This window comes from Schistocerca americana, chromosome 11 (genome assembly GCF_021461395.2).
Source record: "Schistocerca americana isolate TAMUIC-IGC-003095 chromosome 11, iqSchAmer2.1, whole genome shotgun sequence".
Lineage (NCBI taxonomy): Eukaryota > Metazoa > Arthropoda > Insecta > Orthoptera > Acrididae > Schistocerca > Schistocerca americana.
The window spans coordinates 179,330,639-180,276,135 of record NC_060129.1 but is presented as its reverse complement, the minus strand read 5'-3'; the positions used below and the strand labels follow the sequence as shown (position 1 = coordinate 180,276,135).

The following is a 945,497-nucleotide window of genomic DNA, read 5'->3' as shown; positions in this document are numbered from 1 at the left end:
TCTCCTATGTAGGTGGGTGCCAACAGAATGTTTTCGCAATCGGAGGAGAAAACTGCTGATTGAAATTCCGTGAGAAGATCCTGTCGCAACGAAAATCACCTTTGCTTTCAATGATTGCCACTCCAATTCACGTATCATGCCTGTGACACTATCTCCCCTACTTCGCAATAGTACAAAACGAGCTGCCCTTCTTTGTACTTTTTCAATGTCATCCGTCACTCTCACCTGATATGGATCCCACACTGCACAGCAGTACTCCAGAATAGGGCGGGCAAGCGTGGTGTAAGCAGTCTCTTTAGTAGACCTGTTGCACCTTCTAAGTGTTCTCCCAAAGAATCGCAGTCTTTGGATTGCTCTACCCACAATATTATCTATGTGATCGTTCCAATTTAGGTTATTTGTAATTGTAGTCCCTAAGTATTTAGTTGAATTTACAGCCCTCAGATTTGTGTGACTTATCGTGTAATCAAAATTTAGCCGATTTCTTTTAGTACTCATGTGAATAACTTCAAACTTTTCCTTATTCATGGTCAACTGCCACTTTTCACACCATACAGATATCTTATCTAAATCATTTTGCAAGTCGTTTTGATCATCTGATGACTTTAGAAGACGGTAAATGACAGCATCATCTGCAAACAATTTAAGACAGCTACTCAGATTGTCTCCCATGTCATTAATATAGTTCAGGAACAACAGAGGGCCTATAACAGTTCGTTGGGGAATGCCGGATATTACTTCTATTTTACTCGATGACTTTCCATCTATTCTATGCAGGAACTTGAATGGAATTAAGGTCACTTGCCTAGCATTTTTAGAACAGCATAATACAGGGTGAGTATTAAGTCTTTGCCTGCTAACAAAAAAATATTTCTTAGGAGCTATGCAGTTTGTTGCAAATGGTAACTTAACTCATGAAGTTCTTACGAGCACTCTTCTACTCTTCACACAGCACATCAGTGGCAGTGATTTGAACAACGGGTAGTGTTTCAACACAATGGTGCTCCACCACACTGGGGGCTATTAGTTTGCCAGTTTTGGTCGGGTGAAACCTTTCCACACAGACAGTTTAGCACAGACGGTCCAACACCTTGGCCGACACAGTCATCACACACAACCCATTTTGACTGTTTTTAATGAGTTAAGGTAAGGGTAAAGCTTTCAGTTCACAAGTTTCTGATGTGCAAACTGTTACACCATCTGTCCCAGCTAGCACTCAACCTTATTTCAAGGTGGATATTGAGTTTAGGTTCAGTTGAAAATTCAAGATTGAAAAATCAACCTGTTACACAGTTTACATCAAGCTGTAAAAATTTATCTTGAATTAAAATAATTTTCCCAAGCTTGAAATAACCTGTAATTTCCCTGGAAGGCTGTACAGCAGATGCACGCGCAGCATAGCTTCCATAGACGTCCACAGGAAGCGCCACAAGCGTTTATAAGCCTTGCACTGACTTTGCTAGGTTTACGGCCATTTTACCTTTGTGACGCGCGTTAATGATTGTTGACTGTTGTGGAGTTTGTTTTATACTGGAAAATAGTTCGGTAAGTGTGTGGCGTCTCCTGCCTTGCTGCTACACCGGGTCTGAAGAGGATATGTAATGTATTACAGGTACGTTGGTGCATTTTTCTCTAGTGGTACGCTAATATTACGAATGTTAAATATTATTACGTAACGTAAAGAAATATCATATTCTTTTACATAGAAAAATTGAGCCTGGATGAAAGTGAAATGGATTACCAGCTAAGAATACATATTATAAGTTGTTCAGCAAAAAGAGGTCATTTTAAACTAGCTCTCTACTACGTGGCACCAATAAATTAAAACTTAATGTTATTTTACCTTTTTAAAATCTCACCTTTTTTTGTTCTTTTACATTTCAGTTCCACTGAACTGATAATTTCTTAAATTCATTTCGATTTCATCTTTTATTTCATTTTGATTCAGGTTTACTCACCAAAAAATAATTGTGCATAGAATAAAACGTCTACATTTTTCTAAACAGTAGTTTCTTTATAATTCAGATTAAATGGCCTTGAAACTGTTAGAAATAGTGATAGGTGGCTTCTTCATGAAGTCATCGCAAAATTACCCAAATGTCATCTTTACTTCAAAAATTTCAAGCAAATATTTATTTCAAATTACTTTTAAACTCTTTGGAATGAAGTCACCAGAAGCAGCTGCTTACTCAGTGACATTTATGCTAGTTAATGAGTCTTACTACATCGGTGAGTTTGAAGTTATTTTCCTAATCTGGGGCATAAATTATATTTAGGTTGATCAGTTTCAACTTTTTACATTTTTTATGTTTAGGTATGGCTAACATTTTCTTTTACCTGTTACAGGATCATTATACCGGCAGAAGTCAGCGATATTTGATCCTGCTCTGGTCTGTGTGCTGGGGCCGGAGGGGCTTCAGAATAATTAAATTTTAAAATAAAACAATTTTAAACACTTTGACAATAGAAAAATTTAAACATACATGTCTCGATAATTTTTTTCTCACACCTTTTCCATTCTGATATTTATTTAATTAATTAGGTTCAATAAATTCAGATTAATAATTATGTAGCTCAAAACAAGCTGTAAATACCAGGCTGTATTCCACGTGTGTAGATACAGCTGGAGCCAAACTTGATAAGTCAAGCTTGAAATATAGCTTGAACTCTGCCAACTTTGATGTTTGTTTCAAGCTTGAATCCAACTAACAGGCCTGAATATTCCAGCTTTGATCAAACTTATATACTTGAACTTTACATCTGGAAACAAGTTTGAAACTGGCTTACTGTGCTATCTGGGGTATGAGATACTGTACAGATGGTGACAGAAGAGAAGTTGTCAAAGACATGGCGGGAAATAGAGTACTCTGTAGAGGTTCTTTTGGGAAAAAAAATGGAGCCATTCTGGAAGTACAGTGGTAAAATAAAAAAAATAAAAAAAATTACAAGTTAAGCTAACATTTGCAAGAAACTGAATAGTTCCTTAGAAAGAACATTTTATAGGCAGGGAGAGACTGTACTAACACTCTACAATAAACAACTGTAATGTTTCTCTATTGTAACAATCAATTATACTTTATACTCTCATCATCTTTGAGCTCTAAAAGGAATAATCATTATGTAAATCCTGTTTAGGGACTGTTTTAAGCAGTAGACAGTCAATACAATTTGTTTCACTCATATTTCAGACTGAATACTGAAGACTGGATTGAATGATTAGGTTATGTACACATCTTGCTGTGACGGAATATTTCCAATTTATGACAAAGGGTTGGATTTATAACATGCATTGTTGATTGTTGCTTTTAAAATCAAAAATTAATTGTTACAATGAAGAAAGAAGACAGCTGTGTATTATGAAACACAATTTCAAAAATTCCTAAAAGCAGTTAAAAGCCATTTACATAAATATAACTTTAAATTCTTTCCACCAATCCGAGAGGTCATTGATTGCTCAAATCAGTTCTTTATGTAAAATAAGAAATGGAACAGGTCTTGGAACTTCAGCTGAAATAAACTAAATGCACTAAAATAAATAGCAATACCAACAGATAAAATAAAAATGGTTGAGAAAACATACTGCAGAATGGATTAGAAAAAAGTGCAGTATATGTAAGAATTTCTAATATGGAAAGAGCATACAGTTTAACTAAAGACAAGAGGTGATCCTCTATAACAAAACACCATCTTTTCTTCATCTGTTTCACAATCTTTGGAGTATGTTGGATCAATCATTTTCTGCCGATCATCTTTTTCTCTCTCCTGAGATCATGTGCTTGGGTTTTTATGTAGATTTGTCTCAGAACCTTATATTTTCATCTTCAGTAATTAATTTAGCCATTCAATTGATAAGTGATTTTTCTGAAATCTTTAGTTCTACTACATATTTCTCAGTTTCTTTGAACCAAATGGGTTTTGTTTTGCTGTTACAGAAAAAGTCAATGATTTGTTTGATTAATCTGTTAAGAGTCCATTCTGACAAGATGCGCATAAAAATTTATCCTCCTTTTTCTGCACCATATCTGAAATTTTTTCAATTTTCTTGTAGTGTGTTTCATTTTTGATTTATACGATCTTGATTTATGCTATCTTGGAATTTTGGTACTATAATTTTCCTTAAAATTTTTATTTCCTTTATATCAAGTTTCTCCATTTGGCATTTGAAGTTGTTCTTTAGTGTTCCTGTGCATACGCTCCTTCTGGTTTAATAGCCGTCTTGTAATGTGTAACTCTGGGCCTCCATGAAAGGGATTTTTTGCTGTACGTATCTTTTGTTGGTTGGAAGGCCAGTTCAAGTTTATTTTTTCTGTATTCCATTGCTTTGCTTTCCTATCATTCCAACTAATCCATTCTCTGAGATATTTAAATTTTTTTACTATTTCAATCGTTTGTTCTCGACTGTTGAGGTGTTTTAGTGGGTTCTTGATGTTTGTCATGATCTTATTTCTTTTTCTTTAAGGTGTGACCTGTTTTAGCTGCTTGTTTCTTTAGTTCAATTACTTGCCCCTTTGCTTCTTCCATCAATTTACTTTAAGGTTCTTCTTTTTACAATCCAGTCTTATACCACTCTTTACATTTGTGTTCCACTTACTACTTTTTTCTCAAGCGCACAATTGATCAACAATGGTGAGAGCCCACCCCCTGTCAAACCTCCGTTTTTGTTTTGTAGGTTTCTGATAGTTCACCCACGAATTTAACTTTCGAAAATGTAATTGTAAAGGTCACTTTTATGATATTAGTATTTTTCTTATCCAAACCGATTTCTTCTAGGACTGCTAATCTATCTGTATTAGAGTGCAGCTAAAATGGTGCACAATCCATCATCCTGCTGCACATTGCCTATATAACGGACTGAACTTTCAATATTTTGTATAATTATAGACTGAATTTAAAAATTTAGGATCATCTACTCATTAAAGGATATAATCTTACGTAGAAACACAATAAGACAAGTGTTATACGAGGGTAACTCAATTATTATCCGCAGTTTAGTTATATTTTTGTTTATTTTGGTAGCACAGTCGTTTTCTGTTGATGATGCTTGCTTTGTTTATTTGTTGTTATATCTTTGCAATTTTCAAGCTGCTAGGTTAGTTTTGTTATCACCGCCATGCTGTTACTCTTGGCTGCTCTGCTGTCTATTTGCACCAAAGAAGAGCAACGTTCAGTGATCTGTTTTTTTGTGCTCGGAAGCCATATCAGGGGCCGAAATTCATCGAAACTGTGTTTTGCCTCAACGGAGTGTCTGCGAATGGATTGAAAAATTCCGAAATGGTCGCACAAGTGTAACGCACGATGGAGGAGCCGGACGACCGTTTTCCACCACAAATGAAGAAACCATTGAGCGTTCACATGAAATGAGTCTCTTAGACAGACATTAACTATTGACGAAGTGGCACGTCGTCTGCAAATTAGCCACAGTTCTGCCTATGAAATCATCCACAACAGACTTGGGTTTCGTAAAGTTTGTGCAAGATGGGTTCCAAAACAACTCACACAGTTGCATAAACAAATGCACTTGGACATCTGCAAGAAACATTTGGATCACCATGGTAACGAAGGGGACAACTCCTTAGACAGGATCATTACTGTTGATCAAACATGGATCCATCATTAAGAGCCAGAGAGTAAATGGCAGGGTACAGAATGGAAACATCCAAATTCGCCGTGCAAGAAAAAGTTCAAGACTCAACCGTCCGCTGGAAAACTGATGCTTATGGTTTTTTGGAATGCACAAGGTCCAGTACTGGAACATTATAGGGAAAGGCGCACAACAATAAACAGTGTACATTACAGTGAGATGCTTACTGCCAGGCTAAAGCCTGCAGTTCGAAGCAAACGCTGAAGGATTACTGTCGAAAGGTTTTGTGTTGTTACACGGCAATACCCGTCAGCATACTGCAGCCCACACTGCTGAAACGCTCCAGAAACTCACATTTGAATTACTGGATCGTCCTCTGTATAGTCCCGATCTTGCCTCTTCTGAGTATCACTTGTTTGGTCCACTCAGGCAATAAGGTGCCATCGATTTGCCTCTGACGAAGCAGTGAAAGAAGCGGTGCATTCCTGGCTCACAGCTCAACCGAGAACCTTCTTTTCTGAGGGCATCAGGAGGTTTGTACAACGATGGACCAAGTGCATTGAAACCCAAGGAGGCTATGTTGAAAAATGATGTTCTTTTAAGTTTCCTATTTGATTACGATAACATTTTATAACTACTTTGCGGATAATAATTGACTAACCCTCATTGTTAGAAACTCTGCATTTGCCTTGAGACAGTGTGCACAGTGAACTAATACTCTGATTTTATTTGTCTAGTATTTGAGAATGAGACTGCTTAGCGACTTCAAACAAACTTAACACACAATTTCAAACCTTGATGAAACTTCTCATTGGCACTTCACACAATAAGATGAAAGGGTAAAAGTTCACGTTTACTGCAGTTTTGCTGTTCACACAGTAAAATTTCGGCATCAGACATGATATTTTGATTTGCTACTACTTTACCACTAAATTTATTTGGAACACATTTTCTAGCCAGTATCCACATATGCCACCTAATTCAACTGAAACGTTAGATCTTTGTATGATAGATAGTTCAGGAGATACGACATGATAAACATTGAGATGTGTGAAAAACTTACTTTTCGTTAAAATGGAGCAAAAATTGCCCAAATTATTTTCATCCAGTGCTTCATAATGACAACACTTAGCAACTTCCAACTCTAGCTACAATTTGTGTTATAAAGACCGTGCCTGCGATAGGTCAGGCCACAATTTTATCGACACTAGCTATCTGTCGCTCGAGAACTGAACTCACTGCGAATGAGAACAATATGTGGATGTCTCATTACCTGACCCTTGACTGCTGCTGCCTTCTGCTGTTAGTTTCTAGAATTATTTTGAAAAAAACATTAGCCAACATAACAGGAGCTGTCACAAAGAGCTGATCCAATATGATCACATTTATCTAATTTCATGAGTGTACTCATCAAGTTTCACAGTTTTCTGTGATTCTGCTACAAATACTTCGTGTTTGTTCAGTGAGCAAGAAATTTTGGAAGCTCAACAGGGAGAAATTGCTCAGTATCTCGTCTCGCATCTTTCTCCTTTTCTTTCTTTCTTTTTGCTTTCTGTCCATCATACAGTTTCACTGTTCATGCACTGAAACTTCAGCATCGATCAACACATTTTAATTTCTTACTTCTTTACCACTAACTCTATGCACAGCAAATTTTGCAGACTCTATGCGTCTGCAAAAATCATTTCGATGTACAACACAGTTCAGCAGATATAACATTTTATACGAGGGAATTCAATTCTGCTGGGCTTACTGGTACCACCCTAAAATACTATATTTCAGTGGTAAGGCTGATAGTTTTTACTGATGTAAGAGATTCACACTGAACTCAAAGCAAAGTAGATGACTGGTATGTCAAAGAAAGAACATTAAAAAAATACTGGCGGGTGCGGAAAGAAAAAGAGGGCTGGAAAATTACAACTGATGAAGATGTCTACAAAAACATACATAAAAAATCCTGCATAATGGAAAAGCAAGAATGACATTTTTTATCACTACTGAATGAAATAGGAGAAGTTAATAAAACATTCTTGGAGACAATATCAATAGAAGCTTGCACCACAGAAACAATAAAATAACTGAAAAGAAATAACCCAAAGAGTAGTTGGTGCGTATTAAAGCAAACGTCACGGCAGGCACCGTGCTGACCTATGTCTCCAGAGATGTAGTGAAAGCATCCAGTGTAGGGTGTGACACTCACTGTTCACAAAGTCTGAATTACATCCATGATTTAGTAGTCTTCAAGAAATTAAGTAATAACGGAAACTTTCAAGACATGAAGATTTCATCTATTTCAGCAAATGGGTAACGCTGGCCCAATAAACCCTAAGAAGGTATTTTTCATAAGGTTTATCATGTACATCAATTTCAGAATTTTTATGTGATTTTGGATAGAGACTGAGACTGCAAAGTGATTACCTACTACCGCAGGGAACAGAACGCAGTTTTGGCAGCATGCAGACAGTACTGATGCCTGCTTGAGCTCTCCACGGTTTCCACACACAATTAAGAAAAACTATGATACACATGTACTTGTGGTTTGCAGCATGTAAAACAACTCAAAAAGTTTTGTGTAGATTTTTTTCCCTAAACAACTTCTTTTGTTTAATTTCTGATGTTAAGTAATGACCACGAATGAGTACACCTGAAGAGAGAGAGCCCGATGCGCAGCACGGTATGTGAAAACAAAATCACCCATTGCTGCCCAAAGAAAATTCTGATTTGACTGTCAAATGGAGCCACCAGGCATTAAGCTGATTAAGGATTGGTAAAAGAAGTTCCTAGCCACTGGAAGTGTAAACCGACTGTCTGGCCCTAACAGAAAACACACATCTGGTGAAATAGTAGAAGTGGTGAGAGACCTGCCAAAGAAGCCTATCAAAATCAGTTCACTTAGCATCATGAGAGTTAAACAGCACAAGCAGCTCTGCTTGTGCACTTATGAAGTTCATATTTTGCAAGTGTTGAAGCAAAATGACTTACAGCTTTTCACAAATATACTATTGAGATGTTGCCCTGGATCAGGCAAAACCCCAACTATATAGCATGTGATGTTTTCTCTGACAAAGCAGCCTTCCATGTATGGGGGGAGGTTAATAAGCACAACATTTGTATCTAGGGTTTGGAGAACCCCCACAGTTTTCAGGATCACATCTGAGATGGTGGAAGCTTTTTTTTTTTGTTTTTTTTTTTTGTTTTGGTTTTAGGGCGCAAAACTGCTATGGTCATTAGCGCCCGGTCCGTGACTTAGGAAACAGTAAAAAACCGAAAATGGAAACCAGCAGCAATGGGAACGAAAGTCATAAAATTGGAGAAACTAAAAGCAGAAGGAAGGCTTAAAAATCCACTACAGAAAGGGGTTGGTTGTCCCCAAAAAAAGCTTCAAATGACTGACGTCATTTCACTGGCACTAATAAACTCGAGAACGCGATCGGCTGAGCGCGTGTCATCTGCTAAAATCGACGATATATCAGGCGATAGCTGTAGACGGGAGCGTAACGGATTAAAATAGGGGAACTCAATTAAAAGGTGTCTTACCGTCCACAGCTGAGAGCAGTGGGGACAGAGTGGGGGAGGATCGCCGCTTAAAAGATGTCGATGGCTAAAAAGAAAGTGTCCTATCCGGAGTCGAGTTAAAATTACCTCCTCCCGACGACGCGTTCGGGAGGAAGAGGTCCAAGCACAAGGAAGAGCTTTCACGTCCCGCAATTTATTACGGGGAAGCGTCGACCAATGTGCATGCCATAAATGAACAACACGACGACACAAAACGTGCCGTACATCAGCGAAGGGAATCGATTGGATAGCTGGCCGAAGAAGAGAGACTGCAGCCTTGGCTGCAATATCGGCCGCCTCATTTCCACAGATACCAACGTGTCCCGGGAACCAAAGGAACGCCACCGAGACGCCCCCCAGGTGGAGCAAGCGCAGACAGTCCTGAATCCGGTGGACCAGAGGGTGCACAGGATAAAGAGCTTGGAGACTGAGGAGAGAGCTGAGAGAATCTGAGCAGATAACGTACTGTATCCGCTGATGGTGGCGGATGTAGTGGACAGCCTGGAGAACAGTGTAAAGCTCCGCAGTATAAACCGAACACTGGTCGGGAAGCCGAAAGTGATTTGGGGTGTTGCCAACAATATAGGGACTCCCTATACCTAACGATGTTTTCGAGCCGTCGGTGTAAATAAATGTGGCTTCCGTCATTTGTGCACATAGAGCAGCAAATGCCCGGCGATAAACAAGTGAAGGGGTACCATCCTTGGGAAATCGACAAAGGTCACGGAGCAGGGAGATCCGGGGATGGAGCCAAGGCGGTGCTGTACCCCAAGTTGTCAAGAAGGTTTTAGGAAAGCGGAAGGAAAGAGAATGGAACAGTTGACGGAAGCGGACTCCTGGTGGTAGTAGGGAGGAGGGGTGGCCTGCATACCCTACATCAAAGGAGGCGTCGAAAAAAAGGTCATGGGCTGGATTAGCAGGCATGGAAGACAGATGGCTAGCATAACGACTCAGAAGGACTGCTCGCCGATTGGACAGCGGAGGTTCAGCAGTCTCAGCATAAAGGCTTTCCACAGGGCTGGTGTAAAAAGCTCCAGACACTAAACGTAATCCACGGTGGTGGATAGAGTCGAGACGCCGAAGAATAGACGGCCGAGCAGAGGAGTAGACTATGCTTCCATAGTCCAATTTCGAGCGCACTAAGGTGCGATAGAGGCGGAGAAGGACCACTCAGTCCGCTCCCCAGGAAGTACCATTCAGGACACGGAGGGTGTTGAGGGATCGCAGACAGCAAGCCGAAACATAGGAAACGTGGGAGGACCAGCAGAGTTTTCTGTCAAACATAAGACCCAAGAATTTGATGACGTCTGAAAACTGAAGGTTGACAGGTCCTAGATGTAAGGAGGATGGAAGAAACTCCTTACGTCACCAAAAATTAACACAAACGGTCTTACTGAGAGAAAAACGGAAGCTGGTTTCGATGCTCCATGAGTGGAGGCGATCGAGACATCCTTGAAGACGTCGTTCAAGAAGGCTGGTCCATTGAGAGCTGTAGTAGATCGCAAAATCGTCCACAAAGAGGGAGCCCGAGACATCAGGAAGGAGACAATCCATAATTGGATTTACGGCAATGGCAAACAGTACGACACTCAGCACAGAGCCCTGGGGTACCCCGTTTTCCTGGGAGAAAGTACGGGAGAGAGTAGTGTTCACCCGCACCCTAAATGTGCGCTCTCCCATAAATTCGCGAAGAAAAAGGGGCAGCCGGCCTCGAAAGCCCCAAGAGAACAGTGTGCGAAGGATGCCTGTCCGCCAACAGGTATCGTATGCTCTCTCCAGATCAAAAAATATTGCTACCGTTTGGCGTTTCTGGAGAAAATTGTTCATGATATAAGTGGAGAGAGCAACAAGATGGTCAACTGCCGAACGATGCTTTCGGAATCCGCATTGGGCAGGTGTTAAAAGACTGCGGGATTCCAGCCACCAAGCTAAACGGTAATTCACCATACGCTCCAAGACCTTACAGACACTACTCGTGAGAGAAATGGGGCAATAGCTAGAGGGGAGATGTTTGTCCTTTCCAGGTTTCGGAACGGGAACGACGATAGCTTCCCGCCATCGTCTGGGAAAAGTACTGTCGGTCCAAATTCGATTATATAGGCGAAGGAGGTAACGCAGACTAGGGGTTGATAAATGCAGCAACATTTGGACGTGGATACCATCCGGTCCTGGGGCGGAGGAGCGAGAAGAAGAGAGTGCATGTTGGAGTTCCCGCATGGACAAAACAGTATTGTAGCTTTCGCGATTTTGAGAGGAGAAAGCAAGATGTCGCACTTCCGCTGCACGTTTCTTCGGGAGAAATGCTGGCGGGTAATCGGAAGAGCTCGAAATCTCAGCAAAGTGCTGACCCAATGAGTTAGAAATTGCGACGGGGTCCACTAATGTATCATGCGCGACAGTGAGCCCAGAGACCGGGGAGAAACTAGGCGTGCCTGAGAACCGTCTAAGCCGACTCCAAACTTCCGAGGAGGGAGTGAAGGTGTTAAATGAGCTAATAAAGAATTTGCAGCTTGCCTTCTTGCTATCGCGGATGACGCGATGGCATCGAGCACGGAACTGCTTATAGCGGATACAGTTGGCGGATGGATGGCGGAAAATGCGAAGAGCACGTCGCCGCTCACGTATTGCGTCGCGGCATTCCTCATTCCACCAAGGAACTGGGGGGCGCCGGAGCAATTCGGAGGTGCGTGGTATGGAACGTTCCGCAGCTGTAAGAATAACGTCGGTAATATGTGTGACCTCATCATCGACGCTGGGAAAGCGACGGTCATCGAATGTCGCTAGAGACGAAAAAAGTGTCCAATCGGCTTGGGCAAACTTCCAGCGTCGCGAGCGCATATATGGCAGTTGAGGCTGCAGCCTAAGAACACATGGAAAGTGGTCACTCGAGTGTGTATCATCAAGGGCGAACCATTCGAAGTGCCGAGCTAGCGGAACAGTACCGATCGCAAGGTCCAAATGAGATAAATTTGTCGTGGAGGCAGACAAAAATGTGGGGACCCCAGTGTTGAGGCAAACTAGATCCGCTTGGTGGAAGACGTCTAGCAATAGTGAGCCACGTGGACAAGGATGTGGAGATTCCCAAAGCAGGTGGTGGGCATTGAAGTCCCCAACCAGCAAATAGGGGGGTGGAAGCTGACCAAGAAGATGAAGGAGATCAGCTCGTGCCATTGGTGTGGACGATGGAATGTATACCGTACAAAGAGAGAACGTGTATCCAGAAAGGGAAAGACGGACGGCGACAGCTTGGAAGGAAGTGTTTAAGTGGATAGGGCGATAATGGAGAGTATTCTGGAGAAGAATCATGAGTCCTCCATGGGCTGGAGTGCCTTCTACAGAGGGGAGATCATATTGGACGGACTGAAAATGAGGAAGAACAAAGCGGTCATGGGGACGCAGCTTTGTTTCCTGAAGACAGAAGATGACCGGCGAGTAGGATCGTAAGAGGATCGACAATTCATCCCGATTGGCGCGAATGCTGCGGTTATTCCAGTGGATAATGGACATAGGGTGAACAGAAAATGGAGGAATGTGACCAAAGTTGCAGTCAACTCAACGACTGCTCAGAGCTTGCGACCAACAGCAAGGAATGGCATTCAGCCGAAGGCAGAAGATCCTGATCCATAGGTTGGTCAGGAGCAGCTCCTGCCACCAGCGATTGGCCGGTTGATCGGCCGCCAGCAGTGCGCCTCGGCGACACAGAAGACGGCCGATGGTGATTTCCGCCAGGTGGTGCTGTAGATGGGACACGCCTTGGCGGAGAAGGAGAGGAACTGGGTTTGTTTGTAGCCTTCTTGGAATTATGATGTTTAGAAGAAGGAGGAAGCGATGGTTGTGAAGTTGGGGTACGTAAAAAATCTTCACGAGTATGCTCTTTTTTCAAAGGCTTGGTGTCTGACTTTTGGGCTTGAGATTTAGCAGAACCCGATGAAGGGTGAGCCATAGAGTGGGCAGGCGAAAGTGGTGAGGTTGAACGGGCAATCTTTGTGCTGGCCGATCTGACGACCGTGGTACTAAAGGTGAGGTCGCAAGTCTGTGTGGCCGCCTCCTTTTTTGGCCGAGGAGAAGCAAGGACAGTGCTGTATTTTCCAGTCTGAGGCACGGTGGGCTGTCGACTGGCGAATAATTTTCGAGCAGCAAAGGTCGACACCTTTTCCTTCATTCTGATTTCCTGGATGAGTTTTTCGTCCTTAAAAACGGGGCAATCAAGAGAGGAAGCAGCGTGGTCACCCATACAGTTGATGCAGCGAGGGGATGGAGGTGGACAAGCACCCTCATGGGCATCCTTGCCACACATAACACATTTGGCTGGATTGGAACAGGACTGGCTGGTGTGATTGAACCGCTGACACCGATAGCAACGCGTAGGATTCGGGACGTAAGGCCGAACGGAAATTATCTCATAGCCCGCTTTGATTTTCGATGGGAGTTTGTAACGCCGGAAATGCATATCCTCCTATTTTCATCTATTGTACTATTATTTTTTTTCCTTGTTTTGTTACCTCAAGATATGACATTTCTGTCTCTTTATATATTGTAATTGTTTTACTGTTTGTATATATATATATATATTTATATCTAAAAAGAAAGATGATGAAACTTACCAAACAAAAGCGCTGGCAGGTCGATAGACACACAAACAAACACAAACATACACACAAAATTCTAGCTTTCGCAACCAATGGTTGCCTCGTCAGGAAAGAGGGAAGGAGAAGGAAAGACAAAAGGATATGGGTTTTAAGGGAGAGGGTAAGGAGTCATTCCAATCCCGGGAGCGGAAAGACTTACCTTAGGGGGAAAAAAGGACAGGTATACACTCGCACACACACACATATCCATCCACACATACACAGACACAAGCAGACATTTGTAAAGGCAAAGAGTTTTTTTTTTGCCTTTACAAATGTCTGCTTGTGTCTGTGTATGTGTGGATGGATATGTGTGTGTGTGCGAGTGTATACCTGTCCTTTTTTCCCCCTAAGGTAAGTCTTTCCGCTCCCGGGATTGGAATGACTCCTTACCCTCTCCCTTAAAACCCATATCCTTTTGTCTTTCCTTCTCCTTCCCTCTTTCCTGACGAGACAACCATTGGTTGCGAAAGCTAGAATTTTGTGTGTATGTTTGTGTTTGTTTGTGTGTCTATCGACCTGCCAGCGCTTTTGTTTGGTAAGTTTCATCATCTTTCTTTTTAGATATATTTTTCCCACGTGGAATGTTTCCCTCTATTATATTCATATATATATATTTATGCACTTATGTCGATGTATAATTGGTTTGTTTCGTAAATATTATTTGTATTTTTACGCTGGGTCTTGCCTAGGGAAAACTGCTATCGAACGATTACATCGATAGGTCGTGTGAAGAATCAAAGTGTGTAGGATCTTTGGGAGTGTTAACTCTGCCACGTGGGACGCGGGCAGTGAGAGTCTGGTGGGAGTAGCGAGTGGAGCAGGTGTTGTGTGACGCTCCCGCGAGTTGCCGCGCTTTCGGGGTTTGGCAGCATGTAATTGCGCTCGACTTGCGATGATAGTTTCTGACACGGTGTCGCGGACGGGAAGCATTAGCTGGCGCACATCAAGAGCCCGTTTCGCCTGGTGACCGTGTCGAGAAGAAGGCGCGCCAACATCCAGCTTCTGCAACAGCGACGGCCGACAATGAGTGACTGTCACCACCTCCTCGATCGACGGCTTCAAACCTTCAATCAACCAACAAGGAAGACTAAAAGCACGTAAAGTTTCAGAACTGTATGGCAGACCTCAGCTTTTCAAATTGTTCCATTTGCCTCGCAAAATTACAGCAACTTAGCATGAACCTTTGTTGCTCATTGTCCCAATTGCATTGCCAAGCAGGGTCCCTTCCTTTTCCGAAATGAACCCGAGTGTCGTTGAAATTCAAACGCCAGCATTAAAATAATATAATTAGATTTCACTGCTTTAATTTCAAAGTTCAGTAGCTGGCTACAATATTTAGGTTACACGAGCACAAATTTAGAGTGCGAGTTTTGTTAGCATATTTTTAGCTTACCTGTGACTGCAGCTCAGCTTGGTACGTACTAAATTTTACTATTGTTAATAGTTCAGAATCATTTAATTCAAGTTCAAAGTAAAATCTCTTGTTTCTAAATTGCGTAGAGTCAAGTTGCTTTTGAAATGATTGTTGAGGTAGTCCAAGACTAACCGTATTTTACTGGATTTCGATGTGCTTCAGAAAGAAAGCTCACTATTAACTTCAGTCACTAAATTAACTTTCGATTTTCCGGTTGTATTAATTCTTTTGCTAAATTAACTCAGAGTGTAGCGAAATTTATTACTTCTGACAAACTTTCAGTTTTCACACTACACGTGTCAACCTTCAGTTGCCACGCTTCTAGTGTTAATTATATGTGTAATAACCTTTCTTTTTCAGTTACTATAGTAATTGTCCTTAGGACTGGCGACCGTGATTTCGCCCAAATCTCAAATATCTAATTACCGCTAGTTAATTGTTAACGTAACGGCCGCACATTTACTTTCTTTATTAACTTTACCCCTTTTCAAAATTAATTTCCACCAGTTTCATTTGCATTTTTCCTTTCATTTAGATGTAACCCTTTCCTCCCTCTTTACCGATAGATTAACTTCGGTGACGATTGCTTTTCCCAAATTTCCATTAGGTACACACGGTTTAATTTTTCACTGTCATTAAGGTCGATAAGTGAGGGGGGAGGCTACACGTGGCGACCTGGTGACAGGACAATCTTCAAATTTGAGGTTGTTCTGGACACGAATTTTACATTGTGCAAATCTCGTAACAAAGTACTGGTTACGAAATGGTCGATACGTCAGCGAGAATATTCGTGTGAGGAATCCTAATTAGAGTTGTGATTTTGCATTTATATTGAAAATTATTAAAATGAGTGAAGGCAACAATTACCAAAATTTGGTAGACTTGGATACGGAACAATCGGTCGAACAGTGGGAAACGCGCACAGCGGTACCCATTGTTCCGGGGCAGGCGGCTAGCATGAAAGATGCGACCGCCGAAACAGAACAAAGAGCAGAAATGGAATTCCAGACTTTAGAAAATGTTTCGGAATCGGAAGTGAAAATCAAATCTGAATCCCTTGATGACGAATACGGGGGGACAATGAAAGAGGAAGCCGCTACGGAAGTAAAACCGGTGGTTTCCTGGAATTTAACTGATTTATTGAATGTTTTGATTAACGAAATCAAGAGTCAATCGGCAGAAATTAAAGATCAGGCTGCCAAGCAAGAAGCTCAGGCTGCCGAGCAAGCAGCTCAGGCTGCCGAGCAAGCAGCTCAGGCTGCCAAGCAAGTAGCTCAGTCTGAAAAAATTGAACGAATGCTAGACAATCAGAACAAAGCTATTAATGTTGTTAACAACAATGTTGAAGTTGTTAACACAAAAGTTGATAAAATCAAAGACGATATTGTCGTGATTAATACCGAAATCGGTAACCTTAAACAGGAAATGATAGGCGTTCAGGCAGAAATTGCGAGCATAAATACTCGTTTTGATTCCGAAATTAGCAGAATCGAGAAAAGTGTAGGAGACGCAGTTGCTCCGATCATCGAGAATAAGGTGACGGAACAAATTCAATTAGTGAGAAAAAGAGGATCAACAGAAGGTGGAAACTTTAAAGGCTTTAGTATCCGAAGTAGATACCAAAGTGACGAAGCAGGCTAACACCTGCGAAGAGAAAAAGAGGGAAGTGGAAACGCTTGCGACAACCACTTGACAAGTGATTACGAGGGTGTCGGAATTAGAAAGGAAACTTGACGAAAAACAGAGCTATGTGCCAATCTGTGCACATAGTTCGGAGTTGTTGACGAAAGAGGAGCGGTTCGACCCCTTGAAAAAAGGCGGTATACACCCGACGGATTTCATTAAAAATTGTGAAAGAGTTTTACCCAGATCATGGACTAATGAGAGAAAAATTAATGCGGTTATTGATGTGTTGGCTGGTGATGCCAAGCGTTGGGGCCTAAACCTCAACATTACGAACCTGACTTTTGACGAGTTTAAAAATTTGTTTCTGGCTGAATACTGGTCAGAGCAAAAACAGCAAAGTGTCTGGCGCGAATTTGTCGTATCGAGGCCTTTCGATGCGAATTCGCGCGGCTCGATGAAGGAGTTTTGTGAGGGCTGGATCCGCAAGTTGGAATATTTGCGTGATCGCCGCACGGAATCCGAAATAGTCTGGGAACTCTACAAAAGGCTTCCAGATGATACAAAACGCTACGTAGGAAGCAATTACAGGACAATAAATGATTTCCTGGAAAGAGTGGAGGACGAGGATAATTGGCGCAATAATCGCGACAGTGGTAGAGGCCGTGGTAACAACAACGGGTACAACAACAACCACAACAACGATAACCATGGGAATAATGCATACCGCAACTGTGGCAGCAATAACAATAATGGTTCAGACCGTAATAACAATCGGTACAATGCAAATAATAACAGGAATGACGGAAACCATTATCATACTCACGTGATACGGGCTTCGCAGAATAGTAATAACACCAGAGGGTGTGATCAGCCGCCTCAGCAGCATTCGGGGAGCGTATCTGCTGGGACGAGACAGGGAAACCATTAGCCGCGCCGGTGAGGGCCCGACCGGGCGTGGAGAAATTTTGGCGGCCCAATAACAGGAGAAAACCCAGGTGTCGTCGTTATGAAAATTCCGTATGGAATAATCAACGGCGGGAGAGTGCGCCCACAAGTAGTAGATCAGCTGTATACACGGCAGTAGCAAGTACATTCACTGTCAGTGAGGACAATTTAAGTAGTGTTCCGGAAATCGATTATAAAGTGGCAGCTGTAATACCCACAGCGGAACTGGAGATTGAGTTTAAGAATGATTCGCAAGTGTTGAAAGAAGATCAGATGTCGGATAAAACGTCCGTCATCGAGCGAGGAGATGCAGAGAGGGATGAGCTCTGGTTAAGGCAGTTCGGTCGCTTATACGACGAACTAAGAGATTATAGGGGCCTGTACGGGAGAAGTATTTATGGAGAGCGTGGGCAGAATTTGCCGCGTCTCGTCCCACAGGAAGATAGTATTTGTGAAGTGATGGAAAGTTCTGGCCCTAACCGGCAGACTTTACCAGAAATAGTTGATGTTAATGGGGAGCACGAGCAAGATTCGTCGTGTTTCGTCCCGCAAGAGTTAGATGTTGAAGTAGTAACGGAAAGTTCTGGCCTTAACCGGCAGACTTTACCGAAAGTTATAGTGGTAGAAGTAGCCGACCCATCTGACGCAAACCTCCAGTTTAAACATTGCGAGAGTATTAAGGAGAAAGATTACGAAAATTTTAGTGATAGCCGGACACAATTGGTAGAAAAGCACATAGATTACAGCGTGTATGAGGTTAGAGCTGACATTATACGGTCAGAAGATAACAGTGTGGGTTGCGCAGATCTAGAGGAAGTAATTTCAGATACTACTGGGCACATGTCTCCAGGTAGATTGGCAGATGAGATCAATCTGATTAAAGAGGAATCAACGAAGGTGACAATTAGTGAATTGATAGCAAAGCAACACTCACTAGTTGACGAGTTACAGGAAAAGGTTTCGGTATTGGAGGCGACGCTACAGACTAAGCCTCAGGACAAACGTGTTGAAATTAAAACTGTATGTGAACAGAGGCTGAAAAAGCCGCCAGATAAACCGGATTTAGGATCAAAGCCGGATGGTTTTTTCTGGAATGACCTGGATATAGACGAGGATTTACTGTGGGAAAATAAAGAAACAGTCGAGGACAAGTGTAGACAGATAGTAGTGTCTGTTAATATGCACGACCTACAACTAAACGTGTTGATTGACACCGGTGCAGAATTGAGTGCTGTATCTGGGAAAATATTTGAGTTACTGAAAGACAGACCTGGCATCGTAGTTATGCCAGTAACAGGAGTGAAAATTATCGGTGCTACTGGGAAGGCCAGTAAACCGGTCACAAAACAGATTTTTGTCAACTTCGAGATATGTGGGGCACGATTTGAACAAGAGTTTGTCGTCGTGCCAGACTTAACTACGGAAGTAATTATCGGGTTAGATTGGCTATTAAAGTACCGTGCAGTGATTAACTGCGAAAGCAAAACTTTGACATGTACGTCCCAAGATAAAACAATAGTAGTTAGTTTTGACGAGGCAGGAGACGGTGTGCATAGGCAATACCAGCCTACACACATTGTTAACTGGCCGAATGGTATTGACGTAGGTATGAATTTGAACTACTGTAATGTGAGGAATCTCGGCATTGACAATAGTGTAGAAAGTGAATTGGAAAGTATTGTAGACGGTGTGTCAAACGTAACACACGAACAAAGACGAGGCCTGTATGAAGTAATAATGAGGAATAAGAGTGTGTTTTCAGACAAACCGGGTCTTGTGGAAGGATATAAATGCAAGTTGCATGTAATTCCGCACGAACCATTCTTCGTGAGACCGTATGCTATACCGCTGTCCAAAAAGGAAGCAGTGCAACGGGAGATAGATAAGATGATCGAATGGGGAGTGATTGAAAGAAGTACAAGTCCATACAATAACTGTTTGGTCATTGTAGCAAAACGGGATGGTAGTGTGCGTATTGTGATTGACACACGCACGTTGAATAGGGTCGTTCAACGTGAAACAGACAGACCAGAGAGTATGGAGGAGATTTTGCAACGTTTTCATGACGTTAAGTTCATGACTAGCCTCGATCTGACAGCTAGTTACTGGCAAATAGAACTCGAAGAAGAATCTAGGCCATACACCGCCTTCTTGTTTGCGGGCAGGTGTTATCAGTATAGAGTACTGCCGTTTGGACTTAATATATCTGTGTCCGTATTCATCAGGGCCCTAGATAAAGTGCTAGGCCCGGTTCTAAGTTCAAGATTAACTGTATATGTTGACGACCTATTGTTGGCCAATGCCACTTGGCATGACCATTGTGACCTGTTGGATGAAGTTTTTAGAGCATTGCGCCGTGGCGGAATGACTCTAAAGCTAAAGAAATGCGAATTTGTGAAGCAGGAACTGAAATTTTTAGGGCATGTAATTACCACTGCTGGTATTACGAAAGACCCAGAGAAACTAGAGGCAATAAGGAATTGTCCTCCACCCAAGTCTAGGAAACAGTTAAAAAGCTTTCTAGGGCTCACAGGATTTTACCGTAAATTTGTAAAAGGACAAGTGTTTAATGATGAAAATTTGAATAACCTCTTACGCAAAAATGTTCCGTTTGTGTGGACTGACGGGTGTCAGACCGCTTTCGAGAGATTAAAAGACGAGTTGTTAAGATCTAACATACTATTTCATCCTGATTTATCGCTACCCTTCCATCTGGGAACGGATTCGTCGAATTACGGGGTGGGGGTAGAACTGTTCCAAGAAGTTGGTAAAGGAGAGGATAAGGAACACCGGACGATAGCGTTCGCGAGTCGAACTTTATCAAAAAGTGAGTGAAACTACACGATTTCTGAGAAAGAGTGTCTCGCTATCGTGTGGGGATTCAAGAAGTTCAAGGGTTACCTATGGGACCGTAAGGTGATTATTCATACGGACCATAAGGCGCTCACTTATCTGAAGGATTGTAAACTACTTCACGAAAGACTGACTAGGTGGTTGCTGTATTTACAGCAATTTAACTATGACATCTGTTACGTAAAAGGGACCGACAATTGCGTAGCGGATGCGCTGTCGCGGTTGCCCGAGTCTAATCAAGGTCTATTGAAAGATGAGGCAGATGGAGTGGTCAAATTGTACTATTTTAAAGAAGTTGAGGGACGTAAATTAATAATGAACATTTGTAAGAATCTACGTCGTCATCAGAACGAGGATGGTTGTTTAAATATGGTGAAAACCCGATATGATGAAAAGAGTCCAGAAGGAGAGAAATTAAGGAAGTATTACAAGATATACGATCATATCTTGTACATACGTAAGGGTGAAGATAGTAATATTTGGCGGGTATGCTGGCCCAGCAAATACGTCACGGAAATAATAGACTACTACCATTTGGCGTATGGTCACTGTGGACCAAAGAAATGTACAGAAAAGCTGAGTGAAGTAGCGCATTTTAACAACATGTTAAAACGCGTTACTGACAGAGTGAAAACTTGCGATTTATGTCAGAAGGTGAAGGTTACCAACTGTACGAGTCGTGGTCCTATGCAAAGTATAAGGCCTAACGACACCTTTGAATTACTGTGTGTGGACTTGTACGGACCTTTGCCCAAGTCATCAGGAAACTTCGCCTACATTTTAGTAGTGCTAGAAGCTTTTTCCAAGTTCATCAAACTATACCCGATTAGGAAAGCTACAGCCAAAGCGGTCTATAGCAAGCTTGTGAACGATTATTTTGTTCATATTGGTAAGCCCAAGGCGATTCTATCAGACAATGGGGCACAATTTACTTCTAAGTTGTGGAGTGAAGGCATGGAAAGTAATGGGGTCGAGGTGATCCATATTTCAGCTTATTGTCCGGCTGGGAATCCCGCTGAGAGGTATATGCGCAAGCTAGGCCGACTTCGCCGTACCTATTGCCATCACAACCATAGGGCATGGGGCAAATATGTAGCAGTATTTGAGAGAATTATGAACACCTTGAGACATGAATCTACGGGATTTTCTCCAGAGGAAATCCTGTTGGATGACAGAAGTAAAAGTTTAGTGGAAGAGGTAGTCAAATTCCCTCCACGGATTGACATTAGTATTGGTGTGAAAAAAGATCGTTTGCGAGAAGTAATGAAGCTAAAAGCTGATGCTCGCATACGTCGTCATGACGCTAAAGCGCGTTTTGCTAAGTTTGCAATCGGAGACTTAGTACTTGTAAAAGCTCATGAGAAATCGAGCGAGATAGACAATGAAATCTCTAAATTTAAGTTTGTTTACAATGGACCATATAAAGTCATTGGTATACCTCACACAAATGCTTATTGCTTAGAGTATCCAAGCTCTGGAAAACGATTAGGTATACGGAATATAGTAGACTTGAAATTGTACCAACCTAGGATCGATTAATACCACACAATGCGTAATTTGTACAATATGTAAATATAGAGTGTAAGATTTAAGGTTTGCTAGATTGCCATGCTTTTGCCTGACCAAGAGGACATTAAAGAAGTTGTAATTAATAAGTAATTAATTTTGACTAAATGATTTAAGAGAAAGTGATTATTTATCAATTGAAAAATCCAAGCTGCTAGTTTAAGTTTTCAGCTGAGTCACAGTAGATTAAGCAATGTAAATATGATTTTGTAACTAGCTGTAAGATTTCATGAATATGTGTTTTACTAGTCATTGCCGATGTACTTAGACGGTGTTTTAAGTTTCAGGCTAGTACATGCGTGTGATGATGGACAGTGTTGAGTTATCCACTGTGATAGTGTTAATGGACTCCTTGAGATTACTCGGGAGTGAGTTTTTCCCAAAGAATTCAGTGAAACGGACGTTCTGGAAATGCCGTTAGACAGGCGAGTGAGATCAAGCGTGCCGCACAGGCGGGCGCAACAATACTGACGAGGCGGAGCCGCTGTCGGCTCTTGTGCCGCCGTAGGCTCTCCGTGCCGCTCTCGGCATTCTTTGTACTTGCGGGTACGAAAGGCGGAATAGTTTTTCTTCCCGGACAGCTGATGTGAAAGAATTCTGCTGTCAATATTGATGTTTTTTTCGATCTACTGAATATTATTTTATTGTTTAGCGTTAAGTAGATTCTTGTGACGAGAATATTAATTATGAAAAGGTTATATAAAATGTGTAGTCTATTTAATTATTTATTTGCGTATTTTGATCTACCTGTTTTTGTGACCATGCAATCTAATTAATTTTGCAAATAGTATTCCATTTCTCATAGTGTTACGAATTTTAATAATTTTGGAATAGCTAAACCATTTTCTATATTTTCTATGAATTTTAATATGTTGCAACCTGTTTTATTTTGTGCAAGGTGACAGAGTGGAATAAGATTAGGAGTGTCTCCACTCAATTATTATGGTCTAAAAATTGATTTATGTTTAATTAGACGAATGCTAACTTTTGTTGATGTTTTGAGCATATGCATTTCCGCTGTTTCTTTTTTGAGACATTTTCTGAGTCTGTTTACGTTACGCGAACATCCTCAGACAATGTGGGGCACGTGTAACGCCAGAAATGCATATCCTCCTATTTTCATCTATTGTACTATTATTTTTTTTCCTTGTTTTGTTACCTCAAGATATGACATTTCTGTCTCTTTATATATTGTAATTGTTTTACTGTTTGTATATATATATATATTTATGCACTTATGTCGATGTATAATTGGTTTGTTTCGTAAATATTATTTGTATTTTTACGCTGGGTCTTGCCTAGGGAAAACTGCTATCGAACGATTACATCGATAGGTCGTGTGAAGAATCAAAGTGTGTAGGATCTTTGGGAGTGTTAACTCTGCCGCGTGGGGCGCGGGCAGTGAGAGTCTGGTGGGAGTAGCGAGTGGAGCAGGTGTTGTGTGACGCTCCCGCGAGTTGCCGCGCTTTCGGGGTTTGGCAGCATGTAATTGCGCTCGACTCGCGATGATAGTTTCTGACATGGTGTCGCGGACGGGAAGCATTAGCTGGCGCACATCAAGAGCCCGTTTCACCTGGTGACCGTGTCGAGAAGAAGGCGCGCCAACATCCAGCTTCTGCAACAGCGACGGCCGACAATGAGTGACTGTCGCCACCTCCTCGATCGACGGCTTCAAACCTTCAATCAACCAACAAGGAAGACTAAAAGCACGTAAAGTTTCAGAACTGTATGGCAGACCTCAGCTTTTTCAAATTGTTCCATTTGCCTCGCAAAATTACAGCAACTTAGCATGAAACTTTGTTGCTCATTGTCCCAATTGCATTGCCAAGCAGGGTCCCTTCCTTTTCCGAAATGAACCCGAGTGTCGTTGAAATTCAAACGCCAGCATTAAAATAATATAATTAGATTTCACTGCTTTAATTTCAAAGTTCAGTAGCTGGCTACAATATTTAGGTTACACGAGCACAAATTTAGAGTGCGAGTTTTGTTAGCATATTTTAGCTTACCTGTGACTGCAGCTCAGCTTGGTACGTACTAAATTTTACTATTGTTAATAGTTCAGAATCATTTAATTCAAGTTCAAAGTAAAATCTCTTGTTTCTAAATTGCGTAGAGTCAAGTTGCTTTTGAAATGATTGTTGAGGTAATCCAAGACTAACCGTATTTTACTGGATTTCGATGTGCTTCAGAAAGAAAGCTCACTATTAACTTCAGTCACTAAATTAACTTTCGATTTTCCGGTTGTATTAATTCTTTTGCTAAATTAACTCAGAGTGTAGCGAAATTTATTACTTCTGACAAACTTTCAGTTTTCACACTACACGTGTCAACCTTCAGTTGCCATGCTTCTAGTGTTAATTATATGTGTAATAACCTTTCTTTTTCAGTTACTATAGTAATTGTCCTTAGGACTGGCGACCGTGATTTCCCCCAAATCTCAAATATCTAATTACCGTTAGTTAATTGTTAACGTAACGGCTGCACATTTACTTTCTTTATTAACTTTACCCCTTTTCAAAATTAATTTCCACCAGTTTCATTTGCATTTTTCCTTTCATTTAGATGTAACCCTTTCCTCCCTCTTTACCGATAGATTAACTTCGGTGACGATTGCTTTTCCCAAATTTCCATTAGGTACACGCGGTTTAATTTTTCACTGTCATTAAGGTCGATAAGTGAGGGGGGAGGTTACAAGTTGAACTCTGTCAAATGTCAAGAAGACAGTGCGGGTTGGAACAATGTTCGTGCCAACCCTTTTCATAACTCTATGAACAGCCGTTACGCCCTGGTCTGATAGGTAGTGTTGAATTTCCTTGTCAGACAATCCATCGATGGAGCGTGTATAAACGACCCCACGTGAGGAATTTAATGTGTGGTGCGCTTCCACCCGGACAGGGAAGGTGTGTAGCAGTGAAGTACGCAACAATTTTTGTGGCTGGAGGGCACTGACTGTTTCTAACAACAAGGTGCCATTTCATAATCTGGAACAAGACTTTACAGGACCTGCAATTGCGTCGACACCTTTCTGAATAATGAAAGGGTTGACCGTGGAGAAGTCGTGACCTTCGTCAGACCGAGAAACAACAAGGAACTTTGGCAACGATGGAAGGACTGTCTGTGGCTGAGACTCAGTGAACTTACACTTGTGAGCAGACATAGTGGAAGGTGAGGAAACCATTGCGGAAGAATCTCCCACGATTACCGGCGTCTCCGATGGCGCGCTCCTCCCTTGTGGAGGCCCTCTCTGAGGGCACTCCCGCCTTAGGTGATTGTTCACACCTCAGGTCACACCTCCCGACAAACGGACGGAGGGACCAATTGGCACTTTCGGAAGGTATCAGCTCGGGTAATCACCCCTCCCTGGGCCTGGCCGTTACCAGGGGGTACGTACGTGTCCTACCTGTCTACCCGGGGCGGGGAATTACGCGTTACCCTGTCACCGGCTATGCACAAAAGTGCGTGGGTCGGCCTTCAGACATGCACAGGGAGGAAGAAGGAGAAAGGGAAAGGAAAGAAGAGAGGTCTCAAACGCCGCAGCGGAGAAAAGGGTAAAGAGAAGAGGTAAGGAAAAGAGAAGGACAAAGGAAGGATGAAGACATACAAGCAAGGAAGGCGAAGAATGCGGTACATTTACGAGCGTCCGTCTCCGGACGTAGGCACAAACCATACTCCCAGAGGGGGAGAAAGGGAAGGAAAGAGCCAGAGGTTGGGGGGGGGGGGGGGGGGGCGAAGATGGGGGACAGGGAAGGATGCGGAAAGGGAGGGTATGCAGCCCGGAAAGGAAGGAAGGCCACATTAGCTCGGGGTCCCGTGCTCGCTACACAGGTATCCACAAAAGAGTTGTGCACCCCCTGGGGGGGATGGTGGAAGTGTGGTGTGTGCTGACAAAAAGACGGAGTGGTATGACCAGTATTCTTTGTCGAGCTAAAATTAACGGGATACATTTATCTGGACACACTCGAGCAATTTGTCGCATGTCAGCTTCTTCCCCTTCAACTAAATGTGATCCTCCAGCAGGACAATGCACCGCTGCACTGGAGTTTAAATGTTTGTGACTTTCTGGACTGAACATTTGAACAGAAGAGCTGTGGATGCAATAGAATCCATCACTCAGATGATGTGCATTCGTGGGTCGAGATAAAGGATTGTCTAGATATTTTATGGGTTATGAAAAGAGCCTGTGTGGAAGTGAATAATTTTTTTGTACAAAAGTATTTCAGTTGCTCTACACGATGCCACAAATTGCAAGTATGTGCACTGATCACCCAAAACATTACAACCACCACTACTATCGATATAAACACATCTACGCGTGCCGTACGTGTGTACAATGGGGAAGGTGCAGGATGCATCTGAGTTTGACTGAAGGCAGATTGTGATGGCCAAGAGGCTCATCGTGAGCATTTCGGAAACTGCACAAGTTGACGGATGTTTGAGGAGTGAGTATCTTCATAACATGGCAAAACCGAGGACTTTAATGCTGGGCAGAGTACAAGTGTGTCTGAACACATAGTGCACCAAACACTCCTAACAATGGGCCCCCACAACCGACGACCTGTTGTACGTGCCAGTGTTAACACGGCGACATCGGCAGGACGACTGAAATTGACACGTGACCGTCGCCACTGGATGTCGGCACAGTGGCAGAGCACGGCACGGTCTGAGGAACCCTGATACCTTCTTCATCGTGTCGACGGGAGGGCACGAATCCGTCGTCTTCCAGAGGAACAGCTCCTCGACGCCTGTACTGTGGGACAGAGAGAAGCTAACAGTGGCTCCAATAGACTCTGGAGAACATTCGTACGGGTGTCTGTGGGTGCAGTGGAGCTCGTACACAGCACAGTGATGTGGCCAATGAGTATCGTACATTGGTTGCAGACTACGTACACCCCTTAATGGCGAACGTGTTTCTCGAATGCAGTGGCATTTTTCAACCAGATAATGCACCGTGTCACAAAGCCAGGTGAGTGATGGAGTGGTTTGAGGAACACAGTGGCGAGTCGTAACTGGTGTGCTGACCCCCCAAGTCGCCAGATCTGAACCTGATAAAACACATCTGAGATGTGATTGAACAAGACATCAGAGCTCATTGTCCCCCTCCCTGGATTTTACAGAAATCAGGTGTCTTGTGTGTGCAGATGTGCTTCCAGACCCCTCCAGCAAAATACAGAGGCCTCGTGGCTTCCGTGCCAAGATGCATTGCTGTTCTAGCTGTTCAGTGTATGTCTCTCAGTTTTTCTTAAATTGCTTTTGAAATCAAGAGACAGTCATGCCAACTCTCAAAACTGAAAAATCAGGAGAATTTTAGTGCCGTACTATTTTGAATTACAACACATCCCTGACAAAGTTGCAATAATTCAGTACCTGTACCTGGCACACCCATATCGTTTCGCAATTTCAGAATTGGGAAACATTTTGCAAAGCAAAGGCCCAGTGTGGTCAGCACAGTTTATAGTCATGTTATACTCTACAAAAAATGAGGTAAATAAAGCCTCGGCATTCGTCACACAATCTACATTTTGGGGTTTACATGAGAAGTTAAGTTTCTGGTTCCGTTCTACACAATGGACATTCTCCTTGCGTTCTTTAGTTTGCACATGTTTAAGAATGCCGCATTTCCCACCACAAGCCACTGAAAAGTCACATCTACATACACTACATAATGCGTAAGTTTGTCCCTTCCTTGATTCACTTAAACATGGAAACTCTTCCTTATAGATGTTCCTGAACACTGCATCGTATTTCTTCGCCATCCTGCACAAAAAATAATCAACACCTCTATGATACGCAGCCAACAACTACTACAGAGTACACAAATCACGCAGCAGAACTGAGAACACAATGGTCCTACGTTCTAGACAATGGTCATGTAGCAATGATGCCAACCCTGGTGCACCATTTCCTATATTGCGCATCAAATTCCCCTAAATAATTTGTCACACTGTCGGGTAACCGAGGGGGGGGGGGTAAAAGGGAGTCAAAAGTCAAAAATGACATTGTCGCGGGGAGAGGGGGGAGGGGGGGGGGAGGGTAGTAACCCTAAATACTTTTCCCCCCTGAAACATTTATCCCTCCAATTTCCCCCAGGCAGCTTAATTCCACCTAAATTTAGGAGGAAATCCCCCAACTCGGCAACAAGTCCTTGTAGAAAGAACAATGCTAATCACTTCATTTGGAACAACTCTCGACTACTCCCTGTCCACAATAACTTTACGATTGCACCGATGCAACCAGAAGTGGAGGAAATTGGCACCGGTCGAAAGATATTCATTTGTCTCAGGACGCTGCCAATGATAAGTTCCTTACTTTCTCGTAGATACGAAGTGCGAGCTACGCCTACTGCCGCTCCCGATAGCCACCGCACAGATCTTCCCAGTTAACAGAGAACAAGTAGCAGCCATGCATTGTCATCCACCAATATATTGAAGGGGCAGGATTTTCAAATAGTAACGAAAGTATTGAAACTGCTCTGAAAATTGGGAGATCGGTCTTGACGGTCGGGGGATCGGGAGTCTGGTGTGCGTACTGTAAGACCTTCGGTACACACACCATCAGATTATTTGACTCGTCGCTCTAGTGAAGTAGGCGAGTGTCAGCAATATGTCTCGTGGTCTTATCGTGGCGTGTTTATCTTCTGCCGTCAGGTCAGACGATAGAAACGCCACTTGCACGCTTAGAGTAGCAGATTGACGGTGACCAACTTTAAACAGAACTTGATTAATTTTCACACACATTTATTAAAATAATAAAAAGCATAGAAATAACTTAACTTGGTTCGGGATGCTATTTACAGTTGACAATCTGAAGTTCCTTTGGTCTTGGTACATTAATCTTATTCTCACATATCTCTGATACTTTACAAAGTGTCTATTCATTTATCTTCATGGCTATGTACAGGAATATGGTAATCTTATTAGGCGTAGACTGAAACTTGACTACAGACTAATGCACACTGACTAATCGGAGGTCTGTACACTTTTATAATACCTCGAGCGTTCAGGTATCACTGCGCAAGTGTGATCCGCGAGAAGAAAAGGTCCTATGTTAGCAAAAATCTCATTGGCTGTATGCGGATTGGCGGAAGCAGAATTTGGTCCATCTTTATGGCAGCGCCATCTCGTAGTGCGGAGACGGACGAGCGCTGCGCCTGTGCTGTCGTGCTTAGTGGGGCGCGCTCTAGTGGGAAAGTTGTGTACGCTCTGACTACGCGGAACTATGTACACAACAGGGAGGAAGAAGGAAAAATCGGGAGTCTCCTGCTTAAATCAGGAGAGTTGGTATGTCTGAAGAGAGGTTTCATACGAACACCCAGACTTCAGTCCCCACATATAACCACACAGCGGCACAAAGACAAGAGGCATCTGTTGTCTTTCTGCACTCCATATGCAAATATAACAGGGAGACACCGTAACATATAGTACAGTGGGAATAACTGTCTGTCACACACTTTACAGTCTCGTTTGGAATGTAGATGCAGACACAGAAGAGACAGAGACCTGTATCGCAGGCGGCAGGAGCGTCCCCTGCGCCTGCAGGGCCAGCAGGGCGCGCGCCACGTCCCAGCCGGCGCCCTCGAGCGCCGCCCGCAGCGCCGCCTCGTCGCACGACCCCTCCCCCTCGCCGCCGCCCCCGCGGTGGTGCAGGAGCAGCGCGTGCAGCCGGCGCAGCTTGATGGCGCGGTGCACGTCCCAGCCCGCCGCCTCCAGCGCCGACACGCACAGCTCCGCCGGGCCCGCCGCCTGCGTAACAGACGGTATCGTACTACTGGAGCGACTACGGTTGTGACACCGGTAGGAATCTTATAGGACTGTAACTGTTCACAACTAGGGATGCAGAGAGCTTACACACTGGCGTTTCAATATTGAAACTGAGTTCTTTCAAGTATCATAAGATAGACGTTCAGGACAGAATACTGATCTTCGAAAAAGGGGGGCGGGAGGGTGTAACAAAGCAGGGTTGCCCACTGCTATCCTGTTTTGGCTTTACACTCTTTCAGTAACTTAGTTAAGCAATGAACTTTTCTTTTTTTTTCTTTTTCACTACTCAGATTCAGACTACAGATTCTGTGGCCTTCAGCTTCATACTACAGAATTCAGAAATAGTTTAAATAAAATTCCCCTAGTAAAATCTATTATTTCAGTACATTCTAATATCTATTCTGAAAGTAATGAGCTAATCAGTTTTATTGGAAATGCATACTATTAACAGTTATGGACAATGACGTATATTGTGCAATACGTAATAAGTAAAATTCGAGTGAGCTAATAGAACGAATTCAGCTGTAAGACTGCATCCAAAAGAAAGCCTAAATTTTACTGATTCCAGCAAAGTGTTTAAATTAACCTAAAGTCTATTAGTTAAATAGATATCAAGACTCGAAATCTGAAGCCTGTATGACTTTCAGTGCCAATTGTGACCAAACTACCAAATAATTCCGAGATCTGTTTCGATACTTTTGCTACCTTTATTTTTCTACATAAAATGACTCCAGTCTCAACTTTGTAAGTGCATTAATTAAGAATTAAGTAAATTTAAATATGTAAAAATTATTGTTCAAAAGGGCTGCCGTGGTTATAAGTCGGGAATTCCCACGGCGGACGCACAAGTTAGTTCCACGTATTTAAATTGGTACAGCTCACTCGTGTTATTTAAATAATAAAACCCAATAGTTAACTTCAGAACCAGTTAGAAAGGATCATTTTAACCCTGGGAAATTATAAACTATAATATATTAACAGAAATAGTCAAATATTCAAGCACTCGTCTATATAAGGCCAGAGCTGGTGTAGTTCTCAAGTTACCGGTAGGTTCTCGGTCAGATTCTCTTGGAGCAAAAGTGCGGCAAGTCGGTTAATTTTTCAGTAACTGTAATTGTGAACTTTGTTAAAGATTGTAAGTTTTTGACCTACCTAATGTGACAATTAAGTGTAAGAAGCCTGGTCACGTGAATATTGTGTGTGCGAGTGATAACAAATAAATCGTACTGTGGTTGACATAAATGTTCAACAATGAATACGATCTTGACTTCTGATTTTGGAAAACTTAACCTAGGATCCTGGATTCTTAATTTCAGTGTGATTTAGGTGAGACGGACGCAGCTACCGGAAAGACAATATTGAATAAACCAAGTGAGGTACGTCGAGAACACTGCGCACTATCTACTGGGTGAGGAAATGTTTCAATACCGGTACATGCGGTTGTGACGTGAACTTTAAGTGGCACAAATAAATAAGGACGTGTCCCAGCACGTCACATGTGGTGCACTGGGTGAGGAAACAGCCCGACACGTTACAAGGGCTAGAAATTATCTAATCAGTAACACTGTCGGCAAGTTATTCTTTCGTCAATTAAACAAATCTTTTTCTGAACATGTTTCATAATGACACCAGTGCAACACATTTGTGGCTTGCCAAATCTGCATGGAAAAGTATATTGCAAGCAGTAAAACAAACCCAATAAGCAGTATGTTGAATACGAAAATATCTGTTATGCAGCCAATACAGACTGTTGGGGAGAGTCTATACAGCAGCACAATAAAGGAATTCAAAATGCACATACTGCCAAATGGACATTAGCCATATTAACATAGCTCCATACACCACATGAACATAGCTCATTTCCAATACAAGGATGAACACTTTCAATACTGTAGTACATTCAAAGGCAGTTAAAACCATTACAGATTTGTTCGTGTGGTTGAAATGACTGTCTATGACAAGCAACACAGTGATAAGTAGAAGAAAACAGAGAAACCAAATTTGATTTATGAAGTGAATATTACAAAACAACAAAAAAGAAGAATATTATGAGAAGGAAAGTTGCTACTCACCATATTGTGGAGATGCCGAGTCGCAGGTAGGCACACCAAAAAGATTTTCATACTAGTAGCTTTCGGCCATTGGCCTTTGTCAACAATACACACACACATACGCACACACAAACACTCACGAATGTGGTTTCAGTTGCCCGAGACTGCAGTTGTGTATGTGAGTTGCGTTTGCGTGAGTGTGCGTGCGTGTATGTGCGTCTACTGACAAAGGCCATTGGCCGAAAGCTATAAGTGTGAAAATCTTTTTGTTGTGCTTACCTGCGACTCAGCATCTCCACTATATGGTGAGCAGCAGCTTTACTTCACATAATATTGTTACATTCCATCCTGGATTTTCCACGTTTGAACAAAAAAGGACAATTTGCACAGTAGAAATGGAATGGGCCCACCACCTTAAACAAGATCCATTAGAGGTATGGAAAACTATCAAACATACTACCCATCCAACAACACAGAAACAACCTGTTAAATTACTGAAGTTGTGTAGCCACATCATCAGCTTCTGACATAGCTTCTCAAGATCGGGATATGGTCTCTCTAAAAAATGTTGCTGATGAAGAGAAAACTTCTCTTAAAAATGCTATTTTTACAGTCTGCAGAGAAAAAGGTGTCAATTATGTAATGTTAATTATTGCTGAATTTATTGGTTAATAAACATGATGTTGGATATATCTCTATGCTGCTTTTTACACCATTGTATAAGTTCATCTATGTTTCGGGGTCTGATTATTAGCAGCCATATGTGTTTAGATGTTTCGACAAAATAAAAATCAGCATCTAGCCAATATAGCACTTCCTCTATAACACTATACAAGGTAGACCCTAACTCTAATGGAGGGTATCTTAAGGAACAAATTGATGATAAGAACTCACATCCAAAAACGTCTTCCTACAACACTGCACAGCATCAGAGTTACAGGCATTAGCAGCTACTAGGCCACCCAAACGTCAGCAAACCTGAGTTTATACTCTGACGGATCACAAGCTGAATTCCTCGCAATAATGCTGACCGCATTCAGGACGTCAGGTGATGTGCTGCTCAAAGCGAGACTGTAGGGACGGCCAAGTACGCTGACAGCAGAGGCATCAAAGTTCGAGGAGTGACCTAGCTATTAGTGTCGATCCCTGTAACTCTGATCTCAATAGCATCATTCAATGACTTTTACAAACATCAGTTCCCATCTCCAGTTTGTTTCTTACGGTGCATTCTGTAACACTTCCGAGTTTGGGTTCAGCCCGTACATAAATTACCAAGTGGATAATGTCACGAGTTTCACAAGGCTGTCTGCATACGAGCTGTCATACACGCAGAAGTCACAGTGCCAGAGAAGTACAGGAAGACCTGTATATGATCAACACTTAGTGCAAGGACAAGCAGTTGATGCTCAACATAAACGATTTTAATGTACTGCACATAAATAGGTGGAAATATCCATTATTGTACAATATGCAACTACTGAACAATCATTTTCCTTTTTTTCTCGATGGGCACCATAGCCTCGATGTTCTTTTTGTTGTGGTCTTCAGTCCTGAGACTGGTTTCATGCAGCTCTCCATGCTACTCTATCCTGTGCAAGCTTCTTCATCTCCCAGTACCTACTGCAACCTACATCCTTCTGAATCTGCTTAGTGTATTCATTTCTTGGTCTCTCCCTCTACGATTTTTAAACTCCACGCTGCCCTCCAGTACTAAATTCGTGATCCTTTGATACCTCAGAACATACCCTACCAACCGATCCCTTCTTCTAGTCAAGTTGTGCCACAAACTCCTCTTCTCCCCAATTCTATTCAATACCTCCCAATTAGTTATGTCATCTACCCATCTAATCTTCAGCATTCTTCTGTAGCACCACATTTCGAAAGCTTCTATTCTCTTCTTGTCCAAACTATTTATCCTCCACGTTTCACTTCCATACATGGCTACACTCCATACAAATACTTTCAGAAACGACTTCCTGACACTTAAACCTATACTCGATGTTAACAAATTTCTCTTCTTCAGAAACGCTTTCTTTGCCATTGCCAGTCTACATTTTATATCCTCTCTACATCAACCATCATCAGTTATTTTGCTCCCCAAATAGCAAAACTCCTTTACTACTTTAAGTGTCTCATTTCCTAATCTAATTCCCTCAGCATCACCAGACTTAATTCAACTACATTCCATTATCCTCATTTTGCTTTTGTTGATGTTCATCTTATATCCTCCTTTCAAGACACTGTCCATTCCATTCAACTGCTCTTCCAAGTCCTTTGCTGTCTCTGACAGAATTACAATGTCATCGGCGAACCTCAAAGTTTTTATTTCTACTCCGTGGATTTTAATACCTACTCCAAATTTTTCTTTTGTTTCCTTTACTGCATGCTCAATATACAGATTGAATAACATTGGGGATAGGCTACAACCCTGTCTCACTCCCTTCCCAACCACTGCTTCCCTTTCATGCCCCTCGACTCTTTTAACGGCCATCTGGTTTCTGTACAAATTGTAAATAACCTTTCACTCCCTGTATTTTAACCCTGCACCTGCAGAATTTGAAAGAGAGTATTCCAGTCCACATTGTCAAAAGCTTTCTCTAAGTCTACAAATGCTACAAATGTGGGTTTGCCTTTCCTTAATCTTTCTTCTAAGATAAGTTGTAGGGTCAGTATTGCCTCACGTGTTCCAACATTTCTACTGAATCCAAACTGATCTTTCCCGAGGTCGGCTTCTCCCAGTTTTTCCATTCGTCTGTAAAGAATTCGCGTTAGTATTTTGCTGCTATGACTTATTAAACTGATAGTTCGGTAATTTTCACATCTGTCAACACCTGCTTTCTTTGGGATTGGAATTATTATATTCTTCTTGAAGTCTGCCTCGATATATTTGAGAATGACATCATTCCACTGGACTGTATTTTAAAAATGTAATTTATTCAGTAGTACTAGTTTCAGTGCCAACGGCCTTGCTGCAGTGGTAAGCATAGTGTGTGAAGCTCGATGTCTGTCTTGTAATGTCTGCCACTGGAGTTGGCTGAACATTTCTGTCACAGTTTCATGCTTACTAAATGGACACATGATACATGCATTAATTTTTTCATCATCTGCATTTTCTCTATCAATCATTTCTGGTATTGGCTGCAGACTGATCACCGAAGTTAAGTGCTGTCAGGCTGGGCTAGCACTTGGATGGGTGACCATACGGTCTGTCGAGCGCACTGTTGGCAAGTGGGGTGCACTCAGCCCTTGTGAGGCAAACTCAGGAGCTACTTGACTGAGAAGCAGCGGCTCCGGTCTCGTAAACTGACAGACGGCCAGGAGAATGGTGTGCTGACCACATGCCCTTCCATATCCTCATCCAGTGACACCCATTGGTTGAGCATGACATGGCAGTCACATGGTACCACAGGGCATTCAGAGAACTGAGAAGTAGCAGGTCCAATCATGAAAACTGACAACAGATGGGAGAATGGTGTGCTGACCACGTGCCCCTCCGTATCCGCATCCAGTGACATCTGTAGGCTGAGGATGACACGGCGGCCAGTCAGTACCGTTATACCTTCATAGCCTGTTCGGGCAGAGTTAGCTACTAGTTTCAGAACATGGCCCATTTTCAACTGCATCTATAACGGATGTGGGTACATCACTCTCATCTTATCATACAAAAATTGCGTGCTACACATAATTCTGCAATGACAATTACCGGAATCAATCTACTGGGTTGGGTTGTTTTGGGGAAGGAGACCAGACATCGAGGTCTTCGGTCTCATCGGATTAGGGAAGGGAAGGACGGGGAAGGAAGTCGGCCATGCCCTTTCAAGGGAACCATCCCGGCATTTGCCTGGAGCGATTTAGGGAAATCACGGAAAACCTAAATCAGGACAGCCGGACGCGGGATTGAACCGTCGTCCTCCCAAATGCGAGTCCAGTGTCTAACCACTGCGCCACCTCACTCGGTAGCAATCTATTGCATTACATATCTTGGAATACACATACAGAGCGATTTTAAGTCGAATGGTGCCATAAATCCAATTGAAAGAAAGGTAGATCTCAGACAGAATAACTTAGAAGAATGGACAGAAAATCTAATTCACCCATGAAGAAGGTAGCTAACAAACTCCTTATCTGCCCAATAATTCAATATTGCTTCGGTCTGCGACCCATATCAGAAATGATTGACAGAGAAAATAGAGGTGAAGCAAAAAATTAATGCATTTCATCATAAGTTCATTTAGTAAGCATGAAACTGTGACAGAAATGTTCAGCCAACAACAGTGGCAGACATTACGAGACAGACACTGAGCTTCACACTCTATGCTTACAAGAGGATCCCAAAACTTGATTTCATACATCAGTTTTCCAATACGACTTCTGGTTGCTCATGTAAACACTCTAGTATCAATTCTGGCAATGCAGTTTTGGGTATTGGATTTCTACTTCCAGAATCGATTTTCACTCCCATGTAAAAACACAACTGTTTTTTAATTTTTTGGATAATCTGGATGCAGTGGCTTTTTGTTCACTGAAGGAGAAGTAGAAATATTAGACTGAACATGACGCTCTCTGCCCCCAATATTTAAATGAATAGCAACTTGTTGACTACACCGGAAAATGGAATATCTGATTTCCAGAGACCATTTGTATAATAAACTGACAATACAAAAACTGTTACTTCACCCAAATTCTGAGAGCGTACATTCCCAGAACAGTCAACCATCATACTACTTTGTCCAACATGTTGTTGTTGTTGTTGTTGTTGTTGTTGTGGTCTTCAGTCCTGAGACTGGTTTGATGCAGCTCTCTATGCTACTCTATCCTGTGCAAGCTCCTTCATCTCCCAGTACCTACTGCAACCTACATCCTTCTGAATCTGCTTACTATACTCATCTCTTGGTCTCCCTCTACGATTTTTACCCTCCACGCAGCCCTCCAATACTAAATTGGTGATCCCTTGATGTCTCAGAACATGTCCTACCAACCGGTCCCTTCTTCTTGTCAAGTTCTGCCACAAACTCCTCTTCTCCCCAATTCTATTCAATACCTCCTCATTAGTTATGTGATCTACCCATCTTATCTTCAGCATTCTTCTGTGGGACCACATTTCGAAAGCTTCTATTCTCTTCTTGTCCAAACTACTTATCGTCCATGTTTCACTTCCACACATGGCTGCACTCCATACAAATACTTTCAGAAATGCTTTCCTTGCCATTGCCAGTCTACATTTTTTATCCTCTCTACTTCGACCATCATCAGTTATTTTGCTCCCCAAATAGCAAAACTCCTTTACTACTTTAAGTGTCTCATTTCCTAATCTAATTCCCTCAGCATCACCCGACTTAATTCGACTACATTCCATTATCCTCGTTTTGCTTTTGTTGATGTTCATCTTATATCCTCCTTTCAAGACACTGTCCATTCCGTTCAACTGTTCTTCCAAGTCCTTTGCTGTCTCTGACAGCATTACAATGTCATCAGCGAACCTCAAAGTTTTTATTTCTTCTCCTTGGATTTTAATAGATACTCCGAATTTTTCTCTTGTTTCCTTTACTGCTTGCTCAATATACAGATTGAATAGCATCGGGGAGAGGCTACAACCCTGTCTCACTCCCTTCCCAACCACTGCTTCCCTTGCACGTCCCTCAACTCTTATTACTGCCACCTGGTTTCTGTACAAATTGTAAATAGCCTTTCGCTCCCTGTATTTTACTGCTGCCACCTTCAGAATTTGAAAGAGAGTATTTCAGTGAATTTGAAAGAGAGTATTCCAGTCAACATTGTGAAAAGCTTTCTCTAAGTCTAGAAATGCTAGAAACGTAGGTTTGCCTTTCATTAATCTATCTTCTAAGATAAGTCGGAGGGTCAGTATTGCCTCACGCATTCCAATATTTCTGCGGAATCCAAACTGATCTTCCCCGAGGTTGGCTTCTACCAGTTTTTTCATTTGTCTGTAAACAATTCGTGTTAGTATTTTGTCCAACATATGTTCCATGAAATCAACGTGACAAGAGAATCAAATAAATTAGGGCCCATACAAGGACTTACTGACTTGTCACTTTTTCACTTTTTCCCATCCAGCACTCAAATTCAATAAGAGATGGTGACTATAAATATATACAGTTTTTTTTTTTTTTTTTTTTTTTTTTTTTAAAAATGTGTCACATATATCTGCAGGAAGTGGGGTACTGGTCAGATCCAGAAGTAAAGTTCTTATAATTATTAGAATGGTGCATAAGTTTGTAGCATTTTTCCATAAGTTTAATAAACTCAATAGAGGCTTTGTTTATCAATAATATAGCCTCCTTCACTATTTACAACATTGTGCCAATGCTGGGCTAACTTTTTGATTCTGTGACTGCAGAAATCTTGACATTTTGAGGAAAAGAACTTGCCAAGCCACGTATGCAGCACATTTTCACCCTGAAAGGGAGTCCCTCGAAGGTTGTTCAATGGAAAGTGGCAAAATCTAGGGACCAAGATCACGTGAATAAGGTGGGTGTGAAATGACTTCCCAACCCAACTCCTCTATGACGTTTTTGGTCAGTATAGCAGAATGTGGATGGGCATCATCGTGGAATAGCATCTCTACACACAGTTTTCCTGCTCATTGTTCTTGGATTGCATCTGCAAGACGTGTCAGTTGTGACAATAAGTGTCGGCTGTGGCGGTTACACCTACAGGAAGCAATTCAGAGTACAGCACAATGTCGCTGTTCCACCAGATGCTTTACATCGTCCTTTGTGGAAGTGCGCAGCTCTTTGTACAGGGAGTTGCTGCTTTGTTTGGGCTCAACCATTCATTTGTTTTTCTTATGTTAGCATAGACACCACTTTTCGTCACCAGTATTGGCACAGGACCACACGCCAGATGATGATGAGTAAGCAGAGATGCTCACAGGGCCACCTGCTGATTTTTGTGATTCCAGCTTAGGTCACACTGTACCTATATACCGGATTTTAAAAACCTTCCCCACTGCTCCCAAATGTCACACAATGGTGGAACGATCACAGTTCATCGCATCTGCCAGTTCTCGAGTACACTGGTGCGGATTATTGTGGATTTAAATGATCTTCATCAAACCCCAAAGGTCTTCCTGAATGTGGAGAGTCACCATAGTTCAATTCTTTTATCTTGGCGGTTCGCACATGCCCGCCCAGACACTGGAGATTGCTGCGTTGCCAGTTGTACGCACCAAGAGAAGCAGCGCCATAGTATAGTACAGTTCGCAAACTTACGTTTAGGGGGGAGCGCACAGTTTATGAAATAAAGCCACCACGGCCGCATTAACCCCTCTCACTGCTACACAGACGTGCTCCCCGCATTCCGCGCTGTGCGCGATTTTGTCATCACTGCACTGCTCGCCTGTGCAGACACACGGTGTTCCGACTGCTTTGACACACTTATCATTTGGTTTCACAAAAACTATTTGGCCCAAAAATTTGATTTTTACACATCTTCTTGACTGATACCTTCCCCCCATAAATGACTTAATTTTGTTTTGATGTTCAATGTAGTTATTGTGCAACATTAAATGTAGTAAACCATTGCACAAAATTTTGAAGAGCTTGCAGAGGTAAAAGTATACTTTCCGTATGGTCGATTTTAGTTGCCACTAGAAATTTCAAAAAATTCCATTCAAACGAATAAAATTCATGATGTAACACACTTCGATATTGTTTTTAAATAAAGAAAATATTAAGCACCGATCAAGGTTAGAACTCAGAACCCTTCGCTTAGCAGCCGTACACTTTAACCATTACGCTAACGCAGAGGACTTTAAAATATCACGCAAAATACCGACAAACACTGTTGGTATGATTATGAATTACTCATATTTTGTTGAAGTACAATAGGAAATAAACAATTTCTGCTGTTCTTTATTGCGAAAAAGCGGTTAGTGAGAATGATACAAAAACCTTTCATTGCTATCGCCTGAATTAGGAGGCTTATTGCTTTTTTGGTTTAATTAATCAATAGAATATGAAGAATGCTTTTTCCAAACTTTCTACAAAAGAAAGTCTGCTATCAAGACATTCCTTTTGTTCAATTACTTTATTTATGACTGAACACACTCGTCCATGCTCTGCACTGCAGTCGAGCTCTGGCAACGCCGTTCTCTGTTCATTGGCTGACTGTGTTTTGTGACATCAGATGTGCAGAACGAACCTAAACTCGGCCACCGTCATAAATGACGCGCACTTTAGTGTCAAAATGATCCTCTTTAAAATGAGAAAACCATTCTCTTGGCATGCTCTCTCCAGTGGCATTATCCGTAGACACTGTGCAAATGTTTCTGGCTGCCACGCTTGTACTGAATTCACACAGAAGAGAATGTCAGAAATGTTCCGATTACTCCACATGGCACTCCCATTTTCTAGCATCCACAGCTCCACTCATCATCTCCAAATGACAATTTGTAAATCTGAACAACAATGATGAAATACAAATAAAAAAGACACTCAACAAACAAACCCATAGCAACCACAATACCAACAGACACAACAAAAATACTATGAACTTGTGCATGAACCTAATATACGTCCAGAAACTGATGCCTGTTGAGATATGGGCCATTTTACTTGTTATAAGTAATGTGCAGTATTTATAGATTATGCAGGACTCGCAAGGGATTGCAAAGTAAATTACTGCAATAGGCACATGCGTACAGATGAAAGTGGAAGTGAGGTGTCAGGATTGCTTCAGTATCGAATTGTCAGAGACCCAGTCATAGTGAACACAGTTTGCCAAACAGTTTAACAGATTCTGTGTATCACCGACGAATTACTGAGGCTACTGGAGAACGTTACGCTTGAAGAAACACAAGAGCTGTGGTTTAGGCACAACATGGCACCACACCATTTTCTACGGATTGTGCGAGAGTGCCTCACCACAATGTTTCATGGCCAATGGATTGGCTCAGGTGGTCCGGTAGCAACCTGAATCCATTGGATTTCTGGTTATGGCGATATTTAAAGGTGTCAGTGTATGCACAACCTGTCAGCAATGTGTGGAAGTTATGGGAGTGTGTGATCACTGCATGTCATGCAACCTGAATGGAGCTGGCTTTATGTAAAAGCAATTCACCACAATGAAGGTGAAGAATGTGTCAGGATGTGTGGCAACCACATGCAGCAATGCCTACAGTGTCTTCTTCTATGTAACAGGCAGTCGGAAATTCTGTGTTGAAGAAGAAATAATTCACGCAGGAGAATATTACGAACATACCATCATTTCAGTCATAGTACAGAGTCCCGTATAGACAAAGCAGTAATAAGCAACAACTGAGTGAGTTGAAACCAAATAATTCGTCAGGCCCAGATAGAATCCTAATTCTATTCTGCAAGGAGTGCGCTACAGCACTGGCCACTTAATACCTCGTATTTACAGCAAATCTCTCAGCCAGTACAAAGTCACATGAGAGTGAAAAATGAAAGCAGAGTTAACTCCTTTACATAAGAAGGGTAAAAGAACGGATCTGCAAAGTTACAGACCAATATCCTTAACATCCATTTACTGCATAAGTCTAGAACATATTCTTAGTTCTAATATAATAAATTTCCTAGAGACCTAGGGGCTTATATACATGAATTAGCAGAGTTTTAGAAAGCATTGCTACTTTGAAACTCAGCTTGCCATTTTCTCACATGATATACAGTGAACTACGAATGGAGGGCAGCAGGCCGATTCAATATTTCTAGATTTGCAAAAAGCGTTTGATGTGTACCCCACTGCAGACTGTTAATGAGGGTGTAAGCATATGGAATACGTTCCCAGATATGTGAGTTGCTCGAAGAATTCTAAAGTAATGGAACCCAGTATGTTGCCCTTGACAGCGAGTGTTCGTCAGAGAAGGTCTCATCAGAAGTGCCCTAGGAAAGTCAGATAGGACCGTTATTATTTTCTATGTGCCTAAATAATCTGGTGGACAGAGTGGGCAGCAATCTGTGGTTGTTTCCTGACGATGCTGTGATGTGTGGTACAGTTTCATCATTGAGTGGCTGAAGAATGATACAAGATGACTCAGACAAAATTTCTAGTTGCTGTGATGAATGACAGCTAACTCTGAATGTAGAAAAATTTAAGTTAATACAAAAGATAGAAAAATTAAGCCCATAATGTTTGAATACAGCATTAGTATTGTCCTGCTCAACACAGTCTTATCGGTTAAATATCTGGGTGTAACGTTACAAAAATGATACACGATGAAACGAGCACATGAGGATTGTGGTAGGTGAGCTGAATGGTCAACTTCAGTTTATTGAAATGTGGTTGACATGTAAGAGAGACTGCATATAGACCACTAATGCAACCTATTCTTAAGTACTGCTCGAGTGTTTGGGATCCAGAAAATGTTGGGTTAAAGGAAGACATTGCAGCAATGCTAGATTTGTTACTAGTAGATCTAAACAACATTCAAATATTACGGGGATGCTTCAGGAACTCAAATGGGAATCCTTGGAGGGAAGGCGACGTTCTTATCGTGAACTACTACTGAGCAAATTTAAAGAACCAGCGTTTCAAGCTGACTGCAGAACGATCCTACTGCCGCGAATATACATTTTGCTTAAGGACCACAATAATAAAATAGGAGAAATAAGGGCTCATATGGAGGTATATAGACAGTTGATTTGCCCTCGTTCTATCTGTGAGCAGATGATGATGCTGATGATATTTGGTATGTGGGTCGCTCAACTGCGCGGTTATCAGCCCCTATACAAATTCCCAATCTTTACACAGTCTAGGCTCGCCACTTTCACGAACGATGATGAAATGATGCAGTCGACACAAACACCCAATCCCCAAGCGGAGACAATCCCTTACCCCGCCGGGAATCGAACCCGGGACCCCGTGATCCAGAGGCAGTAACACTGGCAACTTCTGCCACACAATGTACGGTAGCTTGCGGAGTATGTACATAGATGTAGATGGACATGTACAGTAGATGCTTGATTGGCCCGTATCTCAACAGGTACTGGTTTCCAGACATATAATTATGGGACCTTTTCTTCTAGTTTTGACCAACACTACCCACTGTAGGAAATGTGACACTTATATATATATTCGCTTAAAAGACGCTGGGAAATATGGTACGATTGAAAGGTCGAGGCGCTTGGAAGCGGCTGCAGACTGTAAACACGCCTCACGCGACCCACAGGCCTATGCTACGTAGGTAAATCCTCTTCTGCCCTCTTTTAAGCAAAGTTTGAATCACAATAGCAACATGCGTCATATCACTATACGCGTCTTTTCCAGAGCGTTCGAATGATGGTAAAAAAATTATACCGTCCCATTTAAAAAACATGTACTTGCCTCATTATCTCGGTCAATATAAACATTGTGATTATTATGCATGTACCAATGTATGTGCCCAATAGTCCACTATTATTCGCCGAAAACCGCATGCCAATACGTGCAATTGGCCCCAGAATAAAGGGGCTGTTACATCTTACATGACTCACCCTGTGTGTTTATATAATACTAGTAAATATGCAAAACTAATTTTATGACAATGAAAGAAAACTTAAACCTGTAACATGTCAATGTAATAACACTAATATTAAGTATTAAGCCATCCAATACTGTCTTACTCACATAAGTTTTAGCTACCTATAGTTACTGGGTTGGAGTGGAACTATTTACACATGTCATACTTGACAATGCACAGCCTACACTCCCTTCTACTCTCCCTCGAGAGATGTGCGTTACAATTCACTTCCATTTCATTAACTGCACATCACACGTATCACAAACAAACATGCACAGTGTCACAACATCACCGTCACTCCAAACTTTTCTCATTATTACAGTACAATTTACAGACACCCGCCAGCAGAACTCGGGCAAATGAGTCCCCCACTGCTGTCACAGCTGCAGATGTTGGACCTGAAGCATCACAAAACAAAACAAACACAAGAGGAGAGAAGTGTCATAGTTAGTCAGACATTCTGAATTACACTGTTGCAGGAAGAAAAAAAGTAAAGACACAAACGCACACATACACAGTTATCCCAAACACGGAACATAAATTAGTGTAGAACAGACAACAAGTGATGGTTTAGCAAAGGCTGGCACCCCATGAAGAAAACAGTGAGAGGCGGATTGTTAAGGACCATTTGGGTAAGTTTGTGCTACAGGGAAAAGGAAAACTGCTGTTACATTTTATTTTCTAAAAAAAGCAGAAAGCCAAAAGCATTATATGCTATCTGTAAAAAAGATCCTGCACTTCCAGCTTACATAAAATAACTTTCAAAAAAATCACATAGTTAAAAAAAAAAAGGAGGAAAAAGTATACATGTTTTATGAAAATAAGTATACACTTATTTTGATACACAATACTCTGTCAAATGAATGGAAAAAGAAACAGTTTTCATAGGAACTGCCATCTATCATTTTCTCGCATCTGGGATTTTAATTTTTCAGTCCACTACAAAAATTATTTCACCTTGCAGCGCCAGCAAAATGCTTGAGTTAACACACACACAAAACAGCAAGACCCTGTGAATGTTAAAAGATAAACTTCGGTGTTTAGGCAGTTACTGTGTTAAAAAGAAAGATACCGCATGAAAACAGTGGCTTTAACCAGTTTTCACCTATGATATGCAGAAGAAAACAATGTCCCATGACACGTGGACAAGAAATTTTACAAAACAACACAAATTTTAATTTTATAAAATACCCCCAAGGTTGAAGTATCAACACCTCACCTTCAAAAACATTATTGTTAAAACTTCTGAGGAGCAAAATACCAAAAAAATAACAACACCGTTTGAGTAAAACAATTACAGTGATTCAAAAGTATCAGTATACTCACAGGACCTTCACGTATATAGCGGACAGAACAAACTACAGTTACAAATACTAGACAAGAATATACACAAACAGTGATTAAATAACAAGAACACCAACACACAAAATGAGTCGCAATGTAACCATTCTTTTATGACCACTTAACAGACCGAGTACGAATAGTACCTCATCTCAGATAGAGACAAAGTGTACTAAAACAACTGTTACACCACTGCAAGTCTGAGTAAGCTGCCACTGTGTACCAAACACAAACTTAAATTGCTCAGCACTTTTGAAATCACGTTCACGAGATCTTATCCTGATGATGATGATGATGATGATGATGATGATGATTAGTGTTTTAGGGCGCACAACAGCGAGGTTATCAGCGCCCGTTCCCAAAAGTTCAATTCAGAGCCGAATCGTGAGAGAAGTGGTATTGTTCAAATTGTAAGATTGGACACAGCACATCAAAACAGGGTGATAAAACTAAAAATAAAATAGCAGTACAAACAGGGGAAAATAAGTAACGGTGGCTGAGTGACCACTTACAAATAATGGGTGACCAAACCACTGGACAGCACATTAAGACTTCAATCCCAATATTTTGGGAAGAAGGCCAGACATCACACAAAAACGTAAAACTCTAGTGACACTCGCCTCATTATTAGTTAAAAGAGAGGGTAGGTCTGGTGGGAAACTGAAATCTTCCCTCAAACCTGCATATAAAACACACTCAGTTAAAATATGCCGTATCGACAACTGTGCCCCACATGTCTGACACGTTGGTGGCTCCTCACGACGTAACAGAGAACCATGGGTCAAAGGACAATGTCCTATTCTAAGCCGTGTAAGGGCTACTTCATCAGCGCGTCGTTGTCGGAAGGAGGTGAGCCACGGTCGGACAGAATCCTTCACCGCTCGCAACTTATTATCCCTCACGTCCAGCCACTGAGCCTCCCACCAACGCGTGACCTTCCGAGTCACGAAAGACGTAATGGCCTGCAGGGGGACGGAACAGCGAGCAGGAGGTGGGATGGAGCAAGCCTCCTTGGCAGCCGCATCTGCAAGTTCATTGCCAGGAATCCCTAGGTGCCCTGGAACCCAGCAGAAAATCACATCCTTACCCTGCTGTTGCAAGAGCAGGAGTGCGTCCTGCACCTCTTGCACCATCCGATCTGCTGGGTACATCTGTCCAAGAGCGTGTAGAACGCTTTGGGAGTCGGAGCAGATGATGAATTTCGTGCCACGATGTCGGCGCATATGCTCTAATGCTTGCAGAATGGCAAACAGTTCTGCATAGTAAACTGAGAACTGCTCTGGGAGCCCTATCCGATGGAAAGTATCGGGAAACACAGCAGAGCAGCCCATAAAACCCCCTTTTTAGAACCATCCGTGTAAACAGTAGTAAAATCGGAATGGCGTTCTAAAATCTCAGTAAGTTTAATTTTAAAAAGGTGGTCCGGGGTACAATACTTCCTGTAAGCAGCCAGATCAAGAAGTAATCTTGGCCTTTGTAGTTGCCAGGGAGATCCCCTACTCCATCCCTGGTGGAGGACCTTAATGCCCTCCAGGTGTACCGACTCGAGACTCTCCTTTGCACGGATGCCAAACGGCTTTGTCGCCGCCGGACGGTTGCGGAAGAGACGTGCCAGTGCCGGCTGGGAAAAAGTGTCGGGCGCCAATGAAAGAGGAGTGGACTTGGTCCTGTACGCGTGCCGTACCACGAGGAGAAGACGCCGAATGGACAGCGGAGGCTCTCCCGCCTCGACACACAGACTAGCAACCGGACTCGTGCGATAAGCCCCCGTTGAAAGCCTAATACCCTCATGGTGAATCACATCCAACATTTTGAGGTAGGAAGGTCTTGCAGAGCCATAAGCTTGACATCCGTATTCCAGTCGAGGTCGCACAAAGGCCTTATAAAGTTGGAGCAGACGTGCCCTGTCAGCACCCCAGGATCTATGACTGACGCATCTAAGGACGTTTAAAGCCTTGAAACAGCGGACCTTTAGATCCTTTAAGTGTGGCAACCATGTGAGCTTCTCATCAAAAATAAGCCCGAGATATTTCACTTTTTCCATAAAGGGGAGAACAGTGTCTCCTAGTTTTAAAACAGGGAGATTAAAAAGAGAACGGGAACGGTTAAAATCTACACAAATGGTCTTCTCCAAAGAGAATTTAAAGCCCGTGGTCTTAGACCACTTCTCCAATCGCACGAGTGTCAGCTGTAATTGGCGTGTAGCAGCTGTGACGGAGGAAGACGCACAGAAAATAGAGAAATCGTCCACAAACAAGGAGCACTGCACGGGCCGGCGCACTGTGGACGCAATACTATTGATGGCAATTGCGAAAGCTGTCACATTGAGGACACTTCCTTGAGGGACACCGTTCTCCTGCTCAAAACGGTCAGACAGGACATTCCCAACCTTATACATAAAATACCTGTCTGACAGAAAGGATCGGATGAGTGCGGGTAAACGCCCACGGAAACCCCACTCATAAAGCTGCCGCAAAATGGTATGCCTCCAGGTAGTATCGTAAGCCTTCTCCAGGTCGAAGAAAACCCCGATAAGGTGTTGCTTACGTAGGAAAGCATCTTGTATCGCTGTTTCGAGTAGGATCAGGTTATCTAGGGTGGAATGATACCTCCTGAATCCACACTGGCAGCGGGTAAGTAAGGATCTAGATTCGAGAACCCACACCAGGCGCCTATTGACCATACGCTCAAATGTCTTTCCGACGCAGCTCGTGAGACTAATGCTACGGTAGCTACTGGGTTCGGTCCGATCCTTCCCTGGTTTTAAAAGCGGAATTAAAATCGATTCTTTCCACGAACTAGGAAAGTTGCCTGTCTTCCAAATTTCATTAAAAAGTTGAAGGAGGACTTCCTTTGACCGCAGATCCAACTGCTGCAGCATGCTATACGATATCAGGTCTGGACCAGGTGCGGTATCCCGAGATATGGACAGTGCAGAGTCCAACTCCCACAAAGAGAAAGGCTGGTTGTATTCCTCAGTGTTCTGTGAACGGAAATCAAAACCAGCCCTCTCCTGTGTACCCCGATAGCGCAGAAATTCGGGGTCCTCGCTAGAATCGGCCGTAATAGTTTGAAAAGATTCTGCCAACGCCCGGGCGATGTCTCTCGGAGATGTTAGGAGACACCCCCGCTCACGTATAGCGGCTAGTGGCGGTCGAGAGTATCGCCTTGAGATCCTCCTAATGGCTTCCCATACTTTGCTTGAAGATGTGGACCTATTGATGGAGTTCAGGAACTCACGCCAAGACCTCCGTTTACTCTCCTGAACGATTTTCCTCGCCCGCGCCAGTGCTATCCGGAAAGTTGTCAGATGCGCAGCAGTGGGGCACCGACGGAATCTCCTCAAAGCCGCCCGCCTGTCTCTGATGGCGGTACGACAGTCGTCATTCCACCAAGGGACAGGCTGCCTCACAGGTGTTCCCTTTGACTTTGGTATGGATACATCAGCGGCATGGTGCATCACCGCCGTAATGTGATCCACCCAATCCTGGACGCCTTCACACCGTTCAAAAACAGCCAACTGCCGGTAGAGCGTCCAGTTTCCCTTCCGGAACAACCATTTCGGCAGCTGTGCGACACGACCCATTTCAACTGGCAGATGGAGCCAGATAGGGTAATGGTCGCTGCCATGAAGGTCGTCGTCGACGACCCACTGAGCAACGTCCGCAAGCACAGGCGAACAAATAGAGAGGTCTATGGCAGAAGACGAACCTGAAGCGGTGCTAAAATGCGTGGCCTGACCTGTGTTCAGCAGTATGACGTCGTAAGTCCTGAGCAACTGCTCAATCATCTGGCCTCTGGGGCAGGTTTTGTTGGAACCCCATAATGCATTATGAGCATTAAAGTCTCCTAAAATGAGAAAGGGACGGGGTAGCTGATCAATGAGCCGTGCGAGGGCTTCACTGTCAATGAGCTCAGCGGGTGGTAAATACAAGGAGCACACTGTAACATGAACCTGGGCCAGGATCCGAGCTGCAACCGCTTGTAGCGTCGTGGTTAAGGTAACAGGTGAGGAGTGGAATGTGTCCTTAATGAACACTGTCACCCCACCCTGAGCCCTATTACCAGTCAGGTCGTCTTTCCTGTACATGTGATATCCCGTAAGTACAGGCGTGTCAGTCTCTTTAAAATGTGTCTCTTGCAAAGAGATGCAAATGGGGTTTGCCTGTACTAACAGCCGCAATTCTGCAAGGCGAGGTCTGACTCCATTCAGATTCCACTGAAGTATGGGAGCCATATCAGCGTTTCGGTTTAGATTTTCCCCTGTCTTTGCACCGCGCTGGTGAGGCACTTGTAGAGCGAGTGGCAGCAGAGGGGCTGCCAGGTTCTGGGGAAGAGGTATCAAAATCCATGACGATGTCCTCCTCATCAGTCAGGGATGCCATGACGACATCCGATGGTGCCTTTGGCAGGTGTGACGTCAAACGCCGTGCCCCTTTCCCTGGTCCCGTTTTCTTTGTGGAAGCTGGGGATGGAGGAAGTGGAGAGGCACTCTGTTTCTGGAGGGCCTTCGAAGGTTTCACTGGAGCTTTCTCTGCAATAGTGGTGGGTGCAGGCGGAGCAGCCTGAATAGCGATATCGTTAGTGGGAGTGCTCTGGCAGGTACAAACACAGGTACAGGTATTGGTGGAGGATACTGCGACGCTGGACACGGTCTGCGTCGAAGCGTCTACTCGCGACGCACGGTTGTGCACCAAGGAGGCATAGGACGTGGCAAAGACAGGGGGCTTTGTAGCCCTATACTCTTTTTTGGCTTCCACATAAGGTAGCCTCTTTGTCACCTTGATCTCCTGAATTTTTCGTTTTTCCGCAAAGACGGGGCAGTCTCTGCTCCAGACGGGATGGCTCCCAGAGCAGTTTATACACAGCGCTGGAGATGTGCAGTTGGTCCCAGCTTCATGAGCTGCCTTGCCACAGATACCGCAGGTTGGTTCACCCCCACAACTCATTGTCGTATGGCCAAATCGCTGACATTTGAAACAGCGCATAGGGTTAGGTATATAAGGCCGAACCCTAAGTCTGAGGAAACCAGCCAGAACGTATTCAGGTAAGACAGGCGAATTGAAAGTCACAATGAAAGTGGCAGATTTCTCAGTGACTCCATTATTTCTACGTGTCCTTTGTTCCACGTCTACAATCCCCTGTGTTGCCCATTCTTGCTTCAGCTCGTCGACATCGATATCCATTAAATCACGGCAGGTGACAACGCCTTTACTGGAGTTGAGGGAATTGTGCAACTCGACAGTAATATCATACTCGCCTAACTTGGGTGACTTCCGAAGCAGCTCCACTTGCGATGCCCTAGTAGTCTCAACTAACAGGGTACCATTCCTCAGGCGTTTGATAGATTTCAGTGTACCTGCGAGTCCTTCTAAACCTTTATGTATGTAGAAAGGAGACACTTTTTCCAAATGAGCCCTCCTTCCTCTTAATCACGATGAAAACATTGTCATTTACGACTCCATGAGCCCTGTTACTCTTTTCCATCTGCATATCTGGAGGACTAGCCTCCCTCATGCGCTTGACTGATTGCGAAGTTGGTGAAGGGAAATACGTGGTTGCCATGTGCGTCCCACGAGCAGCTAGGGAACGAAACGTCAGCCCAGACAGAGCCCCGCATGCCTGGGTAAGCCTTATACAACCGAGGTGCAGCAGGTTCCTCAGAGGTCGCCCGCTAGCGACTGTTCCACCTCAACAGCCATGCATCTTATCGGCGCGCAGCACACCTTAAGATTGAAGGGTTTTTTAGAGAGGTATGTACCATCCTCGCCATCCAGGCAATCAAGCCAAGATCCCCGGTCCCTGCGACACACAACGTTCCACCGTTGCACCACACGGTGGTCGCTGAAGCATGCCCAGAGCTTACGGTGTCAGAGGACTGGCGGCGCACACCAGTCCCCAGCTCGGGGATCCCGGGTTCGCCAAGCCCGTACCCAGCACATAAATGCTGAGCCCCCTGAGGGGCTTATCCTGAGGACACTGTCACACTATCGACAGGTATTGGCTAATCGTCATAATTGTCGACACCATTATCACCATTCTCACCCCTGAAGACTGTGAAAACCTGTTTGATACCTGCTGCGCTTTTCCTCAATCTTCCACTCTCTGGTATGCAGAATCCGGAAAAAATTCAGTTAAAATTGAGATACTGCTGCTTGTAGCAGTTTATGGAAAACAGATATCACTGATAAGTTCAGCATTGCTAACTCCACAGTTTACACAATGATTAGAAATATACACACATAAAAAAAAGTTTTGCGTCACCTCGGCTCCGAGAGTTCCAGAACCTGTACAAAAATTTCGAATAGAGATCAACATAAACATCATTTCCGCCCTTTCTATTGCTCATGAAAACCACACATTGCATGTTGTACCACTATACAGCGAGACCTTCAGAGGTGGTGGTCCAGATTGCTGTACACCCTGGTACCTCTAATGCCCAGTATAATGTTCTCTGGCATTGATGCATGCCTGCATTCGTCGTGGCATACTATCCACAAGTTCATCGAGGCACTGTTGGTCCAGATTGTCCCACTCCTCAACAGCATAGATCCCTGAGGGTGGTTGATGGGACACGTCATCCATAAACGGCCCTTTTCATCCATAAAGAGCCCTTTTCAATCTATCCAAGGCATGTTCGATAGGGTTCATGTCTGGAGAACATGCTGGACACACTAGTTGAGTGATGCCGTTATCCTGAAGGAAGTCGATCACAAGATGTGCACGATGGGGGACGCGAAGTGTCGTCCATGAAGACTAATGCCTAGCCAATATGCTGCCAATATGGTTGCACTATCAGTAGGAGGATGGCATTCATGTATGATATAGCCATTACGACGCCTTCCATGACCACCAGCGGTGTACGTCGGCCCCACATAATGCCACCCCAAAACAGCAGGGAACCTCCACCTTGCTGCACTCGCTGGACAGTGTGTCTAAGGCGTTCAGCCTGGCCGGGTTGCCTCCAAACACGTCTCCGACGATTGTCTGGTTGAAGGCATATGCGACACTCAGCGGTGAAGAGAACATGATGCAAGTCCTGAGCAGTCCATTTGGCATGTTGTTGGGTCCATCTGTACCGCGCTGCATGGTGTCGTGGTTGCAAAGATGGACCTCGCCACGGGCATCGGGAGTGAAGTTGCACATCATGCAGCCATTTGCGTACAGTTCGAGCCGTAACACGACGTCCTGTGGCTGCACGAAAAGCATTATTTGACACGGTGGCATTGCTGTCAGGGTTCCTCCAAGCCATAATCCGTAGGTAGCAGTCGTCCACCGCAGTAGTAGCCCTCGGGCAGCCTGTGCAAGCCATGTCATCGACAGTTCCTGTCTCTCTGTGTCTCCTCCACATCTGAACAACATTGATTCAGTTAATTCTGAGACGCCTCGACACTTCCCTCATTGAGAACCCTTCCTGGCACAAAGTAGTAATGTGGACACGATTGAACCGCGGTATTGACTGTCTAGGCACGGTTGAACTACAGACAACACGAGCCGTGTATCTCCCTCCTAGTGAAATGACTAGAACTGATCGGCTGTCAGACCCCCTCCGTCTAATAGGCACTGCTCATACATAATTGTTTACATCTATGGGCGGGTTTAGTGACATCTCTGAATAGTCAAAGGGACTGTGTCTGTGATACAACATCCACAGTCAAAGTCTATCTTCAGGAGTTCTGGGAACCAGGGCGATGCAAAATTTTTTCTGATGTGTGTACATCACATTACAGCAACGTTTGAAGCTGAATGCCGCAGCCAGAGAGAAATTGTACTAGAACAGTTAAACACGGAGATACAGAGACTGCATTGCTGGTGCAGTTCAAAGAAGCTAGGTCTTGGAATGTTCTGATATCAGAAACTTTATTGTGGAAAACTGAGTAGTTTCTAAAAATGATATTCAGGCTGATTGTAATGTTTCAAGAAGAGAGACAGTGTCGTGCGGAAAAATGTTTACAGTGAAGTTTGACAAGTTTTATTGGGTACGACCACAGACTCATTGCGATCTATACAGCTGTCAACATTGTAACAATACTGCGTGAAAACTATGCTATTTGATCGAAAGTATTCAGACACCCCTCTCTAATATACCAGGTGTACCGGTATGAAATGAGCGTTTTTTTTTTTGTGAAAATGAAACACTAATTTTGAATTGAAAAGTAAAAACATTTTATTCAAAGTACTGACCATTACTTTCTATACATTTTGACCACCTTTCTGGCAATTTGTGGACACCATGCCAATAGCAATGTTCGTCTTTAGAAGCAAACCAATCAGACACCCAATTTTTGACTTCTTCGTAGGAATCGAAGTGTTCCTCAGCCAATGCGTGTCCCATTGATGAAAACAAATGGTCGTCGGAAGAGGCCAAGTCTGGTGAATACGGCGAGTGGGATAGCAGCTCCCAGCTGAGTGTTTTGATTGTATCCTGAAACAGTTTTGCTTTGTGTGCAGGTGTATTGTCGTGTAAAAAAATTACTTTGCCATGTCTTCTGGCCCGTTCTGGTCTTTTTTCGATGAATGCATAGTTCAAATTGATCATTTTTTGTCTGTAGCGATTAGTATTCACAGTTTCACCGGGTTTTAGAAGCTCATGATACACCACACCTTTCTGATCCCACCAAACACAGAGCACTGTCTTCTTGCCGAATCGATCTGGTTTTGCAGTCGATGTTGATGGTTGTCCCGGATTAACCCACGATTTTTCCCATTTAGGATTCTTAAAATAAATCCATTTTTCATCACTAGTAACAATTTGATGCAAAACTGATTTTCTTTCATGTCTTTGAAGCAAAATTTGAAAAATGGTTTTTCAGTATTCCATCTGTCTTTCATTCAATTCATGTGGCACCCATTTTCCACACTTCTGGATCTTTCCCATAGCTTTTAAACGGTCAGAAATTGTTTGCTGTGCAACATTATTTAGCATTGCTGCCATTTGCTTCTGACTCAAAGTATCATCTGCAATCAATATTGCTTGCAATTCGGCGTCTTCGAACTTTTTTGGTGGTCTTCCACGTTCTTCATTTCTTACATCAAAATCATTATTTCTGAACTGCTGAAATCAGCTTTTTCACATTGCTTCTGATAGAGCACGATCACCATATGCCTCGACAAGCATTCGATGCGACTCTGCAGCACTTTTTTTCAAATGAAAACAAAAAATTAATGCTTTCCGCAAATCATCACTTTCTGGTACAAAATTCGACATTGTTAACACGATGAAAACATATGATGATGTTTGTTCCATGACTTGATGTATACTAAATATCTTTGACAGATGTCATACCAACAAAAAAAGGTTCATTCACAACAAATGTTCCCCATCGACACATTTGTATCTTAATGCTCATGTCACACCGGTACACCTGGTAGAACTGACAACTAGATATCTTGAGAGTTGGTATTGCAAGAATTTAAAGATGATGTTGTGTGTTGTGTTGTCAACAGAGAAGCAGCAACAGCAGAATCGGTCAGTTAGGAGGAGATGATGATGATGATGATGATGATGATGATGATTGTTGTTGTTTTGTGGGGCAGTCACTTGCACGCTCATCAGCAGCTGTACAAAGTTCCAATTTTTACACAGTCCAATTTTTAACTCAATCCTATCTAGCAACTGTTGCGAATGATGATGATAAACTGATGATGACAAATACAAACACCTAGTCCCCAGGCAAAGAAAATCCCTAACTCGTCTGGGAATCGAACCCAGGACCCCGTGATCGAGAGGCAACAACACTAGCCACTATACCACGAGAGCTCAGTGGCTTTGCACGTGGACTACTCGTGGGGTGTCAACTGAGTAACAAGTCCAACAGGGACATTACAACACCTTCTAAAGCTGCCCACACTGACTGTCGGTAATGCGATTGTGAAGTGCAAACTTGAAGGAACAACATCAGCTACACCGAGATGGGCCAAACCTCGTGTACTGACGAACAGGAGGTGTCAAGCACTGCACAAGGTGGTTGTAGACGGATGGGTTCGGGTGTGGCGAATGCCTGGGGAACTTTACCTGGCCTCATATCTAGTGCCTACAGTGAGGTTCAGATGTTATAGTAGACGTTTCTTTTTTCAGGATTAAGGTGTCGTCGCTATATTGTGCTTAAGAAAACACTCAGTGCAGATAGATATGAACACACTTTACAGCATTCCATATGGCACACAGTAGAGGAACAGTTTGGAGATCATGAGCGATTGTACCGGCAAGTACGTGGTCTATAATTTTCAATGCGATATGATCCGCAGTTGCGACGAATTTTTTGAAAGATTTCTCGAAGCCTTCACCTGCCGTTCTCTTTATTTCCTGTACGATTGTACAATTTCAGCCTTAGGCCATTTTCAAGTATTTTATCGATGATTTTTTAGTAGTAGCTTGTGTCATATACATCGTTGCTCCTATGACATCGTGTTATGCTCATAAAATAAACGCGAGATGCTCGCGCTATTTTAGGAGCACGTTACTTTCGAGCAGTTGTTGCCTTTCAAAAAAGTGCGAGGTCTGTTAAAAAAATTCCAGAACTGTACCCACAAAATCTTACTACACTTACCTTTTACTTTTCGCGCACTGTCTCCTTTGAAATACTCTCCTACACAATCAAACAGTGGAAAAAATAGGATGGAATGCAACAATATTATGGAAAGAGTTGCTACTTACCATATAGCGGAGATGCTGGATCACAGATAGGCACAAGTTGCTGCTTGCATAGTACAGCCTCAGCTGTCACATACTGCAGTCATGTGCATGTGCATGTGCATGTGTTGTCCGTTTCTGACAAAGGCTCATGGTCAAAATCTCACTTTCTGACAGTCTTTTTGTTGTGCTTATCTGTGACCGAGCATCTCCGCTATATGGTGAGTAGCAACTATCTTTTTCGTAATATTGTTACACTATTTCACAATTGGTACACTGTGGATGCAGCCTAGGTACGCCTCTTGCTGGATAGCGTGAAGCATCTATTGTTGCAAAAAAAAAAAAAAAAAAAAAAAAAAAAAAAAAAAAAAAAAAAAAGGTCCGCGGGGGCCAAGTGTGGAGAGTACGGAGGGTGCAGCAGCACAGTGATTTCGTTTTTTGTGCAATAGTCACACACCAACAGCGATGAATGTGCAGGTGCATTATCGTGATGCGAGAACCACGAATTGTCTTTCCACATTTTGTGCCGTTCCCTCCTCACATTTTCTCACAGGCATCGCAACAGTGCCGATAGTACCATCGATTAACAGTTTATCCCTGTGGCACTAATTCACAATGAACTAATCGGTATCAGCTATCATATGGGTTTGACATTTCACTTGACCTGATGACCTGTTTTTTGGTCTCTTAGAACCTTTCCCGACCCATTGTGCAGATTGAACCTCGGTGTCAACTTCGTAACTGTACACCCACGTCCCACCACCCATTATGATTCTCTTTCTGATTTGTACGATCCAGAGGCTCTTCACAGATTGCGAGGTGGAGGTCTTTATAGTCTCGATTCACGAGCTGTGGGACCAACTTGGTGGCAACACAATGCATTCCAAGATGCGGTGTCAGGATTTTGTGACACGATCCAACTGAAATGTCACATTCTTCTGCAATCTCTCAGACAATCAGTCTTAAAATGGCACGTACAATTTTGTCAACATTCCATATGCGGTAGACGTCGAATGGCGTACTGAACGAGGGTCATTTTCCGTCCGGTCATTTTTAAACCGTGTGAACCGTTCCTAACATCAAGTACGACTTAAGCACTCGTCACTCTAGGCTTCCTGCATCATTTGGTATTGCCCTGTAAAGATTTTCTTGAGTTTCACACAAAATTTAATTGCTCCTCTCAGTCTCCCATCTTGAAATTCACAAATTGTGCAACACAATATTCTACTCAATACAGCACTGAACAAAAATTAATGGACATACAACAAACTAACTTTCGGCAGTTACAAATTTAAATACAGGCGTGTGCAGGGATGTCAACCACATTCCGCTCCAACACACCACTGGCACAAAATTATGCATGTCCTGAATTTTTTTAACAGACCTCATCCTGTCATAAAGCAGCATCTGTGAAGCAATTGTTTCCTGAAATGCACTGACCTTCCCTGAGTCCTGACCAGAACTCAATGGAATACATTCCGAATGAGTTAGAAAGTCCACTTCACTTCACTCCAGACCTCATCGTCTGACATCAGTACCTTCCCTGCTTTCGGCTTCTCAGGAACAATGGGCTGCCTTTCCCCCACATACATTCAGACACCTCAATGAATGTGTCCCCAGCAGAGTTTGAGCACGGCTGCACATCACACTTATTTCCACTAATGGGTCCCGTATATTTTAGATCAGATCGTTTATTTTCACGGTGACAAGACTGGCTTGTTTTACTGCTGCTTATCCAATAAAACATTACTGTTTCACTGACTACCATGTTTTTGGGGGAATATGTCTAAGAGAAGATTACGATAATGACAGGACACAATTCACATGGATCTGAAAAACTGATCTTACTTGTCCTTGGGAAAAGTTAAAGACAGTGGTGTCACTTTCACTTGTAGTTTCAGAAGATGCGAAAGTTGTCTTCCTTCCAGGTCATGTAAGCACAGGAATAAAAAGTAGTGCCAGCTGCCTTACTGGAGAGGCAGGTAACTAAATACACTCCAATGGGAAAAATTAATAGTAATAATAATAATTATTACACACCATGACAACAATTATTGGAATCAGATGGAAATTGATAGATGTGATATACATATACAAACACATGATTACAGTTTCAGAAAATCTGGACAATTTATTGAAGAGAAAGGGCTTCACAAACTGAGGAAATCAATAGTGGATTTGGGCCGGCCCTTACGCAAGCAGATATTAGCGTTACGGAGATGATAGATAAACTCCAGTGGAAGACTCTGCAACAGAGACGCTCAGTAGCTCGGTTCGGGCTTTTGTCGAAGTTTCGAGAACGTACCTTCACCGAGGAGTCAAGCAGTATATTGCTCCCTCCTACGTATATCTCGCGAAGAGACCGTGAGGATAAAATCAGAGAGATTAGAGCCCACACAGGGGCATACCGACAATCTTTCTTTCCACGAACAATACGAGACTGGAATAGAAGGGAGAATCGATAGAGGTACTCAAAGTACCCTCCGCCACACACGGTCAGGTGGCTTGTAGATTACGGATGTAGATGTAGATATTTGGCATGGCACTCCTTGATAGAGCTGTCGGATATCCTCCTGAGGGACACTGCACCAAGCTCTGTCCAATTGGCGAGGCAGATAGTCACAATCCCACGCCGGTTGGAGGGTCCTGCCCCTAACACTGCAACTATTCTGAACTGTAGAGAGATCCAGCAACATTGTCGGCCAAAGTACAGTTTGACGGACACGAAGACAAGCAGTAAAAACTCTTATCGTCCACGGGTGGGCATTATTGTGCTGAAATGTAAGCCCAGGATGGCTTGCCACGAAACGAAACAAAACAAGGTGTAGAATGCAGTTGACGTACCCTGCAGTGATATACGGTTATCGTGGATGACAACCGAACGGGCCCTGCTACGAGAAGAAATCGCATCCGAGACCGTCACGCCTTGCTGTCGTGCCGTACGGTAGGTGACAGTCAGGTCGGTACCCCACGCCTGTCCAGGGCGTCTCCAGACACATCTTTGGGCTAGAATCTCATTGACCGTGGATAGAATTGCCATCAGTGACGAGTTCCGCTTTGAACTCGGCCTCTATGACCGGCGAAGACGTGTCTGGAGATGCCTCAGACAGTGGTGGGCTACCTGGGCTGCTACTTCTTTCCGTAGCAGGACCCCTTCGGTTATCACCCGCAGCACCCTTACACCACGGCGGTACACCAATGACATTCGATACCCTGTTCTGTTCCTCTGATTCAGCAAGATAATGCCTGCCTGCATACGGTTACAGTTTCTACTGCTTGTTTTCTTGCTTAACAAACCAGTATGGGCAGATGTCATTGTTGGCAACTGTAATAAAATAATAATTGGATCCTTTTACCAACCTCCCAATTCAGACGATACAGTTGCTGAAAGGTTCAAAGAAAACTCGAGTTTGATTTCAAACACGTACCCGAATCATACGATAATAGTTGGTGGTGACTTGAATTTTCCCTCGATATGTTGGTGAAAATACATGTTTAATTCCGGAGGTACGCATAAAATATCATCCGAAATTGTGCTAAACGCATTCTCTGAAAATTATCTCGAGCAATTAGTTCACGAGCCCACGCGAATAGTAAACAGTTGTAAAAACAAACTTGACCTCTTAGCAACAAATAATCCCAAGTTAATAATGAGCATCAAAACCGCTTCAGGGATTAGTGAACACAGGGCTGTCGTAGGAAGATTGAATATTGTAATCCCCAAATCCTTGAAAAATAAGTGAAAAATATACCTATTCAAAAAAGCAGATAAAAATTCACTTGACGCCTTCCTGAGAGACAATCTCCACTCATTCCAAATTAATAATACAAGTGTAGACCAGATGTGGCTTAAATTAAAAGAAATAGTATCGGCAGCAATTGAGAGATTTATACCAAATAAATTAACAAACGACGTAGCTGATCCTCCTCGGTACACATGACTGGTCATACCATTGTTGCAGAAACAACGAAACAAATTTAAACTGATGCAAAATCCCCAAGATTGGCGATCTTTTACAGAAGCTCGAAATTTAGCGTGGACTTCAATGTGAGATGCTTATAACAGTTTCCACAACGAAACTTTGTCTCAAAACCTGGCAGAAAATCCAAAGCGATTCTGGCCGTATGTGAAGTATGTTAGTGGCAAGAAACAATCAGTGCCTTCTCTACGTGATAGCAATGGTGATACTATCGAAGACAGTGCTGCCAAAGCACAGTTACTAAACACAGCCTTCTGAAATTCCTTAAGCAAATATTCCAGAATTCGAATCGAGAACAACTGCCAACATGAGTAACGTAGAAGTAAATATCCTTGGAGTAGTGAAGCAACTTAAATCATTCTTCCGGTCCAGACTGTATACCAATTAGGTTACTTTCGGAGTACGCTGATGCATTAGCTCCATACTTAAGAATCATATACAACCTTTCACTCGACGAAAGGTCTGTACCCAAATACTGGAAAGTTGCACAGGTCACACCAATATTCTAGAAAGGTAGTAGGAGTTATCCACTAAATTACAGGCTCATATTGTTGACATCGATATGCAGCAGGATTTTAGAACATACATTGTGTTCTAACGTAATGAATTACCTCGAAGAAAACGGTCTATTGACACACAGTCAACATGGGTTTAGAAAACATCATTCCTGTGAAACACAACTAGCTCTTTATTCACATTAAGTGCTGAGTGCTGTTGACAAAGGATTTCAGATCGATTCCATATTTCTGGATTGCCAGAAGGCTTTTTACACTGTACCACACAAGCAGCTCGTAGTGAAACTGTGCGCTTATGGAATATCATCTCAGTTATGTGACTGAATCTGTGATTTCCTGTCAGAGAGGTCACAGTTCAGAGTAATTGATGGAAAGTCATCGAGTAAAACAGAAGTGTTTTCTGGCGTACCCCAAGGTAGTGATATAGGCCCTTTGTGGTTCCTTATCTACATAAAGGATTTGGGAGACAATTTGAGCAGCCGTCTTCGGTTGTTTGCAGATGATACTGTCGTTTATAGACTAATGAAGTCATCAGAAGATCAAAACAAACTGCAGAATGATTTAGAAATATCGGAATGGTGCAAAAAGTGGCAGCTGACATTGAATAACGAAAAGTGTGAGGTCATCCACATGAGTGCTAAAAGGAGTGTGTTAAACTTCGGTTACACGATAAATCAGTCTAATTTAATAGCCATAAATTCAACTAAATACCTAGGTATTACAATTACGAACAATTTAAATTGGAAGGAACACATAGAAAATGTTGTTGGGAAGGCTAACCAAGGACAACGTTTTATTGGCAGGACACTTAGAAAATGTAACAGACCTACTAAGGAGACTGCCTACACTACACTTGTCCGTCCTCTTTTAGAATACTGCTGCACGGTGTGGGATCCTTACCAGATAGGACTGACCGCGTACATCGAAAAAGTTCACAGAAAGACAGCACATTTTGTATTATCAAGAAATATGGGAGAGTGTTTCACAGAAATGATACAGGATTTGGGATGGACATCATTAAAAGAAAGGCGTTTTTCGTTGCGATGGAATCTTCACGAAATTCCAATCACCAACTTTATCCTCCGAATGCGAAAATATTTTGTTGAACCGACTTACATAGGGAGGAACGATCACAAAGACAAAATAAGGGAAATCAGAGCTCGTACGGAAAGATATAGGTGCTCATTCTGTCCATGCGCTATATGAGATTGGAATAATAGAGAATTGTGAAGGTGGTTCGATGAACCCTCTGCCAGGCACTTAAATGTGATTTGTAGAGTATCCATGTAGATGTAGGTGTAGATACTTCGGCCAGCAAGGTCAGTGGATCTGTCCCCATTTGAGAACATTTGGAACATTACGGGCTGGCGCTCCAACCAGATCAGGATTTTGACAATCTAACACACCAATTGGACAGAACTGGGCACGATATCCTTCAGGAGGACAAACAACAACCCTGTAATCCATGCCAGGCTGAATGACTACTTCCATAAGGGCCATGAGTGGACCAACACATTACTGATTACCTCAATTCGTGAAGCTCTTTCTCTTCAATAAATCATTCAATTTTTCTGAAACTGTAATCATTTACTTGTCTGTACATGCACATCAGGTCTACCATTTTCTGTCGCATTTGGGTAGTTCCTTCGGGATGCTTGTTTACTCTCTTGTCTTAGAGCATAATTGAAAACATCAACAGACTGTTCAATGCACTGAATTTTGACAGATCCAATACTTTTTGTAGAACTCCACAAAACATAAAAACATCTTTGTGAACAATGAAATACAGTAAGTAGAAAGTGTTAAGTTTTTAGACCTACTGATAAGTTGCAATATTAATATTTGAAGATGCACATCTTCGTATTAATTAAGCACCATAGTTCAGCTGTGTGTGCAATATGCTTGGTCACAGATACTGGCAATTTATAAATGAACTTCCATTGAATAATAAGTTACAGAATAATTTGGGGGAAGTCAACTTACAGGGATGGTATTTTCCGATACAAAAATGTATTATAAGAATTATATTTGGTGTTTTCATGAAGCTTTGCAGAAACCTCTTTGAAAAACTTGGTAGTTTCACAAGAGATTTTTAATACATATTCATCAATGTTGATGTCATATGCTATTGTCAACATTTCTCTTTTCCCAAAATATAGCAAAAAGCATGACAGTAACACTACGACTGAGAAGACACCATCCACAAAGACTTTACGTTCTTGAGATTAGTACAGGAAAGAGTCAGCTACATATGCACACATGTATTTAGTAATATGCCAGGATACACTGAATGTCTCCTGCGTGATGTGGTGAAGTTTAAGACTGAATTAAAGAATTCTATGTTTGGCAACTCCTACTTCAATGAAATGCATCTTTAAGAAACTCTTGCATTTAATATTCTGGGTTATTTTATAATGACCATCACCACTGTAATACAAGTCTTTTGTAATGTTAAGTCATTTCATTAAATTGCATTTAAATTAAATTAAATGTATATCTTTGACTCCTTGCCACTTCCCAGAGACTCCTCTTTGTGCAAACTACAGAATATGACTAATTTAACAGAGTGTTTACAAGCTTGTCATCTCTACCTGTCAAATATACAGTGAACAAATAAGTGTAGTTGACGGCCCTATGTTCACTGAATGGATTCTCAATATCAGTATTCTACATCTACATGTATACTCAGCAAGTCACTTCAAGGTGTGTAGTGGAGGATACTCTTGTCATTTCCCCTTTTGCTTTTCCAGTTGCAAGTGGTTCGTGGGAAGAATGCCTGCCTGAAGGCTTTGTGTTGGCTCGAATCTCTCCAACTATATTCTCATGGTCTTTCTGCGAGTTATATGTAGGAGGGAGCAATCAGCAATATTGCAATTTTGTTTGTAGTTGTCGACAATGAGTAAAAGACAACTATATTTATTCGAATAAATGTTACACAAAGTTCTTGTAGTGTCTGATTTATATTCCCAGTATGGCTAAACAATAATAGATCTTCTTCAGAAAACTCAGTACAGACTTCCAATGTACAACATGTACCAACAGGAGCAAATAGTAGCAGGAAATTGAACTGCCATACTGTAATAAAATTTGGCAAGATCAAATATACAATTATTTTTTTCTCGCAAGCATCATTTGACACAAAATTCATTTGAGATAAGAAAATATTTTAGTGCTTGCCATTTTCCCCTTTTCATTGTTGTACTCTACCAGGTGGGTGATATTCAACATAACTACCATCCAATATCTTTGACATCGATTTGTTGTAGAATCTTAGAATATATCCTGAGCTCAAACATAATGAGGTATCTCAAGCAGAATGAAGTCCTCCAACTCAACTGCCACAGATTCTGAAAACATCAATTTTGGGGTAACTCTTCCCATTCTAAAAGGATATTTTTGGCTCATAAACGGATGGTTCGGGCAACAAGTGGTGTAAGTTCATGAACCTCTTGTTGATCCCTGTTCATGAGTCTGGATATTTTGACATTGGCCTGTCAATACGTATATATTTCTTACTGTCGTTTCTTGTTAACAATATCAGCTTATTCCCAAGAATAAGCAGCTTTCACTCAGTTAATACTTGGCAGAAATCAAACCTGCTTTTGGATTGGACTTCCTAACTCTCGTGCAAAAAGCATTCTGTTGCATCCATTTTCAATAATTCACCACTTGAATTCAAAAATCTTAGCAGTAATCCACACACTTTCAAATCGAAACTGAAGAGTTTTCTCATGGGTCACTCCTCCTATTCTGTTAGGCAATTCCTGGAAAAATTAAGCCTATTGTTGTTGTATTGTTTATTGCGTTTAATTAAACTTATGGACTAACTTTTTTCGAGTTAATAAAATTTATTTTTATCTGTTATTACTTTTATGTTGTAATTTCATGTACTGACACGTTCTATGACCTCCTCAATTTGGTCCTACAGAACTTATCGTGTAAATAAATAAACCACTTGCATTTTTCCAGCGTGACACACTGAAGACTTTGGATCGAGGTAGTCAGGTAGATGTAGCATTTCTCGATTTCTGAATAGCAGTTGCCTCTGTACCACACCTAAGCTTATTGACAAAGTCCAACTGTACGGGGTATTGAGTGAAACTTGTATTGGATTGAGGACTTTTTGGTAGAGAGGATGCAGCATGTTATCTTCAGTGGAGGTCATTGTCAGATGTAGAAATAACTTCAGGTGTGCCCCAGGGAAGTGTGTTGGGAACACTGCTGTATATTAATGATTTTGTGGACAATGTTAATAGTAACCTTCAACTATTTGCAGATGATGCAGTTATCTATCTGTAATGAACAACTGTCTGAAAAAAGCTCCCGTTGGCAACATGTTCATTTCTTTGTAATGCTCCAATGCAGATGTTCTGTGCTGCAACTGTGACTCTTCGATGGCACCCCCGAGACAGTATACAACTGGCCTAAATTTACCTGCCCTAAATTTGTGTTAATTACTTTGGTCTCAGCATCTCTTCTCAGTAACTATTCCTTTTCTTCACTCCCTTGTACTTTTCTTCATCTTTTATTTTCTGACCTGTCTGTTTTCCCCTCACTTCACCTGTCTACCATGAACAATGCACTTAGCTTTCCACTCTTTTGAACTCTAACACGATGTTTTGGCTGTAATGTCTGTCTTCCTTATTACCCTATCTTCCACTTTAAGCTCTCAGGTTTCCAAATCTCATCTAGTGCAGTCCCCAACACTCAGTCTTTCCCGTTCTGTTCACCAAGTCTCCCCAGATCCAGGTTCTGGGCAATTTTTCTGTTGCTCTCCCCATTTCCTAAACCTCGCCAGTCCTTTTCTTCATCCCTCTTCCATCCCCTTCAACCCTTCTGCAAAAATAAGGAGGCAATGTCCTCAATTCCAGGTTTCCATAGCTTTTGTACACATTCTCCATTATTAATTAATTATTTAATTACTACATTTCTGGAATCTTTCATCTGGTTAAGCTTGAACATTCTAAGCTATTACTTGCAATTAATAGTTTAGCCCATCCACACTGTAGTTAAGGGGAGGTTTAATATATTTTGGTTCACAATTGATTTTTTTTTAAATTGCATTTTTGGATCCATAAAAGTGTTTAGAATCCACCCCTGAAACGGTTCTTCTGAATACAGAACAGAAAGGTTTGTTATTTGCGGTTGAACTTAAAAATGCACCTGCCTGAAATCGGCCTTTTTCACACACCAGTATTTTTCTTTTGGAAGATGAGTTATTGTACCGGTGCTTGGGAGCAAACACACAAAATTCAAATGAAAGTTTGAACGCGCGTGTTTGGAAGTTAGCCCCCAAGCATTTGCATTCTGTTGCGAAGACTGTGGAGATTGTGACTTTCCTGGCAGTGACCAGCTTCAACGAAGGGTATTCAGAAATTCTGATGACCACGACGACGCCGGACGTCACCCTGGGACTGTATTCGATGCAGTTCGCCAAGCATTCAGATGACCACCAGATTTGAGCGGCCTAAATCCGCTTGTCACCAGCCGTACGAGCGGCTCTGGAGCAGCATAGGATGGCCCAGATCTAGCAGAATGCCCTCTATGAGGAAGAGGAAGGACTTGTTTATAGACCAGGAATAGTAGATTCAAGGTAAGTTGCATAATATTACATTTATATGTAGTCAACACTTCAAACACGTTTTTCTCAAAATGGCTTTCTTTTTATTGCGCGGTATGATAACTTCAAATCTACTGAACCGTTTGGCATGATTCTCTGCTTCCGACGAAGCTAACTAAATTGTCTACGAGTTGTACCGCTTTTATTCTGATCCATCAACTATACATATTTTTACTTGGCCGACATCCATGAAAGGAAACCCTATTTTTCTTCAAATGGCTGCCATTTTGTTTCCTATGGTCCAAATAACTTAAGGGGGATAGGACATGAAACGGGATAACTTGGAGCAGGAGAGGCGCCACAGGACATTTTAATTTCTACTGTCTCTACTTTTACAAATAAATTCATAAAACTTTGTTAGCATGACCAGGAAGGATTCAGGATTCACACTCATAGCAGAGGAAGTTCAAAAATATAATAAAACAATTTTTTTTACATGTAGAATTTCATCATTTTTTCACTTGGTATTAGCTGCATTTGTTGCTGTAGGTACACTCTTCTTCATAAGTAAGAGAGATTCTTCGATGAATTTTGCACAGCATACAAACCATACTTACAGGTGTATGAAACTCTAGAATTTCCCAATTCTGTTAAAAACTGTGGTAAAAATTGAGGTAATTAACTATAAAATTCGAGTTTTGTCTAAACACAAAGTTTAAAATGTAACAGCCCATTCATTTTTCCATAGATTAAATAAATTCTAGAGTTTCTTGCACCTGTAAGTACAGTTTGTAAGCTGTGCAAAATCCATCGAAGAATCTCTCTTACTTATGAAGAAAAGTGTACCTATAGCAGCAAATGCAGCCAACAGTTAGTGAAAAAAATCATGAAATTTCACAGTTAAAAAATATTACTTTTTCGTGTTTTTGAACTTCCACTGCTTCCTGGTCATGCTGACAAAGTTTTGTGAATTTATTTGTAAAAGTGTAGACAGTGCAAATTAAAATGTCCTGTGGTGCCTCTCCTTCTCGAAGTCGGCCCGTTTGTCGTCCTACCCCCCTTAAGTGAGGTACAACTCCTAAAGAATTTTATCTACTTTGCTAACATCAATTAAATTTTAATTTCATACGAGCCGGCTGAACTGTGACATACAGCGCGTGGAGGTCTACATCGAAATTTTGTATTGTTCCGATGGCATTTCCGCCTCTGTTCTTCAACATTTCCGGTCGAAAAAATTCCAGTTTGTAGAGGAAATATCAATAAACATTTTGACCAAATTTGACATTGATATCTGCAACACATGACGAGAAAAAAATTCTCACACAACATGCTTTTTTCGGGCCAAAGATAGTAAACCTCCTGTAGTGGTTAATAAAAAAGAAAAAGAGAAGAAAAGAAAAGGTTGAAAATGTGGGAAGAAATGGTGGATAAAAAGGGGTTTTTAAAATCGTTAATGACCGTGAAAATGGGACAGAATGAAATGCAAATTGGACTTCGTATTACAGAAAAGTTATCGGACTTCGTGATCCTTGTGGCGTTTCTGAGCAAAAGTCAAACCAAATTCCACTACAAAAATTATTTGAAAGAGAACAGAGAATAACAAAATGTGATTAAAAGGGGGAAATGGCGTAGATAAGAGTTCATCCTTTACCACGTTAACATGTCTTGCTTCGTGCGCCGTCCAGGTCTTCAAAAATCTCCTACTTCATTTCTGCGTGAAAAGTAGTAGCTGCTCCGTAATTTTGCAATAAATTTCATTGTCCAGGAATTACTAATGTATACAAAACCGTCTCAATATTAAATGCAATGTATTTTACATTGCTGCTTCCATCCAAATTTCATATAAACTTCCACAATACGTCGGCACATCAATAAGTTTTTTCGTCTTAATCTGACAGAGACTAGCTAATAAGTAAGTTAAGCTTCCACTCTCAAAAGACAAAAAACGGATAGAGAACAAAAAGAGTTACAATTTTAGTACCTCCATTTTCTTATATATTTTCTCTGCCGTCGAGCGCTCATACCGCTGTGGCGGTATAATTGATATCTGAGGGAACGAGTGTAGCGCGGCGAAATTCAAAGTCCCGCTATACTCCCCTCAATTTTAAATCCAGACACTTTACAGAACTGCAGTATCTTGACAGACACTCGACGTACGTACGTGAGGTTCGAGAACTTTGTGCGAGACAGTGAGGAGGGATAGGATCGGAGAGTCCCAGAAGGGTGCAAACCTTTGCTAAACCCAGATGCCGTCCTCCTCCACCTCCCAGGGCTGGACACAGGGAGGCAGAGGGTCGGAGCTCGCGGCAGTGCCCGCGCCCGCGGCATAGCTGCTGCGGCTGCGGCCCTCCCCCCCGCGGACGCCGCCTCGCGCGCCGTCCTCGTCCGAGCTGCCGGTGCTGAAGGTGATGCTGATGCTGCTGCTCCGGCTGTCGCTGCCGCTCTCACTCTTACCCTGAACACAGCCATTCACACACGCGTACAAACACAAACACCCGGAGCACATTTCGCCAGCAGCACACCTGTGACCTCCGCTTTCGGCGCCCCCTGGAAAACTTTTGCAAAATTATTAAGAGATTTTGTTATAAAGGATTACCCTCAGTGGCGCCAAACAGAACAACTGTTCCTCGAAGATTTCACCAACTTACATCCTGTGGGCTGAATAGATTATATGAGGGTTGGAACTTAAATAGTGGCAACTATTTATTCACAACCAATATAAAAGAGTTACACGTTTGCCCCTGTTACTGTCCTTCAAAGTAGTCACTAGTGTTGTGTAGAACCCATTGTCAGTGATGTGGAAGGCGTAGTATATCGTTAGCAGAGCCTGTTCTGTTGATGGTGTGAATAGAGTGGTCTACTACTTGTCGAATCTCTGGAACAGTGCTCAAGTGAATGCCACAAAGTGGTTCCTTCATATTCGGAATCAAATCAAAGTCACAAGTACTTAAGTCCGGGGAGTACGGTAGACGGTACAGCACTTCCCAGTCCCACCGACCATACAGTGCAGCCACAGCTTCCGCTGTATGCGCCCGTGTATTGTCTCGCAAAATGATGTGTGGGTTCTGCAGAAAGTGACGACGCTTCTTTCGCAAAGCTGGTCGCAAGTGATGCTGTTGTAACCGCAGGAACAAGCCGAGTCTAATTACAGTCGTTTTCAGGCAGTACGCCGAGAACGGTACGTAGGAAGGAGCTAAAATTGTAGCACTGGACGCCTGGCGTGGCCGAAGGGTCAGCCGAGGCCCAAGTCAAACTGTCGGGCAGCGGCGCTTGATGAGAAAGCAAACAGCCGACAGATACAAATGAAGCTCTGTGTAGAAACTCGTGATAAGCAATCAATTAAGGGTATCAACAGTAAGCATTTGGGGCTAGAGAGAGAGGTCTGGGAGTGGAGAGAGAAAGAAAGAGAGCCCTCGGTGGGGACAGCGCTACGTCACGAGTCGCCAATGAAGGGCTCAGGAAGGACACAGTGCGTCACCATATAGGGAGAGGCGCCTATATCACTCCACCCAGCCTCTGAAGAACAATAACAACAACAATACTTTAATGATACCAAATAAGGACAAGTTGCCTTCGACGCTATGTCATGCCACGCGCTGTCGGGGTTGAAGAGGGAACGCTAACAAAACTCGACAGCACGCCGCTCTGCGGTCTTCTTGTCTTGTCGTTCTTCGTCTCTCGACAGTAGTCAGCGTGATAGCAGTAGCCGACTCGGGCCGAGGAACGGGCTGTAGGCAGGCAGCTAGAAATAGTCACTGAAGAGTGTCAGGGCGTAGCCGCGGGACTCTGACGTAGGGCGCTAGGAAGTATTGCAGAGCTTCCAGTAGGCAGTCGGAACGGTGGAATCAGTCACCGTCCCTGTATTAGACTCGGCCTTCCTGTGAATGCAATCACCACGCAGTTAGGGTGAGCTGTAATTATTCGGAATAAACTGCAATTTGTTGAAGTTAGCGAGACTTTAATTCTACCCGCTTCCTAGCCTTGTACCTTCACACCGGGGATTTCCACATCTTAACCAGATCAAAAAGTCTCCCTCTCACTAAGGTCAACAGGTGGCTAAATCCCTTTCACGAACCGTGTTGCTCAATCCCTCACAATACCCATGCTCGGGACGCGGCAATGCTCCAAAAATGAACAGTAATACTGAGCACTGATGGTCTGCCGTGGAGGAACGTAATGCGTTAGGACAACACCATCACAGTCGTACACGAGAATCACCGTTACGTTAGACCACTCACTCACAAGTGACAGTGTTTCCCTCGATTGTGCGCACGCCGTGGGACAGGCGAGTCCATTTGCTCGGAGGTAAGGTAGGTATGTCAACAACGTGTGCTATCAGCGACAATAGTAGGTTCCATTGCATAGGGTATCCACAGCAGTGTTGCCACTATTTAAGCTGCAACCTACATATTTTTCGTACATTACTAAACACGGCTATGTACACAACTGCACGTTTGACAAATGTGCACGATCCGGCACCAAGTACGAGCTTGCTCGACCGTCTGTAGGTTAATTTTGTGTGATTATTAGAACTGACTGAAATTCTCAGTGCTCGACTGACAGTCAGTCGTGCAAACTTGTGCAATCACCCAAAAGTACATATGCCACAGTGCGTGTACTGATAATATGCGCGCCTGTACAAGCAAACGTCAGTCACGAGACAATCTTGCAATGCCACTGTATCAAGTTTTATGTAGAAAATCAACTTCAAATTGCTGAAAAAGTTTATCCGAGTATACCGAAGCTAGCCTTGTTTTAACAGAATTACATCGAAAGCCTGTGACAGTAAGCCCAATAGTGATATAGTACGTTTTTACTTTTAACAAAATACTACACAAATGCCCCTGGCCTACGCAAACATGCTATTACTAAAGAGATGAATTTCCCAAAACCAACTACAGGACAAAAAAAGGTAAGATAGTTATAAATGTAGAGCAGGAATAGATGACATACAAAGTCAGCACTTGTCTACTAAAGAAGAGAATATCTGAAGTCCCCACAGACACATTTAGATGCAAGAAATTGCAGTACTCTTGTTAGTCTTTTGAATAGCATTACAGTTTCTCTCACTGTTTTATCTTTTTTTAAATTCAAGATGTTTTTCCTTTTAATGTGAAATAATTATAACAATAATGAGGATATATCTTCAGCTCAGAATAAGTTAATGTGAGATAGATTTTTAATTTCCCTATCCAGTCTTTGCTCCACATCATGTTCAAGTTTCCCCAATGCCCCCCTCCCCCACCTCCCCTCCCCTCACCCAATCACAGAAGCAAAGCCAACTAAAACTAACAAATAATTGTCTTCATAATTGTTTCACACATTGGAAACACAGAATTATACTTGTATAAGCACGTTTGGACTGTGTCGAGGTGAAGGGTATTTGTGCCCGCGTACACAAATTGCTCGTTCGTGTGTGCTTGTCAAATGTGCAGTTACGCATGTGGCTGGTTCAACAAGCAGGTAATCATTGTCTGTAATTAACTGTAGCGTCCACATTAATTTGCACAAGACTCCTCAGGAATTTACGTATTTTTACATGTACTTGCCTTTACATATACTCCCTAACGTTATTTGCAATCGAAAAGATGGGATTTATAATGATAACTGCATTTCACAATCATAACATCAGAATGATGACATGTGATACTGCCACAATGAAGAGTGCCTTTGATTACAAAGACTTTTTTATTCAGAGATTTTTTCAATAAATTATGATCATATTCAGATCAGCCTAGGAAATACAAAAATTGTAGCAACATCTTTCATGTAAAACATATAAACGTAAAACAAAAAGCAGTTAAATATCACTGTAGGGCAACACACCTCAGCTAATAAATGCATATAAAAAAATTTTTTTTCACCAACCTGACAGCATCTGAATACATAAGACTGATGTGACACCTACTGAGAGTCTATGATCAGCACACACTGCTTGCAGCTCAGGTACATTCTGATTATTCAAGAAATTGAAGTACCTTAATTTTGGCTTGTGTATTTCAAATGAACAATCTGTTTTTTAAGATTACTTAGCCTTCTTCAGTTTCTTCTGTTAATTGCTTCTTAATGTTGGATCTACAGTGAATTCGGTGGCAGCACGTTCTCTCTTTCTCAGTTATCTATTAATTTTGTATAAGGCCGTTTCACTTCTTTTCATTATCAGAATAATCTTTACGATTAGGCTGCCACAAATGAAATTCACAGTGGCAGATTGCAATTAACTCCTCTACAAACTGACTTTGCAGTGGCATCTCATTATTTATGTACATGAATATCCATTTATAAATTTAGACAACATTGTCTACGGAGTGCAGCGATCTGGTTGAATATTTAGGTTACAATAAACAGTCGAGATCGCAATAATATTTATTTATTTGATGGTTTCGGCTTATGTTAAAGCTATCTTTCGAATTTTTGGCCCCGTACGGCTGGTGCTGGCAGCTCGTCGGTTTCCTCGTGATACCACGATCGTATATTGTCGGTGTACGATTGTGGTACCACGAAAAAACCAAAGAGCTGACAGCACCAACCATAGGGGTGCAAAAATTCTGAAGATGGCTTTAACATAAGCAGAAACTGGTAAATAAATATTATTGGAATCTAGACTGTCGATTGTAACCTAAACACATCCATTTACCTTAACAGTCGACACTGAACGAACGCACAACCAAGTTCGGCCGTACATTAGTGACCTCCGCCACTACAGTATACTGGATGACCTCACACAGCAGTTCTGTTGAGCTGAGCGAGTCCCGTCATCCTAACATCTCAATTCGATTGCCCAGGTGTGCACCACTGGTTGCATCTCACAGGTCTACTGCAATGTGTGTAACCTGTGTTTAATCGAGCATGTGAAAAGTTCATCTGCATTGCCACAGACAATTCCATCCACTTCCGTTTACTGGGCCCCTCAAGACACTATCTTTGTCAACACCTACATTGAACTCTGGAGTTGGTGAACTGAAAACTGAAATCTCATGGCTATATTAATCTGTGTGGTGAACTGAAACAAAACATATCCTAAATTTCCACAACCTGCACTACTGGCCATTAAAATTGCTGCACCACGAAGATGATGTGCTACAGACACAAAATTTAACCGACAGGAAGAAGATGCTGTGATATGCAAATGACTAGCTTTTCAGAGCATTCACACAAGGCTGGCGCCGGTGGTGACACCTACAACGTGCTGATATGAGGAAAGTTTCCAACCAATTTGTCATACACAAACAGCAGTTGACCAGCGTTGCCCAATGAAATGTAGTTGTCATGCCTCGTGTAAGGAGGAGAAATGCGTACCATCACGTTTCCGACTTTGATAAAGATCAGATTGTAGCCTATCGTGATTGCAGTTTAACGTATCGCGACATTGCTGCTTGTGTTGGTCGATATCCAATGATGGTTAGCAGAATATGGAATCGGTGGGTTCAGGAGGGTAATATGGAACGCCGTGCTGGATCCCAACGGCCTCTTATCACTAGCGGTCGACATGACAGGTATCTTACCCGCATGCCTGTAACAGATCGTGCAGCCACGTCTCGATCCCTGAGTCAACAGATGGGGACAGTTGCAAGACAACAACCATTTGCACCAACAGTTCGATGACGTTTGCAGCAGCACGGACTATCAGCTCGGAGACCCCGGCTGCGGTTACCCTTTATACTGCATCACAGACAGGAGCACCTGCGATGGTGTACTGAACGACGAACCTGGGTGCATGAATGGCAAAACATCATTTTTTCGGATTAATCCAGGTTCTGTTTACAGCATCACGATGGTCGCATCCGTGTTTTGCGACAACACTGTGAATGCACATTGGAAGCGTGTATTCGTCATTGCCATACTGGTGTATCACCCGGTGTGATGGTATGGGGTGCCACTGGTTACACGTCTCGGTCACCTCTTGTTCGCATTGACGGCACTTTGAACAGTGGACGTTACATTTCAGATGTGTTACGACCCGTGGCTCCACCCTTCATTCGATCCCTGCAAAACCCTACATTTCAGCAGGATAATGCACGACCGCATGTTGCAGGTCCCGTACGGGCCTTTCTGGATACAGAAAATGTTCGACTGCTGCCCTGGCCAGCACATTCTTCAGATCTCTCACCAACTGAAAACATCTGGTCGATGGTGGCTGAGCAACTGGCTCGTCACAATACCCCAGTCACTACTCTCAATTAACTGTGGTATTGTGTTGAAACTGCATGGGCAGCTGTACCTGTACGCGCCATCCGACCATCCGAGCTCTGTTTGACTCAATGCTCAGGCGTATCAAGGCTGTTATTACGGCCAGAGGTGGTTGTTCTGGGTACTGATTTCTTGGGATCTATGCACCCAAATTGCATGAAAACGTAATCACATGTCAGTTCTAGTATAATATATTTGTCCAGTTAATACCCATTTATCATCTGCATTTCTTCTTGGTGTAGCAATTTTAATGGCCAGTAGTGCTGTTTGTTTCTCGGGAAGTTGTGGATGCCCACATCATCATCGTTTACATGGGTACCCACTACGTCAAAAGCGTGAATACTACCAAACTATGGGATACGGTTGTTCTGAAAAGCAGCAAAGTATACAGCAATGACACTCACCGTATGTAAGAGAACCGTATACCTATGAGACAGGATTACTGCAAAATGTTTATAACTGGTACATATGAGATGTACAGAACACAAATGTGTAAGAGGTGTAATTTGGGGTAATTGTGTGTCTTTACTCAACATTACCTGTTCCATATTTCCTCCTTCTTTGGGTTCCGTACCTCAATTGATAAAACGGAACCCTCACAGGGCCACTTTGTTGTCTGTTTGTCTGTCTTTTCAAAACCCTTTTTCTCAGGAATGGGTGTATGTATTGTGTTCATATTAAAATCTATGGTCACTTAGGTATGTAAAAAACTAAAGCTTTTAAGGCAATGCAAACTGTTGTGTTGGCAGAAGAGCCAACACCGTGTTACTAGTGGAGGCCGAAATGCACGCGTTTTAGTTCACGCAGGCTGGCGTGAGGAGGGAAGAACTATACTGACGTGAGGTCTGGAACATGACAAGGAATTCGAATTCAGAAAGCAGACATAATTAGTTTGATACTTAACTTTAATCCATTAATGATGAACATTGCTCTTGACGGTACATGATTCACAATATTGTCTGTTCAGAATTCATTCTAATTACTGAATATGGCGTCTTGCTTGGTCGTAGCAAATGACGTAGTTGAAGGCTATGCTAAACTATCGTCTCTGCAAATGAGAGCGTATGTAGGCAGTGAACCATCACTAGCAAAGTCGGCTGTACAACTGGGGCGAGTGCTAGGGAGTCTCTCTAGACTAGACCTGCCGTGTGGTGGCGCTCGATCTGCAATCACTGATAGTGGTGACACGCGGGTCCGACGTATACTAACGGACTGCGGCCGATTTAAAGGCTACCACCTAGCAAGTGTGGTGTCTGGCGGTGACACCACACAAACAAGAGATACAGCCATTTAAGTCACATATTTTGATGCTCACAAACTCGCGCATCATAACCTGTAAGGTAGTTCTGTTAGCCTAAAATTATGAAATTTGCCAAAAAGCAAGATTTCACTGTACAAGTAAAGGAACAAAATCCTGAAACTGTCAATAAGTAATAATATTACATAAAGAAGATCATTTGTTATCTGACTGACTGACTTACTGACTGTGTCTGTCCGATTGTCTGTTAAGTCCTCTTTTTCCCAGGAACAGATCGATGTATCAAGTTAAAATTTATGTCACATATTAAGGCCTATGACCCCTTGACAAAGCAAGAAAGTGAAGCTTCTAAAGTCAATGTAATCAAACGATACAGCCATTTATGTCACAAATGTCGATACTCGCAAACTCCTAAAACCTATATGACTCCTTCCCTTAATGTAGAATCATGAAATTTGGCAAGACAAAAGGTTTCACAGCACAAATAAAGGGGAAAAAAATCTGAAAACTATTATTCTGTAACTATATCATATGGAAAAACATTCTTTTCTCATTTGTTATCCAACTTCAAACTTGAAATTAAAAATTTTTCGAAAGTCTCGGAACCCCTGGCACCGATATCTTGACGGTATCAATGTCAATAATAAGCAAAAATTATTGAGATTATCGATTCACAGGATGGATGAACTGTCTACATACATAATTAAGTCTGGACGGAACCCTCAGTGTGAGAGTCCCACTCGTACCTGACCAACCTCTTCTCATTAAAGTATTAAAATGAGTCCTTAACTCATCCTGATGGCTAAGTGTATTACGAGTGCCCACTTCCCCAATGAATCCACTTCGAGAATTAATGCCCGCCAGCCTGGGCGTCGTTTTTAGGCATTTTTCTGCATACAATTAGGCAAATACCAGGCTAGTTGCCACGTCCCACCTCAGTTACACAATGATGTCGCATTTGACTGAAAGATGTAAATAGGAGGACTGCACAGGGTCCTCCCTTGAGACAGTGGGCTGGCAGCACAGTAGCTTTAAAAAGGTCGTTGGGGGTGGTAACTCCATCATAATAAAACCCTATATATGGGTAAGGTTTGCTCCTGTGATACTGGAGAAGTTCTGTAGCAATTCTGATCTGACATTCTCTCGATAAAGTGTGCTGGGAAGGCAGGAAGGAAGTATAACAAGTCCTTACTACTACAGGGCGGGGGAGGGAGCAGAGGGGGGAAATGGGGGGGGGGGGGGGGGGCAAGTTGCGAAGATACTAATGAAGGTAAAATGCAACAAGTAAACTTGTCAGTTTTAGAGAGGTTGTAACAGTTACGTTAGGAAACAAAATTGAAGTTAAACCTGTTTTGTTTTAAGGATACACAGGTTTTCAAATACAGTTACTTACTGAACTACAGTTTAACTTTACATTATAGTGAAAAGTTAAAACAGCACAGTTCAGTTGACATTTCAGGTGATTCTGCTGTTATTACATCAAGAGGGCATAAAAGAAGTAGAAACAGTTATGTACAGTCGATAAATATTATGAAGGTATGTTGCAATTCTAGAAAACCCAGTGTAAATGAAAAAGGCAATGAAGATTGAGTGTACATAGTGGAAACTGCTAAGAGATAGCCATTTTGGGTGACTGTGCTCCTACCTGAGGATTTTTCATTTACACAGTAAACTGAAAAATCTGTAACAAATCAGAATGAGCTGCTAGCTGAAAGGATGTAAACTGGCTGAAAAATCAAGTAGTTGTGATCTGAGAGTGAGGTGTCCTTCACCAAATTTTTAAGGAGATCCTGAAATATATTTCTATTTCTCGAACAGTCCACGGGTGTACTGCTGGTCCACAGTGTCCAATGTTTCGGCAATCAGATGTGTCGCCATAATCGGGTGCACTGACGAACTGACCTCCTGAGAGCGGATCATCTTAAATCCCTTTCCCCTGCCAGAACATCAGAGGCACACTCGACTTTGGTACCCCAATAAGTCGGTGGTCGCAGAGCACTGTTTGTCCGAAAATCACAAAATGGACTACCGACATACCAGAGTCTTGGCACAGACATCTAAATACTGCAACAGTGTCATTAGAGAGGCTATCGAAATTCGTACCAGGGACGGACTCGTCAACCGAGATTGCGACTATAACCTCAGCAAGGCATGGGAACCAGCAATGAGTCGATGAAAAGATGCTCAGCAAAGGAAAGGAACGGGCGACCAGGGTGGACGAAGCAATTACACTGACCCCACCACAGATGCCGTGACTCATCACCAGTAATGACCTTTGACAGAAAAATGGGATCAGTTTCAAGCTGTTGTTTCAAAGCACGACATGTTTCAAATTGGTGTTTCTTTTGATTGTCAGTCAAAACCCAAGGACAAACTTGGCAGCAACCCTTTTCGTTCCACAATCTTCTGTTAGAAATTGCTGAACTGCACTCCAAGATAACCCACTACTCTCTGGCAGTTGATAAACGATCCGTCGATGGTCTGTGAGCACAAGACGTCCAACTTTTTTTCAATATTTTTGTCTGGTCGGGCAGCTGATGGACATCCACAACACAGTCTGTCATCAATAGACATGTTGCCATTTTTAAATCTTGCAAACCACTCACTCATTTGAGTTTTTCCCACAGCATCATCTTGGTTAACTATTTTCAACATTAATACAGTTCCAGCAGCATTTTTCTGAGCAGAAAAAGCAGAATTTCACAGCTGCACGTTGTTCATTTAGACTTATCATCATAAAAAACGGAACAAGAACAAAATGGCGCTACCAAAAACACTCACTCACTACAGATGAACACAAGAAGCCAGGTTCACAACAAAGGTGGCACTGAACTGGCAATGAGTTGTGATACACACACCTAGTGCCAGAAATGTGTACTACACAAGCTCTGCCCACAACAGTATTATTTTGGTTTCTTTTGGGTACTCCCTTGTACTATACTACTGGCAGCATCGCATCCTATGGCACTGCACAGTTTTAAATGTGTCACCATTGATGCATTAAGGTACTTATTAAATACAGAAATAGTTATCAAAATCATTCGTCACTCAGAAGTAAGAGCGCAAGAGCACACAAAAAAGCAGCAGTTGCGAGCCATACAGCAATAGGCAAACAGGCAGCTACTACGAAGTCTTGAGTAGCCACATTCTGCTCATCATCTCGGTCATCTAAACACAAAAAATGCAGACAATAAGGAAAAATTAATAGGTAAACAATCTATAGCGAGAGGTGATAGGTACCAGTAGGTGCAGGTATACTTTCTTCCTGCTGCAATGGGTACAGCAGATAAACTTCAAAACTAGCATTCTGTACTGGAAATGTGAGTGCCCTGTAAATGGAAAAGCTAGACGAATGTAACTGAACATTAGAGACAAACAGAGAAACAGCCCACTACAATGTCCAAGTCCATTAAATTATAGATGAGGGAGTAAGCAGGGAGAGTGGGAAAGCCATAGTAGCTAAGTGTCACACAATAGGAACATCATGACGGACTGGCCTCTGTGTATTCCAGCTCAGCCTGTCTCATTACTTTGTTGTTCTTGTTCTTGTTGTTGGTCAAGACATTGGTCTGATGCACCGCTCTACACCAGTCTACCCAAAGCAGGTTTCTTTATCACTACTGCAGCCTGTATCCACCAGAAACTGTTTAATGCGTTGAGACCTTGGTTTAAATTTAAACTTATTCCTCTCCACCCAAATTTCTTAAAGTAAGTCTTTTCCTGTTTTATTCTGAAATAAATGCTATTTCATTTCCAGAACAAATTTTTCACTCTGGAGCAGAGCGTATGCTGATATGACACTTTCCGGTAGATTAAAACTGTGTGCCACACCGGGATCTTTGCAGAGGTCTGGGGTTCGAGCACAGATCTGACACACAGTTTTAATCTGCCAGGAAGTTTCACTTTATTTCATTATTTAGCAATTTTATTTCATTAAAGGGCATCAAGGACAGTTTGACTGCAAAATTATTTACCTAACAACCGAACATGGGAAACTCCATGTTGGAATATCAACAATGTAAAGAAAAGATAGAGTGCTATTTACCATAAAGATGACACATTAAGTTAAAGACAGGCATAACTAAACACCACTTACGCATTAGCTTTTGGCCACAGCCTTTGTAAGAAAAAGGAATAAGTGTGTGTGCGCGCCCACACACACACACACACACACACACACACACACACACACACATGTAAGCATACTTCATGCACACATAACCACCATCTCTCGCAGCTCGGACCAGAATGCGTGTGCATTTCTTTTTCTGATAAAGGCTGTGGCCGAAAGACAATGTTTAAGTATCTTTTACTTGTGCCTGTCTGCAACTTAACGTGTAGCAATCTATCTTTTTTTACATTGTTTATATTAATGCATAATTGTGCTTCAGCACACGTCAAACATAAAAAAAAAACATGTTACTCATATGTATGTCTTAATGCAGAAATCATCTTTTGCGCAAACCACAACAAACCACTGCTCCTGTACGCTGTATGAGGTGTGATAGAAAAATAACAGGAATTTCTGACTTTCACAGGCTTTATAAATCCAATTAAAAATAATTATCTTGTTTGTACACATGTTCATCATGTATGTTTGCATTTTCAGCTGTTTTGAATATTTAGTTCATTATCGATAGTCAAAAAGGTTATACATGTTTTCGAGTGTCTGGTGAGATTTTACTGTCAGAAAAGATGGATCAAAGAATTTGCATTAAATTTTGTTGGAAAAATAGAATGAAGTGCAGCCAAATTTGATATGTTGGCTGTGGAAAATATCCTATGAGGTAGACATGAGTTTACAACTGGAATAAGTATTTCAAAATGGGGCAAGAAGATGTTGAAGACAATGACCACCCTGGATGCCCTAGCACATCAATTACTGAAGACAGTTTGGAAGAAGTAAAGAAAAGAGTTCTGGCAAATCACTCCTTTGTACCACGGCAAGCAATTTTTTCAAAAATTTTGGGCATCAAACGTGTAACAGCAAAGTTTGCTCCGAAACTGTTGAATTTTGACAAAAAACGACGTCTTGCAGACGTCACTCAGGAATAGCTGAACAAAGTCGGTAAAGACATGAAACTTCTAAAGAAGGTTATAACAAGTGACAAAACATGGGTATACGGATATGATGACAAAACCAAAGCCCAACTGTCCCAATTGAAACTGCCTGGAGGGCCGAGACTGAAAGAAATTCAACAAAATCGATCACATGTGAAGATTCTTCTCACTGTTTACTTCGATTAAAGTGGGACAGTGCATCATAAGTTTCTGGCTTATGGTCGAATAGTCGATGAAGAATGCTACCTGCAAGTTGTGCACCATTTGTACGAAGTGTTCTAAAGAAAATGATCACAATTGTGGCAAAACCACTCGTGGAAACTGAATCACGATAACACTCCTGCTCATGCCTCAGTGCTTATTGATGATTTGTTGGCAAAAAAGGAACCACAACCGTTGTGTTGCCTCAGCCACCATATTCGGCAAACATTGCCTCTCGAGACTTCTTTCTGTTCTTGAGGCTGAAGAGAACCATGAAAGGATGTCCACTGATGAGATAGAAACAGGAGCTGAACACCTTAATAAAAATTGGATTCCAGAAGTGCTTCCAATATCCAAAACAGTACTGACAATAGTGTATTGTATCTGAGGGGGATTGCTTTGAAGGGGAGAAAGTTGACGTCGAAAAAGAAAAATTTCTGTTATATTTCATTGCACCTCATATGAGTGATAAGTGAGTGGTGGCAAGTAATTAATTTTACCCCCTCAGGTATTATCAGGCATATCCTAAAATATAGCTTTATATTCAATGTGCACATACAACTATTTTTAGAAAGTCTGTTCTTGTTATTGCTAGTCTATACTTTATACACTGTTTTATTTCTGATGATGTCAGTTATTTTACTGCCCCAATGACAAAACTCAAAATCACCTGACCTGACTTTATCTCAGTACACCGTGAGAATGCGAGTACAAAAATCATTCCATTACTGACCTCAAAACTACTGCTGTGAACAAACAATCCTGTTGGAAGAACAACCGCAACTGAGCATTGTACTAGAGGTTGAAAATACTGCTCCAGTTGTAAATTTCTTTTACTATCACGACCGGTTTCGGGCTCTCATAAGGCCATCCCCAGGCGTCGCAACTGTGCTGTGGCCGTCGTGATAATAAAAGAAATTTACAACTGAGGTGATATTTTCAACCTCTAGCACTGCTATGAAATAAAGTGTCATGTTGTTGTACTTCACAATGACAGTCTCAAATTGTTAACTAATAGTGCAGTAAAAAAACATTAAACAGCAGTTCTAGCAGATAGTAATATAGCCATTTATATGTTATTTAGGTTGTATCAGGACGAACAGTTAATATTCAGGGACATGACAGCAACAATCAGTCGAAGCAAAAAACTTTGGTAAAGATGAGCTGTCAATGCATATCGTAAGTGCTATGAGCACTTGTTCACCTCTGTAAAATTAAAAATAAAAGAAAGAAAGAAAGAAAGAAAGAAAGAAAGAAAGAAAGAAAGAAAGAAAGTCTTCTACTGCAAGCTCTTTGTTTTCCATATTTTGGGAGGAGGTTGTATCGATCAAAACAAGAAGAAATTGTATAGTGAACATGGGCATACCTTAAGAAATATTGGCACTTTTTAGTAAAAGAGACATGCCTCACAGTAGCGAAGATGGATAAGTGTTTGTAGACCTTAAGGTACACGCTTTAGCTCTCACGTTTGCTGGAAATTTTCTTCTCGTTTTGTTCCACACTACCACCTCTTGACATAGGGAAAGCAAAGAGTTTATAGTAGAAGAGATTTGTTTCACAGTATCGAAGATGAAGACGTGCTTCTAGCTCTTAAGGTATAAGTGGTAGAGGTCACATTTACTAGACATTTCTGCTTCAAATGATTGTTCCTGCCATATCTCGCAATATTAATCACTCCTCCTGTGACACCCTGTGTAACAGCTGTGAGGCACAAAAAGCATTAAATATTTATTCCACCTATCAGTATTCTGCAACAGACACCGTCACACCAGTGGACTGCTGTAACAGTTCGAGTTACTCGGTGCATTCGAGTCAAATCGCACTACTCACCTCGGGGCCGAGGACTTTCCGCATGATACGGACTTCGTCGGAGTCGGCGCCGCGCCTCGGGCCCGCCGTCCGTGGCGACGCGAACTCCAGCAGGTCCTCGCACGAGACGGCGTGGCCGTCCGGCCGTGGGCCCGCTCCCGCGCCCACCCCCGGCTCCTCCTCCATCGCGTCCAGTGCCTCCAGCTCGTCCGCAATGTGCCTCTCGAAGCTGTCGTCCCCGTCACAGGGGCTGCGGCAAATGGAAAAATAAAACTCAGCCCACCAAACTGATTTCTCCCGAAACCTCTGAACTGAATATGTTGCGCAGCGAGAAGCAAACTAGACGAAAATAGTCACCGTAAGGAGACACCCCACAAATGCTTCTGAAAATTCACTCAATATGAATCCACAGGTTTCTACAAGTACACCATATACAGCTGAAGCCACACACCAATAATCGTAACCAAACTGCAGGGTCTTCATTGCTACTTTTCACACTTTGTGCCAACCAGTCCCAAAGATTTGTTATGCAGTTAAGAGGGAGTGATTTAGCAAACCTGTCAAAGTATGATAGTGTGCCTCTATGTTTGCCAAACTGGGAGTGCTACCCCCCCCCCCCCCCCCCCCACCCCCCTGCCTTTCAACGCTGTATTATTATTGATGATGAGAAATGGTGTCTTTATGCTAACATAAGGAAAAGAAAAGAATGGTTGAACTCAAACAAAGCAGCAACTCCCTGTATGAAATCCTGCACACATCCACAAAAGATGATGTTACGCATTTGTCCCACCGACGGTGTGGTGCACTACGAACTGCTTCCCTGAGGTGTAACCATCACGGCTGACATTTACTGGCAACAACTGAGACGTCTCGGTGACGCAATCCGAAAACAGGGACCGGGAAGAACACGGGAAGTGAGTCTATTCCACAATAATATCCACCTACATTCCGCTCGGCTGACAAAAAGAGGCATATACAGGAGTTGGGTTAGCTTCTCCGCTCTCTCTCTTGAGCATCTTTCGAGGAACTTCCCATCCGGATAAAATGCACTCCGAACGTGTCTCGACGAGTTCTTCGCCTCAAAACCACTTCATTTCTACAGTTGGGGAATCGAAAAGTTACGGTGGCATTGGCAGACTGTTGTAAATAGTGAAGGAGAATATATTATTGATGATTAAAATCACTGTTGTATGTATCTGTTGTGTTTATTAAACTTATGGAAAAATGCTACAAACTTGTGCACCAACCAAATAGATACAATGATTGAGGGTGAACAAGATAGGGCAGTAGGCTGCAGCTACCATGACTGCCAGGGACTGATGGTTGTGGTGGCAGTAGCGGTATATCTGTGTGTGTGTGTGTGTGTGTGTGTGTGTGTGTGTGTGTGTCAGTGCGGGCGCGCGTGCGTACGCACGTGTGGGGGGGGGGGGGGGGGGGGCAGGGCAAGAGGAATGGACATGATCAACAAGACCTCCCCCCCCCCCCCCCCCTTCTGGATCCATGCTGTTCTACGCCATCTACAATGTTCCAAAGCAACCACTGCTCTCTAAAGAATGAGAGAAGAAAAGTGGGTAATAAAATGGAAAAGCCAATGATAATAACTACATGTTCACACATGTACGGTGCCTTTACGTGCATATACATGCAAACACACTTCAAAATCCCACTCCCTTTCTGCAGTGAAACATCATTATTTAAGACAATGCACAGGAAATCATTGATCAGTCTGGGTGCAACATTCCCATATCAACCAGAATGACAGGTGTTAACCAGGGATGGTAGTTATTACTGAACCAACCAGTTTTTAGTTATATTGCTTCTTTTAACACCATTTTAACCTAACTGTTAAAATTGCTGAAAATAACTGGTTTCTGAAACAACTCATTTTTTATTTTCCATTCCTATTAGTTACCATAAAAAATGCAGAAACTGAAAAAAGATTGAAAAACTTTGTCTGTTGTGATTTCAAAACACACAGAATCAAAATATTAAAATAATAAATAAATAAAAGAAAACTTAGTCCGTCCACTATTTGTTGCTTTTCTTGAAAAGTGGTAAGTGCTCGAACACTATTTAAAAAAAAAACCACCAGAATTCTTCTAATCATTCTATTTTTTGAAACTGCTCAAAAATCACGTTGTAACTGGGGATCATACTATTATTTGTGCATTTACGATTAGTCAGTGCTGAAGGATGAAAACTGAGGTTGAAGAACTCTGTTCTTCAGGTTATTTGTCATGTTATTTATTTATCAACAAGCAGATAAAGGCAAATCATCTACACACAGGCAGTAGGACAGCTACTTTCTATTTCTTTTGCATACTATGAATGAATGTTGTTAAGTTTTCAATTTATTACTGTTACCATAATATCCTTCCTCCTTCCCTGCTCCATAGAAATGGCAGCAAAGTCTTTAATATTTTAAAGCCAATGGAGCACTGAGCTTCATTGCTACATGACTTCATAAAAGCAGTTTGTAACGTTCCCTGGCAAACTCACGTTATTAAAGAACAAGAGTTTATTTGTACCATATATGCCGCTCTGGGCAAGTTGTATATATCGTAATTATTGAACAAAAATATTACTGAATGTGGTGTAAAAGACATTTGTTATTCTCCTTATATTTTTTGTTGTAATATTTCTCTGTATTTAGGATAGGAATTTTTCTGTATTTATTATGTGATTGTAAAATGTGTCAGTATTTGCGTAGCAGAGATATAAAATGTTGCCAGAAGAGAATAATATCGTCAATTTGCAAAGAAATGTTAATAGTCAGCAATACTATTTAAGCACAATGCATTATGTATTCTTTGGTCTTCTCTGTTCAGAAGTCATTGCGGTAGGACACTGTGAAAGAGTTTTTTACGAATGTGTAGACTTCTTTTGCCTCTGTCTGGACTTAGCCGCCATTAGACGATGCGTTACGAATTAATGTGAGTTGTATTGTTGTTTGATCTAAATATATTAGAGTTTATCAAAAGTGTGAATTATTTATGTAAATTAGCTTGCCCACGTCATCTATAAAATTTCTTTAAGAATTTTTCAGCATTTTTAGCGGTGTTGCTGGGCTGTGCCGCGACCAACAATAGCAGAGGCGGCACATTTAAAAAATTATCAAACCCGTAAATCGGGAACAGATGCATAAAAATCAATAGTGAATTAAGAAATTGTTCTTCTTTTTCAGTGATCCTGTGGCTGATAAAATTTGAATTAATTATACGTTTGTGCATTCGTAGGCGGATAGTTAATGTTAGTTAACATTGAAATTTAAACAGTTTGGTTCTTTAAAATAACTCAAGTGCATAGTGAAGTAGGTTTGATCAGTGATAAATGTCGGCTTGGCAATAATTAAAACATTTTCTGGTAATAGAGGTAATCTTGTGTTCTATGGCTAGTGCCGGGATAAAATTCAGTAAAAATATTTAACAAAAAACCCACTGCATCTGGAAAGTGTATGCCAAGGCCGAAAGATTTAAAGGACTCAATTCTCAACCTAATATTCTTAACCAGTTCATATGAGTTCACGTAAATATAATTTTTTCTTTAAATGTACGTAATTCTTAAGAAAGTAAAAATTTTTATTACCACACGAAAATAAGAGAGTGGTTGTACAACAAAGTTCGCACGAAAGAAAATTAACTTAAAAGCAAAAGATAAAATTTATTATTCTTCTTTAACGAAATTTCAAATCAATTCCATTCATTTCGACGATTCCGTTAAAAGTTCCAGGCAAGGATTGGTGCCATTCTGCAATACAGCGTACATCCGGCGATGTCAACAAGGAACTACCATACAGACCATGTGGGGGGCCAAGTCCTGCACCCTGCATGTACACATGTAACCTTAAGCCACGACACAAAGGAACATCACTGTCTTAGCAATGATGCACCAGTTCTTATCCCATGTGTTTGTTAGTCATTTCTGTTATTAAAAATAGCACTGACTACTTATTTCCATTTACTATAATAACGCAATATTTCACACCAATGCAAATTTTATGAACAAAAATTATCCTTTTTGTAAAAAGGTTTATTCAGAAGCAAAAATTTTGGTAGTGCTGCTGTGGCACACAATATTTTGCCTCTTCAGTCGGTAAAATCTGTTATAACCAAGACCAAACAAACATTGAAAAATACCAGTTATTCCGACTCAAATACTGGTATCTGTTTTGGCCAGACAGTTTTTCCTACCATAGTGTGAATGCTCCATAACTAATTCCGCTCCTCTCTCTCTCTCTCTCTCTCTCTCTCTCTCTCTCTCTCTAAGAACTGAACAACATGTGGCAGTGAGGGGGGGGGAGGGGGGGAGGAGGGGGGAGGGGAGAAGGTTATTAAATGACAGTTGAAACTTTGCTCAGGAACCTGTTTTGCACCACATTTGTAAATAAATGCTAAACATGTGTGCCAGCTGACAATGTTGTGAGATTTAATCTGAATAACATATCCTCCTCCATAGATCTATGTACCACAACTGAACATTTTCTTCCCTTCAAAAATATCTATACTTGCAACTGACAGTTAAAGCTACAATATCGAGGGATATCTCTCTTGGGGACATTCACAGTACTCGGGACTGGTGATGAATGCCTGCATACGATATGTCTGTGTTGTTTGAAATAATTCATCCTCTTGGGCACAACTATCCTGGCTTCGTGCAGGTACATGCAGAAATTTCCATATACACTGTCCGCTTTACGTCTGATCAATCTACACTGTCTCACATCTTTCTCCTAGATTTCAAAAATATTTATTGAACAACGCCCCATAAGATCAAATTCTTTTCCATAACTCTTGCAATTTAAGTGCTACTGTTTTTTATTTAAACTTTTATACCTCATTTTGTGTTCAAACTATCCTCTGTATCTGCCTCTGGTCGTGAACATCTGCAATTTGCAAAGCTGTACACTGCATGCTTACACCGATGGGCCAAAACATTATTACCAGCTGTTTAATAGTGTGTTGATCCACTTTTCAAATGCAGTACAGCAGCAGTTCTGATTGGCACGGATTCTACAAGTCCTGAATGTGTTTCCAGAAGTATGACGCACCAGATGTCTGCTCACAGGCCACTAAATTCCCGCAAATTATCCGATGGTGTTTTATGGGCACGCAGCTGGTGCCTGATGTGTGTTCCTCTCCAAACCATGGCAGGACAATTTTGGCGTCGCGTTGTGGAGAGTTATCCAGCTGGAAGACGTCATTGCTATCAGAGAAGACTTCAGCCATGAAGGTATGCGCAGGGGTTCCAGAATTGTGTTCACATAGTACGCTGTTGTCATGGTGTATTCGAGTACTACCATACGTCTCACAGAAGCTCCACTTGTGCCCCACAGCATAATTCTACTCTGACCAGACTGCACCTGTGGCACAACGCACGTTCCAAGGGGCCATTTGTCTGAATAACGGCGTGTAAGGACCCAACCGTCGACCTGGTGTAGCGGGAAAAATAATTCATTTGACAGGCAACACATTTCTATCGATTCAAAGTGAAATCTCACTGATGCTGTGCCCACTGCAATCGTAACTCTCAATGTCGTTGGGTCAACACAGGTACACGCAGGGGGTCGTGTGAAGTCGAGCTACATGTTCAACAATGGCCTTTGACACTGTGCTGCGAAACAGTAGTGACTGCACCAGGATTGTACTGTGACATCAGACATGCCATGGATCACTGCCTATGCTGGGTTACATAGTGCAATGAGGGGGGGGGGGGGGGATAAGGGGGGTGATAGGGGGTAGGGGGGGGGGATAAAGGGGGTGATAGGGGGTAGGGGGGGGGGTGCTCTGAGTTCTACATTTTGTGACAAGGTGTGGACATCCAGTACTGTACAGCTACTCGTTATTTCACAATCCTTCAAACACTTTCAAATCGTTCAAATGGCTCTTAGCACTATGGGACTTCACATCTCAGGTCATCAGTCCCTTAGAACTACTTCAATCAATCTAACCTAAGTACATCACACAGATCTACGTCTGAGGCAGGATTCGAACCTGCGATCGTAGCAGTCGCGTGGTTCCGGACCGAAGCACCTAGAACCGCTCGGCCACCGCAGGTGCTTATGACACTAATACGCCAACAGACAAATAGCTTCGCCACTTACCAGCCGCAGCACCCTAACAGTGTGCCTTTTGCTAATACTGCTCATATCAGTGAATTTCCGCATTTGTGCCCTGTATCTTCGCTATAATGACTACCCGTATGTCTCTCTTCCACTTACATTCTTTGCTTACCGCGTCACGTACCTGCGGCACTGGTAGGTGGCATTCGACCTCACAGTGGCCAGTGGTTATAACGGTTTGACTCAGTGTAAATGACAAGTGGTGCACTCGACATACACCGTGCTGCTACACCGGTGCGGAGTGCTAAAGGAACACTCACCTGCCCGTCCTATCAGCGTCGGCCGTCGTCTCTGTCGCCACCTGCCCGTTCCGAGGTGGCTCCGACGTGTCACCGCCATCCTCCTCCTCCGCCTCGTCGAGCCGCGGGGGTGGCGAGTGACCCCGCCGTTGTAGCTGTGGTGACAGTCGGTCGCGATCGTCCGCCCCCTCGTCGGAGTCGGCACTGCCGAGGCGTGCCAGCGTTCGCGACACGCCCCCGCCGGGGATGATGAGCGGGTGCTTCCGCTGGTGGCGCGGCTTGGAAGGCGCGGGAGGCCGCGAACGGTCGCGCGGTGGGAGCGGGATCGGGTTGGCTCCGTCGCTGGACGTCGGGCTCGGCGACGGTCCCTCGTCCTCCGAGCCAGTCTGCAACTGGCGAGATGGCAGTAGGATACGAGGCTGGAAATGGACAAACTAGACAGCTGGAGAGTCCACCTGCCGCACTTGCGATTTGAGCGCACCTACAGACTGAACTCTCCGGGTGCAACTGACGACCTGCCCTCACAGCTTTACTTCTCCCACTAACTCTCTACCTGTTTCCAAATGTTGCAGGAGATATCATCACAGTGAGTTGAATCGATGCAAAACTCTCCGGCTTTCACCTGCATCAGTTCATTGAAACAGTGAGATGTTTTGACGAGTGTCACGACTGTTACGGTTTTTTGGCTCAGTGGTCGGAATGTCGTCTCGGTCGTCTTTATAAAGCCGATAAAGAGTGGCAGGACTAACAGTGGCCTCAAAAAACAGAGGCGGTGGCTAGCAAGTGAGCTGCACCTGTCTCTCGTAACCGAGTCATCCTAGCCGAGATAAATCCAGACAGGATGTGGGAGTAGAGACCGACTGACCGTACCGGAACAAGTGCGCTCCCCCAGCTCTCACCCGCACTATAGCAAGGGGAGGTGGTGGTCTGCAGTGCTGCATCATTTATATAAACACAGCTGAGACACAGTTTTGACACTACACATATCTACACAGACACTTTCAATAGCACTCGCTATGTACGCATATGTATATGTACATTGAGGTGACAAAAGACACGGGACGGCAATATGCACATATACAGATGGCAGCAGTATCGGATACACGAGATATAAAAAGGGCAGTGCATTGCCGGAGCTATCCTTTGTACTGAGATGACTGACGTGGAAAGCTTTCCCACACCACTGTGGCCTTACGATGGGAATTAACAGACTGTGAATGCATAATGGTAGTCGGAGCTAGATGCGTCGGACACAGAGGTACTATAGTACAGCCAGATTAATCTTTAGAGCTGTCAGCAATTTTAAACACAATCTTTAATCCATTAAACTGTATATTCTAACAATGTCTTGTTCATTAGAAGAGTGAAACTGGTCAATAAAAGATACAAAGTACAGTTGTGGCTGTATGCAAAAACTTGTTTTAACCGTCATTCCTCCTGCAGGTAATGCCTGCTCTTTTAGAAAAACTATAGTTATTAATTTTTTTAATATCTGAGAAATAGTTTCAGAACTAAAATTTGACCTGGGCACGATCTATGTGGCGTGTGACCTGCTCGATTTTTGCCAGTTTTGCATTCACTTTGTTGTATAATGGCACAAGAAGCCAGCACTGCATGGAGCTGTGAGTGAAGGATCACCACCACATTTTAGTTGATAATGGAAGCGAGAATAAAGAAAAATCGAGACACGTTCATAAGATTTGTTGACGTGGAAAAAGCGTAAGCATTCTTATTAAAGTTTTTCACCATCACTAGACAAATACCTGCAAGTTAGCTTGCCCAAAGAAGTCGGTTATAATCGAGTGAGGCCTGCTAATGAAATGAAAATAAAAACTGTGTTTCTTGTTTATTGTTATAAAAAAGATTATATACTATTTTTTTGTGTCAATTTGTGATATAGAGTTTTCGGAGCAATGGCATACAGCAACATACTGAGACAGTGTGCCTGGAAACTTTCCAGAGTGTGCACCTGCCTCAGAGTTCCTAACACTCTGGCCAACCCATCATTGAGAGTCGAGGGCTTCGTAACGGTGATTATGATTCCGTGGAAGGGACTCGATGCACAAAAGATTTTTTTTTAGAATATCATCATTATTATGCGGGATTTTGGTGTAGCAAGATCTATAAATTCTTACAACTGACAAATAAATGAGTCAAGTTTTCACAAAAGTGTTACCTAAAATAGTTTGAAGTTCATCCACGTAGCTTATTCACAAAGACAGAAAAGAAAATAGAAAGGAAAATCAGTACCAACATTCAGAGAACTGTCACAGCAGTTGTGCTCGTTCCAGAACACATTGACAGAAGATTTTCTTTGTGGCAGGAAGAAGGGAGAGCCCTCTGTAAGTATTAAAATTAGTTCTGCCTCCTTTCTTATTTACTGGCTGTGCCAGTTGAACTTTCCAATCATTCAAATTTTTCTCACCTGTAATTACTATTAGGTTGGTGCACATATGTTCATATCATTTTTGTTTTGCATGTTGGTATTCCAGTTGCTGTGAGTTTGTTATTCGATTGTCGTTTTTTATTTGCAGTTCACTGTTGCTATTTAAGTGTATATATTGTCATTTTGTCACCTGGAGATAGTGAGTGGAGCTGTGGCTAGAAATGTAGTGCCACACAGAGAAACCGGCACAATTCCCACATGCACAATTCCCACATATTCTTAACACCGACATATTCTTCTGCTCGAATTAAATATAGGGCTGACAGCAGTGGAGACAGTCAGAAACATTTCCACCATGTATGGGGATAATGCCATTGTACGGAACATGGCAAGAAAATGGTTTTTGCATTTTAACAAGGATAGCTTTGACACTAGTGACAACATTTGCATACAATGGGGAAGGTTCAAAAATCATGTGTATGGGTACTGCATGTTCTAAGCCAACATCACAAAAATTAGCAGGTGGCCATATGAGCAACTCTGCTTCCTCATCACCCACTGGCTTGCCAACAACATTGACCATTCCTATTACTGATGATGAGAAATGGCATCTTTTTGGTCCACAGCTCGTGGTCTTGCGGTGGTGTTCTCGCTTCCCGAGCGCGGGGTCCCAGGTTCGATTCCCAGTGGGGTCAGGAATTTTCACGTGCCTCGAGATGACTGGGTGTTGTTGAGTCATCATCATCATCATCATCATCATCATCATCATCATCATCATCATCATCATCCTCCTCCTCCTCCTCCTCCTCCTCCTCCTCGTCGTCGTCGTCGTCGTCGTCGTCGTCGTCGTCGTCATCATCGTCGTCATCATCGTAGTCATCGTCCATCCCCATTACGGTTGGAGGAAGGCAATGGCAAACCACCTCCACTAGGACCTTGCCTAGTACAGCGGTGTGGATCTCCTGCATCGCCTCCTACGTTCTGTAAAGGACTATGGGACTTCATCATCATGATCAATCATCCTAAAATAAGGATAAGAAAGGAATGGCTGAATCCAAACAAATCAGCAAGTCCCGGTACAATGACCAGCGCACATCCACAAAAGATGAAGTTACACATTTGGTGGAACAGCGATGATGTGGTGTATTATGGATTGCTTCTCCCAAGTGTAGCAGGGTGTCTACGTGGGCAAGGAAAAAAAATTCCCGGATTTTCCGGGTAAAAATACTCTTTCTCCCGAGCGAAAATACAGTTTTTCCGTGTTAAGTGACCGTATACTATTCCTTGGCACTGTAAAACTCATCAATCCTTTGAATGTTTATGGTTTTATATACCGACGTAGAATTTCCCGCCACTTTAGAAAACGAAACTCAAGGGGGAAAAAAATACGTTTTGAAACACCTCTGATGTGCAGCAATATGTACGCTGCACATTTTTGCATTACGAAGGTATGAATTCGAATTCCACCAAATACTGCACGTTACTTTTTGAAGCACTGAAATCAAGATTGCGAAGCGCTCATAACTCATGTCACATGATCTCGCCAGCTGATGACGGTATAAGCCACGTGATGTAGTCAGCCAATAGCAATATCACTCTTAAGTAGCGCGAAAACACAAATAAGAAAAGTTAATGGTTTAAATTAATATACATAGCATTCGCATATAATATTGGTCTGAAACATTAATAAGCTGGAAGAGAAGCTAAGCTTCCACATGTAATGTTGATCTTTTCTGCGCGTGATACACTTTAAAGATGCATCACACAAATGTGCCAGTAAAATTTTTAATAACGACGTAAATGTGTGATCTTCTGAGCTCGAAATTCTTCTAAATGGCCGCCCTCAAAGAATTGAATTTTAAATGAGAGTCAAACACTTTGTTATTTGAGAAATTCATCTTACATTCTCGCACATAGTTCATCTCGCGTAAAAGGAAATTAGCTTTTAATGTATGTAACGCTTTTCAAACCACCGTTCGCAATATTTTCCCGCTACCTGTTAGAAATAGGTTCGTTTCAGCAGTTGCAAGAGAGCGCCAGATAACAGTCGTCACCGCGCAATGATGCAGGAAGCCCATATGTTCGTACGTGTAAAACATTAAAAGATCTTACATTATGTCATAAAACAAAAGACATCAAAGGATACTTCAAGAGCATCGGAATTTCGAGAACCATACTAAAATGCATAATTCGGCTTAAAGTGCTCATTCGTATGTCCAGATTCGGATGTACATTTTCTTGGAGTACCAGTATTGTATTATCACATGTTTGGTTCTTTATTATGGCATAATGTCATACGTACACTTGAAATCAGCGAACAGTTGAAACCAGCTAACAGTGTGAAATTAAACAGTTCGTTTCAAATACACTGACTGCCTCAGCAGAAAAGATTAATAAAGGCCAAATCTCTTTAGCAAACCGACAAAGATAACTTCATTGTTCTGCAAGGCGATTAATGCTTGACTGTCAGAAAAGTGGAAATAAAATCTGAAACAAATGACATATTTCAGCCATCTGTAATTATGCGAATGTATTTTAATTCATTTGATGACTTCCGGCCGCAAAAATCCGTTTGTTCTCATTTAACGTGAGAGCAATAAACGAAGAGGAAACAACAAAACCACTGAACGTAAACACAGGTCACGTGGAGACGACCCACCTCCCCACCACAACTCAGACTGCTTTGTGCATCAGGCCCAGATTTACTATATTTCCGAACCGGGGCAATATTAGGTAGTGGCGCCAAGCCACACTTCTGTAACAAGAAGCGGGAGAAGGTTCTACTCATACGTGACAACTATGCATGCACAAGAGCCCGCCCGCAACTGCTCAACGGAATCTAATTTAAACAGTTGTCACGTCACTCTCATCGGACGCAATTTGTTGTTATGAAGCATTGCATAGTCTTCCAAAAGACTTTGACACATTTTGCTGTTGGCAGACGCTTGTATGAACACTGTGTTTTGTTGCTGTATACGGCGCATTTCCTTTGCAACTTAAGTTTATTTTATGGTTTTTCTTTTTCTTCCCTCGTTCATGTTTCGTTGCTGCAGCGTTTGTCTGCAGTAGCGGGGAGTACAGCAATATCCTTTGTTAGAGTATTGGTTCTTACCACTCAAAATCACAAAAATTTAAATGAAAACTAAAATAACGAAAAATTCCCGGAATTGCAAACAATTCCCGGGTTTTTCCCGGTTTTCTCCCGGATGAAAAAATTGTCGGGTTTTTCTCGGATCTCCCGGTTGTCCCGGGTCGTATACACCCAGTGTAGCCATCACTGCTGAGATTTATTGTCAACAACTGAGATGTCTTGTAGAGACATTCCAAGAAGGATGACTGTGGAGGACCCCGTGAAGAGATGCCCACCGGCATTCTGGTACACTGACAGCAAACACTATACAGGAGTTGGATTGGGAAGTCTTCCCGCACCCAGCTTATCCACCTAACACTGCATCCTGAAATTTTCACCTTTTCTGCTCTGTATCAAGGAACCTTCTGTGAACTTCCTTTTCGGATAAAAAAGCGCTCTGAACATAGCTCGACAAGTTCTTCATCTCAAAACCTTGTGATTTCTACAGTTGCAGTATTGAGAAGTTACGCCAGCATTGGCAGACTGCTGTAAACAGTGATGAGACTACATTATTGATGACTTAGAACTCTATTATACAGGGTGTTACAAAAAGGTACGGCCAAACTTTCACGAAACATTCCTCACACACAAATAAAGAAAAGATGTTATCTGGACATGTGTCCGGAAAAGCTTAATTTCCATGTTAGAGCTCATTTCAGTTTCGTCAGTACGTACTGTACTTCCTCGATTCACCGCCAGTTGTCCCAATTGAAGGAAGGTAATATTGACTTCGGTGCTTGTGTTGACATGCGACTCATTGCTCTACAGTACTAGCATCGAGCACATCAGCACGTAGCACCGACAGGTTAGTGTTCATCACGAACGTGGTTTTGCAGTCAGTGCAATGTTTACAAATGCGGAGTTGGCAGATGCCAATTTGATATACGGATTAGCACGGAGCAATAGCCGTGGTGCGGTACGTTTGTATCGAGACAGATTTCCAGAACAAAGGTATCCCGACAGGAAGACGTTTGATGCAATTGATCAGCGTCTTAGGGAGCACGGAACGTTCCAGCCTGTGACTCGCGACTGGGGAAGACCTAGAACGACGAGGACACCTGCAATGGATAAGGAAATTCCTCGTGCAGTTGACGATAACCCTAATGTCAGCGTCAGAGAAGTTGCTGCTGTACAAGGTAACGTTGACCACGTCACTGTATGGAGAGTGCTACGGGAGAACCAGTTGTTTCCGTACCGTGTACAGCGTGTACAAACACTATCAGCAGCTGATTGGCCTCCATGGGTACACTTCTGCAAATGGTTCATCCGACAATGTGTCAATCCTCATTTCAGTGCAAATGTTCTCTTTACAGATGAGGCTTCATTCCGACGTGATCAAATTGTAAATTTTCACAATCGACATGTGTGGTCTGACGAGAATCCGCACGCAATTGTTCAATCACGTCATCGACACAGATTTTCTGTGAACGTTTGGGCAGGCATTGCTGGTGATGTCTCGACTGGGCCCCACGTTCTTCCACCTACGCTCAATGGAGAACGTGTGCCTCTACAAGTACGACACAACATGTAGTTCATGCACGATGGAGCTCCTGCACATTTCAGTTGCAGTGTTCGTACGCTTCTCGACAACAGATTCGGTGACCGACGGATTGATAGAGGTGGACCAATTCCGTGGCCTCCACCCTCTCCTGACCTCAACCCTCTCGACTTTCATTTATGGGGGCATTTGAAAGCTCTCGTCTACGCAACCCCAGTACCAAATGTAGAGACTCTTCTTGCTCATATTGTGGACGGCTGTGATACAATACGCCATTCTCCAGGGCTGCATCAGCGCATCAGGGATTCCATGCGATGGAGGGTGGATGCATGTATTCTCGCTAACGGAGGACATTTTGAATATTTCCTGTAACAAAGTGTTTGAAGTCACGCTGGTACGTTCTGTTGCTGTGTGTTTCCATTCCACGATTAATGTGATTTGAAGAGAAGTAATAAAATGAGCTCTAACACAGAAAGTAAGCGTTTCCGGACACATGCCCACATAACATATTTTCTCTCTTTGTGTGTGAGGAATGTTTCCTGAAGGTTTGGCTGTACCTTTTTGTAACACCCTGTATGTATCTGTTGTGTTTATTAAACTTGCAGAAAAATGCTATGCATGTGTGTGCCAACCTAATATTAATTTAATGTGGTGACAGGGTACACAAGCATTTAGTTAAGCTATAACCATACTGCGGAATGATACCACAGAAAAGGCGGCAGAAGCCGGCACTCACCTCCCTACTACGAGGTCTCCCCTGCGCCGGGGGCGGAGGCGGTGCTCCGAGGGCCCTGGGCGCCGGCAGCGGCTGCGGCTGCTGCGCCCCCCGCGGGCGCCGCACGGCCACCGGCAGCGGCCCCGACCGCAGCAGCCGCAGCGGGTTGGAACCGGCATCGGCGGAGACCGCACTCGCCACGCCCGGCACCGGCACAGTCACTGCCGCAGCGGGAGCCTCCACCAGCGTCGTGTAGGCGGCACGAGCCTCCTCCGTCAGAGACGACTGCTTACCCCGTACGACGTGGCAAGTGGACGCCACAGTTCGAAGTTGCACCCACCGCGACAACAGTTATTTCCGAAGTAGTGTGTGGGTAACGCGTCAGAGCATACCAGTGTTCGGACACCGCACGTCCGACAGTGGTGACGGTTCCACACGGTTTTTGAGTGCGCACATCAAATATGTAATACAGTTCACATCAAATTATCACAACACGTGGCCACACGAAGTCATATTGCGGAGTTAAGCAACAGAAAATACAGCCGCCATTCCAACAAAAATTACAATTTTTTTTAAAAAAGTAATTTGTATAAAATATTAAACATAATTTTAAGAAACACAGAAAAATTCCAATTGGTATTACAACACAGACAACACATTTTTTCGTTGTTCCATTGGTGAAATGTTGATGACACAAATTACAATTCGAAAATGTTCGGTCGGTACGTATCACAGTCAATTGAGCAACAATTTTTCAGAGATCCGTTTTAAGTGCAGATGAGGCAACAGGAAGTGGTGAATCATACGCCCAGTTTCCACAGCAGCACGAGGTGTACGGCAGAAAGTGCAGCGATGTCGACAGCAGGCGTTCCGCAGCCGGAGGTGTCGCCAGAATCCCGTGCGAGCCAATTTGGAGGAATCGGAGGTTCGGGGAGGAGTGGGAAAGATGGAAATTGCAAAAAAAAAAAAAAAAAAAAAAAAAAAAAAAAAAAAAAAAAAAAAAAAAAAAAAAAAAAAAAATTCAAAATAAAATGAAGAATAGTAAAGATAAAAATCAGAAAATGAGAACGAAACAAATTTATGTTGTTGCAGAAAAAGGAAAACAAAAACGAATCAAAAATTTAAAAAAAAGTAAAAATTAAGAACAAAATGAATAGATACAGTATAGACAAGGAGCGTTGCCACACGGTGTACAGCACCATTCGGCCAAAATTGGAGGAAGAGAGAAGAGCAGAAATTGGGGTACAGGGAGGGAAGTCAATGGAAAATTACAAGCTTCTTCAAAATGTGTGCAAAGAGACTGAGAACAAGTATATCTCACCTCAGATTAGTGCCGTGCTGACAAATTTCACCCGTTATAGTTCTACAGTAATAAAACAATGTCCACAATTGATGATCATTCTAGTAAAACTCACTCACCATTCAACCATTTGCCTTACATTTTCAACCTTCGGTCACTCGACAGAGAAAAGTGCCCAGAGTTGTGTAATGTGACATTTCAGATAATCAGACATCCAAGTTGGAAAGCAATTTAGTTCATCTTGCTCTGCACGCACGTTAGTTCATACGCTATAAAGGAGTGCACTCAGCTCACACATGTTAACACATACTGTTTAGCACTCCACGTTTATGTATACGTGCAACTCCGTTTGGCTCAATCGGAGTTTTGGTCGGAGTGTCAGCAGGGCACCAGAGGCAAAGAGAATATCCTAGACTAATAATAAGATAAAATCTGCCTCACTGCTTAAGGCAGTCATCTGCACAATATTTAACAAGGAAGTTAAACAATATACGAATCTTGCACAACAATCTACTACGCTGAGAAAATACGCTACTGGTATGAAAGCGTTACATTAATATATTAAATAACGTCTGAGGAATGGGGAAAAGGAATTAATAAAGTCTCAAGCCCAGTATGTGCAAAAAATCATCAAAGCCACTAACAATTTAAAAAAATGACTATTTTACTTTCAGCAAACTTATGATAATTCTACACAAAATAATTTTCTAAAATTTTAATAAGCCTGTGAACTTGCACAGGAAGACTAAAACAATTGGCAAGCCACGTTCTGTGTAACTGACCACACAACTCAACACATTTCATGCATGGGAAAGTTTCTATAAAGAAAGAAAAAGATGAGCTCTCAAAACTATTTAGCAATTCAGTACCACTAATTATCAAAATGTAATTTAACAGTATGACACACTACTTATTTCTAGGTACAATCCAAAGGAATCACAATGTCTACTTTGCAGATGCCACTACAAGGATTTTATTACTACATTTGTTTACCTACTACAACCAAACACTAAAGGAGTTTGTTATTCCCAGTTAGTGTGAACAAAAAAGTGTAATATGGCTTCACAGTTCTGGCCAACAGAAACTGTTTTCTCATGAAACGAAACTGAAACAATGTCTGAAAAGGACGGAGATTTGGGCACGACCTGGAAACGAATGCAGGCACTTCCTTTTCTACAAGCTGTGCACGCAGTTCAATAGGTAGCTCCATGAGACTAATAATCTGCAAATGCAATAGCATTTGTTATTGTAAGACGATCCCCTTGCTCGTTTGCAAAGAGAAAATGAATGATAAAATGGTGCCGTACTGTTTCTGCTAAGTTAAAAATTTCCAAATGTAAAACAAGCACTGGCATGCTGCTTTCATGTGGATACACCGACAGAGATGGCAACCAACCACAGTTTCAAGCAGCGGGGCATTGCAGAACGTGTAGGTATACAGACAGTACCCTCGTTATTGGCTGCATTACAATGGGCATGCATTCTGGAAGAAGTCAAACATTCTGAGCAAACTGTTTACATTCTACACAGACAACTGTAAATGTTTTTTCAATTCCCAGAGGTACAGAGTTAGTGAGCTGAACTAAATATAAATCTTGTAGAAGATTAATAAAGGTATTTACTCTGAATGACATAAAAAAAGGAAGATCTGTTGGTGTGAATCTGCATTTTACCAAGCCCAAGAGCAGCAAAAATTATGCTTAACATCCCAGCTAGATTAAACCCCAGTTCGGAGCATGACCATAACCGAGATTTACACTCTCCTCACTCAATTTCCTGCATCCCACAGCTCGACCCAAAGGCATCCACCCCAGCGAGGCGGCACAGTGGTTAAAGGACTCGACGGGTCGTAAGGAGGAAGAAAGGAAGGAGAATTAAGGTTTAAAGTCCCATCAATGGTGTGGTCATTAGCATACGAGCACAGGCTTAGATCAGTGGAAAGAAACTGACAGTGTCTTCGTCAACGCTACCACACGGCAATTGGACAAATGGATTCTGGAGAGCCACACAAAACCTACCCCTGGAGTTTCTAAATGACAACGCAGTTTGACAAGTGGTAGAATTTGTAACCTTTATTTGTGTTGCTGCAGTTTTAGCTGTCCGCCCATTTTTAAATTGATAAAGTTTAGTTTTTCCCCTCCTTCCTTGCCGGCACCCTTTATCGAGCCGACGGTGTGTCGGAATTGGTAAGATGCACCTCCAGTTTCACAGTGAACCAACCATACCTGTACATAGACTAGCGTTAGCAATGGTTTCACCAATCCTTAGGGCATTATGAAACTAGTGCTGCTGGTCTGCCCTCCAGGGGAGAAATCTGTCTACCTATTCTGTCTGTGTGCAGTGTAATTGCACGGTGAAAAATAACATCATTTTTCAAAGTTATTTTAATTCTTTTGGGCCTGCAGCATTATATATTACTTTTAAGAACATTATACATATATTAAGGTTAAAAAATTCTGCTATGTTCAAAGACTTTTTAATAAAATGTGATTTTCTGGTGCTAAAAATCCCTTCGTCTCAATCGTCATTATCAAGTTATTTCCAAAACACAATATTAACACTGTTGCTGTCTAATAGCTTGTATTGCTGTGTACTGCAGATGAAATTTTTATTCTATAGACACTGGTACGTGAAGTATCAGCAATGGAATTTGTTGTCAATCAATATATGATAAGATCAATTCAATATTTTCATAAACTTTACAGCTGCCAAACTTACAAAATTCTTACTGAATAGTGACCAGCAACAAATTCCACTACTGCCAAACTTCAGAAAATATTAAATAGGACTTACCCAGTATTAATCAGCAATCACATATCTAGAGAATAACAATTTTGTCTGTACTACACCTTCACTATGCAGCAATACAAGCTATTAAATAGCAACAGCATTAATGATGCATTATGGAAATAGCTTGATAATGGCTGTGGAGGCGAAATTAAATTAAAGCACCATAAAATAACATCTCAATAAAACGTCTCTGAATATAGCAGTATTTTGCCTTACTATGCATATAATGTTTTTCAAAGTGTGTAACTAATGCAAGATGTGGGTGCCAACCCGGTATTTACCTAATTTGATGTGGAAAACTGCCTAAAAACCACATCCTGACTTGCCAGCACACCGAGCTCTGTCACTGACCTGCAAGATAGGTTTTATCTGGGGCCAGAGTGCCTTCCTATGTCCTGGACTTGGGTGGTTTTAAATGAGCTCAAATAGCTGGCCCAGTTTTAAATGCCTGAACTAAAGCAACAAAATTAACAGATATTTTGATATGCCAGGTTGTGGGTAGTGTTGCTGCATACTAGAGGAAAAATCTGAGGGTTGTTTTTGACACTGAGTAATTTTTGACAACCCATCTTCCAATGGAACTAGTTTTAGTCAAATGTTCAAATGTGGCCCAACATCAGAAACTGCAATTACACAAAGTTTATATAGTCAACCAGTTGTCGAGCCATGTTGTCACTAAGAAAATTCATTGTTGATGGGGACCCACAGGCCGCAAAATTACTAAACATGCATGTCCAGTTTGGATTTGAACAGGCACCCTCTGGAACACGACTCAAGTTTATCAACACAATGCCAGTTTGCATTCACGGAAGAGGCATTAAAATATGTCTCCAGCCTTCCAGGTTTAGGTTTTCTGTGGATTCTTCAGAAATGAGCAGGAATGGTGGACAATGCATGCAGAACACACGCAGTTTGTATTCTTTCTTCTTGTCCTTTTTCCCTCCAAAGGTCGTGTTCCATATCTAATGCCATCTTCGTGGACACATTGTTACACCCTAATCTTTGTTTAATCAAACACACATTTGATACCTTTGCTCCATGACTGTATGTTCAAAAAATATATAAAAATACAATGTAACAAGTCAACACGCTTAAAAGTTTTTTTCCCTCAATTAATGTGCGTTTTGGAGGCTTTGCTTGGACATCAGGTAAAACCTCCAGTATTCAGTTGAGGTGCATTACACTAGTGCCACCAATGATGTCAAAATATCTAAAACATTTTAAAATGATCATTTTGATTTCCTCACGCTTTTTTGGTAGTTGGGTATGGTTCCCATAGACAAAAAGCATTCTGCAATTAAAGAAATAAACTTAAAACATCCTATAGATGTTTTAACATAAGAGATGTGGAAAGAGAATTACAGGCTGTAGGTATATAAATGAAGGAATTATAGTTTTAACTTTCAAAAAGAAAAGAAAACACTTGACCGTCATTGCAGTACATGCATCTAACAGCAGCAAACAAGAGGAGTCTATAGATTTCTGTGACAAACTGCGCTCAGTTTTGGAAAAGTATAACAATAAGCACGAAATAAGATTGACAGAAGATTTAAAAACAAGAGTATGGAATATACATGTTCACAAAGATGCTGGCGACAGCAGGAGCAGACATGATAAATGGAAGATTGCTTAATGATTTTGTTTCTTTTAACAAACTAAAGACAATCAACACTTTCTTCTGCAAAAAAGATATTCATAAGTTCATACAGTTAGCATGAGTATTTAAGCCTCCTATTGAATACAGTGAACTTTAAAGTTGGATCAGTTTGGATTCCCGAGAAATGTAGGAACACATGAGGTAATACTGACCCTACAACTTTTAATAGAAAATAGGTTCAGGAAAGACAAACCTAAGTAGCATTTGTAGACTTAGAGAAAGTTTTTAACAGTGTTGACTGGAATATTCTCTTTCAATTCTAATAATGGTGGGAGTAAAATACAGTGAATGAAAGGCTATTTGCAGTTTGTACAATAACCACATGGCAGTTGTAAGAGTCAAGGGGCTCAAAAGGGAAGCAGTGGTTTAGAAGTGAGTGAGACAGGATTGTAGCCTATCCCTGATGCTATTCAATCTGTATATTGAGCAAGGAGTAAAGGAAACAAAAGAAAAATCAAACAATGGAAAATCCAGGATGGAATGAAGATAAAGAAAAATTTTGAATAGGAATTAAAAGTCCAGGGAGAAGAAACAAAAACTTTGAGGTTTCCCAATGAGATTGTAATTCTGTCAGAGATAGCAAAGGTCTAGGAAGAGCAGCTGAATGGAATGGACAGTGTCTTGAAAGGAAGACGTAACACGAACATAAAAAAAAGCAAAATTAGGATAATGGAACGTAGTTGAATGCTGAGGGAATTAGATTAGGAAATGAGACAGTTAAAGTAGGAGATGAATTTCGCTATTTCGGAAGCAAAATGACTGATGATGGTCAAAGTAGGGAGGCTATAAAATGTGCACAGGCAATGGCAAGAAAAGATTTTCTGAAGGAGAGAAATTTGTTAACATTGAGTATAGATTCAAGTGTCAGGAAGTCATTTCTGAAAGTATTTGTTTGGAGTGCAGCCATGTATGGAAGTGAAACATGTACAATAAACAGTTTAGACAAGAAGAGAATAGAAGCTCTTGAAATGTGGTGCTATTTAAGAATGTTGAAGATTATATAGGTAGACCACGCAACTAATGAGGAGGTACTGAATACAATTAGGGAGTGTGAGAAATTTGTGGTACAATGTTACTAAATGAATGGATCAGTTGGTAGGGCACATTCTGAGGCATTAGACGAACACCAGTTTAGTACTGGAGGGGAGCATGGGGAGGGGGGGAGACCAAGAGGTGAATACAGTAAGCAGATTCAGAGAGATATAGGTTGCAGTAGTTACTCGGAGATGATGAGGCTTGCACAGGATAGAGTAGCATGGTCAGCTGCATCAAACCAGTCTTTCGACAGAAGACCACAACAATAACAGCTTTAAAGGAAAATTGGAAGGATTGTAAAAATACAGAAACTGCAGTTAAGAAAGCACTGAAGAAGCACTGGGAAAAAGATATGAAGGAAAGCAAATCAAGCAGCAAAAGGAGCTTGTCATGAATCTTGCGATAGGTTCAAAAGCTTCATAGAAGATTCACAAAAGGCAAATGACAGCTTATAAAGTTATGAAACTGCTCAGTCAAGAAGAAAAAGAAGCTACTCGAATAAATAACATACAACAAGCAAAATCAATAGAACATTATAGGAACTCATGGTGTAAAGAAACATGCTCCACAGAGAATAAAGAGAATGAAACTGAAATAGGATCAGTAGATGATTTATGTATGGATGAATTAAGAGAAGTTATCAGCACTGTAAAGAATAGGGAAGCTACTGCTATGGATGGCATAAATACTGAACTGCACATTATTATATTTATTTTAATATGTGCTGGAGAAATACGGCTATTCCAGAAGCATGGTTACATGCAAAGGTAATATTGTTTAAAGAAGGAGATAGCAATAATTATGAGAACTATAGAAGAATTAGCTTACTGGACACAGCATATAGAGTTTATGCAAGAATAGTGAGCAACAAATTACAGGTTATAGATTAGACTTTATTAGGCGAAGAACAAATGTGATTTCGGAGGGGCAGATCAAGAACGGATGCAGCATTTGTAATTAAATTAATCAAAAAATGGAGAGTACAATAGGGAAACCCATTCAGCATTCAAGGAATGTAGTAATGTTGAAAGAAAGAAAGAAAGAAACTGTGGAGAATTATGAGGGAAAGAAGATACACACAACTCCCCATAAATGTTTTACAAAGTCTGTAAAACAAAGAAACATAATTTTAGGTGTAACTGACACTCTTAACACAGCCTATAGCCACAAACAAAGGAGTCAGACACGGATGCAGCATTTCACCCACACTTTTTAAGGTTTATTTAGATGATGCAATCCAGAAATGAAAGAAAATATTTGGCAGGGTAATTCAATTAACAGTAATTCCCGCTTCAGTTACCTTTATATGCAGATGACACCACACTGCTGGTGGAGAATATAGATGGCCTACAAACGCGAATACATTTATTAGCCAAGATTTGTGAAGAGTGTCATTTGATGACTTCAGAAGACAAGATCAAACTGATGGCCTTTCATGACATACGAGTATTAAGTTATTCGGGACAATTTTTTATTGAGCGATTTTGCTCAATTTAACAAGAGCATCATCAGAAAGTGTGGAATTTACAGTGCCTTCTCTCACTGCATAGAAACATGAAGAAGACAGAGGAGAGATTAACAAAATTTGCAAATATATATGGGAAAAATAAACAAATGTCTCAACAACAAACTGAGGAAACAAAACAAGACAATGACAGTTGCAATACTTAGTTATGAAGTGAATCATGGGTTATATATAAATGCCAAGGAAGTAGCATACAAGCAACAGAGATGAGATTTCTAAGAGCAGCAATGTGATACACAAGAGCTGACATGTTTTAAAATTCAGAAATTAGGCAAGAACTGAATATATTTAATCTTTTTAATAAAATACAAGAAAATACGGGAAACTAGAATGAACATCTTGAAAGGAATAGTGGAGAAAGACTGTCTTTACAGATAAGAAACTTGAAGACAGTTGGGAGAAATCAAGGAAGACCGAGGAAGCAATGGGTATCATAACAAGCAAAACAAGAAAAAGGCATTATGCTTGCACTGACGATCACAATGATGATACCAGTTTGATGTTATTGCTTTCCCAGGTGCAATGCATCTCAACTCAACACCAAAAGTGCCACATGAAAACTGAGCTAAGACTCCAAAGTGCACCTTAAACGGAGGGAAAAAACTTTGAAATATAGTGACTTTATTATGTCGGGTTTTCATCTTTATGCCAATTTTTATTCCCCCAAAAATTTAATCTGCATAAATCTCTGCATTACTTTCTCATACAATTTACCAGCTTGCCGGAATAGCACCAGTGGTAAGGATGAAATAGCAGAAGGTTGGGTTGGGTTTCAGAACAAGTCAGTTCCTCTGAATCAGAGTTTGGAGGGAAACTAACTTCCACAATAGGTGAAATGGATGAGGCATACGGAAGGGGTGAAGTTCCCAATGCAGCCATCTACGTAATATTTGTATGTAAAGGATTAATTATTAACTTTTCCTGATTTGATGCTTGGAGACTGGCTAAACAGAGAGACACATGTGTTTGAGTACAACAGTCTTTACCTTCAGAAGTTTTATTTTTTCCTCACATTTTCTCAATTAGACCAGACACCCAGTCAGGAATGAATATTTCAAACTATAATTGAGTCCCCACAGTTGAAAATCAGGCGATAGGTGCTGGCAGATTTTAAACAATGAGGACAGTACTGCATAGTTCGATCGGTAGTTGAGGTTCCAGATTAAGGTTCTGGTCTGTCAGGAAGTTTGGAGCCAACACATATTCTGATGCAGAGTGGAAGACTCGTTCCGAAACAATCTCTTAGGCTGCTGCTAAGCCGTTTTTCTGCAACATCCTTTCTTTGAGGGTGCTACTCTTGCAAGTATGTGGGAGTACTACTGTGAGGTTTGGAAACCAGGGGAAGAGGCACTCGTGGGAATAAAGTTTGAGAGTGGGTCACAGGTCATACCCAGATAGTTCAGTCAGTAAGAGGATCATCCGTGAAAGGCAAGGGTCTCGGTCCGAGACCCAGGCTGGCACACAATTTTCATTAGACAAAAAAATTAAGACGAAATGACTGTGCTACGAGAGACCGAGAGCCCGGGGAAAGTTCAATAGCGGTAACCCGCATTGAAAATAGCAAAATCGTCGGTGAATTCCGGGTAGCCGACACTGACCGATGTGGAAGAGCCCGTGGTGGTCAGGGAGAGAGTGGACGACGAAGAGGGCCTCTCTGGGACGTGCCTCACTGCAACTGCGACGTCCGACAGTGCTGCCGGGACGGTGGGGACGCGTCGCAGGTACGGGGTCAGGTCCCAAGGCTCCGAGCCGTCCCACGAGGAGGAGGAAGTTGACGAAGAGGACGAGGTGGTGGAAGGTGGGTGGGGAAACTCCGAGCCCAGCAGTGGGACCACTCTCCTGCTTCCACTACCGGTCTCTCTCCTCTCTCTTCCTCTCCCTCTGGGAAAACTTTTCGGTATTCCACTAATTAAACTTTCCGGGGAACTAATTTCGCAAATCGTTCCCGGTGAGGTACCGTCTCGCATCGGTGAAGCCGGTTTTCCCAGATACCTACCACAATCTGCTGTGTCACTGTGATAACTACTGAATACTAGGGTGTTGGCAGCTCCCGGTACATGGACAACTCTTTCTGAAAACACCTGGGTAAGGCTGTTATTGGGAATAGGAGAAGCATTTGCTTCGGAAGCCTCGTTCACTTTAGAATACATGCGGAAGTGCGAGCTGTCGTTCCGGTCGTGTCCCTCCGTTTGTGTACCCTGAGAGAACTCACTCACCGGTTGGCACTGAACGCTGTAGGAAGTCGACTCCTCACGTGAGGAGCTCTGTCCGCAGTTTCTCACACCAAGCGGCATTTCGCACCGAGCATCACACGAATACCCCACGGCTAGCTTCGGCCAGTACAAGCCGTCGAGAATTCCTGAACTTATGTAATTGCCCACATCTCGGCAGCCTCCCGACAGATGTGGTGCGTCAAAAGGATCTCGTGCACCGCCGTGAATTTGTCTTTCAAATGCCCCGTCCCAGTTTCTCGTGTGACGCTCTCCGTACGCGCCACATTCGACCGAGGCCAGCCGGGTGTCTCTCGTACGAATACGTTCGCCGCACGAATTAGTAACGAACGGTGAGGAGTGACTCCTAGCCCTGCCGAGCAGCCCATCCTCGCTACACCTCTGCAGCCCCGATTCGGAAGTACGGACTTCCCAGGGGGCACAGTTCCCTCCGGAAGCTCCTCTACGGTCGGCACTCTCTGTACTTCGAGACATTTCGGCACCCACGACACTGCTCCTCCTCTTCCTCGCACCACGCGGACCGAAATTTCTTCCCGGCATGTCGACCGCACCAGTAGACACCTCCGGTTGGCTCCTGGTGAGCTTCTGCTGTTGCCAGCTTTTAGCGAACGGCAGCTTACTGCCGAGGTTTGACATCACATTTCTCACGTACTGTTTCCCCGGCAGCTCTGTGGAATGTCCACTTCTTCTGCTGTCTGCCACCCTGCCTATCACCTGTCCTTTCTCCTCAGCCCGTACGTCAAGCTTACAAAAATTGTCCACCACCACTATACTTCTCAGCGAGTGGTCAGCTGACACGGACGTCGCAGGTTTCGCAGATACGGGGAACTTCAGTCTGCGAGGACTGTTTCCGGCTGAGATGGCTTTCCTGGAGCTTTCCACCTCGGCAGAGATTTCCTTCCATCTGTCGGCACACGGGGAGTCGAGACTGCCGGCTCCCGTACTCTTTAGCTCAAAAACGGAGTTCTCGTGAGGAAGTTTGACACCCGAGTGACCCAAACACTTCCTCGCCCTTTGTTTACTCAGTGGCCTCTCACAGTCTCTAGAAAACGTGTCGTAACTGTTTAAAACTTCTTTACTTCCACCAGAATCAGAAAATTCGGCAAGTGATCCCCGCGTTACAGATGTCGCACAACGGGGCCGGGACGCGGGAGGCGTCGGCAGCCCGTATTTCATCCGAGCTCGTACGTACTCGGTGCGGTCTGCCGCATTGCGGCCGCCACTTCCACTCTCTCCCACTGCACATCCGGCCCCAGATTTCTCAAACTGCTCCCGACACGTCGCTCCGCCACCGTCAGTCCCGTCCAGTGACTCGGTACCGCCACTCGACTCTCTGCCCCCCAGTCGCAAAGTGGCAGACGGCGAACTGCCGAGACCGCCGTCGGCATGCAGGGTCGTCTCGAGCAGTTCGCGACATCTCGCAAAACAGAACTCTGTGGAGGCTTTAGACCAGAGGGCCACCGTTGCAAACGGTATATCGTGGGCAGGGCTTGGAGGTGGTGTGCAACTCGCACTGGTGGACATCAAAGTCTTTGTACACAAAATTTCACCATATTTATTGTATTGTATAAAAGAATGGTATTTTCGTCAGGTTACGACGGGTTAGAGTGGCAGTACCAGTGACAGGGAGTTTTCAGTTTTGTTTCCAATTTTAATTGTTGAAAAAGGTTTATACATTTTTAATTCAAATGGCGTGACAGTTTTGAGAACGTGAGAAGGAGAAATTTAGAAAATATTGAAAAAATATATTTACAGTGGGACATCAAGAATTAATATTGACAATGTGTCAATTCACGGATGTGTCAGATCACACATGTATATTTATTGAAAAATAAACAAACAAATCAATAAAATAATGTTTCAGTTTTTGAAAAATTTGTAACATTATAATAATAACAAAATATTCCAGTTAAATTGAAAAGAAAAAAAAAAGTTGATAGGATATGTAAAACAATGTCAAGTAACACAACAACAACAAGCACAACAGGAAAATTTGACCAGCAAAAGGAAATGAACATACATTGCATTAAGTTACATGTCATCAATTGAAAGCAGTTCCTTAGGAACGTTACAAGCAACGAGCCAACAGATGCCAATATACACAGCGGGAGAAGACCGATGTGGACAGAACAACAGTAAGACAGAGCAGATTTTGCAAGAATGAAGAAGGAACAGTAAAAGTAAAAGGTAATTAATTGACGTGTGCGTGTGGGAGTGTTGAGAAAAACAGAAAAAAAAGAAAGGTTAGATATTAGCGCGCATTCTCGCATTCTGTTTTAGGAACGCAGTGAGAGCAGAGTGCAACAGTAGGAGCATATTCAGTAACACAGTCAATGCAACAACAAAAAACGCACAGAAGTTTTAAAAAAATCGTAACTATTATGGTATCTGAGATGTGTGTGTGAACAACGTACTGTTGGAAAGAGTGAACTCTCAAGTTTTGCACAGTTCCTGCTAGGTAGCAGCAGTGTGCGCCCACTTCAGTTCTAGTAAAAATTGTGTGTGGACAACAGAAAATATTTTGTGTGCTATGTTTCGTGCAGTGTGGGTCAGTAATAACTGTTCTGCAAGTTGTTTGTGTAAAGGCAAATCGCCGGGCCATCCCCGAGTGTCTGACACAGATGTCGAACACATCCACCACCGTTTCACAAGGAGTCTGCAGAAATCCGTGCGCCGTGCAGATCGACAGCCCAACATGACCCCGATGTCCATCTGGCGTGTGTTGCATCAACATTTACACATGAAATCGTACAAAATTCAGCTACTGCAACCTCTTCGTGAAGGTGACAAACAACGTGTTGAGTTCTGTAATTTTGTTCTTGGCAAGGTGGAGGATGACAGTTTCCTTCCATGCTTAGTGTTTAGTGATGAGGCAATATCCCATTTAAATGGAAAGGTGAACCGTCATAATGTGAGAATATGGTGTACATGAAGTTTTACAACATGAAAGGGACTATCCAAAATTTAATGTGTTTTGTGCAGTTTCATGGGAAAAGGTGTACGGTCCTGTTTTCTTTGCCGAGAACACTGTTACACGAAGCACATATCTCGATACGCTTGCGAACTTTCTTTTCCTACAGTTGGAGACTGATTCGAATGACTTCATTTATCAACAGGTTTGGGGCACCACCACACTGGCATCTGGAAGTGTGGAAATTTTTAAATCACAGGATTACTGAATGGTGGATCGGTCACACTGCACCAAATGATTCAGCCTTACATTACTGGCCTTCGAAGTCACCGGACCTGATCGCAGGTAATTATTTCTTGTGAGGGTTTATAAAGGACTCTGTTTATCTGTCTCCATTACCAACAACAGTGAATGAACTGAGACATCACATAACAGCAGCTGTGGAAGCTGTCAAGACATGCACACTGCAATGTGGGAACACTTTGAATACTGCATTGACATGTGCATAGCATCTCAATGGGGCATACTGAACACCTATGGAAAGGTATGAAAAAATCTTTCCGGGTTTCCCGTTCATCAAAAAATAAAATTAATCGGATATGTTTATTAGTTTCAGAAACACAGATGCGCCAAATAAAATGATTCTTTTTGATACACCATGTATTTTGATTCTATGTTCCTTGAAACTGAGGAAGTCAAATTTTTTAAATCTTTGTCCAGTTTCCCCTGCCTCTGCTCCCCTACATTCATTTTCTGAGTAAGGGACTACTACTTCTTCTTTTTTTGGGATCTGACGTTACAACTTCACATCATCATTTTTTGTGTCACATAGTGAGGAGATCATCTCCCATAAGTCCAACCCCTCGTCCAAGTCGTGGGAGATGGGCACCGGCACAAAGTAGGGGACTGCCTATAGGGGCGATGTACAGCGGGGACTTTGTGTGCCCCAGGACCGCTATGGAAGCTGGGAAGGCCCTAGGGGAACCCTGAAACGTGACGGCTAACGGCGCTCTGGTGAAGCTGCGATAGGCCTAGCAAGCCAGTAGTGGATAAATCAACTGCTTTCAAAAAGGGAACATGCCTCAGATCACGGAACGGATTTAAAGGAAACCGACCAAGCATTGGAAAAGGATTACGAGATGGTTTACGACTGGGCACCTTAAACATAAGGGCTCTAACTGGGAAGTTAGAAGAAATTGTAGAAATGATGGAAAGGAGGAAACTGGACATCTTGGGACTTGCTGAGACTAGGTGGAGAGGAGTTGGTGAAAAACCACTAAGTAAAGGATGTAAACTGTACTGGATAGGGAATGAGAGGGGAAGAAATGGAGTGGCAATAGTGGTCAGAGAGGGTCTGCAGGAGGAGGTGGAAGGTATCAATGATCGAATGATAAAAGCCAGAGTACGAGTGAAAGGAAAAAGCATTGAAATCATCCAAGCATATGCCCCACAGGTGGGGTGTACAAAAAAGGAGAAGGAGGAATTTGAAGATGACATGCAAAGGCAGCTAAATGGAGGTAATCAGATTATAATAGGGGACCTCAATGCACGTGTTGGCACAGACAGGAAAGGATTCGAGGAGATAATGGGACCAGAGGGCTGGGGAAACCGAAATAGAGAAGGAAAATTGTTGCTGGAATTCTGCAAGAGGAATGGGCTGATGATCGCTAATTCCTGGTACAAGAAGAGAAGTAGCCACAAAATAACTTGGTACAGTGGAGACTGGTCCCAAACTTCAGTAGTAGACTATGTACTAGTGGATAGGCAGATGATGAGCAGCCTCACAGATGTTAAGGTCATTCCATCTGAGGCCTTAGGCAGTGACCATCGGCTGTTGGTAGCCACCCTGAGAGAGAAAAAAGATAGGAGGGCAACAGACATACAGGAGAAAAGGTTGAAGACATGGATGCTGAACGGAGGACCCAGTACCAGACACTGATCAGGAAGAAGCTGCCAAAGGAAGATCAGAGAACAGTGGAAGAAGAATGGGGATATTTTAAGAGGGCTCTAGTTGAGGCAGCTGAGACTGTGTGCGGAAGAACTAGCACAAAGAGGAGAAGTAAGGAAACCCCATGGTGGAACAACATATGTAAAGAGGCAGTACTTCGAAAGAACAAAGCTTTCAGAGAATGGTTCCAGACCCGAACAGAGGAAGCTAGGGTAACATATAAGGGAAGCAAGAAAGCGGCACAGACCATAGTAAGGGCGGAGAAGAAGAAGTGGATGGAAAAATGGACAAGAATGTTAGAAGAGGACAGTGAAGGGAACAAAAAAGTACTTTACACCATGGTAAGAAATAAGAGGAACGACAGAAGCGAGTGCCTGAGGATCATGGATAATAATGGAAGAGTTGTGGAGGAAATGCATGAGCTCAAAAAGATTTGGAAGGAGTACTTTGAAGATCTGTTGAATGCCGTCAAGCGGGTAACTAACAGCAATGGAGAGCCTAAGGCAGCAGACGATTATAATAGTGGGGAAATTGATGATCTAACTTGGAATGAAGTGGAAGAAGCCATAAAGAGGATGAAAGGGGGCAAGGCACCAGGTTGGGACGAAGTAACAGTGGATATGATACGAGCAGCAGGAAAAGTAGGAACCCAGTGGCTACACAGAGTGCTGAGGGTGGTGTGGAAGGAGAACAGAATTCCTGAGGATTGTAAGAAAGGAATTATAGTCCCGATCTTCAAGAAAGGGGATAAAAGGAGATGTGAGAACTACAGAGGAATCACCCTGATATGCCACTGTGGAAAAATCTATGAAAAGATCCTGGAGAAGAGAATAAGAAGCAGTATTGAAAGTAGACTGCAAGAGGAGCAGTATGGTTTCAGACCGGGAAGATCAACAACGGACCTCATATTTGCGGTAAGGCAACTGCAGGAAAGGCACTACGAGTACGGGAAGGACTTAATCATGGCCTTTTTAGATATTGAGAAGGCGTATGACAGTATCTATAGGGACAAGCTCTGGGATGTGCTGAACGCAAAAGGGACAGATGAAGAGATAACACAAAAAGTCAGAAAAATGTATGAGGGAAGTGAGAGTTGTGTGAAAGTGGGGAGGGAACGTACTGCATGGTTCAAGCTGGAAAATGGGCTGCGACAGGGAAGTGCACTTTCGCCTTTATTGTTTATTATTGTTATGGATGAAATCCTACAACAAGTATCAGATGCAATTGGAGATCATAAAATGAAAGCAGTGCTTTTTGCCGATGACCTGATGTTATGGGGAAATTGCGAGAAGGAGGTGCAAGAGCAGTTAGATGTATGGGAGGCAACGGCAGCACAATATGGAATGCATTTCTCTGCAAAGAAAAGTGAAATAATTGTCACAACAAGGAAGAAGAATAGGCCAAATGTGGATATAACTTGTGGAGGGGAAAAACTACAAGTGGTAGAGAACTTCAAGTACCTGGGAAGCATGATTGAAAGTAAGGGGGGAAACGCAATGGAAGTAAATGAAAGGTGCAGAAAAGCAGGGCAGTTCTTCAAATGCATTAGGGGGCTTATTTGGCGCAAGGAGGTGCCACAGAAATCCAAGGGAATTATATACCGAACCTACTTTGTCCCCATATTGGCATACGGAAGTGAGACATGGGTAATGCACAAAAGCGACAAAAGTAGAATACAAGCTAGTGAAATGAAGTTCCAGAGGAGCAGGTTGAGTGTAATAAGACGAGACACATTGCGAAATGTGTATGTGAGGGAAAGACTAAAGGAGGAACTAGTACAGGACAGGATAGAAAAATCAAGACTGCAGTGGTATGGACACATGAAGAGAATGGATGAGGGAAGAATTCCAAAGAGGATGTTTGATCTGCAACTGGTGGGGAAGAGGCCCAGGGGAAGACCAAGAGATAGATGGGTGAAGGGAGTGAAGGAATGTGTGACGAGAAGAGGAGAGAACTGGACGAAGGTGGAAGAGGGGGAATGGTGGAAAGACAGAACACGATGGAGAGGCTTGTGTTCCCGACAGACCCAGCCAGTGGCTGGAAACTGTCCAAGATGATGATGATGATGATGATGATGATGATGATGAGTGAGGAGATCCTATCTCACACTCATTTTTCCAAGTGCTTTGTTTTCAGCTTCCTCTGGCACACGTGTTAATAGGAGGGATAGCAGAAGTTTACATAGTCACCAGAACAAAATAAAGCTACATGATTAATTTTTAATTTAGTTGCAGGTGCATGTCTGCTGTCAAAATACGCACAGAAATCTCTGTACCACAGTACCGTACAGTGCCACAGTAAGAGCCAAAGGAAAATGGTGCAACCCATTGATTGATTAAATGCAGATAAACTGTGCCATCCTGTTTTGGAACATCTAGCAGTGTGTCAAGGTATTGTGGCACAGGGATTTTTAAGCATACTTTGACTGCAGACATGTACTAGCAAAAATGCTATAAAATTAATCACACAATTTCTTTCTGGGGACATAATTTGAATGCCATAACTGCCACATTGAGCTGTGATAGTATTTTGCTATTGTACGAGTGCTCTCCATTCTGGTCTATTGCGGCAGTGGGTCATTTTGGTGGCGTAACGTACCTGCACTCAGCAGGCATCCGACAGTGTAGTGTGTAGTCTGTGTCTTTGGCTACTTTGCTTTCTGTGCCTTGTTAAAACATGCTCTGCACAGAAAATCAGGCAACTTGTGAGGTGTATTCTGTGATTAGGTCTTTGTTGGCAAAAAACCAACTGGAATTTATCACAATCTTTGTGATGTGTATGGAAATGGAATAGTAAGTGAAAGCAGAGTGAGTGGGGGCAATGGTGCACCGATTTTAAAAATGACCGTACCAAACTTCCTGATTGGGACTGCAATGGTAGGCACAGCTTTGTAACTGACAAACTGGTAATAAAAATCAATGACAAAATTCCTGAAATTTTTTTCACGATTGTGGAACTTTCACAACATTGTGCACAAATTTCATGGTGTTTTGTGGAGAATCTCTATTACCACATATTTTGTGCTAGGTGGGTTCCCAACACTCTAATGGGAGACTACAAAAGACAGAGACTGCTGCAGTACTTATGTGCCTTGAAGATTACGACAAAAATGGTAACACAGTTATTGATCGTATCGTAACTGGGGATGAGACTCGGGTGAGCTTATCAACTGTGAAACAGAAAGGCAGTCGATGCAATAGTAGTAGTACGGTATTCTACCTTACAGCAGGTCTTGTCACGGGTTAGGCCTCTTCCACTTTGTCTGTCCATAGCAGTGGGACCACATAAATTCTCCTGAGAAACCGAGGAAGTGTTTGCAAACACTGTCAGCAAGGAAGACCATGACTACTTTGTTTTGGGACTCCAGGGCAGTGGTTCCCATTGATTTCCTCGAATGTGGCACCACAGTTAACTTGTGAGGCATTGCCAAACACTGACAAAGTTAAAGCAGGTGATACAAAACAAGCATCAAGGAAAACTTAGCACAAAAGTTTTGATTTTTCGTGACAATGTACGGCCACACAAGTTACATCATAGTCAGAGCTGCTACAGTATTTTGGATGGGGTGTGTTTGACAGTCCACCATTTGGCACTGAGCGACTACCACCCCTTTCTACCAATGAATACACAGCTCACTACCCGACGCTTTGATACTGATGCCGAACTGCGTGCCAAAATAAATCAGTTGTTGCAACTTCAGCAGCAGATTTCTACAGAGACTGTGCTGAAAAACTCGTGCTACGGTACTATAAGTGCCTCAATTACACTGGTGATTACATAGAAAACTAGCTATCAAAATACTGTATGTTACTGATCGTGGAACTGTAAATTTTCTTGAATAAATAGGTGATACAATAATGCTTACTTTCAATCTGTAGCAAAAATTACAATGGCAATCAGATATATTTAGGATATAACAAACCAAGAATACAGGGTGTCCGAAAAGACTCAGTCTAGAAGTAAGATACAAATATGAAACTTGTGTCGAATTGTTTACAACTATCAAAGTTTTTTTCTGGTTTAGGTTCACAGTACGTAAGTAGTGGATGAGGTGCAGTGCCCGAGAAGCCATGTTAACCAATCAGGAGAAGGCACAGTGTGTCCTGTGGTACCATGAGACACGATCATCAACTACAGTGCAGAGACACTTGCAGACAACATTTGGAAGGAATCCACCTGATGTCAAGAGCATTAAAGCCTGGTATCAGAAGTTCAAGAACACAGGATCGGTTGCTGACCTTCCGAGGTCTGGTCGACGGAGAACCTCAGCAGACAGGGTGGAAGCTGTAAGGCAGTCTTTTCTGCCGAGTCCGAAGAAATTGGTGCGCAGGGCCTCATGCAAATTACAGATGCCAAAAAGCTCTCTCCGTGACATTTTACACAAACATTTATTGTTTCGTGCATACAAAGTCCAAATCGTTCAGGCCTTGTTGCCCAATGACAGTACATGTTGATGTCACTTTGTGGTCGAAATGCTATCACGTATTGAGGACGAATTGCCTTTTCCGACGAAGCAACCTTTTTCGTCAGTGGAGTAGTGAATCGCCATAATGTGCGCATTTGGGGTTCACAACCCCCTGGCGAGGTCACGGAGTGCACCAGAGGCAGTCCAAAGGTGAATGTTTGTTTGGTGCGCGCTGCTGCACGATTGAATTATCGGGCAATTCTTCTTCACTGAGGCTACCGTCACATCTGCAGTGTATCTGGACATGTTGCAACTGTACGCTTTCCTCAGCTGCTTCAGTATCACCCCGACGGCTTGTTTCAGCAAGACGGTGCACCGCCTCATTGGGGGTTTGGACGTCCGTGCCTATCTCGATATGACCTTTCCTGGGCGACTGATTGGTCGTGATGGGCCAACGGTTTGGCCTCCACGCTCTCCTGACATAACCCCATTAGACTTCTTTTTATGGGGTTATGGCAAGGACGAGGTCTACTGAACACGTGTACCAGATCTTGAAACCCTGCGGCAATGGACAACCACAGTCGTTGAATCGATCCCTCCAGTGATGTCGGCTAGTATGTGGAAGGAAATTGAATATCGCCTAGATGTGCTACGTGTTACCAAGGGTGCTCATGTGGAAGTTTACTGACGTGTGAAAAAAACTTTGATGGTTTGTAAACAATTAGACACCAGTTTCATATTTGTATCTTACTTCTAGCCTGAGTTATGAATTTATGTAATCAGGGAAAGACTTTTCGGACACCCTGTATTTTATGTTGAGGAACATGACAACTGACTATAATTGTTAGCTTTGTTTACAATTAACAAAAAAACTTCAATCCAGTTACATGGTAGGCTCTAACAAGTGAAGTGAGCAAATGAGATACAAGGGGCAGTCAAATGAAAACTGAACACTTGCCATGCACACACTGGTGTGACAAAAGCGGTATGCACATATGTAGATGGTGGTGGTATTGCATACACAAGGTATGAAAGGGCAGCCACTGTCATTTGTACTCACGCGATTCACATGGAAAGGTTTTCGACAGGAATAACAGACTGACTATGTAATGGTAGTCGGAGATAGATGCGTGGGACATTAGACTTCGGAAATCATTACGGAGTGCAATATTCTGAGATCCACTGTGTCAAGAGAGTGCTGAGAATACCAAATTTCAGACATTACCTCTCAGCACGGACAATGCAGTAGCCAACAACCTTCACTTAATGACCTAGAGCGTCAGTGTCTGCGCAGAGTTGTCAGTGCTAATAGACAAGCAACACTGCGTGAAACCGCCACACAGATCAATGTGGGACATACAACAAATGTATCAGTTCAGACAGTGTGGTGAAATTTGGTGTTAATGGGCTGTAGCAGCAGACGACTGACACGAGTGCTTTTGCTAACAGCACGACATTGTCCGCAGCACCTCTCCTTGGCTCGTGACAATATCATTTCGACCCTAGTCACTCACTCACTCACTCACTCACTGGGTATACCGGACTCGAGAGTCCATTACCGCAGCAACATATTTCTGCCGTCTGTCCTTGTCTTGGGCTATTTCCTTCCATTCACCTTCAATACTTAGGCTCCTCAAATCAGCTTTCACATTGTCCTCCCATCTACACCTCGGTTTCCCCACAGTGCGTTTTCTCTCGTTCGACCCTAGACGACTGGAAAACTGTGGTCTGGTCAGTTGGTTGAAGCTGATGGTAGGATTCAAGTATGGAGCAGACCCCATCAAGCCATCTACCTGAGTTGTCAACAAGGTACAGTGCAAGCTGGTAGTTGCCCCATAATGGTGTAGGCTGTGTCTACATGGGGGACTGGGTCCTCTGGTACAACCAAGCTGATGATTGACTGGAAATGGTTATGTTCAGCTCCTTGGAGACCACTTTCAACCGTACAGGAATTTCATGTACCCAAACAATGGAATTTTTATGGATACAATGCACCATATCACTGGGTCCCAACTGTTTGCGGTTTATTTGAAGAGCACTCTGAAAAATATGAGCGAATGATTTGGTCATCCAGACAGCCCAACACGTATTTTGTCGAGCACCTGTGGGACATAATAGAGGGATCAATTCGTGCACAAAATCCTGCACTGGCAACACTTTTGCAATTGTGGACGGCTATAGAGGCAGCGCAGTTCAATATTTGTGCAGGGGACTTGCAAGATCCCCTCGCTTCTTAACTGATACTGTTATTACTCAGCTTAGCCGGAAGTCCGTAGAGGGTGGTACATGTGACGTACAGTATAACTGGTCAGCATTTCCACCCGGAATTTGTGAGTGTAAGTCGGACCTTCCTCGACCCGCCTCGGTGGGTCGTGTCGTCGGATTTCCTCCTACCTGTGCACGGTGCAGCTCTCGTGAATGTCGTCCCGTGCAGATTCTTCATTGGCGCATTGGATGTCTATGTCAGTGGAAGCTAATTATCTGAAATTGCTGTCTAGCAACTTTGGGGTATCTATTTACTCGAAATTAACATTCAGAATGCCATAATGTCACGTTTATTCCTATTAGAACAATAATGAAACACTCGTGTCACAAACTACTCGTAACCGAGAGTACAGCTACCCTCGAACAAGACAGGAAGAGTTCTTAACACCGACTGCCGGCTTTGGTGCGCAGTCCGTATCTCTTACTAGTTTTGTCACAGTTCGTGCATTTCCGATCAAGTTCGTACTTACTAAGATACACATTTGTTAATGAACGGGTGTGAATTTTAACGAGGCAAACTTATGATAAATAGTTTTAAACATCCAGAGGCCCCTCCTAGTATTCGTTTTGTCATAAATGACTTTAATTATTAAATATAAATAAACAAAATCGGTGACTTTGGCACCAAGATGGCGGTACTTCCCGTCACGTATATTTCCCAGGCTGACGCCTGTCACTACGGTCCAGCGCAGAGCCCCACCCCACTACGTGCGACATATGTTCGCTTCGTCACTTAGCCAGCCAGTGCGGGAAATGCTCTCCGACTCGTGGCTGTCTACGGACTACAGCACTTCCTAACTATTGTGAATACATCAATAAGAGAGAATAATTTATTAAAACTGGTAAAAATGTCTTCCTCACATAAGAGGCACCTTACAGACTTCCAAAGACTTTTTGAGTCCACACAATGTAAAGTTGCTGCACTAAACTAGGCAAATCGAGCTCCAGCAGAATATTAGGATGCATCCCACAACTTTTGCCACCTCAGTATTTAGCCCACTGGGAGACGAGATGATCTATTCCTGTTTTATAGAACGCGGTCAGCTGCTGACGGATCCACCATCACCTCACCTGACTGAAACAATGTGTACACATGTCTCTTCAGGTTGTCACAAATGTGAAAATCACATAGTGAATGATTGGGATATATATAGGTTGTGCAATGTTTCCCAGTCAAATCACTGAAGCGTAGCCTTCGTCTTATTGGCAGTACATCCCACATCTGCCCGGTTACAGAAATCTAAAGCCATTCGCACTAGTTCCAGTAAGATCACGATAAGCTTCTCCTTCGACTACAGGGGGCCCTGTGTTTGTCACATCAGTCGAGTGTAGAACCACAATGAATTGTACAGGATGGCAGCCAACAAGGAATATTTTAGGGAATTAGTTTAAGAAATTTATTTAAAAGGCCCAGTGGAATCTTTACAAGTTTTCTCCCAGAGTAATCCACATCGTGTGTCTACGTGACACAAGTAACTTGCCTTTCAAAACCGAGGCAGTTCTGTCCAGTTAGAGCTGCTGACAGGAGATGCCCTGGGCCCTCTGCTGCAACTGCTAGCGAATTCACTGATTTTAGGCAACAGCGTGCGTGGGGTACCGATCACGTGTGAGGATGCCAGAGTGTCCTGCAGGTCAGGACACAGGTGCCTCGCTCTCTCAGAATCCAGACTTCGAGCAGAGCAGACGTCTTCTCGGAAGGCAGAGCCTCCGGCTCTGCTCTTCGTGACTGGCCACCACTTACCCTTCCAGTGCCCATTTTAATTAATTGTCTGACCTCCTAGACTGGCCTAAAACTGATAACTTCCGACCACAGGTGAGCCCTTTGTACTCCGTATATTGAAATATATCCTCTTTATTGTACTTAATTTCCTGTTTAGTCATTTAACGGCAGCCACAGATGCCCACTATCAAATCCTGACCACTTGACCTCCTGCACACTGCCGCCACGAGGCATATTTAACAACCTTCCTCCCCCTTACCTACCATTTTATACATTAACACCCACCCCCAAACCACGTACTCTTTTGCATTTGGTGTCAGAAGTGGGATGTAACAATTATATCCCCCCTTCCCAGCATGTACTCTTTTACACAATGCCGTAACTGTTACGTGCCAGAAAGTCAAAACACCCGGGAATGCTGCCTGACAGAATGATACTGTTGCATCCCCCACTCCCCCTTTCGCACAATGCCAACCAGGCAAAGGCTGGGAAACACTGCCACATCCTGTGTATAGTCCAGGTGTTTTACTGTGTTGTTTTGTTGTTTACACACCTTTGACGACCTGAAGGACGACATGCACGGGCGTCACTATCTGTCAGAGGAGGAAGTGCGAGGATGGGCACGACATTAGAGCCATCTGTAGCTGATCGTGTTCGACAAAACAGGAATCGATCACATCGTCTCCACTTAACGCACGTGGGGATTACTTTTGAATGGAACCATTCCACAGTCAACCGGTGTTCAATTTTTATTTGACTGCCCCTCATAATAGTACTTATTGCAGTTGATGATGTTTACTGCAATGTCCAAAAAAGGAAATAAGCGCAGCATCTAGTTGGGTAAGGGAAGCGCACTGACTGTGTGCACGCTACAAATCCGCAGCCTACACACAAGTTAGTGTCAGCATGTGACTTCTGCAAAACTCTGGCCTGCACTCATGCAGCTGTGTCATTAGGTGAGGTGGAATTGGTCGCCTTCAGCAAATGCCACAAGCTATACAGGGTGTTACAAAAAGGTACAGCCAAACTTTCAGGACACATTCCTCACACACAAATAAAGAAAAGATGTTATGTGGACATGTGTCCGGAAACGCTTAATTTCCATGTTACAGCTCATTTTAGTTTCGTCAGTATGTACTGTACTTGCTCGATTCACCGCCAGTTGGCCCAATTGAAGGAAGGTAATGTCGACTTCGGTGCTTGTGTTGACATGCGACTCATTGCTCTACAGTACTAGCATCGAGCACATCAGTACATAGCATCGACAGGTTAGTGTTCATCACGAACGTGGTTTTGCAGTCAGTGCAATGTTTACAAATGCAGGGATGGCAGATGCCCATTCAATGTATGGATTAGCAAGGGGCAATAGCCGTGGCGCGGTACGTTTGTACCGAGACAGATTTCCAGAACGAAGGTGTCCCGACAGGAAGACATTCGAAGCAATTGATCGGCGTCTTAGGGAGCACGGAACATTCCAGCCTATGACTCGCGACTGGGGAAGACCTAGAACGACGAGGACACCTGCAATTGATGAGGCCATTCTTCGTGCAGTTGACGATAACCCTAATGTCAGCGTCAGAGAATTTGCTGCTGTACGAGGTAACGTCGACCACGTCACTGTATGGAGAGTGCTACGGGAGAACCACTTGTTTCCGTACCGGGTACAGCGTGTGCAGGCACTATCAGCAGCTGATTGGCCTCCACGGGTACACTTCTGCGAATGTTTCATCCGACAATGTGTCAATCCTCATTTCAGCGCAAATGTTCTCTTTACGGATGAGGCTTCACTCCAATGTGATCAAATTGTAAATTTTCACAATCGACACGTGTGGGCTTCCGAGAATCCGCACGCAATTGTGCAATCACATCATCAACACAGATTTTCTGTGAACGTTTGGGCAGGCATTGTTGGTGATGTCTCGATTGGGCCCCATGTTTCTCCACCTACGCTCAATGGAGCACGTTATCACGATTTCATACGGAATACTCTACCTGTGCTGCTAGAACATGTGCCTTTACAAGTACGACACAACATGTGGTTCGTGCACGATGGAGCTCCTGCACATTTCAGTTGAAGTGTTCGTACGCTTCTCCACAACAGATTCAGTGACCGACAGATTGGTAGAGGTGGACCAATTCCGTGGCCTCCACGCTCTCCTGACCTCCACCCTCTCGACTTTCATTTATGGGGGCATTTGACAGCTCTCGTCTACCCAACCCTGGTACCAAACGTAGAGACTCTTCGTGCTCGTATGGTGGACGGCTGTGATACAATACGCCATTCTCCAGGGCTGCATCAGGGAATCCGTGCGACGGAGGGTGGATGCACGTATCATCACTAACGGAGGACATTTTGAACATTTCCTGTAACAAAGTGTTTGAAGTCACACTGGTACATTCTGTTGCTGTGTGTTTCCATTCCACGATTAATGTGATTTGAAGCGAAGTGATAAAATGAGCTCTAACATGGAAAGTAAGCGTTTCTGGACATATGTCTACATAACATACTTTCTTTCTTTGTGTGTGAGGAATGTTTCCTGAAAGTTTGGCTGTACCTTTTTGTAACACACTGTATACAGTGTATTCTCTCTGTCTCCCCCTCCACCCCCCCCCCTCCCCTCTCCCCTCCCCTCTCTCTAGCACACTGCAGCAACATGTAGCCCACTCATAGGCTCTGCACCTGCAGGCCTCTACAACACATCATTTATTGTGTATAGTGCTGCAATCTATTTTTTATTTGCTTATTGGCTTTCTGTGAATTATATAGTTACTTCGTCTACAATGAGGGTGCTTTGGCTCACATGTGCCTATGGAACCCGATGAATTGAAAGAAGAATAAGACCACACAGAAAACTTCAAAACCGACATTTCCAATGTCCGAAAGTTACAAGCACCTGCTGTTGCAGTAGGCTCTCACTTAAATTAGTACACAGCACATAATGTACAGCAAAAGCACATATTATTTTATTTAATTATGCGGATACATGCACAATTAGACATCACAATCTGTAACCAAACAAATTAGATTATTTGCATAACAGAAATATAAGCTTTGCAAACCCATGTATACAAAACAACAGTAATTATATCAGTGATCAGAAACAAAAACATCCTTCAACATTAACAATTTCCAGTTACAAACTGCCAGAGAACAAAGTTAAAATGTAGCAAACCCTCATTTGCATTCGTAATAAATATTTTGATAATTACCCACTATAACCCAACTGAGTACTCCATAATATTGGGGCACTACTACTGAAAAATGTATCACTAACATTTATGTAATCTGCATTTCACTCCACAATGTAAACTTTTACGTAGCACACATCCCACTTCAACAGCTCGATCGAATCGAAACAATTGTGCAATTCTATGTACTGATCAGTCGTCTCTGTAAGAAGTGAAAGGAGATAGCATTACAGTGTGCCCTACCTACGAGGAAGAATTAGAGCTATTTATTAAGCAATGTTTGACCAACAGGAATACATAAAAGGAAAAGCAACTAACAGACACACACTGTCAGCCACTCAGAATAATGGTATACAACAAATGAAGCACTCCACAGCTCTCAGAATACAGCTCTGTAACAACTGCAAGATAATTTTCACATGATCAGTTTTCACATCTATTAGAATTTTACAAAAGACATTATCTTTGCCTTTTTATGTATTTTCCACCGCTACTCATGTTTCAATCCTAGGTCCTTATCAAGAGGTATACTGCAAGTGGAGAAAATCGTACACGCTGTATGAACTGAAGAAACATTTTTGCACAGGGTCACCACTGGCATCTCCAACTTGCATACCGTAGCATAGAATCTCAAAAATGTTCTTTAAAATGTGTCTGCCCTGCCTTCGCAGTATCTCGACATTGCTATCAGTATAAAAGAACACATAAGTGCAGACTATTATTACATACACCACAGTGACGGTATTATCAACTCCTGAGCAGCTGCAGTAACCTCTGGCAGTAAAATAGTCAAACATACACTCATGCTCATAAATTAAGGATAATGCTGACAAATGGTGAAACAACACTTTGGTGGGCAGTTTGCAGGTTTAAATCACCTCGGGATATGACCGTGCGGTGCATCTGACCTTTGGTCGTCACACAGTGGCAGCAAGTAAGTGTGCCGACATTTTCAGCTTGCTAATGGTGAGTGTGTGTTGAAAATGGCTCAAAGAACACATATTGATGACGTTATGAGGGGTAGAATACTAGGGCGACTGGAGGCTGGTCAAACACAGCAGGTCATAGCATGGGCCCTCCGTGTGCCACAAAGTGTGATCTCAAGATTATGGCAACGATTCCAGCAGACAGGAAACGTGTCCAGGCTCTACAGTACGGGACGTCCACAGTGTACAACACCACAAGAAGACCGATATCTCACCATCAGTGTCCGCGGACGGCCACGGAGTACTGCAGGTAGCCTCGCTCGGGACCATACCGCAGCCTCTGGAACAGTTGTCTCCGGACACACAGTCTACAGACGACTGAACAGACACGGTTTATTCGCCCGCAGTACTGCAAGGTTCATTCCACTGACCCCTGGTCACAGGAGAGCCCGTAAAGTCTGGTGTCAAGAACACAGTACATGGTCATTGGAACAGAGGTCCCAGGTTATGTTCACGGACGAGTTCGGGTAGAGTCTGAACTGCAATTCTCGCCGGGTTTTCATCTGGCGTGAACCAGGAACCAGATACCAACCCCTTAATGTCCTTGAAAGGGACCTGTATGGAGGTCGCACTTTGATGGTGTGGGGTGGGATTATGATTGGTGCATGTACAGCCCTGCATGTTTTTGACAGAGGAACTGTAACAGGTCAGGTGTATCAGGACGTCATTTTGCACCAGTATGTCCGCCTTTTCAGGGGGGCAGTGGGTCCCATCTTCCTCCTGATGGATGATAACGCACCGCCCCACCGAGCTGCCATTGTGGAGGAGTACCTTGAAACAGAATATATCTGGGGAATGGAGTGGCCTTCCTGTTCTCCAGACCTAAACTCCATTGAGCACGTCTGGGATGCTCTCGGTCGACGTATCGCTGCACGTCTCCAAACCCCTCGGACACTTCAGAAGCTCCGACAGGCACTGGTGCGAGAATGGGAGGCTATACCCCAGCAGCTGCTCGACCACCTGATCCAGAGTATGCCAACCCGTTGTGCGGCCTGTGTACGTGTGCACGGTATTCGTATCCCTTATTGATGTCGGGGTAATTGCACAGGAAACAGTGGCATTTTGTAGCATATGTATTTCGGGACGGTTTTCTCAACTTATCACCAGTACCGTGGACTTACAAATCTGTGCCATGTGTGTTCCCTATGTACCTATGCTATTAGCACAAGTTGTGTGTGTTGCATCATTGTGTGGCACCACATTCTGCAATTATCTTTAATTTATGAGCATTAGTGTATTTACAGGGTTGTTTACGTAAGTAAATTATTCACTGCTTCCAGGAACATTTTTCAATGAACACTGACAGCTGGGCACTTTTGGACATGAGATGATTGCGGTGCCTAGTAGGCAAAGACTACATATACACATTAACATAGAAGTCTCTGACAGGCGACATCAAGGTCTTAATTTTGGCCGGAATAGCATTCTGGCACCTCACAGGGATTTTGTTTTAACTCACTGGAACAAGTCACCATTAAAATAGTACAAGTGCATTAAATCACAACATAACTCCAATTTATGATAATGACGGCAGCTGAAGAAATGAGTTAAAATTCATGCCACGGACAGGATTTGAACCTAGGTCTCCTTGCTTAATAGGCAGGAATGCTAAGCATTATACCACCACAGCTATGTTAGTCATAGTGCTGCGGTGGTGTTATGTTTAGCACAACGTAATGCCAAGTCTTTCTATAAAAACTGAGATGTAACATATGACTTCCAGGTATAGAATCGTCGTATGAGAATCACTTGGTCTCGTGCAGTTTACTTTAAAGTCTGACCACCCAGCTGAATCAAGTTTTGACTGTAACCCGAATACGGGAGGCATACCAGATTGACTAACGGGAGATACTGAACTTACACTGAGAAGGGCAGCACAAATGATTATAGGTTTGTTTGGTCCTTGGGAGAGTGTTACAGTAATGTTGAAGAAACGGAAATGGCACACGTTTGGAGATAGACATAAACTACCCTGAGAAACTCTGCTAACAAAGTTTCAAGGACTGGCTTTAAATGATGACTCTAGGAATGTAATACAACCCCTACACATTGCTCACACAGGCATCGTGAGGACAAGATCAGAATAATTACAGCACACACAGAGCCACTCAAACCATCATCTTTACCACGCTCCATACGCGAATGGAATGGGAAGAAACCTTAATAAATGGTACAAGGGAATGTACCCTGTGCCATGCACTTTAAGGTGGTTTGCAGAGTATGGATGTAGATATACAGGGTTACTACAAATGATTGAAGCGATTTCACAGCTCTACAATAACTTTATTATTCGAGATACTTTTACAATGCTTTGCACACACATACAAAAACTCAAAAAGTTTTTTTAGGCATTCACAAATGTTCGATATGTGCCCCTTTAATGATTCGGCAGACATCAAGCTGATAATCGAGTTCCTCCCACACTCGGCGCAGCATGTCCCCATCAATGAGTTCGAAAGCATCGTTGATGCGAGCTCACAGTTCTGGCACGTTTCTTGGTAGAGGAGGTTTAAACACTGAATCTTTCACATCACTATGCGTGAAACTTGCCCGCACGCGTTCAACCGTTTCTTCGCTCACTGCAGGCCGACCCGTTGATTTCCCCTTACAGAGGCATCCAGAAGCTTTAAACTGCGCATACCATCGCCAAATGGAGTTAGCAGTTGGTGGATCTTTGTTGAACTTCGTCCTGAAGTGTCGTTGCACTGTTATGACTGACTGATGTGATTGCATTTCAAGCACGACATACGCTTTCTCGGCTCCTGTCGCCATTTTGTCTCACTGCGCTCTCGAGCGCTCTGGCAGCAGAAAACTGAAGTGCGGCTTCAGCCGAACAAAACTTTATGAGTTTTTCTACGTATCTGTAGTGTGTCGTGACCATATGTCAATGAATGGAGCTACAGTGAATTTATGAAATTGCTTCAATCATTTGTAATAGCCCTGTACGTGTAGATATACATGCGAGGGTCATTCGATAAATAATGCTCCAAAGTCGCTAATAAACACAGGAAAATATCCTTTCAGGGGCTTCAAACCTGACATTTCTTCTTCACGTGTGCAAAGATTTGAACAACTCCAACAAATGACAGAGCTCTAGCGAACCATCAAAATGGCATCAATGTAAGTCACTCATTGCATGTGCTGTACTGTAATTGTAAAAGAAACCACGATGGATATCAACGAACATTCACGTGCAGTGTGTATCGTAACGATTTAGTAACTAGGAGTACTGTTGGAGTTAAAGCACCGAGAAGTGCAGAAACTGAACTGCACAATTGGCCACATTCAAAACGTCCTGTCACAGCTGCTGCTCCTGACAGTGAATCACGTGGGTGCCATTATTTCTGCAGACTGGCGCATCACAACTCGGCAACTGGCTCTGCAGCTATCAGGGAGCATCAGAAGTTTCTGTGTGAAACAAATGAGACTCTCTGGCATTTGAAGGTGTGCTCCACGAATGGTCACAACAGGCTGCAAGATTTTAATGACGGAACCTGAGTGCATCGCTTTGAGCTGAAAACAAAATGACTTTCTACAGAGTGAAAAAAAAAAAAAGTTTTCACGACAGCTCCCTCCACTGGCAAAGTAATAACGACAGCATTTTGGAGCAGTGACAGTGTCATTTTGTGGCTGTGTTGCCAAATGCATCAACAATTTACTCAGAGTTATGGGAATTGCAGGTGGAAATGGTGGAGTGGGGAGGAAAGGAAAGGAAAGGAAAGGGACTGCTGATGTCCGCTGCATCAGGACTTTATGTGGAATCAGTGGCAAGGAGTGACATGTGTACCAGACCAGGATTTGAACCTGGGATCTCCTACTCACTAAGCAGCTGCATTCACCACTGCGCCATGGTGTTCAGTGCAATTGCTCGGGCCATCTCGGCACATCTCCTGGCTGACCCACACTACCACCTGGCACCGCCTATCCACAGCGCCGCCCGTGTCCCCTTCACTCGCTATTTCGAAACTCCTGCACGAGGTCGGACGTAATTGTGCATCTGCACTGAAGATGGCGGATTCGTTGGCCATCGAGCCAAATCAGTTATACGAATGTGTGGTGTCTGTTCTTTCAGATGCACAATTAAGTCCGATCTCCAGTGGGAATCGGAAAGTAAGGAGCACAGAGAACACGGACGGGGACTGTGGATATGGTGCCAGATGGTAATGTGGTTCAGCCGAGAGGAGTGCCAACACAGTGCACACAAAAATGGCTCTGAGCACTATGGGACTTAACATCTTAGGTCATCAGTCCCCTAGAACTTAGAACTACTTAAACCTAACTAACCTAAGGACATCACACACATCCATGCCCGAGGCAGGATTCGAACCTGGGACCGTACCAGTCGCGCGGTTCCGAACTGAGCGCCTAGAACTGCGAGACCACCGCGGCCGGCACAGTGCACACAATTGCGATAAACGCTGTCTCTGTCTGGGGCAGCCATTAACGCAACTGCACAGAAAGCAGGAGATCCTGGGTTGCCAAATCCTGGTCTGGCATAGATTTTCATTTGTCTCTGCTGATTCTGCATCAAGTCCCGATGCACCTGACATCAACAGTTCCTTCCCCTCCGCTCCCTTCCCCTCCCCTTTCTCTCCCTCCACCTTCAATTTACAGAACATGTATAACAGCTGCGGATTCTGTGCAGAACAGGCATCACACATTCACACAATTTATTCAGAGGCATATGTGAAGAGAAACTGAGTAACCATTACTGACACATTCAGTCTGGCAAGAATACAAAAGAAATCTTGCTCCTACACAAAAATGCACGCAAGCAAACAAGTTTCAGACTCCAGGATCACATCACAAAATTGGGTTGGATATCACTGCCTTATCCACCTGTAGTCCAGACATAGTGTCCTAAGACTTGTATAAGGGGCATTCAAAAAGAAACGAGCCGGAGTCAGGAACGCGCAAACCAGTAACAAGACGATAATATCGTGGCACGTTAATGAGGTGCGATTCCGACCAGAGCGTGGAAGTTCAAAGCCTGTCGCTAGAGAGCACAAGTCCACCTCACATGAGTATTCAGAGATAGCAGCAGCAGCAGCAGCATGCGTCAATTTTACAATGCTGCCAGTCACGTTGCAAACAGTGACTTGGAGGTGTCAAATGAAGAACGAAGAGATGGTGTTTATTTTCTGGCCGTGGAAGGAGTAGGAGGAACGGACATTTGTCGACGAATGTCACAAGTGTACGGCGAACACTGCGTGTCCGTCGCAAGGGTCGAGGCGCTTCAGGGAGGGATGGGTGTCGTTAGCCAATGATGCACGGTCTGGAGCACCACACTGCATTACCAGTGACATCGTCCAGCTGGCGGATGCACTCATTACCAAAGACCGACGAGTGACAGTGAAAGCCACAGCCGCCGTGTTCGGGTTGAGCGTCAGAAGTGTTCACACCATCGTGAAGGAATGACTGCACGTGTGCAAAGTGTGTGCCCAAAGGGTGCCCCACAATCTTCAACCACACCAGGAAGCATGTCGAATGGCCTGCTGTCTTGCTCATCTGCACTGCTATGCTCAGGAAGGGAAGGCACTCCTGGCACGAGTGGTGGCTGGAGACGAGTCACGGGTCATCACCTCGAACCAGAATCAAAATGACAAAGTCTCCAGTGGAAGCATTCAGGGTCACCACCACAAAAAAAGCCAAGGCCATCCACACGAGTGCAGGAAAGGTTAAGTTGACGTTCTTCTTTGACCGAGATGGCCCCCTTCTGATTCACTTCCTGCAGTGCGTGACAACAGTGAATGCCAACCTGAAGATGCCTAAAGAAGGCGAAACACGTAGTCGAGAAACTAAAACTGCAACCAAGACTGTTTTCAACCAATAATGCCCAGCGTTACTCGCAAACCTCGAGCACCCTTCGTCAAGCGATCAAATCGAAACGACCGGGCAATCTCGCCCGTGGGGTCAATCTGCTCCACGACAATGCAAAGCCTCATACAGCCAACACAGTCGCGGCACTCCCAAATGGGAGGCTCTCTTCCGCCCTCCGTACAGTCCGGACCTCTCTTCCTGTGATTATGCCATTTTTGGTCCCCTTAAAAACGCACTGCGGGGCAAACGATTTACCTCGGACGACAACGTCCGGCTGGGGAATTTTGTGAGATAGCCATTTACCACCTCGTTTCACAGTGGGACTAGTGTCTCGACAGCCAGGATCAATACTTCTAACACACAAGTACTGGTTTCTGTAATTATGCCTCCGGCTCGTTTCTTTTTGAACGCTCCCTTATATTTGTTCGGACCACTTACAGATTCTTTACGAGGGACAGACATTGAAGATGATGAAAATGTAAGTTGTGCACTGAAAATGTGGCTATAAGCACAGGACAAGAGCTTTTACCAACAGGAAATACATGCTCCTACACAATGTATGTATAAGGTCAGAGAAAATGAAGAAGACCGTCTAAGAAAAATTGCACATGTAAAAGAAATGTTGACTTATCACCAGATTCCAATGCTTATGAATAGACAAGTCCTGAGAGAAAAAACAAAACGTGAGGGACCTTGACAGGTGATACACTACACTTTGAAATGGCTACACAGCTGAAATTGTGCAGTAGTGAAAAACACAAAATAAAAGGATATCCTAATGCAAGCTACAACAGCCAGTGCAGCATATCAGCATATTACTGTCATTAAAAAAGCTGATTCAATTAGTTTTTATCAATGAGGAACCATGAAAAGTGAAATCCACAGAAAAAATTAACACTGGGTATAAAGCTAACTCTGCACATTACGAAGAGGGGAAACCTCATGAAAGTATACACCTTCCAACCATAAAGCTCCACTTTCATTTTAAAAAATCAGAACTTGGAAACTACTGCAGACAGAGGATTGTGATTTCCTGTAAAATGTTTATCAGCTCTCAATCATGTTTTTCTGTAGTGTTCTTGTCACAGATTTTGACTATGGGTGTATCAAAATGGCAACAGACCAGGACACGGTGCAACGTGTTGTCTGGTACACAGAATCTAGCTCTGTGACAGCATTTGATGGCAGAAAAGGAAGGGTATCACTAGCAAAAACAAATGTAATGGGGTGGTTAAAAATTTTTAAAGAGACACGCAGTGTCAAAGGCTTAGACAGGGCACAAGCCGCATTTCGGCACAGTCCCTAGAAATTAATTCAATGTGCACTGAGTGAACTGCAGAAAGCAAGATCAATTGTGTGTGAAGTGTTACATAATAAGCAGTTACACCTTTATGCACGTGCTAATGGTACAAGCAAAGCAGTGAAGTGATCATCCTCTATGTTGCACATTTGTACGTTCTGTGCTAGCCTCCACAGAAGCTTATGATGACTATGTGACAAAGTGCCCGTTTTCAGATGAAGTAACGTTCCATGTTTCTGGGCACTCGAATCACTACATTACGACCTGTGACTCGAAAAACACACACAAGAGATGTTAACACATCTGTGGTAGCCTGAAGCTTAAATTTTGTTGTGTTCTAATGCACAATAGGGTGACAGGCCCATTTATTTTTCTCCCGAGAAAATTCCTGCTAGCACAGATTGAAAAACTGCAGCCGTTTGTCATCTCGCAGCACGATGATGCATCCCCACATCAGAGACTGAACATGCCCACATGCCAAATTTCTGAGAGGTGCACGGGTTACAATTGTTCCGCAGCAGAACCCCATCCCTCCCAACGCTGAACAATTAAACTTTTTTTTGTGGGTTAAGTCAAAGGTTGTATGTACACAACAACAGTCAATGACATTGCTCTCATTGGTACACGAACTGATGCGGCAATCAGAACTGTTGCTGCTGTAATACTGACACTTACACGGGCAGGGCAGAACTCTAATACTGTGTTACGATGTTATACCAGCAATGAGAGGGGCACACACTGATTCTGTCAAAAAAAAACTATGAGATCTGTTAAATATTTTACTACAAACTTCAGTGCCCTAACTCTAATAGTTTCAAAGTTGTAATCTTATGAAATAGTAATGGGACTTTATGGGCACCCGGTATAATGTAGTCTCGAGATCAGTAAAGTGTAATGATGTCGGTAACAGAACTCCGAAAATTTAATTTAAAATGTAGGAAATTATTTTTGCACCTTTCTCTAATAAATTGGCTCAATCTACTATACGTCCTGTTGACCTCTTCTAGCGAGTTTGCACGAGGTATACAATGGAGGCACAGAGTACATCAAAGCAGAAAATTACAGGAGACAGGGTCTGCAGACAAACTGTGAGCTAGAAGAGACAGGCTACTCAATGATGACAGAAATATCAAACTGCTCATAGGTGATATAGTGTGAGTGTCAGTCACTGCATGTAAAGCTGTTCTACTGTGTGATTTAATCAGCAATCTACTTTCCTCCAGGCTTCGCTATAAAACTGATTGAAAACTGGACTATTTCGGTAGCTATTAACATGATGGATTCCCCCTCCCCCCCTTTCTCCCCCCACTCTATGCCCCACCGACCAGCTGCTCTTGCGAAAGAAGTTTATAGGAAAGGCGACACGACTGACACGACGTAGTACAGAAGAGAACACGCAAGCACAATCCTTTTGTCGGCAGCGGACAGATTTGCAGAAACAGTAAGCACAGGTGTAAATTCACTTTATAGCTTCTTGCCGAACTTACATGCTCCGAATCTTTGCTTTTGGAGTCGTCCGAAGAAGACTGCTCCGACGGTACCTTCAGAAAACCGTGCATTGTGTCAGAGAGAGCAGCGGAAATGCTAACCACTCTGCATCATCATACTAGCATTAAATCTAATGAGAAAATAACAAAAAACAACAAAAAAACATAACACTCGATAAGAACAGCAGTCTGGCATCACACGAGAGTCTGCAATTGTAAATACGTAATTTAATCGATCAGTAGCAAATTTCTTGATCTAGCTAGCTGTCGCCAACACATTGGAAATGGAGAACGCGAAAAAGTAAAGTTCGATTCCACATACCGTGCACAGTACACTCCTTACAAACTGAGCAACAGCTACGGATCAGTAGCAGCCTCGTCAAAGAAACCACCACAGAATTCACCTTAAAGGCTCAGTCAAACAGGGAGTGAACAGCCTGGCACAGTCTATGTGTGGCACTGTCTCGGTCAAAATGGGAGGTGAGTCCCCGCACTAGACTGCTGTTGCCTGTGGTGGTCAGCTGGCAGTTCACAATATTCTAAATGGCACGTGGTGAGTGAGTGTGAAAAATGCCAGAAGGAATGAAATGCTTTCATCGATCTGGTGTGTGTAAACGTATTTTTGTACTATATGAGCCACAACGAATACAAAAACTCATCGAAATAGGCTCAGTGTGGAAAGAAATACGAGGGTGAGTCAAATGAAAACCTTAATTATTTTTTAAAATATTATTTACTGTGCAGAAGTGGTACAAAGCTGTATCACTTTTCAACATAATCTCCCCCACGCTCAATGCAAGTCCTCCAGCGTTTACGAAGTGCATAAATTCTTTGAGAAAAAAATTCTTTTGGTAGTCCACACAACCACTCGTGCACCGCGTGGCGTACCTCTTCTTCAGAACGGAACTTCTTTCATCCCATTGCATCTTTGAGTTGTCCAAACATATGGAAATCACTTGGGGCAAGGTCTGGTGAGTATGGTGGATGAGGAAGACATTCAAAATGCAAGTCTGTGATTGTTGCAACTGTTGTACGGGCAGTGTGGTTGGTTGGTTGGTGGTTTTGGGGAAGGAGACCAGACAGCGTGGTCATCGGTCTCATCGGATTAGGGAAGGATGGGGAAGGAAGTCGGCCGTGCCCTTTCAGAGGAACCATCCCGGCATTTGCCTGGAGTGATTTAGGGAAATCACGGAAAACCTAAATCAGGATGGGCGGACGCGGGATTGAACCGTCATCCTCCCGAATGCGAGTCCAGTGTCTAACCTACGGGCAGTGTGGGGCCTTGCACTGTCATGTTGCAAAAGGACACCCGCTGACAGCAATCCACGTCGCTTTGATTGGATTGCAGGCCGCAGATGAGTTTTTAGGAGATCTGTGTATGATGCAGTGGTGACATTGGTCCCTCTAGCCATGTAATGCTACAAAATGACGCCTTTTTCGTCCCAGAAGAGAGTCAGCATAACCTTCCCTGCTGACCGTTCTGTTTCAAACTTGTTTGGTTTTGGTGATGAGGAATGGCGCCATTCCTTGCTCGCTCTCTTCGTTTCCAGTTGGTGGAAGTGAACTCAGGTTTCGTCCCCAGTAATGATTCTTGCAAGGAAGCCATCACCTTCTCATTCAAAGCACCGAAGAAGTTCTTCACAAGCATCGACACGTCGTTCTCTCATTTCAGGAGTCAGCTGCCGTGGCACCCATCTTGCAGACACTTTGTGAAACTGGAGCACATCATGCACAATGTGGTGTGCTGACCCTTGACTAATCTGTAAACATGCTGCAATGTCATTCAGTGTCACTCAGTGGTTTTCCTTCAGTATGGCTTCAACTGCTGCAATGTTCTGCAGAGTCACAACTCATTGTGCCTGACCCGGACGAGGAGCACGTCACACTATTTGAATCTTCCACTGCAGTCACACCATTTGTGAACTTCCTACTCCATTCGTAGACTTGCTGCTGTGACAAACATGCATCACCGTACTGAACCTTCATTCGCCGATGAATATCAATAGGTTTCACACCTTCACTATGCAAAAACCGAATAACAGAATGCTGTTCTTCCCTGGTGAAAATGGCGGCCATCTGTATACTGATACTGCGATGGTATGTGTGCATCTGCATTATGCTGCCATCTACAAGCCATTCTGCACGCTGCTTGTAACACGCTTACCAACTTACAGGATAATGGTGCGAAATTTCTATTTGTTGTTACAAATTTACGGTTTTCATTTGACTCACCCTTGTTTGTGCAAGTCTGAATGAGAACGTAAAGTACAGCTTGTCACACGAGCTCAGGATCGAACTATTAAGCCAACTGCAGCCCTTCTATTTGCCACAGAACTAGGAGGGGGAGATTGGTGGGTCTGTTGCCCCGGCCTTCTTAACCCCACAGGTGAAGCTGTGGCCATTCTGGGAGACTGGAACGAGGAAAAACCCCTGCCCTACCTGTGACTGGCCACAGGTCTCTGTAAAATACGTACTAATCTGTTCTATGTATTCATAAATAAATGCACACTTGCAGAACATATACCACCACATGAATGTTCCTGTACAAAATATAGATCAACTGATATACTACGAGAGTAATTCAAATGAAAACCTTAAAAGCTTCTTAAAATTTCAAAAAGTTATGTAATGAAGTTTGTAGCTGGCAGCAGTGTTCCTTGAGGTTCAGAAAGTAACAGATGGATATAGAGTGATGCTAAAATGCAGGAGAGGGCAGCAGCACCTACAACAACAGGGCTGCCCCGCTATCCACATGCACCGGGATCGAGCAGTCATCTGTGACACATTTTTTGTGTAGCGGAGGAGTCGGAATGATCAAAAGTCATCAAAAGAGGACAGTGCAGAACAATAAGTTGTCATTTCAGTAAGTGTACGAGTGGCATAGAAAGTTTAAAAGTCATGTAACTTCTGTCGATACCTCAAGACCAGGGCACACTCACCAAGTAGCGGCAGATGAGAATATTGCGTTAGTGGAGAGCTCATACAGGAGAACAGGTGCGCAACTCTGAACAAAACAGCTACAGGTATGAAGACTGGTACTGGTTCAGTGCAGAGTATTGTTCACAATGTACTGCACTACGATAAGGTGGGTGCCACGTCAATTGACTGCCGTATCGGGAGACCGTTGTGTCTATGCCTGTGGAGAACTTTTGCAGCGTATCCACATCAAAGGTGACTCATTTTTCAGAAAAATCATTATGTGCCATAAGACTCTGGTCTACTGTCACCAACCGGAAACAAAAAGGTCAAGCGAGGAATGGTGCCAAAGTTCTTTGTCGAAACCAAAAAAATTCCACACTTGGCCGTCTGCTGGAAAAGTCATCCTAATTCTTGTCTGAAATGAAAATGGAGTAATTCTGGAGTGACAGTAACCACAATTTTTTATTAAGACATGTTGAAACAACTTCACTCTGCAATTGGGAGTAAACAATGAGAACTTCTGACTTTATGAGCATTGCTACAGCATGACAAAGCATGATCACATACAGCCTGTAAGACATTTGAGACTATTCAGGAAATTAAATTTGAATGCCTAGTACATACTACTCATTTACCAGACCTTTCTCCTACTGACTTTCATCTGTTCACTCCACTCAAAGAAGCAATGGGAGGCAGGCATTTCACAAGGCGCAAAGACACGAAAACTGCGACGCACGACTTGCTACACACGCGACTGAATGAATTCTTTCGTTGTGATATCTCTGCACTTTCAAACCAGTGGAATATGTGTATCCAATGTCAGGGAGAGTATGTCAAAAACTGACATGTAAATCTGTTGTTCATGGTTATAATTAAAAATATTACAGCATTTTTAATGTTTGCCTTTAATCATGCTCATAATATGCTCAGAACACTAGTACACCATAATTATTCCTAACCACAGACTAAACTTGTACATAACAACACCAAAGTATGATTCTGGAATATCATTTAATATAATTCTGGGATGTCTAATTATTTTCCCTCTCTAGCTTTTGACTAACCATTAACGGTGCAAAACTCCATTTAGTCACGATATTGAGGTCAACGAGCCTATTTAACACAAGTTTGTACGCTTCCACAGTGTAATGTAATTAACTGTCGGAGATAAAGTTTATCTCATGCAAAAACTACAATGCCCACAGTAAAGACTTAAGGTAATTTCATCATGTTGCCAGAAAATATGTTTAATTTATTTAATTATGAACATTTTCTTTTATGAGAAATAATGGATTCGTTTGAGATGTTAAATGCTGTATATTTATATGTATTTATTTATATGTATCTTTGGAGTTTATTAAGGGGGGTAGGATATCAAACGGGCTGACTTGGAGCAGGAGAGGCACCACGGGACATTTTAGTTTCCACTGTCTGCACTTTTACAAGTAAATTCATAAAACTTTGTCAGCATGACCACAAAGGATTCAGGATTCACACTCGTCGCACCGGAAGTTCAAAAACAAAACAAAATAATTTTTTTTTTTTTTTTTTACATGTGAAATTTCATCATTTTTTCACTTACTATTGACTGCATTTGTTGCTATAGGTACACTTTTCATCATAAGTAAGAGAGACTGTTCAATGAATTTTGCACAGCATACAAACCATACTTACAGGTGTCTGAAACTCTAGAATCTATTTAATTTATGAAAAAATCAATGAGCTGTTACGTTTTAAACTTTATGATTACAAAAAAATCAAATTTTCTACTTAATTATCTCAATTTTTACCACAGTTTTTAATAGATTTGGAAAATTCTAGAGTTTCATACACCTGTAAGTATGGTTTGCATGCTCTACTAAATTCATCAAAGAATCTCTCTTATTTGTGAAGAAAAATGTACCTATAGCAACCAATGCAGCCAACAGTAAATGAAAAAGTGATGAAATTTCATGTCTAAAACAAAATAATTTTGTTATGTTTTTGCACTTCCACTGCTACGAGTGTGAATCCTGAATCCTTCCTGGTCATGCTGACAAAGTTTTATGAATTAATTTGTAAAAGTATAGACAGTGGAAATTAAAATGTCCTGTGGTGCCTCTCCTGCTCCAAGTCGACCCGTTTGACGTCCTACCCCCCTTAAGGTCAGTAGACCAAAGAATCTAGAATGCAGGAATCTCTGCAACTTCCGGGCACATGTTGGCTTGCGCGCCACTTCTTTGTTGGTATTGGAGGGAGATGGATGTGTTTATGTGACCAATGCAGTATAATGCATTTAGAGTATCAATGTTCATAGTGAATACGGTGTAGTTAGTAAACAAAAAGTATGAATAAATATAATTTTTAGCAGAAAGTATTTCAGATCTGGTAGTGTTTATTTCAAACAAGAAGAAAACCCAGGCCACGCTTCTTGGAATGATTATTTTGCAGACAAAACTTCGAGAACCCCTAGACAAACAAGATCTGCAGTGTGTAATCTTTCAGCAGCTACTAATAAATAAGTCTTGCTGAAAGTGTGCTGGAACTACTCGTATTATACTCATTCAAAAACATGTGGTGAGAGTGTGGTCCTACCACAATATACCGCGTAAGATTCCACAATTTTTCAGTTATCTAAGAAACGAGATAAGTAACAACCAGTACAACAGCCAGTGTCAATTTGAATAATATCATTTTGTGTATTTGGGGTTTGGTTTGTTTGGGGGAGGACACCAGACAGCGAGGTCATCGGTCTTTTTGTGTGTTTGACTGCACCATTATGAAACACTTAAAGGAACAAAAATGCTGGTGTTTTAGTCGTCTTTGCTGCAGTACTCTTTCGGTTGACTGACTGCCGGATTCTGGTCACAGTCTTCCACTGCATATTGCATTATTTCCGCTGTTATCTGACTACTGACATCTCATTCTGCAATGGTTCAAATGGCTCTGAGCACTATGGGACTTAACATCTGAGGTCATCAGTCCCCTAGAACTTAGAACTACTTAAACCTAACTAACCTAAGGACATCACACACACCCATGCCCGAGGCACGATTCGAACCTGCGACCGTAGCTGTCGTGCGGTTCCAGACTGTAGCGCCTAGAATCACTCGGCCACTCTGCAATCCCACTGGGCAACACGAAGTAAAGATTGTTACATACGCGAGGCCTACAAAGAATTCTGTAGATGCTCTTTACACTGCAGGCACCTACAAACTTCGATCGGAACGTGACGATGTCCAGGTCGGTGAAACTGGGAAAGCAATTAGCTTTCACCCTGTGGGAGCACAAACACTGTGTACAACTGGGGCAATGTGACAAATCGGTTACAAGACACACGGGACCAGCACTGTGGCAAATCTATCGATTTTGAAGAAGCTCATGTACTCACTCTGCTTTGTAACAGTGACAGCAAAAAATGTAGGAGGCTGTCAAAATAATTAACTGCCGTAACAGAATGAACAGGGAGGACAGCTACAACTTACCGATGGCCCGGATGCTGGAGATGCTACTCCAGTAGACTGCATGTGTTTACCAGCCAGTCGCTCCACACGACCCCAGTTCAATGCTACAATCAGGCGGCTGCAAGAGAACTGCCGTGCAGCACCGCTTCGCTACTGCCTAGCAAATACCTGCCCGAGAAACACCCTATGTCATCCCAGAATGTGCGATCAGTAGCGACCTGAAATGTCTTTTTCCAAAGCTGTTTCACAGAGGCAGACTGCACTGTAGTTCCTTCTCTAGATTGTCACACAGATGACAAAATGGTAGATATCGAAATAGGTGACAGAGGGATAGAAAAACAATTAAAATCGCCCAAAAGAGGAAAGGCCGCTGGACCTGATGGGATACCAGTTCGATTTTACACAGAGTACGCGAAGCAACTTGCCCCCCCCTTCTTGCACTGGTGTACCGTAGGTCTCTAGAAGAGCGTAGCGTTCCAAAAGATTGGAAAAGGGCACAGGTCATCCCCATTTTCAAGAAAGGATGTCGAATAGATGTGCAGAACTATAGACCTATACCTCTGACGTCGATCAGTTGTAGAATTTTGGGACACGTATTAAGTTTGAGTATAATGACTTTTCTGGAGACCAGAAATCTATTCTGTAGGAATCACCATGGGTTTCGATAAAGACGATCGTGCGAAACACAGCTCGTGCTATTCGTCCACGAGACTCAGAGGGCCATAGACACGGGTTCCCAGGTAGATGATGTGTTTCTCGACTTCCGCAAGGCGTTCGATACAGTTCCCCACAGTCGTTTAATGAACAAAGTAAGAGCATATGGTTTATCAGACCAATTGTGTGATTGGATTGAAGAGTTCCTTGATAACAGAATGCAGCATGTCATTCTCAATGGAGAGAAGTCTTCCGAAGGAAGAGCGATTTCAGGTGCGCCGCAGGGGAGTGTTGTAGAACCGTTGCTATTCACAATATACATAAATGACCTTGTGGATGACGTCGGAAGTTCACTGAGGCTTTTTGCGGATGATGCTGTGGTATATCGAGAGGTTGTAACAATGGAAAATTGTACTGAAATGCAGGAGGATCTGCATGAATTGACGCATGGTGCAGGGAATGGCAATTGAATCTCAATGTAGACAAGTGTAATGTGCTGCAAATACATAGAAAGAAAGATCCTTTATCATTTAGCTACAATTTAGCAGGTCAACAACTAGAAGCAGTTAATTCCATAAATTATCTGGGAGTAGGCATTAGTGATTTAAAATGGAATGACCATATAAAATTAATCGTCGGTAAAGCAGATGCCAGACTGAGATTCATTGGAAGAATCCTAGAGAAATGCAGTCTGAAAACAAAGGCTCTAGGATTCCTTTAAGTAGGTTACAGTACACTTGTTCGTCCACTGCTTGAATACTGCTGACCAGTGTGGGATCTGTACCAGATAGGGTTGAAAGAAGAGATAGAGAAGATCCAGTGGAGAGCAGCACGCTTCGTTACAGGATCATTTAGTAATCGTGAAAGCATTAAGGAGATGATAGATAAACTCCAGTGGAAGACTGCAAGAGAGACGCTCAGTAGCTTGGTACGGGCTTTTGTTGAAGTTTAGAGAACATACCTTCAGCGAAGAGTCAAGCAGTATATTGCTCCCTCCTACGTATATCTCGCGAAAAGACCATGAGGCTAAAATCAGAGAGATTAGAGCCCACACAGATGCATTCCGACAATCTTTCTTCCCACGAACAATACGAGACTGGAATAGGAAGGAGAACCGATAGAAATACTCAAGGTACCCTCTGCCACACACCTTCAGGTGGCTTGCGGAGAATGGATGTAGATGCAGTTATAGATGTAGACCTGACAAAAGAAATACAACAGTACAAGTAAAGACTGTCTCCAGAACCTACCACTCCCTTGCGTTGAAGAAGATTTCTGAAAAGATGGTCGAAATGTTGATACTTTAGTTGCTTATAGAGCTTGTGTAACATTTCAAACTTTCCAAAAAACGTACAAAAATAACTAAAGAAGTGGTCTTCACAAGACTGTAGTTCCCTGCAAAGATATTGAAATTCATAAAAGTCTCCTCTTTTACTATTAACGTAATATAATTATAATTTTAATTTCCTCAAGGAAACGCAACTCGTGTCTTCCGCACAGCAACCAACTAACTCGCAACAAATGCCTCAGGCAGCTGGATCACTGCACGTGCTCGCACTCTGTTTGACTGAGCCTTAAATGATTTGGGGAAGCAAGGAAAGATAAAAACAAAGACAACCATACAATGATCTGACCACACAGTCTGTTTCAAAATATCAAATTTCATTTTGGAGTGCACCCGTACAAACTGTGTCTTTTGCAACATCACAGTGGCACTCTACCACACATTCAGACTTTGGCAGCAGTTGGTAGCAGGTTGGTCATTACAAACTAACTGCTCAGCACAGTGTGGTGAATAAACATAACAATCTGTTTCACACTTTGAGCTACTGGGACTTCGTGATTAGGCAAGCAGTGGAAACGTGCAATGCCAACTTCAATTGAGACATTGGCTATACACTTTTGTAATACACAGAATTGGGCATTCACAAAAGAGAGATCACAGATAAGGACTTCACATTGTTTACCACCCGATACAATTGGCAGTGGCACAAGTGAGGCCGGAGAGTGAGCGTAAACAATCCACGCCGCAGAGGACGTCACCTCAGAACTTGGCATATCTGTGATGTCACTCTGACATTACCTAGCCAGAATGGGATTTTTACTCTGCAACGGAATGTGCGCTGATATGAAACTTGCTGGCAGATTAAAACTGTGTGCCGGACCGAGACTCGAACTCGGGACCTTTGCCTTTCGCGGGCAAGTGCTCTACCATCTGAGCTACCCAAGCACGACTCACGCCCCGTCCTCACAGCTTTACTTCTGCCAGTATCTCGTCTCCTACCTTCCAAACTTTACAGAAGCTCTCCTGCGAACCTTGCAGAACTAGCACTCCTGAAAGAAAGGATATTGCGGAGACATGGCTTAGCCAAAGCCTGGGGGATGTTTCCAGAATGAGATTTTCACTCTGCAGTGGAGTGTGCGCTGATATGAAACTTCCTGGCAGATTAAAAATTTGTGCCGGACCGAGACTGGCAGAACTAAAGCTGTGAGGACAGGGCGTGAGTCGTGCTCGGGTAGCTCAGTTGGTAGAGCACTTGCCCGCGAAAGCCAAAGGTCCCGAGTTCGAGTCTCGGTCCGGCACACAGTTTTAATCTCCCAGGAAGTTTCATTACCTAGCCAGTTTGATGCCATCCTCTGACTTTAAGAGTGACAGCCTAACCAGTATCACAAAAGTCACGGTGCCAATGTAGACAATCGTCAAAAAATCTGGACTTTATCAGAATTTGATGCAATGAGTTAATTGAGAAGTTTTTAGCTGCACAGCTGAGTCACATCGTGATGCTGATGAAAGGAATTGGCAATTTCTGGAGGAGAACTCCAGAGAGAAATCTGATATTCTGAAACAAGTCACGAAAGAGAAGTAAGTTCTCCATAATCAATTTTCTTTATCCGTTCAATATAGATATTTGGAACCCTCGAAGGAAGTATGTGAGAGCCGAATACTGCCATCCTCCATTTTCACAGAATATAGTAGACACGTAGGGATATACTGTGGAATTCCTGAAAGGAGTCGCACTCACCTGAATGTCTGGGATGGACGCCGCCTCCTCGGAGAAGGTGCGCCGCACCTCGTGACGGCGGCCACGCCCCGTCGTGCCGGTACCGCCACCGTCACCCCCGCCGCCGCCGGACAGAGAGGAGGCGGAGGGGGCAGGGAAGCGGAACGAAAACTTGCGTCGCCCTCCGGCTGGAGTGTGGGGTGACTCCGGGGGGCTCCCCTGCAACACGAGACCGGTGTCACGTCGGCAAAATACTGCAACTTCGTGGTACGAACAGCTCGATATTAACTTCGAACTCGCAGATTAAAACTGTGCCAGAACGGGACTCAAACGCAAAAGCTCACCTTACATTGTCGCATTAACTGGTGAAGATTTCGGAAAATTTCTAAGGTGAAACTACTACATATTTCTTACCTCTGGCCTGTATAACTTGCAGCAGCCGATTTTAAGCTTACCACTGAATTAGATTAAATTATATGAAAATGGTATCTGTTCTTACGGACATATCCGAAAGAACAGACACCGTTGGTGATCTCGCAGCTCTCGAAGAATGAAGTTACAGAGAAATTCAGACATTTAGCTGCTTACAGGCATCGATAAATATCGACCGGGCGGGACTTGAATCCGGAACCTCCGGCTTACGTGGCAGACGCTCTATCCGTCCGAGCCGTCGAGGACACCGACGATAGTGCTCCTGCACAGACTTCTCTCTGGCACACTCCCCGTTGTAATGGTACTTGAATTACGTAACCATTACGGCACCTCAACTCCACCTCTCGATACCAGGAATATTCTACTTAACATATTTTTGAGACAACGTTCAGATTTGATTTCATTAATGTAGAGGTACTTTCATACATCGATGTGTTTATACTGCAATGATATTATTCGTATGTGTATTCTTTCTTTTGTCACTATGATCTTGACATACTTGTAACTCTTGATTTTGGGGCACGTAAGCGATTATTAAAGTTAGAGAGTCGGACCTTGTAAAAGTCAAGTCTTGGACGTCTTGTTGGGAAGACGCATATTGTAGTCAGCTTATAAAATGTGAACTTTAACATGAGGAAGATGTTTTTAAGTATGATTTGTATTGTGCAGTAATGTTTTGTGTGTTATGTGATACTGCAACAAAATAAAATGCAATAAAAAGGAAGTGTAACTTAAATTCGGAGTGCTGATTATTTTTTTAACATCACCATTGTGCTAACTTTCAAAGGTTTAATCTTCAAGAATGGTTTGTGAAACACATCTTATAAAACTTTTGAATATCGCAGAATAAAACCTAGGCCTCTTTGCATCCGAGCTTGGAATCATCACTACCTAGATTTTCGACGATAGAGCCATGAATTCACGACGAGACCAGCATGGGAAATACAAAAAGACGAGTGCCTAGTTTATCCATTATTTCATGAAATGACTTTATTAACTGTGCTCTAGTGACACCTGCCACACAATAACTTTGTTTTTGCCCAAAAATGCAGTATTTAGCATCGTGAGCAACACCACAATTGTTATTACATTTTGAGCTTTGTTGTGGTAGGGTTGTTAGAATGTGACACCCACATTTCTAACTTACTGTCCACATACTAAATTTGTAGTGCCCCTGCCCACTATACTCATTACTCACGGCAGTCAATCTACTGATTCACGTAAGAGTTCGGACAATGTGAGTGCATCTGCACTGCAGAAGATCACTGGCCGGTAAGACTTATCCGTATGAAGATATGGACAGGGGCATCACAAATGTAGTGTGTGGACAGTAAGTTGGACACACAGGTCTCACGGGGAGCGTGACAGATTTCAGTCCCTGCAGGGTCTAACAACCCTACCACAACAAAGGTCAAAAATTAATAATGATTGTGGTGTTGCTCACGCTGCTAAACACTGCATTTTCGGGCAACAACAAAGTTATTATGTGGCAGGTGTCATTACAGCACAGTTAATAAAGTCATTTCATGTAATAATGAATAAACTAGGCACTCATCTTTTCGTGTTTCCCTCGCTGGTCTCGTTGTAAAATCGTGGCTCAATCGTCGAAAATCTAGGTGGTGATGATTCCAAGCTCGGATGCAAAGAGGCCTAGGTTTCATTATGCGATATTCAAAGGTGATGTAAAAAAAGTAATCAGCACTCCGAATTTAAGTTACACTTCTTTTTTATTGCTTTTGTTGCAGTATCACGTAACACACAAAACATCACTTCACAATACAAAACATACTTGAAAAGATCTTCCTCACTGTTAAAGTTCACATTTTATAAGTTGACTACAATATGCGTCTTTCCAACATGACGTCCAAGACTTGACTTTTTCAAGGTCCGACTCTCTAACTCTAACTAAATAATAATCGCTTACGTGCCCAAAAATCAGAGTTACAAGTACATCAGAAATCATAGTGACAAAAGAAAAAATATACATAAGAATAATATCATTGCAGTACAAACATATCGATGTATCAAAGTACCTCTACATTAATGAAATCAAATCTGAATGTTGTCTCAGAAATATGTCAACTACTTTACAGAAACACAGTAGAATATTGCTGGTATCGAGAGGTCGAGTTGGGGTGCCGTAATGGTTACGTAATTCAAGTACCATTACAACGGGCACTATCCTCTGTGTCCTCGATGGCTCAGACGGATAGTGTGTCTGCCATATAAGCGGGAAGTCCCGGGTTCGAATCACGGTTGGAGCACACATTTTTATCAACCCCTGTAAGTAGCTAAAGGTCTGAATTTCATTGTAATTTCAGATTAGATTATACACACTTTTCATTCAGTAAGCCTGTAGTGATGAGATTCTGGGCAATGTGAAACATATCACAAAAACCAAAATATCTGGAACATATTTATAAAGAATCGGATAATCTGAATTCCTTAAACAGCAGCAACAGTTTCTCTGAAGGATGATCTGCAGTTCCTATAGGCAGCTATTCTTCCTCTCAAAATTCTGGAACAGGCTCAAAAGATACACCTGTATTCTGTGAGACATATGTGGAACAACTGCACTAATGAACAATTTCAATCCGTCCACACAGCCACCTATTCCCTCTTTATACAGCGCTTGCAGGTTGCACTAGTGGCACCTCAGCTGAAATGCTAGTCACGGAGATGTCTCATTGCCGCAAATGCGTGCTGCAAATCTCATCTGACTTGGACGCTTCCTTCAGGTGTTGCACTTTGGATGGCCAACACTGTATAAACACACACTATGTGATCAATCATATCCGGACACCCCATAAACATATGCTGTTCATATTAGGTGCAGTTTGCTGCCACCTACTGCCAGGTACTCCGTATCAGCGACCTCAGTAGTAACTACCGCCCAATCTCTCTTCTGACAGCTCTATCAAAAATTTTTGAGAAAGTAATGTATTCAAGAGTAGCCTCCCATATTTGTAAAAATAAAGTACTAACAAAATGTCAGTTTGGTTTTCAGAAAGGCTTTTCAACAGAAAATGCTATATGCGCTTTCACTGATCAAATATTAAATACTCTGAATAATCGGACATCACCCACTGGTATTTTTTGTCATCTCTCAAAGGCCTTTGATTGTGTAAATCGTGGAATTCTTTTAGATAAGCTAAATGATTATGGTTTGAGTGGGGCAGTGCACAAATGGTTTAATTCATACTTAACTGGAAGAATGCAGAAAGTTGAAATAAGTGGTTCATGCAATGTTAAAACAACAGCTGATTCCTCAAACTACGGGGCTATCAAGTACGGGGTCCCACAGGGTTCGGTCTTAGGTCCTTTACTGTTCTTGATATACATTAATGACTTACCATTCCTCATTGATGAAGATGCAAAGTTAGTTCTTTTTGCTGATGATACAAGTATAGTAATAACATCCAAAAACCAAGAACTAAGTGATGTAATTGTAAATGATGTTTTTCACAAAATTATTAAGTGGTTCTCAGCAAGCGGACTCTCTTTAAATTTTGATAAAACACAGTATATACAGTTCCGTACAGTAAATGGCACAACTCCAGTAATAAATATAGACTTTGAACAGAAGTCTGTAGCTAAGGTAGAATTTTCAAAATTTTTACCTGTGTCCATTGATGAGAGGTTAAACTGGAAGCAACACATTGATGGTCTGCTGAAACGTCTGAGTTCAGCTACATATGCTATTAGGGTTATTGTAAATTCTGGTGACAACAATCTCAGTAAATTAGCTTACTATGCCTACATTCATTCACTGCTTTCGTATGGCATCATATTCTGGGTAATTCATCGTTGAGTAGAAAAGTATTCATTGCTCAAAAACGTGTAATCAGAATAATTGCTGGAGCCCACCCACGGCCTCCTGCAGACATCATTTAAGGATCTAGGGATCCTCACAGTAACCTCACAGTATATATATTCACTTATGAAATTTGTTGTTAATAATCCAACCCAGTTCAAAAGTAATAGCAGTGTGCATAGCTGTAACACCAGGAGAAAGGATGATCTTCACTATGCAGGGTTAAATCTGACTTTGGCACAGAAAGGGGTAAATTATGCTGCCACAAAAGTCTTTGGTCACCTACCAAACAGCATCAAAAGCCTGACAGATAGCCAACTAACATTTAAAAATAAATTAAAATAATTTCTAGATGACAACTCCTTCTACTCATTGGCTGAACTTTTAGATATAAATTAAGGGGGGGGAAAAAAAAAAAAAAAAATTCGTGTCACACAATATTTTGTGTAATGTATTATCTTGTACAGACATCTTTTATTAACCTGACATGTTCCACATCATTACAACGTGTCGTATTCATGATCTATGGAACAAGTATTACTCTAATCTAATCTAATTTAATCACACATAGTAAGAGAGCAGAATGGAGTGTTCGACAGAACTCACGGACTTTGAATGTGGTCCGGTGATTGGGAGTCACTTGTGTCATACATCTGTACGTGAGATTTCCACACTCCTAAACATCCCTAGGTCCACTATTTCCAATGTGATAGTGAAGTGGAGACGTGAAGGGACACGTACAGCCCAAAAGTGTTCAGGCCGACCTCGTCTGTTGACTGACAGAGACAGCCGACAGTTGAAGAGGGTCGTAATGTATAACATGCAGACATCTATCCAGACCATCCATCACACAGGAATTCCAAACTGCATCATGATCCACTACAAGGACTACGACAGGTGAGAAATCTTGGATTTCATAGTCAAGCGACTGCTCGCAAGCCACACATAACGCCGGTAAATGCCAAACGACACCGCGCTTGGTATAAGAAGCGTAAACATTAGACAACTGAACAGTAGAAAAATGTTGTGTGGAGTGACGAATCACGGTACACGATATGGCAATTCGATGGCAGGGTGTGGGTATGGCGAATGCCCGGCAAACATCATCTGGCAGTGTGTGTAGCGCCAATAGTAAAATTCAGAGGCAGTGGTGACATGCTATGGTCGAGTTTTTCATGAATGGGGGTTGCACCCCTTGTTGTTTTGCACGGCACTATCACAGCACAGGCCTACATTGGTGTTTCAAGCACCGTCTTGCTTCATACTGTTGAAGAGCTATTCGGGGATGGCGTTGAATCTTTCAACACGATCGAGCACCTGTACGTAAGGCACGGCCTGTGGCAGAGTGGTTACACGAGAATAACGTCCCTGTAACGAACTGGACTGCACAGAGTCCTCACCTGAATCCTACAGAACACCTTTGGGATGGTTTGGGATTCTGACTTCGTGCCGGCCTCACCGACCGACATCGATACCTCTCCTCAGTGCAGCATTGTGTCAAGAATGGGCTGCCATTCCCCAAGAAACCTTCCAGCACCTGATCGAATGTATGCCTGCGAGAGTGGAAGCTGTCATCGAGGCTAAGGGTGGGCCAACACCATACCGAATTCCAGAATTACCGACGGAGGGCGCTACAAACATTTAAGCCAGGTGTCCAGATACTTTTGAACACACGTGTATGAAAGGCAATTTTAGCCCCAACAACCTCCATAATATCTGTTACTGGGCTGTTAGTAAATAAAGATTTGATGTCCAAGCTCATCCTCAGAGAGAAATGAGCACGTGGGTCCTTCTCATTCTGTGATCTGAACAACCTGCCCTTCCTCGATACCTTCCATCAACTGAACAGGCAATACGTAGCCGTGGCAGGGGTACTACAAATGCAGTCTCACAATGAGTAGTGAGAGAGCTTCTACAAATCATCGAGATTTTCTCTGCTACAGCTGTAGCCAATGCACACATTACACTCTTATAATGACACGAGAAGTACAAAACAGAACACAGCCAGCGGCACCCACCTACAGAAACTCAACTGACATCCAGTGAATGTGACGAGATGAGACCGCCCCCTCACCCTCTGAGTGATGGCAGAGCGCTCCCTTATCTCAATGCCGTTTCTTCCAAATCCACCAGAAACAAATGCAAAATAAAACTTCCTGGCAGATTAAAACTGTGTGCCGGACCGAGACTCGAACTCGGGACCTTTGCTTTCGCGGGCAAGTGCTCTACCGACTGAGCTACCCGAGCACGACTCACGCCTGGTACTCACAGCTTTACTTCTGCCAGTACCTCGTCTCCTACCTTCCAAACTTTACAGAAGCTCTCCTGCGAACCTTGCAGAACTAGCACTCCTGAAAGAAAGGATATTGCGGAGACATGGCTTAGCCACAGCCTGGGGGATGTTTCTAGAGTGAATATATTTAGTCAATACTCCTTCAATCTTACACCAAATATTAACTCTCTCATTTGCATTAATCCTCCTCCTGTTCGTCGTATACAAGGAAAATGGCTTGTCTGTTGTCACTACACAGGTACCATAATTCCTGTCTGCTACAACTCCTATTGCAAATGTACGAAAAGCAATAATGTCTCTGTCGTAATAAGACTCGAGGCCAAGAAGAGGTTTCTCATTACCCCTTACTATAGCCAAGGTCATCCACGAATTACCAGTCACAACCTCTTTCATGGTGCAAGAAAAATTAATCTTACACCCAACAAATGTAAGCGGACCAGTAAGTAGTTCTTGCTGAGAGGTTGTTCGCAGATGATGCTGTAATTTAGTCTAGTAAGGTCATCCGAAGACCAGTATCAGTTGCAAAGCGATTTAGAAAAGATTGCTGTACGGTGTGGCAGGTGGCAGTTGACACTAAATAACGAAGAATGTGAGGTGATCCACACGAGTTCCAAAAGAAATCCGTTGGAATTCGATTACTTGATAAATAGTACAATTCTCGAGGCTGTCAATTCAACTAAGTACCTGGGCCTTAAAATTACGAACAACTTCAGTTGGAAAGACCACATAGAAAATATAATGGGGAAGGCGAGCCAGAGGTTGTGTTTCATTGGCAGGACACTTGGAAGATGCAACAAGTCCACCAAAGAGACAGCTTACACTACACTCGTTCGTCCTCTGTTAGAATATTGCTGCGCGGTGTGGGATCCTTACCAGGTGGGATTGACGGAGGACATCGAAAGAGTGCAAAAAAGGGCAGCTCGTTTTGTATTATCACGTAATAGGGGAGAGAGTGTGGCAGATATGATACGCGAGTTGGGATGGAAGTCATTAAAGCAAAGACGTTTTTCGTCGTGGCCAGATCTATTTACGAAATTTCAGTCGCCAACTTTCTCTTCTGAACGCGAAAATATTTTGTTGAGCCCAACCTACATAGGTAGGTGTGATCATCAAAATAAAATAAGAGAAATCAGAGCTCGAACAGGAAGGTTTAGGTGTTCGTTTTTCCCGCTCACTGTTCGGGAGTGGAATGGTAGAGAGATAGTATGACTGTGGTTCGATGAACCCTCTGCCAAGCACTTAAATGTGAATTGCAGAGTAATCATGTAGATGTAGATGTAGATGTACCTGCATGCTCCCCACCCCCGACCCCGTCCTCGGCCCGCCGCCTCCGCCCGCCACCCCGCCGCTGTCCAGCTCCGACATGGAGCGCGCGGCGAGCTCGTGCGCCATCGCGATCGCACTGTCCAGAGTCTTCTCGTCCGATGCCGAGATGGGCTTCACCTGGAAGACAAAACGAGAAGCAAATTGTGATGACCCGACTTACTACGTATCTGTTACGACTGGTCAGCACAGTAGTCTGAAACAGCACCGACGGCCTCTGGACCGGGGATGCACGGCAGACAGCTGCGTTGCTAGACGATCGGTCCTCACGAGGAGAACATGCCAAGTGTCAGCACTTGATATCCCGAGAACTTCATTCGGTCTCAGCTTATTCGTGGACACTTGGCCGTTTCTGAAAAAATATCGGTCAAACTTTTCGAGGTACCTTAAGTGCTTTTTACCACACAATACCCTCAGATGAAATGGAGGCACAGTGGTCAGTGTTGCGGCTTCTTAATTTTGTGAACTGTGTTCAAAACTGTATTAGTTTTTATTTCTTTTATTTTGTTTATATTCTTTTCATTTATCTAAAGGGCATTACATTAATCTTTCTTTTCAAATTGGGGGATACAAGGGCATTACATTAATTGTAAAATTACAACTGGATTTCACACTAAGTGTCACAAATTTATTATATAATACTTATGTGTATAGTACGTCGAGCGGGATATTCTCTTTAAATTCTCATATTCTGATCTTTTATTTTCATATCAATTCTTATATTAAATTTGTAATAGAGGGAAACATTCCACGCGGGAAAAATGTATCTAAAAACAAAGATGATGTAACTTACCAAACAAAAACGTTGGTATGTTGAGAGAGACACTAACAAACACAAACACACACACACACACACAAAATTCAAGCTTTCGCAACCCACGGTTGCTTTATCAGGAAAGAGGGAAGGAGAGGGAAAGACGAAAGGATGTGGGTCTTAAGGGAGAGGGTAAAGAGTCATTCCAATCCCAGGAGCGGAAAGCCTTACCTTAGGGGGAAAAAGGGACAGGTATACATTTGCGCGCGCACACACACACACACACACACACACACACACACACACACACACACACACACACATATACAGACACAGGCAGACATGTCCCTTAAAAGCCACATCCTTACGTCTTTCCCTCTCCGTCCCTCTTTCCTGATGAACCAACCGTGGGTTGCGAAAGCTTGAATTTGGTATGTGTGTGTTTGTGTTTCTTATATTAAGTTTTATATTTTATTCATATGTTTATTCTTCAGGAAGATTTAGTGCATTCCCTTGTATGATACCAATCGTAGACAGAGAAATTTCATACACTACAAGCTCCATGTGAAGGCGGGTTTACCTCATTGACATTTATTCGTATGAATCTCACTCTAGCAAGAAATGTCATTGATATTGGTGACGAGTTCACACTTTGGCAATAATTTCATGGCAAACCGTGCACAAAAGATAACAGACTTTAATTGTCAGTCAAGATAGACTACAAGAATTTCATCGAAAACAATTTCAAATAATTTTCTATCTTTTTCTTTTCAAATTAATTAATCATGCAATGTGTTGATGAAAAAGGGTGAAGTTATACTGACATACAGTGAAAAACATTTCATGTATTAATTTCCTACAGACGTGGGCAAATAAATAAAAAATAGAAATAAAAGTGATAATCGGGTTTGAAGTGTTGGCAGAAGAGCCAACACCGTGTTGCTAGAGGAGGCCGAAATGCACGCGTTTAATTACACGCTGACTGGCGCGAGGTCTGGAACAGTTAAGGGAATTAATAGTAGCAAATAAAGTACATAACTGATGTAATACTTAACTTTAATCCACAATTGGTGCACATCGCTCTTGACGGTACATGTTATAATCTCAATATCAAATGCTACGGCGCCTTGCTAGGTCGTAGCAAATGACGTAGCTGAAGGCTATGCTAACTATCGTCTCGGCAAATGAGAGCGTAGTTGTCAGTGATCCATCTCTGGCTAAGTCGGCTGTACAACTGGGGCGAGTGCTAGTAAGTCTCTCTAGACCTGCCGTGTGGTGGTGCTCGGTCTGCAATCACTGACAGTGGCGACACGCGGGTCCGGCGTGTACTAATGGACCGCGGCCGATTTAAAGGCTACCACCTAGCAAGTGTGGTGTCTGGCTGTGACACCACAGGGTTTCAAACACGAGGAGTAAAATTAAGAAGCCACCGTTTTGTCCGAGGATATTGTGCAGTGAGCGGCACATAAGATACCTGGAAAATACCTTAAAAACTTTGACCATCATTTTTTCAGAAGCAATCGAGTATCTGTGGGTAAGCCGAGGCAGTAAAATAAGCTAACATGGAAACAATGCAAGGAATACTGAAGAACTTCGGAGTTAAATATGTAAAATCCAGTGACAAATGGAAATTTTTAATGAAGTGTAGTGATATTGCTGTTGGTAGGACATAATTTCTAAGAACAAGCATGAATTTGGATCAGAAGGACTGTGAGCTGTGTATTACTTGAATGAGCCTTGGGTAAATCAAAACCACACTAGAAATTTTATTTGGCACACAACAGGCAGCCTGAAAATTATATTGAGAATAGGAAGGCTTCTAAAAATGTGTCATTCCAGTTCCATTGCAATCAAATTTGTGCTGAAAGCAAAGTTGTGTTCGCAGCAAAACTGAAAAGCAACCCAAACTATCATGCCAAAAATTACGGAGAATTATTTAGAGAATGGTTTCCACATCAGCTGCTGCCTTCTGATAAAAAGTGGTATTGTCTTATGGCTGCAAATAACGAACCACATATTGAAACACAAACAAGAGCAGAGATGTTGGAGATCATTAAGATTTCAAACGCCAGTGGTAAAAAAATATGAAATTGATTCCATAGCTCTGCATCATGGTCACGCGGTGATGAGAGTACCTCCTTACCATTGCCTTTTGAATCCCACACAACTGGTGTTGGCACAGATGGAAAGATATGTGGTAGACAAAATTACTTCATTTAAAGAGTGATCCAGCAAACAACACACAAAATCAGCATTGTGGACTGGGACGCCTGCGTACTACTGTAAAAGATAACTGCAGAGTAGCTGTTAGATACAAAATAATGGATTCGTTAATCATCGATCTGGAACGAGCATCCAGTGGTTTTAGTTCCAAAGGCAGCAGCAATGAAACATCTGAGTAAAAAGGTGTATGAATGGAACGTACATTTGTTTTGTAATTTTCATGGTACGTTTACTTTCTTGTCAAGCTGTCTGACCAGTAGACAGTAGTCCAGAACATAATCTGTTCTTTAATGGGAATCTGAATTTCCTTGGTTTGCTATTTTGTCTATAATATAAATTCGCTTTAAACACTGTTTGTCCTGCTGAGGATCTTATAGATTTGATTCTTTTGTCACTTTGTTAACAAAGAGAAAAACAAGGTGCAATCCATTCTTTAAGGTGCAATTTATTATAGGGGGAAAGATCAGATAGTAATGCACAATTATTTTTTATTACCAATATGTTTAAAAGATAACAAAACAAAAAAAAAATCACAAATGAACTTACATCTTTTACCTTCTTTTCCACATAATCATCAACATTATCAACACATTTCTCCCATTGTGGTATCAGTTTCAATATGCCCTATTTGTAGAAATCCGTTTGATTGGAGTAAAGCGATCTGCCGATTTCACTTCCATATCTGTTGCAAAGCATTGGCCTGCCTGGGATTTCTTCACGGGACCAAACAGACGGAAGTCCGACAATGCCAGGTCCAGACTGTACGGTGTGCTAGAGCACCTCACACCAAATTTGGAAATTTTCTCACAAACAGGAGAAGCAACACGGGGGCGCGCAATGTCACGAAGAAGCTTGACACAGTCAGCATTAATGCAGTGGCATTTATCATGAAGGGCACACTGCAACTTAACCAAAGTTTTAATGTAGGCTGCCCCATTCACAGTGCTTCCCTGTTCAGCAAAGTCCATCAATAACACACTGTGCACATCCCAGAACACTATCACAAGCACTATTCTAGTAAACTGAGTCACTCAGAATTTTTTTTGTACTGGGGAACCAGCATACTTCTATTCCATAGAGGCCTGCTCGGTTATGGGTGTGTAGTAGTAAACCCACAACTCATCACCAGTGACGATTCCTTTCAGAAAGTCAGACCCACCTGTGGCGTAACACCTGAAGTGACCCAAGCTTGTCCTCGTTCACTAGCCCTCGTTGTTGTCTGCCAGGTTCTTAGGCACCCAGTGAGTACTAACTTTACGAGATTTCAGCATGTCGTGAACAATTTCATACATCACACTGGAGGAAATGTTGAACTGCTGCAATAAGGTTTGCAGTTGCACACACCAGTCATTCAAAATTGCTGCCTCGATGGCTCCAACATTCTGCAAGATTGCAGATGTCACCGCCCACCTGGAGCGTGGAAAAATCGCTAGGGTTCACACAGCCCTCTTCTAAGAATGCACGCTTCCTGAAGACATTGCTCCAGTCCATACAGTCATCTCCATACATGCCACGCTTGTCCCTGCGAATCTCACTTTGTTTATGTCCTTTGGCCCAAAAATATTGAACTACACTCCGCAGCTCTTCACAAGTTGACAATATTAACATCTGAGCCATATTTGTTTAGTAGTTCAGACTACTCTCAGTATAGCTGCACATGAAAACAAAATACCGTCTGTGGTGCAAACTTCAAACTCTACTGTTGCGAAATTTCAACCTTCCAGTTGCAGTATCAAGGAAGAAAAAAAATATTATGCATTACTTTCCAATCATTCCTTGTACCTTCGATTGAGCATGGGTAGAATTGGACTACATATTACATGTGTTCTGTGTGACAAAGAGCGAACACAGATAACCTTCATAAATACTGTAAAAAATAAAAAATAAAAAAATACCAGGGAAGAAAAAAATTATTATGCACTACTTTCCAATCATTCCTTGTACCTTCGATTGGGCGTGGGTAGAATTGGACTACATATTACATGTGTGCTGTGTGACAAAGAGCGAACACAGAAAACCTTCATAAATAATGCAAAAAATAAAAAAATCCTGCGACTTTGGTTTTTATACTGTATTATCTGTTGTGTTGTTTCTGCCCATTCATCTGTAACCATTCCTTGAAATGTTTCACAGGCTTTGTACTTAACCCTGAACATCTGTGAGATGATAATATTTTTTAAATAGCAAACCAGAATCATTTGAATAATGCAAGAGACAGACAATTTTATGCTTCCCATTCACTGACTATAATCAGGTGCTCCAACCATCAGAATGAAAATATTCAACAGGCTTACGGGTAAGAACATTCTAAAAACATGAAGCTGGAGGTGAAAAACAATCTACATGATACTCTGACACAGAAATGTTACTACACAGTGAAGCAGTTGATAAAGACAATCTGATAATTTAAGCAGGATGTCACCCATCATTAGCAGCAGTATGTAAATATATTATTGACAAGAAAAAATACGAACTTTAGAATACTTCTCCATCTCAAAAATGGTTCAAATGGCTCTGAGCACTATGGGACTTAACATCTGAGGTCATCAGTCCCCTAGAACTACTTAAACCTAACTAACCTAAGGACACACACATCCATGCCCGAGGCACGATTCCAACCTGTGACCGTAGCAGTAGTGCGGTTCAAGACTGAAGCGCCTAGAACCGCTCGGCCACACCGGCCAGCAGCTCCATCTCATTAGTTATAATTTTATTATTACTAATTGTTTATATGTCCCATGTATCCTCAGTCAATTAATAAGTGTATGTAACGAGGCAAATAAATCATTATTCAATTTACCGTAGCCTGCTTCTTGCGGCCGGTGGTCGACGTGACCTTGGCGGCAATCTCGCGCAGCTCGTTGCGGACGTTGGTCGTCTCGTCCAGTGGGGAGGGCGGGGGTGGCGTGGATGCGCCAGAGCCGGCGCCGGAGCCGGAGCTGCCGAGTCCGCGGATCATCGACTCCATCTCATCCAGCAGGCTCGGCCCGAGGTCAAACGACTTCTGCTGTGGCCAACGAAAGGCGTGCTACACCGAGCGGAAAAGTTGAGCCCCTTTACTCTAAAAAAAGTATCCACACACCAAAATCATGAACAACACTTCACCCTGAGGTTGTTTCCTCACTACAGTTTACTTGTACACTAGATGCATTCTGAGGATTCTGTCTCAAGAAGAACATTGTTGTTGTTGTTGTGGCCTTCAGTCCTGAGACTGGTTTGATGCTGCTCTCCATGCTACTCTATCCTGTGCAAGCTTCTTCATCTCCCAGTACCTACTGCAACCTATATCATTTTGCATCTGCTTAGTGTATTCATCTCTTGGTCTCCCTCTACGATTTTTACCCTCCATGCTGCCCTCCAATACTAAACTGGTAATCCCTTGATGCCTCAGAACATATCCTACCAACCAATCCCTTCTTCTAGTCAAGCTGTGCCACAAACTTCTCTTATCCCCAATCCTATTCAACACCTCCTCATTAGTTATGTGATCTACCCATCTAATGTTCAGCATTCTTCTGTAGCACCACATTTCGAAAGCTTCTATTCTCCTCTTGTCCAAACTATTTATCGTCCATGTTTCACTTCCATACATGGCTACACTTCATATAAATACTTTCAGAAATGACTTCCTGACACTTAAATCTATACTTGATGTTAACAAATTTCTCTTCTTCAGAAACACTTTCCTTGCCATTGCCAGTATACATTTTATATTCTCTCTACTTCGACCATCATCAATTATTTTGCTCCCCAAATAGCAAAACTCCTTTACTAGTTTAAGTGTCTGATTTCCTAATCTAATCCCCTCAGCATCACCCGATTTAATTTGACTACATTCCATTATCCTCGTTTTGTTTTTGTTGATGTTCATCTTATATCCTCCTTCCAAGACACTGTCCATTCCGTTCAACTGCTCTTCCAAGTCCTTTGCTGTCTCTGACAGAATTACAATGTCATCGGCAAACCTCGAAGTTTTCATTTCTTCTCCATGGATTTTAATACCTACTCCGAATTTTTCTTTTGTTTCCTTTACTGCTTGCTCAATATACAGATTGAATAACATTGGGGAGAGGCTACAACCCCGTCTCACTCCCTTCCCAAACACTGCTTCCCTTTCATGCTCCTCGACTCTTAGAACTGCCTTCTGGTTTCTGTACAAATTGTAAATAGCGTTTCGCTCCCTGTATTTTACCCCTGCTACCTTCAGAATTTGAAAGAGAGTATTCTCGTCAACACTGTCAAAAGCTATCTCTAAGTCTACAAATCCTAGAAACGTAGGTTTGCCTTTCCTTAATCTAGCTTCTAAAATAAGTCATAGGGTCAGTATTGCCTCACGTGTTCCTACACTTCTACGGAATCCAAACTGATCTTCCCAGAGGTCAGCTTCTACTAGTTTTTCCATTCGTCTGTAAAGAATTCGCATTAGTATTTTGCAGCTGTGGCTTATTAAACTGATAGTTCGGTAATTTTCACATCTGTCAAAAAACATAATTTTCTTATTTATTAGCTTTCATCATCGTTCTCACCTCAAAGCAGGGGCTGTCGGCCGGGGGCGGCAGGCTCTCCTCGTCACTGATCTCGTGGTACTCGTGGTCCGTCACCAGCTGCACCTTGCTCTTTGGTGCCACGTCACAGTCTGCAACACCGTTATACACTGCTGTGACACTTCAGTTTATCACACTGCCACCTTTATCACCAGAGTGACGTAAGGTAAATTTAGGTCATACAATATGTTTAGTTAATTTTACCGATTATAATTTCTAAATTCTGTGCAGACAAAAAGGCTTGGCAATAATTAAAAAACACTGGCAGAAACAAGTCCAAAACAAAATTCCATGGAGAAACTTAAGAACAATTTGAAATTAAAACTAATTTAAAGCAATGTGATGGCCTCTTCACGATCCTGTTCAGCTGTTTTCTCAAAAGTATAATAAGGGAACGGAATGTTAGACTTCAAGAAGAAGGAATCCAAGAAATCAAATTGAGATACAAAAACTAAAATGTCGAACTGAACTGTCTGGCTTTGCAAATGATTTAGCAATATTTTCTGAAAACTTCGAAACAGCCACGGAACAAACTGATGGCGGATAAGGCGAGGTTACAAATTTCTTCAGTGAAAGCAGAATTCATAACGGAACATTAAAAATGCTCCAAAATCCAAGTAAGTGCAACATATGGTAGACTCAACAGAGTGAATAAAAGTAAGTAATTAGGGGAAATAATACAGCTGAAAGGTCTAAATAAAAATAAAAAAAAACAACAAAAAACCAAAAACAGAGCCCAGAAAATAGAAATAGCTTATCAGTTAGTAAAGGACAGAAAAAAAAAGATGCTCTCACAGTAAAAGGAGAAATTCAAGAACAGAACATTGTTATAAAAGTGAAGTATATTCAGGCCTCAACAAAACAAGAGAAACTGAAGAGTTTGAGAAAAATAAAAGAAAGGTATTATGGAAAATATTGATCCAAGGAATACTTGGATGAGTAGAAGTAAACACCCCAAAAACAAATTCACGGAATCCAGATTTGGTGGCTCCAATATGCAAGTATTAATAAATCAGATTGCCTGTACATGGATCATAGGAGCCTGAAGATAGCATTATTGAGATTCCAAAACTAGTTGTCTGAATAAAATAACTTCTCGAAACATATGGCTATTGGGCAATTTTGCCTCGGTAAATATTTGACCGGCCAATGTCCCTTATCCACAATGGATTGGAAGAGACCCATTCCCTGGGCTCATAATTTATAGACTGTAACTGTAAAACACATGAAAAGAACATTCAAAATAATTTTTACTGAATATGTGATACTAGTCTTTTAATTCTTACTTCGACTCAAAAGAGTATTTGTCATTTTAAAGAGGATTACAACTACAGCCCATTTGTATTTTTAAGTTTAACAATGCAAAAAAAATTGAAAATAAATATTTTATTTGTGAAACATGAATAAGTTATGACATATGAAGAATTTACTATCATACAAAATGATTTTCCTGTCTGCACTGAAGGGTGCACCAATTCGAAACTTCCTAGCAGACTAAAATGGTGAAAGATCGGGATTCGAAACTGTGACTTTCGCCTCTGTGGGTAATTGCTCTACTGACAGAGTTATCCACTGCGAGTGGTAAGAGAGTTGCTGGAGGAAGTAAAACTGTGAGGTCTAGCAACGAGTTGTGGCTGGACAGCTCAGTCGGTGAAGCAGTTGCCCACGAAAGTCAAAGGTTCCAGGTTGAAGTCCTGGTCTAGCATAAAACTAAAAATCTGCCAGGAGTTTTCAATTTATTGTCTTATTAACCAGTCTACTTCCAGAAGTGCATAAATGCAAAATAAGTGATTAATGGTATTTTTATAAAGTCACAAAACAAAAGAGTATAGATAGGAAACAGCCATATGCATATTATAGGAGTATATGAAGTATATGACACTGACAAAGATTCAAATTTTATACATTTTAATAAAGAGAGAAGTTATACACACTGCTGGTACAATCACTGGCTAAGAGAAATTAATTTAATACATTTGATGGAGCTGAATAACTTCTCAGGAACCACATCTGAAGCAACATTACTGATACTTGCTATAGCAACAGCATAAACAATAAACTTGAGAACAGCACTCCTATATCACTGTCTAAGTTGCTACATTCTCTGAATGTTTTGTCAGATTCTCCCCCTCCCCCCCCCCCTCCCTTCTACAGTAACTTGCAATAAAAGAATAATTCATCATCCACAAGCCTAATCTGCACTTTGTACAAGGTTTTTACAAGATTGTTGTTACACTGCATAAGTCCCATCTTTGATACAGCTCAGCCCATCAGGCAGACTGGATTCTGCAGCAGCTTCAGCACACATACCATATTTTTGTTCTCCAGGAAGTGATAAGCAGAACAAACAAACACTAAATGATTCTATGTATAGCTTTTGTCAATTTTTAAAAGGTCTTTGTTTCAGTTAGTCCACATGCTGTCATGCAAACCTTAGCTGAGCAAGAGGTGGAAGTGGTTTACATTAAAATCCTGTACCCTGTACACAAAAATTTTACAGTTTTTGTTAGTGTCAGAGAACCAATTCATGAGTTTCCAATTCACACACAAGTGAACCAACATGTACCCACCTCACCCATGCTTTTCTCTACTGTACTCGAAGTGGCCATATCAAAACTGAACTGGAAAGAAAGAGGAATTAAAATCAGAGAGAAGACACTTAACAACCTGAGATTTGCAGACGATGTGGAGCTACTCGTGAATGAGTTCGAACGAATGAAAATGTCTGTTTCAGATCTCGCCTCGGAACGTAAGACAGTGCAACTGAACGTAAACCTTTCCGAGGCAAAGATTGTGTCTAATAAATGGCACACAGAAGGGAACATACAACCCAAAAACAGACTACTGGACACTGTCAGAGACTGCATATATCTCAGCCAGCTCGTACACGCGATGGGAGAGACAAGTTTGGAAATCTTTCAAAGCATAAAGCTAGATTGGCCATCATTTGGAAGACATTCAACTATCATCAGGTCAAACACTGCAGTAAAACCAAAATAGTTTTTCCATCAGTGTTTCCTTCCCATTTCGACTTACAGCTTTAGACTTGAACACGTCACAAATACACAAGATGGAAACTTACCATGGAAAGTTCTATGCTGGGTTTTACAAGGAAAGACAAAATGAGTGTAGAAGACATAAGATCAGGAACAGATGGCAAAGATATCCTGGAGAGAAGAGCCGCTACGAAATGGCAGTGGTCTGACCATGTCGCCAGAACAAATGGACAAAGATAGTCCAGCAGACAGAGGCAGACCACGAGGAACACCAATGGAATCAAATGGCTGAATATCACCAAAGCTCGTTCCTCATGGAAGAGAAAGTTGTGAGCACATTTGGGTTCACGAGTCAAGAGAGCCCACATCGTTTACCAGGTGTACCAGTATGAAATGAGTGTTAAGATACAAATGTGTTGATAGGGTACATTTGTTGTGAACGAGCCTTAATTTTTTTTTGTTTGGTTGGTATGACATCTGTCAAAGATATTTAGTATACATCAAGTCATGGAACAAACAACATCATATGTTTTCATCGTGTTAACAATGTCGAATTTTGTACCAGAAAGTGATGATTTGTGGAAAGCATTAATTTTTTTGTTTTCATTTGAAAAAAAAGTGCTGCAGAGTCGCATCGAATGCTTGTTGAGGCATATGGTGATCGTGCTCTATCAGAAGCAACACGCAAAAGCTGGTTTCAACAGTTCAGAAATAATGATTGTGATGTAAGAAATGAAGAACATGGAAGACCACCAAAAAAGTTCGAAGACGCCGAATTGCAAGCAATATTGGACGAAGATGATACTTTGAGTCAGAACCAAACAGCAGCAATGCTAAATGTTGCACAACAAACAATTTCTGACCGTTTGAAAGCAATGGGAAAGATCCAAAAGTGTGGAAAATGGGTGCCACATGAATCGAATGAAAGACAGATGGAAAACCAAAAAAACCATTTGTCAAATTTTGCTTCAAAGACATGAAAGAAAATCAATTTTGCATCGAATTGTTACTGGTGATGAAAAATGGATTTATTTTAAGACTCCTAAAAGGGAAAAATCACGGGTTAATCCGGGACAACCATCAACATCAACTGCAAAACCAGATCGATTTGGCAAGAAGACAGTGCTCTGTGTTTGGTGGGATCAGAAAGGTGTGGTGTATCATGAGCTTCTAAAACCAAGTGAAAATGTGAATACTAATCGCTACAGACAACAAATGATCAACTTGAACTATGCATTGATTGAAAAAAGACCAGAATGAGCCAGAAGACATGGCAAAGTAATTTTTTTACACGACAATGCACCTGCACACAAAGCAAAACTTGTTCAGGATACAATCAAAACACTCGGCTGGGAGCTGCTACCCCACCCGCCGTATTCACCAGACTTGGCCCCTTCCGACTACCATTTGTTTTTATCAATGGGACACACATTGGCAGAGGAACACTTCGATTCCTATGAAGAAGTCGAAAATTGGGTGTCTGATTGGTTTGCTTCAAAAGACGAACATTTCTATTGGCGTGGTGTCCACAAATTGCCAGAAAGGAATGGCTGCTGCTGTTGATTATGATGATGATGACAATAACGTGATGTTTATGTCACACAAATACACATTCACATAACAGTACAGTACAGTACAGGTAGGTAGGTGGTAAAATTCCAGGGGAACCAAAATGCTGAGGTCATCGGTCTCTAAGCTTACACACTACTTATTCTAACATAAACTAACTTATGCTAAAAACAGGACACTGATGCTTTTCCCTTATTAGATGTCTTTGCCTGTCTCTAAGAACAAAAATCAGCAGTAAACACTCCTTATTAAAGGGCTGTGGTCTCCTTGATAGTGATGTTCAATGAGAAACATGTCTTGGTGGAAGCATACATTCTGTTCATTGCTAATCAATTGCTAATCATATACTAATTTTGACAGAGAAAAATCAAGGTGTGTCTTAAAAGTGTACTCTTAGTGACATTCGAAGTTGTCCAGAAATTCAGTCAGAATGGAAACATAATTCTCTTCCCTCCTGTTGCCCAAAAAGCCACAAAGAATGGCTTTGAAATAAGAGCAAGCATCCAACTCTTTCATGAGTTTAGTATCGAAAGTGTCATCAATCAGCAATTTTTTAATTGTTGGTCTGATAAACAAACCTCCTTCCAACATGGCCTCACTGATATTCACATGATTGAAAGCCCTACCCTGTTTATCTAAAACTGTTTCATACTTCTGTATTAGGCTCACAAAGACATTCCCCAGCAACTGGATTTTTAATTTTTTATATTTACGGTACATGAAGTTCAGAACTGAAACATCAGTATCCCAAGGCAGTTCAATACAACTCTCAAAAATTCTCAAGAAAAATCACCTTTAAAGTTTTCCAAGGAACTTCAGGAACTTAAATTCCTGAAAACGTAGGAGGCTTTTTGTGACAGGCACAACAATTCACTCGGTAGCACTGGACAATGCAAATCCAGTGATCAAAGGATCACTAGTTTAAATCACCCTAAGGGTTTTCTCTCCTTCCCCGAATACCTACATCATTATAAATTTCAACAAATATATGATGATTAACACATGTGTAACAATTATTTTCATGAAAAATGCATGTTTTATTGTTTACATACTGCACAAATCTAATTAAAGACTGCACTCCAAATTCCAGTTTTCATTGCAAATAGAGATTCATAATTATCAATATCTTACAAAAAATTGTTAATAAAGATTATTTATAAAATATCAGTAATTAAAAATTTGTATTTGCAATGAAGACTGGCATTTTGTGTGATATATAATTAGAAACAAGACAACATCCATTTTTCATAAAAATAATGATTAGGTATGTGTTAATTACCACATACTTCATGAACTTCATATTTAAAAGATGTAGGTATTGGAATTGGAAAAATAAGCAATAGCGATTTAATATAATCCATTATGGAGTCGAGGTAGCAGTTGTCGTTATACTGGTTATCACTGTTAGCATTCAACTGCGATTCTTATACATATATTTTAACAACGCGTTTCAAGAGACATTGCTCTCATCATAAGGTTGTAAAGTCTATGTCATGAAATTAAACAGACTAAAAAGACAAAATACCATCACAAATAGTTGGGAAGTCCATAGAGTAAAACAGAATTAAAAGTATATTGGACTGTGGGTCCTCGTCTTATTATTGAAGTTGTTGACACAAGTCGATGGCCGTCCTATAGCTACCAAATATGCTGCCGCACTGTGCCGGCTCGGGAGCTGTTGTGGACTGACGTGCCTAGGTGTTGTGGCATGGTTACAGCCGTGTGCTTGACGGTAACGCTATGCTATTGGGCGCCTTATTTCCTTATTGCATTGGTCTGCCATCGTTAGCCTCTCGCTTACTAGAGGAATTTGAGATAGCTATCCATGCAAAGAAACAAAGCAATATTCTAAATGCACAAGATAATTTTAAAGAAATGAGATTTTTTTTAGCAGGTTTTTAGAATTATTTTAGGGTAGGTATCATGGAATCCGGCACTTGCTTTAATAAACTTGCAAAGACGTCGTCACAGTGCAGCTCACAATGATATATCGATATGCCAACACAGATCGACTGCAGAGTCATAGATACAACTCGCGCATTATGCACGTCTCTGCCGCCGACCACCATCTCTGGCGCATTTGCATCTGTGGCCGCATGCGCAGTTGCGCGGTACAACAGTATAAAGCGACGAAGCGAGCACTGGAGCGGCAGTCTTGTGGCTCACTCTGAAGATGGCTGAACGTTATACAGCCGAAATATTAGAAGGAGAATTCTTGCGGCTGCACACCCGAAACTTAATGGAACAGTCTTTGCGCTGCCAAAACCTGAAGATTCACAAACCTGCCTTTATTTAAAAGCATAATAGTTAAGGGGCATGTTGAATATTATCAGTATAGCAAAGGAGAAAATCATGGCTAGGAATGAATTTAGACAAATGGTGAAAAATTACACAGATTTTAAGCTGGTAGAAGAACTTAAAAGACAAAGGAGGCTCTCCCAGAAGAAAAAAGGAGGTAGTGACTGATGGACTCAAGAGATACTGGCAAGATACCCAAGATGAAGACAGGAGATGAACAAGAGCTAAAATCAGTAACTTGGACAACAATTTAAAAAAGTATAAATTGAACAATATATGGAAAAGATAGGTTGCTAGTCACCATAAAGAAGACACACTGAGTTGCAGACAAGCACAACATTGTGCTTATCTGCAACTCCCTCCGCCACACACCATCAGGTGGCTTGCAGAGTATGGATGTAGAGGTAGAACTCTTTATGGTCAGGAGCAATCTATCTTTACCTTATGTTTTTAATATTCCAACCTGGAGTTTCCACTCTATGGGAGAATGTAAGAAATGAAACTAGAATATCTGAGAAGAGGAAGAAATAATACTGAAAAATAGTGAAAATTATAATACAGAAAAGAAGGAAATGGCGAACTACATTAGTAGCTACTTTTTAATATACCACATTCACTAAACTTAAAATTCACAAAGCAAAAATCATCATAATACAGGCCGCCTATAGCACGAACATTACAGCAAAATGAACAGGAAGTAATCAGCGTGGCTAGGAGCTCAAAACCAAAACGGATAGCAAGTGTAGATGAAGTACTAGTTTCGATAACAGTAAAGACTGCAGTGCAAGTTGCAGACGATTTAGCACATATTGCAAATTTATCCTTTAGTGAAGGTGTGTCTCCACAGTGGTTAAAGGTCTCAAAAGTAAGACCACTATTTAAAAATGGAGACAGACAAAAAATAGAAAACTATCATCTGTATCACTTCTCTCCGATTTTTCCAAAATATGAGAGAAACTGATGAAATTGAGAGCCAGTGGCTTTGCCACAGTGGTAACACTAGTTCCCGTCAGACCACTGAAGTTAAGTGCCGTGGGGCTCTGTCCGGATCTGCCATCTGCCGAGTGACGTCGGCAACAGGGGTGCACTCGGCCCTCGGGAGGCCGATCGAGGAGCTACTTGATTGAGAAGTAGTGGCACCAGTCAGGAAAACTGACAACAGTTGGGAGGGTGCTGTGCTGGCCACAGGCACCTCCATATTTGTATATGGTGATGCCTAAGGACTGAGGATGACACAGTGGCCGGTCAGTATCATTGGGCCTTTGAGAGCCCCTAGTTACCTTGAGATCAATGAACTCTGGAATTGGAATCAACATGGTTTTCATGCAAATGCAGTACAGAAACTGCAGTCAAAAACTACACCCAAGGAATAATTAAATATTTGAAGGAGGGGTGGGGGTGTAGCAGGAATCAATTTAGATCTGTCTCAAGTCCTTGGCAATGTCTACCATGAAATCCCCCTTAATAAACTGGCAGCAACTGGTGTTAGAGGTGGAGTTAAAATGGGGTTTCAGTCGTATCTCTGCCGCCCCCCCCCTCCCCCTTACACACAGCCCTCGCAATATCTTCTGATGACCAATTAGTACACTGTCACTTGATAATCACTTGTTGCTGGCAGTTGGAAGAACCCTTAAATACCTTTTTAAAAAGTTTTATTATTGTTAACTCAGCATTATAGCACGAGAAACAAATACGTTTCCATAATTTCTAACCATTGACACAAATGGGTGTCGGCACAATTACAGCACTGTTTGTTTTCGTAATTACTGTTTTTTTTCTAATAGTGGTGGTGGTGGTTAGTGTTTAACGTCCCGTCGACAACGAGGTCATTAGAGACGGAGCGCAAGCTCGGGTTAGGGAAGGATTGGGAAGGAAATCGGCCGTGCCCTTTCAAAGGAACCATCTCGGCATTCGCCTGAAACGATTTAGGGAAATCACGGAAAACCTAAATCAGGATGGCCGGAGACGGGATTGAACCGTCGTCCTCCCGAATGCGAGTCCAGTGTGCTAACCGCTGCGCCACCTCGCTTGGTTTTTTTTTTCTAATAGTACTTTTATTATTAGTTAGTAATATGTTTACCTGTAAAAATCTCTTCTACTTCTTTACAATAACTTCATTTTTGTGCCTGAAGTTTTCTCTCATTATTAGGATCATAACTACGGCCTACATCAAGTCTGGACATCAGAGACATACAGGGAGAGTCAGGAGGAAAGAGACACACTTTGAGGGGTGATAGCATTGGTGATTTTGAACAGAAAACTTTATGTGGAGATATGTCCTACTCTGATGGTTTTTGAGAGAGAACAACCTTAGTGTCAGTTTTGTAAGTTTCTCTTGAATAACTTGAGAAACACAGCTTCTACAAAAACATGCTACAGTAAAAAATTAAACTACATTAAATGTTCTAAAAAAAAAAAAAAAAAAAAAAAAAAAAAAAAAAAAAAAAAAAAAAAAAAAAGGTTGCATTCGTTTTTTCTCTATGACCAATAGTTTGGGCTGGAATTTTCAAAATCTCATGCACTGCAGCTCGGGTAGTTTTTGCCAAGCAACTTCAGACAGTTTTCTCAAATTTCCTCTACACTACTGTGGTTCACTGTAAACAATGGCAATGTACTGAATAATACAGAAAATAAACAACAATGTACATTAAATATGTTCTATCTTGGAAACCATTTGGAGTAGTTCATACAATACGAGAGATGGAAAGTTGCTACTCACCATATAGCAGAGATACTGAGCCGCGATAGGCACAATAAAAAGATTCACACAATCATAGCTTCCGGCCATTAAGGCCTTTGTCAGCAGTACACACACACACACACACACACACACACACACACACACACACTTCTGCAGTCTCAGAGACCTGAAACTACGCTGCGAGCAGCAGCACCAGTGCTTCTATTTTTGTTTTTTATTATTTTATTTATTTATTATTATTATTATCATCTTCCTTCCTTTCTCAGACCTTAGGTCTGGTTAAAAATGGAAAGTGACGCGGACCTTGATCAAGTGTGACTTCCTTTTAACTGTACGGTATATGTTATATTGCATATAGGAACTTTCGGGTGATTGAACACGTATCAATAATTACGGATTTCTGTAGTAGTATATATAAGTTTGGATGTAGCTGTATTGCGTTGATGTACTGGTGGATATTGTGTGGTATGACTCCTGTAGTGGATAGTATAATTGGTATAATGTCAGCTTTATCCTGATGCCACATGTCCTTGACTTCCTCAGCCAGTTGGATGTATTTTTCAATTTTTTCTCCTGTTTTCTTTTGTGTATTTGTTGTATTGGGTATGGATATTTCGATTAGTTGTGTTAATTTCTTCTTTTTATTGGTGAGTATGATCACAGGTTTCTTATGTGTTGTTGTTTTATCTGTTATAATGGTTCTGTTCCAGTATAATTTGTATTCATCATTCTCCAGTACATTTTGTGGTGCATACTTGTATGTGGGAACGTGTTGTTTCATAAGTTTATGTTGTAAGACAAGCTGTTCATGTATTATTTTTGCTACATTGTCATGTCTTCTGGGGTATTCTGTATTTGCTAGTATTGTACATCCACTTGTGATGTGATCTACTGTTTCTATTTGTTGTTTGCAAAGTCTACATTTATCTGATGTGGTATTGGGATCTTTAATAATATGCTTGCTGTAATATCTGGTGTTTATTGTTTGATCCTGTATTGCAATCATGAATCCTTCCATCTCACTGTATATATTGCCTTTTCTTAGCCATGTGTTGGATGCATTTTGATCGATGTGTGGCTGTGTTAGATGATACGGGTGCTTGCCATGTAGTGTTTTCTTTTTCCAATTTACTTTCTTCGTATCTGTTGATGTTATGTGATCTAGAGGGTTGTAGAAGTGGTTATGAAATTGCAGTGGTGTAGCCGATGTATTTATATGAGTGATTGCTTTGTGTATTTTGCTAGTTTCTGCTTGTTCTAGAAAGAATTTTCTTAAATTGTCTACCTGTCCATAATGTCGGTTTTTTATGTCGATAAATCCCCTCCCTCCTTCCATTCTGCTTTATGTGAATCTTTCTGTTGCTGAATGTATGTGATGTATTCTATATTTGTGGCACTGTGATCGTGTAAGTGTGTTGAGTGCTTCTAGGTCTGTGTTACTCCATTTCACTAGTCCAAATGAGTAGGTCAATATTGGTATAGCATAAGTATTTATAGCTTTTGTCTAGTTTCTTGCTGTCAATTCTGTTTTCAGTATTTTTGTTAGTCTTTGTCTATATTTTTCTTTTAGTTCTTCTTTAATATTTGTATTATCTATTCCTATTTTTTGTCTGTATCCTAGATATTTATAGGCATCTGTTTTTTCCATCGCTTCTATGCAGTCGCTGTGGTTATCCAATATGTAATCTTCTTGTTTAGTGTGTTTTCCCTTGACAATGCTATTTTTCTTACATTTGTCTGTTCCAAAAGCCATATTTATATCATTGCTGAATACTTCTGTTATCTTTAGTAATTGGCTAAGTTGTTGATTTGTTGCTGCCAGTAGTTTTAGATCATCCATGTATAGCAAATGTGTGATTTTGTGTTGGTATGTTCCAGTAATATTGTATCCATAATTTGTATTATTTAGCATGTTGGATAGTGGGTTCAGAGCAAGGCAGAACCAGAAAGGACTTAATGAGTCTCCTTGGTATATTCCACGCTTAATCTGTATTGGCTGTGATGTGATGTTATTTGAATTTGTTTGTATATTAAGTGTGGTTTTGCAATTTTTCATTACTATGTTTAGGAACTGTATCAATTTAGGATCTACTTTGTATATTTCCAATATTTGTAGTAACCATGAGTGGGGTACACTATCAAAAGCTTTTTGGTAATCCATGTATGCATAGTGTAGTGACCTTTGTTTAGTTTTAGCTTGATATGTCACCTTTGCATCTATCATCAGTTGCTCTTTACATCCTCGTGCTCCTTTGCAACAGCCTTTTTGTTCTTCATTTATAATTTTGTTCTGTGTTGTATGTGTTATTAATTTCTGTGTAATGACTGAAGTTAATATTTTGTATATTGTTGGTAGGCATGTTATGGGGCGATATTTAGCTGGGTTTGCTGTGTCTGCTTGATCTTTAGGTTTCGGATAAGTTATTCCATGTGTAAGTGTATCAGGGAATGTGTATGGGTCGGCAATGTAACTGTTAAATAATTTAGTGAGATGTGAGTGTGTTGAGGTGAACATCTTTAGCCAGAAAATTGCTATTTTATCTTTTCCAGGGGCTTTCCAATTGTGAGTAGAATTAATTGCTCGGGTGACTTCATGTTGCAAAATTATCACTTCAGGCATTTGTGGTATCATCTTGTATGTGTCTGTTTCTGCTTGTATCCACCGTGCTTGCCTGTTATGTTGTACCGGGTTTGACCATATGTTGCTCCAGAAGTGTTCCATGTCTGTTTTGTTTGGTGGATTGTCTATTTTAATGTGTGTGTTATCTATTGTCTGGTAAAATTTCTTTTGGTTTGTGTTGAATGTTTGGTTTTGTTTCCTTCTATTTTCACTTTTTTTGTATCTTCTAAGTTGTTTGGCCAATGCTTGTAATTTCTGCTTCTTTTCATCTAATTGCTCTATCGCTTCTTGTTGTGAGATTTTACCTAACCTTTTTCATTTTTTTTCTGACATTTCTTTTCTCAGTTTTTCTATTCTGATCTGTAGCCTGTGTTGCCATGCTGGTTTTGTGGGTTTCTTCTGTGTGTTGGTTGGTTCTGATCTCTGCCTAGTGTGTATATTTAGTGTAGTGAGTGCTCCTATATAAACCAGTAGTTGTAACTCTTCCATAGTTGTGTTTTCATTTATTTTGATGTGTATGATTGTGTTGATAGTTTCTATTGTTGTTTTGACTTGTGGGTTATTTGGTGGTCTATGCAAGAATGGTCTAATGTCTGTATTTGTGCCTTTGTATTCAATATATGTCAACTGAAATTTTTCTTCTATATCTAACATGTGTGTCACTTTGTGTTCTATTTGTGCTTGTTCTGGTGGCTGTCTTAAGATTTCGTTTTCCTCTCATTGCTTAATTGATGCATGTTGTCCTTTGTTTGTTTGCTCTGCGACGTTTGAGTCCATTACTGTATTTTCTTCTTCTTCTGATTGCACATTATTTTGTTCCAGTATTCGTTGTACTTGTTGTTTGATGTTTTCTAATTCTGACTGGGGTATCCTATTATTTTTGATTATGACACGGATCTGATCAGCTAATCGTTGTTCTGTTAAAAATTTTAATTCTGGGTATCTGGTAGTAAATGTTGTGTATACTTGTGATCTGTATCCAGTTGTGTTGGTTCCTAGGTTTGTTGCTTGGTAATAACAGAACATGAGGTGTCGATTAACTTCATCTGACCATCTCATCCTCTGTCTTTGTTTTCCTTCTAGAGTGGTTGCAGGAAGCATATCCTGCAAAACACCTCTATTTGGATTTAAATCATTTTCCAGTTGGCTAGCAGTGTCGTTACCATTGTGGGCGGGCATAGGGTTCAAGCGTCGTCCCCGACCATGACGGCGCTTGTCCGAGGCTTCATTAGTTCTGTCCTGAACCAACTAATCACACTAAAATGGGGGTTAGCCCTATTAGTGGTTTCTTCTTTTTGTCGCCTTTTACAACTGGCAGAACATACCGGAGGCCTATTCTTTTCCCGGGCCTCCATGGGAATTATTATTATTATTATTATTATTATTATTATTATTTTATTATTATCTTCTTTCCTTTCTCAGACCTTAGGTCTGGTTAAAAATGGAAAGTGACGCGGACCTTGATCAAGCGTGACTTCCTTTTAACTGTACGGTATATGTTATACTGCATTTAGGAACTTTCGGGTGATTGAACATGTATCAATAATTACGGATTTCTGTAGTTGTATATATAAGTTTGGATGTAGCTGTATTGCGTTGGTGTACTGGTGGATATTGTGTGGTATGACTCCTGTTGTTGATAGTATAATCGGTATAATGTCAACTTTATCCTGATGCCACATATCCTTGACTTCCTCAGCCAGTTGGATGTATTTTTCAATTTTTTCTCCTGTTTTCTTTTGTATATTTGTTGTATTGGGTATGGATATTTCGATTAGTTGTGTTAATTTCTTCTTTTTATTGGTGAGTATGATGTCAGGTTTGTTATGTGGTGTTGTTTTATCTGTTATAATGGTTCTGTTCCAGTATAATTTGTATTCATCATTCTCCAGTACATTTTGTGGTGCATACTTGTATGTGGGAACGTGTTGTTTTATAAGTTTATATTGTAAGGCAAGCTGTTGTATTATTTTTGCTACATTGTCATGTCTTCTGGGGTATTCTGTATTTGCTAGTACTGTACATCCGCTTGTGATGTGATCTACTGTTTCTATTTGTTGTTTGCAAAGTCTGCATTTATCTGCATTTTATTTATTATTATTATTATTTTATTTATTATTATTATTTTTATTATTTATTATTATTTTTATTATTTATTATTATTTTTATTTTATTTATTTATTTTTTGCAAATATTTTCAATAGTGTTATTTAGATAACAAAGTGTACTTTACCAAGTATCTCATTAACCCACAGCTTACAGAACTCAACATTATTATTCTTCACATTCATCTGGTTAATTGTCCGCCCTCAGTAGCTGAATGGTCAGCGTGATGGATTGTCAATCCTCTGCGCCAGGGTTCGATTCCCGGCTGGGTCAGGGAATTTTCTCCGCCCAGAGACTGGGTGTTGTGCTGTCCTCACCATCATCCTATCATCCTCATCGACTGCAGGACGCCGAAGTGGCATGAAATTGAAAGACCGGCACCCGGCGAACAGCCTGCCTGAGGGGGGGCCCTAGCCATACAACTAAATGAAACATCTGGTTAATTAGCCTGTGTTTGCGAAAGCTTACTTGTTTGACAGTCTTTAGTTGTGCCTATCTGCAACTCAACATCTCTGCTATATGGTGAGTAGCAATACATCCTTTTCATACTATTATCTCCGTATGTAAAGATATACCCAATTACTAATCTTCAGATGAAGTAGATCAAAAATAGATATAAATAAGTGATGTATCCCCACAGCTAAGGATGGAAATATGTCGGCCCTCATTTAGTTTCAGAGTAATTAAGACTTTATGTTAAAAAAATTGTTACTAAAACAGTATAACATATTTTAGCAAATAAGACAGAAGAATTCAATAGCAATTATTGTTGTATCTGTAAGTTCACACTCAGAAGAACCTCTCTCCATTATTCAGTTAATCGTGAATGTAAAAAATATTACAAGTAAGACCTGATGTACTGCAGACAAGTTGGCACAAATCACAAGCAGCAGGAAGGTGCCAAGTTTTATCTGAAAATCCATGTCTGAGATTGTAATGGTCGACTGTGAGCTGGTACCTAACTTTATGAAATGCATTTATCTCCAACAATGCATTCTGCGAACGGTGACAATAGGCTCAGACAGTGACCTGCATTACTTCCAAATCGTACAAACTGTTTTCTTTGTATCGATATGACTGTTATATCTGAAGGACAATGTAATTAGCAAATGTATTAACAATTTACTTGATATGTGGAAACTTATGGTCACTTCAATGTTAGGCTACTGCACTAGAAGAATGATCATTATAGGACTTTAACAGAGTGTGGTATGTGGCTAGCCAATTATCTGCGCATGGAGTATAATATATCAGACACAATCTGATAATAAAAAGTAAGTTGTGTAAGGTCTTTAAATGGCCTACACATATAAATAAATATTCCTGCTGTCTCTATATGGCAAAGATATTGTAGAGATGTATGATTATATCTATACTGACAGAAAATTGAAGAACAAAAGTAGCAATTATTTTACATACCTCATTTGTCTTTTTTCCATAGATCTTAGTATCTGTTGATCTTTTGAGCTAGTGTGATAGATATATGTAATGTGCTGTCTTAAATAAAAGCTATAATATGCAGAAGTCTCAAGTTTCCATTCTATTACTAAGCTATGTCCCAATTTCCCTCTCCTGATTCAATGAGAAATTCCATTTTCAAACGGACACTTTTGGAGACGAAGTTAACACGTGGAGAGAATAGCCGCTGCAGCCACAACCACACCGTTGTACATCCTTGGGGAGAAAAGGTAAATCACCAAGATAAACACTCAACTAAAAGACGTTAGTATGAATTCTGTTTTAGAACTGCCATAACGTTCTTAACAAGCAAGCTTCTATGTATGCACATTCCTGGGCAGACAATTTTTGACGCGGCTTTACGATATACAGGGTGTTACAAAAAGGTACGGCCAAACTTTCAGGAAACATTCCTCACACACAAATAAAGAAAAGATGTTATGTGGACATGTGCCCAGAAATGTTTAATTTCCATGTTAGAGCTCATTTTAGTATCATCAGTATGTACTGTACTTCCTCGATTTACCACCAGTTGGCCCAATTGAAGGAAGGTAATGCTGACTTCGGTGCTTGTGTTGACATGTTACTCATTGCTCTACAGTACTAGCATCAAGCACATCAGTACATAGCATCGACAGGTTAGTGTTCACCACGAACGTGGTTTTACAGTCAGTGCAGTGATTACAAATGCAGAGTTGGCAGATGCCCATTTGATGTACGGATTAGCACAGGGCAATAGCCGTGGCGCGCTATGTTTGTATCGAGAAGATTTCCAGAACGGAGGTGACCCGACAGGAAGACGTTCGAAGCAATTGATCGGTGTCTTAGGGAGCATGGAACGTTCCAGCCTATGACTTGCGACTGGGCAAGACCTAGAGCGATGAGGACACCTGCAATGGAAGAGGCAATTCTTCGTGGAGTTAACGATAACCCTAATGTCAGCGTCAGAGAAGTTGCTGCTGTACAAGGTAACGTTGGCCACGTCACTGTATGGAGAGTGCTACGGGAGAACCAGTTGTTTCCGTACCGGGTACAGCGTGTGCAGGCACTATCAGCAGCTGATTGGGCTCCACGGGTACACTTCTGCAAATGGTTCATCCAACAATGTATCAATCCTCATTTCAGTGCAAATGTTCTCTTTACGGATGAGGCTTCATTCCGACGTGATCAAATTGTAAATTTTCACAATCGGCATGTGTGGGCTGACGAGAATCCGCACGCAATTGTGCGATCACGTCATCAACACAGATTTTCTGTGAACGTTTGGGAAGGCATTGTTGGTGATGTCTCGATTGGGCCCCATGTTCTTCCACCTATGCTCAATGTAGCACATTATCATGATTTCGTACGGGATACTCTAACTGTGCTGCTAGAACATGTGCCTTTACAAGTACGACACAACATGTCGTTCATGCACGATGGAGCTCCTGCACGCTTCAGTCGAAGTGTTCGTACGCTTCTCAGCAACAGATTCGGTGACCGCTGGATTGGTACAGGCGGACCAATTCCGTGGCCTCCACGCTCTCCTGACCTCAACCCTCTTGACTTTCATTTATGGGAGCATTTGAAAGCTCTTGTCTACGCAACCCCGGTACCAAATGTAGAGACTCTTCGTGCTCGTATTGTGGACGGCTGTGATATAATACGCCATTCTCCAGGGCTGCATCAGCGCATCAGGGATTCCGTGCGACGGAGGGTGGATGCACGTATCCTCGCTAACGGAGGACATTTTGAACATTTCCTGTAACAAAGTGTTTGAAGTCACGCTGGTACGTTCTGTTGCTGTGTGTTTCCATTCCATTAATTAATGTGATTTGAAGAGAAGTAATAAAATGAGCTCTAACGTGGAAAGTAAGCATTTCCGGACACATGTCCACATAACATCTTTTCTTTATTTGTGTGTGAGGAATGTTTCCTGAAAGTTTGGCCGTACCTTTTTGTAACACCCTGTATAAAGTTAACAGATATCAAAGAGGAATTAAAGTATGTGGAGAGAAAACCTGGTGTGGACCATATCATTTACTAGGTCCACAATTTTGCTTCTGCCCCCCCCCTCCCCCCTCCCCTTTTTTCCCCTCTCTCTCTCTCTCTCCCTCTCTCTCTCTCTCTCTCTCTCTCTCTCTCTCTCTCTCTCTCTCTCTAAGTTCAAGTCTTTATTGTGGAAAACTTGCAAAAAATTTACGATTCAAAGTATTAGCCATCGTTGGCCACTGCTGTCTCCTAGCTTTAGGGCAGCATATGAATCATGCAGTGTATAAACTGGGCATCTGTTGGGGAAGCCATGAATCGATCCAATTTTGCACTTGTTCATATGACTGCATGTGCTAGTCAGCTAGATCCTGTGTCGTAGATCGAGAAAGGTGGCAGTCAGAAGGAGGCCTATCTGGAGAATACAGCGGGTGGAGTAGAACTTCCCATTGCAACGTTTCCCATTACGTTTTGACGGGATTTTCGACACGGGGTTGTGCACTGTCATGCTGCAAAATCATTTTTTCATGTCTACCACTGAAGTGTGGCCGTTTGTCTTTCAATGCTCTGCTCAAACACGTCAATTGCTTTCGATAATGATCTCCTGTGGTTGTTCCCGTCAGCTGCAGTACCATCGAAAGCTTTCTCTCTTTCACAACCGTGCCGGCCTTCAACGTCAAAATCACCATTCTCGAAGCACGGAAACCATTTTCTGCAAAGTTCTGTCACTAACAAGCATCTCATCGTAGATATTACCCAGCTTTTTATGAGCCTCAGCAGCAGATTTCTTCATATCAAAGCATAAAATTAAAACCTCCCACAGATGACGGGAATTGGGCTCATAAGTTGACGTATTCTGTCGAGAATAACTTTATGGTGCAATCAAAAATTGACTGATATTTTGATGGTGTTACGTTCTCAAATGCCTAAGCTTACTGTATGACACTTACGCCGAATGACTTGCACCACTACTGCCATCTATTGCAAAATGGTGGAAGTAAAGTTGTAGACCTAATAAAACAGCCTCCTTTAGCCAACCACTTATCAGCCAGATTTGACAGAGGCGCAGCTATAAGAGGGATATAACCACAGGCAAATACAGCTGAGCTTCACTCACTGTGATTTGCTCCTGCCCCCACACCCTGTAACCCCTATCGCATATTCCAGTAACTGTGGCTACACGGTTAACAACTGGAATATTGGAAGATGATATACTGCGGTAGTGGGTACACACCCAAAATGTGACAAAATATTCTATTCAGTTGGAAAACTTCAAGAAACAAATACCGTATTTACTCAAATCTAAGCCGAACTTTTTTTTCCGGTTTTTTGTAATACAAAAAACTGCCTGTGGCTTAGAATCGAGTGCAAAGTAAGCGGAAGTTCTGGAAAGTGTTGGTAAGTGCTGCCACAACCAACTTCTGCCGTCGAATATATGTAGCGCTATACAGGCTTGCTTTGCAAGCACAAAAATACTGGCGCCAAAACCTTTGTGTCAGTAAAAGAAAAGATAGAAGAATGTAAACATTATGCCATGAATTCTTTTGTGTTTGCTGCTATCTCATTTAAATCTCGTCTGCCTAATAAACTACGAAACTAGAATGAGACAACAGCAAATGTGGAAGAATATACATATCGTGTCATGTTTACATTGGTATTATTCTTTTGCTGAATAGTGATAGAGTCAGAAATGAAGCATGTCAACTGACTGGATTTTTAAATCTAAGACGACTAATTTCTGTGCAGAATGTAATGTACTAAAGAGGCATCTGCAAAGATTTTCAAACGGAGAAAAATTTTCGCTAAACTCTCGTTCAGAACATCTTTTATCATATGCAGTCTATTATTTGGTTCTTGTTGATCATTATCAAAGAAAGCAGCAGTCTAAGCAACAACAAATAGCAGTCTCTTGCCACTGTTTCGCTTACGAGACAATTCCTCTCTTTTTTTTTTTTTTTTTATTGTAAGCGGCAGTAGCGTTAGTGCGCACAAAAGCAAACCATGCTGCGAGCGGTGACAGGTCGTAAACACTCATTATCAGAATGCGACAAACAATGCACGACACAGTACAATAATGCATTTTCAGCTTAGAGTGACATAAACACCTATAACATAGAGAACGGCACTTATCAGATCAAAGCAAAATAAGCAATCGATTCAAACCAGACGAAGCACATGAAAAAGGAAGGGTACCCGTATAAATACGGATGGAGTGCCTGACACATAGCAATGGCTACTTGGTAAAGCTTAACTGTTAAGCTTACGACTCGAACCAAACTACTGTAGCTGTATCTTCATCCATTTGACCTAAATTGTGTCTCATGTTACAATGGACCAACTTCGTTTCAATTTGGAGGTGCGGTCTAAAACTTTTCTCTCCCCTTGCATTTCGAGTCTCAAATTTCAGGTGTGGCTTAGATTCGGGAACTTTTTTTTCCTTGATTTCGAGTCTCATTTTTCAGGTGCGGCTTAGATTCGAGTGTGACTTAGATTCGAGTAAATGCGGTAATACGTAATTTTAAACATCTTTAAAATTTGCATGATAGCACATATCTAACAGCACATATTGATTCTAAAAGCAAAAATTCATACATAGCTTACGACTTGACAAATGTAAAACGGTCGGTCAACCAGTTTAACGAGGCGCTGCACTCATTAAATCAGGTGTCGACCGGCCCAAGCTCTGGGCAAACATACCTGCCATCTTCTGGGGGACTGGCTTGAGCAGCGGAGCGCGGTCCGACTGGTCCTGCCCCGGGGCCCGACCCGCGGGCTCCGAGTCCTCCTGCGGTTTGTAGGGTGCCACCACCTGGTGCGGCAGGTGCTGGTATTGCTGCAAAATAGGAAATGCCGTCGCTAATGTCTTCACACATTCTGGCTCCGCCAAAAACCCAACTCCCACAATGTACGAGAGCAAATCAAATGTAAACGGGATTTTTGTTCCTAACTATTTACAGTTGGTAGAACTGGGCCCACATTTCTAGTACACTTACGAGGTGGGGCGGCGAGGGGGGGGGGGGCACATTTAAGACTGGGCAGAGTTGGCTATGGCCATTCCCATTCCACACTTCCAATTAGTTCGTCAGTAGCTCTCACAATGTTGGAGAAACAGGTGCACCCTTCCAGCGCGCAACACGCAATTATAAATTTTCTTGCCTGTGAAGGAGTTCGACCAACAGACATTTTTTAGAGATAGACTGCACAGTTCAGGGACAAAGCATTGTCAAGGACTAGTGTGTTTGCCTGGCATAAAGAGTTCGAGTAACGACGAGAACGAGTGGAAAATTGGGAACGCGATCACCGTCTTCGACCCAGTGATACAAATGAAAATATTCACACAGTTTGAGACATTCCTGAAGGAGAGTGACAGGTGAATATACAAAAAATTGCAGAATGTGTCAGAATAAGTTACTGGAGTTTTCAATGATATTAGTTCCATGTAGCGTGGGTCGAGACGTTTGGAGTACTGTCAGAGGCTTACAGTGAGGTTTGTAAAAGAAGGTGAGGCATTTTTGAGTCGGACTGCCACCTGTGACAAAATGTGAGTCCACCACTATACTCCTGAGCCGAAACAAGCCAGTATCGAACTGCAGAGGAGAGGGCAGATTGCCTTGGTGAAAGCCAAAACTTGACTGTCAGATCGTGAGGTTCTTTCAATTGGTGATCATTTTGCTCACTGTTATTTAGCACAATCAATGCTGCTTATTACTATGAACTGTTGAATGAGAAGAGAACTGCATATCGATGTAAAACCAACCAATTTGAGAAGCCATCCTGTTCCACGACAATACCAGGCCCCGTACTGTAGCTTTAACAATCTCAAAACCTGAAGAAATGCAGCACTGGACTTAAGTTAATTGTTCTCTCTTGACAGTCTGGAAGCTATCGCCATGCAATTTTCATTTGTTTGGGCTATTTAAAAATGCTGTAGAAGGGCAACCATCTGAAGATGACAAGGGTGAAGAAGGATTTATGTGCACCTGGTTCATGATGCAACTAGTTTCACTGTACGATGTTAGGATAACAAACCTTTCTTCTTACTGGGAAAATATATTTTTAAAGAAGGAAGATCTGTAGAAAAATAAATTATATTTGCTTTTATTTTTCAATAAACACTTTTTAAAAATAAAATCCCATTTATATTTAATTTAACCTTGGACTTTAAATGCAGACATTTTAGGTCAGGCTGGACCAACCATTTGGAACAACTGAAAGTACAAATTACTGTTAACTGGTCACATTTATTATACTTTCCACTATGCTCTTTGGAGGACTACACTTCCATCAACAGGAGAATTTATGGCAGTTAATAAGGCGCCGATGAACTGTACGTACTGCTCTCAACTAATTTGTGGCACTGCCTGACAGAGCAAGACATAAAATTACTTTAGAACAAAGTTATTTCGAGGTTTTCATTGATTAGATGAGCAGTAAAATAAATGCAAACATCTTTCTATGACTTTTTTTTTTTTTAACAGCTGTCTTTTCAGTTGTGTTTGTATCAAACTAAACTGTGTACAGTCAGAATTATTATGAGCTAACAAGGGCAAACAATATATAAAATAATAATGCTGCCAACAGTGGCAGCCTTTAGATAGCATTTTTTATTATTATTACTTTTATAATAAAAACTTAATATTATTGAAATTGGGACATATGAACATGCGTGTGGAAGACACACACACACACACACACACACACACACACACACACACACACACACACATGGTGGGCGGGGGGGGGGGGTGTTGGTTAGAGAAGAGGGGGGGGGGGAGGAGGAGGAGGAGGAGGAGGAGGAGGAGAGAGAGCACAATTTGATTATGACAGAGCTCACTCTCTCACTGTTGACCTGTGCAACTGAAATATCCACATAAAGTTTGAGCTTTGCTCTAAATAGTATTTTGTTTTTCGTATTCTGCTACCAGACATCACCACATGCTACCCTAGCGTTGTACATACAATACATTTATGCATTATTAAGTGACATGAACTTGCTTTGTGACTGAGGTATAATCTTCCAAACTGCACAGTGCTAAATTAATAAATGCACCTAATTAAAGTAATCTGTATTTTCTATTAATACCCGGTAGCATTTTCTAATGGAATAGCCTATACCACTAATGCATACTGCAGTCTAAACAGTACAGAAATTTATAACTTTGGTACTACACAACAGCATTCGAGGTTACCTCGTTAGAGCACATAACTGACAAAAATGTACTGAATTGAATTGCAGAGAAAAGAAATGTATGGCCTAACATGACTAGAAAATGACTCTGACATATAAAGCAGTAATTAATTTGGAAAAGCAGATAAGGGTTGTGAGGTGACGGGCGAGTTGTGGCGCCCTGGAAATATTATACGTCCGGAGTTGGGGCGGCCGCACAGGACACTCATCAAAGCCCTGCCCGACAGCAGCCACGTGGTGCCGAATGTTAGCTCAGCAACCGCGTGATGCCACACAATGGCCGGTCCAGCCGTGTGGCTGGCAATTCCTTGGTGGCGCTGTGTCGATGAAGGAGACACGCTGGGAGTGCCAAAGATGGCGGACTTTGTGAAACCTTAACAGCAGACATTCCACAGTTCGTATAGAAATTAATAGTAGCCAGATGAATCACGATACCTCAAGAAGAAACATGTACATTACCATTATTTACATGACGATTCTGATAGTGTAAACAGATTTTCAATATCTTCATTAGTTTAAAGTTTAGTATCTGACAGTAAATTATACAAGTAACACGCAGCAATGAATTTCCAAACTCTAAACGGTTCATCCGATTTCGTCAATCTCCATGTCTAGAGAAAGATTTTAGTGTAAACCTAAATTGGTATAAATTACAGGCACGTAACTTGAATAGTACACAAGTTATTTGAGGTCGAAGTGTCCAATTACTATAGATCGCGTTAGGCCATAAGTACTCCACAGTTACATGAAAAAATGGTAGCAGCATGCTTATAAATATATTTATTCATCTATGTCTTTGTTTGTATCCGATATACATGATTCATGAAGAAATTGGTCAATTATTTACTGTGTTTTAGAAAGCACACAAACGTTAGGCTACTGGCCTACTTTTGTTTGTTATTCGTTTGATATATGGCTATTTAATTTGTTGTTGTTGTTGTGGTCTTCAGTCCTGAGACTGGTTTGATGCAGCTCTCCATGCTACTCTATCCTGTGCAAGCTTCTTCATCTCCCAGTACCTACTGCAACATACATCCTTCTGAATCTGCTTAGTGTATTCATCTCTTGGTCTCCCCCTATGATTTTTACCCTCCACGCTGCCCTCCAATACTAAATTGGTGATCCCTTGATGCCTCAGAACATGTCCTACCAACCGATCCCTTCTTCTGGTCAAGTTGTGCCACAAACTTCTCTTCTCCCCAATCCTATTCAATACTTCCTCATTAGTTATGTGATCTACCCATCTAATCTTCAGCATTCTTCTGTAGCACCACATTTCAAAAGCTTCTATTCTCTTCTTGTCCAAACTATTTACCGTCCATGTTTCACTTCCATACATGGCTACACTCCATACAAATACTTTCAGAAATAACTTCCTGACACTTAAATCTATACTCGATGTTAACAAATTTCTCTTCTTCAGAAACGCTTTCCTTGCCATTGCCAGTCTACATTTTATATCCTCTCTACTTCGTCCATCATCAGTTATTTTGCTCCCCAAATAGCAAAACTCCTTTACTACTTTAAGTGTCTCATTTCCTAATCTAATACCCTCAGCATCACCCGACTTAACTCGACTACATTCCATTATCCTCGTTTTGCTTTTGTTGATGTTCATCTTATATCCTCCCTTCAAGACACCATCCATTCCGTTCAACTGCTCTTCCAAGTCCTTTGCTGTCTCTGACAGAATTACAATGTCATCGGCGAACCTCAAAGTTTTTATTTCTTCTCCATGGATTTTAATACCTACTCCAAATTTTTCTTTTGTTTCCTTTACTGCTTGCTCAATATAGAGATTGAATAACATCGGGGAGAGGCTACAACCCTGTCTCACTCCCTTCCCAACCACTGCTTCTCTTTCATGTCCCTCAACTCTTATAACTGCCGTCTGGTTTCTGTACAAGTTGTAAATAGCCTTTCGCTCCCTGTATTTTACCCCTGCCACTTTTAGAATTTGAAAGAGAGTATTCCAGTCAACATTGTCAAAAGCTTTCTCTAAGTCTACAAATGCTAGAAACGTAGGTTTGCCTTTCCTTAATCTTTCTTCTAAGATAAGTCGTAAGGTCAGTATTGCCTCACGTGTTCCAGTATTTCTACGGAATCCAAACTGATCTTCCCCGAGGTCGGCTTCTACTAGTTTTTCCATTCGTCTGTAAAGAACTCGTGTTAGTACTTTGCAGCTGTGGCTTATTAAAGTGATTGTTCGGTAATTTTCACATCTGTCAACACCTGCTTTCTTTGGGATTGGAATTATTATATTCTTCTTGAAGTCTGAGGGTATTTCGCCTGTTTCATACATCTTGCTCACCAGATGGTAGAGTTTTGTCAGGACTGGCTCTCCCAAGGCCGTCAGTAGTTCCAATGGAATGTTGTCTACTCCGGGGGCCTTGTTTCGATTGAGGTCCTTCAGTGCTCTGTCAAACTCTTCACGCAGTATCGTATCTCCCATTTCATCTTCATCTACATCCTCTTCCATTTCCATAATATTGTCCTCAAGTGCATCGCCCTTGTATAGACTCTCTATATACTCCTTCCACCTTTCTGCTTTCCATTCTTTGCTTAGAACTGGGTTTCCATCTGAGCTTTTGATGTTCATACATGTGGTTCTCTTATCTCCAAAGGTCTCTTTAATTTTCCTGTAGGCAGTATCTATCTTACCCCTAGTGAGATAAGCCTCTACATCCTTACATTTGTCCTCTAGCCATCCCTGCTTAGCCATTTTGCACTTCCTGTAGATCTCATTTTTGAGACGTTTGTATTCCTTTTTGCCTGCTTCATTTACTGCATTTTTATATTTTCTCCTTTCATCAATTAAATTCAATATTTCTTCTGTTACCCAAGAATTTCTACTAACCCTCTTCTTTTTACCTACTTGATCGTCTGCTGCCTTCACTACTTCATCCCTCAGAGCTACCCATTCTTCTTCTACTGTATTTCTTTCCCCCATTCCTTTCAATTGTTCCCTTATGCTCTCCCTGAAACTCTGTACAACCTCTGGTTCTTTCAGTTTATCCAGGTCCCATCTCCTTAAATTCCTACCTTTTTGCAGTTTCTTCAGTTTTAATCTACAGGTCATAACCAATAGATTGTGGTCAGAGTCCACATCTGCCCCTGGAAATGTCTTACAATTTAAAACCTGGTTCCTAAATCTCTGTCTTTCCATTATATAATCTATCTGATACCTTTTAGTATCTCCAGGGTTCTTCCATGTATACAACCTTCTATCATGATTCTTAAACCAAGAGTTAGCTATGATTAAGTTGTGCTCTGTGCAAAATTCTATCAGGCGGCTTCCTCTTTCATTTCTTAGCCCCAATCCATATTCACCTACTACGTTTCCTTCTCTCCCTTTTCCTACACTCGAATTCCAGTCACCCATGACTATTAAATTTTCGTCTCCCTTCACTATCTGAATAATTTCTTTTATTTCATCATACATTTCTTCAATTTCTTCGTCATCTGCAGAGCTAGTTGGCATATAAACTTGTACTACTGTAGTCGGTGTGGGCTTCGTATCTATCTTGGCCACAATAATGCGTTCACTATGCTGTTTGTAGTAGCTTACCCGCATTCCTATTTTCCTATTCATTATTAAACCTACTCCTGCATTACCCCTATTTGACTTTGTGTTTATAACCCTGTAGTCACCTGACCAAAAGTCTTGTTCCTCCTGCCACCGAACTTCACTAATTCCCACAATATCTAACTTTAACCTATCCATTTCCCTTTTTAAATTTTCTAACCTACCTGCCCGATTAAGGGATCTGACATTCCACGCTCCGATCCGTAGAACGCCAGTTTTCTTTCTCCTGATAACGACATCCTCTTGAGTAGTCCCCGCCCGGAGATCCGAATGGGGGACTATTTTACCTCCGGAATATTTTACCCAAGAGGACGCCATCATCATTTAATCATACAGTAAAGCTGCATGCCCTCGGGAAAAATTACGGCCGTAGTTTCCCCTTGCTTTCAGCCGTTCGCAGTACCAGGACAGCAAGGCCGTTTTGGTTATTGTTACAAGGCCAGATCAGTCAATCATCCAGACTGTTGCCCTTGTAACTACTGAAAAGGTTGCTGCCCCTCTTCAGGAACCACACATTTAATTTGTTATGTATTTAATAATGTGTGTTAGAGGATGTTTATGGTCCAGCCGTATGAATATTTATTTAATTTCAAGTTATTAAAACGTAATTCCAGTATTTTTTATGCGTTTAAATATGTTTGTGAGGGTACATTGGCTTGGAGACATGGAGGGAGCATTCTAGCCAATCACAGCACTCGTTAATGGTGAGACTGTATGGAAGTGGGGGAGGAGGATCGTGTCGAAAGAGGACAGAGGGCAGTTCTGGACAGTACAGCACACGACACGGGAAGTGCTGGATGTGATGGCGTGACAGATGCTCGGTTGTGGCACAGACTTGGAGCAGTTTGTGTGTGGTAGTGGCAGACAGAAATACTTTGGAGTGCCGACTTGCGCACTTGTGAGATTTCCGCGGCTTCTACAATGAAGACGTAGTGTGCGTTTGGAAGTGAATACCTCGTGAGCCGTGTTGTTGTTCATAACTAATTATGTGCTGTAGGAATCTACTGTTATTCAACTTATATTTTATTTAAGCGCTGGACCATCAACACCAATAAGTGTTTTGCAGAAATATGCGGCATTCTCAAAATACTTCTGCAATCGCACTCATCATTTAAAGTCGTTAAAATAGTACCTGCATATTTTGTTTAATTGCAATCTTTCACTTATAAATTTCTACATTAATTCACAATTACCGGCTGATAGGACCCATCGACCATTTGATTCGTGCGTGTATTCATATTGTATACTGTAGACTCAGCAATATTTGGCTTGTAATGCAGTAACTACGTATTCCAGCCCCTATACAACAAAACTAGCCAAAACTATTAATATTGCAACTCTGAGTCCGAGGGTACGCAGTTGAGAGCCACCACATCATTTCATTTCATTACTGTTTGAAAGCCTGCAGGGTGGAGCTACTGCAGATGGTACAGGTGTCAAAATACTGCAAGACAAGCAAATGAATGCAAAAGGATACATTTTCACTAACACTGATTTAATATATATGCATGTTGTTGTTGTTGTTGTTGTTGTTGTGTTCTTCTGTCCTGAAACTGGTTTGATGCAGCTCTCCATGCTACTCTATCCTGTGCAAGCCTCTTCATCTCCCAGTGCCTACTGCAACCTACATCCTTCTGAATCTGCTTAGTGTATTAATCTCTTGGTCTCCCTCTACGATTTTTACCCTCCCACGCTGCCCTCCAGTACTAAATTGGTGATCCCTTGATGCCTCAGAACATGTCCTACCAACCGATCCCTTCTTCTGGTCAAGTTGTGCCACAAACTCCTCTTCTCCCCAATTCTATTCAATATCTACTCATTAGCTATGTGATCTACCCATCTAATCTTCAGCATTCTTCTGTAGCACCACATTTTGAAAGCTTCTATTCTCTTCTTGTCTGAGCTATTTATCGTCCATACATGGCTACACTCCATACAAATACTTTCACAAACGGCTTCCTGACATTTGAATCTATACTCGATGTTAACGAATTTTTCTTCTTCAGAAATGCTTTCCTTGCCATTGCCAGTCTACATTTTATATCCTCTCTACTTCGACCATCATCAGTTATTTTGCTCCCCAAATAGCAAAACTCCTTTACTACTTTAAGTGTCTCATTCCCTAATCCAATTCCCTCAGCATCACCCGCCATAATTTGACTACATTCCATTACCCTCATTTTGCTTTTGTTGATGTTCATCTTATATCCTCCTTTCAAGACACTGTCCATTCCGTTCAGCTGCTCGTCCAAGTCCTTTGCTGTCTCGGTGAACCTCAAAGTTTTTATTTCTTCTCCATGGATTTTAATACTTACTCTAAACTTTTCTTTTGTTTCCTTTACTGCTTGCTCAATATACAAATTGAATAACATCGGGTATAGGCTACAAATCTGTCTCACTCCCTTAACAATCTCTGCTTCCTTTTCATGCCCCTCGGCCCTTATAACTGCCACCTAGAATCTGTACAAATTGTAAATAGCCTTTTGCTCCCTGTATTTTACCCCTGCCACCTTCAGAATTTGAAAGAGAATATTCCAGTCAACATTGTCAAAAGCTTTCTCTAAGTCTACAAATGCTAGAAACACAGTGTTGCCTTTACTTAATTTATCTACGTGCTATAAACGCCAAAATTATCTTTACATCTGCAGATTTCATCAAGTTGAGAATGATATGTACAGTCTACTGACAAAGAACTCCTGAGGCCAATCACAAATCTGGTTAAATACTTGGTTAGCTCATATTTTGTTTACTTTGGGACACTGTTAAACAGACATGAATGTCTTCAAGAAGTGAAGGAACGCAGCTTTCAGTTGCTGATCTGGCAGATGAACAGACTCGGAGAAGTTTCACTAGCCCTCAGTAAGCAGAACCTGATTTTCAGTTTCCAAAAATGTCATGGTATATGAGTATAAGCCATGTTATTTTATTCCACAACATGACATTAGTGATACAGGCCTAGAAAGTACGTATTTGGTGGCCCGCACTGGGTCGCCCCGGTGCGTGCTGCCTTACTAACCTTGCCGCCGAGGAAGGACATGTCCCCGAAGTAGGAGCCGTCCAGCCCCACGTGGCCGGTGTGCTTCAGGTCGCCTTGCGGCCGCGATATCATCTCCGGGCGCAGCCTCCGACGGGACGAGTATGGGTTCTTCCCGTCTGGAGGCAGCAGAGTATGCAACACTGTTATGAAGGACAAGCAGTGAGGCACAAGAACAGATTAAAGCTTACGTCGTTCACTTTACACTGTCATGCACTCCGTCGTCAAGTAATGAACACGAAAGCTATATGTTTGGATATTTTATATTATTCTTGAAGACTTCAGTTTGTCGAGATAGCTATTAAGTCTTTTTATTACTGCTACCAGTTTTGAGAGATCATCAGATCATCTAAAATTACTAAATCTACGTGCTTTTTACAACACTAAAATTGACACAGTCATGTTGTGTTGAAATGTAATAAAAAGTGGCAGGGGACACGAGCATGTCAACAAAAAAATACCACACAATTAAAACACGCAACATGTTGCGCTGATGTCCCAGTATACACTCTGTCAAGTTGTAATACGAGGCATGCTTTTTAAGTGAGTAGCGTTTTGAAATTTTAAAAAAGACGTGCTAAGATATCTCAATAATTTTATTTTTACATTAAAGCCTGTATCTTAATGTACTTTCCTACATAATTTCCGTCAATATTGAGGCACTTATAACGTTGTACCAGTTTTTGAATACCCTCCTCGTAGAAGTCTGCCACCTGACTTGTTAACCCTGCATCACCACCGTTTTGACTTCATCATCATCTTGAAGACGCTGACCGACCAGGTGTTTCTTCAAGTGCAGGAACAGATGGTAGTCACTGGGTGCAAGGTCGGGGCTGTATGGAGGATGATCTAGAGTTTCCCGCCGAAAAGATGTGATGAGATCTTTGGTCTGATTCGCCACATGCGGACGGGCATTGTCTTGCAGCAAAACGATGCCCTTGCTCAACTTCCACGGACTGTTGCTTTGATTCTGGTGCGACGTAGGCCACCCACGTTCCATCGCCCGTAACAGTTTGGCTTAAGAAATCGTCACCGTCGTTGTGGTACCGCTCAACGAAAGTCAATGCACTGTCTAAAACGTTTGGTTTTGTGCACATCCGTCAACATTTTCGGTACCCGACGTGCGCACAATTTTCAGTAATTCAAGTGCTCGGTCACAATGCCGCACAAAACATCACGAGAAACATTAGGAAAGTCATCCCGCAAAGAGGAAATCATAAAGCGTCTGTTTCCTCTCACCTTCTTGTCCACTTCCTGCACCAAACTTTCATTAACAACCGAAGAATGCCCACTCCGTTGTTCATCGTGCACATTTGTGCGGCCATCTTTAAATGCTTTCACCCACTTTCTTACCACTCCATCACTCATAATGTTTTCTCCGTAAACTGCAAAGATCTCATGATGAATATCGTTCACTTTTAGGCCTCTGGCACTAAGAAATCTTATAACAGCCTGTACTTCACATTCGGTGGGACTCACGATTATCGGAGGCATCTTAAACACTCAGTACACAATGTAAACAAGGAAGAATCAGACTGTAATGGTGTCAGTGTGTAGATTAAGGTACAGGCTTTCATGTAAAAATAAAATTATTGAGATAACTTAGCACATCTTTTTTTAATTTCAAAACGGTACTTACTTAAAAACACGCCTCGTAAAAAAATGTGGCATGGTGCATGTCACAAACACACTGTGTGTTTGGACATCAATACAACATGTTCTATGTTTTAATTGTGCAGTATTTTATCTGTGTAACGCTGGTGCTCTCGGCTATTTTTTATTACAATCTGACACAACATCACTACATGACTTTTACTGTGGTAGAAATAAAAGATTAATTACATAACTTTAGTTTCTCAAGGTGAAAGCTAAAACTTTATGAGCATACCTTGTACATAATACATCTTCAACAGCTTTTATTGGAGGTTATACTTACTTATCATGTATTAAACACATTTTCAACTTTGTGTTCATTATCAACAGCCTCATTAATAAAACTGAAGATCCATTACATTAAACTGTGATTATACGTCAGTTTAAAAAGCAGAGCTCAAAAGACGTAGATATTTACAACGGTGGAAGTAAAAGGGCGAATCACATTGGACTCGTTACATATTCCAGGATCCAAGGTGAACCACCTACAACTTGCACTGGAAAGATTGTGGAAATGTAAAGTTCTACTTACATGCAGTTTTCACAGAATGGATTGGTTTTAAGTGGCTTTTATTTTTAGCCAACAAACAGATTGCAATAATACTTACAAAGTATACTTTTAGTGCAAACATACACTTTTTTAAATGGAACAATGCCTGTTGACAATAACAGATTAAAATTAAGGTATATTAGAATGCCACTGAGTTTGTTACAGAATTCTAGTGCGAGTCAGTTTCGAGATATCGTATTTTGAAAAGTTTCCACACCATCACTTGTTTGTGCTATTCAACTTGCATAGTGACTACGTACGACATCGTTATATTTGCTGTAGTGCGCTTGTGTGTTCGTCGAGTGCACTGCGACCTGATAGTCAGTCACAGTACTATAGGTAAGTGGACAACAGGATTCACCGATGGAGAAGAAGTCGAGTATCTCACGGTGTATGGAGAGTGTAGGAAGAATGCAGTTCGTTCTTGTACGATGTATGCAGCAAGATATCCAAATACACAGCAAACAAATGTGCAAATATTTATCAGCCTCCTCACCAAGTTATGTGAAAGTGGTGGTGACAGATAGAAACAGGTGAGAATGGAAGAAGAGGAAATTTACGTTCTTGCTGCTGTCAATATTGATCTTCACATGAGCTCCAGTGGAATCACACGAGGAAGTGGCACGAGTCGGGCACGTGTCCTACGTGTTCTCCATTGACATACGTTCCTACCCTATCAAATCTCTCTCCATATTCCCAATGTATCACGTACCAGGGGCGTTTCAAAAGTCCATGGAAAGTCCGAGAGATGGCACCACTGGCACGTATCGAGGTCATGTTTAGTTAGTAGCATCTTTGGAAAGAATGCACACCAAGTTTCAGCCATATTGGTCTATTTCTTTGTGTTTGGCATTCGTGTGAGTCAAGGAAGTCGAGTGATTGTCAAAAAATGGACAAAAAAGAATTTCCTGTGGTGATTAAACATTACTTTATGAAAGGTAAAATGTCTCAGGAGACTAACGAGAAGCTTGAAAAACATTACGATGGTTCCAAAATTTTCGGAGTGGCCATATGGGCACAAGTGATGCTGAACGTTGCAGACACCCTGTGGAGGTTATGACTCCAGAAATCATTGATAAAATCCGTGATGTGGTGATGGATGACAGAAGGGTTAAGGTGCGTGAGATTGCTAGTGCTGTGGGCATCTCAAATGAATGGATACATAATATTTCACATAAACATTTGGACGTGAGAAAGCTATCTGCACGATGGGTTCCGCGATTGCTCACACTTGACCAAAAACGGAATCGTGTGTAGTGTTGCAAGGATGGTTTGCAGCTGTTCAGGAAGAATTCACAGGACTTTAAGCGTCATTTCGTCACTGTGGATGAAACGTGGATACATTACTATACTCCTGAGACCAAATAACAATCTAATCAATGGGTTACCAAGGGAGAATCTGCACCAAAAAAGGCGAAGACCATTCCTTCGGCCAAAAAGGTTATGGCGTCTGTCTTTTAGGATTCTCAAGGGATAATCCTCATAGACTATCTGGAAAAGGGTAAAACTATTATAGGTGCTATTATTCACCATTATTGGACCATTTGAAAACCGAGCTGCAAGAAAAATGCCGGCAATTGGACCGCAAAAAAGTCCTTTTCCATCACAACAATGCACCAGCACACACCTCAGCAGTTGTGGTCGCAAAATTAATGGAAATAGGATTCCAATTCATTTCACATCCCCCCCTATTTTCCAGACTTGGCTCCCTCGGACTGCTATTTGTTCTCCAATTTGAAGAAATGGCTGGCGGGACAAAGATTTTATTCACATGCAGACTTGGACAATTGCTATTATTCGGAAGGGATCAACAAATTAGAACATCATCGGACGAAGTGTATAAGTCTAAAAGGAGACTATGTCGAAAAGTAAAAAAGGTTTACCCCAAACATATAAGTAGTTTTTATTTTTGCATGGACTTTTCAAATGTCCCTCGTGTCTTATTTAGTGATGAAGGTACGTTTACCAATTGTGGCAAGGAAACCTATGAAGCGTACACTATTCATCTGTTGACAATCCCCATTGGCTTTGTCAGGTGGGACGTCAGCATCCTCGGAGTGTAAACACGTGGTGCAGAATAGTGAACTGTCACCTCATAGGCCCGTTTTCCACAGATAGAACACTGAACCCGCACAGTTATCGCAGCCTCCTAACAGACACCATCTTCCACAACCTACACAATAAGAGCAACCTGTGGTACCGACACCACGGCTGTCCAGTCGACAGTGCACAAAGTACTACAGCACGCCTCCACAAATTGTTTCCGAATCATTCGATCGGATGCAGAGGACCTGTACCTCGGCTGGCCTGTTCCTCAGATTTGACGGCTGTAGACCTTTTTCTGTGGGGAAAGCTGAAAGATACTGTTTACAAGGGCATACCGACTACACCCAATGATACACAATGACGTACTACAGCAGCCTGGACGTCTCCACTGAAATGCTAGCACCTGTGCAGTAATCGTTCCACATCAGACTGGTTCAAATGGCTCTGAGCACTATGGGACTAACATCTGTGGTCATCAGTCCCCTAGAACTTAGAACTACTTAAACCTAACTAACCTAAGGACAGCACACACATCCACGCCCGAGGCAGGATTCGAACCTGCGACCGTAGCAGTCGCGCGGTTCCGGACTGAGCGCCTAGAACCGCACACCAGACTGGAAACGTGTATTGCTGCTGGTGGTGGTCATTGTGAACACAACCTCTCACGGTCAGCTGTCTTGTTACTGGTCTACTGGTCAGAACCCACACAACTAGCATGTTCACTTAAGCTGTTCTTTAGTGTGGGCTACCACAGATATTGTACAAAACTCAGTGTGAGAACATTTCAAAATACAGTATCTCGTAAATGGTTCACACTAGAATCCTGCAACAAGTACCACTGTCGTTCTAATTCACCCTACTTTTAGTCTGTCAGTCCACAGCTCGTGGTCTCGCAGTAGCGTTCTCGCTTCCTGCGCACAGGGTCCCGGGTTCGATTCCCGGCAGGATCACGGGTGTACCCTGCCTCGAGATGACTGGGTGTTGTGGTGTCGTCTTCTTCAACATCATCGTTCATCCTCATTACGGTCAGAGGAAGGTAATGGCAAACCAACTCCGCTAGGACCTCGCCTAATATGGTGGTGCAGGTCTCTCGCATCATCCCCTACACTCCTCGGAGTATGGGACCTCGTCATCATCTCAGTCTGTCAATGTCATTAGGCACTGTTCCATCAAAAAAGGGTATGTTTGCACAAAATATACATTTTCTAAGTATTACTACAATTATTGGCTAATTATATGAGACTCTGAGCACGAATCCATTCTGTGAAGACTGCACATCAATAGCACTTTCCATTTCTGCAATATTTGCAGTACACGTTTTACGCAATTCAAGCTGTATACGCTGTCTGGCAAAAAAATGAAGTAACCAAAAGACATTGGCGGATGGCAATGTAACTTCATGCACTAGCACAGAACACCAGAGTACACAAGTGTTCCAGAATGACATTTTCACTTTGCAGCGGAGTGTGTGCTTATATGAAACTTCCTGGCAGATTAAAACTGTGTGCCCGCCTGAGACTCGAACCCAGGACCTTTGCCTTTTGCGGGCAAGTGCTCTATCCTTTCTTTCAGGAGTGCTAGTTCTGCAAGGTTCGCAGGAGAGCTTCTGTAAAGTTTGGAAGGTAGGAGATAAGGTACTGGCAGAAGTAAAGCTGTGAGTACCGGTCGTGAGTCGTGCTTCGGTAGCTCAGTTGGTAGAGCACTTGCCCGCGAAAAGCAAAGGTCCCGAGTTCGAGTCTCGGTCGGGCACACAGTTTTAATCTGCCAGGAAGTTTTTACACAAGTGTTGTTAGCAGGTCTGGTAGGGTGTTTAAGGGTGTGAACTACCTGAAATGCTGAGTGATCACTGTCAAGGATGTGCAGATGCTGCGTACTTTTATGAGATGGCATTATCAGTACACGACAGAGTTTGAAAGGTCCCTCATTGTGGGCCTCTATTCCACCAGCTCATCGTATTGTGCAACATCTGGATTTGTGGAGAATTCAAATATGGCAGTGGGCCAATGCTGGGTTGAATGGGAACGCGAGGGAAGGCATACCATTGTCGAGGTACTGGTCGACCACACATGACCACCATGAGGAAGGATTGCCTTCCTGTGCACTGAGGACACTGTAATGCCTTCACGTACGCTTCTCTCATCCGAGAATCAATAATGGACATCCTACAATGTGCTACGTCACCTCGCGACATCAATCGGAGAATAGCAGTAACTGGACTGGGGAATTACTGTTCCCTGCATAGGCTGTCGTTGACACCACAATTAGGACTGTTAATATTTTTAAAAATATCGGGAATCCAACATATTGATATTTAAAAAAATTTAATTGTCAGCCCTCGATATATCGAAAAAAAGTATCGATATATTGAGGGGAAAAATATCGATGTACTGGCCTATCAAAATATTGACTACACATCGTAAATACACTGTCAGTTTTAGAGTTGTACATTTAAGTATTGACTTATTATTAGATATTCTGTACATCAACAAGCTTTATCCCTGTCAGAGCAAGAATTGAAAGGAAAATGATGCACGTTCAAACTTAGTGATAACCACTTTGGTAACAGTGGTACCTGCATGTAAGTGGCACATTAAAGTTGCCTGACTGGTACGTTGTTCGGTTTCCTCAAATATCAGATTTGTCCAGAACACTTCGTGTAGACTTCCTTGTTTTTATTCATTTCTGAAAACGCCAGCAACCTTGCAGTTGTGGTGTCAAAACTGCATAGTGAAGCTAAACGTTGCAGTTTCTGTCGGTAGCACCAAGTGCCGATTACGTCAGCATTTCCCCTCCCAACGTCTCCTCCCACCGCAAACACCAATCTTGTCATTTTCATTTTGTTCACCAATTTCAGCAATTGTTTTCCAAGACTACTGATGTGACGAAATGGCACACTAGTTGTGTTGGTAATTGATTTTTAACATAACTGGTGTGCCATTTCTTCAAATGAGAAACCTTGTTATTCCACTCACACTGCCCCCCCCCCCCCCCCTCCACCCAGTGCAATCAGATTACTTCTTTGTGCCACCTATATTTGCTTCACACAATCTAAGAGACTCCTTCACATAGTGAAAATAAAGCTACATTCACTACAATTTCAAAAGAACTATTTCAAATATTTACTAAAACTTGCCAAAAAATATAATATAAAATAAAAGCACCAGCGCTCCACATTACCATTTTAATATCGATATACCGAGGAGAAAAATATTACTATCATATATCGATAATTTTTTAAAAAAAATATAAATACATTGATATTTTATCAATAGCCCTAACCACAAAACAAATGGCCGTGTCTGGAGTGGTCCCAGGATCGGGAAGAATCTAGTGCCGATGAATAGAATCGCACTGCATTCAGCGATTAATTGTGGTTCCGTCATGCTCCATACGGCCATTGCTAGCGAGTACCGTGGCAACCTGGTATGAGGTGGTGTTATCTGGTGTTTTGGAGAGGCACAGCAATGGTACTCTGGCATTACAGTGTGGGGAGTTGCTGGATATCACTTCAGGTCACAGGTGGTCGTGACTGAGGAAACTGAGATGGCACAATGGTACTTCACGGACATCCTGCATCCTCATGTGTTACTGCTCGTGTGTCTTTTTTGATGGGGTATTTCTTGCACACAAATGACATGTGACTCTACAAACAGCCTGGACAAAGTTGAGGTAATCCCGTGGCCAACAAGATCCCATGTCTGGGACCAGGTCAGATGTAACAGAGCCAGTATTGAAGAAATCAAAGACCAGTTACAATGGTTGTGGGCCAGCTTGCCCTAGGACCAGATACGACAGCTTTAGGACACCCTTCCCAACCCAATCAGTGTATGCATGCCACACTGGTAAGTGAGCTCATGCTGCCAAGGTCTTCTAAATCTGACTTGATGTTATAATCATTGAAACAAAATCACATACCCTCTCAAGCCGTGAATTTTCATTTAATTTCCTCCTATAATCCTGTGAGCTTCACATTTTTTTGTCAGGTTGTGTATATGAGGGAAACGCCTGCACAGGAAACTGTCCAGCTATAACATGTTATGTGGTAGGCCAACAAATATCTTTTTTACACTGCGAACACATTTTGTGCAATACTCTAATATTCTGATTTTGTAAGCTTTACACACACACACACACACACACACACACACACACACACACAGTAATATAAATAAGTCTTTTCAGTGCTTCATTGGCAAAATTTTGGGCGCTGGGATGCAGCTCTTCAGACACACCATCATCCCGCAGCCATAAAAACCAGAAGTTCAATTTTTTTTACCTTGTCACAAAACTTACAATGAGAAATCATTCTTTACAAGACACGTTCCGAAATTCATGGTTTTTAAAACATAATTTCTTATAGTTACATAGTACGAATCCGGCCCCTTTTTGATTGCCTCTAAGACCCAAACCTCCAGATGTCAGACACTCAGATCAGTATTAAACATTGTATGTCGTGATGGCCTTGGGAGAGCCAGTCGTGACAAAACTCGACCATCTGGTGAGCAAGATGTATGAGCCAGGCGAAATACCCACAGACTCCAAGAAGAATATAATAATTCCAATCCCAAAGAAAGCAGGTGTTGACACATGTGAAAATTACCGAACTATCAGTTTAATAAGTCACAGCTGCAAAATACTAATGCGAATTCTTTACAGACGAATGGAAAAACTGGTAGAAGCGGACCTCAGGGAAGATCAGTTTGGATTCCGTAGAAATGTTGGAACACGTGAGGCAATACTAACCTTACGACTTATCTTAGAAGAAAGATTAAGAAAAGGCAAACTTACGTTTCTAGCATTTGTAGACTTAAAGAAAGCTTTTGACAACGTTAACTGGAATACTCTCTTTCAAATTCTGAAGTTGACAGGGGTAAAATACAGGAAGCAAAAGGCTATTTACAATTTGTACAGAAACCAGATGGCAGTTATAAGAGTCGAGGGGCATGAAAGGGAAGCAGTGGTTGGGAAAGGAGTGAGATAGGGTTGTAGTCTCTCCCCAATGTTATTCAATCTGTATATTGAACAAGCAGTAAAGGAAACAAAAGAAAAATTCGGAGTAGGTATTAAAATTCATGGAGAAGAAGTAAAAACTTTGAGGTTCGCCGATGACATTGCAATTCTGTCAGAGACAGCAAAGGACTTGGAAGAGCAGTTGAACGGAATGGACAGTGTCTTGAAAGGAGGATATGAGATGAACATCAACAAAAGCAAAACGAGGATAATGGAATGTAGTCGAATTAAATCGGGTGATGCTGAGGGGATTAGATTAGGAAATGAGACACTTAAAGTAGTAAAGGAGTTTTGCTATTTAGGGAGTAAAATAACTGATGATGGTCGAAGTAGAGAGGATATAAGATGTAGACTGGCAATGGCAAGGAAATCGTTTCTGAAGAAGAGAAATTTGTTAACATCGAGTATAGATTTAAGTGTCAGGAAGTCGTTTCTGAAAGTATTTGTATGGAGTGTAGCCATGTATGGAAGTGAAACATGGACGATAACCAGTTTGGACAAGAAGAGAATAGAAGCTTTCGAAATGTGGTGCTACAGAACAATGCTGAAGATAAGATGGGTAGATCACGTAACTAATGAGGAGGTATTGAATAGGATTGGGGAGAAGAGAAGTTTGTGGGACAGCTTGACTAGAAGAAGGGATCGGTTGGTAGGACATGTTCTGAGGCATCAAGGGATCACCTATTTAGTATTGGAGGGCAGCGTGGAGGGTAAAAATCGTAGAGGGAGACCAAGAGATGAATACACTAAGCAGATTCAGAAGGATGTAGGTTGCAGTAGGTACTGGGAGGTGAAGCAGCTTGCACAGGATAGAGCAGCATGGAGAGCTGCATCAAACCAGTCTCAGTACTGAAGACCACAACAACAACAACATGTCGATAGAGTATCAACCAAAACAGCGATTTAGTTCATGCTGTGTGCTGTCATCCAGTAGAACACGAGTAAATAGTAATTGAAATTAACACCACAACTGTGGAGTATAGGAAAAGTATATCTGTGAGGTGTAAATTTGAAAATCCATGGAGGCGAGTCGGTAGAGCGTCAAATCGTCGTCGTATCGGTCCCGAGTTCGAAACCCACTGATGGCGATTTTATGTGTGAAACTGATATATTGGAGAACATTTTTCTGACACATAAAAGGACATTTCGGATTTTGCAGCAATTTTCTTTTGACAATCTGCTTTCACTTTGTTAATTGAAAGTAGCAAATGTATAGAGTATATTTCTATAGATGTGTGTCATGTTATCTATACAGATGTACACTACAGGTTTGCTACTGACAACCAATGAAGTGAAAGCAGACTGCCAAGAGTACACTGCTATCAGGAAAATGCAGCCCACCAGCTACGTAACCACTTAATTTTGAAATCTTCTGTATTTAACGGTCTGTCATTATAGTTTTCTCCCCTTTTTAATTCTGTTATTAGCCCAAAATTTTACCAATGAAGCACTGAAAAGACTTATTTATATTTATATTACTGTGTGTGTGTGTGTGTGTGTGTGTGTGTGTGTGTGTGTGTGTGTGTGTGTGTGTGGAAAGCATACAAAATCAGAGTATTAGATATTTGTCATATGCATACTTGAAGCTAAAAGTTGTAGTCTACACAAATTACCAGAACACAGTGAAGTTTTAGTTTCTGCCACGTAATGCCATTTTTTGCTCTGTACAATACACGATCTTAACACAATCACGGCCAAAGCAAGTTGCTGCAGAAGACTATCCTCTTACAGTTTCTTTCGATCACTGCTGTTACGTACCTGACATTTTACCGGATGTCGACGACCTGAGGGACCTGACGCTGTCTGCAAAAGAAATGTCAACCGTACATAAAACTGTGGCAATGACGAATACCGGTAATGACCACACCCCAGTGCACAAGTCACTAAGATCGAGATGCAAAACCCACCGTGAGAAATTGAATTTGGCACACTACAAGAGGACAGACAACAGAGAACATTGCCCACACAGATAGCCTACCAAGCCCTGAGCCACCATACTAGCGATGCTGCCGAACAGTACAGAATATGATGACCAGTTATGGGAGACAAGCAGTAACCCAGCAACGTTACACAAACAGCCATACAAGAAGGTTGCATCCAGCAGTTACCCATTCCAAAAATACAGAAGTTTTTTTTTCGAAATTTTGTCACCATTTCCAAAACTTGTTACAGATAACAAAAGATATATCACAAGACTTGATTTAACATTTATGCAGGGTAAAACGTACAGTTGAACTTGGTTACGTGACAGGTCATGGGAGGAGAGCTTTTTTTGTCTTATTAGAAGATTCTCATCAACCCAGTTTCCAAAAAGGAAATACAAATGTCAGGGTTTAATGTCTATAGTAATCCTTGTACGCCACTGTGAAATGCATAGCAGATGGTACTTCCCATCAACCACATATTATGATTCATTTCTGCTTCATTTCCAAACAGAGTGTGAGAAGAATTACTACTTAAAATGCCTCTGTGCACGCTGTAAACAGTATAATCCTGCCCTTTCGGTCCCTACAGGGGTGAAACATAGGACGCTGAAGAACTTTATAGAGTCCTCTCTCAAAGCTGGTTCTTGCAAATTTTTAAGTAGAGTTTATCAAGAAAATCAATTTGTGTAGCATCCTCGTGATGCTCTCCCGCAGTCGAGCCCATTCTATCTCATATCCCTACAAATACCTGTCTCCACAGCCAGGGTCACTAATGCACGCTCGTGCGGTGGTGCTCGACCTGGCGGTAAGCCAGTTCAAATCCTAGTGGTGGGAAAAATTTTCATTACCAGTATTTTGCTGGCAAGGGAAGAAGTGGTGGTACGAAGTTCCTGATCACCAGACTTTATGCTAGTGTCCTGATTTAAATACCAAACCCCTCCACAGTGTGTTATGAAAGTGAAGGCATGTGACACTGTTAATGGTGACCCACCTGTTGGATGTGGACATTAAGCTTAGCAGCCCCCCCTCCACTCAGTGCTATTTACGTGGAGTAGGCTATGTGCTGGCACCAGGTATCACCCTTCTCTCATTATGATCATCACCACCATCACACAACACAAACATTACACTACACACATGCACATGCACAAGCATACCCCCCCCCCCTCCTCCACACACACACACACACACACACACACACACACACACACACCCACACACAAAGTGGACCCATTACATACCGTGTTTACTCGAATCTAAGCCGCACTTTATTTCCGGTTTTTGTAATCCAAAAAACCGCCTGCGGCTTAGAGTCAAGTGCAAAGCAAGCGGAAGTTCTGAAAAATGTTGGTAGGTGCCGCCACAACTAACTTCTGCCATCGAATATATGTAGCGCTACACAGGCATGCTTTGTAGGAACAAAGATAAATACTGGCGCCAAAACCTCTGCGTCAGTTAATAAATTTTAACAACAAAAAGGTGGAAGACGAGCTTTTTTTTCTCCGCCACGAGTTTCGACCACTGCATTTTCATACATTATCCAACAAAGTAAATACAAATTCCGTATTGTTCATCTTCGAATGTAGCAGAATTTCAATGTACTACAAAAATCCGACTGGCAAGACTGTTTGGGATGTTTGTCAATATGGCCAACTCTATATTCCGAATTATTTCCTACCTGTGAGAAGAGATGGTTGCTAATATGAACCTGATGAAATGTGAATCACATGCAGTAATCTCTTCACCATAAGAATAATACGATATAAACATTTCTCCATGTATTCTTTCGTGTTTGCTGCTATCTCATTTAAATCCTGTCTGCCTAATAAACTACGAAACTAGAGTGAAACAACAGCAAACGCGGAAGAATATATGTATCGTATCATGTTGATATTCGTATTATTCTTATGCCAAATAGTGATACAGTCAGAAATAAAGCACGGCAACTGACTAGATTTTTAAATCTAAGATGACTAATTTCTGTGCAGAATGTAATGTACTAAAGAGGCGCCTGCAAAGATTTTCAAATGGAGAAAAATTTTCGCCTAACTCTCGTTCAGAACATGTTCTATCATACGCAGTCTATTATTTGGTTCTTGTTGATCATTATCAAAGAAAGCAGCAGTGTGAGTAACAACAAATAGCAGTCTCTTGCCATTGTTTCTCTAAGCTTAGAGTGACGTAAACACCTATAACAAAGAAAACAGCACTTATCAGATCGAAGCAAAATAACCAATAGATTCGAAACAGACAAAGCAGGTGAAAAAGGAAGGGTACCAGTATGAATACGGATGGAGCGCCTGACGCATAGCAATGTCTACCTGGTAAAGCTTAACTGCTAAGCTTACGACTCGAACCAAACTACTGTGGCTGTATAGTCATTCATTCGACCTAAATTGTGTCTCATATTACAATGGACCAATTTTGTTTCGATTTGGAGGTGCGGCCTAAAACTTTTCTCTCCCCTTGAATTTCGAGTCTCAAATTTCACGTGCGGTTTAGATTCGGGAATGTTTTTTTTCCTTTATTTCGAGTCTCATTTTTCAGGTGCGGCTTAGATTCGAGTAAATACGGTATGTGAATCACTGATATCATAGTCATAGGACACTTCTTTCTGATTTTGGTGAAGAGCATAATTTTGCTTTCTGAACGTTTAAAGCAACCTGCCAATGTTTCCGCCATTTTGAAACATATAGCCTGTATAGCTGTACGTGTTAAAGCGCCGCTTCCCAGATGGGGAGGTGCGCTGATCCCGAAACAAATCCATCCAGCACATCAACACTGAGGGTTGGTGTGCTGGCCAGCCTGGGTGTGGTTTTCAAGCAGTTTCTCACATCTGGTAAGGTGAATACTGTGCTGGTACCCAAGTCTTGCCTCAGTTCATGATTCGTAAACAATAAGAAAACTTTTGCATACTTTCATATGACTCGTGCTGCATGCAAACAGTTGGTGTACACACATCCCACCTCAGAGGAGGGGTAGGGGGTAGGGGGTACGGATAGGGGGGAGGGGGAGTGAATGGGGAGGCAACAGGAAGGGCATCCAGCCACTCCTTAAATTAAACCATACGAAGTACATTCATAACCGTGCTGACCCTACACCAGTGTGAAACAAACGCACAACAAAAACTAGAAGGAACATTATTGAGAGCTGACTGAATACTTATACAGCTTCTTTCCACAGTACTTCATTACACCATAGCAACATCTGCAAAAAGTCTCAGATTACTATTAATACTTTGCTGTCCGCACGTCTCATACAAATCGATTCGCTTGATGCCGGCAGCGCTGATTCAGATTACTTGGCTTGTCGCCAGCCGTTTTTGCCATTATCGGGAGATTACAAATTGTTAAGTTTTACTAACCTCATCGTTGGATCTCATAAGTGCTCAACCCTGTTCCCCTACTTTCATGAAATTTCGAAGAAATACATACATAAATAAATACAAAATTTGTTTGTTTCCAATATTTGTTTATTTAAAGTTTTTGGAAAATATTCAATTACGAATTGCACTTTGAAAAGCCAGTCAGCATTATCTGGTGTATTGTTGTTGTCGGAAAATTGTAAAAATGATAATATTTGTCCGAATCGTGTGCGGGACATCATTTTGCGAAATATCAGTGTGTCTGTCAATGGATTCGTTGACCAATTATCGTTGATCCTTGTTTTTTCTGCAGTTCCCATACGGATAGCAAGCCCAAACTATTTTCTAAGTTCTCGTCCCGTAAAGTCAACAAATTTGGCATTTTTTTATCCAGTCTCCTTCTATTGCAATTTTGACTGTAGTACTTGTTGATTTCATAGCTAATATATTCAAATAGATCAATCCCAATATATAATTCTATGATATACTCGACGCTCAGTGTATCTTTGGGAAATATGTTTGGACCTGAAGACCCTTCAAATTTATTGTTGGTGCCCAGTAAATCAAAATCTGACCAGAGAGAGAGAGAGAGAGAGAGAGAGAGAGAGAGAGAGAGAGAGAGAGGTCAGACAAGACATCCACCCATTCATCACAAATAATCTTATCGTGTCTTTCGTCTGCCATGATGAACTGGCACAAGTACTAATAAAAACAAACAACTTGTTGATGTGTGTAATTTATTGTTACCTAAACAACACACCAACAGAATGCAAAAGATACTAAAGTGCTGTTGCCAGCCACTGAGCGATATTATGCAAACGACACCACTGTGGTGTCGCTGGACAGAAGAGTGTTAATATTGTCCCCAAGGTCATTAATATACAACACTTCCCAGGGGCACACCGGATGTTACTTTCACTTCTGTTGATGACTCCCCATTTGAAATGACGTGCTGCCTCCTCCCTATCAATAAATTCTCAACCCAGCCACAAAACTGTTTGCTACCCCACATGACTGTACCACGGTGTGAAAGACGGACAATGAAGTGGGGAAGGAAATCGGTTGTGTCCTTTCCCAAGAAACAATCCTGGCGTTTGCCGTAACAGTTTAGGGGACTCACGACAACCTAACTCTGGATGACCTCCCAATTGAGAAATCAGTGTGCTAACCACTGTGCCACCTCCCCTGGTGATGGAAGTAGTTGGGTTCCACGTTTTAGGTCAGGGTAGATCTGCAGTCTTGTAATAAAGACATCCAACTGTTAGCGTTCTCAACAATTTGTGTGGGAAACTCATCAACTGACAGAACACAAAAATTTCAGTAGACTGCCAATGTCATCATTTGATAGAGGTACAATTTTTCCCATTTTTAAATATGAAATAATGTATATCAATCAGTTCGATTGGTCTTTGTTGTGTTGTGTGGGACATGTAGATTTTAAAACAGCCAATATATCACAGAACTGTAGTTTGTAACTAAGATGGTAGATTATCTTTGTTTTATGGAATCAAGTTGTGTTCCCTACCGAAGAAATGAAAGACACTGTCTCACATTTTCTTATGGGCAACAAAATTGTGTGTGAATTGGAGCAATATTTTGTTGACTATGACATTAACAATGGCAGTGAGAATGACGATATCAATCATTCACATGATGATCCTGACTTTGTGCAAAAAGTACTGCATCAAAGAAAGCGAGTCCCTCTCATTTTTATTTTTTGAAACAATTGTTTGCATCCTTATCTGTTTAGATTTTACGACAGCAGTATCCAGTATGGAATCGTGAAGGAATAGTTTTAAAGAATTTAATATTTTGATTATTCCAGGGCTTTTATATATGTTTTGGGAGAACAAAAATATTAAATTGTTTAAAAATGTTCCTGCATGGTTCCTATTGGCTATCCAATTCATTCTCATTAGAGCTCATTTTTTAATTTTAAATGATTGTGATTCAGATGGCGTTTTCTTTCATTGTACCAACTGTAGTCAGTTTTTCATGACAAGATGTCTTCAATTAAGAACAATGTTAAATAAAAGTCACAGACTTGATTACGTATATATTTAGCAACGTGGGAGCTCCGATCAGTAGTGCAGCTTTATATACAATTTCTTTTTACATTTATACTCCTCGCTTAAGTTATATTCATACTAATTATATACACATATAAAAAATGAAATACATGTGTAAATTGCATCTTACTGATGACTTTGTTTCGAGAATATTTTGAAAATTTTGTTATTCTTGTATAACTAATTTATTTGGAAATTTTTGATGTTATGATTACATTTGTATTTATGATTGTTGGTATCATCATAACTATTATTATAATTGTTATTATTAATATTGATTACTCTTAGAAAATAATGAATGAATGTATAATATGAATGAACTACTTTTATTTATGTTTTGATTAATATCTCTGAAGGATGTGCTTTGAAGTAAGTTGGCTTAGTGGCAAATAGTAGAGATGTGCAGAGCACATTTGCACAGTGTTGTATTCTCGAACTTACCTCGAGTGCATGTGATTATCAAAGAAGATTATTAATAAAACAAGGGAAAAGTGTCTAACGTGGCCTGTTACATTTCATTCAATAATGTCATTGAAAAAATTGAAACACTGAAATCTATTTGGAAACAGGATCATACCACTAGAAAAGCTATTCTCACAACAAGAATGAGTAGTAGTAATTCGACAATGGATTGAAGCTATGTAAAACATCTTTTCTCCCAACATCAACATGAAACTATGAACAGTTCTACGAGGGTGAGTCAAATGAAAACCTTAAATTTGTAATAACAAATTGAAATTTCGCGCCGTCATCCTGCAAGTTGGTAAGCGTGCTACAAACAGCGTCCAGAATGGCATGTAGGTGGCAGCACAGTGCAGATGCACACATACCGTCGCAGTATCAGTATAAAGATGACCGCCCCACTTGCGACTTGCACCAAAGACGAATGAAGGTTCAGTACGGTGATGCATGTTTGTCACAGCAGCAAGACTATGAATGGAGTAGGAAGTTCGCAAATGGTGTGACTTCAGTGGAAGATGCTGCTCGTCCAGGTCAGGCACAACGAGATGTGACTCCACAGAACATTACAGCAGTTGAAACCATAGTGAAGGAAACCCGCCGAGTGACAATGAATGACATTGCAGCATGTTTACAGATTAGTCACGGGTCAGCACACCACATTGTGCACGATGTGCTCCAGTTTCACAAAGTGTCTGGAAGATGGGTGCCACGGCAGCTGACTCCTGAAATGAGAGAACGACGTGTCGATGCTTGTGAAGAACTTCTACAGTGCTTTGAACGAGAAGGTGATGGCTTCCTTGCAAAAATCGTTACTGGGGGCGAAACCTCGGTTCACTTCCACCAACCAGAAACGAAGAGACCAAGCAAGGAATGGCGCCATTCCTCATCACCAAAACCAAAGAAGCTTCGAACAGAACCATCAGCAGGGAAGGTTATGCTGACTCTCTTTTGGGACGAAAAAGGCGACATTTTGGAGCATTACGTGCCTAGAGGGACCACTGTCACCAGTGCATCATACACAGATCTCCTAAAAAATCATCTGCTGGCAGCAATCAAATCAAAGCGACGTGGATTGCTGTCAGCAGGTGACCTTTCCCAACATAACAATGCGAGGCCCCACACTGCCCGTACAACAGTTGAAACAATCACAGACCTGCATTTTGAGTGTCTTCCACATCCATCATACTGACCAGACCTTGCCCCAAGTGATTTCCATATGCTTGGACGACTCAAAGATGCAATGGGAGAGAAGAAGTTCCGTTCTGATGAAGAGGTATGCCAAGCGGTGCACGACTTGTTTCACGGACTACCAAAATAACTTTTTTTCTAAAAGAATTTATGCACTTTGTAAGCAATGGATGACTTGCATTGTGTGTGGGGGAGATTATGTTGAAAAGTGATACAGATTTGTACCACTTCTGCACAATAAATAATATTTAAAAAAATATTTAAGGTTTTCATTTGACTCACCCTTGTAATTTTATCTCTTATTTATTCTCAATGTAATGGGAACAGACTATGTGAACACCAATGTAATTTTCATCAAAGTAAGAGAGTTAAAACTACAAGCTCCCCAAGAAGGATTCAGAGGGAGTGTAGAATGTTTGAAACAATATTTAGCAAGCATCAAATGCAAAGAAATATGTCTACGAGCTTTTGGTCAGCTTCTAGCAGTTGTAGAGGGGACTTAGTATGTAAAGGTTTGATAAGGAACACATGTCCGGTAATGTATAGTTTGAATGTAAAGTAAGTCTGACGACTGCGTCATTTTTAAATCTTCCGCTTCAGGGTACAGCATGGAATGTTAGTGCTGCACGATGCATGTACTGGGAATGTTTTCCAGATCACTGAAGTCCATCACATACCATTTTCGTCCCCCTGTGACAGGGGCCGAGAGAAATTGGTATGTTCGCAACTAGAAGGGTCGACTGCTGTGCTTCACGGAAACGCGCCAAGTCTCGTGGATCGTGTGTAGGAGATACACCTCGTGCAGCTAACAGCAAGGTCACTGTGTGGAGCATCTGTCGTATACCACATAGGTCAGTGCTCATTGCCTCCCTCGTGTGAAGAGGGAGGTTTGAAAATTCGATATTCAAACTCATTTTACATCTAAATGGTACATTTTTCGACAAGAGTTCCTTATCAAAAGTTTATTACTAAGTTGCCTCTACGTACTCCTCACACTCTGTACAAGCAGGAGGGCCACAGCCACACAGCAATCGGTTACAAACTGACAAAGGGCAAGTAGTACGCTACCGAAAGCTCGCAGTCGTACGACCACCCGAGGCAGCCGGAAGGACGGGAATATTTTATTCTGTCACGAGACTGCGCATTTGTGCACGAGCCGTTACACACATTCTTGTTGAGGAGCAAGCGAAACCACAAGCGACAGAACAGTTCCCACGAGACCACCGTGAAGCGAGGCGAGCACATTCCCACATTCCCCCGCACCACACCGCACGGCCCGGCACTCACCTCCTCGGACGAACTCCCCGGGCTTTCCGCCGGGTGCTGCAGGCAGGTTCGAGCCTAGGTAGGCGACCGTGTGCGCCGGGTTGAAGAGGCCCGTCTTGCCACTGTTCAGGACACCTTTCCAGCAGCCCGACACATTCGGGATCGGCCTGTAAAAGTAACATTGCCACTAAACTTCGTGACGGCACAATTACAGGGCAATTCAAAAGGCAGTACACAAACAGACGGAATGTAAAAACTTTGGTATAGGAATTTATGGGCTTGGAAGTAATTGTGCGCCACTGAAAGCTTTGGAATATCAGGGACAACAGTGACCAGCAATAGACCTGCTCTATTCGTTCAGTAAAGATGATGTACTGTTTACTCAGCAATGTTGTACATTACAAAGGGTTTTCAAAATGGCAACATACACCAGGCATCACCAAAACCTCATCAGATGCTGCAAGAATCCAAGTGCGTGTGGCGAGAAATGGTTTTCCCAGCAGGTACTTCCGTCAGATACGTGCAGACTGTGGAGGGAATGGCTCGCAAATGGGAGGGGATACAAGTCGGCTGTGCACACATGGCAGCTCATTTCATTGGCACACCTGACGATATATTTAAAAACTGAAAACCCGCCTCGATTCCGAAAAAAGAACCTAGTGTTAAGTGTTAACCCAGTTTTCGGCGTAGATAACTTCACCTTCTTCAGAACGACAACAACACCCACAAGTGCCTAAGAAGACCTTTGTCAATGATTAAAAGAACACCATAGAAAAAGAAATGGAAAACACAAACAGTACATGTGTACAAAGTCAAAACCACAACTTAACTTAATGGTGTACGCTCCACCTCACATCGCCCTATGTTCGATGGGCCTTGACCCGCCATAAACTGCAGCTAAGAACGGTTGCTCACTTACAAGCCTGACCCGCAACTGAGGTGGGTTTTTAGTTTTTTAATATATTAACCAACAATTGCTGCCACACTGCAATGTTGAAGGTTCTTATACACCTGAGGATGCCGACACATCCGACTGCCAGTCTACTGTCCCTATCAGACCCTACGAAATGGCAGTACATCCACGAACTGCTCAATCAATAAATGTGCTGGGAGAAAATGAACACTTGCGTGAGTGCTTTTGTCATTCCCCAACAAATGAAAATTATATATATATTTGCCTCTGTATATGTCTGCTTGTGTCTCTATACGTGTGGATGGATATGTGCGTGTGTGCGCGCGCGAGTGTATACCCGTCCTTTTTTCCGCCTAAGGTAAGTCTTTCTGCTCCCGGGATTGGAATGACTCCTTACCCTCTCCCTTACAACCCACATTCTTTCGTCTTTCCCTCTTTCCTGACGAAGCAACCGCTGGTTGCGAAAGCTAGAATTTTGTGTGTCTATTGACATGCCAGCGCTTTTTTTATAATATATATATATAGAGAGAGAGAGAGAGAGAGAGAGAGAGAGAGAGAGAGAGAGAGAGAGAGAGAGAGAGAGGGAGGGAGAGAGAGGGAGAGAGAGAGGGGGAGGGGGAGGGAGAGGGAGAGAGAGAGAGAGAGAGAGAGAAACATTCTACGTGGGAAAAATATATCTAAAAACAAAGGTGATGTAACTCACCAAACGAAAGCATTGGTATGTTGATAGAGACACAAACAAACACAAACACAAAATTCAAGCTTTCGCAGCCCACGGTTGCTTCATCAGGAAAGAGGGAAAAAGAGGGAAAGACAAAAGGATGTGGGTTTTAAGGGAGAGGGTAAGGAGTCATTCCAATCCCGGGAGCGGAAAGACTTACCTTAGGGGGAAAAATGACAGGTATACACTCGCGCACACACACACATATCCATCCACACATATACAGACACAAGCAGACATATTTAAAGGCAAAGAGTTTGGGCAGAGATGTCAGTCGAGGCGGAAGTGCAGAGGCAAAGATGTTGTTGAATGACAGGTGAGGTATGAGTGGCGGCAACTTGAAATTAGCGGAGGTTGAGACCTGGTGGATAACGGGAAGAGAGGATATACTGAAGGGCAAGTTCCCATCTCCGGAGTTCTGACAGGTTGGTGTTAGTGGGAAGTATCCAGATAACCCAGATGGTGTAACACTGCGCCAAGATGTGCTGGCCGTGCACCGAAGCATGTTTAGCCACAGGGTGGTCCTCATTACCAACAAATAGTCTGTCTGTGTCCATTCATGCGAATGGATAGTTTGTTGCTGGTCATTCCCACATAGAAAGCGTCACAGTGTAGGCAGGTCAGTTGGTAAATGATGTGGCTCTGCCTTTGATCGTGTACACCTTCCGGGTTACAGGACTGGAGTAGGTGGTGGTGGGAGGGTGCATGGGACAGGTTTTGCATCGGGGGCGGTTACAAGGATAGGAGCCAGAGGGTAGGGAAGGTGGTTTGGGGATTTCATAGGGATGAACTAACAGGTTACGAAGGTTAGGTGGACGGCGGAAAGACACTCTTGGTGGAGTGGGGAGGATTTCATGAAGGATGGATCTCACTTCAGGGCAGGATTTGAGGAAGTCGTATCCCTGCTGGAGAGCCACATTCAGAGTCTGGTCCAGTCCCGGAAAGTATCCTGTCACAAGTGGGGCACTTTTGTGGTTCTTCTGTGGGGGATTCTGAGTTTGAGGGGACGAGGAAGTGGCTCTGGTTATTTGCTTCTGTACCAGGTCGGGAGGGTAGTTGCGGGATGCGAAAGCTGTTTTCAGGTTGTTGGTGTAATGATTCAGGGATTCCGGACTGGAGCAGATTCGTTTGCCATGAAGACCTAGGCTGTAGGGAAGGGACCGTTTGATGTGGAATGGGTGGCAGCTGTCATAATGGAGGTACTGTTGCTTGTTGGTGGGTTTGATGTGGACGGACGTGTGAAGTTGGCCATTGGACAGGTGGAGGTCAACGTCAAGGAAAGTGGCATGGGATTTGGAGTAGGACCAGATGAATCTGATGGAACCAAAGGAGTTGAGGTTGGAGAGAAAATTCTGGAGCTCTTCTTCACTGTGAGTCCAGATCATGAAGATGTCATCAATAAATCTGTACCAAACTTTGGGTTGGCAGGCCTGGGTAACCAAGAAGGCTTCCTGTAAGCGACCCATAAACAGGTTGGCGTACGAGGGGGCCATCCTGGTACCCATGGCTGTTTCCTTTAATTGTTGGTATGTCTGGTCTTCAAAAGTGAAGTAGTTGTGAGTCAGGATGAAGCTGGCTAAGGTGATGAAGAATGAGGTTTTAGGTAGGGTGGCAGGTGCTCCATTGCAGCGAGGCCCTGGACGTGCGGGATATTTGTGTATAGGGAAGTGGCATCAATGGTTACAAGGATGGTTTCCGGGGGTAACAGACTGGGTAAGGATTCCAGGCGTTCGAGAAAGTGGTTGGTGTCTTTGATGAAGGATGGGAGATTGCATGTAATGGGTTGAAGGTGTTGATCTACGTAGGCGGAGATACGTTCTGTGGGGGCTTGGTAACCAGCTACAATGGGGCGACCGGGATGATTGGGTTTGTGAATTTTAGGAAGAAGGTAGAAGGTAGGGGGGCGGGGTGTCGGTGGGGTCAGGAGGTTGATGGAGTCAGGTGAAAGGTTTTGTAGGGGGCCTAAGGTTCTGAGGATTCGTTGAAGCTCCGCCTGGACATCAGGGATGGGATTACCTTGGCCAAGTTTGTATGTAGTGTTGTCTGAAAGCTGACGCAGTCCCTCAGCCACATACTCCCAACGATCAAGTACCACGGTCATGGAACCCTTGTCAGCTGGTGGAATGATGATGGATCGGTCAGCTTTCAGATCACGGATAGCCTGGGCTTCGGCTGTGGTGATGTTGGGAGAAGGATTAAGGTTTTTCAAGAAAGACTGAGAGGCAAGGCTGAAAGTGAGAAATTCCTGGAAGGTTTAGAGAGGGTGATTTTGAAGAAGAGGAGGTGGGTCCCGCTGTGATGGAGGACGGAACTGTTCCAGGCAGGGTTCAATTTGGATTGTGTCTTGGGGAGTTGGATCATTAGGAGTAGGATCACGATTATTTTTCTTTCTTGGCAAAGTGATATTTCCAGCAGAGACTACGAGTGTAGGACAGTAAATCTTTCACAAGGGCAGTTTGGCTGAATCTGGGAGTGGGGCTGAAGGTGAGGCCTTTGGATAGGACAGAGGTCTCGGATTGGGAGAGATGTTTGGAGGAAAGGTTAACTACTGAATTGGGGTATTATGGTTCCACACTGTGTTGACTAGAATTTTGAGGTGTTGGGGGGAGTGGAGGTGGAAGTGGGAGATTGAGTAGATGGGAGAGACTGGGTTTGTGTGCAATGAGAGGAGGTTGAGGTTTGCTGGAAAGGTTGTGAAGGGTGAGTGAGTTGCCTTTCCGGAGGTGGGAAACCAGGAGATTGGATAGTTTTTTGAGGTGGAGGGTGGCACGCTGTTCTAATTTGCAGTTGGCATATATATATATATACAGACACAAGCAGACATATTTAAAGACCAAGGTCTTTAAATATGTCTGCTTGTGTCTGTATGTGTGGATGGATGTGTGTGTGTGCGCGAGTGTATACCTGTCCTTTTTTTCCCCCCTAAGGTAAGTCTTTCCGCTCCCGGGACTGGAATGACTCCTTACCCTCACCCTTAAAACCCACTTCCTTCCGTCTTTCCCTCTCCTTCCCTCTTTCCTGATGAGGCAACAGTTTGTTGCGAAAGCTTGAATTTTGTGTGTATGTTTGTGTGTCTATCGACCTGCCAGTGCTTTCGTTCAGTAAGTCACCTCATCTCTCTCTCTATATATATATATATATATATATATATATATATATATATATATATATATATATATATATATGGCCAGGAGAGCAAGTTGCCAACTGGACCTTCCCTTCCCATTCAATGCCTCGGAGATGTGGCATGTAGTGTGTCACATACTTGGACAGAAAAAGTGTGCTCCGTCTGCTGTGTAGATTATCTTTTTTGCGGAATTTGAGATGCATGTGCATCGATTCTCCTCGCTGTTGCTGGCATTCCAAGGTTTTCAGCGGCTCAGGATTACTTCAGAGACCATAAATTCCTATTCCAAAGTAGTTGTACTTTGACTCCTCTATCAGTGCCTTCAATTTGTGTGCAACATTTGAATCACTCTTATAACAGAGTGGTCCAAAAAATAACACAAACTATTTATTGCTAGCAAGTATTCACATTTAGGGGGCAAAATATTAAGTATAGCCAACACACACACACACACACACACACACACACACACACACACACACAAAGGCAAACTGGACACTATAATATGCAAAACTACGCTGAAAAGCAAGAAAGACTCCAAGGAAATGCGAGATCACTAAATACAAATAACACAATGACTAGAAATAAGGAAAACTGTCACCAAACAATGCTATTCTCTTTTAGACTCTGAAACAAACTTTCACTTTGTCACTACAGTCCGATTCATGAAACACGGCATTTCGTGCAACTCGAGACCCCGATGGGGTTTGCATTGTTGCCAGTTCTGAGCAACAGTTGTGGTACACTCTGTGCTTGAGGAAAGTGAGTATGCTGCAAATTATGCTGTTTGCTTGTGCAAAATGTGTCACACATCGCCACCATCAGTCGTGACAACTGACAACAAACAGAACAAAAATTCACTAAATAACTTGCTACGATGATGTTTAATGTTTACACTAGCTATGAGATTCGTAGCAGAGCGCCGAGAACGCTACTGAACCCTCATTGGCTGTCGGAGAATGCACGACATAGAGACACTGAATGAGCCTAAACTCCACTGCCATTGTCCGTGACTCCAACTAGAATAGATTGTTTTAGGACTCAAATAAGTGAAGGTGAACCAAACCCAGCAGTATATTCCCTAAGCCAAATGTGTACAGAATGTGATTGTTAAATGCCACTACATAAGATGAAAGTTATGCTTTTCCACGGTAAATACTTACCTCATGCAGTGGTACTTAATTTGCGCATATGTAAATTTTCAGACAAGTGATTTTGCAGGCACTGGACACACAATCTCTTGTTACCGAGCTGTGTTGTGTCCCTACTTCCATACCTACAATAAACTTGAGTCCTCCACTGCATTTCTCTGTTAGCATGTGAAGGCCGACATCAGGAACTACTGTAGGGATTTCGATAGGGTTTCCACTAATACATAGACTGATTCACAAGGAAGGTTTGTGTGTATTTTTACATAGTGTAAATTAAAGTACCCAAACGTGTTTTTTCTGTCTATACGAGGTGCATTCAAGTTCTAAGGCCTCCGAGTTTTTTTCTCCAGACTGGAAAGAGATAGAAACATGCGCATTGTTTTAAAATGAGGCCGCGTTCATTGTCAATACGTCCCAGAGATGGCAGCACCGTAGGGCAGATGGAATTTTACCGCCAGTGGCGAGAATGAGAACTGTTTTAAATACATAAAATGGCGACGTTTTCCTTACTTGGACAGCGTGCAATCATTCGTTTTCTAAATTTGCGTGGTGTGAAACCGATTGAAATTCATCGACAGTTGAAGGAGACGTGTGGTATGGGGTTATGGATGTGTTGAAAGTGCATTTGTGGGTGCGACAGTTTAATGGAGGCAGAACATTGTGTGACAACAAACCGAAACAACCTTGGGCTCGCACGAGCCGGTCTGACGACACGATCGAGAAAGTGGAGAGAATTGTTTTGGGGGATCGCCTCCAGAGTTGGCATTTCTGTGGGTTCTGTGCACACAATCCTGCATGATGACCTGAAAATGTGAAAAGTGTCATCCAGGTGGGTGCCACGAATGCTGACAGATGACCACACGGCTGCCCCTGTGGCACGTTGCCGAGCAATGTTGACGCGCAACGACAGCATGAATGGGTCGGTTGTGACAATGGATGAGACGTGGATGCCATTTTTCAATCCAGAAACAAAGCGCCAGTCAGCTCAATGGAAGCACACAGATTCACCGCCAACAAAAAAATTTCAGGTAACCGCCAGTGCTGAAAAAATGATGGTGTCCATGTTCTGGGACAGCGAGGGCGTAATCCTTACCCACTGCGTTCCAAAGGGCACTACGGTAACAGGTGCATCCTACGAAAATGTTTTGAAGAACAAATTCCTTGCTGCACTGCAACAAAAACGTCCGGGAAGGGCTGCGCGTGTGCTGTTTCACCGAGACAACGCACCCGCACACTAACGTTACGCGACAGTTTCTTCGTGATAACAACTTTGAAGTGATTCCTCATGCTCCCTACTCACCTGACCTGGCTCCTAGTGACTTTTGGCTTTTTCCAACAATGAAAGACACTCTCCGTGGCCGCACATTCACCTGCCGTGCTGCTATTGCCTCAGCGATTTTCCAATGGTCAAAACAGACTCCTAAAGAAGCCTTCGCCGCTGCCATGGAATCATGGCGTCAGCGTTGTGAAAAATGTGTACGTCTGCAGGGCGATTACGTCGAGAAGTAACGCCAGTTTCATCGATTTTGAGTGAGTAGTTAATTAGAAAAAAAATCGGAGGCCTCAGAACTTGAATGCACCTCGTATATGAAGGCCAATCTCAAGTACCACTGAGGGGATTTTGATATCATTTTCACAAATAGAGGGATTGTATTTTTGTATCACTACGTATTATAAACAAGTCATCCTGCCGTGGATACTCAGTGGTAGTTGTGCAAAGCCGGGGTGGGTCACAACGCCAATGTAAATAACTAAGCCATTGAACTTATAAAAGCAAGTGTGCACATTTTTTTCCCTTTGAGCTATTGTGAAAATGGGGAAGCAGAATGGCACCACATTGCCATCCACTGTCTTTGGAGGTACAGAGGCTATCACAATATTTCCTCAGAGAAAATTATGCCGTTAATGGCATGAGAGTGTACAGTAGATCAATTTTAACACTGCTTCAGTGTTGTTTTTTTTCCCTCCAACATGTCACCAGAACAATGCTGCTGGTAGTACCATTCTTAAACAAGGCAAAATGTTGCAAAATTTACATCAATTTCTTTTGAAAGTGTGTGTTAATCATTCCTTACTGGGATGTATTTATTACTGAATGTATTCATTCATTTCATTTCTTTGATGCTTTGTTCCAATTCAAAGGGTGTATCTGACAAATAAATTTGCAGACTGCTCGAAGAACTTTTCAGACCTGGAGGAAAGTAAAGTAGATTTGACTGATAAAAACACTGAGCAGGACCACAGCAGTGAATCTGAACTTGAGGGTGAGGATGGCAATGACCTAGAAGAGACAGCAAATGTACAAGAGTTCTTTATTGAAAAGATAAAGTTTCGTGTTGGTGTAAAAGTGAGTGCGCTAAAACATAAAAAACCAGCAGAAAAACATTGTGCAAATTCTACCGGGTCTGAAGACGAAGGTGATGGGTATAACTGATGAAGTTAGTGCTTTTCTGAAGATAACTGACCTCGACTTTATTGATGAAATTGTAAACTATACAAATAGCTATGTAAATAAACAGCAAGACACACATCAATTCTTGTGCAAAAGTGATAATAAAGTGACGAAATAATGACTGTGTTTGGGAGTTTTTTCCAAAGAAGAAGAAGAAAATATCATCATGCTAGTGTAATGGAACTCTGGGTGGCAGATGGAACAGGAATACAATTGCTTAGGACTACAATGAGTTATAATAAGCTTATGTGTGAATTGTCTTTTTCCAATTTGCACAGTATTTGCAAAGGCACCAGAACAACACAGTCTACATCTGAAGAATTAGTATCAGATTATGAGATACCTTTCTACTCTCCGACACAGACACTGTTAGTACAAGGCCTTGTGATTGACAAACATTGCACGTATCTTTCGTATATAGGCCTACACTGCTGATCTCAATCTATTGCAGATTTATGGAACATATTTCATGTTCACAAATTATGAATGCTATTTACAATCTGTACAGAAACCAGATGGCAGTTATAAGAGTCGAGGGGCATGAAAGGGAAGCAGTGGTTGGGAAGGGAGGGAGACAGGGTTGTAGCCTTTCCTGGCGTTATTCAATCTGTATATTGAGCAAGCAGTAAAGGAAACAAAAGAAAAATTCGGAGTAGGTATTAAAATCCATGGAGAAGAAATAAAAACTTTGAGGTTCGCCGATGACATTGTAATACTGTCAGAGACAGCAAAGGACTTGGAAGAGCAGTTGAACAGACTGGACAGCGTCTTGAAAGGAGTTATATAAGATGAACATCAACAAAAGCAAAACGAGGATAATGGAATGTAGTCGAATTAAGACGGGTGATGCTGAGGGAATTAGATTAGGAAATGAGACACTTAAAGTAGTAAAGGAGTTTTGCTATTTGGGGAGCAAAATAACTGATGATGGTCGAAGTAGAGAGGATATAAAATGCAGACTGGCAATGGCAAGGAAAGCGTTTCTGAAGAAGAGAAATTTGTTAACATCGAGTATAGATTTAAGTGCCAGGAAGTCGTTTCTGAAAGTATTTGTATGGAGTGTAGCCATGTATGGAAGTGAAACATGGACGATAAATAGTTTGGACAGGAAGAGAATAGAAGCTTTCGAAATGTGGTGCTACAGAAGAATGCTGAAGATTAGATGGGTAGATCGCATAACTAATGAGGAGGTATTGAATAGAATTGGGGAGAAGAGAAATTTGTGGTGCAACTTGTCTAGAAGAAGGGATCGGTTGGTAGGACATGTTCTGAGTCATTGAGGGATCACCAATTTAGTATTGGAGGGCAGCGTGGAGGGTAAAAATCGTAGAGGGAGATCAAGAGATGAATACACAAAGCAGATTCAGAAGGGTGTAGGCTGCAGTAGGTACTGGGAGATGAAGCAGCTTGTGCAGGATAGAGCAGCATGGAGAGCTGCATCAAACCAGTCTCTGGACTGAAGACCACAACAACAACAACAACAACATTATGAATGTTTTAGAGAAAGAAAATCTCATCTATAAAAACTAACACAAATTCTATTAACAGAGATACAGAAAATCTTAGCTCTCCCTGTCCAAACGTGAGACCCAGAGTGTAGTACATGCGATTGCCAGCTTGATTCCATGTTCCTCGACTTGCAGAAGACATTCTATACAGTTCTGTACTGTCATTTAGTGAACAAAATATGAGTATATGGGGTACTGAACTAGATTTGTGATTGGATTCAACACTTCCTTGTACACAGAATACAACACTTTGCTCTTAATGGAACCAATTCCACAATTGCATAAGTAATTTCAGGAGTACCCCAAAGAAGTCTTGTAGGTCTGTTACTGTTTACATTATATATGAATGATGTAGTGGATAATATCAGAATCTCCATAAAGCTGTTTACAGACGACCAGCTGTCTGTAAGCAGGTAGAAATATCAAACAAGTGTAACAAATTGCCTGAAGATCTGGGGAAGACTGATTAATGGTCAGGAACTTGCTGTTCACCCTGAACGTAAAAAAATTAATATGTTGCACATACATTTGAGAAGAAATCCAGCACTGTACAGTTAAACTATTCGTGAAAAATTGATGGAAACCATAACTACTGTAAAATATGAGCAACATAAAATGAAATAATGACATAAAACTGATTGTGGCAAAAGTAACTGCCATACTCATATTCAATGGAAGAATCTTAATGAAATGTAATTTACTCACCAAAGAATCAGCTTACAAAACTTTTCAGTCTGGGATCCTTAACACACTGGAAACCCCAGTGGCACACGCTGTAAGAGACGCACTGTACATCACAGAATGGTACACTGTTGAAGTTCTCAGAGTGTACATTCTATGAAGAGTTGGGCAACAAATTACTTATTCCCAAACATGTCTCGCAAAACTGCCGCAATGAGAAATTGGAGAAATTACAAGTTAATAAAGAATTTTGCAATAACAGGGGGAAAGATATTACTGTCTGCCACAAACTGTAAGGTAGTTTGCTATACTAGGTAGAGAGTGTAGCATGACCTGATTTGTACGTGAGTGGTCGCACTTTGCGACAAAACATCTCCTACTATTCTATTAAGGTGCCCAACAGAATGTACTTTTTTATTTATTTCGTTTAATTGCTGCATTAGTGTCAAGCACGTGCACATATTCAGTAGCATCTGCATTACAAAAGCCAAAACATGTGAAGTATGTTTATCCTTAGCACATGATGTTCTATATAAGATACTGTAGCTGCTGTTTTTTTCCTAGATCTCTTAAATTTACTTGTCTTCTTTACATTAACTTTTTGACACATGCCAAACACATTTGTTTGTAACATTCACTTAATTAATTAGTTTATATTGCTATAGTAACTGGCATAAACTTTTAATGGTTGCTATTAGCTATGGTGATGTGCTTTACATTCATTACGATGTTTTCAGATCATAAATTATATAACTCTATTTCGGAATTGTTTTACCTGTGATATCAGAATTTCTAAAATAAAGGAATGTATTTTAGTTTGAAAGTTAATATTGATGAAGTTGTTATGAAATTTCTTGAGGCCAGCCTGCCTGTTCTGAATAATGTCAGGATGTTTCACTATCTATGTGACAATTTCCATTTTCCTTTAACACACAGGGGAATTTAAAACGAATGTAGCAATTACAAATGACAATAACAATTCAATGAATAGTGTTAAGTCAATAGGAATTACAGAGAATTTAAAAGAAAGTTCAAAATTTCGAAAGACCGCCCTCTTGATGTAGGAGGTTCACACATTTTTAAACTGACATCCTCTAAACTGTCAGATTGGTCATAATGGAAATGACAACATCATGTTGATGATGATGACGATGATATTTGGTTTGTGGGGTGGTCAACTGTGCAGTTATCAGTGCCCGTAAAAATTCCCAATCTTTACATAGTCAAGATTCACCACTTTCATGAATGATGATGAAATGATGTGGACAACACAAACACCCAGGCCCTATGGAGAAAAAATCCCCAACGCTGCTGGGAATCTATCCTCGAATGTCATGCTCAGCTTTTGGCAAACTACATCACATGACTTGGCATCTGCAGGATTCTTTTTGTGGGGTTTTGTGAAAGACATTGAGCATGCACCTCCTTTGCCAAAAACAATTACAGAAATCAAACATGCACGTTTCTTATCTACTCTTGTAGGGTTCATACTGAATTTACAAAACAAAAATTAAGGATTTTTAGGCCCCTTTTCTTAACTGGCAATAGTTGCACTCAACGTGAGGTCAAGAATCAAATAAACATGCACAAACAGATGATAACTTCAATATAGTGTCACTATAATAAAATTCAATGGTATCAACTCAACAGGAATAAGGCAAATTCTTTAAAGGCTTATCAAAAATACCCTACATTGTATGTCTGCTTGATAACTGATAAATGTTTTTCTTATTAAAGTAGTTAAAGTGAGTACATCATATTTTATAATCCTCTCTGCAGTATTTATCATACAATAATCCATAAAAGTAATTCTAAATTTGTGAATTTTAATGAAATTGAATGAACTGTCAATAAGAAAAACTTATAAGCACTATCCCTAATCTGGCAGCCTAATGACTGAACCTCTTCTTGCTTTTCATGAGCCTTTTTCCTTTGTGCATTACACTGTGAACAATGGAAATGATCCTTGTCTTTTCTGCAACCTTTGAAAGTTCATCAGCTGATTTTTGCAATTAAGAAATGTCAGAATTGGGGTGCATTCTTTTCTGTTTTAAACCCCCAATTATTATCACAATTTGCACTTCCTTTCTGAAAGTGTCTTTGTCTTATGTACTTGTTTTTGTTCCTCAAGACAAGCCATGTATTTTTTTCTTGCAGAAGATGCAGATGCCAATAAATCCTTAGTAATTTTAACATATTGCACTACCCCCCCCCCCCCCCCCCCTCCCCAAGATTTAAGGTGGCCTTCAACTTGCTAACTTACTGCGTAGCAATTAGGATCTTTCTTTCAAATTCTCTATTTCTAGAGCTTTATTGATTGAGAGTTAAAATCTTCTTGCAAACATCCCATATTGCTTTGAAGCCCCCTTGAATTTTTATTCTTGTAAAGGAAGTCACTGAATCTTGAAATTTTAATTTGAAAATCTCTACTTTCTTGATACCGAATTTGCTGCACAAAATCTCCAAACTCCGAAAGGAGGGAATCACAATTTCCCACCAAAACATGACCTCTTTCAACAAGACTATTTAGTATTAATTTCATCTTTTTCTTGCAACCAGCTTTATTTTCAAGAATAACTCTTGGATCAAGACAGGCTGAATTACAGACAAAGTAATACTATAACGAAGGTTTTTCAAGAATAGTTTTAACCATTTTCATAATAAATGACTGTGCTTTGTCTTTTAAGGTTGGAACATTTTTCTCTGTGACCTTTTGCTCCTTAACCACCCTAGACAAAATTTTGTCCCCAATGAAGCCTAAACCTACTTTACTTAATTCATTGAGTGAAGATGGTTCCACTTCATAAGTACCAAGCTTATCTGAGGAAGCAATTTTCTTAAATGTTTGCATTCTGGGTTCGATCTGCTGGTCCTGAAGCTCTCTCATCATGTGACCCAGCTCCATCCTCACTGGGTCTTGGTATCTGTGGAGAAACAATCCAGCATACGCCACATTGAATTTGAACAATTTGGTCCATAATTCACATTTTTGAGATGAAATCATCTCGCTATGACCTGAACAGCCAAAGAAACTGGTATACATCCCCAATATCGTGTAGGGCACCCATGAGCACATAGAAGTGCCGCAAAACGACGTGGCATGGACTCGACTAATGTCTGAAATAGTGCTGGAGGGAACTGACACCATGAATCCTGCATGGCTGTCCATAAATCTGTAAGAGTATGAGGGGGTGGAGATCACTTCTGAACAGCACATTGCAAGGCATCTCAGATATGCTCAATATGTTCATGTGGGGAATTTGGTGACCCACGGAAGTGTTTAAACTCAGAAGAGTGTTCCTGGAGCCACTCTGTAGCAATTCTGGATATGTGGGACTGTTGGAACTGCCCAGGTCCATCACAGTGCACAATGGATATGAATGGATGCAGGTGACAGACAGAATGCTTATGTACGAGTCACCTGTTAAGAGTCACATCTAGACATATCAAGGGTCCCATATCATTCCAACTGAACACGCCCCACACCACTACAGAGCCTCAACCAGCTTGAACAGTCCCTTGCTGACATGCAGGGTCCATGAATTTACGAGGTTGTCTCTATAACCGTACATGCCCATCCACTCTATACAGTTTGGAACGAGACTTGTCTGACCAGATGACATGTTTCCGGTCACCAACAGTCCAATGTTGGTGTTGACAGTCCCAGGCGAGGCGTAAAGGTTTGTGTCGCACAGTCATCAAGGGAACACGAGTGGGCCTTCGGCTCCGAAAGCCCATATCGATGATGTTTCATTGAACGGTTCACACGCTGACACTTGTTGATGACCCAGCACTGAAATCTGCAGCAATTTGCAGAACCATTGCATTTCTGTCATGGTGAATGATACTCTTCAGCTGGCATTGGTCGCGCTCTTGCAGGATCTTTTTCTGGTCACAGCGAAGTCGGATATTTGACGTTTCACAGTACACTTGTGAAATGGTTCTAAGGAAAAATCCCCACTTCGTTGCCACCTCAGAGAAGCTGTGTCCCATTGCTTGTGTGCTGACTATAACACCACTTCCAAACTCACTCAAATCTTGCTAACTTGCTATTGTAGCAACAGTAACCAATCTAACAACTGTGCCAGACATTTGTTGTCTTATACAGGTGTTGCCGACCACAGTGCCGTATTCCGGCTGTTTACATATTTCTGTATTTGAGCACACATGCCTATACCAGTTTCTTTTTTGGTGCTCCAGTGTAGAATTCTTCATCTTTGTGTCACCTATATAATGAAGGTGCTTGTGAAATTACGAGTTTTGCGATATAATTTGTGGGTGTACCAGGCTGTTAAGTGCAGCACCCAAGTAATTTATTTTTACCTTTGTTACTTTTATTATTATTCTTTCGATTGTAAAGTACCTCATCTTTCCAGTAAATTTTCACAATTTCATGAAATCATGATTGCACTATAATCTTTTACAGTCTGCTTTGTCATTAAATGTTTGTTTCATTTATACGTTGCCTTTACAATAAATTTGAACACTCACTTCCTGAAATACTAAACAATAATTATTGTCCGAGTAGATACACATGAAATGTATTAACATCTCAATTGTGATTTAATGTGTGACGTGTGTAATTTAAGCTCATCAAGTCAGGCCATTCTAATCAAGTCCCATGTAACTTGAAATAACACTTACCTTTTGTATGGGCTTTTAATGGCACTTCTCACATCATTGCTATATCGATGTCCTTTATGCAAATGTTATACTTCCCTTTGAGAATGTCTTTTGATGGCACTAGTGATTGTTTATATTCATCTTGTCCCGGTCACCATTGGCTAAATGCACTCTTTCCAGGCACGATAAACATAATTTTAAAAATACACCTGTTCTGCAGTGTTTCCACCAAACGTGTATTGCAATAGGGATGGCTGATACTTTGCCACAGATATTTTCTTGTCACAGATGTACTATTTAGTTATGGTTTCCACATCCCCCTGCCATCTCCCACTAGTGGCATTGCAGTAATGAGTTTACATACACGAAATGGTGTCAGTTTCCAGTATTGTGTGTAATTGTACCCCACTCCATTCTACATGCCTCAGGTGGGGTTAACCTTACAGATCTTGCCATACGTCATGCAGCTGAGTGACCCTCATAACTGCTTTGGCATTCGACCTTCACATGTATTCTTTTTCTTTTTCATCTTTTTAACTATGACAAGTTAATCAATTTTTAAGTTTGAATATAACTGCCAAGAGGAAAATGAGGACTTATAAGAATCATAATTTCAAAAAAGGAAAAAGCAAGCACTTATAAGGACTTTTATTGAACAGTGTAAAAATTAAGTCCTTCTAAGCACTTTTAAGAACCGTATGAACTATGTCTTGTTGGTGATTCCACATACCCTTCATAATTTACAGTGAGAAATGGGTTATCACTTCGATGGAGTCCACGAGTGCGACTGAAGGGAGATACATACTGTAGTAACACTGTTCACGTTTTACGTCGCACTTCACTTAGCGTAGACCGGGACTATATCCTAGGCATGCCCGATGTTAACTAACTGAGCACGGCCCGTGCTGCCTGAGTTGTTGTTGTTGTTGTTCCACCGGCAGAGGACGCGTCCGATTTCTCGCGTGCCCTCTGGTGGACGGGACTCTACTTGTGGCAACTACCGTCCGTGACGCGCCGTGCCGATGTGTGCCTCCCGCGATCTCTCTGGTGGCTACTGCACTCCTCCTCCTTCGGGGGGTGAAGCCACTGTGATCCACTGCGTCGGAAGGTGGAGCGTCGGGCAGGAGCGATGACCTCCACATCCATTGGAAGGCCGGAGTCAAGGGGATCTGCCAACCCTCGAGCCGGAACCTTCGAATACGGCTGGAAGTGACCCACACGAAGAGGCCCCCATCGTCCCACCACCGGAGCCCGGGACGGAACGGGTGACAAGCTGTCAAACTCCGGATCCAGTTCCACCTCGGGAGGGGCAAGTCCCAGTGGCGGGGACGATGGGGAAGGGACGACCACAGGTGAACCAGCCTCCTGAGAAACCGGGCCTGCGAGGGGGGCCAGCTCTCGCTGGGGCATCTCTGATGATGGCGATGCCGGTCTGGAGCTACTGGAGGCTGCCAAGGCTGAGAACCATCGCAGTGCGGCGGAGTCACAGTGGGGAGAGGTGGTAACGTCCCCTGAGAAACCAACACGGGTGCCAGCAATGGGGAAGCCAGTGTCTGAGAGGTCGGAGGGTGGGTGCCCAAACGTGGACGTAGCTGATTTTGGTGACTACGTATCACCCGGTCACCCGCCTGCAAGGTATAGAGCCGGCGGCCATTTCAGCGCAGGACCACCGCCGGTATCCAACGTGGATTGCGACCAAACCCACGTGCCCAGACCGACATACCCAATGGAAAGCCAGGTACTCCGTTTTGCGAAGACACGAGGACCGGGCCGGAGGAAGTGCAGCAGAGTCCTAGGTTGGCGCCCATGGAGGAGCTCTGCGGGGCTGTGTTCTCCCATTGGTGTGGTCCGGTATGCCGTCAGGAAAAACGTCAATGCCTCCTCCACAGGAAATTCGTGCACATACTTTTTCATCTGCATCTTAAATGTGCGCACCATGCACTCGGCTTCCCCATTCGATTGTGGATGAAAGGGGGGAGAGCAAACGTGCCGAATACCGAAGCGCCTACAAAAATCCTGGGAGGTCTGCGAAATAAACTGCGGTCCATTGTCCGAGACCAGGGTGATTGGCAGACCTTCCACAGAAAAGATTTTTGCTTGTGCCTGGATTGCAACTTCTGAAGTGGTTGAGGAGCAGCGAACCACATATGGGAATTGGGAACAAGCATCAATGACAATGAGCCACAAGCCATTGAGAAACGGGCCCGCAAAATCGACGTGAACATGTTCCCATGCTTGGGTTGCCGGCGGCCATGAAGAGAACGCTGCCCTGGGAGATGCCTGTTGGCTCGCACACTGGGAACAGGCGGCCACCGAGTGCTCAATTTCTCTGTCAATACCGGGCCAGTACAGATGTCTGCGAGCCAAGGTTTTAGTACGGGAAACACCCCAGTGCCCCTCATGTAATAACGTGAGGACTTCCCTTCGTAAACTTGCAGGAACAACCATGCGAGGAGTTGTATCATCGGTAACCAGAAGGAGAACTGCTTCCAAGACCGAGAGGCGGTCTCGTAGAATAAAATAATTACAAAGAGCGTCCGAGGCCCGGCCTGAAGGGCGGGATGACCACCCCTGCTGAATGAGGCGAACTACTTGCCGGAGAACCAGGTCAGCTGCCATTTCCCTGGCGACTCGAGAACTAGTGATCGGGAAGCCATCAACCGCTTGGCAGGACGCCACATCCAAATGAAAACACATAATCTCCTCTCGATCGAATTTAGGATCCGGGCCCACCGGAAGATGGGAAAGAGCGTCGGCATTGGCATGCTGTCCGGTAGGGCGAAAATGAATGTCATAATGGTACTCAGAGAGGAGCAAGGCCCAGCACTGCAGTCTGTGGGCTGCCCTATCTGGAATCTGAGAGGCGGGGCCAAATAACGATATTAACGGCTTATGGCCAGTGATTAACTGAAACTTCGTGCCATACAAGAAAGGGTGAAACTTGGTAACAGCGTAGACAATGGCCAAAGGCTCTTTTTCCACCTGGGAGTAATGGGCCTGTGCGGGACTAAGAGTTTTAGACGCAATTGCCAGTGGTTGCTCGGAACGATCTGCGTTGCGATGGGCCAGGACCGCCCCCACCCCATACTGCGAAGCATCTGTAGCCAGGACCAACGGCTTATGGGGGTCAAAAGTAGCCAAACAAGGCGCTGACATGAGGAAGCCCTTCAACGAGGTGAACGCTCGCTCGCACGCAGGCGACCAATCAAAAGGAACACCCTTGAGCAGAAGGCAGTACAGGGGGTGGGCTATGGTGGAAGCCCTGGGAATGAACCGGTGGTAATAGGCAATCTTGCCAAAAAAGCTTGTAACTCCTTCAGCGAAGCGGGCCGCGGAAGGTCGACGATACCTCGGACCAAACTTCCTAGCGGCTGGACGCCGTACCGAGAGAGTGTGTAGCCCACTTCCTCAATGGACAGTTGGAAGAAGTTCGACTTACGCAGGTTGCAACGCAAGCCCACGGACCTGAATTTGACAAAGAGGGTGCGAAGGTTGTGCAAGTGTTCCTTCGTGCTGTGGCCCGTGACAATTATGTCGTCCAGGTAATTAATACAATGAGGGATTGTCGACATGGCGTGCTCAAGATAACGCTGGAATATCGCTGGGGCACTGGATATTCCGAAGGCCAACCGCTGGTATTGGTAAAGGCCAAACGAGGTGTTGACGAACGCCAGCCGTTTGGAGTCCTCATCAAGTGGTATCTGATGATAAGCCTCCGAAAGATCGATTTTCGAAAAATATTGGCCTCCCCCCACAGCGGAGAACAATTCATCAGCACGAGGCAAAGGATAGGTGTCCACTACCAATTGGGAATTAATGGTGGCCTTGAAATCGCCACAAAGACGTAATTTTCCCGAGAGTTTCCTGACAAAAACGCGGGGCGAAGCCCACTCACTAGAAGAAATGGGAAGAACGACCCCTAGGGCTGTCAGCCGGTCTAGCTCTGCTTTTACCTGAGGGTGGAGAGCCAAGGGGATCTGCCTCGCGTGTAGAAAACACGGGTGAGCCGATGCCTGCAACGTTAAGTGAGCTTCAAAGTCTGAAACATGCCCCAGGCCCTCCTCAAAGATATCTAGAAAGTCTGAGATCAAAGATTCCAATGATTGATAGGGAACGTCTTCGGAGACCAACTGTATGGTGTCAGCGATAGAAAAACCGGAAGCTTGAAAGGCATCCAGGCCAAAAAGGTTAGCTGAGCTCGCGTCACTGACAACAATAAAAGTAATAGGCCGAGTGACTGATTTGTAAGTCACGTCAGTAGTGAATTGACCCAGTAGGGGAATGAACTGTTTACCATAACCGCGTAGACGCCGGTAAACTGGCGCCAATGAGGGCGATCCAAGGTCGGAATAAGTTTGTGCATTCAACAACGAAACTGCCGCACCCGTATCTACTTGCAGTTGTAACCGGCGCGACCGAACCGACACCTCGATAAAGAGTTTGCATGCCGATGCGTCGGGAGCCTGGCCCGATGAAACTTCTTGAATGTCAACATCCATGTCCTCTGTACCTGCTTCCTTTGATTCGTTTGAGGCTGAGCGGCAAACTTTAGCAATGTGACCTTTTTTATTACATTTGTGACAAACGGCCCAACGCTGGAGACACTCCGACCGATCGTGGTGTATATAGCACGACGCACAGGACGGCAACAGGGGCCGGCGGCCAGAACTCTGTTTACGTGCCGTGCGGGAGCGGCCGTAACGGCCGGATTGTACCGCTCGCACGTCGTCCACCCCGGACACAGTGGACGCGGCCGCGGCGCCCCGAACCTCAGCGACGTCGCACCACGCTTCCAGCTGTTGACCTGCTGCGTGAGAGACTTCATACGAATGAGCAATGGACAGGACTTCTTCGAGGGAAGGGTTTTCTAACTGCAGGGCCCGTTGCCGGACCTCCCTATCAGGAGCCGAATGAACAATAACGTCGCGTACCATAACGTGGGCATACGACTCTCGCGACTGCTACGTGACAAAATGACACTTGCGACTAAGACCGTGCAGGGTAGCGGCCCACGCCCGGTAAGACTGACGGGGCTGAGGCATTGATAGAACTCGACCCTAGCCGCCACAACATGAAGACAGCAATGAACAAAGTGCGTCAAAAGACAAGGACGAGGGTTCTTGCAACGGCACTAGCTGCCGCAAAACTTGATACAGCAAGGGAGATATCCAAGACAAGAAGAGAGCACGACATAACTCCGCATCGGCAACATGAAACGCCTGGAAATGCTGCCGAAGGTGATGTTCATATGCATCCCAATCCTCCGCCGTCTCGTCATACGGGGGAAAGGGAGGAGGGAACGGCGCTGGAGCAGACTGCGTGGAGAGCAATGCCGGAAGCACTTGTTTTATGGTGGCCATGAGTTCCGTCTGCTGCTCAACCAAAACCCGCAATAAATCCTCCATGCCGTGGATAAGCTGCGAAACTGGAACAACGACGCAACACACGAAAGAACGACCCTACTCGTCGCCAATTGTGTAGTAACACTGTTCACGTTTTACGTCGCACTTCACTTAGCCTAGACCGGGACTGTATCCTAGGCATGCCCGATGTTAACTGACTGGGCACGGCCCGTGCTGCCTGAGTTGTTGTTGTTGTTTTGTTGTTGTTGTTGTTCCACCGGCAGAGGTCGTGTCCGAATTCTCGCGTGCCCTCTGGTGGATGGGACTCTACTTGCGGCAACTACCGTCCGTGACGCGCCGTGCCGATGTGCGCCTCCCATGATCTTTCTGGTGGCTACTGCACATACAATGCTCATACAGGGTGTCTCGAGTATTTTAGCCACAAATGAAAGGGACGAGTAGAGGACAATGAAAAAAGCACATAATCCTAATAAAAACAGGTCTGCAAATCAACAGTTTACCCAACACAACTCAGTGCATGAACACATTATATCAAAGTGTCTGAGACTCCAAACTGCAGATACGCACTTAAGGACAAATTCATTACAGCAGCTGTTACATGTGGCCACCATTCATGCAAAGATAGGCTTCAGCATACCTCCTTGTTGATGTCCGTACATATTCAAAAATTGTAAGCGTGTTCTGAATGCACTGAAAACCAATCACAATTCATTCCCAGAGTTCAGTGATGCTATAAACAGTGTTTAAATACCCACGTACAAACAAATCCAATACAATGAAGTCACGGGAGCTGCAAAGCCACAGTATCGACAAGCCACACCTGATGTAACTGTCGTCAAAGATCTGTGTTGTATATTCCTGAACAGCCACATTAAAGCATACTCGACTAACTGACAGCAAACGGAAGCAATTAAGAGTAAGATTTAACATACCGCAGAAAAGGTCTTTGGAGATGGAAGTATGAGCTTGAATTATTTTGATGATGGGGAAGGAAATCGGATGTGCCCTTTCAAAGAAACCATATCAGTAATTGCCTGCAGCAATTTAGGGAAATCGTGGGATGCCCAGATGTGGATCTGAACCAATGTCGTACAGAATGTGAGTCCCATGTCCTAACCACTTCACCACATCATTTGGCACGCCAACAACGATGGCCGCCAGCAAAACTGCGGCATAAATATAGCCTCTGACATTTACAGTATTGTAGTAGCACAGACACAATAGCACTCAGACATACATCTTATCGGGGAAACCCTTCATTTCCGGGCCTATGTTCATTACAACTATTTTCTCATTTCAATGTCCTCTACTTCCCCTTTCATTTGTACCTATAATAGACAAATATCCTGTAATGGGGAGAAAGAAAGAAAGAAACCATTCTTATAGACACACCGCAGAGTACTGGACAGCTTTAGATGTTGTACTCACACTGTACTGCCCTGTATTTAGAAAGGTGCCCTTTTCAGACACTATGTGATCAAAAGTATCCAAACACCTAGCTGAAAATGACTTACAAGTTCGTGGCGACCTCCATCGGTAATGCTGGTATCCAATATGATGTTGGACCACCCTTAGCCTTGATGACAGCTTCCACTCTAGCAGCCATACGTTCAATCAGGTGCTGGAAGGTTTCTTGGGAAATGGCAGCCCATTCTTCACAGAGAGATGCTCTGGGGAGAAGTATCCTTGTCGGTCGGTGAGGCCTGGCACGAAGTCGGCGTTCCAAAACATCCCAAAGGTGTTCTATAGGATTCAAGTCAGGACTCTGTGCAGGCCAGTCAATTACAGGGATGTTATTGTCCTGTAACCACTCCGCCACAGGCCGTGCATTATGAACAGGTGCTCGACCGTGGTGAAAGATGCAATCGCCATCCCAGAATTGCTCTTCAACAGTGGGAAGCAAGAAGGTGCTTAAAACATCAGTGTAGACCTGCACTGTGATAGTGCCATCCAAAACAACAAGGGGTGCAAGCCTCCTCCATGAAAAACGCGACCACACCATAACACCACCGCCTCTGAATTTTAACTGTTGGCACTACACACGCTGCCAGATGATGTTCACCGAGCATTCGCCATACCCACACCATACGATCGGATCGCCACATTGTTTACCGTCATTCGTCACTCCACACAACGGTTTTCCACTGTTGAGTCGTCCAATGTTTACGTTCCTTACATCAAGCGAGGTGTCGTTTGGCATTTACCGGCATGGTGTGTGGCTTACAAGCAGCTGCTCAACTGTGAAATCAAAGTTTTCTCACCTCCCGCCTAAATGTCATAGAACTTGCAGTGGATCCTGATGCAGTTTTGAATTCTTGTGTGATGGTCTGGATAGATGTCTGCCTATTAAACATTACGACCCTCTTCAACTGTCGGTGGTCTCAGTCAACAGACGACGTGAGCCTGTACGCTTTTGTGCTGTACGTGTGCCTTCACGTTTCCACTTCACTATCACATCAGAAACAGTGGACCTAGGGAGGTTTAGGAGTGTGGAAATCTCTCGTACAGACTTATGACACAAGTGACACCCAATCACCTGACCACGTTCCAAGTCCGTGAGTTCCGTGGAGCGACCCATTCTGCTCTCTCACGATGTCTAATGACTACTGAGGTCGCTGATATGGAGTACCTGGCAGTAGGTGGCAGCACAATGCAGCTAATATGAAAAACGTATGTTTTTGGGGGTGTCCGCATACTTTTGATCATATAGTGTACATGTTGTAATGTAATTAACTGTTGGAGATAAAGTTTATCTCATGCAAAAAGTAAGGTTCCCACAGTAAAGAGTTAAGATAACTTCATCATGTTGTCAAAAAATGTGTTTAATTTATTTAATTATGAATATTTTATTTTATGATAAATAATCGACTTGTTTAAGATGTTAAATGCTGTATATTTATATATATTTATTTGTGTGTATCTTTGGAGTTTATTAAGATCAGTAGACCAAAGAATCTAGACTGCAGGAATGTCTGCAACTTCCGGGCACATGTTGGCTTGCCCGCCACTTCTTTGTCTGTATTGAAGGGAGCTGGACATATTTATGTGACAAGTGCAGTATAATGCATTTAGAGTATCAAGGTTCATTGTGAAAATGGTGTAGTTACCAATAAAAAGTATGAATAAATATAATTTTTAGCTGGAAGTATTTCAGATCCGGTAGTGTTTATTTCAAACAGGAAGAAAACCCAGGCAATGCTTGTTGGAATGATTATTTTGCAGACAAAACTTCCGAGAACCCCTAGACAAACGAGATCTGGAGTGTGTAATCTTTGAGCAGCTGTTAATAAATAAGTCTTGCTGAAAGTGTGCTGGAACTACTCGTATTATACTCATTCAAAAACACATGGTGAGAGTGTGGTCTTACCACAAGATTCCACAATTGTTCAGTTATCAAGAAATGAGATAGGTAACAACCAGTACAGTGTGCGCAAGATTAGCAAGTACTGTGTTACATCCCCGACTGTGTGCTCCTGTCCGTTTAGACGCTGCCATAACTACAGTGGCGAGTGTGGCCACACCCAATTTAGAAAACAGTCGCCGTGGGACACGTCTCGCGGTGTGGCTGGCAACTGTCGTCTACACTGCCCCCCGCTGCCACACTGCACTGGCGGCGCCCACTCACCCCTTGTCGAGCACGGTGATGACGTCACCCACGCGGTACAGCAGCTGCTCCCTCTTGGCCTTTGCAGGCTCCTCGCAGCAGTCTTGGACGGCTTGCACCTGCTCCGGTTTGCACTGCAACAGCACAAAAGACAAAGTTACACTTACTACATTCAAACAAACTTTTCATGTACACTACTGTTCACAAAAAGTGAAACACTCAGGACCAGTGGTTAGCAACACGTCACGATAGGAGGATGTGTGGAACAGCAGAACCGTAATAAGTGATTTAAATGGCAGAGGAGGTAAGCACGTAGGACCGACAGTGCCGTCCTTTGTTTGGTCGGACAGGTCAGTGTTATGCAGTGCTCAGTCGGTGCGGAGCTGTCGTTGTTGTTGTGGTCTTCAGTCCTGAGACTCATTTGATGCAGTTCTCCATGCTACTCTATCCTGTGCAAGCTTCTTCATCTCCCAGTACTTACTGCAGCCTACATCCTTATGAATCTGCTTATTGTATTCACCTCTTGGTCTCCCTCTACAATTTTTACCCTCCACGCTGCCCTCCAGTACTAAATTCGTGATCCATTGATGCCTCAGAACATGTCCGACCACAAACTCCTCTTCTCCCCAATTCTATTCAATACCTCCTCATTAGTTACGTGATCCACCCAACTAATCTTCAGCATTCTTCTGTAGCACCACATTTCAAAAGCTTCTATTCTCTTCTGGTCTAAACTATTTATCGTCCACATTTCACTTCCATACATGGCCACACTCCACACAAATACTTTCAGAAACGACTTCCTGACATTTAAATCTATACTCGATATTAACAAATTTCTCTTCTTCAGAAACGCTTTCCTCGCCATTGCCAGTCTACATTTTATAAACTCTCTACTTCGACCATCATCAGTTATTTTGCTCCCCAAATAGCAAAACTCCTTTACTACTTTAAGTGTCTCATTTCCTAATCTAATTCCCTCAGTATCACCCGACTTAATTCGACTACACTCCATTATCCTCGTTTTGCTTTTGTTGATGTTCATCTTATACCCTCCTTTCAAGATACTGTCCATTCCGTTCAACTGCTCTTCTAAGTCCTTTGCTTTCTCTGACAGAATTACAATGTCATCGGTGAACCTCAAAGTTTTTATTTCTTCTCCACAGATTTTAATATCTACTTCGAATTTTTCTTTTGTTTCCTTTATTGCTTGCAAAATATACAGATTGAATAACATCAGGGAGAAGCTACAACCCTGTCTCACTCCCTTCCCAACCACTGCTTCCCTTTCGTGCTCCTCGACTCTTATAACTGCCATCTGGTTTCTGTACAAATTGTAAATAGCCTTTCGCTCCTTGTATTTTGCCCCTGCCACCTTCAGAATTTGAAAGAGAGTATTCCAGACAACATTGTCAAAAGCTTTCTCTATGTCTACAAATGCTAGAAATGTAGGTTTGCCTTTCCTTAATCTTTCTTCTAAGATAAGTCGTAGAGTCAGTATTGCCTCTGGTGTTCCAACATTTCTACGGAATCGAAACTGATCTTCTCCGAGGTCGGCTTCTATCAGTTTTTCCATTCGTCTGTAAAGAATTTGCATTAGTATTTTGCATCTGTGACTTATTAAACTGATAGTTCGGTAATTTTCACATCCGTCAACACCTGCTTTCTTTGGGATTGGAATTATTATATTCTTCTTGAAGTCGGAGGGTATTTCGCCTGTCTCATACATCTTGCTCACCAGATGGTAGAGTTCTGCCAGGACTGCCTCTCTCAAGGCTGTCAGTAGTTCTAACGGAATGTTGTCTACACCTGGGGCCTTGTTTTGACTTGGGTCTTTCAGTGTCAAACTCTTCACACAGTATCGTATCTCCCATTTCATCTTCATCTGCATCCTCTTCCATTTTCATAATATTGTCCTCAAGTACATCACCCTTGTATAGATCCTCTATATACTCCCTCCACCTTTCTGCTTTCCCTTCTTTGCTTAGAACTGGGTTTTCATCAAAGCTCTTGATATTCATACAAGTGGTTCTCCTTTCTCCTAAGCTCTCTTTAATTTTCCTGTAGGCAGTGTCTATCTTACCCCTAGTGAGATAAGCCTCTAGATCCTTACATTTGTCCTCTAGCCATCCCTGCTTAGCCATTTTGCACTTCCTCTCGATATCATTTTCGAGACGTTTTTATTCCTTTTTGCCTGCTTCATTTACTGCATTTTTATATTTTCTCCTTTCATCAATTAAATTCAATATCGCTTCTGTTACCCAAGGGTTTCTACTAGCCCTCGTCTTTTTACCTATTTGATCCTCTGTTGCCTTCACTATTTCACCCCTCAAAGCTACCCATTCTTCTTCTACTGTATATTTCCCTCATTCCTGCCAATTGTTCCCTTATGATCTCCCTGAAAGTCAGTACGACCTCTGGTTTAGTCAGTTTATCCAGGTCCCATCTCCTTAAATTCCCACCTATGAACAAAAATGTGTAACCGAGTACTACTACGCCCCACCAACATTGCAACATGTAATACCAGTATGCAAGTGCATTCAATTGGTTTCTGGGAGGCAGGTCTCTCATTCTGTGAAATTTGTGCTTGTACAGGGCACACTGGTTCAACAGTGAAGTGTACGTGGAACCAGAGGAGAGAAGAGGGCCATACACACTGACAGGGAATTGGACGATACAACGTGTCATGGCGCAAGATGACAGTCATCTTGCCCACTTTAGGATAGTGGATCAAACAGCTTCGTCTACAGTGTCGGCACGATGTCAGAGCACTGGACACGGTCGCACCGACTGTTCGACACCATCTTCTGCGAGATGGACTGGTGGCACATGTGCCATTGTGTCAGCTTCCGCTGACCGGAACCCTGCCAATGCCGCAGACTGCAATGTTTAGTTTTAGTTTAGTTATGTCATTTTCCGTAGATCATTTTCCCAATTATTTTATCGATATGATGTGGAACAAGTCAGATTATAAGATATACACTCGTCCTCATAAATTAAGGATAATTGCAGAATGTGGTGCCACACAACGTGGCACTACATAAAACTGGTGTTAATAGCATAGGCACATAGGGAACACACATGACACAGATCTGTAAGTCCACGGTATTGGTGATATGTTGAGAAAACTGTCCCGAAACACATGTGCTACCAAACGCCACTGTTTCCTGCGCATGTACCCCGACATCAGTATGGGATATGATCACCATGCACACGTACACAGGCCGCACAACGGGTTGGCGTACTCTGGATCAGGTGGTCGAGCAGCTGCTGGGGTATAGCCTCCCATTCTTGCACCAGTGCCTGTCGGAGCTCCTGAAGTGTCGTAGGGGTTTGAAGACGTGCAGCGATACGTCGACCGAGAGCATCCCAGACGTGCTCGATGGGGTTTAGGTCTGGAGAACAGGCAGGCCACTCCATTTGCCTGATATCTTCTGTTTCAAGGTACTCCTCCACGATGGCAGCTCGGTCGGGAGGAAGGTGGGACCCACTGCACCCGTGAAAAGGCGGACATACTGGTGCAAAATGACGTCCCGATACACCTGACCTGTTACAGTTCCTCTATGAAAGACATGCTGGGGTGTATGTGCACCAATCATAATCCCACCCCACACCATCAAACCACGACCTCCATACAGGTCCCTTTCAAGGGCATTAAGGGGTTGGTATCTTGTTCCTGGTTCACGATAGATGAAAACCCGGAGGGAATCACTGTTCAGACTATACCTAGACTAGTAGGTAAACATAACCTGGGACCACTGTTCCAATGACCATGTACTGTGTTCTTCACACCAGGCTTTACGGGCTCTGCTGTGACCAGGGGTCAGTGGAATGCACCTTGCAGGTCTCTAGGCGAGTAAACCGTGTCTGTTCAGTGGTCTGTAGACTGTGTGTCTGGAGACAACTGTTCCAATGGCTGCAGTAAAGTCCCGAGCGAGGCTACCTGCAGTACTCCGTGGCCGTCTGCAGGCACTGATGGTGAGATATCTGTCTTCTTGTGGTGTTGTACACTGTGGACGTCCCGTACTGTAGCGCCTGGACACGTTTCCTGCCTGCTGCAATCGTTGCCGTAATGTTGAGATCACACTTTGTGGCACACGGAGGGCCCGTGCTACGACCTGCTGTGTTTGACCAGCCTCCAGTCGCCCTAGTATCCTACCCCTCATAACGTCATCACTATGTGTTCTTTGAGCCATTTTCAACACACAGTCACCATTAGCACGTCTGAAAACGTCTGCAAACTTACTGGCTGCACTGTACTCTGACAGCACCAACACACCTCTGTGTATGTGGACTGCTGCCAGCGCCACCGTGCGACGACCGCAGGTCAGATGCACCGCACGGTCAGACCCCGAGGTGATTTAAACCCGCAAACCACCCACCAGAGCATTGTTTCACCATGTATCAGAATTATCCTTAGCCGGCCGGTGTGGCCGAGCGGTTCTAGACGCTTCAGTGTGGAACCGCGCGACCGCTACGGTCGCAAGTTCAAATCCTGCTTCGGGCATGGATATGTGTGATGTCCTTAGGTTAGTTAGTTTTATGTAGTTCTAAGTTCTAGGGGACTCATGACCTCAGATGTTGAGTCCCATAGTGCTCAGAGCCATTTGAACCATTTTTAGCATTTAATTTATGAGCATGAGTGTACATTTGGCTCCGTAAATCTGCTCTGTGACATTTTTGTGGTAATCATAGAAAATTCCTGAAACAGTGAGAATGGCTGTTTGGGCTTCACGTCCGGAGGCGCAAAAAAACTATTAAAAAAGTAGATGTCTGTTTTAACATTATAGCTCGCAGTTTGAAGTGCCGTTCCGCGCAAGCGAAAATCGGTTGTACACCCATGCTCTTAAATTAAGGATGATTGCAGAATGTGGTGCCACACAACGTGGCTCTACACAAAACTGTCGCTAATAGCAGAGGCACATAGGGAACACACACGACACACATCTGTAAGTCCACGGTACTGGTGATAACTTGAGAAAACCGTCCCGAAACACGTACTACAAAACGCCACTGTTTCCTGTGCATGTACCCCGACATCAGTATGGGATATGATCACCGTACACACATACACAGGCCGCACAACAGGTTGGCATACTCTGGATCAGGTGGTCGAGCAGCTGCTGGGGTATAGCCTCCCATTCTCGCACCAGTGCCTGTCGGAGCTCCTGAAGTGTCGTAGGGGTTTGAAGACGTGCAGCGATACGTCGACCGAGCATCCCAGACGTGCTCGATGGGGTTTAGGTCTGGAGAACAGGCAGGCCACTCCATTCACCTGATATCTTCTGTTTCGAGGTACTCCTCCACGATGGCAGCTCGGTGGGGCCGTGCGTTATCATCCGTCAGGAGGAAGGTGGGATCCATTGCACCCCTGAATAGACGGACATACTGGTGAAAAATGACTTCCTGATACACCTCAAATGTTACAGTTCCTGTGTCAAAGACATGGAGGGGTGTACGTGCACCAATCATAATACCACCCCACACCATCAAACCACGACCTCCATACAGGTCCCTTTCAAGGACATTAAGGGGTTGGTATCTCGTTCCTGGTTCACGCCAGATGAAAACCCGGCGAGAATCACTGTTCAGACTATACCTGGACTCGTCCGTGAACATAGCCTGGGACCACTGTTCCAATGGCCATGTACTTCGTTCTTGACACCAGGCTTTACGGGCTCTCCTGTGACCAGGGGTCAGTGGAACGCACCTTGCAGGTCTCCAGGCGAATAAACCGTGTCTGTTCAGTCGTCTGTAGACTGTGTGTCTGGAGACAACTGTTCCAGTGGCTGCGGTAAGGTCCCGAGCGAGGCTACCTGCAGTACTCCGTGGCCGTCTGCAGGCACTGATGGTGAGATATCTGTCTTCTTGTGGTGTTGTACACTGTGGACGTCCCGTACTGTAGCGCCTGGACACATTTCCTGTCTGCTGGAATCGCTGCCATAATCTTGAGATCACACTTTGTGGCACACGGAGGGGCCATGCTACGACCTGCTGTGTTTGACCAGCCTCCAGTCACCCTAGTATTCTACCCCTCATATCATCATCAATATTTTCAACACACAGTCACCATTAGCACGTCTGAAAATATCTGCACACTTACTTGCTGCACTGTACTCTGACACGCACCAACACACCTCTGTGTATGTGGACTGCTGCCAGCACCACCGTGTGATGACCGTAGGTCAAATTCACCGTTTGGTCATACCCAGAGGTGATTTGAACCCGCAAACCACCCACGAGAGCATTGTTTCACCATGTATCACCATTTTTCTTAATTTATGATTGTATATACACACATCAATAGTGCTAATATTAATATTACTGAAATTTTTAGTTCTACACATGCAACTACATTTAAAGGTACAATTTATTTTTTATTTATTTATTTATTTTTACCAATTCTGAAACAGAAACTTGTCCATGGAATAGAAGGAGTTGTCCAAAAGAAATGATTTTAAGCTACATTTAAAACTTGGTCTGCTACCTGCCAGATGCTTTATGTTGTTGGGCAAATGATCAAACATTTTTGTTGCTGAATAATGTACTCCTTTTTGAGGAACTGACAGCTTCAATAACGGATAGGAAGCATCATTTTTCCTTCTAGTGTTGTACGTATGAAGATTACTGTTCTTCGCGACTGAGATGCGATTATTTATAACGAATCTCATTAGCGAATATATGTACTCTGATGGTGCAGTTAAAACACCTAACTCCTTGAATAGATGCCTACATGACGTCCTTGGTTAAACACCACTAATTATTCTCACTGCTGTCTTTTGCGCAATCAGTACTTTATGTCTAAGTGGTGAGTTACACCAGAAAACTATTCCATAAGACACAACTGAGTGGAAATATGCAAAGTACATTAGGAGGCTGATCTGTTTATTACCAAGACTAGCGATTATACGAAGAGCGAAAGAAGCTGAACTTAATTGTTTGAGAAGCTCAGTAATACGCTTCTTCCAGTTCAAGTTGTCATCAATGTTAACACCAAAAATTTCAAGAAATCTACCGTGTTAACTGAGCCCTGTTCATATGCTACATTAATTGTCGGTATGACTCTGTTCGGTGTACAGAACTGGATATAGCGAGTATTTTCAATTTCAAAATCAAGGGGAAGTCCATTTTCTGAAAGACATCCTTTTTTGAAAGACATCCTTAACAATATCTTCAGCTGCTTTTTCTGGAATGGGATTTATTATAACACTCGTGTCATCTGCAAAAAGTACTAGTTCAGCTTTCTGAACGTTAAGTGGGAGGTCATTCACATGAATAATGAACAGCAGAGGACCTAAAATTGAACCCTGTGGGACTCCCTTTGTGATACCTCCCCATTCACTAGAATTTACCACCCTCCCAAAATTATTTGTGTTATTCAGCACAACTTTTTGCTTTCTGTTCATTAAGTATGATTCAAACCAGCTGTGTGTATAGCCTTCAATTCCATAAAGCCTGAGTTTTTCTAAGGGTGTGACATGATCCACACAGTCAAATGCCTTGGAAAGATCACAAAAAATTCCAACTGGCAATAATTTGTTATTTAGGGTTTGTACTATTTGATGGGTAAATGTGTAGATAGTATTCTCAGTCAAGTAATCCTTCTGGAATCTGAACTGTGACATGCTGAGTAAATTATTTTCACTTAAATGTGAGACTACTTTTGAATACATAACTTTTTCGAATATTTTAGAAAATGAAGTCAGCGATGAGATTGGTCTATAATTATTTAAGTCACTCTTGTCCCCTTTCTTATGAAGAGGCCTGACAATTGCGTATTTCAACCTGTCTGGAAAAATTCCCTGTGCCAACACCTGAATGCTGACTTTGACGTGCTGAGTGGCAAAATATAGTGTTTTTGAACAAGTCACACTTCAACTTGTCCTTCAGTGATGGCCAAATATCTATCCGACACCACCGTGCTGAAAACAGTGAGGCAGACAGTAATTTTGAGCAGCACAGCAAAGAAACACCAAGTGCAGTAATTTGGCGTGCATCTGTCTGTAACACACAATCTCGCACGCTACGTCTTGACAGCAATCTGAACAGCTACCGCTAGATTGGGGGGATTTTACAGCTTGTGCCACTGCCCCTCCTGTAGGTCATTCCACATGCAATATTTCAGCAGGACAATGCCTGGTCGCACATGCAAAGGAATGCACAAACCTTTTTGGAAGGACAGCAGGTACCAGTGCATCCCTGGCCCGCCCACTTGCCTGACATGTCGCACATTGTACACGTCTGGCATACGGTCTACATCTCATCTACACCTACGTGATTACTCTGCTATTCACAATAAAGTTCAATGAACCACCTTCAAGCTGTCTCTCTACCATTCCACTCTCTAATGGCACGCAGGAAAAACGAGCACTTAAATTTTTACGTGTGAGCCCTGATTTCTCTTATTTTATCGTGATGACCATTTCTCCCTACGTAGGTGGGTGCCAACAGAAGGTTTTCGCAATCCAAGGAGAAAACTGGTGATTGAAATTTCAAGAGAATATCCCGTCGCAACAAAAAACGCCTTTGTTTTAATGATTGCCACTCCAATTCAGATATCATGTCTGTGACACTATAACCCCTATTTCACGATAATACAAAACAAGCTGCCCTTCTTTGTACTTTTTTGATGTCATCCGTCAGTCCCACCTGATGCGGATCCCACACCGCACAGCTATACTCCAGAACAAGCGTGGTGTAAGCAGTCTCTTTAGTGATGTGTTGCACCTTCTAGGTGTTCTGCCAATGAATATTATTTATGTGATCTTTCCAATTGAGGTTATTTGTAATTGTAATCCCTAAGTATTTACTTGAATTTATAGTCTTCAGATTTGTGTGACTTATTGCGTAATCGAAATTTGGCTGCAGAATGAGATTTTCACTCTGCAGCGGAGTGTGCGCTGATATGAAACTTCCTGGCGGATTAAAACTGTGTGCCCGACAGAGACTCGAACTCTGGACCTTTGCCTTTCGCGAGCAAGTGCTCTCCCATCTGAGCTACCGAAGCACGACTCACGCCCGGTCCTCACAGCTTTACTTCTGCCATTATCTCGTCTCCTACCTTCCAAACTATACAGAAGCTCTCCTCTCGCAGGACGAGATACTGGCAGAAGTAAAGCTGTGAGGACCGGGCATGAGTTGTGCTTCGGTAGCTCAGATGGTAGATCACTTGCCCGTGAAAGGCAAAGGTCCCGAGTTCGAGTCTCGGTCGGGCACACAGTTTTAATCTGCCAGGAAGTTTGAAATTTGGCTGATTTCTTTTAGTACTCATGTGAGTAACTTCACACTTTTCCTTATTCAGGATCATTGCCACGTTTCACACCATACAGATATCTTATCCAAATCATTTTGCAATTCGTTTTGATCATCTGATGACTTTACAAGACGGTAAATGACAGCATCACCTGCAAACAATCTACGACGGCTACTCAGATTGTCTCCTATGTCGTTAATATAGATCAGAAACAATAGAGGGCCTATAACACTTTCTTGGGGAACGCTGGATATTACTTCTGTTTTACTCGATGTCTTTCCGTATATTACTATGAACATGACATTTCTGACATGAAATCACAAATCCAGTCACACAACTGAGGCGATACTCCGTAGGCACACTGTTTGGTTAGAAAATGTTTGTGAGGAACGCTGTTGAATGCCTTCTGGAAATCTAAAAATATGGAATCAATTTGACATCCCCTGTCGATAGCACTTATTACTTCACGAATATAAAGAGCTAGTTATGTTTTACAAGACTGATATTTTCTGAAACTGTGCTGACTACGTGTCAATAAATGTGTCGCTCAGCAACTTGTTCATTCGAGTCCTCCTGTAGCGACAGTTGCTGCTTTGTGGACATATCTACCAACTGTGTGGCAGAGAATTCCCCACCAGCATATTCGGGAACTCTTTGGTTTCGTGCCATGCTGTATAGCAGCCCTGATTGCAGCACGCAGTTGTGCTGCTCTGTACCGAATTTCCAGTCACAGTGCACGTAAAGATTTGTAAATTTAATCATTTTTGTTCAGTCGTGTCGCTAATCGGTGGATTAAATTTCATTGCGATTGCATCTCTCAGTCTCGGTGTTTCATTTCTCCATACAGTACTGCATCTTCACAATAACTGTTACCGGCACACTCTAGTGCAGCGGTTGTCAAACATTTTTGCTCACGAGCCGATACTGGCATTAAGAGGAAGTACCTTGGGTTGCATATGCATGAATCTTATTATTTATCGGTAACCTGTGTAAATGGGTGTGTTATGAGTCTCCAATAGACTGGCTAACCAAACAACATTTGCTGAAGTAGTTGATTGTTAAAAGTTGGCAACATTCGCAACACTTCTTATCAACTGTTCTCAGATTGCTGCCACCCAGAGTGATCCCACAGTTGTGACACACTTATTGCCTGACAAACTGTTGTTATGTTATCTGAGTGAAAAGTTGGTTTTCAGAAAGGCTTTTCAACAGAAAATGCTATATCCGCTTTCACTGATCAAATATTAAATGCTCTGAATAACCGGACATCACTCATTGGTATTTTTTGTGATCTCTCAAAGGCCTTTGATTGTGTAAATCAGGGATTCCCAAAGTGGTCGATATCAACCCCTTGGGGTCAATGTCGGTTTCCTAGGGGTCGACATAAACGAAAACTGATTTTGGGGGTCGACGAGGTCTAAAAATCGACCCCTATTAAATTAACACAAGTTCTTATTTAAAACTTTCAAGATAGGTAGGTACTGTATTGTTTATGTTGTGTTACGTGTACGAAGAATAATTAATATTTTTGTAGGAAATAGCATTGTTGTAGTAATGTAAAGTTTCAAGTTTGTACAAGATGAAAAACTCGGCAAGTTTGTGTGGACAAGTTTGTGCAAGATAATGAGTTCGAGCGTACGTCTTTCAGGAGCGTTTTGACTTGCTCTCTATTTGACACTATTTGGGGGTCTGAGGTAACAGTTCATTTTGGAAAAGGGGTCACTTGTCCAAAATAGTTTGGGGATCCCTGGTGTAAATCATGGAATTCTTTCAGATAAGCTAAATCATTACGGTTTGAGTGGGGCAGTGCACAAATGGTTTAATTCATACTTAACTGGAAGAATGCAGAAAGTTGAAATAAGTGGTTCATGTAATGTTAAAACAACAGCTGATTCCCCAAACTGGGGGGGGGCTACCAAGTACGGGGTCCCACAGGGTTCGGTCTTAGGTCCTTTACTGTTCTTGATATACATTAATGACTTACCATTCCACATTGATGAAGATGCAAAGTTAGTTCTTTTTGCTGATGATACAAGTATAGTAATAACATCCAAAAACCAAGAACTAAGTGATGTAATTGTAAATGATGTTTTTCACAAAATTATTAAGTGGTTCTCAGCAAACGGACTCTTTATATTTTGATAAAACACAGTATATACAGTTCCGTACAGTAAATGGCACAACTCCAGTAATAAATATAGACTTTGAACAGAAGTCTGTAACTAAGGCAGAATCTTCAAAATTTTTAGGTGTGTCCATTGATGAGAGATTAAACTGGAAGCAACACATCGATGGTCTGCTGAAACGTCCGAGTTCAGCTATGTATGCTATTAGGGTTATTGTAAATTTTGGTGATAAGAATCTCAGTAAATTAGCTTACTATGCCTACTTTCATTCACTGCTTTCGTACGGCATCATATTCTGGGGTAATTCATCATTGAGTAGAAAAAGTATTCATTGCTCACAAACGTGTAATCAGAATAATTGCTGGAGCCCACCCACGGTCATCCTGCAGACATCTATTTAAGGATCTAGGGATCCTCATAGTAACCTCACAGTGTATATATTCACTTACGAAATTTGTTGTTAATAATCCAACCCAGTTCAAAAGTAATAGCAGTGTGCATAGCTATAACACCAGGAGGAAGGATGATCTTCACTATGCAGGGTTAAATCTGACTTTGGCACAGAAAGGGGTGAATTATGCTGCCACAAAAGTCTTTGGTCACCTACCAAACAGCATCAAAAGCCCGACAGATAGCCAACTAACATTTAAAAATAAATTAAAAGAATTTCTAGATGACAACTCCTTCTACTCATTGGCTGAATTTTTAGATATAAATTAAGGGAAAAAAAACTTAAACCTTAGTGTCATGCAATATTATGTGTAACGTAATATCTTGTACAGACATCTTTTATTAACCTGACACATTCCACATCATTACGAAGTGTCGTATTCATGATCTATGGAACAAGTATTAATCTAATCTAATCTAATTAATAACAGAAATTCTACTTAAATTTAAAGGCATTAAGCAACATGGGACATGATCACAAAGATTGAATAAACATTTTGAATAAAATTTTTCTTCTACCCATTGTGTTGTGTTCCAAAAGCCCTAATCTAATTTCATATTCCTTGTACCACATTTGAAGATAACTGTCTCTATCATGTGCCTAAACAAATCCATGTTATTTTGATCTGATATGTATACAATAGCAACTGATTGGTACATGGCATGTGCATCCACGAGTTGTCAGCACTGAAACACAAACAAGAAAGTATTCCCCCCTTTGACATCCTATAACCCGGAAATGGTCACAGCCAACTTAACTTAGCTCATGGCCAAATTCACCAATGTCAATTAAAACCAAGCACATCCTAAAATATCAAACAATGGAATAGTAACAATTTTATGAATAGTCTGTTTCTCCTCATATAGTGGGTAATATCTTGAGTCATAGAGAGGCGCAACAAGAAGAGTGCTAAAGAAATAAGCATTCAGCCAACAGGTCTTTGTCTCTGGCTTCAAAAATTTCATGCTCACTGAACAAACATGCAGTATTTGTAACAGAATCTCAGCAAACTCCAAAACCTAATGAGTACACGCATGAAATTACGTCAGTGTGATCAAACTGGATCAGCCGTTCACGACAGCACCTGTTATGTTCGCTAATGTTTCGCTCAAAATAATTCTAGAAATCGACAGCAGAAGGAGGCACGAGCCAGGGGTCAAGTAATGAGACATCCATATACTGTTCTCATTCGCAGTGAGTTCAGTTCTCGAGCGAAAGATGCCTCACGTGTCGATAAAATTGTGGTCCGACCTATACTCGGGCATAGAGTAGTACGGCAAGTTGGGAGTCACTAAGTGCTCTCATTATGAAACACTGGATGAATATAATATGGGTAATTTTTGCTCCATTTTAAGGAAAAGTAAGTTTTTCACACATCTCAACGTTTACGATGTCATATCTCTCGAACTGTGTGTCGTAGAAAGATATAATGTTGCTGGTAAATTAGGTGGCATATGTGGATACTGTCTAGAAAATGTGTTGCAAATAGATTTAGTACCGTATATACTCGAATAATCCGCGCACGTTTTTTCCCAAATTTTAGGACGAACAATGGGGGTGCGCGGATTATTCAAAACATTGTTGGTACTGCTCCACCTCCAACAATACATCCCATGATACTATTGCATTGTTGCAGCCTCAGTCTGTGACGCATCAGTAGCACATTAGGAGTGAAGTATTAACGTCTTCAAACTTGTTAATTATGGCTAGAAGTTCTCGTTATCGCTCGTAAACTGCTGAAGAAGCCGAGAATATTGGAAACCGTGCAGCAGAGAGAAAGTATGACGTGAGTGAGAGTTGTACTCGCGACTGGCGAAAAAATAAAACGCAGCTTCAAGAAACTAATAGTAATTGCCGGGCATTTCGCGGCCAAAAAGCGAAGCACCCAGACCTCGAGAAAAGGCCCTACTATTATGTAGATGAGAAGCAACAATACGGATGCGCGGTGACGAGTGAAATGTACCAACTTAAAGCATTGTCTTTAGCCAAAGAACTAGGCACTACCAGTTTCAAAGGTAGCCAGTGTTGGCTATCGAAATTTTTCAACCGAAATGGTTTAGGATTCCGGAGGAAAACTACTATCGCTCAGTGGCTTCCAGCCAATTACGAGGAAAAAATAGTGAATTATATTATCGCAAATTGGTAATACGGATCAAACGCCAGTCTATTTTGAGATGGCACTCAAAAACACAGTGAACAGGAAAGGAGAATCCAGCATCACGATATGAACTGGTGGCAGTGAGAAACAAAGATGTACAGTGATGTTCTGTGTAACTGGCGAGGGACGAAAGCTACCACCTTATGTGATATTTAAAAGGAAAACTATTCCGAAAATATCAGTAAAAGGCATACCGGTGTTAGTGAGAGCGAATCTGAAAGGGTGGATGGACAACGAACTTATAATTGACTGGGTGACACACATTTGGCAACGTCGTCCTGGTGCGTTACTGAATTTACGCAACATGTCGGTCCTGGACAGCTTCCGCGGACATACAACTAAGAAAATGCGAGACAAATTACAAAAAGGGAAAACTGACTTTGTCATTATCCCTGGAGGCGTAACATCCATCCTACAACCACTAGATGTGTATATAAATCGGCCATTCGAAGCTGCACTTAAACAGCGATATACGCAATGGGTGGCTGATGAAAACTGTAAGTTCACACCCAGTGGAAAAATCAAACAGCCGGATTTGTCCCAGATTTGTGAATGGGTGAAAAGTGCACGAGACTCCATTCCACAACCACCAGTGGAAAAATCGTTCACAAAATGTGGAATCACAAATTCACTGGACGGAACAGAGGATGACGCTCTACGGGAAGACGGTGAAGACAACAATGATTCTCCCGCTAGTGTTGACGATGAACGTGATGAATATAGTGGTAAGAGAGGAAACATACCAGTATTGACTAAAATATTTTATTGCACATACCATATTAACAAATTCTTAAACAAGTTAATTCACATTTCTTTTTTGCTTACGCATAGAGTCCCGGCTGGCGCTGATAATGTTCCCCGGCTGCCCGCCCGTGTAATGGGCCAGCCGGCCAGCTACACACCACTGAATTGGTTGCGTAATGATGTATCAACCTGTACAGCAGCGTTGCTTCAAAGCAGTAGTTATTATACATACTTTTGAACACATCATAAGGCTGGAACAATTTCTTTTTGTAAATAAAAAAATTAAAGCAAAAAATAATTTTTTTCCCCCTCTTCCTCAAAATTGGGGTGTGCGGATTATTTGAGGGTGCAGATTATTCGAGTATATACAGTAGTAAAGAAGTAATAAATCAAAATATCACGTCCAATGCCAAATTTTTACAGTGCAAACAGTAAAAATGTGCTAAGTGATAAACTTTTATCCTTTCATCATTCTGTATGAGGTGTCGGCAAGAAAAAGTTTCGTAAAGGTTTGAAATTATGTGCAAAGCTTGTCGGAAGTCGCTAAGGGCTGTTATTCTGAAATACCGGACGAATAATGTCCGAGTATATGCGCACCATACATACTCTGCTTCATGACAAACACACAATTTCTACCTGTAATACTAGTCTTAATGTGTTAAACTTTTAGCATACGATTATACCACTTAACGAGTAGAATATGACGGCATTTTAAACTTTTAAATGTTGTCAATAACTACACAAAATATTGAAAATCAAAATTTTGTTGCCTGTGGAGGCTGTTAGATACGCATCCTGGCAGTGGTACTGGGTTCTGGGATAGTTGCTTAGTAATAGAGATGTGTTACGCAACAGCAGAATGCAACTCTTTCCTCCGTCAGCTCCAGCAGCCAGTGCAAGGCATTCTGAGGTCGGAGATTTCATCCGGACATTACCGCAGAAGCTCGAACACATCACGTGTCCAGTGAGCTCACCATTTGAAGAGACCCATATTATACTGGTCCCCTCCCGCTTCATATTGAAAAACTGCTGGCAACAGCAGGATCGACAGCTACTCATAATAAATTCCACACAATTTCTGAGAAGTCAATAAAGCTTCTGTCACCTCGGGCAGCAGCTCCATGAGGTCGGCGAACCTGGGCCGCTTGCCGGGGTCGTGCTGCCAGCACTTGAGCATCACGTTGAAGTACTCCTTCGGGCAGCAGTCCGGCTGTTCGAGGCGCTTCAAAAACGAAAAAACACAGTTACTCTGACTTCCCCATTATCTGAGGCACAATCTCGTATACAATTACGAGACCCAAAAAGATGTCAGATTGCACACAATCATATTTTAATCGACACTGGTCTGGACGAGGTGAGAAGGGCTTTACTCGTAAAGCCGTTTTATCACAATGACAGCAATAACGCTGCTGCTCTTCGAGGGTACAGACACATTAAAGGAATACGGAGAGATCCTCTTTCTGCAACAGGGTCGAAGAACACGATGTGGAAATTCGAATTAACTGGCGATTTGGGAAATGCTCCTGGGAAAGGACGACAGCCGATTGAGCCAAAAATTGTTGAGGAAGTTACTGTTGCCACAGCTGACATTGCTGGATGCAGTGTACAATCTTCCAGCAATGCACAAGCTGTGTCACGAGCACTGAACATTTCGTATCACTGTTTGAAAAGTGCTGCGAACCACTGTGAAACTGTATTTGTATTGCAGTTCTAGGATGTCACGGATGCAGACAGTCGTCACATTGAACAATATTTGTAATCTGGAATGTGAAGATCGTAAGCAATTAACAAATGTTACCCTCTCATGTGGAAATTAAAATCTGTGAATAGTTTATTCCTTATTTCTCTTCTGCATATACAAAGTTTCATTGCCCTACATCACTCATCTTTCATGTGAGCCCTCTGAAGTATAATATAATACTATATAATGTATAATTATAACCATATTCTATTTCAGTACAGAAACTTTGTACTTCCAGGCATATTTATGCCAGTAATACTATTTTTAACATATCAGTTTCTATCTGAATATAATTGATTCATGCTCTTCAATGTTCAAGTTAACCACTGTCCTAAATTATTTAAATACATTATACGAGGGTAATCCCAAAAGTAAGGTCGTCTATTTTTTTATAAGTACAGAACTCTGTGTGACAGTTGGTCACACTGTTATGAAGAGTGCTTCACGCGCTGTGTGTAAACATACACACGCTGTGCTGAGGTGCTCAGTCTTGGATTAGCAGCCATTCTGAATGGAGCTCCCGTTGGATGTTAGCGCCAAGTGCGAATTGTGCGCAGTTACTCTGTTTTCGAACGCAAAGGGCACTGCGGTGATTGAAATCCATCACCAATTGACAGAAGCATGTGGTGTGTCGTGCATGGATGTCAAAAATGTTCGTAAATGGTGTAGAGAGTTTGCAGCTGGTCCGACTGAAATTCACAACGAACAAAGGAGAGGGAGACCGTCAATTTCTAATGAGACAGTGTTGAAGGTTGAGCAAAACATTAATTAATGCTGACAGGTATTGTGAGACTCAGAAAAAACTCAAACGGTCAATTCAGAACCGGAGAAGAGGAATGTTGAGCAAGGGCATACACATTCTCCATGACAATGCTCGCCCACACATCACTCGGCAACCTGTTGCTCTCCTGCAACAGTTTCAGTGGAACATAATCACCCACCCACCCTACAGTCCTGACTTGGCACCCAGTGACTATCAGCCGTTCCCTAGGTTAAAAGAACATTTGGCCGAAAAGCGATTCAGCTCAGATGACGAGGTGAAAGAAGAGGTTCGTAACTTTCTGAACAGCATGGCATCGAGCTGGTATGACGTGGGCATACAAAAACTGCCACAGTGCCTACAAAAATGCAATGACAGAAATAGTGATTATGTCGAAAAATAGCTAAATGTTCAAGCTGTAAACTGATGTAAACCATTGTAGAAATAAACAGGTTTATGTACTAATAAAAAAATATAGGAGACCTTACTTTTGGGATTACCCTTGTACGTAATTGGCAGATGAATGTACTCCACTTGTGATTATGCTTTTGGACATTTAATTATCCTCAGAAAATATTTGCTTTTTTTCAAGATCTGTCACTGTCCCTCCACTAACACCACTAATGCCATGACATGCTAGCCATTACTGAAGTATACACACTGTTAGGGGATATGTAGTTGTCAACTGAATTGACTGGCACTGCATTTGTTCATGTTCATGTTTATGATTCACAAATTCTGAAATCGCTTTATTTTTATTTTCTCTCATAGATCTGATCTGTAAACCCAAAACAGGTTACCCGTACAAATAAAACAAAATGAGAGTGAGACAGTGAGTTTGATCATTTATTAAAAAGAATTTTGTACAATGAGCAACATACACATTTTAGTAGTTGCATAAATAGACAACGTGAGATAACAGAGGGATGCATATATGAATCCATACATATACAAGCACCTTGTGCATTTTCAACTTCTCACGGTGTAATTAAATTTTGGGCATGCAGCCGCGAAAATAAAATTTCCGCCACTGATATTTCGGATGCGTATCATCTGACCGTCCTCAGAGGGAGTTACAAGACTGATGACAAGACGCCAAGCGCGGCCTTATATGCTACCGAAGGAAGTCTTAAGAAGTTTAAAAGTATGAGGTGCAGTACCACCGAGATTTTATGGTCTTCCTTAAGTTCAAAAGATGGGTAAGGATGAGCATCTAGAGAACTTGTTTATGAAACCTATAACGAGCGCTATTGGTTCACCGACACATTTTTCTGCCAAATATTTAGCTTCCTTATTAAAACCATTGGTAGGAAAATGTAGCCACCATATTCGTAATGCTATGGATTTTATTCAGAGACTTAGCAATGTCAGGCTAAATAGTACAGATGTGCTTGTTAGTTTTGACATGGTATCATTATACACCAATTTACCTTTAATGGACTCTTTATCTCTTATCGGCCAACATTTAGATAAGAACATTACGGCCTTATTTGAACATGTGCTTTTATCATCTTATTTTCAGTTTAATGGTGAATTTTATGAGCGGATTGATGGCGTTGCTATGGGAAGTCCCCTATCCCCTCTGGTAGCTAATTTATTCGTGAAAGACTTCGAGGACAAGGCACTGGACTCAGCAAGTTTTAAACCAACCATCTGCTGGAGGTACGTGGACGACACATTTGTGGTATGGCCGCACGGGATGGATGAGTTACATCAATTTCTCGATCATTTGAATTCCATCCATGCTAGCATCAAATTTGCTATGGTAATAGAAAAAGACAGCTGCCTCCCCGTTTTGGATATTGTCGTTCACCATAAAGTTGACGGCACATTAGGTCATGCTGTATATCGGGAACCGACACACACATATCTCTATCCTCATGCCAGTAGCTGCCATCACCCTTCACTGACCATAGGTGTCCTTAAGACCTCAGTGCATAGGGTGCACTGTATATCCGATAAAGATAATTTGCAAGAGGAGCTCACAAACCTCAAGAGCATTTTTAAATAGAATGGATTTTCTCTGCAACAAATTCTTAGAGCATTTGATGCAAAAACCTGGAATGCAGGTGTGTGATGGGGAAGAAGATAGTAATTCCTTCGGACCTAGTGCATTTTTGCCCTGTGTGGGTGCTCTTTCCTCGAAGATAGGCCGTATTCTTGAGAAATACTGTATTAAGGTGATCTTCCAGTCCCCCACAAAGATTGCAGCTTTACTCGGCTCTGTGAAGGCCAATTTACAGCTTTGTAAAGCGGGTGTGCATCAGATTCCTTCTGGAAATTGTGAGAAGTCATACATAGGTCAAACTACATGGACCGTTCGTGAGAGATGTGTGGAGCATTGAAGATACACATGATTATTACAGCCAGACAACTCAGCTGTGGCCGAACATTGTATTGACACAGGGCATTCCATGAATTACAGTGATGCGAAGATTTTAATATCCACCTCTTCTTTTTGGGAATCTGTCTTCAAGGAAGCTATAGAAATTAGATTAGCTAACAGTTTAATAAATAGAGGTAATGGTTTTAATTTGGACAAAACATGGAATCCAGCTCTCTGAGTAATTAAACTGCAGAGAAGTAGTCACGGTGTCACCGCCGCCAATCGTACTTCGATAAGCGAATCAAATGTCTGTATTCCTTCGCCAAAGGCGGCGCACGTGTAAGCGTATTTCCTTGCTGCCAACCAGCATCTGATCCGCACGTGCAGTACCGCTGCAGTGGAGCATATAATGCCACGCTTGGCATCTTGTCGTCAGTCTTCTGACTCACCCTGAGAATGGCTGGCCGAAATATCAGTGGCGGAAATTTTATTTGCATGGCTGCATGCTTGAAATTTGATGGATACAAGCACGAAATAGCACAGGTACTCTCAGGGATTTGACTTGCAGAAGCCTAAAGGTAGTACGTAGTGACGACATTCACCCTGATGGCGACAGTGAGTTGTCATTACATTCTCCAGGAGACACCAAATGCTTTTGACAACAATTCTGGTCGGTGACCCTTCAGCTGCCACACTCGACTCCTGAAGGTTGGTTGCAGTTGGGTACAAAGGTTGTCACAGATCACTCAATGGTGTTCTTAATGCGCTCAGTAGGGTTGACATCGCGTGACGTGTCGGGATCACAGAAACACCGAAACGTCTGGAGTAATCCTCAGACCATTCTGACACATGTTTAGGGTTTTGTGCCTCAATCAGTAAAAACCCTATAGGATTGCTTTGTTGTCCATCTGTCTGTCTGTTCAACTGTTAAAAAACCCTTTTCTCTCAGCAACGGGTATACGTATCAAGTTGAAATTTATGTCACATACTGAGATCTACAGTCCCCAGGCGGTTTAAAAATTTGAAGCTTCTAAGTCAATGGAATCAAAAGATACAGCCATTTATGTCACATTTTTTAATACTCACAAGCACACTCATCAAAACCTATAGAGTACTTCCCACTGGCCTAGAATCTTGACATTTGGAAAAAAAGAAGATTTAACAGTACAACTAAAGGAAAAAATCTGATAACTGTAAATTCATAATCACAAGGATTCTTTGTGTCATTCCTTGTCCAACTATGTCTGTCCATCTGTCTGCCACTTTTTCTTAGGAATAGGAAGAGATAGCAATTTGAAATTTTTGTTACATACTAAGGCCTACAGACTCTTGCAGCGCAAAAAAATTGAAGCTTTTAAGACAATGCAATCAAAAGATACGGCCATTCATGTTACATATTTTGATGCTTGCAAACTCACTCATCAAAACATATAGGGTACTTGCCATTGACATACAATGATGAAATTTGGCACAATGTAAGTTTCACAGTACAGGTACATGGAAAAAATCCAAAAATAATTAATTTGTAATTATATCACACAAAAAAATATTTCTTTACTCATTTGTTATCTGACATCGAACTTTAAATTGAAACTTCAGTAGTTCTGTTTTCATGCTGACTGGGTTGCAATGGTAAAAGTCAGTCACCACTCCTGGATTTCTGATGATGAATAAACTCCAAAACGGACCATATGAGCAACAAAGTCATTCCTTACCTGATGTTCACTTTTTCCATTGCCGCGCAGTCAGCCTGAATGCAGAACTTGTGATTGTTATAATAATAATGGTCACCTGCCTCCTGCATGTCTTTGTCACATTTATATTATTGAAATTAATATACAGGGTGGTCCACTGATAATGACTGGGCCAAAAATCTCATGAAATAAGCATCAAACGAAAAAACTACACGGAACGAAACTCGTCTAGCTTGAAGGGGGAAACCAGATGGCGCTGTGGTTGGCCAGCTAGGTGGCGCTGCCATAGTTCAAACGGATATCAACTGCGTTTTTTTAAATAGGAACCCCCATTTTTTATTACATATTCACGCAGTACCTAAACAAATATGAATGTTATAGTTGGAACACTTTTTTCGCTTTGTGATAGATGGCGCTGTAATAGGCACAAACGTATAAGTACGTGGTATCACATAACATTCCGCCAGTGCGGACGGTATTTGCTTTGTGATACGTGTTAAAATGGACCGTTTACCAACTGCGGAAAAGGTCGATATCTTGTTGATGTATGGCTATTGTGATCAAAATACTCAACGGGCGTGTGCTATGTATGCTGCTCGGTATCCTGGACGACATCATCCAAGTGACTGGACCGTTCGCCGGATAGTAATGTTATTTAAGGAAACAGGAAGTGTTCAGCCAGATGTGAAACGTCAACCACGACCTGCAACAACTGATGATACCCAAGTAGGTGTTTTAGCTGCTGTCGTGGCTAATAGGCACATCAGTAGCAGACAAATTGCGCGAGAATCGGGAATCTCAAAAACGTCGGTGTTGAGAATGCTACGTCAACATCGATTGCACCCGTACCATATTTCTATGCACCAGGAATTGCATGGTGATGACTTTGAATGTCATGTACAGTTCTGCCACTGGGCACAAGAGAAATTACGGGAGAATGACAGATTTTTTGCACGCGTTCTATTTAGCGATGAAGCGTCATTCACCAACAGCGGTAACGTAAACCGGCACAATATGCACTATTGGGCAACGGAAAATCCACGATGGCTGCGACAAATGGAACATCAGCGACCTTGGCGGGTTAATGTATGGCGCGGCATTATGGGAGGAAGGATAATTGGCCACCAATGTATGCTGATTTCCTACGTAATGTTCTACCGATGTTACTACAAGATGTTTCACTGTATGACATAATGGCGATGTACTCCCGACATGATGTATGTCCGGCACATAGCTTGCGTGCGGATGCAGCGGTATTGAATAGCATATTTCATGACAGCAGGTGGATTGGTCGTCGAAGCACCTTACCGTTGCCCGCACGTTCACCGGATCTGACATCCCCGGATTTCTTTCTGTGGGGAAAGTTGAAGGATATTTGCTATTGTGATCCACCGACAATGCCTGACAACACGCGTCAGCGCATTGTCAATGCATGTGCGAACATTACAGGAAGCGAACTACTCGCTGTTGAGAGGAATGTCGTTACACGTATTGCCAAATGCATTGAGGTTGACGGACATCATTTTGGGCATTTATTGCATTAATGTGGTATTTACAGGTAATCACGCTGTAACAGCATGTGTTCTAAGGAATAATAAGTTCACAAAGGTACATGTGTCACATTGGAACAACCGAAATAAAATGTTCAAACATACCTACATTCTGCATTTTAATTTAAAAAACCTACCAGTTACAAACCGTTCGTCTAAAATTGTGAACTATATGTTTGTGACTATTGCAGCGCCATCTATCACAAAGCAAAAAAAATGGTTGAAGTAAAACATTCATATTTCTTTACATAGTACACGAATATGTAATAAAAAAATGGGGGTTCCTATTTAGAAAAACGCAGTTGATATCCGTTTGACCTATGGCAGCGCCATCTAGTGGGCCAACCATAGCGCCATCTGGTTTCCCCCTTCAAGCTAGACAAGTTTCGTCTTTGTAGTTTTTCTTTTTTTTTTACGCTTATTTCATGAGATATATGGCTCGGTCGCGGTCAATAGACCACCCTGTATTTTCGAAAATAATGGAATCACTGGGACCAATATCTTGCTAGTATCGAAGTCGATAACAGTAGAAGTCATAGATTTCCTGAAGTGTCGAAATGGGTGAACTATAAATTTACATAATTAAATTTGTACAGAATCCTCAGTGTGAGAGTGCTACTCACACCTGTTCACCTGTTTGTAAGTGACAGGGTGGTGCCTCGTTGTGCTGGAGGTACAAGTCATCTTAGGTATACTGAGGTGACAAATGAATGTGCTCAATGGGACAGTAGGTTCCTGTGTTACCTGCTACATATATTAAAAAACTGAAAACCTGCCTCGATTGCGAAAAAAGCACCTAGTGTTAAGTGTTAACCCAGGTTTCAGCAGAGATAACTACACCTTCTTCAGAACAACAATAAAACCCACAAGTGCCTAAGAAGACCTTTGTCAATGATTACAAGAACACGATAGCTACACATTTATAAACGAAAACGAAAAGGAAAACACAAACAGTACATATGTACAAAGTCTAAACCGTTACTTAACTTAATGGTGTACGCTCCACCTCACACCGGCCTATGTTCGATGGGCCGTGACCCGCCATAAACTGCAGCTACAAACGGTCGCTCACTTACAAGCCTGACCCGCTACCTATGCACATGCGCAAGACAAGGGAAGTTACTTGAATGCGCACGCGCATACGAATACGAGAAAGTTTATACATGGGTTGGGGCTAAATAGCCCATATATTCCCAACCGTGGATCAACGTATGTCAAAAAATGGAATGGATAGAATGAGTGATGAGCTAAATAGGAGATGAAACCTAAAAATAACCGCACACGGTTGCTTATGCTAGGAAGCTGTTCATCGTCTTTCTTTTATCCTCATTTTCCTTTTACGATGAAGGTGATTTTAGGCCGTTGAACACCTCACGTTTTATCCCTATATCTTTATTACCACGACGTCTTTAGATTACATCCCCTCAGCCCCCCCCCCCCCCCCCCCCCCCAGGCTAACTACTGGCTTTAGGTATAGTTTTTAAGAGTTCCTCCTGTTGTCATAGATAGCTTCATATACGTTTCTTTCCTGGCATAAGTAACCGTGTGCAGTTATTTTTAGGTTTCATCTGCTATTTAGCTCATCACTCATTCTATCCACTAGGTGCTTTTTTCGCAATCGAGGCAGGTTTTTAGTTTTTTAATATATTAACGAACGATTGCTGACATGCTGCGATGTTGAAGGTTCTTACTTGCTAGAGACGCACTACAGCCAATGTAACAGGGTCCCCATGGCACCACACGTAATGAGGCCATGTACAGAAATGCCCCGACCCTAGTCTGTCGGCATCACCAGTTTTACATGCTTATGCTTTCCTTTTCCTTTTCCTTGCTGACACACTTGCACCCTAACAGTCACCACTGACCAGCACAACCCACTAGTCGTCAACCACCCTAAGTAATCTTTCCTTTTCTTTCCTCTGCATTGAAAATGTATCAAAGCTCAAATAATCACACACGAAGACAGTGTTATCTCTGAACAGAGCTGCGACGGTCTTACCTGGAAATTTGGCTCGTCAATGGCCTCGAGGATCTGATGGCCGGTGAGCGCGGCCCACGGCTGGAAGCCGTAACTGAAGATCTCCCACAGAGTCACGCCGTACGCCCACACGTCCGAAGCGGACGTGAAGCGCAGGTAGCTGATGCATTCTGGGGCGCACCTGGAAGCCACGAGGAAAATGCGTGTTGCACATGTCTCAAACATTCCAGTACCTAAGGACCAATCCCTTAACATATTTTCCAATTTTTTTCCCTCTTTCATTCTTCTTTGTACAGGTTCCGCAGTCAGGAGGATACAAGATGCAAGTTTCTTACCTATTGTTTAACTTATTCCAATAACACAAATTTCTCCATAACAGCGTATGACCAAAATTATTTTGAATTAAATTCATAAACAATCAATTACACCCCATGAAATAAAAAGTAATAAAAAATTATAAAGAATGTAGCAACCAGTAGTGGAAATATAATTGATTTATCTTGTTACAAATCGATTTCGACTGATATCAGTCATCATCTGTGCATTTTTCTAACCGATGATGACTGATATCAGTAGAAACCAATTTGCAACAAGATAAATAAGTTACATTTCCACGACTGGTTGCTACATTCTTTACAATTTTTTATATTACATGGTTACTGCCCAGAAAGGCTGTGAGTACTATGTGACTTAACTTCTAAGGTCACCAGTCCCATAGAACTTAGAACAACTTAAACCTAACTAACCTAAGAACATCACACACATCCATGCCTGAGGCAGGGTTCGAACCTCTGACCATAGCGGTTGCGCAGTTCCAGACTGTAGCGCCTAGAACTGCTCGGCCACCCCGGCCGGCTGCACAGAACGGGAACCTTATGGAGCCCAACATTCAAAAATAAATAAGCGTCATATTGGAATCACAGTGTTATGTATCTGTAATATTCTGGTGCCAAAACTCAGTAGGAATTACGATTTCATGCATGATTTGAACAATTACTAGCTTACTTCACGCTGCAGGAAATGAGAGACGACATCGAACTGCATTACGAGATAATTCCATTCCAATATAAAATGATCACATAAACTGCTCACTACAAAACTACATTTGCGGCATTATTCAGGAACTTTACTTCATATTGCAAGTCTGTAACTTTTGCCCCAAGTAGTTAATTTGATAATAAAAATTTCTTTCATTTTACATTTGCACATGTGTCCTTTGTCAGGTGTCTAAGCTATTCACAAGTGCACTTGTATACAATTTTGCAATAGCTTCCTTTAGTAAGACATAATTTTGGATAAATTAGGAAAACAACTAGTGAACTTCAAAAGAAAGAAAGCTAGGGAGAGGACTAATCCAATGAGTTTTTATATGGCTGTAGGTGGACTTACAACCAAAAGTGCATTTGATAATTTTGAGCACTATAGTGAAAATCTTTGAAGCACTTTAGAGAAGCTCATTTTATTAAATGACGCTATTTGTAATTTTCTCTCTGATGATGAATATGATGCAGACATGCTGAGATGTGAGGAATATATACATACAATTAAATGCACTATACAGAAGGCTAAGAAAGTGGTTTATTACAAGCGTCCAGCCTTAACATTGCAGATGAATCTCAGGTTATCTACAGTGCCCACTCTCCCCAGTGTATTCCATGCTGTCAAGCTACCAATAATTAAGTTTCAGCCATTTTGACAAGATGTCAAAATGTGGTCCTGCTCTTGGGAACAATCTGAATAGACTATTGATAGAGACTCTTGCTTTCTACAATAAATAAACATGTTTTCCTACGAGGGCATCTGTCAGGCGAACCCAAGCTGTTAGTAGATAAAATACCTATAACAATTAACACATACAAGGCACAAAGAAAATTTTATTGACTTGGTAGGGAGATATCAATCGCTTTATGCAGGTGCACCTCGATTATTTGGATGCACTAGAGCCTGTACACCTTATGCATATCACAGACAGAGCAATATGACTAGTATACGGAAAATGGAGAAAATGTTTGTTTTAATAGAGCTAATGTGGGTATTTTATGCCCATCCATTTTGTAAACAGTGTGATGTGTGAGCCAGATACAGACAAAAACTACCACTGGAGCATGCTGCTATTGCGATTACGTTGTTGGGAGCACGTACCATATACACAAGTCACATTGTTTCTGAGTGTTCAGCAGCACATCGAACATGGCACGCTCAACGCCGATGTTTCACAGCACCGTCTGCGTGCCGACAGCTTAACTGACAGTCAACAATGTACAGGTGAATTAAAAGCAAGATAATTGTTGGTTTATATGTATTAACCGAGGTCATAACGCTAAAAACTGCCGTGCGACGAGTGAGGCCTTGTGTTCTATGTGCAAGAAATGTCATCACAAAGCTAACTGTACTGACACCGCTATCTGCAATTCATCTTATAAAGTTAGCATTACTTCCATATGGAAAAATAGATGTAACTTGCAGCAGATTTTACTAATCTTGGGACAGCTCGAGTTTGGATCAGAGGACGCAGAGGATTAAGCAGACTTACTCGCTGTGTTCTGGGCAGGCCACATCGTCTCCCTGTGTCTCATCAAAAATGTCTCAGGATATGGATGTGGAAGTAAGATGCGCAGCTCCAATGCTTGTCACTTCTCCTAAGTTGTTTATCAAGTTAAGTGTTTTCTCCAAGTGCTACAGCAAACCTGTGCGAGTTTAGGCCCGCCGCAGTCAATACCGGTCACGCGTAATCTGGTCGGTTGTAACAAACAGAACATTGCACTGGTGGGACAAAACATCTGCCTCTTACGAGTCAGTGATCCATCGCACGACATTTCTGGTGGGTGCCGACGCCGTCGTTGAGAACTCGTTCGGGACGGACACATTTCAGGCCTTCGGATTTTCTATCACCGAAACAGTTCACCCTGTATCCAATCGGGTATTGTATTCTCAATTGGAAGCACTGTGTGAGGAGTTTTCAGACTTGTTTTTGGAACGTACAGGGTGTGCTACAAATTTTTCTACTTTTCCACAAATATCACAAGGTCAATACTTTTCTAAAATTGATTTGTCTGAAATGTATCTGCAGGTTCTTGTGGATGACGAGTCTCAATATTAGCATACTTCTTTTGGTCTCTATCAACAATTGCACCTTCCTTTTGGTTTGGCTAGTGCCTCTGTTATTTTCCAAAGATTTTTAGGCCAAATGACTACACCTGTTCTGGGTTGCATTAATTATTTGGATGATATTGTTATCACAAGCTCTTCCACAGCTGATCATTTGAAACATTTGTGCACTCTGTTTTCTGTCTTACAGTCCGCAGACTTACAGCGTAGCCTCACGAAATCTCAGTTTTTTTTCATTGTTCATTTGGGGTCTGAGGTCTCACGGGATGGGGTTCACTTCCTGCCAGTCCACATCTGCGTTGTTATGACCATGCCTCGCCACTCGTCCATGAAAGAGCTTCGAGCCTTCCTTGAGAAAATAGCCTGCTACCAAAAATTTCTGCCAGGGTGGGCCACACTGGCCCACCAGTTGCAAGCCTTGTTACAAAAGAGTGTACTTCTCTGCTGGACCTGGACTGTGAAAGTGCTTTCGTTAGTCGCTGTCCTCACCCATCCGGCCCCTTCCCTTCTCCCATTCCAGCACTACACACCCGTCATTCCACCACCATACTCAGTATTTTTTTTTCTTTATTTTATTTTTCTATTTTTATTTATTTATTTCTCTTTATGTATCTCCTTTTCCGCTACTTCACCCCCCCCCCTCTCCCCCACCTCTCCCCTGCCTGCCGCCAAACCTGCAGCACTTCACTGTTGGCTCTCCCCACCATACTACCCCTCCCCCTCCCCACCCTAGCCTCGTCCTTTCCCCCCACCCAGTCGCCACTCCCATCACGCACTGGTGCTGCTGCTCGCAGTTTGGTTTCGTTTTGCCCGAGACTTCAGTTTCGTGTGTGTGTGTGTGTGTGTGTGTGTGTGTGTGTGTGTGTGTGTGTGGCGGGGGCATGGGGGTGGTGGGTGGGGGGTGGAGGGAGTGGCGCACACGCATGTATGTCTTTTGCTGACAAAGGCCATCGGCTGAAAGTTTTAAGTGAGAAAATCTTTTTGTTGTGCCTATCTGCAACTCACAAGGGAACCTCCCCATCGCACCCCCCTCAGATATATGCTGGCACAGTGGATAGGCCTTGAAAAACTGAACACAGATCGATCGAGAAAACAGGAAGAAGTTGTGTGGAACTTTGAAAAAATAAGGAAAATATACAAACTGAGTAGTTGATGCGCAACATAATTAACATCAAGGACCCTGTGTACTCAGGAGCGCCGTGGTCCCGTGGTTAGCGTGAGCAACTGCGGAACGCGAGGTCATTGGTTCAAGTCTTTCCTCGAGTGAAAAATTTACTTTCTTTATTTTCGCAAAGTTATGATCTGTCCGTTCGATCATTGACGTCTCTGTTCACTGTAATAAGTTTAGTGTCTGTGTTTTGCGACCGCACCAGAAAACCGTGCGATTAGTAGACGAAAGGACATGCCTCTCCAATGGGAACCGAAAACATTTGATTGCAAGGTCATAGGACAACCGATTCCTCCACAGGAAAACACGTCTGATATATTCCATATGACACTGGTGACGGCATGTTGTTGACCCACCTAACTTGTACACTTGGCGAATGGGTAAAAACATTCTTCTACCTTGCCCGATTTAGGTTTTCTTGTGGGTGTGGTAATCACTCCCAAGAAAGTGATGAAAACATAAGAGCTTGCCACATAAACTGAAAATAAAAAATTAAAATTTTCACTCGAGGGACGACTTGAACCAAGGACCTCTCGTTCCGCAGTTGCTCACGCTAACCACGGGACCACGGCGCTCCTGAGTACACAGGGTCCTTGATGTTAATTATGTTGCGCATCAACTACTCAGTTTGTATATTTTCCTTATTTTTTCATAGTTCCACATGACTTCTTCCTGTTTTCTCGATCGATCTGTGTTTAGTTTTTCAAGGCCTATCCACTGTGCCAACTTATAACTAAATCTGAGGGGGGGGGGGGGGGGGTGATGGGGAGGTTCCCTTGTCAGCATCTCATTCAGCTATATGGTAAGTAGCAACTTTCCTTCTCATAACATTGTTACATTCAATCCTGGATTTTCCATTGTTTGATTTTTTCATGTTTGTTTTGCTGTTCCAAACATTTCTGAAAGTGTTTTGTGGCATCCATTAAACACAGCGCACTGTGCAGAATTATTTCAGTTACCTTGTTCATTAATAATCAATTTTTGCCAGAATATTTACTTTCAGAGTGAGTGGCGAACAATATTTAATACTTCGTCCAAAGAACTTGAGAACTGAATTTGCTCTGAAGTCAGTTTTTAAGGACTTTTAAGCTCTTTGTGAACTGTTAAGAATAAATTCTAAAAGGAGATGAACTCACAACTCTGTGTCCTTCGAAAGGAGAAAATATCGATTTTTTAAAGAACCAGAGCCTATAAAGAGCACCCAGCACACCAATTATTCGTTTAATCGTCCTAATTCTACATATTTCATTTCTGTTTACTGTTCTAGAGAAACCTAACATCCGTATAAACATTATATGTTGTAATAAAAACATTACTCAGAGGGTGTACAATAGGTAAATAAAAAATATAAAGAGTAAGATGACATGAAATGTACATCCATTCAATCAGAAAATGGATAGTCTCTTATAACATCTGTATAGGCATCATGTACTTTAATCAAAACATTGCTCAATAGGGTGCAAAATAAATAAAGAAAAAATACAAAGAAAAAGAAGACATCAAACCCAGATCAATTCAGTGACAAAATGAGTAGTCTCTTACCATGCAATAGGCAGCTTGAGGTTGACATTGAAGTTGGTTTGGTAGTAATCCTTTCCCACACCCAGGGCCCTCGAGAGGCCAAAGTCTGAAATCTTCACCTTGTTCTTCGAGAACACTAGGATGTTACGTGCTGCAAGGTCCCTGAAAAAGTCCAAGCCCATTGGTTCAGTATACAGTATTGGTTCAGAATACAAAATGTAAGGGGAGCTTTGTTTTAACTAGGAGGTTTTAAATTTGCATTGCAATCAATAATTATTGTCAGTTACTAACACCTACTACTACTACAACTACTACTACTACTGCTACTGCTATGTGGACACTTTAACGTGTCCATTTTAGATGGAAAGCATTTCAAACTACAGTTGTGTAAAGTGGAAGCAGAGACTGGGCCTGAATCATCACTTTTACAACAGAACCCAAAACACGATGCTGCAGTCCACTGGTACAGTAGAATACTATGCCATGATGCATTTTCTGCATTCTTAGTGGAACAATGCTGCAACAATCCATGCTGAGTCAGTGAGGCTTACTTATTTATTTATTCAGTACTCTCTAGATCCAGGTAGTGAGTAAATCACAATGATTTGGAAAATGTTAAATTGTACAGAGACAAAATATAACTTACATGACAATAACAATATAATGGAAATAAAATATCAATTACACAACACATTCAGAGATTGTAAAGAAAAGAAACCTGTTACTTACCATAAATATGACACATTAAGTCTGACTTGAGCTGCTGGAGATGGCAGTCATGTGCGTGAGATGTGCTTGCTTGCTTTTGTGTGTGTGTGTGTGTGTGTGTGTGTGTGTGTGTGTGTGTGTGTGTGTTTTCCTTTTTCTGATGAAGGCTGTGGCTGAAAGCTAATTTGTAAGTGTCTTAAGGTACGTGTCCACTAGCAAGCAACTTCTCCAAGCACTTGCCGAGATGTTTGCACTAGAACAAAAACTTGGAAGAGTTTACTTCTGCAAGTCGCTTGCCAAACTTAATTTCAGAAACTTGCTGCAAGTACTTACAGAAGTGTTTCCACTAGAGATGCATAATGAGATCAGCAAGTGGATGTTTACAGTGTTGTTCTACAAACCATAGCAATTGCCATAGTTGTTGCATTATTATTATTATTATTATAGAAGAAAAATCATGACAGAAATCAAAAAGTTTAAAAAAAAAATTTTTTTTGGGTGAGGAAATGGATACAGAGGTGTATACATATTTACGAAGAAACACTATTCAAAGAATTAAAATCAAAGGACTTTGCTCAGATTAAAAACTTTATGAGAATGTTTTGTGCAGTTTTCAAAAATCTCCTGACTGTTGTACAAAAAAACATTTGAAACCAGGATACAAAAATTCTGCAAGCTGCATCACCAAGAGATCAGCTTTTAATTATTGTTTGACTTTTGCAACATGATTTATTACTTTTATTACAAATGTAACACAATCAAAAACAGGATACAAAAATGCTGCAAGCTCTATCACCAAAAGATCACCTTGTAAGTACTCTACAACTTTTGCAAACATTATTTAATACAAACACAATTCATTTATGTTTATGTTACGATTACACATCAGATACAATTTAAAGACTTCTCTACTGCCATTCTGCTTTTCCCTATGCCGAAACGAAGTAATCAGTTAATTTCTTTTCACACTTTCTTGGCAGACGGTGGCAAAGGATATATGTTTATGGGATTCCCATTGGACTTTTTTTAAAAAAAAAAAAAAAAAAAAAAAAAAAATAGATACTGACAACTATAATTTCATTTAATAATTTTTTAAAATTTTATTAAAAAATATAAAATAAATTTGTCGCTGTTGGTAGCTATTTTCTCCATGTCTTTGACCACCCATAGATCCTTCCCTCACACAAGATGGAATTATGGAAACATGGTACACTTTTTTGGTTCGTCTGTCTTCGTGGCATTCTATTTATTGACAGAGACATTGTTGTACCAGTACTGAAAACACAAAACTCCTGCAAGTTTGAGAGAAACTTCCAGCAGGTGTTAAGTTCAGCAAATACTTGTGGCAAGGTGCAAGAAACTATTTCCACTAACTTGCAAAATCTAGTTTGGCAAGTAGATGGAACTTGCTGAAGTCAACTTACTAGGGCTGTTTCCAATTCCAATAACTTGCAGGAAGTAGCCTCTGCAAGAGACTAGAGGAAGTTTACTTGCTAGTGGACACACACTTTTATTGTACTTGTCTGCAACTTAACGTGCCACCTTTAAGGTGAGTAGCAATCTATCTTTTCCTTACGTTGTTGATATTCCAACCTGGAGTTTCCACTGTTTGAAAACGTATACTAAATTAATGAAAAATTGTGTTTCACTGTGGGAGGATGATTAATATATAGGAAGAAAAGTTATGCTAAATATTACAATAAATAATCACATAAATAGAAAAACCAAATTTTCTCTTGGCTACAATAGTGCTCAAAAAAAATGTAAGAGAGGTACCAATTTGAATTAACATATATTTAAGAAGACAGTAAAGATTAATATTATGATATAGACATAGTAGGTTACACTGTTTTATGTGGAGCAATACAATTGTGAAAAGGAAAGTTGCCACTCACCATATAGCAGACAGTTGCCCGAGACTACAGTCATGTGTGACAGTCTTTTTGTTGTGCCTATCTGCGAATCAGCATCTCCGCTATATGGTGAGTAGCATCTTTCCTTTTCACAATATTGTTACATTCCATCCTGGATTTTTCATTGGTTAATTTCTGACAAAGTTTATTTAAGGTTAGTAATGATAAAAGAGATGAAAAATATGACACAGTAACTTCAGTTTACACTGATTGTTAAGTGGTGCACAATGATTGTGTTTGGATTACATCCCCTGACAAAAAATTAACTAACTTTGGTTCTAACGTAATTGCATGTTTAGCAGTGATATTCATTTGGTCTCACTGTCAGATATTCATCAATTGTATAAAAACTATTGAGTACTCTTTGGGGGTTAGTTCGTATTTGGGCAAATGATTACAAAGACATTTAATATGTGATGGAAGTGCATTAAACAGCTTAATAAAAAAAATGAGCTCCTCATTCAGGCCATGAAAGCCCAAGGGTTGCCTACCAGCCACCGTGTCGTCCTGTGCCTTGTGGCACCGTGGAGCGAAGCAATACGAGGTGGATCGAGCATACGAGAGCTGTGGTAGGGAAGGTGAATGGTCAACTTCAGGAAAGAGTGGTTCACCTGTAAAGGAGATCAATATGGGATGCGACCTATTATAGAGTACTGCTCAAGTGTTTGTGATCCGTACCAGGTCAGAATGAAGGAAGATATCGAAGCAATTCAGAGGTGGGATTTGTTACCGGTAGGTTCGAACAACGTGTAAGTGTTACGGGTATGCTTTAGGAGCTCAAATGGGAATTCCTACAGGGAAGAAGACATTTATTTTGAAGGACATGTAAGCAGCAACATACACTGTGCGCAAGGATCACGAAGATAAGATGTGGAAAATTAGAGCTCATACAGAGGCACATAGACAGTCGCTTTTCCCTCGCTCTATTTGCGAGTGGAACAGGGACGGAAATGACTATTAGTGGTACAGGGTACCCTCTGCCACACACTGTACGGTGGCTTGTGGAGTATCTATGTAGATGTAGATGTGATACGGAGGGGCACGTGCTCAGCACGCTGCTCTCCCGGCCGTTTTGCAGGCTTTCCAGGCTGGGGAGCCGCTACTGCTCGGTCAAGCAGCTCCTCAGTTGGCATCACAAGGCCAAGTGCTGCCCGTACCAGTCCCGCCACCACAGAGAAATCCCTGGCAGTAATGGGAATCAAACATGGCTCCTCTAAATGGCAGTCATCTGCACTGAACACTTGGCTACAGAGGTGGACTTGAGCAGCTTAATGCTGGAGTAATAAATTCCTTTTTGAACCGGATTAAGACTTTGTTCTTCAATATGAAGAACATTTCTGGTTCTCGTGTCGTACTCATGATGTCTGCAATTGGCTGTGTCAAAAGGAAAGTTATTAGGGACAGAAGTCAACAAGGAAAAAAAAAAAAATGCTGTATAGCAATGGTAAGGATCCCCAACCTTCCAAACAGTTACCAGCAAGAATGCCTGTGGTGGACATCATTCGCTATTGTAATTGCTTGGTTCCCTCAGAATATAATCACATATGATGATGATGATGATGATGATGATTGGATTGGATTGTAGGGTGCTCAACTGCACGATTATCAGTGCCCGTACAAATTCCCAACCTTTGCTCAGTCCAGTCTCATCACTTGCATGAATGATGATGAAATGATGAGGACAACACAAACACCCAGTCATCTCGAGGCAGGTGAAATAATCGCATAGGACATTAACGAATGCAAGTAGCAAGTACCCAGGAAGCCTTAATGGTAGCCTCTTCAGCCACTGAAGCAATAATCAGTGGTGCAAATGATGTTGGGTTAAGCCTTTTAAGAAGCTAAAGGCTGTGAGTTGACCAATTACATTTGTTGCTTATACAGGATGCCTCAAACCTCTTGGGTCTCACTGAAATAGGTGATAGTGGGTCCGCAACTGATTATACCGAGATAGGGAATAAATGGTCAGAAATACATGTTTATTGTGTTATGCACATACACAGCGTACACTGCATGACAATGTAGCTCATAATAACTGATCAAAGTGACAACTGCCAGTGTCAGTGCACGTACAGCAACAGCAAATGAAGTTCTAACCCACTCTCTCCGAGATCCCTGGCCTCTAATGTACCAGGAGACAGGAAATCTGGATCCTAGCAAGCAGGTCTTAACCCGTTTCTAAGGGAGTTTCCATACACCAACATCTTGATATAATCCCAGAGAAAAAAACTCCGGTGGTGTCAGATCAGTCAACCACACTGGCCGTGGAGCAGGACCTCCCCTTCCAATCCAACGATGAGCGTACGTGCTGTTCGTGTGCTCGTAGACATTTACACCAAATTAGGCTAGAGCAATGTTGTGTCAAAACCGTATCCTTTCGTCGACAACGAGGGTGCAGAATTCAAGAACTGTGGCAGCACATCTTGCAGGAACATCGGGTAATGTGGACTGGACAAATAGACAGATAGCAAATAAGGTACAATTAGGTCATCTCTGATGATGCTCACTCATACATTGGCAGAGAATCATTGACGATGCCCACCAATGTCAGTGGTGTAGGGATTGTCCTCACTCCAGACACTGCTGTTGCAAACACCATCAAGGGCGAAAGCAACCTCATCTGTGAGTAATACAAACTATACGAAGTTCTCCAGAATGAGATTTTCACTCTGCAGCGGAGTGTGCGCTGATATGAAACTTCCTGGCAGATTAAAACTGTGTGCCCGACCGAGACTCGAACTCGGGACCTTTGCCTTTCGCGGGCAAGTGCTCTACCAACTGAGCTACCGAAGCACGACTCACGCCCGGTACTCACAGCTTTACTTCTGCCAGTATCTCGTCTCCTACCTTCCAAACTTTACAGAAGCTCTCCTGCGAACCTTTTATACGAAGTTCTACTCTACAGCACTGCCGTGGATAATTGGCTGACAATCTGTTGGTCCCAGTGCTTGCACATGTTCTTTACGATGGAAGTGTAATACCTGTTCCACCAGTACTCTTCACACTGTATCCTTTGAAGCGGGCATTTCATGGGCAAGTTGACGGTTGCTTATTGCTGTGTGGTCCGCCACCCAATCTGACGCCATCTCATCAAAGTCTGGTATTCAGCCACATCTTTGCAGGAACCTCGGCTGGATCTCTGTCGCACAAATGACCTCATCTCTAGTTAAGTTGGTATTGATGTAAATAAACTTCTTCCCACTAGGATAACACCTGTTCATAAAACTTTCTCTGTACATTTGTGCTCCTTTACAGGCACTACATCCTGCTGCACTGTACATTAAACGTAAGTATGCTAACTGTGTGACAATTAATGTTCCCTCTTTGACTATGCATCAAGCACTGTACCAGTAATACACTTCACCACGAGCACATCGCATGGTGTCTAATGCAATGAACCAATGACCCCTAGGATAGTGGTGTGTGTGTGTGTGTGTGTGTGTGTGTGTGTGTGTGTGTGTGTGTGTGTGTGTGCAGTATAGGTTAATAATCTGGTGTGATGCATGCGGTCATCATGCAACACACTTGCTATGAGCTAAGTTGTGTACAGTATGTCTGCCTGGTGGTCAGCAGTGTATACTATTTAACATCAGTGGTGTATCCTCTGTAACACTCACTCACTGCCTGTTCCAGTGTACAGCAGACGCCTGGGATCTTTGCAAGAGTACGGCAGAACTTCATGCACCATATTAATACGTGAATTGAGATTCACTGTCATTGATTTGAACAATTATTATGAGCTATATTGTTGTAATATGGTGCACACTGTGCATGTCCGTGAGACACTACATATGCATTTCCGACCACTGGTTCCCTACATCAATACAATCAATTGTGGACCAACTATAACCTCTCTCAATTTGATACAAAGGGTTTGAGACGCCATGTATAAGCACCCAGAAATTTTGTAGCCTCAACTTTCTGTATTGACTGATCTCTACATTTTATGTCACTTTCTTCACAGTTTCTTTGTGGTGTATGGAACCTCATATAATGAGGTTTTATCTGCACCGAGCTAGATACCATTTGAAGAAAACCAGTTTGAGTTAAGTGAATAGCAACTATACACCTTCACATAATACGCTGGCTGGGTAAAGCTGATGCTTCCAGGACGGTCAAAAGTTCGAATGACTAGGAAACAAATGGGAGACCGTCACCTGTGAAGAAATCAGAATCACAAAGTAGAGAAAGTGGTGCTCCAAGAACAGCGTACTGTAACTCAGGCAATAGTGGAAAAAAGCAAAAATCAGTAATGGGTCCGTTTTCATTATCTTCTGTAACATTTCAAGCACAGCACGACAACAAACTGGGTAGCTCAGTTGGTAGAGCACTTGCCCACGAAAGGCAAAGGTCCCAAGTTCGAGTCTCGGTCTGGCACACAGATTCAATCTGCCAGGAAGTTTCGTATCAGTGCACACTCTGCTGCAGAGTGAAAATCTCATTCTGGATGACAACAGTCATTGCATGCAAGGATCTGCAACTGCTGACGGCCATTCAAAAATCGCACTGACTTGAAGCAACAGCAAAAATGTTGCAGCTGCCTCACGGTAATCCAGGAGACTTCTTTAGCTCCCTAATCACTGCGACAAGTTGTGATTCATTGCTACGAACTCAACACAAAGGAGCACACCAAGCTGTGCAAGCGTGTTGATTAACCACCACTGAAAAAGGCAAAGACCAATTTGTCATCAGGCAAGGTGATTCTGGGTGTATTTTGGATTGCCACAGTGTGGTGTTACAAGAGTAGGGTCATAAGAGGCAAACCGTCACCAGTACATACCAACAGGATCCCCCAACGAGGTCAGTCGGAGGCTATCGAGACAAAGTGTCGCGGGAAGCTATTCTAGGGGTGTTTTTGCTCCACGACAATGGACCGGCTAATTCAGCACAGCACACTGCTTCTTTGGGCTGTCAGATGCTGCCTCACAACCACACATTCTGCAGACATAGCGCGCAGTGACGTTTTCCTCTTTCTTCTGATGAAGTGTGTTCAAAAAGTATTGGGAATTTCATCGTTTCGTGGGTTATTTAGTCCAATTTATACAATTTTCCACTGTTGTGTTCCTAAAGATGTCTGAAATGTATCTGTACACTGCTAGCCATATTGGATGGGTATGAAACACATGAAAGCAAAATTTGTGCCAAAGGTTTGGAATTTCGAGCAAAAACAGTGGAGAAGGGAAGATGCTCAGGAGTTGCTAAATGGAATCAACGATGATGCAGAACAACTGAAATGTCCAGAACGTGATGAAAGATTGGTGTACACGTATGATGTCGAAACTAAGGCTCAGGCATTGTGCATCAGCAAGACCGAAAAATTTCTCAGCAAGTGCAGTCGAATGTGAAGATTCTGCTCACTGTATCCTTCAATTTTAGCGCCATAGTGCATCATGAATGGGGTACTATCCACAAGTTCAATGGCATTTGCAGGACGCAATCCAGAAAAAGCCCAATTTGTAGTGAAACAATTCACGGGTTTTGCACCATGATAATGCGCCTGATCACAGTTCATTGCTTATTCATGAATTTTTGGTGAAAAACTGTAACGATGCATGCAGCCTTCATATTCATGAGATATGGGTCCATGTGACATTTTTCTGTTTCCAAAACTAAAAAGAACCTTAAACAGCCGTCATTTTACAAGCACTGCTCAAAGAGCCAAGTGCTATCCCACTGATCGAGTTCAACAAGTGTTTCAGGGCTTGGAAGAAGGACTGCCATAAGTGTAAAATATCTAATGGAGACTATTTTGAATAACGTAACGTTAATGTTGACAAATAAAATAATTTAAAAAAATGAAAATTCACAATACTTTTTGAACACACCTCATATTTCTGGAATGACAAGATAATTTTCCTGAACAGGTAGAATGCAGACTTATAAAAGAAAAGTTCCCACCACACCATCCATCACAGGAAAATATTAGCTTGGTGTAAAATTTGAAACTTTCCCGGTGAATCAACTGTTCAAAAAGATTTCAGGTTTGTAGCCTGTCGTCGTAAACTTCATTGCACAATATTTCGACTGGACAACTGCCAGCCATCTTCAGGTGAGCCGAACGAGGACCAACGAAGACGTTTTCCGCCCCAGCTTATATAGTGTGCTGATAGTACTGCTGCGCATGCGTTGCAGTCGCAGAGACAGAAGGGCCACACCGCCCAGTGACAGTGCCCTCGCTGGTGGAACTGCAACACTCAGCTGCCGTCGGTATTGTCACCGGCCACAGCTATCAAAGTCTTCTGGCGTCTTCGTCTCGAGCAAATTTCGGAGATGATGGGATTCCACGAGCTATTCAATTGGTAATCAGTATCACAATTCATTAGATTTCCCGCAATGCGTATTTCAACAGATTCTTTGATAAAGGAGTCACAAAAAGTTGTTGGTGTGGCCAAAATCAATGCGGTATGGCCTATATAAGACAGACAACGCGTACAGTGGAAGAGCGTTGTACAGAACATCAACATTGCACTCGCCTACTGAAACCCAGTAAGTCTCCTGTTGCGGAACATTGTATTTCTATCGGACATTCAATGGAGTATGACAAAACTTCGATTTTGGCCACAGCAACAACTTTTTGGGACTCCATTATCAAAGAATCCATTGAAATACGCATTGCGGGAAATCTAATGAACTGTGACAGTGGTTACCAATTGAATAACGCTTGGAATTCCGTCATCACCGAAATTTACTCGAGACGAAGACGCCAGAAGACTTCGATAGTTATGGCCAGCGACAATACTGACAGCAGCCGAGTATTGCAGTTCCACCAGCGAAGGCGCTGTTGCTCGGTGGTGTTGCTTTTTGTCTCCGTGACTGCAACGCATGCGCGGCAGTATTATCAGCACACTATATAAGCTGGAGCGGAAAGCGTCTTTGTCGGTCCTCGTTCGGCTCACCTGAAGATGGTTGGCAGTTGTCAAGCCGAAATATCGTGCAATGACGTTCACGACGACGGGCTCCAAGCCCGAAATCTTTTTGAACATTAGGTGGTGCATAAATTTGTAGTGTTTTGGCTTTGCATGTTGGTATTCCAGTTGTTATGGTTTTATTTATGGGTTGTCATTTTTTATTTGTAGTTTTCTGTTGCTATTTTAGTTTGTATATTGTCATTTCATTGTTAGAGACATTGAATGGAGCTTTGGACACTAGAAAATGTAATGCCAAGTGGAGAAATTGGAACATTTCTGAGTTATTATTCTGTTTGAGTTCAATAAGGGGGTGACAGCAGTGGGGACAGACAGAAACATTTGCTTTGTGTACAGGGATAATGCCACTGGACAGAGCATGGCAAGTACATAGTGTTCTTGTTTTAAGGACGATTGATTTGACATTAGTGACTCCCCACATTCTGGAAAATTTTCAGGGTTTGACGAAGGTTGTTTAAATGCATTGACATACGACGATCCACATCAGAGTACTCGAGAACTGGCAAATGTGATGAACTGTGATCATTTCACCACCATACGACATTTTTACACAATGGGAAAGCTTCAAATAATTAGGTGTACGGGTACTGCAAGCTTTAAGCCAGAGTCACAAAAAATCAGCAGATGGCCATATGTGCAACTCTGTTTGCTCACCATCCATCGATATGTGAAGAACAGCAACCATACCATATTGTTACTGATGACAAGAAATGGAGTCTTTATGATAACATAACAAAAAGAAAGGAATGGTTGAACCCAGATGCAGTCCGAGAACAATGACCAGAAGACTGTGTGGGATTGATGCTAGTCCACAATAATGGCGGCCCGCATTCTGCTAGACTGACAAAAAACATTATACAGGAGTTGTAACATTACATGAGTATGTCCAACATAGTCGGATCTACTTTGCGTCACATGAATGTAGGGGAGTCTAAACAAATAGTGACCCATGACGACATATCAGCTTGAGCTTTTTTTATACATGTCATTCATTTCTAAATTTTATTATTTACAGAGTAAAGAATTTAATTATGTACAAAATTTAATAGGTAATGAGTTTTAATGAGATAGATAGAAATATGTTTTGAAATAGCAAATAACCTTGTTGCATTATGCAGGTTTTCTCTTTGTAAGAACAAAAACTTCTGTGCTGTTCGAGTGCACGATCAAATAGTCGTTGAGTGGGGATATGCTGTAACTTTCATGAATGGGCATAGAATTGTTAATTTACAACCTGCAGTTGATTTAAAAATTATTCTAGGGAACCACGGCCTGACTTTGGTGCAAAAAATTCGCACGCGTATTCTCAAATATTGGCGCGAAGTTTAAGATACATGGCTGGATATTGGATGCTATCATTGTGTGCAAGATTCAGTATCATTAACCGCAATTTACAGACATTAGCTTGATGATAACTATCAAAGACGAATATGAGCAGCATAGTAATCGTCTTGATGCTTAAAGCAAACGAGAAGCGATTTACTGTCGGGATAAGACAAACATTAATCATTGCATAGTCAGCTTCTTGATACTGTGAGTGACTTCTGGATTTTATGAGCTTTTTTTTTTTTCCAGCTAATTGGTATTAATAAACTTCTTTCGAGATTGAAACTTCATCAATGATTTCACGTTCATTCAGTTTAGTAGAATGAGAAATGTTCGTACTTCAGTCATCAGTCTTCTCAAACCAGAGGCACGAGTGACGCTCCCTCAGAGCACTACGATATCGTGAATCACCACACGCATGTGCCCCCTTCTCACTACATTGCTGCATTGAAAACCCCGAGATACAGCCGTGGTACGAAGAAGGAAGAAAGATGAGGAAAGATCAGCGAAAGAAACGGAGCAAAGAGAGAAGGGGATGTCACAGAGTCATGCTGGGAAGTCATTCTGCAGTCATCTTATTCACCTAATCTCGTGCCCTCAGATTTTAACATTCTCCGTTCTGTATCGAAAAACCTTCAAGAAGCTTCTTTTCTAGACGAAAATGCACTTCGAACTCGGCTCGGCAAGTGCACTGTCACAAAATCACGCGATTTCTACAGTTGAATGAAAAACTTACCCCATCATCAGGAGACTGTTGTAAATAGTGAAGGAGAATATATTATTGACGACTAAAGCCTCTGTTCTGTTTATTAAATGTATAGAAAAACATTACAAAGTTGTGCTCCAACCTAATATGCACTGAATCCGAGGGTGAAGGTATAGAGAAGAACTGACACCATCAAGATTTCCCAGTCGTAGGTCGATTTTTTAGGTGACAATCAGAGTGTATTACGGGAGCCCTCTCGGCACCTCACCTGTGGATGAGCCGCTTGGCCTCGAGGTACTGCATGCCGTCGCAGATCTGCACGGCGAAGTCGCAGAGCGTCAGCACGGGGAAACTGGGCCGCAGCGACGGCTCCTTCAGGCACTCCAGCAGCGAGCGCAGCGGAGCCAGCTCCGTCACCTGCAACCGCCACGTGTGCCGAACCGACCTTTATTCTGTTCACAGCTGCCTTCCCTACCACAGCTTATCTTTGTGTCTGTAGGACCCTGAAAACATCTGCACAACAATGTGAATTTGTCGATATGTGCTGCATGTCTGTTTTGGAAGCAGATTTGTTCCGTTCAGTCTCTTAGTTTGCTATTGGCAACAGTAATGCCCACTTTGCTCTTTCCAAACAAGCTTGCTTTTATAGGGTGTAAATGTGAAAAAAATTCCTAGATCTTTCCCATACTTCCTGGGTAAAAGTACACTTTTTCTAAAGTGAAAACACACTATACCTCTGGTGAAGGCACATTTTTCTGATGTTATATGACAATATACTTTCCCTCAGAACATGATGATGTGATGATGATGATGATGATGATGATTGGTTTGTGAGGTGCTCAGCTCTGCAGTTATCAGTGTCCGTACAAATTCCCAACCTTTGCTCAGTCTAATATCACCACTTTCCGGTATGATGATGAAAATGATCAGGACAACACAAACACCAGTCATCTCGAGGTAGGTGTAAATCCCTGACCCCGTTAGGAATCGAACCCGTGGTCCCTCAGAACAGTAAAACTCCTAAATCCTTTGAATTGGGAAGGTTTTATACATTGGCATAGAACTTCCCAGAACTTTAGGAAATGAAACCCTGCAAAAAAACAATGGATTTTGGAAAGATCTTTGGTGCACGGTAACATGCACATGCCATATTTTTGTATTATAAAATTATAAACACCAATTTCAAAAAATACAGCATGTTAGCTCCTGCAGCACTGAAATCAAGATTGTGGCGTGTTTATTAGTCAGCCACAGCTCGTGCCATGTGATCTCACCAGCCAATCACAGCAGATATTCAGAGCAGGGACAATTGATGCAGTTGGCCAATGAGAACAGCACTGTTGAATCGTGCAAACACACAAATGGGAAAAGTTAATGGTTTAAATTAATATACACACAGTATAGCTACAACAAAAGCTAAGTTTTCACATATAATATTGGTCATCAGAAATGTTTTGTTGTCCCCCTCTCCCCCCAAGGATGTGATTAGGCAGTATCCTAACACAGCTTAAATTGCAGCAGCTGAATATTTCTGACAAGCAGGATTGTAAATTTCATTTCTGAGCATTGAGCATTTGGTGGGTTACCTGGCTATATAGATGTTCCATCAAGCAATTTGTCTTTTCCATAGAAAAGTCGAATATGTGTCAAGTTGCTCAAGAACTAACTTTGTACTTTTTTTTTTCAAAGGATAGTTATACTTTTTGCCATCATAATTGCATAACATGTAATCTATGAAAGAACTAATATAAATATTAGAAAATAATCTTTAAACTCAACATTTTTAGTGTGTTTTACCATTTAAGATATTTCAAACACAAATGTGCCAGTAAAATTTTAAAAAAATGTTGTAAATGGCTGGTCTCTGGGTCTGAAATTCTTTTAAGTGGCTCGTCCTCAGCATTAAGCTTCAAGTGAGAGTTTAATGCTCTGTCATTTAAAAAAAATCATTGGACATTTCCAAATGTAACATAATTCATCTTGTGTAAAAGGAAATTTACTTTGACAGCAATGCTTCTCAGATCACTATTTGCAATATTTTCCTGCAATCTGTAAGGAATGTAAACAGTTGTGATGTCACATTCATCGAAACAAGGCCCACAATCTCACGTGCTCTGTATCGTAAGTAGTTTGCTGTTATAAAGTATTGCACAGTCTTTAACATATTTTGTTATTAGCAAACACTTGTGTAAGCACTGATTTGTGTTGTTTAAAGGGCACATTCCTTTTTTTGTTACTAAAGTTTTATTTTAGTGTTATTCTCCTGTTTATGTTTTATTGCTGCAGTACTGTTCTGTAGTAGCAGGCTGAAGTGAAATTCTTTATTGGAGTATCGGTTCTTGCCAGTCAAAATTACAAAAAATTAACTGAAAACTAAAACAACGAATGGTTCCTGGAATTCTAATAAATTCCTGGGTTTTTCCTGGATTTGTCATGAATAAACAAAATCATGGGTTTTTTTCCTCCAGATTTCCTGGTTGTTTCTTGGCACATACACCCCCGATTCAGTACTGCTTGCTTCCACCTCAGGTTTGTTTTTTCCGGCATTGTTGGTTGTATGTTAACAGTGATACAACCGTACAATGGAGAGGTTTACTGGTGGAGAGGTGGCTGATACGCGCTTTGTACGAGTGCATTGGAAGAGCGGCAGAACCACGCTATGCTAAGCTGTTTACACGACATCAGTAACCCCATCACAATAATAAATGAAAAGCACCAGTTTGCTTTTGTTCTACAATATTACTTTTATTGTAAACCGGTTTTCGGCTTACAAGGCCATCTTCAGACATTTACTGAGGGTGATAATACTTAGTAAATGTCTGAAGATGGCCTTGTAAGCCGAAAACCAGTTTACAATAAAAGTAATATTGTAGAACAAAAGCAAACTGGTGCTTTTCATTTATTATAATGTTGTTCTACCAAGAACCGACAGAAGATTCTGTTGATGTAACCCCATCACAATTATTCTGCATCAGATGCTTGTTTCATTACTCGCGCGCGCGTGTGTGTGTGTGTGTGTGTGTGTGTGTGTGTGTGTGTGTGTGTGTGTGTGTGTGTGTGTGTTTTGATGGCATATAACAGGCTTTTTAACATTTGTGAATGTGTTTTCTCAGAAACAGAAATGCAATGTCCAGACTGAAATAACAAGATCAGTGGTGTTGGCATGTTCAGTATTTCCTTACAAACCAATTTCAGTTCCTTTACATCCACTGGTTTCATTTTTTTCTGATCCTCATCTAACTTTTCATTTTTTTTCTGATGTAAGGAAGAAGGAAGTTTTACACCTCGTAAAGTACAAAGTCATCAGAGGTCGAGTATTTGATGGGGATGTGAAACGACTGGCAAGGAAATTGGCTCCTAGCATTTGCCTGGGGTCATTTAATGGGGGTAGGACGTCAAACGGGCCGACTTGGAGCAGGAGAGGCACCACAGGACATTTTAATTTCCACTGTCTATACTTTTACAAATAAATTCATAAAACTTTGTCAGCATCACCAGGAAGGATTCAAAATTCACACTCTTATGAGTGGAACTTCTAAAATAATAACGAAAGAATTTTTTTACGTGTGAAATTTCATCTTTTTTTCACTTATTAATGGCAGCATTCATCGCTATAGGCACACTTTTCTTCATACGTAAGAGAGATCCTTCGATGAATTTTGCACAGTATACAAACCATACTTAAAGGTGTATGAAACTGTAGAATTTTCCAAATCTATTAAAAACTGTGGTAATAAATTGAGGTAAATAACTACAAAAATTTGTGTTTTTTCTAATCATGAAGTTTAAAATATAACAGCTCATTCATTTTTTCATAAGTTACATAAATTCTAGAGTTTCATACACCTGTAAGTACAGTATGTATGCTGTGCAAAATTCATTGAAAAATCTCTCAAACTTATGAAGGAAAGTGTACCTATACCAACAAATGCTGCCATTAGTAAGTGAGAAAAAAAATGATGAAATTTCACACGTAAAAAAAATTATTTTGTTATGTTTTTGAACTTCCACTGCAGTGAGTGTGAATCCTGAATCCTTCCTGGTGATGCTGACAAAGTTTTATGAATTTATTTGTAAAAGTATACACACTGGAATAAATGATGACTAACTGACAACCTCAGCTGCCGACAGGTGTTGTTGATATACCTTGATGTGGACAGCTGAAAATGTGTGCCCCGACCGGGACTCGAACCCGGGATCTCCTGCTTACACGGCAGACGCTATATCCATCTGAGCCACCGAGGACACAGATGAATAGCGTGACTGCAGGGACTTGTCCCTTGCACGCTTCCCGTGAGACTCACATTCCCAACTGTCCACAATTCTACATATGTAATGTACCTTATAGACATTTGCCCACCCACTCATTACCCGCACACGCTTTGGCGATTCCCATAAGAGTTCGGGCAACCTGTGCGCATTCGTACAGATGAAGGTCAATGGCTGGGTAGCCTTTAACTATATATACGAAGACAGTAACTTGTTCTCGAAAGAACAGTTACTGTTGATGACCGTGCAGCTTTTCCCTGGAATAAATGATGACAGTTGGGAATGTGAGTCTCACGGGAAGCGTGCAAGGGATAAGTCCCTGCAGTCCCGCTATTCATCTGTGTCCTCGGTGGCTCAGATGGATAGAGCGTCTGCCGTGTAAGCAGGAGATCCCGGGTTCGAGTCCCGGTCGGGACACACATTTTCAGCTGTCCACATCGAGGTATATCAACAACACCTGTCGGCAGCTGAAGTTGTCAGTTAGTCATCATTTATTCCAGGGAAAAGCTGCACGGTCATCAACAGTAACTGTTCTTTTGAGAACAAGTTACTGTCTTCGTATATATAGTATAGACACTGGTTATTAAAATGTTCTGTGATGCCTCTCCTGCTCCACGTTGGCCCGTTTGATGTCCTACCCCCCTTAAGGGAATCACAGCAAACCTGAATGTGGATGACCACACGAGAATTTGGACCATTGTCTTACCAAACAGAGGTCCAGTGTGTTACCGGCGCACTGTTCCCCTCGGTGCATTATCGTACATTTTGCAAATTTTTTCCCTGTTCTTTTGCCGTCCCTCAGCCTCGCCCCAGTGGTAACACCAGACCTCATCAGACCACCGACATCAGTCGGCAAGCAGCGTGTGCGCTCGGTCCTGGCGAGACCGACTGAGGAGCTACTCGACTGAAGAGTAGCGACGCCGGTCAAAGAACTGACAGGGGCCAGGAGAGTGGTGTCCCGATCACACGCCTCTCCGTATCCCCGTCCAGTGTCGCCTAAAGGCCGACTATCACACGGTGGCCGGTCAATACCGTTGCACCTTCGAGGCCTGTTTGGACACCATTTGTTTGTTTTTTGTACTTTTACTACCTCAGAATGAAGAAGAGTTTTGCTCTTTCTGCTGCTGTTGCTGCTTCATTTACATAAATAACCCTCTGACTCAAACGGCAGTTTTGTTTCTGTAAAAGCTGCAGATAAACTCTTGCTACCTGTATTTTATCCGAGGCAAATCTTCCAGTCCAGATGGTATACCCATCAGGTTCCATTCAGAGTATGCAGAGACAATAGTGCCTTTCTTACAAGGGAACCTCCCCATCGCACCGCCCTCAGATTTAGTTATAAGTTGGCACAGTGGATAGGCCTTGAAAAACGGGAAGAAGTTGCTTGGAACTACGAAATAATAAGCAAAATATGCAAACTGAGTAGTCCATGCGCAAGATAAGCAACATCAAGGACGATATGAGCTCAGTATCGCCGTGGTCCCGTGGTTAGCGTGAGCAGCTGCGGACCGAAAGGTCCTTGGTTCAAGTCTTGCCTCGAGTGAAAAGTTTAATTTTTTATTTTCAGTTTATGTGACAAACTCTTATGTTTTCATCACTTTTTTGGGAGTGATTATCACATCCACAAGAAAACCTAAATCGGGTAAGGTAGAAGAATCTTTTTACCCATTCGCCAAGTGTACAAGTTAAATGGGTCGACAACATATTCCTGTCATGTGACGCACATGCCGTCACCAGTGTCGTACAGAATATATCACACGTGTTTTCCTGTGGACGAATCGGTTGACCTATGACCTTGCGATCAAATGTTTTCGGTTGCCATTGGAGAGGCACGTCCTTTCGTCTACTAATCCCACAGTTTTCCGGTGCGGTCGCAAAACACAGACACTAAACTTATTACAGTGAACAGAGACGTCAATGAACGAACAAACAGATCATAACCTTGCGAAAATAAAGAAACTAAACTTATCACTCGAGGGGAGACTTGAACCAAGGACCTCTCGTTCCGCAGCTGCTCACGCTGACCCCGGGACCACGGCGCTCCTGCACTCGCATTAACCTTGATGTTGCTTATCTTGTGCATGGACTACTCAGTTGGTATATTTTGCTCATTTTTTCATAGTTCCACACAACCTTCCTGTTTTCTCGATTGATCTGTGTTGAGTTTTTCAAGGCCTATCCAGAGTGCCAACATATATCTAAATCTGAGGGGGGTGCGATGGGGAGGTTCCCTTGTTAGCAATCATATACAACCGCTCACTTGACAAAAGGTCTGTTCCTGAAAACTGGAAAGTAGCACAGGTCACTCCAATACTCAAGAAAGGAAATAGGAGTAACCAATTGAATTACAGACCCACATCACTGACCTCAATTTGCAGTAGGATTTTGGAGCATATACTGTACTTGAACATTATGAATCACCTTGAAGAAAATGACTTATTGATATATAATCAACACGGATTCAGAAAATATCATTCTTGTGCAACACAGCTAGCTCTTTATTCCCATGAAGTAATGAGTGCTGTCGACAAGGGATCTCAGATCAATTCCATATTCCTAGATTTCTAGAAGGTTTTTGATACCGTTTCTCACAAGCAACTATTAATCAAATTGTGTGCTTATGGAGTATTGTCTCAGTTAGGTGACTGGATTCGTAGTGATAAATGGTAAATCATCAAGAAGCACAGAAGTGATATCTGGCGGTCTGCAAGGTAATGTCGTAGGCCCTCTGTTGTTCCTGATTTACATAAATGATCTAGGTGATAATCTCAGCAGCCCCTTAGATTGTTTGCAGATGATGCTGTAATTTACCGTCTAGTAAAATCGTCAGACGATCAATTCCAATTACAAAATGATCTAGAGAGAATTTCTATATGGTGCAAAAAACGGCAATTCGCACTAAACAAAGAAAAGTGTGAGGTCATCCACATGGGTACTAAAAGAAATCCGATAAATTTTGGGTATACGAAAAATTGCGAAAATCTAAGGGCAGTCAATTCGACTAAACACCTAGGAATTACAATTACAAGCAACTTAAATTGGAAAGACCACATAGATAATATTGTGGGGAAGGTGAAACAAAGACTGCGCTTTGTTTGCAGAACACTTAGAAGATGCGACAAACCCACTAAAGAGACAGCCTACATTAGGCTTGTCCGTCCTCTGCTGGAATATTGCTGCACGGTGTGGGATCCTTACCAGGTAGGCTTGACGGAGGACGTGGAAAAAGTGCAAAGAAGGGCAGCTCGTTTCGTGTTATCTCGCAGTAGGGGCGAGAGTGTCGGTGATATGATGCGCGAGTTGGCGTGGCAGTCACTGAAACAAAGGCGGTTTTCTTTGTGGGGAGATCTATTTACAAAATTTCAATCACCAACTTTCTCTTCCGAATGCGAAAATATTTTGTTGACACCCACCTATGTAGGGAGTAATGATCATCATAATAAAATAAGAGAAATCAGAGCTCGAACAGAAAGATTTAGGTGTTCCTTTTTCCCAAGCGCCATTCGAGAGTGGAATGGTAGAGAAGTAGTATGAAAATGGTTCGATAAACCCTCTGTTGGGCACTTAAGTGTGAATTGCAGAGTAACCATGTAGATGCAGATGTAGATCTTCACAGTTTCAAACAATGTATTCCATTCAACATGGTCAACAGCTTTCTCTAAATGTACAAATACTATGAACACCTCTTTGCCTTTCTTTAACTTTTCTTCTAAGACAGATTGTAAGGTCAGTGTTGCTTCATGTCTTCCTACATTTCTCCAGAACCCAAACCGATTTTGCCCAGAACAGCATCTATCAACTGTTTTATTATTTTGTCGATAATTTATGTCAGTATTTTGCAGCCAGTACTTTGAACTAAACTGACTAAATTCCTTCTATTAAACTTCTTGAGGTTACAGAATTTTTTTCGTACTCAAATTCACGATATTTCCCTCGCACGTCAGAGTTGCAAAGTCTTCTGGACCCTCATCATCACACATAAATGAGCAATCTATTAATAATCACCATATAGCGGAGATGCTGATTCGCAGATAGGTACAACAGGATGACTCTCACAATTATACATCTACATATACATCGACATCTACATTTATACTCCGCAAGCCACCCAACGGTGTGTGGCAGAGGGCACTTTATGTGCCACTTTCAGTACCTCCCTTTTCTGTTCCACTCGCGTATGGTTCGCGGGAAGAACGACTGCCAGAAAGCCTCCGTGCGCGCTCGAATCTCTCTAATTTTACATTCGTGATCTCCTTGGGAGGTATAAGTAGGGAGAAGCAATATATTCGATACCTCACCCAGAGACGCACCCTCTCGAAACCTGGACACGAGCTACACCACGATGCAGAGCGCCTCTCTTGCAGAGTCTGCCACTCGAGTTTGCTAAACATCTGCGTAACGCTATCACGGTTACCAAATAACCCTGTGACGAAACGCGCCGCTCTTCTTTGGATCTCCTCTATCTCCTCTGTCTACCCGACATGGTACGGATCTCACACTGATGAGCAATACTCGAGTATAGGTCGAACGAGTGTTTTGTAAGCCACCTCCTTTGTTGATGGACTACATTTTCTAAGGACTCTCCCAATGAATCTCAACCTGGTACCCGCCTTACCAACAATAAATTTTATATGATCATTCCACTTAAAACATTTCCGCACGCATACTCCCAGATATTTTACAGAAGTAACTGCTACCAGTGTTTGTTCCGCTATCATATAATCATACAATAAAGCATCCTTCTTTCTATGTATTCGCAATCCATTACATTTGTCTATGTCAAGGGTCAGTTGCCACTCGCTGCACCAAGTGCCTATCCGCTACAGATCTTCCTGCATTTCACTACAATTTTCTAAAGCTGCAACTTCTCTGTATACTACAACATCATCCGCGAAAAGCCGCACAGAACTTCCGACACTATCTACTAGGTCATTTATATAAATTGTGAAAAGCAATGGTCCCATAACACTCCCCTGTGGCACACCAGAGATTACTTTAACGTCTGTAGACATCTCTCCATTGATAACAACATGCTGTGTTCTGCTTGCTAAAAACTCTTCAATCCAGCCACACAGCTGGTCTGATATTCTGTAGGCTCTTACGTTGTTTATCAGGCGACAGTGCGGAACTGTATCGAACGCCTTCCAGAAGTCAAGGAAAATAGCATCTACCTGGAAGCCTGTATCTAATATTTTCTGGGTCTCTTGAGCAAATAAAGCGAGTTGGGTCTCACCCGATTACTGTTTCCGGAATCCGTGTTGATTCCTACAGACTAGATTCTGGGTTTCCAAAAACGACATGATATGCCAGCAAAAAAACATGTTCTAAAATTCTACAACAGATCGACGTCAGAGATATAGGTCTATAGTTTTGCGCATCTGCTCGACGACCCTTCTTGAAGACTGGGACTACCTGTGCTCTTTTCCAATCATTTGGAACCTTCCGTTCCTCTAAGGACTTGCGGTACACGGCTGTTAGAAGGGGGGCAAGACAGCCCCCCCCCCCCCCCACACACACACAATTGCAGTCTCAGGCAAACAGAAACCACATTGCGAGCAGCAGCACCAGTGCATGATAGGAGAGGTGACTGGGTCGGATAAGGGGGAAGGGGGGGGGGGGGGGGGGAAGGCTGGAGCGGAGAGATAGTATGGAGGGGGTGGCAGACACCGAGGTGCTGCAGGTTAGACTGAGGGCTGGGGAGAGGGGCGGGTGTGGGAGGTGAAATAGTGGAACAGGAGAGAAATAACAAGAGTGGGAGTGGGGGTGGAATGACAGCTGTGTAGTGCTGGAATGGAAACATTTGATCCTGGATTTTCCTTTGTTTGAGTAATCTATCAATGTTATACAAAAGTGGAGTTTTCAAATAGCACATACATTTGCACATTTTTGCACAGTGCAGATATTTGATGGCATTATTTATTTGCAGTACTACTCAGGCAGTGTGTGGCATTTAAGAGTTCATCAGCAGATGATTTCACATCACGGTAAATAGACCACAGAGTTTACAACATTGCACAGATGCGGAAGGAGGCCCTAGGAGCAAGCAACGATGAGAATCAGCACGGACGACAGTATATTAAAAAAGGATGTATCGATAAAATGAGATGCTGTTACTTTTGTTAAAGTTATACTCAGGTAGCTACAGTGACAGTACGCTTGTAAATGTTCATGCAATAAATGTACGAGGATATACGTAGAATTTCAGTGGAATTCATTTATAAAGCATGGAAAGATAAGAAACATTTTTAAGATTAAAAATGAATTAATATAATTTTACGATTCAGTCTCCCTGAAGAACTGTGTCCACTTGATATTGGAGCGCATTTTATTTGTGTGCTTTATCTGTTGGGAAAATGTGCAACAAGTGCAAAAGAGACATCTGCTCAGAGTTCCTCAGTAAGACAATTAGGTTGACAATCAAAATATTGCGCACAACAATGGAACTGTTAATCTGCTAGAAAACCAAAAAGCACAAGCGTAACTAGGAAGCCTGCTTCCTTACTGTCCCAAATTTAAAACCAGGACCTCGAGTAAAATAATTCTCAAACACGTTTGACTGGTTCAGCAAGCAGCCACCAGCCATTCCTCACTCACCAGCATCAGAGCTCCCGTGTCGAGGACCACCCCGTAGAGACGAACGATGTGCTCGTGGTCTATGGAGTGCATGATGCCGGCTTCCTTCAGGAACTCAATCGGGTTGTTCTGCATCCTCTCACGGCTAAGGCACTTGATGGCAACCTGGATCTGCAAATAAAGAAATAGTAACAAATTTATGATTTCCTTATGATAAACATTAGTACGTGTCACCATATCTTGCCAAAACTTCCGAACGTGACTGGCAGTGAAAAAGACAATACAGGGACACTAATACCCTCTGCCACACACCATACAGTGGCTAGCAGAACACAGATTTAGAGACTCCTTCAAAAGCATGCTAGTTTCAAAATAAGCAATTATGAAAATTAATTAACATCTTAATGAAACCTTTCTGGGAAATGATGTCTTCCATACGACATCTTCCACTGCGTTGACATGCAAGAACACTGTCAGTGGATTTCACTATGATCGTCTGACAAAGACTCCACTTACATTTTGCCAACAACACGGCCACTTTCTTTTAACTCACACGTGGCCACTTTCTTTTAACTCACATGTGTTCAGGGTTTATTGGCATACGCCAATGATTTGAGATACCCAAAGAAAAAAATACTGTGGTCAAGTCACATGCCTCGGTAGTAAGATCAGGCTATCTCAAAACCACTCACAGACGAACTCAGTTGTTACAGGCAAAGTGTGACATGTGGCACCAGCCAGACGAAACCACAACTATTTTAACATCCATTCCACTTAAATGAGGCCGCATAAAATGTATTATCACCTCACAGTTTTAAGTTTCCATTAGCTGTCACACGTTGTTCCCCACCTACTCTTAAAGAAAGCTGATGATGCTGTCGACACAAAAGCCACACCGATCCGTCACTTGCTCTGGACGATTTCCCTCTCTTGAACCGTGCCAGGAGTTTTGCCCCACAGATAAGTCAGTTCTGTTTATTCACAGATTCATTTAAGTGGAAGCACATCTCATCACTGAAGATTATGTTCCTCACAAAACTGTTGCCTTCCTTTAGTCTTGTCACAAACCAGTCAACAAAATGTTGCCTTTTCTCACAACTTGATTGTTTCAGCAGTTGCATTAACTGAATTCTATAAGAGTGGTAATATGAAAATCGTACTGAACAACATCCTATGTCCAAATCTTTGGAATGGCAAAGACCCAACTTTGCTGGACTATTTAGCAGCAACACTTTCATGAATTACTGCAATGTTTCGTACAGATTTGCCACAACGAGGGTGCCCAGAACTCTTAATGTTTACTGTTGAACCAGTTTCACTGAACTCTGCAATTAGTCTCCGAAATCTTTATACATTTGGTGCTTCGTGGTGCCCTAGAGAAAACTCTAAACTCCGTTCGAAAGGCCTCTGAAGGCCCAACGATACCGACTGACCACCGTGTCGTCCTCAGCCGATACACATCAATTGGACGTGGATATGGAGAGGTGTGTGGTCAGCACACTGCTCATGGCGCCCCATAATCACATGAAAATACCATTGCTGTATAACTTTGCTCATTCTGATAAAATGTTTTCACTAATAGATCACACTGCACAGGAGTACACTGATCGGTGGTCGAGCTGCAAGAAATTCAGACTGAAGCAACAATCAGGATGTTTATGGAAATTAAAATGATACACAATAGTGTGGTAAACTGACAAACAAAAATATGCTGTGCAACTCCATGCTTGTGCAGTTGTTGAAGGACTCTTTACGTGTACTAGAGGCAATGTGACAGTTCTCAGTATGCCAGTCAAAGGACTGCATTATAGGTCAATACTGCATTATGTCTTCTTCAACACACTGGATGGTCTGCAGAGTACCCATTTACATCTCCCACAAGCCCTTCATTAGACAAACTGAATTCCAGATCTCACTGTTACCAATTTTCTCAAAAATATTTGAAAGAGCTGCATGTGATCAGATCGAAAATCACAATTCATCTAACAGCATTATCTTAGGTAATCAATATGGTTTCAGAAAAGGCCGCAGCACAATCCATGCAATAACTGAATTAGTCACAAAAGTCAGCAGATGTCTTGATGATAGAATGTGTGTGTCAGGCATATTTTGTGACCTGTCCAAAGCCTTCGACACAGTAAATCGTGACCTGCTTCTCCAAAAATTGGCATGCTATGGTTTTCAAGGCAAATCTCTTAGCTGGATGTCATCATACTTGGCAAACAGAAAACGAAGAGTACTTATTAACATCAACGGCAAGAAATATCTCTCTGGCTGGAAATACACTCAATTAGGTGTTCCACAAGGTTCAATATTAGGGCCACTACTTTTTCTGTATTATATTAATGATATGCCATGTTAGGTCCAGTCTGATACTATCCTCTATGCAGATGACTCAACAGCTGTAGTCTGTTGTAAAAATGTGGTAGACCTAATTTGTCATATTGAACAAACACTTGGGGAAGTGGAGGCATGGGTCAAAAACAATAACTTGACATTAAATTTTTCAAAAACAGAAATTGTTCATTTCACCACAAAACAATCTGCACAGTCTATAAGTGAAATAAGGGATATGGACAAAAAATTAGAGACTACAGACTGTGTCAAATTCCTTGGCGTATTAGTCAATAAAAACCTGTTATGGAGTCACCATGTGGACAACATACTGGATCAACTGAATAGCCTTGTATATATTATGAATATCTTGTACAGTATTACTGATTGAGCTGTAAGAAAAACTGTATATAATGCATATTTTGTTTCAGTCATTAGGTACAGTAAAATTTTCTGGGGGTCTGAAAAAACAAATTTACTTAGAGCTTTTAGACTACAAAAAAGAATCATCCGAGCAATGGTGGGAGCAAAACCAAAGCAATATTGTAAACCTTTATTTGTAAAACTAGATCTAATGGGCATTCCAAGCATATACGTCTATGAAACTCTCACTTTCACAAAAAGAAACCCACAACTTTTTGAGGGCAACTTCTTCTTGCATCAATATGATACTAGATATACACTCCTGGAAATTGAAATAAGAACACCGTGAATTCATTGTCCCAGGAAGGGGAAACTTTATTGACACATTCCTGGGGTCAGATACATCACATGATCACACTGACAGAACCACAGGCACATAGACACAGGCAACAGAGCATGCACAATGTCGGCACTAGTACAGTGTATATCCACCTTTCGCAGCAATGCAGGCTGCTATTCTCCCGTGGAGACGATCGTAGAGATGCTGGATGTAGTCCTGTGGAATGGCTTGCCATGCCATTTCCACCTGGCGCCTCAGTTGGACCAGCGTTCGTGCTGGACGTGCAGACCGCGTGAGACGACGCTTCATCCAGTCCCAAACATGCTCAATGGGGGACAGATCCGGAGATCTTGCTGGCCAGGGTAGTTGACATACACCTTCTAGAGCACGTTGGGTGGCATGGGATACATGCGGACGTGCATTGTCCTGTTGGAACAGCAAGTTCCCTTGCCGGTCTAGGAATGGTAGAACGATGGGTTCGATGACGGTTTGGATGTACCGTGCACTATTCAGTGTCCGCTCGACGATCACCAGTGGTGTACGGCCAGTGTAGGAGATCGCTCCCCACACCATGATGCCGGGTGTTGGCCCTGTGTGCCTCGGTCGTATGCAGTCCCGATTGTGGCGCTCACCTGCACGGCGCCAAACACGCATACGACCATCATTGGCACCAAGGCAGAAGCGACTCTCATCGCTGAAGACGACACGTCTCCATTCGTCCCTCCATTCATGCCTGTCGCGACACCACTGGAGGCGGGCTGCACGATGTTGGGGCGTGAGCGGAAGACGGCCTAACTGTGTGCGGGACCGTAGCCCAGCTTCATGGAGACGGTTGCGAATGGTCCTCGCCGATACCCCAGGAGCAACAGTGTCCCTAATTTGCTGGGAAGTGGCGGTGCGGTCCCCTACGGCACTGCGTAGGATCCTACGGTCTTGGCGTGCATCCGTGCGTCGCTGCGGTCCGGTCCCAGGTCGACGGGCACGTGCACCTTCCGCCGACCACTGGCGACAACATCGATGTACTGTGGAGACCTCACGCCCCACGTGTTGAGCAATTCGGTGGTACGTCCACCCGGCCTCCCGCATGCCCACTATACGCCCTCGCTCAAAGTCCGTCAACTGCACATACGGTTCACGTCCACGCTGTCGCGGCATGCTACCAGTGTTAAAGACTGCGATGGAGCTCCGTATGCCACGGCAAACTGGCTGACACTGACGGCGGCGGTGCACAAATGCTGCGCAGCTAGCACCATTCGACGGCCAACACCGCGGTTCCTGGTGTGTCCGCTGTGCCGTGCGTGTGATCATTGCTTGTACAGCCCTCTTGCAGTGTCCGGAGCAAGTATGGTGGGTCTGACACACCGGTGTCAACGTGTTCTTTTTTAAATTTCCAGGAGTGTAGAATGAGCTACCATTTAAAATCATATGAAAAAAACCCATACAATATGGCCATGAAATTTGTAAATAAAATATGGAAAGATATGGATGACCCAAATGTAAAAGGTATCAAAAGAGACCTGGAAAAATATCTGGAAGATAAATGTTACTATAGTGTAGAAGATTTCATGAATGGCAACAATGCATTATAATTGTAATTAAAATACCTCTTTCAAGATGTTACACCATATATATTATTAATTTATTGTCTATTTTTAGTATTATTATGCATAGTGTAAAACTGACAAGTCACCTATGTCACAATCTTTGATTGTATAAGGCATGTTATGTGATGATAAAAATTGAATTGAATAAATATCGTGAATTGGCTTACATACAAGGAGAGGACAAAAGAAAAAACATTACAAGTTAAAGTTAAGAAGACGGCAGAATACAGTCAGAATGGATTACTTGGAAGTTTCCTGAACTTTTTCCAATATTTGCATACACATGACACGCATGTAAGCAATTTTCAGTTAACTAACATAATGTGAGGTATAAATTTGGTAATGGAAAGATGTTCTTAGGATATGAACAATGTAAGTGCTCTCTCTCCACCAGATGCTGTATGCAGCACCAAGTTTCAGAGGGTGCCACACACAGTGTGGTCAGTTGCCTCCTAGATGGTGCACATAACAGTAACTACTTTATGCTTCCACTATAAGACAATCAAATGGGTCATTCATCTGACAATAGTTATGCAAAGTACCACAGGGTGTGCTGAAACCCAGAACTATTTGATACATCTTCCAAACAGACTGCAGTTGCACATTAATACATTGAGCTTAATATTTTAAGTGGTTGCACACCGACACTTGGCCAGTCATTGCTCGGTTCCAGTTACGACACACTTGCCACAGGTATCAGACATTCCTCACCTGCCATCTCTAGTATTGACCAGTTCCACTAGTCGGACAGGTAACAGTGATGTGTCTGTCAAAAGGTTAGTCAAAGTAATAGTCAATGTGGTTACTACTGAGCAGGAGAACTTATGAACTCTTCAACTGCAGTCCAATATATGTGAGAAACTTATCTTCAAAAAGTGAAATCCACAACTTTTTGAGGACAACTGCTTCTTGCATCAGTATGAGACTAGATATAGAGCAACTTACGTGCTACCTAGCCACGTGTACATATGTACGAGAGACCCAAAACTAAATAATATTGGAGGAGACCTGGAAATATAGGTTGTTTCAAAATGAATATACGGGTTTTAAGGATTTGTCACACATCTAGTTGATAACTGAATTCTTCCTAAACCTTGCTCAGTGTGTGTGCATGGAGTAATTTTTTTTGGGGGAGGGGGGGGGGAAGGGGGGGGGGAGGAGGAGGGGCAAATGCTGTTTCTAAACTCGGGTATATCCAATGGTAGCGAAAGCACATACCATGTTCGGTTATGAACCCCCATAGATAAAAATCTCATAGCTTCAGATCCTGTGTGAACCTGGAGGTCATGCTCAACAAGCTCTGTCATCCGGCAACTTGCGGCCAGTCCAGCAGTCTGGTACAACATCGGTTAACCAATTACATAATAGTTATGCCATTGAGCCGGTGCACCAAACTGATGCCAAATACAGTTCTGTTGTACAGCTTCTTCCAATCCAGGAGAAGGGCAGTTCTAGTGCAAAAAGATAAGAAACACCAGTTACAGTTGCTCCAAAAAAAAAAAAAAAAAAAAAAAAAAAAAAAAAAAAAAAAAAAAAAAAAAAAAGAAAGATCCATAAACCTTAACAGCCATGATATGGCACAAAAAACATTGATTTTAGGTGAGTCTTGTTGCAGCTGTGCCATCTCTTGGGGATTTGTTGACCCCCAGATGCGCACATTATATGTTTTCACATTTCTGCTTAGGTGAAATGTCGATTCATCACTGAAGACGACACTATCGAGAAAATCTTCATCGTCAAGCAGCAACATATCTTTTGCAAAGCTGGCATGTAAGCTGTATTCTGTAGACTTTAGAGCTCATAACAACTGCTTAAAGTAAGACCATAGTTGTAAATGTCTCCTTAAGGTCTCCACACAGACTTTGTGACTACCCTTCTGAATTGATTTCTTAGGGCTAAGCAGATACTCACTCGTTCAACACGTTCTTCATTCACTCTTCATCATTCCACACTCTTTCCTTTGCACACTGGTATATAGAAACAAAACTTTGAGTTACACATTCATTTGATGTTTTATTTATTATTATAAGTTAAATGTAAAAAAGGCTAGAAACGCTTAAAACCTGTATATTCATTTTTAGACACCAGGTATATTTGAAAAATGAATATTTTTATAGAGCTACCATTCAGTGTTCAAAATACGTTAATTCCCCTCGTGCAGCCGTAACCACATCGGATACATTTTCATGTGAATCACCCGAGTACAAATGACAGCTCCACCCATGCGCTGCCCTTTCATACTGTGTGTACCGCTGTTATTCCTAGCTGGGCATATGTGACAAGGCTGGAGCATATTATATTTTAATTTTGACTTGAGCATAGTTACTCTAAATTCTGACTATTGCTTTTTTGCAATGTAGTTTTACGATACTTCAAAATTTCATTCTGATGGAGACATCTTCAGTAGGTGTCAAAACCTATGTCAGTTGTACCAAACAGTTATTTGCAACTGTTAGGCTGTAAAATTCCTATTTTTAAAAAAACCTGTTACATATTATGCAACAGTATGAAAAAATGTTTCTGCCAACTTCGTTTTGTCAGTCCCGTGCACACTGATTTTCCGAACGCATTGTACAAAATTATGAAACATAACTGCTGGTCAGTATTTACCTCCATGACAAATGTCAGCACTGCTAATATGAGTGGGATAGGTTGGGGAAGGTAAAAATGGAAGAGCAGACCCTAGGATGAATGGGGGCACACAAGTTACGAAGACAACTGTACACTAGGATCTATTGGGAGTACCGACATGCCACCTGGAGATAAGTACTAGTGAGCGAATCTATCTCATAATTTTAGAATATTCTCACAAAAGTCTCGTTTTGACAGGTTCACCTCCATGTGTGGAACCATAGGGGCATTCCACTATACTTCTTTAATACACTGTTATTGGTTTCAGAATAGCACATTGTTGCATTGGATATACACTGTATGATCAAAAGTATCCGGACACCCCCAAAAACATACATTTTTCATATTAGGTGCATTGTGCTGCCACCTACTGCCTAGTATTCCACATCAGCCACCTCACTAGTCATTAGACATCGTGAGAGAGCAGAATGGGGGTGCTCCATTGAACTTATGGACTTCGAATATGGTTGGGTGATTGGGTGTTACTTACGCCATATGTCTGTATGCGAGATTTCCACACTCGCAAACATCCCTATGTCCATTGTTTCTGATGTGATAGTGAAGTGGAAACGTGTAAGGACACCTACAGTACAAAAGCGTACAGGCCGGTTTCACCTGTTGACTAACAGAGACTGCCAACAGTTGAAGAGGGTCATAATGTGTAATAGGCAGACATCTATCCCAACCATCACATAGGTATTCCAAACTGCATTAGGATCCACTGCAAGTACTATGACAGCTTGGCAGGAGGTGAGAAAACTTGGATTTCACGGTCGAGCAGCTGTTCGTAAGCCACACATCATGCCAGTAAATGCCAAATGATGCCTCCCTTTGTGTAAGGAGCGTAAACATTGGACGATTGAACAGTGGAAAAACGTTCTGTGAAGTGTAGAATCATGGTACACAATGTCGCGATCTGTCGCAGGGTGTGGGTACGGCGAATGCCCGGTGAACGTCATCTGCCAGTGTATGTAGTGCCAACGGTAAATTTCGGAGGTGGTGGTGTTATGGTGTGGTCGTGTTTTTCACGGAGGGGGCTTGAACCCCTTATTTTGCATGGCACTATCACAGCACAGGCCTACATTGATGTTTTAAGCACCTTCTTGCTTCCCACTGTTGAAGAGCAATTCGGGGATGGCGACTGCATCTTTCAACATGATCGAACACCTGTTCATAATGCACAGCCTGTGACGGAGTGGTTACGCGACAATAATATCGTTGTAATGGACTGACCTGAACAGAGTGCTGACTTGAATCCTATAGAACACCTTTGGGATGTTTTGGAACGCCGACTTCGTGCCAGGCCTCACCGACCGACATCAATACCTCTCCTCAGTGCAGCACTCCGTGAAGAATGGGCTGCCATTTCCGAAGAAACCTTCTCGTACCTGATTGAACGTACGCCTGCTAGAGTGCAAGCTGTCATTAAGGCTAAGGGTGGGCCAACACCATATTGAATTCTAGCATTACCAATGGAGGGTGCCACGAACTTTTAAGTCATTTTCTGCCAGATGTCCAGATACTTTTGATCACATAGTGTATATTCAGCCCTAAGTCAACACGTGAAAACGGCTGGGAGGGGCAATGTCATCATCTTCACCAATTTCAGTTCTTTCACTGCTGTGGGTGTGCATACACATCCTGATACACTGTTTCCCCAAGTACCACTTGGGTTTTCCCACAGTGCTACAGATATCTGTATGTGTCCTGAGCCACCGACCTCTGACTCTTGTGGATGAGTTACTTCCATGTTTTGGTGAAAAAAAAAGCTTCAAGTGTTTATCATACAACACACATGCCTCATTGGCAGCTATCATTTGCAGACAATCTTGTTTCGATATCTTGAATCGTTTATGAGATATGACAATTGTTACAATGACACGATTCATAATGTGCAAAGACATGAGTGGCCGCGTTGCACAAACCAAATAACTTGAGAACAAAATTAGATATTGTTCTGCTCTCAATTTTAAATAAAATTCTGATATCTTATCTACATTGCATTCACTGCAATGTATGAGCTAAAAATCAACCCTATTCCAAGTATATGCAATGAGTTTCTACTGTTGCAAAATCTTCAAAATTTCCTGCAATGTTTTAGTTAATTTGATGCAGCAGAGTAACTATAGCATAGAACGAAAATAAATTCAGTACTTTCCACGCAAAGATATTGGACTATAGGATGTGCTAAAATCAAAATTTTCACCTAATAATTTTCTTAAAACTGGATGGCACATATTTAACAGCAGCCAGCAAGTCCACACGGGCAGAAATGATTGCATTGCACACAGCCATCTGTCAGACGTAACACCCAATAACTCGAGAATGTAATATCATTCTTCTGTCAATTAAACATGACATTTCAATATCTTATCTACATTTCACTCCTGGCAATGTCTGAGCTAAAATCAACCACACATTAAGTTCACACAACACTTTCTACCTCTGCAAACTCTAAAATTGCATGCAATGTTTTACTTAATTTGACACAGTCCAATAATTAAGATGGATAGTGAAAAGAAATTCAGTTCTTTATTGAGTGAAGATACAAGACTGTAAAAAATATATATATATATATATATATATATATATATATATATATATATATATATATATATATATATATATATATATAAAAAAAGAAAAGAAATCTGCCGGAACACCACCTCACAGCCCAGACATCAGCATTTAGCAAGCAGTTCAGCTGTAACAAAAGCTTACTCAGCCCAGAATGCATGCCTAGAGACTTCAGTAGCGAGGAAAGGTACAACTACATTGTCAGATCAACTCTCGTGAAAATCCTGCAAGAACTAGGACTAGACCAGAAGACCTGTAATCTTATCTGGAAGACTTTAAAGTACACCAAATTACAAGCACAGTTCAGAGGCACTCTTTTGAGAAAATTCGAAACTGAAGAGAAACTTCAAGAGTGGGGCTAAATGCACGGCTTGAAAAAACAAAATACATCACAAACATCAGTGATTCTCCTTTCAGCCTGCACCTGGAGCAAGGGGAAACCGAGAAAACTGACAGGTTGAAATACCTGAGAGGAGAGCTGGAACCCAGTCTCTCTGCAGGAACAGCACTATTAGCTCCAGCAGATGAACTGGGGCTGACATACCAACTGACTGAGAGCACCTATGACAAAAGATGTCTCTCCTGCAACTAAAAAATGAAGCACTACCAGGGAGCACTAAGCAAAGAAGGGAAAGCAGAAAGGTGGAAGGAGTATATAGAGGGTTTATACAAGGGAGATGTACTTGAAGACAATATTATGGAAATGGAAGAGGATGTAGATGAAGATGAAATGGAGGATAAGATACTGTGTGAACAGTTTGACAGAGCATTGAAAGACCTGAGTCGAAACAAGGCCCCGGGAGTAGACAACATTCCATTAGAACTACTGATGGCCTTGGGAGAGCCAGTCATGCCAAAACTCTACCATCTGGTGAGCAAGATGTATGAGACAGGCGAAATACCCACAGACTTCAAGAAGAATATAATAATTCCAATCCCAAAAAAAGCAGGTGTTGACAGATGTGAAAATTACCGAACTATCAGTTTAATAAGTCACAGCTGCAAAATACTAACGCGAATTCTTTACAGACGAATGAAAAAACTGGTAGAAGCGGACCTCGGGGAAGATCAGTTTGGATTCCATAGAAATGTTGGAACACGTGAGGCAATACTAACCTTACGACTTATCTTAGAAGAAAGATTAAGGAAAGGCAAACCTTCGTTTCTAGCATTTGTAGACTTAGAGAAAGCTTTTGACAACGTTAACTGGAATACTCTTTTTCAAATTCTGAAGTTGACAGGGGTAAAATACAGGGAGCGAAAGGCTATTTACAATTTGTCCAGAAAACCTCGTTTTGCTTTTGTTGAAGTTCATCTTATATCCTCCTTTCAAGACACTGTCCATTCCGTTCAACTGCTCTTCCAAGTCCTTTGCTGTCTCTGACAGAATTACAATGTCATCGGCGAACCTCAAAGTTTTTACTTCTTCTCCATGAATTTTAATACCTACTCCGAATTTTTCTTTTGTTTCCTTTACTGCTTGCTCAATATACAGATTGAATAACATCGGGGAGAGACTACAACCCTGTCTCACTCCTTTCCCAACCACTGCTTCCCTTTCATGCCCCTCGACTCTTATAACTGATGATGGTCGAAGTAGAGAGGATATAAAATGTAGACTGGCAATGGCAAGGAAATCGTTTCTGAAGAAGAGAAATTTGTTAACATCGAGTATAGATTTAAGTGTCAGGAAGTCATTTCTGAAAGTATTTGTATGGAGTGTAGCCATGTATGGAAGTGAAACATGGACGATAACCAGTTTGGACAAGAAGAGAATAGAAGCTTTCGAAATGTGGTGCTACAGAAGAATGCTGAAGATAAGGTGGGTAGATCACGTAACTAATGAGGAGGTATTGAATAGGATTGGGGAGAAGAGAAGTTTGTGGCACAACTTGACTAGAAGAAGGGATCGGTTGGTAGGACATGTTTTGAGGCATCAAGGGATCACAAATTTAGCATTGGAGGGCGGCGTGGAGGGTAAAAATCGTAGAGTAAGACCAAGAGATGAATACACTAAGCAGATTCAGAAGGATGCAGGTTGCAGTAGGTACTGGGAGATGAAGAAGCTTGCACAGGATAGAGTAGCATGGAGAGCTGCATCAAACCAGTCTCAGGACTGAAGACCACAACAACAACAACCAGGGAGTCATCTGCGATGAAGCCCTATATGCTTCAGACTGTTGTGAAATCAAAAAGAATCATCTCACAGGCAAGCTTGAAATCCAAGAGAGAAAGATAATGAGGAAGATACTAGGACCGTCAAGGTAGGTAACAAATATGCAAGGGCAGGCTGGAAAGTAATGCCTCTGAATTTTTCATTTGGGTCTCAATATTAGTTGAGGTCTTAAGTGTCATACAGATTACTTTCCTGCTTTGTTGATGTGAGCCGCAATCCTCTGCCACTAGAGGGCTCTGAACTGTAGTGTGTGGTGGAGCGTAATATAATTATGCCAGCGTTTGAAAAACTGTGTGCTGTAAACGAGTTTCTAATCACAGAAAGTGTTTTTCCAATCGAACTCTGTAGAAGAGTGAAAGCTGTATACAGTAATGACTGCATCGATATCAGTAATGTGTGATGCCACGTTGTTATGCTCATAATGAAGGTAACACCAGTGCTAACCTCAACATGTATGAAAGAGTTCAGAGTGGACTTAAACCACTCCTTCGTGGACTTCACTTTGATAACAATGAAGCAGTGCTACCAGTGGCGAGGTTGTGGCTCCATCAACAAAGCAAAACATTCTACAGTGACAGTATCAACAAATTGGTCTCTCATTGGGAGAAATGTGTTCATTGTGTAGGTGACTATTTATTAAAAAAGCTTTAATAGGTTTCACTCAAAAGTTCAGAAGCATTAATTTTCAGCATGCCCTCGTAGAAAATGCCCAAAGTGGGAGCTTCACAAATACTGCGAAAGGAAGAATGCCTAGCCTTATGTAGACATGTTTATCAGATGCACCCCAGCAGCTCATTGTGTCTGCTTCTCACATACTGGCAAACGAAGTAGACCAAGTCACCACGGTTGATGGAAGTGATAAAAGATCTGCACAACTTAAAACACTGGGCACATCTCAAGAAAACGCTGAAGCAAGTGAGGTCCCAGGGAAAACACCCAAAAAAGAAAACAGGTGTCCTCTGAACAGAAGAAGGAAGGAACAACATAGCAACTAATGGCCACTCCAAACACAAAAGCTGAATGGTGTGGTCCGTAGTTGGCCTACATGAAACAAGAAGAAAGGTACAGTTAGAGGACAATTCATTAAAATGCTTCATCCCCGGTATTTAATTGTGATGACTGATTTCAAAATTATATCATTTAATCTCATAACATGCTTGTCGCAATCCAACTCGACCGATAGTTTAAGAACATAAACTGAAGCAAATCGTAACCACATAAAAAATCAATAGCACTGCTGTGAAGAAAAAATACGCCAGTTGTTGGCTGCACCCAATATGAAGGCTTACACTGGAAAACTAAACGATTCAGATTTTGTTCATCAGGCATAACACTTAAGTTGCCGTGTCCTGTAGCACGACAAGATACTGGACCTTTAACACTGCTATACTTCACGCCTAAGAAATTACTGGAAGAAGTCTTAATAGAAATGTGATATGTGTTGTTGTAACACCAAAAAGTTGTTACTGTACAGTAATGAAAATTCTGGAATGCATTTCTCTAGGTAATATATCAAGTGTCTAGAATGAAATTTTCACTCTACAGTGGGGTGTGCACTGATATGAAGCTTCCTGGCAGATTAAAACTGTGTGCCGGACCGAGACTCGAACTCGGGACCTTTGCCTTTGGCGGGCAAGTGCTCTACCAACTGAGCTACCCAAGCACGACTCATGACCGGTACTCACAGCTTTACTTCTGCCAGTACCTCATCTCCTACCTTCCAAACTTTACAGAAGCTCTTCTGCGAAACTCCGCTGCAGAGTGAAAATCTCATTCTGGAAACATCCCCTAGGCTGTGGCTAAGCCATGTCTCCGCAATATCCTTTCTTTAGGAGTGCTATTTCTGCAAGGTTCGCAGGAGAGCCTCTGTAAAGTTTGGAAGGTAGGAGACGAGATACTGGCAGAAGTAAAGCTGTGAGGACGGGGCGTGAGTCGTGCTTGGGTAGCTCAGTCGGTAGAGCACTTGCCCGCCAAAGGCAAAGGTCCCGAGTTCGAGTCTCGGTCCGGCACACAGTTTTAATCTGCCACGAAGTTTCAATATATCAAGTGATTAACACTGCAAGTTCACATGCTAATGCAAGCGCGAGATAAGCCATTGCGAATGTGAAATGCTGGCACATTAATAACCCGTGTAACCACCAGAACGTCGAATGCAAGTACGCAAACTTCCATGCACTGCATTTTACAGGTGCCGGATGTCAGTTAATGGGACGGAGCTCTACGCCTTTTGCACTCGGTCGGTCGATACACAGACGGTTAATGGTGGTTGCGGATGATATCGGAACTGTCATCTGACGACGTCCCGTACGTGCTGGAACAGGCCTGGTGACGGAACAGGCCGAGGCAACACGCCGACATACTGTAGAGCGCGTCGGGTTACAACAGTGGTATCTGGGCGAGTGTTACCCTATTGGAAAATACCCCCTGGAATGCTGTTCACGAATAGCAGCACAATCACCAGATTGACATACAAATTTCCAGTCAGGGTGCACGGGATAACCACAAGAGTGCTCCTGTTGTAGTGCAGAAATCCACCCCAGACCATAACTCCAGGTGTAGGTTCAGTGTGTCTAGCATGCAAACAGGTCGGTAGTAGCCCCTCGACTGGTCTGCTTCCAACAAACACGCAGCCATCAGGGGCACCAAGGCAGAACCAGTTCTCGTCAGAAAAGACAACAGACCTCCACCGCACCCTCCAGTGAGCTCTCACTCGAAATCACTGAAGTCGTAAATGGCAGTGTATAGTGGTTAATAAAAAAAAAAAGAGAGAGAAAGAGAAGAAAAGAAAAGCTTGGAAATGTGTGAAGAAATGGTGAATAAAAAAGGGGTTTTAAAATCGTTAATGACCGTGAAAAAGGGAAAGAATGAAATGCAAATCGGACTTCGTATTACAGAAAAGTTACCGGACTTCGTGATTCGGAAAAGCTATTGCTGGGGTGGTCCTTGTGGCGTTTCTGAGCAAAAGTCAAACCAATTTCCACTACAAAAAATTTTTGAAAAAAGACAGAGAATAACAAATGTAACTAACAGGGGGAAATGGCGTAGATAAGAGTTCATCCTTTATCATGTTAACATGTCTTCTTTCGTGCGACGTCCAGGTCATCAAAAATCTCCTACTTCATTTCTGCATGAAAAGTCAGCTCCGAAATCTTGCAATTGTCCAGGAATCACTAATTTATACAAATTAAAATCATCTTGATACTGGATGCAATTTAATTTACTTTGCTACTTCCATCCTCCGAATTTCATAACAACTTCCACAATATGTCTACGCATTAAAATCAGATCAAGACTAGGTAATAAGTTTTTACGTCTGCATTAAGCTTCCGCTCTCGGGGAAAAAAAAAAAAAAGTTACAATTTTGTATTTTCTCTGCCGTCTAGCGCTCATACTGCTGCGATGGTATAATTTATGTCTGACGGAACGAGTGTAGCGTGGCGAAATTCAAAGTCCCGCTACAAGTGGCATGAGGTGCACGGAATACAGGGTGTGGTAGATAAGTAATGAGACTCAGTCTAGAAAAACAAATTTATTGATCCAGTTTGTACAAAACGTTAATATTCTTCAAAGTACTCGCCTTGGGCGTCGACACAACGTCGCCAGCGCGTTTTCCAAGCTTCATAGGCCCCACTGTAGTCCGTTTGAGTTATCCCAGTTAGTGGCTTCGTGACAGCACATTGGATGTTCGGAATATCGTCGAAACAATGACCCTTCAGGCATCTTTTGACCTTCGGAAATAGGAAGAAATCAGGAGGACTCAAGTCAGGGCTGTATGGTGGCTGTGGCAAAACTTCAACTCCAATTCGGGTCAAGTTGGAGGTCACGAGGAACGCTGTGTGCGCCGGAGCGTTGTCGTGGTGGAGACGCCAGCGTTGAGCAAGGTCCTGTCGCTTCCGTTTGACGGCTCTGTGCATCCGCTGAAGGACTTCTTTGTAGAATTCGGCATTGACAGTCTTCCCCTGAGGGACAAACTCTTTGTGAATTAACCCCCGCTTGTCGAAAAACACTATCAGCATTGTCTCGATGCGGGACTTTGACATTCTTGCTTTCTTCGGCCCCGGGGATACCGGTGTGTGCCACTCCGAGCTCTGGGCTTTCGTCTCTGGGTCGTACTGGAATGTCCACAATTCGTCGCCTGTTACTACATTGTCTAAAAAGTGTGGATTATTTTCCAAATCATTCAACATCTCACGGCAAACGTCCACTCATTGTTGCTTTTGTACGGCGGTGAGCACTCGGGGAAACAATTTTGCGCAAACTTTCCTCATCGTCAAATCTTGCGTAAAAATTTGGTGAACCGTAAATTTATTCACGGAGACCTCATCGGCGATCATTTTGAGACTTAAACGACGGTCGGAGTCCAGGAGTTCTTTCACTTTGGCCACCGTTTCATCCACACGACTCGTTGAAGGGTGTCCAGATCGTTCCATGTCTTGAACGGATTCCCTCCTGTTTTTAAATTCATTAAACCACCGGAACACTTGAGCTCTTGATAGGGAGTCTTCTTTGTAGGCCTCCGTTACCATAGCAAAAGTTTCTGAAGCAGTTTTGCCCAAGCGAAAGCAAAATTTGATTGCATACCGCTGTTCTATCGAGCGATCCATCTTCAGCGTTTTCACGAGTGTCACGGGCACACAAACAACGTAATACGCGAAGCTCGACCCTCACTGCACCAGAGCTCCGACGCGACTGCGAACCGGTTCTATTGTTAGCTCAGATCCCCCACCACGTGACGTACAGGTGGCGACCGCCCTGCGAGCGACTGGGGCGCCGCGCGGCGGCCGGTCTCATTACTTATCTACCACACCCTGTATACACCACAGGGCATCTGGCTCGGAGCTGTCCTCGAAATAACTGATTTGTACAGTTCGTTGTGTCACTGTGGTGATAACCGCTGCTAAAATTGATGCTGCAGATGCAGGACGATGCACCAGAGCCGCACAACAAATGCACAGGTCTCCCCTCGCACCTGGAGCCCAGGCTTTCTGTCACTGTACATTCTCGTGACCACCACTGTCAGTAATCGTGTACAGTGGCTACATTCCTGCCAAGCCTTCGTGCGATATCGCAGAAGGAACGTCCGGCTTCTCGTAGCCCTATTACGTGACCTTGCACAAACTGAGTGAGGCATTCATAATTGTGCCCTTGCCACCTTAAAGGCATTCTTGACTATAGTTCAATTCTTTTATCTTGGCAGTTCGCGCATGCCAACCCAGACTCGGAACATTGCTGCATTGCCAGTAGTAAGCGCCAAGCAAACTTACGTTTAGGGGGGAGCGCGCAGTTTATGAAGTAAAGCCGCCACGACCGCATTAAGCCTTTCGCTGTTACAGAGACGTGCTCCCCGCATTCCACGCTGTGCGCGATTTTGTCATCACTGCACTGCTCGCCTGTGCAGACACACGGTGTTCCGACTGCTTTGACACACTTATCATTCGATTTCAGAAAAACTATTTGGTTCAAAAATCTGATTTTTACACATCTTCCTGACTGATACCGTCCCCCCATAAATGACTTAATTTTGTTTCGATGTTCAACGCAGTTATTGTGCAGCATTAAATGTAGTAAACCATTGCACGAAATTTTTAAGAGTTTTCAGACGTAAAAGTCCATAGCGTATACTTTCCGTATGGTCGATTTTAGTTGCCACAAGAAATTTCAAAAAATTACATTCAAACGAATAAAATTCATGAAGTAAGACACTTCGATATTGTTTTTAAACAAAGAAAATATTATGCACCAACAAGGTTTGAACTCAGAACCTTCCACTTATCCGCCAAACACTTTCACCATTACGCTAACAGAGCTAGGCATCCAACAGACTTCCTGGAGGATTTTAAAATATGACACAAAATACTGAAAAACACTATTGGTATGACTATGAATTGCTCACGTTTCGTCGAAGTACAATAGGAAATAAACAATTACCGCTGTTCTTTATAGCAAAAAAGCGGTTAGTGAGAATGATACAAACATCTTTCCTTGCTATCGCCTGAATTAGGAGGCTTATTGCTTGTTTGGTTTAATTAATTAAAAGAATATGAAGCAATTGGTATAAAGAATGCTTTTTCTAAACTTTCTATAAAACAAATTCTGCTATCAAGACATTGCTTTTGTTCAATCGCTTTATTTATGACTGAACGTTTCTAAAACTGAAGACACTCGTCCGTGCTCTGCACTGCAGTCGAGCTCTGGCAACATCGTTCTCTGTTCATTGGCTGACTGTGTTTTGTGACATCAGATGCGCAGAACTTTCGAGAAGGTCCGTGCACCGATCCAAATTTGCAATTGTTCGTATGACGGGAAGTGCTGGGCAGCCAGGTCGTGCGCCATTTAACTAAAAAGTTGTTAGTCAAAGGGAACAATGTTTGGAGAATTTCCAGTGGCGGGTTTTGCCACGTGTTCGAGCACTGTCATGCTGCAAAATCACCCGTTCACGTATATCGTTGTACTGTGGCCGTTTGTCTTTCAGTGCTCGGCTCAAACAGATCAATTACTCTCGATAACGATCTCCTGTGTTGTTCCCGGCAGTTGCAGTAGCATCGAAAGCTTTCTCTCTTTCACAATCGTGCCGGTCATAGACGTCAAAATCACCGTTCTTGAAGCACGGAAACCATTTTCTGGGGAGTTCTCTCACTAACAGACGCCTCACCGTAGGTCTTACCCAGCTTTTCACGAGCCTCAGCCGCAGATTTCTTCATATCAAAGCAGAAAATTAAAACCTCCCACAGATGACGAGAATTAGGCTCGCAATTCAGCCGAGAATAGCTTTAAGATGCAATCAAAAATTGACTAATATTCTAATGGCATTATGTTCCCAAATGCCTACTCTTACTGTACGACACTTACAGCCTGCAACTTGCACCACTACTTTCCACTAATGCTGTCTACTGTAAAATGGCAGATGTGAAGTTGTAGACATAATAGAAAAATCCACTGTAAAAATAAATTGATGAAAATAATCAATTTATGAAAATGTAATGTAATTGGACAGATAAAAAAATCTACTCACTAAAAGCTGGTAGGAGGAAACTTATAAAGGTTAAGCAAAGGTGTGAGCTTTTCTGAGGCAGTGGCTCCTTCTTCTGGTAGAATGGCTGCTGAGGAAGGGAGAGAGGAAAAAAACTGACAAGGTTTAGGAAATGGGTGGAGTTTGAGAAATTGCACAGAACCCCAGGTCGAGGGAGACTTACCGGATGGGATGAGAAGAAAGACTGATCATTTTTGTGAAGTAGGATTACATTCAGAAACAGAGACTTTCAATGTCAGACCTTCGGGGGTAACTCTGAGCGATGAGCAGGTTTCAAGAAACAGAATGTGAGACCTTAGTTTTGACAGTGCAAAAGGACGTTTATCCTTCCAAAAAAAAAAAAATATTGTTCAAATGGCTCTGAGCACTATGGGACTTAACATCTGTGGCCATCAGTCCCCTAGAACTTAGAACTACTTAAACCTAACCAACCTAAGGACATCACACACATCCATGCCCGAGGCAGGATTCGAACCTGCGACCGTAGCAGTCGCGCAGTTCCGGACTGAGCGCCTAGAACCGCGAGACCACCGCGGCCAGCTTTATCCTTCTCAATCCGTCCAGTACATCTCCCCTGACCTGGGGTTCTGAGTGACTTACAACAACTTACTTTTCTTACTATTACTACTTGTTCTTTCTATGATAAATCAACTTGTTACAAATACACTACTGGCCATTAAAATTGCTACACCACAAAGATGACATGCTACAGATGCGAAATTAAACCAACAGGAAGAAGATGCTGTGATATGCAAATGATGAGCTTTTCAGAGCATTCAAAAAAGGTTGGCGCCAGTGGCGGCACCTACAACGTGCTGACATGAGGAAAGTTTCCAACCGATTTCTCATACACAAACAGCAGCTGACCGGCGTTGCCTGGTGAAACGTTGTTGTGATGCCTCGTGTAAGGAGGAGAAATGTGTACCATCACGTTTCCGACTTTGATAAAGGTCGGATTGTAGCCTATCACGATTGCGGTTTATCGTATCGCGACATTGCTGCTCACGTAGGTCGAGATCCAATGACTGCTGGCAGAATATGGAATCAGTGGGTTCAGGAGGGTAATACGCAACACCATGCTGGATCCCAACGGCCTTGTATCACTAGCAGTCAAGATGACAGGCATCTTATCCGTATGGCTGTAACGGATCGTGCAGCCACGTCTCGATCCCCGAGTCCACAGATGGGGATGTTTGCAAGACAACAACCATCTGCACGAACAGTTCCACGATGTTTGCAGGAGCACAGGCTATCAGCTCGGAGACCGTGGCTGCGGTTACCCTTGACGCTGCATCACAGACTGAAGTGCCTGCGATGGTGTACTCGACGACGAACCTGGGTGCACGAATGGCAAAACGTCATTTTTTCAGATGAATCCAGGTTCTGTTTACAGCATCATGAAGGTCGGATCCCTGTTTGGCATCATCGCGGTGAACGCGCATTGGAAGCGTGTATTTGTCATCACCATACTGGCTTATCACCCGGCACGATGGTATTGGGTGCCATTGGTTACACGTCTTGGTCACCTCTTGTTCGCATCAACGGCACTTTGAACAGTGTATGTTACATTTGAGATGTGTTACTTCATTCGATCCCTGGGAAACCCTACATTTCGGCAGGATAGTGCATGACCGCATGTTGCAGGTCCTGTACGGGCCTTTCTGGATACAGAAAATGTTCAACTGCTGCCCTGGCCAGCACATTCTCCAGATCCCTCACCAATTGAAAACGTCTGGTCAATGGTGGCCGAGCAACTGGTTCATCACAATACGCCAGTCATTACTCTCGATGAACTGTGGTATCGCGTTGAAGCTGCATGGGCAGCTGTACCTGTACACGCCATCCAAGCTATGTTTAACTCAATGCCCAGGCGTATCGAGGCCGTTATTACGGTCACACGTGGTTGTTGTGTGTACTGATTTCTCAGGATCTATGCACCCAAATCGCATGAAAATGTAATCGCATGTCAGTTCTAGTACAATATACAGGGTTATTACAAATGATTGAAGCGATTTCACAGCTCTACAATAACTTTATTATTGGAGATATTTTCACAATGCTTTGCACACACGTGTAAAAACTCAAAAAGTTTTTTTAGGCATTCACAAATGTTCGATATGTGCCCCTTTAGTGTTTCGGCAGACATCAAGCCGATAATCAAGTTCCTCCCACACTCGGCGCAGCATGTCCCCATCAATGAGTTCGAATGCATCGTTGATGCGAGCTCGCAGTTCTGGCACGTTTCTTGGTAGAGGAGGTTTAAACACTGAATCTTTCACATAACCCCACAGAAAGAAATCGCACGGGGTTAAGTCGGGAGAGCATGGAGGCCATGACATGGATTGCTGATCACGATCTCCACCACGACCGGATCCATCGGTTTTCCAATCTCCTGTTTAAGAAATGCCGAACATCATGATGGAAGTGCGGTGGAGCACCATTCTGTTGAAAGATGAAATCGGCGCTGTCGGTCTCCAGTTGTGACATGAGCCGATTTTCCAGCATGTCCAGATACACGTGTCCTGTAACGTTTTTTTCGCAGAAGAAAAAGGGGCCGTAAACTTTAAACCGTGAGATTGCACAAAACACGTTAACTTTTGGTGAATTGCGAATTTGCTGCACGAATGCGTGAGGATTCTCTACCGCCCAGATTCGCACATTGTGTCTGTTCACTTCACCATTAAGAAAAAATGTTGCTTCATCACTGAAAACAAGTTTCGCACTGAACGCATCCTCTTCCACGAGCTGTTGCAACCGCGCCGAAAATTCAAAGCGTTTGACTTTGTCATCGGGTGTCAGTGCTTGTAGCAATTGTAAACGGTAAGGCTTCTGCTTTAGCCTTTTCCGTAAGATTTTCCAAACCGTCGGCTGTGGTACGTTTAGCTCCCTGCTTGCTTTATTTGTCGACTTCCGCGGGCTACGCGTGAAACTTGCCCGCACGCGTTCAACCGTTTCTTCGCTCACTGCAGGCCGACCCGTTGATTTCCCCTTACAGAGGCATCCAGAAGCTTTAAACTGCGCATACCATCGCCGAATGGAGTTAGCAGTTGGTGGATCTTTGTTGAACTTGGTCCTGAAGTGTCGTTGCACTGTTATGACTGACTGATGTGAGTGCATTTCAAGCACGACATACGCATTCTCGGCTCCTGTCGCCATTTTGTCTCACTGCGCTCTCGAGCGCTCTGGCGGCAGAAACCTGAAGTGCGGCTTCAGCCAAACAAAACTTTATGAGTTTTTCTACGTATCTGTAGTGTGTCGTGACCATATGTCAATGAATGGAGCTACAGTGAGTTTATGAAATCGCTTCAATCATTTGTAATAGCCCTGTATTTGTCCAATGACTACCCGTTTATCATCTGCATTTCTTCTTGGTGTAACTATTTTAACGGCCAGTAGTGTAGAAAATTATTATATTACATTCGAAACCCTGAGAACTAATGTGCCTCATACCCTAGAGGAAATTATTGTTCCTGGCACTCTTTTAACAGGTAAACCAAAGATTTTGAACACCACAATGTTTGGATTTCATATTGGGTACACAAAACAACCAGCATATTTTATTCTTACAGAAGCACTAGTGGTTAACAACGTAGTTTACATTTTGGATAACTTTACGAAGTTCAGTGTTTTGTCTGAGTTGGACTGCCAGAACCACATTCAGAATGAATCAGCATAATTTCGAGATGAATCACCTGACTTAAATATCACCAATAACACAGCTGGATGGATTAGCCAGTAACAGTAGATTGATGAAACAAATTCTCACTGCCCTTGATTGATTGATTTTAACAGGAGAGCTAAAATAGCTTAGGTGTAAATCGCCACTGCCCGCACCGAAACTAGATTTATTGTGCGGTATCGCTCCCTGTATATCTAGTAAAGCCAACCAGTGCCCATAAATAGTGCAAGGAGTCCCTCTACGAGTTTTTTGTTAGACACAATTCCTTCGGGTTTAGTTGTCCCGTAGTTTCCGTATCTTTTACTCTCCAATGCCATGCATTCAAAGATTAGGTGTGATGCAGTTTCTTCATCCTCATCACAGATCCTACATTTAGGGTCCTCTTCCATTATACCCATTGTGTGTGGGTGTTTTTCGAAGTTCCCATGGCCGGCATCAGTCCAGCCATGAGTTTGATCTCTTTCCTGTTCAATCCCAGGATTACAGAGCTTCTTTTAAAACACGGCTTCGGCATCATTACCTTACCATGCTTTCGTTTACGGACCTCGGTCTAATATCCTATGTGCTGTTTCCTAAGCCAGTTCCTTAGTTCTAATTTGATCATAGCCTCGGTGATTGTCAAGACAGGTTCCGGTCCAATAAATGGAGTTGTTGCCCCCATCCTAGCCAATCTATCGGCTTGATCATTGCCACACATCCCTGAGTGGCCAGGGACCCACACTAGGTACACCCCATGGCTTCCCCCTAGCTCCACCAGAGCCCTGTAGCAATTTGCAACAATCTTAGATCTTGCCGTTACTGCCACCCGTGTCACCAGACGAGGTGACCACCATGCTCTCCTCCGATAACTCACCCTCTCGCCGTCGTTGGTCCAGACGCCCTGCTGCACGACGCCGAACTCCCCCGAGCCGAGCTCCTTGTTGACGATGATGGCCTCTGCGGGGATGATGTGCTTGTTGGGGACGCGCACCGCCGGCTTGTCCGGCCCCTCGTCCGGCAGCATCGCCACCATCGACGCCACCTGCTGCTCGTCGCCCCGACGGCTGCCCGGCAGGATCATCTGCGCAGAGCAGTTCCCTCGTCGTGAGGCAAACTCTACAAAATCTTACCGTCTAAAAACACAAGTATACTGTGAAATGACGAACATACCGAGAGCGTGCTAGGAATATATGTATAGCCGAACCTGACAAAACTGAGTTGTGTAAGATATTGAGTCTTACGCTGTCAGTCACTATTTACAGAGGACGTGTCTCGAATTGGAGACCTCACAACTTGTACAACAGACTGTGAAAAAACACTATTTATTTATTCAGTATATGGAATTGTAAACCACATATATGAGGCGTGTTTTTTAAGTAAGAACCGTTTTGAAATTTAAAAAATAAGATGTGCTAAGATATCTCAATAATTTTATTTTTACATGAAAGCCTGTACCTTAATCTACGCACTGACGCCATTAGTCTCATTCTTCCTTGTTTACGTTGTGTGTTTAAGATGGCTCCGATAATGGTGAGCTCCACCGACTGTGAAGTAGGGGCTGTTCTAATATTTCTTAGTGCTAAAGGCCTAAATGCGGTCGATATTTATCGTGAGATCTGTGCAGTTTACGGAGAGAACATTATGAGTGATGGAATGGTAAGAAAGTGGGTGAGAGCATTTAAAGATGGCCGCACAAATGTGCACGATGAACAACGGAGTGGGCGTCCTTCGGTCATGAATGAAAGTTTGGTGCAGCAAGTGGACAATAAGGTGAGAGAAAACAGACGGTTTACGATTTCCTCCTTGCGGGATGACTTTCCTAATGTTTCTCGTAGCGTTTTGTATGGCTTTGTGCCCACGTTGGGTACCGAAAATATTGACGGATGTGCAAAAAACCAAACGTTTAGGCGATGCATTTACTTTCCTTGAGCGGTACCACAACAACGGCGATGACTTCTTAAGCCACATTGTTACAGGCGATGAAACATGGGTGGCCTACGTCACACCAGAATCAAAGCAACAGCCTGTGGAAGTTGAGAAAGGGCATTGTTTGGCTGCAAGACAATGCCCGTCCACATGTGGCGAATCAGACCAAAGATCTCATCACATCTTTTCGGCGGGAAACTCAAGATCATCCTCCGTACAGCCCCGATCTTGCGCCCAGTGACTACCGTCTGTTCCTGCACTTGAAGAAACACCTGGGCGGTCAGCGTCTTCAAGACGATGACGAAGTCAAAACAGTCGTGATGCAGTGGTTAACAAGTCGGGCGGCAGACTTCTATGAGGAGGGTATTCAAAAACTGGTACAACGTTATGACAAGTGCCTCAATATTGACGGAAATTATGTAGAAAAGTAGATTAAGGTACAGGCTTTCATGTAAAAATAAAATTACTGAGATATCTTAGCACGTCTTTTTTTAATTTCAAAACGGTACTTACTTAAAAAACACACCTCATAATAATATACATAGGGGGTCCAGAAAAATGTAGATTTTCTTTGATAGTCAGCATTTATGGAACAAAATGATATACTGTTACAGTTCTTTCACGGGGGAGAAACTTATTTTATGTATGCAAAGTGACCCCCATTAGCAACCAGACAATACCGATGACACTGGACTGTTGATCGAACTACAGCTGACAGCGTTGCCATTTTATAGCCGCACAGGATGCCTCGACGGTTTCTCATAGCTCGTTCAGTTTAGCTGGCTTCTGTTGGTAAACTTCGTCTTTCAAAGTTCCCCATAGATAGAAGGCAAGAGGTGTAAGGTCTGGAGACCGTCGTGGTTAATCAACAGCTCCTCTTCAACCTATCCATTGTCCGGGTAGATTTTCATCCAAGCAGGCTCGGACATCTCTGCAGTAGTGAGGCGGAGAGCCATATTGTTGCAGCTAAAATATTTCACTTCCAAACACCTCTCTGACAGCAGGTAAAATCGATGTTTGCAGCATATGAAGATACGCCTCACCAGGTACAGTACCTTCAAAGAAGAGATGGCCGATCAAACAGCGCAGTGGCAGACCACACCACAAATGAACAGATGGTAGATTAACACGTTTGTCCACATGAATGTGAGGATTCTCAGGAGCTCATACATGCAGTTGGGGCTGTTTGCAGTACCATTCAGTTTGAACTGTGCCTCATCAGACCAGATAACCAGAGCTGCAAACCGTTCACCCTAACAAAGCACGACTTCAAACCACTTGCAGTACTCCATTCTTAGATCCGTGTCATCCTCGTCCATAGCTTGCAGCAATCTTGGAATGTACACTTTCCATTTTGCAACCTTCATAATTTGGCTTAACCCACCTTTATACGCACCCTGCTTTGCAGATTTTTTGGGGTGACTTAGTAAAATGTTGCAACACAGCAGCACTGGAAGCTGGACTCATTCATGTTTCTGGTCGGCCAGACCTTTCCTTACACACATCTTTAACAGTACTGTCGGCTTCAAATTTATCCTCAAAATGACAAATTGTTGCACGTGTTGGTGGCCGAGTTCCGTACACATTACATCATTGTCGTCGTACCTCCATCAAGTTTTCATATTTCCAGTATCATTTCAATACTGCCTTGCACTGCTCGACCAACAGTCTTACATCATTCATTGCTGCACTGTCAACTGCTGGAAAACACTTGCCAAGATCTGTTGAGTAAACAATGTACTACACTACTTCACAAAATTGCATCAATACCTCATTTTGTTCCAAAAATATCAACTACCACAGAACGTTTCTGTATGAACACAGATACAAATGACAGTTTACAAAGGCTTTGGATCACAGTGAAGAATACAGACTGCAGCCATAACAATATGTGGTTGAAGCACATTATCATGTGAAAGTAGAAGACAGATTATTGGAAAACAGGAAAAAGAAGAGAATCAAAGCATATGAGACATGGTGTTGCAGAAAGATGCTAATTTTTCAGTGGACTGACTACGTAAGAAATAAGGAGATTGACTGCAAAAATGGAAAGGAATACGAGTGTTTAAGAAGGGTAGTAGGAGTAATCCATCGAACTACAGACCTATATCATTGACGTCGGTTTGCAGTAGGGTTTTGGAGCATATACTGTATTCAAACATTATGAATCACCTCGAAGGGAACGATCTATTGATACGTAATTAGCATGGTTTCAGAAAACATCGTTCTTGCACAACACAGCTAGCTCTTTATTCGCACGAAGTAATGGCCACTATCCACAGGGGATCTCAAGTTGATTTCGTATTTCTAGATTTCCGGAAAGCTTTTGACACCGTTCCTCACAAGTGACTTCTAATCAAGCTGCGGGCCTACGGGGTATCGTCTCAGTTGTGCGACTGGATTTGTGATTTCCTGTCAGGAAGGTCGCAGTTCGTAGTAATAGACGGCAAGTCATCGAGCAAAATTGAAGTGATATCAGGTGTTCCCCAGGGAAGCGTCCTGGGACCTCTGCTGTTCCTGATCTATATAAATGACCTGGGTGACAATCTGAGCAGTTCTCTTAGGTTGTTCGCAGATGATGCTGTAATTTACCGTATAGTAAGGTCATCCGAAGACCAGTATCAGTTGCGAAGCGATTTAGAAAAGATTGCTGTACGGTGTGGCAGGTGGCAGTTGACGCTAAATAACGAAAAGTGTGAGGTGATCCACACGAGTTCCAAAATAAATCCGTTGGAATTCGATTACTCGATAAATAGTACAATTCTCGAGGCTGTCAATTCAACTAAGTACCTGGGTGTTAAAATTACGAACAACTTCAGTTGGAAAGACCACATAGATAATATTGTGGGGAAGGCGAGCCAAAGGTTGCGTTTCATTGGCAGGACACTTGGAAGATGCAACAAGTCCACTAAAGAGACAGCTTACACTACACTCGTTCGTCCTCTGTTAGAATATTGCTGCGCGGTGTGGGATCCTTAGCGGGTGGGATTGACGGAGGACATCGAAAGGGTGCAAAAAAGGGCAGCTCGTTTTGTATTATCACGTAATAGGGGAGAGAGTGTGGCAGATATGATACGCGAGTTGGGATGGAAGTCATTAAAGCAAAGACGTTTTTCGTCGCGGCGTGATCTATTTACGAAATTTCAGTCACCAACTTTCTCTTCCGAATGCGAAAATATTTTGTTGAGCCCAACCTACATAGGTAGGAATGATCATCAAAATAAAATAAGAAATCAGAGCTCGAACAGAAAGGTTTAGGTGTTCGTTTTTCCGCGCGCTGTTCGGGAGTGAAATGGTAGGGAGATAGTATGATTGTGGTTCGATGAACCCTCTGCCAAGCACTTAAATGTGAATTGCAGAGTAATCATGTAGATGTAGATGTGATTAAAAAGTAATGGGAACTTTTTTCTGAAAGAATCTTTACTCATCAGTATCAATTGTGTCTCTCTTGAAAGTAATCCCCCTCAGATATAATACACTAGTGCCAGCACTTTTTGAGTCTTGGAAGCACTTCTGGAACTTATTTTTCATTACGGTATTAATCTCCTTCAGCGAATCTGTGTTTCTCTTAACAGTGGTGGCAAAATGACGTCCTTTCACAGTTATCTACAGCCTCGGGAACAGAAACGAGTCACTGGGTACCATGTCTGGTGAATATTGCGCTGAGGCAACATAAAGGTACTTTTTTTCTGCCAAAAAATCATGAACAAGCATTGAGTTGTCAGTGGGAGCATTATTGTGACGCAATGTTCACGAGAAGTTTTGCCACAATTCTGGTTGTTTTTTTTTGTTTTTTGTTTTTGGACCACTTCACACAGATGGTAACTTCCAAGTACTGTTCCTTATTGATCGTACAACCATAAATCAGGAGCTCTTTATGCATTATCTCAATATAATCAAAGAAAACAGTGAGAAGAACCTCCACATGTGATCAAACTTGTCGAATTTTTTTGGTCTTGATTCTTTAAGGAAGTTCCTATGCAACAATTGGGCCTCAGTTTTTACATCATACCTGTCTATCCATATTTTTTCACCTCTTCGAACCTTCTATAAAAGTTCTGTATCATTGTAGACTTCATTCAGTAATTCCTGAGTGATTTCTACACAGTGTTGGTTTTGATTGAAATTCAATAATTTCGGAACAGACCTCATTGCTACATGTCTCGTGCCCAAAAAATCTGAAAAAATTGCTCGACATGAGCCAAAAGATAAGCTGACACCATCAGCAAGTTCTTTAACGGTGATTTGGCAATTTTCCAAAACCCTTTTCTTCACTTCTTCCACATTGTCCTTAGTAATCAATGTGCTATGGCATCCAGGGCAGTTGCCGTCTTCAGCGTCTTTCGACCCTCTTAGAAGCGTCTATACCACTACATAAACTCTTGTTTACTCATAGTAGTTCTGCCAAAAGTCACAGTCAACATTTTGAAAACTAAATATTCAAAACAGCTGAAAATGTAAAAATACATCAGGAAAATGTGTACCAACAAGAAGCAAAAAAATGAAAATCGGATAGCCTGTGAAATTAAAGAAATTCCTCTTACTTTCTGTCTGATCACACTTCACATTCCTATGTATACTAATTCGGAAGTTAGTTGATTCGTGATTTTTGAGACTTTTAAACTGTGCAGGTAAGAATAGTCAACAGTGACCGAACTTCGGTATGATGGTCTAATTATTACAAAAACATTACACTGAATTTACAAAGCATTAGGAATTTATGCAGTAGAGTTGAATCTGATTGCACTAAACAACTCATTTGCTTTATGTTAATGATTGACTGTGACTGCTCTGCTCACTCTGCTAGAACGATTATATCTGATTATTTGTAATTGAAGTTGGAGGGGGGGGGGGGGGGAGGGAGAGGGAAAGAAATGGAGGAGAACTAGTAAAAGCTGCATCAGGACTTTATGCAGAATCATCAGCGACGAGTGAAAATGGGTGCTGCACCGGCGCCCAAACCCGAACCCAAGACATCCTGCTTAGTATGCAGCTGCATTTATCACTGCACCACCCGGACACAGCATTTATGACAGATAATTATTTCCAATTTCGTCTGTTCCGTCATGGATAGTATTATACTGCATAGGGCCATCAGTCAAATCTTCTGTAAAATTCAAACATTTAGTAAGCCAACAGTTATATCCCTAGTGATCACTGCCTAATTACTTATTATTTAATTGTCTTTGAGAGTTATTCAGAAAACAAAGAACTTTTTTCCTACATAAATTTTTATTTGTTATAATTAAATCAAACTATTTCATGTACGATGTGATATTGAAGTTACTTTTCTACATAGTCACCATTAAAATTTAGCCACCTGTCATAACATTTTATCAGCTTTTCTATACCTTCTGGATATCCAGTTGCTGCCAAGTTGTTGAACATTTGATGTTAGGCTTCTTAAGATTATCATCACTACCATAGCGTTGTCTACTCAAAAAATCTTTCAATTTGAGGAGTAAGTTATAATCACTTGGGGCCGAGTCTAGACTGAACGACACATGTTGAAACATTTCCCACCGGACCAGCTGAAGCGAGTCCTGCATCGCTCCTGCTGCACAGGGACTTGCATTAACGTGAAGGAGGAAAGCATTCAGCACCGGTCATTTTTTAAGAGCGCAGCAAACTGGTTGAAGAAGTCTCTGGAAGGAGGCCACAGCAATCCACTAATTGTGAAACGTTTATCTTCTCGGATGTGTCTTTCAATCCTTGCTCCGAGTCCATCAGCCACCAATGAGGGCTGGTCCAAGCAATCTCCATTGTGAACATTTTTCCATCTGCCATTAAACAGGATCACCACTTTCCAACTGATGCTTCGTTCATCGCATTACCGTAAACCTTGGTTATCTGCTTATAAATTTTGATGCAAAACACGTTTTGGACATTTAAAAGGCAGATAACACTGTGCAGATCAGACTCTGGCAATCATCAGTTTTGTCACACATTTTAAAGTCGCACAGCTAAGCAGTAATCGACTGCACTGGATCGTAGGTGACGCCACACTGAAGCGGACGAGTGCCGAGGTCAGTCGTCGAATGGCAGTTGTGATGGGTGCTTGAGGTCTGGTATCAAAACAAAACATTCTTTACTTTTTGTATGACCCTTGAGTATTTATCCGTGAGTTTACATATCATCCACTGCCTGTTTCCCTAGGTATTCTACGAGGGTTGACTGAAAAGTAATGCCTCCACTTTCGTAACTCTTCACAGTTGGCAGCACTGGTATGCGGCAGGTACTGGCTCGTTCTGTAGCCTCTTCTCTACAGCTCCAGTTCGCGGGAAGCCTCAGCATTGAAGGGTTGTGTCGTTACAGTGTAAAGTACGGAACCCTGCGCAGATGGTCGGTCAGCGCAATTTAAGCAACGTGCAGTCATTGAATTCTTGACAGCAGAAGGTGTCACCCCAAAGGAGATTCATCAGAGAATGAAAGCAGTTTATGGTGATTGTGCCGATGTAAGTACTGTGCGTCATTGGGCGAGTAAGTTTAAAGATGTTGAGGCGGGAACATCTGACCTGTGTCACAGACAAAGAGTTGGAGGTCCTACGACAGCAACCACCGAGTTTCACAAGCAAAATGTTGACATATTGATTGAGGATGATCGTCTTATCACTCGGAGAGAAATTACAAGCACAATTGGCATTTCACAAGAACGTGTGTCCGCCGCGATAGCTGAACGGTCAGGGTGACAGACTGCTGTCCCAAGGGGCCCGTGTTCGATTCCCGGCAGGGTCGGGGATTTTCTCCGCTCAGGGATGGGTGTCGTGTTGTCTTCATCATCATTTCATCCCCATTCGGCGTGCAGGTCGCCCAATCTGGCGTTGGATGTAGTAAGACCTGCACCAAGGCGGCCAGATCTGCCCCGTGAGGGGCCTCCCGGCCAATGACGCCAAATGCTCATTTCCATTTTCCACAAGAAAGTGTGGGTCACACGTTTTCCTGCAGTGTGACAATGCCAAACAACACACTTCACGTGCCACCACAGCAGAACTTCAGAGACTGAATCTGACCACCGTATGGCAATCTCTGTACAGTCCAGGTTTAGCACCGTCTGACTTCCATCTGTTCCCGATAACAGAAGACGATCTGCTTGTTGAGAAAACTGTGAGACTGTGGTTGCGGAAACAGAGTGTCGACTTCTTCCGTGACGGCTTCAGAAAACTTGTTCATCGTTGGCAGAAATGTATCAAACTGGCTGGTGATTATGTGGAAAAGTGAATATTGGTAATTAAGATCACGTTCTAAGGATTGTTTCTGCATTTGATTTATTAAAATATTCCCATCCAACCCAATTAAAGAAGGTGGAGGCTTTACTTTTCCTTCAACCCTCATAGATAACTTTTCATTGCTTACATAATGGCGTATCGAAACCGTGTACAACCGAACCCGAGTGCTGACGAGGCGTGCGACAGTCTAAGGTTATGCACTTGCCCTTTTGTGGATAGGCAGCAGAAGAAAGTTACCAAATCTTCCTCAGGTACTGCAACTTCACTCGGGCTTGTACACGATCTTTTATCATGACTCGGCTGCAAAAGGGGTTCGGTTGTGGACAGTTGCATTCACGCTCTATATTGAGTAAATAACCAGCCTAAGTACAGCACTGAATGAATTCAAGTATATGTCTAGATCACGATCGTTCACAAATGATTTACACCGACAACAGTTCAGAATGAAAACTGTTTTTATTTTACTAAATCACATCCACAAAACAAACTGACGGCCACGTGATACTATGTCGGCGGCCAGTCGCACCGACCTTACCGCACCGACGGACCACGATCAAAAGACCATGACCTTTGTCCCCTATCCTCTGTCCTGTGTCCAGTCACATGACAATACATTAGTCAAATACATTATTTCTAAACACGGCCATCATGCATTTACGATGTTACAATACTAAAATGCGTAAAACTAAATACCTTATATTATTTTGTAGACAATCATCAGACTATTTACATATTTAAGGGCACTCCACTTTTTGGCAGTTTCACTCCTCTTCTTTTGTTTAATCACATCTTTGCCTAAAAGGTGTGGCATACGAAATATTCATTTTGCTCTACATAGATCGAAAACTGAACAGTACCTCCACAATAAGAGACAATAACTTATTATGCAGAGGTTCTGAAACATCCTTAGAACTTAATCTTTATATAAAACAAGTTCTTTAATGTCCAAAATATTATCCCTGCTACTATGCTTTAATTTTGAGTTTTGAACTATTCTGAAGAGCTCTTATGTTTATGGAGTACTCCTATTTCAGTGATCAGATACCCAGCAAATCCAATGATTAGCAAGACAAGCACACCTTACATTACTAACACATGTACCAAGTTATTCACTGAGACAAAGGCAATTATGTAACTAAGTAACTCAATGTGAAACTGTTATATGCTGCCTCTTCTCTTTAACAAGAAGGTGACTCCATAAATATACTGACTTGTGCTTCCTATACCCCAACTGTTCTTCCACAGTAAACATTACCACATCCAGCAAATCAGTTACACTATTACAGTATCCCTTGTAACCTCACTGTACATTGCAACACTGCTTTAGTAGCGGAAGTGACCACCCTGCAACACTGTTATTACACACCTGTTACAGAGTGGTTGGCACTGGACAGGAGGCTGTGGCGGGACGCATCAAACGTGCCAGACTGAATTGGGGAGAGAAGAGTGAGCAAGAAAGGCAACCAGCAACAATGGAAATATCTGTAGTAATGGAACACAGACAGGCTCACCTTTTTGAGCTTGGAGAGGTAGTTCTGTGGAAAGTGCTTCTGGAAGTACTTGTTGAGGCGCCGGACTTCTGGCCGCGACATCCCGATGCTGTGCAGGTCGTCCTCGGTGACGTACTTGAGTTGTGGCACATTCTGCACCTGCAATTAAAAGCGGTAACTGTGTGAGCCCCAGTTTCCTGAGTGTACGAGTGGAGAAGGCACAGGGTACCACAGAACTGTTACGTACCACTAGAACTTGATAGTACATCCAATTTATCTGTGCAAAAGCTATCATCTCAATTTAGCTCGCCTTATGTACAATAATAATAATTCCAATCCCAAAGAAAGCAGGTGTTGACACATGTGAAAATTACCGAACTATCAGTTTAATAAGTCACAGCTGCAAAATACTAACACGAATTCTTTACAGACGAATGGAAAAACTAGTAGAAGCCAACCTCGGGGAAGATCAGTTTGGATTCCGTAGAAACATTGGAACACGTGAGGCAATACTGACCCTACTACTTATCTTAGGAAATAGATCAAGGAAAGGCAAACCTACGTTTCTAGCATTTGTAGACTTAGAGAAAGTTTTTGACAATGTTGACTGGAATACTCTCTTTCAAATTCTGAAGTTGGCAGGGGTAAAATACAGGGAGCGAAAGGCTATTTACAGTTTGTACAGAAACCAGATGGCAGTTATAAGAGTCGAGGGGCATGAAAGGGAAGCAGTGGTTGGGTAGGGAGTGAGACAGGGTTGCAGCCTATCCCCGATGTTATTCAATCTGTATATTGAGCAAGCAGTAAAGGAAACAAAAGAAAAATTCGGAGTAGGTATTAAAACTCATGGAGAAGAAATAAAAACTCTGAGGTTCAGCGATGACATTGTAATTCTGTGAGAGACAGCAAAGGACTTGGAAGAGCAGTTGAACAGAATGGACAGTGTCTTGAAAGGAGGATATAAGATGAACATCAACAAAAGCAAAACGAGGATAATGGACTGCAGTCGAATTAAGTCAGGTGATGCTGAGGGAATTACATTAGGAAACGAGACACTTAAAGTAGTAAAGGAGTTTTGCTATTTGGGGAGCAAAATAACTGATGATGGTCGAAGTAGAGAGGATATAAAATGTAGACTGGCAATGACAAGGAAAGAGTTTCTGAAGAAAAGAAATTTGTTAACATCGAGTATAGATTTAAGTGTCAGGAAGTCGTTTCTGAAAGTATTTGTATGAGGTGTAGCCATGTATGGAAGTGAAACATGGACGATAAATAGTTTGGACAAGAAGAGAATAGAAGTTTTTGAAATGTGGTGCTACAGAAGAATGTTGAAGATTAGATGGGTAGATCACATAACTAATGAGGAGGTATTGAATAGAATTGGGGAGAAGAGAAATTTGTGGCACAAGTTGACTTGAACAAGGGATCGGTTGGTAGGGCATATTCTGAGGCATCAAGGGATCTCCAATTTAGTATTGGAGGACAGCGTGGAGGGTAAAAATCGTAGAGGGAGACCAAGAGATGAATACACTAAACAGATTCAGAAGGATGTAGGCTGCAGTAGGTACTGGGATATGAAGAAGCTTGCACAGGATAGAGTAGCATGGAGAGCTGCATCAAACCAGTCTCAGGACTGAAGACCACAACAACAACAATCTACATTTGTTCTAGACACTATCCACAATCCACCACACAGTGCTTGGCAGAGGGTACCTTGTACCCCTTCCTGTTGCACTCACAAACGGAGAGAGGGAAAAATCGATTACCCGTGACAGTTGTTTGATAAGTCTGGTAAAAAGGCCAGGAAAAAAATGTTCGTTTCATACACATTTCACCTGACATTGTCTCCTTTGAGGGATACACACTGGTCCAGTGATCCTACAGCTTCTTGACCCCATCAGAAAAATAGGTTTTGTCAAAAGCTCTGCAAAACACTTGTTGACTGCATACATCACTTGCTCATTTGATAAAAATTTCTTCCCAGTAAGAAAAAGTTTCAAGTTAGGGAAGAGGAAGGGGTCACTTGGGGTTTAGTCTGGTGAATAGGGTGGATGAGAAACCAACTCAAAGCCTAGTTTACGGACTTTCGCCATTGTTATCACTGATGTGTGGGATGTTGTATTATCCCGGTGAAAGAGCACTTTTTTGTGCCAAACTTAGTCTTTCTTCAGCCAACCCAAGTTTCAAACAATGCAACAATAAAGCATAATAGGGTCTAGCCTTATGATTCTGACTTTTTCCAAGTAATCTACACGGATTATTCCTCGGTAATCCCACGAACAAGTGGCCATCACATTACCAGCTCACAAAATGATCTTTGTCTTTTTTTGGTGCACTTTCAGCAACCTTTGTCCACTGTTTTGACTGCATTTTTGAGTCTAGTGTGTAATGATGGATCCTGGTTTCACCACCAGTCACAAATCGATGCAAAAAGTCTTGCAAATTGTCATTAAACATCGTCAGGCTTTTTGTTGAAATGTTGTGCCAGATGCACCTTCAATCTACTGTGAGCAATCGTGGCACCTACCTCTCACACAACTTCTACACAGTCATTCTCCGTGTAGGGTATTATGGACTCAGTCAGGCCTATAGTCTCAGCAATCTCACGAATTTTTATTCAGTGGTCTTGCATTACCACATCGTGGATTTTGTCAATGGTTTCCTTTGTCGCACCTTAAATTGGACAACTGGAACAGGCTTCATCTTTGGTGCTTCTCCAAACACATTCAAATTCATTAATAAAAAAGTAAATGGTAAACAGTGTTCAAGGATGGTACTGAGCCTGGATGAACATCATCCAACTCTGTTTCGATCTGGGCTGCAGTCCAACCCTTCGAATGAAAGCATTTAATAACAGAGCGAAACTTTGGCTCTCTCCATTTTCAGACACAGTCAATGCAGTGACCAATCAGATGTCCTTCAATAATGAACTGTACACTATAAATTGTTGAAATTCTTTACATGATCCTTGGAATAATCAAGCTTACAAACCATGAAAGTGGAATAAAATTGTTCCATTTTTTCATGGAAATTTACCAGACTTTTCAAAACCACCACAATAGGAGCTATTGTTTCTCTTAGCTTGTCTTCATAGACCTTGCACGAAAAATATGTTGCCGGCAGTAGACTCATTCTGCAGACAGTTGGAAATGTCAGTTCTCAAAACATCCTCAATAGTCTCCAGAAGAGATTTTCACACTGCAGTGGAGTGTGTGCTGATGTGAAACTTCCTGGCAGATTAAAACTGTGTACCAGACCGAGACTCGATTTTGAGGCCTTTGCCTTTTGTGGGCAAGGTCCCGAGTTCGAGTCTCGGTCTGGCACACAGTTTTAATCTGCCAGGTAGTTTCTTTCTCAATAGTGTTTTGCAAAAATACCACCACCTTTCCTCCACGGATTCCCATTTGAGTTCACAGAGCATTTCCTTAATACTCGTGAGTTGACTGAACTTACCGGTAACAATTCTAGCAGCACACCTCTGAACTATTTCGATGTATGCCTTTAATTGAAATAGTGGGAATTGCAAACACTTGAGGAGCACTCAAGAATGGGTCGCACTAGTGTTTTGTACACGGTCTCTTTTACAGATAAACTACACTTTCCTATAATTCTCACAAAAAAAAGTGACAATTTGCCTGCTCTACAACTGACCTTACCTGCTCATTCTATCTCACTTTGCTTTGGACTGTTACACCAAGATACTTGAATTTAATCAACACGAGTGTGTCAGGATCACACCAACTGAATATGAACAACAGGAATCGTATTTCCAACTCATCTACACTGAATTACATTTCTCCACATTTAGGGCAATTTGCCACTCATCACACCAAAGAAATCTCATCAAAGGCATCCTGCACCCTCCTACAGTCACTCAACAATGACACATTCCTGTCCACCACAGCATCATGAACAAACAGCTGCAGATTGCTGCTCATCCTGTCTGCCAGATCATTTATGTACAAAGAGTACAAGAGCAGTCCTATCACACATTCCTGAGGCACTCCTGACGATACCCTTCTGTCTGACGAACACTTGTCATCCGAGACCACTTACTGGGTTCTTTTACTTGAAGAGTCTTATACCTGAGAACGTATTCCTTACACGGGTGCCTTTGTTAAAAGTCTGCAGTGGGGCTTTGCTGAAATCTAGGAATATGGAATCTGCCCAGGGTTCACAGGATAAAGTGCAAGAAATGGCTGTTTAATTTTGCACAAGGAACACTTTCTACATCCCTGTTGCACCGTGCGCAAAAGCTATTCTGTCTACAGAAAATTTATTGTGTTCTAACTTAAATACTAACTATCATGGATAAAATTACATTCACGGATCACATGATCCTCGACAGTCCGCAGATATTCTCCTTAAAGCCACGGTGCACACTCCAGCAACCACTCACGCAGGTCGCCTGTGGAACACAGCTGACTCTGCACTGCCCAGAAGCCATCAGCACTTTGTCTGCAACCCACTGCTATGGTGTAGCTGTGCGCAGTCATTATGTCACGCTCCAGATAACAATGAACTCTTGGTGTTGCTATGTTCGTATCAACTAAGGATGATAATTTTCTGTTATTTTCTTATGTGGAACTTTACGTTTCGGTGGTGCAACTGTAATAAATATTAAACTTTCTGGCAGATTAAAACTGTGTGCCCGACCGAGACTCGAACTCGGGACCTTTGCCTTTCGCGGGCAAGTGCTCTATCATCTGAGCTACCGAAGCACGACTCACGCCCAGTACTCACAGCTTTACTTCTGCCAGTACCTCGTCTCCTATCTTCCAAACTTTACAGAAGCTCTCCTGCGAACCTTGTAGAACTAGCACTCCTGAAAGAAAGGATATTGCGGAGACATGGCTTAGCCACAGTCTGGGGGATGTTTCCAGAATGAGATTTTCACTCTGCAGCGGAGTGTGCACTGATATGAAACTTCCTGGCAGATCAAAACTGTGAGTACCAGGCGTGAGTCGTACTTCGGTAGCTCAGATGGTAGAGCACTTGCCCGCGAAAGGCAAAGGTCCCGAGTTCGAGTATCGGTCGGGCACACAGTTTTAATCTGCCAGGAAGTTTCATATCAGCGCACACTCCACTGCAGAGTGAAAATCTCATGCTGTAATAAATATTAATTGTCAAATTAACTGTCGATTTATCGACAAATGCTTGCAAACCAGACTACCGTCTCGCATACGGAGATAAAAAAATAAAAAAATGGGCCAGTGCGGAAGAGTACTTTTTGTTAGTCCAATTGGAGATGCCATCTGGGCCTAGTGGCTTATTTGTTTTCAATTCTTTCAGCTGCTTCTCAATGTCACAGATGCCTATTTCTCTGATGATCATATTTATAATAATAGTAATACTAACAATTAGCAAGATAACAGACAGCTCATCCAAGACATGCTGCAGAAAATGGAGGAGCTGCTATGTGACTGGACATCAGCCCAGATTCATCTCTTTCACAAGAATGAGTGAAAGGAGACGTGTGCAACTATCGTAGCATGCTGCTGTTCTCAATAAAACAAAACATTCTTTCGCAAGCACTTCAAATAAGGGCAAAGATGCAACTGGATATAAACTTGGTATATACAATGGCATGTGGACTAAAAGGACGATTATGAGTTGAACAAATCATTGACCTTAAAAGCCCTGCCAGGCCTGAGAGAGGGAGGTGGGGTTCATTTCCTTGCACTGCCGATCTCTGGGCGGTCTAAGTTGTAAATCGTTTATGCTCGTGATCAACTAACACGATATAGTGCCTGAACAACACTCACACTCAAATTAAGGATAATGCTGATACATGGTGAAACAACGCTCTGGTGGATGGTTTGCGAGTTTAAATCACCTCGGGGTATGACCATGGGGTGCATTTTACCTGCGGTCATCGCACGGTGGCGCTGGCAACAGTCCACATACGCAGAGGTGTGTGGGTGCATGTCAGAGTACGGTGCAGCCAGTAAGTGTGCAGACGTTTTCAGACCTGCTAATGGTGACTGTGTGTTCAAAATGGCTCAGAGAACACATATTGATGACGTTATGAGGGACAGAGTACTTTGGCAACTGGACACTGGTAAAACACAGCAGGTCATAGCACGCACCCTCCGTGTGCCACAAAGTTTGTGTGATCTCAAGATTCTGACAACGATTCCAGCACGCAGGAAACATGTCCAGGCACTACAGTGTACAACACCACAAAAAGACCGATATCTCACCATCAGTGCCCGCAGACGGTTACAGAGTACTGCAGGTAGCCTCGCTTGGGACCTTACCGCAGCCACTGGAACAGTTGTCTCCAGACACACAGTCTACAGACCACTGAACAGACACGGTTTATTCGCCTGGAGACCTGGAAGGTGCATTCCACTGACCCCTGGTCACAGGAGTGCCCGTAAAGCCTGGTGTCAAGAACACAGTACATGGTCATTGCAACAATGGTCCCAGGTTATGTCCATGGACGAGTCCAGGTATAGTCCGAACAATGATTCTCGCTGGGTTTTCATCTGGCGTGAACCAGAAACCAGATACCAACCCCTTAATGTCCTTGAAAGGGACCTGTATGAAGGTCGTGGTTTGATGGTGTGGGGTGGGGTTATGATTGGTGCACGTACACCCCTGCATGACTTTGACAGAGGAACTGTAACAGGTCAGGTGTATCGGGACGTCGTTTTGCACCAGTATGTCTGCCTTTTCTGGGGTGCAGTGGGTCCCACCTCCCTCCTGAGGGATGACAACGCACGGCCCCACCGAGCTGCCATCGTGGAGGAGTACCTTGAAACAGAAGGTATCAGGCGAATGGAGTGGCCTGCCTGTTCTCCAGACCTAAACCCCATCGAGCACGTCTGGGATGCTATGGGTCGACGTATCGCTGCACGTCTCCAAACCCCTCAGACACTTCAGAAGCTCCGACAGGCACTGGTGCAAGAATGGGAGGCTGTACCCCAGCAGCTGCTCGACCACCTGATCCAGAGTATGCCAACCCATTGTGCGGCCTGTGTACGTGTGCACGGTGATCATATCCCATACTGATGTCGGGGTACATGTGCAGAAAACAGTGGCGTTGTGTGGCACATGTGTTTCGGGACAGTTTTCTCAACTTATCATCACTAGAGGCTTGAACTATAAGTTGAAGTCATCTGTATCCTTCCATTATTTGCATGCCACTCAAGACTTTCCAGATTTAATTACAATACAACCTTCACCTTTATTTACGTGAGTACACTAGCCTACATTTTTCAATCCACACTTCATACTGTATTCTAGTTTACTTCATTCTCCTTTAAACAGTTCTTGTTTTATTTTCATCAGCACAGAAAAATCATGGATCTACTTAAATACTACAGTTTCTGTATGGCATAATGTGCCCTCAATGATTACTTTTATAAAATACTTGATAACAGACCAAGAGTGAAATGGTACAAGCATACAACCAATAAAGGAATAGTGACAGCCACATGGGGCAGTGAATCACTTTAACAGTTGAAAAAAGATAACAGTAATTAATCTGTTAAACTGACTAAGCAATTCTCCACAAGTTTGTTTTAATGAACATTGGACTGGAAGGACCTTACAAATACACAAAAAAGAATATCAAGACTTATTTGAAAATTCTGCTTACATGACAACTGTTTTCCTTGTTCTTATTCATTCATAGCATGCTTCATGCATCCCTTAATGAGGGAGAGGCTTCAGGGACGTGGAACGAGTTAAGTTCTAGATGCATATGCAGAAGCAGTAAAGACATTAACAGAGAAGCAGCTACGCTCAAAATGCAACTGCTCTCTCTCTCTCTCTCTCTCTCTCTCTTTCTCTGTCTCTCACACACACACACACACACACACACACACACACACACACACACACACACACACACACACACACACACACACACACCACCGAGCTGGTCAGCAACTTGCGGTCTAGCAGTTACCGTCACTGCTTCCCAATTGCGGGATCCTGGATCAGAGATTTTCTTCATTCAGGGGCTGAGTGTTAGCATTGTCCTAACCATTTCATCTCATCTTCATCAGAATAACATGTAACCAGCATAATGGTCTGGTACTGATGTCGGGAACAAGACGATATGGTGTTGTGTACGGCTAAACAGATAGAAACGGTCGAGAGGCAGCACAGCTATACTAAAACAAGTATCTTCACAGACATCAACCACATCACGTAACATTTCAAGCCCTTTTTGGGGGTTTGTGTGATCGTGGGTCCTTTCAGACAGACAAATGTGCAGTGAGGTGACGGGCTGTGCACACACCAGACCTGGCGCACCAGTTCTACAGGATACTGAGAAGAGCCCTAGTACAAGCTCCAGGGGAGCAGCCCGCCAATGCAGAGTAAGGCAGAGTACGATTATGTGTATCCTGCAAAAAAACTTCTACTATCCTTATCACTTGTAACCCCGTGGAGGCCACTTCGAACAATTGTTGTGACGTGGATACAATGCAGCTCTGTACTGTGTTCTGGGATGGCTTGTTGTCATTGCACACAAACTATCCACTTTCGGAAAAAATGTTCATAGGACCTCTTTTCCTCTCTTTCCAGTCAGGAATGCACCCCTGCATGTTGTGTAAGATACATGTAATCGCATTTCTTCTTTTTTATGGAGTTTGCATAACGTTATTGCATAAATCCTCTTTTCGTCACCGGTTCAAAGTGATACAACTATGTTCCATCTCCCACTATATTCCATCCTTGCAATGAATTCATTTGCAGAATTCTCATATCGTTCCAAAAGTTTACTAAAAAGTATGTTCCATTCTTTTTGTGGCCATCTTTCAACATTTTCAGACTCTTCCTGGTGAAAACCTTTCCCAACTTCAACTGTCTCAATACAGGGTGTATACGTGGACAAGGAAAACAAATTCCCGGATTTCTCCCGCATTTCCCGGTTAAAAATACACTTTCTCCCGGATGAAAATATACTTTTTTCCGTGTTAAGTGACAGTATACATTTCGTCGGAGCTGTAAAACTTATCAATTTATACAGATTACAACGTGCTTTTGTAGGCCAGTCATAGCTCACGTCACGTGATCTCGCCAGCCGATACAGCGGATATTCAAACCATAGGACACGTCATGTCGTCAGCCAATAGTATTATCACTGTTAAGTAGCGCGTACACACAAATAGGAAAAGTTAGTGGTTTAAATTAATATAAATAGTGTTGCTACTAGAAAAGCAAAGCTTTCACATACAATATTGATATCAACGATTAATAAGCTGCAAGAGAAGCTTAACTTTCACGTATATCGTCGATCTTCTTTGTGCGTGTTACACTTTAAGATACATCACACAAATGTGCCAGTAAAATTTTTAATAACGACATAAATGTATGATCTTCTGGGCTCGAAATTTTTCTAAATGGTCATCCTCAAAGAGTTGGTTGTTAAATGAGAGTCAAACGCTCTGTGATTAAAGAAATTCATCGCACATAGTTCATCTTGGGTAAAAGGAAGTTTACTTTGAAAGTAACGCTTTTCTCAAACATTCGCAATATTTTCCTGCGACCTGTTAGAAAGAGGTTCGTTTCAGCAGTTGCCAGAGAGCGCCAATTACAGGAGTCACACCGCTTGCGCAGCTACGATGACGCAAGAAGCCCGTATGTTCGTACGTGTAAAACATTGAAAGATCTTACGTTACGTCATAAAAGAAAAGAGACATAAGAGAATATCCCAAGAGCATCGGAATTTCGTGAACCATAATAACGTGCATAATTCGGTTTAAAGTGCACATTCGTACGTCTAGATTCGGTTGTAAATTTTCTTGGCATACCAGTACTGTATTATTTCATTTTTGGTTCTTTATTATGGCATAATGCCATACTTGCAAGAAGATTAGATTAGATTAATACTAGTTCCGTGGATCACGAATATGATATTTCATAATGATGTGGAACGAGTCAAATTTTCCAATACATGACATAACTAAGTTAATTTAACAACATACTTCAGTTGATATAACAACTTTTTTTCCCTTAATTTATATCTAAAATTCCTCTATGGAGTAGAAGGAGTTTTCATTCAGAAATTCTTTTAATTTATTCTTAAATACTTGTTGGTTATCTGTCAGACTTTTGATACTATTTAGTAAGTGACCAAAGACTTTAGTGGCAGTATAATTCACCCCTTTCTGTGCCAAAGTTAGATTTAATCTTGAATAGTGAAGATCATCCTTTCTCCTAGTTTTGTAGTTATGCACACTTCTATTACTTTTGAATTGGGTTTGGTTGTTAATAACAAATTTCATAAGAGAGTATATATACTGAGAAGCTACTGTGAATATCCCTAGATCCTTAAAGAAATGTCTGCAGGATGATCTTGGGTGGACTCCAGCTATTATTCCGATTACACGCTTTTGTGCAATAAATACTTTATTCCTCAGTGATGAATTACCCCAAAATATGATGCCATATGAAAGCAATGAGTGAAAATAGGCGTAGTAAGCTAATTTACTAAGATGTTTATCACCAAAATTTGCAATGACCCTTATTGCATAAGTAGCTGGACTCAAATGTTTCAGCAGGTCATCAATGTGTTTCTTCCAATTTAATCTCTCATCAATGGACACACCTAAAAATTTGGAATATTCTACCTTAGCTATATACATATGCTTCTGGTTAAGGTCTATATTTATTAATGGCGTCATACCATTCACTGTACGGAACTGTATGTACTGTGTCTTATCAAAATTCAGTGAGAGTCCGTTTACAAGGAACCACTTAGTAATCTTCTGAAAGACATTATTGACAATTTCATCAGTTAATTCTTGTTTGTCAGGTGTGATTACTATACTTGTATCATCAGCTCTTTTGAAATGCAGAGAACAGTTGAAACTAGTCAATAGTGTGGAATTAAGCATTTCGTTACAAATAAATTGACTGCCTCAGCGGAAAAGAGTAATAAAAACCACTTTTCTTTAGCAAACAGACAAAAATAACTTAATTGTTCCGCAAGGCGATTAATGTTTGACTGAAATTGCCGCCCGGGGCAGATACCCCGGTTCGCTCCTAGTGAATATGGCAGCTTGCGCGCGACAGTAAAATTTTTCCCAATAGCATCTTGCTGCTATTCATATATGGAGGATGCTAAGTTCACCGGACTTGGATACGATGTGACGTCATTATGACGTATACACGCTACATCGAAAACGATACAAACCGTATATCGACTATTCGACTTTTGTGAAGTTTCGAGAGGTTGTGACAGGGTAGCACTGTGCTCTGCGCCATGTTTAAATGTGTTTTGCGTTCCTTGCGTTTAAATCGTGTATTGTACTGTGTTTGTGTCCTGTGTGTTGTTTTTCGTTTGCTCGTCTCTAATTATGTGTTCAGCATTCGAGAGACTAATAAGAGAAAAGCTGAAAGAGTTCAGCATCGATGACGACGGGCAATTGCGTGGTTATTGTGAATCTCAAGCAAAAATTGATGTACTTCTGACCCAGCTGAAGTGCGTCGGTTATTCGTACTCGGTGAGAAGCAGCACTCAGCAGCCAAAATCTTTAGATGCGTCAAGACACTAACCTTTGGTTAAGATTACACTGAGAAATCCACTTCCCCTCGTATTTCATCTCCGGTCGACGATTTTTCTTCAACAATGCCTCATATTTTTCTTTTTAAGTTCGAAATTCAATCATTCTACACACCAGTCATTACTGGACACTAAGGTACCTGTCTCTGCGGTCCCAGTGTAAAATTACTTGGAATTATGGTTGATAAAAGACTATCTTGAAATGGACATATAAATTACTTAGCTAACAAACTTGCACGCGTTCTCTTTCAGCTATATAAATTAAGAAAAAAAAGTCAGCAAGAGTATGCTGCTACACTCTAATATGTACTGACAAGATCAATTGTATGAAACCATACTAAAATATTGATAATAAATAAATATTATTTTCGGCGTAAGCGTTCAATACAACAATCACACAATCTAATCTGGTCGGGACATAAGAAGACTTCACTTTTTTACGAAACGTGTTGTCTGTGGTGTTTTCAAGGCCACGGTCAGGAATATTTCTATTAATATCCAGCTCTTTTACTTTTATTTTGGCGAAATACATATACGCTGCCACATTGAGCTGTTATCAGAGTCGTACGTGTCAAAACAAACCACTAGCTGACGACAGTTTAGAATCTCGAACGTTCGTAAAAGTCGATAGGTGTGTTAATCGACTAAAGCGTATATACGTCATAATGACGTCACATCATATCCAGGTTGGGTGAACTTAGCATCCTCCTTCATATATAGCTACCAGACACACTTTAGTAGCCAGAAGCGGGAGAAGGTACCACACACGCGCGACGCAAGCGCGCATGCGCACAGGCCCGCACGCAACTGCTCACACGAACCCAATGTAAACAGTTATGACGTCACGCTCATCGGAGGCAATTTGTTGTAATAAAGCATTGCATAGTCTTCCTAAAGCCTCTGACACATTTTGCTGCTGGCAGATGCTTGTGTGAGCACTGTGTTTTGTTGTTCTACGTAACACATTTCCTTTGCAACTTAAGTTTTATTTTAGTTTTTTCTCTCGTTCATGGTTTATTGCTGCAGTATTACTCTGCAGTAGCGAGATACAGTAATATCCTTTGTTTGAATATTATTTCTTACCAGTCAAAATGACAAAAATTTAACTGAAAACTAATACAAAAAAATCCCGGAATTCTAAGAAAATTCCCGGGTATTTCCAGGTTTTTTCCCGGATGAAAAAATTCCCGGATCTCCCGGTTGTAAGGGTGTATACGGGGACAAGGAAAAAAAATTCCCGGATTTCCCGGTTAAAAGTATACTTTCTCCCGGGTGGAAACACGCGTTTTCGTGTTAACCCTAGGACGCCTAAGGGGGGGGGGGGGGGGTTCGTTGAAACCACAATTTTTTTTATGTCCCCTGCTTTTGTCCAAGTAAGTTTCATACTACATATTCCCTTTGAGTTATTGTTTGTTGGCTATTTTATGAAACGTTACTGTCAATATATTTTATAAAAAATTTCTGCTTTGAAAGAAAAAATAAACTTATTATGGGTCCAACAAACCCCCCCTTAGGCTTTCATGCTATAGAAAATTTCCCTTAGTAGGATTTCGTATTTCTCATCTCTACAACAATGCAAGTTAGTTTCTTGTTGGTTGGTATTCTTGATATTCACAACAATCGGTTTACTTTCAGAGGAAGTGATTGTTGATGTCAGTCAGCTGTTATTTATCTTGTAAACGTGGAGTGAGTTAGTGCAGTTCCCTACTGTTCACACCCAGACTTAGAAATGACTAAAAGAATATGTGACTCGTCTTTAGAAAGAGTTCTGAATGAAATTTTAGATGAAGATTCTGACTCGGGGAGTGAAAGCGAATATGAGGATGGTGTTATGGAGGATGATTCAGATCGGGAAAGTGATGTGGATGTTAGAGACGATGAAGATAGCGCAGATTCGGGCAGTGACCATCAGGATGTTATTGTGGCCAAGTCTGGAAGAAGGTACGTAACCACACGGCCTAGAATTCCTATAGTAAGAGAGCAGGCAGGAGTAACTCCAGATGGTGTTAGCCATTCACCTGGAGAAGCCTTGAAGTTACTTTTTACGCCTGACATAATGGATGTTATAGTAAAACATTCAAATGAAGAGTTAGGCGAAATGTTACTTTGACAAATGAGAAAGAATTGTATGCCTTTATAGGAATACTGATGCTTATGGGGGCAAATAAGGACAATTCTCTCAGTGTACACGATCTTTGGTGAGACCTAATGGGTCGGCCAGTTTACAAGGGTATTATGGCAAGAGAACGTTTCAAGGAACTTATTGCAATCATAAGGTTTGATGACAAAAGTACCCGCCAGCTAAGAAGAGAAGCAGACAAGTTCACAGCAATCCGTGATGTTTTCAACAAAGTGAATGATAGGTTTCCACTACTGTATGAACCAGGAGTCCACCTCACCATTGATGAGATGCTCAGCTTGCTGCCCCTTCAAAGTATTTATTCAATAAAAAATTATATTAACAGCCATGTGGCCTAGCTATGGGGAGTCCACTTGCATGTATCATGTACGAAATTTTTATAAATTCTCTGGAATTGGTTTTTTCCGAAATTACCCGGAATTAGTTATCATCATCATTTTTTATGCGAGATATGTGGATGACATTCTTCTACTGGTTAATAGCTCTCCAGAAGGAATAAAGCAAATTTTCGCAACGTTTAACAGTCTACATGAAAAAATAAAATTAGCACAAGAATTGGAATCAGCTGATAGATCACTAAATTATCTTGATTTAAAGTTGACTATTAAAGATGCTAAAATAGAGTTCAACATATTCCGGAAGGCAACTTATTCAGACATCATCATCCCGGCCGATTGAACCCACCCCCAAGCGCATAAAACGGCGTTTTTCTATTCTAGTATCCATCGGGCGATTTCTATCCCGTTGTCAGATGTCAACCTCGAAAAAGAATTACAAATTCTGGAGAGTATTGCACAGAATAATGGCTATGATCCAAAGATAGTGAGGCAATTATATCATAAGAAACGCGAAAAAGGACGACGACTTTAGTAAACACAAATACTCAAACCCAAGATCAGACCAAGAAATGGTTGTCGGTTCCTAATATAGGTAATGTCTCCTACAAGATAGGGCGCCTGTTGAAAAATTCAGGTTTTAAAATTTCCTTCTCGAAGAGGAATAGTTTAAAGCGAAATCTGGTTCAAACCCTTGAGAAAGACTATGATAAGTCAGGGAAATCAGGCGTATATAAGATTAAGTGTGATGATTACCCATGTTATTACATAGGTCAAACAGGCAGAGCTATGGCAGTAAGGTTTACAGAACATCTCCCAATAAAGGGCGTAGGAACACGGGGGTCAGCCTTTACGGAACATGTGGTGCAAATGGCTCATACACCTAAACCTTTACGTGACATAGAGCTACTACATCGTGAAGTTAAGGGATATAGACTCTACACGCTTGAGGAACTACAAATTTATGCACACCTAATTACAGATAGAGGCAACTTACTGAACGATCACCTGTATCTAAAAAATAGGGCATACTTCGAAGGCTTACAGCCTATACTAGGTTTACAATAATTCATAATGCATGTGACCATTACAGTTTTTGTAATTATAGAACCTTTCCTACAGATGTTCATACGAGATTTGTTGGCCAGTTTATAAGGCGCTGTAGTAGAATGTAAAACGTAGTTATGCTGCATACTGTAATTAACTTACAATAGTAAAGTATAAAATTAATTCGTAGCAAAAATGTTTTCTGACGCGTGCGTAATAAAGAGTGTGATTCTACACGTCTCGCACCGAACAAGGTGGCGCAGTGGCTAGCACACTGGACTCGCATTCGGGAGGACGACGGTTCAATCCCGCATCCGGCCATCCTGATTTAGGTTTTCCGTGATTTCCCTAAATCACTCCAGGCAAATGCTGGGATGGTTCCTTTGAAAGGGCACGGCCGACTTCCTTCCCCGTCCCTCCCTAATCCGATGAGACCGATGACCTCGCTGTTTGGTCTCTTCCCCCAAAAAATCCAATCCAATCCAATCCAATGTACACGTCTCGCGCATGCGCGCCGCCCTCTTTGAGGCACACCGCGAAGCCCTCGCGGTCCGCAGTCTCTAGTCACACGACGAGGCCCATACTACGGGCGTAAAGTGAATTTGCTACAGCGTGTTTTAATAGAAGTGACAAAACCTTATGGTTATGCATCAAGTTTTACAAAGTGACTTAGGGCATGGCTTGTTTTAGGCAAACATTTAAATAATACTTTATGTAAGTACCACAGAAGAATGCTGAAGATTAGGTGGGTAGATCACATATCTAATGAGGAGGTACTGAATAGAATTGGGGAGAAGAGGAGTTTGTGGCACAACTTGACGAGAAGAAGGGACCGGTTAGTAGGACATGTTCTGAGGCATCAATGGATCACCAATTTAGTATTGGAGGGCAGCATGGAGGGTAAAAATCGTAGAGGGAGACCGAGAGATGAATACACTAAGCAGATTCAGAAGGATGTAGGTTGCAGTAGGTACTGGGAGATGAAGAAACTTGCACAGGATAGGATAGCATGAAGAGCTGCAGCCGGCCGTTGTGGCCGAGCGGTTCTAGGCGCTACAGTCTGGAACCGCGCGACCGCTACGGTCGCAGGTTCGAATCCTGCCTCGGGCATGGATGTGTGTGATGTCCTTAGGTTAGTTAGGTTTAAGTAGTTCTAAGTTCTAGGGGACTGATGACCTTAGAAGTTAAGTCCCATAGTGCTCAGAGCCATTTGAACCATTTTTTGAAGAGCTGCATCAAACCAGTCTCAGGACTGAAGACCACAACAACAACAACAACAACACCATACGTTGCATCCTGTAGGATGACCATATCTAATATAATTTACTAGCACATTATAATAACTTTTTGCAGGTTCTGAAGAAGACGTTATTAATATCGTTGAAATCTAGGTAAACGATAAAATTAACCTGCAACTGTAGGCTGTATATTCTTATATAAACAATATCAGTTGCTGTCGCTGCATAAAAATGTTAACAATTATTTATGAAGGATAAACCCGGCAAGTATGGCATCCTTATACGCATGATGTCCGATGCAGTTGACAGATACGTCTTAAATATGGAACACTATGCGGGTAATGTTCAGAATTTGTGGAAAGAAGAACGGGGTTCAGCAGCTGTCGGCAAACGTCTGGTAGCACCTGTGAAAAATACTGATCGAAATATTACTACAGACCGATACTACACATCGGTGGATTTGGCGGAAGAGTTATACCAAGAATACAAAGTTACTACAGTAGGAACTCTCCAGTCAAACAGGAAGCATATTCCAGACATAATGAAGAACACGCCAAATAGAGAGCTATATTCATCAATGTTCTTGTTCACAGGCCCATCAACAGGTAGGCCTCCAGTAACTTTGGCGTCCTACATAGCAAAAACGTAACCAAGTAAAAATTTACTGATGTTGTCAACAATGCACCAAGATAAAGGCACTGTTGGAGGAGAGAAGAATTAAACCGAGATAAATGCTTATTATAATTCCACCAAAGGTGGAATTGATACCATTGATCAAATGGCGCGTATGTACACCTGCAAGAGGGGAACAAAGAGATGGCCTCTATCTGTATTTTACTCTCTCATCGACATTTGTGCTATCAATCCAGCAACATCCAAGATTGAATGAAAAGAAACACAACAAACGGAAACTTGATCTTCTGCAAACTGGGATGGAACTAGTGAATTGCAGGTAGAAGAAAGAAGTGTCAATGCAAGACGGTTATCTAGCCAAACTGTTCAATCAGTGGAGACTATTCTACAAAAGAAAATCAAAGAAGGGACGACAGAAGCAGTTCAGTCTCCTGCAGGGAAAGGTCGGTGCCATGTTTGTGTAAGAAAAGCTAAAACAAAGAAGCAGAAGTACAACAATCTAAGTAAACCAAAACAGTATTGTGGACAGTGTCATAAACATGTGTGTACACACATTCAGAAAAAAATTTCGAAGTGTGTCTCTTGCCTTTAAGTTGAGGACTCACGAGTAGTCTATTGTATATGAACGCATTTGTATTTTGTATTGTAATATGTCAATTTTTTATTCACTCAATCCAATACTTATAACAATTAACAACATTTATAAACCAATGCCTTAGTTATGTATAAAATACATAAACCATTTTTAAAGTTATAATTTTTCGTCAGTAAACTTATTTAATACCTGTGGGCTCGCCGAATCCCCCCCCCCCCTCCTCCTAGGCATCCAAGTTAGAAAAAAAGGCTTGGGCGTCCTGGGGTTAAGTGACAGTATATTTTCCCTTATCAATCTTTTGAATGGTTATAGTTTTATACACGGGAGTAGAATTTCCCGGCACTTCAGAAAACGAAACTCAGGGAAAAGACACGTTTTGGAAATATCATTGATGTGCAGCGATATGTACGCTGCCTACTTTCGTATTACGAAAGTATAGATTGGAATTCCACCAAACACCGCATGTTACTTTCCGAATCATTGAAATCGAGATAGCGATGTGCGTTTGTAAGCCAGTCATAGCTCATGTCACGTGATCTCGCCAGCCGATGACAGCGGATATTCAGAGCATACGACACGTGATATAGCCAGCCAATAGCAACATCACTGTCAAGTAACAAAGTTAATAGTTTAAATTAATACATAGTGTTGCTACAAGAAAAGCAAAGCTTTCACATATAATATTGGTCTCTAAGGTTAATAAGCTGCAAGAGAAGCTAAGCTTTCGCACATAATGTAGATCTTTTTTGCACCTGTTACACGTAAGATATATCACACAAATGTGCCAGTAAAATTTTTAATAATGACATAAATGTCTGATCTTCAGGGTTCGAAGTTCTTCTAAATGGCTCGTCATCAAAGAGTTGATTTTTTAAATGAGAGTCAAACGCTCAGTGATTTAATAGATTCATGGTACATTCTCGCGCATAGTTCAACGATATTTACTTTGAAAGTGACGCTTTTCAAACCAACATTCGCAAATGTTTTCCTGCGACCCGTTAGTAACAGGTTCGTTTCAGCAGTAGCCAGAGAGCGCAGATAGCAGGCGACACCGCGTTTGCGCAGCAATCATGACGTACAAAGCCCGTATGTACGTAGGTGTAAAACATTAATATGTCGTAAAAGGAACAAGAGATCAGAGGATACTCCAAGAGCATCGGAATTTCGTGAACCATACTAAAATGTGCACATTTAAAGTGCATACTTAAAGGGAACATTCGTATGTCGAGATTCCCAATGAAGTAGACCTCGACCTGATATTAAGCTTATCAGTGTGGTTTTACGAATGTAAATTTTCTTGGACCACCATGTTATATCATGTTTGGTTCTTTATTATGGCAAAATGCCATATATGCTAGAAGATGAAAACGTGCACTTGAAATGCAGCGAAAAGTTGAAACTAGCCAGTACTGTGGAATTAAACATTTCGTTTCAAATACATTGACTTCCTCTGCGGAAAAAGTTTATAAAAGTCAAATTTCTTTAGTAAACAGACAAAAATAACTTCACTGTTGCGCAAGGCGATTAATGCTTGAGTGGCAGAAAAGTGTAAATAAAATAAAATCTGAAACTAATGACATATTTTAGCCTTCCGTAATTATGTGAATGCATTTTAATTAACTTGATAGCTCCCGGCCACAGATATCCGTTTTGTTTTCATTTGACGTGAGACTAAACGAGGGGGAAGCAGCAAAATCACTAAATGTAAATACGGCTCACGTGGAGACTACCCACTTAAACTAAATGCAAAAAAGACGCAAGTAATCTTAATAGCCCATCAGAAATTAAAAAGTTCAGATTTCCGCGAACGGCTACCTCCCATTTTGCTCGACGGTACTCCAATACCATATCAGAAAACAGTTAAGAACTTGGGTGTAACTTTGGATGAGCATCTCAACTGGGCGGAGAATACAGTCGTAGTGTGCCGGAAGACGTCTGCTGTCTCTATGCTCTCAAAAAGTTTCGGAACATATTTCCACAGGACTTGAAACGCCAGCTCGTGCAAGCACTCGTTCTACCGAACCTCCACTATTGTGATGTAACTCAACAAGGCATGAGTAGTGAAAACAAAAGACGGCTAGAGCTAACCATGAATGCCTGTGTGCGTTACACCTGCAACATTCGCCGATATGATCATGTTAGTGCTTCATACTCCGAGCTAGGGTGGCTGCGGTCGGACAAATTGCGTGACTGCCACACTCTATGTCTACTCCACCGACTCCTCGTCGCGCAAGCACCCCAGTACCTTGCTTCAGAGATTAAAAACCTGTCACGCCATCATAGTCGAAACACGAGGTCACTCTTATTTGGTATCCTAACTGTGCCCACTCACAAAACAAAAACTTTTGCAAACTCCTCCTCAGTTGCCGCTGTCCGCCTCTGGAACAAACTGCCCCTTGCCTTGCGCAAAATTCAATCCCCTGCTGCTTTTAAGAAGAAGTTGAAGCATTTTCTACTATCATCCTCACGACGTTCTCCACAAAATTAATGTACCAGGCCAATCCTCTCATCTGTCAAATACACTCCTGGAAATTGAAATAAGAACACCGTGAATTCATTGTCCCAGGAAGGGGAAACTTTATTGCCACATTCCTGGGGTCAGATACATCACATGATCACACTGACAGAACCACAGGCACATAGACACAGGCAACAGATCATGCACAATGTCGGCACTAGTACAGTGTATATCCACCTTTCGCAGCAATGCAGGCTGCTATTCTCCCATGGAGACGATCGTAGAGATGCTGGATGTAGTCCTGTGGAACGGCTTGCCATGCCATTTCCACCTGGCGCCTCAGTTGGACCAGCGTTCGTGCTGGACGTGCAGACCGCGTGAGACGACGCTTCATCCAGTCCCAAACATGCTCAATGGGGGACAGATCCGGAGATCTTGCTGGCCAGAGTAGTTGACGTACACCTTCTAGAGCACGTTGGGTGGCACGGGATACATGCGGACGTGCATTGTCCTGTTGGAACAGCAAGTTCCCTTGCCGGTCTAGGAATGGTAGAACGATGGGTTCGATGACGGTTTGGATGTACCATGCACTATTCAGTGTCCCCTCGACGATCACCAGTGGTGTACGGCCAGTGTAGGAGATCGCTCCCCACACCATGATGCCGGGTGTTGGCCCTGTGTGCCTCGGTCGTATGCAGTCCTGATTGTGGCGCTCACCTGCACGGCGCCAAACACGCATACGACCATCATTGGCACCAAGGCAGAAGCGACTCTCATCGCTGAAGACGACACGTCTCCATTCGTCCCTCCATTCACGCCTGTCGCGACACCACTGGAGGCGGGCTGCACGATGTTGGGGCGTGAGCGGAAGACGGCCTAACGGTGTGCGGGACCGTAGCCCAGCTTCATGGAGACGGTTGCGAATGGTCCTCGCCGATACCCCAGGAGCAACAGTGTCCCTAATTTGCTGGGAAGTGGCGGTGCGGTCCCCTACGGCACTGCGTAGGATCCTACGGTCTTGGCGTGCATCCGTGCATCGCTGCGGTCCGGTCCCAGGTCGACGGGCACGTGCACCTTCCGCCGACCACTGGCGACAACATCGATGTGCTGTGGAGACCTCACGCCCCACGTGTTGAGGAATTCGGCGGTACGTCCACCCGGCCTCCCGCATGCCCACTATACGCCCTCGCTCAAAGTCCGTCGACTGCACGTACGGTTCACGTCCACGCTGTCGCGGCATGCTACCAGTGTTAAAGACTGCGATGGAGGTCCGTATGCCACGGCAAACTGGCTGACACTGACGGCGGCGGTGCACAAATGCTGCGCTGCTAGCGCCATTCGACGGCCAACACCGCGGTTCCTGGTGTGTCCGCTGTGCCGTGCGTGTGATCATTGCTTGTACAGCCCTCTCGCAGTGTCCGGAGCAAGTATGGTGGGTCTGACACACCGGTGTCAATGTGTTCTTTTTTCCATTTCCAGGAGTGTAGCAAAGCTAGCTCTCCTATCTTGCTCCTGCCTTCCTCTTCATCTATCTCTATTAGCCACGCAATCTTCTTTTCCTTTATATTTCCCCCGTTCACCAACAGTCTCCCTCATACTCCCTGCTGCTAGCACTCCTATCTAAAATCCGTCTCTTCAATAATGTCTAATTATGACAGTACTTATGATCTACGAATATAAACTCTATATGTGTGCATTTTTCCAGTTGTGCTTTTGCAATCGTTTATTTCACTTTTTGTACTAGATGTAGTTTAACATGCCTACTAAAACATATGAATGTAAAATAAGTAGAATGCCTGGTTAGATGTAAGAGAGGGCCTGATGGCCCTAATCTTGCCAGGTTAAATAAATAAATATAACTCAGACTGCTCTGCGCATCAGCCCCGGATCTACGATATTTGCGAACCGGGTTAATAAAAAAAAAAAAAAAAAAAAAAAAAAAAAAAAAATCGAATTTTCAAAAATGTTCATCTTGTACCGCATATCTTTCTCAAAGGCCGAAACATAATTCGAGGAAATGTTAAGACATTATTTGGTCTTAAGTGTGCCAAAGTGCAGTGCCTCTTCATAAAGCATTCTTCTACCGCACATCACTGTATTTCGCTCTGTGGAATTGAAACGTGTATATTTTGTAATAGATGCCATCAAACTATATGGAAGACAGTAGAAATATTGAAATTTCCTGTGGTGCCTCTCCTGCTCCCAGTCGGCCCGTTTGACAGCCTGCCCCTCTTTAAAAGAAATCTCGCAATTAATAGCGGATGGGATTATTTGTAATCGGGAGAAAAAGAACTCTTCAGAGAATTTGCACTCTTTATTGCATATTAGCTAACAACTTGCTGTTTTGTGTAATATAAAATTAAATATAGGATACATAAAACCAATAAAGACAAGAGATAAGCAAGAAATTAGACATATCTTCAATCCTTAGCTCCTAGCATTTTTCGCTCTCTAATCTTGCTACAGCTTTACATGGTGTGCTTTCCTTTCTGCGAAAGAATCTATTACCTCATCAAAGTTCGTCAAACGTTTTGCTACATGAAAAATCGGAATGTCGTTATCTAATACTGAAAAAGCTGTTAACACAAATAATACCCAAGACTGGTGTGGTTTCTCGATCTGATTACGGATATTTTGTCACTGTCTGCTAGATAAAACAAAATAGGCCTTCCTAATATTGCAGCAATTTTGTAACACACACCAAATAAACGAGACTGTTTTGGCACAAATGGCCATTTTTATAACAAGACAGAATATAATTCACGAAGTACCAAAATCAAATGCCTATTAGGCCTACCAAAATCAAATGCCTATTAGGCCTACTACAAGCAAAAAGCTTTGTGTTAGGAAATGGTTTCACATTTCATTCATACGCACCAGTTTCTCAAGCATGAGATCGAAAAGTAGTATTAAGAAATTTTTATATAAATTTGGAATCGTCTCATTCTTCCATAATTTTTGTGATGTCCCCGTTTCTTCTCTTTCCTCGTTCTAACAAACAATCTTCTCATCACCAATTGTGTAGCTATTCCCGTCATTGTCAAAATTTGTTCGCCGATTAACTTCACTAACCCTGCCAGAATCACAGGTTTAGTTATTCCGCGATTATTTTCCGGTTAGGCGCTATTGCGTGTTCGTACAACACGTTTTCCGCGTTACTTCCAAAATAGAACTTAATCGGATGCTAGCAGGGGACTGTACAACTGGTCCTTACTAGCACAGCGATCTGGCCAAACATTTTCTGTCAAAATTTCATTTTCTTGGATACACCGAGAAGATAATACGTAATCTTTCTCACATGTTATTCTTGCCAGTCATTTTTTTTTCATTCTGGTAGTCTGAATCTATAGATTTCGCTAGTAATTATAGCAACGCCGATCATTCGCAAACCCAGTCAACCACATAATCAGACAACGATTGGCATTCATCCGTTCGGCTTTACTCCGTTCAGCTCGTATAGCCCCGTCCCCTTCCGTCTGCGGAAAGTTTATTTCAAGATGCGACGAGGATTCTCCTGACAGAGACATCACGCATTTTTAATCAACTTACGTTTCATTCAGAAATCAACTTAAAATGTGTTCAAGCGCTTCGTGAAACAAGTTATTTCCCTCAAGAATATGAATTTGGCGCCCCCTTTTCCCGGTAGCATCTAGCTGCTTGCACAGCCAACAGCCACATTCCTGTAGCCAGAAGCGGGAGAATCTACAACTCAAACGCCACTCAACTGCGCATGCACACGAGCCCGCTCGTGATTCTAAAACGAATCTAATGTAAACAGTTGTGTGACTTCACGCCCATCGGAGGCAATTTGTTGTTATGAAGCATTGCACAGTCTATCTAAAGCCTTTGACACATTTTGCAGACGCTTGCATGAGCGCTGTGTTTAATTGTTGTATATCGCGCATTTCCTATGCAATTTAAGTTATTTTCATTTTTTTCTCTCGTTTATGTTTTGTTGTTGAAGTACTAATCTGCAGTAGCGGGATACAGCAATATCCTTTGTTAGAGTATCGGTTCTTGTTGTTGTTGTGGTCTTCGGTCCTGAGACTGGTTTCATGCAGCTCTCCATGCTACTCTATCCTGAGCAAACTTCTTCATCTCCCAGTACCTACTGCAGCCTACATCCTTCTGAATCTGCTTAGTGCATTCATCTCTTGGTCTCCCTCTACGACGCTCCACGCTGCCCTCCAATAATAAATTGGTGATCCCTCGATGTCTCAGAACATGTTCTACCAACAGGTCCCTTCTTCTAGTCACATTGTGCCACAAGCTCCTCTTCTCCCCAATTCTATTCAATACCTCCTCATTAATTATGTGATCTACCCATCTAATCTTCAGCATTCTTCTGTAGCACCACATTTCAAAAGCTTCTATTCTCTTTTTGCCCAAACTATTTATCATACGCGTTTCACTTCCATACAAATAATTTCACAAACGACTTCCTGACATTTAAATCTATACTCGATGTTAACAAATTTTTTCTTCTTCAGAAACGCTTTCCTTGCCATTTCCAGTCTACATTTTATATCCTCTCTACTTCGACCATCATCAGTAATTTTGCTCCCCAAATAGTAATACTCATTTACTACATTCAGCATCTCATTTCCTAATCTAATTCCTGCAGCATCACCTGATTTAATTCGACTGTGTTCCCTTATTCTTGTTTTGCTTTTGTTGATGTTCATCTTATATCCTCCTTTCAAAACTATGTACATTCTGTTCAGTTGCTCTTCCAGGTCCTTTGCTGTCTCTGACAGAATTACAATGTCACCGGCGAATCTCAAAGTTTTTATTTCTTCTCCATGGATTTTAATACCTACTCTGACCTTTTCTCTTGTTTCCTTTATTGCTTGCTCAATATACAGATTGAATAACATCGGGGACAGGCTACAACCCTGTCTCACTCCATTACCAACCGCTGCTTCCCTTTCATGCCCCTCGACTCTTGTAACTGTCATCTGGTTTCTGTACAAATTGTAAATAGCCTTTCGCTCCCTGTATTTTACCCCTGCCACCTTCAGAATTTGAAAGAGAGTATTCCAATCAACATTGTCAAAAGCTTTCTCTAAGTCTACAAATGCTAGAGACGTAGGTTTGCCTTTTCTTACACTTTCTTCTAAGATAAGTCATAGGGTCAGTATTGCCTCACGTGTTCCAATATTTCTACGGAATCCAAACTGATCTTCCCCGAGGTCGGCTTCTATCAGTTTTTCCATTCGTCTGTAAAGAATTCGCGTTAGTATTTTGTAACTGTGACTTATTAAACTGATAGTTCGGTAATTTTCTCAACTGTCAACACCTGCTTTCTTTGGGATTGATCAAAATTACAAAAATTTAACAGAAAACTAAAACAATGAAAAATTCTAGGAATTCTAAAAAAATTCCCGGGTTTTTCGCGGTTTTCTCAAGGATGAAAAAATTCCCGGGTTTGTCCCGGATCTCTCGGTTGTCCCGGGTCGTATACACACCCTGACTGAGTGAAGAAACATTCTCATATACATGAGGTAAGGATCACCAGCTATTTTTGTAAACTCCTGCTAGAGAGCAGATACTTGTCACAATAAAGGGGGGCGGGGAGCTAATGGGTGAGAACAGGCAACCAGAAATTTGGAGTGTTTCTCAATGTTTCTGTGATGGGCTGTTGATTCAGACTGCGGCACACTATTCTGCCACAACAAAAACAGATGTTTTTAGAGTCAGAGCCGACGATCGCCAGGTAGTACCGCAAAGTATCAGCAAGAATGTTTCTCGTCTTCATATTAGTAACAGTTTTCAACACATGCTCTTTAAAGCTGAGCGTCCTATCAAGAGGGACCACTACATAATGTGAACTTTTGTTATGGCCTAGCTGCTCCCCTTCAAAATCTACTTTTATTTCCTTGTTTGCACAAGTCTGTTGTTAAGACTAAACGGGTGATTTCTGATTTGACAGCACTCTGGTGTAACCTCCGTTCATGGAAGTATTTGTCAACAATTTGTAAGTCTCAGGACAAGACAGACTCAGTAACGCCAGGTATTTGTGGCTCGCAAGGAAGAGCCCAATTGTCAGCATGTCCAAATTTCTGTGAAGACTTCTTAGGCGCGACTACCGCATGAGAAAACAGAAGAGAGGCTAGTACTGATCCTTGTGGAAGACCATTATTAAGCTTCATTAGAGTACTCATCTTATGACGCATAAAGGATTGGAAGCTTCTATTGCTTCTGGGGCAAGGCACCTAAGAAGAGAAGTGTCTTTGTCACACATAATTTTGTGAAATAACAATATTATGAAAAGCTGATAGCTGAACATATTGGACAGAGACTTTCCAATGTTTGGTACTCTAGCAGAAGAACCACAGGAGGTTTTGAACAGATGGCAAGAATATATCGAATGTCTGTATAAGGGGGATGAAATGCAAAGCGAAATTAAGGTTGAAGAGGAGCAATATGTGCCGGAAGATGGAAAGGGATTTACCATCTTGGAAGCAGAAGTAGAAAAGGCGCTGAAGGAGATAAAATAAAAATGGCGTGTGACGAGGGCCTCCCGTCGGGTAGACCGCTCGCCTGGTGCAAGTCTTTCGATTTGACGCCACTTCGGCGACTTGCGCGTCGATGGGGATGAAGAATAGGAAGGCATGTGAAGTAGATGATTTGCCAGCAGAACTGTTGAAGAGTCTGGGAAACAAGGCAAGAAAAGAAAAGAAATAGTCTACCTCTGTAACGAGATATATGACAAAGGGGAATGGCCTGAGGACTTCGCTGCAACAGTTATGATACCAATAGAGAAAAAGAGAAATACTAAAAAATGTGAAGAGCACCGGACCATCAGTCTAATTTCTCATGCAGCTAAAGTCTTGCTGAGAGTGCTGAATAGAAGATTATATGGCAAGCTGGATAGAGGGATTGCAGAGGAGCAGTTCGGATTTAGAAGAGGAAAAGGAACAATAGATGTTATTGGTCTGCTAAGAACTATAGGGGAAAGATATATGGAAAAGGGTAGATATCTTTGCTGTTTTTATAGATTTAGAAAAGAGTTCAGTGGAACAAGCTGATGGGTATATTGAAGAGGAAAGGAGTAGATTGGAAAGAGAGACGACTGATACAAAATCTATATTTACACCAGAAAGTAAGGATAAGGATTGGAAATGAAATGTCAGAAGGAAGCAGCATTGGACGAGGTGTTAGACAAGGTTGCTGCCTTTCCCTACTGTTGTTTAACGTATACCTTGAAGAGATTATTGCGAAAAGTTTAGATGGGAAGAGAGGATTATGTATTGGTGGAAAGAGAATAGCATGTATAAGATTTGCTGATGACACGGTATTAGTGGCAGAAAGTGAGCAGACAGTCAATAACATGCTCAAAGATCTGAATGAAGCTTGTGTGGAATATGGGATGTAAATAAACACAGCAAAAACAAAGAGTATGGTCATCAGCACAAGACGCAGACTGTCCAATATTAAAATAGGACAATCTACCATTAGCCAAGTAAGTGAATTTAAATATCTCGGAAGCACAATAACTGAAGACTTGTGATGTCACCAGGAGGTGAAAACTCGGATTGCCATAGCGAAGGAGGCATTCAACAGAAAGAGGAGACTCTTATGTGGCAAATTAGATAAAGGACTAAGGAAAATGTTTGGCAAATGTTTTGTCTGGAGTGTGGTACTATATGGGGCAGAAATATGGATGCTGAGACGAGAGGATGAAAAAAGGCTAGAAGCATTTGAGATGTGGATGTGGAGGAGAATGGAGAGAATAAGCTGGATGGAAAGAGTGAGTAATGAAAGAGTATTGGAAAGGGTTGGTGAGAGAAGATGTCTGCTGAAGGTTGTAAGAGAAAGGAAAAAGAACTGGTCGGGACATTCATTGAGAAGGGAGTGCTTGCTAGCAGATGATTTGGAAGGATTGGTTTGTGGGAGAAGACTGAGAGGAAGAAGGAGATACAAGATGATAGACGACGTAAAGGGAAGAGGAAATTATGCAGACCTGGAGAGGATGGCAGAAGACTGGACAGCCTGCAGAACTACCTTGTGAAAACCTGCCTTTAGGCAGAACACTGATGATGATGATGATGATGATTGGGGAATCATACACTCGTGTGCCGAAACATATACTACCAAATGTCATTTGCGGATAATAATGGGATTGAATTTACTATGAACTGTGATCATATAAAAGTTCACTGTAAAATCACTCCTACTGATAACCACAAATATCAATCGGTAACATACAATGAGGTGATAAAATTCATGAGATACCTCCCAGTATTGTGTCGGACCTCCTCCTGTCTGGCAAAGTGCAACAACTCTGTCACAGACTCAAGAAGTTTCTGGATGTTCCCTGCAGAAATATTTACACACACTGTCTCTATAGTCATCCATAACTGCACAAGTGCCCCGGCGCGGGAATTTGTGTATGAACTAACCTCTCCATTACGTCCTATAAATGTTCGATGGGATTCGTGTCGGGCGATCTCAGCAGTTATATCACTAGCTCAAATTGTCTAGAATGTTCTTCAAACCAACCACGAACAATTGTGTCCCCAAACACGGTGTGTTGCCATCCACAAAAATTCCATCGCTCTTTGGCATCGAACGGTCTTCGAGTAGCTGAACGTAACCATTTACTGTCAATGACCAATTCAGTTGGACCAGATGCCCCAGTCCATTCCATGTAAACACAGGCCATGCTGTTACAGAGCTACCATCAGCTTGCACACTTCGGTCCACAACTTTGTGGGGTTTGTGTCACACGCAATTCCTGCAATCAGCTCTTACCCCTGAAATCAGGACTCGTATGACCAGGCTACAGTTTTCCAGTTGCCTGAGATCCTACCGACAGAGTCAGGAGCCCAGGAGAGGCACTGCAGGTGATGACGTAATGTTAGCAAAGAGACACACGTCGGTAGTCTGCTGCCACAGCCTAAGGCACACTGTCCTAACAGATACATTTGTCACACATCCCACATTTATTTGCATGGTTATTTTGTGCAGTGTTGCTCGTCTGTTAGGACTGACAACTATACGCAAACACCGCTGCTCTCGGTCATTAAGTGAAGGCCGCCAGCAACTGCATTGTCTGTGGTGGGAGGTGGTTGTTGTTGTTGTTGTTGTTGTTGTCTTCAGTCCTGAGACTGGTTTGATGCAGCTCTCCATGCTACTCTATCCTGTGCAAGGTTCTTCATCTCCCAGTACTTACTGCAATCTACATCCTTCTGAATCTGCTTAGTGTATTCATCTCTTGTTCTCCCTCTACGATTTTTACCCTCCACGCTGCCCACCAATGCTAAATTGGTGATCCCTTGATGCCTCAGAACATGTCCTACCAACCGGTCCCTTCTTCTAGTCAAGTTGTGACACAAACTCCTCTTCTTCCCAATTCTATTCAATACCTCCTCATTAGTTTTGTGATCTACCCATCTAATGTTCAGCCTGAAATTTGGTACTCTCAGCACACTCTTGACACTGCGGATCTCGGAATATTGAATTACCTAACAATTTCTGAGATGCGTCTAGCTTCAACTATCAGTCCGCATTCAGAGTCTGTTAATTCTCGTCGCGCAGCCCTAATCACACCAGAAAATTTTGTCACGAATCCCGAGTACGAATGACAGCTCCGAAAATGCACTGCCCTTTTATACCTTGTGTATGCAATACTACCGCCATCTGTACATGTGCATATTATTTTGTTACTTCAGTGTATCAGCACGAGTGTAAGATATTCCAAGATCAGTGAAAATTCTCTCTAATTTTCTCAGCTATCAACATTACATAGTATTGTTATTTCAGACTTCTACATAGTAAATGCATTTTTCATGTTAGCTGCATTGCTCCAGGAGGTAATACCACAGGACAGTGTTCACATCTACATCTATGTGATTACTCTGCCATTCACAATAAAGTGCCCGGCAGAGGGTTCAACGAACCACCTTCAAGCTGTCTACCGTACCACTCTTGAACAGCCCACGGGAAAACCGAGCACTTAAATTTTTCTGTGCGAGCCCTGATTTTATCATGATGATGATTTCTCCCTATGTAGGTGGGTGTCAGCAGAATGTTTTCGCAATCGGAGGAGAAAACTGGTGATTGAAATTTCATAAGATCCTGTCGCAACGAAAATCGCCTTTGTTTTAATGAATACCACTCCAATTCACGTATCATGTCTGTGACACTATCTTCCCCATTTCGCGATAACACAAAACGAGTTGCCCTTCTTTGTGTTTTTCGATGTCATCCGTCAGTCCCACCTGATGCGGATCCCACACCGCACAGCAGTACTCCATAATAGGGCGGACAAGCGTGGTGTAAGCACTCTCTTTAGTTGACCTGTTGCACCTTCTACGTGTTCTCCCAATGAATCGCAGTCTTTGGATTGCTCTACCCACAATATTATCTATGTGATCGTTCCAATTTGTGTTACTTGTAATTGTAATCCCTAAGTATTTAGTTGAATTTACAGCCTTTAGATTTGTGTGACTTATCGCAGGGATCAGTGTTGGGGCCAATCCTGTTCCTTATTTATATAAATGATTGCCCTCTATTCTTACAGGTAACTCTAAAATATTTCCGTTTGCTGATGACACTAGCTTGATAGTAAAGGATGTTGTGTGCAACATTGGCTCGGTTTCGAATAGTGCAGTTCATGATGCAAGTTCATCGCTTGTAGAAAATAAACTAATGCTAATGACAGTAAGACTCAGTTTTTACAGTTTCTAACACACAATTCAACAAACCCGGATGTTTTAATTTCATAGAATGGGTGTATCATTAGTGAAACAGAACATTTCAAATTTCCAGGTGTTCAGATAGATAGTAAATTATCTTGGAAAGCCCACGTTCAGGATCTTGTTCAAAGACTTAATACTGCCATTTTTACCATTTGAATGGTATCTGAAGTGAGTGATCGTTCCACACTACAATTAGTCTACTTTGCTTATTTTCATTCCATTATTTTGTATGGTATTATACTCTGGGGTAACTCTTCCCATTCTAAAAGGATATTTTTGGCTCAGAAACGGGCGGTTTGGGCAATATCTGGTGTAAATCCACGAACCTCTTGTTGACCCCTGTTCACGAGTCTGGGAGTTTTGACATTGGCGCCCCTCTCTCTCTCTCTCTCTCTCTCTCTCTCTCTCTCTCTCTCTCTATATATATATATATATATATATATATATATATATATATATATAGTCATTTCTTGTTAACAATATTTGTTTATTCCCAGGAATAAGCAGCTTTCACTCAGTTAATACTCGGCAGAAATCAAACCTGCATTTGGATCAGACTTCCTTAACTCTTGTGCAGAAAGGTGTGCAGTATACTGCTGCATCCATTTTCAATAAGCTACCATAAGAATTCAGAAATATTAGCAGTAATCTACGTGCTTTCAAATCAAAACTGAAGAGTTTCCTGGTGAGTCACTCCTCCTATTCTGTCGAGGAGCTCCTTGAAAAAGTAAACTGATTGTTGTTGTATAGTTGACTGTCTTTACTTAAACTTATGGATTGACTTTTTTCGGGTTGATAAACATTTTATTTTTAGCTGGTATTACTTTTATGTTGAAATTTCATGTAATAACACATTCCATGACCTTGGAGATTTGCTCCTCAATTTGGCCCTACGGAACTTGAGGTGTAAATAAATAAAAAATAAATTATGTTGGACCTTCTTTTGCCCAGCACAGTGCACCAACGTGCTTGGTACAGACTGAACAAGTCGCTAGAAGTCTGAATAGGTACATAAGGAAAAGCCCCAACAACCTATGACAAAAATTTAAAACCAATGATGATAATTATTAGCGCGGCCGCTGTAGGCGTCGATAAAGATATATTTTGCTATGTTGGAAGGCGCATAACAAATGATAAAAAACTGCTTTCAATTTTTTTGGCAATAATTAGAGAGACTCTACTTCCCAAGTGAAGAAGATGTATTTTTTGTAAGATGTGTGTGGTAGCCATTTGTGTTGTCTGAATAGTAATTATTATTTGTGCAAAACCATGAAAGTTTTCTTTTCTTCCATGCATCATCTCAATGTTAGCGGTTTGGGCATTAACTGAAAATAATTGATTTCTATTAATTTCTATATTTATGTGCCCTTTATATATATATATATATATATATATATATATATATATTATATATATATATATATATATATATATATATATATATATATATATATATATGCACACGTCCCCTGCATAAATATTGAGCATTGCTGCCTCTATAGCTGTCCATAACTGAAAAAGTATTGTCGGTGCAGGAACTGTGCACAAACTGACATCTCCATTAAATCCGATAAATGTTCAAATGGGATTTATGTCGGGCTATCTGAGTGACCAAATCGCGCACTAAAATTGTCTACAATGTTTTTCAAAGGAAACGCTGAAACTATTGCAGTCCAGTGAAGATGTTTGGGAACATGACCTCCACGAATGGCTGCAAATGGTCTCTAAGTACCGAAACTTACTGTTTCCGGTCAATGGTTGGTTCAGACGGCCCAGAGGATCCAGCCCACATCATTATGAGCCAGCACTGGCATGCACAGTGCCTTATTGACGACTTGGGTTACGGCTTCATGGGATCGGTGCCACACACTAACCACACCATCAACTCTTACCAACTGAAATCGGGCCTCATCTGACTAGGCCACCGTTTTCTGTGGTGACAAGGCCAGGAGAGGCACTGCACATAGTGATGTGCTGTCAGCAAAGGAACTCGCGTCGGTCGTCTGCTGCCATAGCCTAATAACGCCAAATTTCACTGCGCTGCCGGAACAGATATGCTCATTGTACCTCCCACACTTTGATTTCTGTGGTTATTTCACACAGTGTTGCCTGTCTGCTAGCACACTGCTATGTTGCAGCATAAACGGTCACAGGTTTGTTTAATTCGTGGGAGACTTTCACAGGGATACTGAAGGAACTGAACTGGACTTCAGGCGTAAACTATCCTGAGAAAGTCAATTAACAAAGTTTCAAGAATTGGTTTTAAATGATTACTCTAGGAATATACTAAAACTACCTACCTATCACTGATATTGGGTTAGTGAGAATAATAATATAATAGTGACTGCACACTTACAGAGGCATTCAAACAAATGTTCTTCACACGCTACATATGTGAATGGAACAGGAAGAAATCCTGACAACTGGTACAACGGGGTGTACCCGCTGCCATGCACTTCACGGTGCTTTGCAGATTATAGATGTAGGTGTAGACGCTACTCTCGGTCGTTAAAAGACGGCCATCAACCGCTGCACTGTCCGTAGTGAGAGGTGACGCCTGAAATTTGGTATCTCGGCACACACTTGACACTGTCGATCTTGGAACATTGAATTCCTTAACGATTTCTGAAATGGAATGTCCCATGTGTCTAGCTCTAACTATCAGTCTGTGTTCAAAGTCTGTTAATTCCCTTCGTGGGGCCAAAACCGTGTCAAAGATTTTCACATGAATCACTGGAGTGCAAACAGCAGCTCCACCAATACACTGCCCTTTTATACCTTGTGTAAGTAATATGTATTTGTGCATGACTTTTTTCAACTCAGTATATTTACTGGCCGCCAGTAATGTTACATAGCCACCTTCCTGGACCCCCTCATTTCTTGTCTGCCTTAAATTATGCTCTCTTTCACATTGTTGTTGTTGTTGTTGTTGTGGTCTTCAGTCCTGAGACTGGTTTGATGCAGCTCTCCATGCTACTCTATCCTGTGCAAGCTTCTTCATCTCCCAGTAGCCACTGCAACCCACATCCTTCTGAATCTGCTTAGTGTATTCATCTCTTGGTCTCCCTCTATGATTTTTACCCTCCACGCTGCCCTCCAATGCTTTCACATTAGGAATGCCGATTCAGAATCTTAGTTAAACATTAGCTAAAAGCATTTATATTTTACATACACCAAATCTGTCAACTGACTCTTAGAAAATATTGCAGTTGCGTAGTTTCTCTCGGCTTTTGCTGTGATCTGGGCCATGTGCATATTTCGACAGTATCTCTATGGAAGGCCATTCACATTCTAGAAATTACAAGATATGTTTAGCACAGGATATTATTCAGTTGCTTGTGTGACGGTCTGCACGTCTTGGCAGGCTTGCTACCCATCTTCCTGGAGACAACATTTCAGCCAACCTATTTCAGCCTATTCACAGGTAGAACCACCAAACGACAGAAAGTGGTGTAAGGAAAGACAGACAGGATAAGGCTCTCCACTAAGAAAGAAACAAACAACAAAGATGGAATTCCCAAATGGATGCAGAAACAAGTGAAAGAAACAGCATTTCAATCACTTCCATACAATGTATGGTTATGTGGACACGTAAGTGATTGAAATGCTGTTTCTTTCACTTGTTTCTGCATCCATTTGGGAATTCCATCTTTGTTGTTTGTTTCTTTCTTAGTGGAGAGCTTTGTCCTGTCTGTCTTTCCTTACGCCACTTTCTGTCATTTGCTGGTTCTACCTGTGAACAGGTTGAAATAGGTCGGCTGAAATGTTGTCTCGAGGAAGATAGGCAGCAAGCCTGCCGAGATGTGCAGGCCGTCACATTTACGAGCACAGTGGTTAGTCTGATAATTGTGAGTACACACACTGTGTTTTTATCATCACGTTGCCAAAGCTGCGAGAGTTTGTTGCTATTATAGCTGTTAAAATTTATAGTTGCACGACACACATACTTACCAGATTTTCGGTTGAATGTTTTTCAAATGCCACATATCTCAGAATTAATTAATTAATTAATTTAGTTACTTGTTGTTAGCCAACATACACAGAAATACACTATTTTACATTTCAAATTCTACATCAAATTTAATAGTTTATCTTCTTATTGTTAGAAACTTGCTTTGTAACCATTAAATTTGATGTGGTGTAACTGGATCTAATCCCGACCTTACAATCCTCTGACAAAGACTCCAGCAATGTTGTCTTGAACCGCAAGGATTACCTGGCAGAAAAACTCCACCAGCTGTCAAGATTCATCCATGTACAAACCCTCCCACAGCGAGCCCAATCTAGAAATCCAGCAGGATCTCTAGGTTCTACTCAAATCTTTAGACCTATCCCAGAATTTCTCCCCAGAGTCCATCTCACTCCTCACCCCTACTATTCCCCGCAATCCTACCTTCTACACGATTCCTAAAGTCCATAGACTCAGCCACCTTTGACACCCTCTACTGTGCTGCTCCTGAGAGAATCTCTGCTCTCTTAGACCACCACCTTCACCCTATTACCCGGAACCTACCCTCCTACATCCACCTCCTCCACTGACTCTCCACAGTTCCTGTCCCTTTACCACACGGTGCCTTGCTCGTCACTGCTGATGCCACCTCCCTTTACACTAACAGCAATAACGCCAATGGTCTTACTGCTACTGAACACTACCTTTCTCAATGCCCGACGGTTTCCAAGCCGACCACCTCCTTCCTAGTCACCGTGGCCAACTATATCCTCACCCACAATTACTACTTCTTTGAAGGCATTACCTTAAAACTAATCCGGGGTACGGCTATGGGCACCCGCATGGCATATCTTATGCCAACCTATTTATGGGCTGGCTGGAGGAATCCTTCCTAAAAACCCGGAATCCCAAACCTCTCACCTGGTTCTCATTCACTGATGACATCTTCACGATCTGGATTGAGGGTAAGGTCTCCCATCCACATTCCTCCAGAATCTCGACACCTTCTCCCCATTCGCTTCACCTGGTCCTGCTGAACCCATCAATCCACCTTCCTCAATGTTAACATAACCTCGAAGATGGCAATATTAGTACTTCTGTCCACATCAAACCTACTGACTACCACCAATACCTCCACTTCGACACCTGCCACCTATTCAATATGTAGCGTCTCCTGGCCAGGTGTCATAAAAAGCGTGTGATAGAATTTTTTGCGTGTGTGTAAGACCAGTTAACATGTATCGATATAGTGCCACGCACATGGCGAAAGAGAAATAATTTAAACACGAATAAATATGACGAAGTGACACAATAAAGCAAGGATGTAAACATTTCACGAATGTATTGTGTGTGTATGTAGAACATTCATAATTATTTCACGTTTTATGCATTTTTTGACTTTGAATCCGTGACATATTATTATCTTGTTAAATGAATTAGTGATTATGATCTGTGCCTCAGATAAGAAGGACAATTCAGTGCATGTATAAATAGTAAAAAGCATTGTAATAATCTCTCTGTTCTCTTTGGGGTTCGTTACGAGTAACACTCGCGTGTTAAGCAAATGTATATGCTAACCGTGATTCTTTTGTTCATGAAGCTTGAGATCTGCCATTAGGCAAGTTGTTGTAAAAAGGTGTGTAAAATTAATGCATTTTTGTTTGAATATACAGAGTTTGAGAAAATATGTTTTTAAAATAATTTGTAATGTTGCCAGCTATTCGTACTGTAAATAATTTAGACATTTTCAGCATTTAATTTAGCGGAAGCCGCTGTACCAATCTGCGAGGGCAACGGCCGCAGACGCGGCACATTTAAAAAAATAGTTATTTCAGGCATTGCAGTCACCTCGCTGGTAAAGCGAGGTAACATAATAATATTTAACATTTTCTTACAGCTTCCAGCAGGGCCGGCAGACTATATCATATTATTCAGTGCATTTCTCAGTTTGATTTGGAAGGTGCTGTGCGACATGTTCTATGCAGCAGCGAAAAATATATAACTGTGTTATGACTTTATCATTTTCACATTTTGTGGCAAGGTCTGCTCTGTGAAACTAAAGCAATATTTTACATTTTTTCCCTGAGATTAAGACAACGCTCGCTAGCCGCGCGCCTGTCCTAATTAAAAAATCCAATGCATAACGTAACCAACATTCAGTGCTGTAACGATCATTTGAATTTCATTACTGACTTTTCTGAATACGATGCAAAGTAGTAAGTTCAGATACAGTAGTCTTTCTTTCTTGATTACGTTACAGTAGCAAGTGAATGTTCCACACATGATTATCCAGAGCAGATGTGGAAAAGCAATAATTTGATCCACGGTGTGCCACATTTATGATAAAAGTGTTTATTCCCTCTCCCACTCCATAACCACAAGCCGAATAAAATTAACTCCAGTAGTAAGAAAGTGAGAGGTGGAGTAAGGGAGACGGAACAAATACCAAGAAGTCCCTTCCATATTGCCTAGCCACCTGTGGCTGCCACATTTGTAGTGACGAGTAGTCTCTCTCGAAATATACCGAGGGCCTCGTTGAAGCCTTTACAGATTGTATTTACCCTCCCAACCTTGTACAAAAACAGATATCCTGTGTCTTACCTTTCCAGCCACCCGACACCTCCCACAGCCCTACTGTCTGGTCACTGAGGAACACTCCCTTCATGACTCAGTACCACCCACGATTGGAGAAACTGAATTACATTCTCTGCCAGGTTTTCGACTACATCTCGTCGTGCCCTGAAATGAAAAATTTCCTACCCACTATCCTTCCTATTCCTCCCACAGTGGTATACCACCACACACCAAACCTACACAGTATCTTCGTCCATCCCTACACAAACCCTGCCCCCAACCCCTTGCACCACGTCTCGTATCCCGGTAATAGACCTAGATGCAAGACCTATCCCATACATCCTCCCACCACCACCTATTCCAGTCCTGTCACAAACATCACCTATTACATCAAAGGTAGGGCTACCAGTGAAACCGGTCATGCGATCTAGAAGCTAAGCTGCAACCACTGTGCTGCATTCTATGTGGGCACGACAACCGACAAGTTAACTGTCTGCACGAATGGCCACCGACTGACTGTGGCCGAGGAACAATTGGACCGAGCTGTTGCCGATCACACCTCCCAACATGACATCCTTCATTTCAATGATTGCTTCACAATCTGTGCCATCTGGATCCTTCCCACCAACACCAGCTTTTCTGCATTGCACAGGTGGGAACTCTCCCTGCAATATATCCTACACTCCCATAACCCTCCCGGTCTCAACCTTCGTCAGTCATTGTCCTTACTTATCAGCCCCTTCCACTGTTCCTATTCCAGTACTACACAGTCCTCTGTTCCACCAACGCACCCAGTCTTTTTAGTTCTCCTCTTTTCTGCTACCCCCACCCCCCTCCGTCTAACTTGTGGCCTGCACCTAGCTGCCCCACTCGCCGCCTCGTCCCTGCACACTCCCAGCAGCAGTTTACCACGCCCAACCCCTACCCTGCTATCCCTCCCCTTCCTTGCCCCAGCTTCCTCCTTACCACTGCTGGTTATCTCTCACATAATGCCTCGCTGCTCGCAGTTTGGCTCCGGATGCCGGTTACTATGGTCGTGTGTGTGCGAGTTGCATTTGCGTGAGTGCATGTATGTTGTCTAATTTTGACAAAGGCCTTGTCGGCCGAAAGCTAACTGTGTGGCAGTCTTTTTGTCGTGCCTTTCTGCAGCTCATCATCTCCACTACATGGTAAACAGCAACTATTCTTTTCATTACATTGTTATGTTCCATCCTGGATTTTCCATTGTTTGATTTTGACCTGGTTATTTCTTTAGAGTTATGCTAAAGCAAAGCACTACGTACAATAGGTACTATAAAAACGTCAGTATCTCATGATGCAAGATTAAAACATTACATCAAAGTAATCAAACCTAAAGTGTTGCATGCATCAGAGATTATAATCTTTGAAGGCAGATCGTTATCTAAAGATTAAAAAAAAAAATTAGAAAGGAAAATAGTAAAGAAAATTTTTAGGCCTGGTTCTGTTGAGAGGATATAAAGAAGGGTTGTATACATGGAAGAATCCTGGAGATACTTAAAGGTATCAGATAGATTATATAATGGTAAGACAGAGCTTTAGGAACCAGGTTTTAAATTGTAAGACATTCCCAGGGACAGATGTGGGCTCTGACCACAATCTATTGGTTATCAACTGTAGATTAAAACTCAAGAAATTGCAAAAAGGTGGGAATTTAAGGAGATGGGTCCTGGATAAACTGACTAAACCAGAGGTGGTACAGAGATTCAGGGACAGCATAAGGGAACAATTGACAGGAATGGGGGAAATAAATGCAGTAGAAGACGAATGGGCACCTCAGAGGGATGAAGTAGTGAAGGCAGCAGAGGATCAAGTAGGTAAAAAGACGAGGCCTAGTAGAAATCCTTGGGTTACAGAAGATATATTGAATTTAATTGATGAAAGCAGAAAATATAAAAATGCAGTAAATGAAGCAGGCAAAAAGGAATACAAATATCTCAAAAATGAAATCGACAGGAAGTGCAAAATAGCTTAGCAGGGATGGCTAGAGGACAGATGTAAGGATGTTGAGGTTTATCTCACTAGGGGTAAGATAGATACAGCCTACAGGAAAATTAAAGAGACCTTTGGAGAAAAGAAAGCCACTTGTATGAATATCAAGAGCTCTGATGGAAACCCAGTTCTAAGCAGAAAGGTGGAAGGAGTATATAGAGGGTCTATACAAGGGCGATGTACTTGAGGACAATATTATGGAAATGGAAGAGGATGTAGATGAAGATGAAATGGGAGATATGATACTGCGTGAAGAGTTTGACAGAGCACTGAAAGACCTGAGTCGAAACAAGGCCCCGGGAGTAGACAACATTCCCTTAGAACTACTGACAGCCTTGGGAGAGCCAGTCCTGACAAAACTGTACCATCTGGTGAACAAGATGTACGAGACAGGCAAAATACCCTCAGACTTCAAGAAGAATATAATAATTCCAATCCCAAAGAAAGCAGGTGTTGACACATGTGAAAATTACCGAACTATCAGTTTAATAAGTCACAGCTGCAAAATACTAACGTAAATTCTTTACAGACGAATGGAAAAACTGGTAGAAGCCGACCTCGGAGAAGATCAGTTTGGATTCCGTAGAAATACTGGAACACGTGAGGCAATACTGACCTTACAACTTACCTTAGAAGAAAGATTAAGGAAAGGCAAACCTATGTTTCTAGCATTCGTAGATTTAGAGAAAATTTTGACAATGTTGACTGGAATACTCTCTTTCAAATTCTAAAGGTGGCAGGGGTAAAATACAGGGAGCGAAAGGGTATTTACAATTTGCACAGAAACCAGATGGCAGTTATAAGAGTTGAGGGGCATGAAAGGGAAGCAGTGGTTGGGAAGGGAGTTAGACAGGGTTGTTGCCTCTCCCCGAAGTTATTCAATCTGTGTATTGAGCAAGCAGTAAAGGAAACAAAAGAAAAATTCGGAGTAGGTATTAAAATCCAGGGAGAAGAAATAAAAACTTTGATGTTCGCCGATGACATTGTAATTCTGTCAGAGACAGCAAAGGACTTAGAAGAGCAGTTGAACGGAATGGACAGTGTCTTGAAAGGAGGATATAAGATGAACATCAACAAAAGCAAAACAAGGATAATGGAATGTAGTCGAATTAAATTGGGTGATGCTGAGGGAATTAGATTAGGAAATGAGACACTTAAAGTAGTAAAGGAGTTTTGCTATTTGGGGAGCAAAATAACTGGTGATGGTCGAAGTACAGAGGATATAAAATGTAGACTGGCAATGCCAAGGAAAGCGTTTCTGAAGAAGAGAAATTTGTTAACATCGAGTATAGATTTAAGTGTCAGGAATTCGTTTCTGAAAGTATTTGTATGGAATTTAGCCATGTATGGAAGTGAAACATGGACAATAAATAGTTTGGACAAGAAGAGAATACAAGCTTTCGAAATGTGGTGCTACAGAAGAATGCTGAAGATTAGATGGGTAGATCATATAACTAATGAGGAGGTATTGAATGGGATTGGGGAGAAGAGAAGTTTGTGGCAAAACTTGACTAGAAGAAGGGATCGGTTGGTAGGACATGTGTTGAGGCATCAAGGGATCACAAATTTAGCATTGGAGGGCAGCGTGGAGGGTAAAAATCGTAGAGGGAGACCAAGAGATGAATACACTAAGCAGATTCAGAAGGATGTAGGCTGCAGTAGGTACTGGGAGTTGAATGAGCTTGCACAGGATAGAGTAGCATGGAGAGCTGCATCAAACCAGTTTCAGGACTGAAGACCACAACAACAACAATACCCAGCTATGATGCATGAATGAAGTCATTTCACAGATGTGCTTGCTTTTGTCTTCCCCCAAAATCTCTTCATTTTCTCACTGTGGTTTTTCTTACATTCTTCTGTCCATGTCCTCTCAGAAACCACACTTGGTTTAGCTTTAAATTAGCGCTTGTCAATTAAATTTTTGAGTGCGCTCTGTCCTGTAGAATTTTGCTTGCAATGCCTATTTCCTGAGATTAAAAGTCTCCAAGATTTTCAACAAATTTTGATACAATTTGTTGTTTTCCATCTCGTCTAGATCCCCCCGACACAAACTGGCCTAAAAATTTTCTTTATAATTTTCCTTTCTAATTTTTTTTATATCTTTAGATAACGATCTGTCTTCAATGATTACAGTTTCTGATGCATACAACACTTGAGGATTGATTACTTTGATGTAATGTTTTTATTTTGCATCGTGAAATACTGACTTTTTTTATTGTATCTGTACTTGGTAATTCTATGATTGTGTTCCCTTTGTTTGCTTCATGATTTAATCCAGAGGGTTGGGCAATTTCTCCAATGTATTTAAATTTTGATGCTCGAGATATTTTGCTAAGCTGTGGAAACATGGGTTGTCCATCTAGGTACTGAGGGGAAGTTTGCCTCTACTGGTTTTTCTCATAAGAAATTTTCAGTCCACTTTTAGCTGCAGTTTCATGGTGTTTATAAGATCGCTAGTGTGTCTCCATAACGCAAAAATTGTAAATGAAACTTAGTTTCATGTAGCCTGCCAACTTTAATTCTTTTTACTTCTTTTTCCCATTTCTTAACTAGTTTTTCCAGTACAAGATTGAACAATGAGTGGAATAGTTCATCTCAGTCAGACCTGTTTTTTATATAAAAAGGTTGACATTTTGCCTTCGAATTTAACTTTTGAGCTAGTATCAGCTAATGTCTGTTTGATCAATTGTCTTCTCTTTCTATCTGCTTTCAACTCTTACACTATATTAAACAGTGTACAACTATCTATTAAATCACATGCTTTTTGGAAGTTTACAAATGTGATCACTGTTCATCTGTCCTTGCGGGTTTGTAACAGTGTGTTGAGATTATGAATTTTGTTCCACACAGAACCTACCTTTCCCAAAATCTGACTGACATTCACCATTTTAAATGGTCAGTTGTGCTCAAGCTTTGTAAGCATGATGTTTGAAAGAAATATATAAGCAATTGGCAGCAACGAAATTCCTCTGTAGTTTTTTATATCAGTTTTATCCCGTTTCTGTGTAATGGGCGGATTATTGCTCACTGCCATTCTTTAGGGATTGTTTCCTCCAGCCAAATATCTGTCAGAACTTTACAAATTTGATGTGCGAGGCTTTTACCGTCTACTTTCCAAATTTTTGCTACTATCCTATCTTCCTCTGCAGCTGGGTAGCATTCATCTCATGCTAGGTGAGGAAAGCTCTAGTTCATAGTGATGTAAATAAACCTAAATCGAATTCATGAGCTTCGTACATCTATCTTTGCAGTTGTACCACAGAGGTTTCACAGTAATGTGAAAGCTAAATGTAATTACATGTTTAGAAACGAAGTTACAGCAGTCCAGCAGTTGTGTGCTATCCTCACCCCAGTTCAATTACTTATTAAGCTGTAATCTCAACGATTTTCGATGTTATTGTATGTTTCTTGATGTAATGAATGTCTGAACGAAGGAAGCATTACAGTGACAAAAGTCAAAAATAGCGTCTAGGGTAATTCCATATCAAATCACCCAATAAAAAATAAATTTTACACCCACTTCCTTAGATTTTCATGAAATTTGGATCAAATGGTTCTAATACCATCCTGACAACACCTGCAATTTTTTTTTGCTGTATCTCTTATAGTTTTTTTTTAATAAATTTTTAAAGTTTTTATGTTTTGCGTTTTCCGAACCTTTGGAAATGGTAAATTAAATTTCTATTCAAAACTTTAAAATTGCTTATCTTAAAAACTCTTTTAGATAACATCATGACTTTTTGCAGCAAGTTTATTTATTATACATATTTGAAGATAAAAATGATACTATTAAACTATATTAATATTTTCTATGAAAAAAATAAAAATAAATATGTATTTTTTTTCTTTTTTTTAACGGATGTTTTGTTTTATAAGAATTGCAATATCTAGAGTCTCAGACCTGATAGAATGCTCAAATTTCTTTTAATTTACTCTTAAACATATAGGCTACTTGATAAAACAAAAATAACGATGGCTTTTTAACATGTTTATTAATTATAGTAGATTACATTAGAATTATGTTCAAAGATAGTGTTCTTACAACACTTATGTATAACCCAACTTATTGCTTGAAACATTGAATTTTTTGAGTAATTTTGTCTTTTTAATAAACATTAATGTTGATTCAAACTATTTTTCCACTTCATCCAAGAGCTTTCAGTTCTTTTGATACAGTCTTTTTTGAAGTAATACATTCTTCCAGTGCCGCTTGATTGAGGTGCGTCTACTACACAGACTATGTGCTCCAAAGGCACTATGCAAGAATCTTCTCTTTCAGGCCAATAAAATGATGCAGCTGGTCCTGAAGGATGTAGAAATAGAATTTCTGCATCTTCTTCATCATTGAATATTGTTTTTACCTGTCCAAAGTACCAGTTACCATCATGATTTGCATGGTTCAACACGAACCCAATCAGAAGAAGAATGGAAAGAAAAGACTAAGGAGGGTTTTACACTATCTGTAGTCCTTCTAATTTCAAGGTTGTTTGTTGGAAGTGGTTTGAAGTTATGAAAACCTTGTTCCAGGAATGGTTCGGGTTGCTGAAAAAACGTTTTTCTAGTTTTAACCGTAGCAAATCAGCTTCTTTTTGGTCAATAAAGTGAAAATGAATGTTTTCAATATTTTTTCACAAAACTTTTACACATCGATTGCTGTCATTATTTGTTCTTCATCTGAAAACTGTAGACTGGTTTTCCTTAAAATTCTTTTAATAGTTCCTCCTAGGCCATCACAAATTGACTTCCCATGACTTGTTGCAAAAAAAGAGTGTTGGGCCTTCAAATTAAAGTCTCTCAAGTGTTCAGTCAAATTTTTAAAACTGTTTCTATTTTTGTACTGCCCAGCACAACCATCTGTAAAGTAGTGAACTGAGTCAATGTCAGTATGATATAATGACAGCCACTTTGTAATTTCTTTTTGTACAAAGTTAACAAAACCAGTGTCATGTTCTTGGTCATCACTAATAAAACAGTGGTTGGAAACAAAAACATTGTTTTCCTCATTTCCTAGGAAAACTCCAACTGGGTGTAGAGTACAACCACCTCTATTCCAGTGGTAACGTTGTATCTCATTTTGTATAACAAAGGAATAACTTTCACTGAAATCCATCACAATAATTGCTGTTTTGGGTGGTGGGTCTTCTTTCAATCTTTTAAAGGCTGCTGATTGGGATTTTGCTATAAACGAGTGCGGGGTGAGCTTTTCCAATGACCTAACCAATAAAGAAATGTAGTCTTCAACACTGATAGACTGTTTGATCATTTCTGCCCTGTATGTGTTAACCCACTGACTGATTACAATTTCTTCTTCTAAATCATAATCTTCACTTAGTTTTTCAGTTAAGTACTCAGCTAGTGCAGCATTTGCTGGACAGCTGTCGCAATGATGTAGCATGCAGTTTTGGTTTTCCGTGTTGCACACAAGCATCTTAATTAGGTCTTTATAAGATTCTTCAATTTTCACAGCATCCAATAATAGTTTAACATTCTGGTGGATACTGCATACACATACAGTGTGTGTGCGCCTGCAGCACCAGCAAAGATACACCATTTAGGTCTCAAGAAACAAAATTTTGAAAATCCTACTTCTACCTCGGGATTATCCCATTTGAAAGAATAATGGAGTTCTCTCAAGTTACACAAAATGAGTCTTTTTTGCATCTACACATTTTTTTGAACACTTACTTTGTCTTTTGTTCCAGGTAGCACTTTGGAACTTTCATCCTTTTCATAAAAATCTGTTACAAGTCTTACTGTATTTTCAGAAAGAGTTTTACCTTTTTTTGGACCAGGAGTTTCCAAAATACCCTTTTCACATTTTAGCTTTCTAGCTTGTCGCACCATGTACTCACTTACATTAAATTCTTTCATCACTTTATTTCGACTCCAAGAATCTGGAGCCAAGGTCAGAATCTGGATTTTTCTAGACCTCCAACAGATGATATCTTCTCTTTCATAAGAGGAATCATTACATCAAAATCCTTCGCTTTCTCAACCACAGTTGTATCTTCTTCGTCATCATCAGAACTTGGTGCATCATATTTTAATGCTTTTGAAACCGCCTTTTTTGCAGTCTTTTCAATACTACTAACCTTCCTTTTAAAATAAGACCCTTTACTTTGTTCTGACAAGCCATGAAGCTTTATCGGTGTTAAACCTAAATTATCAAGAGCAATGTTTGTTTGTACGAGGGATTCATTTCTGGATTCCAATGATTCTAATTCAACCATGACTTCATCATCTGTTTCACTTTCATTGACTTCAACTCTTAATTTTTCCTCACAAAAGTTACGGCATGTTGAGCAAAGCTTTTGTCCAGGTTTTATGCTACTATTTTTTGTCAGTAATAGTTTAGAAAGATCCAAGCCTATACTTCTCAACGACTTTTGATGGGCTTTTTGTGTTTTTTTTAGTGGGTCTACACATGTTGTTTGATACTTTACAAAAACATTTAAAAAGTAGTAGCTGTGGTGTGAACATATATTCTTAAATTCACACAGATTAATTCCAGATCGTAAGTGGATCAAATTTTTTTCTTCCTCACTCAATTCAGGTAGTGGTTGTAACTTTTTTGAAGGTGTGTAGGTTGTTTGGAAACAGATTTTTTAAATAACCCTACGCTACAGGTTTGAATATCTGACATACTGATTTCACTTTTGGTCTGATTACTGTTCTGGTTACTTTTATAGGATATTGGAAAAGAATCTCTGTAAACTAAGTAACAGTACTTACTGAAAGTTCGAATAAACTTAATGAAATACTATCCAAGCACTATTTAACACTGTAATAATTTTTTACTTCAAAACACAGGAATAACAAAACAAAATCCAAGCATAAATTGTTACTCCAAGAAGATAAAAACTTATTTTTGGTGTCTAAGTCAATTGGTACTTTTTATTTTTAAAATATAATTAATATTATTTAAAAAATTAGATAACTATTGAACAGGTTAAAAAGCCAACGTAATTTTTCTTTTATCTAATAGCCTATACAATTAAGAGTATTTTAAAACAAATTTGAGCTTTCTATCAGGTCTGAGACTCTAGATATTGCAGTTTTGTAAAACTAAACAAAAAAAACCCAACAACTACTTGTAATTTTTTTTTCATTTGGAAGATTTTAATATATATTTTTATGGTAATTTTTTTAACATTTAGATATAATACACAAACTTATTCCAAAATTTCATACTGATATCTTGAGTATTCTTTAACATACAAATTTTTTTAGTTGTGAGGACACGTTTAAGTTACGATTTCCTACTGCTGAAACAACGCCAAATCTAAAAACTTTAAAAATTTATAAAAAAAAAAAAAAAACTATAAAAGATAGAGCAAAACAATTTTACAAGTGCTTTCAGGATGATAAAAGAAGTAATTGTACCAAGTTTCATCAAAATCTGACATGGCTGGTGTCAAGGCCTGGGTGACTTGACATGGAATGACCCTCTAGTCATTTTTTAAAAACATGCTATTAATTGGACAGAAACGTGAAATAGAGAGAAATTAAAGTATTTCGTATTTTTATAAAAGCCAATGGATTGTACATAATTCTTCAGGGCAGCAACATTAAACTGAGAAATTAATGTGGTTCCAAAGATAATTCCGAATGTTGCTGGAATTTTAATTTTGCCTTCATGCTGTAGATCAGCACAGAAACTTTTGCTCTTCAGAAATAAATTATTGCTGATGATTACAATGTACTGACCTGTTATAACAAGTCATTATTTTTCTCATACGTTGTATACCGTGAAAAAACAATGACATGCAAGTCACATTTACCAGCATTTTAAGCGAATGAAAGCAATGAGTGCTGTTGCCATTTTCAGCTACTTTTTATATGACTCTCAGGCAATATGGAAAGAGCTATAGTAATCATGCCAAACACCCCCAAAATTTATACCATGTCTATTGAGAGAATAAACAAACACAGTATTCCATCATCGCATATGATAATATATATGCTGCTAAAAACTGTGGGCTTTAAAGGTTCTTTTGTCAAGTAGCTCACCCATTGTGACAGTCCGTGTTCAACATCATTTGGCAACTATTAGGAAACTTATTTTTTTTATAGTTGATAATGCTTAAATATTAGTTCAAATGGCTCTGAGCACTATGGTCATCAGTCCCTTAGAACTACTTAAACCTAACTAACCTAAGGACATCACACACATCCATGCCCGAGGCAGGATTCAAACCTGCGACCGTAGTGGTTGCGCGGTTCCAGACTGTAGCGCCTAGAACCGCTCGGCCACTCTGGCCGGCTGCTTAAATATTAAAATGTGAGTAACAATTATAGGCAAAATATCATTGTTTTTTCACAGTATACAGCGTATAAAGAAAAATAATGACATGTGTTATAAACAGGTTACATTATACATCATAATCATCAGCAATAATTTACTTCTGAAGAGCAAAATTTTCTGAGTGGATCTGCAACATGAAGGCAAAATTAAAATTCCAGGAACATTCGGAATTATCTTTGGAACCACTTTAATTTCTCGGTATAACTTTTCTGCCCAGAAAACGTATGTACAATCCACTGGCTTTTATAAAAATATGAAACAGTTTAATTTCTCCCTATTTCACGTTCCTGTCCACATGATTTATGCGCAATTAATCGGATCTGTAAAAAAAATTACTACTCACTTTTTTTTACTTTCATTATTGTTATGGTTCCTTCGTTCAGACATTAATTAAATCAAGAAACACACAAAAACATCCAAAATTGTTGAGATTACAGCTTAATAAGTAATTCAACTGGGCTGAACATACCACGCAACTCCTGTAATTTCGTTTCTACACTTGTATTTACATTTAGCTTTCACGTTACCATGCAACCTCTGTGGTACAACTGCAAAGATCACTATACGTACTCACGAATTCGATTTAGGTTTATTTATGTCACGATGACGTAGCGTTACGTCACTATAACATAGGGCTCTCCTTGCCTAGCGCGAGAGGAATGCTACACTCTGCAGCTTTACTGTTTTTATATCCACATACTGCTTTGCCAACTTCTGCTTTTGTCGAGGGTTCTGATTGTGTGTGACTCAGGTTTTTCAAACATGAATCTGACTGTGGCAGAGTCACAATTTAAAAGGTATTTAAAGTACACTGTGCAATACAATTAAATGACCACTTTTTTGAATTGCTGTAATTGTCTTCCACTGTGACACATAAGTTTGAAATACAGGTCAAAGGTGCCTACAACCTTCCTCTGAACTGGTGCAAAAGTGTGGTGCCATGTGATGTCAGTGTCAGTGACACTTCTAACAGCTTGGTGTCGACACAGGCAGAAAATAAACCCTGAGCTCAGAAGTTGATGTGAGGCGCAAAGCGGGTTAATGATGTACATTGGTACCAAATTGCATCACAATGGTGCTCAATGGCATCCACAACATGTCACATGGTGTAAAGAGCATCACATCCCATTACCCACATTTCATCCCTCCTTTTGATGCCTCTGCAATGGGTGTCAGGACCGCGACGCCCGGCATTGAAATCAGACATTTTGCTTATGGGAGTGCAGAGGAAAACTTTTGAGGCACACCAGCTCTCAGGATCGACACAAAAAGTTCTTGGGGAGTGCATAAAGGGCATCCACGAACAACCCCTTCCTTCGGGTGTTGATTCCCACACATTTTGTGGTCAAAAACAACAGTCCACAGCGGGATGAGCAACAGGATAACATTCTTGCAAATCTTTAACACTGATGACATCTCACAGACACTTCAACCCTTCTTTAAGAAAACTGTGGGTCAGCGACGACACCGGATGCGATTGCACCCCTTTCGAGTGGAGTGCGGTTGCAATATTTGTTCGGGTTTACGGGTGGATCTCTAGGGACCGTTTGAAACCATTCGATAAAGTTTGTATGCGAGCTGAAGCAGCAAAAGTCATATTTGGTTTTTCGGCCCTCTAGTGGCGTGATCGTGAAAAAGGGGGGGGGGGGGGGGTGACACTGCGTCAAAAGTGAATAAAATGGCCGAGGGCCCCCTGAAACCATCCAGCTCGGCAACACCCTCGGTGTAACCTACACACTTTTGTTGAGCACATTAAAAATACACCATTAGACAGTGAGGTTGTAGACACCTTTGAACCAAATTTCAAACTTATGCATTGCAATAGAAGACAAGTACTGTGTTCCAATGAAGTCACCCCTTAACTCTGTGGTGCCCAGGTCCACTGCAGAGGGCAGCTGTTAACGGTTGCTTCTTTCGAGCTTTCAGTCAGTCTTCACAGTGTCCACTGCACGCATTTGCGGCCTCAGAACTGATTGAAAATGGCACAGAAAAGACCATTAACAGCTATCCATTGCAGCAAAGATGTGCAACACTGGGTTAATTGCACTGTACAGAGTAGTTCGCTAAGGGCGGTATTACACTATCAAATATCTTTGTCCAATATCTTTGTCAAAGATATTTGATGGTGTAATAGGGAACTTTGTCAAATGTCGTCTCGTTGTAGATTTGATCAAAGAAGTCGCTTGTCTTCTGTTCACTGCAATGTGACATGTTACCACATGGAGCGCTAGCATCACTGCATTCTGTCGTCTGTAGTGTTTTAAAAACATTGTCGGTAAATACAATTGGTGTGTGCCGACAACTACAAAATTAATAGAGATGTACGTAGCTGATGAGGCGCTTTACAACGTGAGGCACCCTGAATACAAAAATAGATTACGAAGGTTGGAGACCTGACCTGACCTAACCTCTCCTGTAGCAAGGAATCTGAGTGTTACAGTGAGCCTGTCTTGTGCAGATATAGAAGTTCTTAAGGGGCTCCGGAACGCCCTATACTTGCAATGTTAAAATAACGCTTATAAATTACATCTTTCCTCACAAAGTATTTGAGGTAGGAAGTTGAACTTTTTACAGATTATTTATTGGAATATGGGCTACAACTTAACACAGGGATTTTACAAAATTTTAGTTCAGTTATCAAAGATGATTTTTTTTTCAATTGTAATGAAAATTTTTTTGCAATTTTTTATTTATATATTCAAAAATATACAGTTTTTTGGAAAAAGGCTGTGTTAAATTATGCAGAAGGTACTGTGTAACATTTACTGAAAGTTTGAAACAAATATGTTTGGAAGATCCTTAGAAAACATGTAATTAGTATGAGAAAATAAAAGTTTTGGGAATCGAGTGACAAAGATTGGATTAACTTTTTAGTGCATTCCAGGTCCATAGGATGGATTATCTTCATCCTCTGCAAACTCCTCCTCCAGCTTCCTCTTGTTCCTCCTCCTGTTTACTCTTGCTTGTATTTCTAGACTCTTTACAGTCCTGTCTGCAGCCCGAAGGCGTTCCTTGTCTAAAGCAAGCATCGCTCGTTGTTGTGTTCGTAGATTTTGCTACCATTTTCTTCAGTTGCAGTTACTGCAACACTGTTCCAAAAGGTGGTCATGTATGAACACTTATCACATTTCAGTTGTATTTCACTAGCAAGTCCTACGTGCTTTATTATGGAGAGTTCCAGACCAACTTCACTACAATGAATACATCTTACACAGTTTGAAAAAATTCCTTTGAGAACCGACATATCAAATATTTCATTCACATCCGATTCGCCCATAAAACATTCATAGTTTTCACTCATTGAACCAAGCTTCTTCTGTGAAGTATTTTCTTTCCCACTTTGACTGCTATGGGCAGGTGTACTTGAGAGGTTAGGTTCACTCACTTGGTTATCGTCTTTATTGTTTACAGTAATAACACATACCTTTGGCTTTCCAACATTTCTCCTTTTCTTAAAAGCCTTCAGAGCATTTCTAATAACTTTACTTTTACTCATTATTATACTTCAACAAAACAGAGACTCAAGAAACAGAATTAATTATGAATATTTTCGAGATAACGACAGAGTAAATAAACATGAAACAATTGACAATCACACCAGCGATATATATTGAACCATCACATGTTAGCCACAACACATACTTTATCTCACATCACTAAAATGTACCTGATGAACACGGACGTTAATAATAACACCATTTGACAGCAGTTTAACAGCGCCACAGTGGGTCACGCCCATGTAGAACACATTTCAAAAAAAATTTAAAAATAGTTGTAGTCTTCGGAATTGAATAAATTATATATCTATTAAAAGGTAATAGTCTGCAGATTCAGAAAACGCAAAAAAGTAAAAATTGAACTTTTCATGATTTTGAGCCTTTCCGGAGCCCCTTAAGTGAGTATTGTGATTTGTGATAAGAGGATACACTTCATTGAGCATATACAGAAACGTATGCTCATCCAATCTTAAGTAATTAATGTACGACTTGACATCCTCCACTATAAGCTCACGTAACAAGTTTTGTTGAATGCTTTTATTGTGTCGTCGTAAAAACCACGGCTTCACCCATGTTTGTTTCCTTCCCCCCCCCCCCCCCCCCCCCCACTTCTCTTCCACATATGCACACAGTGCAATTGTGGTACATGCAACAGCTGCAATTAATAACAAGTTGTTGCTGTCAGCCCTCTTGAACTTTGGTTCAAATGGCTCTGAGCACTATGGGACTTAACTTCTGAGGTCATCAGTCCCCTAGAACTTAGAACTACTTACACCTAAATAACCTAAGGACATCACACACATCCATGCCCAAGGCAGGATTCGAACCTGCGACCGTAGCGGTCGCGCGGTTCCAGACTGTAGCGCCTAGAACCGCATGGCCACTGCAGCCGGTTCTTGAACTTTCACGAAAAATATGATGACAGTGTAATACCCCTACTAGTGCTACGTCAAAGACCTTGTCAAATATATTTGACGGAATATTTGATCAAATCTTTGACAAAGAAATTTGTTAGTGTAATACCAGCCTAAGAGTTTGCAATTTTCCTCATTATTTATTTCCTGAGCTCAATCTGGTTGTTTAAAATAGAAACTGGGTAGCTGATATGTTAATACCTTTACTCTAAAAAATTCTGTGAGTTATTTTTTATAAGCATTAAGAAAAAAAAAGTACCACAAATGAGTTATGCAAATTGAAATTCATACAGGTATCAATGGAAAATGCAAAAATGTAAACTGAGGTGGTGGCCACTGGATGAATGAGTGACGCTACAGAACAGTTTCACAGCACGGCTGGCACGGATAGTAAACATCGGTGACAGGTCATAAAGTGAACTGCGTATTTCATTCTGTGTAGTCAGTTGGACAAACTGTGCCTTGCACACAGGCACACGAACAATGAGGCTGTGGAGTCGGGCTCGAGGAGGCGTGTCGGAGTAGTCGGTGAATTTCTCAACACTTGATTACAAGCAGTGCCACTATACGACGATATTGGCAAGAACGAGTGAACCGTGGCCGACCACAGCGTCAATAAGGAAGCAGTCAACCTGGAGAGACAACAGAATGTGAGATCTGAGCAATCATCAGAGGGGCACTCACAGCTCATTCATCACCACCACCACCACCACCACCACCACCACCAACCCGATGTGCAACTGGTGCTTCACTGTCCACACGGACCGTTAATAGGCAGCTCACAGAAAGAGGGCTGAGCTCACGCACCCAATACGCTGACTACCGTTGACCTCCGTACGACGACAAGCCCACTTCCAGTGGTGTCGGCTACATTCAGCCCAGAATCTCACTGACTTGAGTAGGACTACCTTCAGTGATGAGTCCTGCTTCAAATTGAGCCCCAATGATCAGTGAAGACGTGTCTGGAATAGACCAGACAGCAGTGGGATTTCAACCTGACTGTTGCCCGCCGTATTGCCCGACAACCAGGAGTGAAGGTCTGGGGTGCCACTTCTTTTCATAGCAGGATACCTTTGTGTGACATCTGCATATTAGTACACCAAAAATATTCTATGCCCCATTTTGTTGCCCTTCACAGCATCCTGGGCTCACAATGTCCACTCGCATACAACAAGAGTTTCTACTGCTTGTATTTGTGGTTATCACAAACCCTGCCTCGACCAGCAAGGTTGCCGGATCTCTCCTTAATTGAAAATACACTACTGGCCAATAAAATTGCTACACCATGAAGATGACGTGCTACAGATGCGAAATTTAACTGACAGGAAGAAGATGCTGTCATATGCAAATTATTAGCTTTTCAGAGCATTCACACAAGGTTGGCGCTGGTGGCGACACCTACAACGTACTGAAATGAGGAACGTTTCCAACAGATTTCTCATACACAAACAGCAGTTGACCGGCGTTGCCTGGTGAAACGTTGTTGTGATGCCTCGTGTAAGGAGGAGAAATGCATACCATCACATTTCCGACTTTGATAAAGGTCAGATTGTAGCCTATCGCGATTGAGGTTTATTGTATCACGACATTGCTGCTCGTGTTGGTTGAGATCCAATGACTGTTAGCAGAATATGGAATCGGTGGGTTCAGGAGGGTAATACAGAACGCCGTGCTGGATCCCAACGGCCTCGTATCACTAGCAGTCGAGATGACAGGCATCTTATCCACGCAGCTGCAACGGATCGTCCAGCCACGTCTTGATCCCTGCGTCAACAGATGGGGACGTTTGCAAGACAACAACCATCTGCACGAACGGTTCGACGATGTTTGCAGCAGCATGGACTATCAGCTTGGAGACCGTGGTTGCAATTACCCTTGACACTGCATCACAGACAGGAGCGCCTGTGATGATGTACTCGACAACGAACCTGGGTGCACGAATGGCAAAACGTCATTTTTTCGGATTAATCCAAGTTCTGTTTACAGCATCGTGATGGTCGCATCCGTCTTTGGCGACATCGCGCTGAACGCACATTGGAAGCGTGTATTCTTCATCATCATACTGTCGTATCACCCGGCATGATGGCATGGGGTGCCATTTGTTACACGTCTCGGTCACCTCTTGTTCGCATCAACGGCACTTTGAACAGTGGTCGTTACATTTCAGATTTGTTACGACTGGGGCTCTACCCTTCATTCGATCCCTGTGAAACCCTACATTTCAGCAGGATAATGCACGACCGCATGTTGCAGGTCCTGTACGGGCCTTTCTGGACACAGAAAATGTTCGACTGCTGCCCTGGCCAGTACATTCTCCAGATCTCTCACCAATTGAAAACATCTGGTCAATGGTGGCCAAGCAACTGGCTCGTCACAATACGCCAGTCACTACTCTAGATGAACTGTGGTATCGTGTTGAAGCTGTGTGGGCAACTGTACCTGTACACACCATCCAAGCTCTGTTTAAATCAATGCCCAGGCATATCAAGGCCATTATTACGCCCAGAGGTGGTTGTTCTGGGTACTGATTTCTCAGGATCTATGCACCCAAATTGCATGAAAATGTAATCACATGTCAGTTCTAGTATAATATATTTTTCTAATGAATACCCATCTATCATTTGCATTTCTTCTTGGCGTAGCAGTTTTAAAGGCCAGTAGTGTATTTGGAGCATTATGGGTGGAGCCCTGCAAACAGCTCAGGGCTCTGACAATCTAATGTGTCAATTTGACAGAATTCGGCACAATATCCCTCTTGAGGGCATTCGACAACTATTAATCAATGCTAAGCTGAATAATTGTTTGCATAAGGACCACAGGTGGACCAACAAATTACAGACTCATTCAATTTGTGAAGCTCTTTATCTTGAGTAAATCATCCAGTTTTTCTGACATTGGCATCATTTGTTTGTCTGTACATGTACATCACATTTACTGAATTCCACCCAATTTTTTTTCCCCTTAGGGTGTATTTTAATTTACCTAAACATTTATAATAATAATGATTATTATTAAAGGTGTAGTCATACCAGCTCATATAGCACACGTGCAGTGCACTAGCTTGCAAGATAGGAAAATTAGCAGGGCCCAGACTGAACCACGTGGCGGATTAGCTACCGTGGTCTGGTACACTGGCCAACCTGAGTGTGGTTTTCAAATGGTTTTCCACACTCACTTTGGCAAATTATGGTTCACAGAGTAGAATGCGAAAACAATTAAAATACGATAACACAAAGCAAAACGTTTACATGACTCACTGACAGAAGGAAAATATGATTTCCCTACCACTGGTTGCCTCGACAATCGTGGCGTCAGGAAGGGCATCTGGCCACAAAGTTAAACAACAACATGAAATTTAAGTCTGGAAAACTGGATCCTGTAAGCGGGTGGTTCAGTAACAATATGTACGCCCCTTCCCGAGAATTGAACTTTGGACCCGCATCTGGCTTTATCCGCCTTTTAACTACACAGCTGATGTGGAGCCCCCACACAACAAATGTAGCAACAGCAACATTTCAATTTCAGTCTGACAAATGTTTGAGTTCATCCTCCCCACACTGGTTATCTATGCTCTGGTGCGAGACTTCCGCACCGAGCCTGCTTCTCCAGCTAAGCCCAGAGACTAACTTTTGGTGGCATTTTTTTGTATTGCTTTCAGGACTCACCATTTTCTTTGTAGTTAAAAAAAAATTCTTCCCATGAACAGCTGGGCTGGAATAATTGACAACAACCTCCCAATTCCCTTACCTGCGCCAGCATGCTTAACTGGAGCTGCTTACCTCCAGTCTCTGTTCACCACACTCAAGGAACTGACGGACACTGCAGCCTCTTGTTCCAGCATGACAAATTCTGCGCATTCGGATGTTGAAATATACGCACAGTTGACTGGGACTTTGGGGAACACTGTATAGTCATAATAGCAGTGGAAGATGTGAGCATCCCATTATAATCAATACTATTATTTGACCTTGTGGCCACAATACAAGTGTGGTGAATGCTACTTCAAGAGGCACAATAGCTGCAATAGTACTCTCTTCCACAACAGAAAACAGAATCATGCCAGATCAGGCCCTAAAGAATCTAATGTTCCTTCCTCTGCAAGTATCAGTTATGTAATGATGCTCTAGAGCAGGCTGTTCCAGCTCGTCGGCCCTGTTGTGAGCTGCGGAGCGCTCCCTGCTCCAGGGAGCCGTGTCGCTCGCTGTAACCAGTCAAGTGGGCCGGCACGTGGCACGGCTGGCTGAGGCAGGTGGCAAGCTCGTCTTACAAGATTGACAACCTCATACTCTTAGCTGCTAAGACGTGGTGACATGCTACACCAGGAAATACAATGTTCAGGAAATAAATAAGAAACAACTGTTTTACAAGAAATTGCATACTAACTTTATTGGGTCTCTGTAGCTTGACATTTTCTTTTCATTACAAGATCGGAAATATCAGGCGTCAAAGTGTTCGCAGAGTTAATGCGGAGGATGGCCTTCATTGTTGCATCCTGAAGAAACGATCGTTCCTTACTTTTTACTCTTTTCATTGCTGAGAAAACCTGCTCACAACAATACGTAGATCCAAACATGCACATGATCTGAGCGGCATTGTTGTGAAGCTTGGGAAATGTTTTTCGCTGTAATGAACGATACCATCGTGACAAATCCAACGTGTTGTAGTACCTCTCTTTCAACAAAGTTGAATTTCGCAAATCAATTATCTCCAATTGAAGTGACGGTGACAAGTCATCGGGGGAAAGTGAAAAAGGAGTGCTGAACACCTTAAGTTCCGTTTCCAAACTAGTTAGGTCTCGGAATCGTGTTTCAAAGGACGTGATGAGATGCTTTAACTATGATTGGTAATCGCCGGAAGTAGTACCTTCAGGTAGTTCTAAAGAAGCAAGACGACTGAAGAACGTTAAATGTCCATTACTCATTTGCCTCTCAAATAAACGTAACTTTTCCATGAACGCTTTGATCTGGTCGTGCATGTCAACGATTAGCTGCCCTTTGCCCTGCAGTGACAGATTTAAATTATTCAGATGCATAGTTATGTCAGCTAGGAACGCCAGGTCTGATATCCATTTTATATCTTTCAGACAACACATTTCTTCCCCTTTCATTTCGAGAAAAAGGGATATTTCCTCACGAATGGCAAAGAAAACATCAAGAACTTTTCCCCGACTCAGCCAACGAACTGTACTGTGGTAAGGTTTATCCCCATACTCCGCTTCCATATCTTTCAGGAATCCTTCGAATTGGCGATGATTCATACCGTGACGCCGCACAAAATTCACACACTTCACGACATCTTGCATTACGCCACCTAGCTCTACTGTTTCAGCACACAGTGCCTCTTGGTGAATAAAACAATGAAGAGTCAAAATGTCTTTCCCCAATTCGTCCCTGAGTTTATTTTTCAAACGAGAAGCAAAACGTTGGTGATGCCTGATCATTTGTGGTGCACCGTCTGTCGCTTCAGAATGGAGCTTATCCCACGGCAATTTCATATTGTCCACTGATTCACAAACAGCTTCAAAAATGTCACGTCCTGTTGCGGCGTAATCGAGTGGTAGCACATCCAAGAGTTCTTCAGTTAGTTGCAGCTCCATGTCGACACCGCGCACAAAGACTGCAAGTTGAGCACAGTCCGATATGTCGCTTTCGTCAAGCGCTGGCGAAAATGCAACAAAGCTCTCCGCCTTTTCCCTGAGCTGTGTCTCTAAATCCGCTGCCTTGTCCAGGATTCGACAAGACATTGTTTGCTTCGACAGGCAAACCCCTTCAATTGCCTGCACCTCCATTGGAAACAAACATTCTGCAACAGCTACCATGCACGATTTTATGAGTGGTCCCACCGAAAATGGCTTGCCACTTGTCGCAATGATGTGAGCGACCCTGTAGCTTGCTCAAAGTGCAGATTCAGTTGTGTTTTCTCCGCTCTCATTCACCTGAAAATTATAAACGCATTACAGAACACGAACTATGTTGCATGTTTTGATACCCCCCGTATTACGAAACTGTTTTTGAACTTACGTCTCCTGCTATGTCGTTCTTAAGCCTGGCTACCAGTTCTCTGCATGCAACGCCTTCTACCTGATCGTAGTGCGCAGCGTGAAGACGTGTATAATGTCGTTGTATATTGTACCTCTTCGCAGAATTGAATACTTTATGACATAAAAGACATTGCGGACGACCATCCCTCTCAATGAATAGAAAGGTATCCTCCAACAGAGGTACAGGGCTCCCGCGGCTAGTCATAGCTGTCATTGAACAAGGATTATTGCGTTAGTTGCGGCTGCACGCGGCCAGGGGGCAGTGAGTTCGCTTTCCCCCTCCACGCGGGCTCCGAGCTGCCGCAGTGAGCGCTCCGGCTCCCTGGAGCTCGGTTGGAACAGCCTGCTCTAGAGTGTTTGTTTGCACAACCTGTTCGTTTGCTAGTAAATTTTGTGTGTGTGTGTGTGTGTGTGTGTGTGTGTGTGTGTGTGTGTGCGCGCGCGCGCTGTTGTATGGGCAAGACAACAGCTTCACCAGCAGAACAGCAAGTGCACATGCAGATCAACAACAACAACAACAACAACAACTCACACTGCCACTAAGCATGCACCAGCAAATTAAGGTGAAATGTTAATTGCTCTTATTATGAATTGCATAGATTTACATACAATGGGAGGGGTGATACACAGGGGGTGCTTGTAAACTATTTCTCATTTAAAACTGTTTCTCTCTCTCTCTTTTTCTTTCTTTCTTTTTAAGCACAACCTTGTGTATCAAATCAGTGCACATGGTAATGCAGAGTGAAAATTCATTATGGAAACAATCCCTCACACTGTGACTACACCAAGTCTCCACAGTATCCTTTACTCTATGAATGCAAGTCCCACAAGCTGCGCAGGACAACTTCTGGAGGTACGAGATGAGGTTCTGGTGCAAGTAAAGCCGTGAGGGCAGGTCAGGAGTCGTGCTTTGATAGCTGAGTTTGTAGAGCACTTGACAACAAAAGGCAAGGGTTCTAGATTCGTGACCTACTCCAGCACAAAGTCTTAATCTGGAAAGAAGTTTCAAACTTACAACTATCTGTGCTGCCTTTGTGTTTGTTCAATATCCTCTGAAAGTCCTATTTGGAATCAATGGCTCCCACACACTTCAGTACACTACGATCGATACCCCAAGTGGTTTGTGAGTAACTACCGTTGTAAACTGACTGAATTTTCCCAATATCCTCCAAATGAACAGAAGTCTACCAAATGATTTAGCAACAATTCATTATGTGATCACTACCTTTCATACCTCCACTAACCGTTACACCCAGGTACTTGTACAAGTTGAATGGTACTAGTTGTGATTATTTTGAAGGTTTAAAGACACTGCCAACAGTTTATTTCAATATTTAATATTTGCACAACAATACTGTGCTTAATTATAAATAAAAGAATTACTTGCAAAAATTGTGATATTAAAACTAAAATTGTCTACCTGGTCATTAATACACAATATGAACACCGAGGGTCACAGTGCAATTTTTTGGGGCATGCCTCACATTACTTCCAATTCTATTGATGACTTTCTGTCCAACATAACATGCTACGTATTTCCCACCAAGAACACTCAATCCAGTTACAAATTTAGTTTGATATCCCATACTTTTGTAAGTAAACATTGGTGTAGCACTGAGTCAAATGTTTTTTGTAAAATATGATGCCTTGTGAGAAAAAAAAAAAGAGTTAGATTTTTAGAATCTGTACTAATAGTGATCTTTTGAGTGTATTTAAGATAACTTAACACATGCTGGTTGCAGAAGAAAATACACAGTACACTGTTGCAATGTGGTCATGGTACCGCGGGTGCTTTCTGACAAACATAATGTAAACATCAGAATGCATCACCTCAATCATGACCATTTACATGCCAAGAGATCTCAGATTTTACTTCCAAATCTTTTATGCTGATTTGCTAAATGGTTTAAAGGAGATTTATAAATTTCTAGCCCACAATTTTCAACACTTTATGTGTGGGAATCTCTCAAGAGAGGGATGGCAAGAATGCCAAAATGATTTTTCAAAAATTTTGGCTGTTTTGTATGGGTTACAATTTGGTGAACAATTCTGGTAAAGCCATAAAACATTTGAACAGATTGCACAGTGTACGTTATGTAACTTTCATGTCATTTGATTCACTATTTTTGTTTCAAAATCTTCAGTAAATTCTGATGGACAAAATTCCTTTGGAGTCAGTGTGGCTCAACCTCTTCATGTAGTTTGTGTAGAGAGCCCTCCTTCTGCGACTTGTATAATACGCTATCATTTGAAAGAGCATTTCTTCTCCACAAAAATTCTCTCTCTCTCTCTCTCTCTCTCTCTCTCTCTCTCTCTCTGAAGATCCACACTTATACAGTTACCTTTATCACTGTTGCTGCTGCTGTTGTTGTTGTTGTTATGGTTCATGGAGAATGTTCATAATACTAGAGTGTTGATTGAACCAGTTGTTGTGGGCTTCAGTCCGAAGACTGGTTGAAGCAGCACGTTTCTCTATCCTGTGCAAGCCTCTTCATCTACGAGTCACTACTGCAACCTACTGCCTTCTGAACCTGCTGGCTGTATTCTCCTACATTTTTCCACCCCCCCCCCCCCCAAGTACTAAATTGGTGATCCCTTGATGTCTTAGAATGTGCCCTATCAACCAATCCACTCTTCTAGTCCGGTTGTGCCACAATTTCCTGTCTCCCAAATTCTGCTCAGTACCTCCTCATTAATTATGTGATCTACCCACCTAATCTTCAGCATCCTCCTGTGGCGGCAAATTTCAAAAACTTCACATCTCGTCTACATTGTTTATCGTCCATGTTTGCAATTCCATGCATGGCTACACTCCATACAAATACTTTCAGAAACTAATTCCTGACACTTAAATCTATATCTGATGTTAACAAATTTCTCTTCTTCAAAAACAGTTTTCTTGTCATGTCCAGTCTAGATTTTTATATTCTCTCTACTTCGACTATCATCAGTTATTTTGCTGCACTAATAGCAAAACTCATCTACTGCTTTGTGTGTGTCTTTTCCTAATGTAATTACATCAGAATCACATGATTTAATTAGACTACATTCCATTAACCTAGTTTTGCTTTTGTTCATGTTCATCTTAAATCCTTCTTTCAAGATACAGTCCAATCCGTTCAACTGCTCTTCCAAGTCCTTTGCTGTCTCCGACAGAATTACAATGTCGTCGGCGAACCCCAAAGTTTTTATTTCTTCTCTATGGATTTTAATACCTACTACAAATTTTTCTTTTGTTTTCTTTACTGCTTGCTCAATGTGTAGATTAAATAACATCGAGGATAGGCTACAACCCTGCCTCACTCCCTTCTCAATAACTGCTTCCCTTTCATGCCCAATGACTCTTACAACTGCCATCTGGCTCCTGAAAAAATTGTACATAGCCTTTCACTCCATGTATTTTACACTTGCCACTTTTACAATTTGGTAGAGTATTTCAGTCAACATTATCAAAAACCTTCTCTAAGTCTACAAATGCTATAAGTTTGCCTTTCCTTAACCTATCTTCTATGAGACATCATAAGGTCACCTATCTTTTCTGAGAAGTCATACGGTTAGAATTGCCTTGTGTTCGTACATTTCTCCGGAACTCAAACTGATCACCACCGAGGTCTGCTTCTACCAGTTTTTCCAGTCTTCTGTAAAGAATTCCTGTTAGTATTTTGCAACTGTGACTTATTAAACTGATAATTTGGTAATTTTCGCACCTGTCAGCACCTGATTTCTTTGGACCTGAAATTATTACATTCTTCTTGAAGTCTGGGGGTACTTTGCCCGTTTCATACATCTTGCTCACCAGATGGGAGAGTATTGTCGCGGCTGGCTCTCTCAAAGCTATCAATAGTTCTAACAGAATGTTGTCTACTCAACTTCTATCTTTCACTGCTTTGTCAAATTCTTCATGTATTATCATATCTCCGATCTCATCTTCATCACAAACTTACATTTCCACAATTCTGCCCTCAACTACATCTCCCTTGTGCAGACCCTTTACACACTCCTTCAATCTTTCTGCTTTCCCTTCTTTATTTACGACTAGTTTTCCACCTAAGCTCTTCACATTCAAACAGATTGTTCTCTTTTCTCCAGAGGTCTCTCTAATATTCCTGCAAGCAACATCTCTCTTTCCCCTTGTGATATATGTTTTCAAATCCTTATATTTGTCCTCTAGCCATTCCCACTTAGTCATTTTGTATTTTGTGTCAATCTTATTTTTTAGACGTTTGTATTCCTTTTCACTTGCTTCATTTACTGTATTTTCATATTTTTTCCTTTCATCAATTAAATTTAATATCTCATGTTACCCAAGGATTTCTGCTAGCCCTCATATTTTTACTCACTTGATCCTTTGCTGCCTTCACTATTTCATCTCTCAAAGCTTCCCATTCTTCTTCAACTGCATTCTTTCCCCTGTTCTTGTCAATTGTTCCCTAGTGCTCCCTGTGAAACTCTCTACAACCTCGGGTTCTTTCAGTTTATCCAGGTCCCATCTCCTTAAATTCATACCTTTTTGCAGTTTCTTCAGTTTTAATCTACAGTTAACAACCAATAAATTGTGGTTAGAGTCCACATCTGCCCCTGGAAATGTCTTACAATTTAAAATCTGGTTCCTAAATCTCTGTCTAACCATCACGTAATCAATGTGAAACCTTCTGGAGTCTCACAATTCTTGAACCAAGTGTTAGCTATGATTAAGTTGTGCTCAGTGCAAAATTCTACCAGGCGGCTTCCTCTTCCGCTCCTACCCCCCAGTCCATATTCACCTACTATTTTTTTCCTTCACTTCCTTTCCCTACTATCGAATTCGTCCTCCATGACTATTACATTTTCACCTATGTTAATTATCTGAATATTTTCTTTTATCTCATCATACATTTCTTCATCATCTGCTGAGGTAGTTGGCATATAAACTTGTACTACTGTGATGGGTGTGATCCGACACGTTTATCAAGGCTACAATAATGCGTTGACTATGCTGTTAATATTATCTTATCTGCATTCCAATTTTTTATTCATTATTAAACCTACTGCTGCATTACCCCTATTTGATTTTGTATTTACAAGACTGTATTCAACGACCAGAAGTCCTGTTCCTCCTGCCACTGAACTTCACTAACTCTCAGTGTATCTAACTTTAATGTATCCATTTCCCTTTTTACATTTTCTAATCTAACTGCCTGATTAAGGGATCTGACATTCCATGCTCCAATCTGTGTAACACCAGTTTTGTTTCTCCTGATAACATCTTCATCCTCGAGATCCATACAGTAGAGCTGCATGCCCTCAGAAAAAATTACAGTGGTAGTTTCCCCCTTGTGCTTTCAGCCTTTCACACTACCAGCATAGCGAGGCTGTTTTGGTTGATATTACAAGGCCAGATCAGTCAGTCATCCAGACTGTTGCCCCTGCAACTACTGAAAAGGCTGCTGGCCCTCTTCAGGAACTACACGTTTGTCTGATCTCTCAACAGTGCAACGGTGGTTGCACACGTTGTACAGCTCCCTGCATCACTGAGGAACGCAAGCCTCCCCACCAACGGCAAGATCCATGGCTCAGGGGGGATGATCTTTCTCAAGCAAATCACATACCAAAGGAGGCTGTTTTAAGGCCACAAAGATTTTTTGGAAAGTAATAATAAATGCAGCCACAAACTGAGAATGCCCTGATATTAAATTTATGTCCTGAATGGGGATTATTATGGAACTTTTCAGGTTTTTAGAACAATGTTACATGATTTTACTGTTTTCAGTATGAAGACTAGGTTTGATGCAGCTTCCAACACCATTCTATTCAGTGCAAACCTCTTAATCTCTTCATAACTGCTACAACAATAGTCTAATGTATTCAAGCCTTGGTCTCCATTTACAACCTCTACCCATCCACTCACCAACAGTATCAGTTTCAAAATTCCTTGATGCCTCGCATTATAGCCTATCAACCAATCCCTTCTTTTAGTCACATTGTGCTATAAAATTTTTCTTTTTCCTAATTTGGTTGAGTATCTTCTCACTCATTACTTAATCTCCCCATCACCATTCTGCTGTAGTACAACATTTCAAAAGCTTCTATTCTCTTTGTGTCTGAACTGTTTATTGTCCACATTTCACATCAATATCAGGCTACACAGTGATGAAACGCGTTCAGAAAAGACTTATTAACATTTAACTTTGTAGTCAATGTAAACAAATTTCTCTTTTTAAGAAACACTTTCCTCGCTATTGCAAGACTGAGTTTTATATACTTTTTACTTTGGCCATCATCAATTATTTTGGCACTGAAGTAGCAGTACCAATCTATTACTTTTAGGCCTCAATTCCTGATCAAATTCATTCAGCACAGCTTGATTTAATTCAGCTACACTCCATTATCCTTGTTTTATTCTTGTTGATGCTCAACTTACAACATCTTTTTAAGACACTGTCCATTCTGCTCAACTGCTCCCTAAAGCCCTACAAGATTTCCAACAAGTCACAATGTGATCAACAAACCTCCAAGTTTTTATTTCTATTTTCTGAAGTTCAATTCCACTTCCAAATTACACCTTTGTTTCCTTTACAGCTTGTGCAATGCACAGGTTGTACAACATTAATGATAGGCTACAACACCATCCCACTGCATTCTCAACAAAACCTTTCCTTCCATTTCATATATTTCAACTCTTGTAACTGCAGCTTACTTTCTGTAGAAAATCTTTCACTCATTGTATTTTATCTGTTCTATCTTCAGAATTTCGAAGAGTATACTCCAGTCATACTGCCCAAAAGATTTCTCTATACCTACACATGCTATAAACATACAGTTTCTCCGAAACTCAAACAGATCTTCCCCTGTGTTGGTTTCTTATCAATGTTTCCATTCTTCTGTAAATAATTCATGTTGGTATTTTGCAACCAAGACTTCTTAGACTGAAAGACCCAGTCGAAACAAGGCCCCAGGAGTAGACAACATTCCATTAGAACTACTGACAGCCTTGGGAGAGCCAGTCCTGACAAAACTCTACCATCTGGTGAGCAAGATGTATGAAACAGACGAAATACCCTCAGACTTCAAGAAGAATATAATAATTCCAATCCCAAAGAAAGCAGGTGCTGACAGATGTAAAAATTACCGAACTATCAGTTTAATAAATCACGGCTGCAAAATACTAACGCAGATTCTTTACAGACGAATGGAAAAACTAGTATAAGCCGACCTCGGTGAAGATCAGTTTGGATTCCGTAGAAATGTTGGAACACGTGAGGCAATACTGACCCAACAACTTATCTTAGAAGCTAGATCCAGGAAACGCAAACCTACGTTTCTAGCATTTGTAGACTTAGAGAAAGCTTTTGACAATGTTGACTGGAATACGCTCTTTCAAATTCTGAAGGTGGCAGGGATAAAATACAGGGAGCAAAAGGGTATTTACAATTTGTACAGAAACCAGATGGCAGTTATAAGAGTCTAGGGACATGAAAGGGAAGCAGTGGTTGGGAAGGGAGTGAGACAGGGTTGTAGTCTCTCCCAGATGTTATTCAATCTGTAGATTGAGCAAGCAGTGAAGGAAACAAAAGAAAAATTTGTAGTAGGTATTAAAATCCATGGAGAAGATATAAAAAGGTTCGCTGATGACATTGTAATTCTGTCAGAGACAGCAAAGGACTTGGAAGAGCGGTTGAATGGAATGGACAGTGTCTTGAAAGGATTATATAAGATGAACATCAACAAAAGCAAAACGAGGATAATGGAATGTAGTCGAATTAAGTCGGGTGATGCTGAGGGATTTAGATTAGGAAATGAGATATTTACAGTAGTAGATGAGTTTTGCTGTTTGGGGAGAAAAATAACTGAAGATGGTCGAAGTAGAGAGGATATAAAATGTAGACTGGCAATGGCAAGGAAAGCGTTTCTGAAGAAGAGAAATTTGTTGACATCGAGTATGGATTTAAGTGTCAGGAAGTCATTTCTGAAAGTATTTGTATGGAGTGTAGCCATGTATGGAAGTGAAACGTGGACGATAAATAGTTTGGACAAGAAGAGAATAGAAGCTTTTGAAATGTGGTGTTACAGAAGCATGCTAGAGATTAGATGGGTAGATCACATAACTAATGAGGAAGTATTGAATAGTATTGGGGAGAAGTGAAGTTTGTGGCACAACTTGACTAGAAGAAGGGATCGGTTGGTAGGACGTGTTGAGGCATCAAGGGATCACCAATTTAGTATTGGAGGGCAGCGTGGAGGGTGAAAATCATACAGGGAGACCAAGAGATGGATACACTAAGCAGATTCAGAAGGATGTAGGTTGCAGTAGGTACTGGGAGATGAGGAAGCTTGCACAGGATAGAGTAGCATGGAGAGCTGCATCAAACCAGTCTCAGGACTGAAGACCACATCAACAACAACTTCTTAGACTGGTAGTTCAGTAATACCCACCCTTCCTTTTAAAAAAAATTATTACATTCTTCTTGCGGTCTGAGCCTGTCTCATATGACACTCCCAAGGATTTCAATAATTCTATGTAAACATGAAAAAACTGCATGATAACAACAACTCTTCACTGCTATACTGATGACAAGGAATGATTTCATGTCAGTACATTTAGAGAGACATGTGTAACTGTAAAGTGTCGACGCAAAATACCATGGTGCAATGGTTCGATCTTCAGTTCCGTATCATGTTTTAAAGTACTCCAATGATGTCAGTTTTGCTAAATGAGGGTCAAAAGTAACAGACTCTGGACGCACTATATCCCAATGGACACGCTTTAGCACGTTGAAAAAGACCGATTTAATGACCTTGCTGCAATTCGTAGCCCCCCCCCCCCCCCTATACATTGGTATAGGAATGCATATTCAAATGCAGAGGTATGTAAACAGACAATGACGCTGTGGTCAGCAATGCCTAAATAAGGCAACAAATGTCTGGCTCAGTTGTTAGATCGCTTACGGCTGCTACAATGGCAGGGTATCAAGATTTAAGTTTGAACATGGTGTTATAGTCACTAAACAAGCAAAGGGACACAGCATCTCCGAGATAGTGATGAAGTGGTGATTTTCCTGTACGACGATTTCACGAGTGTATTGTAAATATCAATTCTCCGACATCGCTGCAGGCAGAAAAAAAATCCTGCAAGAACAGGACTAGCGACGACGAATGAGAATCTCTCAATGGAACAGAAGTGCAACCCTTCTGCAAATTGCTGCATATTTCAATGCTGGTTCATCAACAAGTGTCAGCGTGTGAACCATTCAACGAAACATCATCGATAATGATTTTCAGAGCCGAAGGCCCACTCGTGTACCCTTGATGACTGCACGACATTGGACTGTTGGTGATTGGATACATGTTGACTGTAGAAGCTTGCAAGCATGAAGGAAGGGTAGAGACTTTAAGAGAGGCATTTGGAAAAAGAGAAGCTGCCATATGAATGCTAAGAACACAGATGGGGGAATGTTGTGGGACCCCTAATACATCTAAGACAGGTGAGACGTACGTAAGCATCCTGTTCGGTTACCTGCTTCCATTAAAGTCTATTGTGCATTCTGACAGACTTGGGCAATTTCAGCAGGACAATGCAACACATCCAGAATTGCTACGGGTGGCTCCAGGAACACACTTCCGAGTTTAAACACTTCCACTGGCCACCAAATTTCCTAGACATGAGCATTATTGAGCATATCTGGAATGTCTTCTAACATGCTGTATTGAAGAAATCTCCACCACCCCGTACTTTAACGGATTTATGGCTAGCCCTGCAGGATCAGTGGTGTCAATACCCTGCGGCACTACTTCAGACATTAGTCGAGTCCACACCTAATCGTGTTGCGGCACTTCTGCATCTCGCGAGGGCCCTACATGATATTGATTTTTTTTCATTTTTGTTAAAACAAATGTTTCCTATGATTAAATTATGCTTGGTGTAAAATTCTACCATGCAGCTTTCATTCTTTTCTCCCCACAAATGCTCTCAAACTATTTTTTCTTCTCTTTTATTGTCTACTACTGAACTCTAGTCCAACACAAATATCTGTCTCCCTTAACTATCTGAATAATTTCTTGTATCTCACCACACACTTTATCAAGTGACTCAAAGTGCTCCTGATTGGTTGTTACATTTGGACATTTCCATTTGAGTCTAGATACTTTTGTAACCTTGTAAACCATATTATAAATTAATAATAAAAATAATACTGTAATGGGTTTTGGTTGCATTTCTATCTTGGCTTATGATAACCCATCCATTACGGAGTTCATAGTAGCTTAACTATACTCCTATTTTCTTATTAGACTTATGCCTGTATTACTCCCATTTGATTTTGTATTTGTAACCCTGAGCTCACCCAATCAGAAGTCCTCTTGTTCTTGACACTGCACATCAGCAAGTCTCGTATATATCTTTTTTTTTTAATTCTCTAACCTACTTACCCAATTAAAGGACCTAAAAAATTCTTTGCTCTAACCTGTAGAATGCTGTTTTTATTTGTCCAAATGACAACAAAAAAATTAGTATTAAAAGTTTTTAAATCATATTTTATTTTTGGAAGCAACTTCTCTCATAAAGCTTTACTGTGATATTTTTGAAAGTTGTCGTGTTTAATTCTGAACTGATGCTGTGACACTTAATGTCAACTGCTTCTGGTCATATCACTGATGTTACGCAACACACGGCATGGCCAGTTCTTGGAAGGGCAACCAACTGGGTATGCTGCTTTTCTTTGCTGTTGTGGCAGAGAGGGAGTGGCCTTAGGATCACCATCTTTGTGCTAATGTCATGAATTAAATTCCAAACCTCTCTTCAGTGTCTCATGAAGTGAGGGCATGTGAGACTGCTAATGGTTACTCATCCTTCAAATGGGGACGTTAACCTCAGTGGGCCCCTTGGTGCTACTGAAGGGGAGTAGCCAAGGTGCTGGCACTGCGCTTCACTCTTTCGAAGTTCCAGTGTACACAAAAAAGGGAAAAACCTTTCCAATTAGGTTGCTGAACCTGCCCTTTGTGGTCCCCCAGGCAACCATGCCATTTGATTTTACTTGAACATTTCTGAATACTTAAGCTTAAAATCTGAATGTGTATGGAGAAGAAAAAAATATTAATCTGAAATTTAAATGTCTTCCAAATGACAATGTTTTAGTAGATCGGATTTGATATATGTACGTCATCACCTGCTGTGCCTGCAAGGAAAATGAATCGGTCCACACTTTTTTAATCATCTGATATGTCAAGTAATTTGAATAATTCAATATTTATAGATAAATGTGGTATCATTTTAGCACCTCCAAATAGTAGTGCATTTATGCAAGTTAATTTCTTGATAACTTTCTGGTTTCCAGTTTTTAAGAACACTGTCAATACAAATGTTTAAAGGAACAGGTGAAAAGGAACATTCTTGAGACAAAATTCCTTTACATACTCGAGGAATTGAGACAACTTTGCTGGACAGCTATCATTTGCCTGACTTCCTTTCTAGACTAGCTAACATTATTGTACATTTCATTTCACTACTTTAGAAAGTGCACTTTGTATAATGGCTGCATTATCTTGGGAGGGACGTCAGGCTAAATGTAATATACCCTATATCAATATAGTTTCACAAAACCCCACTGCGCTGTCTGTCACATCATAAATTCAATCTGACAACATATGTCACAACTCTGTAGTGAGAAGCAACTTAAAATGTAGCAAAATCACAAAGTCTCCAAAAATTCAAGTGAAAATTTCATTCACCAGCAGAGTACACACATCCCTGGGTGATTTTTTTCTTTTTAGGCCATGGTCTGAGGCATGCTTAAGTATAAGATTTTGTCTTGCAATGGTGGAGTTGTCATCACAGTCAAACTTAAATAACGTCAGCACCCATTATTATTGTTGTTGTTGTAGTGGTCTTCAGTCCAGAGAGTGGTTTTATGCAGCTCAGCATGCTGCTCTATCCTGTGCAAGCTTCTTTATCTCCTAGTACCTACTGCAACCTACATCCTTTTGAATCTGTTTAGTGTATTCATCTCTTGCTCTCTGTCTACAATTTTTACCCTCCACGCTGCCCTCCAATACTAAATTGGTGATCCCTTGATACCTCAACAAATTTCCTACCAACCAATCCCTTCTTCTAGTCAAGTTGTGCCACAAACTTCGCTTCTCCCCAATCCTATCCAATACCTCCTCATTAGTTATGTGATCTACCCATCTAATCTTCAGCATTCTTCTGTAGCACCACATTTGAAAATCTTCTATTTTCTTCTTGTCCAAACTATTTATCATCCATGTTTCACTTCCATACATGACTACACTCCATACAAATACTTTCAGAAACGACTTCCTGACACTTAAATCTATACTCGATGTCAACAAATTTCTCTTCTTCAGAAGCGCTTTCCTTGCCATTGCCTGTCTACATTTTATATCCTCTCTACTTCGACCATCTTCAGTTATTTTTCTCCCCAAACAGCAAAACTCATCTACTACTGTAAATATCTCATTTCCTAATCTAAATCCCTCAGCATCACCCGACTTAATTCGACTACATTCCATTATCCTCGTTTTGCTTTTGTTGATGTTCATCTTATATAATCCTTTCAAGACACTGTCCATTCCATTCAACCGCTCTTCCAAGTCCTTTGCTGTCTCTGACAGAATTACAATGTCATCAGCGAACCTTTTTATTTCTTCTCCATGGATTTTAATACCTACTCCTAATTTTACTTTTGTTTCCTTTACTGCTTGCTCAATATACAGATTGAATAACATCTGGGAGAGACTAAAACCCTGTCTCACTCCCTTCCCAACCACTGCTTCCCTTTCATGTCCCTCGACTCTTATAAATGCCATCTGATTTCTGTACAAATTGTAAATAGCCTTTTGCTCCCTGTACTTTATCCCTGCCACCTTCAGAATTTGAAAGAGCGTATTCCAGTCAACATTGTCAAAAGCTTTCTCTAAGTCTACAAATGCTAGAAACTTAGGTTTGCGTTTCCTTAATCTAGCTTCTAAGATAAGTTGTTGGGTCAGTATTGCCTTACGTGTTCCAACATTTCTACGGAATCCAAACTGATCTTCACCGAGGTCGGCTTCTACTAGTTTTTCCATTCGTCTGTAAAGAATCTGCGTTAGTATTTTGCAGCCGTGACTTATTAAACTGATAGTTCAGTAATTTTCACATTTGTTAACACCTGCTTCCTTTGGGATTGGAATTATTATATTCTTCTTGAAGTCTGAGGGTGTTTTGCCTGTCTCATACATCTTGCTCACCAGATGGCAGAGTTCTGTCAGGACTGGCTCTCCCAAGGCTGTCAGTAGTTCTAATGGAATGTTGTCTACTCCCGAGGCCTTGTTTTGACTTATGTCTTTCAGTGCTCTGTCAAACTCTTCACGCAGTATCATATCTCGCATTTCATCTTCACCTATATTCTATTACATTTCCATAATATTGTCCTCAAGTACATCGCCCTTCTATAGACCCTCTATATACTCCTTCCACCTTTCTGCTTTCCCTTCTTTGCTTAGAACTGGGCTTCCATCTGAGCTGTTGATATTCATATAAGTGGTTCTCTTTTCTCCAAAGGTCTCTTTAATTTTCCTGTATGCAGTATCTATCTTACCCCTAGTGAGATAAACCTCAACATCCTTACATCTGTCCTCTAGCCATCCCTGCTAAGCTATTTTGCACTTCCTGTCAATTTCATTTTTGAGATATTTGTATTCCTTTTCGCCTGCTTCATTTACTGCATTTTTATATTTTCTGCTTTCATCAATTAAATTCAATATATCTTCTGTAACCCAAGGATTTCTATTAGCCCTCATCTTTTTACCTACTTGATCCTCTGCTGCCTTCACTACTTCATCCCTCAAAGCTACCCATTCTTCTTCTACTGTATTTCTTTCCCCCATTCTTGTCAATTGTTCTTTTATGCTCTCCCTGAAACTCTGTACAACCTATGGTTTAGTCAGTTTATCCAGGTCCTATCTCCTTATTAAATTCCCACCTTTTTGCAGTTTCTTCAGTTTTAATCTACAGTCCATAACCAATAGATTGTGGTCAGAGTCCGTATCTGCCCCTGGAAATGTCTTACAATTTAAAACCTGGATCCTAAACCTCTGTCTTACCATTATATAATCTATCTGAAACCTGTCATTATCTCCAGGCTTCTTCCATGTATACAACCTTCTTTTACGATTCTTGAACCAAGTGTTAGCTACGATTAAGTTGTGCTCTGTGCAATATTCTACCACGCGGCTTCCCCTTTCATTTCTTCCCCCCAATCCATATTCACCTACTATGTTTCCTTCTCTCCCTTTTTCTACTACCGAATTCCAATCCCCCGTGACTACTAAATTTTCGTCTCCCCTCACTACCTGAATGATTTCTTTTATTTCATCACACATTTCTTCGTCATCTGCAGAGCTACCTCCTGCTGTCGAACTTCACTAATTCCCACTGTATCTAACTGTAACCTATCCATTTCCCTTTTTAAATTTTCTAGCCTATCTGCCCGATTAAGGGATCTGACATTCCATGCTCCGATCCGTAGAACGCCAGTTTTCTTTCTCCTGATAAAGACGTCCTCCTGAGTAGTCCCCGCCTGGAGATCCGAATGGGGGCTATTTTACCTCCGGAATATTTTACCCAAGAGGATGCCATCATCATTTAACCATACAGTAAAGCTGCATGCCCTCGGGAACAATTAACGGCTGTGGTTTCACCTTGCTTTCAGAGTAACAGCAGTACCAGCACAGCAAGGCCATTTTGGTTAGTGTTACAAGGCCAGATCAGTCAATCATCCAGACTGTTGCCCCTGCAACTACTGAAAAGGCTGCTGCCCCTCTTCAGGAACCACACATTTGTCTGGCCTCTCAACAGATACCCCTCCGTTGTGGGTGCACCTACGGTACGGCTATCTATATCGCTGAGGCACACAGGCCTCCCCACCAACTGCAAGGTCCATGGTGGGACAGCACCCATTATTTATACTGAATTGTGCAACTGTTGGGTCGTGACGTCAAGAGACCACTTCGCAAGATTGTGTAGTTGCAACATGTGTTGTGGAGTTTGTAGGGTAGAGTTAGTTTCATTTCCTTTTTTTAGAACTTTGGTCCAAAACTCACATAATTTCAATCCTCCTCCTTTCTTATTGGTTGTCTTTGAATTTTTATGGCCCTTCTCTACATCCTAGCCTAGTAATGATGGGATCTTGATAAAACCATAGTTTGGGACAAATGGGTTTGGTGGCTTCTCAATCCCACGATATATCACTGCCAATTTATCAATGTTGCCCTGACAATAATTGCTTCTGTGTTCTCTATGCCAGATATTGGAGCTTCTTTTAAAAGTTCGTATCAGTAACTCCTCATACCCAAATCCGTAAAGAATTTGACTGTGCTCTGATTTAACGAAAGTTAGTTTTTCTTGCACATGAATTTTATGTGATCTTATCTCCTGAACTGTGTGTTGTACGATGATATAATTTTGCTGATACATCCAGTGTTACACCTAGACACCGTTTGCAAAATGTTTTCCTAATAGAGAATTTTGGTAAAGAAATAACAAATTTAAAAAATGTCATGCATGATGATGAAGTTTTACTGCTCAAGCAGTGAAAATTTACTAAACAAACTTTGTTCCTTTCACTCATTCATTATTTGCGTGTGTGGGTGTGACTCAATGAGAAAAAGTTTCAAAACTGTTTGAAATTCAGTGTAAAGTTTGTCACAAGTTGCTAAGTGCTCTCATTCTCAAATACTGGATGAATAAAGTCCGAGTAATTTGTGCACTACGAGTTACACTACTTCAAGATTTACACACAGTCTCTGACATTTTTTTAAAAATTATTTTGCTAATCCTTTAACATAAAATTATACCTCTTAATGAACAGATTATCAGATCATTTTAAATTCGGCCAACAATTACGTTAAACATTGAAAATGAAGTTTTCGTTGGACAGACAACCTGCAGCTCGGACGGTGTACCATGTTAGCTTTTCAGTTGGACAGATGTGTACTTGACCAAATGTCTAGAAGATTTTATAGGCTCTTGCTGTGGGCCTGGTCACTTTGACGTGGTCAAATGTTCAGGCAGTTTTCTTGTTTGTTTAAGCACTGTGTTAACACCAAGTCTTTTTAGCACTCTGCTGATGCAACCAGCGACTGTTTCTTACAAACAGGAGCAGCACATTCCCTTTAGTTTGTTCTTTTTCACGAGAAGCTCTATATTCTTCAGGATCTAGTACTCCGTTTTTCTCCTTGTCACCCATTTGAAAATACTAACTGCATCTTAATGGACTGGAGAGGAAACGTTAGGCATGGAAATGTTTCTTAGATTAACCTCTTCAGTCCTTAACCACACTAATATTACAAATGTAAAAGTAACTCTGCCTGTCTGATTTTCAGAACTAAACCACTGAAGCAATTTTGTTGAAACTTGTTATAGTGATAGTTTGGACCCAGAGGAAGAACATCGGCTACTTTAGAAAGTTAAAACGCAAATGACTAAAAATAAGAATTTTTAAGTAGATATGTAAGACAACCCCCCCCCCCCCCCCCATGAACCATGGACCTTGCCGTTGGTGGGGAGGCTTGCGTGCCTCAGCGATACAGATGGCCGTACCGTAGGTGCAACCACAACGGAGGGGTATCTGTTGAGAGGCCAGACAAACGTGTGGTTCCTGAAGAGGGGCAGCAGCCTTTTCAGTAGTTGCAAGGGCAACAGTCTGGATGATTGACTGATCTGGCCTTGTAACACTAACCAAAACGGCCTTGCTGTGCTGGTACTGCGAACGGCTGAAAGCAAGGGGAAACTACAGCCGTAATTTTTCCCGAGGGCATGCAGCTTTACTGTGCATGGAGAGCTGCATCAAACCAGTCTCAGCACTGAAGACCACAACAACAACAACAACATGTAAGACAAATAGGGAATGGAGTATTTTTCTTTTTACACCACTGAACATAAGAAACATTTTAAGAAATTACATTTGTTGCATAAGACAGCAAAGTTCAATGCACAATACCTAGATGTGCATTCCTGCCTGTGCCCCTCTGCCCCGCAGCAACAGAGTGTGCCGCATTGGGATAGTCACTCATCATAACATAACTACTGATGTGTGATCACAGCCGTGGGTTTCAGCTGCTAGATACAATCCCTCCCCCCTCTCTAACTCAGGAATAAACTAAACTAGCTGTGCCCAATTATAGCATTTAGGTATCTAGACCATGTGATAAAAAGTATCCCGACACCTGGCTGAAAATGTCTTACAAGTTTGTGGCGCCCTCCATCAGTAATGCTGGAATTCAATATGCTGTTGACCCAAACTTAGCCTTGATGACAGCTTCCGCTCTCAAAGACATATGTTAAATCAGGTCCTGGAAGGCTTCTTGAGGAATGGCGGCCCATTCTTCACGGAGTGCTGCACCAACGAGAGGTATCGATGTCGGTCAGTGAGGTCTGGCACGAAGTCGGCATTCCAAAACATCCCAAAGGTATTCTATAGGATTCAGATCAGAGTTTTGTGCAGGCCAGTCCATTACAGGGATGTTATTGTTGGGTAACCAATCCGCCACAGGCCACGCACTATGAACAGGTGCTCAATCGTGTTGAAAAATGCAATCACCATTCCCGAATTGCTCTTTAACAGTGGGAAGCAAGAAGGTGCTTATAACATCAATGTAGACCTGTGCTGTGATAGTGCCACACAAAACAACAAAGGGTGCAAGCCCCCTCCATGAAAAACATGACTGTACCATAACACCACCGCCTCCGAATATTACTGTTGGCACTACACATGCTGGCAGATGACATTCACCGGGCATTCAACACACCCACACCCTGCCATCGGATCACCACATTGTGTACCATGATTCGTCACTCCACACAACATTTTTCCAATGTTCAATCGTCCAATGTTTACACTCCTTACACCAAGCAAGGTGTCGTATGACATTTACCAGTGTGACGTGTGGTTCATGAGCAGCCACTCGACAGTGAAATCCAAGTTTTCTCACTTCCCCCCTAACTGTCGTAGTACTTGCAGTACATCCTGATGCAGTTTGTAATTCCTGTGTGATGGTCTGGATAGATGTCTGCCTATTACACATTACGATCCTCTTTAACTGTCGGCAGTCTCTGACAGTCAACAGATGTGGATGGCCTGGAAGCTTTTGTGCTGTACGTGTCCCTTCACATTTCCACTTAACTATAACATGAAAACAGAGGACCTAGGGACATTTAGGAGAGCGGAAATCTCACATTCACACGTATGACACAAGTGACACTATCACCTGACCACGTTCGAAGTCTGGGAGTTCCGTGGAGCACCCCATTCTGCTCTCTCATGATGTCTAATGACTACTGAGGTTGCTGATATGGAGTACCTGGCAGTAGGTGGCATCACAATGCACCTAATATGAAAAACATGTTTCTAGGGGTGTCCAGATACTTTTTCTCACATAGTGTATATTTACATCTGTACTCTGCAAACCACTGTGAAATGCATCGCAGAAGGCATGTCCCATTATACCAGTCACTTGGATTTCTTCCTGTTCCATTCATGTAAAGGGAGAACGACTGACAATGTGTCTGTGTGTGCTACAACGACCCTTATGTGAGCCGCACACAATAAGTTTTGTATATTCTTAGAGTCCCCATTTAAAGCCAGTTTTTGATGCTTTGTTAGTAGACTTTCTCGAGATAGTTTACGTCTATCTTTAAGAGCATGCCAGTTAAGTTTCTTTAGCATCACTCTAACACTATTCCACGAGTCAAACAAACCTGTGACCATGACCACCACTCAGATTATACATTTGGCTAGTTCTGACTTACCAACTACTGCGTACAAGGCAGGAGGAGTAGTAATCCAGGATTGTGGGACATGTGACCAGTCCCTCCAGACGTTCCACGAGCAGCTCCTCATTTGGCCTCATGAGAGAGAATAAACCCGTTCCAGTGACCGTAACTCATAAAAAGCCAATGTGGCACCAGGAATGGAATCTGGATCTTTTGGCACCAAAGGTAACAACACTAGCCATTTGGATACCGAGGTAGCAAGGATGTAAATACCAGCCACAAAAGCCTACAGTGTGTGCACTTTTCTGAAACTTCGTGGTCGGTCTGTGCCTGACAGACTCAAGCCCAGAATCCCACTTTCCACAGGGAACAGCCTTACCTACTTAGGTAGCATGGTGCGACTTAGAACCTACCCTCACAGCTTCAGTTCTGCAAGTAGCGACCTCCTCCTCCCCCCCCCCCCCCTCCCCGTCATTATTATTATTATTTAAATGACCTCTAGGCTTTGGCTAAGCCATTTATCTGTAATTTCCTTTCTTCCAGGAAGGGTAGTCCAGCAATGCATCGTGAGCTGTGCCTGTACAGCTCAGTTGGCAAAGAGCATTCCCCACTATCATCATCAAAGTTCTGGGATTGAGTCCAGTCCAGTACACAGTTTCAAGTTTGAGTAACTGCTCTGCCTTTGGGGTCTTCTATTTTACATGCACACACCATTCTGCCTGACAAATTCAGTATTTTTACAGTACCAACTAGTTTGTATCAAACCCACATCACTGCAATTTGAATTCATCTTGTTGCATTTTGTAGGAAAACTGGATTTTGTAGGGCTGTCTCTACTAAGAAATGTTGTGAGACAACCCTTCAGTACATCCCATTTCTTACCTTCAGAGCCGAGCAAATACTACATGTGTGTTTAATTAACTGAATTAATTATTTCTGCTTGTGTATAAAAAATAAAATGTTAATAGAGATGCAACTAGAACTTAATGTGAAAACTATTGCCTTTTTTGTTGTTGTGGGGAGATGCACTGTTGACAGCCAGCGTATTCCGGTACACTGCTACACTCAAGGGTTGTCAGCAGTCATCAGTTTTGGAGAATAATTATATGACATGCAATATACATTATCTGACCAAAAAACATATATAAAAGGCATCAGCACAGTAACTGTGGTGGCAGCTTGAGCTAACAACCTTAAATGAAAGACGTGTATTTGACCAGGCAGTGTTAAGTAGTGGCATGCAGCCGTAGAATGTCAATATTGTTGTGAAGTGCATACAAAGCTTGTCCTGCACACCTTCACTCCCAAACAAAAATGTCGACACACAGACACCTACAGTGACTTGAACGAAATGCAGACAGTTCTTTTCCGGAGGAAATCATCACAGATGACAAGACTTGGTGTTATCAATATAAACCTACTATAAAGCGCAGAAATTGACATGGAGGATCATTGCTTTCAGGGCTACTAAACAGGCATTTAATCTGATATGATGTGTGAGTTGGACAATAAGGAGTCAGTAAATATTAATATGTTGCACTACTCACATATCATGCATCGCAAAACTGAAATTGTAAATACATTGTGGAATACAACAACGTAGTACACAAAAGAAATACTACCAATGCAAGTCTCTCATTGGGACCTCTACATAGGGAGGGGTGGCTGTTTACCACTAGGCTTTTTTTTTTTAAACTCTTTGAATTATCACGCTCACTTCTAAACGCATTTACCATCGACTATTTTTGCCCGACAGTAAAAATCAGTTTCAGTTGGACTACAGTCTGCGCACATGTAGACTTTGCCTTCTTGTCCTAGACTCATAATGGAATTATGTCCTCTGATGGGAAGAAATTCAACATGCTGCCATCTCAACATAAAACAAGAAACTGGGGCTCCACCAAATTAAAAATATACTGCATTAACCAGTCTTTCTACAAATTATATGGATACCTAGTTTCAAGAACTGAAGAGTTCTATCATGTACAAGACAAGTCCCAGTGTTTGTTGTGACGCTCCGTAAATAGTAGTAATGTACTATAAGAATGAGATTTTCACAGGAGAGCTTCTGTAAAATTTGGAAGGTAGGAGACGAGATACTGGCAGAAGTAACTGTGAGTACCGCGCATGAGTCATGCTTCGGTAGCTCAGATGGTAGAGCACTTGCCCGCGAAAGGCAAAGGTCCCGAGTTCTAGTCTCGGTCGGGCACAGTTTTAATCTGCCAATAAGTTTCAATGTACTATAAGTAGTACCAAGTATTTACAGATGTAAGTACATATTTTCTTAGAAGAAATAGCATTGTCAAACATAAACTTAAACACCAATCGTTGAATTTCAATAAAAACTATGTTATAGCTAAATAATGATTTACAATTACATTAACAGAAATGCAGTAAGCTGATGTTTTCTTGCACTGGGAGTACTTAATAGATCACTCTCTAGGTGTATTGTTTAGTTCAGTTCACTATCCCAATCTTTTGATTTGAATATGAGAGATCAGCACAAGAGTTGATCCCACAATAAGACAACTTCGTTTCGACAGTCTCACAATATATGGGTTATACAAAAGGGCAAGTCCCGAGATACGATATCTTGTCAATGAAATGGTATACACTTTTAAAAAAAAACACGCAACAGAAAACCATAAACCTATTCGTTATGTTTGCGATCTATTATTTGGTTTCCACATAGGGGGGAAATGTCGATGTTTTTGGTTACAAAAGATGAAAATAGCGTTACATACACATTTGACATACTAACAGCTGATTTGACAATTATATCATACAAGAACGTCGCGAATATTATTCGGCTAGCACAAAAGCTGCCGTGTCGACGAAAGTCGTTCACCAATAACGAAATATTTACTGAACTGCACTGGGTTAACAAGTGTCAAGTAGCTTCATTCTGTTGACAAGCGCAGCCAGTGTACCAATCCCGGAAAAGCTCCCAGCACCGCAACCTAGTTATCACGTAAACTAGTTCACGCGCCACAGCTTTCTATGTACAACTTTCACACGCAAATGCAGCACTTAACTTACCTTGAGATCGTTCTTGATACCGGCATAGTATTGCTGAAGTTCCGCTTCGATGAGGAACTCGTACAATCCAGGACCTTTGGCAGTTGTCATGTTTGCTCTGGAATGCCGCGGTGCCAGATGTATTATGACGCACGGTTATAAACAGCTCGAGCTATTTCAGTAGCGTGACCAAGCGTCATCAAAATCGTACGTGCACGCCATAGACACACGTCTTTACGACACAGGAATCGGTCCTTATCGTCCTTCCAAATCACTTAACACAAACACTGACGCAGCAGACGTGTTGGTCGGACAATAGTTAACGCTTCGTCGTGAAGTAAACAAACGCACCCGCTTGCAGATAGGCAAGCCTTTCTTTCTTCCACTCCACTAACACGTTATAACAAAAAAAAAAAGTTGATATTCACACAAGTTATAAGTACAATTTAGCAACGTCTGTCTCACATCTTCATCGTTCTCACGCTCCTTAAACTCTCACTGTTTAACATTCTTGTCGACAACACAATGAGCAACCTTCGACAAATGCGACCGCACCCAGGTTACCAACCTCGCGGCACAAATATAACCAGGCGCCACACGCGGACCAATCTAAACAAACGACTCCCGTTTGGAGCGTCAGCCAAATAAAATAGACGTCTATAAAAGTACAAGCGCCAGTCTCAATTGTGGCGAGAGAATTGGCAGTAAATCTATTCTATGGGCACACGCACATGTTTGTTTACAACTACGAAAGAATTCGTAACATTTACTTTACTTATGAGGCACCGGGAAGTACTAGAAAGACTGCTGATAGCGGCCAGAGTTTAAGAGCCCTTAAGCACCACTCCTGACAGGATTGGGTACTTACATTGCATCACTCCAGATACGAATCGGTAGTTTAAAGCAACGGTAACCCCCTAGTCGTTTAAGCGGTATAATGTGCTATCAAATATTACAGTGTAATTTGGTACCACACAAACACATTTGCGAAATTCTTAACAAAGTTTAGCAGAAACAAAAGCAAGCAGTAGATATGATTTTGGAGAATACTAGCACAGCCATCATTGAATTTCACACAAACACCTTGTGAGAGCGTTAGGTAATTAAATGCCCAATAATCAGATAGAAGATAAGAATATTCCCAAAGATAGACTTCAGTATCTACCTCAAGGCAAAATTTTATCCTAGACTGCATATTACTTTACATCTTGAACTCACCATAATTGTGGCACGAATGTGTCTCTATCCTTGCCTATATCCTTAAGGTTGTGCCTGTCTATTTACATTCTTTAATCACTTACGGCAGCTATCTAGAATTTCTTCCTTAATAGTCAATTAAGACAAACATGGGACAATGGCACACAAGAAAGATTGTAGAAGAGCAACTACTAGTCCAATAAATATACATAACCCAGTACTAACTTAAGTACCAAGGGTAAAACTCCGGAAAGAAATGATTAGTACTGCTGCACAAATATGAAATGTGACTTGAAGAAATACAGCATACAGATTGGAGAATGAGTGGTGAATAGTTATGAGATGGATATGGGATTCAAGGGAAGAAGAATAGGATTTTAATGTCCCATTGGTGAGATACTCATTAGACATGGAGCACAAGCTCAGATATGGAAAAGAAATAATTCTGGCACTTGGCTTAAGGGATTTAGGGAAGCCATGGAAAACTTAAATCTGGACTTTCATGCAGGGACTTGAACCACTGTTCTCCCAAATTGACTAGAGCATCTTACCAGTGCATCAACTTGTTTGGTAAGGTAATGGCAATTTGAGGAAGACAGAATAAGTCACATGTATTGTTTAACTAGTGTCAGTAAGGATATATGGTGACACCTGCGACAAAAAGAAAGTTACTCTCACAGTTTTTAAAATTTTTCTCAATGTAGAGAAAGCTTTCAACAGAAAGGGAAAATTAGTTATGTTGTATGCTTATGACAAGTGTGTTCTGTGACATCTGGAAAGTTCTGAATACAGTTCTTCATTGGTAGGCCTACTTTGTACACAAAATTCACATTAATGGAATATAACAAAAAATTAAATAATGCTCCACTTAAATTACAAGTACAATGTAGCAATGTCTGTCTAAATCTTTATAATCCCCACACTCCTTAAACACTTGCTGTTTAAAATTCGTACCAACTACACAATGACCAGCCTCCGCCAAATGCGATCGCACAAAGCTTACCAACTTTGTGGCACAAATATAACCAGGTGTCACACATGGACCAATCTAAACATTATGCAATCATAATCATGTATTCTCATGAAACTTCTTAGGAGTAGGTTATTCTAACTGAATTTGATCCATTGTAAATGATGTTACAGGAAGTGTGCAAACATATCCAATAATGATTACAGCCACAAAGTTATCACATCATTTTTTTTATGCTTAGCGCAATATATTTAAAGATTTATTCTCATTTTTAAGAGTTGTTCTCAATCAGTGGTTACTGTCAGGTAAATGTAGCACCAGACAAATTTCAATGACGTGTGACACAAGAGTTGTGAAATGTACACACAGGCGACACCGGTAGTTGAGGTTGTACATGTGCAATGCAAGCATATGCAATGATATTATATAGGCAGCACAGGTATATGCAGTGAGGCTGTATAATTACAAATTAAAAATTTGAAAATTGTTATGAGATACAAGTGAAATTGGAGAATGTTTGTAGTGTCCTTACTTCATCTATGACAGTAATTAGACTTCTGTTCAATGAATTTAAAGATGGTCAAACAGTCTTTTTTGATAGCAATCATTGGAGATACACAGAAAATATGGTTGCTGTAGAAGTTGTTGAAATAGTCCATGATATGGTTCTCAATGACTGTCAAATGAAAGTGTGCGAAATAGCACATCATATGTCTACTAATGAAAACAGCAATCAATATTTTGCACAATAAGTTGGTGACAAAAAAAGTCAACACAATAGGTGTTGCAGTTCCTGAATAAGTGGGCGTGGCTTTCAATTTCAGAGCTGAAATTGGAGTAATTTAAGTGGAATCAGAAAGGCTTTTTGCATCAAACCATCGCCACTGATGAGACGGTGAGACCTGGATTTATCTTTATATTCCAGCAACTAAGTGATAATCAAGACAATGTGTTGTTTCCTGTGAATCTGCTACAAAGAAGGCTACATCAGCCGTAAAAGAAATAGTGACAATTTTTTGGGATGTGAAAGATTCCATACTGCAGACTCCCCAGAGATAAAAAAAATGAATAAATAAATAAAATAAAAAATCAAAAGATACTACAAGTGAGATACTGGATGGTTCACACAAGAAATTAAAGGAAACACGGGCCCATTTGATGAACATGAAATCACTGCTTCACAAAGATAGAGCACCACCATATTCATCTGAAGATGTTGCCACAAAATAGCTCAGATGTGTTACAAAATGCTGATCCACCCTTGCATTCACCCAACCTGCCTCCCTGCAACTTCTTCTAATTACCAAAGATCAAGAAATGTCTCACAGGTAAAAAATTGTCCTCACATGAGAGGGAATCACCAACACAGAGGCATATTTTAAAGAAAGCTCAAAAGCACTTTTTAAGGATTAAAAAGAATGAGCGGGACATTGTGGAAAGGTATATCCCTGAAATGGGACTCTGTTGAAGAATAAATAATTTGATTTTGGAAAAAAAGGCATCTTCTTTTCTAACACTGGTATTTTTGAATTGCATAGTGAGCATTGGGTAAGAGAGGCAAAGAATGCTCCATCTGCACTGTTCTCCTTGCGGCAGTCTGTGAGATGGGCAGAGTTCACTTCCTCCACTTCCCGCACAGCCTCTATCAGCGGTTGGGAAAAGGTTTACTGACTGGAACACTCACAATCTCTTACCGAGTCTAAACTTGCACATGGCACTTAAGAGCGATCAACCGTGACAGTATTGAGATGATGATGATGATGATGATTGTGGTAATGTAAACAATTGAACAAGTCAGAAATGGCAAAATTACAGAAAGGAAAAAAATATGCATACAATAATTACGATAAATTACTACAGAAAAACTGCAATAGGGTCATCGTTTCAACAGAAGAACAGCAAGTTCGCAAAAATTTAAAGGAGAACTGAAAACTGCTTTTGGTTTTCACCATTCCCTTTCCTTGACTTTACCCACCATCAATTGATTATCGGGCAAGTCTCCACTGGGGAGGGGTTATTACTATTATTATTATTATTATTATTATTAAATCTCAAGTGGAACACAGATATATGAAAGAAGGCTGATAGGGTGTGGTTGTTTTCTTTTTTAAAACAAAGAGAGTGAGATGAAATGCATATACAACTCATAAAGTGCAATACCAGCATAATGACACAAATAGCAACAGTGGGTTATACAAGGCACATTTTGCAGCATAAGTGTCAGTCTCAAATTTGTTAATGTTCTGTTTTACTTTTTCCATTTCACAGTTTTATAAAAACGAGATGTGTAGAACCCTACATTTGAGTGGCTGGCACACAAACTGTCAACAAAAGTATTTTTCATACTGCTTGATAAACACAAGGAGTCTCATATATCCTTAAATCACTTACCTGGTACACATCTCTGCCTTTTAAAAAAGGGAAAAATATATAATTACCACAGACAAAGTGCAACACTCAAAGAACTTTTCCAGTACAGGGTTAGGACATACAAATCAGGAAAAGGAAGGATCGCTCACATTTACATTTAGCTATTACATGAATAAAATACAAAAATAACAATTCTTTCAGCTTGACATGCAATAGTAATGTGAATGTTCAGTCCCTGGCCATTTAGATGGACAGGAAGGAACACACAGAACTGATTATACTTTTAAAAATACATGGAAATTCTGTTCATAACATAAATACAATACATAACAATTTACCAACATTTTATACAGGGTTCTGGTAACAGGAAAATAATTCAGCAGAGGAAATTATTGGGCCACTATAGAAAATTGCAACCATTCCTTAAAAAAAGAAATTAATACAATTCTCTGCCAATTATGCCTATCATGAATGACAGCTTCACTGATATGACACCGATTAAAAGATTCCACAAAAAAGATTGGAAAAAAATTGCAAAAGGATGCATTGGGTGAAGAACCCAGTCAGTCTTATTCACAGCGCAAGACCAGTAAGTTTTCTTTGAATCACAATGGAAATCGGTATGAAACAGAAACTAGACAAAAAATCATAATACATATTTCTCTTAAGTACACAGAATGCTGGTGGACACAAGTTAACCTGTATTAATAATGTTTATGGCTAAGCACTACTATGATGCAAGTCTACAGAAAGCACAGCAGAAACTGAAAATAACAGTTCTGGCAGTGCACAATTGACTATCTTTCTCCATGTCAAACTTGTATACTCCATAGGGAAAGTTATTTCTCAAAAATATTTTTACTAATTCACATCAACAGATTTGGATCAGGACAGGCAATGTTTCCAGACATCTATATAATGTTGAAAGTTCCCCGAAGGCAGTATATATCCCCTGTAGATCTCTCACTGCTGCAGATAGTATCATATTTCCACAATTCAGAGCTTAGATTTCATATGTCGAAAACAATTACTGTAGTGTTATTCATTTCAGCAGAAAGTTGCCGATGATGTTCTCATGTTAGCTGCTATAGCGGAATGTAGTTTCACAGGCAAAGTGCAGTCGGACTCCACATTTTGCAATTTATTTCACAGAAATTAAACAGTGAGCTGCAGAAAGGTAAGCTTTTAGAACAGCAAAAGCAGTAAGGGAAACAATACAGCAACTGTGTACCTTATCCGATGTTTTGTAAGAGACATTTCTCAGAACAAGTGAGACGTATCCTACCTCAATACCTCATTATCAACTCCAGTACCCCCTTCCTATAATTTGGACTAAGGCCAACTTTATCACAAAATTTTCGTTGTTATGTTCATTAATCTCTCATTGCTCGTAATGCATTGTGTTGGTCACAGATATCAACACGATCTGATCAACACACGTTTCTAAAGGAACACTCCCATTTACATGATAAAAACGATGCTGTCCCCCCACTCAACCCACAAAATACACACACACACACACACACACACACACACACACACACACAAACGCGCGCGCGAGGCGCACTCAAGCTCATCCATGCGCGCGCCAGAAACATTGTCACAATGGAAACTCTGAACTAAAGGAAGACACTTTTCAATACTTTCCTTTACTTGGTATCAAAACACAGGCTGATGCCACCCCTCTGCTCCATTAGGTCTCAGTTAATATAAAATGTTTTAGTAGTAATGCAAGATGACTGTGACAGAAAATATTCTCAAAGCACACTAATCTACATCTGGTGCACCACTGATTGTCTTTGTGATGGATTCTTCAAGACACATGAAAAGATAAAACACCAGTGCTCCCTGCTTCGAAATTATGACGTAAATTCTCCGGCAGTGGAAGTAACGTAAACAGGGTAGCAAATATCAGTTTCTGTAACACTGCAGGCTACTTGTACAAATTACATAGACCCATATCCACTCTCATACTCTTCCCATTTTCTTTAAGTACACAACTTCACTTCAAACCTTCCACCACCTTGTTCTCCATTCACCCTCTCATCCAAGTAACAACGAAGGGGGAAAAATCACTTTCATGTTGTATAAAAATTATAATAATAAAAATATTTGAAAATGGCTTTAAATGCCATCTTGAAAGGAAAATTAAAATGATATGTAGGTAAACTACTTGCTCCTGAAAAGAATATTTCCACGGAACCTGTGCATGTAGAAAGAAAACTAAAAAATGCTGCACAGTGGGATCCGATCTTGAGTGTCAGCTATATCAGACAGCCAACAAGTCAGACATAACACACATAAATTCACATTCAGTGTCCCCAGTTTTACTCATATTTGTGCCCATTTATCATTCTGCTCCATGTGTTTCCTCTTTCCCTTGACACAGAGCCACATCCTGTGTATTGTCAAAGCCTGCAACAAAAAATGAATGAAATGGCAGACAGTCAACTAGCAGAGAAACCCATACTGAGCTACGCAGTTCTAAAGGAAGCACATTGTATCCCAAAAACCTACACAAAGGCCACAAGTTCCTGAAAGGCGAAAAATGATATGTCCTTGCTCTACACTGTTAAATATACATTAATGCCTAAAAATTATTGGCATGAAAAATAATCACTAATTTACAGCATCCCTGCTTGAGATCAATGCATGGTTCTTTCCAACACAACCTTACACACCAAAGTTCTGTACACCCCAATTAATGAACACTGCTGGTATTCTTTTATGTTCCCAAGAGCATTAGATACAAATTCATATGCAAATTGGCCATACTTTTGAGAAACAATTGTGATTTCTCACTTTGGGGTACTGTATAAACAGGAGCACTACGACCAAGAGAAAAATGAATAACTGCAGAAGCACATGTTTGTGTCACTCCCGACACCCTGATTCACACACAAATGCAAGGCAGCCGCACATTTTATTAGGACCATTGCCTTTTAGATTGAATCTAGAGAAATAAAAAATGTATTTTCAAATTACGCTAACAGCTCACAACTGTGCTTCAAGAAGCTAAAACAATTTCTGATTAGTGCTGTCATCGATAACTGAAAATGAGAACTCATTTTATTCTAATAGTTCAACACAATCTAAATTTCAATAATACATTGAAGTTGGCACCTCCCCTCCCCCTGGTGATGCCAATACAAATATTGTTTTTTCCACCCAGGTAAAGAGGAGACGAATCATTTACACAACAACTCTGTTAACTGATTGTGAAATTTCATGTGTGAAAGTCTTCAGAAAATTAGTCCAATTCCTATTTGCTCTCTCACCCCACTTCCTAACTTTCCAATCTGAAGTTTCTTAATCTATGTTTTCATGTTCAGTCATCTTCCTCATTTGAGGTACTTAATGCTTACAATAATGGCTTCCCGTTACAGTAACCATATGAACTTATCTCTGTTTCTGTGCTCTTCCTGCTTACTTGGCAAAAAAAGTGTGGAATATTTTGCAAAAAAAAAAAAAAAAAAAAAAAAAAAAAAAAAAAAAAAAAAAAAAAAAAAAAAAAAAAAAAAATCAATCATTATACAAATGTAAGTTTCTGTACTCCTCTCATGATAAGATCTCACCAAATCACCAAAAAATAAGGAAAGGTAACAGTAATAATAAAAGAACTAAATGGTCAAGTGAGGTGCAACACTGCAAGATGAAAGCTTGTACAATGCACAGTGGAAAAAAATAATTTCTCACTTTCAGACTTAAACATAAAGATACATGCTTTGCTTCCATAGGTAAATGTGGGCCATTTAGGAGGAGCTTTAAGATCAGTTAGCATCTGGTGAAGATTCCTATACTTAGGATTCTGTAGTTAGCCCTAAGGCAAGCGTACAAGTGTTGAAAATTTCTTCATCTAGTCAAGGCACATCTTATTACACTACCCTACACTACATAAGGAGGCTAGACTGGCAGTGAATGGCTGGCCAAATCACATTCTCAGTGTGTGGGCATGGAACAGTGCAGAAGGGTCCATTCCCAAAGCATCAAATAAGCACCACTGTCAGAATTTAAGTGGCTTTTTCTTCTTCTTTTTCAATTCAGGAAATAATTTCCCATAGGAGCAGAGAAGGTCACACCACAGACAGTCTTGTAGCGTATACACATCACTCGAGAACACTAAACGTAATATTCTTCCGTGAATCCGTAATAATTTGAATAGTTTTACAATTCCCTATACTGCAGTGACAAACCTCATGTAGGGACAAATGGCCAACCCTATCTTTGCAAACAAGTCACCGACGAATAACTGATATCATCAGGGGTGGCCATCCGACAGAGCCGCAGCTGACGGGACTCCGATCCACGTTCAGTCCTCACTGTCCGGCTCCGGCTGCGGACTCTGTCAGAAGCCTCCACCTCCCCTCTTCCCAGCTCCACCCCTCATCGACCCCCGCCCCCTGGACGAATACCGACCTCCGCGGCCACCACCCCGCCCACCCCCTCTCGTGTCACCACGGTAGCTGTTAGGAGAGCGGCCCCGGTAGCCACCGGATCCGAGGTCGGCCCCGCTGCTGGTGCTGTCCCTCGGGCGTGGGTACGGATGTGGGAGGAGGCCACCTCCTGCCACCCTGCGTCCGCCAGTGGGGGGTGGCCAGTCGTGACCGGCGTCTCCTTCCGGGCCGACATCCTCGCCGCCTTCGGAGGGTGACCCCGGATAGCCGTCGTAGCCCTCGTCCCTGTACCTGGGTGGTGGTAGCTTGCCGGAGCCTATCCCACCACGTCGATATTCCGCACGGCTGTAAGGCTCGTAGTCGGGCAGAATGGGGCTCCTCCCTCGCTGGTCGCGATCGTAGGTCCGCACCGATCCGCTGCTGCTACGCTGCAGGTACGGCTGCAAAGAGAAAAACAGTTGCAAATTAAATGTTAGAAACTATGAGAAACCATTGCAACCTAAATAAATAATAACTGACATTACAAGAATGTATTCTATAGTGTCACAAATACCGATGGTAACATTGATGTCTTTCATGCCAGAGCAAAGTAGACATCTATACATTTATATTTTAGTATATCTAAAAACAAAGATGATGTAACTTACCAAACGAAAGCGTTGGCATGTTGATAGACACACAAACAAACACAAACACACACACAAAATTCAAGCTTTCGCAACCAACAGTTGCTTCATCAGAAAAGAGGGAAGGAGAGGGGGAAAGACGAAAGGATGTGGGTTTTAAGGGAGAGGGTAAGGAGTCATTCCAATCCCGGGAGCGGAAAGACTTACCTTAGGGGGAAAAAAGCTGACGGGTAAGTCTTTCCGCTCCTGGGATTGGAATGACTCCTTACCCTCTCCCTTAAAACCCACATCCTTTCGTCTTTCCCTCTCCTTCCCTCTTTCCTGATGAAGCAACCGTTGGTTGCGAAAGCTTGAATTTTGTGCGTATGTTTGTGTTTGTTTGTGTGTCTATCAACATGCCAACGCTTTCGTTTGGTAAGTTACATCATCTTAGTTTTTAGATATATTTTTCCCACGTGGAATGTTTCCCTCTATTATATTCATATCATTTATATTTTAGTGTATTTACATTAGCACTATTTCAAAATATTCATTCATTTTTTATTTCTATCTGTTCTGTGTGTATTTTACATAATCATGATAAGGCCTATAGTAGTTCTCTAATGACGTCATATTTTACAGTGCCAATCAGTGTGTCCTTTTAGCCGACAGACAGCAAACGTGTGAAGATGGGATCTGTATTGACAGGAGTCTTGTGGTGTTTCAGACCAGTAACACTGGGCAACAAAAAAATAATTTTTGAATTTTTCGAGCACTTCATGAGGCAATTCCTACTAATTTTAGGTTGAGAAAAACAAATATGACAATGAAAAATTTTTATTAGATCTAGTTTCTATGATGTAAACAAGGTGGAAGTATTACATATTAACGTATTGAGAGAAAAGGATACATTTTAATTACATACATGCTAACAACAATGAAAGTGCATTTGATTTTTTTAACTGGTAATTACATGCTACGAGTTCTAAATTGCTGGAAAAATACTTTGCAGATGGTCGTGTCTGAAGAGAATCGTGTGGTGACCTACTGACTTTGTCGTCTTTTAGCTTGCCTCTTGTAATGGAGTTCCACAGAATCCCTACACAAAGACCAACAGTAATCCACAAGCATTACTTCATTCCAACGGCCCTGATATCTTTGTTCCATAACTGTCCTGATGGAATCTCTCACCATCACTTAATTTTGAAAATTTCTCTCTTATGTACTTAAAGGCTCGTCCTTCTCGATTCATAGCTTTGACAAAGCTTTCCATCAAACCCAGCTCGATGATATGTAGGGGTGGAAGAAGAACGTCTTTTGGGTCCACAAGAGGCTCGGCAACGACGTTTTTCTCACTAGGGTGAAGATTTCTTGCAAGCCAGTCTTCTTTAATATAATGCAATTTCCTATCTCTATTGTCCTACATACATAAGAAGCAGCAATGCTTTGTGTAACCCAGTTGCATTCCTAAGAGTATGGTAGTGACTTTTAGATCACTACAGATTTTTCATCTGTGTTCATGATATTTAATTGAGTCCGAGAGAGCCGTCATATTTGCATACGTCATGTGAACAGCATGACCAACAGGAATAGATGAAAGAAGGTTCCTATTGTGAAGTAACACGGCTTTCAAACTAAGCTTGGAGGAGTCTATGAATAGTCTCCATTCAGTTGGATCATGGTTCAAATTCAAAGATTTCATCCAGCCATTAATGTCGCAGCAAACACCAAGATTATTTTTCTTCTCAAAAACGGGAAGCAGTTCCATGTGACGTTTTCTGTACTGTGAGATTCTCACATCACTTTGGAGAAGATTCCATTGCTGTAGTCGAGACCCAAGAATTTCTGCATTCTCCTTTGACAGGCCAAGGTATCTAATGAGATTTCTCAATTCTGCTTAACTCAGTCTGTGCAGTTTATCATCTTTTCCCTCAAAATCAGGGTCATGGGATATGGAAGGCTTGCTTGGTTCTTCTTGTTCCACACTGTCTTCATTTTCTACGTCAAACACACAATTTTTGGGTGGAGTAGGAACTGGTAAACTATCCAAATGTGGAATGGGTCGAATAGCAGATGGAAAATTCGGGTACTGCCTTTATAGGTGGAGTCAGGCAGAGATAGCAGTCATCTGTATGGTTTGTAGGCTCCCGCCAAATCATAGGCACAGCAAAAACCATAGATAGTTTCTTCTTTTTCAGCCATTCTCGCAGTGTAACTGAACATGCGTTGCAACATATATGTGGAGCCCAAGACTTATCCTGGTCCCCTACTTTCATACCGAAATAATACTGATAGGCAGTCTTTACAAGAGGCATCAGATTGCGTTTCTGTGAGGAAAATGTTATTTCACCACAAATATAACAAAAGTTATTCACCATATTTACATATTTTTGTGGCATTTTTACAAATTTTACACTAAAAAAGCACTCGCAAACCAGAAATTTTCCATTAATTTGAGTAGAAACTACATGTAATTCACAGTCACAGCAACAGTATCTACATTTATGACTTACAAGTAGCTGAAGAGCATTTGTGTTTTGTTATTTGACAGGTGTGCCAACCCCCCCCCCTCACCCCTAAAAAAAAAAAAAGATGGAAATACATGTAAATTTACTATTTTTAAGCCCAAAGCATTTTCATTGTTGCCCAGTATAATTAAACAAAAGCATAAAAGAAAATTTATAATTGAGTTCTGCAATTAGCATCACATAAATGTTTATTGGTCTTCGATAGCTGACTGATGGCCAATGTCATCTGTTCATACTGATTTTATTTGTATTGTACACAGTCAGAGAACACTAGAGGGGCTGCAGACAGTAAAAACTGTAGGGTAAGACATAGATTGGAATAGGTCCAACAAACAATTGAGAACAATAAGATGCAAGTGTTACTTTGAGATTAAGAGGTTTGCACTTGAGAGGAATTCAGGGAGGGACTGTATCAGTCCAAACAGAAGGCTCTTGGAAAAATAAATAAAAATTAAAAAAAGAGCCACTCAGTCAGACAAGTCAATTGATGTATCAAGCATTCAATAAACTATTACACAAGAAGATTTATTCGAAATAAAGTATCATAGAAATTAATCTTTTTACTTGACGCCAATTTATTAAGTTACAACAGTGAGTATGAAAATATTGATAATTCTTCTGGAGAAAAATAAAGTAATGGAAAAAACATAATTATGATATTCACAGAAGATAACCCAAATATCCATTATATCAATGAATTTTGTTTTACAAATGTGGGTGATCAATGACGAAATAATATACTGCTTTCCACATTGCATCATTTCAAGAACCTACAGTTAGAAAAATTAATCAAAACAAAAGAAGACAATGTTCGAAGAGTTATTTATATGACTGCCACAGAAAATAAATGTATGTCAATGTATGCATTTCTCTCACACTCATCCAAAATGATGAGGAACACCCCATCTCACTGTTAATGGCGAACAGCTGGTTACAAACTGCCAATGAAATCAGCAGATAGACATCCTTTTAAGGCTTCGAGAAGGGATGGGAAAGGGGGAAGACAGCATTTTACCAGTCCAAAATGACAAAACAAAGCTATACATGGTGTAACCAACCTGTGGCCACTGGCTGTTTTCAGAATAGTTATTAGAAACATTCGGTAAATTTAGCCAGCTTCTTGATGCATCACACTTATTGCTTTCAGCAACACACAACCAAACTATCACCTTTTACCTAACCAAGATCTCTGGTTACACTGCACGTTGGTCTGTCACCACCACTTTCCTTCCAATAAATAACTTCATGTCATATCACAGTTATTGGCTTCACCAGCTCAGAACCAAAGCAAAGTTTTGAATTTCACATTTAATAAATCACTCAAACAGGAGGATTGTAAAGACATTTTGTTGTTTCATTGTCACAAAGACTTCCATATAAATGACAAACTAATAGGCACCCTGCTGTAGAGGAGCAACTAAGAGAGTTGACAACACATATGTCACAGGGTCCAGATGAAATCCTAGATTGGTTTTTCAGAAAGTACTCAGTAGCACTGGCCCCTTACTTTGCTTGCATTTATCAAGACCTGTTGCCCATCAGAAAGTCCCAAATGAGACACATGACTTCTGTAGATAGGAAGGATAAAAGAATGCAACCCAGAATTACAAACCAATATCCTTGACATCAATTTGCTGCAAAAATCTTCACCACATTCTAAGTTCAAATATAATAAATTTTCTTGAGACAGAAAAGCTTCTGTCCACAAATCAATATGTATTCAGTAAGCATCGCCCATGCAAAACACAGTTTGCCCTTTTATCACATGATATCCAGAGAACTGCATACGAAAGGCAACAGGCAGATCCCACATTCCAGAAAGCATTTGACGTGGTGCTCCACTGTTTGTGAATTTCTGAGCATAAGGAACAGGTTCCCAGATATCTGAGCGGCTCAAAGATTTTTAAAGACGTAGAACTCAGTATGTTGCCCTCAATTGCGAGTATTTGTCCGATACAAGTGTGTCATCAGGTGTGCCCCCAGGGAAGTGTGATAAGATCACTCTTATTTTCTGTATATGTAAATGATGTGGCTGACGCAGTGAGCAGCAATCTGTGGTCGTTTGCTGATGATGCTGTGGTGTACAGGAAGGTGTCATCGACGAGTAACTATAGAAGGATACAAACTGCCTTAGACAGACTTTGTACTTAGTGTAATGATTGGCTGCTTGTTCTGAATGTAGAAAAATGTAAGTTAAAGCAGATGAGTAGGAAAGAAAATCCTGTAATGTTGAAAGACAGTATTAATGGTGAGCTGCTTGACAGAGCCAAATCAATTAAATATCTAGGTGTAACTTTTTTAAGTAATACACTATAGAATGAGCACTTATGAACAGTAGTAGGGAAGGAGAATAGTTGACATCAGTTTATTGGGCTAGTTTTAGGAACTAGTAGCTCATCTATAAAGGAGACCGCATATAGGACACTATGTATGTAGAGGCAGACGAAGTGCAACCAATCAACCTAGTGCAGACATATAGCTACATTACAGTCCAGTCTGTCACTGTGACCTTTATCTCGAACATGAGGGACCTTTCTCTCGAACAAGAGGTAGAACACATCAAAGCTATGATGATGAAAATTTAATGAAGCCCTGAAAATATCAAACTATTTCAATTTTAGCACTCTAAATGAAATGTCTCCTTTGTTGCATATTATCAATAACCATAACTATGCTCACATTGGCTTCATGGTAACATGCATACCCATCCAAGCATACTGGACAAAAAATTAGACACTGGCCCACGACATCACACTAATACCACATAACACTACCTCTTGCCTCGATAATGACCCCATTTGGCAAACAAGAGGGTCCACAAGTTTCTTCGTGTATTCCATATCTGGCTCATTAGCTACACCCAAAAGGAAGGAATCGGGTGGTGACGTATCCAGCGAGTGCAGGGGCCAGGGACCTTTTGTAATTACTCTGTCTCCAAATATTACATGTATAAGTCATAGGGAATGATGTGCCATATGAGCAGTAGCATTGCCTTGTTGGTAAAATGAATGACTCATCTCATTTTCATTCAGCAGGGCAATAATGGATAAATTATGTGGGGACTTCAGAAGTAACAAGAGTATAGAAAAAGACTGACGTTATAATACGTGCTCATGTTATGGCAACACACAACACACCAATTTTCTCTCACTTCAATGGCATTTCTCTTAAGGCATGTGGATTTTATGATGACCACTGCGCAGTTGTGGTGCCTCAAGTATTGGTCAAACTCTCAGGACCGTGGAGGGCTGATGTATTGAGCATAAGTGTCAAATATGCTTACAAAAGCCAAATGACTCTGTTGTAGTAGAAAATTATCTTGGCAGCAGTCATTCTATAGAATATAACAACAACAAGATTCTGGCATGAACTTCAAGCTATTGGGAGAGTGTTACTGAGGAATCAGTTGAGATTAAATAAGCAAGTGATCTTATGTATAGAAATGCAGGTTTTTTGCTTAAATTCTGAATCTGCTCCTGTTCTTCCCCAGATCATAAGGATGGAGTTAATGCTACCTCAGCTATTAATTATTACTATTCAATATTGATACTTCTGACATTGGTTGCCTTTGATTGCGTACTTGTGATAGTGTTTCCCCTGTGTGTTTCTTTTGTCTTTTCACATACACTCTGCATACCAAGGTTTTAAATTTCCTAGCACAATGCTTTCTTGTTGACAGGGATGGCACCTGTCAAAATATCGTCAGTTGTTGAAGCTGTCATGTAGCCGCATTCCCATAACTTACTTGAAAAAGGTTATGACCTGTACCCCATATTATTCGATCTGTGTGCTGAGGAACCCATAATATAAACTAAAGATACATTTGGAAAAGGAATACAATGCTGAAAGGAGTAGATGAATTTTCCTATTTGGGGAGCAAACTATCTGATGATGGCAGAAGTAATGGCTCTACAGTATATTGCATAGTAGTAATAGCTAGAAAATCTTTTCTGAAAAAGAGAAACATTCTGATGTAGAAGTGTCATGAAGTCTCTTCTGTAAATATGTGACTTGGAAACAAAACATGAATGATAAGCAGTTCAGACAAGATGAGAATAGATGCTTTCAAATTACAGTGCTATAAAGAATACTGTAGGTCAGATGGGTAGATAGGGCAAGTAACGAAGAGAGACTGAATCAAATTAAGAACAGATAGTTATGACATGACATAATTAAAAATAATGAATCAGGCGATAGGATGCATCGTAAGGCATAAAGTAATACACATTAAACTGCTGTCCCATAAAGTAGTACTGACAATTTTCTCATTTTCTAGTTATATAGCTATTGGTTAAACAAACTCATTTAAATGTCTATTGTATCTTTGTATCTTCTAATTTTCCCATTTTTATGTTAATACTTAACATGTAATAAACTTATATTTTACCAAACTGTAGTTTTCCCATTATACATGTGTCTATTAACAGGCCCTGTGCAAGAAGAAGTCAGTCAGCCGGCTCTCAGTAGCCTGAATGCATAAATCTATGTTAGTCTGGGTTGGGGGTTGGGTTTTAAGATTAAAGGGACCAAACTACAAAGGTCATCGGTCCCTTGTTTCATAAAAACACAGAGCACAGGGGAACTATCCACCAGTCAAGCGAAGCACTAAAAGAAAAACTCCAGGGGAAGATAAGCCCCATGGGCCATTGTAAGACAACATGGAAAACAGAGCACAGCAACAAAAACAACATAGAGAACAAAGGCAGATTGGAAGTAAAACTGCACAGCAGAGAACTGTGGCTGGCTGATCACGAAAATAATAGGATGAGCCAGCCACTCTGCAACACGTTAAAACCTCCGGCCTAAAAGTTTAGGGCGGAGTCGAATCACAACACAAAACTAAGTAAAAGAGAGAGCTCAAAAGAGGGTGATGTTAAAAAACATTTAAATGGACCTATAAAAGCCGCTTGCGCGAATAAAACTTAAAACCCGATCTGCCATAGAGACATTGTCACCTAAGAGAGATGATAAAGCACCCTGGAGATTAAAAGTTCGCCTGAGGGCGGTTAAAAGAGGACAGTCCAACAATATATGGGCCACCGTCATAAGCACACCACAGCGACAATGAGGGGGGTCCTCTCGACGCAGCAGATGACCATGCGTCAGCCAAGAGTGACCAATGCGGAGCCTACAGAGAACCACAGAGTCCCTCCGAGAGGCCCGCATGGAGGAACCCCACACAGTCGTTGTCTCCTTTACACGCCGCAGCTTGTTGGGCACAGACAGGGTGCGCCATTCGTCGGCCCACATCCCAAAGACCCGACGGCGTAACACCGATCGGAGATCAGTGGCCGGGAGGCCGATCTCCAACGGCAGTTTGCGGGTGGCTTCTTTAGCTAACTTGTCGGCGTGTTCGTTGCCCGCTATCCCAACGTGTCCCGGGGTCCATATGAACACCACTGAACGGCCACGTTGTGCAAGAGCATGAACGGACTCCTGGATGGCAACAACAATGGGATGGCGTGGGTAGCACTGGTCAAGAGCCTGGAGACTACTGAGAGAGTCACTGCAAATGACAAAAGACTCGCCAGTGCTGGTACGAACACGCTCAAGGGCACGAAAAATAGCTGTTAGCTCTGCAGTGTAAACACTGCAGCCGTCCGGCAAGGAGCGTTGGTCGACATAGTCCGCATGAACATAAGCGTACCCCACACGGCCATCAACCATCGAGCCATCGGTATAGATAACCTCCGAGTCACGGGATTCGTCGAGGAGAGCAAGAAATTGGCGGCGCAAGACTGCAGGAGGAACTGAATCCTTTTGCCATTGGGAGAGGTCCAGCTGAAGCTGCGGCCGACGGATACACCAAGGTGGTGTATGTGGGCGGACCTGAAAAGCAGATGGAAGAGGCAAAGACTCGAGTTCACTAAGCAGGGACTGAACACGGATCCCAATTGCATGGCCTGATCGCGGCCGCCGGCGTGGAAGATGGACTGCCGCATCGGTGAAAAGGAGACGGTAGTTAGGGTGACGGGGAGAACAACGGACGTGGGCAGCATAGTTGGCTAAGAGTTGTTGACGCCGAATGTAGAGCGGAGGAACCCCTGCCTCAGCAAGTAGGCTATTAACAGGACTGGTGCGGAATGCTCCTGTCGCCTGTCGAACCCCACAGTGGTGAATGGGGTCCAGCAGTTGCAACGCTGAGTGCGACGCTGAGCCATACGCCACACTCCCATAATCCAGTCGGGACAGCACAAGGGCTTTGTAGAGCTGCAGCAGCGTGTTACGGTCGGCACCCCAAGTTGTGTTGCTGAGGCAGCGGAGGGCATTCAGATGCTGCCAGCACTGACGCTTGAGCTCACGAATATGTGGAAGCCAAGTAAGCCGGGCATCGAACAGCAATCCCAGAAAACGGTAAGTGTCAACAACCCTGAGCTTAGCATCCTGAAGATAAAGCTCAGGGTGGGGATGGACAGTGCGACGCCGACAAAAGTGCATAACACAAGTCTTCGCAGGAGAAAACTGAAACCCATGGGCTAGGGCCCACGCCTGTGCCTTGCGTATGGCTCCCTGCAACCGACGTTCTGCAACGCCAATGGTGGAGGAGCTGAAAAAGATGCAGAAATCGTCAGCATATAACGTGGGCGAGACAGAGGACCCTACTGCTGCTGCAAGGCCATTAATGGCCACAAGGAAAAGGGGCACGCTCAATACAGAGCCCTGTGGAACGCCGTTCTCCTGGATATGAAGGGAACTATGGGATGTGCCAATTAAAACGCGGAATGTCCGAACAGATAAAAAATTCTGAATAAAAATGGGGAGAGAGCCCCGGAGACCCCACCCGTGCAACGTGGCGAGAATATGGTGGCGCCACGTCGTGTCATATGCTCTGGAGAGGTCAAAAAAGACGGAGACGAGGTGTTGGCGCCTGGAAAAAGCAGTGCGGATTGCAGACTCAAGGAGGACCAAAGTATCGGCGGTGGAACGGCCCTGACGGAAGCCGCTCTGGCATGGAGCCAGGAGACCCCGAGACTCGAGCAGCCAACACAGCCGTCGACTCACCATGCGTTCCAGCAGCTTGCACAGAGTATTGGTTAAGCTAATGGGCCGATAACTATCCACAGTAAGCGGGTCCTTACCAGGCTTCAGCACTGGAATGATGGTACTTTCTCGCCATTGCGACGGAAAGACACCATCACCCCATAGGCGGTTGAAGATGGCAAGAACACATCGCTGACAGTCCGGGGACAGGTGTTTTAGCATCTGATTGTGGACGCCATCTGGCCCAGAGGCTGTATCGGGGCACTGTGCCAGGGCGCTCTGGAGTTCCCACAAACTAAATGGGGCGTTATACGCCTCAGGGTGGCGAGAAGCGAAAGAAAGCCGTTTGCCTTCCTCCCGGCGTTTGAGCGCGCGAAACGCAGGCGGGTAATTCCCCGACGCAGAGGCCCGGACATAGTGCTGAGCGAAATGCTCGGCGATTGCATCGGCATCGGTGGATACTGCCCCGTTGATGGTAAGCCCTGGGACACCTGTAGAGTACTGCAATCCAAAGATGCGCCGAATCTTCAGCCACACCTGGGAGGGGGAAGTACGGGAACCAATCTTGGAAACGTACCTCTCCCAACACTCCTGTTTCCGCCGTTTGATAAGCCTCCGTACCTGAGCACGGAGACGTTTGAATAAAATGAGGTTCTCCAAAGACGGGTGCCGCTTATGTCGCTGAAGAGCCCGCCGACGTTCTTTAATGGCGGCAGCGACCTCTGGAGACCACCAAGGCACCGACTTTCGCCGGGGGCACCCGAACGAACGAGGAATGGTACGTTCCGCAGCGGAAACAATCGCTGCAGTCAGTGTCTCAACCGCCACATCGATGGTACCATGGGGGAGAGAGTCAACAGTGGCAGCAGAGCAGAACGTGTCCCAGTTCGCCTTGCTAAATGCCCATCTAGGCGAGCGCGCAAAGGAGTGACGCTGTGGTAGTGAAAGGAAGATCGGAAAATGGTCACTACCACACAAGTCCTCATGGACTCTCCAGTGGACCGATGGTACAAGCCCTGGGCTGCACAACGACAGATCGATGGCCGAGAACGTGCCATGCGCCACACTGAAATGTGTGGCGGCGCCAGAGTTTAAGAGGCAGAGGTCGAGTTGGGAGATGAGATTCTCGACCTCCCTGCCTCGGCCAGTAACCTTCGTTCCACCCCACAGGGGATTGTGGGCGTTAAAATCCCCCAGGAGAAGAAAAGGCGTGGGGAGTTGGGCGACAAGCGCAGCCATTTCGGTCAGGGAGACTGTACCACCTGGAGGGAGATAGACACTGCAGACGGTTATGTCCTGGGTAGTCCTTACACGGACAGCCACAGCTTCCAATGATGTTTGAAGGGGCACAGGAGCACTATATACAGAGGTAAGGACATACACGCAGGCTCCACCTGACACACAATTGTAAGTGCTACGGTTGCAGTAATAGCCCCTGTATCCACGAAGAACAGGGGTCCGCATTGCCGGGAACCAGGTTTCTTGGAGGGCAATGCAGAAAGCAGGTGTCAGGCTTAGGAGCTGTCGTAGCTCAGGGAGATGGCTAAAATAACCTCCACAATTCCACTGGAGGATTGTACAAAGCGTGTCCGGTAGGGGCATGCAGGCACTGAAAAGGCAAATTACTTGGCAGGGTCACATGCTGCCACCGACTGAGCGACGGACGTCACTACGGCCATCGTTTCTGAGGAGACGGCGAGATCCAAGTCATCAGGGGACGCAAAGAGCTCGACCTCGTCCTCAGAGGCTGAGCTGACAGGGAGCGTTGGTGCGGGAACCACTGGGTCCTTATTCTTCTTGGAGAGCTTCCTTTTCTCTCTCTTGTCTTTGGGAGGAGGGTTGTCATGCTGGGAGGGCTTTCCTGACGCATCATCAGGAACAGAGGAAGAGCGTGAAGCCCTTCGACCAGCAGCTGGTGGCGTCTTCAGCCACTGGCTAGTGTCTTGTGAGACACTGGGGAAGTCCTTGGAAGGGACGCCCCCAAGGGATCCCTTCCGAACAAGTGAGGCCGGAGGAGGCTGTTGCGTCCCCGGCTGAGCAGCCGGAGGGAGCTGTCGCTTCCCCGGCTGAGGAGCCGGAGAGGGCTGTCGCCGCTCCGGCTGCGAGGTGGGGACCAACGTCCCCGGTTGCTTGGGGCGCACTGCTCCCAAACTCGGTGTTTTGGGAGCAGTGGAAGAGAGAGCGGCCTGTCCCAGCGGTGGGGCAGACGTTACCTGATTTCTCTGTGGGCCAACAGAGAAGGGAGTCTGTGCAGGAGCTGGTGGCGGCAGTGTGACAGTAGCATAACTCCTCAACATAGGTGTGGGGTTGAGCCGTTCTAATTTCTTCTTTGCCTCTTGGTAACTTAAACGGTCCAAGGTCTTAATTTCTTGTATCTTCCGCTCTCGTTGATAGACTGCACAGTCTGGTGAGCAGGGAGAATGATGCTCCCCACAGTTAACGCAGGTGGGAGGCGGAGCACATGGAGCATTAGGATGTGGAGGTCGTCCACAATCACGACACGTGGGGCTGGAAGTGCACCTGGAGGACATGTGTCCGAATTTCCAGCACTGGAAGCATCGCATAGGGGGCGGGACATAGGGCTTGACATCGCACCGGTATATCATGACCTTGACTTTCTCAGGCAAGCAGTCGCCCTCAAAGGCCAGGATGAAAGCACCGGTAGCGACCCTATTATCCTTCGGCCCCCGAAAGACACGACGGACAAAGTGTACACCTCGTCGTGCCAGGTTCTCACGTAGCTCGTCATCAGACTGTAGCAGAAGATCTTTATGAAAAATAATCCCCTGGACCAAATTTAAGGACTTATGGGGAGTGACAGTGACGGGGATGTCACCGAGCTTCTCACAGGCGAGTAATGCCTGGGACTGCGCAGATGAAGCTGCTTGTATCAAAATGGCCCCGCTCCTCATTTTGGAAAGAGATGCCACTTCCCCAAACTTATCTTCGAGATTGTGCACGAAGAAAAGAGGCTTAGTCCCCAAAAACGAATCCCCATCAGTTCTGCTGCATACAAGGTATCGTGGCGAATACGGCTCCTGTCTGTCTGCAGCCCTACATACCTCCCATGGTGTGGCTAGGGAAGGGAACGACTTCGGGTTATATGTCACAGCGTTAAATTCCACCTTACCACGCTTAGAGACATTGGCGGTCGGACGACCACCAGATTGAGATTTCACCCGCTTCATTGCGGGGCATCCGCCCCGATGCCACCCACTCCGACCAGGGGCTCTCCCCACGGGCGCCACCCAGCCACAGCAAAGGCCACCTGGCAGGATGGCCGTTGCCGGGAGTCCCGATGCCCCAGAGAGACGAGCATCTACTCCTTGGCTTACGTGGGGAGGAGTCAGCTCAGGCATCGGCAGTACGATCCCTGTGTTGTCAGGGGGCTACAACCTAGAGGGTACATGACGACCCCACCACAACGGGCTGGCTACCGTGCTGGATTTCGGGTGCCATGGGTAGTCCATAGTGATCGTGCGTGCTGGTGGTGACGCACTAAGGGCGGTACGTACACAATACATCAGGTGTCTATGCCCAAAATGAGGGATGGAGGGTGCATGCACGTCGCCAGGACGATCAAGAGTGCCAAGGTCGTAGGGCACAGAGGACTGATGGTGCACCACGTAAGGTGTCCTTCCCCAAAAGGCTCGTACTTCTGTGGAATTTGGAAAAATGGAGGTCAAACCCGAATGGGGACCATCACATTAAGGCCAAAACGTTTGAGACTCCTTTTAGTCGCCTCTTACGACAGGCAGGAATACCGCGGGCCTATTCTTACCCCCGAACCCGCAGGGGGGTATGTTAGTCTGGGCATAACAGTGAAATCAAGTACAATCTGTATTTCACTGCATAATTTTTGTTAATGGCGCATTATCGTTCAATCAATACAGACATTATCTTATTATTTTATTCTAACAGCCTGTGTTCAATACTCAAAATGTGAACATTTATGTGACGTTATTGTAAAGCTACTATTCATTATTGGTATCACCATTTGAGAAACTCTGTCAAGTCACTCAGAGATTGTGTGAAGTGCTGACCATTGATATATTAATTGTTAAAATTACAAAATACAAGCTGATAACGGTCAGTTTAAAGCAATACGTGCAATGAATGAAACAAGTGAACTTGAGTGTCTTGTGCTAGCAAGTCGTTATTTATCGTGACTGAACCTGCTAATTAGCTAAACAAGTTTCTCTAAGGTCAACTTCAACAAGAAGATTGAGGCAACGTAAAAGGTCAGTAACATTATAACGAGTCCATAGAGTGAGCACCTGTGGAGTAGAAGGTCGTCCATCGTCCGAGCCATTGTCCGCTCCCCAGCGCCTCTTCCGTGGGCCTCCAGGGACAGGTGCGGGTCCCCCACCCCCACTGGGTGCCCACTGCTGCCTCATGTCGTGGTCCTCCACCGGGCCGATGTCTCGATATCTGGATAACAACACGGGTCATAAGTTGAAAATTTGTAATGATATCTCAGTTTTCCAGGAACAAGGAAAATATCTGTTGGTATATTCTGTGAACTTGAACAGAGAGATGTAATCTATCCCCCCCCCCCCCCCCCGCCCCCCCCCCACCCCCCCCAAAACACACACGCAGCACACCATGAACTTTGCCGTTGGTGGATAGGGTTGCGCACCTCAGCGATACAGACAGCTGTACCATAGGTGCAACCACAACAGAGAGATATCAAAACGGCCTTGCTGTGCTGGCACTGCGAATAGCTGAAAGCAAGGGGAAACTACAGCCATAATTTTTCCCATGGGCACAAGCTTTACTGTATGGTTAAATGATTATGGCATCCTCTTAGGTAAAATATTCCAGACATAAAATAGTCCCCCATTCGGATCTCCAGGCGGAGACTACTCAGAAGGATGTCGTTATCAGGAGAAACATAACAGGCATTCTATGGTTTGAAGCATGAAATGTCAGATCCCTTAACTGGGTTGTAGGTTATAAAATTTAAAAAGAGAAATGGTAGGTTAAAGTTAGATATAGGGGGAATCAGTGAAGTTCGGTGGCAGGAGGAACAAGACTTCTGATCAGGTGAGTACAGGGTTATAAATACAAAGTCAAATAATGGTAATGCAGGAGTAAGTTTAATCATCATCATCATCATCATCATCTTGGACAGTTCCCAGCCTCTGGCTGGGTCTGTATGGAAGTAGGTTTAATAAAGAATAAGAAAATAGTAACATGGATAAGCTACTACGAACAGCATAATGAATGCTACTACGAACAGCATAATGAATGCATTATTGTAGCCAAGTTAGACACAAGGCCCACACCTACCACCACAGTACAAGTTTATATGCCAACTAGCTCCACACTTGATGAAGAGATTGAGGAAATGTATGATGCAATAAAAGAAATTATTCAGATAGATGAGGGAGACGAAAATTTAATAATCATGGGGGACTAAAATTCGATAGTAGGAAAAGGAAGGGAAGGAAAAGGAGTACGTGAATATGGACTGGGGGTAAGGAATGAAAGAGGATACTGCCTGGTAGAATTTTGGACTGAGCATAACTTAATCAAGCTAACACTTGATTTAAGAATCATGAAAGAAGGTTGTACATGTGGAAGAGGCCTGGAGACACTGGAAGGTTTCAGACAGATTATATAACGATAAGACAGAGATTTAGAAACCAGGTTTTAAATTGTAAGACATTTCCAGGGACAGATGTGGATGCTGAACACAATTTATTGGTTATGAACTTTAGATTAAAACTGAAGAAACTGCAAAAAGGCGGGAATTTAGTGAGATGGGACCTGGATAAACTGAAAGAACCAGAGGTTGCAGAGAGCGCTTTAGGGAACGACTGACAAAAACAGGGGACAGAAATACAGTAGAGAGCTTTGAGTGAAGGCAGCAGAGGATCAAGTGGGTAAAAATACGAGGGCTAGTAAAAATCCTTGGGTAACAGAAGACATAGTGAATTTAATTGATGAAAGGAGAAAATATAAAAATGCAGTAAATGAAGCAGGCAAAAAGGAATACAAACTTCTCAAAAATGTCATCGACAGGAAGTGCAAAATGGAGAAAAGAGAACCTCCTGTATGAATATCAAGGGTTCAGACAGAAAACCAATCCTAAGCAAAGTGGGGACAGCAGACAGGTGGAAGGAGTATACAGAGGGTCTATACAAGGGTGATGTCTTTGAGGCCAATATTATGGAAATGGATGGGGATGCAGATGAAAATGAAATGAGACATATGATATTGCATAAAGAATTTGACAGAATTGCATAAAGAATTTGACAGAGTCTCCCATAAGTCCAACCCCTCGTCCAAGTCGTGGGAGATGGGCAATGGCACAAAGTAGGGGACTGCCTATAGGGGCGATGTACAGCGGGGACTTCGTGTGCCCCAGGACCGCTACGGTAGCTGAGAAGGCTCTATGGGAACCCTGAAACGTGACGGCTAACGGGGCTCTGGTGAAGCTGCGATAGGCCTAGCAAGCCAGTAGTGGATAAATCAACTGCTTTTAAAAAGGGAACATGCCTCGGATCACGGAACGGATTTAAAGGAAACCGACCAAGCAATGGAAAAGGATTACGAGATGGTTTACGACTGGGCACTTTAAACGTAAGGACTCTAACTGGGAAGTTAGAAGAAATTGTAGAAATGATGGAAAGGAGGAAATTGGACATCTTGGGACTTGCTGAGACTAGGTGGAGAGGAGTTGGTGAAAAACCACCAAGTAAAGGATGTAAACTGTACTGGATAGGGAATGAGAGGGGAAGAAATGGAGTGGCAATAGTGGTCAGAGAGGGTCTGCAGGAGGAGGTGGAAGGTATCAATGATCGAATGATAAAAGCCAGAGTACGAGTGAAAGGAAAAAGCATTGAAATCATCCAAGCATATGCCCCACAGATGGGGTGTACAAAAAAGGAGAAGGAGGAATTTGAAGATGACATGCAAAAGCAGCTAAATGGAGGTAATCAGATTATAATAGGGGACCTCAATGCACATGTTGGCAAAGACAGGAAAGGATTCGAGGAGATAATGGGACCAGAGGGCTGGGGAAACCGAAATAGAGAAGGAAAATTGTTGCTGGAATTCTGCAAGAGGAATGGGCTGATGATCGCTAATTCCTGGTACAAGAAGAGAAGTAGTCACAAAATAACTTGGTACAGTGGGGACTGGTCCCAAACTTCAGTAGTAGACTATGTACTAGTGGATAGGCAGATGATGAGCAGCCTCACAGATGTTAAGGTCATTCCATCTGAGGCCTTAGACAGTGACCATCGGCTGTTGGTAGCCACCCTGAGAGAGAAAAAAGATAGGAGGGCAACAGATATACAGGAGAAAAGGTTGAAGACATGGATGCTGAAAGAGGATGAACGGAGGACCCAGTACCAGACACTGATCAGGAAGAAGCTGCCAAAGGAAGATCAGAGAACAGTGGAAGAAGAATGGGGGGATTTTAAGAGGGCCCTAGTTGAGGCAGCTGAGACTGTGTGCGGAAGAACTAGCACAAAGAGGAGAAGTAAGGAAACCCCATGGTGGAACAACATATGTAAAGAGGCAGTACTTCGAAAGAACAAAGCCTTCAGAGAATGGTTCCAGACCCGAACAGAGGAAGCTAGGGTAAAATATAAGGAAAGCAAGAAAGCGGCACAGACCACAGTAAGGGCGGAGAAGAAGAAGTGGATGGAAAAATGGACAAGAATGTTAGAAGAGGACAGTGAAGGGAACAAAAAAGTACTTTACACCATGGTAAGAAATAAGAGGAACGACAGAAGCGAGTGCCTGAGGATCATGGATAATAATGGAAGAGTTGTGGAGGAAATGCATGAGCTCAAAAAGATTTGGAAGGAGTACTTTGAAGATCTGTTGAATGCCGCCAAGCGGGTAACTAACAGTGATGGAGAGCCTAAGGCAGCAGACGATGATAATAGTGGGGAAATTGATGATCTAACTTGGAATGAAGTGGAAGAAGCCATAAAGAGGATGAAAGGGGGCAAGGCACCAGGTTGGGACGAAGTAACAGTGGATATGATACGAGCAGCAGGAGAAGTAGGAACCCAGTGGCTATACAGAATGCTGAGGGTGGTGTGGAAGGAGAACAGAATTCCTGAGGATTGGAAGAAAGGAATTATAGTCCCGATCTTCAAGAAAGGGGATAAAAGGAGATGTGAGAACTACAGAGGAATCACCCTGCTATGCCACTGTGGAAAAATCTATGAAAAGATCCTGGAGAAGAGAATAAGAAGCAGTATTGAAAGTAGACTGCAAGAGGAGCAGTACGGTTTCAGACCGGGAAGATCAACAACGGACCTCATATTTGCGGTAAGGCAACTGCAGGAAAGGCACTATGAGTACGGGAAGGACTTAATCATGGCCTTTTTAGATATTGAGAAGGCGTATGACAGTATCTGTAGGGACAAGCTCTGGGATGTGCTGAACGCAAAAGGGATAGATGAAGAGATAACACGAAAAGTCAGAAAAATGTATGAGGGAAGTGAGAGTTGTGTGAAAGTGGGGAGGGAACGTACTGCATGGTTCAAGTTGGAAAATGGGCTGCAACAGGGAAGTGCACTTTCGCCTTTATTGTTTATTATTGTTATGGATGAAATCCTACAGCAAGTGTCAGATGCAATTGGAGATCATAAAATGAAAGCAGTGCTTTTTGCCGATGACCTGATGTTATGGGGAAATTGCGAGAAGGAGGTGTAAGAGCAGTTAGATGCATGGGAGGCAACGGCAGCACAATATGGAATGCATTTCTCTGCAAAGAAAAGTGAAATAATTGTCACTACAAGGAAGACGAATAGGCCAAATGTGGATATAACTTGTGGAGGGGAAAAACTACAAGTGGTAGAGAACTTCAAGTACCTGGGAAGTGTGATTGAAAGTAAGGGGGGAAACGCAATGGAAATAAATGAAAGGTGCAGAAAAGCAGGGCAGTTCTACAAATGCATTAGGGGGCTTATTTGGAGCAAGGAGGTGCCACAGAAATCCAAGGGAATTATATACCGAACCTACTTTGTCCCCATATTGGCGTACGGAAGTGAGACATGGGTAATGCACAAAAGCGACAAAAGTAGAATACAGGCTAGTGAAATGAAGTTCCAGAGGAGCAGGTTGGGTGTAACAAGACGAGACAGATTGCGAAATGTGTATGTGAGGGAAAGACTAAAGGAGGAACCAGTACAGGACAGGATAGAAAAATCAAGACTGCAGTGGTATGGACACATGAAGAGAATGGATGAGGGAAGAATTCCAAAGAGGATGTTTGATCTGCAACTGGAGGGGAAGAGGCACAGAGGAAGACCAAGAGATAGATGGGTGAAGGGAGTGAAGGAATGTGTGACGAGAAGAGGAGAGAACTGGACGAAGGTGGAAGAGGGGGAATGGTGGAAAGACAGAACACGATGGAGAGGCTTGTGTTCCCGACAGACCCAGCCAGTGGCTGGAAACTGTCCAAGATGATGATGATGATAAAGAATTTGACAGAGCACTGAAAGACCTAAGTCGAAACAAGGCTCCGGGAGTAGACAACATTCTTTTAGAACTACTGATAGCCTTGGGAGAGCCAGCCATGACAAAACTCCGCCATCTGGTGCGCAAGATGTATGAGGCAGGCAAAATATCTTCAGACTTCAAGAAGAATATAATAACTCCAATCCCAAAAAAGCAAGTGTTGACAGATGTGAAAATTACCGAACTATCAGTTTAATAAAGCATTGTTGTAAAATACTAACATGAATTCTTTACAAATGAATGGAAAAACTGGTAGAAGCCAACCTCGGTGAAGATCAGTTTGGGTTCCACAGAAATGTTGGAACACACGAGGCAATACTGACCCTACGACTTGTCTTAGAAAATAGGTTAAGGAAAGGCAAACCTAAACTTCTAGCATTTGTGGACTTAGAGAAAGCCAATGACAATGTTGACTGGAATACTCTCTTTGAAATTCTGAAGATGGCAGGTGTAAAATACAGGGAGCAAAAGGCTATTTACAATTTGTACAGAAACCAGGTGGCAGTTACAAGAGTTGAGAGCCATGAAAGAGAAGCAGTGGTTGAGAAGGGAGCGAGGCATGGTTGTAGCCTATCCATGATGTTATTCAATCTGTATATTGAGCAAGCAAAAGGAAACAAAAGAAAATTTGGACACTTCCCTGGACCCAAGTGATCAACTTTAAACATTACGTTATCTACAAAGATTATTCTTATTTCTAGTAATGATTTTGTGAACTGAGCTGTTGGTTTAAAAAAAGATAGTCCCAGCTAAACGAGATATGTGGTAAGTGTCATGGGTTGACAAACAATCTCTGTAATGTATAAGGAAAGACAGACACTCTTGGCATGGAGACGGTGATTCAATTTGATTTGCTTGGAGCAGATGAACTGTGCCAGCTATCAAGGGAAGCCACCCCATACGATTGCTCACAGCTTCCTATATATCCGGCCCATGGCCCCTGGTATTTTTCGCGAAGTTCTGAAAGCTTCTCACCAGGTATACGACTAGACAAATATGGAACAGAGCTTAAAACCATGTATTACAGCAGCGGGTTATATGTATCCCATCAACTATGTGAGGGTTAAGTGTCAGAAACCTGAAACATCCCATACATCTCATGAGAATCTCCTTAGAAAACTTCAACCGCTGTATCTCAGTAGAGAAACAATTACTATTCTGCAGCCCCCTATATATCTGCCCCATAGAGACCTCACAACTAAATCTATGCAAAGAACACCACCCAAGATACAAACAGTCATTGTTCTCTTGCTTGATTTGTGAACTAAATGGAAAAATAATCTTAATGTAGGGTGTAAAAAGAGCTTTCTGTCACAGTTTACAGTCATTTGCAGAGAATTGGTGTGTATGTACTGTGCTCTAGTCAGACCGACTAAAATTGGACTGATATTTACATAAGATTTTTAGTCGGGAGTGCTAATTTTGTGTGTATTTCAGTAAAAGCATTGAGGTACAGTACAAGGTTTCAGACCTCTTTCTAATTTAAAAATGTCCAGCTTACAGCCTAGGAAGTTTTTCATTCCAGTGTTATGGCAAGCCTGGGAGAAGCTTTTGGCTCACCTTTCTGTAAACATCTAGGGAAACATTATACCTACTCATAGGCCCTCATCATCTCTATTCACAAGTGTACTACCTCGTTCCATTTAAGCCACAAGACTGAAAAACAGCCTGGAGGCTATTTGGAAGAACGAGCGGCATAGAAGTAGCTCAAAGAGTGCCCTAGGAAAGTGGTTTAGGTCCCTTGTTCTTGTTGTATATTAATTACCTTGCGGACATTATTAATATTAACCTCCGATTTTTTGCAGATGACGCAGTTTTCAGAAATGAATTACTGTACAAAAATTGCTGCACAAACATTTTGTCAGATCTTGATGAGATTCTGAGAAGATACAGTGGTTACCAACTTGCTTTAAATGTTCAGACATGTAAAAATATAGTATCTCGCGACTACAAATTTACTCAGTCACAATTGGCATCAGACAGCTGATACAAACACCTGATTACAACAGTTTGTAGGGGTAGAAAATGTAATGATCACATAGGCGTAGTCGAGGAAAAACACATGGCAGACTGCAGATCACTGGTAGGTTACTGGGAAAATGAAATCAGTCTGTGATGGAGATTGCTTACAAAACACTCCTGCAACCTATCCTAGAACATAGTCATAGTGTGTGGGACAATGGAACGCATAAGATAATTTTTCGAATCTTACTTGCACATTCTATTAATGGGATTGTGGAAACATCACATCTATTGCCATTAGGGAAACAGTGTAATTCGAAATCGAACATTTCACAATTAGTGGTGTCGCGATGAATCGTGCAGAACAATATCTGTCAGAGGGGTAATGTGCATTAGATGGAACAGCGCACAGGACTGACGGCATGTTTACATTAGTTGCGAGTGGAGTAATGCACCCATGACAGACTCCAATGTACATGCGTCCACATATAGAATGTTCTCATTGTACGCCTCTAAACCAGTGTAGCATATGTATGTCATACACAAATGATGAATACGTGGATACGCTTCTGGTCCTCGGTGCATCTGATGACCGGGTTGGTATCGCTGCTCGTGAATATGCTGCTCGATATCCTCGTCGACGCCATCCAGATAAAAATGCGTTTCGTCATCTGGAGCTGCGACTTTGGGAGTCAGGTTCTCTCCTTCCACCATCGCGTGACAGAGGTCGTCCGTGGACTCGCCGTACTCCAGTACTAAGGAAACTGTTATGGAGGTGATACACCAAGAACCACAGCGAAGTACACGTAGTCCAGCAAGGCAGCTGCATCTCTCTCAACGCACGGTCGTTAACACGCTGCACGAGCATGGACTGCACTCCTATCATTATCACGCAACACCTGCATCCTGCAGACTGCCAACAGTGGATACAATTCTGTGAATGGTTCCAACAACAACAGGAAGCCAACGATGATTTTGTGAACACCGTAATATGGTTGGATGAAGCAGCATTCACTTGTGAGGGTGCCTTCAATACACACAATGCCAACCACTGGTGTGAGGTTAATCCGCACATCTCAAATGTCGATATCAAGTTCGCTTTGGTATCAACATCTGGGCCGGAATATTGGGTGACAGGTGTTTGGGCCACTGCGTGTTGCCTGACTGGTTAACTGCATGAAGGTATCATGCATTCCTGTCAAACTATCAACCTATTACACTGGAAGATGTTCCACTACATGTTCGGCAGAGGGTATTGTTGCAACATGACGGTGCACCTCCACACTCTGGACTTAATGTGCGACAGTATTTGGACAGAAAATTTCCAGGGGAATGGCTCAGACATGGAAGTCCAGTTATATGGCCACCATGTTCACCTGACCTAAATCCCCTTGATTTCTTCCTGTGGGAACACCTGTATTCTACTTCGCCGACAAATGTGGAAGAATTGGTAGCGCTGTGTTCTTGCTGCTCTTATTACTGTGGATGCAGCTTTGCGTTCATGTTATACATAGTATAAATGACAAGTAGATGTTGCGTTATTGTACTGTGCTATCATCTTTAGCATCTCGAAATTGATATTGCTTTTGTAGTTATTCTGTCCTATGACAGGTCATTTGTTTCAACTGTCAACTTTTTATTTATCTAACCACATATTTGTTATGGCCAATGTTACAAAATATCATAAATTTAGGATACATGTGACCCAAGAAATGACGTATATGGCAGTATGAAATGTCAGAATGAAATTAGCAACAATACGCCCCAACCCAGGGTCGAACCGTCGACCTCCTGCAAGCTAACCCAAAACTTTATCTACTGCACCAACTCTACAGCACAACTAATATGTGCTGATGGAGGTAGTTACCATACATGTGGTTACACTGTTGCCAGATTTCCACACTTTAACGCCCTTTTTCTGCCGGATGTACTCGCCAGATGAAATTTTGTGCGACACATCTTTTTTATCGCTTGCACGTGAGGAGTCACGCTGTGAAGCCCGCGTGCACGAATTTCGGTTCACCCTGTATATTACACTCACATTCAGAAAAAACAGAACATTTTGAACAATTAGAGAAATGTTATTCATATTCACAGGATATGTACATTAATAGGTTCTGCAGAAATGATTAGCATTTCAGTCACCTCAGTTCAGTACGTGTCCTGTTGCCTAATAGGCACAGGGTCTGCCATGGGGCCTGACAACTTGTTCCATCCGTGATGCCATTGATGCGTACAAGGTGCGAACAGTGTCCCTCGGTATCACCATCATTGCTGCATTCACCTGGTTCCAATGTTCATCTGCGACGGCTGGCACAGGGTCACAGTGCTTCACCCATTGTTGCATCATGTCCCACACATTTTTGATTGGCGACAAGTCTGGTGATCTGGTGGGCCAGGGCGAAGGGCTGACACCCTGTGATACCAAGGAAGAGCATGTTCGTGCAGCAACATGTGGTTGCACATTGTCTTGCTGAAAAACGGTGTCTGGGATATTGTGCAGGTCACAGGATCTCATTCATGTATTTCATGCTGCCTTGGACACTCACCAACTGTGATTTCTGGTTGTATACAACAGCACCCCACACCATCAGGCCTTGAGCTGCCACTGTATGTCTGCAGCAAACCAAAACGTGCCATAATTTTCAAACAAACTGAACCTAGATTTGTCCAAAAACACCATCTGATGCCATTCCTGTCCCCAGTGATGTTCCATACACCACTGCCATATAGCATGTTTCTGTACACTCGTCAAAGGTAGGCGGAGAAGTGGATGATGCACACATAGCCTTTGCCATAATAAACAGTGACGGAATGCCATCCTTGATAGTGTGCAATGTGTTCCACTGTTCCACAGTTGTGCCAGAGCTGAGGAGGATGCAGATTTGTCTTGCAATGCCATTTGGATGAGGTGTTGATCTCCTAGGGGATGGTGTGGATGGTGCGACATGACCTATCTTGTCACGTTCTACAGCCTATCGTGGACCATTCTGCATACACTAATTGCACTGCCGAAACACTTTGTTAACCACGAGTAGCAATTTCCTGGATGGTCGCATCACGAACTATCATACCAATAATGCGCCCTCTTTCAAACTCACTGATCTGACGGTACAGTTGGCACGTACATCTGCGAGGCATCCTCAACATATGCTCAAGTCACACTGATCCATTACCTTCAGTTTAAAGTGGCAACAAAAGCTGCAGGCTCATTTTACCAGTAGGTGGTGATGCACTGCAATATCGATGTTGACCTTAAACCCACAGGCCAACATGGTTCAAATGCCAATCATTTCTGCAGAACATACTAATGTACATTTCCTGTGAACATGGACGTCCTATCTCTAGTCGTTCAAGGTGTTCTGTTTTTTTTTTCTGAATACAAATGTACTACCATCAAATACAGTGAATATTATCTGAGTTCTGAATATCTTCAGTGCAGTAATAAGGTCAATGTAAAAAAGTGTTGCAAACTGATTTTCTGTTTGATGATGCACTGAAGTACAATAACATTTTATGACGAGTTTGTTGTTACCTCTGAAACTAAAATATGTTTAAGATTTTTTGACTTATTCCACATCGACAAGCACCGTTGACGATGCATATCTACAACTAATTTTATTATAATTTTTATAATAAGTAAATAGGACAAGGATAGTCCAAAAAGTTGTTGCTTATATGTAGATGGTTCAATATTTATTTTGTATTTTATTATTTGTTTGAGGTACTCATTGGGCAGCATGTGGGGAATGGAATTTGACAGCAGACATCCCTATGTCTCGGCAGTTGGTGTATGGAGCTACCAATGTCATATGGAATGCCTAAGAGGGCCTTAGAGTACTACTGTGATTGCCCCAAGTTTACAGAAGCGAAATTCCCTGATTTTCAGACAAGTTTCACTGTCTTTCCCTGACAGATTTTGAGATCTCAAGAGTACATTAAGACGTGAGTTGACCATCTGTCTTTGCAGCTATGGTACAAGAAACAATAGTGCAAACGAGGAAAAATCTAAAAAAAAAACTTGCAAGCAGATGGCATTTCCTGATATGAGCAAATATCTTATGTGCTAATATCAACAACCTTTGAAACGAACTGTTTTTGGTTAGAGAAAGCAAGCCAAATGGTATACATGTTTCATTAAGACTACTGATGTTATTTTATTTCAAAAAATGAAACACATTTCGTGACAAAAATACACATTTCCTTGCAGTTGCAAGACAGATTTAAAATACCTTCTCTGATTTTGGAAATAACCTCAGAAAAAAGTAGACCTTTTGAAAGAATTCTATAAGGTGGGAAAGAATTGTGTAAACCAACACTGTAGCTGACAGCCAATAAAATGTTGGTTCTACTATGTTCGTTATTGTCGGATATTACCCACTGTGTTATATCTATTATCTTACAGGTACTTTGTATTTTACTTTCAAGAAATATACGAGTACTTAGTGTACAAACCACCAGCAATTGACACAATTTTCCTCTTCTTATTGTCCATACTTTCTAACATATAAATTACTTTTTAAAAGCCAAAATGTGCTAGAACAAATAAAATCTCTGTAAAATGCCACACTGTACAACATACTTGCGGCGAGAGAGTCGCAAGTCCTGAAATCCATCACCCATGGCCTCTGACCTGCCGAGGAGTACTGCAGTTCTGTGTCCACGGATAAACTATGAAAATCTGCTGCATTACACCATACACAAACAGACTTGCCCTGCAGCAGTTCGGTGAGATTAGATTTGGTGGGCAGGGCCTGCACATTAGTGGGAACCAAATGGCTTCCGATTGGCAGGCCCGATCCATTAAACGATACCTGCAGAAACGGCCTGCGATTTTGGCCCGCCATGGAAGTCCACTCGTGTGGCCAGCTATTCACGAGACACAGACAGATAATTTGTTCAAATACTCTGAGAATCAATAATAATGAGGGCAGGTAGCATCTCACTGTAAAGATGATTGCTGAGCTGCAGACAGGCACGTAGAAAAGAAAATCACACTCTCACAATGAAATTTTCAGCCATAGCTTTTGTCAGACAATGAGAGCGCACACACACATTCACATAATCACTCAGACACAACTCATGCACACACCACTGCCATCTCCGGGTGCTGCCTCTACAGTCTCTGAGAATCAGATCCAAACAAACCACTCCTCATGCCTCCCTGCCTCTCGCCGGCAGCTGCTAGGCCACTGGCAAAAAGTGGTGGCAGCACTGACTACAAGCAGAACGGAGTGGTAGAAAGGGAGAAGCAGTAGTAATGAGGGAGAAGGGAAGTGACGCACGTACTCAGCTGCACAAAGCCAGCAACGAGGCATGGCACATTAGTAAACAAACCATTTCATATACTCAGATAAAAACGAGATTTTTCCAGTGGTTTTGTTTTTTGTTTTCTTGTTTTTTTCCTTAAAAATTTCCCTGATTTCTGTGATGTGTTTGGAATGCCCTGATATTCCCTGATTTCCAGAAACTGTGGCAACCCAGACTAAACAACAATGGACATCAATGGAGAAGCAACACAACAATATTGTTGAAAAATGAATGACTGAAAATCTTGTAAAGCTTTTAGTTCAGTGTGAGTCTAGCTACTTCTCAAACATGATACCTGTACTCACGTAATAAATGTTCATTGTTTTTTAAAAATGGTAGATGTTACTTCAGGAAAATAAAGACAGACAATAACAAAACACTAATTCATTACAATTAAACAAGAGTTCTACTACAGAAAAAGTTGAAATGCAAAGCTGCAGCAATTGGAGAAAAAAAGTAATGGAAGAAGTCCAAATTTGATAAATATTAGCTGGTTGTTGGTTTTGAAAACCTGGAAAGGAGAAGACATACACACTGGTGAACAAAACTTAAGAAAGAAAGTAACTTTCACATGATTTGTTACTGCCAAGTAACCCAGCCCATGAAACTTGGACCACAAATGGAAAGAACTGCTACAGTATAGTGCAGAAGGTAACCAAAACAAATGTGTTATGAAACAAGCAGATATGATAATTTTATCCAAAGACAATAATTACACAGAAGTCATCACAATTTATGATGGTTCCCTGCACAATACAAAAGGTGGGACACGGTTCTTCGGGCGACAATGCACACTCTGTGACATCCTCCCACGCTGGCTGGCCTCAAGGTTGGTAAGGAATGCTTGTGGTAGGGTGTTCCATTCCCTGGGTTGACAACTGCTGGATGATTGATGGTACATTTGGATGTGTTGCAACACATCTCCCCAATGCACCCTACACATGCTCGATGGGATTTGAGTTGGGCAAATGGCTAGGTCAGTCCATTTGCTGAATATTCTCTCATTGCAGGAGCTCCTCCACATGTGCTGTTTGATGCACTTGCACACTGTCATACATAAAATTAAAGTTAGGGCTGAATACACATGGGGAAGGAGTGCAGTGTCACAACAATGTTGACCAATGAGTGTACCACGTTGAAAGATGTGGAGGTCAGTACACCCATGCAACATTATGCCTCTCAACACCAAATAACTGGACCACCAAAATGACCATGGTCGACAATGTCTCTGGTTGCATTACATGTTCCCATCTCTTGCCATGTGAGAGTGTGTCCTGCATTGTTGAATGTGATTGTATTGGTGGTTCAGATGTTAGGGCGTGGGGAGGCACAATGTTGCTTACATGAACTTACCTGCAAATCTTTAAACACTGTACACTCAATGATAAGCGTTACTGGGACGCTGTACTCTTTCCTTGCGTGCCTCTTTTCAGGCGTGCATTTGGGCCTAACTTCATTTTTATCGCTGACTATGTGTGACCGCATCAAACACTGCAGGTATAGGAGCTCTTGCAATGAAAGGAAACGTGATGAATTGACTGGCCTGCCCGTTTCCTCAACTTAAATCCCATAGAGCACATGTGGGATGCATTGGAGAGATGTACTGTAGCACATTCACATACACCAACGACAATCTGGCAGCTGTTTACCTCATTGGAGGAGGAATTGAATGCCCTACCACAAGAACTCCTAACCAAATTTGTGGCCAGCATGGGTGTACACTGCAGAGGGTGCCTTGCTGTCTTTGGGGATCACATACATGATTAACAACCGTGCTCCGCCTCTTGTAATGTCCACAGGACAAGTTCAGTTCTTTCTGTGTATGGTCCAAGTTTCATTGAGCTATGTTACCTGGCAGTGACATCATCATCTTAAAGTTACTTTTGTTCCTACGTTTTGCACACCAGCCGATTTAAAAGTAAATACTCATCATTTTCATTTAAACACCACAGCTCAGAATTTCATTACACAAATCGCCTTTCATTACTAGACAGTAGCAGACCGACCTGTCGGCATGGGGAGGGACTCGCAAGTCCTCGTCCATCCCACGAACCGGCGGCAGCCCTGCACTCGGCAGCAGTGGCATGCGACGCAGATCACTATCTCCTGTTGTTGACAACATGCCGGACATCGGCGAACTCATCAGCGGAGGCGGCAAGTCGCTGTACAGGTCCGTGTTGCGCAGGTCGACATCCCGACCGCTGCCCGGCGTGGGCAGAAGGGTGGGGGGACCGGCTGGGAACCGCATGTCCTGATCGGACATATTCTGCATTGGTGCCGAAGTGGAGTAAGGAATCTGTAACACCAAAACCGACTTTATGTGGTGCTTCAAACTTGAAAAGACAAATCACTGTCAACTATCACTTATAAACCAAATATGTGTGGCATTAAGCCACAGGTATGGACTTAATTATTGTAGTCCTCAGTCTCAAGACTGGCTCGATGCAGCTCTCCATGCTACTGTAGCCTGTGCAAGCCTCATCATTTCCGAATAACCACTGCAACATACATTTCCCTCCAATCCTTAAGATGATTCCTCGATGTCTCGGCAAGTTTTCTACCAACTGATCCCTTCTTTTAGTCAAGTTATGCTACAAATTTATTTTCTCTCCAATTCTAATCAGTACCTCCTCATTAGTTACTTGACCTTCCCATCTAATCTTTTGTCTTTCTGTCAAAAATGCTTCTATCCACATTTCGCTTCCACACAAGGCTACACTGCAGACAAATGTGTCCAAAAAATACTTCCTAATATTTAAATTTAAGTAGAATGTTAACAAATTGCTCTTCTTTTAGAAATACTTTTCTTGCCATTCCCAGTCTACACCTTATATCTTCGGTACTTTGACCACCATCACTTATTTTGCTGTCCAAATAGCAAAACTCATCTAATACTTTTAGTATCTAATAGCCTAATCTAATTCCTTCAGCATTGCCCAATATAATCTTACAAAGTCTCATTACCCTAGCTTTGCTTTTGTTAATTTTCATCTTATACCCTCCTTTTCAGACTGTGTCCAATTCGTTCAACTGCACTTCCAAGTCCTTCCTTGACTGTGTCTGGCAAAATTATGACACAGTCGGCAAATCACAAAGTTTCCCTCTGAACTTTTAATTCCCTTTCCAAATTTCTCCTTCTTTTCCTCCACAGTTTGCTCAAAGCACAGATAGATTAATACTGGGGATAGACTACAACTCTGCCTTACTCCCATCTCAACTACTGCTTTGCTTTCACGCCCTTCTAATCTTACAATTGTCACAGTGATTGTTATCTCCTGACACTGTAACCTGTCCTTGTCCCAATCAGAAAGGAGAACAGTTAGGGATGTGGATCTCAAGATATACATTAACAAAATATAAGGAAATCATTTAAACTTAATCTGTATACTGTATTAACAATCACTCATGTGCTTCTTCATGATATTCATGCTTAAGCCAACTAAATTTAATCCAGTAAAAAAACAAACATAGTTGCTACCCTGAAAAAGCTGCTGCCTTCTGACTTACACTACATACGGACTTCAAAAAGTAGGCTACAAATGTCAACCCACACTAAGCTCTCTGTGTACAAGAGTGACAAATTGTCAAGAGAGAGAACATATTGCTGGTTTGCTGCAAACACAGTTCTGCTGTGGTACGCACAACAGGTGCATCACAATTTGAAAGCAAAATGACAGAACAACTGGAAATGAAATGCAAAGTTGAAATAAATCGGACAGTACGATTCTTGTGGGCAAAATGTCTACATTGCAGACTCACTGTGAAGTTCTGGTGGTGTATGGCCCCAAATGCAGTATCATATCCAGCTACAGAGAAATGGTGCCAAAAATTTGACCAAGGCTGCACAGATGTGGGTGGTGATGATTGGGAAGGAAGAAGATTGACTTCTACCACAAAGGACAATGTCCAGGCAATTACTGAAGAACATTGGGGAAACAGAGATTTTCCAACAATAATGGCATTCAAGCAAAGATTATTGAATGGCTCTGTGGCCAATGAGTGGATTTCTGTCATTGAGGAATTGAACAACTGGTGGGAAATTATGACTATTTTCACAGAGACTTCACGACTATGTTGGGGGTGGAGGGTGGGGGGGGGGGGGGGGCGGGGGAGGGGGGAATCTTGTATCTCTGTCACTTTCAAGTGTAGTGCAGCATTCAATAAAAGTTACTTGGCATGCCATAATAATGTGTAATATTTTTTTCCAAATCCCCTCATACTTAGTTGCTGTTTATCTGCTACTGGTAACTTCATATTTTCTTGACCGCACTGGTACGTTTCCAATAAAAGAATTACCTGTGTCTCTAAATACTGAGTTATATTTATAGCGTATTAATATTTGTCATGTAGCTTTAACACCAAACACAATTACTTGCAAAATTGCTAACAGATCTCTTCACTCACAGCATTTACCTATTCAGATTATTTTTTGAGAGAGAACCTGGTGATATACATTTTTAATTTTCTTTTGACTTGGAGAGAATTCCCAATTTCTTTCTATTAGATTGGAGCTCACTGAATATCTTTCCCCTAGAGAACATCACGCCATTTTGAACTCTAGAGAGGGAGGCAAAGTCTACCTAAAAATTACTTTTGTGTCATGTAATTGTGCATCTACATCAATACTCTGAAATTCATATTTAAGCATTTGGCAGACGGTTCACAGAACCTCTTTCAGACTATTTCTCAGCCATTCCACTCTCCTCTAGCAAGTGGGAAAAACGAACACTTAACTCTTTCTGTGCAATCTCCCTTTTCTCTTACTTTATCACTACGATCTTATCTCAATAGACAGGTGGGTGTCAACAAAACATTTTCGCATTCAGAGATGAAAGTTGATTATTGAAATATTGTGGAAAGATCTTACCTCAGGGAAAATGCCTCGGTTTTACCGATTGCCACTCCACCTCGAAGAGAATGGTCTACTGAGACATAGACAACATGGGTTTAGAAAACAGGGCTTAAAAAACATCAAAATGTTGAGTGCTATCAATAAGGGATTTCAAACTGATTCCATATTTCTAGATTTCCAGAAAGTACCGTACATCACAAGCAGCTTGTAATCAAACTGCATACTTATGGAATATCGTCTCAGTTATGTGACTGGATTCACGACTTCCTGTCAGAGGGTTCGCAGTTCGTAGTAACCGACGGGGAATTTTTGAGTAAAACCAAAGTGATTTCTGACGTTCCCCAAGGTAGTGCTACAGGCGCCCTGCTGTTTCTTATCTATATAAATGATTTAGGAGACAATCTGAGCAGCCATCTTAGATTGTTTGCTTATGATAATGTCGTTTATTGTTTGGTGAAGTCATCAGAAGATCAGAACAAATTGCAAAACAATTTGGAAAAGATATCTGTTTGGTGTGAAAACTGGCAATTGGTCCTAAATAATGAAAATCCTGAGGTTATCCACATCAGTGCTACAAGAAATCCGTTAAACATCAGTTACATGATAAGGGGAAAAAAAAAAAGGGCTGTAAATTCAACTAAACACCTGGGAACTACAATTATGAGCAACTTAAATTAGAGAGAACATGTACAAAATGTTGTGGGGAAGGTGAATTAAAGACTGTATTTTATTGGCATAACACTTGGAAGATACAAGAGATCTACTAAAGAGAGTGTCTACACTGTGCTTGTTTGTCCCCTTTTTGGAGTACTGCTGCGTGGTGTGGGATCCTTACCAGATAGGATTAATGGAGTACATCAAGAAAGTTCAAAGAAGGGCAGCATGTTTTGCATTATCGAGAAATAGGGGAGAGAGTGTCTTGGATGTGATACAGGATTTACGGTGCACATCACTAACATAAAGGCGAATTTCATTGCAGGATCTTTGCATGAAAATTACTCCAAATCCGAAAATATTTTGATGGTGGGGACCTACTGACCTACACTGGGAGAACAATCATCATAATAAAATAACGGAAATCAGAGCTTGCACAGAATGATATAGGTGTTCGTTTTTTCTGAGTGTTGGAAGAATAGAGAAGTATTGTGAAGGTACTTCAATGAAACCTCTGCCAGGCATTTAAGTGCAATTTGTAGGGTAGCCATTAGATATAAATGTAGATCATATTTGTGACACACTTTCCCCTATTTCCCAATAATACAAAAAGAGCCATCCTTCTTTGAATTTTTCCGTTTTCTGTCAATCCTATCTGGTCAGACTCTCACACCATGCAGTAAAATCCAGAAGAGGACAGACAAGTTAAGTGTAGGTAGCCTCTTTAGTAGATTTGTTGCATTTTACAGGTGTTCTGTCAATAACTGAGTCTTTTGTTTGTCTTTCCTGCACCATTTTCTATGTGAATGTGCAAATCACAGTTCAACTGAAACTGTTTTTTATCATCATCAACAAAAACCATTAACGAGTAAATGGACAGTGAAGTGAGTGTAAGAGTACCAAGGTCTTTGAGAAGGCTTCTGCATGGTGTACAGTTCTTTACTTTAAACAATATTCTTACAGCTTTCTTCTGCTGAAGAAAACTTTTTTAACTTCATATGCACTGCCCCAGAAGACAATCCCACAACAGCAAAAACATGCAAAATAAGCCAACACTCTCTTTATTAGCTCAATACATGAGAGATCCTTCAAAGTGAAAAACATGCTGAAGTCAGTTTCACGATTAGTTAATCTATGTGTTAACTAAATCGTATCTTGTTATTCAACATGAAATTTTAAGAGAGTATGTTTCATTTAGTTTATTAGCATTAATCTCTACTTTTGATCCCAGTAGGTCATTACTGCTTGTCTGAAATTACATAATATGTGTCTTTGCAATATTAATCCTTAAACTGTCAGTTACAAACCACTAGTAGGCCTGTTCAGCTATTGTCTGAGCTGTCTCTGTGAAGACTGAGTCTGCACACATTTGTTTCTTGACTTATTTATCCAATCAATCAATCACTGAATGGTTATTAACACAAGACGTTATAATTTCATAAGAATTGTTTCTGTTGTGCCATTGCTCACGAGCGGATACAATGGGGAAAAGAAGTTTGTCCAGTACGGGACAGTGTAGAACAATTGAACTGTTCTATACTATGCCCTAGGTCTTTTATTCCAATAGTTAAACTTTTTATGTGTAGTGAGTCAAGGGCTCGATGAAATATAATTTTGATAAATTTTAGTCAGCTGCATAGAGCAAAATGTAGCAAAAATGGAAGAATAATATTAGCACTATCGTCATGATAGAAAATGAAAAGATTAATAGTCATTGTCAATTTTAACAACACAGGAATACAAAAAAGTTCAAATTTAGTTTTTTCTGGGTTCATTGCCTACAGAAAATGGCCATCAATCTTACAATTGAAAGTAGAGAAAGGGCCACTTCAGCAGGAAATGAATGTGGAAGTAGTAATGCTATATGCATGGATGACAAGCCAAGTTTTGAAACAGTTAAATCAAATATTACCAAAAGATAACACCCAGGCTTAGCCAGAGAGGCAGGTGCGACAGTGTAATGCTGTCCTAGAGTGCAGATAATGCAGGGCCTGTGATCAGCAGCTTGAGAAAGGTGTACTCCAATAGAATGGTCCCTGTCATGCACTGAGTGTGTTGTGTTTGTACAGTTGGTGTGAATACTGGCCAGCTTCCAGTTAAAAGGCAGGTATAACGTAACAGGCATACATTCAAAGTGAAAAATGAAAACAAGAAAGTAAAAAATGAGAGAAAATAAAAAAAGTAAATATGGTGATTAAAATGACATGGCAAAGGATTAGAAATGAAACAAATATACAGGGTGATCAAAAAGTCAGTATAAATTTGAAAACATAATAAACCACGGAATAATGTAGAGAGAGAGAGGTAAAAATTTACACACATGCTTGGAATGACATGGGGTTTTATTAGCAAAAAAATTTAAAGAAGTTCACAAAATGTGCGACAGATGGCGCTGGACAGCAAAACTGCTACCGTGACGCGTGAGAGGTATGCCGATATGTTACAAAATCACATCATCCCCAGCCTGGCTCATAAACACCTGCTGGAACATACGATGTGCGCTCCACCCCATATTGCTAGACACGTGAAAGATCTCTTGCGCGCATCGTATGGTGGTGATCGTGTGCTCAGCCGCCACTTTCGTCATGCTTGGCCTTCCAGGTCCCCAGACCTCTGGCCGTGCGATTATTGGCTTTGGGGTTACCTGAAGTCGCAAGTGTATCGTGATTGACCGACATCTCTAGGGATGCTGACATACAACATCCGACGCCAATGCCTCACCATAACTCCGGACATGCTTTACAGTGCTGTTCACAACATATTCCTCGACTACAGCTATTGTTGAGGAATGGTCGTGGACATATTGAGCATTTCCTGTAAAGAACATCATCTTTGCTTTGTCTTACTTTGTTATGCTAATTATTGCTATTCTGATCAGATGAAGCGCCATCTGTCGGATATTTTTTGAATGTTTGTATTTTTTTGTTTCTAGTAAAACCCCATGTCATTCCAGGCATGTGTGTCAATTTGTAGCTCTCTATCTACATTATTCCGTGATTTATTCAGTTTTCAAATTTATACTGACTTTTAGATCACCTGGTATTTAAATCAATCAATTGATTTAATGTAATGATCACAGTAAATTGCACCTGGTGGGATTCAAACCAACAACCTTCCGCAAACTGGCTAAATAACTTAACAGCTATGTTACAGCACTGCTTTGATTGTGGGGAACTGCCTGAAGTATACTGTTGTAAGCAGAACGAAATGTGATGATCTGCTATTAGAATATGCAGAATAAAGTTCTGGAAAATAAGGGTCACCTTGAGAAAAAGGAAAGTGAATCTACAACAGAAACAAAAGAATTGGCCAATTCCTTGCAGACAGTGAGCTGAAAGCAATTTATACGAACTACAGTGTCTTTTAAGTGTAATTTTGTAAATATCTTGTCAGTTTCAAGTGAATAAAACATAAGTACAGTAGTGAAATGGAGCATGTTTTGTAAATACAGTGAATACCAGTTTCGGGAAAAAACTCATGTAATAACACTGACAGTAGGGAGTTCAATATATTACCCTACGAATTAAATGCAGCCAAAACAGAGGCTCTCTCTAACATCATCAGTCAACAGTGTGTATCCCTACTGTTGAATTCTGTTGCTCAGTCCTCAGGCAAAACACAAAATGCTTCTTAAAATTGTCACTATTCACTTCCCCAGTATTTAGAGTTTTCTTTCAACTGTTTGACATTGACCACAGTGATGTCAAGACGAGGCATCACTCCTCACCTGGTGCTGGTGTGGGTGCGAAAGTGGCGTCTGCCGCATGTCCTTGTCCTGGTGCGGCAACTCCTCGATCTCGTGGTCCTGAGGCCGCTGCATCTGCTGCTGGCTGTCGTCGTTGCTCAGGTCTGGCGCCGGCAGGTCGCTAAAGCGAGTCCGCCGCTGCCGCGTGCCCGGCATCGGTAGCGGATCGTGGTGCCTCGTATTGTTGTGAGGGTCGGTGTCCATACCTAAAGTAAAATTGGAGTCCCATTATTCACAATTGGCAAGAAAATTCCTAAGTTAGTAAATATTTTTAATAAAATGTTTTTGACATCTACTAAATTTACATCCCAACTCAAAAAATCACTGCGAAGTGTATGATGTCACATACCACTCTAGATGAGTGACATGTATCCGTATGTGAAAACCATAAAAGAAATTACTATAGGGGACACCACAAATATTGTGTGACTGCATTACTTTATTTGCATGTGGAGAACCACGTCAAACTACGAGTGTGTGTTTGAGATGGGACAGAAACTTTGTGAGACAAAATAACTGCGCGTATGGAAAGATATGGGCTCCTAACATCACCGGCCTATACTGGAGGAGAACAATGCCCTGGGAGAATATATAAATATAACACTGACAGCAGTTATGAAGAAACTCAAACAAATTGACTGTTAACGAAGTGCCATTCCGAATATTTTGTTCTTTATACATACATCAAAAAGAGTTTTGCATCACCCCAGTTCCCAAAGCTCCTGAAGACAGCCGTCCCTTTGACTGTTCAGAGATGTCACTAAACCCGCCCAAAGATGTAAACAAGCATGCATGAGCAGTGTCTATTAGATGGAGGGGGTCCGACAGCCGATCAGTTTGTCATTCCACCAGGAAGGAGGCACATGGCTCGTGTTGTCTGTAGTTCAACCGTGCCAAGACTGTCAATACCACGGTTTGATCGCATCCACAATATTACTTTGTGCCAGGAAGGACTCTCAACAAGGGAAGTGTCCAGGCGTCTCACAGTGAACCAAAGCGATGTTCAGACATGGAGGAGATACAGAGAGACAGGAGCTGTCGATGACACGCCTCGCTCAGGCTGCCCAAGGGCTGTTATTGCAGTGGATGACCACTACCTACGGATCATGGCTCAGAGGAACCCTGACATCAACACCACCATGTTGAAAAATGCTTTTCGTACATCCACAGGATGTTGTATTAACTCAATCTGTGCGCAAAAGGCTGCATGATGTGCAACTTCACTCCCAACGTCCATGGGGACGTCCATCTTTGCAACCATGATACCATGCAGCGCAGTACAGATGGGTCCAACAACATGCCAAATGGACCGGCATGGAATCACGTTCTCTTCACCGATGAGTGTCGCATATGCCTTCAACCTAACAATCGTCGGAGATGTGTTTGGAGGCAACCCGGTCAGGCTGAACGCCTTAGACACACTGTCCAGCAACTGCAGCAAGGTGGAGGTTCCCTGCTGTTTTGAGGTGGCATTATGTGGGGCTGACGTACACCACTGGTGGTCACAGAAGGTGCCATGTTGGCTGTACGATACACGAACGCCATCCTCCGACCGATAGTGCAACCATATCGCAGCGTATTGGTGAGGCATTCGTCTTCGTAGATGACAATTCGTGGCCCTATCGTGCACATCTTGTGAATGACTTCCTTCAGGATACTTACATCACTCGACAAGAGTGGCCAGCACGTTCTCCAGACATGAAATGTATTGAACGTGCCTGGGATAAACTGAAAAGGGCTGTTTAGGATGACGTGACCAACCTACAACTCTGAGGGATCTACACCAAATCACCGTTGAGGACTGGAACAATCTGGACTAACAGTGCTTTGATGAACTTGTGAATAGTATGCTACGACAAATATAGGCATGCATAAACGCAAGAGGATGTTCCACTGGGTATCAGAGGTACCAGTGTGTACAACAATCTTGACCACCAGCTCTTCAGGTTTCGCAGTATGGTGGTACAGCACGCAATGTGTGGTTTTTATGAGCAATAAAAAGGGTGGAAATGATGTTTATGTTGATCTCTATTCCAATTTTCTGTACAGGTTCCGGAACTCTTGGAACCGAGGTGATGCAAAACTTTTTTTGATGTGTGTATAGGAAGGTTCCAGTATTCATTAGAGCATCAGCAACTACCATTTGCTATCCACTGCAGGGTAAAAGCTTACCTCAGACTTCTCTATGCATTCCCGTCTACAGTTTCCCATTTCCAAAAGCGTTGTGACGTCATCCAACCACAACCCATCATGCCGTCATCTTGGTGTTTCCTCACCTATCTATAGGGAGTCTAGCAGAGAACTTCCTCACCCCATCTGCCACCCATCCTCTTGGTTACATATCCCACCCACTTCCACTCTATTCTCATTATGTCCCCCACACTGACTCATTAGTTGTTTCCCTTTTTTCCTCTCCATTTGTAGGTATAGTTACACACAGATATTTAAAAGAAGAGCAACATTTAATACTAAAATTCCCAGCATCTAATCAAGCAGTTAATCACTACCCATCATCATGTACTCAATTTTCTCAATGGAAAATCTGCAATGGAAAACAATAACAATACACATTAGGATAGGTTGCTACTCACCTCATACAAGAAGTGTTGAGCGGCAGACAGACACAGTGAAAAGCATGCTGTTGAATACTGCTCAGTTTCCAGAGCAATCCATCATATGAAGAAACTTATTCACACATGCGTGAGAGACACACACATGGCCACTGTTGTCTCTGGATGTTGTGGCTGTTATTCAATTTTCTTTTTCATTTTTAAGCCCTACCTGTCATATTCTTCAAACAACTTCCTCAGCATACAGCTAGAGTTGTCACAACCTTTTGCAATTATCAAATAGTCAATGGCAAACAGAAATGGGTATATTTTATCATCTCCCACTGACACTTCCTCAGAAAATTAATTACTTCTCCGAGTGCTTCACACTCGCTTAAAATAAATTTTTACGTGACAATGGGCAATCTCGTCAAAGCCCTTCCCTAATTTGGAATTCCTCTGATAAATCATCACCCACTTTCACCGAGCCAATGTTTCCACAATATCAAACTTTAGCTGCATTAATGTAACATTTAAGACACTATTACACCTCATGCTTAGCCACAACTTACATAATCGCACCGTGTCATATACATTTTCTACGAACGCAAATGTTAAATGGACTGTTTGCTTCCCTTCATTTTTTCTGTTAATTGTTTAAGTATGAGAACTCCATATACACATGGCGAAGCAGCCCTGAATCGATGATGGTCTTTGGATTCTTTAAAATATTTCTCAGTTCTGCTTTTTTGAGACTCGCCGATTGAGCAAACCCGCCCAACAAATTATAGTTGTATCTCTATAATTTCTGCAATACTTTCTGCTTCATTACTTAAAGACACTGACATTAATTGATTAAAAAAATTTGGTTTTGAAATGAAAAGGAATACAAACTTACGATAGGAGTCATTGCTGGTCTCGTCTCGGTCGGAATCGTTAACCGACCGGTCTGCGACGGGCTCCCTGTACTCGGGCTTCCGCGGGTGCGCGCGGGGCGTCACGACTGCCGCAGACACAGTGTTGGAGCCGCGTGCATTGCCGCCCAGTGCGGGGGAATCGTCGTTGTGCGGCATCACGTCCTGCAGCTCCTCGATCTCGCCAGAGTCGATCAGCCTGCGGAGGGCTTCGCCGCCTTGCTGGATCGCTTCCAACAGCACGGGGTTACCTGCAATGCCATTTTCACAATTTAGCTGTGACAGTTTACTGTCTTCTCTTTACACCACAGTCAAGTGAGAGGTCTCCAAAACCTACGATTCAGTCTAACAAGGAGATTTCAGAAACTGGCTCTCTTCAGTTTTATTCATATTTACAGGATTCGAAGCTTAGGACATATTTTTTCTTTCTTAGCTGGCCTTATCCAATGTCTTCACTAGGTCGGCATACTACTTTGGATTTGACAATATTAGTGGTGGAGGGTGGACGGATGTGCTTCCTCTCTCCATCCCTTCCCTGCTGGACGGAATTTTGTACCCCATCTGCCAGTATCCAGTATTATCCCGTGTAAAAGTGAGACAATATTTTTCAAAAAGTTTGCAAATTGCGTAACTGAGGTGGAACATGGGTACCAGCCAGGTACTCACCTAGTCAGATGCGAGAAAACGCCTAAGGATCATATCCAGGCTAGCCAGCAAATTGGTCCTTGTCATTACCCTACCAAGTGGATTCGATCCGGGGCTGGTGTGCCTCCCTTAATCCCGGAAGTGGCATACTGACGAGTGCAGCTATCTGGGTGGGCCAATTTGAAGCTTAGGACATCAGTCTCCTAAAGCAGTGTAATGCAACTCTCAAAACAATCATCTTATGAGATCTGAAGATTTTTGAGAGATGTTAAGTAGTAAACATTTTCAATAACCACGAGCAGGTGAGTGTGTTGTATAAAAGTTTTGTAATTGTAATGTCACTAGTACGAATCTCACTAGTTGTGATTATTGTTTTTATTTTGGTTCTATATTTTATTATCAAATGGAAATGTTAATTAACAAATATTAAATCAAAATTTTGCAATAAAATTAACCTCCTTTTATTTTTAATTACAGGTCTTCCAAAAATAATTTAAAATTTGATGCAGAGGTGCAAAATGCCTCATTGTTAAATGAAAAATAGTTACATACATCAATAATTCTGTCTGGTCTCTTCAAATGAGTAAGTATTTCATTTATTGTTTGATGTTCCACATTTTTATCTCAAATTTCCATTTATCGCAAATACATGGACTTTCATGCAATTAGCGATTAAAAGTAACAAGATATAAATTTTATTAAAAAATATGATTCAATATATGTTAATTTCTATTTCCATTTGTAAGCAAACATGAAAACGAAATAAAAGAAAAAAATTATATATGCACAATTTGGGTCCATGCTTTAGTTTTTCTGTGAAAACGTAGGAATGCAATCATCACAAGTGTATTTTATTAATATGTAATTTATTTATCAACATCTTTAATATAATGGTTACATACAGAAGTGCATATTATAGTTAAAGAATAGATTAATTCTAGCTGCACAAGCTATGTAATTGCTTTATTCCTTCCCCCCCCCGACTGCCGCATTCTCTCGGCACTAGAATTTTTTGGCTTTGTCATTCCTTTTGGTGCAAACTTTCCTCTCACTAGAGTTTTTATAATTCTGAGCACATTTATGAATGACATCTTTCATTATTTTCTAATTTTCAATTTAATACTTACTTTTCACCGACATCCCCTCAAGTATTTATATTGTCTCATTTTGGGTCCCAGTAGAGCTCCACAAGCTCTTCACAATGACTCCTGACTCAATGTCCTAACTAAATGCTTTCCCACACTACACTTATTTATAACCTTAACAAAACTAATTCGTAGCAATCACGCACATGTGATACACTCATAAAATGACGTCGAAGCAAATACTGTGCGACACATATGTACAGACATGATTTAACCCTTGTGAGCTCAATCATTGTTTATGCATTATTAGTCTTGCAGTTATTATCGCATCAAATTGGACGTTATTCGGTCACACAAGAAAGTTTCACCAATGAGTGAATAGACTTTTCATGTCAAAAAATAGTTGCCACTAGTGAGATTCAAACCACTGACATTGCTACTGCAAGACTTCTATATTATCTACTCAGCTTCTGGTTATCACAATGATTATTTGGAAATGTTTGTACTTAACAGCACCCTAATGTTCAAACATGATTTTTTTTTGTCAGACTGCTGTATGAAATTGATGTACAGACAACACAGATTAAAATGCTGTAAATGAAGGAAATTGAGGAGAGCCAGTTCGTGAGTTAGTCTTCCCGTAAACCAGAGTTACAGCTACAAACAAACAGAAACAATGAAAGTGACACTGTATTGTAACAAGTAGTGTTAACCCGACTGCTTCGTTTCTGAGAACTGCCGTGTGACAGATTAACGAGGCGACTCACCTTCAACGGGAATGAGTTTGCCGTAGATGAGGATAGCCTGCGGCTGCAGCTGAGACAGGGGCACCACCCCGGGTGGAGGGTTTGTCTCCATGATCTGCGAGATGACCTCGCTGATGGGGTCCTTGGCGGATCCTCCCCGCCTGTTTCGCCAGCCCTCTTCGCCGTCACTGTCTTCGTCTGCTTGAAAAATTACACAAATATGTTATATCAATATAAACGAACTTGACAAAAGTATAGCTGATTGTGTGTATTGCTAAAGGAGAGATGAGAAACACGACAGAACATATTAGAAATAAGCTACCTGATAGGAAAAAAAGCCAACAGCAAACAGGAAACACACCAAGTGAAACAGTTTCCGACATGTTCATACCTACAGGGTGCTTGAGAAATCTTTTCTCGATTTTATACAATTGGGGATGAACAGTTGTTTCATCAACATTCATGCTTCGAAGTTGACAAAAAACATTGATGTCAGTACTGCATCGTTTCAGTTGTGAAGTTGTGGCTCATGTGAGCAGATACAGTTGCAATGTTTAGGAGTGATTAGTGGCTCGACCACAGGAGGGAAAACAGTGACAGAGATAATGAGTATATTTAGCAGTCACTTTGGCAAACTGGCACCTTGTTAAGTTACCCTGTTCGAATGAGAGAAATTTGCTTTTCTTTTGGACTGTTTCACAGATGTATCTGTCATAGATTTCATGTGAGAAAGTATGAACAACTCCAACACTGGCATACGTTAGAATGAATAATCAACCCTTATGGGTCTGGATTTTGCTGATAACATCTTTCTTCTGGCAGAAACATCACAAGGTTTACAAGATGGAGGGAATGGTCAGTTCTGCAGGGCTAAAAACAAATGGTGATAAAACAAACACAGTGTGCGTAAAAGTGGAAATGTATCTATCCGATTTACAGTGCAACGTATGGTACAACAAGATGTTGACTAATTCCTTGATCTTGGTAGAGTTATCTGTAATAACAAGGACATAGATACACACATCAGCAGCAAAAACGGGAGAGCTTCTGCAGTCGCCCAATGAATGTGATCCACGCAGTAGTTCAACTCTATACGTATGTCCGCAAAGCTTCAACAGCAGTCTTCTATCATCCTAAAAATGGCCAAATATACATGTGAGACCTGGAAATGTCAGTAAAATCAGCATACAAGCTCAGTCTTTTACACCAACAATGCCCAAGATGAACTCTGAAGACCAGTTATCACGGCCATATGTTAACTGATGGGTTGCTGAGAAGAAGCTGTTACGTAGCCAAAAGAAAATAGATTCAGAAAGAATACTGAAGCTTGCAGAGCATGTTCTTCATATCAAAGGTGGAAAATCCCCAAATCAGCACTGTTGTGGGGGAAAAAAAAAACAGATGGATACAGAAGTAGGGGAATTCATTGTAACATCTGGAAATAAACTTTTGGGAATGATCTTCAACACACAAATATGAAAGGGAGGAAGCTGAAAACCATGCAGTTAGCTGGGTACATTAGGGGGAACTTACTGCCTAATACACTATTCAGCATAACAGGAACTAAGTAAAGTCTCAAATCTAAGTGTCAAGACATATGAAAATGTGAGAGGATAAGTGTGCCTCCATCATTCAAACTGAGCCATCCTCAATAAAATCCATTCATAAAAGAGCAGCTGAACTTCAGATACTTTGTGACCACTTTAAAAAGATTGGAAAATGAAAGTATTCAGATTGACGTTTGTGACCTATCTGACAATGACACAGTGCAGTGAGTTGCAGCCTGCCATGCCTTTCTTGCTCAATTTCCAAATGCCGTGTCTTGCTTGTGAGCGTTACTTTCTCACAAATGTGTGGTATATTGCAGTTCACATGGGAGAATTGCTGTTTTGGGAAAATCCCCATTACTTTCAAGAGTAGGAAAGGAACCTATCTTACATTCAGCACATTTTTAAGGATACACGAATTCTTATTTTTGGGCACAGTGCAAACATGGTTAACACCTCAGCTCAAAGATAAAGGAATCGTGCATCATGTGTAATTACAGCTCCTAAAAGCATGAGAATGTTATTGCGAAAAACACAAAATGCATAGAACAAGGCAGACTCCACAGCCGTTATAGGAAAACCACAGTTGTTACAGCACAATTGACCAAATACACACCTTACATGAAGTAATTATTTGAGCCAATGAACATAAAATGCCACTGTACGTAGTTTTTACAGACTGTAAAACAGTTTTTGATTCTTTAAGCCACACTGCATTTACACAGGCACTGATCACACTAGGTGTGGAAACAAGTTACATAAACCTATTATGTAACACCTACAATACCTTAATGCCTCCTGTCAGCAAAGGAAAACACGAGTGAATTTTCAATTGGAAAAGAAATGAAGTATGCTGATGCTGCATCCCCAAACCTATTTACAGCTGTTACTGATATGACTCTGCCCAAATTATTTGGAAAGAAAGTGGAATTAGAAGAAATGAGAAGAGACTCACTAACAAAATTTGCAGCTAATTTAGTAGTCACAGCAAACAATACAACGGAACTGCAGTCCTCTATGAAAGATTTACTATACAGTTGCAAGAAAGTAAGCCTTCAGATAAATCTGTCCAACACAACTGTTAAGCACAACTGGGTAACAGCAAAAGAAATAATACTGAACAACAACCGATTTAAAACTGTTAACAATTATGTCTATCCGAGTGAGTTAACTGATATCCCAGAAGACTTAAAACCTGAAATTTTTTGCTGAATAAAGGTATGTTGGGGGGCCTATGGAAGATATGCAAATGTTTTTAAATCTAATATGCCAACAAACTTTTACAAGAAGGTTGTTTTTAAACAGTGTGTTCTTCCCATAGTAACATGGCCATGAAACGAATTTTAAACCTGTTTTTTATTAACTTCCAACAGCTCAGAGAATTATGGAAAGATCACTCCTAGGCCTCAGAGAGGTTCAGGTTGTTGCACAAAGGGTAAAGGCTCTAAAACGAAAATGGGCAGGATGTATCACACAAAGAAATTACAGAAGATGGTCAAAGGCAGGGGTCCCAGAGAAAGGTGAAGATCACAAGGCAGATCATCCGAACTGAAGGAAGCTCTAGGCTTCAACTGGCAGTGGACAGCAGGAGGCAGGGAGGCATGAAAGGAACAACTGAAATCGTATATTTTAGCTTAAGATTTCTAACCTCAGAGTACCGTATTAACTCGAATCTAAGCCACACCTGAAAAATGAGACTCGAAATCAAGGAAATTAACTCGAATCTAAGCCGCACCTGAAAAAAAAAAAAAAAAAAAAAAACTCGAATCTAAGTTGCACCTGAAATTTGAGACTCGAAATTCGAGGGGAGAGAAAAGTTTTAGACCACACCTCCAAATCGAAACAAAGTTGGTTCATTGTAACATGAGAGACAATTGTGTTCGAATGGATGAAGATACAGCTACAGTAGTTTGGTGCGAGTCGTAAGCTTAACAGTTAAGCTTTACCAAGTAGCCATTGCTATGTGTCAAGCGCTCTGTCCGTATTTATACGGGTGCCCTTCCTTTTTCACGTGCTTCATCTGGTTTGAATTGATTGCTTATTTTGCTTTGATCTGATAAGTGCTGTTATCTTTGTTATAGGTGTTTACGTCGCTTTAAGCTGAAAATGCATTATTGTACTGTGTCATGCATTGTTTGTCTCATTGTGATAATGAATGTTTACAAGCTGTCGCCACTCGTGGCATGGCTTGCTTTTGTCCGTGCTACCACTGCACATTGTTTGTCTCATTGTGATAATGAATGTTTACAAGCTGTCACCACTCGTGCCATGGCTTGCTTTTGTCCGTGCTACCACTGCTTATAAAAAAAGAGAAGAAGAAGAAGAAGAAGAAGAAGAAGAAGAAGAGAGGAATTGTCTCATAAGCGAAACAATGGCAAGAGACTGCTATTTGTTATTACTTTCAATGCAGCTTTCTTTGATAATGATCAACTATTACCAAATAACAGACTGTGTATGATAGAAGATGTTCTGAACGAGAGTTTAGCGAAAAATTTTCTCAATTTGAAAATCTTTGCAACGCCTCTTTAGTACATTACATTTTGCACAGAAATTAGATTCATCTTAGATTTAAAAATCTAGTCAGTTGCCGTGCTTCATTTCTGACTGTATCACTATTCAACATAATAATACTACGAATATTAACAAGACACGATATGTATATTTTTCCGTGTTTGCTGTTGTCTTTGCTGTTGTCTCACTCTAGTTTCGTAGTTTATTAGGCAGACAGGATTTAAATGAGATAGCAGCAAACACGAAAGAATACATGGCATAATGTTTACATTCTTCTACCTTTTCTTTTAATTTATTTACTGACGCAGAGGTTTTGGTGCCAGTATTTATCTTTGTGCCTGCAAAGCATGCCTGTGTAGCGCTACATATAGTCGATGGCCGAAGTTAGTTGTAGTGGCACCTACCAGCATTTTTCAGAACTTCTGCTTACTTTGCACTCGATTCTAAGCTGCAGGTGGTTTTTTGAACTACAAAAACCAGAAAGAAAGTGCGGCTTAGATTCGAGTAAATACGGTAAGGGGACTTCTCACTTCCATCCATTTTGTTCTCTTGTGGATGATGCAAGAGAAGACCAACAGTCACAAAGTCTCTGTAGAATTTCTAATATCTCCCACAATGACATCATGGCCATTAAACAATGGAAAATACAGTAAGGAATAACAACAATATTATAACAGCAGCCAGAGACAACAATCACATGAGCGTGCGTTGTGCCTGTGCGAATGTGTGTGTATTTAGTACTTCAGAAGAGGGGCTTTCAGTTGAAAGCTTCAAGGGGCACTCAACAATAAATGCAACACATTTTTTTTCTTGGCCAATTTCAGATGAAAAAAATCCAGAATTTGTTGTGGCACATCAAGGAATAATCCCATTTCAGCCCCTATAGTTCCTTGACATTCCAATAGATGTCAGCACTATAAGTAGCAATGAAAATGTTGTATGTAACTGAGGTGCATTCCAAACAGAGAGGTGTCATTGAGTTTCTTTTGATGGAAGACCAGAGCAGTGCACATATTCATAGGTGCTTGCAGAATGTCTACAGATACCTGGTAGTGAACAAAAGCATCGTGAGCAATTGGGCGGTGTGTCTGCTATCACCACAACAAAGTCGTGCAAACCTGTCTGATCACCCGCATGCTGGCTGGTCGCATACAGCTGTGACTCCTGTAATAGTGGAACAAGTAGTCACTCTCATTCGAGTTGATTGACAGATTACAGTCAAACACCTCACTGCATAAATGAGAGTCTCTGTTGGTAGTGCTGATACACTCGTCCACCAGTGGGGGTACTCAGAAGTGCGCACTCACTGGGTTCCACGCCGCTGAGCAGAGGACCATAAGGAGTAACGAAGGATCATCTGTGCAGAACTGCTTGGGTGTTATGAGGACAATCACGACAATTTTTTGTCGAACATCGTCACAGGTGATTAAACGTGTGTTTGTCACGTCGAACCGGAAAACAAAACTGCAATCCGTGAAGTGGCACCACAACACACCTCCTCCAAAGAAAAAGTTCTAGGCCATACCCTCAACTGGTAAAGTCATCGTGATGATCTTCTGGGCCTCTGAAGGTATTATTCTGTTTAATGCCCCCCTCAATGTGCAACAGTCCATCCTGAAGCGTATTGTGCTACCCTCAGGAAAATGAACAAACAACTTCAGCATGTTTGTCTTCACAAAAATGCAAATGAACATTTCCTCCTCCATGACAATGCAAGAACTCAAACAAGTGTGCACGCCCAAGAGGAGCTAAGATAGCTTTGTTGGACTATTCTCCCTCATCCATCTTTCAGTCCAGATCTCGCATCTTCTGAATTCCATCTGTTTGGCCCAATGATGGATGCCCTCTGTGGGTAGCAGCTGAAATCGTTATAGGTACAGAAAGCTGGCTTAAGCCAGAGATAAATTCTGCCGAAATTTTTACAAAGGTACAGACGGTGTTTAGAAAGGATAGATTGCATGCAACCGGTGGTGGGGTGTTCGTCGCTGTTAGTAGTAGTTTATCCTGTAGTGAAGTAGAAGTGGATAGTTCCTGTGAATTATTATGGGTGGAGGTTACACTCAACAACCGAACTAGGTTAATAATTGGCTCCTTTTACCGACCTCCCGACTCAGCAGCATTAGTGGCAGAACAACTGAGAGAAAATTTGGAATACATTTCACATAAATTTTATCAGCATGTTATAGTCTTAGGTGGAGATTTCAATTTACCAGATATAGACTGGGACACTCAGATATTTAGGACGGGTGGTAGGGACAGAGCATCGAGTGACATTATACTGAATGCACTATCCGAAAATTACCTCAAGCAATTAAACAGAGAACTGACTCGTGGAGATAACATCTTGGACCTACTGATAACAAACAGACCCGAACTTTTCGACTCTGTATGTACAGAACAGGGAATCAGTGATCATAAGGCCGTTGCAGCATCCCTGAATATGGAAGTTAATAGGAATATAAAAAAAGGGAGGAAGGTTTATCTGTTTAGCAAGAGTAATAGAAGGCAGATTTCAGACTACCTAACAGATCAAAACGAAAATTTCTGTTCCGACACTGACAATGTTGAGTGTTTATGGAAAAAGTTCAAGGCAATCGTAAAATGCGTTTTAGACAGGTACGTGCTGAGTAAAACTGTAAGGGACGGGAAAAACCCACTGTGGTACAACAACAAAGTTAGGAAACTACTGCGAAAGCAAAGAGAGCTCCACTCCAAGTTTAAACGCAGCCAAAACCTCTCAGACAAACAGAAGCTAAAAGATGTCAAAGTTAGCGTAAGGAGGGCTATGCTTGAAGCGTTCAGTGAATTCGAAAGTAAAATTCTATGTACCGACTTGACAGAAAATCCTAGGAAGTTCTGGTCTTACGTTAAATCAGTAAGTGGCTCGAAACAGCATATCTAGACACTACGGGATGATGATGGCATTGAAACAGAGGATGACACGCGTAAAGCTGAAATACTAAACACCTTTTTCCAAAGCTGTTTCACAGAGGAAGACCGCACTGCAGTTCCTTCTCTAAATCCTCGCACAAACGAAAAAATGGCTGACATCGAAATAAGTGTCCAAGGAATAGAAAAGCAACTGGAATCACTCAATAGAGGAAAGTCCACTGGACCTGACGGGATACCAATTCGATTCTACACAGAGTACGCGAAAGAACTTGCCCCCCTTCTAACAGCCGTGTACCGCAAGTCTCTAGAGGAACGGAGGGTTCCAAATGATTGGAAAAGAGCACAGATAGTCCCAGTCTTCAAGAAGGGTCGTCGAGCAGATGCGCAAAACTATAGACCTATATCTCTGACGTCGATCTGTTGTAGAATTTTAGAACATGTTTTTTGCTCGAGTATCATGTCGTTTTTGGAAACCCAGAATCTACTATGTAGGAATCAACATGGATTCCGGAAACAGCGATCGTGTGAGACCCAACTCGCTTTATTTGTTCATGAGACCCAGAAAATATTAGATACAGGCTCCCAGGTAGATGCTATTTTTCTTGACTTCCGGAAGGCGTTCGATACAGTTCCGCACTGTCGCCTGATAAACAAAGTAAGAGCCTACGGAATATCAGACCAACTGTGTGGCTGGATTGAAGAGTTTTTAGCAAACAGAACACAGCATGTTGTTATCAATGGAGAGACGTCTACAGACGTTAAAGTAACCTCTGGCGTGCCACAGGGGAGTGTTATGGGACCATTGCTTTTCACAATATATATAAATGACCTAGTAGATAGTGTCGGAAGTTCCATGCGGCTTTTCGCGGATGATGCTGTAGTATACAGAGAAGTTGCAGCATTAGAAAATTGTAGTGAAATGCAGGAAGATCTGCAGCGGATAGGCACTTGGTGCAGGGAGTGGCAACTGACCCTTAACATAGACAAATGTAATGTATTGCGAATACATAGAAAGAAGGATCCTTTATTGTATGATTATATGATAGCGGAACAAACACTGGTAGCAGTTACTTCTGTAAAATATCTGGGAGTATGCGTGCGGAACGATTTGAAGTGGAATGATCATATAAAATTAATTGTTGGTAAGGCGGGTACCAGGTTGAGATTCATTGGGAGAGTGCTTAGAAAATGTAGTCCATCAACAAAGGAGGTGGCTTACAAAACACTCGTTCGACCTATACTTGAGTATTGCTCATCAGTGTGGGATCCGTACCAGATCGGTCTGACGGAGGAGATAGAGAAGATCCAAAGAAGAGCGGCGCGTTTCGTCACAGGGTTATTTGGTAACCGTGATAGCGTTACGGAGATGTTTAATAAACTCAAGTGGCAGACTCTGCAAGAGAGGCGCTCTGCATCGCGGTGTAGCTTGTTCGCCAGGTTTCGAGAGGGTGCGTTTCTGGATGAGGTATCGAATATATTGCTTCCCCCTACTTATACCTCCCGAGGAGATCACGAATGTAAAATTAGAGAGATTAGAGCGCGCACGGAGGCTTTCAGACAGTCGTTCTTCCCGCGAACCATACGCGACTGGAACAGGAAAGGGAGGTAATGACAGTGGCACGTAAAGTGCCCTCCGCCACACACCGTTGGGTGGCTTGCGGAGTATAAATGTAGATGTAGATGTAGATGTACATTGATAGTGGGGAAATTATTGATGCAGCAAGATGTTGGCTCTGACGACCAATACAGTGGTATCATGTGGGCATAAGGGGCTTCCCAGTAAGATGGCCTAAGGCAGTCACACTGACAGAGATTATGTTGAAAAATGGGGTTTTTGCAGCCAAAAGAGCAGTGAATAACTTGCCGTCAGGAAAAAAAAAAAATATATATATATATATATATATTTTGTTGTATTACTTACTGACACCCCTTCATAAAATGTATGGCAGTCTTTTCGTTGTGCCTGTGCCTACCTGTGACTCGTTCCCTCTATATTGTGAGTAGCAATGTATCCTTTTAAGAATATCAACATGGTTATCACACGAGTCCTGAGAGACAATGGGGTCACCTCTGAATGTATGCTTTTAGAACTGAGTATGCCCTACTGTGATGTGCATGGTAATGAAAGTTTCACCTCTGACTGGAATTTGTTGAGCATTTCTAAAATTCACTAACAGTGACAACACTAACTAGAGGTGGATCACACAATCTTGCTGTAGTATTTCCTGTTGCTTTCACAAATGTAGCTGGTTAAGAGTAATGAACTGTACCCAAGAATCATATGGATACGTCTTTTGTAAGCAATCTCCTTCCTAGATAAATTACATGTCCTTAGAATACAATTATTACGCTTCCAAGGAAGCAATAGCTGATATATAAAAATTACCACATAATAAGCCTACAATCACATACACCAAAATGAGAAAGAAAACTTAAAGTGGATTAGAGAGAAACTGTTTGGTTTATGAAAAAGTAAGGACCACTGAAAATTAATTTTAGTATGGTGGCTAACAATAGAGCAACCAACTGTGTCAAGAAATAAACATTCAGACTACAGTTTATATGCAATCTCAATTGTCGAGGTATTACGTATGCTTACAGATTACAACAATAATTATCTAACTGTAATTGGTAGTAATATCTAGACTAATTTTCTTACCCATCCCATCTTCATGATTGAGTTTAGTCTCATTCCACTGTGCTTGGAAGTTGCGTGGAATTGGCTTTGAGTATGGAACCTTAGAACAGATATTACAACTTTATTAGAGCTGCTGGCAAATGTAAATAAATAGCTCATGTACAGTTGTATAAAACTCAGGTTCTGTATCAAAAACAGTACCTGCTAATGACATTGGAATCTAAGACATACTTCTATATAAATAAAGCATTTAAGAAAACATATTAAACATTTTACTTAGTGTGGGCAGCAAAATGTATTTGCAGTAACAGGTAGTGTTTTCTGTCTAAACACAAAGCCAAATAATTATACTGCAGCAGAAATAAAGCATCAAGAATCCCACCACTAAACAAGCCTTAAACAATGAAATACAAGAAGAAAACAGTTGTATATTTCTGGGGGTACAGGCAAATGACAACCTGAATTCAAACATCCACACCATACATTAATGAAACACATTAGTTGCATTTGAAGTAGGTATGAGTACTGGCATACATAAAGCTCTTAATGAAAAATTTCAGTTGAATTCAGACAAATGCGTATCACCTTTTTGTGCAGCTGCCGATGCCTGTCCTCAACACCCTCAAAGTCAAGGCCGGGGATCTGAGACGCAGCCGCAGGAGCTGGCGTTGTCCCATCGGTCGTCTCCACCTTGTCCTCCGGACCCATGCCGGGAATCACTGCTGGCTCATCTGCAACAGAATCACCCACAACACATATTAACACTCTGAGGTCCCTTCAACTGGAAAATTGTAGGCCCTCCCACTTACAGCATTATTTAACACGTAACAGGCACGTCACAGTTTGAGATATCTTAAGGGACAACTCACAATAAAAAAGACTAAGCTTCAAGGTTTATTTTTCATCTTTATTTTATTTCTGCGGCAGATTGCAAACTTCACAATAACAATGACAGAAAGTATAACTATGAACTATCTCCCCCCCCCCCACACACACACAAAAAAAAAAAAATAAAAAAAGAAATAATAATAAAATAATTAAAAATAATTATGCGAGGTGAGATCTTGAGCAATTCCACACATAAATGGCTTTTGTATGGAAAAGTCTGAGACACTGCGGTGTGCAGAGAAGTAGGTTGCATTCAGGACAATACCAGCCCGTTTCTTTCCTGCTTACTATGCCAGTAGATTGTTTCGTCTTCTCCAGACAACTCCAGCAAACCTGTGTTGGACACTGTTTCACCTCAGTTGCAGGAATTTTATCAGAAAAGTGTCAGCCTACAAGCCTGTTGCTGATAGTTGCATCAGAAAAAATGTCTTGAGTTAATGTGGTGTTGTGCCTTTCTGAAAGAGTTCTTCACCAGTTTCCTCAGACTGTTTCCTGTCAGATGTTTCTCCCTCCAATCAAGAATTCATCCTATAGTGTTTCCAGACTTAATTACTCACTTAACAAACACAACACATTTGTACCAGAATTACAGAAAACATCAAAACCAAATGAGTACACACAAGAATCTCACGACAAAGTAAGCACAAAATGGCTGTCAGTCAGTCACAACAGCATGACTAGTTTTGGGCCGGGACCCATTTTCAAATCAAAATGACATAGCAAAACATAGTATTTCCCAAAATGCAAAATCCATGTCAAAAATGTGCAAACGAACGGTTACAATGCATACAGTTATAAATACAGCAGAGTCCCGCTAATCCGAACCCTGGTAATCTGAACATTCGGTTAATCCGAACATGAAATATGTTAGTCTAAGTATGGAAAACTGTGCAGTAAACTGCTGTACATACACAATATTTTAATTTAAACAGTACAGTAAACAGGTATTTAAAAAAATGGCAAGAAAACATTAGGTTTAAACAGAGCATAAAAATGAAAGAAAAGCTGTCAAACTTACTAAAACACAGTGGACATTTTATCACTACTTTTTTTATGACAAAAACTCAGTCATTGTTTTTTGGCATAATGAAGACAGTCTGTTATGTGACGCATAGTTGCGCCATCGTCTCGTAAACATCAAATCGGCAGTTGTAGCAGTGGGCTTTTGCTCCAAATAATATAGTGTAAGGTCAAGGGCTTCTGCTGCATCACTGTGTGGCACCAGCTCTCCTTTGTTACTTTCAGGCTCATTGTCACTTCTGTCACAGCAGTCCACTTCTTCTTGGTCTCAAGTCACAGCAGCAACTAAATCAGCATCAGTAAGGTTCTCCACACATGCCCCATCCACTGTCATCCACTCATCTAAGTCTCTTTCATTAGCTTCTTCACATCCAGGGATTGTCTGTATCATTTGTAGCAGATTTTCCTCTTCATTTTCAACTAGGTTGTCCTGAAATTTAAGACTTTCTCCAAGATTTTCTCAGAGTATTTTCTGAAATATTCTGCCACACCTCAGCGGCCCAATAAACAACATCCTTCACATTGGTCTTCTTTATTTTGACCACTAAAGGAATGCTATCATGTTTGATTAGCATTCTTAAAAATTGTTTTCTGTAAATCAGTTTTAATGTTTGCAGTACGCTCTCGTCCATCGGCTGTAGAAGTGGTGTCACATTCAGCGGCAAAAACTTCGCCACAATTTCTCCATCACATAATTCCTCAATGCTTGGGTGAGATGGCGCATTATCAATCAAAAGGATTGCACGGGGAGACAAATGATTTTCCTTAGAAAATGGTCGAACAGAGAGAACAAACTGGCCGTGAAGCCATTCTTTGAACAGCTTACCATCCATCCGTGCTTTTTTCTGGTTGCGATAATATACAAGCAGGGACTTCGTGTTGCAGTTTTTGAAAGCTCTGAGCCTAGCAGACTTGCCGATCATCAGTAAAAGCAGCTTGTGATTACCAGCAGCGTTGCTGCACGCTAATAAAAGCACATGATATTTGCACATTTTAAAACCAGGAGCATGGTCTTCTGCTTTTGATGCCAAAGCTTTTTGTTGGCAATGCCCTAAAATTAAGGCCAGTCTCATCAGCGTTATAAATTTGTTGGGGAGAATGCTTTCCCTCTCTTATCATTTTTTCAAACTCACGCAAGTATTCCTTCTCTGCGTCACTATCAGAGGAAAGCTTCTCTCCAGTAATTGCTAGCTGACGGATTCCATGACTTTTTTGAATCTGTCCAACCAACCTGTACTCGCACTAAAAGACTCATCACCATTAATTAACTTGTTCAGGTAATCAGCATTCTCCTGAACCAGTGCTCCACTCAAAGGATTTCCCGTGTCTCTTTCCAAAGGAAAAGAGCTCCATCCACTTTATCGTACTGGGATTGTTTCAAAGTCTGCCAAATTTCTAGTGTTTTTTGGGAAGACGTTGCACTGGACTGTTCAAGCTTCATTCGGTTCTTCTTCCAATCACAAATTGTTGCTTTACCGACACCCGACACCCGGTTCCATCGCCAGTTTAGATACATTCTCACCATTGTCTATCCGCTTCAAAGCATTCAGACTTTCTTTGAGAGTTAACACAGTATGTTTCCGTTTACTCAGGACGAAAATACGTATACCACTACACCTGAATGAATACAATACAACTGTTACGTGTGCCAGCAATCGATAGCTAACATAACCAAACACTGACCTCAAACACTACAAAGGTCTCAACAATGCACAACAAAAAGGGCAGGGAGTGAGAGTCAACCATTGTTCTCACACTTGTTCTGATTTGTTACCATGGTGTACCTACTTATCTGCTTGGTATACTTCATTCTAGAAATTTGTCACCGTAATTCCAGCTAATCCGAACAAATTGGTAATCTGAACAAGATCCAGCCCCAATTAGTTTGGATTAACAGGACTCTACTGTGGTCACCGAATGAGTAATATTAATTATAAAAAAAGTGAAATTTGCTACTTTGGATGTTTTTATTTTATACTACTACTTTTATCAAAGTAATTCTGTAAACTGACAACACAGGCCAGCACCTGTCAAGGGACAGGTAGCGAGATGCCTATACATTGTTTTTATATGAAACTATTTCAGTTTCTGAGTGCATCATGAAATTAACAGGCCATGATACAGCCAGGAGCAGTTCTTTGAACACTGTGTCATGACCTGAGCTGTGCCCAAGCACAAAGTGTTAATCATATGTATGCATTATGCACTGTGGTAACACTTTTCTGTGCAGCATACCGGAGTAGTCTGACAGAATGATACAAGAGCCCAAAATCAGGAAAGACGTAATACAGGGTTTCTCACTGTCAGTAAAGGACTATCTGAAAGTGAGAGTTGTTTGGCGCAGACAGGAAATCGGCACAATACAGTTTGCTGGGGTGCTCAACGAAATGAAACGAGTCATAGCTTATGGGTACAATATGCACATAAATTAAAGAAAAGCTAAAGTAATTGTGTACACATCAGGTGGATATGCTCGATGGCTAAATGCTAAACTTGAGCAAGTCACTCTAGAAGAAGTGGCTGCATTTTGCTTCCTTGTATGTAGAGTGGATACAGTAGGAAGATGCTAAAAATACATAGCAGCAACAATTGGACAAGGTAAAAGGACTCTATAAAATGCAACCCTTGTTAATATCTTAAAATATTGAAATGAGAACAATGAGGGAGACAAGGCATGAAATGATTTGAAATGTGTGATGGGAGGCTGTTGAAGATCGTATGGAGTGACAGAGTATGGAATGAAGATTCCTGCAATGAGTAAACAGGAGAAAAACTGCCTGATAAAGACAAAAACGAACGGATAACACGCAATGGTTGGACACACATTATGACACGAGCCACTGCTGACAATTGTAATTTGAGAGATAGTGGAAGGAAAGAATTGCAGAGGCAGGCTTAGATACAAATATATAATGCAGAAGACTTTGTAGTCAGGGCAGCCACAGCCTGGATACATCATTTTGAAGATAAATCCACTTCCGCAGCAGTTATGTCAATATGAAGAGCAAAACTGGCAAGTGACAGAACTGCAGAATTGTATCTTACCAATCTGGCCTGTACTGAAATAAATGTAACAGATAATCATAAGAGTGTCTCGTCAGGTTTTTGCATCCCAATGGCATTGGTGTTGTTAGGAGACTGAACACAGACCCAGTTTCTCAAGGACTTTCGAGAAAACAACAACAGCCTTTTTGACAGAAGCAAGCCAACTTTTGTTTGAAGTCATTTAAGGGAACTGCAGCAAATTTAAACTAGCAATATTAGTACAGCACCAGCAGAGCCTCACAGGTGACATTGCATGCCCACCGGAGCTGCAAGCTCCACTGTGTTTAGCACAGTATGTCTTTGAATGGCATGTTTCTAATACGGTCACAGTCGCATTGATTAGTCGATGAAATGTGTACTGTGGATGAAAGTGATCTGTAAATAAGTTCTCAGAGGAGGAGGAGGAAGAGGAGATTAGTGTTTAATGTCCTGTCGACAATGAGGTCATTAGAAATGGAGCACAAGCTCGGATTAGAGAAGAACAGGTAAGGAAACTGGCTGTGCTCTTTCAAAGGAACCATCCCGGCATTTGTCGGAAGCGAGTCAGGGAAATCACGGAAAACCTACATCAGGATGGCCGGATGTGGGCTCGAACCGTCATCCTCCCTAATGCGAGTCCAGTATGCTAACCACTGTGTCGCCTCATTTGGTAATAAGATCTCGATTTGGCAGTGTATTATCAATTTAGCCTGAGTCGCAGCAATGGCTTTTTTACAGTTCTACTTGCTGTAGATTTCTCGTAGTAGTGTGCATTAATTTTGCATTACTTGATTGAGTTAATGCTGGTGAACCGTAAATCAGGCACAATGTGTTGTTCAACAATCTCTAGGAACCAAGAAAGACTGTCACTCATTTGCTACAGGGTCAGGAAATATAAAAGGTCGCTGTTTGACAGTTACACAAAGAAAAAGATAACAAGAAACAGCAAAGTGTGAAAGAGATGTCAGGAGTAACCTGAACATTACTGAAACTCATGGACTCTCTGAATGAGTGAAGAAAGTAGTTCCATTCTATGAAACCTGCAACAAATAGCTCCACCCACCAATACTCACAAAGGCACTGATTGCTATGTAGCTGCATCCTCACCTTCTCAATCATATGTATATATGATCATTTTCTTTCTTTCTGTTTGTAGTTTACCTATAGATTACAAACAGTTTTTATTTCTAATTCACATTGTGGTGTCTTTTGACTTATAAGGGACATGTACACACAGAGCCAAAGAAATTGGAACACCTGCCTAATATCATGTGGGGCCCCCGCAAGCACGCAAAAGTGCCCCAACACGATGTGGCATGGACTCGACTAATGTCTGAAGTAGTGCTGGAAGGAACTGACATCATGAATCCTGTAGGGCTCTCCATAAATCTGTAAGAGTAAAGGGGGTGGAGGTCTCTACTGAACAGCATGTTGCAATGCATCTCAGATATGCTCAATAATGTTCACGTCTGGGGAGTTTGGTGGCTGCGGAAGTGTTTAAACTCAGAAGAGCGTTCCTGGAGCCACTCTGTAGCAATTCTGGATGGGTGGGGTGTCACATTGTCCTGCTGGAATTGCCCAAGTCTGTTGAAATGCACAATCAACATGAATGGATGCAAATGATCAGACAGGATGCTTAAGTATGTGTCACCTGACGGAGTCGTATCTAGACATATCAGGGGTCCCATATCACTCCAACTGCACACACCCCACACCATTACAGAGCCCCTACCAGTTTGAACAGTTCCCTGTTGACATGCAGGGTCCATGTACCCATGAGTTATCTCCATACCTGCACACGTCCATTGACTTGACGCAATTTTAAATGATACTTGTCTGACCAGGTGACATGTTTCAGTCATCAATAGTCCAATGTCAGTATTGACAGCCCCAGGCGAGGCGTAAACCTTTGTGTCGTGGAGTCATCAAGGGTACATGAGTGGGCCTTCAACTCTGAAAGCCCACATCAATGATGTTTTGTTGAATGGTTCACATGCTGATACTTTTTGATGGGCCAGCACTGAAATCTGCAGCAATTTGCAGAAGGATTGCACTTCTGTCATGTTGAATGATTGTCTTCAGTTGTTATTGGTCCCATTCTTGCAGGATCTTTTTCTGCCTGCAGTGATGTCAGAAATTTGATGTTTTACCGGATTCCTGATATTCACGGTACACTCATGAAATGGTAATATGGGAAAATCCCCACTTCATCACTATCTCAGAGATGCTTTGTCCCATCACTTGTGTGACGACTATAACAACATGTTCAAACTTACTTAAATCTTGATAACCTGTAGCTGCAGCAGCAGTAACTGATTTAACAACTGCACCAGACACTTGTTGTCTTATAAAGGTGCTGCCGACCACAGTGCCGTATTCTGCCTGTTTATATATTGCTGTGTTTGAATATGTATGCCTATACCAGTTTCTTTGGCACTTCAGTGTATAAATAATGATGGAATAAAATAACTTTGTTTAATAAGATTTACAAATATTTTTGTTATTTGCTGGAAGCCCGAGAACTCTTCGCCAGCTGTATACGCCGGGAAAGCATACATTCACATTTTTGTTATTGTTTACTGGCCTGCCCTGACATGTAACGGCCTGGCAGTGTGGCCCCTGGCAGGTACTTTGGGGACTATGTGTCTGGTGTGAGGCTTTGCGGTGCCTGCCACAGCCTTGTGGTAATCGATAATCTAATTTCAACCTTTCACATTTCTAATATACCAACGAAAATAATCAATTTTTGACAATATTATAAAACTGGATAGATAAAAAAATCTGTTGGCTTAAATTCTCTAATTTTAATTGCTGCAACAGATTTAAATAATACCTACAGCTTCTGATGAGTGTGTCCCTCGGGATCATCATGTGCCAACTTTGGCTGTGCTGGTATTTTTTTAACGTAATATATGGCGGAACTGTCCAATGGTGATGTCATGCAGAGGTCAAGAAATTTATATGAAGTACCAGGAATTAAAGTCCAAGGAGAAGAAATAAAAACTTTGAGGTTTGCCGATGACATTGTAATTCTGTCAAAGACAGCAAAGCACTTGGAGGCACAGTTGATGAAGTGGACAGTGTGTTGAAAGGAGGCTATAAGATGAACATCAAAAGAAGAAAAATAAGGATAATGAAGTGCAGTCGAAGGAAATCAGCTGTTGTTGGCAAAATTAGATTAGTAAACAAGATACTTAAAGAAGTAAATGAGTTTTGTTATTTGGGCAGCAAAATAGCTGATGATGACCAAAATACAGAGGATACAAATATAGACTGGCAATGGCAAGAAAAGTGTTTCTGAAGAAGAGAAATTTGTTAACATTGAATATAGATTTAAGTGTCAGGAAGTCTTTTCTGAAAGTATTTGCATGGAGTGTAGCCATGTCTGTAAGTGAAACATGGATGATAAATAGTTTATACAAGGACCAGTTGGCAGGACACATTTTGGGACACCTAGGGATCACCAATTCAGTATTGAGGGAAGCATGGGGGACAAAAATTGGAATAATAATTCCTTTTAGAGCACAGACTATGAGCATACTTAAAACTTTACACACAGAATCCACTAAGTGTCTGATGCTGACATCCTAGAGTGTGACCTGGTACACTTGGAACTGGTATTCAGTAAAAATGCATATACAAAGCATCAAATTAAGAGTGATCTGCAAGTGAATATGCCCGAGCAACAAAAGAAAGAGCAAGGGAAAGAGATTTAAAGTCTATGGTCTTTCTGCTGTATGTGGGAAATGTTTCTTCAAAAATTGCCAAGAATAATGAAGAAGCATAATGTGGTTATGATCTTCCTCCCACTGGCCAAGAAAACATCTTCTGTGGTCCGCTTTTATAAAAGGGTGTATATGAAATTCCTTGTCTATATGTAAAAGTTACAGAGGACAAACAATACGCAGTGTACGATGATGGTAAGAAGAACTCCAAGCCAACAAACCTGCAGTGGCTGAACATTGTATTTCCACTGGTCACTATGGGAAATTCAGAGATATTGGTCACAGACTCATCTTATTGGGGTTCAGCAGCCAAAGAGGCTGTAGAAATACAATTAACAGACAATCTAATCAAACGAGATGAGGCTCTTCAGCTTGACAAACCATGGAAACTACTCTTTTTAATGTCTGCATTCTCGGAGGAATTATTATTCTGAGTCTTCGCTTCCTGGCATTCTGACACGTGCCAACACTTTAATAATCAATCACAAAAATCATATGCATTGCAGATTTGCTGACTCTGCATTTTTTTTGTTTTAATCCTAAGTGCATAAAATTTGATGCAGGCATATTTAACTCTCACTATTGTGTCTAGTGATTTAAATTTTGCCAGTGACTCATCAGGAAGAGGGCTGTAATGTTATCGGTTGAAATATCAGAATGACAAATAATACTATTCTGGATGCGTGACTAAAGGATGATGGAATGTTCCATCCACTGCAAAACTTCAAGAAACATAAAAGGAAGGCTGTTCAGATATGTTCCACTAGTATGTATTAATCCTTTGCTCCCCTCTAGAGCTGCCAAAAATAGCTGTGATGATATGGAATCTCCTTGCCTGCCTCCCCTTTCAGTTATGATATTCCCACTATCCTGAGGAAGTATAATGTTAGTGTAACACACACATATATATTCTTCATCATATTGACAAAAATGCCTCATTAATATTCTAATGATTTCAGTAAATAATTGGGTCATCAGTACAGTACCTGTTGTTGTTGTTGTTGTTGTTGTGGTCTTCAGTCCTGAGACTGGTTTGATGAAGCTCTCCATGCTACTCTATCCTGTGCAAGCTTCTTCATCTTCCAATACGTACTGCAGCCTACATCCTTCTGAATCTGTTTAGTGTATTCATCTCTTGGTCTCCCTCTACAATTTTTACCCTCCACGCTGCACTCCAATACTAAATTGGTGATCCCTTGATGCCTCAACATGTCCTACCAACCGGTCCCTTCTTCTTGTCAAGTTGTGCCACAAACTCCTCTTCTCCCCAATTCTATTCAATACCTCCTCATTAGTTATGTGATCTACCCATCTAATTTCAGCATTCTTCTGTAGCACCACATTTTGAAAGCTTCTATTATATTCTTGTCCAAACTATTTATCGTTCATGTTTCACTTCCATACATGGCTACACTCCATACAAATACTTTCAGAAACGACTTCCTGACACTTAAATCTATACTCGATGTTAACAAATTTCTCTTCTTCAGAAACGCTTTCCTTGCCATTGCCAGACTACATTTTATATCCTCTCTACTTCGACCATCATTAGTTATTTTGTTCCCCAAATAGCAAAACTCATTTACTACTTTAAGTGTCTCATTTCCTAATCTAATACCCTCAGCATCTCCCGACTTAATTCGACTACATTCCATTATCCTCCTTTTGCTTTTGTTGATGTTCATCCTATATCCTCCCTTCAAGACACTATCCATTCCGTTCAACTCTTCCAAGTCCTTTGCTGTGTCTGACAGAATTACAATGTCATCGGCGAACATGAAAGTTTTTATTTTTTCTCCATGGATTTTAAGTCCTACTCCAAATTTTTCTGTTGTTTCCTTTACTGCTTGCTCAATATACAGATTGAATAATATCGGGGAGAGGCCACAACCCTGTCTCACTTCCTTCCCAACCACTGCTCCCCTTTCATGTCCCTCGACTCTTATAACTGCCATCTGGTTTCTGTACAAATTGTTAATAGCGTTTTGCTCCCTGTAGTTTACCCCTGCCACCTTCAGAATTTGAAAGTGAGTATTCCAGTCAACAATGTCAAAAGCTTTCTCCAAGTCTACAAATGCTAGAAACGTAGGTTTAATAAAGCAAAAGTATACTGACAGAAAAAAAAAAGGTATCACAGTATTTCTGGAAAAACAAGACAATAATAATACAATAAATAGGAACAGTTTTGTGATACCACCAATATTAGGTTCCCAACTGTGAACAGAAGCACTTACCGACATCCTGGTCATCGACACCTGTCAGCCCGGCTGGCAGTGTGTTGAGGTTGTACTTGTCTCGCATCTGGTCTCCCGGACGGTTACGGGTCCAGAATTTGCTGGTGTGGTCGTTCGAGCCCGAGCAGAGAATGTGCCCGAGGGGATGCCACGCCAGTGTCCAGACGATGCTGTCGTGTGCCTGCTCGATTCCGCCCACCTCCTTGTCTGCCCTGATAGTGTAAACAAAGTCTTACATGATGTGTTAAACATTTAATCCGGTCAGAGGAAGAGCCATAGCTGTACAGGCATTGGAAACTGAACACCTAAAAATAGTCTTCCCCAAAAAATATTGGAGATTTCGTTAACTCACCGACGCATGTTGCACAGCGTAGTGTCACAGAAATCTATTGAGGGCACTGGTACCCATTGCATGTTAGGAATCATAGGTAATGTTAATATTTAGGCTGTCCTACTATTTACGTTAACATTATTTTTCAAAAGCAGGGGATCCCCTCGCTCATGGTTCCAAGCGACCTGCGCCTCTTTTCTCACTACAACCTACCACTTTCTCTTCCATGAGGAAGAAATCATTTATTTATTTATTGTACACAATGATGTACAAAAGCTAACCCCATAATGCCTGAATAAATTTCTTCGTGGAAGAAAATAAGTCAAAAATTATGTCACTCTAGAGGTACTCAAAAACTAAACATGGCAGCAAACGTCAGAAGCATTTGTGGCTTCGCGTTGATTCTGCACACCTGATAGGTCACTGCCAAGTAACACACCTCAATGAAATTTACCATATATAGAGAAAACTGAAAGATGTATGCAATGATATGAAATGATACTTCCATTCAAAGAAAATAATTACATTCAAGTCACCATGATTTATGATTGTCCCTTGGACATGGTTCTTAGGATGTGTGACCACAATGGATGGTAATGCACCACACTCTGCAACATGCTTCCATGCTAGCCAAAATGAGTTCTTGTGGTAGGGTGTTCCATTTCTCCAGAAGTGTAGTTGGCATACGCTGCAGTGTCACTGGTGAATGTGGACATGTGCAATGCGTCCCACACATACACATTACAAATGTAATTTGGAACAGGAAGACCAGCCCATTCGCTGAATATACAGGGCTATTACAAATGATTGAAGCGATTTCATAAATTCACTGTAGCTCCATTCATTGACATATGGTCACGACACACTACAGATACGTAGAAAAACTCATAAAGTTTTGTTCGGCTGAAGCTGCACTTCAGGTTTCTGCCACCAGAGCGCTCGAGAGTGCAGTGAGACAAAATGGCGACAGGAGCCGAGAAAGCGTATGTCGTGCTTGAAATGCACTCACATCAGTCAGTCATAATAGTGCAACGACACTTCAGGACGAAGTTCAACAAAGATCCACCAACTGCTAACTCCATTCGGCGATGGTATGCGCAGTTTAAAGCTTCTGGATGCCTCTGTAAGGGGAAATCAACGGGTTGGCCTGCAGTGAGTGAAGAAACGGTTGAACGCGTGCGGGCAAGTTTCACGCGTAGCCCGCGGAAGTCGACAAATAAAGCAAGCAGGGAGCTAAATGTACCACAGCTGACGGTTTGGAAAATCTTACGGAAAAGGCTAAAGCAGAAGCCTTACCGTTTACAATTGCTACAAGCCCTGACACCCGATGACAAAGTCAAACGCTTTGAATTTTCGGCGCGGCTACAACAACTCGTAGAGAATCCTCACACATTCGTGCAGCAAATTCGCAATTCACCAAAAGTTAACGTGTTTTGTGCAATCTCACGGTTTAAAATTTACGGCCCCTTTTTCTTCTGTGAAAAAAATGTTACAGGACATGTGTATCTGGACATGCTGGAAAATTGGCTCGTGCCACAACTGGAGACCGACAGCGCCGACTTCATCTTTCAACAGGACGGTGCTCCACCGCTCTTCCATCACGATGTTCGGCATTTCTTAAACATGAGATTGGAAAACCGATGGATCGGTCGTGGTGGAGATCATGATCAGCAGTTCATGTCATGGCCTCCACGCTCTCCCGACTTAACCCCATGCGATTTCTTTTTGTGGGGTTATGTGAAAGATTCAGTGTTTAAACCTCCTCTACCAAGAAACGTGCCAGAACTGTGAGCTCGCATCAACGATGCTTTCGAACTCATTGATGGGGATATGCTGCGCCGAGTGTGGGAGGAACTTGATTATCGGCTTGATGTCTGCTGAATCACTAAAGGGGCACATATCGAACATTTGTGAATGCCTAAAAAAACTTTTTGAGTTTTTGTATGTGTATGCAAAGCATTGTGAAAATATCTCAAATAATAAAGTTATTGTAGAGCTGTGAAATCGCTTCAATCATTTGTAATAACCCTGTACTTTTGTTCCTCCACCTCCACAGTTCGATGCTGTCGCACACTGTCACCCACAAAAATGAAGTACGGGTCAAATGCATCCCTGAAAAGATGCACGTGGGGAAGGGCTACAGTGTCAGAATAACCGGTGAGTGTACTATGTTCAAACATTTGGAGGACTGCATGCTCATGCAACATTATGCCTCTCCACACCATAACACATACACCATTGAAATGATCAAGTTCGACAATGCTGGATGTGCGCTCATGTGGTGAGAAGTGGGAACAGATAATGTACTCCAGAACATTGTTGAACACGAGTGTTTTGGTGGTTCAGGTGTTACGGCAAGCAGAGGCATAATGCTGCATGGGCATGCTGTCCTCCAAGTCTTTGGACACGGTCAACATCTACATCTACATCTACATCTACATCCATACTCCGCAAGCCACCTGACAGTGTGTGGCGGAGGGTACCTTGAGTACCTCTATCGGTTCTCCCTTCTATTCCAGTCTCGTATTGTTCGTGGAAAGAAGGATTGTCGGTATGCCTCTGTGTGGGCTCTAATCTCTCTGATTTTATCCTCATGGTCTCTTCGCGAGATATACGTAGGAGGGAGCAATATACTGCTTGACTCTTCGGTGAAGGTATGTTCTCGAAACTTTGACAAAAGCCCGTACCGAGCTACTGAGCATCTCTCCTGCAGAGTCTTCCACTGGAGTTTATCATCTCCGTAACGCTTTCGCGATTACTAAATGACCCTGTAACGAAGCGCGCTGCTCTCCGTTGGATCTTCTCTATATCTTCTATCAACCCTATCTGGTACGGATCCCACACTGCTGAGCAGTATTCAAGCAGTGGGCGAACAAGCGTACTGTAACCTACCTCCTTTGTTTTCGGATTGCATTTCCTTAGGATTCTTCGAATGAATCTCAGTCTGGCATCTGCTTTACCGACGATCAACATTATATGATCATTCCATTTTAAATCACTCCTAATGCGTACTCCCAGATAATTTATGGTATTAACTGCTTCCAGTTGCTGACCTGCTATTTTGTAGCTAAATGATAAAGGATCTATCTTTCTGTGTATTCGCAGCACATTACACTTGTCTACATTCAGATTCAATTGCCATTCCCTGCACCATGCGTCAATTCGCTGCAGATCCTCCTGCATTTCAGTACAATTTTCCATTGTTACAACCTCTCGATACACCACAGCATCATCTGCAAAAAGCCTCAGTGAACTTCCGATGTCATCCACAAGGTCATTTATGTATATTGTGAGTAGCAACGGTCCTATGACACTCCCCTGCGACACACCTGAAATCACTCTTACTTCGGAAGACTTCTCTCCATTGAGAATGACATGCTGCGTCCTGTTATCTAGGAACTCCTCAATCCAATCACACAATTGGTCTGATAGTCCATATGCTCTTACTTTGTTCATTAAACGACTGTGGGGAACTGTATCGAACGCCTTGCGGAAGTCAAGAAACACAGCATCTATCTGTGAACCCGTGTCTATGGCCCTCTGAGTCTCGTGGACGAATAGCGCGAGCTGGGTTTCACATGACCGTCTTTTTCGAAACCCATGCTGATTCCTACAGAGTAGATTTCTAGTCTCCAGAAAAGTCATTATACTCGAACACAATACGTGTTCCAAAATTCTACAACTGATCGACATTAGAGATATAGGTCTATAGTTCTGCACATCTGCTCGATGTCCCTTCTTGAAAACGGGGATGACCTGTGCCCTTTTTCAATCCTTTGGAATGCTACGCTCTTCTAGAGACCTACGGTACACCGCTGCAAGAAGGGGGGCAAGTTCCTTCGCGTACTCTGTGTAAAATTGAACTGGTATCCCATCAGGTCCAGAGGCCTTTCCTCTTTTGAGCGATTTTAATTCTCTATCCCTCTGTTGTCTATTTCGATATCTACCATCAACGGCTGAAAGCAAGGGGAAACTACAGCCGTAATTTTTCCCGAGGGCATGCAGCTTTACTGTATGATTACATGATGATGGCGTCCTCTTGGGTAAAATATTCCGGAGGTAAAATAGTCCCCCATTCGGATCTCCGGGCGGGGACTACTCAAGAGGATGTCGTTATCAGGAGAAAGAAAACTGGCGTTCTACGGATCGGAGCGTGGAATGTCAGATCCCTTAATCGGGCAGGTAGGTTAGAAAATTTAAAAAGGGAAATGGATAGGTTGAAGTTAGATATAGTGGGAATTAGTGAAGTTCGGTGGCAGGAGGAACAAGACTTCTGGTCAGGTGACTACAGGGTTATAAACACAAAATCAAATAGGGGGAATGCAGGAGTAGGTTTAATAATGAATAGGAAAATAGGAATGCGGGTAAGCTACTACAAACAGCATAGTGAACGCATTATTGTGGCCAAGATAGATACGAAGCCTACACCTACTACAGTAGTACAAGTTTATATGCCAACTAGCTCTGCAGATGACGAAGAAATTGAAGAAATGTATGATGAAATAAAAGAAATTATTCAGATTGTGAAGGGAGATGAAAATTTAATAGTCATGGGTGACTGGAATTCGAGTGTAGGAAAAGGGAGAGAAGGAAACATAGTAGGTGAATATGGATTGGGGGACAGAAATGAAAGAGGAAGCCGCCTGGTAGAATTTTGCACAGAGCACAACATAATCATAACGAACACTTGGTTTAAGAATCATGAAAGAAGGTTGTATACATGGAAGAACCCTGGAGATACTAAAAGGTATCAGATAGATTATATAATGGTAAGACAGAGATTTAGGAACCAGGTTTTAAATTGTAAGACATTTCCAGGGGCAGATGTGGACTCTGACCACAATCTATTGGTTATGACCTGTAGATTAAAACTGAAGAAACTGCAAAAAGGTGGGAATTTAAGGAGATGGGACCTGGATAAACTAAAAGAACCAGAGGTTGTACAGAGATTCAGGGAGAGCATAAGGGAGCAATTGACAGGAATGGGGGAAATAAATACAGTAGAAGAAGAATGGATAGCTTTGAGGGATGAAGTAGTGAAGGCAGCAGAGGATCAAGTAGGTAAAAAGACGAGGGCTAGTAGAAATCATTGGGTAACAGAAGAAATATTGAATTTAATTGATGAAAGGAGAAAATATAAAAATGCAGTAAGTGAAACAGGCAAAAAGGAATACAAACGTCTCAAAAATGAGATCGACAGGAAGTGCAAAATGGCTAAGCAGGGATGGCTAGAGGACAAATGTAAGGATGTAGAGGCCTATCTCACTAGGGGTAAGATAGATACCGCCTACAGGAAAATTAAAGAGACCTTTGGAGATAAGAGAACGACTTGTATGAATATCAAGAGCTCAGATGGAAACCCAGTGCTAAGCAAAGAAGGGAAAGCAGAAAGGTGGAAGGAGTATATAGAGGGTCTATACAAGGGCGATGTACTTGAGGACAATATTATGGAAATGGAAGAGGATGTAGATGAAGATGAAATGGGAGATACGATACTGCGTGAAGAGTTTGACAGAGCACTGAAAGACCTGAGTCGAAACAAGGCCCCTGGAGTAGACAATATTCCATTGGAACTACTGACGGCCATAGGAGAGCCAGTCCTGACAAAACTCTACCATCTGGTGAGCAAGATGTATGAAACAGGCGAAATACCCTCAGACTTCAAGAAGAATATAATAATTCCAATCCCAAAGAAAGCAGGTGTTGACAGATGTGAAAATTACCGAACTATCAGCTTAATAAGTCACAGCTGCAAAATACTAACACGAATTCTATACAGACGAATGGAAAAACTAGTAGAAGCCAACCTCGGGGAAGATCAGTTTGGATTCCGTAGAAACACTGGAACACGTGAGGCAATACTGACCTTACGACTTATCTTAGAAGAAAGATTAAGGAAAGGCAAACCTACGTTTCTAGCATTTGTAGACTTACAGAAAGCTTTTGACAATGTTGACTGGAATACTCTCTTTCAAATTCTAAAGGTGGCAGGGGTAAAATACAGGGAGCGAAAGGCTATTTACAATTTGTACAGAAACCAGATGGCAGTTATAAGAGTCGAGGGACATGAAAGGGAAGCAGTGTTTGGGAAGGGAGTAAGACAGGGTTGTAGCCTCTCCCCGATGTTGTTCAATCTGTATATTGAGCAAGCAGTAAAGGAAACAAAAGAAAAATTCGGAGTAGGTATTAAAATTCATGGAGAAGAAATAAAAACCTTGAGGTTCGCCGATGACATTGTAATTCTGTCAGAGACAGCAAAGGACTTGGAAGAGCAGTTGAATGGAATGGACAGTGTCTTGAAAGGAGGATATAAGATGAACATCAACAAAAGCAAAACAAGGATAATGGAATGTAGTCTAATTAAGTCGGGTGATGCTGAGGGAATTAGATTAGGAAATGAGGCACTTAAAGTAGTAAAGGAGTTTTGCTATTTGGGGAGCAAAATAACTGATGATGGTCGAAGTAGAGAGGATATAAAATGTAGGCTGGCAATGGCAAGGAAAGCGTTTCTGAAGAAGAGAAATTTGTTAACATCCAGTATTGATTTAAGTGTCAGGACGTCATTTCTGAAAGTATTCGTATGGAGTGTAGCCATGTATGGAAGTGAAACATGGACGATAAATAGTTTGGACAAGAAGAGAATAGAAGCTTTCGAAATGTGGTGCTACAGAAGAATGCTGAAGATTAGATGGGTAGATCACGTAACTAATGAGGAAGTATTGAATAGGATTGGGGAGAAGAGAAGTTTGTGGCACAACTTGACCAGAAGAAGGGATCGGTTGGTAGGACATGTTCTGAGGCATCAAGGGATCACCAATTTAGTATTGGAGGGCAGCGTGGAGGGTAAAAATCGTAGAGGGAGACCAAGAGATGAATACACTAAGCAGATTCAGAAGGATGTAGGTTGCAGTAGGTACTGGGAGATGAAAAAGCTTGCACAGGATAGAGTAGCATGGAGAGCTGCATCAAACCAGTCTCAGGACTGAAGACCACAACAACAACAACCATTTTGTCATCTGTGCGACAATCTAGAGAAGGAAATACAGTGCAGTCTTCCTCTGTGAAACAACTTTGGAAAAAGACATTTAGTATTTCAGCCTTTAGTCTGTCATCCTCTATTTCAGTACCATTTGGGTCACAGAGTGTCTGGACATTTTGTTTTGATCCACCTACCGCTTTGACATAAGACCAAAATTTCTTAGGATTTTCTGCCAAGTAAGTACATAGAACTTTACTTTTGAGTTCATTGAATGCCTCTTGCATAGCCCTCCTCACACTACATTTTGCTTCGCGTAATTTTTGTTCATCTGCAAGGCTTTGGCTATGTTTATGTTTGCTGTGAAGTTCCCTTTGCTTCCGCAGCAGTTTTCTAACTCGGTTGTTGTACCATGGTGGCTCTTTTCCATCTCTTACGATCTTGCTTGGCACATACTCATCTAACGCATTATGTACGACGGTTTTGAACTTTGTCCACTGATCCTCAACACTATCTGTACGTGAGACAAAACTTTTGTGTTGAGCCAACAGGTACTCTGAAATCTGCTTTTTGTCACTTTTTCTAAATAGAAAAATCTTCCTACCCTTTTTAATATTCCTATTTACGGCTGAAATCATCGATGCCGTAACCGCTTTATGATCGCTGATTCCCTGTTCTGCGTTAACTTTTTCAAATAGTTCGGGTCTGTTTGTCACCAGAAGGTCTAATATGTTATCGCCACGAGTCGGTTCTCTGTTTAACTGCTCAAGGTAGTTTTCAGATAAAGCACTTAAAAAAATTTCACTGGATTCTTTGTCCCTGCCACCCGTTATGAACGTCTGAGTCTCCCAGTCTATATCCGGCAAATTAAAATCTCCACCCAGAACTATAACATGGTGGGGAAATCTACTCAAAATATTTTCCAAATTATCCTTCAGGTGCTCAGCCACAACAGCTGCTGAGCCAGGGGGCCTATAGAGACATCCAATTACCATGTCTGAGCCTGCTTTAACCGTGACCTTCACCCAAATCATTTCACATTTCGGATCTCCGTCAATTTCCTTCGATACTATTGCACTTCTTATCGCTATAAACACGCCTCCCCCTTCACTGTCCAGCCTGTCTCTGCGGTATACATTTCAATCTGAGTTTAGGATTTCATTACTATTTATGTCTGGTTTCAGCCAACTTTCTGTCCCTAGTACTACATGAGCGTTGTGACCGTTTATTAATGAGAGCAGTTCTGGGACCTTTCTGTAGACGCTCCTGCAGTTTACTATTAGCACATTAATATTGTTATTCCCTGTTGCATTTTGCCTACTCCTACCTTGCTGCGTCTCAGGAGGCGTCTTGTCGGGCCTAGGGAGGGGATTCTCTAACCTAAAAAACCCCCATGTGCACTCCACACGTACTCCGCTACCCTTGTAGCCGCTTCCGGCGTGTAGGGCACGCCTTACCTATTCAGGGAGACCCTACATTTCTCCACCCGATAGCGGAGGTCGAGAAATTTGCACCCCAGATCTCCGCAGAATCGTCTGAGCCTCTGGTTTAAGCCTTCCACTCGGCTCCAAACCAGAGGACCGCGATCGGTTCTGGGAACGATACTACAAATAGTTAGCTCTGATTTCACCCCGCGAGCGACGCTTTCCGCCTTCGCCAATTCCGCCAACCGCCTGTACGAACTGAGGATGACCTCTGAACCCAGATGGCAGGAGTCATTGGTGCCGACATGAGCAACAATTTGCAGTCGGGTGCACCCAGTGCTCTCTATCGCCGCCGGTAGGGCCTCCTCCACATCTCGGATGAGACCCCCCGGCAAGCAGACAGAGTGAACACTGGCCTTCTTCCCCGACCTTCCCGCTATTTCCCTAAGGGGCTCCATCACCCGCCTAACGTTGGAGCTCCCAATAACTAATAAACCCCTCCCCCCGTGTGCCTGCTCGGACCTTGCTGAAGGAGCAGCCACATGTCCACTCACAGGCAGAGCGGGCGACGCCACACGGCCAGCCTCCACATTGACCCTCCGCCTCATGCGCCGCGAACGCCGCTGAACCCGCCACTCCCCTTGGGGAGAGGGTGGCCCAACCGCGCCCAGTACACGCGAAGATGTCTCGACAGCAGGGACAGTGGGTGAAGCATGTAACACCTGGGGTGTACCTTGCGACGCACCAGACTCCCCACTGCCACTACACTCCGAGGCAGCAGCCTGAAGACGGCTGACCGCGGCCATCAACACGCTCAGCTGTTCGCGAACAGTGGCCAGCTCCTCCTGCGTCCGTACACAGCAGTCACACATCCTATCCATCCTAAGGAATCAATTTACTGAAGAGAGTTAATCAACCTTTAACTAGACTGCTAATTCAGTAAAGGCGGCTGTTTATTCACTAAACTGTGGTTGCTAGGCACTTCTTGTAGAAAACAATGAAAATAGCACTACCTGTCTCTGGACTGTATTGCAAACAAACACTAGCACTACTGACTAGCACTTGACTATAGGGACTCTCTCTGACTGTATTCAAAACAAACACAAAATCTATGGAACACTATTAATAGCACCCGATAATTAACGCTTCCTAAAAGCAAATATACACGGAAGAAGAAGTGACAAGTAAGAAAAATACAGTTAATACTTAAATTAAGGTAGCTCGCTGCACAGCAGACGTGAAGCAGACGGCAGTTACGACGACACTGTGGCACTATATTCCTCCCCGTGTGCATCTCTTAAGGAGTGCATTTGGCCCTGAGCTTAATTTTATGGATGACAATGTGTGACAGTATCAAACTGCAGGAGTGGAGGAGCTCTGGATTGGCAAGATATTCGGTGAAGCTACTGGCCTGTCTTTTCCCCTGATGTAAATACCACTGAGCTTGTTTGGGATGCAATGGGGAGATGTATTGCAGCACATCCATGTGCAGCAATGATCGTCAAGCAGTTGTCAAACATGCTGGGCGAGGAACGAAATGCCGTACCGTGAAAACCCCTTATCAGTCTTGTGGCCAGCATGGATGCACATAAAGAGCATGCACCACTGTCTGGTGTGGGCACATACCCTATTAAGAACCATGACCTGTCCTTTATAAAGTTTAGGGGAACACCATAAATTGCAGTGACTTCAATTTGATTATTATCTTTGAATAAAAGTGTCTTTTCTGTTCACCTTGCTGCATATTCTTGTCAGTTACCTTCTGTATTATACTATAGCAGTTCTCTCTATGTATGGTCCAAGTTTTGCTGAGCAATGTTATTTGGCAATGACACATCGTGTAAAATTTACTTACACACCAGTGTATGTGTGCCTATTTGGAGGACTACCATGTTGTCATCCAAAAATAGTTGCTAGGCAGTTAGTTTGTGTGTTTGTAATTTTGTAATTTGATAACACAAATCTGATTCATTCCCTCCCTCCCTCTCTCTCTCTCTCTCTCTCTCTCTCTCTCTCTCTTTCCCTCCCATTTCATGTACTCATGTACCGGCAGACTACACTACTGGAAATCATGGAATCATTTAAGTTGCACATGTTATCCAAGATAGAAGGAGAAAGGCTCTCAACAGGAACCAGTCTATCGTCCTGCCTGGACACAGCTTTTATTTGGTTTTCCACATCCGCCTACGTAAATATTGAGCTGGCTTCCACATCCGACAACAGGTACACAAGGCAAACATTTTAAAAAATGGTGTCACATCTGACCACATGACTACACTATATGCAGTGAAAAGGGGTACATGGAATTCTTCCTATGGGGAGGGGGAGAGGCAGCAATTAAAAAAACCTTTAGGAAGGGCGACTCCCCCCCCCCCCCAATCTTAGTAATAGCTTATATTCAGGTGTGGCCTGTTCTTCACTCCATGAAATTGGAGAAGTCCCATACCAGCCCCAACCCAACACTGAAAGGATACAGGGAACCAGAAAGCAAGGAAGGAACAGCCAGTTGAAATAAATCAGTACTGCCTGTCAATGCACATTCAAGTTCACAGACACTGAATTGGTCTTTAATGCCATTAAGTTGAACAAGAAAAACATATCATTTGCTGATAGATGGCATAGGTCATTGTATTTCAGCACTGAAAGTGCAGGCTTCCATACTGGACATTTTCCTAACACTTTTTGTTAAGACTCCCAGCAGAAGTCTATTAACAGCAGTAGTCATGCTAAGATCTGGGAACTATGATTTTCATCACAAACACATGAGCACTCACCCAACGTGCCAGAAGAGGATAGCTCCATCACTGCCCCCACTGCAGAAGAGGCCCTCGTGGTATGGATGCCAGGCCACAGACGACGCCTCCTTTTTGTGCCCGCGGAAGGTCTGCACCTCCGTTGACAAGTTCCGCAGGTCGAATAGCTTCAGCAAGTGATCTCGCGATGCAGTCACTAACCAGTTGCCATTAGCATTCCACTTGATGTCCATCACAGTGCTCTTGTGAGCGTGCCTAAATAAATAAAATGAAATGTTACTAATGTCTGTAGATTAAAAGAGGCTCGTATATTTACTTCACAGTAAATTATAGGCACATCACAATGCTACAAAACTACCATATATATACGACCAATGTTTAAAGGTACACCAAGATAAAAATACAGAAAAAAATAAAGAAACTTCCAGAATTTAAATACTTTGGAGAAACAGTCCAGCCAAATGCTCTGGACAAAGCACCCAAAAACACAGAGCCACAAAAACAGAAATTGCATTCAAATTAACAAAGAATATGTACAACAAAAAAGTTCTTATTTATTAATACAAAACTGAGGCATTGCAATGTGGTGTTTTAAAACTAAGTATCTTACACGCTCAGAATTCCTCACCATAAACACAGCCAAACTATTAAACAGTTTGGAGAAGAAAAAAAGAAGAAAAGTTAAAGAATTTTGTGTTCAAAGAATGAAAATGGGATTTGGAAATGGAAACACAACAAGATATACGGGAAAAATGACGATATAATACAAACATTGAAAAATCAGAGGATTACATTTTATGTCAATTTAAAAAGAACTGCTAACAAGCCGCTGACCAAAAAAATTAGTTTCTATGATGAAAAATCCAAATTTCATGGTTGGCAATAATACACAAAGACATGGAAAACAGACATCAGTTCAGGAAAAAGCGACAAAAAGTCAAAGGTTTTCAGAAGAGAAAGCAAAAGGAGAGGAGGGAGATGAACAGAAAAGAAGAGAACCAAAGATAAAAAAAGTGATTCAGCTCCGATGAAGAGGTGAAAGAAGAGGTTCATAACTTTCTGAACAGCACGATGGCGAGCTAGTATGACATGGGCATACAAAAACTGTGTCTACAAAAATGCATCAACAGAAATGGTGATTATGTGGAAAAATAGCTAAATGTTCCAGCTGATGTAAACCATTGTAGAAATGAACAGGTCTATGTACTTATAAAAAAATAGGAGACCTTACTTTTGGGATTACCTTCGTACATAAAACTACCAACATTTTGGTCCCTGTTGCAAGTGACTTTCTTCAGGGAGTTTTTGTTTACTGCCAACTGAGAAAACTTTGTTTCTTATATACCTGCAGACATGGCTGTTATCTAACTCTGATAGACTGTTTAGGATTAAGGGGAGGGATGTTAGAAGTCGTTATCGGTGTTTTTATTATTTCTTTTCCATTAGTGGAGACCCGACATGTTAATTGGTGTTTGCATTACTGCTTGTAATTGATGAAATCGGCGCTCCAGTCTGCACTATTATGCCCAGAATGTTAGCTATGATATGCTGACGATACTTTCGTTATCTGGTCACACAGATAGGAAGAGCTATGAAATTTCATCCAACACCTCAACCGGAAGCACAGCAGAATCCAATTCACTATGAAGATGGAAGAGAATGGGGTGCTGCCTTTCCTTGACGTGGAAATTTACAGAAAGTCTGATGGTAAACTGGTCCATAAGAGTATACAGGAAGCCAACCAGTACTGAGAGGTACCTACATGCCTCCTCGCATCATCACCCTACGCAGAAGAAATCCGCACTGCACACTTTAACCAAGAAGGCTCACAGAATCAACGATGAGGAAAATCTAAAAGGTGAACTACAAAACCTTAAGTCCATTTTTTTGTGCCAGTGGTTACGGAATGAAAGTAATAGATAAAACTACGGTGACAAAGAGTGAAGATAATAGAGGAGAGCAAAAGGAAACACAAAACATCACTCTGTTACCATATGTTCACGGTGTCACTAAATGGGTGGGCACAATTCTCTGCCGAGCAGGCATCACATCGATTTTCCAAAGCAGCAACAGAATAAAAGATGTTCTTCGCACAACAAACTACACGTTGCTGGAGTTTACAAAATCAGGTGTGAATGTGGATTAGTGTATGGAGGTGAGACAGGGCGATCAATCAGCACACGGATATTTGAAAACAAAAGATATATCCGCATAAGACAGCACACCAAGTCATCGGTGGCAGAACAAACAGAATGATTTTGCTGAAGCTCGCGTACTAGCGAAACAGCATCTTACTTTCAGGAGGAAGATTACAGAGGCAATAGAAATAGCCAAGCAACCGGCCAACATGAACAGAGAAGACGGCTACTGACTTCCGACATCTTGGCTACCACCAATAACAGCACTACGGGATGATAGCTCACGTGAAGCAACACATACGGGCACATGAGAGACCACAGTAGCTGCATGTACATAGAGTACTGGTGAGCCTCGGCTGGTGCTAGAAAGTAGGAAAACAATGCCACGTCACAGCTGCCACCTGGTGTTCATTTCGCCAATTTCCACCAATTACAAGCAGTAATGCAAACACCAATCAAAACGTCGCGTTTCCATCAATGAAAAGAAACAACAAAAACACCAATAAAGACTTCTAACATCCCTCCCCTTCATCCTAAACAGCCTATAAGAATTAGATAACAGCCATGTCTGCAGGTATATAAGAAGCAAAGTTTTCTCATTCAGCAGAAAACAAAAACACCCTGACGAAGGTCACCTGCAACAGGGATCGAAATGTCCGTAGTTTTATATATATTGACAATGCAGTCACAAACCCAGAAAAATTTTATTGAACATTCATATACTCACAGTGTTGCCAGAGACTGTCCTGTTTTGGGATCCCACAATTTGACTGGCTGCTGGTTATCTTTACTGCCCGATATGATGAGACCTTTCTGCGGATGCCAGTGAACACACTTCACATCAGCTCCATGCCCTGTAAAAAAGAGAGAGAAATTGTTGGAAATACACACATTTCAGACAAGCAAAAATTTTGTCCAATTAGTGGTTGTCTATTTTAAAGCACTATGTTAGATAGTGTGGGTGAGTGTCCAGATATCTGGATATGAAAGCAGGTGTATTGTATATACACAGAATTGTGGACTTCTGCTGTGTTGTTCAATACCAATGATTGGCTTGGAGTATGGATAATTTTGAGCAAAAACTTTCAAAAACTGTTCAATTACCATTAACCATAACTAAAAGCAGGTTGAAAATGACATATATACTATGGACACTCGCAAATAGGATTTACTGCCACAGTGAAAACACATTTTCAATGTTTATTAATGTGAAAATACTCTCAGAAAAGATGTGTGGAGCACAGTAACACATAACAAAAAACAGCATTCATACTAGTTCTTTTTCCAGCAGTAGTACACACATTCACACACACAACCACACAAGACACCCAAATGCACACTCCCATAATCACATATCACAGCAACATGATCATGTGTCTGTTTGGGTGTCTGCGTGGTGGTGATGGTGGTTTGTGTATACTCTCAGGAAAAATAGAAACAATCTTGACAAACAACAATTCACAGTATAGACAGAGCTCTGAACAGCTTCATCTTTTTATATGGTTGTTGTAGTGAACTTTACAATTAAGTAAGGCTTTTGTCTTGATGAACTGCTTTTTCCAAACTATGGGCTGGCTGCAGATACAATTGTTATTCAGTACTATGGAACTATAATCTAACCAAGTTTGATATTCTATTAGGGAAAAGATAAAAAGCGAAGTCAGCAGATTTGTTGTTATGTTCTAGTCTTCAGTGCAGACAGGTTTGTCCACACTAACTTATCCTCTCTCTCTCTCTCTCTCTCTCTCTCTCTCTCTCTCTCCATCCATTACCAAACTAATTCCTTAGTGCCTCAGGATATGTCCAATTATGTGATCCCTTCTTTCATTCAAGATATTTCATAAATTTATGTTCTTCTCATTCCATTTCAGTACTTCTTCATCAGTTATTTGATGTAATCTTCAAAATTCCTTTGTAATGCCACATTACAAAAGTGCTGTTCTCTTCGTGTCCAAATTGTTTGTCACCCATGTTTCACATCCATACATGGCAGAATCTAAAAAAATTTCTTTAGAAAAGACATCCTAACATTCAAATTTATGCTAGATGTTAACAAATTTCTCTTTTTCATAAATGTTTTTCTTGCTTATAATCTGTATTTTATATGCTCCCTACTTCTTTTAATGATTTCATTAGGAAAGAGACATGAATTAAGCAATCAGGCATCATCAAACTGGGAACTAATTACATGTGGTGTCCCACAAGGTTCTACCTTAGGATTTTGCTTTTTCTTGTACGTATCACTGACCTTTCACCAGTAACATTGCGATATACCAAGTTTCTTTTGTTTTCCGGTGATACAAAGACTCCAATAAATAGCAACTCAAGTGCAGTCTTAGAAAGATCAGTCAATGAAATTTTCATGGACATTAATAAATGGTTTGTAGCCAGTTCCTTGTCACTAGATGTAATTCAGAACTTGTACGTGGTATCCATTGGTATATGTCTAAAATATAATGGCAAACAGACAGAAGAAGTGGACAGTGTTAAATTCTTGGGGTTACAGCTTGATAATAAATTCATCTGCGAGGAGTACACCGCAGAACTGATGAAGTGCCTAAACAAATCTCTATTTGCAATGCAAATGTTGTCAGACAGGGGATATGAAATGAAAGAGCTTGCATACTTAAGAGCTTGCATACTACGCTTACTTTACAAAAAAGTGTTAGAAGAATTATTTGTGGCGTGAACTCAAGAACATCCTGCAGGGGTCTTTTTAGGGAACTAGGGATACTGGCTACTACCTACTTCCAAATATATTTATTCCTTAGTGAAATTTGTTGTTACAAATATATCTCTTTTTCAGACCAACAGCTCAGCTCACAAAATCAGAACTAGAAATAAGAATAATCTTCACAAAGAATCAAAGTCACTTACTTTGGTCCAAAAAGGAGCCCATTATTCAGGAACACACATTTTCAATAATTTGTCAACAGCCATAAAAAATTAACTACAAATAAAGCTTAGTTTGAGATGAGCCTTTTTGTACAAATTCAGTGCAGTAATACAAGCATTGTAAATAAATGTTGTAAAATGACTCTTCTATTCAGTGTTGATTACATCATAAATAAAAATACGTTTAAAATTTTTTTTGACTCATTCCACATCCATGGCAATTATTCCATTTCGGATCTGTGGCAAGTACATTAGTATGTTTCTTTTTCAACATAAATATTTATTGTGTATTCTTGTTCTTCTGACATGTTCTACATACTGGAGGATGTTCTCACTATAGATCAATTGGAAGAAACTGTACATCTAATCTAATCTCTTCTGTCATTATCGTTTATTTTGCTGGCCAAACGGCAAAACTAATCTACTACTTTTAGTGCCTTATTTCCTAACCTAACACCCTCAACATAACCTGATTTGATATGGCTACATTCCTTTATCCTTGTTTTTCTTTTGTAGAAGTTCAACTTATAACACAAGGCGCTGTCCATTTCACTTAAGTGCTTCTGGAAGACACAGCAAATCCAAAAGTTTTTATTTCTCCCTGCACTTTAATTCTTTTTACACATTTTTCTTCATTTCTTGACAGCTTGCTTAATGTATACGTTGAATAACACTGATGCCAGGCTACAGCTTTGTCTCATTCCCTACTACAGTTTCACTTTCATGTTCTTCATGTTTTATAACTGCAATCTGGTTTCTGTAGAAATGGTAGATAACCTCCATCCCCTGCATTTTATTCCTGCTACTTTCATAAATTCAAAGGGTGTATATCAGTCAACACTGTCAAAAGCTTTTTCAAAATCCACAAATGATACAAAAGTAGGTTTGCATTTCTTCAGCCAGTTTTCTAAGGTGAGTCATGTGGTCAATATTACCTTACACATTCCTACATTTCCCCAGAACTGAGAGCAATCCTCCCTGAGATCAAGTTCTATGAGTTTTTTTATTATTCTGTACATAATTCACGTCAGCATTTTGTAACCATGAGTTACTGAACTGGTAGTTCAGTAATATTCATGCTCGTAAGCACATGCCTTCTTCAGAATTAGGATTACTGCATTCTTATTGAAGTATGAGGGAATATTGCCAGTGTCATATATCTTGCACATCACATGGAATAGTTTTGTCATGGCTGCCTCTCCCAGGGATCTCAGCAATTCTGAGGGAATGTCAGCTATTCCAGGGGTCTTGTTTCATTCACTGCTCTTCTAATTCTCACAATCTCACCTTTATCTATTTCTACTTATCTTTGAATAGCATACTCCTCTACATCAACGTCTAATACCGTGCAAGTCACCATGAGGTGCATGGGAAAGGGTACATCCCACTGTATCAGTTATTATTAAGGTTTCCTCTCGTTCCACTCACGTATGGAGTGTAGGAAGAATGATTGATTGAATGCCTCTGTGCATGTGGTAATTATTCTAATGTTATCCTCATAATCCCTATGGGAGTGATATGTAGGGGATTGTAGTACATTCCTAGAGTTGTCATTTGAAGCCAGTTCTTGAAACTTTGTTAATAGGCTTTCTCGAGATAGTTTATGTCTATCTTCAAGAGTATTCCAACTCAGTTTCTTTGGTATCTCTGTGATATTCACCCAAGAATCAAATAAACCTGTGACCATTCATGCTGTCCTTCTTTGTATATGTTCAATATCCTATTTGGTATGGGTCCCACACACTTGAGCAATATTCTAGAACCATCTGCATGAGTGATTTGCATGCAATATCCTTTATAGACTGATTTAACTTCCCTAATATCCTCCCAAACCAACAAACCAAAGTCTACCGTCTGCTTTACCCACAACTGAATCTATGTGAACATTCCATTCCATGACTCTACAAAGTGTTCCATCCAGGTATTTGTATGAACTGGCTGATTCCAATAGTAAGTCACTGATATTATAGTAATAGGATACTATGGTTTTTCATTTTGTGAAATGTACAATTTTACTTTTCTGAAAATTTAAAAGAAGTTGCCAATCTTTGCACCACTTTGAAATATTATCAAGACCCGAATGAGTATTTAAGCAGCTTCTTTCAGATAGTAGTTCATCATCGATAACTGCATCATATGCAAAAAGTTTGAAGCTGTGATTAATATTGTTTGCAGTGTCATTAACACACAATGCAAACAGCAAGTATCCCAATATACTTCTCTGGGGCATACCTGAAGTTACTCCTACATCTGATGATGACTCCCCATCCAAGATAACATGCTGTGTCCTCCATATCAAAAAGTCCTCAATCCAGTCACAAATTGACTTGATACCACATATGATAATACTTTTGACAATACGAGTAGGTATGGTACTGCGTCAACTGTTTTTCAGAAATCAAGAAATACTCCATACACCTGACTGTCTTGATTTAAAGCTTTCAGTATGTCACATGAGAAGAGTGCAAGTTGGGTTTCACATGATAATGTTTTTGGGATCCATGTGGGTTGACACTGAGGTCATTCTGTTCTAGATACGCCATTATGTCCGGGTTCTAAGATTATACAAGGCATCGATGGCAAGGATACTGAACGGCAGTTTTGTGGTCCCCTTCTACTAGCCATCTTGTGGACGGGTGTTTTTCCCAAGAAATGGGCACAGTTTTTTTGCTTGATAGATTATAATTAGAAGAGGGGCTAACTCAGCTGCAAATTCAGTACAGAATCTGATAAGAATTCCATCGGGCCCTGGAGCTTTGTTCAATTTTAACAATTTCAGCTGTTTCTCAACACCTCTAACATTAGTAGTTATATCATTCATCATTTCGGTGGTACAAGGATTAAATTGGGCAGTTCGCCTGTATTTTCCTTTGTAAAGGAGCATACGAAAATTTTCGCCTGGGAATGGACATTAACTTTTGTGCCAACAGCCTTTACATGCAGTCAGAATTTCTTTGGGTTCTGTGAAGCATCATTTAACAATATTCTTCTGCAGTATTCATTGCAGGCATCAAGCATCGCTCTCCTGACAGCCAAATGTGTTTCATTCAGCATATCTCTATGTATGCCCTATGTTTTATTTTACACCTATTATGCAGTAATCTCTGTTCCTTTAGAAGGTTCTTCACAGTGGCTATATACCATGGAGTCTCCCTCAAAGGCCAGCCGGTATGGACGAACAGTTCTAGGCCCTTCAGTCTGGAACCGCGCGGTTGCTACAGTCGCAGGTTCGAATCCTGCCTCAGGCATCGATGTGTGTTCTGTACTTAGGTTAGTTAAGTTTAAGTAGTTCTAAGTTCTAGAGGACTGATGACCTCAGATGTTAAGTCCCATAGTGCTCAGAGCCATTTGAACTATTTTTTCTCCCTCAAAGGCACAAGGAAAAGAGGGCGGCAATAAATGAGATGGATCAATGACATTGTAGAAGAGGTGTAGTTCCAATCTGGAAAATCGGTGGGAAGACTGACGTGCTTTAGTTCACAGGGTCCCAGAGAGTCAGAATTGACTAAAAAAATTCCTTTATGCCTGCTTCATTTTTGTGTTTTCTCTTTTTGTCAATTGATTTCAATATACTGTGTGTTATCCAAGGTTTCTATTAGCTCTTGCCTATTTGATTCTCTGTTGCCTTCACTATTCCATCCTCATAGCTACTCATTCGTCTTCTACTATATTTTTTCCCATATTTCAGTTAACTGTTGTCTAATGCTGCCTTCAAAACTCTCAACTTCTAGTTCTTCCAGTCTGTCCAGGTACCATCTCCTTCCTTTCTCCAAGGTTCTCCAGTTCATAATTAATAAATTATGGCCCAAGTTCACATCTGCTCCTGGAAATATAAGGAGTTTAAAATCTGGTTTCTAAATCTTGTCTTACGATTATATAATCTATCTCAAACCTTCTGGTGTATCTCGGTCTCTTCCACATATGTAGCCTCCTTTCATGATCCTCAAAACAAATTTTTATAATGATTAAATTAATTTCTGTGCAAAATTCTACCAGGAGGCTTCCCTTCTTTTTCATCCTCCTCCCCTCCCCAAACACATATTATCCTTCTCTTCCTTTTTGCTACTGTCGAATTCCAATTTCCCATCAAAACTAATGTTCTCTCTCTCTCCCTTAACTATCGGCATAATTTATCTCAGCATACATTCTTTCAATTCTATCGCCTGGAACAAGTACTAATCTAATCGAATCAAGTACAAGTACTAATCTTAGTAGGCATTTAAATTTTTACTTCTGTAGTGGGTGTTTGACTTCATGTCTATCTTAGCTTTAAATAATGTATTCACCATACCATTCATAGTAACTTACCTACTTTCCAATTTTTTATCCATTAGTAACCTTACTCCTACATTACCAAAGACATTTTGTATCTACAACACTGTACTCACAGGACCATATGTGATGTTCTTCCTGCCCCCACATTTCACTAATTGTCACACCATCCAACTTCAACCTATCGATTTCCCTGTTTAAATTCTCTAACTGATTACGAGATCTAACCAATAGATTGCCAGTACTGTTATTCCTGGCGAAACATCCTCCTGAGTAGTCTTGAGATTCAAATAGGGAATATTCTAACTAACAGGATGCCATCATCATTAATCCTTACAGTAGAACTTCATGTCATCAGGAAAGATAACATGCTGCAACTCCATTTTCTTTCAGCAGTCTGCAGGCTTAAAGTAGACTAAAGTGATAAGTCTACTGTAAGAGAAATTACAAATGTAATGGGTATTTGATTATGAGTTTAGACGGTCTAGCATTGTGCACATTTCTTGGTTCATTCTCCCAAAAAACTAAGGTCCATCCCTTTCTCTCTCTTCATTATATCAAAACCTCCAGTTTCGTGCTGACACTTTGTGTGGGATGGCTGGAAATTAAATGTTAATATCTGCTTTCAGATTGAATTACGTCGAGTAACAGAATCTTTTAGGTTGTAAGCAGGGCGTCACCAAATGACCAATTAAAAAAAGAAAAAGGTTAAACTTCAAATGAAATTTGTGAGTTCACGTGTTGAGTGTTGGGCCTGGCACTGATTATTCTACGATATCAGTATTAAATTGTAATTTTGGGAATTATGGGTGTAAAAAAACTATTTACATAATTGATGTGTTGAAAACTTTTGCACAATAAAACAATAATATGCTAATTACCAGAACAGCGAAAACCTTGTTAACCAGTTAAATGGTAAGTTCATTCTAACACGTTGCCTGCACTTTTACCGCTGAGATACGTTATGCCCCTCTTTCTACATCATTTGTTTCTAGTATATTCAATTGGTTGCATATGATTTAAAGTACACTTCTTTCTTTTATTTAATAGTCGAAGTTTTTTAACCTTTTTGTGGGTGTGTGCAGTCTCTAATAAAGGGGAAAAAAAATTCAGGGTCGGCTTCAAATTTTTCTCGTTGCGCGAAGAGAATTAATCATTTAACTCACATTTAAAAAGTGAAGGTTTCCCGTCGCCGTCTAGCTATCAGTTCTAGTATTTCAGGGGTTTCGAAGTAATCGCACAAGCTAAATGCCGGAAATCCAAAGTCGATTTCTTTCCCCATCCTTGTCCAATTCAGGCTTTAAGCTCTGTCCCTCGTTGTCGACCAAACAATCTTCCTCGCAATTTTTTCAGCATACCTTTGGACGCTCAATCTCTGTGAATCATGACGTACAGTTTTTAAAATGTGATCCAATACATATTTCTCATTTTAAACGGATCATCTATATGTCAACAGTTCAAACGCGTTTCGAATGCTTTGATTCCACCTCGTATCTGCCCTCCTTGCTGTGTGTGTGTTTATGTTGTGTGTGCCTTGAGTGACAAAATATACCATCGTACATTAAATATTCTTTGAAAAATCGCCAAGCAATGCAATAAAAATGTATAGTTTTATGTTTCATTCATGTTAACATGAAAATTAAAAACTACCACAGTATTTGAAGAATTACATATCAATATGGCGGATCCACAAAAGGACGATAACATCGTGAAAATCGATATATCGAAACGTGCAGGCACTCGCTCTTATGGCGCCATGAGGAATGATAATACATGCCCTAAAATCCTGCCAGACTAGCCTGTGGTTAACAATTCATTCGACTATCTCAACACCACGAATATTTGTTTCAGCAACATACCCGATATTAACTAAAACACTGATAATATGCAGGTGAAACCATAAAACCATTTGTCTCCAAACGGCACAATTGACTCAACACACATGTGGAATAATTATAAGTAACATTCTTAACTTCCAGAAAATTTGTGGAAATGGCATTAAAAATTCGTTCGGAGTTAACACTCAAGAGCTACAATACGAATTGATGTTATTCAGTTTTATTTACAGCATTATTGTTGACAAGCATATGTTATTGGTAGGCAATATTATGACTTGTTTCTTTAATTTAGTCCCTATTTGATATACGTGTAACTTATATGTCAGTGCAGCTTTGATGTGGCAAATTATTCTTTTTCCGTATTTGACGCGTCGGAAATCCAAGAAACATATGAAGTACCGTTCCAAAGTAATATTCTTATAACGTGACTAAACGCAACAACTAAGACGACGTTTATGCTTGACACAATTTCCGGTCGTCGGAAACAGACTTTCGGAAACCGTTTATCGCTGTCTCACATGTTAAGACCCGAAGTGAATTTCCTACACCGGTAAAACATCACGTCTGGAAATCAGCTGTTCCGGTTTTTGATGTAATCAGCATAATGATTGTTTCTCGGTTAAATATTAGAGGTAAACAGCTTCATGCGCAGTCTAATATTTCTACTTCTTCTTCACTATACGAAAAGTTACTCCGATCAAATTAGTAGACAATTTTTAAAAACAGCACTAACCGGAAACCCAAGCTCATTTCAAAAACTGTTTGCTGGGAGCGAAAATCGATTGTGTAAGTGGAAAACCCGATTTCTAGATTCGATTGTTGATGTTACTTAACCAACCAGAAACAGCGTTCGGAAATGTTTATCAAGTCCGGTTATGACTTTTCCTGCAAGGAGTTTTAAAAACTTGTGAAATTAGTTTTATTTTTTACAGTATTCCATGTAACAAAGTCACTGACTTGGGAAACTGCAATATTCTAAGAATTACTCTTAGTCAACCTCCGCTGCCAATTGCCGTATAGGGCACATACATGTAAAGCTTATTTAGTTCACAAACAGTCACCTCCGTCACTGTCGAGTCTTCATTTTCCACCCAAATTGGTGCAGTACTTAGCACAATGGATGACATTTGGTACAATTGCAGTTAAAATCCCCGTCCTGTTATGTAGATCTAAGTTTTTCTGGTTTTTTCCTAAATCACTAAATACAAACGGCAGGATGATTCCTTTGAGAGAGATGGAAAATTTCCTTCCTTCCCATCTATCCGCTAAGCTAACCTCACACTCTCTCTTTTTGTTTACTCTCTAGTGCTGTATGAAGCAAATTGCAGCTCCAAATGTGAGTACCATACTTACCGTGATCTCCCTCACACACACAATATATATATATATATATATATATATATATATATATATATAGTCTTTAAATATGTCTGCTTGTGTCTGTATGTGTGGATGGATATGCGCGTGTGTGCGAGTGTATACCTGTCCTTTTTTCCCCCTAAGGTAAGTCTTTCCGCTCCCGGGATTGGAATGACTCCTTACCCTCTCCCTTAAAACCCACTTCCTTTCGTCTTCCCCTCTCCTTCCCTCTTTCCTGATGAGGCAACAGTTTGTTGCGAAAGCTTGAATTTTGTGTGTATGTTTGTGTTTGTTTGTGTGTGTCTATCGACCTGCCAGCGCTTTTGTTCGGTAAGTCACCTCATCTTTGTTTTATATATATATATATATATATATATATATATATATACACAAAGATGATTTGACTTACCAAATGAAAGTGCTGGCAGGTCGACAGACACACAAACAACCACAAACATACACACAAAATTCAAGCTTTCGCAACAAACTGTTGCCTCATCAGGAAAGAGGGAAGGAGAGGGGAAGACGAAAGGAAGTGGGTTTTAAGGGAGAGGGTAAGGAGTCATTCCAATCCCGGGAGCGGAAAGACTTACCTTAGGGGGAAAAAAGGACGGGTATACACTCGCGCACACACACACACACATATCCATCCACACATATACAGACACAAGCAGACATATTTAAATATGTTATGTTAAATATGTTATTTAAATATGTTATTTATAATTTAAATATGTTATGTTAAATATGTTATTAAATTTAAATATGTCTGCTTGTGTCTGTATATGTGTGGATGGATATGTGTGTGTGTGTGTGTGTGTGTGTGTGTGTGTGCGCGAGTGTATACCCGTCCTTTTTTCCCCCTAAGGTAAGTCTTTCCGCTCCCGGGATTGGAATGACTCCTTACCCTCTCCCTTAAAACCCACTTCCTTTCGTCTTTCGCAATATGTGTCGGACTTCCTTTTGACCGTTGTAGTGCAGCAATGGGCTCAACAAGTCATTGGTGGAAATCCGCTGCATAAATACTGAGCCATGATGCCTCAATAGCAGTTCATAATTGCAAAAGTGTTGGCAGTGCAGGATTTTGTGCAAGAACTGACATCTCAATTATGTCTCATAAATGTACCGTAGGAACCAATTTAGAACAGTTGTGGCATGGTGACGTGATGCATCGTCATCCATAAAAATTCCAAAAGTTTATGGGCACATGATGAATGACAGCAAATGGTATCCAGGTAGCCAAACACAACCATTCACAGTTGATGATGAATTCAGTTGAACCAGAGGATCTCGTCCACTCTATGTAGACGCAGCACACATCATTAAGGAGCCACCAACAGCTTGCACAGTGCCTGGTTGACAACTTGGGTCCGTGGCTTTGTGAAGTCTTCACCACACTCGAACCTTACTGCAGCTCTTACCAACTGAAATTGGGACTCATCTGATCAGGCCATAGTTTTACAGTTGTCTGGGGTCCAACTGATATGGTCATGAGCCCAGGAGAGGCACTGAGGCGATGTCATGCTGTTAGCCAAGCCATTTGTGTTGGTTGTCTGCAACCACAGCCCATTAATAACAAATTTCTCCACACACGGATACATTTGTCATATGTCCCACATTGATTTCTGTGGTTATTGTATGCAGTGTTACTTGTATGTTAGCACCGACAACTCTATGCACATGCGGCTGCTCGACGACTGACGCTGTCTTTCCAGATTCATTACTTATATAGCTGCCAGTTATCAAACCACAACTTCCGGGCTGCAGCGCAGTGGCAGCGGATGGGTGTTGACCAGAAGTTTTATCTTAGTGCAGCAGCTGTCTCGTTAAAACTAGAGACAGATAGGCAACCAGCTACAACATTTTCAAGACAAGATTTTCGCCCATATGAACAAATATTAATGAGCATTTAGCATCACAGGGTGCCCCAGAGAGCTACAACACCAAGAAGAATCGCTTTTCGGCTTTTGGCAAGATCAATGTGTAGTTTTTTTAATAGATAAGGAATAAGGATAAGGAAGCGAACTTTATTTAATTTCCATAATGATGAGTCAGATCACCGAGTGTGATCTTTTTATAGTTGTCAACACCTTTCACCCACACTGAGACAGATTCCGTTTCATTTATTTTTCGATGATTCCTGGTCCTGAGAACTAAAGGCATAGTCGACATGTAATATGATCACTTATCTCTGTTGTAAACTTCACAAATCTGAAATGTCCGATGAGTGATGACATCACGTGAATTGAAATTATCTAGCCCTTTTGCTTTATCAACTTTTGGTCCACGTACAAGAGCAACGATGACCCAGCTGTTACCGTGTTCATTCGTATCCTTGTTAGCGAGTAACAGCTGGCTCACCGTTGCTCTTGTACGCGGACCAAAAGTCGATAAAGTAAAAGGGCTAAATAATTTCAATTCAAATGATGTCATCACATCGGACATTTCAGATTTGTGAAGTTTACAACAGAGATAAGGGTTCATCATATTACATGTCAACTATGCCTTTAGTTCTCAGGACCAGGAATCATCATAAAATAAATGAATCGGAATCTGTCTCAGTGTGGGTGAAAGGTGTTGACAACTGTAAAAAGATCACACTCGTTGGTGATCTGACTCATTATTATAGAAATTAAATAAAGTTCCCTTCCTTATCCTTATTCCATATCTATTAAAAAAACTACACATTGATCTTGCCAAAAGCCGAGAAGCGATTCTTCTTGGTGTTGTAGCTCTCTGGGGCACCCTGGGATGCTAAATGCTCATTAATATTTGTTCATATGGGCGAAAATCTCGTCTCGAAAGTGTTGTAGCTCGTTGCCTATCTGCCGCGCCAGGCCGTCTCTACCTTTAACAATTTGTTATTGGTAGTCTGTAAGCAATTTGGTTAATTCCCTTCATGTGTCCATAATCACATTGGAAACCTTTTCTCATGAATCACTTGAATACAAAGTGTCGTTCAAGTATCAGAAGGTACCAGACTCATCAGCTGATGGTTTTCCCCAGCACGTCAAATTCTGCCAATGGTATCTATGCTTAAATGTAAATATTCCTGAAGCTCAAACGTGTGTTCTGTATACCAACAAGGATACCTTCCTAAAGGATGGGAAGCAACATCTCTATAACAATATTCATCACATGGCGGTTGAACTCTCACTGAACATTACTAGTGTCAAAAAATCTTCATGGACACCTAGTGAGGAAACGGTGCAGCTGTGAAATTTTTATAATGTCCTTTTTATCTCCTCTAAACGCTCCAAAATTTGTGATGACAACATGCTGCGCATGGGAGATAGGTGATAACTTGGAGTGAAAGGAGGAGGAGGTTGAGGAAGAGAATTACAGCTTCCAAACTCCACAACACAGCAATAATCCATATAATTACTTAAAGAAACGAATGACCGCTCACACATTCATGAGTAATTGAATTAAAGGTGATTCAAATTGGGAGTCACAGAAAGTGAAGCATTCCACGATGCATTTTGGCTGGCAGCATTCACAGACTTTTAACAGAAAGGGAAGGCCACTAAACATTTGGATGCCATGCGTTTCTCATGGGCTTTGCCCCTTCTCGTTTCAATGTGCTGGCTGTCTTCTACTACCATGTGGAAGTGCCACTCAGTTATTGTGCAAGTAATGATCGTTTTTTACGTTTTGACATCCTACTAATACATATCATTCAACCAAATGTTTCATTAGGCTAATTTTGGGTTACTCCATTGAATGCATCCACAAAATTAAAAAAAAAAACTTTTTGTCATAAAATACAAATTGCGATTATCTGTTGATCCTTGAAGTTGCACGAAACACGTCATATGCTGCATTTTCTCCACCTAGCTCAAACTACATCACGGCTGAGGAAGAGTTCAGCTCACAAGTCATTCTCTGGCTCACGTGCTACATAGCTCTATCTCACTTCGATTCACATTCCCCTGCCACCACGGCACACTGTCTGAGCATGAAGAGGGAGAAGAGGAGGAGGGAACTGTCAATGAGCCACATTTAGATTCCTATGCAGTCCCACTGCATATGTCTTGGTTTCATATTTTATATTTTTCTACAACATATATCACAAATAAAAGAAACTTTCAGTATTATTTGATTATTTTTGGCACACTAAAGACATAATATAATTTTTATCTGGTACAGATTGTCGGTGTAAGGACAATTTCACTGAGATTTTCACTCTGTTTGCCATGTATTCATAACTTATTTAATTTCATAATTGAAAAAAGGTCTTTCACACACATACATTGATCAAAACATTGTGTCACTTATGCAGCCTCATTATGGAGATGTGAAAACTCTACCTAAGGAAAACAATGTAGACATTCTGGACACTTTTAGCGTTAAAGGATTTGTTTTTAAAATGGGAATTACACTGCAGATCAATCAATCCCATCCACACATAAACAGGGATGCTGGCCACTGGAAGGGCGAACAAGTCTTAAAAACAAGTAAGGTAGAGGAGTGTCTTTAAAACATTTAGAAAACTAGTAATTCCTTCAAGGCCACAATGAATTCTTAAACCTCACATTTCCTTTATGGTAGGTGACTTCAGTGAACTGTGTTCTTTGTCAGAATTTGTCCCTCCTACAAGGAGATTTTCTTTTTAAATATCTCCCCATCAAATCAGAAATAAATTGTTTTTCACCTTGCAATGTCTTACTGTGGGAAGTGCGCAGTCAAGTTCACTTGAAATGCAAGGTCTGAAGTCCATTCTGGATGTTCTGATTTTCATTCCTGCTCTCTGTTCTCCACTGTAAATTCAACAATTGTCTGTTTTTAAATCAAAAAATCAGCTGTCTCGATGTAACCAACGTACTTTACAGTAATATATTAAGACCGTAAACTTTGTTCAGTTCCATCGAAAACAGTTGCGACTGACAGTGGAATGATGCATGCGACTTCAGAAAATTTACTATTGTACCACCAATTTATTCGTGTGCTCCACGTCTGCAGATTTAGCACAAAATGCCTTTTAATGTACAGAACAATGAACCCAGTCTTTTGACCCTAGAAATTTTTTACACTCTAATTCTCAACTAAATCTTTAAATTCTTTTTGTATGGTACTGTAATGTTGTTTCATGTAACATTTGCCATAACCATTGATTATGCAACTGCATAACAGATATTGAGACTTCTCGTCCTTCTCTTCTGTTATTCCCATTCATTTTTAAAAGCTTGTGATGATAGATTCCTAGACTGCCTCTTTTAGCGCAAGCAGTCATGGGACCTGCGAACTTCCTTTATACCACAAACAAAGAGTGAACGGTAGTAAGCAGAGCTGACAACACAGGTTTTGCAAAACTGAAGAGAGTTGTGCCAACCAAAAAATGCTGCACCCCAATACTAAATGAAATGTCACCCTGTATTGAGTACTTCCAAGAAGGCCGTGCATTGGACTGCACACAATCGGCACATCAGGCTCACGTGCAATTTCGCACACCGTGGCCGGTCCTATCTACACACTATAAAAACAAAATTTAAAATGTCTGTCAAAACTAAATAGAAAATGTGACTGACAATTCTTAGAAGACACAGGTGGTCTAAGAGATATCTTTGAGGAATTGTACACTGAATACACTCAGTACCGACCTTCTCACATAGCTTGTTATCTTCTTATAAAAAATGAAGAAAGACAACTTGATAATGTCAGACCAGACTAGAGCACGTGGAATCTATCAAAATTTCCCAAGCTAATCTAGGTCGTAACTGCACAGCTGTAAACCTATGATAGAAAATAACAGCCAATCAGCAATCAGTGCACAGAAATGTGTCTGGTTAGTGAATGTGTTTGGGTGTGTCTAACAGGGCAGGTTTGTCTGACTAAGCTGCTGCTATGTTGTTGTTGTTGTTGATGTGGTCTTCAGTCCATAGACTGGTTTGATGCAGCTCTCCATGCTATTCTATCCTGTGCAAGCTTCATCATCTCCCAGTACCTACTGCAACCTACATCCTTCTGAATTTGTTTAGTCTATTCATCTCTTGGTTTCCCTCTACAATTTTTACCATCCGCACTGCCCTCCAATACTAAATTGGTGATCCCTTGATGCCTCAGAATACGTCCTACCAACCGATTCCTTCTTCTAGTCAAGTTGTGCCACAAATTTCTCTTCTCCCCAATTCTATTCAATACCTCCTCATTAGTTATGTGATCTACCCATCTAATTTTCAGCATTCTTCTGTAACACCACACTTCGAAAGCTTCTATTCTCTTTTTGTCTAAACTATTCATCATCCACGTTTCACTTCCATACATGGCTACACTGGATACAAATACTTTCAGAAACGACTTCTTGACACTTAAATCGATACTCGATGTTAACAAATTTCTCTTCTTCAGAAACACTTTCCTTGCCATTGCCAGTCTACATTTTATATCCTCTCTACTTCGACCATCATCAGTTATTTTGCTCCCCAAATAGCAAAACTCATTTACTACTTTAAGCGTCTCATTTCCTAATCTAATACCCTAAGCATCACCCGATTTAATTCGACTACATTCCATTATCCTTGTTTTGCTTTTGTTGATGTTCATCTTATAACCTCCTTCGAAGACACTGTCCATTCCGTTCAGCTGCTCTTCCAGGTCCTTTGCTCTCTCTGACAGAATTACGAGGGCAGTTCAATAAGTAATGCAACACATTTTTTTTCTGAAACAGGGGTTGTTTTATTCAGCATTGAAATACACCAGGTTATTCCCCAATCTTTTAGCTACACAACACTATTTTTCAACGTAATCTCCATTCAATGCTACGGCCTTACGCCACCTTGAAATGAGGGCCTGTATGCCTGCACGGTACCATTCCACTGGTCGATGTCGGAGCCAACGTCATACTGCATCAATAACTTCTTCATCATCCGCGTGGTGCCTCCCACGGATTGCGTCCTTCATTGGGACAAACATATGGAAATCCGACGGTGCGAGATCGGGGCTGTAGGGTGCATGAGGAAGAACAGTCCACTGAAGTTTTGCGAGCTCCTCTCGGGTGCAAAGACTTGTGTGAGGTCTTGCGTTGTCATGAAGAAGGAGAAGTTCGTTCAGATTTTTGTGCCTACGAACACGCTGAAGTCGTTTCTTCAATTTCTGAAGAGTAGCACAATACACTTCAGAGTTGATCGTTTGACCATGGGGAAGGACATCGAACAGAATAACCCCTTCAGCGTCCCAGAAGACTGTAACCATGACTTTACCGGCTGAGGGTATGGCTTTAAACTTTTTCTTGGTAGGGGAGTGGGTGTGGCGCCACTCCATTGATTGCCGTTTTGTTTCAGGTTCGAAGTGATGAACCCATGTTTCATCACCTGTAACAATCTTTGACAAGAAATTGTCAACCTCAGCCACATGACGAGCAAGCAATTCCGCACAGATGGTTCTCCTTTGCTCTTTATGGTGTTCGGTTAGACAACGAGGGACCCAGTGGGAACAAACCTTTGAATATCCCAACTGGTGAACAATTGTGACAGCACTACCAACAGAGATGTCAAGTTGAGCACTGAGTTGTTTGATGGTGATCCGTCGATCATCTCGAACGAGTGTGCTCGCACGCTCCGCCATTGCAGGAGTCACAGCTGTGCACGGCCGGCCCGCACGCGGGAGATCAGACAGTCTTGCTTGACCTTGCGGCGATGATGACACTCGCTTTGCCCAACGACTCACCGTGCTTTTGTCCACTGCCAGATCACCGTAGACATTTTGCAAGCGCCTATGAATATCTGAGATCCCTGGTTTTCCGCCAAAAGAAACTCGATCACTGCCCGTTGTTTGCAACGCACATTCGTTACAGACGCCATTTTAACAGCTCCGTACAGCGCTGCCACCTGTCGGAAGTCAATAAAACTATACGAGACGAAGCGGGAATGTTTGAAAATATTCCACAAGAAATTTCCGGTCTTTTCAACCCAAATTGGCCGAGAAAAAAAATGTGTTGCATTACTTATTGAACTGCCCTTGTACAATGTCATCGGCAATCCTCAAAGTTTTTATTTCTTCTCCGTGGATTTTAATTCCTACTTCAAATTTTTCTTTTGTTTCCTTTACTGCTTGCTCAGTATATAGATTGAATAACATTGGGGACAGGCTATAACCCCGTCTCACTCCCTTCCCAACCACTGCTTCCTTTGCATGCCCCTCGACTCTTATAACTGCCATCTGGTTTCTGTACAAATTGTAAATAGCCTTTTGCTCCCTGTATTTTACCCCTGTCACCTTCAGAATTTCAAAGAGTCAGCATTGTCAAAAGCTTTCTCTAAGTCTACAGAAGCTAGAAATGTAGGTTTGCGTTTCTAAGATTAGTTGTAGGGTCAGTATTGCCTCACGTGTTCCAGCATTTCTACGAAATCCAAACTGATCTCCCCTGAGGTCGGCTTCTACCAGTTTTTCCATTCATCTGTAAAGAATTCATGTTAGTATGTTGTGGCCATGGCTTATTAAACTGATAGTTCAGTAATTTTCACCACATATGTCAACACTTGCTATGTTATGCTGTGGTCATTGGGCTCTGCTGTAAGTTCATTCATTCTCGATCCATAAAATTGCAAGAATTCAGCCATAAACAAACTTTGGCTGCTGGTCATATTCCAGCTGTAAACCGTTTAGCAATCTTCAGCATGAGTAAGAAAGACTGATGAGGTGCAGCTATAAAATAAGGGGACTGATGCTGTCACAGAGTAAGTACACATGCACCATGCACCAAAGGTGAACAACCAACAGCTTTGAAGCCTTCTTTGTCGAATGCAGCATCTCTGGTGGCTGTAGACAAATCAGTATTGCCATGGTCTTCATTTGTGTAAGAGCTGTTATTTTGTTTTGTCAGAAAACAGGTAAGTGTAGTAATAGAGTAATGAACTGTCATGAAGTTTCACATAAATCTTGGAAAAACTGTTTGGAAATCTATCTTGTGCTAAAAGAATTGTATGGTGAAGACTGTTTATCATGAACATGAGTTTCTGAGTGGTTCGAGCATTTCAAAGATGGCCAGGAAGATACCGAAGATGACTCATGCCTGGGACCCCCATCGACTTCAAAAATGGATGAAAATATCGAAGAAAAAAAAATGGTAATCTGATTTGATCTGACCGTCAGTTGAGTATCCAATCGATTGCTGAAACTGTAGGAATTGACAAAGAATATGTAAGGCAGATTTTACAAAAGCAATTTAACATGAGGAAAGTGTGTGCTTGCATTTTGAACACCACTAAAAATGGTCCTAATTCCTTGAGAAGAATTACAACATCTGAGAGGTTTTGGTTTTTTTATTTATGATACAGAAACTAAGTGCCAATCAATGGAAGTGCAGTGGAAGATCCCAGCTCCATCTGAGAACAAAAAAATCTTGACTGAGCAAATCAAGGTTCAAAGCAATGATTATTGTTTTTTTCCCCGGTATTCTTGGTATTGTGCATCTTCACTAGGTTCCTGAGAAGGTCAAACATTACTGTGTTGAGTTTTTTGCTCAGCTCTACAAGAAAATAAGAAAAAAACGACCCAACATGTGGAAGACAAGTTTTGTGTTCTGCATCAAGACAAAACACCACTTTAGACCACATTGCCTGCCAAGAGGTTTCTAGCAATGCACCATCTCTGTGTTAGACTACCCACCTTATTCAGCTGACCTAACACTATGCGAATTTTCTCTCTTCCCCAAGGTCAAATCCGTGTTGCAAGGAACAAGATTTTCGAAGCAGTGAAAGAGTTCAGTGCTGTTTCCATCAGTGGAAAATACGCATGGAGCATTGTAGGGGAGGGGGGCGGGGGTTATATTGAAGGTGAAAATAACTAGATATGTATTTTTTAGAAATAAATTTTTTTTACAGCAATAGTCCCATTATTTTACAGCTGCACCTCATATACTGATAGGGCAAGCCAAGATCATATGAATAAATGTCACATCATAGTGAAAGAAATATCATACGGACAGCAGAGGTACATGTTACCGTGTCCTCTCAATGAAGGACGTTCCACAAATTCTGGTACACAAGGGACAAACCCATAGTCTATGAAAGTAAACTATTGCCAGTGCCAGATTCCACATTTTGCCAATGTTAAAACCATCTTTGCCATTGATTAAATAATTAGTCAAATATATTTTAATAGTTTCCTTGAAAACTGAATCCCCAAAATGTCAAAGATATGTTAAAATCTGGATGTTCTTGTATTCCAGATTTTAACACGTTTCATTCTATATACAGCCATGCCATGCTATGGGCTATTAGAACATCCAGATTTTAAAGTGGGTTTCAATTTTCTGGGGTTCAGTTTCCAAGAAAGCTATTAAAAATATTTGCAAATGATTTAATTAATGGTGATGACAGTTTTAACCCTGACAAAAATGGGGATCAGGCACTGATAACAATTAACTCTCACAACAACAATACTGTCACCCTGTCATCCAGAATTTGTGAAACAACAGTCTTCTCGGAGGGGTCATGGTAGCAAATCTCTCTGCAACTGTATGGTATTTCTTTCAATTTCATTATTAATATCATTGCTTTTCAATGACTTACTGATACCTTCAGCTGCCGGTGTCTCTTCATTTCACTATTACAATCTTCCTAGTATCAAGTATGTTAAAACATCAACCTTATGTATAAGAGCTTTGCAACAACTGCTCGAAAGTAATGTACTCCTAAAATAGTAAAAACCTTTCTGACAATATTATGAGAAGGAAAGTTGTTACTCACCATGTAGCAGAGATGCAGAGTCACAGATAGGCACAACAGAAAGACTTTAACCCTTAAAGCTTTTGGCCAATGGCCTTCGTCAACACATGCACACACTCACACAAATGCAACTTACACACACGACTGCAGTCTCAGGCAACTGAAACTACACTGAATGCCCAGTTCACACCCACTAATTCCACCATCCAGTCACATCTTCCGTCCCCCTTCTTCACACTTATCCATCCTCAGACCTGCTACCCACAGTAATATATATTTTTTATTAGTTATTCTTTACTTTGATCCTTGTGACTTCTCGCCAATTTTAGCAAGTTTTCACGTTTCGCCATTGTTGAATCTCTCAAATTTCATCTTGTTTTCCCCCTTCTGCATCAATTTCATCCTTTTTGTATGTTTTCACACGTATTTGGGTGTATCTTTGAAAAATTTTTTGGATGTCATTCTACATTATTTACGAAATTTTTCGCATTTTTCCACCACCATGGATTCTTGCTCCTTCCACCTGTATCAATAGAGAAAAGTGTCCTTATCCCTACACAAATCCCAGTACCACATACTGTTCCTGCATTGTTGCTTGGCTCACGGAATTCCCCCTAATGGCTTTACCATCAAATTACTCATCTCTGACTGCCATATCTCCTTCCACAATGATCTCCACCTGTTCAAATTCTGCCAATCCTTAGCCCTCACCAACATAGTCCTGCAAAACCATACCAACCAAGCCCAAACCTCCTTGCAGTATCTTTTCTCCATCCTTAAGGTTCTCCTGCTATGCAATCCCAAATTCCTGAAACCCATAACACACAATGAAACTGTTGCCCTGCAGGAACTTGAGCAACACGCACAAGGCCACCTCAAAAAGCTCTCCATCCTGCTCACTTCCTACTCCCGCCTTGGAGTTTCCACTGTCCACCACCTCTACAACAACCCTCCAAACCTCCCCCACACCCCTTCATAGTGCCAAACCCTGTCTCGTAGACCTACTACTCTTACCCCACCCTCTGAAACTCCCTTCCACCACCACACAGAATCCAGAAACTAAACAGACTTGCAATACAGTCATGAACCTTTCCTCCAGAAGCCTTAGCCCCACAGAAATATCAGTCTTTTCCGAAGGGCTCACCTTTAGCCCACTCCCAAATTCAACCATGCAGGACTTGTTAAAGACCTTCTCTCCCTTCTCCCGGTATCTACAGTGGAAACACTTTTTCGCCACCAACCCTAACAATCAGACTCAACCAAAGACTGATAACGAACCTTGCCTAACTCAGTTCACTCCTTCATCGAATCGTGACCCACCCTCACTGCTCCCAAACCACCCCCTGTTAACTTTCCAGAATTTCTTAATCACAAACCTTGCCTCACCATCATTCCCCAAATCCCTCAACATGCAGACTAACCTTACATCCACAGAAAAAACCAGTCCACCACCTAAAAATGGATCCTCACCTTATAACCCTACCTGCAGACAAAGGCTCCACCACTGTTGTTCTGAACCGCAAGGATTACCTGGCGGAAGGACTCTGCCAGCTATCAGATACTCCCACATACAAATCTTGCCACAGTGACCCCATTCCAGTAATCCAGCAGGATCTCCAGTCACTACTCAAATCCTTAGGCCTATCCCAGAACCTCTCCCCGGATTCCATCTCTCTACTCACCCCTACCACTCCCCGCACTCCTACCTTCTACGTGCTTCCTAAAATCCATAAACCTAACTGCCCAGGACCAGGACGCCCCATTGTTGTCAGATACTGTGCCCCACTGAGAGAATCTCTGCTCTTGTAGACCAACACCTTCACCCTATTACCAAGAACCTATCCTCCTACATAAAAGATACCAACCATTTCCTCCACCATATTTCCACAGTTCTACATCTACATCTACATCTACATTGATACTCCGCAAGCCACCCAACGGTGTGTGGCGGAGGGCACTTTACGTGCCACTGTCATTACCTCCCTTTCCTGTTCCAGTCGCGTATGGTTCGCGGGAAGAACGACTGTCTGAAAGCCTCCGTGCGCGCTCTAATCTCTCTAATTTTACATTCGTGATTTCCTCGGGAGGTATAAGTAGGGGGAAGCAATATATTCGATACCTCATCCAGAAACGCACCCTCTCAAAACCTGGACAGCAAGCTACACCGCGATGCAGAGCGCCTCTCTTGCAGAGTCTGCCACTTGAGTTTATTAAACATCTCGGTAACGCTATCACGGTTACCAAATAACCCGGTGACGAAACGCGCCGCTCTTCTTTGGATCTTTTCTATCTCCTCCGTCAACCCGACCTGGTACGGATCCCACACTGATGAGCAATACTCAAGTATAGGTCGAACGAGTGTTTTGTAAGCCACCTCCTTTGTTGATGGACTACATTTTCTAAGCACTCTCCCAATGAATCTCAACCTGGTACCCACCTTACCAACAATTAATTTTATATGATCATTCCACTTCAAATCGTTCCGTACGCATACTCCCAGATATTTTACAGAAGTAACTGCTACCAGTGTTTGTTCCGCTATCATATAATCATACAATAAAGGATCCTTCTTTCTATGTATTCGCAATACATTACATTTGTCTATGTTAAGGGTCAGTTGCCACTCCCTGCACCAAGTGCCTATCCGCTGCAGATCTTCCTGTATTTCGCTACAATTTTCTAATGCAGCAACTTCTCTGTATACTACAGCATCATCCGCGAAAAGCCGCATGGAACTTCCGACACTATCTACTAAGTCATTTATATATATTGTGAAAAGCAATGGTCCCATAACACTCCCCTGTGGCACGCCAGAGGTTACTTTAACGTCTGTAGACGTCTCTCCATTGATAACAACATGCTGTGTTCTGTTTGCTAAAAACTCTTCAATCCAGCCACACAGCTGGTCTGATATTCCGTAGGCTCTTACTTTGTTTATCAGGCGACAGTGCGGAACTGTATCGAACGCCTTCCGGAAGTCAAGAAAAATAGCATCTACCTGGGAGCCTGTATCTAATATTTTCTGGGTCTCATGAACAAATAAGGCGAGTTGGGTCTCACACGATCGCTGTTTCCGGAATCCATGTTGATTCCTACATAGTAGATCCTGGGTTTCCAGAAATGACATGATACGCGAGCAAAAAACATGTTCTAAAATTCTACAAGAGATCGACGTAAGAGATATAGGTCTATAGTTTTGCGCATCTGCTCGACGACCCTTCTTGAAGACTGGGACTATCTGTGCTCTTTTCCAATCATTTGGAACCCTCCGTTCCTCTAGAGACTTGCGGTACACGGCTGTTAGAAGGGGGGCAAGTTCTTTCGCGTACTCTGTGTAGAATCGAATTGGTATCCCGTCAGGTCCAGTGGACTTTCCTCTATTGAGTGATTCCAGTTGCTTTTCTATTCCTTGGACACTTATTTCGATGTCAGCCATTTTTTCGTTTGTGCGAGGATCTAGAGAAGGAACTGCAGTGCGGTCTTCCTCTGTGAAACAGCTTTGGAAAAAGGTGTTTAGTATTTCAGCTTTACGCGTGTCATCCTCTGTTTCAATGCCATCATCATCCCGTAGTGTCTGGATATGCTGTTTCGAGCCACTTACTGATTTAACGTAAGACCAGAACTTCCTAGGATTTTCTGTCAAGTCGGTACATAGAATTTTACTTTCGAATCCTATGAACGCTTCACGCATAGCCCTCCTTACGCTAACTTTGACATCGTTTAGCTTCTGTTTGTCTGAGAGGTTTTGGCTGCGTTTAAACTTGGAGTGGAGCTCTCTTTGCTTTCGCAGTAGTTTCCTAACTTTGTTGTTGTACCACGGTGGGTTTTTCCCGTCCCTCACAGTTTTACTCGGCACGTACCTGTCTAAAACGCATTTTACGATTGCCTTGAACTTTTTCCATAAACACTCAACATTGTCAGTGTCGGAACAGAAATTTTCGTTTTGATCTGTTAGGTAGTCTGAAATCTGCCTTCTGTTACTCTTGCTAAACAGATAAACCTTCCCCTCCCTTTTTTTATATTCCTATTAACTTCCATACTCAGGGATGCTGCAACGGCCTTATGATCACTGATTCCCTGTTCTGTACATACAGAGTCGAAAAGTTCGGGTCTGTTTGTTATCAGTAGGTCCAAGATGTTATCTCCACGAGTCGGTTCTCTGTTTAATTGCTCGAGGTAATTTTCGGATAGTGCACTCAGTATAATGTCACTCGATGCTCTGTCCCTACCACCCGTCCTAAACATCTGAGTGTCCCAGTCTATATCTGGTAAATTGAAATCTCCACCTAAGACTATAACATGCTGAGAAAATTTATGTGAAATGTATTCCAAATTTTCTCTCAGTTGTTCTGCCACTAATGCTGCTGAGTCGGGAGGTCGGTAAAAGGAGCCAATTATTAACCTAGTTCGGTTGTTTAGTGTAACCTCCACCCATAATAATTCACAGGAACTATCCACTTCTACTTCACTACAGGATAAACTACTACTAACAGCGACGAACACTCCACCACCGGTTGCATGCAATCTATCCTTTCTAAACACCGTCTGTACCTTTGTAAAAATTTCGGCAGAATTTATCTCTGGCTTAAGCCAGCTTTCTGTACCTATAACGATTTCAGCTTCGGTGCTTTCTATCAGCGCTTGAAGTTCCGGTACTTTACCAACGCAGCTTCGACAGTTGACAATTACAATACCGATTGCTGCTTGGTCCCCGCATGTCCTGACTTTGCCCCACACCCGTTGAGGCTGTTGCCCTTTCTGTACTTGCCCAAGGCCATCTAACCTAAAAAACCGCCCAGCCCACGCCACACAACCCCTGCTACCCGTGTAGCCGCTTGTTGCGTGTAGTGGACTCCTGACCTATCCAGCGGAACCCGAAACCCCACCACCCTATGGCGCAAGTCGAGGAATCTGCAGCCCACACGGTCGCAGAACCGTCTCAGCCTCTGATTCAGACCCTCCACTCGGCTCTGTACCAAAGGTCCGCAGTCAGTCCTGTCGACGATGCTGCAGATGGTGAGCTCTGCTTTCATCCCGCTAGCGAGACTGGCAGTCTTCACCAAATCAGATAGCCGCCGGAAGACAGAGAGGATTTCCTCTGATCCATAGCGACACACATCATTGGTGCCGACATGAGCGACCACCTGCAGATGGGTGCACCCTGTACCCTCCATGGCATCCGGAAGGACCCTTTCCACATCTGGAATGACTCCCCCCGGTATGCACACGGAGTGCACATTGGTTTTCTTCCCCCCTCTTGCTGCCATTTCCCTAAGGGGCCCCATTACGCGCCTGACGTTGGAGCTCCCAACTACCAGTAAGCCCACCCTCTGCAACTGCCCGGATCTTGCAGACTGAGGGGCAACCTCTGGAACAGGACAAGCAGCCATGTCAGGCCGAAGATCAGTATCAGCCTGAGACAGAGCCTGAAACCGGTTCGTCAGACAAACTGGAGAGGCTTTCCGTTCAGCCCTCCGGAATGTCTTTCGCCCCCTGCCACACCTTGAAACGACCTCCCACTCTACCACAGGTGAGGGATCAGCCTCAATGCGGGCAGTATTCCGGGCAACCACAGTCCTAGTCCGATCAGGGGATGCGTGGGACAAGCTGGCCGTCCCCGACAAAACCCCATCCGGACCCCCACAGTGATGCCCATTGGCAACAGCCTCAAGCTGTGTGACCGAAGCCAACACTGCCTGAAGCTGGGAGCGAAGGGATGCCAACTCAGCCTGCATCCGAACACAGCAGTTGCAGTCCCTATCCATGCTAAAAACTGTTTTGCAAAGAACGTCTGAACTAATCTACAGAGAGCGCAAACAAATCGACAAAATTTAAACGGTTATTAAAATACAAGATTGCCTAGTAAATGCAGTAATGCTGCTACTTGCGCACTGCTGACACTGCTCGGCGGCGGAAGGAGACTAAGCGAAATTACACTATTCAGGTACTAAAACACGATGCTACACTCTCAAATACTATAATACGCCCGAAATTTATGAATTAAACAATGCAAGTACCAAAAACACGCAAAGAAATTAAGAATTAAACTATGTAGCAAATGAGTGAGCTAGGAGTATACGACTTGCTGCTGCAGCTGCTTATCCAATGGCGGCAGGGAGCACACTCCTGTCCCTTTACCACATGGTGTCCTGCTCATCACTATTGATGCCACCTCCCTGTAAACTAACATTCCTAATGCCCATGGCCTTACACTATTGAACACTACCTTTCCCACTGCCTAACAGTTTCCAAACGAACAACCTCCTTCCTAGTCACTATGACCAACTATATCCTCAACCACAATTACTTCTCCTTTGAAGTACGAACAAGTCTGGGGTATAGCTATGGGCACCCGCATGGCACCATCCTATGCCAACCTATTCATGGGCCACCTAGAGGAATCCTTTCTAAAAGCCCAGAATCCTAAACACCTTACCTGGTTCACATTCATTGATGACATCTTTGCCATCTGGATCGAAGGTGAGGACACCCTATCCACATTCCTCCAGAACCTCAACTAATTCTCCCCCATTTGCTTCACCTGGTCCTACTTAACCCAACAAGCCACTTTCCTAGATGTTGATCTCCACCTCAAACATGACTACATCAGTACCTCCATCCATATCATACCTACTAACCATCAGCAATACCTCCGCTTTGACTGCTGCTACCCATTCCACACCAAGAAGTCCCTTCTGTACAGCCTAGCCACCCATGGTTGTCACATCTGCAGTAATGAGCAGTCCCTTTCGAAATATACCAAGAGCTTCACTGAAGCCTTCACTGACCATAATTATCCTCTCAACCCCGTACAGAAACAAAGCTCTAGTGTCTTACCTTTCCAGTCTCCCACCACATCACAAAGTCCTACCGTCTAGCCACAGAGGACCAATCCCCTCGTAACTCAATACCACCCAGGACTGGAGCAACTGAATTATATTCTCTGCCAGGGTTTCGATTACCTCTCGTCATGCCCAGAAATTAGAAATATCTTGTCCACTATCCTTTCCACAGTGGTATTCCACCGTCCACCGAACCTACACAATATACTCGTCCATCCTTACACAATCCCTGCTCCCAATCCCTTATCTCATGGCTCATGCTCCTGTAATAGACCTAGGTGCAAGACCTGTCCCATCCACCACCTACTCCAGTCTGGTCACTAACACCACCTATCCCATCAAAGGCAGGGCTACCTGTGGAACCAGTCATGTGGTCTACAAGCTAAGCTGCAACCACTGTGCTGTATTCTATGTAGGCATGACCACCAGCAAGCTGTCTGTCCACATGAATGGCCACCGACAAACTGTGGCCAAGAAACAAGTGGACCATCCTGTTGCTGAACACGCTGCCAAAGATGATATCCTTCATTTCAATGACTGCTTCACAGCCTGTGCCATATGGATCCTTCCCACTAACACCAGCTTTTCTCAATTGCCCAGGTGGGAATTTTCCCTGCAATACATCCTACGTTCCCATAACCCTCCTGACCTCGACCTTCGTTAGTCACTGTCCTCACCCATCCAGCCCACTTCCTGCTCCCATTCCAGCACTACACAGCTGTCATTCCACTACCACACCCAGTCTTTTTATTTATTTCTCTCTATTTCTCTCCTTTTCCCCTGCTTCCACCCCCCCCCCCCACCCCTGCCCTCTGCCTAACCTGCAGCACTTCACTGTCCACCATCCCCACCATACTATCCCTCCCCCTCCCCACCCCAGCCTCCTCCTTACCCCCACCCAGTCGCCACTCCCATCATGCACTGGTGCTGCTGCTCGCAGTGTGGTTTCAGTTGCCTGGGACTGCAGTCGTGTGTGAGAGTTGCATTTGCGTGAGTGTGTATGTGTGTGCGTATGTGTGTATATTGTTGACAAAGGCCAAATCGCTGAAAGCTTTAAGGGTGAAAGTCTTTTTGTTGTGCCTATATGTGACTCAGCATCTCCACTATATGGTGAGTAGCTCAAATGGCTCTGAGCACTGTGGGACTAAACATCTGAGGTCATCAGTCCCCAGGGTGAGTAGCAACTTTCCTTCTCATAATACTAAGACCATTACATGCAGTCACAGGAGCAAGGATGTACGTGGCATAATGTACTACAAAATGATCATCCATAAAGTGTGTAGTAATGTGCCTAGTATATCTAAAGATATGACTTGTTCCTATGTCAAAATCACAAGTGTCACTAATGATCCAAAGTGTCACTAATGATCCAATGTATAATGCTTCTGTTTTGATGCTTGAAACTCGCCTAAGTCTGAAAGTGTACAATTGTAGAATAAGTAAAGAGATTGGCAGCTAGAAGCATTGTGAAATCATTCAAGAAATTCATTGCACCTGCAGACCCTATCGTATTGAAAATTATGATAACATTGCACCTCCAGTACCACATGGCAATCCTGTTTCTGTGGTACAACTTACTAACATAATAAATTATCAGCACTGTGGTACTTTCAGCATAGTTCCTTTATTACCCAAGCTTTATCCAATAAACCTCACAGAGAATACCATCCAATGCAACTAGCCATCCTTAGCTTTGCCTGTCCAGTTGAAGCCACTGTCTTCAGGTAATTTGTGAGGGACATTCCAAAAGAAGGCTTAATCAAAGTTGTGGATTGATATTTAATAACAGGCTACATACCTCGGAGTATCCTCTCTTCGTGGCAGCGCATGAAATCCCATATCCTGAGGGTGCCATCGTCAGAGCAAGTCACAAACTTGTGGTCCGTCGGACTGAAGCTAAAGTTCGAGCGGGGGGAACAGACAAAACAAAAAAAGCACGTGATACAAACATATTCTGCCTCATTATGTCAATAGATAAAGGAAGTAAACAGCAAAATGAAAACTGGAGGATACTGTTTCTGTTTGAGACAGCCAGTGCTAGTGCGCGCACATCCAAACACAAACACGCAGGTGCAAGCACGCGAGCACACACACATACACACGCACACACTCACTCTCTCTCTCTCATTCTCTCTCTCTCTCTCTCTCTCTCTCACACACACACACACACACACACACACACACACACACACACACACACACACACACACACATCCCTCCCTCCTGAAATGAGGTGCACATCTTATTAAAAGTCAGTCATTACAGCATGGGAACAAATTATAAAACTTTATTTTAGTTATTGACTTTTGTCCAGCCAACTCATTTGTACAGATCATCAATAAATGTTACAGATCATTGCTATTACAGAACTTTTTTCCCCCCACAAACGGGATGCATTGTACTGATTTTACATGTGGGTGTGTGTCCCATCATAGTTTCTTTTCAAAATAACATGTTAGGCACCTGTACACGTGTCCCCAACAAATGTTTTAGAGATGGGTGATAGAAGTCACCATGTGTATTACTCAAAAATGGAGACACAGTTAATTTCAAATAAAAATACAATGCAGGCTTTCATGGCCAGTACTTATATTCTTCATGAGATTGGTGATTGGTTATATAAGCCTCGATGGTGATGATGATGATGATGATGATGATGATGATGATGATGTCTCAAACTCCGAGGAGCGTAGGGCACAATGTGAGAGACCCGCACCGCCGACTAGGAAAGGTCCTAACGGAGATGGTTTGCCATTGCCTTCCTCCGACCATAATGGGGATGAATGATTAGATTAGATTAGATTTACTTTCATTCCAATTGATCTGTAGTGAGGGGGTCCTCCAGGATGTAGAACATGTCAGAAAAACAACAATACATGACAAATATTTACAACTCAAACAAATAAGCTAATGTACCATTCCACAGGTCCCAGGTGGCATGGTCGTCATTTTTTAATGAACGCTATATGAAAGAATCATTTTACAAATACTAATGCACTGAATTTAAAATAAAAAAAAAATTTTTTAATTTATTTATAAGGTAATAAACGTGTAATACAACTACTATTTGCAGAGATTTAATGACTTCAACATCATAACATCAACAAGCAAACATGAAACATTAAATGTTTTTGAACATCATGGGATAAAAGGAGGCAGTACACAAAGTTTCTCATTTTGCCGAACTGGCACAAATTGTGGCTTTCGCAACTCCCAACCATTTCATAACAAATATTTCTTTCCTTTCTCCAATCACAAATGTTTTTTTTAACCCTTTTGCAGCTACTGGCTTTCAGATATGTCTGGGAGGCGGAAAGTCTAGATGGCTAATGGCATTCATATACGCCCATGTTAGGGAGCAGGTAAACATACACATTAGAACCCTTACTTAATGTTTTCCGCATTTCTGACAACAATGTCATTATCTGGTTTTCTTTGTAATGTAGGAAAGAGCTATAGTTTTCACCTCCTCTTGGCCCTTTCTGTTTACGAGTCTGACATTCGGCCAGTCATCTTTTCGCTTCTGGTGAGACGGCAGCGTTCGCGGATGTAGCCTTTGCCATGTTGGGACACAATTCATCGCACAAGGAAATCACGAGTATTCTAATGAATAATATCGACGAAGACTGTAGAGATAAATTAGATTAGATTAGATTTACTTTCATTTATGATGATGATGATGAAGACAACACAACAGCACCCAGTCATCTCGAGACAGGAAAAATACCTGACCCCGCCAGGAATTGAACCCGGGACCCTGTGCGTGGGAAGCGAGAACGCTACCGCAAGACTATGAGCTGCAGACATATATGCTTTAGGCTGTGTTATAAGGTCACCCTCAGAGGTTGTAAGGCACATTGGTAAATTTTCAAACTCAAATTTTTGGACATGGATAAATTAATGGAACCACAGGCTGTTCAGAGTTTCAGTAGTGTTAGGTAATGTTTGACCAAGACAGGGAAAGAATCCAACAGAAAATTAATGTGTAACTTTGAGAGATGAAAAAGGGAAGGCAGCAGAATAAAAAATATATAAAGACAAGGCCCAATAGAAATTATTGGATAGCACACGAGTCACTCAATTCAACTGACGAAAGGAGTAGGAAATATAAAAATGAAGCAGGTGAAAGGGAATATAGACATCTAAAAGTGTGTTACAGAAAGTGCAATTTGGCTCAGTAGGAATGGTTGGATGACAAATGCAAGGCTGTAGAAGCATGCATGACTAGGAGAAAGATAGAGGCCACCAAGAGGAAAATTAAAGAACTCTGGAGAAAGGAGAAGCTGCACTATGAACTCCGACACAACCCAGTACTAAGTAAAGAAAGTAAAGCTGAAGGGTGGAAGGAGTACGTAGAAGGGCTACAAGGAAAATTAACTTACAGATAATATTATAGAAAGGGAAGAAGAAGTAAATGAAGATGAGATGAGAGATATGACACTGTGAGAAGATCTTGATACAGAACTGAGAGGCCTAAGTGGAAATAAGGCCCCTGGACAAGACCACATTCCCCCACAATTACCGATGTCCTTGGGAGAGCAAGATGTGGCAAAACTATTCCACCTAGTGTGCAATATGAGGCAGGGAACATAACCTGAATTAAAGAAGCAAGTGTGAAGACTGCTGAACCAGCAGTTCAATAAGTCATGGTTGCAAACTACTGACACTTTATTTACAGAAGAATGGAAAAAAACTGGTAGTAGCCAGTCTCAGGGAAAATTAGTTTTGGTTATGGAGAAATGTAGGAACATGAGAGACAATACTGACCAATGACTTACCTTCAGAGACAGATTAGAGAGAGTTGAACTTATATTTATAGCAAATAAAACTGTATGGTTCCAGAGACCTTCTCCAGTCTCAAACATCTATGATGTATATATGTGACCAAAGTGATAAGTGAAAATTTGTACCAAAGCCAGGATTCTAACCCGGGTCTCCTGTTCACTAGGTAGATGTGCTAACCATTATGCCAGCTTGGCACAGAGGGTTTGCACAACTGCACAGATTACCCTAGCACGTCTCCCTCATCAATCCAAATTCCCATTCATGCCTTAGTCCACTTGGCACTCCGCCTAAACTCAGAGGCTCTGCAGCTGTATTGGAATAGCATCTCAATATCAAATGTAGCACTTCATTTGATTAAAGTACTTATGACTGGGTTTTAGGCAGGATCCTCCATTTCATTTGATGCTGAGGTGCTATTCCAATACAACTGGAGAACCTCTGTGATGCTGTTTGAGTTTAGGGGGAATACCAAGTGGTAGGTAAATATGGACTGGGGGTAAGGAATGCAAGAGGAAGCCACCTGGTAGAATTTTGCACAGAGCATAACTTAATCATAGCTAACACTCGGTTTAAGAATCGTGAAAGAAGGTTGCATACGTGGAAGAGGCCTGGAGACACTGGAAGGTTTCAGATAGATTATATAATGATAAGACAGAGATATAGGAACCAGGTTTTAAATTGTAAGACTTTTCCAGGGGCGGATGTGGACTCTGACTACAATCTATTGGTTGGGACCTGGATAAACTGAAACAACCAGAGGTTGAAGAGAGTTTCAGAGGGAGTGTTAGGGAACAATTAACAAGAACGGGGGAAAGATATACAGTAAAAGAAGAATGGGAAGCTTTGAGAGATGAAATAGTGAAGGCAGCAGAGGATCAAGTAGGTAAAAAGATGAGGGCTAGTAGAAATCCTTGGGTAACAGAAGAGACACTGAATTTAACTGAAGAAAGGAGAAAATATAAAAATGCAGTAAATGAAGCAGGCAAAAAGGAATAAAAACCTCTCAAAAATGAGACCAACAGGAAGTGCAAAATGGCTAAGCAGGGATGGCTAGAGGACAAATGTAAGCATGTAGAGGCATGTATCACTAGGGACAAGACAGATACCGCCTATAGGAAAATTAAAGAGACCTTTGGAAAAAAGAGAACTACTTGTATGAATATCAAGACCCTTGTATGAATATCAAGAGCTAAGATGGAAAACCAGTTCTAAGCAAAAAAGAGAAGGCAGAAAGGTGGAAGGGCGATGTACTTCAGGGCAATATTATTGAAATGGAAGAGGACATACATGAAAATGAGGTGGGAGATATGATACTGCATGAAGAATTTGACAGAGCACTGAAAGACCTAAGTTGAAACAAGGCCTCGGTAGTAGACAACCTTCCATTAGAACTGCTGATAGACTTGAGAGAGCCAGCCCTGACAAAACCCTACCATCTGGTGAGCAAAATGTATGAGACAGGTGCAATAGCCTCAGACTCCAAGAAGAATATATTAATTCCAATCCTAAAGAGAGCAAGTATTGACAGGTGTGAAAATTATCCAACTAACAGTTTAATACGTCATGGCTGCAAAATACTAACATGAATTCTTTACAGACGAATGGAAAAAATGGTAGAAGTCATCCTTGGGGGAGATCAATTTGGATTTCATAGAAATGTTGGAACACGTGAGGCAACACTGACCCTACGACTTATCTTAGGAGATACATTAAGGAAAGGCAAACGTACATTTCTATCATTTGTAGACTTAGAGAAAGCTTTCGACAATGTTGACTGGATTACTCTCTTTCAAATTCTGAAGGTGGCAGGGGAGCAAAAGGCTATTCACAATTTGTACAGAAACTAGATGGCAATTATAAGAGTCGAGGGGCACGAAATGGAAGCAGTGGTTGAGAAGGGAGTGAGACGAGGTTGTAGCCTATCTCCGATGTTATTCAATCTGTATATGGAGCAAGCAGTAAAGAAAACGAAAGAAAAATTTGGAGTAGGAATTAAAATACATGGAGAAGAAATAAAAACTTTGAGGTTTGCCAACGACACTGTAATTCTGTCAGAGACAGCAAAGGACCTGGAAGAGAAGTTGAATGAAATGGACATTGTCTTGAAAGGAGGATGTAAGATGAACAACAAAAGCAAAGCGATGGTAATGGAATGTAGATGAATTAGATCAGGTGATGCAGAGGGAATTAGATTAGGAAATGAGACACTTATCTTAGCAGATGAGTTTTGTTATTTGGGCAGCAAAATAACTGATGATGGTCAAAGTAGAGAGGACATAAAATGTAGACTGGCAATGGCAAGGAAAGTGTTTCTGAAGAAGAGAAATTTGTTAACATCGATTATAGATTTAAGTGTCAGGAAGTCTTTTTCTGAAAGTATTTGCATGGAAGTGAAACATGGACGATAAATAGTTTAGACAAGAAAATAGAAGCTTTCGAAATGTGGTGCTACAGAAGAATGCTTAAGATTAGATGGGCAGATCACATAACTAATGAGGAGGTACTGAATAGAATTGGGGAGAAGAGGAATTTGTGGCACAACTTGACTAGAAGAAGCGATCGGGAAGGGATCAACAACCTGGTATTGGAGGGAAGTGCGGAGGGTAGAAATTGTATAGGGAGACCAAGGCATGAATAGACTAAACAGATTCAGAAGGATGTAGTTTGCAGTAGTTACTCGGAGATGATGAATCTTGCACAGGATAGAGTAGCATGGAGAGCTGCATCAAACCAGTCTCCCAACCGAAGACCACAACAACAACAACAACAACAACAACAACAAAGAGGGCTGAGGCATGAATGGGAATTTGGATTGAGGAGGGAAGCATGCTAGGGTAGTCTGTGCAGCTGTGTAAAGCCATTGAGCCAGTATGGTATGGTGGTTAGTGAATCTGCCTAATGAGCAGGAGATGCGGACTTGGTATAAATTTTCATTTATTACTACAGTCTGCATATTATATAAAATTCAATGTTTGTTCGTTTGTTCATATTTTATGTACTGCTATGCCGTTCATATGATTGGCATAAAACTTTGTGTACTTATTGCTTACACCTGTGGGAAGGTTACAGGTACAGTGCAATTAACTTATGCGGGAGTAAGCACCATGTACCAATCAAATGGGTGGGGGTGGGCTAAAAACAATCCTAGCTCATGACGCGTGAATTCCCACACTGTCACATCCTTCATAACAGAATGAGAGTACTTAGTGACTTTCAACAAACTTTACACATAATTTCACATCTTTATGAAAGTTTTTCTCACTCACAATCCCCACAAAATGATGAAAGGAATGAAGTTCATCGCTAACTACATTTCTGCTGGCCATGCGCTAAAACTGCTGTATCAGGGATGACATTTTAATTCTTTAGTTTTTTACTACTAAATTTATTCATAACAGATTCTGCATACAGTATACGCAAATACCACTGAATGTACCTGCAAAATAATATCATTGTACGACACATACTTCATGAGACATAAAGTCATATACACTGAGATGTGTAGAAAACAGCCGCATCATGCCTGATGTTGCAATTTATTATGTCTTTACTACCGACTCTATTCACAAAAAATTTAACAGACAATATAAAAATTTACCACTAAATGCTCCTGCAAAATTATATCATTCTATGACATATTCTTCAGGAGAAATGACATCATAAACATTGAGCTGCTTGAAAACAAAACTGCAGGGCAAAATTCACTACAGATACAGGTGAAATATATGTACAAATATGTGTGACATATGTTAAATATAGTGAAAATATATGACATGTGCATACTATGGCAAAGTTGCTGGAAAAAACCTCCTAAACTCCTGGAATAATTTCAACCACACTTGGTGCATATAGTACTTAGTATCTGGGAAGACTTGTTGTGGTGGTAAGAACCACCTGCCTGCTATTTTGGTGGGGGATAAACTGGAGGGAAGGAGATGGAGAGAGGTAGGACGAGATGGACATAGATAGTGAGGAGGGAATGGACAGAGAGAGAAGGATGAGGATATGGACAGAGAGATGGGAAGAAGGTGATTAAAAGAGAGGGGGAGGAGGAGATTGAATTCAGGAGGGGGGGGGGTTGTTAGGAGATGGACTTCAGATAGGGGAGGATGAACTTAGAGAGGGTAAGAGGAGATGGACTTAGAGGCAGGAAGGAGGTGATGGACAGTAATAGTGGGAGGAGCGGATAATCAGAGGTGTGAGGGGGGGCGGGGGGGGGGGGGGGGAAGAGGCAATCAGGTGGACAGAGAGACGGGGGGGGGGGGGATCAGATGCACAAGGAGAGAACAGGAGATGGATAGGGAGGAGGACAGGAAGAGATGTACAGAGTGGGGAAGAGGAGATGGACTGACAGAAACTTGGAATAAACATATACTCAGGCAATTCTGGGTATCCAGCTAAGCTAGTACATTATAATTATAGTTTCTGTAAATTTGGAGAAAGCTTGTTCACTGAATTCGCTCTTTGAAATACTGAAGGTAGCAAGGATAAAATAAATGGAGTGAAAAGGTATCTACACTTTACAGAAACCAGATTTTAGTTAGAACAGTTGATAGACATGAAAGGGATAGATAGAGAATGTTGTAGGGCAGGGTTATAGCCTAACCCTGGTGTTATTCAATCTGTACATCAAACAAGCAGTAAAAGAAACCAAGGAGATACTTGGAAAGAGAATTAAAGTTAAGGGAGAAGAAATAAAATCTTTCAAGGTTTGATGATATTATAATTATGTCAGAGACAGCAAAGATTATGATGAGCAGTTAAATGAAATGAGTAGGGGAGGGGCAAAAGAGAAGGAGGAAAGAAAATAATTTTGCCAGTACCATAAAACACAAATATTTATAACTGCAAATGCCAAAAGTTGATACCACCCTTCTTTTAATTAAATATAAAAATACAAGCCTTTGAATTTTTAGCAATATTCACCATTAAAATTGTTCTCTGGCTACTACCATATCAAGTGATTAACCTGATTCTATCTTACGCATTGTCAAGTGTCATAATTGTTGTGTTAATACTAATCTTTATAAGTATAAGTTCTAATTGTTTGAACAGTGGAAGGAAAGAACCCATATATGTGTGAATTGAAATGGATCTTACTTTGGAAATGACCATTTTTTGATGCGTACATATAAGAACACAAACTCATGGCCCAAGTCCTGTTTATTTTATGTCAAACCACATATACACAGCACAAAAACATGTACGTAGTAAACCGCTTGTCCATTGTCATGGAGCTGATTGATTTTGATGTTACAAGAACAAGTTTAAGATTTAAAAACAGTCATGCAGTATTATGCCATGAAACACAGTTCCTGAATAATGCAAACTGTCTGGTTCCTTTTGAAAAATCTCAAATAATGCATCTATTTTTAGTGTCCCTACTGCATCTATGACTCAAACACTCTCCCTCCCTCCCCCCCCCCCCCCCTCTCTCTCTCTCTCTCTCTCTCTCTCTCTCTCTCTCTCTCTCTATAGCTTTTCAAATTTGCAAATCTCATGTGTTACTAGGATATTCTTGATAAGCAATTTGATTCATTATCTCAAGTCCAGAGTGATGTTTCTCCTTTATTCCTGATTATAGATTTGTTCTCAACAATGATTCCTTTCTCAAGCATCTGTATGTCACCTTTTTGGTCCACACTTGTATTTGCTCCTAGAAATCTTTTCCCAACAGTATATGACTGCAGTCATCTTTAATAATGAACATTGGACAGAAATGTTTGAAAAAAAAATTGTAGTATGCACGAATTAACATTCTTATATTTACAGGAAAGACTACCAAGACACTGATAAGGCAAGAAATGAAGACATTTTTTAACAAGTTAGAGATACACACACAAACTAATGGCAGTATTTACAAATGCCAACAAAGTTTGATAAAATGTACAAAAAATAAAAGTGGACACTGATTAAAAACTTCATCTGCAAGGCTTTTCCTATCAAACTTAGTCCTTATCTTCAGTCAAGATACTATGAGGAAAAGGGAACAGGTATTCAAAGTAGGAATTACAACAGAAACATTGATAACTTTTACTCTTTTTTTTGCAAACAGTTTTGAGTTGCCTTTAACAAACTTATTACATAAGTACTGTTAAAAAAAGAAAGTGATGAATGTGAATGATGAGCAGGATGACACAGCACATGAAGCATGCTATTTGAAACTATAGACAGGGTGAACATTAATAAAACCAACAAACTACAGACAGATTCCTAACTGGAAATGGAAGGAGAAAAGCTCGTATGAACGTGTGTCTGGAAATGCATCACAGCCACAGAGATGGCGCTGACAAATGACAGTTCCTCTGGCCACACGGCATGTGCTGCAGGCTGTGATTGACACAGCATGCTGTAAGTTGCAGAATAGTCTGGTATTCGTGTCGGGGCCGGCCGAAGTGGCCGTGCGGTTAAAGGCGCTGCAGTCTGGAACCGCAAGACCGCTACGGTCGCAGGTTCGAATCCTGCCTCGGGCATGGATGTTTGTGATGTCCTTAGGTTAGTTAGGTCTAAGTAGTTCTAAGTTCTAGGGGACTAATGACCTCAGCAGTTGAGTCCCATAGTGCTCAGAGCCATTATTCGTGTCGGGACCAAGCTGAGATAGTGATAGTGTTTGTGTACGGCCTAGAAGATGGAAAGTGTGGAGAGCTAGCATGGCTATACTAAAACAAGTACCCTCACAGACACCAAGCATGTTACACAATATCTCAAGCCCTTTTTGGGAGTTTGGATAATCACGGGTCCTTTAAGACAGATGAATATGCAGAGAGGTGGTGGACTGTGCATACAACAGATTTGGAGGATCGGGTTCTGCAGGACATTGAGACGAACCCTAGTCCCAGCTCGAGACAAATGGCCCACCAACATGGTGTAAGCAAAGTACAATTGTGTGTCTCATGCATGACAACCACTACAATCTTTATCACCTACAATCCCATGGAGGTCACTTTGAAGATCTGTTGTGACATGGATGTGATGCAGCTCTGTATTGTGCCTGTGTTCTGGAATGATTTGTTGTCACTGCAGGCACACCGTCCATTTCCAGACACCTGTTCATAGGAACTCTTTTTTTTTTTTTTTTTTTCCTCCATTTCCAGTCAAGAATCCATCCCTGCACTTTGCCACTAAAAAAAAGTTGTGAAATACAGTGTATACAGCAAACAGATTTGTGGGAATGAAATATAGACTTTGGAAATGGCATGCACGCATGCACGTACGCACACACACACACACACACACACACACACACACACACACACACACACACACACCAACCATTGGCAGGTATGCAATGGATTAGAGCAGCAATTCTCTGTGACAAGTAAAATGGCATGACTGTGAAGGACGGAGATGATGTACACTCATGTCAGATAGTGTTATCAGCATATGACAAGAGTTTGAAACAGGACTCATTCTGGATCCCCATTTGACTGGCTGGTCAGATCGTGCAATATCCAGATTTGTTGGGCATTCAGATGTGAGAGTGGTCTGATGCTGGACAGCATGAGAATGTCAGGGCGAGCATACCCGTCGCCTAGGTTCCCAGCTACCATGTCTGACCACCAGGAGGGAGGATCCCCATATTGTGAACCCTTAAACATCTGTGCCGCCCATTGGAGAACGAGTAATGGACTCCGTGCAACATTCTGTGCCATCCCACTTCATTGGTCAGACACTAGTAGCAGCCACAGCCACACTCTTTGCCTTTACAAATGTCTGCTTGTGTCTGTGTATGTGCAGATGGATATGTGTGTGTGTGCGAGTGTATACCCGTCCTTTTTTCCCCCTAAGGTAAGTCTTTCCGCTCCCGGGATTGGAACGACTCCTTACCCTCTCCCTTAAAACCCACATCCTTTCGTCTTTCCCTCTCCTTCCCTCTTTCCTGATGAGGCAACAGTTTGTTGCGAAAGCTTGAATTTCGTGTGTATGTTTGTTTGTGTGTCTATCGACCTGCCAGCACTTTTGTTTGGTAAGTCACATCACCTGTGTTTTTAGATATATTTTTCCCACATGGAATGTTTCCCTCTATTATATTCATATCATATATTTTTTTATGATGTTAAGGTGCTCCATTGACCAGCAAAATCCCCAGATCTGTCCCCGATACAATGTAGGTGACCAGCTCTGGATGCCAACTTTGTACCAGTGTTTGAATCCAGATAATCGAGAACTAATTACACCAGTTGTGGGTCAGCTAGCCTCAGGAGAGAATACAACGGCTTTATGAGACCCTTTCCACTTGAACTGATGCATGCATCCAGAACTGAGGGTATGCAAAGGCATTCTGGTAAGTGGACTCATGGTGCCAAGTTCTTTGTAAATTCAACACAAATTTGTAACCACTGAAATATCACACACCCTATCAAACTGTTAAGTTTCATTTTGTTTCCTCTTCTCCCTCTGGGTGCTTCAATTTTATTTACTTATTTTTTTTTCCTGGCAGTGTAGAAGCACGACACGGAATAATCCTAAAACACAGAGGCCTTTTTATGAGAGTAAAACACGATGAAAGAGGAAGTAGGATTTGTACAAGCATGATAAGCCTGACGAAATCCATCAAAGTTTTTATTGTGTACCAGTTACAATGTTCAACAGATTGGTGATACAGAAATGGATGAAGTGCATGTCAAACATCTTACAAAATGAAGTCTTAAGGAGTTATCAACTTGCAAGTCACAGGATATGGAACTGTACCAGCAAGGCTGGCAGAAATATTTAACAACATGCAGTTGAATCTTGAGTTTCAGGATTTTTGGACGTTCCTCCATAAAGGCAAAGAAGATTCTAAAGAAAAGGGAAAGGCACTCAAAAGTCTAGAACAGCAGAGACACACAATACAGTCCAGTATTTAGCAAGGAACATTGCACAGACAGACACAATTCAAGTTTGACAGTTCTACTAATGATGGTCAATAACCCAGAGATAAGAGCTAAAATCAAATGAAATACTGAGGAAACAAATACAATAGTTGAATTCAAACAAAAGAAAAGGTAGTGAAGTTGGAGAAGGGGGATTTGATGAACGGGATAAGAAAAGACACGAAAATAAAGAGAGAGAAACATTTTGATAATGTGTAAAATGACTGTAGAAAAATATCTCAAGGAAATTAATGAATTTGTTGGTGCGTCCTGCATTTATTCTCAACATTAACAACGAACATATGCAAAACAGACAAGTTGCAGAAAAACTTGCATTTGAAAGCCAGTCCTCGCTTCCGTACAAAAATTATTACCAGTAGTAACAGCTGATGCTATAATTGTGTTACAGAGCAGGAATCAGTACAAATGAAAAATTAATATTCATAACTTTCCAAAACAGTAAGTGAGGGACGTCCAACACCAGACAATGATAGTTTATCTGTTTAATGAAAAAGAGAGCATTTCAACAAAGTTTGTTCATAACAGTCAAGCTGTTACTCGGACACTTTATCTACACTTAATGAAGCTATGTTTCGTATGGTGTGAGATATAGAGCCATGTGGTGATTTCTTGTTTAAAGATGATGGTGTTTCAAATGGCTTGACATGACAAGTGCACCCAACCTCACTCTGTGCAACTTTTAACCCCCCTTCCTAAAATCATGAGAAAAACTTGAGTCTCACCTGATTTTGTTGACACATTCTTATTTCTTTTCAAGCTTTCAATGTTGTACCACCTGGTCTGGTGGTCTAGTGGTAAAGTGCACTCCTGGAAACCGAAAGGTCACTATATCAAATCCTGGATTCACCAACTGAAATTTTCAGTCTGCCTTTAATTTGTCCTTCACCTCTCCGTGGCGTGCAGAGTTGCCAGGAATGACACACGTTTCAGATTCCACATTAAACTATAGGTTCCCTTTCCTTGTTTGGACAAACGAGGTACATTAGGTACATCCAAGTTCGCAAAGTGGTACCCAACTGAAAGAATTACACTTGAACCCAGATTTACAGAAAATTATTAACATTGTAACACACCGTAGATTTTTGATAACGGTTGTAACATGTTAAGTAGCTCCTCATATAATAATGTAGGGGAGTGTAAGACTTTTTTTTGAGTGACAGAAACCAGTACATTGTGCTGGAGAGTAAGTGTTGGTACGAGACACAGGTGGCGCCAGGAGTGTCCCAAGGAAGTGTGGTAGGACTTCTGTTCTCCACATATGTAACTATCGGTTCAAAAAGAATAGGCAAATGACGACAGGCAAAGTTCATGTATTTGTAAAAAAGAACGATGTGAAAAGCATACGAGTACCACCATACTTTACCAAAAGATCTTGCTGAGAACCTGAGAAAATTCTGGTACTAAGTAAAACTGCTAAGCGCGTTGAAGGCTTCCATCCAGTCCCTCATTGACCAGTCTGGTGTGGCAATAGAAGGTAACAAAATGAAAGTTTTAAATTTCGCATTTAATATATCATTCAAGGAAGAGGACTGTACAAACATACTGTTATTTGACTCTCACACAGACTCCTGTATGGAGGACATAGTAAAAGGCATCCCTGGCATAAAGAAGCAACTGAAAGAGTTAAAAATAAATAAGTTGCCAAGTCCAGATGGAACCCCAGTTCCATTTTACAGAGAGTACTCTTGTTCCATTTTACAGAGAGTACTCTTGTTCCATTTTACAGAGAGTACTCTATGGCATTGGTCCCTTACTTTGCTTGCATTTATAATGAAGCACTCTCACAGCACGAAGTCCCAAGTGACTGGAAAAAAGCTCAGGTGACTCCTGCACATAATAAGGATAAATGAATGGACCTACAAAATTATAGACCAATATCTGTAACATTGGTTTACTGCAGAATTATTGAACATATTCTCAGTTTGAATATAATAAATTTCCTTGAGAGAGAAAAGCTTCTGCCCACAGATCAGGACAGATTTAAAAAGCATCGCTCGTGTGGAACTCTGCTTGCCCTTTTCTCTTGTAATACCCTGCGAACCACGAATGAGGGGCACAGGCTGATTCCATTTTCCTATATTTCGCATAAGCAGCAATCTGCAGTTGCTTGCTGATGATGCTGTGGTGTTGGGAGAGGTGTCATCCCTGAGTGACTCTAGGAGAATGCAAGATAACTTACACAAAATTTCTAGCTGGTGGGGATGAACGGCAGTTTGCTCTATAAGTTAATGTAGATGAACAGAAAAAATAACTCCATAATGGCTGAATACAGCGTACTGCTTGACACAATCAGGTCAACTAAATATCTAGGCATAAAGGTGCAAAGTGATATGAAATGGAATGAGCATGTACGGACAGCAGAGGAGAAGTTAAATGGTTAACTTTTGTTTACTGGGAAAATTTTATGAAAGTGGATCATCTGTGAAGGAGATTATTTATAGAACACTAGCATTTGTAGACTTAGTGAAAGCTTTTGACAATGTTGACTGGAATACTCTCTTTCAAATTCTGAAGGTGGCAGGGGTAAAACACAGGGAGCGAAAGGCTATTTACAATTTGTACAGAAACCAGATGGCTGTTATAAGAGTCGAGGGGCATGAACAGGAAGCAGTGGTTGGGAAGGGAGTGAGACAGGGTTGTAGCCTATCCCCAATGTTATTCAATCTGTATATTGAGCAAGCAGTAAAGGAAACAAAAGAAAAATTCGGAGTAGGAATTAAAATCCATGGAGAAGAAACAAAAACTTTGAGGTTCGCCGATGACATTGTAATTCTGTCAGAGACAGCAAAGGACCTGGAAGAGCAGCTGAACGGAATGGGCAGTGTCTTGAAAGGAGGGTATAAGATGAACATCAACTAAAGCAAAACAAGGATAATGGAATGTAGCCGAATTAAATCAGGTGATGCTGAGGGTATTAGATTAGGAAATGAGACGCTTAAAGCAGTAAATGAGTTTTGCAATTTGGGGAGCAAAATAACTTATGACGGTCGAAGTAGGGAGGATATAAAATGTATAATGGCAATGGCAAGGAAGGCGTTTCTGAAGAAGAGAAATTTGTTAACATCGAGTATAGATTTAGGTGGCAGGAAGTCTTTTCTGAATGTGTTTGTATGGAGTGTAGCCATGTATGGAAGTGAAACGTGGACAATAAATAGTTTAGACAAAAAGAGAATAGAAGCTCTCGAAATGTGGTGCTACAGAAGGATGCTGAAGATTAGATGGGTAGATCACATAACTAATGAGGAAGTATTGAACAGAATTGTGGAGAAGAGAAATTTGTGGCACAACTTGACTAAACGAAGGGATTGGTTGGTTGGACATATTCTGAGGCATCAAGGGATCACCAATTTAGTATTGGAGGGCAGCGTGGAGGGTAAAAATCGTAGAGGGAGACCAAGAGATGAAGAAACCAAACAGATTCAGAAGGATGTAGGTTGCAGTAGGTACTGGGAGATGAAGAAGCTTGCACAGGATAGAGTAGCATGGAGAGTTGCATCAAACCAGTCTCTGGACTGAAGACCACAACAACAATGTAACCCATTCTTGAGTACTGCTCGAGTGTTTGGTCGAAGTGACTTCAGAGAAGGGCTGCTAGGTTTCTTACTGGTAGGTTAGATAAACACAAGTATTACAGAGATGCTTTGTGTACAGAAATGGGAATCTCTGGAGAGAAGACGGTGTTCTTTATGCAAAACACTATTGAGAAAATTTAGAGAACTTGCATTTGCAACTGACTACAGCACGATTCTACTGGCACCAGCGTACATTTCACGTAAGGACAACAAAGGCAAGGGGACTTCAAGTCAACATTCTATTTGTGCAAGAAACGGGAAAAGAAATGTGTGTGTGTAGGTGTGTGTGTGTGTGTAAATACAGATATAGGTGTAAACACATGACCTCATTTTACCTAATCCAATTCCTCATCCACCTTCCTGAAGGCAACTGTTAACTACTACTTCCAAATGTATGTTGAACACGTTCACTAATAAAGGCAATCCCATGGTAAATTTAGTTCCTTCTGATATTTTTTGACAATTTTTACTTTTATTTATTGTTTTACATTTTCTGTTTTAAATATAAATGGCATAGTAATTACACAAGAAAGTGAAATGATTCAAAAAGAGCGGTGTACATATTACATTTACTCTGCGGAGACTATAGAAAGCAAAACAAAAGTTATGGCCCTCCTGCAAAAAGTCCCTGTGTGATCTCTCAAACAAATGTCAATCTCCAAACATAGGGTTATGTTTTCACCGTCGTCAATGGTTTCTTCCTCATTGTACTTAGCAATGCATATTGCTTTTGATGTTGCTGTCTGGCTCCTGTATTACAGCAGCCATTTTAATACAGTTCCTTTTAGTAGTTGGTGGTTATAGTTGCCACACTGTCAAAACTCTATAAACTTCACTCGTGAAACTGACTGTTCACTGTGTTTCGTTTAACTGATTATGGTGAAAATCATCTCCATACAGGTGAAGAAATAACAAGAAATCACGTTTTGCTCAAATTAGAACCTTAGAGTTTTGTTTAAAGCAAATACACACACACAACTAGTGAGTTTTCATAAACAGAAATTGCCTCAAGGTGAATACCTAAAACGTACTTCAACTGTTGCTATAGACACTGAAACCAGGACAAAAACAAGTAAACTGTGCATTACAAAGTAAACTGTGCATTACAATACAAATATGACTAAGGAACAAGTCAAGAAAGGAAGTAAGGATAAAATTTTACAGAAAATGCCATTTGTGAACCCTTCTATTTGGATGTAAAACATACACAGTTAATGAAAAAAGTGGAATAGATGGTGCAGTCCACTGAAATGAGGTTACTTGAGCAGTAAAGATGTTCCCTGGGGAGACATTGTCAGAAATGAGGACTCACAATGGGGAATTGACAGTATAAGTGTACTTAGGAAAGTTAGGTGGCACAGGAAGCACTGGAGTGATTGTGTTACATACTGAATGAAATTATTCAATCTTTTATGGCCATCATTTGTAGAATTCACCTGGTGCTTGATTACTGGGCCTCGTGATTATTGTATACTAACGTTCTTCCACTCAACATTTCATGACCACACATGAGTAGCATTTTCAAAGGTTTTCCGAGTTCTAGGAAATTTTACCTATGTGCACTGGTGAAAATCTGGAAGAAGAAATGTTAGTGGACAATGTCCAGTATGCACAATAACCAAGCCTCAAAAAAACTATTCATCTTATTTGGCTTAAAATGTTCTCTGGGATATTTAGTTTATTGCAGCATTCATCCAAGTTTGCCAGAAGTTCCGTAATTGAGTTACAAGGTGATTCATGAAAAAATTCCCTGTTCTGCTGAATCCCAGTCCAAATGCACTCGCCGGATATGTCAGTTACTTGTGTCTGGTCGATGTCTCTGAAAACCATCCACAGTGGGGAAAAAAATAGTCAACATCCCGGCCACGTGGCTGCACGCAATTTCAACACAGCCCAACGGGCACTGTGGATATTATGAAAGTGCTCTAACTTGGGTGCAGACAAGCCTGCTACAACTTCTGCACAAAAGCGGATGAATGGCAGATCGAGCAAACAGAGCAGAAGATGACAGAAGCTGCCAAACAGGCCCACAGAACCACCATGGCCACATGGAAGATGGAAGGGGAACTCCTTTTGGGTCTGGAAGGATTGATGCACAGTCCAGGAATGACTGGCAAGAGGTATGTTTACAACTTAACTAGAAAAAATGTAATGCGAAAATGTAAATGCGCTTTTCAAATTGGTGGGAAACGTAACTTTAGACTGCTACTTACGTAGCCATTTTGCAGTGTCTTCAAAAGTCTATTTTTGGTCCACGTGATTATTTGGGTGCGAGGGAGGGGGGGGTTAAGAAATTTTTTTCAACACATCATCATTTTTTAGCACTTAATATTTTTAGTTATCCTATGTGCTATCACAAAAGACATATTGAAGATGACATATACAAAATTACATTGTTACAAGGCCAATAGGAGGCCTTTAGGACCAGTGTTCTGGCTGCAAGAGGTCCTACCATCTTGTGCAGTGGTTACAGGACACATCCAATGTTAACACAAAAATGGTTTCGTAAAGATGAAAGCTAAGGAACAAAAATATACCACCAGATTTAGCATTCATTTTATTTCTACTTGAAAAAAAAGTACAAAAATAACCTGTTTTTCATGCTTTCAAAGAGGGCTACCTTGTTAAGTGTATGTGACAGGTTAGCTCTCTTTCTAAATGTAGAGATATCAGCCTACCAGCAGGAGAGACTCTGGAACACTCAGGAAACAACAGGTATCTAAACATGCTACTTAGCTCAATTCTTGAATGACGGTGTAGGTGGTGGTGATGGTGGTTGAGTGATATGTTTTCAGATAAAGCTCTCAGCTAAAGAACCGAAAATGTTATTGGCAGAAATGAATCAAACACACTACAAATCAAATTTAAGGGAAGACTCTTTCATCATTGTGACGCCACTCTTCCTACATCTCAGCTGAAAAGAAAACAAATACTACTGAGCTACGCACATTCACTATATGACTGACCCAAAGCTTCATCTGCCTTGAACTTCTCTCCTATTGGTCAAAACTACAAAGCAGCTTCCCTGCATAACTTTTTTGACTAATACTGCATGGAGAATTGTACTAGGAATCAAAGCTTTCAGTCAGGCTGCAATGAGAGCTGAGACTACTCACAAGGAAAGAGCATACCCTGCAAAAGGAGATGATCTGGTTCATAATCCTCAACGACCACACTGTTTTAAATCACCCGAAAGTGTTATCACAGTATCTGTGGTAGCAACAGTGTTCTCAGAGCACAAGAACTGATGCTTGTCATTATGGCAGATATCTACTGAAGGTAGGAGACCGAGACTTCCCAACATTGCTGCGGAAGAACTGAGAGTTCGTGTTGCAAGACTGTGGAGGCATGACAGGAGGGAATCAACAATGAATGGATTTAAAATTGTTTGGCACTGAAAGGTAAGGCCATTAATCCTTTTTTCAAGACCAGGGTGCTGTTATATGATTACTCATTCTTGTTAAAAAGGAAAGTAATGGGCATGTATCTAAACCCACAATTAGAAAAAAACGTTTCACATAAATCCACCAGTAGATCTGTTCAAAATGTTGTCATACACTAATAGTATTAATAAAACAGTAGATGGCATGAATATGAACAGTTGATCATATAATTAATAAAATGAACCAGGCACCCAGAACACATTAAAATCTCTGTCCGGTCGGGCAGGAGCCCTGACGCCACACAAAGTATGAAAAATTTTCTTGTTATTGTCTCATCATCGTCTACAATTGAGGGTAAGTCCTTCACAAGACCAAAGACACACAGCATTAAGACATGATCCACTGTGAGTATGATGCCACAAACACTGCATTCCAGTGGATCCTCATGCCACAAGAGATAAGCATGTGGCAGTGGGCAATGTCCGATACAAAGTCGAGAGAGGACCACCTCGTTCCTTCTTCGAATTCGATAGGAAGTGTGCCGTGGTCAAACAGGGGCTTTGACTTACTGCGGCTTGTTGGCCACTTACAGCCACTGGCTTTCCCACTGAGATATCACTCTCTCTGTTATCCGTGACAGAATACCCTGTGGGGTGGCGAAACACATTACAGTGAACTGTTGTGTTTTCCTGTCAGGCTGCATATGTTGCTCTGTCAGCTTTCTCGTCCCTCCTCAATTCCTATATGGCCAAGCAGCTTTACTGCCTTTGCAGGTAGCAAGTAGTGTCCTGGACCATTTGAACTATCCTTTCTGTTGGGTATGTCAAAGCACAGTATTACAGTGGTACATAAACCACAATAAACACACTGCCATTAAGCCCTGGTAGTGTTACTGTCAGGCAGATTCAGAGTCCAATTATTCATGATAATGCAGTGTGCTGACCTGCCCAGCTAACCACTGTAGACCATGATTAGAGTATCTGTTGGGTACCGTTTAAAGAACAATGCCAGTGTTAGGTCATTTCTAACCACTACATTCCAAGACAAAATCTGCTTACTTCTACTGGACCAAGAGAGACACCTATCCAAAATAACAAACTACAAGATGAACATTGTCCAACACACTGTTAAAAATTTCAGAAAAGGAATCTGCATAGTCAAAAAGTGAAGCTGGCAAGAATTCCTTACATGAAGCAAAGAAGACTCTTGTACTCATAAAGAGAAAAGAAAAATCTGGTGGAATCAAGAACACCAGGAAGCAAAAAGTAGATCTGAGACATTGGGAAGATGGAAATCCTCTGGAGATGCACAGCATTTGGAGCAATTCAGATAACAAAGGACACAACGTCCAGAATGCTTCATAAAACTGAATGGTCATTTCAAACAGCACAGTTAGGAAACCTCCTGCGAGTGGTGACTCCTTTACGCATAACTAAGCAGATTCCTTGCAGACTTTTTTGAGAGAGAGAGTTAGTTTTAGAAATGCGCAAGGCAAAACTGGACTTAACAACGAAGAAGTTGTGAGACACTTGTTGGGTATTTTCAAAAGCTCTTGAGATGCCCGCACATAACTTCTAGGCTAGAAATCCCGGAGCTTAGGCTAGAAATCCTGGAGCTAAGAAAACTCCCAAATGACTGACCATCAACAAAAGAAGAAATTGGAGATGACATTAAGAATCTCAAACGCAACAACTTGATTAACAGAAGTATTAAAAAGAGCAGAACCACAAGTTCTAGACAACCTTCACTGAATCATTGCCAAAGTGTGGGAAACAGAGAGAATTTTAGAAGAATGCAAAACTATTTGGTCCACAAGAAATGGGATAAGCAAAACATTAACAACTGCAGAATCGTGTCCCTCTTCACAGTTGCTTATGAGATTATGTTGAAGCCATTTGTACGTAAAATAGAAGAAACACCTGAAAAACGACTATAGTCCGATCCACGAATGGTGGCAGTTCGTGTATTTCGGGATACGGACTGGGTTTGCATTCTTGCCGTTTCCAAGCGACAGCTGCGGTATGCACATACATGTGCTTTGCCCTTGTTGTAAGCATCTTTTCTGCAAATTATGTCTCTCACTTGCTTGTGTAGAATCTGTCACTTGACCACCATTGCAACAAATGGAATAAAAACTGACTAAATAACTCACTACGATTGCATTTAATGTTCGCAGTGGGTATGACATTCACAGCAGAGCACTCAGACCACTCTGAACGCTCACTGGCTGTTGGAGAACTCGTGACGTGAACTCAACCGCCACCGTTTGTGCCTCCAGCTACAATTGAATGTTACTTTCCAGAATGAGATTTTCACTCTGCAGCGGAGTGTGCGCTGATATGAAACTTCGTGGCAGATTAAAACTGTGTGCCGGACCGAGACTCGAACTTGGGACCTTTGCCTTTCGTAGGCAAGTGCTCTACCATCTGAGCTACCCAAGCACAACTCACACCCCGTCCTCACAGCTTTACTTCTGCCAGTACAGAATGTTACTTTGTTGAAAATTAATGTCATGAAGCTGTGGCTTTGCAAAATTGAAGTTTAATTCTTACAAGAAAGTGAAAACAGCAGACAGACACTGTCAATAATTTTATGAATTAGAAACAAAGAGCTCTGTTACCAGTTTAGAACCAACAGGCTCATTCTCAAATGACTGTTCACATTACACTGTACACTGTCTGATCAGGAGTATATGGACACCCCTTTGTAATGTGGAGTTGACCACCAGATGTCACAGGAGGTGGATATAACATTGTTAAGTATTGTGTTGTCAGTAGGGAAGCGGTAACAGCAGAATGAGTTTGTTAGGAGAGCTCAGTGACTTGAAGTCACTGAATAACAGATCCATCAGGGACATTTTAACCCTTCTAAAGCTACCCAAGTCTACTTTTAGCGATGTGATTGTGAAATGGAAATGCACAGAAATAACCATAGGTACACCAAGTCGTAGCAAACCTTGTGTACTGACAGACAAGAACCACACACACACACACACACACACACACACACACACACACACACACACACACACACACACACACACAACTTGCACGAAATCAGCAGAGGCAGTCGCTTGTGCGTTCTGAGTGATACCAGAAGTCGAACTAGCAGAATGATTGTGTGAAGGGAGGTATAAAAGAATGGGGTACAATGGTTCAGCAGCTGGTCATAAGGCACACATTTCTATAGTCAACACTAAGTGATGCTCGAGATGGTGTAAAGGGTGATGCAACTGGACAGCAGATGACCGGAAATAATGGTTTGCAGCGACGGACTACACTGTACTCCGTGGCAATCTGATGGAAGGATTTGGGTTTCGCGAATGTCTTGAGAACTTTATATGTCGTCATGTGTAGTGCCAACAGTGCAGTATGGAGAATCCTGATTCTGAGCAAGTGCTTAGTGCCTAAGGAGATCAAAACCTAAGGTCATGAATCTCCTATTCACCCTCCTCCCCCCTCAAAAAATCCCTTCCTCCAGTCTGTATTTATATAGAGTAAACTATGTGTGCAGACACTTTGACTGAAAGAAATCTAAGGCAATGTATCTCACTCACAAGCGAGTTGGCCACAAAATATTAATCCAAATGATTCCCAAATACTCTTCATAAGTGTGTGATGCTTAACAAAGTACAGCCGGAAACAGGGTGACACAGAAATCAAGAACAAACTTCAGATATAAATACTGTAAGAAAGGCAGAGTGCATCACGCAAGGAGTTATTTCCCAAGGCCTGCGTTTTGCGCAATGATCGTAGTGGGGTAGTATTAGAGGTATTTGATCTTATATTGAGAACTGGTCTCTCATTCTTTCTTATCCCGCATCACCTGTAAATGGGAATAAGTCATTTGTGATGGGAAGGGGGAGAAGGGGAAGGATTATGCTGGGCGTCCTACACTGTACTGTATCCTGAGTTGCTCAGTGCAGAAAACTGAAACAAGTAACATCTTAAAATTACAATATCAGTGACACACAACTGGAAACAGTCAACTTAAACCAAATACATGGGTCTAACAATTTGTGGCGATATGAAATAGAATGATCAACTACTCGAGTAGTGTAATGTTCAGTGTGCTAGCTTGGGAGACAGTAATGTCAGCCAGACCCGGATTGAATCAGAGCTGTGAATTAATGACCAAAGCTGGTACAAGAGCCTCTGTACGGTTTTCAGGCAGTTTTGTATGCTCGTTTAGGCAAATGCTGACCTGGTCCCCAATTTCTGCATCAGAAAATATGATAAACAGTTAAAATATGATCACACAATTCAGATACATGTGGTGCACTTAGGTAACTTATGACACACTAAAGGAAGGGCATCAGACCACAAAGTTAAATAAAACAAATTTGCAAAATCTTGAGTACAGCAGAGCATGTGGTGGATGGGATTAGCACTAAGATGATGATGAAGAAGAAGAAAAGAAGAATGATTGCATAAGCTCAGTCGTAGGGTGGAGGTGGAGGGGTGGATGGGGGAGAGAGTTAGGAGTGGGGAGCAGGAGCAGGGGGCAGACTTTAGTTCACCAGAAAGGTACTAGGAAATTGCAGGTGGTCGACAAAGGAGATTGCTTACAATCAACAAAGGAGATTTCTTACAAAACGCTCATTACTGCCATCCAAGAACACTGCAGGTTTGTACAACCCATCAGAGAGCATTACGGAAAAGCTGAAAAACGTGAACTGACACACGCTTTAAATAACTAATTACAGCATGCACAGAACACATTCGAGCAATCATTCTTCCCGCACTCCAAAAGGAATGGAACAGGTAAAAGTACAATGAAAAGTACCCTCTGTGCAGTGGTTCGCATATTATAGCAGTAGATGCAGACGCAGAATAACATATATAATTTCAATAAGTACTTTTTCTTTGTGTGCCTGACGGCAAGGGGCAAAACTGTGTAGACGATACCATTTCGATAGCTGTGTGTCGAGTGTTACTACCGAAAGCATAAGATTACACAGTGCAGAATGAGCAGAGTAGTCTAAGTTTTCATTATCACTTCAAACAAATAAAATTATATAATTAATTTTTTGATTGTATGCACATGTAAGTACACCCTCCTGGGACACATACTGAAATCACTGAGCTAAAGTACTGTAATGTGGTTGTAGAGGAGCGAAATCAAAGTGGCACAGCCCATCTCCACTATTTCTATGGGCTGTCACCTATTTGGAAAACATTTCTTTCTTAAAGAATGTTTCTACCTTCCCTTCACAAAGTGTGTGTTGCACCATTTACATATGTCAAGTGAAGGTGGAGTTTTAGTTAGTGTTTTGTGTTGTTGATAATGATGATGACAGAGGAGGGAGAGGGAAAGACCTGGTGTTGGCACACTGCCTACTCTCTTGAAATAGCAGCAAAAAGGCTGCCAAGCTTCAGAGTCCCCGTCCAACAAACAGATATCCGCCGACAGTGCCACACTGCAGACAGGTCTGGCATGTGACCAAGGACTTTGGCATAGACAGACAGTCAAGGACTGCACCATAATGCCACTGTTGTCCTTGACTCCCAAATACTGGAATGAGATGTTTCTTCCACCAGTCAGGATTCAAATACACTTCTGTTTGAGTTCACATCTAACACTTGTTTTGTGATTGGAAGCAATAACATTTACCCTTCAATTGTCCTGCCAGGGTCAACACTATTGGAAGTTTTCTGTTGTGTGTGTGTGTGTGTGTGGGGGGAGGGGGGGTCTGCTACAATAGCCTTCAGTAGCCCTCTGCCCTACCAAACCTGCACAGTAGCAGGTCCTTTCGATGGACTGACCGGTGGACCAACACCATTGCTAGATGACAAATCTCGGAGCTAGCAAGAAAGAGTTGGATACGTGGTGCAGATCAATTCCCTGAAGATCAAAACAGACTCTCCCCCAGTCATACTGCATATGGCCGAGAACCCTTCACAACAACCAAACAAGTTGACAACAAACTTGAAGCTGCTGAAATAAAGTTCTTAAGAACTGTGGTCTGGAAAACTAGGAAAGATAGGGTACGGGAAAAAAGGGCAAGAAACTGGAGTATACACAACCTGTGGACAAAAAAGGGGGTGACATGGGCTTATTTCAGGTCTTCTGGCCACATCAAATGAATGGGGGTAAGGATAGCAAAACAATGGCTACACATAGGCGTGACTGGTAGAAGACTGAAGAAGAAATGGCTGCACCAAGGAAAGCAGAGTGTAGCAACAGGAGGAAGCAGCTAGGATACAGTCCTGAGAGAAGAATGGAATTCACACTAGTTCAGTCCCTTCTACAGGTAACACCTTCCTCTATTCAACGCAGCTGTTTGGCAGAAACACTGGTGGCATATGACCAGAAAAGTAGCAATGATGTCACACGAAACTGAATACTATTTGGCTTAATGGCTAGATCTAACACTCCAGGAAAGTATTCACTGTGAACTGAAATCTTTCTCGAGTGTTGCGATATGCTCGTATTTGGGGAAAATTTCCTATCTCACGCCTTCGCCCGTACGGCTGCCAACAATTGCAGTAGCACAGCAGATTGTGGGGTTCTCAACTTCTGAAAAATCTAGCACACACTTGGCTCATCTCATATCCTACACTGTTCTTTCAAACTACTGTATGTAAAATCATTTTGCAGACAGAAATCAGAATCAATGAGAACAAGTACTTACAATCTCTGTAAAGGTGCCCAAAGTGGGAGAGCTGTACAGCTTGTCTAAATGATGGACATACTAGCAGCTTTGTACAATGTAGTGATTGTACGGTTAAAAAAGGACCTGAGAACTGAGTACAAATCTGAAACCTCCCATTTCCATTTCAGGTAATAACCGAGTGGAAGTGGTTGCCTGCAGAATCCCTCTGGCCTGTTATGACATGTCTAGTCTCTACAAGGGCAAGTCACAAGGTTTTAATTATCACCTTGAAAAAAATCAACCTACATAATTATTTTTTCATTGCAGGTAAACACAGGTACACGTCTGTAGTCCTGGTGCAGGCTGAAATGACAGTTGTTACAGATGTGTGCTGAGTGCACCTTATGACCTCAAAACAAAGGAGGGAAACAAACAGTCAAATGTGGGTCTGCCACTGCCGAAAATGGCAAAGACCCAGCCATCACTGGGCAAAGTGATGATGAGTGTTTTTGGGCTGTCACAGCACACTGCTACCAAATTGTGCTGGTAAGGGGGCAAATTGCCACAGAAGCATACAACTGAAATCTCATGACTAAGCCAGAAGAGGCTGTCAAGATGAAGCACAGTGAGGAGCTGTTCATGGCAACATTCCAGCTAATTCTGCACAAGACGCAGAATGACAATGAGATGATTTTCTAGATGGAACATTTCCTGAAAAGCCAAGATCTCTGCCAAGCCATCCATCATTGGGAAAAGAGTGTGGCATTGAAGGGAGAATGTGAAGGGAAGGACTAATAGCAAGTTTCGGGTTACAGCTTGTACTTTTGGAAGTGATAATTGAATTAAAACTTTATGACTATCGCTCATATGATTGTGATCACAGAAGTCTCCCTAAACAAATAATTTTTTTTTCTCAGCCATGGAATTCTCACTGGTTCATCATTATAGGTGAATGAAGATAAGATAGTACCCTGGTGCCAACACATAGCCTACTCTCTTGTAACAGCAGCAAGGTGGGGAAAGATGGGGGGTAAGGGGCAGAAGTGTCAAGGTTAATGTTCTCATTTGTCAGGTGGATTGCCATCAACAATGTCACAATACAAACAGGTTTTCACTGGGATCTACGACACACACACAATACTGTGATCTGGAACCCACTCTAAATCTGTCCTATCATAGACAGACATTTTTGTCACAACCACAATCCAAACTGGTTACCTACTCTGTGAGCAGCACTGCACAAGCCTGCATTAGTGAGCACAATTGTGTAGTTGAATTGCACAGTACAGTTCCAATTCTTCATCTCAAAAGTATTTTGTGTTTTTCCCATTACGGAAAAAATTAGGAAAGGCCAGCTCCACTTGTATACACAAGTGCTTAGGTCAGTCCACTCTGCACCACTGTCATCTATGGCCTACCCAGTTGGCCGTGTGGTCTAACGCACGGTTTTCCGGGTGGGAAGGAGCGCCTGGTGCCCGGCACGAATCCGCCTGCCGATTTTGTGTCGAGGTCCGGAGAACCGGCCAGCCTGTGGATGATTTTTAGGCGGTTTTCCATCTGCCTTAGTGAATGCAGGCTGGTTCCCCTTATTCCGCCTCAGTTACACTATGTCGGCGATTGCTACGCAAACAAGTTCTCCACGTACGCACACACCATCATTACTCTACCATGCAAACATAGCGGTTACACTCGTCTGGTGTGAGACGTTCCCTCGGGGGTCCAGTGGGGGCCGAACCACACAATAACCCTAGGTTCGGTGTGGGGCAGCGGAGGGGTGGAGTGGACTGCGATAGTCATCGTGGGGTTGTGGACCACTGCGGCTGCGGCGGGGATGGAGCCTCTCTGTCGTTTCTAGGCCCCCCAGTTAACATACAATACAATACAATACAATACTGTCATCTACACTGTGCACATTCTGTACCAGTGGCAAGTGATCATGTCGACAACTTAGGTGGAAATGCTATGATGTCATTAACGTAGATACAAACATCTTTGGTCTCTGCACAGAAGATGTGATATATCAAAGTGGTGTACTTAAATATGCAGAAGTGGGCCCAGCTAAAGTAGGAAAATACAAGAATAAAGCCAGTACTGAAGGAATTATATTAGGAAATCAGTTTTGTTACTTGGGTAGAAAAATACACACTTGCAATAAAAAAAAGCATTTCTCAAAAGGAGAAATGTAAGAGAAAGAGTTTAGAAGCCTTTTCTGAAACTATTTGATGGAACATAGGAAGGAAAATCTATCTCCATAGCCGCGCTGTGGAAAGGCAAACCAAAGATTGTGTTTTATTTGCAGTTCACTTAGAAAATGTAACAGATCTACTAAAGACATTGTCTACACTATGCTTGTCTGTTCTCTTTTGGAGTACCACTGTGCACTCTGGGATCCTTACCAGACAGGATTAACAAAGTACATCGAGAAAGTTAAAGGAGGAATGGCATGTTTTATGTTATTGCAAAATGATATAGGATTTGGGGTGGCCATAACTTAACAAAGGCTTTTTCGTTGCAGTGGAATCTTCTCACGAAATTTCAATCACCAACTTTCTCCTCCAAATGCAAAAATATTTTGTTGATGCTGACCTACACAGGGAAAAACTATCATCACAATATAATAAGGAAAATCAGAGGTCACACGGAATGATACAGGTGTTCCTTTTTTCCATGTGCTGTTCGAGACTGGAATAATAGAGAATTATTGTGAATGTGGTTTGATGACACCTTTGCCAGGCAAGTGTGGTTTGCAGAGTATCCATGTAGATGCAGACGAGTGGCCAGTGTGGTCGACTGACGTGTGGAGGATGTGGGTTCAGTTCCTGGTACTGCCAGGAATTTCTCCTCGATGGGATGGCCAGACAGGGTGTTCTCAGCCTTGTGAGACAAACTGAGAAGCCACTCGATTGTGAAGTAGCAGCTACAGGTCATAAAAACTGATAGCGGTTGGGAGGGCCACGTGCCACCCCACACCTCGTCATATCGGATCTGATAACACTACAGGTAGAGGACGACACGGCAGTCAGTCAGTAACGACGGGTATCTATGCCCTAACACGGTGCTAGCTGCACTAACAGTGCCAATGCCGTTTTTCGGCAGGTGGGCTGGTTGTGGTGGGTGTAGTGCTCAGTGGGGCAGGTAGAGAGAGAGAGTGAGGCAGGAACTAGGGAGATTGGTGGGTAGCAGCTTGGAGGGAGGCAGCCAGTTTGCTGGCTAAGAATGTGGGAGGGAGCGGTAGCAGGCACAATTATAACGGTCGGCGAGAAGCAGCACGTGCTGAAGGCGATGGGTAGACACGAATTGGCAGGGTGTGACAGCACAGAGGAAGGGGAAACTATTGGATGTAGGGGATCGGGGACAGTTGTTTACCTGACACTGAGACCAGGACAGTTATGGAAGCGGAGGATGTGTCGTAAGAATAACTAACTCCCAAATGTGTAGTTCAGAGAAGCTGGTGCTGGGCGGAAAGATCTGTATGGCTCGTGTTGTGAAGCAGCCACTGAAATTGGGCATGTTGTTGTCAGCTGCATGTTGTCCCAGTAGATGATGAACTTAGTTCCCAGCAACTGTTTGGCAGTGGCCACTCATCATGGCGGACAGCTCGTTGGTAGTCATATTGACATAAAAAGCCGTGCAGTGTACGCAGCAGAGTTGGTATGTAACATAGCTGCTTTGAGAGATTGTCTGGATTCTGATGGGTGTGATGAATCTGTGACAGGTCTGGAATAGGAGGTACTAGGTGGGTGGATTGGATAGGTCTTGGACATAGGTCTGACCAGTTTCAATGGCTGCTTCACAACCTGAGCCATGTGGGCCCTTCCCTCCACCATCAGCTTCTCTCATGTACATATCTGGGAGTCAGTTACCTTTAAACCACATCCTCTGCTTCCATAACTATTCTGACCTCACTTACTGGCCTCGGTCTGAGGTAAACGACTGTCCTCAAGCCCTCCACACAACAGTTTCCTCTTCCTCTGTCTTGTCACACCCTGCCAATTCATGTCCCCGCATCACCTGCAATGTGTGCCACTTCCCACCAATCACTACAATCGTGCCTAGCCTTTGTGCCTGCCACCTCTCTCTCTCTCTCTCTCTCTCTCTCTCTCTCTCTCTCTGTGTGTGTGTGTGTGTGTGTGTGTGTGTGTGTGTGTCCGTGTCCGAAAGCTACGAAGTTTTCTTCCTTTTGCATGTGGCTATCAACAAATCAATGGTAAAGATTAGATTAAATAACTAATTAAGAGGTACTGAATTAAATTAGGATGAAAAGGAATTTATGGTGCAACTTGAATAAAAGAAAAAACTGGTTGAGAGATCACATCATGAGATATTGAGGAGTAGTCAAGTTGGTAGTGATTTGGAGACCATAGGCAGTGACAAAACCAAAAATGAGGCAGAAATTGGTAGTGCAAAATTCCATGTTAATAAAGTCTACGAAAATGAAGAGAAAACAAAATCATTAAAAGAACTAATGCTAAATATGAAAAAGAAATGTACTGTAAGTTTAAAATGTAGAGAAAAGAATACTCTTTCATCTTATTGTATTACAGCCACTTACCAAAAAATGGCAATAAATTACAAAGCAAGTATGTTACGTACGAATCCTTTGGCACACAGAATCGGAAAAGGCTATATTGCTAACACATATTAGTTCAAACTACAAAAGGAGGGGTGATTCAGATTTAACACCCCGTTGATGGTGAGGGAATGAGAAGGAATAGTGCCAGCACGGAATGGCCTGCATAAGCAGAAACACTTCAGGAAGGAAAAGTATGGAACTTTCTTGCCATCGATGAGACATAGCTAATATTTTTGCAAAATATTAAGCCGGTACACTTCACATAACTATTAAAAATTAGAAACAATATGCCAAATAAATGCCTATTCTGCAGATGAGATATACAGTTCAATGGAACAACTCCACTAGAAAGTTACCATCAGCATCTGTGGACACACACGGGAAACAGTGATGTCTTACATTAAAAAGTAGGTCAGACACTAATTCTGGAGAGGTAGTAGGAGAATGTGCTGGAAACATTTAAATAGCCTGCCAACAAAATATATTAGATGTAAAGTGTCTTTAGTTTCAGAAGTACACATTTCCTATACCAACAGAAAATGTTTGTTATTGAAAGAAAGATTAAGACAGATTTTTGCACCATTCTGGAAATGAAACATTTTTGTCAATCATTTTCGATTTAACATAAATATACAGGATAATTATAAAGTCCATAAAAATTTCAAAACATTGGTACAGATGAACGGCCAAGTACAACATAACAAATGACATTGCACGTGAAAGACAAACTCTCCAAGTATTTTTTTACAATGTTTAGAAATTTTCTACGCGTAACCTTTCATTATATTACACATACCTAATCGGTAGTCCAATCCTGCCCACACCAGACCCAGAATATCAGGAGGGATGGTAAGAATAATTGGTGATGTAGAGTCACAAGGGTTCAATGTCCCTTGGTATTACACTACAAGAAAAGATCACACATCAAGTCTAGTGACTGTGGTGACCTAACGAGTAGCTCAAGGTCAGTGGTTGCAGCACGGTCTGTGGCATCCTTGTCCGCAGTTTTCAAAGCTAATTTGCTAGCTCCACATTCAATAAAAACTTTGAGTCTGTCTTTCATTTATGGTATCTTTTGTTACATTATGTTCAGCCATTTATCTATGACAATGTTTTTAAATGTTTCACGAATTTCATAATTACTTGTACTGTCAAGCACTGATGACACCATTTCCTGCCACAGGGTAGATTCCTTAGTGTGGCAGCCATGTTAAAGATGCCTTCTTCAGCACTGAAGTGGTTTCTATTTATCCTCACAGTACCTATGGCCAACAAGATTTATAATGAAAATCATCAGAAACACTTTGTTACTATCAAAGTTTCAACAACACAACAAAAATAACTGTTTTACTGTAATCTAACTTTACACGATATATTGTCATATTATAATCATTTTCTATCACGTGACCATAGGCTATATTTACAAAAATGCCAACATCATTGTTTCACTTTGACCCCACACTATTGCTGAATTCCTTGTTGAAGAGGAAAAAACAGCTGCCGAAATTCATCTCCAGACCTGTGTGTATGGATGGTAGCTGTGTTAGAAGAGGAGTGAAACAGTTTGAAGGTAAGGAACACTAGCATCTGAGATGCACCTCGTAGTAGTCACACTGTAGCATCCTCTATGATACGTAACAAGAAGAGAGTAAATGAGATCAGTAGAAAAGGTGAACATTTTGTTGTGAATGAAATACCAACAAGGTTTGCAAAGGATGTAGTGCATTGCAGAGATGATTCAAAGCTCAGGCTGTGGCCATCAGATTGTGTGTTTGTTGACTAAAGATGCAACGCCTTCTTCAGAGACGAGTTTTTTTAATCACTATTGTAACAGATAATGGAAGCTAGTACCATCACTATGAGACTGAATTACAGTATGGAACAGCACAATTTTGGTTCACTATTAAAAAGAAAAACGACAGTTATCTGCTGGGAAAGTTACAGACAGCCTCTTCTGGGCTGGAGAAAGTTTTCTGATCGATTTTGTTTAAATTGGGTGGACCACAAAAGCTGTCTGCTACTACAGACAATTTTGAAGCTACATCATGCATTACACAATAAACGCCCTGGGGGGATGATCACCCCGCCGTGCAATAATGTGAAGTTTCACACAGGTTGTGTCGCTGTGGAGAAAGTTGGGTAGGAAAGTTTCCCAAACCCTCTAGACAGTCCTCACTTGGCAATCTACAACTACCATGTTTTCAGTTCTATGAAGGAACATTTGGAAAGCCAATGCTATGACATGCTGGAGGACATCCAGAAATTGGTACATCAGTGTATGGAGGCATCCCAGAATGGACTTATACTGCTATGGAATTTACGCTCTCTCAGAGTGACAGGAAAGGGCCGTGCAAATAAATGCAGATTACATTGAAAAGTGATACTACGTCGATAGATTAAAATGACGTACATAGTTTATCTAAAATAGTTTGTTCATGACTTCTCAGTATGGATATGTGTTTGCTATTCCACTAACCACCTGGCCTTAAAGTAAAAATCGCATGTGTTGTTCAGTACTTGCTTCCTCTTTCAGTCCTTAACTACAAGCCCCTTCCCCACAAATTTTCAACTATTCTCACACTTCTTCCCACATTTTCAAAATTTAATATTTTACAGTTTATGTTTCTTCTTCCTTTGCTCATGTTCTTTCGTTTATGACAGTAGTCTTCCATCCCAGGTTGGTGTGCATATATTTTTGGAAGAACAAGAGGGATCCACTCTTAAGTGATTGTATCAGTTTTATTGTATAATCCTATAAACAGTACCTTGTAGATGGTAATTCTAATTCTATCATTAATTTTGGTGTAATTTTTTTACGACCTTGTTGTTCTTGAAAACCTCATGATAGCTATAACTTGTTTTTTACATTTTGTTAAAATTCATACCCATCTTACATACACCAGAGTAGGTATAGCCACAATGACTTACAATTTATTTCTAGCCTGTCTCCTAATTTTGCTTTTTACTATTACTATAATGCATGTCTTTCAAGCAATTGAACCTTTGTTTTACATGCAATGTACACTACTTTTTAGAAAGTAAATTGGAAATTTACTGCTACACAAAAATTAAAAGGACCTTCAGAGGAAACAGAACCGCCTGAATAAATATCAAAAGCTCAGATGGAAAAGCAGACCTAAGCAAAGAAGGGAAAGCAGAAAGGTGGAAAGAATATACAGAGGGGCTAGACAAGGCAGATGTACTTGCGGGCAATGTTATGGAAATGGAGGAGGATGTAGAGCAAGATGAGAAGGGAAGTATGAGATACTGTGTGAAGAATTTGATAAAGCACTACAAGATTTAAGTCAAAACAAGGCCCCAGAAGTAGATAACATTCCATTAAATCTACTGATAGCCTTGGGTAAGCCAGCCATGACAAAACTGGTAAGGTGTATGAGACAGGTGAAATATCTTCAGACTTAAAGAAGAATATAATAATCCCAATTCTAAAGAAAGCAGGTGCTGACAGGTGTGAAAATTAGTGAACTATCAGTTTACTAAGTCACAGCTGCAAGATATTAACATGAATCCTTTACAGAAAAATGGAAAAGCTGCTAGAAGGCAACTTTGGGGATGATCAGTTTGGATTCCAGAGAAATGTAGGAACATGCAACGCAATACTGACCCTATGACTTCTCATAGAAGATAGGTTAAGGAAAGGCAAACCCACACTTATAGCATTTGTAGACTTAGGAAAAGCTTTTGACAATGCTGACCAGCATACTCTCTTTCAAATTCTAAAGGCAGCAGAGGTAAAATACAGGGAGTGAAAGACTATTTACAATTTTTACAGAAACCAGATGGCAGTTATACGAGATGAGGGGCACAAAAGGGAAACATTGGTTGAGAAGGGAGTGAGACAGGATTCGTAGCTTATCCTCAATGTTATTTAATATGTATACTGAGCAAACAGTAAAGGAAATCAAAGAAAAATTTGGAGTAGGAATTAAAAACTTTGAGGTTTGCCAATGACATTGTTATTCTGTCAGAGACAGCAAGGGTTTGGAAGAGCAGTTGAATGGAATGGGCAGTATCTTGAAAGGAGGATATAAGATGAACATCAACAAAAGCAAAATGAGGATAAGGAAATGTAGTCAAATTAAATCAGGTGATCCTGCGGGGATTAGATTAGGGAATAAGATACAAAGTAATTAATGAGTTTTGCTATTTGGGAAGCAAAATAACTGATGATCGAAACAGGGAGGATCTAAAATGTAGACTGTCAATTGCAAGAAACGCATTTCTGAAGAAGAGAAATTTGTTAATGTCGATTATAGATTTAAGTGTCATGAAATCTTTTCTGAAAGTATTTGTATGGAGTGTAGTCACATAAGGCAGTGAAATAAGGACAATAAACAGTTTAGACAAGAAAATAATAGAAGCTTTTGAAATGTGGTGCTGCAGAAGAATGCTGAACATTAGATGGGTAGATCTCGTAACTAAAGAGAAGGTACTGAACAGAATTGGGGAGAAGAGAAATTTGTGGTACAACCTGACTAAAAGAAGGAACTGGTTGACAAGATACATTCTGAGGCATCAAGGGATCACCAATTTAGTACTGGAGGGAAACATATAGGGGTAACAATCGCAGAGGGAGATCAAGAGGTGAATACAGTAAGCACATTCAGAGGCATGTAGGCCGTAGTAGTTACTCAGAGATGAAGAGGCTTGCACAGGATAGACTAGCATGGAGAGCTGCAACAGACCAGTCTTTGGCTTGAAAACCACAACAACAACAACAACTGCTTCTTATTTGGAAAGTCTGATCACTTAAGGCATATATAACTAGTTTACACCTAATAGGGTCCAATTCTTTACAATTTATGGTTCTAGTTTTCCTGGTCAAAATAATAAGTTTGTGGTCCACAATTATCAAGTGGAATTCAAGAGAGGCTCTTTGTAAAGATTTCTCACTGTTAGTAATTATTATCTGAAAATCAGAAAACAAAACTGTATTGTGGAAGTTGTGTTTTTAGTTGTACTTTTTTCTGCATACTGAATCTTCGCCATAACACCGAAATTGTTTTTCTTCTTCGTATCTTCATTTCCAGCAATGATTATTTGTGAGAGCTTGTACATATTTTAGCATTACATTAGACTTAATGTTCTCTGGAAAGAATACATGGTTAACAGGATCAAATGCTTTCGTTCTTAATCTATGAAGTAAAGGGAGTTTCCCCTCAATATTCTATAATGTACATCAATTATTTAGCTAATAATAAAAATGGTTATCTATACATTATCTTACATGAAGTAGAGTTCAGTCTTCTAGGAAGAGGTATTCCCCTATTTTGCTTAATCTTTTGGTTGTTATTTTTGTTGGTCACATCCATTCTTCACTACTACTACCTTTTTTTCTTTCAATTGACTTTAGTTCCTGTCTCATCTGCACCCCTTATTACTATTATCTCTCTCTCTCTCTCTCTCTCTCTCTTTCTCTTTCCCTGCAGTTTTTTGGCTGACTTATCAGAGAGTTCTAAGTTTATGTCTTCAAATTTCATCTGTTAGCAGCATTTTGCTGTGAATTTCCCTTGTTCCATGTTGCTGTCTCTCACTTGACCACTGGTCCTTTTTAGTTTCCCTGCTTCACCCTTTTTGTGTGATATCTCCTTTAAGCTTACTAGCAGAGGAAATCACTCCGTACCACCATCATCCAAAGATGCCTTTCACTCTGACAGCACTTTTATGTAGGTAATCTCTTTCTTTCTTTGATAGTACATATTTTCTCTCTCATCATTCTTTGCCTCTTCCAAATATGTTCCTGTTTCATAACACATGTTATAGCATTCAGTATACAGATTTGATGCAGGAAAGCACATGTGTGTTTTTGAGACCACACAACTCAAATTACCCTTGTACATGGAGAAAAAAGTTTTCTTCAATAGTTCCTGGACACTGCTCCATATCAACAACTCCTGTTAAGAACCCACAAATTATGCTACTTTGAATACTAGCAAATGGTTACATCAACAGATTCAACTACAACACCTGAAACATATGTGGAAGGGTCATATTTTATTTCCAAGTACATTGTTTTCGATTCTATTGTTAATATTTTACTGTTCTGGCGAAACATCACAACAAAGCTGCAGAAACCGAATAATTGGATCAGTTGCTAAATAGAATAAAAAATGGGTCTGAAACTTGAAAGAAAAAAAAGCTGTAAGATTACCACTGAGTGTAAGGAAATCATCAACAACTTCTAATGGTTGTGCCTAGTCACTGCAAGAAATTACAATTAAGAAATGTGATGCATGACCTAAAGGTCAGACAACTTATGAGATTTTTTCTTGCACAATATCTATGGCTGAGAATTATCACATAGTCTAAAATCACACCCCTCACACATATGCCTGATGGGCTTCATGTTTTAATAAAAGGATGCAGAAAAATTTATGGGAATGCACATATAATGAAAAGAGATACCTTTATTTGTCTTTCATCCAGGAAGGATACACATTAACACCACACCAAAATCAATTTTATTCTTTCTTTATTTTGTCCAGAAAAGTGGGAAGGATTTAGGAAATTCTTTATTACTTTATTTTTTGCAATACTATTCTGTTCAAATATATATAGATATACACAAGAACAATACTCTGTTTTTATTGAAAATTTGCAGTTCAAGTGTGTGTACTAAAAATATTTATTTTCTTTATCATTTCATTGTCTACAAAAATGGGACTTAATAATGTAAATTCTACATGTAGACACAGATGACTTACTGCAAACAATGGCAAAATTTTTCCAAAATAATACCTGGCATTCTCGTTCAAATATGTTCAACAATTTAGTCCCAGATAAAGAAAGAAATCTATCCCTCTGACTGCTGCTAACAAGAATGCCAGCCAAAACTTTGGAAACATCATCAATACTTTGCACCATTAGAAAATGTATCTTTTTGAACAAAGTGGTGCAAAATTTTCACATTTGATGTCAAGTACATATTACATCATTTGCCCACTTTCTGGTTAGCAAGTTAAATCACTCTCCACAAGTGGAGCAGGTAAGAAAATGCTTTCCATATATTGTGTGAGGGGAAATTTTTCCTTTATTTGTTCTTTCATCACAGATTACAAACAAGTGATAACAAATATACAATCAGTAGTATATTTGGAAGTGCTTAAAATAAGGGAACACTGAACCCCGAGTGGCCATACAAATGTTACAGTGAGGAGTACGTAACATCGCGGCTTTATTGACCTTCATTCTGGCAAGATACATACTTTTAAAGTGTTTCCAAATCTCAATAACAGAACGATCACATGGGGCTTATTCCACTAGTAATTTCTATTGCTGGTTCACCACAGTAGCGAAACTAAATCCAACATGAGAAGTTTCAGCAACATTGTCAAATAATCTTAATTATATCAGTTGGCAGAACATATATTAACTGTCCTATAGGAATATTAATAGGAACTGGGTAGCAAGCAAATTGTTTTCTACCAAATATGAGCATAATTCAAAATGCTATTACAAAGTAAATCCTTCTGCTGAGCAAAACCAAATATTTATTCAGCTATAATGAAAATATTTAATCCGCAACATCATACATTATGTTGAACAGCATTTATGTCCTAAATTGTAGTTATTGTGCATGTACATTCATGCTGGTACATGTATCTCGTGTCTTTTCCCCCTAATCACCTATGTAACATGTTACACTTGTTCATCACAGCACTTTCCCCCCTCCAGCAGCATTAATTTAGCAAATGACCTGCCAATATTATACACACTATTTCATTAAGGGGAACAAAGGAGGTGGAAGCACAGTCACACCAAACACACATTACAGTCAGTTCTACTGTTCTACGAACTTAAAAACTTATCAGTGCACCCATCTCTTTCGAGGACTGGGTTTAAGAAAGTTTACCAAATAAGTAGCTCAGAGGTAGATATCAGTATAAATGTAAAGGATTCTCAGTATCAGCAGAAAATAATTTTACTGAAGGGTGGGGCAAGCTCATATTTGACAAATTTTGACAGCTTTAGAAATTCGGTCCACCATGTGAAAAATACAGGTTTTGTTTTATCATTCTCTTTTACAACAATATGGCCAGAATTTTTTACTATTAACCCTCAAATTAATGTTAATATCTGTTAGGACTAATGCACTATTTATGTTTACATTCACGCAACCTAAAATTTCTCACATTTACATTCACGCATCCTAAAATTTCTCACGTACTACACCAGTGATCATGTGATAAGCACATTACAGATTTGCAACTTGCACGTGTACAGTTACAGCACATTTCCATCACAAGGATGCACAGTATCAAGGATACTTATAATTGTCTCAAAATTTCGACGTACATACTCCATAACTTTATTCATCATCATCATCATCATCATCATCATCACAATCACCATCACCATCAACGTTTTCAAAAAGCCTGCAACTATATCACTCATGATTTAAATTACAAAACATTGCACCAATTACGTATTTTTTCATTGTTTCTAGAATTTATTTGCATTGTCAAGTGCAAATATTTACATAAGTATTTTGTGTGATGTTTGCATGTATGTCGTTCTGCCTTTCTTGCACTGTAGCCACAGAGGAGGCACACACAGTATCTTACAACCTCCAAATGACTATGGTGTAAGAGAGGCAGTACAACACACATGTAAACATTACAAATAATATTTTCGTAAATATTTGCGCTTTCAAAATGAGAATAAATTCTCGAAAGACGTTGTGCTAAGTACGAAAAATACATAACTGGTGCACTGTTTCATTAATTAAATCATACATATTTCTGTCAAAACCACACTTCAATGCAAAAATTTGGAAATTTTGAACAATCTTAATAAAATGCAATTTGTCTATGTTACAGACATTATGCATTATCCATACACATGCAAGCTGTCAATCCTTAGTATGGACATCACACCGTAAGACAGTGTAATAAGAAAGAAGAATAAGAACAATGAGCAAAAATGAAGGCAACAGTACAATAACATAGTTTATTACAGTCAAAGACTCTCAATGTGCATGTTTGTTAATTTTAATTGTGCTGGAATGTAAAACTGTAAGCAATGTTCTTATAGGCACATCCACCTCTAAATAAGATCTTGTAAAGGCTCCAGTCAGCCTACCCACAAGAGCCTCACAATATGGTGATGCTCGAGATATTGGGATAAAGCCTTAGCACACGAGTCATTATGTGGGATCATTTTACATTTTATGTAGTTAGTTATATATCTGTGTAGTTTATTAATGAAGGGTGTCTGTATGTCTGTTTATAATATATTTCTCTTCGCGTTCTTTCAGGGCTATTGAGGGGGGCGGGGGGGGGGGGGGGGGGGGGGGGGGGGGAATAATCCTCAACCATACACTACTGGCCATTAAAATTGCTACACCACAAAGTTGACGTGCAACAGACGCGAAAATTAACCAACAGGAAGAAGATGCTGTGATATGCAAATGATTAGCTTTTCAGAGCATTCACACAAGGTTAGCACCAGTGGCGACACTGCAACGTGCTGACATGAAGAAAGTTTCCCACCAATTTCTCACACACAAACAGCAGTTGACCAGCGTTGCGTGGTGAAACGTTGTTCTGATGCCTCATGTAAGGAGGAGAAATGCGTACCATTACGTTTCCGACTTTGATAAAGGTCGGATTGTAGCCTATCACGATTGCGGTTAATCGTATTGCGACATTGCTGCTCACATTGGTCGAGATCCAATGACCGTTAGCAGATTATGGAATCGGTGGGTTCGGGAGGGTAATACGGAATGCCGTGCTGGATCCCAATGGCCTCATATCACTAGCAGTCGAGATGACAGCCATCTTATCCGCATGGCTGTAATGGATCATGCAGCAATGTCTCGATCCCTGAGTCAACAGATGGGGATGTTTGCAAGACAACAACCATCTGCACGAACAGTTCGACGATGTTTGCAGCAGCATGGACTATCAGCTTGGAGACCATGGCTGCGGTTACCCTTGACACTGCATCACAGACAGGAGTGCCTGCGATGGTGTGCACGAATGGCAAAACGTCATTTTTTTTCAGATGAATCCAGGTTCTGATTACAGTATCATTATGGTCGCATCCATGTTTGGCGAAAACACTGTGAACGCACATTGGAAGCGTGTATTCGTCATCGCCATACTGGCATATCACCCGGCGTGATGGTATGCGGTGCCATTGGATACACCTCTCAGTCACCTCTTGTTTGCACTGACAGCACTTTGAACAGTGGATGTTACATTTCAGACATGTTAGACCCGTGGCATTACCCTTCACTCAATCCCTGTGAAACCCTACATTTCAGCAGGATAATGCACGACTGCCTGTTGCATGTCCTGTTCGGGCCTTTCTGGATACAGAACATGTTCGACTGCTGCCCTGGCCAGCACATTCTCCAGATCTCTAACCAATTGAAAACGTCTGGTCAATGGTGGCCGAGCAACTGGCTCATCACAATACGCCAGTCACTACTCTTGATGAACTGTGGTATCGTGTTGAATCTGCATGGGCAGTTGTACCTGCACACGCCATCCAAGCTTTGTTTGACTCAATGCCTAGGCGTATCAAGGCTGTTATTATGGCCAGAGGTGGTTGTTCTGGGTACTGATTTCTCAGGATCTATGCACCCAAATTGCGTGAAAATGTAATCATATGTCAGTTCTAGTATAATATTTTTGTCCAATGAATATCCGTTTATCATCTGCATTTGTTCTTGGTGTAGCAATTTTAATGGCCAGTAGTGTATTTACAAGAATTTCAACTGTAATAAACCATTGTTGACAAGCATGCTCACTGCTTCTTTCTGGAAAAAAAAGACCCTCACAAAAATTAACATTAATTCTGGGACACTAGTAAAGAAGCCAACTGACAACGCCACAGCAGTAGCAAAACATATTTGAAAAACACAAATGAATAGTGTTTAACATCCCATTCACGATTTAATTACTTGAAACAACAGCAATATTAGACTTTTAACACCCTGTTTACAATACAACAAGGTTTTTAGAGATAGGCACAAGCTAGCACTGGGTACTAATGGAAAATAAAATGTAGTGCCCCCCCCCCCCTCCTTCTTTCAAACAAATCCTCCTGGCATTTGTTGTAAGTAATTTAGAGAAATCACAGAGAATTGATTTCTACACAGCTGAATGGGGATTTGAAGTGGTGTCCTCCAAATGCTGGACCAATGTCGTAAACAGTGTGCCATCTTCCCTGGTCAAAAAAATCTTTAATCAGTGACCCTGGGATCACTTATTAAAATATTCTGGTTGTTATGCCATGGTCGGATGAATTTCTTTTCGAAACACAACATTTTGTCTCCATCTGCATATAACATCATCATGGGACGTTGTAGCTATTCCAACCGAATAAGAAAGGTCTTGATGAAATAGATTATAGCTGTAATCTACAAACCCACTTGGAAGATACAGGAACACGTAAAGTTGGCCAAGGATGCTCGGAAACCACCCAATAAAGCAAGAATTTATATTATACTGCAGAGGTGTGGTGGCCTGTACATGGGTAGTACTGAAAGAGTGGTTAAAAAAGACCAAAGTTTTCAGAGTGTGGCAGCACTCCTCTGTGCAGGAGCACACAGAAAGGGAATTTTACTTCAATCAGTAGTGAAATAGGGTGCGCATCAGATCTTCAGAAAAATTACGGCCCCCCCTTTGAAGACAACCTTGGCAGATGGAAACAAAACAGCAATTTTCAACTATAAATTCTCCAACCAGGCAAAGTATAGCCAGCAATATTTTAACAGGTGTGACATTTCTGTCGATAGTTTACATTTTACAAAGGATACTGACTATTTCCTTCGCTAAAGTAGCATCCCAGTGTTTCTCTGATTGATTTAGAAAGAAAACTTAAATTTGAATGGGTAATTGGGAAACAGAAACCCCAATTCATCCCAAACACCCTCTACTACGAGAAAAATAATTAGCTGATGATGAAAAAAACTATTTTGTGTAAGCTAGACCCAATTTACAAAAATGCTCGTGTGGGAATATTATAAAACTTCCTGGCAGATTAAAACTGTGTGCCCGACCGAGACTCGAACTCGGGACCTTTGCCTTTCGTGGACAAGTGCTCTACCATCTGAGCTACCAAAGCACGACTCACACCTGGTACTCCGGTATTCACAGCTTTACTTCTGCCAGTATCTCGTCTCCTAGCTTCCAAATTCGTGCTTTGGTAGCTCAGATGGTAGAGCACTTGCCCGCGAAAGGCAAAGGTCCCGAGTTCGAGTCTCGGTCGGGCACACAGTTTTAATCTGCCGGGAAGTTTCATATCAGCGCACACTCCGCTGCAGAGTGAAAATCTGATTATGGTGATTATAGTTAGAGCTACACAAGATAACTGACCTTCCAAGTTCACCAGGAACTGTACTGTGAGTCAGTGTAAGACACTATGCAAATTCTCAAACTGATGACATAGTAATAACCACCACCAAGCTGTTAATTTATTCAACCAAGCGGTTTCCCTGAGGTTTACAGGTTGAAATTCTTAATTTTCTTCAATCAGTTTTTCTTGCTGCGTGACAGCAAATTCTGCTATACTACTGCTTGGTCACAAATGGAATTTTTTTTTAGTTGCCACAATACCTATTAGTGACTACCCAATGTCAAAAAATAATACTGAGTCAAAAACTGTAAAAAAGTTTTTATAAAGAACTGAAAATGTTTTATTACAAGCATCATTTCCAGTGCAAAAACTATACTGAAGCTCGGTGGAATCTAGTCTCAGCAGACTTTGCTGACCGAGTCTCTTCGTTATTCTCAACCAGACACACCTCATTTACTTAGTCACTCCTTTCTATGTTCAGTTTCATGATGTTGAAATTTACAACTTTCCAACCAGAATACCTCTCCAGAAAGGATGGTTTTTCTGTGCAACTGTAGGAATGTTGTGCATTCGCTGCACTCATGTATAAAAGCATCAGCCAGAGGGTGGCAAAGACAGTTCTTTTGCACAAGTTTGAAGCAAGTTTATGCAATCATTTCTGATTCATGTCAGGGTTAGCTCCAGGCTGAAGACTACTTGCAGCTTTTGTTAACAGGGAAGTTAAAAGATGATATAGGAATTTTTGACATAACAAAGACAGCTTAAAATCTTAGGAAGATTTGTTTAGAGTACAGTGACGGGGAATTTTGTGTATCATTATCTAGACACAAAAACAAAGAAAATCAAACAGGAGTTTATTTACAGTTTCAGAAACAATTATGCAAGTCACAAGGCTCACTATTCTGAGCTATTCCCGAACAGTGTGGGGTAAACTGAAGTGTATGACGTTATCTCCTAGCATGGTAATAAGAGAATGTTATTACATCTTGATAGCAAGAATGGATGATGTCTCAAATTGGATTCTTGTGCCATGGTGGTAATTTACTTGAAACACAACAGTGTAGAAAGTCAGCACAGAACTAGTTTGGAATTAGCATACGAATTTACTATTGATTTTAAAAAGGTATGTCTGTTCAATGCAAACTATGAGTATTCAAATAAAGCACCCATCTTTGCTATTGTGTGAACAATGTAATTACAGCTACAGAAAATTTCAGATGCCAATGTGACAATGATGCAATATAAAATATACATGGCAAAACATTCAGTTTGTATAATGAGTGACAGCTATCTAGAAATGCAGTTACATTTAAAAAAAATGTGGAAAAGTAGGTGGAAAAATTCTACCAGTGATAGCCCAGTCGTCTAGAATGAATTTTTATTTCACTCTGCAGCAAAGTATCTACTGTCTGAAACTTCTTATCAGATTAAACTGTGTACTGGACTGGGACTCAAAGCTGGATCCGTGCATCCTGCAGGCAATCAACTTAACGAATGGGGTATCAGGATAAGGCTCCAGGTTTGAGTCGCATTCCAGCACAAAGTTTTAACTTTCAGGAAGTCTCAGACACGCTCATATTTGTTGAAAGGTGTGCCCTTATGAAGCGACGGGAAGTGCAACAAAGGAGTCAAATCAATTTAGGAAGTGCAAATTGAATACTTCAATTTCTTGAGCTAATTCTGAGATAGAGTCATAGTGTTAAGGAGGAGACCGACAAGTTGAGGTCCCCACAAGTGGAGCTGTTTTTCAAAACCACCTACACAATAGTGTAGGTTAGTGCCCAAGGTATCATTCTGCAGTCATTCACGTTGGTGGGCTCTCATTTGCATGTAATCGACAAAACAAAATTTCATAATTTTTTGTTATCCTGTAAAGACTTGAAATTATCATAACTTCAAAGAGGAACATTAGCATAATCATTAATTTATTTTTTTTAGCTGGTATACTGAACATTGTGGGTCTGAATCCCATCAGGTACAATCTACTTTTTTTGTCTATATTGAAATGACGGAAATTGTTATTTTAAATCAAAGAATTGATTCAAATATTTTTTTTTATTTCTAATCTTCTGCTGCATCCATTTTATCAACATCATTTGCTTTTTTTTTACTTTGTTTTAATCCTTTTTCATTTGGCTCCTTTGTACATGTGATTTTGGAAACCTGGGCTGGATTCTCAGCAATATAAGGAAAAGATAATCGCTACTCACCAAAAAGATGGCACGCTGAGTAAAGACAGACACAATGAAAAGACATATACATATTAATTTTTGGTCAAAGCCTTCTTCAGAAAAGAAAATACACACACATTCATCCACACAAGCAAACACACTTCACACACACGATCCCATTCCGGTAGCATTCCTGTCCGAGCTGCCGGAGGTGGCGGTCAATGTGAGCACGAGGTGTACTTGCTTGTGTGAATGAATGTGTGTGTGGTGTTCTTTTTCTGAAGAAGGCTCTGGCCGTAAGCTAATGTGTAGTGTCTTTCAGTTGTGCCTGTCTGCAATTCAATGTGTCATCTTTACAGTGAGTAGCTCTACCTTTCCCTTATATTGATGATTTAAAATATTTTAATAGAGGGAAACATTCCACGTGGGAAAAATATATCTAAAAAGAAAGATGATGAAACTTACCAAACAAAAGCGCTGGCAGGTCGATAGACACACAAACAAACACAAACATACACACAAAATTCTAGCTTTCGCAACCAATGGTTGCCTCGTCAGGAAAGAGAGAAGGAGAAGGAAAGACAAAAGGATATGGGTTTTAAGGGAGAGGGTAAGGAGTCATTCCAATCCCGGGAGCGGAAAGACTTACCTTAGGGGGAAAAAAGGACAGGTATACACTCGCACACACACACATATCCATCCACACATACACAGACACAAGCAGACATTTTTTCCCCCTAAGGTAAGTCTTTCCGCTCCCGGGATTGGAATGACTCCTTACCCTCTCCCTTAAAACCCATATCCTTTTGTCTTTCCTTCTCCTTCCCTCTTTCCTGACGAGGCAACCATTGGTTGCGAAAGCTAGAATTTTGTGTGTATGTTTGTGTTTGTTTGTGTGTCTATCGACCTGCCAGCGCTTTTGTTTGGTAAGTTTCATCATCTTTCTTTTTAGATATATTTAAAATATTTTTATTTAGACAAGTAAGAAGTATGTCCGCATACAAGCAATACACCCGTTTCTCCACATTTATTCTCTGCACTGAATAACACTACAAGGTTGTGTAGCACAGTTCATATAGCACGACAAAATAGATGTTAAACTGAAATGGCAACGAAGTTCCACTTTTGAAAAGTAAAGATCAATTTCATTTTTGCATGCAGAATATGTTAAGACATGTTGTTGATGTTTCCAGTGATGGAAATGGTACATAATTTTTCAGAACTGCAAAAAACAGAAGTTGACAAAAAAAAATCTGTTGACAACCTTGTGTGACCAAGGATACAGGTGAACTTCATAATTAAACTATATTAAAATTACTGAATGACATCTTCACAAAGACCACCATATAGTAGCACGAATATTTTATTTATCAACACTTGGACAAGATCCGACTAATTATAGTGCACAAAGAAAGGTGCACTGGCCTCCCTCTCCTGGAATCTGTAGTACAGTGTTTTTATTCATATACTTAGTGTATAAACACAATTTCTCTGAGATATTACAGCTTGTTGCGACACTTATAAAATTTAGTTCTTATGGCAGGAAATATCTAAAAATTGACCAAACTGGGCATTCTGGCCTGAGCTGCCGGAGTTTGTGGTCATGTGTGAGTGAGGGATGCTCACTTGTGTGAACGAATGGTGCACGTTTCTCTTTTTCCGATGAAGGCTGTGGCTGAAAACTTACGTGTAAGTGCCTCTTAATTGTGCCCATCTGCAACTTAGTGCATTATTTTTATGGTAAGTAGCAATCTGTCTTTGCTTACATTGGTTATATTTCTACCTGGAGTTTCCATTGTTTGATTTAACTGATCAACTCAATTACATAAGTAAAAAAATGGCAACTTTTGAAATCTTGCTATCCCCCCTCCCAAACTCAACAAAATTTCTGCAGATGTTCATGCTCCATATATGAATGGAACAGAATACGTAGTACAGTGGGAAGTACTCACTGGTATACATTTCACAGTAATTTGCAGAGCATGTACTTAGTTGCCAATATTTCAACATAAGCATATTACCAATAGTCAGATGTTGAAACTGCAGAATTAATAGTGTTTACATATTGATGTCACAGTACAACCATTTATTACCTGACATATCCTGAAACAACTATACACTTTGCCACAAATTTAACAGCATACGTAGATTCAGCAATTTTCACTGTGGGCGAGAGAAATGAAGTAAAATCAAATGACATCAGCTTTTGTGCAAAAGACTGTCATCACAGTGGCACACACATCAATGGATTGTGCTTACGAAAGACACTGGTTGAAGAATTCAGATAGTGTCATTGCAATTAAAATCAGTGTGTTTTCTTTGACAATCAACCAATGTTCCCACGTGAAAAATAGGACTGAGACAAACTTTTAAGTTCAGTCCAAGAAAGGAGGAGCTCGGTGCATCCTGAGGGGCAACAAAGATAATAATATGAGTATGCCTCAGAATCTGCAGTCTGAAATCACAACTTTATAGGAAGTCACAAGTTTTGAACAAACTAAAAATTTAATAATCATTCACTGAACAGTATCTCATGTGCATTAAGAATGTTCTGTGGCTATCTAACTGTTTCAACCTTATGTCTATACTTAATGTAGTACATCATCTGCAAGACATGCAGATTCAAATTGGAAATTTTAGGCCTGGATTGTAACCTCAAAACATTGTGTATTCAAGTGAGGAAAGTGGCATTTGTCAATTTTGATGCTTATATTTTTTTTAATTTTTTTTTATTTTTTTTATTTTATTTTTTTATTTTTTATTTTTTTGTGGGTGAACACTAGCTATATACAAATTACTAGTACTGTTTACAGTTGTTTTTATGCCAGAAGGGTAGTGATTTTGCTATGTGAGGTGGTTTTCAAATGCAGTGTTTGTGGTCTCCACTGTTCAGTTCTTTTAAGTGTTCACAGTACCTTATTGAAAAATTTGTATTTGCCTTTCACACATATGCTGAATGACAGTCATTAAAGTTTGATTTGCATATACCTATTTTGCTGCACTTATTTGATGTTGTGCAGAGTGTTTCTAATTTGCTTTTCAATGTCACCACTGATCATCTTGAGTCTGGAATAGAATGTTTCTCTTTTCTCTCACAAATTCGTAAAACTTGTATAGTTGCTCCAATAACAGTACTCGCCACACAAAACAGATTCTAGCCTCTGTGAAAGCATAGATTCTAACCCTAACCCAACTTAACCTCCCTGACCTCATCAAAAACTGACAAAGGAGACCGAATGCACAGTGACCGAACTGTCAGCCAATGTAATTGGGTGACCTCTGGTGACTGTGTCGTGCCACTGTTGGTGATACTGACTACAGCCTAAGACAATGTATTGATCACCACACTTTCACACTTGACTGTTGATGGTTTTATCCCAAAAAATCTCCCAGGTGTTAGTAAATAAAATATTCATGGAGCTACATCCTACTGCTACTTATGTCATTCAAGAAATATTTATTGACTGTAAAACGTGATACTCAAATTTGCAAAATGTCATCAATGTTCTATGTCAGCAAATCGCTAGATCAATGTCAAGAAATGTGCAGTTGTGTACAAAATTAGTGCAGAATATTTACATTATGGCTAATGGGGATGTTCAGCAAGACAAGGAGCAGCACAAACATCCTGAATTTGTGATAACCAAGCATTTTCTTGACCATGCTGCCATAGGGTGTGAAACCTATGTTTCATGCAACACCCTGGATGAGAACTGAGCAGCCACGATGTGAAAACTTGCTTATTCACCAAATAAAATCTATAGAAAGTAAAATGAATTATCGAGGTGCAAAAACTGACAATCTCTGTTTTCTCGACTCATCAACAGGTACTCCTCACTGCTGTTATGCCCTACACCACAATACAAACATTGGAAAGAGTTACAGCATCCTTCCATGTTGTCATCAAACTAAGCCAAACTCCTGCAGAGGCTAAAGGCAAGTCCACCCTTGAAACTTCCTAGCAAGCTAAAGCTGTGTGCCAAACTGGCACTCGAACCCAGAATCTCGCCTTATTTCTATGGTTTTCTTATCCAACAGAGCACAGTTTCTGACAACAGCTCCTAATAAATTAAAACTTTTGCCACCAAGGACTCATCGCTGGACCTTAGCCTTTCCACAGCAATTTTTAACCAATTCCAGCAAACCCCATAACTCAGTATCTTTCTCCCACTCTCCCAAAGTACAAAGAGGAAAGTATACAGGGTAACACTGCTAAATGAGGATGAACTGTAAGACATGATACCAAAGGGGAAAAGGAACAAAAACAAAAGGTCATACAAACATATGGCTGCAAATGCCTTTCAAGGAAGTCACAACCATTTGAAGGTGAACATAAAAGATGTTTGACAGTGTGGGATTCAGTAATTGAAAGCACACACAAAAACACATCAGGTAATTGGGAATATTCTGTTGTACTAGTGTTTTAGCTCCATACTCCAGAGTTCAGTGAGCTGGACCATCATCATGCAATAATCACAATACTTTTCATATCACCACAGGTTCATCTTCCAGCATGGGAGACAGGACGCTCACAAGTGAGGCATCGCGGAAGAATGACTGAACCGGTGTCAACATTTTGCTGTCACCACACCGTTGAGATTCACTGTAATCCACATGTGGGAGTTGTGAAGGTTGTCGATGCCAACCCCCGTGTAGGTAGCCTCATCTGTGAATAGGATGGATGACAGAAATCCCAATACGGTGTTCACCTGTGAGAACAACCAGAGAGAAAACCGTTACTGCTGGGATAACTCCGTAAGTAATAAGGCCTGCACACCTAAGTGATACGAATAGTGACAGATGTTGTGGAAAATGTTCCACACGGATTTTGGGTTACTTCTTTCTGTCAGGCTACCCTCCTTGTGCTGGTACAGAGGTCATGATCTACACCTTTGATCTCCATTTTCAAGTGGGATTACCTGTCTTGGAACACATTTCTGGTTGTATGTCCATACAATCTTTTTTGCTCCTTATCCTCCCATGAATCATTTTCTACAATTTATCCACATTTAGCAAGATCACCCTATATACATTCTGTGAATGGCACACCTCACAGAAATGTTGTGCCCGAGAATGGCTTACCAAAAAGCGAGGAAGTCTTTTCAAGAATGTAACTTACTCTTCAGAGGTGTGTACACTGTGAAAGTAATTTGACACATTAAATATCGATATTTACCTTTCCTGAGCAAGAATCTGAACAAATAAAATTTCTAGCTCCTTCTCCTTCCAAGATCATGTTTAGATAATTCACTGCTAATGATACTGAAATAGAAATTCACTCTATGAAACTGTGAAGTTATGAGGAAACTGTATGTCAAGCCAGTATTTACCTTTAGGAGACAAAATTTTATTTCTGCTGATAAAAATGCTTAAAAAAAAAAAGAAAATACTAATCATAGTTTCTGAAACAATTAAATGTTGTTTCGTCCGATCATTGCCTCCTATCGTCCCAACAAGTGGGTTCTTCTAAACCTTGGCTCTGAGCGACTGTGACTTGCTTTCCAATCTACTGTTTTCCCCTGTGAAGAAAATAATTTCCTACCTTTAAATGTGTCCAACAGCAGTAATTGGAATTTTGCCTGGTGAAGATAAGTACTGGCTGGCCATTCTCTCTCCTTGTAATTTTATGGTTAAGTAACTACTAATCAGACATGAACTGTAGAATTCACCTGGTCATTGAATCTCAGGCATATTGGCCACCACCCACTACCACTTCTTATTTCTGATGCTTCACTGGCTGAAAGCCCTTGAAAACGCTAGTCGCGCGCACTGGCGATAAGTCATGTGATGAAAATGTTATGAAGTGTGTTCATAACCCTGATGACTATATAACATGGAGAATTACAACAATATAGAAAGGGTACATTGCTGCTCAGCACATAGAGGAAATGCTGAGTCACAGAAAGACACTATGGAAAGAATACTAGAAATATTTAAGCTTTTAGATAAAGTCCTTTTTCAGAAGTAGTACTCTCACATCCTCTCTTAGCAACAATAACAAAACAACATACACACACACACACACACACACACACACACACACACAGGTGACTTGTCTCCAGCCATTAAGACCTGACTGCACCCAGAGACAGTAGCCATATGAGTACGAGTTGTTGTTGGTGTTTAAATATGTGAGAGTTCTACTCGTGAGGCAGGACTTTGTTTGAAAGTTTAAATATTTCTAGTCTTCTTTTGGTTCTGCCTGTCTGTGACTCAACACCACCTTTATGTGGCGAACAGCAATCCATCCTTTCCATATTGTTGATCTCCCATCCTGGAATTTCCATTGTTTAGAATGGAGAATTCTGAGTTTTGGTCACATTTTGATTTATTTAAATTGATTACCTGTTTTGCTTCTACAGTTATAATTGGATCTTAAAAAGAGCGGTAACACACAGGATGCAAAGCACTACACTGAACTTACTTAACGCAATTCAGTTCACAACTAATTGCCCTACACACCACAGTCCTTTTTATGGTCTGATAATCGTTGTACAGTAAAAACCAGTAACTTCATTAATTTAATAAAAATGTCGCCAACACAGAATTCTTTGGTTTAAAGAACTAACATTGACAATAACCAACATGCTCAAGGCCTGACCAAAAAGAGGAATTCTACAAATGATATCCTGAATAATTTTATTGTGGTATAAACTGTCAGTTCTAAGCAGTAGAAAACAATATAAAGACACAAATCATTCTCTGTACATCCATCTACTGGTGGATATTAGGACAACACCTGCTATTTTTACAGCTTGTACAAAATAGATACGTGTTTCAAAGTTTTGCTGCTGACCTACAAAGTAGTCACCAGCATTGTGTATAACCCGATGCCAGTGATGTGGAAGTCATAGGACACTCTTAGCAGTGCCAGTTGTACTGACAGTTCGAGTGGTGTGGTCTATTGCCTGACGAATTTGTAGCAGTTCTGAAGTGAATGTTGTGAAGTGTTTCCTTCAGTTTAGAAATCGAGTTGAACTCACGAAGGCTTAAGTCAGGAGAGTGCAGTAGGTGGTATAGCACATAGCAGCCGCATAAGTGAAGCAAATCAGCAACAGCTTGCATTGTATGTGCTTGAGCATTGTCCTGCAAAATGATGGTCAGGTCCTGCAGAAAGTGTCATCACTTCTGTCTCCGAGCTGGTTGCAGGTTGTGTTCCAAAAATGAACAGCATACAGACAGAAGTGATGACACAATGGTCACACACGTACAGTGCAAGCTGTTACTGATTTGTTTGACTGTTGGGGCTGCTAAGTGCTATACTTCCTACTGCACTCCCCTGACTTAAGCCCTTGTGAGTTCAACTCGATTTCTAAACTGAAGGAAACACTTCACGGCATTCGCTTCAGAACTGCTACAAATTCGTTGGGCAATAGACTGTGCAGCTCGAACTGTCAACACAACTGGCACTGCTAAGAGTATCCTACGACTTCCACGTCGCTGGCAACGGGTTATACACAATGCTGGTGACTACTTTGAAGGTCAGTGAAACTTTGAAAAACTTATCTATTTTGTACAAGCTGTACATAAATAGTTGCCACTATTAAAGTTCCAACCCTTGTACATACAGCATCTTTACCCTGTCTATAACTCCAAGTGATTACATTGATATGAGAATCCCATATACAGTATGAAGGAGGCTCAAAACATTGGTGTCTGCTAAACAGAAACTAAGCTGATGTACTGCCGCAGTACACACCATAGGCGATAAGAAGCTGTAGTTTAGTGGACACCGATGTTTTGGACCTTCTACAGAAAGTTATACAACTCCCGGTATCAAAGTAATCACCTTCTGTCACAGAGAGGCCTGAAGATGGTGTACCTTGACACCGAAAACTTGTTACGTATGAATAAAATAAGTAAATGCAACTGACAGTGTTATCCCTACTACGTATAAGATACAAATAATTCCGTCCTTTACTCAACAGTATTTACACAAAAATGGGAATACACCTCGCCGACAAACAGTACAGTACTCACGGGCCAAAAATTAAGACTTGTTGCAAATGATCACTGAAAAATTCCTAGAACGTAAATTTCCTTATGTGATAGTAAATACAGTTCCACAGCTCTAAGGTGCAGAGAAGTTCCAACATAAATAAATTGTGAGCCAGAATAATACATAATTTATATGGAAATTCGTTTGAAATGTTGTGATACCGCACAGTGAAATGTCAGGAAAATGTCTTATCTCTACTAACCCAACAAGTGCACACATCTAACTGTAAGGCATTATCAAAAGGGGAAAAAATAATAAAGGAGGAAGTTAAAACCCATTGAAAATCAAATGAAAGGAAGTTTAGGGTTAAATACCCTGCCAATGAAGGGATTATTAGAACTCAGCACAATCTCAGGCAGGGCAAATATGAGGAAGGAAACTTGTCTTTTTTCTTTTCCCCCAAACAGTTCATCCTAATAAAAGCCATTAGCAACAATGGAAATCATTATGGCTGGACCACGATATGATCATATTTGTTCCAAAAATAAGTCTTCCATTGATAATGTGATGTATCTTACGTTTTGGTAGTCTTTGCACTGTCATTACTGCTGTCTTCTATCTGAAGACTGCGTGCTAGTCTATCTGTTAAAGTCACTTAATCTCTGAAAAAACTACTGCACCCTATATCCACTGGAACCTGCCTACAGAATTATTATACAGCTTTGGTCAGCTATCACAATCTTTACTGTTTCACACTTCCCTCCATTACCAAATTGACAATTCCTTGACATCTCAGGACAACATATTTCTATTTATGAGGAAAGCTTTTATTGGAATTGCTAGTTTGCATTCCATTCCTTTTTTGCTTCGATCATCACTAGTTATTTTGCTGTCCAAACAGAAAAACTCGTCTATCACTTGTGGTGTCATTTACTAATCTAATTAGCTCAGCATCACATAATTTAATCCTACTAAATTCCATTATCCTGGCTTTAATGCTATGTATGTTCATCTTATAATCTTCTCTCAAGACACTATCCATTTCGTTCAACAGATCTTCAACTGTCCTTGTCCAGAATTATGGCACAGGATAACCTTTGAACTTTAATTCCTCTTCAAATTTCTCTTTGGTTTCTGTTTACTGACTCATCTGTGCACAGATTGAATAACAAAGGGAATAGGTTACAATCATGTCCTACTCCTCAGTAACAGGGAAATTTGAATAAAATTTAATTATTACTTTGAAAAAATAATGTTGCATAATCAGTTTTTTGTTCGTTTGTAGGTACACGCCTGCAGTCCTGATACATGTTGAAATCCTCATGCCGCAGAACCGTAGCACACTGCTGGAAGAGCCAAAACTGAATGATGCAACCCACTTGTATAAAGTTGAGATGGGTGGCGTCATTTTGTTTCAGCTATTCTAACAGTGTGCTTCCGTATTGTGGCATGAGGCTTTCAATGTGTACCAGGACTGTAGACATGTAGCTGTAAACAAACAACAAATTAATTATATAACTTTATTTTTTAAGGTGATATTAAAAATTTTATGGTGATCCCTTCGTACTGCTTCCCTTTCACGTTTTTCGATTCCCATAACTAGGTCCAGGTTTCTGTATAAGCCATAAATAACTCTCACCAGCAATTTCCTGATTTCTAAATGTTTATTCCAATCAACATTGTCAAAAGCCTTTTCTAAACCTACAAATACTGTAAGCTTCGTGTTGCCTTTGGCCAGCCTGTCTTCTTGAGATAAGTCTAAGCATTGCCTTGCATGTTCTTACATTTTTATGGGACCCAAACTGATCATCCCCAAGATCGATTTCTATCAGTTTTTCCATTTTTATAGACTTAAAAAGAAATATAAATAATATAACAGACCCTAAGATAAACCGACGAAGAGTTACTACGATGAATAGCTGTGGATAAACATGTGAGGTGTAAGAGTACATTCCTGCAACATAATGTGTTTCAAATCAACTTTCTAAACACGTAGAGCATAAGGAAAAAGTGTCGAGTACCAGGAACAAGCAGACAGACAGATGTAGCCTCAACCACGACACCCCGAGACACAAGAAACTGTTCTCCCACCGTTTCGGTGACGGTTCGGGCACAGCAATCGCATGAGGAGCAGGCTGAGAGAGAGTACCTGAGGCCACGAATCGCTTCCTTGTGCGCCTGGAACATTTTCACATTGTTCATGTTGCTCTGCCAGTACTTGACGTAGCCTGCGTGGTCCCCAGTCACCATCCACACATCATTGTGCGACCACACCATCGTCCGCACTGGACTGTCGTGAGCCTGCAAAGAGTACGGTACATTCTTCGACATGTGACAAGAAAGAGAGATTAGTGCTAAATAAACTGTTGCTAGTGTGTGCGCTCACATACACACAACTTAAAAACATTTTTGAAATTTCGTTTTTGGAATGGGTAGATGGAGTCAGCTCCAACAAATACTACTATAATTATGTATTTCATACAACACTCATTCTCAATGGCAAACTTGGTTTTGTCTCTCATCGCAAACAAAATGTTATTTGACTGAGCAGATCCAAATCAAACTAGTGTGATATTTGATTTTGGGCTATGTATTAAGTGGGACAGAAAAAACACAAAGAATAACCGTACTTCCGAAGTGGCAATGTAGTGCCACTATGTGGCAACAGACAGACAGTGCAGGGCGTATAAAGACATGGTTGGCATTTTTGTTACATCAGAAGATATCCCCATTTTGAAATTACAAATTTTACTGAACCTATTTTTGTTGTATGTCTGAACAACTTTTACTTGTTCCTGTGGCTGCAAATGAAATTTTTTGATTTGCACATCACTTGTTTGTCGTTATTCCAAATCTGACAAGGATTCCTAGTTCTATCAATTTTTCTGTAAGATGTAAGCTCTTTCCATCCCTGCTGGAAATTCCTTTGTTATCCTTCTCCATTGCCATTCTGTCACTGTGCAATAATCTCAGATGTATGAGAAATATCGACAAAAACACATTTCCTATTATTATCACTGGAATGCAAGATCAATACTTCAATAACAGTGATAGATTGTGTCTCATACTAAATGGTTTTTTACAATATATTCACTATTACCATGAAGGATGAGACTACGAGAAAGTCAGCAAGAAATAAATCCTGAATATTTAAATATAAATAAGCACTTATAGTTTTCATAAAATTAAAAAAAATACCATGATGAATTCACTGCTATTACTTTCTTTCGAGTACATACCACAATACTACTTTTTTAATGACAACATCATTCACTTTCAGCTTTAATAGCTATTTGTTAATAATCTATACATATTATAAATTAGGTCCCATGCTGTGTTTATCTGTCTGTATATGAAGGTTAATTTCCAGAACTACTGTAGGGATTTTGATATAGTTGTCACTAAAAGATAGACTGATTCAAGAGGAAGGTTAGTGTACAGGATATCCTTAATTGAAGTTCCAGTTTCAAAAGGCTGTAAAAAGAGAACCACAGTTCAGAATGACATCAAATTTGAACAGCTTATTATTGATGCAGGTGCCATCATCATGGGGAGGGGAGGGAGAATAATAATAATAATAATAATAATAATAATAATAATAATAATAATGATAAATAAACAAACAAATTGGATCAATGGATGGTACTGTAAGCATCAGAATATGGAATATGCACACCAACAATGCATGGTGCACGGTTGTTCCTCAATTTGTGTCCGAGATGTCCACCATTACTGTCTCCATAAAGGACCGTACACTGCTGGTAAAACTCTTTTACAAGAACAGTGACTGTGCACCAGCAGCCCTGCAGGAGTTCCGGACACTCAAAGGTATGAAGAAAGGCATTGGTCCATTGTCTGCTAAGGATCTGGAGAAAAAAATTATAAAATTTGAAAAGATAGATTCTTTTTTTAAGTGAATGTGGCAAAGGGAGAGAAGCAGTAGATCCGATGCCTGTCGGAGATGTGACTACAGCATTGCAGGAGTGCTTGAGTAGTCGTGTGCAAACATGCAGTGCACAAGCCCCACATTGCTATTCATATAAAATCATGCACGTTCAGGACTTGCTACCTGCTGACCTGCTAGCAAGACAAACGTGCTCCTTGGAATTTCCTCCTTGCATGGAAGCGGACAATGAAGCGATGGAACATTCTGTGGACAGATGAAGCCCATTTCTATCTCCAGGGACATGTTATTATGCAAATTGCAGAATATCGGCAATGGAAAATCTGCACATACATCAACTAATACCACTTTTCATTCTGCAAGGGTGGAGATGAGTCTTGCGGGTCCTGTTACTTATACTGTCACTGGTAAATGCTATGAGAGTATTTTGTACACCAATGTCATTCCAACTGTTCTGCAACATAGATGTGTGAATAGGGTCATTTTTATGGAAGATGGCACTCCTCCACACATTGCACCGCCAGCATAACGGCTGCTGCAGAGGCATTTTAGAAATGCCAGAATTATCGGCCATTACTTCCCTACACAGCCTGACTGCCCAGATAACCTAATCCTAACCTGTGTGACTTCCGGCTGTGGGTTTATTTGAAAGATATGTTCAGTGCTCCAATTACATACATAGCTGAACATAAGGCAAGCAATGCATCTCACATGCTGAATGTGACCCCTGATCTGTTGTGGAACATGCTGTTTCTCGTTTTCAGCTTATGGTAGAAAAAGGAGGACAGCATATTGAACATGTCTTATGTCAGTCTTACAACAATTAGAAACTGATGTATTTTTACTTTTTGTGAGATTTTTGGCTCCAGGACAATTAAAAAGTGATGTTATTTTGCTTTTTATGTGGTTTTCTGGCCCCACAATTTTAGGCCTCAGGGCAATTAAAAAAAGATTTTTGCCATTTTATGTGGTATGGCCTTGCAATGGTGGACGAGCTTATATGACACACAGGGCCACAACTGTTGACTACTGAACTTGTGCAGTCATGCACGCTAAACAGTATGGATCGTGTAATGTGCAACTCAAACCATAGCTGATGTAGTGTGATTCATATTTCATTTGCAGCTGACCCCAATTACGTTAAGATGCTTACAGTGGCATCAATTGGAAAACTCTTCCCTGCCCCCCCCCTCCCCCCCTTCCCCCATGCGGTGATTATATGCTGTTCAAATTTGATGTCATTCTGAGCAGTGCTCTTCTTTCTACATCGTTTTGAAACTGGAACTGGAGGAAAACCTACACATAATTGCCATACGCCACTTAAGTCCTTTGGACATAGACATTTGGTGCTACTTGTGTGAAGGCAGAGTGGGTCACTATCAACAAAAATAAATAAATAATTACAGAAGAAGGTGGACAATGAAGCCATTTCAAAAATTCACAGGTACATGATAAATTCTGACACGCACACAGCATTCTGTCACACACATTCGTGCAATGGAAGCCTAATCTGGAACGAGAGTCCATAGACAGTAATGAAGGCTCCTGGGTTAGTGAGTGCATTGCAGTTAGTTGCCACCAAGCAACAAATGTCACAACAATTCATTGCCTTCTTCGACTAGTCTTTTAAGAGGCCACAAACGATTGTTTCCAAAGCATAGTCTAAAAGATTTGTAACAAAATGACAAAGATATTTATTTTTGTCAACAAATAGTTCTACTAACCACAGAGTTTTTCAGAATTCTCTGAGACTTCTCTGACTATTCTAGTAGATTTTACCTCCCTGTGAATATCCAATTTTTTAGGTTTTCCACACAAGTCAGCACCCCGTCTGAGTACTGTGTCTACATAGGTTATTCTTAGTCACTAGATCAGTTGATAAGAACAGATATCTAAATATCAGTTACAACTTATTCACTATGATTCCCCTGCCCTACTTATCTGCATTTTGCTGCCCCTGAAGCACATACTGTTAAACAGAACACTGCTCTAAACCAAATTGCGGCCATTCTATGAATTGGTGCATAAAAACAACATTAAAAAAACATTCTGTTTGCAATGAGAAACAAATCAACATTCCTGAATGAATTTTCACTCTGTAGTGGAGTGTGCACTGATTTGAAACTTGTGGCAGATTAAAAGTGTGGCAGAATGGGACTCGAACCTGGGACTATCACCTTTTGTGGGCAAAAGCTGCCGACTGAGGGGCAGGTCATAAGTCATGGTCGGATAGCTCAGTGGGTAAAGCTCTTGCCCGTGAACAGTGAAGGTCTCAGGTTCGAGTCCCGGTCTTGCATGCAGTTTCAGTCTGCCACAAGTTTCAAATCACCATTGCCCACCTGCTGCATGTCATATGCAACAATGATGATGATGATGATGATGATGATGATGATTGCTTTGTGGGGTGCTCAATTGCGCAGTCATCAGCACCTGTACAAAGTCCCAACTTTTACACAGTCGAATTTCTTGACACAGTTCAGTCTAGCCACTGTCACAAATAATGATGATGATGAAATGATGAGGAAAACACAAACATCCAGTCCCTGGGCAGAGAAAATCCCCAACTCAACTAGGAACCGAACCCGGGTCCCTGTGATCCAGAGGCAGCAACGCTCGCCACTAGACCACGAGCTGCGGACATGCAGCAATAATGAGAAGAATTTGTTTGGGCTGACTACCTACATATTGCAAAAATGCCTGCCTAAACACCAGGGACAGTACATCTACTGGTTCTTAGAAGACACTCACTTTCTGCATCTATACGGTCAAAAAACAGCTACTATGAAGAAAAGCAACCACTCTTCCTCTTGCATTACTCAAGTGCTGTTCATATCTACTAAATCGTACAAATTTGTCTAACTACGCCAGTAAAAAGTGTTGTTTGTCATTTGCTTGTGAAAAGATATGATTTATAGATTGTGACAATCAATTAATCATACAATGCAGATTTGCACAGCTGGTATTTGCCGATTTTTGTTTTATGGCATTAGATCATGATCCAAGGCATATTTCTCTGCTGGTGACATCATCAGAGGATTTAACAACTCAGATAGCAGTTACAGTCTCAATATTTATATACATCCATGCAACAGTTAGTTCGTGATGTCATCGAACCACTGCCTAATATCGCAAACTCATGCTGCCATGTGTTGGGGAGCTTGTAGTGAGGAAGAAATTCAGAAGTATAAAAACAACATTAACAGAAAAGGAGGATTTAAATTAAACAATTTGTGGGCAAAACTCTTCTGCAGTACAAGATCCACAACACTTCTCGGCGCAACTTCAAGTTTGAGGCGGCAGTCTGACGAAGTGTGGTGTGGATATGTATAAATAGTTTGGCTTGTTGAGGTTTTTTTGGTGCTGTACCTGTTTTCTGAGTTCTTATATCCTCTTATAATGTCACCAAAATTGGAAAATGAAACATGAGGCAGATAAATATGCCTTGGACTACAGCCTAATATCCATAAAACACACATAAAAAAAAATGACAAACTATCAGTTAGCCTGTTGATCCTTCCGAGGTGGACACAACTGGATAGGCAATGTGATTTGCATATTCTCCATGGTCTTCATCTGACTCGTCACTGTCATTCTTAACAACTTTCTTTGCATATGAAATGTCTATTATCATTCCATAACTGCAATACAAAGTATGATACGTCAAGCATCTCGGCTTTACCTCTGCACAACACTAAATCTTTCTCAGCCTCCTTCAACATTCCAGCCATAAAAGTTGAGAACAAACTGTCCAGTAAGCTTCTTATTATGCAAAACTGCTCTGCACTCCGGAGTAGATTAAAGGTTTACCTGTTATTACTGATGCTTGCCCAAAGCAGTTTTAAATGCCCAAAATCTGGGCATTTATAAAAAAAAGTACTTTTTAAAGTTTTTACTTTTAGAATGTATAATTTACCAGTTACAGGACTGGAGTAGGTGGTGGTGGGAGGATGCATGGGGCAGGTTTTACATCGGGGGCGGTTACAAGAGTAGGAGCCAGAGGGTAGGGAAGGTGGTTTGGGGATTTCATAGGGATGAACCAAGAGGTTACGAAGGTTCATCCCTATGAAATCCCCAAACCACCTTCCCTACCCTCTGGCTCCTACCCTTGTAACCGACCCCGGTGTAAAACATGTCTCATGCAGCCTCCCACCACCTACTCCAGTCCTGTAACCCGGAAGGTGTACACGATCAAAGGCAGAGCCACATATGAAAGCACCCACATGATTTCCCAACTGACCTGCCTACACTGTGAAGCTTTCTATGTGGGAATGACCAGCAACAAACTGTCCATTCGCATGAATGGACACAGGCAGACAGTGTTTGTTGGTAATGAGGATCACCCTGTGGCTAAACATGCCTTGGTGCACGGCCAGCACATCTTGGCACAGTGTTACATCGTCCAGGTTATCTGGCTACTTGCCACTAACACCAACCTATCAGAACTCCGGAGATAGGAACTTGCCCTTCAATATATCCTCTCTTCCCCTTACCCACCAGGCCTCAACCTCCACTAATTTCAAATTGCCACCGCTCATACCTGTCATTCAACAACATCTTTGCCTCTGTACTTCCGCCCCGACTGACATCTCTGCCCAAACTCTTTGCCTTTACATATGTCTGCTTGTGTCCGTATATGTGCAGATGGGGGTGTGTGTGTGTGTGTGTGTGTGTGTGTGTGTGTGTGTGTGTGTGTGTGTGTGTGTGTGTTTTTCCCCCCTAAGGTAAGTCTTTCCGCTCCCGGGATTGGAATGACTCCTTACCCTCTCCCTTAAAACCCACATCCTTTCGTCTTTCCCTCTCCTTCCCTCTTTCCCGATGAAGCAACCGTTGGTTGTGAAAGCTTGAATTTTGTGTGTGTGTTTATCAACATGCTAACACTTTCGTTTGGTAATATTAATAAAAGATGCTGTGAATTATCAAACGATAAAGTGCTGGTAGATAGACACAATAAAAAACATACAAACACACACACAAATTTCAAGCTTTCGCAACCCATGGTTGCTTCATCAGGAAAGAGGGAAGGAGAGGGAGCCCACATCCTTTCGTCTTTTGTCATTCCCTTGAAATTTGTGTGTATGTTTGTGTGTTTTTTATTGTGTCTATGTACCAGCGCTTTCTCGTTTGGTAAGTCACAGCACTTTTTTTGTAAATATATTTTTCCCATGTGGAATGTTTCTTTCTTGCTGTACCAAAGGAGAGTGCCCGTTGCTCTCTCTCTCTCTCTCTCTCTCTCTCTCTCACTCACACACACACACACACACACACACACACACACACACTCATGGACACCACGTTAAACAGCTGCGTAGTGATAATCTAGTATTAAAAAAAGCCATTATCATTAGGTCATCGCTTTGCATACACACTTTATAATCTGTGCTAAATCTCAGAATATTATTGGAGATTATATTCGAATATAAAATATCAGCCCATTTTTTTTTATAAGTGCTGCTTATCAATTAATCTTTAAAATGCATAAATGCCTGGGTATTTATGAATTTTGGGCATTTGCCCACCCATTTATCCTGAGCATCTGTCCAAACTTATAAATTCCCAGGCATTTTAGGCCACTACCTGTTGTTATTTGTCCATCCTCCTTCCCAGCCTGTGTCCGCTGTTTCTTTCTGCCAACCAGTATTTGTGTCACACAATAACCACACCTCCTTCATCAATATAATATGCTAACTTTATTATAGCTCAATCATCTGCTGACCAACCAACATCTCCACATTTGATCTTATTTGTGCTGCTGCCATACATTTCTTCTTCCTCAGATATTTCTGCTTATGCAGGTAATTCATGAAGCTTCTTCCATCCTTCTCTTTTTCCTCACAGTCTACCATTCAGCATTCCTCCCATTCTAGCCCTCTCAGATTCACATCATCCTTCACCTGGCCTCTCCATCTTGTTTGAGGTCTTCTCCTAGGTTCCATCCATTCCAGGGTTCTTCTTGGTAGTCTTTCTTTTCCCTTTTGGTTAAAGCAGCTAAACCATTTCACCCTATTCCTCTCCACACTTCCATTTAGTGGATCGATCTGAGGTGCATTTAGTGTCATTTCAGTTTTTATACCGTCCTTTCTCATCTCGCGCAGGAACCATTGTAGAAAGAACACCTTTGTCACTTGTATTCAATTCAGATATTTGTTTGTCCAGTTCCAACATTCTGATCCATGGGTCAAAATTAGTAGATGATTTGTATATCAAGATCTATGCTTTGGCAGGTGTTTTGCAATTCCTGATTGTGCCTGATGGAAAATAACAAAATTTTTGGGCAGTTTTCTATCCTTTCTAAAATTTGTTCTGTGTTGCTTCCTTTCTTGGTTAAATTATTTTCTTTATATTTGAAAGCACCTACTTCTTTAATAATTTTTCCATTACAACTTACAACATTAATTTCTTTTATTTCCCCTGCTAGTTTTCATTACCTCACTTTTCGATACATTTACTTTAATGCCTGTTTTCTCAACTACCCTCTTCCAGTTTCTGCTCACTGTCTTCACATATCACCATATCATACACATACGCTAAGATTTCCTTATCGTCTGGTGTTGATCTGTGGCAAACTTTCCTTATGATGTTATCTGTGGCTATATTGAAGAATGTTGGTGAGAGCACACTTCCTTATCAAATCCCTCAGTTTGCTCTAAACTATTTGGATTGTTTGCCATCTATTGTAACACGATTCAGGCAGCTGTTAACATTGTTTCTGGTTCTGAACTGCATTCATTTTGACAGTTCCAGTCTATTCAGAACTTGCAGCAATTCTTCCCTTCTAACAGCATCATAAGTCTTTTGTAGTTCTATGAAAAATCTCTTTTAAATGTTTGCAATAAGAACGTACAAAAGAAATTGCTTAACACGCTATTATAAATACTGACATTTTTTAAGTATCTTATATTCATTTGTGTAACTATTATCATCATTTCTTCCCTCTCCCCCACTTTGACCAACTAGGGACAGAAACTTCAATTCCTTAATCTGCTCTTTCCTGTTCCTCCAACATTCTTTCAATTGTCAACATTCTTTCTGCAGGGCACTTTCTATCTGTCATCTTACTGCTTCTGCCTCGGAATCAATCTAAATACAACACCTTCATTCTGAAAATCTCTCTTTCTGCTGCTGCTTCTGCTTTTAATGTTGCTTTTTTCTTAATATTTTTTAACTTCTTGGCTCCAGTGTCTTATTAACCAGTAAACCCCCCATTCTTTAAACAATCAAACTCCCAAGTGTAAAACAGCTTTGACAGTCATTACTTTACAAATGAGCTAAATATTTGCCTTTAAGTATGCAAGGCAGATAAAGTTTAGGTAAGTTTTGAAATTATGATTAAAGTTTATTGGAAGTTACTAAGTGCTCTATTTATGAATCACTGGATAAATATAAACTGGACAATTTGCACTCCATTTTAAGCAAAAGCTAGTTTTTCACACATCTCAGTGTTTATGATGTCATTTCTCCGGAACTGTGTGTCATACAATGATATAATTTTGCTGGTGCACTCAGTGGTATACATGGGTACTGCCTGCAAAATGTGTTGTGAACAGAATTAGTACTAAAGAAGCAATAAATTAAAATGTCACACCTCTTGCTGACTGAATGAAATGCAAAGATGTTGTAAGCGATCAAGTTTTTTTTTCTTTTCACCATTTTCTTGGGCATGTCAGTAAGAACAAGTTTCATGAAGGTTTGAAATTATGTGTAAACTTTGTAACAATATTTTAAATTCGATCAATAATTGCGCGAAACATTGAAAATCAAATTTTTGTTGCCCCTACACTGTAATTGGTACCATGCAGGGAGAACACACGAGGCAAGTGGGAATGTTCCATCTGTAGTGTTGTTTTAGCCCCATTTTCAAGAGGGCAGTGACTGGAGCACCAAATGCACATCTTCTGGAAGACAAAATGGGTTCATTTGTAGAAGTGCAGATATGCCTTGCCTGTGATACCTTTTGGAAGGATGACTGGTCACCAATAATCCCTGCCCACACACTGAAGCTGAACCGCCAATGATGATTTACTGCCACCATTCCATGGGGATTTTCTGCGAACCACATGTTAGTGTTGTGAAGATTAATGGTTCTGCCCCTAGTAAAGATAGCCTGATTTGTGAATAGCATAGATAACAGAAATCTCAGCACAGTAGCGGCTGTGTGGTGAACCAGCAACAAAGCTGTAGCCATGGAGACAAGTTTGTAGCTAATAAAGACTGCATGTGTTGTAAGTAATACGGATAGTGGCAGTTGTGGTGGAGAATGTCCCACACAGTCATTTGGCTTAACCCGTGCTGGTGGCCACCTGCCGTGTGCTGATAGTAGAGACTGTCACAGATCTTTTATCTCCACGTTGAAGAGGATATTCCTCCCTTGGAAAACATTTCTGACCATGTGTCCATATAACTGTTTTTGCTCGTTATCCTTTTAGGGATTGTTTCCTGCATTCTTCACCACTTAGGAAAATCACCCAGTATAAATGTCCAAAGAATATGCCTTCTTTTACTTACTGTTTCACAAAGTGGGGAAAAGATAGATCGCTACTTACCATAAAGATGGCACGTTAATTCGCAAGGAGGTGGAACTGAAAGACACTTACTTACACATTAGCTTTTGGCCACAATTTTTGTCAGAAAAAGAAACACATCCACATTCATTTACACAAGCAAGCACATCTCATGCACAGGACTGACATGTCCGGCAGCTCTGGTCCAAGTTTCCGGAGATAGTGGTCACGTGTTAATGACGTGTGCTCGCTTATGTGAATGGATGTGGTTGCTTTTTCTTTTTTTGATGGAGGCTGTGGCCGAAAGATAATGTGTAAGTATCTTCCAGCTGTGCCCGTCTCTGACAATGTTTCGTCTTTACAGTAGGTAGCAATCCATCTTTTTCTTACACTGTTGATATTCGAACCTGCAGTTTTCACTGTTTGTTTTTTCCGTATAGTCTGTTCTTTTTTGATACATTTCACCAGCAATAGTGCTTCTTAATTTTCAGGGCTCTGTGCTTCTTATTTGACCTAAAATTTTCCTTGTGATACATCTCTCCAATATTTTTAGTTTGTTTACATTATAATTCAGTGTTGGGCATTTGTTTGGACTGGGTCATTCTGGTTTCATTATTGTATTGTAATTTCTTGATGTCCAATTTTTACTGTAACTACTTTTTGTTATCCCATATGTCCTTCCCATCTTGTGAATGATTTCATTTTCTTCTAATGCATTTTACTGATTTCTCTCTTGTACATATTATTTGCCCTTTTCCATTTGACCAATGTTAGTCTAAAATACTGGCGAATCTTTCTTGTGTCTGTGATAAATTTGGCTTTCTCTGCAGAAATTTTATCCTGGTCTATTGTCTATCTGTTCCAAAACACTGCCCCGTATTTCTGCGTCTGCTATATGTTCAGACAACACAGCAAAATCGCTAACAAATCCCAGGCAATAAAGTATTTGTTTCTTACCAATTTCACTGGTGATATTTAATCTTGTAATTTTTCATTCCAAATTCATACTGTTTTTCCCCCTCTAACAAACAGTTAAAGATAACTAGAGATTAAATTGCCATCTAGTCTTACACCTATATTTATTTTAAAGAGTTTACAAATTCCCTCCATGAACTTTTTTACATTTCAGACAGCTTCTGTAATCATCATCATCATCATCGTCATCATCATCATCATCATCATCATCATCGTCATCATCATCATCATCATCATCATCATCATCATCACCACCACCACCACTACCACATCACCGTCGTCATTATTATTTTACTGTTCAAGTATTATGCACATCATGAAAGAGGTATGGTTAAATGTAGCAGTGGGCTTGATCAGTTTAATCTTTTTATGCGAAATAAACGCATAAATACATAATGAATAATGCAGATGAAGAAATGGGAAATACTCCCAGCACATTGTCAATCTCAATTCAAACCAGCAGAGTCCTGAAGCTAGCGCACAGCGAAGCAGTGAGGATACTGTAAACCAACCCACCTGCAATATTGTCTCAAAGTTGAACGTGAGTCCATTCCACAATGTGAACTCTCCACTGGATGCTCCTGTGACCAGTCTGCGCCCCTCCGGTGTCCACGCCATGCAGAATATGGGACACCTGGAAAACAGCACACACTGAACTATAACAGACCAAAGTACTGAGCCACTGAGTAATTTCTTGACATTTGCATTGTTAATGTTACTGGAGAACATACTTCACAGCAAATTCAAACAAATTAAGCTGTTACTAAAACAGAGATACAAGTCCAGCATGACCAAATTGCACAGAGACCATGCTTTTATTGAAATACAGTGCTTATTGTAGGAAGGAGGGTGACTGACTAAATTGCTCTCTATCCTCGAGGTATATATAAAAAAAGATAATCATTCTGATTTTTATACCATTTAAACTTAATTTCTAACAATTTTCATTATAACTATAATTAACAAAGAAGCAGATGGCTCAGTTACTTATATCATTTTTATTTTCTTCTCCTTAGTTTTCCTTTTTCCCCTACATTTTGCACCAACCTACACAATGAATCATTGTGCCTTCTTAGTAATGACATATCATTTAACAACCACATGATGATTATAAGTTTTCACTTACTAATACCACAAAATTCATTCTCTAACCCAGTGGTTCTCAGCCTTTTTCAACTCAGTGCCCCCACTTGCTGTCTTGGAAGGGTTTTCAGTGTGGTTGAGAACCACAGCTTTAATCAATGTCTACTATTCAAAACGTTTATTTGCTTGCACATTTTAAAAAAAAAAAAAGAAGAAATAATTGTTTTCCCTAGCTGATAAGAAAACCAAATGATTTACTTTTATAGTTTCTTATACTCCTAGTACTTTTAAACTTTTATTGTGTTAAATAAAACAGCCATTCTTAATAATTTTAAAACCATATCACTCCGCTAATGTGATTTTTTCCCACGATGTCATCATTTGGTGACTACTGCAATTCCTGAGCAACAATGAACAATTGCTTAAAAAATGGGGCTTGAACTATAAATAATTATAAAACTTAGAAAATACACAGAACAACAAGAGATTGTCCTTCCACCTGAAAATTTGTATGCTACATGACTTCCATGCACAACACAAATTTACAGAGTTCTAAAGTAACTGTAAAATAAATAGCAAGCACACATATTACAGAATTATATGATAAAAGAGTAGTTGTGGGACAACATATTTTCAAGGCAAGACACAAAGGAATGAGAAATCCATCCATACTTACCTACAATTAATCATCATCAATTGTGCATGCTTGCAACTGTAAACACGACTGTGTAAGTATGTTCTACCACCACTTCTGCATCATTTTATAGCACCACAGTTATGTTCATCTCCAAGGATAGAGGGAGGAAAGTATGGCAGTTAGAAAATCTGATTCTCTTGCAAGTTCAAAAATAGGGATTGAAATCATATCAAGCAACTTGTCTTCCAAGTACGTTAACTTCTGTAATATAATAATAAAACAGAAATTACCTAAAACCTTTTCGAAGTACTTCAATTACAACAACTTTGTGATCAATGTTTCAGGGGGGCAGAGCAGTACGGGTCAGCCAATCACCACACACTCATTCTTAAGTGCTGCAAGAGCAGTTTGCTTGTTTCATAGGTGCCAGTCAAGCGTGACTAGCTGTTTACTGGCAACACTGCCCCCACCACTGTAATCTGTCGATCACAATGTAATTTTATTCAATGTTGTAAGGGAACAGTGTGAGACCGCCCTACTTGTTCTTGTACCACTCCTGGCATCAATAATACTTTTTCCTCCTTGTCTTTGTTAATATTACACATACCATAGTTACAAGAAATACCCAATTTCTTATTTAAGCAGGGAATCTCTAAACTTTAGTGTTCACTATGTAGTTTCTCATCATTAATGATAATATTATAGCTAGTTTAAAGCAAATATTTGATGGGCAGAAATACTGGAGATTTACAACATGCGCAAATCAGGTGAGGTGAAATTGTCAATGAGCAAATAGTTTTCTAAAATGGTACAGCTCATCTGAAAGCCCTCATTTTTCTCTTTCCAATAAGTGTCTTATTTCTTCCAAACACTTTATACTCGAAAACTTATTTGTATGCAAAATTTGTGTGTTTCAGAATGTTCAAACCTCAAGATGTACTTATTTCCAAAATCAAATATCATTGTAATGTAGCCATGATCTTTCTGTGTCCAAAACTACACATTGTCATTACAATTTCTTGTTAATTATTTACATTAGAGAATTTCACTTTATTGAAACTTTTAGTGGGTTTTGGGACTCCATGTGTACCTTATCATTGTCCTCATAAAATCGTTCCTATTTTCTAGTTATACCAACCTTAGCTAAATGAAAATATATTATGAAAATTGCTACTCACCATACAACAGAGATGTTGAGTTGCAGAGAGGCACAACAAAAAGACTTATCACAAAGTAAGCTTCCAGGCAATAAGGCCTTTGGCAAAAATAGATTGCACGCATGCGTGCAAATGTTGCCAGTGAGGAATGCAAATCACAACAGATAAGCCTGTTACCACAATTTTAATTTCACGTCTACATGTATTAACTTCATCAACTCGCAATCAAACTGTCATCTTCCAAGGCCACAGGCTACCCCACAGATCAGTCTGTTGTCACAACCTAGATCTTGGAAGGGGGAGTGGATGTACGACACTTAAACATAATTTATTACTATGTAAACACTCACTAAGCAGAAAAATGCCACAAACATGGCTACGAAACATTTACTCACCAATCGGCAGCAGATGGAAACTCATACAAGTACATAAAATTGCGACCTTTGTAAGCCACGATTTACTTCTGATGTGAGAAAGGAGCAATAGGTTCGAAGAGAACAGACTGGTAAGGTTTATCTGTGCACGAAACATCACAGAAACAGTCATTTATGACATAGGCTCAAGGGAGAATTAATCAAAAATTCGAGACAGTGAAAAGTTGGGTGACTTAAAATACTGTTCCTACATCACCATCACCTGTGAGGAAACACAGCAACTATCCTAAGAAAAACAACAACGTTGGCCTGGTAGCAATGACATTACCTCATTTTATTGGTAGCAGTCTTGACAAAACGTGTGGTCACTGAGTTAATGGGATTATCTGCATACGCTGGGGGCGGCTGGAGGTCTGGGTAGTACAGCACATCCGGCTGCAGCGACCGTCTGTCTCGGAAATCACGTTGCCACACCCGAGACTGAAAAAAACAAAAAAATGAATAAATTATTAAATGGTCTACTGCAGAAATCGGAACTTATTTCAGGAACCAGAAGCTTCCATATAAAAACTACAGATTATCATTCAACTATCACCATAACAGATTCCTTTGACAACAATGGGTGGGAGTAAAGAAAGATTACCATTTTACAAACTGTCAGTGATGAGGCCATTAAACAATGAGAACAAATTCAGACTGGTGAAGGAAAATCCATGTCGATTTCAAAGGAATAATTTCAGCATTTGCCTTCAATGATTTAGAAGGACCATGAAAATCTTAAAACTGGATAATGTGAGAAGATCTTGAACTATCATCATCTCAGGTCAGCAGTAGTAATTTATTCACCTGAGGATCATTTTACGAAGACACAGGATCTGTTCCCACAGGTGGTTTGCCATGACCTTCCTGAAGGTACCATCCTAGCACTTGCCAAAAGCGATATTGGAAAACAACGAAAAAACAAAACTAGATCATAGAACTACCACATATCATGTTTAAAAAGAATGATAATTTTAACAATAACAATTTTAAATTGCAGTTTCACGAGGCATTTTATAAAATATTGTGGGTGTTACCACCCCCCCTCCCCCCTCTTCAGCCCTGACAGTTGCCTCTAAATACATCTTAACAAGCCACCCACAGACTCATTTTTATATGCTGGTTCTTTAATTATGATTCAGTTTTTCTTCCAAAACAGTTTAGAATCAGTGGGCTAAATCTGGATGAAGTGCCAATGGCAGGTAATGAAAGTGAAGTGTCCAATGATGACATTATGCGCATGGAGCTCATCTCTCTCCATCGTTGCATGTCCACATCCTCACCAACACTCATTTTTAATTCCACTTAAACATCAGAGAAACGAAGTGTTGTTACCACGGCCAGCAGAGATCAAACATGCAGGTTTACACAGTATTAACATTAGATTAATCTTATAGTTATAACAATAGTATACTGCAAAATAAAATTTTGATTTTGTGAAATATCAAAATATTCCTTAGCGGACACTAACAGGATGCTGTAAGGGGTGTGTAGTGTGTGTAATAGAATGAGTTATAACTCCTGGTGACTAAGATGGGATCTTTCTCCTTTCCTATTTCCAACTCATTATCTCTCTCACAATCTTTTAGTTATGTGTCTTCAGTTTTTCACAGAGTTTATATCTTTTAGGTTAAATAGAAATATGTTGTACGAATTACTAGTAGATCATACTTTAAAGTCACATTATATACATGTGGCAGTTGAATGCCATACTGTATGTAATTATGATTATTAAGTGTGTCATTAATGGAATGTATATCACAGTATCTAGATGGATGATGATACGTTCTTGCCACAAATAAACAAATTATGAACTCCTACATCTTATTTAATAATTGACTGTGCGATGAGTGTTGATGGATTCGTATATTATTTTGCAGTGTTCCTATTGCATTCAGACATGACTTGCGAGTACAATAATTTTGCTACACCTCAGAGTAAGCCTTACTTCTCTAAATTTATCATTATGGTCAATATTTTAGGTGTGTATGGCAGAAAGTAATATATTTGCCAAGCTGTGTTGGAGAGTACCTGTTGTAGTGTGCAATGAGTTTGTTGTTCTCTCTCTTCCAACAAATTTAGATGGACAGTTACATGTCACACATCTCATGACTAAGGAATCCGATGACAAAGCAGCTGTTCTCTGAATTCTCCTTACATTTTCCACTAATCAAATTTGGTGATGGTAGCAGATTCACAATCATTCAGTACAGTATGACCATAGTGATAACTGTGTAATTCTGTGCATTTCTGCTGTTACAATTTTTTTTTTAATACTTCAATGATCTTTTTCATAACACAAGTGATGTAACCACTGTGGTTCTCAGCTGGTGAATAAGATACACAAGAGCTGTAACATAATGGAATATTACACGAGTACGTTGAAAGGAAAGGAAACTGTAACAACCTTACAAACAAGATGACAAGAATTAGGGTACATAATAACATAATTTTCCTGCTTTCTATTCAGAAATGAATTGATAAAATGAGGGACAAAACAGTCCCAAAGAACAAATTTTATGACTCTTATAGCACTTTGCTCTTCTCAAAAATATTTCGGAAATGGGAACTTGAAGGACTGGAGTACAGGTGGACAACAGACTTTTATTCATGAAATATATAGCTGGTTTTTCCCCATACATTAAGTAAGGTAACCAAGAAGTAAATCCTATGATTATCAATGTGAATAATTAGCATCACTCACAATTTGTTGTCAGAATACTTTAGAGATGTAACCTGCAGTGACTGCTTTGGTGTGTGTATACCTGGAGTCAGTCCACATCCTTAAAGGCTCTGATGGGAGCATGATGTGTAAATGAACAAATGCAGATATAGATGTGATAAATGACCACCAGAACAGATGAAACAACAGTAAGAGGATGACTGTTCATTGGTGCTGCCATACTACCGACACTTTCCATATCCTTTATAATCGTGACAAGTATTTCAACATATTATTTATCTAGCTACATACTGTTCAATGCTGCTCTTAAATGGTATAGTACAATGTTTTACACAGGAGTTTACATTATTGTAGCAGAGTTTAAATACACCATTTATCACTGGTCAGAAATGGGATAAACAAAGATACCAAAACATCTGACTTGATTCAGAACAGATGCAGATCAAATTAAAGGATAATAAATTTAAAAATAAAAATATGAAATCACAATGGACAAGACTAGGGAAGGAAAAGGGTTGTGTCCTTTTCAAATGAATACCATGGCTTTCATCCTTGGCAAATTATGAAAATGAATATCATGGCATTCATCCTAAGCAAATTATGAAAACCTAAATCATTATGGCTGAATGGGTATTTGAACGCAGTCTTCACAAATACAATGACACTATCTTACCCGTGAATTACCTCACGAGGTGCAAAATAAACAAATAAATACAAACTTACACAAACAGTAGACCATGAGCATCCAGAAACTTAATAAAAAATGTCGAGTTCAAATATTTACAATCTGAACAAAAAACAAATAGGAACTAGCATAGATCTGTTGTTCCATCTGCAATATGATTAGTAGACCCACCCAGGTAAGTCGATTTCCAGTCGAGTGAAAGAAGGAAATAGGCAGACGCTTGTTCAAGGCGCAAACTACAAACTGTCCCCCCCTCCCCAAATGTGTGACCTCCCTCCTGAAGTAGCAGCATTAGCTGACAAACTTTTTTAATTTATTTTGTGCAACATAACGGGGAAAATAAGAAATAATTTACACATTTTGTTAAAGCTGTCAATGGCTCCACTCTGAAAAATAACTGGCACTGAAAGTGATCAACTGTAGATGTAATAAGACGCTACAGTTTGAAACAAAAAGGTTGTGAGAGACTTGGGACAAACCTGAATACAGCAAGAATGGGGGGTGAGAAACTGAACTGGTTACTTTCCAGAGGCCTCATAGCAGCATTCTCTTTAACAACTGGGATATCATGGCACATTTAAAACAGAATGGCCAGATGACTATTTAAACTCCACTCCTTCCTATTGTGCCTTGTGCAAACCACGGTGTCACCTCACATGGAACAAAACTAGAAAAGTATCATACACTACTTGTAGAGAGAAATATAGGAGGAGGTGAAGGATCTGATAGTTCAAATACTTTCCAAACAGGTGTAGGAACTATGATTTTTCCACACATAATATAACAAATACATATCCCTCTAAGTTCCAAGTTTCAGCTAGGTTTCTTATAAAGATGAGATATTGTCAAAACCAGGTAAAAAGGTGTCTCATACAAGTTTATAATGCTATAAATAGCAGCAGTGAGTCTAACGTTACACGGACATGATTTGAAAAACATTACAGCAAATTAAAAGGCTCCGCGCACACACACCTATTCTCAACTACATCTCCTGTTTCATGATCAACTGTTACACAAAATTCAATGAAAACATTAAAACCAATTACTGCAAATAGCGACTGCACCGAAAGAACTTATTTCTGAGAACCCTAATACATTTATAACAACCCTTGAACCAACATAGGTACCGATTACAATTATGACATAACACTGCTTCAACTGTCAGTATACTGAAGGAACGTTAACAGATGAGAATAAGTAACAGTATACTCGGTTTCCTAATGACAAGAAATGCAATCATATACACAAATCACCGAGGCATGGAACAAACACTATTAATCTACCAGTCACAGGAAATCTATACATTCTAGCCTTTCCCTCATTATACATACCTCCAACATTTTAATTATTGCTGAGTTGTAGTCAACTGTCTTTCTCATAACCGATTTGCGCAATCGTTTGCCATCAAACTCACTATCCGCACCTACAGGGCCTGGTCTGGTGTACGGACGGAAAGGCTGGAAAAAATGTCCCCTGTGTACTCCTCTTGGATCGGTTCCATAACGAAGCTGTTGCTGCTGCGGCGGGGGTTGCTGGGGCGGTGGAAAGTTGGGAGGTGGTATGGAGAGATTCGGCATAGGGGGAGGAGGTTGACTGAACTGCACACTTTGCAACATTGTGAGAATTGCTTTGTAAACTACAACTTTTAAACCTAAAGTCTACGATGCTTCTCCCATATAATTAACATAACAATTTCGATATGTTTCCGCAATTTATGAAAACACAACACGATCGTCCTTTATTATACGCTATAGCAATAAAACAATAAATGGATGCTGGCGGGCATGTCCTCTTTCCCATGCAACCACAAATTCCTATAAGTGGGAAACATACGATGTGTCACACCTACGCACATAATACATCACCCAAATATTGGCGTTTTTTAAACATTGGTTAACCAGATTTCTACAAAATAAATTTCAGGTTTATCTTTATTGAACGCCAACTCAATACATTTGTCCACCATTGCAACAACGACGAGAACGAACAAATCGAATCAAACTGACAGAGATATTTAGTAACATTAAACACTATGCCAAAGAACTAAACACCATAGACCAATGCTATGTAAACGTTGAACGACAATTTTGCCCTTTTGAAATTTAAATATATTTACTTCCTTAACTTAAAACTTTAATAATAAATAACAAAAAACTTATGCTTTATTTTTTATTATTGCATTACACCGAATAATTACTGACCAATGTAGTTGATTTTAGACCAAATGTTAATTTAAAAACAGAATATCAATTAGATAAAACATTACTACATATTAATAAGTCACTGCTGTAAATTTGCTTCAATTAATTAAATAATATCGATCGTTGAGAAAGTCTTTGAGTAATGAAATGTAGTATATGATCATTGATTAGACACTACAATATCTTTGTTACCAGTGTCAAAGAAGTGTTTTGAAAAAGTAGTCGACCTTGTGTGAATATTTCATTGTGAAATTGTTTAGAAAAATATTAAGTTATTTACGCCTGTAAACAGGAAAGTAAATTATGGATCTCCTAGGCTCAATACTAAATGCAATGGACAAGCCACCTAGTGTAAATGACAAACAGAGACTTATGATGAAAAGTAAGAATATAACCTACAAGTGTGTTGCTATTAATTCATTAATATATTATGTATACCGTCAATTCTTTGACTTATGTGACCGTCGAAGTTCTGTGTATTTTACATGTAATGTAGAAACGTTTTCATTCCCCCTCATCTTTGCTTTTTCCGCCTAGTGCCCCTTTGTTTACTCGTGTAGACCAATATCTACAAATATTTATATTGTACCTACTCATATCTCGCTGGTCACATCCCAGCCTTTCAGTAAAATTGTTTATCGCCAGCACTTAACGAAGTGCGGCTTGTGAACAACTGCATATAAACAATCGTAGTAATTGCTACCCAGCACTTCATTAAATTTTTTTTGTAACTGCAGATAAATCTTGGGCTACGCTTGTTGTGCACAAGTGTTTACCAGACAGTACTGCTTGTACTAAGTATATCTCATCCTCAGTTATTTGAAATACTTGCAACAAGTGACTGGAAAGATATGAAGACTATTAAAAGCTGCTGTCGAGTTTCTTGCTGTGCTCCCCCTTTTACATGCCATTGCAGTGTATTGTGTAGAAAGATAATTGACACAGTTCTATATGCGCTGCATTACCTGCAGATGTCTACAAAAAATTCAAACTGTAAACAACTGTTGGACTGAATCATATAAATTTTTATTGTAGTATCATTTATAATTGGACTTCAGTATTTGATTAAATATACAACAGTAGTTGAAGTATTATCTGTTTTTACAGTAATGGAATCTGGAAATCCAATAAGGAGTATGATATACTTACTTAATATTCACCAAAAGTTCATAAGATATTTTATCTACTGTGTGCCAGAGCTTACTGAATTCACCTTGTAACTGTCAATTCAGATTCTAATTTTAGGTATTTGTAACAGAGTGTGTGTTGCCATGAGAGATATTGCAATTATATATATCTTGACAAAAGCTTATTTTTGCGTTCTTGCTTGCAGGGCATAATAGCTGACAATTTTGATCATATATAATGATGATCTTCAGATCTAAATGTTCACGATGGTTAATAAGTTGAAATAAATAAATTCTAACACTTCAGCAGCAAACTCTAGTGCTGGTGTGTTAGAGTTTCTTTATTGTGTGACTTCCAGCTGATCTCTGGGACCGCATCTTTGTCTCCAGGCTGAGTGCAGTGTTCCAAGCCTGACTAAGTTGAAGGCCGCTGTCTTTATTAATTAGATCGTGCTGTAGTCTGATTTCGATGGCCTCTTTAGTAACTCCGTCCCAGAAGTAGGAGGATTGACAGAGTATTTTTGTTTTTTCATAGTCCATAGTATGCCCAGACTTTATACAATGGTCAGCTACAACTGATTTAGTGGCCTGGCGTAATTCGGTATGGCGCTTGTGTTCGCGGCACCTCCCTTCTACATTGTGGACTGTCTCCCCAGTATATGATTTTCTGCACTGACAAGGAATTAGATAAACGCCTGGTTTTCAAAGGCCTAGGTCATCTTTCACTGAACCCAGTAGGGTCAAGGTTTTTGCAGGGGGTCTTGAATACACATTTCACCTGGTGTTTCCCCAGGATTCTGCCGATTTTTCTTGAGGTGTTTCCGACAAACGGAATGCACGCCAATGACTTGTGTTCTTCTGTTTCTTCTTCTTGTTCTCTTGGCGCAGTCTGTCTGAGTGTGATTCTTATTTGCTTCTGGTTTACCCATTTTTCTGAAATGATGTCTTGACGTGCTGCAGTTCTGCTGGAAGGCTCTCCTGATCACAGATCAATCATGCCCTGTGAACAAGTGTGCACAAAACACCTTCACACTGGGAGTTTTTGTAGCAAGTGAAGGCATTTAGGTACAAATCGGTGTGTTTAGGCTTTCTGTATACACTGTGTCCCAGCTTGCAGTCATGTTTCCATTTCACCATGACGTCAAGAAACGGTAGGGCACCATCCTGCTCCACCTCCATCGTAAACTGTATGTTGGGGTGCAGCGAGTTGAGGTGTTCGAGAAATTCATTTAAGCTGTCCTGTCCATGTGGCCAAACAACGAACGTGTCATCCACGTAACGGAAGAAACAAGTTGGTTTTTGTTTGGCTTGTTCTAGTGCCTTCTCCTCGAAATTCTCCATAAAAAAGTTGGCTACAACCGGTGAAAGCGGGCATCCCATGGCAACGCCATCTGTCTGTTCATAAAAATTTCCGTCGAACAGGAGGTATGTAGAGATGAGCACAAACTCGAAGAGCCTTGTTAGGTTCACCCCAACCCTGACATCTCTACCGATTGTGGACATTATAAGCTGTGTGGAGCAGGCCACCTACACTCTGCCAGCCAGTGAAGCAGAAGAAGTACGTCATGAAACGTGCCGTGCGCTCACCGGGGCTGCACCACTGAAACAGAACATCTCGAAGGAGGAGAGAGCGGCTGTCCGTTAGTTACGCAGCGATCCTGAGTTGGTTATCTTGCCTGCTGACAAAGGCAATGCTACAGTACTGCTCCTACACTCAGAATATAAGGGAAAAATGTACAAACTTCTCAATGTCGCAGCGTACAGGAGGATGGAAGGAGACCCGACAGGCCGCCTTCAAAGAAGAACCGTAGAACTTGTTCGCAGTACCTTTGATGGAAAAACTGTCAAGAAACTTTGAACACAAGCGGCTGCACCGCCACAACTGTATGGGCTACCAAAGGTCCACAAGGATGGGACACCTATGCGTCCAGTAGTCAGCAACATAGGAGCAGCAACCCATGAACTGGCCCAATACCTGACGAGTCTCCTTAGTCCATTTGTGGAAAAATGCGAACACCACGTCCACAATTTAGTCCACTTTGGACAACATATACAAGAACTTTGGCTCCAGGGTAGCGACTTGTTAGTGAGATTTGACATAGTGTCCCTCTCCACTAGGGTACCCCTGAAAGACTCAATCAATCTGATAAGCAAGAAATTCAACAACAACTGAGCTAGACTCTTCGAGTTTGTGCTCACCTCAACATACTCCCTGTTTGATGGATATCATTATGAACAGATAGATGACATCGCCATGAGATGCCTGCTTTCACCGGTTGTAGCCAACTTTTTTATGGAGAATTTTGAGGAGAAGGCACTAGAACAAGCCAAACAAAAACCAACTTGTTTCTTCTGCTACGTGGATGACACATTCGTTGTTTGGCCACACGGATGGGACAGCTTAAATGAATTTCTCGAACACCTCAACTCGCTGCACCCCAACATACAGTTCACGATGGAGGTGGAGCAGGATGGTGCCCTACCGTTCCTTGACGTCCTGGTGAAACAGAAACCTGACGGCAAGCTGGGACACAATGTATACAGAAAACCTAAACGCACCGGTTTGTACCTAAATGCCTTCAGTTGCCACCACAACTCCCAGCGTGAAGGCATTTTGCGCACACTTGTTCACAGGGCGCGATCAATCTGCAATCAGGAGAGCCTTCCAGCAGAACTGCAGCACCTCCAGACAGCATTTCGGAAAAATGGGTACAACCAGAAGCAAATAAGACACACACTCAGACAGACTGTGCCAAGAGAACAAGAAGAAGAAACAGAATAACACAAGTCATTGGTGTGCGTTCTGTTTGTCGGAAACACCTCAAGAAAAATCGGTAGTATCCTGGGGAAACAATGTGAAATGTGTATTCCGACCTCCTGCAAAAACCTTGACCCTACTGGGTTCAGAGAAAGATTACCTAGGCCTTTGAAAACCAGGCGTTTATCAAATTCCTTGTCAGTGTAGAAAATCATACACTGGGGAGACAGTCCGCACTGTAGAAGAGAGGTGCCCCAAACACAAGCGCCATTCCGAATTATGCCAGGCCACTAAATCAGCTGTAGCTGGCCATTGTATAAAGACTGGGTATACTATGGACTATGAAAAAACAAAAATACTCCGTCAATCCTCCTAGTTCTGGGACTGCATTACTAAAGAGGCCATCGAAATCCGACTACAGGACAATCTAATTAATAAAGACAGTGGCCTTCAATTTAGTCAGGCACTCAGCCTGGAGAGAAAGATGCGGTCCCAGACATCGAAGACCGCCCCCGACGGCGGCAGCAGGGAGACTGCAGACCCCAGTTCAGACCCAGACGCCGCTTTCCCCACCACCAACAGTAGCCGCTGCACCAAAGACACCGGGAGAGGAACGGTGGAGGAGGGTAACAGCTAGTATATATAGGGCGCTGAGAGGAGCAGCTTAGCATTAGTCAGGAACCAGCTGAAGATGGCAGGCTGTACGTCTGCCAAAATATTGTGGAGAAATAATGACGCTGCCCTGTTGGATACCCAAGAGTTGTTCCAATTGGAAATATGCTGGGAAAACTTCAGATCGCATAAATTTTTCTTATTATAGGATTTTTCATTTGATAAATATTAAGTAGTATACACCTTTTGTAACTTTTTTCTTTCCTGTAATACTGACAGCTTTGTTAGCTTGCTGATGATGTCTTTTGGCTTTTATGTTTCAGAACAGCGTGAAGCCATGTTGAAGAAAAAAAATGAAGATAAGGAAAAACTGAAGAAATTTAGGGAAGAGGTTTGTGTTAATAAAGTTCCGTGAAGGTTTGTGTAATGACTTGGCCAACAATGTAGTGCACTAATGCTATTCCTTTGGACATGCCATTCTCTATTAGATGACTAGCTTATATTTATTCCTGTCTGCTTTGTGCATGGAGTTTGGTGCTTAGGAATTTTAAGTGGAGTTCTTTTGTAGGTATAAGCATTCAAGAGTTTGATATTATAATGAAAATTGTGCATCATTTGAGGACGCAGTTGTTATAAAGCTCTGAAAAGTTAACTAAGAAATTCTGACTCAACTTGTTGCATCAGTTACAGTGACTATTCCTTTCTTCTTCCATGAACTATATGTTTTCCTCTTCTGTCAAAACTTTGTTCACTTTCCAGTCACTATATCAAATTAGGGCACGCATTAGTGTGACCTGTTTTTCTCTAAGTGGAAATATTGAAGCATCCAATGTACCTGGTTGCAGCATTGACCCATGGCATCATCAAAATAGTGGGCTTGTAATATTTACTATGAAAAATTTTAAAAGTTCTGCTGGAAGTGCCTAATATGTTGAAAGTAGTTGCTGAATAATAAAATAGAAACTTTTATTAGCTTGGTGTATTTATTTTACAAGAAAACAGAACAAAATATAAAACTTCCCACTTTCCCCCTCAGAGTGAATCAGTAACATAAGTACCACTTGCACATGGTCAAGTGGTACCCGAGATAGATTTTTTTGAACCAAGTACCCCACTGAATAGATAATCGCAAATTGTGACAACAGCATCACATGAAATTGTCACTGCTACAAGAATGAGCAATCTCAACCATTTTGGCAGGGTTTCCTCATCTTTGATGACACTTAACATACTCTCCCAGTACACCATTGTCCTGAAGGAAAGTTATGGTGTTCAGTACGTCACACATCCATTCCACCAACGTAAGACTGTTGTACTTCACTGTTGAATCTCTCATGCAGCCATGATACAAACTGTTCAGGATTAGTTAACAACTCAGTACCGTACCAACAAACGGGTGACTTAACTTCGTGGAGATATGAACACTAAGAAACAATCAGTAATTGACATAGCTTACAACATGACAGCATTAGCAAAGCAAAATTCAAGAAACTAATATGAGCTACACGTGAGCAGGAGATATCGTGCCAGGGCTGTTCTTGCTATTAATCCCTTCAAACCTGTGAAACCTTGTGCATGTTAGAATATTCTGTGAAAATAAGGGTTTTATGGGGGACACAGCTGTAAAGGAAGTCATGATACATTCATTAACTTTCCCAGCTCACAGCTAATTTGTCACCTTTCAACTTAGCCTAGACCTCAGGTTATGTTGTAGTCAGCCTGTCACCACAACACAATTAAAAAAAAAAAATTCACCAAAATGCAAAACATCATTCCCCTCTGGGTTACCATCTCCACTCAACTTAGTAGGCCTAGTAAACAACATGACCCAAGCCACCGCCCACAAGAAATAAATGACACATTATGAACAAAACATAAGACCAACATTTACATCTGAAATATATGAAGAAAAACATCCCAACACTATCTACATAACATATGTCATTGTTCTTCAAAGAATATATTGATGACTCTAATAGTTCCCTAGAACCACATTTTACAATTAACAGCACACCGTGAACTTCTTTACTATCAAAATTTACAAGCAATACACCTGTTGCAAAGTGACTTTTTCTCACATGCCACTTTTCGGATTAGCTGCTCATAGAGTATATCAAACGTTTCTTCATGGTAAGGTCACAAATCCAAGCTGGAGCATGGTACCAGGTGTTTCAGTTGACCTATCTGTCATCTTTTCTCTAATGATCCAGTTGCATTGTGTATATTTTGAGCAACTCGTGATAAGATTGATTGCTTCAACTTTCCCACAAACATATAAACAGCAATATTTTGTGAAACCAGGTTCTAAAGCTGTAAGTAATGAAACAGTTTTAAACAACTGCATATTGTACACATATGATCTTTTAAGTTTGATGGCTTCCAATAGCATAGCAATACTTTCATATCTTTTCTTCTTACTCACTGAATTGACCAGTGGTACTGACAGACTTTATTGCCATTATTCAGTAATATTACTTTTAAATTGCTTTTAGACGCGAGCCTGCAAATCTTGCATCAAACAATTCGCATGTGTATGTACGGACACAGAATTTTTATTGTTGGTGTATGCAGGCAAACCACTGTCTACAAATCGGAATGATGAATTTTTGTACCTAGAATGAAGAGGTCACCTCGCTGCAATCCGTCATCCAATATTTCAGTTTGTTTAGACAATTTTAGATTGCAAACTAAATCATTTAGTTCCATCTGGAGTATGAGGCAAGGGAAAGTGTCTCACGATTCAGGGATGTGCTCATTCACTGCTGGAGTATCAGAGTCACTTTCCTCAGGTAATTCTGATTGCCCCACTTTGGTTTCCAGATTGCAGACAGGAGCAAGCAAGCCTGGCTGAAGTTTAGATTGGGCCAATGCCAGTTGTGGTGGTGTTTCTTTACTGCCCAGAAGTTGCCAATGTGTTGGTTTCACGTAGTCATTGTGAAGATAGTTTCCCATGACTAATGAGAGATGAGAAAACAGGCAATATATATCTAGTGCCAAAACTGAAACCGTTCCCATCTTCACTCTTGATTCATGGGTACTTACTTCTAACAAAGGTTGCAGTAACAGAGTGATCTGTAACATAGGCTGAGGTCTGGTTTAGGCTGAAAATCTGACAGTAAGTTGGTGAAACCAAAGAATTGTGTCCTGTAAAAAGATCCATCTCTTGGAATGGAAGTTGTTTAGTGGTGTATAGCATAGCCCAAAGTATAGATTAGGTTGGTTGGTGATAATTTAGTGGTGAACTGGCAAAGCAAACGAATGTATACGTGAAAAGAAGCATTGTCTCAGAATACATCTATGTTGGTATGAGAATGTCATAGTATTCCTTTGTCTCGTGCTGCAAAACATGTTATCTGCCCTCTGCTCTCTCATTGGCTGTGTAGAACCAGCGACTGGCATTCGTCTTTCATTCCCATTGTACTTTGCAGCAACCACTGACAATGTTGCTGTACGAAATGTGGGAGTATGACAGTTATACCTTTCCAGCCTGGGCTTCAATATTAGGAGTATGTTTGTGTACTGAAGACACTCTTGGATCCATAATATTATGTTTGGTGTTAGTAGAAACCTGCAAATTTTATCATAGAAAAGCAGCAACACGTGTGATCTTTTGGCTCTTACCGGACCATTGCAATGGCAATGAAATGACTGAAATAAAATAATACATAATTTTAAATATCCCAAACTCCTTCATGACACCACATTAATACAGATACATTTTGATTCTACAATCAAAAATAATTTGAATTGGTATATCATATACAAGATTCAAAATGATCATTGACAAGTGTAACTGTACTTTTAGAAATAAAAAGTTAATATTGCATATTTAAATATCTTTCAGGAAATACATATTGACTCATTGACTGACAATAGTGATAGCTACAAGAAGGGAGAATGGGGTCAGCTGTACCAAGTGACATGTTTTCAGTACTTTGGTTGAAATACCACAATAGTACTAAGAACTAATGTTTCTCAGTTGACTGTTCTCAGTTCACTCTATAAAAGATTTACATGTTTGCACCTGTTACTGTCCTTCCAAAGTTGTCACCAGTATTGTGTAGAACCCGTTGCCAGCAACGTGGAAGTCGTAGTCTATCGTTAGCAGAGCTGGTTCTGTTGATGATGTGAATGGAGCGGTCTAAAGTTATGGTGATTCTCGTGTACGACTGTCACAGTGTTATCCTCCACGGCAGACCGTCAATCCACAGTTTTACTGTTCGTTTTTGGAGCATCTTCTGCAACATGCTTTGCGAAAGAAGCGGCGACACTTTCTGCGCGACCCACCCATCATTTTGCGAGACAATGCGCGGGTGCATATAGCGTAAGCTGTGGCTGCTCTGGAAGTACTGTACCATCCACCATACTCCACGGGCTTAGTCCGTGTGACTTTGATTTGATTCCGAAGATGAAGGAACCACTTCGTGGCATTAACTTCAGAATTGTTCCAGAGATTTGACAGGCAGTAGGCCACCAAGTTTGGTGTGGGTTGGACTTGGCACGAGCCGTATATCTTAGTGTAGTTTCCGTGCAGTGGGTGGTGCAGCAGAAAAAGTACAGGACAACAATCCCAGGGTCTTTGTGCCAAGTCCGTATATAGAAGCTTTTTTTCCCTACCTTTATGTTACTTACACTAAAGAAATTGAAATAATGTTCAGTGCATTGCATTTATTAATATTTCTGTAAATAACATTAAAATGAAAGGAAATTAAATTTTTGGATTGCAAATAAATTTCCAAGAAAGGATTGTACTTACAATATCTACAAGAACTCTGCAAATAACCCTCAGAGACAGGGTTGTAATTGATGTGTACAGGACTCTGTATTCTGTTAGTTTCATTTTGACATTTGACCAGCCCTTGGCGGCAGCAGCATGTGAATAGTAGGTTCCCGGTGAAGGTAAAATTGGATGTATTGGCCATTGGGGAAGAACACTAAATATGGCTACAGAGCTCATTCGCTTGCTGAATCGTGAGCAAGTAACGTACAATTTTCAAGCCCATTGTGATGGGATAGTAAGAATATTTCTCTATAGAAACTTAAAAAATAACCATAAATAACCGTATAAATGTAAAAATGTGGCAAGATGCTGTGAAAATTACTTCTTACCCTGTTTTTATGATCAATATCAACCGAGCACATGAAAATCATCAACTGTAAAATAATAAAACTAATTTTACGTACAAAATTCTCATGTATAGCTTACAATTGCTTCCTGGAAATTTACTTGCAATCCCAAACTTTCCTTTTCAAGCCTTTTATGAAAATATTAATTACTGCAATTATTAAGCATTATGTCAGTTTATTTTCTGTGTAAGTAACGTGAAAAAAGAAAATAAAACAAGTTCCCAGATAGGGACTCAAACCCAAGAGCCTCAGATTGTCATTCTATACTTTTCCTGTCATGCTAATCACTGCCTGTCAACTACACTAAAATAAATGTCTTATGACTCAACTGAACCGTGTCAAAAATTCTATTTTTTCTAATTGCCTGGCCATCTGGAGCTCCCACGTCTATCGCTTCCATTTCTGGTCGAGCCTTGCAAACACCATAAATTTGGACAAAAGCAGTCGTTACGAGTAGTTGCAGTCCCCTCGTGAGTCATCACATGTATTCTTACAGTCACTCAAGGATGACACTTTCTTGGACATTACAGCACCATCATACCATTTATACGAGTAGAGAACAGGAATGGTCACGTCACACTTACCTGTGGTACTCGTGGGATACCCTAACCTTTTGATCCCGTAGTGTTGTTACAGTCAGTGTTTGTTGGATAACGGTTGCAACTTAACAGTACGTTGTCACTCTAACCATCACCTTTAGAACGCTGTTTCCCGTACAGTAGTGCCATTCTGGATATCTCCCCACAAAAATTACTGAAGCTTACTTGAAACATTGTATAGGATTATTACTTTTTCCCATCATGCGCATTCAATTTTCAATCTTAAACTCGTGAGCAATTTAAAATCGAACACAACTTCTTAAATGACTTCTTATTATCTTTCTTCTGACTACTTTAACTAATATTCTTCCATATATTTTACTTCCACTTCTCACCCGATCATGACATTTGTCTCAGTTTCAGTATTTACTAATCTTCAGTATCACATTTCCACTAAAGACTCTCCCCTTACAGAGCAACCTAGTGGCTCAGTCTCTCACAGCGACTCACATCTTCATCCACACACTGGTAACCACTGTGAAGTGAAGTGTATGGTAGAGGGTATTTCCCATTGAACCACTTATGGCTTCCTCCCACTCATTCACATATGGAGCACAGGAAGAATGATTATTTGATTGCAACTGTCCATGTTGTAATTAGTCTAATCTTATGCTTGCAGTCATTATGGGAGTGATACGTAGGTGGCTGCAGTACATCCCTAGATACGCCATTTAAAGCTGGTATTTTAAACTTTGTAAGTAAGCTTTCAAGAGATTCTTCAAGCATGTGACAGTACAGTTTCTTCAGCCTCTCCATGACCCTCTCCCACATCTCAACCAAACCTGTGAGCATTCCTGTTGCCCTTCCCTGTATATGTTAATCCTGTTTGGTACTGGTCCCACACTTGATCAATATAGGGTGGGCCAAAAGTCACTACTCATCATAATCTTACTAAATACAAAACAAACAGTTGCAGTTATGAAATAACTGAAAACTTTATTGAAGCTAAACGATTATTTATAACATTCACTCTTGAGTTGTTTTCCACATTTGTGGATACATTTCATCAGACAAATTGGGACACGTAAGCGTACTTGTTTACACAATGATTTATTAGAATCGGGATCTTCAAAATTGTTGTAAATAGCTTATTTCAAGACCTAATGCAGTTTTATAGCATAAACTTTAACATACCCCAAAAAGAAGAAATACATAGGTGTCAGGTCAGGGGAACTGTGTCACGTTTACATTACCCTTCACTTTCCAATAACTTTTCCTCCAAATACTTCATCAAAGTAGTTTGGCACAGCTGGCGAGTGAAGTGGTGGGGCCCTGTTGTGTTGAAAGGAAAGTGTTTGGAAGTCATCGTAGGTTATTTGTGGTCCGGAATGGTGTAGATCATCAACATTTCCAGTTAGTTCTCTCTACTTTGAGCAACACCCAAGTCCCAATTACTCCATGGCATGAGATGACACCCCAAATGGTGACCCCAGCTTGACTTAACTGTGTCGTTAAAAAAAATTCTATATTTCTCTGTTTACCATCAGGCACTGTTGTATCTGTTGACGTGGCTTGATATTGTGAAAGTTGCCTCATCACTCCAAATTCCCACAACTAAACGTGATTACCTTAATGTTTACAGCTGGTTGTGGTGGGTAGTGATGTTTTAGGCCCACCCTGTATTCTAGGCTATGTTGCACAATTGTTTTGTAAGCTGTCTGCTTTATACACTGATTACATTTTCCTAGAATTCTACCAAAAAACTGAAGATGACCACTTGCTTTGTCGATACTGAGCCTCTGTGATTGTCCATTTCATATCCCTACAAATACTTACAACCCAGGTATTTGTATGAAGTGGCTGATTCCAGTTATGAGCTATTGATATTGTAGTCATAGGATACTCAGTTTTTTTTTTTCAGTTTGTGAGGTGCTCAGTCCTCCATTTTTCAGTGCTGAAACAAGTTGCTAACCTTTGCTCACTTTGAAATCCTGTCAAGACCCGACTGAATATTTATGCAGTTTTTTGATACAGTACTTCTATATTGGCAACTCCATCATCTGCAAACAGTCTGAGCAGACTCCACTCACCACTGACTTGCATGCTCAAATAATGAAACACCCATTCTCAGCATGACAATACCTAACAAATGTCTGCCTTGCAAATAACAAGGTTCCTAGTAGATATGTTACACCATTGTTACATCCACTCGAGCTGTTGTTTCAGCATTGTGATTCTTGACATTCTCCTGGCATATTTGACAACTGAACAGTCCACAGGTGTACTACCAGTCCATAGTGTCCGACGGGCACAATATTTGTGCGCCATTGTTATGTGCGCTTATGAACTTAGTTTCTGGGGGTGCTCAGCCGACTTATTCCTCCTCGCACCACAAACCATTCCCTCTCTGATCCGCACCCGAGAGCACGCATTGGAAGTTGTGGAGACACTTTGTTGGAGTGTGTGGTAGCTTCGATATACTTTACTCTGTCTGCCCTGGTTGCCAGATCATTGTGTTTGCTGAATGTCTTAATTAGACCTAGTGCTAGTTTCCAAGCCTTGCTGAGATTATAGCTACAGTCCTGATTGATAAGATTATCCCTAGTACAAATTTTGATGGTTTCTCTAATGACACTGTCCCAGTATGCCTAAGTCTGAACTACAATCCTGGTATGTTTGCATTCCATTGCGTGATTCTCTGACGAACACTGCTCTGCATCTGCAGACTTCGTGGGGTACATTAGTCGAGTTCCCAGCATCAATCTTCGACGATGCACACTGTTTGTGCAATATGTGTTGCCACATGGAGTTTGATACACCCCAACGTTCCTCAAACCGAGGTCATCTTTGACAATTCCCAATAATGCCCCTATTTTATTGGGCACAAGACAGGCCTTACATGATGCTCTTTCAGTATATGCCCGACTTTTCCCGGTAGCACGTCAGTGAACGCCATTTAGGCTGTGATCACCTCTTCCTCGTTGATGTCTTCTGTCTTCACCATTTGTACTGGAGCGGTTGGGTGAAGAGCGCGCTTAATCTGCTATTATGAGTAGCCAGATTCTGAGTGTACAGATTATCAGAATGGCAGATTAAGCACGCTCTTCACCCTACCCCTACAGTACAGAGAGTGGAAACAGAAGAAATCATGGAGGAAGAGGTAGTCACAGCCTTTGTACTATACACTGAAGTGCTGTCAGGAAAAGTTGAGTGCATACTGAAAAAGCACTGCTTAAAAACTGTCTTTTGCCCACTCAATAATAAGCAGGCATTACTGAGAAGTGTCAAAGATGACCTCAGTTTGCAGAAGGACGGAGTGTATTAGATTCCGTGCCAACATGGTGAAAGATATTGGACAAACAGTGCGCATCACCAAAGATCAATGCTGGGAATGCTAGTGGCACCCTCGACTAATGTGCCCCAAGTTGATGGTTGCAGATAATGATGTTACGGAATATGAACATACCAGGATCTTAGAGCAGACTACGGATGACACTACGGATCGTCATTACACTTGTGGACTGTTGTTTCAGCGCAAATTATGGGCGCTTGTCGGAAGTGAGGAAGTCTGTTTTCTACTGTGGTACTTGGTGCGCAACTTGAACACAGAGGTCCAACTGGAGTACCCCATACGTGGCTTGCATGTGATGATAGATTTCAATACTGTCACACCTCTTTGGAAAGTCACATCCTGCTTGTTTGGTTGTAATTAGCACACATCACTGCTGTGTGCTGTGCAGTAACCTCTGGAAATTAATAGTATCCTGTAGTTACAGCTTATTGCCAGTTAAACTACACTGCTGTGTTGTAGCTGAGAGACAAATATTTCTGGCATTACAGGCTTTGTGTACATTTCATATGAATGACCTGTATACACCAGTAGCTGACCTTATTGTATAACCCATTATTACATCAGATTCCTCAAATAACCAAGTGTGTATGGATTAAGGAACACCAAAAAAGAAGTGTCGCATATTCCTGAAGGAGGTAGTATTGATCAAAACTTGAAGAAAAGTATCTATAATTTATGTGTCTGGAAACCAATATCAGTTGAGATTGGGCCATTTTGCTTGTTACGAGTAATGTGTAGTATTTGGTAGTGTTTTACTGTTCACAAGAGATGCGTGCATGTGTAGGCAGATGCAAATCCTTGACTAGGCACAGAAGTGAGATATCAGCATCGCTAGAATATCAATGTACGGGAAGGAATTGTTGTTGACAGACTTGTACGGATCATGTGACATTGCCGTATTGCACTGTTCCACATATGATGGATTCGTGGAGGCAGTCTGGCAGCATGTTCTTGCCGTTCACCGGACATGAATTGGTTGGATTTCTGGCTGTGGGTGCATTTAAAGGTATCGGTGTATGCTTGATCCAACGACGGTGTCCAGATGTTACAGGGCATGTGACAACTATGTGTGACGCAAACTAAATGGAAACGTGTGTATTTAAAGAGTGCAGAATCCATTGTGAAGAAACGCTCAAATATGTGTCAGCACTGCCTGCAGTATCTATTTCTGCATAACAGATGGATAGGAATGAGAGGACAGATTGCCCCATATCTCGACAGGTTTTGGTGTCCGTAAATATCATTATAAGAACTTTCTTTGTATTTTAGACAAATACTACCTCTTGCAGAAATATGTGATGCTTGAAAACATCTTGTATAACAGCGCACACACACACACACACACACACACACACAAAACTTATTTTTATAATTAATGTTCAAAGATGTTGAACTCACTTTCAAATATTGAAGTATTCATGTGGGACTGCCCAGTTTTCCCAGTGTAATTGGCAGCGACACCATTCGTAGGTGTGCAGCTGGATTTCAGTCTCCAATGGGCACAATATTTTAGACACCAAAATGGGATGTATTCCAACTGTACTAGTGTTCTGGCACATATCAACAGGACTGTGTCAATAAAGGATCCCTTGAGATAAATGGTAAGGCCTCTGCCAATTGACATATACATACTCTTTGCCTTTACAAATGTCTGCTTGTGTCTGTATATGTGCGGATGGATATGTGTTTGTGTGCGAGTGTATACCTGTCCTTTTTTCCCCCTAAGGTAAGTCTTTCCGCTCCCGGGTTGGAATGACTCCTTACAGAGGGAAAGACGAAAGGATGTGGGTTTTAAGGGAGAGGGTAAGGAGTCATTCCAATCCCAGGAGCGGAACGACTTACCTTAGAGGGGAAAAAAGAACAGGTATACACTCGCGCACACACACACACATCCATCCGCACATATACAGACACAAGCAGACATATGTAAAGGCAAAGAGTTTGGGCAGAGATGTCAGTCGAGGCGGAAGTACAGAGGCAAAGATTTTGTTGAATGACAGGTGAGTTATGAGCGGCGGCAACTTGAAATTAGCGGAAGTTGAAGCCTGGTGGGTAAGGGGAAGAGAGGATATACTGAAGGGCAAGTTCCCATCTCTGGAGTTCTGACAGGTTGGTGTTGGTGGGAAGTATCCAGATAACCCGGATGGTGTAACACTGTGCCAAGATGTGCTGGCCGTGCACCAAGGCATGTTTAGCCACAGGGTGATCCTCATTACCAACAAACACTGTCTGCCTGTGTCCATTCATGCGAATGGACAGTTTGTTGCTGGTCATTCCCACGTAGAAAGCTTCACAGTGTAGGCAGATCAGTTGGTAAATCACATGGGTGCTTTCACGCGTGGCTCTGCCTTTGATCGTGTACACCTTCCAGGTTACAGGACCAGAGTAGGTGGTGGTGGGAGGGTGCACGGGACAGGTTTTACACCGGGGTCGGTTACAAGGGTAGGAGCCAGAGGGTAGGGAAGGTGGTTTGGGGATTTCATAGGGATGAACCAAGAGGTTACGAAGATTAGGTGGACGGCGGAAAGACACTCTTGGTGGAATGGGGAGGATTTCGTGAAGGATGGATCTCATTTCAGGGTAGGATTTGAGGAAGTCGTATCCCTGCTGGAGAGCCACATTCAGAGTCTGAGCCAGTCCCGGAAAGTATCCTGTCACAAGTGGGGCACTTTGGGGTTCTTCTGTGGGAGGTTCTGGGTTTGAGGGGATGAGGAAGTGGCTCTGGTAATTTTCTTCTGTACCAGGTCGGGAGGGTAGTAAGTGGATCTGGTAATTTGCTTCTGTACCAAGTTGGGAGTGTAGTTGCGGGATGCGAAAGCTGTTTTTAGGTTGTTGGTGTAATGGTTCAGGGCTTCCGGACTGGAGCAGATTCGTTTGCCACGAAGACCTTGGCTGTAGGGAAGGGATCGTTTGATGTGGAGTGGGTGGCAGCTGTCATAATGGAGGTACTGTTGTTTGTTGGTGGGTTTGATGTGGACGGACGTGTGAAGCTGGCCATTGGACAGGTGGAGGGCAACATTAAGGAAAGTGGCATGGGATTTGGAGTAGGACCAGGTGAATCTGATGGAACCAAGGGAGTTGAGGTTGGAGAGGAAATTCTGGAGTTCTTCTTCACTGTGGGTCCAGATCATGAAGATGTCATCAATAAATCTGCACCAAACTTTGGGTTGGCAGGCTTGGGTAACCAAGAAGGCTTCCTCTAAGCGACCCATAAATAGGTTGGCATACGAGGCGGGCCATCCTGGTACCAATGGCTGTTCCCTTCAGTTGTTGGTATGTCTGGCCTTTGAAAGTGAAGAAGTTGTGGGTCAGGATGAAGCTGGCTAAGGTAATGAGGAAAGAGGTTTTAGGTAGGGCATTCAGATCACAGATATCACATTCTAGATTATCAAACATCTCACATGGCGTTTTTTCATTTAAATAAGTGATTACTTACAGTTTATGTATTTTATGCTTCACAGAGATACTTGTAGAACAGGCATCTTTGTTTAAAAATTTCAATCCGCCGGCCCCCAAGTGGCAGGCGAGTATTCTATCACATAGCTGTACTGCTTGTGGGACGACTGATCTCACTTCATTGTATTGACGATGGTCGGAAAACTTAGAAATTGATTTTCTTGAGGATTTTTGATAGTTGGCTCAAACAGCTCTGGCAAGTTGATATTTTACTTCTGAACTTAATTTACCACAAGTATAAAATATTACAAAAATCTGACTGGTGTTAGGTCAAAATATTGTGTCTGTCACTGTATGTTCCAGTGGTGATTACTGTACTGCACTAGCTTTTTTTTAGCATTGGATGTGTGGCATTAAATTGTTTTGGCTGTTTTGTGTATTGACAGCAAATGTTTTCCCTGTACTCTGTATTTAATTTACGTGTCACTTTACATTGCAGGTAGAGAAGACGATAGAAGAATTCATCAAAGATGACAGCAAGGGGAGGCACGTGTTTGAACCAATGGAGCACGTGCTCAGGAGTGTTGTGTAAGTATGTCAGTCAATGGAGTGCATGACATTGAACAGGACTAAACTCACTGATAGTTGTTTTGTAAACAAAACCACCTTTTCTTGCTGCAACTTAGTACATCTTTCCCACACGCATTTCATCTTTTTCTTACTCTAAGGCATCTTCAGTGGGATCTAGAACGATGTAGTTTTTGTTATTTCTAGATTATCAAACATCTCACATGGCTTTTTTTCATTTAAATAAGTGATTACTTACAGTTTGTTGACATCGGCGCTTTCTCTCGTCTGGTCTGGAGGTCACACTACTGCTTCATTTCCAAAACATAAGCACAATTTTGTATTTCGAGCTTTTTCTTTCACACTGTTCACCACATTTCTCCTTCTTCTTTGTGGTGCACTATTATTCTTTTGCCACTGGTCATAGCTGTTTGTTTGAACACCGTGCTTTTAAAGATGTGTAAACATTGTGAGTCCATTATGTGTTTCCTCCTGGTTGGTTTGCCAACCTTACGAAGTATATGTTGAAAACTAACTTCTATTCATGATGCGCTCTCTCTCTCTCTCTCTCTCTCTCTCTCTCTCTCTCTCTGTGTGTGTGTGTGTGTGTGTGTGTGTGTGTGTGTGTGTGTGTGTGTGTGTGTGTGGGTGGGCGGGCGGGCGCGTGCGTGCGTGCGTGCGTGTGCGCGCGCCGTGTTGTCCTTTTCCATTTTGTCCACGATATTTTGATGAGTGACCCGACAATCACCTTCAGGTACTGAAAGTTGTGCCGTGTGTACTCACTGCCTACTATACTCTGGCTTAACTGTCAACTACTCATTATCCTGCACCACTGTAGTGCTCCTTTATTTTTGACAGCCTCCTGTGATATTCTGTGAAACTCAAATCCTCAGAGTGTGTGGCTACCGTATTTACTCGAATCTAAGCTGCACCTGAAAAACGAGACTCGAAATCAAGGGGGGGAAAAAAAAATTTCCCAAATCTAAGCCGCACCTGAAATTTGAGACTCGAAATTCAAGGGGAGATAAAAGTTTTAGGCCACACCTCCAAATCGAAACAAAGTTGGTCCATTGTAATATGAGACACAATTTAGGTCAAATAAATGACGATACAGCTACAGTAGTTTGGTTCGAGTCGTAAGCTTAACAGTTAAGCTCTACCAGGTAGCCATTGCTATGTGTCAGACGCTCCGTCCGTATTTATACGTACCCTTCATTTTTCACGTGCTTCATCTGATTTGAATCGATTGCGTATTTTTCTTTGATCTGATAAGTGCCGTTCTCTTTGTTATAGGTGTTTACGTCACTCTAAGCTGAAGATGCATTATTGTACTGTGTCATGCACTGTTTGTCGCATTATGATAATGTGTGTTTACGACCTGTCGCCGCTCGCGGCATGGCTTGCTTTTGTGCGCGCTACCGCAGCTTACAATAAAATAGGAGAGGAATTGTCTCATTAGTGAAACAATGGCAAGAGACTGCTATTTGTTGTTACTTACATTGCTGTTTCCTTTGATAATGATCAACAAGAACCAAATAATAGATTGCGTATGATAGAAGATGTTCTGAATGAGAGTTTAGCTAAAATTTTTCTCTGTTTGAAAATCTGTGCAGACACCTCTTTTGTCCATTACATTCTGCACAGAAATTAGAGTCATCTTAGATTTAAAAATCTAGTCAATTGCCTTGCTTCATTTCTGAATGTATCACTACTAGGCATAAGAATAATACGAATATAAACATGACATTATATGTAAATTCTTCCGCGTTTACTGTTGTCTCACACTAGTTTCGTAGTCTATTGGGCTGACAGGACTTAAATGAGATAGCAGCAAACACAAAAGAATACATCGCAAAATGTTTATATTCATATTATTCTTATGGTAAAGAGAATACTGCATGTGATTCACAGTTCATAAAAGTTCCTATTAGCAACCATCTCTTCTCACAGGTAGGAAAAATTCAGACCGTAGAGTTGGCCATATTGGCAAACATCCCAAGCAGTCTTGCCACTCGGATTTTCGTAGTACATTGGAATGCTGCTACATTTGAAGATGAACAATACGGAATTTGTATTTACTTCGTTGGATAATGTATGAAATTGCAGATGTCGAAACTCGGGGCGGAGAAAAAAGCTCGTCTTCCACCTTTTTTTTAAATTTATTTACTGACCCAGAGGTTTTGGTGCCAGTATTTATCTTTGTGCCTGCAAAGCATGCCTGTGTAGCGCTACATATATTCGTCAGCTAAAGTTAGTTGTGGCGGCACCTACCAACATTTTTCAGAATTTCCGCTTACTTTGCACTCGATTCTAAGCCGCAGGCGGTTTTTTGGATTACAAAAACCGGAAAAAAAGTGCGGCTTAGATTCAAAATAAATTGAGTGCTGGACTTCAGGTCTAAATTGACTCTAGGTTTAAATTGTAACCACTGTCCTTTCTTATAAGGTTTTCTGACATCATTAATCTGGTAAATTCCTTAGTTAATGCTGTCCCATAAATTTGGTTTTTGCATCACAACATTTCTCTCGTCTTATTTCGTTTCAGTTTATATTCGAGTCAGTGTTTGGCGATTTTTACAAATGATCTAGATATCAGAAAGCTGGATGTGTACTGCATTCGTGCGAATGTGACACATCTTATACAAAGAAGACTATCGGAACAGTTAAAGCGAGATGTAAGGAGCATTGTCGACATGCCCGAATAAAACAGTCGAGATGATTGGCTATCTCTGAGCACTGCACCAAATACAATCAAGACAGGATGTGTGATGGTGCAAACTCCAAGTTTCTGGACAACATAATTAATGTGTGTGTCAAACTGAAGTTGGCAGAAAGCCAAATCAACAGGGACAGATGTTTCAATGCAAACGAGACTTGAGATCTGGCTCTCAATTTATTAAGATCTTACCGACCACCACATCCACCAGGGCTGGGAAACACTGAGAGAATGTGCGTCTCAGCTAATATCGGTTGAGCTCTGAAAAACCAAAAAGTATTGAAGGGTAAAAGTAAAGGGAAATTGAACTGACAAGGAGCCCATGTGGCAATAGGATTTTTGTATTTTTTTAATTTGTGGTATGTGGAGTTCAGAACTCAACTATTAATCACCCAAAGCACTTTGATGAAACTCTCAAAAATTCTAAAGAGTACTGATCTTTAATATGCTAAAGTGAGGTCAGTTTTTCTTGAGAGGTGACGTGTCTCTGTGGTCGAATGCTCGCCTGTCATTTAGGGCTCTTAGGTTTGATCCACAACCATTGCAAGTTTTAAACACAGGTGCTTGTTATGACAGCATTTCCATGAAGTGTAAAATACATAAAGCAACAAAAATAATCACTTTTTGAAAATATAATGTAATTGGATAGATAAAAAAATCTACTTACCAGGCAGCAGCAGGAGAACACATTTATAAAAGGTACTACAGTTTGCAAGTTTTCTGAGCCAGTGTCTCCTTCTTTTGTCAGAAGGAAGAGGCGTGAAGGAAAAGGAGCAGAGTTTGGAAAAGTTATCCAGAACCCCAAGTCACAGGGATATACCACGCCAGTCATTTTCTTTCGCCCCTCTTTCTTTCCCTTCAGCACCTGAAGAAGAAAGCTGTATTGGTCATTGAAATATTATGTAGAAAATGGCAACAACTACTAGGCAGAGCACGTTGAAGCATCCCATCACTTACAGTTGCTCACTTGTTGTCTTTCGTACCAAAATGTTTGCAGGACAGATGAGTGAAGGTTTTTTTGGGTGATTTTTAATACTTTTCTAAAGGCCTGACTCTGCAACAGTGCCTCCAATTGCTTTGTTGGGCTTTCTGTAATTGATAACACTCAGATTAGACTTTACATGCAGTTTGTGGAATTTTGTTTTAGTGATTCTTCTGTCAGCACCGAATTTTTTGGAAATTGGACCAAAGTCAGTTGTTCCAAAAGCCACTACTGCTTTTCGATATGATTGAAGACGTTCAGCATAGGACTTACCACGAAATAGAGGCATCCATAGAAATTGAAGACTGTGGCACATTTGATTTTGTACAAATGTTATGTTACAGAAAAGATCTATTACTGAAGGAATCTACATAATTTGTCCAGCTCAAAAACAGGACCATATCAACGCCTGTAAGGAAATGCTCTGAAAACTAGACAAAGGAATAATCTGTATACAGCATAGTAACAGGAGACAGAACTTCGATGTATCCGTGTGATCCAGAAACTAAATATCAGTCAGTTGTATTGATCGTTCAAGATGAATCCAAAACAAACAAAAGTGGTTCGTTTATGAAGCAGGTGAAAGAAATGATGGCTCATTTCTTTTGTTAAACTCGACATGTTACAGACACTGCTTGAGAGAACTGGAGAATAGTTCATGCTGAATGGTTCGCAAATGTATGTCTGCTAAAAGTTATCAATGACATCAGCAAAACCAACAGAAAACATTGTGTCATTGTCATGACAATGACACTTGGCACACAGCACGTCAAACAATTAATTATCTGATGTAGAAAAACATGCACTTAATCTCATATTGCTTGTATTCGCCTGGTTCGTTACCTATCGAATTTCTTCTGTTTCTCTGCATAAAAGAAGAAGAAGAAGAAGAAGAAGAAGAAAGAAGAGTTGGTGGACACTGATATTCATCATCACAAGGATCTGTAGAATGTAGCAAAATCATATTTATGTGGTATCAACATCACAGTATCCAATACTACCGTCTGATTATAGAGCTTCCGTATTTAGTATTTGAAAATTTGCAAAACATTAAATTTCTGATTTGCAGGTCATTTGATCAGAATAAGCCAGTGAACGTCACAATGAGTTAACAGCACCAGATGCTGAGGCAAAATTGAATAATAATGTTTTAAATGTTATTTAGATTTGAAGGTTGAGTTGATCATTGCCAGGGATTCGATCTTCATTAATAATAACCTGACATATGTATACACTTGATCTTCTACTTATTAACTGTATTAGCAACAGACTTCAACAACATTGTTCGTATGTACATTTCACAATTCTCTATTCGTTTTTCACAAATTAAACAATGAACACAATTCGATAAATACTACTTGTTACTTTCTCCACACTACTGACTGAACTGCCTCTAATGACTACCTACATTCAGACTGTGGCATGCGCTGCCTCCCAAAACTATATATGAATACAGCAGTCAAAATCTTATAATGCATTAACAAAAAATGTAAAATTCAGGTAGGAATATTAACAGCGTAGGAAAAGACAGATTGCTACTTACCGTAAAGAAGACATGTTAATTTGCAGACAGGCACAGTTACACTGAAGAGCCAAAGAAACTGGTACACCTGCCTAGTATCGTGAAGGACCCCAGCGAGCATGCAGAAGTGCCACAACTCGCTGTGGCGTGGACTCAGACAAATGTCTGAATTAGTGCTGGAGGCAATCGACACCATTAATCTGTAAGAGTATGAGGGGGTGGAGATCTCTTCTGAACAGCACATTTCAAGGCATCTCAGATACGCTCAATAATGTTCTTGTCCGGGAAATTTGGTGGCCAGTGGAAGAGTTTAAACTAAGAAGAGTGTTCCTGGAGCCACTGTGTAGCAATTCTGGATGTGTGGGTGTTGCATTGTCCTGCTGGAATTGCCGAAGTCTGTTGGAAAGCGCAGTGGACATGAATGGATGTAGGTGATCAGACAGGATGCTTCTGTAGTTGTCACCTGTCAGAGTTGTACCTAGACACTTCAGGGGTCCCTTACCAATCCAACTGCACACACCTCACACCATTACAGAGCCTCCACCAGGTTGAAGAGTCCCCTGCTGACATTGTGTCCATGGATTCATGAGGTTGTCTCTATATGTGTACATGTCCATCCGCTTGATACAATTTGAAATAAAACGTTTCCGACCAGCCAACATGTTTCCAGTAATCAACAGTCCCATGTCGGTGTTGACGGGCCCAGGCGAGGCGTGAAGCTTTGTGTCGTGCAGTCATCAAGGGTACACAAGTGGGCCTTTGGCTCTGAAAGCCCATGTTGATGATGTTTTGTTGAATGGTTTGCAAGCTGACACCTGTTGATGGTCCAACATTGAAATCTGCAGCATTTTGTGCAAGGGTTGTACTTCCATGATGTTGAAAGATTCTCTTCAGTCATCATTGGTCCCATTCTTGCAGGATCTTTTTCTGACCGCTGCAATGTTGAAGATTTGATGTTTTGCCGGATTCCTGATATTCACGGTACACTCGTGAAACGGTTATATGGGAAAATCCTCACTTCATCGCTACCTCAGATATGCTGTGTCCTACCGCTTGTGCACCGACTATAACACCACGTCTAAACTCACTTAAATCTTGATAACCTGCCATTCTAGCAGGAGCAACCAGTCTTAACAATTGCGCCAGACATTTGTTGTCTTATGTAGGCGTCGTCGACCCCAGTGCCGTATTCTGCCAGTTTACATATCTCTGTATATGAATACGCATACCTGTACCAGTTTCTGTGGCACTCCAGTGTAAGGGACACATAGATAAAGCTTCCGGTCACAGTCTTCATCAGTAAAAGTGAGACACGCACCATTCATACACCCAAGTTGGCACACATCATACACAAGACCCCTAACTCCAGCATCTCGGGCCGGAATGCAACTATCACGTGGGATGCAAGCAGCAGTCTGGAGAGGCAGGGAAGGGAAACAGATAGTAGTGTACGGATGGGGAGAGAGACGGATGCTGTGTGGTGAAGTATGAAAGGACTAGAATGCCAGCAGGTGCAGCACCAGGAGGTTGTGGGGCAGGGAGTTGGGAAAAAAAGGGGCAAAAAAGAAGAGGAGTGGGGAAAGACTGTTGGGTGGAGGATGTGGTGGCAGTATGTTACTGCAGGTTGAGGGTTGGGATAATTATGAGAGTGGTGAATGTGTTTTAAGGATATCTCCTATCTGCACAGTTCAGAAAAGCTGGTGGTGGTGTATCTTTAGCTACATGTTGTGCCACAGGCTAGTCTACTTTTCTCTTGATGTCCCTCATCTCAGGGCATGATGATGAGTTATGAAAGCCCTGCTGAAGGATGTGGTTCAGTTCTTCCAGTCTGAGGTGGTATTGGGTGATGAAGGGGATACTCCATCGTGGCTGGTTTTTGGGAGTGGTGGGAGGATTGGGGATGTGAGGGGAAATGGCACGGGAGATCTGTTTGCGGACTAGGTCCGGGGGAGAGTGGCTGTCTGTGTAGGCCTCAGCAAGATCCTCGGCATACTGAGAAAGGGAGTTCGCGTCACTGCAGATACATTGCTCCCAGATGGTCAGACTGTATGGGAGGGATTTTTGTGGTGTGAAAGAGCTGACAGCTGTTGGGTTTAATGTGGACAGAGATGCAGATGGAGCCATTAGAGGGGGCGAGGGAAACATCCAAGAAGTTGGCACGTTGGGGTGAGGAGTACCGTGTGAAGCACTTGGTAGAGGAGGTGTTGCGGTTATGAAAGAATGAAGATATGGTGTCTTGGCCCATGAGTCCAGATCATGAAGATATCATCTGTGAATGTGAACCAGACGGGGGTTTGGTTTTTGAGAGGCTAGAAAGGTCTCCTCTAGATGACCCATAAATAAAAACGTTGGCGCAGGAGGGTACCGTGCAGGTGTCCATGGCTGTGCTGTGTGTTTGTTTATATAACTTACATTTGAAGGTGAAGTAGTTGTGGATTAGGATAAAATTAGTAAGTTGTTTGAGGATTTAGGTAGTGGGTTTGGAGTCTGAAGTGCGTCGGAAAAGGTAGTGTTCAATAGCAGTAAGACCATGGTCATGAGGGATGTCGATGTATAGGGAGGTGGCATCAACAGCGATGAGATCGATGCAGGAGGTAAAGGGGTGGGGATGGCGGAGAGTTGGTGAAGGAAGTGGTTGCTGTTTTTGATGTAGGAGGCTAGGTTACAGACAAATCTCCCATGCCAATTTCCTTGGTCTCCAGCACCTGGAGGAGCATTCCAGAACCACCTCCATAAGTTGCCAATCTGCTAACTGCCTACTGCCACCTCAGGGGACCATTATCCAACCCCTATCGTATCCACAATGTTCCTTCTCATCCATTCCTCATAGGAGCTGAACTCTGTCTATCTGATCTCTACAACTTGCCACATCCCCCTAAACACCTTACTAGTTCTCCATCAAATCCAGAGCCAAAACTTCCCAACAACACTATTGTTAACCTTTCCACCAACTCCACAGAAGTTTCAGACCTATCCAAAGGCCTCACCTTTAGCCCTACACCCAAATTTAACCATACTGGACTTGTCAAAGACCTACTCTCCTTCTCCCGATCCCTGCAATGGAAGCACTTCTTTGCCGCAAACCCCTGCAACCAAAACCACACTAACACCAACACTGAAACATGCCTCTTCCAGTTCGTACCACCATTCAACCACCTAACCACCTGCTGGTCACCTACTAGGAACTAGCTATACACAGCCTAATAACAAATCCTGACCCAATCATCCTACCTGCAGACAAAGGTTCCATTGCTGTTGTTATGAGTTGCAGTGACTACCTGGCAGAAGGCCTCTGCCAGTTATCTGACTCCACCTACAAACTCTGCCAGAGTTATCCCATCCCAGAAGTTCAACGTAATCTCCAGTCCCTGCTTAAAGCATTTGGCCATTCCCAGAATGTCACCCCTATATCCATTTCCCTCCTCACCCCAATGACACCCTGCACACCCACCTTCTACATGCTCTCCAAAATCCACAGATCCAACAATCCTGGACGCCCTATTGTGGCTGATTATTGTACCCCCACTGAAAGAATTTCTGCACTCATTAACAAACACCTTCAACCAGCTGCCTGTAATCTAGCCTCCCATGTCAAAGGCACCAACCACTTCCTTCACCAACTGTCCACCATCCCCACCCTTTTACCTCCTGGATCCGTACATGTCACTGTTGACACTACCTCCATATAAATCAACATCCCTCATGCCCATGGTCTTAGAGCTATTGAACACTACCTTTTCCCAATGTCCTTCAGACTCCAAACCCATTATCTCATTCCTTATACACCCTACTAACTTAATCCTAACCCACAATTACGTCTCCTTTGATGGAAAGGTATATAAACGGATCCGTGGCACAACCGTCGGCATCCACAATGCGTCCTCCTGTGCCAACCTTTTTATGGACCATCTAGAGGAGACCTTCCTAGCCTCCCAAAACACCGAACCCCAAGTCTTGTTCAGGTTCATTGATGATAGCTTCATGATCTGAATTCAGGACCAAGACACCCTATCTTTGTTCTTTCACGACCTCAATGCCTTCTCTCCCATCCGCTTCATGTATTCCTCCTCAACAGACTGTGCCACCTTCTTAGATGTTGACCTCCTCCTCTCTGATGGCTCCATCTGCAACACTGTTCACATTAAACCCACCAACCACCAACAGTACCTGCATTTTGACAGATGTTATCCCATTCACACCATTCAGTCACGGCTTATCTGCAGTGACATGAACACCGTTGCTCATTATACTGAGGGTCTCACCGAGGCCTTCACAGATGGTCTCTATCCCCCAGACCTAGTCCGCAAAGAAATCTCCTCTGCCATTTCCCCTCAGACCCTCAATCCTCCCACCTCCCCCAAGAACGAGCTGCAAAGGAGTGTCCCCTTCATTATCCAATACCACCTTGAACTGGAACAACTGCACCAAATCCTTTGCCAGGACTTTGATTACCTATCATGCCCTGAAATGAGGGACATCCTACTCGAGATACTTCCCATCCCTCCTAATTTGGTGTTCCGTCACCCACCCGACCTCCACAACATAGTAGTCCGTCCCTATGCTACTCCCAATCCAATTCCCTTGCCACAAGGTTCATACCCCTGTGGAAGACCCAGGTGCAAGACCTGCCCAATCCACCCATCCAGCACTTCCTATTCCAGTCATGTCACAGGTTGATCCTACCCCATCAGAGGCCGGGCCACCTGTGAAAGCAACTGTGCTACACTCTTTGCACGGCTTTTATGGTGGTATGACTACCAACTAGCTGTCTACCAGCAGGAACTGCCACCACCAAACTGTGGCCGAGAGTAAAGTAGACCGGCTTCTGACACAACATACAGCTGAACATAAAACACTTGATTTTAATGGCTGCTTCACTACCTGAGCCATATGGATCCTTTCCTCCACTTCCAGCCTTTCTGAACTGCGTAGATGGGAGTTATCCTCATAACACACTCTCCAATACCGTAATTATCCCAGCCTCAACCTATGGTAACATGTTCCTACACCCTCCACCCAACAGTGTCCACCCCCTCTGTCCTGTCATCTCCTCCCCATTCTCGTCTCCCACCCTATTTATTTGCTACCCTCTGGCAACGCATCTGCCTGTCTTTGCCTGCTCCTCTTTTTTTACTCCTTTTTTCCCCACCTCCCTACCCCACAACCTCCTGGCTCCGCACCTGTTGGCATTCTAGTCCCTCCGCACTCCATCAGACGGCATTCGTCTCCCCTTCCCCACCCTCTCCAGATTGCTGCTTTCATCAAAGTGATAGTTGCATTCTGGCCTGAGTTGCTGGAGCTGGCGGTCATGTGTGCATGATGTGTGCTTGCTTGTGTGTATGAATGGTGTACATCTGTTGTTTACTGATGAAAGCTGTGGCCAAAAGCTTTATGTAAGTGTCTTTTTTTATTATGCCTGTCTGTAACTTATCATGTCTTCTTTACAGTAAGTAGCAATCTGTATTTTCAATGTTGTTGTTATAAAGCATTGGTACAATAACACCATAATTGAATTTATAATTACAGGTTATTACTTCACACTAAGGCTGGTATGGCATAATGATTTACGCAATAGGTGGAAATGTTTAACATAATTTTGTTGTTGGTTAGTGTGCAATTTCAGTTTAAAATTAATGAAACATACCATCCAAAGAATTACACTATATTAGTCTTCAATTACATATTTTTACACATTTTTTTATACTAACAATTATACTGATTTGACATTTTACAGTATTCATCTGGCATTTCTATGAAAACAAATACTGTAGAAGAGAATGATTTCAGAAACTGATGATGTTCCAATCTTTCTAAAATAAATTCTGAATCGAATACTGAAAATGATTCTAATTGACAAAAAAGTAATTGCAAACTCATCTGTAAGAGAAAAGTAGTTTGAACACCTCAGTAATTGTTAACAGCATGTGTGTTCTGTCCACATGCGGTGGATTGAGATGATCATCGATTCTGATATTGATAGCTTCATAATGTCTTTTCCTGCTTTGACACATTATAAGTGGAACAAATTTTTCAGAATGTATTTGAGCACATGCAGAAGTGTATATATTTTATAGGTGGATATTTTGAGAACCAGTAAAACGATATGCATCAAATAAATATTTTCCTTTTATTGTTTTTCCAAAGACTTAAAAGGTGGGCCTTGCACTCCATGCTGTTGATGTGTCCTTAGTGAAAATAAATTGAGGGGCATTTCACAAGGTGGACACACTTTGTTGCTGCAGTTATGGAGTGTTCTTCAAACCCAACACCTGACTGTGTTGGTGTATGAGCACTGGTATGAGTTGGAGAGGCTTCATTCAGTTGTCATATCCCTATAGTGGCATACAAGTAAGAAGATGGCTGCGTGATGGGTGCTGCACTTAGAGAGATGGAGAATACTTTTTAGCAGCACGATTGTGCACTCTGACTCTGTCCACTTTTTATCTTTTAATTAATTTATTTATTTTTTGCCACAGTCATTGCCTATCCTGGTAATAGGCAACACAGATGAATGCTGCATACCATCACTGCTTCTGCCACTCTCTAGAAAAACCAATACAGTCCGAAAATTATTGCTGTCCCATCATAACGTAACACTTGTTTCTGCTTCCCATAATGAACACTACAGAGGCTACATACTCTCATTATATCTAACCTGACGTGAAAAATGACCCTAAATGTTTGACACTTGCTCCTGTGCACCCTACACACATAGTGCCATAATGACCTGACTAGCTGGAGCATCACGTAGTACACTGCTTCGAGCTGCTGCCCATCCACCCGTGAGCCTTCTCATGGACACATCTCTATAACTGTGTTGTACAGGGACTGGCGGCAAGGTGCGGAAGGTACATCTCTCCATAGGGGAGCCGTAGGGGAGTGTGAAGCAGATGAGGTTTGTTTAAACATTGTGGCAGAGAGGGTGGTGGGAATGGCAGAATGGTTCACAACTGAACCACCTGGATCACCTTCCGATATGACACACACAACAGGTGACAGATACTGATGATTCCAGTCGAAATGTGCAATAGTCTCCCCCCCCCCCCCCCTCCCCTCTCCAATGCAATGTGAATGCATTATTGCATGGATTCTTGTAGTCCCAGATGTGACAGCTCTGACTTTTAACATAAACATTGCGCATATGCTAGTCATGTGCAAATAATGTGAGCTTTTGTGAGAAACTTTGCCACATTTTGATCAAAAACTACACAGATTTTGAGGTGTGAAACTGGGTGTTCCTTCTTCTGAAGGTGGTACAACTGTAGTCCAGCATTCCTGCAGTACCCTCAAAACAGGCTCATGATGTCTGCCTACAGCACGCACACTTGTTGATAGTGCATAACTAAGCCTCTTTTTTTATGACATCCTCAAAATCCAGTGCCTCACATAATACCTTTGAAACAGTCTGGCAGTCTGCCTTTAGTGTACGCTTCATCTCTGAGTGATGTGCAGAGTCATCAGGAAAGATGTGTGGTTCGGATTCCGTGTTAAACTGCATATCCCTTTTACCCAATCGGATAAATGGGGGCCGGCCGGAGTGGCCGAGCGCTTCTAGGTGCTAGAGTCTGGAACCGCGCGACCGTGACGGCCGCAGGTTCGAATCCTGCCTCGGGTGTGGATGTGTGTGATGTCCTTAGGTTAGTTAGGTTTAAGTAGTTCTAGGTTCTGGGGGACTGATGACCTCAGATGTTAAGTCCCATAGTGCTCAGGGCCATTTGAACCTGCTGTGAGGAAATCACTGTGCAGAAATACTACAAGTGTGTCTCTTCTGTTACCCTTTGCTCCTCCGTAACTTCTGTTATTTCAGTGAGGTGAAACTGTTTGTATCCTATACTGAAGCCAGAAGTTCAACTTTAAACACCACCAATAGGTATTATTTGTTCACTTGAAAAGTGCTGTAGTGCATTGGCTGAAAGGAGTAGCTGTTTCAGTGGGAATCAAATGGTCTCAGTTGTTGCTGACAGCATTTTCATCACAGCCAATGTAGTCGGGTATAGTTAGCAATGGACAGTGTGTTCAGCACATCTGTGTACTTGTAAACAGAAGCAGACATTACACGTGGAGTTTGAGATCATAGAAATGTTGTATGCAAATGAATTTGTTTAAATTTGTTGATATGTTCATTGAAGATACTCTTTGCACATATTATTGAAAGCTAAGGTTGGTAGTGACCAGATACAAGTGAAGTCACACTCTTTCTATTGAAACAGCTAGTTCCATCAGCAATCAGACTGTAGTAAACAATTAATAATGCGCACTGGACGCTGACTAATGGAACGGTAAATGAGTATCACCATTAAAGAAACGATACTGCAGAAGTGACTCTGTGTCGATTTTCCACTTAAATACAAAAGTACGTGTGCAGACACAACACATTATTTTTGCTTGTTATGTCCATCTGCATGCTGGAAAGCAGTCTGTGACTCACGACTTATTATTTTTGCTTGTTATGTACATCTCTGTGCTGGAAAGCAGTCTGTGAGTCACGACTTATGTTGACAGAAATGGACAGCGTTTCACAAGATTATCTTTTTGTCATAGTCATCATCATCATCGTATTGTATGTTGTTCCAATGTATTTGATGGCTAGCAAGTGATGGTTCTCCTCCAATTACAGATCTTAAATTTCTCTCCTCCTTTGATACAGTCCCAAGTATGTCCTCTCTGCTCAGTAACAGATTTCACCCTATTTTGGTACCTGATTCTCTGAGCTTGCATTTGTATCTTTGTGGTATGGTCGCATGGTGAAGAGGAGCTGGATGCCCTCTTGGTACACTAACAGTATGAGCCCAAAAATTCGGTTTACAGTGGAAATGGAGAGCAACGGGCAACTTAATTTTTTGGATGTACCTGTGATCAAATGGCGGGCAGGACTTTTCAGGCTATAAGGTGAACAGAAAAGCTAGATACCTCCATAATGACTTCAATCATCATCCAAGGCAAAAGAGAAGTGTCATTAAAACCTGCCAGGCACTTTATTTATAAGATGAGCTGAGTCACTTACTTTTGGCTTTCAAGAAAAATATTTATGCCAGTAAGGAGGTGGACTGACCACTCCAATGAAGAAGAGAGAAAGGCAGTACTAATGAGGAATAACAGGAAAAGTTTTGGTCCCATTTAGTAACGAAATTATGGACTAGATCAGGGAAATGTTGACCAAGTGAAGTAGAAATGGTCTTTATACTCACTGAGAAGGTGTACAAAATTCTGTGTAGTTGAGGGAAAGTGTACATTTGCACCACAATATTAAATCTGTTAAACTGAAAACAGGAGGAACTGCTGCCTGGGATTCCCTGACAAATCAGCTGTAGCAGAACATGTCTTTTGAGATGGATACCATGAAACAAAATTCAGTGTGAAGAGTTTCCTAACAAAGGTGACACATTATCAAGTGCCTGTGTGTTGAGACCGTAGAGATTCACAAACGTCATCATTTTAACAGAAAATAAGAAGGCTCTTAAGGTAGATATAACACAGATGCCAATTTTGCGCCAACAAAATGGTGATCAATTACTTTTAATTGAAAAGGATGGTGCCAGCCAGAGATAATCACACAACTGGCATCGGGTGATGAATGGTGGTTCCTTCTGTGTGGCTCTATAAATTCGGGTGCCTCTGGAGCCCTCGTTGCAGCTGCTGTTTTACCTCCAAAGATGTCTCCCACAGTTGTAGGTGAAACATCAGGATAAAGTTTTATTTATCAACTATGGCCTCTCAGTCCAGAAGTTTTAACTGAAGAACCTTTGAAATTTTGTCGGTGGAGTTGGGGTTCGCCACCTCCCTCCCCCCTGCCGTATAGGTGGTCTGCCCCCGCTGAGGTCCACATAACAAGTGGAAGGGGAGGGGGGTGGGGGGAGAGGCTGCACAAGAGTCTCCGGCTGAGGGTGTTCAGGACTGTTGGCGGTAATGAGTCCCAAACAGAACTCTGTTGGTAACTTCTGTCTCTATTTACAAGGCCACCGTTGCTTCTAATGCTGGCTCTTTCCTTTATTATACCATCCCAAATTCCACTAGCACTGTACAGCACTCAGGTTGTTCAAAATCAGAAGTACCTGCATCTGCATTTAGCTGCCGTAGTTTATTTTCCTGTCTGAGACAAAGTGCCCTGCCCTCTTGCTTGCAATGTGGTTACCCAAGAAGCCTGGCGGGTTGCAACAGCCACCAGAAGACTGCATCGGTGGACACGACTCGACACAGTGTCATTGACCGTCGCCCCGGGGCCGATTCGTCAGCCGGTTGATGCCGGAGGGACTGAAGGCATTATCTTGGCCGTGAAACGTTGCTCGTACAAGCCGCTGAGTTATAGAGGCTGAGCCCACTTGAGGCACATAAATATGGCATTTCACTGCCCAGAAAATGAAAACCTCGGTGCCTATTCAAAGAGATGGTACTGGTTCCCTGTGCTCAACCCTAGAAAATCTACAGTATAACCACTGATAGACAAGCTGTCAATGTGAACTATGTTGGGAGGAATGCCATTAAAAAAAGTGCGTAGAAGTTGTCGTGGTATTTGGTTATTTATTGGAGTTAGCCCTCAAACCTGATACCACGGTAAACTGAGCTGCAGCTGCAGCAGTCTTCACCACAAACACTGTAATGGTACAGGCATCGTTACATTTCCTATGTACTGTACTTTCCGTTAATCGTCTATGGTTTTGTATGCGGCACTTGTTGTGAGGAAGTCTGCAGAGTGGGCCACAGGTGAGCGTGGTGTGCACAGTCCTGCATCGGAGTACAGAAAGTATAAGACTGTTAATAATTGTTGATTCACATTAGTTTTGTATCAAATGAGAAAACATTAATCATTCACACTGGAAGAATGTGCAAACCTACTGTCGCTCGACTGTCGCTCAGAGTCCTGTAGGGATGACACAGTAACGAGTGTCCCTGATGTAGGTGAAGCAACTGACGGAGTTGAAAACAAATAAGTTGGCCGGTTGATGGCGAAGGCACTGGAGGCACTATCTTGGCCGTGAAACGTTGCTCGTACAAGTCGCCGAGTTCTAGAGGCTGAGCCCACTCGAGGCACTCTCGTTATAGCTCTCAAGTCCTCCAAGTGGTGAATCACCTCCTCGTAATATGGCAAGTGTAAACCACGAATTGCCTCTAACAACCTCTGTAGTAGTACAAGAAAATTGAATCTTGCAACCGACAAAGGTAATGGGTCCTTGTAGTAATTCTTGCTGGCCAGTCTCATTTGGTGTAATAGAAAAACTATCAACACTCTTGTATACAGGCATCCTTTGTCTCCTGTAATATCTTCTCCTCCTGCACGGCATGGCATTGAGGAGAAGATATTACAGGAGACAAAGGATGCCTGTATACAAGAGTGTTGATAGTTTTTCCATTACACCAAATGAGACTTGCCAGCAAGAATTACTGGTGGAATCCCAGTTTGATTTTACGGAGAGTACTCGGCAGCATTGGCCCCTTACTGAGCTTGCATTCAACGCGACCCTGTTGCCCAGTGCCGAGTCCCGAGTGGCTAGAAAGAGGTCCAGGTGACGCCTGTACATAACAAGAGTAAAAGGATGGATGTGCAAAATTACAGACCAATATCCTTAACATCGGTTTCCTGCAGAATTCTTGAAATTGTTCTCAGTTCGAATAGTAATAAATTTCTTTCTGATGTACAAGCTGCGGTCCACAAATTCACACATCTTGTGCAAAACTCAGCTTGCCCTTTTCTTGCACGATACCGTGTGAACTTTGGATGAAGGGCAAAAGGCACATAGCATATTCCTATATTTGTGAAAAGCGTTTGATACAGTGCCCCACTGCTGACTTAATGAAAGTACAAGCATGCGGAGTAGGTTTCCCGATATGTGAGTGGTATGAAGACTTCTTAAGTTATAGAACCCAATATGTTGTCCTCGAGTGTTCGTCAGGGGTAAGGGTATCGTCAGGAGTGTCCCGAGGAAGTGTGATAGGACCACTGTTTTTCTCTGTGTACATAAATGATCTGACAGACAGGGTGAGCAGCAATCTGCAACTGTTTGCTGATGGCACTGTGGTGTATGGGAAGGAGTCCTAGAATGTCTGTAGGATGCAAGATGACTTATGCAGCATTTCTAATTGGTGTGAAGAATGACATGTACAAAAATGTAATTTAATGCAGAAGAGTAGAAAAATAAGTCCGATGTTTGAACGTGGCATTATTAGTGTGCCACTTGAGAAGGCGAATGGCTGACTTCAGTTTATTAGGAAAAATTTTGGAGTGTGTTTCATCTGTAAAGGAAGATTGTGTACAGAACACTAGTCCGACGCTTTCAGTGCACCTCGTGTGGGGTCCCCACCAGGTCGGATTGAAGGAATTCAGAGGTGGGCTGCTAGATTTGCTACGGGTAGGGTCAATCGACACACGAGCATTAGGCAATATGGAGTTATGTACTACACGTCTCCACAGTTACTGCCTCATTTATTAACCGTTCGTGGGCGAATGCTCCGTAAGTAAAGCTTTGTAGCCACTTCATCTGCCAGACTTGTCAGCTTGTGATTTTTGTGTGAGGGGACATTTCAAAGGAAAAATGTATGAAAATAACCCTGGAAAAGAAGACTAACGGAAGGGAAACATAGACCTGTACATTAAAACAATCGATGTTACTGTTCTGCATCAAGTCAGTGGAGGTGCAGGGAACCATTTTCAACATATGCTGTAGTTTTTAAATTGTCATTTTTAGATGTATTTTCTAATTTGTTTAAAAAAAATAGTGAGCTGCTCTGGCGTCGCCCAGTTAGTACTAGACCAGTAAACACACAATTCTTAAGGGAATTGAACTCCCATGTATGTTACTGGAAAATGAAAAAAAAAAAAAAAAAAAAAAAATCGATAACTCGTTGACCTAACAGGGAAATTTTGTTGACACACTGTTGAAGACTTATACAACAAAAGATCTCACCAACAGAGCCATATACTTTTTCACCTGGTGCCTCAGTTGGGCCAGATTTGCTGCTTTACTTGCAGACTGTGTGAGATAATGTTATGTCCAGTCCCCAGTTAGCTCGTTGGGGGACAGATCTAGGGATCGTGTTGGCCGGGATAGTTGACGTACACCGTGAAGAACGTGTTCGTTGGCATGGGATACTGGGATTCCTGTAGATGTGCATTGTCTGTTGATAAAGCACTTTGCCTTATTGGTGCACAGACAGTAGCGTGATGGGTTGAATATTGTTCGGATGTACTGTGCACTATTCAATATTCCCTCCACGATCACGAGAGGAGAACAACCCTTTTAAGATACGGCTTCCCAGACCGAGATGCTGGTTTTTGCCCTTGTGTGCCTCTGTTGTATACGCTCCAGACATTGGCCCTCAGCTGCACAATGCCACACACACGTACGACCACCGTTGCCACCGAGGCAGAAGTGACTCTCGTCACTGAAGATGACAGGTCTCCGTCCGTCCTTCCGTAAGCGCCCGCCACGACACTGGTGCGGGTGGGCCGCACGATGCCCGGTTGTGAGCGGAATACGTCCTAACGGCACACGGGATCACAGTCGTGCTTCACGGAGATCTTTGCGAACGGTTCTCCCAGATGCCCCCAGATCGACAGTGTCCCTAATTCGTAGTGAAGTCGAGGTGCAGTGCAATCTGGCACTTTGTAAGATGCGGTTGTCTCGGCACGTGTCTGTGCGTCACTGCTGTCCAGATCTGAGCTACGGGCACATGCACTTCCTGCTGACCACAGGCAAGGACATCGATGCACTGTGGAGATCTCTCGCCCCACAGGTAGCACAGCTCTGCAGTACGATCACTCGGTCTTCTGCAAACACCTCGTATGTCTTCGCTCGAACTCCGTCAGTCGGACAACCGCTTCACGTCCACATTGTCACAGCATGCTGACAGTGCTGCAGATGCAGATGGAGCAAACTGGCACTACTGGCTCTGGGACTGAACAGCTGCTCCGATGTTTGCGACATTCCACGGCTGATAATGCAGTTCCCAGTTTGTCTGCAGTGCAACACATTTGGTCGTCACATTAACTGTCCTCTCGTAGTGTCCTGTGCAAGTACAGAATGCCTTAGTCACTTACATTGAGGTCTTCCTTTTTCGTTTTCCAGTAGGGATACCTGTCCTTTTTTTCCCCCTAAGGTAAGTCTTTCCACTCCCGGGATTGGAATGACTCTTTACCCTCTCCCTTAAAACCCACATCCTTTAGTCTTTCCCTCTCCTTCCCTCTTTCCTGACGAAGCAACTGTTTGTTGCGAAAGCTTGAATTTTTTGTGTATGTTTGTGTTTGTTTGTGTGTCTATCGACCTACCAGCGCTTTTGTTTGGTAAGTCTCATCATCTTTGTTTTTAGATATATTTTTCCCACATGGAATGTTTCCCTCTTATTATATTCAAATTACTTCAAAAGTATGATTAATTTACAGTATTCTGGCCGTTGGGCATGTAAGCGAGAAATGTTTAGAAAAGGTTTGAAATTATACTTAGTTTGTTGGGAGTCGTCGTCACCGTGAAGTACTGGATGAATATAAACTGGGTGATTTGCACTCCATTTTAACCAAAAGCTAGTTTTTCATACATGTCGGTGTTTATGATTTCATATCTCCTGAAACTGTGTTGTACAGTAATATAGGTTTGCAGATATGTTCAGTGATACTATGTAGCTGCTGTGTGCCCAGCGTGTTGCGAATAGAGTTGGTAGTAGAGAAGTAATAAACGAAAATGTCATACCTGATGCTTATGTTTTACTGTGCCCCATTTTATGGAAAAGCTTGTTTTTCACGCATCTAAATGTTTATGACGTCATATCTTCTGAAATATGCGTTGTACAAGGATATAATCTTGCAAGTGTGTTCAGTGGTATATGTGGATACTGTCTGCAAAATGTGTTGCGAATTGAATTTGTAGTAAAGAAATAATAGATTAAAATGTCATGCCTGGTGCTGAAGTTTGACTGCATGAAAAAAGGGGGGGGGGGGGGTGCATGTTGATGATAAAATTTTTTATAAAGGCTTGAAATTATGTGAAAAGTTTGTTGGAAGTCACTGAGTGTCTTCATTCTGAAATACTGAATGAATGAATTCCCTATATTTGCACACTATCATTCACGCGTTCTCAGGACAAACACGCTGTTTCTAACTGTAAAACTTGTCGTATTGTGTTGAACTTTAAATAAAGTATTGAACCTTGTAATGAGGATATTCTGGGAGCATTTAAATTTTTACATTCTGTCCGTGATTACGTAATATTGAAAATCAAATTTTTGCTAGCCCTATGATGCAACTGATATCAGTTTCCAGGATAGCATTTTAAAAATACAGATATGTATAGCTGGGCAAATTGTCTTGTGTAGTAGTAATTTTGTTTGTGGGCCACTGTATGCAGTTATGAATCCAGCACCAGTCTGGGATGAGCTACATTTTTTGTATGACCTTTTACCATGTTCCCTCCACACTCCTTAAATGTTTTTACGAAAAGAAATCCGGATAAGTGTGAGTAGAACTGACACAGTACTGTACTGAGCTTTCAGTACAGATTGAATTATGTATATAGACAGCTCATCCATTCTGGGAGTTTAGAATCTCTAAGATTTTTGCAGTTATCTGTATCGAATACTGGCAAGACATATGTCTACACGTTCCTGAGGAAAATGGTCATATAGTTGGAATCATGAACGATGGCGGTTGAGTTTAGGCTTGTTCTGCACACCTAAGTAACGCGTTCTCTGACAGCCAACGAGCATTCCGTAGTGTTCTGATTGCTCTGCTGTGAATGACATAGCTAATGCGAGCATTAAACATTATTGTAGGGAGTTGTTTAGTGAATGTTCCATTTGCTGTGAGCTGTCATTGCGGATGGTGATGGTAAGTGACACATTCCGCGTAAGAAATCCTCATCCATATCTCGACATGCACAAACCGCCATTGTTCGTGGATCGCACTACAATAGATAGATAAATAGACACTCAGATAACAAAAAAAAATAGGTTATGTGTGATATAATTACAAATTAACAATGTTCGAATTTTTTCCTTTACTTGGGCTGTGAAACCTTGCTTCTTGCCAAATTTTATGATTCTAAGTCAACTGGAAGTACCCTATAGGTTTTGATGAGTGATTTTGTGTGTACCAAAATATGTGACATAAATGGTCGTATTTTTTTATTGCATTGATTTAAAAGCATAAATATTTCACACCACCAATGGACCATAGACGTTAGTGTGTGACATAAATGTCAACCATAGACACATGTATCTATTCTCGAGAAGAAGGTTTTGTAACAGTCAGACAGACCAACAGACAGGCAACAAAGCAATCCTGTAAGTTTCAGTTTTTACCGACTAGGGCATGGAATCCTAAAAATCTGTTCTCACTGACTTAATATCTCGTACATGCTCTATTGCAGGGTCATTCAGGAAGTTGGTGTTAAATTGTGGTGGCTGGTGCTGTAGTTGGGCAGCCTTACACCTATCTCTTGAGCATTGCTAGATGGCAATGGCATAGTTTTCACAGTGATGGAGGCACTTTAAATTCCTCACAGTTTAGCCAGTTTGCATTAAATATTTATAAATTAGATACACAAACCTTCTTCATGAATGAGTCTGTCCATTAGTGCAAACCCTTGTCAGAATCCCTACAGTAGTTCCTGAGACTAGCTCAAAAATGCAGCCAGAAACTGTGGTAAAGGTCTTTAATTTGTATACAAGGTTCCACTCAAAACTGACAGAGTGAGGTGGCGCAGTGGTTAGCACACTGGACTCGCATTCGGGAGGACAACAGTTCAAACTTATGTCTGGCCATCCTGATTTAGGTTTCCCGTGATTTCCCTAAATCACTGCAGGCAAATGTAAATGGGGTCAGTGACGGAGGACTCATGAATTGCAGTATGATGGGTACAGTTTGATCTGTGTGTTACACCACCTATACTGTTCACTGTGCACGACAGCACAAGTTCGGCAGTCAACAGTTATGGCACTGTTAGGTAAGCCTATTCACCTTGGCGTGGGCATACGATATTGGATGGGGAAAACCACTTTTTAATTGTCATGAGGCCAAAAACTGTATAAAAAGCAAAATGACAGGCCCTACGATAATCGATGCTGTCAGCCTCTACCGAACAGTAACCATTGCAGAATGGAGTGGTATAATTTGATGTGTGTGCGAATTTTCCATTGCCCGTTCTTTGCAATTTTGCATGTTGACATGTCCTTGGTCATGGAAATGGGCTTTGGCTGTGCACAGAATGTTCCATGGCCATTCATTGTCCAGTTCCATAAGAGCAAGAAATTCCAGAGAAGATGTTTGTCTTGCTGGCAAGTCATTAGGAAGCAAATTCTGAATGTGGGTTATTCTGTATGGATATTAATGCAGGATGTTTCATAGTATTTGATGTACCATTCTCACAGGCAAGACCAACATTCAGGCAAGTCTCCATGCACTGCACGTCTGCATATCACTGCTCAGCCCCTCATTCAATACTGTGACCACATCTTCAACAGACATTTGATCAAGTGCTTTCCTTCCTCTGCCACATTGCCCTTCAAAAGAACCTTTCTTTTCGTATTTTGTACTCATTTTCTCATCCAGACCATTAGCAGACATTGGACCAATGTCTTTTCTTCGTACCCTTGGGTGTCCCATTTACAATGCCATATAATGGTCAATTTTTAATTTTATCCCCCCCCCCCCCCTCTCCAACGTTTACTCCTACGACAATAACACGCTGTTCAAATTTGAAGTCATTATAAGCAGTGATTCTCTTTCTCTTTGTACATTTTGAAACTGGAACTTTAATTATTTACACCTTATTTATGTAGAAGATAGATGATGCTGATCTTTGGCAGAATATGTGTGTCACTGGCATGGGGATATTTTTATATTTGTAGCCTTGTGTGTTGCTCTGACACTGCCAGACTAATCTCACTGGGATTCAAATGTGGCACCTCCCCGCACTCATACCTGCCTGTGGCACCAGGGGGGAGGAGGGGCAGATGGCCTACATAAAAGATGCCCTTTGCGACTTTTTATGTGCATTTGTCCATGGTCCAAGACATACTTGTCTGCAAGGTGTAGTACGACTCAGACACTGGTTCCTGTCTCGACCTGAAGGTCACACACATGAAGCTCGTCAAAATAGCATATCGTTTCAATGAACTCACCTGGCTGGAAACCCGAGAGGTTCATATTGATCCTGTTTATTGCCCTGGTAAGTTGTGCATCTTCATATTTTCACGGCATATTGGTCAGTGCATTTGATTTCGGGTGTACAGACACAGAAATTCAGTTTCTTCTATTGGCCATCTTGCGAGTGAGCTGACAGACAGAAGTTAAGCACTCAAATCTGTTATTTTAAACACGACAGCCACCACAATGAACTTAGAAAACAGGATACACGAGGGTCAGTATGTTATATTGTGACAGATAATTACGTGTGGTTAGACACGAAATCTGTGCTGGATGTCGGTGCATTGACAGGAACTGCACAGCTGTGAGTTGATGGTAGTCCTGTGTTCTGTGCTTTTACATACTAAAATACCTATCTGTGTCAGTTAAATATTTTGTTAATTGAATTTCCACTATTTCTTTAATGAGCAAGTCCCAAAAAAAGATGAAGTCAGAATTAGGATTTCAACATTTTTGTACTGCACAGAGTGGCCAGAATCAATGCAGTGCTCTCCCACAGCCAATTAATGGGGCTGTAACAAGCCAGTGTACCTTTGGCATTCAGTGCACGTTACGAACTGTAAGAGTCATCTGCCTGGTGTACGAAAGGCCACATTAACATGCATCTTGTTACCCCAGGCTTGCGGAGCATCCAGTCGTCCTTGACAGAACCCAAAATTGCTATGGTCCTTGCTGGAGGCTGAAGGATTACTTTAACTCTGTGCTCACTGTGGTTCCGACGTATGTCTGGCAACACACTTGCCACATATGGCAGGGGAGCCATGGTTTTAACCACCAATATTGCTATCAGTGCCTTGGTTTTACCACTCATACATTCTTTCATAATTTGATCAAATTTCTGGCTGACGTCACTAACTACAGATGAACTATCTCTTGGCTGAGGGTCTGATAACATCTCCGTTTAGTTCCATAACCCCACAACCGACCAATGAAATAATCTCTCTACTTCATCTTCCGTAGTCCACTGTAGGTTTTATCGGTAGTGCCTTGCTTAAAAAGCTCTTTTTAAATGTAAAAGCTCATCCTGTAGATTACTTTCATCAAGAGTGCTTGAATCAAACCTCTGAGAACACCCACTGTGTGTGTTGAAGGCTCCTATCCAGTCGCTTGCAGACCAGTATGATGTGGCAATAGAATACAGCAAAATGAAAGCCAGAGTTATAAATCTCCCATTTAAGAATCGTACAAACAGTCCGTCATTCGACCGTCCAGCAGATGCCTATATGGTGGACCTTCCGGGATGTAAGGTCGTGGTCCATGAAACTCTTCAGTTCCTAACGTTTCGTCCAGAGCTGCGCTGGACATCTTCAGAGGGGTGTTTCTCCTCCAGTGAGTCTTGCGGAGGAGAAACACCCCTCTGAAGATGTCCAGCACAGCTCTGGACGAAACGTTAGGAACTGAAGAGTTTCATGGACCCCGACCTTACATCCCGGAAGGTTTACCAGAAGATATGTCATCCGGTCGTGAAAGCCTTCATACTATGACCTATATGGTGGGCGTTCTAATAGGCATCCCTGGTACAGAGAAGAGTTGAAAACTGATAAGTCACCAGGTCCATATGGAATCTCAGTTTGGTTTGATAGAGAGTATTTTACGGTATTGGCATCTTACTTAGCTTGCAGTTATCGTGAATTTCGCACCCGCCATAAAATCCTCAGCCAGTGGAAAAAAGGGCAGATGACTCCTGTGTATAAGGAGGGTGCAAGAATGACCTGCAAAATTATCTTTGCTGTGCTGTAAAATTCTTGAACAAATTTTCAGTTTCAGTGTCATAAATTTCTGCAAACCAGCACAGGCTTACGAAGCATTGCTTGTGTGAAACTTGGCTTGCCCTTTTCTCACTTGATATTCTGTGAATTTTGGATGAAGGGCAACAGGCATATCCCGTATTCCTAGATTTTTGAAAAGCATTTGACACAGTGCCCCACTGCAGACTGCTAGCAAAGGTACAAACATACAGCTTACTTTCCCAGATATTTCAGTGGCAAGACTTCTTAAGTAATACAACCCAGTATGTTGTTCTCAACGAGAAGTGTTCGTCAGAGACAAAGCTATCATCAGGAGCGCTCTAGGGAAGTGTGCTAGAACCACTGTTATCCTCTATATACATAAGCAATTTGATTTACAGTGTGAGTGTCAATCTGCAGCTATTTCCTGATGATGCTGTCGTGTACAGGAAAGTATCACTGAGTGAATCTAGGTAGACGCAAGAGATTTAGACAAAATTTTTAGTTGATGTGATGAGTGACAGCTTGCTCTGAATGTAGAAAAATGTAATTTAATCCAGATGAATAGGAGAAACAATCCCATAACATTGGAGTAATTTTTTGATTCTGTAACTTTTAGAAATCATGTGGTTTTGATGAGAACTACTTGTCGAGCCGTGTTCGGAGCACATTTTGCATCCAGAAAGAAAGTTCTTTGAAGGTTGTTGCATTACAGCGAATTGTAGTGAAACAGAAAGTAAACCTTCAAAGTGAGCTGACAGACTGAAATTACAATACTTATGTCCGTTATTTTCAACACGAGAACTGTGCCGCTGCCTTACATTCTCAGATTTTTTGGTTCATCGCAGTGATGATGGCCCCTCATGACACACAGTTTATCACAAACTGAGTAATACAGACTTGTGTTCAGGTGCAAGTAGTGACCACCTCTTCTGCGACTATACGTACTTCACAGGCCACAGTATGGTATGTGGTAGAGCGTATCTTGTACCACTCAGTCATTTCCTTTCCTGTTCCACTCAGAAACAAAGTGAGGGAAAAACGATTGTCTACATACCTTTCTATGAGCCCTTATACAGGGTGTCCAGAAAAGGACTCCCTGATTTCAAAATTAAATATCTCGAAAACAAAGCTCAATAGAGGAATGCAGTAAATGGTATGTTTATTGTGAAAGCTGTAAGAAGTTTATGCACCAGTTTGAAATAATAGTTACAAAAGCTGCTAACAGATGGCGCTGTAATCGCCATACGTAATGCCTAGTATAAATAGTGATCAGAAGCCCAGAGCGATCAGTTCCACTATTGAAACATGAAAGGAGGTTAGTGTACTGAAGGAAGAGATTAAAACCATGTACTCCATTGAACATTGCGTTTTACTGGTGCTAGAGTACCACAGGTTAGAAGAGAGTCCTACGGCAACAAGGTGAAGTTTTCGAGCACGATTTAATGTTCCAAAAGGGCCCGATGCGAAAACCATTCGTACGCTCTTCGCAAAATTTCAATGAACAGGCAGCGTAACTGATAATCTAGTGGGGCATGTTGGCCACAAGCAAACCGCAGTTACGCCTGAAAATATCGCCACAGTTTCTGGAATTATTCAGCGAAATCCAATGTCATCCGTCCGTAGAATTGCATCTGAGACTGGTTTGATGCATTCCAGCACGCAGAAAATACTGAGAGAGAGCCTACACGTGTTTCCATTCAAAATTCAAACGCACCAGGCCATAGCCGTAGGAGCTGTGCAGCAAAGGGTTGCCTTTGCTAATCAGATGCTCACAATGATTGACAGTGAAGGATTTGATGTTGGATGCATCTGGTTTACAGATGAAGCACACTTCCACCTGAATGGATACGTGAATAAGCAGAACTGGCGATTTTGGGGTTGCGAAAAGCCATATTGGTGTGAAGCGAAACCCCTGTATTCTCCTAAAGTTTCTGTGTGGGCTGCAGTATGCAGCAGAGGCATTATTGGCCCGTTTTTCATTCGAGAAACGGTCACTGGTGCACGTTACGTTGCAATTTTGGAACAGTTTGTCGCCACACAGAAAGCATTAGAGCATAGACCAGGTACTGAATGGTTTATGCGAGATGGAGCCCGACCACATCGGACCGAACAAGTGTTTTACTTTCTTGAGGAATACTTCGTGAATCGAGTCATTGCTTTGGAATATCCCAAATTTACTGGTGCAGGCATGGATTGGCCTCCATATTCGCTGGATTTGACTCCCTGTGACTTTTTTTTTGTGGGGCACAGTGAAAGACACGATCTACCCGAAGCATCCCGCCACGCTGGACGAGCTCAAATCGGCGATCTCTGTGGCATGTGAATCCATTTCAGTTGAGACACTACGAAATGTGATGGCAAATTTCATTCTTCATTTGCACCACCTCTGTAGTGCCAATGGTGAACATTTTGAAAACATTGTGATGTGATTGTTTGCAAAGATTGTTTTCATACGATTATTTCACTTATGTATGCTGATACGAGCTGTACAGCGCCATCTATTAGCAGGTTTTGTAACTGTTATTTCAAACTGCTGTATAAACTTCTTACAGCTTTCACAATAAACATACCGTTTACTGCATTCCTCTGTCGATCTTTGTTTTCGAGATATTTAATTGTGAAATCAGGGAGCCCTTTTCTGGACACCCTGTATCTCCTTTCTTCGTGGTCCTTAGGCAGAATGTACATTGGTGGTCGTGCAATTAGCTTAAAATGCTGGTTGTCTAAATTTTCTCAACGGTGTTCCACAAAAAGAACATCATCTTCCCTCCAGGGATCACCACTTTTGTTCATGAAGCACCTCTGTAGTTCTCGCATGTTGATTGAATGTAATGGTAACAAATCTAGCAGCCCACCTTTGAGTTGTCTCAATGTCTTCTTTTAATACAACCTGTTGGGATCCCAAACACTCGAGCAGAGCTTAAGAATGAGTCGTACTAATGCTGTATACAGGGTCTCCTTTACAGAAGAACTACACCTTTCCAGAATCCTCCCAATAAACCTGAGTCAACCATTCGCCTGCCCTACTACCGTTCTTATACGCTCGTTCCATTTCATATCCCTTTGCAGTGTTATGCCCAGATATTTAACAGACGTGAATGTGTCGAGCAGTACACTGCTGATGCTGAATCTTTAACTCAATTTTTTCTGGACTAGTGTCTTCACAATTATTCACCATTTTTTCCAGAATACTGTGTATAGTGGCTAACTATTGTTTAAACGTTTTCTTAAATACTCAAACTGTCAAACTGCTGTAACATCAACACACTGTCCTCAGCCTGGACGTGGTGGAGGTGGCCGGCGTATCGGCATTCATGGTGGGGGAGGAAGGTGTGGACCGGCACGTCGTGGCGTACAAACGAGAGTTCGCTCCTTCGGAGGATGAACTGGCTGTGCTGAGGAGAGGCGAGGAGTGGACTCCGGAAAAAGCTAAGGAAATTGCAGAGCAGGTGCGTATTGCGAGGGACGCGCAATGTATCTTTAATCACACAGTTGCTTCCGTGTCAGTTCTTTCTTGCTAAAGTTTGTGAAAGGATGTTTGTGCACTGTGCATACACGTGGTGTAGGTGAGATGACAGAGTGGCAGAGCATCATTGTATCAAAAGGAGGCAGTCAGTGGGTGGACAATGTGGTGTAGCCAGTTGGAAGCACTTGTATGCCAGAAGGTATTACATTGGTGCATAAGTTTTTAGCATTTTTCCATAAGTTTAATAAAACCAACAGGTACACATAACTGAGACTTTAGTTTTAAATAATATGTTATCCTTCACTATTTACAAAAATGTGGAACTGCAAGGGTAACTTTTCAATTCTGTGACTGTAGACATTGTGTGGTTTTGATGTTAAGGACTCATTGAGACATGTTTGGAGCGCATATTCATCTGGAAAGGAAGTTCCCTGTACACTGTTTGGCAGAAAGCGGTAAAAATTAAAATCTGAGGGTGCAAATTCATGTATAGGGTTTTTTGTCAGTCCAGCGGAACGCTGGCAAGTGTTATTGAGGAGTAGCATCACTTTGAGCAGTCTTCCTGGTCGTTTTTCTCGGATTGCATCTGCAAGACATCTCAGTTGTTCACAGTGAATGTCAGCAGCGATGATTACACCTTGGTGAATCAATCAGTAGTACACCATACTATTTCTGTTCCACCAGATGCATAACATTATCTTTTGCGGATTCACGCAGGTCTGTGTATGGGTTGCTGCTTTGTGTAGACTCAACCATTCCGTTCTTTTCCTTATGTTAGCATAAAGACACCATTTCTCGTCACCAGTAACGATACAGGATAGATATGGTCAGTGTTGTTCACGAGCCAGTTGAGGATGAGCAAGCAAAGATGCACCTGCTAATTTTTGTGATTTTGGATTAGAGCATGCGGTACCCAGATACCCGATTTTTGAACATTCGCCAATTCTACAGTACACCTACATGAATCATTGTGGATTAATGTGTTTAAATAATCGTCATCAAACCCCTGAATGTGGAGAGAGACTGATGTCAAATGATCGCCCTTAAAACGAGAAAACAATTTTCTTCCTGTGTTCTGTCCAGTGGCATTATCCCCATATATGGCTTAAATGAAAGACATACTCTCCTTCTCCTGCTCTCTACAGAGGAAACACATATTTGCCACCATCCAAAGCCAGTCCAGTCCTAACAATGAATCCTACCTGTCTCAATTCATACCACCATCCAACCATACTTATAATCATCACCCAGTCACCTTCCAGGAATTCTTAACTTCCAACCTGCCTCATCATCCTTCCCCAGGTCCCTCCCTAAGAACATGTAAGCAGAAGAAAGGTTTGCACAACACAACCTAAAACTGGATCCTGACCAGATCATTCTCCCGGCAGACAAAGGTTCCACCACTGTTGTGATAAACCGGAGTGACTACCTGGTGGAGGGCCTCTGTCAGTTGTCAGACACTCTACCTACAAGCTCTGCCAAAGTGACCCCATTCCAGAAGTCCAACATAACCTCCAATCCCTGCTGAAATCCTTAGGCCCTTTCCAGAACCTCTCCCCTGAATCCATCTCCCTGCTCACCCCAACAATAGCCCGCACACTCACCTTCTACAAACTCCCCAAAATCCACAAACCTAACAGTCCTGGGCACCACATTGTGGCTGGTCACAGTGCCCCCCCCCCCCCCCCCCCCCCCCCCAGAAATAATCTTGGGCCTTGTTCACCAATATCCGCAACCTGTTGCCCAAATCCTAGCCTCCCTCATTAAAGATTACTACCACTTCCTGCACTGGCTCTCCACCATCCCCACACCCTTACCTCCTGGGTCCCTACTCATCACTGCAGATGCAAACTCCTTATACACCAACATGCCGTGCCCTTGCTACGATTGAACACGCTCTCCTAATGCCCTGCAGATTCCAAACCCACCACTTCACTCCTCATACTCCTACCCAACATCATCCTAACCCATAACTACTTCACCTTTGAAGGGAAGATATACAAACACACCTGTGGCACAGCCATGGGCACCTGCATGGCACCTTCCTTTGCCAACCTCTTCATAGGCCATCTAGAGGAAACATTCCTAGCTTCCCAAACCCCTGGTCTGGTTCAGGTTTATTGACGACATCTGTATAACCTGAACTTACAGCCAGAACACCTTATCCTCACTCCTCCACAATCTCGACACCTCTGCCATCCACTTCACTTGGTCCTGCTCCCAGTGTGTACCCTCCTAGATGTCGATACCCACCAATCACCAACATTACCTGCACTTTGACAGCTGACACCTCTTCCACACCAGAAAATTCCTCTCATACAGCATGGCCACCCGTGACATCTGCAGTGATGATAATTCCCTTGCCCAGTATGCTGAAGGCCTCACAAAGGCCTCGGCAGACAGACAATACCCCACAGGTGTGATACACAAACGTATCTCCCGTGCCATATCCTCGCACACACCTGATCCTCACACCTATCCCGACAAGACAGCAAAGAAATGCCACCCTTGTCACCTAGTACTACACGTGACTGGAACAATTGAACCACATCCTCCGTCAGGGCCTCGGATTATCTATCGTCGTGCCCAGAAATAAGGGACATCCTATGCAAGATAATTTCGTCCCCTCCCAAAGTGGTGTTCCACTGCCCACCCAACCTCCACAACATCCTAGTCCATCGCTATGCCACTCCCAACCCCATTCCCTGGTCACAGGGATCATACCCTTGTGGAAGACCCAGGCACAAGACCTGCAGCCATCCAGCACCTCCTATTCCAGTCCCATCATAGGCTTATCCTGCCCCATAGAGGCCAGGAAACCTGTGAAAGCAGCCATGTTATATACTAGATCTGCTGCAACCACTGCACAGCATTTTACATTGGTATGACAACCAACCAGCTGTCAACCAGAATGAACGGGCACTGTGAAACTGTTGCCATAAACATGGTGGACCACCCTGTGGCACAACATGCAACAGAGCACATCAGGCAAGATTTCAATGGCTGCTTCACAACCCGTGCCATCTGGATCCTCCCAACAACCATCACCACCGCGAGCTTTTCTGAGCTTCAAAAATGGAAGCTTTACAGCTTGTCTTTCGCTCCTGTAACCTCCGTGGCCTAAACCTAAGGTAACTCGCTGTCGCCCACCCCCCTCCTAATAGCGAGTGTCGTGTGTCGTGTGTCGTGTGTGTGTGTGTGTGTGTGTGTGTGTACACACACACACACACACACACACACACACACACACACACACACCATCTCTTTCCCATTACCTCCTTCCAATATGTGTCAGCTAAAGTGCTCGTCATTTATGATGGCGGCCGAGTTTAGGTTCGTTCTGTGCATCTGAGGTCACAAACACAGTTAGCCAATGAACAGAGAACGACGTTACCAGAGCTCAACTGCATTGCAGAGCACGGACGAGTGTCTTCAGTTTTAGAAACATTCAGGCATAAATAAAGTAATTGAACAAAAGCAATGTGATGATAGCAGACTTTCTTTTATAGAAAGTTTGGAAAAAGCATTCTTTAAACCAATTGCTTCATATTCTATTAATTAATTAAACCAAACAAGCAATAAGCCTTTTAATTCAGGCGATAGCAAGGATAGGTGTTTGTATCATTCTCACTAACCGCTTTTTCGCAATAAAGAACAGCGGTAATTGTTTATTTCCTATTGTACTTCGACGAAACGTAAGTAATTCATAATCATACCAACAGTGTTTGTCGGTATTTTGCGTGATATTTTAAAGTCCTCCGGGAAACACAATCAACGACGAGCTGCGTTAGCGTAATGGTTAAAGTGTGTGGCTGCTAAGCGAAAGGTTCTGAGTTCAAACCTAGATTGGTGCTTAATATTTTCTTTATTTTAAAAACAGTATCGAAGTGTCTTACTTCATGAATTTTATTCGTTTGAATGTAATTTTTTGAAATTTCTAGTGGCAACTAAAATCGACCATACGGAAAGTATACACTATGGACTTTACCTCTGCATACTCTTCAAAATTTCGTTCAATGGTTTACTACATCTAATGCTGCACAATAACTGCGTTGAACATCGAAACAAAATTAAGTCATTTATGGGGGGAAGGTATCAGTCAAGATGATGTGTAAAAATCAAATTTTTGGGCCAAATAGTTTTTGTGAAATCGAATGATAAAGTGTGTCAAAGCAGTCGAAATACTATGTGTCTGCACAGGCGAGCAGTGCAATGATGACAAAATTGCGGAATGCGGGGAGCACGTCTCTGTAGCAGTGAAAGGGTTAATGCAGCCGTGGTGGCTTTACTTCATAAACTGCACGCTCCCACCTAAACGTAACTTTGCGAACTATACTGTGGCGCTGCTTCTCTTGGCGCGTACAACTGGCAACGCAGCAGTTTCCCGCGTCTGGGTGCGCATGCGTGAACCGCCAAGATAAAAGAATTGAACTATAGTTGTGTGCTGCCATTTCACACTCAAGCCTGTGAAATCGCGTGCTCAGTTGTTTGCCACCTGCCCCCTCTACATGCACCCCTAGCTGGTCTATGGACAGCTCCCCACTCTCCCACAAGCCGCTAGATGCTCACCTCCCCCCCCCCCTCCCCAAACCCCTCCCCCCCCCCCCCCACCTCTCTCCAGCCCTCATTCCACCCCATCTTGCACCCCCACCTCACCCCAGTACACTCATCATGGGTGAGGAAAGATCTGGAGGTCGAATGAGCACAATATAGGGAGACAGGTGTGTGTGTGTGTGTGTGTGTGTGTGTGTGTGTGTGTGTGTGTGTGTGTGTTTCTCCTGCAGCTTGAGAAAGGAATTTCATTCCAAAAGCTATGTGTGTGTGTTTCTCCTACAGCTTAAGAAAGGAATTTAATTCCAAAAGCTAACAAAGCAAAACTCTGTTTTGTTTGTGTATCTGATGATGACACAGCAGTTCTACCTCATTATTCCTAAAATTAATTATTCTCAACCAGAACTTTCTGTGCATTATAATTGATAATAGTTATTCTGTGTTGTATTTATCTATTGTCTCTGTGTTTTTCTTTTTTACACCAGTGTTGTATTCTAAATTCTGTTCCTCATATTCATTTGTGATTCCTGGGTGAATTCAGAGCTTTTTGTCATTCATCTGATGAGTAGCACTTACACCCAATCACTAAATTATTTGTTAGATATATCCCACCCTCTGTCATCTTGTACTGTGTGTGCCCTCTACTCCATAAAGTTCTATGGGAGTTAATCCCTGATGCCTTAACACACATAATCTCATCCGACCCTTCTTGTAATCAGTCTTCCTCAATACACACACATCAAAAAGAGTTTTGTACCATCTTGGTTCCGGAACCTGTACAGAAAATTGGAATAGAGGTCAACATAAACATCATTTCTGCTCTTTTTATTGCCAATGAAAACCACACATTGCATGTTGTACCACCATGCAGCCAGACCTTTAGAGGTGGTAGTCCAGATTGCTGTACACACCAGTACCTCTAATACCCAGTAGCATGCCCTCTTGCATTGATGTACCCCTGTATTCGTTGTGGCATACTATCCACCAGTTCATCAAGTCGCTGTTGGTTCAGACCGCCCAACTCCTCAATGGCGATTTGGCATAGATCCCACAGAGTGGTTGGTGGGTCACGTCATCCATAAACAGCCCTTTTCCATCTATCCTAGGCATGTTCGATAGGATTCATGTCTGGAGAACATGCTGGCCGCTCTAGTTGAGCGATGTCGTTATGCTGAAGGAAGTCATTCACACGATTCATGATGGGGGCACGAATTGTCGTCCATAAAGACGAATACCGCACCAATATGCTGCCAATAAGGTTGCACTGTCAGTTGGAGGATGGCATTCACGTATCGCACAGCCATTATGGTGCCTTTCAGGACCACCAACGGCATACGTCGGCCCCATATAGTGCCATCCCAAAACAGCAGGGAACCTCCACCTTGCTGCACTCACTCGATAGTGTGTCTAAGATGTTCAGTCTGACTGGGTTGCCTTCAAACATGTCTCAGACGATTATCTGGTTGAAGGCATATGCGACACTTATTGGTGGAGAGAACGTGACGCCAATCCTGAGCCATCCCAAAACAGCAGGGAACCTCCACCTTGCTGCACTCACTCGATAGTGTGTCTAAGATGTTCAGTCTGACTGGGTTGCCTTCAAACATGTCTCAGACGATTATCTGGTTGAAGGCATATGCGACACTTATTGGTGGAGAGAACGTGACGCCAATCCTGAGCAATCCATTCGGCATGTTGTTGGACCCATCTGTACCACACTGCACGGTGTCGTGGTTGCGAAGATGGATCTCGCCATGGACGTTGGGAGTGAAGTTGCGCATCATGCAGCCTATTGCACACAGTTTGGGTCGTAACACAACATCCTGTGGCTGCACGAAAAGCATTATTCATCATGGTGGTATTGCTGTCAGGGTTCCACTGAGCCATAATCCACAGGTAGCAGTCATCCACTGCAGTAGTAGCCCTCGGGCAGTCTGAGCAAGGCATGTCATCGACAGCTCCTGTCTCTCTGTATGTCCCACATGTCCGAACAATAACACTTTGGTTCACTCCGAGATGCCTGAACACTTCCCTTGTTGAGAGCCCTTCATGGTGCAAAGTAACAATGTGGATGTGATCTAACTGTGATACTGAACCTCTAGGCATGCTTGAACTGTAGACAACACGAGCCGTGTACCTCCTTCCTGGTGGAATGACTGGAACTGATCAGCTGTTGGACCCCCTCCATCTAATAGGCGCTGCTCGTGCATGACTGCTTACATCTGTGGGTGGGTTTAGTGACATCTCTGAACAGTCAAAGGGACTATGTATGTGATACAATATTCACAGTCAACGTCTATCTTCCGGAGTTCTGGGAACTGGGGTGATGCGAAACCTCTTTTGATGTGTGTGTTATTTTTGTCACTGGTGGACCTCCTCATACTTTATAAGTCCATTTAATTTTCATCATCCACATCTAGAATGCTTCTCTTGTTTTTTGGTTTTCTCTCAGTCATATGTTTGATACTACTTTTAGCAAGGAAATCTCTTGTAACCTGTGCAGATACGCTTCTTATATCCTCCCCCCCTTATCTGTGTACAGTGTTCCACAATTTTCATATTAAGTTCCAACAGGTCCAGTAAAGCAATGTTATCAGCAAATCTTATCGCTGAAATCCTTTCATGCTGAATTTTAATCCCACTCCTGAAATTTTATTTTTGTCTCTGCTTTCTCGATGTAAAGGTACGTTTACACTGGGATACATGTATCGCGACATGTATGAGCGACATGTCAATTTGACATGTCGCGATACATCACCTCATACAAAAATTCACGGAACTTGTATGCGGACCCTCGAGCTCATACATGTCGCGTATACATTTTGTATATCGCTTTTTGGCCATATACGCGACATGTATGAGCGACATTTGAAGAACTCGCGCATGCGCAGTACTATCATTTCCTGTCGTCTTGTCGACTGCCACTTATTTCGACGATTAGCGCATGCGTAGTACCAGGCTCTTTGGCGGCTGTTTGAGTTTTGAAGGTGCCGACTGTCGTTTCGACTTTAATGTATCTGCATAAAATATCAAAAAGTGCCATATGCAACGTTATTCTTCGTGTTTGCGAGGCCATTGTGCAAGTTTTATCCCAAGAAGTGAAGGTAAAAGTTTTATATATATCAGAGTATGTCATACATTAAATAATTTTTTCATGCATCTGGCACGTATATCAATGTTTTGCTGTTATTCCGGCGGCCTCGCGTGATAATGTTGACAACGGATGCCGACAATCGTGTGTGAGACGTCGGCATTAGCAATTGCGCGACAATGCAAATGTTTTGTCATGAAATCTTCGTTTTACGAGGAATCCCCAGTGGCTAAAAAACGGAGTGTTACTGCCAACTGATCCTCTGGTGGAATCGCTTCCCGAAAATTTGTGTTGGTTTTGGACACAAGAAGAGCCACAAGTGATAACAAACCGCGGAAATCCTCCATACTCATCCTAACATAATTTCTAAAATATGGCATTAATTCGCGAGAAACTCTCTGTGCCACCATCTACGCTTCCTCCGCCTTTTCTTCCTATCATCTTCCAAAAGAGCAAGTGTATCAGCACATAAAAATGTGAAAACTTCCAAATCGTCGTCGGAAGCTATCGCACAGTGATACATATCAACCAGTGTAAACGCACGCTCATACATGTATGAGGTTGATACTTGTCAACTCATACAAGTCGTGATACATGTCGCAAAGTCGTATATACATGTATCGCATACATGTGCCGATACAAATCGCAGTGTAAACGCACCTTAAGGTTGAACAGTGGGGGTGAAAGGTTGCATCACTGCATCACTGCCTTCTCTCTCTCTCTCTCTCTCTCTCTCTCTCTCTCTCTCTCTCTCTCTCTCTCTCTCCAGTTATTGTACACGTTGATACCAGTGACCCAGCAGAGCAGTTTAGGACTTTAAAACCAAAATCATCATCATTGTCATAATGATCATCAGAAACAACTGCATCAGATGAAGCCATTTGAATGTATCATTTTGATCAACTCTGCTCTGTTTTATTTTTGTGCAACTTCTGTATTTCCAGAGAGAGCGTGATCGGCAAGAAGCAGAGGAGGCATCAAAGAAACGTTCCTCGCGTGATGAGAAAAATTTTGTTCCTGCCTCCAACTTCTACAAGGACAAGTACAGGCACCTGATTGGCGAGGATGCTGCCCTAGCAGCTGCAAAAAAGACTGAGACAAATAGAGCTTATGGGTTTGGTAGGTACCAAAGTGTCCTCTCTCTCTCTCTCTCTCTCTCTCTCTCTCTGTCTGTGTGTGTGTGTGTGTGTGTGTGTGTGTGTGTGTGTGTGTGTGTCGTATTATAGAGCAGCTGGGAGCTTGATGAAAGCTGGACCATATCCATATTATACATTTTTATTTCAAGAAGTTTTGAATTAAACACCTTTACATGGACGGCACAGCCAAACATTTACAATGCCACAGCATTTCCTTCGTTACCAGGACCAAAGATGCTGGTCTACTGCATTGTCAGCAGTGGACGATACCTCATCTTCTGTATTAACACCACCCTCTAACATTACATTCAGGCATATGGTATGATACACAGTGGGCATATATAGGGAATAAGGTTTTTTTTATACACTTTAGTTTTGCATATGCAAGTTTTGTTTATTTCTGGATATTCATGTACTACGGTACACAGTGAAATCTTGTACAACTCCCTCCTCATTGGCAGCAACTGATCAGTTATTATTTTACTGTTGCTATTTTCATTTCAGTGGAATTTATTTGATTATTCTTGAGAGTTACGTTCATTTGGTGTGTTATCTACATAATTTTCAACCAGCAAAATTATTGTCACTGGCTTTCTCTGATGAAACAAATAAAAAATATCTGAATATAACCTTTGAGTTTTGTTACATGAGGTAGACTATGTTGTGTAGTTACGAAAAATATTTTACAATATAATGTTAAAGCAGTATTTATAGAAGTAAAGTAATAAGAAATGGATAAGTTTGAAAAAGTCATCTTGACTAAATTACTCACCATTAGTCCATATTTATTTTAAGTTTAAAGCGGACAGGTGCTTCTGCCTAGTATCGACAATATAACATAGTTTTAGTATTACGTTTTGTTCCCATACTAAAATATGTTGTAGATGGCTTCCTGATTCTTTTATCATTCTTTTTACCAGATAAAGCTATGATAACAATTTCTCTGGATAAAAATTGTGCAGGTGACACACTGAATGAACCTAATTCGTAACGATAACTAAATAAATAATTGAAGTAAAAATAATAATAAAATAATAACCAGTCAATTCCTCCCACTGAGGGGGATATGTAGGGGATATTACAATACTTGTGGTAATGGGTGACCCACCTTCTGTCTAGCAAAGTCCAAACTTTCCAGTCTTCAGTGTCACCAACTGAGTATTTGATATGCCATTGAAGGCATACATCCTATACAAAGCTCGTGAATGTACAGCCATTTTACTGTAGAAATAAATATCAACATGAAGCGATATGCTGAACTCACCCTCACATGTCATTACAAATAAATTTTAACTTAAGCAGAATTGTGGTATGCAAATATGTGAAGCACTCCTGTGTATTTACTCATTTTTATCATCTCTAGAATTGCTATTAACACGAGACAAGAATTGCTGTTAACATGATGAGACACGAAACACAGTCCACAACATTAAACACTTGATGGATTTTGCCCATTATAGTACTGAAAAAGGGGATCTCACTACTTGGAAATACACAGATCTGGCAACAGATGGGAAGTAGCACATTCCAGGACTTTTTGGTTTTTTATTTATTGATTTACTTAACCTGGCAAGATCATGGCCATCAGGCCCTCTCTTACATCTAATCAGGTGTTCTGCGAGGGTAAGTCAATTATTACCTGCAATTTAGTTATGTTTTTGTTTATTTTGGTAGTGCTGCTGTTTTACATTGATGGCACATGCTTTGTTTATTCGTTGTTATATCTTTACAGTTTTCAAGCTGCTAGGTTGGTTTTGTTATCGCTGTGTTGCTGTTAATCATGGTTGCTCTGCTATCTATTTGCACCAAAGAAGAGCAACATTCAGTGATCCATTTTTTGTGGTCAGAAGGCGTATCAGGGGCCAAAATTCATCAAAGACAGTACGGGAACAGTGTTTTGCCACAACAGAGTGTCTACGAATGGATTGAAAAATTCCGAAATGGTCGAACAAGTGTTACGCACGGAGAAGTAGTCGGACGACTGTTTACCACCACAAATGAAGAAACCGTTGATCTTTCACGTGAAATGATTCTCTTGGACAGAAGATTAACTGTTGACGAAGTGGCACATTGTCTGCAAATTAGTCATGTTCCTGCCTACAAAATCATCCAGAACAGCATAAAGTTTGTGCAAGATGGGTCCCAAAACAACTTGCACAGCTGCATAAACAAACACGCTTGGACACCTGCAGAAAACATTTGGATCGCTATGGTAACGAAGGGGACAACAACTTAGACAGGATCATTACTGGTGACGAAACATGGATCCATCATTTTCAAGCTGGAGAGTAAACGGCAGAATGGAAACATCCAAATTCATTGTACAAGAAAATGTTCAAGACCCAACTGTCCGCCAGAAAACCGATGCTTACGGTTTTTTGGGATACAGTGAGATGCTTACTGCCAGACTAAAGCCTGAAATTTGAAGCAAACGTTGAGGATTGCTGTCAAAAGGTGTTACATTGTTGCAAGACAATGCCCGTCCGCATACTGCTGCCCACACTGCTGAAATGCTCCAGAAACTCAAATTTTAACTACTGGATCATCCTCTATATAGTCCCCATCTTGCCCTTTCTGACTATCACTTGTCTAGTCCACTCAAACAGGCATTAGGGGGCCGTCAAGTTGACTTGGATAAAGCAGTGAAAGAAGCTGTGCGTTCCTGGCTCGCAGCTCAACCAAGAACCTTCTTTTATGCAGGCATCAGGAAGCTTGTACACCGATGGACTAAGTGCACTGAAACGCAAGGAGATTATGTTGAAAAATGTTCTTGTAAGTTTCCTATTTGATTACAATAAAATTTTATAACTACTTTGTGGATAATAATTGACTTACACTCTTATATATTTTACATCGTATTACAGGAAGCATGTTATACTAAATTTAGAAAATAGAAATTACAGTGATATATATAAAATTTAAATAATACATACAATTTATATTTGTACACGATAAATACAACTATAATTAGTGATTATGGTAAAGCAGGTTTTTAATAACGAGTGCTGGCAGCAGTGAGCATGGAGAAAGAAGCGGAGGAGGGAGGGAAAGAGGAGTGTGGTATAACATAGTTAAAGATTATAAGAGAAGAGGGAGTAGCCTGACTCACAAGTTGCAGGATAAGAGAAAGAAGGATAACTGGGGAAAGATAGGAGCATTGACTTTCCTATTTGATGGAGGGAAAGTTTACCATGTACCGTATTTACTCGAATCTAAGCCGCACCTGAAAAATGAGACTCGAAATCAAGGAAAAATAATTTTCCGGAATCTAAGCCGCACCTGGAATTTGAGACTTGAAATTCAAGACGAGAGAAAATTCTTAGACCGCACCTCCAAATCGAAACAATGTGGGTCCATTGTAACATGAGACACAATTTAGGTCAAATGCATGAAGATACAGCTACAGTAGTTTGGTTCGAGTCGTTAGCTTAACAGTTAAGATTTACAAAGTAGCCATTGCTATGAATCAGGTACTCTGTCTATATTTATACTGGTACCCTTCCTTTTTCACGTGCTTCGTCTGGTTTGAATCAATTGCTTATTGTGCTTTGATCTGATAAGTGCCATTCTCTTTGTTATAGGTGTTTACGTCACTCTAAGCTGAAACTGCATTACTGTATTGTGTCATGCAATGTTTGTCACATTCTGATAATGAGTGTTTACGACCTGTAGCCGCTCACGGCGTGGCGCGCTTTTGTGCGCACTATCGCTGCTTACAATAAGAAAAAGGAGAGGATTGTCTCATAAGCTAAACAAAGGCAAGAGACTACTATTTGTTGTTACTTACACTGCTGCTTTCTTTGATAATGATCAACAAGAACCAAATAATATACTGCGTATGATACATGATGTTCTGAACGAGAGTTTAACGAAAAATTTTCTCCGTTTGAAAATCTTTGCAGACGCCTCTTTAGTACATTACATTCTGCTCACAAATTAGAGTCATCTTAGATTTAAAAATATAGTCAGTTGCCGTGCTTCATTTCTGACTCACTATTCAGCATAAGAATAATACGAATATAAACTGACACGATATGTATATTCTTCCGTGTTTGCTGTTGTCTCACTCTAGTTTCGTAGTTTATTAGGCAGACAGGATTTAAATGAGATAGCAGCAAACACGAAGGAATACACGGCATTATGTTTATATTCTTCTACCTTTTCTTTTAATTTATTTGCCGATGCAGAGGTTTTGGTGCCAGTATTTATCTTTGTGCCTGCAAAGCACGCCTGTGTAGCGCTCATGTATTCGACGGCAGAAGTTAGTTGTGGTGGCACCTACCAACATTTTTCAGAACTTCCGCTTACTTTGCACTCGATTCTAAGCCGCAGGTGGTTTTTTGGATTACAAAAACCAGAAAAAAAGTGTGGCTTAGATTCGAGTAAATACGGTATGTTAATTCTGGGGAAGCCCTATGACAATGACAGAAGGAAGTGCTTCAACTTTTAATAAAAAGTCACAGGGCATTGAATTGTGTGAGGAGTATAGGGCGGCTTGTTCCAGAGGCAAACAGCAGTGAAAGTGAAGAAGATTGGAAATGTTTTTGTTTTATTAATGGGCACAGCTAGTATACTAGACAAGTGATACCTAGTATTTATATTACGGTACCACGAAAGATATTTAATCTCTGCACTGAGGTACTCAGGTGCTGGCACAATTGAGGAGCCATCGAAGTAGATGTACCGTGCGGTGGTTCTGTAACGTGTCTGGCTGCTAGCACCCGAACTGGGTGTCTGAAGCACTGACACAGTTATATCGATGAATGTTGCGTGTGTAATGCATACAACTCTAACCGTGTCATGTCCTCATTACTCGTACCATGTTGAATTACATCACAGTAGTGGAGGTTTGGTAGAACAAGCGATTACACGAGTTTGCATTTCACATCCTGTGGAAATATGTTACAAAGCTTTTAGAGAACATAGAGGCAAGCAGGCGTCTTCTGACACACGGTATGATTCTCTGCTCAATTTAAACACCCAGCTTGGTCACTGTTTTGTGGTGTGGTATTGGGATCCATCAAATTCAGTGGGAAGCAGTTGATTGCAGAATTCCGAACTTATTAATTTCTTGTGTATACTAAGAATACTTCAACCCTTTTGCATAAGGGAACTACTTAGATTACTTGCAACTCTTTTGCATAAGCCCTACTGAACATACATCATCATCATCATTCATCTAGGTAATCACAGCATTTATGAGGAGTGATCATAAGTAATGGTTGGTTGGTTGGTTGTTTGTGGGTTTTTTTTTTTTTTTTTTTTTTTTTTTTTTTTTTTTTTTTTTTTTTTTTTTTTTTTTTTTTGAGAATCTTTATTTATTGATCACCATCAACTTTTTCCCCTGCAAAGTACTCCCTCGCAGATATAGTACACTTGTGCCAGCAATTTTTCCAATCTTGTAAATACTTCTGGAACTAACTTTTCATTGTGGTGTTTTCAGCTCGTTCAGTGATTCTGGTTTTATTTCATCAGTGGTGGCAAACAACATCCTTTCACGGTTCTCTTCGACCTCGAGACTAAAAAGGGGGCCACACCTGGCAAATACAGTGGCTGAGGCAACGGTTTTGTTTTTTGCCAAAAAATCGTGAAGAGGCATTGAGGTTTGAGTAGGAATGTTATCACGATGCAATTTCCACGAGCGCTTTTGCCACAATTCTGGTCATTTTCTTTGTACGGCATCTCACAAATGGCACGCAACTTCCAGGTAGTATTCTTTATTTGCTGAATGACGATAAGGCAGGAACTCGTGATGCACTGTCCCATTGTAATTGAAGAGAAAGTGAGAACAGGTTTTGCATATGATCAGACTAATCAATTTTTTCAGTTTTGACTCATCAGGCAATTTCCATTGGGGCAATTGGGCCTTGGTTTCAATGTCATACCCGTCTATCCATGCTTTGTCAACTTTGATAACCTCCTTTAGAAGTTTGTTAGCTTCATTCAGCAATTCATAAGCAGTGACTGCACGATGACACTTTTGGTCAGAATTCAACAATATCGGACAAACTTTGGTTCTACATATTTCATACCCAAAACGTTAAAAAAAATGCTCGTTGTGAGCCAAAGGATATGCCAACACCATCAGCAACCTCTCTGATGGCGATTTGGTGATTTTCCAGAACCATTTTCTTTATTTCTTCCACATTGTCATCAGTAACTGATGTGCTAGGATGTCAGGGCGGTTGTTATCTTCACCGTCTTCTCAGTCCTGTTTGAAACATTAATACAACTCGTAAACATTTGTCCTGTAGTGGACTCACCAAAAGCCACAGTCAACAAATCAAATGTGTTGCTACACTTTATTCCATTTTTCAAGCAAATCTAATGTGAATTCTTTGTGCAATCTTTATTGAAAGTAAAAATTCACCGAACATTCAACAACACACATAACTTGACTATCAACAACTGATTAAATATTCAAAATAGCTCTTAATGCAAACATATAACAGAAACAAGTATAACAGCAAGATAAAAGAAAAAAAAATTGGAAGTTGGATGTTTAAAGCTTGCAAAATTAAAAATTCTGGTTACTTTTTGATCACACCTTGTAGATCTTCAGGTCTCGGACTGAAGTAGAGCTGTCTGCAGCTTGTGGTCTCTCGGTCGCGTTCACACTTCCTGAGCACGGGGTCCCGGGTTCGATTCCCGGCGGGGTCAGGGATTTTCACCTGTCTCAGGATGACTGGGTGTTTGTGCTGTCCTCATCATTTCATCATCATTCCTGAAAGTGGCGAGATTGGGCTGAGCAAAGGTTGGGATTTTGTATGGGTGCTGATGACCACGCTGTTGAGCGCCCCACATACCAGACATCATCATCATCATCATCATCATCAAGTAGAGCTGGAAGTCATTGGTACAGGTATGATATTTACAGGACAAAATGGATGAAATATAACTGACCTACAAGGAAGACAAAAGTGGGTCCAAGCCTGTTTGTTGTGGTGCTCCTGACAGAATATTTTTGTAGGACAATTTTTCATTCCCATAGACAACACCTTGCTGTTTGTTTTTCAAGTAACTTTCAGTCCACTTCAGTGCACTATTTGAATAATTTAGCTGGCACATTTTTCTGAGCAGTATCTGAAAGCTGACAGAGTCAAAGGCTTTGCTGAAGTCTAATAGTGTCAGTATTATGACCTCTCTGTTTTCCAAGGCATATTTCAGGTCATCAGTGACCTTAATTAGTACAGTATTTGTGCTACTGTGTTTATGAAAGCTGGACTGATATTTGTCAAATAAATGAATTTGGTACGTGTTTCCTTATTCGTACCACACTTACCCACCATATCTTAGATACCATAAAAGAGGAAGTGGGATGGAATCATGGTTGGTAGTCACAATTTATAACTAAGACAATTTATTGACATTACGCCTTTTAAGGAATTTGACAATTACAAATTGTGGACGAGCCACTAGTAGAAATCCAACGTACTCAGTACTCAAATAAACAGTCCCTTAAGAGAAAGTTATTAAATCTTAATTTGCCAGGCATTTATAGAAACCTTAAGCATAGCAATTATCAATTACTTCACATAGTCACTTCATCAAACTCCTTAAAACCAGTTATTACATTAAGATGGCCTCACTTAACATTCTTCACTAAAATACCCTTATAAACTTACTATTTCAATCTGTTAAAGAAACACATGTTAGGAGATCAATTACAAACTTAACGTTTCCGGGCACTAATACCCCTCGCTTTATTTTCCCTTATTAAGAAAACAGAATTACTGACAAACTTCAGAAATGCAAACTTCCAAATAGGATTTCCCTCAAAATACATATAATGAAAACAGTTACCAATAAAGGGTGACTTAATGACACATCAACAATAGTGCCAAGCTGAGATCCAATTACATAACATGGTAGAGAACCACTTACATAACAAACTACAGCAGAAACACTGATCTTTAAAAATAAATGTTCAGGCACTCAGACGTGTTAATAAAAGACTACTAGAAAGAGCTGCGAAGGAACTCAGCAGATGCTATGCAATTTAAAGTTTAGCGAGTTGCTAATATTTAAGGAAACAGGTTCGTATAAGAACAGGTTACATACAATATATGTTTGTACATCTACCAGCTTAACCTGCCTTGGCAGAAGGAAGATAAATACTAAATTTTGGAAGGAGGTATGTGAACGACTCCCGGTAGTGGCCAGGTTCTTAAACACTGGCAGGCCTAGACCTCGGATGACATTTCACCCCCCCCCCCCCCACCCCTCCCCTGCTCTCCAAAGGGCACTGGCACAGTCAAAAGTTTTTGCACGACTCACAAAGACATTCCAATAACTCTGAAACATAGAAACACTCGGCAGAACCTTTGATTTGATTTATGGGTAAGCATGTAAAGGAACACGTTACACTACTGACAAATTTGCAACTTTGACCTTAAGCATTTTACTCATGGACAATTGTATTAATAGAGTGCAGGCTTTGAAAACGCCAACATAAAATCATTTGATTACAAGAAACACAGACCACTAGTGAAACTTCTGAGTAAACTTTCAAATAACAGCCACCATTTAACTAGGCCAACTGATCTCTTCCACACCATTCTAAAGTTCGACTATGAAAGTCTCATAATAATAATAAAATTTAAATGCCTCAGAGTGTCAGTCAACAAAACACAATTACGACCACTTACTTCATATCACATACACAATACAAAGGAGCAGGTTCCACAGCTTCACTTTAAATTTAGTTCCCAGCGAAGTCACAGAACTTGTATCTCCAAGCTGCCCATCTCGCCAAAACACCCGACCTATTTCACACCGCAACATGTAACGGTCATCATGCTCGTTAGGCAGCCGTTGACACTCGTCTCCCAGCGAATGTCATGAGATCTTGAGGGTTACCCCTCGAAGGCTAACAACCAAATCACTTCACCCACTAACCCGGAAGATAAGACACACGAAAAGCAAAGATAGCTTAGCTCGACCACAATCGATCTCAATGATACATGAACAAAATAACATTGGCGCCAGCTCAAAATTCTCACAAGTGTTCAGTAATATGGTCATGAACAATATATTCCAGGGCTTTGGAAACAGGAGGTAACATGCTGATTGGTCAGTCATTACAAGGTGATTGTGGATTTTCTATCTTAGGGATATCTTGGATTATGCTTTGTTTCCATTTACAAGAGAAAAATTTAATATGTCTGTTAAGGGGACCCGGTCATGAGCGAATGTCCTATGGTTGACCATACTAGTGTCAAAAACTATTTTTTCAAATCATCCAGATTTGAAACATGCGTAAGTTGTCAAATTTTCTTCGAAGTGTATATCTTATGAGACAATAGTATTGTTATCACAATAGAAATTCCCAAACGGTATTTGACGTAAAACATTGGGATTTTAAAAAAATAATATCTAAGTGTTTTTTAAACCTTTTATTTGATTGCCATAATTATGGTACATTTTAATGAAAGTTGTTTAGTTAATCTCTGTACCATGTTTTATTGACATAGGTATATTAGTCTTAGAGAAAATTGTATCCAAAGCTAAAAATTTCATGGTTTCTCTTCTTTCCCTTCTATGGCAATGCTTCATGTAATGTTAATGCGTTGCTCTATAGGTTTAATGTTAGAACTTCTTTCAAGGCCATTAACACACTAAGTCAGTTGCTTGTACATAATATTAAAACTAACAATAACGATTTTGCAGTTACAGGTAATGTAAAATCCAGTACACTGACCGCAAAGCTTTTTATATTGGCCAAACGTGCAGACATTTCAGAACCATATACAACGAATGTATACAAACAGGGAGAAAAAAATGTAGAAGATAAATCCACGTTTGCTTCCCACCCAATCACATAATGTTACTAATATTGAAAATAACATTACAATTTTGCATAAAGTGGAACAGAACTCCCCTACGCACTTTCTGTAAGAAATACAATATTGTAAGCATGTGCACTACGATAAGAACAAAATTATTAAAGAACAGAAATACTCTAAAAAATTGTTTTTCGTGATGCCTTTCATAATGAGTTCAGTATGTTCAAACGTATATGAACCTATCACTTATTGTTACACCGTATGTGTACCTCACTTACTGTAAACAGCAGCTCATGCTCAGTACTTCAGACTTCACGTTGTGTAAATATCTTGTTTGTGTACAGAGTTAAATTTCCTGATAGTGCTTGTTCACCAATGCTGGCTTTCCAGCCTTGACACTTATTCCATCAAGGTTCTCTGAGCATAATCTCTTGTCTTTACTTTTTTCATATTATTTCTTTTTATGCTGTTCCATCATATGTGTCTCTATAAATATTTTCTGAACTATGTAATGCTGCATTTTGTTGTCGTTTGGTGTGCCTCCCCTATTTATGCATTGCGTCTTCGCATTCTCACCAGTCTGTATCTGTGTACTTCCATAACACTAGGCTCATAAGTTTGTTCATTATTTATGTTTTCTTGTTAAAATTTGGACAAGTTGTTATACAATGTTATTTACACTGAAGTGCCAAAGAAACTGGTATAGGCATGTGTATTTGAATACAGAGATATGTAAATAAGCAGAATACGGCACTGCGGTTGGCTATGCATATACAAGACAACAAGTGTCTGGCACAATTGTTAGATCGGTTACTGCTGCTACAATGGCAGGTTATCAAGATTTGAGTGAGTCTGAATGTGGTGTTATAGTCGGAGCATGAGTGATGGGACACAGCATATCCAAGTAGCGATGAAGTGAGGATTTTCCCATATGACCATTTCATGAATGTACCTTGAATATCAGGAAGCCGGTAAAACATCAAATCTCTGACCTTTCTGTGGCCAGAAAAAGATCCTGCAAGAATGGGACCAACGACAACTGAAGAGACTCGTTCAAAGAGACAGAAGTGTAGCCCTTCCGCAAATTGCTACAATTGCAATGCTGGGCCATCAACAAGTGTCAGTGTGCGAACCATTCAACGAAACATCATCAATATGGGCTTTCAGAGCCGAAGACCCACTTTTGTACCCTATTGGACTGTTGATGACTTGAAACATGTTGCCTGGTTCGGACAAGTCTCATCTCAAATTGTATTGAGCTGATGGATGTATGCAGTTATGGAGACAACCTCATGAATCCATGGACCCTGTGCGTCAGCAGAGTTCTGTTCAAGCTGGTGGAGGCTCTATAATGGTGTTAGGTGGGTGCAGTTGGAGTAATATGGGTCCCCTGATATGTCTAGATATGACTCTAACAGGTGACATGTACATAAGCATCCTGTCTGATCATGTGCATCCATTCATGTCCAGTGTGCATGCTGACAGACATGGCCAACTCCAGCAGGACAGTGTGTGAGACCCCACACATCCAGAATTGCTACAGAGTGGCTCCAGGAACACACTTCTGAGTTTAAACACCTCCACTGGATGCCAAACTCTCCAGACATGAACATTATTAAACATAATTGGGATGCCTTGCAACATGCTGTTCAGAAAAGATCTCCACCCCCTCATACTCCTAAGGATTTATGGACAGCACTGGAGGATTCATGGTGTCAGTTCCCTCCAACACTACTTCAGACATTAGTCAAGTCCATGCCGCATCGTATTGGGGCACTTCTGCATGCTCCCAGGGGTCCTACACGATATTAGGCTTGTGTAACAGTTTTTTTGGCTCTTCAGTGTATTTTACATAATGTATTTCATACTGTGCTGTATTGTCTTAATGATGTTTGTTGTCACTTTCTCTTTTTTATGTAATTTAATCCATTTGTGCCTTGCTTTTTAATGTTGTTATGTATCTTTATTCAGATAACCAGTTGAAAATAGCTCTGGTGGGTGAAGCTGGTTTTGATGTTAAAAAATAAAATTGCAACTGCTGCTGTTAATTTCAAGTTGATAAGTACAGTTTCAAGTATCATTAATCATCATGCTCAACATGCTGGTCAGGAAAAAAAATCTTACATATCAGTTACAGGAACTTAGTATGGTCAGACTCACAAGCAGAAGGATGACACGCGAAATCGGTGTCCGGCCTCTATGATTTAGGTTTTTTGTGATTTACCTAAATTGTTCTAGGCAAATGCTGGGATGATTCCTTTGAAAGGTGCTTCTGATTTCCTTCCCCATCCTTCCTTATGCTCAGGTGCTCTGTCTCTAATAACCTCATTGTGTGTGAGACATCAAACACTGATTTTCCTTCCTTCCGAAGACTGTATTAGTGCAGCTCTCCACACTGCTCTATCTGTGCAAGCCTCTTTTCATCTCTGCACAATTACCACAACTTCCAACCATTTGAGCGTGCTTATTGTATTCCTCTCTCCGTCTCCTTCTACTGTGTTCCTCCTCTCCCCCCCCCCCCCCCCCCCCCCCATGCTTTCTTCTGTTAGTAAATAGACTGTTCCTTATTGCTTCAGAACGTATCCTATCATCCAGTCCCTTCTTTCTCTCATCCTCTTTTATCTATCTAATCTTCAGCATTCTTCTGTACCACTACATTTCATACACTTTTATTCTCTTGCCTAGAGTGTTTATCATACAAATTTAACTTTCACACAAGGCTACACTCTTGTGAAATCCCTTTATAAAAGACTTCCTGACGATGAAATTTGTATTTGATGTTAAAAGAGCTCTCTCTCTCTCTCTCTCTCTCTCTCTCTCTCTCTCTCTCTCTCTCTCGTTACATCCTCTCTACTTTGGGCATCATCAGGAATTTTGCTGGCCAAATAACAAAACTTATTGACGGACTTTAGTTTCTCATTCTTTAATACAGTTTCCTCAATGTCACCTGATTTAATTCAAATAACTTCATTACCCTCCTTTTCCTTTCGTTGACATTCATCTTATAACCCCTTTTCAAGGTATGATCTGTTCCATTTGGTTGATCTTTAGAAGCCTTTGCCATCTGTGACAGTATTATAATGCCATCAGCAAACATTTTTTTTCTCCTTGATCTAAGATTTTTGTGTGTCCAGAAAGAAACATCTACAATTGGAATGCATTACCTGTTCTGACTAATGGCAGTCAGATATAAACTTGTAGTGCAGTAAGCATTGGGAACATGAATTTGGAATGTTTGGGAGAGGAGAAAATGGGTCAGGGGACAGATTTGAGAGGAAGAGATAATTATGACTGTAGAGCAGGGGTGGGCAAACGTTGCACGCGGCTCATGAGCACACAGCGCTGCACGTGTGCTGCTCGCGTGCAGGTGTCGACAGGGGCAGTGGCGACAGCCGGCAGGTTGCGGCAGTGTAGTACCAGGCTAAGATGCGGACGTTGAAGCGAAGCGACCACTACGTAGTGAACGTTGTATTTCAATAACCGGAAAATGCAGAGTGAATCAAGGAAACGGAGAATTGGAGATTTGCTATCTTTTAAAAAGGAATGGGAGACTCATTTTTTTCTCTGTGCAAAAACGTGAAAATTGCAAATGTATAATATGTGACAGTATTCTGGCTGGTCAGCGGAAGTTTAATATTGAACGCCATTATAATAAATTTCAGTATGTTGCCTTTCTTGGTGCAATAAAAGAGGAATTTCTCAAGAGATTTGGGGATATATCTTACTTATCCCAAGGTTTTGAATAGTTCTCGAGACAATCTGCTGTTTCTGTAGATGATATTCATCCCAGTTTGCAAATGGAATTAATAGATCTACAGCGTAATTCTCGTCTGAGAGACAAGTTCCTTTTGGCAAGACGTGTAATAGATTTTTATCACGACTTTCCACAGCAAGAGTTTCCTCGTCTCCATCGTGAAGCCATGAAGATAATGTCAATGTTTGGCTCGACATACGTTTGTGAGAGATTTTTTTCTGTTATGAAAGTCTCAGTTAAGAGCAAACATCAGTAATGAAAATTTATGTAACTGTTTGCGTTTGTATGTAGAAATTTTGTTGAAGACATTAAACGTATTGTAAACTCCACCTGTGATAATTAAACAAAACGTATCGTAGGTAAGAGGTACTCTTTCAAACCACAATTACTTTCAAGCACTTCTACTAACCTTATTCCTTTATTCAATAAAGAAGGCCAGGAAACAAAACGCATTACAAAGGAAAAAGCTGTGAGACGGTATGGCGGGGAGGGGAGAGAAGTGGGTGGCCAGCTTGCCCCTGTGTGCGCGCAGGACACCTGTTAACTGCACACGTGCATGTGCACCACACACATGCAGAATTCCTGCCCACCCCTGCTGTAGAGGGTCTGGACCCCATACAGAGAGGTGAAACAGGGAAACACTGAGACTATGAGAGGTGGGAAGGTGACATTAGGAGATTTGTAAGGGAGATAAAGATGCATGGAGTTGGATATGTGAATGTGTGGGAGATATCTGGGTTGGGAGCGGTGGAGGTCATATAACTCATTATTATTATCAGTATTATTATGATTTATAGCAATAAACACACCAAATGAGTTAACTATGTTGCTTTTCATATTTCATCACTAGTTGGAAATGTCCCAAATACCTAGGACTATGTGATGTATAGGTGAATAATTGGTGCAGATTCCAGTAAAGACCCTTTCATAGTTGGCAAATGGATATTTCATCAGTGCCAATTCTTCTTCTTTTTCTTCTTCTTCTTCTTTTGTTTCACTCTACTATGTGGGGAGAATATTTTCTGTTATTTGGAGTTCTCATAAGTCCTCCACTTCCTTAAACCAATTTTGTTGTGATTTTCGTTGCGGAAATAGTAATTTTTTTTCTGTTCTGAGGTTGTGTTCATAAAAATCGATTCTTCATTTCTAATTTTGTTTGAGAGTTTCTCAGTAGTTTGATAAAGGTTTGCATTTTTTACACGAATTAATTTGTTTTGAAATCTGGGGCCAAGGATTTTTCTTAATATCTTCCTTTCTTTCATCTCCGACCTTTCAACTGGGCGATGGTTGGTGCTGGACAATGTTTCCGCTGCATACAGGACTTCTGGTTTGATTACTGTATTGTAATGTCTTATTTTTGCATTCCATGACAGAAACTTGTTGTTGTGCGTGTGTTTGGTGAGTTGGAACACCAGTTCAACTTCACTTATTCTAAATTCCCTTTCCTTTTCCTCAAGGGCATTCCAGCTGATCAATTCTCCAAGATATTTAAATTCTTTGACAATGTCAGTTTTGGAGGATTTCTTATGTTCGTCAGTATCTTGGCCTTTTCAAAGGAGATTTTGAGACCTATTTTTTCAGCTGTTTTTGTAGTTTGAGGATGTGTTCTGTGGCTTCTTCCTAGGCCTTGGCTAATAGGGCCATATCATTTGCAAAGGCTAGACAATTGACTTTGATGTCCTTGTTTTTTGTTCCTAGTCAGAGTCCAGTATGGATCTTTGTGTTCCACTCTCTGACTACTCTTCCTAGGACACATAAATAGCAGTAAAGTGAGTCATCTTGCCATGCACCAGTTTTTATCTCAAAAGAGTTGGAGAGTCCACCCATGAATTTGAGTATGTAGTCGTAAGGGTTTCTCTGATTAAGTTAGTTGTTTTGTCGCCTAGGTTTAACTCTTTTAGTTTAGAGATGAGATATTTCTGGTCATTTGAGTCGTATGCTTTCTGAAAGTCAATGAAAGTGAAAACATGATTTTGCTCTTGATTTTTGGTATGCCATGAGGTTTTTGAGGTTTAGGATTTGTTGTGGGCAGGATTTCCCTTCCCTGATACCTGCTTGGTATTCTCAAAGTTGCTGGTCTACTTGGAGTTCTGTCCTTTTTAGTAGGACTCTAGAGAATATCATGTATGTTATATCTAGGACTGAGTTGTTGGAGTTTGTATTGGGCGCTTTCTTGTGGAGCGGGTATATGAGAGCTGTCTTCCATTCAGCTAGGATTCTTTAATTTGACCAGATTTCTTCAAAGATGCTTCAGAGAGAATCTATGACATTTTTGTTGACATTTTTCGAAAGTTCAGCTGTGATTTGGTTTTCTACCGAGGCTTTATACTTTTTGAAATTTGAAATAACTGTCTGTAGTTCTTCAGTGTAGGGTGGTTCATAGTTAGGGTTTGTTATTGTTGAGGTCTTAAAGTCCATTTTTCTGTGAGTTCTTCACAGTTGAGAATGTTTCTGAAATATTCTGCCAATATTTTGCAGTTATCCTTGTTGTTGTGGGTAATATTGCCATCTTTGTCTTGGAGTGGTAGGGTCGGTGGGCTGTATTTGGTGTGTGTGTGTGTGTGTGTGTGTGTGTGTGTGTGTGTGTGTTTAAAGGTTTTGTGGAAGATCCTTGTGTTGCTTTTGATGAAGTCTTCGTTGATCTGAAAGAGGAGTTAGTTTTCTTGGGCTTTCTTTATTCTTTTGATTTGCTCACTCTTTTTCTTATGATTAAGAAGTTTTGTCTGTTACATTCATTTTTCTGTGATTGCCACTGTTGCTATGTTTTTCTTCTCAGTTCAAGCAGTCTGACACTTTCTTCTGTCCACCAAGCTTGTTTTTTGGCTTTGGTTAAGGAAGCTAATTGTTTGGCTTTACTTATTAGTCTTTCATGTACTTGATACCAGTTTTGGTTTTGCATGTCTTCAGTTGTGAGGGGAAACTCCTCGGAGTTTATTATCTTTTTTGAATCTCATTTTATTCTTTTAGGGTTGGAATGGCTTTGAGTTTTATTTTAGAAAGTTAGCGATCAGAATCTTGGTTGTCTTCTCTGAGGACTTTGACATTTTGTATTTCTTTATGGCTCATGACATTTTGTATTTCTTTATGGCTCTTTACTTTGTGGCCACTTGATCAAGTTGGAATTCAGGTAGTCGTGGATTTGGTGGAACCTATGTTTCCGGGGTAGCTTTTTAAAGGCTGTGGATGTAAGGATAATGTTGTATGCTTGGCATAATGCTGTCAGTCTGGTGCCATTTTAGCTAGCTCTATTATGTGCTGAGTAGTTTCCAACAATTCCCCCCCCCCCCCCTCCTTCTCCTCTGTCTGGGCATTAAAATCCCTCAGAAGTAGGACATTGTGTTTTTCTGGGATTCTTTGAACATCATCGTCGAGTTAGTCCTAAAAACATTCCACCTTTTCTTTGCCCTTTTTATTGTCTTCATTTATGGGGGCATATGCAGTCACGATAGTGTATACTTTATTGGAAGATTTGAAGATAAGTGTAGAGTCTCTTTCTGATTGTGATTCAATATTGATAATGGAATTCAATTTATTTTTGTCTGTTATGAAGCCAGTTCCAATGTGTGGGTAGCTGGTTTTTCTGAAACCTTCAGAATCGAAATTGTTTTCATCTAAGTATCTAGTTTCCTGTACGGGCGTTATCAGACATTTGTGGTTCTTAGGGCTGTCTGTAAGGTGTTTTAATCTTCCAGTTTTTAGAAGAGAATTTATGTTGAAAGTAGCTATGTAACTTCGTATTCTATACTCAATCTTGTTTGAGGTTTCAAGGTGCTCCAACTCATCTCTGTGTAATGCTGTAGACTCCCCATTATCTAATTGTCTGCTTATGCACTTGGGTGCGGTGTATTGTTCACCTGGGGTAATTCGTTTCACATCACACTCTTCCGTGATTGATAGTATTGTGTATGGGGTGGCACCTGCTGTTAGAGCCACTGGTTTGCAACGACGTTTATTAGCCCTGGAGGTTTTTCTCAGCTGCCCCTAACCTGGGGAACAGACACTGACCAAAGGCCACCCAATCTGTGGACAGTCGCATTTGGTTTTTGATTTCTGTGTTGGTCAGCATGTGGTATTTTATTTCCCACTTACCCTGCATATCTATAGAGCCTTCTCCTATCCAACACCTGGGGACAGACCTGGTAGGGGAACAGTAACCCCTGGGATTACTACTACTACTACTACTACTACTGTTGTTATGCTGCTGGCAAAGGAGGAAAGATGATGGTGTAGCATAAAAATTGTACTTACCAGACTTGGAAACCTCTCCACACTGTGTCACATAATTTGGACATATAATACCGATGATTATCAGCGTATCGGATAGAGAGGTGAATCTGGTGGCCCTCTCATTGCTGAGGAATAAGTTATGTGCCAACTCTGGTTTGACCCTTTCTCTTGTCTCATCATCATTGTCATTGTCCACAACAACAATAAATGTGGGACTATGCTATAGACACTCTCCTCACAGTGGCTTGCACGAAGAAGTTGCAACTGACCAACATCTGACATGCAAAACATTATGGTGGCATGGAAGGAAGATTAGAGTTTATTTTGCTGTCAACAAGTAGGTCATTAGAGACTGAGCAGAAACACAAAATGTTTCAAGCATGAGGAAAGAAATCGGCATTACCCTTTCAAAGGAACCATCCTGGCATTTGCCTGGAATGACATAGGGAAATCACGGAGTGCCTAGATCTGTATGGCCAGGTGTGAATTAGAACCATCATTCACCTGAATGCGTGATACGTTAACTTGAAGAAGTGGCTACAGCCTATGAATCACACAGCTAAATAAGTAATACAGTTTCGAGTCCAATGCATTTTGGACCAGCAACTCCAATTACAAGGACTTTATTGTCTTCTTTCGGACACAGTACATGGGTCAACAGTATCCATGAGAAGGTTTTGCATGGGTATTCACACTTCAACAAAATTTGTCATATCTATTAATATACTGATGTACATTACAGAATAGTGTCAAATTTCATGAAGTGCAAGTGGTACTTTTTCTGCAGCTGAAGAAAGGTAATAGATAAAATGAAGCAGGCATAACTCTCCAAAGCATTAATCAGTCCTTGGAAATAGTGTGGCAGGTCTGAATCATCAGAAAAGTTATTTTATTATGGATCTCCTCCTAATAACAAATAACGTTTAGAATCTTTTTTATATACAGGAAGAATATGTACACAATTGTGAATATTACATCTATAGTAGTTCAGGACCTCAAACAGAACTACAATCAAGGTTTAATCAGATGGAAACAAAACAATTAAATAAATGAAAAACTGTTACGTGCTCATTATTACTAAATGCAATTTTTGTAGTCTCCCCAAGTGTGCTGCCAGATTCTAAAATCAAAACAATTTGATCTTTTGGTGATCCATCCGTCTACTGTCTTCAGGAGAGCACTGCTGCCACTGCGTCCCACTAAAAACTGAACTAAGGCTGCAAATCTTCATCCTATGCAGGCCTTATATATCGTACACGGTGCATGCCCTTCCCGTCACAGCTGCTGCTCCCCTAGACAGGACTCGGAGAACCACTCCTGGTAGAACACCGGCACCAACTATATACTACACTCAAGCTGGTCACACCAAAGAGCATTGCGTTTTCATGTGAGACAGCAGAATGTGAAACCCTGGGCTAAGAGGAAAACGCTTGTCTTTATTAATCAAATTATCTGCCAATCTAATTTCAATTGCCTCTTTTCAAACATTGTTCCAAAACCTGGAAGAACTGGTAACCATTGTAGTCTCATCAACTTTCGTCTCATGACCCTTGTTCACAGTATTTCAGTACCACCAATTTTCTCAGCTGTTGTAGCCTTTTGTGAATTTCCATATTGATATCGAATTTTGTATATGCCAAGCATTGTAAGTCCCAAATCATCTTTGACAGAGCTGAGTAGTGCCCTAATCTTGGAAGTGGATGGAACACATTCTTAAATTTAAACCCCTTAAAGTTCTTCCAGTCTTAAACAATACCGCCCAAGTGTAAGGAATAGAGGCCACAGATCTATGCTTGTCCTGATGTACCTCCAGGGATGGTCTAAACTCCATAGCCTGAAGAATCTGCTTCACTAAGTATCTCTTTTCCCTAAACACAGCCATCAAATATGCAATTTCCTGGATTATCACAAAATCAGCCAGAGTACTGTTGATGTCTGCAGCACTGTGGATTTCACAGAGTAACAGAGCAAGCTGAGTTTCGCAAGATCTCTGTTTCCGAAATCTGTGTTGATTTTTATAAAGGAGATTTTCATTCTCCAAAAAGTCATAATATGTAAGCATAAAACATGTTTGATAATTCTACAACAGATTTAGGTGAGCAATATAGGCCTATAATTATGTGTCTGTCCTGTGCCCCTTCTTGAAAAAGGGATGACGTGTGCTTTTTACTGGTCACTAGATACCCTTTGTTTCTCCATTATTTTGCATAATCTGTGTAGAATCTTGTCCAGAAGGTTTTCGACTAGTAAGCAGTTATAGCTGCTTTTCTGTTTTGCGATTGTTTATCTCAGTATCTGCCATTTCAGCATTCACACAGTGAATGAAAGGAGGGATGGTTGTACGGTATTTTGCAATGGGATATTATTGAGGCAAGAAATGTCGTTACACGGTATTAGTACGATGTCTCCATGGAGCAATTAATATTTTAATTGGCACACTTATCTTTGTCCTGCTGGTCTCTGACAGTTCCCCCTTCATTTTGTGTTCCCTCATCCTCCAAACAAGCGGGTCCAGCTCGACCTGTGATCTGAGTTCCTTGCCATTTTCTCTTGCTGAGGAATGGACATAAAGGAGCGATAGCTTAAAGAAATTTTTTCTACTTTTAAGTACTTCCAGCAGCGAGTTCATGGATTTTCATATCCTGAAGATAGTATTAGCCAGCCCTTCTGTATCCTTGTGATTTCACAGTTCCTCAATTCAAATATTCTTTGAAAATGATGCACTCTTTATTATTTGAGGAGTATAGGTAACAGCTCATTAAATAAGTGAGGTGCAGAGTTGTCAGCAGTAGGGTTCTGGGTGGCAAAATCTTAAAAATATACACTCCTGGAAATTGAAATAAGAACACCGTGAATTCATTGTCCCAGGAAGGGGAAACTTTATTGACACATTCCTGGGGTCAGATACATCACATGATCACACTGACAGAACCACAGGCACATAGACACAGGCAACAGAGCATGCACAATGTCGGCACTAGTACAGTGTATATCCACCTTTCGCAGCAATGCAGGCTGCTATTCTCCCATGGAGACGATCGTAGAGATGCTGGATGGAGTCCTGTGGAACGGCTTGCCATGCCATTTCCACCTGGCGCCTCAGTTGGACCAGCGTTCGTGCTGGACGTGCAGACCGCGTGAGACGACGCTTCATCCAGTCCCAAACATGCTCAATGGGGGACAGATCCGGAGATCTTGCTGGCCAGGGTAGTTGACTTACACCTTCTAGAGCACGTTGGGTGGCACGGGATACATGCGGACGTGCATTGTCCTGTTGGAACAGCAAGTTCCCTTGCGGGTCTAGGAATGGTAGAACGATGGGTTCGATGACGGTTTGGATGTACCGTGCACTATTCAGTGTCCCCTCGACGATCACCAGTGGTGTACGGCCAGTGTAGGAGATCGCTCCCCACACCATGATGCCGGGTGTTGGCCCTGTGTGCCTCGGTCGTATGCAGTCCTGATTGTGGCACTCACCTGCACGGCGCCAAACACGCATACGACCATCATTGGCACCAAGGCAGAAGCGACTCTCATCGCTGAAGACGACACGTCTCCATTTGTCCCTCCATTCACGCCTGTCGCGACACCACTGGAGGCGGGCTGCACGATGTTGGGGCGTGAGCGGTTGACGGCCTAACGGTGTGTGGGACCGTAGCCCAGCTTCATGGAGACGGTTGCGAATGGTCCTCGTCGATACCCCAGGAGCAACAGTGTCCCAAATTTGCTGGGAAGTGGCGGTGCGGTCCCCTACGGCACTGTGTAGGATCCTACGGTCTTGGCGTGCATCCGTGTGTCGCTGCGGTCCGGTCCCAGGTCGACGGGCACGTGCACCTTCCGCCGACCACTGGCGACAGCATCGATGTACTGTGGAGACCTCACGCCCCACGTGTTGAGCAATTCGGCGGTACGTCCACCCGGCCTCCCGCATGCCCACTATACGCCCTCGCTCAAAGTCCGTCAACTGCACATACGGTTCACGTCCACGCTGTCGCGGCATGCTACCAGTGTTAAAGACTGCGATGGAGCTCCGTATGCCACGGCAAACTGGCTGACACTGACGGCGGCGGTGCACAAATGCTGCGCAGCTAGCGCCATTCGACGGCCAACACCGCAGTTCCTCGTGTGTCCGCTGTGCCGTGCGTGTGATCATTGCTTGTACAGCCCTCTCGCAGTGTCCAGAGCAAGTATGGTGGGTCTGACACACCAGTGTCAATGTGTTCTTTTTTCCATTTCCAGGAGTGTATTATCCAGTTTTGATTGTGAGGCATTCCTTTTTCTTCTGTACTTTATAAATAAGTTTCACTAGATTATACAGCCATGTACATTTATTCCATGAACATCTGCAAATGTAATTTCAGTGTTGATATCAAAATTACACTGAAGCAAACTAGGAGGTTTTTTATTATATTAGATGTATACATTTTTGAATGTAAATTCCTTCTTGCCAATATACCACACACAAAAAAATGCAGGCCTATGTATTACTTGAAACATATGTTTTAATGTGACATTAATAAACAACATGTTTAGTCATTTATATAAGACACAAGTGTACAGGAAACTTTGCATCTATTACCCAAGAGGGAAAAGTCCTGTCTCTAACTACTCATAATTCTGTACTCTCACACCAGTAGTCACATAAATAATGCAGAGAACTTCTTTGCTTGCCTTAGCCTTCTGATGAAATCAGAGCCAGAGCACACGAGTGGCCCCCCCCCCCCGCCCCCCCCCCTGCCCCCCCCCCCCCCACACACACACACACACACACACACACACACACACACACACACACCTGCATAGCTACACTGGCGTGACTGACTACACTGTGCTGATGGCACTGCAACTCAACTGGAGTGAGGGATTTCATCTTGTGGGATGGGTGGGAGGAGAAAGGACATAGGGAGCAGGTGGGAGGGCAAGGGAAGGGTGGCTGATGGCTGTGATGGAGAGGCAGCAGGTGTCCCGAATATGAATCTGGCACCGATGGGCTTGCTCTGACTGCAGGCTGGGGCGTTGTGTGCAGCACACGATGATGCGAAGGAGTGCATTGGGAGGGGAAGGCAGAACGGAGGAGAAAGAGGACTTGGAAAAAAGCATGTGGATGCAGGATGAGCGAAGATGGCACCTAAGTAATTATTAATCATATTAGTAACTCGAATATTCCATTCAGTTGTAGTACTGACCACTAATATTGCAAAGCTTATTTAATGTTCACTGTAAGTATGTTATGTTAAAATGTTTGAATTGCGTAACTTTCACTGGTAGCAGTCATCTAGAAGATGTATCATTCCACCAAAAACACCAGTATTCGGGCTTAGATCTTTGTAAGTACTATACTGAAGTGCTAGTTTCTTCTTCGTTTTTCAATGTAATTTGACATTTTCAACCAAATACGATGTTGACAAGACAGCCCGAGTTACAAAATGACTGTTTACAAAGCTTTTTCAGAAGCCAAAAGTCAATTTTCTAGAGTCTGCGCAGAATAACATGGCCGGTAGATGTTCGATCGGCAGTGCGTGCGTGCGGAGAGAGGTAGTGGTGGGGGTTACGGACAGGCGCTGTACGGGAGATGCCGAGTGCTGGAGGGGAAGTGCCAGTCTGAACTGAAGCCTACGCTCACATTTTCTGTAAATATTAAGTGGGGCCCCTTGGCGACAGGAAGGGCATCTGGCCACCCCTTCAAATTAGCACGCCAAATCCGGTTAACCGTATCAGCAGACCCCGCACGTCGGGATTAATGCTTGGAAAGAGAGAGAGTAAGCGGGGCCCCTCCACACCCACACTTGCTTTGTGACCATTCAAGAAGATTTGTTACATCTGCTTTGGTTAGTATCTAAAAAGACTTCCACTGAAAATACAACAAAAAACAGCAATTTATTTTCACCTGGCTTGTCAACCATTTGTAACTTTCAGAAAAGCGCCACAAGTGGCGAATTTTGAGTAAAAACTACATATTGCTCTTGTTTCCCTGTTAAAATTTGCTGCTTTTGCCAAAACACAGCAGGGTTTACACAGTCTCGCCTCACTGATGTGCTGTGCAGACACAGTTGCATGAGAATTCTGAAACAGTGGTTTATTTTAGTAAGTGAGAAAAAGTAAGGTCAACAGCTTTTGAAAAAAAAGGTGTAATGTCTTTACTTGTGTTGTTCCAAAACCTATAGCATTTCTCATTTCACCATGTGTCGATGGCCCTTAAAAATTACATCCTTTCGTTGAAGAAAAGTCTATAGTTAGTGGAATGACTCGATAGATAATAACTGTAACATGTAATAACCGTGTGGCAAAATACTCTCCTCATTGCGTGCTGTCATTTACCAAAATCTCTAACTGTTTATGAAATATGAGGAATGTGGATATTTCACTTTGGCTTTATCACTGACAAGCACAATCACAAATGAGTGTGCTTCATCAGGTCAATTTTCTTGAGATTGGTGACAGATAGAGACCTCCACCCAAGTCTAAAGAAAAATTCAATACATTGCCTAAATTTCATATGCAGCAACATATGTAATATGCATGAATCACAACAACATAGCGACCCCTAATTTTCCTTCCAACCTTTTTCAAATTTTGCAGTGTGTCTTACTTCCATGCAAATGTCACAATAACTATGACCATTAAAAAAATGATGGGCACATCATTATGAAGCTATAAGTAATGCAAAAATGAAATGTTTTAACAAATAGTTTCTGTAAAATCATTTGAAAAAAAAAATTGCATAGCACGCATCTCGATTCTGTCCTTGCCGACTGGCTGAAAGGGGGGCAAACACTGTCAGCCTCCCCTTGCAAACAAACAAATGAACTTGCTCAGCATTTCTGATGGAAATTGGTCACTGTGCATCGGCCACCATATCCTTTGTGGACTCTTTACACTTGCATGTGTCTGACTACTTTGTACAACCAGCCACTACGTACTCATACTGATACATCCCTTGCCCCCCCCCCCCCCATGTGATCTCATAACTAGAGACACTGTTGCAGAACAGATGAGTTATGAACGGTTTATGAAGATATAAATTGCAAATTGTAATTGTAAAATTAGAAACTCATGTGTTATTGAGTAATGTGAATTAGTTCATCTTTTAAAATTTATGACTTTGCTTACATTTGCTTTTATGCGATTTATAATCATCAGGACAACTGATTATCTGGGGGGGGGGGGGTTTACATTCTTGAATTTTAATTATAGAAAACATTTATGTTAGGTTTAAAAACCATAAAGCAACTGTAATAACAGAAAAGTATCTTAATGCATGAAGTACTTTTGCAAACACCGAGAAGCACATGTATTCAAACAAAAGTGGCATCAGAAACTTCAGTAGAACAATTGGCACATTCTAATATTTGTATTGTATAAAGAGCAGAACCCATTGTACAGTTCTGCAGGTTTTGAAGTATCCCTGATATCCAGCACTTATGATCAGCAACATATTTTGCCACTGAGTGCTCAACTCTGCTCATAGCCACAGTGCAGGGGTTACAGCAGAGCTGATTTTGACATGACTGCTTTCACAGGTGGCTCTGCCTCAGATAGGTGGGACAAATCTTTGAAGGGACTGGAATAGGATGTTCCAGGTGGGTATATCAAATAGGTCTCGCACCTGTTATTCCCCAATCATATGACCCATGTGGCGAGGGGTCAGGAATTGGTGTGGCCAATGGATAGACTGGGATATTCCACAGAGGGCTTTCTCTTACCAATCTCTCTATTATTTAAAGCATTTTGGAGCATATACTGTACTCGAACATTATGAATCACCTTGAAGAAAATGACTTATTGATACATAACCAACACGGATTCTTGTGCAACACAGCTAGTTCTTTATTCCCATGAAGTAATGAGTGCTGTCGACAAGGGATCTCAGATCAATTCCATATTCCTAGGTTTCCAGAAGGCTCTTGATACCATTCCTCACAAGCGGCTATTAATCAAATTGCATGCATACAGAGTATCGTCTCAGTTGTGTGACTGGCTTCGTGATTTCCTCTTAGAGAGGTCACAGTTCGTAGTGATAGATGGTAAATAATCGAGTAAAACAGAAGTGATATCTGGTGTTCTGCAAGGTAGTGTCATAGGCCCTCTGCTGTTACTGATTTACATAAATCATGTAGGTGATAATCTGAGCAGCCACCTTGGATGGTTTGCAGATGATGCTGTAATTTACCGTCTAGTAAAATCATCAGACAATCAATTCCAATTACAAAATGATCTAGAGAGAATTTCTGTATGGTGCGAAAAGTGGCAATTGGCACTAAACAAAGAAAAGTGCGAGGTCATCCACATGGGTACTAAAAGAAATCCTATAAATTTTGGGTATACGATAAATTGCACAAATCTAAGGGATGTCAATTCGACTCAATACCTAGGAATTACAATTATGAGCAACTTAAATTGGAAAGACCACATAGATAATATTGTGGGGAAGGCGAAACAAAGACTGTGCTTTGTTGGCAGAACACTTAGAAGATGCGACAAACCCACTAAAGAGGCAGCCTTGTTATCATGCAATAGGGGTGAGAGTGTCACTGATATGATACGCGAGTTGGGGTGGCAGTCACTCTAACAAAGGCGGTTTTCTTTGTGGCGAGATCTATTTACAAAATTTCAATCACCAACTTTCTCTTCTGAATGCAAAAATATTTTGTTGACACCCACCTACATAGGGAGAAATGATCATCCTAATAAAATAAGAGAACTCGGAGCTCGGACGGAAAGATTTAGGTGTTCCTTTTTCCCATGCGCCATTCGAGAGTGGAATGATAGAGAAGTAGTATGAATGGTTCGATGAACCCTCTGCCAGGCACTTAAGTGTGAATTGTAGAGTAACCATGTAGATGTAGATGTAAGGCATTATTTGGCATTCCATTGTTTCATATTAACACTTGTCAGTGTGAATAAAACTGAAATTGTAACATTCCAGTACCTAGCGAGAACAAGAAGGATGTCCGATCGATTGAGCAGACACTGGCTGACCTCCAGAGGCGGAAACGTCAGAAGGTGGATGGTGGAACTCGTCAGGAATCACCCCCGCCGGGCAACAACGGGCCGACGGAGCCATCCGAGGCTGCTAAGTATCCGGCCTGAGGGCAGTGCCAGCATTCAGTCTCGTACGGGACTTTTAGAGCCTGCTTGTGGATTACCAGAGAGACACACAATATCACTCGGAAGTCGGCAGGTTCAGTAGTGTCTTGCAAAACCCACGTTTTATGCTTCGTACCTTTGTGACGTAATTCCTATTATAATCATTATATGTGCTCAATGAAACATGTTTTGGTTTATTACAAAGTTCATTGACTAAACTGAGTGTTTCACAGCAAACCCTTGCTGTTTCGAAGTCCTCTGTTATCTGGGGCCTATGCTGTTTGGTGTGTTTTCATGACTGAATGCTATACATCAAAATAGCTGACTTTTCTTGCTCATAATTTACCTTTCATCATTTTTGTGCCTCTGACAATTCCTGCCATAGTTTATAGAAGTGACGAGCTTTGTAGTTTTCTTTTATCAGATAATTTTCAGTCGTGATTTGTGTGTGTTCAGTAGTTTGCTAGGTAATAAGTGATAGAAAGCAAATACCCAGTGGTGGGGCACTGTACGTTCCTAATGAATCGGGTTTTCATTTAGTGCCTTACAGAGCCAAATGTTGTCAACATCTTTTTGGGTAACTTCTGAATCAGAAAATGGCATAAAGATTACAGGTGTGTTGTGTGTGATCTGTGTGTTCCAGATCACAAAGAAGATTCATTTTATTAAACTATATTGTCTTTTGTGCTACAATTCAATCATTTTCAGATTTTTCCAGCACACAGTGTATCTGTAAAATATTGTTTGTAATATTTATGTCAATATTTATACAAAATTGAATTAAATGATGTATAATCAGCATTTTGTGTTATTCCTTTTTTAAAAGCCAAGAACAACTTCATGTAAACGTGTATTATTATGTTTTGCATGCTGACGCATCACATAGAAAAATCTACTTCTCATGACAGATTTAATGTTTTGTTTACTTGTACTGAGTGGTATAAAATTATTGTGGGGGATCAATTTCGAAGGTAATACATTTAATCATCAGATACCAATTTATGCCCCCAGTCTCTGGCAGTGGTAGTTGAGAACTCAAAGCTTAGCTGGGGGCGTAAATCTGTATATGGTGATGAAGCACATTAGCCTCAAAATAAATCACATATAAACATTTAAATTGAATAAATATGAGTGAATAGAAAGCAATTTTTTATGTAAATACGTCTGCTCAATGCAGTTACTCTGACAAAGACAGTAACACTTGCTGTCGACGTGGAGTAACCTAACACTGAAGTGACACCCAAGTTCATGAGTGGCAAACAATTATAATTAAGTGTCACTGAATTAAGTTATTAAGTCCTCGAAGTCTGTCATATCAGTACAAAAATAACATGCACAGTAAATATTGGCAGTAGCCCTGTTCAGAGCTTGAATCTATTTTCACAGTGAGAAATATTGAAGTTTGGCACAGTTTACAGTGGGCATTATTGAAGATTGGCACAGTTTATGATATTAATTTCACATTTACTATCCAATTAATCATTTAAAACAGTTACTGAATTATTGAATAAACCCCTGAACATGAAATCTAGACAAATTGAGATCCCATTTCTCGTGTGTTTTACACTATGTGTGTGGTACATTACACGATATTGATGGACTTAGGTCGTGCTTCTTTCTGCAAACTAACTCAAAATGGCTCACAACAAGATCCTTATGTAGATTTACAAGAATTAGACCTTTGTAAACTATTGTTGTTTACTAGATTTTCACAATTACGGTTAAAGATTTATATTTCTAAATAACTGAAAAGTACAGGGATATTTGTTTCAACAAGTACTTTTAGATATTATGATAACTTCTATTCAGTTACACTGGCTAGTTTTCCTAAATATGGAATTCTCTTTTAGTAACATTATTACTAAGGAAGCTAACTACTCTGAAACTAAATGAATGCTAACATATTTTCATCGTTGGATGTATGGGTACTTCACTTATTTATATATCTTTTTTATCTATTTTATTAGGAACTTAGTAATCAAATGTATGTTGAGAAATGAACAATGACAATGAAAACCAAAATTACTGATATTTTGCAATTAATGCAATTTTTAGGCAAACCAGCTGGCTCATTGACTTTTGATTACAAAAGGAATGTAGTAGATAATAAAATTATGCTGGTTAAGCCCTGGGTCAATATTTGGAATTTTAGGTACTGTGCACATCATCCAAATAACATTATTGAAGAGATCATGACATTTCAAAAACAAAAAATAATAATTTTTGGAGGGAAGAAAAACATAACAGCTGGAAAAGACCAGCTTGCTTTGTTGCAAGTACTTACCAGTGTAAAACTATTTCATTTGAATGCAGTGAATGACTGCTACCTACGTATCATGGCTCGGAGGAACCCTGACACCAATGCCACCATGTTGAATAATGCTTTTCATGCAGCCATAGGATGTCGTGTTATGGCTCAAACTGTGTGCAATAGTCTGCACGATGCGCAACTTCACTCCCAACATCCATAGTGAGGTCCATCTTTGCAACCACGACACCATGCAGTGCAGTACAGATGGGCCCAACAACATGCCAAATGGACCACTCAGGATTGGCATCACATTCACTTCCATGTGCCTTCAACCAGGCAATCATCGGAGATGTGTTTGGAGGCAACCCAGTCAGGCTGAACACTTAGACACACTGTCGAGCGAGCATGAAATATATATATATATATATAACTGCAAAAATGTCTGTTACTAGAACATAAATGAAAATTGGAATGTGTCAATTTGTACAAATCTTGCATATGGATTGATGTAATTGGAGACCCTAGATATGTTATGAAATTTTTTTGTTTGTTTGTGAAGTAAATACCAGACTAGGTGGCACAAGATTGTAGAACTGGACTCATATTCCTAAGGACTTGGTTTCAGGCCTGTTCTGTGTTTTCTACGATTTTACAAAGTCTTTAGCCTGAATGCTGAGATGGTCCATTGTAAATGCCACGGCAGACTTCCAACTCCCTGCCCCACTCTTGCCAGGTCCAGTCATACTCCATACACATTTCATAAACATATATTTGAAGTGCATTTGATGAAATATCCCACACCATTATGTTAAAGGACAAATAAATAAAATATGCTGCTGTAACAATTTTATACAAATATGAAATGCATCGTGTAAGACGTGCTCATTTGCTGATACAGAAGGTGACAGACTTCAATTCAGTGGAAAAGTGGAGTAAGTATATGAAGGAGATGCCTAAAACACCATTGTACAACTCATCCTAGAAAACTGCTGAAGTTTATTGGACCCGTACTCAAAGCACTAACAGGAGTGTCGGGTATGTACAGACAGCACAGATGTCCGCAGTTTTTATTTGACCCATGGGAGAATGTCACACACTGAAGATAAAGAAACTAACCTGCTAAGCTCTACTTGCTGTTTTAGGAACTACTGTTCCGTTAAGAATTTAAGGAATATCACTCTCATGAGGAGTGCTTAGGCAAGATTGGGCTAATTAGATTGCGCACAGAGGCATTTTAACAGTCATTCTTTCTCACGATTCTTGCAATATTATTTATGCACCAGCTGATGAAATACAGCACTGTAAAGAAAAATAAAACCAATGATTTTTGTGTAAACTTTATGTATGTAGGATAAAAGTTATCCCTCATAATTTTAGGAAAGTTTTTTTTTTTTTCAAATTACGGGTATCAAGATCTTATTGGTGGTGGCGCACATATTGTAATAACTACAGTAACGGATATATAAGAAATGAAGCATTTATCAACTGTCAGAATTTTAAAAAAAGTCTTATACTTTGCTCTTCATAGTAGAAAGCGTGTCGATTGGCTGAATATTTGTAACACTTCTGAAAATGAAGCAAGTATATTTTAGGAATAAAAAATCTGTAGAAAGCCTATATTTCAGTTCTTTCCGATACAAATCGGAAAAATCTAATCTGTCTGTATTTCGGACGTTAGTATTGGAAATAAAATCTAAAAACCGGAATTCAGGCAGACGACGGACTTATATCCATAACGTATACATTTTTTACTGTCTGTTTGTGTCACATTAAATATTCATTAAAAAAAAGAAACAACTACTTCGTTTCTTGCATGTATACAGCCGGACGACGTGTCCTATTAACATTTCCAGACTTCCAACTTCTCCAGAAAATCTATCACGTTAACGGTTAGCCATATTTGAACAACGTTTGTTTCCGCGCGCAATGACTGAAGGTAAACTTTTGTCGGGCGGTTGGCACGACAGCGCACACGCGCCAAAATTTGTTTGTTTGTAGGTGAGGTGCGGCACGTGGGACTGTGAGTGATCTTTGGCTGTCAGGTGTTCAGGTACAACTACATACATAGAAGTCTCCATCCTTTCGGAGATTGTGCCCAACCGAAAGGTCGGTCGCTACTGGTGCCCGTGTGAAGGGCACGTAAACACAATACTTAGCAGATTCTACCGTAAGTTTCCTCATCACGCCATTTATTCTTTGTAACATGCTGCAGCCTACAGTCGGTATCGCAAACTTCGCAGTACGGAGAGATAATAAAAAGCGGCTAAGATTATGAACGTCACTCTTATTTCACTCTTGATTTATGTATAAAATGAAGAACAAGGTTCTATATCCGCGTGGGCCAGATACGTGTAAAATAGTTACTTCATATTATATTGTCGATCACGAAATTTTTTGTAATTTTTGTTTAAGGACAGCTGTTTTTCAGGTGTGATAGAATCCAGTCTCCTGCATTCACTCGTAGCCGTATAGCATACACCCAACGTATCTAATGATGTTTTAAAATCCACACAGTCAAAAGCCTTAGTTAGATCCTAAAGTACTATTACACATCTATTTTTAGAATCGTGAGTTTCCATGAGATTCTCAGTGAGATCTGTGCCTGCATCAACATTGCATTTATCTTTCTTGAAGCCAAATTGGTTTTGTTGATTGCCCCATATTTAATTAGAAATGCAACTAATTTCTGTGCATAACTCGTTCAGAAGTTTCGGATGTAACTTGTAGAGGAGCTATGGGTCTGTAATTTTTTGATTTGTTTCCTTTTTTTTAATGTATTTATTTTGAAGCAATTTCGAAAAATTTCTCCCAAGAATGGTGTCTTGATAAGTTGTGTAAATTTCTTGAATTCCATCATGCAAAATTTAATTTCCATAAGTGGTGTTTTTTCAATTTCATATGATTTGGTTGTTTTAGGTTTATTAACTGTAGGATGTTTTGTCACCATTGCTTTTCCATTGGCTGAGTAAATGATTTCAGTGTGTTATTGTATCCATAATTTGTTTCTTGCTGAACAAAAACTGATTTTTGTTTTTCATATCCCTGTGAATTTGGTGGTAAAAAATGTTTGGTATTAGTTTCATAACTTTCCTTTTGTATCAGTGTTGAAATAATTCTGGTTTGTTTTTATTGTACCATGGTCAGGCACAATTGCCCCTGTAATTTCACTTTTGCAATGAAAATCTTATATATTTGTGAATATGTTGTGAATTTGTGTACAGGAGTGTGCAGTTGTACTTGATGAATTTTATCTTGTGTTATTTAAGTCATCTATTTTCATTGTATTATGAAGTTTCCTACTGTCTTTGAGAGCTTGCGATGTATTTGTTTAGATGATCTGGAAGTATAAGTCTGTAGCTTTTGTTTAGAATGATATGCAGAATTTTTGCAATATTTTCAGTGAAAATGAATAGGCTCAGTCCTTGTCAAATCACCCAGTATTTCTGGAATTTGTAACCCTCCAGCTCAGATTTTCATGGAACTGTATATTTGCTTATACCTATACCATAAGTACTTCTGGAAATTCTTTTCGGTCTCTGAATGAAATGTTCTTTTTTATGTTAAGTAGTCAGTGTAGCGATTTCCTGATAATTTGACTCTGCAAGAATATCCATGCAAAGCGGTACTTATCTACAAAAATGCTCTTAACTTTTTCAGAAGTTGAGAGAGACATATTTAATCATCATCATCATCATCATCATCTTGGACAGTTTCCAGCCACTGGCTGGGTCTGTCGGGAACAGAAGCCTCTCCATCGTGTTCTGTCTTTCCACCATTCCCCCTCTTCCACCTTCGTCCAGTTCTCTCCTCTTCTCATCACACATTCCTTCACTCCCTTCACCCATCTATCTCTTGGTCTCCCCCTGGGCCTCTTCCCCTCCAGTCGCAGATCAAACATCCTCTTTGGAATTCTTCCCTCATCCATTCTCTTCATGTGTCCATACCACTGCAGTCTTGATTTTTCTATCCTGTCCTGTACTGGTTCCTTCTTTAGTCTTTCCCTCACATACACATTTCGCAATCTGTCTCGTCTTGTTACACTCAACCTGCTCCTCTGGAACTTCATTTCACTAGCTTGTATTCTACTTTTGTCGCTTTTGTGCATTACCCATGTCTCACTTCCGTATGCCAATATGGGGACAAAGTAGGTTCGGTATATAATTCCCTTGGATTTCTGTGGCACCTCCTTGCTCCAAATAAGCCCCCTAATGCATTTGAAGAACTGCCCTGCTTTTCTGCACCTTTCATTTATTTCCATTGCGTTTCCCCCCTTACTTTCAATCATGCTTCCCAGGTACTTGAAGTTCTCTACCACTTGTAGTTTTTCCCCTCCACAAGTTATATCCACATTTGGCCTATTCTTCTTCCTTGTTGTGACAATTATTTCACTTTTCTTTGCAGAGAAATGCATTCCATATTGTGCTGCCATTGCCTCCCATACATCTAACTGCTCTTGCACCTCCTTCTCGCAATTTCCCCATAACATCAGGTCATCGGCAAAAAGCACTGCTTTCATTTTATGATCTCCAATTGCATCTGATACTTGCTGTAGGATTTCATCCATAACAATAATAAACAATAAAGGCGAAAGTGCACTTCCCTGTCGCAGCCCATTTTCCAGCTTGAACCATGCAGTACGTTCCCTCCCCACTTTCACACAACTCTCACTTCCCTCATACATTTTTCTGACTTTTCGTGTTATCTCTTCATCTATCCCTTTTGCGTTCAGCACATCCCAGAGCTTGTCCCTATAGATACTGTCATACGCCTTCTCAATATCTAAAAAGGCCATGATTAAGTCCTTCCCGTACTCATAGTGCCTTTCCTGCAGTTGCCTTACCGCAAATATGAGGTCCGTTGTTGATCTTCCCGGTCTGAAACCATACTGCTCCTCTTGCAGTCTACTTTCAATACTGCTTCTTATTCTCTTCTCCAGGATCTTTTCATAGATTTTTCCACAGTGGCATAGCAGGGTGATTCCTCTGTAGTTCTCACATCTCCTTTTATCCCTTTTCTTGAAGATCGGGACTATAATTCCTTTCTTCCAATCCTTTGGAATTCTGTTCTCCTTCCACACCACCCTCAGCACTCTGTATAGCCACTGGGTTCCTACTTCTCCTGCTGCTCGTATCATATCCACTGTTACTTCGTCCCAACCTGGTGCCTTGTCCCCTTTCATCCTCTTTATGGCTTCTTCCACTTCATTCCAAGTTAGATCATCAATTTCCCCACTATTATAATCGTCTGCTGCCTTAGGCTCTTCATCGCTGTTAGTTACCCGCTTGGCGGCATTCAACAGATCTTCAGAGTACTCCTTCCAAATCTTTTTGAGCTCATGCATTTCCTCCACAACTCTTCCATTATTATCCATGATCCTCAGGCACTCGCTTCTGTCATTCCTCTTATTTCTTACCATGGTTTAAAGTACTTTTTTGTTCCCTTCACTGTCCTCTTCTAACATTCTTGTCCATTTTTCCATCCACTTCCTCTTCTCCGCCCTTACTATGGTATGTGCCGCTTTCTTGCTTTCCTTATATTTTACCCTAGCTTCCTCTGTTCGGGTCTGGAACCATTCTCTGAAGGCTTTGTTCTTTCGAAGTACTGCCTCTTTACATATGTTGTTCCACCATGGGGTTTCCTTACTTCTCCTCTTTGTGCTAGTTCTTCCGCACACAGTCTCAGCTGCCTCAACTAGAGCCCTCTTAAGATCTCCCCATTCTTCTTCCACTGTTCTCTGATCTTCCTTTGGCAGCTTCTTCCTGATCAGTGTCTGGTACTGGGTCCTCCGTTCATCCTCTTTCAGCATCCATGTCTTCAACCTTTTCTCCTGTATGTCTGTTGCCCTCCTATCTTTTTTCTCTCTCAGGGTGGCTACCAACAGCCGATGGTCACTAAGGCCTCAGATGGAATGACCTTAACATCTGTGAGGCTGCTCATCATCTGCCTATCCACTAGTACATAGTCTACTACTGAAGTTAATAAGAATGCATTTATCTAAACAGTAAAGTTACAAAGAAAATTTAAAAAATATTAATGTATGTCACTTTCCAATTTATGGGAAAATTACAAGGACGTTTAAAAACAGTTATTTTTTCCAGCTTGCTGAGAACCTAGTTGTGGTCTTAAATTCCTAAAGTTGTAAGCTTTCTAGTAAAATAAAAATATTAATTCGTTTTTTTTTTTTTGTGAATGGCCACACAAATGAATTGGAAATCAAGAAACCTTTTACTGTGATGAAAAGTCACTGCATATATGTTCAGCCTGGTCTGACACCCACTGTCTCAGATGCAGGAATTTCAAATAAGCATGTTTAAATATCAGTTTTTCTAGGCAGACAAATTACTCCCAAGTGTGAAAAATTTCATTTTATTAATTTAGTGATTTTTGAGAGCATAAAATATATCGCATTTATAGCTGTACAGCTAACCACCAACTCACAGAGATAGTGTTCTATGTATTTGCAGTAGGTTGCTTGAAATCAGTACATAAATGAAGACACTGCAGCAATCACTGTCATATGCTGTTGAACATCACTGACATGCAACAATCAGTCCATTTGGATTCAGTTGCTTTTTGTATTACTGTGAAATGGGTAGTATTTGTTTATGGTACAGGCATTTATCATTCTTTTTGTAATGCAGAGTGTTTTTAACTGAAGTAGTGCTCAATTACTTAAAATGGAAAATATGAATTCATGTAGTGTTGGAAATTACCCACACCATGCCATTTGGCGACCTACACCTCAGTAAAAAATCTTCAAAAAATATTCAGAGCTGAATGAAGACCTGGGAGATTTGGTAGTGGTATGGTTCAATATAAATTTTCCACATCTTCAAGGAAGAACATAAGTGGACATCACAATTAAAGGTTTTTAAAAGCTGTTGAAGAACTTGTGATCCTTTCAAAGTACGTGGACAGACAGTTAAAAAATCCGTGAGGTCAATAAGTTTGGCTGGAAATACGGAAGCGTCCGATCCCACTTGTCTGCTTTGACCCATGACGTCACAAATATGGCGGAAACAAAAACAAACACACACACTTTCCACAAGAAGCCTAATGACACTAACGGGACAAGCGCGGGAAACAGGGTGTTTTGGGTGGGGGGCAAACTAAATATAAACAAATTTAGACGCCTTGTGTAGCTACAACGTGTAAGTGAAGACAGCCATGCATGAATACCCACCCACCTCCCCAGGGGTCGTAACCCCTGCAACCCATAGAAGATAAAGATGCTTCAGTAGCTGATTAGTGTTTTTTGTCTTTTAAAAAAAAATCTCACGGGATAGAACGAACAGATCAGAAAGATAAATATAATAAACTGAAACAGAAATTGGAGGAAACAGATAATTAAAATAAGTAATAAGTGTTTTTAAATTTAAAAAAAACTCACGAGATAGAACGAACAGATCAGAAAAGTAAATGAAATAAGATAAAACGGAACTGGAGACAGCCACACTCAAACCAAACTCCGCGCTGTCATGACGTCACACACAACACCCTTACGTCACTGGTCAAAGCCGACGCATTGGATCGGACGCTTCTGTCGACCCGTTTGGCTTTGTCTAAATCATTGAGTGCTGGGAGAATCGATGCCAAATCGGGCAAAATACTTCGTACAACATGTCATATGTGAACATAAAACGGAAATCAGTGATAGAAATGAAAGTGTCAGTGACCCAGAGGTGATATTTCCTGAGTGAATGCTAAAAAGTCGAAGCAAACTTTAGATGATTTGGGGTGTTCTCCCTTAAAAATAAGTATATTTAATTGTTCCTGTGTGCAACTTAGCATGTAATCTTTATGGTAAGTACCAATCTGCCTTTTCGTACATCGTAAACATTAACAGTGGTTTGTCTAAATTTTGTTCACTAATGCCAAAGTCATATATTTTAGTTGGTGCTCTAGGCACTCATTCAGTGTGTGTCTGTTATCCAAGAAAAATTATCTTAGAAAGATGCTGCTGATAAGTACAGCCAGTGGATTGATGCAGACTATCAAACTGGACTGGGAAAGCAATCTGCAACTGTTGATGGAATGCACTGCTTTGTTGGTAACAAAACTACAGCCACTTAAACCATATTCATTTATATGTATGTATTAGAAAATGAAAGAAAATCTAACCACAGAAAAAAAGCAGTTCTGTTAAGGCCGACCAGTGTGGCCAAGTGGTTCTAGGCACTTCAGTCTAGAACTGCCCGACCACTACCGTCGCAGGTTCGAATCCTGCCTCGGGCATGGATGTGTGTGATGTCCTTAGGTTAGTTAGGTTTAAGTAGTTCTAAGTTCTAGGGGACTGATGACCTCAGATGTCAAGTCCCATAGTGCTCAGTGCCAATTCTGTTAAAATGCTTTTCTGAAAAGCTACTGTTTCGTAATTTGAGATGTAATCCAGGATTACCACTGGACATCCCGTTTCTGTTTATGTGATAAATGAGGAAAATACGTTGATAATAGGAAACCATTGCTTTATAAGTGATGATATGGATCACAATGTACGCTTTGTAAATGCTGTTCCAAAAGGAGTGGTTAAGTGGTTGGTTGAACACTACCCATGAGTCAAAAAACTGCGTTTCACTAATAGATGTGCTGCTCAATGTAAAAAGTAGAAAAAAATCTTTAAAACTTGAACACAATGACTTTTCGATTGACACTGAAAATTCCTTTTTTTTTCTACTGGTCGTGATAAATCTGTGTGATGGATAGAGGAACTGTAAAACACATGTTGAGAAAAGCTAGTCTTCAACTGGATGATGTCCAAATAACATCTGCACCTGGTGTTCACAGTTCCTGCAGGGTCAATATTGACAAGTGGTTTTTTACGGAAGAAACTCCGAGAAATTTTTGACAGTGCACGATACTTTGTACCAGGAATTTTCGCAGTTACAAGCCACTTTCCTTGATTCATTAGGAATTAGAAAATTAACTTGTTCTGAAAAGCTTTCTTTGGTTTTCTCATTCAAAATGCCCCGCAGTGGACATGTACCTGTCCTCAACAAAACTCTTTTGTGGCAGCTGTCTATGATGACAGGCAATACATTACTTTCTTCAAGAATGTAAGTCACGAAGGAACAGATGCTGAACTACTCTCTCTCCACCCATCTGGATGGTCAGTGTCAGTCTTTTGGCCTGAGAAAGACAACTTGTTTTGTGCCTTTGGAAAAACTGTTGGTGTACCTGAATCGAGCACATTAGGTAGAATGTACGACTTCAGTGAAAACAATGTGAAGTTAACCAACATATTTTCCAGTGGATTCAGACCAGAGATGCTATCACTGGATAACTCCAAAGCTCTTCACTGCTGAACACATAAGTCTTAAATTTAAACATTTGTCTGAAGGAGATACAAAGTGATAGACGACATAAAGGGAAGAGGAAGTGATGTAGACCTGAAGAGGATGGCAGAAGACCGGACAGCCTGGAGAGCTACCATGTGAAAACCTGCCTTTAGGCAGGATGATGATGGTCTGTGTAGAATACTTGTCATTTAAATATGCTGTTTTGATATCTGTAGATAAAGTTAATATTAGTAATGAAAATATTTCAATTAAAATTATAATATTTGGCTCTGTACTTTAATTGTAACAAGTTCTAAACCTTAGCAATCTACATAACGTGTTTTGAAAGACCTTCTGAACTACATTACTTTGGTTTTAATCACATCATATTTGAGTTTAAATTACAAGAAAAATTTGCCTGCTAACAGCTCTGTCTAGAAATATTTTGAATATTTCAGAAATTGTTTGGGTCATAATAATTTAATTTGATTTTCTATATCAGCAGAAGTTGAGCGAAATTATTAAATATTTTTTCCCATAAAGATACATTCTTTTTCTGGTAGTTGGAAAAGTATAATGGTGATTCATTGAAAATTGTCTAACTTCTGTTCTCCCCCCCCCCCCCCCCCCCCCTCTTTCCCCCTTTCTAGAGTAATAAAATGCAAAGCGGGAACTTTAGACACAGTGTAAGCTTCTTGAAAATTTTACAATATTTTCCTTCAAAAACTATATGAAATATATGTAAGAAATTTTACACTGGATTTTACTATGACAAAAGTAACAAGCAAAAAATCTGAGGCACTGAGCATTATGCACAGATGAGCTTACTAGGAATGTCTGTTGGTTCATTTCAGTAAAAAGTGTTTTTGAATTTAGGTTTGTGTATCCATTCATAGAAAACCCATTAATATTTTTATTTTATTAGAAAGCCTGACACTTACGTATTCTCTGAAAGCATTTGTATGGAATGTAGCCATGTATGGAAGTGAAACATGGATGATAAATAGTTAAGACAAGAAGAGAATAGAACCTTTCGAAATGTGGTGCTACAGAAGAATGCTGAGGATTAGATGGGTAGATCACGTAACTAATGAGGTGGTACTGAATAGAATTGGGGAGAAGAGAAATTTGTGGCACAACTTGACTAGAAGAAGATATCTGTTGGTAGGACATGTTGTGAGGTGCCAAGGAATCTCCAATTTAGTATTGGAGGGAAGTGTGGAGGGTAAAAGCCATAGAGGAAGACAAAGAGATGAATACACTAAGCAGATTCAGAAAGCTGTAGGTTGCTGTAGTTATTCAGAGATGATGAGGCTTGCACAGGATAGGGTAGCATGGAGAGCTGCATCAAAACAGTCTGTGGACTGAAAACAACAACAACAACAGAACCTACAACCTTGGAAGTAATTAAGACCAAAACCAGATTCCCAGCAGGTTGGAGAAATGTGATAAAAGTGCTTTTCAACATCCCTGTAATTTTTCCAGAAACTTGAAAGTGACCTACATTAATACATTTTGTAATTTTCTTTGTAACTTTATGGCTTAAATAAACGTGTTCTTGTTAACTATATGCCTCTCGTAAGTTCTGAAAAAAATTCCAAATCATAGGCTTTGTATACCCCTGAGTCGTGCGTGTTCATGTATGTAAGTACCACTTTGCATGGATATTCTCTTGGAACCAAACTATCAAAACATCAGTATATTGAAAATTCAAAAATTCAATACAAAAAAGTTTGTCTGAGCCCAAAAAAGAATTTCCAGAAGTATGTATAAGTATCAGCAAATATACAAAGTTTCATGAAACTGAGATATTGGGTGACATGACCTGAGTGGTTTGACATGGACTGACTGAATATGTATTCATTTGGCAGAGTGTAGATGTTGAAGATGTGTACAGTGTGAGCAACAACTAAAATTTATTTTCTGCCTTTTTACTTCTACTAAATTTTCAATATTGTATTTTTCTTTGTAAATCAAGACTATATACATAGTTTTCTCTTATCTTGTTACAGATTAATATAGCAACTCTCCCACCTTTATTATTCCTTCAGTGTGATCTAGCTGTTACACTGTAATTAAAGTGAGATTTGAAATGTTATGCCCATTTAGTACATGTTCTGTCAGAAGTAGAATATTAGGACTCTCTTCATTTACTATTATCTCTGATTGTTGAAATAATCTGCAGCCAGTTGCACAAAAGAAATTTTATTCTTGTACTGGTCTCAAGTGTTCTTCAGAAGATTATATTATCACATTATTAGTGACTGTAAAAAAAAATAAGCAGGTGTATGCAGCATATTACTGTAGTCATGTGGGCCATAATGACTGTATAAATAAAACATAAATATCAAACAGCAGTACAACAATACAATACAATACAATGAAATCAAACAACTGAAGACATCATGCCATAACTGGAGCTTGTTTGGTTTCGTTATACTGTATTTGTGCAGGCTCTATAATCCACATGACTATAGTAATATGCTGTATACACTTAATTATTTTTGATGCTCCCTAATAATGAAGAAGGTCTGAAACCAGTAAAGGCATAAAATTTCTTTTGTGAAAATGGTTGCTGATTATTTGTACCAATAAAAATACATTTGCTTTGTTTGTGGCTTTTCTTTTTGGACTTTGGTGTTCTGAGTTTGGCCTAAGATTTCCTTGGCTCCTGGTAAGCAACTTGTTAAGATATAAAGGAAAAAAATAAAGTATTTTGCTCTGTGCCTGGATAAACAGCCATAATACTAGTTGCAGGTATGTAGTTTGTATATGTCTGAGTCTTCTATTTTGTTGAAAAGTCAGGCTGTGAAATAAGTAACCTGTCATTGCAGCACTGTCCTAAAGCCCCTGTTAATGCAATAGGTGTTGTAAAAACGTAACTTAAACACGAGTCATGAAAAATGGTAAATTAAGAGATTATGCCTTAAAGGTGGTAGATTTAAACGTTCATTATCTCGCGAATGGAACGGACATTGGTAGATGTGGTGTACGTGTACAGACAAACAAATGAATACGGTTTCAGAAAAAATTGGGTGATTTATTCAAGAGAAAGAGCTTCACAAATCGAGCTTGCCAATAATGTGTTGGTCCACCTGTGGCCGCTGTGCAAGCAGTTATTCGGCTTGGCATTGATTGATAGTTGGTGTCAGTTCTAAGTGTGACTCATCACTGAAGATAATTGTACTCCAGTCATGGGATTCCAGACTGAAGACATGTTCAGAGACGTGCTCAATTTGTGAAACTTTGGTGAAGTACACTACTGGCCATTAAAATTGCTACACCACAAAGATAACGTGCTACAGACGCGACATTTAACCGACAGGAAGAAGATGCTGTGATATGCAAATATTAGCTTTTCAGATCATTCACACAAGGTTGGCACCTGTGGCGACACCTACAACGTGCTGACATGAGGAAAGTTTCCAACCGATTTCTCATTCACAAACAGCAGTTGACCGGCGTTACCTGGTGAAGCGTTGTTGTGATGCCTCGTGTGAGGAGAGAGAAATGCGTACCATCACGTTTCCGACTTTGATAAAGGTCGGATTGTAGCCTATCCCGATTGCAGTTTATCGTATCACGACATTGCTGCTCGCGTTGGTCGAGATCCAATGACTGTTAGCAGAATATGGAATCGGTGGGTTCAGGAGGGTAATACGGAATGCCATGCTGGATCCCAACGGCCTCTTATCACTAGCAGTCGAGATGACAGGCATCTTATCCGCATGGCTGTAACGGATCGTGCAGCCACGTCTCGATCCCCGAGTCAACAGATGGGGACGTTTGCAAGAAAACAACCATCAGCACGAACGGTTCGACAGTGTTTGCAGCAGCATGGAGTACCAGCTCTGAGACTGTGGCTGCGGTTACCCTTGACGCTGCATCGCAGACAGGAGCGCCTGCGATGTCTTACTCGACTACGAACCTGGGTGCACAAATGGCAAAATGTCATTTTTTCGAATGAATCCAGGTTCTGTTTACAGCATCGTGATGGTCGCATCCGTGTTTGACGACATCGCAGTGAACGCACATTGGAAGCATGTATTCGTCATCGCCATACTGGCGTATCACCCGGCATGATAGTATGGGGTGCCATTGGTTACACGTCTCGGTCACCTCTTCTTCGCATTGACGGCACTTTGAACAGTGGACGTTACATTTCAGATGTGTTACGACCTGTGGCTCTATCCTTCATTCGATCCCTGCGAAAACCTACATTTCAGCAGGATAATGCATGACAGGAGCAGGTCCTGTACGGCCTTTCTGGATACAGAAAATGTTCGACTGCTACCCTGGCCAGCACTCTCTCCAGATCTCTCAACAACATACTGTGATTGGATTCAGGATTTCCTAGAAGAAAGAACACAACATGTCATTCTTAACGGTTCAAAATCTGCAGATGTAGAGGTAATTTCGGGAGTACCGCAGGGAAGCGTGATAGGACCTTTATTGTTTACAATATACATAAATGACTTAGTTGACAACATCGGTAGCTCCGTGAGGCTATTTGCAGATGACACGGTTGTCTACAAGAAAGTAGCAACATCAGAAGACTCGTACGTACTCCAGGAGGACCTGCAGAGGATTAATGCATGGTGCGACAGCTGGCAGCTTTCCCTAAACGTAGATAAATGTAATATAATGCGCATACATAGGGGCAGAAATCCATTCCAGTACGATTATGCCATAGGTGGTAAATCATTGGAAGCGGTAACGACCGTAAAATACTTAGGAGTTACTATCCGGAGCGATCTGAAGTGGAATGATCACATAAAACAAATAGTGGGAAAAGCAGGCGCCAGGTTGAGATTCATAGGAAGAATTCTAAGAAAATGTGACTCATCGACGAAAGAAGTAGCTTACAAAATGCTTGTTCGTCCGATTCTTGAGTATTGCTCATCAGTATGGGACCCTTACCAGGTTGGATTAATAGAAGAGATAGACATGATCCAGCGAAAAGCAGCGCGATTCGTCATGGGGACATTTAGTCAGCGCGAGAGCGTTACGGAGATGCTGAACAAGCTCCAGTGGCGGACACTTCAAGAAAGGCGTTACGCAATACGGAGAGGTTTATTATCGAAATTACGAGAGAGCACATTCCGGGAAGAGATGGGCAACATATTACTACCGCCCACATATATCTCGCGTAATGATCACAACGAAAAGATCCGAGAAAGTAGAGCAAATACGGAGACTTACAAGCAATCGTTCTTCCCACGCACAATTCGTGAATGGAACAGGGAAGGGGGGATCAGATAGTGGTACAAGAAGTACCCTCTGTCACACACCGTAAGGTGGCTCGCGGAGTATAGATGTAGATGTAGATGTAGAAAATGTCTGGTCAATGGTGGCCGAGCAACTGGCTCGTCACAATACGCCAGTCACTACTCTTGATGAACTGTGGTATCGTGTTGAAGCTGCATGGCCAGCTGTATCTGTACACGCCATCCAAACTTCGTGACTCAAACCCCAGGCGTATCAAGGTCGTTATTATGGCCAGAGGTGGTTGTTCTGGGTACTGATTTCTCAGGATCTATGCACCCAAATTGCATGAAAATGTAATCGCATGTCAGTTCTAGTATAATATATTTGACCAATGAATACCCGTTTATCATCTGCATTTCTTACAAATGTCTACTTTGTGTGTGTGTGTGTGTGTGTGTGTGTGTGTGTGTGTGTGTGTGTGTGGGCACGCGCGGATCTGTCCTTTTTTTTCCCTCTAAGGTAAGTCTTTCTGCTCCCGGGATTGGAATGACTCCTTACCCTCTCCCTTAAAATCCACATCCTTTCATCTTTCCCTCTCCTTCCCTCTTCCCTGATGAAGCAACCATTAGTTGCGAAAGCTTGAATTTTATGTGTATGTTTGTGTTTGTTTGTGTGTCTATCGACCTGCCAGCGCTTTCGTTTGGTAAGTCTCATCATCTTTGTTTATATTTAAAAACAAAGATGATGTGACTTACCATACGAAAGCGCTGGCAGGTCGATAGAAACACAGACACATACATACACACAAAATTCAAGCTTTCGCAACAGACTGTTGCCTCATCAGGAAAGAGGGAAGGAGAGGGAAAGACGAAAGGAAGTTGGTTTTAAGGGAGAGCGTAAGGAGTCATTCCAATCCCAGGAGCGGAAAGACTTACCTTAGGGGGAAAAAAGGACGGGTGTACACTTGCGCGCGTGCGCGCACACACATATCCATCCACACATATACAGACACAAGCAGACATATTTAAAGACAAAGAGTTTGGGCACAGATGTCAGTTGAGGCGGAAGTGCAGAGGCAAAGATGATGACGAATGACAGGTGAGGTGTGAGTGGCGGCAACTTGAAATTAGCGGGGATTGAGGCCTGGTGGGTAATGGGAAGAGAGGATATATTGAAGAGCAAGTTCCCATCTCCGGAGTTCGGATAGGTTGGTGTTGGTGGGAAGTATCCAGATAACCCGGACGGTGTAACACTGTGCCAAGATGTGCTGGCCATGCACCAAGGCACGTTTAGCCACAGGGTGATCCTAATTACCAACAAACACTGTCTACCTGTGTCCATTCATGCGACTGGACAGTTTGTTGCTGGTCATTCCCACATAGAATGCATCACAGTGTAGGCAGGTCAGTTAGTAAATCACGTGGGTGCTTTCACATGTGGCTCTGCCTTTGATCGTGTACACCTTCCGGGTTACAGGACTGGAGTAGGTGGTGGTGGGAGGGTGCATGGGACAGGTTTTACAACGGGGGCGGTTACAAGGATAGGAGCCAGAGGGTAGGGAAGGTGGTTTGGGGATTTCATAGGGACGAACTAACAGGTTACGAAGGTTAGGTGGATGGCGGAAAGACACTCTTGGTGGAGTGAGGAGGATTTCATGAAGGATGGATCTCATTTCAGGGCAGGATTTGAGGAAGTCGTATCCCTGCTGGAGAGCCACATTCAGAGTCTGGTCCAGTCCCGGAAAGTATCCTGTCACAAGTGGGGCGCTTTTGTGGTTCTTCTGTGGGGGATTCTGGGTTTGAGGGGACGAGGAAGTGGCTCTGGTTATTTGCTTCTGTACCATGTCGGGAGGGTAGTTGCGGGATGCAAAAGCTGTGGTCAGGTTGTTGGTGTAATGGTTCAGTGATTCCGGACTGGCGCAGATTCATTTGCCATGAAGACCTAGGCTGTAGGGAAGGGACCGTTTGATGTGGAATGGGTGGCAGCTGTCATAATGGAGGTACTGTTGCTTGTTGGTGGGTTTGATGTGGACGGACGTGTGAAGCTGGCCATTGGACAGGTGGAGGTCAACATCAAGGAAAGTGGCATGGGATTTGGAGTAGGACCAGGTGAATCTGATGGAACCAAAGGAGTTGAGGTTGGAGAGGAAATTCTGGAGTTCTTTTTCACTGTGAGTCCAGATCATGAAGATGTCATCAATAAATCTGTATATATATCTATACCGTGTGTGTGTGTGTGTGTGTGTGTGTGTGTGTGTGTGTGTGTGTGTGCGTGCGCGCGTCCTTTTTGCCCCCTAAGGTAAGTCTTTCCGCTCTCGGGATTGGAATGACTCCTTACCCTCTCCCTTAAAACCTACTTCCTTTCGTCTTTCCCTATCCTTTCCTCTTTCCTGATGAGGCAACAGTTTGTTGCGAAAGCTTGAAATTTGTGTGTATGTTTGTGTTTGTTTGTGTGTCTGTTGACCTGGCAGCACTTTCATTTGGTAAGTCACATCATCTTTGTTTATATATATATAAAACAAAGATGAGGTGACTTACCGAACGAAAGCGCTGGCAGGTCGATAGACACACAAACATACCCACAAAATTCAAGCTTTTTCAACAAACTGTTGCCTCATCAGGAAAGAGGGAAGGAGAGGGAAAGACGAAAGGAAGTGGGTTTTAAGGGAGAGGGTAAGGAGTCATTCCAATCCCGGGAGCGGAAAGACTTACCTTAGGGGGAAAAAAGGACAGGTATGCGCGCGCACACACACACACACACACACACACACACACACACACACACACACACACACACACATCCATCCACTCATACAGACACAAGCAGACATATTTGGTCTTTAAATATCCGTGCTGATTACTGTTTATCAGATTGTGGATATTAAGATAATGTGTGACTCTATATTTCATTATTATCTCTAAAACCTTGGAGAAAGTTGGGAGAAGTGAGACAGGTCTGTAGTTTTCTATTTTAAGCTTATCACCTTTTTTCAACAGGGGAACAGAAATTTTGAGTTTCTGTGGAAACACGCCCTCAGCCATTGACGAGTTTGCTATGTGTGCCAATGGTTTCGCTATTTGATTAGCTGTTTTCTTTACTAGTATTATTGGCACCTCATCTACTCCAGCTGACACCTTGGACTTGAGTCTTTTAATCACTTTTAAAACTTCCTTTTCGTTTGTTGTAACTGCCATCATACTGCTGGCTGCCTTGGGTGCTTCCATCTTAATCTGCTCCCCAAAATTCCTGCTTAATGTCTGGGGTACATTTAGAAAGTAATTATTTATATAATGTGGCATGGCATATTTATCTACCATTTTATTCTCCTCATCTCTTAGAATAATTTCCTTATCTTTGATAGGTACCCCAGTTTCTTTTCTCACAATTTCCCATGCTATTCCAGTTTTATTTCTGGACTGTTTTATTTCCATATAATTACTTAGTAACTTTGCATTGGCAATTACTCTGAGTTACATTTACTTATATCTTTTTACATATTCTATAAAATCGGTATCTGCACACTCCCTCAACTCTGAATTCAGTTTTTTCATGTTTTCACATGATTTCTTATTGCCAAGAGTCATCCAAGAACTTGACTGTGTGTCCAGTAGACTTGATTCTGGTCAGTTTCTTTGGAAAACACATCTCAAAGTTCATCATATAAATCGATGCAAATACATTGTATGCCCCATCTGTACTTGTTTGTTTCATAACATCTAACCAATTTTCATTTTCTAAGATACTTATGAACTGATAACAGCTGTTCACAGATAAGTTTCTTTTGTAAATATTATTTACACCTTTACCTTCCTTTGACTTTAAAGGGATTTCAATGATGGGAGCATTGTGGTCAGGCTATCCTAAATCTATGTTGTTGACATATTTGAGAAAATGTTATCTATGAGGCTATTGGAGGTGTTTGTTATTCTGGTTGAATTGTTTGTGTGTGGTGACATGTTGAAACTCTTTAATATGTCCAAAAATTGCCTTTTTTTGTTGACTTTCAAGTAGAAGATTAATATTGAAATCACCACATAATCAGTTTCTTTTCTGTAAAAAGTATTTAGCAACAATTCTAATTTATCATGTTTCCACATGATGATGACCTATACACTGTTATGACTATGACTTTACACTGTACTGAGCATAAACGGCACACACGATTACTGCAGCAAAGTAGATCTGAAATTGCCAAACATTGTTTGGATACTGGTCACCTTGATATTGGCATGCACATCCAGCTATTGGGACAGTGTTACTAAGGAAGCTGTTGAGATTAAATTAGCAAGCAATCTTGTAAACAGGGATGGAGGTTTTTGTTCAAACTCTGCTTGGAATCCTGCTATCTCCCTTGTCAAAAAATAGAGGGACAGAGTCAGTGTTACCTCACTGCTAGTTTGTAGTCTTTCACTGTATGCGAAGAGAAACTTGGGTCTCACATTGTTTACCTCTCCGGGGAGGAAACGTATCAGTGTTTATGAAAGTTGGATGAACTTCGTAGCTGTCGACTTCGACTGCAATGTGCTTTATTGTTTTTTATTGAGGTGTCGTGATGAAAATTGTGTTCCAACATTTGCTGAGGTTGTGCATCACATTAATTCTCCTGCCGCCAATCGCATCAAGCAACGTGCTGGCTTGGTTCTTGTGTGTGAAAGGACTTTTTACTCATCGACGTTTGGATTCTGTTTCCAAAGCACTGTTTAGTTTTAATTTATGGTTGCTTCAAAATTGTGCTTCGAAATGGTTTGATTTCACTTGGGATTGGTTGGATGGTGTCTATGGACTCGAGCTGATTGGGAATGCAATTCTATTACTGCTCGGTATTTGGCAAAGTTTGAATGTTTCCATCACTCAGTCTGATTTTATATCTCGACGTTCTGTGATAAATCTCGCAGAGAAATCTTTTGACAACACAACCTTATCTGTGCTATGGAAGGGTTTATATTTTGCACCCACACTGAAGAGTTTGCCAGTAGTTGATCTTATTTGTTCAATTGAACAGGCAGTTGGCAAACTACCTCCTGTTGCTGTAGAGGAGTTAAGGAGGGTTGTGTGTCATGTGTTGACTAGGGCTTGTCCACCCAAGAGTAATGTAACAGCAGCAGAGAGACCTGCTTTACACTCTCTCATAGTTGATCTTGATGTTGTTATTTCACCTGTGGACAAGGGCAATACCACGTTGTTTTAAACAAACAGGTTTATGTACAAAAGATGCAATGTTTATTATCTGACTCAGCGTATCGCAGAATCGATGCTGACCCCACAAAAAGTGTTGAGAGAAAGACCAACAGCCTCCTGAAGGAAAGTGGTTTGTCGCAGGACACTACCAAGAGTCTTAACACCTATAGTGCTGTTCCCCCTAGGTTATATGAAGGTTCAGAAGGAAGGGGTTCATTTCCACCCTATAGTGAGCAGTATCGGCACTCCGACATATCGTGTAGCTGAGCATCTTGCTTCTCTGTTAAGCCCACAAGTTGGTCGTTGTGAACATCATATCAGGAACTCAGCTCATTTCTTATGTCACTTGCAGGGAATGTGGTTGAATGACGTATTTTAGTATGTTTTGCTGTGGACTCCCTCTTCACTCGTGTTCCACTGTCTGAGTCGTTGCAGTTAACTGAGGTTAGGTTTGGTGTGGAATTAACTAATCTCTTTAGACATATGTTGACATCCACTTACTTTTTAATTAATGGCCAGTATTATGAGCAGGCAGATGGAGTTGCGATGGGTAGCCTGTTGTCTCCTGTGATTGCAAATTTGTTTATGGATGACTTTGAGGAACGTGCATTGGAGTTGGCGCCTTTGAAACCCACCGGTTTCTTCAGATGTGTTGATGATACTTTTGTTGTTTGGCCTAATGGCAGGAAGAATTTGAATGCTTTTTTAGAACATCTGAACTCGATCCGCCTGATTCGTTTTATGATGGAGGTGGAAAAAGATGGTTGCCTTCCCTTTCTTGATGTTTTGTTGGAAGGAAGGTTGATGGGTCATTGGGACATGCAGTTTACCGCAAATATACTCACACTGACTTGTGTTTACAGGCTGATAATTGTCAATAAAACTTCGACACGAGATAGATCTTAGTGTATCACATCGTAAAGTGTTCAGCTAACACAAATTACAAAATTTTGAAGATCGCCGATAATAAAGTCCTGAGTACACTCATCCACTGGACTTTGACTGAAATATCCTGAAACTTGCCACTTATTAATTTCTGCGTAGCCACAAAGTCTAACGATATATTTCACAATGGCTTCCTGTGAACAAAGATCTTGGAGGAGCTGACTGGAGCTCAGTGGATGTATTTATCTTGTACCACTGAGCAGTTGTCACTGTGCTGACAAACTGTCATCACTTTCAGTCTCTAGTGAAGTAACATCACATTCTTCTTCACTTCTGAGCCACGAAATTCAATGTCAAACTTGGGATCCCATAGCCATCCTGTTTTCTAAAGCATTGCCTAAACAGCAAGGCTGAAAGTGCAAGCTTTGTTGTTGCATATCCAAAGCTGCTTGCAGTGAAGATGATATCTAGTGGCAACTCCCTCAAACAAAACCTGATAGTCAGGCTACAAATAGAGGGCCGAACTATCAGTGCCAAAACGGATATAAGCACAGTTTTACTTTTTTCTTCAAGGTCTGTTCTCAAGTTGTCTGAGTATGCTTGGGATTTTAAGTTTCTAACCCAGGATTTTATGTTAATGGGTTGAAATGAACAGGAAACACCTCATTTGTAATGGAAAAGTTAGGTTATTACAAGAACATCAGTAAAAGTTATGTACTGGTTTCCCTCATACCATTTTCAATGTAGCACGGCTATAAACAATAGTCTTAGCTATCAGCGAATTTCTTATTGCAACCAGATTTTCCGCTTTCACCCTTGTTGTCTCCGCCAACTCTCAACCAGTTTGTCACTGTCCAGCTTGATCTAGACGTCTGGCTGCGTTACGGGTCAGTTTGCCAACACAACCGAGATATGGGGTGGTCGAATATGCAACGTTAACCACTACCCCCATTTGAAATCCGTAGTATGAATGAAAGGTAATGTCTGGCAGATGATGTCCATTTTCTTGAATCCAGGTTTCAAACCTGTGGTGAAAATCAGTGTAAGCACTGTCCAACACTTCACAATAAATTGCTTTCATTTTCAGCGTGATTGCCTCCTTCAAATTGGGGTTTGTGAGAAAAAATATGATTTTAGGTATACCTCCAACCTCCCCCCCCCCCCCCCCCCCCCAAAAAAAAAAAAAAAAAAAAGTTGCAAGTGCTTAAATTGTGGGATGTCATCGAAATGGGAAATGACCCTCTTTGGACACAAGCAATGATGCACGTCCGTGGAGCCATGTGCAGGGTGGCACCATTTTGTTGAAAATGAACACTATCCTTGTTGCGTAGATGTCACTTTAATAATTGTGGATACAAAAAATGTTAAGCATGTGAATGTAATGTTCAGTGTTGTTACTTTTGCACCATTTTCATGTATAAGAAAAGGGGGCCAATGTTGTTGAAATTGCTAATTGCATTGCACACCACGCCATTACACACTCAGGATGGAGTTGTTTCGTGAATGATGCTCGGATTGTCAGAAGCTCAGTAACAGAAATTTGCTTATTAACTTCCCCACTCAAATGAAAACAATCTTCATCACTCATGATTATTGCCCGCCTTTGAAATCTTCTTAGGACCAAGTGGCTTCTGCTTTACATTACTTCCTGTCATCCTCGCCCGCATCTCGTGGTCGTGCGGTAGCGTTCTCGCTTCCCACGCCCGGGTTCGATTCCCGGCGGGGTCAGGGATTTTCTCTGCCTCGTGATGGCTGGGTGTTGTGTGCTGTCCTTAGGTTAGTTAGGTTTAAGTAGTTCTAAGTTCTAGGGGACTGATGACCATAGATGTTAAGTCCCATAGTGCTCAGAGCCATTTGAACCATTTTTTCCTGTCATCCTTGGACTGGTAACCCACCTGAGAATCATATTGCAGCAGGGAATTCCAGCATTCACGGTTGAAATGAACGTGAAAAAGCCACTTTACTGCTGGACACTACAAACGTGTCATACGCAAACGTGTAGGAAGACAGATTGCTACTTACTGTAAGGAAGTCGCATCAAGTTGCAGACAGACACAATTTAGACGGCTACCTAAAGCTTTTAGCCATAGTGTGTGTGTGTGTGTGTGTGTGTGTGTGTGTGTGTGTGTGTGTGTGTGTGTGTGTGTGTGTGAGAGAGAGAGAGAGAGAGAGAGAGAGAGAGAGAGAGAGAGAGAGAACATGATTACAACACTTCTGGCAAAGAACAAAATTAAAAATTGCATGTTGATGCCCATGTGTCAGTGGTTTGGTTTAGTTCAACAAACACTCTAAGAACAACTTCAATACAGAAGTAAAATATCTACATCTACATGATTGCTCTGCAATTCACATTTAAGTGCTTGGCAGAGGGTTCATCGAACCACAATCATATTATCTCCCTACCATTCGACTCCCGAAAAGCGCTTGGGGAAAAAAGAACACCTAAACCTTTCTGTTCGAGCTCTGATTTCTCTTATTTTATTTTGATGATCATTCCTCAACAAAATATATTCGGAAAAGGAAGTTGGTGACTGAAATTTCGTAAATAGATGCCGCCGCGATGAAAAACGTCTTTGCTTTAATGACTTCCATCCCAACTCGCGTATCATATCTGCCACACTCTCTCCCCTACTACGTGATAATACAAAACGAGCTGCCCCTTTTTTGCACCCTTTCGATGTCCTTCGTCAATCCCACCTGGTAAGGATCCCACACTGCGCAGCAATATTCTAACAGAGGACGAACGAGTGTGGTGTAAGCTCTCTCTTTAGTGGACTTGTTGCAGCTTCTAAGTGTCCTGCCAATGAAACGCAACCTTTAGCTCGCCTTCCCCACAATATTATCTATGTGGTCTTTCCAACTGAAGTTGTTCGTAATTTTAACACCCAGGTACTTAGTTGAATTGACAGCCTCGAGAATTGTACTATTTATCGAGTAATTGAATTCCAACGGATTTCTTTTGGAACTCGTATGGATCACCTCACACTTTTCGTTATTTAGCGTCAACTGCCACCTGCCACACCGTACATCAATCTTTTCTAAATCGCTTTGCAACTGATACTGGTCTTCGGATGACCTTACTAGACTGTAAATTACAGCATCATCTGCGAACAACCTAAGAGAACTGCTCAGATTGTCACCCAGGTCATTTATATAGATCAGGAACAGCAGAGGTCCCAAGACGCTTACCTGGGGAACACCTGATATCACTTCAGTTTTACTCGATGATTTTCCGTGTATTACTACGAACTGTGACCTTCCTGACAGGAAATCACGAATCCAGTCACACAACTGAGATGATACCCCGTACGCCCACAGCTCGATTAGAAGTCACTTGTGAGGAACGGTGTCAAAAGCTTTTCGGAAATCTAGAAATACGGAATCAAGTTGATATCCCCTGTCGATAGCGGCCATTACTTTGTGCGAATAAAGAGCTATCTGCGTTGCACAACAACGATGTTTTCTGAAACCGTGCTAATTACGTATCAATAGATCGTTCCCTTCGAGGTGATTCATAATGTTTGAATACAGTATATGCTCCAAAACCCTACTGCAGACAGACATCAATGATATAGATCTGCAGTTCGACGGATCACTCCTACTACCCTTCTTAAACACTGGTACGACCTGCGCAATTTTCCAATCTGTAGGTACAGATCTATCGGTGAAGAGCGGTTGTATACGATTGCTAAGTAGCGAGCTATTGTATCAGCGTAATCTGAAAGGAACCTAATCGGTATACAATCTGGACCTGAAGACTTGCCCGTATCAAGTGATTCGAGTTTCTTCGCAACCCCTGAGGTATCTACTTCTAAGAAACTCGTGCTAGCAGCTGTTCGTGTTTCAAATTCTGGAATAGTCCATTCGTCTTCACTCGTGAAGGAATTTCGGAAAACTGTGTTCAATAACTCCGCTTTAGCGGCACAGTCGTCGGTTACAGTACCATCGGCACTGCGCAGCCAAGGTATCGACTGCGTCTTGCTGCTCGTGTACTTTACATACAACCAGAATTTCTTCGGATTTTGTACCAAATTTCGAGACAATGTTTCGTTGTGGAACCTATTAAAGGCATCTCACATCGAAGTCTGTAAATTTTAGCCAATCTTCGGGATTTTACGTTATTCTGAACTTCACACGTTTTTTCCATTGCCTCTGCAACAGCGTTCGGACCTGTTTTGTGTACCGTGGGGGATTTTCTGCTATAAAAATATTTACATTCATTTAAGGAATTGTAAGACAGGACTTGTGATGTCAAGCAGTAGCATAGCAGCAGCTGCAAAGTAATGATGGGTAAAATAGATACTATTTTCTTTTCTGACACTGTAGCCTGTGAAGGGCCCGAGCATGGCCTACCTAAAGTCTCCTCTAGTCAGCTCTTGACTTCGCCAGTTCCAAACTCCTACCTTTCTCAGGTTTGTCTCTACATCATCCAGCAATTGTAGTCTGTCTCCTCGCTGAACGGCTACCCTCTGGCTTTGCAGTTAGCACCTTCTGTGCAGTCGCTGTTACTCCATTCTCTGCACGTGCCCCAACTACGTGTCTTTAGATCTAAGGTGGTAGAGGTCAAACAGTTCTGCATTGGTCCTAATTCTCCAAATGTGATTTTCACACACTACCCCACCTATCTTGTGCACTACTTTGTATTCGCATGCATCTGAGGTATTCCTGACGTGTTGTATTATTGTCCGGGTTTTGGAGCCATAAATAACAGCTGGTTTTATAATTGTTTTGTGCACTGATTTCTTCAGCTGTCTTGAAATGTTGCAAGGACCACAAAATTTCAAGGAAGCTGCAATAGCACTTGTTGTTTGCTGCCATCATCTCTGTTAGTACCACAGTGTCTTCAGTAACTATTCCTCCCAAATACTTAAAACTGGTTTACTCTGTCAAACTCTCCAGCTAGTTTTGTCACTGCTCTTTATACAGGGTGTTACAAAAATGTACAGCCAAACTTTCAGGAAACATTCCTCACGCACAAATAAAGAAAAGATGTTATGTGGACATGTGTCCGGAAACGCTTAATTTCCATATTAGAGCTCATTTTAGTTTCGTCAGTATGTACTGTACTTCCTCGATTCACCGCCAGTTGGCCCAATGACCTCAACCCTCTTGACTTTCATTTATGGGGGCATTTGAAAGCTCTCGTCTACGCAACCCCGGTACCAAATGTAGAGACTCTTCGTGCTTGTATTGTGGACGGCTGTGATACAATACGCCATTCTCCAGGGCTGCATCAGGGATTCCGTGCGACGGAGGGTGGATGCACGTATCCCCGCTAACGGAGGACATTTTGAACATTTCCTGTAACAGTGTTTGAAGTCACGCTGGTACATTCTGTTGCTATGTGTTTCCATTCCATGATTAATGTGATTTGAAAAGAAGTAATAAAATGAGCTCTAACATGGAAAGTAAGCGTTTCCAGACACATGTCCATATAACATATTTTCTTTCTTTGTGTGTGAGGAATGTTTCCTGAAAGTTTGGCCGTACCTTTTTGTAACACCCTGTATATGTTGTTGTAGTAGTAGTAGTAGTAGTAGTAGTATTATTCAGTCCTGAGACTGGTTTGATGCAGCTCTCCATGCTACTCTATCCTGTGCAAGCTTCTTCATCTCCCAGTACCTACTGCAGCCTACATCCTTCTGAATCTGCTTAGTGTATTCATCTCTTGGTCTCTCGCTACGATTTTTACCCTCCACGCTGCCCTCCAATACTAAATTTGTGATCCCTTGATACCTCAGAACATGCCCTACCAACCGGTCCCTTCTTCTTGTCAAGTTGTACCACAAACTCCTCTTCTCCCCAATCCTATTCAATACCTCCTCATTAGTTATGTGATCTACCCATCTGCTATTCTCTTCTTGTCCAAACTATTTATCGTCCATGTTCCACTTCCATACATGGCTACACTCCATACAAATACTTTCAGAAACGATTTCCTGACATTTAAATCTATATGTTAACAAATTTTTCTTCTTCAGAAACGCTTTCCTTGTCATTGCCAGTCTACATTTTATATCCTCTCTACTTCGACCATCATCAGTTATTTTGCTCCCCAAATAGCAAAACTCCTTTACTACTTTAAGTGTCTCGCTTCCTAATCTAATTCCCTCAGCATCAACCGACTTAATTCGACTACATTCAATTATCCTCGTTTTGCTTTTGTTGATGTTCATCTTATATCCTCCTTTCAAGACACTGTCCGTTCCGTTCATCTGCTCTTCCAAGTCCTTTGCTGTCTCTGACAGAATTGCAATGTCATCGGCGAACCTCAAAGTTTTTATTTCTTCTCCATGGATTTTAATGCCTACTCTGGATTTTTCTGGTGTTTCTTTTGCTGCTTGCTCAATATACATATTTATATTGTATATAAAAGTGTTTTTCTTACTTATGACCAATTGAAGTGCAGCTACTTTACATTTTAAAAATACATAGTTTTACAGCAAATATTCTGTTCCTTCCAGGCATGGCTGTGCGTTCCATAAATGCCATATTCTGAGTTGTAATGTTCAAACTTGTAGCATCTGTTTTGCTTCGCAGTTTTTGCACGACATCTTCCAGGGACAAGTCAAATTACTTTGGCGATATAGAATCTCCTTTCTTAAGTCCTTGAAAGATTGGAAACTTATCGGAATGTTTACCATTAGCTTTTATCTTACAGTTGGTGTTGCTTCACCTGTAGCGCCTTAAAGACTTTCTATTGCTACTGTTATAATTTGCTTTAAAATCCACGTACTGTTGATGCACCCTTATACTGAACTTATAACACTTTTCAATTATTAATCTGCGAGTGAACATCTGATCTGTTGTTCTTTCTTTCCTGAAACCGCTTTGGTTTTCCAGTCATTGCATCTGCATATTGTCATCATTTCTTGTTCTGTATCCTGGCAAGTATTTTGTGGGCTGCATTCGCTGTGGTTATTCCTCTGTGGATATTGCAATTTGTTATATAATCTTCACATGTATTGGTATAATGATGAATGTTTCCAGTTCATTGGTATTTTTTCCCTTCTCCATATTTAACGGACCAGTTCATATGTTTTTTTAATGTCTCCATACCACAATACTTAGTATCTTATCTTCCTCCACAGCTCTGTGGCTCCTTATCTCCTTAACAGCTCCAGTGACTTCTTCCAGTGCTGATCCCTTGTCATTATCATTGCCACCAGCTTGTTCCACCCATTCCTCCTCTTCAAATAAAAAAGATATTGTAGTACAGGATGTCCATAATTAAAGTTCCAGTTTCAAAATGCTGTAGAAAGAGAACCACTGCTCGGAATGACGTCAAATTTTTAACAGCAAATTATTCCTGCAGGGCTAAATGTCGCGGAACACAAAATTTAACCAAAATTTAACAAGTAGGTGGCACTCTAAGCATCTTAACGTAAATTGGGTCAGCGACAAATGACAGATGAATTGCAGCACACCAGCTATGGCTCGAGCTGCACATTATGCCACCTGTACTATTCAATATGCACGACAGCACATGTTTGGCAATCCTAAAGTTGTGACACTGTTACTTAGGTAAGCCCATCCACGACATCACGGTCATACCACATTTGATGGAAAAAGTCAGTTTTTAATTGTCATGGCTCCAAAAACGCATAAAAAGCAAAATAATATTGGTTTGTGATTGTTGAGAGACAGGCGAAAGGTGTGCTAAATATGCTGTCCACTGTTTTCTTCCACAAGTTGAAATAGAGAAACAGCACGTTTCACAACAGATCGGAGTGTCTCGGGGGTCACATTTTGAATGCATCGTCTTGAGTGTGCATTCAGAGGCTCAGCATTTGTTTGCCGAGTACGGGCCTGGGGACTCCGGGGTTCCTGATGAAATATGCTCACTATTTTTATATACTTGAATTTAGCATATTTCGTGACAGTAATCACTTTTACGTGAAATGTTTATAAGGTGATATTTGACTTTTCTGTGTTGGCTTCAGTCGTCTAGTGAAAGTATGATTCCACAATGCTGTTTCGTCGGCTGCAGAAATGACCTGGTTCGATGCATTTGCCTCACTTTTAGTGCTTCAAATACCATTTCTTCGAATGTGGTTCCTTCTTGATGTTTATATAAAAAAGTAGTAACATAATTCGTTCTTCCTTTTCACTTGCAAATTATTATAACGGCGACCTGCACATTGTTCCACCGTCACACACACCGAGAGTTCACTGCCGACTGACTACGGTCAAAGACGACTCCAGTGTCAAAGACATTTCACACAACACACGAGCTTCTACTTGTAACCAGGCTGTTTGATATTCTTTGTCACATCTACTAATGTTAATCAATATGCTGTCACTCTCAATCATATACGCAAATTAGCATAAAATAAGGCAAATTACAATTCACACCAAAAAAATATTCTGACAAAAATATAAGGAAACATTTACAATCTCCCTCATTAGATTTGGTATCGACAAATCCGGTAGAAAATAACACATCTCCCAGATCCATTACACTGAGCTGGGGGCTGGTAAGCGCCGCCAGTCCTCTGTCACTGTAAGCTCTGGATGTGCTGCAGCGGCCACTGTACGGCACGGCAGTGGAATGTTGTTTGTCACGGGAATGGGGCTCTGAGCTTGATTGCCAGGATTGTGAGGATAGAATAAGCCTCTATAAGAAAATCCTTCAATCCTGGGGTGTGCTGTGCACTGACGACACGCGTGGCTGTCGAGGTGGAACAGTCATTAGTGGGCAACCCCTGGGGAACCTGCTGCGTCTCAGTTTATAAGGCTTACTCGGGCACGTGGGGCTCTGTCTGAGTGGACCCTCTCTTCCTTAGCTGCTTGTGGGACCAAAATGGATTCTCCGAAATTTTCTTTTTCTCCTCCCAGGAAAGGGTGGGCTGCTGGTACATACTAACAACCGGTCTAACAAGAGAACTCGAGTAGACGGTCCTGTCTCGGGGGTTATACAGAGTTCTTCAGTATATTGTAACAGGACACTTGCTGCTGGTCAGAATGTGTTTGTGATTGTGACATGAAAAGAGGGCAGCTTTGAGATGATGATGCCTTTTTATATTCAGAAAGGTATAGAGGGCATCGCATATGCTCTGAAATCTGTCAAGCAGTTGTGTAAGGGAACACTGTTGGTTGAAACTGCTAATTCCCGACAAGTCACCAAACTCTGGAAATCTAAATATTTTGGGGAATATGCCATAGAAATCGAGCTCCACAGTATTCCCAAGAGGGGGAATTGAAGGATGAATGGGCTCAGGAAGGTATAGTTGACATACAAAATATATTGAAAAGGGTGGATGGGGATCTCATAAAATCTGACTCCATCATCCTTACCTTCACCAAGTGAGGTGGCGCAGTGGTTAGCACACTGGATTCCCATTCGGGAGGACGCCAGTTCAAACCTGCATCCGGCCGGCCATCCTGATTTAGATTTTCCCAAATTTCCATAAATCGCTTCAGACAAATGCTGGGATGTTCCCTTTGAAAGGGCATGCACGACTTTGTTACCCATCCTTCGCTAATCTGATTGGACCGATGACCTCGCTGTTTGGTCCCTTCCACCCCCCCCCCCCCCCCCCCACCCCCTCTCCCCCCCTCCCAAATCCACCAACCTTCACTTCAATAGCATGAAACTACCAGAGCACATCAAGGCAGGTTTCCTTTGTCTAAGTGTATGGCCGTATGTCCCTAACCCAATGCAGTGTTTACAATGCCAGCACTTTTGGCATACCACCTTCGGATAGGAGGGTGAAGGGGGCAAATGTGTGCTCTGAGGGGGATCATCCTTTCTGGAGTAGGGATTGCAGAGGCTTCCTTGAAGAACGGAAGATACAGGAGACTGACATCAAAATGTATCCCGTATGAAGAGGTCAGGATGATATACGAGCCTCTGCGCCTTCCCACATTCGCTACATCTTTTTCTTTGTTGCTTAAAAAGTCCATTTTGACAGCCAATGTTTCTACACAAATGTAGGTTGCTAGTATCAGCACTAGTACCTGTGTTTGCAGTGCAGTGCGGGTGTTTCAGAGCCAGTAGCCCTCACGTGAACATCAAATAAACTGACAGTTGCTGCCACTGTGAACCTTCCAGTATCTCCAAAGGCAGAGCCCGCTAAAAAATAAGGCACTGCCTCCACTGCTGCTTTGGTAGCTCCTCCAAATCCCTCCAGCTAAAAAAACAAATGGAGAAACTTGTACTACAGGCAAAAATAGGTGGTAAATTGTTGGATACTGTTGATGCCATTCGACTTTTTGGCTCTGCTGCTTCTGACACCACTTCTCTGCTCATTCCTTGGTTGCTGACCTACAAGCAGTAGCTGTTGCAGTTCATGTGTTTCAGATCATCACTATTTGCTCCCTCTATTTATCTCTGCTGGATGCAACAGACTCTAGGAGTCTTGCAGGCCTTATTGAACAACTCCCCTGTCCATTTATCCTCCTGGCTGATTTCAGTGCCCGTAATGTATAATGGGGCACCAGCTATACTTGCCCCGGGGTCGAGTATTTGAGAACCTCGTGACATCTCGGGAGCTGTTCGTCCTCGACGTGAGCAGTCCCACTCATGTCAGCTGCTACTGGGTCATCCTCAGTCATCGACCTCTCTTTCTGCTCTCCCGCCCTTGCAGACTCGTTGCTGTGGGAAGCGACGGATGGCCTTCATTCCAGTGACCACTTTCCACTGTGGATCCACGTACTGGACTGAGGATTAGTCGAATAGAAGTAAATGCAGTGGACGATCAGCGAGGCTAACTGGGCGCCGTTCGGCCAGCCGGCTGTGCTCGAACGCTGTAACAGCATCCGGGAATGGGTGGTCCACATCACAAGAGTGATCCGTTGTGCCGCTTACCTAGGCATTACAAAGTTCTCGAGTCTCCTCAGGAGGTGACCTGTACCTTGGTGGACAGAAGAGTGTCGTGCAGCAATTTAGGACAGGTGTGCAGCTCTTAGACAGTTAAATGCTGACAGAGGAAAACCTCGGGGCGTTTAGAGTCGTGAAGGCCAAGGCTCGACACGTCATTACGGAGAGCTGTAAACAGCATTGCAAGCATTCCTGGACTCTTACCAACCATTCCACTTGCTCTATTAAAATATGGTAAGCCATCCGGCAGACTTCCAGTGAATGCAGTCGTTTACCGACAGCAGCAGTGGCGAAACAGGACTGTCTCCAAACAACACCCAAAGACATTGTTCAGACACTGGCCTAACATTTTGCAACAGCTACTGCCAATGCAAGCCAGGGCCCAATGTTTGGTCGCTACTGTGTGACTGCTGAGAGGGCCAAGTTGGACTTCGGATCCAACTGTGCCGAGTCCTACATCTCTCCTTTCTCCGAGCGGGAGTTGGAATTGGCACTGTCTGAGACTCGTGACACTTCAACTGGTCTCGATCAAATCCGGCACTGCAGGCTTCAATATTAGCAAGCAGCGTCGGAGGAAATCCTCCTCGAATGCTTCAGTCTTATACGGCAGACAGGTAACTTTCCGAACTCGTGGAGGAAGGCAATTTTAGTACCTCTCCTCAATTCAGGAAAGGACCACATGTGTCACAGCAGTTACAGCAGTATCAGCTTAAGGAGCTGTGTAGAAAAGATCCTGGACTGAATGGTTGACCATCGTATGATACGGTTATTGTAGACCAGGCAACTCCTTAGCCACACTCACAATTGTGAAATTCAGATTCGATTCACACTGCGCATAATAAAAGCTCATGGCCAGAGGAGTAATGTGGCAAAGCACCAAGATGCACTTCTCAGCCGTTGTTGAGAAAATCGACAGTTAAAAGAAACCGTTGCGGTGAAATACTCTCTACGAATAATAATTTTCTACAGCGTCGTGGCGCAAAGGTAAGCGCTCGGGTTCGTAATCCGAAGGTCGCCGGATCGAATCTCATGCCATGCAACTTTTTTATCATTCATGTGTGTATATATATAAAAAAAATTCCCGGTAATCAGTTGCAACAATTATGCATATAATAAGTTGTTGAAAGTCGTTTATCGTGGAAAAACTGGCGACTTCGAACATCATTATGTTTTCCGCAAACAAAGTTGTATAGTTAACGGAAGACGTAGAAACGATATTCCGAAATAAATACGTATAGCGCAAGTCAAACGTTCGAATTAGAATTCAGACCCCAAGAACACAAATTTGCTGTGGCAGGTATGAAATATAAACTCCGTTACTCGCTCGTTACACTTGAAGGACAGATGTTGAATGGGCCGAAACGAGCCGCCGCATAACAGCGTAGTTGCCTGCTAACTTCGAAAGAAGGTAGATGCGGTCCCTAGCGCAACTTATAACATCGTCGAAAATCAGTGCGGACGTGAGAGCTTTGGTAAACCCTGTTAAACAAACGGAAAAATGGAGGCGGTACAATTGGAGAGCGATCCGCCTTCACCAACGTGCATAAGCAATTCATTAATGTTTAAATTACAAAAAAGTAATAATAAAAAAAGTTTGTGGCGCGAGATTTGATCTGGCGACCTTCGGATTACGAACCCGAGCGCTTACCGCTGCGCCACGACGCTGTAGAAAATTATTAATCGTAGAGAGTATTTCACCCCAACGGTTTATTTTAACTGTCGATTTTCTCGAAAACGGCTGAGAAGTGCATCTTGGTGCTTTGCCACATTTCACAATTGGCGGCCTCCCCTTGTCAGTATGGATTCTCGAGATTTCAGTGCAGTGTCAACAACCTGACCCTGTTAGAGGTGGTTATTCAAAATGCTTTCCCATGTAAACATCACTGTATCAGCATTTTTTTTTTTTTTTTTTTTTTTTTTTTTTTTTTTTTTTTTTTTTCCATCAGTCTACTGACTGGTTTGATGCGGCCCGCCACAAATTCCTTTCCTGTGCTAACCTCTTCATCTCAGAGTAGCACTTGCAACCTACGTCCTCAATTATTTGCTTGACGTATTCCAATCTCTGTCTTCCTCTACAGTTTCTGCCCTCTACAGCTCCCTCTAGTACCATGGAAGTCATTCCCTCATGTCTTAGCAGATGTCCTATCATCCTATCCCTTCTCCCTATCAGTGTTTTCCACGTATTCCTTTCCTCTCTGATTCTGCGTAGAACCTTCTCATTCCTTACCTTATCAATCCACCTAATTTTCAACATTCGTCTATAGCACCACTTCTCAAATGCTTCGATTCTCTTCTGTTCCGGTTTTCCCACAATCCATGTTTCACTACCATACAATGCTGTACTCCAGACGTACATCCTCAGAAATTTCTTCCTCAAATTAAGGCCGGTATTTGATATTAGTAGACTTCTCTTGGCCAGAAATGCCTTTTTTGCCATAGTGAGTCTGCTTTTGATGTCCTCCTTGTTCCGTCCATCATTGGTTATTTTACTGCCTAGGTAGCAGAATTCCTTAACTTCATTGACTTTGTGACCATCAGTCCTGATGTTAAGTTTCTCGCTGTTCTCATTTCTACTACTTCTCATTACCTTCGTCTTTCTCCGATTTACTCTCAAACCATACTGTGTACTCATTAGACTGTTCATTCCGTTCAGCAGATCATTTAATTCTTCTTCACTTTCACTCAGGATAGCAATGTCATCAGCGAATCGTATCATTGATATCTTTTCACCTTGTATTTTAATTCCACTCCTGAACCTTTCTTTTATTTCCATCATTGCTTCCTCGATGTACAGATTGAAGAGTAGGGGCGAAAGGCTACAGCCTTGTCTTACACCCTTCTTAATACGAGCACTTCGTTCTTGATCGTCCACTCTTATTATTCCCTCTTGGTTGTTGTACATATTGTATATGACCCGTCTCTCCCTATAGCTTACCCCTACTTTTTTCAGAATCTCGAACAACTTGCACCATTTTATATTGTTGAACGCTTTTTCCAGGTCGACAAATCCTATGAAAGTGTCTTGATTTTTCTTTAGCCTTGCTTCCATTATTAGCCGTAACGTAAGAATTGCCTCTCTCATCCCTTTACTTTTCCTAAAGCCAAACTGATCGTCACCTAGCGCATTCTCAATTTTCTTTTCCATTCTTCTGTATATTATTCTTGTAAGCAGCTTCGATGCTTGAGCTGTTAAGCTGATTGTGCGATAATTCTCGCACATGTCAGCTCTTGCCGTCTTCGGAATTGTGTGGATGATGCTTTTCCGAAAGTCAGATGGTATGTCGCCAGACTCATATATTCCACACACCGACGTGAATACTGCTTGGAAACACAGTATTCTCGCAACAACTGCATCAGTGAGGCTTTCGTGGCCACCTCTCCATTTTCCTATGCTCTTTCCCGTCTGTGGTTTTTTAAGACCTGATTTGGTGACATGCTGTCTGATCATTTTGAGCAGGAGAATGGTGTCCCTCAGAGCAGTGTTTTAAGTGTTACTCTTTTTGCGAAAGCCATAAATGGTATCACGTCTATGGTGAGGAGTCCTGTACAGTGCTCCTTATTTGTGGATAATTTTGCTGTTTTCTAGTCCTCCTTCAGTGTTGCAATAGCGAGCCGTCAGTTGAAACTTGTGTCTGTAATATTTAATATCTATTCCGAGAATGTCTAAGAATTACGTCAAAATATACACACCTACAAAGCGACAATGTCTGTGACGACAGTACTAAAATAATGACATGAGAATGAAGTGCGTTCTCTAATTGGTGATTAATTATTAAAATAAATATACAACAATCTTTGAAAATGTTACCCAAAATGTAAGCTAAGCTACATAGTTCGCTGTTAGGCCATAACTGCAAGTTGCTACGACTGAAAGAATATAGAAATAGTGTGTGTTTTGGTCAAAGGGCATAAGTGTCATTGCTCTGAATTCTGTTTTTATTTGACACAGCACATTGTTTTTAGATGGTAGAGGCGGAGAATACAACTGCTTTGTTTACATTGGAGAAAATTTGTGTGTTTCTTGTCTGACGCGTGGACTATAGTGTGGAACATGTTCCGTGTATCACTCTTCCTGTAACAGTACACATTTGCAATTGTAGACACTGCATCGCTTAATTTTCGTCTCGCATCCTCCAGTCTCACAAAGCATAGCTTCGTTAAAGGCCATCTGATCCAAACAGTTGGTCATTTTGGCTTATCAGTGCTCGTGGTCTTGCGGTAGCGTTCTCGCTTCCCGCGCACGGGGTCCCGGGTTCGATTCCCGGTGGGGGTCAGGTATTTTCTCTGCCTCGTGATGACTGGATGTTGTGTGTTCTTTATCATCATTTCCTCATCGTTGACTCGCAAGTCGCCGAAGTGGCGTCAACTAAAAAGTACTTGCAATACAGCGGCCGAACTTCCCCCGCAAGGGGCCTCCTGGCCAACAATGCCATACGATCATCATCATCATCATCATCATCATCATAATCATCATCATCATAAGTGCTAGTTTACAACAGCAACACTGTGCTCTTGACTTCCATATTAAGTCACAATTTGTCTGTCTTCCAAATGCTTCAGCAAGACTGAACGAGTTGCCAGACAGGAAGTGACTGCAGTAGCACAGTTCTCTATCTTGGTCATACTCGCTGAACTACAGCGGGAATGAAGAAAGCCAATATAACACTGATGTAACAGTGGCGCCTGGGTTTGTAAAGGGTGCAACCCACATCATTAGACTTGTACTTGCTCCAGTTTCTGATCTCTCGTGTTGTTGTTGTCATCTTCAGTCCTGAGACTGGTTTGATGCAGCTCTCCATGCTACTCTATCCTGTGCAAGCTTCATCATCATTTAACCATACAGTAAAGTGGGTAGTTAATTTATTCAGCGGAGTGCTAAAGGCATCCCATGTTAGCAGTTTTTACTTGACTGAACTGCTTCTAATGTCAATGACGGGCTGGTTTTGCTTGTGGCAATATCCTGGGAGGGAACTTAAAAGTCTCAATGGAAAACAGTGTGAGATAAAATTTGCATAAAATCCTAAATATGTTGAGACTGACTGGTTGTCCTGTACAGAGGGATTTTTGTGAGTGTGAGCAGTTGCGGAACCCATCAGGCAGCATGGCCTTAAAAATATTCAAAATGTGGAACGCAAGACGTTGAAAATGATTTTAGCTTTTTTACTATAACCTGGATTGTGACACACTGATCTTCAAACATAACGGCCTCCACTTCTCTTGTGATTGCCATAACCAGTGCAATGCTGCTGCATTGTTGCTGTGAACTTGTAGCAATTATTGTTTCAGCATTGTTCCTCTTCAAATGCAGAAGAAATGATTTTTCTGTGCCCCAGAATTGCAGACATGTGCCTGAGGAAAAAACAAAAATTAATTATGTGACTATCTTTTTGATGTTATAATTTATTTATTTATTTATTTATCGTATCCAAGACATCACCATTTTACAAAAAAAAAAAATTATACTACAATTCAAGAGAAGCAGTTATAATACAATAATACATGGTTATAAGGTAAATTAACTACAATAATATAGAAAAGTATGTAACATATAATAAGTGCTAAGGATGCGAAACAGAGAGATTTTCATATCCCACGTGAAGCCCAATACACTGTAGCTTGAATAGCCTTGTCATTTGCTTCAAATAGATCTTGAGTCGAACACGGGTTGTTTAGTTTCCTGCAGACCAGTAGGTGTTGTGTCTTGCTGTTCTCCACACTCACAGGGCTCGTCTGCACTGATGTAGCCCCATTTTTCCAAGTTTGCTCTGCATCTCGATACGCCTGTTCGTAGTCTATTCAGGGCTTTCCAGGTCGTATATGGGAGTTCAGAGCCAGCTGTGGGTTCTTCCCTGGGGCTATTCCCTGGTCTTCCTGGGTCCACATTGTACCACAGCTCTTCTCGTCGTGCTCTAGGCGATAAGAGTTGCTTCAGTTGTTCGTAGGAAACTCTTCCTCGATTTATGTCAGTGAGGTTGAAGATTGTATCCGAACATTGGATGCCTGGGATCTGTCTCCTGTTTATGTTTCTCGATTTCTGCGGCAGTCCTTCTTCTGATGTCTGGCGGGGCTATGCCCGTGAGGTGGTACAGCTGCTTTGTGTGAGTTGGGCGGAGGCATCCTGTCACGATGCGTCCAGTCCCATTCAATGCTATATTTACTTGTTCAGCGTGGGTGGAATTTTGCCAAACGGGTGCCGAGTACTCCGCAGTGGAGAAACATGAAGCTAAAGCTGACGTGCGGAGAACTGTAGGTTGCGCTCCCCATCTGCTATTTGTTAGCTTGCGGATTATGTTGTTCCTGGCACTCACTTTCATCTTTGTGGCCAAACAGTGTTCCTTGTAGGTGAGAGCACGGTCAAGTTTAATCCCAAGATATTTTGGTGTGTCGCAGTGAGATAGATGTTGAGTTTCCTCCTTGCTTCCTTGATGTTATAATTATAACTTTGACATACACCTTGTCTGCTGGAGCAATCTTCTTCTTCAGTAGCTCTACAGCCCTTGGTGAGCCTTTGCTTCTTCAACAATCTTCCTCCACACTTCTTGGTTATTTGCTGCTCTTTTCCACCCCCGGACTCCCATATTGCTGATATCCATTATTACCTCATCGATCCATCTTCTTCTAGGTCTCCCTTTTCGCCTAACTGAATGGATCATACCTTTCATCATTTTCTTTGGCATTCTATCCTCTGCCATTCTCTCCAAGTGTCCTAGCCATCGTATTCGCTGTGATTTAACAAATTTTACTATGTCCCTGCCTTGTATTAACTCCTGTAATTCAGCATTGTAGCGTATTCTCCAGCCTTCTTCCTCCCTTATTGGCCCATAGATTTTGCGTAGTATTTTCCGCTCAATGCTTCTTAGAGCATTTTTATCGTGTTCTGTCAATGTCCATACCTCTGAGCCGTATGTGATAACTGGGCGGACTAGGGAATTATATATTAGCAATTTAGTTTTTCTTGTAACAAGGCTACTTTTGAAAAGCTGCATATTTGCAAAGTAAGCTCTGTTTCCTGCTTGTATTCTTTCCCTTATAGCCTTTCCAATACTGTTATCATTTGTTATTAGGGCTCCCAAATAGTTAAAAGAGGACACTCCATTGAAGCATTTCCCATTGATGTTTAGGTTTTTAGGGGTTCTTCTGGCCTCAGATTGTGACATTACCATATATTTTGTTTTGTTTACATTTACTATGAGGCCAATTTTTAAGGCTTCTGTTTCCATTGCCCGGTATGTTTCTAGGAGTGTATTGGTATTTCTTCCTACTATAGCAATGTCATCAGCGTATGCACATATCTGGCTAGTTTTCATAAATATGGTGCCTCTTTTGTTGATTTTATTTACTGCACTATGCAGGGCAATGTTGAATAGGACAGTGGAGAGGCTATCCCCTTGCTTCACACCTTTATTAAAGTCAAAGCTCTTACTTGTTCTGCTAAGGACCTTTACTTTTGCTCTTGTCTCTGTCATTGTCATTCTGATTAGTCTTATTAATTTAGCACATATACCAACTTCTTTCAGTACTCTGTATAGTTCTTGCCGAATTATGCTGTCAAAGGCTTGTTTGAAATCGATGAATAAGAAATGCAGATCTATATCATATTCATAGAACTTTTCCATCATTTGCCTTATCACAAATATTTGATCAGTTGTTCCTCTGCCCGGTCGAAAGCCACACTGATATTCCCCTAGTATGCCTTCTGCACACTTCCGTATCCTTTCGTTTAATATACTTGTGAAGATCTTATAAGCTGTACTTAGGAGTGTTACACCTCTATAGTTTTCACATGCTGTTCTGTCCCCTTTCTTATAAATGGGGACTATTATTCCAATTTTCCAATTATCTGGCATAGTTTCTGTTTCCCATATATCTGATATTAATGTGTGCAGTTCCTTTATTACAGCCTCACCACCAGTTTTTATTAATTCAGCAATTATGCTGTCTTCCCCAGGGGCTCGATTGTTTTTTGACTTGTGCACAGCCTGGGAGACCTCTTGTAGTGTTGGTTTTCTTGCCTCATTGGTTTCATTGTCTACTTCCAGCTCCACTCTTCCCTCCTGTGCAGCTGTCTCTTCATCTTCTAGGCTGGTGCTTAGTGTATCTTTGAAATATTCTGCCCATCTTCCCACTATCTGTTCTTCCTCCCTTATCATTTTCCCATCTTTACTGGAACAGGCCATTGTCTTTGGTTGGAATCTATTCTTCATTTTGCCTATGGCATGACAGAACTTTCTTATTTCACTCTGTTCCTTTAGTTCTTCTAGTTCTTGAAATTTCTTCTTATTCCACTCTCTTTTCTTTCTCTTGCACAGTCTGTTAGCTCTTCTCCTTAATTCTCTATATTGTTCCACATTATTTCTGGTTTCTCTCTGTAGCATTTTTGTTCTTGCCCTGTTCTTTTCCTCTATTGCTGACCTGCAATCTTCATCAAACCACTCCTGGGTTCTTCTGTTCCTTCTTATGCCTATTATTTCCGCTGCAGCATCCTTAATGGCTTTTTCAAACCTGTTCCACCTTCCATCTACTCCTTCTGTGGTCTCTTCATTGCTCAACTTTCTGCTTAGTGTTGCTTGGTATTTTTTTACTTCATCGGGGATGTTCAGTTTGTCTGTATTCCATTTCATCATCTTTCCCATTCTGTTGCCATTTGTTAGTGACAGTTTCTCTCTCAAGACTGATTTTATCAGAAAGTGGTCTGAATCACAGTTTGGTCCTCTGCAGCTCCGTACATCCGTAACTGACGTGGAGTGGCGTGCAATCACTAAAATATGATCAATCTGATTGACTACTCCATTGGCTGCAGACTTCCAAGTTCCCAGATGGATCCTTTTATGTGGAAAGCAGGTACTTTTAATAATCATATTATTCCTTGCTGCGAATTGGCATAATAAGTCTCCATTCTCATTGTTTTCTTCATGTAGTGAATATTTTCCAGAAACTCCATACAGATGTTCATTCCTCCCTATTTTTGCATTAAAATCTCCTATTACTAGCATCAGGTCATATTTAGGTACTGCACCGTATACTTTTTCCAAGTCTTCGTAGAAATGTTCTTTAATTGTATCCTCTTTTTCCTCTGTTGGTGCATGTGCATTAACTATTGATATATTCCTAAATTTACCTTTTAGTCTGAGTCTGCACATCCTTTCATTTATGGGTTCAAATTCTAGAAGGCTTTTCCTAACTTCCCTGGTTATTATAAACCCTGTTCCAAGTTGGCCTGTTCTTTCTTCTGGTCCACTATATACCAACGAGTACTCAGGTTTATCTATCTGCCCATTCCCCTGCCATCTTATTTCCTGTAGCCCTACAATATCATATTTGAATTTTAAAATTTCATTAGCTATTTCTTTCATCTTTCCAGGCTGAAGCATTGTCCTCACATTCCATGATGCTACTGTTAGATCCTTTATCCGTTTCCTTTGCCGGGGTCGTGATACATGCTTTCCATCCAGTTTCCGAGGCTTCTGTTGAATTTCCGTAATATTCTTCTTCTTCTTCTTCTTCTTCTTTTTTTTTTTTTTTTTTTTTTTTTTTACAGTATGGGGTTATTAGCCCCATGCCCAACCCCCAAACTGGAGGACCAGGATTTGTATGAGGTTTACTCCTCTAGGGAAGCTGGCTTCACTACGCCTCTAGAGCCCTCCCTGCCCTATGTTGTGGGACACACTTTGTCTGGCTCCTCTGTCGGGACCAGTCCGGCTTGGGAGACCCTGCCAGTAGCTATGCTACCGCCGGCATAGCTCTCGACTTCACCGAAGCACACAAACCCTCCCGCCCGGCACTGAAGGTGCCTACTATAAGGCGGTGTCCCCTGAGAGGGCTGCAGGAGCAATGATTTATATTTTATTCCAATAATGTAAGCACTCTGATGCTCTGCACCTTCATTTTTTAATCATATGTTAGCAATATAATGAATATTATTAAAGACTGTAAAATGTCGCATCACCTTTGAGTCTTAGCTCCATTCATACAGCAAGGGAAAAAATCACGGTTTATAAATACTAAGTTTAGCAATGATAAAACTGTGATAAATGTTTTGGTCCACAATGTATTTAGGCCCCCCCTCCGGGTCCGGGGATTAGAATAGGCCCGCGGTATTCCTGCCTGTCGTACGAGGCGACTAAAAGGAGTTTCAACCGATTCGGCCTTCCATGTGATGGTCCCCCTTGGGGTTTGACCTCCATTTTTCAAAATTCTACAGAAGTACGAGCCTTTTGGGGAAGGACGCCTTACATGGTGTACCACTGGTCCTAAGTGCACTAAGACCTTGGCACTCAGCATAGCACCGGCGTTGTAACCATACCCACTATTCCTCAAATTGGGCCTCAACGCGTGATGGGTTGTCCAAGTTACGCCCATAGTGCATCTCCATCTGCACCAGCAATCATGATGGACTTTCCATGGCACCAGAAATCCAGCACGGTAGCCAGCCCGTTGTGGTGGGGTCGTCATGTACCCTCTAGGTTGTAGCCCCCTGACAACACAGGGATCGTACTGCCGATACCTGAGCTGCACCCTCCCCACGTCGGCCAAGGAGTAGATGCCCGTCTCCTTGGGGCATCAGGACTCCCGGCAGCTGTCATCCTGCCAGGTGGCCCTTGCTGAGGCTGGGTGGCGCCCGTGGGGAGAGCCCCTGGTCGGAGTGGGTGGTATCGGGGCGGACGTTTCGCAGATGAAACGTCAACACGTATCAGGTCGCTCTGCGGCCGAGTCTTTCAAAAGGAAAGGTACCGTTTCTAGTTCTGGTTCTCCTGCCCTTTCCCCCTTGGCCACTCTATGGGAGGAGGGACAGGCCCGCCGGCTTGGGGCGAAGTACTTGCCCCGCTATTTGGTCTGTTCTCGAACCGATGGGGGGACGTTCGCCACCTCCAAGCCCATGTTCTTTGTTCAGCACATCGAGGACATCTTCGGGGAAATCGAGGCTCTCAGCAAGATGCGTTCGGGGTCCGTTCTTATAAAGACCACCTCCACCACTCAGTCGGCGGCGCTCCAGGCATGCGACCGACTAGGGGACATCCCAGTGTCCATTGTCCCGCATCTGGCACTGAATAGGACGCAGGGGGTTATTTTTCATCGTGACCTCCTGCTACAATCTGATGAGGAGCTCAGGGCCAACCTGGAGCGCCGAGGCGTGCATTTTGTCCGGCGAGTCCAGCGCGGCCCCAAAGACCGTCGCATCGACACCGGGGCCTTTATCCTCGCCTTCGAGGGGGACGTTCTCCCGGAGAAGGTAAAGGTGATGTGCTACCGGTGCGACGTGCGACCTTACGTCCCGCCTCCTATGCGCTGTTTTAGGTGTTTGCGCTTTGGGCACATGTCGTCCCGGTGTGAGGCTGAGCCCCTTTGTGGCGATTGTGGACGTCCTCTTCGTGAGGAACATACATGCACCCCACCACCTCGGTGCGTTAATTGTCCTGGCATCCACTCGCCTAGATCCTCAGACTGCCCCGCATATCAGAAGGAGAAGAAGGTACAAGAAATCAAAACTTTGGATCGGCTCTCTTATTCTGAGGCCCGGAAGAAGTACGACCGCCTCCATCCCGTGTCATTGACCACTTCGTTCGCCTCAGTTGTGTCCACTCCTTCCGCGGTATCCTCACCCCTATCCTGTCCCCCCTCCGCCTCCTCCGCCCATCAGGGGGCTCTGCCTCCGCCTCCCAAATCCCTCCCTTCCAAATCCTCCTCCCCCGTGGCCCCCACCCCCTCTGCCCCAGGGGCCACTCCTCCTCCTCCTCCTCCTCCTCCTCCTCCTCCTCCTCCCCCCCCCCACGCCACCTGAGAAGCGATCCTCTTCTCAGGCGTCCATCGGGGCAACGTTCCGGACCCCAGCTTCCGAGGTCCGGCGTTCCAAAACGGACCCCGCGCGTGAGGACCTTCTTCGGGTCCAGCCCACCATCCCTGTGCCTCCTCGGCCTTCCAAGAAGGCCTCCAAGAAGAAGTCTCTATCCCCCTCTCCACCCCGGCGCGTTTCGTCTGACGCTCCATCCGTGAGTCGCTGCTCCCGGCCGTCCTCAGTTTCGCCGGGACGCTCTACTGCCAGGCGCTCAGCTGGCCTCTCGTCGGCAAATGATGCTGCCCCTCCTACACAACCAGGGACAGCGGCCGCGGCTGGCGACGAGTCGATGGAACCGGATCCGCCTCCTGTCGGTTGTAGCGTTGTTCCCTCGCAACCTGGCCCTCTGCGGCCGTCGAGGTGACCAGCTCTTCCCCCGTCTCGTTCCCCCAACCTTTTGACTAGCGATGGCGTTGTTTCATTGAAACATAAGAGGTATTCGATCTAATCGGGAGGAATTACAACTGCTCCTCCGCCTGCACTGTCCGCTCGTCCTTGGTCTCCAGGAAACCAAGTTGCGCCCGACTGACTGTATTGCCTTTACCCACTATACCTCGGAGCGGTAGGACCTCACCCCTGTGGACGGTATCCCAGCTCATGGTGGGGTCATGTTGCTCGTTCGGGACGATGTTTATTACCATCCCATCCCATTGACCACCCCACTCCAAGCAATAGCTGTCCGCATTACTCTTTCTGCTTTTACTTTTTCAGTTTGTACCATCTACACTCCACCGTCATCTGCTGTTAGTCGGGCTGACATGATGCACCTGATCGTTCAGCTTCCCCCGCCGTTCTTATTGTTTGGCGACTTCAATGCCCATCATCCCCTTTGGGGCTCTCCTGCATCCTGTCCAAGAGGCTCACTCTTGGCGGATGTCTTCAACCATCTCAATCTTGTCTGCCTCAATACCGGCGCCCCGACTTTCCTCTCGGACTCTACTCATACCTACTCCCACTTGGATCTCTCGATCTGTTCTACCACTCTTGCCCGTCGGTTCGAGTGGTATGTCCTTTCTGACACCTATTCGAGCGACCACTTCCCCTGTGTCGTTCGTCTCCTGCACCACACCCCATCCCCACGTCCTTCGAGCTGGAACATACTGAAAGCTGACTGGGGACTTTACTCCTCCCTGGCGACCTTTCCGGACCACGATTTTCCCAGTTGTGACAGTCAGGTCGAATACCTCACGGCTGTTATCATCAATGCTGCCGAACGTTCCATTCCTCGTACTACTTCTTCTTCACGTCGCGTTTCCGTCCCCTGGTGGAACGAGGCTTGTAGGGACGCTATCCGTGCTCGACGACGTGCTTTACGCACCTTTCGCCGCCATCCTACGTTGGCGAATTGTATTGAATACAAACGACTCCGAGCGCAAAGCCGTAGAGTCATCAAAGACAGCAAAAAAGCTTTTGGGCCTCTTTCACCAGCTCCTTTAACAGTTTTACTCCCTCTTCCGTCGTTTGGGGTAGCCTGCGCCGGCTGTCGGGCATTAAGGCCCACTCCTCAGTACCTGGCCTGACCTCAGGTAATGAGGTCCTTGTTGATCCTGTGGCTGTCTCCAACGCCTTTGGCCGCTTTTTCGCGGAGGTTTCAAGCTCCGCCCATTACCATCCTGCCTTCCTTCCCAGGAAAGAGGCAGAAGAGGCTCGGCGACCTTCCTTCCACTCGCTGAATCTTGAAACTTATAATGCCCCCTTTACTATGCGGGAACGTGCGCTTGCACTGTCCCGGTCCTCTGCTCCGGGGCCAGATGCCATTCACGTTCAGATGCTGGCACACCTTTCTCCGGCGGGCAAAAGCTTCCTTCTTCGTACCTACAATCGCGTCTGGACCGAAGGTCAAGTCCCCATGCATTGGCGTGACGCCGTTGTTGTTCCTATACCCAAACCCGGGAAGGATAGACACCTTCCTTCTAGTTACCGCCCCATTTCTCTTACAAGCTGTGTCTGTAAGGTGATGGAGCGCATGGTTAATGCTCGGTTAGTCTGGATTCTTGAATCTCGACGACTACTTACTAATGTCCAATGCGGCTTTCGTCGCCGCCGCTCCGCTGTTGACCACCTTGTGACCTTGTCGACATTCATCATGAACAACTTTTTGCGAAGGCGCCAAACGGTAGCCGTGTTCTTTGACTTGGAGAAGGCTTATGATACCTGTTGGAGAGGTGGTATCCTCCGCACTATGCACAGGTGGGGCCTACGCGGTCGCCTGCCCCTTTTTATTGATTCCTTTTTAACGGAACGAAAGTTTAGGGTACATGTGGGTTCCGTATTGTCCGACGTCTTCCTCCAGGAGAACGGAGTGCTTCAGGGCTCCATCTTGAGTGTAGCCCTTTTTGCCATCGCGATCAATCCAATTATGGATTGCATTCCACCTAATGTCTCAGGCTCTCTCTTTGTCGATAACTTCGCGATCTACTGCAGTGCCCAGAGAACATGCCTCCTGGAGCGCTGCCTTCAGCGTTGTCTAGACAGCCTCTACTCTTGGAGCGTGGCAAATGGCTTCCGGTTCTCTGAAGAGAAGACGGTTTGTATCAACTTTTGGCGATATAAAGCGTTCCTTCCGCCATCCTTACATCTCGGTCCCGTTGTTCTCCCATTCGTGGACACAACTAAGTTTCTAGGGCTCACGTTGGACAGGAAACTGTGTTGGTCTCCACATGTCTCTTATTTGGCGGCCCGTTGTACACGTTCCCTTAATGTCCTCAGAGTTCTTAGCGGTTCATCTTGGGGAGCGGATCGCACTGTCCTGCTTCGCTTGTATCGGTCCATAGTCCAATCGAAGCTGGATTATGGGAGCTTCGTCTACTCGTCTGCTCGGCCATCCCTCTTACGCCGGCTCAACTCCATCCACCATCGGGGGATACGTCTTGCGACCGGAGCCTTCTACACTAGTCCTGTCGAGAGTCTTTATGCTGAAGCTGCCGAGTTACCATTGACCTACCGGCGCGACGTACTGCTGTGTCGGTATGCCTGCCGGCTGTTGTCTATGCCCGACCACCCCTCTTACGAGTCCTTCTTCGCCGATTCTCTCGACCGTCAGTACGGGTTGTATGTGTCTGTCCTGCTGCCCCCCGGAGTCCGCTTCCGTTGCTTGCTTCGACAATTGGATTTTGCCCTCCCTACCACCTTCAGAGAGGGTGAGAGCCCGACACCACCTTGGCTCCAGGCTCCGGTTCCTATTTATCTCGACCTCAGCTCACTCCCGAAGGAGGGTACTCCGGCTGCAGTGTATTGCTCACGGTTTGTCGAACTTCGTGCTTGCCGGTCACACCTTTATTTACACCGATGGCTCCAAAACTGACGACGGTGTCGGCTGTGCCTTTGTCGTCGGGGCCGCCACCTTTAAATACCGGCTCCTCGACCAATGTTCCAGCTTTATGGCCGAGCTTTTTGCTCTCCATCAGGCCGTTCAGTATGTCCGCCGCCACCGCCATTCATCGTATGTACTCTGCTCTGACTCACTCAGTGCTCTTCAGAGCCTTGGAGCTCCCAATCCGGTCCATCCCTTGATTCAACGGATACAGCAGTCCCTCCATTCTTTCGCTGATAATGGTGGTTCTGTCAGCTTTCTGTGGGTTCCCGGACATGTAGGAGTGCCTGGGAATGAGGCTGCGGATGCTGCAGCCAAGGCTGCAGTCCTCCTGCCTCGGCCAGCCTCCCATTGTGTCCCGTCATCTGACGTTCGTGGGGATGTATGTAAGAGGCTTGTGTCGTTGTGGTGGGATGCTTGGTCATCCCTCCAAGGAAACAAGCTCCGGGCAGTAAAACCGCTCCCAACTGCTTGGACAACATCCTCCCGACCATCTCGGCGCGAGGAGGTCCTTCTGACCAGGTTGCGGATTGGGCATTGCCGGTTTAGCCACCGCTACCTGCTCTCCGGTGACCCAGCCCGGCAGTGCCCTTGTGGTCAGGCATTAACAGTGCGCCATGTTTTATTGTCGTGTCCCCGTTTCAGTCAATTTCGTGTTATCCTGTCCCTGCCATCTACTTTACCGGATGTTTTAGCTGATGGCGTTCGAGCAGCTGCTCGTATTCTGCGTTTTATAACTTTAACTTGCTTGTCCAAAGACATTTAACCTTTTTAATTATTTTATCTGCATCTTTGTCAGGTCCTTCTGATGTCCCCCCATCCCCTTGAGTTTTAGTGGATTCCATGTGCTCTAACACCAGTGACTGGGCGCTAATGACCTCAGCAGTTGAGCGCCCTTAAACTCTACCCAAAAAAAAAAAAAAAAAAAACGTATTTAGGCTGTGTATACTCTGAAACTGTCAAAAGTGAAGAGGGTGCCCTTACTCTTGATTTCACTAACCAAGGTAACCATTGCTCCAGATTTCTACCATTGCTTGAACTACTGGCAAGCAGAACTGACAGTTCTCTTCGTTACAGGCAAACTTTTGCATGTCAAGTATTTAAACTTACCAGTGGTTGCATACGTAGCTGTGCAGTTTTGCTGGATCACCACTTGAAAATGCTGTTGTAGGATTTATTCTTAAAATGAGCAGCCAGATGCTTCTTTGTTGTCAGTTCAAAATTGGAAGTTCACCAATTTTTAATTGTGTGCTTAAGACCTTTACCGGTGATGACCAGATCTCTTACAGTATCTAATATCTACAAACAGGTAGTTAGTGCTGACACATGCAGAGCTCAATAGTTCTCATCTTCTCATAAAGTAAAAGAGCACACAGTACAGATGAAGTGATCAAAGGTTGCTTCACACACTATTTTGTAAATACAGCTCACAACAGTTAATATAACCGCCAACAGTCCTCAGCTAAACCGAAATTATACATTTTAATGACTATTTATACCCATTCAGTCCTTGTTAGACAAATATAACTTTTAGCACTGGCTAAATTGAACAAAAGCAAAGGCAAAATCAGAACTGGTGCAGCCACTGAAAAGCGTGTGCTTTAGCCTTATGAACACTAGCTTTAGGATATTGTTCAACTTCATTAATTTACACTACTGGCCATTAAAATTGCTACACCAAGAAGAAATGCAGATGATAAACGGGTATTCATTGGACAAATATATTATACTAGAACTGACATGTGATTACATTTTCACGCAATTTGGGTGCATAGATCCTGGCAAATCAGTACCCAGAACAACCACCTCTGGCCGCAATAATGGCCTCGATACGCCTGGGCATTGAGTCAAACAGAGCTTGGATGGCGCGTACAGGTACAACTGCCCATGCAGCTTCAACACGATATCACAGTTCAACAGTAGTGACTGGCGTACTGTGACGAGTCAGTTGCTTGGTCACCACCATTGACCATACGTTTTCAATTGGTGAGAGATCTGGAGAATGTGCTGGCCAGGGCAGCAGTCGAGTATTTTCTGTATCCAGAAAGACCCGTACAGGACCTGCAACATGCGGTCGTGCATTATCCTGCTGAAATGTAGGCTTTCGCAGGGATCGAATGAAGGGTAGAGCCACGGGTCGCAACACATCTGAAATGTAATGTCCACTGTTCAAAGTGCCGTCAATGGAAACAAGAGGTAACAGGGATGTGTAAACAATGGCACCCCATACCATCACACCAGGTGATACGCCAGTATGGCGATGATGAATACACGCTTCCAATGTGCGGTCACCACAATGTCGCCAAACACGGATGCGACCATGATGATGCTGTAAACAGAACCTGGATTCATCTGAAAAAATGACATTTTGCCATTCGTGCACCCAGGTTCATCGTCGAGTACACCATCACAGGCGCTCCTGTCTGTGATTCAGCATCAAGGGTAACCACAACTACAGCCACGGTCTCAGAACTGCAAACATCGTCAAACTGTTCATGCAGATGGTTGTTGTCTTGCAAACGTCCCCATCTGTTGACTCGGGGATCGAGACGTGGCTGCATGATCCGTTAGAGCCATGCAGATAAGATGCCTGTCATCTTGACTGCTAGTGATACGAGGCCGTTGGGATCCAGCACGGCGTTCGGTATTACCCTCCTGAACCCACCGATTCCATATTCTGCTAACAGTCATTGGATCTCGACCAACACGAGCAGCAATGTCGCGATATGCTAAACTGCAATTGCGACAGGCTACAATCCGACCTTTATCAAAGTCGGAAACGTGATGGTACGCATTTCTCCTCCTTACACGAGGCATCACAACAACGTTCCACCAGGCAACGCCGGTCAACTGCTATCTGTGTATGAGAAGTAGGTGGGGAACTTTCCTCATGTCAGCACGTTGTAGGTGTCGCCACCGGTGCCAACCTTGTGTGAATGCTCTGAAAAGCTAATCATTTGCATATCACAGCATCTTCTTCCTGTTGGTTAAATTTCGTGTCTGTAGCAGGTCATCTTCGTGGTGTAGCAATTTTAATGGCCGGTAGTGTATAATAGTTTGTAAATTCTATAGCTAAGAATGTCTGCCTTTCACTGGCTGACAAGTTTATTATTATATTTTGTTTATACATTATTGCTCTTGAGCTGCATTTATCGACATATGCAATACTAATTTGTGCTCACACAGTTGGGAGTTTGATTTATGACCATAGGAACCATCTTGTAGACAGAAATTGTCATTGAAAATTTAGTAATTTTTAATGAGTGACTCTTGCTCATCAAAACAAGTGTCACTGGATTCGGAAAAATCAGGAGATCAAAAGCATATCAACAGATACCCGAAACTTGATGGTTTGGCTATAATTGGCACTGAAAGTTAAGTCCAGATGAAATCTTTAATTATCAAATGGAAAAAATGTGCGTTGCATTATTTCGAGCCCTGTCCATACCTCCAAGTTTCGTCAAGGTTGTTTGTTTACATCCGAGAATGTTCCCTTTTGAGCAAAATACAGCAGTCAAAACCACTGCATTTCAATAGCTATACGGGATGTAATTGTCGGTGACTTTGACCAGATATGGACTACCTAAAGAAACTTGTTAATTCTCTTCCTCGATGTCTCGTGAAGGTGACTAAATTTTGTCTAATGTGCTTAGTGGGGAGAGAGAGAGAGAGAGAGAGAGAGAGAGAGAGAGAATCTTAACTGTAAGCTCTTTCTAGCAGTGAAAGAACTTAAATAGTTAAAATTTGACAATTGTGAAATTTTTGTAATAGAATGAGAAAACAGTGCCCAAATTGATTTCTCACACCATTACACAATGCAATAGTAACGTGAATGTTACTGCAGAATGGACATAAATCACTCTGAACTTAGGAAGTGGTGTGGTTGACTAAATTTTTGCACATGTAAATAAATACAACTCTCATGTTTCTTTGATTTTGGACAGAAATACGGCCTCACACCTAGAGACTAACAATTGGTCATGTGCGAGTAGGATTCATGTACTGAGGGTTCTATGCAAACTTAATTATACATACATAAGAATCGCAACGATGTTTGTGTGTTATTGATATTGAAACTGGCAACATATTAATCCTGGAAATTCAAAGACCGTGTCAAATTCTGTACAGTAGTCCTCAGGCCAGCCCAGGCGTACAAAAAGAAGCGAGCAGGGGACTAAAGTCTATACATGTAGAGAGAGATGATTTAATAAAACATTTTTTATTTTCCTTCCTGGAAGATACAAACTGTGTGCAAAGGATTTTCTTTTGAAAATGTATGTGGTAGATATTGATATTATACTCAAAAATTAGAGCAGAAACTTGACTTGGCAGTCTTGCAAGGCCCAGAATTGTTTTAGAACTGACTTTGTGTTTGTGGCAAGAATTTAGAGCCATATTGACTGCTAATCGACTGAGTCTGTTTCAAAATCCTTTACGTATATGGAAACCTTTTTGTGTATGTTAAGTACAAAACAAGGTGACGCCCAGGGCTGATAAGTAGTCTTCACTGAGGTGTCTTCAGGCTTGGACACTTCTTAGCAGGTACAGAGTATTAAGTGTTAAGCGGTACTGGAGCACATGAGACAGTTTCAAGGAAAGAAATTTCTTATTTGATCTAATTTCCTCAGTGCACAACAAGCACCAAAAGTTACGAACCTGGCAGAGAAAACAACTTAGAACGTAGACCCCTCTTGGTGTTTCACAGCGGAAGCAGTGTGTATCACACTGCAGAGTGTGGAGATAAGTGCAAATATGGGGAAAATGAGTGAGCAAGTATCACAGCTGAAAAGCTTACAGGAAAGCCACAGTGTGGCGGTTACCTGTGGGCTCGCATCTCGCTGTCGAGTCGGGCAGGAGTGGCTGGCAGTGAGAGGCGACAAGCTGTGCTCGAGGAAACCAACTCTGTGATGTACCTCACACCAGTCGCTCGACGGCACAGTCACCTCGAACTGTCTCTGATTTGTATACTGTGTATAAATGCGTGGCTTTATATTTGTCCTTGCCCTTGCCACAGCCCCTGTAGGCTGTGGTGGTTGTGGCATACAAAGCACCTCGTGCCACATTTTAATACTGTATTTCATATCCTTACAAGATGATAGCATTAAACTTGACTGGTGACCTGTGCTCTGTATTGGATGACAATGAGTGGAATGTAGAGGAGGATGAAAATTGGAGTGTAGGCTTTCTCAATGAACCTCATTGATAAAATATTCTTAAGTTATCAGCCAAGTTGTGGTATCGTGTTGCTGCAACGTTTTGACGAGTTTCCTACTTGTCATCCTCAGGTGAAGATGACGAATGGAAAACTAGAAATACTGCAGTAGCACAACACCACAACTTGGCTAATTATCAGAGATTTCTTAAAACGTCTAAAATGTGGGTCATCTGGATCACGGACTAAGCCCATAGATTGGAGAGTTTAGTGTCACCAAGTGGTGGACTCGTCCTCTTTTCGTGCAGTGATGATCCAGCCACATGCATCTTTTTTTTTTTTTTTTTTTTTTTTTTTTTTTTTTTTTTTTTTTTTTTTTTTTTTTTTTTTTCAGTCACTGCTTCATTAACTTGATTCCCTATTTTAAGCATTTTAGGTACTGTCGTACATAAGTTTTGGGGTAGGGTGAGGGTGAAGGTGCTTAACTTTTCAGACTTTTTAACTACACCTGTCTTATCAAATTTAGTATGTACATAGGGGTTGCACTGTCTTGCACCAAACAGTCCTGTTGTCATCACGCCAAAAATAACTATTGATGTACTTTCTTTTTCTACAACAGTAAACAATGTTTCATTATGCATTGTTATGCGCAATATTTGAGATAAAGCCTTTTCTTGGAATGAATCCTGACATGTCCAGAAGCAGTTCTGATCATGGCTCTGAAGGATAATTGTTTCAGTTTCTTTATACAAGTGATTCAACAGTGAAGTCGGGATCTGTACAGTGCTGGAATAATTTAGTCATTTCACGGTTTAAGAAGTAAGAGGACAGAAAGGCAAGTAGCTGCGGCTAACTTACAAACAACAGTTCTGCTAAAGAAGGACAAATGATGGTTGGTGAAATTAGGACAAATTAGGTGTATTAAGAGAGAAGGATTTACTGTTTAGTTACCTTTGAAAATTGAAACTACGTCGTACGTGTTTCAGGAGGTACTGCAATGGCAGCGAGAAACTCTAAGGACGGCAGTTTCGCAAGTGACATGTGTGCTCTGCTAACCTCTCGCGAGGGTGCGGACGTGACTCTGGTGGTTGGTGCCTCGCAGCTGCCGGCGCACAGTCTCGTCTTAGCAGCGAGGAGCCCCGTCTTCGCCGCCATGTTGCGGAACGACACGAAAGAAGCCGGCAGCCGCCAAATTGAGATAACCGACGTGCGGGAAGATGTGTTGTGGCAGTTGCTGTGTTTTGTGTATACTGACACAGTTCCGAAACTGGGAAGAATGGCAGCGGAACTGTTAGGTGCTGCCGATAAGTACGACCTGCCGTTGCTCAAAAAGAGGTGCGAGGAGCAGCTGGCGCAGGGCCTGAGTGTGGACAACGCTGCCGCCACCTCACTCCTCGCCGTGCTGCACTCGTGTCCGGAGCTCAGAAGTGCCACCGTGGACTTCATAGTGAGGCACCCTGAGGTGATGACATCTGACGGCTGGATAAAAGTGCTGCGGAACAATGCAGAGGCTGCAGCTCAAATTTGCAGTCTGGTGGCGGCGGCAACACCGAAAAACAGGTCTGAGCACCTCTGTGTGTGTGTGTGTGTGTGTGTGTGTGTGTGTGTGTGTGTGTGTGTGTGTGTGTTTGAAAAATTACAAATAATAATCTTACCTTTTTTTTAAAAAATTCTTCCAAAGACAAACATTGCACAAGTGGGGTTTCCCTGTCGATACAGTTCCCCACAGTCGTTTAATGAACAAAGTAAGAGCATATGGACTATCAGACCAATTGTGTGATTGGATTGAAGAGTTCCTAGATAACAGAACGCAGCATGTCATTCTCAAAGGAGAGAAGTCTTCCGAAGTAAGTGTGATTTCAGGTGTGGCGCAGGGGAGTGTCGTAGGATCGTTGCTATTCACAATATACATAAATGACCTTGTGGATTACATCGGAAGTTCACTGAGGCTTTTTGCAGATGATGCTGTGGTGTATCGAGAGGTTGTAACAATGGAAAATTGTACTGAAATGCAGGAGGATCTGCTGCAAATTGACGCACGGGGCAGGGAATGGCAATTGAATCTCAATGTAGACAAGTGTAATGTACTGTGAATACATGGAAAGATAGATCCCTTATCATTTAGCTACAATATAGCAGGTCAGCAACTGGAAGCAGTTAATTCCATAAATTATCTGGGAGTACGCATTAGGAGTGATTTAAAATGGAATGATCATATAAAATTAATCGTCGGTAAAGCAGATGCCAGACTGAGATTCATTGGAAGAATCCTAAGCAAACGCAGTCCGAAAACAAAGGAAATAGGTTACAGCACTCTTGTTCGCCCACTGCTCGAATACTGCTCAGCAGTGTGGGTTCCGTACCAGACAGGGTTGATAGAAGAGATAGAGAAGATCCAACGGAGAGCAGCCCTCTTCGTTACATGATCACTTAGTAATCGCGAAAGCGTTACGAAGATAATAGATAAACTCCAGCGCAAGACTCTGCAGGAGAGATGCTCAGTAGCTCGGTACGGGCTTTTGTTGAAGTTTCGAGAACGTACCTTCACCGAAGAGTCAAACAGTATATTGCTCCCTCCTACGTATATCTCGCGAAGAGACCTTGAGGATAAAATCGGAGAGATTAGAGCCCACACAGAAGCATACAGACAATCCTTCTTTCCATGAACAATACGAGACTGGAATAGAAGGGAGAACCGATAGAGGTACTCAAGGTACCCTCCGCCACACACCGCCAGGTGGCTTGCGGAGTATGGATGTAGATGTAGATATATGTTTGTGCAGATGTATTTAATTCCTGGACATAAAAATGTCAGCCTACACACAATATTATCACAATTATAAATGAAATAATTAATACAATAGCCCCAAAATATAGTAAATATGGTTTTTGTCTTTGGAAGTTCCTAATTAACATGATAGCCCTTGAAATGTGCAGCAAATTTTAAAGGTCCCCTTTACTCCATAGAAATACGAGCACTTGGTTTTCTGTCTACGAGGTGCAACAATAAAGTAATGAGACTGATGTGAAAAAAAATATTGCTTAACGTTTTAGTCAAGTTTAGTGCTCTTCTTCAAAGTAGTTCCCTTCTGGTTCTACACATTTTTTCCAACGCTTCTGCCATTGATGGTAACATTTCTGGACTTACATTTTGTAATAGCCTCAAAGACCCTAGTCACCTTTTTGGCCATCTTGTGTTGTTTGAAAATAGTGTCCCTTGACCACCATTTTGACTCTTGGAAATAGAAAAAAAGTCACATGGAGTGATACCTGGTGAATAAGGTGGCCATGGTAGTACTGAAATTTGTTTTGAGGTTAAAAATTGCTATACTGACAGAGTAGTATGGGATGGCGCTTTATCGTAATGCAGAATCCAATTATCAGCAATGTTGGCACGGGCATGAAGAACTCTTTTACGAAGTCTTTCTCAAATTTCTTTGTAGTAATATTGGTTAACTGTTTGTCCAGGAGGCACCCACTCTTTATGAACAATTCCCATGGAATTGGAGGTTGATGGTCATCCACTGTGGTCTTCATCTTCAACATTCATTCTGCCTTCACTAAACGTTTTATGCCAATGAAAAACTTGAGCTCTTGACATAACCTCCTCTCCAAAAGCCTTCTGAAGTTTACCATAAGTTGTCGTCACGTTTTCACCCAATTTAACGCAAAATGAAATGGCTACTGTTGCGCAGTATTATGCGGTTTGATTTCAGTGATGAGAGAGACAAACACATGTTAACGTATTAAAGCACAACCCACGACTGAGCAGTTACATCGATGTACCACTTGGTCTAGAAGCAGCTTATAGACATATGAACCAGAATCCCCCATTGGAAACGCCACTAAAAGCAAATATCTTGGTTTAGGATCATCAAAATTTGTCACCATTGTTACCTTCCTCTTTAACCGATTCATCCAACGAATCTTTAGTGGAATACTGTTTGTCTTCGTCACAGTCAATGGAATCCTGGAACACTGACTGGTTTTTTTTTTTTTTTTACCTATTGTTTTTCATGGTTTCGTTTTCTTCATTTCTTGGTTAACACATGATGAAAGATTTCTTCAGTTGGCTGAGATGTTCTGCCTTCAGTACTGGCAACACACTTTCCTGTCGTTTTCCCTTGTTTTGCCGTCTCTCCCCCCCCCCCCCCCCCCCCCCCCTACATTGTTTTCCCCTTTTGTTTTGCGATTTTTCATATCTCGTGCCCTGGAACACTTTTATGACTGCTTCTCCCATTACTGTGGGTGTGGTCTGAAGTTCTGGAGACTCTACCATACCAGACTGTGATGATGGTAGTTTATTAAGGACTTTCTGTGGCTCAAACAGAGAAATTGCACAAACTCAGAATCCAGACTTCAAGCTAGCAGCTGCATTACAATGGATGGTCTCCATCAACTCACAAATAAGAGCAGGAAAATTGTCCTTTGGAATTGAATTTGGTCTTCTGTCTGCTTTCTGGTGCCATTTTGACAGTGCTGCTCTACATGCCATTTAAAGGGTCTTAAAATGCCACATCCAGAGGTTGTAGCTAATGTGTGGGATTTGGATGGAGACAGATGAATTTAGTTTTGTGCTCCTTCCCCATTTTCAGCACCTCTGATGAAAGACAGATTGTCACCCAGCACTGCTTTAACTCCTTGTTGGCTGTCCCAAGGTATCACGGTAGTATGGAGCCAGTCTTTGAACGTCACTTCATCGAACTACCCAGACTTCGTCCTGTTACATCTGTTCCCTTAGGCCCTCCTTGTGTCAAAGTATCCCACATACGTTCAGATTTGTAAACGACATATGCATGTAGGAGTTTGCCATCGATTGCATCGGCAAACATAGCACTCGTTACTGATTTAGAAGAGTTCATTATTCTCTCCAGATACTCATTTGAGAATACACACTTTTCCATCCCGTTTATCCGACAGATTGGTTTCATCGTAATTTAGGATGTTAGGCTGATCCCTTGTAGAGTCTTTTCAAGGTTTTCAAAATAATTCTTAACTGTATCAATATCAATGTGAAACATAAATAAGAAAAAATTAATAATTTTGAGCAGAGAAAATAAGAATTTCTTCACGAAACAGAAAACAGCATAAAATTGTCAGGTGTGTTTTATGAAATTCTCGTTGACAGCATGGCATTTTTATGATACAAACCGCCTGTCGTCTCTTCTCTGGAGAAACACTTTTTGAACATGTTTGCATTCCGTTTTTTCTTTCCAGATGAAAGTATAGCTAATACCTGAGTTTCAAATTTTGTAGATAGAAATCCCGACTCTGAAACAGTAATGAAGTGTTCTGTAATGATTTTCACGTGTGTCTTCCCATTATATGGTACCCCTCGGTAGTTTGTGGAATTCTGTACTTCTTTACATTTGTAGCTGATAATGCTTTTGACTTTTGTCTTAAACTGCTTTAGAAAATATGGACTTTTCCATCAGCCACTAAGTGACAGATAAAACTGACAATGAGAGTACAGAAATATTGGGAAGACAGTGGCTTCCACGCCAGCAAAAAATTGTGCCATAACTAGTGCAGGGTCATCCCATGTCAAGTCACCCAGGCCTTGACACCAGCCATGTCAGATTTTGATGAAACTTGGTACATTTACTTCTTTTATCATCCTGAAAGCACTTGTAAAATTTTTTTGCTCTATCTCTTATAGTTTTTTTATATAAATTTTTAAAGTTTTTAGATTTGGCGTTGTTTCAGCAGTTGAAAATCGTAACTTAAATGTGTCCTCACAACTAAAAAAATTTGTATGTTAAAGAATACTCAAGATATCAGTATGAAATTTTGGAATAAGTTTGTGTATTATATCTAAATGTTAAAAAAAATTACCATAAAGATATATTAAAATCTTCCAAATAAAAAAAATTACAAGTAGTTGTTGGTTTTTTGTTTTTTTTTTTTTTTGTTTAGTTTTACAAAAACTGCAATATCTAGAGTCTCAGACCTGATAGAAAGCTCAAATTTGTTTTAAAATACTCTTAATTGTATAGGCTATTAGAGAAAAGAAAAATTACGTTGGCTTTTTAACCTGTTCAATAGTTATCTAATTTTTTAAATAATATTAATTATATTTTAAAAATAAAAAGTACCAAGTGACTTAGACACCAAAAATAAGTTTTTATCTTCTTGGAGTAACAATTTATGCTTGGATTTTGTTTTGTTATTCCTGTGTTTTGAAGTAAAAAATTATTACAGTGTTAAATAGTGCTTGGATAGTATTTCATTAAGTTTATTCGAACTTTCAGTAAGTACTGTTACTTAGTTTACAGAGATTCTTTTCCAATATCCTATAAAAGTAACCAGAACAGTAATCAGACCAAAAGTGAAATCAGTATGTCAGATATTCAAACCTGTAGCGTAGGGTTATTTAAAAAATCTGTTTCCAAACAACGTACACACCTTCAAAAAAGTTACAACCACTACCTGAATTGAGTGAGGAAGAAAAAAATTTGATCCACTTACGATCTGGAATTAATCTGTGTGAATTTAAGAATATATGTTCACACCACAGCTACTACTTTTTAAATGTTTTTGTAAAGTATCAAACAACATGTGTAGACCCACTAAAAAAAACACAAAAAGCCCATCAAGTCGTTGAGAAGTGTAGGCTTGGATCTCTCTAAACAATTACTGACAATAAATAGTAGCGTAAAACCTGGACAAAAGCTTTGCTCAACATGCCGTAGCTTTTGTGAGGAAAAATTAAGAGTTGAAGTCAATGAAAGTGAAACAGATGATGAAGTCATGGTTGAATTAGAATCATTGGAATCCAGAAATGAATCCCTTGTATAAACAAACATTGCTCTTTATAATTTAGGTTTAACACCGATAAAGCTTCATGGCTTGTCAGAACAAAGTAAAGGGTCTTATTTTAAAAGGAAGGTTAGTAGTATTGAAAAGACTGCAAAAAAGGCGGTTTCAAAAGCATTAAAATATGATGCACCAAGTTCTGATGATGACGAAGAAGATACAACTGTGGTTGAGAAAGCAAATGATTTTGATGTAATGATTTCTCTTATGAAAGAGAAGATATCATCTGTTGGAGGTCTAGAAAAATCCAGATTCTGACCTTGGCTCCAGATTCTTGGAGTCGAAATAAAGTGATGAAAGAATTTAATGTAAGTGAGTACATGGTGCGACAAGCTAGAAAGCTAAAATGTGAAAAGGGTATTTTGGAAACTCCTGGTCCAAAAAAAGGTAAAACTCTTTCTGAAAATACAGTAAGACTTGTAACAGATTTTTATGAAAAGGATGAAAGTTCCAAAGTGCTACCTGGAACAAAAGACAAAGTAAGTGTTCAAAAAAATGTGTAGATGCAAAAAAGACTCATTTTGTGTAACTTGAAAGAACTCTATTATTCTTTCAAATTGGATAATCCCGAGGTAGAAGTAGGATTTTCAAAATTTTGTTTCTTGAGACCTAAATGGTGTATCTTTGCTGGTGCTGCAGGCGCACACACTGTATGTGTATGCAGTGTCCACCAGAATGTTAAACTATTATTGGATGCTGTGAAAATTGAAGAATCTTATAAAGACCTAATTAAGATGCTTGTGTGCAACACGGAAAACCAAAACTGCATGCTACATCATTGCGACAGCTGTCCTGCAAATGCTGCACTGACTGAGTACTTAACTGAAAAACTAAGTGAAGATTATGATTTAGAAGAAGAAATTGTAATCAGTCAGTGGGTTAACACAGACAGGGCAGAAATGATCAAACAGTCTATCAGTGTTGAAGACTACATTTCTTTATTGGTTAGGTCATTGGAAAAGCTCACCCCGCACTCGTTTATAGCAAAATCCCAATCAGCAGCCTTTAAAAGATTGAAAGAAGACCCATCACCCAAAACAGCAATTATTGTGGTGGATTTCAGTGAAAATTATTCCTTTGTTATACAAAATGAGATCCAAAGTTACCACTGGAATAGAGGTGGTTGTACTCTACACCCAGTTGGAGTTTTCCTAGGAAATGAGGAAAACAATGTTTTTGGTTTCAACCACTGTTTTATTAGTTATGACCAAGAACATGACACTTGTTTTGTTAACTTTGTACAAAAAGAAATTACAAAGTGGCTGTCATTACATCATACTGACATTGACTCAGTTCACTACTTTACAGATGGTTGTGCTGGGCAGTACAAAAATAGAAACAGTTTTAAAAATTTGACTGAACACTTGAGAGACTTTAATTTGAAGGCCCAACACTTTTTTTGCAACGAGTCATGGGAAGTCAATTTGTGATGGCATAGGAGGAACTATTAAAAGAATTTTAAGGAAAGCCAGTCTACAGTTTTCAGATGAAGAACAAATAATGACAGCAATCGATGTGTACAAGTTTTGTGAAAGAAATATTGAAAACATTCATTTTCACTTTATTGACAAAAAAGAAGCTGATTTGCTACGGTTAAAACTAGAAAAACGTTTTTTCAGCAACCCGAACCATTCCTGGAACAAGAAGTTTTCATAACTTCAAACCACTTCCAACAAACAACCTTGAAATTAGAAGGACTACAGATAGTGTAAAACCCTCCTTAGCCTTTTCTTTCCATTCTTCTACTGATTGGGTTCGTGTTGAACCATGCAAATCATGATGGTAACTGGTACTTTGGACAGGTAAAAACAATATTCAATGATGAAGAAGATGCAGAAATTCTATTTCTACATCCTTCAGGACCAGCTGCATCATTTTATTGGCCTGAAAGAGAAGATTCTTGCATAGTGCCTTTGGAGCACATAGTCTGTGTAGTAGACACACCTCAATCAAGCGGCACTGGAAGAATGTATTACTTCAAAAAAGACTGTATCAAAAGAACTGAAAGCTCTTGGATGAAGTGGAAAAACAGTTTGAATCAGCATTAATGTTTATTAAAAAGACAAAATTACTCAAAAAATTCAATGTTTCAAGCAATAAGTTGGGTTATACATAAGTGTTGTAAGAACACTATCTTTGTACATAATTCTAATGTAATCTACTATAATTAATAAACATGTTAAAAAGCCATCATTATTTATGTTTTATCAAGTAGCCTATATAAGAGATACAGCAAAAAAAAATTGCAGGTGTTGTCAGGATGGTATTAGAACCATTTGAGCCAAATTTCATGAAAATCTAAGGAGGTGGGTGTAAAATTTATTTTTTATTGGGTGATTTGATATGGAATGACCCTGCAGCTGTTTTGCTTTGTCAGATGTTTGATTGACTCTGTACTGGAATACTATTTCAACTTGTGACAAGTTTCAATAATGTGAAAAAAATATTTTCATTCTAATATTTTTAAGCCAAAAATCATGACTATAGAAATAAGATCAGTTTTTGCTTTAGTACAGCTTAAAAGTGCTAAATGGATCAAAGTCAGACACAGTACTTTTTAAAATTATTTTTGCCATTGGCAACGCAATGTTTTTCGTGCCAACTTCCTGTGTCAAAGGCAGTTGGAAGCCAACAATGGCAGCTGGTAGCTTATTGTGTTTGGCATAAACACACCAATTCAGTTTGTGTGAATCTAGACAACCTCCCAGTTTGGTTTTGTGGCGCTGCTTGGAAAACTAACCCTCTCCTATTTAACAGTTGACACTTCTCTAGTGTAATCGTGACCACACAATGAGCACACATCTTTCTCCTGCAAATGCTTTGCTTATGAGCAAGAGCTTGATCAGACACAACTCCTCATGCCAAAAATCTGTGCTTTGTTACATCTTAACCTATATAAGAGTGTATACATGGATGAGAAAAACAATTCTTGAATTTTCTATTTAAAATACACTTTTTCTGGGTGAAAATGCACTATACCACAGGTAAAATACATTTTTTCTATGTTAACTGACAATATACTTTCTCTCGGAGCTGTAAAACTTATCAAGCCTTTGACTGGGAAAGGTTTTATACATCTACATAGAACTTCCAGGCACTTTAGGAAACAAAACCCAGCAAAGATTTTGTAAAGATCTTTGACATGTGGCAACATGTTCACTGCATAATTTCATATTACAAAAGTACAAATATGAATTCCACCAAATACAGCTTTGAAATTAAGATTGCAATGTGCTTTTGTCAGCCAATAATAGCTTATGCCACGTGATCTCACCAGCCAACAGCAGCAGATATTCAGAGTGTAGGACACGCAGTGTCGTCAGCCAATAGGAAAAATACTGCTAATAACACAAACACACACAAATAGGGAAACTTGGTGGTTTGTTAATATACACACAGTACAGATACAAGAAAAGTTAAGCTTTCACATTGGTTGTGGAAAAATGTTTTTGCTGGTTCCCCTCCCCTCCCCCCCGTCCTCTCTTCTTCTCGAGGATCCTAAGAGCACAGTTTAAATTGCGGCAGCTGAATATTTCTGAAAAGCAGTATTACAAAAATTCACTGCTGTGTACTAAACATTTCGTGGGTTACTTGGCTGAATGCATGTTCTGTCGAGCATTTTGACTCTTGCGTTGCACAATTCATAAACTATGAGAGAGTTAAAATAGAACACTTTATGTTCTGTTGGGTCCACAGCGTTGTATATGTCGGTATAAGACATTATAGAAATGAATGCTCCAAACCAGCTGCAATAAGGTAGTATGTTTTTTAATATTTTAAATTACAAGCCTGTTTGTTTATTGCCATTATCAAGTAACTTGTGAAATAACATTAGTAAGATCAGCTGTACATAAATTGTAGCTGTTTTACATTTACATTTGCACTTGTACTCAAGTCTAGTTGGAAGTAATGAATATATTGCATCTGTAGTAAAGATCTTCTGTCATGTCTTGGTGAGTATAAAAGTTCTTGTAGTTATTGAAATGTAAAAATAAGTTTTTGAAAGATATTTCGACAGTTCAGTTTTGACAGTTCTTTATTCTGATGCTATATGTGTGTGCAAAGTTTATACAGCTTACCAGAGGTGTTACGTATTGATGGTCTTAGTTGCTTTTAAACTTAATCTGTTGTCCATGTATGTTTTGTTTACCACTTCACTGTGTCTTCTCATGTTCTGTCATGTCAGTAAAGTTTTCTAGATATAGCATATATCTTTAAAATTTGTGTGTGTGTGTGTGTGTGTGTGTGTGTGTGTGTGTGTGTGTGTGTGTGTGTGTGTGTGTGTTCATTTAGAATTTCATGTGGGTATTTCCTTATGAATATAAATTTCCAGTTCAAGAATTCATAGTAAGTTCTTTTGGTATTTTATGTAATATTACAGTTTCAATTTTCTCCTCTTGGGGGTGTTGAGTTTTCAGAGACAAATAAAAGCTTGATGGATTACTGTCACTGTTTCTAGTTTCTTTAAGATATATCAGACACTAATGTGCCAGTAAAATTTTAAATAATGGCATAAATGACTGGTCTTCTGAGACTGAAAATTTTCCAGGTGGCTGATGAGTATCAAACCTTCTGTAATTTAAGAAATTCTTTGCACATTGTCACATGTAGCATAATTGATCTTGTGTAAAAGGAAATTTATTTTGCAAGTACCAGTAATGCTTCTAAAATCACCATTAACGATATTTTCTCTTGACCTGCTAGAAGTATAGAGAGTTGTGACATCACACTCATCGAAAGCACCGTGTTGTTACGAAATACTGTGTGGTCTTCATCCTAAAGCCTTTGACACATTGTGCTGTCAGTAGATGTTTGTATGTGCACTGTGTCTTGTTGTTATAAATTGCACATTTCTTTGAAACTAAAGTTTTATTTTGGTGTTACTTTCTCGTTTGTTTTATTGCTGCAGTATTATTCTGCAGTAGCAAGCTAAAGTAAAATTCTTTGTTAAAGTGTCAGTTCTTAACAGTCAAAATAACAAAAATAGAACTAAAAACTAAAACGGTGAAATATTCCTGGATATTTTTTAAAAAATTCCCCTGTTTTCCTGTGTTTCGTGGTTGTCCTGGGTGGTATATATGCTGTCCTTGTTTTATTTCCACCCCAAGTCAGACTGTAATTTTCTGTTACAGAATTTTCTGCCATATTTTGAATGGTAAAGATGGTTGCACAACAGTTGTAAAGATTGTCAACCAGACATGTGACTAACATTTCATGTAAAATTTCCATATGAACGGAACATTCTTTTTTGCTTAAGAAACATGACTCTAGCATAATATTAACTATTTTTATCTGTTTTATTGTTTATCCCAAAGTTAACTCAAAAGTACCAACATTTTTGTAATCTTAATATGCTACTGCACTTCCCTGTACATTTTCTTACACAATTTATTGACACTGTCATTCCAAACGAAGGCAGCCACCTGTGTGAGTTTTGAGTATTACACATGCGACGTCACTGTCAGTACAGAATTGTGCCAACTACAGTGCACTTTGCAGGACTTCGTCTGTGGAGCAGACAGAGGACTTGAGCGAGTGGCTGGCAGTGGCAGCCAGAACGGGTGACGTGGGTGAATTGCGGCGGCTGCTGGCCGCAGGAGCACCCGTCGACGCGAGGGACGGCGCTGGGTGCACCGCCCTGCACCTGGCAGCGATGGACGCGAATCCGGAGACGGTCAAGTGTCTGCTGAGTGCAGGGGCTGACATCAATGCGAAGGACTCGAGTCTGCAGACGCCTCTGCACGCGGCCGCGTACCGGGGTAACTTGAAAGCGATGTGGGTGCTGCTGACGTCGTCGGCACAAGTAGACGTTCGGGACCGTTGGGGGAAAACGCCGCTGCACTGGGCTGCTGCCACGAAGCGGGTAGAAGCAGTAAGGGCTCTGTTGCTCGCCGGAGCGAGCAAGAAGGTGAAGGACAACGAAGACATTACACCTGCGGACACTGCTACCTCGTCCACTAGAGAGCTGTTCAGGATGTACTAAATCTGACGTAACTAAGCCCTCTACTTCTGTACCTCTTAAATGTTACAATAAATGTGTAATTTATTACTGTTTTTTCCTGTTGTATCACAGGAATCTTTGTAATAAAATATTTCACAGAATGTCTGCTTCATTTGCTGCCATCCCTTGAATATCATCTAATTGGCTTAGATACACCCAAGACGATTAGGTTTAGCATGAATTGATGTTTGGTGTCACATATTTATTCCAGTTGAACAAATCTAATTAAATAGCTTTGTAATACTGAGGCAATTAAACATATAATACTGCAACTCCACATCTTTAACCAGTTTGATGTCAGCTTCATGCAACATGTATCTGGGTTCATCAAAGTGTCTAATCCTTCAGATATATTTCGTAGCTGCTTAAGATGTCTTGTGGTAGAGTAACTGCTTTTGCAAGCATTTATGCATAATAAAGTAAGCTGTTCCAATTAAAGTGTCATAAATAACATTGCCTCTGTTGAAGGAAAAAAAAAGCACAGCAACTGAAGGGCTTGAGTAATGCAGTTGCACCCATGTCAGCCTGCTTGTGCTGGTGTCCGTATCTGCAGTGTTAAAATATGGCACTTGTTATGTAATCTCTCGGATAGAATTACAAACTGGAAAAATGATTTGGGTTTGTTGTAGTTTTTTTTTAAATGTAACTTGTAACGTAGGTCTTGTTCTTTTTCACTTCAGCTGCTATTTGTGTAGTGACGGTTTTGTTGAGTCTGCCTAGTGCTGTTGGTGAGCGGGGTGGACTCGACCCTTGTGGGGCCAATTGAGGCAGCCAGTTGGTATTACATCAAGCCTGGGCCTACAAGGCCAGTTCGGATTGGATGATGGTTTTGTGTGTGTGTGTGTGTGTGTGTGTGTGTGTGTGTGTGTGTGTGTGTGTGTTGTTTGGGGAAAGAGACTGAACAGTGAGGTCATCGGTCTCATCAGATTAGGGAAGGATGGAGAAGGGAGTCAGCCATGCCCTTTTGAAGGAACCATCCCGGCATTTGCCTGGAGTGATTTAGGGAAATCATGGTAACAACTTTGTTTGAAGTTCTGGGTTGATGTGCAGCATCATGAGGTCTCCTTAAGATATGTTTATATCGCTAAACTTTTTTGATCAACTGTCGACACCGTGTGACACATTCGGCTGCATGTGTACCACTCTTCCACCTGTGTATATAACTTAAGGACAAAAGTAATGTGTCGCAACCAAGTAACGTAGCTCAATGGAACTTGGATCATACATAGTGATGAAAAATATTATTTAAAGGCAAGAAAACATTTTATTAGCTTTGTAATTACACCCTGGATACGAAAAAACAAAACACATTTACTGTAAGAAAAAAAACACACAGAAGTTACACACAAGCCAAGAATAAAGATATTGACAGCACATAAATATAGACGTCAAGGAATTTTTTCTTTTCTTTTAACACTTCCTCCAAAAGAAAAAATCATGAAATTATTGCTTTGTCTCTTGCATGCCAAGTTCTGAACGTAGAAAATTAAATCGAACTCGTTCAAGAGGTTTCGTCAAAATATCTGCCAACTGATTGTGTCCATCAATGTATTCCAAGAAAATCTCACCGTTCAGATATCTTTCATGAACATAGAAATGTCGGACCTGTATATGTTTAGAATGTCGATGATATTCTTGATTTTTTGCCAACTTCAATGCACTAGCATTGTCAATGTAAAGAACTGGAGGCTGCTCCGACATTTCCACTAATTCTGATAGCAGACGACGTAACCAAACTAACTCTTTTGCTCCTTCACTAGCTGCAATTATTTCCGCCTCGGTTGTGGATGTGGCCACTACTTTCTGCAACTGACTTGTCCATGACACTGCACCACCTGAGTACTTTGCAAGAATTCCAGTTGTTGAGCGCCTTGTCCGGTTATCACCTGAGAAATCTGCATCAGCGTAAATCTTTAACTCTTCTTTTTTATTATATACAATTCCAAAATTTAAGGTCCCTTTCAAATACCGGAAAATGCGCTTTACTCTATTCCAGTCTTCAGTGGTTGGTTTCTCCATAGCTCGAGCAGCTTTATTGACTGCAAAAGTGATGTCTGGACGAGTTACTGTTGAAAGGTACATGAGACAACCAATTGCTTCACGGTAGGGTACAGATGACGAAACTTCTTCGTTTTGATTATTGTCCTCACGTCCAATAGGAGTCGAGATTGTATTGCATTCTGCCATTTGAAATCTTTGCAGAATTTCTTCTGTGTATTTCTCTTGACTTATCATTATTGCTCCATCTTCATATTGCTTTATTTTTATGCCAAGAAAATTGTCAAGACTGCCAGTTGTTATTTCGAATTCATGTTGTAAAACATCCATAAAAACAGCAATTTCTTTCTTGTTACTGCCGACAATCGGGCCATCATCAACGTAGATTGCCACATAAAGGCTATTTCCATTCTGTCTACGATAAAATAGGCATGGGTCTGCATCACTGTTTGAAAAACCAGCTTTCTTCATGAACTCAACAAAACATTTGTTCCAGCAACGTGGCGCTTGCTTCAACCCATAAAGACCTTTTTTTAAGAAACATACTCGGCCTGTACCATCTTCGAAACCTTCTGGTTGTTCCATATATACTTCATCTTCAAGTATTCCATTCAAAAAAGCTGTCTTTACATCGAATTGTTCTAGCAGCATTTTCTTTGAAGCAGCTACAGCCAACAGAGTTCGTATGGTGTCGTAACGTGCCACAGGGCTAAAGGCGCCGTCATAATCAATTCCTGCTTTCTGAATACAGCCTTTTGCAACCAATCTGGCTTTAAAGCGAGTACCTCCATTGACTGCGACCTTTCGCCGTAGAACCCAGCGGTTTTGCAATACTTTGGCATTCTTCGGACGGTCAACCAGCACCCAGGTATTGTTTTCCTTAAGTGATTGAAGTTCTTCACTAATAGCTTGCATCCATTCTTCCTTCTCGTTTGACTGCAATATTTCTGAAAAACAGTTTGGATCTTTGTATCCAAGTGCATCAACTTTTGTTGCCATACAAAATTCACCACTTTCCATCCAGGTTGGTTTTCTTCGTTGTCTTTTATTCTTCTGTTTCTCTTCGTTAGAAGATTCAGCAGCTTCTGCTTTTAGAAATTCTGTTAATTCTTTATTTTCTTCAGATTCACTCGACTATTGACTCTCTCTAGAATCGAGAGTTTGGCTTCCTCCAGAAGTGTACAGCCTAGGAGATTTACATTGGTCATCTTCGTATCCAGGGTGTAATTACAAAGCTAATAAAATGTTTTCTTGCCTTTAAATAATATTTTTCATCAGGTTATGGGCCCAGTACACGTGTAAAGGCAAACAACACAGTTTAATTAAAACAATATTTGAAATGAGCGTATGTCTGTATAGAAACATGACTGCTAGCAGCGATTATAAGGTCAGCATTGATAAGCTTGAAGGACCTGACGACTGGGCCCATAACCGGATGAAAAATATTATTTAAAGGCAAGAAAACATTTTATTAGCTTTGTAATTACACCCTGGATACGAAAAAACAAAACACATTTACTGTAAGAAAAAAACACACAGAAGTTACACACAAGCCAAGAATAAAGATATTGACAGCAGAGTCGTGGAGCAGCACATAAATATAGACGTCAAGGAATTTTTTCTTTTCTTTTAACACATAGAAAGAACAGCCACGGTGTAATACAGAAGATAACACACAGAAATATGCAACGGAATGAACGGAAACGACACTGTTATTCAAATACATAAATTTCACTGAAATCGCCGCGATTCTTGGCAGTACACCGCACATTACAAAATGGGGGACATGGTTGTTAATGGGGTGTTTGATCACAAAGGATGGCAATGCGTGCTCCGGTAGTTGCTCCCATGCTGGCCACAGTATTGGTTTGGCGTTCTGGTGGTAGGCCTTTTCATTCCTCAAAAAGCACAGATGACAGCTACTGGATGGTCATTGGTGGACGTGGGCGTGCTGCGGTATGTCTCTGTAGAGTATGTGTAGGCCGGTCCATTCACACAACACACTCTCATTCCACAAACTCTACCACCTGCACTGTTTGACGTGGTTGCGCATTGTCATTCATAAAAATGAAGCCAGTGCTGAGTACGCCCCTCAAAAGATGCACCTGGGCAAGGGGTACAGTGTCGCAGGTACATTGACTGATGACTGTACCGTGATCAAAGATTCGGAGGCTGGTACACCCGTGATGCAACTTACGTGTCCACACACATCACCACCACCTGGGCCACGAAAATGATCACGTACGATGAGGTTCTTAGATGCATTGTGTGTTCCCATTTCTCGCCACATGAGGGAGTGTCCAAAATGACTGCTCGTACTGAATCTTCTTTCATCCGAGAACAGCAGGTGACCCCCACTGCTAACTGGCCCAGTCCTTATGCTCTTGACAACCACTGCAAATGGTGCCATCAATGTGCGGGTGTCAACGGAAGACAAAGTACTGTCTGTTGGGCAGAGACCAACCCCACGGAGATGCCGTGCCACTGTGAAGCGTGAGAGGGTGTGCCTTACAATCCTATAAAATGTGGTTGCAATTACATCCATTGTTTGCTGTGGATCCCTCCTTGCTTGTCGAATAATCTGATGTAGCTGGCCGTGGTCGAGCACTTCCTGTCCTTCGCACAGCAGTGGCTGTGGTTCGGAATGCTATCTGTGCACATGAAACAGTGGTGTGAACAGTACCAAACTCCTGGGTTACACTCATCCCTCTTCATTCTCATAAGTTTCTCAATCTCACTTCTCCTGTGAAGTCATCCAAATGTTCTCACTGTTCTCTGTTTCAGATTGCTTGCACCCTCAGTGACTCCAAAGTAGTGTTACTATAATTGCCTCGGAAAGTGTTGTGCTGACTGTGTAAGGGGCGATTAATTCATTAACAACAGTAATTGTGCTAATGTTATTTTTCTTCTACTCATTGCATTCTATTACAACAGCAATAATTCGAATTTCTTGCTACAAATAGGTACCAAATTTGAAGGTGAAGTCTCTATAATGCGCATTCACAAACCCACATTACTTTCGTGTTAATGTTTATACCTTACCAGCTGATCAGTATGAGTTGCACACGCTTTTCAGTTGTTCGTACTGGAAGACAAACAATAAAATATCTACCCTTATCACATCCTATAACCTCGCAGTGGTCACATTACCCCCTCTGCCTGTGAGGTAAGTGGCCAACTTTACTTGGATCACTGCCAAATTAAACAGTGTCGGTTAAAGATAAGCACATCTTAAAATATTAATGTCTATTTTAAGTTCTTGTCTGTAACTGAGCAGCTCTTAGCACTAGTTAACATTTTCAAATTCCACTGTGCTAATTGCTAGGTGCAACCGTGGGCCACACAGATTCTCGAAATGGGCCGCAGTTTGACAACCACTGGCTTATGGCAGCGGCTGCTGGCAACGAGGGTGCAGAATTTCTCACTCGAGATATTATCACCTACAGGACATTTATGATCAATCGTACATCGGCTGCAATGAGGACTGACCACGTCTGCTAAATTTTATAAATATAAATCTGTATGTGCTCATATTAGATGTATGTGTAAATTGTGTGAAGATGACACAATGCATGTATTTGTTCATGGTCATGGAATTGATACAAAGTTTGATTTTGTTGTTTATATGACTGTGTATCATAGTGTATAGGAAGTGTACATCGGGAACCAGGGGTTCAAGGATGCAACAGTTTTGTTTCCAGAATGAGATTTTCACTCTGGAGCGGTGTGTGCGCCGATATGAAACTTCCTGGCAGATTAAAACTGTGTGCCAGACAGAGACTCGAAGTCGGGACTATTGCATTTCGTGGCCAAGTGCTCTACCAACTAAGCTACCAAAGCAAGACTCACGACCCATCCTCACAACTTCAATTCTGCCAATATCTCGTCTCCTACCTTCCAAACTTCACAGAAGCCTGCAGTCAGAAATGCACAAAATACATCAAAAATCATTTTCTGAGTCAGTATTTCACATACTAGCTCTGTAAAGGCACTAACTTTACAGGCTGCTGACTTTACAGAAGGAATGGAATCACAACTTAGCTACACTATGTGATCAAAACTATCCGGACAGCTGGCTGAAAATGAAAGTTCTTGGCGCCCTCCATAGGTAAAGCTGGAATTCAGTATGATGTTGGCCCATCCTTAGCCTTGATGACAGCTTCCACTCTCACAGGCATATGTCCAATCAGGTGCTGGAAGGTTTCGTGGAGAATTGCAGCCCATTCTTCACGGAGTGCTAGGCTGAGGAGAGGTATCGATGTAGGTCGGTTGGCCTGGCAAGAAGTCGGCATTTCAAAACATCTCAAAAATGTTCTATAGGATTCAGGTCAGGACTCTGTGCAGGCTAGTCTGTTACAGGGATGTTACTGTTGTGTAACCACTCTGCCAAGGGCTGCGCATTATGAAATCGTGTTGAAAGGTGCAATCGCCATCCCCGAAGTGGGAAGCAAGAAGGTGCTTAAAACATCAGTGTAGGTCTGTGCTGTGATAGTGTCATGCAAAACAAGGGGTGCAAGCCCCCTCCTTGAAATACACGACCACACCATACCACCACCATGATTAGTCCCTCCACACAATGTTTTTCCACTGTTCAATTGACCAATGTTTATGCCCCTTACACCAAGGAAAGTGTTGTTTGCCATTTACCGGTGTGATGTGTGTCTTACGAGCAGCACTTGACTATGAAATCCAAGTTTTCTCATTGCCTGTCCAACTGTCATAGTACTCACACTGGACTCTGATGCAGTTTGGAATTCCTGAGTGATAGTCTGGATAGATGTCTGCCCATTACACAGTACAACCCATAAACTGTCGGCGGTCTCTGTCAGTCAGCAGATGAGGTCTGCCTGTACGCTTTTGTGCTGTACGTGTCTCTTCACGTCTCCACTTCACTATCACATCGGAAATAGTGGACCTAGGGATGTTTAGGAGTGTTGAAATCTCACATACAGACGTATGACATGTGACATCCAATCACCTGACCACGTCCGAAGTCTGTGAGTTCTGCGGAGCGCCCCATTGTACTCTCTCACAATGTCTAATGACTACTGAGGTTGCTGATATGGAGTGACTGGCAGTAGGTGGCAGCACAATGCACCTAATATGAAAAACGTGTATTTTTGGGGGTGTCCAGATACTTTTGGTCACATAGTGTAAATTATAGGCATTAATTCTTTGGAAGCAGAATCTAAGCTAATGTAATGTAAACTAACAATTGTGAAGGTATAATGTAAATGGATAGATGAAAAATCTACTCTCAAGCAGTGGCAGGGGAAAACACACACACACAAACACACACACACACACACACACACACACACACACACACACACACAGTTTAACTTGGAATGTGAGGGCAACCTTCTTATTGTCAAGGTTCCAGATGACCACACCTGTCAACCGCAAGGGAGGGCTGCTGTATTGTGCAGCAAGCACATCATAACTCCTTTACACCTGCGCATCTCACCTGAAAACAATGTACTCCCTTCATCTTTCTGTGTCATTACACACAACTGGTCAGAGACTAGCAGTAGCCGTTCTAGGCAATTATTTCCATTAAAACCACAACACAAACAGCTGATTATGGAGTGGTGCTACAAGTGGGAAGTGGAGATTGTTGATGAATGGAGTCATGTTGTGTTTAGTGATGAATTGCAGTTCTCCACTAACCCAGGTTTGCTGCAGAATCCTCGGACATATTCTCAGTTTGAATATAATGAATTTTCTTGAGCACAAGAAACTTATGTCCACAAATCAGCACGGTTTTTGAAAGCATTGTTCGTGCAAAACTCAACTTGCCCATTTCTCACAAGGTATACTGTGAACTACAGATGAAGGCAACAGGCAGATTACATAATTCTATATTTCCAGAAAGCATATGACATGGTACCCCATCACATACTGTTAAATAAGGTACAAACATATGGAGTAGGTTGCCAGGTATGTGACTGGCTTGAAGACTTCTTATATTACAGAACCCAGTATGTTGTCGTCCATTGCGAGTGTCTGTCATAAACAAAGGTATCGTCAGGAGTGCCACAGGGAAGTGTGATAGGACTGCTGTTGTTCTCTGTATACATAAATGATTTGGTGGAGAGGGTTGGCAGAAATGTATCGTTTGCTGATGATGCTGTGGTGTACGGTGAGGTGTCAAAGTTGAGTGTGTGTAGGAGGATACAAGATGATTTAGACAAAATTTCTAGATAGGGTGATGAATGCCAGTGAGCTCTAAATACAGGAAAATATTAGTTAATGTGGATTAGTGGGAAAAACAAACTGTAATGTTCAGGTACAGCATTAGTAGCGTCCTGCTTGGTGCAGTCGCACTGTTTAAATATCTGGGTGTAACGTTGCAAAGCAATATGAAATGCAACAAGCATGTGAGGATTGTTGTGGGAAAGGCAAATGATGGACTTTGGTTTATTGTGAGAATTCTAAGGAAGTGAGGTTCATCTGTTAAGGAGGCCGCATTGAGGATGCTAGTGTGGCCTATTCTTGAGTATTGCTTAAGTGTTTGGGATCTGTACCAGGTCAGATTCGAGGAAGACTTCAAAGCAATTCAGAGGCGGGCTGCTAGATTTGTTACTGGTTGGTTCAAATGGGAATGCCTGGAGGGAAGGCAAACTTCTTTTTGAGGAACACTGTCGAAAAAGTGGGGAACTAGGATTTGATGCTGACTGCAGAATGAATCTATTGTCAACAACATAGGAGGGCGGTTTGAAAAGTTCTCGGAATCACCACGAGAGGCCAGCACTAGTGCAATGAGTTGTTCAGTGTTGCCTGTAAACATGTGCCACGTCAGTGGTCTTGGAAGAGGGTTGTGACGGTGACGTGAATCTGTTGTTGTTCCCATGTAGTGATTTGCAAAGATGGAAAAAAATTGAGATTCGAGCAGCGGTTAAATACTTCATAAAGAAAGGTATGAAAGCAAATGACATTCATGCTGTATTTCAGAATACACTGGGGGACTCTGTTCCTTTATATTCAAATGTTGTCAAATGGACAAATGAGTTTAAATTTGCTCGGGAGAGCTTAGATGATGATCCGCGCAGTGGTCAGCCAAGATGTGTCACTACTCCAGAAATCATTGCCAAAGCGCAAAAAATTGTCATGGAGGCTCACCGACTGAAAGTGCGTGCAATTGCTCACGCTTGCCAGATGTCATATGAAAGGGTATATCACATTTTAACTCAAGAATTAGAAATGAAAAAAAATTATCTGCAAGGTGGGTGCCACGACTCTTGATGCTGGATCAAAAGCGCATGAGAATGGACAAAACGCAACAATGTTTGGCCCTTTTTAGGAGAAACGAACAAGATTTTTGTGCCCCTTTGTGACGACAGATGAAACGTGGTTGCACTACTGTACCACAGAGACAAAACCACAGTCCAAGTAATGGAAACATGCTGGTTCTCTGCCACCAAAGAAAGCAAACACAATTCTTTTTGTGGGAAAGCTCATGGCATCAGTGTTCTGGGATGTAGATTATCTCCCCACTTGGCAAATAATTACTGGAGAATACTATGCTAATCTCCTGGACAAATTGCAACAAAAGATACGCGAAGAAACGCCAGGTTTAGCAAGCAGGAAGTCCTCTTCGATCAAGATAATGCACGCCCGCACACATGTGCCGTCGCCATGCCAAAATTACGCGAACTAAGGTATGAATTGTTGACACACCCACTTTATTCCCGTGGTGTGGCTCCTTTAGACTTCCATCTCTTCCCAAAACTGAAAATTTTTCTCGGTGGACGAAGATACACTTCAAATGAAGAATTGATAGCTGGAGTTAACAACTATTTTGCAGACCTGGAGGAAACTCATTTTCGAGATGGGATCAAGGAACTGGAACATCGTTGGACCAAGTGCATTAATCTGCAAGGAGACTACATTGAAAAATAAAACAAGTAAGTAATAGATTTCAGATATCAGTCGTCCTTTTTAAATTTTATTGGCATATTTAGATTTCAGCTAGAAACCAGCCATTCTCAATGAACTATCATTTTTGATCAATGCATGTAAAGCCTGTTGGTTGGGCTTCATCCACAGTTCATTGAGTATTCAATGATAGTGCACTGAGAATGGCTAGTTTCTAGCTGAAACCTAGATCTGCCAATAAAATTTAAAAAGGATGACTGATAGCTGAAATCTATTATTTACAAATCAATATAACGCCGCATGCAACAGCCTTCTGAATGGAAGGTAACCTGATGAAATAAAACCGTTTCAGTGATGTAAGTACTTTTTTCTGTTCCGTTCCAAGAACTTTTCAAACCACCCTCATACATTGTGCATAAGAACCACAGGGATGAGATATGAGAAAATAGGGCTCATACAGAGGCAAATAGATAGTCGTTTTTCCGTCATTCTGTTTGCAAGTGGAACAGGAAAGGAAATGATTAGTAGTGGTATAGGGTACCCTCTGCCACGCACTGTAAGGTGGATTGCAGAGTATCGATGTAGGTGTAATGACCACTGTCAGTGAGTATGATGGCAACCGGGAGAGAGTTCTTCCAACGTTTTGGAGAGGCACAGCAGAGTTCAGAGTTCCTTGTGGTATCATGGTGTGGAGAGCCGTCAGGTATGGCTGGTAGCTACTGAGGGAAATCTGATGGTGCAGTGGTATGTCGCAGACATCCTGCATCCTCACTCGTTACATCTCCCGTATTGTCTGCAAGAGGACAATGCCTATTCAAATGTGGCGCAAGTCTCCTTGAATCATCTGTGTTGTGTCAACATAATTTCATGGCCAGTAGGATCCCCAGGTCTGATCCCAATGGAACATTTGTAGGACTAGCTTGGATATCAACTCCATCCCAGTGCCAGTGTCTGGGATACTTTCCTAAAATGTGATTCCAGCAATTCGATTGCAATGCCCTTTAAGCAGAAATTTTTTAAAGTTTTGTTTAACAATGTGCAATACTCTTCCCATGTCTTTGACACTAGTAAAATATCATCTACATTCTTGAAGACTTAGAGATTTTTAAACATATTTCTCGAAATGATAGCCTCATTCTCAATGAGCAGCTGCAGTTGTGTAATAAAAATTTCTTCAACTATATAAAGCTGGTACTTGACATTTAATTTCGGGCCGCCTCGTGCAATTCACCGAATTTTTTTCCCCCCTTCTAAGTCATCTCATTATTTTTCATTTATTAAAAGGTTTATTGGCTGTATTTCATGTTATATCGTTATCTACAGGCTGTGTCATTCAGTCCATTCTGTATTTTCCACAATGAAGTTTTTATGCTTCAAACTGTACTTCTAAGATCCGATGTAGACAACATGTTACTTTATCTGTCACTGTTAAATAAAATATTGCCTTTTACATTATGTACTGAACTATATTCGTTATGATTTTCGCCTGTCTACATTCGAATGTTAAGTACGGTAGCCAAGTTGTACACGCAGCTACTAGATGGTGCTCTCACTGCAATGTCATGTTCGCCTGCCGCACTTGTTAACGTGAGCACCTCAGTCCGTTGCAACCTGTGGCTGTACAGGTATGAGCAGCCCTTACAGGCTCGCCTTCACACATTCCTTTTAAATGTTTTGTGACTAAAGCCCTTCTGGCCTGTTATTTATTTTATACGAGACATGTAAGTACTGTCTTTGTCTTGTATTGTTAGTCAGTACTTACACTTTTTTATATAAAAAACCTTTTTCTTTCCGTAAATTTGTAATTATGTTATAGACCACTTTAAATGCGTAAATTCTGATGAAGGCACTCTTAGAAGTGTTGAAACCTGGTTAAGACTAAAAAATTGTGATCGCGGGCTCATTTGTTTCAGTTTTAATCTACATAAATCATTAACTACTGTAATAAATCCTCACCTAACACTTCACCCAGTGCTTATATGAACACTGACACTGAGATGTTTATCGCAAAACGCAGCACTCGAAACTGACAAAACTTTATGTCAAATAAAAATACGGTATACTTCCTTGAGTTCTCCTTCAGGCTTACCTACAAGGACTTGGCAGACTCATGGTGACAATTACTGAACTACACGAAAAAAACTGTAAATTAGTTACAAACTACAGCGTGCACACACATTATTCAACATGTAAGTCTCACTACATGTTTTCGGATTTAGGATATGACATTTTCGATATACCTGCCACCATTGGCGATAATGTGTTACAGATGAATATCGAAATTCTGCTTGACCCGCTGAAGTGTTGGAACATTGATACTACTGATGACCTCCTGAATGACTGTTTTCAGCTCAGAAATGGTTTTGGGTTTATTGCTGTATGCCTTATAGCCTACAAAAAGGATTCACGTGTTCATATCTGGAGAATATGGTGTCCAATCGAGGCCCATGCCAGTGGCCTCTGGGTACACCAGAGCCAGAATGCTGTCCCCAAAATGCTCCTCCAGGACATCAAATACTCTCCTCTTTTAATGAGGTTGGGCTCTGTCTTGCATGAACCACATCTCGTTGAAATCAGGGTCAATTTGGGTAATGGGGATGAAATCATCTTCCAAGACTTTCACATACCATTTGGTAGTGACCATGTCATCAAAGAATATCGCAACAATTATTCCATGACTGGACACTGCACCTGTTGAAGGTGAAGAGACTTCTTGATCACGAAATGCGGATTCTCAGTCCCGCAAATGTGCCAGTTTTACTTATTGATGAACCCACGCAAATGAAAGTGGGCTTCATTACTAAACCAAACCACATACGGCAAACCGTGCAGTTTGAACATCCTAACTCAAACTGTTCAGAAGTTATGAAGATTTCATTTCGTATAGTTCAATAATTGTCACCCTGTAAATCCATAGAACTAATTATCACCCCTGTTCAAATTTATTTGTCAGTACAGATGGGTCTGCCTTTCTCTGTTTCTGAATGACTATTAAGTGTTCGTGCATTTAATATGAACGACACCCCTGCTATGGTTTTTCTTACTACTACTGAGGGTTTATTATACACACTTAAACTTCTTTCTATTTTCCACTATACTATTTTCCTCTTCCTGTACTGCATGTCTTAAACTAAAAGATGGAATACAATTTACTTTTTATTAGGTATTGGCACACATATTCGCCAATTACTTCTCATGTGTCAGAGAATACACTATTGTTCTTTAACATGATAATCACGCCTTTGTTCTTGAGTTAACAGGTTGGATGTGTAAGCTTTAACCCGTATATGTTCATCCAATTAATCAAAGTCCATTACTTTTTCCTCTTTGCTCACTACTTTATCGAATAATACCTTTTGCTTACTTTCTGGATGATTGACATTAAACAGTAGTATGTAATTATAATCTTCATTCTTCCAGTACAATACTTCAGCCTCAAAGCGTAGTTTCTCCTTACATGTTAGTAACCATCAATATCTAGCAGAATTTGCAAAAATTTACATTTGGTGCCACTGAACAAAGTTTGCATGACCTTAAAGTTATTTATATCTAGGGGTAACCTTATTTCTTATTTAATTAACATTCCTTTGCTTCCCATTATTGCAACAAAATAGACTCCAGTCAGTGGTAATATGGGGCAAGGATTCTTATTTTTAATTGTCTCTAAGAAATCCTGGGATACCAGAGATACCTCACTCCTGAGTCAATGTAAATGTCTACCTTCTCCCACCACATGTTTCTTACCACTTTAGGTCTAGTTTGTTCTTCATTCTTACAGAATATTTATATCACCAGCATGTCTTTGTATTTTAGACCTGCTTTCTTCAACACTCTGAACATCTCTTGCCAGATAACATTATCAAATGCCTTTTCCAGGTCTACAACGGCAATATAAGTTGCTTTATTTTCTGTATTTGCTTTTAAATTAGAAGACTCAGTGCCAGAATTACTTCTCTTGTCCCTAATCCCCTCCTGAATCCAAACTGTTCGTCACTCAGTATATCCTCCATCTTCTCTTCGGTTCTCCTCAGAATTATCGTTATAAGAATTTTTTATGCGTGCAATACTAGATTTAGGGTTCCGTACAGTTAGCATTTCATACCTGCTGCCTGCTTCGGTATAGGAACCATTATGCATCTCTGGAAGCTGTTGATATCTCTGATGTTATATATGGACCTAATCAGTTTCAGCAGCATCATCTTCATTCTGTCACCTACATTCTTAATTAGTTTCGCAGGAATGTCATCAATATCCGTTGATTTTTGTTCCGTAGAGCTTTCTCAAATTCTGCTTGCAAAATGTTGTTTCCGTTGTCATGTTCATCTACTTCCTCTTCTTTTCCTATTACATCCTCTGATAAAGGCATTCCATCATACAATTCCTCGATGTATTCTTTCCATCTCTTCTTCATATAGCATTTTTCGCTCTTTGTCTTTTACTGTACATGAGTTTGTTTGTTTTGCTGTGATGCTCTCTACAGAGGTAGAACTTTATTTCTTCAGTGTCTCCTTTGGTGGGTTTCTAATACTGGGAAGGGAAGCGCAGCCGCCGCTACGACCTCTGCCATTACGTCTAGAGGAGCTGATTGCAGCGTCGGTATGCAATATAGTTGACACTGGGTTTCTTTCGGCTGCCGGTCTGGTCCAGCACCAGTACTGCAGGTAACGGGGATTTTCCAGAGTTCGCAAAGTGAGCACATATGTCCCAGTCTTGAGGACCTTAATTATTCTCAGAAGCATTCCTTTTCTCAAACTGGACTAGCCGGCTGCTGTGGCCGAGCAGTTCTAGACACTTCAGTCTGGAACTGCGCTGCTGCTACGGTCGCAGGTTCGAATCCTGCCTCGGGCATGGATGTGCGTGCTGTCCTTAGGTGAGTTACCAGGTGTACCGGTATGAAATGAGCGTTTTTTTGTGAAAAATGAAACACTAATTTTGAATTGAAAGGTAAAAACATTTTATTCAAAGTACTGACCATTGCTTTCTATACATTTTGAGCACCTTTCTGGCAATTTGTGGACACCACGCCAATAGAAATGTTCATCTTTTGAAGCAAACCAATCAGACACCCAATTTTCGACTTCTTCATAGGAATCGAAGTGTTCCTCAACCAATCCATGTCCTATTGATGAAAACAAATGGTAGTTGGAAGGGAAGTCTGGTGAATATGGCGGGTAGTGTAGCAGCTCCCAGCCAAGTGTTTTGATTGTATCCTGAACCAGTTTTGCTTTGTGTGCAGATGCATTGTCATGTAGAAAAATTACGTTGCCATGTCTTGTGGCCCATTCTGGTCCTTTTTCGATCAATGCATAGTTTAAATTGATCGTTTGTTGTCTGTAACGATTAGTATTCACAGTTTCACTGGGTTTTAGAAGCTCATGATACATGACACCTTTCTGATCCCACCAAACACAGAGCATTGTCTTCTTGCCGAATCGATCTGGTTTTGCAGTTGATGTTGATGGTTGTCCCGGATTAACCCATGATTTTTCCCGTTTAGGATTCTTAAAATAAATCTATTTTTCATCGCCAGTAACAATTCGATGCAAAATTGATTTTCTTTCATGTCTTTGAAGCAAAATTTGACAAATAGTTTTTCGGTTTTCAATCTCTCTCTCATTCAATTCATGCGGCACCCATTTTCCACACTTTTGGATCTTTCCCATAGCTTTCATACGGTCAGAAATTGTTTGTTGTGCAACATTTAGCATTGATGCCATTTGCTTCTGACTCAAAGTATCATCTTCATCTAATATATTGCTTGCAATTCGGCGTCTTCGAACTTTTTTGGTGGTCTTCCACGTTCTTCATTTCTTACATCAAAATCATTATTTCTGAACCGTTGAAACCATCTTTTGCATGTTGCTTCTGATAGAGCACGATCGCCATATGCCTCTACAAGCATTCGATGCGACTCTGCAGCACTTTTCTTCAAATGAAAACAAAAAATTAATGCTTTCCGCAAATCTTCGCTTCCTGGTACAAAATTCGACATTGTTAACACGATGAAAACATATGATGATGTTTGTTCCATGACTTGGTGTATACTTAATATCTTTGACAGATGTCATACCAACTAAACAAAAAAAATATTTAAGTTCGTTCACAACAAATTTTCCCTATCTACACATTTGTATCTTAACCATGGAGGTAGAATCATAGAGTAAATATCTCTTACTCTCTGGGTAGAATAAGGGGAGATGGCATTGTACATTGTTTTGAAGCCAGTGGACGAGGCCTGCCGCCATCTTGGATCCCCCAAAACATTAGCAGACGAGTGTTTACAATTGCTTCTTATTCGCCATTTCTGTCGTGTGCACGCGATATTTGTTTAATATAGTAAATGTTACACAGTTCTAGTGAACAACACAGCATAAGGAACGCAACTTCAAATGTTTTTCTTGTCTTAAATGCGTATTCGATACAGTAATACGACGCATCTGGCCTCAGTACTGTAATTCTTTTTTGTTTATACACTTCGAATAACCGAGAAGAGAAGTATGTGCTACGAAAAGCGTGCTTTCGTAATCCATTTCTATTCACTTTCATTGTGTTTGTGTCGATTATTGATAAAGCCAGAACGCCAAAAGCAATGATTGATAGCTTAGAGGCACCGATTTGTATTCGTCGCATTTTCAAGTCAAATGCAAATTTTAAATGTTCAAGTTTGCAAGAAACTTACATTATTTCCTTTGGTGTCCCATAGACATATACATGGATGGTATAAACAAGCCAGCTGTCATGTCAACAACGTGAAAGATTCGTTAAATTACGAAGGAAAAGAACTGAATTTAAGATTGTCAGGCCCATTGTAGTTTAAACGTCTGCTTTGTTTTTAATTTGTACCTACCAAGTGACATTCACTGTGGCGAACAACAGCAATTTACAGGGTAATACGACAGCACAGTGATTAATGTAATGATCTAAATAGCCTGAAACTTTGCTTTAACAAATATGTAACCCTTTAAGTACTTATAATTTAACCACTGTAACAGGCGTTCCACACATCTTACTCAAGATTTAATTAACTACATGTAGTTATGGAATTTAAAACATTAGTCCCCATTTCCAGAATATTTCATGCCAGGACTTTTCAGTTACTAGGGAGTAACCAAACAATGAAAACCAAGTGTATTGCTCACCTCCTTCCAATTAATTTTAAATTCCATTTTGAGGGTTTTAGAGTACACAGAGTTACAGCAAATAAGTCAGTAACAATATTAATATCCCTTGCAATTACTTTTATTTATTCATTCTTTCATCCATCCATCACCCAGATAACATTTAGTACATTGGACATTTTCAATACAGCACATTAGTGAACTCAAGTATGAAAGATAATTTATTTTTTCTCTATACTGAGTGGACAAATGCTGACATGGCAAAACATACATAAGCAGTTAAGAATTTACTTTTTACAGACTAAACTGAAATGAGACAAATTTGATGAATGCAATACAATATGAAGAAGAAAAGCAATCTTTTACACAATATTGCTCTAAGAGATAATTCTCCAGTTTTAAATTCTCATTTCAATTGCATAACATTCTGTGCCAACATGCTGCCAATTTTAATCACTTGTACTTGGCAAAGTTACACAGTTCTTTGATTAACATTTTCAATTCTAAGTAAAAAGTGTTTTGGGTGACGCAACTGGTAGTCTACAAAATCTGACTCACTGATAAATTTTGAAAGTGTTTTCCAAAAATATTAGTCAAAGTCAACCCATCTGGGCATAGACACACAAATCTAGGATAACACACAGTATTATAAATATTAAAACATATGTGGGTACCATTATTTATGGTATATTAACAACATGCAGAAAAAAATGCTCCATTGAGAGAGAACTTTCAAATTCATTGGCTCTTAAAAAGCACCAGCTTTGTGTATGCTGATCTCAACTTTTTTTGCATGCAGTGCATCTGTTGCACATTGTGCAGAGTGTTTCTGCCATGTCAGCATATACCTTTTGGCAATCGTCTTGATAAGCAGCAGTAAATGAGTGTCTAAAGGGTGCTGATCCTTCACGTGTTCTGTCAAGTCAGTGAATATTGGTCTGTACAGAAATGTTGTGAGTATTTCTGACACACACTTAGTACATAGGTGCTTCTTTGGAACTTCCCAATCTCCAGCAGTGTATTTTCTGAATGTCTTTTCTGCAGAAAGGCAAATGTTAACAACATCATTTGATGGTGAAATTAAACCACCTCTACTCTTCATATGTATAAGGGAATATAAAGTATGACTGCCATCACCTCGCAACACAGATAAGCATTGTTCACACTGAAGTGTACTTTCTAAGTGGCGAACGACAAGCCCCGCAATGTACACTACAATATGGGCAGCCACTTCAGAGAGAAACACACCAGCTTCAACATAGTCATGGTCATGAGTCATTAAATAGCTGTCCATGTCTACTAACTGTGAGCGAGTTGAGGTGAGATTTGTGTGTTCTTCAATACTCTGGCTGCAGTAAGTCAGAATAGAGATATCTTCAAGTGCTACACAATTGCCTTTCTCAGACCCGCGAATCTCATTGTGTACTAATAGCCTTTTGTAGGCAGACATGAACTGACGTGCAGTTGGGTTATTGTTCCACCCACCATGACTACGAATGGCACTGAAGAACATTTCTAAATTGTCTTGAGAGCACTTGTAAATTGGTAGGAATTTCAGCAAAGGCGCAGAAGATTGAGGCTCAACTAGTTTTGCATACAAGTGTAAAACACTGTGTATACAAATAATAAAGCCAACAAATCCCATCTTCCTGTTGGAGTCCACAAGTTTTGTGTTATGAGGCACTGGAGACACTGAAAGTGTTTTGATGCATTTCTCTGCATCCAACAAAAATCCTTCCACAACTCTAAAGTTATAAACTGTCAGAGGCTTCTTCCACTAATTCTGGATTAGGCTCCTCGAATTCAGCACATCGAAAAAGTTATTGAATATGCAGATAAATTTTGTAGTTGCAGATGCATCGCCAAAGCCAGGGATCTTCATATCACAACAATGTGGAGGATTTAGCATAAATGCCACTTCACAAGTGGTACCTTCAACAATAATTGTTGTCTTTAAATTATCAAGGACAAGACTGCATCCCAAGTATTTGGCCATGGATAAATTTGTGGCACAACCATCACAAGACAGAGACACCACCTGAACACCACTGGCACTGGCAAGGCTAATGCATTGTTGAATTATTTGAGCTTTCTGCTCCCCCATTATCCCACAAGTCAAAATGTACCCCACTGGTAGCTTCCAAGAGACATTAATAGCGCACAACGTCAGTACAAATGCCTCTTTAGCTACAGGTAAGGTATCCATGGCTATAGAGGACGCCATATCAACAAAGCCATAGTACTGACTACCATCAAACTCAATGTGTTGCCTAATTGCAATCTCATCAACCAATAGGCTGCAGAGAATACTCTTACCTAATCCTGATGCTATCTAATTATGGCAAAAGCTTCGGAAGTAAATCCAGGTGTCCCACCCACACACTGGTATCACCTTGATAATGTTCTAGGATGTGGTAGACATGTATTAAAAATATTTCTGACATACTTATATGCTCTTGGAGAGTAAAAGTGTAAGGTTAATGCAAATGATTGCAGTTCGGGTCTGTATGTTCTAGGCACACTCTGACAGTTAGCTTTTTCAGTTTGCCATTGCAACAACTCCTTCTGCATTCCAGGAATACTTTCCAGGACAGTAAGGCCACTTTCATCAATAAAATTGTTTTTCCTAAGTTCATTAATAACACTGTTCAAAGATGTTACTTTCTTTTTTAGACATCGTTTTGACTGCTGAAGAACTTTTATTTTTTTTCTTGTATTCTTCATTTTTTGATGACAAAAAACTCACATCCCTCTTGAGTTTTTTTACCACAACTGATGCTTCATCATGTCTACCACTCGAACACTTTGTGGTCTCAGCAGCAAGTAAAGACACTTAAGATTCAGTTGCATTTTTGGTGGCTAGATCTGCAGTGCTTTTTGTAGCCATCTGCCTTTCTGTTGGTGATGGTCTCTTCCTCTCTTTCTAAAAAAAAAAAAAAAAAATGAAAACAAAAAACTTAGCTAAAACATTGCAACTGAAATGTGTTGCATGTAAAAAAACCAAATTTGCCTCACAGCACTCTAGAAACTCCAAAGTTAAATGTAAAATGTCACATTCTCATAGAAACTTATTAAAGGAACATAATAATCATCTTGTGCACAAACAGATTTCGTGCACTATAGGAATAATGAAGGGACATGCATATATGGTAGAGAAGACACTGAACACTGGTGCTTAAAGTTCATTAATCAGCTAGGGACAGAGCACGTTTTTGAAATTTCTGCTACAGAAAGAAAGTTAAATATAATTGCGAAAATGGAAATGATTGTGCAGTAGAAGTCAAGGAAGTGATTGCAGTGTCAAAGTGCTAAACTGACACAGTTTGAAGTTATTTGGCCTGCCAGTTTAAATGCAATTAAATATAAGTTTTTGTTTAACACCTACAACAGCAGAAATAAGATCTGTAATCTTGCCAAAAAACAGTCAAACAACAAAATATGACAATAATGGACAGTAAATGTTGATTTAATTTACACACACACACACACACACACACACACACACACACACACACACACACACACAGAGAGAGAGAGAGAGAGAGAGAGAGAGAGAGAGAGAGAGAGAGAGAGAGAGAGTTAGCTAATGGACATTAGTAAATGAAATGGCATTAATGTAAATGAACTTCCCCCTTCAAATATCTGTAACGTGTAATACAATAACAAAGTGAAATTAACATATCTATGAACAAATACTACACTATTATTACATACAGTTAATCCCGGCTGGCCGCAGTGGTCTCGCGGTTAAGGCGCTACAGTCTGGAACCGCGCGACTGCTACGGTCGCAGGTTCGAATCCTGCCTCGGGCATGGATGTGTGTGGCGTCCTTAGGTTAGTTAGGTTTAAGTAGTTCTAAGTTCTAGGGGACTGATGACCTCAGGTGTTAAGTCCCATAGTGCTCAGAGCCATTTGAACCATTTGAAAATACAGAGTGGTTGAACGAGAAGCCTTTAGCATTCGTAGAGAACTGCGGACAAACTGAGGATCTGTGGAACGTACATGAAAGTAGTTATAGAAATAATGCAGTGAAAATGGACGTTATACGAAATCTCGCTTCAAGATATGAAATCGATGAGAATGATGTGAGGAAGAAGATTAAAAATCTGAGAAGTGCGTTTCGTCGCGAACACACGCATGTGACGAATAAAAAAGCGTCTCAGAGGGTAATACGGAAATAAAATGTTTCGCATATGAATCGTTAAAATTCGTCTTAGATGTGACAGAACCACGTGCAGGATTGGACAGCTCAGTTGTAAGTATCTCGATTTCAATAACTACTCATATTTCTTAACTGAGTGCTATGGTATATCAATCCACGGCAACAAAATTATCAATAAGTATATTCGTACAATTGGTGCAATGAATGGGCTACATGTAGTACCTTCTACCAAAGGCTTTCGATTAAGAATGTAATCGCTAGATGTAAACAGAAATTTCAATATACATTTTGCTACAGTGGAAGAAAGAAACTAAATAGTTCATCTAGATAATTCTGTTTATTTACGTAAATGAATATACATTGTAGTACAAACATAATTCATATAAATGATAATTATTTGATAATTATTCTAGAGAAGCTGCACGGTCGTCAATGGTACCTGTCCTTTCGAGAACAGTTACTATCTTCGTATATACACTCCTGGAAACTGAAATAAGAACACCGTGAATTCATTGTCCCAGGAAGGGGAAACTTTATTGACACATTCCTGGGGTCAGATACATCACATGATCACACTGACAGAACCACAGGCACATAGACACAGGCAACAGAGCATGCACAATGTGGCACTAGTACAGTGTATATCCACCTTTCGCAGCAATGCAGGCTGCTATTTTCCCATGGAGACGATCGTAGAGATGCTGGATGTAGTCCTGTGAAACGGCTTGCCATGCCATTTCCACCTGGCGCCTCAGTTGGACCAGCGTTCGTGCTGGACGTGCAGACCGCGTGAGACGACGCTTCATCCAGTCCCAAACATGCTCAATGGGGGACAGATCCGGAGATCTTGCTGGCCAGGGTAGTTGACTTACACCTTCTAGAGCACGTTGGGTGGCACGGGATACATGCGGACGTGCATTGTCCTGTTGGAACAGCAAGTTCCCTTGCCGGTCTAGGAATGGTAGAACGATGGGTTCGATGACGGTTTGGATGTACCGTGCACTATTCAGTGTCCCCTCGACGATCACCAGTGGTGTACGGCCAGTGTAGGAGATCCCTCCCCACACCATGATGTCGGGTGTTGGCCCTGTGTGCCTCGGTCGTATGCAGTCCTGATTGTGGCGCTCACCTGCACGGCGCCAAACACGCATACGACCATCATTGGCACCAAGGCAGAAGCGACTCTCATCGCTGAAGACGACACGTCTCCATTCGTCCCTCCATTCACGCCTGTCGCGACACCACTGGAGGCGGGCTGCACGATGTTGGGGCGTGAGCGGAAGACGGCCTAACGGTGTGCGGGACCGTAGCCCAGCTTCATGGAGACGGTTGCGAATGGTCCTCGCCAATACCCCAGGAGCAACAGTGTCCCTAATTTGCTGGGAAGTGGCGGTGCGGTCCCCTACGGCACTGCGTAGGATCCTACGGTCTTGGCGTGCATCCGTGCGTCGCTGCGGTCCGGTCCCAGGTCGACGGGCACGTGCACCTTCCGCCGACCACTGGCGACAACATCGATGTACTGTGGAGACCTCACGCCCCACGTGTTGAGCAATTCGGCGGTACGTCCACCCGGCCTCCCGCATGCCCACTATACACCCTCGCTCAAAGTACGTCAACTGCACATACGGTTCACGTTCACGCTGTCACGGCATGCTACCAGTGTTAAAGACTGCGATGGAGCTCCGTATGCCACGGCAAACTGGCTGACACTGACGGCGGCGGTGCACAAATGCTGCGCAGCTAGCGCCATTCGACGGCCAACACCGCGGTTCCTGGTGTGTCCGCTGTGCCGTGCGTGTGATCATTGCTTGTACAGCCCTCTCGCAGTGTCCGGAGCAAGTATGGTGGGTCTGACACACCGGTGTCAATGTGTTCTTTTTTCCATTTCCAGGAGTGTAGTTAAAGTCTACCCAGCCATTGACTTTCGTCTGTGCATCCGCACAGGCTGCCCAAACTCTTACGGGAATCGTCACCTTAATTGGCGCGAGTAATGAGTGGATGGGCAAATATCTATTAGGAACATTACATATGTAGATTGTGGACAGTTGGGAATGTGGGTCTCACGAGGAGCGTGCAAGGGATAAGTCCCTGCAGTCGCGCTATTCATCTGTGTCCTCGGTGGCTCAGATGGATAGAGTGTCTGCCTTGTAAGCAGGAGATCCTGGGTTCGAGTCCCGATCGGGTCACACACTTTCAGCTGTCCTCATCGAGGTACATCAACAACACCTGTCGGCAGCTGATGGTTTCAATTAATTATCATTTATTGTAGAGAAGCTGCACAGTCATCAATGATATCTGTTCTTTCGATAACAGTTACTATCTTCATATATAATTAATATACATTGGTGCGCCGCTGAAGTGGCCGAGCGGTTCTAGGCGCTACAGTCTGGAACCGTGCGACCGCTACGGTCGCAGGTTCGAATCCTGTCTCGGGCATGGATGTGTGTGATGTCCTTACGTTAGTTAGGTTTAAGTAGTTCTAAGTTCTAGGAGACTGATGACCACAGATGTTATGTCCCATAGTGGTCAGAGCCATTTGAACCATTTGAACTGCCTGTGCATCACACCGGAAGGTCTTCGAGGTACCTTTGATAAATTCATTAAGCCTGTATAGTTGCGAGTAGCTTCTCTCCACTCTCCAAGAGTAATTGCACCATTATCTACCTCTTCTGTGTCCAAACTATCTGGAGGTGAATAAATAATTCTGGACGTTGCACTTTGCCTTAAAAATCTATGGAGATACGTACAAGCTTTTGAAGCTGTTTCAGCATTCTCGACTTTAGGTAACAATGGCTTCGTAAACACTGTAAATCAGAGGACATTGTTCCGAAAGTGTTTCCGACAATACGTCGTGCGCGAGAAAGTCGGTAATTAAATATTCTTTCCTTCGATCTTGGTAACTGTCCAGCATGCGGTTTCATTACATTTGTGGTCAATGGAAATGCCTCGTCCGCCACTAAAACATATGGTATCAAATTTTCTTCCTGGAAGAGATTCTGGGAGAGGAATGTTTAATTTATTTTCCGTTAACCCTTTATGAAACGAAGTGTTCTTAAAAACTCTTCCATCTCATTGGCAGCCCTGACTGCCAACATGTACATATTGAATGCAATAATTTGCGTATGAAATCGCCATAAGGACGGTGCTAAATGTTTTTCTGTAGTTAATATATTCACTTCCAGTATTGGCAGGACATATAATTTGCACATGTTTGCCTTCTGTGGGTCCTACACAGCGGGGGTAGTTCCACTTCACTTCGAAATTTCTGGCGACATTCTTTCATTCTTCAGTATCCTTTAGAATCTGAAAAGTAAAACATTATCATTAGTTTCTTCATTTTCTTCAAAAAGACGACACAGAAACAAAATACGAAGATGCAAGTCAGCCTTCTGAAGACGATGTGCCTCAAACACCAACTAAGTCTGCCGAGGAAACACAGAGAAAGAGAATTGTTAAAGCCAAAACAGCTCAAGAAATGGAGAGAGATGCTCGAATCGAGGAAGCTTATCGGATTGTAAAAACTGTTGGCAACAGAGATGAATGGAGTGTGTATGGACAGTTCATCGCCAGTGAATGAGAAAATTTTCTCCCACAACACAAACGTATGTGAATCACATCATTGGAGATGTGCTGTTCAGATCAGCGTTGGGGGAGTATGAGATGCGAACTCCCAGAATCACTTCATTAGCGGTTGTCATATTGGAAAACAGTGCAGAAATAAGCTGTTCACAAGCTAACTACGAAATTATATACGATGACAATGGTACTGGTGAGACTGAAGGATTCGCTGAAGTACCAGGCACATTAGAAAAGCTCTGTCAATTTATGCAATTTAAAAATACGTGAAATACAGTAGAGCGTCGAATATCCGAAGTAATTGTGGGACATGGGTGTTCGGAAAACTGGTTTGTTCGGATAATCGAACTCTACATGTTTATGTGCCAAAAAGAAGTTGGTTCAAATGGCTCTGAGCACTATGTGACTGAACATCTATGATCATCAGTCCCCTAGAACTTAGAACTACTTAAACCTAACTAACCTAAGGACAGCACACAACACCCAGTCATCACGAGACAGAGAAAATCCCTGACCCCGCCAGGAATCGAACCCGGGAACCCGGGCGTAGGAAGCGAGAACGCTACCGCACGACCACGAGCTGCGGACACAAAAAGAAATACGGTACAGTAAATTTATTCATAAAAACAGGCATCTCTTTTAGTATTACAAAGTAACATACAAAGGCAACTTCAGTAGGAATATATAGAATGTGGCACAGTTTATTAACCAAAAATATGTACATATTACATACGCAGTTTACATGAACAATACACACAGTATACAAAATTAAAATTGGATAAAATGGTTGCAGATTCACCTTCTTGTAACCTTTTAATAATCTCGTTCTTGTCCCTCATAGAAAGGACAACACGTTTACGTTGAAGCATTTTGTATCGTCAAGTTCACTTCTTCACGGAGCAGCACACAAGCGGTCGCAACAGGGAACAGTAGGTGACTGTTTGCACCGTGAGAAGCACTTCTCGGGAGCGCGCAGTCCTTGAAACTGCGCGGAGCGGCACGCCTCAACTCTAAAGATGGCGCAGCTGTTGCTGTGAACAGCTTTGACACTGCCGCTACTTCTACTGCCAGTGCCGAGCCGACAGAAGTGTGCTGATTGTTGAAACACAGCGACTGGCGGCTCGGCCGGTCAGCAGCGCCTCGTGAAGGCCCCATTAGAAGCAATGTTCCGCCAGCGGTGGCGCAGTACGCCGACTACTGTGGGAAACTTGGTTTGGGAGTGAGGGGGATGATGGACGGTAGGGTGGGAGAGTAACAGGTGCGAGCGACTACACAGTTCGGTTAAGCGGCCGTTCGGTTGACCGACGTTCGGATAACCGATGCTTTACTGTACTTTGTACCAGTTATTTAATTTCGATTATAACTTACTTAAAAATAAAAATAAAAAGTTATTTAAACTGAGTATTGAACGTTGTGTATCAACTTTTACTACAATGTAGACTTTCACGACCGGAAATGTCATGTCCATTATAATTATCCGGGCTGTTATGCCGTGGTCGGTTGATGAATTCTGTGGTGATTCCCAATGTTTCGTCTCCGACTGCGGGAGACATCTTCATGGGCGTCTGTAGCTCGATGGAAGGTCCAACACACCCACTGGCTCGCTACTGACTGCGGCTGAATTCCGTGTCCGCGCGCTCCAGCGTCGAGGCGTGACGTCACGTGTTTTGGAAACGTCAGTGCAATTGGCCGCTGTCCGCTGCCGTCGATCGCCGTCGCCATCCCCCAGTGGTGGACGGGTGGTACACGTCTTCTTCAACACCGGCATTAATTTCAAGCCCTCCTCCTTTCGATTGAAATTATTAAGGTGTTTGGCGATTTCGATTGCCTCCCTGTAGAGTCCTTCGTAATATCCGCTTGTGGCCGCTAGTACTTGCGTCTCCTCGAAACGAATATGGTGGTTCCCTGGCTGGAAAGCATGCTCCGCAACAGCTGATCGTTCCGTTTCTCCTCTTCTGCAATTGCCCTTGTGCTCTTCCAAACGTTTTGAAACAGTTCTTTTCGTGGTACCCATATAAACATTTCCGCAGCTGCATGGGATCCTATATACTACAGCTTTTTCCAATGTTTTGCGAGCGTCCTTGGCAGGCTTAAGGTATTCCTGTATCTTCGTGGTGGGCTTGTAAATTACGGTAATATTCCGCTTCGTCAAGATCCTCCCTATTCTTTCCGTTACATTTTTAACAAACGGCAGGAAAACCAGTAGCCTGTACGTCACTATGATTTCTGTGTGGCTGCCTTAGCGCACGCGTACAGCGGCCAATTGGACTGGTGTTTTCAAAACAGGTGACGTCACGCCTCGGCGCGCACACGGAATTTAGCGGTAGTCAGTAGCGAGCCAGTAGGTGTGTTGGACCTTCCACCGAGCTACAGACCGCCTTGAAGATGTCCTCCGCAGACGGGGACGAAACGTTGGGAATTAGAATTTATCAACCGACCACGGCATAATAGCCCGGATAATTATAATTGACATTAACTTTTGCGTAATTCTTCAACACTGATGAAATAGCTTCACATATTTCACTGTATGGGAAATAGATGAATATGATACTTCGAATAAGTACATAAGTAACTTGTATGAATCCCCAGTTGCTAAAAATCGTAATGCGATGGCCAGTCGAATTCTTGGTGAAATACTGTCGTGGCAATTGGTTCTTTCTTTAGAATAAGAGGTGTAGTTAACTGTAATAAATAACTCAAGTCTTCATTGCACATTCTCTTAAAATTACTAAACAATGCACCATCTATTGCTGGATCTCCTAGTGTACTCGTTCGTGGGCCTTATTTAAATGTTCTTCTCTTTCAACATAGTTTCCTTCTCCGTCTATTTTCATGTCCATTGTTACCTACATGTGCGATGACCAAGTAAGCAGCCATCGCAATCACTTTATCACCCATTCTCCTGCAAGACCAACTCAGTGTGACACAAATTCTGTTGCTTTGATATAAATTAACCTTCCGCGTGCAACACAGGCCGCAAGGTGTTGCCTTTCGTAGCACACTACAAGACCCCACATTTCCGTAGCATGCCACAACGTTTAAGAGGGGACGTTGATGAAATGGACCATGTAAGTAGGCTGTTTAGGTTTTTTTATTGGTAACGCCACCTCTGTATGAAAATCACTGGCTGTGCTGTGTGCAGTCTGTGGCTGCTTTGCATTGTTGTAATACTCGCCATTGTAGTGTTGGGCAGCGGCAGCTGGATGTGAGCAGCGCGTAGCGTTGCGCAGTTGGAGGTGAGCCGCCAGCAGTGGTGGATGTGGGGAGAGAGATGGCGGAGTTTTGAAATTTGTCATGAACTGCTATATTTATATATGATGATATCAAGGTAAATACATTGTTTGTTCTCTATTAATATCTTTCATTTGCTAACTATCCCTATCAGTAGCTAGTGCCTTCCATAGTTTGAATCTTTTATTTAGCTGGCAGTAGTGGGCCATTCTTTTGTAGGGAATTTTGAAAGTCAGATTGCGTTGCGCTAACAAAATATTGTGTGTCAGTTTAAGCACAGTCATGTATAATTGTTCAAAGGGGACGTTTCATGTCGACCCTTAGCCTAGGATACCTCACTGGAATCTTCTGATTTTTTCTTGTAGTTTGTGTAATTAGTGTAGCTATTGTGGCCGGCCGAAGTGGCCGTGCGGTTAAAGGCGCTGCAGTCTGGAACCGCAAGACCGCTACGGTCGCAGGTTCGAATCCTGCCTCGGGCCTGGATGTTTGTGATGTCCTTAGGTTAGTTAGGTTTAACTAGTTCTAAGTTCTAGGGGACTAATGACCTCAGCAGTTGAGTCCCATAGTGCTCAGAGCCATTTGAACCATTTTTTGTAGCTATTGTTTATTGCTAGCGCGTAATTGTAGAGAAAATCTCCTTTGTAGTTGCAGTCTTTCATTGTTGTACAGTAAAACAGTTGTGGCATGCATGTAGATTTGCACCAAGTATTTCGCAGCTGCAATTAACTAGATATTATTTTCAGTGCTATGTTAATGTGTTCTCTTATTTTTGATCTTCAAATTGTGTTTTTCTGTGTTGTAGTGTGAAATACTGTGACAATAATGGCGTGTGAAAAACGTAATACTAGGCTCCAAAGTAAACTGAGAAATGACAGTGAAAATGAAAGCAGTGTGTTAGCGCCACCGAGTAATGAATTAACTGATGTTCAAAGTAGTAATTTGGTAATTGTGCATAGGGAAATGGAGCGGGCTGCAAACAATGGTGTAGACATTGAAACAGGTCGTGAACAGGGAAGCATTATCGATCGATCGGTCGGCAACAGCTCGCCTCAGGAATCCGAAATGACAGGACACAATTTCGCAAATACTGTAGATTCAGGTTTTGGGTTCTCACCGTTTTCTCAAATGAGTCAAGACACATTTTCCGCTTGTCAAAATGTGAATGTTGCCGGTGCAAATTCACTGCCGAAAAGCACTGAGGAACATGTTTCAGACACCAATGCATTGTTATTACAATTAATACAACAAATGGGACAAACACAGCAAAAGCTTCAGAAGTTAGACACAATGGAACAAAATCAGAGACAAACACAGCAAAAGCTTCAAAAGTTAGACACAATGGAACAACATCAGAGACAAACACAGCAACAGTTAGACGCAATGGAACAAAATCTTCACACCACGCTTGAACAAACACGTGAAGATTTAACTACTGAGTTACATAACATTGAATCGAAATGTCAAAAAGTCTGTAATGACGTAAAAACACAAATTTGTGAGCATTTTCAACCCATTTTTTCACGGCATGAAAATGTATTACAGAATCACGAAGCAGCCATAAAAGAACTGCAAACTATTGTTCATGAAAATCATGAGACCTTGCAAGCTAAATTTGACTCAGTTGCATCTACCGATTCGGTTACGCAACTTGCAGAAACCCAGGAAAACTTGAAGGATACAGTAGATTCGATTTCAACACAAATGGACACTCTGAAACTTGGTTCAGAAAAACACACTGAGGAAATGTGTTCACTATCGGAGAAAGTAGCCGAACTTTCGGATCAGGTCACTAATTTATCTACGAGGGTAGATGATAATCTGAATGACACAAAACCGGCAGTCTTTAATGACACAGAAGAGAGCGAACAAATTAGGAAACTGAAACAAAATCTGAATCAAATTAATATGCAACACCAAAGAGAAATCCGGGAAGTACAAGATCAGCTGACACAAGTAATACAAACATTACATATTTCAGAGGACACTCACGCTCCAACACGGGAAGAGGGACACAGAAATACGGAACAGCCACAAAATAATAACACAGGGCATTTCGGAAGTTATGAAAGAAATTGGCAATGTGCACCGAATTTTGAGATGGAACGGCCGACACGACCTAACAATGACCGATATGCGACTCGCCGACATGATGATTTTGGCTATAAGCTGTTCATTACTACACGTAAATTCAAAACATTTAAGAATTCTGGCTACGACATTCATCCACAAGCATGGCTCCATCAATTCTCGCATTGTTTTCCTCCCAACCGGTCGTTAGAACACAGATTAGAATTTATGTGTGGCTACTTGGAGAATGAACCAGCTGTAAGAATGTGATCGGTAATTCACGATTGCCACAGTGAAGGAGAGTTTTACCATGCCTTCCTCTCAACATATTGGTCTCAAGCCACACAAGACCGAGTAAAAGATAGCATCATAATGATGAAACGTTTCGAACAATCTGAATTTTCCAGTCATATGAAATATTTTGAAGACATGTTGCATAAGAATCAGTATCTTTCAAACCCATACAGCCCCTCAGAACTCATCCGCATTTGCTTACTCATATTGCCTGAACATTTACGACATATTATTTTAGCAGGACGTTGCAAAGAAGACATTGAGGCTTTTCAGGGACTGTTACAAGAACTGGAAATTGACACAGACAGTTGCGGGATGCGAAAACAGGAAAACAATCACTACAGGTCACATCCGTCACAATTCCGTGACGACAGAAACAATAACTGGACACGACAGGTCTATTCTTACAACGCAAATCGTGACCAAAATAGACACCACCCGTACGACAACCGTTGACAGAGTAGTAATAATTACAGGGAAAGATCACCTCTCCGCAGTAGTGACTATCACAGAAACAATCAGAGAAACAGACAATATGGGAACCAAAATAATTATTATTACGGGAGACAGAATAACTTTAGACGCAACGGTCCAGCGCGCAGTTACGATTCAGGGAGAAATTCTCCACCACTTAACCGACAAGAAAGAAACTACAGGAACTACCGACATGACGACAGACGATGTGATCGTAACAACAGACCTGAATTGTATCAGAACTGGCGGGACTTAAACAGGGCAGGGCCCTCTCGTCACGGTGAATTTGTAAAAGTTAGGTCTCCAAATCCCAATAACGACGCGCGCCAACAAAGAGACAATAGGCAATGACTCACACCGCTGGCAGCAACAAAACGTACTTATGAAACTGATGACGCAGCTGCCGTAGCTAGTAATTACGTAAAAATGGAAGACATTAGGGACCTCTTACTCCAGGAACACGACGTAAAACTTAACAACATTGCATATCCTGTGATTCACATTACTGTAAATGACGTAAAATTTACGGCAGTACTTGACTCTGGCAGTCCCATCTCAGTAATTAGTGAAACAGCCTTTAGCAAATGCAACAAATCGAACGATTGCCCCACACTTCCGTTACGTAAGAGTAAATTACAAGGTGCAATCTTTGGAAAAAGTGTAGATGTACGCCAACAAACCAACTTAGAATTCTTTTGTCAAAGCCACAGCTTCTCTACGAACTTTCTTATTGTTCCATTATTGTCGACGGAAATTATATTGGGAGTAGACTTTTTGAATGAATTCAAAGCAATCTTAAACTTTCACGATGCTGAAATAAGTTTAGAGAAGGAAGGTAAGTCAATAGCTTTGAAATTTGAAGATTGGCTCTCAAACCGTGACGAAGAAATCAATCGGCTTTACCTTCTGTTGGACAACAGTTCGGAATTTTCTACGGAACTAGACACTAACAATCACTCTGCAAGTACTGACAGGGATGATATCGACGGCGCATTTGACACTAATAAGTTAATTCAGAATAAAATTCAAACAATTGAGAATTGTAATGACACTGATAGGCAGGACCTTTTTGAGATTTTACAAGCACATTCCACAGTTTTTACTCACAAAACAGGAACAATCAAGGGATTTCAATACCAATTTCGTGTTCGTGAGCATACTAAATTTTGTGTTAGACCATATGTAATTCCAGCACATTATAGGGACCGTGTTAGAACAGAAATACAATCTATGCTTGACGAGGGCATTATTGAGCCTGCAGTAAGCTCATACAACAATCCATTACATGTTGTTGAGAAGAAAAATGGATCGATCAGGCTTGTCTTAGATTCGAGACAAATCAATACGATCATTATTCCTGAAACAGACAGGCCGCAAACGTTGGAAGAACTTCTTCAAAATTTTAATGGTGTAAAAGTGTTGTCTTCCATTGATCTCAGATCCAGCTTTTATCAGATCGAACTTCATCCAGAATGTAGAAAATACACAGCTTTCCTTTGTTTCGGCGTTTGTTATCAGTTTCGGAAACTTCCCTTTGATTTGAACATTTCTTCAGCAGCATTCATTCGCGGGCTAAATTCCATATTACCTGAGTTCTTAAAACGTCACATCACCTTATATGTGGACGATATTCTAATAGCAGAAGCTTCATGGGAACTACATAATCGCATCCTCAACAGTTTGTTACGTATTTTTGCAGAATCTGGAATTACAGTTAACTTGGAAAAGTCTGAATTCGGTAGGACAAAGGTGAAATTTTTGGGACATATTATTTCTTCTGAAGGCATTCAGCCGGATCCTGAAAAGTTAGAAGCAATCAGAGCCATTCCAGTTCCATCCACAAAAAGACAAGTCCGCAGCATTCAGCAGCATTCATTCGCGGGCTAAATTCCATATTACCTGAGTTCTTAAAACGTCACATCACCTTATATGTGGACGATATTCTAATAGCAGAAGCTTCATGGGAACTACATAATCGCATCCTCAACAGTTTGTTACGTATTTTTGCAGAATCTGGAATTACAGTTAACTTGGAAAAGTCTGAATTCGGTAGGACAAAGGTGAAATTTTTGGGACATATTATTTCTTCTGAAGGCATTCAGCCGGATCCTGAAAAGTTAGAAGCAATCAGAGCCATTCCAGTTCCATCCACAAAAAGACAAGTCCGCAGTTTTCTGGGTCTTGTAAATTTTTACCGTCGTTTTCTGAATATGCAAATTCTTGTTACACCAAAACTTTGTTCTCTCACTGGAAAAAATACTATTTGGAACTGGGACGAACAAGCACAATTGGAATTCAATTCTTTGAAAGAAGCGTTACTTCACGCGCCAATCTTAGCTCATCCAGATCTGTCACAAGATTTCTGCCTTAGCACGGATTCTTCTAAAGTCGGTCTTGGTTCCCATTTATTTCAAGAAGCCATAGAAAATGACACTACCATTCAGAAAACCATTGCTTTTGCTAGCCGAGTGCTAACAAAATCTGAAAAAAATTATTCCGTTACTGAATTAGAAGCTTTAGCTATCGTTTGGGCATTTAACAAATTCCGTTTCTTTCTTTCTGGTAAGCACGTAAAAGTATACAGTGATCATCGTGCATTACAATTTCTTATGTCTTCAAAATTAAATCATGACAGGTTAAAACGTTGGGCATTGTTTCTGCAAGAATTCCGCTTCACAATAGTCTACATTCCCGGCAAGGAGAACATTGTTGCGGACGCACTGTCACGCGCACCGGCTGGGCTTGAGAAAAGTACCACAGAAGGCAACCTCGAGAAAAATTTCAGAATTCTTTACATTCAGAAAGTCGCCTTTGAAAACTTCATCACCACATCTTTAAAGGACATTGCTCATGAACAAGATAAAGATCCGATTTGGAAAGACATCAAGAGCAAATGGCATGAAAAGACACACACACAGATTCGGCATTATTATCTGGTTAGAAACAACATACTGTTCAAACGCTGCACTGTTGATGACAAGCTATGGGTACTTTGCATTCCTGACGATTTTGTTAATAAGCTTATTTGGTACATTCATTTCAGCTACGCACATTTTGGTCCACGAAAATGTTATCATATTCTTCGAACGACTTGTTATTTTAACAATATGGAAAAAAGAATTCGAAGAGTCTTGTCTATTTGTAAACTTTGTCAAAAGGCGAAACCATCTACTGTCTCACATCGTGCTCCATTGTTTCCTATTATTCCTTCTAAGTTAAAAGAATTTCCTGCTGTTGATCTCTTGGGACCGCTTGTCAGAACATCCAATGGATTTTCGTACGTTCTAGTCGCTGTTGAACTTACTTCAAAATTTGTTTCTTTCACTCCGTTACGTAAAGCCACTGGACGATCTGTATCCAACGCCTTTGTTAAAAATTTCTTACGTGAAGTTGGCCACGTTGCTGAAGTCATTTCAGATAACAGACCGCAATTTAGATCTGCTGTTTGGTCACGCACGCTTCGGAATCATAAAATCAAACCTGTTTTTATTTCATTGTACTCACCACATTGCAACCCGTCTGAACGGATTATGAAAGAAATCAATAAGCTTTGCAGACTTTATTGTCACAGAAAGCATCAGCATTGGGACAGATATCTACAATTATTTCAAAATGTGCTGAATGAAATGCCTCATGATTCCACTGCTTTACCACCTACTCTTGTACTGAAGAATGAAGAACCACCGAACAGAATCAGAGAGCTTGTTCCTTTCCCGAATACACGTAAACTTCGACACAAAGACATAATTGATTTGGCTCTTAAAAATATAAAATCTGCAGCAGACAAAAGGAGAGAACTACACGGTAAAGCAAATGCAAAGAAATTATATATTGGTCAGAAAGTTCTCATTAAAGCTCATTCATTGTCACATAAGAAGAAACACTTGAGTCACAAATTCTTTCTAGTTTACAATGGACCTTACAGAATCCGACGTATACCACATGATAATTGCGTTGAAGTTGAAACTCTGCGTACTAGGAAGAGTAAAGGTTTACACCACATTTCACATGTAAAACCGTTTATTGAAAGATAATCTGCTTTTTAACTTTGTCATTGCCATAAAACTTTTCACTTTACATTACTAGTATGCTTGTCAGACTTAGAATCTGTTAACATGCAACAATGTTTGAAGTTAAATATCCAGTCAAGAACCAAGAGAACTTGTTGAAACAGAAATGACGAATGCATTGTTATAGTGAACAGACGTCACAGTGTTATTGTGTGTGTACATTCTTGCTTGTTAGTTGCACGATTATGGAACGACTATAAGGCTTACATGCTTAGAACATTTACCAGTACTGCTAATGAGATTTTAATGCAACATTTTGGTTTACTTGAAAATATATTCTGGATTTAAAGTACTTTCAGTGAGATACCAGATGGCACAGTGGTTAGTTTATGTGACAGCTACACGGTTTTATCACGACGCTACTAATGAGTAACAATTTACAATGTTGCTTTTGCGGTGTATCTGTTTTATATCTGCACAGTTTTCTGTTTTATTCTGGAAAGTAAAACAGGTTTTAGTAGTAACTTTTGTGGTATAGCTACAATGAGACTGCCTTTTCCGTAGCACAACAATACGTTATAGCACAGTACTTTCCTCATCACGGCAACAAGTGTAATAACTAAGACATTTATACGCAAAGCATTTCACTTTTGTGTATTATGAGGTAAGTACATTGACTTCTGCAGAACTTAGCTTTCGGAGGACGATAACTACGACACTTCCACACAGATTATGTTGCAACAAGACGCACATTTAGCGCTACAGTACACATATTCGAGTGATTAATTTTGTACTTAAAACATTTATTTTTAAAGATTTTTGAATTACAAAGAAAGTTTTCCATGATACATTTCATTCCATTGCTGTAATCTGTAACACGGAGGGTATAATTACATTAATCCTCAGGGGAGTACACGCTTACTTTGTGTACCATGTCTGTGGCAACCACAAGGAACCCTAGCTAATATGGTATTTGCTTATACAACTTTACACATCGGTACCATATTTCTCTAACACACAAATTACACAGCTATCTGATTATTTGACAGAGAAACAAACATTCTTTTTACTACATCAGTGACAGATGTTTACGCAATTACACAGTTGGATAACTTCACACTTATGAAATTGTATTTTGTCTGTACTTTGTGAACTGCTCATATTTTTCGGAACCATTGTGATACTACGAGAGCTTTGAATGATGTATTTGGTATGAGATCATGATTTTTAAAGTACGTTTGAGGTAGATGACACTATTGAAATGAGCAGAGAATTTTTTTTAGGTTTTGAAATTATTGCAGAAAGCTACGACGTTTTTGAGATTTGACTGAGGTGTTATGATGTTATTATTACGACGACGATGTGTACTATGCTGTTGAGATATGTTTATGATCAATAAGATGATGCTACCGTATATGAGGAATAAGAAGTATGTTGGAAACCAAGAATCGTACTTTAAGAGTTATGAAATGTGCGTAAATGCGTGACTGTATCACAATGCTGACGAATATTTTATTTGGACACTTATATATATAGGATTTTCTTTCTACAGATTTGCAACGCTAATTCTTGACCTGTGAAATATTTTTATGTGAGACTGTCACTGTAGCGGAAACTGCTGTCGTAAATATTTCTGTAAGAAAGTTAAGTAACCACCTGCACGTGCGTCGTCGGCACACCGCTGTGTCAGACACCTGGAGAACAAGCCATTAGGGTGCGCCTTTCCGGAAGCACAGGTAGAAAAAAAAAGGGGAGGCCATTATCCTCGCTATTGACATTTCCTTGTTGAAAGCATACTGTGGAGCTCGTAATTTATGATATTTACTGAAATGCCTAATGAAATGACGAGAAATATTTTTACATCTGCACACCTGATTACGACAAGCGTCTTTCTACGAGAGTTGAGAGAATTTCTACTAACTTATGAAATGTCACATGACTATTGAATGATATTTGTATGCTTTGGTTTGCGTAATTGCTTATTTCATTTGATACCTGTTTTCCAGCTGTGTTACAGCATTAGTTTTATAAAATAAACTTAGATGCATTTGCTAATGTGAACACTTTCTGTCAACAGATCTATTAAATAATTACTTTATGATCCACATTCTTCGAAAGAGGAGCTCTTGGAAAGGAAAGAACAATAAGAAGGGACTAGTAACAGTGACTGCACACACAATTTTCTTTTCAAGTACTTGGTAATTTCTTTTGTTAAATAATTTGTGGTGCACCACTTTAATTACATAGACATTAAGATGTGATTCTACATTTCCCTTATCTGCATTGTTATCTTTAGTGTACTATTTTTTCTGCTTGAGCTATGTCATGTTTAGATATAAGCTGCTGTTTGCCAGGCATAGTGCTACTGAACCTTAATTTGTGTTACTCCGCTAAGCCAGATTTATTTTTTTGTTTGCTGCGCATTGCCTCATATTAGTTGTAATGTTGAATTGCTTGGTAATTTAGATTTACTGTAGCTTGCTTTGCGATTTTCCATTTTTTTATTGCTGTTTATATTAATTGTTTTAGGTGCTGCTGCATTGCCTCGTCCCTTAGTTTAGCATCTGAGCTCAGTAGATTTAAGTTAGCTTAAGAGGGGGTAGACTATATAAGAAACTGACTATGGAGAATAGGTAAAGAATGCATTGCGAAGTTATATGAAAAAGATTTGGGCCCAAATGAGTATTGTACAATCAGAAATAATTATTTTGAAAGAAATATGAACAGAATACAGAAAGCAGGCTTAGATAGGACTTTTCGGAATAATGATGAACAAAGGGAGATCTCCATGCAAAATACTGCAGTAAAACAAACCCTGTCCTTTCCCTTTTGTGTTATCCCACTCTGTGTTTGTGTACCCTTGTGTATTTGTTTTCTTCCTGTCTGTGTGTAGTTTCACATAATTTTTTCTTCTTTTAATATTAAGCTACATTCACTATGATGAGGAATACTGTTATCCTCGAATATAATTGGCATTAATAATATGTTATTTACTTTGTAAAGATGTTAGACATTATTAATTCTGTTCTGTTTAATGCTCATGTGTGAAGTTGATGTTTCAAAAGTTATTGTGATCTTTTATGTATGTACTCATGTCATAATTCCACTGATGTATATGTTTATTTCTATTCTGTTGTAAAGCCTGTACTACAAATGTTATCTGTATTGTTATGTTCTTTAATGATCTATTTTGTGCCTTTGTTATTGTATTCTTATGTTATAAAATTGTAATTGTCACCAGTTCATGATATTATTAACTTGTTAGTTACATTTCACTGCACACGTTTCTGTTGGTCATAGTATATGGACAATATGTGAGAAGTTGGGACTGTTAGTGTTTGCACGTGTGTTAATAATTCAGCAAGGGACTGGATAACAGCATTGTTGGTTCTAAGGACAGTTCCGAAAACTTTGTGAGTGCACAAGTGGTGGTTTATGGACTTGCTATATTATCCGCAAGACTCTTCAATGGTGATTGTGCACCTGCACAGTCACAACAGATGGCTGCTGGCTATCTCTACAAGGACTACAGTGGGTCTACATCTTTGATGATCCATCAATACCATTATTTCTACAAGGACTGCAGTGGGTCTGCACCTCTGGTGGCCCACCACTACCGTAATCTCTACCAGGACTACAGTGGGTCTGCTCTGTGATGACCTACCTACCAATACTCTTCAAAATTTCGACTGACTCTGCTGTGGGTTTGCTCTGTTGTGGCCCATTACCTGTATGCATGTCAAGAGTCAGCACTGTCTTTCCGTTGGAAGGACAACACTACTTCTTCAAGACTGCATGGAAATCCGCTACTTCTGTGTGCATTTTCTTTTACTGCTCAGACTTTGAGAAAAACACTGCAATTTTACTGTGACGAATGATGAGGACTGTCTTTATGGACTGTGAGAAAATTTCAGCTTTTGACCAACATTGTATCAATAAGTGTGTGCCTTTGATATCTTTGTTATTGTAATTATGAAATTTTTTTTCAAATCTGTATTGGCCACTGCCCAATCCAATTTGTAAAATTTTTTGTGGGGAGCATGGGGGCTATGTAAGTAGGCTGTTTAGGTTTTTTTATTGGTAACGCCACCTCTGTATGAAAATCACTGGCTGTGCTGTGTGCAGTCTGCGGCTGCTTTGCATTGTTGTAATACTCGCCATTGTAGTGTTGGGCAGCGGCAGCTGGATGTGAACAGCGCGTAGCATTGCGCAGTTGGAGGTGAGCCGCCAGCAGTGGTGGATGTGGGGAGAGAGATGGCGGAGTTTTGAAATTTGTCATGAACTGCTATATTTATATATGATGATATCAAGGTAAATACATTGTTTGTTCTCTATTAATATCTTTCATTTGCTAACTATCCCTATCAGTAGTTAGTGCCTTCCATAGTTTGAATCTTTTATTTAGCTGGCAGTAGTGGCGCTCGCTGTATTGCAGTAGCTTGAGTAGCGAAGATTTTTGTGAGGTAAGTGATTTGTGAAACGTATAGGTTAATGTTAGTCAGGGCCATTCTTTTGTAGGGAATTTTGAAAGTCAGATTGCGTTGCGCTAACAAAATATTGTGTGTCAGTTTAAGCACAGTCATGTATAATTGTTCAAAGGGGACGTTTCAACCAAAAATGTCAATTTTCGATTTATTTTTTATTTGTTAGTATAACCCATGGACAATAAGTTCCCAAAGTTTCAGTGTTGAAATCGCATCCGAAATGCCTGAAAATTAATTGAAACTGTGTCGCGGCCTCCCTGCCACGCCAAGCTCAGAGGGATAACAACCCCAAAAAATTCACAAGTAGAGGCTTCCAAATTGTATCCTGGATCTTGGCAAGCCCACTTACAGGTTTCTGGACGATCCTGTACTTCTCAGAAAGTGTGTTCATGGCAAAACCCAAAATCCAAATGAGTCTCTAAATTCGCTCATATGAAAACGATGCCCTAAAAACACTTTTGCATCTGCTACAGTTGTCAGAATTGCAACTTATGATGCAGTTATTATTAAGGATGAGAACGTCGGGAGGGTGACGGTATCAGAAAGAATGGGCTTCAAGATAGGAAATTTTACTCGACGTCCTGAGAAAAATAGATTTACAGCACGTCTCTGCAGCTGAAACGTCAGTTGAAGACCTGGTAGAGGAAAGAAGACAGACAAGACACCAGAAGAGAAGCCTTGAAGGGAAAGACGACCCAGAGTACAAATGTGGTGCCTTCTGAAGAAGTGACATAAGGAAAAAAGTTAGGTTGAACTTTAAATTGCGTTTCCTGAAAAGTTTATTTTTTAAAGTTTATGTACCGTTTCCTCAGATTCTATGACTGCTAGAATTATGAAATTTTGTACACATATTTCTGTAAACTTAATAAATGTTGTGTCAAGAAATTTTGAAATTCTGATTACAAGCTGAGATTTTGGGGCAAAGTGCTTGGAATTTTGCATGAATTTGAAATTATACTTGTGGAATTATACTTAAAAATTATGAAAATTCTCGTATTTGACCTATTCCAAAGACCTCATGAGAGAAGCATACAACATATAAAGAGATAAAAAAGAGTAATTTTTGTATCTCTTAAACACTTTCCGAGAAAAAGGTACATACATTATTTTTTGAAAATAAAACTTCAAATTTAATTGAAAAAAGTTGAATATATAGAATCAAAGGATTTTTATATGTAAGTGTGTTACTTTTATGTAAAGTGTGGTACAAAATTTCTTTGCCATATCTCCAAAACTGTGGATTTGGTGCATTTTTGAAATAGTGTGTGATTTTCATCAACGTCCCCCCTTAAGATGTTGCCCCAGCGTAAACGAACCTTTATAACCGTTAGCTGTGTGACCTTCACTGTTGTCTTCTGTTGCCTTACGGACTGGTATAAACGCATTTTCGGTGGCCTAACAGTTCTGTCATTCGCCCGTTATGGTCTCTGAAAGCTGCTTCCACTTACTTACGGTATCACCTTTCTTGGAACAATCACAACTTTCATCTTGAGAATATTAAACGCTTTAATGGCTTACAATACGACACGTTTGTAATTTCCTTACACAGTATGGCTGACGTCAGAGATCTTTAAATTCTCACGTCGTTGCAAGATGTACATTTCTTAGAACACTCATCTCGAGCATATTCAACGTTTTAATGGCGTATGATAAAACCCATGTTCTTAAATTCCTCACACAGTATCGCAGACACGAGAGCTCTTGAAATACATTGTTGCCGATGCTGCTGCCGTGTCTACAAGGCAGGAACACATGTCGTCGTACCAACAACACCTAACACCTAGGTAAGACTTAGCAAAGAACCCTTCCATCCTGCATGGTTAAACACATATCCAATGGAATTGGCAAACCCTACGGTTTCTGGCCTTTCAGATTTTTGCTCGAATGTTGTGTGCCTTTGCAGGCTCAGACAAACCTCAGATTGTTCATGATGTTACTATGTTGTTCTTGGTCTCACATATGCACCCAGTTTCTCTGTACAGAACTGGTCTGTAATGTAAGAATTGTTAAAGATTATCTCCTCTTCATTATTGCTTTAATTTTTGTAAATATTTTTAAGTTTATAACTATGCATTAACACGGGCGCCGACTTCCCAAAATTTCTGTGGGTGCATATCAATGACAGAATGTAGTATATGTTTTCTGGAAAGTTTCGATGGTCTTTTCTTTTTTTTCGATGGTTACCTTTCATTTGTAATCTTTTATGAACACTGCCTGTGTCATAAAGATCTGTGCTGTGATAAAGTAAAATATACCGGTACTATAAGCATACATTGAGACTGCCCTAGCTTAGTCGGTAAAACAGCTGACATAAAAGCAACAGAATTGAGAACGAACTCGGGTCCAGTTGTACTTGGATGAACCTGCAGACCCAGAATCCTAACTTACGCGATATGAGCCCGCAAAAATAAAAATCCTGACCCGCTAACATAAAACGTATAACCTATCATTAACTAACGCAGTTCTCATTACAGCAGGTAGGAATTTAATGGAGTGCATTGTAAAATCCCACGCAATATAAAGAAAGACATCATTCGTGTACTATATTTGAAGTATTAAAAATTAGTAATACCGATAAATGTTATTAAAAATTAAACACATCATAGTGACTGACAGTCAGTATTAATAAGCATAGGCCAACAGGTCTATCTTTTGTTTAATTGATTTGTACTTACAAAACCTCACTGTACTCACCTTGATCTCTAGTGAAATTGCACAACGCGGTGCACTTTCTGTGACGGAAGGTATTGATTATTTAACTGGTATCAACAGATCACTTTGGGTACTGTAGGTGCTGAGTTCACTAACTCTGTTTGGATCACATAATTTCACAGATAGTTCTTTATAAGTATGAGCTTCAAATATAAGCAGGTATAGTTTTGTACTTTTATCTTGAACGCTACAGAACACTTTGTCGTAATAAACCGAAGGAAATGTGTTTTTCCATCCTTCGTAGTATGACCTGCCTGACGGTTTCTCGACACTTCTCGCTGATATACTACAGGAACTGGCAGAAGACACATTCTAGCATTCCTTATTTTTTTGCTGAACTTGCTTTTCACCATTGTCGGTGTTAGTGATGATGACGACAAACTTACGACCAATTGATCCATAGCAACAAGGAAACTGTTCGAACTCGAAAGTATTCGTAGAAGCAATACGCAATGTTGTGTTTCAGCTTTCCACACGCGTCCAGTAATCACGCAACGTTTGAAAATTGCTGAAACTTTTGTTCGACGAAGAGCTTTTGCTCCACGCATCCCGTCGGTAGACCCTCTTCTTTGAACTAGCTATTAAAGCTGCAACACACCTTCAGTCTACAGTATAAGCTCCCGCTCCCTTCAAAGCCATTGTCTGAACAAACAAAACGATAACAATCCAGATTACAGGAAAACAATTTCACGGAAATCTTAAACCACACCAATATTACGTTAAAAAAAGATACTGAGGTAGCCGGTAACAATCGGCTTCCTCGTATCTCTGATCATTATTGCTCGATATTTTCAAGCAGATATTGTAACACATTGACTGTCACGTGAGTTAAATACGGTATAACTCACAGGAAGTGTTCTCTTTGGGCCGCGTGAAGTAAATACAACTCACGGACATTTTTCCATTTAAAGCTCCGTGGTGCAGTTGTAACTAGGGTGACCATATTTTCTTCGGACAAAAGTGGGACTTTAACACATTTTCTTGGCCAAAAAGTGGGACAATTTTTATTTCTCGTTAAATATCACTTTTAATGTTGACGTTTCTTCTTCCTCTGCAAATATAGCCTTCACTGATATTTGTGTGTGTGTGTGTGTGTGTACAAAACCAAACAACGAATGGAAAGACTGGAAAGAAGTACATTTCAAGTTTTCAGAAATTTACTTGTTAAGAAATGTAGCATTTATAACACGGAATGTAGAAAGACATACAGTAACAATCACTGCTAAAAAAGTTCCTAGTGAACACAAGGAATTTATGGTTTTGTGGATTCCACACTGCAATCATATTTCTTTGAAGATGAAATTTCATTCAACAACTCAGGTTTGCCTAATAGGTATGAACAGAAGTTAGTGCAACTCTATTTACTGAAGTTTAAACAGGTCAGTAAAATACACTTAACGCTCCTCACCGTAAATCTATTCCTCTCATCTGTCCACTGTGACGATAGTAAGATGAAAGCTCTTTCAACATTTGCATTGTGGGCAGGGAGTGCAAAGAAGTACTGCGCTATATTAAGCGATTCTCTGAACTGTTCATTACACTGGCAAGATCTGAAAAACCTACACCATTTTTCATGTGCCAACAACTGATTCCATTGTTCACTGTCTGTTTCCACATGTTGTTTTACAAATAACTGTATATGAACTATTTCATCAAATAAGAGGCTGTCATTTACTAGAATGCCCTTTTCATTTAGTCACATTAAAGTATTTTCAACTGCTGACCATTCTGATGATTCTGTGAGCATCATCCATGAGAATACAGAAAACTCAGCTATTCCCTGTAACCATGAGGATGAATAGTTTACTGAAGCATCATAAAATGTTGATACTGCTATGTCAAATTTCTTAACAGACTGGTCATCACAATCATTCAGCAGTTTTTTTACACTTAGTGGTACAAAATGGTCATGTTTCCTTGAATTTAGACTTGTAAAAGCTTTATTTAAGACTGCTAATACTTCACATATGGAATTATTCTGTTTCCCAATGCTCAGAATGGATTGTTGGAAAACACTCATTTGTGAATGTACAAAAACTAAATAACTTTCATTTATAGGATCACTGAAAAAACTCGTTAAGATTGCAGGGCGCTTTGAGTTAGACTGTGACAAAAAGTAAGATTTCAAAGGTTCATACATTTTCAAGATCCTTTCTATGGCTAGCAACAATGAAAGCCACCTTGTTTTGGAAAAGGAAAGTAAATTTTTGTAAGTGACACCAACAAATTCACAGAATTCAGTGAGTTCTGCAACATAAACAGAAAAAAATATGAAAATGGTTGTACAACTTCATGACAATGCAGTCAATGTCAACAGGTAAAACATCACAAGCACTTTGAAGTACATTATGAATAACATGTGCTGGACAACCTATGCCAACAATGTAAGAATTTTTTAATTTTTCTTTCAGATGTGTGAAAACATTATTACCCTCTTTCTTCATTAACCCCCCAAAATTACAGTTAGTATTGTCTGCACCAAATGCAACACACTTTGAAATGATACTGAATGACTGTATAACATGAGAAAGATAATTGGAAATTGTTTCGGACTTTTCGTTCTGCAATTCATCAAGATCAAGCAATTTCGTCTCCAGTGCAGACTATCACAGGAAAAATTTTCTGATGCCCATGGTTGCTAGCATCAGTAGATATTGAAAAGTATTTTGCACTGTTTACAGCAGCTATTACCTGTTTCTGGGAATGCGGAGCTATAACATTGTTGATAATTGCTTCACACTTTGTTCTTCCACACGAAACATTTTCTGCAACCTTAAAATCAGGAAACATTTTTTTGTTAAGTTGAACAGTGCAGTCATTAGAACGATAGCTTTGGTGGTTTTTAACAACATCGAATGACAGGGTTCCTTCTGTTGCAGCTACGTTTTTCTGTTCCTGTGTATTTGAAGTTACAAAATATCTCGTCATTTTTTGCGAGGAACCTGCCGATCGAAGATTCTTCCTGTGTTTCCCTGATTCCGTATGATGCTTGAGATGTGCAGCACCACCATGAGACACGGATGCAGCACAGTTACATACGTTATATTCTGCTGAACATTCATTGTCTGTAGCAGTGAAGCAAGGAAATTTCCTCTGAAGCTCTTCCGAAAACTCTGATTTTCGTTTCGGCATCGCCACGACGTGCTAGCGCTTCACGAAACTGAAACTGAGTGCTGACAACAATGGCAAGCAAAAGCAAAGAAAATAAGAGTAGTCAACAATTATAGTGCTTAAGCTGTACATTATCAGGGGGTACCAACGTACGGAATGTCAGTTTAATTGATAGTTTATAACATCGACACTCAAATATTTCAACCACTTTGTAAATGTCTGAAAACAATCCTTGAAAATCGGGACAAATTGCTTGTTTTAAAAAAAAAGTCGGGACAAATTTTTGAGCCTCAAAAAACGGGACAATTCCGATTAATCGGGACGTATGGTCACCCTAGTTGTAACTCACAGGAGTGTGCTCTGACTCGGTGTTATAGTATGTTATGGCCCCAGTAACAAATCATGTTGGTGGCCTACGGTTTCCAAGAGCTCAAGAGTAGTCCTTGACATTTGAATTCGTGAGTTATATATAACTCACATGGCTCAGTCGTATTGGACTTTTCTTCTTTTTATTATTTATTTTAAAATATCACTAAAACAGTAGTGTGATGTTACAAAATAGAAGTGATGTTGCTATTCAATGGAAAGTTGGAAATTGAGATTTAACTAACTGTTTTATCAATCACAATTGGCGTAAGAATCATGGATTGACCATTGTCATAAAATATTGCATTATGAGATGTGAATAGTTTTTACTTGCGGTTTCACGTGGCTTGAGGCAGTCACAACTAGCGTGCTATTGATTAAGAAGTTGCGTTATCGTCTTTCTAATTACTTCATGATCGTAGATACGATCATACCCGGTTGTGAAGTTATTGTTATGACAAAAAAAATTTCCTAAGGGACCAGAAAGTTCTTAAGGGCGCAAAAACAACTGTAACATCACACAAAAGAGAAATTCAATATTAAAGCTGATGCAAGAAGACGATAAAACAGTTTTCTTTTTATCAATGTAACACGCACATTGGACTGCTGATCTTGGAGTCTGTAATATTAGCAAAATGCATAATTAAAATGAAAATAATACTGAGGAGATAACAGAAATGAGCACTGCTAAATGATTCAGTATTCCCAGAACAAATATTTATTATAACTAAAACATATATCGTACCTTAAGCTTAATACTACAATGACGGTAGATTTTTATGTCCATATCATGTCCATTGAGCGCTCTTTTATATAGCCATTGTCCTCTTGAGTCGCTCGTGCTTCGTCACGGTAAGTTACAACAGTTCTTCTTCCTACACTTCACTCAAAACTTAGACGGAACACGTTTTTATTTATTTAGTAAAAATAATTAGATCAGACCGCTACAAATCTGCGTCCGTCTTACTCGAGAAAAACAGTAAAAGTCTTTTTAGCGCTCGAGGCTTCATTTGTTCTCCAGCGAACAAAATAGTGAAGGATCGCATATACATCCGTACTTTTCTGTTTATATTGCCGCCCAAAGACGACGAATTACATTATCTAGAAAATTCCACCGTCGCCATGCGACGCCTTATTATATATTAATCATTCTTTATAAACAAGTATTTGCCTTCTGGCTGAATTTGCTGTTTTAATTAAGCCAAAAATAGCGAATATCACATTGCCTCCCATGAGGAGAGAGGGAATGCCGAAGGATTACCTCGATCCTCATGTCCTCATGAGATATTCGTGATTTTTGGTGTGACATTTACATAACGTTACTGGCGTACAAAGTACATAAATTGAAATCACATTTTTAAACATATATCAGATATTTATCATTTTTCAAAATAAAGTTTTTCATTCTTTGTTCATCAGTCACTTCATTCCATAATACCAAGACTAACATTTATGTGCATTTTTAAGTTTGGTCCATATTTGCTTATAACAATAAGTGAACGTTCATTTCGCTCTTCAGGGGATAGAATTCAGAAATTACTTTCTCTTGAGCTTAACAACTAATACATGAGTACAGTGAGTGCTTATTTTCACTAAACTAGAGTGGACAATGTTCGAGCATCTGTTGACTCATTGTGGTTCAATTACAGTTTAATAACGTAGCACTACACTTCGTGATGCTTTCACTTTCTGTGTTAGCTGTCTACGGCGTTCATCATGCAGTACATCTGTCCTTTCCGCTGTGGTGCCAGGAATTCAAGTGGCTTCCCGGGTTTTTATTTACAATATGAAACAGAAGAAGTGGAAAATTATTAGTATAACTTACAACCTATTGGATACATTTGTTAAGGATCGGGACTGGTCTGGAGTTTAGTGTCTTCCTATAGTGCACATTCATTTTCTTTGTCCATCAAGAGACAGGGTTATAATTCATTCTAGCAGTGTTCAGGAGTGCCGGTATTAATGGCTTTAAGGCCTGAGTAATCTATCAATCTACTTCTCACTCATCTTAACTTCAACTCAAGAAAATTGCTTAATTTACGTATGAAAATGTAGTCACACAAGTGTACAAATGTCTTTCCTCCAGTATGTACGATGGAAGTCATGGCGGTTAGCAGTTTAAAGTTTGGATTGTTTCGTCACCCACACGTCAGCCACTCACAGCGGCTGCACAGTGTTGCGTGAGCTCCAATACTCAGTATCCGTTCGCGCTAAGGCTGTAACAGAGCTGCTGGTCGTAGATTGCTCCTTTTTTTTGTGAACTTCGTATCACACGAGTGCATCGATACAAACACCTCGCGCGCGTTTTCCATCGGAGGAGCTGGACACTGACGCTGCCTCCATACTTCTCTGTCAGGACGTATGGTCACCCTAGTTGTAACTCACAGGAGTGTGCTCTGACTCGGTGTTATAGTATGTTATGGCCCCAGTAACAAATCATGTTGGTGGCCTACGGTTTCCAAGAGCTCAAGAGTAGTCCTTGACATTTGAATTCGTGAGTTATATATAACTCACATGGCTCAGTCGTATTGGACTTTTCTTCTTTTTATTATTTATTTTAAAATATCACTAAAACAGTAGATTGCAAATCACATACAGTTTCATTTACATTCTTCAACTCTAATTGCAACAACCATGAAACTGAAAAATTTGGGTCATTACATTTTGTTTCTCTAACAAAGAAAATGTGATTCACAAGTCTTATATTTCCATGTAGTTTGTTTGCATTTCTTGACAGCTTGCTCTCGTCCAAATTCATTCATTATTTTTTCGTAGCACACTGTACACCTACGTGTGGCTGCTCCCATGTACAAATTACATGTACAAATTATTTTGTCGAGTGGTGTATTCTAAAATTTCATCAGTTAAAAAATATTTGAAGAAATCGTATTGTTTCTTGCTTTTAAGAGTTAGTGCAACAGAAGCATTTACACCAGAACTGGAATGAATAAATGTAAAGTTTTTCATATTTTTATACGTAACTGGCCCCCAGACAATCTCATTAGAATTCGATCTGTGTGTGTCATCTTCATCTTCAGAACTTTCTGATATTACACTTACTTCAATTGAACCTGAATCAACTGCAGTAGTTGTGGCGCTAACACGGTTAGAGGTGCTTTGTTGCCTGGCTTTTACAGCTGTGAAGTCTGGTTCTTTGACTGAATGTACACCTAAAATTCTTCTTCCTACCTTCACTGATGTGACTTCATCATCAGAACTTCCGGTTTCGCATCTGGTCTCCTCTAGTAAAAATTCGTCTGAGCTATCACCAAATAAAGACACAGCATCTCCATCAATTATGTCCATAACTTAATGTAAAATGTGCTGTACATGCCTTTTTTCATCTGAATCTCCATCACTTATGTCCATAACTTAATGTAAAAGGTGCTGTACATGCCTTTTTTCATCTTCATAACTTCTATGAGACATTTTCTTCTGCCAAAATATCACTTTGTTACGGAGCAAACAACACTGAATAAAGACTGTAGCAACAATACAGGAAGGCAATAATGGAACTGTACACAAATAGTGCTGTGGAATGAAAAACTGACAGGAGTACAAACCTAAAATTATTAGTGACATAGCAAATAACACACCTGGTACCTTTACTCTGGAGCCGTGTGAATCATATGTAACTCACACAAAAAAATTTAAAAAAAGGTACTAAAATGCTACATTCTCACTTTAATTGTTCTTAACAAATTTACTTGGAGCAGACTGAAGCAGGATGTTGAAAAAAAGTAAATGGCCCCAAGAGGTCGGTAACCCAACTATACCATGGCAGTCAGTGTGTTAAAACCGTTATTGGCGAGTGGAGTGTGTGAATTGTACGGAAACATGAAAGCAAGCTGAAAAGACGGGATTCCATTCACAGTGTTGAGCGACTGTTATACTGTGGAGTGCCTTTGATATGGCCAGAGAAAGGCAAGTAACGGGTGAAAGTGTTGCTTGTTTGCTTTTGCACAAAGACATCTAAAACCAACAGATATGTTTTAGAAGTCAGAAATTTTAACTTCCATTACTTAAAAGCTCATCACTTTTTCATAAGGGCAAGTGGGAAATGTTTATTTTGTTTTGTTTTTATCAAGATTATGTACGTGGGTGCTCGAGGTAGTCGGCAGGTCTGTGCATTAACCTCTTTGGCGCAACGACATTTGATTCTAACAAGCTATTGCACCTGACACCTCATGCCCATTGAACCCCCCTCCCTCCCGTCCCGATTTTGATGCATGTTCGTCCGCACCCTCTGATATCTTGGCGTTTTATCCTTTACATCTACAGTGTGTTCGGAAATACCCGTTACAAACTTCTAGGATTTATACAGGGGAGTGAGTATATAATATTTTGAATAGCAACTCATCCAACGATGCTATAGAACGTCGAAGTTAAACACACCAGCGCCTGTAAATGTATGTATCTACACTCATGCTCATAAAGTAAGGATAGTTCTGATACACGGTGAAACAACGCTCTGGTGGGCGGTTTGCGGGTTTAAATCACCTCGGGGTCTGACCGTGCGGTGCATTTGACCTGCGGTCGTCGCACGGTGGCGCTGGCAGCAGTCCACAAATGCAGAGGTGTGTCGGTGCTGTCAGAGTACGGTGCAGCGAGTAAGTGTGCAGACGTTTTCAGACGTGCTAATGGTGACTGTGTGTTGAAAATGGGTCAACAAACGCATATTGATGTCGTTATGAGAGGTAGAATACTAGGGCGACTGGAGGCTGGTCAAACAGCAGGTCGTAGCATGGGCCCTCCGTGTGCCACAAAGTGTGATCTCGAGATTACGGCAAGGATTCCAGCAGACAGGAAACGTGTCCAGGCGCTACAGTGCGGGACGTCCACAGAGTACAACACCACAAGAGGACCGATATCTCACCATCAGTGCCCGCAGACGAACACGGAGTACTGCAGGTAGCCTCGCTCGGGACCTTACCGCAGCCACTGGAACAGTTGTCTCCAGACACACAGTCTACAGACGACTGAACAGACACTGTTTATTCTCCCAGAGACCTGCAAGGTGCGTTCCACTGACCCCTGGTCACAGGAGAGCCCGTAAAGCCTGGTTTCAGGAACACAGTACATGGTCATTGGAACAGTGGTCCCAGGTTATGTTCATGGACGAGTCCAGGTATAGTCTGAACAGTGATTCTCGCCGGGAACCAGATGCCAACCCCTTAATGTCCTTGAAAGGACCTGTATGGAGGTCGTGGTTTGATGGTGTGGGGTGGGATTGTGATTGGTGCATGTACACCCCTGCATGTCTTTGACAGAGGAACTGTAACAAGTCAGGTGTATCGGGACATCATTTTCAGGGGTGCAGTGGGTCCCACCTTCCTCTTGATGAATGATAACACACATCCCCACGGAGCTGCCATCGTGGAGGAGTACCTTGAAACAGAAGATATCAGGCGAATGGAGTGGCCTGCCTGTTCTCCAGACCTAAACCCCATCGAGCACGTCTGGGATGCTCTCGGTCGACGTATCGCTGCACGTCTTCAAACTCCTACGACACTTCAGGAGCTCCGACAGGCACTGGTGCAAGAATGGGAGGCTATACCCCAGCAGCTGCTCGACCACCTGATCCACAGTATGCCAACTCATTGTGCAGCTTGTGTACGTGTGCATGGTGGTTATATCCCATATTGATGTTGAGGAACATGCGCAGGAAACATTGGCGTTTTGTAGCACATGTGTTTCGGGACGGTTTTCTCAACTTATCACCAACACCCTGGACTTACAGATGTGTGTGGTGTGTGATCCCTATGTGCCTATGCTATTAGCGCCAGTTTTGTGTAGTGCCACGTTGTATGGCACCACATTCTGAAATTATCCTTAATTTATGAGGATGAGTGTAAATGGTGATTCCGTGGTGACGTTACGTACTTCCAAGGATGATGGAGAAGTATATAGGATGTAAGGATCCATGTAACGTAAATAAAGGAATCGTAAGTTACAAGCGAAAATCGTTCTGATATCTATGACAGTAGAATACATGTACCGGTACTGTTGCTTTCAGAGGTGGTAGTATGGACAAAAACAAGGAAAAAATGTGTAGTAAACATGGGCTCTAAAATGTATACCTGGGGAGCTATGAGCACTTATTCGTGTTCGCTAGCGTGAAACAAATCTCTTCTATTGAACAAGTGCTCATAGCACATAATGTATGCGTCTTAGAGCCCATGTTTCTATGGGACATTTTATCTTTTTCTTTCTTTCTGCTCCATACAACCAATTGTGAAAGTTGCATAAACTGCGTTCTTATCAGCAACAGGTACATGTATTCCACTGCTAGAGGCATCAGAAAGCTTTTCACTTATCACTCCCGAGTCGTTCGTTTCCAGTACAGAGAGGTTACCTCAAATTGATACGTTTATCCTTATCCATCATCCTATAAAGTTAGCAACATCATCACGGAATCACCCTGTATATACATACATTTAAAGACGGCGGCGCCCATAACTTTGACGCTCTGTAGTGTCTTTGGATGGCGTTTCCGGATATGGGTTCCTGTTCAGAATATCATGTGCTCATTCTCCTCTACAAAATCTAGAAGTGTGTAAAAGGGAATTTCCGAACACCTGTATATGTGATGTCTTACTTAGACTATGTGCTCAAAAGTATCCGAGCACCCCCAAAAACATACGTTTTTGATATTAGATGCATTGTGCTGCCACCTACTGCCAGGTACTCCATATCAGCGACCTCAGAAGTGAATAGACATCGTGAGAGAGCAGAATGGGGTGCTCCACGCAGCTCATGGACTTGGAACCTGGTCAGGTGATTGGGTGTCACTTGTGTCGTACGTCTGTACGCGAGATTTTCACACTCCTAAACATCGCTAGGTCCACTCTTTCCGATGTGATAGTTAAGTGGAAACGCGAAGAGACACGTACAGCACAAAAGCATACAAGCCGACCTCGTCTGTTGACTGACAGAGACCACCGACAGTTGAAGAGGTTCGTAATGTGTAATAGGCGGACATCTGTCCAGACCATCATACAGGTATTCCAAACTGCATCAGGACCCACTCCAAGTACTGTGACAGTTAGGCGGGAGGTGAGAAAACTTGGATTTCATGGTCGAGCGGCTGCTCCTAAGCCACACATCACGCCGGTAAATGCCAAACAACGCCTCGCTTCGTGTAAGGAGCGTAAACAAGGACGGCTCAACAGTGGAAAAACGTTGTGTGGAGTGACGAATCACGGTACGCAATGTGGCGATCCAATGGAAGGGTGTGGCTATGGCGAATGCCCGGTGAACGTCATCTGCCAGCGTGTGTAGTGGCGACAGTAAAATTCGGAGGCTTTGGTGTCGTGGTGTGGTCGTGTTTTTCATGGAGGGGGCTTGCACCCCTTGCTGTTTTGCGTGGCACTATCACAGCACAGGCCTACATTGATGTTTTAAGCACCTTCTTGCTTCCCACTGTTGAAGAGCACTTCGGGGATGCCGATTGTATCTTTCAACACGATCGAACACCTGCTCATAATGCACGGCCTGTGGTGGAGTGGTTACACGACAATTAAATTCCTGTAATGGACTGACCTGCATAGAGTCCTGACCTGAATCCTAGAGAACACCTTTGGGATGTTTTGGAATGCCGACTTCGTGCCAGGCCTCACCGACCGTCATTGATACCTCTCCTCGGTGCAGCACTCCATGAAGAATGGGCTGCCATTGCCCAAGAAACCTTCCAGCACCTGACTGAACGTAAGCCTGCGAGAGTGGAAGCAACATCAAGGCTAATGGTGGGCCAACACCATACTGAATTCCGTCATTACCGATGGAGGGCGCCACGAACTTGTAAGTCATTTTCAGCCAGGTGTCCGGATACTATTGATCACATAGTGTATCAAATCGACTGTGGCTGATCCGTCTGTTCTTTAGTTATAGGCTTAAAATGTCAGCATTCTCTTAACGACGTTTGTAAATGTGTGCACAATAGAACAGTTTTAGATAGTGATTGTTTTGTAAATTTTGTCGGAAGCTGGATCCATAGATATTGTAAAAAGGGAAGCATGTGCGCGTATGCGAGTATGTTCCACATCTCCTCCTAAACCGCACGTACCGCTTTCTGTCAGGCAACAATCGCTGTGAGGGTTAGGACCATCTGCCTATAACAGTTCAAGAGACATGACGTTGTATGCCATGAGATGCGTGAAGAACTGTCGCATCATGCATGACGTTTAAGTATATTGCTTCTCTACTACTATTCTTGTTGGCAAAAAATTTCGCAGACATTATCCACATATACCGATAAAACCCCTACGAAAGTATACCATGGTACCACAAACAGTTCAGCAGATATAACGTCATAAACATTGAGATGCGTGGAAAAATGCTGGACATTTGCCTTGTTGCGGTCCATACTAGCACCTCCGAAAGTTGCCTACTTTACAATGTTAACAACAACAGCACCAGTACACGCATTCCGCTGTCAGAGGTATCGGAACGTTTGTCACTTATAACTTTCGACTCGTTCGTTCTCGGTAATGAGTCTGTATATACATTCATTTACAGGGGCCAGCGCCTATAACCTCGACGCTCTGTAGCGTCGTTGGACGACGTTTCCGGACATGGGTTGTGTAAAACCTGACCTACGAAGACGTCTCCACAACCTCTAGAAATGTGTAACATGAATTATGAAACGCCCTGAATGAGGTTTTCACTCTGCAGCGGAATGTGCGCTGATATGAAACTTCCTGGTAGATCAAAACTGTGTGCCGGACCGAGACTCGAACTCGGGACCTTTGCCTTTCACGGGCAAGTGCTCTACCAACTGAGCTACCCAAGCACGACTCACGCCCCGTCCTCACAGCTTTACTTCTGCCAGTATCTCGTCTCCTACCTTCCAAACTTTACAGAAGCTGTCCTGCGAACCTGCAGAACTAGCACTCCTGAAAGAAAGGATACTGCGGAGACATGGCTTAGCCAAGGCTGGGGGATGTTTCCAGAATGAGATTTTCTGTCTGTAGCGGAGTGTGCGCTGATATGAAACTTCCTGGCAGATCAAAACTGCGAGGACGGGGCGTGAGTCGTGCTTGGGTAGCTCAGTTGGTAGAGCACTTGCCCACGAAAGGCAAAGGTCCCGAGTTCGAGTCTCGGTCCGGCACAGAGTTTTGATCTGCCAGGAAGTTTCATGAAACACCCTGTAGACAAATAATCTGGTGGACAAGGCAGGCAGCAATCTGCGACTGTTTGCTGATGATGCAGTGGTGTACGGGAAGATGCCGTTGTTGAGTTACTGTTGGGTGATACATGACGAACTTGACTAAATTTCTAGTTGATTTGATGTCTGGAAACGTGCTCTAGAGAAATACTTAAATGCAGATGTATAGGGAAAACAATCATGCAATGAAACTTCCTGGCGGATTAAAACTGTGTGGCGGACCGAGACTCGAACTCGGGACCTTTGCCTCTCGCGGGCAAGTGCTCTACCGACTGAGCTACCCAAGCACGACTCACGACCCATCCTCACAGCTTTAATTCCGCCAGTAGAGCACTTGCCCGCGAGAGGCAAAGGTCCCGAGTTCGAGTCTCGGTCCGGCACACAGTTTTAATCTGCCAGGAAGTTTCATATCAGCGCACACTCCGCTGCAGAGTGAAAATGTCATTCTGCAATCATGCAATGTTCGAATACGGCATTAGTAATGAGCTGCTCGACCCAATCACGCTGGTTAAATATGAAACGAAAAGAGTGCGTCAGAACTGTAGGAGAGAGGGAGAATGGTCGACTTCCGTTTATTGGGAGAATTTCGGGAAAATGTAGTGCATTTGCTGCGTATAGAACGCAAGTGCGACATGTTCTTGAGTACTGCTCGAGTTTTTGGGCCTGCACCAGGTCGGATTAAAGGAAGATATCGAAGTAAGTCAGAAGCAGACTGCTAGATTTCTTACCCACAGGTTGAATCAACAGTCGATTATTATGGAGATGATTCTCAAACTCGGATGACAATCCATGGAGGCAAGTCAATGTTCGGCGAAACGCTATAGAGAAAAATCTTGGGAACTGGCGGTTGCGGCCGACTGCTGAACTATTCTACTGCCGCCAACGTGCGTAAGAAATGCGAAGACAAGGTAGGATAAATCAGAGCTCGTACGGAATCCGATAGACAGTCGTTTTTCCCTCGCTCTATTTGCGAGTGGAACAGAAAAGGGAATGACTAGTAGTGGTATAGGGTACCCTCCGCCATGCACCGTACCGAGGCTTGCGGAGTATGTATGTACATGTAGACCCATAAATGTTAAAACATCAATCATACAAAACCCAATTTGCGCTTTTTCTCACATGACATCATCGAAGCCATGTACCAGCCTCATGAGGAGGCTGCACTATTTCTTGTCTTTCGAACACAATTTGACTCACGAAGAGAACACCGGGAATGCCATGACCCGAATCCCCAGAAACTTCGCGCTCAATGGAAAAGCAGTCAAAATAAGGGAACATGTGACTCAGCTTACCTGTAGATAACTGACGAAATGACGGTGAAAATTTTAGAGGTACACTATGTGATCAAAAGTATCCGGACACGCCCAAAAACATACGTTTTTTTCATATTAGATGCGTTGTGCTGCCACCTGCTACCAGATACTCAATATCAGCGACCTCAGTAGTCATTAGACATCGTGAGAGAGCAGAATGGGGCGCCCCGCAGATCTCACGGACTTGGAATGTGGTCAGGTGATTGGGTGTCACTTGTGTCATACGTCTGTACGCGAGGTTTCCACACTCCTAAACCTCCCTAGCTCCACTGTTCCTGATGTGATAGTGAAGTGGGAACGTGAAGGGACACGTACAGCACAAAAGCGTACAGGCCGACATCGTCTGTTGACTGACAGAGACTGCCGACAATTGAAGAGGGTCGTAATGCGTAATAGGCAGACATCTATCCAGACCATGACACAGGAATTCCAAACTGCATCAGGATCCACTGCAAGTACTATGACAGTTAGGCGGGAGGTGAGAAAACTTGGATTTCATGGTCGAGCGGCTGCTCATAAGCCATACAACACGCCGGTAAATGCCAAACGACGCCTCGCTTGGTGTAAGGACCGTAAACAGTGGACGATTGAACAGTGGAAAAACGTTGTGTGGAGTGACGAATCACGGTACACAATGTGACGGTCCGATGGCAGGGTGTGGGTGCCAGTGAACGTCATCTGCCAGCATGTGTAGCACCAGTAGTAAAATTCGGAGGCGGTGGTGTCATGGTGTAGTCGTGTTTTTCATGGAGGGAGCTTGCACCCCTTGTTGTTTTGCGTGGCACTATCACAGCATAGGCCTACATTGATGTTATAAGCACCTTCTTGCTTCCAACTGTTGAAGAGCAATTCGGGGATGGAGATTGCAACTTTCAACACCATCGAGCACCTGTTCATAATGCACGGCCTTTGGCGGAGTGGTTACCGGACAATAACATCCCTGTAGAGGACTGGCCTGCGCAGAGTCCTAACCTGAATCCTACAGAATACCTTTGGGGTGTTTTGGAACACCGACTTCGTGCCAGGCCTCTCCGACTGACATCGATACCTCTCCTCAGTGCAGCTTCCCCAAGAAACCTTCCACCACCTGACTCAGCGTAAGCCTGCGAGAGTGGAAGCTGTCATGAAGGCTAAGGGTGGGCCAACACCGTATTGAATTCCGTCATTACCGATGGAGGGCGAAGTCATTTTCAGCCAGGTGTCGGGATACTTTTGATCACATAGTGTATTTTCAGGCACTTTACGCCCGTTTTAGCGAGTAAATAGTTCAATCGAAGCAGTGGCACAGTGGCTAGCGTCGAGGTTTCACAGTTTTGCTCCAGTTATTAACCATTGTTATTTTATTTATTTTTGTTTTTCATTTTGTTACCCATGTCTGTAAATGATTACTACACGAATGTTTTCCAATGTATACCGAAACAACGTTGTCCTAATTCGTCTGTTAATTGTGTGTGTGGTGGACGAATATTTTTAAAAAATGTAAAAGTTATTTGGAATCGTACGCCGGGTGCCGCGAAATTATTGCCAGTGCATGAAATAAACCGCAATGTTTACAACGTTTCTTTCTCGAGAGAGAACCATACGAAGAAATGTGGCTGTGGCAAACCTGCCTTCACGCGATGTTGGGAACTTCTATGTTTAGCATTTTTCTATATTCGGTATCATGCAAGGGAACGCATCAAATTTTTCTGAAGAATAAAGATAAGAATAAAATGTACGAATTACGAACTAATATAGGAAAGAAATATAAGAATATGAGAGTTCTCATATAGTAATCTCTGAAGATAACATACACATATATTATACAATTAATGTTGCACTTATTGTGAAATCCAGTTACAATTCTACTGTTACGAAAACGCCCTTGCATCGCCTAACTTGATAAGAAACATTCGTGTGGTAACCTTCTACAGACATGGATAGATAAATGAAAATAATTTTAAAAAAATAAATAAAAGTAATAATCTCGTTTCGAACACGGGACGCAAAAGAGAAGCAACGACGCTATACTCCATTCATCATAAAAATAAACCTGATGTAAACAAACACAAAGTCGGTGATTGGTCAGAAGCCGTAGCACACGTACACTGGTGTTGTTACGCTCTGGGAAGTAGATCCTACTTGTGTATTAGATATCTCATTCCTAACTTACGTCACATGAAACTTTAAGGTATTCTAATGTATTAACAGCCATCAACGTCTTTGTTAATGACGCGTTAGCTACGTAGTATTTATTTCAAAAATCGTGTACTGTCACAGTCTCTGTACTATTGTGCTGTGATTGTCGCGCTGTTACCAACACGCAGTACAAAAACAGCTGAGGCTGCTTCCTGCTCCGTAGTGAATCACGCGTGTGGGATACGCTGAGGCTGCTTTCTACGGTTAGAAAGTGCAGAGAAATAAGTTGTTCTCAATATTTTTCATAAATTTACAGAATAAAAATCGGCTTTGAAGTTTTCTGAGGTTAATACAGTCGGCATACTAATAAACCATGTTTGTATAGCGGAATCGATAGTGTAGTAGCATGATAATGTGGTGCAGTTCGTGGGTCGCTGGTTCAAGTCTGACCTTGGTCACCTGCGCTTTTTTTTTGTTAAATTTGAAATACTTAAATCTTGTAACAGTAAAATTAATCATCATTTTTTATGAGTAATGCACGTCTTCTTGTTTCTGATTACATATTGCACGGAAAATTCCCTTTTTCATTTCAAATATAAATTCTTAGTTATCGATATTTTATGAAAGATTGTTAATAAAGGTTACTTTAATTAAGAAAACATAACAATTTGATTCTGGGGAGAAAAATGAAAAACCAGATACTATGTGTTTGGACTATGTCCATTTTTTTGTTTTTTGTTTTGTTTGTTTGGCCTTTGAGTGTGTACTCAATTTAGCCATCGGCAACACATAGTGACAATGTACACATAATTGAATAAACAAACACAGAAATGCATATTTACAAGAATAAAAAGCTTAACTGTTACAGTTGTGTACATAATGTTTTATAAATTGAATTGAATTTAACTGGAAAATAATTAAAAGTGTCTTGGCTTACAATTCACACCAATTCTGAAATATCTTCACCAGCAAGACATATTTATAATTCATGTACACCATTAAAACCTACAGAATGTAACCAGTACTCTTGATGAAGTTAACTGTCACTTTATATAGACGAACGTCTTTAGTACACAAAAGAGAAGAAGCTGATTGAGGAAGATGGTAGCCCATACTCAGCAATGTCTTCAGAAAGACCAACCGTTCATGGTCAAATTTGGGGCACATAAATAAGATGTGGTTGACATCAGCTTCCCACTCAGGATCACACTCACATGCTGGTGAACTGTAAACGTTGATCCGATGTAGACGTTGTGGGAAAGAGGCACGATTGAAGCGGAGTCTTATGATGGTAGAAATCGTGGATCGGTCCAGATGTGTCCTCACGAATCACAGCTGTGAAGGAATCGGAGGTTGTAGCACTGCGTAATAACCGCCTTTTGTGTGTTGAGAAACGGTCCACATTTCCTGCCATTGTTGTCTTGTGTGATCCTTGACTTCACGTAAGTAGTCTGTATAAGGAAGGTGCTGATCCAGGACGGTGGATAACGTTGCCGCTTGTTTGGCTAATGCATAGAGGATACCAGAGTGGGAAGGTACCCACAACAAATGGATTGTCCGGCCCGTGCGTGTGCTGCGAATATATTCAGATATCACATCCAAGATATAACTGTTGGTTGTTTTGTTCCATCGACTGTACTGAATGTTTTTAAGAACGCTTTGCGAGTCACATACTATCAATATCTTGGGGAAGGAAGTGCTAGAGACAAATTTAAGTGCTCCCAAAACTGCCACTGTCACCGCCGTAGTCCACCTTTTTATATCACAGATGTAGCCTCACACGAACCAGAGCTGTAAGTGTCGTAGGAACATGAAATACAATCTTTCCACAGCATCGAACACACCATATAAATGCTGCATTTTTACATTTGCCACCGTACCATTCCAACATGAAACCAAGGGTACTCATCTGGAGCCAAGTTAAGGGATTTGTAACGAGAAATAACAAAACTGTTAAGCTGACTGGAGTACCGGTAGTAACGCACGCAGTTTTCCACATGCCACTACCGAACGCTGGCGGGTTATAGAACAACACGTCTTAAAATAAGAGAAGAAGATGCGCTACCTGGGTGGCTTCGTGGATTCTACTGTCGATCAGTTCGTTATCAACGAAGTCGATGATAGTTCCAGGACCGAAATGCATTTCTCTGATTCAGAAAAAGAAAGAGCTAAGCGATTACCGGACGACCGACTGTAACTAATACCTTCAGTGGCTTCAGTATTCAACAATACGGCGAAATCCCTGCAGTATGCTTTTGCATCACATATAAGGTGCGACAATAAGTAATGAGACTGATGTGCCACTGATGGTAACATTTCTGGAACTCATCTTCTGTAGTATCCTCCAAGACCCTAGTCACAGCTTTTTGGACGCCTTGTGTTGTTTGAAAATGGTGTCCGTTGACCGCCGTTTTGACTATCGGAAATAGAAAAAAGTCGCACAGAGCGATATCTGGTGAATAAGGTGGCTCTGTGGTAGTACTGAAATTTGTTTTGAGGTTTAAAATTGCTGCACTGACAGAGCAGTATGGGACTGCGCATTATTGTGATGCAGAATCCAATTATTACTAGACGAACCATATCTCGATTGATGTTCAGTTCTTCTGCAATCATTTTCACGGATAATCTTCGATCAGATCGTACGAGTACACGCGCCCTGGCCAAGGTGTCATCCGTCCGTGGGGTTGATGGTCGTCCACTGCGGTCTTCATCTTCAACATTCGTTCTGCCTTCACTAAACATTTTATACCAACGAAAAACTTGAACTCTTGATATAACCTCCTCTCCAAGAGTCTTCTGAAGCTTACCATAAGTTGTCGTAGCATTTTCACCCAATTTAACGCAAAAAGAAATGGTATACTGTTGGGCAATATTATGCCATTCCATTTCCGTGATGAGAGACACAAACACGTGTTAACTTATTACAGCACAACTCACGACTGAGCAGCTGCATCGATGTGCCGCTTGGACTAGAAGCAACTTATAGAGCAAGGTCACAGATATTGTGCCCATGCAAGCCTGCAGGGTTGCCACATCTTGCAAAGAAAATCAGTCTCATTACTTTATTGTCGCACCTCGTAGAGCTCGCCCAGAAAAATTACCCTGTGTTTGAGTTAGGAACTTTCATCACTCTTGTTTGTAATTAGAATGCTGTGTTAGATGAGAACGAGGGCATTTGATGCATTCTGCCTGGTCACCTAAAAAGCGTGCGGTAGTGCCGGAGTTTCGCCGAATATTATTTCATTCTTTTCAAAAATTAAATGACATTCAAGAGGGAACTTAAGACTTACATATTAGGGACGGTATAGCCACCATTGTTGTGCCCCTCTCATCTCTTTCTTTCTCCTCTCCATCATAGCTTCGAATTTTACCACTCTATTTCTCTTCGTCTAACCTGTCTACCTCTTCTATATCTCTTTCACCCCATTCTATCGTCTTACGACTCTGCTTGATGAGAATAACTCACAATCTGCAAGAATATAACGAGAAAACTCCCAACTAGCAATAGGACTGACATTCATAAAAGAAAACTATGTTTACTTTCATATAAATAGTCACTACTATTATTATTATTATTATTCTTGATTGTTATAATTATTTTTTGATTGTTATAATTATCATTGTACTACGTTTATAATCTCTATTTTTTTTCTTTAACATAAATACTGTATAACATGTTATATGTCCTTAATGTTCTGTAGAAACTGAAATTTGTTGAATCTGAGTATGCCTGGTTAGGTGTAAGAGAGGGCCTGAAGGCCCTAATCTTGCCAGGTAAAATAAATGCATAAATAAATAAATATATTGTCTCACTTTTCACACCGTTGCAGGTTAGTTGGACCGCTGGCTGACCAGTGCTGTCCGAGTTAAATGCGTCGGTAGAGCTGTTGTCTCGCGTTATCACTCAGTTTATGTGCGTGTAACACAGCAGAAAATGTATCCTTATGGTCGTACTTGTCACAGCTTGGCTGCACGTAAAACGAAATCCAACGAGATTTAACAAACGCGGAAGAATACATCACGTAATGTTTACATCAGTTTATTCTTATGATGAACTGAGTGTAGTTCTACTGCAAGCGACTTCTTGCTGTAGAGAGTACACTCGTTCTCTTACTGTGCAACAGAAGCGGGCGTAGTTCACCATACACTTAAATGACTGTTCAGCTTACGTATGTTGGGCAGATGAATAAATTCTCTGTCACTTTACGCGCTGGATGACGGTCGAACTGTATATGGCTGATTTTCATTTTTTGTTCAAAAGCCAGCTGTTAGAGCTATTCAATTCTGCGAGGCCTACTACTGTCTGTGGTATCAGTGTAATCATAGGGTCTAGAAGAAACCTTTTTAGTTGATACCACTTCGGCCACTTGCGGGTCAATGATGATGAAGGGCCCCCTGCGTGATAGGCGGAAACGCTACCGCTACGCTACTGTTTTTAATCTCATATTGTTCGTTTTCGTTCGTTACATCTGCTCGTGGCGGACGTCGCAAGACACCCGTTTCAGTTCGTTGTTTGACCCATTAACTCAGTTTTCTTATTACAGAGAGCTGCTAACCGTCTGACCGAACACGCTGAGTTACCGTGCCGGCATCCCTAAGGAGGCGGACGTCTAGAAGAGGACAAGTTTCCACGAACCTGTCGCTTAGCGCTGGGCGAGGACCTTTCCAATACACGTGTTAACACGTATTAGTGAGTGCCGGATTAGCCACGGAGCAGGATTTAGCCAGTAATCGTTGTGTCGGAGCTAACTTCGATGGCCAGCAACAGCTTCTTAGTGACATTTACTTCATGCAACATACCCCTTGCACGCAACCAACGCCACACAGCGCAACAATTAGAAATGTAAAAGCGGGGGAGTGTTGACGCTGACAACAGCGATTCAAAAAGGGCAGACGATACAAGTCTCGAGAGGTACACATGGCGTGACCATATTTTCTTCGGACAAAAGTGGGACTTTCATACATTTTCTTGGCCAAAAAGTGGGACAATTTTTATTTCTCGTTAATTATCACTTTTAATGCTAACATTTCTTCTTACTCTGCAAATATAGCCTTCACTGATATTTGTGTGTGTGTGTGTGTGTGTGTGTGTGTGTGTGTGTGTGTGTGTGTGTGTGTGTGTACAAAACCAAACAACGAATGGAAAGACTGGAAAGAAGTACATTTCAAGTTTTCAGAAATTTACTTATTAAGAAATGTAGCATTTATAACACAGAATGTAGAAAGACATACAGTAACAATCACTGCTAAAAAAGTTCTTAGTGAACACAAGGAATTTATTGTTTTGTGGGTTCCACACTGCAATCATATTTCTTCGAAGATGAAATTTCATTCAGCAACTCAGGTTCGCCTAATAGGTATGAGCAGAAGTCAGCGCAACTGTATTTACTGAAATTTAAACAGGTCAGTAAAATACACTTAACGCTCCTCACCGTAAATCTATTCCTCTCATCTGTCCACTGTGACGATAGTAAGCTGAAAACTCTTTCAATATTTGCATTGTGGGCAGGGAGTGCAAAGAAGTACTGCGCTATATTAAGCGATTCTCTGAACTGTTCATTACACTGGCAAGATCTGAAAAACCTACACCATTTTTTTATGTGCCATCAACTCATTCCATTGTTCACTGTCTGTTTCCACTTGTTGTTTTACAAATGACTGTATATGAACTATTTCATCAAATAAGAGGCTGTCATTTACTAGAATGCCCTTTTCATTTAGCCACATTAAAGTATTTTCAACTGCTGACCATTGTGGTGGTTCTGTCAGCATCATCCATGAGAATACAGAAAACTCAGCTATTCCCTGTAACCATGAGGATACATAGGCTACTGAAGCATCATAAAACGTTGATACTGCTATGTCAAATTTCTTAACAGACTGGTCATCACAATCATTTAGCAGTTTTTTTACACTTAGTGGTACAAAATGTCCATGTTTCCTTGTATTTAGACTTGTCAAAGCTTTATTTAAGACTGCCAATACTTCACATATGGAATTATTCTGTTTCTCAATGCTCAAAATGGATTGTTGGAAAACACTCATTTGTGAATGTACAAAAAGTAAATAACATTCATTTATAGGATCACTGAAAAAACTCTTTAAGATTGCAGGGCACTTTGAATTAGACTGTGACAAAAAGTAAGATTTCAAAGGTTCATACATTTTCAAGATCCTTTTGTCTTGGAAAAGGAAAGTAAATTTTTGTAGGTGACACCAACAAATTCACAGAATTCAGTGAGTTCTGCAACACGAATAGAAAACATATGAAAATGGTTGCAGAACTTCATGACAGTGGAGTCAATGTCAAGAGGTAAATAATCACAAGCACTTTGAAGTGTGTTATGAACCACATGTGCTGGACAACCTATGCCAACAATGTTAGATTTTTTAAATTTTTCTTTCAGATGTGTGAAAACATTATTACCCTCTTTCTTCATTAACCCCCCAAAATTACAGTTAGTATTGTCTGCACCAAATGTAACACACTTTGAGATGATACTGAATGACTGTATAACATGAGAAAGATAATTGGAAATTGTTTCGGACTTTTCGTTCTGCAATTCATCAAGATCAAGCAATTTCGCCTGCAGTCCACCCTCACTTACAGAAAAATACTGAACTATGAGAGGAAAAATTTTCTGATGCCCATGGTTGCTAGCATCAGTAGATATTGAAAAGTATTTTGCACTGTTTACAGCAGCTATTACCTTTTTCTGGGAATGCGGAGCTATAACATTGTTGATAATTGCTTCACGCTTTCTTCTTCCACGTGAAAATTTTCCTGCAATCTTGATTAGTTGAACACTGCAGACATTAGAACGATAGCTTTGGTGGTGTTTTTACAACATGGAATGACAGGGTTCCTTCTGCTGCAGCTACGTTTTCCTGTTCCAGTGTATTTGAAGTTACAAAATATCTCGTCATTTTTTGCGAGGAACCTGACGATCGAAGATTCTTCCTGTGTTTCCCTGATTCCGTATGATGCTTGAGATGTGCAGCACCACCATGAGACACGGATACAGCACAGTTACATGCGTTACATTTTGCTGAACATTCATTGTCTGTAGCAGTGAAGCAAGGAAATTTCCTCTGAAGCTCTTCCGAAAACTCTGCTTTTCGTTTCGGCATCGCCACGACGTGCTAGCACTTCACGAAACTGATACTGAGTGCTGACAACAATGGCAAGCAAAAGCAAAGAAAATAAGAGTAGTCAACAATTATAGTGCTTAAGCTGTACATTATCAGGGGGTACCAACGTACGGAATGTCAGTTTAATTGATAGTTTATAACATCGACACTCAAATATTTCAACCACTTTGTAAATGTCTGAAAACAATCCTTGAAAATCGGGACAAATTGCTTGTTTTAAAAAAAAAGTTGGGACAAATTTTTGAGCCTCAAAAAACGGGACAATCCCTATTAATCGGGACGTATGCTCACCCTAGGTACACACACCTAACAATCGGTGCTTGGAGGCCAATCGTCAGCTTATTTTACAAAGCAGAAGATCATTAAGTGGGTGACATCGATTTTATAGAGTGATTCCAAAATTGCTGACTGGAAAAAGAGAACCACTGAGGCATAAGGTAAGATCCTTGTTTGTTCATATACAGTGTGGTCCATTGATAGTGACCGGGCCAAATATATCACGAAATAAGCATCAAACGAAAAAACTACAAAGAACGAAATTCGTCCGGCTTGAAAGGGGAAAGCAGATGGCGCTATGGTTGGCCCGCTAGATGGCGCTGCCATAGGTCAAACGGATATCAACTGCGTTATTTTTTAAAATAGGAACCCCTATTTTTATTACAAATTCATGTAGTACGTAAAAAAATACGAATGTTTTAGTACGACCACTTTTTTCGCTTTGTGATAGATGGCGCTGTAATAGCCACAACCGTATAAGTACGTCGTATCACGTAACATTCCGCCAGTGCGAACGGTATTTGCTTCGTGATACAATACTCCTGATAAAATGGACGTTTACGAATTGCGGACACGGTCGATATCGTGTTGATGTATGGCTATTGCGATCAAAATGCCCAACGGGCGTGTGCTATGTATGCTGCTCGGTATCCTGGACGACATCATTTAAGTGTCCGGACCGTTCGCCGGATAGTTACGTTATTTAAGGAAACAGGAGATGTTCAGCCACATGTGAAACGTCAACCACGACCTGCAACAAATGGTGATGCGCAAGTAGGTGTTTTAGTTGCTGTCGCGGCTAATCCGCACATCAGTAGCAGACAAATTACGCGAGAATCGGGAATGTCAAAAACGTCGGTGTTGAGAATCCTACATTAACATCGATTGGACCCGTACTATATTTCTATGCACCAGGAATTGCATGGCGACGACTTTGAACGCCGTGTACAGTTCTGCCACGGGGCACAAGAGAAATTACGGGACGATTTTTTGCACGCGTTCTATTCAGCGACGAAACGTCATTCACCAACAGCGGTAAAGTAAACCGGCATAATATGCACTATTGGGCAACCAGCGACCTTGGTGGGTTAATGTATGGTGCGGCATTATGGGAGGAAGGATAATTGGCCCCCATTTTGTCGATGGCAATCTAAATGGTGCATTGTATGCTGATTTCCTACGTAATGTAATACCGATGTTAGTACAAGATGTTTCACTGCTTGACAGAATGGCGATGTACTTCCAACCTGATGGATGTCTGGCACATAGCTCGCGTGCGGTTGAAGCGGTAATGAATAGCATATTTCATGAGAGGTGGATTGGTCGTCGAAGCACCATACCGTGGCCCGCACGTTCACCGGGTCTGACGTCCCCGGATTTCTTTCTGTGGGGAAAGTTGAAGGATATTTGCTATCGTGATGTACCGACAACGCCTGACAACATGCGTCAGCGCATTGTCAATGCATATGTGCGAACATTACGGAAGGCTAACTACTCGCTGTTGAGAGGAATGTCTTTACACGTATTGCCAAATTCATTGATGTTGACGGACGTCATTTTGAGCATTTATTGCGTTAATGTCGTATTTACAGGTAATCACGCTGTAACAGCAAGCGTTCTCAGAAATGATAGGTACACGAAGGTACATGTATCACATTGGAACAACCGAAATAAAATGTTCAAACGTACCTACATTCTGTATTTTAATTTAAAAAACCTACCTGTTACCAACTGTTCGTCTAAAATTGTGAGCCATACGTTTGTGACTATTACAGCGCCATCTATCACAAAGCGAAAAAAGTGGTCCAATCAAAGCATTCAAATTTTTTTACGTACTACACGAATATGCAATAAAAATGGGGGTTCCTATTTAAAAATTGCAGTTGATATCTGACCTACCTAGCGAGCCAACCATGGCGCCATCTGGTTTCGCCCTTATTTCGTGAAGTATTTGGCCCGGTCACGATCAGTGAGCACCCTGTATACCCCGAAGTTTAAATTAAAAAAAAAAAAAAAAAGGATATTGGTTCCCGGTATGTAACCATGTAGGAATCAGCTCTTTGTGTTTCAGATCATCACAAAACACTATAGTCTTTATTTGGATGATTTCGAATACAGTAGACATTTATTTAGCGCTTAGTACTCGTTCACCCTTAGTATCGGTATATTCAGCGTTATCGACTTGAAGTCATATTTTAAAGAGGAAAACATAACACTGGAGAAATAACAACCTTGCAATGGATTTTGCGGCAAAATTTGAGCGATAATTTTGATAGTGCGCAGGTTTGCCCATCTGTGATGAACATTTATGGTAAGGCATTAGGACATTGCAAAACCCCACTCCACTGTATCCTTTTAATGGTAAAGCGTGAAGCACGAACACAGGTAATTGGTGAAACAGTTATTTTAATAACGGGTTAATAATTTTCAATTTACAAATCCGTAGCGTTGAAGAATGGTGTAGCTCTTGAGTCTGTACTTCACATTAATATTGTCAGCTTTACAGTTCAGAGGAAGTGTTCCCTCTAAAAATTTTTCGAAGGATGGTGATTTGACGTCCACCCAGCTACGCAAGACATTGGCAGCGAAAGTCATTCAATATTGGACATGGCTTTGCTGCATATTAGCCGGTTCTCTTCGAATGATACATTCAGTGGTTTCTACAGCATTGTGAATTTACACATATAGTAAAATTGTAACTTGTAGATGTCTGTACGAAGGAAATACTTAAGAAAACTGATTATGACGGTATGAGAATTTCACTCTACAGCGGAGTGTGCGCTGATATGAAACTTCCTGGCAGATTTAAACTGTGTGCCGGACCGAGACTCGAACTCGGGCACACAGTTTTAATTTGCCAGGAAGTTTGAATATGACGGTGTTTTTTATATCAGCTATCGAAGAGAAAAAAATTATTTTTAGAACTTTTGTGTATATATCTGTACACTCACCACGCAAAAACTAATGCACGGAATTTGATGCGAATTTCAGTTGTATTATTGCAGGCAAAAACTTAAAATGTAATACAGCTTTCATTTTGACACGCCTGGTAGAATCAAAGTTATCGCAGTTCTGCCGTAAAAGCATGTGCTGTTACACACCATAGGACATTGTCGCTTGTAGGAAACGATCAAATGTGCCGGCACGACGGCAAAGCTTTGTGAGCCGCTGCAATCGTGGCCGAAACGTTAGTTTTCTCCAGCAGCAGTAGTTTTTACATTATGACGCGGTACCAAACCCAGAAAACTTTTATGCCGACTGACTCTGGCCGCGGAGGCCTACGCAAATATGTCGAAAAACAGCTTAAGATGCAAAAAAATCATATATAGAGGCCCATACCAGTCAATAATAAAGACTAAAACATAGGAGATAAAAGATAATGTAAACTCACCCGTGTAATTTGTAGCTGTTAGTTGCCAGAAACTGGAAAGCTTGCATAATGACTTAGCAGTCTTCACTGACAAGAGATCTTTGCTGATTTCTTTCGTGCGAAAGAAATGGAAAATTAATTTACCGCCAAGGTCAAGTTCATGTTCCAACAACATCCTAAATCGCATGTTCCAAAAACAATTTCGCCAGCGCTGATTAAACACTCATAAAATATACCACACATAGATTGAGATGGAAGACAGTTTCTTTCCACGAAATACTTCAACTTGGAAAAGTGTGTTGAAAACGCTTTCGGACGAATAAGTCAAATAAGAAGGGCTATTTATTGATCCGTAGTCCTTCATGCCGATGAAAGTTGAAACTTTTGTGTCAGACGGATTTTTATTCACAAGGCTTGAGCACAATTCACACAGCTGCTCTGTTTGTTAAGCTTTTTGGCAATGTAACCTCCAGTCCCCTATCACCGTTTTGTCCTTAATTTTGTCCTCCGTTTCTTTAGCACACAGACGCATTAAACTCGGGTCACAGTTTGCGGCTGCAGGAACGGCCATCCTAACAGGGCATACACGCACTCTAACTTGTGTACTTGGCAGAAAATCTACAGTTGATGGGTGGTGTCACAACTTATTTCAAAATGACGTTCCAGAGGGTCTTGGCTGATTTTTCCTGTCATTATGTGTTGTGGGTTGCCAAGACAGCCAAGCCACTATGAGGAAGCCGAAAGGCACGCGTTTAAGCTCACGCAGGCTGGCGTGAGGTCTGGAACAGGTAAAGTAATTGAGACTAGCAAATAAAGTACGTAGCTGCTGGAATACTTAACTTTAATCCGCAATTGGTGAACATCGCTCTTGACGGTACATGTTTTACAGCATCAATAGTAACTGCTAATAGCGTCTTGCTAGGTCGTAGCAAACGACGTAGCTGAAGGCTATGCTAACTATCGTCTCGGCAAATGAGAGCGTAGTTTGTCAGTGAACCATCGCTAGCAAAGTCTGCTGTACAACTGGGGCGAGTGCTAGGAAGTCTCTGTAGACCTGCCGTGTGGCGGCGCTCGGTCTGCAATCACTGACAGTGGCGACACGCGGGTCTGACGTATACTACCGGACCGCGGCCGATTTAAAGGCTACCACCTAGCAAGTGTGGTGTCTGGCGGTGACACCACATTATGTACCTAAAATCTGTGGACCATGAATACGGAAAAACTCCTAGTGTATGCTTCAGTGTGACAGAGATTCCATTGTTCTGTTTGAGAAAATGTGTTGTTTCCTGAGCAGATGGTTTCGTAAAAGTCTGTTAATATTTTGTATGAAGGGGAATGTTTCTAAAGTGAGTTATTTGGCATTCTAGAGTTGAGCTCATCTGAAACATTACGGTATTCATATCACTCGTTAATATTACCGTATTTTCTCTGCCGCTAAAATGGTTCCAATGGCTCTGAGCACTATGGAACTTAACTTCTGAGGTCATCAGTCCCCTAGAACTTAGAACTACTTAAACCTAACTAACCTAAGGACAACACACACATCCATGCCCGAGGCAGGATCGAACCTGCGACCGTAGTGGTCACGCGGTTCCAGACTGTAGGGCCTAGAACCGCTCGGCCACCCCGGCCGGCTCTGCCGCTAAAATTCTCGGTATAGTTTTGCGGAAATACCCTACAAACACACATGAAAATATTACTCTACTGTCACTTTTAATTAACAAATTCCTTAACATCACGAAACAACTAAATATAAGAACAATTCTAAATGTCTAACGAGTGCACTGTTAGAATGTACTTCAGCCAGCCACAAGCGACCGTTGCGCGATCTGTCGGTGGGCGCAGCAACTACCTTACCAAGGATACAAAAAAAAAAAAAAAAAAACAAAAAAAAAAACAGAAGTAACGGCACTTCTCCTTCTAAGTGCTAGCGTATATTCATCGACATTCCTTATGAAATCTAATAGCAGCTCTCCGTTGCATTTGAATTTTCCCCGCAGTACCAGATTCCACTCATTTCCTTTACGTGTGCTGTTCCTAGTCTTCTTCAAACCGAACCCTTCTCCATAGTTACGGAATCGAATGCCTGTATTTGATACCTACAGGATGTGACCTCAGTACCAGTTGTCACGATGTGTAGTAGGTTATTAGAAGATATTTCATTTGTTAAATACACACATTAAAAAGAGTTTTGCGTGACCTCGGTTCCGAGAGTTCCGGAACCTGTTGGAATAGAGATCAAATTAAACATCATTTCCGCCCTTTTCATTGCTCGTGAACATTGTATGTTGAACCACCACACAGGGAGAGCTTCAGAGGTGGTGTTCCAGACTGCTGTAAACACCGGTACTTCTAATACCCAGTAGCACGTCATTTTGCTTTGATTTATGCCTGTATTTGTCGTGGTATACTATCCACAAGTTCATCAAGGCACTGTTGGTCCAGATTGTCCCACTCCTCAACGGCGATAGGAGTAGATCCCTCAGAGTGGTTGGTGGGTCACGTCGTCCATAAACAGCCCTTTTCAATCTATCCCAGGCATGTACGATACGAAGTTCATATCTGGAGAACACGCTTGCCACTCCAGTCGATTCGAATGTTACAAGATGTGCACTATGGGGCCGGGAATTGTCGTCCATGAAGACGAATGCCACGCCAATATGCTGCCGATATGGTTCCACTGTCGGAGGATGGCATTCACGTATCGTACAGGTGTAACGGCGCCTTCAAATGGTTCAAATGTCTCTGAGCACTATGCGACTTAACTTCTGAGGTCATCAGTCGCCTAGGACTTAGAACTAATTAAACCTAACTAACCTAAGGACATCACACACAACCATGCCCGAGGCAGGATTCGAACCTGCGACCGGAGCGGTCGCTCGGCTCCAGACTGTAGCACCTAGAACCGCACGGCCACTCCGGCCGGCAACGGCGCCTTCCATGACCGCCAGCAGCAAACGTCGACCCTACATAATACCATTCCAAAACAGCAGGGAACCTCCACCTTGCTGCACTCGCTGGACAGTGTGTCTACAGCGTTCAGCCTGACCGAGTTGTCTCCAAACATGTCTTCAACAATTGTCTGGTTGAAAGTATATGTGACACTCGTCGGTGAAGAGAACGTGACGCCAATCCTGAGCGAGCCATTCTACATGTTGTTGAGCCCATCTGTAGCAAGCTGCACAGTGTTGTGGGTGCAAAGATGGACCTCACCATGGACGTCGGGAGTGAAGTTGCGCATCATGCAGCCTACTGGGCACAGTCTGAGTCGTAAGATGTCCTGTGGCTGCACAAACAGCGTTATTCAACATGGTGGCGTTGCTGTCAGGGTTCCTCCGAGTCATAATCCGTAGGTAGTGGTCCTCCACTGCAGTAGTAGCCCTTGGACGGCCTGAGCGAGGCATGTCATCGACAGCTCCTGTCTCTCTGTGTCTCCTCTGCCTCCGAACATCGCTTTGGTTCACTCAAAGACGCCTGGACACTTCCTTTGTTGAGAGCCCTTCCTGGCACAAAGTAACAATACGGACGCGGTCGAACCGCGGTATTGACCGTCTAGGCACGGTTGAACCACAGACAACACGAGCCCTGTACCTCCTTCCTGGTGGAATGACTGGAACTGTTCAGCTGTCGGACCCCCTCCGTCTAATAGGCGCTGCTCATGCAAGGTTGTTAACATCTTTATGCTGGTTAGTGACATCTCTGAACAGTCAAAGGGACTCTGTCTGTGATACAGTATCTACAGTGAACGTCTATCTTCAGGCGATCAACTTTATTAGATGTCATTAGTTTGTTATTTATAGTACTGTATAGCTATATTAAAGATAAACACTAAACAGTCTAAGATTTCTAGTGTTTCTGGCATTGTGTCAGAACTTATTACCGAGCGGGGTGGCGCAGTGGTTAGACACTGGACTCGCACTCGGGAGGAAGACGGTTCAATCCCGCGTCCGGCCATCCTGATTTAGGTTTCCCGTGATTTCCCTAAATCACTCCAGGCAAATGCCGGGATGGTTCCTCTGAAAGGGCACGGCCGACTTCCTTCCCCATCCTTCCCTAATCCGATGAGACCGATGACCACGCTGTCTGGTCTCCTCCCCCAAAACAACCAACCAACCACCAGAACTTATTCTTTGCAACAATTCAAAATAATTTAAATGGTATTAACCAAAAAATATTTTCTCGATACTTCAGTGTTGTAAGAGTCAGCATCCCTGAATATGAACTGTTGAGTGTCTGAACCACTGATTACTGATTGTTCGTGAAACCGCACTGAATAATACAAGTCTCCTTCTCGTCAAGACGAGCCATACATTACATGAAAACTACTATACCATGTAAGAATGCCTGTGTAGCAGCAATACGGTTATCGCAGGTCGTCGTTAGCCGTTGTTACTGTGTACACTGAGGTGACAAAGTCACGGGACACCATTTAATACCATGTCGACCAGCTTAGTGCAGCAACTCGACGTGATATGGACTCACCAAGTCACTGTAAGTCCTCTGCAGAAATATCGAGCCATGTTGCCTGTATAGCCTGTAGTGGCACGTAAAGTGCCCTCTGCCACACACCGTTGGGTGCCTTGCGGAGTATGAATGTAGATGTAGATGTAGCTGTTCATAATCGCGGAAGTGTTGGTAGCGCAAGATTTTGTGCACGAACTGATCTCTCGATTAAGTCCCATAAATGAGCTATGAAATTCGTGTTGGGCAATCTGGATGGCCAAATCATTCGCTCCAGTTGTCCAGAATGATCTTGGAACCAATCGCGAATAATTGTGGCTCTCTGATAGGGACATAGGGTGCATTGTCATCCACAGAACTTGTAAGGCGTATGCTTCGCCGGCGATGGGCGAGGCATGACAGAATCTCTGACCAGAGAGTAGTTTATCGTTAGTTGTTGCTTGTCGCTAGTCTGCGCTTGTCTGCGCAAGTCGACGGGTGTAGTCTGCGTGAGTCGGCGGGAGTCGGCATGCGTCGGCTGTGTGCTCAGCTCGCGACTCTGGTCAGGACTCTGCAGGATGAGTATTGTTGTAGAACGTAAAGAAGCAGCCTTGCACATATTTAATAATGTATGTTAATTGTAATTTAATTTGTTCCAAGAAATGCCCCAATAATAATTTTTATAATATAAAGCAACTCTTTTAAAGAAAAGCATTCATTTCAATTTAAAGAATTTCCAATGCACAGTATTACAGTTCTGAACATTTAAAGTAACTTTGAAATCTCCTGAGCACCAGACTGACTGACTGTGCAGCGTTTTTGAGACATTACTTCGTTTTAAATAACTGCTATTAATTTTATCCGCAAGGTCATTAATGTACAACATGAACAGCATGGCTCGCAAGACACTTCCCTGCGGCACTCCTGAAGTTACTGCTATATCTAACGATGATTCTCCATCCAAAGCAACATGCTCTAACGTGTCTACCAAGATATGCTCAAGCCAGTCCCAAATTCCTCTTGATATGTCATACGATTGTACTTGGCGTGGTACTGAGTCAAATGTTGTTCGAAAATATACATGTACTACAGAGACTATAAAATTAGCTCTATTTTGAAAGTGGCGCCTATGTAGTTGAATTGTAGTTTGTGGTATTTTGTAGGCTGATGGGCTGTGTGGCAGTTTTGCTGCTGGCTCTGCTGACGCCCTCGCTGTTGGCTGCTGAGGGAAAACAACTGCGATGTTCAAACGGAAAGACGAGCAGAGGCATCGAGCGCAACCGCGAATAAGAAGAGAAAAGAGGTGCCATTTAAACAATGTCATTATTTACTACGTTACAAAACTCTGCAAATACGGATATACATGCAGCGATTTCCTTTGATACTAAACAGTATCCATAGAGACACTTCCAATAAAAAGTAAAAATACACACAGAGTACCCAAGTTATAAACACGACGCTGCATTATTTTTAACCATTTTATACGAAAATCACAATGAAGCTGTTTTTGAACGTATAAACTCTTTTAATCTTAATAATTTTTTCCATAAAGCGGGGCCACAGTCATATTTCTTTAAAGTCAGTACCGCTATTGGACTGTTGTTTATTTGCAGTGTTACATTTACACGATCATGATTTAGGCTTCAAAGTCCCATTATCAAGTGTTTTAAGTGCTATACGGTGCCTAAGATGGCATACTGTCGTATTTAAAACACACTATTAGACACATTGTCTAAGAGTCAATTTTTCTGGTAAAGCCTACTGCTTTGTTTTATCATTGAGTATACCATCGTAGGCACTGTATAACACTTAAAACACTCCATAATGGCACATTGAAGCCGAAATCATGATCGTGTAAATGGAAATGTCGTGTGGCTAGGGCCTCCCGTCGGGTAGACGGTTCGCCTGGTGCAGGTCTTTCGATTTGACGCCACTTCGGCGACCTGCGTGTCAATGGGGATGAAATGATGATGATTGGGACAACACAACACCCAGTCCCTGAGCGGAGAAAATTTCCGACCCAGCCGGGAATCGAACCTGGGCCCTTAGGATTGACAGTCTGTCACGCTGACCACTCAGCGTGTAAATGTAACACTGCAAATAAACAACAGTGGGTATTGACTTTAATGAAACTTCTAATCTTCCTTCTGAACTGTTCTCCTCTTAGTTAATCCAGCAGTTTGTGAAAATAACGAAAACGTGAAGTCGGAATTGCGACTTCACCGCCATAGTCTTCAGTACCACTGGTACCACATCACGGTATTACCGTAACAGCCACGCTAATAAAATTATAGGCGGTATTTCCATATGAATACGACACCAGAATCGAAACCTTCTGCCTAAAGCCAAGTAACCTGTGATATGTAAGTATGCAAATGTGGAAACATGTGTAACAGCTATCGAATGCGAAATGTTTTCAGACTCCTCTAGCCTCTCAAGTGACCTTATTATCTGTCCGATCATGCAGCTGTACTATATACACACATCAAAAAACAGTTTTTGCATCACCCCGGTTCCGAGAGCTCCGGAACCTGTACAGAAAATTGGAACAGAGATCGACGTTAACATCATTTCCGCCCTTTTTATTGCTCATGAAAACCACACATTGCATGTTGTACCACCATACAGCGAGACCTTCAGAGGTGGTGGTCCACTTTGCTGTACACACCGGTACCTCTAATACCCAGTAGCACGTCCTCTTGCATTGATGCATGCCTGTATTCGTCGTGGCATACTGTTCACAAGTTCATCAGGGCACTGTTGGTCCAGATCGTCCCATCCCTCAGAGTGGTTGGTGGGTCACGTGGTCCATAAACAGCCTTTTTCAATCTATCCCAGGCATGTTAGATAGGGTTCATGTCTGGAGGACATGCTGGTCACTCTAGTCGAGCGACGTCGTTGTCCTGAAGGAATGCATTCACAAGATGTGCACGATGGGGTCGTGAATTGTCGTCCATGAAGACGAATGCCTCGCCAATAAGCTGCCGACATGGTTGTCGGAGGATGGCATTCACGTATCGTACAGCCGTTATGGCGCCTTCCGTGACCACCAGCGGCGTACATTGGCCCCAGATAATTCCACCCCAAAACAGAAGGGAACCTCCACCTCGCTGCGTTCGCTGGACAGTGTCTCTAAGGCGTTCAGCCCGACTAGGTTGCCTCCAGACACGTCTCCGACGATTGCCTGGTTGAAAGCATATGCGACACTCATCAGTGAAGACAACGTGATGCCAATCCTGAGCGGTCCATTCGGCAGGCTGTTGGGTCCATCTGTACCGCGCTGCTCGGTGTCGTGATTGCAAAAATGGACCTCGCCTTGGACGTCGGGAGTGAAGTTGCTCATCATGTAGCCTATTGCGCACCGTTTGAGACGTAACAAGACGTCCTGTGGCTGCACGGAAAGCATTATTCAACATGGGTGGCGTTGCTGTCAGGGTTCCTCCGAGCTATAATCCATAGGTAGCGGTCACCCACTGCAGTAGTAGCCCTTGGGCGGCCTGAGCGAGGCATGTCATCGACAGCTCCTGTCTCTCTGTATCTCCTCCACTTCCGTAGTACATCGCTTTGGTTCACTCCGAGACTCTTGGACACTTCTCTTGTTGAGAGCCTTTCCTGGCCCAAAGTAACAATGCGGACGCGATTGAACAGCGGTATTGACCGTCTAGGCACGGTTGAACTACAGACAACACGAGCCGTCACCTCCTTCCTGGTGGAATGATTGGAACTGATCGGCTGTCGGACCCCCTCCGTCTAAATAGACGGTGCTCGTGCATGGTTGTTTACATCTTTGGATGGGTTTAGTAACATCTCTGAACAGTCAAAGGAACTCTGTCTGTGATACAATATCCACAGTCAACGTCTCTCTTCAGGAGTTCTAGGAAACAGGTGTTGCAAAACTTTTTTTTATGTATGTATTTTCTCCAGTTCCTCATCTGGATCTATAGAGATATGGAGCACAGCGAATATGTGGCATATTTCTTCGTTAAAACTTATTTCGACTCCCTGTGAGATACTCTTTCAGTTTCTCCCTTCTGTTTCAAATGGTTCTTCAATTTGTCAGTCTCAAACATACTGACTTTATTTAAATATTTTTTTGTATGTGTAAATAAATATGATATTTCTATCCAACCGCGTTCAACTCTTTTTTTTGCTTTTTTCACTTTAGTTGGTGTGGTATCTGAAATTACCATTCAAGCGTTTACTAGACAGCAACTGCATCTTCGGTCATATTTTGCAAGGCTACAATATTAACTGAAGGTACAGGATAAGATGTGTAAAACACGGGCTATCAAGCACTGAAACTAAGCTTAGATGTGTCGTTGTTGTTGTTATGGTCTTCACTTTGATGCAGCTCTCCACGTTAGTCTATCCTCTGCGTTTCTCTTCATCTGCATAACTACTGCAGTTGACACCTATTTGAACTGCTTTCTGTGTTGTGTTCAAACCTCGGTCTCCCTCTAAAACTTTATCGCCCCTCCCTATCATCCCCCTGCTGTTCTCTACTAGCAAATTCATGATTCCTTGATTCCTCATAATATGTTCTATAAACTGTTTCCTTCTTTCATCAACTTGTGTGACATACATTTATTTTCCTCACAATTCAGTTCATTTGTTATGTGTTCTGCCCACCTAATCTTCAGTGGCACCGTATTTCAAAAATTTCTATTTTCTTCTTGTCTTAATTGTTTATTGCTCAACTACTACACTGTTAAACTTTGGACAAATACCTTCAGAAAAGAAATCCCAAAATTCAAATTTGCTTTTGATATTAAGAAACTTTAATTCTTCAGAAATTATTTTCTTTCTATTGCATTTCTGCATTTTATATTGCCTCTGCTTCTTTCATCATCAGTTTTTCTGCTGACAAATAGCAAAAGTCGTACATTACGTTTGGTATCTCTTTTTCTTATCCAGTGCTCGTTATCCAGACTTTGAAGGCCCAAGGTATGTATATCGGCCGCCGTGTCATTCGCTGCGTTGCCACGCCATGCAGATGCGATGTGGAGGTGCATGTGGTCAGCACACCGCCTTCCCGACCATTTTGCACACTTCCCAGAGGGTGAAGCCGCTACTACTCGGTCGAGTAGCTCCTCGGTTGGCGTCACGAGCCTGAGCGCACCCTGTACCGGTCCTCTCACTGAGGCCAAGTTCTTGGTAGCACCGGGAATCGAACCCGGGTCCTCCGATGGCAGCCATCTGTGCTGACCACTCAGCTGCGGAAGTGGACTATCTTCACCATCGCCTGATTCAATTCGACTACAAATCGCAATCTTTCTTTTCTTGTATATAACCTCTTTTCAGAAACCATTCATTCCACTCAACTGGTCTTCCAAATACTTTGCTGTGTCTGACAGACTTGCAAACCCATTAGAAAACTTCAAAGTTTTTATTTCTTCTCACTGACCCTGAATACCCTTTCGTAATTTCTCCTTAGTTTCCTTCACAGCTTGCGCAATGGCCAATAATTGTGGTATGAGTCCACATCTACTCCTGGAAAAGTTTTACGTTTTGAAGTCTGGTTTGCAATTTTGGAATTCTGTGTTACACAACTATGTAACCAGCCTGTAATCCTCCGGTGTTCTCAAGTTTCTTCCACATATGCAACCTTCTTTCATAATAGTTAAACCGAGTTTCTGAAATAATTAATTTATCCTCTGTTGGAAACTCTACCATGTAACTTCCCCTTTTATTTCTCTTCTCCAGTCCATGTTCTACTATTTCTCCTTCTCTTTCTTTCCCTGATATCGAATTCCAGTCCTCCATCACAATAACGTTTTCTTCTTCTCTAACTTTATCAAAAATTTCTTTTACCTCACCAGTCTCTTCATCGCCTATGGAGCTAGGAGGAATATAATCTTGTACTATTGTAATGGGTGTGGACTGCATCTCTATCTCGCCCATGATGATGTGTTGACTATACTGTTCATAGTAGCTTCTTATTTCTTATTCATTATTAGACCCACTTCTTCATTACCCCTATTTGATTTTATAGCTATGGCCCATTCTTCCTGTCACATTATTTCACTAATTCCTACTGTATCTAACTTAATGCCATTAAATTCCTTTTTTGAAATTCTCTAAAAACCTTACTACTCTGTTAATGCATTTAACTCCGGCCAATTGAACGCCAGTTTTATATTATCTGGTGATGGCAGGAGATCTGAAGGGGGGACTGTCAAGGGCATATTGGCTTATGTTGCCAGATTAGTCAATCGTCTGGACTGTTGTTCCTGCAGCTATTGAAAAGGCTGCTGCTCCACTCCAGTAACCACAATTTTGTCAGGTATCTTAACAGATACACCTTCATTGTGGTACAACATGGCTATCCGTAATGTTGAGATGTGGCAAGGTTCTTGGTTCAACTGAGAGAGGGGTGCGGATTTAAGAATGTGAATATAAGAGATATATCAATACACTGAAGAAATGTGATACGTACAAATAGTTGAAATATCTTGTAGAAACAAGCAATTTTATCTGGAGTCACATGCAATCTAATCAAAAAATAATTAGTATGTAGGTGAGCAGGAGAATAGATGACCTGCTACATATCACCTAAATGTAAATTTTATGCAGCTTCATCAAAATTTAATTCCATAACAGTGAGAATTCCGTAGAAGTTTTAAATGGTACTAAGGTCAGCAAAAATAGTTGGTTAAAGTTCGTCGCTCCTGCTATCGCGCAGAACGGATCTGAAGACAGCCCCAAACTATGTACACATATACAAGGCAGGATTCTGCATGAACTCCACTCATATTGAAGTTACATATGAATGTAATTGTTACACATGTATACAAATTTTCGTTGATAAGATGGAACTTGTTTTATCTTCTGTTGATGTAAGAATCATAATAAAATAAACGTCAGGAATAAAATTAGTATACTCGATTCTCTGTGAGAGGTAGTCGGAGACTCGTGGGTATTTCGTGGTCCCATCACTCTCCAGTCTTTTTATATCGTATACAACAGTTCTCTTTGCGCAGTTTTCCACAGTATTCGGTTACTTTGTAATGAAGGTTGCAAACTCCATAGGAAGCAGACGCTTCTGACGGTTCACTGACAGTTCCCCATGGCAATAGAACCTGCAGTGTATGATTTTAAACTGAATCATCAAATATCCACACCAATAATCGGAAATGAAGTTTTCCAGAGAGTCAGCGGGTTTTCTTTATTGTTTTATCTCTCATTTTATTACATTTGCTGACAATGACTGGTTTTACTCTGACAATGACAAGTTTCAGACCAGTTTCTGATGTAATGAAAGAAGAAAGCTGAATCATTTGTCAGACATTGCTCTGCAAGTCGATAAGTAAGTTTTATTTCACAAAATCATCCGTGTACCTTCCTTGCGCTTGAAGTGTGAGGATATATTTTTATTGAACTACTAGCTAATGCCGCCGAACTTCGATCCGCCTCTGAAAATCTTTATATGTTATAGCTGACCCGCAAACGTTGTTTTGCCATATAAGAATAATGTATACGTGTAACACAATGTATACGTGTAACACAATAACCGTTGTTGGCGGGAGCTCGTGACACAAACAATAGTAATAGCCGAAAACTGTGTAGGGAGTGAGAAAAGGCTTAGGGGGAAGTCCGGCAGTATCGGCCACTGTTAGTTCTGGCGATTCTACGGCAGATCCCCGCGGATTTAACAACTGCAGCCGATACACGGCTCGCCCATGAGCACACAAACATGGTGGCAATTTCGTGTCGAAACGTGTTCGCCAGCATTATGAAATAAGGCCAAGCACACACGCATCGATTTTTATCGTACGCAAAAATATTGTACGCTTAAATTCTTTTAGAGGAACAAAGGAGAGCATAGGAACTTCTTTGTTCCACTAAAAGAATTTCATCGTACGATATACTTCCGTACGATAAAAATCGATGCTTGTGCGCTAGGCCCAAATGTCGGTTTGGCGAATGACGCGTGCTACCTAGTTAAGCTTCTCGGTCTAGTTACGTCGATGCAAAGAGGCGTATTCGAGTCGTTGCTTTTGGTACGTTTTCTTCAATTGCCTATCTATAGAACAGAGAAAGAATGTAACTGGTAGACACCTGGCGAGGATAACTGATCAAGTGATAATTGATCAATTATCGACTGGGGTTGAAAACTACTAAATTACTAAAATCGCTATTAAAAAACAGGGGTTGGTGGTAGAAGGGCGAAAATTTAGGATTGCGTATATTTTGTAATGCCACATCATAAAAAAAAGTAAAAAGTTCTGTCCAAAAACTAAGAAAACAATTTTTTGAGGTGGACCACCCTTATCACTTAGGGGTATGAAAAATAGATTACGACAGATTCTAAGACGTACCGAATATACATGTAAAATTTCATTGGAATCGATCGAGCAGTTGATCAAGTGATAATTGATCAGTTATCGATTGGGGTTGAAAATTATTAAATTACTAAAATCGCTATTAAAAAATAGGGGTTGGTGGTAAAAAGGTAAAAATTTAGAGTTGTGTGTAATTTTTAAGGCCACATCATAAAAGTAAAAAAGTTCTGTCCAAAAAATAAGAAAATAATTTTTGGGGTGGACCACCCTTATCACTTAGGGGTATGAAAAATAGATTACGAACGGTTCTCAGACGTACCGAATATACATGTAAAATTTCATCAGAATCGATCGAGCCGTTTCGGAGGAGTATGGCAACTAACAGTGTGACGCTAGGAATTTTTTATATATATAAGGATATATACCAATACACCATTGGTATCAAACAATCATCTGTTTAACCTTAGGGTGTTTTAAGGCCACCATTTGTTTATTGTTGATTTCCTTCACCAGCTGTTGTATTGTTCGTTTACACTCTTTTAGAGATGAGCAAGTAACGTAAAGGACCGCTTTGCAAGCTTTCTTCATGTTGCATCATCACTCTATTTTTGTACAGAGTTTTATCTTCATAATTATGTGCTATTGTATAACCATTTCAAACTGGTGGTGTTGATATCTGAGTTAACTGAATAATTCTCTTTTATTTCAGCTGAGCTGAAGTTCCCAGAGTGGACGTCGTGTCGTGTTAATCCCTGGGAACAGAGTAACAAATTTGAAGGCGATATAATTGTAAAAAATCACACCGAACTGAAACAGGCTCTCAGGGATCCGGAAAGGCTGTGGCCAAACAAGACGGTTCCGTATCGGTTTGGGCACCTGTACTTCTGTAAGAGAGTTAAATTATGGTTAACCATTTTCTACTATGTGTATAAATTTGGAGAGGTCATACTGTACCACATGTCTCACGGCTTATATGAACAGAATACAATGAATGGTGACTGTAAGGGCATTGAATTGGCATGCACACGTAAATTGCTTAATATATAGCCACAAGTAAATTTTAAAATTATCTCGCGAGAGCTCGCACAAAGTGGGCAGTAAAGTAATTTGGTCAGCGGAGAGCATTAAGAAAAATTGGTATTTATTGGCCGGCCCATGTGACCGAGCGGTTCTAGGCGCTTCAGACCGGAACCACGCGGCTGCTACGGTCACAAGTTCGAATCCTGCCTCGGGTATGGATGTGTGTGATGTCCTTAGGTTAGTTAAGTAGTTCTAGGGGACTGGTGACCTCAGTGCTTAGAGCCATTTCAACCATTTTTTTGGTATTGTCTGAGGCTTACAAAAGAGGAGCATACCGCAGATGATATGGTAATGTGGGGTGATAAAGAGGTAGATGTACAGTTACAGCTTGATGCGTGGAAGGAAATAATGAAAAGGTATGGATTAAAAATAAATAAAGATAAGAGTGAAGTAATGGTATTTGGAAGAGAGAAAGGAATCAACAGAAATATTACCTTGAATGGAGAACACCCCAAAGGGGTAGAAAGTTTTACTTACTTAGGGAGTCAAATATCTAGGGATGGAAGAATAACGAACGGAATTAATAGGAGTTTACAGAAGGGGGGCAATTTCTATCAAACAATAAAACACCTGATTTGGAATAATGAAGTTTCAGAAAGAGCAAGACTCCTTATGTATAAGAATTATTACATCCCTATTGTCACCTATGGTGGAGAAACATGGTCAATGACAGAAAGGGACTGGAGCAGACTGGAAGCAGGGGAAATGAAATTTCTCAGAGCAGTTAAGGGAAAAACAAGAATGGACAGAGTATGGAATGTAGAGATTAGAAAGGACCTCAAACAAGAAAGTATGAGAGAAGAAAATGAAAGAAAGAGATTAAGATGGTATGGGCATGCTAAGAGGATGCATGGGCAGAGACTTCCCAAAATTATGGAAGAACTAAAGATGGATGGGAAAAGACCTAGAGGGCGCCCAAGAACACGGTGGAAAATGGGAGTGAGAATATCTGTAGAAAGGAGAGGTGTGACATGGCAGCAAGTGGAGGAAGGAAACTGGTGGGAGGACCGAGCCACGTGGAGAGGACTCGTCAGCACCCAGACCTGGCAGTAGCTGGAGCGGGATTCGGATATAGATAGACTGAATTAAGATTGTGACCGCCTTTTTCGAAAGCGTGGAAGCAGTTCAAAATCGCATTCGATACCAAGGAAACGTAACCTTACAAACATATTGCCACGCATGCTTGTGATTTTTGTAATGTCACCATCGGTGAGTCCGTGATCTCCTTATAGGAAGGACTTTCTCATGATCCTGTAGATTTATATACAATATCAGAAGAGCATGTAAAATGATTGTCCCTTGTAAAGTCAACTCTTAATATTTAGAACGGTAGTTTCAGATAGGCTATGTGGGCAAGTGGAAGTTGAAAGAAACGAAGGAGTTGAGTGCTAGTCACCCTAGGCAACGAATATCACACCTTTCAAGACGTTGTAGTACTTTTTATTTGGATTCCGTAACAAACTCTTAAGTGCCCTGCAGTCGACTATATTATCCTCTTTTGTGATCAGATTCTGATGTGTGCATATCGATATAAAACGAACATCCGTAGCAATTAACTATTTATGAACAGCTACTACGTGAGCGGAGATGTACACTAACAAGGGAACCTCCCCATCGCACCCCCCTCAGATTTAGTTATAAGTTGGCACAGTGGATAGACCTTGAAAAACTGAACACAGATCAATCGAGAAAACACGAAGAAGTTGTGTGGAACTATGGAAATAATTAGAAAACTATACAAACTGAGTAGTCCGTGCGAAGATAGCCAACAGAAGGACATTGGGTGTCAAGGAGAGCCGTGGTCCCGTGGTTAGCGAGAGCAGCTACGGAACTAGAGGTACTAGGTTCAAGTCTTCCCTCCAGTGGAAAGTTTAATTCTTTATTTTCAGTTTATGTGACAAACTCTTATGTTTTCGTCATTTTTTTGGGAGTGATTATCACATCCACAAGAAAACCTAAATCGGGCAAGGTAGAAGAATCTTTTTACCCATTCGCTAAGTGTACAAGGTAGGTGGGTCGACAACATATTCTACATCTACATCTACATCTATACTCCGCGAGCCACCTTACGGTGTGTGGCGGAGGGTACTTATTGTACCACTATCTGATCCCCCCTTCCCTGTTCCATTCACGAATTGTGCGTGGGAAGAACGACTGCTTGTAAGTCTCCGTATTTGCTCTAATTTCTCGGATCTTTTCGTTGTGATCATTACGCGAGATATATGTGGGCGGTAGTAATTGTTGCCCATCTCTTCCCGGAATGTGCTCTCTCGTAATTTCGATAATAAACCTCTCCGTATTGCGTAACGCCTTTCTTGAAGTGTCCGCCACTGGAGCTTGTTCAGCAGCTCCGTAACGCTCTCGCGCTGACTAACTGTCCCCATGACGAATCGCGCTGCTTTTCGCTGGATCATGTCTATCTCTTCTATTAATCCAACCTGGTAAGGGTCCCATACTGATGAGCAATACTCAAGAATCGGACGAACAAGCGTTTTGTAAGCTACTTCTTTCGTCGATGAGTCACATTTTCTTAGAATTCTTCCTATGAATCTCAACCTGGCGCCTGCTTTTCCCACTATTTGTTTTATGTGATCATTCCACTTCAGATCGCTCCGGATAGTAACTCCTAAGTATTTTACGGTCGTTACCGCTTCCAATGATTTACCACCTATGGCATAATCGTACTGGAATGGATTTCTGCCCCTATGTATGCGCATTATATTACATTTATCTACGTTTAGGGAAAGCTGCCAGCTGTCGCACCATGCATTAATCCTCTGCAGGTCCTCCTGGAGTACGTACGAGTCTTCTGATGTTGCTACTTTCTTGTAGACAACCGTGTCATCTGCAAATAGCCTCACGGAGCTACCGATGTTGTCAACTAAGTCATTTATGTATATTGTAAACAATAAAGGTCCTATCACGCTTCCCTGCGGTACTCCCGAAATTACCTCTACATCTACATTCCTGTCATGAGATGCACATGCCGTCACCAGTGTCGTATAGAATATATCAGACGTGTTTTCCCGTGGAGGAATCGGTTGACCTATGACCTTACGATCAAATGTTTTCGGTTCCCATTGGAGAGGCATGTCGTTTCGTCTACTAATCGCACGGTTTTGCGGTGCGGTCGTAAAACACAGACAATAAACTTATTGCAGTAAACAGAGACGTCAATGAACGAACGGACAGATCATAACTTTGCGAAAATAAAGAAAGTAAAATTTTGGGTCGAGGGAAGACTTGAACCTTTTTTTTTTGTAACCATATATATTTATTTAAATATATTAACAACGATACATTAAAAAAAAGACATTTTATTCTATTAATCTATTACGTTCCTAGTGATGGTTAATATTACTGTCATTTTATATGTTTTCGTTTTTATATTTTCCTTTTTCGTTTTTGTCTTATTGTTTGTTCCTTAAACCCTTTTACATGGCCATTTGTCGTCTTTTTTTTTTTTTTTTTTTTTTTTTTTTTTTTTTTTTTTTTTTGAGGGGGTAGACATTGGACAGGCATAACAGTTTGTATTTGGCATCGATGCATTGATTTTGAGTTTATGTTTCTGTATGTGATGCACTTGTGATGACACAGGCACATTGTGTATTCTGGTTTGATCTCTTCCTCTAGTTACACTGTTAAGTGGGACAGTATGAAGGAAACGTCACCATGATAGGTGGAGCAGAAGTGGAAGAAACTTTTTTTTTTTACATATACTACAGAATATACCTAAATTGAAGAAGAGAGAAAATTTTGTCATATTACATAAGAGAAGCAGAAAGGATTGAGTAATCAATAGAATTTTATAGGCACAAAGTAAAGGGAATCAAAAATATCTAATAATAATAATGAGTAGTTGGCACTTTCCACTAAGCAGCACTTTGTGTCACTGATTTCACTAAGAAGAAACACTTTATACTACTATACTTCACTATTTGATGCGAGAAGGGAAAGCACTTTATCTTTTGTGTTGCACTTGTTCACTATCACTGCACGCGTTTGTCTTGTGGTGAGTGTGTGGTGAGGTGAGGTGGCTGGTGGCGGTGCTGAGGGTCACAGGCTGGGGAGGACTCTGGCGATTGCTGTCTGCAGTGGAATCTGCAGGAAGTTTTTGAAGTTCTCGTGGTATCGCCTGTGCTGCTGGGCCGTCTTGTTCTCCTCCCAGAGGTCCATCAGGAAGGCCAGCTGGTCGGTCTGCCTCCGCGCTACGATAGCGTGTGCCGTCATGGCGAGGATCCAGAGAGTCGCCAGTCGCTTGGGCCGTGGAAATGGGTTGCAGTCTGGGGCGGTGATTGCTTCCACTGTGATGCTTCCCGGCGCCGTTCTCTTGATGTGGGCCACCATCTGCTGGCACGCTTCCCAGCTGTTGGTGGCATTCCCGCAGGTGAATCGGTCCTCGAGGGTGTCGGTCATGCCACATACGTCACACTTGTCACTTGCGACGAGTTTTATCTCCGCCAGTCTTTGGTTGGTTGGTACCGTTCTGTTAATTATTTTGTACCATGTCTCCTTCGCATGTTTAGGCAACACGTTTTCCGAGACGTACCCCCATATTTGTTTCCAATTGTATTGCAGGAGTTTTTGTTCAATTTTGTTTTTTGCCGGCTTCCCCCTGAGGGCCCAGTATATTCTCTTGGCTGTTCTGTGGCTGGGGTTCGCCACGGTGTCCAGAACGTAACTTTTGTTGGCGTAGTGCAGCCTGACGTGTCGCATTCTGCAGGGAATGTGTCTCGTGTCGACCGGTGCTTCTTGTGATGCGGGCTTGTATCTTCCAATCATCTTGGCTGTGACGCTGTCAGGGTTTTTGTCCTGGATGGCGAGCGTTCGTTTCAGTAGAAGGGCTGCACATTTGGTCTTTGTATCAACTAGACCTAGTCCTCCTTCTTTTGTTGGCAGCGAGCATGTTGCTTGCGCCACTTTGAATATATTTCGAACCCAGGACCTCTCGTTCCGCAGCTGCTCACGCTAACCACGGGACCACGGCGCTCCTGAGCTCATATCCTCCTCGATGTTACATGGACTACTCAGTTTGTATATTTTACTAATTTTTTTCACGGTTCCACACAACTTCTTCGTGTTTTCTCGATTGATCTGTGTTCAGTTTTTCAAGGCCTATCCACTGTGCCAACTTATAACTAAATCTGAGGGGGGTGCGATGGGGAGGTTCCCTTGTAAGATGACAAAAGCCATGGGGTAGCAATATGCACATATGCAGATGGCGGTAGTATCACGTACACAAGGTATAAATGGACAGTGCGTTGGCGAAGCTGTCCTTTGTACTCAGGTGATTCATGTGAAACGTTTTTCGAAGTGGTTATGGCCGGCCGGCCGCGGTGGCCGAGCGGTTCTAGGCTCTTCAGTCCCAAACCGCGTTGCTGCCTCGGTCGCAGGTTCGAATCCTGCCTCGGGCATGGATGTGTGTGATGTCCTTAGGTTAGTTAGGTTTAAGTAGTTCTAAGTCTAGGGGGACTGATGACCTCAGATGTTAAGTGGCACAGTGCTCAGAGCCATTTGATTACGGCTGCACGACGGGGATTAGCACACGTTGAACGAGGCAGGGCGTTTGGAGCCAGATGCACGGGATATTCCATTTGGAAAATCGTTTGGGAATTCAATATTCCGAGATCCACAGTGCCGAGAGTGTGACAAGAGGACCGAATGTCAGGCGTTGCTTCTCACCACGGACAATAGCTCTGAGCACTATGGGACTTAACATCTGAGGTCATCAGTCCCGTAGAACTTAGAACTACTTAAACCTAACTACCCTAAGGACATCACACACATCCATGCTCGACGCAGGATTCGAACCTGTCACGGTAGCGGTCGCGCTGTTCTAGACTGAAGCGCCTAGAACCGCTCGCCACATCGGCCGGCTCATGGAAAATGTAGTGGCAGATGGCCTTCACTTAACTACCGAGAGCAGCGCTCCTTGTGTAGAGTTATATGAGCTAACAGACAAGCAACACTGTGTGATATAATCGCAAAAGTCAGTGTGTGGCGTACGACGGACATTAGAATAGTGCGGCGAAATTTGGCGTTATTGGGCTATGGCAGCAGACGACCGACGCGAGATTCTTTGCAAACAGCACGACATCGCCTGTAGCGTCTGTCTCGGGCCTGTAACCGTTTTGGTTGGACTCTAGACTACTGGAAAAACTGGAGAGTCCAGTTGATGAGAGCTGATGGTAGGGTTTTAGTGTGGCGCAGACCCCACGAAGCCATGGAGCCACATTGTCGACAAGGCACTGTGCGAGCTGGTGATGGCTCCATAATGGTGTGGGCTGTGTTTATATGGAATGGACTGGGCCGTCTGGTCCAACTGAACCAGTCATTGACTGGAAATGGTTATGTTCAGATACTTGGAGAGCATTTGCAGCCATTCGTTGACCTCATGTTCCCAAACAACGGAGGAATTTTTGTGGATGACAATGCGCCATGTCAGAACATTCTCGACAGTTCGAGTCACCACTGTCGATACCCAGATAGCCAGACTTGGATCCCGCCAAACGTTTATGGGGCATAATCGAGAGGTCAGGTCGGCCACAAGGCCTTCCGATACTTTCGCAATTATGGACAGTTACAGACGGAGCGTGACTCAATATTCCTGCAGGGGACTTGCAACGACTTGTTGAGTCCATGCCACGTTGAGATGCTGCGCGACGCCGTACTTAAGGACACGAGGAGGTGTCCCGTGACTGCTTCCACCTCAGTGTAATGAACGTTGGATCTATTCTGTTATAGATCGTCCACGGCCTTTTTATTCTTTGCCTTTAGTCTACGGTTAGTTCTCGATCAGGTCGGTCTTGCTTTAGACGAAGATAAGTGAACCGTGATTTTCACCATCAAAATCTTTCTCTTAAAGAATTTACTTTATTTACTAGCGATTCATCAAAAACATTAACACATTTAATCACACTGGGTGAGCGTGGAAGTAGTTGCCAGGGAATAACTGATGGAAATTTCTTTTAACAAATGTGAATTTCATTCGTAAAAGCTTTTTCAAAAACAGATTTAAAAGTATAAGCAGAGAAGCACCCTCGAAATATCAAGTTACAATTTTATTTAGAGGCAAAAGAACAATATTAACAATAGGAGCCTTCGGGCTGAGAAGCTTGTCTGCTCCCTTTCAACAGGGCCGTAGTCATGACCGCTGACAACAACCTCTGAAAGACTACACTGGTGCAAACCTGCAACCCACCAGATTACTTTAAACTAAAAAATTCTAACAACTCACACAAACACGTAAACTATGCACCCCGTAAGATGGATGGAAGTGGTACAACACTCAAATTATTTGCCACCGAAAGTGCAATTTGTTTTTTTTTTAAAGGACTCATACGGTAGAAGGTTGGCAACCTTATAACCTAAAATGACTATTTAAATAAAGCCCATAAAATGCAGACTTACATAAAATGTACAACGTGCTCTACATTACACATATACCACCCCGCAAGATGCTAGGCATATTCCAAAGAATTCGGCCTTTAAGCAATAAATTCGTCAACACCGAATCCGACAAACATGACAGAGGCAGAATGAGATTTTCATTCTGCAGCGGAGTGTGCACTGATATGAAACTTCCTGGCAGATTAAAACTGTGCGCCAGACCGAGACTCGAACTCGGAACCTTTGCCTTTCGCGAGAAAGTGCTCTACCAACTTTTTTTTCCCCCGTCCTGACAGCTTTACTTCTGCCACTACCTCGTCTCCTACCTTCCAAACTTTACAGAAGCTCTCCTGCGAAACTAGCACAACTAGCACTCCTAAAAGAAAGGATATTGCGGAGACATGGCTTAGCCACAGCCTGGGGGGATGTTTCCAGAATGATATTTTCACTCTGCAGCGGAGTGTGCACTGATATGAAACTTCCAGGCAGATTAAAACTGTGTGCCGGACCGAGACTCGAACTCGGGACCTTTGGAAGGTAGGAGGCGAGGTGCTGGCAGAAGTAAAGCTGTGAGGACGAGGTGTGAGTCGTGCTTGGGTAGCTCAGTTGGTAGAGCACTTGCCCGCCAAAGGCAAAGGTGCTGAGTTTGAGACTCGGTCTGGCACACAGTTTTAATCTGCCAGGAAGTTTCATTACAGAGGCAGCTATTAAAGTATGGTAGACCGACGGACAGACAGACACACACTAACTGCCTAACAAATGCGAACGAGAGACAGACCAGCAACTGGTGACGCGAGACTGACCCAGCCTCACCCAGACTGACTATCCTGGCGAGCTCATAGCGCCCCTTAAATGCACGTGAACAGGCAACTTTTCCCGTTTCCCATCAGAGGGAGATACCAAAGCTGTACAGTTGCTGAAATCTCAGAAGCGAGGTGATGCAAAACTTTTTTTATGTGTGTAGTAATGTAGATAGGACATATTACGACAGAATAAAGCGTTTCGGCGGTCCGAGAAGAGCAGTGCACTACTTATGAAACAAGACTGTGAGTACTAAAATGCAGTCATGTTTTAACAAGCCTCACACATGATGAACGCGTAGCCCATAATCAGAGAGATGTGACATCAGACAAATGCCACTGGGTGGATAACTTGCAAAGCACCGGTGTCAGCAAGCAAGCGTTACAAAAAATGGCTCTGACCATTATGGGACTTAACTTCTTAGGTCATCAGTCCCCTAGAACTTAGAACTACTTAAACCTAACTAACCTAAGGACAACACACACATCCATGCCCGAGGCAGGATTCGAACCTGCGACCGTAGCAGTCGCACGGTTCCGGACTGCGCGCCTAGAACCGCGAGACCACCGCGGCCGGCGCAAGCGTTACAGTCTTGCGCTGTGTAACACCATAGAAAATGGCATAATAACGTCTTGGTGAAATAAATGACTTGGTGTTACCTAGAGACAACTGACAGTACCTCACTATGCAAATCAGACACGAAGCCATACCACCTATAAAGCCACAGTGGTCAAAATTCTCCAGAAGAAATAGTCAGAGTGTTACGCGCCTCGATTGACTGCGCATATGCTTTCGAGTAAGTAATTGTTGAAGTGGTGTCTCAACGTGAAGTCCATGTTTCATGTCAGAATGAGACTTCAAAATGGTTCAAATGGCTCTGAGCACTATGGGACTTAACTGCTGTGGTCATCAGTCCCCTAGAACTTAGAGCTACCTAAACCTAACTAACCTAAGGACATCACACACATCCATGCCCGATGCAGGATTCGAACCTGAGACCGCAGCGGTCGCGCAGTTCCAGACTGTAGCGCCTAGAACCGCTCGGCCACTTCGGCCGGCTGAATGAGACTCTGTAGTGTTTCCTTTCCTCGGGGTTCTGCCGAGAAAATATAAAATAGAAAATCTGATTGGGTTTTGAATTTTGATGGAATAAGTTACGGATAAGGCGGACTTCGTATTACTGATTGAGATCGTGCTGTAATTTGACCGTGCATGGCAGACCGGGTCGGCAACACTACAAAAAGCGACTGTACGGAAATAGCATCAGAAACTAATTGAAATTTACCTTATAATCTCGTTAGATACGCATTATTAATTACAATGTAGTCTTTATGTCTGTCCTCGTAATTTCTCATGTAGGACGACCCGTCTTTCACTTTTCTCCGTCTGTTGAGAACTTCTTCAAGTTGCCACTGTCATGATCAGTTTACAAATTTGATGATAACCACCTCGAATCACTATTGAAACAACCTCGCTTTGTAATACAATTTTAATTTCCACCCAAAAGCACATTCAACACATCGCCGAAAAATACACGTGTTTCGTATGAAGACAAGAGAGAGAGTGTCATCAATCAGTTGTTAAAAAACAAACACCTACGCAAAAGTAAAAAAAAAAGATCAAAATTATGTATAAAAATCGGCCGCTGGCGCAGCGCTCTTCCGCATGCGCTATCGTAAATCATATCTTTGTATTGGCGGAGGCGCGGTAGTCAAAGTACCGTAACAACTCGGTAAGCCAACCGTGCCGAGTTTGAGCTAAGCGTGATTAGATCAGGCACACCTGTGGCGTTAACTGCTAGGGACCACTCTGATATGCTACCTCAGGTGGCTTCTGACTCAGTTCGGTGAAGGAACAGGCAGTCGAGAAGCGATATAACCGGCCGGCCGGAGTGGCCGAGCGGTTCTAGGCGCTACAGTCTGGAACCGCGTGACCGCTAAGGTCGCAGGTTCGAATCCTACCTCGGGCATGGATGTGTGTGATGTCCTTAGGTTAGTTAGGTTTAAGTAGTTCTAAGTTCTAGGGGACTGATGACCTAAGAAGTTAAGTCCCATAATGGTCAGAGCCATTTGAACCAAGCGATATAACCGAAATGTCTCGGTGGTTCCATTAAGCAATCACAGTTGATCACAAGGGCGAATGCGTGGTTGCGCACAAGTGGTGAGAGCAATGTGGACATTGGTCCGTGGACCAGTAGCACAAGTCTCACAGAGTGATGAGTCGCAGAGCACAAACTGTCTGTGACACGGATCATGGACGAGGATGACGACCATTTGTTGTCTATCCGATGACATATGCGGTTGGATAGAAAGTTTTCTAACAGACAGGAAGCAGTGTGTCGTCCTGAACGGGGTGACTTCAACAGAAACAAGCGTAACTTCAGGTGTGCCGCAGGGCAGCGTAATAAGTCCTCTGCTTTTTACGATTTTTATAAACGATCTGGTCGATGGTATTGACACTGGATTAGACTGTTTGCCGATGATGCTGTAGTGTACAGGAAAGTAGTATCCCACGAAAGTTGTGAACAAATCAATGAGGATTTGCAGAAAATAAATGTGTGGTGTAATGACTGTCAGTTATCTCTGAATATTAGTAAGTGTAACCTACTGTGTATAACAAGGCGAAAATCCCCATTAATCTACGAGTGCAAACTGAATGCCCAGTCCTTGGAAGGAAGCGATAACGTCCGTCAAGTATCTGGGTGTGACTATTCGAAATGATCTCAAATGGAATGATCACATTACACGTTCAACGGGTAAGGCGAACTCCAGATTGCGGTAGAATCCTGAAGCGATGCACTCCTTCAACAAAGGAAATAGCTTACAATACAGTCCAGTCTTAGTGTTCGTCTGTGTGGGGCCCCTACCAGTTGGGTCTGATTCAAGAGACTGAGAAGGTCCGAAGAAGACGGCAAGATTCGTGATTGGTACATTTAGCCATCGCGCGATCGTTACAAATCTCATGGAAAGTTTGAAGTGGGACACACTCGTAGATAGACAGAAGGGGCTGCTCACTAAATTCCGAAATCCGAGCTTCACCGAGGATCGTAGAGCATGTATTATTACCACCAACTTTCAAATAGCGCAATGACCACCATTCAAAGATAAGGGAAATTAGAGCTCGTACTGAGGCGTTCAGACAGTCTTTTTTTCCCTCGCGCGATCCGCGAGTGGAGCAGAGGAGGGGGGGGGGGGGGGAATATGACTTTGGCGCGAATTGTGCCCTCCGCGTTACACCCCTTGGTGGCTAGCGAAGTATATATGTAGATGTAGCGAAAAGGAAATTCTGATGTAGTCCGATTTCCCAAAATTAGTTTGTCTATGTATGGAAACGTTTTGGACGAGAGTGTGCTTCTCACATTGTGATAATACAGGGTGTTTCAAAATGAATATACAGGTTTTAAGACTCTGTAGTATTTATTACATTCAGCTTAAAATTGTAAATAACACATCAAATGAAAGAGCAACTCAAACAGTTTTGTCTGTATACCTGTGCGCAAAGGGAAGAGTACAGAAGGGCAAAGAGTGCATGAAGAGCTTGCTGACCGAGTGAGAGTCTTTCACGCTTACCCCAAGAATCAGTTCGGAATGCTAATCGTCCATTAGCAGTTCCAGTGATTTCTGTGTGGAGACTTTTAAGCAAACGCTTACAATTACATCCTTATCGTTTGCTGTTGTTAAGAGATCTAAGGCCTACAGACTACGATTTACGTGCCAACTTTGCAAACGGAATGTTGCTACATGACGAATAAGATTTTCTGCATCGTGTGGCCTCCAGTGATGAATCGACATTTCACCTAAGTGGAAATGCGCACATCTGCGGGTCAGCAGATCCCCCCGAGATGGCCGGCCGGAGTGGCTGAGAGGTTCTAGGCGTTACAGTCTGGAACCGCGCGACTGCTACGGTTGCAGGTTCGAATCCTGCCTCGGGCATGGGTGTGTGTTATGTCCTCAGGTTAGTTAGGTTTAAGTAGTTCTAAGTTCTAGGGGACTGATGACCTCAGCAGTTAAGTACCTTAGTGCTCAGACCCATTTTTGAACCCCCAAGATTGTATAGTTTCACAAGACTCCCCTAAATTGAATTTTTTTGGTGCCATATCCAGGCAGAATGTTTATGGTCCTTTCTTTTTCGGAGAAGTAATTGTAACTGGTATTTGTTATCTCTAAACGCTGGAACTATGGCTCTTTCCTCAGTTGGAAGAAGCTTCAACAGTACTTTACTCGGCAGCGAGATGGTGCGCCACCTCACTGCAACTCAGCTTGCAAGTGGTGAAGCGACGTTGTATCCGACCCCTTGATTGGCCGCAAGTGGCCGGATCACACAGCTTGTTTTGCACGACTTCCATTTTCACACACGATCTTACACCATACGATTTTTCTCTTTGGGAGTTAATCGACATCTACATGATTACTCTGCAATTCACATTTAAGTGCTTGGCAGAGGGTTCATCGAACCACAATCATACTATCTCTCTACCATTCCTCTCCCGAACAGCGCGCGGGAAAAACGAACACCTAAACCTTTCTGTTCGAGCTCTGATTCCCCTTATTTTATTTTGACGATCATTCCTACCTATGTAGGTTGGGCTCGACAAAATATTTTCGCATTCGGAAGAGAAAGTTGGTAACTGAAATTTCGTAAATAGATGTCGCCGCGGCGAAAAACGTCTTTGCTTTAATGACTTCCATCCCAACTCGCGTATCATATCTGCCACACTCTCTTCCCTATTACGTCATAATACAAAACGAGCTGCCTTTTTTTGCACCCTTTCGATGTCCTCCGTCAATCGCACCTGGCGAGGATCCCACACCGCGCAGCAATATTCTAACAGAGGACGAACGAGTGTAGTGTAAGCTGTCTCTTTAGTGGACTTGTTGCATCTTCCGAGTGTCCTGCCAATGAAACGCAACCTTTGCCTCGCCTTCCCCACAATATTATCTATGTGGTCTTTCCAACTGAAGTTGTTCGTAATTTTAACACCCAGCTACTTAGTTGAATTGACAGCCTCGAGAATTGTACTATTTATCGAGTAATCGAATTCCGACGGATTTCTTTTGGAACTCGTGTGGATCACCTCACACTTTTCGTTATTTAGCTTCAACTGCCGCCTGCCACACCGTACAGCAATCTTTTCTAAATCGCTTTGCAACTGATACTGGTCTTCGGATGACCTTACTAGCCGGTAAATTACAGCATCATCTGCGAACAACCTAAGAGAACTGCTCAGATTGTCACCCAGGTCATTTATATAGATCAGGAACAGCAGAGGTCCCAGGACGCTTCCCTGGGATGGACCATGTGTATGTGTCTCGGTTACTAACTGACTGAACCGTGGTGCGGCTCGCGTTGGTGCTGTTTGTAGGTTTCCGCCCTCTGTTGGAGGCCAGCCGGTATCGTTCAGTTGGCACGGTTGCGGTTCTCGTGTTGACTGGCGCCACTCGGTTTTGCAAGCGTTGCCTATCCGGCAGTGGCAGCAGCGGTGGTTATCGATTTGTAGTAACTGTAGTCCTATCTTTGGGGAGGCATCGTTGCTTTTCCGGGTCGTGTGAGTGAGGCAGTTCGGCTGGGGACTCAGGAGGAGCGAGGTTCGCGCAGCGCGAGAACACGCCGGGACCGCTGGCGGCACGCGTGGACTGCTGGATGGAAGGGCTGCGGTCGCGAGGCTGCACGACCTCGTCGTAAACCGGATCCAGCGACCTTTAAGATGAGTGCATTTCAATCCAAGTAGAGAAACCATTGTGACATACCGCGATTCTCCAGTGACTCGGGTTTGTGTCGCTGCTCGTAGTGTTGCCGAGGAGAAGAGCAGCGAGTGGAGTGCTTGGGGAAGGCGGATATGATTAGCTCTCCGCGATTTCTTGTTACCGTTTACTGCGTTCAACTTGTTACAATTTGTTAAGCTCAACCAGCGGTAATTTTCCTTGCCTGGTGGCCGCTAACGCCCCAGTTACCTGCCCTGGGGCAGCTCTCCGCGATTTCTTATTACCGTTTACTGCGTTCAACTTGTTACAATTTGTTAAGCTCAACCAGCGGTAATTTTCCTTGCCTGGTGGCCGCTACGCCCCAGTTACCTGCCCTGGGGGTTAGTGTATGTAACGGCAGTGTACGTTTCCTCGCCTTCCAGCTGCCGTCCGGTAAGGCGTGTAGTTTTGACAGCTTTCTTTATCGTAGGCCGTTTGGTGATTCTTCTTCTCTGGTGGTAGTGATTCCTTTCTCGTTCTGGGCGCTCTAAGCACAGTATTCTGGGGACGTAATGCACACCGCCGGTTCAGGCTTTGGCGTATTGTTCCATCGTTGCATTTGGTTTATCGGACGTCAGGTAGCTTCAGCAAGATTATCATTAGCCATTCGTTAGACTGCAACTGGTCTGAGTTACCTTCTTGTGAAGTGAGTGCAACTCTTGGCTGCCTATCTCATCGCTCGCGAAAGTGTTTGTTGTCGGACCTTCTCAGAGGTCAGTTCCTGGAGCACCGTCTGTGGCCCCTTGGTCCTTGTAGACGTGTGTTCTAAAAGGAAGTCTGATGGCCAGTAATTCACTGTAATCATCCTTCTGCTGTGTTTGTGGCGACTTACCTTTAATGTTTCAATACCTGTGAGTTGTAAATTGCAGCGAGTTCTTAAGCAATTCTTAATTTATTGCCATTCTTGGCGTGTAAGGCCTTCAGCTGTGATTGTGGTCACTTGCCTTAAAATTCTAATTTGGTATTTGTATTTACGCAGTAAGTATTTGAAATGTTATTTACTGCCATTCCTGGGATCTTATGCCTTCTGATGTGGTTTTGGTTACTTGCCTTGAATATTTCAATACCTGTAATTTGTAAGTTGCAGCGAGTTTTAAACAATTCTTAATTTATTACCATTCCTGGCGTGTAAGGCCTTCTGCCCAGATCACAGGGGCTTGGTTTTAAAACATTATCTACTGTATCTGTATTTAATGGTGATTTGCTAAACTGTAACTCACTGAAAACACTATTATTTACTCAGTTGTTTATTCCTTCATTAACAATGTGTGGTATTTTTGTAGTGGCGTGGCAAGACAGCCAAGCCACTCGGAGGTAGCCGAAAGGCACGCGTTAAGCTCACGCAGATTGGCGTGAGGTCTGGAACAAGGTAAAGTAATTGTCCTATAAAGAAAAGAACGTAGTTCTTGGAATACTTAACTTTAATCCACAATTGGAGAACATCGCTCTTGTTTAGGCATTATTACACTGAATATTAACTGGTAATGGCGCCTTGCCAGGTCGTAGCAAATGACGTAGCTGAAGGCTATGCTAACTATCGTCTCGGCAAATGAGAGCGTAGTTTGTCAGTGTAGCATTGCTAGCAAAGTCGGCTGTACAACTGGGACGAGTGCTAGGAAGTCTCTCTAGACCTGCCGTGTGGTGGCGCTCGGTCTGCAATCACTGACAGTGGCGACACGCGGGTCCGGCGTATACTAATGGACCGCGGCCGATTTAAAGGCTACCACCTAGCAAGTGTGGTGTCTGGCGGCGACACCACAATTTTTTATTTATTGTTGATCTTGGAATTACTCGTTAAAATAAATTGTGTATAACAATAAAAGGCAACCAGCAGGAACTGATTAAGGCCCCATCCACAATCGTAACCGAATCCTGGCTTCCCTTGACTACCAGGTTACACTGATCCACACGAACTTGGAAACAGCCATGTTGTAACAATTTCTGCAGACACACTGATCAAGATTTGGGAAGAACTCGCCTATCGACTCGATGAGCGACAAATGGCGCTCACGTCGAACACTTGCCAGAAAAACTGTCTGAGGTGCTCTTTCATATGATGTATTGTTAACAATATTAGACTACTGGCCATTAAAACTGCTACACCGCGACGATGACGTGCTAGAGACGCGAAATTTAACCGACAGGATGAAGATGCTGTGATATGCAAATGATCAGCTTTTCAGAGCATTCACACAATGTTGGCGCCGGTGGCGACACCTACAATGTGCTCACATGAGGAAAGTTTCCAACCGATTTCTCATACACAAACAGCAGATGACCGGCGTTGCCTGGTGAAACGTTGTTGTGATGCCTCGTGTAAGGAGGAGGAATGCGCACCATCACGTTTCCGACTTTGATAAAGGTCGGATTAGAGCCTATCGCGATTGCGGTTCATCGGATCGCGCGACATTGCTTCTCGCGTCGGTCGAGATACAACGACTGTTAGCAGAATATGGAATCGGTGGATTCAGGAGGGTAATACGGAACGCCGTGCTGGATCCCAACGGCCTCGTATCACTAGCAGTCGAGATGACAGGCATCTTATCCGCACGGCTGTAACGGATCGTGCAGCCACGTCTCGATCCCTGAATCAACAGATGGGGACGTTTGCAAGATGACAACCATCTGCACGAACAGTTCGACGACGTTTGCAGCAGCACGGACTATCAGCTCGGAGACCGTGGCTGCGGTTACACTTAACGCTGCATCACAGACAGGAGCGCCTGCGATGGTGTACTCGACGACGAACCTGGGTGCACGAATGGCAAAACGTCATTTTTTCGGATGAATCCAGGTTCTGTTTACAGCATCACGATGGTCGCATCCGTGTTTGGCGACATCGCGGTGAATGCACATTTGAACGGTGTATTCGTCGTCGCCATACAGGCATATCACCCGGCGTGATGGAATGGGATGCCATTGGTTACACGTCTCGTTCACCTCTTGTTCGCATTGACGGCACTTTGAACAGTGGACGCTACATTTCAGATGTGTTACGATCCGTGGCTCTACCCTTCATTCGATACCTGCGAAACCCTACATTTCAGCAGGATAATGCACGACCGCATGTTACATGTCCTATACGGGCCTTTCCGGACACACAAAATGTTCGACTGCTGCCCTGGCCAGCACATTCTCGAGATCTCTCAGCAACTGAAAACGTCTGGTCAGTGGTGGCCGAGCAACTGGCTCGTCACAATACACCAGTCAGTACTCCTGGTGAACTGTGGCATCGTGTTGAAGTTGCATGGGCAGCTGTACCTGTACATGCCATCCGAGCTCTGTTTGACTCAATGCCCAGGCGTATCATGGCCGTTATTATGGCCAGAGGTGGTTGTTCTGGGTACTGATTTATCTGGATCTCTGCACCCAAATTGCGTGAAAATGGAATCACATATCAGTTCTAGTATAATATATTGGTCCAATGAATACCCATTTATCATCTACATTTCTTCTTGGTGTAGCAGTTTTAATGGCTAGTAGTCTAAGTCGAATGTAGTAAATGCTATAAAGCCTTAAAACCCATACATTCGTTTTGAAACATCCTATATTTTGTAATTAAAATTTTTTCCTCTAAGATTGTTCGAGGTTGTCTTAATGGTGGAGTGACCACTGCCACACAGAAGAAAACAGGGTGGATCTGTTGGACTAGATCCTACCTGACTGCCATGGATTAGCAGATGCTCTGCTGCTTGGTAGCTAAAGTCATACAAAACCCTAACAATGACTCTGTATCATGGTTCAGACAATACGGATACAACTTGAACACCTCCTGCATCACATTTTATTGGAGGTTATTTTCGTTAAACGCACAGTAGTTGTGAGAAAGAAGGTGTTACACGCTGTTATACCCCGCATCATAGAGGCTGGGTGATAGGGACGTGTGAAGGGGATGAAGTCTGCACATGCGTGGCGGCAGAGACTGGCCAAACAAGGTCCGTGTTGCCGACCTGTGTAGCTGCGGACAGCAATCAGGCGCAGTTGCATTCGGTAAATCAGTTCAAATCTATGAGTACTCCGTCTTCAGGCCACGAGTGGCCTCCCGGGACCATCCGACCGCCGTGTCATCCTTAGAGGAGGCTGCAGATAGGAGGGGCGTGGGGTCGGCACACCGCTCTCCCGGTCGTTATGATGGTATTCTTGACCGGAGCCGCTACTACTCGGACGAGTAGCTCCTCAATTGCCATCACGAGGCTGAGTGTACCCCGAAAAATGGCAACAGCGCATGGTGGCCTGGATGGTCACCCATCCAAGTGCCGACCACGCCCGACAGTGCCTAACTTCGGTGATCTCATGGGAACCGGTGTATCAACTGCGGCAAGGCCGTTGCCTTCAAATCTATGAGGGAATAACATATTTTAAAACCGATTTCGATCAGTTATCTACATGAGAGAAATCTTACTTCACGTCTTGAGGTTGGGTCCACCGCTCCACAGCAATTGTCTGTGTGTCGTCGGTAGGAGAGAACAGCTGATGCAGTCTAACGACAAGACCATCGATAATGGTTGCAGAAATTACCATTTGTTGCGATTTGGACTATATTATAAATAAAAATGTGGTACACAACAAAATATACTTCAAACGTAAACCGAACTCATTATTGATATTTGACAATTGCTTCTACTCGATGTAATTTTTTAAATGTATATAACGCGCGTATGTGGGTGTATTTCACTGCAGTTCAATGTAAATCACTATGCACAAAAAAGAGTTACTAGTAACAAAGACTAGTGCAAAGGACTATCGTAAAAATTGGCAGTGTGTCATATTTTACGGTGTAAAAAGAGGCACTATGATTTTAAATTAATTCGTTCGACATTACAATGGGAGAACGCATTTTTGATCCATTGAACAAGCAAACAATTAACCATCTTCCGTGAATAACTGGGCGGAATGCTCGCGATAACGTCGAAAAGCTGCGATATCTCGACGGGTAACCCTACCTTTCATTTTAAGGCGTTTTCCAATTCGTGCCTTGAAAATGACAGCGGTTTACTTGTCGAAATATTGCAGTTTTCGACGAATTTATTCGGCCGCATTCTCGTGAGTAACTAGAGCATACAACACGGTGTGTAAACCTTAACTTCTCGCTGGACGATGTGTTGAACATTATAGAGTGAATACTTGATGGGCTACATATTCCTAATCAATAAAAGCTAGGAAGTTCTCATGTACAGCATGTTGTTCTCAAAGTAACCTCTGGCGTGCCACAGGGAAGTGTTATGGGACCATTGCTTTTCACAATATACATAAATGACCTAGTAGATAGTGTCGGAAGTTCCATGCGGCTTTTCGCGGATGATGCTGTAGTATACAGAGAAGTTGTAGCATTAGAAAATTGTAGCGAAATGCAGGAAGATCTGCAGCGGATAGGCACTTGGTGCAGGGAGTGGCAACTGACCTTTAACATAGACAAATGTAATGTATTGCGAATACATAGAAAGAAGGATCCTTTATTGTATGATTATATGATAGCAGAACAAACACTGGTAGCAGTTACTTCTGTAAAATATCTGGGAGTATGCGTACGGAACGATTTGAAGTGAAATGATCATATAAAATTAATTGTTGGTAAGGCGGGTGCCAGATTGAGATTCATTGGAAGAGTCGTTAGAGAATGTAGTCCATCAACAAAGGAGGTGGCTTACAAAACACTCGTTCGACCTACACTTGAGTACTGCTCATCGGTGTGGGATCTGTACTAGCTCGGGTTGATAGAGGAGATAGAAAAGATCCAAAGAAGAGCGGCGCGTTTCGTCACAGGGTTATTTGGTAGGCGTGATAGCGTTACGGAGATGTTTAGCAAACTCAAGTGGCAGACTCTGCAAGAGAGGCGCTTTGCATCGCGGTGTAGCTTGCTGTCCAGGTTTCAAGAGGGTGCGTTTCTGGATGAGGTATCGAATATATTGCTTCCCCCTACTTATACCTCCCGAGTAGATCACGAATGTAAAATTAGAGAGATTCGAGCGCGCACGGAGGCTTTCCGGCAGTCGTTCTTCCCGCGAACCATACGCGACTGGAACAGGAAAGGGAGGTAATGACAGTGGCACGTAAAGTGCCCTCCGCCACACACCGTTGGGTAGCTTGCGGAGTATAAATTTAGATGTACTATGTATCCAGTTGGGATGTTGACAAAAACATTTTTAACCTATGAGTCTTTAAAAGCAAGAAAAATGATTACTTCACTTTGTTTCAAAGTCTACATTGTAATACCATCTGCTATCCGAGTCCATGTCCGAACCATTTGATTGTAAATTTAGGATGACAGGTTCAAGGCTTCCGTCCTTCTTTACCTCCCTGTTGGTCCTCGTCCCGCGCACACTGTACTTAGAGCTCAAGGGTGCCGCTGTCTATTGCTTCATGTACAAGCGTTTCAATGTCTGTTATCTTGAATGTTTTATTTCTTTTCCCCACATGGCTTGTAACCCGTGCACAAATTAATTTTAACCCATTATACTGACAGTGGTGTGTGGGTAAATGCAAAACTGTGTGACCACAACCACCTGCAAGAAAGTAAAATTTGTACATTCTTTCATGTGACTTTTATAAATTAACGAGCTGCAGGCCTATGCTGCCTGGAATATTTTTATTTTTGAACCAGAGCAGAATATCCCATTTCTGGGTACTCGTACCTGGTCTTCTCCCTGTAACAGCTGAATGATAATTGCCATGGTAATACAAGGACCGACAAGATATGGCAAGAATTGTTCAGTGAGCTGCTTGTTGAAAATGGCACTGTTCGTTTCCGAGTGGTAGTCACTATTGATTTTCTTACACGTGAATACAAGCTTACTCTCAGGAACCAAATCAGAAGCGTCAGCATGCACAATAAGTATCCGAGAACCTTTTCCTATGGGAACTTTAAAACCGTCAGTACCATCACTCGTTTCCCAGCAGGTATTCATGGAATGAATTTCACCCATAGTGATTTCTGTTTAACTCCGTGACTGTTCCTTTACAGGGTCTAGAAAAATTTCCGCTACCAGTCACAATAAAAGGTTATTTTCACAAGCTGCGACATCGTCGCGAAAAGACAGTGACCCGTATATGTAATAAGTTTCCTTTAATTTACGTCTATGGTCACAAACTTTTTGTTAACAGATTACCGGTTTCGGTCTTTAGTGACCATCATCAGATCTGCAGCAAAAATGGGAAAAACATAAACACACGCTCGCATACTGTATACAGCGGTGGTGCTCTTAATTTGTTAGAGGAGCTTGAAATTTATAAAGCAAAAAATAGTGAACCAACTAAGCTGCTTAACTGGCAGAGCGACTTTGTACCCAATGCCTACTTTACTTTATTAGACAATGATTTACTCTAATTACTGCACTCCTCTGTTGTATATAATTTGTTGATAAGTTCCACTAGTACTGAGTGCTTCACATATTTACTTCGTTTTCATACGTTTTATGCATGACTCTAGTACGTTCTCGTTCCTTCTCTATTCATGTCATAGACCGCATTAATCAGCTAATGTGGGTCATCCACTGTTACGGAATTCTGTTATTCTCTTCTTGCAACGGAGTACCGCGTGGTACGAGGGGTCCTCTGCCGGTCACGTTCCTCCAACCACTTTCCGCGTGTGTGGAGTTCTGGCGTTAGCGCTAGCAGAGGGGGCTGATTATGTGCTGCACTGTGTTTTCTTTCATTTGTGGCTCCTTTAGCGATTTGTTTTATGGTTGTTTAACACTACCCGGTGCACTATCAATGGTGTTTAATATTTATGTCATTATCTAGAATATTGGCACTAGAGCACATGTCAACCATTGTTTCTTAACTCTTCCTCTTTTTAACAATATTACTCAGGCGATCTTCATAGGCCGCACCACCCGCTCCTTCTGCCTCCATGATTCCTACCTCACCATTTATGGCCGTCCTATCCACCTCACTCCTACCTTCAAATACCTTGGCCTCACCCTAGACCGCCACCTCACCTGGACTCCCTATCTCGTCAGCATCCAACACAAAGCTCACAACCGACTCCACCTCCTGAAACTCCTGTCCGGCCAGACGTGGGGTCTGCATCCGTCCACCATCCTTCACACCCACAAATCCTTGATCCACCCCATTCTCTGTTACGCCAGTGTAGCTCGGATTTCTGCACCTCCCAGGTTCTATAAAGCCCTCCAAATCCTCGAACGCCATGCGCTCCGCCTCGCCTTCCGCATCCGCCTTCCGTCCCCCACGCGCATCCTCTACGACCTCATCCCCTTCCCCCACCTTCTCCTTTTCCTCGAACACATCCACACACTATATATTGTCCACCGCCTCGATCCCCCTCAGCCCCTGGTTTCTTCTTTCCTCTCCACCCCCAACCCATTGCCGCGCCTTTACCGTTGTGTCCCAGCCTCTCTCCATCTCCACACCCTCCATCTCCTTTCCCAACACAACTTCCACCGTCTACCGCTCCCGGATGATGAGCTTCGCCCTGACATCTACCCTTCCTACCAACTCTAACCCCATTTTCCTCCTGCCTCCTCCTCAGGGCTCCCTCTCCTCCCCCTTCCTTCCCCTGAGCGGCTTACCCCTCCTACCCCCCTCCCTCTCTCGTGCCTCCTTTCAGCGCCTCTGCGTTCCCTCCTGCCCTGTCTTCCCTCTTCGTCTCCCGCCCCACGTGTCTCCTGCCTCTCCGTGTACCCGCTGACACCCCTACTCTCTTCATCCTGCTGCCCCCCTGCTGCCCCTTTCTCTCCCCTCCTTTTCCATCCTCTCCGACCTTTCCCTCAGTAGGTCCCACCTAGCAGTTTTGTTCTTCATCGTGTGTGCTCCAAGTGGGTTTTAAGTGTGTTGTTCTGGAGTGTTTTTAATACTGTGGCCGACTTTTAACCTGTGCATGTGCATTCATTGTCTTCTCTGTGTTTTAAGAATCGATCGGCAACTGCGTTTTTTTACTTTCTGGTGACTTTTTTAATTCTCCCCCATGAATGTCCCCATGTCAGTGTATTTTTACCTCAATTTTCTCCTCTGTTTTATGTTCCCCTTTTTTATCATGTTACGTATGTAACATTTTATTCTTGTTTTGGTTGTCGTGTAGCTCGGCTAAAGAGCGGCGGATTGTGCTGCTGACAGCCCTCCCCTGCCCATATGGGGCAGGGGAATCAAATCACAATAAAGAAAAAAAAGCAATATTACTTTTGTCGTGTTCTTCTTTTTATTGCTTTTTATTACTGTAATGCCTTTTATACATTATTAGCTTATTACAGACTTCAACTATTGTATCTCCCTTTATTTTCACTGTTTCAATTAATTATTGAAAACTAGTGTATGCCGACATTAACGACATCTGGTGAACTTACAACACAAACATCTTGTGGCTATTGTACGGCAGCTTGTTTTGAACAGTAGTACTTCTGACATGACTTCTGCATGTGATGTGATTTATATGTATTTGACGATGCTGGTGCTGATTCCGCATTTAACATTTGACGATGTCACTATGGCTGCAGTGCATTAGGACTTTATTTTTATGAAACAGGTATGCCTCTATATATTAAAACGCACATATGTAAATTTTGTCACTACTACTTTTCATTATGGTCTATGTATTGTTCTTAACCTGTATACAGTTTGCGAGTGTATTTATGTTTTTCCCAGTTTTGCTGCAGATCTGATCATGGTCATTAAAGACCGAAACCGGTAATCTGTTAACAAAAAGTTTGTGACCATGGACGTAAATTAAAGGAAACTTATTAAAAGATTATTTATTTGTCACACGACCGGTTTCGGGCTTGTGCCCATCTTCAGGTGTTTATACATTCATGTACATGTTTATATTGCTGGAGATCACTATAAATACAAAAAAAATATTTGCTGGTGACTAAACAGATACAAGTGGAACAATTGTAAGTGACAAGGCAGCATTTGTCGAAAATATATCTGCACTTACATAAAGATGAAGCATCATTATTATAGTTATGCTGTGGTGACAGTTTTTCCACCTATTTGCACACTTATTATCATTTTCACGTCCATATTTCAGTTTTATAAAGTTTAGCTGCACTCGTGAAATACACTGTGTTTACATACAAACATGTGGACTATGGTCAAAGAACTGAGACGTAGCAGGTGTAAAGATGTTGCTCATACAGAAACATGTAAGTTATGGTCAAAGAACTTAGCCACAGGAAGAGCAAGGGTGTTGCACATATAGAAACTTAAACAGCTATTATAAACTGCGAAGTTTTTGATAGACATTTTGAAATTTTTTGATCCATTCATGGAATGATAATGATTCATCCACGTTTCAACAGTGTAATACACTGTAGAACTACCTCCCCTTGTTGTATCGTGCACTCTCATAAGGGACGTTCTTCGTGCTGCTTCTATGTAACTTCCTTCACTTAAAAGCTCTCTTCGTAACATATTTGAAACCAATGCCTTTTCAAATTCACTACATTGACGAAGCGCTACCCATTGAAACCAGTTTGGTCAGCCATAGTTGCAATAAATTTTCTGATGTCGGGTATTCCCTATTTATTTACATTTCAAACATGGAACGCTTTAAAATATCGTAGTCAAAACCATCCATTCATTTGTGTTACAGGTTTCTTGCAGTTTCGGTGCTTTCCAGGCGACACGAAAAAAAAAATTTCCAGAGGTTTCTACAGCTCCAACACTTTTGTTTAGTGCTCTCTGTACAGCTATCTTACCGACCCAAGCTTCTGCAGTTCGTTCTTGAGTCTTCAAATTGTCAACAACAGAAGTCTCGCTTTCAGATTCACATTTTAAAAAAGTTATAAATGCGGGACATAAACCTTCTCGACTGCTTGTGAAGCAACTGCTCTACATCTACATGATTACTCTGCAATTCACAATTAAGTGCCTGATAGAGGGTTCATCGAACCAACTTCAAACTATTTCCCTACCGTTCCACTGTCGGACAGCGCGAGGAAAACACAAATACTTTAATCTTCACGTGAGAGCTCTAATTTCTCTTATTTTTCATGATGGTCGTTCTTCCTTATGAAGGTGGACGCCAAAAAAGTATTTTCACAATCGGAAGAAGAAGCTGGCTACTGAAATTCCATGAGATTGTTTTGATGGCTGCCTCCCCAACTCGCGTCTAATAACTGTGGTCGTCTCTCCCCTATTTCGCGACAGCACAAAACGAACTGCCCGTCTTTGAACTTTTCGATCGGTCCTGTCTGCTGTGGATCCCACACCGCACAGCAGTACTCCAGAAGAGGGCGGAAAAGCGTGGTGTAAGCAGCCTCTTTAGTAGACCCTCTGCATTTTCTAAGTGTTCTGCCAATAAACCACAGTCTTTGGTTTGCTTTCCACACAATGTTATCCACCTGATTGTTGCAATTGAAGTTATTTGTAATTGTACACCCTAAGTATTCAGTTGAATTTACAGCCTTTAGATTTGTGTGTTTTATCCTTAATTTGAGGAAGAAATTTCTGAGGATGTACGCCTGGAGTACAGCATTGTATGGTAGTGAAACATGGACTGTGGGAAAACCGGAACAGAAGAGAATCGAAGCATTTGAGATGTGGTGCTATAGACGAATGTTGAAAATTTGGTGGACTGATAAGGTAAGGAATGAGGAGGTTCTACACAGAATCGGAGAGGAAAGGAATATGTGGAAAACACTGATAAGGAGAAGGGACAGGATGATAGGACATCTGCTAAGACATGAGGGAATGACTTCCATGGTACTAGAGGGAGCTGTAGAGGCCAAAAACTGTAGAGGAAGACAGAGATTGGAATACATCAAGCAAATAATTGAGGACGTAGGTTGCAAGTGCTACTCTGAGATGAAGAGGTTAGCACAGGAAAGGAATTCGTGGCGGGCCGCATCAAACCAGTCAGTAGACTGATCAAAAAAAAAAAAAAAAAAAAAAAAAAAAAGAAAAAGAAAAAAAAAAAAAAAACCTGTAAACCGAAATTTAGCGTATTCCTTTTAGTAGTCATGTGAATGACTTAAAATTTTCATTATTTAGTCAATTGCCACTTTTCTCACCGCACAGATATTTTGTCTAAATCGTTTTGTGACTTGTTTTAATCATTTGATGACTTTATGAGACAGTAAATGACAGCATCATCTGCAAACAGTCTAAGAGGAAAGTTCAGATTGTCTCCTTGTAAGGTGGCTATAATTTCGCACCTTACAAGAACTCATCCACATACTTCGCCATGATCTACAAACACAGTTACGTATCATCTGACAGGTTGTACATTGTATATATCATTATATAAAGGAGACTGACATTGTCACGTACGTCTTGTAAATAATTGTTAACGCTTATTGCATGAAAGGTGACGGAGTGTCTTTATTAGCAGAACAGCAAAATGAATGATTACTAGTAGAGGTTGGAACACCAGTGGAAATGAAACGACAGGCAGAACTCAAGCTCTGGGTGGAAGGCCCACACAGGTGTTGGTCCTGCTCAAACACTGGAAGTACACTCCTGGAAATTGAAATAAGAACACCGTGAATTCATTGTCCCAGGAAGGGGAAACTTTATTGACACATTCCTGGGGTCAGATACATCACATGATCACATTGACAGAACCACAGGCACAAAGACACAGGCAACAGAGCATGCACAATGTCGGCACTAGTACAGTGTATATCCACCTTTCGCAGCAATGCAGGCTGCTATTCTCCCATGGAGACGATCGTAGAGATGCTGGATGTAGTCCCGTGGAACGGCTTGCCATCCCATTTCCACCTGGCGCCTCAGTTGGACCAGCGTTCGTGTTGGACGTGCAGACCGCGTGAGACGACGCTTCATCCAGTCCCAAACATGCTCAATGGGGGATAGATCCGGAGATCTTGCTGGCCAGGGTAGTTGACTTACACCTCCTAGAGCACGTTGGGTGGCACGGGATACATGCGGACGTGCATAGTCCTGTTGGAACAGCACGTTCCCTTGCCGGTCTAGGAATGGTAGCACGATGGGTTCGATGACGGTTTGGATGTACCGTGCACTATTCAGTGTCCCCTCGACGATCACCAGTGGTGTACGGCCAGTGTAGGAGATCGCTCCCCACACCATGATGCCGGGTGTTGGCCCTGTGTGCCTCGGTCGTATGCAGTCCTGATTGTGGCGCTCACCTGCACGGCGCCAAACACGCATACGACCATCATTGGCACCAAGGCAGAAGCGACTCTCATCGCTGAAGACGACACGTTTCCATTCGTCCCTCCATTCACGCCTGTCGCGACACCACTGGAGGCAGGCTGCACGATGTTGGGGCGTGAGCGGAAGACGGCCTAACGGTGTGCGGGACCGTAGCCCAGCTTCATGGAGACGGTTGCGAATGGTCCTCGCCGATACCCCAGGAGCAACAGTGTCCCTAATTTGCTGGGAAGTGGCGGTGCGGTCCCCTACGGCACTGCGTAGGATCCTACGGTCTTGGCGTGCATCCGTGCGTCGCTGCGGTCCGGTCCCAGGTCGACGGGCACGTGCACCTTCCGCCGACCACTGGCGACAACATCGATGTACTGTGGAGACCTCACGCCCCACGTGTTGAGCAATTCGGCGGTACGTCCACCCGGCCTTCCGCATGCCCACTATACGCCCTCGCTCAAAGTCCGTCAACTGCACATACGGTTCACGTCCACGCTGTCGCGGCATGCTACCAGTGTTAAAGACTGCGATGGAGCTCCGTATGCCACGGCAAACTGGCTGACACTGACGGCGGCGGTGCACAAATGCTGCGCAGCTAGCGCCATTCGACGGCCAACACCGCGGTTCCTGGTGTGTCCGCTGTGCCGTGCGTGTGATCATTGCTTGTACAGCCCTCTCGCAGTGTCCGGAGCAAGTATGGTGGGTCTGACACACCGGTGTCAATGTGTTCTTTTTTCCATTTCCAGGAGTGTAGCTAGGCGGACGTCATGGCACCTGAGCTCTGGAGCACAATAGGGTGACGGCCGGCCGCTAATGTAGTAGGGGCTGGAAGGATAATCGGATAATACTTCCGAACGCTGAAAATCTTGGACTTAGGTGAGAGGAACGAAGAAGCGGCACCTCGGAAACCACGCAGTCTGGGTTATTTGCAAGGATTTTTACGCAGAAGTGTACCATTGTACGAGTATGGGTTTTTCCTCACAAACTTTCCACGCTGGACGACAAGAGACTAAAATATGGTTGGTTGGCGTTCGGTAGAATCCGTAGAGAGGGAGAATATTCCGAGGCTTCGGGAATATGATTCGTTTTCGGAATTACGGTGGTGGGGAGCCGAGCCTCGCTGGGAGGCCAGCGGTGGAGAGACGAGGTCTTCCGTTGTGAGCGCCCGTGTGGGACGGTCGCCCTGTATCAGCTTTGTTGGAACAGACGGACTTGCTGTCTTTGCTCTCAGGAGAGTTTATAGTCAGAACAGTTAGGCGCTGTACTGTTGCGAACATATATGATTCTGGACTTCCCCTCCGGGTTGGAAGTCGTCGTTGAGTACGCAGCGTTCAGCAATTGAGAGCACTTCTTCTGCCCACACTTACGTTGAGACGTTATCTGAACTCCGTCCTTGTGGCTGGGAGTTCGCGTTTCTCGTCTGCAGAACCGAGAACCATCACTTCGACGCACCAGACGCAGTACGTACGGTGATATCGCAAATTGCTTCGGTTTATTAGGGCTATAACAGATAAACAGCTGCAATCACGTTAGTTTATTTCCACTGAGGTTCCACACTACCATAGATCATCTTTGAATATATATATATATATATATATATATATATATATATATATATATATATATATATATATATATATATATACAAACAGAAACAACGTTTATCGTTTAGTAGGATTAGTGCCATCATCATTCATTTATGCTTGGGTTGTAATTTATAGAATTAAGAGATCTTAAGATCTGCTTCAGGGGGTAGTCAGACAGGGCCAGATCTTCATTTTAGCCTTATTACACTACTCGCCATTAAAATTGCTACACCAAGAATAAATGCAGATTATAAATGGGTATTCATTGGACAAATATATTACACTAGAACTGACATGTGATTACATTTTCAACCAGTTTGGGTGCAACCCAGAACAACCACCTCTGGCCGTAATAACGGCCTTGATACGCCTGGACATTGAGTCAAACAGAGCTCGGATGGCGTGTACAGGTACAGCTGCCCATGCAGCTTCAACACGATACCACAGTTCATCGAGAGTAGTGACTGGTGTATTGTGACGAGCCAGTTGCTCGGTCACCATTCACCTGACGTTTTCAATTGATGAGAGATCTGGAAAAAATGTGCTGGCCAGGGCAGCAGTCGAACATTTTCTGTATCCAGAAAGGCCCGTACAGGACCTGCAACTTGCGGTCGTGCATTATCCTGCTGAAATGTAGGGTTTCGCAGAGATCGAATAACGGGTAGAGCTACGGGTCGTAACACATCTGAAATGTAACGTCCACTGCTCAGAGTGCCGTCAATGCGAGCAAGAGGTGAACGAGACGTGTAACCAATGGCACCCCATACCATCACGCCGGGTGATACGCCAGTATGGCGATGGCGAATACACACTTCCAATGTACATTCACCGCGATGTCACCAAACACGGATGCGACCATAGTGATGCTGTAAACAGAACCTGGATTCATCCAAAAAAATGACGTTTTGCCATTCGTGCACCCAGGTTCGGTCGTCGAGTACATCATCGCAGGCGCTCCTGTCTGTGATGCAACGTCAAGGGTAACCGCAGCCACGGTCTCCGAGCTGATAGTCAGTGCTGCTGCGAACTGTTCGTGCAGATGGTTGTTGTCTTGCAAACGTCCCCATCTGTTGACTCAGGGATCGAGACGTGGCTGCACGATCCGTTACAGTCATACGGATAAGATGCCTGTCATCTCGACTGCTAGTGATACGAGGCCGTTGGGATCCAGCACGGCATTCCGTATTACCCTCCTGAACCCACTGATTCCATATTCTGCTAACAGTCATTGGATCTCGACCAACGGGAGCAGCAATGTCGCGATACGATAAACCAAGATCGCGATAGGCTACAATCCGACCTTTATCAAAGACGGAAACGTGGTGGTACCCATTTCTCCTCCTTACACGAGGCATCACAAAAACGTTTCACCGGGCAACGCCGGTCAACTGCTGTTTGTGTATGAGAAATCTGTTGGAAACGTTCCTCATGTCAGCACGTTGTAGGTGTCACCACCGGCGCCAATCTTGTGTGACTGCTCTGAAAAGCTAATCATTTGCATATCACAACATCTTCTTCCTGTCGGTTAAATTTCGCGTCTGTAGCACGTCATCTTCGTGGTGTAGTAATTTTGATGGCCAGTAGTGTATTTTCCGTTGCGCACATTCATTTTACACCCGCCTGGAGTAGCATCTTGGATCCTACATCATTTGTGAGATCAGGAGCAGCAGAAGGCTTACAACGCTTCCTTGGAAACTCGACTTGTCACTTCTGTTTTACTCGACGATTTTCCATCGATTACTGCATACTGTGATCTTACTGACAGGAAACCTCCCAGTCACACAACTAAGGCGATACTCTATAGGCGCTCAATTTAATTAAAGTTGCTTGTGAGGAACTTCACGTTTCTTGCCTTCACTTGACTTATTCATTTTGGAACATTGTAACGTTCACAGATACAGGATCGCAGGTATACTGTTACAAGAAAGTAACATCGACATCTGAATGAATAATTCAGTCGCTGTGTGAATGGAACTGCACTCTTGCGAAATACGGCAACAGCGTTGCATGTGGGAGAGAAATTCTCGCAGTATAGTTTGTAACTCGTGGCTAGCCGCTCATGGAGAGAATGGACCTTATTGGCTGCTAGCAGTTACGGGTGAGGGATGCGCAGAACGGCTGAAAACAGGTCCGCCTTTCTACATAACGCGAACATTAGTTACACGAACAGTAATAGTTGCTCACAGAGCATATACATAGCCCAGTCACATTAATGTGACCACAGCCCATATTCGGTGTCAATGTGCAGTAACCAGTCACAGATGTCAGCACTAACAGTGGAGAGTGCGTAAAATTTGTTGGAGAGAGAGGGGGTGGTTTGTGAATGTCGTAATGCTGAAACGGAGCGATTTATCTCAAGTCGAAAATGGCATGATCATTGGCTTTTGGGCAAAGGGTGGAAGCATTTCTGAAATGGCAAAGCTTGTAAATTGTTTGCATGCTGCTGTTGTTAATGTACACTACACATAGAAAAATGGTGGTGAGGCAACTGTGGTGCGCCATGGGCCATAGACAACAAAAAAATGGCTCTGAGCACTATGGGACTTCACGGCTGAGGTCATCAGTCCCCTGGAACTTAGAACTACTTAAACCTAACTAGCCTAAGGACATCACACACATCCATGTCCGAGGCAGGATTCGAACCTGCGACGATAGCGGTCTCGCGGTTCCAGACTGAAGCGCCTAGAAGCGCTCGGCCACACCGGCCGGCTTACCGTACTCCCCTGGCCACTAAACTCCCCAGATTTAAACTCACTCTAGACTCTGTGGGACCACCTCGATTGGGCTGTGCGTACCGTGGATGCTCGACCGAGAAACCCAGAGCAGCTGAGCATGGTACTATAGCCGGCACGGCTGCACATCTCTGTCAGTACCTTTGGAACCTCACTGCCCGTTCTAACAACCCTACCACAACAAAGGTCAAAATTTAATAACGATTGTGGTGTTGCTCACGCTGCTAAATACTGCATTTTCGGGCAACAACAGTCATATTATGTGGCAGGTGCCATTAGAGCACAGTTAATAAAGTCATTTCATGAAATAATGGATAAACCAGGCACTCATCTTTTCGTGTTTCCCACGCTGGTCTCGTTGTAAAATCACGGCTCAATCCTCGAAAATCTAGGTGGTGATGATTCCAAGCTCGGATGCAAAAAGGCCTAGGTTTTATTTTGCTATATTCAGAAGTTTTATAGATGCGCTTCACAAACCATTATTGAAGATTAGACTTTTGCAGGACAATGGTGATGTAAAAAAAGTAATCAGCACTCCGAATTTAAGTTGCACTTCTTTTTATTACTTTCGTTGCACGTAACACACAAAACATCACATTGTAAAACATACTTGAAAACATCTTCCTCACAGCCACTGTTAAAGTTCACATTTTATATACTGACTACAATTAGCGTCTTTCCAAGATGACGTCCAAGACTTGACTTTTTCAAGGTCCGACTCTCTAACTAACTAATAATCGTAGACTTTCAAGGCCGGAAATATCATGCCCATTATAATTATCCGGGCTGTTATGCCGTGGTCGGTTGATGAATTCTGTGTCGATTCCCAACGTTTCGTATCCGACTGCGGGAGACATCTTCAAGGGGGTCCGTAGCTCAGTGGAAGGTCCAACACACCCACTGGCTCGCCAGTGGGTGTGTTGGACTTTCCACTGAGCTACGGACCCCCTTGAAGATGTCTCCCGCAGTCGGAGACGAAACGTTCGAGCCAGTGGGTGTGATGGACCTTCCACTGAGCTACGGACCCCCTTGAAGATGTCTCCCGCAGTCGGAGTCGAAACGTTGGAAATCGACACAGAATTCATTAACCGACCACGGCATAACAGCCTGGATAATTATAATGGACATAACTAATAATCGCTTAGGCGCCCAAAAATCAGAGTTACAAGCACGTCAAAGATCATAGTGACAAAAGAAAGAATACACATTAGAATAATATCATTGCAATATAAACATATCGATGTATCAAAATACCTCTACATTAATGAAATCAAATCTGAATGTTGTCTCAGAAATATGTCAACTACTTTACAGAAACACAGTAGAATATTGCTGGTATCGAGAGGTTGAGTTGAGGTGCCGTAATGGTTACGTAATTGAAGTACCATTCCACCGTCTTGCAGTGGTCCAAGCGCCGGCCGGTGTGGCCGTGCGGTTCTAGGAGCTTCAGTCTGGAACCGCGTGACCGCTACGGACGCAGGTTCGAATCCTGCCTCGGGCACGGATGTGTGTGATGTCCTTAGGTTAGTTAGGTTTAAGTAGTTCTAAGTTCTAGGGGACTGATGACCCCAGCAGTTAAGTCCCATAGTGCTCAGAGCCATTTGAACCATTTTTGCAGTGGTTCAAGCTGCAGAAGGTGGCTATTCAGGCCTCTGAATGTGGTTGGACATTCGAATACGACCACCAATCTGTCTTAACAAAAACCATGGTTCATCTGAGCAGACGACGTTTCTATTGGTTCACCGTTCAGTCTCGACGTTGCCGTATCTACTGACATTGCAACTGGCGACGTCCTTGTCTCAGTAAGGAAACAGGTTAGAGTCGCCTACTGCGAAGCCTCACGCTCAACAACCTGCACTGAAGGAGGCGCTCCCTCCGAAAAATACTTGCCCGGACCAACGCTGCGCTCTTTCGTCAGATCTGCCGCAGCTGTCGCCTACCCTGATCTACAGAGCGCGACAGCCTCCTACTTCCACGTACTGTGATGGCGCGTGGACGTCGACTGCTTGTGGATGTTCGCCACAACAGCACACAAACAGCCGTGCAGTTTCGCCGTTTTCAAGTCGCTCGTTCCCAGTCACTGGGCCATAACAATCTCCCCTTTGTCAAAGTCGCTAGTGTCAATGGGTTTCTCCACTTGTGCCCTGTGTCGCCGCTAGAGTGATCCCTCATTCACTCTGCTCACACACTTTCCTTACCACGTCACGTGACCATAGGGTCACCAGTCGGCATGCACCAACGCGTGGGCAGTGGTCATAATAATTTTCCTCATCAGTGCATCACAAAACACATCCTTATTGACTCTCAGTTTGTTTTGTGGAATATGTTAGTACCTGAGCGACTGGAACAGGTCTCAGACAAATGAAGGACTCTCCGAAAGGGCAAGAAGATGAAAATTGTGCAGAAGGAATTACTACAGAAAAGGAAATTAGCAATTAATGGTGGTATTACCTCAGGAAGATTCCTTTGGCAGAGATTCCAATGTGTTTCTTAGAAAGGTTTACAAATCAATCTTTATTAATCAGGTAATATCCAGCATTGCAAATCATAAATATTTGCTCGTTAACATAGGTAACGTACATTAGAATATTAAATTTTTGAATAATTTTTAATTTGCAAATTTTGTTAAGTAAATATATTAGTGAAATATGTAATTGATTTAAGCACTTTCTCTGTTCAGATGAGAATGAACTGAAGAGAATAAATGATACAATCAAAGAGTTCAATACTTTCACCTGTGTGCATCTTCGTCCTGCCACGGATAAAGACAAGGATTACATTCTGATAACTGGCCACAGTGAAGGTTGCTGCACAAAGATTGGAAGAGTGGGTGGAAAACAGCTGCTGTATTTGGAGCCTCCGGTTTGTGTTTTCAAGAAAGGCTGTATACACCACGAAATCATACACGCCATAGGTTTCGGCCATGAGCATAATGCACCTTCACGTGACAAATATATTCGAATTAATTGGAGCAATGTCAAAGACGGTAAGAACAATGGAAGGCTTCCAATTTATTGCACTTATTATTTTAATTTTGCATTTTGTCACATAAATATTCACTAGGGTATTTCCTGTATGAACGCCTGGACAAAATAACACATTGTACAACAGAATGATGTAGTCATAGTAAAGAGAAACAGTAGTCCTCCTAGCGAACAGTGCATATAAGTTCTGAATGATGATCAATGCAGTTTTGTAGCAAGGAGAAACGCTGGAGTAGAATAACGGGCAAGTAATTTATTTTTCCAATATGAACCACAATGATTTGATAAATTTGAAGTCTGTGAATAATGGTTTACAGGCAACATGAATTACTGTTTGTGCAATCCAGCACAACATATTTCCAGAAATATGAGTAGCCCTATTTTAAGACAGCTGTTGGACAAAATGTCTGCTTCATTGGGTAATCTGTTCAAATACTCGCTGCATCCTTCAGTGCGTCATTAGAACTGTCCAAAACTGTTCTACGGTTATCCAACTTATGAGTCAATCACCACCACTGTTAGCAGTTGAAAGAAGTGAGTCCACAGTTTTCCTTGGTACAGTCAGGGTGTGAACCCGACGCGCAACCAGAAAAGGTATAAAAGTAGCTTCGTCAGACTTGCCTGATAGTACAAGTTTTGGTTTGATTGAACCTTAGAGGCCCCTTTCTACATTCAAAAAGCTTGTAAAAAGTCCTACAATTTCACCTTTGTTTATGCAGCTTCTGTGCTACTGTTTTTGTTGATCTGTGTCCCAAAGACAAATATTAAGATTTTTTTCGCTTTTGAGACAGTGATATTATCAAATATATCATTGATCCGCAATCCCTGGTTGTATCTAGCAATATTTTCAACTTTCCTCCTCTCACAGTTCTTAGAAGCCGACATTTTCTCGCGAAACTAGTACGCCAGCCTCCGTCACACAAGCACAGACCAGACAGGTTTCGAGTCCTGCACCTCTTGCAAACTCAAATTCAACCATCGAAGATTTGTGGATGGCATCTGATACTCAAGCCTCAAAGGCCTTGGACCATCATAACGTTACCGTTTTGCCGCTGCCAAGCTGATGGCGGTGATATTTATTCGCTTGGGAACCATACAAGATGTGCTTTGGTGGGAAGTCGGAATTTCGCCCTACTGCGCCAGGAAATGCGATGTTACCTTGCTGCAAGTCTGTAACAGCTCCATTTCAGACTTTCAGATGTTAACATCATTCGCCTAGCGTTATTATGGGCGGCGTTTCCATTTTTGGTTCAGAACTGCTCTTAACCCTTCCAGACCTGAATTATTTCTCGAGGAAAGAAAATTTTTGTTTACGTGGTAATACTCTTACGTTATTGTTCAATGACTTTAGATGCAATATTTTTACAGAAGTTCTTGTTTTCTAAACATATTTGGTACCGTACAACTAGCTTCAATTTATGTACTAAAATGACTGATTACGAAATATTCTGTATTGTAATAAATAGCAACAAGATCATTCAAGAATTACCATGCAGAATAACAATACCAAATTCAATCATACAGTGGGATGTAGCGAACCACTCACATCCGTGTATTCTGGGAGTCACGAACTGCTGCACACTGGGACATTAACTTGCTGGTATTTTCACAGTGATGCCCAACAGTTGGCAGCAAGTTAGCATGATGAAAAGGTTGCACAGTCACAAATATGTATCTCAGGTTTCCAATGGGAAAAAAATACTTCTTTTGGAACTAAGACACTGTAAAAGTTAATGTACACAATTGTAGCCAGAGAGCTGAAAGTGTTAAATTATCTGTTTTTTTTCCTAGACTGTCTCTTTCCCTCCCCCCCCACCCCACCCCCCTCCTCACTCTCTTTGCCTCTGTCTCGTTAGTGAAATATTTAAGAGAAGGAAATACACTCCTGGAAATTGAAATAAGAACACCGTGAATTCATTGTCCCAGGAAGGGGAAACTTTATTGCCACATTCCTGGGGTCAGATACATCACATGATCACACTGACAGAACCACAGGCACATAGACACAGGCAACAGAGCATGCACAATGTCGGCACTAGTACAGTGTATATCCACCTTTCGCAGCAATGCAGGCTGCTATTCTCCCATGGAGACGATCGTAGAGATGCTGGATGTAGTCCTGTGGAACGGCTTGCCATGCCATTTCCACCTGGCGCCTCAGTTGGACCAGCGTTCGTGCTGGACGTGCAGACCGCGTGAGACGACGCTTCATCCAGTCCCAAACATGCTCAATGGGGGCAGATCCGGAGATCTTGCTGGCCAGGGTAGTTGACTTACACCTTCTAGAGCACGTTGGGTGGCACGGGATACATGCGGACGTGCATTGTCCTGTTGGAACAGCAAGTTCCCTTGCCGGTCTAGGAATGGTAGAACGATGGGTTCGATGACGGTTTGGATGTACCGTGCACTATTCAGTGTCCCCTCGACGATCACCAGTGGTGTACGGCCAGTGTAGGAGATCGCTCCCCACACCATGATGCCGGGTGTTGGCCCTGTGTGCCTCGGTCGTATGCAGTCCTGATTGTGGCGCTCACCTGCACGGCGCCAAACACGCATACGACCATCATTGGCACCAAGGCAGAAGCGACTCTCATCGCTGAAGACGACACGTCTCCATTCGTCCCTCCATTCACGCCTGTCGCGACACCACTGGAGGCGGGCTGCACGATGTTGGGGCGTGAGCGGAAGACGGCCTAACGGTGTGCGGGACCGTAGCCCAGCTTCATGGAGACGGTTGGGAATGGTCCTCGCCGATACCCCAGGAGCAACAGTGTCCCTAATTTGCTGGAAAGAGGCGGTGCGGTCCCCTACGGCACTGCGTAGGATCCTACGGTCTTGGCGTGCATCCGTGCGTCGCTGCGGTCCGGTCCCAGGTCGACGGGCACGTGCACCTTCCGCCGACCACTGGCGACAACATTGATGTACTGTGGAGACCTCACGCCCCACGTGTTGAGCAATTCGGCGGTACGTCCACCCGGCCACCCGCATGCCCACTATACGCCCTCGCTCAAAGTCCGTCAACTGCACATACGGTTCACGTCCACGCTGTCGCGGCATGCTACCAGTGTTAAAGACTGCGATGGAGCTCCGTATGCCACGGCAAACTGGCTGACACTGACGGCGGCGGTGCACAAATGCTGCGCAGCTAGCGCCATTCGACGGCGAACACCGTGGTTCCTGGTGTGTCCGCTGTGCCGTGCGTGTGATCATTGCTTGTACAGCCCTCTCGCAGTGTCCGGAGCAAGTATGGTGGGTCTGACACACCGGTGTCAATGTGTTCTTTTTTCCATTTCCAGGAGTGTATTTAAGAGCAGGTGCAAACATTCCGTCTACATGTCGGAGCACCGTTCTAGTATGAAATGTTCAATCTCTGCATTGGGCAGAATGTTAAAGCGGCCTGACGGCCTTACCCAGACGTTCTTTGATATGCTACAGCCAAGAGCCTCTCAAACAATGTGACGCAAGCAGTGATATCTCCACTTTCCACTCGTTGTTCCATAAGACTCGATGTGGCGTCTGCTCGTCTGAGAAGTATCCAAAAATGACATCGCTCTCTCACTTCCGTCTGGTCTTGAAGAATCGTGTGATCAGGACGTCAGACAGTCATTAATGATTCCTCTATGCAGTGTAAAGACACACAATAGTGTGGCATGAATATTTTTTGTGCTGCGGTAGCATCTCTTGTTAGGCAGAGAAGGTATACATAACAGGGGAGAGCCCTCCATTCTCAACCTTGACCTTTCAAACCTTTTGGCTCATGTAAGTAGAGCAGAACGACGTCGATTCCATGAAAAGCAGTTCGTTACTCTTCTACAGGGTTATTACAAATGATTGAAGCGATTTCACAGCTCTACAATAACTTCATTATTTGAGATATTTTCACAATGCTTTGCACACACATACAAAAACTCAAAAAGTTTTTTTAGGCATTCACAAATGTTCGATATGTGCCCCTTTAGTGATTCGGCAGACATCAAGCCGATAATAAAGTTCCTCCCACACTCGGCGCAGCATGTCCCCATCAATGAGTTCGGAAGCATCGTTGATGCGAGCTCACAGTTCTGGCACGTTTCTTGGTAGAGGAGGTTTAAACACTGAATCTTTCACATAACCCCACAGAAGGAAATCGCATAGGGTTAAGTCGGGAGAGCGTGGAGGCCATGACACCAATTGCTGATCATGATCTCCACCACGACCGATCCATCGGTTTTCCAATCTCCTGTTTAAGAATGCCGAACATCATGATGGAAGTGCGGTGGAGCACCATCCTGTTGAAAGATGAAGTCGGCGCTGTCGGTCTCCAGTTGTGGCATGAGCCAATTTTCCAGCATGTCCAGATACACGTGTCCTGTAACGTTTTTTTCGCAGAAGAAAAAGGGGCCGTAAACTTTAAACCTTGAGATTGCACAAAACACGTTAACTTTTGGTGAATTGCGAATTTGCTGCACGAATGCGTGAGGATTCTCTACCGCCCAGATTCGCACATTGTGTCTGTTCACTTCACCCTTAAGAATAAATGTTGCATCACTAAAAGCAAGTTTCGCACTGAACGCATCCTCTTCCATGAGCTGTTGCAACCGCGCCGAAAATTCAAAGCATTTGACTTTGTCATCGGGTGTCAGGGCTTGTAGCAATTGTAAACGGTAAGGCTTCTGCTTTAGCCTTTTCCGTAAGATTTTCCAAACCGTCGGCTGTGGTACGTTTAGCTCCCTGCTCGCTTTATTCGTCGACTTCCGCGGCCTACGCGTGAAACTTGCCCGCACGCGTTCAACCGTTTCTTCGCTCACTGCAGGCTTACCCGTTGATTTCCCCTTACAGAGGCATCCAGAAGCTTTAAACTGCGCATACCATCGCCGAATGGAGTTAGCAGTTGGTGGATCTTTGTTCGTCCTGAAGTGTCGTTGGACTGTTATGACTGACTGATGTGAGTGCATTTCAAGCACGACATACGCTTTCTCGGCTCCTGTCGCCATTTTGTCTCACTGTGCTCTCGGGCGCTCTGGCGGCAGAAACTTGAAGTGCGGTTTCAGCCGAACAAAACTTTATGAGTTTTTCTACGTATCTGTAGTGTGTCGTGACCATATGTCAATGAATGGAGCTACAGTGAATTTATGAAATCGCTTCAATCATTTGTAATAGCCCTTTATATTTCAGTGCGTTACCTTTTGGCAACAGTTTCAGCGGCCAACTACTACAAATCGATATACTCTGATCATCCAGAACATTCTGGCCACCTACATATAGCCAGTATGTCCACCTATGGCATGGATAACAGCGACAACGTGTCGTGGCATGGAAGCAATGAGGACTTGATAGGCCGCTGGGTTGAGTTGGTACCAAATCTGCACACACAGGTCACCAAATTCCTGTAAATTCTGAGGAGTGGGGCAATGAACTCTGACGCAGCGTTCAATCACATCGCAGATGTGTCCGATTGGGTTCAGATTTGGTGGGTTGGGGGGGCAGCACATAACTGGAACTCGCCACTGTGTGTCACGAACCACTCCATCACAATCCTGACCGTGTGGCATGGCGAATTAGCTTGTTGAAAAATGTCACTGCCATTGGGAAACATGATCATCACCAAAGGATGTATGTGGTCTGCAACCAGTGTGTGATACTTCTCGCCCATCATGGTACCTGGCACGAGCTCCACTGGACCCACGGATGCTCAAGTGAATGTTCCCCAGAGCATAATGGAACTGCTGCTAGCTTGCCTCTCTCATGCAGTGCAGGTCTCAAGGACCTGTTTCCCTGTAAGATGACAAAATGGTTCAAATGGCTCTGAGCACTATGGGGCTTAACTGCTGAGGTCATCAGTCCCCTAGAACTTACCCTAGAACTTAGAACTGCTTAAACCTAACTAACCTAAGGACATCGCACACATCCATGCCCGAGGTAGGATTCGAACCTGCGACTGTAGCGGTCACGCGGTTCCGGACTGTAGCGCCTAGAACCGCTCGGCCACCCCAGCCAGCTGTAAGATGACAGATTCGCGCTCTCCCAAGAGCATGATGAGGAAGATTTCAGGATTCATCAGACTGTGCAACTCTCTGGCACTGCGACAACGTCCAGTGCCAATGGTCACGTGCCCATTTCAGTTACAGTTGGTGATGTCATGGTGTTAACATTGGCACAGGTCGTCGGATGTGGCGACCCATCACTAGGAATGTTTGGTGCAGTTTGTGTTCAGACACACTTGTACCCTGCCCAACACTGAAGCCTGATGTTAGTTCCGACACACTGACATGAAGGGTGGCCACGCAATCCCATGGCGTCTGGATGTGGGGCCACCTTGGTTTCGCCACGTGTTGAAGACACTCACCACAGCACTCCTCGAACACCTGACAAGACGTGCAGTTTCCAAAATGCTCATGGCAAGCCTTCGGGCCACCACAATCTGCTCTCCATCAAACTCAGATATTTATTTTATTTATTTATTTATTGTTCCGTGGGATCAAATTAAGGAGAAGCCTCCATGGTCATGCAAGGAGTCAATACATGAAATTTTAACATGATAGTAGAAACAGAGAAAATGAAATATAAGAAACATATGCAGGCGACAAGTCATACATTTAAATAAAGAAAATCAACAATGTAACACTGGAATTTGCTTAATTTTTCAGCTCTTCCAGGAGCTCCTCGACAGAATAGAGGGAGTGAGCCACGAGGAAACTCTTCAGTTTAGACTTAAAAGAGTTTGGGCTACTGCTAAGATTTTTGAGTTTTTGTGGTATTGAAAATGGATGCAGCAGAATACTGCACTCCTTTCTGTACAAGAGTCAAGGAAGTGCATTCCACATGCAGATTTGATTTCTGCCTAATGTTAACTGAGTGAAATCTGCTAACTCTTGGGAATAAGCTAATACTGCTAACAAGAAACGACATTAAAGAAATTATATACTGTGAGAACAACGTCAGAATACCCAGACTATTGAATAGGGGTCGACAAGAGGTTCTCCAACTTACACCACATATAGCTCGAACAGCCCGTTCTTGAGCCAAAAATACCCTTTTTGAATCAGAAGAATTACCCCAAAAAATAATAGCGTACGACATAAGCATATGAAAATATGCGAAGTAGACTACTTTTCGTGTTGAACTGTCACTTATTTCAGATACTGTTCTAATGGTAAATAAAGCAGCATTTAGTTTCTGAACAAGATCCTGAACATGGGCTTTCCACAACAGCTTACTATCTATCCGAACGCCAAGGAACTTGAACTGTTCTGTTTCGCTTATAATATGCTCGTTCTGTCTGATCAAAATATCGGTTCTTGTTGAATTGTGAGTCACAAACTGTAAAAACTGAGTCTTACTGTGATTTAGCATCAAATTATTTTCCAGAAGCCACGAACTTGTTTCACGAACTACATTATTTGGTACTATTTCAGTATTACACACAAGATCCTTCACTACCGAGCTGGTGTCATCAGCAAACAGAAATATTTTTGAATCACCTGTAATACTAGAAGGCATATCATTTTTATAAATAAGAAACAGCAGTGGCCCCAGCACCGACCCTTGGGGAACGCCCCACTTAACAGTGCCCCATTGGGACTGAACGTCACTACCACTCTCAACAGATCGCGTGCCTTCTCCATTCTACACATGGACGGCACGCTCACTGATACTACGCACTGTGCGTGTGTCTGGCTGGCAGTCTTTCCTCGCCGGGTGACACTGCTATCGCCTGGACGGGTTTATATCTATAGTGGGCTGGCGGTTATAATATTCTAGCTGATCAGTATAAATAGTGTTGACAAGTTAGACAATTTCGCGTTGCCATCGATTTCTCTAAACTTTTCATTCCATCTTTGGATGGCTAGCTCTCTTGAAAGATCTTGCATTGCGATTTCTGAAAAACTCTCTTGCAGGCCTACAGTTTATTGATTTTCTTCATACCCGATTTTTCTCGCTATTGTGTGGCAGGAATGTTCTAACAAGGGGACCCTCCATACTGTAAACCACGGATTTTGATGCGCTTCAAATATGTTATAGAGTCACCTTGAGTATCTGGCTATCCAGTGTTTCAGCGATGGGCCTTGGTTTTTGAGAAAATAGATTTTGAAGGTCATTGAGCGCTTTCTATATACGTAACTTCAGAAATATTTCGAGTATATTAGCGTAGAGCAGTGGTGAAGGTTCACAGTCACCGCGCTGCAGGTACGTGTTCGAATCCTGCTCTTGTACTTTTTTTTTCCAAATTCGACCGAATTTTTCGATTTTATTTCAAAGAATATCAACACAGTGTAAGGTGTGCGGAATTATAAAGACATATTCAGTTATTAATTTTTTCTGTCATACAATATTACAAAATCTTATTTTTCATCGCCCACATTGCTTGATGTGCCAGAACAATATTCTGAGTGATACTTATCACACAAACAACCGAAGCACAAATTTTCGCAGCACCACGCGCATTTTATGAAAGCAGCCGTCTTGCAGGCGCACGGTTTCTTCATGAACGACACCGGGAAACACAATTCTTTTGCATTCAATAAAGATTTCTCTTTCATGCACTAATTTCGATGCGAACCATGCGTATCTAACCATGCTTTCAAAATTAGGTGCGCTGAAATCATGTAGGATTAGCGAAAGTAATTTATCGAATCTTCCCTAGAAGCGATCTCCCTACTGTCTTTCATCAAGTCGGGAGCATTCTGAATAATTTCCGTGAAGATTTCCACCTGTCGGTAAAAATCAGCCTCGCAGGGCTGGCAATAAGGAGTGCACTTTGGTGGGACCACGTACTCGCTTTCCTTTCATCAGTGAATAGATGATCGTATAAAGTTGAATCGGTTTGTGCTCCCCACCAATCGATAATGTACAAAAAAATTTCTATCGCACGTACGGAAGAATTACAGAACGCAAAAACTCTTCGTACACCAGTTTCGTGAACTTCCCGAATTTCGTACAGGACACGACTACATGTCTGTATTTCCCAGTTAAGTCGTCTACTCGTTTTTGAACGTTAGGACAAAATTTCCCGGACGGTTCTTACATATACAAAAAAACATATGGGAGCAGGATTCGAACACGGTACCTCCAGATCGGTAGCCGTGAACCTTTAACGCTGCGCTACATTGACTTGCTCGGAATATATGTAATGTTACGAGTATACAAAGCGCGCAGTGAACTTCAAAATTGATTTTGTCAAAAACCAAGGCCCGTCGCTAAAAAACCGGATAGCCAGGTGCTCAGGGTAAGTGCCTCTACTTCAAGCGCATCAAAATCCGTGATTTACAGTATGGAGGGTCCCCTTGTAAGAGTCCAAGATCTTTTACAGTTACATCACACTTTTGCCTGTCCATATTTGGGGCCATACGGTGGATTACTGATGCTGTCATTGTCGTGACTCGTGTTGCTGTATTGGCCTACAGGGACATGACAAAAATATGAAGGATGCTGCTGAGGGTGCTGCTAGTTTCATTCATCATATTCGTGATTATGTTTATGCCTCAATACAAAATTATGTTGACTTTTGTTCTTGAGAGTTCATCCAGAACTTCTGTTAATTTATTGGAAAAAGTCTTCACACTGTCATGGGGTGATTGACACACGCGCGCACACACACACACACACACACACACACACACACACACACACAAACACACACACACACACACATACATACACACACAAAAAATGGTTACTTTTTCTGTAATGTTATGCCCTGTTAATTCAATAGTTATTTCAAAGTGTCTGTGTTCACTTACACTACATATGTCACGTCTTGAATTAAACTGTGTTCCTTCTCTGGCATAAATGCATGACCCTCCATCCACTGAAGTAGTTCTACTGTAAGAGACTGTCATTTGGCACAACGATAATACGATATGTTGGGTTTCTGTATCTCTACACCAGTGCTCAGTGACACGAGCTACTGTGCACTTCGCCGGCCGCGGTGGTCTCGCGGTTCTAGGCGCGCAGTCAGGAACCGTGCGACTGCTACGGTCGCAGGTTCGAATCCTGCTCCGGGCATGGATGTGTGTGATGTCCTTAGATTAGTTAGGTTTAAGTAGTTCTAAGTTCTAGGGGACTGATGACCACAGCAGTTGAGTCCCATAGTGCTCAGAGCCATTTACTGTGCACTTTCAAGATTGGTGCTCAAATTGATGTGTTTTATTGTTTTATTGCTTGTATGTTTTGTTGTTGTTGTTGTTGTAGTCTTCAGTCCTGAGACTGGTTTGATGCAGCTCTCCATGCTACTCTATCCTGTGCAAGCTTCTTCATCTCCCAGTACCTGCTGCAACTTACATCCTTCTCAATCTGTTTAATGTATTCATCTTTTGGCCTCCACGATTTTTACCCTCCACGCTGTCCTCCAATACTAAATTGGTGATCCCTTGATGCCTCAGAACATGTCCTACCAACCGATCCCTTCTTCTAGTCAAGTTGTGCCTCAAACACCTCTTCTCCCCAATTCTATTCAATACCTCCTCATTAGTTATGTGATCTACCCACCTAATCTTCAGCAATCTTCTGTAGCACCACATTTCGAAAGCTTCTATTCTCTTCTTGTCCAAACTAGTTATCGTCCATGTTTCACTTCCATACATGGCTACACTCCATACAAATACTTTCAGAAACGACTTCCTGACACTTAAATCTATACTCGATGTTAACAAATTTCTCTTCTTCAGAGACGCTTTCCTTGCCATTGCCAGTCTACATTTTATATCCTCTCTACTTCGACCATCATCAGTTATTTTGCACCCCAAATAGCGAAACTCATCTACTACTTTAAGAGTCTCATTTCTTAATCTAATTCCCTCAGCATCACCCGACTTAATTCGACTATGTTTTGATGAAGGATTATTAAAAATCTGTGAAGTGTCCCATGATACTTTTCCAATAGTTTCTTTCTATTTATGACATGTATTGCGTGTGTCCTATTTGATATGTTAGAATCTATCTTGGGAGTGATTATTCACATTTATAATGAGTTTTGCATTGGATGGGCGATGCAGTTGCTGAACTTACTGTTCCCACTCCCTAATAATGGCCTATGTCTCCCCTTACGATAACTGGTGGAGCATTCAGAGCGTGGATGGTCTTATAGGTGTTAGCTGTTAGCCATCAGATCACCAGGAGTGAGTGGGTGTGTGCATCATGCTGGTGCACAGTGTACCCTTTGTGTACAGAGATTTTCTGCACTACATACTACCAAGCTATTTACTTTGAACATCACTGTTTGTAGTCTAGGTTCTATAGATCAGTAAAATTCGCACAACTCCCCAATGATGTATCAGTTTTAAAAATGCTTGCAGCCAATTTCTCTCTTACGGCAGTTTTATCTCTAGTCTCATAATCTAAAAATGTACGAGAGTGAATCAAATGAAAACTTTAAATATTTTTTTAAATATTATTTACTGTGCAGAAGTGGTACAAAACTGTATCACTTTTCAACATAATCTCCCCCACGCTCAATTCAAGTACTCCAGCGCTTACAAAGTGTATAAATCCTTTAGAAAAGAAATTCTTTCGGTGAATTGCGCAACCACTCATGCACCGCGTGGCGTACCTCTTCATCACAACGGAACTTCTTTCCTCCCATTGCGTCTGTGAGTGGCCAAACATATGGAAATCACTCGTGGCAAGGTCTGGTGAGTATGGTGGACGAGGAAGACACTCAAAATGCAAGTCTGCGATTGTTGCAACTGTTGTACGGGCAGTGTGGGGCCTCGGATTGTCATGTTGCAAAAGGACACCTGCTGACAGCAATCAACGTCGCTTTGATTTGATTGCAGACCGCAGATGATTTTTCAGGAGATCTGTGTATGATGCAGTGGTGACAGTGGTCCCTCTAGCCGTGTAATGCTCCAAAATGACGCCTTTTTCGTCCCAAAAGAGAGTCAGCATAACCTTCCCTGCTGATGGTTCTGTTCGAAACTTCTTTGGTTTCGGTGATGAGGAATGGCGCCATTCCTTGCTCGCTCTCTTCGTTTCCGGTTGGTGGAAGTGAACCCAGGTTTCGTCCCCAGTAACGATTCTTTGCAAGGCAGCCATCACCTTCTCGTTCAAAGCGCCGAAGAAGTTCTTCACAAACATCGACATGTCGTTCCCTCATTTCAGGAGTCAGCTGCCGTGGCACCCATCTTGCAGACACTTTGTGGAACTGGAACACATCGTGCACAGTGTGGTGTGCTGACCCGTGACTAATCTGTAAACATGCTGCAGTGTCATTCAGTGTCACTCGGCGGTTTTCCTTCACTATGGCTTCAACTGCTGCAATGTTCTGTCGAGTCACAGCTCTTTGTGCCTGAACTGGACGAGGAGCATCTTCCACTGAAGTCGCACCATTTGCGAACTTCCTACTCCACTTGTAGACTTGCTGCTGTGACAAACATGCATCATTGTACTGAACCTTAATTCGTCGATGAATTTCGGTAGGTTTCACACCTTCACTGCGCAAAAACCGAATAACAGAACGGTGTTCTTCCCTGGTGCAAGTCGCAATTTTTTTTTAAAAGAGGTGGAGCCCCTCCACGTCCACACCGGCATGATGGCCAACACAAAAGGTCTACTGCCATCTCTGCATAAGGGTTAGTATTCACTAAAGTGAGGTGTCGCAGGATGTGGGTACTGCGATGTCTGCGTACGTCTGGTTAGGATTAACCATTAATACGCGCTCATCTGGAGAAAGATTGGTCGAAATCTGACGAAGGGTAGCGGTTTGAAGGGCAGAGGAAAAAAAGTGCCAAAGCAAGAGCCAAGGGAAAAAAACCTCTGCGAAAGTTAGGTCGGGCGGCAAGAGCAGTAGCGGTTGTCTTGCTGCCTGCGATAGGTTGTGTAAGGATAGGCTTTGTTAGTAGTGGGTATCATGCATGTCGATACCTTGACGTTGTGCGTTTGTGCTGCTCGGCGGCTGGCGCTGGGTGCTGGTACAGAGTCCTCGTTCAGCGTCCTGCAGCCTGCAACAGTTAGGTTTGTTATCGATCTTGTGTCCGATAGGTCATATACCGGAGGCACAGTGTGAGGGAGTGTTGGCAGATTGTTCGTGCGTCTGTGGGCGAGCTCGTCTGTGTCCCTGCTGTGGCCTGTTGGTCGGCTCTAATAGCAGCTGGTAGTTGCCAGGCAGTGTTGCTGATATGCAGGGGCTTACCGGCGTTTGTCGCTGTTTGCGTATGTTAGTTTACCATAGGTGGCTATGCCCTAGCTAGCAGTGTCTTTGGTCGCTTGTGTTTCCACCTGTGGTTGTGATCGTAGTTTCCCAGAGTGAGGATGAAAGGATTGTTCGAGTGTCTCGAGTTCCTGTATAGTCGTGTGGCGTGTTTCTTGAATACTTCCTTGAGGGTATCAAGGCGGTATTCATGGTGAAGATCCACGGTGCGTGTGTAGCGTGGAGCATTGCTGATGATTCGTAGCACCTTGTTCTGTATGATCTACAGGCGGCGCAGTCGTGTGGGAGCTGCATATCCCCAGACGGGAGCTGCGTACGTCATCAGAGGTCTAATCAGTGTCATGTATAAGGACCTCGACACCCTCCTATTCAGTGTGCTTGCCCTGTTGAGCATTGGGTAGAGCTGTTTGAGCCTCGCGTGCGCTCGGTTGGCAACGTATTCTATGTGGTCCCCCCATGTAAGTTTCCGGTCCAGCCAGACACCAAGGTATCTGACTTTCTCTCGGAAACGTATTGGGCGTGTATGTAGTGTTATCGGTCTACAGTGTTGGTGTATGCGCAGTAGTTTCGGTCTGCGTGTGAACAGAACTGCTTCGCACTTGTCGACGTTTACTTTAATACGCCATCGCTCCAGCCAAGGCTCAGCTGTTCTGAGTGCTGTCTGTATTCGTGAGTTGATGTTCGACGGTTTCCAGTCGCAAGTGGGGCGGCTATCTTTATACTGATATTGCGACGCTAGGTGTGCATCTGCACTATGCTGCCACCTACAGGACATTCTGCACGCTGTTTGTAGCACGCTTACCAACTTACAGGATAACGGCGCGAAATTTCGATTTGTTATTACAAATTTAAGGTTTTCATTTGACTCACCCTCGTACATCTGTGTGTGTATAGAAAAGTAGCACATGCTGCTTTGAAGAGGCATAAAACACTGTGTTAGGTGCAACAGATCCAAGGCCATTTCACTTAAATGTACCCAGAGAGGTGGCACAGTGGTTAGTACACTGGACTCACATTCAGAAGGACGACAGTTAAAATCTGCATCCGGCCATCTTGATTTAGGTTTTCCGTGATTTCCCCAAATCGCTCCAGGGAAACGCCGGGATCGTTCCTTTGAAAGGGCGTGGACGACTTCGATACCCTAATCTGATGGGACCGGTGACCTCGCTGTTTGGTCCCTTCCAAGATGTGACACTCAGCGTGCGGTATTGACCACCTCGTGGAAAAAAGAAGTTAATAGCAGCTGTGGTGCCGTCCCATGGCCACACAGCATGAACTCAGCTAGCCACAGAGTGTACCAGTCCGAACGGCACAGTCTGCGATAAATCCTTCCACTACTGAAAAGGTGTTACGGGGGTGGTGTAGCAGCTAAAGCACTATGCTGGCATTCACTAGATGTGGGTGTGTACCTTCCTTTCAGCTTCAACATTTATGTGATCTCTCTACATCAGCATAACACTATCAGGATGGATCTTGCGCATACAGCCAGTTACGTTCCTCCTGTCTGTGCAGCCCAGCACACCTCGAATAACCTATGTAACGAAACTTCCTGGCAGATTAAAACAGTGTGCCGGACCAAGACTCGAACTCGGGACCTTTCCCTTTCGCGGGCAACTGCTCTACCGTCTCAGTTATTCAAGCACGACTCACGCCCCGTCCTCACAGCTTTACTTCTGCCAGTACCTCGAATCCTACCTTCCAAACTTTACAGAAGCTCTCCTGCGACTCTCCGCTGCAGAGTGAAAATCTCATTCTGGAAACATCCCCTAGGCTGTGGCTAAGGAATGTCTCCCCAATATCCTTTCTTTCAGGAGTGCTAGTTCTGCAAGGTTCGCAGGAGAGCTTCTGTAAAGTTTGGTAGGTAGGAGACGAGGCACTGGCAGAACTAAGACTGTGAGGACGGGGCGTGAGTCGTGCTTGGGTAGCTCAGATGGCAGAGCATTTGCCCGTGAAAGGCAAAGGTCCCGAGTTCGAGTCTCGGTCCGGCACACAGTTTTAATCTGCCGGAAAGTTTCGTATCAGCGCACATTCCGCTGCAGAGTGAAAATCTCATTCTGGGAACCTATCTAACGTTAAACGCAATCTTCCATCCTTCCTTCTCCCAGAGGTCAGCAGTGTCTTGTGGCAGTAGTGTTAGGGTTGCAGTCGTTCAAACTCCAGTGTTACATTCTCCTTCCGCCGCATTAACTCCACAGACACCACCAGGTACTCGTCCATCGATCCGTCTGTGGTCGTTCTTCTCAGAAATATATGTACAAATTTGCCTTCACCGCTTCAGTCTACACTACTGGCCATTAAAATTGCCACACCAAGAAGATGACGTGCTACAGACGTGAGATGTAACTGACAGGAAGAACATGCTGTGATATCAAAATGATTAGCTTTTCAGAGCATTCACACAAGGTTGGAGCCGGTGGCGACACCTACAACGTGCTGACATGAGGAACGTTTCCAACAGATTTCTCATACACAAACACCAGTTGACCGGCGTTGCCTGGTGAAACGTTGTTGTGATGCCTCGTGTAAGGAGGAGAAATGCGTACCATCACGTTTCCGACTTTGATGAAGGTCGGATTGTAGCCTATCGCGATTGCGGTTTATCGTATCGCGACATTGCTGCTCGCGTTGGTCGATATCTGATGACTGTTAGCAGAATATGGAATCGGTGGGTTCAGGAGGGTAATACGGAATGCCGTGCTGGATCCCAACGGCCTCGTATCACTAGCAGTCGAGATGACAGGCACCTTATCCGCATGGCTGTAACGGATCGTGCAGCCACGTGTCGATCCATGAGTCAACAGATGGGGACGTTTGCAAGACAACAACCATCTGCACGAACAGTTCGACGACGTTTGCAGCAGCACGGACTATCAGCTCGGAGACCGTGGCTGCGGTTACACTTAACGCTGCATCACAGACAGGAGCGTCTGCGATGGTCCACTCGACGACGAACCTGGGTGCACGAATGGCAAAACGTCATTTTTTCGGACGAATCCAGTTTCTGTTTACAGCATCATGATGGTCGCATCCGTGTTTGGCGACATCGCGGTGAACGTACATTTGAACCGTGTATTTGTCGTCGCCATACTGGCGTATCACCCGGCGAGATGGTATGGGCTGCCATTGGTTACACGTCTCGGTCACCTCTTGCTCGCATTGACGGCACTTTGAACAGTCGACGTTACATTTCAGATGTGTTACGACCCGTTGGCTTTACCCTTCATTCGATCCCTGCGAAACCCTACATTTCAGCAGGATAATGCATGACCGCATGTTGCAGGTCCTGTACGGGCCTTTCTGGATACAGAAAATGTTCGACTGCTGCCCTGGCCAGCACATTCTCCTGATCTCTCACCAATTGAGAACGTCTGGTCAATGGAGGCCGAGCAACTGGCTCGTCACAATACACCAGTCACTACTATGAACTGCGGCATTGTGTTGAAGCTGCATGGGCAGCTGTACCAGTACACGTCATCCGAGCTCTGTTTGACTCAATGCCCAGGCGTATCAAGGCCGTTATTGCGGCCAGAGGTGGTTGTTCTGGGTGCTGATTTCTCAGGATCTATGCACCCAAATTGCGTGAAAATGTAATCACACGTCAGTTCTAGTATAATATATTGGTCCAATGAATACCCGTTTATCATCTGCATTTCTTCTTGGTGTAGCAATTTTAATGGTAGGTAGTGTACGATAACGGGATACCAGAGTTGACGGCAGAAGTTCAGTCGTTTCCATAGTAAATTATCGCCTTCAGACTGATGTTTTCACGTAACCGCAAAGATCTTTACCCATATGACGGTGGGCGACACGCTACTGGCAGGATCCTCCTTTTGGTCTAAAATCCTCTGTGGCAGTATCGAGTGAGGGTAAGCAGGCAATGTAGGAGGTGATAACGTAAGCAAGGCACCAATCAAATGTGAAATTTGTTATGAACTACGCATATGTTTTTTTTTTCAGGTCAAAAAGAGTATTTTACAAAGCTAAAACCGGAAGACGTAACAGATTATGGAGTTGAATACGACTACTACAGCATTATGCACGCCAGCAGGAAAGCATTTTCTAAAAACAACAGAAGTACAATTGAGACAATAGTGAGTATTTTAGACATATATTCTGACAAAACAACGAAGTGTATTTCGCTACTATATAATAGATTTATTGTATTGATCTTATTTTAACAAGTTAGCCAAGAAATGTATTGGTCAACTCACTCGTTTGATTATACAAGGTGGTCCATTGATAGTGACCGGGCCAAATATCTCACGAAATAAGAGTCAAACGAAAAAACTACAAGGAACGAAACTTGTCTAGCTTGAAGGGGGAAACCAGATGGCGCTATGGTTGGCCCGCTAGATGGCGCTGCCATAGGTCAAACGGATATCAACTGCGTCTTTTTAATTAGGAACCCCCATTTTTTATTACATATTCGTGTAGTACGTAAAGAAATATGAATGCTTTAGTTGGACCACTTTTTCCGCTTTGTGATAGATGGCGCTGTAATAGTCACAAACGTATGGCTCACAATTTTAGACGAACAGTTGGTAACAGGTAGGTTTTTTAAATTAAAATACAGAACGTAGCTACCGTTGAACATTTTATTTCGGTTGTTCCAATGTGATACATGTACCCATGTGAACTTATCATTTGTGAGAACACATGCTGTTACAGCGTGATTACCTGTAAATACCACATTAATGCAATAAATACTCAAAATGATGTCCGTCAACGTCAATGAATTTCGCAATACGTGTAACGACATTCCTCTCAACAGTGAGTAGTTCGCCTTCCGTAATGTTCGCACATGCATTGACAATGCGCTGACGCATGTTGTCAGGCGTTGTCCGTGGATCACGATAGCAAATATCCTTCAACTTTCCCCACAGAAAGAAATTCCGGGACGTCAGATCCGGTGAACGTGTGGGCCACGGTATGGTGCTTCGACGACCAATCCACCTGTCATGAAATATGCTATTCAGTACCACTTCAAACGCACTCGAGCTATGTGCCGGACAGCCATCATGTTGGAAGTACATGGCCATTCTGTCATGCAGTGAAACATCTTGTAGTAACATCGGTAGAACATTACGTAGGAAATCAGCATACATTGCACCATTTAGACTACCATCGATAAAATGGGGGCCAATTATCCTTCCTCCCATAATGCCGCACAATACATAACCTGCTAAGGATGTTCCACTTGTCGCAACCATCGTCGATTTTCCGTTGCCCAATAGTGCGTATTATACCGGTTTACGTTACCGCTGTTGGTGAATGACGCTTCGTCGCTAAATAGAACGTGTCCAAGAAATCTGTCATCGTCCGTAATTTCTCTTGTGCCCAGTGGCAGAACTGTACACGACGTTCAAATTCGTCGCCATGCAATTCCTGGTGCATAGAAATATGGTACGAGTGCAATCGATGTTGATGTAGTATTCTCAACACCGACGTTTTCGAGATTCCCGATTCTCGCGCAATTTGTCTGCTACTGATGTATGGATTAGCCGCGACAGCAGCTAAAACACCTACTTGGGCATCATCATTTGTTGCAGGTCGTGGTTGACGTTTCACATATGGTTGAACACTTCCTGTTTCCTTAAATAACGTAACTATCCGGCGAACGGTCCAGACACTTGGATGATGTCGTCAAGGATACCGAGCAGCATACATAGCACACGCCCGTTGGGCATTTTGATCACAATAGCCATACATCAACACAATATCGACCTTTTCCGCAATTGGTAAACGGTCCATTTTAATACGGGTAATGTATCACGAAGCAAATACCGTCCGCACTGGCGGAATGTTACGTGATACCACGTACTTATACGTTTGTGACTATCACAGCGCCACCTATCACAAAGCGAAAAAAGTTGTCCAACTGAAACGTTCATATTTCTTTATGTACTACACGAATATGTAATAAAAATGGGGGTTCCTATTTAAAAAAAAACGCAGTTGGTATCCGTTTGTCCTGGCAGCACCATCTAGCGGGCCAACCATAGCGCCATCTGGTTTCCCCCTTCAAGCTAGATGAGTTTCGTTCTTTGTAGTTTTTTCGTTTGATGCTTATTTCGTGAGATATTTGGCCTGGTCACTATAAATGGACCACCCTGTATGCAATCATAACAATTTTTTAAATAAAAAAAGATCCCAAGACTCTGAGATATAAAAGTGCCTCCATTCTTGTAAACGACACTTCAATAGATAAGACTGGTTCTACCTAAATTTCCTCGAACAGGTACCTAAAATAACAGTTTCTTTCCGATACATCTAGGTACTTTGTATAATCCTACTTCCATTAGCCGCACCGTATACCCTCCAAAAGCAAGGAACATTCCTCCCCAGCACCTCATTATCAAATTCCTATTCCAGTAAAAAAAAATAATGAAGAAGTCATTGCTATCTTTGCCCATCGTCATCTTCCTCATGTGACTGCGGACCTTCCAACCAACAAACCCAAAGTTCGTTGCGTATGCTCGAAAGATCGCTCCCATTCTGCAAGCAGTACTATGAGCATCGTTATCACGAGCAGAAATGTCTCATTTCAGTGAAGATCACCATGGAAATTCTCATTATCTTCGAACTAAGAACATGCAATTATAAACGACAGTACTATGCGTATGTGTCAACATTGCAGTGCTCATTTTCGAACGGTAACTTTCTCTATCGCTGACTAACGAGTACCATTGTGCTTCTAAATCACTACAACTGAGGAATGAGTGAAGCTAAAGAAAACTGCTTTGAAAAAAAATTGTTAGTGGAGAGGTCACTTTTCGTACTGTATGTAAGGAAAGGTGAAAAATCATAGCGAAAGTGTTTGACGATTAGAAAATGAAACGGATTTATGATTTTCCCTATTAGAACTGTCCCAATTATTGTGTTTCTATCCACTTGGCAACAATTGTTTATGCAAGAATTATTGTAAGACAATGATAACACCAATTTTCAACATAATAATGTTCTTTTCACTTTTCTATTCATATACATGACAATTTCAGCCCACCTCTCAAAACACTGGATAGTGTGCGGTTCCTATGATGTCTCTACTGTTCTTCAATTTACTCCATCGCACCATAACTTTTATTTCTTATGGGGTATTTTCATTTGTCAAATAACAACTGATGTAAGACCTGTTAATGAGAACTGCGAATACTGTCGCCGATGTCTACTGATTCCCTGACATACAAGGGAAGAGTTGATGTATCGTTCTAACATTTGTTGTTTCGTACAAGTTAGGTAGTTTTTAGCACTTCCAATATTTGAATCGATTCTCTAAATAATGATGCAAAACTTAATTTAAAAGAAGTGTAAAGTTATGTATGAAATTTCTTAAACTTTGTATCTTTCAATATTACAGTGTGAAATCTTCCATGTTACGGGATGAATTTGCTGTCATTGGTCAACGACAGAAATTAAGCAAAGCAGACATAGTTAAAGTTAATAGACACTACAAATGTGCATGATACGGCTGAACTTTCAGAGCAATGCCTTTTGAAGGTTAACCAAAATTCTCATCTTCTGAACCAGTCACACCTTGAATTTGAAGAAAAACACCTGATATCACGTTATACCTCAGTGTGATGAAGATATTGTTTGTTCATCAAATTTTTTTTGTAATTAAACTAGTTTACTTTTGTGCAACGTTTCTAATTACTCTATAATGTATTGCAAGCACAGTAAGGTTTGGAACTTACAAGTTGTTTAACAATGTTTGTCACCAATGTAATACCTGCTTTTGTTCAAATAAAAATAATGAACACATGATGATACTGCACAGCAAAAACAAAAATGAGCAGAAAATTTTCTCCTTGGAAAGTCAATTCAGAGTAAAAAGACTATCCCTGCAAAAATGAATGCATTTCTTAAAATTAACAAAAAGAGATTGCAAAGAATGGTACGGTGTAGGGTGGGCAAACCGGTTGTTTATTCTGACGTTTCATGCCATAAAAACACTACTGACTTTGATCTGCTTTGTAATGATGTGGAATGAGTGGATTTCCAAGCTGTTTACAGATGAACGTTTTTGAAATATGGTTTTATATTACTGTAAGTTAGATTTACTTCGACAACAGAAGTAAGCTGCGTTGTAAAACTACCTATATAGACCACTCAAACTGTACTTTATAGGCTCAGCATGTTCTCCCGGATGTGAACTCTGTAGCCAGATGCTAATAACACTGCCATCTTTGTGTCCACACACGGGAGACTTGGTGTGGCCCACAGACAGTGAGTGGTCACTTGAAAGACTTGCTCCCACAGCTGGGGCCGTCCGCTGTTGATGGTCTGCAGATATTCTGTACGCACAACGTCGGTACACTGAACCACGAGTGGCCCCACACGATGGTAGCAGCGGAACGCAATCGCCATAGCCACAGGTGGCTGCGTGATCTTGTGTACACCGTCTCTGCTGTTCCTCACGCCTGCTAACAAGGAATTGTCTGCAGAAAGCGGTTACAGCATCGGTGATTTCAGCAGTAAATAGAAACATTAAAAAAGGTAGGAAGACTTTTCTGCTTAGCAAAAGTGGCAAAAAGCAGACTTCAGAGTACTTGACGGCTCAACACAAAAGTTTTATCTCACGTACAGATTGTGTTGAGGATCAGTGGGCAAAGTTCAAAACCATCGTACAATATGTGTTAGATGAGTATGTGCCAAGCAAGATCGTAAGAGATGGAAAAGAGCCACCGTGGTACAACAACCGAGTTAGAAAACTGCTGCGGAAGCAAAGGGAACTTCACAGCAAACATAAACATAGCCAAAGCCTTGCAGACAAACAAAAAATACCTGAAGCGAAATGTAGTGTGAGGAGGGCTATGCGAGAGGCGTTCAATTAATTCGAAAGTAAACTTCTGTGTACTGACTTGGCAGAAAATCCTAAGAAATTTTGGTATTATGTCAAAGCGGTAGGTGTATCAAAACAAAATGTCCAGACACTCTGTGACTAAAGTGGTACTGAAACAGAGGATGACAGACTAAAGGCCGAAATACTAAATGTTTTTTTCCAAAGCTGTTTCACACAGGAAGACTGCACTGTAGTTCCTTCTCTAGATTGTCGCACAGATGACAAAATGGTAGACATCGAAATAGATGACAGATGGATCGAAAATCAATTAAAATCGCTCAAAAGAGGAAAGGCCGTTGAACCTGATGGGATACCAGTTCCATTTTACACAGAGTACGTGAAGGAACTTGCCCCCCTTCTTGCAGCGGTGTACCGTAGGTCTCTAGAAGAGCGTAGCGTTCCAAAGGATTGGAAAAGGGCACAGGTCATCCCCGTTTTCAAGAAGGGACGTCGATCAGATGTGCAGAACTATAGACCTGTATATCTAACGTCTATTAGTTGTAGAATTTTGGAACACGTATTATGTTCGAGTATAATGACTTTTACAGAGTCTGTAGGAATCAGCACAGGTTTCGAAAAAGACGATCGTGTGAAACTCAGCTCGTGCTTTTCGTCCCCGAGACTCAGAGGGCCATAGACACGGGTTCCCAGGTAGATGCCGTGTTTCTTGACTTCCGCAAGGCGTTTGATCCAGTTCCCCACAGTCGTTCAATGAACAAAATAAGAGCATATGGACTATCAGACCGATTGTGGATTTGGATTGAAGAGTTCCTAGATAACAGAACGCAGCATGTCATTCTCAATGGAGAGAAGTCTTCCGAAGTAAGAGTGATTTCAGGTGTGCCGCAGGGGAGTGTCGTAGGACAGTTGCTGTTCACAATATACATAAATGACCTGGTGGATAACATCGGAAGTTCACTGAGGCTTTTTGCGGATGATGCTGTAGTATTTCGACAAGTTGTAACAATGGAAAATTGTACTGAAATGTAGAAGGATCTGCAATGAATTGACGCATGGTGCAGGGAATGACAATTGAATCACAATGCAGACAAGTACAATGTGCTGCGAATACATAGAAAGTAAGATCTTTTATCATTTAGCTACAATATAGCAGGTCAGCAACTGAAATCAGTTAATTTCATAAATTATCTGGGAGTATTCATTAGGAGTGATTTCAAATGGAATGACCATATAAAATTAATCGTCGGTAAAGCAGAAGCTAGACTGAGATTCATTGGAAGGCTCCTAAGGAAATTCAGTCCGGAAACAAAGGAAGTAGGTTACAGTACACTTGTTCGCCAACTGCTCGAATACTGCTCACTGGTGTGGGATCCATACCAGATAGGGTTGATAGAAGAGATAGAGAAGATCCAACGGAGAGCAGTGCGCTTCGTTACAGGATCATTTAGTAATCGCGAAAGCGTTACGGACATGATAGATAAACTCCAGTGGAAGACTCTGCAGTAGAGACGCTCAGTAGCTCGGTACGGGCTTTTGTTGAAGTTTCGAGAACATACCCTCACCGAGGAGTCAAGCAGTATATTGCTCCCTCCTACGTATATCTTGCGAAGAGACCATGAGGATAAAATCAGAGAGATTAGAGCCCACACAGAAGCATACCGACAACCTTTCTTTCCACGAACAATACGAGACTGGAATAGAAGGGAGAACCGATAGAGGTACTCAAGGTACTCTCCGCCACAAACCGCCAGGTGGCTTGCGGAGTATGGATGTAGATGTAGATGCAGAATATGTTAAAGTCATGTAAATCATCACATTGATGGAGCATCCATTTCTCATCCACGTGAAGTGCCTTGATTTAGACTCTCTTACAGTTGTTCTACCTCAAATCTACCAGAAAATCGTTGTCAATGGTGAGTGAAACCCTTGAAGTAACTCCTTCGTTCAGTCTGGAGATTTTGAATGTCGTTAACTGACTGGTTAACCTTGTCCATAACCATATTGAGTTTGTTCGAATTGCTGAATCGAATTGTCCCGTAAATCTGAACTTTTTTGCAGTATGGCGTCAGAAATGCCAACAATTTGCTCATGGATATCGATCAGATTAATGTACTTGTTATCTGACTCCTAAGCGTCAGTAGTAGGGAAATTGCGGCGTCAGTACACTTTGTTAGTGCAGGGTGCCTAAATCAGCGGCAAATCAGGGGCAAACTTTATTGATTTATGACCCCCTCCTCTCCCCTTAACATATTGTTCTGTTAACTGATTTATGACTCCCTGGCGATAATCTGTCCTTCTGAGAAAGCCCTCACCCGTAACTCTTCCTGAGACACGGTAATATCTTGTCAAGTTCTCTACCAGGTGACGTTAGTAAAGTTATTATAGTTCATAGTTTTACTCCGCTGGATGTTGTCAAAATAACGAGGGTGGAGAGAGAGAGAGAGAGAGAGAGAGAGAGAGAGAGCACATTGTCAGCAAAGTCTGTGACAGCATTACACTGTTGTATTTCTAATGTAGTTTTTTTTTTTTTTTTTTTTTTTTTGTGGGACATCAGTCTTCTGATTGGTTTGATGCGGCCCACCACGAATTCATCTCTTGTGTCAACCTCTTCATCTCAGAGTAGCACTTGCAACCAACATCCTCAATTATTTGCTCATTGTACTTCAATCTCTGTCTTCCTCTACAGTTTTTGCCCTCTACTGCTCCTTCTAGTACCATGGAAGTCATTCCCTGATGTCTTAACAGGTGTCCTATCATCCTGTCCATTCTCCTTGTCAGTGTTTTCCATATATTCCTCTCCTCTCTGATTCTGCACAGAACCACCTCATTCCTTACCTTATCAGTCAATCTAATTTTCAACATTTGCCTGTAGCACCCCATCTCAAATGCTACGATTCTCTTCTGTTCCGGTTTCCCCACAGTTCATATTTAACTACCATACAATGCTCTGCTGCAGATGTACATTCTCAGAAATTTCTTCCTCAAATTAGTGCCTATGTTTGATAGTAGTAGACTCTCTTGGCCACAAATCCCCTTTTTGTCAGTGCTAGTCTGCTTTTGATGTCCTCCTTGCCCCATCTGTCATTGGTTATTTTGCTGCCCAGCTAGCAGAATTCCTTAACTTTGTCTACTTCCTGACTATCAATCGTGAAGCTAAGGTTCTCACTGTTCTCATTTCTACTACTTCTCATTACTTTCGACTTCCATCGATTTACTCTCAATCCATGTTCTGTACTTATAAGACTGTTCATTCCATTCAGCATATCATGTAATTCTTCACTTTGACTCAGGATAGCAATGACATCAGTGAATCCTTTCACCTTGAATTTAAATTACATATCAGAGGCTTTCTTTTACTTCCATCATTGCTTCTTCGATGTACAGATTGAACAGTAGGGGCGAAGGACTACATCCCTGTCTTACACCATTTTTAATCCAAACACTTCGTTCTTGGTCGTCCACTCTTATTACTCCCTCTTGGCCCTTGTACATCTTGTATATTACACGTCTCTCCCTATAGCTTACCCCTATTTTTCTCAGAATTTCGAACATCTTGCACCATTGTCTTGATTTTTCTTTTGTCTTGTTTCCATTACCAACTGGTATTGCCTCTCTGGTGCCTTTACCTTTTCTGAAACCAAACTGATCGTCATCTAGCACATCCTGAATTTTCTTTTCCATCCTTCTGTATATTATTCTTGTCAGCAACTTGGATGCATGAGCTGTTAAGCTGTTTGTGCGATAATTCTCTCATGTCTCCCAATAATTCTAGAAATTCTGATGGAATGTTATCTATTCCTTCTGCCATATTTGATCTTAAGACTTTCAAAGTTCTCTTAAATTCTGATTCCAATACTGGGTTCCCATGTCTCTCCTAAGTCGACTCCTGTTTCTTCTTGTGTCACATCTGACAAATCGTCCTCCTCATAGAGGCCTTCAATGTACTCTTTTCACCTATCTGCTTTCTCCTCTGTGTTTAACAATGGAATTCTCGTTGCACTCTTAATGTTACCGCAATTGCTTTTTGTGTCACCAAACGTTGTTTTGACTTTCCTGTATGCTGAGTCAGTCCTTCTGACAATCATTTCTTTTGAATTTCCCTGAACATTTTTGTACTTCCTTCTTTCATCGATCAACTGAACTATTTCTTCTGTCACCCATGGTTTCTTCGCAGTTAACTTCTTTGTACATATGTTTTTCTTTCAAATTTCTGTGATGGCCCCTTTTAGAGATGTCCATTTCTTTTCAGCTGTACAGCCTACTGAGCTATTCCTTATTGCTGTATGTATAGCCTTAAAGAACTTTAACTGTATCTCATCATTTCGTAGTACTTCTGTATCCCACTTCTTTGTCTATTGATTCTTCCTGAGAAATGTCTTAAACTTCAGCCTACTCTTCATATCTACTACATTGTGATCTGAGTCTATATCTGCTCCTGGGTACGCCTTACAATCCAGTATCTGATTTCGCAGTCTCTGCTTGACCACAATGTAATCTAACTCAAATCTTTCATATCAGCTAGTCTTTTCCAAGTATACCTCCTCTTCTTGTGATTCTTAAACAGAGTATTCGCTATTACTAGCTGAAACTTGTAACAGAACTCAATTAATCTTTCTCATTCCTTATCCAAAGCCCATATTCTCTCGTAACTTTTTCTTCTACTCTTTCCCCCGCCACTATATTCCAGTCCCCCATGACTATTAGATTTTCGTCGTGAAATTTTTTCAATTACAGGCCACATGTCCTGTGGGTACACGTTATGTGTCTTTAATGCAGTCATTTCCATTACCGTCTGCATCCTCATGCCGTTGATCATTGCTGATTCTTCCACCTTTAAGTGCAGTTTCCACCCCAAGGACAGGAGAGTGCCCTGAACCTCTGTCCACTACTTCGCCATCTTTGGCATAGCCGTTAGCAGAATGAGAGTGACTTCTTATGCTGATTATTAATCAAAATTTTGATTGCTAATCAAAGACACCACCCCTAGACCACAGATGCATAGGAATAAGGCAAAGGAGACGAGAACATGTAGAGGGTGACAGTTACAGACCATCATTCGATATCGTTGAATTATGGGTGTTACGCTTTTGGATTTCTCTGTGCAGTCCGCTTATACTCTGCATGATTGTGAATTTTCTCCTGTCATTTGCCTGCTGTTTTTCTCGTTGTGATAGTCATCTATCCTGTCAGTGATGGGTGGAGAAGAAGACAGCCTTCTACGTAATGGAACAGTGCTGTCGGAACGTGATGGGATTTCGAGAGAATTAGCAGAAATGTGTGACTTGGCGTGGGACATCTCTTCATTGTGGAAATCACATGGATTCAAATGCTACATATCGAAGAACGAAAAATTCGTGAGAATACGGGCAGGACGAGAGGGGTGTTGAGAGGTGAGCTGGATGCCGCTTTTCCTAAGTGTTGTGGGCAAACATATTACAACCTCTCACATTCGTCTCACAAAGTGACTGCAGTGAGAAAACTAGGAGCTAGTACGAAGATTTTTACTGAGAGACTATCAGCAGTAGAAATTCCGACTTTTGTTTTCTCGATAAATAAAAGACAAAATTCTTCTGTGAGTTTGTGTGGCTCTAAATGGATGGAGTGACATCTCAGTAGGTAGACTAAATTTACTTTTACATCTGTATGCTTACTTGGCAAAGCATTGTACGGTGTGTGGTAGAGGTGCCCTGTGCTACTACTACTTTTCTATTCCAGTCGCAAGTAGGGCAAGGGAAAGAGACTGCTTACATGCCTCCCTATGAGCGCTAATTTCGGTAATCTTGTCTTCGCCGTCCTTCGGCGAAAAGTATGCTGGCGGCGGTAGAATCCTTCTGTCGTCAACTTCAAATTTCGGTTCTTAATAGTGTTCATGGAAAAGAATGTCGTCTTTCCTCCAGTGATTCCCGTTTGAGCTATCTGCCGAGTGTAATCCGACAGCTGCAAAATAAAATTGCTCGCCATGGTCAGTTTATTTAATTAGCCTATTAATGTGATATCAATGACGTGCTGCTTGTTAGGTGAAAGTGGGGGCTAGGGTACCACAGATATAATTCGGGAGCTGGAGCAGCAATCAGACGTATTTGTCGTTGTCGCGAGATCTTTTGGTGAAGTTTAAATCTCCCCCTACACAGTGAGGGATGACCGTCGTAATAAAAGCAGCTACACTATGCGTTGAAAAGTATCCGGACGCCCCCAAAAACATACATTTTTCACATTAGGTGCATTGTGCTACCACCTACTGCGAGGTACTCCATATTAGCGACCACAGTAGTCATTAGACATCGAGAGAGAGCAGAATGGGGCGCTCCTAGGAACTCAAAGACTCCGAACGTGGTCAGGTGATTGGGGGTCACTTGTGTCATACGTCTGTACGCGAGATTTCCAAACTCCTAAACATCCCTAGGTCCACTGTTCCCGATGTGATAGTGAAGTGGCAACGTGAAGGGACACTTACAGCAGAAAACCGTACAGACCGACCTCATGTGTTGACTGACAGAGATCGCCGACAGTTGAAGAGGCTCGCAATGTGTAACAGGCAGACATCTATCCAGACCATCACACAGGAATTCCAAACTGCATCAGGATCAAATAGTTCAAATGGCTTTGAGCGCTATGGGACTTAACATCTGAGGTCATCAGTCCCCTAGAACTAAGAACTAATTAAACCTAACTAACCTAAGGACATCACACACATCCATGCCCGAGGCAGGATTCGAACCTGCGACCGCAGGGGTCGCACGGTTTCAGACTGAAGCGCCTAGAACAGTTCGTCCACACCAGCCAGCGCATCAGGATCCACTGCAAGTACTATGACAGTTAAGTGGGAGCTTCGAAAACTTGGATTTCTGGGTCGAGCGGCTGCTCATAAGCCACACATCACGCCAGTAAATGCCAAACGACGCCTCGCTTGGTGTAAGCAGCGTAAACACTCGACGCGTGAACAGTGGAGAAACGTTGTGTAGAGTGACGAATCACGGTACACAATGTGGCGATTCGATGGCAGGGTGTGGGTGTGGCGAATGCCCGGTGAACGTCATCTGCCAGCGTGTGTAGTGCCAACAGTAAAATTCGGAGGCGGTGGTGTTATGGTGTAGTCGTATTTTTCATGGAGTGGGCTTGCACCCCTTGTTGTTTTGCGTGGCACTATCACAGGACAGGCCAACATTGATGTTTTAAGCATCTTCTTGCTTCCCACGTTCGAAGAGAAATTCAGGGACGGCTATTGCATCTTTCAGCACGTCCGAGCACCTGTTCATAAAGCACGGACTGTGGCGGATTGGTTACACGACAATAACATCTCTGTAATGGACTGTCCTGCGCATAGTCCTGACCTGAATCCTTTGGAATGCCGACTTCTTGCCACGTCTCACCGACCGACATCTATACCTCTCCTCTGCACAGCAATTTCTGAAGAACTGGCTGCCAGTCCCCAGCACCTGATTGAACGTATGCCTGCGGGAGTGGAAGCTGTCATCAACTCTAAGGTTGGGAATGTAGTCGAATTAAATCAAATGATGCTGAGCAAAATAGATTAGGAAAAGAGGCACTTAAAGTACTGGTGAGTTTTAGTATTTGGGAGGAAAACAACCGATGATAGTCAAATTAGAGAGGATTTAAAATGTAGACTGGCAATTGCAAGGAAAGTGCTTCTGAAGAAGACAAATTTGTTAAAATCGAGTATAGATTTAAGTAGTTGTATGGAGTGTAGCCATGTATGAAAGTGAAACATGGATGATAAATAGTTTAGACAAGAAGAGAATAGAAGCTTTCGAAATGTGATGCTACAGAAGAATGCTGAATATTAAATGGGTAGATCACGCAACTAATGAGGAGGTACTGAAGAGAAATGGGGAGAAGAGGAATTTGTGGCACAACTTGACTTGAAGAAGGGATCGGTTGGTAGGACACATTGTGAGACATCAAGGGATCATAATTTAGTATTGCAGGGAAGAGCGGAAGGTAAAAATCGTAGAGGGAGACCAGTTCATGAATGCACTAAGCAGATTCAGAACGGTGTAGGTTGCAGTAGCTACTTGGAGATGAAGAAGCTTGCACAGGACAGAGTAGCATGGAGAGCTGCATCAGGCCAGCCTCTGGACTGAAGATTACAACAACAACAACAGTGAAAATGGAGTATATCCCTCTATTTTTCATATCATAATCGCTGCAGTTCTCCCTTTGTCCCCAGCATTACCCAATAGGAACTCAGTATTCTGAGGAGAGATGAAAACTTCCAACTGCATGTTTGGAGATGTTGGTTCTCGCAAACAAACAGGAAGTAGCCAATTGAGAGAGACTGCAACAGGGAGCGAATCCCGAATTTCCCTCTCAACAGAATGTCTTCACTTGTTGTTCCGTTTGGGGTGGTGAGATCAAAGTAGGCCGACATCTGGTCCATGGTCGGTGGTATTTAATACTGTGATCTTTGATTAGGACATTGGGTGGTTTTTAACCTCCGTGGCAAGTCCTGGGCACACACTCCAAACGTCTGCACTTCATTCCATTCCTCACTGCTTACAGCTGTTACATCATGGAAGCGGGGGTGGGGGGCGCAGATGTGAGTTCTACCCAAGTGGGGGAGCCCTGTATCCCACAAACTGATTAAATAAAGAATTCGCATCAATATGTATATTATTGACATTGACTTGAAGTTCGTGTCGTGAGATCCATCCTCTCCAGCACAGACTGGGTCTTCTTCCAGGCATTTTTTCTGGGAGGGGTGGGGAGCGAAGGGCCGAGGGCTGGTAAGTGGGACATCCTCTGGCAGTGGCATTGTCCACTAGCTCAGTCGATCCCTGCATGTCAAGGTGAGCATGTAGATATGAACGTTTTCCAATAAAACATGACCTCCAGTCTGTAGCAGTGTAATTACATAATTGGGACGTGTAGCTGCTGGATGTGATCTTCTCGTGCTAAATAAAGGGATCCAACGCTTGAAAACTGAATTTTAGAAATAAACATTGTATCCTCTGCTATGTGATTGGTATTGACTTCAATTTTCCTATTATGAGATCCTTCCTCTTCAGCACAGCATGAGTCTTTTTCCCACCAATTTTCAGGTGGGGTAGGGGATGGGAGTTGTGTGATTTCCCAGAGAGGATGAGATAATTAACGTATAGAATTAATTAATTAATCAGTTACTTTGATATAAACAGTTTATTGGTATTGGAAAGGTGGTCTCCAGAGGGTTTAGGGAATGGTGAGAAAGGGGGAGGGCTGGGGGTTTTCTCAGATTATCCCCAGAGAGTAATAAATCAGTTAACAGATCATAGGTTAAGGGGAGGGGAGGAGGTCATAAATTAATCAAGTTTGCCACTGGATGTATGCTTATGCCTGGTGTAAGCAACCTGCACTAATAAAACATGCTCACACCGCAATTGCACTACTGCTAGCATCATGGATGAAGTTGAAGCATTAGCATTGTGAGATCTGATTGCACAGCATTTGCAAAGTCTTTGTACCTGTGTAGGTAACTCATTTTTCTTTAGATAAGCTAAAAGGTATAAATTAAAATTCTTTTATACTACACCATACATGATCAGATGAAATGTCATGAGTTAGCTTCTGAGATTTTGTTTTGCGATATGTCATTTATTATGTGGATTTAGATCTTCACAGTTATATTAGTTTCCTCCCTAATTCAGAATACTAGTTTGGGAATTGTTAACATAGTTATTTCATACATACCATATTGCTTTATACATTGCATCAGCTGAGGAATATCCAGTATTAGCCAAACCATTACAACAACATGCTCAATAGCAAGTTGGTGCACCTTTGGAAGCTAACACAATGGCGATTTTGCATGGCGTGCATTCAACAAATCCTTTGTAATTTATGAAGATACATGGCGTCAGATATCTATGCTCATGTCACAATATTCCTGTAAATTACTGCTCAGTGGTCTACATACTGGGAACCAATAGTATCAGAGATGTGTCACACTGGATCCATATCAGGCGAATTTGGCGACAAAGACATCGGCATCAGCATAAATTCACCCACAACCTACTGCAGCACGATTCTGGACTTGTGGCAGATGTCATCACCATCGAGGAAGATGTCAAGCACTAAGAGACACTGTTGGTCTGCAATACTGTACATGTAGCCCACTGATCTCTTGGTAGTAGATAACTTGTTTCTAAGAAGAAAATCTGAATAAATCACAAAATCCTTCAAAATTGTATGATTTATATCGTTTTTCTGTAGGGGAAATAACCCAGAACCTGCAGAAATTATCTACTATCCTACTCTATTTCAACTCATTCACATCATTCTTAAGAGAAACAAGTAAGTAAATGAGCAGAGAAATGGCAAATTTTAGATATAATATATATTATTTTGCTTTAATTACAGTTTTTTATATTTTATCAGTAGTAATTGTGTACATTGAACACCTGTGGGAGGAGAAAACAAAAGGTGCTAGTGTAATGGTGAGTAACAGCAATGATCTTAAAAAATTGAAGGTAAAATTTCAAGTAAACTAAAAATTCCAAATCATTTCCTTCAGTCCATAGTATCTCAATTTAATGTGTCCATCTTCAAAAAATTGGAACTCCCAAATAATTATTAAGTTCAAATATCTGTCTGGTACAAGATACGTAATATCATTATTAACCTCCATACCAATTTTTTCTTGATATCTAGTACTGAAATATTCACATTCAGTAAACTTATACAAACCATTTACTTCTAGCTCACTAATTTTTCTTAAACTAATTAGTATTGCTTGTATTATTGAGCTTCTTGAGTAGGGTCTATATTTTTATATGAAAAGCTTTAGTAAGGAAATTTAAATTTTATAAATGAATAGCATAGAAAACATCAATGAAAAAGCTGTAAGGGTTTATACTGTTGAAGAGATCGAAAAAACGATATGCAATAAACCTGAATTATGTTATTCATTTTTTAATGATGGAAAAGATGATTTCAATGATGATGAAAAAAATGACAGCAGCAGCTGAAGCAGACTTTTGACTACATAATGTCCATATGGTATTGTATTTATTTTATTTATTTATTTATGCATTTATTTTACCTGGCAAGATTAGGGCCTTCAGGCCCTCACTTACACCTAACCAGGCATACTCAGATTCAACAAATTTCAGTGTCTACAGAAAATTAGGACATATAACATGTTATACAGTATTAATGTTAAAGAAAAAAAATAGAGATTATAAAAGTAGTACAATGATAATTATAACAATCAAAAAATAATTATAACAATCAAGAATAATAAAAATAATAATAATAATGATAATAATAATAATAATAATGACTATGTATATGAAAGTAAACATATTTTTCTTATATGAGTGTCAGTCCTATTGCTAGTTGGGAATTTTCTCGTTATATTCTTGCAGCTTGTAAGTTATTCTCATCAAGCAGAGACATAAGACGATGGAATAGGGTGAAAGAGATATAGAAGAGGTAGATAGGTTAGAGGAAGAGAAATAGAATGGTAAAATTCGAAGCTATGATGGAGAGGAGAAAGAAAAAGATGAGGGGGGGGGGGCACAACAATGGTGGCTATACCGTCCCTAATATGTACGTCTTAAGTTCCCTCTTGAATGTTGAGTGGTTTAGGATAAGACGCAGATCACAGGGGAGCGCGTTCCATAGTCGTATGGCTGAGATGGAGAATGACACGGAGAAAGATTTTGTGTTATGTAAAGGTACAGCCAAGATGTTAGATGTATCCGATCTGGTATTGCGGTTGTGGAATGATGATAGGTGTTTAATGTGAGAAGATAAGTATTGGGGGCACCAGTGGCTAAGAAATCGATGAAGTAAGCACATCGTGTGGAGATCGCGTGCCTTATGTGGGTGTATCCAACCTAGCTGGGAGTATGAAGGGCTGATATGATCATACAACCGTATGTTGCATACGTATCTAACACAAGCATTCATCACTAGCTCGAGGCATCTCGAATTTTCATTATTTGTGCCATGTTGAACTACATCACAGTAGTAAAGATTGTACCTATTTTATTTTCCAAAACATATCTTCTATCAGCATGAGGACTCAGTGTTTTTTATTTCCCTAGACTGAATAAATTTCATGTTCAATGCTTCATATAGACTTCATAGTTCTGTACTATTCAATATTATTGAACAAACAATCTTCTAAGCTGAGTTTATTTTTAACAACACAGTTATTGATTGCTTTTGGCTTTTTCTAAACTTTGTCACCAACTTTATAAGCATATTTGTTTGCTCTCAGACCATAAAATTCTTCTACTATTTTTCCATTGCATTCATCTCTCACTTTTCTTAAAACTTTGTTTGACTGAGGAATATTGTATATATTACTTGTTGGATACTCACTAGTAACAATTTTATCAATAGCTGATTTCATATTCTCATAGAAATCTTCAGTCTGTATGTTGTAGATATAATTGTCCCTATCTCCATAGCAATGCTCAGTAATTTAACCATATTTTGGTATCATAACTCTACAGTGAAAATCTACATCAGTTCTTTAGATAAATCAGTTACACTCATACTAATGTGAAATGGTTTATTGAACATAATTTTAGTTTCATTCATGTGAATTGCAGTAAGAGTATCATCAATTATTGTTCTTCCTTCGAGTTTTGGCTTTGGCACAAGTCTTTCACCTTTACCTCCATCTGAAACTAATTCTATATCATATTTTCCATCGTTTTTGCAAATACTGAATTAGTCATCAATTTGTAGAAAACTTTTTCAATATCATTTCTGGCTATCATCCTCTTGTAAGTATTCAAATTTATATATTTTTCAACCAGTCAGAATGTTTAAATTTTAAAACTCTGTGTATTTTTCTTGCCTTTATTCCTAGAGACAGATACTGTTTAAGATTTCTATAGAGAACTACATAATTATTTATATCATTCAGAGTAGACAAGCACTTACTTAATGTAGTAACAGACAGTAATTTATTTTTGGGAGATAATGCTATATACTTATGTAAATCATGCAGTTCTCTAGCATATTCTATATCTACTTCGAATATATACCCTGTTTTAGAAATTTCTGACTCAAGGTTTGGCTTATTCGTGAAATTAGATGAATATTCATATTAAAGATTTGATTTGTGGTCCCTCAAATAGAATTTCAGTTTTAATATTAATGTAAATTTGCTTGACTTTTATAGTGACTTTACTTTTAGTTATTTTTCCAAAGCATCGAAGGAATAATGGCTCTCATAATTAAAACAACGAAAATGTTATTTTGTAACTTACGGTCGCCAGAAAAGGAAACATCATACTTCGATATTTAAAAGCTACAGGTTCCTGGTCTGAAAGGACACATATAATATGAGACCACAAATAAAATGTTAGTTAACCGCTATTATCCTTCGTCAGTTTTCTTCACATTGATTGCTGTACTACACAAATACAATTTGCTTATAACAGAAGCAACTAGGCTCAGTATACTGTTATTTTACATGAAGCATTGATGCTTTTTATGACACTTTATGAACTAAATAATTGTACATCATCTGGTTGATTAAGCCTGAGGTGTTCCTCTCCAAACTCTAATAGACAGAACATAATAATAATAATTGTAAGTTTTTGTCTTTTGTTTCAGAAATAAAATTATCTGAAATATTACCTCTTACGCCTATCACACACACACACACACACACACACACACACACACACACACACACACACACACATATATATATATATATATATATATATATATATATATATAAATTAATTCTTTGCCGCTACTCGGCATATTTATTCCATATAGAATTTTTCTTTTCCCTTAAAAGATTTATTATACAGCCTCCTAAACAGTGACGATGAGTGTCAAACTACACTTGAACTATTTATGCCTAAAGTTTGTTTACAATATTGTTCAAAAACATACATATACCAGTTGTCTTTTACATTTATATGCAATAATCAAATTTAAATCCCTGCTCTGTGCTTCTTGACGCATTTTTATAGTGTCAGTGCGAGCAGAATATGTCAGAGCTGACGTCATGCAATGTTCCTATTTCAGCAGTCTCTGATTGCACAGTATCTCGCTGTATAACAATCTTTCCACAGTACACTGTGCAATGGCTTAATACATTGTTACATGTGTTTAAATACTTGGCTTGTTACGGCAAGATCATCAGTAGAAGAGGAAATAATACACTTTAACATGGAAATAACAAGGTAAATATATAACAGATACTGCAATAAATATAATCCGTTTTTACACACAAAATAAATGTTGCTTATATTTACAATATATATACTGATGTCACCAATTTAATGATTTTTAATTTCTTCGCTGATTGTCCATCATATGCAGTGTTTGCTAAGTGCTCAGACAAATTTAAAATCGTTCTTAGGTTAGTGTTTCTGAAGTTAATAGTTTATTCGACATCATTATTTAGAGAGTCTTTTCTCATAATCCATGAACATTCCATGCTTTACATACAATGATGGTTTTTTTACAATGCTATTTTTTTTGCAGAATAACAGATGCACATAACGAGATTCATCTGGTGCTCTTCATGGTGGCGATTTGTTTGGGAACAAGTGCCATTAAACACTCGTCCTTTGTGTATCTGTGCGGAAGGGTGATAGAATTTCTACGTCGAGTCCTGTGTTTGGATGCTGTGCTAGGCTGGTGGGTTGTCGACGCGTTTCAGAGAACTTTTTGCCCTCCAAATTCCACACTACTTCTCACACCTGTAGTATTCACTCGTTTATATTTGTTTTTGCTACTTCCCATAACCTTACACACGTTTCACTGTACACTGCATTGAACTTCAATGTTTGAATTTACCATAGTTTATGGTGCCTCAGAACATTCTTGTCATCATTTATACGATTTCGTTCGTTCTTTTAAATGTTTTCATTTTAAATATTTCTGTTGTTTTAAGCATTCTACTATACGTTTGTTTATGCAGCAGTTCTATGTTTCTTTTACTCACCATAGGATTTGCTTAGTTAATACTGAAACCTGAAAGAGAAGATTAGGCCCAGCACAAACCTCACAACAACACATGAGCTCAAGTGTTTATCTATGAATCAAAAGCTAAGTTAAAGAAGGAATTAAAATTGCTTTAAATTGAGCTACAAGATACAGATACAGATACAAGATGTGTTTGTGGACTCAAACCTGTTTTCCAGTGTCGTGTAATGATTTCGCTCATCTACATAATTTGTCTGCCTCCTTTGACATTTTCCATTATATTCTGAAACTATGCAGTTTCATTGTGTGTTTTGAAACGTAGTTCATTTTCGGAAATGATTTATGTTTGTGTCAGGTTCATATGTGCTCAATCTTCTATCATTACTGTTACACATAAAATTCCTGAGTGATTGGCATAACATTCATTGTGCAGCATAATAAATTAAATAAATCATTTATCATCTGGAGATCATTTAAATCGTTAGTTTTATTCCTCATCATCTCTTCTTTCTTCTTATCTGCTGACCTGAAATAATATATCTTAGAAGATTTCGTATATTTGTAAGCTGTATACTCGGTGTTGTGCTTAACATTCATGGTTAATAATTCACTTACCTGCGTGTCTCTTAATGAATTTGTGTTTTTTTTGTATGAAACTTACCTAAATCTCTATGATTTTGTTTGTTCTAGGATTTTGTTAGAAATACGACCCTTCATAAAGAAGTGCCCACTTAGCTTTATGTCGCTTCCGTGCCCAAGATATTTGGTGAGTACGCAAAATTGGTACAGTGTGTTAACTGTAACATGGCAGAGTTGCCAGGGGAGTGTGGGGAGAGGAGGAAGCAAGCATTGGCTGGCGAGGGGAGAGGAGCCGGTGGGGGGGGGGGGGGGGACAAGGCACGCCTACCAGTTGCAGTGCTGCCACTACAAATTGCGCGTCATGCTTACACGAAAGCAGACGAAAGACCTGGAAGTAAAACTCGCTTTAAATGTTGTTCGTAAACGAAATTGAAATTGTCATGTACATTAAAATCTATACATATAAAAATGAATGTATGTATGTTTGTCTACTATGCGCTCACAAACCATTCATCCGATTGCAATGAAACTTTGGTGAGTTGTTCTCCGAACGCCCAAAAAGAGTAATGGACAATGTTTCAACAGTTAAGTCAGGGTAGCATATGTAGCGCAATTGATTAGGTAAAGGTTTCTCATGCAACGGACCCGGGTTCGATTCCTAGCTCGCAATATTTTTTCATTTTATTTCATTCCCCGCAATGTTAAACTATTAATTATAAAATTTAAATATACTTAAACAGGTCATATAGTATAACGTAACTGTCAATCTCTACATATAAAAATGAATGTACGTATGTCTGCCCTCTGTACGTTCCCAAACCATTCATCTTATTGCGATGAAATTTTGGTGATTTGTTCTCCGTACGCCCACGAAGGTTCCTAGTCGGAAAAAAAAGAAATAAGACACATTCCTGAGGAGATATGACGTCATAAACAATGAGATGCCACCGCGGGAAAATACCCAGATTTATGCATCCACTATTTGAGAATGAGAGCACTTAGCGACTAGCAACAAACGTTACATACAGTTTCAAACCTTTACGAAAATTTTTCTCGCTGACACCCCCCACAAAATAATGAAAGGAAAAAAGGTTATCTCAGCACATACCGTAAATCTGCCGCAGTAGGCATGACGTTTTAATGTATTATTTCGTTACTATTAACTCTAATCGCAACATATTTCGCATACAGTATCCACATATATCAGTAAATGCGCCGGCAAATTTATGTCTCTTTACGACATATAATTCAGGAGATATCACGTAGTAAACATCGAGATGCGTGAAAAAGTGCCGCGTCAGGCATGACGTTTTGTTCTATTATTTCTTCACTACTAACACTATTCGCAAACGTGTTAAAAAATAGTATATAAAACCACGGGCGAATTCCTAAAAAACATTGTGCCAAAATTTTAAATCAATCGGTCAAAAACTTTCTGAGTGATGGAAGCATGGGGTGAAGCAATTTTTTCTGCTCCCTTTCCCTTTCGCAGCATTCAATCACACGCAATATAATTTTGCGAGCATCGCTGCGTAATACTGGTTTCCTTCTAACCGTAGGCCTACCGGTAGGGGTTGTTGGCGACTCCCGAGATGGGTCAGCAACTGCATCTTCACTCATTTTCATAATTTTTATCATAACTGCACCATAAAAACACGCAGAACAGTACAGCGCAAAACAATAACAAAAACAATAACGAAGCAGACGACAATGGCTACCTTGTAGAACACAGTCAGTTACGTAATGTTGGCAGCAGTCGAAACTGCGTGCCTACCGAAGCCTCCCGACGTTTACCGACTTCTACCGATTCAGGACTAGGGAGAGGTCTGCCATCTAAAAGTTTACACTCTTTAACTGCGGCCACCAAGAATAAATGCAGTATACTTTCATAACTTTTAGCTTAACGGTACTTGCCAAAACGAATTTTTCTACATCCACAGTTGATAAGTACTTTACCCGTAAAATTTTCTGCAATTATTCTTCGAGATTTTCTGGTTTTGTGCGAGGTGTCACTATGATTTTGTTGACTGCACGCGCGTCCAGAACTAAGCGTATATATCCGTTTGGTTTGTTTGTTGTTAATAACGGATTGAAATAAGGAGATGTTGGTGGTTCTATGATATTCCACTTCAGCATTTCCTTGATTCATTCATACATCGCAGGCTGCTTGGACAGAGGACTATTATATATGTTATAGCGAAAGATTTATATATATATATATATATATATATATATATATATATATATATATATATATATTGATCACACCTAGCTTCTTTGTAAATAGATTGATGTAGTTTAGCAATAGTTTGTGCAGTGTTTCTTGTTGTTGCTTGGTAATAGCTATAGTTTCATTTACTTTATCATTAATTAGGGACAGTAGGCCTTCCATCTCACGATCAAATACAGGTTCATTGTTAATACTGTCATCTTGTTCACGTACCAAGTAGATCTTTTATCCCAAACAGTGTTTACTGTGGTTCAGTGTCTGCTTATGCAGACTAATGTCGATGTGAGTGTCGTTGTGCTTCGTAAAACATTTACCTTGTAAGAAGTCAATTATACTCTCCTTCTCTCTACGCCAGTCAGGCAATTTATGACCAGGTTTTCTACAACAAGGAACGGCCATTCTATTGTACCATTTCCTACTTCCATAGTCATAAATATTTGCTTACTTACCCTATTTGATTTGCATCCAACTACAATCAAGAATTGGCATTTTTGAACAGGAAATTCAGGTATTGATCCTGATGCAACCATTTTTTTTATAAAAATTGTGAGATACGGTGCTAATTGCCGCTCCCGCATCAATAAAAATATTTGTCAGTAACCACCTACAATACCTTTAGTCGTTACCAGAACTATCTCTTTTTACTGGTGGTCGGCAGTAAGTATGATCCTCATGTAGCTCGTATGTGGACTTGCATAGTGACTGTACCTTAGTAAAAGTATGTGTGGTCTGTTTACATCGCTAGTTATACTTGTGTTTGTGTACTGTTTTTCGTTCGGTGCGTCAAATATGTCTGTTACTGTATTATCCTCCCCCACGCATTCCTCAGTCGCTGCCTAGGATGAGTTGTAACCTTATTTAGTCTGTCGAATGTGTGGTTGCTGGAGTGACTTCACTCTCCACCTACACAATAGTTGCAGTCGGATATTGCCTGTTAGAGTCACCATTTTGTTGCCTTGGTGTTTGTGGTGTCGTATTTTGATTTGTCATATTATTGTTGCTTGGTTCTCCATGATTCATTAAATTACTGAGTTTTGTGTGAAGTGTAATTGTGATTATTTCCACGTCGATAGTTGTTATTGTTATCGGCTTTTCGTTTCTTGTTTGAATTGCCTCCATTTGAATGTGTGCCATTGTTATTTATGTACGCATTCAGATAAGGCTGCATGTTTTGCAGTGCCACGCAGTTGACATTATTCTGCGCGCGTGGGTTAGTTTGACTAACCTGTGCTGTTTGACTGAGGCGTGCCGTAACTCTTTGCCGTGTTCTCCACGTCTTCATGAATGACATCAGGTGCATCTAAGACCGAAAGAAACTGTTCTGCATCATGATCTGGTACCTGCATTAACTTTTATGTGGAATGGTAATCGTGTTTTTAGTTCACGGGTTACGTCTCGCGAAGACACGGGATCGTGTCCCAGTAGTGAGCCATGTTCAAATAATTTTCAAAGTAACGACAAAGATTACCTCGCCGTGAATCGAACGTATCTGGTTCGAACACCATTTTTCGAAGCCTCTCCTGAACCGAAGCTGACCAGAATTTGTTCAGAAAAGGTCGCTAGAATTGTTCATAATACGTACAACGATAGGCAGCGTAACATGCCCCTACGGCTGTTTCGCCTTATATGAATCTGGTGACGTAACGTAAGTTTTGCTCATGTGTCGATGTATTGGGAATAGCATTTCTAAAAGCTTTGAGAAAAGCAATTGGATGGACTGTTCTTTTTGCATGGATGAAGACTTGGAATTTCCTGTATTTTAATGAACTTTCATCCTGTAACATTTATGCTAATGCATTTCCTATCCCATGATTTGAAATATGCTTGTTCCCCATATACATTGAAGACGGTACTTTATCTGTATTATTGCTATATGACGGCGGTACATGTTCATACACTTGTTGTTGCTGAACGGGCCCACAAGAATCTCTACGATTGGCATTAGAATCATAGCCATTCTGTTCATTTGCATATGAGTTACTATTCGTATGTTTTGTATGCTCGTTAGGTATGTAATCACCTTACTGTTTGTGTGCGTGTCTGTCGGTTTGTGGTGGGAAATGCACAGTATGTGTATCACTCTTCAAAATTTCTTTAACTGTACCGTTGACAACCGCTAGCAAATTTTGTTGTAAACGACTTTCGGAATGCTTATCCTTCTCCTCCAGCCAAGTGTGAATAATCTTTGTTAACTTGATTGACGAGATTGTTGGTTTCTAAGTGCAAACTGTCTCTCAAAGTATTTTGAAATTTAGGTCAGTGACACATGCGTTTACAGAAGCGTGCGCCTCAGCAACACTTACTTCTTGTGTGCCTACTGTATCGTGATTAGAACACGCCCTCTCAACATCAGATACAAATAACATTTGCTGATCCTCATATTTCTTGTTTTGATTAAACAAAGTTCCAGTTTTGGCAGTTGTTGACCCTTTTGCACACTAAGTGTTTTAATCTATGTGTGTAAACTTGTGAGTCAAGTATTTATTTCATCAACTTTGGTGTTTAGTGCAGAGTTACTGTTTTGCAGTGTGAGTTTGGATTGTGTTCAGTTTGCTGAATATGATTTGTAATGGGGCAGTGATGTCTGACGACGGCGCAGGCTATACCATAGGCGTCGCGTCAAACAATAATACGTTGGCCCCCTTCAAAGGCTCTGACGTAGCTTCATTCATTCATGTTATGCACCATCTTTGCTAATTGTCTACGTGTTTCAACCATCCCTGTACAAAAATTCTATTCATAAAATTTTATTTTGATAGCAAAAGTCTGATGTTTAGACATCCCCTGCTACGATAATTCATAAAATTTAATTTTTTTTCCGTCCCAATACCATTTTCTTACTGGCGGCTCGCCATTTTATGAATGATATACATGATGAATGCATTGTTCTAATAAGATGGCTTTGTTTGGCTCGCCATTTTATGAATGACGTATATCATTCATAAAATGGCGAGCCAAACGAAGCCATCTTATTAGAACAATGTTCTAAGTTTTATTGTTATACTCTGTTGTGTTGTGAGTGTACGTTATATGAATTTTGAAATGAAAAGTGCTGCATCAACTTCAAACAAAACAACATTTCCCATAATAAAATCTATATCACATACATGCTCTTGCTAATGTGCTGCCGCAAAGCATTTCTACACCTTACCTTTCCTTGCTCTTCTCTCGTAAATTCTGCTTTTAATTTCCTCGTCAGATAAATTTTACTTTTCTGTTCCAGTGGTTCTCTGAACATCTACAGTACTGTGGCATTAAACAATAAATAAAATAAATATTAGTACACACTTACAATAATCCTTTTACGTACGTCACCAATGGTTTGAGTTGCAATCTCTCAAAGAGAATTTCAGTTTTAATATTACTGAAACTTTGCTTGACTTATATGGTGACTTAAGTGATTTTTGAAAAGTCTCGAAGGAATAATGGGTCTCATAATTAAAACAATGAAAATATTATTTTGTAACTTTTAGTTGCCAGACAAGGAAAGATCAGATTTCGATATTTGATACATACAGGTGGCTGGTCTGAGAGGACACATATTATGACGCGAGACCACTAACAAAATGATAATTAACAGCCATTATGCTTGATCAGTTATCTTCGCGTTTATTGCTGCAAAATATTACCGCAGAAGCACAGATTGTTTCTGACAGAAGCAATTAGGTTCGGTATACTGTCCTTTTAAATGAAACGCCGATACCTTTGATGACTTACTTCATCAACTAAATAATTGTACAGCGTCTGGTGGATTACTCTAAACCGTTCCTCTCAAAACTCTAACAGACAGAACAGAAGAACAGTTTTAAGTTTTTGTCTTTTGTTGTAGGAATAAAATAATCTGAGACATTATCTCCTGCGCCTATCAAATGTACATAAAGTAATTCTTTGCCGCTACTCGGCATAATTATTCAATAGAGAATTTTTCTTTTCCCTTGAAAGATGTGTTACAGACTACCGTTTGTGATAGCACAAGCGTCCCACCGATAACCAGTTTCTTCCCACACTCTTGAGGCAAACTGGGTGTAACTTGCCCAACGGCGGCGTAGATTCGGTTCTTCACAGGGGTAAATTGTTTGGTAGGAGAGGAACACACACACGGTCTTCGATGAACTCCACCACAGAGCTGGGAAGCGATTATCGAGGAGACCTCGAGCTTCCGTGAGGAAATGAGATGGTGAACACTCTGCCTGGTAGTAAACCATCCATCTCGATCATCTTCATTGATATGTGGAATTAAAAAGTTCTCACGCTGATCCAGACACACTCTGCGCCAATGAAAGCAGCCATCTTAAGTTTTGACTATGCTGGCGCTCCTGGTGGCAGAGTGGGGTACTGATGCACTACGTGAATCAAAACTAATGTTGTGTGCTACAAAATGACACATCTACCAATTCTGTAAGTTACCTCAATAAATTTCTATATCATTCCCAAGTTTTAAATTTATTTTTGACTGACGCTGTATCAGTTGGAGATAAAAAATGGATGACCTCATAAAACAACTAACGACAATAAAGATGAGAGGTACAGTCCATGAAAAAACAATTGCGGATACGAATAATGTTGAGGCTAAGGTCCACATCACGTCTAACATAAGTACTTCTAGTACTGCCTAGCTGAGTGGTTCTGCCGTCACCAGTAGCTCAACGTGTTCAGTCAGAGGGTAAGCTGCCTTCTGAAAAAAAAAAAAAAAAAAAAAAAAAAAAAAAAAAAAAAAAAAACACTGAGTGAAGGGATAAACGATGAACTTCAACAGCTAACAGCTGTCATGGGACGTCCCCCCTGGACAAACGCAACGAAGTTTAACGAACATTTGAGATCAGAAAAAAAAAATTTTGTTACATGCTTGCCTCCCATGCAGCAGGCCCAGGTTCGATTCCCAGCAGGGACGGAGGTTTTCTCCGCTTGTGGGCTGGGTGTTGTGTTGCCCTCATCATTATCTCATCCTCATCACCGGCACGCGAGTTCTCCAATGTGGCATCGACTGAAATAAGACTCGCACTCAGCGGCCGAACTTCTGCGGATGGGGCCTCCCGGCCAGCAATGCCGTACGATCGTTTCATTTTTACTTCTAGTTAATATTACATAAAATACAGACCGAAATGAACATGTGTAGGAAATGTCTTATGAGCAGTGCAGAAGATATTGCTAAGGTCCTCCTATTAAGAAAGAGCTCATTATCTTAGGGGATGGGGTTATTTAAGGACACAGAAGCGTTCTTTGCCCTATCGTACAACGTCTAGAAAAACTGATTAATTTCAGCGTACTAAGGTGATTTCAAAAGAGGTTGTAAACTTAATTACAGCTAAAGCAGAACTAATGTTCGAAGTAAAAACATTATTCGTCTTTTAATACTCACGGAAAATGAAGATGCCATTCCTCTGCCTTAAAGCTGTACTTACAGAGGACCGAAGCCAACCTCTTCTCTCTATCTCCATTGATGTTTCAACTCCAGTACAAGTGACCAAAGAAAACTTTCTTTTTAGTCATCTACGCGTTGAACTATGATCCAGTTCATCCCATAATAATGCTGAAGAAGACTTTTTTTTCAAAATATTGACTTTAAAAACATTTTATGTATTTGTACTAAGATGGCATCTGTTGTTACGGACATGTCCGAAAGAACAGACACCATCAGTGTCCTAGCAGCTCGTTAGAATGAAATTACAATGAAATGAACACCATTAGCTGCTTACAGGCGTTGACATATGTCAACTGGGGCAGATGAAAATGTGTGCCCCGCCCAGGACTCGAACGCGGGATGTCCTGCTTATATGGCAGACGCTCTATCCATCTGAGCCGCCCCCCCCCCCATTTTTTTAAATCTAATTTTGGTTTATATTGCTCGTTGACTTTGTTCGTGGCGGACGTCCTATGACACTGGTTCTGGTTGTTCGTTGATCCGTTCACTCAGTTTTTTTATTACAGAGGACAGCTAAACCCTCTGACCGAACACGCTGAGCTACCGTGCCGGCGGCCACCGAGCACACAGAGGATAGCGCGACTACAGGGATTCATCTCTGGCACGCCTCCCGCGAAACCCACATTCTCAACGTACTGCCCCGCACTACGTTCGTAGTGCCCCCGCCCATTATACTCATTACCCGCGGCGCGTTGCCGATTCCCGTAAGACTTCGGGCACTGTTTGTGTATTCGCACAGAAGAAGAAGATGGTCAAGTGACCGGTGAGCCTTAAATATATATTTACTAAGATGATATCTGTTCTTTCGGACATGTACGAATGAGTTCTCGGTGGCTCAGATGGATAGGGCGTCTGCCATGTAAGCAGGAGATCCTGGGTTCGAGTCCCGGTCGGGGCTCACATTTTCATCTCTCCCCGTTGACATATGTCAACGCCTGTAAGCAGCTAAGGTTGTTGCTTTCATTGTAATTTCATTTTATGTATTATTCCTGGGGGCAGCTACCGCATTACAACACATACGAAATGATAAGTTTTGTTCGACACAAAAATTTTCATGTCTATATATTGAGTAGAAGTAGTTGAGATGCGTCCAGAAATGCCCACAAAAGCTTTCCATTCATCGATAGTTTGACTGATTCTTATACCAAATCATAAGTGACGCAGCGTCTATTGCTGAGTATCCTTCAACAAATATTACCTCAGGAAACACATTTTAAGCTCGTCAACGTCATGCCATGTTTCTGCTCTGTTGTCCGCCCATCGAATAACACTCTTACATAGGTGGTAACGGATAAAGGATACCTTCTCGTCTACACTACGTATTCCGGAAACTAGTTTTGAGAGTCCTGAAGAAACACTTTTGGACGGTCAGTCCTATCGAGGAAAAAAAATGTCGCTGGTGGTAGTTGGCGAGTCACTAATTCTAGCATCAGCTTCGTTATTGAAGGTGCTTTTGCTATCGCTAGTACGAAATTAGTGCATGTAGTTCAGATTCAAGTGCACGAGTTGTTTCGTGCGCACGACCTTCAGAATTGTGGCTCTGTACGTACAACACACTCTCATGGAACACTTTTATTTTATTGGCCATGACATCTTCCCCTATTGTTTGCCGATGTTCTGCGTCTTATGTGAAAGTCTGTTGTGCAAAAATTTGCACATCAATTTTCTTCTCGACCATGCGTTTTCGCATTTACTGCAATCTTTGTGAACAGCACTGCACGGGCCGCTACGCTCCCTGACTTCGCTGGCGCCACAAAATTGACAAATCATTTCTCAACGTTAAAGAGTAAAGGATAGGAAGACAGCCAAAATTTCGATATCGGTTTTTATGCATATTTTATGATACATTTTTATATCTAAATTTATGATTTATGATTTAGACGAAACTATATTTATAACTCATAGCAATTAAGGTTAAAATATCTTTTCGGTTACTTTTCCGCACAGTACATTGTATTTAACATTTATTTTTGGAATAGGTAAAAGTAAGGAAAGACAAAAACAGGAAACATTGAAGAAATTAATACTTGCTTTTATTTTCGTGAATTCTGATAGACACTGAATGACGAAGATGTAGATTATGGAACAGTGAAAACTTTATTTAGAAGACTGCGAGGTAAACTTTATTGTGAAATACATAATTACACATCTGAGTCTATTTATGAAATTAATTTTTAAACACATTATGTTTAAAGTAATACACCCAAAAATCTTAAGGTAAACAAAATTAAGAATTTTCGAATTTTCCACAGTAAATTAGAAATTAAGTTGCAGAAAAATTGCTACTACTTTGTGCCAATAAATTCGCAGATTCTAAAAATACAAATCTGTGTCAAAACTAATGTTTCGATTAGAATAGTATTACAATTACAAAACAGCAAATGTGTAGAACGACCGCACACACAAAACCACAAACTATATAAGGACTCAAAGCGCACAAACGAGTCAGTCAACTGTTACCCAGGTTTTGCACACACAACTTATACTTCATTTGTCTGTGTCAATTAAAAATCTTTCGAGGCTTAAGTTCAATTCATGTTTCGTTGATTAAACATGTGATCCAGTGGTCCAGAAATGCCCACAAAAGCTTTCCATACATCGTGAGTTTGACTGATCCTTATCTCGATTCAGAAGTGTTCTCAGTATGCGCATTTTTATGAATATGCTTGGGTAGCTCAGTTGGTAGAGCACTTCCCTGCGAAAGGCAAAGGTCCCGAGTTCGAGTCTCAGTCCGCCACACAGTTTCAATCTGCCAGGAAGTTTAATATAGATGAAGATCTGTCAAGTTGTTCTGGGAGAAAAATAATCACCAAATAAATATACAACAATAGAGTTTCAATCATCTAAATGAAGAAGCTGTACCACATTGATGCTAATGCCAATGATTTATAGCATATAGTATTCAACATTAAGAGGAAAGCTAGATGTTACTACTTCCCCATAGCAATTTAATGTCCAATATCGGTTTTCTATATGCCAGAAGTGCACTAAGACTGACTTAAATTTTATGTAGCCACATTTGGGAAGGACACTTATAATGTGTTTAAACAGCTGGTGTTTTAATATGTTGATGATTAGATATTATGTGTGACAAAAAATATTTATAAGTTCGCGCTTGTGTAATATTGGAAATGTGGACCATGTTAAATTGAAACTATGCTTGGATATCCTTTCTGTTGGTCCCAGACGTCAGGCTCAGGAGTAAACACAGTAAACAAATGTGACTCATCTTTAGTACAGTCGTCTTCCTCTGAAATTAAGTCCAGTTCCCTTACCTTCTTACCATTACATAAGAACACTCCTGGTAGTTCGCTCTCCTTCTGCGAGTGGAGTTGGGAAAGGATTTTGGTGTGTGTGTGTGTGTGTGTGTGTGTGTGAACCTATGAGTTACTGGAAGATATCCAGATATATTATGTGAAGAAGTTACACACATATTAAGGGGTTTTTAAATTTTTTTATAATCTTCATTATGTTACCCCCAGTTTGATTCATTACCATCTAAAATGGCATACGGAAAGTTTGAGCTCAGTGGGATAGTGGTACAATGTGCCTCTGGGCCATCAAATTAGAAATAAATAATTAATATACTGCCTGATGAAGAAACGAAACACGCACAAGAAATGTAAGATGCCAACATAAATTCATACATGTACACACCAAGGGCAGATATGTAAATGATTATAGAGTTGGATTTCCCTGTGACATGTAGAATGGGCACCAGAGTGAATTAGTGTTGTTCGTGTTTAGTGCTGTAAGGCCTAGCATGGTATATAAAGGGCGTGAACAACGTCAGATGTTGAGTAGTGGTCACTGTGAAATAGACGGAGAAGACAGCCTTATCAGCACCTAAGAGTGTTTGTGAGGTGTCTCGTTGTAGGTTTTTATTTGGCCAGTTGCTCGAATCATACAGTATTCAGAATTGTCTGCCATATGGATGCGACAGAGGCCCGTTATTGGACAGTGGCGGCACGTGAAGATTCGCACTAGGGAGAATTCCCCTTCAGATCTGCCTCTAACATCGGAGAACAAGAAAGAACAGTCAGCATTTGTACATAATTTGTACATAACTTGCTTCCGAGAGGCCATCATACACATAATACGAGGTTGGTTTGGAAAGTTCTCGGAATGGAATAGAAAAAAAGTACTTACATAACTGAAACTTCTTTTATTAATCTGCAAGGAAGTTTCAGTTTATAAGTGGTTTCCAAATTTTCGGAGTGGCCATATGGGCACAAGTGATGCTGAACGTTCTGGACGCTCTGTGGAAGTTACGACTCCAGAAATCATTGATAAAATCCATGTTATGGTGATGGATGACAGAAGAGTTAAGATGCGTGAGATTGCTAGCGCTGTGGGCATCTCGAATGAAAGGGTGCATAACATAATATTTTGCATAAACATTTGAACATGAAAAAGCTATCCTTAAGATGGGTTCCGCGATTGCTCACGCTTGACCAAAACCGGAATCGTGTGAAGTGTTGCAAGGATGGTTTGCAGGTGTTCAGGAAGAATCCGCAGGACTTTAAGCGTCGTTTCGTCACTGTGGATGAAACATGGATACGTTACTATACTCCTGAGACCAAACAACAATCTAAACAATGGGTTAACTAGGGAGAATCTGCTCCAAAAAAGGCGAAGACCATTCCTTCGGCCAGAAAGGTTATGGTGACTGTCTTTCGGGATTCGCGAGGGATAATCCTCATCGACTAGCTGGAAAAGGGTAAAACTATTACAGGTGCATATTATTCGTCGTTATTGGACCGTTTGAAAACAGAGCTGCAAGAAAAAAGCCGGCGATTGGACCGCAAAAAATTCCTCTTCCATCACAATAATGCACCAACACACATCTCAGTAGTAGTGGTCGCAAAATTAATGTTAATAGGATTCCAACTCGTTTCGCATCCCCCCTATTCTCCATACTTGGCTCTCTCGGACTACTTTTTGTCCCCAATTTGAAGAAATGGCTGCCGGAACAAAGATTTTATTCAAATGAGGAGGTGATTGCAGCAACTAATAGCTATTTTGCAGACTTGGACAATTCCTATTATTCGGAAGGGATCAAAAAATTAGAACAGGGTTGGACGAAGTTAACTCTAAAAGGAGACTACGTCGAAAAATAAAAAAAGGTTTATGCCAAACACGTAAGTAGATTTTATTTTTGCATGGACTTTATCAATTGATAATGAGTTTTCGTATTTCGTGCAGCTGAAGATAGCTAGTCGATTGAGTCAGGAAGAAATCAGCCCAAGAGTGAAAATAGCGTGTGGTGAGTTTGGCAAGCAAAATAAGCCACCAGAACCAAGTTCTTTGGGACAGGATAAGTTGTTGGTTATGTATGATAACCTATTGATGAGAGAAATATCCTACTTTTGCAAATGGTATAATCACTCAGAGATTTCTACTGTAAGTTGTTCTGTTAATGCTGCTGCTACAGGGAAAACTTGGCCAGGCAGCTGCAAACTCCCTGCAACGAATAACATCATACAGAATCTATGTGGAGCTCTTCGGAATTTACGTTGTGAGTAACACCTTTACCTCTATCTCGTTCAGTGACAGAACGCAACTTCCCCACCTAGCATAACAACCCTTCATCAAGAAAAGAGACGCCGAACTAAGTCACACAATGCAAATTGTTTAGGACATGATTAACGGCACTCCCAGCTCTTGGCTACTGTGCCTAAGTCACCACAACAGCGAGGAATTTATGAAGATTCAAAACAATCAACAACTTACTTTTCTTTGTCCACTGATTACATAAATGTGAAAGGACTCCGCTCTAGAAAACCACCATCTGCAGAAGCTGTAGCCCTAGAAGATAATGTTGATACTGGGCAGTACTGGAAGACAGCCAAGGAACTGCGAAACTCAAATAATTCCGATACATCATTTGAAAAACCGACTGTCTTTGACCTCCCAAGAAAGTACTACATGGACAATTTGAAGAGTTCTTGGATGTGACTTGTGGTTCAACTAACTAAATTAGTAACCTACATGTTTTTGATTAATGTTGTTATTAGTTTATGTTCATTAATGTGAATTCTAATAACGTTGAAGGTTAAATGAAAAAAAAATCTTACCTGTTGAAGTGGCTTCTGCAAGACAGTCTTGGACAAATTCTCCTGAAAAAAAACCTTACTGGCTGTAAATGACAAATTTACTTGAAGCTACTGTGACAAAATGCACTTGTTACGACAGAACGAGAAACTGCGAACTTATCAATTTATTGAGCTGCATTTATGACTTTATTGGGATGAAATGAAATGATTGTACGGCACTGTTGGCCGGGAGGCCCTATTCGGGGGAGTTCGGCCTCCGTATAGCAAATCCTTTTTACGTGAGGCCACTTCGGCGACTTGCGAGTCAATGATGATGATGGACACACAACACCCAGTCCCCTGCTGGGAATCGAACCCCGGGCCCCCTGTGTGGTAGGAAGTAATGCTACCGCTACGCTGCGGAGGCGAACCTTATCGGGATGAACCAATGTTGGGGAAGGTATAATGCAGCAAAAGAAATGAACAGAGTGTATATGTCAGCGATATGTTTATGGCTTGTAGAGATAGGTTAGAGGTCAAATAATTATAGGTTTCTTAGAAATACTTACTTTGTGTGAAGTAGAAAGTGTTCAGTTTTACAGATGGCGGCGCCGAGTTCGCCAGGGACTGTAAAGTTTCTGAGTGTGTGGTCCGTCACACAGGCGGCAGTGGCGGTATATAAGGCGGTGCGACGGCCGGCCGCTGCAGTAGCAGCAGCAGCGATGGATGTGCGAGCACTGTACTTCGTGATATCCGCTCTGCTGACAGTTACGGCGAAAAGGAGTGAGTGAACTTTTAGTAATGATTATATTATGCAGTGAAATGTTCAAAATGGCCAATTCGTTTCCAAGGAATTTTCATAGCTCTTGTTGCCATTGTCAAGGATAATCTATGTGTCTATTTCTGTTCTTTCCTTCTGATTACTTTGTTATAGTCAGCTACTATTTGATCTGCTCTCCCAATTTCTTCATCTCAGACTACTATTTACGTTCAACATCCTCAACTATTTGCTTTATGTAGAAAATAGAACTCACGTGATTATCTTAACGAAAAATAAACGATTTTATTGTTTATCATAGCTGTTTTCTGACGAAATTGTTCCAAAACAAGTGGAATGTATGATGAATGGAGACAAAGTAAGAGTTCGAAGATCATAAATACGGTGTGTTACAACACAAAATACCATATACAGTGTGAGCATTGTCTGGCCCCAGTAGCTGAGTGGTCAGTGCGACAGAATGTCAATCATAAGAGCCCCGGGTTCGATTTCCGGGTGGGTCGGAGATTTTCTCCGCTCAGGGACTAGTTGTGTGTTGTCCTCATCATCATCATTTCTACCCCCCTCGACTTGCAAGTCGCCGAAGTGGTACAAATCGAAAGACTTACACCCGGCGAACGGTCTAACCGACGGGAGGCCCTAGTCACAAGACATTTACATTTTTAGTGTGAGCATTACAACAAGCAACAAACTGCACCGACGGATTCGTGACTGGAAATGGGGAAAAAATGATGCTATGAACGAGGGTGCGGCAATGCTTCGTGGCCAAGTCATATGGTGCTGGCGAATGATAGTTCCTCTGAGCACGTGCCGTGTGTTCCTTGTGTGTTGCAGGGTGTGTGATTAACGCACTGTACTGTAAGCAGCAGAATAGCCCGGTATTTATGACAGGAAGAAGCAAAGATCGTGTTTGTGTATGGCCAAGCAGATGCAAACAGTCGAGAGGCAGCATAGCTATACCAAGAAATTATCTTCACAGACACCAATCCTGTCACACAACAATTCAAGCCCTTTTTCTCGGCTTGTTCCGATGTGAACACCGGACTATTCTGCTGCTTACAGTTGTTATTGTTGTGGTCTTCAGTCCTGAGACTGGTTTGATGCAGCTCTCCGTGCTACTCTATCTTGTGCAAGGTTCTTCATCTCCCAGTACCTACTGCAACCTTCATCCTTCTGAATCTGTTTAGTGTATTCATCTCTTGGTCTCCCTTTACGATTGTTACCCTCCACGCTGGCCTCCAATACTAAATTGGTGATCTCTTGATGCCTCAGAATATGCCCTACCATCCGATCCCTTCTTCTAGTCAAGTTGTGCCACAAACTTCTCTTCTGTCCAATTCTATTGAGTACCTCCTCACTAGTTATGTGATCTACCCATCTAATATTCAGCATTCTTCTGTAGCACCACTTTTCGAAAGCTTCTGTTCTCTTCTTGTCTAAACTATTTATCGTCCATGTTTCACTTCCATACATGGCTACACTCCATACAAATACTTTCAGAAACGACTTCCTAACACATCTATACTCGATGTTAACAAATTTCTCTTCTTCAGAAACGCTTTCCTTGCCATTGCCAGTCTACATTTTATATCCTCTCTACTTCGACCATCATCAGTTATTTTGCTCCCCAAATAGCAAAACTCCTTTACTACTGTAAGTGTCTCATTTTCTAATCTAATTCCCGCAGCATCACCCGATTTAATTCGACTATATTCCATTATCATCGTTTTGCTTTTGCTGATGTTCATCTCATTTCCTCCTTTCAAGACACTGACCATTCCGTTCAGCTGCTCTTCCAAGTCCTTTGCTGTCTCTGACAGAATTATGTCATCTGCGAACCTCCTTTCTTTTGTTTCCTTTACTGCTTGCTCAATACACAGATTGAATAACATTGGGGATAGGATACAACCCTGTCTCACTCCCTTCCCAACCACTGCTTCTCTTTCATGCCCCTCAACTCTTATAACTGGCATCTGGTTTCTGTATAAATTGTAATTGCGTTTCGCTCCCTTTATTTTACCCCTGCCACCTTCAGAATTTGAAAGAGAGTATTCCAGTCAACATTGTCAAAAGCCTTCTCTAAGTCTACAAATGTTAGAAACCTAGGTTTGCCTTTCCTTAACCTATCTTCTAAGATAAGTCGTAGGGTCAGTATTACCTCAAATTTTCCAACATTTCTACGAAATCCAAACTGATCTTCCCCAAGGTCGGCTTTTACCAGTTTTTCCATTCGTCTGCAAAGAATTCGTGTTAGTATTTTGCAGCCGTGGCTTATTTAACTGATAGTTCGGTAATTTTCACATCTGTCAACACCTGCTTTCTTTGGGATTGAAATTATTATATTCCTCGTGAAGTCTGAGGATATTTCGCCTCTCTCACACATTTTGCTCACTAGACGGCAGAGTTTTGTGAGCCCTGGCCGTCCCAAGGCTGTCAGTAGTTCTAATGGAATGTTGTCTACTCCTGGGGCGTTGTTTTGACTTAGGTCTTTCGGTGCTCTGTCAAACTCTTCACGCAGTATCATATCTTCTATATCATCTTCATCTACATTCTCTTCCATTTCTATAATATTGCCCTCAAGAACATCGCCCTTGTATAGACCCTCTATATACTCCGTCTACCTTTCTGCTTTCCCTTCTTTGTTTAGAACTGGGTTTCCATCTGAGCTCTTGATATTCATGCAAGTGGTTCTCTTTTCTCCAAAGGTCTCTTTTTCCTGGAGGTAGTATCTATCTTACCCCTAGTGAGATAAGCCTCTACATCCTTACATTTGTTCTCTAGCCATCCCTGTTTAGCCATTTTGCACTTCCTGTTGATCTCATTTTTGAGACGTTTGTATTCCTTTTTGCCTGCTTCATTTACTACATTTTTATATTGTCCCCTCTCATCAATTAAATTCAATATCTCTTCTGTTACCCAAGGATTTCTATTAGCCCTCGTCTCTTTACCTACGTGATTCTCTGCTACCTTCACTATTTCGCCTCTCAAAGCTACCCAGTCTTCTTCTACTGTATTTCTTTCCCCCATTCTTGTCAATCGTTCCCTAATGCTCTCCCTGAAGCTCTCTACATCCTCTGGTTCTTTCAGTTTATCCAGGTCCCATCTCCTCAAATTCCCACCTTTTTGCAGTTTCTTCAGTTTTAATCTACAGTTCATAACCAATAGATTGTGGTCAGAGTCCACATCTGCCCCTGGAAATGTCTTACAGTTTAAAACCTGGTTCCTGAATCTCTGTCTTACTGTTATATAATCTGTCTGGGACCTTCCAGTATCTCCAGGCTTCTTCCATGTATACAGCCTTCTTTTATGGTTCTTGAACCAAGTGCTACTTGTCTGAGCACATGCCTTACGTTGCAGGCTGTGTGACTGACACAGCAGCTGTTTGCAGTACGCTGTGTCAATCACACAGCCTGCGACGCAAAAGGAACACACGGCATGTGGTCAGACAAACCGTCATTCACCAGCGCCATGTGCCATGGCAACGACGCACTTCTGCACACACGTTCATGTCACAGCTTCTTTCCTAGATTTATAGTCATGAATCTGTCCCAGCAGTTTGTCAGTTTTGTTAACGTTCACCCCCTATATTGCAGTATGCCTTCCTGTACCATTTTTGCACCCAGTGGTTCTATCTATCTACCCTGCAGTTGTTATTAATATCTTAATACGTATCCCACCACACTCTTTTCATTTCAGTCACTGTTTTCTACACACTCCTCACCACGACAATTCTGCACAGAAATATCACACTTTTTATTCTAATTAATTCTCTACACCTTTCTGTAACAGCACCTACCTCCCTAGTACAGACGACTGATACGTGTTTGCGCAGTGGCATTTGACTAGGAGAAATGTCAGTTCGAATCTTGATGGTGGAAAAATTAGGTGGCAACATTTGGCTGATAAGGGGAGGCGAGGTGGTTGCCAAAGGTCTGGGATTATATTCCAAACACCTGCACAGTGTCACATTAACTGATAGCTTGTGACACTGTTGCTGATGATCTGTCCATTGAATAAGGAAGCCGAATTCTGTAGCCCTCTTAGTGCTATTCGAGTGGGGTGGGCTATTTGCTGGCACAAGGTTTCAGCGTCTCTCTTCTATTCGACTTACAACACTCTACTCTACAAACACTCAATACATTTATTCACATGACAGAGATACACACTTAATACTTCACATCACGTTGAAGGAAGACAACGGCAAACATCCTCATCATGAGTGGCAGTGTTGCATTCCAGAATTACTGTGTATACCCACGACACTCAGTCCCTGAACACAGGACTACTTGGACTTTCTGTAACGACGGACCTCAGACGATTCAATTCTCCCCTTTTCCAGCTTCCCCACGGTCTACGACTCATAAAATTCTGGGCTCCAGGTGGGCGTAGCTGAGAAACTTCAGGTCCTGGTCTACTCTGAATAACAGTAGACGTGTTCTGTGGCGGAAATCTCTATTTGTCTGTGTTAGTCTGCTTCTTACATTCTCTTGCTTTATTCGTCATCCTCGAGTTTCTGTGAAAAGCAGGGAAACCTTTCACTTCATCAAATGTGTTCTCGCAAATTTTCATGTTAGGTTTGTCACCACCCTTCTTTCTGCTGTCTCAGATACATATTTATTTATATAGGACTTACCCTCAGTCAGTATTCTAAGCTGATAAAACTGTTCATTCTATTGAAAGAGGTGACATAATTCTTTCTCTCTTTTACAAGTAATGCAAAACTCATTGCTGTCTTTTCACCTCGATTTGAGTCCAACTTATGAATCTTTTCTCTCGTGTCAATTTTTTTTTTTTTGCTTCTCCAAAACACAGGTTGAACATAAGGGAGAGAGGCAGCACCACTGCCTTGTTGTTGCTGTTGTCTTCATTGCAAAGACTGGTTTGTTGCAGCTTTCCACGCTTCTCTATCCTGTGCAAGCGTCTCCATTTCCACATAACTACTGCAGCTCCCATCCATTTGAACCGCCTTATAGTACTTGAGTCTATGTTTCCCTCTACATTTTAACCACACGTCCCATCCCGACCTTATCTCCCTCCATTACCAAATGGACGATACCACTATATCTCAAAACATGTAACATAAAACAGATTCCTTTTTTATTTAAGTTATGGCATAAAGCTCTTCCCCCCCCCCCCCCTCATTTCGAATAAGCCTTATCAGTTATCTGTTCCATCCATCTAATCCTTAGCGTTCTTTCTTAACAACATATTTCAAAAGATTCTATTGTCTTCTTGTCTAAAACAGCTTATCGTCCACATTTCACTTGTGTACACTCCCGATACGTAGATGCCTTAAGAAAATACTTCCTTTGTTACCAGAAGTTCCAGGGCAGGTTCTTTTTTTATTTTGAGTTTGCATTACTAAAAAGGAATAATTGTTGTTTATATGTTACCTGGTATGTGTGTGTCCTTGAAATGACCTTGGCCATGTTGTGCAGACACACTAGATGGCATTGCTGTATTTAGCAACACATTGTTTGGGTTCTTGGTGCATTAGTTACAGTGACACAATGGATGCAGAATGTGAGTAAAGAGTGAACATTAACTTCTACCTTAAGCTTTGGAAAACCTCTAGTGAAATGTGGACAGTGATGAAGCAAGAATATGCAGGCGACGCACTTACAAGAAGGTGGTTTTAGAGTGACCCAAGGGCTGGTCGCCCGTCCACAGAACATATCGACGCAAACGTGGAGCGAGTTAGGCGTTTATTGCAATAAGACCGTCACTTAACTGTGTGTGCGACATTAAAAGTTCTTAATTTAAAACGTGATGTGTGTCATAAGATTTTATGTGAAGATTTAGGAGAACAGAAACTTAATGCGATACTCGTCCCTCACACACTAACAGTGAAACAGAAAGGGCAAAGAGGAAAAATTTCTGCTGAACTACTGGATGGAGCTAGAAGCGATCTCACGCTTCTGTCAAAGATTACTGTTGGCGATGAAAGTTGGTGGTTCCAGTATGACCCTCACACGAAGCGTCAAGGTGCTGAATGGTGGAGTCCTGGATCATCAGCCTCAAAAAAAGTAAAACTATAACCTCGAGAATAAACACAATGTTGATCGCATGGTTGATAGTAATGGATTAATTCACCATGAGCATCTTCTTACAGGTCAGTGAACCAGTCTCCTTACATCGAAGTCTTGAAACGTTTTCGACAAGCAGTTCGACATCGCCTTCCTGATTTGTGGCATTCTCAGGACTGGTTCTCACTGCATGCCATTGCGAGACCCCATACTGCTTTATCTGCCACCGAGCATCTGGCTAGACATTCTGTTATTGGTATCCCCACATCCGCCAGATTCGGCCGGCCTCTCGCCTTGCCATTTTTTCTTGTTTCCGCGAGCGAAAGGCGACTGAAAGGAAAGCTTCATCGAGATATCGCAGACATCCAACTGGCTGTGCCAAATGAGCAGATGAAAAGTTCACTGCTTACTTCTGAGACCTCCTGAAACGTTGGCAACTATGTATACATAGCCTAGGGGACTTCTTCGACAGGAATTAGGATCATTACTTGGTTAGCGCAATTTTCTATTTCAAAATAATACCTTTTCTGGAACTTTACTAGCAAACGGAGTATAATCTACACTGCAGCCATCATGAGCTACTTTCCTTTCCAGATAAAAAAAAACTCATTTACTGCTTCTAGTTTCTTCTTTCCTTATCGAATTTCCTTAGCATCTTCTGATTCAATTCAGCTACATTACATTTTCCTTAGTAGGAAAACAATGTACTCTTTTGATTAAATCTGCACACTTGTCGTTCCTTGTGCTGTGTTAGTAGGAGACACAGCTGTGGCAACAAGAGCAGCAGTGCCAACGTTATGATGTCATCATGTTCCATCCCTCCTCCCCTCCCCTCTCCAACACCAAGCCCCTTTCTTGGAAATAGGCTATTCGAAGAGCTTCTAAGCCAAACTCATGTACTTCGGTCACCCAGTTACAGCTCATTATGTGTATCGTCTTTCTTCGAAATACTCCAACCAGAGACCTCATAGGCCAAAACAAACACAGTTTGCTCCCCTAATCACAGCCCAGTATTGGGCCATTAAAAAGAAACAGCATGTACAACAGCTATTAAAAAGAAACAGCATGTACAAGGAGCTGGCTATCTTGTTCTCTGTAACCTACTTGGCAACAACTATAGTTTGATATTAGTATCAAAGTAAAATAGAGCTTTAAAAATCCGAAAAATTCTATTTGTTATTTAGCAGAATACATAAAGATTTGTTCTATAACAATACAAAACTCATTTTGCTCAGTTACTTGCACTATTGGTATGACTTTCAGGTTAAGCTACAACCAATGTTTAAAACTTGACAGTGGACCCTCAACTTAAGTGGCACAATGTTATTCCACAGTTTAAATTATCTGTAATATTTATCAAAATATGTAAAGATTTTGGCTTTTGATCTTAGGTCTACTTGAGGTAATCTGACAATTTTTAGAAGTTTGTTAGGTAAAATTAGGTAAGGTCTTAGCAAATGGTGTATCAGGGGAAGTATATTACGACAGCATGTTGTTCTTGACTAGAAAAAAGAGATCTAATTGCTGATTGACTGTTACAGCTTTTTATCACTTAGGATCTTAGGTCTACTTCAGATGGAACTTTTTTTAAATGACATATTTGGAAGTTTTTCAGTAATGGATCACTGCACCAAACACAAGTTTAGAGGAGAGTAAGATAATTTATCATGTTCACCCTAGAAAAATATAATTACCATTATTGACTAGCTGATTTAACTTTTTATTGTTTTCGATCATCTGTTCTATATGGGGTTATGTTACACTTGCAATACAGAAATGAACTTAAGCTCATGTGTTTTTTAATTAATACAAAATCTTACCAAGCACCATTTCAGGGGTGGAAGAAGATCATCATGTTCTACATGAGAGGAATATAGTTGCCATTTTGACTGGTTTTATATTTGCTGTACTTAGTGAAAGTACTGACATAGTACTGTTTTTGAACAGGTGCGGCATGTGGTTAGACATTGAGGAAGGGTGCAAGATTTAGAAGCTGGAGCTTTGGTGCCAATGCCGTTTAAAAAGTTCATATATTTTCCTCCTTATTATTAACTCCATATAATACCAAGAGCTAATCTCAAGATAAGATGTATAGCACACTTACTCACTGATGCCACATTTTCTCACAATTTACAACAACAAACTGTACTAATATGACTGGTTTGGAGAGATCTTTAATGTCGTGTATCATGTAAAGGTATATGTTCGTAACACTCAAGTATAAGTAAAGCCCCAAATATGACACAAAAAATTTGTAAACACTTAACATCATGGTGGCTGCTTAGTTTGCCTGAAAGCTGCTTGGTTTGCATGAAAGCCTTGGTGTACTACTATGAGTCTCGGTAGCAGTAATTTCTTTGGTCAAGGTTCCCCACAGAACTAAGTTCGATCTCTGACCCCAGATCAAAATTCAATATTCTCTTGAAAAGTAAAAGAGCATATTATCAAAATATGTGACTACATCTTCAAAGCAATACAAGACACATGTAGCTTTCTTAATGGCACTACAGGTCTAACTTGTCAAGTAAGGAGGCTACACTTGGTGATGGCTGTTGCTTGATTTTTACACCCATTCTTTATAAGATCCAATGGAACGCCAAATTAAGTGAACTATGTCATTTCCACATAAAAATTTTCTGTAATATTCCTCCAAAACTCGTCTTAGTTCAGCTGAAAATGGTGTGCAACCTGCCACAGACAGATGATCAGGACACTACATATGTGATGATCTCAGCCTGCCTCCCGTGTATGGGAATCTGCATAGCTCCTGACTCAGTACTTGTGTATACAACGTACAACACGTTTCTAGCTGAGAGCTTTTAGGAATTTCGGATTTGAATTTCATCTCCATTGTGTCATACATTTGTCTCAATATTTTACTACAAAGATGGCTGCACACATTGTGAAAGGGGCACCCTCTGCTATGCAACATAGGTATGAAACACCCTCTGACACATAACAATGTGACAAAGCACCCTCGATGACAACAAACTGTTACAAAGTGTCCTCCCCCACACAGCACTGGTGTGACTCGCACCTGCCTCACAGCATTAGCACGAACAGCCCTCCCAGTGTCACAATGATACAAAACACTACGCACCACATTGGTAAGAAGCTCCCTCTACCATGTAACAATGGTATGAAACACATTCCACACCATGACATTCGTACAAAGTACCCACTATCATGAAACACTGGTATCATGAACAGTCTGCCACATAACACTAGTAGTAATGGTAGGAAGAACTCTCCCATACGCAACACTGGTATGAGGCATCTTCATCCACAGAATGTTGGTATGAAGCATCTCCTGGCGTATAACATTGGTATGATGCACCCTCTGCCACATAACGTTTGTGCAATGGACCCTCCACTACATCAGATTAGCTTGAATCCCTCCATACCATATTACATAGGTAGCAAGCACCTCCACTGTAGCAGAGTACATAGTATTGTCATATGCTTCATTACAGTTGTATTGTATGCTGTACAGGTATGTGCTCCAGATTTATAGTTCAAATGAGATGTTGGAACGTGATATGTTGTTTGATAGTGGTTACACACTAGGCATTGATGTCACAACACACCTGATGATGATGTGTTTACGACTGAAACTGATTGTGTAGTAAACTAATTAATACATTGTGTTTGGTAACACACAGTTTGCAGTTGGGCCAATCAGTGCAAAGCTCCAGTCACTGCAAATTGGCAGAAACTGTGCGCTGCAAGGCAGCTGCATGGTAGGAATGCAGATCACTACTGTGTGGAGGGCCTGTTATCTTCAGTTGCCCATTGTTTCCATAGTTTTGTGACAAATCGCGCATGCCATTCTTCCAGTGCTCCAACGCACAGTTATTATTAAAGTTGCCATCTGGCCTTTGAACTCTTCTCATAAGACTGTCCACGTCATTCCACAGCACTCATCCTACAAGTCCTCACACTGCTGCTGGCAGCTGCTGTCACAGTCCTGAAACTTTTAATTCATCACTGAGAAACATATCTGTGTCACATAAATTGTTGAGCATCTTCTGGCAATAAGCTGAAACAGTGCCTCCACTTTACCCTCAGCTCGAAGGAAATTCTCTTGCTACGTTAGCTAGAATTTCCTATGAGCAAAATTTTTGGACAAACACCTCAAATTTTTGACATTGACTTAATGCTCTGTACACCCACTCCTGACTATCTTCTCCCCTCACACTGCAATCTTATTCTATTTTCAACGATTCGCTCAAATGTACTGTATATTCCTTCACAGCTCTTGCATCAGATCTACTGTGTGAACAGCTGCTGCTCTTTTGCATTCCAAATGATTGAATTACACCTTTTCCCAGTGACACTCAAACGTTTCATTCCCTATCCTATGTAGTATTAAAACAATCTTGGAACATAATTCTGTTTCTTACTACATCATATTCATTTTTGGCTCTAATACTGTGATTCGTTTTTGCAGAGTTTCCACTTTCGCCTTGTTGCCCAGTCACCATAGACCAAAATAAGGGGGGGACAGAGGAGAAAATTCGTGTACTCACAAATTTTTGTACAGTGGTACTGCCAAGAACAACATACTGAAAATCACTATGTGTGGGGCGTGAGCGTTGGAGTGAGGGGGCGTTTAAAGGTTACTTTTTTTAGTTTCTCTTGAATAACTCGAAACCGCTGCTTCTAGCGGAAATACTTGCCTGTATGAAACAACAGTTGATGGCTGTCTGAAATTATATCGAAATAAATTCACTGAGTGCGAGTATATCGGCATCAGGTGTTTTATATATGGACGTGCTATGTGTTAGTGACATATGAAAATTTGTGCTGGATTCAAGTCCTTGTCCAACACAAATGTTCATACATCACTAATAGGTAGCACACTTACACCTAACACCTGATACTAAGATTTTCAGACTCAGCAAATTTATTTAGATCTAGCGAAAATGTTTCACCATACAAAATTAAACTACATTACATTTCCTACGAAAAAAGGAAGATTCATTTTTTTAGGAATATTAGTTGACACACTGCTGGCAGTAGGAAAATCGCAGGCAATTAGAAATAGTATTTTAATGATACACAGCTGACGTATACGGTTAAATTAAGTGAGCTAAGAGCAAATATTGCATATGTGTACCACATTTAAATGCAGTAGAGCCATATCAAGAGGCAAACCGTATTCTGAAGATGTGGCAGGGGGGAGAATGAAGGGGATGGAGGGCAGAAGTGCGAAGGGTAGGTAGATATCCAGAATGTAATCAACAAGTTCCCTCCATCACAGATCTGCAAAACTGAAGAGGGGGCAGGCGATTCCCCAGTCATCTAACCCACCACATCACAAGAAACAACTACAGGGTGTTTCACAAAGTTAGCACTGACATGCTGCAGCTCGCCTTATAAATGACCGGTGTCACAGTACGCACACATGCCAGGGGGAATCTATTTCCTCTCCAGCTGTGTAGAGTAGAATGATTCGCTCCACATGTGTGCCTTGGTTTAATATTACTAATGCCTCATATCTCTATTCCATGTAGTGTTGGCGCACATTATGGAAAATAAACTCCTCTCCCCCCCTTCCCCACAGTACTGCAGAGGGTCAGTGTTAACTTTATGAACTTTTTTGCAATGTGGAATCCACTAGTCCTAGAGAAAAAAATATACAGGACATTTTGTAGGACTGGACCTTCATTCTTTTTTATGATACATTTACGCTATAAGCTGTAGTTTTCGAGTTATGCGAGAAAACGTAAGAGGCGAACTTTACATGCCATCACTGTCCCCAACCCAATGCTCACACTATGTTGTTGTTGACATTCCTACTACCACTACACAAAAATTTAGTAGTACAAGAGTTCTCCTTCGTTGACTGGACCATAGGTGTCCTCTCGTCTTTCTACGAATTGCTTCACTCTACTCCACCTCACCTGGAACACTCAACATCCTCTTCTCTACACCTTTTTCTATCTGTTTGTTCGATTTCTCCAACATATTCCTGCCTTGGATATTTCAGTTCATTGGTCAGTGTTGCTTCCACTTAAGCAGTTGTTTCCTCTTATTTAAGTGGATCAGAGGTGATTTTATTTTCGACTTTTCTTTGGCCTGTCCATGTTTCGGTTATTTCTGTTTCTGCCCTCATTTTATTTTTCTTTTCTGTCTGACCAATTCACATTTCTGTTTCTAGCTTTTCTAATTTGGTGTTACTTACTTTTACATCGCTTTTCATCTTGATCTGACTTGCTTCCATTCCACATTGTGCTGCTTTCATTTTAGTTTTTATTTGACTGATTAAACTAAGTAGGTGACTCAACACAACATTAGTGTTCACTTTTCCTACTGAACCTGACTCTACCTACTGCTAAACCTGCCTTTCCCACAGTACTTGTTGTTGTTGACTGGATTTTTGAGTCAGTTGTGTAGCAGCACTACCATTTAAGATGGGAAAAGTTCAGCTTCAGTGCAATATTTCTGAGCACACAAGTTACACCCAGCTTGTTGACAGTAAGTTATGCTACTAGTGGTTGCGAAGTAGATTGGCGGCCACAGGACCGTAGACCCACTGAAAAGAGTAAATGCAGCGGTTTGCATGGCGCAGGTTACAGGCAGAAGGGGCCCACTTTCCGAACCTAGATGTTATGAGTACATGACTCAGAGCAGCACGTTAGCTAAACAGAGGCCCATAGCTACGTATAAACAGGCGCGGGTTCACTAGCAAAGCATTCAAGTGTGACAGCTCTCCTGAACGGCAGGGTGTATCACACCAGGAGCTACACGCAGCAGCAGTAGATCAGAAGAATCAAGTGAAATCGGCGTAATGTGTCTGCTAACCAAAGACGACAGTAAGTGGCAAGAGAATAGGGCGAATCCATCTCGCACATCGTGCACAACAAGAAAAATAGATAGAAACTCGTGCGGCCTGTGCATTCATATATCAGCATTATTAGACACAAACTGAAATCGGTGACTCTCACGCACTGACCATGGCAAAAAGCAAGTGTGGTGAAGCAGAACAAATAACTTTGGTGGGCATGAATAAGGGAAATAACAGGCTACACTGAAAATTGTAAAAGTGGCTGTGGGACCAATACATATATACAGTATGGGCTATTAATATCGGAAATAACATACATGTAAAGAATCAAGATAATAAGAGGAAGTCATGTAAGACTAGTATAAGCATACTGTAATCTAACTATTGTGATGTATTGTGGAAGAATTTGTTAACTGAGTGAAGAAACCATCTCATGACTTCAGTGTATACAAGTAAAGATTTTATCAGCCTGTATCCAAATTAGCGAAGAATGAAGGCTACAGGGTGGGAAGGGGGAAACCATTTCATAAAATAAAACCTAAACATAATTTAAAATAACCATGATTACAAAACTACCACCTAAGCTACTAATGTCACACACCATGTATATGCAATGGGTCAATGTAATGGATAACTGTAATCTGGACATAATGATCAGTTACAGCTTATAAGTGGAGTGGGTGTGGGTACATGAAATAACTGTCTACATGAAAACTATAAAAATGTAGAGAAATAAAAACATTTATTTGAGGGGAGAGGAGAAAGACAGTGAGGATCGATTATATAAATGGAACATATGGGCACTGATACACAAGGGGGCCAGGGGGAACCCATTACACAAATAAAGCACAAATATGATGTAAACTAACTATGAAAACAAAACCACCATGTGCGTCACTAATGTCTCACATCATGTATATGTAGTGAATGAACAAATAAGAGAAGCTGATCTAGATGTAAGAACACAGTGACCTAACTACTATGGCCTATCACCCACGATTGTGGCGCCCAAATGAACACTGCAGTAGTATAGAAACCATAATATGAGAAAGAAAACTCAGCTCTAAGTAAGTAGTGGCTTCATTTTCCCGAAAGACATCAAAAAGGAAGTGTCATGGGAAAATATCCAGTATCTGCAACTAGCAGAAATACGTCAAAAGACGTTTTAACATCATATCCATAAGTAATTACAACTGACATCCTGCACTGATCATACCAGCACTTGCAGTACGCACTCACATATGGTGACACCACAAAGAGAAGTAGAGCAAACGAGAGTGTCAGACAAATAACAACATCTCCTAAGACAGCGACATAAACTAGTTGAACTGAATTTGTTTATGTATAGGGTCGATATGCATGCAATGAAATTTGCCTGTATAGAAACATACCTAAAGAAGAGTGTGCTGTATAAAATGCGCAACTAAGTGAGCATCAAACTGGCCTTATGTGCTGCAGTCATGATGACATGTAATATATCCATGCAGAAATACAAATATGAACAACAACTGTCTAATATTATGGAATAGCAGCTGATATATCGTAAAGTTCAACAACAAATAACCAGTACACGGCAAGTTGGACATGTACCGATGGCTTTACATTGTGATATTACATGACCAGCAATCTCCAACACACGACTATCATACTGGTTTATGCAGACAATAATATCTATGAAAATGACAAACTTTTATCTCGGGTACCACTTACTTTAATACATTTCATGTTGTTCATCTAATCTGGCCAAAAAATGTCTTATTCTTAAATTCTGCCAGCCAATCTAACAACTTTTCTGGATTTTGGAGGGTATGAAGATAAATTTTCAATTCTTTGAGGACATTCATGGCTCCTCTTCTGTCTGGAATGTACAAGATCCCGAGATTTCTTTCAATGCTGGTTACTGTATAGTTTTCAGTGCGAAGGTGTTGTCTCAAGGATGAGAACTTTAAACAGCGTTTAATGCTACATGCTGATTCCACCTTTCTCCAAATGTCCTACCAGTCTGCCCCATAAATATTCTATCACAATCATTAATCCTGTACACACCCAATTTTACAAATATATCATACTGCTCAACATAGTAAGTAGTATAGTCATACCAATTTTGGGCCAAAGAGCATTTCTGAGTAAAATTTCCAGGATGCCAACCAAGAATCCAATTTCACAGTTTCCCCAGACGACAAAATCTCATTTGCATATATCGAATAAACTAAATTCTCATTTAAAATTTTCGAATCTAATAAATTTTAATCTTTATAAAGAAGAACCAAAAAATCTCATTTGCTTATATCGAAATTCAAATTTCCTCATTTTAAAAATTTAAACTCTAAAAATTTTTATTCTTTATAAATAAGTACCAAAGAATCTCAAAGGCACATTTGACTGAAAAAGTTTTAATGAAGATAAAAGATCAAATTTCCTTCTCTACAATACAATGGAAAAAAGGCAAACAAAGTTGAGCTCTTAAAGAACTTAGAAAATTATAGCAAAGGAAAGTTTGGATTGAGTTATAAGGATTTAGAAAATTATTGTAAAGGAAATGGTTACTCCAATGCGACTAGTGAAGATTCAATTTATTGATTTATTGATTATTTTAATAGGAAAGAAATGAATGAAGAAATAAAGAAGGTAGAACTAAATTCTACACTTTAAAAGGATCTCGATCAATTGCTTAAACAGAAAAATTGAAGACATATTCTAGACTTCATAAACAAAAGTTAGTTGATATTATTGTAAATCATGTTGACAATATTAATAACAATGATGATGATGATGAATTGAATAAAAAACCTTTAAAAGATTTTCATCAGATCTATAAGCCAAAAAATAAAAAAATATTCTAAATTTAGTAAAAGCCAGTTAATTAATTTTATCAAAAGAATAAAGATAAAATTATAATGAAAACAATGTGACTAGAAAAGCCTCTTAATGAACTTCATAAGATCTGTAAAATGAATAATTTACAAAATTATTCTAATCTTAAAAAACAACAATAAATCTTATCAAGAGACAAATAGAAAATTTTAATAATGGTAACGATAATGAGAATTATTTTTAAAAAGCTGTAGAAGTTAAATATCAATAAATTAAATAAAAAACGATTAGAATAATTTACCAGGTTTCAATTTTCTAGATTATGAAGGTTTTTTCATATCAACTAAATGAAATTATGGAAAAGCTTCAGTTTTCACAACAACAGTAATAACTCATGTAATTAACAATATTGTTAATATCGTGGAAAACAAGATTTTTTTGCAAATTAAGGAAGAAATACTTACCAAATAAAATAATATATTAATTCAAAGAAAGGCATTTAATTTAAAATGAAACTTCACTGTAGTTTTAAAAGACAGGAAGAAGTAGAAGAATCTAATTTAAAAACAACCAGTTAAGATTTATGTAGAACAACTGATTTAGAAGATTATTAGGAAAAATCAACAAATAAACTATTTACTGAATTGGAAGAAATGCAAAGGAAAAACTGTGGTTGGTCTTTATTTTATATTGGCATTTTGGAATTAAATGTTAATAGGCAAACTATAATTTTTCCTTCTTCTTATATCGATTTATGAAAAGTAATTAAAGATAAAAAAGCTATACTTAATGCTGAAAACAAATGTCAAAAATGTTTTCCTTAGTCAGTGATATTAGCTGTATATCGGGTAAACGATCATGGAGAATGAATAAATAATTATGAAAATATTGGAATAAAGTTGGATGAAATGTTTGAAAAACAAAAAATTGATCTTCATGTTCAGTTAACAGATATTCTAAAATTTGAAAACAAATCAAATATTTCAATTAGTTTTATGCCTATCAAAGCTATGTACGAGAAATATTGTATATCCTTTTTACCATACACAGAATAAACTAGAAAAACATGTCAATCCTCTTTTAATTCGAAATGAAAGTAGCTCATATTATCGGTGGATGAAAGTCTTTCTAGATTAATTAGTACACATACAACTAAGAATGGACTTAAAATTTATCTTTGTGGTAGATGTTTAAGATATATTCATTCACAAGAAAAATTAGAAATTCATGAAAACGATTGTAAAAAACATTAAGAAGTAAAAATAGATATGCCTTTTAAAGATCAAAAAATTAAATTTAAAAACGATAATCCTTCTTTATATGCGTCTTCTTTAATTTACTCACATTTTGAATGTTTATTAAAAGATACTGAAACTTGTAAACCAAATTACGATGTTCACCTTTTACTAAAGAAATAGCAGTTCATAATAAAGATATAGATGCAATTCCAAATAATGAACAAAACGTATTTCTCTTACTAAACTTGTTGAAGATGATTTACTTTAAAATTTTCGAAACATTTAAATTTATGTATTCAGGTATTAACAAAAAACTCCAAATTTTACAAAAGAACAATTTAGAGAAATAGCAAAGTATTTTGAAGATTAACAACTGTATTTAATAATTAAAATTAAAAAAGGAGTTTATCCTTATGAATATATGGATGCTGAAGATAAATTACAAGAAACAAAATTGCCAAAAAAAAGGGAACGTTTTTATTCAAGACTTAATAAAGATAATATTTCTGATGAAGATTATAATAGAGCAGAAACAGATTGGGAAAAATTTTATATTGAAAATTTAGATGAATATACAAGATTGTAAAATACATCTGATGTTTCAATTTTAGCAGATGATTTCGAAAATATTTGCGTTACTTGTATTAAATCTTATAGACTTGATCCATCTTAGTATTTTACTGTACCAGGAGTAGCTTGGGATGCTATGGTAATAATGACATAAGGTAAATTAGATTTAGTTCACGATTATGATTTGATTAAATTTCTTGGAAAATGAATCTGAGGTGGAATTTTTCAAAGTATTAAAAGACTGGTAAATCAAATAACAAATATATGGAAAATTATAATTAAAAAACAATCATAAGATCTAGAATATTACATGCAAATAATTTATATGGATTTCTATGACTCAGCATTTAGCAATTACAAATATAAACTGGATGTATCCAAAATATTTTCATGCTACAAAATTCTTACAATACCAGACTATTATAAATGCCATTATATTTTAGTAGTTGAATATCCAAGAAGTGACATGATTAACATAGAGATTTAGTTTTAGCACCAGAATGAGGAAATAAATTATTAAGAACTTTAAATAACAAAGAAAAATATATTTTACATTATGAAATCTTAAACAATATTTAAATCTTCGATTAAAATTAAAGAAAATTCATATTGTTTCTTCATTTGAACAATCACATTGGTTGAAGAAATATATTGATTTTAATGCAGAATTGAGAAATTGGGCAGCTAACGTTTTTGAAAAAGATTTCTACAAGGTAATGAATATTTCAGTATTTGGGAAAATATAAAAAAATTAAAATCATAACACATGAAGGAAAATAGGCACATTATATTTCAAAACCAAATTATGAACACACTCCTGTATTTTCAGGAAATTTAGTAGCAATTCAACTGAAGAAAATTAAAATAAGGTTCAATAAACTAATTTCTATAGCAATAAGTATTCTAGAAATTTCGAAAATAAAAATGTACGATTTTCACAACAACGTTATGAAACCAAAACTGGTGAAAATATTGGTTTATGTCATATGGATATTGATTCTTTCATTTACGATGTAGCAACTGAAGGTGACTACCCATAGGAAATGTTTATGTACTCCACAAGAAAATAAGAAATATTTTGGCCATATGTAAGATGAAAATTGACGAAACATCACGTTACAACATGTTAGTTTAAGAGCAAAAATGTATGCTTGTAATGTAGAAGATAAAAAATATAAAAAAATCTGAAGCAGTTAAAAAATCTGTTGTGAAAAGTGACGTTTCTTCTGATGATCATAAAAATTGTTGAGATGCCAAAATAAAACAGTATAGAATGTATTTAATTATATCATTTAAACATAAACTGTATGTAGTTGAATGTGATAAAATTGTTGTAAGTTCTGATGATGACGCTGCACTGAATAGTTGCATGGTCTGGGTCACCTTGCCACGGTTCTTGTGGTTTCCTCTGTTGGAGGTTCAAGTCCTCCATCAGGCATGGGTGTGTGTGTTTCCTTAGTGTAAGTTTGTCTAACTTAGATTTAGTAGTGTGTCAGCAAAGGGACCGATGACCTCAGCTGTTTGGTCCCACAGGAAATTACCACAAACTTCCAAAAGAATTTTTCTGGTGATTTTAAATGTGTTGTACTCCAAGATGGAATTAATACTTTACCATATGGTCATTATAAATAAAATAGATTATGATAAAAATTATGTCTTAAAAGAATGAAACAGTTGCATAGAAAATTAAATAAAAATAGAAATAATTAGTTTTTAATACTTTTTCATGATATTGTAATTTTTGATGTCTTGGTAAATAAAACTTACAAACACGTTATCAACAAAATCATTGAACTTTTAGATAAATAATTTCTTTATCTTTTTGATGATTTATTTTTATTTCTCATCCTTTGAATGACCACAGTTATGAATAAATTTAGAAGAATTTTTTACTCCCATTCCACGTATTTCACAACTAATGTTTTTGATCTGCCAATTAGAAAGAGGTTCTCTTTGTCTCTTTCTCTGACAATCTTTCAACATGATTTTGAAGGCAAATAATGCATGTTATTTAAATTTCTTCATAAATTTATTTATCGTGATTGCACAGTAGATGAACCATGATGCTATTGGAATACTACTCGACAGAAATGAAGAAATAAATACATTATTGAAACTTCCTGGCAGATAAAAACTGTGTGCCAGAGCGAGACTTGAAGTCAGGACCTTTGCCTTTCGCAGGCAAAAGCTTTACCTGCAGAAGTAAAGCTGTGAGGAAGGGGCGTGAGTTGTGCTTGGGTAGTTCAGTTGGTAGAGCACTTGCCCACAAAAGGCAAAGGTCCAGAGTTCGAACCTCGATCCGGCATACAGTTTTAATCCACCAGGAAGTTTCATATCAGCGCAAGTGAAAATCTCATTCTGAAATACATTATTACCACATGTTGATCCTCGATAAAGTGATGAAAATTTAGAATTGTATGATTATGATTTTAATTATGACTATTATGTTATGAGAACACACTTCAATAAACTTATATCAACAAAATAGTTCAAATGGCTCTGAGCACTATGGGACTCAACATCTGAGGTCATCAGTCCCCTAGAACTTAGAACTACTTAAACCTAACTACCCTAAGGACATCAAACACACCCATGCCCGAGACAGGATTCGAACTTGCGACCGTAGCAGTCACGTGGTTCTGGACTGAAGTGCCTACAACCGCACAACGACCGCGGCTGGCTTATATCAACAAATGGAAGCAAATTTTGGAATGTGGAAATTATTTCAATTCTTTGGTAGAGTATTCACCAGATGAGTTTCATGAAGATATAAATAATCTAGCAAATATTTCTCAGAAACAAAACTAAATAGCCATTTATTAGGAAACAATTTATTAGAATAACAAATGAAAAAGATATTAATTTTTTTATGTAAATGGAATCGCTAGGGGATATAAAAATTATTAAACTTATTTATAATAACAAAAATTTTATAATAATTATTGTAGAATAAATAATGTATGGTTTAAAGCGAAAGACGTTTCTAATCTTTCAGAATATTGTAGACGATATAACATGTGAAGAAATTTTTTGACTCACTGATTTGAGGGGTCTGACTCTGAATGAAAAAATAAAATAGTTTTCATTATTGATTCTGTGGTATATTCTTTAACTATAAAATATAAAAAAGAAGAAACAAAACCATTTAAATCTGGGTCACTAATGATGTTTTACTATCTATTAGAAAACATGGTGAATATAATATGAAAGAGAAAATAGCTCACTTGGAAAATTTGAATAATATCAAAGATGAAAGAATAGACAGTTTCAGGGAAGTAATTCGTGATGCAGTTGAAATAAAACAATAGCAATAAATAAGTAAATATATTACTACCAAATGTTTTCCTCAATTAACTGGTGAAAATTTAAGACCTACTTTTGATATTTAGTAATAAACTACAATCGAAATTATTTCAATGTTTCAGGTAATTTTTCATGAGAACAATTGTTTGAAGATGGAAATAACTTTACAAACATTTTTTATAATATAAAACTAAATTTCCATGTACTTTTTTCATAATTCAGTTTTAATATATTTTTCTACTAGCTGACCCGGCGAACTTCGTACCGCCTAACAGTCAATGAATGTCGTGTTACCTTTTAGCTGAACTAATTTAGGCTTTGATGAACGTAATACAATGATACAAAATAATATTAATATAGATAGAAATACAAAAGTATTTTATTTTGATGAATGATGATGAATACATACAGAATGAGAATAAAAATTAAAAAAATAATAATAATTAAGTATTTCAAACACATGTCAGAAAAAAATCATTGAAAACTATGTTGTGCAGGTTGGGATACACTCTGATTAATTCATTAATTGGATTTTCATTCAAGCACCTTGTGATAAACGACATTCTTTGTTTTTTGGTCAGGCGCAAGAACAAATAATGCGGATGGTTTGCCGACACGTGAGCATACCACGTACAATTGACCATGAGAAAAACACGCATTTTCTGGATTGAGGCCACAAATAGTCAAGGATTGGCCCTTTGATTTGTTGATCGTCATGGCGAAGGCAAGACGAATCAGGAATTGAATTCGTTTAAACTCAAAGGGCATATCTGTTGGGATCATCGGAATCCTTGGAATAAGAACTTCCTCATCTTTAAATTTTCCTTTAAGTATCGACTCGTGAATCACATTGCTCATCAGTTTTCTTATCACCAAACACGTTCCATTGCACAGTTTTGGTTGGTTTAAATTTCTAAGCATGATGACTACCAAGCCAACCATCAGTTGTAAATTGTGCGGTGGTAAACCAGGCACATCCAAGGAGTTCAAAAAATCAGTTGGATAATTAGTGGCTTCTTCTTCGTTTGTTACACAGTCGATAGATTTGAATGAATACAGAGTACCTACGATGTGATTTTGAATTATAAAATTGAGGTCATCTACATCTTTATTTTTAGCCGCCAAAATTGCTCGCTCACTTAACCATTTAGTATTTTTGTGGTTAGCAATGATATCCGGAAATACTTTGTTGATAAGCTCGTCTTTTGATGAGACGAAATTGCAAAAATTTGGAGGAAATGATATCAAACCGCTCGATTCGTCAACAGGAACACGGCCATTACCGATAGTCAGCAATTGCTTCGAGAAATCATCAGCAGATAGATCGTTCAATAATGCAACTCTCATATTTACAGACAGTTGAAGTTTGTTTACATATCGCCACAGATTTGATGCTTTGAGGCAAGCGTTTATTTCGTCGGCAGCAGTAGATCTTGGAATTACTGGTAGTGTTTGTCGGAAATCGCCAGATAATAAAATCATTGAACCACCAAAACATCTTGAGTCATTGCGCAGATCTTTTAATGTTCGGTCTAGTGCTTCCAATGCGCGTTTGTGCGCCATTGTGCATTCGTCCCATATGATGATTTTTGGTGCTACTAAAACTTTGGCCATTGCGGAGTGTTTCGAAATGTTACATGTCGGTTGTTCAGTAGTTTGAAGGTTTAATGGCAATTTTAACGCTGAGTGAGCCATACGGCATCCGTCTAACAATGTGGCCGCTATTCCAGAAAAAGCAATTGCTACCGCAATTTCGGATCTCGCACGTACAGTGGCCAAAATCAATGACATGGGGAATGTCTTCCCAGTTTCACTGGGGGGCATCCAAAAAAAAAAAAAATAAGCCACCATTTCCATCATCAATTGCATTAATCAGTGTATCATAGACTTCCTTCTGCTTAGGATTCAACAGTGGTACATTCATTTGAACTGATTGGATTAGTTCATGTGGATCATATTCACGTTCACGTTCCAATTCTCTATTAAATGCGTCATTCATTCCGCGATCTGGCGCTGGCATTCCTAACCTAACTAACAAACTGCCGCACATGAGGCAGCAAAGCCTGGTTATGCATCTCCTCATTCGCCTCAAGATCGGGATTTCTTGAGCTGACACGAATTCGATATAAAATGTCTTCTGAGATGTTATCTTTGTATTTGTTCCACAGGTCACGTGGGTTCGATGGGAAGCATATCGAAATGATGATAGCAAATAATGTGCGTATCTGACTTGGAGATGCAGAAATAATTGCTTTAGCGATTGTCGTGTCCCAATGAGTATCATTTTCAAGCAAATTCAGCTCTTGACATGCTGCACGAAATGTGGGGCACACAATACCATTAACAGTTCGTAGTAATTCAAATGATATTGGCCCTCGAACATGTACCAGCAACAACAGCAAATAGAAACATTCATCATTCTTCGGATGAACTGCGTAAATACGACCAAGAGCATCAGCAGAACGCATATCTGGATGACCAGGAACTGCATCGCCTTGCTTCCGACGTTGAAATTTCTTCGATGTAGCGTTCCAAGTGTAATAACGTGGAATTTCCGAGTAAAGCAACGTTCGTGCGAACGGATCGTTTTGACAAATCGCAAAGAAACTGGTCAGTGTTGTCGCTGGAGGTGTTTCGGCACGTTGAGCAGCATTCGACGCTGTGAAATATACTCTCTGACCGTTCTGTAGATGCACCCCCAAATGTACAACAGTGGGATAACGTTCGTGAATAGGGAATGAGAATATACGCCAAATTGCTTCGTTGCAGTTCACATATCTACCAACTTGATAGCGCGTGATTTCATCATTGATATTGGATGTTTGGATACCAAAAACCGCCATGTCGCTCCCTTTCGTGATATATTTGCAAATGTATTTAATAGATTTGACTGACTTGCAATACTCAACATTACAATGTGCCTTGAATGTTTTGGAAAGAAGTGGCGAATATGGAACAATCCAACTGTTGTCAACTATGAAATCGTTTCCTTTCACTTTAGTTGTGATAGTTCTATCATTAACATCGGGCGATCGACGCCGATACAATGGATAGCCATCGTTGCCTGTAATGGTCTCTGCCATGAATTTTCGCAGATACCATTTGGAACAATTGCCGTCGACCATGCACGGTGATTGGCGGTTGATAGTGCCACATGGTCCATGAATCATATTCGTGATTACAACATCATGTAGGTCTGGATCGGTTTCAGGAGCAGGAATCTCTGCACATATGATGTCATCTATTTGATCTGGCCGAATTCTGTCTACTAAGCAAATTAGAATGTGAGCATGCCGTAGGCCTCGTTTTTGCCATTCGACTGAATACATCCAGCATCGAGTAATCCCAAAGACGTGTTGCTTAAGAATGTAATTTATTAGTGACCGAATTTTTTGCTTGAAAACCCGTGCGGTGATGTCGTGTCGATCACTTGATGTTTGTCCGGGAAGCAGCAATTGAATAATTTCCATCCATTTCGGATTACATGTAAATGTAATGAATAGATCTGGCCGACCATAATGATGAACATATGTCATTGCATCTTGCGCATATTCATGCATATGACCTGGGCTACCTGTGTATGTCGCTGGTAAAATAGTCAATCGGCCAACATTTTCTGAATCTCCTTCTGTGCTTATTGCATCGCGTCAATGAATATACTCTTCCGAACGCAATTTAGCTTGATTCAACCGGATGAAAGTCAGGCACTCCGTTTCGATTTTAATGTACATGTCAACGCAGTTTTCACCAACAATCAGGATTGCCACTTCATCGATTGATGGAGCATTAAATGTGCATTCATGTGTTCCAGCTGGTCTTTTATCTGCTCTGATTACAACTTTATAGTCATCACTTGGCATGCGCTCTAAAGCAGTCTTGAACAGCCTGACCAATGCATGATGTTCGTGAAGCATTTGCTGCAAATCTTGGAGAATTGCTCTTTTCGTAGCTGTGTTGATCCCTTGACGCTGGTCAAGTTGTTCTTCCATATTGCCCATGAAGTATATTTGCAAGAACTTGTGCTGTGCACCTTCAATAGGTTGCAATGATCCAATGCGATGGCAAATCTGGCCTTGAATCTGTAAATTCAAAGCCATAGTTATAGTTAGATTTACAAATACTTTTTTTCAAATAATAACATACCATTTTTATTTTAGAGATAAATACAGAAATCTAACAAACTACATTCCAAATTTTTTTACAATCATAGAAAATAAAGTTTTTAACGTAAATTACCTTAAATGTCGGATTATATCCGTGTTCTTCGATAATTTCCGCCCCAAATGAAGTCATTTGGAAACAGACATTGTATTTTTGAGTGTTCGCTAGAAAATGTCGTGATTCTAGTGTTTCGCCATAAAGCAGGGAACGCAATGGCTCTGGTGGCAGGACCACTAATGGCAATGTCACTTTACCACTAAGGCAGCACAAACCAGGCGTTTCACCAGCAAACTTCAATGCGCCACAATGCTGGCAAACAACGTCCATTGGACCAATGCAAACTAAACGATGCAAGCTGTAGTCGATGGTGCAATCATATCGAAACGCTGTTCGATTCAAATCAATACTTGAACCATTTCTTCTTGCACTTCGAAGATTATTCCTCTGTTATCTGTACGATAAGCTCGACGATTTCTCGTTTCTAATCTAGCCGTTTCACGGGCTGCCTCTCTTTGCTCTTGTGTTTGAGAAGCACGAATTAAGGCCCTTCTTTGCTCCATCCTAACGCGGCGCTCTTCTCGGGCAATTTCTCGTTCTTCATCAGATAATTGACTCGCGATATTCCGTTGCCTAATTGCATTACTGCTCCGCTGGGAAAGATTAGATCTTCTAGGACGCAGCATTTTTATTAATAGTAATACTGAATATGCACTCGCACAAAACCACATAAAACAATCGAGATGTAGACAATAGCTTATCAAGAAAAATCATAGACAACCTATGAAAAGACATTTACACTTTTGTTAACCTGTAGAATAAATCTTTAATTAATTTAATAAATAATTTACACAAATTAATGTCTAAAACAAACAAATATAACAGTACCTACCTGAACTTTCGAGACATTTTACACAAAAAAAATTGCTGAACGCACACATAAATACACTCCTGGAAATTGAAATAAGAACACCGTGAATTCATTGTCCCAGGAAGGGGAAACTTTATTGACACATTCCTGGCGTCAGATACATCACATGATCACACTGACAGAACCACAGGCACATAGACACAGGCAACAGAGCATGCACAATGTCGGCACTAGTACAGTGTATATCCACCTTTCGCAGCAATGCAGGCTGCTATTCTCCCATGGAGACGATCGTAGAGATGCTGGATGTAGTCCTGTGGAACGGCTTGCCATGCCATTTCCACCTGGCGCCTCAGTTGGACCAGCGTTCGTGCTGGACGTGCAGACCGCGTGAGACGACGCTTCATCCAGTCCCAAACATGCTCAATGGGGGACAGATCCGGAGATCTTGCTGGCCAGGGTAGTTGACTTACACCTTCTAGAGCAGGTTGGGTGGCACGGGATACATGCGGACGTGCATTGTCCTGTTGGAACAGCAAGTTCCCTTGCCGGTCTAGGAATGGTAGAACGATGGGTTCGATGACGGTTTGGATGTACCGTGCACTATTCAGTGTCCCCTCGACGATCACCAGTGGTGTACGGCCAGTGTAGGAGATCGCTCCCCACACCATGATGCCGGGTGTTGGCCCTGTGTGCCTCGGTCGTATGCAGTCCTGATTGTGGCGCTCACCTGCACGGCGCCAAACACGCATACGACCATCATTGGCACCAAGGCAGAAGCGAATCTCATCGCTGAAGACGACACGTCTCCATTCGTCCCTCCATTCACGCCTGTCGCGACACCACTGGAGGCGGGCTGCACGATGTTGGGGCGTGAGCGGAAGACGGCCTACCGGTGTGCGGGACCGTAGCCCAGCTTCATGGAGACGGTTGCGAATGGTCCTCGCCGATACCCCAGGAGCAACAGTGTCCCTAATTTGCTGGGAAGTGGCGGTGCGGTCCCCTACGGCACTGCGTAGGATCCTACGGTCTTGGCGTGCATCCGTGCGTCGCTGCGGTCCGGTCCCAGGTCGACGGGCACGTGCACCTTCCACCGACCACTGGCGACAACATCGATGTACTGTGGAGACCTCACGCCCCACGTGTTGAGCAATTCGGCGGTACGTCCACCCGGCCTCCCGCATGCCCACTATACGCCCTCGCTCAAAGTCCGTCAACTTCATATACGGTTCACGTCCACGGTGTCGCGGCATGCTACCAGTGTTAAAGACTGCGATGGAGCTCCGTATGCCACGGCAAACTGGCTGACACTGACGGCGGCGGTGCACAAATGCTGCGCAGCTAGCGCCATTCGACGGCCAACACCGCGGTTCCTGGTGTGTCCGCTGTGCCATGCGTGTGATCATTGCTTGTACAGCCCTCTCGCAGTGTCCGGAGCAAGTATGGTGGGTCTGACACACCGGTGTCAATGTGTTCTTTTTTCCATTTCCAGGAGTGTAGTTGTTACAGTATTTGACAGGATTGGACAACAAATGTTTGACATGTAATAAACAAATGAGCATTTATTGAAATGATGAAGTATTCATTACACATTTCTGAACGCACGTGTAATATTTTTCAATCTTTTTTAAAAAAAATACACATAATAGTTATTCATCTATTTTAAATAATTTATGAACGCATGCATAAATGTGAATCATTACTTACAGATTTCAACAAAAAAATTTGACAGCTCCGAAACTAAAGAACTTTTAGGGAAAATAACGCATTTTTCAAGTATTCGTCAATTTTTCATTATTTTTAAGATGTATTCTGCTATTTGGGGCGGAGACAAATCCAACAAATCAGAAACCATAAAAATTGGTCCAGCAGATCTCGAGTTATAAGTGTTGTAACAAACCCATCTTTGTTTTATATATATAGATATACATTTAATAAACAAAATTCATTAGATCCATCATTTCATTCCATTATCTAAAATCTAAAATCTTCAAATGGTTTAGACATTAAATAGCTTTTGTTAACCTTTATTTGAATTTTAAAATAACTTCTGCCTTCTTCAATGAAACATTAAACATTATGAAAATTATATTCAGTACCTTGAAGAGCAAATTTCTTCCACATCTTTTCTTTCAACGTTCTATTAAACCATTCAACAGCAGTTGCTTTTAATTCACTATAAGTGATATTTTTTCACTAATTCTTGAAGTTATTTCTTCGAAAGTTCTTTTTGGTTATCAGTTTGCAAATTCTTTGGTTCTCTCGAGTCAAATATTTTTATGCAGAATGAGTTAAATTCTTACCTATTTCATCTTTAATCTGAATAATCCAAGCAAATTTTAAAAAAAATGTCTATAACAGCTAATAAACATTTATAGCCATTATTTATTTTCGAAATTCCTTTCAACTTTCCAGTGTCTATTTCGTTTAAATCAGCTTGCTGTAAATAATCTATTTAAAAAGAAATTACATTTTCCCCTTCAAATGCATTTTCATTGTTTTAAGCAAATCATTACTGATTTATTCACAAATATTTGAATGGTGTGTTTCAGAGACAACCCTTTGCCTACAAAATTTCTTTAGTGAATTTCCTTTTTTTAGTTTAACAAATTGAACAAAGTCCTTCAATTCTTTGCATTACATTTTTAGTTGGTAACCTACTAGGATGAAGTGTTTCAGAAAAAGTTTTGCGCTTCAAACAGTAAATGTGATTATCATTCTTTATTTATACAGAATAAGAATTAAATTAATTGTTTCACCAAATACAATAATCTTTACAGCAGCTGGAATAGTATTAACAGAACCTTTTAAACCAAAGGTAGAAAATGTTATTTTTGAACTATTTTTGTTCCTTGGATTTCAGGAATAATTTTATGAAAATTATCAATAACACTCAAAAAAATATCAAAAAAATTAAATGTTAACACTGTTTATATTTTCAGTAATATCACGAAATTTTAAGCATAAAATCATATTCATTGAAATTGTGTAATTCTATTCCCCTCCAGGCATAAAAGTAAATTCAATAATTTGTATATCACATATTTTGTAATTAAGTCTTTTTAGCTCATTTTAGTATGGTGTTAAATCTATTGCTGAAACATAATCTTGAATTCCCTTTCTTGTAAAATAGTTTGTTAGATCTTGTTTATTAATATAATAGCATAAAACATTTTTTGATATCTTTCTTGAAGAATAATAATTTTGAAACATGTTTAACACATTTATATATTGCTGTTCAAGTTCTAAATGTCTTGTTTCCAAATATATTTTCATAACTGCAATCAAATTATCAACTGGATCGTTAAGATTAACAACTCTTCGATTTCTGAAATAAATATACTATTTAGCTACTTTAAAAATAACTTTCAAGTCTTTTCTGAACTTGCCTAATAAATCATTTATTTGTATATATACTGAAAATTTAATGTCTTTAATTTGTGATTGAAGATACTGAGGTTCTAATGACTGAAAATATTTTGATTTTCCTAAATCGTTACTGAGTTTATTTCAAAAAATGACCATTTATTAAATTTAAAATATGATTAATCTTATAATTCATGTGAAATAGTTTCAAAACAAATAAACGCAAATGACCACAAATTACTTCATCCAAACTTGGTGTTCTTTCAATATTGTACTAAAGATTATGTTTTGCCAAATATTTAACTAGTAGTTTTGGAATATTTCCACCATATGAAACAAAAACAAATTTTATGACGTTATTTTTATAATAACAAATCCAACGAGTTATAACATGATCAAAAGTATCTAAATTTACTATTCCGCATGTCAAATTTTTTGGTTCATTAGGTAGTTCATCAATTATACAAACATCACAAAAATGAATAATTTTTAATTAACTAATTCTTCTATGCCAAAATTAGGTAAAGGATTACAAAATATTTAAATTCTTTCAAAGTTTTTGACTCGGTTTCCTTGCTGCATGCTGGATCCTTCTTTAGCTGGTGCTTTGTTCTCCATTTCAAAATTATGTCTTTTGTACTTCTTATTCTTTATATCATTTTTTATTGTGTAGAACTGCATTTGTGATTGTTGTAGAACCACCAGGAAGTAAACCAACAGCTGCTAAATAAGATAATGTGGCTAATAGTTATGGATGTATTCCACCTTTGCATTGTGTTAATCCTGAACCTTCTTTCATTTTTGTTAGATATTCAATAACCTTAATTAGAACAGCTATAGTTGATGAAACAAGTAAATTTCTACCAGTTTTTAATACCCTGACGATGGGGGTTTTGAACTGTCGTTTTTATTTCTCTTTTTTATGTACACCTGTTAAAATGGATTAATAATATGTTCATTATTTTATTTAATTTTAATTGATTTTGGTGTAGTTTTACCAGTTGGTAGTAAAATATAATCAATAGAAAAGTTATTCATTTATATAGATTAAGAAATAATAAAGAATGTTTATTAACTCTATCCATTTTTATCAAACTGCAGGTTTAAGACTTAGTCAGCTGGCACAACTTCTAAATCCACTCCTAATTTACATTTTCCATACTTAATTCCTGTAACTGCAGTTGGAGCTATTTTTTCTTCTAAAGAAGCATCCCTTGCATGCATTCTTTCTTTTGCAACTAATTGAAGTTTCTTTTATAAGCTTCATGTCTTTTTTCTTAGTCTTTATTATCTCTTTACAAATAAAATGTTCTTTACATGCTTCATCTAGTTGAGTAATTCCTTGATCTTGTCTAGCCAATCTTCCTCTAATTTGGTTCCTGGGTCACAAAATTTATAGCCTGGAAGATATACTTCAAATGGTAATTTGTTTTTTAAGTATTAACTAATCGTTTTTGTTGTTACTGACGTTTCGAAAATGTATGTCGTTAATTATTCAAAAATATAATTAATATAATGAATTAACTAACTAATATTCTTTCTGGATCACTAAAAATAAAATCACTAGATTTGTTTGTTAACATTTGTGATTCCAACTTTTTCATTATAATAATTCTCATTTCTAGCTAATTCTTCACTATGAATTACTGTTATTCTATCAGTTAAATCTCTAACATCATTCATCCAAATATATTCAATTGTTTTTTCTCAATATTTTTGTAACCCATAACAAAGTTTATCTGATAAATCAGTAAGATTTCTTTCAGAAAATTATGAAAATATTATTCAACAATTATTTTTATCAAACAAGTATATTTATTTCCTCTAAGTGATTTTATTTTAGCTTGATTACATTCATTACATATGGCATTTGAACCAAATGAAATTCTTGCATAACTTTGTAAATGAAGAGTAACAATTCTGTTTCTAAATCATCAATAGTTATTTGTTTCCTAGTTAAAAGTTACTTTAATCCGCCTTTCCCTTCATATCCTGTTCCACAAATTTTTAATTGAACATTATAGAATTCTAATGGTAGTTACCAATATATTTATAAGGACCAACAGGTCTTAAAAACAAAAGCAGGATTTTTGTATGATTGATAAATTATAAAGTCTTTCACTTACATTCACTTTTATACACATCTTTGTCTTTTAATTTTGATCTTTCCTCTTCACAGTTTTCTAACAGTTTACTTATTTCTGATTCACTTAATGTGCAGGATTATCGTCAATCCAATCAGGTAGTGGAACATCGCCAAGTTCTTCTAAGTAGTGTTGATGATAAGGAACCATTTGTTTTCCTTGCTTAACTTTTCAATTATTTCCATAACCGGCTGATCTTCTTGATTAAATTTTTCACATTCTGTTCTTGGTTGTTTTTTCCATTTTGAAAATTCTTCTTTTAATCTATCTTTAACTTTTTTATTTTGCTCGTTTTTTTAACAATTTCTGGATCGTATTTTGAAAACATTTATTAAGAATAAAATAATGATAATAATTTTTTATTTTATGTTTAATGTTTGTGTTTATCATTTATGTTCAACGTTTTATGTATAACGTTTACATACCATGTTTATGTTTAATGTTAACATTTAATATTTATTTTTAATGTCTTATGTGTAATGGTTATGCTCAATGTTTATATTTACAGTTATTGTTCATTATGTTCAATGTTTAAAAAATGTTTAATTTTGCCTTTCTTAATTTATCTTGACATGTCTATTGCTACGAAACCAAATTTATTTTTACACCACATTTACTACATAATCCTTTAAATTCATCGAACTTTAAATCACCACCAAAAAATAAATGATAAATATGATTTAAATTTGTATTACCTTGTCTAAAAACGTTTAAAAAATTTAAATTATCTCCCATTAATTGTTTTGGAATTGTTGACTAAGTTTGACTTAAGTAAAAAGTCTATTCCTTTATATCTTCGTCTGTTAAAATAGTCTGTTAAAATAGTCTGTAACCATATCTAGACTTTCAAGAATGAAATTATCAAAAACCTGAACTGAATTAGCTTCACTTATTCAATGGAATATTTTCATCACTATTTTCAATAAAACTAATAATTTTTTCTTTCATTTTATCTTCAATTCTTTCACGTCTTTTTATAAACTCTTTGTATATTGATTAATCTAAACCTTTTGAATGGACATACAAATGATAAATATTTTCGAACGTAACTACCCTGGTGCTAAAATATAATTGTCAATAATTAATGCTGTTTTTCGACAACCACTTGGTCCTGAGATTGCACATCGAATAGCATGTGGTAAAAGTATACATTATATATTTTTTAACTTCGCTTCTGGATTCTTTTCTTAGTTCACATTTCGTAATTTATTTACATAATGTTTAACAAATAACTGATTAGATTAATTCAATTGAGTGTAATTCTTATCTTCTGGAAAAACGATTAACTCTACCAGTGAGAGTTGGTTTTTATTCAACTTTTGTACTTCCAAGTATGCCATCGAAATGAGAAGCAATGGAAATTCTTGTTGATCAATATACTTCGAAAAATGTAGATAACTGATTCATTCGAAAAATCCAAATACTCAGATTAATCAATAAAATTTGAAATAGAATTGCAATAGAAACTGAAAAAAGTTATACATCCATATAGAAGAAAATAATGTTGGAAGTTTTTTAGGATTTAATAACCAAATTTTTGAAGCTAATAGAAGAACTGTCACTAAAGATATTACTAAAATTATTCCATTTGAATTTATTAATGTGAATTTAAATTTGGCTGATTGAATATTCATTAAACATAATGATTGTTTTCATCAAGAATGTCGCATTATCGCTTCATTTTAGTTTAATTCTAAATTTGGTGGCCCGATACTTTCTGAAGCAAATTGTCCTTAAAAATTACAATTTTCGATATTATTCATAATTTAGAATCTACTAAACTGATGATAGAGGGAATTTAATTGATTTCAATGGTGTTAATGTAACAGGTGTTTTAGAAATGAATTAATAAATTTTCCCTTAATAAATATTGAACCAAACTGAAAGATAGTAATATTATTCATTTCTTGATAATGAGAATACAAAAAATTATTTTAATCTTCCTAGAGAAGGAATCTGAATTAATATTAATAATGTTGCTGGTTGCATTCATCCTAATTTTTCACAACTTTATATGACTTAGATGTTATTCACACAGATTGAATGGATTTTTCTTCACATGATGCTAAATCAGCTATTAAACCAATTAATACTTGTTTTAAAATTGTTTGACGTTATTACAATTAAAAAAGGTAGTAACACTTAATCTAGAATATAACATCTTTTTATTTTCTTCTTCAACTCTTAATTGTTTAACTTCTTCCTTTTGGAATGAATTAAATATGGAGGGTCATATTCTTAACAATGGAAAAATTAAAACTAAACACAATGAAGTTCTTCATCCATTAGAAGTATTTGGTGAACTTTTTTAAAAGATTAAAAAGAAAATCCATATGAAAGTGATCAACTGTTGTTTTTAGTTGCAGTTTGAGGAAAGATCAAGAAGTTTCTATTCTGTGTGGGACTACTGAAAATGATAATTTTACACTTCCAAAAGAAGGTAAAATTGATGTAAAAGTATGGAAATCCGTGTTCCTGTATGTTAAATATAAACCAGAATGTTCACTTGAATTAGAACAAGAGAGACTTAATAATCCAAAAATTCCAGGTTCTTTCTTTGAACCACAGACAACTGAATTTGCTGGTTTACAGGAAAAACAAAGTTTTAATTAAATATTACAAATTATTATAATTCTACAGAATTTGATATGCCTTACTTTATTTTTGTCGTTTTTCAAACTAATCGAAAAATCATCAGTTACTTGAATTTTCTCTGCTTTTAATTTGGTAAATTATGAAATATCTATATTAAAAATGAAAGAAGTGAAGTTTCTCCACAGGAATAATGGAATCTTGATCCATCAAAAAATTTTTAAAAGCTCAAAATTCTTTTAGAGATTTTATAAGAATAGCCCAATTAAGTAATGGTGTAAATATAAGTCCATTTAGTTTTATTCAAAATTATCGAATTTATTTAATTGATGTGTTTAGAAAAATGAATGTTTTACCATGTCAAAAAACAACAATGAAGTTGTGTGCCTTCTTTAATGAAGATTTTGCAAATGATACAATTGCTTATATTACTATGTATGGTAAAAAGAATTTGACTTACAATTCACATAATAGAATTATAACTGAAAATTTCTAATTATATAAATGAATGAAGAATTAGAAAAAGAATTAAAGATCTTTTGTCTTCTTGTTTTGATTTCCTTTTTAAATATTTTCAGAACACTAGAGAAGATAAAACTGAAAAACTTCAGTTCTTCAAAAATTAAAACATTTAGAGAGAGAAATTGTAAATCTATGAACTGAACTTAAGAATTAAAATAATGGTTATTCAAAAGTGTTCACTAAATTATCAGAACTTAAAATACGTAAATGTTATGTAACTTCAAGACCTGAACTTGCACCTACCAAATAATTAATAAAATTTTCCAATATATTAAAATCTCTAAAAATGATGATGATAAATTAGATAAAACTGTAAATTTACATTTTCTGTATCGAGGTAAGAAAACAAATAATGATCGACCCATTCATGTTATTTAATTTGAATAAATTTTAAAAATTTTGTGTTATTCATTTAATTAATTAAAATTTCCTTTGCTACAATTTTGTAAGTTTTTGAATAGTTCGAATTTGTTTGCCATATTTCTTTGTATTGTATTTATATACAGTTTTTGTTTTCATTATGAGATTTTATGATTGGGGGCAACTGTGAGATTGGATGCTTGGTTGGTATCATGGAAATTTGACTCAGAAATGCTCTTTGGTCCACAGTCAGCATGACTATACTACTGTAGTATATATGTATGAGTACATTACATATGTTATTTCTATTTTGGAAACCGACATGTAATATTCCACTTCCTCAAGATTTGCATCACTTTGGTGGAGATCTCAATCAAGTAATCTATGCAGGAATATACTATTTTCTTTTGTGCTTTACACACTGCACTAATTTTGTTCAGTAGATTATACCATTTATTCATAATAGTGATATATACATCTGGTTTACAGTCTCTGGCTTATACCCATTTTTAAGTGCTGTATCTTTCAAAACTTTGATTTCATGTTGTCTCCTATACTATTCCAGTGGTATTTCACACATTCACTAATAATACTAAAGAAAAATATTTAACACAATGCGCCAAGGTATATGGAATAATGGAATGTGTGGTAGTCATTTTCTATAAATGCCAAAGTAATGAAATCCTTCCTTATTAATCAGGTTGGACAGTGGGCTGGCTCACTATTATTCGGATGTGGTGCCTCATGGAGTGTCTGCATCTCTGCTTGGTAGAGAATTTGTGGATAATTGATGAAAACTGTTTTATTATGCAGCCAAAGGGCTCACTGGTATGCTGTAGTATCCTTTCCTGAGGACCAAAAAACCTTTCATCTATGAAACATCCTATTGTGTGGTGCAGTTAATTGGTGTTTACCCTGTTGAGACAGCCCTTCTTCATCTGCTCCCACAGATAATGCATTTGCCAGATCGTAACTGTGATTCACTATAATTAACCATCTGCTGACAGACCAAAATGTGACAGAAAACCGGCATCAGATATGGAGTAAGTGACATTAGTGACTACGAAAGTCTGTGGGAGCTTGAATGGAAGACCCAAGTCCAATGTCCATACTTCTTCCCTGTACCTTTCAGTGCCGACTCGTTTGCTACTTTGAGCCTATCTTGTGTCACCTTGATAGACTTAACATTTAGCTATTTCGGATAGACCCACATCTCAGAGCCAAAATCCACCAAAAAACTCTAGCTGGAGATGCACTCGGGTACAACTAATGTCTATGAGTTGAGTCCTGCGGTCAAACTCGCGTCGTACTGTCGATGACATACGTCGTTCAGGCCGCGCAAGGGCTACTATTGCAGTGGATGATCGCTACCTACGGATTATGGCTCGGAGGAACCCTGACAGCAACTCCACCATGTTGAATAATGCGTCTCGTGCAACAACAGGACGTCATGTTACGACTCAAACTGTACGCAATAGGCTGCAAGATGCGCAACTTCACTCCCGACGTCCATGGCATGGTGCATCTTTGCAACCACAACACCAAGCAGTGCGATACAGATGGGCCCAACAACATGCCAAGTGGACCACTCAGGATTTGCATCATGTTCCCTTCACCAATGAGTGTCGCAGACGTGTTTGGAGACAACCTGGCCAGGCTGAACGCCTTAGACATACTTTTCAGCAACGTGGAAATTCCCAGCTGTTTTGGGGTGGAATTATGGGAGGCCGACGTACGTCGCTGGTGCTCATGGAAAGCCCGGTAACGGCTGTACGATATGTGAATGCCATCCTCCAACCGAGAGTGCAAGCATAACGGCATGGGCTATTGGCGCCGCATTCGTATTCATGGACGACAATTCGTGCCCCCATCGTGTACATCTTGTGAATGAATTCCTTCATGATAATGACATCACTCAATTAGGGCGGACAGCATGTTCTCCAGACATGAACCCTATCGGAAACGCCTAGGATAGATTGAAAAGGGCTGTTTATGAACGACGTGACCCACCAACGACTCTGAGGGATCTACGCCGAATCGTGGGACAATCTGGACCAACAGTGCCTTGATGAACTTGTTGATAGTATGCCACGACGAACAGAAGCATGCATCAATGGAAGAGGACGTGTACAGCAATCTGGACCACTAGCTCTGAAGGTCTTGCTGTATGGTGGTACAACATGCAATGTGTGGTTATCATGAGCAATAAAAAGGGCGGAAATGATGTTTATGTTGATCTATTCCAATTTTCTGCACAGGTTCCGAAACTCTCGGAAACGAGGAGATACAAAATTTTTTTTGATGTGTGCAATAACGAATTTAAACGTCATGTATGATCCGGCAGTTGTTCATTTTCATTAGTTATTACATCATATATACTGAACGATGTGTCATACAACAATATAATTTTGCCGGTACTTTTAGTGGTAAACGTGAATACTGTCTGCAAAATGAGTAGCTAATGCAGTTAGTAGTAAAGACATAAAGCTTTAAACATGGCTGCGTTTTCAGCGACTGTTGCAAGGTAAAATTAAAACAGTGTAGCCCTCCGTCGCGAAAATGAAGTCTTTTTGACCTAGGTTTCGGCCACTTCTAACAGTGCCTTCATCAGAAATAAAACGTTTAAAACTGACATGTTACGTATAAAATAAATAAGAAGCGATGACACTTTAGTCACAAAATATTCAGATAGAAAACAGAGAGGCAGGCCACTAAGGGTTGCACCAGATGTCGAGCTGCGGTAGCATCAGACTGAAAATTACGTGTACATATAAAATTTGTTGCATGTCACTAAGTGTTCTCGTTCTGAAATACTGCATGAATGAAATCTACACATTCACGCGTAAGGGCTACACTTGTTTTTCATCCCCACTTTCACCCCTTTGACACAGAGACTCTTCCCACACAATAAGTGATATGTGTACCACGTTTGGTTGAAATCAGTCCAACGGTTTCGGCGTACATGCAAATCTTACATACACACATACACACATTTTTATAGTATATATGATTATCTTTCTTTCTGTGATCCGATTTTGATGAAATTACGACAAAAATATGCCTAAAGGTGTACTCAAGATACCTGCGGAAAACCATGAAATTTCGTCAGACAATTTTGCAGATTAGCGTGTTCAAAGACAGGCAGACAAGAAAGTTTTCCTAAAGCCTCAAATCATTATACCTTTTTTTCTGTCATCTCATTTTGGTAAATGTAGCCCCTAACCTATAGAATAACTACCAAGAAGACAAACATAGAAATAAATATCCTCGGTGTCGCAAAGCCGCTTAAATCACTTAATTAAAAGAAAGGCTTGCAGTCCAGATCGTATACCAGTCAGGTTCCTCGGAGAATATGCTGATACAATAGCTCCATATTTAGCAATTATATACAACCGTTCGCTCACAGAAAGATCCATACTGGTACCTAAAGAATGGAAAATTGCTCAAGTCACACCAATACCCAAAAAGGGAAGTAGGAGTAACCCGTTGATCTGCAGTAGGTTTTTGGGACATATACTGTGTTCGAACATTATGAAGTACCTCGAAGAAAACGATTTATTGAAACGTAGTCAGCACGGATTTAGAAAATATCGTTTTTGTGAAACACAACTAGCTCTTAATAGTCATGAAGTAACGAGTGCTATCGACAGGGGATGTCTAATTGATTCCATATTTTTATATTTCCAGAAGGCTTTCGACACCGTTCCTCACAAGAGTCTTCTAACCAACCTGTGTGCCTATGGAATATCGCCTCAGCTGTACGACTGGATTCGTGATTTCCTGTCAGAAAGGTCACAATTCATAGTAATAGACGGAGAGTCATCGAGTAAAACGGAAGTAATATCCGGCGTTCCCCAAGAAAGCCTTCTATTGTTCCTGATCTATAGTAACGACATAGGAGACAATCTCAGTAACCGTCTTAGATTGTTTGCAGATGATGCTGTCATTTACCGTCTTGTAAAGTCATCAGATGATCAAAACGAATTGCAAAATGATTTAGATATCCGTATGGTGCGAAAAGTGGCAGTTGACACTGGAAAAGAAAAATGTGAAGTTTTTCACATGAGTACTAAAAGAAATCCGCTAAATTTCGATTATGCGATAAGTCACACAAATCTGAAGACTGTAAATTCAACTAAATACTTACGGATTACAGTTACAAATACCCTAAATTGAAACGATCTCATACATAATGCTGTGGGTAGAGCCAATCAAAGATTGCGACTCATTGGCAGAACACTTAGAAGGTGCAACAGGTCTACTAAAGAGACTGCTTACACCACGCTTGTTCGCCACATTCTGGAGTATTGTTGTGCGGTGTGGGATCGGCATCAAATGGAATTGACGGATGACATCCAAAAAGTACAAAGAAGGACAGCTCGTTTTGAATTATCGTGAGGTAGGTGAGATAGGGTCACAGACATGATACTTGGAGTGGCTATCATTAAAACAAAGGAGTTTTTCGTTGTGGCGGGATCTTCTCCTGAAATTTAAATCATCAATTTTCTCCTCTGATTGCGAAAACATTCTGTTGGCAGCCACCTACATAGGGAGAAATGATCATCACGATAAATTAAGAGTAATTATGGCTCGCACAGAAAAATTTAAGTGCTCGTTCTTCCCACTTGCCGTTCGAGTGTGGAATGGTAGAGAGACAGCATGAAGGTGGTTCATTGAACCCTCTGCCAATCACCTTTTTGTGAATAGCAGAGTAATCACGTGAATGTAGCTGTAGATGTAGATAGCTGGAACGGATGGGTGTGGATTGACCTTGGAGCGAACCAATGTTGATCTTCTGCCATTTGATCAAGGTCAATTAGTGAATACTGAAATCGACAAGTTCTGTGGATATAGTTAACTCATTTGATATCGTTATGCCCATAGTTACAGATTCATGGCATCGTTTTGATGTTATAGGTGAAGCTGAGTTTTGAATTATAAAGAGAAAGTATACAGAATGTTCTAGTGCAAACAAATTATATATCTGAAACACCTGAATACCAGTAATTGAGTCCTATCTCAATTAACATACTTTCTCTCAGACCAAAAACTATCTATTAACATAATTTCAAATTAAACTGAAGGTGAGTTTTACGGAAGATGCAGTGCTACACAGTAAGCAATACAATCCTTCTGAGACTGAAAATTCTATTCGCATAGAAATTGTGTTTACAGAATACTGGTTTGACGTCCAGTAACAATGATCAAAGTGACTAAGAACACAACAGAACAAAAATCACTGAAAATAGCAAAATAACGTCAACGTGTATAAAACGGTTGCATTTCATTGGGGAAGTAAAAATCTGAAATCAGATTTTGTCAAGGGAATGTTATTTTATGTGATATTACTTAAAACGTCATCTTTTAGGTGTATATATATATATATATATGTGAATTGGAATTTTGTGACGTACTCTGACTGAGATATCTCAGTTTCATTGAATGGCTTCCTTGTATATATGTTACAGTGGAACACCGAAATCTGGAGAAGTCGACTTTCACCGGTGAATGTCAACATTCACATATTTGCTAAATACCGTTATTTGTGACTTACACCGGTAAATGTTGACGTTCACCATGCACTAATCTTGAATGTTGAACATGTTGGAGATTTATATTTTCTTCTCCGTAATTCAGTCGCTATAAAACGTCACAAGGGTGACGTAACTTTTTCGCCTCTCTTTCTGAAAGGAGTGAGCAAGAATTTAAAATACACAGCACATTTTATATGAGAAAAGAAAATAATAGTTATAAAAAATTACTTATGTGATTCAAATCTTATTTATTGCAACTACTTAAACACTTCGAATTGCACAAGAGTCCCTTGCTTTTACAACTGCATTTGTTTGTGGAACACTTCCTTTTGCAGTGACAGCGTGTATAGCCTTGTCCCCCGCTTCTCGAATTAGCTGCAGCTGCTTCTCTCAGCGACATTTCTTTAAAAGAAATTTCATCTATGGAAAGTAACTTTTCTTTACAAATTACGAAATGATTACGTGTGTAAAGCTGCTTGAGGGTACCATTTTTATTTGCCAGTTTACAGAAGTCGGAGTCTTCTATTCCAACAACAACCACTAACACATTTCGGCTCTTTGCACGACCACGGTCGATATCAGGGACTTGTATTCGTACATTGTCACCAATTTGAGCAGGAGGACATTGTTTTTGCGAGGTTTGTAACATCTTTGTTGCTTGCAGTAGAAGATTTTCTTTCGCGGCCGCTCTTTTTGTGGAAATCAACTGGTGTTTTTCAGACAGAATTCGATGTGAAGACGTTGTAGGTCCTCTTCAATATTTTTCTTTGAAATATGGATTTCGGTATGACCACCCCTCAATTTTTTTTATAAGCATTAACAGTTTCTTCAAGCTGTTCTTTGGTTTCAGAAGTATTGGCAATTTCTTCGAGTTGTTCTTCAGTTTCAATATTTGCGATTTGTTCATCAGGCAAAAAAGACGATGCTATGCCTCTTTTTGCTTTAACGCCAAACATGGCTTCATAGGACTTTGGCGTATTCCATCGTGGTGTGTAGTGTTCTTGGCAAATTGAACAAAGGATAAACAATCTGACCATTTATTTGTATCGTTATCATTCATCCATGCAGTTAGCATATTCTGTATATACTGATTGGCCCTTTCAACTGAGCCTTATGTTTGACTGTCACGAGTCCTTCCATGAACCATTTTAACATCTTTCCACATAGCGCATATTT

At 41.4% G+C, this 945,497-nt stretch overlaps 4 protein-coding genes, 3 non-coding genes and 1 pseudogene across 7 annotated transcripts; 3 read left to right on the top strand and 5 right to left on the bottom strand.

The window, feature by feature from the left end:
• Positions 1-81,871: 81,871 nt before the first annotated feature.
• LOC124553500 (activated Cdc42 kinase-like) lies at positions 81,872-397,800 on the bottom strand. Its single transcript, XM_047127354.1, has 20 exons — positions 397,369-397,800; positions 317,641-317,778; positions 307,852-308,058; positions 284,286-284,435; positions 273,691-273,839; positions 261,865-262,005; positions 256,068-256,227; positions 247,103-247,219; positions 231,287-231,399; positions 207,144-207,289; positions 187,572-187,708; positions 178,479-178,614; positions 158,048-158,157; positions 156,322-156,525; positions 150,563-150,664; positions 142,704-142,901; positions 96,117-96,380; positions 88,388-88,752; positions 82,031-82,259; positions 81,872-81,901 (listed from the first exon to the last, which is right to left on the bottom strand). Exons 1-20 carry the CDS (start codon positions 397,456-397,458, stop codon positions 81,872-81,874), a joined length of 3,186 nt encoding a protein of 1,061 aa, XP_046983310.1. The 5' UTR covers positions 397,459-397,800.
• Positions 278,034-278,108, top strand: Trnat-ugu. Its single transcript has one exon. It is a non-coding gene; the product is annotated as a tRNA-Thr (tRNA).
• Trnaw-cca lies at positions 297,879-297,953 on the bottom strand. Its single transcript has one exon. It is a non-coding gene; the product is annotated as a tRNA-Trp (tRNA).
• Positions 397,801-406,229: 8,429 nt separating the features above from the next.
• Positions 406,230-586,545, bottom strand: LOC124553499 (pre-mRNA 3' end processing protein WDR33). The gene is made up of 16 exons (XM_047127353.1): positions 585,905-586,545; positions 581,495-581,646; positions 578,432-578,549; positions 566,688-566,839; positions 512,116-512,213; positions 483,172-483,298; positions 480,328-480,561; positions 468,823-469,034; positions 458,517-458,662; positions 457,953-458,031; positions 448,365-448,541; positions 445,852-446,118; positions 442,387-442,610; positions 435,160-435,449; positions 420,670-420,823; positions 406,230-406,718 (listed from the first exon to the last, which is right to left on the bottom strand). Exons 1-16 carry the CDS (start codon positions 586,187-586,189, stop codon positions 406,230-406,232), a joined length of 3,204 nt encoding a protein of 1,067 aa, XP_046983309.1. The 5' UTR covers positions 586,190-586,545.
• A 413-nt stretch (positions 586,546-586,958) lies between these two features.
• LOC124553674 (sperm-associated antigen 7 homolog) lies at positions 586,959-669,229 on the top strand. The gene is made up of 6 exons (XM_047127556.1): positions 586,959-587,156; positions 591,595-591,662; positions 604,185-604,273; positions 632,609-632,780; positions 641,384-641,558; positions 668,268-669,229. Exons 1-6 carry the CDS (start codon positions 587,078-587,080, stop codon positions 668,429-668,431), a joined length of 747 nt encoding a protein of 248 aa, XP_046983512.1. The 5' UTR covers positions 586,959-587,077; the 3' UTR covers positions 668,432-669,229.
• Positions 669,230-672,671: 3,442 nt separating this feature from the next.
• On the top strand, positions 672,672-735,263 carry LOC124553856 (poly [ADP-ribose] polymerase tankyrase-like). The gene is made up of 3 exons (XM_047127850.1): positions 672,672-672,846; positions 723,332-723,905; positions 734,661-735,263. Exons 2-3 carry the CDS (start codon positions 723,343-723,345, stop codon positions 735,142-735,144), a joined length of 1,047 nt encoding a protein of 348 aa, XP_046983806.1. The 5' UTR covers positions 672,672-672,846; positions 723,332-723,342; the 3' UTR covers positions 735,145-735,263.
• A 54,097-nt stretch (positions 735,264-789,360) lies between these two features.
• On the bottom strand, positions 789,361-789,435 carry Trnas-uga. The gene has a single exon. It is a non-coding gene; the product is annotated as a tRNA-Ser (tRNA).
• A 46,549-nt stretch (positions 789,436-835,984) lies between these two features.
• On the bottom strand, positions 835,985-836,102 carry LOC124554314 (annotated as a pseudogene).
• Between the last annotated feature and the right edge of the window lie 109,395 nt (positions 836,103-945,497).

Coding starts and splice junctions, on each gene's coding strand:
- LOC124553500 (XM_047127354.1), bottom strand. CDS start 397,458: ATGACAACTGCCAAAGGTCCTGGATTGTACGAGTTCCTCATCGAAGCG. Junction 256,228..261,864: donor CTCAAGCTGCCTATTGCATG/GTAAGAGACTAC, acceptor CGTGGCTTCCAG/GTGCGCCCCAGAATGCATCA. Junction 247,220..256,067: donor TTGACGAGCCAAATTTCCAG/GTAAGACCGTCG, acceptor TCGTTTTTGAAG/CGCCTCGAACAGCCGGACTG.
- LOC124553499 (XM_047127353.1), bottom strand. CDS start 586,189: ATGTTGCAAAGTGTGCAGTTCAGTCAACCTCCTCCCCCTATGCCGAAT. Junction 483,299..512,115: donor CGAAGAGAGGATACTCCGAG/GTATGTAGCCTG, acceptor TCTTTTTTACAG/GGCATGGAGCTGATGTGAAG. Junction 458,663..468,822: donor TGTCGATGACCAGGATGTCG/GTAAGTGCTTCT, acceptor ATTCTGTTGCAG/ATGAGCCAGCAGTGATTCCC.
- LOC124553674 (XM_047127556.1), top strand. CDS start 587,078: ATGGATCTCCTAGGCTCAATACTAAATGCAATGGACAAGCCACCTAGT. Junction 591,663..604,184: donor TGAAGAAATTTAGGGAAGAG/GTTTGTGTTAAT, acceptor TTTACATTGCAG/GTAGAGAAGACGATAGAAGA. Junction 632,781..641,383: donor CTAAGGAAATTGCAGAGCAG/GTGCGTATTGCG, acceptor CTGTATTTCCAG/AGAGAGCGTGATCGGCAAGA.
- LOC124553856 (XM_047127850.1), top strand. CDS start 723,343: ATGGCAGCGAGAAACTCTAAGGACGGCAGTTTCGCAAGTGACATGTGT. Junction 723,906..734,660: donor GCGGCAACACCGAAAAACAG/GTCTGAGCACCT, acceptor TGCACTTTGCAG/GACTTCGTCTGTGGAGCAGA.